General features: G+C 37.8%; 1 protein-coding gene and 4 pseudogenes across 4 annotated transcripts; 1 reads left to right on the top strand and 4 right to left on the bottom strand.

Annotated features, from left to right (window-relative positions):
* Positions 1-4913: 4913 nt before the first annotated feature.
* On the bottom strand, positions 4914-5693 carry LOC139013166 (small ribosomal subunit protein uS2 pseudogene; annotated as a pseudogene).
* A 30823-nt stretch (positions 5694-36516) lies between these two features.
* On the bottom strand, positions 36517-37518 carry LOC139012888 (sentrin-specific protease 6 pseudogene; annotated as a pseudogene).
* A 60274-nt stretch (positions 37519-97792) lies between these two features.
* Positions 97793-98299, bottom strand: LOC139013165 (ADP-ribosylation factor-like protein 5A pseudogene; annotated as a pseudogene).
* Positions 98300-384616: 286317 nt separating this feature from the next.
* On the bottom strand, positions 384617-949300 carry KHDRBS2 (KH RNA binding domain containing, signal transduction associated 2). 4 transcript variants are annotated; one of them, XR_011471860.1, is made up of 17 exons: positions 949007-949300; positions 872643-872770; positions 779283-779399; positions 707798-707944; positions 620425-620552; positions 614387-614585; positions 479069-479151; positions 453620-453678; positions 449274-449333; positions 433509-433682; positions 431493-431553; positions 411631-412248; positions 411122-411155; positions 410468-410638; positions 392282-392372; positions 387384-387537; positions 384617-384781 (listed from the first exon to the last, which is right to left on the bottom strand). XR_011471860.1 is itself a non-coding variant. In XM_070418330.1 (10 exons), exons 1-10 carry the CDS (start codon positions 949095-949097, stop codon positions 433585-433587), a joined length of 1110 nt encoding a protein of 369 aa, XP_070274431.1. In that variant the 5' UTR covers positions 949098-949300; the 3' UTR covers positions 432686-433584. The 4 variants fall into 4 exon arrangements, 1 of the variants encoding a protein (XP_070274431.1); XR_011471859.1 differs by lacking the exon at positions 387384-387537; XR_011471861.1 differs by lacking the exons at positions 387384-387537; positions 449274-449333.
* A 33182-nt stretch (positions 949301-982482) lies between these two features.
* On the top strand, positions 982483-982569 carry LOC139013420 (small nucleolar RNA U3; annotated as a pseudogene).
* Positions 982570-1153433: the final 170864 nt, after the last annotated feature.

The following is a 1153433-nucleotide window of genomic DNA, read 5'->3' as shown; positions in this document are numbered from 1 at the left end:
TACCCTGGAATGTGCATTACCTGTTCCCAGAAGCTGTTCCAAGGTTGTATCCTTGAAATTGAATTATGATATTGAGACTATCTGGTCCAGGTATATGACTGAACCCAGTTAAGGTCTCTCTATATAAACGTCTAAGATTTGTTGAGCAGGTGTGGAAAACTCGCCTTGCAGCCTCCCAAGACAAACCTCCTAAGTTTCCTCGTCTTTAAACCTGTCACCTACCAATCTGGAGGGGTCTGCCTCTTTGTCCGTCTCTTCCCGCACTCCTCTTATGGGGGCTGGTTTCAAATTACTTTTGGAAAGCTATTGGCCAGGGTTGCAAACCAACACTATATGAATATGAAATGGAAATAAAATTTTGCAAGGAGTACGTTAAAGGTCCCAAATGAGTAACAGAATAAATGTTACCTCCATCCAGTCTACAGGGTCAGGGCAGCTTCAAGGAGAACATGGGGCTGGAGCTATAACTTTAGAGGATCAATTTATATTCATTGTGTGCTGCACTCACAATCGTGTAGACGCAGAGGGTTGTGACCCAGGGAAAGCCTAGATGGAAAAAGAAGATGGATTTTAGGGACCTAATAAGTAACCCCTTTTTGCCTTCCCAAGCTTAAACATATTGAGAGGAAAAACACAGGTGTCAGATACCTGGAGAGAATATCAGTTTTATTACTGATAGAAACTCAATTGGAGGACACGAGTAACGTGTGGCTGCATTCATTTTAATACTTTAGGGCTGACATAGGCAAAATTAGCTGTCCATCACTGGGTGAGCTGGTCAGCACAGGCCATACTCCACGGAGACAGGGCCTTACCTTATGACAGAGAACAGATAAAATGCACTCTGTCTGCAGGTGGCAACTCTGAAAGAGAAACAGAAAGTGCCTTATCTCACTGGCTTCTCACTTTTTCCAAAGTTCACCAATCAGAAAAGTAATTTATCCTTTCTTGGGATCACAGGGGTGGGCAAAAATAGGCTTACTGTTGTGAGTATACAAAAGACAGAGTCTATTCTTGTATTAATGTTTATTAATTTGTATTTTTCATAGGTAAACCTAATGTAGCCAAGCCCTGTATTTATCTCCCCCATCCACTTGCCTCATATTATTCCCTAGAGTTCATTCTATCTTTGACGGACTCTGTAAGTTGATTTCGGTGCAACCAGTCAAATACACAGGGAAACACCACCATTATTTATCTGTCTTCAAGTCTGTACATTTTTGTGATGTCAGCATGTATACATATTGAATGTACATTTTTAAAATTGTTAAATTTTTCTGTGTTTGATACAGCATTATAACTATAAAAATAAAGCTTTAGAATAAAGATTGTAGTACTTAAAAATTGTGAACTCTTTCTCTGACCAATACATTTGCGACATACTCATATTTTATGCTTATTGTCCCATGGATCTTGATATAGATGATTGCTGGAGAGCTCCTTTTCCATCAGTCTGATTTAGGAGGCTCTGGGTGACTTAGGAGAAATTAGAAAACTGCAGTGTTTGGATTGTTATGTGGAAGGCAGATGAGATTTACTCTGAATGGCCTGATTGTGTGTAACCAGGAGCAAGGATTAGAAGTCATGTGGAGATATTTTACATACACATAAGGGAAAATTTTCTAACAATGTGAGCCACTTAAATATTGAAGAGGGCTGTCTTGAAAGATTGTGAATTTCCTATCTCTGGAAATTTACAAACCAAATTCCTATCTCTGGACTTTGTTGAGGTTATTTAAGCAGCACATGGCTGGTTGGCAAGATCAGAAGCTTCTAAAAGCCTGTTCTAAAACTAGTGGCTCACTGGCTGCGTCAGATTAACCCAGGGAGCGTGTAAAGTAAAAGGTTTCTGGATAGAGACTCTGACTCAGTGAGCTCTGGGAGAGCCACAGTAGGTAGGTCAAAGCTTCCCAATGGGTGTCATGTTGAGCCATGAGTGGGCTTTTCTTGGGGTCACTAAGACCACCTTCAGGCTTATGATTCACTAGAAAGACTCACAAGAAAGCCGTATAGTCATTCATGGTTGCGGTCTGTTGTGCAAGGATACAGATTAACTTCTGCAAATGAACAAAGGTGCACAGAGCAAAGTTCAGGAGTAACCAGGTGCAAATGTCCAGGTGCGTGGACAGATATACATTAAATCTTCCCAGCAATGATCTGTGACAACATGTGCAAAGTGTTGCCAACCAGGTAGGCTCACCCAAGCCTTGGTAGCTAGGGTTTTTATTGGGGGTCAGTAAAGCATTCGGCACCTGAGAGACTGACCTTAGTTATCTAGTGTCCAGCCCCCTGAGATCAAACTAATCAGCATGGCCCGGGGTCTCAGGCATATAAACACATTCACATCAGATAGGCTATTCCAAGAGCTCAGAGGTTAACGCCCAGTAATCAGTCCAGGGCCAGTCCTTTCTTTGGAAAGCTTAGTACCTGAGCAACCTAGACTTGCCAAGTTAACCCTTGACTGTACAGGGCTGAAGAGATGCCTTGAGATATTGATCCCTTCAGCTCTCAGGAGGCCAGTGACCCTAGGCATTGCTGAGTTTACATTCAGCTGGGAATTGCATCTTAATACTAAAAGAGAATTCATGTTTTCCATAGTTCTAGGCTTTTCTTTCTTATATTGTGATAGAGGAGTTACACCTGAAAGTTTAAGATAGTCCAGTTGCCTCACATCTTTTCAGCATCTGAGTTAAAGGAATGGAAAACATTTTGAGATTTTACAATACATAATTATTTTAAATTCTATGCCTACATTGTTCTTAATGTTGCACTTTACACTTTAATGGAGAATATACTGAATAGTGATATGCTTTTCTTATAGGTTGTTTTTATAGGTTATTGGGAATATAATTGGGAAGACATATAGTTAATTCTACTTATTCTATTTACATATTTATTCATAAGCTGGTTATATAACTTGTTATCAGCATTTTTCATGGTAGTATTACTTCGTCCACTTATTATGTGGAGCTTCAGGTTTTCCTTTAAGGTCTAGGTATTCCAGGGTAATGCGTGGATAAGTGTATTATTGCCGCAGTCTGCTCCAGGAGCACATTCCTAGTAATCCGATTGTCTCCACAGGGTGGATTTTGTAGATACACTTGAACTCATTTATAGCGCAGAGTGACACGAGAGCTGGGGGATAATAAAAATTTAGAAATGCTATTGGTGTGTTTGCCTGCATATGTTTACTTTCCTGGATTCTTCTCAGATTTAACCTTATTTCCAAGGGATTTTTCTTTTGTGGTGCTCAATCTAAGATTGTCAAAAAGCATAGCAAAAGAAGACTTAGGGTTCTCTATGACTAAAAATTTAAATATAAAATCACTCAGGATACAGTGAAAAAGGATGGCAATAAAAATTAAGGAAGTTATTAAACTGACTCCAAACATTGTTTTTAGTGAATTGGGTAGTGTATGGATCAAAATGGTGCTATTAAAACAAAAATGAGTTTTAAATATCTTTTTTCCTAACCACGTGTATACTATGTTATGACACTTCAGCTATTACTCATTAAGAATTGTGTACTTTGCGAGACAACTCCAACTTAGGTCTGTAGTGATCAGGGAAATGGTCCACCCTCCAGCAGATTCAGCTATTGTGGTTGCTTGAACACACTAGGTGGTTTTAGTCGCCCCCCTTTTTTTTTTACTGACTTAGTCCCATCTTCTGGAGTCTACGTAATCCTGCCTCAGTCATTAAGGCTAGTAGCAAGAGGTCCTGACTCCCGGTACTTTTTGTGTCACCCTCAGGCTGGCTTAGGTGCCTGTCTATTGCATATCTCTATCACTGTATTTTTTCATCCCATGTCCATAATTATCTGTTCCTGTGTTAGTTTCCACCATTAGACTATGAGCTCCTTGAGATCAGAGGCTGTTCTTGACTGATCTGTGCCTGGCATTATGTCTTCATCGTAGTAGTAAATACTGTATGAATGTTTGTGTAATGAATAAATCAAACCAACTCTCAGGGACTAGAATTTTCATTGCTGTGCAGCTCCATTGAAAGCTTTCATTTTGAAAAACTGGAATAAATATAATATCACCTAAATTTTATGAACATATCTGAATCATTGTATTAAACTTCTGTGTTTAATCTATTTCTGAAATAAAAGCAATATCTCTTGTCCTCTAGTTATTTAAAGGGCACATTATTAAAACAGAAAGTGGAGGTGTATTAAAAATGTAGAGAAAGTCATATGTGTAAATTACTTCCCAGCATAATCTCTTGAGTTCATATTCAATAAAGATAAGTTACTCCATCAACAATTACTTCACGTGTGAGGATATTTGTACATAAATCACTTAGTTTGGCTTGAATCTAACATTGATGGGACATAATTGATCTTTAAAATTTTTATGAAGAATCACAGAGTGTGAAATTAAGGGCGGTTGTGCCTTTTCAGCAAGCAGACACCTGCTTTCTTGGTATTAGAAACCTTGTTTTATTGGCCAGTTCATCAATTAACTCTGTCTCACAATAATTAACATCATGTTACTTTCTACTTTATATCAGGAAAACCTACAAGAGTGTTCTAAGCCAGCTAGGGTTTTTTCCCCATCCACCCCAAAATATTTAAAGCATGCATTTAAGCCTACGTATTATGTTTTCTGACTCATGATTTGATAAACCAGTATGTTATTTAAACTTTTGTGTTGCACAGTGTTGTTATGTATGATGAGAGTTGGAATGTCCAGTGAGACAGTTTGATTCTATTGTTGTCAAGCTACGTCAATCTACAACAACTGCCTCTTTAAGTTTTACTTTCTTTTTATCTTGTATTGTTTTTAAGAAACTGTTTATTTTCCATCAATCTTATTTAAGAGTCTTAAACAGAAAATGGAAATAAGATCAACTTAAGACCACTCTGGTTATTCCTATCCATTTAGTGGCCTGAGCAGTGGGGCTGTGGACTAGTCTTCAGTAGGGAGCTGCTCTATAGGGTCAGAGGGCACCTGCACCTTCAGGTCAGCCTGTGACCTTGAATTGAGGAGCAGTACAGTCTGGAACTAGAGCAGTCCATTCCCCATGAAATTCCTTCTTGGTCACAGTCTTTTCAGCAGCGCCCTGCTCTTCCTTTTCAGTCTCTTTGAGATCTCTGTAGAAGTAGAGGTCAGGCATGACCTCCCAGGAGTGCTCATGGGAGATGGTGTCACGCCTTGCGCTGATCTTCATGGGCCAGCATCCACCAACTCAGACCCACGGAGTGAGCCCTTGTGCTGCATAGGATGGGAATGTCCACAAAGCACAGAGGAGAGTCTGTGTTACACAGAGCGACTGTAGGCAGGTTAACATAAGACACCTCTGTGAGAGGCTGGTGGTCAACCCTGGGATAATAAGCAGTGAAGTTGTGGCTCCTGGGAGGCTGCCTGGATCTGCCTGGTTAGTGAAGGTCCCAGCAGGGAAGTAGCCAACAATAGGAGGGGCTTTAGTAGCAGCAACAAACTTCAGCACAGCTCCCTGGCCAGTATTCCCAGACAACATGACACTGACATCAGCCAGGTGTTTAATGGCAAATGACATAGGCTGGCAGCAGAAGCTTTCCCGGGTTCTTTGCAGATTTATGATGTAGATGCCATCGCTTTGCCTTTTGCATATGAAGTCAAGGTGGGTGCCACCTAAGTGGGTTCTGCTGCAAGGAACTTAAGGACATCCTACTCCTTCATTTACAGGAAAGCAACAGCTCCAGACATTGTGGAAGTTTCCCTTTAAGTTATGACAACAACCCAGACAGCACCGTACGGACCCCTCTTTGGGTCGCGTGGAAAGGCTTTACTTTCTGATTATTCAGAAATACTGTCATTATCCTTGGAAAGAGAATAGTTATGGTAAACTGGATAGTGCACAATAGTGAAAGCTTGAAATTGAAATTGGACATTATTATGGGTTTATGTATTTGTCTCATCCATAAGAATTCATGGTCCTTTAGGGTATCTATATTATTTTCTTAGTGCTGCTATAACAAATTACCACAAACTCATTAGCTTAAAATAGTACAAATTTGCTATCTTGCAGTGCTGCAGGTCAGAAGTCCTAAATGAGTTTCACAAGGTGTTGAATCTGTTTCCTTATCTTTTCTAGCTTCTAGATGCTGCCTGTGCTCCTTGGCTTATGACCCATTCCTCCGTCTTCAAAATCAGCAATCACTTTACTCTGCTTCTAATTCGATCACACTGGGCCCACTTATATAATCCAAGACAATCTCCTTACATTAAGGCTCTTAGTTACATCTGCCAATTCCCTTTTGCTCTGTGTGTTGGAGGGCCCCAAGCTCACCCTCAGGTTTGATGCTTTGCTATGAGAATGGATCTCAGCATGTAATCATACAACCTTGATTCAGTAGGGTGAAAAAAATACAAAGTAAAGTCAACCAAGAGAAAAAGCACATGCAGCAAAGGCTAGGGGAAATAGAACAGGCTTTCAAGGGTCTTTCCCAGTGGAATAAAAGAGAATGTACTTAGTTTTCCAGCAATGAGTTGTGGCAATACATGTAAAACGTTTCCAACCAGAGAAGTTCATTAGAGACTCAGTGTCCAGAGTTTTACTGGGGCTGGTCATGTGAGCATTGTTTGCTTGCCTTGTACCAAAATTACAGAGTCCCAGGAGGAAAGCAGGACTTTATCATAAACTATATTGTTTGCACAAACATTTTAGACACAACTGAGCCACTCTTATCAGTTAATGGTGGGACTCTATACAATCTAAATTCTCAAGGGCTAATCTTGCAAGTAGGTCTTTTCAAGGATAGCAGTTTAGGACTCCTATGTTAACTCTTTTCTGTACACCATGTAAGGCAACATATTTGAAGGCTTAACGGATTAGGATGTGGACATGTCTGGGGTATTATAATTCTGTTTATTTTATTTAGTTTTATATACACAGCTCCATCCCAGTGCCTTGCATATAGTGAGCATAAGGAAACACTTCTTTATTTACTTGACTTGTGGATCGAGATTTGGCATACTCCATATAGCTCTGTCTTAGTTAATGGCATTACCATCCATCCAGTACCCAAATAGAAAATCTATTTTGATTCCCCTCTTTCTCTTACCCTCCACATGCAATTAATCACCAAGTCCTATTGATTCTATCCCATTCCCCTTGGCCCACTACCACTACTATAGCCTGGGCCATCATAACTTCTCGACTATCTTTGTCTATAATTTTAACCTGCTTCTAGCTTCTAGTTTTGCTTCCCTCCAGACCATTGTCCAGATAGAATCAAGTGTGTTCTTTAAGGAACACAAACTAATCGTGTGACTGCTCTATTAAAAACCCTTCATTGGTCCCTGCCGACTTCTCCAGGCTCAATTTTGAGCCTCTTTTACCTTGCACACTATACAATTTTACATTGAATTTCTCTCGGTTCTTCAAGCAGAACATGCTCCCTCCTTACCTTTAGGATTTTACATGAGTTTGTTCTTTTGTACCAAATGCTTCTCCCTTCTTTGCCAAGTTAATTCCAATTACCCCTTCACTTGAGTGTCTGTGAAAACATTTCTTCCTCAGGGAGAACTTACCAGGCATCTAAACAAGTTAGGCCCCTCTATTTCCTGGTCCTATGTACTCTGTGATTTCTGTATCATTATAATGATCCAAAACATTATTATTTTGTCTGTCTTTCCTCATAAATTCCCATTATGGCAGAGACTCTGTTATTTGGCATTGTATCACTAATATCTAGCACAAGGAATTGGACATAGTAAGTTTTCAATAAATATTTCCTAAATGAGTAAATAAATTAGTGCTGAAAGTTTTCATGAATGATTGCAAAGTTGCCTTGGAAAATAGTCTGGCAGTTCCTCAAATGGTTAAACATAGAGTTACCATATAACCCAGCAATTGCCCTCCTTTGTACTATATAACCAAGACAAATGAAAACAAACCCCCCACAAAAACTTGTACATAAAGTTCATAGCATGACATTATTATCATAATAGCCCAAAAGTGGGAACAATTAAAATCTCCATCAACTGATGAAGGAAATAAAATGTGGTCTACCCATACAATGGGATATTATTTGGCAATAAAGAGTAATAAAGTGCTGCTACATACTATACAACATGGATGAATCTCAAAAACATGCTAAGTGAATGAAGCCAGTCAGTAAAAATCACATACTGTATGTTTATATAAAATGTCCAGCATAGGCTAATTTATACAGAAAAAATGTAAATTAGTGATTACCTACATTCGAATTAAAGTTTGGAAGAATGGGGAAAGACTGCTAATGATTGTGGGTGTTTCTTTTTGAGGTGATAAAAATATTCTAAAATTGATTATGGTGATGGATGCACAATTCTGTGAATATACTAAACACCATTGAGCATCGGCCAGTACACCAAATTGTTGTGGGTTCAACTCCTGGTCAAGGGCACATACCTGGGTTGCAGGTTCGATCCCTAGGCCCAGTCAGGGTGCATGTGGGAGGCAACCAATTGATGTATCTCTCTCACATCGATGTTTCTCTGTCCCTCTCTCTCCTCTGTCTCTTTCCCTTTCCCTCCCTCCTTTCTACTCTCTCTGGACACCAATGGAAAAAATACCCTCAGGTGAAGATTAACAACAACAACAAAAATGAATTGTATATTTTAAAGTTGTGAATTATACAGTATGTGAATTATATGTCAATAAAACTGTTATTTTTAAAAATAATGATTGAGAACTCACCAATGCATCATTCAACTTTGAAAGAGAGCTGATGGAGATTATGTCTAATCTAGACTAAGAAGAACATTGAGCACAAGAAATTATTAGTTGGGGGAGTGAATGGCTTGTCATTCTCTATGGACTGAAATGCCTGGCCAGCTAGTTCACCTCCACCTCAATCATGTGGGTGCTTTTCCTTGAGACAACCATTACACTTTGGTAAAGAACAGAAGAGCTTTATGCATATTTTGTCACATGGAATATTTTTAAAAAGTGAATTTAAGGATTGAGAGTTAATAAAGTTAGTAATTTTTATTGAACCATCAAGAACATTCTTAAGTGAAACAACACCTCCCCCCACACTTGGTACAGAAGAATTCAATGACTGATTCAGGCAACGGTGCCTGTAGTTTTAACTCATACTGCTTGTGCACTATAAGTGCTATATCAACCCAATAAAAAAAAGGAAAATGGTTGCTTCTTATTTTTATGAAAATAGTTTTGGCCTCATGTTCCCCCTGAAAGAATCTTGCAGACTCCTAGTGGGTAGACTGAACTACCCATTTTATGGACCACACTCTGAGAACTGCTGTCCTAAATATATACAATCACAGAAGCCTTAATGACAAGGATCCAGAATGTGTTTACAGATCTCCTTAGTACTAGGTTGTGTCCCAGTGGTCCTTACTTCTAGGGTTGATAATCATCTTAATCGAGTTGGAAATTTTTTTGGTTAAGTTTCTCCATAATGTAGCACACTTCTAATTATGGTAACAGCATTGCTAATTGTTAAATACTTAGCATTTCCTTACTTTTCACTGTCAGAGAATGCATAACAGCAATCACTTTAACCTATATTATCTCAGATCTCTCCCCTCCCCACCCTCTTCTTGGCTCTCTTATCTAGAATAGCAAAGTGGCCTAGGAGGTAGACATAGAATCAGGGCCTTCATGATAAGAAACCTTCCATGGTTTAAGAAATTGACAAAGCTCTTTTCTGAGTATCTTTTCTGGATGCTTAGATTGGCTATGGATTAAAACATATTCTGGCTGCTCTACATCTGGAAAGAGAGGCCAGCCACCAAATTCTTGATTTGAGTTTAAAAGATGACACTCAGAGCTTAGTTGTGGGCATAGTTAGCTTCAGCACATGAATAATTCTCCCAGCAATGACAGAAGGGAGAAACTGCCAAATCATTCTGTAATTTGCACTCTAAGGTTCTCAGATCCAGCTACCATAATTTGTGACAACATGATCATATGTCAGTGGCAGGTCAGAGCGCTGCATTGTGTTAACATTGTCTTTGTTTAGCTTTTTACAACACCTTTCTTTGGGAAACACGGAAATTTGTCTTTGTGTTGCAGATTTCTAAGCATGTCCAGGTGGCATTTTAAGAGCCTAATGAGAAAGATGACTTGGTTCCAAGTGCCAATGTCAAAAGACACATTGCAGCTGCCCTGTCTCAGAGGTCTGGAAAGAGACCGGCATTCTCAATTACAGCCCAGTGTAACGTTGTCTCTACTGCCTTCTCAGCATCCACCTTCTTCAAGCAGGAGTCACGCCTTCTCTACATCTGTTCAAGTGGGTGCTTTGGCATGAGGGAAGCTGTGCTTTATCTCCCTAATGCATCTTGCTGTCTTTGGCACATTTGTTTGTTGTTGGTGGTGCCAGGGCTCAGCTGTTACGTGACAGGCTATGATAGAGTGAATAAATTGTACTTGGTTTTCTTCTTGAAATACCCATCCGACTTTGTACTTCTCCTTTAAAAATGAAGGCTGCCTCTTAATAGTTAGTACTGGGATAAGAAAAAGAAGACACAATAAATTTATACTATTTCTACATTTAATCATGTTGGATGAATTATAAGGAGAAAATTCTTGATTCTTCTGATTCTTCTTAGTATTCATTTAGATGCAAACAAATTCCAGATTTCCCAGAAATCTCACTTTATGGGGATAAAGTATTAAGAGCATACTGATTTGGTCTTAGCTTTTAAAATGAGAGAGAGAGAGAGAGAGAGAGAGAGAGAGAGAGAGAGAGAGAGAGAGACACTAGCTTTTCTCTACCTCAGAAAGTCAGCAGCCCTCAGAGGAGTACTTTTGGGGAGTCCAAGAGATTGCTTTTTACTTGAATGTTATTTGAAATTTCTTGTGGATGGTGAATCTAAAAACCTTTCGTTTAGGGTTGAGGATTTGTAATCTAAACATTCTTGACCTTGCTTCTTATAAAACCACAAATTAATACTGCCAACACTCATTACCACAGGATAACTACCCAGCTGTCCAGAGCTCAGATAAAATTCAGTAATAAATCAGAAAGCTGAACATTCCTTGTTTTTGAACAATTGATTTAAACCTTTCTCACCTGGTAATGTTATTCGAATCTAAACCCACCCCAATCTAAACTAGCACAAGAAAACTAACTCTATAAGGTTTTTAGAATAGTGTTTAAAGTATGGCTCACTCTAATTTATTGTTTAAAAAATAAAACACAGGGAAAAACTGGACCATGTTTATGTGCTATTTTTGTCTATGGTTCATATTTGCTGAGGAAGCCTCAGAACTTCTTGAGCTCAGTGGCTCCCCTTATCTGTAGTAAAGGTCAAAATGAGCAATTTTACCAGTTAAAAGACCTGGAACGAAGTCACCTCCCCATGTCTTAGTTTCTTCACCTGGGAAATGGGGATAATAATAGTGCTGTCTCAGAAAGTTGTATAAGGATTAGACAAGTGAATATAATAAAGCACTGGAAGAGTGCCTGACACGTAATAAACACAATCTAATTCTCAGTTTTTGTTGAGCTATATAATAATTGTCCTATATAATAAAAGCCTAATATGCAAATCGACCAAACATCAGAACGACCAGTGGAATGATGTTCACTGACCACCAGGGGGCAGACGCTCAATGCAGAAGCTGCCCCCAGCTCACAGGCCCAAGGCCAGCCAAGGCGGATGCCAGTGGGGGTCCTGCCCCCCCACCCCCGATTGCCCCACAGATAGACCTTGATTGCCAGCCAGGCCTAGGGACCCTACCCATGCAGGAATTTCATGTACTGGGCCTCTAGTATAATTATAATTGAGATGATGCTAAGTGTTCAAGAAAAAAGAAGTGGAGGGAAGGATAGAGAGGAAGACAGAAGGCAGGAGAAAGAGGATCTTCTCTCTGATGAGGAAGGGGAGAGAACTTGGCAGATCACAGCAGGTGTGTTACCTGGCGCTCCACCAAGGAAACAAATGCTGAGTGGGTGGAAGAGTTTTTTGAAGAAGACTACATGGCTCACACAGAGGCTTCAGTTTGAGCAGGGTGTCCCCCAGCCACCAAAGACTCCTGTGTCCCATTGAAGGGATGATCTTAGCCAGGCCTCACCAGCAATTAGTGAAAATGGATGAACCAGGACTAGGAGGCAAGGGGATCCCTCCCTATTCTTGGTGCTATAACACACACAACCTCTGTGCATTCTGGAAGGAGGGAAAACTTAGTAGGGTGGATAGTTGGTGCTGGATTTAGTTTATTTAAAGATAATAAAGAAATTCAATGTTTCCTCTGCACCTGGGTTGTGGACTGAGATATATACCCACTGCATTCATTGGTTCTTGTAATGATATCATGTATAGTTGAATTCTTTGGATATTTCACATATGTCCTATTTTCCAAAGTTTATTATGTCTTTGATGACAAGGACCATTTAAAAATAACTGTCATCCTCCTTCCTTGTGCCTGGAATATCACTCTCTGCAAATATCCATGTGCTGCCCAGAACCTCCAGAACAGTGGTTTCCATCTGGTGTACTGGGCGTAGCTCTCTGCCAAATTACATGACACATCATTTTTATCAGAGTATAACATGTTTGTCTTTGCTATGACTCAATACCATCATCCACAGCTCTGTGAGATATAATGTAGAGTGAATGGGTTGCATGATGCAGTTTAGTCAATACAAAACTTCCATTAAAGAAAGAGCGCATGTGTATTGGGACATATGAAATCTTTTGCATCATGAGAATATAAGAGGATAAGCTCAGGGCAGGAGACAGCTCTGTCCCAACAACCCCTGTAGAAAGGCTACAAGGGAATGAATGAAGCCATACTGGGAAGCTTTATTGAAACTGTAAGATACGTTGCAATAGTAATCTGTGTTATTGTTACTGATTTTTGATAGTGATGGTGATTTTGGTATTTAATCCCTTCAAGTATATTGCCAAAAATCTAGAATTCAAGAGTGATTAATTCCAAACGTTGAGAACTACTGCTTTGGGTAAATTATATCTTAAAAAATTATAGTGTGAGGCACTTGGATGGTAGGTTTTTGATACGTTGAACATCATCCTGTTGGGCCAAAAGAGATATCTCAACTGGATTTCCAAAATATCTCATGTCTATTGTCAAGTGGCCAAGCAGACTCTAAGCAGCAATGACTACTACAGCTGCTAGGTCAACTCGCCACATTTCCATAGATTCCTTCAGTAAAGAGACAACAAGCCAAAGTGTATTTAGACAACTTATGCCTGAGCTTAATGTTAACATCAGTTTCCCTTGCCCCCAAGTCTCATGGGTGGTGCAGATATCGGCCCAGGTGAAAACAGTGCACACAGGGGTATGGTTTCAGCTGAGGAACCCTGAGCTTAGGAAATCCTAAGCTTATAAGGGGCTGTGGGCAAACCTGCCCCATCTTTGCCCCCAAGGAAGATGTTATTTTTATTACCTTGGAATTCAAGCAAATCTCTGAGGAAAGCAGAGAGACTTTATTGTCCTAAAGTGAGTAAATAAATATGCTCTCTGACCAGGAGAGTGACAAGACCTCTAGCGTCTATGGCTGTCTACAATGCAAACTTCCCCCGATAAAATGGTTATTGCACAATCATCTACATGTAATGCACTGGCTTTAGCTTGGTGGAAGAAGCAATAGAGACCATCAGATCTGGATTTGAGTTTGAGTTCTGCTACTTTACTAGTTGGGTCTTCTCGGGGGAGATATTTAACATCCCTGTAAATGAAGATATTTTTCTCCTTCTAGAGCTATTTAAAAAATGAAATTAGATAGTGTATTTAAAGCAGTTAATACTCTACTCAGCACAATAATAACACATTGTAAAAGTTAGGACTGCAGTAGTTCGAGTGTATCAGGACACTTGATCAGCAATATCTTAAAAAATTAAGGAATTTTCTTTTCTCACATAAAAAAAATAAGATCAGAGATAGATACCCTAGAACTGGTTTTAGCTCCTTCCCAATGCTATCAGTGACAGGCTTGCTCTGCCTTCTTGCTGCTCTGCCTTAGCATGTGGTTCCTGCTATGGTGGCAAATGGTTGCTGTTCCTCTAGGTCCGTGGTCGGCAAACTGCGGCTCGCGAGCCACATGCGGCTCGTTGGCCCCTTGAGTGTGGCTCTTCCTAAGCCTTAGGAGTACCCTAATTAAGTTAATAACAATGTACCTACCTATATAGTTTAAGTTTAAAAAATTTGGCTCTCAAAAGAAATTTCAATCATTGTACTGTTGGTATTTGGCTCTGTTGACTAATGAGTTTGCCAACCACTGCTAACACTGCATTCCAGAAGGAAAGAAGGTGGAAGGACCAAGAGCCTTCTACTAGCAAGCTCTGCATTTTTATTCTGGAGGGAATGCCCTTCTTAGGGACTTCATCTATATACTAATTGACAGGTTCTGGATTACATGGCCATTCTTAGCTGGCTTACTGGATATTTTTAATTGGCTACACAGTTGCCCCAAACAAAACGGAGGTTCTGTTAGAAAGGAAGAAGTTAGAATGGATACTGGTAGCAGCCTGTGTTCCAGCTGTTCACATTCTAATATGGTGCTTCAGTGAGCAATAAAACGTTCCATCCTGGCAATCACAGACTCTAGTTGGTATATGCTTTCTATTAGCCATTTATATTTAAATTTGAAAAGGTTAATTCTACTTGATTTTGTGGTCGAAGGACAGATATATTCCCAGTTTCCAGATTTTAGATACTATGAATAGCCTACTCAGTGAACTTGAAAATGGAATAGCAGTAACATATTACAGCTAATTAGGCCCACTGGAAAGCCTTATTGCCCCTAACATAGGTAGCCTAATTACCTTGTATTTTAATTTTCTCTTCTTCATTAACAGGTACTAAGGGGCAGCTTCAATGAATTGGTTCTCAGCATTTTGGCTTTAAGCTTCTGTTTTCATCTTTATATTACCAAGAATTGGTCAATTGGGTATCAAGTCATTCTGTGTAGCCAAGTTTCTTGGATGTGAATTAACCTATTAAGTTCAGGAATATTTATTTCAGCCATTTTCTCTGATATACATTTCTCCCTCCTTAATAGAGGGTACTGAAAATAATGTACCCTAATTTTGATAATTCAGAATCACCTCTTGAGCATATTAGTAGTCATCATGAAATTTTATAGTCATGAATATTGATATAAAATTCCTATTGTCAGCTTACTCTTTGCTTCCTTGCTTCTTTCTCATAGAATGAAGCTTAATTGTGAGATCATTTGAGCCAGTGTAATAGCCTTTATCACCCTCAAAGAAGTTATCATTGTCTTCACTGTTGTTCCATTTGCTCTTGACTTTTTATCCCTGTTCAAATAATTATTTTCCAAGTTTGTAACATCTGTAGTTGGACCATAAGCACTCAGCTATGATCTTGTCCCTATGCTTCCTTTTCATTTGTACTAATTTCATTAATGAAATGAGAAAGGGAATCTCCCTCTTCCTTTTAAAGACTTTTGGAGGTGTTTTAAGTGGGTTTACTCCGGAGTAGAGGTTGGCAAACATTCTCTGTAAAGGATTGTTAGTATATATGTTAGTCTTTGTGGGCCACATACAGTTTCTGTCACATATTCTCCCCTTACTCTTCCTTCTTTCATTCTTAGCTTGGAGGGCTGTACAAAAATAGACCATGAGTTTGCCTGCAGCCGAATTTTGGTGGTCCTTGCTCCAAACATGCAGTTCTATATCATTAGAGCAGTGGTATTCAAATTTTTAAAAAGTGGACCCTTATTATTGAAAGCTTTGAGAATGTACTCACAATGTTTATGTATAAAGTATTTACATTCCTTACCAAACTAATAAATTATGTGCATTATAAAATAGAAATGAAAAAAGCATGAGATAAAACATGAATATAAATAGAAGCTCTAGAAGTTATTTCTGTGCCTCAGAAGATCATCTTGACCTCTTCTTGGGGAATCTACATTTCATCTTGGAGTTATCTCTATTATAGGAAAACAATGACACTTCTTACATGACACCAGTGCTACAATTTTCTAGATCTTAATATCAGCTTTTACCTTGAGTCTACTTAAACCAGGGGAATTTGATTCATTGGGACCTGCCAAAATAATGGTTGTAAAATATTACAAGAATAGACTTTTAAAAAATCAGTTCTCTAAAGTTATTCAGAGAATAAACTATGATCAAAAGGAAGCCCCTCAAGACCATGAAATTCCCCTTCAGGAACATGATTTATTAACCATTTCCACTGGTGAATATATAGTCTTCTAATATGATGTCTCACTTGATATGCCAAGGCCACCTTTCGGAAAACAGCACACGACACAGGTAAATGCATTTACTTACAAAACTGTTTGGATGTTTTTTGTGAGCGCTAGCCTAGAACACAGGCACTTCCAAATTGTTCTCTAAGAACCATTATTGAACATGTCCTGCATCAGCCCCCTAGATTCTTAATCTTGGGTTCATGAATTCCATAAGTGGCTGTAGATGAATTTTAGTGTATCAATGTGCATATTTCTGGAAGTATGGCCATGACTATCTATTTAGGAACCAGAAATCATACCAGCTATTTTACTAGAGAGAATTTTATATAAGGAATTATTAACTAAGTATAAATTATTAACACGGTAATGAAAAGGCAAAAGGAGAATTCTAAGTTATCACAGAAGTAGCATTTGCATGGAGCTGCTGCTATTGCTAGAGCTAGAGAAACAAAGGAAAGAGGCTGGTATAATTAAAATTTAGAAACATGGACAAGGGACCCTACAGACCTGAAACTAGAATCTCAGAGGAGCCTCTTCTAATTTGGTGCTGGGATCCAGAACTCTTAGGAGGACTATCAGGCAGCTGGTATGGGGTCTTTAAGGGGGTGCCATGAGGCTGGTTCTTCACACCAGACTCAACTTCAGCTTCAGAAGTAAACTACCCCAGCTTGGTGAAAAAGCATTGCTGGGAGATGCTCAAGGAACCTGTAAATTGAAAGGAAAAAAAAGCAAGACCTTTCTCCTCCTCCCATCTTGCAGTCTCCCTGAAGCTCCCCCTGTTGGTGGACTCCAATAGGCGTCCCACTGGCAAAGCAGAAATGTGGTTGCAGCATCTCAGAGTGAGGTGGATTTAAAATCTCAGAGATAATACCTTCATCACTGAATGGTAGTCCATAGATCTAGTCAAATTCTTAACTCCAAAGGTTAAGACCTCTACTCACTACTTCATCATATTTGGGGAAGAGGATGATTTTATGTATGGAGGTGTTGCTTCTTAGATACAGATAAATGAAAATCTGAGTATTCTGAAAAACAGTTGACCCTTGAACAACACAGATTGTATTTCAATGAATACTGTAAATGTATTTTCTCTTTCTTATGATTTTCTTAGTAACATTTTTTTCCATATCTTACTTTATTGTCAGAATACTTAACAAAGTATTTCTTCATTGACTGTTTATGCCATTGACAAGGCTTCTGGTCAACAGTAGGCCATTAGTAATTAAGTTTTGGAGGAGTTAAAATTTCTTTATTTTCGACTGCGAGGAGGTTGGTGCCCCTAATCCCTGTGTTGTTCAAGGGTCAACTGCGCTTTATAATACAGACAAACCAGCAGTTAATCTATCATGAATATTCTGGAACCAAACTTCTACAGTTATATAGTGAGGTCCCATTTCTTTTCCTTTAATGATCTGCTTCTTTTCTTTGACTTTGTCTGGAAAGTGATTTCATTTCTTAAGACAGTGCAGAGCCCACCATGTGGGTCTCCAGCACTGGGACTCCCCAGGGACTTGTCTGTGCTGCAGCCTTGCCCTTCTGGCCATGATGGATGCAGAGGCTCGAGACAACTGAATAGCGAGATAGTCTGGCAGCCCACACCGGCCAGTTAACCATTCCAGGTTTAGGAAGAGGACATCTCTCTCGGCTGTCGAAGTTGGGAGACGTGAGCTAGAAGCTGCTGGCAGCTCTGTTTCTCACCACGAGGAGGAAGCCACTTTGAAGAAAGAGGGAACTGAGCCAATACAGTGCTGAAAGCAGGGGGAAATGACAGAGTGCTGCAGCGTTCCAGTCCTGGTGCCCGTGCCCCTGAAACAGCTGCACCAACCCTTGTGAACACGGTGTGCTTATATGAGTCAAGCTTACTTTCTTTTTCCTTATAAGCTTGTTCAAGATGCTTTTCTATCACTGATGCTTGCCTAAAGCAGCTCTGTTGTGTTATATACAACTGCTTGTGTGTACACCAATTACACAATCTCTCAGGGACTCTGCTGCTGTAGCGGTAAAAGGGTAATGGGACAGCTGCCCGGCGTGGCTCAGTGTCGACCTATGAACCAGGAGGCCATGGTTTGATTCCTGGTCAGGGTACATACCCGGGTTGCGGGCTCGATCCCCAGTGTGGGGCGTGCAGGAGGCAGCCATTGAATGATTCGCTCTCATCTATCTCTCCCTCTCCCTTCCTCTCTGAAAACAATAAAAATGTATTTTTAAAAAGGTGATGGAACTTATCTCCAAGATTGTTTGAGGAGTAAATAAAGAAATGTAGCCCTAACTGGTTTGGCTCAGTGGATAGAGCGTCGGCCTTCGGACTGAAGGGTCCCAGGTTCGATTCTGGTCAAGGACATGTATCTTGGTTGTGGGCACATCCCCAGTAGGGGGTGTGCAGGAGGCAGCTGATTGATGTTTCTAACTCTCTATCCCTCTCCCTTCCTCTCTGTAAAAAATCAATAAAATATATTAAAAAAAGAAACATATGTAAAGCACTGAGCATGGTGCCTATCATGAAGTACACATTAGAAAAAATTGTTGTGGCCCCACTATTGTATCATCAGTCGCCTAGCTTGTCACTAGACTATGCAGTGTATTGCAGTTTCTCCTGAACCTCTAATGCTATCCTACTACACCATTTGGTTAGCTCTTCCCATGACACCCTGCTGCTATCAATGGCCAATAAGGTTCGGGGAGATAGCTATTACCCCACAGCAGCAATGTGTCATTTCTTCAGTAACATTTGCCTGAGTTTAGTGCAGGTGTCCATTGGGGCAGGCGTCTTTTTAGGGTTCAAAGTTATTTAATTTTCTCATTTTCTTCTGCTGTGCATTACTACTGCTCTTCTTCCTTCTCTAACACCATCAGCTGTCAAATCCTTGTTGTTATTTCTAATTGGTGATGTTGAAATGGCCCATTTGAATCTATCTTCTATGTTTTCCTTTTGTTATTTCTTCCAAATCTTATTACATCTCTTTTGATTTTTGGCTTCTCATGTGAAAAGTTTAATTATGTATGTATGTATGTATGAATTGTTTTTTAGAAAATAAATGTAATGATTTCAACGAGAATTTTGTCTCATGCAGGCCAGCATATTCTTACTGGCATAGGAGAGGAAGATAAATAAATTATCATCAGAAGGTTGCTTGGTGATCCAGGAATCAGTTTAACAGATATAAGATGTCTCCTTTACCACCCCCACCAGAACCCTCCCCCACCCCAGCTGTTTGATTCAGCCATCATTGCTGCAAGCTTGAGAGGATAAAAGTACTTAGTTGTTCAGAAATCATTTTTGAATTAATATTAAACCAGACAGCTAAAGATTATTCAATTGCTGCTATTTAAATGAATAATTTAAAAATACAACAAAATTGTTTTATGTATCTGAACAACTATGTCTGCCTCATACATACAAAGAAATGAGGATATACTCAATTCCAAAGCAAAGCAAAGCAAAAAGAAAACTAACAAAGCAAGTGGGAGTGAATTATGTTTGGGAAAATTTTCTATAATAATCAATACACAGATTATTACTGGGGAGGTAAATGTCTTCATATAAGCTCTACCCAGCTTGTTCAAGTGTAGCATTATCAATTTAATAAGTTTAGCTGCATAGTTTACTAATTTAAATAAGTTGAATCTAATTGATCTCCTTAGGTGACTGAAATACCTGTGCTGATTGTTTAGCTATTTGAATTTTATAGGTAGTGTTTGAGATAAATTTCAAGCTGTATTAGTGCTCTGAGATAGTGTTGTATAATAATAATGCATCCACATTTCTATCTTGTGCCTCAATTCTCCCCTACTTTCTAGGCTCATATATCTAACTAACTGCCCATTGCATAATCCACATGAATATTCAATAGATACTTTTACATCCAAAACAGAATTCTTGACTTCTGCTTGCCAAAACTACTCCTCCCCTTTCTTTCCTATTGAGTCAAAATCCTGAGGTATTCTTGACTTCTCTCATTTGCTCACATCCCACAGCCACTCCATCAACTATACCTTCCACTTTTACCCAGTTCCAGACATCACATGTCAGCACCTACAATGGTATCATCTGATCCAAGCCTCTCTCACTCTCTGCTGGACCTCCAGCAGCCCCCTAACTTGTCTCTCAGCTCTCCACAGAGCAGCTATAGGGTTAAAAACATGTCACCTCACATCATTGCCATCCTCAAAATGGTCAATAAATATCCAATGCACTCCAAATAGTACCCAGGTGAATTTTAATTTTCTTATTTACATTTTCAGTATTTTCTGTAATTACCATGTGTAATTTTATAATCTGAAAAATAATTTGGCCTTACATTTTTGCTTTTACAAAAATGTATTTTGTATTTGCATTTTAAATACAAATTAAAGAAAGCATTTCTTGTTGCAGTTTTGCTTTCTTTAATCACTTGGTTCAATACACATAGCCTGATGCTAATTTCAGAGGCCTCCTTTTGCATTGACTATTTCTATTACTAGTTAGATAAAAGATAGTACTCAGTGATGCTAGGAGACAACATAGTATAGTGGGAAAGGCATGGATTTTAAACCACAAGACCTAGGATCTAGTTTATTTGACAATGGATTAGTAGTGGTAGCCAGTTGACTTATATTGTCTGAACCCTATCTTTAAAAAAGTGAGACCAGCCCTAACCAGTTTGGCTCAGTGGATAGAGCATCGGCCTACAGACTGAAAGGTTCCAAGTTCGATTCTGGTCAAGGGCATGTACCTTGGTTGTGGGCACATCCCCAGTAGGAGGTGTGCAGGAGGCAGCTGATCGATGTTTCTCTCTCATCGATGTTTCTAACTCTCTATCCTTCTTCCTTCCTCTCTGTAAAAAATCAATAAAATATATTTTTTAAAAAAGTGAGACCAATAATATCTGGCTTACCTACCACATAGGATTATGTGTGAAGATCAAATAGATATTTGAAAGTGTTTGCTGAAGTGTAAGACACTCAATGAATGTTAGTTAAAAACAATAGAATTATACAACAGTCAAATGGTGAGTTGTAAAATCTGAAGTAAATTAAGGGTTCAGTTGAAGATTGCATTTGTCATATTCTATCTTAACCCATATGCATAGAGGATGGTGAGATTAATGGATGCCAGATGCTAACTGAATAAGAATTAAAATGACAGATGTAGAGTTGGAGCAGCCCTGCTCATCCAGGGGAGGCAGCTATACAAAGCTCAGAGAGAAACCCTGCCTTGTTAAGTGGATGGCTTTCTTGTATACCTTGAAAGAGCAACTAAGAACATAGATAGGTGTGGGTGGAAATAGTGTTCAGATCTAAGAGGAAAAAGAGGTTTACACCTTTCAGGGTCCCCTGATTGGGACAGCCATAGGCTGACCTTGAGAAAAGGGGCCCTCTTGGCTGGAGGATTAAGAGAAATTTGTTTTGCCCAATCCTGGAGGCACTGCAGGTAATGGCGGTGAGGCCTAAGGGAAAAGTAACGCTCAGCCCCCTGGGAGAATTTAGAGTTGGAACCTCAGGAGAAGGAATAAGAGAAGTTTTAAGATCTTTAATCAGTTCAAAGCAACCAAATATTTACTGAGTGCCAGGCACATTACTAGATATATTTACATATTATCATATTTGATCCCTTGCATTAATTTTTTTGATGGATATTATCATTACCATTTTAATAATGGGAAAACTGTAGACTCAGAGGAGTTAGAGAAATTGTTCAAGGTCACAGTACTAATAAGTGGCCAATCTGGGATTAAAATCCAGTTCTGTTGGCCTCTTTACACTATATCTTCTTAAATGTCAGTGAGCGTCTCTGTAATAGAGGCCTTGACTCTATTCACATTAATGATTTTCAGAGCGATTACTATGAATTTTTTCCAGGGGTATTGGTAGAGTCTTTGACATCAGGTTATGTTGCAGTTGGAAGCAGTGAATTCTGGTGATGTGTGGAGTTGCTTTCTGTAACAATGAAGGACACACATTTGTGGCTCAGCATCTCTGAAAGATTATCATGATATTTTTCAAGTCAGATATTTTCTAAACAACGAAATATTTTGCTTTTTAAAATATAGCCTTCACAACATCCTAAAGAACCTCACCAAAAAAGTCAGTGTGTATTAATGTAAAAAGCCAAGATTTTGGCTACACTAAGAGTTCTGGGTCGTTTCATTCAGGTGTAGGCAAATGGCATAGCTGCCTATAATTCATGACCTGCTTCACGGAGTCCATGACATTATTTGACAAGGACACTGCTTCATTATCATTTTTCTGCTCCAAGTCACAAAACAGAACACACGATTTCAGTGAGATCTTTTCAATCAGGTGTGGCTTCTTTTCCAATGCTTCAAGACAAGACTTTTGTGTTGGGTAAAACCCAAGGGTTAGTAAAATCCCAGCCTTTTCAAATTTTCACAAAGATTCACATGGGTCTAATGTATCATGGACAGACATAAGGCACTTCTTTGAATTTTTTCGGCTTCATATTTTTATTGGGAACAATCTTTAAACACCGAAAGCACATATATTCAAATATAGAAGTAAAATCTAAAAATTTAGAAAATTTATTATATATTTATTTTCAAATATATTTTATTGATTTTTTACAGAGAGAAAGGGAGAGGGATAGAGAGCCAGAAACATTGATGAGAGAGAAACATTGATCAGCTGCCTCCTGCACATCCCCTACTAGGGATGTGCCCGCAACCAAGGTATATGCCCTTGACCAGAATTGAACCTGAGACCCTTCAGTCCTCAGGCCGATGCTCTATCCACTGAGCCAAACTGATTAGAGTGAAAATTTATTATATTTTATTTTATTTGACATTTTATAGCTAAGTTCTATAAAACAAATTTGTAAAAATCAAATGTCTATCCGTAAGTATAATGGCAAATTCAGAGTCTCTCTAAATCTTTTCAAAGGTTTCAGCTCCTCACCATGTGGACTTTTCAATGGGGCTGCTTGAGAGGCCCCATTTATGGAAGTTAGCTTCCCCCAGAGTGAGGGAGGCGCTGGGAGAGGGGAAAGAGATAGAGGAACCAAAATACCTTTTATGACCTAGCCTTGTAAGTCACACATCGTAACTTCTGTATTCCCCTGTGAAGGGACTACATGGGTGTGAACAAAATGGCTCTTTGGGTAACATGTATGTATTTCTTCTGATTTTGAGCTTCTAATGTTTGTCACTATTTAAACAATTCTTTGAGACAAAGCTGAATAAACCAAAATCTATACAAAAGGTCCTCCACAGTGTAGCCAAACTCCAGTTTATTTGTGTTCTTCATTCTCATTAGGGGAAAAAGCAGAAATCATTTCTTAAAACTAGAAATAGTCACGGCAATATTTACTGAGAAGTCTGTTCTCTAACATGCTAGGAGCGTTTTTGGATTGTTTGGAAATAATTTAGAGAACATGGCCTGAAACAGAAATAATTAAAGATTATTGTTGGCAAGCTTGTCTTTTTAAAAACAACTCATAAATCCAGCAGTGTGAACTGTGTGGTGTAAAATGAATTTTCATATTGACCAATTCTGATATTGCTTTCTTGTTGTACTCATGGTGGAGCTGTTGGTTAAACCCTGTTTTTAACATGTCCAAGGAAATACTAAAACTGTTTACATAATTATTAAAGAGAAAGTCACATCCTATGTAACTGTATTGCCTATTTTGATGAGTTGAGTCTAGCAGTGATAAGAGCATTGACTGTCAGTCAGGGATTCATGGTTTCAGATCTTCATGTGACCTTGTCTTAGCCATATGTCCTTATGTGCTCTTAGAGGCAGTTCACTCATCTATAATATGGGAATAATAATCATTTCATAGGGTGTTGTGTATAAGAGGCTCATAGTAAAAAAATAAGTGTAGTTATTATTAGCTAAGTGTTTTTTAAATATTTATTAGTATTAATGACTGGTAAATGCTTAGCATATTTTCTGTAACAACACTTTCCCTTTAAGACAATTTCTTAGGTGTGCAGGTGTGTGTGTGTGCATGTGTGTACATGTATTTTAAAAGAATAGATTAAAGCACTAGATGAGCTAGGATTAAGAAAATATGTTTTTTATAAGGTCTCTTCTATTGGAAAATTATATTGAACAATTTGAGTGGTGTTAATATAGGCAAATATCTAGAAACCATTTATCTATCCACTTATGCAGCCAGCAAATCACTTTTCCTACATTTATAAAATATTCCTTATGTGATGAGCACTAAAAATGCAAATAATAAGACACAGTACCAGGGTTTCACGAATTATGAAGATCTATATCAAAGTGAGACATAAACAAGTAATGATAGCAGTGTGGTAGTTGCTATATTTGTAACATATCTGTTGTGAGCTGTATGTGGCACGGGTGCATGCATAGGAAGAAGCATTTAACTGCCCAAGAGAGGATTCCTGAGGGGTTAATGTTTCATCTGGGTCTTGAAGATGCTAAGAAAAAGACTGGGGAAGGGGTTGTCAGAGGAGAGATAGTGCTTTCTGAACAGAGACTATAGCCTGTGAGAAGGCAAGAAGGCATGGAAGAAAAAGAGCATGGTATATTATGAGGAACCTCCATGGTTTAGAATGTCAGGACTGTGGAATGCTTCAGTGGTGGCAGTCAGGTCAAGGTTAGAAAGGCAGAATGGGCCAGATGATGAAAGAACTCACATGCCATCAGGAGGTATGTGAACTTTACCTTGTAGGTGATGGTGAACCACTAAAGGATCAACACTCATCTACTGGGAGCTCTGAGTAGTTTAAACCCAGATCTCACAGTAAATTGAACTATTTTGTAATGATATGCAAAGGTAATTGTGTGATTCAAAGACCTGGGTTTGAGTCATGACTCCATCATTTCCTGATGATGTGATCTTGGCAAGTTATTTATATCTCCATGTGGTTTGCTCATCTGTAAAATGGGACAATAACAGTCTACTCATGGTTGTGTGATAACTAAAAGAAAAAAATTACATGTAATCTTTAGTCCATAGTAAGCAGTTAGTGTTACCTTTGTTGACAATAATAGTAAACTCTGGGTGGTTTAAACAATTCAAGAAACATTACTTACTACATAATGTGAAAGGGAGTGTTGAGTCTGTGAGTATTGATGTGAAGGCAGCTGAAGAACTTTTGGAAACTCTAGGTAACTTGATTGTGGAGGAAAATTACTTGCCAGCAAATACTCATTATGGTTGAAATCTCTCTATGATAGAAAGAAATGCCTGAAAGGAGTTTCATCCAAAAGGAGGCCAAGTCAATGCTAGGTTTCAAGGCTTTTAAGGACAATTTAACAGTGTTGCTTGGGAACAGTGTTGCAGGCTACAAGCTGAAACCCTTGTGATTTTGCACAATGAGTACCCCAAGGCCTTCAAGCGTATTGATAAACACACATTGCCGGAAGCAGTAAGAAGTCATTGGTGACCCACCTCCTCTTCCAAAATGCTCTCCTGAATTGCTATGCCAGCAAAATGGAGAAGTACTACTTAAAGAATGACATTTTGCTTTTTGATGTCAAAACATCCTCCTTTTATTGGTATCATCATCCCAATATCAAAGTGGTACCTCCAAACACCATCTCTTTATCCAACCAATGGCTCAAGGAGGTAAAGCATCTTTTAAGGTCTACTACCTAAGGAAGACCTTTGCTCAGCATATGGTTGCAACTGAGGAAGACACTGATGAAATTCTGTAAGGGATTACAGCATCTATGACTACCTCAAGAATCTTGCTTGGGTTTGGGGTAATGTTACCAAGGAGGCTATGAATGGCATCTGGAAGAAGACACTCAAGAGGTTCATCCGTTAGTCCAAAGGATTTGCCAAGGATGAGGACATTGCAAAAATCAACAAGGCTGTGGCTGAAATGGCAAATTTCTTTAACCTGGGTGTGGACTGGGTCCCCTAGAGGTGGTTCCTCAGGAATTGACCAATGAGTAGCTGTTGGAACTGGGACATGAATGCATAGCTGAAGAAAAGAGGCAAGAAAAAATGGAAACTGCAGGAGAAAAAAATAAACAAGAACCCCCAAGAAAATTCACAGTGAATGGTTTAACAAAAGCTTTTGCAGACCTCAACAAGCTCCTTAAAGAGTTTGAAAAACTGGACCACAACACCAAAAGGTTTTAATTGATAGAGAGAAATCTTCATGGTGCATCATCAGATTACAAGCCAACATATGATTTTTAAAAAGGAAACAAACCAAGCAAACCAGCATTAGCATATTTCTGAAAACAGTGACACCCCCTCACGAAGAGCCTCAGGCAAGTTCTTCAGGAGGTATTCCAGACGAAGGCATGGCTATCATAGGATATGATAGCTCCATGTGCTTTTTTGCCCCTAAAGACCTTCTAGTGGGATAAGACGTGGAGGTGGAAAACAGTGATATTCATGGTTCTCACTCTGTGTAGGCCTAAGCTAATGTGTGTGTTTGTACTTTAGTTTTTTAAGTAAAAAGTTTAAAAAGGAAAATAAAGAAAAAAGCCTATAGAATGAGGATATAAAGAAATAACATATTTTTTTAGCTGTAAAATGTGTTTGTGTTTTAAGCTACGCGTTAAGACCAAAGAATTGAAAGTTAAAGATATTAAAGTTTATAAAGTAAAAAGTGTTACAGTAAGCTAGAGTTAATTTATTATTGAAGAAGGAAAAACATTTTTAAACATTTAGTGTTGCCTAACTGTACAGTGTTTATAAAGTCTGTAGCTGTGGACAGCCATGTCCCAGGCCCCCAGGTTCACTGACTCACCCAGGTAAACTTTCAGTCCTGCAAGCTCCATTCATGGTAAGTGCCTTATATAGGAGTACCATTTTTTATCTTGTATTTTATATTTTGACTGTACCTTTTCTGTGTTCAGATATATTTAGATATGATAAATATTAGTAATACAAATATCGTCTTTGTGTTACAATTGCCTGCAGTATTCTTATAGTAAAATGCTGTATAGGCTTGTAGCCTAGGAGCAACAGGCTATACTGTATAGCCTAGGTATGTAGTAGGCTATACCAGTGGTCGGCAAACTCATTAGTCAACAGAGCCAAATATCAACAGTACAACGATTGAAATTCCTTTTGAGAGCCAAATTTTTTAAACTTAAACTATATAGGTAGGTACATTGTTATAACTTACTTAGGGTACTCCTAAGGCTTAGGAAGAGCCACACTCAAGGGGCCAAAGAGCCGCATGTGGCTCGTGAGCCACAGTTTGCCTACCACGGGCTATACCATCTCGGTTTGTGTAAGCGCACTCTGATGTTCACATGACAAAGTCACCTGACAATGTATTTCCCAGAACATATCCCTGTATTAAGTGAGTCATGAGTATTTAACTTAGCTCCTCATTGAATGGTTCAACCAATACGTAACTTACTAGTTGAGAGAGGGGAGAGATCAATGAAGCCTGGATTCATTCAGGAGAAAGTCATGTAGAAGTCAGGGCTTGCACAGAGCCCGGAAGAAGCAAAAGTCGGTTCCAGGTGGCATCCAAAAGCTGAAGAAAAAAAATTCAAGGAGAAAGTAACACACCCGCTATGTGTTCCAGGAAAAAGTATTTTCTGTGCCTGCTTTTCACCATATATGAAAAGAACAGTTTGCAGTTTTGTGTCTCTTGAAAAATTCACAACATACAAACCCTGCAAAAAAAAAAAAATCATCTAAATCATACTCACACAAAGAAACAAAACCCACCATGATATTTTCTCATTTGCACTTAACTCAGAGTTTGGGAGCCTTTTTCCTGGTGTGGATGTTGCCACAGGCTCCTGACATTCTTAACTTGATTGGATCCCTGCAGTGCAGTCTACTTCAGACTACCTTTTTTAGACCACTTGAAAGTTTTTCGATTTATTCAGCAGAATATATCAGGCTGTCAGCTTTGGAGAGCTGGTGCCTGCAGAAGATATATCTTTCCTCTGCAGGTGGCACTGGCTGCCAATTTTTCTTGGGGGTGAGCTCTTGTTCCAAAGAAGCCCTCTGTGGCTTGAGCACCAGTCACATTGGAGTTGCTCTCCTTTTCTGTCTACTGCCATATCTGGACAATGGCCACACCTGCTGTGTGTGAGTGGAGAGAGGAGTCTATTGTATTATTTCTCTGCTTTGTGATTAGCAAATTACCTTTTGCTTAAACTGGGTCATCCCATTTCTTTTTTCTTGCTTGAGCAATTTATCTGCCTCTATCACTTCCTAGATGTTGATATCAATGTCACTTTGCTTCAGATGGTGTCCCTTGAGTCTTTGAAGTTCCTGCTATCTATCTTCTCTTTGATTATTTGCTATCCACTTTGCAGAACAGTTTCACTCTCCTGCTGTCTGTCCTCATCACATAAGCAATCTGGTTCAGCCGAACTGCCATGAGCCTTCCCCGCTGGGCTTCAGTGAGGAAGCAGGAAGATTTCCTCGGGGATTGTCAGAGACCTCTAGAAGGTGCCTCCATTTACTCCCGATCGCACATGACAGAGCCTGGAGGCACTGCTGCCAGTTTTACTAAGTGGACTTTATAAGGTGACACTGACATCAAAAGTAAGGATGGAAAGAGGAAAGGACTTCTCTTGTTTCTGGGTTTTCCTCTTACACTTTTTCGTTGCTCTTTCTGAATGGCAAGTTCCTTTTTTTTTTTACTTCTGCATAGCAAGTTATCAGGAGATCAGTTAAAATTAAAAAACAAATTTTTTTTCACCAAATGTGTTATAATTCCAGGCTGAGTTTTGAGGCTTTCTAAGTTCTAGTAATGGAAAAGTCCAGAAGAGGCCATTGAGCCTCTTCCTCTTATTTCTAGGGGGTGGGGGGAGGGCCCTCAAGCATCCCAGACAGATGGGTTTTAAGGCTATTTATAGGTATCTTGTAAAACAGACAGCAGAAAGAGAATCCGGCTTATGGTGGATGAGTCTGTATTTAACAAGTAACAGTTAGTAGTAATGAGGATTGTACACTATTAATAAAACAGCTAAGAAAAGGACTAGAGAATTATGGTAGCTAATGGTCTGAGGAACATTTACTATAAACCTGGTTTTATGATACATTTTAGAAGAGCAATTTGGTCATAAATATTCACTCTCTCGTGACATGTTCCACATAAAGTCTGATCCCAGGAACATTTTTAAAATACCTTTTAAAATGATAGGAGACAAGAAAAGATAGCTTTCATATGCAAGAGAAGTTCTCAGATTATTTCTACTAAAGATTTACCCTTAGGGGAACTCATAGTCAAGTGAAAAGTTCAACTCGCTGAGAATATTTTAACTTCTATAAAAGGATGAGGCATTTGATCAGGTGGTTAGTGGCTCACAGGTGTCTTGTTTTTAGATTCATTATAATCACAAGGAGATTTTGCTATTTCTAGAGTTAAAGTGTTTGGTATTTTAGTCATAACATTTTCTCTTCTCACAGGTGATGGCAACCATTATCTCAATCTTCTTTGGAGGTGCTCATATTAGTGAAAACTCCTTCCCTCAATCTCAGGCATTGCAGGCTGGGCCATAATTTCAAGCATGGCCAGTAAACTAGAGCAGAGATATTTTCCTGCTTATACTTCTTCCTTAGCTCCTCAGGGCATATTTAAATCTCGGATTAAGTAACCATGGCTTCCTTTAAACCAGAAACATATTGGAGAACCTATTTGCGTTGGCTCTCAAGTTGCTGTTTTTCTTAGATCTCAGGAGTAATTTCTTATTCAGCCTGAATTGGGCAATGAAGAAGTGTGTTGTAGAACAGAAGATAAAAGTGATATTTTGAAATTTTAAGCTCTAAGTGAAATCTTTCATGTGGGGATTATTATTTTTTGCTTTGTGTGTATTCCCAAAACATAAAGCACACTTGTATTCAGAATAAGTATGAAAACAGAAAAAACACTTCCAACACTGTATGTATGTGTGTATACATATACCTTACTTGTGAATTACTTGTTATTTTCTACTATATTTCTTCTTTCTGTCATTTTGTTGGCCACTGATCTATAAACTATTTTAGTAAAGCATCTGTTGTTGAAATACTTTTAATATACACTCCACAAATATCTTTATATATACTTATTAGCTTATGTATTAAATACATTTACCATTACATTAATATATTGTGTGCATTAAAAAGCATATACAATAATAAAGACAAAGCTGAACACAAATCAATACATCATTTAAAACATCTTGGCAATTGATAATAGTTAATTGTTTTTTTAAAAAATATATTTTATTGATTTTTTACAGAGAGGAAGGGAGAGGGATAGAGAGTTAGAAACATCGATCAGCTACCTCCTGCACACCTCCTACTGGGGATGTGCCCACAACCAAGGTACATGCCCTTGACCGGAATCAAACCTGGGACCTTTCAGTCCACAGGCTGGCGCTCTATCCACTGAGCCAAACTGGTTAGGGCGTTAATTGTTTTTTAACAGTTAATAGTTTATGGCACTACAAAGAGTTAAGACAGGACAAATGTAAATCTATTCCAAATAATTTTTGATAAAATCAAGTTTCTTTTGGTGGCCAGATTATTATTGTTTTTACTTTACAAGGAAATTTTCATGTAAGGAGTATAATGATCAGCTCTGACATTTACTGTTCACCCATGTTTACATTATTAATATTGTATTCAACCTGGGGTCTTTGCAGGAGTGTTTTTAAGCTACTTGTATAGTTTACAAGAGTTCTTTAGTTAAAACTAGAAAAATCCATAATTCTACATAGCTAGTCCAACCTCAAGTCTGCTATGCACACTGCACCACAAGCAAACAGACAGGTGAGGCACTAGTTTTAGGCCCTCCACATTGGGAATCGGTTCTTTTCCCTCAAGATACCTCATCTCCTATTTGTGATGGTGACCACCTGATACATGGATGGTTGGGAATGTGAGAGTTTGTCTGAATATTAAGTACTAGAAAACGGGTAGAGACTTTTTCTTTTTTATTAAACAAATAGAGATTTTAATATTTTCTTTTCAATATTTTTGTATTGCCTTGTGTAACCCCTGGTAGTGGAGTCACCAAGGCCACTATTTTTAATAATGTAATAGAGTTGATAACGTAATAAAAATTATCTATCCATTTATGATGAATCTTCTATTATTTGATGGTAATGGGTATAGAATAAAGACCAGTATCATGGTCAAGAAATCCCAGTATTTCTTTAAAGCACTAGCTGTGATTCCTGATAACTATTCAGAATCACCTCATTTAACTTTGCTACTCTATGAATTCCATTACAGCAACTTTTTAGGGAAGAGAAGTCTAGCAATTACATTCTAATTAAGCTGTTTAAACTACAGGTTAAGCCCTAGGTGGTTTGGTTCAGTGGATAGAGCATTGGCCTGCAGACTAAAGGATCCTAGGTTCGATTCCAGTTGAGGGCATGCGCCTGGGGGGCAGGGCATGCAGGAGGCAGCCAATCAATGATTCTCTCTCATCATTGATGTTTCTATCTCTCTCTCCCTCTCCCTTCCTCCCTGAAATTATTAAAAAATATTAGAAAAAAAAAGAAAACTGAAAAAAAAGTACAGGTTAACTCAAATGTACATTTGCTAAGATAAGTGTTGAATTTATTAAGTAACATCTATGAAAAATGCTATCAGTCTCTATGGATCTAATGGGTCCAGATAAAATCAAATACTGTGGAACTCAGTTTGTGAGCTGCAAGATAGTTCTAATGAGATACAGACTGCTCTGAGACTGCTGAAGAGCTGAAACATTTACTAATGTAATTGATCTTACAAGACTGGTTCAAGGAAAATGGGTATAGAAGAGATTGAGGATGTTATTTTGGAGAGAGAAAGCATCTAAAACAAAAGTTTTGATTTCTTCCCCTTGATTTTAAATTGCTAAGATGACTTGTTTTTAACATAAAATTGGAGATCATTATTCTACATGACTATAGCATTAAAGTTTCTTTGTAAGCACTTTCTCAAAGCTTAGGATACAACATATGTAACTCTGGGAAAGATACCAATGGCTTCCCCTAATCCAGAGATAAATATGAAACAGTCTGTTTTTCTATATTTTTTTCTCAAAATATTTTGTACTTGCTTTCTAATTTTTGAAGTATAAGTTATGGAAGAAGCAGTAGCTACATGTTATAAAAATAGCATAAGGTCTCCTGATGTTATTTGCAGGAACAATTGAAGTTAAAACTATCTTCAGATTATGATTTAAGAATTTTTGAGATCTATCCAAACTATTTAAGTTTGTTTATACAAAAGAGGCTAGCATCAGGAGGTGTAACTTCTTGAGATAGAAGTCTATTACATTTGGATCCTAAAAGTCTCTTTTTATGTTATTGTGTAAAGTCAGCAAGTGCATCTGGAAAGAGGTACAATGAAGACTCTTTCTTATTCTCAAAGCTTCTTGATAATAACATTCTCTTATTTCTGACTTATGAGGTTTAGGTGTTAAAAGAGTGGAACGTATTCCTTTCACATATTATATCCTTTGGACATCAAGCAGATTTTGAATTCCTTATCGTGTGAGAATAACAGCTTTTGTACTTTTTGTCAAATTGTTATTCATCTTTTTTCCTTTAGCATTTAAAAAAATTGTATCAAAATTTATCAATGCTTTCTGTGACCTTTCTACAGATGAAGGTAAGGCAATACCTCCCCCCAATCAATTCAAACTATCATTATAAATATACTGAGTGAACTACTGTACAATAGAAGCATGTGCTTGACTGTCCAAAATTAAGGCTGACTTAATAGGCTTATATTAATTATATACCAGGAGCAAAACTTTAGGAATGTTCATGAATCTTCATATTTTAGGAATTTCTGGAAGTATGGGGAAATTAAAATTTGGGGAATAAAAAGTTACAGAGGATTCTTATTGTCTATGCCTAGTATTTCTCTATTTGTAGAGTAGTTTATCGCCTCTGTAGAGACTTTTCAGTTTTAATGGCAAAAACACTGGTTGTCATGCATAGCTAACCATCAGAATCATAAGATATGATTCAATGATCTGTTGGTGGGGGTTGGGAGGGCAGGAACTAGTATTTTAAAACTCTCACCATGTGATTCTGGTAATAAGTCAGATTTGGACTAAGTATAGAGGTGGTCAGATTTCCTACTGCCGAGATAAAAAGGGGGAAAAGAAAACAAACAAACAAAAAAACCTTGACAATTTTAGAAAGGCAGAATTTCAGGCCTTTACATTATCAGTACATATAACAGAGGACATTTGCTTCGGCGGGTCTGTTGCTTATTACAGTATTCCTGGCAGAAACAATATGACTTTGCTCCCAGATGGCAAAGCCTGGCAGGATATGAGAAGAAAACTAGAGGGGAGTCCCCCCCCCCCTTTCCCATCCTGGTGGACTGTGGGCAGGAAGAGAGAGGAGATGGGTAAGTCAGTGAACAGTGTGTCTAATTTCCTCCCTGCAATTAAACTTTGATATGGAGGAACTTTACCAGGTAGGTGCTAGAAGCAGCCCGGAGACTTATTAGAAAGACTGCAGGAACTTGGGAGAAAACAGCTTTCTTCAGCTCAGTGCCACAGCTTAGCATAACCCAAGTGGGATGGTGCAAGTCAAAGAGAAGAACAGATACATAACAGGAATCTAAAATTCAAATTTTGGGCCCTCGCTGGTTTGGGTCTGTAGATAGAGCGTCAGCCTGCAGACTGAAGGGTCCTGGGTTCGATCCCAGTCAGGGGCATATGCCTGGATTGTGGGCTCGATCCCCAGTGGGGGTGTGTGCAGGAGGCAGCCAATCAATGACTCGCTCTCATCATGGATGTTTTTCTCCCTCTCCCTTCCTCTCTAAAATTAATAAAAATATATTTTAAAAAATAAAATAAAATTCAAGTTTGGACTCACACATGTAAAATTACTATATGTGTAATTCCAAAGCAAGGTGCTAGATTACGATATACTGAATTTACAAAAGAAATGGGAAATACCAAATTTTACATTTTACGGACCTCTTATCTAGGGGTCCCTCATTTACTTTAAGAATATAAAAAGGTGGAGAGAGCAGACATAGGGAGATTGTTGAGGAGGTGTGTGTGTGTGTGTGTGTGTGTGCGCGCGCGCAGGGGGTGTTCTAACTCCTTCACTTCAAGCTCAGTTTGGGAGGAGGTTTCAGTGGGGCCACTCAGAGAGTTGGGAATGCCCAACACCTGGGTACCACAGTGAACTGTGCCTGTCTGACAGCAGGGTAGAGGTGGCAGCATGAGAACTGGCTAACATTTCTAGAGCTTATTGAGACAAAGGATGCACGAGTGTTTCCCATGCAAGAGTGGTCCATGTGGGAAGAAAATCTTGCTCAGAGTTGGGAGGATAAAACATCATTTAATAGTGAAAGCCTAAATTGGAGGAGCCACTGTGAGAGTCAGGGGCTTGAGAAGGGCAGTGGTCCTCATGTCACAGGGGCAGACATGGAGGTTCTCAGTGAAGGCATCTCCAAGGAGCCCATGAGATTCCCTGGAAGGAAGCATCTTCCCCCAAGGAGGCCCCCTTACCAGACAACAAGGGTACTTGCCATTGTCTGTGCCCTTTCCCTTAATCCTTTCTCCCTCTGCACCCAACCTTGGAGAGTTCTTGGAGCCATTGCTTACTGAACTGATGGAAGAAGAGGAGTAGGATTAAGCATGGATAGAGGAGGACCCTGCCCCTCCTTTCCCACTGCAAGTGGCTAGCTCAGGACCCAGCAAGGGGAAGGAGAGATACTAAGGTCATGATTTGAGTTTTATCATATACACGAGCTTAGTTTACCAAATTAGAATGTTTTGTGAGTTCTAATGACTGAAGGATTAATTATAAAGTTTGAGTCTTAAGTGCAGGGGGGGAGATTCTTTTTTTAAAAATATATATTTTATTGATTTTTTTACAGAGAAGAAGAGAGAGGGATAGAGAGTTAGAAACATCGATGAGAGAGAAACATCAATCAGCTGCCTCCTGCACACCCCCTACTGGGGATGTGCCCGCAACCAAGGTACATGCCCTTGATAGGAATCGAACCTGGGACCCTTCAGTCTGCAGGCCGACGCTCTATCCACTGAGCCAAACCTGTTAGGGTTGAGATTCTTTTCTTAATCTAAAAATGGTCTCAAGGAAGGACTATTTAAAAAGTTGTGTTTTGATCACAATGGGAATGTTCAATATACCAGTTTCAAATCGGCTGTTTATTAAAGGGATCTGGAAACATCTGTGTGCTCTGAGGCGAGCTGGGGAGGTGTAGGGAGGGCTGGCAGGAGGTGGTGTCTAGAGGAGGTGTCTGATACTATAAGACTAGAGGTAAATGGGTGAGTTCAAGGACTTCAGTGATGATAGTCAGTGAGTCATACCTCCCGCCAAAAAGTAAAAATGAATGTGATCAAATGTTGGCCTGAGTAGTATAAGAAGACCAGACCAGTTGCTCTGCAGCTGTTACCTTCAAACTCCATTTCCCATCAGAGGTTGAGGGTGGGGGAGAAAGGACTGAAAAGCCCCATTTCACAAAAACATGAGTCCACAGAACTTCAGATTTCCTGAGAGAACCACAGGGATTCAAGCTCTATGAATGACCTCAGAAATTCGAGCTTCCTTGTGGATGGCTGCAGGATAGCAGGATGTCTATAAGAGCCATGGATATGGATTCTTTTAAGAAATCAATCACTTTGGGTGATCAGATTGTATTACAACAGACAAGGCATGGCCTTTCTCCTGGTAACCTATTTATTTTTTTCCTCCTGTGTTTGTTAGAGTCTATACTCAAGGCGGGGACACTGGTAGACAGAGGGATATTATTTAGACCTAACAAATGGCTCTTTTTCTTGAACACTTTGATGGAATTTTGTTTGTTTGTTTTAACTTTGAGGCTTATTATTGCTTTTGTACAGAAAAGAGGGACAGAGTTCTGATTCTTCTTAATAATTTTACCATATCTTGATAGTTGTTCTAGATTAGCTAGCACATACCTTCACATAAAATAATAAAGATGATGATGATAATGATGGTGACATAATGTTTTTGGCACTTAGAGTATTTATTAAAGAAAGTGGATAAAATCATACTTTTGTACTTGCTCAACAAATTACTACCCAATCTAAAAAATCCATATCTTTTTATTTTATTTTATTATTATTTTAAAACCACATCTTTTTAAAAGGCTTAAAACACTGTAACAATAATAACATAACAGGCTAGCATTGAACACTTCACATGTACCAGGAACTTTTCCGAGGGCTTATCTCACTCATTACAACAGCCCTTTTAGGGAGACATTATTATTCTCATTTTAAAAATGAGGAAACACAGGTAGAGACAGAGTAACTTCTCAAATGTCACACAGTAAGTGGCCATGTTCGAATTCAAAACCCAAACAGTTTGATACCAGAAAGCAAATATATACAATTTGATAGAAAGCTAAAGACTTGCTAAAAGCTTAGAGAAAAATTAACTTACTTCAAATAAAAATCTGTGATAATATCATTAAAAAATTATGCCTTTTCTTTAAGTTGAGTTAGTACAGGTCCTTGTTAATAACAGCCTCTCTTAGTTGGAGGTCCTTGATACACTACCAATTTTTTTATAGGGCTAGTGGACATGATGTGGCTCTCTACAGTTTCTTCCCATCAAAACACTGGCATTCTGGTTTGTTTCAAAGTTGTATTTTAGATTCAAAGAACACATTGAAAAATTTGTTTCCTTTTTGCACCCACCTTCCTTTGATGCTTCCTTCACAGGCAACACATCTGCTGTTGGTTTCTTCAAAGGGAATTTTCACAGAGAAATTAGAAACTTCATCTCTGATATCACTGTTAGCAATAATAATTTCAAATACCGTATTTGCCAGAGGATCAAGGCCAATTTTAAAAATTAAAGTAATAGATTGTTCTTCCAGAACTGTTTACTCATTTATTCCTTTGCAATAATTTCTTAATTCTTTGTAGGCTTATTCTCAACCCTTGATAAAATGCTGGTACCATCTGTAGAAAAACTACCAGTGATTTTCAGACATTATACCATTCAGAGTTAGGACAGAGGTATTTAAAGTCATATCTACAGGATCATTTCCTGGTTCTTCTAGGTGTATCTTAATAAAATCTCAACAACAAAAAAATTACAGGCTCTATTAATAGCCAGAAGAGTGGTCCTATTTGGGAGACACTTCCACAGTTTAGAATGGCACATTCAAAAGAGCTTCTGGCTTGAAGATATAGGATCAACTAAAATTTCTTGAGGTGTCTTGATGACATTTTAAAGGTGTGTTGGTAATAGAACTATCAAGCTGTAATTTCATTCTTGCTTTATAACTGTGTTTAACTCTGAATCTGCTGGAATGGTTGGGAGTTCATTCTCTATTCTGCAGGTATTTTTATTTAGTGCCGCTTCTATTTTTCCAGGAGATGGTTCTAGGGAAGAACATGCTGAATCATATAATTCAGGAGGTATGTTTCTCTTCTATTAGTCCTGTTATTGTCATCATCACCATTATCATCATCACTGAACGAAATGACTGAATCAAGTCCAACCAACATTTTTTTTTTTTGGTCAGTGATGATCATTACAAAGCTATTACCTGGTATGTTGATCTCTATTTTTTCTCTTGTGTGTACTGATGTACAGAACATATTTCTTTTTTTTCTTTATTAAGGTATTACATATGTGTCCTTATCTCCCCATTACCCGCCCCCCATGTCCTCAACCCCTAGTGTCTGTGTCCATTGGTTATGCTCATATGCATGCATACAAGTCCTTTGGTTGATCTCTCCTCCTTCCCCCTCCTCTCCCTTGCCTTCCCTCTGAGGTTTGACGGTCTGATAGATGCTTCTCTGTCTCTGGATCTATTTTTGTTCATCACTTTATGCTGTTCATTATATTCCACAAGTGAGTGAGATCATGTAAAATTTATCTTTCTCTGACTGACTTACTTCGCTTAGCATAATGCTCTCCCGGTCCATCCATGCTGTTGCAACCGACATTTGACGCAGAGGGCAGAGGCGACAGATAGGCACTACAGTGACATTTCTGTGGTACTTTCCTCTCAATTTCAGGCTTCAGTTATGATTGGAACTCTTGTTTTCTTCATTATAGGGACAACACCTTGGGGCCAATTTAATCCTACAGGATTAATTTCATTTTTTTAAGGCAAGAAGTGGGCATTGTTTCCCTTGAGCTGCTGATTTTTACCACTCGTATCTGTGTATTAGCATGATGAAAACGTCCCCCCTGAAGCCTCCAGACCGTAATGCTGTATTTTGTGGATTTTTAAACTTAATTTCGAACTCTTGCTCCACATGTTAAAACCAGTTACGTGGCTTTCCCAAATTTTAAAACTTCCAGTCTTGTGTCTTCCACATGCCTTCAAGGTGAAATCACTGGCATGAGCAACAATTTGGGGTGGCAGTTTGACTTCCAAAGACTTCATCTCCCTGTGCCTCCCTGGCTCTTGGGACTGGACATCTTCCTCCTCCCATGAGCCGCTTTCTCCTTAATTGGCAGCCCAGGTGCCACGCACGCGCACGCAGGAGGGGTGGGCGGGGACTGCGCCCGCAGGAGGCTTAGCCACGGAGAGTGCGAGAGTGTGGAACTCCCGCTCGGCCTTCACGCGCAACCTTTTGCCAGAGGGACTACACCAAAGCAGGCCAGGATGGCTGCACCCGCTGCCACAGGGCAGCGAGGTCTCCGCCACCGCCAGGCGCCCCTCGCTCCGTTTGCAGCCCCCGCCACGGCTGTGTCCACCTGCCCAGGAGTGAATGCGTCAGGTGAGTCTCCTGCCTCGGCCTCCCCTCGGTGGGCCACAGCAGGCTCCTTAGGATAACACGGACAACGCCCAGTCTGCCATAGAATTACCCACAAAGAGGAGAGCTGCAGGTCTAAGGCAGTCATTTGGGATCCTTGTTCCTCAACAGTTAACCAGTTTATATTTAACAATCCTGTCCTTCTTCGCAACTTAGTCCATTCAGTTACTTAGGCATGTTCTTGCGCATTGCCTTGTCTGGTGTTACTCAGAAAGGTGGCTCTCAGACCCAGGCCCGAGAGCCCCTGGCATGAGCCTTGGGCATGAGAGAAGCCCGACCACAACCTCATGGACAATAAATGTGTAAGGACCTATGCTCGCACGGGCAGGCGCAGTGAGACCCCCAACTCTGGACCTTCAAGCCCAGGCAAAGGCTTCTCTGTGCTTCTCGCCCACTGTCTTGGATTGAAAGGCAATTGAATCCCAGTGCCGTAAAGGTTTGTGGATTGTGCTGTTTTCCAGGATAGGAGACAGCACTGCTTTGACGTGCAGGGGGATTTGAGTGGCAGAGGCATTTAGGAAAGAGAAAGACAAATTAATTAGTTTGTCTAAGCCACCATCATTTCTCAGCTACTCTTCAAAAATCACATCTACACCTTTCACTTTTGCCTCTAATCTAGCTTCCTTTATAAGTGTATGTATATCCAATCTTGTCACTTAGCTAATTAAAACCCCAGTGGCTTCAGGTTCTTCTTAACACTCCGGGCCCCTGTAACCTTGTCTCCTGGTATGTCCTCATCCCCATGAACATCATGAAAAGGGTAGAAGACTTTCCCAGATCCCCCTCCTCCTCCACCTCCCAACCCTCGCTTGTCAGAACTGCACCACACTCTTAGTTTAAATCGACTCCAGAAAGAGGAATAGAATTGTCATAATTGGCTTCATCCAAACAGGCTTCAACTCTTTGGTTGGTAGTGGCACTACCCTCTCATGAACCCCCTGGACCTATTGAAAAAGAGTGGATAATATAATAACTTTGCAATTGTTTCCAGAAGGAGGGAGGAATGGTCAGGAGATGGATGTTGGGTAAGGCAATCAATAGTCATTGCTACGCAATATGTCAAAGTTATATATTTAAAATTATGTTTCTTATTCATGGAGGTCAGAAGGTCTAGGACATATAAGTAGTGTATAAAGATGAGATATTGTGGCTCACATAGTGTTTTAGAGTATAGAATGTTAGGATTATTAGCAAATGGCATCACTAGTAAGCCAGTTCACATTGGCAGGCAACAATGAAGCAAGTTTCTCTGCCATGTAGGGAAAAAAATCATGTCTGATTATAAGGTAGAGGGAAATATGAAATAACAAAAGACTCCATAAGCCGGCACAACTGTTAGGGATTACATGCATATTCTTCACCCCCTCCCATGCTCATTGCAGACATAGCTAATTTGATCACACACTCATTGACAAGGTCTGGAGTACTTTTCAGAGAGCTCCTGACTACCAGCTGGAATTAATTCTCCAAAGAAAACCTAGTCACCATTATAACATAGACATATTATAAAACTAATTTTTTAGACTAAGAGAAGAACTGGTATATATAAAGCAGAATATAAAAGTATAATTTAAAATTAAAATAAAGATATGGCCCAAATGCAGAGGAAATGGAAATAGAGTAGTAGTTTTATGCAATCATGCTTTTTGGTATAAATGGCCTTTGAATTAGGCCCTGCAGGATACAGAGGTTTTTATGGACCAGTGGATGAGAAAAGGAAGAAAAAGAGCAGACAGGTCAGAGCATTAGCAATGACAGGGAGGCCTAGGATCAATGCTATTAAAATACCGGGATGAAAATGTGCATGTCCCCAGCCTTTTTCTCTCCGTGCCCTCTTCCTTCATCCTGTGGCACTTTATCCTGATTCTGTTTGCCCTCAACCAAATCCCTCTCTCAGCAAAAGATCTGACAAACTCATTCGTACCAAAAAGCACATGACTCAAAAAGTTCAATGAGAAATCTTTCCCTAAAATTGTGAAGTTAATAAGGTATAATTTTATAAGCTCAGTGAAACAGGTATAGGGCAAGGGCAAGAGATATTTCAGGGACACAGAGCCCTCCTCTAAGTGTGAAATCGCACCCTGGAGAGAAATACTCAATAATGACAAAAATAGAAATACTTTGGGTGGAGACATTCTGCCTACAGTGCCCGAAGATTTTTTTAAAAATGGCTTTATTGAGATATAACTGATATACCATATAATTCAACCATTTAAAGTATATATTTCAATGTTTTTTTAGTATATTCACAGAGTTCTGTAACCATTGCCACTATCCAATTTTAGAACATTTTCATTATCCCAAAGAGAAATCCTGCACCCATTCATTCCTAGTCTTTCTTCCTCCCATCAGCCCTTGGCAACCACTAATCTACTTTACCTCTATGCATTTCCCTATTCTGATCATTTCATATAAACCGAATCATACAATATGTGATCTTTTGTGACTGGCTTCTTCCACTTAGCATAATGTTTTTAAGGTTCAACCACGTTGTAGCAGCTACCCACACTGCATTCCTTTTTATTGTTAGTTACTCCATTGTATGGATATTCTTCATTTTGTTTATTCATTCATCGGTTGGTGGACATGTGAGTTGTTTCCACTCTTTGGTTGTTTTGAATCTGGCTACTGTGAACATTTGTGTACAATTTTTGTGTGGACATTTGTCTTCATTTCTATTAGGTATATACCTACAAGTGAAATTGCTGGGTCCTAGAGTAACTCTTATGTTTATTCAACTTTTGAGGAATTGTCAGACCATTTCCAAAACAGCTGCACAATTTTAAATTCCCACCAGCAATGCATGAGGATTCCATTTATTCTACACTCTCACCAAAACTTGTTTTTCTGTCTTTTTTTTTAATGTAGCCATGTTGGTAGGCATAAAGTGCGTTTTCATTGTGGTTTTGATTTACATTTCCCAGGTGGCTTGCCCAACACTCTTTGTACCCTCTTCCTTTAGCTACAAGACAGACATGGTTCCATTGTTTTTTGTTCAGTGAAATTTCTTCTGTTCTCCTTTTCTAGCTAACCACCTATAGCAGTGATGGCGAACCTATGTACTCATTTTTTTGGTTGATTTTTCTTTGTTAAATGCCATTTAAATATATAAAATAAATATCAAAAATATAAGTCTGTGTTTTACTATGGTTGCAAATATCAAAAAATTTCTATATGTGACAAGGCACCAGAATTAAGTTAGGGTTTTTCAAAATGCTGACACGCCGAGCTCAAAAGATTCGCCATCACTGACCTATAGAGATTCACACAATGGCTGGCAGCTTCCCTTCAAGCAATACTGACCCTGTTCTTGATTTGGATAGTTGACACTCAAGATATATTCAGGTCAAGAACTGGAGTAGCGTCCAAATATGAAAATCTAATTTTTGTGTGTGAGTGAGAGCAGATACCAATGAATAGAAACTGAAAGTCACAGCTCTGCTCCACATGTCACTTCAGCCTTAGTATATTGCTAAATAAATGGCCCTTTGCGATAATTTGAAATTGTGGGAGAGCAGTGACTATCTTAAAACTCTCCTAGGAACTGAGAAAGATGAATAGTCTACTACATTTCCTTAGATCTTCAGAACATTAGTAGCATTTCAGTATTGCAGAAAATCTTCATATTGCTTTCATTTATCTCCAGTCAGAAGGAACTCAGCTGAAAAATGATACCAGAAGCCCTGGTGCGAAAGAGTCTCTGTTTCCTGAGGTTTGCTTGGCTGGCTTCATTGTGCCATTATGCCTGAAGTGTTGGCAGAGGCCAACTGCTCCTAAGGACTTTAAGCAAGCCTTTATCATACCAATCAACTTCGAGGAATTTCTTTTTTGTTTTTATTATTGTAGTTGGTTTTATATATAATGTGTATTATGCTTATTAATTATATTATAGTCTTAATAGCCATCAGACTTGTATTAATCTCCAGGCAGGAACCTTACTTTTTTCACTGATATATTCAAATCTTTGAGAATGGTGCCTTGTACATTGTTCCTGCTCATAAATATTTGTTTATTGGATAAATACATGAATTGAGTGCTTCTTATACCTGGTAAGTAAAAAATGCTCAGTAAATATTAGCTGTTATTTTATTTTATGAATCCTCACTAGAGGATATCTTTATTTTTTATTGACTTTTAGAGAGAGGAAGGGAGAGAGAGACACCAATGTGAGAGAGAAACATCTATCGGTTGCCTCCTGTACACACCCCAGTTGGGGATCAAATTCGAAACCTGGGTATGTGCCCTGACCAGAAATCGAACCCACAACGTTTTGGTGTATGGGATAATGTCCCAACCAACTGAGCCACCTGGCCATGGCTTAGCTGTTATTTTAAAGTGCAAGTTTTAGGTTAAACAGTTCATAACAGATATTTAATTCTCTTACCAGTCAGGGAAGAGAAATATTATTATTATACTAGAGGCCCGATGCACAAAATTCGTGCAAGGGGCTTGGCCCCCGCTGACACGGCAGCTGCCTCTGCCTCGGCCCCTGGGGCACCGCGGCTTAGTCCAGAAGGTCGTCTGGTCTAATTAGCATATTACGTATTTATTATTATAGATTAACTTCAAAGATGAGGAAAGGAAGAGCTCAGAGAGTTCAGTCATTTGCAGGTCACACGCAAGACTGGTAGGTGGCAGAGCTGTGGCTGGAACCCAGCTATGCTCATCTCCTAAACATGTGCCCTTGTTCCCAGCGCTCCTCTGCCTTCACTACTGAAGAATAAACAATCAAAGTCCTGTGCCTTTTTATCATTGCCTGGCAGCCCAGCACTGCCGGATGTTACAATTTAAACAGGAGGAATGCTGTTGTGTATGAGCCACCTCTCCTTGCTTTGCGGCCCACAGTCCTTTGAAGTGGAGAGAACAGATACTCAGGGAATAGAAAAAGGAAATTCAGGCTGCTTGAATTTCATATGAAAAGTTGTCAGTTAGTGTTATTGATCCACCCCATATGTAGCAGCTGGTAAAGGGTTTGTTTCAACTTGCTTTTCTCCTGACTTTTGGAAGTTTTGCCACACTGTAGTCACAGACTTGAGACTCAATGCAATCCTTCTGATGTGTTACTTTAAGAATTTATACTAATGCTACCATCTAATAATAATAACTATTCTCAAGGGATTAAAAAAAGAGAAACCTATTGTGGTGGCTTTTTCCAGGGGGAAAAAAGCAAACGCTTTTCCTGAGAGTCAAGAAAAATATAAAAACAAAAATCAGTGCTGACTTGTAAGAGTTTCTTGGAGTTACTCCTAAGCTGATAAGTCTTAATGAGTTATGATAGCCAGGAAAAATATGTGATAGTGCAGATTTGAAGATATTAGGCCAGACATTTAAAAAATATATGAGGCTACTGGCAAATGAGACTTTTAATAAAAATTGACAACAGTTTTTGCTACAAATGCTGATTTGTCTGAAAGTATGTTTGGAAATTTGTGGACTAATACAGATTTTTTAAAAAGATAAAAATCTTAAGGACATTCTACTGATCTAATCAGTATATATATAAATTTATTTCAGAGAGGAAGGGAGAGGGAGAGAGAGATAGAAACATTAATGATGAGAGAGAATCATTGATTGGCTGCCTCCTGCACACCCCACACTGGGGATCAAGCCCACAACCTGGGCATATGTCCTGACTGGGAATTGAACCGTGACCTCCTGGTTCATAAGTCGACCCTCAATCCCTGAGCCATGCTGCCAGACTACTCAGCATTCTTTGACTGTGTTCCTGAGCTCCATGGACACCTGAGGTGCACTTATTCATTGTGAGTGAGAGCTGCATGGCTGAAGAAAAGCAGAGTACTTAGCAATTACTGAGATTTTAAAAAGTAAAGCTAAGGTGATTTTTTCCTAAGCTCATTTCTTTATCTCAGTTCATTTTTTGTCTGGTTTTTCAAATGGGAAATCTGACAATAGTAGATACCTTTATGGGGCTGCTAGGCCTCTATTCCTTTTGATATTATTGTTGTTATTATTTGTAAAGCTCTCCAAATGTGGCTGAGTTTGGCATGCAGCCTGAGCCTGTCAGTGTAATTTATATCCTCCTGGCTGTAGGCATTAGTTTAAGAGTAGGCATGTGACACTATTTAGTAATCTGGATGTTCTTATGGCCTGTTTTAGGGCCTGTCATAGCCTTGTATAAAGTGTTATAGGTTAAACTAGAGGCCTGGTGCAAGAAAATTCATGCACTGGGGGTGGGAGGGGGGTAGTCCCTCAACCCAGCCTGCCCCCTCTCACATACTGGGAGCCCTCAGGGGATGTCCTACTGACTGCTTAGGCCTGATTCCCACAGGGAGCGGGCCTAAGTCACAGTCTGGCCTCTTTCTGCGGGAGGCGACTGGGCTGATCAGGGGAAGGCGCCGCCCCCATCACCCCGCTGCTGCTGCCACCACTGCCAGCCTCTGAAGCCGCCAAGTTGTTTTTATCAACACGGACTCCAGTCCCTTCACCAAGAAAAAATGACAACTTTCTTTAGGCATTTTCAAGATGTCTCTCATAGGATATTACATTTCTTTCTTTCATTTTTTTATCCTCACCTGAGGATATTTTTCCATTGATTTTTAGAGAGCATGGAAGAGAGAGGGAAAGACAGAGAGAAACACAAATGTTAGAGGAACACTTTGATTGGTTGCCTCTTGCATGAGCCCCGACCTGGGCCCCGGCCAGGGAGGAGCCTGCAACCTAGGTACATGCCCTTGATCAGAATTGAACCTGGACCCTGCGGTCCACAGGCTGAGGCTCTATCCACTGAGCCAAACCAGCTAGGGCAGGATATGACATTTCTTAGCCCCTCCAGCAGCAGACCTTCATCTTTTCCTCCAGGAGTGAGGTGGAAAAGCCCTAGATCACCTTCTTGGATTCTTATTACCCAAGTTACCAAGAATACTGTGAGTGGTGTACCGGGAACTTAGCCAGTTAGCGGTCAGAAACGGTGTTTCGTCTGCAGCTCAAGTGCAGAGGCAGGACTGCCTCTTCTCTCCAGGCCTGCCCTCAGCCAAGGAGGCTGTGGGCAGGCTCACCCTCTCCTCTCCGGGCAGTGGCCTGCGCCATTCATGGCTTTCCTCACCGTGCAGCAGTCTCCTTCCGCCTCCTCCTGAGAGGTTGTGACTGTTATGGCATCCTGGCTAATTTGCATATCACCTCTTTACATATATATATATATATATATATATATATATATATACACATCCCAAATTCATGTTGAAATCTTAACCCCCAATATAGTATTAAGGGGTAAGGCCTGTGGGAGGTGATTAGATCATGAGGGTGGATCCCTCATGAATGGGATCAGTGCACTTAAAAAGAGATAGTAAGCATTCAAATGGTAGCTTTATTAATATCTTGTATCTAGAATTTCAGTATCTTCTTTTATCTGTGTAAATATAGAGTATTTGTATCTAGTATTATAAATGTTTTAAGATTTCTAACAGAAGTTGTCAATTTTTTTCAAAGACAGCTGTCTTTTGTTTTACGCTATAACTAGGAACAGACGAGTTATTCTTAGTTTATTCCCCCTTTTTAATATATTTTATTGATTTTTTACAGAGAGGAAGGGAGAGAGATAGAGAGTTAGAAACATTGATGAGAGAGAAACATCGATCAGCTGCCTCCTGCACATCCCCTATTGGGAATATGCCTGCAACCAAGGTACATGCCCTTGACTGGAATCGAACCTGGGACCTTTCAGTCGGCAGGCTGATGCTCTATCCACTGAGCCAAACCAGTTACGGCAGTTTATTCTCCTTTTATAAGGAACTAGTAGCCCGGTGCACAAAAATTTGTGCACTCGGGAGGGGGGGGTCCCTCAGTATTGGCACAACACTGACCACATTGGTGGTGGTGGTAGTCTTGTCAGAATGTGTTATATTATGCAGAGGAAAATCTATTTAAACAAATTTGATGTAGATATTTTCAAAGGTGGAAGAATTGTCCCTGTCAACTATTTTAGTTGATTCATATCTTCACTAATTGTCATCATTGCAAAGTTTTCAGTCCCCATATGTATTGCTGGATATAATAGGTCATGTGCTGTCCCTGTCCTTTGTAGCCTTTGTTACCTTAAGGACTCTAGTTTTCCATTTATGTGTTTAAGTACCAACCTTACTGGCTTAAAAATGTAAGCTTTTAACACTGCTCTCTCTGTTCCGTATCCTTCTGATGAAAAGTGGAGTTGGGTTGCAGCACAGGACAGAAATTCTGAAGGGGAATATTGAAGTAATGACTGCAGTAGGAGAAGAGGGAACCTATTTCCCTGGCCACAGGCGCTGGCGCCCTGGACCACAGGGCTGGCAGCTTCTCCGGGTGGCTGCAGCCTGGGACCTCGGGCAGGTGGCTTGTCTGTCTCCTGGGCTGCAGCCAGCCCCAGGTGCTGGTGCCTGGACCAAAGGTGGGCGGCTTCTTCTTCTGGCGGCTTCTTCTTCTTCTGTGCTTCCAGGGAGGGCAGTCAGTTATGTGTATATGTGTGTGCATGAAAACATAAGCGTGTACATGTGTGTATGTGGAAATCTGCTGGGCAAGTCAAAACCATAGAAGAGTTGCCCCCTATCTCTTGAATCTTCCAGAGATATCCCCCACTTTTTTATTCTATCACTACTGGAGAGTCAGTATTTGCAGCCAGCCAGCCAGTGACTCTCTCAGTGTCTATATTTCTGACTTCTTTCCCTGTCTGTCTTCCAACCCCTAATCATATTTCCACCTGGATGCATCATTTTTACTCCCAATATGCTGTATAGAGGAGTCAGGATGCTGTCTTCCCATGAATAGTACTCAGTAACAAACCAATTGCATTTTAGTTGGGCAATGCCCCTACCCACCCTTCAAATCCCTTCCACCATGCGTTTCTGTTTCCCTTTTTGTTTGTTGGATTGTTCTGCTGCTCCTTCTCCTCACCCCACCACCCTTGGATCATAATGTAAAATTATTTTACCATGTCAAGAAATTATTAAAAATACAGGTACTTTGAAAAAAAATACAGGGACTTCTTTGAACACTGGCCGGGGTGGTGGGGGTGCAGGGAAGAGGCGGCTGCTGGCGGCCCCTCTTCCCTACCCCGCCCAGCTGGGGGGTGGGCAAAGGTGGCCCCGGTTCTCTGATCACTGGCCGGGGGGCAGGGCAAAGGCAGCCTCAGGGCCACCTTTGCCCTGCCACCCGGCTCTTGCCTGCTGCCTGGGTTTCCGATCACCATCAGCGGCAGGCGGCTTCTTCCGTCCTTCCCCTTTCGCCTCCCAGCATTGCGCCTACATATGCAAATTAACCGCCATCTTTGTTGGCGGTTAATTTGCATATCGCCCTGATTAGCCAGTGGGAAGCATAGCGAAGGTACGGTCAATTACCATGTTTGTCTATTATTATATAGGAGGATAAATGTTCTTTCCCTTTCTATATTACATTCAAGTCTCGGTTTTCAAATGTCTCCCATCTTGAACAATTTGCTTCTCAGCCTGACAACCCTTTCATGCTGATACCTGTATGATCAGTCACATGTCTCTCAGGTGACAAACAAAGGAGAGAATGTGTGAGTGTGAGTCAGTTTACCGCTAAATCTCATGTTGTTAACATCTCAGGAAATTGTGCTGTGAATATTTTTGTGGGTTTTTTTTTTTTTTTGCTTTTTGTTGCTGCTTATTATTATTAAATTTTCACTTTTTATTGTATCTTTTATTCCATTAAATTTTCATTTACATTTCATGTCCTTTTTTGTTCTTAAAGTATTTATTTATAGATTAAGCAGTACATTAAATATGTATTGTATATAAGAAATGTTAAAACAGGGCATCATTTGGGGGTCTGGAATGGGTTAATTCAATTTACATTATTTCTAATGGGAAAAAATGATTCCACTTTCAAACAGCCTTCTGGACCAAATTAAGTTCAAGAACCTAGGTTCCACAGATGTGCGGGTTTTTCTATGTTAACAGTAATATGGTCTGCTAGAACTTGAAGTTATGAACTTCCCAAATGATTGTGTACCTAGACATTTCTCCTGGTACTTCTTAGTTTTTATTTCATATATTTCATCAAATGATACTACATATCCCTCTTTGTGAATTAGATTTTTAATATGACTGTATTTTTCCACTTAAAAACTTGAATCTTAATTGTGACTTTGCCAAGTCAGAGTTCATTTGTAGAGAATTCAGTGGAGAGAAATGAATCCACTTCTGTTAGTTTAAGCAGGAAAAATCATAAAGTGTTAAATAGTTTGTAAAATTATCAGAAAGGTTGAAGAAGCAGATTCTATCTAGGTTAAATTACAAGAGCGAGTCCCAAGCCACAGTCCAGAACCGGGCCTTCTAGGGAGCTACTCCCTCTCCTGTAATCAGGAAGCATTCAGCTCCACAGCCATCCCGTCAAGACCATGATCAGGAAACTGCTTCTATTGCTGCTGGCTACACAATCATGCCCCACCTGTTACAAAATGTGCCAGCAAAATGGATGGTCCACAGCCTGCCTTTTGATAGCCATGAAGCTAGGGACTGACGGCTAACGCTGCCCCAGAAAAACCATGGGCCTTCACAATTGTGCTCCTCAGCATAAATGGCAGCAGCCGGATAAGGTGGCTTCTGTAACACTATTTCTTTTCCAAACCTCCTGTGAGTGTATTTGATTGGTCCAACCTAAATTGTACCTACAAATGCTAGCAAAAGAGCCTATAAATTGAATCATTTACTTTTTCAGTCCCTGCTGTACAGGAATATTCTCTAGAAAGGGAATGGAATGTGTGTTCAAAGCCAAATCTCTTATCTGCCACAATTTTATACCTGAGAAAGGATGTGTCAGCCAGAAATGAACTTATCTATTCAGTTAAAAGCAGAGATGTACTGCAGGCTTCCTTTTCCTAAGCCTGGAGGCTCTGTACTGCTGGTCTACCAGGTGAGGACAGGAAGAAGAGGGCATGTTCCACAGAGCAGGCCATTATGACAGAGGCAGGGAGGAGGGTCAGAGAGACTGGGTGGAGCCCATTTCTTGCTTCGAGGCACAGTGAGTGTCCCACAGAAATGAGGATCAATGAAGGGCGGGCTCTTTCCACTTAGATCAGCTTGGAGAGGAGAGAGGGATGGAAGCCACTCTCCCCACCACCCTCCCCAGGAAGGTAGACATTGAGCTGAGCAGGATTATGGTTTTTGTAGTTTGAGATGGGAATGTGAAGAGTGAAGGAAAAGGGTTCTACCAACATAACTGCCCTTGACCTTTTAAAAAAATAACTAGAGGCCCGGTGCACAAAATTCATGCACTCGGGGGGCGGGGGTTATTCCCTCAGTCCGGCCTGTGCCCTCTAGCAATCCTGGGGCCCTCAGGGGATCTCCGACTGACGGCTTAGGGTCACTCCCCTAAGCCGTCAGTCAGATATCCTTAGTGCTGCCACAGAGGTGGGAGAGGCTCCCACCACCGCCTATGGGAGTGCATTGACCACCAGGGGGTAGCTCCTGTGAGAGCATCTTCCCCCTGGTGGTCAGCACACATCATAGCGACCAGTTGTTTTGCCATCGGGCCGAATGCCAGAGGGTGCAGGCCAGGCTGAGGGATCCCACTGGTGCATGATCAGAGCCAGGGAGGGATGAGGGAGGTTGGCCAGTGTGGGAGGGACCGCAGGAGGTCTCCAGGATGTGTCTGGCCCATCTCGCTCAGTCCTGATCCACTGGACCCCAGCAGCCAGCTAACCTACCAGTTGGAGCATCTGCCCCCTGGTGGTCAGTGCACGTCATAGTGAGCAGTTGAGCGGCCTTAGCATATCATTAGCATATTAGGCTTTTATTATATAGGATGGTATAATAAATAGTGATAGGCTTTCTGAGCATGCAAAACCCCTTTGTAGTTGAAAATGTCTTTCTACTATCTTCACATGTGCATGACAACTCAGTAGGTTTATAGACTTAGGTTATATATAGCCTTTTCTTTCCTTTAACAATTTTTTTGAGAGTATTGCTTTATGAGTTTAAAAAGATAATAACTTGCTTGGCTGGTGTTGCTCAGTGGTTGAGCATCGACCTATGAACCAGAAGGTCGTGGTTTGATTCCCGGTCAGGGCACATGCCCATGTTGCAGGCTTGATCCCCAGTGTGGGGTGTGCAGGAGGCAGCCTATCAATGATTCTCATAATTAATATTTCTCTCTCTCCCTCTCCCTCTCTGAGATCAATAAAAATATATTTTAAAATGCCATCGATTTTTGGATGCTATATATAGCCTTTTTCTCCCTGAAAATATCATTGTGTTATCATTATGTATTGCAAAAGAAAACAACTCAGGCCAGCCTCATATTCCTTGGTAGAGAAGCTTGGTTTTTTTCTGCCTAGAGCTTTATGGACTCTGTTAATTGAGCACTTTAACAAAATATATGGTCTGTTGGATGAGATTTACTTGGAATATAGTTGGACTTTTATACTAAGTTTTAAGATCATTTGTTGGCTTAGACAGGCTTTCTTCAATTTTATCTCTGACTACTGTTTCTGTTACATGATTTCTGGTTACAACTTTTGGGAAAATTGTAATTCTTAACTTGGTTTCTTCATTGATTTGGCTCCACATTTATTGTATCTTCATTGTGTGTTTTTTAATCTTTTTTTTTGTGAGTTTCAGATAATCTTTTATCAAGTCTGTGGTCAATGCACAGTTTTTTATATTTATAATTCACATTGCATTTGATGCCAGGTGAACCCTCTTGTGAGGCGAGCAGGTAGAGGTTCCCTGTCCTGGTTTAGTTCCCAATGACATTGAGTGTGAAAGCCACACAGAGATTTTTTTCCCCCACATCACCTCAGGTTGCATTGGTTAAGACCATTCTCAGGTGTCACTAGAGTTGTCCTGGCTTCCACCTCTTGGGGATAGCACTTTCTCCTTGGGCCTGTGCCACCTCCAGTGTCTTCATTTGCAGACCAATTTTTGTTGTTGTTGAAAAATTTGACTCCTCAGTATGTAAATAAAGAGAAGTATTCATTGGGACTGCCTTAATAAGTACTCCTTTCAGGTAGAGGGATAGTTCTCTAGTCAGGTAAATAAAGATCTTGTTTCATAAAATGATGGTAATGTTTGGAGGACTAATAGCCATTTGCCCCTATTTTAGGCAAATGTATTGCCTCCATTTCTTATGACTAAGTTGACAGAAGAGAAAGCCTGTGCTCCCAATCCAGTTCTACTGGCCTGTTGACCAATGAAAATTCTTCCAGTTTCCTAGGAATTCTTTCCAATTCTAGTAAAAGTGCTAGTTTTCAGTGCTATTGTGTATAGACTTTGTACCTGCCTTCAGAGAAAATTTAGATTACACTATTTCAGATTCAGTTCAACTGAAAGCTAGTAGTACTATGTTACAAGCTTTAAACATGTGATAATATTTGGAATTCATTCTGCAGTCACACAATTTAGTTCATAAACAATTCTTATTGAGATAAAAGTTGGACTTAGAGAGAATCCAGCAAAATAAAAGTCTATAATTTTGGGAAAAATATATGTTTCTAAAATTGGGATTAACCTTATTTTTTTCTCTTTTTAGGATATTATACTTGAAAAATTTTATTAATATAGATAGTCTGGTAAAGATTGACAGAATGTCTTTTGAAATTTGTGAAGTCATTGAATTCCAATCATGAAAATCTTAGAATCTATAAAAGACAAAAAATGCTAAGATTGGATAGAAGAGTCGGTGGCCTGTTTAAATGAAGAGGTGTGTTTGACTTCTACAGGAGACTTGGGCTAATATGGTGGTCACTAGCCACATCTGTCTACTTAAGTTTAAATTTTAATTTATTATTTAAAAAATTAAAAATTCACTTTCTCAGTATAGTCACATTTCAAGTACTCAGTGGAAATGTGCTTAGTTGTTACTATATTGAATAGCACAGATATGGAACATTTCTGTCATTGCAGTAAGTTTTATTGGACAGTGCTATTCCAGACATGTCTTGAAATCTACATTAGCTGATAAACTAAAATACCATTGCTTTTAATGCAATGCATTTTGGGAGGAGTGTTTAAAAGTATCTAAGATTATGGATTCTTGGTTTTAGCTGGATTCCTTTTTAAAATAACCTCTTTATTAATATTTTATTTTTATTAAGCCTCACTTGAGGATATTTTTCCCATTGCTTTTTAGAGTGAGAGAGCGAGAAACATCAATGTGAGAGAAACACATTGATTGGTTGCCTCCTGCACGTGCCCAACCAAGGGTGGGGAGCCAAGCCACAGCCCAGGTACGTGTACTTGATTGGGAATTGAATCCGAGACCTTTCAGTGCGAGGTCCGATGCTCTAACCACTGAACACACCGGACAGGGCTTTATTTTTAAATAAATAAAATATTTATTTTAGAATATTTTAAAATGTACAGAAAAGGAGTTCCAGTGGCGCAATCGGTTAGTGCGCGGTACTTATAAAATGTACAGAAAAGTTGCAATGGTAGTATAGTGATTTCCTATATAATTCTCATATAAAAATTTTCAGTGAAGTCAATAGGCAAGAGAATCAATATTTACCCAGTTAGACCATTTACATTTAAACTGATTATTATATAGCTGAATTAATATCTGTCATATTGGTAATTATTTCCTTGCATTTTTTGTTTATCTCCCTCTCCCCCCCACACACACACCTTTTCTGTCTTCTCTGGTTTTAATTGAGCATTTTATGTGATTTCGTTTTATTGCCTTTCTTAGCATATCAATAACTTAAATTTTTAGTGGTTGTCTTACAGTTTATAATACACATTTTAAAACTAATCTAAATCTATCTTTAAATGATACTATACCACTTTATATGGAGTAGTTACTTTCTAACTGCATTTTCAATTCCCTCTGCTGTTGTGGCATTGCTATCATTCATTTCACTTATCCATATTTATAATCAGTACTCACTTAATACATTGTTATTATTCTTAAAGAAAGAGATCTTTTAGATCAATTAAGAATAAGAAAAAAATAGAAGATTTTACTTTATTTTTATTCATTTCTTCTCTGACACTTCCTTTTTCTATGTTGATCCTAACATGTCATTTTCTTTCTGCCTGAATAACTTCTTTTAGCATTTCTTGCAGGCCTGGTTTGCTTGTGATGAATTCCCTCACTTTTTGTTTGGCTGAGAGTCTTAATGTCTCCTTTACCTTTGAAGGATAATTTTCTGGACATAGAATTTTAGGTTTTCTTTCAACACTTTAGTTCATTCTACTTTCTTACAGTTTGAGTTTATAGATTTTCTAGTCCTGCTGCCCTGAGGAAGGGAGACAGTCATTAAATAGTCAGCTAGATATACAGAAAGTCTTTGGAAAAGAGAAAAGAATTGGGTATAAGTTAGGATGTTGGACCAGGCATTACTGAGGAGGAGTCTTTATAGAGGACACTGATTCTTGCTAGCCCAGTTCTTAGGCTTTGTTTATGTATCACAGTGTTTGTCTTCTTCAGAGTTACAGTCATTTAAACCAATAGGATCATCAGAGATAGGGAGTTTAAGGGTACTAATGCAGAGTCTGTGGCACTACTTCAGGGTAAGAGTGGGTAGTCAAAGTCTGCCTCCTGTTTTGGTATTGACTTACTTAAAAAGTTTTTTAGAAATAAGACATTAATTACACATAAGAAAAAACATAAGAGAAAATATTAGTGGTCTAAGGTTTAGCAAAGATTTCTTAAATTCAACACAAAATATAATACACAAAGTACAGGAGAGAAAAATGAATAGATTGGATTTTATCAAAGGAAAACATATGCTCTTCAAAAGATAGCATTAAAAAATGAAAAGGCAAGGCACAGACTCAGGGAAAATATTTTCAAAACATATCTGACAATATGATATATATCTACTGTGTGGTATAAGTGATAAATCTATAAAAGGCACATACTACTCTTACTACTTAATTGATAAGACATATAATAGCCCAACTGAAAGATGCACAAAAGATTTGAATTGATAGTCCCATGAAGAAGATATGCAGGTGGAAAATGCACACATGATAAGATGCTCAGTGTCATTAGTCATAGGGAAATGCAAATTAAATCACAGTAAGATATTACCATACTCAGAGAAGAATGGCTACATTTTAAGATTGACCATACCAGGTGTTGAAAAGAATGTGGAAGAACTGGAACTTCAGTAAAGCTCTAAAAAGAACAAAATTAGATAAAAATGATGGAAATTAAATGAATAAAATTGCCATTCATCTGGTATATCAGATGCTGAGCATTCATTAATCAAAATAATGTAAACTAAAACCACAATGAGATGTAACTTCACTCCCACTAGGATGCCTATTGTAAAAACAACAGCAGCTAAAACAAGACAAGGAGTATTAATGAGGATGTGGAGAAATTGGAACCCTTGGAACCTTTGTACATGGCTGATGGGAATGTAAAATGGCGTAGCCACTGTGGAAAACAGTATGGTGGTTCCTCAGTAAATGAAACGGAGAATTATCATATGCTCTAGCAATTTCACTTGTGGGAGATACAAAAAAGAATTGAAAGCAGGGACTTGAACAGATGTTTGTACACCAGTGTTTCTAACAACATGATTCACAATAGCCAAAATGTGAAAACAATCCAAATGTCAATCAAAGGATGCCAAAATGTTTATCATTTGTTTATAGGTATATTATGGATTATTTAACCTTAAAAATAAATGAAATTATGATATGTTTTGCAAAATGGATTAACCTTGAGGACATTAAATGAAATAAACCAGACCCAAAAGGGTAAATACTGTGATTTCACTTAGATGAAGTAGCTAGAATAGTCAAAATCATAGAGAAAGTAATAGAATAGTGGTTACCAGCAATTGGGAAGAGGGAAATGGGGAGTTATTGTTTAATGGGTACAGAATTTCATTTGGGGAAGATGAAAAATTTCTGGAGATGAATAGTAATGATGGTTGCACCATAACAATGTGAACATACCTGCTGGCAATCAACTCTACACTGGAGAAATGAGAAGTGGAAATTTTGTGTCTATTTTATTACAATATATTTTTAAAAATTCTGATATATCAAATAGGATCCTTAAGAGGCAAGCATTTTCTTTTCTAAACTGAATGAGTTTTATAAGAATTAGAAGATGCCCCGGGGAAAAAGCAGCCGGTCCTTTGGGGAAAGACTTTTCTGAAGGGCTGGGTTATAGAATGCAGTGGTGGGAGAGGCAGCACAAGCCACTTTAAGTATTATCTCAGGCTAAAGGCATTGCATGCTAAAGGGGGAGACTCTTGTTGGAATGAAGGCTTTCCTAACAGTCTGTCCTGCTGGCCTGGCTCTGTTTTAAAGCAGCAGCTTCTCCAGCTCTGGCCTGGTACCTGAGTTTCTGATTCGTTGGCCTGCAAAGGGTTGCATTCACTCTGTTCTTCTGAGTCTTGTTTTCTCTCGTGTCACACTGTGATGACAATATCTGCTCCCCTAGAACTTTATAGTGTCATTTGAAGATGGACTAAAATTAAATAAGTCTTTAAATTGCCTTTAGTTCCTCAGAGACCAAGTGGTGTTATTTCTGTCAGCTGCTCAGCCCATGCGAGTGCAGCGTCCGTCATTGGAATCCTGCTGCTTTTCACTACATAGTGTGTCAAGACCACAGCGACGGATGACACAGATGATATTTATCAGGGGTTGTGGCTAAGGGCTTTTTCATTTAGATTAGCCCTTGTCTTTACAACATTTTAAAAAATGAAGCATCCTAAGAGCAACATACAAATGGAAGGAAATACGTATAGTTGTGATGCCATAGCTAAGACAGATTTGAAAGTATTCATCTTTTTTTTTTTCCTATTTCCTTGCATCATTTCATTACTACAAAAGAAACATACCAGATTTCTGGAGCATTTTGCTAGTTTTTGCTGAAGGATAAAACATGATTTTGAGAATGAAAAGGGGCCACATGCTAACCTGAGTGAGAGGCCTTGAAAATTCAGAGACCACAGAAGATGTGTGAAATTAAAACTTTTTAACTAAAAGCAGTTTATGGTGGGAAGTCATGTCCTAGGCTGGCATCTTCCCTGACAGAGGTTAATCTACTCTAACTGAGCCTGTCTATTGTCTGTTTGCATCTGTGATGACATATCTTTGGAATGCCAAATGAGTTTTCCTTTTTCTGAACCCCTCAAAGCACAGATACTGCTCTGTGGAGATCACAAATCCCCTCACTGTTACTGAGTTAATTGTTGACTGTTAACTATCCTGCACCCACCTATGTAAAAGAAATGTGTCTATCATATTACTTTTTTTTTCAAGAATTTGTTTTTGCCTCTGAATGTAATTTTTATAAGATTTTGTTCTTTTTTTTAAAAAAAATATTTTTTATTGATTTTTTACAGAGAGGAAGGGAGAGGGATAGAGAGCCAGAAACATCAATGAGAGAGAAACATCAATCAGCTGCTTCCTGCACACTCCCTACTGGGGATGTGCCCGCAACCAAGGTACATGCCCTTGACCGGAATCGAACCTGGGACCCTTGAGTCCGCAGGCTGACACTCTATCCACTGAGCCAAACCGGTAAGGGCTATCATATTACTTTTTATCCAATCCCAGGGGGTCCCCCCAGCCTGCTTTGCTTTCTCCTGCCTCTGTAATATATCATCAGTGGATTTCATATAAACTACAAACATTGTAATGTATAAAATAAGGTGCAAAACCTTATCTCAATCCTTTGAGATTTTGCTTCTTGACAATTGTGAACAGTTTGGCTCAAATAAACTCACAAAAATTATTCACAGGTTTGAGTGTTTCTTATGTTGACAATTATAATTGTGGTTAGTCTCAGTGTAGGAAATTTATTCCTGTTTTTAGGCAAAAAGGGGAGGACATAGAGTTTCTCTGTGTCTGCTGGTTCTTGATTGCCTTCAGCTGAAAATAATCATTATACCAAAGTAGCATATTTTTGGGGAAGTGTATTCTGATCCTCATCATTAGAAAGAGAATGTGTTTTCTTCTTTCTAGGTTACTTTATATTATAGTCTTAACAGACACTAATTTTGGATTATCCTTAATTTCAGGAATATCCCAGGTACTGATACGGTTTTTGCTTGGATATTGGTCTCCTACTGTTTAACTTAGACCCTTCTTTGTCATCATGTACTTGAGGGTTTTCAAAGTTCTCTTTTTGAGTGTGTTGGGAGAATTCACACATCCCTTATAACCTTTGGGTGGCAGGCATGTGCCTGGGTGGTTTCACAGTGGCAGCAGGGATGACTCTCCAGGAAGTAAACAGGAAGCACTGTAAAGTTAGCATTTGGAAATGTTACTCCTGCAGTTGGTCTTCTGGGAAGGCTGGGCTTTTCCTCTGTCTAAAACCTAGGATTCCTGGAGAGAGGATTTGTTTAATCATGAAAGAATGAGAATTAGATGTGCTCAGTCAAATGAGTAGTTGACTGGGGTGGATTTATGGTCTGAAAGTTCCTTGCTGGGAAGATGGCCTTGAAATATGTGAGCTTGATTCAGGAGGCAGTTGGCAGGGACAGCAACTGAGTTGAATAGCCTGGGAATAGCTTAGAAGAAAAAAACAGTGACAGCAAGGGATGCAGCAGCCAAAAAGCAAAATCCAGGAGTACATAGGCAAGTTATAGGAGAGAGGTGTTACAGATTAGAGTGGGAGCTTATAGGAGGAAAGGAAAGCAACAGGACTATGGTTGAGAAAGCAAAGGCACTGTATTGTATTAAAATGAATGTTATATCTCTCTGAAGGTGCTTATAAACCTTCTGTAATACTAGAAAAGAAAGTATAGGAGAGGTAGAGAGAGAATTATTTGATAAAGACAGGGGGTTGAACCAATGACTTTCTTATATCCAAGTTAGAACATGCCGTTCCCTTCATCTGAGGAGGGTTTGGCGGAAATTAAATTGTATAACCTATTTGCCACTAGGTTAAAGTTTCTTGAACGACTTAGTACTCTCATTCAGTCATCCATGAAACTGTTATTCTCATGCAAATAATCATTCGTGTTCAAAGTTCATCTTCGAAGGTCCTAACAAAGCAAACATGTCCTTAACTCTATAGCCCCTGTCACCTCTTTGGCCCAGGCTCTAATGGTCTGTCACTGTTTGAGTCAGTGGATTGCTGGCTCATGGGAGAGTAGAGGCACGTGCACTTACCTTGTTCTTGTAAGAAAAATAACCACAATAAATAATTTCTCATACCAATATGTTTGATACTTCCTTTCCACCAAATTAGTGGCTTTGAAAGTTGTTTCACCTGGGCATTTATTAGTGAAGGAAACACAGGTACTGTGATCGAGATACATGCTGAGTCTAAGTTTGCCTGTCCTTGAAGAAGATCTTGTGGATCTACTTCAGACCATATGGTCTCTGAAAATATGATGATACCAGTGCATGTGAAGGATATTTCCAACATGATTTGGTTCATAAAACTGTCAGTTGATTTCATACAACTAATTGAAACGTTTTCCATCTAAAATAGGCAATTAAGAGAAGTGTCTCTCTGGTTTATTTACATTGTATATTCCCATAAAGCAGCAGGTTTGCAATAAAGCATTTGACACCCCAATGGTATTTTGAAAAAAACCAATATACAATCTGGCACAAGTTAGCACCAGTGTGAAATGGCAGGCTGGGGGATGTCTTGAACAGCAGCAACTTTCCAGACTAAATGAAGTGTCATCTTAAGGAGTCTGCTGTTAATGCAATTTAAATTACTCACCTGAAATTAATATTCTGCTGAGAGAAATAAAGCAATTTAAGGGACCACATAATTTCCGATCACTTTAATGACATTATGTGGTCATGGACTGCTCCCTTATCTAATATAGTAACATTCCAGTTTCTTTAAACACTAAACACATTTTTCCATTTTAATTACTTGGCTTCTGGAAAAAAAAATGATCCACTCATTCCCTGCAGATGGTTAACAATTTGAGATTTATGCTTTGCTTCATTAGAATTAGGTATACGCGACCTTGACATACTTATTATCCATCGTACCTAATATTCCTATAGAGGATAGTGGAAATCAAAGAACTGTGACCTATTGCATGAATTCTCTAAGCCATTGAAGGCCATACAAGGCCAGTTTCATTTTTGCCCCTCTGACTAGAGGCAGTTGAAACTTGCTTCATCTTATTTTTTTTTTCTTTTGGCACATGAATATGCTAAAGGAAGAAAACAGTTTTCATAACTAATTGCCCAGCTCTCTTGAGAAAAGAAGAAATGTTTGATTCTTTCTAGACAAGGGAGAGATTTCAAGTTTCTAGGTTTCTAGGTTGTTGGGTTGATTGGACAAGATAATGAAAGGACAGATGTATTGACTATTCATACGTCCTGGAGTTAGTATTGCATCAAAGTGAGGATTCATAATAATAAGAGCAGCTCTTATTTTAGAGTTGGTGTGAAAAAGAAGGGGTGAAACATAGCTAAACATAGTATGCTTAGTGAATATCCTCACTTGTTAAATTTTCTGTAACATCATTTGCTTTTAGCCCCATGATCATGAAAGTCTATGTCCTCAGATAGAAGAGAAGGTTATGAGGCCATTGAGACCTGGTGGTGGTTCTCAGCCTTGGCTGCACCTAGAAGCATGGGGGAGCTTCTTCCTACCCCAATGCCCAAGTTACACTTAAGAATGATTAAATCAGAACCTCTGAGAGTGGGATCCAGGCATTTTATATGTATTTAATGTTCCACGAATGATTACAATGTGCTCCCAAGGTTGAGAACTTCAGTGGGCAAAGGCATTTGTGTTGGCATCATTATTTTATGAAGGATTCAATTTTATATTTAATCTTACTATCGATTTATAGTTCGAAGAGAAAAGAGAAAATTCTATTAAAGGACCCCAGTCATATTGGGTTCACCCTACCCAGTATGACCTCATCATAACTTAGCTTATTGTATCTATAATGATCCTATTCCAAATAAGGTCATATTTTGAGGTACTGGGGATGAGGATTTTAGTATATTAATTTTTGGGGGACACAATTCAACCTGTAACAATCTCCTACTCAGGTAAAATCTGACTGCATCTTTCCCAATGAAATTGACCTTGAATTGTGCTCCCAGATGGCAACGATCAGTGCAGAAACTCTGTTTCTCTCATGAGAGGTGGCAGTCACTACCAATATAATAAAACTTGAGCTATTTCTGACTTCTTTTAGGAAGCAGACCTTATCTGCTGTCTAATATTGTTATTCTGTATGTGGACAAATCATTATTCAATTGTCCATTCAGAAGTGGTCAACCTCAAAGTCTAGACTGGCTGATAGGAAGTTTGCTTCTCCCTAAAATATAACTTTAAATCTTTTAAAACTTGTTTTTCTTCCCCTCCAAATATAACCTCTTAACATCCAGAAGAAAAGACAATATACAGGGTTGTTACTGTAGAATCCTGTCTAATTGCATTGCAGGACAGAATTTTAGTGATTGGGAACATCTTTTGGACTTAGAAGATTATAAATGTTACTAGAGGCCCAGTGCACAAATTCGTGATTGGGGCTGGGGCAGCTGGGGGAGGGGCTGGGAGAGGGGCCGTGGGAGGTTGGCTGGCCAGCCCGGCCCTCGATCAGACCGGTTGGCCGGCTGCAGTGTGCATCATAGCGACCAATTGTTCTGGTCATTTCAGTCATTCTGGTCACTTGGTTTTTATATATATAGCTTCTTCTTATGCAACCTACAATCATCCAAAGGCTCTGTCAGCATCTGGGAAACCAAATTTGTCTGGTTCATAGTCTAACTTTCTTTTTCATTATTTATAATGTGAGATTTTAGAATTTTTCTGCTTTGTTATCTCTAGACTAGCTGTAGATCAATAATATTGACCTAAGGTAAATCACAAAAATCATGCATACAAGATATAAAATATATTCTTTTTAAGTACATATTGATCACACATTGACTCACAAGCAGCCTCAACAAATTTCAAAAAATAGACATTATATGGAGCATTTCCATGATCTTATAACAATCTGATCATACATTAACAATAAAAGGAAAATTGGATTTAAAAATGTGTTTGGAAACTAAAGAAACATATTCCTAAATAACTCCTGGGTGGTAAACTTTTTAGAATGGAACAGTAGTACTCAGAAAAAGGAGTTATGACCTTAAATAAGTTTATGAAGAAATAATATTTTATCGGTTTCACGTTTTGAAAGCAATGCTATTTATCCAGACTGTATTTTTCAATAGACAATATGCTGGATTGTCTTTTTTCATCTCTTTATCTACTTGAGTCATGACTGGATCCACTTCTCAGATTTATACTCTGAAGTCAAGTTGAAGAAAAAAATGTACTCAGGCTTTCATTTGAGGGCAAGCTAAATTAATCTCTCCTCTGCTTTGTGGAGATTCTTCCGAGATGTTTGCTTTAAGTTGTCTGTCAATCTTAATTTTGGAGTGGTGGTGTGGGTGCATATCTTCTTAAGTCTTTATAAGTGCTTTAGTGAAAAGATAGGAGAGGCAACATTAGAGGATGTTAGTTAACAAGTGCCAACTTAAATAAGAAATGTTGCTGGTTGTTTCTCTTCCTTTTGAAAAGGTGAAGTTATGAGCAGGGTAAATTAGGCATGTACCTGTGCTATACTTTGATCAAATTCAGACAGAATTCAGCAGATGTCAGGTTAGTCCTAATCATTGCTTTATTTGCCTCTGTGCTGGTTTTGTAATGTGCTTTAGAAGGACTCCTCCTTATTCTTTGTGTGCCTGAGTGGCATATACCCCAACAATATTTTCTTCTCCATTTTGTCTTCAATAAATACCATTTAGCTGTTTCCATTCCTAGGTTTCCGGATTTCTTAAGAGATTTATTCACTAAAAGCCCAAATAGACTCTGAGGTATTTTAAAATAACATACTAAATAAAAGCTAAAAGTTTAACCCAGGAGCTTCCACATTAAAAATGAAACTAGATATGGATTAATGCCCGTCTCATGCTTTAAATCAAAGTTCTGGTATTGGAGTCTTGGCATCTATGGTTTTATTTTATTTTTTGGCATCTATAAGTTTAAGAAGTGGTTTTAATCCATGCATTGGTTGCAACTTCTTTTTGTTTTGTTACATTCATATTAACTACTTATTATGGTGGGTAGATTCTAAATTATATTCCATTTGTTCACTGCAATCTACAAAACACAGTTTACTGCAGTTGAAGCAGTTTAGGGGTTCAGCTGGACTTGGAGCAAATCCCACCCTGCAACTCTGTGGCTTGGAGAAGTCATTCTCTCAGAGCCTCAGTTTTCTAATTCGGGAATTGGGATAATATCATCTGTGAGAAAGGATTTGTTTAATGGGTTAGGATCTTGTTTTCTAGAGGTCTGGATGGATACACAATGCTGAAAGTAACAGGTGACAAGATCCCAAACATTCTAAATGGAATAACTTACTAAAGAGTGGCCAAAGCTGTCTTGAGATATAAAGGATACATCTTTTAGAAGATCTTTAGGCTAAGCTGATAAGAAAGAGGATTTATTTGAAGAGATTTGTTAGTCTTAAAGGCATGACCCTGACTTCCTGTTTCAAAACATCCCATTTACTACAGGTTCTCCCGTTGCTGTGGTCTCACTCCTGCAGGCAGTCCTGGAAGGACAGGGTCCTATCAAGATGGCTCTGTGCCCTCTGCATGTCAGCCCTGGCCATCAGGAAACACTCTTGCCCCACTGTTTGTAAAATAGGAGCTTGCCTCCACTGCAACCCACCATCAGGGATAGGAGATACAATAGAACAGATTGAAACACAATGTTGAGGACGGGAACAAGTCTATTCTTAGGTTGTATAAGACTAAATACACTTGTTTCATATGCTGGTCACATATGTGTAACTCATATGACTCTATTAGCTCTGGGTATCTGTGATAACAGTTCATTTGAGAACCCTTTTGTTCTTTTAGCCAAAATCTAGTATCTTCTTCTTGAGACTTCGCCACCCTAGAACTGCCCAAGGACTCTTGTGACCTTATTTAAAGTTCAAAGTGGGGAAATGAGAGGAGTCTGTCTTATACATGTGAGCAGAGAGATTTGGAGTCTGACATCCTCTGCTGTCATTGCTTCTCATGGCCAGAGTGCTGCTGCCTGGTACCAAGGTTGTAGATCTTCTTTTAACTTTGTACTTTGTGCTCAGTCATTATTCTCTAAAGCCCAGTCATTTCTCCTCATGCACGCAAATGACCTAGTATAATGTCTGGTACATGATAATCAGTCAATAACTGGTAACTTCTTGAACCACATTTATTGGGCTATCATGCATATAGAATTGTAAACTTATCTGGTCGACAGTTATGGGACATGCAATCAAAGGGTTTATGGTTTGTCCTACAGTAGGGGCTCTTAATCTTCTTATCTGGTTGATTGTACTTGCCATTGCTCACTGATATAAATTCTTTGGGACTAGTTAGATAGAAGTGGCTATTTGTCCACAGACTTCTCATGTTGGAGTTATTAAGGCTCCATCTTAGCCTTGTTATTATTTTCTTTGGCTTCCCAGTCTCCTTTGGTAACTCATGCATTTCCATGCTTTTCAGTACTGCCTTTGGGCAAATGACTCAAATTCATATCTCTAGGTCAATCCAAAGTTTCATTTTCCTGACACTTATATTATACTGCCTACATTTTTCATATTTTCACAAACATCTCACATATACTATATTCAAGGCTGAACTCCCGAGTTTTATCTCTCAAACCTGCTGTATTTCCATTTAGTAATTGGTGCCATCTCCCTTTCCTGCTTCTTATACAAGATACACCCTTATAAAAACCACCATCATCTCTTGTCTAGAATGCTTATCTTATTGCCTTTCTTGGCTACCTCCATCCATTTTTTCACACAGCAACAGGAGTGATCTTAAAAAAAAAAAAAAGATTAATCTCCCTAGCTTAAATCCTTTTGATTTTCAGTGGTACATAAAATAAAATGCCGTAGCTTGACAATGGCCTTAAGGTCTTACATGCTTTACTTTCTGTCTGCATATTTTTTCTCCAAAATGCTAAGACCGTCTCCACACTTCCTACCTATTTCACTATAGTGTAACTACTCTGTTTAAATGTTACTTGTTCATGGAGGCCTTCTCTTTTATCATATCCACTCATTTATTAAGTTTTTGTACTTTTTGAATTTTGTGTTTGTTCATATAGTGCTTACTAGAAGCCCAGTGCACAAAAATTTGTGCACTGGTGTGTGTGTGTGTGGGGGGGGGCTGGTGTCTCTCAGCCCAATCTGTGCCCTCTCACAGTCTGGGACCCCTCGGGAGATAACCACCTACTGGCTTAGGCCCGCTCCCCTGGTGGCAGATGGCACGCCTGATCCCGCCGTGCCTGCCCCGTCTCCCCTGGTCGCACACGGCAGGCCCGGATCCCGAGCTGGGGTGGGCAGTGCCTGGGGATCGCACTGCCGCCTGCCCCCCCGCCCGGGCTGCACACAGCAGGCCCGGATCCTGCGCTGGGGTGGGTGGTGGCTGGGGATTGTGCTGCTGCCCGCGCAGGGTGGCGCAGTGGGATCTTCCTGCAGTATGCAAATTTAACGGCCATCTTTGTTGGGTTAATTTGCATACTCTTCTGATTGGCTGATGAGCATAGCGAAGGTATGGTCAATTAGCATCTTTGTCTTTTATTAGTGTAGACTAGAGGCCTAGTGCACAAAATTTTGTGCACTGGTGGGGGGGGTGGAGAGGTGTCCCTCAGCCCCACTTGTGCCCTCTCACAGTCTGGGACCACTAGGGAGATAACCACCTGCTGGCTTAGGCCCGCTCCCCAGCTGGCAGATGGCAGGCCCGATCCCTTGGTGCCTGCCCCGCCTCCCTGGGTAGCGCACACGGCAGGGTCGATCCGGAGGTTGGGGCGCCGCCCCGGGTCGGGTTGCACATGGGACGCCCCGGGCAGGTCGCACACGTTATGCCTGGGCGGGCCGGCGGATCACTGCTGCCCCACCCAGCCACCCCGGTTCGGGTCGCACACGGGACGCCTGGGTGGGCCGGCGGATCGCTGCTGCCCCGCCCGGGCCCCGGGTTGGGTTGCACACGGACGCCCGCCACCCCGGGTCACAGATAGCAGGCCTGGATGGCGGCAGGACAGGCAGGATGGTGCTGTCCCGCCCCACCACCCCGGGTCACAGATAGCGGGCCCAGATGGCGGCAGGGCAGGCGGGATGGCGCTGTCCCACCCTGCCTGCAGTATGCAAATTAGCCACCATCTTTGTTGGCGGCTAATTTGCATATTGCGCTGATTAGCCAATGGGAGGCGTAGCGAAGGTACGGTCAATTAGCATGTTTGTCTATTATTAGATAGGATAAGTGAGTTCCATAATGATAGTGGTCTTTTCTGTTTTGTTTATGGTAGAATAAGTGGAATGTGAAACATTGCCTGGCACAACCTGCTGAATGGGTGAATCAGTGAAGAGAATGTGCATGGAATGGGGACATGAGATGCAAAGTTTTTCTCTGCTTGCAGCAGTGAATTGATTGCCCTGTAAGATGCTAGTTTGCCTCTACCGTGCAGTTAACATTTCTTCTCTCTTTTCTTTTTTAAGAAAGTTCGTGATTACTATTCCTGTTTTTGATAGCTATTTCCACCACCATTGCCATCGTGTTTTTCTATTCCTTCCATTTATTTCAAGTTGAGCAAGGTGTTCTTGCCGAAGCCACAGAAATAGAAAGTAGAACTGAAAATATCTAATATTGTTTTATGCTAATGAAGTGGGAAAGAGACAAGGATAAAGCAATTAAAGCCTAGAGTGATGATTCTCAAGTTTCCATATCTAAGTGTTCCACGGGGAGCTTGTTAAAAATGCCTATTCCTGTAGTCCATCTCCAAGTGTTTGATTCTGTAGATCTAGGTTGGGGTTCAGGAAATTGAAATTGTGACAAGGTCCCATGGAATGGTATGCTATGGTGGGATTTGATAGGAGATGAGAGTGGAAATCCTCTCAGAGATTAAATTTGCATTATTTTTATTTTTTGCAGAGAGAAAAGTTGCCTCTGCATCACAGTTAAGTTGGGAGCTTGAACACCTGCTGGATTCACAGAGCATTGTCTCCTTATAGATGGCACGTAGAGGGCATCTCACAATCAATCATGTCAGGGGAGAAGCCCTGCCTATCCTGGGAGAAGAGAGTTTCAAGACTTGGAGTGAAGTGTGTGGCTCACCTGGTAAGTTAGGGGAAGTTAGACTTTAGAACTCTGGGGTAGAAGGCACTAGAGCAGTGGTTCTCAACCTTCCTAATGCTGCGACCCTTTAATACAGTTCTGCATGTTGTGGTGACCCCCAATTTCATTGCTACAAATTGAACATAATTAAAGCATAGTGATTAATCACAAAAACAATATGTAATTATATATGTGTTTTCCGATGGTCTTAGGTGACCCCTGTGAAAGGGGTCGCGACCCACAAGTTGAGAACCACTGCACTAGAGAGTCTTTGGATCCAGGGATCTGGGAGCTGGCTCACACTATTGAGTATCTGGGAGATCAACTGAAAGGTGAACACTGGAGGAGTAACACTTTGAGGTTCAGTCGTGTAGGGTGAGAGGGCTTCATTTCTGAGTGCGACTCTGGATATATGCCTTTGTTTCAAGTGCCAGTGTGCTCTGTCTCAGTATCCACACAGACCTTCAGGAACTGCTTTAAGGTGTGGTAGGATCTCACCTAAACAAGATGTGCTGGTATTATAGGTTACTGGAATGCAAAAGTAGGAAATAAAGCAGAATCAGATGTCTTCAGAAAATTTGGGCTAAGGGTTAGAAATGAAGCAGGAGATTCACTCATGAATTTCTGTGAAGCCAACAACTTGTCCATCACAAACACATGCTTCAAACAACCAAACAGATGACTGCACACATGGACATCACCAAATGGCCAATATAGAAATCAAATAGACTGTGTAACTGGAAGCAGGAGATGGAGAAGCTTAGTTCTCTCTGTCAAAACAAGATCAGGAGCAGATTGTGGTACTGACCATGAACTGTTAGTATCAGACATCAGAGTAAAGCTGAAGAACAGCCCTAAAGGAATCATGGCACCAAAATCCTATATAATAAAACCCTAACATGCAAATCGACCAAATGGCGGAACGACCGGCAGAACTACCGCGGAACTACTGGTTGCTATGATGTACACTGACCACTAGGGGGCAGACACTCAACGCAGGAGATGCCCCTGGTTGGGGGCAGCTCCTGCGTTAAGCATCTGCCCCACCAGAGGGAGGCGACCTGTGGTGGCCGGGGGCGGGGGGTGGGACCGGTGAGTGGGCACTGACAGGCCACCAGCCAAGGTGGGTGCCAGCAGTCCCCCTCACCCGATCGCCCCATCCACTGGTCACCCCACAGATGTCCCTGATCACTGGCCAGGTCTAGGGACCCTACCCTATATATTGGGAACAGTCTCTTAGATTTAAAAATTAAAACCTGTCAAGGCTACTCTAACACTGAAAGAACAGGATGATGCAGGGATGACATGCATGGACTTTGGCTTGCACATTTTGTGGTCAGCCCTGATTCTGACACTTATAACTGTATGACAAAGCCAATTACTCAACTTTTCTCTGCTTCAGTTTTTCCACCCTTAATATGCCTCAGAAGGATCATGTTATGTACTACTTTTTATAATCAGGGCAAAAAATTGTTGCTGCCCATACAAAAGCAAGATGTCTTTCGCTTGTATGAAAAGTATGGTCACTGGTGCATGCAGCATCCCAGATTGTGAGAGGGATGTCCAACTGCCTGTTTAGGCCCAACATCCCCTGAGGGGTCCTGGATTGGGAGAGGATGCAGGCTGGGCTGAGTGACTCTCCTCCCCCTGCACTGGGCCTCTAGTATAATATAAATGTTGGATTTAAAGTTCACATAAAAACAGATTTGCACCGTTAAATTTAGTTGACCAAGAACCAGAAGAACTGTGGACTGGAACTGGAAATATTAGGGAAGAAAGCGAAAAGAAAATACCAGAAGTAAAAAGGAGATGGATGACAGAAGAAACACTAAAAATTGTTAGAGCCAGACCAGAGGCAAAAGCAAAGGGTGACAAAAGCAAGGTTAGAATCCTGAACTCACTTTTTCAACAACTGTCACATAGAAATAAAGAGAATTATTACAATGCCAATATAAGGAGATAGAAAAGAACAATAACAAAGGAAAAACAGTTGCTTCCAGAAAATTCAAGAAATAAAAGAGAAGTTCAAGCCAACAAGGAAGCACATTATCTGACCAGGGGAAAATGAAGGGAAGGTAGAAGCAGTATACTGAAAATACATATAAGAAGAGACAAAAGAATGACAGGCACCTTTGAAGAAGATTCCTATGAGGATGACTGTAATTCTAGAAAGTAAAGTGAAAGCTGTCTTGAAAGTGTGGGGAAGAAATAAATCACCAGTGGTAGATGGGATACCAGTGTAATTATTTCAACCCACTGACACTGAATCTGTTAAAGTCCTAACAAGACTATGCCAACAAATATGGAAAGCAAAACAATGTTCTGCAGATTGGAAACATTCAGTTATACAACCCAGCCTTTAAGAAGGGGGATGCTGGAGGAGACCAAGATGGCGGCATAGGTAAACACCTGAGATTGCTGCCGCAAACAACCACTTCAAAAATACAACTAAAAGACGGAACGGACATCACCCAGAACCACAGGAAAGCTGGCTGAGGAGAGACTCTTCAACTAGAAGGAAAGAAAACAGCATACCGAAGCTCAGAGGAGGCGCAGTATGGAAAATATAAAGGTACTGAGGTGCGCGCGCAAAGCGGGCTGGTGGCTGAGGGCGTGGTTGACGTTTTCAATCAGGAGGGAGTCTCAGACTCTGAGCTCCAGATCCGGGCGAGTCTCTAGGGACTCAGACTCAAATGGGAGAAGCGGGATTGTCTGGCATTAGTTGAAACGTGAGGGCAGCTTTCTCTCCGAGGTTTGCAGCCGCTGCTGGGGTTCTGAGAAGCAGAGCCTCTGGGAACAGGACTGAGAGCAGCCATAACTGCTCCCTCTGCCCGCCCTGCTGATCCCGCCCCGCCCAAGCCCTGCGCAGAGCCATTTGCCGGATCGCCTCAGGCAAAGGCTAGATTAGCACCTCTCCAGAGGACAGAAGTTTTCCCACAGCTGATTCTCACAGCCAGTCGGCCTGGTGGTCAGATCCCTCTAGTATTAACTACAACAATCAAGGCTCAACTAGAACAAGACTGCGCACAAAGACCACAAGGGGGTGCACCAAGAAAGCATAAAAAATGCGGAGACAAAAAAACATGACAGAAATGGAGGATATAGAGCTAAAAAACGCAATTTTGAGGGTTTGCAATAATGTGCTAGAAGCAGCCAATAAACTTGATGAGAGCCTCACGAAAACTAATGAGACCCTCGATGCTATGATAAAGAACCAACTAGAAATTAAGCATACACGGACTGAAATAAAGAATATTATACAGACACCCAACAACAGACCAGAGGAGCGCAAGAATCAAGTCAAAGATTTGAAATGTGAAGAAGCAAAAAACACCCAACCGGAAGAGCAAAATGAAAAAAGAATCCGAAAATACGAAGATAGTGTAAGGAGCCTCTGGGACAGCTTCAAGCGTACAAATATCAGAATTATAGGGGTGCCAGAAGATGAGAGACAGCAAGATATTGAAAACTTATTTGAAGAAATAATGACAGAAAACTTCCCCTACCTGGTGAAAGAAATGGACTTACAGGTCCAAGAAGCGCAGAGAACCCCAAACAAAAGGAATCCAAAGAGGACCACACCAAGACACATCATAATTAAAATGCCAAGAGCAAAAGACAAAGAGAGAATCTTAAAAGCAGCAAGAGAAAGAGACTCAATTACCTACAAGGGAATACCCATACGACTGTCAGCTGATTTTTCAACAGAAACTTTGCAGGCCAGAAGGGAATGGCAAGAAATATTCAAAGTGATGAATACCAAGAACCTACAACCAAGATTACTTTATCCAGCAAAGCTATCATTCAGAATTGAAGGTCAGATAAAGAGCTTCACAGATAAGGAAAAGCTAAAGGAGTTCATCACCACTAAACCAGTATTATACGAAGTGCTGAACAATATCCTTTAAGAAGAGGAAGAAGAAAAAGGTAAAGATACATATTGTGAAAAACAAACATGCATCTATCAACAAGTGAATCTAAGAATCAAGTGAATAAATAATCTGATGTACAGAATGAACTGGTGATTATAATGAATCAGGGACATAGAAAGGGAATGGACTGACTATTCTTGGGGGGGAAAGGGGAATGGGAGATGCGGGAAGAGACTGGACAAAAATCGTGCACCTATGGATGAGGACAGTGGGTGGGGAGTGAGGGCGGAGGGTGGGACGGGAACTGGAAGGAGGGGAGTTATGGGGGGAAAAAAAGAGGAACAAATGTAATCTGAACAATAAAGATTTAATTAAAAAAAAAAGGGGGGGATGCTGAGGAGTGCAATATCTATAGGACCATTGCCCTAATTTCCCACACGAGTAAAGTGATGGTCAAGGCGATGTAACGAAGTCTACCTTATGTGGAGCAAGAAATGGCAGATGTTCAAAATAGAAAAGATGTTTAGAAAAGAAAGAGGCAGTCTAGATCTAATTGCAAGCATTCACTGGATACTGTAGTGCTCCAAAGAATTTCAGAAGAGGGTTAGTCTATGTTTTCTATACCACAGTAAAGCCTAAGTTTCAAAATCATATTGTTAAAAGTTTATACATTAATTTTTAGGGAGATTTGGAATCTTTGTAATATTTACTCTTTAATTCAAGAACATGTTTATTATGTTTGTTCATTTGTTCAAGGCTTATCTATCACTCCTAATAAAGTTTTTTAGTTTTCTTTGTTTAGGACCTGGAGATTTCATGTTTGTTTCATATTTTGTATTTGTTGGATCTTTTTCTATCTTTTTTTCTCATTGGTCCTTGCAAGAATATATGAAAGCTATTGGATTTTGTATATTTGTATTAAATAATTTACTTTATGAATTCCAATAATATTTTCAGTTAATTCTTATATTATCCGGGTAGAATACCAAATTCTTTTAACATAGTGATCATTTTGAGTGTGGTTTTTTTTTTTTCTGTAGTGAAGACTTTCCAGCTTTGTTGCGTTGGCTGGAACTTCTGAAATTTTTATTGTTTTAATTTTTAAATTTACCTTTATTGTTGAAAGTATTACAGATGTATTTATTTTAAAGTATGCTTTTCATAAAATTTATATTTTTATAAAAGGTCCATAATTTATAATTTACAATAGAGAAATGAGTGTAAATATTTTCTATTTATATGCTGTACCCACAAAAATTGACATTTTGATTGCTGGTTTAAACATTTTATGCTTGTTTGTCGTAAGCTCAGGTCAGAGGTTGTATGTTGGTCCAAGTGTTTATCTGTAAACACTCATTATAGGAGAATGCAATATGCACAGTAAAAATGTCTCAAGCACAGATTAATGAAGAAATCCATTTATTTTAAAGCTCAAGAGATGGGGGAAACTGGGATTTTTCTTTCTTTCTTGACAGACACATTCATTCTGTCTGACATTCCCCCTGTTCCTGCTGTGTCTCCAGGCTAACTGTACAGTATGTACAGGCTCCAACCTTGAATGGGAGAACACCGATTTTATCAGCTTTGATGTAATATGAGCTCACGAATGAAGAAGATAAGGGACGTTTTTGTGGTGCTGGGAGACCGTTATCTGCTTATTTTAACCACATGTACCTATTTTCAGATATTTTTCCTTGATGGATATTTAGTTTCCCCTTATAATTTTTCCTTCACTTCCTTTTCATTTGTTTTGTCTGTGGAGTTTAGATAAATCTGTCAAGGTGGTGGCTGATTTTATGTTGGATGTTCTCTCTGATGTATGCTTGCTTTTGTGATCACTCTGATAGCTATTATTGCTATCATATAATTTTAGTACTAGGTCTTGTTTGCTCTATAAAACTAATTATTTTTATGCCAATTCTGCCTCGGAAGTTGGATTACAACCTGCATACTACACATGCTAGGAGTTGCAGGCTTACCCTTGGAAATAAATACTTTCCATATAGGGCAGAAATGGTTCTGGTGCACAGAAAGCATGAGTTTTAATGGTGTGCAACTGTTCATAAAAAACAGCAAAGTTTTCTCACTCTGTCTTATCCTAATATCTGGCTGATCGTTTCAAACATTCTCATAATGAAAGCATCATCTCTTTTGCTTCAGGGTGATAATTTACGTAAAAATCAATTCTTGTGCCATCATATGACTGATAAATGTAGTCCAGCAGATCAGTTCTGTTAAAATAACTTTTAGTAACCATCCCAGGTGTTATTAAAAGAGGTACTGTACTATGTCCTAGAAATATCTCCATATCAAGCTTTTGAGAAACTCTAGAATGGTGATTTCAAATGCTGGGAACTAACAATTCTCAGATATAATATAGTAATCTATAATAATAAAAGCATAATATGCAAATCAACCTAATGACCGAACAGCAGAACGACCTTCCAGACGACCACGCTATGACAGGCACTGGTGCCAGGCCAGCCGAAGTGGGTGCGGTGTGATTGGTCGGGGGCCCTGCCATTGCCCCACAATCGCCCCGCAGAGGGAGGCCCAGGCCACGCCCTGTGGGGCAATCAATGCAGTGGTAGCGGAGAGGGCAGGGCCAGCTGCCGGCAGCCAGGGGAGGGCTCCGTGATCGATTGCCCCAAAAAGGGAGGCCCAGGCCACCAGCCAGTGGGGCGATCGATGTGGGGTTGTAGCTCTACGATCACTCTAAAGAGGGAGGCCCAGGCCACCCTCTGCACGGTGATTGATTGCAGAGCCCTGGCTGGGTGGGTGGGGACTTCCTCTGCGGAGCCATTGATTGTGGAGCCCTGTGATCAGAAGCCCCACAGAGGGAGGCCCAGGCCATCTGGTCGGTGACCACAGAGGGAGGCCCAGGCCACCCGGCTGGTGGCTCTGCAGCAGGAGGGCAGGGCCTCCTTCTGTGGGGTGATGATCTGGGGACCCTGTGATGGATGGCCTCACAGAGGGAGGCCCAGGCCACCAGCCAGCGATGCTGTAGCAGGTGTGTGGGGCCAGCCAGCGATTGCACCACAGAGGGAGGCCCAGGCCAGCCAAGCAATCGCATCCCATACCTGTCCCCTGCAGAGGGAGGTGACCAGCGGCGGGGATGAGGGGACAGTGCTGCACAGATGGCAAGCAGTGGTAGCGGAGAGGGCAGGGCCAGCTGCCGGCAGCCAGAGGAAGGAAAGCCCCGATAGACCCTGATCGCCAGTCAGGCCTAGGGACCTTACCCGAGGGGTCCAAGATTGCGAGAGGGCACAGGCTGGGCTGAGGGACCCTCCCACCCCCCATGCACGAATTTCACGTACCAGGCCTCTAGTTCTATATAAGAGGGAAAGGATTGTAAATGATATTATAAGGTTTAATATAAAAAGTAGGTGCTTAGTAAATATTTACAGTAGGTCCTCTGGTTATGTTGGAGATACATTCCTACGGTGTGATGTAATACGATTTTCGCTGTAAATCAGAACCCACTTACATAAGGACCTGTGTCACTCACATGGAGCACATACACAGCCGTAATGAAGTGAAGCAGTAAAAAAGAAATTTAAAAGAAAGATAACAATTCCTGACCTTTACTTGTGGTAAATAAATAATAAAAAACATGGAGCACATATGTACATACGTCGAAATGATGGGACTTTTTTTTTTTAATAAATAAATGGGAGATGGCTATGTAACCACGAAATGACGTATGTCGAGTCTGACATAACCCGAGGACTATCTGTATTGTAATATTAGCTGTCTTTGTCTTTAGATTTGATGAGCTGCTTTTTATTAAAGAGAGAAATGATTATATTAATATTATAGTTAATGCTTTAAAATAGCTACATTTATTGATTTCTTACTCTCTTTTCAATACTTTACATAAAATCTTTGTACTTTTTTCTATTATATCAGTTAATGCATACTATAATAATTCTGGAAATTTCATGAAAGTATAGTGGACACAAATCACCAATAACTCCATTCCTGAAAAAGAGTCATGATAATTATTTTGGCATAGATCTTTCTTTTTAAAATATTTTTATTGATTTCAGAGAGGAAGGGAGAGGGAGAGAGAGATAGGAACATCAATGATGAGAGAGAATCATTGATTGGCTGCCTCCTGCACGCCCTGCACTGGGGATTGAGCCTGAAGCCTGGGTATGTGCCCTGACTGGGCATCAAACTGCGACCTCCTGGTTCATAGGTCGACACTCAACCACTGAGCCACGCCAGCTGGATAGTATAGCTCTTTTAGTTAGTTTTCCTATGCATATTCTATACATAGTATCTTGTCAATTTAGATGAAATTAGCAATATGTACGGTATTCTATTGTTTTTAGCGGAAGCAATTCATCATTTATTCATTAATTTGCTTAATATTTATTGAAAATCCTCATCAGTTTAAATATTCTTCCGCACTATTTTTAGTGGCTATTCTCTGGAAGCATGGTGATCTGCTCAAACAGTCAAACATGGTTGGTCTTCTCTGGTGATCACCCCTTGGACCACTATAAACTATGCTGGGAAATTTTCTGAAATTGGAATTGCTCTGCTAAGGTGCGCACATATTTCAAAGACAGTGTACATCTTGTCAAAAAGCTCTTCAGGAAAGTTATATCAAGTTACATTACATGAAACAGTATATGAAAATGTCCATCTCCCAGTACTCTAATCAACATTATCAATAAAAAATAATTGCCATTAGTCTTAATTCAGATTTTTTTTTTTTTTTGCTTAAAAATAGGGTTGATCATATGTTTTCATGTTTAATGAGTTTAAATTTTTATTTTGGTAATTTATTTGACCATATTTTAAACCTATTTTTTATTGTCATTCTTCATATTACTGTGTGAACTATCCTGATATATTAAGGATAATAGCTCTGTAGCTCTCATACATATGGGCTTAATTTTTAAAGTTTATTTGCTTTTGGCTTTTGATTTTTTATGTGTACAAGTTAATTTTTGCAAGTAAAATCTATTTGACCTCCTTTGTTATGTTTTCTGCCTTTGTGTTTATGCTTAAAATGTCTTCCTTATCAGGAGAGCAGAATAACAGTAACTGACATTTTCTTCTAGTACTTTTTAATTTCATTGTTGCACATGTTACTCATTAATATATTGTAAATTGATTTTGGTGTATGCAGTGAACTATTTTCTGAGTCCACAGTATGACTGAAGAATACATTTCTATTGATTTCATATAAGCATGCCAGCAGGGTTAAGTACAGACCTCTTGAGTTCAGATTTTTCACCCAAAATTCTGTAGACGTTGCTCCATTGTGTCTTGTTCTTTAATGAAGATAACTTGGTTTTCCTTTTTATTTTATTTTTTATTTTTACATGAAGTTTATTCTTTCCTTATTGAGTATTCATAAGTTACATGAATCATTATTCTTAAAATTGAAAATTTACCAAAATACGACCAGATGTTGGCCTGTTTTTATTTTTTTGCTTTAACTATGATGAGTTCTTTTTAATATATAGATTAATATGTATTTTCTAAGTTCCTGAAAGTTTCCTTGTATTATAAATTTTTGTACTGTTTTGATTCCATTTGTAATTCCAATCTATAATAATAAAAGCATAATATGCTAATTAGACTGGACATCCTTCCAGATGTCCTTCTGGACAACCTTCCAGACCAAGCCGGGGCTGCGAGGGAAGCCCAGGTCCTGGGTGCCTGCCGGCAGCCAGAGGGAAGTCTGGGTCCCGGGTGCCAGAGGGAAGCTGGTGCTGGCAGCCGGGGGAAGGAAGGCCTACTCTTGTACAACTTTCATGCATCGGGCCTCTAGTTATATATAATGGTAAATCATTTCCTAAATACTATTTTCTGTTATGCCATTTATCTCTTATTCTCTCTATTCTATAAGTAAACTTTCTAAAGCTTTCCTCCAATAATATTTTCTGCTGTGCTGATTCTAATCTTTAGTGTTTTTAAGACCTTCAGGTTAAATTCAATGGCCATGGTTTTGTGTCTTTAAAATCTTTATCTTATCAAGCTCCTCTGCCTCTCAGCAAGATAGTCTGTTAGTTTAGACTATTTTATCATCAGTTCATTTTTGTTCTCCTGTGTTTTTGCAGTCATTTACATGTTTTAAAATTGAGGACATAAAGAGGACACATACTTCTGTTTGCTGGGAAGTGCTCATCTTTTTTATGTTACCAAAATTTTTATTTGATCCCCCTTTTTTCTTTGTTCTTAAAAAGGAAAGATCTATATCTAGGACCAACATATACTCCAAGTGGTCAGTAATAATATAACATATACTAGAGGCCTGGTGCACAAAATTTGTGCACGGAGGGGGTGGTTCCTCAGCCTGGCCTGTACCCTCTCCAATCTGGGACATCCCTCTCACAATCCAGGACTGCTGGCTTCCTAACCGCTTGCCTGCCCACCTGCCTGATTGCCCCTACTGCCTCTGCCTGCCTTCTTGATCACTCCTAACCCCTCTGCCTGTCGGCCTGATTGCCCCTATCTTGCCCCCCTGCCGGCCTGATCACCCCTAACTGCCTCTGCCTTGGCCCTCAGGCTGGCATCCCTCTGCAGGAGGTGACCTGGCAGATCAGGGAAAGACACCGTCCCAATTACCCTGCTGCTGCTGCCACTGCCGGCCTGAGCCTCAGCCCTTCGCAGCCGCCCACGGCTGTCTGACCCGGGCCCTCGCAGCCGCTGTGGCTTTGTCTGGAAGGACATCAGGAAGATGTCCACTCTAATTAGCATATTACCCTTTTATTAGTATAGATTTGGGGACCATTACAACCACGAAGAACTTAAAGAAAACACATGGCCCTGGCTGGTTTGGCTTAATGGAGACAGCATCGGCCTGTGGACTGAAGGGTCCCAGGTTTGATTCTGGTCAGGGGCACATGCCTGGGTTGCGGGCTCGTTCCCCAGTAGAGGGCCTGTGGGAGGCAGCTGATCAGTGATTCTTATCATTGATGTTTCTATCTCTCTCTCCCTCTCCCTTTCTCTCTGAAATCAATAAAAATATTTTTAAAAAAGAAAACACATGATCTTCACTTTGGGCTTTGTCATTTTACAATATCCTTTGTGCAGTATTTTAACTTCCCTCAACTTTCATTTACCCACCCTTAAAATGCAATGTTTTGGAGAAAATGATCAGGAAAGTGATTCTAGTGGGTAGAAGTTTTTTTTTGGAGGGGATGGGTCGTGAACATATTTAAAAATTGAGCATGGTGATGGTTGTACCACTCTGAATTTACTTTAAAAAACCAGTTCATTGTACACTTTAGGTGACATGTACACTATAGGAATTATATCTCAACAAAGCTGTTCTTTTATTTCTTTTTAAATAAAGACCAGTCTTATAATCAATTGCAGATGTTTTCAGAGGCCCTCCAGGATTTGCTACCACATCCCAAACTACGGCTGCGACTCCCAGTTGCCTCCAGTCCTGGCGGATCTGGATGGTGTGGTTTGCGAAGGAGAAGGTGGCAAGAGGCTTGTGGAATTTCTGCGGCCCCATTCCCGCGGTCTCCTCATAGGCACCAGGGCCATTGCCACTGTGCCAGCTCTCTGCGTCCTTTAACCTGTTGGGCAAAAGAATCCTGCATGCTCTGGCCAGAAAGTGCATTCTCTCGTAGGTGGCCCGAATGCTTTTTTTAAGGTCGTTTTATGGATTCAAAAGCTTTTGTCAAATTCCTTTTACATGGTTCTTCCAGTCTCATGGGAAGTGAGGTGTGGCTCTGAATTCATCCCAAAGGGAGTCTTTGGGCAAAAGCACCCAGAATGGTACAACTCCTGCAGGATTCCCTACACACTTCGCTGTCAGGACTCAGGGGGGCTTGAGGGTGAGAGAGGTGGCAGTGCCAGCACAGGACCTGGGAGAAGGTAGCGCTTTCTACACTGCCCAGGTCCGCATGGACTGCAGCTGCACCTGCCGAGGTGGGCAGGGTGTTTCTGCTGTTTTATTTTGGTCTGGCCGCCACCCCGTCATCCATGGACCTGTGCCTGCACTGAGACTGTGAACAGTTTGATGGTTCTACTTTTTGGTGGATGGTGAACGCACTCCCACCTCCCGGAGACTGGCAGTTAGACACTGGTGGCTTCCAAGTCACTCACAGGGAGAGCGTGGCCCTAAGTCCAGAACAGACTCAGGCGTCCTTGGGTAGGAGGCCTCACTGGGCTAGGGGCTGCCGGCAGTTTGAAGGCTGGCCACACCCCTGATCCAGTTGGGAGGTCCCATCATGGTGACCATTTGTCCCGCTCCCTCAGTTCCCTAGCCTGCTGTTTGGTCGTCCATCTGGTTGTTTCAGTCGTTATGGCCCCTGGCTTTTTATATATTAGGATAACAGTGATACCTCAAGTTCAGACCAAGGAAGAGTTGTACTGGTACTTAATCTAAGTGTCAGACAATATAGGGAAATTGAGATTTGTTTTTCTTTCATTGACCACCCATCATGGAATCAATACCGTCAGAATCTCCAAAGGCCAATGGGTCAGAGTGTACAGATCCCAACACTGGATAAAGAATCAGATTATATTAGTATTATGTTAAGTCCATGAATCTGGTGGAAACCCATTACCACCATGCCATGTATCGTAAAAATGTATATACTCACACATATGAGACCTAATTCCTCCTAAGTTTTAATGAGACTACTTAGCACTTCAATGACTTATTATCTTTCAATTTAATTATACTAGAGGCCTGATGCACAAAATTTGTGCAATAGGCTCTGCCCTCGCATCCCCAGCTTTGACCAGAAGGTTGTTTGGCTGTCTGGTCTAATTAGCATATTATGCTTTTATTATTATAGATTGTTTATATTATTATAAAGTCCCCCCCTCCCCGCCTTACTATTGTTTCCTCTGCTTTTCATCTTCCCCTATCTTGAAGTATGTGCTCTAATTTGGGTGTGGTTTACTTCCTATTTAAGGTGTCATGCACTCTGTGGTTAGGAGGTTGCAAGATTTTCTTCATTCATTCTTAAAAATTTGAATCATTTATTCAAATACTTAGTAAATGTGCTAGCTTGTGCTTATGTGTGTGTCCAACATTTTTGGAATTTGGGGACTTAAAGGACTCAGGTTTTTCTGAAGCTCAGAAAAATTTTATCTACTATCTGTGTCATTAATCATATATTATTACCCCCCTCTGAACCACCTATCCTTTCTGATCTGTACCTAAATTAGTGACCCAAGAGATTTTTTTAAAATGAATTTTTAATTTGAAAATCATGTTGTTTATTTTTAGAAAGTATTTTGTCATGCTGAATTTCAATCTTCTTAAGTCTGCTTACTGGTTTTTCATTTAGTGATTGTTTTGCTTCTGGCAATTCTGCTTCACAAGGTGGGACATGCCTGTTAGGCTCACAGGCTGCTGATATATGTTATGGGTAGTGGGGGTGGGGGAGGAAGGCAAGATTGTAATTAGTAGTTGCATTGGCTTTAAGACCAGAGGGAAGCAGGGGCTCCCACCTCCCAGAATTTCACACAGTCTTAGCATTGGACATTCCTGTTTGCTATTGGTAACATATGTTTTATAGATTTTGTATTATAATCAGGGACCACTTTTTAATCAGAAAAATTATCTATTTTTCTCAACAACAAAAAAGTAGCTCAGTTTTACCCCTTGACATTTTTTTCTCATCTTTACTAGGTCTGTTTTGCAGGGTTTTGTCACTTGAAATTTATTTGGAATAATGTCAGAACCTAATGACATTACAAACACTGACAGGTACTATTTCTGGCAGTGAAGATTTAGAGGATAATTCCATAGAACCTGCTGTTGTCCAAATACGAATGATTTATAAAAACTAATAGGGCATGAAGAAAATACATACTTTACTTAAAAACTACTTTTTTATCATCTTAATTTCTGCAGCTTATTTTTATCTTTCTGCTCCAATGGCTGAGTGTCAGAGCAGTAGCTAGTCCCTGAAAAAGGGAACAGGCTTCTTCCAAAGGTATTTCCATGGCACCTCAATAAATCAGCAAGGAGAGGCACCTTAGAGACCAGTAAATCAGCACTCTGGGCTCTGTCCTTCTCTCATTATACCTTCCTTCCTGAGCAGGTGAGGCTATATTTATCCCCTAAAACAGGCCTTCCATGTGAATGTTTTTTAAAAAAAAAAAGTTTTTTTTTATTGCTTTTTGAAAACTTTAGGAATGTGTTTCACTTTTTGTACATAAAAATATATTTCTGTATGCATATTCTGACTACTGGGTGAATAAGTATCTGCATATAAAAATATATTTCTGTATGCATATTCTGATTACTGGGTGAATAAATATCTGCATATATAGGTCTCTCATTCTTCTCTTTCCTCCTACTTCCTGATATTTGTTTAATGTCAATTCAATTTACATTCATTGAGTAACCTGATACATAATAAACATCATAGGTATTGGGATACAGAAATAAATATGACAGGGTCCCATTGTATGTATATATACTAGTATATAATTTATGTATAAACACACATCATATAATTCTGGTAAAATAGTGTGCTGATCAGACCACATTATTTTTAGGCCATAAAAACCAAATAAAACTCTACTTTTCATTAAGCCTTTACAGAGGTAGCATGATTTTTCTCTTGAGCCATGTGAAGGTGCATTATACAGAACTCCAGACAGATGGAGAAATAGGAATTATTGTCTTTTATTTTTATCCTTTTATCCAGAACCAGCCCAAAGATCAGTTAGTCTACTTCCCTGGCAAGGGAAACAATAACCTAAACCCCTAAAAATATTCATTAGCCCTTTCTCTGTGTCATAAAATCTTATCTAACTTTAAAAAGCCTTTGTAACCTAATTATGGGAAACAAATAACACTAATTTTAGAACCTCGCCTATTGAATTTAGCAATAGCTCAAGATTTATTTATTGAATGATTTGATGTAGAATACATCTCACACTTTAATTCAATGGAATGGAAAATCTGTTTTTATAAATTATTTTAATCACATGAGAACTTTCAGGAAATTTATCTTTTGTAAACTAATTTTGTAGAAATTAGTACCTATGTTCCAGTTGGAATTATGTACAAAAATACAAAGGGATGGTGTTGGAGTTTAGTGTATATATTTATATATCTTAATAGAGACCCAGTGCATGACATTCATGTACGAAGGGGGCAGTCCCTCAGCCCAGCCTGCACCCTCTTGCAGTCCGGGATCCCTCGGGGAATGTCTGACTGTCAGGGGGAGTGGGCCTAAGCTGGCAGTCGGACATCCCCCGAGGGATCCTTTGTGCTGCTGTGGAGCAGGAGAGGCTCCTGCCACTACTGCTGCACTCTCCAGCCGTGAGCCCAGCTTCTGGCTGAGCAGTGCTCCCGCTGTGGGAGTGCACTGACCACCAGGGGGCAGCTCCTGTGTTGAGTGTCTGCCCCCTGGTGGTCAGTGCACATCATAGCGACCAGTTGCTCTGCTGTTCGGTCTATTTGTATATGAGCCTTTTATTATATAGGATAGCAAAAGCTAAGTTTTAGAATCCCTAACATATGTAATACATTTTCTGTTCATAAACTAATTTGAAAGATTTACCTATAATCTGAAATAATATGTAACTAAAGTTAAGGAGTTTTTTTATATAATTTTAGAAACAATAATTTGAGTAATCTTTCTCCTCAGATCTACACAAGACATTGGACATGTCCATGAACCTTTCCACATGTAAGTGTCTGGTTAGAAACAAACCTGTCATGGGCCTATTTTGAGGCAAATCTGTGCTCATATGGAATAGTGAGGTGGGCCCAGACTCATCAGGGAGACCTTTGCCTTTTGGAGGTTTGTATCTAACTAAAGATAGCTGATCATAAAACCCCAAATTCTTCATTCTAATGTGAAAAGCTCATAGCAGGAGAAGCAGGAAGTGTATCGGAGCCTTTTACAGAGTCAGAACCACATGGACCTGTGTGTGTGTGCGTGTATGTGTGTGTGTGTGTTTGTAGGAGGGTGTCTCATATTAAAGGTTGTTATAATAAGAGGTGTCCTTTATGGCATGTGCTCCAGTGTGCAGCTGTAGCATGAGGACAGGAAGTGGCAAGGTCATTCCTCAGTACTCTCAGCCAAGACAATCTAGAAGTTATAGGAGCCCAGAGTAGAGGAGCCTTGAATCCCCAGGGATGTAACTGGTTTGTAGGTTTGTAATTATGGTTGAGGCCCATAAAGTAATAGTTTGCTGAGGTCAGTCCATTTGAGTTAAAGACAACTGATTAGACTAGAAATGAATAGGCCATTTTCAAAAACATTTTGCTTCCAGTATTTATCTTAGAAATTTATTTCAAATGTAATCAGTGTGATTTTTTTTTCAGGCTTGTGTATGTAATAGCATAATCACAGGCAGAATTGCTTCAGATTTGTGAAAAAGACTTCAAGTTAGTTAAATAGAAAAAAAAAAAGAATGTGCAATGTTGTATATTGTTAGAATTCTTTAAAGAAAACCTCCCAAACTATCCATAATAAATTATTTTCTAGAATTTGGGCTATCTAGCTGAACTCTTCATTTATAATTTACTAGGGGCCCAGTGCAGTAATTTGTGCACCTTGAAAGGCACTGTGGGCCACGAGGCTGCGGTGGGCACAGGGGTGGATCTTAGCCCATCCTCCACACCCCAACCCGGACCCTCCCACCACAGCCTCTGGTCCCCTGTCTGCGGCAGCCCCACTCCCACCGACGCTGCTCCCACGTGCTGATGGTGCTGGCCTCGCTCGCACATGCTGACAGCACAGAGCGATTGGGGCTGGTGCCAGCAGCAAGTGTGAGCATGGCTGGTGCCGTCAGTGGGTGTGAGCGGCGACTGCTGCCCCGATCGCCCCTTTGGAGCAGGGGGAGGTGGAGAAGCCCTGAGGGGCAATTGGGGCTGGCAGCCGCCACTAGCACCCACTGATGGCACTCAGTGATCGGGACCGGCACCAGCAGTGGGTGCGAGCGGCAGCTCCAGTACTGGCAGCAGGTGTGAACAGGGCCATCACTGGCAGTGGGTGTGAGAGGTGGCTGCCAGCCCTGATTGCCTCTCAGGAGCAGGGGGAGGTAGAGAATCCCTAAGGGGCAATCAGGTTCGATACTGGGGCTGGTAGCGGGTGTGAGCAGTGGCTCCAGCACCGGCAGCAGGTGCGAGTGCCCAGAGGGACTGCTGCCTGCAGGAACAAAGACTTTTTAGTAACCACCAGAGGCTCGCCTCAATGACAGCGACCAGCGCCCGCCTTGGTCTGGTGTCCCCAGTCACCTGCTCCACCATCCCGCTGCAGCACTGCCTGCCATGTTCTGTGTGCGCCCCCTGGTGGTCAGCAGATGTCATAGCGACCAGTTGTTCAGTTCGGTTGTTCTGCCATTCAGTCTATTTGCATATTAGGGTTTTATATATACAGATGTTTTGGCTTAAACAATGAGATGATCTGTCTCACCTTAAAGTCAAATAGCTGGGCTATATTTGACTTAAAGCAATTATGTATTGTTCTTGTTACCTAGGAATCAAGGGTGATTACAATATTTGAATCATAAAATAATAGCTTTTTGTGCATTAATTTGATGTGAGGTAGCTAAGTACTCATCTCTATTTGCCCTTTTTATTCTTCTGTTATCCTTCTTCCCTTGGTTCTTTGGGTAATGGAGTGAATCTACCTTCCTCTTACAGATCCAGGGATCTGCTTATCTTTTTTTTTTTTTTTTTACTCTTTGTTTTTTTTTGTTTTTGTTTTTTTTTTATTTTTATTTTTTTTTATTTTTTATTTTTCGCTTAAAGTATTACAAAGGGTATTACATAAGTGTCCTTTTTCCCCCCCGCCCTTGACAAACCCCTACCCTCCCTTACCCCCCAGTGTCTTATGTCCATTAGTTATGCTTATATGCATGCATACAAGTCCTTCGGTTGATCTCTTACTCCCCTCCCTCCTGCCCCTCAACTCTCTCTGGCCTTCCCACTGCAGTTTGACAATCAGTTTGAGGCAGCTCTGCCTCTGTATCTATTATTGTTCAAAAGTTTGTAATGGTCTTTATTATCCATGAATGAGTGAGATCATGTGGTATTTTTCCTTCATTGACTGGCTTGTTTCACTTAGCATAATGCTCTCCAGTTCCATCCATGATGTTGCAAATGGTAGGAGTTCCTTCTTTTTTACAGCAGCATAGTATTCCATCGTGTAGATGTACCACAGTTTTCTAATCCATTCATCTACTGATGGGCACTTAGGCTGTTTCCAGATCTTAGCTATGGTGAATTGTGCTGCTATGAACATCTGGGTGCATATATCCTTTCTGATTGGTGTTTCTGGTTTCTTGGGATATATTCCTAGAAGTGGGATCACAGGGTCAAATGGGAGTTCCATTTCCAATTTTTTGAGGAACCTCCATACTGCCTTCCATAGTGGCTGCACCAGTCTGCATTCCCACCAGCAGTGCACAAGTGTTCCTTTTTCTCCACATCCTCTCCAGCACTTGTCGTTTGTTGATTTGTTGATGATGGCCATTCTGACAGGTGTGAGATGGTACCTCATTGTTGTTTTGATTTGCATCTCTCGGATGATTAGTGACTTTGAGCATGTTTTCATATGTCTCTTGGCTTTCTGAATGTCCTCTTTTGAAAGGTGTCTATTTAGATCCTTTGCCCATTTTTTGATTGGATTGTTTATCTTCTTTTTGTTAAGTTGTATGAGTTCCCTATAAATTTTGGAGATTAAGCCCTTATCAGATATGACGTTGGCAAATATGTTTTCCCACGAGGTGGGTTTTCTTGTTGTTTTGTTGATGGTTTCTTTTGCTGTGCAGAAGCTTTTTATTTTGATGTAGTCCCATTTGTTCATTTTCTCTTTAGTTTCAAGTGCCCTAGGAGCTGTATCAGTGAAGAAATTGCTTTGGCATATGTCTGAGATTTTGTTGCCTTTGTATTCTTCTAGAATTTTTATGGTTTCCTGTCGTACATTTAAGTCCTTTATCCATTTTGAGTTTATTCTTGTGTATGGTGTAAGTTGGTGGTCTAGTTTCATTTTCTTGCATATGTCTGTCCAATTTTCCCAACACCATTTATTGAAGAGACTATCTTGGCTCCATTGTATGTTCATGCCTCCTTTGTCAAAAATTAATTGAGCATATTGGTTCGGGCTAATTTCTGGACTCTCTATTCTATTCCACTGATCTATATGTCTGTTCTTGTGCCAGTACCAGGCAGTTTTGAGAACAGTGGCTTTGTAATACAGCTTGATATCTGGCATTGAGATCCCACCTACTTTGTTCTTTCTCAGGATCGTTGCAGCTATTCGGGGTCTTTTTTTATTCCAGATGAATTTTTGGAGAGTTCGTTCTAGATCTTTGAAGAAGGCCATTGGTATTTTAATGGGAAGTGCGTTGAATGTATAGATTGCTTTGGGTAGTATGGACATTTTAATGATGTTGATTCTACCAATCCAAGAACATGGTATGTTCTTCCATCTGTTTATGTCTTCCTCTATCTCTTTTTTCAACGTCCTGTAGTTTTCTGAGTAGAGGTCTTTAACCTCTTTAGTTAAGTTTATTCCTAGGTATCTTAATTTTTTTGGTGCGATGGTAAATGGGATTGTTTTTCTGATCTCCCTTTCTGAAAGTTCACTATTGGTGTATAGAAATGCCTCAGATTTCTTGGGGTTAATTTTGTATCCTGCTACATTGCCAAATTCATGTATTAAGTCTAGTAGCTTTTTGATGGAGTCTCTAGGGTTTTGTATGTATAATATCATGTCATCTGCAAATAAGGACAGTTTTACTTCCTCTTTTCCAATTTGGATGCCTTTTATTTCTTCTTCTTGCCTAATTGCAATGGCTAATACTTCCAGTACTATGTTGAACAGGAGTGGTGAGAGTGGGCATCCCTGTCTTGTTCCTGTTCTTAGGGGAAATGGTGTTAGTTTTTGTCCATTGAGTATGATGTTGGCTGTGGGCCTGTCATATATGGCTTTTATTATGTTGAGGTATGATCCTTCTATTCCCACCTTTCTGAGAGTTTTTATCAAAAATGGGTGTTGGATTTTGTCGAATGCTTTTTCTGCATCAATTGATATGACCATGTGGTTTTTTTCTTTCAATTTGTTTATGTGATGTATCACATTTATTGATTTACGGATGTTGTACCATCCTTGCATCTCTGGGATAAATCCTACTTGGTCATGGTGTATGATCCTTCTGATGTACTGCTGGATCCGATTTGCTAAGATTTTGTTGAGGATTTTGGCATCTATGTTCATGAGGGATATTGGCCTGTAATTCTCTTTCATTGTGATGTCTTTACCTGGTCTTGGTATTAGGGTGATGCTGGCTTCATAGAATGAGCTTGGAAGCGTTCCTTCCTCTTGAATTTTTTGTAGTAGTCTGAGGAGGGTAGGTTTTAGTTCTTCCTTGAATGTTTGGTAGAACTCCCCTGTGAAGCCGTCTGGCCCTGGGCTTTTGTTTGCTGGAAGCTTTCTGATGACTGCTTCAATTTCTCCCATAGTTATTGGCCTATTGAGGTTTTTAGATTCTTCCTGATTGAGTTTTGGAATGTTGTATTTTTCTAGGAATTTGTCCATTTCCTCCAGGTTGTCTAGTTTGTTGGAGTAGAGTTGCCTGTAGTATTGTTTAACAATCATTTGTATTTCTGTGGGGTCTGTTGTTATTTCGCCTCTATCATTTCTGATTTGGTTTATTTGGGACCTCTCTCTTTGCTTCTTGGTGAGCCTGGCTAGGGGTTTGTCAATCTTGTTTATCCTTTCAAAGAACCAGCTCTTGGTTTCATTGATTTTCTGTATTGTTTTTTTGGTCTCTATTTCATTGATTTCTGCTCTAATCTTTATTATCTCCTTCCTTCTGCTCACTCTGGGGTTTTCTTGTTGCTCTCTTTCTAATTCTTTGAGTTGTAGAGTTAGATGATTAACTACCATTTTTTCTTGTTTTTTGGGATAGGCCTGTAGAGCTATAAACTTCCCTCTCAGGACTGCTTTCATTGTGTCCCAGAGGTTTTGGATTGTTGTGTTTTCATTGTCATTAGTGTCCAGGATGTTTTTAATTTCTTCTTTGATGTCATCGGTAACCCAATCAATATTTAATAACATGCTATTCAGCTTCCAAGTGTTTGAGTATTTTGGGTTGTTTTTATTGTAGTTTATTTCTAACATTATGCCATCGTGGTCTGCGAAGAAGCTTTTTATGATTTCAATCTTCTTGAATTTGTGGAGACTTTGCTTGTGACCCAATATGTGGTCTATTTTTGAATATGTCCCATGAGCACCTGAGAGGAATGTATATTCCGCAGCTGTGGGGTGAAGTGTTCTGAAGATGTCAATTAAGTCCATCTGATCTAGTGAGTCATTTAGGATTGCTGTTTCTTTGCTGATTGTTTGTCTAGCGGATTTATCCAGTGATGTCAGTGGTGTATTAAAGTCCCCTACTATGATTGTATTGTTGTCGATCTCTCCCCTGATATCTTCCAGAAGTTTTCTTATGTATGTGGGTGCTCCTGCATTGGGTGCATATATGTTTACCAGGGTTATATCTTCTTGTTGTATTGATCCCTTTAGTATTATGAAGTGGCCTTCCTTATCTCTGGTTATGGCCTTCACTTTGAGATGTATTTTGTCAGATATAAGTATTGCTACCCCAGCTTTCTTTTCCTTTCCATTTGCGTGAAAGATATTTTTCCATCCCTTCACTTTCAGTCTGTGTGAGTCCCTTCTAATGAGGTGGGTCTCTTGTAGACAGCAGATGTATGGGTCATGTTTTTTTATCCATTCAGCCACTCGATGTCTTTTGGTTGGAGCATTTAGTCCATTTACATTTAAAGTTATTATTGAAAGGTATTTGTTTGTAGCCATTTCTTTTTTTGTGTGTGTGTGTGGCTGTTTTCTTTCTGAGCTTGATATTTCTTCTTTTTACACCAGTCCCTTTAGCATTTCTTGTATGGCTGGCTTGGTGGTGATAAACTCCCTTAGCCCTTTTTTGTCTGTGAAGCTTCTTATTTCCCCTTCAATTTTGAATGATAGCCTTGCTGGATAGAGTATTCTTGGATTCAGTCCTTTGCTTTGCATCACTTTGTAGATTTCCGTCCATTCTTTTCTGGCCTGATGTGTTTCTGTTGAGAAATCATTTGATAATCTAATGGGAGATCCCTTGTATGTTACTTTCCGTCTCTCTCTTGCAGCCTGTAAGATTCTCTCTTTATCCTGAACATTTGCCATGGTAATTATGATGTGTCTTGGTGTGGGTCTTTTCGGGTTCACCTTGTTTGGGACTCTCTGGGCTTGTGTGACTTTTTTCTTCCCCACCTCAGGGAAGTTTTCTGATATTATTTCTTTGAATAGGTTTTCTAATCCATGTTCATCTTTCTGTTGTTCTGGCACCCCTATTATTCGTATGTTGTTTCGTTTCATGTTGTCCCAAAGCTCCCTTAGGCTCTCCTCCTATCTTTTAATTTTTTTCTCCATTTGCCGTACAGTTTGAGTGTGTTTTGCTTCCTTGTCTTCTAATTCACTAATTCGGTCCTCCGCTTCTCCCAGTCTACTGTTGATACTTTCAATCGAGTTTTTTATTGAAGCTATGTCACTCTTCATTTCTTCTTGGGACTTACTTAAGTTGTTGATTTTTTCATCTGTTTCTTCTAGCTTCTTGCATAAGTAGTTGAGTTTTTCATCTGTTTCTTCTTGCTTCTTGAACATCTGGTGCATGTACTCTAGGAACCTTATTCTGAATTCTTTTTCCGTCATGTTGCATATCTCTGTCTCACTTAGCTGCTTTTCTGGCGAGTCCTCCTTTTCTTTCCTTTGGGGGTTTCTTTGCCTCCCCATGTTTGATCTCGCTGACATATGTAGATGTTGAGATGTTCAGTGGCTGCTCCCTGGGTGGCAGGGGCTCCTTGGGTTGTGGTTGCTGCTCAGACGGTTGCGGTAGCAGCTGCTTTCCAGTTGGCAGCAGCTCCTCTGGTGGGTGTTGTTCACAGCTGTGTTGGCTCTTCTGGCTGGTGGGGGGAGGCTTCACGTACAGCTGCTGTTCCACAGACAGAGGGTGTGGTGATCAGGAGGCTGTGGTGATCAGGAGGCTGCGGTGATCAGGGGGCTGCTGTTGCTTGGATCTGCTGCGTTGATTTAAAGGCACAAAATACAACAGAGCAAGGCACAACGTACCAGGCACTGAACACAAGTATATTCACAATATTAATAACCCCAAATAAAGGTGACCACCCGAATTAAGAGAATTAGGGGATAAGGGAGAAAGAAGAGAAGAAGATAAAAGAGAGAACAGAAAAGAAAAATAAGAAAAAAACAAACAAAAAAGGAGTGCAAAAATAGAATTGGGAAAAAAGAGGGGGGAAAAAAAGAGAGCGAAAAAAGAGAATGAAGTAGAAGCGGGGAAGAGACTATTGGTATGAGGAGCAAACTCCAATAGAACTGCCACTAATCTCAACAAATTCCAGCAACAGATCCCTGGAGATGAATGCAAACTACAAACCACCAATAATATCCAGAGGGGTAAGGGAAAACAGAAGCACAAAAATTACCGGGGTGGGGTGGGGGAGGGAAGGGAAAAACCAGCAGAAAAAAAAAAAAAGAAAAAGAAAAAGAAAAAGAAAAACAACCTCACAACCAGTCCTAAAAAAGAAGAAAAAACACAAAACAAAACAAACAAACAAACAAACAAAAAAAAAGCCCAATATATTCAACAATCAAGAAAACAATAGAAAGATAAGAGAGCAAAAAATGTTTGGAAAGTGAAGAAGGATAAAGAATAGGTGTATAAGGATTTAGAGCAGTAGATTGGAAATAGGATATATAAGTAGGGTGGAATTAGACAGGGGGTAAAAAGAGGGAATTGGGAAAGTCTGGAGCAGGAATAGGGTAAGAGAAACAGGACATCAAAAGGGGAAAAGTAAGGAAGAGGGTTTTAGCAAAGAGGTGAAATTGAGATAGGGAAAATTAATGCTAAAGGAACGATGAAAATAGAATGGAGAACACTAATCCCAAAAGAAAATAAAGAGAAAGTAAAATGGCACTTTAAAAAATGGTAAAATGGTAGCAGTAATAATACTGGTTAAAAATAAAAATGTGGTAATTGAAAGGATAAAATCAGGTGATGGAAAAAGAAGAAAAAGAGAAAAAAAAGATTGGTTTCTTAGTAAAAAGGTGAAAAAATTAAAAAGAAAAAGAAAAAGAAAAAATTTGCAGTAGTGATGGTCTTTCGGTTCTTCTACTCTTCAGCCTGGTTCGCCTTAGTCCTGCCAGGTATTTAGGAGAGTGTTGAATTTGCCTGCATTACACTGTTCCTCCGTGTTGTAAATCACAGTCCTGATTTTAAAGCAGGCTGTATTTGTGATCCAGTCTGCCTTAATTTGTATTCCCCTAAGAGTCAGTTTGTGGCTCAGCCTCTGGGTGGCAGTGTTTTTGGGTTGGCCTCTGAGGCTATACAGCTTCTCTATCCTTTTTTAATCCTTACCCTGCTCTGTGTTGTTGGTGGGACTGAAAATCCCTCTATAGGCCAGACCCTGGTAACTCCCAGGGACTAATCAGCTTGTTTTAATCCTTTATCTCATACAGGGTGGAATCTGGGTGTGGCTGTGCTCCTTGCCTGGGGGGCTGGGGGGAGGAATTCCACCCTCTGGAGGAATGGCTGCCCCAGTCCTGGGCCCAGGGGGGTCTCAGCACTCAATTCGCTGCCTCCTCCGGCTCCCCCTCTTTCCTCAGCCTCTCCCCAGATTCCCCTCGTCTGCACCTTCACCCTCTCTTCAGCACAGGTGAGTGTCTGTATCCGAACTGTCCTATGAGCAGGGTTCAGTGAAAACAAAGAAACAGACAAACGCCGGCCGGCCGCGGAAACGCTCCTCTCTTACCGGTCTGGGAAACGCTCCTCTCTTACCAGCACTGCATGGTCTGGGAAACGCTCCTCTCTTATGGGCACTGCATGGTCCGGTCAGTTCCTCAGGATGCCCCCTTTAGTCTCAGTTCTCCGCAATCACAAAATCCAAATCTCAAATCTCCTGGCGCCAGCAAACCCGCGGGACTCCTTACCCTGGTCAGGGTCTGTGTCTGTCCCAAGAGACGCGGCTGTCTGCCATGCGGTCTCCCTCCGACCCTCTGGGCTCAGGTCTGGCAAACTTTCCTGCCCAGATCCCTGGTTTTTAACCTTTCCAGGGGAGGTCTTCCCTTCCCGGCTGCAAACCATCTCACCAGCTGAGTAAATTTGCCAATTCGGGGTGGGTGTTATTAGTTTCAGCTGCTTACTCCGTTTGCTCCGGGACAAGACCTGGGACGCGTCTGCCTATATCGCCGCCATCTTCAAGCGTCAAAGTGCTTATCTTTTTAAAAAAAAATATATTTTATTGATTTTTTACAGAGAGGAAGGGAGAGGATAGAGAGCCAGAAACATTCGATGAGAGAGAAACATCGATCAGCTGCCTCCTGCACACTCCCTACTGGGGATGTGCCCGCAACCAAGGTACATGCCCTTGACCGAAATCGAACCTGGGACCCTTGAGACTGCAGGCTGACGCTCTATCCACTGAGCCAAACCGGTTAGGGCAGGATCTGCTTATCTTTGAACAAGAATAGACAAAAAAGTCATCAGACATTTCCTTTCTCAAATTTTAAAATAAAGAGCCCCAATGTTTCCAGAGTGAGTTTTAAGGTTTATGGCTCTGAAAATTGCAAGTTAAAAAGCACATCAGTGATTATTTCTGAATTGCAGTAGGAATTATGGACCAGTTTAAAACAGATTGTTGATGTTCTAATGTTACTATAGGTGCCACAGAAGTCTTTTGTAATGAAGATTTTTGTTTATGACCATATCTTTGCCCTATATGCTTTTTCTACAACATCATTGCTTTTTCCTTTTTAAGAACTTATTAAAAATAATTCCCAAGGATATAATGTGGCTTGCTGCTTAGAACAGATTAACAAAAATGGAAACTTTCATTTTCTATTTCTGAGCTTTGCCCATAGCAGTTTAGTATCTGGGTCTCACTATTACAAAAAATAGAAGTTTATTATTTATATTCAAAGGTAACTACTGGTAGGAAAACTTGATGCTATTTAGTGACCTTCAGATCAAGTGATGTATGTCGTACATCATTCTAATAACATTCTATTATTGGTGTAAATGCAGTTCTTCGGATGCCACGAGGAAATGAATTCCCTGTGGCCCCCATTGAGGATGAGGTTTCCTGGAAATCTTTATTGATGATGACAAATGAAGGGGTTCCCCTTCAAGGTCCCATCTCCGTCCATCCCATGGAAAAAGTTCAATCTTGTCTTCAGCAGGACCAGGATGAAGGCCACTGCCCAGAGTTTCTGTTCCATATTCAAGTACAGTCCAGTTCAGCATCTGGCTAGCTTAGTTTGTGCTCCCAGCTGCAGTCCATTGCAAGTGCGGTCGCATGGCCATGGGCCCTGTGGTTGCTTATGGCCACACGGCAGGCTAGCACACAGGGCCAGTGCAGGTCACAGAACAAGAGAGCACAGGAGCGAACAAGCACGAGAGAGTAAGTGGAGAATAAGAGAGCAAGAGCAAGAGCCAATAAGAGTGAGGGAACTATGGGGATTTTACCCTTCCAGGATTTCATGTGCTTGCAGTGGCTCTACCCTCATAGCAAATGATCTTTTTCCCAGACTGACAGACAAGCACCTTCCCTACTTCACCCCAACTTCACTGTGCATGTGCCCATCTCCCCCTTTGTTTGATCCCTTCCACCTGTGATTTGCAGGGAATGGACCAGTGGTTCCCTGGGGAGCATGAAGCTGTCGCTTCCTGGTGAAGCTGCCCAGATGACCATGCTTATAATGTCTAGCCTCCCCTTTGTTCTCTTCCTATTCTTAATATTAACTAGCTAGTTGTGACAGTAACAATACAGTGTCACAGCTAAGAAATTATCTTTAGTGTAAGGTTTGTCTTCCCATTCTTTATGGTTTTTCTCAGAATGCACAGTAACCTAGATACTAAAACTGAGCTACACATTCATTTGAGGAAGAGGAATTTATTTCTTTTCTTTTTTTTTTTAATATATTTTTTATTGATTTTTTACAGAGAAGAAGGGAGAGGGATAGAGAGTTAGAAACATCGATGAGAGAGAAACATCGACCAGCTGCCTCCTGCACATCTCCTACCGGGGATGTGCCCGCAGCCAACGTACGTGCCCTTGACCGGAATCGAACCCGGGACCTTTCAGTCCGCAGGCCGACGCTCTATCCACTGAGCTAAACCGGTTTTGGCAGAATTTATTTCTTTTACCTTTAGTTTTGTTAGTTTTCTGCATGAAACAAATTAGCAAATATTTTGTATGACAATAACATACACTTTAAAAAGCCCAATATTCAAAATGCTAGAATTTGGAGTTAAGAAAGGTTTATGATTAAAAAAGGTGCCAGCTGGAGAAGATTGGGGTTGGGGAGGGTGCTTGCTGGTCCTCATATCCATCTTAAGCCAGGCCAAAGTTCAGGCTTCTTTTTTTTTTTTTTTTTTTTTAAATATATTTTATTGATTTTTTACAGAGAGGAAGGGAGAGAGATAGAGAGTCAGAAATATCAATGAGAGAGAAACATCGATCAGCTGCTTCCTGCACACCCCCTACTGGGGATGTGCCCGCAACCAAGGTACATGCCCTTGACCGGAATCAAACCTGGGACCTTTCAGTCTGCAGGCCGATGCTCTATCCACTGAGCCAAACCAGTTAGGGCAGTTCAGGCTTCTTTTAAATCAAGAGAAGGGAAAATGGAAGGCGCTGTTTTTATACAAACTCAAGTCCCAAGCAGAATTCCTCTTCCAATTAGCAGGTCTAAAAGAGGAGCCTTGGGAACCAAGCAGGCCCATGCGAGGATGGGGTCTGAGAGACCCAGGATTTCACTCTGTTACAGATGAAAGGTTTTATTTATGTAAGGATTCCTTTGAACTCAGACCATTTTTGGCCAAAGTAATTTAGAAGTCTGTGTATAGGGAACAAAACAACAGTCACACTGTAACTGGGAAGTAGAGTCATGGTCAATAGCATTTATTTAAAGGACAGTAACATGGAGAAGACACAGGCCTTAGAGTGGAAACAAAGTGCTTGCTTTGATGAACCCTTCTCACTGCCTTAAATGGGTATTTCATGTACCTTCATGGGCTTCTGGTTGTTTATCATAATAACCTGTATTTATCATGTTCCCGTATTTGGATCTTCACGCAAATGAAAGTCTTCCGAGGAAGTGTCTTTTAAAGGGGAATTCATGTTGCACTTTGAACACTATAATCCATTGTTTAGCCCGTTAATATGTGAAAAATACAGGGATTGTAAGTAAGGCTTTTACCTCTTGTTTTTGATCTCCCCCTTTCTTGCCTATGGAGCTGGCACCCTGTGATAGCTTTTGCTTTGCAGCATCTCACAGCCTTCCAACTCTCTCTACTCCTGTTAGTGATTGTATTCGCTCAACAGTACTTAACTACAGTTTTCACGGTCAATTATTAATGAATGCTTCATTTTATCTGTAGTATTACTTTGCTAACAAAACTGCTGTGAAGTTAATTACCTGGCAGTTTTTTTAAAGGATACAATTGAAGGAAATGGCTTTTGCTGTTAAATTGTCATGTAGACCCACTTTTGTGATTACAGGGTAACAACAGATCCCTTTGATAACTAAGCCAAGCAGATAAAATATTCACAAAACCGAAATCCGGTGGGGTCTGGAACCTATGGCTTTGCAATTTGGAAGGCATTTGATTATGTCCTTTGTAGATTGTTCATGTTCTTTGAACCTAGTTGAAAAAAATAGAAAAGGTTTATATCTTAGCCTGCTGAGCTCCTCACATTTAACACAGAATAAGTGGCTTCCACAAACCAAGGCATCCCAGGCAGCAGAGGTGTGCCTTACAAACAATGGCTGGGAGACAGCTGGCCACAGGCACATCAAGAGACTGCGCTGTGAAGCCAGCTGAATTGCGGAGAATGGAAGTTCAGGAAATGGAAACTCCTAAAATATTCCTATCGTTATAGGCTAAAGACCCCTGTCTGTCTTGACTTGTTTAAAAAATTCTTCTCCTTGAAAATACTGAGGCAATAGGTTTGAGATTTTTAATTAGGAGCTCTCTGTGTGCTCTTAGGGGGAGCACAGCCACGATGTCTAGCCTAAGTGGCCAGATTTAGTAAATAAAAATACATGGTGCCCAGTTACATTTGAATTGCAGAAAACAAGTATGTGCATGTGCCCTACTGCATTTTATTTTACCTGGAAACCCTACATTTGAGCTTTATTTTTCTTTTTTAAATCTCACATAACAGTTACACTTATTTTCCTATCACAAATACTAGTAGTAAGGGAATTAAAAAAGTCAAATGGGTATGATTATGTTACTTGGTTAACATTCCACTTGATTTAGCTTGGGGGCAGTTTTGAGAGTTTTTGTAACTATTTCAAAGCAGTGGTTTCAAATCTGAGTACCTATTGTATTTTTACCTGGAAAACTAATAAAACTTATTGAGGTATTGATGCCATTGTAATTAACTAGTTATTAATAATAGGGAAGAAGCAAAGGGAAGGCCAGATATTATAGGCATGTCACTAAGGCAGCTTCACCAGGATACAACTTTACATTCCCCAGGGTTCCAACAAAGGAGAGATAGACACATGCCCAGTAAAGTTGGGGTGACATAGGGAAGGTGCTTTCTGAGAACAAAGATCATTGGCTAGAAAGGGTGTGGCCACTGCAAGGGCAAGAAATTTGGAATATTGAATCCCCTGAACAAAGGAGTTCGCTCTCTTCTGCTCTCACTGCTCTTGGGACTCTTGGGACTTGTGTGGCTTTGGGTTTGTGAGGCTCCTCTTGTGTTTGCCCACATGGCCCACAGCCCGCGAGCCCCGCACACAATGACTGATGGACTGCAGCTAGCTTGATGCTGTATTGGACCTGGCTCCAACATGAGAAGAAAACTTTGAACACTGGCTTTGCTTCAAGCCCTGCCGAAATCCCAGCTACACTTCTTCTATGACTGGACTAAGGCAAATGGGACTTTGGAAAGACAAAGATTTTAATTCCATGGATATAAAAATTTCTACCATATCTCATCCTCCCATGGGGGCCTCTGGAAATACTTATTCCAATGGAACCCCAAGAACCCCACTCCTATCAATAACAGAATGATCAAGACGGTCTTAGGATTCCCCTTAGATTAGATCAAGACTAAACTTGACACAGGCTTCTTCCTTTTATTTTTCTAAAATGTTTTTTCCTTCCTTCCTTCCTTCCTTCCTTCCTTCCTTCCTTCCTTCCTTCCTTCCTTCCTCCCTTCCTTCCTTCCTTCCTCCCTTCCTTCCTTCCTCCCTTCCTTCCTTCTTTCCTTCCTTTTCTTTTTTAAAGAGCAACTCAATGATTTTTGAGAGTTGATTAGTACAATACAGAAAACATAGGGAAAAGTACTTGGCAGTACTTAACTCATTATGGTTATAATAAGAATATTACAAATTTTTGTTACTCACTTTTTCAGAACATAAATCAAAGCCATTAATTTGAACTTGAGGTATATGCACAATATATACACAACCTTATGCAAAAATACTTTTCATAAGTAACATTGCATTTTAAAATATTGGAAACTAAATATCTGTGCTGATTTGTATTTTGACTTAAAGGAACCATCAGAGAATAGCATTCAACTAAGGAGGGTGATACTGACAATGAAGCTCTTAAAGGTAAAAATGTCTTCCTCCCTTTACACATACCACAGGCTACCCAGCCGTGGGCAAACTATGGCCCGCGGGCTGGATCCGGCCCGTTTGAAATGAATAAAACAAACAAAAAAAAAGACCGTACCCTTTTATGTAATGATGTTTACTTTGAATTTATATTAGTTCACACAAACACTCCATCCATGCTTTTGTTCCGGCCCTCCGGTCCAGTTTAAGAACCCATTGTGGCCCTCGAGTCAAAAAGTTTGTCCACCCCTGGTACACCGTGTCCGGAGAGGATTCATTATGAGGAAAATGTCAATCACAGCTTTGAGACCTTGCTTTGGAAGAAAATAATGAGAAAGCAATCTTCACGTTCAAATAAGTGTCCTTGATTTTTCTTCTTATAGAAAAAGTTTAAATAAGTTTACTATGAATATAGCTGCACCATTAATTTCTGCAGCTCTCAGGTAAAGTCCAGCACTTCACTTTTACAAAGTCCCTGAGAAGAGGTCAGCAGAGATCATCTCATCTTAACTTGTGGCATCATCCATTCAAGTCCTTGTCATAATCCCTCACCAGGAGAGCACAGCATGCCACTGGTGGTTTTCAATGGAAGTTATTAAAAAAAAACAAAACGGGGAGATTTCTGCTACAGTCATGTGTTCTTTAACATCTTGTTTATTAGCAAAAATCAGCAATCCTGCTTTCCTTAGGTCCTCATGGGCTAACATTTTTATACAGTTCTCCTCTAGGAAGTCCTTTCTCTATCTGTACTGTTTACAACACCGATTACAGACTGTATTATAGTGAGTGTTCCAGGAAGAATGAAGAGATTCTTGGCCACCAATATCCCACATTAGAAATTGTATATTATTGATCATTATCTCTTCTACTTCCTATGGTAGGAATGTATGTATGTATCACTTCATTCTTAGAAAACGGATAAAGAATGGTAGGTTTCCCTGCACTATCCAGCCCAACAATGATAACTGAACAGTCTCTATATCCTAATGAAGAGAATTCCCATTCTCGGGCAGCGGACCCCTTCCAGACACGTAGGCCTCCTGGCTTCCCCAGGCTCAGGTTGACCGAGAGGAGAAAGACACGCTGGAGCCTCCCTTGCTGGCTGTTGCCTAGGAACCCGCGGAAGGCAAAGCCCCGGTGACCTTGAGGCCCTGCTGCTTGCACAGTAGCACTTTCCTGTTCTGGGACATCCCCGCTCCACAGTCTGCCACTAGCCTCCTTGGACCATTGTCGTCCCCCAGCTCCTTTTGGGCAACTGCCTGAATAGTCTTCTACTAGACTGCAGGCCCCTGATCTCTCTTTTTTAGGGCATTTTACTTTAGCAACTTGCAATTGTAAATTCTTTCTCTGTACTTTTGAGATATAAAGCTTCTCCCAGCCTCCTGCCATTTTTGTTTCGTGTCTTTCTCAAGGATCTGGGAGCCATGCCTTTGAACTGTAATCAAGGAGGATAGTGTTCCACCTCCCAGTCTCTGTGGGAGGCCTACCTTCAATAACAGACAATTAGCAAACATGGATACTCTAATCTCATTGACAAATCTGCCCCCCCCCCCCCCCCCCCCCCCGCATCCTTCAGTACTTTTCCACTAGCTCATCCTAGCACTCAAACACCCTCTCACCTTTTGTTTCTGCAGAGCTGAGCTCAGTCCTGTACAGAAATCTCCCTCCCTTACTGCAGTAGCCGGAATAAAATTGTCTCACAGTTTTTACCAAGTGTCCAAAGCGTTTTTACTTTGACAGGTGGGATGAGGCCTGGGCCTTTGTACTCGCACCAAATCCTCCAGGTGATTTTGGTACTGACTCAAGTTTGAGAACTACTTTATTTTTAGCAGCATTTTACAAAACACTACAGTCATATGTCTTGAAATCTATTTGACCTTAAAGTACAGATTTGTAGTGACCTTGCTTCAATGACATCTTTTTAAATGAAAATTTAAAAAGTTATGGTTATTACTTATCTTGTTCTTTTCTCCAATTCAATCTAGTAATGATTCTCAGCCTTTTAACCAATGTGACCTTCTTGGTTCTTGAGGAATAATATAGCATAGCCCTGCTGGCATGGCTCAGAGGTTGAGCATTGACCTATGAATCAGGAGGTCACGGTTCGATTCCCAATCAGGGCATATGCCTGGGTTGAGGGCTCGATCCCCAGTGCGGGGAGTGCAGGAGGCAGCTGATCAATGATTCTCTCCCATCATTTCTCTCTCTCTCTTTTCCTCTCAGAAATCAATAAAAATATATTTTAAAAATAATATAGACCAGTCACTCTATAGAGGCAGAAATCGGGTGCAATGAAGAGGAGGGTGTGGAGTATGTTATAGCCTCTTAGGTGGTTCTCCTTTCTCTAATCCACCCTCTCACTGAGAAAACCTGCTCATAGCATCTTCATTTGCCTGGGTGGGTTGCTCAGAAAGGAGATAATATTCTACTCATTTTTCCCCCTCAACACAGTGTCTGGCAATAAATAAAAGCTTAATAAAATCTTATTTTCTTACTCCAACACTTTGCAGAATTTTTATCACCTTCTCAGTGTGTATCCTAACCTATCCTTTTATGCCTGGCATGATACAATATTAACTTTACATGCAAAACTTTTCTGTGGACCTCCTTTATTTATGGGGCAGAAAGAGTATTTCAAATTAGAATAGAAAGGAGATAAGTTTATCTTATTTTTCTAGCCAAACAATTACCAATTCGAAATCACTTAAAACATTTTCAATATCATTCATCAAATTTAATTATTTTCAGTTGAGGAAACAAACTCACTTTATCTGTTCATCAAATAGTTACTTAGAACCTACGATGTGCCATCACCATACTAGGTACTAGGAGTACAAAAAAAGTATTATATGGTTTGTATACATTTGTATGTTTAGAACAGGAGACAGAAAAGCAAATCAATGCAGTAGTATTTGATAAATACTATGACCAAAATATGAGCAAATGTTTCTTTCTACTATACTTCGAATGGCCATTCTTTCCCAGAGATTTTGTATTAATAATTGCTCTTTACAAAACAAATGTTAATATTCATAATTGTCAAAACTTTGAAGCAATGCAACCAAAATGTCTTTCAGTAGGTGAGTGGATAAGTAAACTGATATATCCAGAAAATGGAATATTATTCAGTGCTAAAAGGAAATGAGCTATTAAACCATGAAAAGACAAGAAGAAAACTTAAATGTATATTACTACGTGAATGAATCCTATCTGAAAAGGCTAAATACTATATGACATTTTGGAAAAGGCAAAACTATGGAGATAGTAAATAGGGATGAGTATATGAGCACAGTGGATTTTTAGGACGGTGAACATACTCTGTATGATACTACAGTGGAGAGTGTATAGCATTAAAATGTTATCCAGACCCATAGAATATGCAACACCAACAGTGAACCCCAGTATAAACTATGAACTCTAAGTGAAAATGATGCATCAGTGTAGGTTCATCAACTGTAACAGATGTACCACTCTGGTGGGGTATGTTGCTACTGGGAAGGCTATATATTTGTGGAGGCAGGGGATGTTACAAGAAATCCCTCTGCCTTCCTGTCAATTTTGTTGTGAACCTAAAACTGCTCTAAAAAATAAGTCTATTAGCTCTGGCTGATGTGGCTCAGTGATTAGAGCGTTGGCCTGCACACCTAAGGGTCTCAGATTCAATTTCAGGTTAAAAGTTCATACCTGGGATGCAGGTTCAATTCCCAGCCTCATGCTGGAGGCAACCATTTGATGGGTCTCTTTCAATGTTTCTCTCTCCCCCCCTTTACTCCCTCCCTTCCACTCTCTCTAAAAATCAGTGAAAAACATATACTTAGGTGAGGATTAGCAATAATAAAAAAATTAAGTCTATTAAAAAAATAAATCAATATAGACTTTTAAAAAATTATTTTTTTATTAAGGTATTACATATGTCTCCTGGTCCCCCCCATTGCCCCCCCACCCCCCATTCATGCCCTCACACCCCTAGTGTCTGTGTCCATTGGTTATGCTTATATGCATTCATACAAGTCCTTTGGTTGATCTCTACTATTTCCCCCACCCTCCCCTGCCTTCCCTCTGAAGTTTGATGGTCTGATCGATGCTTCTCTGTCTCAGGATCTGTTTCATAAACTGATAAAGTTTATGTTGTTCATTATATTCCACAAATGAATGAGATCATGTGATATTTATCTTTCTCCAACTGACTTATTTTGCTTAGCATAATGCTCTCCAGGTCCATCCATGCTGTTGCAAATGATAGGAGTTCCTTCCTTTTAACAGCAGCGTAGTATTCCATTGTGTAGATGTACCACAGTTTTTTAATCCACTCATCTGTTGATGGGCACTTAGGCTGTTTCCAAATCTTAGCTATTGTAAAATGTGCTGCTATGAACATAGGGGTGCAATATCCTTTCTGATTGGTGTTTCTGGTTTCTTGGGATATATTCCTAGAAGTGGGATCACTGGGTCAAACGGGAGTTCCATTTTTAGTTTTTTGAGGAAACTCCATACTGTTCTCCACAGTGGCTGCACCAGTCTGCATTCCCACCAGCAGTGCACAAGGGTTTCTTTTTCTCTGCATCCTCGCTAGCACTTGTCATTTGTTGATTTGTTGATGATAGCCATTCTGACAGGTGTGAGATGGTACCTCATTGTCATTTGGATTTGCATCTCCCGGATGAGTAGTGACTTTGAGCATGTTTTCATATGTCTCTTGGCTTTCTGAATGTTCTCTTTCAAAAAGTATTTATTTAGGTCCATTGCCCATTTTTTTTATTGGGCTGTTTATTTTCCTTTTGTTAAGTTGTATGAGTTCCCTGTAAATGTTGGAGATTAAACCCTTTTCGGAGATAACATTGGCAAACATGTTCTCCCATGCAGTGGGCTTTCTTGTTGTTTTGTTGATGGTTTCTTTTGCTGTGCAGAAGCTTTTTATTTTGATGTTTTGGTTAACTTCTACCATGACTCAATAATTTAAAAAGAACTTCATTATTCCTTGAGTATGAGCCTCCTGGCAAGTTGTGTCTGGCCGCTTGGCAGATCATGGTTTCAACAGATCCCCTTTGCACAGATTGCCCAGATACTCACCTGGCCTGAGATCCTTGTCAGAAATATGAAAACCAGCAGTGCTCTTTTTGCACAGTTGTACAGGACCATAAAAATGATCATGCAGGTTCAAATAGTTCAAAGTAACCATGTTAAGTCATGTAGACTATTTAACATTTCAATTAAGACTGCGGAATGGATTTGGAGCAGCAGATGGGAAAATGGGGAAGAATAGTCACAATGTAGCATACACTCTTCTTCTAGAAGAGGGTTTCTCAAACTCAATAATATTGACATTTTGGACTGAGTAGTCTTCATTGTAAGGAACTCTCCATGTGCCTTTAAGGATGTTAAGCAGCATCCTTGGCCTCTACCCAGTACATGCTAATAGCATCCTCCAAGTTTGACAAACAAAAATGTCCCCAGAATTGCAAAATGTTTCTTGTGGGGTGAAGTCATCCCATATTAACAACCACTGTACTGGAAGAAATATTTAGATTGGCCCCACTGAGGTGAAATCATACACAATTGTTATATTTAGAAGTATCATTTAGGTTTTATTAAAATATTCTATGTATGAATGACTATGCTTTTTAAATGACCAATAAATAGTTGAGCTTTTCTTTTTTTAATTTTTATTTATTCACTTTAGAGAGAGAGGAAAGGGGAGAGAGAAAGAGAGAGAGAGAGAGAGAGAGAGAGAGAGATTTGTTGTTCTACTTATTTATGCATTCATTGGTTTTTTTCTTGTATGTGCCCTAACTTGGGATCAAACCCTCAACCTTGGCATATTGAAAGGACACTCTAACCAACTGAGCTACCTGGCCAGGGCCAGTAGTTGAACTTTCATATATGAAAAAGAGAAGCAAGTATACTTATAATTTTAAACCTATCATCCTCTCAATGAACAATTATGAAGGATACATATGTGTTCATATAGTCACTAAGAAATGTGTGGATGGGTTATGTGACTGCAATTAGTCTCTCAACTCTAGTTTGTCATTGGAGTTGGGTCTGTATATTGCCCCCTACCCCTATCTCCTATCTCGTAGTTTCAGAGTGATAGATATTAAGACTTGATTAAAAACAGTGTGTGTGTGTGTGTAAATTTGGTGATATTTTGATTAATAAATTATTTTTAAAACAAGCTTTTTTATAGCAAGAATGTGTTTAAAATGAGCAACAACAAGTCTTCATAAATCATCCAAACAGAGTTGATGTGCATCTCCAGCTGAATGTACTAGGAAACATCTTGTCACAACTTTTTCTCTAGAGAGAGATTCCAGGTAACATCCAGTTTCCTAGACAGGGTTATTAATCCTGCAAAGATTGTTTGCTGCTCTCCAATAGCCCATTTTCTGAATCCATTCCCACGTTAGTAGAGACTTTTCTTCTTTTTAGGTATGCAACTCATTAAGCATGCCTACACCTACCTTATAAAGGCACAGAAGGTTCTAGTACCTGTCATAGATGCTAGTTGCCTGCCTGCCTTTGAAGCAGCTTTATTAAAGCAAGCACATGCACATTGATTTTAATTATCAAAAGAAAGACCTCTCCCTCCTACACTGATTTCAGACATCAACTTGGACATGGAGGAAGAGTTCCCTGCAAGCGAACATTGATGGGTTTTTAAACACTGCTTTTACAATTCAGAAGTCTGATTCTGAAAAGCACAAGTTCTTTTAAAAAAGTATATTTTTATTGACTTCAGAGAGAGGAAGGGAGAGGGAGAGAGAGATAGAAACATCAATGATGAGAGAGAATCATTGATCAGCTGCCTCCTGCACGTCCCCTATTGGGGACTGAGCCTGAAACCCAGGCATGTGCCCTGGCTGGGAATCGAAATTGTGACCTCCTGGTTCATAAGTCGATGTTCAACCACTGAGGGACGCTGGCCAAGCTGTGCACAAGTTCTTCATGAAACGTTCTTATAAGAAAGATGGTCAAAGGAACAGAACAATCAGGCCTCTTAGGCTTCTCCATGTGCTTCCCTCCCTGTGCATCAAGGGGATGGTAAGATGGTGGAGGGAAAGAGATGTCTAGCTTTCCCTGGTGGCTTTGGCCCAGTGAGTTACAATGGAAATCTCCATGGTCACGTCTGGGAAGGAGATGGTGTGGAATGGTGTGAGTTTGGCGGGCACGTGGAGAGGACTGAAGTGGAGAGAATGCCTTTGGGAAGGTTTTGGGCAGGTTGGAAGGTTGGAAGATCAGAGTGGGAAAAGGAAAATTCCAGGAAGTGAGTGCTGTCCATGGAAAGAGTGCGGGTGGGGACAGTGATGGTGAAAGGATTGATGTACATTAGGAAAGTGTGCTATCCTTTGGCATTTTCTCAGGAGACAGAATAGAGATGGGCATACTTCCAATTAGTTATTGTTTGTTGGACATACCTTAGTTTTTCCTTGTGGAATGGGAATAATGATTTGTGTCTTGTTCTAGAAGTTATTGGTGATAGAGAAACTTAGGCCTATTTATCAAATGTGCCCTATTGCAGCCCTGTAATGTATCGTTTCTCTTTTCCAGGAGAGAACAGGTGGGACATTTTCTTTTGGTTTAGAATTTTCAGGAGAATCTATATTTTTAGGCACATTCAATTTCTTTAATGTTTAATATTTTGTTAACCACCGACTTTATCTTATCTGATGTCTATTCTGATGCATTAAACAGTGCATTAACGTGTACTGCTAATAACAAACTCCTTAATAAATGGTTCCCCTAAAATACTGTCATTTTATTTTTAGATAGAGCATTTTAGTTTTGGTAGAGCAGTTTTGATGAGCAGATGGCTGTAAACTCCATTTCCTTTTCATTCTAGAATTTTGGATTTGTCAAAGTCCTAACATTTCACCCCCAGTTCCTTGAAACATCCCAAAGAAAAACATCATATAACAAAAGCAGGCCCACAGTCTGCTTTTGTTATATAAAGAATATCTTGAATCTTACTGATTTTTTTCTTTAAAATATAATCTTCTCTGTTTTTTTCCTAGAAGAATATTTAGTTGGTTTTCAGATAGATTATTTTATAACCATTTTCATTTGGAGGACAGATTACTAAACCTTTGTAGTAAATATATATTTAGATACTTGAATGGACCCAATTAGTGAAAAATGTTACATATTTGAATTTATTGACATTGAGCCTATTAATCCAAATGAGAAAAAAAGTGACTAATTATCTTTAATTTGGGGATTATATGTAAACTGTCGAAACACACACACACACACACAACATATGCATTCAAATTCACTTGCATGAAGAGGTTTTATTTAGTGTGTGTGTATACTAATTTTTTCAGAAGTTTATATTTTGGGCTTCTATTTGATTATATAGATGCATATACAGTGGGGCCTTGACTTACGAGTGTCCTGACTAATGAGTTTTTTGAGATACCAGCTGTCTCTCGGCCAATTTTTTGCATTGAGTTGATAGAGTAATTTGAGTTAACGAGCTCGGTCTCGGAACGAATTAAACTCATAAGTCAAGGCCCCACTGTATGTATATTTACACTGCAATTCACTTGCATAATTTCATAATTTTTCTCTTTCTATTTTAATCAAATTGCCTTTGTCTTTTAAAAAAGGATATAAGGAAAATAATGACTTTTTGTATTTTATCCTCAACGCACACCCAAAACTTTAGGATTCTCACAGAAAGTAGCAAGCATTTACTCTAAAAGTAAATCCAAAGAAAAGAGGGTTTCTATGACCAACTAACCATACAGGGATTGAATTCGAAATTCAGAGAATAAAATGTTTTATTAAAATATGTTAGCTCATCACTTCCAGACTGTGCTTTGGAAATAGCCAATGGCCCTCCTTCAGTTGACCTCAGGCAGTGGTTCATTTTCTTTTGTTAATAGAAATGGATAAATAGAGAAAGAGATATTTCTGACTAATATGTAATCCCTGATGCTGGCATGTTATATAACTATGCCTCTATTTATGGTTTCAGTATTTGTTCTGTTACATTTAAATTATAAAAATGTTAGTCCCTGGCCCTTTGCAATGGATTCTCACTGAGCTCAAATTGAGAACAAACATCTTACTGTTTTCTGAGCCAGTGTGCTGGTGACCTATACGGATATCATTAGCATGCAGTGATATGCCTAAGAGATTTTGTTTTAGGCTAAAGCAGAAGAATTTTTTTTAATTGCAGGAGTACATGGTGGTAAAGTGGGTAAATATGAACAATGGAGGGAGCAGCATGACTACAGCCCATTTGGATTTTTAAAAAAATATATTTTTATTAATTTCAGAGAGAGGAATGGCGAGGGAGAGATGGCAGCATCAATGATGAGAGAGAATTATTGGTTGGCTGACTCCTGCACACCCGCTAGCGGGGATCTAGCTGGGCTCAACCAGGTGAATTTTTGAGCATTGGCCAAGCAAAATAGAAGAAAAAACTAAGGAGCTGCTTTCATGGGACATGCCATACTTGCCTGATACTTGTGAGAGTAGCTAGGCTGCTGCAAGGACAGTGACAGCAGTGATCAGAGCGTGCAATAGAACTTCCTTCTAACCTCAGACAGTGACCAGCACAGCTCTGACTCTTCAAAGACTGGCTACGCTGGGAACACAGAGAGGTGGCTCTTTGACATGGGCACAGACATTTCACAGGGCACATGAAGCAATGGCAGTGACTAGCAGTTTTCAGAAGGAAAAGTTGGGAGCATATCTATTGTTTCCCTTTTAGGAACTCCCAGAGGGGTTGGAGTCCTTCCTCTATGAGTCGGTAAGGACAGTGACCAGTGAAATTTGGATGTCTACGGTTAATGTAACTAGCTTCTTCCTCTAAAGGTTGCTGAGGGCTGGAGAAATGCACATTATCTTTATGGAATTTCAAAATTACCAGGACTATCCTTTTTTAAAAGGGGTGCACCCAATAATAAAATACAAATAAAAAACCACAATGCCTGACTGATATTCACTAATATAATTTTGTTTCCACAGTCTGGGTTCATTATGAAACTTCTGAAATGTCTCTGTGCATATTAATGAGTTTAATAATTAGACGAGGAATGAGGGAGAATGTGTGGTTCAGAAGCAATTAGTCAACATTATTAAAACATAACCTATACAATGTATCTATATTTATTGAGAAAGATTGCATTATCAGTTTCAGAATTTAAGGTTTACATATGAAATTATCAGATAATTTATTTGATAGTAAAATTAGGATTACAATTCTATTTTTATTTACTCAGTGCTAGAAAACAGCATTAAACTAAAGCACGTTTTATTTTAGTACTAGAGGCCCGGTGCATGAAATTTGTGCATGGGAGGGTGCCAGCCGGGGGAGGGCCCCTCAGCCCGGCCTGCACCCTCTCGCAATCTGGGACCCCTTGGGGGATGTCCGACTGCCAGTTTAGGCCCTACGGGATCGGGCCTAAACTGGCAGTTGGGATTGGGCCTAAACCAACAGTCAGACATCCCTCTTGCAATCTGGGACCTCTGGCTCCTAACTGCTCGCCTGCCTACCTGCCTGATTGCCCCTAACCCCTCTACCTGCCTGCCTGATTGCCCCTAACCACTCGCATGCCTGCCTGATCACCCCTAACCACTCACCTGCCTGCCTGATTGCCCCTAATCACTTGCCTGCCTGCCTGATCACCCCTAACCACTCTGCCTGCCTGCCTCATTGCCCCTAATCACTTGCCTGCCTGCCTGATCACCCCTAACCACTCTGCCTGCCTGCCTCATTGCCCCTAATCACTTGCCTGCCTGCCTGATCACCCCTAACCACTCTGCCTGCCTGTCTCATTGCCCCTAATCACTTGCCTGCCTGCCTGATCACCCCTAACCACTCTGCCTGCCTGCCTCATTGCCCCTAATCACTTGCCTGCCTGCCTGATCACCCCTAACCACTCTGCCTGCCTGCCTCATTGCCCCTAATCACTTGCCTGCCTGCCTGATCACCCCTAACCACTCACCTGCCTGCCTGATTGCCCCTAACCACTTGCCTGCCTACCTGATCACCCTTTACCACTCTTCATGCCTGCCTCATTACCCCTAACCACTTGCCTGCCTGCCTGATCGCCCCTTACTGCTCGCCTGCCTACCTAATTGCCCCTAACCGCCTTTGCCTTGGACCCTGCTGCTGCAGCTTTGTCCAGAAGAACATCCGGAAGGTCGTTCGGCTGTCCAGTCTAATTAGCATGTTACACTTTTATTATTATAGATACTGTGCTGAAATTGGAGGTATGTTAGCTAGACAGTGGCTGCATAACCTATGCTATTTCTCTATAGAATTTCAAAACACTTCAGATTGGGGAACACTATTGGTATACTATAGGATGTTTGTCCAAAAATATATCTTGAAGAGCTATTTATTTTATTTGCATTCTTTCACTAAAGCAACAGACAGAATGCTCTAACACTTGACTGATATTTATCGAACAACTCATTTATTTTCTTTTAGTCTCTGTTTTGTCATATGTAAAAGGTGGATAAAAGAAGCCCTAATGTTGATGTGTTAAGGAATTGAGATATGGTGGCTCCCAGCACATCTATTTGCATTTTGCAACAGCAAAGTCCTGGCTTTAAATTCTGTTCTTTGGTCTTGCTACCCATTGTTCTAGGGCAGCGGTCGGCAAACTGCAGCTCGCGAGCCACATGCGGCTCTTTGGCCCCTTGAGTGTGGCTCTTCCACAAAATACCAACTTCTGCGCATGGGCCACAAAGTTTCAATCGCACTGTACATGCGCGCCCGCACGTGGTATTTTGTGGAAGAGCCACACTCAAGGGGCCATAGAGCCTCATGTGGCTCGCGAGCCGCAGTTTGCCAACCACTGTTCTAGGGTTATATTTATGTTGTTTCAATTTCTTAATTCTATACTTCAACATGCCTTTGTCAATGATGTGGGATAAAGTATATTTTTAACTCCAATAAATCTACAAATCCATTGTTTTCTTTTGAAATGTCTTTTGCTTTTTTTTCTATTTCTCTTCTTAATACCACAAGTCTAGTTTGGGTTCTTACCACCTCATGCAAGGAATACTGAGCAAGCAGTCATCTCTAGCAGGCATCTCTGACAGTTGACTTTCCCCTTCCATTTGATGTGCATTATATTACTTGGATTATTTTTATTTTCCTTAAAAAACATATCATACCCTTCCCCCCTCATCAAAAAAAAGGAAATTTGGGCAGGTTGACAAATGTTTAAATTATATCATGCCCTAATTTCTTTTTTTTAATATATATATTTTTTATTTCAGAGAGGAAGGGAGAGAGAGAGAGAGAGAGAGAGAGAGAGAGAGAGAGAAACATCAATGATGAGAGAGAATCATTGATTGGATGCCTTCTGCATGCCCTACCCTGGGGGATCGAACCTGAAACCCAGGCATGTGCCCTGACCAGGAATCGAACAATGACCTCCCGGTTGGTTCATAGGTCGACACTCAACCACTGAACCACGATGGCGGGGCTCATGCGCTAATTTCTTTCCTCATTTTTATGGCTCTTTATTAAAAGAACATTTCCCCTCCCCCCAAAAATCCTCCTCATACATTCTTTTTCGCTCCAGGAAGGAGGGTTTTGTTTGTTTGTTTTTGCTGTCCTTGTTTATTCTGGCCTGTCTTCCAGACTGTTCCTCTCATCCACCATGCTTCTCCTTATTCCCCACCCATCCTTCTGGGATCATTTGGGTTTTTCTCTGCTCTTAAAGCTTTCAATACAAGTTATATGTAAACTTGCCAAATAATTATGTCTATAGTACTCCTTTGCCAGTGATTTTTATGCAGACAACTAACTGACCCCTGGCATTTTTTATATTGTGCTTAAATATACGTAACATAAAATTCATAATTTATCAGTTTTGAGTGTACAATTCAGTGGCCACCGTTAGCAATACCCACTTCCATTAAGTTTCCATCATCACAAACTGAAACTCGGGATCCATTAAACAATAACACCCTATTCCTTCCTCCTTCAGCCTCTACCTTTTTTCCTTTATCTGTAAATTTGACTATTCTAGGTACTGCAAATAAGTGGAATCATATGATATTTGTACTTTGTATCTGGCTCATTTCTCTTGGTACAAGGTTCTCATAGTGCGCCCATATTGTATGAATTTCATTCCTTTTTAAAGATGAATAATATTTCATGGTGTGTACAGACCACCTTTTGTTTGTTCATTCATCTGCTGATGGACAATTGGGTTGTTTCCACATTTTGATTATTGAGAATTATGTAGCTGTACACATTGGTGTTCAAAAATGTGTTCTAGTCTCTGCTTTCAGTTATTTTGTGTATATCCCATAAGTTGATTTATGGATCCTTGTATGTTTAATTTATTAAGGAACTATCATTCTGTCTTCAGCAGTGGTAGCACCATTTTATATTCCCACCATCAGTACACAAGGGTTCCAGTTTCTCCATAACCTTGCCAACACTTATTTTTCACTTTTGGATAATAGTCATCCTAATGGGTTTGTAGTGGTATCTCATTGTGGTTTTGATTTGTATTTCCCTAATGATAGGGATGTTGACTATTTTTTACTGTGCTTATTGGCCATCTTTGCATGCATTTGAATTGGATCTTTTAAAATTTATTGGTGAGAACTTTTTAAATAGCACATACTGAAAAAGTTTAACATGTTTTTGAAGACTAAGTCATCACAGGGAGCATGGACTAATGCGCTGTGTGCGCGACACACGGAGAACCATGGAGGAACAGAGGGCTTTTCAATAGCCTTAGATTTCTTGCTTATTTGGTAGATTATTTAAATGCTTTCTTTCAATTTCTTTGTTTATAGCAGCTCTTCTCTTTGGTGTCAGTGTGCCTGTAAGCAATTTTTTGCCTAACTTGATGTCTTAACTGGATTTTTCTTGGAAACCAGGTGATCCAATGTTAGAGTTATGCATATATTAGACTAAAAGGCTCTTGTGAAGGCCTAAGGAATCACCTATGGAGAGAAAGAAGAAGCTCTATTGAATGGAGTTTGGGATGTTAAGCACATTGCTTACTTTTGTTTTTTACTGATGAAGCTAGATAAGATTTCTTGATGGTCTTTTCTATAGAAGTGGGTTTTTCATGTGGAGCAGCCATATTTGGTTTTTTAATTACTCTCTATTTATTACTATATTTATTATGTTGAATATTCAGTGTGCATCTAATGAATATATTTTAGTTTCTTTATGGTGGGTTCACTCAAGTTGTATCACAGGACAGTTTCCCTGCCAATTTTAACCAGTTTTTTCATTGATTAGTTGATTCTAAAATTATGATCATTATTAAGGAGAGGCTTTGAGATTTATTTTGATGCTTTAAAAAGTATAAACTTGCCAACTTTTTGCTGTGTTACAAATAACCCCCAGACTTAGTGGTTTAAAAAGACATCATTAGCTCACTCACTCACGATTTTGTGGATTGACGATTTGGGTAGGCTCAGCTGAGCAGTTCCTCTGATGGTCTTACTCAAGTTCACTCCTGTGGCTGTCATCAGCTGGCAGGCCAGACTTCTTCATAGGTTCCAGAAGCAACAGGAAAGGACACACTCCAGTGTACAAGCATTTCTCCGTGTCTCTATCTCAGGTTTGCTAAGGTTCTTTAGCCAAAGAAGTCACATGGCTAAGTCCAGCTTTAGGAGAAAGAGAAATGGATTCTCTCTTTCCATGAAATGAGCTGCAAACTACTCTGACTATTGTTTTCTGTCTATCACAATATTAGTATCAACTTATGGCCTTGATTTTGTTATTGTAGTGTCAGTCCCATATGAAAACAGTATATCCAAAATAAAACACTAACATGTTCTACATAGACAGATGCAATAAATATAGGATTTTTAAATGGCATGAAGTTGGATATCTTCTTTGCTTGAATTGTTAGTTTAAAATGTTTCTCAACAGGTTTTTTTGAAAACAACAACAACACACAAACATTTGTTTGCCTTACTTTTATCAGAGTTTGTAAGATAAGAAGATTACTAAAATACCAAATTACTGTGTATTAATTATATAAGACTATTGAATGCCAAAAATCTTAATATCATATCATTTCCCAAAGTAGCTTTGTCCTTTTAAATTTTAACTTCTATAGAATATCATAAAAAAGAAAGAAAAAAGGGAGTAAAAAAGGAAATATAGAATAAAATTTTGGTCATAAATCTATTGAAGTTACCAAAGTTATTTTGAAGCTAATTATGACTATGTGCAAAGCAAATGATGTGAGAATGAATTAATGAAGACTAGCTACCTCCTACAAGCTAATGAGGCATGCTTTATACCAATAGCGCCACAGATTGAAAAATTAGATTTTTCAGTGCTTAGAAAAAAAGGAGCAGCCCAAGTCAAGAATGACATTCAAGGCCAAAGGAGTTCCCAAAGGCATTCTCTGTGATTAACAGAATTGCTCACTTTTCTGTAATTTCTATGATACTACAGAGTGTAGAATCCCTGAAATTCCCTCATCTCTTGTCTCCCCTCCCCCAAAAATAATCAGTGTGGGGCAGAAATGGTAGTGTTCAAATGCATTTCTTACTCAGGTGTTGGTGCTTAAGTGCAGTGCATTGGTAGTACCTCTTTTTCCTCTTCTTGGCATGATTATGCAGGTGATTTTCAACCAAGTTCTTTTTATATCTTCTTTTCTCCATTAACGTGTGTATGTGTATGTATGTATATATGTATGTATGTATATCTGTGTGTGTGTGTATGCGTAGTTTATATATAGTGCTAGAAACTATTCTAAGCAATTTATTTGTATTAACACTATGAGGTAGGTACTAAAATTATTCCAACTTATAAATGAGAAAACTGAGGTACAAATAAATTAAATTATTAAACCAGGGACACACTGCTAAAACATGATGTCATGTGGGCTCTGATCCCAGAACCCCCATTTTTAACGACTCTGTAGTAGTACTCAATCTCTATATGTAAAGTAGTTTGACTCATTTGAAAGAGATGGCTTTAAGAAATACAAAGGACAAACATTAATATATTGGGCCTGATTCAGCCATGAAGATAAAATACTCTCTGGAATAATTTAATATTAGTCTTAAAAACAGAAGATAATGTTTTAGATCTTATCTTCTTAATAGTTGTGTGAAGTTGTTCAAGACATTTCAAAGAAACATTTCAACTAATGCTGTAAGGATTATATATAGTTAATTGCATTCGAATCCATAGAAAATATTAAGATTTTATTACATTTGTAAAATAGGCTATGTACTATAAATTGGAAGCCAAATCTAACACATATCTTGCACTAGATGGTTGTGATTGAATAAATCACTTAAAATTCTGTGATTTCCCCAATTACAAAATAGAACAATTTTTCAAACCTAACCTCTAAAATGATCACAGGAATGTAGGAAAGAAAAATGAGAACATAAAGGAAGGGCTTTGAAAGGCATGCTATAAATCCAAACTGGTAGGTAGCATTGCTACACATAGAACTCAAAAAAGTTTTATGTGATATTTAGGTCCTTTTTAAGGTCTCTCTTGTGTTCAAATAGGTGTTGGTATTGAGAAAAGTTGGTGGTTATTGATAATATACAATCCTATTTTGGCTAGGAGGCTGTATGATTTGTTCTATATGTTTCTTTCCTTTATGGTTTTACATTAAATTTTCTAAAACTTCCAAGTATGGAAGCCAGCTATAATAATGTTTTAAAATATTTTATACTAGGTATGCATGTTTACATACATATATATATATACATATATGTGTATATGTGTGTGTGTGCGTGCATGCACACACACACACACACACACACACACACTGACATGTTTTTCACCTTTAGAATCATAGTGATTATTAGAAATGGAGGCATTCTTAGAAGTTGTTTTCGTTCCAATCTCACATTTTGTGACTGATAATAATATTACTCATTATTGGCATTCTACTCCCAAGTTGGGAGTAGAACCAAATCTCATGAAATAGAATCCAGGGCATTTTCCATGCTCTGATGCACTCGTTTCTTTTTTTGATCTTATTCTTTGTTATCACTTCTTCCCACTTAGTTCACTCTGTTTTTTCTTTTCAAATTTCCCCTCTCCTTTATTCTCATAGTAATTTCCAAGTCATAAAATGTAGGAATACAATAAAAATTGGTCAAAGAAAATGAAATAATTTCCATCCAATTCAAATTTTAGGCCAAAAAAGATACTTTTAATTTTACTGTATGTGCTAAAATATATAGCTACCATGAAGAACTCAGGTTAGCTTTTATATAAGCAGGAACACCAATTGTTTCTGTTTTGGCTGGGAGGCTATAGGATTTGTTCTATGTGTCTTTTCTTTATGATTTTACATTATTATTTTTTAATTTTCCAAGGCTTTCAAGTATGAGCGAGCCAGCCATAATAATCTTTTAAAATATTTTAATAATATATATGTGTGTATATATACATACCTACACATGTATACACATACATTGATATATGTGATAGATGTTGCAAGGGCATATATGTGATAGATGTTAAAGTCATGGTGGCGGGGCCAAGGCAGAGGCAGTTAGGGGCAATCAGGCCAGGAAGGGAGGGCAGTTGGGGGCAATCAGGCTGGCAGGGGGGCCAGTTGGGGGCAATCATGCCGGCAGGGGGGGGAAGTTGGGGGCAAGAAGGCCAGTGGGGGGGGGCAGTTGGGGGCAAGTAGGCTGGCAGGCAGACTGGTTAGGGGTGATCAGGCAGGCAGGTAGGTGAGCAGTTAGGAGCCAGCAGTCCGGATTGCAAGACGGATATCCGACAGTCGGACATCCCCTGAGGGGTCCCAGATTGGAGAGGGTACAGGCCAGGCTGAAGGACACTCCCCTGCCCCCTACTCCTTTGTACCCCTTCCCCTGCCTCCTGAGCATGGGAGGACAATAAAAGGAAATAAAAATTTTACCTAGTGAGTAATTTATTAAGCTCATGCCACCTGTGAGCATTTTTAGAACAGCTAGGCTAGGCATTCCTCAATTAGCCAGGATTTGGCTCAATTATTAGTAATTGAATATTAAATAGAATGGAACAAGGACCTTACCTGGTAGGATAATTCTTTTACTTTTGCATTTGGGTTCATAAATAGGCCTGGCTTTCATGATGAAGATTTACAAAAAAGCTACTTTTGGGGCAGACCTCTCAAGAAGGACACTTTGCTTGTGGCTTAGGTACACTTTTGAAAGAGGAATGGCATTAGCAGTGCTTATCTGTTTCTTATGAAAATGTAATGGAACTTATGACAAAAAGTGAAATATTGGATGAACTTATGATAGGTTGTCTTTAATGACAGTTCAGGACACAAATAGCTCATTCCAGATACCATTTACCTAAGGCCTTTCAATTAAATTTTCTAAGTACTTTGCATGTTCAACCTTATATTTAAAGCAAGCACATTCCACTTCAGGGAAATGAAACTACTTATGGTCATGAAATAATAGATTCAGATTGGCCTTTCGATAACAGGGTAATTGTGCCAAAACTCTGAAGGGTATTACTGTAAATAAAAGTCTTTATTAAGTACTAAAGACTGCAAATTGACTTTAAAGGTTGTCATCTTTTCTGGCACATGATAAAATGCAATAATGATAATCAATATTAAAATGCTTCCCAGGAAGGAGGATGTCCTGAAGCAATACAGAACCTTAGTTCTATGCTAGTCATGATGAAGGCCCAGTACATGGAAGTGATAGGTTATCTCTGTTGCAGGACTCTATGAATGAGACCCAGGCATAGAGGGCAAGGGTGAGTGGTTCACCATTAGATTTATTTGTTCCTTAGTCAGAAACATTGTCCTTAACTCCAGCAAGTGCTCTTTGTTCACAGAAAGTTTTTACCCAAGTCAGTCAGTCAGTCAATCAGTCAATGTTTGTTGCCTGTGGAGATTTGGGCAAATAGGGCTAGATCCAAGGAGAATTGCTTAAGTTAGCAATAGATGAAATTAATATTTCTCTCTCAATAGTTTTCTATATCTCTTTTCTCCCTTTTAATCCACCTCTCTTCCCACATACTCACACACCAATACTCTCAGCTTCCTGTTCTGTCCTACAGTGGAATTAATGGAAGACTAAAGCAAACTGAGGAGTCTGTGACTCAAAGTAACATCTATTCCTCCTGGTCCATCCCAGGCCTTTTAAATGAGAGCAAGCAATACTTTCTTTAAAAGAGACAAACAATAACTAATAGTAGGATATCCATTTTACATATTGGGGAATTGAAGTTGAGGGAAAATGAACCATTTGTTTAAAGTCACACAGAAAGTTGTAGAGTCAGAAATTGTAGTTGTAGAATCCAGTTAACTCCTTGGCTCTGCTCTTTCCCAATCTCTGGCAGATAGGGTGCAGGGAATTCCTTGTGTAGGAGGATGAGGAGGAGTTCCTCGTCTTCCACAAGCTCATGCTTTACACCCACCAGATATGCCTGCACGCGATAGCCATTCATGTGGCCCAGGCCTTCTCAAGAAGCTGCCCTACATGCTCTCTCATGGCTATTCGTGCTGGCTTTGCCTTGCCTTGGCCTTCCTTTAAATTTGCAACCAGGCTTCATTGTTATGATTTGACTCATTCACATTCCACATTTCTTTTCATTCTCTCAGGTTTCCACTCTCCTGGGGTGACCCAGGCCCCAATTCTACTCCCGTGAGCCTGTGAGCCAGTGTGTGCACTCAACCGCCCCCATTCCTCACCCCCCTGCCCCCCGGGTGATACATTTATTCCTTACTTAGTGCAGCTTAGGGGGTTGACCTCACTTTTAGCCTTCCAGGCATGTGCCCTGACCGGGAATGAAACCATGACCTCCTGGTTCATGGGTTGATGGTCAGCCACTGAGCCACGCCAGCCAGGCTAAAAGGAATAACTTTATAAAAATGATTTGAGAAATTATATGCTTCTTTTATGTTTACTCATTATGAGTAAATATAGGTACTGTATTAGTCAGGGTTCTCCAAAGAAACAAGACCAATAGGATGCCTATATACATCTATTTTTTTTTTTAATAAAGAGTTTGATGATAAGGAATTGGCTCCTGTGATCATGAAGGCTGACCAGTCCCAAGATCTGTAGGAAAAATTGGCAGACTGGAGACCTGGGAGAGCCAATGGTCTAGTACCAGACTAAGTCTGAAGGCCAGTGAACCAGGAGAGTCAATGGTATAAGTTCCACTGCAAAGGCCGGCAGACTTGAGACCCAGGAAGAGCTGATGTCTCAGTTTGAGTACAAAGACAGGAAAAGACTGATACTCCAGCTCAAGGCAGCCAGGCAGGAGGAGTTTCCTTTTCTTCATGGGAGAGTCCGCCTTTTGTTCTGTTCAGACCTTCAACTGATTGAATGAGGACCATCCATATTAGGGAAGGCAATCTGCTTTACTCAGTCTACAGATTTAAAATAATGTTCATCACATACAAAAAAAACCCCTCACAGAAACACTAAGAATAATGTTTGACCAAATATCTGGGCACCCTGTGGTCCAGTCAAATTCACACATTAAATGAACCATCACAAGTAATGTTTCTAAGTATGAGAAATGTTTATTCATGTCTATGCTCAGACATTTCTTATAGCTATATATAGGAGGGAGCATTCGTCCTAGTTACCCAGGATAATAGACTTGGTAATTCTTGTTGTCCTACCTATTAATAGAGTCTCCTATTTTTTGCAAAAGTCTAGGTGTCATGGACATCCTACCTATATGGGAGTTTGCCAGGTTTAAGCTATTTTTTTATAATACCCAGCTTAAAATAATGTCCTCATTTTCCAAGTGAATGTACCAATATATTTCTTGTTACATTTGCAGTTTTGCCTCCACTCTTCCCCGAGTTTGTTTTTCCTGCCCACTCTTCTGTTTGTGATTGTGGACTTTCTTTCACAGACATATAATCAATGTCTGTGAACTCTAATAGCCTGAGAGGGGATTGGTTTCTGCCATGTCTATTAATACCAATGATAATTTCTTACATTCAGTCAATGTTGGAGAAATTTGAGAAGGTGAGATTAGCAGGCGCATAACTCTTAACCAGATTTTTTAAAAAATGTTTAATACTCATTTTATGGCTTTACTTATACAGAAGAGCATTCACACTAGTCTATTGTGGTAGTAGCTAAGCTGATTAGTGCACAGAGCAAATGAAACCAACACCATTATCTAGCTTCCTAAGACTGCTCATTGTCTTGGCTTTATCTCCAGCCAAGGCCTGCATCTGTGGTTCTCCCTCTTGTCAGCCAATGAGGATGCTGCTGTTGGTTACCGGAGGCTTGGGTGAGAAAGAGAGGATCAGCTGCTTCCTTGCTACCAGCAGAACAATTCCTGGCACACACTGGGGGAGGCAGGTGGGGCTCAGCAGGACCATTTTCTTATGTTAAGGTCAGCAAGTTATTAAATATTCTCCGTAGGGAGGTGATTGGATTAAGTAATTAGTGAATGTAAAGTACTTTAAACTGCTAATTATTATGCCTTGTGGGTCCACTTTGCAGATGATCTGCAGTCGGTGAATCTATCAGGAGGCATGTGGCTCAGAATGATGTTCTCTCACTTATCTCTACTCCCCACGAGTTTATAATTATCTCATGGATGGGTTTTGGTATTTTACAGAATTTACAAATGTAATCTACCATTGTGACTTTTCAAACTTCGGTACTTGAGAAAGACAGGGCAAGATAGCTTAGGAAGGCTTTTCAGGAGAAAAGGAAGATTAGAAACACCAGACTAGCAAACAACTCACACTATTAATCATGTATCACCATACCAACATAAGAACTATGAGCTTGGGTTGTATAGGAAAATAACCTAGAAAGCAGGCTCAACTACTGATAAGTCTGTTATGGGCTGCTTGTTCCAAAAGTTCAATTTAATCTCCTGTTGTAGCGTGGAGATTTGAAAGGTAGAGAAGCAATTACTTTGGTCCCAGGAAGATCAGGCTCTTCCCTATTAAAGAATTATAGCGGCGCTAGAGATGATTTAAGAAGCTATCTGACATATACAGTATGTAAAGTTGAATAACCCATAATCAATCATGCCAGGAAGGTTTTCAATAGATTTTAAATGACATATCGTTGTTAATGAACTTGCTGTGTTTAGTAGCCCCCACCTTTACTATGCAAACCACAAGGGAACATAAAATTTAAATATATAGCACTCACTCAAAAGTTGGTTTGGAATTAATTAAATGCACTTGACACTATTACTTTTAAGTAAAATATTTTTAGGAGAGAGAAGGATGAAATTAAAAGTATGATGTAGAGTATAGAAGCTCCAAATGTTATTGCCTTATGTATATGGAGCTAGGATGAAGTTAATCGTTAGAAATCAATGATGTTAAGATAAAGGAGAATGAAATATTTCAAAATATTTGTTTAAAGTATATAACTTTACTTTAAGGGAAGAGGATATCTGGAAACAGCCTACACTTATATTCCCTTAGCCCTTCATTACTCTACCTTGTTCTCATGTATGATTTGAAAATAAAAAATAAAAAAGATGGATAAGACAGTGATGGGTAGTGAGTTTGTATACATATGCTGGCCCAAGCCTGAGGGCAACTCTGATTTCATGTGCAGCATTTGAGGAGATTGACTCTCTGGAGAAGAGAGAGAGAGAGCAAGCAAAGTCTAATTAACTTTCTGTATCTTAGTGAGAGAAAAGAGCAACATCACAACCTCCTTAGTTCATTAGAGAAGATAGGTCGGGAAGTAACATCTGGGGGTGGTTGTGAGAAGCAACATGTGCAATGGTTGAAAGTATTAGTCTGAATTTAGTCTGCCTCAGGTCATGAACCCTGTCTCAGGTACTAAGTGTATGTCCTTAGGTAGATTATTTAATCTCCCTGAGCTACAGTTTATTTGTTTATAAAATGGAAATAATATTAGATTGCTGTGAAAATTAAAGAAGCTAGAATAATACACGGGATATTATAAGCACTGTACAAATGCTTATTGTTATATTAAAATTACTGTTGTTAATAAAATGAAATTGCTGTTATTAAATAAATATAAAATTACTGTTATTACAAACCATGAAAGATAGGCATAATCGAGTTTCTGGTCCATCGCCGAGAACAAATAGGTTGTGATTAGAAATTAGGCGATGAATTCCTTCCTAATTAACTTTTAGGAAAGACTGTGTGATATCGGGGAATTGGAAGTGGGCTTTAGAGACCAAACACCTGAATTCAAAAAGGCACCCTCCTATCGGTACATCCAGATTGAAGTCTTCTTTTCCCACAGAACAACTTTTTCTCCCATGGACCCTCTTTCAGTCAATAGGACTAACTATGACTTTCCCCTCTCTCTTCCTGAATTCAGCCCTTATGAGATGGCACAGTAGTGAAGACGCTTGTGCATATTATTTAACTTGAGGTTTTGCAATAACCTCCCATTTCATATCTTAACTATGCAAACCATCTGATGTTCTGCTACTGAATTAAAGCACCATTCCTTATGATTCTGTTTCTCCCCTGCTTGGCAACCTTCCATGCTTCCTCATTTTTTTTTAACAAAATAAAGTCAATCTTTGCAGGGTAATCTAGACTTTTGTGATATGACCCCAGGCTAATTCCCCAGCTTTATTATGTACCTTGTTGATCCAACCAAGCTAAACCAAATTAGTCTCCTACTCTACCCATTGCTCATGCTCCTTGTTCTCTCTCCCAGTCTTCCCAGCCTTCACCGTCCAATAATGTCTTTTATGCAGTTTTTGCTCCCGTTTCTGATTTTCCATAGCTCTAATCTCCTTCAAGATATTGTATACATTCTAGTTGCTCTTACATTATAACAATTGTTATAGGCATATGGCCAGATGTCTTACATCTGCCCCTTGGACCTAAATTGTATAAGGCTGAACTGAATCTTTATCAACTTGATATTCTTTGCACTCTGTAAGTTATTGCCTTAAACTTCATAGGCACTCAAATATGTGATGAATAAATCAGTAAATGAATAAATTAACTGTGTGACCCAGGAAATCTCTCTTTTGGCTTGAATGTCCTTATTTACAAAATAATAAAATTAAAGGAGATTATTAGCTAACTTTTGTTTCCTTTCAGCTTAGAAAGTTTATGATTCTAAGTTATCCCTTATCATGATAAAAAGAAAAACGGCAGTATATTTGAAATAAATACAAAAACTCTTTGTATATAAATACTGTTTCAGTTTCCTCAGCTTCACACTTCTATTATTTTTAATTCCCTGCTAATATTAGCATATGAAGCACAAATGCCATTATTGTTCAAAAATTAATTAAATCAGAAAGAAATTTTCCTCAAATAAAGGAATGCATAATGGGGTTTTCAGTGGCTAATAGAATCTGTTTATACCAAGGTTTTCATGCTGTGACAGATTTTCCCAAAGTTGAGTTAAGAAGCATGGAGTATATATATTTATTTTTATTTTAGGTAAGTTGATAAATGTTAGTGGTTCTCTTTTTAAAATCTTTAAAATGTTTCCATTTCATATTTTCAGTTTCATTATCAGCTACATGCAGCCTCCCACAGAGATGCACTGGTTCACCATTGCTGCCATGGTCCAGGGCTGATGACGACACCTGACAGTTTCCCATGTTTGTGGTGAGTGTAATGCGTGATAGGGTGGGGGGCTTAGTGTACTCGGCGCACACTTATTGGTGGCTTACTGCATTGTCCATATAGGACAAGGGCTTAGGGTATTTGGCAGGTGTGGATTGGTGGTCCAATGTATAGTCCATATAAGGTACCTGGTTAGTCACTCAGGTATTTCTGGGCTGCAGGTTACGTCATACTCCGCCCACCAGTTGGGGGAAGGGAGGATCTATCAATGCACACTGTATCTCTGAGTACATAGGGGATGTGATGAGTCTGGAGAATAACTGAATCTGGGGAACAGCAACACACTTCCTAAAGGCATTTTCCTGTATTTTCAAAATATGTTATGACAGGGGATGTCACTTTGAGTCATCAGTTAAACAGATAGATGCATGCATTCCAATTTTTTGACTCAGTATGAAAATTTTAGTCCACTGAATGGTTGAATTTAGAAATTTTATAAGCAAAATAATTTCAGTGCTTCTCTTGCATCCTGCTTGAGAGAGACAATAAGAATTTCTGTAATGTCTTTGCAACAGGAGTGGTGTTTTGAGGTCATTTTATTGCATGACTTGATGCTTAGACATCTGTGTCTCTCCAGGGGTAGGATGCTTTTGTCGTATCATGAAAGGATTGTCATTGACAATCCCAACTCCTTTAGAGGTTGGGATAATTCACCATTCAGCTTATAATTGGTTCTTTGCTTTGCTTTGTATTATGGAGAAGGGTGCAGCCCAGAGAGCTATGATAGCTACACATCTGTGCAAGTCATACAGCTGGTTATTTGAAGAGAGAAGGTTTCACCCTGACCCCCTAACTCAATGCAAATCCTCTAGTCCACTCGAGTTTTAAAGTTTTTGGGAAAACTGGCTTTGATTTCTGGGTCAGTCAGCAATTTGAGAAATATATAAATATATATTCAGATGAATGACACAGAGTACATAAAACCATTACTAACTGAAAACCATAAGTTGTTTTTAAAACATCCTTTATTTTAGTAATGCAAATTCCTTTATAAAATTCTAAAGTAGGTTGGTACTTTTTGCTGAGAATTTAAAGGTCTCAAAACACCTCACTCAGCTTTAGCTTAGGAGAATCAAAGGAATACTTCGATGACCTCGAGTTTGAAAAATATCAGAAACTATGACTTGTAGATTAGTTCAAAGCAATCATAGGTGAATCATGAGGGATTTGTGTGAAAAGTTAGTATCCAAATATATTTCCCTCTGAAATTCATATAGGTTTCTAAATTCAGTTGTATTAGCATTTTTATAAGTTCTCTCACAACTCCACAGTTCAGTATCACCTAGAATCATAGCCTCTGCCCTAACTTTAATGTTGAGATAGCTGTCATGTCTCACAGCCTTCTGAGCTACCCGCTTTCCCTCCATTTGCCTTCTGCTTCCCTTCCTTGTGGAAATAGAACTTGTCTAAGAGATTTGATTTTTCTCCACCTCGGTTTTTATTAGTCATCTTCAGGTTTGTATTTTCATCACTCCTCTCTCAAAACCCATTGGCATTGCTGTTGAGTTTTAATGACTCTTTATTGCTAGTTCTCAAAATTAATGCATCATTATTTATTGTTCCAGGTAGGTTTGTATGCAAACTCCATTCTATTTGCTATTAATCCCTCCCCCAACCCACTAGATTCCTAGTATCTACTAGTGAGATATGTATGTATGTATGTATGTATGTATGTGTGTGTGTATCACTAGTGCAAGAGCCCAGTAGTGAGCACTCCTACCTACAGAAAGTTATTACTGAGCCACTAATACAAAGTCAAACAGTCCATATCTATCAGAGCCTCAGAGAATTCTACTTCAATGAGTCCTTGCCAGGGTGGTACTGTATCCTGCAGATGAATTTGTTTTTATTTGCTGCAACTCTGGGTATACCAGGATGGCTTGGGAAATTGTGAACAGCAGGTATCACCCTTCAGCCCCTTTCCATTTTATGTTTTCAGTTTCATTATGCAATGCCCTCAGCAGTATTATATCTCTAAGTCTTCATCCCTCCCCTCAGCAAATGTTATTTCACTTCTGATTCTTTGCCTGAGTCCTTTTATGTAGCTGCACCATTGGCGTGAACTACGTGTAGTTCTTAGCAACTATGAAGGTAGATTTCAACAGTGCCATAAAGGTCTCTAACTTTGTTCCTATCCTTCTCACCAATCACCAAATGCATCTTTTTTCCAGCTCATGAGTGATTATTTTGTTACTTTGGAATCATTTGACTCAGTATTTTTGGTTTTAATCAAAATTTAAGCCCATTATTTTATTGCATGTTAGTATGAATTGTCTATACTTTCAGGAGAGCAAGGTGAGCAGGTGAAGGAAGCTTGAAGAGTCTGGTCCCTTGAGGAAGAATACTTCTTAGGTAGAGAAGAAAGCACTGCTGTGGGAGGGAGCCAGGGGTACCTGAGGCATTGAGAACAAAATGTACTGATCACAACATGACCCAGTTGTTGATTTAGAGAGCTGTTACTAGAACTGTGGTTCTCACCCTGTGTTGTAAATTATCTCAGGGAGGAAAGAAATGTGTAGTCTAACTTCCTTATTAGGTTGGCTGCTTAGTCTTTCAGTGTATGATAGTTCAGGTAAAGGAAATCGCTTAGAATAATCAGATTCTACAAGATTTGATTCTTTTCATAATCCAGGGTGAGGGGTGGGCACAGTGTGGCCTTGAACAGACTAGCTCCCTGTACTTACATTTCTTCTATAATGGGGAATAATAACCAGATTGACTTTCCAGGGTGATTGTAAGGATTAAATAAGAAAATATACGGAGAGCATTTAGCAGAGTTGGTGGAATAATGATAGGTATTAATTATATTCAAGTTTAATGTAATCAGTCCTTTATGATTTCATTTATTTCCAAAATAGTTGTTTAACATCCCCCTAGGTATTATTCCAAACATTTTCAGTGTGTATTTACTACAGTATTTTCTTTATACTTTCATACTCCAATATATGATAGCTGTTTAATGAATTTGTGGGTTCCAGTGAATTACTTGCTTTTTCAGAGAATTTATTATCAGTGGCATTTTAATTGGACAATATGTGTTTAGTGTTTTAGCAATTTTGTTTTATCAACTGTTAATCCTATGCTCTTTAATTTAAAAGAGATGAAAACTGGGACAAAAGCACAGGCTGAGTTTACAATTGTTCAACAAAACTTTTCTTTCAACTTTCATATGCAGAGTGTCCCAAACATTTTCACAAATGTACTCATCTCCTCCTCTCCTCCCCAAATAGCTTTACGAAAGGTATTCTCCAAATGGCTCTTTCTTGACGATTTAGAGTTATTACTTTTTTTTGATCAACACTTGCTGTTCTTCCAAATAGGTCAAACTTTATTTACTTAGACCTGGTTTCTGAACCCTCATTAGCATGTCTGGTACGTATTTCTGAAGTAAAGTTATTAGTAAATGTATTTGTAGTAGACACAACTTGGAGTGGTTGCCTTGCTCATAACTCCCCAATTGGTCATGAATATGCTGCTCTCCTTGTTCAGGTAACAGACCCCACTTCTGACTACAAATAACAGGCTAAGCCTCCTCCCAGCCCACAAGTGATTGTAGTATCCAAAAGGTTGTATTAACATCCAAACCAGATCTATCTTGCTTGGAAATTTTGCAAACCTGAGAAAGCACTCTTATTTTTATTTTTAAATTTCTCTTGTTAATAGCAATAAGATGTTATCTTGGAGCTACCTCAAGTCATTCTTGCAGATCCCTAATGACAGCTGGACCAAGGGAGCAGAGATGACATTTGTAGAGGAAGAGGGAGCATCTGGATGGCATTTGAGTCCCTGGATCCACTACATGAATTCAGATCCTCTCCTTGTCTTTTCACTCTGCAAAATGTTCTTTTTGGGCTTAAGCTTGATTGAGAACCAATTTTTAAAAAATTATTACTCTCACCTAAGAATATGTTTTTATTGATTTTAGAGAGAGAGAAACATTGATGTGAGAGAGATCGGTTGCCTCCCGTATATACCCCGACGGGATCGAACCCGTAGCCTGGATATGTGCCCTGACCGGGAATCGAACCTGTGACCTTTCAGTGTACGGAATGATGCTCCAACCAACTGAGCCACACCAGCCAGGGCTAGTACCACCTTTGGGGTGGGGTAAAGCTGATCTTGGCAGTGGACCATAAAAGATTTTACATAGCTGATCTTTTGGTTTACTGGGACATCTTCACTATTATTTAACCTTAAGCAACTGAGCCAAAACAGTCCTGATCTTTTCATTCTAGTATATTCCCCAAGACCTGCTTTCCACAGCAATGTACAGCTGCTTCTTATGCAACTAATCTTTGACACAGACTCAGAACTGCTGATAATAAATCTTCCCTTCACTTAACCTTCATCCAGGCAGTGTAATTCATAATCATTACTTTAGTTCTTTATCTAATATTCTTCTGTTATTATTTGTCCTGCTACCAGCTCTAATGAAGAAGTGAGTTTCAGTTTTCCTTGCCTTTTCCACATCTAGAATTCTTCAGTCAATAGAAAACCCCACCTCACCTCATTCTCTGGTCACCAGCGACCCCAGACTTCCATTATTAGTAGCTATATTCAAAGGTGTGCTTCTCTTTGATGCTTTGGATCCACTAGGCCTGAACACATTTTAAACGCTGAATAAATGGTAACTGTAATTCTTACCACCATAATTGTGGTGTTCACCATCTTACAACTGCTAAGACACTGAGTGAACTGACACCTGTTCCCTCATACGTAACCAGGTTCCATTCTTTCTACTAACTTGATTGGTGGAGTGGGTGTTTCTTTTCTTCCTGTCCATACCACAGGTGTCTTATTTGATATAGTTCACTTATTCAAGAAGGATTACCTTTCTTCACACGAGAAGACCTTCTTTGGACAAGAGTATTATGAGTTAAGACTTTATCCTACTGAAACATCCAAACAAGGTCTCACAGCTCCATAGCTGTAAAATCTATAATAATTAGGCAAAATCATTTTCTTGTCAGGTCACTAAAAACAAAAATGTAGACTGTAACCACAGATGCTAGTAATAAGCCTATAAATACACTCTCATGTGTGTTATGCTCTTGACAGAAAGTTACAGGCAGCTGTGATGTTTCTCCTTGGAAACATTTCTCATGTTCCAGAATGGTTCTATTATTATTGCTTTTTGAAACAAGTGGCATATTTGGATGAACAGGCAATTGGGTAAAAAAAAAAAATGTTCTTACCCTAGTGGTTTAGAAACTTTGAAGAAGAGTTTTCAGCTGCTTTGAAGCATTTGTTTTTTCTTGCTGATAGCTTGTAAGTAACTCAAGTTGTAATTTTCACTGGTGCTATGGCCTAGCTACTGCTTTAGCATGAAGGAGAAAGAAATCAAACTGTTTATACTAGTCATCTATCAAAATAACTAGATCCAACTGTCCAAAGGGGAAGCAGAAGAGACCAAGAAGAGGTGATTTTGTCATCAATTATACTGTGTTTTATCTGAAGTAATTATATATTAGGAAGAACTGTGCTGGATGTTAGATTCTCTGTTCTGCCAGGCATACTTCATCCCTGCCTTTCTAAGCCTTTCTTCCCACTCACCCCTAATGGTGAAAAGTAAGTATTGGATATGTGAATTGCCTTAACAGTCATTGCCTCTGTCTGTTGAGTTGAGTGAGTTAGCTGTGGTGTGAATTTAGGAAAAAAAAGCATTACTTTGAACCAGTAGTATATCAAAGTAAAAATAATGCAGAGAAGAATGTGTTACCGGAGTCAGTCCGGGGGACAACCAAGATGCCTCAAGTGGTAAGATATTTTTGTATTACCAATTGGTTTTTGAACCAACTTATCCCAGTCTTTCTTAGCATACCATTATGTGTAAACCAAACTCAGCAAGCTTTAAATCAGACACTTTAAACCATACTAGGTCCATTTGTCTTTTTAAAAATAAGCAAATGAGGTAATATCAATTTGTAGATTCTCCCTTTTCCTTCCAACCCCAGGCCCAGGGAATATATCTTTTCAGGGCAGGTTTTATTTTCTCTGGTGGATTTTTCTTTCAGTGGATGTGATATTTAAGACTCTGTGGATCGTCTCTTCTGTCCTGAGGACGGGGATAGGGTTGAATTTTAAATCATCATGGTACAATCCTATATAATAAAAGGCTTATATGTAAATTGTCCCCTCGACCGGGAGTTTGACCAGGGGGCGGGACCAGCCTGCCAACCACCTGCAGCCCCTCCTCTCAGCTGGCTGGGCCCAATTGGCCCCGATCGGGGCGGGCCAGGTAGGCCCCACCTATGCATGAATTCGTGCACCGGCCTCTAGTATACATAAAAAACAACATCAGTGTGTGAAGAGGGCTCAGGCCTGTTGTTATGCCTTCCCCTTGCTGCTGTTCACCTTGGTATGGCTAGTGCCTCCTGGGTCTGTTGCTCCCAATTTGGTTACCTTGAAGTGAGGGCAGGGGGGCTTATCTTTAGTTGGCTTATTTTATCCTAATGTCTGTTCACAATTTGTTTATGAAAAGACTTAAAACAATTTTGTAGCCTTTGCAGTCATATTTCTCAGGTGGTCTGATCAACATCTGTATTACAGTCAATGACTAGACAATTTGAATAGTTTTCTTTAAATTATAGTGTATATATACATACTTGAAGGGAAACTCCTTAGTCTGAGCCCCTCAAGTAAGAGTTATTATTGTCTAATGAAACTTAAAGATATGAACAAATGTACAGATATTTCTTAGGTACCCTGACTTAGACTTCTGGGAAGCTGACTTACTAGTTAAAAGTGAAGATACTTTTTTCCCTGACTGGTGTGGCTCAGTTGGTTGAGCATCATCCCATGCACCAAGTGGTCACTGGTACAATTCCTGGTTAGGGCTTGATCCCCAGTAGCGGGTGTGCAGAAGGCAGTTCTTTCTCTCTCCCTCTGCCTTCCTCTCTCTCTCTTAAATCAACAAAAACATATTTTTTAAAGAGAAAACACTTTTATTTCTAGTTGACCAAACGTTGGCATAAATGCAACTGGTTGATTCTTATATCATGGGAAGTTATAACAACTTTAACAAGTTGTAATAGCTTCCTGTAGCTCCTATAAAAAATTGCCACAAATTTGTGGCTTATTCCCTCATAGTTCTGGAGACAGGAAGTCTGATATCGGTTTCATGGAGAGGGCCAGATCAAGGCTGCATTTTCTCATGAGGCATTTCCTCCAAGGGCAGAGTCTGCACCTTGCCTCTTACAGCTTCTGGTGGCCACTGCCATTTCTTGGCTTGTGGCCACATCATTCCAGTTTGCCTCTATGGTCACATTGCCTTCTCCTCTTCCGTCTGTAGTAAAATCTTCCTCTGCTTCTCTCTTATAAGGATTCATGTGATTGCATTTATTGTCCACCCTGATAATCAAAGATAATTTCCCCATCTCAAGATCTTTATCTTGTTCACATCTGCAAAGCCCTTTTTTTTGGGGGGGGGGGTCATATAACACTCACAGGTTTTAGGGATTAGAATGCAGTTATCTATTATTAATTAACTTTATTCAAGTATCTTTTATTAATCATCTCTTATTAAATATATTTTATTAGTTAACATTATTCAAGTATTACCAAGATGTTTAATAGATAAATATCATGATGTAAATTACTAACAATAGTTCTTTTTAGGAGTTAGCAATATTCTTCACTAAGAATATTGAGAATCTAAAGTGACAGATTTGGTGACAATTTGGTCTGAGTCAGAACGTTATAAAACACAAAAGTGAAACTTACAGACTTTGTGTAGATTTAGGGTTGTTAGGAATTGTGAGTTACAATTTGTGTAAATTTTAGATTAGGTGATTGTAACCATTGCTGTCCACAACTTTGGATGTTTTCTGGAATATAGAGCTTGTCTGCTATGTCAATATTTTCTGGTCTGCAGATATTGAGATGAGAAGTTTAAAATGGACTTTTTTTCTCATTAATACATGGATTATAGGTGCATTTGCATGATGGAAGCTATGAAAGAAACTGCACAAAAATTATGTGTGTTTTTTCTCCCACATTAAGGAACTTACCTTTCATCATTATGTAAGACTTTGATAACATGGAACAGATCCCTTAGCTTTTATATTGATCCACGGTCCCCCTTTTCAGATAACCAGACCCAGAATCTGAAACCCAGTGGTAATCGTTGGGTTCTCATGTAAACCTAAAACTCCCTCCCTGACCTCAGCTGTTCTTTATTTTATCTCTTCTTCATTACAGGTTCCTCAGTTCTGAGGCTTTGTGTTATGATTAGATTCTTGTAGTCCTGAATTGCTCTCGCCATTGCGTTTATGCTGACCACAGCCCAGTGGCTGGCTTCCTGTTGTCTGTCTACAGATATTGATGGTCATTGATTGCTTCCCAACTGTCTTTCTGCCCTGCTTACCCAAGGTGTCTTGTGACCTGGTTATGCTTCTTGACTCCAGACTACAATTATGGTATAGTAAAAATAATAATGTGAATAAACCTAAACATTATGGTTAGCAGCTTGAAAAGTCTTTTTTTCCCTTAGCTGAGTTATGATAATGAAACGTTCAGGCTGCAGTATTCTGGGTGATTGGCATTCTAAATGTAGACTACAGGAAACATAATGATTTTATTAACCTGTGTTTTGAAAAGATTGACTCACAGACATTGATTCATTTATTTAACCAACAACAATATTCTATTTGCCAGGACCTTTGCCAGGTGATGGGGATAAAATGATAAACAGAAACAGGCTTGCTTTATGTCCTCTTAGGGCTTGCATGCTAGTCAGGGGAGTCAGATATTAAATTAGTCAGAAAAATTGCAAATACAGTTATAGTAATGAAAGACCTATTTTAAGAAAAGTTAGAGCATGTAAATCTTACTCAGTTTAGTTGGAGGGAGGCATTCAAAGAAGATTTGCCCTTAAAAGCAGTATCTTTATGACAATTTGAAGAATGAAGAAATTAGAAGGTTAGGTGGAGGGGATGAGGACAGAGCATTCCATGCAAAGAGCACATGTGCAAATGTGCTGTGGTGAGAGGGAGGATGATATGTTGAAGAGACCAAAATAAGACCAATGAGGCCTAAAAAAGAAGTCATTTGAGTGCAGTAATATTGGTGGGGGAGGTATGAATCACATTATCTCTTTTTAGGCCTTTTAAATATTTGGTTTTGCCAGAAAATCATAGGAAACTATTGGATACTTTAAGTGTAAGTATGGTGTGATCAAGTTTATGTTTTTAAAAGAGTACTCTGTGTAGAGATGAGTTTGTAGGAAAGCAAGAATAGATGTGGGAAGTCAAGCTATATGACTACTGTAAAAGTAGAGATGAAAAATAGCTAATTCTATTTTTCCATATTCTTTGATTTTTTTTCTGGTTTTCAGCATGCATTGTGCTTGGATCAGTATGTATTCATTTAAAGAACAATATATAAACTAGCTATGACTTGGTGTGGGAGGAAAACTTGAACCATCTATGCTGTGTCTTCAGTGTCTCTGTTGTTTGTCATTGATGCCCATACTTAATTTGAAAAACTCAAAAGGTCCATAGCATCATGAAAGTACAAAAATTAAAATGTTCTAAATATAACAGATTGTTCGTCTGTTCATTAGGAAAGAAGTTAGAAAAGTTCTAGGACAGATATTCCCTATTTCAATCCTTGTGGACCAGAAAATGATTAAGCAAAATTTAAGGTCTGATTAAGACAGCAAAGGGTATAGAGATTCCTGAGGTTCTTGGTAATTATGCAATAGAAATTTCATCCAAATTGGCAGGAAATTAGTCTTTGAAAGATAAGAAGATGATAACTAGGTCAGTTGACAATATGGTGTGAATATTTTGTCTGAGCTTTAGAAGAGGTCATTCTAACTGCTTCATTAAGACTCAAATATTCTATTAAAATAAAGATATTCTAAATATGTCAGGCTTCAGAAAAAGAAATACAGGAATTACAAGGACATATTCTAAATTGCAAGTGCTTGATGTCTATCCAGGCATTGAATTAATAGCTGCAAAACTATGAAGTAAATATTTCTGCTGAAAATTATCTTTAATCTGTCTCAAAAGTATATAAAATATTCTGAGTTAAAATAAAATCAGGGCTTTGAAGCTATGAAAATGTTCTCAGTTGACTTTGTGAGTTGGGCTCAATGAGGTCTGGGTGCCTCAGTCGCAAGTGCTAGTAACCTGTCCTGCTCCCTGAAGGGCAGAGTTGAGGCAGCAAGGACCTGCCTTGATTGGCTTCTATAGGAAGGACTAGTATTTCCATCCCCCTCCCCCGTTTTTTGGTTTTCAGAGATCAGATCCAGAGCCTGACAAATTTATTTATCTGAAGAAGTATAGTCTAGGTTCAAGAAGAAAAGATTGAAAACACAACCTTAAGGAGGTCTTTCAGATTATGATTTTAGCCAGTCCTATCACAGACAGAAAGAGAAGAATGAAAAATTTCCATAGAGTATTATGCCAATAGTGCAAATATAACATAGATTCTCAAAAGGTAGGTATACAATTTTAGAAGAAAACATTATTTTGAAATTCACCACTAGAACATTATTATAAACTTTGGTAGAATTGTCTAATCTATTAAAACATTTACAACATTCTTCCCCCTTTTGAGAGCCATGGATAGAGAAATATTAATGACACATTGTATGAGTTTTTCTTATATTCAGGTATAGTTTATTTGGGGGGAATATTAACTTTTTAAATAAATTCTGTAAAAGTTAGTGACTGGAGGGAATAAATCTAATGTATACATTGAATAGAATATCCTAGTGTTTTCTTTATTTGCTTAAATAGGATAAATCAGGTGATTTTTTTAAAAAAATGTAATTTATATGAAAATACAGTTTCTAGACAGTCAGCAGCTCATCCAAAGGATAAAAATTGTTGTCATAAATCCAAAAAAATTCAGTCTTGCATTCATGTGACTATCAAAATGAAATATTTTTCAGCAGGCATGATAGAAAACTTATTATTATACATTTTGGGTTTTTAAAGATTCTTATTTTGTTTTAGAAACATGCTATTACTTATATTAAACTATTTTGGGTTTTAATATCAATGTTGTCATTAGCAAAGAAGTATGCCACATTATAAGCATAAACAAAACCAGGCTGTATTTGAGCAGCACCTCAGAGGAAGTTTCTCAAGAAGTCACTTAAATAATTTAAAATTTATTTTTTTTCTCTGACGTTCTGTTATGCTACATATAGATACAAGAGTTTGATAACCTTTGTGAAGGAATCACAAAGTTAAATCTTAATCCCTTAATTTCTAAGTACCTCAAAATATTTCCCTTGTGATGATCTGGTTTACCTCTTTTTTGGTGAATTCTTCTAGAGAAACTCTTCTAAGAATTGCTACCTACTCCATATGCAAGTATCTGCTGTTGATGGTATTTTGAAAGACCATTTTACAGATATTTGGGGGCACCTGACTCCCTAGAATTCTTCTATTTGAAAAAATCTCCTCTATGTGATTGAACACATGCAGTTATTTCTATATCCCATCATCCCCATGCTCTGAGCTAAGACTCATCTTAATAAAATTCTCTTTCCTATGACTTGAATTTTTGAGCCAGTAGAAACTCTGATTCATAATCTCCTCAGAAAGAGGGAAACCTGATTTTCAAAGAGAGGGAATGGACAGATAATACAGAGAATCAAACTCAAATCCATAAAGTCTCCTGAAGTCAAAGAGACTAATCTTATTTCATGATAAGATTACATGGGACCCAGCTATCCATGAGACCTTCTTGAGACCCAATTATCCATGAGTTCCACAAACTATTCCTGTGTCCTTACAACAAAATTCCTACTATTTAAGGAGCTTGTATGAGTTTCTGCTGTTTGCAACTGAAGAACTTCTACTAAGGTGGAAATTCAAGTCTATGGCCTTGTGTGGGGGAAAAGAAAAAGATGTGGCCATCGTGGTGGAATTTTTCCTGTGAAATTGTACAAGGCTGAGTTTATAGGCATACCTGTTGTATTGTGTTTCACTTTATCGTGCTTCACAAATGTTGCAGTTTTTATAAAATTGAAGGTAAAACTCTCTACCAGCAAAGATTACGACTCCCTTTGTTGCTAGACTTGATTTCTTGCAGTAGTTTGGAACTGAACCTGAAATATCCCAGGGGTACACCTTTACACACCTTTCCGAAGCATCTGAAATAATCAGTGGCAAAAAGTAAAAAGAGCATGTGTGAGCAATTTTAGGAATTCCTGACCACTAACAACAACACAAAAAAATGAGACATGTATTTCATAGTCTTGCAAAGCTTTGTCAAGATCCTTGAAGAAGAATTTATGGAAAGAATTTATAAAGCACAAAAAGAGTAAATTATACAGGAATGCCCAAGAGTAATTTTTACAATCAGGGATTTTGCCTTTAATGTAAAAGCTTACTTGTTCATGTAAGCTGTGACTCCATTGTGCATATTATGAGAGAGAATTTAAGTAATTTTCCTAAAGTCACAGTAGATATATGTCAGCACCAAGATCAATCCCAGGACACATGTTCTCAACGGCTTTGCTGTTCTGCCTCCTGAGGTGATCCTAAAATTTGGAGGGTTGCCAAGCTTAACCACTCTGGGAAGTACATTTTTCAAATAGTGATATCTACAAAAGAAGGATATGAATAAAGGAAGCCTCTGATAGCTCTTAACTACATCCTTTGCTCCTTCTAGGTATTCATCCCCTACCAGACTCTGCCCCTCCCCAGGCCCAAGACCACTAGAGAGCAAAATACGTGGATATTACCATTATTTAGTAGCATGTAACTACCAACTATCCACCTTTATTGCCCCTGCCTGAACTTTTCTTATGATTCTGTAGAACTAGGAGTTGTATTTGAAAGCAGGGTGGTGACATTGAGAATCTTCGAAAGAAAAGAGGCTTTAACATAAGGAATTGTTTCTTTATAAATTGTATATGCTATTACTGTGGGTGAATGGGCACCTTTGCCAGCTATCACAATTAAAAATTGGGCTCTAAAGACCTAATAGTTATTATGATTCCAGTATAATTTTATTTTAAAAGTACTTACTCAGGCGGTTATCTATAGTTGACAATGACAAAAGAGCACAGCTTAAGGCTCTTTTCATATGCATTGATCCATGCTAAAAAGACCAAGATAGCTCTTACTGCAATATGTTGTGAGTCTGAGAGACAATAGACAAATATATGATGAGTCAGTTACCTGAATGTAGCAAAATACAACATTAGTCTCTTTTTTGATGAATGTGAGAATAAACACTATGGCTACTATAATAACTAAAAACACCTCTGATAAAATTACTATAATTTTCTTCACTTATAGAAATTCCATGCCACATGATTTGGGGGTTATTCTTGTAGTGCCAGAGATTGGTTTAGATGGAGAGATAACAAGCAAGTTTTGTAAGTTATTATTGCTTCTGTGAGTCTAGCAGGAAAAAGGAACAACATTAGGAACAATTGATAGTGAAGGGATGAGGGAGATAAAAAGAGATGGACTGGGAAGAATTTAATGACTCTTTGTGGCTTTACATCTGTCACAGTTTTTGTGCTACATTAAAGTTTCATTATTTTCACATTTTGTGTTTTCATATTTTTCCATCCCCTTCTTTCTGCTAAATTTACCAAGTAATACAATGTAGATAATGGAGAGCTATTCTGCAAATGTCATTGAATCTGTTGCTGAAAATGAATAAAAGGTTTCACTGATGCATTTCCTTCAAAATATATTTTCAATTAGCAATAGAGGGTTTGTATATAAAATATGCTCTTTAAAAATTACAGTAAAAATAGACCATTGTACGAAAAAAAAGAGAGCCTTCCATCCTGAATATTTGTATCTTTGTTCAGTTTTAGTGACTCAAATGGTTGTGTCCATCAGCTTTTACAAACTTTATTTTCTTGTAATATTTGGTGCTTACCTAGAAATGTATTTTACCTCAGCTTCTTGACCTTTTGCCTGCCAGAGGATACATTTTAAAAGTAATTTCTGTTAACTTCACCAATGAGTTAAAGATGTTTTATGTGTGAATATCTGAGGGCATTGATAGAAATTATTTTCATAACTCTATTAGCATAATTATCACTTTGGCATTTTTCTTCATTCAGAGTAAAGAAAGAAACCATGATTCTATTCTGTCTCTATGATCAAATCACCAGGAAACCTCTTGTAAGAACTTGTATTTTTGGTGTTTTAGTTGGCAGAGTGGAAGTGAAAAGATTTTAATAGCTCGCCCTAGGCATGCGTGCTCCATGAATAAAGGAGGAGGGCTGTAACTCAAGATACCACTACCTTAGCTAAACATTGAACTGCAGAAAGACATAGAGGGGGCAAGGTCTCTGTCTTCATCCACGACATATTTTTTTCACTCCCTATATTGCCAGGTATACACTAATGCTTATCCTTAGAAGTCATGCAGGATTGTCTTCAGCTGAATATAGTCTGTCTTATGCATGTTCATTCTCTCCTCCTGTCTGACATGGGGGATATGCTTGTTCAAGGCCTGTGAAATTTGTTTATGAACACCACATGATTTACATTTTACCCTGTTTGCTTGTCTTCATGCAAAAAATAAATATCTAAAATAGCACCAACCACAAAGTATGCATGTTGTTGTGGTTGCTGCCAGAAGTGGAAGAATTCCCCTAATTCCACTGCCATTTGTATCACTGAATTAGATGACATCTCTTCTTCTTTTTTTTTTTTTTAATATGTTTTATTGATTTTTTACAGAGAGGAAGGGAGAGAGATAGAGAGTTAGAAACATCGATGAGAGAGAAACATCGTCCAGCTGCCTCCTGCACATCTCCTACTGGGGATGTGCCCGCAACCCAGGTACATGCCCTTGACCGGAATCGAACCTGGGACCCTTCAGTCCGCAGGCTGACGCTGTATCCACTGAGCCAAACCAGTTTCGGCTGACATCTCTTCTCTACTGATCCATTTGTTGTGGCATGAGAGATGGAGATATAATCTCATGGAGCTAAATGTTGGAAAAGTTATTCTGATTGGAAATTGAACTTTTTTCCTCATCAGAAAATATTATTGAATTCATAGTATCACTTTTTAGTATATTGCAACTGGGGGGTGTCTTTTAATCTAGAGCTCATTCTCTCATTTTTGGGACTACAATAATATTTTATAATAAGCAATATTAATTGTTAGCACCCTCTACCTCCATTGAGAAAAACTTGTACTTGCTGCATTTATAGTTATGTATGGGTGAGCGAGTTAAAGAACAATTAAGAGTAGGAATACTTTCATGACATCTGTTTGGAGTTTCATGATACATGAAGTGAGAAAGAATGTTTTATAATATCATGACAGTTTTCTGAATTCATATACAAAATCTGATTTAGTAAACATTTTAACATGTCTTTGTGGCACTTAAGCTCTGTGCAGGATAATAAAACCATGGCCAGAGCTGCCAGGGTTATGGTGTATGCCCTCTGGCTACCATCTTTATGTACAATGCTTATAATCATATGTACCTATGTACCTGGGCTTGAACTTTCTAGGCAGCTCTCGTAAACTATAAAGAGAGGTAGTCTTGAAGATGGAGAACCTAGGTTCAAATCCAGGCTCCTACTCTTTGCAGCTTTATGATTTTGAGTAAATCAATTTTATTTCTTGAGCCCAGTTTTCTCCTATGTCACTACCAGACCCACACCCTTATCTTAGGATTGTGTGAGATAGTGCATGCAAAGCACTTGTAAACTCTAGAGAGTTTTCCAAATGTAAAATATTGGAATTATTATAAAATGTGGAGGCAGTTATTATTATGGAGCAAATGAAAAGCACTTTCAATAAAAATGTCACGCCAGCAGAGACCTTGCCAGAATGCCTTACCCAGGGCTCCTTTGGATGCTGGACTCAGATCCTTGATTGGCAGTAGCATGCTTGCAGCACTACATGGCCCTGCTTCAGTGCTCCCACTGTGTTTTCACACAGCTTGCTTATTGTTAATTAAACTGAGCCACGAGTGTCAGCATTTATTAGGCTGGACTGTGGACAAGCATGGAACTGTGAAAGCAAAAAAAGAATTTAAAATGTGTGAAAGGTTATTGAAAATGCATAGGCTTTGAGGTTTACATACCCTGCCTTCTTGTATATTATAATTTAAAATAGGGATCCATACCCAAACAAGGAAAATGCAAAAGAAATGTCCAGCTATGCGAATGCTAATGGGTGTGTGCATCTTCAGTGTCATCGAAGCATTTAGATTTTTATTCCCAAGAAGGCTGCAGCCTTCACTCAGCTGGAACAAGTGGAGGCGAATCTCAGAGATAATAACAATGTTATAGCCAGAATGTCTAGAGTCATTTTCATCTGGATGATGTGTTTTACTGTATACACCTTTAAAATGGAAAGGAAGAAAAAAAAAAAGCCATGTTCCTTTTCTTTTTATATAATTGAGTAGCATAGCTTACGTCTTGAAAAGCTATTGACAGACTCCCACTTCTTTGATATATTTAACCAGGAGGTGCTCTTGATGATGAGCTATCATTTACAGATACTTTTACAGGCAGGAGTTAATGGAAGTGAGAATAAAAGGAGAAACTATTTCTATCTTTTACTATGCCTTCCAGTTAAAAGATTTTTAGCCTTGTCTGAAGGGAACCTGCCTCATTCACCTACCTGGTGATTATCGATGAATACTGACTTACATCTTCACCACACCGACATTAAAGTGTACTGTTTCTTCTTTATCTTCGCAAACAGTTCCTTTTTTGAGTCATTAAAGTCAGATCTAAAAGGGTTTTCTCCTACTCTGCTTTAAGTGAGAGCACAGTCCATTTTTAGGAGTCTGTAGAAATGAATTGTACTTTGGCGCTTCTCTAATACCAAAAGGGGCGGGGGTGGGGGGTCCGGGGGGGGGGGGGAGGAGAATTTCCTTGGAATTAGAGAGGAGTGTACTCACATTTACCAAACATTTAAATAGAACCAATTTTGTTCAAACGGATTAAGACCAGTCAGGGACACACAAGCATATTCCAGTGTGTCTGCAGGACGGCCAGGGAATCCTGTGCATGTTGCCATGTGAAGGTATGACTATCAGCTACACAGTTTTGCCTGTCAGCAACCCCAATTTGTACAAAATTTCATGCTCATTTTTCAGAAGTTTTGTTGAATATACAAAGGGTGCTTTTAAAAATATTTACTGTAAGTAAAAAAATAATAATAAATGAATTGGTAAACACTGAATAACATTAAAAATAATCTCCTTTAAACCATAGAAACAAGCACTACATAATTATTTTACAATTTTTGCTTAATTTCATCATAAATTAATCTGAGGCAGTACTCTCACATTGAGTTTCCTGCCTTACATAGGCCAGACATGAGGTCAATGTTTTTCAATGTTTCTAATTTTCCAAGTGGTTAAAATTTCATTTTTCATTATAATAATTTTTAGCTACTCAGCCTATTTGAAACAACGAAAGAGAGAAATAAAATGGATTGTGTGAAGAGACATTTATTAATGGGCATGTATATGGGGATTAGAAAAGTCTGTCTGAGTCACAAGGCAGGGATGGCATTTAGTATCCAAGCCCGCTTCCAGACTAAATTAGCAAAGGCTGCAGTGAAGTTAAAGCCTGCTGGTTGCAAAATTGGAAATTGGTTTCCTGGGGCTCTCTGTAAACTCATTACTTTACTCAATCATGGTTCATTAGCAAGTTAACAGACAGAAGACCAGTGCACGTTGGGATATATGTGGAGCCAATCCTTCCATCTCCTTAAGCATCACTTAAAACTTGAATGTCATAGCAGATCAGACATTGCACCCAGCTGCATTTTCATACAATGCTGTACATGGTTAGCCCCCAGATCATACCTACTTAACCTCTAAATATTGTTAGGTGTTTTAGTTTTATCATGCATTTCACAGGGCAGCAAAGGTTTTAATTCAAAGCGACTCTGATGGAACAAATAAAAAATCTCAAAAGGCATCTGGAAAAAAAAATCACACAACTTGAAGAAACTCAGTTAAGAGATTCGACTAAAGTAGATTTAATGGTTCCCATTAACTTGGATCCAATTCACTGGAGGGGAAAAATCTATAGGGATTTTAGGGCATTTAAATGTGTTTCTGAAAATGGTTGACAAACTGTAGCCTTGGCTCATGAAATAGTTTTGCTCAACCTAAGAAAATGTCTTTGACTCTCAAGACCAAAACAATTCATTTTGTGCAGTTCATGTTACAAGAAAATATTTTGGTAGTCTTGTGACTCACGGAAAACACTAACTAGGGAATGCACATAACTCCTTAGGACCATTAGAAGTTATAGTCTATCTCTATTTTGGTCCAATAAGTGTTTGTTTATATTTCTCAAATGATCTGTTATTAGTTGCAGTCTGAACTGCCCTTTAGTCAAATCTTATGTGTATTCATATTCCAAGAGTGGTTCATATTTAGGGAACAGGCCTAATTATCAGGTGAAATAAAGTGGGATAAATGTTCAGTTTAAGAAGGATTAGTTTAGAGCAGTGGTTCTCAACCTTGGCTGCACATTAGAATCACCTGGGAATCTTTTTAAAATCCTGATTTCTGGGCCTCATCCTCCGGAAATTATTTCTTTGTTACTAATGTTGTGGCCCCACCCCATAACAAAGAAACAGAATTTCCGGAGGATGAGGCCCAGAAATCAGGATTTTTAAAAGATTCCCAGGTGATTCTAATGTGTAGCCAAGGTTGAGAACCACTGACTTAGAGGATCCTAAAGATTCCACCAATAACTATGAGAACTGCTAAGTGAATTCAATAAAGTAGAAGGCTATGAAATAAATATTCAGAAATTGGTTACATTTTTATACACCAATAAGAACTATCAGAAAGGGAAACTAAAAAAACAATCCCATTTATAATTCCAAAAGGAAGAAAGAAAGAAAGAAAGAGAAAGAAAGAAAAAAAAAGTAAAAAAAGGAAAGAAAAGAAAGAAATACCAGGAATAAATTTACCAAGGAGGTAAAAGTCCTTATTGGGAAAATTATAAGATATTGAAGAGAGAAATTGAAGCAGTAACAAATAAATGGAGGCGTATGCTGTGCTTGTGGATAAAAGGAGTTAATATTGTTAAAATGCTCATACTACCCAAAGTAATATAAAGATTCAATGAAATTTTTGTCAAAACACCAGTGGCGTTTCTCACAGACCTAGAACAAATAATCCTAAAATTTATATGGAACCACAAAAGACTCTGAATACCCACAGAAAACTTGAGAAAGAAGAATAAAGTTGGAGGTATCATGCTATGTAATATCAAACTATACTACAGAGCTGTAGTAATCAAAACAGCATAGCACTGGCATAAAAACAAACACAAAGATCAATAGAAGAGAATAGAGAGCTCAGAAATAAACCCACACCTATATGGTCAATTAATCTATGACAAAGGAGGCAAGAACATACAATGGGGTAAAGACAGTCTATTCAATAGATGGTGTTGGGAAAATTGAAAATGGGGGGGGAATGAAACAACCAACTTCTTACACCATATACAAGAATAAATTCAAAATGGATCAAAGATTTAAATATAAGACTTGAAACCATAAAACCCCTAGAAGAAAACATAGGCAGTAAACTCTAACATATCTCTTAGCAATATTTTTTTCTGATCTCGCTCCTTGGACAAGAAAACAAATGAAAAAGAAACAAATGGTACTACATTAAACAAAAATGTTTTTGCACAGCAAAGGAAACCGAAACAAAACAATAAGACAGTCTACTGAATGGGAAAATATATTTGCCAGTGATATATCCAATAAAGGGTTAATATCCAAAATTTATAAATACAGTTAAACCTTGATTCTCAAAAGACTCCCATCTCGAACAATTCAATTCTTGACCAAGTTATTCATGGGAAAAATGTCTTGGTTGTTAAACAAAACTTCAGTTCTCAATCTGACAACGCTTTCATTCTGACAGCAGCATAACAAAAAGTGTCTCTCAGGCCACAAATAAAAGAGAATGCAAGTCAGTTTACCACTAAACCTTGAGTTGTTAAATTCTATCCTTTGAAATAAAGGGTTTTATATTTTTTTCCTATTTCTTCTCAGTTCTAGGTTTCTTATATTTATTTAACAATTTCTGGTCAGCCCTCCATATATCATTTTCTCATTTGTTTTCATGTAAAAGTACATTTTTATGCGGTGCAGCCTACTTACTGACAGGTGAGAACCCTTCCATCTGGTCATCACACTTTCGTGCTGCCTGGGAGATCCAAATATATCGATTGAAATGAGAGGTTCACCATGATTTTTAAATCCTTAGTAAAGTTTGATTCAATAATAGGTGGTTGAACTATATGTTTGTTTATATTTAGGCTATATAATTTCATTGTCATTTTATGCTTTCTGGATACCAATACATTGATGAAACAGGTCACTTTGTAGAAGCTTACTCTGTAGAGAAACTCTTTGGTAAGGTAGAAGTCATTCCATTCTTGGCTTCCAGAAAATTAGACTGATTCTGGCTGAAATTACAGAGAGCAGATCTGGTGCAGAAGCTGTCCATGTTTGGAAGCTGTTTAGGAATCTGAGTCTGTGGGCCAATCTGGGCTGTCAGACCTCTTCTGGTTCATGCTGAGAGGGACATATGGGGGCTCTACTGTAATGGCCTCAATTTAGCCCAGTTCTAGGACAATGATACAGATTTAGAAGAGGCAGAGGTTTGAACTGGCTTCAAGACCTGCATTGCTGGAGGTATTTGCTTATTTTGTTAGGCCTTAACTCTAAGAAAGATGTCCTTTTCCTTTTTCGCATTCTTATCAGTAAATTACTTCTTATTTTCAACTGTCCTTTATTTTCTTTCACACTCTCTTTCTTTGGGGTAATTCAACACCATGGTAGTATGACTTGAAAATATTTCCAAGTAGTAAAAAATAAAACCAAAAACTGTTATGTATTAAAAAAACCTTCCTTGAATAAATCAGGCTGACTTTTAAAAGTTTATGCCATTTGGCACTATTGTTTTAGTCATAAACTCTTAGTAAGCAAGGGTGGTATAAGCTTTGATTAACTTATGTCCAATGCCATGTGATTAAACCTTAATATATATTTGTTAACATAAAAACATTCAAACCTGTAAAGAATTTTTGTGAGTTTATTTGAGCCAAACTCTTGACAAATGCCGGAAAGTAGAACCTCAACAAATTGAGATAATGCTCTGGAGAATGGTGGGTTACATCTATATTTATACACTAGTGACCTGGTGCACAAAATTTGTGCACGGGTGAGGGGTTCCCCTCAGCCCAGCCTGCACCCTCTCCAATTGGGAACCCCTTGAGGGTTCCCACAGGGATTGGGCCTAAACCAGCAGTTGGACATCCCTCTCATAATCTGGGACCGCTGGCTCCTAACCACTCGCCTGCCTATCTGACCACCCCTAACCCCTCTGTCTGCCTACCTGATCACCCCTAACTGCCTCTCCCTACCTGATCGCCCCTAGCTGCCCTCCCCTGCTGGCCTGATCTTGTCCCCAATTGCCCTCCCCTGCCGGTATGATTTTGCCCCCAAATGCCCTCCCCTGCCAGCCTGATCTCACCCCCAACTGCCCTCCCCTGCCAACCTGATCACCCCTAACTGCCTCTGCCTTGGCCCCCACTACCATGGCTTTGTCTGGAAGGAAGTCGGATGTCTGAAAGATGGCCGGTCAACCCAGTCTAATTAGCATATTACCCTTTTATTAGTATAGATTATATAGGATAGGATTGCTTAAATGGGGGGGAAAAGCCTTTTTAAGCATAATCCCTATATCTAGACTGATAGCCAGCCATATGCACTATACTGCCAAACTGGTCATTAAAAAATTGAATTGCTTTCTTACACCTTACATCAAACAGCTGTTGCCCTTAAAACCCCTCCACAGCCCCCACCTTAGGTTCTGCCTTCACCCAGATTAGGTTCTGATTGGTCAGTTTCTATGCCAGTCAGCATCAGAAGCTCCGCCTCCTAGGCAGCCTTTGGCTCCTTGCAGTTGACCCAGATTAGGTTCTGATTGGTCAGTTTCTATGCCAGTCAGTGTCTCCGGGCCTATCTCCGGGCCTGATCAGAGAGGTGGGGCTGATCAACAGCCACCCCAGGCTGCTGGCAAGTGGGCTGAACTGCTGATATCTTGGAGAGAGAGAGGTGCGGCTGCTGGTGAGGCCTGGAGAGCGAGAGAAGCAGGGTCTGATCTGCAGCCTCAAGGACCCTGCTTCTCTCTCTCTCCAGGCCTTGCCAGCAGCTGCAGTAGCTGCTGATCAGCCCCCCCTTTCTCTCTCCCTGAGAGGTCATCAGTTCAGCCCACTCGCTAGTCCCTGCCCACCAGAGCCTGCTGCATGTGGCAGCCTGGCATTGGGCCGAGCCTTCAGTCATTTTGGGTGAACTGTGAAGGCAGAACCTAAGGTGGGGGCTGTGGAGGGGTTTTAATGGCAAAACCTGGGTTTTTATATATTAGGATTGCAATCAAAGGAAGGGACATAGGTGGGTTACATGAAATCCATTGGTGATAGAGTAGAGAGGAAGGAGAAAGCAAAGTGGGGAAATCCCTGGGATTGGATAAAAAGTAAAATGATAGACACATACTTAGGTGGGTGCAGGAACAATTAACATGATAATAATAAAGGAATTTGTGGTATCTGTCCTGGTACATTAGGTTGTGCCCCAAGAAGTCCTGAAAAAGGGAAGTTATAAGTTACCTAGACATTTCAATGGTATGTTATTATAGAATAGAAGCCTGGTGCATGAAATTCGTGCACTGGGGGGGGGGGTGGGGGGGGGTCCCTCAGCCCAGCCTGCGCCCTCTCCCTGTCTAGGACCCCTTGGGGGATGTCCGAATGCCAGGTTTGTCTCAATCCCTCTGGGGATTGGGCCTAAGCCGGCAGTCAGACATCCCTCTCACAATCTGAGATCCCTCATTCCTTACCACTCACCTGCTTGCTCCTTACTGCTTGGCTCACTGCTCTTTAGGGGCAGGCTCCTTACTGCTCCGCTCGCTGCTTAGTGCTGCCGCAGAAGTGGGAAAGGTGCCCACCACTGCCACTGCGCTCGACAGCCATGAGCCTGGCTTCTGGATGAGCAGCTGCTCCACATATGGGAGTGCACTGACCACCAGGGGGCAGCTCCTGCATTAAGTGTCTGCCCCTGGTGGTCAGTGTGCATCATAGTGACTGGTCATTCTGGTCGTTCCACCATAATGGTCGCTTAGTCTTTTACTATATAGATGCAAAAAGACAGATAGGCTCAATTAAGATAAAGGTTCACCTTGCCAGTGAAGATACCAGTCTAGGATGTAACTACCCACCGTAACTGCTTTTAGTTAAAGTTTAATTTCAGACCATCCTTTGTGGTTACTTTAGGTCTCTGAGTTTGTAAGACTGACAAGCAGGCCTTCCCTGAGCTTGTCAGGTTAGCATGTGGGCCCTTTCGTCCACATATTGACTATTTTTATCCATTAACATATCTTGTTCATTTTCCTTTTTATTACCTTGATATATTATGTTATGTAAAATAGGAAAGGAGTAGGAGCCCATAGGAAAACACATTTTTCTTGCACCTTTTTTTTTTTAAAGAATTCTGATTATATGGGTATTTTTTCCTCTCCTTTTTCATTGTTAGGCAGAAATTTTTTTTCCCCCTTAGCAAAGATATGACTCTGTTATTTTCAGCAGAATTATCTTTCAGTTTACCTTTTGGTTATTAACTACTCTGTTTACTCTCATCTCAAGAAATATCATTCCTCTTACTTGGAAGTGCACAGTCCTTACCTTACAACTCAATGCCTGAGGGAGTTGAAGAGTGTGGATGTCATTGCTCTGAAGTTTCTTGACATAATAAATTGATCAGTGTGTATATCCCCTGTTTGTGGGGCTGTGCCACACTTTGATGAATTCTGACCTAATTTCTTTAATGACACCTCACCTGCGGAGAAATATTTTTGTCTTGTTCCCTGAGAACAGCTAACTAATGAAACAATTAATCACCTTCCAAAAATCAAACACAAAAATTTCAATTAACACGGCTGAAGAATTGGAAATTATAGGTGTGATAGCCTGAGTAGGAAAGTAAGTGAGGTATAGAACTAGTCAAACTTTTTGCACAGGCATTGGGTAATAATAATCTATTTCAAAGAGAAGAATCAAATTGGCATTCAGAGTAAAGGCTGGACTTAAATCATCAGGGTAGAATGCAGAATAAGGTGAGAAATGCTTCATAGACAGTCTTCCCAGGGTAGAAGGCAGAATGAGACAGGGAATTTTATATATATAGCATCCTTTCTTTAAGAGAGCCCTTATTTCAAGATTCATACAATCTAAAACACTGAGTTTTGTCATAGTTTCTGAACTTTCTGAGTCCCATAAGTGCTTTATTTTTCATAATTAGTAGATGGATCTCTTTAATTGTTTCAGCTTCCTAATAACAGGAGAAGGTTTGAGGTAGCCCATGTTGTCCATAGAGTTCTGTTAGAATCATGAAACTGAACGCTAAGAGGCAGAAACAAAACAGTGGGAGAGCAAGGCCTGGTGAGGACAGTGTTTTGAAAAGGTAGTGGATGGAGGTGGATGTGGGTCACAGGTTAAAGTTTTACACAGGAAAATGGAGCCAAGAATCACATGCTATGGACTTGGATTAGGGGAGGCAGCGAAGGAGTGGGGAACGTGCACTGGACTAGGACTGAGTCCTGTCACTATTTGTGTAACTTTAGGCCTACTATTTCACATTACTGGCTGTCAGCTTCAGCCTCTGTAGAATAAATGGAAGGACTAAATAATTTCTAAGCTCCATCACAGTTTTAAAACCTAGGATTCTATGGTATCTCTTCCCCTGAGCCAACATACTGTCAAAAGGAACGAGGCTGCTTAGAGAACATTAGAATTGAGTTGAAAATAAACACACTAGATCAATCCTTTTGACACTGATGTTTAGTTGGCAATTTAAAAAACCGTAGTTAGCAAATGAATTCATGAGAAAGATAAAGAGAACATTCATAAAATATACTCTATTAAGCAACACTTTCTATTTTATGTGTTGACAGTAACAATAGATTAGAAAAGTTACTTAAACAAGTAATTTGTATGTTTTAAAAAATTATTTAGTAGAGGAATGCACTTGTAGATTTCACTTGCTTATTGTTTTTGAAAAGCTATGCTTGCGCATAAAAAATGCTTAGAACAAAAGCACGAAGAACTTTGCATTTTACTTTTATTTGCAAAGGAAATTATATTGAAATTCTACTGAAAGTGAATATGGTGCATGTTTCTCCACCTCTGGAGGCATGTGTTGGAATGCAGACTTTATCTAGACACAAATCTCCTAGGTATTTTAACAAAACATGAATAGAGAGGGAAACAGGAATTACTCAGAGGATAAATTGAAAGCCAGCTTGTACCTATACAGCACTGAGGTGGCAGAAACAGCTGCACAACAGCTTAATCCTTGTGACAAGCCCAGAACTCGACTACAACTGCTGGCAGTGTCTGATGAAATTGCCAAGGAGCCAGATGCCACAGCTGGGAACATTATCCTTGTGTTTCAGATGAAATTGATACAGCAAATGGCTCTCCATTATTAACTCCTTGATAGCTCTGTGAGTTTTCTGCAAAGAACTGAAATCGTCTGTTAAAAGGGCTAAGTTGCAAAGGGTAATGAAGAGGGATGCATGACAAGAGTAACAATTTTATTAGAAAAAGAAAGTGAAAAAGAGACTGTAAATATTGTTCAAAGAAGGAAAAATAGAAGATAAGGAGTGATTTTTAAATGATAAGCTACAGAAGGACAGAGGAGTTGTGACAGACTCGGGTTTTGGAACATTCTAAAAGTTATAGGACCAGTCACATTTCTTTAATGTAGGTTAATAGCTTTTTTATCAGAGACAACGAGGAAAACAACAAGAAGAGTATTTGAACTAAAAAAGAATGATGAATCAATTCCTGATAACATTCTAAATAACCCATAAATGTTAATTGAACATGTATAATGTATATGACCCTGGATTAACAACTACATGGTATAGTCTATACTATAGTCTATATACAATATATAATAAGTATTGTATGTCTTATGTACAATGTGTAGGACCCTGTGCAAAGTATCAGATTGTTTGAATCTATAGTATAATCTAGTTTATAATTATATATAGACTCTGTGGTAGATAGAATAGCACTCCCCAAGCCCAGGATATACAATAATTCCTGGACCTATGAACATATTAGCTTATATGCAAAAGAGACTTTGCAGATGTGATTAAAGGTGTGGCATTTGAGATAGTGAATTATCCAGGATTATTTGGGTATGTCCAGTATCATTATATAGATACTGAATTCTGACAACCAACCAAATAAACAAGGAACCGGGGTCTTCTCTATAGTCTCTAGAAATGATTGCAGCCCTGATAAAAACCTTGATTTTTGTCTGATGAGACCTGTGTAATACTTCTGACTGATAGGACTATATCAAATTTGTGTTGTTTTAGGCTGCCAAGTTTGTGATAATTTGTTATAGGAGCAATAGAAAACAACTTCTAAGCTATTATATGTGTAATAAGTTAAAAATAAATGGGGGAAATAGCAATATAGTCATGTGCTGCTTAATGACAGGGATACATTCTGAGAAATGCATTGTTAGGCCATTTAGTTGTATGGGCATCATAGAGTGCACTCACACAGACCCAGATGGTATAGCCTACTACATGAGTAGGCTATATGGTATAACCTATTGCTCCTAGGCTACAAGCCTGAGCAGCATGCTACTGTATAAAAAACACACAGGTTAAATCAAGCACAAGAGATAATGGTGCGATCAAGAGACACAGTCAATATGAGATGTATCGAGGCTGCTGCCAGCATAGCATGGCATATTGTATCACAGCCAACGTTTTGTTTTTTTTTAGTAAATAGAAAGAGTAGACTCTAAAATAATGATTAAAAGTATAGTTCAGGCATACTTTGTTTTTTGTGTTTTCTTTTAAATATATTTTATTGATTTTTCACAGAGAGGAAGGGAGAGAGACAGAGAGTTAGAAACATCCATGAGAGAGAAACACCGATCAGCTGCCTCCTGCATGCCTCCTACTGGGGATGTGCCTGCAACCAAGGTACATGCCCTTGACTGGAATCGAACCTGGGACCATTCAGTCCCCAGGCCGGCGCTCCATCCACTGAGACAAACCGGCCAGGGCAGGCATACTTTGTTTTATTGTGCTTTGGTTTATCACACTCCATGGATGTTGAATTTTTTACAAATTGAAGGCAAGACCCTCCACCAGCAATTATATTCTGACTTTACTTTATTACTTTATATTACTTTATTGAGATAGTCGCTTTCTTACAGTGGTCTGGAACTGAACCCGCAGTATCTCCAAGGTATAGTAAATACATAAACCAGTAACACAGTCCTTTATTATCATTATCAAGTATTATATACTGTACAACATTATGTGTGATATATCTTCTTTTTTTATTTTTAATGAGGACTTTTATTAAATCTGGGGATGATGACACATGGAAGGGCCTAGGATAGAAGCAGCAACAGGAGAGAGAGACTAGGTGGAGAAATGACCCTTGGTTGGGCTGCTTGGTTCACTAAGAAGTCAGAGAAAAGGGAGCCTTGGGGACAGGTTTAAGGTGTTAGCCTAGGATGGGCTGCTGCTGCCCATTGCTCTGTGGTTGGTTGGGAGTTTAGGAGGTGCATGCCTGTGGGGAAAGTAGAGGGGGAAGGGAAAGGCACGGGCATGCTCCTGAGAGAGAGAGCACACTGTGTGTGCTATACTTTAATAGGACTGGCAGCACCACAGGTTTGCCTACTCCATCATCATCGCAAACACCTGAGTAATGTGTTATGCTATGACCTTAGGTTGGCTACGCTGTCACTAGACGATAGGAATTTTTAGCTCCATTATAATCTTATGGGACTACTGCTGTATATTCGGTCCACTGTTGACTGAAATGCTATTATGAGGTTCATGACTGTGTAAATGGTGATGTTGAAAAGATCAGCTCTCTGATTATCTACTGAATTAGCCGTTAAAATGGAGGGAATTTATTTTAGATCATGATGGAGGCAATAGGGCTGAGATTTTATAGGAAACAGGTTAAACACAGACTTGTAAAGATATAGTGACTTTGTTGAGGAAAAGATGATGTCTATAAAGCTATGTGTGGGAGAATGACAAGAGAAACCTTTTACATGCGGGAAAAGAATGAATGTTTTGTGGGGGACATGATAGGAGCCCAAGTTTTTATATATAGGAATCATAGGACAACAAGGAAGAATGGAGGTGGAACAGATTGTAGAAAGTGTTCAGACTTTCTTTTAATACCAGATAGAAATCTTTTAATTGAATTTCTTAAAATTATCATTTTTACTATTTTTTTAATTTTCCAATTAACATTCTTAGGTACTCGGTGGATGATATGACAGGACTTGACATCTATACTATCACTGATGTATTTAATTTTCCAAATTACAAATGAAAAATGACTCAGGTCATTCAATATGCATTTTAAAGATGCAATAAATCATGCTTTGTTACTGAACAAGGAAGTATGAAAATAAATGAAATAAGTATTGAGGTAAAGAAATTAGAAACAGAAATAAACAAGCCAATGGAAAGATGAAAGAAGGGTTTGATAAAAACCAGCACCCACATTGCTAGATTGGAAAATTTTTTAAAAGTAGTAGAAATGGTAAATAATTTTAAGAGATTTTTTAACTTGGAATAAATCTTACATATATAACTTTAGCATGTTTGATCAAGTAAAAGGACAAAATTCCTCAAGTGATAATTATTAACTTTATTAAGTTATAATAATTTCTAACTTTCATTGAATGCTTACTGTGCCAGGCACCATTCTAAGCACTCTATCCATATTAACTCATTGAATTCTCACAAACCCATCACAAAATATGTGCTATCATTATTATTTTACAGAAACCAAGGAAATTAAGGCGCAGATAGTTTAAGTATCCTACTCAAGGTTGCCCAGCTAAGAAATGGTAAAGCCAGAGCATGAACTCAGGAAATATGACTTAAGAACTCTGATCTACTGGCATACAGATTCACAGATTCTTTTTCTGATTAAAACAATGGTGAAAACCACATGGCAACAATCACTACCAACAAATTCACCAACCACTCACTACTAGTACCATAACATAAAATTGGGAGTAGAAATATAACATGCTAAACAGGGTCTATTTCAACTTAAAAAATGAACATCACAGTCAACAACAAAATAGCAAATGTAGGAGCAGGGCAAGTATGCCCTCTACTCATATTATTTTACATATTTTCAGAAATTCTAGCCAATTCAATGAGAAATAAAACAAAGTAGTATATCTTTTGGAAAATAAAACATTTAATTACCATAATTTATATATAATTTAATGATCTATCTAGGAAACCCAAGAAAATTCTTGGAAAATGTATTAGAAATAATAGGAAAGATCCATATATTCCTCAGGTGGAAAAAATATTTAAAGTGTCAATATTTTGTTATATGATCATTTTACTGGGAGGGAAAAGCTAACAAATTACAAACTGCCTAAGAATCATGTATGGACCAAAATAAATTATTTGTTAAATAATTTAATAAGTGAGTTACAAAACTTCATTTAAATAGCTAAAAATAAGGTATGAAATATATAATGATGGATGGAATGACTACATGTCATTAATTATTACAGTGGTGTACTGGTAAATTGGCTTTCTGTGAGGTCAAAAGCGGGAGAGCCATGATTTGTAGAATTTGTTGATTTTCATGGTGTAAAAGCTCCCACCATGGTTAGTTTCAAGATACCAAGTGTTTAATAGCACCTGGAAAATTTCCTGAATTATTTAACAATTGGCTTTCCCAAGCTGGTAAAAGCTGCCTCCACAACACAGCTGACTTATTCCCAATTTAATTTGTATTTTTAACATAATTGCATTCTAAGCCCCATTATTATGTTTTTTTTGAAGCTAGACAAAGTAATTTTAAAATTCATGTGAAGTTCATTTTGGAAAATAAAATTATACTAGCCAATACAATTTAGCAAAAGTAGTGAGAAGGGCAAGCACTACTATATAGGAAAATGTGTTACAAACTATAATAAAAAACAATGTGCTGTAGGCATAAAAATCAACACAACTATGGCTTATAATGGGCAAGGGATAGATTTTATTGTATGTAAAAAATCATTGTGTAATAATATCTAGCTTTACTTTCAGTTGTAGAAATGCAAACTCATACCTATAAAATAATTTAACAAATGAGCAGTTTTAGGTATTGATATTCAGTGTTAGAGATCTGTGGTAAAATGAGCACTTGTATATCCTGGGATTGTAAATTTTTTTCTAACTTCCTGGAAGTCAATAGATATTTATTTTATTTTTTTAAGTTTCTACTTTATTTTATTTATTTGTTTTAAATTCTTTATTGTTGAAAGTATTACATATGTCTCCTTTTTCCCCATTGACCTCTCCCCGCCGACTCCTGCCACCCAGCACAGGCTCTCATCCCCCTACTGTCTGTGCCCATTGGTTATACTTACCTGCATACATACAAGTCCTTTAATTGATCTCTCCCCCCTTCCCTCCCCAGCCTCCCCTGCCTTCCCTCTGAGGTTTGCGGTCTATTCAATGCTTCAATGTCCCTGAATCTATTTTTGCTCATCAGTTTATGTTCATTATATTTCACAAATGAGTGAGATCATGTGATGCTTATCTTTCTCGGACTGGCTTATTTCACTTAGCATAATGCTCTCCAGGTCCATCCATGCTGTTGCAAATGGTAAGAGAAGAACTTTATTTATTTTTTTTTAAGGCAGCTTCTTTATTTTGTTTTTTAATTTTTCAAGTATTTTTTATTGAGAGAGAGGAAGGCAGAGGGAGAGATAGAAACATCAAGGATGAGAGAGAAACATTGATTGGCTGCCTCCTGCAGGGCTCCTATAGGGGATTGAGCCTGAATCCCAAGCATGTACCCTGACCAGGAATGAACCAGCAACCTGTTGGTGCATGGAACAACACTCAGTCAACTGAGCCACACCAGCTGCGCAGATATCAAGAAATTTAAAGAGTCTGTACCATAATATGCAGTCTATCCTCTTTTTAAATATATATGTTAAATATATTTTCAATTCAATGAAAAATTGGAAACAACCTAAATGTCGCTCCTCATTTGGGGTCATTTTGCTTCATGCATCTGCAACCTACTGTACCTAGCTTAAGGAATGGGCAAAGGAGATTTGCACAGCCATTCATAGATATTTCAAGAACCCAAGGGCAGGAAGTATAAGTGAGTCCATGAGAACCCAAAATAAAACTAAAAAAGCCCTTTGTATACAGGACAGCAGTGTTTTTCATATTTGTCTCTAATGCTTCATAATCTCTTGTTTTTGCCTGGCTTTTATGGGGCTGTAGAGGAAGTAGTTTTGTGTTTCTGCAGTTAGGTATTTTTCTGACCTAATTTCGCTGAAACCTGAGGCTGGCTAAAAGAATAAGCAGTAGAAGACCATTTATAACTGTGAGAACTCTGAGGAATTTACCTAACTAGGGGTATGTATTTGGATATCAAGGGGTAAGGTGAGATCTGGATTGTGGAGACATCCCTAGGTTGTAAAGCTGAAGACAGTGGTTTTATCTTCTGATAACTTTATTTGCATTCCAAAGGGTTAGAGTGGGATCCCAGGTTTCTTCCCAAGGAGACAGGCTCATTCCTCTCTATCTGGAAATATACAATGTATATTTCAGCAATTGGATTCATTGTTTTGCCTTTCTTGCCAGTAGGACAGACCCCCATATTTGTGTAGGATAAGCATGTCAAACTCAAAGGCTAGCACGGGCCAATACACCAGGTTTAAGTTTATGTGGGCCTCAAAAAAACAAAAACTTCAATTTTCCTAGAAACGTAGATTTATTTCGATAGAGACATGCTGAACGCAAAGGGCTGAAGTAAATGAGTAATCGTTAACATAAAATAATAGAACATTTTAATAAAAATTAACTTTTTCTTGAACATTAACTTACCAGACACTGAATAACTGCACAAATTAATAAGCGTAACATAAATATACCTATTTTTCTTGTTCTCCAAAAGCAAAATATTTCCTGTTGCGCACATCAAACAAGTCAGTACAAGACCAATGACGTGGCAACCGGCTGCTAAAATACTAGTATTCGCTGCTAGTATTAGTGGAGAGAAATGATGCGCCTGTGTGTAAGGCATGTAAGGGAAATGAGTGCAACACGATTATAGTAATCAGTCATTAGCGAACATTAGTTCATTATTAATAATTATGTTAACAGAATATTGTAATAATTAAGTTACGAAATTTTTATTAAAACGTTTTTTGCATACTGTTATATTGCCTGGGCTTCAAAAATATTCCTTGTGGGCTGTATGCGGTCAGCAGGCCACGAGTTTGACATGCTTGGTGTAGGATAACATCAAGCTTTCAATCTCATTACCCTAAGAAACTGAGGTTATTTGTTGTAAATTAAATAATTAAACAGTTCTGCTCCAGAAACCTGTGTGGGCATTCAGGATAATCTTAATAAGTATTAATGTTAAAAACCAGCTTTTTTGATCCATTCTCTGTAGCTTTGCTCATCAGTACTTATGCTCCCCAGACCCTTGACAGATGTAGTACCCCAGGCTGATTCAGTTTTCTTACTCTCTCAATTACAAGTTCCCCTGAGAGAGAACCAAACCAGAATCTGACTTATAACACAAGGAATACACAGACTTTTGAATGAAAAAGAGGAAATGATTGGCTTCTTTAGGACATCCTCCAATAGTAGTAAAAAATTATTATTATGCTTAATACCATAGGTTAATGTATAATTAATAAAACTGTGTTTTTGAAGACAGTTTAATGATTTTGAAATATGTTCCAATATGTGTGTATGCTCTTGAGGAATATTAGTCTGTATATTTCTTTTATTGTAATGCATCTGGTTTTTGTATTAGGGTAATATTGGCTTCAGAAAATGAGTAGAGAAGTGTTCTCTCTACTTCTATTTTTCTGGACAATATGTAGAATTGAAACCCCTTTTTTCCCCCTTTAATATTTGGTAGAATTCATCGGTGAAACCATCTTGGCCTGGATTTTAACTTACTGGAAGATTTTTAACTATATAGTATTTCAACAGATTTGGGACTATTTGTGTTATCTATTTCTTCAAGAGTAAATTTTGGTATTTTTTGTCTTTGAAGGAATTGGTACTCTTTGACGATTTTAGAGGAGCAATTTTAGAATACAATTAGTTATCATTCTTACAAATCCTTAACTTTTCCTTTAAAGGCTAATTTCAATTCTAAATTCAATGAAAGATTTTAATAGAATTTCTTTTGTAAACTTGTGCCTAGACTTTCAAGATTAGGACAAAGCAGCCAAATTTTCTTATCTCTCAACTGTGGCAGTGGGATTTTCTGAAAAATGAAGGTTTAAAATTATTTCCTCACACCAACTATGAATTTAACTTTAATCTTAGTCACTTGAACAGCTAGAATATTCAGAAATCTGATAAATTCTTAAACAAATTTCTCCTAGATGATTGAATTTTATTGTATTTCATAAGCCAAGTTTAGCCCTAGCTGGTTTGACTCAGTGGATAGAGCATCAGCCTGCAGACTGAAGGGTCCCAGGTTCAATTCTGGTCAAGGGCACATGCACAGCTTGTGGGCTTGATCCCCAGTTGGGGATGTGCAGAAAGGAGCCGACTAATGATTTTCTCTTATCATTGATGTATCTATCTCTCTCTTCCTCTCCCTTCCTCTCTGAAATCAATAACAATATATTTTTTAAAAAGCCAAGTTTATTGAAGCATCATTTATGTATTGTAAAAGGCACCCATTTTAGGATATAAATTATATGGATTTTGATAAACATAAAATTGTTTTATGTCTATTCTCATTTCTATTGCCTCTCCTTTTACTTATTGTCCTCTCCTTTTATTACCCTGCCCAATACTCTTGGGAATATTTGTAATAAATGAGTAAGTGCTTTTCAAGTTTCATAGTATTATAGTTAATATGAAAAGAAAATATTCTCTGGTAGATATACAGGGTGGGGAAAAAGTGGGTTTATAGTTGTGAGTACATGAAACACGAGTTTATTCTTGTATTATTTATTAACTAGAGGCCTGGTGCATGAATTCGTGCACTAGTGGGGTCCTGCTGGCCTGCTCGATGGAGGTTATGGGGGGGCGGACTAGCTGGAGGGAGGGTCCATGGCGGTTTCCTCGTGGCCCCACCCCTAATCAGGGTGGGGGTGCCCGCTCGGGGCCGGGGCTGGCCGGGGAGAGGGGCTGTGGGCATTCGGGTCATTCCACCATTCAGTCAATTTACATATTACCCTTTTATTATATAGGATTATTATATTATTTTCCATACAAACAACTGTAAACCTACTTTTGCCCCACCCTGTATAAAATACCAATTGCATCCTTAAAACTTTATTATTATTCCTGAATATGTGGGAGATTCTTTTCTTTTGCATTTGCTGGACTGCAGCATTTCTTCTTAAAGTTTATACTGTAGTCCCTGGAGCTGTTGTATTTTATGTGATTTAGTGATATGTGAGCTACAAAACAGACATAGTTACCTCAGATGTTTGTGATCCTTATATACTGTGACTCTTATAGGTCATCTCTTGGTGGGGAATAGGGAGAGAGGATTTTTTAAAATTTTCTAATGATAGTGATATTTTCCTCTTTTCTTCTATGAATTTTTTTTTGTTTTTTTTCTTTACAGAGACCTTCAGAATTTCTCTTCAATAATTCTCTGAGGATCTTTTAAAAATAGTCTTCTAAACTACTTTATCCTTCAGTAAATTTTGATTTTATAGCCATGTTACATATATGACCCCATAGTGAAGAGAGTAGAAAAAAAATTTAAAAAATATGTTGGCAATTATATTTAAAGGGAGAATTATAAATGTCATATAATGAATATTTATACATGCATTGTCCCTCCTGTTATTTTAAGCTAAACTTGTGGAATTCCTGGATCAAAGAGTATTAAGGTTTTTAATACATAACCTCAAAATTGTTCTCCTGAAACACTTCTCTGTTAAATTCCCATCACTATGTATGAGAAAAATATTTCTCTACTTTCTTGCATGTCTTTGCTTCATGTTTGAAACTCTCATGCTTAATACAGCTCTGATTTATAGCAGCTACAGAATAAATGTTTGCTAAACGAATTGAAAATATCATTGTAAGGATATGTAATTTAAGGTAAGAATGCTTATATTACTAAATTAAAAGAATAGACAACTTCAAAATGAAATGAATTTTTTCCAACTGGTTACTATTTTACACTATAATAAAAAATTGATTAAGATTAAAATTTAGAATCTCATTGTGCTGATATAGAGAATATCATTTTGAATAAAATGGTATCTATAAAATATTAAAGCGATGATTCCCACATAAGAATAAGAGTCTGGCCCCATTTCACTAAAATAATTGCTTATACTTTGCCAGCCCTCATTTTTATATTTATCATCATAGGTATCAATTCTCATTCATTTCTCTGACATGTACTTTGGGGGATTTTTCTAAGAATTGATACTATTGTATTATTTAGTGCCTTACTATTTCTCATAAAAATATAGTCAACAAAAAGCTCTCCCTTAAAAAAAAAAAGATATTTAACAAAAAAACCCAAGGGCTATTGAACATTCTGAGAATTTGCAGATTTTATGAGCCATAAAATAGAGATAAATCTATTCAGTTGGATTTTGACAAGTTACTCATTTTTTGTTTGGGTAGAAGGTAGAAGCCTCTCCAGCCCTCTTAACCTTACCTGCTAATTATTCCATCTGAGTGGCTAAATTCTTATTTATAATGAGATTTCTGTTAAGAAAGACTCGAAAGCAAATACAAATCCATAGAGATGGCTAAATTATCTCTGATAAATGGGACAGTTTTGTCAAATGAGGAAAATCATTATAGCTACTAACATTCAAGTATGATTCTAACTTGAGTTGCATAATTGCATGCGCCATGTAAAATGAAAAGTTCAAATATCCTGAAAATTGGGACCCCCAAATGCTTTTGTTTAGGTTACTGAGGTAAATGCATGTGAATTCAGGTAGTTAGTGCCAGTTTACTGGATACACACCTCAGTGCTTAAGCTGTGTATGTACATACAGAAAGTCAGCATATTTAAAAGTATAATGGCCTTCCCTGGCTGGTGTGGCTTAGTGGTTGAGCATTGACCTATGAACCAGGAGGTCACGGTTTGATTCCCGGTTGGGGCACATGCCCAGGTTCAAGCTCAATCCCCAGTAGGGGGTGTGCAGGAAACAGCCATTAGATGATTCTCTTTCATCATTGATGTTCCTATCTCTCTTTCCCTCTCCCTTCCTCTCTGAAATCAATAAAAATATATTTAACAATTTTTTAAAAAGTATAATAGCCTTATCTAAAGAATGACTTAATATGGGTAGAAATGAAAAGGGACTTTTGGGAAATGTTCAATCTTTCGAATAAAATCTATGGAAGTAACTAAGGTGAACCAGACTTTAAGCTTCTCAAGTCTCTTTGCTTCAGTAGCTTTACCCAAAAAGCAGATTAAAAACCTGACGTAAAAAGCAATGACTCTTGCTTTTAATGCTCAAACAATCTTAGGTATGGTTCTGTGTTCAGTGTGATAACAGAAATCATCATGGCTTCTGCCTATGCCAGACTCCTAACAGAAACTTCCCTTTGGCGTCCTCTAATCTCACTTTTGTGTATTCTTTTCTGTACATTGGTTCTTTGGAAGTTATCTTTCTTTTTTGTAACCAGATAACTTCCCGTAGGTGCTTTTATAAGCATAGGTATTCTGTGGGTCTCTTGCAGTGACAACCCACCAAAAAATGACTGATGTTAAACCAGGACTGAACAGTAAAAAAATCAAAATAAACCCAGAAAGAAAAAACCATGAACCCTCTGAGATATAACCTCCTTCTCTGAACTATGACTATTAAATTTGTTTTATATTTTATTCAAATTCACACTCCCAGGGCAGAAATAGTCACACTTGAAGAATGCTTTTCAGAATAAATGAAAAATACACACAAAAAATTGGCTTGTGTGTTTATTGCTATTTTTCAACAATGTAAACATTTTTTTTCTTTATTTTTATTGTTGGTACTTAAAGATGTCCCTATGCCCCCCTTTGCCTGCCGCATCCCAGCCGCTGGACAATATAAACAATTTTATACATCATTTCAATTTTGTTAGTAAGAAACATTGGCCCTACATAGCAAATTTCAGTGTCTTTATTATTTATATTAATTCTTTTATCTAATTATACAAGTACATGAATGAAAAATAAAACAGCACAGAAGGACTGGTTATGAAAGGCAATGGGATACTATGCAGCTATAAAAAAAGAATACATTACCCTTTGAGACAGCATGATTATGCTAAGTGAAATAGGCCAGGCAGAGAAAGACAAATATCCCATGATCTCACTTCTCTGTGGAACACAATAAACTAATGAATAAAATCAAACCAGAGGCATAGAGACATGGAGTGGACTGACAAATCTCAGAGGGAAGGGAGGCAGGAAGAGATTAACCGAAGAACTTACATGTATATATGCTTTGCCCGTGAACACAGACAATAGGGTGGTGAAGGCCTGGGGTGGGGTGGGAATCGGGTGGTAAGGGATAAGCAGGGAAAAAAGGGGGGCATCTCTAATACTTGAACAATGCCTAGCATTGTTAACTCTTACCATTACTTCTGGCCCACAACCTTATTTTAGTTAAGTATTAGATTTAAAGTTGGTAAATTTTATGGCCAATATAAAGAAAAGAGTAGATGGAATGGCACAAGGATAACACAAGTTTGGGATTTTTATCCATACTGAAACTAATATAATGCAAGAAATTTTCAATGGAGCTGTGATAAGAAATATATAGTTATTTTTAGACAAGTAAGTCCTAAACAACCAGTGTCTAGTTTGTTAGTAATTATTTCACTAGCCATTAACATGCTTTACCTGTTAATCAAATAATATTATGCATGTATATTTTATATGCTCCTGCAGACACAAATATATACACTGAGTGGCCAGATTATTATGACCACCTGACGTTTGTAGGCAAATTAGCTATAATTTCGCACTAAGTTGCTAGAGGGCCAGACCATTATAAATAGGGAAGCAGGTGGTTTACCACGACAATAGAAGTGACTTTCTTCTGAAGATATGGGTAAACAACACGATTTAACAGCCTTTGAACGTGGGCTATATTTGAACATGAGTGTCCAGATTATTATAACCACCTGACATTTCTAGGCAAATTAGCCGTACACTGCATCGTATGGGATATGGAAGCCGAAGGCCTGTTTGAACACCTTTGCTATCTGCAGTTACCAAGATAAAACGTCTCCAATTCGCACAGGAACACAGAGATTGGACAGTCGAGCATTGGAAAAAAGTCATGTGGTCTGATGAATCACGTTTCCAGTTGCATCATGCAGATAGCAGAGTGAGAATTTGGTGGAAACGGCATAAAGCATGCACCCCACATGCATGAGTACAACCCTTCAAGCTGGTGGGGGCAGTGTTATGGTTTGGGGCATGTTTTCCTGGCATGATTTGGGCCTTTTAATTCGTGTGGAACAACGTCTGAATAGCACAATATACCTAAGTATCGTTGCTGATCAAGTTCATCCTGTCATGTTGATGGCGTATCCGAATGGAGATGGCTTCTTCCAACAAGACAATGCGCCATGCCATGGTGCTCGTATTATGCAGGAGTGGTTTCAAGAACATGAGGGAGACTTTACCTTGCTTAGGTGGCCCCCACAATCACCAGATCTCAATCCAATTGAGCATTTGTGGGTTGACGTCAGGAGCTGGTTCCACAACCATCAAATCTCACAGAACTGGACAGTGCTATTCATCAGGCATGGTGTCAGATTCCTCGCATCACCTTTCAACATCTTGTGGAGTCAATGCCAAGAAGAATCGCCGCAGTATTGAAGGCAAAAGGTGGCCCAACAAAGTACTGATGGGGTGGTCATAATAATCTGGCCACTCACGTTCAAATATATCCCACGTTCAAAGGCTGTTAAATTGAATTGTTTACCCATATCTTCAGAAAAAAAATCACTTCTACTGTCGTGGTAAACAACCTGCTTCCCTGTTTATAATGGTCTGGCCCTCTAGCAACTTTAGCGCGAAATTATAGCTAATTTGCCTACAAACGTCAGGTGGTCATAATAATCTGGCCACTCATTGTATATAAGTGCAGGCATGGATTGGATGCTAAATTAGTGTAGTAAGTTGTGGTAGTGATTATCCATGTAGTAGTCTCAAAATATTTTCATATAAAATTTGTAAAATATTACTAATTAAGCCATGAACCTATGCTTATGAACTTTATTGGCATCATATAATATCTACTTGCTAGTTTTACATTTCTTATGCACCAACCTTTCTCTTATCTGTCTAGTCAAAACCAGTCTAATTTTAGTAAAAGCAAATGAATGGTAGCATTATATGGCTCCTAAAAATAGTGCCGTAATTTTCTTTTTAAGCCCCTTTAGTTGAAAAAGTATAGCTCACTTGCATCATGAATTTGTTTCATTGATTTTACCACAAAGGATAGAAATCATTGCTTACATCTTTTAACAACATTGCCAGGGAATCATTTTTTAAAAGAATATTTAAGATCTGTAGTCTATTTATTTTAGCTCTGATATTTTATTTTCTGATCTGCAGTATTAGTTCATGAATAAAGCCACCACACTCACTGAGCTTCCTTCACCCATTTTCCTCTCACGGGGTCCTCTTTTCAAGGAGTTTCATGCTCTTCCTTCTCTGCAACTTTAAAAATTTCCTTAATTACTTTATTCTGAAACAATTTCTTCTTTTTCTGTATTTCCAAAATACTTTATCTGTATTTCCCTTGTAGCACTTATCACTTTATATCATGTAAGTATTTTTTTGTGGTAAATGCCAAATAGTACACATATGTTTTAGATACTGTCAGCTTTGCTTAATTGAGGCCTAACCTGAAGTTCATGGAAGTTCTCTGCAACCTGAAAAGCAAATTTAAGGCATGAATTGTTTTTATTTTTATTTTTATTTTTTTATTTTTTATTTATTTTTTATTTTTTTTTATTTTTCGCTTAAAGTATTACAAAGGGTATTACATAAGTGTCCTTTTTTCCCCCCCACCCTTGACAAACCCCTACCCTCCCTTACCCCCCAGTGTCTTATGTCCATTAGTTATGCTTATATGCATGCATACAAGTCCTTCGGTTGATCTCTTACTCCCCTCCCTCCTGCCCCCCAACTCTCTCTGGCCTTCCCACTGCAGTTTGACAATCAGTTTGAGGCAGCTCTGCCTCTGTATCTATTATTGTTCAAAAGTTTGTAATGGTCTTTATTATCCATGAATGAGTGAGATCATGTGGTATTTTTCCTTCATTGACTGGCTTGTTTCACTTAGCATAATGCTCTCCAGTTCCATCCATGATGTTGCAAATGGTAGGAGTTCCTTCTTTTTAACAGCAGCATAGTATTCCATCGTGTAGATGTACCACAGCTTTCTAATCCATTCATCTACTGATGGGCACTTAGGCTGTTTCCAGATCTTGGCTATGGTGAATTGTGCTGCTATGAACATCTGGGTGCATATATCCTTTCTGATTGGTGTTTCTGGTTTCTTGGGATATATTCCTAGAAGTGGGATCACAGGGTCAAATGGGAGTTCCATTTCCAATTTTTTGAGGAACATCCATACTGCCTTCCATAGTGGCTGCACCAGTCTGCATTCCCACCAGCAGTGCATAAGTGTTCCTTTTTCTCCACATCCTCTCCAGCACTTGTCGTTTGTTGATTTGTTGATGATGGCCATTCTGACAGGTGTGAGATGGTACCTCATTGTTGTTTTGATTTGCATCTCTCGGATGATTAGTGACTTTGAGCATGTTTTCATATGTCTCTTGGCTTTCTGAATGTCCTCTTTTGAAAGGTGTCTATTTAGATCCTTTGCCCATTTTTTGATTGGATTGTTTATCTTCTTTTTGTTAAGTTGTATGAGTTCCCTATAAATTTTGGAGATTAAGCCCTTATCAGATATGACGTTGGCAAATATGTTTTCCCACGAGGTGGGTTTTCTTGTTGTTTTGTTGATGGTTTCTTTTGCTGTGCAGAAGCTTTTTATTTTGATGTAGTCCCATTTGTTCATTTTCTCTTTAGTTTCAAGTGCCCTAGGAGCTGTATCAGTGAAGAAATTGTTTTGGCATATGTCTGAGATTTTGTTGCCTTTGTATTCTTCTAGAATTTTTATGGTTTCCTGTCGTACATTTAAGTCCTTTATCCATTTTGAGTTTATTCTTGTGTATGGTGTAAGTTGGTGGTCTAGTTTCATTTTCTTGCATATGTCTGTCCAATTTTCCCAACACCATTTATTGAAGAGACTATCTTGGCTCCATTGTATGTTCATGCCTCCTTTGTCAAAAATTAATTGAGCATATTGGTTCGGGCTAATTTCTGGACTCTCTATTCTATTCCACTGGTCTATATGTCTGTTCTTGTGCCAGTACCAGGCAGTTTTGAGAACAGTGGCTTTGTAATACAGCTTGATATCTGGCATTGAGATCCCACCTACTTTGTTCTTTCTCAGGATCGTTGCAGCTATTCGGGGTCTTTTTTTATTCCAGATGAATTTTTGGAGAGTTCGTTCTAGATCTTTGAAGAAGGCCATTGGTATTTTAATGGGAAGTGCGTTGAATGTATAGATTGCTTTGGGTAGTATGGACATTTTAATGATGTTGATTCTACCAATCCAAGAACATGGTATGTTCTTCCATCTGTTTATGTCTTCCTCTATCTCTTTTTTCAACGTCCTGTAGTTTTCTGAGTAGAGGTCTTTAACCTCTTTAGTTAAGTTTATTCCTAGGTATCTTAATTTTTTTGGTGCGATGGTAAATGGGATTGTTTTTCTGATCTCCCTTTCTGAAAGTTCACTATTGGTGTATAGAAATGCCTCAGATTTCTTGGGGTTAATTTTGTATCCTGCTACATTGCCAAATTCATGTATTAAGTCTAGTAGCTTTTTGATGGAGTCTCTAGGGTTTTGTATGTATAATATCATGTCATCTGCAAATAAGGACAGTTTTACTTCCTCTTTTCCAATTTGGATGCCTTTTATTTCTTCTTCTTGCCTAATTGCAATGGCTAATACTTCCAGTACTATGTTGAACAGGAGTGGTGAGAGTGGGCATCCCTGTCTTGTTCCTGTTCTTAGGGGAAATGGTGTTAGTTTTTGTCCATTGAGTATGATGTTGGCTGTGGGCCTGTCATATATGGCTTTTATTATGTTGAGGTATGATCCTTCTATTCCCACCTTTCTGAGAGTTTTTATCAAAAATGGGTGTTGGATTTTGTCGAATGCTTTTTCTGCATCAATTGATATGACCATGTGTTTTTTTTCTTTCAATTTGTTTATGTGATGTATCACATTTATTGATTTACGGATGTTGTACCATCCTTGCATCTCTGGGATAAATCCTACTTGGTCATGGTGTATGATCCTTCTGATGTACTGCTGGATCCGATTTGCTAAGATTTTGTTGAGGATTTTGGCATCTATGTTCATGAGGGATATTGGCCTGTAATTCTCTTTCATTGTGATGTCTTTACCTGGTTTTGGTATTAGGGTGATGCTGGCTTCATAGAATGAGCTTGGAAGCGTTCCTTCCTCTTGAATTTTTTGTAGTAGTCTGAGGAGGGTAGGTTTTAGTTCTTCCTTGAATGTTTGGTAGAACTCCCCTGTGAAGCCGTCTGGCCCTGGGCTTTTGTTTGCTGGAAGCTTTCTGATGACTGCTTCAATTTCTTCCATAGTTATTGGCCTATTGAGGTTTTTAGATTCTTCCTGATTGAGTTTTGGAATGTTGTATTTTTCTAGGAATTTGTCCATTTCCTCCAGGTTGTCTAGTTTGTTGGAGTAGAGTTGCCCGTAGTATTGTTTAACAATCATTTGTATTTCTGTGGGGTCTGTTGTTATTTCGCCTCTATCATTTCTGATTTGGTTTATTTGGGACCTCTCTCTTTGCTTCTTGGTGAGCCTGGCTAGGGGTATGTCAATCTTGTTTATCCTTTCAAAGAACCAGCTCTTGGTTTCATTGATTTTCTGTATTGTTTTTTTGGTCTCTATTTCATTGATTTCTGCTCTAATCTTTATTATCTCCTTCCTTCTGCTCACTCTGGGGTTTTCTTGTTGCTCTCTTTCTAATTCTTTGAGTTGTAGAGTTAGATGATTGACTACCATTTTTTTCTTGTTTTTTGAGATAGGCCTGTAGAGCTATAAACTTTCCTCTCAGGACTGCTTTCATTGTGTCCCAGAGGTTTTGGATTGTTGTGTTTTCATTGTCATTAGTGTCCAGGATGTTTTTAATTTCTTCTTTGATGTCATCGGTAACCCAATCAATATTTAATAACATGCTATTCAGCTTCCAAGTGTTTGAGTATTTTGGGTTGTTTTTATTGTAGTTTATTTCTAACATTATGCCATCGTGGTCTGCGAAGAAGCTTTTTATGATTTCAATCTTCTTGAATTTGTGGAGACTTTGCTTGTGACCCAATATGTGGTCTATTTTTGAATATGTCCCATGAGCACCTGACAGGAATGTATATTCCGCAGCTGTGGGGTGAAGTGTTCTGAAGATGTCAATTAAGTCCATCTGATCTAGTGAGTCATTTAGGATTGCTGTTTCTTTGCTGAGTTTTTGTCTAGCGGATTTATCCAGTGATGTCAGTGGTGTATTAAAGTCCCCTACTATGATTGTATTGTTGTCGATCTCTCCCCTGATATCTTCCAGAAGTTTTCTTATGTATGTGGGTGCTCCTGCATTGGGTGCATATATGTTTACCAGGGTTATATCTTCTTGTTGTATTGATCCCTTTAGTATTATGAAGTGGCCTTCCTTATCTCTGGTTATGGCCTTCACTTTGAGATGTATTTTGTCAGATATAAGTATTGCTACCCCAGCTTTCTTTTCCTTTCCATTTGCGTGAAAGATATTTTTCCATCCCTTCACTTTCAGTCTGTGTGAGTCCCTTCTAATGAGGTGGGTCTCTTGTAGACAGCAGATGTATGGGTCATGTTTTTTTATCCATTCAGCCACTCGATGTCTTTTGGTTGGAGCATTTAGTCCATTTACATTTAAAGTTATTATTGAAAGGTACTTGTTTGTAGCCATTTCTTTTGTGTGTGTGTGTGTGGCTGTTTTCTTTCTGAGCTTGATATTTCTTCTTTTTACACCAGTCCCTTTAGCATTTCTTGCATGGCTGGCTTGGTGGTGATAAACTCCCTTAGCCCTTTTTTGTCTGTGAAGCTTCTTATTTCCCCTTCAATTTTGAATGATAGCCTTGCTGGATAGAGTATTCTTGGATTCAGTCCTTTGCTTTGCATCACTTTGTAGATTTCCGTCCATTCTTTTCTGGCCTGATGTGTTTTCCGTTTGCTCCGGGACAAGACCTGGGACGCGTCTGCCTATATCGCCGCTATCTTGCTTCTCCCTAATTTCCTGTTTTCAGCACAGGTCCTGCCTCCCCAAGGTTTCTTGATGTCCCCCCAGTGGAGGGATCCTGCTTTCCTTTCTCCACAGAACCAGCTTCCCGTCCTTTCTGGGGCAGGCGGGGCGCTTGGCCAAGGACCATGAATTGTTAATATAAGTGAATCAGGGTCTTCTTTATAACTGTGCCTTGGGGGATGAATAAAGGACAACAAATGTTAAGTTCAGTTTCACATGATGAATATGAAAATTAAGGGCTAAGAGGTTTTTAGTTCAAAGCGAGGAAAATTTTTCTATTCCACAAAGCCATCGTGGACATTGAGATGTGTTGGTGGAGACTGGACGTGCATTGGTAGAGATATGCAGGTATTGGGCGGTGTGAGGAGAAGGCCAGAGGGGCATCGGGCTCTAGGGGAAAGAAGAGAGGATATTGAAGTCACACAGACTCCACAGTCCCATTTTGTTCACTTGGCTGTGTGACCTTGGGAGGTGACTTAACCTCTGTGAAGCTCAGTTTCCTCATCTACAAAAGAGGATAGTGATATGAGCTTCTGGGCTGGAGATCTGTGGTTTTATATGCCCCCACTCCCACCCAGCCCAAGGCTCCATTTGAAAGGGTGACCTCAAAAAAAAAAAAATCTTGTGACTCAAGGAGCAAATCAAACAAGTAGGAGAAGGTACAGAGGGTTATCAGGTAAAGTTTCTAAAACCAAACCAGAAAAGAAATAGCTGAAGAAACTGGTTGTTTAATCTGAAAAGGAGGATTTAGGATGTATACTGATAACTTTTCAAATAATTATAGACCCTTCATATAGGACAGCTATATTGTTTTTGTGTGTTAACAGAGCAGGCCGACTTAAGGTTAATGAAAAATCCTATATTGGGAGGTAGATTTTAGCCTAGCAGAAGGAAAAAACCAATCAATCATCAACCAACCAACAAACAAACTTTTACCACAAGAGAAAAAAATTGCTTTTTTCATGAAGTAATGAGTTCTGGGTCATTGGAGGTGTTCAGGTAGAGACTGAATGACCACTTTTAGGGAATAGTGCAGAAAAAGAGTCCAATATTTGAAAATGGTTGGGTTAAATGACTTGTAAGATTCCTCTGAAACCTAACATTTTCTGTTTCTAAGAATGTACCTACCAAATTCTATGCTTTAGATGTAAGGTTCAGGAAGCCATATTATTTCTAAGCAATTTCTCATGTCTCATTTAGTAAAAAATAAACTAGTTCCTAAACTAGAAAGGAACAGAACTGGGGCTTTATATTTTTCTAGTCAAAAGAAGCCTTCTATATCTTTTGTCCTATAGAATCTAAGAGAATAGTGCATTAAGTTATGACACTTTCTCTTTTTAATAATTTCTTTGGTGAAAATTAGTTTCATTTTTCACCTTGTAAAGAAGGAGTCAGCTCTGAGTTTTATAATCTTTTATGATTCTCTTTACCTCAAAGAGCAAGGCACCATTTAATTCAGACTAACCTGGGGTGCTTGCTTAAAATTTAGATTCCTGGCCCCAACTCTGTCATAATGAGTTAGAGAATCTTTGGGTGGTACTCTTTGAATCCTAAATTTTAACAAATAATTTCAGATGATTCATATGCATATTAAAGTTCAAGAATATATGCAATAGCCCGGCAAGTGGTTGAGCATTGACCTATGAACCAGGAAGTCACAGTTGGATTTCTGGTCAAGGCACATGCCCTGGTTGCAGGCTCGATCCCCAGTAGGGGGTGTGCAGGAGGCAGCCAATCAATGATTCTCTCTCATCATTTATGTTTCTATCTCTCCCTCTACCTTCCTCTCTGAAATCATTATATATATGTATATATGTATATATATATACAATGTGTGTGTGTGTGTGTGTGTGTGTGTGTGTGTGTGTATATATTGTTGTTGTTAATCCTCACTTGAGGATACTTTTCTATTGAGTGTAGGAGAGGGAAAGACAGAGAAACATTGATGTGAAAGAAACACATCGATTGCTTGCCTCATGCAGAGCCCTAATTAAGGCCCCGGCCAAGGAGGAGCCTGCAACCAAGATAATTGCCCTTAACCGGAATTGTACCTGGGACCCCTTAGTCCACAGGCTGATGATCTATCCACTGAGCCAAACTGGCTAGGGCAAAAATATATTTTTTTTGAAAAGAAGAATATATGCAATAGATCTTCATGATTGGGGTTTCAGTATGTAGCTATGGTTTATGTTCATGTTATCAAATATAAAAAAACACACAAAACAAAACGAAAAACAACCCTCCCTACTTATGCAATACCTCAGGCAAAATCTTGACACAAATAAATAGTTATCTTCTAAAAATGTGTTTCTTGATGTAGAGTTTTCACTTCCTTGCTTTCATTTATCAACTTAATAAGAAAAATAACAATATTTTTGTTTTTGCATATGAGCATATGCTTTTGATCTAATAGAACTGTCATAGGATTTCAAACAGAAGAAGAAACAATTTTTTTTTACCTTTTATTTCTACTTGTAAAAATAGTTGGTGGTGGGTTAGCTTATTATTTACAACAGCATGCTACTGAATTCAAAGACATAAGTTGTATACCTATGTGGTCAGTAATAGTGTTGTTTCATTCCATGGCTTTAAAAATTTATGTCCTTGTTTAAAAGCATAACTGTGTTTTTCCAGGACATTTTTTTTTATTGCTAGTGACAGAAATGACACTCAAACTAGCTTAAGAAAACAAAAAAATTTCATGTAACTGGAAAGGATAGCAATGAATTCCATGAATGCCTGGATCTAAGGCTAAAATAATGTCAGTAAAATTTTGTCTTGATCCATCACGTAGCTCTGACTTTTTCTGGATCAACTTTATTCTGGTAAGTGCTCCCTATATGGTGGCAAAGATAGCCATCATTAACTCTAGATCTAGCTCATCCTCACATCTAGTGGCCCAAGAACAAGAAAGTGCATCTCTCCAAATTCCCCTGCGAAAGTTCTAAGGATGGTACTTCTTGGCCTGGACTGACTCACACACCCATTCCTGACTTAATTACAGTGGCCACTGGGATGAAATAATTTGAGCTCTCTGATTATCCACTTCTGGGCCACACATTCATCTTCGGAACCAAGGTTTGTATCACCTCATGGGTATCTGAGGATACATGAGAGTCTGGGCATGGTTCTCCCAAAGGCAGAGATGCTGACAAAACAAAAAGTACTTGATATCCTCCAATGGAGCTACTTATTGAATTCTTTTATCAACAGGCATTTTGATGATAAAATATTGGAGATATAGTGAGGAACCCCACACTAAGTTCCACTCTATAGACTCAGTCCAGTGGTGGGATTGGTCTTTAACAATTGCTATATATAGTGGTAAGGGCTATGAGGAAGTAGAAATGAAGCTCTGAGGGAGCCAAGAGGAATGAGTAACTAAGTGGGACTCATAGTTTTTTATTTTTTATTTTGTTAATCCTCACCCAAGGATATTTTTCCATTGATTTTTTTGAGAGAGTAGAAGGGAGAGGGAGAGACAGAGAGAAACATAGATGTCAGAGAGACACATCTATTTGTTGCCTCCTGCGTGCACCTTGACCAGGGCCAGGGAACCTGCAACCAAGGTACGTGCCCTGGACCAGAATCGAACCCGAGACCCTTCAGTGCACAGGCTGTTGCTCTATCCACTGAACTAAATCGGCAAGAGCGGGACTCAGTAATTTAAAGAGATTATGCCAGAGGTGACAGTGAGCTAGATCTGGAGGATGAGTGGCACAGTGGGAAAAGAAACACCATAAGAAGGAAATGTTGGTACAAAGACAATTTGAAAAGGAAAGTAAGAGTATCATCTTCTTATATATTAGCTAGCACTTATATTATAATCAAATAGACTTTTTAAGCAAGCCAGTTGAAAAAATCCTGACTCAGGGTAAAATTTGAGTTGTTTGTCCATTTTGGCTGGGAGCCAGTGCAACTTATCCTAGATAACTCAATTTCTATTAAACTGAACTGGTTTCCAGTTATAAGAAAATCCTACAGGGGAAATGGAGATTTTTTATTTTTAGATCAAGTTAAGGTAAAATTTTAAAAGCTTTTAAAGGCTATTGCAGTGAAATTTAACACTTTTACTTACTGAAGAAAAAATAACATGGAAGCATGCTTAAAAGTCAGTGAAATGTAGGGCACATGCCTAGGTTTCGGTCTTGATCCCCAGTAGGGGATGTGCAGGAGGCAGCTGATCAATAATTTTTTCTCATCATTGATGTTCCTCTCTCTCCTCCCTTCCTCTCTGAAATCAATATATATATATACTTATATATATATATATAAAATCAATATATATATATATATATATATATATATATATATATATACACTTTTTTATGTACTGGATGATGAAATGGGTCTATTTAGGTTTTCCAGTTCTTTTCTATCCACATTATACATTTCAAAAAATGTGTCCTTTTATTCTAGGTTTTCAAATTTGGTGACACTTTAATAGTATTCTTGTATAGTTCTTTATATTTCTATATGGTGTCCATTGTAACTTCTCTTTCTTTTCTGATTTTATTTATTTGAATCTTCTTTTTTTCTTTAGTGAGTCCAGCCAGGGGTTGTTGATTTTATTTATCTTGTCAAAGAATGAGCTCTTTGTTTCATTTATTTTTTTTCTATTATCTTTAGCTTAATTTCTTCTTTTCCTGGTTCTTTAAGGTGAAGTGTGAGATTGTTTATTTGAGAGATTTTTCTTGTTTCTTGAGGTAGGTCTATAATGGTATCAACTTCCTTCTTAGTACCGCTTTTGCTACATCACAAAAATTTTGGAATGTATTTTATTTGTTATCTTGTGATGTCATCTTTTATTTCTTCTTTGACCCAATAGTTGTTCAGTAGCATGTGGTTTAGTTTTTTTCTAGCTTTCTTCTTGTAGTTAATGTCCAGTTTCATACCATTGTGATCAGAAAATATACTTGGTATGTATGATTTCAGTCTTAAATTTATTGAGAGTAGTTTTGTGCCCCATTATAAGGTTCACCCTTGAGAATGTTCTGTGTGCACTCGAGAAGGTTGTGTATTCTGTCATTTAGGGACAGAATATTTTAAAAATATTAAGTCCATTTGGTCTAATGTGCTATTTGAGGCCAATATTTTCTTATTGACTTTCTGCTTGGATGATCCATCTGTTGCTATCAATCGGTATCATACTGTAACTGTATTTTTGTCAGTTTCTCCTTCTAGGTCTGTTAGTAATTGCTTTATACATTTCAGTGCTCCCAGGTTGGGTACATATATATTGATGTGTTATGTCCTCTTAATGAATTGTCCCCTTTATCATTATAAAATGTTCATCTCTGTCTCTTGTTACCTTTTTTATCTTGAAATCTATTTTGTCTGATATAAACACTGCTATACCCCCTTTTTCTGTGGTTGCCATGTGCTTGAGGTATTATCTTTCATCTCTTCTCTCTGAGCCTGTGTTTATCTTTGGAGCTGAGATGAGTCTCCTGCAGGCCCTAATAGTTGGGTCTTGTTCTTTAATCCATCCCTCTACTTTGTGCCTTTGGATTGTTGAGTTCAGTGCATTTACATGTAGAGTGATTACTGATATACTAGAGGCCCAGTGCACAAAAATTTGTGCACTGGGGGGGGGGGGGGGGCGTCCCTCAGCCCGGCCTGCGCCCATTTGCAGTCCAGGACCCCTTGGGGGATGTCCACTTGTCGACTTAGGCTCACTCCCCAGGGGATTAGGCCTAAGCTTGCAGTCAGACATCCTTCTGGCAGCCAGGGAGTCCTTGGGGGATGTTTGACTAAAGGCTTAGGCCCCCAAGGGAGCTGTGATGAGGAAGCTGGGGTGACAGAAGAGCCACACTGTCCCACCCCGCTGCCCTGCGTCGAGTCGCACATGGGACGCCCAGGCGGGCTGGCCGATAGCAGCTACCCCACCCAGCTGCCCTGGGTCACACACGGGACACCCGGGCGGGCTGGCCGATAGCTGCTGCCCCACCAGGCCGCCCCGGTTCGGGTCGCACTCGGGATGCCCCGGGTGGCAAATAGCAGGCCCGGATGGCGGCAGGGCAGGTGGGATGGCTCTGACCCGCCCTGCCTGCAGTATGCAAATTAGCTGCCATCTTTGTTGGTGGTTAATTTGCATATCGTGCTGATTAGCCCATGGGAGGTGTAGTGAAGGTACAGTCAATTACCATGTTTGTCTATTCTCAGATAGGATGAGGACTTACTACAACCATTTTATTGTTTGTTTTCTGGTTTCTTTGTATATCCATTGTTTCTTTTCCCTTTTCATTCTGTCTGTTATTTTAGTTTGGTGATTTAAAAAAATTTTTTTGGTTTCTTCATTTCAATATTTATGGAATTTATCTATTTTTTCTTTAGCCATAATTATGGGAAATTATAGAATATATTTTCTAATATTGAAATATCTTGGAATTAACCATTTTTTGTTATAGTTGCAATATTTATTAGAAATAGTCTTTATTCTATTGATGAATGCTTTAGTATTTTTACATTTATAGTTTTAAGTGATTTGGTCTATCATGTTTATCTTTGGGAATTATCTATGCCAGGTTTTGGCATTTGGATAATGTTCTCTTAAAAATGATTGGTAAGTTTTATTTCTTTGTACTTCTGAAAAGTAGATCTTTATTTCTTGATCAATCAGTTTAAGATATTGATTCACTAGGTGAGATGAAGAACTTTTATTTTCTATTTGGCTTAATTTCTTCCTCCTCCCCTCCATCTCTTAACTGCTGGGATATATATTTATATTGGGAAAGATAATATTTGTATCCTGCTCTATAATTTTATGGCTTAAATTAAAAAATTGAAGCCCAATAAACAGCTTTTTGTAACATTAAGGCAGAGCCCAAGTGAAATTAAAGTTAACACCCTGATTTTTACATCAGGCTCATTTGCCTTGAGGTATAATTACTATTTAAAGAAAACAAAAATTATTACCTAGATATTTTCTTTACCTAAAATCATTTTATCTTTTTTTTTTTTTTCTACCTAGCTCCTACTAATCTTTAAGTCTTAGCTTAAATACCTGAGGACATTTTTCCTGCCTTGGGATCAAACTCTTCCCTGGTAGTACTTTATTTTGTAGCATCTAGCTTGATTTTAGATTTATTTATTTTTTTAATGAGTCTTCCAACTCAAATATAAACTCCATAGGAAAAAGGGCAATATTGTTCTTGGCAACTACTATTCACCCAGAAGCTGATTCTATGTCTTGTTCAGAATAGGTGTTTAACAAATGTTTGATTTTTCCACTGGGGGATTGCTGGTCACACGGCAGAAATAGCTTGTGTTTATGTTTAGTTACTTACATTACCCACATCTGCTACTCTGTGTAATATATCCTATTGGGCTCTTCTAAGAAGATCCTAATACGATCAGTGCACTGTTGAAAACTAGGAAGAGGCTTTCCCAGAAGCTCCCATAATATTCTTGTCATTGTGAGCAGGTGGACAACCTCCCAATCTCCATTTCTAATATCCCACCCAGATCATCCCCTATCTTTATGAAACACTGGCTTTAGTTGACCTCACTGCTGTATTTCTTAGATATCATCATTACCTGCCATCCAATAATCCCTCTATACTCTCCAAGTTCATCAGCTACTCCTTTTCCCTTTTTATTCCAAGTAGAGCGTATGGCCCACTGTTATTCGCACGCCTTGAAAATAACTTCAACCTTCTTGCCCCACTTTCCCTCCATTATGTTCATGTGATAAATCTTGTACTGGGATGGGCCCAAGCAGCCTCTGTCTTCACATCTGTTCACTTTAGACAAATAACTGCTTCAGAAAATTGATATAACTCTGTTTATTTGCTTCACTTCGAATTCACAGACACAAAAGTTAAACAAATACTCTACAATGTCCAATAATCGTATCAAATTGTCTTTATAAATTCCTGCTGAATCCGTAGTTTTATTAGCAGATATCGTTTTGTTGATACATTTTCAGAAATTCTATCATTATGAATTTAATTCTGTGCATGTCACTTCTACTTATTGCTTATAACACTGTATAATTTTCTATCACATTGCACACTTTTTTCTTCTCAGTATGTTGTCTTTCCAGTGCAGCTTTCGTGTGTTTTTTAAATTTACTTAGAAATGCAAAATAATTGTTGTCTGAAATGGTCTTTTACTTATAGAGGTACATTTTCAAATGTATTGTGGATGAAAAGGGGATTCTACAGAGAGTAACCTCGAAAGGTGATCTGATCTTGTTTCTAACTAGGCAGGTCTTGGTGGGTAGTCATGCCCCAGGCGTATAATTTATTTAGTAAAAGGTTTATCTTTGCCTGAAGCAGCCCTGTCCATTCTTTTTGTGCATCTTGGTTGACACACCTTTGAAATGAGCCCTAACCACCCTCCAGAGAACATGTAATCTTATTAACTATCCTGTAATCCAATACCCACACTGCCTTCTCCCACCTTCCTTCTAATCTTCCTTATATCCCTCCTCAATTTCAAATGCGTAAACGAAACTGTCACTCTCCAGAGCATCTGAGATCTTGTTTCCTGACAATTGTCAGTTTTGGCTCAAATAAACGCTTATAAAAATTCTCTACAGGTTTGGACATTTCTTACCTCAACAATACATTCTTCATTTTTCTTCTGTGTGATTAGTCTGTGTAGAGTTGTTTTCATTTCATTGTCCAGGGTGGGGTGGGGGTGGCTCCAAAATAAAACAGGGTTGCCTTTGCCTCATTACCTATTTACCCCAGCACTCTTCATACTGTTTCTTGGAACAAAAAAATGGAGATTTATATTTTCAGTTAGGCAGCACCACTGCATATGGTTGAACAGCTCGTGCATTGCACAGGGATGCCCAATGGGGTGGAAATGCAGACTACGCTCTGCTCAGCAAGCCCTGGGCCCCAGTGGGGACTGGTGTCTTCCTAGAGGAAGAGGCTCCCTTTTCTACTCACAGAGACATAGTCCACCCACCCAGCGTGTGTCTGCAGAGCAGTCTGCCTCCTGGGAAATCAGAAGAGACCTTTCTCGTGCTGCCACAACACAAATCCCTTCATCTCTGTGCAAGCGTCTGCCTGCTCTCTGAGCCACATATGCCAGCTCTTCCGATATCATCCAGCAATTTCCCAGCCTGCTGCATAACAAATGATCTCCTCACTACCACAACCATCCCACTAGCATTCAAACATCCAGCAATCTCTTCCATCTAAATAAGAGGCGAGCCCTCCTATCTACTGCCCCATATCTGCTCCACAGTCAGAGCAAAGCTCAGCAGGCGGAACATTCTCCTCTCATGTGCTTCCCACCTCTGTTCACATTCACTTTCTCAATGAACCCTTCCCTGACCACCATCTTTATTTATTTTTTTAATTATTTAATTTAATTTTTTTATCATCATTTATTCCCTCTATGCCCTTTTCCAACTCCACCCACCCCCCACATTCACCACACTGTTGTTGTCCATGAGTTCTCTCTCTCATTTTTTAATAGCTTATGTTCTTTTTTTTAAATTTAAATTTTTATTATTTTTTTTAAATCTTTGTTGTTGAAAGTACTAGATAGGTCCTTCTTTTCCCCCCATTAACCTCTTCCAGCCTGATCCTGTCCCCCCACCTCTAGCCCCTCACCACCACATTGGCTGTGGCCATGGGTTATGCATATATACATAAAAGTTCATTGGTTGATCTCTTCCCACCTCTCTCTCTTTTTTATTTTTTATTTTTGTTCAATCCGTCCACCACCTCCAACTTCCCCTTGACCACCACTTTTATTTATTTATTTATTTATTTATTTATTTATTTATCCTATTTATTTATTTATAATTTTGTTAATCCTCCTCTGAGTATATTTACTCCATTGACTTTTAATTATTTTTATTATTATTTTAAAAATCTTTATTGTTGAAAGTATTATATATGAACCCTTTTTTCCCCATGACTCCTTCTAATCAGCTGCTGCCCCCTATGCCCTAAGCCCACTGGTTTTTTTAGAGAGAGTGGAAGGTATGGGGAGAGAGATGCAGAAAGAGAAATATCGATGTGAGAGGGACACATCAATTGGTTGGCTTCTGCATGTGCCCCAGGGATCAAACCTGGTAACCACCACCTTTAAATTGCTGTCCCCTCCTTGGAACTCTATTTCTCTTCCCTAAATTAATTTTCTCCATAATACCATATCTGTCTGATATATTATAAATATTGTTTAGTTTCAATACTGTAAAGCATGGAGTTAGATACAACTTTATATATTGCCATTTTCTAGAGCACACACCTGAAACCATTATTTCAGCCAGATTAAAAGGTTACCTTGTCACAGAGTTAAGTTTACAACTAAGGTAATGAAGCTTAAACTTCAGTTCTGCTCGCGTGTACAGAGCAGTGAGAACGTTGGAAATTGCTGAGTTGTTCAAAGGGGCAGAAATGTTACCACCAGGAACATTTCTAAGGAAGCATTTCTGGTATACTGTCCACAGCCAACTCAGAAGAAAAGAGATACAAATCTCTAAGAACTTTAAAGTGATTTCTAAGTAAATATATACTACTAGAGACCTGATACACGAAATTCTTGCAAGGGCCTTGGCCCCAGCCCCTACCAGCCACCGCAGCAGCCAGGAGCCTCTGCCACCTCTGTCTCGGCCCCCACCCGCTGCAACTTTGTCTGGAAGGAAGAACCTCTGGAAGGACATCCAGTCTAATTAGCGTATTACCATTTTATTATTATAGATGTCCTTAACTTTATTCTTTATTTTTCATAAAGAGGAGTCTCAAACTATAAAAGTTTCAGGTTCCACAAAACGTGGAGTCAGCACTGTATAGTCAAGTAAGTTTGGTAAATACAGAACTAAACAAAATGAAACAGGTTTCTTCCTTGCAGAATGTGGGAGGTACTTACTATGTAAGTCTATAATGCAAATCTCTTAGAGCAGTGGTTCTCAACCTTCTGGCCCTTTAAATACAGTTCCTCATGTTGTGACCCAACCATAAAATTATTTTCGTTGCTACTTCATAACTATAATGTTGCTACTGTTATGAATCGTAATGTAAATATCTGATATGCAGGATGGTCTTAGGCAACCCCTGTGAAAGGGTCGTTCAACCGCCAAAGGGGTCGCAACCCACAGGTTGAGAACTGCTGTCTTAGAGAAAGTTGGGAGATGCAGTATTCCCCAAATGTGCACATCTGTTTTTTCCATAAGGCATCTTAAAGCAATCAGTATCCCGTGGAAAATACTTTGGGAAGCTCTGCTCTGAAAATTTCTCTGTTTTCTATCCCATTTCCATCTGAAAGGGTGAGCGCTTCTTCAACAGCTTCAGTAAGTCACTTGAAGTGACTGCATGTCACGTCCTAATGAATTTTATATTTGAAGGAAATATAAAGTAGGTTCATTCTGAGATTGATTTAACCCCCTATGTTTAGCATGAGTCAAGATGAAATAAAAACCTTGTATACAATATAACCTGCCCCAAATAGTCATTGTTTTAACTCTTTATCAATCTCTCATCAACGAAGGCAATTAGAGTTACTTTCCTGAGACTAAGAGTACCTGTGCCATATTTTCAGATTTAATCTGCATTTTCAAATTCCACTGCCCCCTGGAAGCTGCCGGTAATCTAGTAACCTGAATGATACCTAAAAGGCATTTCAATGCAATTGCCAAGTGGAAACTATCATAGCCTCCAAAAATAGTTTTAAGTAGTTTCAAAATGTTTTAAGTCGCTAAATTTAAAAACAACAACAAAAAACACCTATGGCTTTTCATAATAGAATTAAACTAGATGAGACTCACCCTAAATAGTGGACAGTAGATTAATTTAAATAATTCAAAAATTGATGTTAGAAGAAAAATGTCTCAGGAGGTGGAAGTGAAATTGTTCCTTATCCACACCAGGTGGCATTTTAAATATTTTTTTTCCATGGGAAACTCAGTGATGAGTGTGTATGTGTGTGTTTATTGGCAAGAATCACATCTGTCTTCGAATTTGGCTTTCTTCTGATGTACCATCCTTTTTTTTTTCTAATTTACATTTGAGTTCTATCACATTACAGCATCTGCATTCACAAAATGACTCACCTCCCTGGCTCAGATTTGATGGCATTTAACAACTATAATTATACTTTCCGAGTGCTGTACCAATCTTCAGTATTACATTCACTGGCAGGAATATTGGCTTTCAAAAATGCTGAAAAGCTCATAGAAGTATCATTTGTAGGGATGGGCTGTACTTAATTTTGATGACAGTTATCGCGTTCATACCACACTGAACAGATCTATCTCATTATAAGTCTACTACAATGGGCAAATCTAAATATAATGGACTAAACTCTATCATCAAATTTGTAGAAATGGTCTTAGATCTGAGTTACCTGGAGTTTTAAGAGGAGAGGTGATGAAAATAAATGTTTCTTACTTTTTGGATAAATATTGTTAAGATTCAGGACAGGGCAAAGATTTGTCCTGGTTTGCCCAGCACAATCCCAGTTTATGCCAATTGTTTTAACTTAACTGTTACTATCACCCCTCTTCACTGTCCAAAGTTTCTTGGTATGGATGATAAGTTATATAGTTACTAGAGCCCTGGGGCACGAAATTTGTGCACTGGAGTGGGGGAGCCCCTCAGCCCCACCTGTGCCCTCGCGCAGTCTGGGAGCCCTCGGGGGCCTAAGCCAGCAGTCAACATCCCTCTCACAGTCCGGGATCTCTCACTCCTTACTGCCCGCCTGCTTGCTGCTCCTTACTGCTTGGCTCGCTGCTCCTTAGCACTGCCATGGAGGCGGGAGAGGCTCCCGCCACCGCCACTGCACTTGCCAGCCGTGAGTCCGGCTTCTGGCTGAGTAGCGCAGCTCCTGTGTTGAGTGTCTTCCCCCTGGTGGTCAGTGCACATCATAGTGACCTGTCATTCTGGTCATTCCGCCTTAACGGTCGCTTGGGCTTTTATTATATAGATTCTATTTATAGACAATTTGATCTAAGCCATTCAATTCTTTCTTTGTACCACTTTCTTCCAATACCTACTATGCTACAAACTGGATGGATTTGTAATAATAGTTAAATGAGAAAAGTGTGATTTTTTACTAAGGACATTTGAAATTTAAATCATGTAACTATTCAGGTTTTTGTCATTGTTGTTGTAAATTTGACCTAACGATAATATCCCAGCGCTGACAGAACTAGTGTGATAAAGACCAGTAAGTAGTTTATAATTTTCCTCCTTGCAAAATGACTTCCTTGATTAATAGTGATAGAATTCTTAGGATTTGTGTCATGGTTTATTTTTACACTTCATTTATGTATTTTTAGCATAAAATGTAAAACATCATATTTAAATGGTTCATATTTCCACCAACCAGGTATCCTTTTAATATTAAAAAATGCACCACACACATATAATTTTATTTTTATGCATGATGTATTTATCTATTATTGTGTAACAAATTACTGTATAATATGTTAGCAGTTTAAAACACAGACTTTTATTGTTTTCCAGTTTCTGTGGATTGGGTGTTTGGGGCTGGGGAGCCCACTGTGGGGCTCAGAACCCTCAGACCTCAGGGGAGACCCCTGTAGCTATGATATCCCTCTGGATTTTCAACTGCAATGTGGGCATGGGCAAGTTCATTTCTCATCTGTGCCCTTCCTACCAGTCTCTGCACAGCTTCTTCTTTATATCCTTAGGTATAGGACTTCTGTTCAGCTAGTCTTCAGGTGGTTATCCATGTTGATTGTTCTATAATTTAGTTGTAATTTTGGTGTTGTCCTGAGAGGAAGTATGGTGTCCACCTTCGCCGCCATCTTAACCACAATCTATATCAATAAGTTTTGTTACCAGTTTTTTATTTAATGTTTGAGGAATAATTCATTAAATGGTTTATCTTCTAAAAGGGCTTCATTTGTACTTAGGATGCACTGGAAATATCTTGCATATTTTATTTTCAACTGAAACTTTAGTGACTTTATTGCCTAATAATCTTGTTGTACCGGTTGATACTTTATCAATACTACCATTTCTTTTACTTAATTTTATGCCAGATAACCAGTGGTGCAATTTGATATCCTCAATTTAAGTAATGATATTTATAAAAGTATTATTATGATCCTAACAAAAATATAATTTCTTTTCTTGAAATTTCTTTTCTATGATTCCTGTTGAATGGGTATACTATTAAGGGTGATGCAATGCACTCAAGTAAGTAACATGTAATTATTATTTTGGGGGAATTTTCAATATTATATTTTTGTATATAATGAATATCCCTAAGAAGGAGGTTTATTGGGTCTATATGAAAGCACTGATATCAGAGTGTGTATTGTGGGTGGATTTGAATCATGCAAATATAGTATAACTAGAGGCCCGATGCACGAAATTCGTGCACTGGGAGGGGGGGGTGAGGGGTCCCTCAGCCTGGCCTGCACCGTCTCGTAGTCCGGGAGCCCTTGAGAGATGTCTGACTGTTGCAGAGGCGGGAGAGGTTCCTGCCACCACTGCTGCACTCACCAGCCATGAGCCCAGCTCAGGGCTTTGGGCTGAGTGGTGCTCCCACTGTGGGAGTGCACTGACCATCAGCAGGCAGCTCCTGCATTGAGCGTCTGCCCCCTGGTGGTCAGTGCGCATCATAGCGACCGATCGTTCTGCCGTTCGGTCAATTTGCATATTAGCCTTTTATTATATAGGATGTTTAGCATCATTAATAGTGAATTACAAGGCCATAATTTGGAAAATGAACTGCAGGGTAGCTCAGAATGGCAAAAACAAACATTTTTAAACGAAGGGTAGACACAGTAAATAGTGCCTATTTTTTACTATAAGCCACATTTTCAAACCTGTTCAAATATTTTTTTCAAAGCACTGGCATATAATTTCTTGTCTGACTTAGAGCAGTGTCCTCATTTCCTCTGTTAGGGTCTGAACTCCTGGGAGGCAGGGAAAACAGCTCTTCAATCTTATTTGTGTGGTACCTACACCACTATTCTGTACATTCAAATGATTGATTTCTTCAAGATGGTGACAGCTCAGAGACAGGGAGCAGAACTGTAAGGAAAACTGTAGATTCCCATAATATAACTGCATACTAAGATTGTGAGAGTAGCAATGAGAGGGAATCTCCAGGTAGAATGGATAGTTGGACCAATACCCCTGACTCTTACTGTGGAGATTCTTGTCTCTTCCAAATCCTCCACTATCCTGGCCCCAGGAGACAAGTGTCAGAGATTTTTTAAAAACTGATTTTTAGAGAGAGGAAGGGAGGGAGAGCAAAACATCAATGTAAAAAAGAAACATCAATCAGTTGCCTCCTCCATGCTCCCTGACTGGGGATTGAACCCACAATTTGGTATGTGCCCTGACCAAGAATCTAACCAGTGACCTTTCAGTGTCAATGCTCAAACCAATTGAGCCGCAGCATCCAGGGCAAGAGTCAGGAATTTCTTGGCCAGCTATGCTTCACCAGGAGACTGTTTTCTCTCTCTCTCTCTCTCTCTCTCTCTCTCTCTCTCTCTCTCTCTCTCGTCAACTTTGAAAGACTGGGTTTAATTTATTGAGGGAATTCACTGGTTTTCTTTTCAGAAGTCCAAGTCCATAGTTTTTTTCCCCATTACAGCACTGGATTAACTCTTGTCTAGGTTTTTCAAACTTGGCCTGTAGAGTCACTGCTCCCAAATTACATTTTAGTATCTTAACCTAACTTTACAGAGAATGGAACACTGAAACTCAGAGAGATTAAATGACTTGGCTGAGGTTAAAAAATGGGTCATCTTGAATGTGAGATAGAAACCAATTCTTTTGATCATATTTCATAGGTTTCTTTCCATGTGACAATGCCATCTGTTCTTGGCTGGTACAATCCTGCTTTTCATCTTCATATTCTCTAGCAGGGGTGTGCCATAGATCAGCTTTCAGTGACAAGAATTCTGTTTGTTTTTACCTGTAATGCTGTCTTTTACTTCAATACATCTTTAGATGTTTCGTATGTTTGGTGTTTTTTGGTTGTTGTTTGGTTTTGGCTACTGACTCCATTTTGTTTTTTACACTGCATTCTCAATTTTATGTAAGTATTCTATTAATAGTTTCCCTATTTTATTTTAAAAAAATTACCTGGCTCTATAATTGACTCTTTTGCCTTTATCTTTATTATGAAATTTGATTCTTCTTTTAAATTTTCTTTTCCATTTATCTGTCTCACCTTTTCCATCCTCATTAATGCCTAAATCACTACAGACCTCATCAATTTCAGTCCATCCTGCACACCACCAGGCTGATCTTTCAAAACACATATTTTATCATTTTATTTTTCTGCTCAAAGCCTACAATTCATAATGGTAAGTGCTAAAGGATGAACAGAGACATAAAATATTTTCAAACACATTTATGAAAGAAACAGTGATGATACTTAAAAAACTGAGAAGCCTCCCACACAGAAATTAAACCTCTAGTATGGAATAGGGTCCAGGTGGATGACAAGGGAGATGCCAGGACTGAGAGGAAGCAGCAGATGGAAAATGAAAACTCCACATGGCTTCAAGGATCCTTCCCCAAGACAAGCATCACCAATGAGAATACTGGTTCCAAAATGCCCAGCAAATCCTGGTCAGTCTTCCTCAATGTTCAGTGATGTCTCTTGAATGACATACAATGAAGTGTTGCATCTCTACCAATACCCCTAATACATGTATTTAGAAACTAAAATCCTAAAAACCATATAGGGATGAAGGAAATGAGAGACCTAGGTGTGGAGCAGAGCATGTGAGAGTTTGTAAAATTCTCACAAGCAGAGCAGGGAGAGGTGGTAGTGTATCATGGATCTTACGGTGTATCTTCTTAGCATATTAGAGAGCAGGACACTGGGTTAGATGGAATCCACCACTTTATAGCATTATTACACTGAAAGAAAGCCTACTGGTCACTGGGATTTGGGCTAAAAGCTGAAAACAGCATCTCGTTATGTAGCTTTAGATTTGAGAAGGGGTTTGAATAAACATTCTATGTGTAAACAAATGATCCCCAAATTGTAGGTTTGGAAAATAAAAAGTGAAGAGAGCTCTTTCCCTCTATGAGAAGGAATAAAGAGAAAACAATCAACAAGGAGACTCAGGAAAAAGTTCTGTAAGATTCAGAAAAGGGAACATCATCTTGAAGATGCAGAGGAAGAGTGAATCTCAGCAAAGGATTTATTTCAGAATCCAAAGCAATCTTGATGATCTCTATAGGATACAAGAAGAAAGTTTTCTATGAAACAGAGAAACATGTTGAAAAAGAAGACAAGATGGAAACAGGACTAGATGAAAATGTACACTGACAAGGTGAGAAATGATCTGAAGAAACCTAAATTGCTATATAGCAGTGAAATAATAAAAAGAAAAAATGACACTGTGGAAAATTAAATTAAATCGATCATTGATTTGAAGGATGAACTGAAAAGGATCTCCCAAAGGAATAGAATAAGACAAACACAAAATAAAGGAAGAGAAGGTAAATTGGTGGGGAAAATGCTACTAAAAATGATTTTCCATATTTCTAAAAGAGTAATAAATATAATAAGTAAATATAAAATTACATAGATGTTTCCTACATTAGCTATACTTCTGAGAAAGCAAATAGAAAAAAATATGATGTTTCAGGAGAAATCAATTAAAATAGAAACATAATGAAAAAATCTTGGCAATGTTTTGAGATGCCAGAAATTGTCCTACTAACATCTAAAAAATCACCTGAAAAGGTATAAACATTAGAATTCTCCCCTGTAATACCATCAAAAGATAATTAAATTATGCTTACAGAGTTTACCAAAGATATTATTGAAAACTTACAAGTGATATACACTGTTCAGCAATTTGAAAGCATCATTTTATTTCTTCCTTTTGACTATGAGCATCCTCAGAGTGGAAGATACCATACCAAGGCACAAAGCTCAAGGTGACATAGTTGTGTTCACATATAAAGGTATATGTAGAATGACCTTGTATTGTCCTTGCCCCCCTTCTTTGGAACCCCACATCCAATCCCTCCACAAATTATTTAGCTCTACCTTCAAGATGTATTGAGAATCCATTTCTTTCTCACCACATCCTCTGCTACCAGTCTGGCTCAAACTACCATTACTTTCACTTAGTTTCCTGGAATAGTCTGTGACCAAGATGACCTTAATGTTCCCTCAGCTTGACTAAATTTAAATGGGATTCTTCTTTATAGTAAGAACTTCAAAAGCATAAAAAAAGACATGGAAACCAAAAAAAAAGGAACCAGTCAGAAATGTAGGACACACTAACTGAAATAAAGAGTAATTTATATGGAATCAATAGTAGAGAAGATGAAGCTGAGAATCAAATCAGCAATTTGCAATATAAGGAAGTGAAAATTACCCAATCAGAACAGAAAAACCAAAAGTAAGGATAGTACCAATAGATGCATCATGAGAGTAATGGAAGGAGAAAAGAAAGAGCAAGAAATTGAAGAAAGAAAAAAATTCCCAGCCTCTCTTTTCTTGTGCATTTACTTGAGAAAACTTGTAATTGTAAAATGCCTCTTTCAAATGTAAGCCATTTTAAAAGTCTCTTGCCAGTTTTACAATAAAGGAATGCTTTTCTCAAGAACCTCCAAGCTATCTTTTTAAAGGTGTAATCATCAAGGAAGATAACACTTCTAACTTCCAGTCTGTGTGGGTTGGAGGGTAGGAGACTAGCTTCTGCAGTGGGTACCTTGCTCCAAGTTATAAAACCACATCCTATCTTGAAGATCAGTGGAAGTTTACTATTTATTTGGGTAAAGTCAATTAGCAAACAAAAATGGCCTTTAAAAGCTCTTAAAAACTCTACTGAATATTATTTCAACAGAGTTGACCTCTTACCTATGGCAATAATCTTAAAAGACAATTTACCTGCCTGTTTAACTTGGTCCAGTACAATTTTTCTTTTCTTGCTTCTATGCCCTTTGCTTTATTAGATTCTGTTCTCAATTCCGCAGCTAGAGTGATAAGATTATGTCACTCCTCTAATCAAAACTATCTGATGGCTCCCAATTTCAAAGAGAGAAAAACCAAAGTCTTATAAAAGGTACAATGTTCTTGTTGTTACAGTTTATCTCTGTTTATGCTGTAAGTTTTTTGGTGATCTTATTCATAGTGTTATGTTCTTTGATTCAGGAATAACTCCCTTAAGTGTTTTCTGCAATGGAGGATTTCTGGTGATAAAATCCCTTGGCTTCTGAATATCTTGGAATGTCTTTATATCTCCTTCATATTTAAAGGACAATTTTACTGGGTATATTATTTGTAGCTGGTAATTTTTCTTTCAGATGTTTGAATATTTGTTTCCACTTTTTTCTGGCTTTTAGAGTTTCTGCTGAGAAGTCAGATGATGCTCTGATGGCTTTTCCTTTGTACATCACTTCCTTCTTTTCCCTGGTTGCTTTGAGAATTTTTTCTTTGTCATTAATTTTTGACAGTTTTAATAAAGTGTGCCTTGGAGAGGGCCTCTTTGAATTGAGGTATCTAGGTGTTCTGTTTGCTTCTTGGATTTTAAGATCTAATTATTTCCATATGTTTGGGAAGTTCTTATCCATTATTTGTTTGAATAGACTCTCTGTTCCCTTCTCCCTCTCTTCTTCTTCTTCTTCTTCTGATAACCTATTATTCTAATACTAGAGGCCTGGTGCATGATATTTGTGCACTTGGGGGTGTCCCTCAGCCCAGCCTGCACCCTCTCCAATCTGGGACCCCTCATGGGATGTCCGACTGTTGGTTTAGGCCCAATCCCCTGTGGGCCTAAACTGTCAGTTGGATATCCCTCTCACAATCTGGGACTGCTGGCTCCTAACCACTGGGACTGCTGGCTCCTAACTGCTCCCCTGCCACCCCCAACTGCCCTCCCCTGCAGGCCTGGTTGCCTCCAACTGCCCTCCCCTGCCAGCCATCTTATGACAATGTGGGGGCAGCCATCTTGTGACAAGGTGGAGGTGACCATCTTGTGGCGGCCATCTTGTGACAACATGGGAACGGCCATCTTGTGATGACATGGGGGGTGGCCATCTTGTGGCGATGTGGGGGTGGCCATCTTGTAACAACATGGGGGTGGCCATCTTGTGATGTGAGGGCATGAGGCTCAATTTGCATATCATCTCTTTGTTATATAGGATTGCTTTTCTGATGGAGTCAGATAGTTCTTGGAGAGCTCTTTCATTTCCCTTTATGCTCAGGTCTCTCTCTTTTCCCCTCTGTGTCATTTCTTGATTCCTATCTTTGATATCACTAATTCTTTCCTCCATCTGATGGACTCTGTGTTCTATGCTCAGGAGTTCACTTCTAATCTCCTTAATTGCATACTTCATTTCCAGGATTTCTGATTGGTTCTTTTTTAAAGTTTCAATATCTTTGATGAAATGCTCATGTTGTCCATTAATTTATTTTCTGAGTTCATTGAATTGCCTGTCTGTATTTTCTTACATCTTGTTGAGTATTTTCAGAACTGCAATCTTGAAATCTCTGTCATTTATATCGCATATTTCCATGTGTTTCAGCTTGCTTTCTGGGGATTTTTCATTTTCTTTCTGAGCATCCTTACTACGGTGCTTATTCATGGTATTTGCTGGTCTCCTTTGTCTAGGCATGTATATATGTCTAGATTAATGGCCCTTTCCTAGCAGCTTTTTCTGGATAGTGCTACTGTTTTCCTGTAGATGGCACTGAATCACAAGATTTTTACCTCTGTGGTCTTCCCAGAGTTGACCTTCACAATTTTCTGTAAGACAGTACAGCCAGTCTGTTTGGGGGGTGGGTTTTGTTTTGCCCTCGTAGTAATGGCGACCCGGACCACCCCCTTCTCCACCCAAGAGCCCCACTTGGGTATTGATCACAGAGGGAAATAGCGGTTCTTCTGAAATAGCTCTTAATTTACAGATAATGTGCTCCTCAACCTGACACCCAGGGTAATGGGAAGTGAGTTTTAGGAGTCCAAGAGGCAGCAGGGCTCTGTGGTTTTGTTTCTTTGTCTGAAACTTCACTACCGGACAGTGGACAGCTGCAGACAGAACCCCTGTCCTCTGTCAGGCATCTGCTGGCTCACTGTTCACTCTGCTTGCCCTGCTGGACTGCCCCCACAGCTCTCTGTTCCTCCAGGCCAAAGGAAGCGCCTTCTACCACCAGCTTCCTCCCCTCTCCAGGTAGAGCTATGAGCTCCCCACTGCATAGCTGTGTCTGTGGCCATCTGAATTTTTCTCCCTTTCTGTTTCCCCATTTATTTCCAGTTGCCCACCTTTAGATGCTTCAATGCATGGGTCTCTCAGGTGTGCCTCCAAATTGAGTAGGGAATTCTTTGTTGAATTATGGTTGGTTAACTTGTTAAAATTTCAGGGGGAGCGGTCAAGGGGATCTCTCACTCTGCCATTCCTCTGACTGATTCTGACCAGCCTTTTTATTCTAATATCTAATATTCTAGTGCAGGGGCCAGCAATATTTTTCTATAACGGTCAAATAGTAACATCTTCAGCTTTAATGAACAGATGTGTCTATGTTCCAATAAAACTTTACTTATTAAAAACAGTGACTATAGTTTGTCAACCCCTCTTCTAGAGGAATACAGGCTACAGTACCCATTCTTGGTAGTAATTTTCAACCAAGGGCCCAGAATGTCTCAGGAGAAGGATGGCATGTATGTTAGTCAGGGTTCTATAAGACAAACAGAACAAGTAGAATTTTGTACACCCTTTCCCCACACACAAACACAGCTGATTCTTGCAATTCACTGTACTTATGTTCTATCAAATCTCTATGAACATTGAATCAATGAATAATGAACTATTACTCCATTACTTTCTAGGAGAAATTCAGGGTGGTTCCTATAAGCCTTTAGTCATAACATTTTTGTCAACCAGTCAATCCTTGTTTTATGCATGTTTCTGTTAAAGACACCTTACTTAATATATATTGTTGATTCATTAACACTGAACTCACAGTCAACAGCACTATAAATTATGCCTGAACAAAGCTTATCTAACACATGTACCTTTTCTGTAAGATACATCATAACCATCTTGAGATTAAGAGTGCTGGAGAGCACTTCAGCCCTACGCTTGAGGTCATTATCTTTTTCTTCTTTTTATTTTATTATTTATTTTTAGAGAGAGAGGAAAGGGGAGAGACATTAATTTATTGTTTCACTTATTTGTGCATTCATTTTTAAACAGTGAAATCACCAAGCACATGCACAAAAAGTCAAGAAAAAAGTGACATTAAGTAAACTGAAAGGAATAGCTGTTTATAGTTTGAGAACTAAAGCAAAAAGACAGAGAGAATGGACTTGTTTAATCTCAACTGGGAATCTACTCATCTGGTGACATATTTTTTACTATTCCTCATGTGTCCAGGAATGACCATGAGTGTTGATTTTAAGGTTAAAAATACATTTTAGCAGGTAAGCAAATTCTAAAATAAGAAATCTGTGAACATGCCGAAACCGGTTTGGCTCAGTGGATAGAGCGTCGGCCTGTGGACTGAAAGGTCCCAGGTTTGATTCCGGTCAAGGGCATGTACCTGGGTTGCGGGCACATCCCCAGTGGGAGATGTGCAGGAGGCAGCTGATCGATGTCTCTCTCATCGATGTTTCTAGCTCTCCATCTCTCTCCCTTCCTCTCTGTAAAAAATCAATAAAATATATTTAAAAAAAAAAAAAAGAAATCTGTGAACAGATCTATAACTACTGCACACACACACACACACACACACACAAATTTATTTTAAGGAATCAGCTTACATTATTGCAGGGTCTAGCAAGCCTGAATTTGTATGGCAGGTTAGAAACTAGGATAGAAGCTGCTCTTGCAATCTTGAGGCAGATTCCATTACCAGTGTTGCTCAGTTGGTTGCGCATTGTCCTGTGCACCAAAAGGTTGCCGGATCGATTCCCAGTCAGGGCACATACCCAGGTTGTGGGTTTGATGCCTGGTCAGGATGCACGCGAAGGCAACCAATCAATGTTTCTCACATTAATGTTTTCCTCTCTCTCACTCTCCTTTCTTCTCTCTGTAAAATCAATAGAAACATATTTTTTTAAAAAAAAAAAATCTTGAGGTAGAATTTCTTTCCTCAAAGCAACCACGGTGTTGTTCTTAAGGCCTTTCATCTGACTGGATGTGGCTCACCCAGATTATGGAAGATAATCTCCTTTATTGAATAGAACTGATTGTAGATGTTAGCCACAGCTATGAAATACCTTCACAGAAAACACCACCACCTGGATCAGTGTTTGACTGAATAACTGGGGATCTAGTCTAGCCATGTTGATGCATAAAACTAACCACTACAGTGAGTATAGTTTGGAAAAGCACAGAGACAACAGTGGGATAATAGCATTGTGGTTATTTTTATTTTTAAAAATATGACAACTTTTAAGGATAGATAATAAAGTATGTATAGATGAAAAATAAAGACTCTAATAAACTAAACAAAATATCAAGTGTGATTTTATCTGGGTCCAGTTGTCTTTTTGGTGTTTATTATACTTTTTATACTTATAAATTTTTTACATTTCTCTTATGCTTCTTACATAATCCATCCATCATAGTTTTACATAATATATATAAATTTTCTATTGTTACATAAAAGTTACCATAAAAATATCATCTTCAAACAGCATAAATCCATTATCTCATAGTTTCCATGGGAGTTCAGGCACAGATTATTTGAGATCTTTGCTCATGGTCTCACCAGATTAAAATCAGGGTGTTAGGTAGGACTTGGGGTATCATCCAGCTCACTGGTTAGTAACTGAATTCAGTTTCCTGCAGTTCTAGTTCCTTCCTGTTTTCTTGTAAGCTTTTGGCCACGAGTTTCTCTTAGTTCCTAGAGGTCACCCTCAGGCCCTAGCCTTGGGTCATCTCATAACATGGTGCTTACTTCGTCAAAGCCAGTAGGAGAATCTCTCTTCAGTTTGCTAAGATGAAGTCTTATGTAACAAAACCTAATTAAGGGAGCAGCTATCCAATCATATTCATAGGTCTTGCCCAGGAAGGGAAGGGAATTATAAAGGGTGTGTACACCAGAGCAGCAAGAATTTTTAGGATTCTGCCTCTCTTATCATTTGACCACAACTAATAAAACATGTATGGCAAAAACTGGAAAGAAGCAAAAAATATTAACTGTTTTTATCCCTCAGCATTAGTATTATGAAGGAAGGTATATTTCCCCCTATTATTCTGTAGTTTTAAAATTCTTCTGTAACCAGCAAGTGTTAATTTTACATATTCATTCAATTTTAATAAAATTTTTATAGAAGTAATATTGCTTCTTGAGGGGAAGAAATTAAACAGTGAAAGGTTTAAAGATAAAAGTATAATTAAGCTCTATCCCTTCCCCTGAGCTTTCCTTAGATTCTCTCCGTAATGAAAATTACTCTTAAAATTTTGAGGTATCCTTTCATAAATGTTTTTCAGATTTTCCTTTTCACTAAACACAATATATTGGACATTTATTTTCAATATGAATACTCCTACTGAGGTCTTAATTTTCATAATTATATTTTTCAGTTCTAGGAATTTCAGGATTTTTTTTTTTCTCAAGATTTCAATTCTTTGGTAAACATTCTCATCTCATTGTACATTAAAAGAATAATCTTCCATGAGTTGACTTTTAACAATAAAGTCTATGTTTAGCTATGCTTTTATTTCTCCTTTTCTCCTCCTTTTGGCTACTTGATCTTACCTCCTAGCATGCCTGGTAATTTTTAACCTAATGTCCAGAGCATTTGATATTTTACTTCCTGGGAATTTTCATCAGTTTTGGCTCAAATAAACTCATAAAGATTATCTATAGGTTTGGATGTTTCTTTTTTTTTATTCTCACGAGGATATGTTTTTTTAAAATATGTATTCTTATTGATTTCAGAGAGGAAGAGAGAGAGAGATATAGAAACATTAATGATGAGAGAGAATCACTGATTGGTTGCCTCCTGCATGCCCCACATTGGAAACCAAGCCCACAACCTGGACATGCATCCTGACTGAGAATCAAACCATGACCTCCTGGTTCATAGGTTGATGCTTAATCACTGAGCCACTAAGGCCAGGTGAAGATGTGTTTATTAATTTAAGAGAGAGAGAGAGAGAGAGAGAGAGAGAAAGAGAGAGAGAGAGAGAAGAAATATCAATGTGAGGTAGAAACACCCTGTATGCGTCCGACCAGGGATTGAATGGCAACCTAGTTATGTGCCCTGACTGGGAATTGAATTTGCAACCTTTTGGTTACAGGATGATGCTCCAACCAACGGAACCACCCAGCCAGGGCAGAAGATTTGGATGTTTCTTACATGGACACCAGAATTCTAAGAGTAACAAACTCTCTTGTTTAATTCGTAGCTACTTGGCTGCCGCTTTGTGCTTGGCTTCCCATCCTCTTGTCCTATGAGAGTGAGGAATAAAAAATGCCTTCTGGGGAAGAGTAAATTGGAAAGTTAGGCTTATTACTCTCAATTGGCTTTTCATTGGGATCATAGCCCTCTATGTTCTGTTGGTTTGGTATCACCAACCTACAGTTTTTATCTCCCCCCAAAATTGCTGACATTTTGTATCACCAATTTTGCTAGTCTCCTAACCCAGTGGTTCTCAACCTTCTGGCCCTTTAAATACAGTTTCTCATGTTGTGACCCAACCATAATTATTTTCGTTGCTACTTCATAACTGTAATGTTGCTACTGTTATGAATCGTAATGTAAATATCTGATATGCAGGATGGTCTTAGGCAACCCCTGTGAAAGGGTCGTTCAACCGCCAAAGGGGTCGCAACCCACAGATTGAGAACCGCTGTCCTAGCCCCAAGCCACTTAGGAAATGCCTCCAGAGGAAAAACAGTAGGTATGTCAGGCTTACCTCAAGGCAACCAGCCCCTCAGTTCTCTGTTTTTCTCCAATAGCTGTTTGAGTTTTGCCCTCCAGATTTTCTCTCCTTTTCCTTCCCTTTCCTTGAACTGTATTTAATGAGGAGCCTGTTATAAGTCACTCTTTCATTTTCATGAGAAGAAGTTCTCTATCTTTATTTTATCTCCCATTTTAAGCATTATTCATTTTGTTTTAACTGATTACTACTTAACTTTATCCACCTGCTTTATTCACCTTTTGAGATTGTTTTATTTCTTGCTGAAGGACATTATTTAACTTCGTTTAAATTTCTGTAGTGAGAGTCTGTTGGTATTAAATTTCCCATTTTGCCATGTCTGAAAATGTCAGTTTTTAAAAGATAGCACTTGATTAAAAACTTAGCTGCATAGTTCTTGGGTGACCATTATTTTGTTTCAACAATTTGAAGATATAATTATACCACATGTTTGCCTTTCAGTCTTGCTGTGGAGAAGTTGGCCCTCATTCTGGTCATTGTGTAAGTTGTCAGTCTTTTTTTCTTTAGGTACTTTTAGGATGTTTTTTGTAACTTAGTCAAAATGTTTACTTTTTATTTTATTATGGGAATTTACAAGCATACAAAAAATAAAAGAGAACACTAAACCATCATTGTCCTCAATCTTCCTCCTAGTTTAACCATTAGCCTTTTGTCATTCTCCTGGTCTCTTCATTTGTATTTGTACAGTTTGAGATTTTTGGTACTTCCTGCCTCTGAGAATTTATTTCTTTTATCAATCCTGGACAAATTTCAGCTGTTATCTCTTTGAATAGCCTTTTTCTTTCACTTTCTTTATTCTCTTCTACTAAGATAGTGACTTGGCAATTCAGTCTTATCTTGTCTTCCAGTCCCTTAAATTTTTTGTCCCATTTCCTTATCTTTAATGCAATCTGATTAATTATTTCAGCTCTGGTTTGCAGGTCTAATTCTCTCTTCAGCTGTGTCTAATCTGCAGTGTAACTGACCATTGAGTTTTTACTTTCAATGATTATAGTTTCACCCTAGTAGTTCTATTCTTTTATTTTTAAAATAGGCCAGAAAATTATTAATATATTTTTATTTCCTGCTTACAACCTAATTATTAGGAATACAGATTCTGAAGCTAAATTCCTAGAATTTGGATTCTAGTACCACCACTTATGCAGTGTATATTTAGGCAAGTTTCTTAACTTCTCAAAGCTTTAGTTTCCTTATCCATAAAATGAATAGCACCTACGTTATAGAGTTCTTGAGGATTAAATTAATGAATATATAGACAAAGCATTTAGAACAGTGCCTGACATAAAATAAAGATTACAAATGCATTTGTTAAATAAGCTTTTTTATTTCTTTTTTATTTCTTTAAATACTTTTAAAAGTTATTTTTGCATTCTGATTTGATTATTTCAATAGCTGATATCTTTGTGGTGACAATTCTACTGATTTTATTTCTCCTAACTTCATTGAGGTCATCTTGTGCCACCATACATTTTGGAAATAGTTTTTGTATTTGTTTCTGACTAACCTTAAAAATCTGATTTGACGGTATATTCCTACATTTGCTTTGTATCTACTGTGATTCCCCAGGTGCTCTAGTCCCTGTCTTACGATAAGTTACTGTTCTTGTTTGGGAGCCCTAAACCAATTTGAGGGAAATCTGTGGTTACAAATTCTCTCTGGACATTATTTCATAAATGTATGAGACTGAAACAGACACATTTACTTATATATTCTCTTTGCTGGCAGGAAGCTTTAATTCTACTCTACTCTTTTCCTAAAAGAGCAGGTGTGGAGGGTCCTGGTTCATTCAGTAACGGGATCTAGGAGCCCAGTCTCTCATTTTATGTGGACCCAAGTCCTTATCTTTTGTCCCTGACGTGGACATTAGAACCCAGGTTCTAGGTTTTGTGTACAAAAGAACACCCAAACCTGTCAAACATTGTTATGAGTGTGTTTGAGCCAATTCGATTACCTATGCTGGGGAACAAGATCTCAAATGCTCCCACAAATAACAATTTTATAGCTTCTTTTATGCGTTTGAAATTAAGGAGGGGATGTGAGGAAGATTACCTGAAGGTGAGAGAAAGCAAGGCAAGTATTGAATTACAAGATAGTTAATAGATGATGTGTTTTCTTGAGGGCATTAGGTCTTATTTCAAATGCATGTTAATTTAGATGCACAGAAAAAAAATGGACGGCTTGTTTAAGGCAAAGATAAACCTTTTACTAATTACTAAAAAAGTTATATGCCTGGGGCATGATGACCCACCATGACCTGCCCAGTTAGGAAATTATGATCAGATCACCTTGTGAGGTTACTTTATATAGTACTGTTTTTTTTTCCATCCAGTTTCTTGTATCCAGAAACATCCAGGGCAGTCATGGATTCAGAGCTAGTGTAACTCCATGGTTTTGGCTCCTGTGGGGAATACTCAGGTGCTCCCTTACTTTGATAGTAACTCAGTAATGAATTAAAGTAAAATCTGTCACAGTTATTTTTGTCATTCATCAACATTTTATTGACTTTTTCATAATGTCTGTACCACTAAATATTTGGAAATAGAAGTCGTTTTTTATATCTTATGCTATATAATTAGTATTTTCTTTGGGGGGTGTGTGTGTGTGTGTGTGTGTAAATATGCATGTATCTTTATTTTTCCTTATTATATTTTGAATGTTTATAGACTATTCTTATTCTTCAGTAACTTGTTCAAACTTTAACATTATCCACTGATTCCCACCAATGAAATTTAATAAAATTATAAGCTTGTACTTCTTTAATTCCTGCCTATCCTTCTCTACTTTAGAATTTTTGGCATGTTAGTTTTTTCATTGTCAGGGTTATAACATCCTATCTAATAAAGAGGGAATATGCTAATTGACCTTCATGCCATCGCAAAGATGGCAGTGCCCACAGCCAATAGGAGGGAATATGCTAATTGACTGCCTCGCCCTCAAAGATGGTGGTGCCCATAGCCAATAATGAGGAAATATACTAAGTAACTGCCACACCTCAAAATTGGCGGTGCCCACAGCCTATAAGGAGAGAATATGCTAATTGATTGCCACGCGTCAAAGATGAAGGCGCCCACAGCCACAAGATGGCCGGCAGGGGAGGGCAGTTGTGGGCGACCAGGCCAGCAGGGGAGGGTAGTTAGAGGTGACCAGGCTGGCAGGGGAGGACAGTTGTGGGGGACCAGGCCTGAAGGGGAGGGCAGTTAGGGGCACTCAGGCCGGCAGGTGAGGGTAGTTAGGAGTGACCAGGCCAGCAGGAGAGGGCAGTTGGAGGAAAGGTCCAAGATTGGAGAGGGTGCAGGCAGGCTGAGGGACACCCCCCCAGTGCACGAATTTCATGAACCAGGTCTCTAGTTTTATTATATTTACCTACTGTAATTTTTACAGTTTATCTTTCTTAGTTCTACATTTAAATATATTCAGCATTCATTCTAAATTCTTTTATAAATAGCTCTCCAGTTTATGAATTCTTTATTTGATTCTTTATTTGATCTTTTGATTGATTGTATTTATCATTAAATACGTGTTTTTCTAAAAAGACTTTATGAGAACTATAATTTCTAACCTTTTGCTTACTTGAAACTGCTTCCATTGCCTTTATAAATGAATGACAAATTGGGTGTTTAAAGTTGGGATCACTCTTGCTTTTCCTCAGAATTGTGTAAATATTGATTAACTCTTTTTACATTATAAAATAAAATCATCTGCAGAGTTTGAAGGCAGTCTAATTTTTGCTCATTATAGGTGACTTGTTTTTATTTCCTAGGTAGTCATAATTTTTTTCTCCTAGTGTTTAGAAGCTTCACCAGGTATATCTTGACATTATTCATTTTTACAGCTTTTTAAGTGAAATACAGAATTTCTTTTTGCTTCACACATTTATCCTTTTAGAAATGGCTTTATTTTATTATTTTAAATTTCTATCCATTTGCTGAATTTCTTCTTTAGAAACACTAAGCTATTTTTTAGTTGCCCATATGTATCATGTTCTCTCTACTTTCTCATATATCTTTGCTATTTTCTATCTCATTTTTTGTAATTTTCTCTAGCCTTAGCCCTTACCATATTTTCAGCAGCATTCAGTCCATTTATTTCAACTTCTGATATTCCCTTCATTTCTGTATGGTTTATTTTCATCATCTACTTTTTTGCCTTAGTTCTGCCAGGTAACTTTGTATCTTTTTTTATTCCTTATTCTTTGTTTATATGTCCCTTCTATTTGTTTCATTGTTAAAATGCCTAAATTATTTTCCTCGAGATTTCTTGTTTTGTAATTCTACTTTTGATGCAAATATTTCACGTATTTTTTATTTGTTATACTTTTCTCTGGGTCCTGGTGGCTAATGTTGCTAGTGTAGGACTTGAGCATGAATTCAATGATGGATGCTTTAGACTTTGAGTGGGATTAGATGGTAGTAGAAAGAGGTTATGTATAGACTTGCTCTCTGATTGTTCCTCAATCCATTTCACCTGAACATTCTGAGACTCCAACAAATTGCTAATAGGGTCTTCTTGGACAACCTAACTATTTTTAGAGAAAGCTTTACCTTTTTCAATATTTTTAGCAGTTTTCATGATTTTTTCCTAAATTTGGTACAAGTTTTGCTGTTATATATTTTTTATAGTTTGTGATTTGTTGTTAAGGATGTTTCTTGTTTTTATTAAATATAGAGGTTCTTTTTTATTTTATTTAATAAACTAGGATTCAGGGAGATGAATAAAGTTACCTACTTTGCTATCTTGAGTTTTACTTTTTAAAAACTTCTCTCTACTTATCAAACCATATTCATTAGTTTTCTGTTGCTGCCATGGAAAATTATCATAAACACAGCAGTTTGAAACTACATTAATTTATCTCAGTCCTGTAGGCCAGAAGCATGTGTTGGGTTCTCTCTTTGGGTCTTACAAGGTCAACCTCAAGGTGTCAGCCAGTCTGGGCTGTTATCTGGAGGCTCTGGGGAAAAATCCATTTCCAAGCTCATTTAAGGGGTTGGCAGAAATGAGTTCCTTGTAGTTGCAGGTCTGAGACCCCTGTTTCTTTGCTGGCTGTCAGCTGGGAGCCTCTCTCAGCTCCTTAGGGCTCGGCCTCCATTTCTCATCACACTCTCCTTTCTATCTTCAAACCAGCAATGGAGTATGGAGTCCTTCTCATGCTTTAAATCTCTCTGACATCTGCTGCATTTCTTCTGCCTTCAGCCAAGAAAGTTCCCTGTTTTTAATGACTCATAGCATTACACTGGGGCCAGGTAGATAATCTAGAATAATCAATTTTAAGGTCTTTAGCTTTCATTCAATCTTTGAAGTCTCTTTTGCCACTAACAAAACATACTGACAGGTTCCAGGGATTAGTATACAGACATTTTGGTGGGACATTATTTAGCCTACCACACATATTAAAGAAGGTGGTCATATTTCCTAATACATTCCAACCCGAAGCCTTCATGATGATCAGATCTAGCTATTTACTCTTCTGAAAGAAGATACATATTTAGTGTGGTCTCTGTGCCTTTTGGAACCTATTCTAAAGAAACTATTTCATTTTTGAGGTTAAAATGTTGTAGTAGCTCGCTGTTGCACTCAGAAAAAATATTAAGCTCTTTCCCAGGGATTATAACTGGACCCAAATTACCCCTTTCTAATCTCAACCCATTGTGCTCTTCCTATTATCATGTGTGTCTACCAACATTGTTCACCCTGTGATTTTTCATATAATCTAACCCAGTGGTCGGCAAACTGCGGCTCGTGAACCACATGCGGCTCCTTGGCCCCTTGAGTATGGCTCTTCCACAAAATGCAACGTGCGGGCACTCACGTACAGTGCGATTGAAACTTCGTGGCCCATGCGCAGAAGTCGGGACAAAACAAATATACAAGACGAGTGTGGATGGGAGAGTTGGAAGGGATCGACCTCAGTGAACGTACCTCAATCAGATTGAGGACGTTTTTAGCAAAGGCCAGCTTAGGAGTACCCTAATTAAGTTAATAATAATGTACCTACCTATATAGTTTAAGTTTAAAAAATTTGGCTGTCAAAAGAAATTTCCATCGATGTACTGTTGATATTTGGCTCTGTTGACTAATGAGTTTGCCGACCACTGATCTAACCTGATCCTGCTTCAGGTCCTTTGAACTTGACCTTCCCTCTACGTAAGATATTCTTGCCATGACCTTGCTATGCTTGACTCCGTCTTGTCATTTAGTCTCAAATCAAATATCATCTCTTCAAAGATGCATGGCTATGGCCATAAAAAATGTCCAAACCTGTAGAGAATTTTTATGAGAGTCTTTTTGAGCCAATCTGATGACATATGTTAGGGAACAAGATCTCAAATGCTCCCAAGAAAAACAGTTTTGCAGTTTTCTTTATGCATTGGAAATTACAGAGGGAATATAAGGAAGGTTACTTGAGAGTGGGAGGAAGGAAGGCAGGGATAAGATTACAAAATAGTTAAGATGATGTGCTCTCTTGAGGGTGTCGTGTTCACACTTTAGAAGGAGGAGTTTGAAAGGGGGCATTTTAAAGGTGTGTTAATCTAGATTCACAGAAACAATGGACAGGGCTTGCTTCAGGGAAAGATAAGCCTTTTACTAAAGAAGTTATATGCCCGGGGCATGACTAGCCACCATGACCTGCCTAGTGAGGAATTTATGATCAAATCACCCTGTGAGGAAAAGTTACTTTCCATAGAACCCCCTTTTCCTTCTCATTACTATCCTATGAGTTTTTGTGTGTTTATAACTCTCCAAGGTAATTATCAATTTATGTGTTTTCATGATGTTTATCCTTGTATCCCTTCATATATGGGTGATGGAGAATGATTTAAAGATCATAATTCAGAGTTATAGCTGGCCTTGAGGCAGGACAGTAAGAAGCTAAAAACCTCCTTGGCAAGTAGAATGGGGAAACTGAGACAAACAGCTGAACAAACTGGCTGAGCCATCTACAGCCACATACTGAAGGTCACCTCCCTAGAGATAACAGCTAGGCCTCAGTTGTATTTTAGCTCCAGGCCCAGAAAAGCAGCAAAACCAGGTGGGCAAGGCCAGCACCTGCTGCAAAGGCGAATAGCCCCCCTACCTTCCTTGGTGCTGACCAATCAGGGGAGACGACCACCCTGAAAAGGCACCTGCGGAAAAGCTGATGAATCTTCTATTGAGATCCTCCTCGAAGACCTCCGGGCCTTTACAAACCCTCCACACAAAGGACCAGTGAGTGCTCTCCCTCTCAGGAGAATGCCTGTGCCTTTCCCTTCCCTCTTCTCCCTCCACAGGCGTGTACCTCCTGAACGGTAAGGGGCTTCACAAGTCTTGCAACCAGGGGAGCAATGGGCTAACCCCCTGAACCTGTCTCTAAGGCCCCCTCTTCTCTGACTCTCCAGTGAGCCAAAGCAGCCTAGCCTAGGCTCATTTCTTTCCTAAAACATTTCCAGAGAGCCAACGCATCCTAGCCTCGGTCTCTCCTGTGGCTTCTTCTATCCTAGGCCCTTCCTTGTTTCACCCCCCCCCCCCCCCCGCTTTAATAAACATATTCTCAAAATCCACCTGGACTCATGTTGTGAAATCTTTCCTGCACAAAGTCAAGAACTCACACACTACTAGGTGGCTCTGGGCAGATCCATGTTGGGCCAGGTCATTAAAAAAAAATCTCTTTCTTCTGAGAATGCTCTTAGTGAAGCAGTAAAAATTTTTAAATGTGTTAAATCTTTACCCATGAGTATGCACCTTCTTAATATTCTGCATGGCAAAATGGGAAACAGGTATAAAACACTTCTGCTGCATCCAAGTATGGTGGAAGAATTGTGTGATCGAGTCGCAAGCTGAATCAACCACTGTTTTATAGAACACCATTTTCTACACAAAAGAATGACAGACAAACTGTGGTTATTCAGATTTGGGTATCTGGCAGACAATTTTTCAAATCTGAACAAAGTGAACCTGTCAAGTCAGAGAACACTTCTGATGGTATTTGTTGCTAAAGATAAAATGAGCTTTCAAGTGAACATTAGAATTTTATAAAATTTGTATCAACTTCCCAAACTCTTAAAAACTTTTTGATGCAATCAGTGATGATATTAATGAATGTGGTTTTAAAATATTGAATAACCAAACGTGACAACATTTGAAAGAGCTGAGTGGTAACTTGGTGAACCAATATTTTCTAAATGAAAAATACCTGATATTACAATGCATGAACAAAAGATCTACTCAAAGGACAAAATGGACCAATGGACTTAATGTAACAGCATATAAAAAGTTCATTGGTATAGTTTCAGGTACCACAGTGCAACTAACCTTTAGGAAATTATTTCTGGTTTAATTTGAGTGTAGTATCAAAGAACAATATCCAAATTTATCTCAAAGGACTTCAAACATTTCCTTCTAATTATGTAACTGTATGAACCTGAATTTTCTTTATATAATTCAACCACAATAACATATTCTAACAAATTGAAAAGTTGAATATAGAAGCAGATGTGAAAGATATGATTGTCTTTTATTTAGGAATATACTAAAGAGATTTTTAAAAAAGAAAAACAGCTTTACTTTTCTCAGTAAATTACTTATAACTAGAAAATATAGTTACTTTGAATAAAATGTGTATGTTTACATGTAGTGGGTTTATTATTTAAAATGATTTAGTAATTATTTAATTTTTTATCTCATATGGTAAGTACCAATAGATATAATCCATATAAACAAAACTCCTTTGGGATCTTTATTAATTTTTAGGAGTGAAAAGAGTGAACAAACCACTCATAATACACTTAAAAGTCATGTTATAATTTATTTATATGCTTAGCATAGTGAAACACAGCATTGCTTATTGAACTTCTCTGAATTGAGTATACATTTTTCAACAGGTAAGTTATATAGTAACATTAATGCTTAAGGAAGAGAGTTTGTGTTGCTTTTATCTGATAGTAGGGTCTAATATAGATTGGGAGTAGGGAGAAGGAACAATGTGACCAGGACCTGGTCAGCATAGCAGTTCTGGAAATGGGTGCAAACAGCCTGATTTGTGCTTCATTTCACATACAGTGAAAATAAGAGCTTCCAAGGAAGCATGGTGGTCGGACAGGACCCTGAATGATGGCATATGCAAATTGAGCTCTGAAGAAGGGCCAGTGTACACTAATGAAAGGAGTTTTAGGGATAAAGTAGGCAGGATTAGGGTGTTTTAGGAATGAGGATGGTCCATGGGAGAGGAATACATAATGGAGACTTGAAGATGCGAGGGTGCTTATCTTACTTGTACAGAGGATAGAGAAATGCAACAGGCAGATAGGAATATATTCGTCCTAAGCAATTAAAACAGCCATAAACTGCGGACAGACAGGGGTATCGCTGGCCTGAGCAGTTAAAGTGACCATAAGTTAGACCAAAAGTAGCCCTGACCTGCGCAGCTGGGAGGGCTATAAGATAAGGCTTTCTTTGCCAGCATAACTGGGAGAACACCATGGTATAAATCAAAAGAGACTCCAACCTAAACAGATCAGATGACCAAATGAGGAAAAGTGCAGGTGTCGGGGTGGTGGGAGCTGATCACAGGGCTAAGGTCCCACAGTAGAAAAGGGGGGTCTCCAGCCTATTTAATGCCCCAAGACAAAGAAAGCAGCAGTCCTCCTTCTTAGGGCCCCCTCTGTCCGCCAAGAGGGACAGGGTTTTAGTCTTAGAATTTAAAATTAAGGCTTTAGAGGTCGTGTTTGCTTGCAATAAAGTTTCTGTACTTTTCACCTTTTGTCTGTGGCTTCAGTCTTCAAATCCATCTGGACAAGAACCTGGGAAAGAAACCACCCTACCCTGCTCAATAAAACAACCCAAACCACGAAGATTTTGGGTTGAGCATGAAACAGTCAAGTTTATTATCTCTTAGGTAAAATGCAGTCAGAAGTGAGGCAGAGAAGAGAAGAGAATAGCTGTGTAAATTTTTAAGAGAAGTGTGAGAATTTGAAGTGCCAGAAAACAAAAGCAGCTTTTACTGCTAACCCCCCTGCACATGTTACTTAGACATGAAGCCGAACTAACCATCTGTCTTTTCGACCTCCCCTCGGAAGAGCCCATAGACTGCTGCCAAGGTCAAGTGCTCCTTTCCTGTGTCTGTCCATCTGCACCTACTGTGTAGCACGAAGATTTCTGTTTCCTTTTTCCTTTGTTGTAACAAGGCAAAACCATTTTCGAAAATGGATTTCTCAAGAATCTCACAGTACAGTATTAGTCTGTAGTAGAGTAGTGCAAAATAAAGTCACCGCTGTTTCACTTTTTTTTTTTTTTGAGAAAGAAAAATGTGCAAAATTATTCAAGGTGACAGCAACCACCTTCAACTTTTTGTATGCCAGCAATGCAAATTATTTATGGAGTGACCTTGAATCACAACGGTGAAAAGAATCGAGTGTAATGTATTAGGTCTACTGTAAGACCGCCAGGGAAAAAGAAAGGTAAAAAGAATCTTAATAATGTGAAATTCTTGTAATCTACCATTTTAAAAATCAGATAGTACATGAAAGCAAATTGTTCTCTCTTCTAGGAATTTCCCAATAATGATATAGGAAATATTCCTGTTTCAGCTAAGAATTCTAAAGTAATATTAGTAACTGTGCAGAATGTAGTAAAAGTAAAGTAATATATAAATCAATACATAGGTATATTTATTTCTATGCTTTATAATCATTATTTTTTTTCTGCATAGTCTTTTGAAAACCATTTCATTTATTTTTCAGAGACCTAAATTGGTGAGAGAAGGCAATATGTTAGGACTAAATTGGTGACTTAGCAAGATTTAAGTGTTTTAATTTTAGCTTGAGATGTTTCTTAGTTTTATATTAATTTTTTTAAAATAGAACATAATCTTTGGGATGTATAGTTAAAGTAATTAAAATTAATTTAATTGAGCTGTAGCATAGTATATCAAAAACTTAAATCTTCAGCATATGGCCTCAGAACCAGAAAGGAAGCAATTGAACACCAGGCAAAATTGATGATACATAATATAAAGCCTGGATACTTTACTAGTGGGAGTCTTACAAGTTTTGAAGTGTCATCGCTACAAGCAGACACACAGAGTGAGGAGAGAGTATGGCAGCAAGACAGGAGAAACAGTGGAACCTCAGTTCTTGAACTTAATTTGCTTCAGAAGGCTATTTGAGAAAGGATTTGTTCAAAAATGGAATCATTTTTTCCATTAGAAATAATGTGAATTGAATTAATAATCCAATCCATACCCCCAAAGGAGTCTCTGTTTTAACCTTTTGTTATGTACAGTATATGACTGATGTACTGTTTAATCTATAAATACTTTAAAAATAAGAGGGACATGAAATGTAAATGAACATTTAATAAAAAGGAAATTAAATGCACAATAAAAAAATAAAAATTCACATACACATAAGAACTTACATTTACTGTTGATTGAATATAGAGAGGAGGGATGGAGGGATGTTATTGTTTTAAAGGAGGTTCCCCTTCCATAAAAACATTAGGTAGCTGTTCTTCTGGGATTCTTTCTCCCTGTTGCCTCTTTGCTTCACTAGATCTTACTTCAGGCTCACTAGGGCTCTGTCTCACTAACAGCCTATCTGATGATATTGGTTTTTGCCTGGGTTTTAATACTTCCCTGAAGTGAAACAATGCATTGTCATTGAACAAGTTTATCACATGGTTTGCTACTTAATCATAAGCAGCAACAACAGCAAAAAACAACAAAAGACACATGAAAATATTCACAGCACAATTTCCTGAGATGTTAACAACTCCAGGTTTAGCACTAAACTGATTCATACTGACACATTCTCTCCTTTGTTAGTCACTTGAGAGACACATGACTGATCATATAGGTATTAGCATGAAAGGGTTGTCGGTTCCAGAATCAAAGTTTTATTTGATAACTGAGACATTTTCTCCTCTGTGAACAACTTGGTCGGGAACTGAATTCTTTAAGATGGTGGATGTTCGGGAACCAAGGTTTGACTGTACCTTTTCTCCAAAACACACAAACACCCTCCAAAACTAATTGGGCCCTTTCACATAGGACAACACGGCCTCTTATATTTCTCAAGAGCACAAGTGCATGTAGCACAGTATGATCACTGACACTTGCTATCACAGCTTGAGGCATCTAGAGAAGATTAAATCGTGTACAGTCATAAATGCATTTTTAAAAAAATATAAAAATAGTTTAAATCTTGACTAAATATGCAAAACTCTTGGCTCTTTAGAATACTTTCCTCTGTGTACTTGTTTCTTTATGATTCTGAATAAGTATGATTTTATAGTATGTAGTTTGAGTTAAGCCAGAGTGAACTTGTAAACCAATATTTGCTATGACATATAAACTTCTTTTTTTATGTGTGACAACTGTCTTAGAAAATAAAAAACATTATACTTTCTCATAAGTCATTATATTTTTATTGGTGAAAATAGCTCCCTAAGTCCTCCTAGGATTAAAAAGTCAGCTCATAAATCCACTTTTATGTCAATAAGAAATTCCTAAGAATGTTACCTGAACTAGACTTGCCATATGCTTATACAGAGTCAGTGGCAGAAACAAAACTCTGGCCTTTGCTCATTATTACCAGTTCAACATTTTTTCATGTCTTATTTTCTCTACTGTATTTTATAAAGACAAAAAATTATGGGAGAGAGAACCAAGATGGCGGCACAGTTAAATGTGATACTTGCTCCTCCCACAACAACATTAAGATTACAACTAAAATACAGAACAACCATCATTCATAACTGCCTGAAATCTCACTGAATTGGAAGTCTTATAACTAGAGAATTAAAGAAAAAAGCATATTGAGACTAGTAGGAGGGGCGGAGGTGCAGAACATGCTGTTCTGACCATATGTAGAAGTTTTTCAATTGGGAGTGATATCTAGGCTGTGAAGGACCTCCTGTGAAGACCAAGGGATCCCAGCCCCACACCAGACCCCTCGACCCAGGGTTCCAGAGCTGTGAAGAGAAGCCCCCATAACTTTGGGCTATAAAAACCAGCAGGGGTTGTGGCTGAGTGACACTGAAGCTGCTGGAAACCCAGGCAGTTCCTCCTAAAGGCCTGGTGTATGGACTTATTTGGACTTGCTCCCTCTGAGCTCCAGCTCTGGGGCAGTGGCTTGGGGGTATCCTGGGACATATGGGGACATCTGGACAGGAACTGGATTGTCTGACATCAGAGCAAGAACTTGGGGGCAGCTTTCCCCAAACAGGGTGCTCACAGGAATCATTGTTCCTATGCAGAGACCACCCCCATCACAGAGCTGACTGGCAGGTGTTATATCTGAGTCTCCATCAACCTGGCTCACACTGTTTGCTCTGACCTGGTGATTCCCTGAGACCCCACCCCTTTCAATTTACAGTCCCACCTAAGCTCTTTGCAACAGCTTTTCCATATGGATGGCCTGTCCTGGCTTAGGCTTCAGACTTTCTTAGAATATTTCAAACAAGTAGCAGCTGGACTTGGCATGACCCATACCTCTTGATACATGGACCCAGGTCTGGTACTATCAGCAGACTGCCTTGCTTCATAGCTTGGCCTCTGCTGGGCATCTCCAAGCACAACACAAGTACTAGCCATCTGCATATTGCTCTGTAGCTTGTGCTGGGTGGCCCAAGGCAGAGCACAGACAGGAGCTGACTTTGCACCTCCAGAAGGACCCCAAAGCCAGTGCACCTGGTGGACAGCTTCAGACCATACCAGATTACAACTCAACACATCCATGAGCAACACACTCAAGGGGCGGACTCAGTGAGCACTAAAGCCCCATTGAAGCACATCCTGCTCCATAGGGATATCTCCTGCACTGTAGTTGCAGTTGGTCCTCACTTTTCAACTTCTCCCAGTGATGCCAACAGATATTGAGGCTCAACTATACCAAGACAGTGCCCACAGCTCACAAAGGGGCACAACTTGAGTGTCCAGCTCACGTGACTGGGGAGGCTGAGCCACTGGGCCCTACAGGGCACTTACTATACAAGGCCGCTCTACCAATTCCAGGAGACATAGCAGCTCTACCTAATACATAGAAACAAACACAGGGAAGTAGCCAAAATTCAGAGACAAGAAACATGTCACAAATGAAATAGAAGAAATCTCCAGAAAAAGAACTAAATGAAATGGAAGCAAGCAAACTACTAAGTACAGAGTTCAAAAAAAATGTTTATAAGAGTGCTCAAGGGACTTAGTGAGAATTTCAAGGAAATTAGTGAAAAATGAGCAGTCAGAAATGAAGGATACAGTGAAATGAAGAATAATTTACAGGGAATCAACAGTAGAGTAGAGGATGCCAAGAATCAAATCAGTGATTTGGGTTATGAGAAAGCAAATTACACCCAATCAGAACAGCAAAAAGAAAAAAGAATCCACAAATCTGAAGATAGTGTAAGGAGCCCCTGGGACAACTTCAAGAGCACTAACATTCGTATTATGGGGGTACCAGAAGGAGAAGAGAGAAAGCAAGAGAATGAAAACCTATTTGAATAAATAATGACAGAAAACTTTCCCTACCTGGTGAAAGAAACAGATTTACAAGTCCAGGAAGCACAGAGGTTCCCAAACAAGAGGAACCCAAAGAGGACTACACCAAGACACACATAATTAAAATGCCAAGGGTTCAAGAAAAAGAGAATCTTAAAAGCAGCAAGAGAAAAGCAGTTGGTTACCTACAAGGGAGCACTCATATGACTCTCAGCTGATTTCTCAACAGAAACTTTGCAGGCCAGAAGGGAATGGCAAGCAATATTCAAATTGATGAATAGCAAGGACCTACAACCAAGATTACTGTACTCAGCAAAGCTCTCATTTAGAATTGAAGGTCAGATAAAGAGCTTCACAGACAAGAAAAAGCTAAGTATTCCATAACCACCAAACCAGTATTACATGGAATGTAGAAGGGTATTCTTTAAGAAGAAGAAGAAGAAGAAGGAAAAACACACACACACACACAAAAAATGAACAATAAAATGGCAATAAATACGTATGTATCAACAATTGATTCTAAAATCAAAAGAAATGAACAAGGAATCTAATGAACAAAATAAACTAATGACAAAAATAGAACCAAAGACATGGAAACAGGGAACAGACTGATGAATCTCAGAGGGAAGGATGTGGAGGGGGCCGGAAGAGATTAACCAAATAACTTATATGCATATGTGCATTATCTATGGACACAAACAATAGTGTGGTAAAGAGAGGGTTGGAAGAAAGTACTCCACAAAAACCACAACTCATTTGGTTTCTAAATAATTTCTTTATTATACTCTCCTTAAATTATCCAGTTTCAATGTGCCATCTGTTTCATGCAGGGACCCTGACTGACATATATAGTTACTTTAAAAAAAGGGGGGGGGGGGGGGAATCTATGCATAGTATTTAAAAAAAGATAAATAGCTTGGAGTTTGAAAAATTATGACTTGATGGGAAGACAAACTGGACTCTACCTACTTTCATTCTATATCATTTACCTTCTAATCCAGAGACACGGTAGAAATCAGCTCAGGAGAGTGGGGGCCAGCTGGTAAAGCTAGCAGCACTGGAATGACCAGAGGCAACAAGAGCCAGAACATCATTGCCAACTTTCCACAAAGCCTGAATCAGCTTATATGCCTACCAGTTATATACTTGCATGTTTGTTTCATCACATCTTTGCCCCAACCCTACCTCTGATTCTTAAGGAAAAAGGCCCAGAATTGGTTTGTAGTAATGGGGTGAGAGGTGGGGAGTGGGTAGTGGTCTGGGGGTGAAATCTATGTAACTATATTCTAGATGTGAACTTAACTTCCTAGAGCTATTAGTTCAGTTTCTGACAAATAACTACATAATTGCTTTCTTAGGCAACTCTAGAGGTTTGGACTAAAGATCTTAGTTCCATGAATTCTCTGACATTTAAAATAAATATGGGAAAAAGTGCTTATCAAGGAAAAAATAGTGAGGTATTAGTATTTACTCTACATTTCACTTTCAGTGTGCATGTTTAAAGGCTTTGGTTTTTTTTTAATATTAAGATGTGTCAATCACCATTATTTTTTCTCTTTTACTGGAAAGCAAAAGGATATTCTTTAAAATTCAACTTGATTATGTTTTAGTTTCTTATTATAGGGTTTTCCTTTATTGGCAGAGAAGCTAAACTACTAGTCATACTTCCATCGGATATTTATTAATAGCATCTATGAAATAGAGATCCACGTTTTAGAAATGTGCTTTTTGTATTTCTACTCTTAGAGCGATACTCTTAGCTCATTGGTGTTGACTTAAAGTGTGTAAGACAGCTGGGGTTTTCAGTTAGGAGGTGATGTATCATTGAACAAGAGTAACTGAAGATTTTTACTCCAATGGGAAATTAGAAATAATCACATATAGAGCCCCTAATCACTAAACTTTCATCTCATTTCATAAAAACAAAACACTATCTTGATTTAAATCTCTATCAAGAGGAGGCAATGTACTTACTATAAATATAATGACAAAGAAGTTTATTTCTCTCTTTTATCTACCTCCATTCCCTTCATGAATTCCCTGAGGCTCATGGTTTACAATACCATCCATAGGTTAATTAATTCACAACTTTCTATGTCCAGCCCAGTTCTCTCTTCAGAACCCGACTTTATTTAGCCCAACCTAATCTCTCTTCTTGGACTTAACCCCCAAAACTGGGCTCTTGGTTTTCTTTCCAGAACTGCAGGCATCCATCGCAGTTAATGGCACCTCATCTTTCCTATTGATCAGGCCAAACCCTGGAGCCATCCTTCAGTGTTTCCTTCACATTCCATACCCAATCCATCAGGAAATTCTTTTGACCTGACTTCAAGATCCAAGTACCTTCTAATACCTTACTGCTACCCTCTGACTGAAGCGGCTATCACCTCTCTCCTGGACTGTTACAATAGCCTCTTACCCATTTTCATATCTGTTCTCCCTGTGTTGTTTTTCTTTCTCGCCATTGATTCTCAACGAAACATCAAGAGTGATCATTAGAAATGTAAGTCAGATTATGTCACTTTTCTCCTCAAAGCCCTGAAAAGACTTCTTACTTCTTTAACAGTAAAAGCAAGTCTATGAGGCCTCATGCTATCTGCCTCTCCCTGCTTCTTCTCTGACCGTATCTCCTAATACCTTCCCCTGACTGCCTCTGGCTCAAGCACTGGATCATGCCCATTCCCTGTTACCTCCCCTTCAGCTTCCAATCCTTTTTACCTTGCTGTTTTTCCTTATTCCATAGCACCTACCATATTTTTAACACATGATGTAATTTACTTATTTATTATGTGTATTATTTTTGGTTTCACTGTTGGAATGTAATCCTTATGAGGGCAGATATCTTTCTCTGGTTTGCTTACTGATCTAATCCCCTGTGTCTAAGATAGTGCCTGGCACGTAGTAGCCAATCAGTATCTCTTAAAGGACTGAAAGGTTTGTTTATGTTACCCCCATCAAACTGCCTGTTTGAAGGGCTGTGAGGGGAGGTAATTTTATGCCCAACCTATTTGTATAAACAAATTTCAGATTGATAGCAGGTCTTTTCTAAGTATGAAAAGATGTTGAGAATTGTTTTAAACCAACCAGAGTTAAAATTTTCTAGTGGAAACCTAAAAGTGATTATTTCTTGTTCTTACTATGAGAAATGTTCATGTACAAGAACAAAAACAAGTTTTAAAATTAGTCAGCTTTGAGTTCTACATATGCCTCTGGCACTTAGGAGGTGAAGGGCCTTCCACAAGACTTTGACTTTTCTGAGCCTCAGTGTTGTATCTGTGATATGATTACAAAAATGTTAGCTACGTCCGAGGGGTAAAGTCAGTGAGTTAATAAGTGTAAAATACCTAAACCATGTGTGCCATGGAACACAACAGAATTCTCATCCATTGCGTTTAATTCAGAATGTGACCGCATGGGTTTCTTTTGTTCAAGGACAGAGATAAGCTTGTTATTACCTTCGGCTGCTATTTGAGACATTTTTGAACACATTCTCTTCTCATGAGTAGCTAAAAAAGAGATGAAAACTGTTGCAAAATGGGGGAGAGTCATCACTCGGACAGTAAAATTACAGTTACAGTGGGTGAAGAGAGCTGAGGGAGTGTGGAGATTTGTGGGTTTGCTGGATAGATCAGTGGCACAGTGGTAAACTGAGATGATCAGGGTCACTGCTAAGTTCTCAGTCAACCAAATCTGAGGATAGGTTTGCCTTTAAAGAGAATTTTACCCATGCAAGGAGTTTCCAAGGTGCAAAATGAATTAAAATGATAATAACACCAACCCTTTTCAGAAACTCAAAAGGATTTTTTTGAGTCACGTGTAACTAATGTGTATTGATAATTTGGAAATTTAGTATTATTATATTGCTGATATATTCAAGTAAGTTATAGAATATTTTTTCAATTGTTATCTTAAGATCATTTTCAGAATCGAGTATGTGTCCCACTTCCCTGCATGATACATAGAAAAAATAGTTTTTTTCCATTTTAGAGATATTTTTTTTTACAAGAAGAAAGGTTAAATAATGAATCCAGTATCAATCACTCAACCAGTAATAAGAGTGGAATTAAAACACAGCTAGTTTGATTTTCTTACCAGATCTGTGTGATAATCTCACCAAATGCTATTAAAATTGTATTTCTCTTAGAGTAATGCTTACATAGGGTAGATTAAGTGGGAGAAACATGGCAGTCTCTTTCAGCTATGCTAAACTGGATATAAATATTCCTAACCTATTTTAAACAATGGGGGGCAGCAGAAGCAAGCACCTCTCCTCTCTACTGATCTTTTTGGGGGAAGATTTCCCTTATTTCAGAACCTTAGAAGAAATATTCATGTTGGTTGACTGTGGGCGAAATGTGAATGACAATATAACTCATCTGGGAAAACGTTCAGGTCTGTAAAACTCTACCCTTCTCTAGACTTTATTCACTTGGGTGATTTTGTCTGAAGGTCAGAAAAGAGTTCAAAGATGCAGCTGACAGTAAAAAGTGATAAGATTGTCCTTCAGCCCTATAGCTTTGCAAACTGTTATTTTGTTGAGTCTTGGTGCTGGATGCCAACATCGAGACAGAATGCACGGAATTTTCTTCACAAAGATTTGATTGCAGCACAAGCACTGTAATCAATATGTACTCACTACTGCCTTCTACAATATAAATAATTGATGATAACACAGTGGATCAAATAACTGTCAACTTTATTGCCATAGGAGTCTTTTCCCCCCTCAACTTACCATACAAATTATTGCTTTATATCCTTTCATTCAATCTAGTTTTGTATTTTAGCATTATGGAAAATTCCATGCTTGAATTCCCTATAAAGTCATATTAGGCTGTCTATTAACTGCAGGGGCTTTGAGTTTGATGTTTGAGTACTTTAATTGTCACTGTAATTGATTTTACCTTTGACTTGGCATGGTGATTTCTTTGTAATTTGTTGATGATTAATGACCATCCTCTGGTTATTGCTGCTCAGCTGGCCAGAAACGAAGCAATTGGTTTGTCTTGCCTCTTTAGTTTTCTCAAAAGACTTTAAAAATCAAGGGTAGCTTTGTAAAAAAGGTTTTATATCTTCTGTGGTTTAATTGCTTGTAGGAAAAGACCAGAGGTCAAAATTAAGTAAATGTGGGTTAATTTTATCCTGATGTCCTTAAGATAAATTAATATTCAAAACTTTCTACTTATGGCATTTTGTTCAATATATTGGTTGTAGAAAAGAAAGTGCTTTTGAAAATTACAGCAACATAAGGTATTTTAATTACTACAAGAATTTTCCAAATAAAAGTTCCCAAAGAAGTAATGCCATTATTACTAATGATACTATTATGATCTAAGAAATATAAAGTGTTCCTCAGAGCTGCTTGACTTAACCAGGGATTCTGACACTGAACTTCAACACTTGTTGAAGTTTCTAATGGGCTGTGTTTCAAAATAACTTTTTTAATTAACATGTTTTTTTCAAAGGTGGCTGTATTTTTCAACAGATAAAATAGTCTACATGGTCGTTGCATTTTCAAAACAAGACAATCTTTTATACTTAACTAGAGGCCCAGTGCACAAAATTCATGCAGGAGAGGGGTCCCCTCAGCCCAGCCTACACCCTCTCCAATCTGGGACCCCTCGGGAGATGTCCGGCTGCCAGTGTAGGCCCTATTCCGGGGATTGGGCCTAAATCGGCAGTCGGACATTCCTCTCACAATCTAGGACCTCTGGCTCCTAACTGCTCACCTGCCTGTCTGCCTGATCGCCCTTAACTGCCCCCCCCTTCCAGCCTGATCACCCCTAACTGCCTCCCTGCTGGCCTGGTCACCCCTCACTGCTCCCCCACCAGCCTGGTCACCCCCAACTGCCCCCCTGCCGGCCTGGTCACCCCACGCAGCCTGCTGTTCAGTCATTTCATTGTCCCTCACTAACCCCCCTGCCGGCCTGGTCTCCCCATACAGCCTGCTGTTCGGTCATCCATCCGGTTGTTTCGGTCGTGACAGCCCATGGCTCTTTATATATTAGGATATTCTATATCTGGTTATCTTTGCAAATAGTGTAAGACCTTAATCACTGTGAATAATGATATTTCAGAGGGAAAATGTGTTTGGAGATCTCCCTTGAGATAATAGGAACATACTTTTCCCCACTGTACTCCTGCCAGGATTCAAGTTACTATGAACAACTTATATGTAACTTATATGATTTGAGTCTCTAAGAAGGTGAGTGTAAGAAATGAAAGGTGTGTATTAGGCTCTATGTAGCCTCTGATCACATAAATCTCCCCTGATTCTTTTCTCTTCTCCTCTCTCCCTCTCTCTCTCTCTCTCTCTTTCTTTGTTAATCCTCACCTGAGGATATTTTTCCATTAATTTTTAGAGAGACTGGAAGAGAGAGGGACAGACAGAGAGAGAGAGAGAAACATCAATGTGAGAGAGACACATTGATTGCTTGCCTCCCTTAGTGGAGGATCAAGCCTGTAACTGAAGTACATATTTGCCCCTAACTGGAATAGAATCTGTGACCCTTCAGACTTCGGTCCAACGCTCCATCCACTGAGCCAAACTGACTAAGGCCAAGTTTCTTTTCTTTACCATTAACCTGTTTCTACAGTGGAGAATTTTATTCATTTTTTTTTTTCTTAATAGAACAGTTCTTTTGTTTTCCTTCTACCATCACATTTGTTTTCCTTCTACCATCACATTTGCTAGATAAGCACATGGCTCATCTACAGTTTTGGGGGGGGCGGACTCTACAGGTTGTGTAACAGCAGTTTAGTGAAAAGTAGTCTTTGGACTTAAGTGAATTAATCTCTCATTAGCAAAGTGGCTTTGTGCAATTTATTTAAAACATCTAGCTTTTGTTTTCTCATTTAAACAGTGACCTGTTCAGCTTTGAAAAGTAGATAGTCAGTGTAAAGCAAAACCTTGAAATTAAGTTTTACTCACTTAAAACTTGTAGGAAGAGACAAAATAATGTAGGTGACTATTTTTCCTGTAAGTGAGGAATTCAAGTTCTATTCACATACATTTAAAAAGGACTTTGAGTGTATCAAGGGCTTGCAACTAAGAAGTGTAGCTGAATGTTGGATCAGAAGCTAAGCAAACTGAACCTCCTTGATGATGCTGGATGGTGGAATCCTGATTATGAGACCCAAGCTGAGCTATGCTTTGATCAAGATGGTCTTCTTTCCTCCTTTATTTTTGTCACTTGTAGTCTTTTGTCACCATAGATTATATCCAGGATTGTGGATAATTCCTGGGTGATCTCAGAATTAAAAATTAGGGTTCGCTCATTCATTCAACCACCATTTATTGCTAAACCATTAGTACTAGGCATCAGTCACAAATATATGAACACTCTGCAGCAGCAGCAACAACAAGAGAGTCTGTTGCCCTCGCTGGTTTGGCTCAGTGGATAAAGCATCAGCTTGTGGACTGAAGGGTCCCAGGTTCGATTCCAGTTAAGGGCACATGCCCAGGTTATAGGCTCAATCAGTGGGGGGTGTGCAGGAGGCAACCGATCAATGATTCTCTCTCATCATTGATGTTTCTATCTCTCTCTCCCTCTTCCTTCTTCTCTGAAAGCAATAAAAAATATTTTTTTTAAAAAAGGAGAGTCTGTTTTCTTATAAAGCTTACAGTCCAACAGGTTTACAGATACAATAGAATAATTCCTAAGTACTAGTACATGTAAAATTGCCGGGAGCCAGTCCATCCTTGCTGCTTGACACAGTCGCTGCAGGGAAGAAACATCTGCACAGCATGTGTTTCAAGCGACGTGGCATATATAGCATACTGTTCTTAATGTGTTTGCTCCCCTTAGCGCTATGTGTTTTGGCCAAGGTCACCTCTCCGAGAAAGGTTGTTTCCCCAGGTGGGGATTTTCCCCTGAAGTTAGGGAGGGAGTGAAACCCCTTAACTAAGTGCCAGGTGGGTAGTTAATCACTTTAACTATGAACAATCACGCTTAAGCTACATAATCTTTACTCCCTGAAATGGAGATAAGAAACACCCTAACCTTTGGAATAGAAATTGATAGGATTAAAATCAACTGGTATAACTGTCTTGTCTGTAACAAGACAGCAAAAAACAGAACCTAGAGACAGGACTTGGCTGAAGATCCTAGACAGAACCTAGACACAGAACCTAGAGACAGAACCTAGAGACAGAACCTAGACACAGAACCTAGAAACAGAACCTACGGAGAGAACCTGGCTGAAGAACCTAGAGACAGAACCTAGAGACAGAACCTAGACACAGAACCTAGAAACAGAACCTACGGAGAGAACCTGGCTGAAGAACCTAGAGACAGAACCTAGGGAGAGAACATGGCAAAAGATCCTGGACAGAACCTGGCTACAGATCTTGGCTGGAGAACCTAGACAGAACATGGCAGGAGAACCTGGAGAAGCTGGATGGAGAACCTAGTGAGAGAACATGGCTACAGAACCTGGCTGGAGATCCTGGACAGAACCTGGCTACAGAACTTGGCTGGAGAACCTAGCAAGAAAACATGGCAAGAGAGCCTGACTAGAAACTGGCGACAGAACCTGACTGGAGATCCGGACTAGAACCTGGCCAGAGAACCTAGCGAGAGAACATGGACATAGAACCTGGCTGGAGAACCTAGCCAGAGAACATGGACACAGAACCTGGCTGGAGAACCTGAACAGAACCTGACTACAGAACTTGGCAAGAGAACCTAGAGCCAGAACTTCGCTGGAGATCCTGGCTAGGCTGCTGATCAACTGAACACTGTCTCCGTGTCATTCCTTCTTTGCCGACTCCGTCCACACCTTTGGGGACCCCTGGACCTGCTGGGGTTGGACCCCAGCATAGAATGACCACTGTGACCTGTTTGGTGAGGCAAAGGCTCACACTGTGCACTGACTTACTATGAGGGGAATTTGAACTGGTCATGAAGGTCAGAAGAAACTCTCTTGAGAAAGTGGTGATTGAGTTAAAATCTGAAGGAGTTAACTTTCTGGTGGAAAGGGAAGAGAAACATACATAGCCGGGGAAAATAGTTAAAAAATAAAAGAAATCAAATACATCCATGCAAAGACTAATGAACTGTTTGGAAAATGTTGTCTTTGTCTAAATAGCAATAGGAAGCATGGCAAGGGTTGGGGAGGCCATGTGAGAAAACAAGGGTAACATGATCTGATAGTCACATGCTGGCTAGGACATAAAGTAATGAATCAGAAGGGACTTTAGTGCAGCGGTTCTCAACCTGTGGGTCGCGACCCCTTTGGGGATCGAACGACCCTTTCACAGGGGTCGCCTAAGACCATTGGAAAACACACATATAATTACATATTGTTTTTGTGATTAATCACTATGCTTTAATTATGTTCAATTTGTAACAATGAAAATACATCCTGCATATCAGATATTTACATTATGACTCATAACAGTAGCAAAATTACAGTTATGAAGTAGCAATGAAAATAATTTTATGGTTGGGGGTCACCGCAACATGAGGAACTGTATTAAAGGGTCAGGGCATTAGGAAGGTTGAGAACCACTGCTTTAGTGGCTTCAGACCCCTAGACCCCTGGCTCTGTCAGTGCAGGTGAGAAAGGGTACCTTGAACAACGCTGTAGTTGATGTACATGAGAGAAATGGACAGATTGGACATTATTTAGAAGGAAAAATGTATAGGAATTGCTGGAATTTAGAAAAGGATAGCAGGGGATCTATAATCCCTATTGGGAATGGAAAAACGAAAAAACCCTTAGTCCAATATAGCAGAAACAGAGAAAGAGGACTCATGCTGAGCAGGGATTGGAGGTGGGAGATGAGAATGTGGTGGTAGAAATCTTCCAGACAGCTGTTCATTTGATTTAAGTATGGAACTGCTGTAATTCATGTTGGCTGAAAACTTCTTTCATAAAATGGTAGTTCATTTCTTCTTCCTTTCTATTTCTCACCGCTTCACTGAAAAGAAATATGACAAGTAACTTTTTACCCTTTGAAGGTATTTAGTAGAAATAATCAACTTTTTTTTATGTCTTTGTGAACAATGTGTATCACATCTGAATGATTCATATTCACAGTTATTTCTCAAAAAGTTGATACTTATACTGTATGCTTTCTAAAAGCATGAATTTTGCATTATTTATAAATACATATGATATGTTTATTCACTGTATAACTTTGAACATTGTTTCTTGATTCAGTTTTCTATTTAGTTGCTCAATAAAGCCTGGATTGTCAAGTAGGGTAAGGCTATAAAAACCCAACTACAAAATTCCTTTTGTATAGCAAAAGGTATATGTTTTCTTATTCTACCATCTAATACAAATAAATCAATCTCACTTATGAAAAAATATGTGTACTAATAAAACATTAGCAAAATGGATTTGGAACTGTATAACAATAATAGCTTATTATTACTTTTCATAGGAAATTAATGATGATTTGACAATAAAAATTTATCAATGATATACAGTATATAAATAATTTTTATTTTGTTTGTCTATCTGACTTTCCCCTTCATCACCTGACTTTTCCTTTTTTTCAGGTTACATGTTGACAATCAGTTGTGTAGTACTCAATATTTTCTCTATACTTATATATTCATAAGAAATGTACATATAAAGGACACATATTTTTGTCATTTGTTTGCTTTATAAATATAATATTACATTATATTCATTTTTCTGCTTCTCATTTTTTTTCATTCATCATGTCCTCATAGAAATCCCTTTAGGCAACAATGGCAACTATTATTTTAACAGTTGCATAATATTCCATGGTGATGATATATATAAAATTTATATGAAAACTTACTCAACCTTTATTATATTGGAAATCTAACTTGTTTCCAGTTTTTGCCACTAGAACAGTGTTTAGCATGCTTGAATATATAAAGTTTGTGAGGTCTGTCAGACTTACAGATTGAAGTGATATCATTGCATCAAAATTTAAAATTCTAATAGATGCTGCCAATTGCTTTCCAAAAAAACAGTTACAATTTACATTCTCACCATTGATTATAGTATATCCCTTGCAACATTACTAACATATGTTATATATTATCACATGTGGAAATTACTGGGATAAAAAGGAAAGGAGTTGACTGGTTCTGCACAGTGTGAGGGAGAGATCAGAATTTTGTAGAAAAGAAAAGCTTAAGATAGGTCTGGAAAGATAATTTTATATATTTATATATCTCATCATACAACAAGGGAACATATTTAATACATAAAGAATAGTTGCTTCTATACAGAAGTTGTATACTTCTATATAGTGCAGAAGGCAAGTAAGAATTATTTTTTTAAGAAAGATAAAGGACCAACTAACTTTGTAGAGCTTATTCTTTTCTAATAATTAATTTGTAGGGCAGAATTTCAAATATAGGACATATATTATTTTTTTCCTACAGAATTGTCTTTATTGAGATTTTTATTCTAATGTGAATTCATGTTCTATGAAAACAAACCTCGCAAAATTTGTAGAATTTTATAAAGTAGCAACTGGGAAGTATTACTATCGCTTCATGATACCATTTGATTTGCTATCAATATAGCCCATTCCTTTTCTCCATAATTCTAAATTTTCACAAATATTGTGGTTCCTGTAGAAAAAGAATACCAGAGTTACTCCATTAAGTTCATAAAAAATGTAATGGAATTTTAAATGGAATTTAATTTATAGATTGACTTATAGAGAATTGAGAGCTTCATAATATTGAGTCTTTCTTTCCAGGAACATGGTATATCTTTCCATTTATTAAGTCATTCTTGAGCCTTTAAAATCCGTTTAAGCCTCTTTGGGAGGATGAGATGGGGAGTGGTACCAGGCTTGGCTTCAGCAGAATCAGATTCTTTTTCAAGCTGTGGAACTTTATAGTTTATAAGACAGAGATAAGCTCATAAAGTGATATCCCATTCCTCTACGATAAGACTAGAGCGAGGACCTATCATCTAAAAACATCTTTAAGCCAAGAAGCATATTTGTTATATTCTGTTGCTGACACTTTTAGATTGACTTCACTAAACTATGAAATATTTTTCTAACTATCAAGAGTTTCTTGGATAAGTTTGAGAAAATGTTGAAAATGCTTAAATTAATTGATTGCTTATACCTTTAATAAAAAATATATGAGTGTTGGTTAGACTCTTCAATAACTTTAAAATATCAACTCAACATTTATTATGTTTACTTATTATTTTGTTTATCCAAAAGTTTCTTTTTATATAAATGTTATTAAAGAAGTAATGTTAAAAATTAAATGCTTATTAATATTCTTCCTTATAAAATTTGTTACAAAGGTATTTCTCTATTCCAGACAGTTTATTTATCATTGACTTACTTTGTCTAATCTGAGAGTTTTGCTTTTGTTTTATTAAGAAGTTTGTGGAATTTCAAGGTCCCAAAAAGGTTATGCACTTCAAGTTTAGACCTAAAGGCCATTCAATTCTTACTTATTAAAAAAAAAAACCACAACTTTATTTATCCTATTTTAAAAGTTCTATGTGAGTTGAGGTTGTATTATATCTTTTAGGGTTATCCAATGTTGAATCATGTTTTCACTCAAATAATATATTAATTTCTAAGTGATTTTCTTTTACTGTCCAGAAGATTCTGTCAAAATCAGTTGATTAAAAGGCCCAGTTAAAGTCACACACTTTAGCCTCATAGGGGCCAATGTGCTTTTCTCTACTGAGTGCCCCAAAACTCTATTTCTCATATTGATGGGTATTAGTATTTGATCTGCTTAAATTCATTGATAGCTGCTAGATAAAATTAACTTTGGCTTAAGGGAGTATTTTTGACTCACCACTTTTATTTTCAGGATCAGTTTCCTTTAATTTAAAAAATTTTAATCATATGCTTGATTTTTTAAAACAAATTTGATTTTTTTTTCTACTTTTGATCTTTTATGGCATTTAAATTTAAACTTTGGCTAAAACTGGTTATGATACTCTATGCGTGTAATTCTTCATGAATATTGGGGAAGATTCATCCTTATTCTAGTGTCCTTTTCCTACCCAATATCCAATTCCCATTAAGAAATAATGATGTGTATCTATGGAGTGAAGGATTAACTTTACCCAGGCAGAGAGCTGGCTCTTCTCCTTGGCTGCTAGGAAGTGATCTCTAGGCCTCTGGAATGTCCTGTCTGATAAGAGTATCTTTAACTGCCTGGGGACTTCGCCACAGGACAGTCTAACAGTGTCCTTTATGATGGGCTCTTTGGAGTATACCTTATCTGTTCCAACTTCCTGAGGACTAATAAAGATTATTAGCTGAGTCTCCAGGAAGAGCTCCTGACTAAAGGTCAGCCATACAGGCAGTATGTGGTCAACAAAAACTCTGGACTCCAAAGGCTTAGGTGAGCTTCCCAATGGGCAGCAGCCAGAAGGAGGTACCATCATCCATGACTCCACAGGAGATGCGGACCAGAGTGCCATGTTTGTAGACCTCCCAGATTCCACCCTGCATCTCTTCCTTTTGCCTGATTCTAATTGGTACCCTTTTATTTTAATAAAACTGTCATCGTCAATGTAGTACTTTCTTTAATTCTATGAGTTTTTCTGGTGAATTATCAAACTTGGGGGGTAATCATGAGAACCCCCAAATTTATAGCTAGCTGGTCTGAAGTGAGGGAGACCCTGGGGACACACAACTTGTGGCTAGTGTTTGAAGCGAGAGTGGTCGTTGTGTAGACTGTTTCCTTCACTGTGTAGTTTGTGTAACTCATAATAGTGTCTTAAAATTAATTAAAGCACTATGTAGCTGCAGGGTAGTACTTCATATTTATCACCTAATTATATCCATGTTAAAAAGGTCTACTTTGTTTAAGAAACATCACTGAGGAACAGCTATGTGCTAAGCACTGGCAAAGGCACGTATTTCAGCATGTTTTTCTTTTCTGCAAGCAATATTATTTTTGAACTCGTGGTTGTTTCACCTTAAAAACATATGCTTACCATACAGATAACTAGAATATGATAAGATTTTAGGAAAAATAAAGTCTGAAAGGAAACCAGTGTATTTGTGAGCAGTTCTAACAACTTGACCTTGGGATACCAGTTAAGTATAAAATCTGTTCAGAATAACTAGCTATAGTCTAAAACTCTCTTCTCTTGTCATTAGATGCTTTTTAGTTGGTTAGTGATAGAAGACTCATTCTTGTTTTATAGAGAGATCTTGAGGAAAGATGAGAAAAAATCAATGAAACCACAGCATTTGGCAATTTAAAAAGTCTATTTTTAAATCGAGATTAAACTGCTCTTCTATTGGAAGTTTGTCTAGGTTTCATTGTGTTTAAAAGTTACTAGGGATTAAAATTCCTATAAAAAAGGATGGAAAGACCACAGTGATTGCTGATAAATAACCCTCTATTGTGTCTGGAGGAAGTGGTTATTGTGAGACCAGATGACTGGGCTCCTAGAATGCCTTTTTTAATGAACTGGGAAAGCATTCTAACAAAATTTCAAAGATGCTAAGTGAAGGTTTTTCAAACACCACAGATTGGCCAAATTTAAGGAGCTGGGAATCAGAAACCTGGGATGTAATTATTTCTAAGCGTTCAAGTGGTAATAATCAGGAAGAGGGAATGACAATTATGAGACCAGTTTTTGATTTCCCACAAAAATGTTTGTCTGCTTTTGTCCTACAGATTCATTAGATGGCTTATATATACTTAGTGAGTATTTGACTATATCCTGATAATTCTTACAGTTGCCAATAAGTCATCTATTTCACTTGGAATTGAATGCCATGGTTAATAATTTACTCAGATTTAAAAAGTGATGATGGGAATTGACAATTTTGGTTTGGAGAAAAATGTTGTTGAGCAAATTCATTATCCAACTGGAACCATTTGGCCCTTCCATCCATGAACTCTTTCATGTGGTTATTTTTTACAATAGCAAACATGCATGATTTGCTACATAGCTTGCATAGAATCAATATCTGCTCTTACAGCTAACACAAATTCTGAGTGTTATAATTTTTTCATACTCCTTCTCTTTGAAAAAATTTTAAGGCTTACCATCATTTTCCAGGAATCGTGTTGAGAATCATTCAAAACCATTTAGTAAATTGCTGCTTTTATACTTTCTATTCAGTGGCAGGAGTGGGGGTGTAGCTGAAAGAGTTAATGCAGCTTCGATTGGTGTCTATTTACAACCACAGAGTGGCAAGCCCGGGGAGACTACTGCTAAGTGCCTGTTTGTGGAGTCAGCTAGTAGCAGCAGGATTTCAGAAAATGACTTAATGGTTTGGTCATGTGCTTCGGTTCCAGGGGTTGGGGCTATTAGAGTGAAGACAATATTCAGTGTCTCACACCTTCTGAGTGTTTGACATTATGTTACCCTTCCAACTGTGAAATGAATTCTGGGCTGTCCTTAAATCCCAGTAAGTAACTAAAACTGCTCTAATGTAAAGTAGGTAGCAGAGCAGTAATTACTGCTTGCACTTAAAAATGTACCAAGCTCATTTACCCTGTGTTTTTAAAGTGATACATGGGGTGGCTAAACTGACACTAATTAGACTCAGGGGTATTGCCATAGGACGGCATGGACAAGGACATGATTATTGCAATCACAGCTTGCCCCAAGTCAGACTCGTAGAAGCTTAAAGACTGGGGGTAGTGAGTGTGGTACTCAAACCCCAGTTTTTAGACAGAGACTCCAGGAATTTATGGCCAGACACTCTAGAGTGCTTTGGAGCAGCTCTGTGGGTAGACAACACTGAACCATCAAAAAATATTGGCTGAGAGTGAACCCGGGCTCCTCAGACAGATCTTCCCCTGGATGGAGCTGGTAATTATTCCAAACATGGCAAAACAATGATGATGCTCAAGCTAGCGTGCACTGAGAATTCAAAATATATTAGACATTATTCTAAGTGTTTGACAGGTATGAACACATAGAGTAATCACAACTCGTTTAGTCCTTAGGACACCTATGTAATACCTTAATCAATAGAGAAAAAAAAAGGATACTACAAAAAAAAAAATAAGTCCTTGAAATGGGTTCTGTTATTATTTCTATGTTACAGATGAGGAGAGTGAGGCAAAGAGTGGTAAGTTATTCAAGGTCACATAGCGGGTACATGGGATTCAGACTCATGCCATCTGACAGTAGTGTCTCCACTCTCCATCACCACTGCATGATGATTTAGAAATTTTGACATATTTGGCCCCTTATTTCTATAGCTTAATTATATTGAGGAAATCTCAAGACTTTGCTTTGACAAGCAAACTTAAGACAGAAAAATAAGTTTGTGCTGGCACCTTAAGAGGAATGACACCTTGTGATATGCTTGACTTCAAGACATCTCGGAAAGGCCATCAAGTTGAAAATTTATATTTTATGGGTCATAGCAGTTAGAGATGGAGTAGTCTGTGGAGACGTCTGATGCAGAAATCTGGCTCCTTTCAGTGATTGCTTTTAGAAGCTTCTTGGAACTGAAGTAATATGCAGGATATTTTTATAAGTACATATTTCTGGGTTGAATATTTATTGTTTTAGCCAGATTCTCAAAGGGTTCTGTGATCCATAATCTAATTGTCTTTATACAAGTTTTCTTTCCTTCGTTTTCTCAATGCCAGAGTTTTTTCTGTCTCGTGCTCATCCATTTTCATTTTCATCCCCGCTTCTTCCTACTTCTGCCTCTAGCCCAGCGGTTCTCAACCTGTGGGTCACGACCCCTTTGGGGGTTGAACGACCCTTTCACAGGGGTCGCCTAAGACCATCGGAAAACACATATATAATTACATATTGTTTTTGTGATTAATCACTATGCTTTAAATTATGTTCAATTTGTAACAATGAAATTGGGGGTCCCCACAACATGAGGAACTGTATTAAAGAGTCGCGGCATTAGGAAGGTTGAGAACTACTGCTCTAGCCCATCCAGATATGGGAAAGGCAATCCTAACTCTAATCCTAACCCTCACCCTAACCAACGCAGGGTCAGTCATCTCTGAAATTAACTTATTATTCTCTTAGTATATATACAAAAGGACCTAAGTTTGACCTGAAAGAGCTTGGCTGTCTCAAGACCCTGTGCCCCTAATTCAGTGGTTCTCAACCTTCCTGATGCCGTGACCCTTTAATACAGTTCCTCATCTTGTGGTGACCCCCAATTTCATTGTTACAAATTGAACATAATTAAAACATAGTGATTAATCACAAAAAAATATGTAATTATATATGTGTTTTCCGATGATCTTAGGCGACCCCTATGAAAGGGTCGTTCGACCTCCAAAGGGGTCGCGACCCACAGGTTGAGAACTGCTGCCCTAATTATTCTTCACTCTGCTGATTCTCCTTGGTATATCATGGTTGCTCTGTCTTCTGGAGCCTGAAACTCAGAAGGTTTGCCCTTTTTCAGAGGTTACACTGCAAAGTCTGGTTATAAAGTCTCATGGCTTTTAATCTATTTGCAATTTATCCTTTCTCTCATATGTGCTGTTCTCCCCTCCCCTTTCAAGACAGATACAAAAAACAAAAATGTACTGGGTAGGGAAAATCCAAACTAGGGAACATCTTCTAGTTTCCTAAATTCTTACTTAAAACTTTAACTGAATATGCTCATCAAGTTTGTATAGGTCAGATACCTCCATTTGTTTTTTGTGATTCATTCATTTTTTTTATTTCATTCAATGGCCTGACATTATGCTAGGTGCTAATGACATAGTGGTAAATAAGTAATAAATAAGTAGTAAACAAGGCAGAACATGCTTTTGCCTCACACAACTGTGGTTCAAAACCAAACTTTCTTTAGGCTCTCAGAACCGTAATTCCAAAATTTTGGGTAGTTAATAAATTCCGTGCTCCTGAAGTGAGCAAAATATTTTAGTTCACCTCTGAACAGGGCCATTCATAACTTTGCACTGTTTTGCCTACAGCAAATTACTTAATATCTTGGTTTCTTATGAACTGATGAGTATGTATGATAGAGATAACAGTAATGCAGTGTGATTTTAATGACCACGTAGTGTCCTAAAATATATATAGTGTTGAACAAGTTCCAGGTAGTAAGTGGATCATTTGAAGTCTCATTTCCATCTGGCTGCTTACACAAATGTTTAACTTGCTTTTTGTCCTCTTTATGTGTATTTGCTCTGTGTTTGCAGGCATCCCCGATGCCATTATCTGCTGTTGGACTTGAAAATTGAGCCTGTCTCTTTGAAATATGTTGCGTAGTTTAAAAGTGTAAGCAAAGTCTGACATTAAAATCAACTTAAGTAGGAACAAACAAATGAATACAGATGGGGCACTTTCCCCCGCTCTTCTCCTGGCTCGCTTCCCCCGACTGCCCTTTGGCTGGATGCACATCTTTGACAGAACCATAATTCAGCATGTGTTCAGACACTACAGATTCAGCAGCGAGCACTTAAATGGTACTGTAAGTGATATCTTAACAACTCCTGTTAGGCTTCAAAACGAATCCTTATAGAGATGAATATATTGCACGATTTTTAAAAAAGATGAATGGCAAAAAAATAGCCTGACTTTAATAGAGTGCTCTTCCCATAATAGCTAGAATTTGTGATTCACCAGCATACCCACATAATAGTTTCTGCTGTAGTAGTACTACAGTTTAAGGAAACCTCTTGTCTGTTGGCCTCAATGAATTAGAATGTATGTTTAATTAACATAAAAAATAGGATTCCAGTAGGAAAATTACACCCTGCACATTTCCGGAAGAGTTTCAGAATCTGAGGCAGATATGTTTCTGGATATTGCTTCTCCTGTGATTTTTTTTTCTTCAATATATTGAATACAGCTGTGAGTTCTGATGGCTGCAAAGAAAGATAGGGCCTGGGACAAATGTTTGTGATGGTTGGCAAAGAAGGACAAGGGTCCCAGGACAGATGACTGGCTTTCCTTAGTCAAGTTAGGAAATCACCATTTGACAGAATACAGTGGTTTTTGTCTGCTACAGCAACCTTAATTGCATTGGGAAACTTGACGTGAAGTCATGGAAATATGTAAGAACTTGCAACTGTAGGCTTTGAGAATAAGGTGGATCATTTCTCAGGGTTCTCCAGGATAGACTGTTAAGATCTGATCATGTAGGCCATTTTCCTTTAATAGAGGGTTGGATAAAGCTTTGGCTAAGTGTATGTGCGTGGGAGATGCTAATTAAAAGACTATTTTTGTTTGCCTTCATCTTCGTCTATCTCTTCAAGTGGTTTTGTGTTGATTTCTAAGAAACTATTCTCCTAAGGGAAACTGAGGCAACAGTATTCTGAAGTTATATTATTGTCCTCGTGCAGCCTTGAGATTCTAAATAGGCCTATGCAGTTTTGCTCCAAGCTTATTAGACTTACCTGCTTGGATAAAGGAACAAACCTCTGTGCATTCCTGAGGTGTGTAGGGCAAATGCAGGATTGGTGAGGGAGACGACAGTGAGTGCAGGAGGAGGCCAGGCCTGAGGAGCTGCACCTGGTCTCCCTCCTTCAGGTATGAAGTGGACACAAGTAAGTAACTAGGGCAGTGGGTAGATAAGTAGATGAGGTCAGAATACTCTGAACTCCTTGAATAATATGAAAACTAGAAAGACTAAACCAGGATTATAGAAAATCCAGAGCACATAATAACAATAAAAAAGACCTCAGAAATATTAAGAACACAATTGATTTCTATAAGCAGTTTAATTCAATGACTTCAAAGTGGTGTCCTGCCAATTGTGTGTGAATTGGAAAGAGATTATACTCAGGGAATTTCTACAATAGGAAAATATATATTTTGCCTTCACATTTTTAGACCTTCCCCTATTGGATTTACAGGAAACAATTTTTTTTAATTTAATTTATTTTTTTTAGTATTATATTTTAACACCCACCCAAGGATATGTTTTTATTGATTTTAGAGTGAGAGGAAAGAAGAGAGAGAGAGAGAGAGAGAGATCAGTATGAAAAAGAAACATTGATCTATTGCCTCCTGTAAATACCCTGACCAGGGATGGAACCCACAACCTAGGTATTGTGGCCTGATTAGGGAACAAACCTGCAACCTTTTTGATGCAAGGCTCGATGCTCTCAACCAACTGAGCCACCCGGCCAGCGCAGGAAACAATTTTTTGTTAAACTTATATAAGTCAACAGCATTTATTGAGCATTCATCGTACACAGCACATATCCTTCACTACATTTTGTCTGGGAAACTGAACATGAAGGTTTCTGAGAAGAGACGCAGGTTCAAGTTTGCTAGCATCAGGGACCTCATTAGGAAGCAACCTCACTGATTCTGTGGTTCAGCTTCAAGGTTCCAAAGATTGTGTCAGAATGAATGAGGGTTCTTTACTTCTTGTTACTTGGGCTTTCTTTTCTCGAAGCTCAGTAATAAATCATATCTGATTGAAGCAGCTGCATTTTAGCAGTGGTTTCTTCTCCCCAACAAAGGCTCAATCTCCACAGGAATTTTTCTTTAATATGGAGTAACTGCATCAAATTCAGATCATGTTTATAACCAGATTTTGGGATTCAGAACAGAACTGTTTCTGTAATCTTTATCTGTCAGGACATATATGTGACCTTTTCTGAAAAGCTTTAATTGATCAATTCAAATTTCCCTTCCCTCTCCCTATCCTGTAGGTCCTCCCCCTACCTCTCCCTCCCATCTTTGCTTCCCACCAACCCCTGTGCTGTGGATTAGAGCACATAGTCTCTGGAGACAAGGTGTTTATCACTTTCAATGGGTGTCTACCACCACCAGGAGAGTAGAGGAGAGTGGTCACAACAAGAATAATAATGAAAGGTTTTCTATCATGAAGGGGAAAAAAATACACCCAGCACCATGCAATTTACTTGAGTCATGTACAACTAGGCCGTTTGATGTTTAAAAGCCACAGTAGGCCTGCTTTAATCTCTACACATGTAGGTTTAGCTGCAGTTCTTAGCAGAACATGAGTTCAAAGGGGAGAAATGCAATACCCAACAACAATAACAAAATCCAATACATGCTTAGAGGGTCTTAGCAGCCCAGAAGCACTAAACAGGTTGTTTTACATGGAGATTCAGACTGGGAGCGGCCCATTACAGAGATATCCAAGATAGGCAGAAACATGCTGTTTTGGTGCAGCAAATTTTTGGTTTGAAACATGGAATAAAACATTATGGAAATTACAGTCACCTTCATTGATTAACATGGCAAATCCACTGTGACGGGGCAAGCACAGACCACATGTGTCTTTAAGTCTCATCCATTTTGATTTCCAAATGTGAACGTGGTCCGTCATTCTGGAGGTGTGCGCGCTCTGTATTTGCTCATATAGTGGTGTACAGTGCTTCTTTTTCCCTGATATCCTGGATTTTGAAATTGAGCTTTATCTCTGCAGTATTCTCCACAATCAATTGAAAACTATAGTATTCTCAGCTTCCCTATATCTCTCTTTCCATTCCAAATTGCCAAGTCAGCAGGTTGAAAGTATTGGTTAATTGCAGCAGCTGGTTCATTAATGGCTTTTGGGTTAATTTGTTTGGAAACAATTCATGAGGGAATGAGTTATTGTTCTCCATTTTGAAATATTCAAATGCCATTGTGTCTCAGCTGCATTAGAGTCTTGAGGAATTAAGATATAATTTCCTTTCTGGTACCAAATATCAGGATGGTTTGGTCTAGAATAGTTTTACATGATGAGATGTACCACTCAATAAAATTTATGCCTTTGGGGAATCTGTATTCTCCTATAGTATAAGTTTATCTATATTGCTGTTTTAGAAGAAACATGAATGCAAAATTAGGTTAGTATTTTGGGTAGATCCAGAGGTGTTTTTGTTTGTTTGTTTGTTTTTACACAACTGGAGAGCAGTTTTTAGTAATTTTATTATTTTATTAAGTAGCCACTTTAGGTTTGAGAATAAGTAGTCACGTGTGTCTGCTTATTCACTCCTGGGCACAGCCTATGTGAATGAGGACATCTGCAGAGTTAGCCAATAAAGGCACAAGGCATCCATTTCCAAATCCCATAGGTGAGTGGAAGAAAAAAACTTCTTTGTTTGCAAAACTGCCATTCACACAATTATACATTTATTACTTTACCTGGACAGTTTAAATTAAAAGAGAGAAAGAAAGAAAGAAAGAAAGAAAGAAAGAAAGAAAGAAAGAAAGAAAGAAAGAAAAAATTTATTTTTCATTTTTTTATTATTTATCTTTTCAGCTTAAATAAAGTTTATTTTGGTGGCCATTTTCAGAATTTTTTTTTTAGATCTAATATAACAAGAAGGGTAGCATTAGTTTATGCATAAATCCAGACTTTAGATCAGAGAATTGGACTTGAGGATTTGTCAGCCCTGGAACCTTGGACAAATCTTTTTTGTTGTTGTTAATCCTCACCTGAGGATATTTTTCCATTGCTTTTCAGAGAGAGTAGAAGAGAGGACGGGAAGGGGAGAGAGAGAGAGAGAAAAACAACACATCTACTGGTTGCCTCCCACATGTGCTGCCCAGTCCCAGGATGGGGAGCGAAACCATAACCAAGGTACAGTGCCCTTGTCCGTGAATCAAACCTGTGACCCTTCAGTGTGCAGGCTGAGGCTCTAACCACTGAGAAACACCATCCAGGGCTTGGGCAAATTTTTTCATTTTTCTAGACCTTGGTTTACTCATGGATCAAAAGGAAACAAGAGCTCATTTACCATAGCATCACTATAAAAATCAAAAGTATAGTGTAAATGAACGCTATTTTTGGTATGTCCTCTGTGGTTTGTCATTTCACATGTGAGGATCTTAAATAAAAGTTGCTACAGTTATATAAATGTTTTATACTGATTGATCTCATTCCAGTTTATATTTTGAGCCATGGGGTATGGATTTCCGATTAGGGCTTTTATAACTTGTCGCTATTGAATAAATGCAAGAGAAAGGACACTATAAGGATATTTAATAACATTTATTTAATCACTTATCAACTCATTCATTCACTGATATTTATTATGTTCCTACAATATGGAAGGTACTTAAAGTGTAAAATTAAAGATGATGAAATTGTTGCCTTTATGTAAAGACTGGTATCAAAGTGAGTAATTGTGATGTCATAGGTATTATAATATAGGCATGTAACAAATACCTACAGCCGGGTAGGGTCTTCGGAGGAGGAAGATGGCAACTCTGTCTGGGTGGAGGAGTGCGGTGAGGTGGTGAGTACAGGGGTGCAGAGCAGGCTCTCCTAGGGTTCTTGTTCTCTAGCAGCTCCTGGTCTGAATCTTAACAAAAAAATTTGCTTTAATAAAGATTTGTATAGAAAGAGGAAGACATGTACATGTACAGATACGTACTTTGGGAGCACAGAAGAGTGAATGAGTATATGAGGAAGGTGGAAAAGGCTCCACTGTGGGGAAAAAATAGCTCCGGTAATGCTTAATAGAGTTCCTAATCTCAGGCTTGCGCCAAGTACTTTACATATATTAGCTCATTCCATTATCATAGGCAGTATTGCCTGGTGGTGAGGAGTACACCTTTTAAAAACCCTACAAGTCTAGATATTTATCCTAGTTTCTCAGAACTTACCAGTTGAATTGCTTAAGATATTTAGCTTCTAAACCTTTTCATCTGTATAGGAAGGATAAGCATACTGCCTCTTTGAAAAGTTGGCAAGCACATAGTAAACCCTCACTATATAGTGCATTATATAATTGTTCTTGTTGGAGCAATAATGGCAGTAAGAGAAGCAGTGGCATAGAAGCAGTGGTAGCAGGTCAAAAATGAAGTCAGTATCATCAGTCTCTTTTTAAATGCAGGGAAATCAAGTCTTAGCTCAATTGAGGAGCTTAGGCAAAGCTAGTAATGACAGAGCCATGATTAGGACCCAGTGTTATCTTACTCCAAAGTTCAAGATATTAAGCACTGAGGGAAGTTAATATAGAGCCGGTTTCTGAAGGAGTAGTAATATGTCAAAAGAAATGGAGATGAGTACTTTTTGAAGGCCCAGGATGAATGCCATGCCAATTGGAGAAAGAGTATCCATATTTTAGGTACTTGTCGACATCATTGCAAATCAGAGCCACAATGGGGACTTAAAAATGAACAGTTTGATGTGCACAAGGAGCCTTTGTGTTAATTGAGCAAGTTCTTTCAATGTCTTATGCTCTGACTCAGCTCTGGCTGCTGTAACAAAATACCACACACTGGTTGGTTTAAACAACAGACATTTATTTCTCATAATTCTGGAGGCTGGGAAATCCAGTATCAAGGTGTTGGCAATGTAAGTTTCATTCTGAAGGTCTCTCTTCTGGGCCAGTAGTTGGCTGCCATCTTGCGGTGTGCTCATACAATCTCTTCCTTGTGCACACAAATAAAGAACTATCAGATCAGGGCCTCACCCCTATGACCTCATCTAAGTTTAATTGCTTCCTTAGAGGCCCTATCTGCATATACAGCCACATTAAGAGTTAGGGTTTCAACATACGAAATTTGAGGAGACACATTCAGTCCAACACAAAGAATTAAGTCATGCATTTCTAGTTTTATAACCAGAACTAGTCCAAAACAGATGTAAAAAGGGATTTGTATGCGTGTCTGCATGTATGTGTTTTTTAGCACGTGTGTCTTGATGAAGCTGTTTGTTGTGTTCAGTGTCCTTGTTTTCTCCCTTCTCCCTTCAATTCAGAGGCCATCATTTTGGGCATGGTACACCTCACTTAGTAGGTTATGGAGCAAATCTTTCATGTTGATGTAGATGTCAGTCCCTACCTCAGGCTTCACACATCTCTGGTAGCAATAGTTCTTCCCCTCTTGCAGGATTCCACAGTCCAACACCTTGGGGCTTTGTCATGCAGAGCAATAAAAGCTTTCAGGGCAATGGAGGTTTTGTGGGATGAGCCTGGGCTTTGTGTCAATAAACCTATGTTCAAATCCTGGGTAGGTGACTCCCTTTCTCATCGCCTCAGTTTTCTTATTGAGAAAATGAGATGTTATCTACCTAGTGGGTTGATATGGTAATAAAAAAATAAATGGTAATTATCATTACAAATTGTGATACTCAAAAATAATGTTCTCTTTTTTTCATGCCAAAAGGGCTGAGGGACCTGGAGTTTGATACAAAAACTTCCTATTTTGGAAGGTTTTGTGTGTGTGTGTGTGTGTGTGTGTGTGTGTGTTAAGCTAGCTTGCTGAATTTTTTACCTCCTCCTCCTTTTCCAGAGAAGACAGCAGCCTGTCCAGTATGCCTTCACTCAGAGACCTTGTCATCTTTGTCATCTATGGAAGGTCCAGGTCTGTGACCCAGGTGGCCACCTTTGACCTGCCTTCACTTATGAGGATCCTGCCAGCTTTTTGCTAGGGCTCAGCTTTTGTTTTCCATATTCCCCCCCTTACATATAACCGACATATCCAATTAATGACACAGAATACCTGGACTGTGCATGTCCTCTGACCATTCTCCTCAAGCTACGCCCTTGTTATTTTTCTCTGACTTATGATTACTGACAGGTGCTCATGGTCAGACTGGAGTTGGGCTATCATCTCGGTAACTTTGTGCTGAATTTTTCCATCCTGCCCATGTTTGCCCCATGTTCTACTCTCTTCCTTACCACTGTATAATCTTTATTTTATTCCCTCCATGCTACAAGCCAACATCATGCAGTGGAGTGTAAAAACCTCTCCTGGGAGCCAGTGTCTGATGTTGCCATTATTGTTGGGGGGAAAACAGCATCATTCTAATGTGAAAACCCACAGGAAAATGATAATGAATATGTAAAAAAGTAGAAAATGGACCTCAGGACCATTTTCTTTAAAATTATTTTACTTTAATATGTATATGCAGGAAGGTAAACCAAAAACAAATGAAATCTAATGGTTGATTATATCTTAATAACTCAAGCTGTTATGCAGCAACCAATACTATTAGGAATAGTTCAATATCACCTTGTGCTGAGCTGGTTGATGCAGCAATACTCCAAGGTGCTGAAAGAGACATTGATTGCTTTGGGTGAGGAGGGAATTGTCCCTATTTAACTGCATTATATAGAGTTCATGTGTGTGATTGGCATACACACAGTTAGTCCTGTATTAATGTGTTTGTTGAGTCCTAAACAAGAAAAAGTTGTCCTGGCTGGGAAATGCAAAGATAAATAAGACACAGAAAATTCATCTCAAGGATGTTATATAGAGTTTAGTCTGAGAGATTTTATTTTGCAAAGCATGGAAAGTGATGTGCCACACATACACACACACACACACACACACACAAGTGAGGAATGCTACAGGATTTTGCAGACTAATACAGTTTGGATCATTTCCATCTGAGAGTATCATTTCTAAAACCTAGGGGCTTAAAAACAGCAAACATTCATTTGCAATTTGAGTAGGGCTCAACAGGAATGGCTTGTTTTTGCTTCAAGTGATGCTGTCTAGGGTTGCTTGACTTGGGGCAGAGGATCCTATGGTTGGGTTGGCTGGTCTTTCTCTCTAGCCCTTCACAGTCTCTAATTCTCCAGAGCTTCTCCTCACTCATGGCCTCTCTGTCTAGAAGGGCAATCAGATTTCTTTACATGTTTGCTGCATTCAAAGGAGGTGATTATGGAAACTGACAGGCCTAGTAAGGCCTGGACTCAGACCTGGCAAAGTTTCACTTCTGCCACATTCTGTTGGTTAAAACAAATCACAAGAGTAGGCCTTATTCAAAAGGAGGGAGACTGGCATGTGTGTATAGGTAGAGGAAGACTTATTGGTGGCCATCTTTGGAAACAATCTACCACACTTGCCTTGATGCCATTTGTAGAATTGGGCATATGGAAATGTGAAGAAAGAATATGCTTGGTAGAAAAAAAAATAGGCTAGGCAAAGGCATAGAATTGGGAAAAAATATGAAAGACAGTTGTTGAATTTGTTTAGAAGTCAAACTCTGAAGGTAGATTGAGGTTAGACTCTGTAGAGTGCACTGGTGGATAGCTGGGAAATCACTCAGTGTTCTCATGGACTTCATGCACCCTTATGCCCATTCCTGGTATGCATTTGTTTTAGATTTGCTCAAAGTCCCTACTAAAGTAATGTGATACATCTATTTATTATCAATCAAATTTTTGTTAATGGAAAAATAGTTCATATGCATTGTCAAAAACTCATCAGAACAAAGGGTGTATGGTGAAAATAAGTTTCATTTCCGGATATTTAAACCCTACTCATAGCAGTCACTATCAACAATTTCTTATGAATCTTTCCAAAGATAAATTTATGCATTGCCAAGAGATATCTATATCCATCTATATCTATACCTATATCTATATCTATCTAGATCATCTATCTATATCTATATATCTACACACATATAGATAATATACATAGATCCCTTTTGTACACATATGGGAACATACACTATAGGTTGTTTGGCCTATTGCTTTTCTTCACTTAGTAATACATGGAGAAGATTACATAATATCAACATATATAGACATAATTGTTGTCTTAAACAGGAAGAAGTAACTCCATATGATAGTCTTGTAATGATCATAAAAACTCTTTGCTATGAGTTTAACAGGGGTCAAACACACACTTGTAGAGTGGGAAGAAATACCAGACTAATATCTTGATGCTCATGTAGACAACAAAAATATAAAGAGATGAGCATGGCCAACCAGAGATAATAAGTAAACAGTGTTTTAGTGGTCAAGGCCAAATAAACACAGGAATACATAGATGTTTACTGTAGATAAAAAGTATTCATGGTGCTGCCATTAGAGAGAACACTTTAAAATTCACAAAGCCCATTATAATAATAAATTATAATGCTGCAGAGTGGGAAGGTACATTCCAGTAACATCCTTTGCTCACTTTCTTGTGGAGCCCTCACCTTCTCTATTCTTTTCTCTCCTTTGAGAGTCAGTTACATGGGAAGATTGCAAAGAAGAGATACAAAGACCTTTCCAGGCATACATAGACCTTTTAAGTACTTGATTTTGCTAGAAACACTGGCTTCCAAAAGCCAGTGGATAAAGTTTGCATTTACACTAACTGTTTTTTCATAGGTCTGTGGTTATGTAGTATTACTATGTTGGCCAAATGTTTTTAAAAATTTTTAGGTTAGAGACATTTCCAAATTATGAGACCTATCAGGATTCTTTTAGCTGATTTCTTCTACATAGCTGGTCTTCCCCACTGGGAACTAAAAAAGTAGTAAGAGAAAGAAAACATGTTCATAAATAACAGTAATATTATATAGATACTCTAGGAATCTCTATATATAAAAGCCTAAACGACTGGTATGACTGGTCGACCAAATGACTAGTCAACCGGTCACTATGATGATGCACTGACCACCAGGGGGCAGATGCTCAATGTAGGAGCTGCCCCCTGGTGGTCAGTGTGCTCCTAGAGCCAACCTCCCATGGCCAGCCAACCTCCCGCGGTCCCTCCTCCTGGCTGGCCCTGATAACGTTGATCGGCCCCGATTGCCGGCCAAGCCGAGGGACCCCACCTGTGCACAAATTCGTGCAGTGGGCCTCTAGTGACAGATAAAATTAGTAACAAAGGATTCACAGGAAGGAAGGGTCATTTTCTTTGAGAAGCATGCAAATAAGTTTTTAGGAAAGAGAAGAGATTACAGATTGATTGGTCTTAAGGTTGTGGTAGAATTTCCATAGGTAAAAGGTTAGGGAGAGAAACATTACTTACTACACAAAAGTAAAAAGTTAAGCAGAAGTGTGAAAATAGGAAATAAATAAAACAATAATAATAATGTTAATGATGGTGTTTATTGAGTACCTACAATAAGCCAGAAATTAAGCCAACATGTTTTAACACTATATTTAATACTTACTACATCCTACAGAAAAGCTATTATTATCCCTGTTTTATAGGAATATAAAAAATGAGGCTCAGAAAGGTTTAATAATTTGGCTGAAGTCAAATAACTACAGTGTAGAATGTACAGTATTTGTGTTCATATCTATCTGATTTTAAAGCTTGTGATATTTTTAGGATGTTCATACTGTATAGGCCAAGTAAAGAAAGTTCTAAGAGCAGGAGTGGGTCAGCCCTGTTCAGTGCAACTGAGAGGTTAAGTAAGAAGGCTCAGAACTGACCTTTGGAGATGGCAACAAGGTCACTGATGGCTTTAAGATGAGCAGTTCCCAAGTTTTGTTGAGGCTGAATTCTTGATAGATTGGATTCCTGAGAAAATGTGAGGTGAGAAATTGGAAACATGGATCACAGACACATTTTTAGAGGAATTTGTCTAGAAAGGGAAGCAGGGAAACAAGGTAGTGACCACTAGACAATGATTTGGAGTTGAAGGAAAGATTTTTGGTTTTATGTTTTGTTTCTTGACATTAGTGATCCAGGAGACAGGGAAGAAATGATGATATAAGGAAGGCTGGGATCCAGTGCACCAGTGGAGGAGTGGTCTGTGGACAGGAGTAGTGAAAGTTTATTATAACAGAATTGGGGCAGAGGACTCAGGTACAGATGTAGGCTGGTGGTTTGGGTGCTGGGAAAACAAGGAAAGTCTTCCCTGATTTTTCATTCTCAGTGAAATAAGCAGCAAAATTATCAACTGAGAGGAGCAGGAAGGGGTGTAATCACAAGTACAGTAGTGAGTTGCACTGAATCTATCGCAGTCTCTGTCCTATTCTGAAAATCACAGTATGAAGTCTGGGCTGCTTGCTTTATGGAGAGAGCACAGCCTCAGGAACAGGAAAATAAGGCTGAAGTCAGCAATGGCGAAAGAAGAAAATCCTCCAGAGGCCTGGAGATGATCTCCGCAGACACAGATCTGAAGAGCTCAACATGAAATGAAAAACAGATCCCAAAGTATATAAATCATCTTGGATACTGACAGTTAAGCATCCACAGGGCATCAGGCAGGAGGAATGGAACCTGCTGGCTTTCAGAGAGTAATGACAGCATGAGTCTCAAGCTTGTGCTTCCGTACATGAGTTATAGAAAACATAGTGTTTGTTGAGTTGGGTGACAAGTTCTGTAGTCTCCCTGGAGACAGGCATGGGGAGGTGAGGCAGAACAGCTGGGGGGGCTTCTAGTGGTAAAAGAATGTGCATTTATCCTAAGTGAAGTGAGAAAACAAAGAAATGTAAAGGAAATGTAGCTATGGAATGAGGATGAGATTTGATAAACTATCAGTTTTTCAAATTTATGAATGCAAGTATGTATATGTAATTTGTTTTAGGTGGTATTCTAAAAATATATTACCTGTCAGAAATTTGTTTATTTATTCATACATTAAGAAACCATATTATATAGATGTGTTGCATAAAATTAGCTTACATATAACAATCACTTACATAGTGCCTACAATGTGTCTGGTGCAAAGAGCTTTCCATGCAGTAACTCATTTAACAGGAACAACAAATCAGTAAGTGATATACTGTTATTATGCCCATTTTACAGATGAGAAACTGAAGCATAGGGGCCTGCCAGGATCACACAATGAGTGGAGCTAGACTATACACCCATTGTTTGCTATTTAAGAACATTATGGAATAGGTATTGTAAAATAAAAATCTTACATAAAAAAGTAGGCATAGGATGTGGGAGCAATAATTGTACCAGGGAACTAGTGCAAAGACCACTAATTAGATCTTTGAGTTTCTTAATACTCAGAATGAAAACAGAAACATGATTTATAAACCTGAAGATTGAGCATGCCTGCTGCCTGTGGATCAATCGTAGTAGGAACCAGTTTATTAATATAACCTGATGTGTGTTATGGGCTGAATTGTGCCCTCTCAAAATGCATATGTTGAAGTCTTAAACTCTCACTATCTCAGATTTTGACTGTATTTGGACATGGGGCCTTTAAAGTGGTGATTAAGTTAAAATGAGGTCCATAAGGCAGGACTTATTTCAATCAAACTGGCGTCCTCCTTGTAAGAAGAGGAAATTTGAACATCTAGAGAGACACCAGGCAGGTGCATGTACAGAGGAAAGACCAGGTGAGGACACAGCAAGAAAAGTGGCATCTGCAAGCCAAGGAGCGAGGCCTCAGAAGAAACCAAACCCGTGGACACCTTGATTTTGCACTTCCAGCCTCCAGAAATGCAAGAAAATAAATCTCTGTTATGTAAGCCACCAGCCTGTGGTATTTTGTTATGGCAGCCTGAACAAACTAATACAATGGAGGTTGTAATTTTGGAACAAAACCGTTTAGATGGATCTCAGGGCACAGAAGGCATTTTAACCAAGTCTGGGTACCAGTGAACTGTGTAGAAAGAAAGATTTAGGCCACATTATCACCTTTGTAGAACCAGACAATCCCAGTAGCTATCCAAGCACAACAGTTGAAATCCAATGGAGATTATATTAACTATAATTTATGCCCTAGCAATTTTCTCCTGCACATTTCAAAGAAGTATTGGGGGGAAAGGCTGAAAATACTTTCACATTAATTGGACGACCCTCCATTATATGATTTTCTTCACACACACAAAAATGTTTTGTTTAGTTTATTTCCTCGTCTCTGCATTTATTTTAGGTGCACACTTTTGTAACAGCAACTTGCAGAGACATGTTCTGAAAACTGACATTTTCAGGCAGGGCCAGGCACTGCGTGGGGCACTGAAGCAACCCTCTCAGCATGGTGACCTCGGCCTTTCCCAGCACCAAGTTCTGATCGCAGCGGGAGATTTGAACACATTATGAGATAGGATTCGGCTTTTAGAACTGGGTACCATATGTCTTCCTTGGTGATAAGGCTGACATTTGCATCCATTGAAAATACAAAAGTCAAGTCATTCTTGTGCTAATGCTCAAGGGAAGAACCTGCAGCTGACTTAAATCCAAGCGCTGACAGGTAGCAGCCCTGGGATCCTGCAGGTTTTCGCATCAGCACATCTCCCAGAAGGTGTAATTGTAAGGCAGTCACGCCTTGGAATTTTAAAACAGACAATAAACAAAGAAGTAAAAGGAAGTTGGGATGTTTGATTTTTCTTCTTCTTTTTCTCTGGTGCTCACAGTGCTCATGGAGAGAGATTTTCCATGCTATACAGTTTTATTTGTTTCTGCTTTACAGGCAGTGCATTTCTCTATAGCAAATTTTAAAAATCTTACTTGTGTTCTGTGTTAGTTGAAAAATGTTTATATTAACTTATATCAGCATAGAATTGAGGAAAACGCATTTGCTGAGGTTTCTCATTGTTCACTACATTCTATCAGTGATCTATTATGTATGACCTTAGATATTTTTTGGGGGGGAACTAGAATTAAAAGTAAATAGAAATAACCATTTGTATTACTTTTCTGATGAACACGACCTTGATAAACTTAAATTATACATATGGAATAATAAGCTATAAGAATTATTATTAATTTACACTTATTTTTAATTAATATTTTATACCTTAAATGTTCTCAAGTTCTTGGTTTGTTACTTATTAGACTTTTATCAAACCATCTTATATTTACTTAATATACCCATTGTCCTGAAAACAGGAGAAATAATAATTATTTAATGGCCAATTATCCATCGTAAGTCTTTGGACAAGAATGTAATTGTTTAACATTTTCATTAGAAGACAGGAAGGAGGAGGAAGATTTAATAAAATTTGAGTTCATTACCTTAATGTTAATTGGGTAAAATTTCTCTTTTTGAAAAAAACACTGAAATCATAGGGGAAATTTAGCCTTTATTTTCTTATTTTGTTTCATTCTTTTAATGCAACCAGGCCGAAGATTTTGCATAGTACACAAATAAAACAGTGGAGTAGTGGGGAAAGCAATGGGCAAGTAGTTAAGCGGGCCTGGCTCTTCATCTTGCTTCTGCCACTGATTTTGTGCGTGATCTTACACAATTTACAAGGCCTGTCTCATTTTCTTCTTCTGTAAACAGCAGGAGTAAGACCTTGCCTATCTACTAAGTTTCTTATGATTAAACTAGGCAATGCAGAAGAAAGTGTTGCCAGAGGACTGGATTGGTGGGATTCCTCTTTTACTAGTGGAAATGAGGTGGCTCTTGCAATAACTTCAGAAAAGGAATTTCATAAGACTCGAAGGAGAGAATGGTTTTTATTTGTGAAGAGTTATATCCCTCAGTTCGCAAAGTCCCACATTGTCCTTAAACCAGTCTTGGAAAATATGTAGCTGGGGCTCCAGCAGAGCCAAAGCAGGACCCGTGTCCAGAGTTTCTGTTCCATGCTGGAGCTGAGTCCGAAGTAGCATTAGGCTAGATTTAGTCCATAAGTCCATCGTGTGGGGAGAATGCAGGAGAGCTGCCCCCTGCAACAGGAGTCCCAAGAGAGCAAGAGAGCCAAGAGCACAAGGGCAAGAGAGAAAGAGAGAGAACTACCTTTGTTCAGGGGTTTAAATATAAAATGTTTCCCTTTTGCAGTGGCCACACCTATTCTGGCCACTGGCCTTTCCCAGATGTGACTGAAAAACATCTTCCCAAGTCACCCAGACCTTCATGGGCATGTGTCTGTTGTCCAGGCCCTTCCTCCAGGGATCTATGGGGAACAGACTTGGAGAGTGTTAACTGCAGCTTCCTGGCAAAGCTATATAAATGGTATGCCTATACTCTCTAGTCCAGGGGTGGGCAAACTTTTTGACTCGAGGGCCACAATAGGTTCTTCAACTGGACCGGAGGGCCGGAACAAAAGCATGGATGGAGTGTTTGTGTGAACTAATATAAATTCAAAGTAAACATCATTACATAAAAGGGTACGGTCTTTTTTTTTTTTTTAGTTTTATTCATTTCAAATGGGCCGGATCCAGCCCGCGGGCCGTAGTTTGCCCAGGGCTGCTAGTCTCACCTTTACTCCTTTCCTGTTACTAATAACCAGGTTATTCTAACAGTATCAAATGCACTTAGAAACTATGTTATAACCAAAGGACTTGTATGCATGCATATAAGCCTAACCAATGGACACAGATACCAAGGGGGTGAGGGCATGAGTGGGGGGTGGGGAGTGGGGGGACAATGAGGGGATAAGGACACATATGTAATACCTTAATCAATGAAGAAAAAAAATAAAGAAACTATGTTATAAAGGTATTCTTGCTATTAATTAAAGGTTTTGCATTACTTATCTCAAATGGATAGTTAACCTAAGCATGGAAATGTTCTTTCACAAGAAGTATTTCTCCCTCAGAATAGATACTGGACTCTGCCTGATTACTCTTTATTTTGATAACATTCTTACAGATTAGAAAACTATATTCACAGAGTCTCATTTATGTTTGTGTACAACTTTTAGACCCCATGATACTGGGCAGGGTGTCTTGGTAGGGTAGGTTGTTGGTAGATAACTGAACATATATTAAATGAATGAATCACTTAATGAAATATGTTCAAGGTATTTGATTCTCAAGATAAGGGAAAGAAAATTTAGACAGTAAAGTATTGTAAAATAGGTTTATGCTACATCATTTAAAATAAGCATTGGGTGATTCCCAATAATAATATAGATTGAGAGTACCCCCACCAATTATTTTGCTTTATTTATTTTAATTATTTATTATTATAATTTACTTAAGACTTAAAAATTATTCATCATTGCCATTCCTTCTTGTCGAAGAGATGTGGAAGGAACAGGGTTAGCCTGCTTGGAGAGACTGCTTGGTGCTGAAGCTGATTCCGCATGTTCTGGCTTCATTTGGGAGACCAGGAAAGGCACTTGGGTGAATGTGTAAGACAGTAAACAACAACCTGAAACTGAATGCACCTGCTCTGTTCAGGTTTCAAATTTGAAAGCGGAGCTTTCCTTAATGTAACAGAAGATGCAGGAGATAATGCTTCTTTCTCTCCTCCTCTCTCTCTCTTCCCCTCCCCTGTCTCTTCTTTCCTCTCTCCTTCCCTTTTTTTGTTGTTATTTCTTTCCCTTTCTTCTTATTGCATTCAGCTCTTTGACGTCCATTCTAGGTTTATAAAAGATTATCCTTTTCTGGTGTTTCACAGCTATTGACTTTTGCCTTCAGATAAGTAATTTATCTGCTTTAGGCCAAGAAACCATAGAGATTGGTCTTGTCCACCATTTCCTTTAACCACCTGCTTGCCATTGATATTTCTAAGGTGTATCAATGTTTCACAGGATATTGCTTTCCATTCTTTCTTTTTTCTTGTATTAGGTCATTAACTAAGTATACCAGTATCATCACCCAGATATTATTGAGTCACCCCAATAAAACATGAATATAAGTATCCATGTCACAAAAAATTGCTCACCTGTTTTTTTTATGATAAGTTGACCTAAAAGGTATAGTTATGTACCTATGTGTACAGTCTGTCCATGATAGACGTTTTATTTCAATGGAAAAGATAAATGGAGTTTTTTAATTTAAATTCTTTATTGTTTAAAGTATTACCAAATTCTCCTTTTTCCCCCATTGACCTCTCCCCAGCCACCACCCCCTCCATCATATGTCCTCCCCTCTCCCCCTGTCTGTGTCCATTGGTTATGCTCATATGCATGCGTACAAGTACTTTGGTTGATCTCTTCCTTCCTTACCCCCCATGAAGGTTTGAAAAATGGAATACTTTCATATCTAAAAACTATTACAAATAAACTGTAAAGCTTCAACATTTTATGAGAAATCATAGAAGAATCACATATGCTGGATTTTTTAGCCTAATTTTCCAAGATTCTATTCTATTTTTACCATAAATATAGTGTTTAGACTATATGTCTCAATTTTTATCTCTGTAACATATTATTTATTGTGTTAGTCAGGGTTCTATGTAGAAACAGAGACAATAGGGTATATCAATATCTTTATATCTATCAGAATCTGTATAGAAAGAGCTTTGTTATAAGCTATTGGCTCATGTCATTATGGAGGCTAAAACGTCCCACCATTTGCCATTGCATGTTGGAGATTTGGGACACCTAGTGTTGTAATTTGAAGACCTGATGAGAGCTAGAGAACCAATGATGTGAATTCCAGTCCAGACCCCAAGGGCCTCAGAACCAAGAGCACTGAGGACAGGAGAAGATTGATGTCCCAACTAAACAGTTGGCAGAGAGAGAATTTAAATTTCCTCCATCTTTTTGTTTTATTCAGTCCCTCAACAGATTACATGACAACCCCCTACACCCCACTGGGGAGGGCCATATCAGTCCACCAATTCAAAGGCAAATCTCTTCCAGAAACACGTTCACAGATATATGAGGGAATCTACACTAATAAAAGAGAAACATGGTAATTAGGGTACGACCGCTACCCTTCCCATTGGCTAATCAGCATATCCTTATGCAAATTAACTGCCAACCAAGATGGCGGCCGGAAGCCATGCACTGAAGCGAACAGGGAGGCTTGCTTGCTCCAGTGACGGTGGACTCCAACGTTCCCCGCCTGACTTGCCGGCCTCTCAGCTGCAACTCTAAGCAACTATGTTGCAAATATAGAAGCTAAACAAAACCCCAGAAACCAGCTTTCAGTCAGCCGGGCTTCAGCCAGCCTGACTGCAACATTGTATCAAATACAGAAGGAAAAACAAAGGCCAGAAACCGGCTTTCAGCAGCCGAGGCCTCAGAGCTAAAGCTGGCCCAGAATAAAAAATAAAAAAAAGAAAACAAGGAGCAGTTGGGAGCTTCAGTCACCCGCCAGCCTGAAAACGGCTCTCAGCCCCTCACCCAGACTGGCCATGCACCCCAGTGGGGACCCCACCCTAATCCAGGACACCCTTCAGGGCAAACCAGCCGGCCCCCACCCGTGCACCAGGCCTCTATTCTATATAGTAAAAGGGTAATATGCCTCCCGGCACCAGAATCAGCGGAGCAGCGAGGCTCCCGGCACCGGGATCAGCATGACAGGGGGCAGCGCCCAAACCCCCTGATCACCCTGCGGCTCTGCGTGTGACAGAGGGTGGGGCCACAACCTCCCCATCCGCCCTGTTCTGTTTGTGACAAGGGAAGGCGCCCCAACCCCCTGATCAGCCCTGCTCTGTGCCTGATAAGGGGGAGCTCCCCAACCCCCTGATCACCCTGTGGCTCTGTGTGTGACAAGGTGCAGCGCCCTAACCCCCTGATTGGCCCTGCTCTGTGAGTGATAGGGGGGAGCTCCTCAACCCCCTGATGGGCCCTGCTCTGTGTGTGACAGGGTACGGAGCCCCAACCCCCCTGATGGGCCCTGCTCTGTGCATGACAGGGGGCAGCGCCACAACCCCCTGATCCGCCCTGCTCTGTGTGTGACGGGGTGGTGCCCCAACTCCCCTATCGGCCCTACTCTGTGAGTGACTGGGGGGAGCTCCTCAACCCCCTGATCGGCCCTGCTCTGTGTGTGACAGGGTATGGAGCCTCAACCCCCCTGATGGGCCCTGCTCTGTGCATGACAGGGGGTGGCGCTGCAACTTCCCTATCGACCCTGCCTTGAGTGTGACAGAGGGCGGTGCCCCAACCCCCCAATCGGCTCTACCCTGAGCTTGACTAGGGGTGGCATCGCAACCTCCCGATCCGCCCTGCTCTGTGCATGGCAGGGGGCAGCGCCCCAACTCCCCAATCGGCCCTGCTCTGAGCCCGACCAGGGGCTGCACCTAGGGATTGGGCCTGCCCTCTGCCACCCGGGAGCAGGCCTAAGCCAGCAGGTCATTATCTCCTGAGGGGTCCCAGACTGCGAGAGGGCACAGGATGGGCTGAGGGACCCCCCCACCCAGTGCACAAATTTTTGTGCACCGGGCCTCTAGTGTATATATATAATAGTATTTAACTAGAAATCTAGGCATCCTTTGATCTAGTAAAGTTGACACACAAAATTAACCATCATATTGATGTAATTTGCATTGGAAATACAAGTGGTACAATGTTATCTTTATAAAATATTCAATTTACTTATAAAACTTTATACAATGTCTATATAATAATATCTCACAATAATTGCATTTAAATTGACAGTTGTCTAAAATTAATTTTCCTATAGCTGAAAAATAAGATGTAATAATATCTTATCTGACACTGACATTAGAATATTTTATGCACATCAGATTTTATTTTAATGATTTCATTGAGTTGCTCCATGCTAAACTTGCTTATCTGAATTTATTATTCATTTCTTCCTTCATATATGTATGTATGAAATAGTTTTCTTGTCCATCAATGTATTATAATCTCAATGTAATGAAAATTTTAATTAGCTTCTCATATCTGAAACCAGGGCTCAATTTTCTTACATTGTAAGATGATATGTCTTTTTCAAAATATAGATATTTCTGGGGACTTAACTGTCTGAAATATGCCTATCTTTTAAACCTATGACTAAAATACAAATTGTTTTCCAACTATTGTGCAATTGTGGCATTGCATACAAATCAAGGACATATATTTCTCAAAGCATATGTGAATACTTCATTAATGTAAAATGTATGTATATGCAAATTGATATATTTTGAGGGCTAATACTTTACACAGGTATTAATATTAAAATACTTGACTTAATATTTGCGTGCACCATCATATCCTACGCACTAAAAATCTACTTTTCTCTGAGACAGTGAAATTTACCCGACTCGTTTTTACTTTCTCATTTTGACTCTTTATTAATCAACTGTGAAATATAGTTAATGTAAATGAAAATTCACTGAGAGTTGGAAAAAATAAGACTACTAAGTCAGACGGTATGTCTTCGTGGCTTTGTGCAAATGACTGAAGCTCTTTTACTCTCATTATTGTCCAACCTCCACGTCTCCCTCTCTTGGAAGCCCTGCCTCATCCTTCTCAATAGCAATTCTTTGAAAAGCCCCATTTTTGATCATAGCACATACTCCATTTTCCTCCTTGTCTTTTAATTCAGGACTGTTTCCTGCACTAGATTATAAATTCTTAGTGACCAGATATCAGGCCTTTACCCTTAGTGTCCCTTATGACTTTTTAGATTAAATGCTAATGACAGATTAAGTGTGAAACTCTGAAGGGTCTGGAGTGTTATTCTACTTGCGAGCTAAGGAGTTAGCATGCACAGAAACATGAGACCTCTGGATCAGGGCAGAACTTTTACTCACTGAACCATTTGTGCTAGTTTCTCATCCCAAATCCCTGCAGATCATTAAGCGAGAGCCAGACTTGGCCTACAGAAGGGGAACACTGAAAGAGGAAACTTAGAGCTTATATGGGGTGGCTGGCAAGCCTGCTCACCCTCCCCATGGAAAAGAGATCTTTGTTCTGGAATGTAAACAAATCCTCTCTGGGCAGAAGAGGAAAAGGCCACTAACCTGGAGGGTAGACTAGTGGCTCTGGGGAGATACATCTCTGTCTCTCCAGAGGTCTCTATCTTTGGGGATTGCTGTTGAATCATGTTTAATCCAAGTGCCAGTACTCTTTGCTCAGAGAGCTCAAATCAAGCAGAAACATGACAATCAATATTCGTGGAGCATGTTCTCCTAACACTTTTGAATAAGGTGACATATAATAATGTATTGTCCAAATAAGGACATTTTTGAGAGTGCAAAGTAAGTCATTAATTGGTTGTGGGGTTTTTATGCTTTTTTTTTTCTAGAACAATATCATGAAAGACAAAGAATGGCTGAGAAACTGTTTTAGATGAAAGAAAACAAGAGACATATCACCTAAATTCAACGTGTGATCTGGTTTGGATCCTGGTGGCTTGATGCTGAGATGCTGAGTGTAGTTTCCAGGAAGGAGGTTGGCAGTGCCAGGCTCACTGATGGGAGTGCATGCTGCCTCTACAAAGATTCACTGCAAAACAAACACTGAATGCAATTTTCACTTACTGCCCTTTTTTGTAAAAGCAAATCCTCTTGGATTTCTTTTTGGTTAGTGAAAACAGATGGCAATGTAGGTCCTTCATAAAAGCAAAGTGTTGTAAAGTAAATTTTCAAAAGAGGTGGACGCCTGTATTATAATCAGAGGACTAATTTCTATGATAGTCTAACAGTTCCTATGTATTAGTAAGAACACTAATAGACATTATAGTATAAAAACAGAAAAGTGTAACAATTCACAGAAAAATTAAAATCTTACCGAAAGAGGATCAATGTACATTATAATTAAAGAAATGCAAATTAGGACAACAGTATACCTTTTCATCTACCATTGGCAAATACTCAAAAAATTAATTTATATATATAAAAGGCTAATATGCAAAGTGTTCCCTCGGGAGTTCAACCAAGCGACTGGGAGTTTGATTGCTCACTATGACATGCGCTGACCACCAGGGGGCGGCGCGGAATGAAGAAAGGCCCTGGCCAGCAGCAGAAGGCCCTGATGGGCCCTGATCTTCGGCCTGGCCTAGGGACCCTACCCATGCAAGAATTTCATTCATTGGGCCTCTAGTATCTAATATTGATGAATGTATGAAAACAAATAGCCTCATAAACTGTTGATTACTATATAAACTGATGCAATGCTGTGTTTGGTAATTTGGCAATATTATTCAGATTTTTGAAATGCTCACAGCCTTTACTCAGCAATTATATTTTTAGGATATTATCCTCAACATAAACTCACACAGCATCATTTTCAACAAAACAAACAAAATATCCAAAAGAAAAAGAAGAAATAACATAAAATGTAGTACATCAATTTAATTAAATACCATGAAGAAAAATAAAGTAAAATTACATATTTTTTTTTTTTCCCTGGGAATATTTATGACATTATCTGGGGGGGAAAAAAAAACACAAGTTGAAATATATGTAGCAGAAATTGCTGCAAGAGTTCTTGGTGTGATATTGTGATTTATAATAAGAAATAGATATTTAGTCTTTGTCTCTTTTCTAGCACAGAGCTCCTAAAACTCTCAAAATTTTCTAAGTGATGAAAGAAATAGAAGTGCTTTTGTTATGGTAATGAAGCAACTTTTGGATAGCACCTAAGGATGCAGGCTGGTTGCCAGGAGAATCAACCATGATTAGAGGGCTGGAATTTTCAATCTCATCTCCTTGACATCCTGGGAAGGGAAGTGGGCTGGAGACGTTCAGTCATCAACAATCAATGACTTAATCAACCATGCCTCTGCAGTGAAGTCTCCATAAAAACCAAAGGCTGGGGTTCAGAGAGGTTCCATGTTGAACGTGTGGAAGTCTAGAGAAAGTGCTGGACTCAGAGAGCATGGAAGCTTCATACCCTTTTTTATAATAAATGAATAATAAGTAAGTTTTATTAAGTTTCCCTAAGGTCTGTGAGCTATTTTAGCAAATTAATTGAACCCAAGGAGGGGGCTTTTGGAACTTCTGATCTACAGCTAGTTGGTCAGAAGCTTAGGTGACAACTTGGGCTTGAGACTGATGCCTGAAGTTGGGAAAAGGGGTTGAGAGGGTCTTGTAGGAAGGAGCCCTTTACCTGTGGAATCTGATGCTATCTTCAAGTAGGTAGTATTAGACTTGAGTTGAATTGTAGGCTACACAATTGGTATTAGAAAATTTCTTGGTGGCATGGTAATCATCATTCTCTCCTCCATACATGCATTGAAATTTGGTGTAGAACTTTACTTGAACTCAGAGAAGTGGGTTGAATCCACTTCTCTAAGGGTGAATATGGACCAAATTCAGGCTAATGCAATATCACAGGAAAAGGATGGAAGAATCTAGAAAAATTTCTATTCCTTGATAAAGGAAGAGACCAGTCTGAGAGGAAGGCCTCTATTGGCTCCATAATGTACACTGCTTCCTGACTTAACTACTAGAACAAGGATTTGATAGCTGGAGCTACAGCCTCCACTTGAGGGCATGCGGGCACAAGGCTGATGACAAAAAGCCAAGATGTAGAGGATGGCAGAACAAAAAGAACGAAGTCTCTGAGTCCGTGTTGAGCCACTAAATCAGTTATGGAAAGCCTATGTCTCTATTTTTGTTTAGTAAACAATAAATGTCCTTGTAATTCATGATACGGTTAGTCATGGTCTTGGTTATTTACAATTAAAATCATTCTTTTTTAAAAAATATATATTTATCGATTTCAGAGAGGAAGAGGAAGAGAGAGAGAGAGAGAGAGAGAAAGAGAGAGAAACATCAGTGATGAGAGAGAATCATTGATCAGCTGCCTCCTGCACACCCCCACTGGGGATCAAGCCCACTACCCGGGCATGTGCCCTTGACCAGAATTGAACCCTGGACCCTTCAGTCCACAGGCCAACGCTCTATCCACTGAGCAAAACCAGCTAGGGCAAAGTCATTCTTCTTAATAAAATATGGATAATATGATATTTGTGTGAATATGCATGTTTGTGCAGTACTTGTACTTCATTAATTTAATGCACATTTTTTTAGTTCATCCATCTAAGAAGCTACATGATAGATACTGTTGAAATAGATTTTAGTGGGGGAGAAAGGCAATTATCAAGCAAATATATTATTACAAATTAGAAATGCTATATGGAGTAAAGAAACAAAGTGTGGAGAAGCAAGATGGCGGCAATATAGGCAGACGCGTCCCAGGTATTGTCCCAGAGCAAATGGAGTAAGCAGCTGAAACTAATAACACCCACCCCAAATTGGCGAATTTACTCAGCTGGTGAGACGGTTAGCAGCCGGGAAGGGCAGAGCTCCCCTGGAAAGGTAAAAAACCAGGGATCTGGGCAGGAAAGTTTGCCAGACCTGAGCCCAGAGGGTTGGAGGGAGACTGCGTGGCAGACAGCTGCTTCTCTTGGGACAGACACAACCCCTGACTGGGGAAAGGAGTTCCGCGGGTTTGCTGGCGCCGGGAGATTTGAGATTTGGATTTTGTGATTGCAGAAAACTGAGACTAAAGGGGGCATCCTGAGGAACTGACCAGACCATGCAGTGCCCATAAGAGAGGAGCATTTTCCAGATCATGCAGTGCTGGTAAGAGAGAAGCGTTTCCCAGACCGGTAAGAGAGGAGCGTTTCCGCGGCCGGCCGGCGTTTGTCTGTTTCTTTGTTTTCACTGAACCCTGCTCATAGGACAGTTCGGATACAGACACTCACCTGTGCTGAAGAGAGGGCGAAGGTGCAGACGAGTGGAATCTGGGGAGAGGCTGAGGAGAGAGGGGGAGCCAGGGGAGGTGGCAGCGAACTGAGTGCTGAGACACCCCTGGGCCCAGGACTGGGGCAGCCATTCTCTCCAGAGGGTGGAATTCCTCCCCCCAGCCCCCCAGGCAAGGAGCACAGCCACACCCAGATTCCACCCTGTATGAGATAAAGGATTAAAATAAGCTGATTAGTCCCTGGGAGTTACCAGGGTCTGGCCTATAGAGGGACTTTCAGTCCCACCAACAACACAGAGCAGGGTAATGATTAAAAAAGGATAGAGAAGCTGTATAGCCTCAGAGGCCAACCCAAAAACACTGCCACCCAGAGGCTGAGCCACAAACTGACTCTTAGGTGAATACAAATTAAGGCAGACTGGATCACAAATACAGCCTGCTTTAAAATCAGGACTGTGATTTACAACACGGAGGAACAGTGTAACGCAGGGAAATTCAACACTCTCCTGAATACCTGGCAGGACTAAGGTGAACCAGGCTGAAGAGTAGAAGAACCAAAAGACCATCACTACTGCAAATTTTTTCTTTTTTTTTTTTCTTTTTTCGCCTTTTTACTAAGAAACCAATTTTTTTTCTTTTTCTTCTTTTTCCATCACCTTATTTTACCCTTTTAATTACTACATTTTTATTTTTAACCAGTATTATTACTGCTACCATTTTACCATTTTTAAAGTGCCATTTTATTTTCTCTTTATTTTCTTTTGGGATTAGTGTTCTCCATTCTATTTTCACCGTTCCTTTAGCATTAATTTTCCCTATCTCAATTTCACCTCTTTGCTAAAACCCTCTTCCTCACTTTTCCCCTTTTGGTGTCCTGTTTCTCTTACCCTATTCCTGCTTCAGATTTTCCCAATTCTGTCTTTTTACCCCCTGTCTAATTCCACCCTACTTATATATCTTATTTCCAATCCACTGCTCTAAATCCTTATACACCTATTCTTTATCCTTCTTCACTTTCCAAACATTTTTTTCTCTTATCTTTCTATTGTTTTCTTGATTGTTGAACATATTGGGTTTTTTTTTTTATTTGTTTGTTTGTTTTGTTTGGTGTTTTTTCTTTTTCTTTTTTAGGACTGGTTGTGAGGTTGTTTTGCTTTTTCTTTTTATTTTATTTTTCTGCTGGTTTTTCCCTTCCTTCCCCTCCCCGCCCCCAGTTATTTTTGTGCTTCTGTTTTCCCTTGCCCCTCTTGATATTATTGGTGGTTTGTAGTTTGCATTCATCTCCATGGATCTGTTGCTGGAATTTGTTGAGATTAGTGGCAGTTCCATTGGAGTTTGCTCCTCATACAAATAGTCTCTTCCCCGCTTCTACTTCATTCTCTCTTTTCGCTCTTTTTTTTTCTCCCCCTCTTTTTTCCCAATTCTATTTTTGCACCCCTTTTTTGTTTGTTTTTTTTCTTATTTTTCTTTTCTTTTCTCTCTTTTATCTTCTTCTCTTCTTTCTTCCTTATCCCCTAATTCTCTTAATTCGGGTGGTCACCTTTATTTGGGGTAATTAATATCATGAATATACTTGTGTTCAGTGCCTGGTACGTTGTGCCTTGTTGTGTTGTATTTTGTGCCTTTAAATCAACGCAGCGGATCCAAGCAACAGCAGCCCCCTGATCACCGCAGCCTCCTGATCACCACACCCTCTGTCTGAGGAACAGCAGCTGTACGTGAAGCCTCCCCCCACCAGCCAGAAGAGCCACCACAGCTGTGAACAGCACCCACCAGAGGAGCTGCTGCCAACTGGGAAGCAGCTGCTACCACAACCGTGCGAGCAGCAACCACAACCGAAGGATCCCCTGCCACCCAGGGAGCAGCCACTGAACGACTCAACATCTACATATGTCAGCGAGATCAAACATGGGTAGGCAAAGAAACCCCCAAAGGAAAGAAAAGGAGGACTCGCCAGAAAAGCAGCTAAGTGATACAGAGGCATGCAACATGACAGAAAAAGAATTCAGCATAAGGGTCCTAGAGTGCATACACCGGACGGAGGAAAAAGTCAACAACTTATTCAAGAAGCAAGAAGAAACAGATGAAAAAATCAACAACTTATGCAAGAAGCAAGAAGAAACAGATGAAAAAATCAATAACTTATGTAAGACCCAACAAGAAATGAAGAGCGATATAGCTGCAATAAAAAACACCATTGAAAGCATCAACAGTAGACTAGGAGAAGCGGAGGACCGAATTAGTGAATTAGAAGACAAGGAAGCAAAAACACACCCAAACTGTACTGCAATTGGAGAAAAAAATTAAAAGACAGGAGGAGAGCCTAAGGGAGCTTTGGGACAACATGAAACGAAACAACATACGAATAATAGGGGTGCCAGAACAACAGAAAGAGGAACAAGGATTAGAAAACCTACTCGAAGAAATAATATCAGAAAACTTCCCTGAGGTGGGGAAGAAAAAAGTCACACAAGCACAGAGAGTCCCAAACAAGGTGAACCCGAAAAGACCCACACCAAGACACATCATAATTACCATGGCAAGTGTTCAGGACAAAGAGAGAATCTTACAGGCTGCAAGAGAGAGACGGAAAGTTACATACAAGGGATCTCCCATTAGATTATCAAATGATTTCTCAACAGAAACACATCAGGCCAGAAAAGAATGGACGGAAATCTACAAAGTGATGCAAGGCAAAGGACTGAATCCAAGAATACTCTATCTAGCAAGGCTATCATTCAAAATTGAAGGGGAAATAAGAAGCTTCACAGACAAAAAAAGTCTAAGGGAGTTTATCACCACCAAGCCAGCCATGCAAGAAATGCTAAAGGGACTGGTGTAAATAGAAGAAATAAAAAGCTCAGAAAGAAAACAGCACACAAAAAAAGAAATGGCTACAAACAAGTACCTTTCAATAATAACTTTAAACGTGAACGGACTAAATGCTCCAACCAAAAGACATCTAGTGGCTGAATGGATAAAAAAACATGGCCCATACATTTGCTGTCTAAAAGAGACCCACCTCATTAGAAGGGACTTACACAGACTGAAAGTGAAGGGATGGAAAAATATCTTTCAGGCAAATGGATAGGAAAAGAAAGCTGGGGTAGCAATACTTATATCGGACAAAATAGACCTCAAAGTGAAGGCCATAACCAGAGATAAGGAAGGCCACTTCATAATACTAAAGGGATCAATACAACAAGAAGATATAACCCTGGTAAACATTTATGCACCCAATGCAGGAGCATCCAAATACATAAAAAAACTCCTGGAAGATATCAATGGAGAGATCGACAACAATACAATCATAGTAGGGGACTTTAATACACCACTGACATCTCTGGATAAATCCTCTAGACAAACAATCAGCAAAGAAACAGCAACCCTAAATGACTCACTTGATCAGATGGACTTAATTGACATCTTCAGAACACTTCACCCCAAAGCCACGGAATATACATTCTACTCAAGGGCTCATAAGACACATTCAAAAATAGACCACATATTGGGTCACAAACAAAGTCTCCCCAAATTCAAGAAGATTGAAATCATACCAAGCATCTTCTCAGACCACGATGGCATAATATTAGAAATGAACTACAAAAAAAACCAACCCCAAATACTCAAACACTTGGAAGCTGAATAGCATGTTATTAAATATTGATTGGGTTACCAATGAGATCAAAGAAGAAATTAAAAGCATCCTGGAAACTAATGACAATGAAAACACAACAATCCAAAACCTATGGGACGCAATGAAAGCAGTCCTGAGAGGGAAGTTTATAGCCGTACAGGCCTATCTCAAAAAGCAAGAAAAAATGGTAGTAAATCGTCTAATTCTACAACTCAAAGAATTAGAAAGAAAGCAACAAGAAAACCCCAGAGTGAGCAGAAGGAAGGACATAATAAAGATTAGAGCAGAAATAAATGGCATAGAGACCAAAAAGATAATAGAGAAAATCAATGAAACCAAGAGCTGGTTCTTTGAGAGGATAAACAAGATTGACAAACTTCTAGCCAGGCTAACCAAGAAGCAAAGAGAAAGGACCCAAATAAACAAAATCAGAAACGATAGAGGCGAAATAACAACAGACCCCACAGAAATACAAATGATTGTTAAAAAATACTATGGACAGCTCTACTCCAACAAACTAGACAACCTGGAGGAAATGGACAAATTCCTAGAAAAATACAACATTCCAAAACTTAATCAGGAAGAATCTAAAAATCTCAACAGGCCAATAACTATGGAAGAAATTGAAGCAGTCATCAAAAAGCTTCCAGCAAGCAAAAGCCCAGGACCAGACGGCTTCACAGGGGAGTTTTACCAAACATTCAAGGAAGAACTAAAACCTACCCTCCTCAGACTACTACAAAAAATTCAAGAGGAAGGAACACTTCCAAGCTCATTCTATGAAGCCAGCATCACCCTAATACCAAAACCAGGTAAAGACAACACAATGAAAGAGAATTACAGGCCAATATCCCTCATGAACATAGATGCCAAAATCCTCAACAAAATCTTAGCAAATCGGATCCAGCAGTACATCAGAAGGATCATACACCATGACCAAGTAGGATTTATCCCAGGGATGCAAGGATGGTACAATATCTGAAAATCAATAAACGTGATACATCACATAAACAAATTGAAAGAAAAAAACCACATGGTCATATCAATTGATGCAGAAAAAGCATTTGACAAAATCCAACACCCATTTTTGATAAAAACTCTCAGCATGGTGGGAGTAGAAGGATCATTCCTCAACATAATAAAAGCCATATATGACAGGCCCACAGTCAACATCATACTCAATGGACAAACTAACACCATTTCCCCTAAGAACAGGAACAAGACAAGGATGCCCACTCTCACCACTCCTGTTCAACATAGTCCTGGAAGTATTAGCCATTGCAATCAGACAAGAAGAAGAAATAAAAGGCATCCAAATTGGAAAAGAGGAAGTAAAACTGTCCTTATTTGCAGATGACATGATATTATACATACAAAACCCTAGAGACTCCGTCAAAAAACTACTAGACTTAATACATGAATTTGGCAAAGTAGCAGGATACAAAATTAATGCCAAGAAATCTGAGGCATTTCTATACACCAATAGTGAACTTTCAGAAAGAGAGATTATAAAAACAATCCCATTTACCATCGCACCAAAAAAATTAAGCTACCTAGGAATAAGCTTAACTATAGAGGTAAAAGACCTCTACTCAGAAAACTACAGGACGTTGAAAAAAGAGATAGAGGAAGACATAAACAGATGGAAGAACATACCGTGTTCATGGATTGGTAGAATCAACATGATTCTATACTACTCAAAGCAATCTATAAATTCAACGCACTTCCCATTAAAATACCAACGGCATATTTCACAGATCTAGAACGAACTCTCCAAAAATTCATCTGGAGTAAAAAAAGACCCCGAATAGCTGCACCGATCCTGAGAAAGAACAAAGTAGGTGGGATCTCAATACCAGATATCAAGCTGTATTACAAAGCCACTGTTCTCAAAACTGCCTGGTACTGGCACAAGAATAGAAATATAGATCAATGGAATAGAATAGAGACCCCAGAAATTGGCCCGAACCAATATGCTCAATTAATATTTGACAAAGGAGGCAAGAACATACAATGGAGCCAAGATAGTCTCTTCAATAAATGGTGTTGGGAAAATTGGACAGATATATGCAAGAAAATGAAACTAGACCACCAACTTACACCATACACAAAAATAAACTCAAAATGGATAAAGGACTTAAATGTAACACGGGAAGCCATAAAAATTCTAGAAGAATCCAAAGGCAACAAAATCTCAGACATATGCCTAAGCAATTTCTTCACTGGTACAGCTCCTAGGGCAGTTGAAACTAAAGAGAAAATGAACAAATGGGACTACATCAAAATAAAAAGCTTCTGCAAAAGAAACCATCAACAAAACAACAAGAAAACCCACCGCGTGGGAAAACATATTTGCCAATGTCATATCTGATAAGGGCCTAATCTCCAAAATCTGTAGGGAACTCATACAACTTAACAAAAGGAAGATAAACAATCCAATCAAAAAATGGGCAAAGGATCTAAATAGACACCTTTCAAAAGAGGACATTCAGAAAGCCAAGAGACATATGAAAACATGCTCAAAGTCACTAATCATCTGAGAGATGCAAATCAAAACAACAATGAGGTACCATTTTACACCTGTCAGACTGGCTATCATCAACAAATCAACAAACAGCAAGTGCTGGAGAGGATGTGGAGAAAAAGGAACACTTGTGCACTGCTGGTGGGATTGCAGACTGGTGCAGCCACTATGGAAGACAGTATGGAGTTTCCTCAAAAAACTGGAAATGGAACTCCCATTTGAGCCTGTGATCCCACTTCTAGGAATATATCCCAAGAAACCAGAAACACCAATCAGAAAGGATATATGCACCCATATGTTCATAGCAGCACAATTCACCATAGGTAAGATCTGGAAACAGCCTAAGTGCCCATCAGTAGATGAATGGATTAGAAAACTGTGGTACATCTACAGGATGGAATACTATGCTGCTGTAAAAAAGAAGGAACTCTTACAATTTGCAACGGCATGGATGGAGCTGGAGAGCATTATGCTAAGTGAAATAAGCCAGTCAATGAAGGAAAAATACCACATGATCTCACTCATTCATGGATAATAGAGACCATTACAAACTTTTGAACAATAATAGATACAGAGGCAGAGCTGCCTCAAACAGATTGTCAAACTGCAGCGGGAAGGCCGGGGAAGGTTGCGGGGCAGGAGGGAGGGGGGTAAGAGATCAACCGAAGGACTTGTATGCATGCATATGAGCATAACCAATGGACATAAGACACTGGGGGGTAGGGGAAGCCGGGGTATTGTCAAGGGCGGGGAAAAAAAAGGACACATATGTAATACCCTTTGTAATACTTTAAGCAATAAAAAAAAAATAATAAAATAAATAAAAAAATAATAAAATGTGCTTTAACTATGATTGCAAGAGATTGCTTTGGAATTCATGTATAATAATAAAAGTGTTAGATGCTAATTAGACCATACAGCCAAAAAAAAAAAAAAAAGAAAAGAAAAGAAACAAAGTGTTATTTTTTAGATTATACCAGATATGTTCCTGCTTTTGGCCAATGGGGTGTTAAATGTGACACAAGCAGCAGTCTTGAGTATGCTTGTATGGTTTGACTTGGCTTTTGCACCCCTACATTCACTTCAAGAAGAACATGTTTTGGGTAGCTGCTGGTCATAACAGATAAAATCAGCATGTGGAACAGACCTGAATCCATCCTGAGGCCTGGCGCCTAAAGTCCAGCCTTGTCCGATTGAAGCCAATCCACAGATCTGTGAGTGAGAGATGAGTACTTGCTATTTAAGCCACTGAGTTTTGAGGTGGTTACAGAGCTTCCTCGTGGCAATAGCTGACTGACATATGAGCAACATTTTCAAGTGTTCCTTAATGGGCTGTGTTGCTTTTAGTATTATTTCTATGCAGGCAACTTCTAATTCTATATATCAAACTCTTCACTCTCCTAGCAATTAAGCAGTCAACAATATATTAACAATGAAAGTGGTACTTAGAGTGACATTTTATATGACTTACCCTCAGAGAAAATTGGGACTTGACCGTGGAGCCACGTTGAGCTGGGGTGAGTGAGGATCGCCCTATCCCAAGCAGGCAAGTCAGCATCCATGTTTGGTAGCAATGAGAATCAATGAAATGAACTGTACCTTCAAAAGGTGAGGCTATGGGAGAATTACAGGGCACTGCCACAGAGCAATTCCTACAGAATAAAGAGCTCAAGGAAAGTATGACTGGATGCATGACTCAGAGAATCAGATGAAGTCTATTAGAGAAAGGGTGACTTAATTCTCAGTTTCTGAGCAGGAAACCAACCACCTAATGATTCTGCTGAAGGGATATAGGTCCTTCTGCAGCCAGTACTTTGAGATTGCTGAACATCATCAGGTCAGCAGTATATGTGTTGTGTTGCATTGTGTGGTGTGTGTGTGTGTGTGTGTGTGTGTGCACATTGAATTGAAACTTCTAATTTCCAGATCATTTAATTTTTTACTTCTGTGGTGAAAGTTCATTAATGTCTTCATTGTCAAAAACAAGATGAAGATGTATGGGAGGAGTGGAGATTTTGAACATCCAGTCCAGTCAATAACAATTCCCTTTGTGTACCTCCCCCAAACATTTACCCCACTGTGAGCTATATTCAGTCTTGAGTATTAAATGTCTCAGATCTTAGTGGGATTGAAAAATCAGAGTGGAAAAATAAAAATAGTAAAAAAGCTGTGCTTTAAAAAAAATGATTATATAAAGGAAACTTCATATGCTACTACTGAATATAGTGGTGTTTCTCAAACATGCTTTATCATCCGAATCCTGTGGCACTTGATTAAACACACAAAGTTCTGCTTTCAGCCCAAACTAACTGAATCAGATTCTCTAAAAGTGGTGGATTACTATAATTTTTAATGCTCTGGCTGAATTATATGATCAGGTCAGTTTGAAGATGTGCTTTATTAGGTTTTATTTTATTTATTTTTAGGTTTTTATTTATTTATTTTAGGTTTTATTTTATATCACTGATTCTCAACACGTCCCTCCAGGAGCATCAGCAACTTCTGAGGACTTGTAGAAATGCCTAGTCTCAGGGCTACTGCAACAGGAATTCTGGGAGTGGGGCTCAGCAGGGAGTGTTTGTGAACAACTGTTATAAAAATTTCAGAATGATGGAGAATAACACCTGGGTGTGCCTACAACAAATCTAAAGTAAAAAGGGTCAATACCATGTTAGACTGAATGACAGGCAGGCAGCTTTTAGAAATGGACCTTAACATTGCCTCTGTAAATAATATATGACACACAACTTGTGGATTTTCTGTTACTGGGAAGAGGATGCTATTCAGCCAATCAATTGAATGCCTACTGTGTGATTGGCACTGATTAAACCCCTTTCCTGACATCTGGATAATCATTGAGCTCCATATACACATGAGCCCTTCTTGGAGGAGTTGGCATTTTAGTGAGACTTTGGAAGGTAACTAGTATTTCAACAGGTAGAAGATTGGAAAAAAAATAATTCAGGGCAGAGGAAAGACCATTAGCCAAAGCAAGGACAAACAAAAATAAAGTGAATTTGGATAATGGAGCAGGGAACTGGGTCTCAAACTTTATCTGCATCAGAATCACCTGGAGGGCCTTGTTTAAACACAGAGATACACCCTCAGAGCTTCTGATTCTTTGCATCTGGGATGGGGCCTGAGAATTTGAATTTCTCATGTATCCCTAGTGCTGCTGCTGCTGCTCTGGGGACTACACTTTGACAATCACTGGTACTTATGTGTGATGGAAGATGATGATAAACAAAATCCTAGAAATGTTGGTATATGAGGACAGGTTACAAAGGACCTGAATTCATACCAAATATTAGTGCAGTGGTTCTCAACCTTGGCTGCACATCAGAATCACCTTGGAATCTTTTTAAAATCCTGATTTCTGGGCCTCATCCCCTGGAAATTCTGTTTCTTTGTTATGGGGTGAGGCCACAACATTAGTAACAAAGAAACAGAATTTCCGGAGGATGAGGCCCAGAAATCAGGATTTTAAAAAGATTCCCAGGTGATTCTAATGTGCAGCCAATGTTGAGAACCACTGCAGTAGTGACTTATTAAATATAGTATATATACTAGAGGCCTGATGCATGAATTCCTGCACCAGTGGGGTCCCTTGGCCTGGCCCGCAGGATCGCTCAGTCTGGCCTGCAGGATCTGGCCAAAACCGGCTCTCCAACATCCCCCAAGGGGTCCTGGACTACGAGAGGGTGCAAGCCAGGCCAAGGGGTGCCATCAGTGCACAATGGGGGCCAGAGCGGGACGTGAGAGGTTGGTTAGCTGGGGAGGGACTGTGGCATGTCCAGCCCATCTCACTCAGTCCCAATCGGCTGGACCACAGCAACAAGCTAACCTCCTAGTCAGAGTGTCTGCCCCCTGGTGGTCAGTGCACATCATAGCAAGCGGTTGAGCAGCCTTAGCATATCATTAGCATATTATGCTTTGATTGGTTGAACAGACCACCAGATGACCGGGCACTTAGCATATTAGGCTTTTATTATATTATATTTGTGTATTATGTAATATATTTGTGTATTTTGGTTTATGTTTAAAGGAGGATCAATGACATGACCAGGGTCATTCTGGACTATTCTGATGTAATATGTTGGGTTAAATCAAGAAGGAGAAAATGAGGTATGTTCTAAAGTTACTTAACTCCAATCTCTCTACTTAACTGCTACTACTCCCACCCTTGGAGGAGTTGGCATTTTAATGGGACTTGGAAGGTAGCTCCTTGCCTCCATTAGAAAACATGAACTTCTCTCCATTTGGAACACAAGTCAATAACTGAGATGACAGTGTGAATGACTGATAACTATTATTTTTAACTAGAGGCCCGGTGCACAAAAATTTGTGTACTCGGGGGGGTCCCTCAGCCCGGCCTATGCCCTCTCACAGTCTTGGACCCCTCTGGGGATGTCCACCGCTTCTCAGGGGATCAGGCCTAAGCTGGCAGTCATAAATTCCTCTGGCAGCCCAGGAGCCCTCAGGGGATGTCCACTTGCCAGCGGGGAGCAGGCATAAGCTGCAGTCGGACATCCTTAGTGCTGCTGAGGAGGTGGGAAAGGCTCCCGCTACCACATGTCGTTTGTTGATTTGTTGATAATAGCCATTCTGACAGGTGTGAGATGGTACCTCATTGTTGTTTTGATATGCATCTCTCAGATGGTTAGTGACTTTGAGCATGTTTTCATATGTCTCTTGGCCTTCTGTATGTTCTCTTTCGAAAAGGGTCTATTTAAGTCATTTTTAAAATTGGATTGTTTATCTTCCTTTTGTTAAGTTGTATGAGTTCCCTATAAATGTTGGAGATTAAACCCTTATTGGAGATAACATTGGCAAATATGTTCTCCCATGCAATGGGCTTTCTTGTTGTTTTGTTGATGGTTTCTTTTGCTGTGCAGAAGCTTTTTATTTTGATGTAGTCCCATTTGTTTATTTTCTCCTTAGTTTCCATTGTCCTAGGAGCTGTATTGGTGAAGATATTGCTACAACATATGTCTGTTATTTTGCTGCCTATGGAGTGTTCTAATTTTTATATGACTGATTATTATTAAGCAGTTCTTAATTGTTAGCATTTTAAAGGTGGTACATATTAATCTCAATGAACCCCTATTCTGGAATTTCAGCTACTATTACAGTGCTAAGAGAAAAATGCCAAGCAGTGTGCATGTGAGAGGAAAGGGAATGAACTTTTCTGAATGGGAGGGCTTCCTTATAGGTTGTTCCAAACGTTAGTTCTCCCTGGCTATTTCTGCTTTTATGGTATTACCTGCTTCTCTTTCTCAACCCACAGATCTCACACAGTGCCAAGTTTCTTTGTGGTAGATTCGTTTCTGACTGCAGTTATACTGTACTAGAGGCCTGGTGCACAAAATTCGTGCATGGGAGAGAGGGGTCCCATCAGCCCATCCTGCACCCTCTTCAATTCTGGACCCCTCAGGGGATGTCCGACTGCTGGTTTAGGCCCAGTGCTGGGGATCAGGCCTAAACTGGCAGTCAGACATCCCTTGAACAATCCTGGACCACTGGCTCCTAATCACTCACCTGCCTGCCTGCCTGGTCGCCCCAACTGCTCCCCTCTGCAGACCTGGTCACCCCTAATTGCCCCCCCTGCCAGCCTGGTCTCCCTCAAATGCCCCCCTGCTGGCCTAGTTACCCCTCACTGCACCCCTGCCAGCCTAATTGCCCCCAACTGCCCCCCCTGCCGGCCTGGTCACCCCCAACTGCACCCCCCCCACCAGCCTGGTTGCCCCTAACTGCCCTCCCTGCCAGCCTGGTCACCTCTTACTGCCCCCCCTGCTGGCCTGGTTGCCCCTCACTGCACCCCTGCCAGCCTGGTTGCCCCTAACTGCCCTCCCTGCCAGCCTGGTCACCTCTTACTGCCCCCCCTGCTGGCCTGGTTGCCCCCAACTCCCCCTCTCTGCCGGCCTGGTCACCCTAACTGCCCCACTGCCGGCCTAGTCACCCCCAGATGCCCCCCTTGCTGGCCTGGTCACCCCCAACTTCCCCCTGCCCCCAGCTGGCCTGGTCGCCCCTCACAGTCCCCCCCACCTCCCTGGTTGCCCCACACAGCCTGCTGTTCAGTTGTTTGATCGTCCCTCACTAAACCCCATTGCTGGCCTGGTCAGAGGCAGCCATCTTGTGAGGATGTGATGGTCAATTTGCATATTAACGCTTTATTATATAGGATTCTGATCCATTGCTAACCAATCAACTATGCCCACTATGTGTAGTTGTCTGACTTTAGGATCTGCGCTTTCAGAATCTATTTAGTTGGAGTTTTCTGGTTTCTCCAGGTGGTAAAGATTAAGGATATGACAATATTTATGCAGCTTTTGTCCTTTCATCCTTCTTTTAATACCCTGTGCATATTCAGCTTTTATTGTAAGTTTCATGAAATCCTTTTGGAAGTTGGTGGGGATATTAATAAATAAAATATGGGAATCATGTTATTCTTGTCTTTTATGGGCTCTGTTCCATGATCACTTTAATTCCATATTAGAGATACATGTAAAAGAAAAAAAGAAAGAATTCACTATGGACGAGAATGTTATTTTCTCAGCTAATGATTCAATAAATAAAAGCCTCTCAAAAACTAACTTGACAGAGTTATCATTTGGCTCTCTTATGAATGGCTGCTCCTGTCTGCAGCCACCTTCCTCCAGCTGTTGCCACTTCAAGGAAGCCGGAGAACACTTTAATAGATGAGAGGGGGCCAGAAAGAGGGGGGCATGGCAACTTCATCCAGGAGAAAAATAATGTCTCCTATTTTAATAACCACCATGGTGAAGGGGAAAATAATATGACAAAGAAACACTTGAAGTTACCAAGAGCGGTAACAAACGAGATGCACACCTGATTGTTTGAAAGAGAGATGACTAGAATAAGGCAGTAATGTGAGGCAAAATAAGTGACCAAGAAACTAAAATAATATATATTGACTTGAAAAATAGATTTAGGAAAGCAGTGAGTGGGCAATGAAGATATATACAAGTTATGCTGAAATGTGTTGAGACCAATAAATTTAAGACCACCCTTCTTGACTTATGGTAACACATACCAGGGACATTAAGCTAATTTTCTCTTCTTAACAAGTCATTTGAAAACTACTCAGTATTATAAGCAAACATTTAAAACACACCCAATACAGTACTTTACATTATAGAGAAACAACACTGAAACCAATAGGGTCTGTTTTATGAGTGGTCATGTATTTTTAAATGAATCCGAAATGGTGCTGATGATGGGTATTTTTATTTCACTATCTCAGAATATGACACACGGCCTTTCCAACAACAACAACAGGCTGATTATGGCGGTGATAAATTATACCTGATTGAGATTAGAGTGTTTCAAATGATATTTACAAACATTGCTTTTCCTGAAATAAAATGCCATTGGTGATACTTCTCATGTCCTTTCATCTTTCAGGATGGAGCAAATATAGAAAAGCACAAATAATAGTTGGGGCAAGGTCAGTGTTTAAATCAGGGTATAAATCTCAGAGGATTTCATATCCAATATCTTTTTTTTTTTTTGCTGTTGACATCAGGAGGAAAGGTTAAGATATCTACTTTCAGCTTATAGGAATAGGCTGCCCTTCAGTTTATGCTGGAAACTCTAAGAATGCTGGCACTGTCCCAGAAGACTAATAAAAATACTAAAAAGAAAAAAATAGGACATTGAAGTTGCTATTGAATATTCAAATATGTGTGCTTCTGTTTTCTGTTTTAAACAGTGAACTTATTCAGAATATAGTGTCATTTTTTTAACCATTTATACTTGTCAGGGTATTAGCCACTCTGTGAATGATGTTGAAAATATACTGGAAAGAAGAAAAAAATGAATTTGAATCTGTATAGAATACAAAATTATTAGAACTGAAAAAAACTCAGAGATTATTTGGAATGGTGGGGCATTAGAGGCATAGCTCTAAGTTTGCCATTGTGGCTCCATCATTTATTGGCTGTGTGACTTTGGACTGAGTATCAGTTTCCTTAGATAAAAGAAAATGAAATTCTTCAGATATACTCTCTTTAGAATGGGTTTATCTAAAAGTAGAGCCTGAGCAAAGAACTTTGGTGCAGGTAGCTTCTTTGGGACATGAGCCCAGTAGGAAGAATGAGGCTAAGAAGGAGGCAAACCCAAGAGCATAAGGGTCTATTATTGAGTTTGCTGTTCTTGGTAACCGTGTCTTGATTCTACCAGCGCTTCTGAGAAGAGTCCAGAATAACTTCTAGAAATGTTGCTCCAAAGGATAGGAGGCTGGGGCATTTGTCCCCACTGATTGAGGGTTGTTCCCAGGGACATGAACTCCCCCACTCTTTCAGGCTGCTCTTGTAAATGATCACAGCCGGCTCTTGAAGCTGTGGAGGCAGAATAAGAGACACAGATGAAAAATCTCTTAGTGCGCATAAAACGTCACCAAAGCTGCAGCAGAAATCAGAGATAGGTTGGAGGGATGTGAGGCATCAAAGGCATAGAAAATTGTTTGAAATACCTAATAGGATTACAGAATTAACATACTTGATACTCTGTAAACTCTTCAGAAGTGTTACCATTTTCTTCATTTTAAAAATGAGAGAAGACATTAGGGGAAATATTATTCAATTTCATGCAGTTATTTAGCACCCGAACTGGGGTTGGATGCCATGACACCTGACTCCCATCTACTTCATTCCTCTTTTTGGTTTGGCACCATAAACTTGGCTTTAAGGCATGATCATATACTTATTATCCCATCTTTGATCAATCTTAGAATAAATGCTGGACACTTATTGGTAATGGTCTGAAATTTCTGCCTACGTCCTTCTACAGAAGGATCAAAAGAAGTGTAGCGTTAACATAAGTTTGATCTTGTAAAAATGTGAGTAAGCTTATTGCATGGCTGAAATTTTGAAGAAAATGGTTTTTAAGATAATTTTTAATGGGGCACTTTTGTTATCTTTTAGAATAAAGAAGCATTCCCCCCCCCCCCCCCCCCCACACACACACACCCAACACACATCAAAAGGTGGCTTATCAAAGCTGGTTTAATGGTGGGCAAACTATGCTCCTTGGCAAGGAAAGATATTATGTTTTGTCATTTTTTAAAAAGCAGTAGCTTATAGCTTTGACTGTTTCTCACACTATTGTTTGCTTTTTTGAAGTCCACTACTTTTGCTTTCACTTACTCACTGGTCCTTTAAGCTATTTCTGTATGTCTAATTTTCAAAAACATATTCTATTATCTCTTGTCCATCAAACAGGTTTATCCACAGGCTTCCTACCCACACCTTCCCTCCTATCCCACTACCAAACTGCTCACTACCACTTGGCAGGTAACAGCTTCTGACCCTTTTCTTAGGATTATATTTTTACTCCTCTTCAGCCAAGCTATATATCAAACAATTCATTCATATTAACTAGGCCTCATTCTCTGAATCAACTTGAGTATAAATGAAATGATTGTACATAAAAGGGAATATTCAAGGTGACCTGGGAAATAGAGAGCTTTAACTTTGTGGTGCTAGCATATCATCAGAGTAGTTTCTCTTCTTCCTGGGCATACAAGAAAACTACATTTCCCAGCCTCTCTTTTAGTTAGACGCATCCATGTGACCAAGTTCTAGCCAATAGAAATCAGTGAAAATAAGGAATGTCGTTTCTAGGCCTAGTCCATAAAACCTCCCAAGTGATTCTCAGTGTTCATTTACTATTTGACAGAAAAATGCCAGTACCTAGGGGAACTCAGGTAGCCATTTAGGGATGGTAGAAATGGCAGCAACCTAAGTCACTAAATAACTGCAACAGACCACCTCCCCTACCAGTTGAACCCAGTCTAGACTTACATAAATGAGAAATAAGCTTGTACTGTTTTAAGTCAATGAAATCTTAGGGTACGTTTGTTATAGCAGTCATCCAACCTTAACTGATACAGAAATCTTACCTTATAATTGAAACAGTTCACAAAACATATTTACATACTTACTTGATTACAATTTGTATGACATACTTTTATACCCATTTCCAAATAAAGGAATTAAGTAAGTAATGTTATCAAGGACTTAGGATCAAGCTCAAGATTGTTATAATGTAAATTAGCGAGATATATACAAGATGCCTTACAAGCCAAATTAATTAGGAGTCTTTATTATGCCAGTGGGCCCAGAGGGAGATGTCTCCCAAATTTCGGAGCAAACAAAGGAAGAAATATTCTCTTTTTATATCTTTCCAGGTCTTTGTGTAAGTTATTTTTGCAGACAGCTTGTAACCTTGAACACATATCATATCTAACAAGAACCTGGCATGAGAATATGGAAGTATTATCAGTATCAGCGTATCAGCCCCTTACATTAGATGGCTAGGTTGAAGGTCAGACAGTTAAGTTTATTTTCCCTGTTATTCAAGCTAAAAAGCAAAGTCATTTTACAGAATAAGAGACCATCTAAAAATAACAGAGTTGACTTACAGAACAAGGGAATAGCAAAAAATTTTAAACAGCAGTTACAAACAGCAGTTTTTCTAAAGGAGGGATTATTATGCTTCAGATAGATTTATAGAACTTGAAAGATCAGCAAATACCAACTATAGGTGAGAGATTGAGTGGAAACATTGAGGTTTGACACAGGAGTCCACAGTATATAAATATGCAGTCAGGTAGAAGACATAAAATATAAGGGCTGACCCTGGGCCAAGGATGGAGTATTTCCTCCAGTGATTAGGAACTGCAGGGGTTTTCAACAATGTGTGGCTGTATAGCTGGAGGGAATGAAGCGTACCCAGTGGTGCAGCTCATTCCTGAATAAACTGGGTTAGAAGACTAGGCCTTCTGGGAGATACTTATACTAAACAGAAACTGTGCTGACACATAACTGCATTCCAAGCTCTGCATAATTATTCCCTTCCTAAATGCCCCTGAGGAATGCCTACCAAAAGTTCTCTAATGTGATAATGGAGTTGAAAGTTTTAAAAGTGTGGGGTCATGGTCCTTGCTGGTTTGGCTCAGTAGATAGAGTGTCGGCCTGTGGACTGAAAGGTCCCAAGTTCTATTCCCTGTCAAGGGAACATGAGCAAAAGAAAATATTATCAATGTCATTTATAATTCAATAAATTACAAATCAAAACCATAATGAGATACCATGTCATACCTGCTAGGATGACTATGGTGAAAAAGATAAATAATAAAGTATTGGCCAGGATATTATTAAATTAGAAATATATTGTTTACTTTTGCAGGCTCAATCCCCAGTAGGGGGTGTGTAGGAGGTAGCCGATCAATGATTCTCTCTCATCATTGATGTTTCTATCTCTATCTTCCTCTCCTTTCCTCTCTGAAATAAATAAAAATATATTTAAAAAAATAAAAGTATGCGGTCATGTTATTGTGAGGATAATGAACTCTCTGGGGGAGCCTGGCAGGGAGTTGGAGGTCCTGCTGTGTGATAGCCAAAGTGTCCCTTCCAGTTATGGTTGGGTTCCTCTGGTTGCTGTTGTCCCCTCCACTTAAATTTTATAGAAACAGTACTAGGTCCTGTTGCTGGCTGGGGCCCCCACAACACTGGCAGGTCTCTTTGTCTAACTTTGTGCCTATGCCGCAATATCTTTACTGATATAGTTTTTAATAATCTTCATGTCTCATAAAATAAGACTACCTTCTGTGTTCTACTTCAGAAATGTCATATTTCTTCTTGGACTTTTGCGTTTCTATGTAAATTTTAGAATAAATGTGTAATGTATTGAGGTTGTATTTAATCTAAAGACATTCAGGAAGTATTTACTCATGCTCAATATCAAGTTTTCTAATCTACGAACATAAAAATTTCTCCATTTATGTACAGCTTTAATTTCTCTCAATAGTGCATTGTAGGTTTTTCAGGTAGATACGTATTTTTTCCCCCCTTTTTGTTGAATTTATTGGGTGACATTAGTTAAAATTACTCAGGTTCGTTCAGGTGCACAATTCCACAACATATCATCTTTACACTGTGTTGTGTGTTCACCACCCCAAGTCTAGTCTCCTTCCATCACTATTTATCCACCTTATACTCTCCGCCACCTCCTCTACCCCCCTCATGCAGATAGTTTTTTTTATTTTTGGTTAATCCTCACCCAAGGATTTTTTCCCATTGATTTTTAGAGAAAGTGGAAGGGAGGGAGGCAGGGGGCAGGAGAGAGAGAGAGAGAGAGAGAGAAAGAGAGAGAGAGAGAGAGAGAGAGAGAAAGAGCGAGAGAAATTGATTCTTTCCTGCATGCACCCATACCTGACCAGGAATTCACCCTTTGACTCTTTGATGCAAGGGCCAATACTCGAACCACTGAACAACACCAGCCAGGGCTAGATACGTTTTTTAAAAAAACAGCTTTATCAAGATAAATTTATATACCATAAAGTTTAATCTTTAAAACACAAAATTCAGGGATTTTAGTACATTCATTATATTCATCTATCGCCATTATTTAATTAAGAATGTTTTCATTATTCAAAGAAGAAACTCTATACCTACAAACATTTACTTCACATCCCAGAATCCCTTTACCCCTGGCAACCACTAATCTACTTTCTGTCATCTATATATATATATATAAAAAGGCAGCTCTGTAACGGCCAACCGGTCGCTATGACGCCCACTGTGGCCAGCGAACCAGCCCAATCAGGGGGTGGGGCCGGCAGTCAACCTGTCGGCCCCTCCCCCCTCCCCCCTGCTGGCCTGCCCCTGATCGAACTCTCCCACCCCGATCAAGAGCAGGGCCTGCTAGGCAAATGTCCCCTCCCTTTACCCCCACCAGTCATGCCCCCCATCAGCCCACCCCACCACAATAGGCCCACAGCCCCTCCCCCTGACCAGCCCTGACCCTGATCGCCACCCCACCTCAATAGGGGGCAATGTTGGCTGGCCAACCTCCTGCAGCCCCTCCCCTTGCCGGCCATGCCCCTCATGGGCCCCCACCACCCTGATAGGCCCACAGCACCTCCCCTTGGCCAGCCCCGCCCCTGATCACCAGCCAACCTCAATAGGGGGCAGGGCAGCAGCCAACCACCCATGGCCCCTCCCCCAGGCTACTGATCCCCTATTGCACTCCCCCAGTTTGGGAGTAGGGCCTGTCAGTCCACTGCCCACAGCCCCTCCCCATGGCCACCTCACTCCCAATCGGCCCCCCAACCCCAATCCTGGGCGGGACCCACTGGCCAATCACCCAGGGTCCCTTCCCCCAGCCAGCCCAGCCCTGATTGGGGGCCCTGATTGGGCCGATTTGGGTGGGCCGGCCAGCCAACCTCCCACCATCTCCTCCCAACAAGCCCATCCCTGATCCAACCCGATTGGGGCCAGGCTGGCCAGACCCCACCCACTGGGCCCCTACTTCTATATAAATAGAATCATACAATATGTGCTTTTTGTGACCAGTTTCTTTTGTAATGTTTTCAAGGTTTATCTATGCTGTAGCATGTATTGATATTTCATTTCTTTTTATAGCTTAATAATATTCCACTGTATAGATATACCACATTTTGTTTATCCATTGATTCACTGATAGACATTTGAATTGTTTCTACATTTTGGCTATTATGAATAATTCTTCTATGAATACTGTGTTCAAGTTTTTTTGGTAGATGTTTTAATATTTTGGGTATATATCTAGGAGTTCAAAATTGGGTTCTATAATAACTCTATTTTTAACTTTTTGAGGAACTCCGAGACTATTTTCTAACAATGAGCCATTTCACATATTCACTAGGAATATATTTTTAATTTTTAATATCCATGCCAATAATTTATTATTTATCTTTTTTACTAGAGCCATCCTAGTAGGTATGTCATGGTATCTAATTATGGTTTTGATTTGTAATTTATTGAATTACAAGTGACATTGAGAATCTTCTCTTTTGATCATTGGCCATTTGTGTATCTTCTTTGGAGAAATGTCTATTCAGATCCTTTGCCCATTTTTTGAAATTGAGGTATAATTGACATATCCTATATAATAAAAGCCTAATATGCTGTGTCCAGTCGTCCAGTCATCTCTTCAACCAATCAAAGTGTAATATGCTAATGATATGCTAAGGCCGCTCAACCACTCACTATGATGTGCACTGACCACCAGGGGGCAGTCAGTCAACCGGTCAACCAGTCCCTATGATGTGCACTGACCACCAGAGGGCAGACGCTCCTACTGGTAGGTTAGCTTGCTGTTGGGGTCTGGCAAATCAGGCAGAGCAAGATGGGCCAGACATGCCCTGGAGCCCTCCCGCAGTCCCTCCCTGGCTGGCCAACTTCCCGTACCCCTCCCTAGCCCCAATTATGTACTGTTGAGGTCTCTTGGCCTGGCTTGTGCCCTCTCACAATCTGGAACCCCTCAGGGGATTTCAAAGAGCCAGTTTTGGCCCAATCCCACAGGTTAGGCTGAAGGACCCCCCACTGGTGCACAAATTCATGCACTGGGCCTCTAGTAACATTATATTAGTTTCATGTACAACATAATTATTTGATATTTATGTACATTGCAAAATGATCACATTGCTCATTTTTAAACTGGGTTCTTTATTTACTTTTGAGGGGTAAATGTACTTAATATATATGGACAGAAATTCATCAGATAATTGATTTTTAAGTATTTTCTTTAATTCTGTTTGTTGTCTTTGCACTTTCTTGATAGTAAGAAAGTATTCCTAATGCAAGGTCACAAAAATATAATCTTATGTTTTCTTCTAAGATTTTTATTTTTTTATTTTTTTTATTTTTTTATTTTTATTTTTTATTTTATTGATTTTTTACAGAGAGGAAGGGAGAGAGATAGAGAGTTAGAAACATCGATGGGAGAGAAACATCGATCAGCCGCCTCCTGCACATCTCCTACTGGGGATGTGCCCGCAACCCAGGTACATGCCCTTGACCGGAATCAAACCTGGGACCTTTCAGTCCCCAGGCCGACGCTCTATCCACTGAGCCAAACCGGTTTCGGCTGTTTTCTTCTAAGATTTTTATTGTTTATCTTTTACATTTAGGTCTACAGTCCATTTTGAGTTCATTTTTTTGTATGATTTGAGGTAGGAGTACAATTTCATTCTTTTGCATGTAGATATCCAATTGTTATAATTTGTTCACAGTCTAACCTTTCCTTATTGAGTTGGTTGACAGCCTTCTCAGAAATCAATTCATCATAAATGTATGAGTTTGTTTCTGAATTCATTTTTCTAATCCATGGATCTATCTATCTATTTTTATACCAGTGCCATGTTGTTTTGATTACTGTGGCTTTAATGTTCACCACTAATGTATAAAAACATAGTTGTTTTGTGCATGTTGATCTTGTGTCCTACAGCATTACTGAACTTATTTATTAGTAGTAATGGTATATTTGTATATTCTTCATAAGTTTTTTTATTCAAGATCAGGTCTATCTATCATCTATCTATCTATCTATTTATCTATCTATCTATCTATCTATCTATTATCATCATCATCCTCATCTATCCACCTATCTATCTATCATGTACTGATTATATTTCCTATATACCCAGAAGTGAAATTGTTGCATCATGTAGTATTTCTATTTTTAATTTTTGGAGGAAATTCCATACTGCTTTACCTAGTGGCTGTGCCAATCTATTTTCCCACTAACAGTGCACAAGTGTTCCTTTTTCTCCATGTCCTTTCGAGCATTTGTTATCTCTTCTCTTTTTGTAATAACCATCTTAACAGGGCTGAGGTGGGTGATATTGTGACTTTGATTTGCATTTCCCCTATGAACAGTGAAGTTGAGCATCATTTCTTGTATCCATTGGCCATTTGTAGGTCTTCTTTGCCCATTTTTAAATTGGGTTATTTGGTATTCTGTTATTGAGTTCTATGAGTTTCTTATATATTTTGGATATTAACACCTTACTGCATATATTGCAAATATTTTCTCCCATCCTTAGGTTGTCTTTCCATTGTGTTGATCATTTCTTTTGCTGTGCAGAGGCTTTTTAGTTTGATATAGTCCCACTTGTTTATTCTTGCTTTTGTTGCTTGTGCTTTTCATGTCATATACATCAAATGCAAGACCATTATCAAGGAGCTTTTACCCTATATTTTCTTCTAGGAATTTTATAGTTTCAGATTTTTTATTTAAATCTTTATTCCAATTTGAATTAATTTTTGTGAATGGTATAAAACAGAAATTCATTTCCATTTCTTGCATGTGCCCTTTTGTCCTATCATTTATTGGAGAAATTGTCTTTTCCTCATTGAGATTTCTTGTCTCCCTTGTCAAATATTTGTTGACTGTATATATATATATATATATATATATATATATATATATATATATATATATGGGTTTATATCTGGTCTCTCAGCTCTGTTGTATTGATCTATGTGTCTATTTTTATGCCAGTACTATACCGTTTTGATTATTATAGCTTTGTAGTATGGTTTGAAATCAGGAAGTGTGGCTAGTATGAATAAGAAGTTAAATTTTTAATTGTATTTCATCTAATTTATTTACATTTGATAGAAAATAGGCATGTGTGGGTGATGGCTATAAATTAGACCGTGCAGCTCTAGTGGACCCAGTCTGCTTTCTCTCTTTACTCAGTTTCTGTGATACACTGAAGAGTGAGTGGCAGCATCCACTTTATCTTGTCTAATTTTGATACTGAGTTTCTTGTATTATGACATACACACACTCACATTGTTTAGAGGCTCTGCCACTTCTGGGGTGCTGTGTAAAGAGTGAAATGGTAATGATCTCAAAAAACCCTTCAGGGAGATTTACTTCCATTCACCTAACCTAAATATCCATACTCTCATCTCATTCACAATACCTTCTCAGTCCTTTATTTACAAAAACAAGATTCTTTACTCTGGGTCAAGGAAAACCCAGATCTCTAAGATATAAAGCTGTCTCCTCACTTTGAGGAAATGAGAATGGGAAAACCTCTTATATTTTTTTTATGTTCAGCACAGAATAATGAAAACAAAGATACAGTTAATTTCTTAGATAAGCTATTTTGCTATGTGTAGATCAATGTGACAAAAAATTAGGGAGAACCAACAAATGAGGAAAATCATGTGTATTCTACATTATATGTTCCTATTTGTAAATGCTAGTAGTGTTCTTATACATTGCCAAGCACATAGTAAATGAGAGAAAAATGCTTAGAAATATTCTTTGTAAACATGAGCTTTGCATTTCTGGGAACCAAATGGAAGGTAATAACTGTGTAATAATTTGTGAATTATTTTAGAAGTCTAGCAACATTTTTGTATGAGCAAATTTGAAACAGAGAGACTGTAGCATAAATGGTCATAAAGATTCAATAATGACTGCCTTAAAATATCCTTGTTTCCATGGCAATTCTAGAGTAATTATCTCATCTCCCAGTAAACATATAAATTTGGGTTTAGTTACAGAATATTCTGATTATATGTGTGTGTCTTGTTATAATAAAACCAACCTACCTATTTTTTTATGTTAGTGAAAACACTCTCATGTGATTATTATAGCTTCTCTGGCTTGGAAAGTTGGCTAAACAGCTTTTGCAAATTAACCAAATCGAATTTATTTTAAATGTTCTGTATGATGTATGAATTGCAATAGGAAGTAAAACGTAAACATAAGGCACAGTATTTCTTGTTAAAATTATGTATTCATGGTGTAAAAATTTTTGTGGAATAAGTAATATTATATCGGTCACAATTAACTTACAGAAATGAGGCAATCACATAATCAACTTGGCTACCACCATAAAAAATAATATGGCTTATCTTTAATAACCATTCAAAATGTAGATTAAGTTGAAGTATGGGATTTCTTAGCTCTTATAGAAACGATGTCTCACTTAATATATTAAAAATGTCACAACTAATTTTTAATTACATATTACAGTGCAAATAAATAATATATGATATACTGAAAATAACATGATTTAAAGGACTTGGAAATCATCATGTAATAAAATTCAAGGTTTTTTTTAATATACCACATGGGTCTTTATTATATATAGATGCTTATTCTGATATATATTAAAATAGTAAACATATAGAACAGAAGCTAGAAATCCTATATTCTAATACTGAGTCTGTAACTTGCCAGTCATGAGAAAATGATTTTCATATTTTCTAGTCATAGTTTATTTACTTATTAAATCGCAATAATTTCTATCCTGTCCACCTTAAAACCTGGTAGGAATTAATGATCAAATGATACTATTAAAATATAGAGAATTTGTGATGTTTTTTTATTAATTAGAGAGCTACTGAATAGTCAAAGCACATCTGATTTCAAGGCAAAGGGAGGTATTCTGGTTCAAAGAAGCCTTGGGATAATGATGACATAAAATCAAGGTAAACTTAGTATCATCTATGGGGTTTAGAAAGTGTGCAAACTGCATCAATGTGTAAAAAACTTTTAGTGACTATTTAGTATGAATATCCAAGAAGCCGTATTTCAGAACATAATTCCTTCCTAGCAATACTATGGAATATCGTAACATGGAAAAGTTGAATATGCAGTAGAATATATTGCAGGATGTTATAGGAATGATTGCATTGGGAATAAGATATGAGAAGGCTCAGGTAAAGTGAAGATTCAATTATCCTGCATGTACCTGAAAGCCTAGAATAGTGACTGCACAAAATAGAGGTTTATTTCTCTCCCAAAATGAGAAATTTAGAAGAGATAGTATTCAGCTCATTTGCCACCTGCATACTCATTCAAAACCCAGGTTCCTTCAATCTCTTACTCTGCCATCCTTAGTTAGTGACATAACTCCTCAAGGTTGACATGTTTTCCAAAATAACCTTTGTTCCAAGAGGGTGGATGACGAAGGGTATTCAGAAATTCTTTGTACTATTTTTACAGGGTTTTATAAACCTGAATTTATTTCAAAATGAAAAGTTAATTTAAAAAATACAGAGGGGTTTTCAACTGGAGGAGTGGGAACCATTTTAATTTGATTAAATTGGCCAAGAAAATGCATTAAGCTTTAAAAATAATAAAGAGTATTTAGAATAGTAGTTTTTTTTTAATCCTCACCTGAGGATATGTTTATTGAATTATAGAGAGAAGGAGAAGGAGAAGGGGAAGGGGAAGGGGAAGGGGAAGGGAGAGAGAGAGAGAGAGAGAGAGAGAGAGACATCAGTCCTTTGTCTCCTATACATGCCCCAACTGAGGGTAGAACCCACCACAATGTAGGTATTTGCCCTTATCTGGACTTGAACCCCCAACCTTTGGTGTACAGGTTGATGCTCCAACCAACTGAGCTACCCAGCCAGGGCCAGTAGTTCTTAATATGAGGGGAAGAATTAAGTGTTTATCTGTGCATTTAATAATTTTGAGTGGTAAGAGTTCATTACTTCAGTTAAAATTTCAGTAGAGAGTAACTTAGAACAAATGGATACGTTTTGAATTTCATGCTGAAATGATCACATCTGATTCAATAAATTCTATTCTTAAATATTGATCAGAACAAAACCTGTGAGTTGATATTACACAAGAAGGAGAAAACCAAAAGCAATATAAATGAAAACACAAAACAAAACTCAACAATTCATTGATCATAGGAAGTAGCTAGGACAATTCCTTATTATAAAAATTGCCAATTTGAAGGAAAACAAGCATTTATTTTGTTTTTCCTGTAAAACTGCCATTTTAGGGTAACTGAGTACCTTATATTGATAAAAGAAAGTTATTCTTATAGAAGAAGGTATGCTAATAAATGCAGAAGAAATTAGAGAATTGCTTCCCTGCTATTCCTCCTACCTGAACCCACACATCTACACTAATAAAAGACAAACATGCAAATTGACCGTACCTTCACTACACCTTAAGCCCTGCCCACCAGCCAATCAGAGCAACTATATGCAAATTAACCCAACCAAGATGGTGGCCGGCAGCCACGGAGCTGGAGCAAGCAGGAGGCTTGGTTGCCCCAGTGATGGAGGAAGCCAAGCTTCCTGCCTGCTGGGGCTGGCTCTGAGCTCCACTCAAGGCAACAACGTTTCAATTATAGAAGATAAATAAACCCCAGATACCTGCTTTCAGCCAGCCGTGACCACGAAGTTGGAGCAAGCAGGAGGCTTGGGTTGCCCCTGGCGATGGAGGAAACCAAGCTTCCCTCTAGCCCTGGCCAGCTCTGAGTTCCACTCAAGGCTACAAAGTTTCAATTATAGAAGGTAAATAAATCCCAGAATAAAAAAAAAAAAGAGAGAGAGGCTGGGAGCTTCCGTTGCTGGGGGGCTTGACCAGCCTGAAAACGGCCCTCAGCCCCTCACCCAGGCTGGCCAGGCACCGCAGGGGCACCCCCCCCACCCTAAAGGGGGTGTGACCAGCCTGCAAACACCCATCAGCCCCTCACCCCGGCTGGCCAGGCACCCCAGTGGGGACCCCAACCCTGAAGGGGGTGTGACCAGCCTGCAAACACCCATCAGCCCCTCACCCAGGCTGGCTACACACCCAAGCGGGACCCCCACCCTGATCCGGGACACCCTTCAGGGCAAACAAGCTGGCCCCCAACCATGCACCAGGCCTCTATCCTATATAATAAAAGGGTAATATGCAAATTGACCCTAACAGCAGAAAACTGGTAATGACTGGTCACTATGACACACACTGACCACCAGGGGGCAGATGCTCAATGCAGGAGCAGTCCCCTGGTGGTCAGTGCACTCCCACAGGGGGAGCTCTGCTCAGCCACAAGCCAGGCTGATGGCTGCCAGGAAAGTGGTGGTGGGAGCCTCTCCCTCCTCCTCAGCAGCACTAAGGATGTCCAACTGCAGCTTAGGTCTGCTCCCTGCTGGCAAGTGGACATCCCCTGAGGGCTGCCGGGCTGCCAGAGGGATGTCTGACTGCCAGCTTGGGCCCGATCCCCCAGGGAGCAGGCATAAGCCAGCAGGTGGACATCCTCAGAGGGGTCCCAGACTGCAAGAGGGCATAGGCCAGGCTGAGGGACCCCCCCAAGGGCACAAATTTTTGTGCACCAGGTCTCTAGTCCTTCTATAACAATGCTCTGCAACACACCCAAAATATTCTGTGTTTATCTAAAAAGCCCTTACCATGTATCTGTCTACATGATATATAGTGAGTTAGTAGGAATGAAAAAATTATGTTTTTATAGATGAAGTCATATCCTTTGTCTATAAGTAGCTTACTCTACAGTTATAAAGACAAGATACACCACTGAGAAGCAACTTCATAATAAAGACAAATCTAATGATTATAACTATTGTACAAAAATATTATTTAAAGCATGATGTGTACAAATAATTTTCTGTAGGCTTATGTTTCTCTTGCATGCTGTCCATATCCCCCACATCTTGGAAAATCAACCTGTGGGAAAATTGTGTGCTCTTCTTTCAGAGTAAAACTCAGGTTTATAAAATATCCTTCAATAATAACAATAAGCAATGTTCTCTGTGGACTTGAAAATATCAGGGCACTGCCCCCTCTCCATAGGCCAGAGATAAATATCTATCACTTTCCACTAAGAGACCTCTCTTCACTTGTTTTGCTGCTAGTTTTTATTTGGTCAGTGCTAATGGCATGTTAATAATCACAACAAACACTATTACTGGTTCTTTTAAAAGTGTGAGCTGGTGTCTTAAGGATTATACTTACACGATTTCATTTACTCCTCCAAAGCCCCATTTTAAAGTTGAGAAAACAAATTCAGAGAAGATCAATGATTTGCCTAGGGTTACAATGGAGTTGGTAAGAACTCAAACTTACGTTTATTGGATTCCAGACTGCTAACAGAGCAGCTGTAGGGTAACACCCTTAGTTACTACCAGAAATAATAAGAAGAACTGTTAACACTATGAGGTTGTTACTACATGACAGAGTTAATCTTAAATATACCAGAGAGATTACATCATTTATTTCCTATAGCTACCTTATAAATATGAGATAGGTATTATTATTATCCTTATTTTATAGATGATGAAATAGAGGAACAGATAGGTCATATAGCTAGAAAGTGGCAGAGCTAAGATCTGAACCCCCACACTCTATTTTAACTTCTAATCACTGCTGACAAGGTCACGTGTTACCATCTGACCTGTTGGTTTCTATTGTAGCTTTCATTTGTCTTCTCTGATTTTTGTGTGATTACCCTGCAACTAGTAACTGGCCAAGGAAACAATGTTTTTATATTTTCAATCCTTTTAAGCTTATTTTCTGTTCTATTGACTTGTTTGGGAAATGGCAGATAACTATAAGGTCATCTCAGGAAAGGTCATCTGTGACTCACTTTAGCTTTGTGTTTTTGGAGAAATCAGGCTATTCTTTCTATGTGTGCTGTTAACTGTTTTATTTGCCCTCAATTCCTACTAAGGGATACTGGGGCATGTTTTTCAATGAAGTACACACAAAAACCACAAAGACACATTCAAGTACCACCAACAAACCACAACAGAGGGTGTTTTAATAAAAAGTACAAGTGTATGTGTGTGTGTGTGTGTGTGTGTGTGTGTGTATGTGTGTATGTGTGTATAAAGCATCTAGGAATGATAGGGTGTCAAAGGATATTTTGGAAAAAAAATTCTTCCAAGAGATTTATTTTATTCCCACTTAATATAGTTTATCTTTCTTTCTGAAGTGTATCCATGCCTTAGCACATATACAGAGCCTTTCTTGACCTGTTTCTTCTAGTCAGATGAGTGTAATAGCTCTTCTGTGATCATTATATTTATTTAGTCTTTCCTTGTAGCTCTTACTCGACTCTAAGCCTCTGAAGACAAGCAGCTTTTAAATGAGTGCAATTATGTAAGTTAAAAGCCATCTCCAGTTCACTTACTAAAGTGTGGGGAACTTGAATGTTTGTGGGACCATGACTTGTTCTACTTGCAAATACATTTCTGAAAACCCTTTCTCCCCCATATATCACCCTCCCCTATCCTGCCACAATTCTTTCCTGTAAGTTTCCTGCTTGCCCACTGCTTTATTGATGTGCTGGAGCCTACAGGCTATCCGTTATTGTGAGTTAGACATTCTGTCTGTGTCATAAGCCTTTCTATCTAAAAACACTATTGAATCCAGACATCATTCCAAAAATCAAGTTGAAAAAGTAGTCAATTCAGCCTGATCCAAACACTCTCAGTATGAGGTCCCAATTAGTTCTTGGCCTTAAGACATTGTTTAGGATCATCCATCAGTTTCTTCATGACACAGTGATTGCACTTAGCTTCTATTAGCAAGAGTGAATATAGGGAGAATGTGAGTTCTGAACTCGAGAGTTGGAAGAGAATTTGAGACCTCTCTTAACCCTTCTCCTCCAGGCAGACACAGTTCTAATCCTTACTAAATATCTGGGTGTGTGTCCTGTTTTTCAGAAGAAGAAACTCAACTTTTATAATGCATAGTAGTGTATATTAAAAATTCAGCAACAGGCTTTAGACTGAAGAAAAGTGGCAAACATTACCACAGCCGTGTAACTGAGGTCAACATCAACAGTCATGTTGGTTGCATGTAACCTGGATGTGTTGAAAATGGCACTTTACCTGTATGACCTTCCTCTTCTGAACCCATAACCCCACTCTAACAATGAGATAAACATCACACAAAACCAAATTGAGAGCCATTCTACAAGCTCTGTAACCAGTACTCCTCCAAACTGCCAAAGTCATCAAAAACAAAGAAAGTCTAAGAAATGGTCACAGCTGAGAGAAGCCTAAGGAGACATGGCAACTAAATGTAATGTGATCGCCTGAGTGGGATCCTGGAACAGAAAATGGTCAATAGGGAGAAAGCAAAGATCTTCAAATAAAGTGTGGATTTTAATTAATAATACAGAATCAATATTGGCTCATTAGTTATGACAAATGTACCGTACTAATAAAATAAATTAATAATAGGAATGACTGCCTACAGGGTATAGGAAAACTCTGTACTATCTTTGTAACTTTTCTGTAAAAATCTATTCTAAAATTAAAATTTTATTTAAATATAATAAAAATCATCCAAGGATAGGAAGATACTTTTTCATCCATCAAGAATACCTTGATGCATGTTTGTCCTGTTTTATTATAATGACTTTATAGAATTTGGGGTGATGATAATGTTAGTATTTAGGTTGGTTATTTCTCCAGACCTTTGAAAATCCAGAAGGTTTAATAAGCATCCCAGCCTTTTATTTATTTACTTTTTAATATTTCTTATTGTCATTAGAGAGAGAGAAGGAGAGGAAGAGAGAGACAGATCATCAAATAGTTGCCTCCCACATGGGCTCTGACCCAGGATCCAGCCTTTTAAAATGAAATCAATGTTTCCTCATTAGTCAGCAAATTAGTCAGTGAACAAAAATTCCTTAGACGATTTTTTAAATTTGTTGAAAGTATTACAGATGTCTCCTTCCCCCCCAGTTGAACTGCTCCACTCTGCACTCCTCCCCCAGGCTTTCACCACGCTATTGTCTGTGTCCATGGGTTATGCATATCCTATATAATAAAACCCTAATATGCAAATTATTGGAGTTTTAATAACTGCAGAACAACTGGTGGAACAACCAGTCGCTATGATGTGCACTGACCACCAGGGGACAGACGCACAACGTAGGAGCTTCCCCCAGTTGGTGCAGGCCAGCGAGCAGCTCGAGGCTGCCAGCCAAGGCAGGTGCCAGCAGGGGCCGCCCCCCGATTGCCCTACCAGTCACTCCACACATGTCCCTGATCGCTGGCCAGGTCTAGGGACCCTACCCTATATATTGGGAACAGTCTCTTAGATTTAAAAATTAAAACCTGGCAAGGCTACTCTAACACTGAAAAAACAAGATGATGCAGCGATGACATGCATGGACTCTGGCTTGCACATTTTGTGGTCAGTCCTGATTCTGACACTTATAACTCTGTGACAAAGCCAATTACTTAACTTCTCTCTGCTTCAGATTTTCCACCCATAAGATGGGGAAAATGGTACTACCTGCCTCAGAAGGATCATGTTATGTACTACTTTTTATAATCAGGGCAAAAAAAAGTAGCTGCCCATACAACAGCAAGATGCCTTTCACCTGTGTGAAAAGTATGGTCACTGGTGCATGCAGCATCCTGGATTGCAAGAGGGTGTAGGCCAGGCTGAGGGACCCCCTCCCCTTCCCCAGCAAGGTACGAATTTTTGTGCACTGGGCCTCTAGTATGCATATAACTTCTTTGGTTAATCTCTCCACATCCCATATCCCACCCCTGCCTTTCCTCTGAGATTCTTACAGTGAGAAATTTATTGTTCATGTTCAATTTGTTGCAGAGAGAGTTAACATCAATGGGAAGGATAATTACTTTTAAAATTCTTGGGAAACAATATTGATATGGTCATTGAGCATAGACCAGGAATCCTGATATTTCTTAAAGTGATGTTCTAAAAATATTAGACTACTTAATTTTTGTATAACCACAGCCAGGGTCATATCTCAAGTTATATTTTAAACTCCTTTATTAGGACTTGTGTCCTTATACTTTTAAAGTCTTATATAGAGGAAACACTTCCTGCCTTGATCATATTTTATTCTTAGAATGCATGTTGCTCCTGTTGATTGACTTAGAAGTCTATTTAAAAAGATACCTTTCTTTCTTTCTTTGCACAAATAATATAAAGAATAGCAATAGTATATGTTATATTTTTATAGCTCTATGCCTGTTTTAATTTTTTGGTGTGTCCTTTAAATTTTATATCTCTAAAAAATGAATTAGTAGCACTTTTAATACTTTTTATAAAATTTTTTGCTACTTAGAAATACATAAATCCATTTATTTGACCTTCGTAAGGAGGTGGAGTTGATACTGTAAGGTTAATGAAGCAATTACTCTTATGGAGAACATCCGTCATGAAGGCAGAGTTTCTTCCTCCCTTTATTATGCACATTAATTAAAATAATTTTTTTCTTGCTATTTGCATTGATAAGTAATCATGAATGAGGGAAGGAATAATTAAGACCCCAAGTATCCCCATTGTAGTTTTGGGTCTTAAGAGCCATGGTATAAAACTTTTTTCTGGTAAAAAATGTACTTCATATTTACTCTTAATAATTTTATGTATTTTTCTTTTTTTCTACTTAATACAGAGGTAGAAGCAATTGGTGTTGCTATAGTAGTCTGTCAATTATGTGGGAAGAACTTACACTGAAACTGTTTCCAAAATCTGTCCTTGACTACTAACTACCTCAAATACAACTCACTTGGTTAGTCATGATATTTAATCATAAACTAATGGTCCAAAATTATTTATTGAGTTTTCTTTCAGGTTGATCTATAGTCTCTCTCAGGGAACAGTAAAAACTATTTTCTATTAATAGAAAAATATACATTAATGGCTATACCTATTAGAAAACTGATCCTTAATAATTTTTTATTAACACTATTTGAATCTGTTACAGTAATGAACCAGCCAAACCTATATATATTTTTGAAGAAGTTTACTTACATGTTATTTAGCTTGTGTATAATTACTTCCTATTTTAAACCTAAACCGAATTTAATTCTGTTGAAATATATACATATGATGCATTTAGAAAAAAAAAAAAAAATATATATATATATATATGTTTTATTGATTTGATAAAGAGAGAGGTAGGGAGAGGGAAAGGGAGATAGAAACATTGATGAGAAAGAAACATCAATCAACTACCTCCTGCATGCCCCTGCCACCACACCAGAGGACTGACCCTGTAACCAGGGCATGTACCCTGACCAGGAATTGAACCAGAAACCTCTTGATGCATGGTTATTGTGTGTACTTCATTTGAAAAACATTCCCCAGTATCCCTTAGTAGGAATTGAGTATAACCACTGAGCAACACTGGCTGGACTAAAAAAATATATTTATACATATACTAGGGGCTGGGTGCATGAATTCATGCACAGGTAGGGTCCCTCGGCTGGCTGGCGATCAGGGCTGGCTGGCTCGGGGGAGGGACCACAGGAGGTTGGCCAGCCACCGGAGGTTGGCTGTGGGAGCACACTGACCACCAGGGGAAGCTCCAGCATTGAGCATCTGCCCCCTGGTGGTCAGTGCGCATCATAGTGACCGGTCGACTGGTTGTTCGGTCATTCAGTTGCTTAGGCTTTTATATATTATAGATGTTGAAGAGAAAATACAGGTAATATTTGCTTCTGTAATTTAGAGGAACAGAATAATTTTTTTCAAGTTTACTTTTTATGCCTGGCAAAATACTTTGATGAGACACTAATGAAAAATAGGATATTGGCATACCTGGGAGGGCTGAGGAGAGAGACAAGCACACATTAAAATGTTCTTCATAGTAAAATGAGACTTTGTGAATTTCCTGACAACAGGTTGAAAAGGGGGAAATGATAAAGGAAGGAGGGAAAAGGAGGCCAGCAACTTAAGGAGAGCCAGAATGCTATGCAGTCCCAGTGTGATGGCAAATGAGCATGGCTCTGAAGGATGGTGTGTAAACATGAATGCCTGATTTCCCATAGTAAACTCTTGGTTGTGCAAACTCTTGGTTGGCTCTCCCCCACCCCACCCTTACTTTGTAACTCCTAAAACTTCCATGATGGTCTGAGCAGGGGTACACCCACTTGGGGAATGGATAGATAAGGGTGCTTTTCAGGATAGTGAAGATCTAAAGAGCAGCGGTTGGCTGTCTTGAATAGAAAGAAGATCCAGCTATGGTAGAACAGATCTCAGAGCTAGCAATATTCAGAAGCCAGTGAGTAGATTTTCCCTCTGGTTTATACACATTTGAATTGAACATTAAAGTGCATTCAGTACTTCCAGTATATCCATTTCCTCAGCTATGTCTAGGTTGCATATTATAAGGGATCTAATACTCTGTGTACATGATCTGTTAGATTTAGTTACTAATAGCATCCCCACTCTCCCAAAGACTATTATCTAAGGATTCATTGGTGAATACTTCGACCTCCAAAAAAGAAATGAGTTCTGATTTTGAGAAAAAAATTTCCCACATAATAAAATCTCAAGCCAGTTCCCACCTATATGATAATGATGTCAGAATAAAGGTCCACACTTCTCTAAGGTCATATAGCCTACTCAGTAAAAATCTGGGAAGGTGGTGTTAGTATTCAGCCTCCCAAACTAGATGGAGGGAGATTAGACTCAGCTTTGATTTTTCTATTTAAGGATGATATAATAAGTAGCCTTAAATTTTACTCCTTATTGGCCATTTGTATGTCCTCTTTGGAGAAATGTCTATTCAGGTACTCTTCTCTTAAGATCTGGAGTGTAAGAAATGATATGAGGCCATAATTGAAAATTAATCTCTGTTAAAAATGATGTTTAAACCATGCCCCATATGGCTGGCAATCAACCAAAAAAAGCGGCTCATACTGTTAATAAGATTGGTTGCCAGTTGTTATAATTTAAAATTGATTTATTTTCTTGTTTATTTTGAAGAAAAAAAAAAACTTTTGAGAAAAACAAGTTATGGTTGGGTAATTTTTTCCTCTTACAAGATTAAAAAGAAAACTGCGTTGGCAGTGAAATTTCGGTCTCACCCATCCAGATTCAAATTTAATGATTTAGAAACTCATTTGATTAATAAATGACTTCTTTTAAAGTGGAAATGTATGGGGACATTTGTCACTTATACTTTAGTATGCATTGTTTATTAGATGACCTTTCTTTTAACATGTAGGTAAAGTCAGCCACAATGAATAGTTGCGTGTTAACAGAGTCAAAGAGAGGGAGGTCAAAGCCAATAACAACAGCACTCCTGCAGGAGTGCCTCTGGGCCCATGAAAAAGGTGAAAGTGAAAGAACGTGTCAAGGTAAAGTCTTCTATAATTTGCGTATAGTAATCCATATACTAATCACACTCAAGGATTGAGATGAACATAGATATTTAAAATAACCAGAGAAAATGTGGGGATAAAGCACTTTTTTAAAAAAAATAAAAGTAATGAAACTAGAATTTTAAAATCTATTTCTGTCTGACATTCCTATCTTAAAAAAATTGTACTATTTCTGTGTATCTCTCCTCTAGACTCCTGCCTCTCCCAACAGTAAATCATTAGCAACCTTATGAAATGCCACAGAGAATGGGCTTTTGTGGTAGAAAGATGAACATAAAAGGAGAAGCTGAGAGCAATCAAACATCCACTTAGGAAGCAGTTTTACCTATGGGACTCTTCATTGGGTGCCTTTATTTCATTTTGATTACTACCTTTACTGTTTCCTGGAGAACAAAGCCCTGATTTCTAGAAGTATGCTTTCTCTCCTGAGCACATAATTTCTGAGCCCACGGGTATCTTATAGACACTAACTACACTGATTCAATGGACTCAGACAATTTCGGATTTCTGATTTTTTTCCTAGGTGGATTCCAAAGATTTAAGATAGCTATTTCCCTCCCCACAAATACATATAACACAGTGTAAAATAAATTTGCATCGTATGACTGTCTTGCAGATTACCTTTCTTCCAAGAAACTCAACAAATTTTTGGCATGAGTCAAATTCGTTAGGCACCTCAATAATAAAGTAGAATGTAAGTTGATTTCTATTCTGATGCCCCTGAGCAGTAATTACTGTCCGTAGGGCAGTAGGAAGAATCATTTGGGAAGAAAGAATCATTTGAGTTTATGAGATAAGAAACGTAAAAATACCATAAACTATAAAGTGCATATAATTTCAAATAGCCATGCAATCTATTCTTATCATCTGATACAACACACTTTGCCTTATGCTCTAATACCAGAATGAACTAACATATGGTAAACAAAGAGAGTATGTACATGTTGTAGCGTATACGGTGGTGAATATTTCTGGCAGTAAATCAGGTTACACACTCATCTCATTATCAATGGTTTGGAGTTAGTTTGAAATGCTGAGGTCCATGTAGGTTGTCATTTACGTTTTCCCAATGTCAGTGGCCTTTTCTGCTGTTCAAGGTCAGGAGTGGCAGGAAGAGCAGTTAGACGAGATAACCTGAGACCCCTTCCAACTCTAATACTTTTTGATTTGAGGACTAGCAAGTCCATAGTAAATAGTGAACTTCTAGACTAGAGGCCAGTTAGCTGTGGGGGAAACTGCCCTTATTTTAAATATTTTGGCATTTCTGTTATGTAGTATGGCAAACATGAGTTTAAGACATGTTTATTTATGGAAACTGTGTGTAAACATGCTCATGGTTAGTAGGATGGGATCACAGATGACATTTCTTGATTTTGTTGGAACCTTTTCTTAACATCTTTGCATGTTCGACTGGGTCAGGATTCACACAGGAAACGGAAACCTCTTTAGCAATTTTAAGCAGAAAGATAATTAGGTGCTTATGAAATCATTGGAAGGGCTGGAAGAAGTAGGGGTTATGCTAGGCCTTTAAGTGTGACTTCCCAAACACCATGGAACTGACCTGTCAGGGGAGCTACCATCTCTGCCAAGTCAGATGGCCACTGTGAGAATCTCAGTGCTGACACTGTGCTCCAGGGAATATGAAGCTGAAATGGGCCACCAGCTGCTATTGCCGCTGTTCCCGCCACTTCTGCTGGGAGCTGGACACAGGAATGTTACTGTAGAAAAATTCCAGTTCTCTACGCATTTGTTTACTGGCAGAAAATAGTCAAAAGGAACATGAAATTAGCTTCTCTCTTTCATGAATTCTCCAAATCACAGGAGATGGCATTTAATTGATTGGAACCTAATTCACGTTCAGGCCCTTAGCTGCAAGAGAATCTGGATAATGTAGTTTTTACTTTCCAGTTTCTGCAGCACAGTGAGATAGTGGTTCTCAAAGTGTGGTCCTCTGAGCAGTAGCATCGGCATCCCCTTGAAACTTTTGAAAAATGCAGATTGTGCTCACTCTTCACCTACTGAATCAGAAACTATGGGGATTTGGCCCAACAGCCTATAATTTTGATACATTGAAGTTTGCTAACCATTGTAATAACACAAGCTAGAAACATCTGGGAAAGAATGCCGATTGCCATTCAATTATATTCAAGAAGTATGTCAAGAAACGCATATCATAACATGTGTTTGATATGGTGGTCCAAAGAAGAAAAGAGGAACATAAATTAATTAAGAATGCTGGAAATGTAAATCATAAGCCTGTTTATGTTGGCTAAAGGTATTATTATTAGAGTTATAAGACCTTAAATTTTTATTCATAAAATTGGATGTACTTCAGCTGAAATCGGTTTGGCTCAGTGGATAGAGCGTTGGCCTGCGGACTGAAAGGTCCCAGGTTCGATTCCGGTCAAGGGCATGTACCTGGGTTGCGGGCACATCCCCAGTAGGAGATGTGCAGGAGGCAGCTGGTCGATGTTTCTCTCTCATCGATGTTTCTAACTCTCTGTCTCTCTCCCTTCCTCTCTGTAAAAAAATCAATAAAATATATTTTAAAAAAAATTGGATGTACCTCACTATTTTTATGGGAGTCTATTGTGTTCAAGAAAAGTGATTTTTATGTGTTTTTTTTAAACCCATATTTCCATTACATTAAAACCTTCAGTTATACTACCTGTACATGCTGATGGGAAGTTTTAAGAAGTTAATACCCAAAAGCCCCTAGTGCAAGAAAATCAACAAAAGTTACTAGCTTTTACATACATTTTCATTTTTGCATGAAAAAATAAATTTTTAATTACAAGAATCTTTGCATTTAAGATTATTTTCAAATCAAATCAGTAAACTTGTAAAGTGGACAGTTCTATTTTTACTAAGAAGGCATAAGTTTGTTTGATATGATACATTGTTTTCAAAGAAAATAAATTTTCATTGCTAGAGATTCACATATTTACTAGTTTCCAGAATGTCAAAGTTATCAAAATAATGAAAATCTCCCCATAATTTTATCATTTAAAGACAATATAAAGCCAGTTCCCTTCCCCCATCCTTTTCTTCCAATTCTCTTTCTAAAGGAACTACTGATGAGTCCAGAATATTCTATGCTTATACACATGCACATAGTAAGATAATAATCAAACATTTACTTTACTTACTCATTTATTGAGAAAAATGTACTTATTTTTATGTGTGAACCTACATTTTTTCAATTACCAATTCTATCATGGATTTCTTTATCAATTAGTATTTCATTGTGATGGCTGCATAATAGTTTGATGGTGTAAATGTAACCAACTAACTGTTCTTTCAGTACTGTATATTTATATATCTCCATTTTTTTATATTGAGAACAATAATGCATTGAATATCTTTGTACATACATTTTGTGTATTGCTTTTTCTATTTTTAGGCTAAATATTAAAATAATACTGACTGAGCATCACATTAAAAAAATATTAATAGGTACTGTTATCTTCCAAAAAGATTGTTCCAATTTAAACTTTCGTTAAAAGTGCACCTTTTGAAACATTATTAATTGAATACATTTTAAATAACATTTAAATTGTTTTAATTTTTATTTTTTAAATTAGATGTAAAGGTGAACAACTGTTTAAAGTCTACTGGTCGTTATTATGCCTTCCCATGTGAATTATCTGTTCTTATTCATGACTCATTTTTTTCTACAGCACTGGTTTTCTTTCTTTTCTAGAAATAGTACTTTTTGGTATATTTGCAGTATTAAACAATTGCAAAAAATATTGCAAATATTTTCTCTCAGTGCATTGCTTATTTTTTGTTGTTATATTTTTTTAAAATAATGAGTTAGCTTTAAACTTTGGAAAGTCAACTTGGTCAAAATATTTCATGATTTTTTTTTCATGCTTTGCTTAGGAAACTTCAGCATTATTTTTTTAAATGACTTAATATTTAATTATATGTAATTACTTCTACTTTGTTTTATTTCATACGTTATGTTCTTAATCTTCCAGTAATATATTTTTGTAGTGTACATTTTATATAAATGAATAGACAACATCATTTGTTGAGTAATCAATCTTTCCCATTAAATTGAAATGCCATCTTTATGATATATTTAATTTTCAAGTACTGTTGGTCCTATATCTTACTTTTCTGTTGATAGTCACCTTGTGTTTATTCTTGTTAGTAACTTACTTAATGACAGTAGTCTTTTAAATGTTAAATTTTGTCCCTACTTTATGTCTTTTAAACTGATAAAACCATCTCATTTCCCTTGTTTTACAACAATTCTTAAGAATTATGTGTGGCCCTAGTCAATTTGGCTCAGTGGAAAGAGCATCAACCTGCAGACTAAAGGATCCTGGGTTTGATTCTGGTCAAGGACACATGCCCAGGTTGCAAGCTCTGTTGCCGGTAGGGGCGTGCAGGAGGCAGCCAATCAATGATTCTCTCTCTTCATTGATATTTCTATCTCTCCTTCTCCCTTCCTCTCTGAGATCAATAAAAATCTTTTTTTAAAAAAATGGAATTTATGTGTATGGAGATTTCTAATACAGCTGAATTGTTACTTTTTTCAATTATTTGATCATTGCTTTTTCAGGGTTCATATAACTATTAATTAACCTTTAATCAGATACAGCATACAAACCCTCTATAAATACTTGTTTATAAATTCCTGGGAGTACTTGATTATAATGTTTTCAATTTAACATTGCTTATATATAAAGAACATTTTCAGCAATGTATCTTTTCAAGGAAAATCTAAAGAATCAATAACATTTGAACTACCTGACGAAGAAAATGGAGTTGTTCTTGTTAAATTCTAAGTTGTTATTTAGTGTGTGCAGTCTTATTAGGCACAGGTCAATAATAGTAGCTTCTAACAAATGTATATTGAGCACCCAAAGGATATGTGTACACTGCAGAATTTCTCTGGAGGACAAAATAATTCTCTAAAGAATTCTCTGGCTTCCTAATTATTCAATAAGTTCATCACTTACCTCTGAAAAGCTCAGAGTAAAACTATATTACTATAGATTTTTCAGGAAAGGAGATTCAAGGGGTTGGGAGCGAAGAATTCTAGGACTGGAAATTCTTTCTTGATATAAAGATTTCTCTTCTTCCTGAAATATGCTGAAATTTATAAAGAAACCTTAACATAAATCCTCTCATGAGAGAACTAACATTTCATAAGTTCCAATTCTGTGGACATGCTCAGTGAGTCCATGCTGTGGATTAGCAATTAATCTATTAGGTTGCAATTGCCTCTCCAATTAATTTATATTAGAAACTTTGACTTTTATAGCATTTATATTTTTAGTACTGCTGACTGTTGCATGGTTATTTGCAGTTAATTATTTAAAAAATATTTTATGTATATCATTACTTAGATTGACAGTGTCATAATTAGAAATGACATTAAGGAGATACTAATATTTCCTGCTTTTAAAAACGCCAGAATATGAGATAATTTCATTCAATGGTTAAATGTAATTATCCCACTTTTAAGATATTTTAGTTTTTGTATAACAGTACACCATAAAATAAAACCTTTCATTAACTTTGCATCTGGGGAAAAAAAACTAAATTGTTAATTTGTAATACATCAGATAAAAACTGCTTTTGTTATTTGTTAAAAAAAAGTCTTATTTATAAAACCTAGTAGGTGTAAAGTTAATTCCAACACTGATTTGTTCAATATACATGAACATTCTTTGATTTGCATGTCTAAATATGCTGGTATTAATCACAATATTTTTTAACTTCTATTTTTATTCAACTTGAATTTTCAGTTATTTATTTTATATAGCCCCCCTCTGTTGCTTTCTTGCACTTTGTTTGCATATGTCTTCCTCTACAGATTCCACAAATAATAAAACCATTAAAATTATGTTTTACAAAATCAGATACACTACAGCTCAAATCACATCTCCTGAAACATAACTACATACATTGAAACCTTGATATAAGCCAACTTAAACAAATGAGTGCTTTTATAGTCTTCTGACAGCTTCATAAAGAATTCCTGTTAATAACCATGTATAATCCAAGATTGGGAATACAGGTAGATGAATATTTTATAAATGTCGGAAATACTTTAAGAATTAGTTCTTTCATTGATAAGTTGCCTGAATAACCTTAGGTGGGGTTAGGACTTGGGGTAGTTGATAATTAAAGGTCTTTTGCATTGAATTGTGTTTATTGAGCATCTATTATCTGCCCACTTAGACACTGTGTTGTTTGTACTTGGGGAAATTGTTAACAGAGATTAGGAAATAATTTCTTCTACTTTTCCTACTAAAATTAAGGGTATGGTTTATTTTTTCTAAGCAATGAATCATAATTTAAAGAGGCACACTAAAACAGTATTTCTCAAACTTTAATGTACATAGTTATCAATTTTCATATTGTTTAGATGAAAATTTTGATGCAGTAGATCTGGGGCAGGCTTGAGAGGCTGCATTTCTGACATTAAGAGTAGTAACCAAAAATTGTAACCAAAACCAAGTTTTGGCTGCCTGCCCTCATGAAAGGCAAACTTGTGAGACAGATGCTGATGAAAAAGGAAAGAGGTTTATTCAAGTGCTGGACACCTGAGAAGATGGAGGACTCTTGTTGCAAAGCCCATTTCTCCATCTCAGTACAGGCAGAGGTTTTTATTAGAGGGAGAGGGAAAACAAAACAAAGAAATAAGGCAAGGGAGTTCAAAAGTTCTCTATGTGCAGGCCAGCAACAGTTCATTCTGATAAGGATCTTGAAACTGGTCAAGTGATAGTTTGGTATGCATCATCCTGGTCTTCATCATCCTGGTTCTACATCATTCTGGTTCTACAGTTGAAGATCAGCAAATCTCCCAGAACTGGGATGACTAAAGGTCAGAGTAAGCATCTTCTGAAGTTAGTTCCTAGGATTCTTATACAAACACTAGAGGCCCCGTGAATGAATTCGTGCACAGGTGGGGTCCCTTGGGGTGGCCTGCAGGGATCAGGCCAAAACCCGCAGTCCAATGCCGCCTGCAGCTCCTACCTGCTGCTCCCGCTCATCCCGGCCCCACTGCCCCTGCCACAAGCTTGCACCCAATCGATCCTGATCAGGAGAGGCTTGTGCTGCCACAACAGTGCTCATCAGCCATGAGCCCTGCATCTGGGACCCTCCCAAAGGGAGTGACCTGCGGGATTGGGCCAAAACTGGCTCTCCAACATCCCCTGAGGAGTCCCAGATTGCGAGAGGGTGCAGGCCAGGCCAAGAGACCCCACCGGTGCATGATTGGGGCATGGGAGGGGCCACGGGAGGGCTCTAGGGCATGTCTGGCCCATCTCACTCAGTCCCAATTGGCCAGACCCCAGCAGCAAGCTAACCAACTAGTCGGAGCGTCTGCCCCCTGGTGGTCAGTGCATGTCATAGCGACTGGTTGACCAGTCAATTGTCTGTCCCCTGGTGGTCAATGCACATCATAGCAAGCAGTTGAGCAGCCTTAGCATATCATTAACATATTACACTTTGTTTGGTTGAAGAGTCGACCAGTCACTGGATGACCAGACACTTAGCATATTAGGCTTTTATTGTATAGGATGGTGTTTATCTACAAGCTACATATTAGAGTCAGCATTTACAGAAACAATGTCAAAAGAATGGTGGGTTGGGTTACAGTTCCCCACTGTTATAAGATCTAAAGCATTTTTTCAACAATTATCTTTTAATTTCTACTAAAATAATATTGGGTAATAATAATATCGCCTTCACTGGTTTCCAGCCCTCTACTGGCGATCTTGTATAAAAAGTATTTCTAGTGGACACCACCCCTCATTACTCTGCCATTTTAGAAAGAGTGGTCAAAGAGGTCAAAGTTTTAGCAATGACCTGGTCACTGCTTCCAAAGGGCAAGATGAGCTTGTCTTTATAACTATGATGTTGAAGGTGTTAACAGGCAAGTCCAACATTTCTCTTCTCATTTGGGAAACGAATGGGCTAGTTTCCTATATCTCAGAGTAGAAACCAGGCATAATTTTTCAGGACAGAGAGAAATATATAATAACTTTGCAGAACAGGTCATACTTTCATTTACATCCTTTGTTGAAACTTAAAGTAAAGCCTTGTGCTATCACACTCTAGGAATTTTAGTGAGAGTTTATACAACCTCCTACTACATCACAGATGAGGGAAGAGTGGCCACATGGCAAAACAGCCACAGGCAACATCTTTGCCTATAAATGCAGGATTTCCAAAGGTTTCCAGGATAATAGGGAATATAGAAGTAATCATTCTTTTTGAGGGATTTACAATCTAATTATTATTTAATCTTAACTACAAGTTAAGACATTTCATATAGAAGCCAATAGGGTTTGAATTAAGGACAGAATATACCATAACTTTCCCATTTGGAATGCAAGGAGATTTGTCTAATCATTAATTTCTAAAATGAGACTTTAAAATTATCTTATTTTAGTTCCTGCTTTGTGATTTGCTTGAAAATTATCATTTTGTCAATTTTTCTTCTACCAAAGTCTAAGATGCCCCAGTCATTTTGTGAAAAAATGAAAGTGACATTCCTGAATAGTAAATTTATTACACACAGCTCTTTCTCTCATCGATCTTAACTGTTCTCTATTAATCACATAAGTAAACTTCTTTCCAATGTCTCCTTTCCTGTGTCCTCATAATATTTAGCACAGATTCCCTTTAAATCTATCTTAGTCATGGTAATTATCCTCCTCCGTATGGTATCCATCAACTTTGTTCCCTCCTTCTTCTCATAATTACCCTAATCTTACCTCCCTCTTTTCTGTCTCCCCTTTGCATCCAGTTTTATTATTTCACCAATAAAATGATCTCCATATTTTTTTTCCTGAGGTATTCAGATTGTTTTTCCCAGAAGTAACACAGCATTCTGCTTCATATGTATTTCTACCCATATCATTACTGTATCTTTTTTACCTATTAGATTTTTTGTGGAGATTTCCTTTTATTTTTCTAATATCTCATTCCAGCATAAAAGTATTGCTGTGACTATTCTTTCCTGGTTTTTAGTGAACTGACCTCTTGGGAAATGTGATAACCAGGCTTTACCAGATTTCTCTCAAGTACCTTAAAGCAATATCCATTTTTCAGCTAGAGGTTTTCTTCTCCAGTTCTGTAGGTAGCAGCAAAACCCATAAAAATGAGGTCAGGTGGAAAAACAAACAAATGAAAAAATACAAACTTGTACTGATTTCTCTCATCCAGATGAATTCTTCTCCTTGGTAAAGTCTCAATAGGTTATTCCAAACACTGATGGGCAGGTTATAAAATTGGCCTCATTATGTAAGTAATATTTCTGGATTTTTTTAGACCTTCCATAAATGAAACTGCCTTGAGAATCAGCATTTATATGTAATGTATAATTCATACTTCATTTTCTTCCTAAAATATTTTGAGTCAATTTTTAATAAAAATACACCTAAACAAGAGAATTAAAATCTGCAGTTAAGAGCCAATGAAATAAACAGTACAGGAGATATAAAGGAATCAAATCAAACCTGATATTTCATTCATCTATTCGTCAAACATTGTTTAGCACCCATTGTTTGGTAGGTATTCATTAAGCACTGGATCACACAAATAAAAATAAGCTAAGGATATGGTATATGTGTACAGATTAGGTCCACCTAGATCCTTTAATGAAAAAAGAAAAGATACTTTTACTGCATCTTATGAAACATATCCTCAGCTATTATTTTTGAGCCTTTTAGTTTCAGTCTATCAGTTGCATATATCAATTAAGTAAAGAAAGAAAAATCCAGGTTTAGGCTGCTTGTGCTCTTAAAGACTGATAAAAATTGCTGCAAATTTCATTCGAAAATAGTTCATACCATTGTACAATCTGAGAAAGTTTTTTTTGTTTCAATTATCAAATTGAAGGAAATTTTTGATTACTCTTATTCTGCTATATAGGATTGACTTGTGAGTAGGCTGATGCTCTGTAAAGTGAGGCCTGGGTTAAGAGCATACCAGCAATAATATTAGAAATAAAATAGCCATTTTTTTTTTATTTGAGAAAAGTAGAAGTCAAAGGATGTGATTATGGAATATCAGGAGATGTTACATCAGAAGGATAACGTATGCTCATCTGTGAGTACCAGCTCCCTTGAATTCTAGGGTTGGCTCATGGTAATTCTGGAGTTTTCTTCCTACCCAAGTATACAGCTCCGGATCATACACAGGATTTGTTAATTCAGCTTCTAATTATTGCCCCAGCATCATCTTTTGCAAAAAGTACCTAGTTTGTCTTTGATTCTGCTTTACTCTTTTTTCCATTCTAATTCATATTTCTAAATGATGCCTTTACAGTCTCTAAGCCCAGCTCTAGATACCAGCATCCTATTTGCCTTCTAAAGGGCAGGACTCAATAGCTAGTCCTTGATGATTTTTTAAAAATTTAAATTCTTTACTGTTTAAAGTATTACATAACTCTTATTTTTCCCCCATTGACCTCTCCCCGGCCACCCCACCCCCCAGTACATGCCCTCACCCCTACCCCCACCCCTTCTGTGTCCATTGGTTATGCTCATATGCATGCATACAAGATCCTTTGGTTGATCTCTTACCCCCTCACCCCCTACCTTCCCTCATAGGTTGGACAGTCTGTTTGATGCTTCTATGACTTTGGTTCTATTTTTGTTCATCAGTTTATGTTGTTCATTGTATTCCACAAATGAGTGAGATCATGTGATATTTATCTTTCTCTGACTGGCTTATTTTGCTGAGCATAATGCTCTCCAGAGATGATTTTTTCTTTTCTTTTCAAATTTGACTCCAACTGCTCTTTATTACCCACTGGATGTTCTGTTCCAAATGTACCCACTCACCATTTGCCAATGACATCCAGCATGTCCACACTTTTACATTTATGCCTTTGCTCACACAATTTCCACCTATATCCAAATCCTACATCTCTTTCAAGCTTTAGCCCAAATTCCACCCCCTGTGTAGACTTCCTGGTATTCTAAGTTGAAAAAAATCTTTCTGTTCTCTAATCTATACTAATGAAAGGGTAATATGCTAATTAGCCTGGGAGACTTTCCAGACGTTCTTCTGGACAAAGCCATGGTGGCAGGGCTGAGGTAGAGGCGGTTAGAGGCCAAGAGGGGAGGGCAATTGTGGGTGACCAGGCTGGTGGGGGGCACGGCCGTTGGGGGTAAGCAGACCAGCAGGGGGGCCAGTTGGGGACAAGCAGGCCATCAGTGGGGGTCAGTTAGAGGTGATCAGGACAGCGGGGGTGGGGCTGTTTGGAGTGAGCAGGCCAGCAGGGAAGCATTTGGGGGCGAGCAGGCCAACAGGAAGGGCAATTGGGAGTGATCAGTGTGGCGGGGAGGGGGGAAGTTGGGTACAAGCAGGCCAGCAGGCAGAGTGGTTAAGGGCAATCAGGCAGGCAGGCAGGCAGGTGAGTGGTTAGGAGCGAGTAGTCTCAGATTGTGAGAGGGATGTCCGACTGCCAGTTTAGGCTCTATCCCTATAAACGGGCAGTAGGACATCCTTCAAGGGGTCCCAGATTGGAGAGGGTGCAGGCCGAGCTGAGGAACACCCCTCCCCCATGCACAAATTTCGTGCACCGGGCCACTGGTCATTAATATGTAAGAATAGCGCTGCATCTGTAATTCTTTACATACATTTACCACTTTCTGGGTAACATTAACATTGCGTTTAAGTCCTATTTCCTTTAAAAATTTTAGAGAAGACCCTGGCAGGGTGGCTCAATTGGTTGAAGCATTGTCCCATACACCAAAAGGTTGTGGGTTCAATTCCCGATCAGGGCACATACCCAGATTGCAGATTTAATCCCTGGTTTGGGCTTGTATAGGAGGCAACTGATCAATATTTCTTTCTCACATTGATGTTTCTCACTCTCTCACCCTTCCTCTCACTCTAAAAATTAAAAAACAACAACAGCAGCAACAACAAAAAATATCCTCAGGGAGAATTAAAAAACAATCTTAGGAGAAGCGGTCAATGGGAGAAAAAAAGGGGGCATACGTAATACTTTCAACAATAAAGATCTTTTAAAAACAATCTTAAGGAAAAGATCTGTGTCTTATTCATCATTGAAATAGTAATAATAATAGGTAATATTTATTGGGGGTTCACTCTGTTATTTTAATAAGTTTAATACAACTGGGCATTAAAGATTATTGAATAAAAAAAAAGATTCCACTTAAGATATACAACTAAAGAATGACTAAATTAACTGCTCCATTAAACATGAGTCATGAATTATCAAACTTAGTGCTTATAAAACTGTGCCCTGTGAGGCAAATATTATTACCCTCTTTTACATGGGAGGAACCCAAGGTTCACAGAGCTCAGAAACTTTCCCAGCATCACACAGTGAGTAAATAGTGGGCTGTATTTCTAACCCACATGTATCTGACTTCAGATCCAAACTCTCATCCATTATTCTACATTGCTTCTAGGCATCCCCACTTGCTTTTTTGTTCCCTCTTGCCTCTCAGGTTAGATATGTGTTTTCATTTTTGTTTTCCCACAGGAAGTGCTTATAGAGATCTGTTGGATAAACAAGTGAATGACTCAATAAAAAAAGACAGATATTTAAGGATTATACGTGTGTATTTATATACAGGCTGAAAAACAGAAACATTTCATTCTATGCATATAGAAGATAATTGATATAAAATTTTCTCCCTGGCACACAAACGCTAAGATTTATGCCAGAATTTGGATTTGTGCTGTTTATCACATAAAACAGCAGAATTATAGTTTTTCAAAGATTAATTTACTCCTTTAAAATTGTTAAGAGCTTCAGGAAAAAAAATATGGGTACTTTATTCACCAGAAAAAAGATATTATTCAAATCCAAGTTTGTATAAAAGATTTTTGATTTAATATCTGATCCAAGCCTTGACTTATTTGCCCTTAAATCAATTGCTTCCTCCTTTTTTTCTAAATAGTGGAACTGATCCCTATGGACTGTGTTTCCCAGGCTTTCATGTCACTGGCTTCCAGTTGGGTTTGGACAATGAGAGAGCCTTGAAGAAGACAGGGGAGCAGGAAGAAGGAAGCAGACAGGGTGTTTCTTACCCTCACTGTCTCCAGTATCATCTTCTGTACTTCTTATGTCTCCTCTTTGGCTCTAATTTCTTTACACAGGCCCATTAGGGCCTACCTTTCTACCATGGACTCTGGGCTGTGGTAATACCATTCATCCTTTTTATCTCCCATTTAGAGATGGTTCCCTCTTTCTGCAATTGCTAATCTCTGCTTCACTATCCTTAGTTGGTTTCTTATCAATTGTATTATCTGTGTACCAATTCTTTGTACCAAACCCCTTTTGTTTTAAATACTAATAGTGGTTCCTGTTTTTCTGGTTAGATGCTGATTGATAAAATGTTTTATGAAATTATCGGTGATATGACTGAAGTTGAAAATTTTTTTGAGTTAATATTGGGGGTGTTTACAAAATATTTATGTATGCTTGTCTCTAATTGGTGCACCTCATTCTTTAGGGATGTGAAAATTAATACAGAGAAACCTCATTGAAAATGGAGTTGGAAGTTTACAAGAGAGACTCCTCATACATGTGTCACTTGATGTACACGAATGACCCCCATAGGAAGAGGCATCCTTATACCTCCCACAGGAAGTGATACTATTTTACAACCTTCAGCAAGAGGAAGGGAAGATTCCTTCTTGCCCAGTAACAGCTCAACCAATGGGAGACGGCCGTATATCAGCCAAAGAAAAGTCACCAGGCTTGCACTTGTTTCCTCCATTGAATTTTTTCCTCTATAACACCCCCTGCCCTAGTCCATAGAAGAGCATTATCCTCCTTTGATATTCTGGATGTGCATGTGGTTTGCCGTTAGACTGACTGCATGTCCAGAATTTCAATCATCTGTTGTTCCTGAATTTTGCTGGAGAAATATCTGGCTGTCTATTTGTTTAAGGTAAACAGGCAGTTGATTTTCAACTTCCATTCTTCTGCTTTTGCAGTTACCTCTTAGTTTTCCATCTTCCAACATTTTCTTGACATCTCATGCTGACTCTTCTCCTGTTCTGTCATCCTTCATCTGCTTTAATCTTTTACTTTCATTTCTTTGTAGAGCTCTGGGGGCAAGAAAGAGGGATTTCTATTTTTATGCTTATAAAACTACAATCTTACATTTTAAAGCACAAAAAGGGAGATAAATAATCAACTCAAATACATGAGTATCTCTTAAACTTGAATTGTTAGCTGTTCTTCTAGTTCAGAAATATCTTAAACAATGCATACATGGACATTTTTATTTCAAAATGTAGCCTGCTAGTTTATCTTCAAGTGTTGAAAATAACTATAAATCAAAACACACTAATGGAAATCTTTAACCAGTTTCTCAGCTAAAGTTTACAATAAAAAATATGGATCAATAAGGCATTGATTAAAAAAAATCAAACTGTTTTCTAAAAAAGATTGTAGATTTCTTCTTTAAATGATAAAACATTTCCTGAACTTTAGTCTCCTGATGCCAAAATCAGTGTTAAATTGTGCCAAGTTAGTTCAGTAGCAGCATTTAGTCTTGGATGATTTTATCTAGCGCTCACTGTGAATTGGCCTCATGAGCCTCTTGACTTTGTTTCTTTCAATCTTATCACTTAGTTTAGAAAGTACAAAGACTTCATTCCAGTGTTGAAGTGTGAAACAATGAGATAAAGATCAAATTACCTGTACAAGAAAGAGAAATTGGTGACTTATGTTTTCACGTTCCTAAGGTTTCTCTAGGTGAAATTTCCTACCATAAATGTCAGGTAAATAAATGTCTGAAACAACATAGCTTTCTTTTACTAAGAATGGCATTAGGATTGCTATGAATTACTTTGCCTGGGGGAGTAAATTACAGAGCCCCAGAATCTGTTCTGCTGTCACCTTTATACTTTTAGAAGTGGGATTTATTTAATTAAAGTGATTGGAAAAAGGCTCACGGACGCATTGGCCATATAAATAGTGAGGAAGTTATAAATAGTCTCTTCCAAAAATTTTATTTCCAGAACCAATCATTTAATTTTGTTTCACTACTTTCTCTCTGTGCTGTAAAAAAAAAAAAAAAAGGCTTTTATAATTTTCTGTGATGAGTTTTAAGGCGATGTTAAAAAAAAAAAAAAATAGGATGTAACAGCCATAGACTGTTGCTTCTCTGCAACTCATTCTATAGCATACTAAGGCATGTATAATTTACCAGATAAGAAACATACATGTAAAAGAATAAAAAAATTAAATTAAATACTACAGTTGTACTGTTAAAGATGAGTTCTCAGAATACATGGTTTCTAGCAGTAAAAATGTGTATCTCTGCCTGCAAATATGTTTGATTCCTGTAGGAAAGTGAATACTGCTAATTTAATAGAAGGAAAGCACTTTCTGTGATTGAGGCTTGGGATGTCTAGCTCCATTTTTCAATGCATCTGCCTGTGTGCTCCTTACACCGGGAATGGGAGATAGCATATCTAGGTGGACACCCACCTTGCCCCACAACACTGCAACTTCTCTGCCATGGGATGATTTTGAGAGCACAAATGCAACGCGGATATTTTATGTTCTGGGGGAGAGATGTTCCTGGATCTCTCACTGCTGGCTCACAATCCTTCCTGAGGGGCTATAACACCATGCAGTGTCCTGTCCTTGATTGTAAACTGCTTTTGATAGTTGCAGGGTTTATAAATCAGGGACTCTAGCAGTCCACATTCTCTGATGGATAAATTCAGATCTTGGCGCAGTGGGCTCTGTTCTAGCAGAGCTTATCTGCATATTTAAATCAGTCATGAAAAGCTAAAGTATGACTCACATGCCTAAGGCCTAAAATAAATTAGGACGGGCCCACAAAAGGGTGACCAGGCAGGGATCTTACAAAAAAAAGGGGTAATATTCTCTACTTTCCTTTGATACCCTCTTTTGATCAGTTTATTTATTTATTTTTTAAAATTATTTTATTTTATCAGGCTCTGGGGAGCGAACTGTGGAGTGTATATGAGATGAGAGCATGTTTGTTCTCCACAGACCAGTGTTATGAGAGCAGTAGTTGGGGATTGTTAATGTGGATGGAAGCAATACAAATTCTGCGGGCTGTATAAAACTTTGTGAGTCTATAGAGTTTTGAAAACTCTGTATAGTGTTATTGCAGTAGGAATATATCAGTATGGCCTAGAAATCTAAGTTAGATTAAATAACCTCTGAAGCAAAGGTCAACATTTGGAATGTGTGGTCTGTTTTCTTTTTTTTTTTTCTTGACATCTATCTTAAAGGTAATCTAGTTGGTATTTTTGACACTTTTCTATAAGTTATAATTTCCTTATCTAATTTGTTAGCATAAATAAAGATGCAATGATGTTAGTTTTCTTAAAATTCTTAACAATTTCAATTTTATACAGATTATTCTAATTTTGAATGAAAATATGCATCTGCAGATGGTACTGAATTGCATAAAATTAATTACTACATGTGCAAGTTTTCAGTAATTAATTCCGGTGAGGACTGTAAAAATCCATTGTGAGCAGTAGTACATGCTTCTTAGCCTCTTCTTTTCCAACCTGATGGTTGCTTTTTTATTTTTGAGAACATGGAAGCAGATAGGCCATTCAGGGAAAGTGCATTCAGTTTCTTAGGGTATAACAGAACCAAGCTCTTGGATTATAGTGAGTTCCACTGTGCTTGTAGGTTTTCATTTAAAGAATGATATCTCTTGGTGATGGGTTGGGAAAGTCAATATTGGCATTGCTGGGGGTGTTGCTTTGCATATGCTGTTGAGCCAGACCATACATAGATTGACAGTGGGATTTGCCCAGTGTTTTAGTCCATAGCCTTATTACTGTTGTGCAATGTTCATTTCTCTATCATTTCTCTGTAGTTGTCATGAATGAATGATTTTAATACAAAAACTTAATTCATGCAATTAAATATTTTCAGTATAAAATTAAGTGTATTTTGTCAATAAAATGATGTGTCTGGGATCACTAAAGAGTATAATAAAACTGGATGATGAAGAGTCAGGAGAATTTCAGACTTTTGATTCAGACCAATAATATTTAAAAGTGAGAATGTTTACTAGGCATTTAGTAAACTATTTTGAATCACGTGCCTTCGAAGTCTCCATGATGTTTGGGGATGTGGAAACTTCTAAGCCATTTTCATCTCAGCCACATGGGATAAGGCTGTCTCTGTTATGAAACCTGATGTTAGATTTGAATGTTTAAACAAAAGCATTTTATGTAGTCACTACTGTCTTAATAGATGAAAATATCTTAAAAATAAGCTTGGAAGGCCCTGAGAGATGAACCTCTCTCCAAAAGATACTATGTGTTACCTTTTAAGTGCCAATATTGTTTTTCTTTACGCACATACAGCTATGACTCTCCACCTCAACTACACATCAGAATTAACTATGGGGGCTTTTAAAAATAACTTTAAAGTGTGGGTTCCACCCTAGACAAAGGGCAACACACACATATTTACACACATGCATGTTGATTCACTCATACACACATTACTAAGCTGTTTCTTGGCTGCCATGCTTAAAGAAACCTATACAAATATTGGGGGGAGGGGGGAGGGGGAATTGCTTGCTGCTTTTGCTTTTAAGTACATGATCCTCATTCTAGATTCATGAGGCATTCTCTGGCCAAGGGAGAGATTAGAATAAATTACAGAAATAGTTCAAAGACTGATATTGAGTAATATTAAGCTTTTGACATTCAAAAATACAACTTTTTCATACAACAATAGATTTTTGTACAAAACGCTTCATTTGAGGAAGGATTGTCTAAATTTCTTTAATTCTCATTACAAGGGACAGACTTGGTGGGTGATCTTAGAGTTTTACATATAATAGACACGGATCAGGAGAAAGAAGAAAAGTTTTCTCTTTCTGATGCTGAGGGAATTTTGAGCAAAAGAAGAAGAAAGAAAATTGGAAGTGCAAAGTGAGCTAATTTTTCTCTCTCGAAGCTTTGTTCCTTCAGAGGAAGAGAATTCTTGTCCGCCTGCTTCCTGTTTTGGGACTCTTGCAATCAACACTTTGGACCACAGCTACATCACATAAAATTGGCATCCAAAGAAGGTGGGCAGCCCAAGCGTGGAGCTTTCCTGAGCCGTTTTTGTCTTCTGAGTGACATTGAACAGACCCAGATGGAACTATGGGTCTGGCTAGTAAACTTGACAGAAGAGGAAACCATGTTGGTACAGAGTAACCCTGGAGTATGGCACGGAGGAGACCTCTTGAGCTGAGAGTGAATGGGAACCAAAACTAGATGACAAGAACCAAGGTGAGGTCAAATTCAACAGGGAGTAGCACCAGGAGCCTTGCCTGGTCCGTAGAAGAACCATGAAGATTTCAGCATAGGAGGCCAACAAAGCATCTCTCCACTCACCCGGCAGTAAATGGGCTTTGGCTTGGTGACGCATGCATGCTAGCTAGCACACCCCCAAGAATCATACACATCTGCAGACCCTCTCCAACCTCCACTATGAGGATATGCATGCAACCCTCCTCTCCCACCATGTGCCTGAATGACATCTTAGGAAGAGGAGTAAGGGAAGAGAGAGGTGATTATCAGAAAGACTATACTAAAATTATATCAGACTAGCTAATTAAGTTTTAAATCTTTAAGTCTATTAAGACAACTGGGTTTGTTTATGTATTGCTTGTTTCTTTTAGTTAGCAGATCAAGGCTTGGAAGAAAGACCAGATTTGTTCTACAGAAATACCTTCTCTGCAAATTTGAGTTGTAACATAAGATATATTTGATACATAACTTAGAAAAAATTAGCTGATGAAAAAAGGACACATATATTTCTACTTATACCACATGTTTGCTTGGAGTGTAACTCAAAAGAATTCGTTGAAACTGAAAATTCTTTAATATTTTGGCTTTAGCCACCTCAAATATTTAACTACCTATCTCACATTAAAAAATTGAAATTTTTGAAATGTTTTCTAGATGTCAATGAATAATAAAATCTCATTGTTCTAGAACAGTGGTCGGCAAACTCATTAGTCAACAGAGCCAAATATCAACAGTACAATGATTGAAATTTCTTTTGAGAGCCAAATTTTTTAAACTTAAACTATATAGGTAGGTACATTGTTATTAACTTAATTAGGGTACTAATTAAACGTCCTCAATCTGATTGAGGTACGTTCACTGAGGTCGACCCCTTCCAACTCTCCCATCCACACTCATCTTGTATACTTGTTTCGTCTATCTCCTTTCGTTCATCCTCTCTATATGTCCAAACCATCTCAACATACCTTTCTCAATCCTCAACACTACATCTTCTTTCACTCCACAACGTTCCTTAAAATTAACTTAATAAACTTTACTTAAAGTTTTAAGTCTTAGTTAAACTATAGGTACGTTGAATAAAACTTGACATCATACTTAATAACGATATTATTTATTGATAAAATTAAATTCCTTACAATTTACCTTACAATATCCATGAAATTAAATCATGACAATGACTGAGAAACACTAATGTGAACAATGGCCTTGCATCTCCTTGGAAAGTTTGGGTAAGTCAGGTTTGTATGTTGTTGTTTTTAATTTTAGGCACGATTCCAGGTTCTCATCAATAAGACGACTTCTGTGCATGGGCCACGGAGTTTCAATTGCACTATACGTGGGTGCCCGCACGTGGTATTTTGTGGAAGAGCCACACTCAAGGGGCCAAAGAGCCGCATGTGGCTCGCGAGCCACGGTTTGCTGACCACTGAACTAGAATATAATTATTAATTGTATTAGTGTACTTGGGCTGCCATAACAAAATACCATAGTCTGGGTGACTTCAACAATAGAAATGTATTTTATCACAATTTTGGAGACAGAAAGTCCAAGAGGAAGGTACCAGCTTGATTGGTGTCTGATGAGAGCTCCCCCTTTGGGTAACAGGTGACTACCTTCTCACTGTGTGTCCACATGATCTCTTCTGCATTCACATATCTCTCTGTCATCCTTCTTTATAAGGCAAGCAATCCTATCAGATTAAGGTCCCACCTGTATGACCTCATTTAATTGTAATTACCTCCTAATGGCCCTATCTCCAAAAACAGACACATTGGGGATTATGGTTTCAACATATGAATTTTTAAGGGAACACAATTTAATCCATAGCTGCCATAAAAGTCAAACATAGTATTTTTAACATCGTTCTAATTTTAATTTTTGTATATAAACATGACTTTAGGCAACATAAGATAATGAAGTACCTTCTGAAGCATGAGCAATGAATTAAATTATGTCCAGTGTACTTCTTGTGTTAAATTGCTTTCTAAACTGGTAATTCGTGTGTAGAGCATGTGGCAGTATTTGATAAGTAGCATAATAAGTTGGCCACTGCATTCCACTCTTTATTAATTCTGAGAAAATAGATCTCATCATAGTTTCAGTTGGAAACTGATCTAATTAATAAGATATTTGAAGGTGCTTCAATGTGAGCATTCAGTTAGCTAAAACTTTTCTAGTATGCAGAATAGTTTGTAAATAAGAAACACCATTATTTAGCTATACCCACGGTCATAATCAATGTGCTAATTAAGCATAAGTAATTGGCATAATATTCTGAAACCACTGTAATTAGATACTTTTCATTTCTTGTCCGTATACATCACATTTTCCATCCCATTGGTGCCATTGCAACCACAGCAACAGGGGGAAAGTAAGCACGTTATTAGAAGGCATTAGTCTGTAGCCCAGGGCTGCCACATACAGTTACACAGGTTGTATATGGCATGAGGATACCAGCTCTAGTAAGACTGTGTTCAAAGTATAGGCAACATAGTTTGCATATTTATTCCAACAAAAATTTCCCAGCAGATGGCAGTAAAATGTCTTATTCTAAGAATCTATATATATAAAAGCTAAGCGACTGTCTGACCGTTCAGCCGTCTGACTGGTAGCTATGATGCGCAATGACCACCAGGGGGCAGATGCTCATGCAGGAGCTGCTGATCAGTGATGACTTGGCAGCTGTGATTCTCGGGTGACGCACCTAGAACCAGAGAGGAGGTAGCCTGATTCCGGCATGTGTCACCCAAGAACTGCCCTCTCACAATCCAGGACTCCTTGGAGGATGTCGGAGAGCTGGTTTCTGCCCAATCCCTGCAGGCCAAGCCGAGGAACCCCACCGGTGCATGAATCCATGCACTGGGCCTCTAGTATCAACATAAAACAAGAATTTTATGACAGATAGAAATAAAAAAATTTTTGACTTTCCAATCTCTGTTCTGCCTGTCAGTGGATGAATGGATGAGCAAAATGTGGCAAATGGAAAATTATTCAATTCTAAAAAGGAAAGACATTCATACATGTGCTGTAACATGGAGGAACCTTGAAAATATTATGTATGTTCAATGAAATAAGCCAATCACAAAAGGACAAATGCTATATGACCGCACTTATATGAGGTACCCAGAGTGGTTGAATTCATAGTGATAAAAAGAACAATGGTGGTTTCCAGGGCCTCAGAGGAGGGGAAACAGGACTTATTGTTTAATGGGTAGGGAGTTTCAGTTCAAAAGGTAAAGGAAGTTCTAGAGCAGTGGTTCTCAATCTCCCTAATGCTGCTACCCTTTAATACAGTTCCTCATGTTGTGGTGACCCCCAATTTCATTGTTACAAATTGAACATAATTAAAGCATAGTGATTAATCACAAAAACAATATGTAATTATATATGTGTTTTCCGATGGTCTTAGGCAACCCCTGTGAAAGGGTCGTTCGACCCCCAAAGGAGTTGCGACCCACAGGTTGAGAACCGCTGATCTAGAGGGAGATGGTGGTGATGGTTGCACAACTTAATGCCATTGAATTGTACACTTAAAAATGGTTAAAGGGAGAAATTTTATGCTTTGTATATTTTACCACAATTGAAAAGAAACAGTCTATCCAAAAACATATTAAAATTCATAGACTAAACCAACTCACTCTAAAGTGGAAAATACACAATAGTTTAACGTTATGAATAATAAGCAATTTAAGCAATGAGGATTTGGTCAGGAGGAGGGATTGTATTAAAAAATACCAATTTAGTCATTAAGATGTCAAGAGAAGGAGGAGCACTAAACATTCAGTTTCTTTAAAATCTCTTGGATGTATTTACATTCCATTCATGAGAAAATTTTAGAAACAAACAATTAAACACAAAAACAAAGCACCCTCCAAACTCAATATATGGAAAAGATAATTGAGTGAATTAGTTGCAACATTCTCCATGGCATTTTGATGAAAGAATTGAAGCTCTAGGGTTTAGACCCATTTCTAGATTAAAACTTTGTTACTATTTTAGGACACTCCCTCTGAAGTACATAACATATATATTAAATAGTTTATGGCGAAGATTTACTTAAATACTTCAGTAAACTGCAAAAAATAGTACCATCATTAAGTGGTAATGTATTTCACTATTTAATAAGAAATTTCCCTATATACCAGAATAAAATCATTATGTGGCTAAACACACCATTATTGAAAAACCACTAACCCCAACAATTGTCATTATTTAACAACCCAAAGTGTATTTCCTATCAATCCTCATTGTATATTTTGAGAAAGTATATTAGAGATGATTATTTTCTACTAATCTATATTTTTAGAGCATTGGATAAATAGTAAATTCAGATACTTTTATCACTTCTCCAAGCTTTAGATCTATAAAAAGGAAATAATTCACCATTTTTGTGTGAGAAAGAATAATTTTTTCTGACAAAAAATAGTGTAAAAATATACTATGGACATATATATACATATATACCAAAATCATTTGTTAATATCTCTTTTAAAGAAAGACTACATAAACAATAATTACATTTGAAATAGTTTATATAATAACAGTGAAAGACTGCTGAGTCCATCTGAATGCATTAGAGAGTCAAAAGGAAATTTAGCTCTTCAATCTCTAAATTGCATAAATCTACACACCATCTCCCAGAAAGTTGAAAATAATGTATTAGAGAGGGGTGTTGGATATTGGAAGAGAATTGTTTTCTCATTCCAATTGAAAATATGTTGAACAGGATCATAACCTTGTGAATCAACTGTATTAACATTACTTGAATGAAAATTATACAGTTGAATGAACTTGTTAATAGTACCTAAACTCAGATCACACTGAAACATCAAATGAAAGAATTAGCAAGCACATATTTTTTTTACCAATACAGTAAATCCCATTTTCTCTGTATCTGTCCAGGTCAACTGCTTCTCTCTAATCATGAGTTGACCACAACTCATATCCCTCCCCTCCCCACTTCTCTTAACAAATTCCAGCTGCCCTGACAATTCGCTAGGGCTCTACAGTGCTGTAATTCTTCTCCTAATAATCAGCAATATGAGGAGATAGCTAGTTCTCCCTAGCTACTTTCAATTAAGGAGAAAAATTGGATTGAGAGGGATTGTCAAGAATATGTATAGACAAAAATATGTAACTCTCCCTTCAGCCAGTATATTCTATTGAATTTATAGAATACTTTACCTGATTTTGGTGGCTATTTATTAATTCATTTTATAGGATTATTTTCTTTGCTATGTTCTAAATCAAATCGCCATGTATTAAACCACCCATGATGCACAACTTCTGTGGTTGGAAATCTCTATCATCCTGAAGTTCTGGTGCAATGGGGGCAAGGGGCAAGTTTTTTAATATAATGCTATTTTAAATGTGGAGGCCCTACTAAACAATATAGCAAGAAAAAATTCTAGACGCAAGAACCAAAGGTATTTTCTATGCCTAGAGCGCTCAGGCTGTGACTCAGGGCTATTTTTATGTTTACAAGATCAAGATGTGAGGACTTTCTGGGTGTTTTTGGTAATGCTGTACAACAGACTTTACTGCATAAATATTCAATAAGTCATTATCTGGTTTCTAATCAAAGACATGCAGTCAGCCAGAAAGCAAAGCCAATTTACACTTCTATTATCCTATAGTTATGTTTTTATGTCAACCAACCAACTATTGATGGAAAATTGTGTTTTCCAGAACAATGCAATCCTGTAAGAAAAACGGTCAGAGCATACAACTATGTTGGGAGGGCAATAGATGATGTGGAAAGAAAAAGAGGTAGTGTGTGTGTGTGTGTGTGTGTGTGTGTGTGTGTGTGTGATCAAGTGTCCAGTACGAAAGAAGACTGCTAAAGAGAGAGAGGAGAGGGAAAGTGTGTGGGGGAGGGGCGGTGGGGGGGGGGAGAAAAGGGGAGAGAAAGAGAAAGGAGAAGGCCAGGGAAAGGGAGGAGAGGAGAGAGAGGAAGAGTAGGGAGAGAGATAAAAATAGGGATAGATAAAGAAAGGAAGGAAGGAAGAGGGGAAAAAAAAAGACAGAAAGAGAGAGTGGGGGAAACAGATACAGAAACACAGAGATAGAAACAGAAAGCAGACACTGACCAACTGAAATAGGAATTTGTTTGGCAGCTCTGAGGGGTTAAGAAATCCCAGGAAAAGAGTGATAGCAAAGTAGTAAATTGGAAATGTTAGGTGCTCTATAATTTATTTCTTCTGTTTCTCTAAGAGTGTTCTGAGTTTTTGGTTTCTCTAAGATCTCTGCAAAGAAATGCTATTGTTTTTTGTGTTTTTGTTTTGTTTTGTTTTAATTTGGCAGTATATGAACTGGCCCCAGAAGTGACAGAAAGAGCCAACTTCTATTTGAGTTACATTTATATACTCCTAATTTAATGGCATAAGGAAAACAAGAACAGTTTTTGAAGACTAGTGAAATAATGTGCCCTTTAACATTATTTTTATTTACTTGCCTCCATCCAATACAGGGTGGGGCAAAAGTAGGTTTACAGTTGTTTATATGGAAAATAATACAATAATTAATAAATAATAATATAAGAATAAACCCTGTTTTGTGTACTCACAATTGCAAACCTACTTTTTGCCCCAACTTGTAGTTTAAGACCATTTAAGTGAATCTTACAATTTTGAATGCTCAGTTCCATACAGTTCAACTTAGACTCAAATGTCACCATTAACCCAAATTTATCTTTTGATAAATTTATGCTCTTTTGGCAAAGAGCAGGCACATTTAAAGAAACAATTTGAAAGTCTCCTTTTCCTTAAATTATTAAGCAAATTCTTATAGATTTTCTCAATTACATAACCCAACAAGCAAGTCAGCTTCCTAGAAACAGTTGCATTTATGGTTCAAATATGGGTCATCTATAAGGAAATAAAAATTTTTAAATATAATAGAGCATGAGAGCAATGGTTGAGGAACCAAGACGCTGGGGTTTCAGACATAGCGCTGCCTCAGGTTACTCACAGGACCTTGGCCACCCCATTTAAACTCCTCTGGCTTGTGTTTTCTTATCTCTTAGATGAGAAATTTTATCTATATGACCTTTTAAATCTCCATCAGATTTAAACCTTTATGTGGTCCTAAGGGCTGATCACTTGGAAAATCAGGAGTCGAAGGGTAGAAGCCCAGGGCGTGCAGTGAGAACTGGTGTTTATGGCTTGCTGTGATTTTGATGCTCAGCTATAAAGTAGTTAATATCCTGTAGTATATCCTATTTAATGATTCTTTAAAAAGTCGTATAAACTATCTCTCTTTCTTCATATACTATAAAATATGTTTTCTGGAAAATTTTTCTAAAATTTTGGCTTCATATAAGCTTGAGCATTTACTGAAAGAGAGGAGATGTTTAAATATATATATATATTTTTCAAGTTATGCTTTTAATTTTAAGATAATTGTAGAGTCACACACAGTTGTAAGAAATAGTATAAAGAGCTCCTGTACCCAGTTTTTCCTGACAGTACGTCTTCCAAAACTATAGCTCTCGTCACAACCAGGATTTGGATACCGATGTTCTCAAGATACAGGACATTTTCACCACCACAAGGATCTCTCATGCTGTGCTTTAACCACCCATATTTCCCTCCCACCCTTCGCTCCGCCTTCACCCCCGGAAACCACTCATCTGTTCACTATTTCCGACATATTCCACTTTAAGAATGTCATATAGATAGAATCACAGTATTTAACCTTTGGGGGCTGTATGTTATCACTCAGCCTAATCATCTGGAGATTCATTCTGATGGTTGCATGTAGCAATAGCCCATTTATTTCTATAGCTGAGTAGAGTTCCATGGCATGGATGTGTCCCGGCTTGTTTCACAATTCATTTACCCGCCCAGAGACACTGGGTTGTTACCAGTTTGGAACTATTGCGAATATAACTGATATAAGTCTTTGATTGCAGGTGTTTGTGTGAACACGGGCTTTCATGTCTCTGGGATAAAAGGCTGGGTTGTATAGTGGTTTCTTGTTCCTTTTTTTTTAGAAACTGCCAAACTATTTTCCAGAATGGCTATACCATATTACATTTACATCAGCAATGGATGACTGATCTAGTTTCTCCACAGCCCCTTCAGCATATGTCACTGTTACTATATTTTTTCATAATAGGCTTGTTTTATAGAAGAATTTTAGATTTCTGTAAGAACTGAGCAGATAATGCAGAAAGTTCCCATCTATTCCCTCTCCACCCTAGTTTCCACTATCACTAGTACTAACGTTTTACATTAGGGTGCTACATTTGTTACAATTAATGAACCAATGTTTGGTGTATTGGCATCAACTAAAGTTAATAGCTTATTTAGATTTCTTTAGTTTTACTCAATGAGTCTTTAATATTACAGAATACCATCTAAGACACCACATTATATTCAGTTGCGATATCACCTTAGTCCCCTTGGCTGTGACAGTTTCTCAGGCTTTCCTTGTTTTTGCTGGCCTTAATCTTGATGACCTGGTGTCATTTTACCAGTTCAAGTAAAGTGCAGAAACCTCCCTTTATAGCCTGTTGCTCTTCCCCATTTATAATAGAATTGCCTTATACATTTCTTCCACATACATTTAGAGTCATATCAGACAGTGTTCTCATTTTGCTCTAATTCTCAAATGTAATTCAGAGGAGAAAAAAAGATGATTCTCAAAAGAAGAAAATCAACTTAACCCATATTTTTGCTTGTTCTGTCCTTTCTTCCTAATGATGTTCCAAGAGTCCTTCTTTTACTGTTTCCTTTTTTGTTTAAAGATCTTCCTTTAGCCCTTCTTTTACAGCAAATCTGCCGATGACAAGTCCTTTCAGTTTTCTTTATTCTGAGCATGTCTTGATTGTTCCCTTCATTCCTCAAGGGCATTCTGGTTGGGTATAGGATTTAAGGTTCACAATTCTTTTTTTTTTTCATCCTTAAAAAAGGTTTGCTCCACTTTTTGTGACCTTCATGGTCCCTGATGAGAAATACTCTGTAATTCAACTTGTTTTCCACTATAGGTAAGGTACTCTCTCATTGCTTCCAAGGGTTTTCCTTTGTCTTCAGTTCAAATATTTGACTATGATTTGCTTGGTGTGAATTTCTTTCAGTTTTTCATGTTTGGGATTTGCTTGGCTTCTTAAATCTTTTGCAGAATTTGCAAGGTTTGTAGCTATTACTTATTCAATAATTTTGCTGCCCTGCAATCTTTCTCCTCTCCTCATGGGATTTTGGTAACACAGATCCCTGAGGTTCAATTCTCCTAATTTCTCTTTGTTGTCCAGACAGGCTAATTTCTCTTTCTCCAAATTTATTGATTCTTTCTTCTGCCCCCGCATTCTGCTCTTGATCCCACCCATTTAGTTTTTTTCCTCTTTAATTTCAGTAATATATTTTTTAGTTCTGAAATTTCTATTTGGTTTTTCATTATGTCTACTATTTGCTTAGACTCCCTAGTTTTTTGCTGAGATTATTAATTTTTAAATTTATTTCAAGCATGTTCATAATTTCTTATTGAAACATTTTTATGATGGATGCTTATAATTATTTGCCAAATAATTCTAACATCTCAGTCATCTTATATTGGCATCTGTGGTTATTTTTTCCATTCAAATTGAGGTCTTTCTGGTTTTTGGTATGACCAGATATTTTGAAAATATATCTGGACATTTCTTTTTATGTTATGAGATGCTAGTTCTTATTTAAACCTTGTTTTAGCTGGCTTTCTCTAACCTTGTTCAGACAGGCTAAGAAAGCATGCAGCGCCTCTGATATTCCCAGGTGGGGATAGAAGTCCATGCTCCCCACCTGTCCTTTATTTGAGAAGCCATTCCTCATTGCTAAGTGTAGATGGGAGTTTTAGCTCTCAGCCAGTTTCCGATACCATCCTTGGAGACATAGGATTGCTTTGTTACTGCTCCTCAAGTGACCTCTGCTGACACAGCATGGTGGGGTGGGAGGAAGATGAAGGGTAGCCTTGGTATCACTGCGTGATGATGAAAGTCCTGCTTCTCCATCAGGCCTCCTCTGGCTTCAACACAGTGGGGATATGGAGGGATATCTTATTACTGTCCGATGAGGATGCATATGGCCTTCAGACCTCATACTGCCTGGTGGGAATGAAAGTCCCAGCTCTCTTCTTGGTATCCCCTAACACCAATCTAGAGACATGTTTGGGGGGCATCAGTACAGCCTGGTAAATGTTAAAGTCAAGGATCCCCACTCAGGCTTTGCTGGAATGGGTGAAGGTGTATCTACAGTTTCTTCAGTGGATTTTGGATTGATTAGAGTAGTTATTGCCTAAAAGTTTTCAGCCTTGTAAGGTTGGCCCTTTCATCTTTTTTTTTTGGCTAGAAAGAGCAGGCTTTTGTTGGAATTCTTTTTGTCTGTACTAATTGGTGTTTCTTGGTTCCCATTTTCGGTTCCAAACAATATGGAATATAGAAGCAAAAGGAAAACCCACAGAAGTCACCAACATCTTGTTCTACAGGACCTGAGGTCCCTAGCCTGTCTGCTTTCTTCTATGCAACTTTTTGTGTCTTATGTTTGTTTTATATAAGTGTCCAGAGGTTTTCTGGGAGAGATAGAGCAAAGTAAGTCTATTCTACTTTTCCAAAAGTGGAAATTCATTTTTTTCTATATATATTTAATAATCAATTTTAGAACTTCCAGTATTAAGATCAGATGTCATTTATTTGTCATTTCTAAGAATAGCAAGAAGAAATTTTCTTTCTTTGAAATCATAAGAATCTTCTACAACACCTGTTTTATCTGTGGCCATCCTACTTCTTGGCATTCCTACCTCTTGATCTCTTGCCATTCTGTATGCATGGAACATTGGGGCATGATATACAAACAAGTCAGTAAAAAAACCCCCAAAACTGGATAGGCATATTGCACGTTCACATGAATGCTCCAGTTATTGAGAATTTTAAAGACATTGACAGCAGAGCATTAAACCAAGCATAGTTCTGAACTCAGAACTCGGGACACAGGTCATGCATCATGAAACCTGCCCATATATGTGTGAAACAAATGCTTCTGTATTTTTAGTGCCCTACTCCTAAATGTTTTTATTCTGTTTGCTTTGCCCCCCACCCCCAACCCTTCTGCCCACAAATGCTTAGCTTTTCTGGACACTATGAAATAAACCATCTCAGTATCTCAGTTTCCCATCACCTAAAGCAGTGGTTCTCAACCTTCCTAATGCCGTGACCCTTTAATGCAATTCCTCATGTTGTGGTGACCCCCAACCATAAAATTATTTTTGTTGCTACTTCATAACTGTAATTTTGCTACTATTATGAATCATAATGTAAATATCTGATATGTAGGATGTATTTTCATTGTTACAAATTGAACATAATTAAAGCATAGTGATTAATCACAAAAACAATATATAAGTATATATGTGTTTTCCGATGGTCTAGGCGACCCCTGTGAAAGGGTCATTTGACCCCCAAAGGGGTCGCGACCCACAGGTTGAGAACCACTGACCTAAAGGATTTATTAGTTGAGCTCAGTTTTGCTTGACCAATTTTTGGTTGACAGTTTACTTGGTTCCTAACCTACCACTCACATTCAATGTGAATGCAGTTGTCTCTTTTTTCTCCTGTTTTAAACTTGACTCCAGTAGTTCTGGTACATGTGCAATTTCAGCTCTCTGCTGTCAGAATCATTGTCTAGGTTAGAACTCAAACTTTTTAGCTGTACTCTCTACTCACCTGGTTCCTATTCCTTGATTGCTGTATCTTGGCAAGTTTCTATATCCTCATCTCTGGAATGAACATAAAAATGCTCCCTTGGCCTGTGTATCTGTTATTAGGAGATAATGAATGGAGAGTCAAGCACAGTGCCTGACACATGCTATTTTGCTATTATTACCATTTCCTTTATAAGAACTCTTTGCAATCCTATAAATCTATCACTTTTTATTTTAATCTCATTACCAAAATATGTTTTTGCCCTATGGCCATAAAATTTAAAACAGACTATTCAATTTTCCTTTTAATTTTCTCCTTTAACATTTAAGGTTGAATTTATTATAAACAACCTATTACTATGAGTCTTTTAACCAGTCCACTGGCTTGTATAACTATTAATTGGTTATGAAAAACAGGTATCTGCTAAGTCTATTTTTTGACTTAATACCCCTATTTTAATCCTTTTCTGTTACGAACATCTTGTGATTTTTGCATCTTTAACATTTTTTCTCCAGGTATGTAGTCGGCTTTCTGAACTCTGTTTCTGTTAACTTGAGTGTGATGACCTTGCATTTGGAGGTTTGAGGCAAAGTAATTTAATGAGAATCATTATTAATAAAAAATCAGTTTTAGGATTTGTGGTTCCTTTATATAACAATACATATTTTCCTTCTACTCAAAGGTCAGCACTCTAGTGAGAGAGGCTTTCTTAGATTGCCTCTAAAATGAACAATTATTTTTCCTGTGTAAGCAAGAGGAGATACTTTGTAAGAAACACTTGTTTGCTCAGTGACTACATAACTATTCCTATTTAACCAGTTATAGTATAGGATTCTAAAAGACATGCTTGGGAATCTGATGGACAGGTTCTCTCACTAACATCTTCAGACTCTGACCCACACAAAATTCAAGAGCTTGAAACTTTATTAGAGTGTTATTTTTGGTAGAAGGCATTACAGCGCCCCTATCAAAATGGGTTAAATTATTTGATTCACCTAATGATAGATTTTATCCTCATTTATTAAGTTATTTTCTTACATCTTATCTAAATGGGACCACAAATGAATACTAAGATTTATGTATCTTCAGTGATCTTTCCAGGGTCTGCATATTTGTCCCATAGATTCTAGCCTGAGGGCTGGCTTTGGGAGCAGAGAGCATATGCTATATTTTATGTTATGATATGTGCCTTTACCGGGAAAGCCTTCTTAATTTATGTATCTTTTCAATTTAAGACTAAAAAATTATCATCCTTCCAATAAAAGTTAGCTTGAGAATTCTCTTTTGCAAGAATAAGTTAATGATGGGTCCTAAAGTGTAATATATTTATTGTTCTACTAGGGTTGGGAAGGCAATTAAGGTTGCCAGGAGAGAAAAGGTAAGACCAGAGCCAGCAATCAGAAGTTGGAAGGTTAGGAAAAAAGTCATAGATCTAACTGTAAGTGCAAGGCCAGAGATAGACACATAAGAGTGTATGTGGATGGAAGAACTGTTAAACTAGGAGGTCAATGGATGAAAAACAAGGAGTTTCGTCATGTCTACCAGTAAAATGGAGCTAGGAGGTAGTGACATCTTGCTGTTAGTTTTTTGAGTATCATACTACATTTATGTTAATGCTCTAGTGCCTGGCACCTAGTGAATGTTCAATCAATGACAGCCATCATCATCATCATCATCATCACTTTTATTTCAATTGAGGAATCTATCTCTGAAAATATTTGCCAAATATGAAAATTCAGAAATGGTTTCTTTTATCTCTTTGCAAATATAAACAGATATTTGGTGCATGCTATTCAACCCTAATGCCATCGGAGTTCATGTCACATGTTCCTTCTTTATTTTTATCATGGAGGATTCAGGCTCTCCTATCTGCTCATGATAAGTTCAGTGATTTAGAAATCAAGCCCTGTAGCTGCATTACCTATTCAGTTGCTGCTCTGTGACACCAGGTTTCATTAGTCATACCAGGTTGTTTTGGTTATATGTCCCATCAACCTATAAATTATGGAGCTGCTATTATAAATTCATAACACAATTATATGGGAAGCTTTAGGTTAAGTTCATATTCTCTTTAGCAGAATTAAAATACGAAGGAGCTACTTTGCATCCCAGACTTTGGTTCACTGAAAGTCTGAAATGGGAGGAGGATGATGTTGGATAAAAATACATGAGAACACAGTGTTATTTGAAGTCCATATCCAACTTGTCATTTTGACAGATGCATGTTCTTGGATTATTTTAATACTAGAATTGAAAAAAAATTAAGAATTCTAGCTCAGTCTTCTGTGGTTTTTCAAATCTATGAAGATTTTCACTCCCGTGGGGGAAGAGATGATAATCATGAAAGGCTCTAAATAACAGGAGGACATTTTATGTCTGATGATGATTATTAACCCAGGATTTGTTTATGACTCTAATTGTTTATTGTGTACATTGCCGAGCCCTCTATTTAATCAAACCATAAAGGTATGTTGGATGTTAGGCAATATAGGTACTTTGTTTGACACCTGCCCTCCAAAGGTATGCAGTATAATGGGAGATGACGTCTATAATAATAAAAGCATAATATGCTAATTAGACCAGACATCCTTCTGGATGACCTTCCAGATGAAGCTGGGGCTGTGAGAGAAGCCTGGGTCCCGGGTGCCAGAGGGAAGCTGGTGCTGGCAGCCAGGGGAAGGAAGGTCTACTCTTGCCCAAATTTTGTGCATCAGGCCTCTAGTAGATAAATAAAAGAACAAGGCAGGGGCCTGTTGTATTTATTGTTAAACAGTGATGCTGATAGCAAGTTCTGTCAAACTTCAGAGCACTATGTTTTGCTCTAAAAATGTAGGGATTTTACTCCCAGGCTGTAGCATCTTTTTACAGAAGACTGCCTGGTCTCCAGTCTTGACCTCTTTACCACGCTCAGGTTTTACCATCTTTCATCATTTGTGAGGATAAGCCAGAGTGGGGTTTAACCAGGCAGGGAGAGGAATTATATGGTGAAGCCATATATAGATGCTTTAGATTATCCTAGGTAACCCTCAACTTTTTATCTCCCAAATTTGTTATCAGATTCCCTGTTTGTAACTATACTGCTTAACATAAAGAAAAACCTTTACAAATGCTTGTATAATGAATGGTTTCTAAAGATATTTTAACCTGAATTCAAATGTCATTGTTTATAAATTTTAAAAATATAATTCCAACATCACTGAACTGCATTTTCAAAGAAGAAGCTCAATGACCGCAACCCATGTTTACAGAAGTTTGCTGGTCATAGCCAGCACTGGCCAGTGTTCACACACCTCACACACTGAATGTCCCTCAGAAAGAGCATTTGCATATTTCTTCCTACATTTATCTACTCAGGTTTTCCTTCATACCACACTTGTTGAGTGACTATGATCCTAAGATTCTAGACACCAGGGATATAGTAGTGAATAAGACACATGAAGCCTCCGTCCTTGCATTCTGTTGGAAAAAATGGGCAAAGTACAGACACAACATATCAGTAATCATAAGGATTAAGAAGAAAAACAAATCAAAGTAAGAGGATGCAGGGGGATTGGTGATAGGAGAGGGGGAGTTGGTCAAAATAGTTCTCTTTGAAAAGATGATATTTGAATAGAGACCTGAATGAATTGAGAAAGTATGCCAAGAGCATTCAGGCAGAGAGATCAGCAAGAGTGTGGTACTGAGACTGAAGCGTGCCTGGTGTGTCCAAAGAACAGCATGGAGGCCACAGGGCTGGTTAGGATTGAGAGAGGAAGACAGTGACATGGTATGAAGTTGCAGAGATAGTGGGAGCTTTATTGAAGGGTTTTTAGACTCTCATAGGGACTTTGGATTTACTCTGTATGAGATAGGAAATAGGAATGATAAGATCTATGTTATAAAAGGACATCTCTGCTATGTTTAGAGTAGAATTAGGAAGTCAAGCAAGCAGCAGGAAGAAAATTTAGAAAGCTATGGCAATAGACCTGATGGGAAATACTGGTAGCTTGAGCAGTAGTGGTAGCTGTTAAGTGGGAGAAGTGATGAGGTTTTTTGATAAATTTCAAAAGTAGGTCTGATGACATATATTAATGGATTGTATGTGAACAAGAGGAATAAAAAATATCTCCAAGCATGAAGTTAACACATAATGAGATAAGGAACATTGACAGGTATGTGTGTGTAGGGGCAAAAAGAGTTTAGTTTTGGATGTATTAATTTTGAGACACTATTGTATATCAATGTACAGAAGTTGAATTGGCAATTATATATATACTAGAGGCTCGGTGCATGAAATTCGTGCATTGGGTGGTGGTGGGGGGGGTCCCCCTCAGCCTGGCCTGCACCCTCTCGCAGTCCAGGAGCCCTTGGGGGATGTCTGACTGGCAGTTGGACATCCTTCGTGCTGCCATGGAGGAGGGCGAGGCTCCCTCCACCGCCACTATGCTCGCCAGCTGTGAGCTCAGCTTCTGGCTGAGCGGCACTCCCACTGTGGGAGTGCACTGACTACCAGAAAGCAGCTCCTGCATTGAGCATCTTCCCCCTGGTGGTCAGTGCACCTCATAGTGACCGGTCATTTGGCCATTCGGTCAATTTGCATATTAGCCTTTTATAATATAGGATATATGAGCTTGAAGTTAGGAGGGCTGAATATTTAATATTGTGAGTCTGCTGCATGTAGAGGCACTTAAAGCCCAGAGATAGATAAACTCACCTAGACGGTAAATGCTGATTGCGAAGGGAGTAGATCAGAGGACTAAGTTCTTAGGGCACTCCAAAATGTCAAGGCAAAGAAGATGAGGTTATATTAGTTATGGTACTGGAAGAAGTAACAAGTGAGGAGGGACGAGTTCTAAGACAGCATCATAAAAGGGAGGAAGGTCTTTCAGAAAGAGGGAAGTTATAAAATAAATTAAATATTGCTGAGAGAAGGAGCAAAATGAGAACCAAGAATGACCCACGAGATTTTAGAATAAGAAGATCATTGGTTAACCCTTTCATGAAATGTCCTTTTTTTCAACTTTTCACTACCAACCCACCTTCAAGGCCCTATAGTATAAAATAATTATTTAAAAACAAAACAGACAAAAATAAATTGAGAAGAGAGAGAAAATGAGAATATAATTATATTAATATATAAAATATCCTATCTAATAAAAGAGCAATATGCAAATTAACTGTCACTCCGCAACAAACCATGGCGGTGCCCATAGCAGCTGGGCAGGATGCTGGTGGCTTCACCCCGGCAATGTGAGCCCAGCAGGCAAGTGGGGTTGCAGGCAACAACCAGCAGGGCCTGCTGCGTGGTTGCCGCAGCAACCGGGGAGCAGGCAAGTGGCCAGCAGGCAGCATCCAGCAGGGCCTGCTGGGCGGTGGTGGCGGCGACCTGCAGGCAGGCAACAGGGGCCCGCAGGCAGCACCCAGCAGGGCCTGCTTGCCCAACCCCATGTTGTGGAGCAGGCAGGCACTGCAAAGAGCAGAGAACCACGGGGAGTGGGCCCAAGCCGTCAGTAGCATATCCCCTGAGGGCTCCCGAATTGGAGAGGGTGCAGGTCAGGCTGAGGGTCCTCCCTGCCCGCCCTCCCCCCCACCCCTGTGCATGAATTTCATGCACCGGGCCTCCAGTTAAAACAATAAAAAAAGAGGTGGGCTCTAGGCTAAGGACTAGGCTAAATGACCACATCAACAGCCTTGAAAGATAGTGTTGTGTTGTGCGGGTAAGCCACAGGCTAAATAAGCCTGTTAATAATCCCTGTGGGAGAAGACATCAATGATATTTTGAGAGCTTGCTATGTTAGAGTGTGAAGTAATACATAGAGGAGTGTAAAGACAGGGCTTTGCTCTGTTTGCATCATCATTTAATCTGATGACAGATAATGGTCACTTTTCAGAAATCTTGTCATCATCCCAAGAAAACAAGCTGTCGATATCACACTAAGATGTTATTTTATTTTTTTTACACAAATATAATAGGAAATAGTTTCTGAAAGTTATATATACATACCCACACAAACACACACATATATATATATACACACACATATATATACACACATATATATACATATACTAGAGGCCCGGTGCACAAAAATTTGTGCACTCGGGGGAGAGGGGTCCCTCAGCCCAGCCTGTGCCCTCTCGCAGTCTGGAACTCCTTGGGAGATGACCACCTTCTGGCTTAGGTCTGCTCCCCGGGGGATTGGGCCTAAGCTGGCAATCAGACATCCCTCTGGCAGCCCGGCAGCCCTCGGGGGATGTCCACTTGCCAGCGGGGAGCAGACCTAAGCTGCAGTTGGACATCCTTAGCACTTCTGAGGAGGCAGGAGAGGCTCCCACCACCACTGCTGTACTGGCAGCCATCAGCCTGGCTTGTGGCTGAGCAGAGCTCCTCCATGTGGGAGCGCACTGACCACCAGAGGGCAGCTCCTGCATTGAGCGTCTGCCCCCTAGTGGTCAGTGTGTGTCATAGTGACCAGTCATTCCCAGTCTTTCTGCTGTTAGGGTCAGTTTGCATATTACCCTTTTACTATATAGGATAGAGGCCTGGTGCCCAGGTGGGGGCCGGCTGGTTTGCCCTGAAGGGTGTCCTGGATCAGGGTGGGGGTCCCGCTTGGGTGCCTGGCCAGCCTGGGTGAGGGGCTGATGGCTGTTTTCTGGCTGGTCACACCCCCTTCAGGGTAGGGATCCCCACTGGGGTGCCTGGCCAGCCTGGATGAGGGGCTGATGGCTGTTTTCAGGCTGGCCATACCCCCTTTAGGGTGGGGGTCCCCACTGGGGTGCTTGGCCAGTCTGGGTGAGGGGCTGATGGCCGTTTTCAGGCTGGCCTGCGACTGAAGCTCCCAGCCTCTCCTTTTTTTCTTTTTTTTTTATTCTGGGATTTATTTACTTTCTATAATTGAAACTTTGTTGCCGTCCTTCTCACTCCAGCTCTGAGGCCGTGGCTGGCTGAAAGCAGGTGTCTGGGGTTTGTTTAGCTTCTATAATTGAAACTCTGTTGCTTTTGGAGCTGTTGCTTTCGGAGCTTAGAGCAGGCCGTGGCAGGCGGGGAACCTTGGCTTCTTCCATCACTGGAGCAAGCAAGCCTCGTGCTCGCTTCAGCTGCGTGGCTGCCAGGCGCCATCTTTGTTGGCAGTTAATTTGCATATCTCGCTGATTAGCCAATTGGAAGCGTAGCGGAGGTACGGTTAATTACCCTTTTTGTCTTTTATTAGATAGGATATACATATATATACATACACACACACACACACACACACACACACACACATATATATATACTATATAATAAAAGCCTAATATGCTAAGTGTCTGGTCATTCAGTTGGCCGTTCAACCAATCAAAGCGTAATATGCTAATGATATGCTAAGACCACTCAACCGCTCACTATGATATGTACTGACCACCAGGGGGCAGACAGTTGACCAGTCAACCAGTCGCTATGGTATGCACTGACCCCCAGGGAGCAGACACTCCTACTAGTAGGTTAGCTTGCTGTTGGGGTCCGGCTGATCAGGACTGAACAAGATGGACCAGACATGCCCTGGTGTCCTCCCGTGGTCCCTCCCCGGCTGGCCAACCTCCCATGTCCCTCCCCAGCCCCTAGGGTGCACTGGTGGGGTCCCTTGGCCTGGCCTGTGCCCTCTTATAATCTGGGACCCCTCAGGGGATTTTGGAGAGCCAGTTTCGGCCCAACAGCAGAATGACCAGTTGCTATGATGCGCACTGACCAAAAGGGGGCAGATGCTTACACAGGAGCTGCCTCCTGGTGGTCAGTGTGCTCCTTCCCCCGATCGACTCTCCAACCCTGATTGGGGGCAGAGCTGGCCAGCCAACCTCCCTCTGGCCCAACAGGGGGCAGGGCCAGCTGGCTAATAGCCCACAGGCTCTCCCCCTGGCCAGCACCGTCCCCGATCAGTTCCTCCACCCTGATTGGGGATGGGGCTGGCCTGCCAACCACCTGTGGCCACTCCCCTGTACGACCCTGCCCCTAATTGGCTCCCCCACCCCAACTGGGGGTGGGGCTGGCTGGTCAACTGCCTGCAGCCCCTCCCCCTGGCCAGTGTGGCCTGATCGCCCTGATTGGGGCGGGCTGGCAGACCCTACCTGTGCACAAATTCATGCACCAGGCCTCTAGTATGTATGTGTGCGTGTGTGTGTGTGTGTGTGTGTGTATATATATATATATATATATATATATATATATATATATATTTATAAAATAAAATACAGTGTTGCTTTCTTAAAGTAATTTTTAGTAAGAAAACTAGTAGGAATGAATGAAAAAGGAAGTAATTGGGTATTTCCAGTAAAGGGAGAATAATGCAGGTGTCTCAATAGAAAACTCTATGTATTAAGTAAAATTTAGTTAACAGTGGAATGGCTCTACAGTCTATCTAGACATTTAAATAAATTTAGTAATAGATTAAAATAAGCTATTTGACATTTGGTTTTTTAAGTCTTGCGGCATTAGGAGAAAACACAATTGGGATTTAAAAAAAAATTTTCCACTTCAACATTGAGCCAAAGGAAGGCAGGTGCATAAATAACAATGGAATACATATCCATAGTGAAAGAGAAAACAGGACTAACAGACAAAGCATAATGAATAAAAAATAGTAATCCATTTTTAATTGTGTTACTTTTTCATGGGATGTTATCATACTCTTATCAAGTGAAAAATGTTGACTATGTTGTTCCAGGAAGATATTTATTTTCTCTTATTAAAGGAATATAATGGTTTCAGATATGATATTATAAATATAAAAGTTGATGCTGTAAATTTATGGGCCTAGCCAACTACTTCTCAAACTTTAATGTGCATACAGATTACCAGGAGATTCTGCTTCTGATTCTGGCTCCGTATATCTGGAATGGGATCTGAGATTCTGCTTTTCTAACCAACTTCCAAGTGAAGTCAGTGCTGTTCATTGGTGCACGATGCTTTGAGTAGCAATGTACAGCGGCGTTGTACAATCCAAGTGCCTGGGCTGACTTAGAGACTTACTTACAGTTGATTCTCTTTCTCAGAGTGAATTGCTATGGAGCTGATCCCACCTTATCTGATTAGCATCTTTTCAGTTTGCATTGTTCCTCATATATGAATATCATGTTCTTGATAATAACTGAGCAGGCTTAGTAGAAGTGATAGACTGGCAGTTATCTGTTCCTGCTCATTACTCAGGCTTTTTTTCTGGTCGAGAGGAAACATTTTGAGTATTGGGGAACATTCTGCTGCCATGGGCTAGAAAGAAGTCAATGGTCCTAGGTAAAGATTGTGACCAAGGCCTCATTAGTACTGTGTTCTAAAGCTGCATTTTATTTAGTTTTATCAGTCATTTTTTTTTTTTTTTTTTTTTGGCTAATAAAACCAAGAATGGAGGCAGTGATCTTTATCCTGTTTCAGAGTATAGCCTACACTTCTAAATTAAACTAGCTTCTTCAGAAATATGGGATATTGTTGTTTAAAGAAGAAGTGTATTTAAAGATAAATAGCACAAATATCAATACTGATAAAAGCTACCCCAAATTAATCATAGGCATAGACTAACACACTCCACCATTCTCCTATAACATAAAGGAAGTGTATACATATCATTTTTTTAAAAGGTATCTTGGTCTGAAAGGGCTCTCTCTTTCTTAGCAAGGTATGTCTACATTTAGCTACTACTCAAGAAATCCAAACATATATTTTTTCATCTTTGCTCATTTTTGTCATTTTTACTCCCACATCCTCAAAACAACAAATTAGAGCATTTCACTCATTTTCCAAGGTTATATGAAATGCTACTTACTCCATGAGGCCTTCTTTCTTCCTCTGGCCAGAATAATTCTCTCCTACCTAAGATATTAATTAACAATTAGTTAAAAGATAAAGAATTATCTTTAATAGCATATCATGACTTATCTAGTAGTTATTTATGTATATTATTATTAATTTCCTTTAAAATATAAGCAAGTTTAAAGGACTATGGCTTATAAAAATATTATTTTTCATTAACTCTTATCATATGTAATATTAACAAACAAATTATACTTGACTGAATTAAACTAATCTTCAATAATATAAATTTATTTTTCTTTTCTTTTTTTTCTTTTTTTAATTTTTTTTATTGCTTAAAGCATTACAAAGGGTATTACATATGTGTCCTTTTTTTTCCCCACCCTTGACAATACCCCGGCTTCCCCTACCCCCCAGTGTCTTATGTTCATTGGTTATGCTCATATGCATGCATACAAGTCCTTCAGTTGATCTCTTCTTAATTTTCAATTCAGAGAGTATGTTTTTCTGACTTCATAATCAAATTTTTGGACATTATGCTTTTTCTTTTATGGACCAATCACATTATTTAAATTAAAAAGTATAAATTATTTGCTTTGGCCAGTGTGGCTCAGTTGGTAGGAGCATTGTCCCGTGCACCAAAGGGTCACTGGTTTGATTCTGGGTCAGGGCACATATCCAGGTTGCAAGTCTCTGGTTGGGGCATGTACAGGAGGCAACTGATCTATGTTTCTCTCTTTCTCTCTCTCTCTCTCTCTCTCTCTCTCTCTCTCTCTCTCTCTCTCTCTCTGTATGTGTCTATCCCTGTCATTTCTTCTCTCTCTAAAATCAATAAAACATATCCTTGGGGGAGGTTTAAAAAAAGTATAATAAATTCTTTAACTTAAAAAGCATTCTCTTCTGACAGAATATGACAGTAGTGACATTTTAAAAATTAATCCTTTTACAAAAACCAGTTAACTAGTTTTGTTTTTAACAAAGCTAGATGACCAGAATTCCCACAAACCTCAGAATATAGTAGGTTATAGCTAACACTCAACTCAGGAAGCCAGGCAAGTAAAGAAGAACCAATGAAACACAGAAAATTTTACACAGACTCTAAACTGCACACAAGGAGGAAAAGCTGTAAGAAATCACCAAGCACTTTCTCAGGATCTTATATGGTAGTGAAACAGCCTGGGCTCTGAAGATCTCAGAAGGAAGGAAATAGAATATTTGAATTACACTACAAACCAAATTGACTTAATTGACATTTATATAATACTCCACCGAACAAAAGTAGGGTATACATTCTTTTCAAGTGTACATGGAACATTTGCAAAGATAGACTATACTTTGGACCATAAAGCAAGTCTCAATAAATTTAAAATAATTCAAGTCACACATAACACATTCTCTAAACAAAACAAAATTAAATGACAGATAAATAGTAGAAAGATCTCTGGAAATTTTCCCAAATATCTTTAAAAGAAATAACACTTTTTAAATAATTCATGGATCAAAGAGCAAATCTAAATGGAAATTTAAGAAGTATTTTGAACTGAATGAAAATGTAAACATGATATATCAAAGTTTGGGGCATGCTACTAAAGAAGTACTTGGGGAAAATTTATAGCACTAAGTATGTGTATTTGAAAAAAATAAAAGTCTCAAGTCAATGACCTCAGCTTCTACCCAAAGAAACTAGAAAATAAAGGCAAATTATATCTGAAATATGTCAAAGTAAATGAAAACACCAGAGTGGAAATTAATGAAATAGAAAACATAAAAATAATAGAGAAAATCAATTGAACCGATATCTGGTTCTTTGATAATATCAATGAAATTGATAAACTTTTAGCCAGAGTGATCAAGCCAAAAAAGGGAGACATTATAAATCACCAGGAATGAGAATTTATAGAAATGAGAGAGGTAACATCATTACAGATTCTATCTATGTTAAAGGGATAATAAGGGGATATTATGGAAACCTTTACAGCAATAAATTCAATAATCTGGATGAAATAAAAAAAATTAAAGATAAAAACTACTAAAGCTAATTCAAAAGGAGCTAATATAAATACCCCCATATCTATTTAAAAAATATAATTTATAATTAAAAACTATCCCACAGGAAAAATGCAAAGCCCAGATGCCTTCCCTGGTGAATTCTATGAAACATGTAGGGGATAAATAATATCAATTCTATACACAATCTTTCAGATATTTAAAAGAGGGGAATACTTTAAACTCACTTTATGAAGCCAGTATTACTCTGATTCCAAAACCAAAGACAGTCCAAAAAAAGTACAGACCAATATCCCTCATAAACTTAGATGTGAAAATGCTGAGCAAAATTTTAACAAATTCAACTGTACAGGAAAAGGGTAATACATCATGACCGAATGGGCTTTATCCCAGGAATAAAATGTTGGTTTAACATTTGAAAATCAATTAATGCAATCCATCAATGCAGTGCACATTAACAAACTTGAAGGAAAAAAAGGCAGTTGGAGAAAAACACCTTTGATAACTTCAATATCCATTCCTGGTTAAATTAAAAAAAAAACCCACAGTCTCAGCAAAGTAGGTACAGATGTTTCCTGTGACTGTTGTAGCAGATAATGACAAACTGGGTGGCTTAAAGCAACAAAAATGTATTATCTTACAGCTCTGGAGGTCAGAAGTGTAATATAAAGGTGTCAGCAGGGCTGCACTTAATTCTGGAGGCTCTAGGGGAGAATTCTTTCCTTCCTCTTCCCCCTTCTTGTGGCTATTGCTGATTTCTTGGTGCATCATTCCAGTTTCCTCCTCCATCTTCACATTGTCTTCACTTCTCCTTTTCTGTCTTTTATAAAACACTTGTCATTAAATTTAGAGCTCACCTGTGTAATACATAATGCTCCTCTCTCAAGATGCTTGACTTAGTTACATCTGCAAAGACCTTTTAAAAAATAGAATAATATTCCCAGGGCCCAAGAACATGAGAGTATCTTTTAGGGGGCTACCATTGAATTCACTAAAGAGGGAATTTCCAGACCCTGATTAAGGGTGCCTACAGAAAATCTACAGCTAGCACAATACTTATTGATGAAAGACTGAATGCTTTCCCCTTAAGAACTAGAACAAGACAAGGATTTCTACTCTCAACATTTTCATTCAACATTATACTGAATGTCCTAGTCTGCCTGCTCTCTATCTATGAGTCTGTCTCTATTTTGCCTGGTAGTTCAGTTTGTTCATGTGGTACTTGTCTTTCTCTGACTGGCTTATTTCACTTAGCATGATGTTCTCCATCCATGCTGTTTCAAAGTATGAATTCTGAAAAGCTATGGATTGTTCTGAGAAAAATCAGCATGTCTTAGCACTTACCCTGATGTAGAACCTGTACTGTAGACAGGAAGCCACTGTCAGTACAGAATATGGAGAAACAGAATGGTTTCCTGTAGGCGAAGGTTTCAAATAAGGATGCATTTAAGTCCTTATTTACTGTATGCAGAACATATCATATGAGAAACTAGATTAGACTCAGAGGAAGGAGGAGTGAAAATTGGTGAAAGAAATATCAATTAGTTAAGATGTGTAGATGATACCATTTCACTGGCAGAAAGTAACAATGATTTGAAATAACTTCTGATAAAATTGAAAGAAGAAAGTGGCACAGCAGGACTGCATTTGAACATCAAGAAAATATAAATCACGACAATAGAAGAAATACACAATTTTAAGATAGACAATGAAGGCATTGAATTTGTTAAAGATTTTGCTTACCTGGATTCATTCAGCAATTCAAATGGAGACTGTGGCCAAGAAATTGAGAGAAGGCTGAGTCTCAGGAGAGCAGCAATAGAAAAATTAGGAAAGATCATCAAGAACAAAGATGGGTCATTAGAAGTCAAAGCGAAGGTTCTACACACCCTAATATTCCCAATTACTGTGTACAGTTGCAAAAGTTGGACAGTGAAGAAGGCTGATAGGAAAAAAAAAACGGATTCACTTGAAATGCAATGTTGGAGGAGAACTTTACAGGTACCCTGGATGGCCAGAAAAACAAACAAGTGGGCCCAAGAGCAAATTAAGCCTGAAACATTGCTGGAGACAAAATGATGCAGCTGAAGCTGTCCTACTTCAGGCACATCATGAGAAGGAGGGTTCCTTAGGGAAGATAATAATGGTGGGGAAAATAGAAGGTAGCAGGAAAAGAGGAAGACTAAGTGTGAGATGGATTGACTCCATAAAAGAAGCCACATGCACGATTCCACAGGAGCTGAGCAGGGCTGTTGAGGACAGCGCCTTGTGGCGTGGACCTCATGTATTCATAGTTGCCAGGAGTTGGAGCTGACTCAGTGGCACATAACACTATGCAAGAGACTAACCTTGATTTTAGGAAACACACCCTGAGGTATTTAGGTGTTAAGGGACATCTCAAGTAGTTTTCAAAAAACATAATATGTGCACATGAGAGAGACATAACACAAAGATAATAAGGTGGCAATGCGGAAATCCAGGTGAAGGATATACAAGACCTCTTTGAACTATTCTTACATCTTTTCTGTAAGTAAGTCTGAAATTAGGTCAAAGAAAAATATTAGAGAATAGAATTTGAGGAAAGGAATTGAAAATGGTGTGGATAAGCCACTCTGGGGGAATTTTTCTGCAAGTGGAACCATGGCTGATTGGACAGGTAGGATTGAGAGATATAAAATTTTGTTATAACAATTGGCAGAGAGATGCTCTTCCTGTGAGAGGCATTAGGTCAGCGAGACAAAACTCAGAGAAAGGCACTTCTCAGTCTCCATGTTCTCATCACTGTGGTGAGTGGAAAGGTTAGCAACACTATTCTCTTTCCCTTTCTTATTCTCTCTCCTCTCTGACTCAGACAGGTGAGTTTTTGTAAGTTAAGCACCATAATTATAATTTTTATTCATCAATTCTCATATTCAAGATTGGAATTTACAATGTATACCTATTTAAAAGTAAAAAAAAAAAGCTTCAAAAATTGTAATAGAATACATCGTTTTTAATTAATTAATTGTTTGGTTTTTTTTTACAAAATCTTCATAATTTTCCAAACAGGAATGAGGCAAAGCCAATCATCATCAGGATGCAATAGCATCTATGGGAACAGAAGGAGGGAAATGATAAAATGCATCTTAAAAATTGAATGACTCCCAGTGGGGATGCTTCCCCTAATGACTGTCCTCCAAGGTAAGTGGAACAAATGAAAACAGAATGAAAGCCCTTCTTTAAAGGACCCCAGTACCTCATCAGATTGCAAGGTGCTGCTTGAACCCTCAGGCCTTTCTGGGGAATGTGGCCCCCAGGCTCTCACCTCTGGTGTGTTACTCACTGCTCTGAGAAAGGCAATCAGAGAGGCTGGGGAAAGCATAGTGAAAGCCTTGCACTGTGAATGCTGCAGTCGACATTTCAAGTAAAATGACATATTCACAGAGGGAAATACTCATTATGTGGCAGTTTTCCTAGACTTAAGTCAGATGAGCACCGTTTGGTGACCAACACATTTATCTTTGACACCTTACAATATTATTTAGTAGGTGTCAGATTTTTCAAAAGTGTCCTCTCTCTCCTTAATAAGATGCTGGAGAAACTGTGTTTCCATTGACGATCTATAACAAACCGTCCCTCAGGAGTCCCCCCACTCCACAGTAGATTTTCGTTTTCTATTTCAACTTAAGAGAATGACTGAAATCTAGGAATATTTTACTATATTCCATTAGGTATAGTGCCCAAAATTCAAGTTTAGTTTCCCATAAATGATATTTAATGTATTATTATAAGGCAAGATAGATTGAAAAAAACACTTTATTTGTTGCCAGGAGAGGGTGTGTGTGTGTGTGAGTATGTGTATGAATGCTAGCATGACCACTTACTAATTCTTGGGACTCAAATCATGGAAATCAATCATGGAGTTAAGAGCCAAGTTAACAAAGGTAATAAATATGAAAGTGATTGTAGATAATAAAATGTGTTGTATAAATTTTTGGTATATTTAATACCACCCCCCCCCCCCCCAAAAAAAGGGAAAACATCACTTAGCAATAAGAAGCTTTAAACTACTGATATTTCTTTTAGGGAGTATTTTTGTTCTCTATAAGCTATTTGCACCATACAATTGAGCTACGTTGTATATTTATTTGATATTTATTGTTAAACTATAATCTATTAAAAACATGCAAGAACATAAAAGCAGTATAATGCAAGACAAAAACTGTGAAAGAGAAATCAAAATATAATTTAGGGTAAGATAATTAGAATAATGTCAAATTTTAAAACCTATATGTAGATGGAAAAAAATATAGATAGTGGCTGTTTGGTTAAAAATAAATAGAAAGTGTAATATACAGCTAACATGATATTCACTGAATTTTTGCATTCAAAATAAGAAGACAATACTGAGAGGTAAGAGGGGCATAGGAGAAGTAAAGGGGAGGTAAATAGTAAAGGAAGGAGACTTGATTTGGGGTGGTGAACGCACAATACAATGTATAGACGATGTATTGTAGAATTGTACCTCTGAGACCTATATACTTTTATTAACCCATGTCACCCCAATAAATTCAATGTAAATAAATAAATAATGAAATAAATAAGACAATACTGCTTCCTATGCTTGTCTGGTCAGACCATCCTTAGTAAATGGTAGTCTTTCAACTATCTTAGTAACAGCAGCAGGGGAATTTGCAAAATATCAAGCAAGTAAACTAGAAACAAGAAATTTGACTTCCAGTGGAAACAAAGAACAAAAACAATTCAATTTATAAAGCTTGGCCAAATTGAAATGCTCCTAGACAAGAATCTGGAGGGTATAAAGGAGAAAGAAAAATTGTTTAGAATGTAGTAATGGGATGCAATTAGGGAAAAGAAAATGTAGGCTGAATATCAAAAACAATTTTCTAACAGTCTATTAGACTGTACATTAGTTTCCCAGGGGGAGAAATGGAAGCCTCGCTGCCTGAGTCATTTTGAGCTAGACTGTTTCCCAGAGGGTGTGGCAACTTCAAAGGCAATGAAAAATGTAGGGTCATGAAACTCTAGTTAAATTTTGCAACATAGTGAAATGCTGTTCTAGGTATTCAACAGGATGTAAGACCATGGCCATAGACATATGCTATCACTTTAAAATAAATGGTTCAGCCCAGCTGGCCTTGCTCAGTGGTTGAGTATCGACCTATGAACCAGGAGGTCACGGTTCAATTCCCAGTCGGGGCACATGCCTGGGTTGTGGGCTCAATCCCCAGTGTGGGTTGTGCAGGAGGTAGCCGATCAATGATTCCCTCTCATCATTGATGTTTCTCTCTCTCTCTCCCTCTCTGTTCCTCTCTGAAATCAATAAAAATGTATTTTTAAAAAATGGTTCACCCAGCCACATACCATCACCAGCATTCCTGGGCTGTGTGCTGGGCCAGAACAGCCACAGATGCTATTACAATGTGAAAAGAATCACAGAGTGGCTGTGACTTGTACCACTCCAAGAGGCAATAGGGCTGACTTAGATAATTCATCTGCCTGGGTCTGCACTCGCTTGCTTCTCCCCGCTTTGCCATGTGTCTCCTTCAAAGATCCACTAAGAGCACACACTCTAAAATAGGCTGTTGGGGGTAAGCCCTCCAGACTGAACTCCAAACTTGGAATTGCTTTGGGAACCAGCCTGTAATGTTCATTTAACTATATTGAGTGATATGTTGTCTTTAGAACACTTGGAACTCTTCTTTTTAAAGTCTTTCAGTCTTTTCTGATTCATCCATTTTTCTTCTTATCTCCATGGTTAGATTCTGTATTTCTGATGAACACTTATCTCTCCCCCTCAGCTCCCTCCCCAAGATTTTCCAAGTAGTTCAGGGTCCAACCATAATTAAAATATAATGTAAGTGTATTAATGTAAGACACCATTATGGCTCACAAAGAAAGAAAAAACACATGCTTCCCATGAAATTGTGACAGGATCCTTTTTCTCTTAGAATTTTGTTTTGTTTTGTTTGTTAATCCTCAGCTGGGGATATTTTTCCATTGATTTTTAGAGAGAGTGGAAGGAAGAGGAAGAGACCGAGAAAAACATTAATGTGAGAGGGACACATCAATTGGTTGCTTCTTGCACACATCCTGACCAGGGTCTGGGAACCTGCATCTGAGGTACATGCCCTGGAACGGAATCGAGCCCGGGACCCTTCAGTCCATGGGCCGATGCGCTATCCATGGAGCCAGACCAACTAGGGCTCTCTTGGAATTTTTGTTTATTGAAATAGGTTTTCAAAGGGGTTTTTGTTGTAGATGTTTTTACCATTTATCAGATTTATGTATATTTTTGAATCGGTGAAACAAATTACTTAACATATTCCTAAAACAATTTCACATGTAGAGTGTAACTTTTCTGCATCCCTTTTAAGTCCAGAGTTATTGATATCTATCTGTGTTTTGTCACAGAATATGGTCCCCTGTGACATCAAGAGCATTAGTGAGGCAGTGTTTCTTTAAAAAAGTGCTCAGTAGAGTCTCTGGGATTTTCTCACATGTTTCTGACATCTGTTCTGCAAAATTTGTTGCTGGCACTTTCTTGTTTGGCATGAATGGTCAATAGGAGCAAAAGACAACACATCTTTATCTTCTTATAACAACTTTTGTCTTCTGCTCCAACAAATCGCTTTGTTCTTGCTGTTTAAAGAGGTACATATTTGCATTCATTCTTTCTAGGATGGGAATTTACCTCTGGACTATTAAATATATGTCCTGCTTTATGGCCTCTGTGCCTTTCTAAACACAGAACTTTTCATTTCAGTGCAGAATCATAATGTAATTCTTAAAGTCATTTAAAATGGTAATTAAATGTAACACCTGTTGTCCTAACATAACTCAATTAAAATGACAATAGAAACAGACATGACCATGTGCAGGCAATGGTGTTTGCATCATTACTGTCCGTGGTTGAGAATGACAATAAGATGCAAAAAAACATATTTCCTAGGAATAACTTGAATTCCCTGTTTTTGGAACACTTTCTCCAGGCCTCATTCACACCAGCGGGGAAATTCCACCCATCCCTGAGTTACTTAAAGCTAAATTACTGGGGAAAAGCACTGGTGTCTTTTATGTCTTGCTCAAGGCAAACATGCTGTTTAATGAAAATTCACCTGTCAGAGTGTTGAACCTGCTTGCCATTCCTGGGATTCTTGCTGCTTGTTGTGAGAGGGGCTCCGTCCCCTCAAAAATCTATAGGATTACTTTCCTACATACTGGCTTTGAAGCAGTTTTTCAGAGGCTTTTTTTGTTTGTTTTTTGCTGCACTAGGCTAATTAGGAGCAACTTATTATTCCTTCAGGTCTTGTTGATTTACATGAACATCATTAATTTTAAAATTATCTTATATTTTAGGGATATTAAATTATGTAAAAATATGTATTTTAGAACTGATGCAATGAAGTATCAGTCACGAGGTGGTTTTTCTTTCCCATTCACTTTACTTCAGCCAGCGTCAGCTACCATGTCTGCATTGGGATTCTGTTGTCAACCAGTGAATGTTATTTGGATCTCACTTCCTTCCTATGGATAATCCTTAATTACTGAAGGACTCATGGAAACACAGTATTTGTTTGTTTTGTTGGCTTGTGATTAAGTACCATAATCTTTATTCTTCCAATATCCTTGAGAGTGAGTAGGGAGTATGTATACTCTCAGCCCTATAAATCCATACTCCCTTTTCCTAGTGAACAAACAAAGGTTTACTGAGCACCTACTATGTACCATATTTAGTACCAGGCACTAGAGAGAACACTATGGGCATTTCCTGGCCTTAGTGGCAAGTCCTTGCAGAGTCTACAGACTTGTTGAACACAAAGTCCATGAAATGCTGAGAAGCTGCTGGATGGACTGGGCAGGTCTGGTATCACAGAGCCCTAAAATTATCATGAAAATAAATTTGAAACCATCCCAAAAGAAATGCACTGGAATAACTGTGATTTGTATCAGAGCAGCTTTGGAATCGTGTGTACGTGCTTAGCCATATTAGAAGATATAAAATATATCCAGAATTCTGGTCAAAGGGCTGAGGACCCAAAACTTACTGAAAGAAAGCACTAGAAATTGTGTGTGCTTGCATGTAGGCTTCTCTAAATACCTCTTCTTGAAGTGAAAGAGTCAAACTTTGAGGTCAATAGAACAATTTCTTTGGCTTTGTACACTTGAAGGAAATTAATGAGAGGAAAAAAATACCAACTTAAGTTAACCAGGAAAGTGCTTTTAAGAAACCCAAATAATCCCCTTCAAACCATTCTCCACTTCAAAAGGACAAGCAAGGGGTTATTTGAATGTTTAATTAACACTTATTGCTAGCATATTAGTTTTACGTGACTCACGTTGAGTAATATCATATGTGCACTTTATAGCATATTTGTTTCCCATATATAATCAACACATATGGTTCATTTATACCTATATTGTAACACTTGGAATATAATTTCCCTATTTTAAATGATTATAGAAGTTTATAGTTCCATCTCTTCTTCCACTGAATTCAGGAAGAATTTTTTGAGGAGACTAAGAATAAAGTACTTACTTTGCAAACGAAAATGTGAGAGGCATAAAGATGAAATAAAAAGAATTTGGCATCTGAAGGGTAGGACAGGTATCGTTATCACCTGTATGTGCCTTGTACTGAGTAAGGCACCAAAGATACAGAGAGAAGTAAGAGATAGTTTCTACCCTAAGCCATTTATCTTTAGTTGGTCATTGGGATAGCCAGAAGAAATACAAAGATGCTCAGAGGAGCAGAGGCAAAAATGACAAGGCATATTTGAAGAAATTTGTATTATTATGTGTTAAGAATACAATGCAAAAGCTGAGAGAAATGGCTGGAAATTAGACCATTTAAGTAGGCAGGGGCCTGACAGCTGTAGGCTCCATGTTATGAAGTTTGAAGGGATTTATGGGTAGTCATTGATGGGTTTCAAACTGGGAATGACATGGGGACATTTTGGTTTAGAATAATTATCCTGGAAGTGACAGGAAATAGAGACAGAGACTTGAGGATGGTTAGGCTATATTTCTTGAAATAATGAATACAAGAGGTGGGGGAATGGGAGGGTGAAGATTGGGAAGTGTACCTAATAGCTCCCCAATTTTGTTTTTTTCTTGTACCCTCTGCTTTATATGGCCAGCCCAAATAATGTCATCTCTGCTTTTATATTATGTTGGCTTCGTTATTCTGTCATTATAACAAAACTAGAGGCCCAGTGCACAAAATGTCCATGCACTGGGGAGGAGTGGGGGGTACCCTCAGCCTGGCCTGCGCCCTTTTGCAGCCCGGGAGCTCTCAGGAGATGTCCTACTGCTGGCTTAGGCCCGCTCCCGTGGGCCTAAACTGGCAGTCAGACATCCTCACTGCTGCCGCAGAGGCGGGAGAGGCTCCCGCCACCGCCCTTGCACTCGCCATCCATGACCCCAGCTTCTGGCTGAGCAGCACTCCCCCTGTGGGAGTGCACTGACCACCAGGGGGCAGATCCTGCATTGAATGTCTGCCCCCTGGTGGTCAGTGTGCATCATAGTGACAGGTTGTTCTGCCTTTGGGTTGATTTGCATATTAGCCTTTTATTACATAGGATTATCTTTTCCATGTTCCATATTATGTAGTCCAAGTCTTGGAGGAAGCTGGTTTAAGTGATTAACATCTTGGTATTAGCCTCAGAGCCATAGATCCAACTGAGTGTTATTGCCTGGATATCCCAGAGGTTGCCCCGAATGTAAAATGGCCAACTACTGATCCATATTTTTTGTGCACTTACTTAATTCCAGGCAGTGTGCTAAGTAATTGATATTTATCATTTCACTGAAAGAGCATGTTGATTCTGATGAATAACTAGGTTTTGTGGGACTCCCTATTTCTGTCTCGGTTCCCAAAGCTATGATGTCCCAATACCATTATCATAAACCATAAATTCTCTCTCTCTCTCTTTTGTTTCAACTTTTTTTTCTCTTAAGGTGGTGCAATTTTATGTGTCAACTTGGCTAGGCTCCAGTACCCAGTAATTTAATCAAACATGAATCTATGTGTTGCTGTGAAGGTATTTTATAGATGTGGTTAACGTCTACCATCAGTAAAGCAGATTACCCTCAATACTGTGTGTGAGCCTCATCCAATCACTGTAAGTCCCTAAGAGCAAAATCTTGTTTTCTCAAAAACAAGAAGAAGAAAAAAACGGAATTATGCCTCCAGGCTGTAATATAGAACTCCTGCCTAAGTTTCCAGCCTGCCAACCTGCCCACAAATTTCAGACTCAAGATGGCAACATCAATTCTTACCTGAGTTTCCAGTCTGCTGGACTGACCTACACATTTTGAACTTGCCAGCCCATTTTTAATGTGAGCCAATTCCTTCACATAAATCATATGTTCGCCTCTTGGTTCTGTTTCCCTGGAGACCCTGTTTGTTACATTTGGCTGTTAGTTTCCGTTTAGCTGTTTTCATCCCAGGGATTTTGTTTTGTCTGTAAGTAAGTAGGAGGGTGAGGAGTGGAAATGGGAGAGATACTCCACCTATTCCAAGCAAAGGGTGACCCTGGGACCCAAAGATTGAAAAACTATGGAATTCATTTATCCTGACAGTGGTTCCTGTTCTTTTTGATTCCAGGATCTTCTCATCATTTTTATTATGTGGCTTACCTCATCTCCTCCTATTGCATCTAACTCTCCATGGGGAACACAAGTCCATTTTCATGTGCTAATTTCATTATATACAGGTTGTCCCCCAAAAAATGTGTACACGCTTTAACAGCTGATAGCTCAATTTTGAAAATAAAATGTATTTTAATAAACACTGCCTTTATAATTATCCAAAGTGTATGTATACATTTGGGGGGAGGGCATCCTATGTTTTCATGTGCTATTTGTAACAGTTGTCATTAGTTAAACAAAAATAAAATGATTTTAGATATGCTTAGATATTAATATAGAAAACAACTAGCTTTTTATCTTTTTGCAATTCATATACTACTTACATTCATAGGTTCTAAGTGATAGGTATTCATTATTGCAATTTCCATAAGTGACCTTTTTTGAATTTAGTGTTTTATTTGTAAGGTAAAAGATTCACAACCAGGCCTGATTAAAAACCATGGAGGCATTCCCCCCCCCCCCCCCCCCATGACTTCCATTTCATTGCTACTTCCAGAAGCAGGAGAAGACATTTTATATTCAGTGAAACATTGTGGGTAATGATCCTTAAAAATCTTAGCCATTTTCCTCTAATTAATGCATCCCCAGGGAGGAAGTGGTGACAGTGGAGGAAAAATGGACTATATGGCTATTCTATTGATTAACACGGCTGCATTAGGAACAGACAACAGGACAATAATTTTTAAATTAATAATAAAGTTAAGTGGAAACCAATCAATTGGGTCATATTCTATCCAAAGGTAGCATAACCACTGCTCTCCATAAATGATCCAGGATGCCTTTATCACTGTTGGTTTTCTTGTGGAATTCTACAGTGCCAAGAGACATAAGAGAAAGTAAAGAATTTTGAGTTCTAACTCTGGCTCCTCCATGAGATTTGGACATTGCTGATTCCACATGCATTTCAGAAAATTATTACAGTGAATGACATCTTTAAAGATCTTAAAAATATAGTGATAAGTATAATATTGAAAAATATAATTGAAAGAATAAAAAACCTTAAAATTAGAAGATTATAATAAGGTGTGACTCCAAACTTCACTCCCTGTTCTTACCGTTTTTTGGAAATAATAATTCTTTCTTAGAACTGCATATAGTGAAGCAGAGCTTTGTAAAGTTCTTTAAGGGAAAAACAAATGAGTTCTAGTTAAGACCTCCAATTAAAAAACCTTGGCTGCTAGTTCACATTCAAAATATATTAAAGTTTCTAAAATAAAAGTATTATCCAAATTGGATTAAGGATTTTTCTATTTTGTTTGTTAAGATGAGCACTAAAAAAAAAAAAAAAAAAAGTGCCCTAGCTGTTTTTCTCAATGGTTAGAGCATCAGCCCTCAGACTGAAGGGTCTTGGGTTCAATTCCAATCAAGGTCACATACCTCAGTTGCAGGAGTAGGGGAGGGAAGCGAGCGTGCAGGACGCAACCAATTGGTGTTTCTCTCTCTGTGTCTTGCCCCCTCCCTTCCACTCTCTCTAAAGATCAATGGAGAAAATATCCTCTGGTGAAGATTAACACAAACAAAAGTTTCTTAAGCTAAAATGTCATCAAAGCTGGCTTCAGGACTTTCGGCCTGAGCTATTGGATGGGCTCAGACCCAAGCTCAGAAAAGCCATATACTAGTACTTGTTTGTTTTTGGGTTTTTTTTTGTGTTTTTTTTTTCTGGTTGTTGTTGTTCTAGTGAGAATTTCTTAAGATGCTTCATAGTTTTATCTTTGAATGTGTGTTTTGTAAGTGAACTCCAATGGGACAGCGAAGCACATGCATCAGTATAAGAAACATTTCCAGCAATATGTGTGCACTATTCCTTGTTGCCTCTTTTGTGTAGAGTCTTCATGATTTCTCATGAGCACAGAATTCTTGTGGATTTAGGATGGACACATAGAAGTTCAGAGAGACTCAAAGCCAGTGCAAGGAAGCACATTACATCACCAACTTAGTAAGTCCTGGAAGGCTGTGCTTGCTGTTTGAACCAGAGCTTGCTTCAAATGCAGAAAGAATGCAGTGGCATTCTAAAAAACACTAACGATCACAAAATGCTGCAATATTGTTTTCACTCTTGTTACTTTCCTGTATTAGCCAACCACCTAGGATGAAAGTGATAGAGAAGAAAAGTGAAGGAAAGAGCACCCATAGCTCCTTTCCTTTCAGTCCTTTCTTACTCACCAGTAAGCCTGAGGTAGTTGTAGAATATGTGCATATAAAGAACTGAAATAAAAAGTTGAGTTCTATGCAGCATTTCTATTGTCTGATAAGACCAAAATACATATTCACATAGGAACTATGAAATACAAGTTGTGCAATTTTGGTGATTCTGCATATAAGTTAAATAGTCTTATATTTAGTATTTAAAACTGGCATTGCACAATTTAAGATGAGTGGCAAAATGCACACTAATGAAATTTCTAATTTTTTCTTTACTTAGAATTATACTAAGGAGCAAATTTTTTAAAAAAAGGAACAAAACAAAACATTATGACAAGTCATGAGAGGAACCACAGAATTAAGAAAAAAGTTATTTTTTAAATTTTATTACTAGAGGCTCGGTGCACGAAATTCCTGTACTCGAGGGGGGGTGGGGGAGGTGGCCCCTCAGCCCGGCCTGTGCCCTCTCGCAGTCTGGGAGCCTCAGGGGATATCCGACTGCCATGGATGTGGAAGAGGCTTCTGCCACCACCACTGAGCCTGGCTCAGGGCTTCTGACTGAGTGGCGCTCCCCCTGCTGCACTGAACGTCTACCCCCTGGTGGTCAGTGCGCATCATAGTGACCAGTCGTTCTCCATTTGGTTGATTTGCATATTAGCCTTTTATTATATAGAATTGAGAGTATTACAAATGCCCTCCATTTTAAAATATTTTTTACGTATTATTTTTCCTTCCTTTTGAACAAGGGGTCTCTCATTTCCATTTGCAGTAAGTCTCACAATTATACATCCAGCGCTGGATGACATCAGCTTTTTTCATACCACTTCACTCTTTTGGTTACTATAGACCTCATTGTGGAACTTCTTTTTTGATTTTTGTAAGAATTTCTTTCCTATTGGTCTTAATCCAATCTCTCATTCTGATTCCACATGTTCAAGATTTTGTGGGTTGCTTTGTTTGATTTTTCCTTCTACCTAAGTATATGATGCTTAATTTTGTTCTTTAAAATTTAGTAATGGTAACATCTCCATTTGGCAAAATTGATATTCTATTAACTAACTATTATCAAAATAGGATTTAACCCTGAACTAGTCTTTCACCTTTTGGCAAGATATCCTCAGTTCAGAAAGATCTTTACTCCAATTTACTGTTCTCTGCTGCAAGAGGTACTTATTTCTGAATACACTTTTCTTTTTCTCTCTCTCTAAGATTTAGAAGAACTCTCTTTATAACATTTGGATTATCCCAATGACATACATGGTGGCTATTACTTGTCTCACACTAAATTACTAAATAATTATATGCATGAGATATAATTCAGCAGTTTTCCAGCTGGGTACATCAGCCTAAGATGCTAATCTTTATAGGGAACGAAATATATATTTTTAAGGAAGAGGGAGAGAGAGATAGAAACATCAATAATGAGAGAGAATCATTGATCAGCGGCCTCCTGTATGCCCCACACTGGGAATCTAGCCCACAACCCGGGCATGTGCCTTGACAAGGAATCAAACCCTGATCTCCCGGTTTATAGGTTGATGCTTAATTACTGAGCCACACCAGTTGGGCAGAACTAATATATTTTTTCTGCTTTAGTCCACTGAAAAAACTCCAAAATTATTTCCACGTAATATTAATAATATATGTATGTGATTTTACATTGTAACTGGGTATTATCTGTTGCCTGCTTACATATAAAAGGTGTGGCAAAACTAGGTTTATAATTATGAGTATGGGAAGCAGTTTATTCTTGTATTACTATTTATTATTATGTTATTTTCCATATGAACAATGGTAAACCTACCTTTGTTGCAACCTGTATTCTTTACATCTCTTTCTGGTACATACATTTATGTTTATTTATAAAAAAGTAGCAAATGCCCCCACATACATAAATGTTATTTGGCAGTGCACTAAGTTGTTTTTTTTAACAAGTCAGAAACTTATTAGTGGTGAAGCACCAAAATTAGTTATTATTAAAGTAACCCTGATTAACAGACATTCAAAGAATTTTAAGCAGATCGGTTGTATAACCTTGGGCAAGTTGTTCACTAAGGGCTCTGCTTTCCTTGTTTGTCAAGTGAAGGTAATAATAGAACCTAATTTAAACTTGTTAGAGGAATGCCTGTCACACCCTAAACATTCAATAACTGCCTCCTAATACAGCAGCCATTACTCTTGGTATTGTTGTTGTTGCTATCATTATTGTCATTGTATTTATTATTACCGTGTGTAGTTAATTGCTACAAAATTCCCCCTTCTTCCTGGCTAACAGAAGTGGGATTTGAAATCAAAGCAATAAGCAGTGATGTATTTGCCTGAGGTTTTTGGCCATGATTAGTTTTAGGAAGTAATAACCATCCTGTTTCTCACTCTTTCTTAATTTCCCAGTATTCCTTGCAGCTAGTGCAGCCAAAGGACCTGTTAATCTAGAAATAAATGGCCTTTCAAAGTGAGAGGCAACAAGCATTCATTTGAGATCAAAGAACATGCATTTTGGAAGCATTGATTCAGGCTGAAGCTCAAATAATGTTTTGATTAGGAGACATGGTGATGGGTAATTATGAGAAAAGGAAGGGGAACAATTGCATCCATAGAAGGAAGGAATGTTTATTGATGTAGATAATATAACCTAGTGATGTTTATTCTGAAGAATGTTTTCAGAGTTCAGTCTGGTAGTCATGGTATCTGCTTTCTTGTTATCCTTGCAGACAGTTCTTTGGGACACAGTGTTGCTTAGGCCCAGTCCAAAGGGTCCTTTACCCTGTTTTAACATCCAAAGAGTTGAGGCAGGAGAGGTGCAAGGCAGTTCCTGTGGCTTGGCAGCTCGGGCTCCTCCTTAAAGTGGCTCCACTTATTATTTTTTGACAAACCCAAGTTAGGCTAATAATATCTAAGCAGAAGTTTTCTGATGACCTTTTTGAGAAGGCATTTAATATTGTTCTTCTTAAAAATGATTTCTTCATATCAGTCATACTTAAGGGCTGGCTTGTGCTTGTGACAAAGGTAGTAAAAGGGGACAAATGTGCCTAGAAGAGCCCCATAGCCCCTGGCCTCTCCCATCCTTCTGCCTTCTTTGAATGTGGACCTCATGCAACAGCAATCTTTTGATAAGAAATTAGGATAAAAGCCAACACACCCATCAGGGCAAACAGAGAAATAGAAAGGGTCTGTGTGTCTAGGGACATCACTGAGCAGTGAGGCACAGTTTGGGTACATCCTGTGACTGGGAAGGAATGTAGAATGGCATCATTGTAAATACTTTGGATACTCCTAATTACTTCGTTAATAATCATTCAGATAAATCATTTGCTCTCAGCGTATAGTTGCAATAGCATATGATGCATTAATAGAATCTTAAAAATGATTTCAAGGGGAAAAAAACTGAATTATATCTCATCTGTATTTTGGATGACCTTAAGTGATTTTCCTGAAAAAACTGGCTGACTACAGAAACCTTTCAGAAATTTCAAGATGGTCTGGCCATTGTCAACTCATTGCTGGATTCACAAAACTAATTTAATTTGAATGCTAACATTATTTTAGCAAATGGTCCTCACACATATAGAGCAGTGGTTCTCAGGTGAGGATACCTTCGCAATTGGCTGGATCTGGAGGCATTCACTGGAGGACATGCTATTGGTATCTACTGTGAGGCCACGGACGCTGCCTAACACAAACACTGTAGAATGCGCAGGGTTTCTGACCCCACCAACAACAAAGGATTATCCTGTCCAAATGCTAATAATGCCAAAGTATTCGCAGAGGATTGGGAATGTATCCATTGGGAATGTTAAGGGTCTACTGAAAAAAGTACTTTGCTTAAACTATTTCTTATTATTAGTCATACTTAATGGCTAGATTCTACTTGTGACAAAGCTAGTACCAAATTTAAAGTATCTTGACAGTTTCTTTACTTGAAACAATATCCATTGAAATTAGTTTTGCTTACATGGCTGTAGATAAGAACAAAATATTAACCTATAATCACCCACAGTAAAAATCTGAGATAGTACATATAGTGAGAGTATTCTGATAGTGTACAGGGCCTCCACTCTACTGACTAATAAAGAACCAATGTCATTATTTTTGGAACTTTATCCATTCAAATTCTCATACCCTTATGGTCCAATAATAATGTAAAAGTTACTTGTGGGGGTGGGGGTGGGGGGGCTAGGAGGAGTGGGGAAAAGGGAGATATCTGTAATACTATCAACTATATATATATATATATATATATATATATATATATATATTAAAAAAAGAAAAAATGTGAAAGTTAATTTTTTTCAGACTTTGTATCTATTGTCATGAATATTTTATATTAACTAGGTGGCTAGTATTAGCTTACTCTTCATCCATAAAACTAGAGGAGCTATCATAATCTAACACAGGTCTGGGATTAGAACCTGAAGGGTGGGGAGTCAAGCTTGCTATTTAATTTATAGAGCAAAGATACACATGTTTGAACAAATATTTTTTACAATTAAAAGTTTTAATATGTTCTATTCATTTGTGTACCTTTGACTGCTTGTGGAACAACAAAGTATTCTATTTTAGTCTTTCTAAAAATGTGATGGTACCATACAAAGTATAACTGCTTTTTAGTTAGGAGCTGGGTTCCATTCACCATTCATTATTTCGTGACCCTGAAGCCACTCTCTCAGAATTTTATGTAACAGAAATTGCAGTAAAGACTAAATGAGATACTTTAGGCAAAAAGTGCTTCACTTCCTACCTGACACAGAAGTAGGTTCTCAAGAATGCCGAGTTACTTTCTCTTCTTTGATATTCTTGCTCCAGCAGAAGTGCTTGTGATGACTCATGGCCCATGGTCATATCTTAAAACTTACCTTGTTTCGACTGAGCAATCTCTGTATTTCAGCAGAAAGAATACATCCCTGATGTCCCCTTTTTAATCTATCCATTTTTTATGTTATTGACTTTGAATATTCTGCTTATTAGATAGGCAATTTACTTTTACTTGTCTGGACATGCTTTGGGTTAAGCAATGGACTGAGACAAACAGACTTACTTTTAGACAATAAACTGGAATCCCACAACTTGAACTGACATTTCAAACTAAGGGTGAATGGAATCTCCCTTTAAATGTCAAAGGTCTTTTCTTTACCATCAATTTAAAGCATAACTCTTTCCCCGCTTTATATTCATAAGAAAAGATGAACTTTAATATTATCGAGTCCATTGGAATCCCTTCAGAAAATATTTGTTTGTGTTGTTGACTTCAGGGGTAACTTGTCTTTCAGAGACAGCGTTAAATAGGTTACTTAGGAAAGTGTCTGCCATTTTAGATTGCAACCCACTGCTTTGCTTTTCACCGGAAGCCATGCAAAGCCATATGTGGTAGGGTAAATTGAGAGCAGCCCAGCCAGTGTTAACCTGCTGCAAGAAGATCTAATGATATACCTACTCCTTTGCTGAGGATGCTTTTGTTACCAAGAAAAACACAATTGAGAGATGCAGGTAATCAACGTCTGACTGACAGCAGATGGGAATCTTTCTAACAGGTACATAGCAACAAACCTTTAAATAGAATCCAGCAGCTCTTAAATGAAGAACAAGAATATTTATTTTATCCTTCCGATAGTCCTATTATTCTGTGATTCAAATGTTAACTCATCCCATCTTATTTTTAAATCTTAGTCAATAAAGAACAAAATTTCCCTTTGTATATAGGGCTTTGGAAGGCTCTGATCTCATTTCACAGATGAAGCTTGGGAACTTTACTCAGATTCCCTTTGGGGTCTAGCAAACGTTTTTCGTCTCCTTTAAGGAAAATGATTATTAAGTTAATATGTATGTATTTCTGGTGTAAACAGGCACAGTCTCTGAATAGAACGAGGTTGGAAGCAAGCTTGGAGATTTGTCTAGATTAAATTCAGATCTGCTTTCAGATTAAAAATGACCCAATATATTCAATTTCAATTTGAGAATCACCTTCTTTGTTTGCTGTGATGTGGATTAAACACTGCATACCCTGAGAGTTTCTTTTCCCTTTTTGCGTATGCAAGTGGCATTTTCCTGTTCATCCGAAGAATGAAGTAAACCCGATTAGATTTGTTCTCCATCTGGGAGCAGGAAATTAACTTTGAAAATGATTTAAATCTCTTGCTGGGGGAGGGATTTTTACTGCCCCAAGTTCAATAGTTCATTTTGACAGAAGCCTGTGCCAGATTTCTAATACATACTTGTGTTTAAGAAGAGAATGGAAATGAGGCTGATTTAAGTTTTATTAACTGAATTTTTATATCAGGCCAAATTTGGAGACTGTAAGGTTGAAAAAAATTTGCCCTGTAAACCTTTTAAGTAAACATATATTAGTAGTTTCTAAGGAAAAGAAATACAAGCCTTTGTGTATTGAGAGGAAATATTCAGGTCTGACAGTTAATTATTCCGTGTAATTTTTTTTTATGTTGTAACCATAAATAAGAACAGACAGTGCAAGCCAGAAACTATGAAAACATGTGTTCAGTGTTAATTTTAGTAATCAAATAAAACAACAAAGTTATGGTGACATATTTCTATTATATACATAATTGTACTGAGAGATAAGTAGTCAAAGATGGTAAGATATTCACATAAATAACTTTATTTTGAATTTTTATATGGAAACAGATGCCAATTTTAGAATTTTATCTTTTCACTTTATTTGCACATATTCATAATTAACATTGATGATGACAATTCCCTTCTGACTATTTGTCACACCCTCACACATTTGTATTTATATATGCCTTACTCTCTGTAATTGGGTTTTCTTTACCTGGGACCCGTTGTCTCATGCCCTGGGAATAAGATTCCTACCTTTACCGCCATACACTCACACTCATACTGTTTTCTCATTAAATCAAGGAGTTCTTTTTCAGTATCTGTTAAGCAGATAATAGTTTAGGTGAAGTGAGTTTGTGGTAGCAAATGACTCTCAAGTTGTTGTTTTTTCTTTTTTTGTTTTTTTTTAAGCTTTGTTTCTTGCTCCTATATGCCTATTGGGAGTTGGTTACAGGTTTTCTTTATGCCATTTTTACTCAGAAACACAGGGTGATGGTAAGGTTTTATTGAGATATTAAATTTATAGCAGAGGGAAAAGATCAGAGGTGTTTTTAAATTTTCTGCTTGGAAAATCACACATCCTTTGCCCTCATATTTAATTGACCAAATCAAGTCATAAGGCAAAACCCAATGTTTATGGGATAGGTAATCCTATATAATAAAGAGCTAATATGCAAATGGTCATCACACCCTTACACCATCATGCTGTCACACCATAACGGCTCAGACACTCAACACTGGGGAGAGAAGAATGGGGAATCAGCCAGGCACAAATGAGCTTTGTGAGAGAGGCATGGGGACCAGCCAGGCACAAATGAGCTCGTGAGAGAAGAATGGGGACTAGCCAGACTGCGGCCTGGGAGAGGGACAAGCTGCCCGCCCTGTGGTCCCAGGTGCCTGTGGCTGTGGCCCGGGTAGAGCCACCCACCCATGGTCCCCTGTGGCTGCGGCCAGCCTGGACAAAGCCGCCCCAGGTCCTGGGTGCCTGTGGCCAGCTAGAGGGAGGGAATCCTGGGTCCCGGGTGTGGGGCAAGGCAGAGGCAGTTAGGGGCAATCAGGTCAGCAGGGGAGCAGTTAGGGGCAATCAGGCCAGCAGGAGAGCAATTAGGGGTGATCAGGCAGGCAGGCAGAGGTGGTTAGGGGTGATCAAACAGGCAGGCAGAAGAGCAGTTAGGAGCCAGCGGTCCCAGATTACGAGAGGCAGTCTGGCATCCCTCGAGGAGTCCCGAATTGGGAAGGGTGCAGACTGGGCTGAGAGCCACCCACCGTGCACGAATTTTGTGCACCGGGCCTCTGGTATAACCATAAGGAGTTGGTTCTCAGGGAGGGAATCTCAGATATTTGAAATAAATGTGAATAAAGTACATTTTACATAACCCAGTATATACATGCACACATAAGCCCATATCAGAACATAATAGCTGTTCAATAAATATTTGTTGAATGGGTAAATTAATGAACATAGTCATTGACAAAATATTACTATTGGATGTACTCTGATATTTCTATTCTATTTTAGTCTTTTAAGTTGATTTCTATTTCATTTTGTAAAGTGCTAATCATGACCCACTAAACTGATTTCATGACCTACAATTTAGAAACACTGATTAACAAATGTAAGACTGTGAAAGCAACATTATTTTTAGTCCTTGATTCTGTTCTTTTTTTTTTCATGAAAACATAATAAACATTTAAACATCTTCTAGGTGTTAAGTATGTGTTATTGATAAAGAGTCTAATTGGACATCTAAGAAGTCCAAGGTTAATACCTTCACAACTAATAAATAAAATAAAATTATGAATATAGCTCCTATAAAAGAAGTGTAAAAACTAGGAGTTCCCCCCAATAAAGTGATACTTAAACTAAGTCATGATAATGAATAATGGTCTTTTGAACATAAGAAAACCTGCTAAGAAAATTCTCAGCAGCATTAAAATTTATGGTGAGTTTGAGGAAGGCTAAATGGTCTAAGACAGCGGTTCTCAACCTGTGGGTCGCAACCCCTTTGGCGGTTGAACGACCCTTTCACAGGGGTCGCCTAAGGCCATCCTGCATATCAGATATTTACATTACGATTCATAACAGTAGCAACATTACAGTTATGAAGTAGCAACGAAAATAATTTTATGGTTGGGTCACAACATGAGGAACTGTATTTAAAGGGTCAGAAGTTTGAGAACCACTGGTCTAAGAGAAGAGTAGTCAGAAATATTAATGGGCTCATATATGACCTGTCATTTTAGGGCCCATTTATGACCAACTAACTATTCTTCATTTACTATACATGTTAGGAATCTCTGGCTTATAATTCTGCCTTTTTTAAAAAGCAAGTGAAATGAAAGCAGGAAAATTGTAGAAATCAGAGTTTTATTTCATAAACAGATCAGATTTAAGGTTGACCAATTTCTTATCTCACATATGTATTAGATGAGCTTTTTGTGCCTTCTGAGTATACTGGTCTGCTTTACCCTTTTAAAAATTTTTCTCCTATTTGAGATTCGACATAAACTAGTTATATAGCTGTAAAACAAATTGGCCTCAATTTCCTTATCTATATAAATAAATTAATAATACTTACCTTCTATGTCCTTTAGGAAATATATCTGGCAGCATGTCACACACACACACACGCACACACACACACCCACACAAATGGTGTAATGTTTGAATCACATAAGAACTGAAAGGATAAGCCAGAGCCCATAGAACAACCCAAGAATGTTGAGGCCACAGCTACGTTGTTCCTTTGGTTTTCCTTCAACTTGCAAGGTAATTGCTAAACCTTCAGTTAAAACATCTATAAGTTAGGCAGGAGGAAGGAGAAAGAGACAGTGAAAAAGAGGCAAGGTTATATCAGCAATCCAAAATGTTCCAGAAATCCCCAGGAGTCTTTGACTCACATCTTAATGGCCATAGACCATATTTATGTCATATGGCTATCAGGGATAGGGAGCATCTGGCCATATAAGGCCCTCAAAATCATTTGATCTGGCTCTGCCAAGGCATTAGGGGTGAGTTAATGAAATGTTTGAGCAAATATAGCAGGCTAATTTTTAAGTTGATAACTTTATATGGCCTGCGAATGATGTCATAAGTATCCAAACGGCCCTTGGCAGAAGAAACGTTCCCTACCTCTGTATCTAGCTGCACAGGAGGCTAGATTTTGAATAAAATTTGAATCCCTCATAATAAAGTAGAAGAAAATAATAAATGCCACATCCTCCTAAATCAAATGAGTATAGGTATATAAGGACTTAAGAAATTTCAAGTAATCATGAGCAAAAAAATTTTTACTTGGAAAAAAGTAAGAAACATACAAAGTTAAGCTTAGCTAACTAGCTGTTTGAGACATAAAAGTGCATGGGAATTACAGCAGGCAACTCACACTACCATTCATACACATTGATGTTGCATTAATTTATACAGTATATAAATATTTAATTATCTATGGGTATAGACACACACATAGACACAATAAAATAACTAAAAAAATTAAAGATATTATTTTCTCAAAAATTTCCACAGTACAATATTATGCATTTATTTTTGAACCTCCCACCAAAGTGCTGAACATTTTCATGGAATTTCATTGATTCCAAAGAGAAGTTCTAACTGGAAACTTAGAATATACAGATTAATAAGGGGAACATATGTATGCATTCACCACAAATTTCACAGGGAATTTGCAAGGCTCACAGAGTTTTGAAAAATTGAGTAGAATTTAGGAGAGTTGACTTGGATGGGAAGAAAAAACAATACTGGAGGAAAGCTTAACTCTCAGGTATATATAGGTATGTTATACAATTAAATAGTAATTATTCTGTTAGCTGGTAAGGACAGAACATGGTATATGGGTTGAGGCTGCAGCAAGAAGTGTTTTATTAAATAAAAGGGGAAAGGCCTGGAAGCTTCCAAAAATGTGTCTTCTTGCACTTACTGAAGATAATTCAAGAAACAACAATTGCTATCTTAGAGTCTGTCTTCCTGACATAGCAGAGAGCTACGTCATCTATGTTCTCTCTGTACTTCTGGACATTTTATTTCAGTTTTTTTGCAGTATCAGTATTATTTATGAGAATTGACTGGGAGCTTTATATTATAACATTGTAATTAAAGCAAGATAATATGCATGAAGATCCTTTGGAAGCTACAAAGGTATAAGCAAAAGTATAACAAAAGTATAAGCAAATACAATAAAATAGTATTGTGATCATACTAAAATACAAAACACAATCCTGAGCTGATGCAATACTGTACAGCAGCAGTGGATTCTTGTGCCTCCCAGGAATATTTCAGGGGCATGTGAGGTCTAAAGATTTTCACAATAATATGAAGATGTTATGTGCCCTATTCTACTGTGCTGACACTTGCACTGAGGCTGCAAAATAATAGTGGAGAAAACTGCTGGTCCTTCAGCGTGAACCAAAGCAAAACTGTGCTAGTAGTCATTGTATTTTTCACTACCATGTATTGCAGGAAAAACAAAGTAAAATAAAGCAGTTTCACTTAGGGATAGACTTGATAAAGCAATAAATACTATTAATTTTATAAATACTAACCCTTGAGGACATGTCTTCTTAATATTTTGTAAGATAAAACCGAGGCAGGGTCTCTCCTATAGCACTCCAGCTGCTCTCCAAAGTTGATGGTTTGTCTTGAGGAAAAGTACTGTGTTATGAGCAGAACTAGCTTCTTTTTTAATCAAAGTTTATCTTTTCCTCAAAACCACAACAACAACGACAACACACCACAACAGACAAACTATGATATTGTTAGGGCTGACACTTTCTAAAAAATGAATGAAGGAGACTATTAATTACTTCAAGGAAAACAACTCACAATATGTTTTCTAGTGAATGTATTTGAGCGTTAAGGTGAAAATTAGAATTTTTTTAAAAACTTGCATTTGTCACCATGAGCTTGCTTTCCAATTCCTACTGAGTTTTCTGATGAGGTCAGGAGTGATATGAATGAATGTGATTTTTTGATATTGCATATTGAAACATCAATATTTGGAAGCTCTGCATAAGTCAGTGAAACAATACTTTTCAAATGACCAATGCAATGAGTAAAAGATAGACCAAATATTTAAATGTAACAGTACAAAGAGATCATTGATATGATTTCCTAAAGGATAGTTACAAAATTGGATCTGAAACTATAGCATGTCATGTTTTAGTGAATAATAAAAGAAAAATATCTACTATCATGGAAAAGTTTATGAAATTCTTTTTCCAAATACTTATCTGTGCATTGTCAATTTTTCTTCATATACTACAACTAAAACAATATACAGCAATGGAATGAATGCAAAAGCAAATGGGAGGATCCAGCCATCTCTATTAAGGAAGACATTAGATTTGCAATGACAATACAATTTGTTTTGTTGCATGTGTTTGTTTTGGAATATATAGTTGCTAGAGGCCCGGTGCACAAAAATTTGTGCACTCTGGGGGGAGGGAGGGGTGGTTCCTCAGCCCGGCCTATGCCCTCTTGCGGTGTGGGACCCCTTGGAGGATGTCCACCCCAGTGGGGACCCTCACCCCATGGAGGTTTAGCCAGCCTGCATGAGGGGCTGATGGCTGTTTTCAGGCTGGCCACACCCCCTTTAGGGTGGGGGTCCCCACTGGTGTGCCTGGCAAGTCTGGGTGAGGGGCTGAGGGCCGTTTTCAGGCTGGCCAAGCACCTTGGTGATGTAAGCTCCCAGCCTCTCCTTTTTTTCTTTTGTTATCTGGGATTTATTTACCTTCTATAATTGAAATTTTGTTGCCTTTAGCGGAGGCCTGCAGAAAGCTTGGCTTCCTCCATCTCCAGAGGCAACCCACTCCTGCTCGCTCCAGCTCCATGGCCACGGCTGGCTGAAAGCAGGTATCTGGGGTTTGTTTACCTTCTATGATTGAAACTTTGTTGCTTTCAGTGGAGCTCAGAGCTGGGCCGCGGCAGGCAGGGAAGCTTGGCTTCCTCCATCACTAGAGTAAGCAAGCCTCCTGCTCGTTCCAGCTCCGTGGCTGCCGGCCGCCATCTTGGTTGGGTTAATTTGCATATAGTCATTCTGATTGGCTGGTGGGCGTGGCTTAAGGTATAGCGAAAGTACAGTCAATTTGCATGTTTGTCTTTTATTAGTATAGGATTGTTTGTAAATAATATGTTTGAATGTGAACATGTCATGGATTTATTACTGATATTTTTACATTGCTTAATAAATAAAAAGTTAAAAATACCTTTTAATTTCAAATACCATAAACATCAATTGGTGCTATTACATTAATAAATGCTGTTTGGTGTATTCAGTAATTTTTAAGAATATCAAGGAGTTCTAAGACCAATTGCTTGGGAGCCACTGGTACAAAGAAACCATTAAAACACATTGTTTAACATTATCCCATTTAATTAATACAATTCAGACTTTGGTCCACATGTTACTTTTGTGTTCTTCCCCTTGTTCCATATTGTGGTTTGTTCTCCAACATTTATTTTCACTGTTCAGATAAGAAGACAGTCTGCTTAAGCTTCCTGTGCCTTTTAAATCATGACGATCCCCAGGGCTAATGCATTTCTCATTGTGTTTTACAGTAGGTTCCTATTTCTTTTCTTCCAGGATTATGTGGTAATTCAGAAGTCATGTGCCATGATACGCCTGTAAACCCACTTGGGGAAGTGGGGGCAGGAAGAAAGCCCTGATTCTAAGCATTGGCTGATGCCTTTAGGCTACCACGTTGACAAGTTGACATCACTCTACACAGAGCAGGAGTTGGGAAGAGATATGAACAGTCGACTATCCTCAGTGGAAGGGAATGGCTCCAGCATGCCCTTGGCCCACGTCACTATCAATGGCAAGTGATTTCTGTCTTTCATGTTTAAGAAAAGATAATTCCATATTTTCCTATTTTCACCCAGAACTTTATCTGCGATGGTGATGACATTTCTGTCAAAAATTAAATTCAGGTTGGGTCTCTTTTTTTTTTTTTTACCTCTCTTTTTCCAGCAGTTGGATGTTTGGACCCTCAGTGTGGTGTGGAGACACCTGGCATTACACACGCTGTAAAAGGTATCAATTGTTCTCCGCTCCAGAAGAGCCAAATTCACATCACATACTTTGAATTTTAAATTTGACTATTGTTATCTGGATAACTTCATCAGTGAGAACTTTAAAGAGAAATAGTTTGCCTTGAACTCAAAGTGTATTTCTTTTTAAAATAAAATATTTTTATTGATTTAAGAGAGGACGTGAGAGGAAGAGATACAAACATCAATGATGAGAGAGAATCATTCAATGCTACCTCCTGCACGCCCCACACTGGGGATGGAGCCCCCAACCCAGGCATATGCCCTGACAGGGAATCACACTGTGACCTCCTGGTTCATAGGTTGAGGCTCTATCACTGAGTCACAATGGCTGGGCAAAGTGTTTTTCTTGAACTGCAGCTTCCGCATCCCCTGGGACCTTGTTAGAAATGCAGACTCTCAGGCCTTACCTGGGGACTTTATTACAATCTGCATTTTAACAAGAGTTCCAGATGATTCTCATGGACATAAGGTTTGTGAACACTGGTTTATGGTAATTGTGATTTGAGCCCTCGTGATCTCAGCCTGCGTTGGACTGGCAAGTGCTTACTACATAAATATGACCCTCATAAAGTGTGTTATGTTTGAAGGTATTAATCAAAACATTACATCCATCTTGTTTCTGAGCTGTTCCTTATTTTTCCCTAGCTAATTGAAATGAAGTCTCTTTCGATGTTGGGATGTTTCTATGTGTTATTATAATCCATTTTCTTTAAAACAGAATTTCTATTCTCTTTCCTAGCATCAGATTCATCATTTCAGTTCCTATTAGATTGGTGTCTCCTTGAGAATATCAATGTATAAATTTGATGTTCTGTGGAATGATCGGAGCTGGAACATATTTGTTTATCTCTGTTGATTTGGAGATTCACTTGTATGTGTTACTAAATTAGCAAAGTGTTAAAATGCTATGCCTCTGAATTCTGTGTCATCCCAGGCCCTTGGCTGTAGAGGCTAACACAACTTACTATCATATAGTTCCAGAGCTTCACAGAGAATGGGACATTTTTCCGAAGAAGAATACATTATAAAAGGTATTAACACATTTATAGGAGTTTAATGAAGTCCCTCTAAGGCAGAGGATCTCACCCTGACTGCACTTTAGAATTATCTCAAAGCTTTTAAGAAGTCTTAGGACTGGAGCCCCTCCTCACAGACTCTGGTTTAATTGACACAATGTTATTTCCACGTGTCAGTATTTTTTTTTAACTCTCCAAGTGGTGCAACCTGGGGGACTGAGAGTCACAGCTCTATGGAGTGGCAAAGTCAGGAATAAGCACCCCTTGGGCAGGCACCCTACTGACAGCGTTCTCTCTCCTTAAGCAGTTTCTGTACTTAGCCTGTGCACACGTATGGTGATTAGACTTGTCAGCTGGGTCCATCAAGTTTAATTATGTATCTCTAAGAATTACAGAAATGTCTGTCTTTAACCTACCTTTACGAAGATTAGACAAAGATCAGGAGGCTAGACTATGAGATAAATCATATAAAATGTAATAAATTGCTGATTTAACATTTACTCTATATGTATCAAACTAAAAAGACTGTAAGGATAAATTTGTGGCAATTTCCTCAAATTTGTTCTCCAACTAAAACAGAATATAAATATATAGTCTCAGTTGAGCCTAAAGACATAAACACATACTAGCCTCATACAATAACCTGAAGTTATTTATAGTTTTATGTTTGTTAAAGTTTCATGTCAGCTTTGGATTCTATTTCATAAATACACTTCATAGTAATATATCTAATATATGATGAAATATGTATATATTCTATTAAAATAAAATTCAAAATATAATGGATATTTTAATATTAATATTTTAAACATTTTATCAGAAAACTTCCACTAGGAAACTTATCATCATCATCAACCTCAGGTTAAGCAGAAGGATAATAGATGGCATTTTTTAGTTTAATGTCCTATTTCATTATGTGTTTCTTTAAAAGTACAAACATTTGGAGAGAGTATTTCGTTAGCTCAGCTGTCATAACAAAACCCCACAGACTGGATAGCTTCAGAAACAGAAATCTATATCCTCACAGTTTTGGAGGCTAGAAGTCAGAGGTCAGGGTGCAAGCCTGGGTAGTTATTTGTTTGTTTTTAATCCTTACCCAAGGACATGGTGAGAGGGAGGAGGGGGGAAGACAGCAATAGGTTGCCTTTTGTACCTGCTCTGACCAGGGATCAAACCAGCAACCTTTTGGTGCGCAGGATGACACAAAAGCACTGAGCCACTCCGGCCAGGCCAGCCTGGTTAGTTTTTGGTGAGAGTTCTCCCCTTGGTTTGCTCAGGAGCACTGACTTCTCACTATGTGCTCTCATGGCCTTTCCTTGGTGAGAGTAAATGGAGCTCTCTCTGGTGTCTCTTTTATAAGGTTATAAATCCTATCAGGTCAGGGCCCAACCCTTATGACCATATTTAACCTTAATTACTTAGAAGTTCCATCCCCTATACAGCCACAGTGGAAGTTAGGGCTTTTTCTACTACCTCTATGAAGAGGATTTCTGGATTGGGAGAAGATTTTGCTTTCAACTCCATTTCCTCAACACTGGTTCTCCAGGACTCTTTATTCTATACTTGTTGATATCAGACTGGTTACTTTCTTCTCAATAATAACTCTTTAATCCTCCCAGGTTCCATCTGAAATTGCTCAAATGTGGTCTTAAAAGTTACCAATTTCTCTTCTGCATTTCATTATTCTTGCTATACCAACTTCTCTTTGCTACTAGGAAAATTGTGCAAATATAGGGACCTTAGGAGGTTCTGTTTTCAATAGAAATATGTGTTGCAAATGCCATCTATGAAATCCATCTTCTCTACATTCCTCAGTTAGGTCTTCTTAAACCTCCTTAATTTTAGTTAGGAAAAGAATAACTTCTAAAGTTCTCTGCCTTCAATTTTAAGGGGCAAATGTTAATTGCTAATCTTGGATTGAATTTTAACTAAGATTGCTGACCTTTTATTAATATTAACACCAATAGGATCAATTTAACATAGTAACAGATGGAAGGAAGGTACAGGCATTCCAAATAAGAGTCATGGTCAATAGAATATGGATTTATAGGTTCTAACAGTAATCCAAGCCAGAGAACTGTTTACCTCCCTCCAAACAGACTTTTAGTTGTACTTTTCAGACAGAGTATATACAGAAAACTGTCCTATTAAAATATATTCCAAGGCTATTATTACTGGGATCCAGTTATAGAAAATACATTACAGTGTTTGTTAGAGTTTAAGAGGATAGGGAATAGTTAACTTGAGCCAAAAGAGCTCACTGTAGCACGTGAAACAGCATTTTGAAGGTCATTTACACATAAATGAAGAGCTTGCTTTTCCACTACTGCCTGTTATAATTTGAAACATGCAGCAATAGAAGAATGGGAGTCTGATTATGCCCTTCGATGGTCGGTTAAAGCCAGTAGTCCATCTTATTTTCCATGTGGTGATCATTACTGTCCGGTTAAGTAAAAGGATTTTCTGTACCTCTGTGATTACTGCTATGAAATCATCAGCTTGGAGAAAACATGTAGTTGTCTGTGTTAAATACCTCGGCCAAACACAAAACAAATCTATGTCAAAATCCTAAAAGGCACTAATCAGTCCCACAGGTCTAGCTTGAATAAACATGACAATTCATTTAAATTCAATTTAGTGGACATTTTATTAAGCACCTACTATATGCCTTTGCCAAGATATAGTTTTGGTCTTTAAAAGAGTGCAGTATTCAAGCAGAATAATATAGGTGTGAAACTAAAGGGGACTCAATTGCCTGAGTGCATCAAAGCCCAATAAAATGCAGACAGGAGTTTGCAGCAAAAAAAAGTAAAGCTTTATTTCATGAAATGGCTCCAACCCTGGAGACATAGGTGAGCCAGAGTCTAGACCTGATGGCTCTAGGGGATAGATTATATATGGGAAAAATCCTTAATCAAGGTGACTAATAGAGTTGGGGTCTTGACCTCTACTGATTGGCTGGGGCCAAGTAGAGAGTATTTGATCATTGTGTCAGGGCCTAATGTCAGCCATGGCATCGTTCTATCTAGTTTAGTGAGGGTGTGGTTGGTAGGATCATTATGCTTTCATAGGTTTGGGGCTGAAACACAACCAAGGTCAAGATGTTATCTTCGGTTTGACGGAAACTGTTCTCTTGATCAATACACCTGAGGCTTTGGATGTGCAGTGTGAGCAAGGTGGAAGTGTCTGGTTGAAAAGAGGCAAGGGAGCCATGGTGCTATTAAACTGGACAAGACTAGTTTGAATCAAGGGAAAGGTCATATCAAAGGAATGATGCTCCTGTGCAGTTACAGAATGAACTGAGCAAAAACCCGGAAATAATTTTTCAAACTTTCTTGGTGTAAAAAGTAGACATTTACATCATTTCCTTTGGGTGGGATGAACTTTGAATGACTTACATTTGCATAATGGCTTTCCTGTTGTTCCTCCTGTTGTTCCAAATAATTTATTGTCTATAGCATTTTATGGCTCTCTGATGAGTACCTCCCTCTTTTAGGAAAAATATAGGTGATCTGGTTTCTTCCAAAGCAAAAGCTGAAGTTGATTCCTGAAAGGAAAGGTTAGCATCACAACCCTGAGATACTTAAGAGAAGAAAATTTCAAGAGACGAAGCAAGAAATATCTACTCCTATCTCTTTTGTTCTGTTTGTTCAGGGGAAAGGAGACTGTGGAGATGGAGAGAAACTCAGCAAGTTTAGGAGGTTATTGTATAGAATGTTTTAATTTTAAGTGGGGCTCTCAATTAGCCCTGACATTTTCCCTTTCAAGGTCAGGCTTACCTTTAATGGATATCATATAGTTAAAAAAAAATGTCCCATTCTTTGAGCCAATTGAACTACTTCTTCGGTAATCTATTCAAGGATCTAAGGAACCATAGCTGCAGGGTGGATAAATGGGTCCTGACACTCACTTGTTAGAGTCTTCATTAAAGATATGCTAAGCAACGTTAGAGTAATGGCAAATGTAAAAGAAAAATTGTATCAGATAAATTGTCCCAGTTAAATTGGCAAGGGGGACTTTATTTAAGACTATTGCAATATAGGAGAGAGAGTAAACTCAGTTCCTCTGAATCAAAACATGGGATGCTTTTTAAATGTGGGGGAAGGTTGGTGAGTGAGATTAAGCCATGTATATTTGCTAATTGTCAATTGTTGAAGTTAGATTGCTACTGGCCCACGGAGACTGGGAGAGGGGGTCCTATCTTCTTCCATAATTATATTTCAAAGAGATGACTGCCAGGTCCTTGAGAAAGACATTTCCAGGTTGTAGAATATTTATATACAAAGAGGCAGAGGAAGAATCTATAATTGCAAATTTTCTGAAGTAAATGTACTAAGAAAGGGGGATCAGGAGGCCATAATAAGGAAGAAGCCTGTCTAAAGTTCAGCCAAGCTGAAGGGGATGTTAAGGCCACCTTGATCACAAATATACTAAATCCAAAACACGGCTAAGATTTCTTCTCCTTTCCCTTCTTTCCCCCCTCTCTCTTTCTCTCCTTCCTTCCCTGTTTCCTTCTCTACCCACCTCTCTCATCATACACACATTATTTTTCTCTTTTTCCAGTTTATGAAACCATACTATGTACATTTAAAAAAAAACAAAAAACTATAAACCCTGTATTATTTTATTATGGGCATTCAGACCAAGAGCAAATTATTATAATAATCATACATTTAACAATAGTCAATTAGAGTGTAATAAAATATATTTATCCCAACAACACAAAATATGATTGATTTATCATTCATAAGATATTTGAAGTATTTTGTGAGATATAAATAAAATCACTATTACCTGCATCATTTTTAAATGCCCTAAATTAATTTTGGTTATTTTATAATGTTAATGGTTTGGGACTAGAATGCACAAAATAATTTTGCATTCTAGTTATGCATTCTGTTTATGCATTGTATGTATGCATTCATTAGTTGATTCTTATATGTGCCCTGACCAGGGAGTGAACCTACAACCTTGGTGTGTCAGGACAATGCTCTAACCAACTGAGCTACCTGACCAATGCTCTATGTCGGGGGTTCAGAACAAGTCACTGCAAGATATGCTTTTGTGGTATGTGGATTATTTTTGAGCTAAAGGCAATCAAGACCATGCAAGTTCAAGAGAAATTTCTGCCCCTCTTAACTACCTAGAAGAATTTAAATTAGGGTCCTTGCCCATAATAAGGGATTAACAGGGATAATCTTTTTTATCTATCTATATGGCAGGTCATACTACTAATTACTAAACACATCTTCTTATGTGAGGTTTCCATACATACATATGTAATTATTTTGGTTATTTTCTCCTCTTAATCTGTCATACGTAGACTTAATTATTAGACCAGACTAAGGAACATTGATGGGTAGAGGAAAGTTTATTCTTCCCCTACAACCCTGATTCCAATTCATTTTCTTGTGTGATTTACTCATTTAAACCCAAATACACATTCTTAAAGAACATGATTTTTCCATTTAAAACTAATTTTTAGCTTCTACTAATCTTCATAATCAGAAAATTTAATAATCCTAACCAGTCAAGATATGGCTGGTTATTAACCCACTTTTATTTTCTAGGGCTGATTACATATGATTCTCTGTTGGTCCTTACAGGATCAGTAGGTTATTTGTTGCCTATTAGTAAAAGTTTAACCAAGAGGAATCTAAACAGAGAAATGCTATGGTCAAAAGTCAAGTAAATAATTTTACTTAGAAAAAGCAGAGAAAAATAAGAAATAATAAATTAACAGTTTCAGAAGTGTGAGAAAAAAAAGTCAAGACTATGGAGTAGTTAGAACCTTTCATGTAACTAAGCCCAAGTTTAGCAGGCCAGAATCCACTTCTGTAATGTATTAGCTAACAGAGGTAGCCATGGGCCTGCCTTCTGGATCTCAATCAATTCCTTTGGCCCAAAGTAACAGTGATGTAGTATAGCTTTCAAAAATGACATCAAGGAGGACTCTAATACTTTCATGTCCCAATTTTGTGTTTCAACTGAATATTTGGGAGACAACATGGCATGGTGTAAAGGAGCACAGGCTTTGGAGACAGACTGCTTGAGTTTGAATTGTAGCCCTACTACTTACTAACTTCATGACCTGGACAAGTTACTCAAACTTAGTTTTCTGATTTTTCGGTAGGGAGATAAAAGTACCCACAGGACGGGGTTTGTATGAAGACCAAATCTATATATATAAAAGGCTAACATTCAAAGTGTCCCTGTGGAAGTTTGATCGGGAGACCAGGAGTTCTATCACTTGCTATGATGTGCGCTGACCACCAGAGGGTGGTGCGGAACAAAGGAAGGCCCTGGCCAGCAATGGGAAAGCCCCAATCGGCCCTGATCACTGGCCAGGCCTAGGGACCCTACCCATGCACGAATTTCGTGCACCAGGCCTCTAGTTAAGTAATAATAAGATATCACATTGGCAATCTCAACTTAAGCACCACAAGAGAAAAGAGATGTTAAAGTGATTTTGTAAATAAATCATTCTATAGAAATGTCAAAGCAAAGCAGATGATGACATATCATATGTATAAAAGAGTAAAGATTATTGAAGATTGAGATATTTGTGAGCAGAATTTTCTTCAAGAGAGCAGATAATGCTCTTTATCTTCCCTTTGCCACTATGCCAAGGTGTAAGAGTGTAGATGCTTCAGGTCTACAGGGAGAGAGCTTCAATCATGAGATTAAGAGAGCTTAATATATGTCATCTCACTTGAGTGATACATTAGACTGATATCTTTTGTAAAGTTTTTTTTTCAAATATGTTTTTATTGATTTCAGGGAGGAAGGGAGAGAGAGAAATAGATCCGCTGCCTCCCACACACCTCCTACTGGGGATAGAGCCTGTGACTCTGGCATGTTCGCTGACTGGGAATCTAACTCTGACCTCTTGGTTCATGGGTCAACACTCAACCACTGAACCACATTGGCTGTGCTAAACTGACATCTTATTCCTATCCTAGTAATCTGGTGAACTTGGCTGGCAGAGTTAGGTCAAACTTAGCTCCTTGGCTTTGCCCTGCACCCTATGCTTCTAACACTTGTTTTCTGCATGAATGTTTTTGTGGACTAGACATGGACTAGATGTGTGTGTGTGTGTGTGTGTGTGTGTGTGTGTGTATGTGTGTGTTTAAGAATAATTTATTGATTTTAAGAAAGAGAGGAAGAGAGAGAGAGAGAGAGAGAGAGAGAGAGAAATATTGATGTGAGAGCGTAACATCCATCGGCTGCTTCCTGCACGCCCCCATCTCTCCCCCCACCCGATTGAGCCCACATGTGCCCTTGACAGGGAATTGAACTGGCAACCTCCCCGTGCATGGGATGATGCCCAACCAACTGAGCAACTGAGCCACAGCGGCCAGACTGGACTAGATGTGCTTTGAGAGATGTGTTCAAAGAGGCCCTAACATGGGAGAAGCAGAACATGGACCATGCAATTTCTAGGAGCTAAGGAGAGAGGAAGTAATTGAATCCATTTTTCTGGAGATGGAGGAACTTTGAAGTAGTAGCCACTAGAAGCCCTATGGGAGAATGGGAACCCAAGTGTGGGAACCTAATAGGCAGGGCATTATTTTATGAGACTAGTGTTCTTGTAAGAACTTTCTGCCTTCCGTACCTTTTTGTACCATCTCTCTCCCCTCTTAAGATGGGAAATTTGATTGTTACATGGAAGGGGGAATTTTTTAAATGAAGATGTGTTTATAATGTAAAGAGATGGCAGGGCTTTCTACTGCCAGGGACAGAAAATTCAGAGGGCCTCCCCAAGTTTTCTTCCAGAGGCAAGGAAGAAAATTCCCAATTGAGTTCATTTCATAGAGAGAGGGAATAAAAAATGAAGTTGCAGTTTGATTAAATCCCAGAAGTCAAGCTTGTTCAATAGACACAGTACAAATGTACAGCAGTTAGAACTGTGATTGACAGATAAGAAGCACTCGGTAACTGTGAGGGCTGTTTTGTTTGTTTATTTGCTTTGTTTTAATGATTCAATTTACAGTTTCTACCTAAACCACTCCCATTAATCATGTCTAGGAATTTTTCTTAGCTTTTGAGTGAAGGGCATAAAAGTTCCTTTGATAATTTCAAGTGTTACCCCCATTTTAAAGCTCCTCATATTTGGTTTTTCATCTTCTTTGTCCTGTTTTTTTGGGTCTTGTAAGTATCCTGGCCATTGATTATCTATCAGAAATTTTGAAATCTCACTTTGCCTAATTCTTTAGAATCATCGAGGTTTCTCTATGCCAGATTAGTTCCTGATTCACAGTTGACTCCATTAGGGAATGTTCGTATTTCGGGACTTTTTACTGGTTTACTGTCATTTTTCATCCACTCCTACGTGTGTTAGGCATTCAGCCTCTGTACTCGACCACACTGCCCTTTGCCTCCTGTGTGCCTACAACGTGTCTCAGCTGCTCATCCTCATAATCATCAGTAATATGGATCTCCCTCCTCCCTTTTTAGGAACCTTTTAGTTCCTTAATAAAATGACATGTTTTGAGACTCTTTTTTGTTTTGTTTGTTTGTTAGAGTAACCCAATTCTGGCACAGATGAATATAAAAAAATATTCCTATACACTTTTCTATATGTGAACATTTAGATGCTTTTACACAGTGGACATGCTTGTCTTTCCACATATGTACCCCCAAACCCTGAAGGTAGAGGACAATTTCTTGTGTTAATAGAAATTCAACTCTAACTTACATGTTTTTTTTCCAGCTTGGGAAATTTAATGTGCCAACAGGGAGGGGAGAAAGGCACAGGATTTGGAGGCACAAAGCATCTCAATTGTAGTCCTGCCTTTCAGTGGAAACAGGAAGCATAATAAAACTATTCTTCTATCAGAAAGAAGAGAAGATGGATGCTCTTCCCACTAGTGGGAATTGCTATTCAGTGATTGCGCTGGAAACAGACAGAATATAGAGCACACACACTGGTAATCAAAGGGTATGTTCCTCTTTCTCAAAGGAGCTGATTTAATAAAAAGGAACAGGAAGGCACGGAGCTAAGGATGTGCTAGAGGATGATGTAATCATTGCTGACTCGAGTCCTACATATTTATAATGTGACTGGTTGTGATCCCTGTGGGTGGGTTGTTTTGTGAGCCTGTTTATCTTATTCCTGCTGACAGGAACACTGCTGACAAACTACATGTGAATCATCAAATATGTACTCATTATTGAATTGATATAACACCTCTCCCCTTAAGAGCTTACTGTGCTCCACATGAAACTTTTAAATTATACAACTGACTTTTCGGTAAGTACTTGCATATGGAAACAGTAAAGCACCAGATGAAGCCTGGAGGAAGAGGGATGAGCAATGGAAAGACAGGGCTACCTACCTGATTATCTGTGACCTTTAATCAGCCATGTCCTGAAATAAATAATATGAAGGGATATTTAGGTCAAATGCACTCTCTAATTCCATGAGCTGAGCTTTTATCCAGAATTCTGTTTAAATTACTCCGGGGATGGGGCTAGACAGAAGGAAATAATTTTTCTTACCCATCCCCACCCCATTTTCACCTCCCTCCTCTCAATGAAATCCCAAAGCAAACTTTAAAGGACCATCTCTCCATTGTTTCTGCATTGGTTTCTCTTAATAGCTCAGATTTGAAGCCAGTCCCCAAACCTCCATCCCCCAAATGTGCTTTCTTCAGTCTCATAAAATTAACATCTGTATAGGTGGAGTGGAGGAGGGAGAGGTGCATGACAGCTGTTATAATTCTGTATAAACTCCATAAACAAGATAGCCCACCCTCCAGCCTCTGATAGCATGGGAGGCAGGCATGGGAAGACGTTATTTCCTTCTGTGGCCCTAGGAAATGGATGTTGTTCTCTCCCTTCCAATTCTGTTCTTCCGTGGCTCTTGAATCTCATGTTGTAGAGAGTGGCAGTCCTCCAAGTCTAGATGGTTCAGCAGCTGCCAGGCTAATGGAGGAGGGCAGATTCAAATATAGTAGCCGTGTAAAAGAAGCATCTCTACATAGGCACTTTACTGAAATCTTCCCGGTTCCTGGCATGATGCCTGGCACATGATAGATGCTTAATAAGTATTAGCCAAAATAGCCATTGCAACAAAATAAAGATTTTTTATCCCTGGCCTACAGATGTTAAATGGTGTTCCTAGCAATTCTAAGTCACCCAGATATACAATTTGGTCTTCAGAGGCTGTAAAGAATGTCTGGACATTCTGTATTAGTGCTTCCATATCCTTATTTAAATTTAATTGCATTAATTATATTTTAGTTTAATTAAAGATCAATGGCTCCCTATTGCCTGTAGGATAATGTCTATATTCCTAAACCTGGCACTTAGCTTCTTCCCTCTCAACTCCTAGAAAGCCTATCATGATTATTTTTAAAAGCTCATTAAACAATGAGTGTTGCTATATTTTACTGATGACTGTGTGAATAGTATAGTAAGAAAAATTATTTTATTTACTTGTCATGTATCAAATGATAAAAAAGTTATTAATATTTACAACTATTAAAAACTCATACTTGTGATCCCACAGTTTGGGGGAAAATGCTAAAAAAAATACAAATACATTGTAGCTGTTATCACCCTTAACAATGACCTTATGGTTTAACTTGCCAGGTGAGTAAATGCCTCCATTAATGTAAAGGGAACAAGTGAAGTGCTTAAAGGTGATCCTTGAAGGTGGATAAGATCTCAGTAGGTGAAAGTGAGGAAGGCGTTTCAGGATATGTATGTAATAGCACTGCAGCCAAATATGCCTGGCATCCCATGAGAGAGTAATTGGAGACTTAGTGGAAAGACCTAGCTTAAATGTAAAAAATAAAAGAGTAAAAAAGAGACTTTAGAACTTTGGGAGTTAATAGTGGCTTAACGCACTTAGAAAAAAAAATGACCCTGGCTCTATAAATTACACAAAGTTTCTTTTGTACATTCTAAATAGGCTCTAAGAACAAAAATCTCTAACTGTATTTCTGCTACAATAGCTTGTAGTTAAAAGATAAAAGACTTAAAGCTGGTACTGATGAAACTTTTAGAATTATTTTCTATGTCACTCACAATATCTTTGATGACTAGTTTAAAGCACAATTTTATACCAATTCCCCTCTCTGTTCATTTCTAAAGCTCTTCACAAATTCTTTTTTTTATTCCTAGTAATATATGTAGATACTTTGCTTACATTCATTTTAATACAACAAGAGAATTACTTTTCTTTGTGAAATAGACCAACTTTCTTTTTTTGTTTGTTATAAATATGAGTTGAGCCTAATGATTGTATAAGTTGCATTTTATACTGGTCCATTGTTTTTACTTTTATCATTGTAACATATATAAAGAGGTAATATGCAAATTAGCCAGGACACTGTACATCATGACTGCTCAGAAGGAGGCTGTGTGTGCAGGTGGGTGGGAGGGGACTGCTGCGTGGTGAGGCAAGCCACGGATGGTGCAGGCCCGCAGAGAGCAGGGAGCAGAGAACAGGGCCTGCCTGCAAAGAACAGGGCCTGCCAGCTGAGGCGCGCCGGCAGTCCCACCTCTGTGTGTGAGCTGCAGAGGAAACACCTTTTCTGACCGCTCATTGGCTAAGCTCCCGGTACACCACTCGCAGTGTTCTTGGTAACTTGTGTAATAAGAATCCAAGAAGGTGATCTAGGGTTTTTCCATCTCACTCCTGGAGGAAAAAACAAAGGTCTGCTGCTGGAGGGGCTAAGAAATGTCATATCCTGTCCTATCCAGTTTGGCTCAGTGGGTAGAGCCTTGGCCTGCCTGCCGACCACAGGGTCCAGGTTCGATTCTGGTTAAAGGCATGTACCTAGGTTTCAGGCTCCTCCCTGGCCAGAGCCCAGGTCAGGGCTCATGCAGGAGGCAACTAATCAAAGTGTACCTCTCACATTGGTGTTTTTCTCTGTCTTTCCCTCTCTCTTCCACTCCCTCATCTCTAAAAATCAATGGAAAATATCCTCAGGTGAGGATAATAAAAAAGAAAGAAAGAAATGTCATATCCTATGGAAGAGACATATTGAAAATGCCTAAAGAAAGTTGTCATTTTTTTGTGGTGAAGGGACTGGAGTTCATATTGATGAAAACACCTTGGCAGCTATGGTGGCTGGCAGTGGCAGCAGCAGCAGGGTGATGGGGCCGGTGCCTTCCCCTGATCAGCCCGGTTGCCTCCTTCAGAGGGAGGCCAGACTGTGGCTTAGGCCCACTCCCCATGGGCTCCGGGATTGGAGAGGGTGCAAGTTGGGCTGAGGGAACCCCTCCCATGCACGAATTTTGTGCACCGGGCCTCTAGTTTATTAATATTTAGAATGTTACATAATTTGACGATGTACCAAATAAAATATAATTTGCTATGTAAACTAATACTTGCTTCCATGTAGTTTAAATTTACTTAAAAACACCCAAAGTATTCCAAAAACTATTTTAACGCCTTTTTTGAATAAATAATACATGCAAACTGAAAAAAAATATTCAAGTTTTCAATAGTGTATGGCCCTTTTCCTTAGCAATCCATAGATTATTATCAGAGTAATATTCTAGGCATATTTAGGATTTATATAGTATATACATATATGTATGTGTGTATATGCAATTGCAGAATTTAAAATTGTTGACTATTTGCAAATTGCTCTCTAAGAGCTACATCACTTACACTTCTACAACAAAACAGCAGTAGATGAAGATCTCTGTTTCCTTACATCCTCATCAACATAGTGTACTATCAGACGTTCTGATTGGTATTGTTTCGTACTCTTAAGTTGAATTGTTCTAATCCAGCCGGTATGGCTCAGTGGTTGAGCATTGACCTATGAACCAGGAGGTCATGGGTCTATTCCTGGGTTGCCGACTACTTCCCAATGTGGGACAGACATGCAGGAGGCAGCCAGTCAATGATTCTCTCTCACCATTGATGTTCTATCTCTCTCCCCCTCTCCCTTCCTTTCTGAAATCGATATATATATATATATATATATATATATATATATATATATTTATTTATTTAAAAGTTGCATTGATTTATTGTGAAGGAGGTTAAACATATTCCATTTGTTTAACATATTTATTGTGTGTGCCATCTGTTCATATATTTTTACTGTTGTCTGAAGTTTGTCTTTTTCTTATTAACTAGAGGCCCAGTGCACAACATTCATGCACTGAGGGGTGGGGGGGGAGTCCCTCAGCCCGGCCTGCACCCTCTCGCAGTCCGGGATCCCAAGGGGGATGTTCAACTGATGGCTTAGGCCCACTTGGACATCCCCTGAGGGGTCCTTAGCGCTGCCGCGGGGGCCAGAGAGGCTCCCGCGACTGCCACTGCACTCGCCAGCCATGAGCCTGGCTTCTGGCTGAGCGGCACTCCCCCTGTGGGAGCACACTGACCACCAGGGGGCAGCCCCTGCATTCAACATCTGCCCCCTGGTGGTCAGTGTGCATCATAGCGACCAGTCATTCTGCTGTTTGGTCCATTTACATATTAGCCTTTTATTATATAGGATTTATAGTAGCTCTTTATATATATATATATATATATATATATATATATATATATATATATGAAATTAGACCATGATTTTAATGTGAGTTGCATACATTTTTTTAAAACTTGGATTTTTTTTAACTTTGCTTATAATTTTTCTAAGGACATTATTTTTTTTAAAAAATTGATTGATTTGAGAAAGAGAGAGAGAGAGAGAAAGAGAGAGAGAGAGAGAGAAAAGGAGAGAGGGAGAGAAACATTGATTTCTTGTTCAACTTATTTAGGCATTCATTGGTTACTTCTTGTATGTGCTCTGACCAGTAAGGACTTTACTTTCTATCTGTATGTAAGATGTGTTTTTTCATAGCTTTATTGAGGTACAATTGATGTATCATTAACTGCACTTATTTAATGTGTACAATTTGATAAAGTTTTAATATCTGATTATTTCTGTGACACTGTCACTTCAGTCACGATAGTGAACATACTAGTATACACCACCCAAAAAGTTTCCTCATGTTCCTTGATAATCCCTCTAAGTACTCCTTTAGCAGCCTGAACAATACTTTCTAAATTTCACTTTTGAAGAAACTAAGGCTTATGTAGTTTGTTTCTCCTTTCTCAGAGATCACTGTGTTTTGTTGCCTGATTCTAATGCCCAGAAAACTGTTTTTCCGTGTATGTATCAGGTGTAGGTCTTCAGATGGGAGGATAAATTCAGTCCCTGTTACTCTTTAAGTGGAATCCTATGTAATCAAATTTAACGCTTTTTTCTCTTGTGGCATCTGGTATTTCTGTTCTACCACTCAGATAATTATTATTATTTTTAATCATCACCCAAGGAATGAGGATATATTTCCTCCCCTTGATTTTTAGAGTGAAAGGGGAGAGAGAGGAGAGAGAGAGAGAGAGAGAGAGAGAGAGAGAGAGAGACAGACATTGATTTGAGAGAGACACATTGATTGGTTGCCTCCCACATGTCCTGACCCAGGGCAGGGAATGAACCTGCAACCCAGTTATGTGCCCTTGACCAGGAATCGAACCTTTGACCCTCTGGCCAATGCTCCAACCATTGAGCAGCATTGGCCAGGGCTCAGATTATTTTTAAAGCATCACATTTTCTTCAATAACTTTGTTCCTTTGGTTTTCTGGAATTTATTTTGGAGTAAAATATGAAGTGTAGAGCCAGCATCCCTATCACCACCCATTCCACACAAACACTTGTAGCTCTCTAATTATTGTAACATCATTTATTGAGTAATATAGCTATTTGTCATATCCCAAATTCCAGTATGAATTTGGGTATATTTCTAGACTTTTTATTACTCAATTGCTGTATATTTGTGGGCTAGTTCCACACTGTTTTAATTTTTGTGGCCCTATAAAATATGTTGTTATATGTTGTTAAATAGAATTGTACATTGCTGTTCTTTTTAATTTATCAAAAAGTCTTTATTTAATTTTGTTTATTTTTCTATGGAAAACTTTGAAACATCTTGTCAATTACCAAAAAGTCTGGTTAGAATCATGCTAGATTCATATATTATCTTTGAAAGAACTGCTATCTGTAATATGCTGAGTCATTTTACCCAAATCATAGCAAGCCTTTTCAATTTGATTGTGTTCCTGTATGTTCTTTGGTGGTATTTTAAATCTTTTAATTTAGTCTTTACATATTTTTCTTAAGTTTATTCCTAGATGCTTATGGTTGAACTAGAGGCCTGGAGCACAAAAATTTGTGCACTCGGTGGGGTCCCTCAGCCCGGCCTGTGCCCTCTCACAGTCTGGGACCCCTCAGGAGATGTCCACATGCTGGCTTAGGCCCGCTCCCTGGGAGAGTGAGCCTAAGCTGGAAGTCAGACATCCCTCTGGCAGCCTAGGAGCCCTCAGGGGATGTCCACTTGCCAGCGGGGAGCAGGCCTAAGCTGCAGTCAGACATCCTTAGCACTGCTGAGGAGGCGGGAGAGGCTCCCACCACCACCGCTGTACTGGCAGCTGTCAGCCTGGCTTGTGGCTGAGCAGAGCTCCCCCTGTGGGAACACAATGACCACCAGGGGACAGCTCCTGCATTGAGCGTCTGCCCCCTGGTGGTCAGTGTGTGTCATAGTGACCAATCATTCCCAATCGTTCTGCTGTTAGGGTCAATTTGCATATTACCCTTTTATTATATAGGATAGAGGCCTGGTGCATGGGTGGGGGCTGGCTGGTTTGCCCTGAAGGGTGTCCCAGATCAGGGTGGGGGTCCCTGCTGGGTTGCTTGGCCAGCCTGGGTGAGGGGCTGATGGCTGTTTGCAGGCTGGCCACAGCCCCCAGCCACCCAAGCTCCCAGTGGAGGCTGGCTTGAAGCAGGTATCTGGGATTTATTCATCTTCTATAATTGAAACTTTGTTGCCTTGAGCAGAAGCTACAGCCGGCCAGGGCAGGTGGGAAGCTTGGCTGCCTCCATCGCTGGCGCAACCAAGCCTCCTGCTTGCTCCAGCTCCCTGGCTGCCGGCCACCATCTTGGTTGGGTTAATTTGCATATAGTCACTCTGATTGGTAACGGGCCTGGCTTGTGGTCATGGCTTGTGGGTGTAGCGGAGTTATGGTCAATTTGCATGTTTCTCTTTTATTAGATAAGATTACTTTTGAAATATGGCCTCTTCCTTCTATTAATTCTTCTAACTAGTTTTTGTATGAAGTAGTGATTTGGTTTATTATTGGGGTAAGCACTACATCCAAATCACCTTCTTCTTTGCCTACACTATAAAGGTTGTGCAAAGTAGATACTTGAGTTCACAGCCTCAATTGGAGGAATAAACATCAACCCATAGCAGCTCTCTGGTTGCCATGAGGGACAGGCCTAGAGAATGTCAGAAACCTAACAATGTCTACGGCCATACCACCCTGAACGTGCCCGATCTCGTCTGATCTCGGAAGCTAAGCAGGGTCGGGCCTGGTTAGTACTTGGACGGGAGAAACCTAACAATGCTTTACAGTCACTGAGCCAACACCATTAACCTCCCTCCCCATGCCTGACCTCAGAAATAACTTTCTATAGGACTTTGAATGACTATATATGATTGATGTGAGCATTTTTTCAGAAAACATATATTTAAAGATATTTTCAAAAAATATCATCTTCTAATCAGACTATACAATACAGAAATATTAAAATCAGAATTGTACTAACAACTGACATGCTCTTTATATATTATATCTTTTTCATAGATGGGGACGATTGGGGGAGGGGCTGACTGGGGGGAGGGGCCCCGGGAGGTTGGCTGGCCAGCCCCACCCTCAATCGGGCAGTTGGCCAGCACAGTGGGCATCATAGCCACTGGTCGTTCTGGTCGTTCTGGTGTTTCGGTCGCCATTTATATATATATATATATATATTTTTTTCATAGAATTAAGATTAGAGTATAGAAATGTATCCTTTATATCACAAAGTTAAACTTGAATGCATTAGTATCATTAGTAGGCAGATATTTGAGAACTACTTATAAAGAAAAGCCTGTCTTCATTAATAAAACTTCACCTTACTATTTTACTAAGCAAATATGTATTTTTGACCTTTGAATTATAAAGAAGCCTCAGTCATGAGGGCAGAAGGTATTGGACTCCTGGAAGAAAAGGCTGAATGTAGGGACCTCAGCTGTGTTAAAGCAATGAGGGCAGAGGAAGATGGTGGAGGTGTGGTGGGGGTGGAGTGGGGGTCAGGTCAAAGGGGAAAAACAGTTTATCTTTAGAGTTCATCATTGGCACATTGCAGTAACATTTTGTCAAGTGTTTGTGGTATCATTTGATTATTTTCACTTAAGGACTCAGAGTGATCATTCCAAAAACAGTACAGTAGTCAAAAACATGTGTGTGAGCGGTTATAGTGACAATTACATGTCATGATTGCATTTGAAATTGAAAAGGCCCTGAGGCTGTAAAATCCCTGACTTTTATAGGATGAGTTTTGGAAGTCTCTGGTTTATTAGGTCGGTTGCTTGTACCTCCAGAGCAGTAAAGCTCTCTGCCAGATAAAGCGTTGTGGATACCATTGCCCTTGCATTCCACACTTCATTTAAACGTGCTTTTATCTTCCAGTAAAACTTTGCCTTATAAAAACCAAATTGGATTCATCAAATAAGAAGTGTGGCTGCTCCATTGCATCTGTATCAGGGTTGTAGTGATAAGATATTTTAAATGTGATAAAATTATCTTTTCACAGATTCGTGGGTAGTAAAGCAATTACAATCAGATGCTTGGACAATGAAACTATCCTCACCAATTAAATAAAAGGGATTCCAGTTTATTGAAGGCAATAAGAAGAGGATTTGCTTTTTCTTTCCTCTCCATCCTCTTTAACATTTAGCTAACACTTTCCATTTGCATCTAACGCCTTGTACTTTCCTGGGATTTACATGTTACTGGTAATTTCCTCTCTCAGCCCGGGAGGAAGGTCGGTAATAGTCTTATCCCTATTTAAACAAGCTAGGAGTGTGACAGCATGTCACAAAATATTACTTTTATTTGGTCCCTGAAGCAGGGAGAGAGGGAGGCGGGCTGCCAGGGCTAAGTTTGAATGTAGAATGAGGATGATGGTGGGAGTGTGGCTGGGAAGCACAAGTGTGTGCTCTTAGGAACCTCAGTCCTTCACTTTACTTTCTTGGGAATTTCCTCCCTAGGATCTTAATCCTATACCCAGCTAGTTCTGCTCATGGGACTCTGACCTCAGTCAACCCCTCCTTCGTAATGAAGGATAGACTCTTTTTGGAGGTTAATATAGCACAAGTAAGGTTTCTGCCCTTCTCAAAACCTAACTAATAAGGAAACCTGTTCAAACTTCTGTGTACATAAAGATTCCTCCTAACTAATTTAGCTGCACACCTGCTTATTTCACTTTCTCCTTGCTATTTGTATCTTTTTCTCAGCATTTGATGCTCTCATGGTGTTGTGGAAACTGATAGCACTCCCTATGCACTCCCCACACTCTATGCTGCCCATGCCTGTCCTGGCAGCAAGCCTCCCAGTGAGGAAGCCACCATCACTGGCTTTTTGAGTCACAGCATGGAGCCTTGGATCAACTAGGCTTAGCAGACATTTCTTTTGGAGCTCTCACATCAAACATACTGATCTCCATATGAATTGATTAACTAAAGTCTCACTATCATTTTGCTGACCTTGTGCCCAGTGACTGTCAGCTGGTGCTAGGGAGACTATGAAGATACAGCATTTTTACCTCTCTTTACAAGCAGGTTTCTGTGGCAGGTCCAGCTATCAAATCACATCCCCTGACCAGTGGAGACACCCAGACTCGGTCATCACCTCGCATAAGTCTACCTTGATATTGAATTTTATCCTTATTTTTGTTTTTAATAGACAACTTTTATTTTTTATTTATTTATAGATTTTCAGAAGTGACCCTGAGGTTGGTATAGATGCCCCTTCCTTTTCCATGCCCCTACCTTCCCCAACCTGAGATCAGTTTAATAGTCCCAGTACTTAGTGAGGCCAAATAGATGGTATTTTTTTTTTTTTGACAAATTGCAGTTCTTTAACTCTATAAGAACAATGGGCCGGTTAACTTTCAAAATGTAATTTGTTATAGTACATATCTTTATACTAAACTGTCCCTGTCCTTTTCTCTGACCGTATCTCTCTTCCAATTGCCCTTCCACTATCCCATGCACTTACATCATTTTAAATCTTTCTCTTCTAGAGATTGGTTTTACCTTCTAATTACAGGTGCTTAGAAAACTAATATTTGGCATCTTTCTATTCTAGCATCAAATCTGTGCTTAAGAAACTGTATTTCAGACAATGGACTGCTTCATTCTTTGTCATCAATTTCCAGTTCATTTCACATACAGATATGTATCAAGTGCATATTCTGAGCCAGACACCGTGACAAACAAGAAAAGGCCACACCCTATTGTCATCAAGCTAGCTGATGAAAGATGAGTTGGGGAGCTTTGACTTCTATTCGCATTTAGTCAACTGTCCATTTATTAGGATTTTTGATGCATTATTCAGTTATAATTCATATCACTACTGTCTGTGCACACTTTGTACATTATAAAGCTGTATGCAAATATAAGTAATATATTATGTCAGTAATTCTAAAAATGACAAGAAGATGAAGAGGGCATTCATTGCAGCTGCTGCTGTTTGTTTTGTGTTCTCTTCTTGCTCCTCTCCACTTTCTTTTGATGTTGCACAAATTCAGGAAAAACTAAAATTTCTTTGACAGTGACTATGATAACTGTGACTATTGCTGCATTGCCTGAGTATGTGAGAGTGCTCATTTATGAAGTACTGGGATCTAAATTGGAAATATCCACAATTATACCCATATTATAATATTAAAAAATAAATACTGAGATGCCTTTAACTTCACGATTATAGTTAGATGATTCAGATAATTCTAGGTCTGTAAGTCTAGTTTCTTAGTGATTTTATTTTATTTTTTTAGAGAGAGAGAAGAAGGGAGAGGGTGAGGGAGAGAGAGACAGAGAGAAAGTGAGAGAGAAACATCAATGTGAGAGCAAGACATCCATCTACCACCTCCTACACTCCCTCTGCGGGGGGGATCAAGCCTGCAAGCCAGGCATGTATCCTGACCAGGAATCAAACCAGCAACTTTTTGGTTCGTGGGAGGACACCCAACCAACATAGCCACAGTGGCCAAGGCTAAACTTCTAGCTTATTAAAGAGAATGAGAGTCACTGGGGAGACCTCTTGGGAGACAGTTTGCCTAACTTGAAACAACACTTGAATATCCTGCAATAATTGAGAATGAATATATATTCCAGCAACTTAGTTCCAGTAAGCTTTTTTCTTAATTTTCTCATCATTAATAACATTTTCTTTTCTTTGTTAACAAATTTCTTCTTCAACCTGAAAAGCCCTTTTAACTAGCTACATGACTAGAGTTTATGCAAAAGTGCCTTTTTTTTTTATCCCTTTGATATAATGGGACAATAAGCTATAATCTAAGTAGGAAAGAGTTAAGGAAGTAAATCCTCCCAACCCCAGACCTGGGTGGTGCTCTGACTCAGTGCCTTCCTTGCAGTAGGTACTCGGTAGAAGAAGAGGAAAAATTTGTTTGCCATAGAGAAAGGTTTGTGGCTGTTGAGAAATAATTATTTTAATTACACTTTGCCTGGATTTATTTTCCCCACAGAGGGATAAAAACAATCCCTCCGCCTATGTGGTGATAGTCACAACCACAAACAGTGGAAAGAGGAAACCTTATGGTATCCTTTCAAATTCCCAGATGTTTATCTGCTAAAAGGTAACCCCAACAGCCCTAGCTGGTTTTACTCAGTGGATAGAATGCCGGCCTTCAGATTGAAGGGTCGCAAGTTCCATTCTGGTCAAAGTCACAGACCTTTCCTTCAGGAGGCAACCAATCTATGTGTCTCTCTCACATCAATGTTTCTCTCTCTCTTCCTCCCTTCTTTTCTCTCTAAAAGATCAATGGGGGAAAAAATAGCCCCAACAGTAAACCTACCATTGAAAGTGCTCCTTCTTTATATGGGCAAGGTATGTGTTTCCAAGAAGCATCTGCTGAAAAACAGAATAAGAAGCTGCACTAGAAACACATATTCAATGAGGAAACTGACAGTTTAACCTACTAACACTCTTTTTACATTCCTGGATCAGTCATTCTCGTCACAAGGCCTGAGGGACGGGGATCTTGGAAAATAAGTTGTGATGGTGGGAAATGATGGGGACTATTAAAAGTAGGGAGCACTGGTACTAGGTAGGATTTCTTATGGAGTATGGACTGCAGCAAGTTGTGAGAGCTAAAATCTCATCATTACATCATGCACGAAGATCTCTTCAAGTTGTCACATGGACACATAACAGGGCGATGGTCTGGTCGCCCAAGAGACCATCAGGGTGACATTTCCTTTTTCTTTCCCTATCACATTGGATTTAGAAAACATCCTAAATATTTCAAAATTGTCTTGGATGTAGGAGTTTGTCAAATTGGTCCTAGTCTTTTTTTTTTTAAATCATGTTTCGCTATGATAATCAGGAAAAAATAATTCATGTCCCTATTACCAGTTCCCCAGCCAAGCTCTAAGGAGAGTTCCAATTACAGAGAAAGGAAAAGAGGACCTCTTGTTGTGTTCCCATAGTAATGTCTTAGAGATCTACTTTAGCTTTTACCTCTTAGTAGTCACTTATCTCTGCACGGTTTGTTTTGACCACTATTTAATGAACCCCTTGAGAACACTGCAAAATAATATAGAATGTAGCACTATATATATATATGTGTGTGTGTGTGTGTGTGTGTGTGTGTGTGTGTGTGTGTATACATATATATATTGAGCCCTAGTATCATTGGAATGAATCATTGATTGATGGATGAATGGGTGGATGAATAAATAAAAAATGGATGGGAGGCAGGGTAGGGGGTGAGCATGAGGTTGAAAGATGATTCTGATACTAGTTATGAGCATACTTATTCTGGAAATTCATTAGTATTCTTCAACTCCCTGGTTATGGAGCTCTCAGAATGAGGAGAAAAGCATTTAACATCATTGTGCATTGCAGAGCAGGACCAGCAGCCCAGCAGATGACCTCCAAATAGGAAAGTGACATGTTTCTATTACCTTTCAATGCTCAGAATTTCCTACTTACATTTTTATGGACCTAAATTTCATAGTTACCACCACCCCATTATCTGCTCCCTGTAGATAAAACAGTCTAATGCAATAGAAAATGTAGCTTTTTATCTATTTTTTTAAGTGTTCTCCTTTAGAATATAAGGGTCATGAGGACAGGCACCTTGTTTGACTTAGTTTTTGCTATAACCTCTCTTCCAAAAATGGTGTGTGACACTTAATGGTTGCTCAATAAATGTTTCCTGGATGCTTAGGTGAGTGAATGTTTATGTTTTACCATATAACATTTAATTCATTTAATTTTACAATAGTTTGTTGTCACAACTTAATAGAATCATAGAATGCTTGAGACCCTGGGACTTAACTTAGTGAGTCTATTTAATTCATTCTTCAGATAAGGCAGCCATGGCCCAGAGACATTGCATTAATTATGCAAAATCATACCAATTTTTACAGTGCTTAGATGAGGCATCAGCACTCACATCTGTCAGACTATTTCTGACTGTCCACATTTCTTCCTGCTTTTCCTTACTTCACCATTGTACTGTCACTATAATCTTGTTTTCTTTAGTATAAGAAATCCCCATTTATTTATTTTTTAGTGTTCATAATTCTAAATAAAGGTGTTCTTTGACTCTGGTCAGTATTAATTCTACTGGATAATCCAAATTTGTGTCTCAAAGAACTAGAGGAAAGCTATTGCATATCAAACAATTGACACCAGAAGATGTATACCAGATTGACCCATGGTATAAACTCTTCCCTTGAACTTTCAAACAAACAGACAGCAATATTTGGGCCTTTTCTATTCAAACAGTTTACCACATGATGTTTTAAGTCATTTCTCCATTTCCTAGATTAGCTGGCCTATCACATGACTAATTCATCATCTTGTTTAACAATAATAAAGCCAATTTATAATTCCATTTATTTTGATGCATGTCAGAAAGATTTTAACCCAGAAACGGTGCTTGACACTTTAAGATATATTACTTCATTCATTTATTTATCCTTACCATTAGCCCCACTTTAAACAAGAGAAACCAAGGCTCCCAAAGATGATTTGCCCACAATCACATATTAAGAGCAAAATCACCATTTGAAGCCAGTGTGCTGTGTTTTTTTTTTACTGAACATGTGGTGGCCTCCCTTTCCTATGATCTCCCAGGCTTGTGGGGATGGTGGGTCGGGAGTGCAGACATCACTATTGAGTCCTGTGATAACATAAATAATCAAGCTGACTCAGTTGTTAATTCACCTGCCGTGATGATTATCAGAATAGATTTACAATCTGCTACTTTTCCTAACTTTCTTGCCAGGGGTAACAATGCTTCCAAAGATTTCCTAGTGTGACGATCTTAATTCACTACAAGATAAAGTGTTCATTTTTATTTCTTCTTATTAAATATAATGGTTTAATTTGTGGAATGATGATAGATTCATCTCTTCAGTGCCTTCCTGTTTAGTCTTTCAGGGTAGGACTTAAATTATAATGAGCATTAATGACATTCCAGGCTACAGCCAGACAAAAGGAATGGGGAGATGGGGTCTACCTAATCCACTAACATTTTCCTTGTAGATGGGGGTATCATCATGAGCATCAGATTTCTTTATTTTCTTCAAAGAGTACAATGGAGTTTTGCTTTAAAATCACAAACTTGGGATTTTGCATCAATGTTAGAAAGTCAGGCTCCAGAGGCAGCCTGACCTTGGTTAGCTCTCTGTGAACTTGAGCAAGTTGGCTTGGAGGAACCTCAATTTTCTCCTCTTCAAAATGGAAATAGCAACAACAACAACAATAATAATATATTTTATATGCTTAATGTCAAGATTAAATGAGTTCCTGCAGATACCAGTACTTGGCTCATGATAAGCACTAAAATATATTTTACTATTTGAACTTTACCTACCAAAGTCTGCTGACTTTCTTCTTTGCTCATATTATTTGAGAAATTGTAGGTGGATATCATTCAAAATCTAAAACATGAACAATTAGAACTAAAAACAAATGAAGAAACAAGCCACTGTGTTGTGTCCTCATATTTTGTCTACTCCCATTTCTACAGTCACATACACTCCCTCTGGGAGTCACTGAATCCCTAGATGCTATTGATTGATAATAGCCTACACACATCACCTATCAAAGAAAGAATCTGGAGAAACAGCCAAATTTTAGTAGATGTTTAGCTTTGCTGTTTTATCTTTACAAGCATTTATAATGTCAGTTGAGTAGGTTCAAAGTTGACTAATCCATAAAAGTCTATGGAAAGGACAGTTAGGGCTGTTCCAGGTACTATATTATAAAGAGTAACAGTCATTTTTTCCTCCAAATGTCACTTTTTATTTCTGTTAAGAGACAGAATCCTGAGTTGGATAAATTATGGTTCTGTCTAAAAATGGTATTTTCTTCCCGTAAGGAGTTGACTATAGACAAATGTTTATGTTCCTGTGTCCCCTAAACTAGCAGCAGAAACATCAAGTGTCAATGAAAATGAGGGGGAGAGTTTTAGGGGCTAAATATTTATGTCTTAAGAATGTGACCCAATTTATTGTTTGCTTCAAAATACACTAACGCCTCCCCTCTTTGAATGCCTTTCTGGAAGATTAGGACGTGATTACATTATAACACTACTGTAGTGTTTCATCTTGAACTCAATGGGCGTGTGTGTGGGGTTGAGGGAAGGATTAGCAAGTAATTAGCTAGAAAAATGAAGTGTGATGATCCAATAGTAAGAATGGTTTAACAACATTTTATTTAGGAGATGAAAAAATATGTTTAAAATGCTGTTGCATTCTAAACCATCCATACCCTAAACTACTTCTTTTAAGTATTTGTAGTTGATCAAGTGACAATTTAACTGATAAAGAAAGATGTATCCTTAGCCTTTTGCTAAGGCCAAATATGAATGATAAACTTACATATATTAAATATGTAAAGTCTCCTCTGTTATATTATTTTCTTTTGCTTGATCCTAACAACCCTGCTGAGAGTCAGATTAATGACAAGTCTGAAGCTCACAGGAGTCAAGTGTCTTGTAAAGTCCACTTAGCCCTTTGATTCCAGGCATAGAAGAGACCAGCTCCCTGCATTCTCAGATGGAGCTTTCTTCCCTGATGTCTCAGCGTAAGTGGAGAAAATGTTAAAACTTTTGCAAAAGATCTCTTTTGTTACGCAAGATCTGGCCCCACTAAAACTATCCATGTTCAGATGACTATTCTAATTCTCAGGGACAAGTTATTTGATTGAGTAGCTGTTTGTTTTTCTTTTTTTATGTATACAGTTATCAGGATGGAGATCACAACCAAAACTTAGTGTCAGTTGGGTCCGATTCAAAACAAGAGAAATGAGGATGTACATGCAGATGTGAAGCAATCAAGTATTTTCATCAGAAATAATTGGACTATTGGGATTTAAAAATACATAAAAATATAACTTGTCTATTTGGGTATTTGTAACTGTGGGGTTTTGTCTTAGACGTAGAAACAATAAAACTGGTCCTATACACATTTTAAACTGTGGTCTCTCCATAGGACTATGCACCTTGATGCATGAAAAAATGGATTCATTTCAGCCTTCTCATTGACTAGTGTGGCTGTTTGTATATATTGTGATAATTGATTTTGAAAGATAGCCATGCTTTCACCCAGATCACCAATTTCATTGTCTCAGCCATCAACTTATTTTGATGTTCTTTCTACAATGCTACCTATTATTAAAGTAATTACCTCTGAATATTTTATTGCAACAGTGCTTTATAACATTCCAATCTCTTAGAAACCACATTTATTTTGATATGTTAGACAGCTAGAGTATGTGGTTAGAATTAAATATTAAAAATACAAATTAAGAAGAATGTTAATTTATTTTGTTCTGAAAGCTTATTAACTGAAGAAGTCTCTTATTTTTATCTATTTTGAGTATCTAGTGTCAGCAATATCATGTTCATAGCACACCTCATTAAGTAAAGCAATTTAACAAAAATAACTGTATCCAAATGAATGCTAATAACTTATAAAAGTACAAATAAAATTGAATTTGTATGAAGAAGTGTTTGTCTATGTCTAGACACTAGGTAATCATTAATTTCCACATATTTTCTAGAAATAGAGAATTTTATTGTTTTTCCCAACCTTTGGATTTTCAAGAATACTATATAAGATTAAAGTTTTAAAATTAAGCAATAAATCCTAATTTTTCCTCAAACCATAATCTTTTCTAAGAAAATTTAGTGCTATTTTATTTTTAAATATTTTTATTGATTTTTAGGGAGAGAGGAAGGGAGAGGGAGAGAGAAAGAGAAACATCAATGTGAGAGCAGAACATTGACCAGCTGCCTCCTGCATACCTCCTACTGGGGATTGAGACCTCAATTGGGGCATGTGCCCTGACCAGGAATCAAACCAACAACTTTTTGGTTCATGGGACGATGTCCAACCAACTGAGCCACACTGGCCAGAACAGAAAATTTAGTGCTATTTTAAATCAATTTGCAATTTGTTTCCACGATTCTCATACTTTCATATCAAGTTGTTCTCTACATAGAGGTGAGTTTTTGAAATTAGGAAGTAATTTGAACCTTAGTAGAAAGTCACAAAAATAAATAATGATGTTTTTGTTTTTTTTATCCTCACTCAGGGACACTTTCATTGATTTTGAGAGAGAGATAGAGATCAGTTGCCTCCTGTACACTCTGACCAGGGCTGGTTGGAACTTTCAACCCACGCGTGTGCCCTGATGGGAATCCAACCTGGGATATCGGTGTATTGGAGGATACTCTTACCAGCTGAGCCACATTGGCCAGGGCAATGATGCTCTTTAAACAATTATAAAATGTTTGAAGGAAAACTCATCCTATACATGCGCATGAACCAATCAATCAACAAATATTGACTCTAGCATTTGTGAGAGACCATTTTGAACCCAGTAGCATCAGGGGCTGTACCTTTGGGAAACAGCTTTCTCTAACTTGGTGGTCATCTAGAAGATCTAGAATTCAGTCTACCATTACACATAGAATGAGGTGTTTTTTTCACCTGGCATATGTGGCCAGTTTTCAGGGAAGAAGATTGTTTTTAAAGGAATTTTGAAAATACTTTTTCTTGTGACTCTTTTTTGTTAAACAATTACTGGCCTTAATGTGGCTAAGCCTTTTGAGGTATATCTGCCACTCAGGAAGTTGCAGCCCTTTTAGTGAGCATCAGCTGACATCTATGTAACTGACCCTAGGTTGTTTTCCCACATGTATAGCTAGCTCTTTCTCTAATGCCTTAACTATCCTATATAATAAAAGCCTAATATGCAAATTGTTTGACTGGGAGTTCGACTGCCTACTATGACGTACACTAAACACTAGGAGGTGGCGCAGAACATGGTGAGTGTCAGCGACATGGCACTGGCAGTGGGTGGCAGTGGAGGTGCTGCTGGCCCAGATGGGCCCCAATAAGAGTGGGACCACAGCAGGATGGTGGAGCAGGTGAGCGGGCGGCACCAGGCCAAGACGGGTGCAAGCGGGGGCCCTGATCGCCCCGCTGATTACCCTGCAGACGGCAACCGGCCGTCCCCACCCCCTGATGCCACCACTGCTCAGCTCCCAGCCTTTGAGGGAGCCAGGCAGGGAGCCTGGCCCCAATCGATTGCCCCGAAGGCGGGATGGTGGAGCAGGTGAGGGGGCGGCACCAGGCCTCGGCAGGGTGCCAGGCGGGGTTGCAGGGCTGCGAGGCTAGGGGTGCAAACTGGGGCCCGATCCCCACTGGCCACTCCAAGGGACCCCACCCATGCACAAAATTGTGCACTGGGCTTCTAGTGTGTGTGTGTGTGTGTGTGTGTGTGTGTGTGTGTATATGTATATATGGCTTATTATTTATTTCTCCAACTGGAATGTAAGCTTTATGAAGGCAGAAGGTGTTTTTTTTTCCTGTTTTGTTTTCTGCTATTTCATTTTCTACGGCACATTGAACAAGACATTGTCTGTTCTTAAGGAACTCAGTCATTTGGTTTACAATGTTTCAGAGCAAGTGAGCATTAGTGATGCTTACCTCATCACTTTTGCATTTGTTGAACAAGAATGAAGTATTTAAGTCACTGCTCTGTCAATTTTGGATTTACATATTTTTATCACATTTTCTCTAGGGATTGTTTGATATGCTTGTAAAAGATACATATTTTAGACATCTGGTTATCAGAGAAGATGCAGGAAGAATTGTTTCTATTCGAGTTAATGTTAGCTTCAGGCTAAGCATTGATTTCTTTAGACAAATAAGTTGCATGTGTTTTAGTTGCTTTCTGATGTGTATTCTCTTGCAAAGGACTCATACCCCAACTGAAGCCCTTGTTGAATAACTATGAACACTGACCTTTCACTTTGTGGCCAAAGTCACCTCTCTAGTCCTTTTTTCTCTTTCTCTCCAGCTTGTTTTGACATTTTAACTGTCTGCCAGAGATTCCGCCTGAAAGGACCTAGAGTTACTTCGAACGCATTCTGTTGTGTAACAAAGAATTTGGCTGAATCCGTGTCTCTGGTTTTCAGGAGAGATCCTGTACATCCTTGAATTTCCCAAGTGATAGGATGTGTTATTTATGGTGGGCTCTTGGGCCACACCTGAATTTATGCTAATGAGATTACTCATGGAGTGCCTCTAGATAGTTTTTGCTCACAAGAGGGGTCAGAATGGAGACTGGCCATGGCAGAGAGACCAATCATGTGTTAAAGGTTTGGTACTTTCAGTCCTGTGATATCAGCCTGACTTTTGAGGAGGAAGGGGGCTGGAGACTGAGTTTAATTTCATAGCAAATAATTGAAAAAACATCATACCTCTGTAATGAAACTCCAATAAAACTTTTGCACAGTGATGCTTAATGAGCTTGCTGGCTGGTGATACACACTGATATGCTGAAAGGGTGATACACCCTGAGCACACAGAAGTTTCATGTTTGGAAGGCTTCCAGATCTTTCCCTGTATATGCTTCTTCATTTGGCTGGTCCTGATTTTTATCCTCTATAATAAAACTTAGTGCCTTACTGAATTCTGTGAATGATTCTGGCAAATTATAAAACTGAGGAAACTCTCAAATTTGTAGCCAGTTGGTCCCAAGTGTGGGTGATCTGGGAACACTAGAGTTTGAGGCTAGAGAAGTGAGGGCAGTCTTGTGGGGGACTGTGCCCTTAACCCATGAAGTTTGACTGAATGTGGGCTGGTAGCATTAGAACTGCATTGCACATTTTTTAAATCCTAAAGCAAAACATAATTCCCCGTAACAGCCAACCAACTTACCTGCTGAACTTTCTATTTCTCTTTCCACATTCTCAACCATTCAGTCCAATTTCTTTTTCCTTCATAACAGCTTTCACATGCATCTCCTTCAGTTCAGTACAACTTAAACTGGTCTATTTTCATTGCAATCTATACCATTTTGTTCAGTCAAATTTATCTCCTTTACCCTACCCTCAAGCTCAAACACCTTTTTCAGAGATGTCTTTTTAGTGCCTAGTACACCTCTCAAATAGCAGACACTCATTTATTTGTTGTTGGTCCCTACATATCTCTTCAACTCTGTCTTCTCTTACTTCCATAAATTAATCCTCTCTTTCAACCCAATTAATTTACTAATTACTTTGCTCCCAAACAATATGGGTCCATCTCCATTCCATTGAACAAACTGTGTATCTGAAATGCTCATTTCGCCCTCAACTGTCTCAGTTCCACCTCCATGAGCCTTCTTGGGCTTCTCCATTCCTCAGGGATTGCTCTCACCTCCGAATTCTCTTAACATATGTTGCATGCCTTATCCTTCCTGGTTCTTTGGAAAACTATCCCAAGGTGTTTTGAAAACAGGCCAATGTGATCATTTTTTTTTCTGTGAGCTCAAGGACTAACATGCAAACCATGCATAAACTTTTCAGTTTTTACATAGATTTTCTTTTATTCTGTCTAATCATCACAGGCAACCAAGTCTGATCTGTATACACAATGAAGATGAGGAAAATAACTTCCTAATTCAGAAGTGGTTCTAATCAACCCAATAACTTAATGTCTTTGAAGTTTCAGAGGTAATATTTTCCTTACTGTCCTGCTATTAGCCAGAATTACAGAGAAACTAATATTCATTTGTTTTTCTTTGACAAGACAGGCGTGATTTTTTTTCATATACTTATTCTAATCTAAACTTTTCTCACCTGCATTTCTAAAGTCAGTAAGGCTCACACTTCCCACCATGGAATCAAGCAGAAAATGAACCAATAATCATAATACAGCAGCCCTCACTGTTTCCAAACAGGGAAGAAACCATGCCTCAAACATTATTTAAGCAACACAGCATTTTTAGGCAGATTTGCAATCCTTAATTTGGCATATACTAGTATCCTTACACTACCTGCATACCCACATGCAATGAAGACTAAATATTGGAATTCTTTAAGTTTCTTATTTTGTGGCAAAGAGAAGAAAAACAAGATTCCAGTCTGACTAATCAAGATGGATACACAATTCAGCACTCATTTAGGAGATATGCCTTGGGAAGAAATGTCTGTGTTGTGAGAAAGCACAACCTTTTAAAAAATGAAATTGTGAAAGTGACTAAAGGGAGTTCACTAAACCTTTGGGCAAGTGAGTTCTGGGGCATTTGGTCTACATTTGTTTTAAAGAAGTTTATATGTTCCGAAAGTGACTGATCCATAATAATACTGGGATGTTATAAAGCTGGATTTCAAAGTCCAGCACATCTAGTTTGTGAATAAAGATGAATGTGTTTGAAAATAAAGATAAAGGGATTTGTGAAAACTTACTTCTCTGGGAAGTCTTATCTAATAAATTTCAAATTGCCTTGTAAGATCCCACATTATTTTTACTTACTGCCAGTGGAAATACATTTTTACACATCTTGCCTTGTCAAATATAATCTTGTAGTGTTTTCATATCCCTACACCTCAGTTAATGGTTTCTCTCAAATAGTACTTTCCACCATTTGTAGGTTTGCAGGTCAATACATATTTAAAAACAGTAGGAACTCCTATCAACTCAAAGGGATAACAAAACTATGTACTTCTGTAATGGTATAATGGTCTATAACGTGAGATGGTGACTGAGAAGTTGTTATTTTTTACTGTCATATTCCTGCCTCTTGAATGAGTTGTTAAGCATTATGTTTAGCTTACAAGAAATCAGAGTAGTAGAAAGAAATGTAGACATGTACATATTTTAAACACTTGTTTATTTTCAAATTTTATAGATGTATGACAGGGTCTGGTTACTGAAGATCATACTTGGACCACAGTTGATATCAGGAATGAAAGGTAGGGCTAAAACAGAGGTGAATGATTGCTTTCTGATGAAGACCCTCAGCTCCAACTACTGGAGGTTCCAATGTCTTCCATGGTGAACAGGATTGTCTTTGGAGGAAAGGACCTGAAACCAAACCAGAGGGACATGACTGAGAAATGCTTCTTAGGAAATTTCTCACATGCAGTAAAAGGTTGTATTATAACAACAGTGTGGTGCATGCTTGCAGAGCAGAGTAAATTCTGAAATGATGCCTAAAATGAAGAAGTGTTAGAATAGGTATTAATGAAATGAGTTTTCTGTCTTAGGGATCCTCAGATATTGGACCAGAGAAGAGAGTGGCCAGGGCACGGTGGTAAGAGAGGCAAGCAGGGAACAGATCTAATTATGTCATCCAGAGGGAAGATCAGGGGCTCTGTGTATAGAGGACATAAACAGTCCCAGATAACAATATCCTGGAGTTTGGTACATGGTCCTGGCAACTGATTTGAGTGCTGAATCCATATGTCAGACTTTCAGAATTCTGCATATACTGCCTATTTGTCTCTTGATTCTGTGGCTTTTTAGGCTCCTCCGTAAGAAGCAGTATTGCTTTAGAAACAAATTATTTTCAGCTTCATATTGGGAGCTCCAAGTCACATCTCTTCCTTTTTTTTATGACCATCTTACTATTTCCAAAGAAGTTAACTTTGATGCAAGTTTAGAAAGTTGAAGAAAGATGAATAGAACATATTTCTGCTCACAAGAAACCTACATCCTAATGAAGGGATACCGACAAATAAGCAAAAAAATGACAATACAGTTTGTTCCATTCTCTGTTGTATTTGCTGAAGGTACTTTAGGAGGGGAGGTGTACCTCACCCACATCAGGGACAGAAAGCACTTTCAAAAAGTAGTGACTGAGACAAGTTTAAATATCAAATATATATGCTTGTGACTTTATGTACAGGACTATCTGTTGAAATGTGACAAGTCATAAACCAGAGGCATTCAAAGATGAGTTTGTATTGGGCCCTGAAATGAATATCAAACTGGGGAATTTTATTTGATAGAAATGGGGAATCATTTGAGATGTTAAACTGGAAGCAATAATATGGCAGAAATGTTTCTAAGGCTCTCTGTCAGTAGGGCAATTAGGTGAAAGGAAGACTGAAGGCAGGGAAGTGAGCTAATAATTTGTTTTTATCAACAACTTAAGTGTGAAGCAATGAAGACCTAGGATGCTGGTCATGGGGAAGAGCACACGTTGTCAGAATGTGTGTATGAGTTCCAAGTTTTTCTCAAATGTTTTCTGCTCAGGGATGACCATTTGATTGAAACTAGAGGAGAGAAGAAAGCCATGAATCAATCAACAGGAGCACCCAAATGATAACTTGTTCAGGACTATGAAACTCTCTGGAGATGTAAACAGAGGATTTGAAAAAGAGAAGAAGGTGAAGCTGGTTCCAGGATGAAGGTATTAATGCCCACTTACACGCTTATCTATTCCTTTAACGTTGCTGCCCTTGTTATTTTTCAGCATTATGAAAATGTTCTAAAATAAAACAAGAATGACTATGTTTGTGAAAAGATTGGCACCAAATAATGCATGGCCAGTATAAATGTGTGAGTGAAAACAAATTTTAACATACCTAATAATTGGTAAATGTTATTTTAATACCAAGTGGTTTTTGGAAAAGAGTGGGTTATTTTGCACTGGGGTTAGTCCTCATATGAGATGATAACTAAGCCAACTTAAAGTAGTTTATCATGATAAATGGAAAAAAGGAGAGAGAAAATATTTAACGAACACTTATAATATTCCAGACATTGTGCTGGGCACTTTACTAGAACAAAAATATATCTTGCATTTGAGTGTGTATTGTATGTTATTGTTTTAATTGAGAAAGACTCATCCTAACAAGGTGATAGCAAGACAATTTTGAAAAATAGTTTAGAATCAAAAAGTAAATGTTCAGATCAATTTAAAAACATTTAAGCAATCATTTGTGAACGGCATACTCTTGATTATATCTACTCTCTACCTTTATTTGTTTGCAGTAATAATTGTTGGTGGCTATGATTTAGGTTCAGTTTCTATGAGGATGGCAAATTTTGATCTTCCCGTTCATAGAAGCTACTTTCTGACAGGGTCATTTTTCTCAGAGATGGATCACCTCAAATTCATCACTGCCACAAGAAAATTAACAAGTCAGTATCTTACGAGTCTCAGTTTGCAATAACCATCTCCAAATATGCAGGGCAGCGTGCACTTGCCCAAATGTAAATGAAAATAATATTCTCCTTCTTTAAGCATTCTAATTTATCTGATTTATCTTTTCTGAAGTATTCATGATTTGAGGTAAAAAAAAAAAATGAACTGAGTAAAAGCCTACTTAGAACAAAATAAATTGCCCTTCGATATCCAATGCAGCAACCTAGTATTTGCAAAAAACAGAACTTCACAAAAGCTTAATATAGTCAGAATTTGACAAAGTGTGACCCATTTACTGAAGCAGAAAATGCACCACAGGTTTTTCAGTGTTTCTTTCTTCTTTTTTTCTTCCAAAAGCCAATAAATCATATTTACCAGCCACAGAAAATAAATGCTTCTCGACTTATTTAGGGGAAAATCGGGAGAGAAACAGAGTGGGGAAAATACAAGAATTTTGACTAGGAAAGATACTCCCCAAACAAAATGCGGTAGGTTTTAAAAGCGTTCTTAGGAATGTCAAAATATGGAAAATACCTGATGAATTTATGTAAATGAAACTTGTAGTTACTGAAGATCCCTTCAAGCCTTTTACTACTGTGAGAATATTGAACAGTTTATGGAAGCCACGTGTTCACATTGCCATTTTGCATAGGAAACTGCTAAGGTTTTTGTTAGGATTTTTAATATGCTGGAAAAAGGAAACAAACATCATTACAAGACAAAACCTTTACTACTCTGACTTACATATTCTCCTAAGTGCTCATCTCTATGGTAGTACTTTTTACATTTTCTGCATGTACCAGGTTAATTGTCTTTCTTCTCCTACCAGCCGTGGGCAAACTACGGCCCGATCCGGCCCGTTTGAAATGAATAAACAAAACAAAACAAAAAAGACCGTACCCTTTTATGTAATGATGTTGACTTTGAATTTATATTAGTTCACACAAACACTCCATCCATGCTTTTGTTCCGGCCCTCCGGTCCAGTTTAAGAACCCATTGTGGCCCTCGAGTCAAAAAGTTTGCCCACCCCTGTTAGACTGTCAACACCTGAAGAAAGAGGATCCTCATCTTACACACCCCCATGTGCCCAGTCCCTTGTACAACACAGAACACATAACATGTTATCAACAAAGGCTTACCAAATATTGGACTGAGGAAACAAACCCTGAGCCCAGGGACAGTTCTTTATAAAAAGAGTATATTAATTTATAGATCGAGATACTCATATTACATAAAAGAAAACTCATTTATAGCACTTAACAGTTCTATAAATTATCAAAAGCCATTTAATTGTAATTAATATTACTTAAACATTTCCAATGGCGAATATTATGTTGATAAGGTGGGAGAATGACTGAGAGGTTTTACTTCTCAACCACAACAACATTTTTAGATTTTTTGATAGTTTAGATTTGTTTAGATTCATGCTTTAAGCCGCAGTCAGAAGTGGGGCTAAAATTTAGTTTTGTGACAATCCAGGTGTTTTGTCTTTTTATTTAGCTCAATATACATTTTAAATTATATAGAAAGATGAAAAGGGCTTTTAAATGCAGTCTTTTTATTAATTGACAGTCACTCCCAATGGCCTGATGGAACAGATCAGATGTGGCTAGATTGAGGGCATCCATAATGCTGCAGATCAAATTAAGGGAAAAAAAATTGGAAATAGCTTTTGGGACCCTTGAAAACCACTTCTAGTCTAAAGCCACAAGGGCAGAAAGAATCAATAATCGTGGCCATTTGGTTCATTCATTTCTTTTCATAAACACACTCTCACTCACTAAAAACATTCTTGCAGGCCAGGAAGGATTTTAATTTTCTGGTGATTGACAGAAATAGAGCCTTTGCTAAAACCTGGAGGGGTGGCACTGCTCCCTACCTTTTTCCCTCCCCCTCATCTTTAGCACTCGGTGCTGTTTAACTCAGAAAATATGTCATATCGGTACAGACTGACAGGCAGTTGATTGGCAACTATTAGCAAACTTCTCCCCATGATTCTTAATGCAACTTATTTCAGGAAAACATCCCAAAAGTGTGGATTTGTTTCAAATATGTAAAATCTGATAAGTGTAGGAATAACAACCTCAAGAAAAAAATGGGCACTGAGCCGGTTTTGTCATTTTATTAATATTCAGTAGGACATTTCCATTTCTGTAGTCACTGCCCTAGTTCAAGTAAGCATTAATTTGTATCTCATAAAGTGCTATTAATACAGAGGATACTTAGAAACTGCTTTTGATAAATGAGCAACATCTGGATTACTGCAGCAGCCTCTTACCTTGTTTCACTTATTCAAGTTTCTTCCAATTATCATCTATTTTATATCTAGCTGACAGGAATAAAAAAAAAAAACCACACACACAAAAAAAACCTCTCTTGAATTTCCACCAATACTTAATTCCCTGATTATGAAACTAGAGTTTGCTTATTTAACAAAATCAGGATTTTTGTGCCTGAGATTAAATTTTTCCAATGGTTTCCCTAGGTGTGCATTTCTTTCTATTCAGTTAGTCTCTTATTGCTTCCCTGCTTCTATGTTTTTCAAAGAGTGCATTTTAATTGTTTGGTGTCTACCAACATTTTAAATTTTTTTGGTGTCATAATCTAAAAAATGGAAGCTTAGGAGTTTCTAAAATAAGTATACTAACCTGTTGGCAAACAAAGGATAGAAAGTCTCTGTGATTTCAGAAAATGCTCCTTTCTTAGATCTACTAGTAAGTCAGAGGTGATTTGGGCAAGAATGGAAGATGTGGGGGTGAAGGGGAAGTGATGACATTCTATTTGACAGTTGCTTCTTCTTCTCCCTATTTTTATTTTTAAAATCTTTTTTTAAAATTTATTTTTGACAGTATTACAGATGTCCCCCATTCCTCCCTCCCCTGGTCCCCCTCTACCTAGCTCCCACCCTACCCCAGGCCATTCTGTTCATGAGAGGTTTTAATGTACAAAGGGATAGAAAATCTTTTCAGAGAAAATGAACAGTGTAGTTACAATCAAGAGTAAATTTACTAAGCATACATTTGAACCCTTTAGAATACTTGAATACTTTTCTTGAAGGACATTATTTAAACTCTTAGATTCCTAGTTTCTATGTCAATGGAGAGTTGTTTTTGAGAATGATATTATCTTTGTTTTCACAACTCTGCAACATCAGTTATAACTTTCCACTTCATGGAGTCCCAGAGAATCTGGGCACATCTGCCCATCAGCTCTGTTATAAAGTGTCAACTGTATTATGAGAAAACAATTTCAACAACAATTTATGAGATCAAACATAGAAGCAAGTTATAGACTTCTTCACTAGTTTTTCTTCTCTCATCCCATGTTGGGAAATACATCTCTCACAAATATATTCTCCAATTTCTGCCAAATTATGTCCTTAACTGAGTCCCAGACCTAAAATAAACTTTCTTATTTGCATAAATCATTCTGCCCAGAACTGCCATATTAACATTTCCAAAATGATGCTTTATTCATTTCACTTCTATGTGCAAATGGCCTCCCTACAAAATGAAAACCATCTCTCTTTATTTTATATCCAAGGACCTCCATAATTTAATTGCTTTTTTACTTTATCAGTTTTTCTCTACTAACCACCCAGTGCTACATGACTCTGGAACATAATTCATACTTATCCACTTGGCTTCCCATCATCAGTTTAGCCACTTTATCATTATCTTCTCTAGTCCTGAATTTCTCTCTTCTTTTCAACCTATTCATATCAGCCACCCTTTCTTCCATGGACTTTACTTGGTTTCTCCAACTAGAAGTTATATTCATTAGCAAAATATACCTAGGACTTTCCATCTAATATAGTGGTTGAAAATTGCAAGTGATTTTTAACTCAGTTCTTGGCAATAGCTGGAGATATCTTGGGTTGTCACAACTGGAAGGTGTTATTGGTGTCCAGTGGGTAGAGGCCAGGGATGCTTCAAGACATCTCACAATATACAAGCTTGGTCTCCACCACGGAGAATGACCTGATTCAAAATGGCAGCTGAAAAACCCTAACAATGCAACTTGACAGCTCTATTTCAATCCTGCCTATAATGTTACTCATCTGTACTGGAAGACAAGCCTGTGGAAACCAGGACCATATTTTATGCACAATGTTATTTCCTCAAAAGTCTTGCACAATCTCTGGTATATGTGGACACTCAAAAATATCTTAAAATCTATATGATATGGAATACATTGATCATCTTTTATTAAAGAACTACAGGCCCGGTGCACAAAAATTTGTGCACTCGGGGGGGTCCCTCAGCCCGGCCTGTGCTCTCTCGCAGTCTGGGACCCCTCGGAGGATGTCCACCTGCTGGCTTAGGCCCGCTCCCTGGGGGATCGGGCCCATGCTGGCAGTCAGACATCCCTCTGGCAGCCCGGCAGCCCTTGGGGGATGTCCACTTACCAGCAGGGAGCAGACTTAAGCTGCAGTCAGACATCCTTAGTGCTGCTGAGGAGGTGGGAGAGGCTCCCGCCACCACTGCTGTGCTGGCAGCCATCAGCCTGGCTTGTGGCTGAGCAGAACTCCCCCTGTGGGAGCACACTGACCACCAGGGGACAGCTCCTGCATTGAGCATCTGCCCCCTGGTGGTCAATGTGTGTCATAGTGACCAGTCATTCCTAGTCTTTCTGCTGTTAGGGTCAGTTTGCATATTACCTTTTTACTATATAGGATAGAGGCCTGGTGCACGGGTGGGGGCCGGCTGGTTTGCCCTGAAGGGTGTCCCGAATCAGGGTGGGGTCCCACTGGGGTGCCTGGACAGCCTGGGTGAGGGGCTGATGGCTGTTTGCAGCTGGCCACACCCCCTTCAGGGTGAGGGTCCCCACTGGGGTGCCTGGCCAGTCTGGGTGAGGGGCTGATGGCTGTTTTCAGGCTGGTCACACCCCCTTCAGGGTGGGGGTCCCCACTGGGGTGACTGGCCATCCTGGGTGAGGGGCTGATGGCTGTTTTCAGGCTGGTCACACCCCTTTCAGGGTGGGGTTCCCCACTGGGATGCCTGGCCAGCCTGAGTGCGGCCCCCGCCCCAGTGGGTACCCTCACCCCATGGAGGTTTGGCCAGTCTGGGTGAGGGGCTGAGGGCCGTTTTCAGGCTGGCCAAGCTCCCCGCGACGGAAGCTCCCAGCCTCTCCTTTTTTTCTTTTTTTTTTTTTATTCTGGGATTTATTTACCTTCTATAATTGAAACTTTGTTGCCTTTTGCGGAGGCTACAGCCGGCCGCGGGATGCTTGGCTTCCTCCATCACTGGAGCAACCAAACCTCCTGCTCGCTCCAGCTTCATGGCTGCCGGCCGCCATCTTGGTTGGGTTAATTTGCATATGGTCACTCTGATTGGCTGGTGGGTGTGGCTCAAGGTGTAGCAAAGGTACGGTCAATTTGCATGTTTGTCTTTTATTAGTGTAGATAACATGCAAGAAGAAAATACTTACCAACCAAGTTCAATGTATACATTTTTGAAGGCTTGGATAATTCAGTTGTCATTTGAGGATCTTTTAATGATGAAAGTCAATTAACATTATGCTGGTAAAGAGAAAATGTATGGGTCAATATATGTTTATTGTTGATAGGCCAAAAGAAAAAAAAAGACAACACTCAAACTCAAACATATTACAAACTTCACTATATTTCCATAGTAGATGAAAAATGTAGAGCTTGAGGTTTGCAGGGCTAGTACATCTATCTTTAATAGCATCATCATCTACTTCTCCTATGGTAGAGTTGTTGTTGTTTTATACTATGCCACAAACAATTAATCTTTGCTTTATGAAGACCTCTCAGCTGCTAGGTAGTGTGTGTTGGTTAAATCAACTCCAATTTGTTTGTGTTCCTCTAAGTAGAGCATCAATAGCTTTTGGGCAAAATAAAACATTAAATTATCTTGCCAACTTGCTATAAATACTTGAAAATGATTGCTATTGGAATGAATAAACAGTTTTGAAATTTCCTTGTGTAAAAAGCTGATGCATTTTTGCTGACTAATGGAATATCTATGTTTACATCATGTCAAGAATCTCCAGTATTTGGAAAAATGAATGGAGCTAACGGCTCTCTGCTCTTGAGGACATGTTCAAGCTCTTTAGCCTGGCATTTAAGATCCTTCCTCCTCTGCCCCCTATCTGTCTGTGAAGCTCACAAATGTCCAGTTGCAGCTAAGTTTTTTTCATATATAATCCTTTGAACGTATCTATTACTTCCTTCACCTCTAAGATTTATCTTCTTTTTTTCTTCTTCTTTAGGTTTTTCAATCATGGAATAAATTTTCTCTTTTTACCCTTCTTAAAATCCAACTGCCTCTTGACTTGGTCACTCTAAATCATCTATGTTACATGCCAACTTCTCTAAAAAGGCTCCCTTTATCTTCTAAACAATGCCTCTGCCTTTAGAACTATAGTATTTTATACCACTTAATTCTATGTTATGTTGTTGTCATTATATTTGTGCAGTATTATTTTTCCCTTTCCTCCAGATTGTAATGTCCTAATAGTAGAGGCCATGATTCACATACATCTTTGAATCACTATCAACAGCACTACCCTATCCTATATATAACATAGCAATTGTTCATTATACAGTAGTTGAATAACTGTTGAATGAATTATGGTTTTTCTTTAGAAGTAGGAAATAGTGTAGAAAAACTTGTTATAAAATATGAAATTAAATTTGTTTTCCAATAAATAAACATGAAGAAAAAATTAAGGGAGGACTGTTGAAGACATAAGCAAAAGGGATATGTGGACCTTGTTAAGATACTGATTTGAACAAACTAATTGTAAAGGAGCATCTTTGAAACAACATTTGGAGACCTGTGTATATGGAATGAGTAATAGATGATATTTAGGATCTATGACAAATACATGCTCATTATGTCAAAAATAATTCTTATCATTTAGAAATACATACTAAATTATTTACACATTAAATGTTTAATTTAAAATATTCCAATAAAAAGTATGAGAGATAATAAAACAGTTGACTATGTTTGATGAAATATTGATAATTATTGAAGCAGTGTTAAGGATGCATAGTGTTCATTATGTTACATCTCCCTACTTCAGTGTAAGTTTAAATAATATTTCCATAAAAATTAAAAAATATGTTATGTGTTGTAGGAGAGTAACCTTTTAATCACTCTCACAGTAGCAGAATAATCTTTCAGTCATTAAGATGTTACCTATAAGAGACTCCAGTAACTTGAATAAATTTTCATTTACAGTGTTTAACCCAGGGGTGGGCAAACTTTTTGACTCGAGGGCCACAATGGGTTCTTAAACTGGACTGGAGGGCCGGAACAAAAGCATGGATGGAGTGTTTGTGTGAACTAATATAAATTCCCAAAGTAAACATCATTACATAAAAGGGTACGGTCTTTTTTTTTTTTTTTTTTTTTTTTTAGTTTTATTCATTTCAAACGGGCCGGATCCGGCCCGCGGGCCATAGTTTGCCCACTGCTGGTTTAACCCAACACTTAGAACCAATTCAACATGTAAAACCATTACAGTAGTTGCACAATATCCTACTTCCTCATATGCCACAGAAGACTATTTGGTAGTGAGTCTTAATTTTTATCCTTAAGGACCCCATTTTTATTATTCATGATTGTATAATAGTGAAGTAGTCAACCACTAACCCAAAATGACTTACTCACTTATTCTGAGATTGACCAACAACCTTATAAAAAGCAAAGAATTCTTTTCCCCCTCATTTGCTGAACTGGATCCACTCATCATCAATGTCATGGAAGGCAAATGCTGTGAATAAACTTTCCTTTAACAGATATTCCAAAAATCAGGTACGTTTTTATGTAAGTCATAGACTTGGCCAAGTAGAAAATGCTAAAGAAAGATGGCAGGGACAGAAAACAGAACACTAGACTTAGCTATTGTCAAGTTTTTCATACTCATTCCTGTCCTTGCATCTTTGTTGACACTTTCCTAGACAAGGTCTTTAGCATTTGTTCAGGAAAGGATTCAAAGCCTCTAACCTTGATTACCTCCATTAGCATGCCCCAAATCACACCTCCCCCCAAAGAGTATAAAATCTGTTATATTCTTGTGCTTGATAAAGAAACACAACCTTGAAAGAAGTCCTCTATACTCCCAGCTTTCTACCACCAGTATGCCCTTTCTTCCATTGACAGGGGTGCACCTCCGTTTTTCTGTGGGTTACATCAAAGCTTTCCTGTGGGTTTTTGCTTCTAATCATTTCCTCTCCAACACACACTATCAGGTACTTCCAGATTATGTTTCCTAAAATATAGCACTTATCATACCACTCCCATGTTCAAAACTCTCAGTGGCTCACCATTGCTTATACATATATAAAAATAAAGGTCAACTTTTGCTCACTCAGCATTTCAGGCCTCATGAATCTGTAGAATCTAATTGTGACTTCTTTTAAAAACTGTGAACCAATAGAACCAGTAGCTAGCCCTTCCCTGAAAATTCTCTATACTTCTGGGCCTCAATTCTTTGTCTTATTAGTGTTCCTATTGTTTAACGCATCTCTTTCCATTCATTTCCAGTTGAGACACCCTCCCCAAAGGCTCTCCTGGTCCTTGTCAGCATCGGCCTCTTACTCTGTAAGTTTCTACAGAGTTCTATCTTTCTTGGGAATTTTTCTTCTCACTGTATTATAACATGGTATAAGCTTAATTTCTCCATTCAGCAATAAGCTTTTCAGGACACAACTTATCTATTTCATCTCTGTGTCCCTAATCTTTAGCAGAGTGGTCTGTGCTTAGAACATGTTTAATAAATATTGCCTAAAAGGCTGGTGGAGGGATATTACAAAAGTATATGCAAAGACAGTTAGAAATCAAGGCAAAACAGTGCTTTCACAAATTTAAAACATTATGATGTTTAAAATCTAGTTACCCAGTGCATTGTCACCATTTAAATAGGGGCTGTGCCAGGCATTAGACCAAGTGCATTCTTTGCATTGTCATGTTTAATCTCAATTCAATAACTTTCTAGATGAGAAAACTGAAACTGAGACTTGGAGAGATTAGGTAACTTGTCTGTAAACGGTCTGATTCAAATCCAGGTTTGCCTGAAATGAAACACAGTCACTTTTCTAATATTAAATGTTTCAGGGAAGCCCTAGGATTTAGCAAATATAACTCCAAGGATACCCAAGGGACAAAAAAGAAAAAGGCTCAAACAGAAGATACCTCCCTTTCACAGCCCCTACTTTGACAACAGAAGCTTCTTTTTTCTTTTCTTTTTCTTTTTCTTTTTTTTTGCTGTGAAGTTTATTTTTCATTTTTACCTGCAATGCAGGAATTCACTTTCTTATTTTCATTATTTATTTTATTACTTATTATCTTATACCCAAGGGTTTCACATATTTAACTTGTTGACGTTATATACCTATACCTATACCTATACCTATATCTAATCTATATCTATATCTATGCCTATGCCTATATCTATCTATATCTATTCTTTCACTTAATATAATAAGTTGCATTTTCTTCCCCAAAATAGGCATGACATCACCCTCATCCCTATTTAAAGAATGTAATTATATTCATTATATTCATATATATATATATATGTTAGAATCAATTTCTAAGTCTCACAAGAAAGTAAATTTCATTACTTGGTAGTCTCAATTTCAACTTGTCCCAGATAGTTTTGGTTCTTTCCAGAAATTCTTCAATCCTAAGATGAGAACATCATTGGGATACTTAAAATTTAATTCTTTAAAGCCAACTCCAAAAAGGAATTTAAAAAGTTATTTGGCCCCATGGAAGAGAGCTCATTTTGAATATGTAAATTCTGGTGTTTATGTGTATGTGTTTTCCGATATACATACATATACACATAAATATATAATTATATATTTTTACATATATATAATATTTTTTAAAAGTTCTTTAGTTACAGGTTATATCATTAACTATAGATCAGAAATTGCAAAAAAGATTGAAAAAAAACACATTTCTTCTGGGGATGAGGGAGAATGTTTTCATGAATAAATGTGGTATTTAAGTAGTCCATGGAGATTTGGTATTGGCAATAGATAACCTTATTAATATTCATGTCAGTATTTTCCAAAGCATTTCCTGGAGTGTTGGCCCCATAAGATGCTATTGTATTTAGAAGGGGGAAGAGGAGAGATCTGTGGTCAAATTGTTGGGAAAACTACATTCCCTCTTGGGACATAAAGTATAACAGCATATTAAAGGTTCAGAAATATTTGACAAGAAAAAAGTGTTTAACTTTATGTTCCCAAATCTTTAAATAATGGATCACCCTTTCTTTATATAACCATTGATAACACCCCTAATTATCCAGGTAAGTAGAACTGTGCTATTAAGGCTGATCATTGTAATGCATCTCTCATAGTCCTTGCCATAACACACACATTTTTGTGCTTTGTACAGTTTCTTGTGTTTTTATTGAGTGTGACATTTACAAGTGTATGATTATGGAAAGTTATTTAATCTAAGCCTCGGTTTCCTTATTTGTAAAATAGGGATACCATAACCCCTATTCGGGAGGTTGTTGAAAGTATTAAATGAGTCGGTCCATGCACAGTGCTTCGAAACATGTCCAGTCACCTGATAATGACATGACCTTGGATAATTCCTGCAGACCAGCTAGAAATCATTCATATTTCCACACAAAGGCAATCTGTCCTTTTGGTAGTTTCCAATTACAGCAGCGGTTCTCAACCTGTGGGTCGCGACCCCTTTGGCGGTCGAACGACCCTTTCACAGGGGTCGCCTAAGACCATCCTGCATATCAGATATTTACATTATGATTCATAACAGTAGCAACATTACAGTTATGAAGCAGCAACGAAAATAATTTTATGGTTGGGTCACAACATGAGGAACTGTATTTAAAGGGCCTGAAGGTTGAGAACCACTGAATTACAGGAATGTTATGTGAATGAGCACACAGTGCTGTAAACAGAGTGTTTTTGTTTTGTTTTGTTTTGTTTTGTTTCCACAGTAAACTCTAGAAAGTTCCCAGAGCACTGGGAACCTTAAAACAGGTGGTGTGGAGAGCCCTCCCAGATCCAGAGGAGTAGAAAGGGCCAGATCTGCACAGGATGTGTCTGTCCCTCAGGTAATAGCTACCTTTGTTCTCCTGTGTTGCTTTTTGTGTGGTTTAAAACAAATACACCATTTCCTTCTTACCTCTAGAGCAGTGGTTCTCAACCTTCCTAATGCCGAGACCCTTTAATACAGTTCCTCATGTTGTGGTGACCCCCAACCATAAAATTATTTTTGTTGCTACTTCATAACTGTAATTTTGCTACTGTAAACAATATGTAATTATATATGTGTTTTCCGATGGTCTTAGGCAACTCCTGTGAAAGGGTCCTTTGACCCCCAAAGCGGTTGCGACCCACAGGTTGAGAACCTCTGCTCTAGAGGATCATTTATTACATAAGAAAACAAACATTTATGTGGGTATTACTTTTGTTATACAAATGTATAGGATAGTACTTGGGAATTACAGAGAGGTGCTGTAGTACATATTATTGATCTGTCCATTATGAAGAAGATAATTATTCTGATTTCTTTAACTTACAGAGTTGTAAAGTATATGGCCTTTGTAATTTGGCTTTTGAATATGGTCAGAAAAGTTTATGAGGTTCCTTGACAACCATGATACAATCTTTACCTTCCAAAAAAACACACTTTGTTCACCTACACAACCAGAAAGATTTATCAGGTACTAGAGGCCTGGTGCACGAATTCGTACACCAATGGGGTCCCTAGGTCTGCGGGATCAGGCTGAAACTGGCTCTCTGACATCCCCCAAGGGGTCCTGGATTGCAAGAGGGCGCAGGCCAGGCAGAGGGACCCCATCAGTGCACGATCAGGGCTGGAGAGGGTCATGGCAGGTTGGCCAGCTGGGGAGGGACCGTGGGAGGGCTCCAGGGCGTGTCTGGCCCATCTCGCTCAGTCCTGATTGGCCAGACTCCAGCAACAAGCTAACCTACTGGTCGGAGAGTCTGCCCCTTGGTGGTCAGTGCACATCATAGCAAGAGGTTGAGCAGCCTTAGCATATCATTAGCATATGACGCTTTTATTGGTTGAGTGGCTGACTGGTCAACCAGACACTTAGCATATTAGGCTTTTATTATATAGGATTTGTACTCCTTTGTGTCTAACTTTTATCAAGAAATAAAGAACAAGTAGAAAATGAGTACTTAAATATATGGTATATATTTAAATGTGCAACTACTATTGTCTTTATAACCTCTACTGCTATAGATCTAATGATAAAGTAAGATCACTGAGAAATGATTGTGAAAGCATTGTGTAAATAATAATTTATTATAAATATATGTATACTGATAGCAACAATAAATTGGTGTGTTGGATTTTTATACTGAAATCTATAATTTTACTTGTTTATATCTCAAAGAGGGGCCAACCTTAGTCAGTATTTTCACAAACAGAGATAAATAAATCAAAACATATGTTTATGTAAGTTAATATGTAATTATCTACAGTTATATAATCATAGATAATTACTTAGCATAAATACAGAATTCTAAAACATTCATTAACCATTCCTCCCAGCCATAGAAATTAATTCAGTTCAGTTATTCGTTGTACACATACATTTTAAAAAATAAATTGTAAGGCACATTACATTTTTAAATTTTAATATCAGGATGCTTCTCATAATCAAGAGCACAAAATTGTTCTGGTTATTTACCTTTTATACTGAAAAATCTTTTATTAATTATGTCTTACAATCAATTTTGTTTCATAATGAAGGAAGTAGAGGATATTGTACCACCACATGTCAGAATCATTTTGTGGATATAAGTTTATATTACTCAATTAACCTTCATGATCTTTTATGCTTTCCATTTGTTTGTTTTTTTGCTGTGAAGTATTTATGAATGCTTATTCTGCCTTAGTAATTTTTAAAAAATATGTTTTTATTGATTTCAGAGAGAGGAAGGGAGAGGAAAGAGAAACATCAATGATCAGAGAGAAACATCAATTGTTGCTTCCTGCATGCCCCCTACTAGGGATTCAGCCTGAAACCCCAGCATGTGCCCTGATGGGGATAGAACCATGACCTCCTATTTCATGGGTTGACACTCAACCACTGAGCCACATCAGCCTTGCTCTACCTTAGTCATTAAATTCAGTGATGTAGAAGTCACAGACCTCCTCAATATTGGTTAATTTTTGTTTTCAAAGGCCAAATTGTGAATGATGAACATGTATCTTAGTGAAAAATATATGGAAGCAATGTTATAACACATCCATAATATTCGTGGACAAGCTTTGCTCCCTCAAATGATAATCAAAAGGTAACTACATTGAAATCACAAAAAGGGGATCTAGTTAATAATAAAGAATTGTCTCAGATCTTATATAACTTGACCTAAAATGCTATTGTTCTTTATTCAAAAAAAAAATTGTAAAGGAGCAGTACCGAATTAATGTAATATTATGCCACCTTGAGTTTGTCTGGAATTAGCTACCTTTCTAATTACTTGAAATATTTTCACATTATTTCATTATCGCTGCATATATGTAAGTCCATTGCCCTAATGTCTTTATTTAGGATGGAGGTAGAACCTAACTTCAGATTGAGAAGGAGAAATGGATAGTAGTACCATCATCATGAACACATGATGAACTAATGTTCCCCAGCCTCTTGAAGACTTCCATCACCACATTAGCAGCCCATTCTAACACAGTCAGATGGTGTGATTCATTCACTTGTTCAGTCAAATTCTGAACATTTTTGTTTAGCAATACTATGGTGGATATCTGGAATTTAGAGATAAACACATGTTTTGTCTTTGAGGAGAGCCTCATGTGGAGACTGACAAATAAATAGGTACTTCCTGTAACTTGTGGTAGAAGAATAACATAGATAAACCCAGTAGCAGAGAGGGAGGGCAGTCATTCTGGCACAGCATGGCTTAGTAGAGGAGGAGACAGGGTTTTGTCCCAAAGGAACCAGTATCTGGCCTGAGTCATAGAATATGAGGAGAAATTCACCAAGGGGCTATAGTTGTACGTTTTTTCTCTTTACTAGAGCTCACATTGTGAAACTTCAGATTTAGTCCTGGGCCCTCTTTCTTTCTTTCTGTACTCTTCTCCTGAAATAATATCATTGATTCTCATGGTCTTAAGGCCATCTCTATACTAATTATTTCCATCTCGTCATCTGAAGTCAGATCTTTGAGCTTCTGTAGAGGGTTAAAGAGATTTTGCAGTGGATCAAGGGGAAAAATGACCACAAGATGGCAGTAGCACACACAAATTTTATTGGGAGCTGCTTTGACAAATTCACTGGGGAGAAGTCCCTCAGAGCAGGAGTCTATTCAGAGACAAAGGCTCAGGGCAGCTATGCAGAAATGGAGGAGGACTAGGGGATTCCTGGGAGAGGGTGGTTGGAGAAGGGACTTCTGAATGTGGGCCGAGTCACCAAGCTGCATGGCGGGCAGTCTCTGGGTCAGAGAGCTCTGAAGGGCAGCGGTGGTTTGGGGTCCTTATGGCTTGGGTTTAGCTATTGCTATCAGATGTGGGGTGAGATTTTGCAAAGGTATGCAAAACAGGCAGGTGCTAAATGGCTAAAAAAATCTGCTTGTTTGGCCTATTTAAAAAATAAATGGGTGTGTAAAAATTTGATTTTTTTCCACTGGCTGATTTTTGGGTCTCAGCCTCCAATGAAGAAATAAAAGACCTAGGAGCCAATACATACAAGCCATCTTTGGCAGGTTTGTATAACAGCTTCACATCAGTATCGAAAGCTTATCTAACATCTCCATTCGGGCATCACATAAGTTTCTTGAAATTAACCTGATCAAGACAGAACTCCTGGTACTTCTCCAGTTTTTCCTTCTCAGTAAATGGAATCATCATCTAATATTTGAGGCAGAAACTTAAGTCATACATGATTCCTACCTTTTCAATTTAATTCATCAAATTTTGTCATTTCCATCTTCTAATCATCTCTCATATCTAGTTCTCTGCATCCCCACTGCCAACACTTAAGATTAAGCCACAAATCTCTCTTGCTTGGATTACTCTAATATCCAGCTAGGTTGTCTTCTTACTTTACTCATAGCCCCTTTCCATAAATTCCTCAAGAGTTTCTTGTGTTGCTTCCTCAGAAAGGCCTTCTGTAATTGGCCTAAGATAGCCCTCACCCTCCCTACTACCCATTCTCATTAGTCTATCTCAAGCTCTCCATTTATTTCCAGCATAATGATGATCTCAACATGTAATTGAAATATTATGTGTTTTGTTCATTGCTTCAAACCTCCTCTAAATGCTAGGCTTCATGAAAACAGAGACTTTGCCTTGTTCATTTCCTTTTTTGTTTGTTTTATTGCTTATTTTTTGACTTAGTTTTTAGTGCAATGCCTGATACATAATAGAAACTAATGGATATTTGTCAAATACATATATATGTTAATAAAGAACAAATAAGCTGGGGAGGGTGTAGTCAGGTGAGAAAGTTTCTTTTTCTTTTTTTTAAGTGTTAAATGTGTTATTGTATTACATATACAGTTTAACAATATGGAAAATTTTTAATGCCTTTTTTGATGAGGTAAAGGACTTCAAACAACTCAGGGGACTATGAATAGCCTTTGAATGAACAGGTTTCAAAATAATTCGATTAAATTACTTCTGATTCCTTTACAAGACTGGGGATTATTAAAAAGTTGATTGTAATTGGCAGTTTTCCAATTTTTTTTTAGATTAAGAAAGAGGAAATAAGAGTAATCATCATAATTAGGTATTTAAAAGGTACATGAAGGAATATATTCTACCAGGAGTAAAAAAGAAAGAAAAACTGCTTACCAAGAGGACATAAAAATCTTAGAATTCTGACCTTCAATCATGCCTTTTCACATTGATGATGCATCTACTGCTATATCTTTTTCCTGCTTACTATTACTTATGTATTCATTGTCTCTCTGTTTTCTTTCCCTTTCTCGTGCTTAATGGAAATGCATCTATTCTGTATTAGAAGTAAACCTGCCTTGATTCGGAGATGGTGGCAAAAATAGTGACATCAAGAATAAGAGCATGATTACTGAACACTTACTGAATATCTACTGTGTGCCAGGCATTATTCTAAGGGCTTTACATATTCAAGCTTATTTAATCCCATAAGAAGTCCTATGAGTTAGGTATTATTATCTCCAATTTACAGAGACAAGGAGTTAACAGAGACAAAGCAGGTTCCATGACTTGCCTACCATCTCCAGAGAGTGGAGTGAGAACTTGAAACCAGTCTGTCCTCACAGTCCCTGTTGTCAGCCACCATCCTCTACTGCTTCCTCCCATAGTTATGCCACACTCCTTCTGTTTAGTGATCAGAACTGTTATGTAGGAGAAAGGATTGCACATGCTACAGGTATATTCTAAAGATACCAGGGTTGTGTTCAGAGAGAAGAAAAAGAAGTTTGTAACAGTAAATGTAGGGATGCCTTATTAATTTTTTGAAAATAATTAACTTTTTGCTAAGATATTTGTAGTCTTTCTTAGTGGGTAGCACCAACAGTGGATAGCAGAGACTTCCTTGTCTTCCCCTTCCCCCTCTCGATAAAAACCAACTGAGAAGTCTGTGAGCCTCTTTCTGGGAGGAGATACTATCCATCCATGAAATTTTAGAGATTAGCACCTTGGCTCCTGTCTTTTTCTATTCTTCTACTCCTCTTTTCTTTTTTTTTTTTATAGGAAGACTTAAGATCTGATATGACTAAGACTGGAAAGAATTCTCTGCTCTTACAGCTTCATTCATTCACATTATTTATTCAACAAATATTTCTGATAACCCATGATGTGCCAGGCTCTGTGTTAGGCTTGGGTGTCACGTAGTGAAGCAAGTCCTTGTGAAGGAATTATGTGGATGGAAAGAGAAAATGAAAGCATAAAACACACACATATGTACCCTCACACATATGGGTGTTTTCTGTATTACCTATACACATATGTGCATATACTTTATATCTACTATATATTTCATTTATTTGTATAAATTTAACATTTTTATTTATGTGTTTATTCTACATATACTTTATATATAACTATACCTATTTATATAGGTATAAATATATGTATATATGCATAAATACATTTAACTTCTTTATTTATATGCTTATTCTACATATACTTTATATATATGTTATGTAAATGTATATAGTTATGAATTATCCTAAGTGCTATAAAAAAAATGAACAGGTCTAGTAATAAAGAACCAATTATCAAAGATGGGGATTACTCAAAGGGCCATAGTGAGTCCCCGAGAGAGGTGGTTTAGGGATATTCCTGGCTTTAGAGAAAAGTGGTAAAAGGGTCTTGAAGCCCCTGGGCTGCCCAGCCAGGCCCATGGACTCTGGACTGGAATAAAGGAAGTACCCAGAGCCATGTCCTGTGTGATTGACCTAACACCCAAGGGTCTAGCTGCAGAGTGAACTCAGCAATGTGTTCATTTGACAAGGACTAAAAATGCTGGCACAGATATTGATAAAATCCAGAAGATATTTAGTTCACAAGTGGTGTGAACATTCTATGAGGAGATAGAAAATGTACTTCAGACCACAAAGCTATGAGTTTAATTGGGTAGAATAAACAGATGCATGAGAAATGACACTGGAGGCAATGGACCAAAATGTACAAAGAGAGCCATTATCTATGGAATAAAAGAGCATGATTGAGCTCATCCTTTCCAAGGGAAATGAGTCAGAGACATGGAATTTACTTAATTGATGGTGGAAGCAGCGGGAATATAGTTGGATGGACACTGAAAATAAGGGTTCAAATTTAGGAAGACAAACACAGAAAGAGGATGCAACTATAACGAAGGAGAACATAAACAAGACAATGAATTCAGAATCTTTGTCCTAAATGTGCTAAGGTGCTCCCATTCCTCTTGTGTGCCTCGTTCCCTATTTATCAATGTTGGTCAACAAAACACAGGAACTTCTATATGTGGGGCACAAACACTAGGCATTTTGTGAAATAGCCAGTGTCTGCTATATGTTTGCTGGCAAAAAATGTTCCTAGTGCAAAAAACAAAACAAAAACAAACCAATCAAAACCTTTCATCCTGTGTTCCAAAATACTAAATTTGGCCAGCACGAGAGGCCTTGGAACTGTCAGAATATTTTTCAGAAATAGTACAACAAATATATTTTGAATGATTCCTAAGTGCCTAGAAAGTTACAGAGCACGGGACTGCAGAGATGAAACATGGTCTTCATAGTCCTTTCATTTTGGAGCATAAAAGCTAATGGGAGACAGAGACATAGTGTATTTCAGACAATGCAGTATGTGGGCATGGACAAGGACAAGTGGAGTCGCCCAGACAATGAGTACGGAAGTTCAGATAACACTCCTGGAAATGTGGTTATTTGGTGGAGAATTCATAACACAACAAAAGAAAATAGAAGAAAAAAAGATCATTTCAGGAAGGGGAGAAGCATTGGGCAATGCAATAGGATGGGGAGTGTGCAAAAAGGTGAACATGTTCACAAAATATTCTTTTTAGAAACTCCTCATCAATTTAGGTTTCAGTGTTCAAATTCCAAAATAAGTTTAACGAAAGCACAGGATGCGCATGCCTAGTTTGACACTCGTGCATTAAGAGTATATTCCTAGAATTAATTTAAACTCCCTAAAGCCATTTTAAAATTTGGAGTTGTTTCAGGGCCCAAATGTCTTTCCTTGGGAAGAAAGCAGCAGGAATAGAATTTTAGAATGCTAGCAGCTCACAGATCCATTTCCCACCCTGTCCGTCATCCCTGTGGAAATAAGCTGGGAACCCTGTCATCCTCTGTGACTTTCTAGGAAGGATACTACCATTTGGTAGCAGAACCACTCATAAATCAGCTCCCTGTGGTGAATTTGGGGAGTGTGGCTTGAAGAAGGGGGAGAGGCTGGACTAACATTCAAGTGTAATGGCTGAGTGTCTTGTTAGCAGAAATGAAGAAAAGTAATTTTTCTCTGCTTTCATCTTAGGAACATGGCACAGAGCAGACTCAAGGGAGGATCTTCGTTTAACTAAAGGAGAAGGGCTGCAAAGAGAACAGTGACTGTGGGCGTTCATACTCTAGATCAGCAGTTCTCAACCTGTGGGTCGTGACCCCTTTTGAGGGTCGAACGACCCTTTCACAGGGGTTGCCTAAGACCATCGGAAAACACATATATAATTACATATTGTTTTTGTGATTAATCACTATGCTTTAATTATGTTCAATTTGTAACAATGAAAATACATCCTGCATGATTCATAACAGCAGCAAAATTACAGTTATGAAGTAGCAATGAAAATAATTTTATGGTTGGGGGTCACCGCAACATGAGGAACTGTATTAAAGGGTCTCGGCATTAGGAAGGTGGAGAACCACTGCTCTAGAGGGTCCTCTGAGATCTTTGGGATGAACACAGAGTAACTGCACTTCCAACAGTGTACTTTGCCCAAGAATTCAGTTGAGCAGGAGCCTGTATTAGACCTCGGGTCAGTCAGGGTCCAATCAAGGAAAATAGGATTCACCTGGAATATATAAATGCCAGATTCTTATGCAGGTTATTGATGAAAGCCCGAAACAGGTAATGAAAGAGACAGAAGAAGCCAATCAGAGATAAGTGAGGCCAATAGATGTAGCAAGAGGAAAAGGTCATAACCAACCCCAGGCTGGAAGGACACTGGACGAGGGGGGAGGGACTTGGGTTACTTGGTGAGAGCCAGAACCATGGCAGGCTTCAGTGCTGCCTGGGAAGGTGCAGGAGGCAAAGGAATGTCCAGAGAAATGCCCTGGCTTCTCCCTTGTTCCCAAGTTCAAGTTTTCTGCCATTGCCCCCACCCCCAAGTCCCCATTGGCAGAAGCCAGCTGTGAGCCAATTGAGACAGTACTCTAGGAAGGGAAGCCTTGGGCTCAGACCTCTGTCCTGTGCATGTGGGGGGTGGGGAGCGGGAAAGAAGAGACAAGGAATGGATCCAAGGGCAGACTGGCCCAAGAACCAACTAGGAGAGTTAGGTTCTGGAGCTCCCAGGACTATTTTGCTGAAAAAAAGGAAGCCTGCATTCCAGAGACTGGATTCTCAGAAGGTTTGAGTCTAAGAAAAAATATCTTTTTACACATGTTTTCTCACTTTCTGGGCTTTGCTTGACCAGGTCATGGTAAAATGGGAACATCTACCATATTTTAATTTGGTGAGAAACACTCATCAGAAACTAGTTTTAATTTGGTGAGAAACACTCATCAAAAACAACAATCTGATTTTTGTCTCTAAAAGAAATTTCATTTTAAGATCCTATTTTGTAAAACTTTGCCGACCTGTAAGATTTTCTGTTTGTTGTGCTAGCACATTCTACAAATCAGAAAATCCTTGAATTATCAAACAAAGGCTTATTTGCCTAAATTACCATGTGGGCCTAACGTGAAGAAGTGGGTTTGTTTTGAGTCTTTGTGCATTTAGTGACCTGCGGTATTGTGATAAATGCCATTGCCTAAAACTATGCAGTAGGAAGCTTGGGCACCATCTGTGTTTGTTTCTGTGGGAGCAGTAACTGCCTAGAGAAAAATCTGATGCTCATTTCAAAGATGCAGTATAAACAAAATTCAAGATGATGCTTTCACATAATTATTCCACCTTTCATTTACATAGTACTTTATGCATCTCAGAGTGATCTGATGTGCTTTCATTGAATGGTTCTTCACAGGACTTGTGGAAGTTGTGTATGGGCTTCGGGAAGATAGAAAAGCTCAACCAGGAACAAAAACTGAAAATAGGAGTTTTTTAGTAAGAAACCATGTAGTCTCATCTCCCGTTGATATTAATAGAAAATATTTATTGAGCGCCTTCTCTGTGCCAGGCACTTTTAAAAGTATATCACATATATTAACTCATTTAATCATCAGAACAATTCTATGAAGTAGGTATTATTATGTTATCATTTTAAGGATAGACTAAGGCAAAGGGAGGTTAAGTCACAATTAGTAAGATATGAGCCTTAACTGTCTAACAAAATACTGTCTCAAGCAGTGTGTTCTTTAAATATGTACTCAGAAAGCTAAGCAACAAACTTAATCACAGAGACATATATTTTATATTGAGTGTCTTCTAACATATGCATGTAACTCAGTGGTGTACTGGCTCTCTGGGAAAAAAAAAAAAAAAAGCCCTGATGATTTGTGCCCTCCCCCCCAATTTACATATTGGAATCCTAACCTAATGCCCAATGGGATGGTGTTAGAAGAGGGAGCCTTTGGGAGGTGACTATGTTATGAAGGTTGTGTCTTCTTGAATGGAGTTCATGTTTTTCTAAAAGAGATCCCACAGAGCTCGCTAGCTACTTCAGCCATATGAGGATACAAGAAGTCTGCAGCCTAGAAAAAGGCCCTTGTTTGACCATGCTGGCACCCTGATCTCAGACTTCTAGACTCCAGACTCCAGAACTATGAGAAATAAATATATCCTATATAATAAAAGGCTATTATGCAAATTATCCCCTTGACCGGGAGTTCGACTGGGGGTTCAACTTGGAGTTTGACCAGGGGGTGGGGCTGATCTGCCAACTGCCCACGGCTCCTGCCCCTGGCCGGCCCCTCCCCTGATTGGCCCCACACACCCCAAATGGGGGCAGGGCCAGGTAGCCAACCCCTGTCCCAGCCAGTCCCACCCACTATCGGCCCAGATTGGGGGTGGGCTAGCTGGACACCACCTGTGCACGAATTCGTGCACTGGGGCTCTAGTGTTGTTTATAAGATACCCAGTCTGTGGCATTTTGTTGTAATACTTCAGACAGACTAAGACATAGCATTTGCCAATTTCCATGGTATAAGTACTCCCAGCAGCATCCACTTCAAGCTACCAGAGTGAAGCCACTAAATGCCTAGTTGAGAAGAAATGCACATGTCTGCATCTAGTGATCTCCTGAGCTTGTGGCTCTAGCACACCCCGGGCTGATTAAATTACTGTTGTACTCAAGGTATGCCATGGAGTTGATGATCCACCCTTGAGATGTTCTTCAAATGTGAATTCATTTTTATTTTCAGCTGTTTTATAAAATTCAATGTGAATTAAACTATTTTAGATATGTTCATGTATAATCACTGCTTAGAAAGAATAATGTAATCATGTCTATTTTCGGTATGTTTTTACTGATGATAATCAGGCTTGTCTGGGATGAGGTAATCACACAACAGCTGGAGAGGGGAGGCTGAAAAAGTGTAAGCATTTATATGATGGCTAGTAGATAATGCCTTGAGCCAGACATTTTCCAAACCATAGTTTCTTAGGTCATTTTGCAGCCCATCTATAACAATAAAAGCGTAATATGCTAATTAGACCAGACAGCCAAATGACCTTCCGGACATCCTTCTGGACAACCTTCTGGATGAAGCCAGGGCTGCAAGGGCCGAGCCCCTTGCACGAATTTCATGTATCAGGCCTCTAGTAGGGTTACTAAGATCCCAGTTAGCAATTTGGAAGGCTTGGGTTCTGGTCTAAATAAGAATTTCATGTGTCTCCTACAGAGTATGATCACCTCAAGAGTTCATCCATTAGTCCTTTAGGGAGGAGTGGCCACTTGTGTAACCTCATTAGCCAAACAGTGTCAACCAAACTAGACACATGGGGAGAGCCAACGAGGACTTCGCTTGAGTGGCTCTGAGGCTGAGCTCAGGCATCCAGTACTCTGGCAGTGGCTTTTGCCCAAGCTCCCCCTTCTGTATCCTCTCTGTTCTTTCTCTACTATCAACAGAGTATTTTTCTTTATTGTTAAAGCTGCATCACTACTAAAAACACTTTACAAACACATGTCCACAGCCACTCACTACAGGATGCCCTCCTCCTTATCCTCCAAAACACACAGATGAATAGTACAATCAAAGCTTTCTGTCATCAGCTCAGCATACTCTTTTTTCCATCTGTGTTTTGTTTTCCTTCCATTCTTTGTTCTTCCTATCATTCCTTCTTCCTCAAGAACCTGTTTTGAAAAGTATTATGAAATCCCACTGGGGGGATATGAATATCTCCTAACATTTCTTCTACAACATCAACAACAACAAAAAGTTAGGGAAGTTTGGCTTGGTTGGGGCTGGGTAGAGGTAATACAGTAATACAAAGTTTTGGTGATCTTTTTGACAGTCATGCCTTTAAAAATCCCTATTAACAACAAACCAAACAAAAACAAATAATCCCATTCCATAAAAAATGCTGGTCAGCAGATCGAACCTGGGAAAGTGTGGGAAGCCTTGTTCCTCCCATTGACAGGATGGCAATTGCGTGCTCCTCCCTCTGGAAAGACTGGCCTGAGAAGAGGGATTTGCCTGCTGTTCTGGTCATAAACATGGATGGAGAAGGTCCCTTGCAACTCCTTTGCCTTTTCCACATTTTTCTTTCCCTTCAGTCTTTATTTCAGATATAATGTTAATAATATATACAAGCTTTCAAGCAAGACTTTAAACCTGAGTTGCATGTAGCCATGATGTAGATATATTACTAGATAATGGAACATTCCCAGGTATTTATTGTTGTAAGTTTTATTATCTATATAAGCCAATTGGAAATCTGGAATGCAGAAAAAGCAACCTCAAAGGCAAGATTTAATTTTGAACTAAAAAAGGAAAAGAAGAAAAAGTTCTGTTCCACCAACCTCTTATCCATATCTGACCTTTCACTGAAATCGCATCTCTTCTATAAGCCATCTTTTAAAATCTCAGCCTAAATGGACCTCTTCTTTTGTAATCTGCATAATTAGCATGTTAATATGCTCCACCTGTATTTTAATCCAATGGTTGTTATTCATAGTGCACTTCAGAATCACCTGTGGAGTTAAAAAATACACAGTTTCAGGCTTCAACATCACAAACTTATTCAGTCAAGGCAGGAACAGTCTAGCATCTGTATTTTTAAAACACAACACACATAACACACTCGCAGTTAAGAACAACAGTTCAAATTACACTAGACGATTTGGCATCTTATAATGACACATAATCTATTTGTGCATTTATGTGATCATATCCCCAAGTGAACTGAATCGTCTTACATAGAACTTTTTCTGCACTAGTAAGAATTTCCACACTTCTTGTTAGAAAAAATAACAAAGAATTTCAATGACCTCTGTATAAGACTATCATATCTGTTTTTCTATTCATATTCTTTAAATAGTGGTGGGAAAAATTTGATCATGAACAAACATCATGTATTCATCTTTATTTAATACTGCTTTTCAGAAAGTTTCAGGGCAATTCCTAAAGACTTTCAGAGAAGGAAGCTCTTCCTAGCACAGTGCAGTGAAACTTACCTTGGTTCAAATCCAAATTCTCTTCTCATTTGTCCTATGGTGAGGAGAAAAACAAAAGATAAAAGTTGTAAAGTGCACGCCATTAGTAAACTCAGTACGTTGCAGGATAGCTTACAGAATATGAGGTGTTAGGGAAGTCTCTTGGCCCCGTGAACTTCCTTCAGCATCAGCTTTCGTGCCTGACATCCTGGTAATCAGTTACTCCAGAGATGTCTCATCTAGTCATAGAACGTCCGGTGGAGAGGCCTGCTGAAATAACTAATCCCACAGTCTTCATTTTTAACTGCTGAACCAACTTAGGGCTAATAGCTAAAGCAATTTATACACTTTTTTTTTTTTCTGTCAAAAGCTTTATTGTTTCCATTTGGTCCACTGCATGGGAGAGGGCTTCAGGGTGGTTAAAAGAATGGCTAGTGGTTTCGGGAAGAGGCTCAGGCAAAAGCCAGACACCAGGGGAATGCAGCAGAGCCCCAAAGGCCTGAGGGTGAGCCTTTCCAAGAGATACTCACCCAGCCCAGCTTGGGGGAGGGCCAGCCTGCGGGGTGAGCCAGGTGTCGCCCATCTTCTTGATGAGTTTCACCTGCTCACTCAGGAAGCTCTTCTCCCGGAAGTCAGAGCTGAGGGTCTGCGCTGAGCGGGTGGAACCCAGGGCCTGCAGCTCCAAAAGGGCCTGGCTCAGGCTCCTCTCCAGGGCTGGGGCGGCTGCCATGGCACCCTGAGTTTTGCCCACTCATCTCAGGAAGCTTCAGCACATCTTGGAGGCGAATGTGGCCACTGTGCTGGTTTTGCAACTTTAAGAGACGCTCAGCGCCCTCGGCTTCTTCTCTGCCGACTCCCAGAAGAGGCCCAGGCCCTCCAGAGCCACACCATCACGGTTGGAATAGAAGCCTCCAGAGAGGTAGGTGTGGGGCCGCAGAGGCAGGTTGGCCAGGTGGTTGACCGCAGCCTCCACCTCGGTGGGGTAATTCTGACGAATTTGGGAGTCATGGTTGTGCAGCAATAAGGAGTTAAGGTAGGAAAAAACCTGGTGTGTTGGCTGGTTCTGAAGGTGGTGACTGGGTAAGACGCAGGAGAGTGGCCGGAGGCTGGAAGAAGGGGTGTCCTTGGATCTGTTCCGTCCAAACACACTGTTGAAGCAAGAGACAGATCTGGGACCGCAGGGCACTCCAATTTATACTTTTGTGGGGTTCAAGTGTTCTGCCTTGCAGAGCTGTTTTAAGGGTCAGTGAGAGAACACAGTGAACCCCAAATACAGTGCCTGCAGTACACTAGTCACTTGTTATTGTCATTAATGTAGTAGTAGTAGTAATAGGAGTAAAAATGTCAGTTAACTTCTAGTTTAGTTAGGTGCTCTTTGCTTGCCTCTTAAAATGCATGGTACTTATTAAAATATAGATATACTCACTAGGAAGAATAAAAACAGTTAATGTTGTGTTGGTCAGTGTGGTTTAGTTGGTTGGAGTGTAATCCCATACACCCAAAGTTTGCAGGTTCAATTCTGGATCAGGGCACTTGCCTAGGTTTCAGGTTTGATCTTTGACCAAGGAGTGCATGGAAAAGCAACCGATCAGTGTTTCTCTCTCACAACAATGTTTCTCTCCCTCCCCCTTTCCCTCTTTCTGGTAGCAATAAGCATGTCCTCAGGTGAGGATTAGAAAAAGTAAAGAACAACACCACCCAGTTACTGTTGACCAGAAAACAGGAAGGGGGAATATTATCCTCAGGCATATGTTGTTAAGGAGTCAGACCTCCATCTGGATTCAGATTTTCTCACTATGAGAGTAGCCCAATCCTCTCCATCTCTCTAAGCTCTCCATCTCTTTGTTTCTTTAACTGTAAAATGCAGAAAATAAAATACCTCTCTAATTGGGTTATTGTGAAGAAGTCATTATACATGAAAGCATTTCAAAGTCTCTGACGAAGAGCAAGCTTCCCATAAAGGTTATTTTATTATTATTAACACTTTTTTATTATTTATAGATACGGTTACCATAATTTGTCATGCATACTGGGGACACATCCGAGAGTGAATGGTGGTGCTATTAATAACTGTGCTGGGACAGCAGGCATAATAAACCAGAATGCATGGTCACCTTATCGGCAATATATTTTCTAGCTGAAAGCAAGTTCCCAAGGGAGTATTATATTGTGCACGGGAATTTACATGGAACTTTTTGGAAAGATGTTATGTATGGGTCAGATTCAACATGGTGCGCCTCCATCAAAACTCCTCTGAGACAAAATAGACGGAGGCCTGGTGTCTCTCTGGTATTCATACCTCAGCTGAAGTCTCTCCCAAGTTCTCTCTGAAAACAAGGTCCTGGGAAATGAGCTTCCATTCAACATTTTAAAATTTTACTTTAAGTATTTTCAAGAGAAGCTTTCTGATATATCTCACACAGTTCCCTGCCTCATTAAACAACCATATACATTGTAATGTATACTCTCTAAGTAAGTCCTTTTAAAATAAAAGTGCGTATAAAGAAGAAAACAGAAACTTCTCTTCTGAACCACCTCTACCCCTGACCACTCATCCAGCCATACATTGATCCCTCCTTTTGTTTTCGAACAAATTAGAATTTTAGGAGGGAACAAATAATCATGGTCCTAGGCTGGCCCATTCTGCTCCATTCCACCCCATTTCATTCTACAAACAGTTATTGGAAGCCCACTATTCATCAGTGCTCTCGCCGAAAAAACTGAACTTTCCCTCGAATACACGGAGGTGATATTAGGAAGGACAATGACAATCACTCTTCAGACCAGGGCTCCAGAAAGATCCGTTCAGGTATGGCGGGTGACATTTACTCTCCTCAGGAACACCGTGGCCCCTGCTTATCAGAAATCATGTGAATATTTATCACCTTCCCTCAACTACATATATTTTCTTATTAATAGATTTCAGTTTCAGTTTTTACTCTGTAATACAGAAATGCATAACCTTAAGTTCTGGTGCGATAAGACATACAAAACCATGTGCATTTGAGAATCGAGGCATTGCTGCTATGCTGCTACAGCGTAGAATTAAACGAAAAGTCTCTCACATGTTTGACATTAATTTCATGTTCTATTTGCTTTCCATCAGATGCAAAGAGCTGCTTAATCCATTTAAGCATTTCTTTTTGGGCCCCTAATGAAGTGTTCTGTTCCCGTCTTGTAAGTCAAGTGCACACATGACATCACAAATGGTTTATATCCTACGAGGGACTCACCTCCATGGTTAAAATCTTGGACCCTCCAAACAGTCAGTGTCCAATTTATTCCAGCTTTTAGTTTTCCTATCACACATCTTCACCTATAGTCCCAGATGAGCAGAACAACTGTAAAGCATTATACAATTACACATATGGGCATCTATAAGGCATTCCCATAAGGGATATCAATTCGGCTCATGGCAAATTTAACCACAGTAGCAGCTGTCAAACATACTCAAAACAAAATAAATTATCCATCCAACCTCTTGTACTTAAGTGCTTTTTATATTCTGTGTTTTAGAAAAACAGTTTAGCTTTAAGCAGCATTCAAGCTAGGATCAGGCTCTCCTGAGGAAGTTTTTTATGAGATTGAATGAAGATAATGACAACCATTAGTCATCGCATTAGCATGAGGCATGAGGCACACTACAATATTTATAAGCAGCTAAGCCATGACAGTAAAATTATGACATCCTATAACGCGGGCAGGCTTTTGACGGCAGCTGACTGCTATTTTGTAAAGTGGAACTGGTCTGTGTCTGGTAGTAGTATATTTAATGGCATGCTCATCATAAGACCTAATTGTTTTCCACCACAGGGTACGAAGCTTTATGTCTTCTATCAACCAAAACCAAATAGTCATACTGCTTAATGGCTATTCAATTAATGTTTATGTGCTACTTTTACACCCTGAATTATTTGATGAATAAACTCAAAGAAGCTATTTGAGAACTAAGTTTCATGGAACCTCTACTCTTATTAAAAATCCCCAGGTTCTTAGAGTAGTTCAAACTATCAGCTAGGGAATACAGACCAGACATTGTTATTTAAAAATCTTCTACACTCCCATAAGAATGACAGAAAAATCAAACGTTGGAAGGAAATGGTCGATGTAAGTTGAGCCTTGCTGCATTCAAATTGAAGATCAAAACAGGGTTAAAATAGAAATAACCTGGTCAGACTAAGTCAAAAGGTGAGGCTTGGTTTATTATACTAGAAGTGCTCAGCTTTTGTTTTGGTTGCTTTTCTAGCTTGTAACTCCAAACCTATTGATATTTCTACTTTCCTTATATAAGACATAGCACAGCAGTAGCTGATTGTATAAATTCAACACCCTTCCCTTTGGTAGAAGTTTTGTAAAATTACTGAAAATATATTTTTGCTGAAAGACTGCCATTTTTGAATTTATGAAAAAATGATTTGTTTTTTATAGTTATTTGAATATGGCAAAAATATATTTATTTACTCTTCTCCATTCTAATATAAGAGATCTAATGTCTCCAACATGTGGGCAATTAATAGTATCTCTTATTGTTCCATGTTAGTTGGCACCATTAGACAAAGAAAAAAGACAGGCAGGCAGGGAAAGGAAGGGGAGGGAAGAGAAGGGAAGGGAAAGGGAAGGAAAAAGGAAAAGGGAAAGGAGAAAGACCACAAGAACTGAGGGAATGAGAGAGAGTATTCATTTCCTTTTGGAAATTAAGGCTACTTTCACACCATGCATGGTATTTACAAGTGCTGATGTATATATTTTAGTGGAACTGTGGCTGCCCTCTTCTCCCTGTCCTATGGTTGCAGTGGTTGGCAAACTCATTAGTCAACAGAGCCAAATATCAACAGTACAAAGATTGAAATTTCTTTTGAGAGCCAAATTTTTTAAACTTAAACTATATAGGTAGGTACATTGTTATTAACTTAATTAGGGTCCTCCTAAGGCTTAGGAAGAGCCACACTCAAGGGGCCAAAGAGTCGCATGTGGCTAGCGAGCCGCAGTTTGCCGACCACGGGTCACATATCAACTTGACATTCATAAAAAGGGATAAATCAGATAGCAAGCTTAAAAAATGTCAAAACATTCTTGACAAATTTCCACTAAGAATACAACTGAGAAATGACAAACTTATCACCTGGTTGGCCCAATTTTAAAGCTAACTGCTTTTGAATGTAAGCCAATAAACCTTTCATATTTTAGTTTATTTTGTATTTCTTTTAAAAATACTTTATTGTTGACAATATTACTGATGTCTACCATTTTCTCCCTTTATTTTGTATTCCTTGTATATAGTTGGGCTGATTTGAATTTGATTAGTTTAGCACTTGTATTACAGTTTTTAAATAAAGGTGGCTCTATGGTTTATAACACATTAAGAAACATTTTAGCAGAGCAATTGACTTTTATTATAATTTTAAATGTATCATTGCTTGACATTAAAACCAAATTCATTGCACCTTACTTGGGTTTTTTTCTAATTCTACATATCGTTAGATACTAATTAATATTCTAATTCATGCCTAGTCTAGTTTTGAAGCTACTGAGAAATTAATATGTGACATATAATTTTGAATGTGTTGGGTGGGCATTTGGTAGATGACCTGATTAGGAATGAAATAATAAATCCTTAATTTTAATTCCAATTAGAAACCCATATAGTATGTTTCTCCAGTTATTTTATAGCTGATTTTCATATATCAAAAATTAGAATAATGGAAAATATTTTAGGATATTAAATATGAGGAATAGACTTGAGTGTTATTATGTTAATATAAGACATATGTCACTAATGTTAAATGTAGTCAGAACTATTAGATGATCCTTAAGTGTTTTATGTCATACATTTTTTCTGTTAACTCCATTATAAAAGTCTATTTTAAAATATGAAAGGAATTACATCAATTATAAGTAATGCTTATCATGAGAATTGGCTAATTTTGGCAAATGTCCTATTTTAGATGATCAGTTCAATAGATAATACTTGTTTCTAAACATCACCATTTTAAAGTGAGAAAAAGATAAACTTTTAAAACTGCCTAATCAATAGAATTAAAGGCTGAGTAAATATATGATATGGAAAATATAAAATTTATACTAATTCCATTAAAGTATGAAATAATAATCTTATTCATTTGCTTAAGTTCTGGTAAGATCTGAATCTTTTGAAGGGATAAGTGTACCCGGCATTAAAGATATTATGAAACAGATATTTTATACAATGTAAGCAAGATCTTATTTTATTTTCATATTTTAATCATAAGGATCATTAATACCTTATTTTGTGCTCCAATAATTTGATTTTGAAAGTGTAATTCCATCATTATATATAGCCATTGACAATTTAATGGACTGTACCTCGTTCTGAAGTTTCTGTTCCCAAATTCTATTTTAGCTATTTGTGCACTAAAGATGATTAATAATGAATAAAAAACTACTATACTTAGGAAGCAATAGTCTGATAAGTTAAATGATTATATTTTTATGTTCCTATGGTCCTATTAAGAGTAAATATACTAGTTGTATATATAAATTATTTGCAAACTAAGGTAAATGTTTTCTATAACTTGATAAGTCTGTAAAATTGAATACAGCTGCAATATATTAATGTTAATATATTAACCTTAATGTTAATGAGGGTTACTTTGAGAAATAAGGTATACTTCTACTTCAGTAATAATAAAGTCTAATTAGAAAATAAATAAAACGAGACACTTATAATATTTTAACATTACTAAAAACAAATCTATTATTAGAAGAGAAGAAAATAATGCCTAATTAGATATTTAGCAAATATCATTATCAAATAATATATCTTTAGAAATAAATACATGCTCTAGAAACACCCTGCAACATATACAAAAAATCATACTCTCTTTTTTGGGGGGATGAACATCATAGACATAATTAAAGTCATCTCTCATTTCTTCTCCATTTCTAACACTTCTCTCCTCTACATTGGGAGAGGGAGGCAGCAGGAATGATCTCATCACCAAATATTTGTATCTGTTATACTATTTGAAACTTAGGTGGTATATCTTATTTATATAATGAACCCTAATGTTTTAATTGTTTACCTATGCTTAATTTTAAAAAGTGCACGTCCTGATCTCAGAAGTTAACCAGAAACCTGTGTTCTGAACACATCAGAACCTGAAATGTATAGCACAGTTCAGCTATCTGACAGACCACAGGAGCAAGAATTCAGGACATCATGTCAAATTCAGGAATGAGGTGTGACCTGGAAACTAAGTAAGCCTAAGACTCTAATATGCTGCTTTTATATTAGAGTAGCTAGTATATTTTCTGCACGGTGTAATGCAGCAGATTAATTGTAAATCTGTATTGAAATGCCATGTATTACTTCAACAGTGAGTTTGTGACATGTAGGTATTTCTGGGTCCAAGCAAAGCACTTTAATAATAAAGGTGAACAGAGATAAATTGAATCAAATAGAATCCTCCCTGATGACTACACTCGCACAAAAAAAGCCTGTCTCTCCACTGCTAAATGAAATTGTTTAGGAAATTAAATCAAAGTCAACTGCTGATCTGTTTAATTTAGACTCAAACGTTCAGAGATCTTTTTCTCAAAATAGGGCGCTTGATTTAAAATTAGAAAATTGCAGTGACTTTTTTTGGCCTTTGCAAACTAAGCCAAAATCAGACTTTGAAATTCACAGGGCATTTAAACATCTGATTTATTCAAGGCTTATAAAGTCCCCACCCCTTTTTTAAAGATGGGAGGACTAATGTGAATACGAAAAGTGATAGCCAAAGTTATGCTAATGTTTTATCTAGTGGCAGAATAATTCACTATTTTTTTTCTTTAAAAGTTCTGAGAATCACAGATGCTAAAAAAAAAAAAATGGAGCGAGTGTTAATTTTGATGCATTATAAATAAAAATTGCAATGCTTCTGATAATTTCTTACTTAATATTTTACACTTTTAATTCATTTTTATTTCTTCCTCTTCCAGCTAAATCAGAAAAAAATAATTCAATTTGTCATATACTTGACATTTTGAATTCACTTTACACTTTTGTAATCATTAGGCTCTTGATTTTGAGTAATTAATTACATATGGATCTGATACCAGTAAGCTGTTTTTTAAAAAATTATTCAACATTATGGCACATCTTTAGAAGGTATCTATATGTTAATTATTAAAGTTATGAGTGAATGTTTATATATAGGTAAATGTACATCTCAGAGCTTTTGGTTTACTTATAGAGTGTGTTTTATAAAAAGCTGTTTAATAATTACTACACATGGACAGTGTTCTCTCTCATACAAACTTGATCTGTCTTTCACCACTGATGCTATCATTTACAAAAAAACAAGAAGATTAGTTATTTTGGAGAAGTTAATGTTCAGAACATGTCCTACCATTTAGAATTTAGGTGATTTTGGACAAATCTCTTAACCCTATGAAATTTTGTTTCCTTATCTTTAAAATGAGGGTTAGAAAATTTGCCCTGCTTTCTTCATAGAGCTGTTGTGATAATTAAAAACAATACTATTTTCAAAGTTTTTAAGATATCAAGGCATAGATAGGTACTAGATATACATACTATATATAAGTATGTACATATGTCATATACAATATTAGTATTTTACATAAAAATGATATGCTATACATATAATTGGTACAGAAGAAATATAAGATTAGAAAAAGATGGAGGCAAATTAATATTTATTCATTTAGTTATATTTGATAAATGCTTCCCACAAATCTGGATCTCTATTCTAGTGAAGATTTAAAAAGATAAGCCTTTTTCAAGGAGGGCTCTATTTTTGTTATTCGGATGGTAATGTATGGGTGTTCTTTCTCTAAATATTTCTTAAACATACTTATTTTTTAAATATATTTTTATTGATTTCAGAGAGGAAGGGAGAGGGAAAGACAGAAACATCAATGATGTCAGAATAATTGATTAGCTTTATCCTGTGCATTCCACACTGGGGATTGAGCCTGCAAACTGGGCATGTGCCTTAACTGGTAATTAAACCATGACCTCCTGGTTTATCGGTCGATTCTCAACCACTGAGCCACACAGGCCAGGCTCTTGAACATTTTAAACCAAGATGCTGCACTTGTTGACAGGCTTCCTCATATGAGAGCCAGCAATGTGTTTAGCTCAGCAAACTAATTTCCATCCACTATTTTTTAGCTGAAAATTATCATAAGGCCACTTTCTTTTAAAACCATTTCACTTAGTCAGAGGTGATCATTTCTAGTCTCATTTACAGGTTAAAGTGTTTTCATGAGTTATATAACGAAGAGTTAGAAGTAGAGATGGAAAACTATAAGGATTCAGTAAGTCATCTGAATATTACTTAAAATACACAGATGCTTGGAATTACATCCTGAGAGAATTAACAAACCTCTCCTACTTCTGAGCGATCAAATCAATTCATCACCAAGTTTCGTTCATTAGTAATTAACCTTTTATAATATCCTATGTTACATATCTTAAGAATCTAAATACAACAAATAAGCAATTCTTTTTTAGAACATTGGAGAATTAATTCTATTACTTCTCACATTACTATTTTTTACTCACAGTAGACAGTATGCCAAAATACAGGATTTTTTCAAATATAACTGGGACAGTATCTCTCAAACATCAATATAAGATGTGTAATAATTTGTAATTTTCTAAAAGCACAATTTGAATTAAGATGCACTGTGAGAGGCTGGTGTATATATTTATTTTTTTACCCAACACTGGGTAAAAAATTTTAAAGTGGTAAAAACATCTGCTGGTGGAAGTGAAGGGAAAATGCAATGATCTCTGAAAGTGACTGCTCTGAGACAGACAACAGAAGTTCCAGATATATTCAACAGTGGAATGTTCTGTGTTTGTGGTAAAGGGAAAGCAAGTTTTTAATTTTTAAAGTTACTGCCTTATGTGATAAGTTGCACATTATGGTGATTTAAGATAATTTTTAGACCTCAGGACATTATATTCTTTGAAGGCTGTAAGGGGTGGTCTATGTTTTCTTTTTCATGTGTTACCTGTTCCACTTCTAATGGATCTTTCTCAGCCTTCCAACTACATTCCTTTTTCTTCTAAATTAAATTTTTCTTATTTTCATGTTCACCTTCATTCTGGTACAATAAAGTATAAAATACATTTCAATAGTGTGGATTGTCTATAGAACAAGAGATAGCAAAGGAAAAGTACATTTTATTTTTGCAATCACATGGATTTGGACAAATCAGTACAATAGAGAATGCCATTAGTAAAGAAAAAGCAACCATGGCTATTTTCCTAGAGATGTATTTTTATAATTTTCATTTTTTACTGAAGTTTTGTTATTTTGGACATCTGAACCTCCATGAAGGCTAAATTCTATACACATAGCTTCCATTTAATCAACGGTAAGATAGGCAAATAAACACACTTAGGCACAACATATATAGAGTTTGAGTTATTATACAAGACTCACTTTTAAATAATCCAAGGGAAGGAAATATTCTGAATATTTTGGCTTATGTATGTAGACATGTTTAAAAATTTATCACCAGACTTTAAAGTTAGTACTTATCTTGGAAATATTCTAAGTAAGAGAATTGCTTCTAATTCCTCTTTATTAGCTTGAAAAATGAGTTACACATACACATTTTGGTCTCCTCTCAAACTGGTTTGCTCTAAAACTTATCATTGAAGTCAGAGGGACCATAGGGGTCAAGGATGAGGCCTCTGATTATGACTGCCTGGATTTAGAGTCTACCCCACTGACCAGGGATGTGACCTGGGATGGGTTCTTTCTCTCTCAGGCTCAGCTTTGCCACTTAGAAAATGAGGATACCTTAGAATTTATATCACTGGTCGTTGAGAAAATATATGAAGTCATTCTTACAAATACTTAATACAATGCTTGACATGTATTATGCATTCCATTATTGCAAATTTCTGTTTCTTCACCTTATTATTGAAACTAGTATACCAAATTATTGATAGTCTCACTTTCACTTTTAGTATATGTGCAACATTATTATAAGATTGTGTATAAGCATATCGTATAATACTTGTTATGAAGATACACAATAGATGCTTGCTAGTAAATATAATGAGAAAAGATAAATTTTACAACTGTGTTCTAAAGCCTGTATTAGCTGAATATTTTAGTGAAGAATAATTTAAAAAATATTGTCTAAGTTACAAATTGATTTGAATAATATGAATATTTTTATGGGTTAAATAGCTTTTATTTTTATATTTGATACACACCATGAAGATATCTTAAAGTATAAAAATTTGTAGTCAAGGAAAAATAATTTTGGGGAAGAATATTAACTAAATTTGCAGAGGATATAAACGCATCTGTGTGATTTTACTTTACACACCTCACAATTCTATTAGTATGTGCTGTTATTATCTCCATTTACCTATAAGAAAACTGAAGCTTGAAAAGTAAAGTAACTTTGCTTATTCTCTAGAATGTGTAGTGTGGGTTAAAGTTTCGTAGTGTAATAGTACAGCTTTAATCCTCCACACACAAATCTGCCTCATGGAAATCGGTACTAGTTCACAAAGAAACAAAATTTGTCTCACTTCTGCATCTATGTAAACAGCAGAATCCCATTTCAAGTGAATAAAGAAGTAACAGGTGCTGTGGAGTGGAAGAAGGAAAGGGAGAGAAAGAAAATCAGGAGGAATCCACCAATCTGTTAACATAACAGAGTTAACCTTGAGGAGGAGGATTATAAACTTTTGATTTTTAGATTAAATTATTTACATATACAGTCTAATTTTTAAAAACCCTGATTATGGGTTACTTTTATAATAAAAAAGGATACAGTACACACACACACACACACACACACATGCATGCACATGTTAAAAAAGAACCCATCCAAAAAAAAATCCAATTCACCAGCAATTCTGCCATCCTACATAATAAAAACCTAATTTGCAAATTGACCAAATGGCAGAACAACCGGTTGCTATGACGTGCACTGACCACCAGGGGGCAAACACTCAACATAGGAGCTGCCCTTAGCCCACAGGCCCCAACCAGCATGGCGGTTGGGGGTTGGGCCAGCGAGGGGATGGTGTCAGGCCAGCCAAGGTGGGTGCCAGCAGGGGTCCCCCGATTGCCTTGCCAGTCACCTCGCAGATTGGCCCTGATCACCGGCCAGGCCTAGGGACCCTGCCCATGCACAAATTTCGTGCACCAGGCCTCTAGTAGTCTAATATAACCATTATTTGTACAGAAATGATTTACTTACTAGAAATGAAAGAAATTTTTTTAACACTCCGGTGTGGGGTGAATTTCCCGCCAAAATATAAGATGGCGCGGGCAATTATTTAGGTTTCCCGCGCAAAATCAGGGATTTTTATACCTATTACCCCAATGGGTATGAAACGGTTCGCATACGCAGGTAGGTATCTTTGTGAACGGCAAACAAACAAATATTTGGTAATACGCAGTTACAATCGGCCCGAGTTTACACGTTTCCCGCACTCCACCGCAAATCTATATGAACCGAGTTAAGACGGCTCCCGCGGAGTACGCGCAATTCACGCGAGCCGACTTAACTCGTTTCCCCCACTCCAAGTGTTAAGAACTTAAACCAATTTGTATTTTGGGGTTATCAGGTATTAAAGGATTCCAGAGAAGTTTCTCTGGTAGAATATAGTATTACTTACTGTAAAAAATATCTATATATATAAAAGCCTAAGTGACCGAACAACTCGTCACTATGCTGTACACTGACCACCAGGGGCAAGACACTCAACACAGGAGCTGCCCCTTGGTGGTCAGTGTGCTCAGCGAGCTTACTGAGTGGAGTGGTGCGCCACCTGGCCGGGGCTTGGGCTTCTCCCGGCCACCTGCTCTTTTGCACACTATTACATCTCCTGAGGGGTCCCAGATTGCGAGAGGGCGCAGGCCAGGCTGAGGGACCCCACCAGTGCACGAATCCATGCACTGAGCCTCTAGTTGTCTTATAAGGAAACATAAAACAGCATGCCTAATATTAGTTTCAAATAACTAATAAAAAACAAATTTATATTCTTACTTCCCCCAATAGGAATGTTGAAATAACCAGTTTAAAAATTCAATATTAATTCATTATGAAGATTATCTTTATGAAACGTAAATATAATTTTCTCTATTTAAGGACATTTAAGCTGGCTTCATTCCAGTCACAGATATATGCTGATCTTAGTGAATTCCATAAGTAAGTTTGTTTACTTCTAACTTTAAGGTTTATATTTTGAAATAGAGAACTTAGACTAATTGGAGAAATTTTCTCACCTATTGCATCCCCTTAAACGTTTTAGCTAAGAAATCAAGACTTTGTGACTAGTAGGTTATATATAAATGTAAACAGTTGTTATTTCTGTTTTAATTAAAAGTGATTTTTTTCCTTTCCATACTTTTTGATTTACAATGGACATGTATTGGTTTCATAATTAATACAGTAAACATTTCTTAATGGCTCTGGTGAATAGATTGCACAGTACTTCTTCCTCTACAGTCACTAATTGCCTTTTTCTTTGTCTTTTCACATCCCCATGTGCAGGGGAGCAGGGAGGGGATGACAGCAGACATTGGGAAAGAAGGGGCAAGATGTATCAGACAAGTTGAAATATGTCATGTCCAAAAAGACAGACTAAGAGGTTAGAATATAGGACATATGGGTCACCTGTGTGGGGCAGGCAGAGAATGAGCTAGAAGGGAGGGAACTTGCTGATAGAGGTCACCTTGAGAGGCATCTGTGTGTAGTGCTGAAATTTGCCTTGAGAGGTTCTAAGAAGAGGATCCAAGAATCACCAAATATCTTTTGGAAAAAGACCATTCACTCTATCCCATTATGAAGTGTGAAGTATGAACCATGATGGAATAGAACCTTGAAAAAGTTAATATTGAGTGACTTGTTACCAATTTTTAATATGACTCATTCTGTACTTTTTTTTGAAAAGACAGATAAGCTAGCTATTGTTAAAGCATTCAGTGGTGTATGAATCTGATTACTCCCTCTCCTTTTCTCTCAATTTCTCTCACAAGGAAGTATAAGAGACTGAGATATAAGATAGCATGTCAAATAGAGTGACCTTTTCCTCTCACTGTAATCATCCATGTGCAGCTTAATAAATTGCATGTAAAGAGTTCAGAAAATTAAACTTTATGATGGTATGGAAGACTGGTATCTGCTAGTCAACAAAACCACTAACTCAGATACTTTAGTAGGACATTAGGATGCCTAGAAAAATGTTACACATTGCATTGGCAATAGGAAATGTTTTTTTAAAAAAATATTTAACATTGAGTGCAGTTTGTGTCCTTAACACATGGCTGCATGACTTACACAAAGATATTTCTGATTTGAAATTGACCCTCATACTTTAAAGCTGAGTTCTTACTTATAGATTGAAGAATAAAAGCCTGAAATTGCTTTCATGCTTTTTTAATTATGTGAGATTTTAATGTTAAAATAGAGTTTAGATTACAAATGAATTCATGCTTTATGACAAATGTAGGATACTTTCATTTATATTTTTCTCTGATGAAATCAGGACTTTTGAAAAAAATGACAAATTTGAGGAAAGATCAAGGTAAAGATGCACTTCAAGTTAAATATTTTTGTAATATTTTTAGTCACTATTCATCATACTGCTATAGAAGAGAACTTATATTAAGGCTATTTGAAATTTTAGATTCTTGTTTCAATCAAATTCATGAAAAGTTGGGAATCACCAAAGAAATCTGGAAAATGTGGGCTATCAAACTTTGTTTTAAATATTGGTTTCGTTACATATAGGTTGTGTGACATTAGTTAAACCTCTGAATTTCAATTTTCTCTTCTATAAAATGGGGTTAATTGTACTTCCTCTGTAAGCTTGTTGTAAGATTACAGATGTTTCATGTTAGTCTTTATGCGAAAATTCTAGTACCTTGCCAGGCATGTATGTTTGTGAAACAGATGGCCCTAGTATTACTATTGTTTCCATTATTAATACTCTGTCCTCATATCAAACATAATCATGTCATCAATTTTGTAAATTACCATACAATTGGATATTTGAAATCATTTACTACATATTATTTTGCAGTAAAAATTAAACTTTCCTATGGAACCAGCAAGAGTGTCAAACAGATGGAGTTTTTAGTAACAGACAGCCCTTTGATACTGAAACTGATACTTGGTATTTAGCCAATTCAGATTCCTGATCACTGTTCTCTATTCTGTTTAAAAAGCACAGAAAACAAACAAACAAACCCTATAAGCTCTATGTTACATTAACCAACAGACATAGATATAGTGAAAAACTAAAGGAACAAGAGTAACATCTTAATAGTTTAAAAAAACCCCTTTCTTTTAAAAGAACTAATAAGACCATTTACTGTCATTCTATTCCAAATGTATTTAAAAATTGTTAGTCCTTCAATTCTCATTAAGTTAAATGGCCTTATTTCCATTAATACACTAAAAGTAAAAATTATCTAAATAGTACAAATAAGACTTAAATGCACTATTTGATCTCTTAATTGGCATCAAATTGATTTTTGATTGAATCATAATTGAGTGTAGTCACACTTTTTGCTGGACAAATATAAATTATTCTTGTCATTACTATTTAAAGCAGCGGTTCTCAACCTGTGGGTCGCGACCCCTTTGGCGGTTGAATGACCCTTTCTTTCACAGGGGTCGCGTAAGACCATCCTGCATATCAGATATTTACATTACGATTCATAATAGTAGCAACATTACAGTTATGAAGTAGCAATGAAAATAATTTTATGGTTGGGTCACAACATGAGGAACTGTATTTAAAGGGCCAGAAGGTTGAGAACCACTGATTTAAAGTATTTTTTAGTGCCCAAGCTAGCTAACTTTGGTGTTTTCTGAGTTCCTGATTGTTATAGGCTCATCAGTATATCAAGTGTTATAGCACTACCTGATAGAAGATATGGAACATGGCCACGGACAACTTCAACTACACTTAGATGGAACACGCTGTCATTTAAAGACTAATCTGCTATGCAAGTTTGTATGACCTGCACAAGATAAATGTCAAACCTGAGAATGTTTGTATGAGCCATGGCTCTAGGACTAGGAAAGTACCTGCTCTGCCATCTTTGGGAGCCAGCACTTTGAAATTAGTGAGAGCAGACATGATGTCATAAAGGGATCCAGGTGGGATCCCACATCATTACCTGATAGAAGAGAAGAAGGCAACCTGTCTGGGCAGATGTTCATCAGTTGGTGCCACTCTGAAAAGTTTTCATTCTACCAGTTTTCATTCTACTATCCTCCCCTGAGGATATTTTTCCATTGATTTTTAGAGAGAGTGGAAGGGAAGGGGAGAGACACAGAAAGAAACATCCACGTGAGAGACACATCGATTGGTTACCTCCCATGGGCCCCTGACCAGGGCCTCATATTAAGCATGCAACTGAGGTATGTGCCCTTAACCAAAATTGAACCAGGGCCCTTCAGTTTGCAGACTGACACTCTATCCACTGAACTACACCAGTGAGGGCTATCAGTGGTTTTGACTGAGAGGCCACTAACTTAAGGAAATTCTCATTCCCTGTTGCCAGGGAAACCTGCTGTATTTACTTCTGATTATTTTAAGAGTCAGACAAGTTATGTAATAAATGATTGCAACCTATATAACAAAAGCCTAAGTGACCATTAAGGCGGAACGACCAGAATGCCCGTTCACTATAATGCACACTGACCACGAGGGGGCAGACGCTCAACGTAGGAGCTGCCCCCTGGTGGTCAGTCCACTCCCACAGGGGGAGTGCCGCTCAGCCAGAAGCCAGGCTCATGGCTGGTGAGCACAGTGGCGGTGGCAGGATCCTCTCCCGCCTCTGCGGCAGCACTAAGGAGCAGCAAACCAAGCAGTAAGGAGTAGTGAGCAGGCGGGCAGTAAGGAGCGAGGGGTCCCAGGCTGCGAGAGTAATGCAACTGCCGGCTTAGGCCCAGTCCTTGTGGGGAGCGCACCTAAGCCGGCAGTTGGACATCCCCCGAGGGGTCCTGGACTGCGAGAGGGCACAGGCCAGGCTGAGGGACCCACTCCCAAGTGTACAAATTTCGTGCACCAGGCCGCTAGTGTATATATATATATATAATTATATTTTTCTATACCTCAACTTAATTTCATTCTCAAATTGCCATACTGCCAGGTGGAGAAAAATAATCTCAGCCATTTCAGATGAATTTTGGTCAGGATTTTCTCTGTTAACTCAGAAATTTATGTTTCCCCCTCTTTTTTTTTTTTCTGACTGCATTTAAGTTTTGGAGGTGTTGGTGGCAGAGAGCAGCTGATCTTCTTACCATCTTGGGTTGTATCCACTGATACACCTGGTCAGGGCTGGCCCATGCAGAGACTCTTGGGTCCTCCCTGCCTACCTGTAGAGGTGACTGTGTGTATGATTCTCTTGGCCACGCCTGCTTTGTTCACTCTTGCCAGCAAGGCGAAATATTCTAAAGAAACATCCATCTGCAGGATTGCACCTGGAACACATGGATATGGGGGAACTCTGAGAAGCTTGCTGCCTCCCCAGCCTCCTCTTTAGGCAAAGGTCCCCTTTGTGTTCCAAAACTATCTCAGGTTTTTATTGGATAACTGACATATTGTGCAGACCTCATACTTGAGGCCACACTAACATCTTACACTAATACCTTAGTTACTGCTGCCTTGTAGGCTTTCTTCTCAGCTTGGTATACAACATTCACCTTTTGATGTATGGAGGTGGGTAGTAGTCAATTTATTTATTTATTTACTAGGGCCCAGTGCACAAATTCATGCACCTTGAAAAGAACTGTGGGCCACAAGGCTGTGGTGGGCACAGGGGCGGGTCTCGACCCATCCGCCATACCCCCGCCCGGCCCCTCCCACCATGGCCCCTGGTCCCCTGTCTGTCGGCAGCCCCACTCCTACCATCACGGCTCACACCCGCTGACAGTGCAGAGCAATTGGTGCCAGCGCCAGCAGCAGGTGCGAGTGGCGGCTGCTGCCCCAATTGTCCCTCAGGAGCAGGGGGAGGTGGAGAAGCCCTGAGGGGCAATTGGGGCCGGCAGCTGCCGCTCGCACCCGCTGACAGCACCGAGCAATGGATCGAGCAGTGGTTTCAAGCAGGGTCAGTGCCAGCAGCAGGTGCAAACGCAGGGCGAAACTGTGGTGCACGGGAGCAAAGAATTTTTAGTAACCATCATAGGCTCACCCCAATGACAGCGACTGGTGCCCCGCATTGGTCTGGCGCCCCAGCTCACCTCCACCTTCCCGCTGTGGCCGATGCCCGCCATGTTCTCTGTGTGCCCCCTGATGGTCAGCACACGTCATAGTGACTGGTTGTTCAGTTCCAGCATTCAGTCTATTTGCATATTAGGGTATTATATTTATAGATGGATGGGAGTCTTTTATATCTACAGTTAACACAAACTTTCTGTTCTACTTAAAGCCTACTAAAAATGCATGCTTTTGAAACTCAAAATCCTCTTTCTCACAAATCATTGTTTTTGAGCTTTACAGACAAGAATATTCTCTTCTCCTGTTCAACACCTGTGTTTCTGCTGTGATAGCTCTGCCTTGTGTTGAATGGTGAGAGAGTCACAGGGTTATGACACAACAACAATTGCAACAACAAACCATATTGATTAATATATCAAAATAGTAACAAACTCTGACTGGTTTCTCTTTCATTGCTTTATAAGATCAAGCCTATGGTTGGAAAAGGATCAAAGGAGAACAATATGCAGGATAACTGGATTAGAGATTATTTATCCCCTTGGTTTATAAAAACAGTAACCCTTTTTTATACATACTAGTATATTTTTATTGATTTCAGAGAAGAAGGGAGAGGGAGAGAGAGATAGAAACATCAATGATGAGAGAGAATCATTAATTAGCTGCCTCCTGCATGCCCCCTACTGGGGATTGAGCCCACAACCGAGGCATGTGCCCTTGACCACAATCAAACCTGGAACCCTTCAGTCCGCAGGCCGGTGCTCTATCCACTGATCGAAACCAGCTAGGGCCAGTAACCTTTTTTGAGAGTTAAGTCAGATATGGAATGTTACTGATAAATAAAATTTCAAAAATGCACTTTTTGTAACTGATTTTTGATTCTGCAGCTTAACAAAGGCACTTAACTGAAGCAATATGGTATTAAATAGTTCTTTTCACAAATTTGAATTTTGGGAAAGCTCTCTCAGATGAAGTGGCATTGGTAATTATAAAATTGGCTAAATGGCTTGGTTACTTGGGATAATTTCCTTAGAGGGATAACTCTGATTTTTTACTTCAAACCTACATCAGCTTCCTTTTATTTTTCCAGTGAAATCCGAACAATTTCTCACACTGCTCAGGGGCAACCATGACCTGACTGGACCCCACTGCTCCAGGCTTTGCTTTCACGCTGCCTTCATGAGTCTGGTCCTCAGGGTCCCTCTCACTTGCTGAACTTTTTTGTGTCACAAGTTGACAACCTACTCCCTTCACCAGTGGTGCTCTCTGTCTCATCAATGAATATACAGGCTACCTCTTTCATGCCATGATTCCTTTCTCTGCCCTACCTCCAGTCATAAAGAATCTCCGCGCTCTCTCATTTCTCTTTTGTGGCACTTGTTTACAGCTGCACTGTATTGTGGATATTTGGATATTTGTGTAGTAAAAAGAGGACCAAGCCCCAGAGGAGACGACTTGGGGTTTACCCTTTTTCAAATATCATAGCAAGGCCATTTCCATTCTGTGAATGTCAGGTCAGTCTGTGGAGTTCATATGTGCCCTTGCATTGTTTTCAGTGGGAGGTTTCTTGGCTAATGTTTCCAGTTCCTTGTGTACAGGAATCAAGTCTCCATTTCCAATAGTGTTTGTATTCAGTAAATACTTGCAGAATCAAATAGACTGACAGATAAGAAACAAGTTTATTGATAAATCCAGTGGGATAAATGGGGGAAATAATGGTCAGTTTAGTTATTTTTATCTTACTAAATAAATGTTAATGTTAATAAATTTTATCTCATTGATAAAAGGTGGGTGAGGGGTTTGTTATGGGGTTCCCTTTCCCATCCCTCCACCTCAGCCAATAATTGTGATTTCCTTCTCTTATATCTGAAGAGTGCAAGTTTTAATATTTTTTATTCGTAAAATTTAGAGGAGGTAATATGTGGTAGTTCGCAGCAAAGAAAAGGGCTGAATATTAACTACTAATTCACGTTTCATTTGACAAGCTTCTGGACAAGCTCAGAAAGTCTTGCCAGGTAAACACCAAGGTATGTCACCTTATTTCAAGGGAGATAAAAATAACTTTGTTCCTTGACAACCATCTAAACCTTTTCAGTTATTCACCAAGTGGCATTTGGTGTTGCAGTTCAGTGCCACAGCTTCATGTTGGTAAAGACGGTCTATTTCAGAGATGATAAAAATTAAGCTTACCTCTACTTTTCTTAGCCCATCACTTCTGCTATTCAATTATGTGCTCTTTGCTTGTGGGTACCTGAAATAGTGAGAAAGAATAAAAAAAGAAAATTAAATATAACTCAATAGCATTTTGTGAAAGGCAAATATTTACAATTTTAATTGATGACAGACACACACTTCATAAAACTATTAGCATGCAACTCCAGCTGCAAAAACTGAACAGCAATATGCCTAAGCTGGTTAGCAGCAAAAAAGTAAACCAATCACATCGACAAAAGCCACCATAAACAAAAAAACTGTATTTAAAAGATTAACAGTTTTGGCATTCATCCCTACCATCAAGTCTTTTACTTTCTTTTTTTTTGTTTTCCATCAAAATTTAGCTTACGTTTGATGTTAGCAAGAGTTGCATTACTATTATTATTAATTTTAGTTCTGTTTATTACCTTGAGGGTTATATATTGTAAAATAATTTTGGTGCCTCTAGTTAATGTTAATTAGTTGTTTTAATAACCTATAGACCTATTTGTTATGTTTTTGTAGGTTTACTTTTTTAACTATCAGGAACTTAATAACTGAGAATATTTAACATTACTGTTACATAGGCAAAATTACAGAGTTACTATTAGTGTTACCTGTTTAACGTTTAGTCATCCTTTGAGTCCTGCGACATATTTCCTTAATAATCATCAGCCATCAAGTCTGATAGTCTCAAAAGAAATATCAGCCCTCTAAACTGCCTTCAAGGGCGGTGATATTTAGCACTGAAAATTACAAATAAAGTTTTTGAGGTTGAATAGCAACAACTGGCCAGTGACACTGATGATTTGTTTGTCAAAACAAATTGTTATAAACTACGCAAATGAAGTCCACGCACTCCTTTGAGTGAAAACAATAAAGTGAATCTACGCAATGCTTACATGTTGGATGGGATATTTAATGTGCGGGGAAACTCAAAGGTTGAAGAACTAGGCATTTAGACAGTGGTAAGTGGTAATCTTACCTCTTTATACTCCATTACTCTTTCTCACGAGAGACATGCTAATGCAAACAAGTCAATCAGAATTTGTGTTTAGCAAGATAAAGCTTAGAGGATAGTTTAAAATCCATTTATTATTCTAAATCCATTTTTCTCCATTAACAAGTTATACATTAGTGTTTACTAACCATGATTCATGTAACAGTTTAGTTTGTTAACTTTTAAATTATTTAACAACCATAAGTTATTAATACATTTTTTAAGTATTACACAAATATCTTAAAACAGGCTTGGGTTCATTTTTGTAATTTTTGAATAGAAAACATTTTAGGCATCTCTTGAAGAAGAAATAAAGCAGACATTTAAAGCTAGAAAACAAGTAATTCCAAATTTAGTTTTTACAAAAGTTTTCAGCTTTATTGACAAATTATGGCAAACATATTTGACAAATTGTGGTTTCCTATTTAGAGAAGCTTACACATGGAACTTTATGTGTTTTTTTTTCTTTTTTAACAAATACAGGTTAAAACACTGAACAAATTCAGTTAGCTACATACATACAGTAGCTGCTTGTTTTCAACCCCATTAAAACAGCATTTAAAATTAAATTTACAAACTTAATATCGAACATCTTCATCTAACTAACAGATATTAAAAGACAGGTTAAAACATCTTATCTACAACTTTATTAGCAGCTACTTCAAAAATCATGTTACAGTCTTTTAGCAACCCTAAACAAAGTTTTTGCTAGTTGATTGAGACTCAAAATCTGTCAACAGATTCATGCTCTTTCTAAAAAAAGAAAAAAGAAAGAAAAAGAAAAAAGAAAAGAAAAAAGAAAAAAAAATTACACACAACAATGAAAAACAACCAAGAGAATATCATCCTACTGAATGGTTTGTAGAGAATGCTTGCCAATGTCTCTTTCAGTCCATTTTAAAAATTAATACTAGTGTCAATGTCACGCCAACAGTATAGAGGAAATACAAGAAATATATGGGAGTAATCATAAAGGAGTTATCCCTAGAATAGGAAAAAAAAAGGACTATTACTTGTCTTGTTGCTGTTTATGTGGAGACCAGAGGCTATGCATTGTCTCTGAGGTGAGGTCACGGGTGAGGAGGACCTTCAATATCTACCATAGGGGTGCTCCCTGTATCCCCCTCTGGCTGACCTTGCCGGTGGTGCCTTCAGGCTGGAGCGGGTCGTGGCCCATTCTTCTGGGGCTATGAACAAGAGAAAAACAGTAACATTCACGTGGCTTCACAGGTATCAAAAATGTTTAAGACACAATAGTCAACCCGAGAAGAGAGAGTGCAAGATCTCAACACCGACAGCTCAAGCCTTATTACATGTTCCACATAGTGCGTTAATCCAAAAAGGGTATATATTTTGAAATGCAGTCATTTGGAATTAAACTTGCAGGGCATTTTTCAAAAGGAGAAAGTTGAAGTTCTTCAGTAACTTCACATTTATTGTATTAAGTTTCCATACCACAAAGTAGAAAGAGAAATCTCATATTTAATCCTTTATAAAGACTCCTAAAAAAAATCAGGTTTAGAAAACTGGTGGTTCTTAGGCCTCGGTTAACTTGAGAATCACCTGGGAGCTTAAAACGAAACCAAACCAAACCAAACCAAAAATGACTAATGTATCCCTTACCAAATGACTAGAAAACTCTATAGGGTGGGACCAGGGTTTGGTATTTTTTTCAAATGCTTCTTTAGGTCATTCTTATAGGCCTGGGTTAAGATCCATAGTGCAAAACTGTTCTAGACAAAGTTAGTCAGAAATAAGCAGGCTATGGAGAAGAGTAAATTTTAAGGAGTAAAATTGGTAAAGGAAAAAATATCTTAGTTTTTCCAAATAAAGAAGTTAGAAAATAAAGAGGTATTAATACTCTAGGAAAACTCATCATTTACTGGTTCATCAGACTTTCATGAACTGCAACATTTTGGAACCTAGCCAACACATAAAAAACAAGCAACTAAGCTTTTGCGTATTGTGGAAAATAGCGTTTGTAATGTTTATGGCCCCAGAAGAGAAATATGACTCCATCAGAGGGCCAAGGACTTAATATTGGGTTTGTGGTGACTTATGTGATGCCAGAAACTAAGTTATCTGGGTCTTTTGAACAGAATTCAGTTTTTGAGTAGAGAGCAGACGATGCATGGGGCTATGTTGGGAGGAGGTATGTACATAAGAAAAAGGATTACTTGAAAGAGATGGTTGACATTGATGGCTGATACAAAAGATGGTGGTAATGGCAATATCACCTGGAAAATCACTGCAGGCTGAGACCAACTGATATGGGGTATATGCCCCCAGATAGTTCAAGTACCCTGAGAATATCTCTAGCAAAAACAGTAAGAAAAATGTAACTTACACTCGCTATACGAGCATGGGATAACGATCTATAATATAGAAAAATGATCAAAAGTGTATCAGTGTAGAAATAAATAGCATTTAACTAGGTAAACACTGGGTTTCTAAATATATCCTTCACCAGGAAATCTTTATTACAAATGATATCTGATGATAAATGAAACATTATGTCTTTCACTATTTAAGATTCATGCTTATGTTTATTTCAATATGTGACAGGGAGTAAAATAGAAGTGAGAACCTAGTATGAGAAACGTTACCCTTACTCAGAACACAGACCACCTAGATCAGGCAAACTGTGGCTTGTGAGCAAAATCTGGTCAGCTGCCTATTTTTATAAATCAAGTTTTCCTGGAACACAGGCATGATTATTTACTAATGTGGTCTAAGGTTGGCTTCACTCTACAAAGACAGAGTTGAGTGAATATGATGTAGGCCACACTGCCTGCAAAGCCTAAATTAGCTACAGTTTGGGCTCTTACAGAAAAGGTTTACAGACCCTGTTCTGGATCCTGTAGCCTTTTTTGGTGGAAGGTTGTGGGTGTTGGTCTTTCAGCTGTGATTTCCTGAGGGAGGACTTGACTTCAAGCTGCCAGAATTTCTCAACAGAGACATTTCAGAGAAGAATTTTATGTATGTATGTACTTGACTGGAATTAAATAAAACTTTTTTGATGTACTAGAATAGAAAATGAATTTTTGCTTACAAGGTCAAAAGTGCCTTCTTAGCTTTATGAAATAAAAGTTTTATACTTTGTATATGAATAACCAATAATATGTCCTCTTGTGGTAAAATCATCCCCATTTTATTATTATTTTTAACAAAGAGGATGTACCACTTTTTGCTTCTTTAGTGTTAGAAATCCCAGGGTTGCAGTCTATAGGGTTTAGGAGCAGAGATAAGATAGGTTTTAGGTTTCCCCAGGTTATAGAAGTTCTATATCCTTTTTCAGATGCTCTACGTTCCTGGTAGGTTCTGCAAAATAGTGAAACAACCTTGAGCAGAGTGACAGCAATACCCGCCACATCCACCCCCAGATCTGTCAGAACTTTTAAACTGGCATCATCTTGGGAATTTGCCGCAGAACATGTTTAACATGAATTAACGACTTGGCTTTACTTAACTTTATCTAAGGCTCTAGACAGCTAATTGGTGGACTAAAATCTTACACTTTTCAACTGTTGACCAAGATTGAAATAAGAAGTGTCACTGTTCGCAGCTATATCCCAAGTGCATGGAAAATATACAGTGCCTAATAGGGCTTGAATGCAATGAAGATTACGTGAATGAATGATCAACTTTAGGAACTAAGGCAGAAAGTGCTTCCAATGACAACTTTGAAAACAGGAACAACTAACCTTAAGAAATTCAGCATGAATTTTAAAAGCTCTATAACTAGAAATCTTAGATATGAGTTGAAGTGAGGCTTCTTAACTCAAGGGTTACTTAGCTGTGTACCAAAAGTATTCACTACTGGATTCAGTGAAACAATCACAGTGGAATCCCATTATAAAACGGTGTAAAAATATTATGTTTCATTGCACAAAAGTGTGCTCTTCTATAGCTTTCTTTATGCAAATTAATACTATGCTCTTTCCTCCTCGAAAAGGCTAGGAAGAGGGGAAATAGTCTACTGAAATTATAACCAGATAGTCAGCCAAAATGAATTTTTACCCAGGCAAACAAAGTGAGTTTTAGATTTTCTGAGATTCCTTACTATTAGTAGAGGAAATCAAGGATTTATTTCACTTAGTTCAGGTCTTGGGTTCACTGTTTACATGTTCTCAATAATAATAGTGAATTGAGATCAGGAAAATATTTCTATTCCAATTTCCGTGGTCTATATTTTTTCTAATATCATAGTTTTATACACAATATAGACACCCATATTATCCTATAGTAATACCAGCCAGCTTGTCTCAGTGAAATGTATGGTATGTGATCTGTACTGGATGTTTTTCCTTTGTCATCATGTAGTGTGTCATTGAACCTTATATGGCCTGCCAGCCCCCTCACTGCTCACCAGAAATTCTTGGATTTCTTCACTGTACAGGGTGGGGCAAAAGTAGGTTTACAGTTTGTATAGAAAATAATACAATATTAATAAATAATAATACAAGAATAAACTCTCTATTCTCACAACTGTAAACCTACTTTTGGCCCACCCTATAAGTATTAGAGATATAAATGATTCTTAGAAATCTTTTTTTTTTTTTTGCTTAAAGTATTACAAAGGGTATTACATATGTGTCCTTTTTTTTTCCCCACCCTTGACAATACCCCGGCTTCCCCTACCCCCCAGTGTCTTATGTCCATTGGTTATGCTTATATGCATGCATACAAGTCCTTCGGTTGATCTCTTACCCCCTCCCTCCTGCCCCCCAACCCTCCCTGGCCTTCCTGCTGCAGTTTGACAATCAGTTTGAGGCAGCTCTGCCTCTGTATCTATTATTGTTCAAAAGTTTATAATGGTCTTTATTATCTATGAATGAGTGAGATCATGTGGTATATTTCCTTCATTGACTGGCTTATTTCACTAAGGAATTTTAACTTGAGTCCACCATGGAATGCTGCACATGGGAAAAATCCACACACAGGAAAAGAAAACTTATTATAAGGTTCTCACAGTGGGAATTCTCTAAAATTTGAAGTTATAAAGGACTAGGAATGCACTTAGAATCTGTCTTTTTTGGGTTCTCCTATTCAGCAGATGAGGTGGATTTAAAATATTTTAGGGCTTCATGCAAATTTTGGAGTCCTGGCCAATTGTATATAATCCCATGACATATTCTAGGATGTCAGTTAAAAGAAAAATTATTGAAGACAATGAAATTTAGAGATAATATTTCTTTGTCCTCCTGGAAAACAAGGAAATAAATGCTCTCAATATCAGGATCATTGTCAGATGAGAAGCACTGGCTAGACTATGCATGTAAATCAAGCAAATAAATAAGTTATTACTTCGAGAAGGTGAAAAATAACTGTCTGCAAAGTTTAAATTACTGGAATGGTTTACAGAATTGTGGATCTGGAAATAGCAAATTAGGATACGAGAAATGGAGCTTAAGTGCCTTGATCAAATTCCCACCATTTCTAGACTTCCTAATTCAGGTTTTAATGTACAATTTGTATGTGAAATAAGAAGGAAAGGGAACAAAGAAAGCATTCATAAAATAAACTTTTTCTTTCTTTCTTCTTTATGAAAGATCTCCTATATGCCAGTCATTGTACTTAGCCCAGCATAAGAGGATAGTTTAAGGAGCCTCAAGGAGATCACAGGACAAAGCTAACATGATATTTAATAGATTACAACGCAATTATAATTGATACATTGGGGCCTTGATTTACGAGTTTAATTCGTTCCGAGACCGAGCTTGTTAAGGAGCTCGTTAAGGAGCTCATTAACTCAAATTACTCTATCAACTCAATGCAAAAAATCGGCTGAGAGACAGCTGGTATCTCAAAAAACTCGTTAGTCTGGACACTTGTAAGTCAAGGCCCCACTGTATTTGAAGAAAATTCTGGGGAAAGTCTAGAGAAGGGAACTACTAACTTCCATCATTCAATTGAACTTGGACTGAAATCTAGCATTTATTAATCTCAAAGAAGTAATTTTCTGAGCAAATATGAATTTAGATGCTTTTTAAACTAAGATTACTTTCTTTTTTTAAAAAAATATTTTTTTATTGATTTTAGAGAGAGAGAGGAAGAAGAGAGAGAGGAAACATTGATGTGTGAGAGAGAAACGGATCTGCTGCCTCCTGCAGTTCCCCTACTGGGGATCAAGCCCACAACCTGGGCATATGCCCTGACCAGGAATGGAACCAGCCACCCTTTGGTGCATGGGGATGACTCAACCAACTGAGTCACACTGGCCAGGGCAAGAATTCACTTTCTTTAAATACTTTTCTATATTAATTATTTTGTATCATCTGGCCTTGTTTTTTTAAAAACAGAATTATAAGGTCTATGAGAAAAGAGACTTTTAAAGGTGGCAGACACGTAGTAAGAACACCATAAATATTTGTAAGGTACACATAAATGCTATTACTAGATAAATAGGAATGTTAAAATCAATTATGCAAAATAAGTAAAACAGGACTCTTATTCAGAAACACATTATTAGCAATTATAGTGTTACATATATTTGAAATATAGCAATATTTCTTTTAAAAATTGCTCCATCTCTGGTTTTATAACTCACTCTGATTTCTTTTACCCAGTTGAGTCAAGTTTTATAGAATGCAATAGAGTGCATCTCCATTACATGCTAATAAGCACCACTGAGGAGCATTTTCTTTTGATAAAGAGGTGCAAATTACTCAGGTAACTCTTCTGGTGCATTAAATGTTACTCTGGTGACTTAAAAAGTGTCTGCCCTCAAGTACTCTGCTATCAGCAGAATCAGGCCTATTAAGAGGTGTGCATTTCTCAAAGTGTCCTCATTCCTGCAATGGGGCCAGGTACTTTGGGGAGCATGCAGAATTGGAAAGAAAAATCTGGATGGTTTTTAACGTTGCAAAACTGTATTCTCTGATTGCTCCAGAGATACTATAAATGTTGAAGTTAGTAGGGGGAAAATCAAGTATAGGAACAAGGAGTCATTTTAGGAGAAGTTGGCATTATTTAAGTACCTGGAAAGTAAACTTTTAATGCTTATCTTTCTGAAAGTAGGTTAAAATGCCACCTTCTGAGTAAATTAACTTTTAAAGATCATTTCAGAAAGGATGTAGGAATCATGGTGATTCCTGAGAGCACAGCTCTGTGTTCATACTTTGCTAGACCAACATAGCTAGTTGTTTATATTTCTGAGATCTGAAAAATAATCTAAAAAAAACCCCTTTAAAACACACATGCTGTTTATTTTTGGTGCATTATAAAGCAATATGCAAAAACCACAAGTAAAGTAGGAAGCCTAAGTTAAACTCTAGTACAGTGGTTCTCAACCTTGGCTGCACATTAGAATCACCTGGGAATCTTTTTAAAATCCTGATTTCTGGGTCTCATCCTCCGGAAATTCTGTTTCTTTGTTATGGGGTGGGGCCACAATATTAGTAACAAAGAAACAATTTCCGGAGGATGAGGCCCAGAAATCAGGATTTTAAAAAGATTCCCACGTGATTCTAATGTGCAGCCAAGGTTGAGAACCACTGCTCTAGTACTACTGGCTGCCAGTGTTTTGGTTTGTCAGTCATTAAAGAGCATTACAACAAGGCTGATGAAAATTCACACAGACTCTAAGCCATTGAGACCAGGTGGTTGGTCTCAGTTACGTTTCTGAACTTTCTGAAGAATATAATTCTTTGTGAAAACATATTTCAAATATATACTTGTTGTTTTATGGTTATTTATTCCCAAAGAAAATATGTTACTCAAATATTTTATTGTTGTTGTAATTCATAAAATATCTGTTTTCTTTATGTAATTTTAAACTATCCATCCTATTAAAAATAAAGATATTACCATCATACCTTCTAAGGGTGAAGTGCAGTGTTAGGCATTTTATGTATATTATCAGCAAATACAAGTTTCCTGCAAGATACGTGCTAATGTTGCCTTTCTTTTTAAGATGAGGAAACTATAACTCAGAATTTTCTTAAAAATGTTTTTATTGATTTCAGAGAGAGGAAGGGGAGAGAGAGAGAGAGAGAGAGAGAAAGAGAAATATCAATGACAGAAAATCATCTATTGGCTGCCTCCTGCATGCCCCCACTGGAAATCAAGCCTGAAACCTGGGCATGTGCCCTGACCAGGATCAAACCGTGACCTCCTGGTTCATAGGTCAACTGAGCCACACACTGGCCAGGCTATAGCTCAGAATTTTTATCTGTAACTGTCTTACCATCTTTCCACCAGCCCTTTCATCCAAAAGAAGTCCTGACTGCCCCTTCTTTGCCCTTTCCTTTTCTTTCCAAAAATAGGACTTAATTTTATTTCACTCCCCGTGGTTTATATACTAATTGGTTATTTCAACAATTAATTAGCTAAATGAGTGAGATTGTAGCTTTAATGTTGTTAACAAGAATGTGGGCTGCATGAATTGAATTTGTTAAGGTGCAAATCTAGGTGTTCATTTACTCAAAGTGAATGGTAGAATTATCTGCTCTGCTCTGAGCATTTAAAAATATTAATGGTTCAACTATTTCATCCACACAATTTGTATGGCCATTATTTATAATCCTTGAGTTTATTGTTTTAAGATGCAGATGGTAAAAGGGAAAAATACTGAAGGAGAAATATATGACCAGCATCTGTTTTCACAGATGAACATAATGAATTATGTTCCAAGAAGAGTTAACTTTAGTGCACCTTCGGTTAATGCTCTCAGGAAATTAAATCAGTCTGTGGAAGGCATTTACAGCTTTTATCACTATTTCAAATTTTTAATTAGATACATCTTAAAAAAAGTAACACTGGAGATAATCCACTTTGAGAATAATAAAGGATTAGATCTTTCTAAACATTCTTTCTCAACTATAGAGTCTTATGATGCACATGGCAGACACCTGGTAATTGTTTATTGAATACATTAATTATATTTAAGTAGCTTACATTTCTAGTTTGTACCCACAAAGGAAGCTACAGGCTTCCCTCAGATGGACCCCTCACTTGGAATGGGAGTCCCAGGAGTCTTCCCCCAGGGCTGCATTTGGATTCCAGTTCAGCCTCTTCTTTGTTGAAAGACCCCTACGCAAGGCTCTTTTTCTACATACTGATGACACATTTTAATTGTTGCAAAACATTCTGAGCTGCTGACATGCATATCGAACTGCCCGTCAGACATCTCTTCAGGTGTCTCAAAGTCAACTTTTTGAAACTAAACTTACCTTTTTCTCCATACTGCCTAATACTCTTCTCAAGTTTATCATTGGCAAATGATGCAAACCATTATTATATTCACCCAGAAAGCTAGCTACCTAGTTATCTTTTGTGTCTTCCATGACTTTATCCATGCTATAGCATATAGATATATAAAATTAATATTGCATATATTTTATAGTTATAATATACAACACACAATATAAAATATTTATATTTTAAACTACAAAATAGATAACATATAATAAATTATATGTAATATAAATATATAATTATAAAATACACTGAGTGGTCAGATTATTATGACCACCTGACGTTTGTAGGCAAATTAGCTATAATTTCGTGCTGAAGTTGCTAGAGGGCCAGACCAGTATAAACGTCTGAATAGCACAACATACCTAAGTATTGTTGCTGATCAAGTTCATCCTATCATGTTGATGGCGTATCCAAATGGAGATGGCTTCTTCCAACAAGACAATGCGCCATGCCACGGTGCTCGTATTGTGCAGGAGTGCTTTCAAGAACATGAGGGAGACTTTACCTTGCTTAGGTGGCCCCCACAATCACCAGATCTCAATCCAATTGAGCATTTGTGGGACAAAGTTAAAAGAGCCATCAGGCAGCTGGTTCCACAACCATCAAATCTCACAGAACTGGACAGTGCTATTCATCAGGCATGGTGTCAGATTCCTTGCATCACCTTTCAACATCTCGTGTAGTCAATGCCAAGAAGAATCGCCGCAAAAGGTGGCCCAATGAAGGGGGTGGTCATAATCTGACTGATCATAATAATCTGGCCACTCAATGTATAAAAAATTGTATATTAATTACTATTATATATTTAATTAATTGATATCATATATATGTTTTATATATATTCCATACTGTGTATATGTATGTGTTTATGTGTGTATGTTTGTGTGTATGTGTAGGTATATATACTCTCTACTCTTCTCTACCTTTGAGCTAGAGGTACATTACCAAATACAATTGATTAGGCCTGTTCAATTGTTCTTATAGCACATTCAAGATCAAACTCAAATCCCTTAGCAAGAAATTCCATGCTAGGCCTAGCTTGAGCTGACCCTGATTTCATTCTAGATAATTGGAGTTGATGACTGCAATGATCTCTTAAAGTACAAGTATTCTATCATATTCATTGAAAAAACTATTGGGTCTGGAAATACAAGGAGTGTTGTTGGTAAAGTTAAAATTTTAAAATATATTTCTCAAAAGAAAAGTCATCTTATTTTTGCAAAGAAATAGACTCAGAGTCAATTAGGAGATGGGACCAAGAGAACAAACCCATTTAAGATTTTAGATACCCATTAAATTTTGGCAAATGCATGATTTCACTTTACTTAATGTATTGGAAAACATTTTATTTTCCTTAACAATTAGTAAATGTTTATGGATTAGCTTTTTTTGATTCATCTTAAGAAAGATAATGACTTCTGGTAGGGACCTTATAAACTAGAGATGGGCTGGGTTTTTTGGAACTTTTGAAGAGGACCCTCTCTTGCTATTGAGGAAGTTGTCCTAAGTACTAAAATTCTATTCAAAAGCAGCCACATCCACTTCATCTTTGAAGAAGTCTTTATATGAAATTCCTAAGTGGCTTTTGAAAGTAGATGTTTCCATTTGGTCATTTTAACCATGAAATAAATAAATAACAACTAACTCCAAAGTTCAAACTTTACACAAACAACAAATATAAATGTTTAAAATGTGCTACATATTGAAAATATGAATGGGTAACTTCAAGACGACAGTTGATAAATATATGAATAATCTATTATGAGGAAAATTATTAAAATTTTTGAGGCTAAAGTTCTGAAATACACCCATGGACTAACTAATTGATGCTTGGTATTTCTCTATTAACTTTACTTTGGTTTAGTGTAATGTGGGTCTGTGGCCATGGCTTGAATTTTTAACCTAGGAATTAAACCCAGTTTCTTTTTTCAGTTTTGGTATGGAAATCTTAGAGCCATTTTTCTTAACCCATCTCCATTTATTTACTCACCCTTGTTTAATACCACCAAGTTTACTTCATGCATATACCTAATTTTCAGATCATAGTATGGTCTACAATTTTATCTTTAGTGTTAAGCCTAGGTTGTTTGAATTACTGCTGTTTCTGATTACGAACTCCAGGAGGGTAAAAAAAAAAATTGCACGAAGAATGGCATTCCAAGTAGTTTAGCTTTCAGTGGGTGATTTTTATTAGCTTCCTAGGCAAGGCTACCATGATTTGGAATGTTAAAAATCACTGTAAGTGAAATATGTTGTGATTAGTATAAGACTCCTTCCCTTTGGTCATGGTGGTGGTATTTTTAAATTGCTTACTCAGTTTTAATCCCTACCTTACACATTTTACAGATTATTATATTTAATAATAAACTGACTCAATTTGTACCATTCAATTTCTAATTACCATGTATTAATGACTGACATATGTACTTAAAATTTAAATTTATATTTTATTCTTGACTCTGCTATATAATTAATACCTTGAAGCTGTTGAGTAATGCAGGCCAGTAGTTCTAAAATTTAAATAAATATCTATCTTCTTAGACTGGAATTAAGATCTCATCTCAGTAAAAAGGAGACAGAGATGCCAGCTAGAGAAGGAATTTCCAAAATGGGAGGCACAGAAAAAAATAGTGAATAATTGGATACAACATAGAAGCTTGTCTGCTTGATTTAAAAACTACTTTTATTATTGCCAAATAAAATCCAGAATCAATGAAAAGCCTACAGAATTCAGCCACTGACTTTATGAGAAATAATGGAAGAAGGAATAAAAATGGTGATATAAAATAATAATTCTCTTCTCCAAGAATTCCAATAATGTCTTTAGTTCACTGGAGAAGGCAGGCTTGGTGACAAAGCTTCACAGATGAAGAGAATGCATTTGTAGTTATTTGATTGTCTTACTCTCCCTAAGTCCCTCCTTTCTATGTTTGAGAACAGAAATGAGCCCAGTGTATTCTCAGACCAACACATGGGAGGCAGAAAAAAAAAATCAGGCTTTAAGCTCAGAGAAATGTTAAACTGGCTGTTTGACTAGCTCCAAATCTCTGGGATTTTGTCCCAACCTGCCTACATGTCACCTTTCCTAGGTCGGTGCTCTCTTCTTACCACTTGTGTCACAAAATATTTTGGCTAGCCTTTGTCCCTGACTACTGTGAGTTGACTTCTAAACCCTAGAATTTCTTGGAGCAACTGGATCCATGGTGGATCCCTCTGACCACACCTGATAGTTGATGCAAATGAGATGACTCAGGATGGGGGCTGGTCCTGCCAGAAAGACCAACCATGGGCTTAGGGCAGGGGTGGGCAAACTTTTTGACTCGAGGGCCACAATGCGTTCTTAAACTGGACTGGAGGGCCGGAACAAAAGCATGGATGGAGTGTTTGTGTGAACTAATATAAATTCAAAGTAAACATCATTACATAAAAGGGTACGGTCTTTTTTTTTTTTAGTTTTATTCATTTCAAACGGCCGGATTCGGCCCGCGGGCCGTAGTTTGCCCACGGTTTGTCCGTGGGATATCAGCCCAACCTGGGGAGAGGAGGAGAGGAGGATAGATATTGAGATGGTTCAGTCAATCATCCCTACACAATGAAACTATAACAACATTCTGAACATCGGCGCTTAAATGAGTTTCCCTGGTTGGCAATACGTTGTTGTTAAACATCAGGCTGCCTGGAGAATAATGCAGCCCTGAAAATTTCAAAAGCTTCATGTTTGGGACTCTCCAGACCTTGCCTTTTGTGTCTCTCCCTTTGCCTGGTTCTGCTTTCTATCCTTTTGCTATAATGAAACTGTGGTTTGTAGTATAGCGCTTTACTTAGTTATATGAGTCGTTCTGGCAAATTATCAAACCTGATGGGGTAGTAGGAACTGCCAAATTTGTAGGCAGCTGGTTAGAAGGAAGGGTGGCCTGGGGTCTCCCAGACTGTGATTGGTTGTGATGTGAAAGGCAGTTTCATGCAGACATGTGCCCTTAACTTATGAAACACTTCGTCACCCAGTCTCTTGTTTGCTCTCCCCAGTCTTCTCAGCAGCCCAAATCTTAGCTCTTTGCCCATGATGGGACCTAGCTCTGACAGAACTTCCAAATGCCAAAAGCCTCCTGGACTATCTGTTTGTTGGTTGCTCCTGCACTCTGCTGAGTATAAAGAGCATTCTGAGATCTTTCTCCAGAGAGACTGACCTATCTAGTCTAGGTTTTGTTTTGTTTTATACTGGAATATTTTGTTACCAACTGAGCTAAAGTTTTGACAAGTTACCAGTATGGTTATGTAAGTCATTTGTTTAATACAAAAACACACTGATTATAAATCATCAATAATAATAGTTATATTTTCAGCTGGCATAGTTTCAGCAGTTCCTATTGAGTCATTCAATAAATAATGACATATATGATAAATGAAATGTATTATATTTATTTCAAACAATGTTTCTTTTTAAAAATCCATGACCTCTTTCAATAAACACAAAATTTCCTCAAACTCTGGAAATTATATGAAGACTTCCTAAGGAGTCATATCTCCTGGATATATACTTTCATAGCTGGTGTATTTCCAAGAGGGCAAGACAGTGATTTCCTAGCTTTGTATTTTGTATTCTGTACTTTGTGTTTTAAAACCGGTTCTTTTTTCAACATTCTAAATATAAATCTATACCATGTTGAATATACTTTTTGTACATTATTTGTTCACCCCAAGATTCTGACAATAGATCTCTCAACTCTCCCCTCCCCCTCAGTTAAAATGATTGTACCATGAACTTAGCAGGAGAGAAAGTGATAAAAATAAACATTCCTGTGGCTAGTTTTATTGTCTCAACATGAGAGTTGTTAGATGCATGTGGACTCTAATTTTTTTGTGGACTTTGTATCCGTTGGGCACATTTTAGACAAAGTCAAGTCTGAGATTTAACTGTTCAACACACAATTGTTCAAAAAGGGACTAAATTCTATTTCTATTACCTCACTGTATAGTTTTTTTAAATGTTAACTTAAAATGCCAGGTTCTAGGCCACAATGTTTACTTACAAAATACCAAATTTTCTAAAAGTGGTCTGCATATAACTTAAGTATGACCTCCAATAATGCAAATGAATGGCACATTCATATTAACTTCATAGGCTATTTTTCATCCTGCTCCCATGCACGCATCTATTTAAAACTTACTCTGAACCTTTGTTTGCAGTAGGATCACCCAGGAATCTTTAAAACTAATACCCAGTTCTCATTCTCAAAGATTATGATATAGCTGATCTGAGGTGGTAATTGGACCTTGGTATTTTTTCAATATTCGCCAGGTGATTCTTAATTGTGTAATTAAGGTAAAAAAAAATCTCTGATCTAAAATACTGACAAGCAGGTTCTAGTTTTGCCTGAAACTGCTGAATTTAGGAGTGCACAATTCAAAACATAATTGAAACAGTTAACAAAATTAGCAATGCAAGCAATGAAGTAGTGGTATGGCACATTGCTCTTTTAGATGGTTCCTTGCCTAGGCAACATAGTCTGCATTTATTATCAAGACAAGTTGGATTGGATAGCCACCTCATGGTAACCTCTGAGATAGTAAGAAACAGAAAATTAAATTTTTTAAGTTAATCTTACAACTGAATTTAAAAATGCAATATCATTAGTCTTTCAGTTAAAAATAAAATTCAACAACCTATATTAAAATCAAATAGAATAAATCATAGTATTGTTTTCAATAGCTTATCATGTAACAACTTCAGTATTTATAAATCCTAAGAAAAATATATTGTTTGTATTAGTTTTTAAAATGATAAAATCTTGCCCGTATTAAGAAAACTCAGCTTCATTTGTAAAAGCGCATTTCCTCAACTTTGTATTTCTATTTACTATTGAAAAGAGACAGTCTTTGTTCTGGAGTCACATGGCTGGCATGATGGCCAGCTGGCTTCATTTTCCTTTGCTGTTTTACAGATTAATTAATGTAGGGCTTATTTTCACACCGGGAGAATAATCATTCCAGTTTCTCAGCACAAAATTAATACATTCATGTTCTGCAATTGACTTGAAGTGAGGCACTCAAATGTCCTAGAATCCGACACAAAAATTCTTTTTGCTTTCATTGATTTTAAGACAGTGTATTAATATTATCCTCCTTGGTTCCACACAGCTGTCATCTAAAATGCCACTAAAGAATGGATGCATAATTGGCTCTTCAGCTCACACATTAAATACATTTTAACAAACAGCTCTTTTCTCCGAGAAGAGACTATTGCTGTCCGTTCTTAGCTGTCAGTCTCCAGGAGAATTTAGAGGGTGTTTCTTATGTGGAGCATTGCTTAGCCACGCTGATCTATGTACTGTATTTAAAATGCTCTCTTACTGAATTATGACCTAATTAGACTTATCCAAAACAACTGTGATGAATCATAAATTAGGAAATATTTTTAAAATGCAGAAACTGATTTGCAATTCCTGTAAGTCAAATATCCAGCTTCCAAAAACAAATTCAAGTTACCGGTATTTTAATATTTTAAGTGTTAATTAAATAATTATGTAACATTAATTAAATGTTAGTAAATAGTAATGAAATGTTTAACAAATATTAACACATTAAATAATATAATAAATAATAATCATATTTATTTTCATCATAATATTTAAACATTTATATTTACATTGCTATAAGAAAAATAGTATACTATTTAATATTACATTTCTTCAAATATCTTGAATAATTTAATTGCTTTGAAGCCCCAAATGATACTTGCTTTTCTTGGAAGTCGACATATTTGTTCTTTCAATATGAATGATAGGCCCCAAAAAGACAAATACTACTTCCTCTGGTGATGCACACAACACAATGTATAAAGATTCAAAGTGAATGACTGGATTTTTCTACTGGTTTATTTAAGGCCATTTCCTAGCAGTGGTCTGCAGTTTGCCGACCACTGTAAGAGATCCTGAATGAGCGATACATCTGTGAGTCTTCTGAGTGCAGGACACAATTATCCCGGACAGCATTCCTCCTTCCCTTGCCCCTACCTCAGCTTGCCCCACAGTTCTTTCTGCCAGCTTGAGGGAGAGGTGGGAGTTTGCAGCAACTGACCTGAGCCGCCCCACATACTGTTTGAATCCATGGTATTGCTGGGAAACTGAGATTTGGGGTTATGATTTTATAAAAATACAGACATTCCATTGAGATATAATATTTATACCCATTATACAGTCCAAATGTTAGAAATTATTCAGAATGAAAGTGAACAAGTAAATGGAGATGCAAGATTTACATTTGGGAATAAGTGTTATTGATGTTAAAGATTGTTCAGAGTTTATTAAAGATGATCTATAAGTGGATACTAGTTAATATGTGAGGTATAGAAAAATAACTAAGCAACATCAATCTGTATATGACATAAGTGGATCCTTAAATCACTGTTCCACATACATATTTAAATTTTTTTCTTCTGCCTATTTGGGTAGCATAGGATGAACAGCCAGTATTCTGTACTTAAATCTCACTCTACATAATACTTAATACCAAAAGCTGAGTGCAGGTAATGTGTATTAATTTAATTAGGCTTCAAGGTTATGATGCTGAGGACTTACTTTTTCTTGTCGTTTGACCTGGTCCTTTTTCTATTGACGATGTACGTAGGATATGAGAGTCTGAAAGTTATCAAATTTAAATCTCATGACCACATGGATTGACATGCAAGTATTTTCTTTGTTTCTTGGTTACATAAAAGAAGGGGCTATTCCTTTTCAACTGAACATATTAATAGTTAATTCTGATAGTACATGTGAACATATTTTAAACTCTGTATTTTGTATTGGTAAAAATAAGAGGCCAGTTTTGCTTATTGTTTAAAGCAGACCAAAGTGTCTTAGGTTCGATTCTGGTCAAGGGCATGTATATACCTTAGCTGGTAGGGGCATGTGTGGGAGGCAACCAATCGCTGTGTCTCCCTCAATGTCTCTCTCTCTCTCTCTCTCTCTCTCTCTCTCTCCTTTTCCCCCTCTCTCCCCCTCACCTTCCCCCTACCTCCCACTCTAGAAATCAATGGAGAAAATATCCTTGGGTGAAGATTAAAAAGAAAGTGATGGAAATATATTAGGATAGAAAAATCTTAAAGGAATTTTTCTAAAGTAGTCTAAGTTGTGTACTCTTTTAAAATAAAATATGTATCATAATGATTAAAAATTGGTAAATGTATAACCAAAAGTAAAGAATAAATAAATATAGTAGTGTAATTTAGGGTGATTTAAATTTCCTTTTTTGACCTAAATTTTCTATACTGTATTAGTTTTACAGTAAGAAAATAAATAACTTATGTTTAGGTTAGTCAGACTTCTGTATCTGCTTAGATTTCTAAACATCTGTGGCAAAAATAACTCTTATAAAATAAAATGAGTATACATCTGCATCATTTAAAACTTAGACACTTTTGTTCAGAGCTCCCTGAACCCTACTCTGTTGCCCAGTATTTACCACAGATGGACCACAGTGAGCCCAGAGGATTTTGGGGGATGGGTTGAACCAGGGAGGCTGGAATCCTGGCTTGTGAGCAGCCTCATTCCTCAGCAAAAACAACAAAAAAACAAAAATCAACAACAAAAGAAACCCACCAAAAACAATGTAAGCCCCATCGTTTACAGAGGTAAGCTCTGATCTCCTGCCTATGGCTCCTGAATTTCCATTAGGTCTGAGAAGCAATAGTTTGTATTCACACACTTTTCCCTATTGCCTTAGTCAGTGGTTCTCAACCTTCTGGCCCTTTAAATACAGTTCCTCATGTTGTGACCCAACCATAAAATTATTTTTGTTGCTACTTCATAACTGTAATGTTGCTACTGTTATGAATCATAATGTAAATATCTGATATGCAGGATGGTCTAGGCGACCCCTGTGAAAGGGTCGTTCGACCACCAAAGGGGTCGCGACCCACAGGTTGAGAACTGCTGCCTTAGATGGTGTTAGCCTATAAAGGATAAAGGCGGGCAAGTATCTGGTGATGAAAGGAGATATGACTTTGGGTGGTAGCCACACAATGCAATTTACAGATGATGTATAACAGAAGTGAGCATTTGAAACGTACATAATTTAATTAACTAATATCACCCCAATCAATTTAATAAAAAAAAAAGTAAAGAATTTGGAATTAAAAATCTCATCTCTTGCCCTAACTGGTTTGGCTCAGTGGATAGAGCATCGGCCTGCAGACTCAAGGGTCCCAGGTTTGATTCTGGTCAAGGGCATGTACCTTAGTTGCAGGCACATCCCCAGTAGGGGGTGTGCAGGAGGCAGCTGATCGATGTTTCTCTCTCATTGATGTTTCTAACTCTCTATCCCTCTCCCTTCCTCTCTGTTAAAAATCAATAAAATATATTTTTAAAAAAAGAAAAGAAATCTCATCTCATTACCAACTACTCAGTCATACATCATCAACTCCATCCCCGCCATGCAAAGCTGTAAAGTAAAGCTCATAGGTGTGATTTTTCTCAGGTTGATGTGACAAGTGTAAAAAACTAGTAACTGTGCTTTTGCAAATGAAATTTCATTTTTAAAAAGTGATGTGCAAATAATGTCTTCTCATTAGCATGCAACTGCAAGAGATTGTTCACTGCAGTATGCCCAGGATTAAGCACAATGGCTTACATGTGTTACCCATTAAATAAATATTCAAGAGTAAAGTTCTCTGACCTTCTGTAGAACTCTTGCATCACACAGTTTAAAAAATGGCACCATTGTTTTTTTATATGTAGCCATGTTTCTCAACAGTAGACAGACAGTAGAACCCAGGGAGGGACAAAGTCTATCTTGTACACCATCATATTCCTAGAGCCTGTTAATACTTATGTGCACTAAACTAAAGTTGAATGAATTTAAAAAAAGCCCCTATTGTGTCCTATTCATCTATCATCCTCAGTAACTAATCTTACAAGATAAGAGGCTTGATTCCCATTTGATTAAGAATGTGCTGGAACAATGGAGATACACTTATTGCTGTGTTGAATTCAGAGAATGCTGCAGTATTGGGCGGGGCTACCCTGGGGTGTTGGGCAATCTCTCAGCTCAGCCTGGCTGGCCCAGGCATGTGGCCTTGGAGAAGGCCTGGGTTGGGGATATTATTGTTCTTAATAAAGACCAGATGATGCCTTTGATCCCTCTTTCCAATGAGGGAAGAATATAGAGAACAAAATTAAAGCTGTACTTTCTATGGTAGCTCACCAACTGGGCTGGACCTATGCAAAAGTGTCCATCAACTGTTATTTCTGTGAAATAATTTCTGAAAATATGTTTAAGTTGTTTTGAAGAATATCCTTATCTCTCTCAGTCTGGTGCTCATTGTTTACTAATTCTTTATTTTTTTCCCGTGAAATACTGTAGAAAATCTTCATCCCCTTAGATTAATAGGACAGCAGTTGGCAAGATTTAGATAAGATCTCACTAAGGTGAATACCTTTTCTTTAAAACAAATTCAAGTTTAAAGTGCCAGATCCTGTTCTCTTTCTCCCACAGTCCACAGAACTCTGCCCCAACTCCCGACAACAGAAACAAAAATGAGACAAACTTGAGTTCACATTCTTGCTACGTCTTTTGCTGATTGTTTAACTGAGGCAGGTTACTGCATGGCCTAAGCCTTAGTTCCTCATTTGTAACATGCAGATGACAATGTGAGTGTGTACCCTGCAGGGTAATAATGGGGATTGGTTTATAGATACACATATAATGCATAATGATGATTATCTCCATGGCCTCTAATCCTCATTATGCGTTGCTTAGCACAGAGCTACATTAAGTACCCTGTGTGTGGTTGCAGCAATTAATTAATAGTGTTCTAACCATTGATGAGAATATAAAAACAGAAGTTGACATAACCTCTGTGGTTCAGTTTCCTCATTATTAAGTGGAGATAAAAAATACTTAATATTACAATTTATTATAAAGCAATACATGAGAAAAAATATATAAGTAATCAGCTTATGAATGGCAATTGTAATATTGGTTTACCTTTCTACTCCTATTTTTGAGCTCAGCCTAGTGATATTCCACTGAGAGAAATTAGTCAGTTTGGTGACTGTGGGTCCAGGTAGAGTGTAATTCCTCCTGATGTCTGGACCATCCAAATGCCATCCTAATGCAGGGCTACACCTTCATCATGTGGAGCCCCACATGAGGAACAGGTATTGTCTCCTTTATTGTTTCCCATAAATGGGAACGGAGTGGCATTGGCATTATATTAATAAAAATCTGGGCCTGGAAACCCTTAAATGAATGTTTTTCAAGTTGGTCAACTGTTGTGGCTGTAGACGTCTTTTAAGAAACCAGTAACTACCCTTTAAAGTGAGGTACTATATTTATACATTTCATAGGCACTCAGTAAAATCTTACTGAATTGAATTACAATTAATTCTAAGTGTTATGTATTTTAATTCAGCAATGTATTTTTTAAAATTAATTTTATAGGCTAATACATTTATTGAGTATTAATTCTCGTGAGCCAAGCATTATCTGGCAATTTTAAGAATAACACACACTATAGAAAATAACTTGAAAGCTACAATATCTGCCCTGAAAAGTTTTTAAATATTTCAATTGTGTATTACTCTGATGATCTTTCTGAAAACAGGAAAGACACATGATTATTGTCAAATCAATGAGTCAGACAATGGACACAGTGAAACTTATAAGACACTGTTCAGATATACTTATTGTTGCTGTTGAAAATGATCTATGATTGTGAATAATTGCTTTTGAAATATTGATCGAAATTGATCTGTCCAATTTTCTGGCACTGGTTCTGTATGTCAAATCTCACCCTGGAATTACATAAATCAACTGAGTCTGGGCTTCTGTAAAAACTGGGGCGAGAAAGATAGAAGTAATTTCTGAGTTGTCAGTGACTGATGAATGTTCTGATTTCACAGTTTTAGTAAAGAAAAGGTCTTACCGTAGCTGTCATAGGCATCCTCACTTACTCCATGACCGTAGTCATAGTATTCAGGCACACTGCAACAGATTTAGACAGCAATCAATGTTACTGTAATCAGGAGGGATCAACCCAGAAACTCAGATGGGATCTGAAAGCAAATGTGTGCTCAAGTAGTATCCCAATAACCTGTAGGCATAAAACAGGATTCTAAAGAAATAGGAAGAAAAATAACAGGTTATTGATAAGGAGTGCTATGATTTTCTCATGCCACCTCAGTACTTCTTTCAATTTATAAATCAAATTTCCCCTAAAATACAAGTGTACTCTTCAAAATTTGTCAAGAGGAGTTATAAAAGGTATATTTCTAAGAAAAGGTGCTGTATAAGGTGACAATCTGGTCAACAGTGTATGCCTTTTAATGCTGTTATCCGAAAAAGTTGCATCAATTTCATCTTCACTTCCAAACACTGAAATTATATTGATACTCCTCTTTAGCCCTTTCACGGCATGTTCATGCAGTTCTCAAATATATAAGCTGTTTCTTTTTACTCAGCATTTTGGTAGATGCGTCTACATTTCAGTAACTGAGAAAAAAGGCGTTCTTCCTCCATTTCTTACTGAAGTTACTTAAAGTCTTCCCCCACCACAATGGTCATCAGTTCGTCCTACAGCAAGTCTCCCCCACTAAGACGCTGTCCCTATTAGCCGCCAAACATTTTATATATCTCCCATCCTCAAAAACCTTCCCTCACCCCGAGATCTCCTTCTAGTGATTATCTTTTTCTCTTTATATCAAAACTGCTTGAAAAGATGTGACTTCATGCACTCTTTTTCACTGCCTCTCCTTTCACATGCTTTTGAAGATATTCCAGTCAGGCTATTTTCTCCACTGAAACAGCTTTTGCCAATATCTTGCCATTTTCAAATCCGATGGTCAAGACTTGGTCCTCATTTTGTGTTAGCACATTTAACACAATTGATCATTTTCTGCTTCTTCCAACACTTCAATTGCTACTGAGATGTTCTCTCTTGGATCTCCTTAGCTCACTCCACTTCCTCATTCATCTCTACTGGTACTCTATTTCCCAGCCACTTAATCCTGAAGACTACTGGAGCTCAGTTATTAGGATTGGTTTGCTATTGATACTCCCTAGGCAATCTTATCTGTTCCTATGGCTTTAAACCATCTCTACTCTGATGATTTCCAAATTATATGTCCAGCTTTAGCACCTTCCCTCCACTCTGGTCTCATATATCCAGTTGCCTTCTGCATATTTCCATTTGGATGTCAAACTTAACACATCCAAATATAAAAATTTTCCTGGCCAGTGTGGCTCAGCATCATCAAAAGGTGGCGGGTTCAATTCTGGTCAGGGCACACGCCCAGGTTGTGGGTTCAATTGCTTGTTAGGACATGTTTGGGAGGCAACTGATAGATGTCTCTCTCTTTCTCTCATCTCTAAGATCAATAAATTTTTTTAAAAATATTATTTCCCATTCAGACTTGCGCTTTTCGAATGCTTTCCATCTTTATAAATGACACCTTAATTAGTGTTATTCTTGCTGAAAGCTGTGGAGTCTTCTCCTTTTCTCTCACTTCTAATGTCTAATCCATCAGCAAATTCTTTCACTTTTTGCAAAATATATCCAGAATTTAAACATTTCTAAACATCTCCACAGCTATGACTATGATTATTTTCACCAACTTTCACATAAACAAATACAATATAACTGGTCTTTGTGCCCTGCTTCCTCCGTTTCAATTTTCTGCATAGCAGTCAAAGGAATTCTTTTTTCCCCCTCATATATTTTTACTGATTTCAGAGAGTAAGTGAGAGGGTGAGAGAGATAGAAACATCAATGATGAGAGAGAACCATTGATAGGCTACCTCATGCATGCCCCCCACCAGGGACCAAGGCCGCAACCCAGGAATGTGCCCTTGATGGGAATCAAACCTGGGACCCTTCAGTCCGCAGGCCGACACTTTATCCACCGAGCCAAACCAGCTAGAGCCAAAGTCATTCTCATAGAAGTAAAGTAGATCATATTAGTTCTCTATTAAAAGCCCATAAATAGCTTCCCTAGTCCTTTCGGAAAAATTTGAAAATCTTATTTTGCACACATAGACCTCTCCCACTTCCCCTTGGTTCACTCTGCATAGGGCAAGTTGGCCTCCTAGCTACTTCCTGAATATAACAAACACATTACCGTCTCAGCACCTTTTCATTAGCTATTCCCACCACCTGAACACACTTTTCCTAAACATGCAGCCGTCTCTTTTCTTACTCTTTCAAAATCCACTCAAATGTCATTTACAAGAGGTTTCTCTCACTAATCTATCTAAACTAGCATTCACCCATCCTTACCTTGCTTTGTTCACCTTACTATCTATCAAGTCACTAATGTACATATTATATAACTAACAAACACACTTTTGTTTATTCCCTTATTTGGCTGTTTCCCACGTGTAGAACGTAACAGCTCCCTGGCATAGGATTTGTTCTCTCCTTAGTTCACTTGCTCTTATTGTTTCCAGGATGATTGGTCTACAATGCCTGGCATATGATAGCTGCTCAATAAGTATTTATGGGATAATCGATCATATTGCTCAGAGGAAGATTAGCCACCATTTACATGAGTAGCCTAATGTAACCAACTTATACTTTTTAAAAATAATATACAAAAAGTGGATGTTATTTTAATTGAGCTTAGTGTTTGGATAGTGAATGCATATTTTGATTTACTTAGGGATCTATTAATATTTATGATACACTGTATTTTAACCTCATGCTCCTTCATTTAAAGTCTTCTGCCTAAATCTTATTTATGAATTTATAAATTACCATAAGATTACTAATTTCCTCTTAGTATACAAAAGTGTGGCAAAGAAATGACTTTATATCAAAAAATAAATTATGTAAGAGCTGAATGTGGGTAATAGACGACAAAGGGTTAGGGTGGAAGGAAGGAAGAAAAGCCTCTAATTATGTGGCTGTCCTTTCCCTTAAGGCAATCTCATAGGTCTCATTTTTTAGAAACTTGAGATTTCATTGATAGTAAGTGAAGAGAAGCAAAAAAAGAAAAGTCGATATATTGAAGAGAGAGACAGAAGTTTGGCCATTTTTATCTTCTGGGAGGCAAGTGCCAATGAAAAGATGACCTAGCCCAGCCTTCATTGCTCAGGATAGTTATATGCAAACTATCTAGGAAAAATGTATGGCACTATGGTCTTCTTCCCATCTTTCAAATGGTTTCAGATTGTAGAAACCTAAGGCCATTGGCTTGTGGCTGGATGTTTATCTCTTCTTTCACACGCTTTTGTTTTTTATTTTATTGTTGACACTATTACAGATATCCCCCATTTTCCCCTATATGCTTATCTTAATAAGAATGATGCAACCCAATTGAGAACACTTATAAATGTGTAGCAAATTCCTGAGAATTGTTACATTGATTCCCTGGATAATCAAGAAGTGGCAGCCCTAAGAATACTATGCTTTGAAAGGCAGCATTCTCATTTATAGGGGTGAAGAGAAAAATGAGGGCATTGTTAGAAGCTTCTCCCTGCCTTCCTCACAATCGGTAATTTTTCTATGCGAAAGCCTGATTATGTTTCCTAAAGTGTGTTATATAAAGACCAGTAGCCCCCCAAAGCTATCATGTAGCATTACTATGTTTCTCACTAGATTCCAACTTTAATTGATGAAGATAAGAGGGAGGGGGGGGGGGGTAAAAGAAGAGTAGTGACAGTTATTACCTATCATACATTATACATACACACCAAGAGGGAATGTGAACTCTCAGAAGTCTAAAAAGGGGAAAGTGGAACATGTAAGATATTTGTGAAGTAACGGGTAATGCAAAATCATGGAAAATAATCATAATGAACCCTCTCAGCATCAGTACCTTTGCTCATCCAAATACTACTCCCCATTTCTTTTATAGGAGAGTAATTTACATTGACAAAAATTACACTCCCCAACCACCCTTGCAGGTAGATGTGCCCTTGTGACTCAGTCATGGGATATGCACAGGAGAGAGGGGGGCAACTTTGGGGCCATTTCTAATTTAAGAACAAGCTCCTCATCTTGGACTTGTGCACCATCACCTCCTCAGTTGGTAGAATGCATTCAAAGTGATGATCTAACATCTACCGTGAAAATAAAGGGAACGACTAAGGAAGTCATGGAATGAAATATAGGAGGAACTTGTCTCTCATTCAGCGGTTCTCAACCTGTGGGTCGCGACCATCGGAAAACACATATAGCATATCATATATTTACCTTTACGATTCATAACAGTAGCAAAATTGCAGTTATGAAGTAGCAACGAAAATAATTTTATGGTTGCGGGTCACCACAACTTGAGGAACTGTATTAAAGGGTCGCGGCATTAGGAAGGTTGAGAACCACTGCAACTGATCACTTTGGAACAGACAGTCTAAACCACTGCCTACCTCACTGAATATTAAACCTCATTGTTATAATAATTTAGTTGAATATTGAAATCAGTATGTAGAAGTGTGGAATTGCCATTAAAATACCCAAACATGAGGCGTTAACTTAATTGGAGGGTGAAGAATGCAAGGAAAAAGTACTGTAGAATAGAAAGCTGATGGCAATTGTAATGCCATTGCCAGAGAAAACTTGGCCTTAAGCTTATAAGCTTGTGTATACTTTGCACTATGGGGGGAAAAACTGAACAAATCCTGTCAGTAACCCTTGCTACTTTTAGGAAGGTTTACAAAAGGTGTATGCTCAAATCGGAATGAGTCATTTTTCTAGAGGAAACAAAAGTGAATTGCACGTGACTAAGGGAAGTCATCTCTGCCTGATTTATGTGTTAATTTTATCATTTAAAATGGGAGTGGGTTTAGAAATGTGGGGCTTAATGGACTTAGATAAGTAAACGGTTTCTCTTTCTAATAGCAATAAATAATGAGTGTTGCCCAGAGATGCCCTCGCATCTTCCCATTAGACTATGAGCCCTAGAACAATCCTCAGGTCCCCTAACATGCACCAGAGGAAGCATGCTGCGAAAATTGTGAAGTCCCCAGCGAGGGCATTGCTCTTCTTCACCCAATTCACATGCAGCCAAGGATAAGGCCATGTATCCATTAGGACGAGGAAGAACCTGCCAGTAAATCTTGAAAAAAATTTCAGAAAAGAGAACCCAGGCTGCCAGATGCATTAATCAGAAAACTTATTTCAATGCTGTTGCTTAGGTGTCGTTTAATCTCAGCGTGCCAATATTCTGTAATTGTTATTTCCTATGGAACCTTCGGTATTTCCCAAAAGTTTCTGTTGTTCCTTTTCCACCGCTTTACATTGGGCATTTTGTAAGGGGGAGAGTGAAGGAAATATAACTTATTATTTAGGCCACCACACTTCAAAGAACCACATCAAGACCCGTTGTAGAGGTCTGCATATTTTCCAGAGATTCTGTATTTTGAGCTGTTTGCAGATATTTGAACTGACCTTGGATTTTCTCTGCTGGATAGAAGGTAGGAATCTTTTTTCGTTTGGTTGTTTGTTTAATGAGAAGAAGGGCATTTATGCATGTTTGCATGATTAGAGTTTGGGCCATAGAAGACTTCTAGTTGTTCCCCTCTAAAATCCATTTGTCTCTTATTTATAAAAGGGACTGACTTTCTCAAGACTATATTTCCTAGTGTCCCTTACATTTGAAAGAGGCCATGTGCAGGGTGAGGTGTACAAATTCTTCATGATTTGCATGAAAGTAAATTCCTTGTCCTCTACTTCTTTTCAATCTTCATGTAACTGCCTGGAAATGCCAATGATTGTAGTGACTTTGGAAGTCTAATGCTAATGATGGAGCATTGGGCTGAATCTTTGTGTCTCCCCAAATTTGTATGTTGACATCTCAACTCCCAAGGTGATGGTATTAAGAGGTGAGGCTTTTGGGAGGTAATTATATCATAAAGGTAATGCCCATATGAATGGGATTAGTCCACTTAACAAGGGGGAACCCAGAGAGCTCTTTACTTCTCTTGGTTTGAAATACAGTTACAATTATAGAAATGTTAAATAAAATTATGACAATTATTGGTGATTTGAAACTTACTCTGGCAGTTATGGTGACAGGATTTCTCTAGGAATTGATATATATCATCAGCATATAACAGTGTAGCTACACTGACACATTAAACAACATCTAATTATTACAGGTAAAATTCTACAAAACATTTTGACTTTTTAATATCAAGACTGTAGACACTAATAAACGTTTGGAAAAAATAATGAAAAACTGGAGTAATGGAATCAGAAAAAAAAATCAGGTTAATTTATTAATGGTCAAATGTAAAACTAGATAAAAAAGAGATGAAAATTTTCAGGTATTTATTTATTTATTTATTTAGGAGCATTTTGCCCTAACTAGACTATGGTAGTTTATTAAGGCAACTAATTAAGTGGAAATAAGCATAATAGAAAAAAAAATTAGGGTGTAATTTGGTTTCTAGTAAGCCAAATAATATCTTCACCATCACCCCACTATTTTTGCAAGCAAGTTCTTAGTGAGCCTACCTGTGACACAGTAGCACTTATATTTCTATAGTGCTTCACACTTTAGCAGTAGGTGCTCATGTTCCTGTGAACAGGAGAAACCATGCTGATGGTGGGACAGACTTGCCCAGAAGTCAGTGAGACTAACCAAGCTTGTAAAGGAAGCTATTTTGACATCCATTTGGTACAAATAGAGATAATGTAAACAGTAATGTAAACTGTAACACTGCTCTATTTGATGTGTTATGTAATCAAACCAGTTATAGTCCTATAGTGGGAAAAATAATAGAGGATGCAATTTTGTTTAAAAAAATCAACACTTTGTTTAATATTTCAACTGTTTACGTGGAAGAATATAAACTTTTTTCAGAGATAATTTAAAGTTACAATTACACCATAGCTTGTGTGGCTCTCATAAGATTAAAGTTTCTATACTCTTAGTTTCCATACCTTTGGTTTGTGCCATGTTGTCCTTCATTGCAGCCTTTCCCAAACTCTTGACTACACTAAAGATTTATGTAATATGAAAATAGGACCAGATAAGGCTGAGTTGTAACTAAAGATTCATTAATTATTTTTTGGCATTGAAGAAAAGTAAGAAACACAAAATAATAATTTAGAAGAATGAATAAAGGGACTTGATTAAAGTATTAATATGAAAAACTTTTAGCAATCCAACTATTTTTAGCACTTAAGAGAGGGTGTTCTTAAAATTTGTTCTAGTAAGCATGGATGCTGAAACCTTCTTATGTTGTGATTTTACACTGCATTTCCAGAAATACCTGTCAAATAAAGATACATTTTCAGCCCAGGTTCCATCCTCAAATTGAAAATTGCTAGTTCCTTTATATGATAATAACATTTTTCTGTTAAATTTCTTAAAGCTCCATATAAGTGCTACTTACAAAGCAGTAAATCTAGTGTGTGAAATAATTACAGCAACACACAGGAACGTGTATCACTTCTCACCACCAACCACAAACCTCCCTCAATGTCATTCGGAACATTAAACAAACATTGCTGGGATGGAGAAATGGGAGACTTCATCAAATAGCTCAAGGCCCCACTGCTTTCTTCCACATCACATTATGGTCATGTTACCTGCTAATTCTGTTATTTCTGGGTCTTCCCTGGAGGGTCATCTCCTGTTATTTCCAGCACTAAGGGTGAAGTGTACCAACATGGGATCAACTTTATTGTCATGTGGAAAAATGGGAACTATTTGTGAGCAGTTTTATTTTTGAATGATTTCTTCAAAATTATTTTCTTCTGTCTGTCCCTTCCAGAACAAATTCTAGCTTCCCACAGACCCTGGCTGCCTATATCACGCATCACTCACCTCCCCCAACTAACCTTCACTTTCTTTATTCCCGATTGTACAAATTAATGGTGTAATGCCCACAAAACAAAAACCCTAGCATTGTTTTGTAAAACATTGAAAAAGCAAATAGGCAGGAATAAAAAAGCCCTCAGGGAAATTACAATCAATCAGAAAAGCCTTTAAACAAATGATAAGGAGTGATTTTATTATTATTATACTAGAGGCCCAGTGCACAAAAATTTGTGCACTCGGGCGGGGGGGGGGGGGGCGGTCCTTCAGTCTGGCCTATGCCCTCTTGCAGTCTGGGACACCTCGGAGGATGTCTACCTGCTGGCTTAGGCCCGCTCCCTGGGGGATTGGGCCCAGGCTGGCAGTCAGACATCCCTCTGGCAGCCCGGCAGCCCTCGGGGGATGTCCACTTGCCAGCGGGGAGCAGGCCTAAGCTGCAGTCGCACATCCTTAGTGCTGCTGAGGAGGCAGGAGAGACTCCCACCACCACCGCTGTACTGGCAGCCATCAGCCTGGCTTGTGGCTGAGCAGAGCTCCCCCTGTGGGAGCACACTGACCACCAGGAGGTAGCTCCTGCATTGAGCGTCTGCCCCCTGGTGGTCAGTGTGTGCCATAGTGACCAGTCATTCCCAGTGGCTCTGCTGTTAGGGTCAATTTGCATATTACCCTTTTATTATATAGGATAGAGGCCTGGTGCACGGGTGGGGGCCGGCTGGTTTGCCCTGAAGGGTGTCCCGGATCAGGGTGGGGGTCCCGCTTGGGTGCCTGGCCAGCCTGGGTTAGGGGCTGGTGGATGTTTGCAGGCTGGTCACACCCCCTTCAGGGTTGGGGTTCCCACTGGGGTGCCTGGCCAGTCTGGGTGAGGGGCTGAGGGCTGTTTTCAGTCTGGTCACACCCCCCCACCCCACCGCCCTGGCGATGGAAGCTCCCAGCCTCTCCTTTTTTTCTTTTCTTTTTTATTCTGGGATTTATTTACCTTCTATAATTGAAACTTTGTAGCTTTGAGTGGAGCTCAGAGCCGGCCAGGGTGGGCTTGGCTTCCTCCATCGCCAGGGACAACCCACTCCTGCTTGCTCCAGCTCTGTGGCCACAGCTGGCTGAAAGCAGGTATCTGAGGTTTATTTACCTTCTATAATTGAAACTTTGTTGCTGTGAGTGGAGCTCAGAGCAGGCGGGAAGCTTGGCTTCTTCCATCATTGGGGCAACCAAGCCTCCTACCTGCTCCAGCTCCGTGGCTGCTGGTCGCCATCTTGGTTGGGTTAATTTGCATATAGTCGCTCTGATTGGCTGGTGGGTGTGGCTTTAGGTATAGTGAAGGTATGGTCAATTTGCATGTTTGTCTTTTATTAGTGTAGATTACTACTACTACTACTGTTATTATTTCATTCACCAAATGATAAAAACCTGAAATAGAGGAGGAATTAACTTCCCAGGTAAATGGGAAGTTTAGAAGCAGGAAAAGGCATGGCAATGGCAACTAGTCCTCCAGCGTAGCCAGGAGATTAGTTTAAATGAGAGAAGCTCAACCTTGTACCTTGAGGAGGCGACAGGGGCTACATCTCAAAGGACCTTGTCTCAGTCCTGGTGAGGAGTCTTTTCTCTTAAGAGGCATTGAAGACAAGGAAGTATTGAAGAAGGGGGCAGACATGATTATATTTTGCCTTAAAACAAACCCCTCTGGTGGTGGTATCTTTCTTTTCTGTTGCTATATCATCGGCACCTGCCAGAACTTCAAGCAGATAATAGGTGCTCAACAAATATTTATTGAATAAATGACTGGATAAGCATATGCCTGCAGAATGAATATGTCTCTTCATAATTGCTCCCTCCCTTGTGTTTTTACATCTCCATTTACTCTGTATCCATGAGCATGGACTTTTTTGTTGAAATGTGTGAGAAAATTTGCCTATTTGCTTAAATTATTTGTGAACATAAATCATAATTATTACATTTCATTAGCTGCTTCATTTAGGATCTGCAGTTTGAACTTCTAAATGTCCCTCCCCTAATATCTTTGCAGAAATTAAAATACAAGAACAAAAAAGAGGATAATTCTGGTTAGCTTCAGTTGGTAGTTCAAAAAAGCATTTTGGAAGATTTGGCGGCTATTGAGAGTAATATATAAATTAAGTTTGATATTTTGAAGGCCCAAACTCAAATGAATGAATAATAAAGAAACACAATTTGCTTAATTTTTTTGCTAGTGTTTTATTAACATCTGCAGTGAATTAAATATTTGCTATTAAATTAAATGTTATTTCCTTGTTGACTTAAACCTTCTTTCCTATTCCTTCACCCCTTCTACCACCTGATTTTTAGAATTGAAACTTTTAAATGTGAAGGGGCTTTAAACAAGAAATTAAATTTCTTGTCTCTTTAAAATTTTTCTCCTTCCTCTCTCCTCACAGAAGCAATAATAGTTGTAATAACCATGAAAACATATATCAATTTCATTTCCAGCACTTAACACAGGCCAAACACTGCTAGGAGCTTTACATAACTTATCCTATTTAATCATCCCTACAATTTTTGAGTTGGTATTAGACAAGGTTCAGGGGAGGAAATCTATGTTTAGCTCATTGTCACATGTCCCAAGCTATGCAGCCCTTCTGTGGTGAATCTCAGATTTGAACCTTGATGTAGCTGATGGCAGAATTCACATGAACATTTTTAAAATTAGATTTTTTTTTTGGTGTTGAATTGTATAAGTTCTTTATAAATTTTTAATATCAACCCCTTAGCAGATATATCATTGCTGAATATGTTCTGCCATTCAATGGGTTGTCTTTTCATTTTGTTGATGGTTTCCTTTATGGAAGCATGGGACTTGGAGAGTATTATGCTCTGTGAAATAAGCCAAGCAGGGAAAGACAAATACCTTGACTATATGATTTCACTTATATGTGGAATCCAATAAACAAACAAAATAGAAACAGACTCATAGATGTAGAGAATGGACTGATAGCTGTCAGAAGGGAGGGGGGATGAGGAGCTGGGTTGAAAAATGTGAAAGAAGATAAAAAACACCTCATAGGCACAGCCAACAGTATGGTGATTATTAGAGGAAAAGGGGGATAAGGGGAGGTAGAAGAGTATAAAGGGGGGGATTAAGGATGATGGAAGGAAACTTGACTTTGGGTGGTAAACACAATGCAATATACAGATGATATATTATAGAATTGTATACCAGAAACCTATATAATTTTATTAACAAATATCTCAATAAATTCAATAAAAATTCCCAAACACCATCACATGGACAATTTATTCATCTAGTCCATCATATGTATTCAAACATCATTTTCAATGTTATCTGCATAATACCAGACAAAAATATGGGGAATAATTTCTTTAAAATCAATATGATCTTGGACTAATTGGGATTAGAAAGATTAGATGAGCTATGAGCCCTCCTCTATGGTATATTTACCTGCTATCCTCCTTCTCAGAAAAATTCAGCTACCATCAAGAACAAAGGCCCATCCCAAGCACACAAAATTGTTTGAAATCAGAGAGTGTAATGCCTTCAGTTCTGTTCTTCTTTCGCGAGATTGCGTTGGCTATTGTTTCTTTGTGGTTTCATACAAAAATTATTTGTCCTATTTCTTTGAAAAATACCATTGGAATTTGATAGATATAGCACTGAATCTGTAGATTGTTTTGGGTAATATGGGCATTTTAACAATATTGATGGACTATCTTTCCCTTTGTGTCTTCTACAATTTTTCAATAATGTCTTGTAGTTTTTTAATATGCAAATATTCACCTCCTTCATTAAGTTTATTGCTAGATATTTTATTCTTTTTGACGTAATTTTGAATGGGATTGTTTTCTTTATTTCTTTTTCTGGTAGTTCATTAGTAGTGTATAAAAATAAAACAGATTTTTGCGTATTGATTTTATATCCTGGAACTTTACTGATTTTATTAGTTCTAATAGTTTTTTATGAAGTTTTAGGGTTTTCTATATATAATATTGTTTCATCTGCAAATAGTGACAGATTTACTTCTTTCTTTCCAATTTAGATGCTCTTTATTTATTTTTCTTGCCTAACTGCTCTGGCTGGATGTCCAATACTATGTTAAATAAAAGTGGTCAGAGTGGGCCACCTTGTCTTGTTCCTGATCTTAGAGGAAAGGCTTTCACCTTCTTTCCATTGAGTATAATGTTGGCTGGGGGCTTGCCACATATTGCCTTTATTGTATTGAGGTATGTTTCCTCTAGGTCCATTTTTTGAGAGATGTTGAATTTTGTCAAATGCTTTTCTTCATCTATTGAGATTATCATCTAATTTTTATTTTTAATTTTATTAATATGTTATATCACATTGACTGATCTGCAGATGTTGAACCATCCATGTATCCCTGGAACAAATTCCACTTTACCATGGTGTGTGAACCTTTTAATGTATTGTTGAAATCAATTTGCTAATGTTTTATTGAGGACTTTTTGCACCTATGTTCAATAGGGATACTGGTTTTGGTATCAGGATAATACTGGCCTTATATAACGAGTTTGGAAGAATTTCTACCTCTTATTTTTTGGAAGAGTTTGAGAATTGTTATTAAGTTTTCTTTGAAATTTTGGTGGAATTCACCAGTGAAGCCATCTGGTCATGGACTTTCTTTGTTGGGAGACTTTTGATTATTTATATAATCTCCTTACTAATAATCTATTATTGAGATATATTAAATAATAAATATCAGTGTTGCAAGGAAGTATGAATAGATTAATATTGATCATTTGATTTGTTGAAAATTCACTATCATTGCATGCATTTTGTCAGTAAATAAAAACTTGGTATGAAAATAAAACATACCAAACCCTTAAATTCTTCTTTATAAGTTTTATACATTTCTGGTTCAGAAATAATCAAAATAGACACAAAGAAATGACACTCTTTTAAAATATTTTTATTTAAAAATTAAAATTTTTGATAATTTGTGTGTATTCAACGATATTAAGTAAAATATGTTCTTTTTGTGTGTGTATGTGTGTCAACTAAATTGCAAATGCTCTTTTTCATGCTCTAATATCAGTGGTTTTCACAGAGTTCTAACAAAGGCAAAGATCAATGCTTTAGATTCTGTATTTCTAATGTATCTTTAAAATTCCATCATGATTGCATACATAGTTTAAAAATAATTTTGAAATTTTTTGTTGAATTATTTATTTCATTCAACCAATAGTGATATATGGATATAAAGCAGCCACATTTTTGAACAAATATAAATTTGTGTACTCAAAATGAACTAGTAAGCTATATGCAGTACATTAAGCATACATAGATCAATAGATACATGGATAGATAGGTGATGTATATATAGGTAGATAGATAACACAATAACTCACTGCAATAATCTTTCTGGCTAGTTCATTTGAGAAAGTCAAAAATATAAATCTCTCTCACTTAAATATTCATTATGAGACAGAACTCATTGTGAGAAAGACAAAGTCCACAGTTTTGAATGGAGAACAACAGTAAGGTCTCCAGTCTCTGATCCATTTGGAGGTAAATCAGTATTTCTTCTAAAAACAGTACACAGAATACAGCAAAAAAAGGTATTTGAACTTAAATTCAGAGCTGCTATTTTTATTGAGTGTGTCATTTTGGACAAATCATTTAATCTCTGTGAACTCTAGTTTCATCACCTTTAATATAGCAATAATGATATCTACCTCAAGTATTAATGAGATAACCTGTGACAGCTCCATGATAACTGCCTGGTACATAGCAGGCACTCAATAAATATTAATAATGGGTGGTTGTCCAATCAATGAAGGCATAGACATCAAACTCCTCTTTTTCATATTCATAAAGGTGGCAGTGCTGATAGAGATTTCATCTTCTTGAAAGATTCTGAAACATGACATAACCATACATGCCCTCTTAAGTTTCAGTTGATGGAATTTAATGTTCACAGGATGAAATATAGGCTGATTATTCATGAGGGAAGTGACATATTTGTTCTGCTCATAGATTAAAGATCAAGATAGATGATCTATATAAGGCATCAAGGATAGAATTATGATCAGCTTTGCAGTGATCTCCTTTACAGAAAATGGATGTTTTGAGAAATCGGCCTAACGCTCCCAATGAGAAATACACTTAGATAAGCTTTTGTTTTTTTAATTCAACACTGCACATACATTTCAGCAAATGGTCTGGTCTCTTTTTATAGACACTCTTTAATCATTTTTTTCTAATTCAGCTTGTATTTTTTGCTTAGTTTGACCCTTTATTACATAAATGAGGGGTGAGCAATCATAACAAAAGCATAAATCTTCTGTTTTATTATGTGGAATTATCATTTAAACATAGCAATTTTTTTCTATAAATATGACCTTCAACTGGCTGATTAATTAGTCTCACTGGTACAGGTGTTAAATGAACTGTTACATGCCTTTGGTACAAATACACAGAAGCTATTGAACCTTAGCTTGATATGGACATAATTTTAATTGTATAGCCATATTTCTTTGTCTGAATCATAATTCATAAGTATCAGTAATATTTCAGTACTGTAAACATAAACATAATTTCTAATTACTTTAATACTTTAATCTAGTTGACTTTGAGACTGAATTCATTGGTGTGAATTGCACTATGGCTATGTGTTAATGGTGATTTATATTCTCTACTCAAATCACAAATGGAATCTCACCTGTGTTGCATAATGTTCCAGAATAACCTCTTACTTATTAAAAAATATTTCTCATGCACCAGATTTTGGAAGTTTAAATAAATCAAATAGAGTTTGGGGAAAGATGATACCAATTTAAAATAATTACTGTGTTTCACAAGTTTTTTTCTTTATGTGAAGAAACAGGCCACATTCATCCAGAAACTTGCAGCAAATACCTTAAGTCAGGTGAGGCTCTGTCATGCACTGCCATTGTGGCATGCTTTGAACTGAATTGTACTTATGTATTTTTTAAAATATATTTTTTATTAATTTCTGAGAGGAAGGGAGTGATAGAAACATCAATGATGAGAGAGAACCATTGATCCACTGCCTCCTGAACACCCCACACTGTGGATTGAGCCCACCACCCGGACATGTGCCCTGACCGGGAATCAAACCATGACATCCTGGTTCATAGGTCGACACTCAACCACTGAGCCATGCCAGCTAGGCTATTTATGCATTTTATTGTCTCCTTCTTCTCAAATCCTCAGACTGTGAGTGGTAACTCCTTCATACGACACATAAGTCCCTTTTCTATGCTCTAAAAACCTATCCAGTCTCTCCGCTATCTCTCCCTGTTACTGTATCCCCTATCCTGGCTCAGTGTTGTCCCTCCTGTGGTCACAAATCCTTTCATAACCTCATACCTCTGACCATAGTTATCCTTCTATCTAGATGGAACTCCAGGCACTTCTTCACCTTGAAAGGCATTCATCATCTTCCTGGGATCCAGCTCAATGGTCAGCTTCTTCTTTTTTTTTTTTTAATCTCCATGACTTTATTATTTTTTTTTATTGCTTGAAGTATTACAAAGGGTATTACATATGTGTCCCTTTTTTTCCCCCGCCCTTGACAATCCCCTGGCCTCCCCTACCGCCCAGTGTCTTATGTCCATTGGTTATGCTTATATGCATGCATACAAGTCCTTCGGTTGATCTCTTACCCACCTCCCTCCTGCCCCCAACCCTCCCCGGCCTTCCCGCCGCAGTTTGACAATCCGTTTGAGGCAGCTCTGCCTCTGTATCTATTATTGCTCATAAGTTTATAATGGTCTTTATTATCCATGAATGAGTGAGATCATGTGGTATTTTTCCTTCATTGACTGTCTTATTTCACTTAGCATAATGCTTCTTAACACTTTACCCAACCTCCCAGGCAAGATGACGTTCCTGCCCCCCTGCCTTCTGTAATATCTTGCTCATATCTTCATGTAGAACAGATCTCATTCTACCAGTACATTTTTTAGTCCGTCTTTTCCTCTAGCACCGTGGTTCTCAATATCTAGTGTGCATAAGTATCATAAGGACACTGTGCCAAAAATGGGGATTCCTGAGCCCTAGTCTGTAGCTTCTGAGTTAGCTGACACCAGCAGGGGTCCAGAAATATGCAATTTTATTTGCCTTGTTTCTAATGCAGAAATCCAAGACCATACTTTGTAAAACAAACACACTACACTACTTGTGAATAAACCAATGTCTGGGCCATTTGATACTTGTTTTGAATACATAGGTCCAGAACAGTGACATTGAACGAATGCTTTTTGAATAAATAAGTCGTTTTAAAATACATGATTTCTTTGTGAATGATGTGTAAGCTGCCTGACAGTACAGCCATGCTTATTTGTCTCTATGTTTTCAGCTGTTCTTAGAGAATTTTAATTAGTGGCCAATGTCAATTTAAATGTTGCTACTGAAGTTTACTCTCTGTTTTAAAATTTTTTTTTGAAAAGTACTTGATAAATACAAGATATGTTAGGAATTATAACTAATGTTCTGGTTTTAAAAACTAGTATTCTATCCAAGCCGGTGTTCCTCAGTGGTTGAGCACCGACCTATGAACCAGGAGGTCACAGTTTGATTCCTGGTCAAGGCACATGCCTGGGGTGCAAGCTTGAACGCCAGTAGGGAGTGTGCGGGAGGCAGCTGATCAGTGATTCTCTCTCATCAGTGATGCTTCTATATCTCTCTACATCTCCCTTTCTCTATGAAGTCAATAAAAATAGATTAGTATTCCAAATCATAGCTCCAAATTAACAACAGAAGGTCTAAACAAAATGGTGAACTGTCATAGAGATGAATGTACATTTCTGCGTTTAGGTTAAAAAAAATCAATTGCAAAGATGCAGGATGGTGTTAGAACTGGCTTGACAGCAGTTCATTTAGAAAGAACCTAGGTTTTTAGTTGAAAACAAATCCAATAAAACTCAATAATGTTACATAGCCACTTAGAGAAAACCACATGGTCAGATGATTTGAAGGGCTTTAAAGCAAGAAGCACAAAATATAACCATGTTATTTCTGTGCACCAGTCAGCTCTCTGCTGATATAATGTTCCTCAAGGTCACTGTGCCACAACTTAAGATGGACACTTGGACAACTGAAATGGTTGTAGAAGAGAGCAATCAGGGTACTAGTATATGGTGAAATAGGGGTCACAATACATCAAGAAAAGTTGAGGAAAATCATGTCTATCTGGGCCTTCATCCTGGTTACTGGTTTGTTACTGGTACAAACAATCACAACATATTAGATCGTATAACAGTAATTGTTTAGGTCATGTGTTTTGGTTTGGCTGGAGGTTCCCTGATCTAGGCTGGGCTTGTTGGGGTTTCTGTTCTAAGCTATGGCTGGAGCTGCGCCTGGCCCCTCTGATGTGTTCATTTTGGAGCCCAGACTAAGGGTTTGCCAGCAGCTACCTGGGGAAGCTCTTCTCTGGAAAGAGGGCGAGTGGGAACACACATAGCCTTCTCCACGTATAGGCTTAGAGGTGGCAGTGTTCTATATAGCTAAAGCAAGGCACATGCTATGAGGAGTCAGGAAAAACATTTCCTGCCTCTTTCTTGGGAGGGACTGAAGTCAAGGCACAGGAAGATGAAGCATTATAGCCAAGAATGCACTCTCAAACTCTGAGTGGGTAATGATTGAGGGACATAATCTTCATAAAGAAAGGCCGGTACGTGGAAGAAAGCTAGATGTATTATGTGTAGTTTCACAAAGTTGATTAGTGATATATACACCGAGTGGCCAGATTACTATGACCACCTGATGTTTGTAGGCAAATTAGCTATAATTTCGCGCTGAAGTTGCTAGAGGGCCAGACCATTATAAATAGGGAAGCAGGTTGTTTACCACGACAGTAGAAGTGATGTTTTTCTGAAGATATGGGTAAACAATGCGCTTTAACAGTGTTTGAATTTAAGAGTTGCCTAATAAGCTGAAGTGTTAAAAAAATAAAGTGTTTGGGAAGCAATATGGTATTAGTACAAAGAGTCCAGTTTTTGGCACTGGACAGGAATCAGTTCAAAGCTTTTACCTTTTACCTAGTAAGCTATAAAGTCCTGGGCCAGGTAAACATTTTGAGTCCTACTTTCTTTATTTGCAACATGAGGATAAAACTATTCACTTCGTTTGATAATGTAGGTATCTGCATATAACTACTCTGCATTGTAGCTATTACTATTAAACACTTACTACCTTGAGTATTTGCCAAGTGTTCCTGGCCTAACCCTTCAAACATCTCTCTTGCTTCTTTCACACATCATCTATAACTCAAATCTAACTGAATTTTATATAAAGTCTACTTTATTTTAAAGTCTACTATTACTTATATTTGGATGCCAAGTCCAAAAGCACGAAACCAAAATTGTTTTCTTTAGTTGGGTGTTTGAAATCATAAGGCAACAAAACTCTGATCTGAAGTGCTCAGAAGCTATTTATAGCTATGTACATCTGCTTAGTGTATTTATTGTTATATTTCAATACAATTATATTAATATATATTTTTGGTCCAGATGCTACTGTAGGTAATATGTAATAAATAGTATATGTATGGTATTGCCTTTCTAAAACACAAACAATTCGGAATATGAAACATCTGGTCAATGTTTTGCCCAATACCTTCCTGTTACTTGTTGAGAGGTACAGTGGGGCCTTGACTTACAAGTTTAATTCGTTCTGTGACGGAGCTCGTAACTCAAATTACTCGTATGTCAAATCAAAAAGTGAACGAGTGAGACACTTGATGCTGGGCTGATGTTATGGCATTCACTGTGACGTTCGCTGCGCCAACTAGCGGTAGGGTATCTGAAGCGGGCTCCTAACCCGAATTTTAGCTCGCAACTCAAAGCAAAAAATCGGTCGAGAGACGGCTCATATCTCTAAAAACTCGTTAGTCGGGACACTCGTAAGTCAAGGCCCCGCTGTATCTCCAGTTCTAAACTAATCTGCTGAGGAGAAATGACTGATATGCTGACATGTCCTGATCTTGATAAATGATTAAGCAGGTTTCACTACTAACTGGGACACTTCCTTAAGTTCTCTAGGGAGACTTGTCATTCAAAAATGGTTTTTCTAGCCCTTCTCATTAGTCTTATAAAAAATACTGTAATGTTAAATTTTAAATATGAAAGTGACTATTAAGGCATGTAATTTAGTTATCAAAATTAACCATAAATTAGTTAAAAAATCAAATACAATGAATACATAATGAGTAATTTGAGGAAATATAGTTTCTTTCCTGAAACTAACAACAGTTATCTTATATGCCTAAAATAAATATCAGATGAGAACCACAACAACAAATATAGTATGTATGTATCAAGAGTTAGATTCTCATTCTGTTGAGATAATTTTAAACAGTACCAGATCCACTGTTTTTATGCATGCAGAGGTCTGTATTTGGCATGGAAGTACAGCTAACTCGTAGAGTAACTGTGGGAAATATCTCAAATTCAATAACCATCTGTAAATTCAATCTCATTGTTGACTATAGTTTGAGACTTAAGAGAATTGAATTACAAAATGAGGGTGAGTCACTTTACAGCAAATAGTTCCACTTAAACGAGTAGGACAAGCTGTTATATACTTAATACTGTAACTTTTATTAAATTATTGGGTAACTGCAGTGCCTTACATTTAAGTTTTCATCCAAAGGGTTCTGTAGATTCTTAGTGTCACATTAAACTTATAGCCTAAAAACAATAATTAATGTAAGATAATTTCATTTTTTTCATAGATGCCCTTTAGTAAGAGCCTTTTGCAAAGCATGCAAATAACTTGTTACATTCTTAGTATATTAAATGCATATTCTCTCTGGCATGTTCAGGTGCATAACAGAAACCTGTTACACCAATGAATTGACTTGGATTTCAAATGCTACTTATTAGACTTTATATCTGAGGCCTCTGGAGTCAGCAGATATGATTTAGAATTCAAACTTTACTACTTGAATGAACTTGGGAAAATTGCTTAATATTGTTTAAGCTTCATTTTTTCTCTGTTTTAGGTGTTGTTGCAAGGATTAAATGACATAAAGTGCCTAAATAATTAGCATAGCAGCTAGCACAAAGCTAACGTTAGTTATTGTGAATCATTAGTTCCAACTAGCTTCTGAGCAACAAAGCAGTGGTTCCTGTTGTGTGAGATCTGACCCTCAAAGGCTAAGAAGTTGTGCCAGGGGATCCAAGAGTCCATTTGTTCACTGTATATTCTGACTTTTTTTTTAGTCGATGGGTACTTTCTCATTAATAAGACACAAATTCATTTCAAAGCATTACTGATTCCATAGCAATTTCATGTAATGATTTCTATCTTCAGGCAACTGAGACTAATATGTCCATGACTAGTTGCTGGGGGGGGTTTGGTAATAAACACTTTGGATGTTGGGCTGGATCTCTTCCATCTACCTCCCCATGTCTACTCTTCTCTCCAATCTGCCCTAAACCCTGGGATGACTAATGGCAACTCCATCTGCTGGGTCTCTAGTCCTCTGCCTCTGAATGAGTTCAGCCAATGGGAGCAATGGGAGGAGACAAAGGAGAGTTGAGTGAGGTCTGGAGTGTCCTACTTGTGGGATGGCCATGGCTGGCTGCCATTCTGAATCTCCTGACAGGACACCTTTCTCACAGCTTTCTGTGTTTGCCTTTCACTCCTAGTTTTGGTGGCCAACACCTTGTCCCAGGGAAACTAGCCCCAGAGGAATACACTGTTCCTGTGGTTCCACTATACTCTGCCACTGAAAATAGTCTTACTAAACTCTCTCCAGATTATCCTCATTTAAAAGTCTCATTTCCCCTCTTGCTGTGTAGGCCCTAGTGTGTAGACAGATATTCAAAAAGGGTCTTCAGCCCTAGCCGGTTTGGCTCGGTGGATAGAGTGTCAGCCTGAGGACTGAAGGGTCCCAGGTTCGTTTCCGGTCAAGGGCACATGCCTGGGTTGTAGGCTTGATCCCCAGTGGGGGGCGTGCAAGAGGCAGCCAACTAATGATTCCCTCTCATCATTGATGTTTCTATCTCTCCCTCTTCCTTCCTCTCTGAAATCAATTACATATATATATATATATATATATATATATATAAAATTTATATATATATATATATATATATAGAGAGAGAGAGGGAGAGAGAGAGAGAGAGAGAGAGAGGATCTTCATCTTCGAAAATTTGATTTGGGAACTTCTGTCTTATACTAGTATATCAGAGAGAGATGTATATTTGCACTCTTGGTACATTCCTTTTTTAATCTATAGCAAAGATGATTCCATTCCTAGGTTGTGTGAGTATCTCACCTGATTCATGCTTCAAGGAAAGTAAACACTTTCATTTTGATATTTTGCTTATTACATCATCAACCTGTAGTTAAAAAATTTATACTGGAGAATTATAAATGATCAACATTTAACATTCAATTTAAATTACTGTTAGGTCAGAATTGATCTTTTGACATTAGTTTACATTATTATTATTATTTGTTTATAAGTACTGAACATGAAAGTTATTCTTTTCTACATCTATGATTTTAGTATAGATTCTTGCTTAAAATCTGGGCATTGAGAAAAACCAAGTGGTTGCAAAACCTTGTGAATTTGCATAATTTTAGAAGATTGATCTTTGAAAACGTTAATAACTTTGAAGAGTACATTAAAAATAGGGTATCAGAACATGAATAGAATTTAATATTCGGTCCAATTAAAGGTGTAAATCACAGGATGTAACTTGTCTTGAGGCAAAGACTTCAAGTAATTGAGTTCCTCTGGAAACTGCAATTCTAGTCCTGCAATTTGAAGCTCGTATAATAAACTCATCAATCTATTTCCTTACTTTTTCCTCTCATAGACACAGAGCAAGAGGAAATGATGGTTAGAGACCAGTCCTTCCTGTCATTTAGTTGAGCTACCTCTTAGGAATCTTTAGTGAAATTCCTTTTCTGTTCCATTTGAAATTTTCCAGAACTAAAGACACCTTACAAGAAAAGTGGAGATTAATTAAAATTGTTATAGTTTCTCCAGGTGAACTCCAGGTGAACCTTTGTAGTGCACATACCTTGTGAACTTCCCTTAGACTCTATTAAATATGATATAATTATTCCATTTAGGCACCTGCCAGATTCTACTTCATAATCTCCACAAATTCTGTATTCACCTGTGCTGACTAGTCAATTAAAGACCATTTTCTTTAAGGATTTTTGTCTTTCAGTTCTGTTAAGTCACTCATAATCTATTGTCTTACCTTCAAGATTCTAAATTAGCTTTCCTTTTGATTTTGACCATGACAATACTAAAATAATAGTCATATTGCTTGTAAATGATGGAGAAACTTTAACCTCATGTAGTCCTCTTTATTCCAATTCTTTAGAAACTTTCTCCATTTTCCTCCATAAATCCAAATCATACCTTTTAAAGTCCAATTAATGAGCTACAATTTGAAAAGAAACAATCCCTGTAGAAAATTTGCTTTCTCTTACTTTTAATTCTTAATAGTTGACTATCCTATAGTGTTTTACTTATATTTATTTAAATATATACACAGCTTACAAATGACTCCTCAAACAAATTATTAGGAACAAATATTAAAATGTATTTAAACATTTTTAAAGATGTATACTGTATGGTGCATATACTTTCTGGCACACATAGTTATATAATAATAAATGCTTATTTAACTGCACTGTTCATCTTACCTTCTGCTGGCATAGTTCGATCAATAGAAATAATCTAAAAGTAGATATCAAATACATTATGTAATAAAATGTCTCAGTGCTTATCCATTTTTATTGCAAATTGGTATTATAGTTAAGAATTTTTCCACAATTCTCTGAGATTATAGTGTTAATTTCATACATTCATTAATGCATTTTCATTTTATTCAACAAATCTTTACTAAGAACCTCTAGTGTGACATATACTATGCTAATATTGAAAATATGTTTTGATGAAAATAGATAATTTATACTTATTATAATATAGAAAATTATTTTATACTTATAATACAGAATATTAGTATCATTACAACGAAATTCATGACCTGCTTTCTTTAACCTTTCTTGTTTAGCACTAACATATCTCAAAACACATAAATATTTTGTCAGTAAATATGATACATACAATTCTGAATAGTGTATTCTCTTTGAGACATGAAGCTCTTGTTTTTAATTTTCATAGTGTAGGTTTACATTGGGGCTGACATTCACACGTTCAACTATCATCTATTCAACGCATAACTCATGAAAGTCTCTATAGATACAGAAAGCACACAGGGCTGGATCAGGCAAGGATTCTGGACAAGTAGTAATAGTCATATTGTTTGTAAATGATTGAGGAATTTAAGGGATATGTACACAAATGATCCTAATGTAAGACAAAGATAGAAAGTGCCATAGAGAAATAAAGATATGGTGCTATTGGAATTCAGAAACAGGTTATTCCTAAATAAAGGATTAAGGAAAGACGATTTGGAAGAATTAGATTTTGAGCTAGACCTAGGAGGATGAAAAGAATTTAGTCATAGAAAATTGAATAGATAGAAAAGGAAAAAAATAAGAAGGTAATAGAAGGACATAGAAAGTGTTCTTTGACATTTAAATCATACTTGATTAAAACAAGATAAAATTTCCCCCAAATTATTCTATATTGGCATTACTTTTTAAACATAATTATGTTCAATTATTTGACTTTTTAAATATTTAAAGATAAATTATGTTAATTTTCATTTTTTCTTCTTCTTTCTTTTCTCTTAGCATCAGTTAAGCCCATTTAAATTTAACAGTAAGAAAGATTTAGAAAGTTCCTAATTTTCAGAAAATTATTTCAAAATCTCTATAAGATGAATGTAACTCTGCAGAGCTACATTAAGAAATGATTTTACTCTGTTCTGGTTGTGTTAGTAGTGGGTGGTAATTGTGTTTTCTACCAAATAGTTTCTGAAACAAGTTCAAGAACATTATTATCACTATTTTTTTATGTACTAATATACAGTAATGAACTAGCTATCTCATTGAAAATATTAGCAGTTGTTTTAAATATGTAGCCAAGTTGCATATATCACTCTATTTACTATCTGTGATGTGACACAAAACTTTCCCCAATCCTAAATAAGTGTGCTGTCTTCCAATATGTAATTGGGACAATTAAAATATTACCCACAGTAAATGCTTTTAGTTCATGATGATTTTTCTATTTAACCTACTATAAATTTACCAATTACTCAAAGTTGAAGATAGTAATTTCCATAATGATATGTTATGCGTAGCTTTAAAGTTATCTAAAGTTCACTTATCTTTCTCCTAATTGTCTATAGTATTCTCTTTAAATAGAATTTCCCTTCACCCCTTTCACTTTGCTGTCCCTCAGGCCACGAAAAACACCTGTGCAATACATGTAGATTTCCTTCACTCCGTAATGACCTTGCAGTTGCTTCTGTCTTTGCCATCTTCTCTCCTCCAAATATTACTTCACAAATCATACAACTTTCTCTGGGTGCCAATAAAGTTGATCAATAAATGATCAAGTCTAATGATTTTGTGACAATCAGTTATACTAGTTTCTATAAACCATAAATAGGAGAATCAACTAATGGTGTATGGACTACTTTTTCATGAAATTTATAACTAAATACATTTCTTTTTTAGAAAAAAACTTAAGTGACTACTTTTTCTAAAAACGCATGTTTTATTTCAAGTTTATACATAACTGCAAAAAATAGAAACAACACAAATGTCCTCCAACTGGTGAATGAAGAAACTGTAGCACATCCTTACAACAAAACACTACACGGTAATAAAAAGAATCAGAACACGGATACACACAACATGGGTAAATATTAAATACATTATGCTAAATGAAGAAACCAGACTCAAAAAGCCACATATTACTTCATATTACTTATATGACATTCTAGAAAAAACAAAACTGTAGTGACAGAAAACAAGTCACAGTTTCCGAGGCCTGGTTTGAAAAGTTGACTATAAAGAACTGGAAGGAAACATCTTGGATTGATGAAAAGGCCCTGTATCTTAATTTTGGTAGTTTGCATCTGCCAAACTGTACCACCACAGGCAAAACATACTGTATGTAAATAACATCTAAATAAATCCAACTTTTAAAAAAGTAAAAGTTCATTGATATCAAAATTTTTGAGTTAATCTGACAAGTTATATTCAATAATCATTTAGTAACCCATTAAGAAAGGAAAGTAATTCTTGATTCATTAAATTATTTTATGAATTTTTCTCTTTTCAGAGCACCAATAACATTTCCTACATCTTTTGTATTACAAATAAAAATTACATTTTAGGAAAAAATAGCTATATCAAACAAGTAACTTGTTTTTAGTGTTAACTTAATTATGAGTTCACTAAAATAATCTTCAAAAACAACAATTTCATTAAATACAGGCTTGTTAATGAGTTGATTGGTTATGATAATTATCTGTTCTGAAAATAACACACTACTACTTCATTATTAACAATTGAAAGCTATTATCTTTTACCTCTCACAGTCTAGTAAACAACTTCATAATTCAGACAGACAATGGAGAAAAACCACTACCAGAAACTCTCACATAACATAACTAATATTCAGATACAAGAAACAAAATAACAAGATTAGAAATAATCTGGGGAAGGGTTATTTAGACAGCAAATGCCTTACCTTTGCGTTTGGGTGGCATAGCTGTTATCATATGTCTCATAAGTCTGGTCATCATATTCACCCCCATAGCCATCATCATACCCCTGCGGCAGAAAATGGTAGAAAGACCTATTAGCAATCAATTTGATTATCTGTTTTTTCCTTAATGAAATATTATATAATGTTACCTTGATTTAGTTTTTATGTTTGGTTACCCTGCATTATGTTTTACTAGATTAACAATTTTCCATAACTTTGAATAATATTTCATGGATTACATAGTAATTTATATATTATATATATAAAAGCCTAAGTGACCATTACAAACGGTTGACTGGTTGACCGGTCGCTATGGTGTGCACTGACCACCAGGGGGCAGATGCTCAATGCAGGAGCTGCCCCCTGGTGGTCAGTGTGCTCCCACAGCCATCCTCCTGTGGCTGGCCAACCTCCCATGATCCCTCCCCCTGGCTGGCCAGCTCTGATGGCCCTGATCAGGACTGGCAAGACTGCCCCGATTGGCCCCAATCACCAGCCAGGCTGAGGGACCCCACCCATGCAGGAATTCATGTACCAGGCTTCTAGTGTTTAATAATTAAACTCAATATACCATTGAAGTAGCAATACCTATTCTATGCTTTATTTAGAATTTTGACTGATAGGAATGAAGACAATTTAAGAAATTCAAAACAAGTTTTTCTATTGAAAATATTATGGGTAGATAAAAACAATTGTAATAACCTAATAGTAGTGCTAACATATTTGTTACAACCTATTGGGAGTTTTTTTCTTCCATTTATTGTAATCACTAGAGGCCTGGTACACAAAATTCATGCACTTGGGGGTGGGGGTGGGTCCTTCAGCCCAGCCTGCACCCTCTCGCAGTCCGGTAGCCCTTGGGAGATGTCCAAATGCCTAATGTCCAGAGGCTCCCGCCACCACCACTGCACTTGCCAGCCATGACCCGACTTCTGGCTGAGCGACACTCCCCCTGTGGGAGCACACTGACCACCAGGGGGCAGCTCCTGCGTTGAGCACCTGCCCCCTGGTGGTCGGTGATCATCATACCAACCAGTCGTTCCGCCATTTGGTTGATTTGCATATTAGCCTTTTATTATCTACTTATATAAAAACAATGGGTGGTGTTCGTCACATACGGACGAACAGCGACCAGCTGAAGGAAGTCCTACAGGGGTTGTCTTGGCAATGGCTGCACCCTCCCCCAAGCTGTTTCCCGGAGCTGTTTCCTGTAAGGGCAGAGTTTGAGGCAGGAACCTGCCCTGGGAGCATGGAGGCAGATCTTTCTAAAGTGTGAACCTGAGTGAGGCCACTGAAAGGCTTAGAAAAGACAGACAAGAGAATGAAAGCCGGGTCTCGGTGAGACGCTGCTTCTCTGAGAGACAGCGACCATGCCCACAGCCATGCCTTTATTTTATAGCAGATGCTACAAGGCAAAGTAAGGACGTGACCAAGATGTTTACAAACATTCTCCTGGGTTTCAATCCTACTCAACTACATGCACCTGAAATCTATCAAGCCCACATCACTCAGGCACATGGGGCCACATGTTCGGACCATAGGTTCAAGCTTACAACTACAGCTGTTGGCTATAATTGTGCTGGGAGGGCCCTGTCCTCCAAGCTGGGACTTGCACGTGGCAATGAGAGGACTGTGCCCTCTCATCAGTCCAAGGCTTGAACCTGTCCAAAACACTGTAGCAGCTCCCCACAATAAAGTTTTAATTCTGTTTCTTTGTTACTAGTGTTGTGGTCCCACCCCATAACAAAGAAACAAAGGAAAATTTCCCCATCGAATTTCTGAATAGTATTATTCCTTTGGGAATGCTGTGTCATAAATTAAAATTGAAAGTGGGTGCAATCATCATGCTATAGAGAAATCTCAATAGTAAATGGGGTTTTTGTAATGGTACCAGATTTATTATCAAAAGATTATGACCTAACATTATCGAAGCTGAAGTATTAACAGGATCTGAAGAGGGAGAGGCTGTTCCGATTCCAAGAATTAATTTGTCCCCATCTGACACTGGCCTCCCATTTAAATTGATTTGACGACAGTTTCCCATGGTGCTAGCATTTGTGATGACTATTAATAAATCACAAGGACAAATTCTAGACAGAGTAGGCATGTTCCTACCTGAACCCGTTTTTGCACATGGTCAGTTATATGTTGCTTTCTCTCAAGTTTGAAGAGCATGTGATGTTACAGTTAACGTTCTAAGTACTTCATCACAAGGGAAATTAGTCAAGCACTCTGAAAGTGTTTTCACTCTTAATGTGGTGTACAGGGAGATATTAGAATAAGTTTAATCAGTTTATCAGTCATTGTTTGCATCACTGTTGTTTTTATATCATGTTTTTGTTGTTTTCATATCATGTTTTTGTCGTTTTTATATCATGCCTCTGTTGTTGTTATATCCTTTTGTTACTGTTTATTTATTAATAAATTTATATATTATTTTCATATACATTTTACTAATTTCCTTTCATCTCTCACACTTCTATTATAGAGAAAGGGCAAATAGCAATGTTAAAATATCTCTGCTAATTAATTCCCTTTTTAAAAAAAATATATTTTATTGATTTTTTACAGAGAGGAAGGGAGAGGAATAGAGAGTTAGAAACATCCATGAGAGAGAAACATCGATCAGCTGCCTCCTGCACACTCCCCACTGGGGATGTGTCCGCAACCAAGGTACATGCCCTTGACTGGAATCGAACCCGGGACCCTTGAGTCTGCAGGCCGATGTTCTATCCACTGAGCCAAACCGGTTAGGGCAATTAATTCCCTTTTAATGTGCATGAATTTTGTGCACTGGGCTACTAGTATAGGATATAATTAAGATTAAAACTAAAATGTAGAACCCTTAAATCAGTGATTCCCAAAGTGGGCGCTACCATCCCCTGGTGGGTGCTGCAGCGATCCAGGGGGGCGGTGATGGCCACAGGTGCATTTGTGTTAACTTTTTTTGTATTACCTTTCTATTCTGAGTTCAATAAATAGTTTCATAATTTCAAACTTCAATGTTTCTAATTTATACCTTTCTTTACTATATTTTACGAAAAAGGTAGACAGGTTAATACATGTATCTTTCTGTTTAATTGCTATTAAAATTTAAAAAAAATTAATTTCCAGGAGGCGCTGAGTAATATTTTTTCTGGAAAGGGGGCGGTAGGCCAAATAAGTTTGGGAACCACTGCCTTAAATTGTAGTCAACTTCCTGCAAAATGGATATAGTCAAATTGCTAAACAAACAAACAAACAAACAAACAAAAACAAAAACAAAGGAAGGAAGAACGAGAGGCAAAATAAAGAGTTTGGTTTGTTATGCATTCGATAGTTTTTAAATCTCGTAAGTAAAATAATGTTGTAAGGTAAGTTTGATTACCTGACTAAATTAATGCTAACAAAGATAATGTGTATTTTCATTGCAGAATGTACAAGCAAGCTAACAATTATACACTGTAGTTATCAGTGCCTCTGTGTGTTATTTAGTTTTACTTCTCTTTGTAGCCATTGGCTTTACTCTAAATCCTAGCCATTCATCTTGATGACTTTTGAAAAAACCTTTAGTTTTTCTGCCTCTGGACCTTTTGCTGGTGTGTTTCTTTCTCTAAAATGAAGGATTTCTATACACCCCACAAATCCATAACTTCATTTAAGTTTGGAGGCCTATAAATCTCTTTATCTTGTTCAGAAATATAAACAAAAATGTGAAGATGTAAGTTTCCACATTAGTCTTGACTGAGACCCTTGAGCTCATTTAATCTGAAGAGTAATATTTTTCATCAAATTAAGAAAATTCTTAAAATTATTTTTTATTACTTCATCTGTTCTACCCTTTACATGTTATTATTTATATATGAGGCTTTCTGCGTCTGACTTTAATATTTTCATTCATGATTTCCATCTCTTCATATTTTTGCTCTGACTTAGGGGGTAGTTTCCATCTGTTAAAATCTACTGATTTAAAGGCCATTTTGTATTACACTATCTTCAGGAAGTTTTTCCTGCTCCTTCTAAGCATATGGCAACTTTCTACCTTGTGAATTATAATAGCCTGTGGGATTTTTTCTCACCAGTATTTAGAATGTGCAAACATATACTGTATTTTTCTATACCTTTGTCTCCTTTTAGAATTTAAACTTCTGAAAAGCAAGGACTATATACTTGCGGTGCTTAGCATAGTGTATTCCCGATAGTATTCACTCAATAAATATGTATTGAATTTTTAATTAGCATAAAGGAAATTATCTCACCCTGTGTAGATATGGATTGCCTGAAATCAATCACCACTGAAAGAGAAATATTTTATATGATGAATATATAGTAGTATTGTCTCTATTTATACATAATAGCTTTTCCATTTGGTCTGTGGAAGACTATTATATTTTTCTTCCTCACTTACACAAAAAATTCACAGAATATTTAGGAATCTTTGAAATTTTAATTTATGTTGGCAAGTAAAATGAAAGGTAGACCTCAAATATGCATGTCAGAGCTTTATTCATTTTTCAGTGATGGGAAGATCTTTGTTCTAAATTGGAAAATGGTTTCCACACACTAGAATAATATTTTCATCCTTTTGTGTCCAATTCACAATGAGAAGGTTATTGACATAACACACTTTTAAGATAAATCTGGGTGTTTAACATTTCTCCATAGTTTTCTTGAGTATGTATAATCATCGTAAGAAAAGGTCAATTCCTGGCTTTTAGAATTTCCAATATCTGTGGTATAAATACTCTTACCATGCCTAATTTCAAGCTATTACCATGATGTCCTTAAAAAAAGATATGGAAAGAGATAACCAGTAGAACATATTATATATCATTTTGGTTATTTAGAGCATAGACTGTAATTCATAATTGTATAATAATGAGTTTTTAAGTGTTAACTAGTTTTGTCTTTAATATAATGTAATTTAATTTTTTATAACAGCTATGTTTAACAACTAATTCACAAAATTCTTTTTTTTTATTCTCACCCAAGGATGTGTTTATTGATTTTAGAGAGAGAAAAAAGAGAGAGAGAAAGAAACATTGATGTCTCACATCAACTGGTTGCCTTTCATCTACACCAATTGGGGATTAAACCAGCAATCTAGTTGTGCCCTGACCAGGAATTGAACCTGCAAGCCTTGGGCACAAGGGACTATGCCCCAACCAACTAAGCCACCAGGCCAGGGCCAATATTCTTAAAAATATTACAAAGGTTCTCATAAGCCAGCACACATCAGATCTAGTACATCACTGCTCTTGGCCCACAAGAGACCCACCGAGGTCTAGAACATGAAATACCAATGGAAAATGTTTCAATAGAGTATGTAATTGGTGCTATGGGAACAATGGAAGGAATGTCTGAGTCTATCTGACAGTTTTATGGAGAATTTCTCTGGTAAGGCCTTATTTGAGATGGTTATTTGTACATAAATATATATTTTCTAGGTGGACTAGTGGGTAATGTGAGTGTATATCAATTTCCAAGAACATTGAGTATGAAAGCATTGCAACATGAAAGAAAGCACTGTGTTTGGTGAAGTGCTAGTATTTGGATCTAACTAAAGCACAGAATTCCTACGAAATGATTCGCCGTTGGTCTAAAGAAATAGGTAGGGCCCTGGCTGGTGGGGCTCAGTTACTCGAGTGTTGTCCCATGCACTGAGAGGTTGCTGGTTCGATTCCCAGTCAGGGCACATACTACGTGGGTTGCAGGCTGGATTCTCAGAGTGGGTTTGCAGGAGGCAGCCAATCAATGTTTCTCTCTTCCTATCCTTTCCTCTCTCTCTAAAAACCAATACAAACATATATATATATATATATAATAGGTAGAGTCAAGTCTGAAGTGCTCCCTTCTAACATGTATCCTATAGGCGAGGAAGCCATGGAAAAGTTTCAAGCAGTAGAATGACAATATACACATCTGTATTTTGTAAATTTCATTTGATTCTTTAAAAAATTTCAAGTATTTTGGGACTAGGCTCCATTTTCCCCCTCTACTTTTTTTGAACATGTTAATCATCTATAATAAAAGGGTAATATGCTAATTAGACCGGATGTCATTCCCGATGTCCTTCCTGACGAAGCCAGGGCCGGAGGTAAGCCAGCCTGGGTCCTGGATGCCTGCCGGCGGCTGGAGGAAGGAAGCCAGTGCCGACAGCCAGGGCAAAGAAGGCCTACTCCTGCATGAATTTTCATGCATTGGGCCTCTAGTAGTCACTATAAAACCCCTAGATGATGACTCCAACATTTGAATCACCTATGTCTTTATTTTTCTCTTGGTTTTTCTTGATTTTATATTTTTTCAACTTGCCTTGTATTTTTTCACTAAACTCTTGATATTATGTATGGAAGCTTGTGAAGGATTTTGTCTGATGGTATTTTCTTCCATAAGATTAAGTCTCTCCTGGCAGGCAGTTGGAATAACAGCAGATGGAGAGATGGTTTTAGGCAATTGGATATAAGGAGTTTGAAGTTCAGACAGTTTGGGCTAGAGCTATAGCTTTGAAAGTCATCAACATGTAGCTAACAATTGAAATAATCATTGTTCAGAGTGTTTACTGAGAAGAGAGAAGCTTAGGCTATACCATGCTCAACATGAACACAATATTATAAACCCCTCTTTAATTGGTCTCTATATCACTGGGAAATGAAGGCACAAACATCAGCTATTATAAATATAATCATGTTTTCTATAATAAGACCCCACTATAAAAAGAAAATCAGTCTTAAATTTATAAAAAAAAGATGCTACCACTTGAATGGCCTGCTGCAAAATCCCCATGCATATGTATTTTCTTAACGTCGACCTGTGAGAATCTCTGGTTAAACAGTGTTTACACTAACCACAGACACCAAATCAAAAAAAATTCTCACAACAAATGGGAACACAAACAGAATATGTATTAAATTTCCTCTAGCTTTATAGTTTTTCTAATCAGCACCAATTTATTTTTGAATATTTCTTGTAACTCAGAAAAGGGAATCATCACAAAAATGGTTTAGAACATCTCTCACCACATATTTTGGAAAATACCTGTTTCTAAAATATTATATTATTGAAAATGTGGGTAATGATTGTGAATACCATAAGAAATTGCCATACACACACACACACACACACACACTAGGTACATTGGTTAATAAGGCGGATTTTGTAATCAAAGAAAACAGGATAATTTCAAGGGAAACAAAAAAAGTGCTTAAATGTGACCCCATTGCTTGGTTTTTACCTTTTATATTTCAGTGAAATCCACTGACTACAACTTAGATAAGAAACTTATATTTAGGAAATCATTATTACAGAGTATTTTATTTCAGTCTTGGAAATCGATGTTGCTTTTAACAAGATGCTATAAGCACATTTTATGCCAATTTTAATTAAATTTTATTTACTTTTTTACATTTTCCTTCCCTTCATTCCTTTTAAAGACGAGGAATATGTATGCTGCTTCAATCATATATCTATCTATCTATCTATATCTATATATATTATATATATATATATCACAAGTGAGGAAAAAAATAATTTAATGTAGAAAAACAGCTAAAATGTATGAAATGGTCATCTGAATATTTTTTCACAATCCTGTCATCTCATTTTAAAAAATTATTGAATTTATTGGGGGTGACATTGGTTAATAAAATTATATAGGTTTCAAGTGTACAATTCTGTATTACATCATCTCTATATTACAGTGGTTCTCAACCTGTGGGTCGAACAACCCTTTCACAGGGGTCACCTAAGACCATCGGAAAACACAGATATAATTACATGTTGTTTTTGTGATTAATCACAATGCTTTAATTATGTTCAATTTGTAACAATCAAAATACATCCTGCATATCAGATATTTACATTACGATTCATGACAGTAGCAAAATTACAGTTATGAAGTAGCAACAAAAATAATTTTATGGTTGGGGGTCACCACAACATGAGGAACTGTATTAAAGGGTCACAGCGTTAGGAAGGTTGAGAACCACTGCTATATTATACTGTGTGTTAACCACGGCCAATCTCCTTCCATCACCATTTATCCCCCTGTACCCTCTTCTGCCTCACACTACCACCCTTGACCCTCCTGTTATCACCATTCTGTTGTCTGTGCCTATGAGTTTGTTTTGCTTAATCACTTCCCCTTTTCCACCCAGCCCCCCCATCCTCTCCCCTCTGACAGCCGTCAGTCTGTTCTTTGTATCTATGAGTCTGTTTCTATTTTGTTAGTTCATTTGGTTCATTGAATTCCACATATGAGTGAAAAAAAAGGGATTTCTCTTTTTCTGATTGTCTTGTTTCACTGTCCAAGCCCATTCATGCTGTCACAAAAGGTAAAGTTTCCTTCCTTTTAACAGCCAAGTGGTATTCCATTGGATAAATGTAACACAGCGTTTTGATCCATTCATCTATGGATGGTAACTGGGGCTGCTTTCAAATCTTTGCTATTGTACCCGGTGTACAATAATGACAGATTTTGTAATCAAAGAAAACAGGATAATTTCAAGAGAAACATCAAAAGTGCTTTATTCAAAGTAATGTCCATTGCTAGCTACACATTTCCCCCATCTTTCAGGTAATTTGTGGATAACGTCCCAATAGAACTTTTCTTGTTTTGAGGCAAACCATTCAGAGACCCAATTTTCCACTTCTTTGTATGTTTTGAAGTACTGCTCAGAAAGTGTGTGCGCCATTGATAGGAACAAGTGGTAATCTGAAGGAGCAAGGTCTGGTGAATACAGCAGGTGGGTTAATACTTCCCAGGCAAGATCTTTTAACATGTCTTTAACTGGTTTTGAAGTGTGTGATGGTGTGTCATCATGAAGCAAAATTACTTTGTCGTGTCTCCTGGAACATCCTGGTTGTTTCACAATCAAAGTGTGGTTTCAATTGATTATTTGTTGTCAGTAGTGATCAGTCTTAACGGTTTCACCTGGTTTTAGAAGCTCATAATACACCACATCCCACCAAACATAGAGCATTGTCTTCTTTCCAAAGCGATTTGGCCTGGCTGTTGATGTTGATGGTTGACCTGATCAACCCATTATTCTGTGCATTTGGGATTCTAAAAATAAATCCCCTTTTCATCGCCAGCCACAATTTGATGCAAAAAAGACTTTCATGCCGTTGAAACAACACGTTACTGATAACTTTTCAGTTTTCCATTTGTCTTTCGTTCAGTTGATGTGGCACCCATTTTCTTTTCTTTAAAATCTTTTCCATTGGTTATAAATAATCGGAAATTGTTTGCTGAGCAATGTTTAATCTTTCTGCAAGTTGTTTTTGAGTTTGACATTCATCTTCATCCAATAATGCTTGTAATTGTTGGTCTTCAAACTTTTTTGGTTGACCTGTACATTCTTTGTCTTTCACATAGAAATAATCACTTTTAAAGCATTTAAACCAGTGTTCACAAGTATCTTGAGATTGAGCATGTTCACCATAAGCTTCCCGAAGCTCTCAGCAGCACTTTTCTCCAAAACAAAGTAATGAATTAAAACTTCCCACAAATGCTCTTTTTTTGGCATGAAATTCGACATTTTTAAGTGTAAAAATATCTATGATGTTAACACCTTCAGCAAATTTGACATATGAAGTTTTCAAGCTTGTTGTCAATACAACAAAATAGTATACATATCAAATTGCATATATATCAACATATGTGTAACTCCATCTATTGAAAAAAATCTACATTAACCGGTACACCTAGTGTGTGTGTGTGTGTGTGTGTGTAGTATATGCTATAGTTAAACCTCATAGTGATATTAGAAACTATAAAACTGACATTTTTTTTCAGCTAAAGAGAAGCAAAAATAACTTGTGATATGAGTAAGTTATTGTGACTTCCAGAAGACATTTTGTTTGAAAATTTTAATGCTATAAAATGTCATCCTGATTCTGTTTTATACCCACACTTTCTTGGAAGACGTTTAAATTTAACAGGCCTTAGTGACAGTTTTAGCATTTGGTCATTATTCTCATTTGGGGTTTTTATTTTCTGTAAAAGGTCAGTGGGTATTAAAATAAAAGAAAATAATGTGGAAATTTCTAATACAATCAAGAGAAAAAGAAAATAAAGTCAAGCATGCAATCAAGAATCATAAAACCTTCCAGAATTAAGTAATTTAATTATGAGGGTCAAAATAATAAATTTGTCATCAAACACTAAAATACTAGGCACAGAAGCAATTTGCAAATGCTGCCCTTTGTCATTGAATATAATTAACAGGTCAGATAGGAACTTGACATTTAACTTCCTTTATTAAGTGTGGTTAATTCTTATAAGCATATGTTCCCTTTGTAATGAGTTAAACCACAAAATGCATTGCATGCCCATTTCACATATACAGTCTTTTGTTACTATAAAAGCACTTTATTGTAATAATTTAAACTAAACACAGAATGCTTATGCTTTAATAGTCAATATTTCCTTAGGATGTAATGGATCAATGCTTCTTTTATGTAAATATCTCCCTACATTTTTTGTCATACATTTTTGGCTTCATGTTAAATAGATAAGTTTCTCATAAAATAGAAAGGATTTTAATAGTGTCTTCCATTTCTTTTTTCTACTGAAAGAATGGCTGCCTATTATGAACCACTGGCTGGTTTGGAATAGCATAGCAATAGATGCCTCCCAACATAGCTTTTGTTACTGATGCAGTAGGCCAGCTCACTTACTCACTGTGGGAAGTCATTATCTGTTCAAAGTCATCCTATAGTATGAGGGTCCACCCAGGCAGTGGGAAATCACTACACCTAATGGTCTAGCTTCGCAATGAGGCAATATTTCCAATTTCTGAAAGTTTTCTGTGGAAATCAACAAATAACTCTTTAATAAGGTGAAAGGTTCTCTATTACATCTTCATCTCCTGGGTAGATTGTAGCTATTACACAATTTCCCCATATAAATATGCACTCAATGTGAAGGCTGGAAAGGACATATTCCTGATATCTAACTTCTTTGGAAATTCAAAGCTTGCAAGGAACTACAAGACCATCTCGGACAGCCATGCATGTGCGTACTCAACACTTTAAAATTAATCTTTCAGGAGGCTAATTCTAACTTGTAAAGCATACCAGTAAAATTAAATAACAAACCTCAGTATGTGCATATGGATATTACGCACATTTAAAGATGAAATTAATAACATTCCATTCAACTGAACAACATTTGGATCCATATACAATAAGCATGCAATTGGGGCTACTTAGTGATGCTTTGTGAAGTGCTCATACAAGTAGTTTTTTCATTAAAAACATAAACCAACTTCTAAGGAATGCTCTGTATTTTTATACCCATTTTACAGATTTTGAAATAATTTCCTGAGGCCATAGCCTGTCAGCAAGTGGCCTGGCCAGAATTCAAACCCAGTCTCTGAAACTGTCTAGTGCTTAATCTCTTGTTGTTTTACTAAAGGTCTAATATCGTTAATGGAAAAATATAATTCTCATGACCACTTTAAAATCATTTGAGTATGTAAATTTTAATAATAAAAATAAGGTTTGAGGTTTTTAGCTATTAAAATAGATATGAGGACATAAATGTAAAAGTATTTTGGGTTATTTTTCATTCTATATTTTTTCATCCTATATTTCTTAAAAGCACTGCTCTGTTTTTAACTGTCAAGGACTCTGCAGGGTCTGAGATTTTAATGGACTTATAAGTTAACAAGCTAGCCTGTTACTGTTTCATGGATTCTGGCTGAAAACACAAGACTCCTGGGTCAGAAATAAGGGACTTCATTACTCAGAGCAGAGTCATAGCCAGAGCTTCATACTGGTTTGAGCGAGTTCCCCATGTGTCCCACACCCCACAGGTACAGCACAGGTGGGCCAAGTGGATGCATCTGCTTGCATTGGGTAGCATTACATGGGAAGGAACCATAGGCTTAGAGAATCTTTAAATGGAAGTGAATCTGCTCTGTGTCTGGAGATGGTGTTACTTTATCCCTCAGTGTTTCTTGCTGAAAGGACAGTCCTGAGAAATAGGAGGAGTAAAGAGTGGTCAGGATCTTGTATTATTGGCATACCCAGCCAGAAAGTGAAGGGTCAGTCAAGGCCCATGGCAGATTGCTTCTGCCATCGAGATGAGCAAAACAGGTGAAATTGAGGAGTCTTTTAACTGATTTACAGTATTGTGGAATGGAGGATAGATTATTATATTGTTTCCTTGTTTAGTGAACATCTGAAGGTTGGGTCAGCAGTTGTGCCTTTAATTTTATCTCTTCAGCAAAATTTAATATGCTTGCTCTTTCTTATTCTGCTTTGCTTTTGTCTCCTAGCTTTCTATACTATTTTACCCATGGGTCATTTCAGACAGCAACCCTTTTCTATCAGTAGCAATAAACATTGTCACTTGTGATATACTGCCTCCTAAAACACAGACAAATATTTTTAGTAAGGCTCCCTGGTCCCTGAAGAATGTTAACATGATTTCAAATCTACTTTCCTCTATTGGAATGAGTGTACATTAATTTCCAAAGTTTTACAAGTTTCAAAGGTCATCTAGCTATATTTTTGGTGATCAATTTATTTAATGTAGTTTAAGCTTGCAAGTAAGTGATTCTTGGTCATAAACACTGTATTAATTTTCTGTTAAAACAACTTTATAATAAACCAAGGTACATCATAAACTCTAGACTAATAACAATAGTAAAACAGCCCTAGTCGGTTTGGCTCAGTGGATAGAACGTTGGCCTGCAGACCGAAGGGTCCCAGGTTCGATTCCAGTCAAGGCCATGTACCTCAGTTGCAGGCTCCTCCCTGGCCTGGGACCAGGTTGTGGCTCACGCAGGAAGCAACCAATCGACATGCTTCTCTTACATCGATATCTTTCCCTCTCTTTTCCACTCTTTCTAAAAATCAGTGAAAAAATATCCTCTGTGAGGACTGAAATAATAAAACGTGGTAGTTGGTGATGACAGGGGAAGCGGTAGCTATTTATAGAATGTTTCTAGGATATAATTAAAATTAAATTTCCTGTAATCTTTCAGTCACCCCCCCCCCCCCGCCCCCAACTCCCTACCCAGTACGCTATAAAAGTTTGATTACTTTGTGTTTTTTTTTAAAAGGATTCATTTGTCAGTAGGGTTGCTCCACCCCCATTTTTATAAGTGTCTTTAACACCTTAGAAATCACACAGCAATATGTTCAATCTAGTTAATGAACAGAACTATGACTAATGAAATCGGAAGTTTAGGATAATGTACTAATGAGTGTTAGTATGCTAATAGATCCATCTTACATGTTAATGCTTTATGTATTTCACACATTGTAGACAGCATTACTATTTCATATTAGATCTCAACGCAAATGCTTTAAAAACAGTGGTATAAGGCTCTAAGGCAGTGGTTCTCAACCTTGGCTGCACATTAGAATCACCTGGGAATCTTTTTAAAATCCTGATTTTTTGGGCCTCATCCTCCGGAAATTCTGTTTCTTTGTTATGGGGTGAGGCCACAACATTAGTAACAAAGAAACAGAATTTCCGGAGGATGAGGCCCAGAAATCAGGATGTTAAAAAGATTCCCAGGTGATTCTAATGTGGAGCCAAGGTTGAGAACCACTGCTCTAAGGCAGTGGTCGGCAAACTCATTAGTCAGCAGAGCCAAATAACAGTACAACTATGGAAATTTCTTTTGAGAGCCAAATTTTTTAAACTTAAACTATATAGGTAGGTACATTGTTATTAACTTAATTAGGGTACTCCTAAGGCTTAGGAAGAGCCACACTCAAGGGGCCAAAGAGTCACATGTGGCTTGCGAGCCGCAGTTTGCCGACCACGGCTCTAAGGTCTTCTAACACACTCAACAGGAAATAGATAGATTTAATTGATAAATCCTGTCATGACTAAGAACAGGGTCAAATTTGAGAAGACAACTCATGTTTCTCACTCATAAGTACCAAAAGGTTAAAGACGAATAGAAGAAGGGCATTGTTGTATCTTAATATATTTCTAACCATACAGCTGGCTTCACAAGGGGAGAGGTTTTACTTTAAGGTATTTTTACCTCCAATAATCTATACAGAACCTTGAGGTTGCTGCTGTGTGTTTTATATTTATACTGCTATTTTAGGTTATAGGAAACTAGAGCCTAAATTTGTAAACACCATCGCAACTGACTGATTCGAATCAACCTGTATATGGCGGGATAAATTAGAAAAACAAAACAAAACAGAATCCCAAATTCAACATCCTGTAATGACTCCTGCCATACTTTTTGCTAACATGATTTGGGTTTTTGAAACAGGAATTTTATTTCTGTAAAACAAGAGTATGATGGCAAGAGTATGATGGATCTATTTAATAATTTTCAATAATTTTCAATAATTTTCAATATCTCTTCCCCAAAAGTATTTGATTTCAGATCTTACGTAACATTTTTTAATTAGAAAGCAATTTAAGAATCTATAATTTACATTTATAAATGAAGCAATTTTGATATTTTGTTTTGCATAACTATCATTTTCTAATAAATTATGCATCAGGCAAATGAGTCTTAAAATTATATAATAATTTTATATAAACAAGTTAGATAATTTTCATTTTTATGTTGATTTTTTTCTGTAACAATATACCATATATCACAAAAATTTCTTTATAATCCTGGAAGCTAGGCATTTCTAAATTTTTTGTGATTCCAATGATTAAAAATATATTAAAATATGACAATGCCTTTCTATTCATGTCTAACCTTTGATACTTAATGAGTAAAAAACATGAGTTGTCTTCCCAAACTTTTATTCTGTTCTTAGTCATGAAAGCATTATCAATTTTATCTTGCTGGAATGTTTGTGCTTATTTTTTACAGAGAAAATATAAACATCCAATTTAACTAATTTATTAAAAATAAAGTATTTATTTTGGCATTGTTTGAATACGAAAGGTTCTCACTGATGAATTAATTTAGGTCTGATCTTTAATACTAGAGGCCCGGTGCACAAATTTGTGCATGGGTGGGGTCCATCTGGCCCACCCCAATTGGGGCCGATTGCGCCAGGAGGGGACATGGGAGGTTGGCTTGCCAGCCCCACCCCCAGGGCGTGGCCAGATGGGGGGAGGGGCTTCAGACAGTTGGCAGGCCGGCCCCGCCTCATGGTCAAACTCCCAGTTGAGGGGACAATTTGCATATTAGCCTTTTATTATATAGGATTCTTCTTTTAAACTACTCTCTCCTTTCTCTTGGGCAGGGATTGTATTTTTTTCTTTTTTTTTTTAAAGATCTCCAGCTCTCCTTGAGGCTGGTGACTTAGGGCTGCCTTGGAAACCAGCAACCTTGGAGGTAGACTATCTGAGCGAACAGGGTCCCTCCATCTTTGCTTTGACCAGGCTAGCTATATTTTAAGTTTTCATTTCTACATTAAAAATATTCAGTCTAAAATATTTAAAATATATTGGTGTAGAGAATTTGACTTTAGTAAACATTTTTACATGTTCTATTGTAACTACCAAATGGAGGATGTTTGGGCTAAAAACATCAGTTTGCCATTTAGATGCTCAATTTTCTATCAAAAGATCATTCAAATTGCTATGTTATTTTATTAATTATTCATTTTATCTGTGGTGACTCATTTCTTTCCAAATTTAACATTGTGTTGGCTTATAATGTCAAAACTCTTGTTGTATTTCCTACATAGAGACCTCATTTATACTAGTGCAGTATTGTCCAACAGAACTTTGATGATAGAAATTTTGTTTGCTCCCTGCTGTCCTGTATGATAGTCACTAGCCACATATAGCTATTGAGCACAAAAATGTGGCTAATAGACTGATGAACTAAATTGTTCATTTTATTTCAATGTAAATAATTTAATTTTTAATTAAAGTGGCTATATGTGGCTACTGATTACCATATTAGATGCCCAGACATTTTTTGTTGTTTTTTTTAATTAAATCTTTATTGTTCAGATTATTACAGTTGTTCCTCTTTTTTCCCCCCATAGCTCCCCTCCACCCATTTCCCACCCCACCATCCACCCTCATCTCCCCTCCCACTGTCCTCATCCATAGGTGCACGATTATTGTCCAGTCTCTTCCCGCATCCCCCACACCCCTTTCCCCCCCAAGAATAGTCATTCCACTCCATTTCTATGCCCCTGATTCTATTATAATCACCAGTTTATTCTGTTCATCAGATTATTTATTCACTTGATTTTTAGATTCACTTGTTGATAGATGTGTATTTGTTGTTCATAATTTGTATCTTTATCTTTTTCTTCTTCTTCCTCTTAAAGGATACCTTTCAGCATTTCATATAATACTGGTTTGGTGGTGATGAACTCCTTTAGCTTTTTCTTATCTGTGAAGCTCTTTATCTGACCTTCAATTCTGAATGATAGCTTTGCTGGATAAAGTAATCTTGGTTGTAGGTTCTTGCTATTCATCACTTTGAATATTTCTTGCCACTCCCTTCTGGCCTGCAAAGTTTCTGTTGAGAAATCAGCTGACAGTTGTATGGGTACTCCCTTGTAGGTAACTGACTGTCTTTCTCTTGCTGCTTTTAAGATTTTCTCTTTGTCTTTTGCTCATGGCATTTTAATTATGATGTGTGTTGGTGTGGTCCTCTTTAGATTCCTTTTGTTTGGGGTTCTCTGCGCTTCCTGGATTTGTAAGTCTATTTCTTTCAGCAGGTAGGGGAAGTTTTCTGTCATTATTTCTTCAAATAAATTTTTGATATCTTGCTCTCTCTCTTCTTCTGGCACCCCTATAATTTGGATGTTGGTGCGCTTGAAGCTGTCCCAGAGGCTCCTTATACTATCTTCGTGTTTTTGGATTCTTTTTTCATTTTGCTTTTCCGGTTGGGTGTTTTTTGCTTCTTCGTATTTCAAATCTTTGACTTGATTCTTGTGATCCTTTAGTCTGCTATTGGAACTCTGCATAATATCCTTTATTTCAGTCAGTGTATGCTTAATTTCTAGTTGGTCCTTTATCATAACCTCAAGGGTCTCACTAGATTTCTTGAGGGTCTCACTAAATTTATTGGCGGTTTCTAGAAAGTTCTTGAAAAACCTTAAAAGTGTGGTTTTGAACTCTATATCCAGTAGTTTGCTTTCCTCCATTTCTGTCAGTTGTGCTCTGCTTCTTTATCTCCGCATTTTTTATGCTTCCCTGTGTTGGTAGAGTGGCTTTCTGTGCCAGGTGTCCTATAGGGCCCAGTGGCTCAGCCTCCCCAATTACCTGAGGTGGACACTCTTGGTGCACCCCTTTGTGAGTTTTGTGCACAGTCTTGTTGCAGTTAAGTCTTGATTTTTGTAGGTATCACTGAGAGGAATTGACCTCCAGGCCAATTGGCTGTGAGAATCAGCTGTGTCGGCAGTGGGAGCACTTCTGTGCTGAAGATACCCTTCTGGGGCAAGACTTGCTTCAGTGAGGCTTTGGTGCTCACTGAGTCTGCCCCGAGTGTGACCCTTATGGATCTGAGGCGTTGTAATGTGGATGGTCCCACTCTGACCACTGGGTACACTGGCTCTTGGATCTCTAAGGAGGTGCTAATTTAGCCTCTGCCTGAGGCTACCCAACAGGAGCTATGAAGAGATCTGCAGATTCTCCTTCCTTGTTTGGGGTTTGGAGGTGCCCAAATGAGGCCCAGCTGTAAAGCAATGCAAGCTGCTATGGGGCCTTGGGCATTCTCTTGGAAGTTCTGGGTCTGTCTGGCGCAGCTGTTAAATTAGCCAATTGTTAGGTAATTTTCAGATTGGGAAGGGCCAGGCCTTTCATATGCAAAAGCCTCTGCTGAAGCTTGGGTGGGGTGGGGTCTCAGGGGAACAACAGGGCGGAGCAAGCAGCTATGACTGATCCTCAGCCCTGCCCTAAGGGGCCCCACCTCTCAGTGTCCAGGTAATTGCTGCAAGCACCTTTGGGAGAAAACCGCCCTCGAGTTCCGAGTTCTGCCCGCTGCCAGACAGTCCAGTTTCTCCCCGTATGAGTCTAGGTCCCCAGAGACTCACCCGGAACTGGAGTTCAGAGCAGTTGGGGGCTTGTGGCTCCCTCCCTATTGAAAAAGACAACCATGTCCTCAGTTGCCAGCCCTTTCTGTAGGCGCCTCGGTACCTCTGCACTCCAGCTCCGCAGCTCCTCTGAGTCTGTGTGCTTTTCTTTCTAGTTGTAGAATTTCCACTCAGCCCACCTTCCTGTAGTTCTAGATGATGTCCGTTTTGTCTTTTAGTTGTATTTTTGCATTTGTTGTGAGAGGCAGCAATTTCCGGTGTTTATCTATGCCGCCATCTTGGTTTCTCCCAGATATTTTTAAATGTCTGTTTTCTTTTTTCAGTTCAAACTTAATCATAGAGGGACAAAAGCTAAAAGACTTGGATTTTATAAATGAAGGAATTTTGATAATAAAAAGAATATTTTGAATCTGCCATCCACTCCCTTTTATCTTTTCCTGTCTCATTGTAGAAATTACCCTTGATTTTCTCTTTTGTTATTTTGAGAGATTTTGCCTTCTAGTGAGTGAGGTGGATCGGGAGCTTTGATGGCATTTTGTATTAAAAAATAAAATGAAGAAACCATTAATGACATAAGATTGTTGGTACTTTTTAGAAAATTTCAATATAAAAACATCCAAACAATAGCAAAAAGCAATGAACATAGAGGAAATGAGAACACTTCTTGACTCTGTACTTATCCCTTTCATAACCCTTTTAAAGAATCAACAAAAGAGAGAGAAAAAATAGATCCACATGTTTGAATCTTTGATGATTTAAAGACAGCTATTTTAAAGCAGAATCTTATGTTGTCAGTTCTATTATATTTCTCATTATTTCTTTATAAACTAGTAGAATGACCTCTGGGTTGGTTCCTTAAGAAGTTTTCAACCCTCATGGAACTGACTTTAAAAAGAGTTGTTTTAAGAACATATAAGATTACTGGGTAGAAAGAGGTAGAAGATAACAGAAACATTTTATGTGTGATACTATCCATTTTTTAAAAAAGAATAATACCAGTCAAACAACATTCTTGCCACAAGGAGGAACTTAAATATATAGAAAGAAAAAAAAAAACAGGGGTTAAAAAGAGCATCACAAAAGATGAAAGGTAGTTTTTTAAAAGTTTGTGATATGCTTAAGTCTGAAGCAAATGAATAGAGGTTTACTTTTATTGTGGCAAATGGTAACAGAATGAAATGATGGTGGTGAGGCTTGTGCAAGGATTGGTAAATATAGAGAACAACAAGAGGAACACATCAGGTCAGTCTATAGGGTTCAGGCTCTCTGCCTGGATTTCTGTTAAACCTACTTGATTAGACTCTTCTAGCCATGAAGCTCATAGTGAGCTTCGCCTTCATGAGCTTCTGCTGTTCTTTTTCTATGTTCTTGACCTTAGGCACAGTTTTGCTCATTCTACTCGCTAATCCACTAGGCTCTGCTCACCCTCTCTACCCCACTTATTTGGAGAGCAATCAAGTGTATCCAGACAAATCCATCTCCCGATTGTATGCCTTTATATCTCCTTTCTAAGCTCTTAACATTTCTTACTTTCCCTCGCTCACAATTTCCTTCTTTACCAAGGAGTACCTGCCTCATTTCTTCTCATTTATGGCTAAATGAAAAATAAAAACACCAGTAGGCAATAAATCATCACAGCAATAGTCAAAATTGACAAATGTTACAGTTCTTTCCAAGGCTGAATTCCTGTGTTTCTGATTTTATCTTGAGTAGCCCTGTGTATAAATAGTGTTATAATATGTCAGTATTGAAAACAAGGTACATGATGATAGTAACTATAATGTTATTATATTATTATTATATACAACCAGAAGTACACAAATATTAAACTTTATAACTAGAAGCCCTGTGCACGGGATTCATGCACTGGTGGGGGGCATGGCCTATGGGGATGGGCCCGCTGTAAAAAGCGTCGCTCATCCCAGTCAGACGAGTGGTTGTGGACCTGCCCTCTGAGTGGCTGCTCCCTGGTCCCGCATCTTCCATGAAGCCAGAACACTGGCCTCTCCAGAGAACCTGGTCTGGGCCGGGCCCAGGGACAACAGCACTGAGAGGTGGTAGAGTAGGCCTTAGTCCTGTGGCAGCCAGGAACCCACCTCCCAACCTCCAGGGTCAGCTTTGCGAGCCCAGTGGCGGTGCTGCACGGCCTGTGGGTGTCCAAAGGAGGCAGCAGGGAGTGAGGAGGAGGAGCCTGGAGTGAGGAGACGACCATTGCAGCCCAGCTTCCTACCTATCCGCCCCGGGTTTGCAGCGGAAGCAGACGCTCAGCTCGTCTGGTTAGCCGAGCGGCACTCCCACTGTGGTGGTGCACTGACCACCAGGGGGCAGCTCCTGTGTTGAGCGTCTGCCCCATGGTGATCAGTGTGCATCATAGCGACTGGTCAACAGGCCGTTTCGCTGTTCAGTCGCTAGGCCTTTATTATATAGGATATTTCATAGTAGCATAGTAAAAAATTTTGAGAAACATATTCTGAGACCTGTGCTAAATGCTATTTATTATTCCACATATTGTTAGGAGGCTGACACTTTTTTTTAAAATTGATTTTAGAAAGAGAGACACACACACATTGATTTGTCGTTCCACTTATTTATGCTTTCATTGGTTGCTTCTTTTATTTTTGTTAATCCTTACCTGAGGATATTTTTTACATTGATTTCTTTTTTAGAGAGAGAGTAGAAGGAAGGAAGAGAGGAAGAGTGAGAGGGAAAGAGAGAGAGAGAGAAGAACATCGATGTGAGAGAGACATATTGATTAGTTGCCTCCTTCATGTACCTGGACTAGGACTAGGAATTCAACCTGCAACCCAGATATGTACCCTTGACCGGAAATCAAACCCGTGACCCTTTGGTGCTTGGGCCAACACTCTAACCACTGAGCAACACTTACCAAGGCTGCTTGCTTCTTTTATGTACCCTGACCATGAATCAAACCACATCCTTGGTATATCAGAATAGTGCTCTAACCAAATGAGCCACCTGGCCAGGGCTAGGAGGCTGCCACTTTCATCATCCCCATTTTATACCTGTGAATCCCAGCTATAATTTCTAAAGTAAAATCATAACTACCAAAAAAAAAAAAAAAAACAGGTGCTCAACTTCTGAAGTTCTTGAGTAAACCTGAATTTTTCTTTTTTTCCCCCCAGAATTTATGCTCAGTTTTCTCACTGCTACAAGTACTAATAACTTCTATAAATTTTTATTTCAAATATTTTGTGTTTTTCTTTGTTTTAGGTAAATGAGTAAATTTAGTTCATTTACTCCATTTTGCCAGAAGCACTTGCTATCTGAACTTACAATCTGCTTCGAATACAACCTTGTACCACTCTCCTCTATGAGATCATGAGCTTTTGACAGATTCTCTGAGTTTTCATCTTAATATCTGCCCCCATTGCCAGCACAGTGTTTCATATGAAGCATTTGATAAATTTTTTGAACAGTTCTCCAAAGCTCCAAGTTGGGATTTGTTAAATGTTGTACATCTTACTTTCCACAATTATTACTGTGTCAAATGTGGCGCAAAAGTGTTAATATCTTTTCCAAAAGTAATAAGAGTCCAACATAAAATACAGTCCTGTTGTATGTTTTTAAGCAAATTTATCAACCTGTGGCAGATGGTTTATATCTATCTATAAAATGGATATAATCATGCTGGCTCTCAATAAGTGATCATTGTATGGCTAAAAAATGAAAGCTCGGTGTGTATGTAATAGATAATATTCCCTCAGCAGCTTTCTAAAATATTAATGAAAATGATTTTGCATATAGATACTTTGATGTTCAAAGGGCTCCAATCTTTTAAAAGAATTCAGTGGAAAACGTATAAAGGAATCATCACTATTTCTTTGTTCAAAAGAACAAACACAACATTCTTAACTAGACATCTGCTTGTGTCTACAGGTTAGCAATAGTTGATAACCATGATGAATATGGAGTCCTGACTTACCTAACACTGCTACACCAGAAGTCCTTACACTCCCACATTGCTCTATGCCTTTATTTCTGTGACTCCATCCTTCTGTGATTCTTAAAAATGCAAAAGCTGAAATGCTATGTCTATTCCTCTCATGTAGTACTTTTCTAAATGCATCACACACAAGAAAACAATTTTAATAGCAATTCAGAACCTTTTTGCATCTCATAATTTAAAACACCATCTTGAGAGTATCATGCTAAGCGGAATAAGGCAGCTTGGAAAAGGACAAGAATCATATGATCTCACTCATATGTGGGATAGAAAACAAAAGGCAATAAACAAACCAAGCAAATAAAATGGACTTACTGCTCGTAAGTCTTTTCTCAGTTTTCAAGATTTAAGAATTGTGTTTCGTCTGGGGGGTATTAGGAGACCCCAAAAGTTAGCCGGCTTTCCTTCTAAGTCCATAAAGTCAACCTCACTAAGCCACTTGCTCCCAGTCCCTACTTGGCATTTGTAAAACACCACGTTATTTCGAAAAACACAAGAGCTCTTTCATTTCCCCCTGGTAGCACATTTAGCTGCAAGTTACGGTGAACAGGCTGCAGCCGGATACAATTGATGGGCATCATAGTGGCAGGATTTGGCTAATCAACAAAAATTAAATGAACACTTGCAGCCTAAAGGAACCAGAATGTGTGCAAAGGATTGTTGTTTCAGTTTTAATTAACTTTTGTCTTCGCCCAGAACAGGCTGTCTTTTAAGCCCAGCCAAACTTTTGTGAAGGTCTGAGCCTTTGGGCAGGAGGTAAATGGCAAACTTGATTCACTGGAGAAGATTCATTTCTCTCATACTTGTTTACTTATTCACAAAAATAACTTGAAATAAATCACAAGCACTTAACTTTCTTGAAGTCCAAATGGTGAACTTCATCTAAAAAGAGATGAGCTATTTAAAATGCATGCCACGGTATTTTTAATTGGTAAATTCAATTATACATGGTATGCCTAAACATTCTGACCTTACTACAGGTGAGAGAAATTCTATAAATTTATAATTGTTTTTCGAAAAGTATTTGCATTATTCCCCTTAGAGAAGGTTTGCAAACAAGTGTAGAAACAACAAAGAATAAGGCCTCAAACTCTTCTTTATCCCACTATACCAGAAGCCCCCTGGAGAGGAATTTTTAAAAGAAAAGCCATTATCAACAGAATAGAAAACCATGCACTACGGAAATAGTTTATGATGCTCTTGGTTTTAACTTATATGAGTTGGAAATAAAGAATCATGGAAATTTATAGAAAATCATTAGTTTGATAGAGCACCTTCACATTAAGCATAAATCTAAATATGTTGGCAGATATACACAAACACACTTATGGAATTATACTTTGGGAAATACTGCAGAGAAATACTTGAGGAGTTCTGAAAATTTCATCAATAATTGAGTGGCAAAGATTATTGTTTTTTTTGTATCACCTATTGTTTATTTATATTAAATATAGTTTAGTGCTGAGATCCAGGCAAAAAGTTAGGATTGAAAATAATCGAAATGAAATTTGCAGCAGCTTTGCTTTTGGAATACTTTTCCTATATTTTTAGTGTACCAGTTTCATATGCTAGAGAACAGGTCTTTCTGTTGTCCGCAGTTAAGACTTTCTAGAGAAGCTGTGTTTGAGTTTTAAATCCTGTGGTCAGTGAAGAGATGTAATGCCAATCTGATGCAAATAAGGATGCAGATTAGAGAAAGATGTTGTCAGGGGATGGCCTTCTTTGGCATTCATCAAGGCAGTTGGGTTTGAATTGAACTGACACTTTTGACTGTTATTTATTTTAGAAAACATGTACATGTCTGTTTAGCAATTCTTATAAATGCCTTTTAGATTTTGTGCCAGTGATATAGCATTTGGTTATGTTTTCCATCAAATAATAATACGCTGGTTATACCAGCTTATAAAATGCTAGTAGATCATTTTAATCTGGAAGATTTTGTAGATACCAACTAATATTTCCCTGAATATTTATAATACAGAAATCAGATCATTACATTAAGGTATTTGATACTATTGGTCTGGAGACTAACACCATAAATGTCAAATTAAGTCACCTAGCACAGATTTTTTAAACCTGCTGATGGAAATTCTATGAAATAAGTATGTATACATTACAGGGAACAGTCGTTACATATGCAAGTCACAAAATGTTTGATTAGTATGCTTAGAAAACTATGGAATTGGAAGACAGATTATCATTATTTGAATTTTGGCTTTAACACTTCTCCATTTTATAAAATGTTGATAACAATATATCCATTGTATTTGAGTGGGAGGGGTGGGATTTCAGTTAATCTGCACAACGAAACATGAATGCCTTGGTACCATAAAATCACACAAGACATATTTTTTCCTACATTTGTTTTGTCCCATTAGGCTTTTTCTTTTTTAAATTTATCTTTACTGATGGAAGTATTACAGATGCCCCCTTTGTTTTCCCCACTGACCCTCTACAACTCACACCTGCCCCCCTCAGTCCTTCACCACACTATTGTCTGTGTCCATGGGTTATGCATATCCTCCTATCTAATAAAAGACAAAAAGGGTAATTGACCATACCTTCACTATGCTTCCCATTGGCTAATTAGGGTGATATGCAAATTAACTGCCAAGAAAGATGGCGGTTAATTTGCATACATAGGCGCAATGATGGGGGTGCAAAAGGGGAAGGACGGAAGAATGTGATCGGAAACCCAGGCGGCAGGCAAGAGCCCTGGATTGGAGAACTGGGCTGCCTTTGCCCGCCCCCTCAGCCAGTGATTGCAATCGAGATCACGAGGCTGAAGGCACGGCGGCGGCACCCCGGGGGCCGGGGGCCGCCACCGTGCCTGTGGCCCCGTCATCACCATCGCAATCTGAGAGCCCGGCCGCAGGGAAGGCAGCACACGGGCACCCCAGCACCTGACATGCAAAGGTTGGGGATGAAATGACTTTTCCCAACCACATCTGCAAATATCCTGGGGAAGGCATCACTGAAGAGTTCACAACAACTCTCTTACTGGGCAAGGAAGAAAAAAGTTGGCAACGGAAACAATCCCTTACATCAAAGTTAAGGTCCCTCTGAGTAAAAAAGAATATTTCCAACGTAAAGGAGGGAGCAGGCAAAAATAATAGGTTCTCATGACTTCCACTGAAGTTTGAGCATATGACAGAGTCAAAACGAACATACAAACTAAAACAGACAGTGGACATTCAAATGACCCGAATCAACTGTCACTGTTTGTCCCAATAGCAGCAATGCTTATGTGATAATATAGTTTAACAAACATACAAAACAAGTCATATGATAAGAGAGGTTCGGCTTCTAAAGTAAATTGAATATGTTCTTCAAAAATTCTCATGTCCTCCCCTCTGACTATAATTCTTAATTTTCCAATCAGAAAATTACCCCAGGTGATCCAGTAACATGTAGAAAAATTTAAAAAAACAAACATCCCAACCATTTTTAAAACACTTAAATTGATATTTTAAGGTTAAAATTATAGAAGATATTTAGATACAAATATATTTTATGAATAGAAAATATTTGTTTTTGATTTTAAAAAAATAAACATAAAAAATATATGTGACACATTTTCCCAAGGAACTCTGAATTAGTACCTTTCCCTCTAACTTTCTTCAAATTAAGAGAATCTGTGGAGTTCCCTATACTGCACAAGTTTTAATGAAAGAAAATAAGACTTTCTAAGAGCATCAAATACATGTTTTGTTATTTACAAACATATATACTCTTCTCTCTCTCTCTCTCTCTCTCTCTCTCTTTAAAATATATTCTTACTGATTCAGAGAGGAAGGGAGAGGGAGAGAGACAGAAACATCAGTGATGAGAGAGAATCATTGATCGGCTGCCTCCTACATGCCCCGTACTGGGGATCAAGCCCACAACCCGGGCATGTGGCCTGACCTGGAATCAAACTGTGACTTCCTGGTTCATAGGTCGATGCTAAACCACTGAGTCACACTGGCCGGGCTCAATTCTTATTTATAAATTCATTCCAAGGATATATACAGCTTGAAAAGTTTTGGAAGTAGTTTCAAAAAAACTAGCTTTTAAGTAACAAGAAAACAGTTATAGAAGAAAGTTTAAATTAAAATAAAAAAATTGTTTTGATTTATTCAAGAGTGGGAACATCCTCCATGAAAATGTGTGCCTTGACTGTGGATGGCTGGGTGGCCTTATCACACCTTAGGAATTCAAATACTTTTTACACTGAAAAGAAAGAGAGTTTCATCTCATTTCTCTTCCAGGGTAGATGTCTGTCAATAGAAGGTGGACATCAATAAAAGGAGGGGCTTGCACAATCAATCCAGAAAGCCAGCAATCTATGAATAATCCAGAACTGAGTATTTAGCTCCTCTGCCACACACCCTCCCTCCCAGCCAGTGAGCAAGATAATTACTCTCAAGTCAAGCTAAGTGCCCCCCAGTCACAGTGGCCCAATGCTGACATACAGAGCATACAAATAATTCTCACTCTGGCATAAAAGTGACAACTTACTTGGAAGAAAAGCAGATACTGTAAATTTCTCAAAGTCTTCCTGAAAGATTTTTTAAAGTAATTTTTACTTCTTTAGAAAAAATGCATACATGGCAAACCATCTGTAATAAAAGGCCCATTCTATAAAATTTTACCTGGTCCTACTTATATCTGCAATCATAATTATATTTACAGACAAATATATCTATATTAATAATAGAGTAATATGCTCATTAGACTGGGAGACCTTCCAGGAGACCTTCCGGATGTTCTTCTGGACAAAGCCATGGTGGCGGGGCCGAGGTAGGCGGTTAGAGGCCAAGAGGGGAGGGCAGTTGTGGGTGATCAGGCTGGTGGGGGGCGGGGCCGTTGTGGTAAGCAGACCAGCAGGGGGGCCAGTTGGGGGCAAGCAGGCCAGTGGGGAGGGAAGGTAGGGGCGAGCAGGCCACCAGGGGGCGCAGTTTGGGGTGATCAGGCTGGCGGGGGGGGGGGCATTTGGGGGCGAGCAGGCCGGCAGTGGGGGGGGGGGGCAGTTGGGGGCGAGCAGGCTGGCAGGCAGGTGAGTGGTTAGGAGCCAGCAGTCCCGGATTGCTAGAGGGATGTCCGACTGCTGGTTTAGGCCCAATCCCTGTAAACTGGCAGTAGGACATCCTTCGAGGGGTCCCAAATTGGAGAGGGTGCAGGCCAGGCTTAGGAATACATCATCCCCCGTGCATGAATTTCATGCACCAGGCCACTAGTCTATATATATAAAAGCCTAATATGCAAATTGTCCTCTCAGGCAGGAGTTCAACCGACTGGGAGCTCGACCACTCGCTATGATGTGTGCTGACCACCAGAGGGTGGCTCAGAACATAGGAAGGCCCCGGCCAGCAGCTGACAGCTGCTAGGGACACTACCTGTGCATGAATTTTCGTGCACTTGGCCTCTAGTATGTATATAAGTTCTGTGGTTACTCCCTCCAACCGCCACTCACCTATACCTGCCTGCCCTCTGAGATTCCACAGTCTTTTCCCTGTTTCTATGTTATTGGATTCATTTTGTTCATCAGTTTATTTTGTTCATTAGAATCCACATATGAGTGAGATCAGGTAATACTTGTCTTTCTCTAACTGACTTATTTCACTTAGCATGGTACTCTCCAGGTCCCTCCCTTCTGTCTCAAAGGGTAAGAGATCCTTATTTTTTTTACAGCTGCATAGTATTCCATGGTGAAAATGTACCATGCTTTTTTATCCACTCCTCTGCTGATGAGCACTTGGGCTGTTTCCAGATCTTGGCTATTGTAAATTGCACTGCTAGGAATGTAGGGGTGCCTATATTCTTTCTGATTGGTGTTTCAGATTTCTACATTGGTGTTTCTATATTTCCTATATTTGTTTTGTCCCATTAGGCTTTTAAATACATTTTCCTATAATATCTGTTATTACTAACAAAAATATAAGTTTTGTTATAATATTAAATAATGCAAATACACTAACAAAATTTAATTATCTTAGGGGAGAAAAACAAGAACCACAACTCTTGGTCTTCCCCATTGTAAATGATTAATTTATAGATGCTATTATAAGACAATTTGAACTGACAAAGGGATAATTTTCACTGGCCATGTTTCATACAGTTCAGTGACCAGCCTAGTACAAATCAAGGGCATAATCCATAAGAACAGAAGAAATTGAACACTTTGGGGAATTGCTCAATTGCTCAGTGGTCGGCAAACTGCGGCTTGCGAGCCACATGCGGCTCTTTGGCCACTTGAGTGTGGCTCTTCCACAAAATACCGACTTCTACGCGTGGGCCACAAAGTTTCACGTGGTATTTTGTGGAAGAGCCACACTCAAGGCGCCAAAGAGCTGCATGTGGCTCGCAAGCCGCAGTTTGCCGACCACTGCCCAAGAAAACTGAAATCCTACATAACCCTTTCTCAGGTTTAACTATAGAAAAACAAGTCACTTTTTCTCCCCTTTTTTTTAATCCTAGGAAGAATCCTGTATGGACTGTGTATCCCCCCAAAAAACAGGGCAGACTCAACCAGTTCCATCATGGTGTCACAGAGAAAGAAGCTCAAATCCAGTGCCAATAGCCTTGTCTCTCAAACTGGTAGCAATAGGGCTATAACACACACTGAAGGTCCCCCCCCCAGATCTTATTTACTCGCCTCTCTTCTCAAAGCCCGACCATAGTAAGCCAGGCTGACCTTTCTTTCTGCTCCCAAACTCCCATAACACTCCAGCTGAGACTGGGATGATGGGGGTGGGAATGGAAGCAATTCTTCTGCCTCTTCTCATTCGGCTTCTATAAATTACTTTTTCATTCCATGACCTGCCTTTGGGATCTATGCTATACTCTTCCATGAAGAGCTCCAAGTTATTTGTAATACATTTTAGCATAACCTTCTCCCAATTTCTCTCCTCACCTGTGATTTCAATCAGAACCATAGACAGACCAGGAGGTGAGCAGAAAAATCAAAGGGACCTCCTAGAGGTGGGGACTAAAAAATGAGAATAGAGTCTTGTTGTGTGCCTTAGTGGTTGAGCATGACCTATGAACCAGGAGGTCACAGTTCAATTCCCCATAAGCACACATGTCCGGATTGTGTGCTCGATCTTCAGTATGGGGCATACAGGAGGCAGACAATCAATGATTCTCTCTCATCATTGATGTTTCTATCTCTCTTTTCCTTTCTGAAATGAATACAAATATATATCTTTATTGTTGAAGGAATTACATCGGTCCTCCTTTATCAAAAAAAAAAAAAAAAAAAGAAAAGAAATAGAGGCCCCACAAGAGCAGGGATGTTTGTTTTGTTTCCTCATATGTTCTCCCACCTGTGGCTCATAGAAAGGGCCTTAGAAATATTTGTTGGATAAGTAGTCTTTTTTTTATGAATAAGTGAATATTTAAACATTCATATTTTGATTCCTAATACTCTTGTATCTCTAAAATTTTTTAAAAAATACATTTGTATTGACTTCAGAGAGGAAGGAGAGGGAGAGAGAGATAGTAACATTAATGATGAGAATCATTGATCGGCTGCCTCCTGAGGCTCTCCCTGCACCCCACCCACTGGTGATCAAGCTCACAACCAGGGCATGTGCCCTGACCAGGAATTGAGCCTTGGCCCTCATAGGTTGACTCTCAACCACTGAGCCACACCAGCCGGGCCGCTCTTGTATCTCTAAATACTATACTCAGGAAGCAGTACATGTAGGCATCTCAGATTTTATTGTAGATAATTTGAAACACTGTCTGAACAAAGATGGAAAAAGAGGAGTATAATGGGATGACAGGAATTCAATTCCTTGATAGTTTATACCTGTCAGCTATAAACATGAATTTCTGACCAGATTCAATAATAATAGAGAATCACAATTTTTTGAATGTATATGGAGGACCTCATCCACCACTTTTTAGAATTACATGGACATATTGAGTTTTATGAGTATCCAAGAAAAGCACAGGTTGTGAATTTCTATGCACACTTGGGTGAATAGGGACTATCTTTCGATTAGAGCCCATTGTTTCAATTGCAAAGGTTATCTCTCAGTTATGAACAAAAACAGAAAGAATTTAAAATGTTGAACTCCTCTATTTTAAAATTTGATTCAAATTACTAAGAATTTAGAAGGAACTTTCTTCTTAATTCAAAATACATCAGTATCGTCTTCCTCTGAAAGTAAAAGAATAATATTGCTGAACTTAGCTCAGTTCTAGTCTTTCTTCAGGGTCTTTGATGCTTTTTATACATAACAGATATAATTTTCAGGTAAAGGGCATGCTATATGCACTCATCTTTTCAGTTTGATATATTGCATTTTAGGCTAAATCACCTAAAAGTACTTATGATTAAAATTATACTGGAAAGACAAAAAGAAAAGGAGCAATAAAAAGATTTAAAAACTACTCTGGGTTTCATAAAATATAAATTCTCAGTTTCATTTTTAGAGGACCTGAATAAAGGAGGGGAAAAGTGTATGTTCCCATGCTGTGCTAGTAACCCATTGACAAGAGGCAGCAACACTAGGAGCCTTTGCCAAGACAGAAAAAGAGTAATAAAGTTATTTTGTTCCTCATTTGCAAATAAGCGTTGAAGCAGAGAATGCCAAGAAACCACAGGAAAGTGTTTAAAAAAATTCTTTCTAACTATTACTTACTCATTTGGGAAAGAACAAAGTGGAATTATAAAGTAACACAACAATGAAAGCATCCAGAGCGATCCATTGTGTTGAGGCTAAAAAATTGCCAGGGCGTCTATGGTCTCAGGTGATAGAAACATCAAAGGAAATACCTTCTTTGTTGTGATAAGAGCATAACAACATATGTTTGGTATCTTTCCAGGATTTCAGCACTCTTTTTTATTTTTGGATGAGCCAGCCAACATTTTATTTCTTTAGACAAAGAAACAATACATTTGTGAAGAATTGGGAAGACAAAGACACTTGGGTTTGGGTGCTCGTTAGTGAGGAATCTAGACATAGTTTGGGCTTGGGTAGTGAATTAGTAAAGGAGTTACAAGGTTTGCGTATGTAAGTTTTTTAGCTTTGGTTTGCTTCACTCTGGAAATAAGGATGAAAAGAGAGAAACATCTCTTTTTTGTTCCCCTTATTTTTGCAACCTTGGCGTATCAGGACAATACTCTAACCACCTGAACTACCTGGCCAGGGCCTAGCACTCTTATATTAAGGGTATGAAATATCACATAAGCTACAAAAAGAAAGATTGTAAGATTTTAATTTTATATTAGCTGCCATACATTTTAATAAAAACAATTTACCAGAGCATGTCTTTGAGACAATGAACAACTACTGAACTATATAATACCAGCTCCAGTAATTAGACTTTTTAAGACTTATTTAACTCCATGGACTCACACAGTATTGGCACTAAGGAAACTGAGCCAAGTTGGCACTGCCTAATATGCCCAGGACTGTGAGGGGGGGGGCTTTCTCAGCCTTTACCTCATGTGGAACTCCCTAGCATAACTTGGTGAAACAAGTACTTCATCCCTCAAATTAAAGCTGAATAAATTTGAACAGGTGATGATAATTTACTTAAAATCACACTAGTTAATCTGAGGCAGGTAGTGTGTGTGTGTGTGTATGTGAGAGAGAAATGGATTAAACTCCTTTTGTTTTGTTTTGTAGACTATTCATGAATAAAATGACTCGACATGTTAAACTAGCAATTCTCCTCCACTTAATATAACTCCAACAACAACAGCAGTGAAAGACATATTTGTTGCTATGGTGTAGGATAACATAATAGTAAAAGCTACCAGGGGTCCTCAAACTACGGCCCGAGGGCCACATGCGGCCCGCCGAAAACATTTATCCGGCCCGCCAGGTGTTTTTGCCGCCACTGCTGCCTGTCCTGCTTAGCTGCTGACTCGTCTCAGACCTGCAGTGCGCATGTGTGGAATGTCTGAGGGACAGTGAACTGGCCCCCTGTTTAAAAAGTTTGAGGACCTCTGAGCTAGACATTTGTCTTAATAAATGTAATAATAATATAAGGATGAAGATAGTATGTGAACTAGTGAATTAAGAGTGCTGATTCTTAGATGAGTATGTGGTTCAAGAAAATTTTAATTAATATAACAAGAAGAAAAAAGTGGGGCAATCTGTATTAGTGGCAAATAATATACTTCTCATGAAGGAATTAAATTGGGAAGTAAAGAGTAATTGAGAACATGTGACCAGAAAATGTGTAAACTGTTTTCTTTCAAAACCACTCAATCAGAAAACGGCCAGTTAGAAAATATGGCAATGCAAAATAAATAAGGTAGACTTAAATTTATATTAATACTAATAACAACCTACATTCAATGCATATTATGCTGCATGCACATTTTTTACATTAATTACCACAATTTGTTCGGATTATAACCCCAAGAATTAGATACTATCCATCCCCATTTTACTCATCATAAAATTGAGGCATCAAGTCCAAAACCACACAACTTGGATATATCCAAGCTGGGAATTAAACCCACATCTGTCTGATTCTAAAGCTGATTGCTTAGCAATCATATAACCAGTTATAAACCACTATAAGAATAGAAGAAACTCACCAAATTGTAGTACTTTATATTTCCTCTCCTGGGTTACGTTTCAGTACATTAACTCTCTGCACAACATATTAGAGATATTTTTAAATACATACTGTAGTCTTAGTACATTTTGATCCAAGAAATAGGCAGATAACTTTATTTGTTGGATGACTTAAGAATAGTAGTATAATAAATTAAATTCAGTTAAACTTAGGACACTTTTTTTAGAGAAAAATTGGAAAAAAATATATATCACCATTACAATATGCAAAACACCTGCTGATTTTTAAAAACATGTAAGATTTTATTCTTCCCCATGTGACTAATATTTTTCTTCTTGAATTCACTGAATCTATCCAGGTTCATTTTCATCACTCCCCTCAAAAATAATTCAATCATGGCTCCTAGCACTTTTCTTCAACAATCAGTCATTTACGTCCAAATTTTGGATCTTACTTCTGAAATCTATATTTTATCTGTTTGGGAAAAGAATAATTCATTTATAATAAACATATACCTGTTGCTACCTACTGTTGTCCATATGAGAAGCACCCTACCTACAATCAGAGTGTCTGCCCTTGTGAGTTTTACACGCGGGCTTTTATTTGAAAGCTCAGTGGCATCTTCAGTACAAGGCAGTGGTTCTCAACCTTGGCTGCACATTAGAATCACCTGGGAATCTTTTTAAAATGCTGATTTCTGGGCCTCATCCTCCGGAAATTCTGTTTTTTTGTTACTAATGTTGTGGTCCCACCCCATAACAAAGAAACAGAATTTCTGGAGGATGAGGCCCAGAAATCAGGATTTTAAAAAGATTCCCAGTTGATTCTAATGTGCAGCCAAGGTTGAGAACCACTGATATAAGGCATCTACCCTGTTTTATAGACATATGAGTCCCTCATTGAACCTCAGAGGAATTTATTACAGAAAATGGTGGCCTTTCATTTTGAGATGCCTGGTAAAGTTCCTAAAGTGAGAACCATGTAGGCCACTAGTCAAAATATAAAACATTACATTCTAAACAGTATGTTCTAAGTTTGAAGAAAATGTGTCCAACTATTTTTACATGATGTAATAACACAAAGATAGAAATTTAATTTTATTGATATAGATTACCTAACATCTCTTTCATTCTATCTCTCAGCACCAGAATGACATTAAGAATTTAAGACAAATGTGCAAATAATTTATTTCTACCATAACTCTCAGGTCCAATTTTATAGGGAATGATTTTCTAAAACAAAAGATGAAGTATAAATTGATCAGAAGTGGATAATATTCCCAATATAAACTGAATCTCCCTAGGAAAAAAATCAATTTTAAGAAATCTGAGCTTGCTCTACCAGATTAGCTCAGTGGATAGAGCATCGCCCTGCTGACCAAAGGGTCCCAGGTTCGATTCCAGTCAAGCATACAGACCTCCGTTGCAGGCTCCTCCCTGGTCCAGGCCCTGGTAAGGGCACATGCAGGAGGCAACCAATCAATGCGGTCCTCTCATATCAATGTGTCTCTCTGTCTTTCCCTCTCTCTTCCACTCTCTAAAAATCAATGGAAAATATCCCTGGGTGAGGATTTTAAAAAAAAGAGACAGAATCTGAGCTTAACTCAAGCTAATATTTTTCTACAAATTTCTTTTTCAAAATTACATCAAGTGTAGACACCTTAAGCCATCAATAAGACCAATTTTTCAAAACAACCAAAAAATAAAATGAGCAAACATGCATTTTCCATATTAGAAATTCCCAAACTTTTCACTTTCCACAACCTTTAAAACTGGAGAACAGATTGTTGCTGATGTAGAGAAGGGACCCTGTTAAGAACTGACTTTAGATCCTCTTTAGAATCTCACTTTGAAAACCTCTGCATAGTAGGAGGAGAAATTAATTTTATCCAGAGAATAGAAACATGATACTGAGGACTAACAATTTCTGTATGCCAAATTAAATATTTTTCAAAAATGTTAGGAGAGGGCACAGTGAAGGATATATCCCCAGGAAGGGAAATTGGGAAGTATTTTGTGGTTGGTTGGTTGGTTGATTTGCCTGGTTTTGTTTCATGGTTTTTTGTTTTGTTTTGTTTTTAAGAGTTGAAAATCCAGAGTATCACATATTAGGAAATCAAAGTCTTTGGTGACAGCTGTTGTGCTGATTGGTGACATGTTGTGTAGGCAATGAGCTGTCTCTGCTTGTTTTTTTCCAGGAAGTGGTCTTGCTGTATAAACAAAGCATCAGTTATAGTCATCATTGTTTTGGCAGGATTCAGGTTTGTACTCCTGTCATCAAGTTGAGTGGTCATGCTAGGATTTCTCACCTTTTGAGTTTAAGATCAATCAATTGATTTTAGTTGCTAGTTTTATGCTCCTTTTATAGACTATAAATGCCATATGTGAAGGGCCCAAATATAAACTTTGTATACTAGGACCTTGCTTTGTTTTTTCAGTTCCAGGGGAATATGTAAGAAGTTAATATGATTTATAAAAAACTGTAATAATCCAATTCTCAAAATAGCTGTAACAGATAAAGGTCTTCCCTACATTCAAAAAATCTGTATTGACCACCCACATTGGCAGCATTTGTGCTCACAATTGTGTATCAGTTAGCTATTACTGCATAACAAACACCACAATTTCAGTAGCATACAACGATAAGCACATATTGTTCACTCATTTGTCTCACGTACTTTACTCAGGTATGAATTGTCTGTGCTTGGGTTGATCTAGGCTTGGAATGGCTGAACTTATCCAAAACTGAAGGATATATTCATATCTATCATCTTTCTTGGACTAGAAGGCTACACAGGCCATATTCTTCTCATAACAATGGTGGAAGCAGAGGAGGATGCAGGCACATTCCATGCCTTTCCTTACTTTATTTTCACTATATCACATTGGCCAAGGACATAGTCAAAGGGTGGAGAAATACACTTTGTCCACTCTAAGGCTATGGCAAAGGTATGGAGGTATAATGCTACTATAGGGAAAGGGGAAGTGAAGAATTGAGTACAATATTTGAAACTACCATAACTTGGGAGAGAAAATGAAATTTTTACAAAATATAATCACTTTACTTGAAAGAATAAAAATTCTCAGCCTTTATTGTTGTAATCAACTGCTTCTTAGAACTTATCTCCCCTTCATTCCCACACCTGGCTCCTTCTCCTAGAATGTCGTGCTCCCCTTTCTCAATCTCATACGTTTTTACACATCTGTTTAGCTCAACCCATGCATCACCTTTATAAAAAGTATGTTCCATTTATTCTAGTTTAAGTCAGGAACACATGATGGCTCCCCAACACTTTCCATCTTGCATTGCCATCATCTATGCTAGTCTCTCCACAAGTTGGGAGCTCTTTTGAATCTTATTTTGTTCTTAACATGGCACATAGCATGTAGCAAATGCTCATTGCAGTTGACCCTTGAACAACATGGGTTTGAAGTGCACAGGTCCATTTATTCATGGACTTTTAAAAAACTAAATATGTACAGTACTGCTTGTGAATTTTCTCTTCCTCATCGTTTTCTTAACATTTTCCTTTCTCTATATTACTTTATCATAAGAATACAGTGTATAATACATTTGGCATACAAAATATGCATTAATTGACTGTTTATTGATAAGGCTTCCAGTCAACAGTAGGCTAAGTTAAGTTTTGGGGGAGTCGAAAGTTATATGCAAATTCGCAACTGTGCAGGGGAGGAGGGTTAATGCCTCCAACCACTGAGTTGTTCAGGGGTCAACTGTATATTTTTACTGAAGGAAGAAAATATATTTAAAAAACTGACAGAAAGAAAAAGTCCCTGCCTTCAAAACTCATGATCTGTGCTCAAAAACACATTTTTCAATACTTTTATTCAAGTGTATTTAAATGACAAAATCAAACTTATTTTCTCAATGAAATGAAGTCACATAACTATGTAGTTTATCCATTTAAAAATAATATAGTGCCATGTTACCTCCTTTAAAACAATGTCATATGTATTTATTCTCTAAAACTAATTGCATTTTAATTTATATAGAACTGTAATATGTGTAGGAGATTAATAAGAATAGCCATTAACTATACAAGCTTGAGCTCAGTTAATCATTTGTAAACTACTGAACATATACTATTTAATTAGTATGAATGTAGTTAAGATTTACTTGATAACATCAAATTCTACCGTTTTAAATTATAATCATTGAAGCAATTAAATCACAGCTCTCAAATATCATTAAAAAGCTATGAAAACACACCTTAGAATGACTCTATCAAGTTTCTTTTATTCAGTTACAAGAAATATATTCTAAAATTAAACATAGCAGTAAGTATAGACTTCCAAACTAAGAACAATTTTTGAAAATAGTTATTTAAAACATAATTGCTTTAATATTTGGTCTTGAAGATGTATTAAAATATGAATTATTTAATTTGCATATATATAAAGATTTTTAGTGTTTTAGCAAACTTAGCTTCATATTCTGTGATACAACTTCCAATTAGGAATCTGAAAGTATTTATTACTTCAATCATATTAACAAATGATAACTTTAAAAATTGACTTTGTTAAGAATGCACTCTTTCAGTAATTTTACAAAGATTATTTCTTTTAATTATTTTGAAGTAGCAAATTAAAAAAAAAAATCTATACCAAGAGTATAACAAGAATGAGGAATAATTTAAAATGTGAATGAGGGATTTTCCCCAGAATGTGATTTAATAACAACTTTTAAATAAATTTATTTAATCTAGAAGTTGTCATGGCATATTGTACATTCTTCAATTAATAAATGTTGTGAACAGTGAATATAATTAAATTCATAAATATTAACTATTTCACCTTACCACTGTTAATATAATTTCTGGTGAGTATATTACATCAAGTCAAATGAAGTTGCCAATATTTACTGTTCTTTTTACCAACAAAACTGGTAATTTCACATGATTCAATCTAATAAAAAGATGAACAGAAAACAGATGTATGTGTAGCCATACAGGAATGTTAGTCAATCATTTGAAAATGATTACCAAATTACGATTTTTAAGTTAGTATAAATTTTGTTTTTAAAAATATATGCTTAAACAGGCAATCAAAGAAAATAAGAAAAACATGGAAAAAAGAGTGTAAGATATGCTACTCAGAATCTAATATTCAGAGAAAGGCAATTTTTATAAGATGAATAAACATTGTTTTGCCTTTCACCTCAACAAAAATTGCAACTAGCTATTATTATACCCAGGATATGAAAAGTAATATTCCTATTCTTTGATTATGGGAATATAAATTTTGAAGAATGTCCATTTATAAAAATTTAATTTTGTGCATACCCTAGAACCTAGCAATTTATTTATAGAATTCTATCCTAAAATATACCTTAGTAAAAGTGCAACTAGACCCTTTTTGGAAAAATAATATGTGTGTGTTTGTGTATACATACAAAATTTGGAAAGACTTCACAACTATTAAAATAATTAGGGATTGGAATGGGGGAGATTCTTAAAAAATATTCCAACCAAAACCAAAAAATATTATTGAGATTAGCTTCTTTATTGTGTATGTTTAAAAACCACCATCTATATTTAAATTGCTTTAGAACATAGACAATAAATGTTACCTATCCTCCACCATAATCAAAAGAAAAAAAGTATACAAATTTTGTGACTATTATAGTATGAAATAAACTTCCATTGTCTGGTGTGGTGAACCTCTGTTTCTTTTTCTTCTCCCAATTTTATTCAGTTGAACTTATTCAGGCAAATATAAGACATATACCTGTTCTCCTGCTACTTGATCTTTGTCAGAACACATATAGTACACACATAGGCACAGTCTTTTTCTGTCTCTCTGACACACACCTCCCTGATCTACACACAATAGGTACCAAATACTTCATTAAGGTAGTTTCAAAAGTATGAACACTGCTAACCTTTAAATTACATGTATTTATTTAGTTTCTATAATCACATGATAAAAGGAAGATGATAGATGATAGAGAAATAATGGAAGAGAGGAAGAACAAAAGTAAGAGTGCAGAGTAGAAAAAGTTGCTATTAAGTCAATTGAAATGTATTTGAAAATATTCCATACCTTCCAAACATATGTTTCTTTAAGTGAATTTTCTATGAGAGTCTTTTTCATGCTTAGGGGTCATATTTACTCATGAACTGTAACATTATAATAAGCTTTCTTAAATGTTTTCATTGATTTCAGAGAGAGGGAGAGATAGATGCATCAATAATGAGAGAGAATCATTGATCAGCTGCCTCCTGCATTCCACTATTTGGGGATCAAACCCAAAGCCCAGGCCTGTACCTTGACTGGGAATAGAACTGGGATCTCCTGGTCAATGCTCAACCACTGAACAACACTGGCCAGGCTATCATAAACATTTTTTTAAATATTTTTTATTATTTGTAGAGAGAGGAGAGGAGAGGAGAGGGAGCAGGGAGAGAGAGATAGAAACTGCATCCTGGGCATGTTCCTTGACAGGGAATAGAACCAGTGACCTCTTAGTGCAGTGATGGCGAACCTATGACACGCGTGTCAGAGGTGACACATGAACTCCTTTTTTGGTTGATTTTTCTTTGTTAAATGGCATTTAAATATATAAAGTAAATATCAAAAATATGTCTTTGTTTTACTATGGTTGCAAATATCAAAACATTTCTATATGTGACACGGCACCAGAGTTAAGTTAGGGTTTTTCAAAATGCTGACACACCGAGCTCAAAAGGTTCGTCATCACTGTCTTAGTGCATATGATGACACTCAACCACTGAGCCACACCAGTTGGACTATAATAAACATTTTTAATAAGTTTGTAAAATATTTTGAAAATTAAAATCATTCATGATTCTGTCAAGACTCCTGGAAAAGCAAATGTCAAAGAAACTGCTAGCTCAAGCAAAGCCAAATTTATTCGTGCCTTTAAATAGGAAATTAGAATAGATTATGTATAGAATTTTAGGACATGGGATAAATGATTTTGAGGCAGTTCTTGCAAGTAAGGGAATTAGTTGGGATCTGGCAGAGTTTATGACATAATAACTTTGGATTGGTGGGAAGGAACAATTAGGGAGAGGTTCTGAATTCTGTCTTCATGAGTAAGTAGTTAGTCTTGGTAAGTAAATTATTTAGTTGGTTCAGTCTTAATTTTCAGAATTAAGCACAATAGCTTCAATAGTTTTGCTTTTCTTTAGTATTGCTTAACACACACACACACACACACACACACACCAGGAATACATGCTTTGCCAGAATTGTTTAGCACAGAAATAAAAAGTTCCATAATCCAAAAATAATCTCAATAAAATATTTAAGCAAATTTCATTATCTATATTTTCCTTTACATAAAATTTGTATATATTTATATAATTGGCGGCATTTTATATATAAAATACATATTACAGGTAATATGTACATATGTATATATAAAATGATATATATATCAATATCAAGCAAGCTATTTTCCTTAATTCCTAAAAAAATAGTTAGAAATATACAATATTTATTTTATTAGGTCTCTTTCATTTGACCTTTAGTTTGTTTTCAACATTTGATTATTATAAAGAATGCTGTAATGAACATCTGTGCATATAAATCTCTGATCTTAGCTCTCATTATCTTGTTAGGACAGATTTCTAGTAATAAAATTAATTGCCAAAGAGTGTCCATCTCTATGTAGTACAACATTATGAGTGAAATTATATATGAGCTTACCATGGCCACAGTTCAATCTTATAATTTTTTAGAATATTGTATAATAGATGATATTACAGACAATGAATAATTTATACATTTTGACTCATGGTTTTTCATTACAGATGAAAACCATGGATTTTATTTAGAAAGTGAATACGCAGCCTTATTTATGCCTCATTAAAAAATTCAAAGGTATTATATTAATTACTTCATCATTTATCTAATTACATTTTCTGGTTTACTTTTTAAATTGGCCTGACCTATTATCAATCCAAAAAGCCTTGGTACTATTCTTTACTAATGTTAAGGTCTTAACCTGTATTCTGGCCCAATGCCAATTTGAGTAATTGCATATTTCTGGCTTTTTTCCCCATCAGATTCATTTGGAAAAGTTAATCTCTTCTTCCTTTGAAATGTTACTTTTATGATAAAAGTGTGAGTTTTTAAAATCAGACTGGAAGTGTGCACAGTGAATCATAATACAGAATTTTTAGAGACATTCTATTATCTAAGTACTATATTTTAGTGAAATTTCACTAATACATTTGTTGGAAATAATTTTTTTCTGCATTTGTTCCAAATCAATGTTGGCCAGGAATGTGGGTAGTCTACTACTTATAGGTGTAGGCAAAATAGTGATCTCAGAAGTTATTTTAAAAAATCTTCTATTAGATATTGTTGGGAAAAGCAAACCATACTCAGCTACTCTCATACTCTGAAATATTGTGTGTGTTTTTGGCCTCTGGCCTATGTAATCTATTATCAAAGAAAGAAATATCTATTGTGAACACAAATTACTGAAAACTACTACTTAAAGCTGTTAGATGAGATTTTCTGTGATTATTTCTAAAGTTATTGTCATTTCAAACAAATCATTTGCTTAACACCATTGTATTTTAATGAGTGGGAAAATAGTTTTTTTTCCAGCTGTAGCTCAAACATTGCTTTATTTTATCATGCAAAGTATCAGTGTGAGAACAATTTGTTGGTATATATTTGACATCTAATTTTGAGATATTTATGTAGTATCTCACATATTTCTATGTGGCTTTTGCAAAAGAGTTTTTGCATATTTTATGCAAATGTAATTTTCCTTGTTCTCAAAGATAGACAGCACATATCTAAGTAAATAAAAATCTATAATAGAGTAAATTCAGGTAGGCTAATTTTATTTAAACTTAAAACTTACAAGCTTTTTCCTTTTTTCTTAAACTAGCATGCTGATTGTAGGAGAATAATTTTCAATTAGAAGTTTTACTAAAACCAATTTGACTAGAGTTTATTCAAAATAAGCCATTGCTAAGAAGTGAAATATTCATAGCTTACATTTATAGAAATCATATATCATAATGTTTGAAAAGCACGTGAAAATTTCCCTTAACTATTTTCTTTTACACATGAAACCCAAGATCCATGTAAAATGGAGAAGACGTATTAGAGTTCCAGTAGATTGAAGTTAGGAGTGAGGTTTGTAAACTATATTCTTGAATTGAAAACATGAATTTACCACTTACATACTTAAGCAGGTTCTTAACCTCTTATGCCTAAATTTTCTCATCCACAAAATTGTTATCTTATAACTTCTTTAACTAGAATAGTGCTTAGCATCTAATAACCTTCAATAAATATTAACACCATATTAGTAGTGGCCTATTTTGAAAAGTTATATATTCAGTCATTAGTTATATTTGTTGAAAACCCAATATATTTAGAGTATATGTAGATCTTAGTAGTTTGCAAAGATAAATTAAAAAGGCAAATCTTGAGTATTTAAAATTGAAAGCATAGGAGGAGATAAACATGGACATAGTGAGAAAGTAGATAAAGTTATCAGGCAATTGACAATGACAATGAAGGCAAAAATCAAAATTAATTATTGTGAGATAAATGTTCTTAGGTAGGTTTGAACTGGTCACTAATGTGGATGGATGTGATCATACATCCATTAAAGCTACTCCATTTACATTTAAGAGTAAAGAAATTATGGCAGACCAGCTCCATTGCTTACAGGCATTTGGTTCTGTCTAAAACGTCCGCAGAGACACTTGGTCCATGCCTGATGATCCTTGATATTCAGTCATGTCCCAAATGTCCATGTGAACATTTGGTCCCCACCAGCAGGCCCTTGAGCATTTGCCATTACCAACTGGGCTACCAAGGCAAAGGCGTTCTTACTGGCAATACAGCCACAACACAAATACTGAACCAATAAAGCATGATAGATTCTCTATGTATTAGTCTTGTAAGCCAAACATATAAATAAACGTAATGGGCTATTTGAACCACTTACATACTTTAGTAAATGTAAAAGAAAAAAATGTAAAAGGTTTATTAGTAAATGTAAAAGAAAAAAACAAACAAATCTAAAAAGTGAAATTGCTAAGCACATAAGTTTGGAAAGAAGGAAAATGCAGTGTTAGTATTTTATTTTTTTAAAATATGTTTTTATTGATTTCAGAGAGGGGAAGGGAGAGAGAGAACGAGAGCGAGAGAGCGAGAGAGAGACAGAGAGAACATCAATGAGAGAGAATCATTGATTGGCTGCCTCATGCATGCTCCCTACTGGGGATCAAGCCCACAACCTGGGCATGTATCCTAACTGCGAATCAAACTGTGACCTCCTGCTTCATGGGTCAACATTCAACCATTGAGCCACATCAGCCGGACAAGTGTTATTATTTTAAAGGAACTATTGGTATAGTCAGGTAACATGTTTAAAAAATCGATTTACAGTGATTAGCCAAAAGATAGCTCAAAAGAAACAAATAAATTAGAGGCCTTGTAAAAAAAATTCTAGTATTTTATTTTGACACATAAAGTTGAGGCTTTGGGCTACTCTTGTAAGAATGTTGCCACTGCGGGACATTTGGTCCTGTCGTAAATTTCCACGGAAACATTTGGGCCACTCCAAAGGGCTCTTGGTATTTGGTCCTGTCAAGAATGTCTGTCGGGAACCAATTCCAGCATGTCATAATCCAAGAGTTTCATCAAAAGGTTGATGAGACTTGGGGACTCAACAGGGTTGAGTCACACTTGTAGTCACCTGCTGGAAATGGCTAAAGGCATTTCCCCAAACCTGAATAGGAAACTGATTGTGGCTGCCAGACAGTTAAAGGGCATCTTAATATCTTAATCTACACGTTATTCCCTCCTATTGGCCAAACACCTGAACAGCCGTAGGCTAATTCCCCCAAACTGTCAATCCTTCTCTACCCTTTGAAACCTTACCCTTTGAAGTGTATTACCTCCACCTTGCCTTAGGGCAAATTGTGTTAATAAAAGCAAGGGTCCTAGACAAGGAGGTAGTCTTCAGTTCCTTTAGCTGAAGGTCCTCTGACCCCCAACGCCTTGCCTTTCAAAATTCTATCTCGTCTCTGGACTCTTTATTAGTCCCCGGATTCCTATGTCATCCGCGCACAGCGCTTTTCCAGATTCCTGAACCTTCTTGATGCTGGGGCAAGAACCCCGGCAAACGTTCACGCTCAGAAAAACATCCCTTGGTTCAAATAGCCCATTACGTTTATTTATATGTTTGGCTTACAAGACTAATACATAGAGAATCTATCATGCTTTATTGGTTCAGTATTTGTGTTGTGGCTGTATTGCTAGTAAGAACGCCTTTGCCTTGGTAGCCCAGTTGGTAATGGCATATACTCAAGGACCTGCTGGTGGGGACCAACTGTTCACATGGACATTTGGGACATGACTGAATATCAAGGATCATCAGGCATGGACCAAAGGTCTCTGCGGATGTTTTGGACAGACCCACATGCCTGTAAGCAATGGAGCTGGTCTGCCATAATTTCCTTACTCTTAAATGTAAATGGAGTAGCTTTAATGGATGTATGATCATATCCATCCACATTAGTGACCAGTTCAAACCTACCTAAGAGCATTTATCTCACAAGTATCCATCCAGTAAAGGCACCATTATGCTTACTTTATAGTTGAGGAAACAAACTCTTTTTTCATGTGCTACTAGTCTTATAGCTAAGTGGCAAAAAAACAAATAAACAAACAAACAAAAAGCACATGTTACCTGAAGTTCTGCCTTACTTCTAAGCTGAGCCTTTTCGGCAGAAATTACACTGTCTTGATAAAACTCAGAGGGAGGCATTAGCAGAGAAATCATAGGGAATTTGAATGGAATGGGAAAAGGAAAACATGAGGATCTCAAACACTGTTCATTGGAAATAATGCATAGATTTTAAAAAGACATGGAGGCACATTTGTTTTCAAACTCCGAGGAAAGGCAGATGCTAAAACAAACTAACACAGCTAACAAAATAATTTAATAATCATCCACGTTCATAAAACAAAAGGGTAGGTCCCACTGTTAATTAGGAATTGTAAACTTCCATGAGATTATTACTATAAAGTTAATTGAAATTCTTGGGAAATGATATTTTAGAAAAAAAAAGGAGAGTAAATAATCTATTATTCAAGTTGGTCTGGGTACTACTGAATTGATTCAAGCCTATACTCTTTGTAAAATCAATGGTGTTTTATATCCAGAACAAGAGGACAGATTCTATTGACCACAATGAGTAATGCACTTTCTAGATTAAAGGTACTTTTCAAAAGATGTCTTTATTGGAAATAAAATAGAAAGCCTTATAAAGTAAAACACTACCAAGATTTCCTCATTAGGTGCTCTTCTACCTTTCCCTCTTCTTATTTTGAAGTATTTGTCCTTTAGTTTCACCAATATTTCTAATCCATTTGATTTGAAAGATGCTTAAGTGAGTGCAATGTAAAGCAGCAATTGCTAAAGGAATTAATCAAAGCTCTCACAATACACCTTACTTGCAATTATTTTTTAAACAAAAGCCGAGCTAGACGGGAGTAGCCTGAACCAGCAAAATAATTCTCTAATAGCAGTTCAACTTAAAAAACAAACAAACACAAAACTCTTCACCTGCACTATTCCACCTGGGCCTCAAAATAACTCCAAATTAATCATTTGAATTTTCTACTTTAATCTGTTCTTCTCAAGAGTTCATTCATTGATTTTTAAATTAAACTACCTTGTGTTTTTGGCATAAACCTAATTTTTTGATGGCATATTTTCTTTTGTTAAATTACCATTATCATTCCTGAATGCAATTTACTAGTATTTTGTTTAAGATTTCTTGCATCTGTGCTCACATGAGTAACAGTGTTCAGTAATTTACTTTACATGCTTTGCCCCTGTCAGGTTTGGGTGTCAAAGGTATGTAGCTTCAAAAAGTGATTTATTGAATCATTTCTGAATTTCTGTTTTCTGGAATAGTATGTATAAATGCTGACATTTGTTTCTTGAGTGTTTCATATAATTCATCCATGAAGCTATTAGGGTAAAGAATTCTCTCACCATCCTCTCTTGTTTCTTGAATTGGACTTGCTGTTCTGTGTTTATTTTTTTCTTCTATCTTAAATCTGTTGAAAAAACATTTTTTTATTCTATTTTGCTCTCTACTAGTTTAGAAATGAAACCCTCTGTTTCCATTCTTTATTTGTCTCTCCAACTTATTAAAGTCTTTAATTTGTCTATAGTTAACAAACTTATTTTGTCAAAGTCTAAAGCTTAAAGTTAATTAATGTCTGTATGAACTTGAAAAATAGGACATGTGAACACTTTAATTCCATTCACTCATATACTGCTCTGATGGAAATATTGCTTATTTATGTATAAATTTATATTTAAATTTTACATTATTTTATCACATAAGAAACATACTTTTAGATTGATTTTTTTTTTTTTACTTTTGGCACATTTAAAGTATCATTCGTATGACCTTATTTCCATTGTTGCTGTTGAAAAGTCAAATGGCAACAACTAATTAGAAAATGTAATAAAAATTTTAAAATGCTTTCTCCATAAGTAAGTTAGGAGTAAGTATGGATTTAGTATGGATTATTCTAAGTGAAAAAAATATATTATGTTCCTGAATAGGAGGACTCATTATCATAAAGATGTGAGCCATCCCTATCAATATGATACAATTTCAGCCAAAATTCTAAAAAGTTTGTGTGTGCACACATCCTGAAATTCAGAGAGAGCTATAAACAGACAGGAGTAGCCAAGAAAATTTTGAAGACAATTAAGAAGAGTACTGTGGGTTTTCTCTACTTAATTTCAAGCCTTATGACCCCTGTGATTCAACCTCTAGGAATGTATCTGAAGAAACCTGAAACACTGATTCGAAAGATTATTTGCACCCCTATGTTCACTGCAGTGTTATTTATAGGAGCCAAGAGTTGTAAGCATCCCAAGTGCCCATTAATAGATGAATGGATAAAAAACTGTGGTACATTTACACAAAGGAGTATTAATTGACTGTAAAAAAGAAAATCTTACCTTTTGTGACAGCATGGATGGATATGGAGAGTATTAATGTTAGTGAAATAAGACAGTCAGAGAAAGACAAATACCATATGATCTCATTTACATGTGGAATCTAATGAACAAAATAAACTGATGAACAAAACAGAACCAGAGGCATGGATACAAGGAGCGGACTGACAGCTGTCAGAGGAGAGGAGGGTGTAGGGCTGGGTGAAAAAAGGTACAGGGTTTAAGTAACAACAAAAAACCCTCATAGACAGACAACAGTACGGTGATTACCAGAGGAAAAGATGGTGGAGGAGGTAGGAGAGGGGAAAGGGGGCATAAACGGTGATGGGAGGAGATGACTTGGGGTGGTGTGCACACATTACGACGCACGATGTGTTACCGAATTGTACACCTGAAGCCTATATAATTGTGTTAACCAATGTCACCCCAATAAACTCAATAGAAAAAGGCTTGCTACAAAGCTTCCATGACTGCTATCTTTGAATTTACATAGGGATGAAAAGAAGGGAAAGTTGAGAAACAGATCCATGCATATATGGGAACTTCGTACATGACAGTGTGTGCTAAGTCAGTGGTGAAACAGTGATCTACTTATAAAAGTGCTGGGACAGTACGCTTAATATACAAAAAGTAAAACATGGACTCTTCCTCACAAGATTTACCAAGTACAAAATAGATTTCAGATAAATAAATGAATAAATAAATACATCTAAAAAGTGAAAGGTAAAAACCTGAAGAAGTAAATATAGGGTCTTTTATATGTCATTGTGTAGGGTCAGGTTGGTTAAGTAAGACATGGCATGTGCAAAAGATTAAGGGATACTATATTTATGGGTGCATGTAATATATTTAAAGTGTAAAAATATAAACAGGAACTTACCAATTTAGGAAAACTAGTTACTTCTAATTGGGAAAGCCTGGATAAACAAAGTGGCAAAGGAGCTTCAAGAAAACTATAATATTTTATTTATTTAAAGTAAATCAGTTAAATAAAATACTGAAATATGGTAGTATTACTTGGCGAATCCAGTAGGTTGTCATGTTATTTTGCATATCTTTCAATGATTCTATGGATGCAGTGTGTTTTTTTTTTTCCTAGTGCACTCACACAGATGTTACCTCATAAAGAGATGACAATTATCAAAAACTATGGCATTACCTTTGAATTATGAGGGTGTTAACACCATATTCTATAATAAGAACAGTTCACATGGCAGTGGGCAATGGCAATTTATCTTATCGATGATGATTTCACTATTGCTTTATATTTCAAATTCGGCATGCTACCAGGATATAACACACATTGATTATATCTGGTCAAAAAGTATTAAATATAGAAAATGCTAAAACAAACCTACAAAACAAGAATAATCAAGGTTTAGAGAGTTTGGGTAGTACTATAAAATCTTTATATATTACACAAAAGCTCAATTTACTGAGCCCTTACTATGTGCTGAGTATAATGTAAAAAATTATAGATATAAATTTTGCTTGATGATCACAATAACCCTAGGAGGTACAATTACTACCCATTTACTGATGAAACTGAGGCTTAGTGATCCAATAATGTACTTGAGACAATAGAGTAAGTGGCAAATGCAGGCTGTACCAGCTCCAAAGCCCTAGCCATTCATGACAACTTTATAATGAGCAAATAAGCAGTTTTATCCAGAAAGGAAAATGATGTTTTCTATGGTATGTTAGCTAGCTGTATTCTAAGCTGTCGAAGCACCTATACATTTTAGTGGTGGACAACATATATCTAGCATCAAATTTGAAACGAGTCAGTTAAATGTAATAGCTTCTTACTTGTCTAAATAAGATTTAACTAATAAATCAAACTTTTTTTTTAGAAATAGAGTTTTTATCTCAGAAAATATTCAAAACCTTATCTAAGGATATAAAAAGAATGTGGAATTAGAATAGAAGCTTTGAAAATTATGAAATCACTGGAAATTTAAAATATAGTTAAGATTTCTTCATAAAGTACTAACCAAAGTAGTTCTTTGCAAGTATAGAAAGTTGCTGTAGGCACAAATCATGACTTGTTTAAGAGTATGCCCCTAAAGATTGTTTAATCAGAGAATTGTGGTAAGTGAAAGAAATTCCACAATTAAAAAAAAGAAATCTAATGTCATTTTGTTTACACATTTTCATCCTATCGTCTAATTATGTGCCCACATCTTGTCTATACACCAGAAAGGCTGAACTCGAAGTATTGAAGGCCACGCTATTAAGAAATGCTGGGGAAAGAAAATGAACGATTACGCATGGCTTTCAATCCAGCAAAAACCCAACACAAAAATCACCTGAAGGGAGGCACGTCAGCTTCTACACAAGATGAAAGCTCCTGCTGCCAAACACTTTGCAGAAATTAACTTGATGGGAGTGCATACAGTCAGAGCTGTGCTTGTCGTACACAAGTGCCTGCGCATCTGTAAAACTGCTTGGGTTGAGGCAGGCATATTGAATCCACTGATACAAATCATATTTAAAAAAATCAATGCTCACTAACGTAAAAAGAAGAAGATGGTTTTGAGGCCACTTTTGTTTCAATTTTCTCTCTTCCTTTAGTTTCACAGAAGGTTTTACTTGACACAGTTTTCTTATTTATGTATACCCTCTCCAGATCAATGAAACTTATAATTTGTTCTTCCCCCGGAGATCATTTTTACATTTTATCTCGTTGTTCATACTGCAGAGTATATATTTGAGCAACGAATAATATACTAGACTCTTTGTTTGTTTATTTGGTCTGCTCTATTCAATTACCTTATTTTTTCAGTAGACCTGAGTATTTTTTTTTTATGAAATAGTGAGGGTTATTATTATTCTACAAGCTTAGAATCCTGGAATATTAGGATGTTCAAAGGGAAATGAAGGTAAAAAAAAAAAAAAAAAGACATAGTCTAGTGGTTAAGAATATGGGATTTAGCCCTAGCCAGTTTGGCTCAGTGAATAGAGTGTTGGCCTGTGGACTGAAGGGCTGGGTTTGTACCCTGGCTGCAGGCTTGATCCACCAGGAGTGTGTGTGAGAGGAAACCAATCAATGTGCCTCTTGATGTTTCTCTGTCTCTCCCCCTGCCTTCCACTCTCTCTCTAAAAATCAACGTAAAAATATCCTTGGATGAGGATAAACAAAAGTATATGGGATTCAGAATAAAATGCGATGAGCATGAGTCTCAATTTTGTCACTTTTGTCTGTGTGACATTAGAGAATTTGGTTTCCTCATTTGGAAAATTAAAATATTATTAAGGTTGCTCTAAGACTAAATGAGACATTAAATTCCACTTTCCAGAACATAGAAAATACCAGTATTTTATAATTTTACTTATTGACTGAGATCTTCATAATTTGGCTTTTTATTTCTCAGGCCGGACATTTTATAAGAACAGATAACCACACCTGAAAAGAGTTAAATGACATGTTTCAAGCTAACTTGCCTTATATCGCTTCTGAAGAAATAAAAAGCATCTGCAGTTTTCTAGCCTGAGGAAGTGATAATAGAGAGTAAAACTACGAAGTCTGTTTTATAGGAAGAAGATTCTGCTTGAATGCAGCATCTCTCTACAGTTTCTTTGTAAATAGAGAAATTGGAAAAAAATGAAATAGCACTGATGATACATAGGTGAACCTATTTTTTTTTTTCCTATAAAAAGAAGGAACATTAGGATCCTGTTTCATGTTGCAGTTAGGGGAAGTCAGAAAGAAACTGGGTGAAGCAGGGAAATGTTTGCTGAGTATGAGATGAGATACTGTGCCAAGCACAGGGCTCCGCGGTGCCCCATCCACATATAACAGCTTTCTAAGAGCTCATTAGGTGTATGAGTCACATCTTGCTTTAAAATTTTCATCACAACTTGGTAAGTTAGGTATTCATATTTCTGTCTTTATCAACAAGGACACACAGGATCAAAGTTTTTAATTTGTGAGAGATTAGAGAAGAATGAGCATGTCTGGTTACAAAGAAAAATGGTAACTGATCTTTAAGACTCAATCATGTTCCTTCCATGAACATCCTTTTAAGCAATTAGCAAGTCCTGGGCATGCTCTCAAATATATTAGTGCTCTTTCTTTTCCACTCCCAATCTGTGCGCTGTCTGGTCCTTTCTAGGAAATGCCAAGTTCCTCTTTCATTGGTTGTACCTCATATGCATCTCTAATATTGATCCATCCTTCCTATATAATAAAAGCGTAGTATGCAAATTGTCCCCTCAACCAGGAGTTCTTCCAGGAGTTTGACCAGGGGGTGGGGCTGGCCGTGGGAAGGGAGGGATTACCTGGCCAGCTGCCTCCAGCCATTAGGGACCCTAGCAGTGCACAAATTTCATGCACTGGACCTCTAGTTTTACATAAATGTCTCCTCAAAATAACTCATTGACTTCACAAAATATCCTGATGTTTTTATGTCGGTAATGGTACATACACACACACACACAATATGTAATTGCTTCAAGATAAAAATGCATGCATTGGTAGAGGGAACTTCAGTCTTTTAACTGAAAGAGGAAATATCACATGCCACAATTGGTTTATCTTCAGGCAGTAGTCATTTTTCAAAATGGAATATAATTTATATGTGACATTGTGTAAATTTAGGATGTACATCATGTTAATTGATACATTTATACACTGCAATATGATTACCACCTTAGCATTAGCTAACACCTCTAAGTCATCACATAATTACCATTTCTTTTTTATGGTTACAACAATTAAGATCTAGTCTCTTATTAAATATATAGTGACAGGAGATGATTTGACTTTGGGTGGTGGGCACACAATGCAGTATACAGATCATGTATCAAATAAATGTACACTTGAAACTTATGTGACCCTATTAATGTCACCCCAATAATTTAATAAAAAATTAAAAATATCTAGTTTCTTAACAATTTTGAAGTTTCTAATACAGTTTTGTTGGTTATAATCACTATGTTGTGCATTGCCTCTCCAGGACTTTTTTATCTATTAGTTCTCAATTTGGATACCCTTATACAATATACACCAAATTCACCCATCACCCATCCCCTGATAACCACCATTACTTTCTGTTTCTATAATGTTGGCTTTTTTATTTATATTTTATTAATCCTCACCCAAGGAATTTTTCCTTTGATTTTTACAGAGCATGAAAGAGAAAGTGAAAGACAGAGAGAAACATTGATGTGAGAGAAACACACAGATTGGTTGCCTCCTGCACATATCCTGGCCAGGATCTGAGCTGGGGACGAGCCTGCAACCCAGGTAAGTGCCTTTTACTAGAATCGAACCAGGGACCCTTCTGTCAGCAGGCTGAGGTTCTATCCACTAAGTCAAATCGGCTAGGGCTAATGTTGGTTCTTTTAGATTCCACATATAGGTGATATCATACAGTATGTCTTTATCTTACCATTGCCCTCAAGATCCATCCATGCTGTTGTAAATAGCAGGATTTCCTTCTTCCTCATGACTGAATGATATTCAATTATGAATGTGTACTAACACATTTTTATCTATTCATCCATTGATAGAAACTTAGACTGTATCTATATCTTGACTATTGTGAATACTGCAATAAACAAGGGAGTGTATATATCTTTTTAAACTCCTGTTTAAATTTCCTTTTGATATGTAGCCACAAGTGAAACTCCTGGATCATATGAAGGTTGCATTTTTAATTTTTTAAGGAACTTCCATAATGTTTTCCATAATGACTGAACCAATTTACATTCCCACTAATAGTGTACAAGGGTTTCATTTTTTTCCATATCTTTGCCAACACTTGTCTTTTCTTGATGATCACCATTCTAACAGGTGTGAATGTGTTAGCTCACTGTGGCTTTGATTTGCATTTTCCTGGTGCTTAGTGATTTTGAGCATCTCTTCATGTACTTGTTGGCCATTTGAATATTTTTTTGGGGGGAAAATATTTATTTACTTCCTCTGCCCATTTTTTAAATCAAATTTTTAACAAGTGAATTGTATGAATTCTTTATATATTTTGAATATCAAGCCCATATCCAATATATGTTTTGCAAGTATTTTCTCCCATTCTGTAGGTTGCCTTTTTGAGGAGGAATATATAGGGGGCAACCTGGGGGGGGGGGGGGGGGGGCAGCAATCTGAATCTGTGCCAGTGACCTAGTGCACATTCTTGTTAGCCTATAATTAAGTCACTGCCCCTTCCTTAGGCAATAATCTGTTTTCCTAAATACTCCCAGTTTACAAGGGCCACAAACCAAGAATTTAACAGTTTAGCCAGAGGGGAGGTCACTAGCACCACCCAGGCCAGGCCTTTAGCTGTACTCTTACTTCCCCATTCTAACTAAGGTAGGGCTGCAAAAGCCCGGAAGTAAGGAAACAAAGAAAAAGTATATATATTTGTTCTTCAATAAATCTCCACCTTTGCTATAACGTATTCTGTCTGTGGATTCATTCTTCGACTCCGGCAGACAAAGAATCCAGGATCCAGTCCAAAAATTCTGTATCAGTTTTGATGTGCTGATTTACGTTTATATTATATATCTGTTACACAGTAGAGTAGCTAAAATTGCTTTCACTGATCTTTTACTTTCACCTTTACACTATGTTTAAGTGATTAGCACACCGTGCTTTTACAGACTGAGAGTTTTCTAAGTCTGAGTTGATATTTACCCTTATCAGTGTGTTGTAAGCCTTTATATGTTTTCCATGTTGCTAATTAGTGTCCTTTGATTTCAGTCTGAAAACTGCTTTTTGCATGTCTTGAATCCAGGTCTAGTGTTGATGAAGTATTTCAGCATCTGTTTGTCTAGGAAAATCTTTATTTCTCCTTCATATCAGAAGGATAACTTTGCTGGATAAAGTTATCATGGCTGGCATTCTTTTTTTTTTTTTTTCTTTCAACGTTATGAATAAGCCATTCTACTCTCTCCATGGCTATAGGATTTGTGCTGAAAAATCTACTGATAGTTTAATGAGGGTTCCTTATAGGTTACAACTGTTTTTCCCTGGCTGCTTTTAGATTTCTTTATTTAACCTTGATTTTTCATTGGTAGTTTCAGTTTAATGTATCTTGGAGGTCTATTTGCATTGAGATAATAGGGTGATTTATTAGCTTTTTAAACTTGGCTGCCCAACTCTCTCCCTGGGTTGCCAATTTCTCAGCTATGACATTTTAAAATAAATATTCCATCCCCCTTCCCTTTCTTCTCCTTCTATAATCACAATTATTCTCATATTGTCCTTTGGATGAAATCCCATAGGTCACATAGGCTTCCTTCACTCCTTTCATTCTTTTATTTTGTCCTTTTCTAACTAAGTGACTTCAAAATCCCTATCCTCTGGCTTACTTATTCTACCTTCCATTTGCTCTACTATACTGCAGATGTTCTTTATTGCATCTTTTATTTCATTTGTTAAGTTTTTTTAGCTCCAGAATATCTGTTAGGTTCTTTTATATGATTTCTGTGTCTTTGAGGGGAAAAAAAATCTCATTGTGATCATGTTGGTTTTTGTTTTTGTTTTTTTGAGATTTCATTGAATTGTCTGAGTTTTCTTCCTGCTTGTTGAGTCTCATCAAAATAGCTATTAGCTACATCATATAATTCACACCTTTGGTATTGGTTATTGGATAATTATTATTTTTTTGTGTGATAGTATATGTCCTTGATTTTTCATGTTCTTTGTAGTTTTGTGCTAATGCTTTCGACATTTAACATAGCAAACACCCCCTTAAATCTTTGCTACTTGCCGTGAGATGGGGTATTTTGTTCAGCAGTGTTTGTATTACATGGGGTTTCTGTCTCTGTATTGGTAAACCTGCTCTACTGTACTTGCTCCCTCTTGTGGCAAGATTCTTCAGCTTTCATGTCTCTGGTGCTTAAAAGTCTCCAGGTTGGCTACTGGAAGCTTCTATTTTTTTGTTTCCAGAAGATGGGATTACAAATCAACTTTGTGACTTTTTTCTTCCCTGTGGACAGTGGCCTGTTTTCTGAGTGTACTCTCTGTCAGAGCTCTCTTGCTGCAGGACTTAGGAGCACACAGGAGCCAGCTGCAGAGAGGAGGCAGTGGGTATAGCCCTCTGATGTTGCCTGCAGGCCTGTGGACCTAGTAGGGAGGTCTCTGATGTGGTACACCCAGAGGCTCTTGGATAGACTTTCTGAAGAGTTTATCCAAGGAAAAGGAGTGCCGTATCTGCTCTTTCCCAATCTCCTTCCTCCCCCGAGTCTTGGTGGTTCCCTACCTCAGTACTTTGATTACTAGTGGAGAGATCCACTAGTTACTGGGTTTCTAGATCCAGACAACTGCAATAGTCAGGCAATCAACCACTGCTCTCCTTTTCCTTGATAGAGAAGTTACTGCTGCCAGATATGTGAACCTCATGCTGTGTTTCCTTAGAACAGGGAGTGGTGCTGGGGAAGTTTCTCTTATTCCTGCTTCCCCTGTGACCAAATATGTATTCCCCCCCCCCCCCCCTTAAATGATGTGGTTGAATCTCCCCTAGGAAAGGCTGGACGCCTGCAAATTCTCTCTTATGTGTGGTTATCTGCTCAGATCAGCATGCTCCAGACTTTTTTAACCAGGGTGAGAGGGGTCTGGGAATGTTTACCATTTTCCCTGGTTCCATGCTTATACTGAGGTCTGTCTATCCATTAGTGGGTGCACAAGTGCATGCAACTCCTGGGTCCCTTGGCCTAAAATGCTAGATTCCACAACACCACAAAGTTTTGTTTGAGGGTGCATATCTATTTCTTGTTTAAAAGGGGACACAAAAAGGAGGAACATTGTATGCTGCTCCTTGCTGATGCCACTCTCCAGAGTGGTCATTTTGATATATCTATATCACACTAGTATCACTATGTGTACAGCTCATTCTCCATATGAGAAGAGACATACAAATGAGAAACAAAGATCCCTATGCAGTGTGAATTATTTTGTCTTGATATTCTTGAGCATGAAAGTGCCTAATCTGTGCTTTTACTGCCAAAACAGCAAAGAATATGCAAGACCACATTTTGTACTAGTGAAATTTGTATAAAGCCATATAACATCATTAGTAAAGACCCATTAGTTATGGTTAGTTTGGTTAAAGAATACTATATTTAGTTCATAAGTATAACACATAAAAGTTTTTCAGCAGAAATTCATTTTATACTGTTTGTTAAAGTATTCCTAGGCACTACAGAATTTAAAAATATTAGAATGAGTTCTAAATTATACATTTTATGGTTATTATACTTGGCCACCACAATAATCAGAAAAGCAAATAAGTGCCTTTTCTTTATTAATACATTAGTGTCTTGGGGAATGTGGCATTTTAGCTTATTTAATATTTAAAAGATAAAATTGGAAACTACTTTTATGTTTTTCAGTTATTACTCTGTAGTTTTCCCTTTGACAAACAAAAAACCTTACATAGTTTTATAATAGTATATACCTATAGTGTATATAGACAAATACTATTATATGTATAAAATAAAAATTGCTCAATATATCAAATCTTAAGTAAATAGTTATGGTCATAATGTTAAGTTGCATGGAAATGAATAGAAAATTAAAGAACTGATGATGAAGACATGCCTTAATCTCACTTTTTTGTGGAATATTTGACAGCCATTAAAAGTGGAATCAAAGGAACAAATGAAAAACAGTTCTGGACTTGAAACATTTTCTGAGGCTTAGTATTCTTTCAGGAGGCTTTGCAGCATTGATCATGAATGACAGTAGAGTAAGTTTTTAATGCTGTAGTTTTATGGCCCCAAGGTATTAGTTCCAAGACATTATATAGTGTATTTTTTTTAGAAAGCATTAACTAGGCTGTCAGAGATATAAGCAGGCACAGATATAAGCTATATAAGTGTCCCTTTTCTTTTCTTTTCTTTTCATCATTTTTAATATCTTGAAGGCTTTTCATTAGATTCCTAATGCTGTAACCTAAAAAATTATTCTTATTTCTCAACTTACTAAGTCCTTAACTTTAACATAGTTTATGGTTTTGTGAATAATGTGTATCTTCAATGAAATAATCAAGAGATATTACCATCATATGACACCTTAATGAAACAAAATAATGACTTAGATTTTCTAATATGAAATCTAAGGGTTTTTTTTAAAGCATACCTCTTTTGGTAGATTCCTTTTTAGTTAGTTCCCTTTCAATTACAGTTTCTCAAATAAATCTCTTGACATATAAAACCCAAACCTTCACCAACATTACTATGATTCTGAATTTCTCCATATTGTTATATCCATTCAAGCGTGGAATGCACTAATATAATGTTTAGAAGGAAAGAAATAGCTGGGTGGGCAGTAAAGAAAGGTTTGAGGTATAATCATTTTATTTTTCCTCCTACATCCACTTCCTTCAACTTTCAACACTATAATTCCACTGCAGTTCAACGGTGCTATGCACATGTTATTTATGAGTATTATTACATGTAAAAGTTACAAAGTAGAAAGTTATGTATATTAATCAAACCATACAAGTAAGCTATGTGGATACATACACATCTCTATCTAATTAGATTTCCTCAAAAATATACCTATAAGGATGACTGAAAAGACATTTTTTTACATCCTAAGCTCAAGTTTGTAATTATAATAATGCTGGTGGACTTGCCCTAGTGTCTTAAGGTTCTCTAGCCTTTGATCTGATAATCAGAGTTCTTGGTCTATAATTAACTTTGCTGCAAAACTTTTACAAAGAGAATGATTAAGAAGTTAATTTTAGTGATTCAGATCTATACTGATGAATTGCCTACTGCTCCATATTGTATTGCTAGGATAGAAAGCTAGGTGGTTCTGTCTAAAAATACATTTTAAAGGAGTTTCTCTCACCATTCACAGGAGCTACTTTAGTGAGGTAATCCTTTCCTGCCCTGTCCAGACTCCCCCAATTCTCTCCTCGTGAGCAGAAAAGCATATGCTACATGTGTCTCAGAATCACTATGTTCAAAATCAACCGACTGGAGAGTAGGTATGTAGTAGTGTAGGTAGTATTACATTTTCCTTTTTTAACATGAACAATTTGGGAAAAAATCTTACTTTCATGGGCTACTTTCAGAATCCTCCTGATTCTGGACCTTTTCCAACTTAACAGCTGGATCTACTTTATTTAGATATGGGGCCCATGTGGCTACAGCCTTCATGTGTCCACCTTGGTTTCCTACCTAGGCATCTCCACCCAAAATCCTAGTATTGAAATTCAATTTTTAATTTGTTCACCTTTGCCGAGTTCTTTTTTTTTTTGAGATTTCTACCTATAATATTTCTCTCTTCACGACTGGGACACTATCCTGCTCTTGCCAGTCCCTCACACTTGGGACAGCACTCCTGCTTCTGAACCCCTGTGACTATGGCCCTACTTCCTAATGCAGATTGCTTTGGGGGAATCTGAGTATCATCAGCTCCTAGATGCTGCACTGCAGGAGCCCACTCACCTGTCTGTTGGGACACACTTCACCTGAATGATTGAAGTCTGTGCTTTTTTCCCCTTAAACCTGAGCAGGGTTTGGGACTAAGTTAGAAGTGATACTGTGTGACTTTCGAGGCCAGCTCATAAAAGGTGATAGAGCTTTCACCTTCTCTGTTGGTTTATTCACCACTCCAGTCCTGAGCGAACCGTGTGAGAAGTCTGATATCCCAGGAGTCACCATGGTGTGAGGAGCCCAAATTAAACCATAAAAGGGAGACCACATGGAGAGGCCCCTAGTCTACATGAAGATAGGGATTCCAGGAAGCCCTCAACTGCTTCAGCATCCCAACTACTCCAGCTCTAAACACCATCCAACTTCAACCACATGGGAGACCTGAGTGAGAACTGCTTAGCCAAGTAATTCCCAGATCACTGATTCCTCCACAACCCCTGGGGGTGACTTGTTATGTAGCAATAGATAAATGCTACACATTTCCTATAGAAGATAAGTGCATTTGGTTAAAAATGCGTTAAGATGGTATGTTTATATTTTGGTATATGTATTGGTTTCCCAAACAGAAATATTCTTGCTTTGATCTCATTGTTTGAATCTCAAAAGGTGGTTTAATTCAGTTATCAGTTTTATTTTGTTTTTTTACTTTTTCAAAGAATGGGTTAATTTCTATTGAAATTATAGTAATTATATCCTAACACTTTCAACTTTGAAAATTAATATAGTTTATTTATGTTCCTCTAATGTCAAATTATTTCTTCAGGTCCCAGTTGGTGTGCTCAATGGTTAGAGCATTGCCCCACTCACCTAAGGGTCATAGGTTCAATTCCCTGTCAAGGGCACGTGCTTGGGTTTCGGGTTCAATTCCCAGCCTCAGTTGGGGCTCCAATGGGAGGCAACCAATCCATGCATCTCTCTCACATCAATGTTTCTTTTTCTCTCTCTCGATCTCTCTCCCTCCCCTCCTCCCAATCGTTACAAAAAAATCAATGGAAAAAATATCCTCAAGAGAGGATTAACAAAAAAATTGCTTCTTCGGGATAAAAGGCTTTTTCTACATTCCTGAAAAAACAAACAAACAAAAAAAAACCACACCCTTTTTTTGGGAAACATTTCTATTTTGTGAATAAAGTACCATGGATAAATAATATAGTCAGAAAAACCCCTACTGAGTAATAATATTAAGTCAACTGTCATGTTAGGGGGAGATTTAAAGAAGAAATTAAATTCCCATTCATTAACTCAAACGAAGCAACTGCTTTAATGCTTACCCAGTAGGCACTATCTTATCACTTGGTGATCATCTTATTCGAGTAGGAATATTCTGACTGTCAAATTTACACACTTCCTAATTTTAAATATATGCATCAAACAAAATGTGAGAGTGTGAACTCAACTACTATTAGTAATATGAACTTGATTCACCTTAAATATTTAAGGTGATTTTTTTTCCAGAGGACAATCATATTAAGTACTTTGTTTCCATGTATGCCTGTTAAAATGATACAGAAATTAACATTGATCCCTTAATATGACCTTGGAGTATTCAAATGGGCCCTAAAACAAATGTAAAGCTTTGATTTTACATGATGTTAGGTAATAAACATGAAATTATATCCAAAATTATAGCTCTAGCTCCAGTAAATATATATATATTTTTACTAGAAGTCAGTGTAATTATAATGAAATTGCGTTTCAGCATTAGGTTTCTGAAGAAATATTGACCAAAGGAAAAGTGGGATTTCTCTCAATGACATGATCTTTTTTCTCCTAAATGCAACCGTGAAATGACACCAAAGAAGTCATTGCCATAATCATATCTTCAGAGTGTGTGCACATTATGGATAAAAAACTGAAAATAAATAAATGAGAAAAGCTTTCTTTTTGGAAATTTTTAGGTTTAATTTCTTTATTGCAATTACTGTAATTGTAATGAAAGAAAAAATAGGACATTTTATTATTTGAAGTGAAATATCACTTTATACTTGTCAGAATGCTATTATCAATAAATCAAACAAGTGTTGGCGAGGATGTGGAAGAAAGGGAACCTTTGTGCACTGTTGGTTGGAATGCAGATTGGTGCAGCCACTATGGAATACAGTATGGAGTTTCCTTAAAAATTAAACATGGAACTGCCTTATGACCCTGTGATACCACTTCTGGGAATATATTTCAAGAAACCGGAAAAAGTAATTGAAAAAAATATCTGCACTCCTATGTTCACTGCAGTGTTATTTATTAGGTGTATCAGTTAATAATGCTTGTGAATGCTGGTTTAAATGCTTTAAAAGTGATGATTTTGATGTGAAATCAAAGAATGTCCAGGTCAACCGAAAAAGTTTGAAGACCAACAATTACAAGCATTATTGGATGAAGATGAATGTCAAACTCAAAAACAACTTGCAGAAAGATTAAACATTGCTCAGCAAACAATTTCTCATTGTTTATAATAATGGGAAAGATTTTAAAGCAAAGAAAATGGGTGCCACATCAACTGAACGAAAGACAAATGGAAAACTGAAAAGTTATCAGTAATATGTTGCTTCAACGGCATGAAAGTCTTTTTTGTATCGAATTGTGACTGGCGATGAAAAGGGGATTTACTTTTAGAATCCCAAATGCACAGAATAATGGGTTGATCGGGTCAACCATCAACATCGACAGCCAGGCCAAATCACTTTGGAAAGAAGACAATGCTCTATGTTTGGTGGGATGTGGTGTATTATGAGCTTCTAAAACCAGGTGAAACCGTTAAGACTGATCACTACTGACAACAAATAATCAATTTAAACCACGCTTTGATTGTGAAACAACCAGAATGTTCCAGGAGACATGAGAAAGTAATTTTGCTTCATGATGACGCACCATCACACACTTCAAAACCAGTTAAAGACACGTTAAAAGATCTTGCCTGGGAAGTATTAACCCACCTGCTGTATTCACCAGACCTTGCTCCTTCAGATTACCACTTGTTCCTAACAATGGTGCACATACTTTCTGAGCAGTACTTCAAAACATACGAAGAAGTGGAAAATTGGGTCTCTGAATGGTTTGCCTCAAAACAAGAAAAGTTCTATTGGGACAGTATCCACAAATTACCTGAAAGATGAGGGAAATGTGTAGCTAGCGATGGATATTACTTTGAATAAAGCACTTTTGATGTTTCTCTTGAAATTATCATATTTTCTTTGATTACAAAATCTGCCATTATTGTATACCAGGTACAATAGCAAAGATTTGAAAGCAGCCCCAGTTACCATCCATAGATGAATGGATCAAAATGCTGTGTTACATTTATCCAATGGAATACCACTTGGCTGTTAAAAGGAAGGAAACTTTACCTTTTGTGACAGCATGAATGGGCTTGGACAGTGAAACAAGACAATCAGAAAAAGAGAAATCCCATTTTTTTTCACTCATAGGTGGAATCCAATGAACCAAATGAACTAACAAAATAGAAACAGACTCATAGATACAAAGAACAGACTGACGGCTGTCAGATGGGAGAGGATGGGGGGCTGGGTGGAAAAGGGGAAGTGAGTAAGCAAAACAAACTCATAGGCATAGACAACAGTATGGTGATAACAGGAGGGACAAGGGTAGTGGTGTGAGGCAGAAGCGGGTAAAGGGGGATAAATGGTGATGGAAGGAGATTGCCGTGGTTACCACACAATATAATATAGCAGTGGTTCTCAACCTTCCTAACGCTGCGACCCTTTAATACAGTTCCTCATGTTGTGGTGACCCCCAACCATAAAATTATTTTTGTTGCTACTTCATAACTGTATTTTGCTACTGTTATGAATCGTAATGTAAATATCTGATATGCAGGATGTATTTTCATTGTTACAAATTGAACATAATTAAAGCATAGTGATTAATCACAAAAAGAATATGTAATTATATATGTGTTTTCCGATGGTCTTAGGCGACCCCTGTGAAAGGGTCGTTCGACCCACAGGTTGAGCACCACTGTAATATAGAGATGATGTATTACAGAATTGTACACCTGAAACCTATATAATTTTATTAACCAATGTCACCCTCAATAAATTCAATAATTTTTTTAAATGAGATGACAGGATTGTGAAAAAATATTCAGATTGCCATTTCATACATTTTAGCTGTTTTTCTACATTAAATTATTTTTTCCTCTCTTGTGAGATATATATATATATATATATATATATATATATATATATATATATGATTGAAGCAGCATACATATTCCTCATCTTTAAAAAGGAATGAAGGGAAGGAAAAGGTAGAAAAGTAAATAAAATTTAATTAAAATTGGCATAAAATGTGCTTATAGCATCTTGTTAAATGCAACATCGATTTCTTTATTTCCAAGACTGAAATAAAATACTCTGTAATAATGATTTCCTAAATATGTTTCTTATCTAAGTTGTAGTCAGTGGATTCCACTGAAATATAAAAGGTAAAAACCAAGCAATGGGGTCACATTTAAGTACTGGCCTCCTTTTACTATATTTGCAGAAGTCTCAATGTACTAATATCAGCCCATAATACTTTGTAGTCCCTTCATGTAGATGGCGGCAAAGCTGGCATAATAAATCAATAGAATAAATTGTCAGACCAGTAATGTGGCTTCTGTTGTTCTGCTTCTCATTAAAGGCAGTAACAATTGGAGAAAAGTGATTACTGCACCCAGAATTCTTAATGAGGTTTGCTACCAATTAGTTTATTGCTCAAGTACATGCCTCAACATTTGGTTAGCTAGAAACTTGGGCAACTTTTCATGCAAAAGATATTCCTACACATAAGCCTGAAATATTAGCTGTTCTAAAATCGGAGCCAGTTGATAGAATCACTACTTGCAAAATACCTGAAGAAAACATTGACCTTCAAACACCTGCCTTCTTCTGAGTTGACACTGAATCGATAAAGAAATCTAAAGCCAATGCTTTATTGATATCTGAATTAATATGGTTTGCAATTTTTTTAAAGCTTTGCAAACTAACGTCAGGTTAAACTATTGTGGCTGAAAAATGTCAGCCTCAAAAAATTGTCTGAAAAATGTGATGGAGCTTCTTTGACACATTCTCATCAAGACCCTACTCTGGGATTCTCTTCTTTTCAATTACATCAAGGCTATGAATAAATATTGCAGAGATCTTTATACTGCAACTAGGATTTTAAGCTGTATAAATCATGGAGAAATGCTAGTGCTTCAGTCATTGGATATTTTTAGTTTTGTCATTGTAAAGAAAGATTTGTAATGCAAATAAATTTTTTGTAAAATATCACAGGAGAAAAATAGCTTGTGGCAGGATCTCAAGAAAAATCATGTTAAAAGAATACTAATACTCAAATACATAAGAGGTTTTGGATAGATTATTAAGAGGATACTGTTTCTTAGAAATTTAAAAAAGAACAAAGACATGGCAAAAGTACTGACTTAGCAACAAAAACATAAGACATTTAGAGTTTCTGAGAATTAAATGCAATAAGCTACCTCTTGTATATCAGAATAAAGTAAAGCGATACAGTATGATCTAAGACAGCGGTTTTCAACCTGTGGGTTGCCCCTTTGGGGGTCGAATGACCCTTTCACAGGGGTCGCCTAAGACCATCGGAAAACACATATATAATTACATATTCTTTTTGTGATTAATCACTATGCTTTAATTATGTTCAATTTGCAACAATGAAAATACATCCTGTGTATCAGATATTTACATTACGATTCATAACAGTAGCAAAATTACAGTTATGAAGTAGCAACGAAAATAATTTTATGGTTGGGGGTCACCACAACATGAGGAACTGTATTAAAGGGTCGCGGCATTTGGAAGGTTGAGAACCACTGATCTAAGGAGTTGTGCATAAAGGTCCTTTGAGGGTTCCGAGGGAAGGGCATCGAGAGCCAACATGTGTCCTGATACTTCAGCTTCAATATCATTTGCTCAATCTGGTTCTTCTCTGTGTGGGTGACATTTATCCCTAGCCTTATATCCATTTAACATTTTTCTCATTGCCTTTTATATTTCTATCAGTTCAGATACCTAAATGTCACAAAACTCCAACTTGCACTCCTTTGAGGTTTATATTCAGCACATGATCAAATCTGAAGTTTCTTCATGTACATTTTCTTATTCCAGGTCCAAAACTATTGCATTAATAGCCTTCTAGTTTAAAATGCCCTATCCATATCCACCTTACCAATAAAAAGATGAAATATAAAACAAATCACTACTTTGGAAAAAAGAATCAATACACATATAATGTGGTATAATATCCAAGGGAACAAATATAAAAAATATTAATATACTATAACTTAAGAGATGAGATATGATCATTTACATGTTTTTCTTTTATATCCACCCTTGGCCTTAGCATATTTTCACATTTTTATACATATATTCTTATACCGTTTTTACATGTACGTTATTTTCACCATATTTTAAGTTAGTTGAAGTTACCCAGTTTGATTTTGATTACTCCTTAAAATTTAAAATGGTTTGCAATCAATAGGATTTATGTCCCCAATTTAAAATTTTGAGCCTACCATCATATATATATATGTAAATGTATTTAGGTGATTTCTGTTTCAAATAAAATTTAGTGGAAAAGAAAATGAGAGGATTAAAAATTGCAAGGACTCAAATCTAAGACCAAATTCAAAACTTAGAATGGAAAAGTCATTGTGGTATTTTAAGAATGGCATAGAGGAGGAAATAAAAGATGATCCAACAATATAGGTTAGGTTTAGTTAAGTTAATGAGTCAGATACTACTCAGATGAAAGACTTACTCTTGCTATGTGACAATATTGTACTTGTAATTATTCTTGCTATTATATTATTAAAGCCCACTGACCACAAGAAAACAAACTATAGTCAAATAAAATTGGGTTTATTAGCTTGCTATAGCAAGGAAGACCATATAACTAGGTAGACCCTTGAACTGGCAAGGATTAGCCAGAATTTGTAAAGTAAGGAATTGCTGGGACCACATCAGCCTGGGAGGGGTTACTGTTTGCTGTAGTTTTTAGATCTGATAGGTCTGAATGAACCGGTAGTAAAGGAGTTTGAGCTTAGATAGTTTATCTTGCATGCCATTATTTGGTACCATCTATCTGTTATGCAAGTCACAGTATAATCTTTCAAGGTGTGGTTTCTATTTGAATTCTCAGTCCTCTGCTCATCACTTAGCCATTAGCAGAACTGCTTATACTTATTAGCATCAATGTAATCAAATCCTATGAGGGTTAAATGAAATGAACTCATGTTATAGAATTAACTAGTCAGGAACTAATTATAACAAAGAAAGATTTCTTTCCTCCTTATTGGCATTCCAATTCATAGAAGTGGTGCTATTGTATACACGTGACACCATCCTTCCATTATCAGTTTCTGTTTTTCCTCACCTCCCACTGCTGCCCAGAATCTGCTGAGCCACTCTCTCGACTCCATATTAGTAACAAAGGTTCCAGTCCTGGGTTTAGTCTGATTGATTGAACTCCAGCAAGATTAATGAAAGAAAGCACTGAATTTATTTATTCCTTTATGGAGATCTGGATGAAAATTTATAGTAGCTGACCTTCAAGTTTCATTCAAATGCGTTTCTATGATTCTTTGAATCCTGTGACAAAAATATGGCAAATGGTTTCATCAAGGCAAAACTGCTGTTTACTAATTCAACAAAAATTGCAACTTGGAGCTGCCACTGCTTTCTATAACAATATAATGCAACAATTCATCATGACTGAAATTGAAATAAATAACTATAATCCAGTCCATGGGCTAAAGTAAATAAGCACTATAAAAAATGTACACATGATGCTAATATAGTTTAGCCTTACTAAAAATTTGAATTATAACGGTTTGAGTTGTATAGACTGTGGTGGGAAGCAAGTATAACTTGATGAAAGTAATAATGGTCTATCCCTCTAAATGTCAATATTTGCCCATAGGTAGCTAAGTATATATTTCAACTTGTAGTTTTACCAAAGATTATGAGTTCTTGCTGATCTATTCATATGTTTATGGTGGTTTGGACTCACTCTCCATTTGCAAGTGGTTGACTGGGATTGTCCCTAAGGTCAGTGGCCGTGGACATGAATGACAATAACTGGTCCCCAGGGTGTTCAATTACATGATCATTAGACCATTAATGGAAGACTGGTATGGACTCGATCTCTATGAATTCTTTTACCACTGAAGTATTATTGAGGAAGGAAATTTTATGTGCTCTTGTTTTTAATGAAAAAAATATATAATTAATTTTTTTTCAGCCAAGTAGATGAGTTCTGGACTCTAACTTCTGGGGACTTTTTTAATCCTTGGCTAGGTTACATAAATTTAGGCTCTGTATAATTTGTCCCTACACATCCACCATAAAACCCTATATTGATAATATCCAGTGCACCAAAACCCCCTACTAAATGTATTTAATATGTTCTACTAGAATATTTGTTAATATGAAAGCAAAATCAATTTAAAAAACTCAGATTTTATTATAGGAAGGTTTTTGTCAACCATGTTCTTCAATTAAATAGGTCTCATAAGTGTCAGAACTTCCTTAGTGAACCAAATCTCACCTTCATTCCCCACCCCACCAAATTTCTGATGATGGAGTAATGCATCTCTCAGACTTCTTTTTACTTGTCAAAACAAACAAACAAAAAAGTATATAATTACACATAACACTTCTGATTTAGAAAAAACTTCCACAAAAGAGTTGTTATGGTTTAAATAATGTTTCCTTAAAAGACATGTTGAAATTCTCATCCCTGAAAACTATAAATATGATCTTATGTGGGAGTAGGGTTTTTGCAGGTATAATCAAGGCAATATGAGGTCATTAAGATAGGCACTAATCTAATATGGCTGATGTCCTTACATGAAAAGAAAACTCCATGCAGAGACAGAAACATACAGGGAGAATTACATGTGTCCACAGAGATTGAAGAGACGCAACCATAAGCCAAGGAACACCATTTGACAGCTATCTCCCAAAGCTAGGGAGAAGCAAAGGGGGATTCTACCCAGTTTCTCAGAGGGAGCATAGCCCTGTTGACCTCTTGATTCCAGACTTCTAACCTCCAGAATTATAAGGGAACAACTTTCTATTTTCTTTTTAAGCCATCCAGTTTGTGGTACTTTGTTACCACAGCCCTAAGTTACCATAGAAAACTAATAGAACAGTGTTATCTATTTTTACAATCAAATTTGCCAAAGAAAAATGAGCCTACTCTTATAAAATAAATCAATTAAAATATGGAATGTCATGATCTTATGTAATGAAACAAAATTAACTCACCATATTCATATGATGTGTGACATTGACAATCTTCCCACACAAATTTTCTTCATACTAATATTTTCATGTGAAAAAAATGATCCTTTCAATCTATGTGAGTTATATTGATTTGAATCATATATTTTCTACAATTGATAACACAGCTAGAAGTTAGTAATTTCAGTTTTGGTGCTTCTATTTAAGAAAATTTACCTGCTGATATTTCTATCATGGTCTCCAGACACTAGTAACATGGCGGTGGCTGCTGAAACATTAAGTGGAGGCACAGAGTTATGAAATCAGTATTGATTCCTGTGAAAATATTCAGCTTTTCTGAAAAAAATTCCCAAACATAATCTGATTTCTCTAGTTTCTCTACAAGGAATGTAAAGGCTGCCCCTAAACGATGACTCTTACTGCAAAGTGATGATGATATTTCTTGAGAATTACATTTAACAGTAATGAAAACCAGCATTATGAAGTTTTTTTTTAAGCCCGGCTGTTAGAAAATATGATGAAAATCATTGCTTTATGATATGCCTTTACCCATGTAGAATTCCCAAACTACCCCAATACACATTAGCTTTCTTTGTTTAGTCCTCCATTTCGCATTATGGTGTCAAATCGTCACATTAAATGCGTTTCTGTCCCATAGTAGAATGGGAATTATTGAAAATGCTAAGCACTATATTAGAAAACTCACAGTATGCTAAATATCCACTGGTGTATAAAAATCTTTTTTTTTCTATAGAAAAAAATTTAAACACATTTTTCCAGAAGAAAAATAAAATATATTAGGCTTGAAGAAGAAAATGCTATGTTTTTGATAGTCTATTTACTAAATACACTTGGTTTGGGGGAAATTTCAATTCATAAAACATCTCTCTATTTTACCAGCTACTGTGGCTTTCAATATTTATTAGTTATTAGCCATATTAGTACCAAGTCAAAGCTGCGGTTTTGTACACAATGCCCTGAAAGCTCACCCTACTAACCTTTACACAGACTTACAAGTCACTGGTGCATAATAAGTATAGCCTTCACTTAATGAAGCTAGGTCTTTATATTTTTAACACTCATTTGGAAAACCAATTAACTCTGGCTCTATTGAACAAATTGAACAGGAAATAAATCAAGTGCTAAAACATTGGTGATGAGCCAGATTTTCTGTAATTAGGGTGTTGATATGCCCAAGGCTGTCTATGTGGAGTTCTATAGTTTGATTGACAACTTTCACAGATTAAAGGCGTGACTTTTTTTAATACACTGCCCCTATTCTTCATTTCAAATCCCATAGATTGAATCACAGGGAAAATTCCTAAAATGCCACACACTCAACAATAGGAATTTCACTTACTAGTTCATATTTATCTTGCCAAGATAATATCTACTGCAATAAGTAAGATGTGATTCTATTGTTCTTCACATCAGTTCCAATTCAGAAAGGATAATTTTGCTCCCTGGTTAAAAAAAAATAAATCTTCCCTTTGTTAAAATCAGAATATTAGGCAGGGGAAGCACAATGAAGTGAAAGAAAGAGAAAGCAGGCAACAGAAGGATGATGGAAGTAAGGATGTTAGGGACACTTCAGAGGCTTCTGAAAGTTGGTATAACAGTACACCATGATGAGAAGAAGGAGTGGCTAAGAAAGTGAAGTGGAAGCTCCAACAATGGGAAATTGGAAATGTGAACTCAACTGCCACTGAGAGATTGAGGAACTAGCATCCAGTAGATAGAGCCTGCTGTAGGGATAGGTGTGTTTGGTTTGGGCTACAGTGGATTCACATGGTTTATCAGGGTCTAGATGAAATACACTTCAAGATTATGTACCTCACTTTGCTGTTATTTCATGTTCACCAGACAATTTTGACAGTGGACAATGGAAATGACACAAAGGTCATTGGAAATGTGTGCCTCCCTTTGTAAATTGCTAAAGTGACACTTAAATATTGTACTCATCTATCTCTTCTGGGTTTGGTTAAAGGAAACTATTCCTCCCGAACCTGCTAAGTCTAGAAGAATAGTAAGACTGGGTTTCTAAATCTACAAAGTGAACAAAATAAGCATAAAAGATTGTACCATCCACCCTGTCTCTCTCCAACAAATGTTTTTTTCTTGTTTCTTTTAGCAATTTCTGTTTAGTATAATGTCCTGTAGTCTGGATAATAGCTCAAAGAAAATACACATCCTTCTATATATTACTATGAATTGTTTTACTGAACCCCAAGAGGTTTGGGAAAATCTATAATATCCTCAATAGCAAATGTAGTACATAATTGAACTAACTACTTCCTCTAACTGTTCCTCTTCTCAATTTTTCTCAATATTTTTCCTTTTAAAAATATTTATTTTAAGTATAATATTTTGACATTTGGGAAACCTTTATCCCTTTTGTAAAGCAGGCAGTATTTGATTTATAAAATATAAAATAATGATTTCATCCATACAAATGAGTTTAGGGTAATGAATGTGATCAATGAGTGCAAAAGAAGGCATAAGTAATAATGAACTGAGGGCAGAGATTTTTCCCATCTACTTTTAATGGATAATTTAAATAAGAACTTTTTATATTTCTATAAAATATTATCAAATATAATTTAACTTAAGGAAATAAGACAAAATTCTGGAGCTCACTTTGTTCCTACTGTGATTTTCTCTGCCCCTCTCCTTCTAGAAAGATGTCCAAAATTCTGGGTTTGATATGACTCTTCTTTGTCAAAATTTTTATGTTTGGTACCTAGATATCTATAAATAATATCAACATTGTGTTTTCAACATTTTGTTTTTTGTTTTATTGGTTAGTAACTGAGGACATTGCTTTCCCTGAGATTAAATTATACCCACAAACATTCTTCTTTATTCCAATAAGACTTTACAGTAAGCTTGATTCCTGTTTATACTAGTAGGTACTTTTCAGTAGTAGGAAAAGCAAATTCCAGTACTCTAGCACTTAGATGAAAAAATATAGTAAATAAACAAACACAACGTGATAATTGTTGAAGTTCGAAGATATGAGAGTAAAAAGCAAGCTGATGAGGAAAGATATCTCTGAGGAGCAAACTTCAAACCAAAACCAGCTGATAAGGAGGAGATGACTTAGGCAAGATCCAGGATGAGCAGCCCTGGTAAAGGAAGCATCAGGCCACAAAAACAAAAAAACAAAACAAAACAAAACAAAAACCAAAATGAACAAATGGGAGCTTTTAAACAAACACTCTCTGAAGTACATTCCATTTTATCATTTATTTTCAGATGAGGTACAGAAAGGTTCTTTAGCTTGCCCAAGCTAGAAAGTGGTAAAACCTAGATGCAAGCCTGGATAATCTGTTTTCAGAAACCTGCTCTCAACACCTACAGCTAATTGGCTGAAGAAGCAAGAACTTAATGAAGATGTGCAAGGTAAGGGAGCAAGGCCTTGGTTTCCTGTGATAAGAAATAGCATTTTGTTGTTGGTTTTGTCTAATTGCTATGAGAAGATTTTGAAGAGTTGTGAGTAGTTGAGTGACTTAATTTATATTTAAGAAGAATGATTCCTACTGCTGGGAAAGCATGGATAATTGTTAGAGGTTAGGAGTGAAAGCCATTGAAGGCTTTCATGGAATTCTAGACAAGAGGTGATGATGGCTCAGATCGGACCACGCTTAGCCTGGCCAGCATGGCTCAGAGGTTGAGCATTGACCTATGAACCAGGAGGTCACAGTTCGGTTCCTGGTCAGGGCACATGCCCAGGCTGCAGGCTCCATCCCCAGTGTGGGGCATGCAGGAGGCAGCAGGTCAGTGCTTCTCTCCCATCATTGATGTTTCTATCTCTCTCTCCCTTCCTCTCTGAAATCAATAAAAATATATTTTTTAAAAATACATTTTGTTCTGATAAAGCATGTGGGTTCAGTGTTTTGCAATATATTATTGCTATTTTTTATAAAGTTCTAATTAAAAGAATAAAGCCTTTCTAGATGTAGAGATTGGGTAGAATTTATTTAATGGCTACAGATCACAGGCTAATACCTCAAGCAAGCAAACTCAGGAACAAACTATCTTTTCCAGAAAGTACCCCTAACATGGGTTTATTCTCTCAGAGTGTGATACACATGATAAGCAAACTAGTGCCATGATCCTACTCGTCAATGGGGTAATTGTGTTAAAATGGTTTTACATTATTCATTTCTTATCAGAAAATATCTGTGAACAGTTACTTCCTCATAACATAATTTGCCTCCTAAATACTTGTGTGCATTTTTTATGACTTTGTGTTGGAAGTAAAGGTTGCTCAAATTTACAGTTTTCAAAATGTGTGGCTACTATAAAATCGAGAAGTTATAAAATTAAAACCTAGAATCTAGGGACTAGTAAAACATGTGCATGGTTCTTTTAATAAAGAAATAACGCCTGAAATAACATGCTCCAAAATAACAGATCTCTATTCCAAGGCAAATCATGTAGAAATTTTTACTATCGATCCTTTCTTAATTTAGTAATAAGAAAAAACATTTATTTTTATCTTCAGAGTTTTCTCTGAAGACAGTTTTTTAAAATTCTTTTTTAAAAATATGTTTTTTATTGATTTTAGAGAGAGAGAAAGGGAAAAAGATAGAAAGATAGAGACATCAATGAGAGAGAAAGACATTGATCTGCTGCCTCCTGCTTGCCCCCTACTGCGGATCCAGCCTGCAACCGGAGCATGTGCCCTGACCAGGATTGAACTGGGGTTGATGCTCAACCACTGAGCAACATCGGCCAGGCCCTGAAGACATCTTATTCTCTCCTTATTCTAATAATAAAATATGCAAGGCTTTAAAAGTTCAAAAAGTATTTTAAGAGGATCAAGTACCTAGATTTATAGCCAAAAAGCTCTGAATCTTGCTCCTATTTTTATGCATCTTGTCTATTCAATATCTAAACATACAGTTAATGGTATCATAGAATTGTACACCTGAAACCTACATAATTTTCATAACTAATGTCACCCCAACAAATTTAATTAAAAAAAAAGAAAATTCATAAAACAAACAACAAAAAAGAAAATATTGGACTCTCCTTTGTATCAGAGTCTGACCACCAGAAGACATGCATTTTAGAACCTCCACTTTCAACTACATCAGGAAAATTAAGTACCCTGAAAATCCATACAATGCACATAACTAGAAAGAAGACTTTACGTTTTAATAATAAGACATTTAAATCATTTGTTTGTTTCAGGTGATACTATGATGTGGTCCAAATTCAGCTGTTTGATTGTCTACAAATGACTGAGTATGTAAAATTTCCTATACTGGAAACCTAAATTTCTAAAAATAAAATTTACTACATATTTTTAAATTAGAGTAATACATTAACGATAGTCACCTCATTCAAATGACTGATTGTCCACTTTACTAATATTAAAACTGGGCAGATTTAATGTGTTAGGTGGTTTTAAATCTATAATTTCACAGTTCTTATCTGGGAAATTTTCATAGATTCATGTTTTTATTGCAAATTTAATTCGGTATTCACTTTAATATTCATTTTATTTTAGTTGAAATCAAGGGATAAATTATTTCATTAGCCAAGAGCAAGTGGGAAAGGATATAATTTAGGATGTGAAATGGAATTCATTTATGTTAAAAGGGTATTTTTATAAAGTGTCTTTAAAAATTATATTTGTCAAAGAATTCTCATGTGACAATGCATATACTTTCTTTTTTTATGAAAGAAAATGAATCAGCTTAAAATAGGGTTTCCATATTGGGAAACTCATTCTGAGTCTTTGGGATTGATGATCTACCTGCTGGATTTGTTCGCATTAATAGCTGCCATCATTCTGTATCAGATCCCACTTAAATGTTTGCAATGAACTTCTACATCTCCAGTTCTGGCAAAGAACACCCCAATCTGTGTGTACTTACACCAAAATCATCTTAAACAGTTTTCTTAGTAGGTTTGACAGTGAGTAGAGGATGTGTCTTCTCTAAAGGTCTTATAATAAGTTCAAATAGTTGAGAGGATTGTGAAAATTTATGGGGAAACAATCACCATCTCTAATTTATTGACATGGTCACTTTAAAATTTGTACTGGGAATTTGGTTCTGTAACAAGTCCCCATAAAAAAGGTGGCACATTGTAGCTGCTAAGAGTTCAGACACTAGAGCCCAAGAGCCCGGGAAAGATGGTGGCTCCAGCACCTTTTATCGCCTGGGTGAACCGGATCATGAGACTTCACTTCTTTGGGTCTTGGTGCTCAGATACTGAATGAGGCTGATGAGAAAAGCGTCTGCTTCACATCACTGTAAATGGTTTATATGAATAAGTCAGTCTGTAGAAAAATTTTTAAAGCAGCTCCAAGCCACATAATAAGCACTATGCAATTGATTGTAAATAATATTTTAAAGACACAGTGATACATTAGGTTGTCACCACTAAAAACATTTCTCACCCTTCCTAAAATAGGAGACAGGATATCCTTTACCTGATAAAACAATGTAAACAGACAGAAGAAAGAAAGAAGCCCCATATCCAGATATATTCTGCTTATTTTCCAAATGTTCCTTATTTTCAGACCTTGGCCCTGATCTTCATATAAAGAATTGTGGCATTTTAGGGGTGTTTCTGAGGGTTAATTCCTGTTTACCTTCCTATTTCCCTTATTTTGCCCGATCCACTATGCTCTGTGCCCCAGGAGCCTGACCTCCACAGGCTGTGTCACTTAGGTTCTCTTGCCACCTGGCTTTCTCTTGGTTAGGCCAAGGGGAGGCACTAGCAAAAATTCAAAGTACAGAAGAGAAAGACAGAAGGATGCTCCTCCCAAAGGCACCATCTCCAAAGGCCATCACAATGGGGGTGAGGGCTTTAACATATGAAGTTCGAGGGAGATCAGCCCACAGTTGATATAAAATGGAGATATTGCACAAATTAATGCTCCTTTGTTTTGGAAGGTAACTATGAGCACCTCACACCGAGACATGGTTATTCTGGGATATTCCTGAAGTAGGAAGGAAGAACCTGGGAGATGTTTGTGATGCTCCAGAACTCTGCCCTTTACCAGAATCTCTGGATTGTCTATAGCCTTCATACTGGTATAAACCCTCATCAATGGATCTGATTTAACAATCTGGTCCTGGATCTAGTGAGGATGTGTGCACAAATAAGCACACACACAACATCTAATTACAAATTCTAATAAAGGCTATAAAGGGAAATTGCAAGGTATGTTAAGAGAGGATAAAAAAAGGACCAAATATAGATTTGGGTGTGAACTAAGGTTTCTCTGCTGAGGTGACTTCAGGATTAAGATCTGAATGTTAGGTTCAGATTAGCAAAGAGGGTTACAGGCTGGGGGAGCACTGGGGGATTATTATATATTCTATTTGTATGTTTGATTATCAGTTTTCTTTCATTTCCTTATTAACCTAGCATTTGACAAAATATCAAGAGCTCATCTTATGTGATGGTTAACTCACTACAAAGTGTTTACTAATACTTCAAGTCTTAGCTCAAAGGTTCTTTCTTCTGTGTCTGTGGCCCCCAGGTGGCTAGGATGTACCCATTTCCACATTTCAGTTCATCCCTCTAGTCCACTCTGCCCCTTGCCCCTTTGATGTGCCTGTGTTACATCAAAGCTCTTATCCCAGTGATCCCCCTTGTCTACCTAGAGACCCTTGATGTTAGAGGCCATTTTTTAAAATGTATATTTGTACATTTTTACTATCTTTCATTTATTCCATATAATTTTATTTACATTTGTATTTTTTATATACCTGGCACATAGGTGATGCTTCACAAATGTTTGCTGAATAAATGAATGTACCTTAGGTTGTAAGTGTTGAAAACACTTATATTCATTAGTATTCAATTAGGTTAGGATTATTAATTTATCCTGGAAAACATTAACTGCAAGTAAAATGATTGTTGAAAATTTTATTTAGTCTTTGAATCCAGAGAGCTCTATAGGGCTATTCTCTATCCACATTAATTTGCTAATATCTGTTAACATAACACTGATTGTGTGTGTGTGTGTGTGTGTGTATTGAGGATTGAGGATTTTAAGCAGTTCTATTTTTCATTGACTTTACTTTGAAAAATAAACTCAAACAAGAAACAGAAACCCAAGAAGCTTAGAAATCAAAAGGATCTAATAAAAGAAAACAAAGTAATTATATAATGATATTTATTAAAACTATTTATCTACGGTCTATTAAGCACTGTGGAAAACAAAGTTATGTAATTACATCAGATGTTAAGGCCAGAAGTAAAGTAAAATGGTCCCCATAAACTCATGTACCAAATCATTCTCATATGAGTCCATAGCAATGCATCAATGTAAAACTGGAGTCATGGGCAATAGTCACTATTTAGTGCAGTAAAAATGGTCAGGGACCTTATGCAGAGTTCATCCAGAACAAGAGGTACTGTGACTGGATAAGCTGCATTGGAAGGCAACACAGAGATTAGGAGCCAAAATATCAAAATCTGCTTTTATCTCTTATTTCCTATGCCCACTCATAAATGTGCCAGAAAAGTTGAAAGGGAATTTCTTCTAATTCCTACTGAAGTTGACTTCTACTCTGAATCTACTATGCAATAAGTTGAAAAAATAGACAAGTTCACACTACATATAGATAACATCTTGAGAAGCTTGAAGGCAAAGAGGTAATTGCAATGTGTAACCACACTTTTCATGTCCTCTCTAATTAAATTTTTGAAGCAGATAAAACAAGAAGCTCAAGGGTATATTGATGAGGGTGGAGCCAACTCTTAGGATAAAGGAATGTGGGTTCACCCTCAGCCTAGTCAGGTTCTGAGTTGTTAGGTTCTGTATTTCCTGTTTAGGGCCAGTCCTGAGTGAAGTACATGAATGATATACTGAGAGCTAAAAGTTCAAGAGGTGTTTTTCTCTAGCATCTAGCAGTGGTTCTCAAACTTATTTGGCCTACCGTTCCCTTTCCAGAAAAAATATTACTCAGCCCCTGGAAATTAATTTTTTTTTAAATGTTAATAGCAGTTACTCATCGCCCCCAAATGCACCTGTGGCCATCACCGCCCCCCTGGATCGCTGCAGCGCCCACCGGGGGGCGGTAGCGCCCACTTTGGGAATCACTTAGCAACATGATCTCAAATCTGTCCTTCCCCAGGCTTCCCTAGGCTGCCAACAGGTACCCGGGACCCAGGCTTCCCTCACAGCCCCGGCTTTGTCCGGAAGGATGTCTGGTATAGTTAGCATATTATGCTTTTATTATTATAGACTAGAGGCCCGGTGCACAAAAATTTGTGCACTCGGGGGGGAAGGGGGGTCCCTCAGCCCGGCCTGTGCCCTCTCGCAGTCTGGGACCCCTCAGGAGATAATGACCTGCTGGCTTAGGCCTGCTCCTGGGTGGCAGAGGGCAGGCCCAATCCCTAGGTGCAGCCCCTGGTGGGGCTCAGAGCAGGGCTGATTGGGGAGTTGGGGCACCACCCCCTGTCATGCACAGAGCAGGGCGGATTGGGAGGTTGCGATGCCACCCTCAGTCATGCTCAGGGTAGGGCTGATTGGGGGGCTGGGGCACCACCCCCTATCACACTCAAGGCAGGGTCAATGGGGAGGTTGCGGCGCCACCCCCTGTGATGCACAGAGCAGGGCCAATCAGGGGGGTTGGGGCGCTGCCCCCTGTCACACACAGAGCAGGGCTGATCAGGGGGTTGGGACGCCACACCCTGTCACACACAGAGCCGCAGGGCGATCAGGGGGTTTGGGCGCTGCACCCTGTCATGCTGATCTGGTGCCAGGAGGCCTTGCGGCTCCGCTGATCCCGGTGCTGGGAGGCATATTACCCTTTTACTATATAGGATAGAGGCCTGGGGGCCGGCTGGTTTGCCCTGAAGGGTGTCCTGGATCAGGGTGGGGGTCCCCACTGGGGTGCCTGGCCAGCCTGGGTGAGGGGCTGAGGGCTGCTTTCAGGCTGGCGGTTTTGACTGCTTTCAGGCTGGCGGGAAGCTCCCAACCACTCCTTTTTTTCTTTTCTTTTTTTCTTCTGGGCCAGCTTTAGCTCTGGCTCTAGCTCTGAGGCTTCTGCTGCTGGTTTGTTTGCCGTTCTATAATCGAAACAATGTATAACTTCAGCTCTGAGATCCCAGCCGGCTATATTTGTTAGAATGTTTCAAACTGCCAGCTCAGAGGCCGGCAGCGCAGGCGGGGAACGTTGGAATTCGCAGTCACTGGAGCAAGCAAGCCTCATGTTCGCTTCCAACTGCCTGGCTGCCGGCCGCCATCTTGGCTGACAGTTAATTTGCATAAGGATACGCTGATTAGCCAATGGGAAGGGTAGCGGTCGTACGCCAATTACCATTTTTCTCTTTTATTAGTGTAGATTACTATAGATGGTGGTTTTAAGATAAGTCATTATTTTACATACTTAAGAAAAAGAAAATGCTCCTAGCTAAATGCTCGACTCTAAGCAATACATCTTTTCTAGAGATTTTAAAATGTGAGAAATACCTGAGTATTTTAGAAAAGTTGTAGTTAGATCAGATACTTTTTTTTCTTTACACACTTAAAAATGCATTGAACATAATAAGTCAGAGGCTCAATGTTTTTCTTCTTTTCAAAGTTCGTAAGTCTGTTATTAGCATTAAGGCTCCTTAAGCCTTTAAAAGACATGCTCAGTAATTTCTATACTAAAGGAATTCTTAGCTTTAAAGGATATTTGGCAGTACATTTTTGCTGTTTTAATTCTGGAGGATTATTGAATAGTTGGCTTATTATCAATATCTTACTAAAGTGATATACCTACTTATACTTAATCACTAATTGCACAATTCCTGAAGGCCACAAAAAGAAAACTGTGTGTGTGTGTGTGTGTGTGTGTGTGTGTGTGTTGTATACATTAGGGTTTATAATGTATCCTTACTTTTAATTTGTAAAACATATATTTCAATCATGTACTGTGTTTCCTTCATCTGTACTGTGACTGAAGAGACTTTTTGATGGTATCCTGATATACTAGTAAATATTTATAAGATTATTTTACAGTGAAAAAATGAATTCCAAGCAACTGATTAATACAAGACCTTATTATATAATTTAATTAAATTTGGGAGCTTCCTGTATTTTCATGAATGTGATTAATATGTTCAGTTTACATTAAATATACAAAATATGGTCAATAGGTTTAGCTATAATTTCTCAAACATCTTAAATCTTATAGTGGTACTATAAGTACATTAACAAAATAATCCCTTATTGACAAAGAAATGAAATTATCTAGCTATTTAAAATATGCCAATATAGAATAAATTAAGTAAAAATTTTACATAACAATTTCCAAGAGCAATTTTAACCATAATAAACTATAAACATACTCTAAGCATAATTAGGGGTATTAAGTCATTATATGAAGTGACGGTATCTGTACACTAATAAGGTGGAGAAGTATTAATTATTCTAAATAATTTCTAAATATTATAAGGAACAGCTATTTCATTCAGGGCTAGTTTTAGGAATGAGGCCACTTAAATCATGATTTGGAGTGTGGCTTGCATATATTCTTATGTAGAAGTCTCTTCCCTCTTGTCTTTTGTGTGTGTCTCAAACCCTCAAGTACTAGTAGCTTCAAGAGTATTAAAATATGATAAAGTAAATAAAGGGTGCCATTTGACATCAGAAACCTGAATTCGGCTGTCATTTCTGCCTTGGGAAAGCCCTGATTTTATTTCCCTCAAACTGGATTATTAGAATACTTATCTCAAAGGATTTCTGGTTGGAGCACAGGGGAAAATGTTTATAAAAGCCTATTCTAAACTGTGAAGAGTCATGTTCAGCACTTATTTTAGGGATTAGGGCCCACTGATTGATAGCTCAAGTCCTTAACAATGGTCCAAATGGAGAAAGATAAATGACTGATTGAATGTCAGTCATGATCTGGCTGCTACTGACCCATGTGTATTTGGAACATAAGAGACCTGTGAGATGGGTGTCTCAAAGCCTTCTGTGTCTAAATGAGGCTTGAATGATTGAATCTTAAATTTTTTGATTTTAAGTCTATAGCAAAGAATATAATTCCTAAGAGCTTTTGAAAGTGAGATTTAGGTTCTATATCTTTATCTTTAAAATGGTCATTGATTTTTAATTGAGTTTATTGGGGTGACATTGGTTTGCAAAACCATACAGGTTTCAACTAACCATCATCTGCACACTGCATCATGGGCCCACTGCTCCAAGCAATCTCTTTTTGTCCTCATACCCCCCTTTGCCAAAATGGTAAATTAAAATTAATAGTATTTTAAAATTAGAAAATAGTAAGTTGAAATTAAATTTAATAAACATCTCAATAGATTATAAATATCTAGATCAGGCATATGTAGTTTACACTGATTCTCAAATATACACACTAATTACAATTTTATAAATTCTTTTTTTTATTGCAACTTTCCTATAAAGCAGCTTCTCTTTTTTAATATTTCAATGGATTTACCAGAAGAGATGTTCAAAGGGCAAAATGGGCAGGCTGTTTACATTAGATATCTTGTTATATCTATAAAATTACAGTTTGTGGAGCTATTATTGACATTGGTATGAATGATGCCTGTATGTAGCACACAGTAATGACAATTTGTTAGCAATGCTTTTTGGCCTGAGTGACATTTTTCACATTACCTACATTCTTTGTCCTGGAGTCTTTTCAAAAGCACTTGCTGTTGATTAAATTTTAGGCATGGCAATTGCTAACATCTACAAAATGTAATATTTTTGAAATAGCTTTGAAAATGCTATTTCATTCACACATTCTGGAAGAGTTTCTTTTCCTATATAATACCATATGTTCAGCTTCTATCAGATATTCCCAATTCAAGAAAACCTTCTGTTTTAGGTTGCATCACATCAATCAACCTGGTGTTTATTTGGAAGACATTTGGTCATGAGCTAGAACATTCCTTCCAGATACAAATTAAATGAAACCCCAGCATATACTTCTCCTTCATGCATCATTTTCAGGTAGTTGGCTAAGACAGGCTTTAATGACTTGAAAAGCTTTTCCAAGGGCAAGAAAGCTCCAGACATTTTGTTGTGAAAAATACTATGATTCTGATACCGCTATCATTAGCTTATTAATAACAGGAAAGGAGCAAAGGGAAGGCCAGACATTATAGGCATGTCATTTGGGAAGCTTCACCAGGAAGCTGCAATTTCACATTCCTCAGGGATATACCGACCCACTCCCTGCACATCACTGGGCGAAAGGGCCCAACAAAGGGGAGACAGATGCATGTGCAGTGAAGCTGGGGTGACTAGGGAAGGTGTTAGTCAGTCACACCTGGTAGCAGAGATGAATGGCCAGAATGGGAGTAGCCACTGGAAGCCACGAAAATTGGGAAGACGTAATCCCCTAAACAAAGGAATTTGCTCTCTTGGCTTTCTTTTGTGGCACTTGGCTCATGGGGCTCTCTCATTCCTGCCTCCTTGCATTTGCCTGTGTTTCTTCCATAGCCAGGTGACCCTGCAGAGCCCACATGCAATGGACTGATGGACTGGAAGGAATGTTCTAGCTCATGACCAAATGTCTTCCAAATTAAATGCAGGTTTAATTCCACACAAATAAACATCACTAGTTCTCTGAGAGTCTCAGAAAATTCTTTTTCCGGGGATGTCACAAGAAGTCCACTCCCACGAGCAACAGGTGGAGATGAGGACCTCTCCCCATCTGTAACAGTTACACTGAATTTGTTCCCAGTTTCTCACCAATAAAATATATTTCTGGGACTTTTTGAAAAAAACAAAAACAAAACAAAACAAAAAACAATATCCCTGAGTAAATCTCAATTTCTTTAAAATTTGAAAAAGACTCTTTCGCTCCCTTTATCTCTTCCTTCCTCTCTCCATTTTTCTTTCTCTTCCACCTCCCTTTCTTCTACTCTTCATTTAAACCTTTTTTTTCAAATGACTGTTACAGTGTTTCTAAATAACAATAAGACTTTGACTCTCCACATGGACATAAAACAAAAATAGACAAGCATCTGATAAATACTGGTGACTTGACCTATATCTGTTGGTAAATTTTCTGAACAGTTTCCATGCAAACAAGATTTCACCTATACTACCATTAACCTTAGGGGTACTTTTGTTTTTATTTAACCATTCATATTATTTCTGTATATATTAGTAAACAGAATAGCTTTGAGAAAAGAAATGCTCTTAAGGTAGAGTTAAATAAAGAGAACTATTTTTGTGTGGCTAAATATACTTTCCTTATTTTTGGAACCCAAATTCTGTTTTCATTATTGTTATTTAAAAATAAAAACATGCATTTATGCAGGATATGAAATATAAGATACAATGAACTACATAATGAGGTAAACATGCAAATGTAATCACTTAGCATCATAAAAACTAATTAACAGCAGAGAGGATGTATGTTTTCACCTTTGGTAGTTCTGATTCCATTTTAATTTTCTTTATTATAATTGCAACGAAAAATATTCTCAAAAGTTAATTCCTTTTGGTTTAAGGGCATCTATTGTATTTGCCTTTTTAATGTTTGTTGCTAAGTAAATGCAAATATGTCACTGCATCAGCATCTTTAGCAGATGAAAATCATAAGATAGAGACTTGGTTGCTTACTCATAATTTTAGTAGTTGACCATTCATTCTTCTCTTTAGGAAAGGTATATTGAAAATAAGTCCAGCCCTAGTTAAATAGTGAATAGAGTGTCGTGTGGCTCAGTGAATAGAGTGTCATGTTGCTCATGGGCTGGAAGGGTCATGGGATTGATTGTGGTCAAGGGCAGGTACCTCGGTTGCAGGCTTGATTCTGGCCTTGGTCAGGGCATATGCGGGAGGCAACCAATTGATGTGACTCTCTCAGATTGATGTTTCTGTCTCTCCCCTTCCCTTCCACTCTCGCTAAAAATCAATGGAAAAATATTCTTAGATGAGAATAAATAAAAGAATAAATCTGGTCGATTAAATCTTAATGCATAGGCATCTTTTTTATAAAAAAGATAATTTAATAGAAAAATTGTAATTCTATTTTATGTTTACTTATAAATTTGATTCATATTTACTTATTACAAGGTTTATTAAAACTTGGTATTACACATTTTTAAAATAATAAGCATGTGATTTGTTGATAGAGAATTTAAATATTATTAAATTCATTTATTTTCTTCCTTCTTCCCCTATCTATTGATCTCCCTCTTTCGTTCAGTCTTCCTTCCTTACTGTCAAACATGAAGTATCCATAATGAGCAAAGCAAAGGAATGCAAAGTGCACTCCTCAGGGCCTGGACTTGAGTTCTTTTTTTTTTTTTCAAGAATGACACTTTAGCGATCACAGATTTTACTCTCATCAGATTTTTTTAAACTTGCCAAGTTGATTAGAAAAGTGAGAAAAGCTTAAGATTCATCATTTGACTTTTGGAGCTCTTAAGTCTGAAGAGATACATCCAAAATCTACAGATGACATTTTGACTAATGCAGATGGAGATGACAACTTCAGACTGATCAGTTGCAGAGGGTTCCTTAAAAACTGTTCTTGTGCTGTTATTGTTGTAATTAGCTAGTTAATATTAATAAAAGGAAGAGTAAGATATTGTTGAGCATATTCAGCTGGGAAGCAAAAGCCTGTTTGCTTCACCAGGAAGCTACAACCTCAAACAGCATTGTTCCTCTAAGGCAGTGGTTCTCAACCTGTGGGTCGCGACCCCTTTGGGGGTCGAACGACCCTTTCACAGGGGTCGCCTAAGACCATCAGAAAACACATATATAATTACATATTGTTTTGTGATTAATCACTATGCTTTAATTATGTTCAGTTTGTAACAATGAGATTGGTTGTCATCACAACATGAGGAACTGTATTAAGGGGTCTCGGCATTAGGAAGGTTGAGAACCACTGCAAGGGAATTAGTATCCCTTTCTTCCCCTATCCGGTACTGGCTGTTGGGGGGAGAAGAGGGAGATACGCATGTGTGCAATAGGAGTTGGGGTGGCGCAAAGGAGGTGCTTGCCTGTCAGGAGCATGCTAAATCTTGAAAATGAATCGATCAGTTTGAAGAAGTTCCTGGTTAAAACCCCCAGGAAAAGAGTCCCCTCTCTTGTTTGCTCTCTTGCTCTTGCTCTCTCTTGCACCATAATCCACACTTGCCTGTTCTCTCTCCACAGCCATGTGGCCTTATGCAGCTGCATGGCCCGTGGTCCTGCAAACGCCACACACAATTGACTGCAGCTGGGAACACAGCTAAGCTAGAAGGATGCTGAACTGGACTGGACTTTAATATGGAGCAGAAACTATGGGCAGTTGCCTTTGCTGAAGACAAGGTTGGACTTCTTCCATGGCAATTTGGACAGATATGGGACCTTAGAGGGGAACCCCTTTAATTTTACATCATCAATAAAGCTTTCCACAAAATTTCCAGGCAATTCATTTCCTTGTGGCAGCAAGAACTCCACTTCCATCAATAACAATGCCAACACAGTAATTCTTTATGGAATGTTTCTCATAAAATGTGTTTTAATTGAATAGCAGTGGGTATAAGAAGAGTTGAGTGTCAGGGGTGTTTTATAAATCAGTTGTGGTATGTGAACCTTGGACATAGCCCCTTAATCAAAGTGGTGCCTTCCTCTAATCCATGGCATAGAGCTATTGCTGTAAGCTGGAGCCATCTCACATTGTCATTGCCAGAATCTACTGAGGTAACGAATATGAAAAAGCTCTGAATAGTACAGGGTAATGCAGAAAGACAAGGATCTATTATTTCAACATAGAATGTACATTTGAGGGGATTTGGTTTACTCACTTAAAACAATATTGTATTGCCATAATTTCCGGATTACAAGAACATAGACTTAAGTGTACTGTGTCAGTCACTGCAAATTATCTATATAGACACCAAATTTCAGTAGGAAAAGTTAAGGTACTAAGAAAATTAAGAATATGCTGCAGCTTTATCGATGAATTAGTCAGTTTTGAAAATCTAATTACCTTCATTCATTTCTTCAGCCTTTTAAGCACATATTGAGATGTTGTTTATTTTTATTATTTTTAAACTTAGGGAAGTTTCCCCAGGATAACAAACATTGATTGTGAGCAACTTAATAAACCACTGATGTCAAACTGTGTTCCTTAGTTTTTAACGTGATAATCCTGAGGTTCACAAAGGATTAAGTGCTACAGGTAAGGTCACCTCTAACTCAGAGCTGAAATGATAATGTGTTCTGATTCTCAATCTAGGTTTCCTTTTCACTCTCTGCCACATGGAATCAGAGATGATTACAGGATTTATGTGTCTGTTCAATAAACATCAACTAGCATGGTCTCTTCTTTGCCATCATTTTGTTTGACACAAAGTGGCAATTCAAACTACTCTGGACCCATTTCTTCTCTATGTAGCTGTTTGGGTAGCCAAAACAGAAACCTTAGTTGTTGTATTCAATAAACATTCTTATACACAGACTCCATATAAGTCAAGTTTAGTATTTTTTTTCATATGAAAGACACATGCATCATTAAATGGACCTAAAGTGCTGACTAAATTACATGAAGAACAGGCAGCCTGCTTGTTATTCTTTTTACTTAATGAAAATTTTCATATTGTATTATCTATCTACTCACAAAATTAGGTGGGACTTATTTTTAATGCTTCCAATAAACAAGAAAAATGTGCTTGCAGTGTGAAAAATCCTGTGACTGCCTTGTGTTATTTGCAACAGATGAAGCTAATTTGTATTCAAACAACAGTGCTATAACTAACTAGAGAAATAAAATGGATGTCTATGACCTCTCTTCAATTATTTAGTAAGGATGAAGTGTCAATTGGCTAAAAGTAATGATGCTGTGGCTATATTTAGTGTTACACCACTTAGATAGAAATTCAAGATGGACTAGCACATATATACACATACATACAATAGATTAATAGCACTGAAGGTTAAGCAAGCCATAACCACCCTATTAGATTTAGGACACCAAAGTATTTATACTCCAATTAGTTGGTGTTGACAAGAGGCTTACAATTCTTCTATCGTATTATGCAGATAGAATAGTATTTTTCTTTAGACATTTATATATTAAACATAACTTATTTGAAGTTTAAGAATTTATCTATTGAGCAGTAGTAGCAGAATTTATTCATCCATGGCCCGTCCTCTAGACCAGGGATATAAAGAATGTTAAGAAGATCTCAAATGCATTATAAGGTGCACCACAGAAACTAGATGTAGAGTATCGTTCTGGATTTAACCCTAAATGCATATATTCCATATACATTCCCAGATTACCTTACATGTGGACTTTTCCATGGGGATTCATGATAGATGGTATAGACTGGTTCAGTGTTGACATGAAATATGTTTTAACTTTTATGAAGTTAAAAATTGGGGATGCACCCAACTTTGTTCTAAAAAGCTTATGTCTTGAAACATATTATGTAAATTTTTATTGTATTTATTAAGGTGACATTAGTTAATAAAATTATATAGGTTTCAGGTGTACAATTTTGTAATAAATCATTTGTATATTGTATTGTGTGTATTTGTATATTTATATTGACCACTCCAAGTCAAGTCTCCTTCTATCACCATTTTCCCCCGCTATATCCTCTTCTACCATCTCCCACCCGCCTTTCTCTATATCATATCACCATACTGTTGTTTGTGTCTATAAGGTTTTTGGTGTTTCTTTTCTTTTTTCTTTTCTTTTACTTTTTTTGCTTAATCCCTTTACCTTTTTCACAGCCCTGCAACCCTCCTCCCCTCTGACAGCTAAGTGAAATAATATGGTACTTGTCTTTCTCTGGCCATTTCACTTAGCATAATATTCTCCAGGTCTATCCATGTGGCCAAGTAGTATTCTATTGTGTAAATGCACCACATCTTTTTTGTCAACTCATCTACTGATGGGCACTTGGGCTGTTTCCAAATCTGGGCTATGTAAATAACACTGCAATGAACATAGGGGTGCATATATTCTTTTGAATTAATGATTTGGGTATCTTCAGATATATTCCCAGAAGTGGAATGACAGGGCAATAAGGCAGTTCCATTTTTAATTTTTTGAGGTAACTCCATACTGCTTTCAACAGTGGCTGCACCAATCTCTATTCCCACCAAGAATTCATTAGGGTTCCTTTTTCTTCACATCCTCACCAACACTTGTTTATTGACTTATTGAAGACACCCATCTGACAAGTGTGAAGTGATAATCTCATTGAAGTTTTAATTTGCATTTCTCTGATGATTAGCATTTGATCATTTTTTTCATATGTCTACTGGCCATCTGTATGTCTTCTTTAGAGAAGACATATTATGTAAATCTTAATTTCTGAAATATTCAAACTTAAACAATTCTTAAGTTACATTTATATTTGACTAGAGGCCCAGTGCATAAAATTCATGCACTCTGGGTGGGGAGGAGGGTCCCTCAGCCCAGCCTGTGCCCTATCACAGTCCGGGAGCCCCATGATCGATCGCCCCACAGAGGGAGGCCGCGCCCACCTGCCACTGGCCAGGTAGTCTGGGCCTCCCTCTTTGGGGCAATTGCAGAGCCCCCCGATTGATTGCCCCACCGGCCAGTGGCCTGGGCCTCCCTCTGCAGGGCGATCATGGGGCGATGGCCAGGCCCCCGACTAATCGCATTGCACCGCCTTGGCTGACCTGGTGCCAGTGGGTGTCATAGCATGGTCGTCTGGACAGTCATTCTGCTATTTGGCTGTTCAGTTGATTTGCATATTATGCTTTTATTATTATAGATTAATGCCTAAATCAGAGATACAAAAAAAAAAAATTTAAAAGGCTATCATCCTATCACTAACTCTTTTATAAACAAAGGGCATGACAATTTTTTATTATTCTTAATATTAGTTCATGTACCTTGGAAATAGTCCATATAAAATTTACCTCAAAATATTTATATACACCATTGTCAGAATACTTTATTGTCTCTTCTAAGAAATCAAAGCTCTTTAAATTCTATTTCCTTCTTCAACTTGTACATTGTGTAGAATCCAGGAAAGATATAAAGGAGACCCTGAAGCCCAGAATGATTTGTGACTTATTCAGGCTCCTGTGATTCCTTGTAAATAGAAATATACCAGACTCCTGCTATTTTCTCCATCTGCATCACCACCACAGCAAGCCAATCTACTTCCATCTTTCACTTGGACTAATATAATGGATTCATAACTGGTCTCTACTTCTTCACTTGCTTAATTCCAATTCATTTTATATACTGCAATTAAGTGATTTTTTAAAAAAACAAGTAAACCAACTTTATAATAGATATTATTTTGTATTAACTTAGCACCTTCTTCAAGAATTTTAGATGCTCTACAGAAATTATATGTAATTGATCCCCACAACAACCCTATGAGGTAGGAATTACTTCCACTTACAAAACATGGAGACTGAAATGAGAGAGGTTAAGTGATTTGCCCAGTGTCACACAGATAAGTTGACTGAAGCCTTAGCCTGCCAGCTCCCAGTGAAATACCTCATGATAGAATCTTTCATGAAAGCATGGATGCATGAACAGAATAACAGATATCAGTGGGGAGGGGTGTAGATTAACCAAAAATCATATATGCATATATGCATAACCCATGGACACAGACAGTAGTGTGGAGAAAGCCTGGGGTAGGGTGGGGGTTGGGTGGTGGGGGCCAAAAAAAGGATAAAATGGGAGACATCTGTAATACTGACAATGATAAAAAAATCTTTAAATAAGTATCAAGAGTAGTGATCTTTCAAAAATCCAAATGTGCTCATATATTCTCTTGCTTAAAGTTCAAAGATTTTTTACTGCATAAGTGTAAAAATATACCCAACTTGAGCAAAAGTGGCTAAGTTAGCCGTGCCCACCTGTCCTGAGTCATTCCCCACTCTTCTCCAGGCTTACAATGCTTCAGTAACTACAGATTTCCTTTCATAGGGCAACCCTTTGCACACCTGAGGGGTTTTACAGATGCTTTTCCTTTGGCTGAAACGTTGCTCCCCTTCTTATAATTGGCTAATTTTTCATATCCTTCAGATCTCGTCTTAAAACCATTTCCTCAGAAAAAGAAAAAGCTTCTCTGAACTTCCAATCTAAAATAGTCACTCATCTTGCATAATTGCGTGGCAATATCTACCTTTATTGCATAGGAATTGGGTTATAACTTGTAGTTATGTATTTCTGTGATTATCTCTGTTATTTCTCTATCACCTCACTCTACTTCATGGGTGTTTCTAGTTGTTCTGCATTGACTACCTTGTGCCTAGCAAGGGCATGATTAGTAGCAAACCAGTAAATAAATATTTGTGAGAGAATGAACAACTGAAGAGATGGGTAGGTGGATGAGTAGATAGAGCCCAAGGCTAATATCCAAGGAAGCAAAAGTGTTTAATAGTCAAGTGTAAAGGGTCCATAATTGACTTAGTTTAAATCTCTGGCTTTGCTATTTATTTTTTCTATGAGATTGGATGAGTGAATAAACTTTCAAGTCTTTTTTTTTAACTTTATGTTTGGTTTTATTATAATAGTGAAATTGAAATGATCTGTAGAGTAAAAACAAGTAAGTAAAGAGGTAAAAACTGTGAAGAGAATGTGGGGAAATTAATGTGTTAATAAGTTATTGAAAGTCGGTGGAAGATCTAGAACACAGGTGTTTGCATAACCTTAGATGAAAAAGAAACACACACTGCCTGAAAGGAGAGACTGTATCACACGGATACTGAAAGGAGGAAATAGGAATGGGTGATAAGGAAACACATAGCGCAAGAGAAGTTCGTGACGAGTGCTTCTGGTTCTGCTGTCTCTTTCCCCATTTGAGTATTTATTTTAGAATGAAACTTCCACAAATTGTGCATTAGTTGTAATAAAAATATTTTCAGCTAAATAATGTATCTAGTTTTTGAAAAATCTTTATAAAGTAACATGTGTCCTCAATTATTCCCAGGACAAGAACATAAAAATAAAAACAATTTACATGAATAAAAACAAAGGGCCCTTTTCAAAGCACTTTCAAAAAAGTTTTACAATATAATTTTCAGTTCAATGTAATTTTCAGTTCAGTACAAGAAGAAGATGCTAATAGATAATAATAAATAATGCAAGCTGATTATAACTAGCTTATGCTAAGCTGGCTTGCTCTTAGAAGTCCTGGGCAGCAAGGGGGACAGAACAAGTATGGGTGCCCACTGAGACAGAGGGAGAACTCACCTTCTCATCCCAAGTGGCATGTGTGATGGCACAAGGAGATTGTGGGTATGATTCGAGCTTCTGCTCCAGCTTCATTTCATCGTGAATCCTCAGCATCAGCAACCCAGTTGAGCTCATTAAACTCAGGTTTAAACCCAGGAGAAATACAATTCTTATCTGGCTACTCTGGGGGCGGAGCTCTGTCTAAGTTCCCACGTTTCATTCCCTGACCACACAGAAAATGATCTCTATGAAGAGAAATGGAGACATGCAGCCTGAACAGCAGGCCTCTGGGACCGCTGAGGGCCATCTTCATCATATGTGTTTATCATGCTGTGGAATTAAGTTGTGAGAGTTAAATACAACTTTCATCAGAATAAATCTCAATTTGTAGCTTTCTAGCCCTAAAACAATTGAAGTTCCAAAATCTCAGGGCATTTGAGCTCTGCAGGTACTAATCAAAATAAATGGTATATGCATATATGCATAGCCCATGGGCACAGACAACAATGTGGTGAAGGGTGGGGCTGGTGGAGAGGGATCGAGGGGAGGAAATAGGGGACACCTGTAATAGTGTCAACAATAAAAATATTTAAAGAAAATAAATGGTGATTTCCTTAGTTTTTAAGGTAAACCAAGCATCTAAACAGGTTGTAACTGTAACCAACCACTCTCAGCTTAAGCCTTCTTTTCCAGCTTACTCTGCCTCACTGCTATTTAAACACTCTGAAAATAGGTAACAAAATAAATGCACTGTGTGTCATTTTGCATGGTTACTAGATTATAAGCCCTGTCCAAGGCGGACTCCATGCCTTCAAATTTACCTTCTTTTCTATACTGGTGCTTTGCATGTGGACAATATTCAGTAAATATTTCTTGCATACATTAATAACAGAAAATAATTCAGCCTTTTAAAATTTCATCATTATCCTATATAATAAAAGCCTAATATGCTAAGTGTCTGGTCGTCTGGTCAGCCATTCAACCAATCAATGATATGCTAATGATATGCTAAGGCCGCTCAACTGCTCGCTATGATGTACACTAACCACCAGGGGGCAGTCAACTTGTGGACCAGTTGCTATGACATCCACTGACCACCAGGGGGAAGACGCTCTAACTGGTAGGTTGGCTTGCTGCTGGGGCCCAGCCATGGAGCCCTCTCACAGTCCCTTCCTGGCTAGCCAACCTCCCACATCCCTACCTGGCCCCAATCGTGCACCAGGGGGGTCCCTCGGCCTGGCCTGTGCCCTCTCACAATCTGGGACCCCTCGGGGGATGTCGGAGAGCTGGTTTCAGCCCAATCCCACAGGCCAGGCCAAGGGACCCCACGAGTGCATGGATTTGTGCACGAGGCCTCTAGTGTTTAAAATAAGGTGGCAAAGTTGATCTAGAGGGGAAACAAGATTCAGGAGATTAATTTGGCTTTACAAAGATGAATGTTACCCTCTGATTTCTTAAGCAAGCTCATTAATGAATATTTACTGGGACCTGACTGATGACGTGGCCCTGGTCTGGACACTATGGATTAAACACTCGCTATCTCCATGCACTCTGTTGAGACAGGATTGCCTGCATTTTCCCAAATGAGCCCACACTCGCATCTTCCAGGGAACAGTATGAATCATTTACAACAGTTAGCACTGAAAAGCACAGTGGATGTGGTAGCATTTATTATAAAACATACTCATTTGAAGCAGTAATTGTTCTGCTACCAGGGCACAGCCCTTTATAACATCCCTTAAACAGTTTTTTTATGAAGATGGAACTTTAATTTTTCAGTAGCTACCAAGTGCAATGCTTGAGTACCTTTCCTCATTTGTTTTTCATCATGAATCACTACCCAGAGGCGATCATTAGCTAATTTGCTGATTTATGGTTGCAGTTTATGAGCGTTAAACAATGCTAAACCATTTTTGTTCCTTCCTCGGTGTACTGGCAGATGAAGAATGTCTGTCCTTTATATTGTTCGCTGTGTAAAGAAAATGCACCTCGCCCTATGTGTTCCTGGCTCCTATGACATCTGAAATTGCTGCCTTATTACTTTCCTGCTGGATCTTAACGGAAAGCAATGTTTACCTAGCTCCCCAATCTGAAAGCTGCTAAGGTTCTGTGTGCTGCCACCTATGACAAAACAAGGTCAGAACACCAGTTTAGCATGGGAATCTAATAGTTATTACTTATGCAGTTTACTAGTGACATACATATTAAAGAGCAAAATTGGTTACCGCTGGGTAGGCTGGCAGGGCCTCGCATCGTAGCAGTGTGATACATGTTTTGCTTATTCAATGAGACACAAACATTCACATTCAAAACTTGTTTTGAATAATGACAGTCTATACCACTTTTGCATGTGTGACCCAAATCTCACAGTAAAGAGGAGAAGGATTTCAAAGGCATTCTGAGACTGTCCTGGTAGCTGTTTTATAGTCTGAAGAGCTAGATAGGCCACAGTGTGAAACAACATGAAGTATGCATCTAAATTTGCAGACAAAATACACATACTGGACAAACAACAAGTGTTGGCAAGGATTTGGAGTCATTGGAATGCTCAGACGTTGCTGGCAAGAATATAAAATAGTGCAGCTGCTTTGGAAAACATGGCAACTCCTCAAAGAGTTAAACACAGTTTTAATATGACCCTGCAATCCCACTCCTAGGTATATACCCATAGAATAGAAAATGTAGATCCACATGAGATCTTGTACACAAACATTCATAGCAGCATTACTCATAACAGCCAGAAAGTCAAAACAACCCAAATACCATCAACGATGAGTAGATAAACACAATGTAGTATATCCGTGTAATGGAATAATGTTCAGCCATGAAAACGAATAGAGTACTGAAACGTGCTACACCATGGATAAGCCTTGAAAACACTATGCTAAGTGAAAGAAGCCAGACACAAAAGGACAACAGATTCTGTCATATGATTCCATTTTTATGAAATGTCCAGAATAAGCAAATCTGTAGGTATGACATATAGATCAGTATTGGTTAGGGGCTGGAGGGAGAGTGGAATGGGGAGTGGGTGATTGATAATAGCCATAGAGTTTATTTTTGGAGTGATAAAAAATTCTGGAATTAGATTGTAGTGTGGCACAACTTTGCAAATAACAAACACAATAGAATTTACACTTTAAATGGATAAATGGTATGGTATGTGAATTATATTGAAAAAAAATTCACATTATTGCCCTGGCTGGTGTTTCTTAGTGGTTAGAGCATTGGCCCATCCACTGAAGGGTTGCAGGTTCCATTCCTGGTCAAGGGCATGTACCTGGGTTGCAGTTTTAATCCCCAGCCCAGGTTGGGGTGTGTGCTGGAGGCAATTAATCCATGTGTCTCTCTCACATTGATGTCTCTCTCTCTCCCCCTGTCCTTCCCTTCCACTCTCTAAGAAAAAAATCAATGTAAAAAATATCCTTGGGTGAGGACAAACAACAACAGCAAAAAATTCACATTATTAATGATGTTTTCATGTGATTTGCATCTTCATGGTAGTCATTGTTAGGCCAATATTTTCCACATGCTTATACAAGAAAGCTTATTCAGATTAATTTCTTTTAAGAGGCATTTCAACTTTAATAGCCACTATTCTACATTTTTATTAAAAAGCACAGGACTAGGAAGGCCTTTAGACTGCTTTCTCAACTTACTCAACATAAGAGTATTCATACTGGTGAGAAACCCTATGAATGTAATGAATGCAGGAAACCCTTTAGACTGCACTCACAACTTACTCAACATCAGATAATTCATACAGGTGAGAAACCCTATAAATGTAAGAAGGCCTTTAGATAGCATTCACACCTTACTCAACATCAGAAAATTTATACTGGAATTTAGTACAGGAAAGCTTTGAAGTGTACATTATGTTACAGAATATCACAAAATTCATGTTTGAGAATTGTTTTCATGCTCACATCTAAGCATAAGACATTTTATATGCAGAAAAAAATTGCTTTAAAAGCCTTCCTTCACCATTCAAACATTATCTCTGGCAAATGTATGTCAGAGAATAATACATTAATGTAAGAAAAACTTTAGCTTTACTTATCACTAGAGGCCCGGTGCATAAAATTCGTGCATGGGTAGGGTCCATAGGCCTGGCTGGGGATCAGGGCCGATTGGGGCCTTCTGGATGCCAGCCGGGGCCTCCCTTCCCTGGCTGTTGGCTACTGGCTGCTGGCCGGGGCCTTCTTTCCCTGGCTGCAAGCTGCCAGCTGGGACCTTCCTTCATTCCACACCACCCCCTGGTGGTCAGTGCATGTCATAGCGAGCAATTGGTCTCCTGGTTGAACTCCCGTGGGGACAATTTGCACATTAGGCATATATATATATCTCCATTTCACCACTTTATTACCAGTGTGTTATTGGACAAGGTACTTAAACTTCTGTGCCTCATCTAGTCCATTTGCAAAATGGCGATAATATGTATATTATTCATTGCTGTGTAATAAATTACCACAACTTAATTAGTAGCTTAAAATAATACATATATATTATTTCACAATTTCTATGGATCAGGAGACTGGGTATAACTTAGTTGAGTCTTCTGCTTCAGAATTTCTCATGAAGCTAAAATCAAGATTTTAGCTAAGGCTGGGTCTCATCTGAAGGCTCAACTGGGGAAGGGATCCATTTCCAACCTCCTATGGTTGTTGGCAGAATTTATTTTCTTGAGGGCTACTGCACTGAGGTCCTAAGTTTCTGACTATTGGCAAAAGGCTGACCCCAGTGCCTTGCCACATAGACCGCTTCAACATGGCTGCTTCATCAACAAATAGTCTGCTAGAATCATAAAATTTATAATCTTGTGTAGTCTAATCACTGAAGGAATATTTCACCATCTTGTGTCTTCTACTGGCTAGAAGCAAATTTCTAGGTTGCCTACACTCAAGGAAAGAGTGTGAAGACCAAGAGATAGGACCATTGGGGCCATGGGAGAGTCAGCCTGTGTACACTGTAATAGAATTGTAAGGATTAAGTAGTTAATACTTGGAAAAATAGCAGCCACATAGCATGTTTCTGTACATATTATCTGTAATTGTTATCATTAGTATTAGTGAATTCATATGAAAAGAATTTCCTATAGAAGTAAAAAATTGAGAAATGCCTCTTATACTGCTCAGCACTTATTTAATTTATTCTGGATAAAACCTAGGATGTTATATTGAATATGAAAAGTTCATCATTTAAGCTGCATCAGAAATTTCATGCTGAAAAGAAAGCCTTAAGAATTTCATGAGTATGAAGTTGTTAAGAGTACAACTATTGAAGAATCAAAGAGAAACATAAAATTATTTCCCCATAATAAATTCCTGAAAGTAAATATTTTATTATCTCTATTGTCTGAGCACAATTTAAAATTAATTAGAAACTATCAAAAAAATGGCAAAAAGGAAATGAATCACTTGGAAATTTAATATTATATGTGCATATCCATGTGTATGGGTTTGTGTGCATAAAACACTTGTATAAAAGAAAACATTTTATTACAGTCAATATAATTTTGGTGCTCAAATTGTCCTATCTTCAACCAGTGGAAGTTGGGTCTTTTGAAGTGACTCCCCTAGAAGTTAATTTACTTGGTTATGGCTGTACTACTGGTCAGCTATGGATGGTGCCTAGCCTACTCATTCTGAAAATTGGCAAGGGTTAAATAATTCTTTTGCTTTTCCCTTTTGAACCAAGTTTCACAGCCATCAAAAGCTCATCAAATTAATTTTTTACTCTAGTAAATAATAAGAGATTCATAGGATTAGAAAAATCACCACTCTCTAGTTTCCTAATGGAATAATGAAAATGATCGGTAGATATTACAACTATTAAGTGAAAGATTTTATAGTGAGAACGCTTGAATGGATTTATCAAGCTGATCACCTCTGAATCTGTTCATCTGTCTTAGCCTCGATAAAAGTGGGACTCTCAGACTATTCACCTCCTGACAGAATGCAATAGAAGTATGCAACACTACTTATAAAACCTAATTCCCAACATCATGCACTGAAGGAATTAAACCTTTACATCAAATTATTTTAAACCAATAATTTGTGGAATAGATGAATAAAGCAAATGGCAACACAACCAAGCAGCCAGACAGATCCAGAATGTGTAAAATCCTACAAAACAACCTGCTTTCTTCAACTAATAAGTGGCATGAAGAAGAAAGGAAGGGTAACTGTTAGATTAAAAGATGACAAGAGACATATCAACTAAATTTAGTATGTGGGCATTACTTGGACCTACTTTGAACAAAATGTAACAAGATTTTGGAGACAGTAGGGGAAATGTGGACATGCACTGAGTTAATTAGATGATATTTAGAAATAATTTTTTAAGGATGATCATGTCAATGTGGTTAAGAAATAAGTGCTCCTGTGTGTTAGAGATACATGCTTATATGTTTATGAAATTATAAGAATCCAGATTTACATTAAAATACTCCAGCAATAGAAAAAGAATGAAAGAGAACTGGAAAGTAGATTGACAAAGTGTTGATAATTAATGAAATGGAGTGGTTTGTATATGGGGGTTCCTAATAATATTTCTACTGTTTATGTTTTTTAAGGTTTTAATAAAAATATTTAATATCGCCCTAACCGGTTTGGCTCAGTGGATAGAGCTTCAGCCTGCGGACTCAAGTGTCCCAGGATCGATTCCGGTAAAGGGCATGTACCTTGGCTGCGGGCACATCCCCAGTAGGGGGTGTGCAGGAGGCAGCTGATCGATGTTTCTCGCTCATCGATGTTTCTAACTCTCTATCCCTTTCCCTTCCTCTCTGTAAAAAATCAATAAAATATATTTTAAAATATTTAATATCAAAACTGGGGAAAAAAGCCCAGGACTTACTTTTTAAAATATACTTTTTAATGTATATAATTATAATTTCATATGTCACATTTGATATTTTTCACCTCTCTTTAAAAAAAAAAAAAAAGAAGCCCTATTTCCCTTTGTTTGAATTTCCTTAGTGTGCTTAATGTGGCAATCTTTTGTTTCTGATATTGAGCATCACATCATTGTTAATATTCACACTAGTTTAAAATCTGAGCTGATTTTAAATTTCTCCTATTGCCTTTGGAGAGGGAGATGAGGAAAATGATCCTGCTGTTTCTACTTTGTGATTCTGTTTCTAGAAGTTTAATGGAAATAGAATTCTATCTCTCAGACAAAAAAATACATTATAAAGACCTCAAATTACCATATTTCTCTAAATCTACTATATGATTTCAGATCTTTTATTACCTTTCACTGGGACTATAAAATGATCTCTTAACTGGCATCACTCACTCTCTGGCCCTATCGCTCTAATTTTTCCTACACATTTAATCTTCCCCGAAGCACATTCTGTTAGTGTTCCTCTCCTCAGAAACCGTCAATAAATACCACTTTCCTATTGATCTTAGCATAATTTTCAGTATGGTAATTGGCTTTTCTTCCCATTTCATATCTCAGTAACTCCTATGTGTACATTATACTTCAGCCAAATAGCTCCCTTCTTATTTCCTATTTTCTCACCCATTTTTTACTGTGATCCTGGCAACATCCCACTGCCTGGAATGATTTCATTTCAATCACTCTGTTGATATCCCACCCAATTCTTAAGGCATCCTATATAATAAAAGTGTAGTATGCAAATTGTCCCCTCCACTGGAGTTCTTCTGCAAGTTCGGCCAGGGGGCGGGCTGGCTCGGGGAAGGGAGGGAGGCCCCACCTGATGGTAGCAGGTGCCGGGGGAAGAGAGGGAGGCCCTGGCCAGCAGCAGCAGCAGTAGCAGCAGGCGGCTGGGGCAACGGAGGGAGTACCCCGCCGGCAGCTGGCAGCTGCTTGGGACCAAATTTCGTGCACTTGGCCTCAAATACTAGTATGTCAATAACAGGCAACACAGAAATCTCATTAAATCAGGAACTTCATCATTTCCTACTTTAACCCCAGTGACTAGATCAGTGCCTGGCACAAAGTAGAAATTCAAGCTATAAATAAGCAAATAAGTAAAAATTAATTTATAATTAAATGAAGGCACTCATAGCTTCTTTATTGTCTTCTTGATACCCCAGTTCTCTCTGCTCCTCCTAAAAATCCTATAAAACTAATTTTCATTATACTTAATATCCTGCTGTATATTTGGGTTGACTATCTTTTCCTTGATTGTCTCATACTCATTTATGGCCAGCCTTTTATCATACCTCACCTTGAACTTAGTCTCTGTAAAGTCAATATTGGCTGAATTAAGTTAATCATCATAGCTCCATATCCCCACTTGGGAACTGTATTTGCTTTGCATTTTTTTCCTCTGCAGGAGGGTTTACATAAATATTACATGACTAGAAAGAGAAAAACTTTACTTAACAATAAATGAAGTAAACTCTAGGGCATTTAATTATTTAGTTTTTATGTAAAGTACATAGAAATGTTTTATTTGGGAATTTTGAATGTTTACAGAAAGTATCCTTTACAAATAAATATGGTTGACCTACGAGCCCACTCAAATTAAAACCATTCAAGAGCTTGGGGCTTTTGATGGTAAACGAGTATAGTGTATGGATTGTCCCACTTTGCCAATAGCCTGATAACAGAGGCTATTACCTCCCAGTTCTGACTCACCTTTCAGATCAGAGTTGATGTCCATGACATTTTTCTCACTAACTGTTATAGGTGGGAGATGATGGTGGTAGATGTGCAGGGACTAATTCTGAGAAAGCCTCTTTATCCATTATTCTTTAAAAGGAAATGTAGTGCATCTCTCATTTTCTTGCTATTACTGTAACTAGTTCCTAAGCAAGGCTAATATAGATCAAGTTATTGATTACTTATCAAATTACATTCTGGAGAATACTTTATATGTCAAATTATAAGTGAATTTCTCATATAATGTGATAGAAAATCTAAACCATAGTTGCTACTCTTATTTATCCCAAAGTGGCTACTATTTCCATAGAATGAGTCATACATACTAGTATACTAGCATGTGTACCTTTTTGACTGTTACACAGTATGTGGCTGTTGTCTACCTGTTGGTTAATGAGGTCAGAAAAGTCTGACCTGAGCTGGATTTTGCCCTATTGAAAATATTTCTGTATTTAAATATATTTCCATCTGAGGAATTAGAGTTAAAACTTAAGAATACTAATGTATGCCGAAACCGGTTTGGCTCAGTGGATAGAGCGTCGGCCTGCGGACTGAAAGGTCCCAAGTTCGATTCCGGTCAAGGGCATGTACCTGGGTTGCGGGCACATCCCCAGTAGGAGATGTGCAGGAGGCAGCTGGTCGGTGTTTCTCTCTCATCGATGTTTCTAACTCTCTATCTCTCTCCCTTCCTCTCTGTGAAAAAATCAATAAAATATATTTAAAAAAAAAAAAAAGAATACTAATGTATAAGAATAATTTACATGATTTAATAGTAAATTATTTGCAAATGCAAATTTATCTATCCACTAGGAAGTCCTATAATAATTACAGAGATTTGTAATTCAATTCTCAAAATTAGAAGACATTTCTTTTATAGGCTTTAAATAGTTGCTAATGTGAGGACTCGGAAAATAAGCACTGCTGAATCCATTGTTTCTAAAATTATCAGATAGAGCCCTTGCTAAAAAATATACACAGCACATAAGCATAGCCCATTATTGAGTAATTTGTGGCATAAAACAGCAAAACATTTTAAAAATTGTATTTACAATTGTTTTTTCTTCAATGCCTTTAAAAATAGAAACAATGTTATTTTTATTCTAGTAAAAGGGTAGTTATGGCAATTTACATATGATGGTTTCCAGTGTCATAGAGACAGATAGTAAATACATTACAATTATTATAGTTTTTCCTGAGAAAGATAACTTAGTTTCAAACATTTACTGAATAAAATTTCATTTATATAAAGTATACTAGAGGCCTGGTGCACAAAATTTGTACACAGGGGGTTGCCCTCAGCTCAGCCTGCTCCCTCTCCAATCGGGGACCCGTACTGTGTAACCAGTCCAAAAGGTACACATGCTAGTATACTAGTATGTATGACTCATTCTATGGAAATAGTAACCACTTTGGGATAAATAAGAGTAGCAACTATGGTTTAGATTTTCTATCACATTATATGAGAAATTCACTTATAATTTGACATATAAAGTATTCTCCAGAATGTAATTCGATAAGTAGTCAATAACTTGATCTATATTACCCTTGCTTAGAAATTAGTAACAGTAATAGTAAGGAAATGAGAGATTCACTATGGGATTGGGCCTATACCGGCAGTCGGACATACCTCTCGCAATCTGGGACCGCTAGCTCCTAATCGTTCACCTGCCTCACCTGCCTGCTTGCCTGATCACCCCTAACCACTCTGCCTGCCAGCCTGATTGCCCCTAATCACCTCTGTCTGCCTGCCTAATCATCCCTAACTGCTCCCCTGCCAGCTTAATTGCCCCCAACTGCTCTCCCCTGCTGGCCTGAACACCCCCAACTGCTCTCCCCTGCCTGCCTGATTGCCCCTGACTGCCCCTAACTGCCTCTGCCTCAGCCCCCACCACCATGGCTTTGTCCAGAAGGAAGTCGGACGTCCAGTAGATGGCCAGTCGACCCAGTCTAATTAGCATATTACCCTTTTATTAGTATAGATTATGGTCATTGAATAAAAACCACACACATTCACCTACGAAGATAGTGGTCCTAGACCTTTTGTCAGCTAGGAATGTCTTTCTGAAGGACCTGAGAGCCATCCCTTTAAAATGAAACATCAATGTCAATGGGATATACTTTAACATTGTTCTATGACTTTTTCCATGCATTAAATTATCTCCTGATAAAATTATCTGTTTTAGTAAGGTCAAAGACTATATATATTCCATTAAGTTTATGTTCAATAATTTTAGTATTTAAGCATCTACACTAATAAAAGAGAAACATGGTAATTAGCGTACGACTGCTACCCTTCCCATTGGCTAATCAGCATATCCTTATGCAAATTAACTGTCAGCCAAGATGGTGGCCGGCAGCCAGGCAGCTGGAAGCGAACATGAGGCTTGCTTGCTCCAGTGACTGCAGACTGCAACATTCCCCGCCTGACTTGCCGGCCTCTGAGCTACAACTCTAAGAAACTATGTTGCAAATATAGAAATTTAAACAAAACCCCAGAAACCAGCTTTCAGCCAGCCGGGATCTCAGAGCTAGAGTTATACATTGTTTCGATTATAGAACGCAAACAAACCAGATACCAGCTTTCAGCAGCAGAAGCCTCAGACCTAGAGCCAGAGCAAAAGCTGGCCCAGAATAAAAAAAAAAAAAAAAAAGAAAACAAGGAGCGGTTGGGAGCTTCAGTCAATTGCCAGCCTGAAAGCAGCCCTCAGCTCCTCACCCAGACTGGCCAGGCACCCCAGTGGGGACCCCCACCATGATCCAGGACACCCTTCAAGGCAAACCAGCCAGCCCCCAGGCCTCTATCCTATATAGTAAAACGGTAATATGCCTCCCAGCACCGGGATCAGCAGAGCCGAGAGGCGACCTGGCACCGGATCAGCGTGACAGGGGGCAGCGCCCAAACCCCCTGATCGCCCTGCGGCTCTGTGTGTGACAGGGTGTGGCGACCCAACCCCCCCCCCCCCCCAGGCCCTGCTCTGTGTGTGACAGGGTACAGCCATAACCTCCCCATCGGCCCTGCCCTGAGTGTGAGAGTGGCGGTGCCCCAACCCCCTGATCGGCCCTGCTCTGTGGGTGATAGAGGGTGGTACCCCAACCCCCCCCCACACACACGGGCCCTGCTCTGTGTGTGATGGGGTAGAGCCATAACCTCCCCATTGGCCCTGCCCTGAGTGTGACAGTGGCGGCGCCCCAACCCCCTGATCCGCCCTGCTGTGTGTGTGACAGGGGGCGGTGCCCTAACTCCCCTATCGGCCCTACTCTGTGAATGACAGGGGGAGCTCCTCAACCCCCTGATGGGCCCTGCTCTGTGCATGACACGGGGGAGCTCCCCAACCCCGACTGGCCCTGCTCTGTGCGTGACAGGGGGCAGCACCCCAACCCCCTGATTGGCCCTGCAGAGTACAGAGCCCCAACCCCCCTGATGAGCCCTGATCTGTGCGTCACAGGGGGTGGCACCGCATCCTCCCCATCGACCCTGCCTTGAGTGTAACAGGGGGCGGTGCCCCAATCCCCCAATCAACCCTACCCTGAGCGTGACTGAGGGTGGCATTGCAACCTCCCAATCCGCCCTGCTCTGTGCATGACAGGGGGCAGCGTCCCAACTCCCCAATCGGCCCTGCTCTGAGCCTGACCAGGGGCTGCACCTAGGGATGGGGCCTGCCCTCTGCCACCCAGGAGCAGGCCTAAGCCAGGAGGTCATTATCTCCCGAGGGGTCCCAGACTGCGAGAGGGCACAGGCCGGGCTGAGGGACCCCCCCTCGCCCCCCCGAGTGCACAAATTTGTGCACTGGGTCTCTAGTTATAAATAATGGTATAGTAACATTTTTGTATATTTGATTAAGCTCCTTTTGGATAATTTTCTTAGCCAAAATATACTAACTTGAAATTCCTCAACCAAAAGGTATAAACACATTTATGACAACTGATATATATCCAATCCATAGTTTAAATACACATTGTATCAATGTAATGCCTCTGCCAAACAATGTATACCAATTTCACTAAAACCTTGTCAAAATTGAGTATTATACTTTTAAAAACTACTTTAGTGATTAAAGGTAGTGCTTCATTTACGTTTTAATTATGTTTGTATGATTACTGGAGTTTTTTTTACTTCTCTTGGATGCTATAAATATATTTTCTTCTAAGTATATTGTTTTTTTATGACTTTAACTGATCCCCTATTAATGTCTTCAATTAAATTAATTTGTGAAGTCTAAAGTGTAATGTGAACCATTTTATGTCAAAAAATAAATAAAATGTAAACAGCATGGGAGATAATATCCCTGTCTTCCAGTTTCTGTGGGATGGTAGGAGCTAACTTCAGTGGGCATCTTGTTCCAAGTTGCAAAGCTGTTTCCAATCATAAAGATATAAGAAGTTATATTTCTCCCCTCTGGATAAAACCAGTTAGCTACAGATGATCACCCCAATTACCAGATAAAGTCAGGATGAACTCAGTGAGACAAATGGTGCTTACAAGTGCTCTTTCTTGAGGACTAGTCATTGTTTATTCTAGTAAAAGGGTAGTTACTTGAAAACATGTATAGAATGGGCTGTATCTTCTTGGCTATTTCTTAGTGGATTGTTTATCTTGAAAACATGTGTGCAATGGATTGTATATTCTTGGCTATCTCTTATTTCTTTGCAGTCTCTTAGTGGATTTCCTGTGGTGTCCACCAAATTCTAGTTTAATGCTTATTCAAGAATAAAACTTTTTATTCTCTACCACATTTGTGGAGAGGATTTCTGGATTGGGATATTTCACTTTCAAATATATTTACCCCACAATTTATTGATTTGGTATGTTATTTCAGAGCAACATATGCAATCAATTAATTGTATTTTACAAGTTAGAAAACATTTGATAAAATCTTTAAAAATGATTGCTTCTGCTTAATGTTATAAGATGATTTGATTGTTGTTGAGAAATCACTGCCCTTCCATAACTAATATTAGTTAGATACTTCTGAATTCCTCTTTTCTTTGGTTTAGTGACTGGAACACTTCTGATAATCTCTAACCGCCTAGCCAACCATCTGTTACCATACTCGCTCCTAAAGTTCAGTTTAGTAAGCAATTGGTTAACTATTATTATATGCCAGCTGTGTACTGGGGTTGTGAGTATAAGACAAGGCAAGATGTACATGGGGAAGTGGTCTTAGAAACCTGCCTTTCAACAAGGCTCTGATTCTGATACAGGTGTCTATAGCCCACATTTTATGAAACGCCATTTTAAAAAATGACTAACCTGCCTCTATTTCCTTCTACATTCTAACTCCTAAAACCTAACATATCTACAGAAAATTGCTTAACATATATGCACATGAACAATCAGGTCACAGTGTTACATGTACAATATTAACATGTATAAAACTCCCCATCGAGAAATGAAGATACAAGGAAATGCACCAAAAATTATATATTGAGGGGGATGGAAGTATATTTTCTTTTTGCTGAATTCCAAGAGTTTGATCTATCCTATCTGTTCTTCAATGTACGTACTGTAGCTCATGTCATCTCTTTAAGGAATTTCCTGATCATTGATACCTGAAATCCATGACCCACCTCAGAATCCTACCATAACTCATTCATATCTCTTTTACTGTATTTATCAAAATACTCTGTATACCTGTTTATGTCCCTTTCATACTGTAAACTACTAGAAGACAGGGTAAATTTCTTATTTATATTTTCAACCTATGTTGAGTAGAAAGGCAGACATAGAATAGTTAAATAAATGCATTTTCACACAAATTTGAATTTAAGCATGTTGTTGCCAGAAAAATGAATGGAATCATGGGGGAAAAGCAAAAAGATGGGCAGCACAATCTTTAATTATCACACAGGAGCTACAGCTAGCCAAAGATTGTCTAGGGATGAATTGTTTCATCTCACTGTTTATTTTTTAATTAAAGTTCCAAGAATTTGCTTACTAACTTCCAGATTTTATCCAGTAGAGATGCAAATAATTTCTGGTGGAAGAGATAACTGTAAAGATTGATAGCCTCTTGGATACTAACCAGTTTGTATCTAATTAATCATTATGTATGCTATTTACCATTTCCTTGTAATGTTGCTTATAACTACCTTAACTTCTTAAATGCTATTTGTCCTGACGACAATATCACTGCTTCCATCATTAATTAATGAGTTAAATAGAACCATTGACACAGATTTACATAATATTTACCCGAGGATAATGATTTTACCTCCGAAAATTAAACTTTAACAGTTAATACTTTATTAAAAAAATAATTATGTTTTCAAACAACACTTAGAAGTTGCTTACATGTTAATAAAATTCATGTGATTTTGGAACATTGCCCGTATAAAAATTACCTACAAAGTATATAAACATAAACTTTATACAAACTAAAAATCTCTTTAATGAACTCTAAAATAGAGAATTTAGAATCACTTTTTTTTGTTTGTTTACCAATAATGGGCTTATTTTAATCACTAACTTGCTAAGTCTAAGAAAACGTATCTATCCTTAGTATTGACTTTTGATTTCAATGGCCTGACAAGTAATGTTCCTTAGAGAAATTAGGTTTTCATAAAAAAAAAATGAACCTTTCCTAAAGACACAGAAGGAACTTTCAATGATATTGATAAAATGCTATTAATATGAATCATAGACCATGATTCAACCTCTCTAGCATAGTATAGTGGAGAAAGATCTCTTAAGATTTCCTTTATGCTTAAAGGTTTATTAGAACTAATTTTAACCTTAAGTTGGAAACAGGAAATAGCTGCACAGCTGTTATGGGAGGATCCATGGCTCACTGAATGGGATGGGAGTAACAATATCTACAGAACATCCTAATGTAAATGACCATCCTCATGTCACTTAGTCTGTCTGAACATTAGTTTTCAGGTATGAACACTTTCTAAAATCAAAGCTCCTCAGCATAGTAGGAGATAAGGCTTTGTCACCCAGAAACTGGAATCAAATCCTGGACTTGACACTTACAAACTCTCCATCCTATATAATAAACCCTAATATGCAAATCGACCAAATGGCGGAACAACCAGCAGAACAACTGATTGCTATGACATGCACTGACCACCAGGGGGCAGATGCTCAATGCAGGAACTGCCCCCTGGTGGTCAGTGCGCTCCCACAGGGGGAGCACCGCTCAGCCAGAAGCAGGGCTCAAGGCTGGTGAGAGCTGCAGTGGTGGCCGAAGCCTCTCCTGCCTCCACTGCAGGTGAGCGGTAAGGAGTGAGGGGTCTGGGCTGCAAGAGCCCTGGACTGCGAGAGGGATGTGTGGGGATCAGGCCTAAGCCAGCAGTGAGACATCCCCCGAGGGGTCCTGGACTGTGAGAAGGCACAGGCCGGGCTGGGAAATCCCCCCACCAGTGCACAGTTTTCATGCACCGGGCCTCTAGTCCTATGATAACTTTCTAAGGCCTCAATCTCCTACCAGTAGAATGAAAATGGAAACCTGCACTTTAATGGATCCCCTGGAAGGACAAAATGAGAAAACTAATACAAATAACTAGCCTGAACTCTGGTACCCACATAGCTAAATTCCAATATAGCGCAGCTATTTTTTTTTAACACCTGCCGTTTTACTAGCCCTAAGTCACTATTATTATATTTGCCTAAGTGCAGATATCTATAATTCAAGGGAAAATTGTTGTTTTTATCGTACCATTGGAAAATACATTTGCATTTATTATGAATAAGTAATTAGCAAGGAGAAAACTAACCCTAAAAATTAGTCTACCTAGCTTGAATCTTTCTGTTAATAATTCCAGCATTATCTAGTCTTGTTATGTTGACTTAATACCCAAAGAGGCTATTTAAAATAATTTACTTATAATTTGTACCAATCATACTTCCAAATAGGATGATAGGTATCTACTCTCTGACAAGTTCAGAGTCAATTATCAGGGTCATTTGTTGCAAAATTTATTTAAGACAGACAGAGCTCTTTTAAAATTGAATTGTTGTACTTTCAGACACTAGTCTGATTTTAAATTGTCAGCCATCTAGCACAGAGCTCTTGCCAATCTAATTCAAACAACTGCCGCATGGAGTCTGAGGTAAAGCTTCTATAGGGAGTAATAACGGGCTCCCCGGGACAATAGGGATGCTTTAGAACATTGACCACCTCCCCCCACCTCTCACATCATTGTTGTCACAAGCCACCAAAGGGATTTCCTTATACCCCTACAGACCTGTTCTTATTGCAGAAGGTTGTAAACAATTTGTCAAATAAACAGATCGTGCCTCCTGGAAGGTCTTCTTACTGGTACCCTGACCACAATAAGGGTGAGGACCTCAGAGTTGCCTTCCTAGCCTGTTCCAGCAGTCTTTCAGCTGGTCCCTTATTTCCATTTTTTCTCTAATCCAGTTCACCCTCCACACTACAGTGTTGTTAGGATTCACTACCCCCAACAAGTATGATTATTTCACTTCCTTGCCTAAAAAGCCTCTTCTGGGAAAACAGCAAAAAATACACCCTGCTTGCTTTAATACAATGTAAACGCTGCCTTTTGTCATTTGGATATTGTCGTGGGCTGAACTGTGTCTCCACAAAATTCCATGTTGAAGTCCTAAATTGGCCCAGTACCTCAGACTGTGACTGGACTATTTGGAGACAGGACCTTTAAAAAGGTAAGGAAAACGATGTCATATGTGTGTGTGTGGCCTTAATCCCCTATAACTGGCGTTCTTATAAGAAAAGGAGATTAGGACACAGACAACACCCAGTGAGGGGTGACCAAGTGAGGACACGGCTAGAAGGCCGCCTTTGGCAAGCCAAGGAGAGAGGCTCCAGAGGAAGCCACACCTGCTGAAGCCTCCACCTTGGACTTCTAACATCTAGAACCTGAGAAAATAAATTTCTGTGGTTTAAGCCACCAGCCTGTGGTATTTTGTTAGGGCAACCCTAGCAAACGAATACACATGTATTCAACAAAGAAACATTCGCTAGGTTGTATGCCTTGCGTACTACTTCATCAGTGAACTAGAATGCAGTCTGTGTTTAGCAGACAGGCAAAAGATAGGAAGATGCTATTTATTAAAGATGAACTAAACTTAGTATATAATTAGAAAAAATGTCCACTTCTTTGTAGTAATAAAAATGTAAACCAGATTAACATTGATTTTTATCTCCTATCAAATATAATTTCCTTTTAATTATTTCTTACAAGACTCAGTGAGATTAAAGAAGAAGGTCACATCCATTACTGATGGCAGTCTCATTTGCTAGAACCTTTATGGAAAGTAATTAAGAAAATTTTATGAGGAGACTTAACAAAAACATAAAATAGACTTGTGGACCTGGAATCCCACTTCTCTTAAATGATTTATGGAAGTAATATCCAAAATTGAGTGTGTGTGTGTTGTACAGGGTTATGTTTACTTTTATTTATTGAATTATTATTTATAATAGAAAATTAAAAGCCACCTGCAAATGTGACCATGGTATGTAAAGGATGGCTTTAATCTTAACTCTATCTGACACACCTAATCACTGAAGCAGGAACAACCTACTGAAATGTCAAGGTCCTGTTCCCTCCATCCTTATACACACGTACACACGTACACACGTACACACACACACACACACACACACACACACACACACATTCCTGGCCATGACCACAGATTGCCCTGACTTTGGTCCTTAAGGAGTTGGCATTTGATAACTTTGCTTTCCTTGGCCTTGGATTCAGCCCTCTCTATGGATTCAGCTTTAGCATCCTCTGCTACTTTGCCCTTATGTATTTCAGTGAATTCTTGCTTAAGCTACAGCTCTCTGGAGCCTATCCACAAATCTATTCACTGAGTTCATTGCCTACCAAACCTATTCTTAGTTACCAGCTCCACACTTTATAACCATTAAATGTACTTGCCATATGCTTAAAAACATATAGCCATTAAAATTAGGTATTAACACTATGTAACACTGATAAAATAATAAAATGTTGCATAAACACAATTACATTTATGTGAACAAAAGCCTAGGCACTGGAAAAAAAAGACTAGAAGGAAATGAACTAAAATAGTAACATGGTCCTTTGTCTCCTCCCTTCTTTTATCCTGATGACATTTTGGAATCTACTGAGTGCAAAAATGTAATGAAAAGCAAATGTTACTTAGGAAATTTGATATACATAAAATATACAGTATAGCAAATGTATATAAAATGTACACATATACATCAGATATATACATCAAATGCATATGCATCATACATCAACTGTATGTATGAAGTATACATCAAATGTAGATATACATATTATATATATATATATATATATATATATATATATATATATACATACACACACACATATGCAGCAAGAATACTGCATTTTTTATTTGCTGCATTCTGTCTCTATATCTAGTAGGTTTATGTTAAGGGGCAGGGAGATGAAACCTGAACAGAGGTAGTTTAAACATGATGAAATTTCATTGCTTTTTCATCTAAATATCAAGGTGGCTGGTTTAGGATGATTTGGTTTTCTTAATGTCAGTTCCTTCTATTATTATTGCTCTATCCTGCGTGACTTTGACTTCAAAGACCATGGGGTGGCATCTGTTTTACTAGAAGTTGGCTGAATGAATGAAGAATAAGAGAAAAAGGACCTTTAATACTATCTTAAGAAAGACTTTTAGAAGCTCCCATAGAATATTTATATTGGCCAGAATCGCCCCACATGTCTGCACCTAGCTGCAAGGAAGTATGGGCCATCCAGTCTCGGTTCAGGATTTCCATGGTGACAACTAAATAACTATTCCTATGAAAGATATACAGAAGAGTTATTAAAGAGGAAACATCATTTCTGGTACAATGTCAGGAATTCTGCAAATTTTAAAATAAAGTTTTCAAATGCAAGTTATGGAATTTTGTTCTTTTCATACCCTAGATTAAATTTTTCTTCAGTTTCCTTATTCTATGGCCATCTCATTTGTCTTATATCATCCTGATTTGGAATTACTTATTTTAGAATTTTCTTTTCTTTTCTCCTTCTTTATGCCTTTCATAACTTAAATATTTGCTCAGAACCAGATCATATGCCTAATGTTTTGTTGCTGTTTTCTTGAAGCCTGGGAAAAAAAACAGTCCCCACAGGAACAACAGTGAGGTCACGGGCATTCAGTGCTCTGGGAGAAGCAGTACAGTGATTTATGTCCTAAATTCTTTTCTTTGGTGGGAAAAGTCTGAGGTGGGTTCCAAATGGTGCTTTAGAGGGTCCCCTATATATTATTTCAGAGAGGAAGGGAGAGGGAGAGAGAGATAGAAACATCAGTGATGAGAGAATTGAACCACGCATGACCTCCATGTTCACAGGTCGACACTCAACTACTCTGACGGGGCTGAAGTATTTTTTAATTTTATTTTAGAAGTGAGTGTTGTTTTGGAGAGTTTCTTTTGCTTCTTTTGTTTTTGGAAGAAGATAGATTTAGAAGGTTTCTTCCCAGGTTACTGAGTTAGTGTGTTGTTTTGTAAAACCATCTGTTTTGGGTTTTTTTTTTTTTTTTTGCTTCTGTTTTTCCCCTGGTGTATAGGTGTATTTTCTGCTAAGACTTCAATACTTCAATAGCGGTGACTTTTAAGCCTTGCAGGCACTTAAAGGGGTCAAGGAACACTCCTGGGATTGCTGAGGCAGAGTAGATCAGAAATACAATGTAGTGGTTTTGTTAATCCTTCTGTTTTTATACACAGTGCTGGCAAAACATCTCGGGAAGAAACAGTTTTTTTGTCCAGAATACAAGAACAGTTCTATGAGGCAAGTCAACTGCCTTCTTCAAATGTTGTGCTGATGACCATGGCTACAATCTTGCTTTGGGATATATTTCAGAAACATATTTAAAAATGTATGCTGAATAAGTCTTGGATATAATAGCATACTCATTTTTCCAACTAATGTAGTGAAATGACTACATATTGACTAAAAAGAATGATAAACCCTTAAATTTCCATGACTTTTTAATGACATTACTTTTTGCATAAGTCATCAACTTAACTACAGCTACAGCTTAAAATTTGTCACAAATGATCAATTACCATTCCTGATAAGGAACGGGCATATCTAGTGAAGAAATAAAAGAAATCAAGGCTAGCATAACAGCCTTATTTTCTTTCCATGTCACTTCAAAATAATCTGGATTCTGATAGAATCTATAATCAATCTTCCATGGGTAATATGACTATTTACTTCATATTTTTTGAATAACAATTAAAATTGTCACAGCACTTTTAAGAAAAAGCCGTGTTAGTAACATACTGATATTTTTGCCAGAGCGACCCCAGCAACTTACATAGAGCTTCCCTTTGCAGCTTCTGGAATTGATCAAACAGTATGACCTCATAAACCGCATGCAGGCAATGCCGATGTGATTATAAATCACTTGTGGCAACTCCTGCTCCCTCATAATTTGAAATTCTTGGTATCAAATAACTGTCTTCATTAAAAGAGTACAACATAATGTGGATGTTTCACTGGCAGTAAATAGTATACTTCTATGAATATGACAAATCATTTCAACTTGCTAAATGTATTATTTAAAGTTGTTTATGTTACGTCATATTATGACACAATATGTCATGAAAACTAACATATGATGTTATAATTGTATAACATGAAAAATTCCAGAATCCATACTCATAGATCAGGTAACATACGCTTACTGTGAAGAATTAAATGCATTCAAGATTGGTATCATGTCATGGCTTTAAATTAGTCCTAAGGTCAAGTAACAGAACTTATTTGATTGATTTTCTATCTTTGACACAACCAAATGAGCACATCAAAAGTATTTATTTTTACTTCCCATTCTACATTCCCTTGAAAACCATTTGTATCTAAGAGAACTGATATTTTACTTCCAAGAATCTTCTTTGCAATTAAAAAACACACCAAACCCCAGTGTCAGATAGTCTAGCTTTTGCTTTCTTTATGATCTTAGAAAGGATAAATTTACTTATAAGGTACTATATTACTCAATATTGAATCTTATTTCACTTTTTTTTATGTTCATCACCTGAGCAATTTAGAATTTAACATGATATCAATTATTTATTGTTTTTTGGTATTAGCTTTTTTCTATATACTACCTTCAACACTTTCCCTATAACTTTAAAATATAGTTAGTTAAAATTTTTATTTTTGACTCATAAAAATGTAACCTCTTAAAATGTTATGGAAAGGCATGAACTTACATTATTTAATATACTGCAATATATGGTATCAAAACCATCTTTTATCCTATAAACAACAAAACAATTCCTGGAAATATTTACACAACCATATATCTATTAAGGGCTTAATAGCCAAACTACATAAAGAGTTCATACAAATTAATATAAAAATAAATAATTAAGAAGTGGGCAAAGGACCCGAATAGACATTTTTTAAGGAAGATATATGAAAGTCCAACAGGTACATGAAAAGATGTTCAATATCACTAGTCATTAGAGAAATGGAAATTTAAGCCACAATGAGATATCACCTTAAAGCTGTTAGAATGGCCATCATCAAAAAGACAGGTAACAAATGCTGGCATGGATATAAATAAATGGGACCGCTTGTGCACTGTTGGTGGGACGGTAAATAGCCACTATGGAAATCAGTATATAGAATCCTTAAAAAGTTAAAATTGGAACTACCTTATGTTCTAGTGAGTCTACTTCTGGGAATATCCAAAGGAAATTAAATCACTAACTCAAAAAGATACCTGTAATAACTCCATGTTAATATCAGCATTATTTACAACAGCCAAGATATGGAAACAGACTATGTGTCTATCAATGGATGAATAAAGAAGTTGTGATATATATCACACACATGCACACACACACACATACACACACACATATACACACTAGAATATTATTCAGCCATAAAAAATGAGGAAATCCTATCATTTTCAAAAACATGAATGTATAATAAAGGCATTAATGCAAAGAGAAATAAATCAAATTGAGAAAGAAAAACACTGTTATGATCTCACTTATATGTGGATTCTTAAAAACACACACACACACATAAAAACTCCCACACAACTCAGAAAAAAAGATCAGACCTGTGGTTACCAGAGGTGGAGAAGGGTGAGCGGGAATTAGAGGAAGTTGGTCAAAGATACATATCTCCAATCACAAGGCAAATAAGTACTAGGGATCTAATGTACAAATAATGACTACAGTTAACGCTGCATGATATACAGGGACATTGTTAAGAGATATATTTAATCTTAAGAGTTCTCACCAGAGGAGAACTTTTTTTTTTCTCTTTTCTTATTCCTGTGTCTATCTGAGGTTATAGATGTTAGCTGAATCTACTATGGTAATTACTTCACAACATAAGTAAATCAAACCATAATGCTGTATCTATTTAACTTACACAGTGATATATGCCAACTATTTCTCAATAAAAGCTTTAAAAAGTAGCTTTCTATCTTATTATATTGATTTTGCATGTTGCCCATATGAACTTTCTAAAGGTTGAAATTTTGCTTTCCTTTTAATGAAGTTTACAAAGAAGTAAATGTTCCACTTATTTTTGTGTAAATAAGAAAACCAGTGCATATAATAACATTATGAGATTATTTTTCATATTGAAAATGAAACTTCTCTAAATTATTAACTTTATAATGTTATATATTTTAGCTAGTTTCTATATAAGTGTTGTATATTTGCAAGATATTCTAGGAACCTGTGCAAGTGATATGTAATCTATCTGATCGATATTCAAGTCATCATATATATTTCCATTTATAAATTTAAAATAATGTCTAGATGTTGATCAAAGCTAAAAAATAGAAAAAAATAAGTTATTTCCATAAATACTATGGATAAGAAATTCAGTGAAAGCTTTTTTGTAGACCAATGCATGAGAGACAAAATATATATTAAATTATATAGATGAACAGATAAAATAAATTCCTCAGGACCCTCAAATAATTAGAAAGTGTGATTCTACACAAGTTATAAAGCTCTGTAGCCAAAGCTTTTTCTTAAAATATCTACTTACCAATGCTAAGTAAGTAATGTTTGATTTTAATAGGCTGCATACATGCCTGGGACAGGAGATATAGTACCTTTAGCCCTAGAAAGGTAAAAATCAGGTAAAAGAAAATCCCATAAAATGTTGGAACCACTTTTAGGGTGACACATTAGTAGGTAAATAGGAAAAAATAATATAACAGAAAAAAAAAACCAATGGCATTCCACCCTGAAAGGGTATTATCTCTGAGTGAAACTGAAAAGAAACATCTATTCACTTGGGGTTTGGACCTATATTCATAATATCAATTGGCCTAAAGCTCCTTGTGCCCAAAATGTGGTTAAGTAGCCCTGTTTGGCAATGCTTCCACAAGCCGGCGAGGTATACTGGTAAATGTGTATACAAACATCCAAGTAATGGGTAATATTCAGAAAGACTTCATATGTCAGAGTTATAAAAAGGTTGTGTGTTTAATATGTCTACATATCTAGAAGAGGGTACTTGAGCAAAAGGAGCAGGAGGCAATATAATTTAACTGAATCAAAATACAGAACTTTTATAAGTTAAAGATATAGTAATAAAAGTAAATCAAATCTCAGATTAAATAAATCTGAGAAATTACAGATTCTTGCAAACGAGGGAAATAAGTGAGAGTATTTAAAACACACAGAGAAGAGAATGAGGAAGTTCAATGTATTATAATCAATGTTTGAGAATGACATAACAAATGAAATAAGAAAATACTGGAAATTACAAAAGCTTTTATAATTGATGAAAAATGCTAGCTCATAAATTTAGTAAACCTTAAAAATCTAAAGTAGAATAAATAAAAATAAATCCACACTTAGATATTTCATAGTAAAAACTACATGAAAGAAGAAGAGAAGGTCTTACAAGCAGCCAGAGAGAAACAGATGCCCTGCAAGCAGAGATCAGAGTCAAGGCTGACTTCTCAACAATAAGAGAAGCAGGTTGAATATCTTCAACATAATGAGAGAAAATACTTGGCAACATGAAATTCTTTATCCAGTGATAGTATCTTCCAGTGAAAAGGGCAAAAATAGAAACATTTTAGATAGATTAAAGACAGAACATTAGTATTAACAGACTGACAAAATTAACTTCTAAATCATGAATTGTACAAAGGAGAAAATTTATGAAGAGAAGTTTTGAGAGCAAGAAGGAATAAGGGAGTCAGAAAATAGGATAGGGTAAATATGTAGAAAGATGGTATGTAAAACAATAAATTAAACTCTAAATTCAGGATAAACTAAAAAATTATTGCATAATGGGATCTGATTTTAGAGGGATATTGGAATTAATTTATTGTGCACTTGTTATTCTGGAGGAAGTTTACAATATTGATAAGCTGTAGTTTTTGTTAAGTTAAATGTAATGCATGCAGATCCAAATTTATCAGCTCAAATAATCTTTAGACAAATTATTAGACTTGGTAAGAAGCTTCATAATATTGTTGAAAATATTAATATACAAAATTTAATTAATTTCTATACAATAAAAGTAAACATTTAGAATAATTAGATTAATACGTTAAATAATTATGTGTTAAAGCAACAAAACATATAATAACTAAGCATAAAATATGTGAAAGACATATAGAAATACATGGAACTTTTTTTTTTTTTTAATATATTTTATTGATTTTTTACAGAGAGGAAGGGAGAGAGATAGAGAGTTAGAAACATCGATGAGAGAGAAACATCGATCAGCTGCCTCTTGCACATCTCCTACTGGGGATGTGCCCGCAACCCAGGTATATGCCCTTGACCGGAATCGAACCTGGGACCTTTCAGTCCGCAGGTCGACGCTCTATCCACTGAGCCAAACCGGTTTCGGCATACATGGAACTTTTTGAAGGGAATTAACAAAGACCTAAATAAGTAGAGATATGCCTTGTATAAGGGTAGGGAACTCAATCTCATAAAGATGTTAATTCCTTCCTAAATAATATATCAACTCAATTTATATGAAGGAAACGGGACCAAGAGAATCTAAGATGGTCCTGAGTAGAAAGAGAAAACAAGAGGCCTTGAATGATTAAATATCAGGATTTATAAAAATAAATGAAAATTAATTTAAAAAAATCTGTGGAAATTAAGTTGATGTGAAGTTGGTGATAAAAAAAAAATGAAACCTAAATCTCTTTACATACTGTACATAGAATCTGTTCCCAGTCAATTAATGTGGGAGGAAAATTGATACATTTTTAAAAGAAAATTTTTGGAAGATTTTCATTACCTCAGAATAGGAAAGAATTTCTTGCATAAAACACAAAACTCTCATTCTGTAGAAGGAAAACTGATCAATTCTACCATATTCAAAGAATAACTTATATTCAGCACCCATCATAAAAAATAGTGATATAATGAAGCACCAATCAGGGAATGATTTAAAAACAAATAAAAATGACAAAAGATTAATATCTAGAATATATAAAGAACCTTTACAAATAAACACCAAAAACAACCCAATAGAAAAACAGGCAAACAATCATGCAAGCATTTCCCCAAAGAAAAAAACAGCAACAGACAAAAAATACATTTAAAAAATCTCATTAGTAATCATAAAAAATGCAAATTAAAACCACAATACAATTTTAATTCATATTTGATTAGTTGCCAAGAATATGGAGTAATAAAGACTATAATAATATAGTAGATAATTTAGTGCATCTGCTTAGAAGAACAGTTTAACTCAGAAAGTTGAACATTGTCATTCCCAAGGGCCCAGCACCAGGAAGCGCTGCACAAGAATGTTCATGACAGTATTTTTCATAAAAGGAAAAAATGAAAAGCTATCAAATGTTTCCATACAACAAAATGGATATTTAAAATTCTGGTATAGTCATTAGTGAAAACGAATAAACTACAGCTACAAAATGAATAAACTTTAAAATTAAGAATATGCATAGTCTGAGTCCCTTTTTATAAAGTTTAAAAAGATACAAAATAAAACAATACATTGTCTTCAGATATATGTATAAATGATAAAAGAAAAAGCAAGGTGATGATTATCATTCAGTTCAGGACATTACATCTGGGGAATGATGAGGGCATATGGTTGGGAAGGGATGCATGGGAGGCTTCAGACTTAATCTGTGTATTTAATGTTTTTACTTTTTGAATAGATTATTCTTTAAAGTACACAATAATGATATAAACTCTTACATGCTTTTAACTTTTCACAGCAATATAGAATAATGGAAGTAGCTATTAGGATAATGAAATTACTGATTTTTTTATTTCTAAAAATAGCCTTTGATTATTCAAAATTGTGCTTATATAAAACTAGAGGCCCAGTGCACAAAATTCGTGCACTGGTAGGGTCCCTAGCAGCTGCTGGCTGCTATCCGGGTACTCAATCCCTTCCCCTGGCTGCCTCCTGACACCACTGGTCAGGGCCTCCCTCCTTTCCCCCAGCTGCCTTCTGCCACTGGCCTCTCCCTTCCCCTGGCCACCTATTGCCATCGCTGGCCAGGGCCTCCCTCCCTTTCCCCAGCTGGCCCTCCCTCTGGTTGAATTCCCAGAAGAACCCCAGTCAATGGGACAATTTGCATACTACACTTTTATTATATAGGATACCAGAAAAGCCAATTCATTTGTTAACTACTTTTTCTTATAAGAAATAGTGACTAAGAGTCATTAGACATACACACAAAAATAACTTTAATAATAAAATCCTCAGAGGTAAATTTTGTAAGAAATCTAATAATTGATACTTTTTTGCAAAGTGCATCATTTAGACCATTTGTCAATATTGTAAAAATTTATACTGATTAAACAGAATTGTTTAAAGTACTATCTAATTTAAAACAAGAATTAGTTGATGTTATTTAGCCAATTCCTAAGTAAATAATATTTTTCTTCCCCCTTCTCCACCCAAACCAGTAATAATTTTCCTAATCAATAACTAGTCAATATTTACTTAGTTGCCTCTTTATTCTTTGTGTCTGCACCACAACAGTGATCATGGTAGAGAAGGCTGTGTCTTACATAGATGATGAGCTGAGCATCTCATTTAAATGCATCTGAAAGGTCTCAGTGATGACAGTCAAACAGATCTGAGGGAGCTCATGTGAGTAACAGGGGAAGCTAGGGGGAGGGTAACCTAGACGGATCTGGCACAGCCTCTCCCTACCACATTGCAGCCCAGCCTGGGTTTGAGAGTCTAGTTGAAAAGCCTTCTGGGATTTCTTATCTTCTACTACCCCCAGCAGGGGTACAACATCTCTTTTCAACCTTCTGGCTAGACTGATGACATTCATTTAATTGATCTGTAATTGACAGATTATTTGCAAAGTAATGTAGGAAATAAAGCAGAATAAGCCCTTACAATTTAGCAGAAGAGAGAGGCAAGTATGTAATTGACTACATTAAAGGCAGGTTGAACCGGAGGTCACTTTTAAAGGTGTTAGTTACAAATTCTGAGTTGGGAACCTGAAAGGTTGCGTAGACCCCATTATATGCATTGTATGTAAATGTGTGTGTGTGTGTGTGTGTGTTTGAAAGGTAGAGAGAATATATGTAGAGAGTAAAGGCAGGGGGTTGTGAAACTGCATGCAATGTTTTGGGATAGTAAATATTTCAGGCAGAGCTAGGGTTTATACAATCAGTATGTGGGAGAAAATGAAGGAGGAAAGCAAGCTTGCCCGAGAAAACCCACTTCTAGAATAAACAAAAACACCACATAGTATATGTGTTACAGGTGCTAGTAAGTGAAGCCCTGTTGATCTGTTTCACTCAGACCCCACTCCTGCCTGAAGGTGACACTCTTCAGAAAATTGTACAATCTATACTCTCAGGACGATTCCAGGCTTAACTCTGAGAAATCGGTTGCAATTACATCTCTATAACTGCCTGTCCTTCACAGGCTAGAGAGAGCCTTGAACAAGGTATTTTCCACATTTCCATGAAATATTAGATCTGTATTGAGTTATTTCATGACTCAAACATGCCATTAAAATCAAGCTGCTAACAGACATCCAATAGGACTTCTGTCACTTTGGTAATTATTTTCATCTCCATGCCCATAATAGTTAATTCTATATTACCTAATTTCTGAGGTCAAGCTAGCATATTTCGTTATAACTCTATAAATTTAAATTGAATTATAATCACCTCATTCTATTTATTTACTATTAAATGTTTTGTTTGTTTGTTTTTTGTCATTTGTTGCGTAGTTCTGATTTTTCCTGCTTATCGTCTGTAAAATTGAAGTAGTCTTGAAGACTCAGATTTATTTCCGTCAGATTATATTTTTTTAAAAAATGACAGCAAGGGAGACATTATTTATTTATTTGTTGGTATATGTGGAGCATCCTAGCACAGGAGTAGTTGACAAATAAATGACCGACTTGAAAGATTAGGTTTTGTAACCTGTTCCACTTTCTCACTTTACGGTCTCAGAGCCATTACCTTGAAATTCAGTTGTTCCCTCTCTGCCATACTGATTGCTGAAGTCTCTAAGTGGCCTTAATGTCAAATCTCAGGTGCTAAATTTTATAACAAGATCAATTTCCACCACATTTTTACTGCCAAATACATTTTTTAAAGGATGCATTAAATTTGAGTCTGTCGGAAGCACGATGGCTAACAGGTTCTTTCAGAAGAAAACAAGTAGTGCACTTGTGTGAATATTTATCTGACAGTAGCTTACAATACTAGATTATTACAAATGACCGCGACATAGCACTACTAGTGAGGTGACACCGGAGAATTTATCATCAGAAGTAGGTAGAATATTGGTATTACTGTACCTACATTCTACTAGAAAAAATGAGGATCCAAGGTCATTTATCATTGAGCAAGACACTCACTTGCACACTGCCTCCGTCACCCAGCCTTCAGAGGTCTGCGGAAAATGAGATTTTTTTTAATGGTATTCAGCTGTTGCTGTGAGCAGTTTAACAGTGTGCTGCATATGTGATGAAAAGGGCAGGGCTGGGGGGCTTGAAATAAAAATAATTCTATGCATATCACCATCTCTGAGAACTAGTGGAGTAGATTTGATATGATTTTACGGAATGTTTTATCCATTCTTTTCAGCATACAGTTCCTCTTAGAAAAGCAGTAGCCTCCGGTAATTCACATAACCTAAAATTTCAGGGTCTTCTTTTGGTCACTACTGCAGAATATATGTTACTCCTTATTAATTGGAATCTGTATCTGTCAAATACAAAATATAATGGATGCTTCACATTAGGCCAGAGATCATCAAACTATGGCCCACCTGCCACCTGCTTTTTTCAAGTAAAGTTTGATGGGAACATAGTCGCTCTCATTCACTTGTGTATCATGTGTGGCTGCTTCTGTGCTACAATAGCAAAGCTAGATAGTCATGACAGAGACTGTATTTCCCCCAAAGCCAAAAACGTTTACTCTCAGGTCTTTTACAGGAGATGTTTCCTGACCCCTGTATTGGACCAGCCCTGAAGGAATAGGAGGAAAGGTAGGAAGCCAGAGGATGGGAATGCTTTAAAAATATGGATATTGGGATAATCACAATTCCTATAGAGTACGCTTTCAATGTTTTCCCAGAAGTAGAAATAGAAAAATTCCATGGAAGCTACATTTCTAGTAATCAGAAAGTCCTGGTTCCTCTCCTTACCTGCATTGCATTTGGGCCTGGGGCCTCCCTTCTTTGACTTAGTCTCTGTTCTTTCCCTGGGGGGAGGGTGCGGGTTTACAACCCCCTGGGGTCTACCCTGCTCCCCTCAGGGGCTGCAAAGGTCCTATAAACAGAGAAACAACTTCTGATGATAAAGATGAAACAGCCTTGCTCCTCACTATTATGCAACAGGAGCAAGGGCTAAAATTGCCTTTGACAGATGGGTGTCTCTGAAAAAACAACAACAGTGTAAATCTCACGGTGTTATAGTGATCATATGTTTAAAACATCCATTTAGAAAGTGGTCAAGAATTTGGATGAAAAAAAGCCTATAGTCATTATATGACTACCTTATATTATTTTAGTTAGAGCAAAAAAAATCATCACTTTTCTTGTCTAAATCCCATTTTTAAGTCTCATTTAAAGGCTGTGGTTTTCATAAACAATTGTCTAAAATGTTTCCTAACTGAAGCTGTTACCACAATGCAGATAAATTGGAAAACAAGATCTACAATATAAAGAAGTGTGGTAAAAAGTAATATTGAGGGTGCAGAAAGGGGGGGGGTTGTTGGTCAAAGGATACAAACTCAGACCTAGAAGATGACTAAAATCTGGGGATCTAATGTGCAGCATGGTGATAATAATTAACAAAACTGTATACTTGAAAGTTGTTAAGATAATAGATGTAAAATGTTGTCACCATACACACAAAAATGGTAATTATGTTAGGGGATGAAAATGTAAACTAACCTTATTGTCCTAAATCATTTGTGATATCTACCTGTATCTAATCATCACATTGCATACTTTATATTTATGATGTTATATGTCAATCATATCTCAGTAAAGCTGGCAAAAACCTAGCATATATATATATATATATAAATTTTAAGAAAGACATCTTCTAAAATAAACTATTTTCAAGTCTAAAAAAGAAGTAATATTGAATAATGTTCAATTTTTAGGTTGCCTAAAATGCTTTGCACAACTGAAATTCTGGAATTAGTTCCAGAGTGTCTAATTAAATAACTATATCTTCCACAATGTTTCCCATGGTCCCATCTTTTCTAATTCACTCCTACTGAGATCATTGCATATGCTTTCAAGGGCATTTCCTACCTCTGGTGTTTGCCTGCCTCAGTTGCAATGACGTGCACAGCCACATTAATCCTTGGGTAACTCGAAACCTTTAATAGTCCTCACTAACAATCAACTGAATTACTAAATTCTAATCTAGGCATTTTTTTTCCACAGCTCATTTTATTATTTTCTTCCAACTTGTCTTTCAAGCTTCCCCACCCTGCATTTTTAAAATATATTTTTATTGATTTCAGAGAGGAAAGGAGAGGGAGAGAGATAGAAACATCAATGATGAGAGACATTGACTGGCTGCCTCCTGAATGTCCTCCACTGGGGACTGAGCCTGAAACCCAGGTATGTGCCCTTGACTGGAATTGAACCTGGGACCCTTCAGTCCACAGGCCAATGCTCTGTCCACTGAGCCAAACCAGCTAGGGCCCCACCCCACATTTTTATATGTTCACTTCAGCCCAGGTAGATTTATTAGATGGTTCCTTGAAGTATTCTATTCATTTTCTCCCTTATTGGCATCATTTGCACTGCATGCCCAAATGATATTTTTGCTAGCTTCCCCTGAGAGAGAGCAGAGCAAGGTGGATTGTAGCCAGACCATTTGGTTTGAAATCCGTTTTGATGCAGGTTACCTGGATGATGTGGGCTCGCTACTCAATCTCTCCCTGAATGTAACCTTTTGTAACTAAGAAAGTAATAGTAATTAACTCATAGAGGTGCCAATAGGATAAATTAAGTATAGGCCTGTTAAGGACTTAGGCAAGTGCCTGCCATGTGTTAAATGCTACGTTGTTGTAGCTTAGACAGTCTGAGCACCTCTATTGAAATGGAACTCAAGAATACTAGCTCTGCTGCTTGCTGGCTAGGTGACTTTGGGCATACTACTTAACCTCTTTATACCTCAGTCTCTTCACATGTAAAATGAGACTAATATATATATATATATATATATATGTATATGTATATACATATGTATATATATATATATATATGTATATGTATATATGTATATATGTATATATAAAAGCCTACGTGTCCATCCGACCGTCCAACTGGTAGCTATGACACACACTAACCACCAAGGGGCAGACGCTCAACACAGGAGCTGCCATGACATGCACTGGCGGGCACCATGGACCTGGTGCCGACAAACCAACACTTGCCTTCCCCCAAGTGGGACACAGGCCCTGCCACCACCCTGTAGTGACACCCCACCAAATCGCAGGCAACGCTGCCAAGACTTCATGGTACAAAATGCGACCCACAACTCAGCCCAGCCCAGAAATAGTGGCTGTGGGTGCTGGGTAATGACATCACGTAGCAACGCCTTGGCTTCTTCTCCCTAGCAACTAGCCTCCTTAGAGTTTCTTCAGCCCAGGACCACAACTTGCTTTACAGCCAGGTGCAAACATTTTACACTGTAACCAAATGTTTGTGAAGCGTTTTCCCATGCCTCATCTCATTTGATCCCCACAGAAGTCCAGATAGATAGGAGACTTGGTAGAATCCTATTTTCTTTTCATTAGCCGGAAAATGGAGATTTAGAAATTTTAGAAACTTGACCAGACTGAAAAGAAGAAATGGTGGAACTTAAAAAATGACTTCAGTTTTCTCACTGTGCAGAATATAGTCAAACACTGCTACAGTTAAATATTTTACCCTTTGTTCTCCCTACATAATCTATAATAATAATCTGCTTCATTTTGATATTTACTATTGTGTTACTGACAACTGAAAGAGAAGTTGGGGTACTTCACTAGGCTGGAAAAAGTTTAGCTAAATCAGAAAGCAGGTATAATTAAACAAGTTTATTCTATACATATATATTAAAGGCTAAGTTGACTTGCGCATGCATAATACATATTAAGGTTGCTGGTGTCAATCACACGCGTGTTTCGATCTGTCATTGTCGATCGTGAATTTGGTTGACACTTCTATTATAGAGAAAGGGCAAATAGTGATATTAAAATATTTCTTCTAATTAATTTCCTTTCAATGTTCATGAATCTGTGCACCGGGACACTAGTATCACCATAATAGTTGTAAAAATTAAACACTAAAGGTAAAGAACTTTGCATAATGTCCAGCTTATAATATGTACTGAATTATATCCGTTGCTTCTATTCTCAGTATCATTATTATTATCACCATTGTTGGATTCTTTGGCTACTTTTAATATTCTAGATTTCCAAAGAACTTCAGGGTGCATCTAACTGCTTCAGTCTGACTACTATAAATATCAAGATTACTGGTTGCTTTCCCCCTAAGGTTCTATATGTGCACAATATCAAATAGATAGCAGTGGAACTAATCAGTTTTTCAAACTTTCCGAGTGGAAGCAAAGCAAATGAAAAGTTTTACAGACATGTTTAGTTCAGTAGGATTCCCAGCAGGTGTCATAACTATTTTATACCCAGTCTGTGAGGTAGGTCAGGAAAACATCAGCATTTATCTAAAAATAAAGTTTTCAGCCCACCCTCACAAATTATACTCTGCACTGACCTTGTGAGCTTTTTTTTTTTTTTTTTAATCTAGGTGAGCTACCTGTTGCCCCTTTAAAGCCAGGAAATTTTCCTTTTACATGTGTGAATCTAACAAGCTGTTAATTTTGAGGACAGACCTGTCTGTCTCTGCTATCAGACAGGTTACCAGTACTTTTATCTAATTTTTTGATCCCCAAATTCCTTAATGGGAAACAAGGATTATGTAACTTACCCATTATTATCATTATGAGATTATGTATGTTAAAGCCCTAACATACAATGAACATCTATTAAAGGTGACCACCTTTTTGTAATCTCTTATTGTTTCTTCCTGTGAAATTAGCATAATATAGAATGGGCATTCAAGTAAATGTCAAGTTGAATTGAATCAAATAGCATAATATATTTTAACATACTAAGAATTATAAAGTTGCTGCTAACTTTATTGATATATAAATTTAGGATTTTTTTTCTCTTGCTTGATCATTCATTTTATGTTTATTCTTGGTCAACTCTCATTTGAAAATGAAACACAGTTAACTATGTAAGCTCATAAAACTAAAGTAATTATCTTCATCACCTCATAATATTATGTATTAAAATTAAGAAGTTGGGATTTTATAGTCTGGGCAACAGGGAGAGATTGATAATATTAGGAAAACTAATCATAATTTAGCATTTGCATCAAGGCAAAGAAAGAAGCTAAAGGTGACTTTTGGATGTTTAAGGTTCAACTAAACAGAAATAGACAAATCAGGAGGAATCCTAACTTGGAAGACTTTGATGGCTGGTATAGGTGCATGGGAGTAAGAAAAGATATACTGTTTAAATAAAAGGTCCACAAAAAATTGGAAACTCGCAAACAATATGTCAACCACAGAGTCAAGGTTTAAGACAGTTTTGGAGATGAAAGTTGAAAATGGGGTGTTAGGGTAGCCTTGCAAAGAGTTTAGAATAGAAAAAAAGGGGAATATAGCTGGATAAATCTTGTTAGTTTGGGAAGAAATTTTCATGGAGATTATTTTCTGGGAGGAAGGGAATTTGGTAGATTTATTTTGGATGACAGTAGGTGTTTAAGTTACATATGAAAACTACCTGTTGTCTAAATTTTAAGAGTATATTTTCTTACGTAAAAGAAAATCTTAAATGAGACAGATATGAAGTAAAAATATTTTTGTTTCACTGTATTTAGACTGTTATATGTATAATTCTGTTCTACATATAATGCATTGCTTAAAATGCTTTAACTTATATTTGGAATGTACAACCAAAAAGATATGTTTGTTGAAAATCTGGCTTCAAAGATAGAAGATGTCAGTTCCTACTTAGTAAATATTCTTTTACCTACTAAATCTCCAAAAAAACCTCTTGAAACCTTTTCCTACATCCAGATTGTGCTAGCTACATTAAAGTAAACTATATTCCCGTTTATATTTTGCTTTTGGCAATTACTTGTTTCTTTAATAAGAGTGTAACTAAAAAAAAAGTGTGTGTGTGTGTGTGTGTGTGTGTGAGTGCACGCGCCCCCAAGCCTTTAGACTTCTTATGAGAGAAGACACCATAACAAGAGAAATTTGGATCCCATGGACCTCACTGCCAGATCTGCTGAAGGTGAAGGCTCAAACATTTTTCTATGTCATCCTCTTTGTCTACTTCCTGTAAATTTTAGAAAAGCTGAAACTCAGTTCAACATGGTGCCAAATGGTTAGTCTAGTTACTTGGAAAACACATGAGTGAATACATTTGTACTCTCCCCCCTCTCTTTTAATAGCCATTTTAAAAAGCATTGTAGGGAATATCAGAAGACCTGTGAGTGGCATTACCAGCTGTGTGACTTAGGTTTAGTCTTCATTCTCTGAATCTTAATTTCTTTAACATTAAAATAATGTTAAGTCCTTTATAACATCCCAAAGTGCTTTATGGTGTTTTGCATTCAAGGTACTCTATATAAATGATGAAGTGTCATAGGTGAGGTACACTAGATTATATTCAACTCTCTCTACAGATGTGGGGCACATTGGGAAACCAGGAAATAGACTGTGATGAATTTCAGCATGACAGGCAGTACTGGGAATTCTGAAGTCACAAGTGCCATCAGCTGTAAAAGAGGTTTTGGTGCAGGGCAACCATCTGTCATGGACAACTGCCCAATAGCTTGGCTAAGGAATCTTCCTAATCGCTAAGCTTGGTTGATCTGTCTATTTGTGAAAATCTCTTATACTGTATTTCTACTAGAATTCACCAGTATGGAAGTGGCACAACATTTCACGGCCAGAATGGCTCAGGCCCCAACCAGTCAGATCTGAGGTCTGGTCAAGCAGAATGGTTACCAACTGGTGCCCTGTTCTGGTGCAGACCAGCTGAATAGATCAGTGGTGGGTAGCAGTTACCATTCTGGCTGGTTTACTATTTACTATTCTGCAAAGGCATAAATTCAAGCTGTATTATTTAATAAAAAATATTGCAGTATCATTGATCACCAGAAACTACAACATGGGCTGAAATTATAGCAAAGGGCATTGGCTTTTATTTTCAAGTAGTCACATCTAGTGCTGCAGCAGCAGGGAAGAACAGCAAGAACAGCAAAAGCAAAACCTCTCTCACTCTCTATGTTACACAACCCCATGATTCATATTTTGTGAGTTTGTCATTTTAATTTTTTTCTTATACCAAGAACAGAAAAAAAAAGAAAAGATCTCAGGATTTCATAGAGGTAGAGAAGAAGCAAGAAAAGACCACCTGAGAATAACAAATTGGTCACCTCCAGCATCCTAACCCATCTACCCAGCACGCACACCAGCTGCATCTGCAGCTATCCAATTCTGCTAGTATCCATAATGGTGCAAAACAGGGAGCAACTCACTTTACAAGAATGTGTATAAGTCAGAGGTTCTGCAGAAGAATGAATGTAAAAACATGAAGGAATGTGAAGAAATCAAAAGCCAGCTTTTGGTATATTCTTTAGTTTGCCTCTAAGAAATACAAGGCAGAGTGGGTTAAATAGGGGTGATTCCTGTGTCCCTCCACTGCCAAATCCTATATAATAAAACTCTAATGTGCAAATCTACCAAACGGCAGAACGACCGGTCACTATGATGTGCACTGACCACCAGGGGGCAGAGACTCAATACAGGAGCGGCCCCCTGATAGTAAATGCACTCCCATAGGGGAAGCGCCACTCAGCCAGAAGCCAGGCTCAGGGCTGGCAAGCACAGCGGTGGTGGTGGGAGCCTCTCCCGCCTCTGAGGCAGCACTAAGGACCCCTTGAGGGATGTCCACCTTCCGGCTTAGGCCCCAGGGAGCAGGCCTAAGCCAGGAGGCGGACATCCCCCACAGGGCCCCAGACTGCGAGAAAGTGCAGGCTGGGTTGAGGGACCCTCCCCACTCCAGTTCATGAATGTCATGCACCAGGCCTCTAGTTGAGTAATAATATGGTTTCATATAAAGGGAAAGTACAGTTTTCCGTCCTCAATTATAGGGAGAAATTGTCTTAATTCAAATATTGAGATGATTAAAAAACTACTGCAAAGAACATTTGTAACTGTAACTTCCTAGGAAAAAGCTTTAGCTCATATGATATCACAAAAAAAAAACACACACAAAAAAAGCAAAAAACACAAAGATCTGTGGCTGATGGAAAGAGTTAGTAGCCATTGTTTTCTACTGAGTGAGGAATCCATAATGGAAGAGGTCCAACATGTAGATAAGAACTCAATCCTACTTCACCATTCCTACTTGGTTGTCTGCAAAAGCCACTGACAATCTAACTAGCGAGGTGAGTTGTATTTAAGTTTTCCTTCCAGAAAATTATAAGGGTGGAGTTGATAAAAACATGAAGAATAATGGTTTTCAAACAACAAAATAAAAATAAAAAATAAATTTTAGGATTCCTGGGTATGACTTGTCACCCTGTACAGGGTCTTAATTTTTCAGTTGGGATACATTCATTAAAATCAGTTAACTCAGATGTAAAGTCTTAATTTGTACCCAGCAAAGCTTTGTAAGAACATTCTTGTAAAAATAAAGGCCCAACTCACTTTCATTACTAATCCTTAGGCCACGTGTATGAACAACAGATAAAAGATAATATAACCTAAAATATACTTATAACGTTAACAATGAAAGAATGGTGGAGTTCCCTAAAGCTGAGGTAGCTATTTTTGGCATTTTTGCCACCACTCTCCTCCCCATGTCTGCAGCAGATGCTGCAAAAGCATCATGACATTCTTCTCCCCAGCTGCTCCTGGAGGAACTCTAAAATACTTTATAACATTTTCCATCAGCTAACAGTCATCTCCAAAAGGTACAGAGAGGAAACCAATTTTCATCCTGTAAGTGTTACAAAAGACATTAGTCATCACGTAATTATAAGACACAGGTTTGGCTACAATCCTGAGTGCTGTGGCCAATAAAAGAATCTGCATCTGTTCTAAGATAACTAAAATATCTAAGACATAATGGAAGAAGAGGATGTTTTATTTAAGCTTCAACTTCAGAAGAAAAGGCACACAATATTAAAAGATAGCATCTTATATTTGGGGGGCAATCATTTAATATTTTAATAGCATTTAAATACCACTATCAGCCCGAGCCGGTTTTGCTCAGTGGATAGAGCTCCGCCAGCGGACTGAAAGGTCCCGGGTTCGATTCCAGGCAAAGGCACATGCCTGCGTTGTGGCCTCGGTCCCCAGTGGGGGTGTGTGCAGGAGGCAGCTAATCGATGAATCTCTCTTATCATCGATGTTTCTATATCTCTCTCCCTCTCCCTTCTTGTCTGAAATCAATAAAAATAGATTTAAAAAAATAAATACTACCGTCATTCTATGGAGAGTTGGACCACAGTAGTATTATGCCCATTCTATCATTTAAAAAAAAATTCACTAACCTCACATGTTTTGGTTATTTCAGATATTAGTTACATTACAAAACACAAAACCTTACGATACATTCTGGTAAATTACTATCTACTGAGAGGAGAGGAGAGCATGAAACAAACAAAAATGTATAATGCATTACAAATATCCAATCTTGAAACTATAATAAAAGTTTCCCTTTGTAGGGGGAAGGCTCTTGGCTATTACACAGAAAACCATGACATGTGGCTCCCCAAATGCATTACAGATCAGGCTCATAATCCTTCCTTCCACAAAAATGGCACAAGAATTGATTTCAATTATCATTAAATACTTACTTCCCTCTCCTGTCCAAAAAAAATGTTCCAAACACATGAAATTGAAGGTTGGCAGCCTGAACTCATTTATGGAATTTTAAGGACTATTGATTTACCAGTGAATTTTTCTAGTTTTCTCATTGCTACTGGAAGGATGCCTCAGAGTCAGAATTAGATGGTAAGATGGGCTGGAATGCCAATAGGCTTACTTAAGACTGATGGAGAGAAAAGCTCCTCAAAACTTTGTCAAAATGAGTGTTATAAATTAGGTTAACATGATTGATTATACTTGGCCAAAATATCTTATATAGCATTGAATTCATGTCTCTTCTTGCTTTGTTGTGCCCCATACAACTCTTTAATATCGGAGTATTAATCATTGGAGAAAATATGAGGTAATTTAAAAATAAATTGGATCTATGTCTTTGGAAACTAGAAATTATTTTTACACCTCAGGGGTTTTTGTTATTGTTTTATTTTTTTCATGCTACACCAACATATAAACAATAAGAGAGCATTCAAGCAAATATTTATATTGTCAATATATTGTCAATTTATGTCAGGGTGTGAAATTCTGATGGAACTTGCAGATGCTATGTGCCTTTATCTGCACATTTAATTTTTCCATTCAACATTTGTTAAAAATACAGCATCAACTTACTTATTAACCGTGCCAACCTGGTTACAGCTAAGCACAGCAGTGCAGACAGACTTTCAGTACTAGAAAGAAACTAAGGTTACATAGTCAATATTTTCTTTAAACAATACCCACCCCCTCCTCCAGGCTCCATATATACTTCCCTATAAACATTGACATTGTTTTTTTCCTAGGAGACGGGATGGCAGATCCACAGTTTGTGGATCCTGAAGATTATGCAAGTATGCATTCTATTAGAAAAAGTTTACAAAATTATGAATACAAATTAAGCATGAAAGTGAATATATTGCAAAATTTAAAAAGATGAAATCTTACAAAATTCTGAAAGTAATATAGTTTTTTTTATTAACTAACTACTTGATATACCCCTATACTATTTTTCCACATTTTGGAACAATTATTTTTTGATAACTTTCTAAAATTACAATATTTTCTAAAGTGAGGACAGAAAATTCAAGTTCTTTTTTTTAAATATATATTTTTTTGATTTCAGAGCGGAAGGGAGAAGGAGAGAGAGAGAGAGATAGAAACATCAATGATGAGAGAACCCTTGATCGGCTGCCTCCTGCACGTCCCCTACTGGGGATCGAGCCCGCAACCAGAGCATGTGTCCTTGACTGGAATCAAACCTGGGACCCTTTGGTTCATAGGCCGATGCTCTATCCATTGAGCCAAACCGGCCAGGGCGAAAATTCAAGATTTTTCCCCCCTCTAGAATGATTGATAGAAAAGTTTGGTATTTTTTTATAAATTTTTTTAAAAGCTTCAGTTTCACAAGTTATTAATTGGTATGTTATAGACTATTAGGATTATTGTCAAAATCAGGTAAAATTCTATCAAGTTTTTTCATAGTTGAGCTGAACGATATGGAAGAGGTTTACGCAGAACAAATTCTCGCCCAATACAGTTCAAAACTTGTTTCTCCATCACTAAATAAACACAACTTCCTGCATCAGTGTTGCAGTTAAGCATCAAATAGTCTGACCTTGGTCCATGAAAACAAACTTGTATCCATGAATACTAGCAACTGTATCCCTGGAATCATTTCTATAACAGAGTGTTAGGAACACCTAATTTATGCAAATAAAAATATTCCACTAAATGCAAACTAAGTGAATCTCCAACACAAACTTCAGTTAGCACAATCTCACAAATAGTCTTGCCCACTCTAACCCCACCTGACCCAAGGGGAAGTGTGACTGCTGGGGAAATGATCTCAACTGAAGGTAGGTAAAATACCTTACTTTGCAAGTAGAGACATGATCCTCTGAGCACACTCATGAGGCCCCTCTGAGTCTTGGAAAGGAGATTCTTTTGCTTCCAGGTCAGTCCTTTACTGCCCACCCCTTCCCACCACAGCCCTGCCTTCTGTCTCCCCACTCTCATATACTAACACATTTGAATTGATTTTTATTTTCCCCCACATCCACTTGTCATTAAACCCTTTTGTTTCCATCTTCAGTATTATCCTTCACCTTGATATTTTCAATCCATTCCAATGCTCAGGGCCAAGGCCACATCTCAGGAAGTCTCATTCTTGTTCATCCCCTAAATCTTTTATCCCTTCTTCACTCTAGTCTCCAGTTCACCCTAAACAATTGATAATTATAAATTTCCCTAAAACCTTAGTTTACCCTCCGCTCAAGAACCTTCAGGTGACCTTTTATTGCAATAAGAGAAGTTATAATGTCAGCATTTGAGGTCCCCTGTAACTCTATTATTACTCCTACTGCTATTTTAAATGAACTCTGTCTCCCAAATAGTCCTCCCAGATTCTTTAGATTTGCTTTGAACGGTCCTTTTTCTTGCCTTTTCCATTATTATTATTATTATTATTATTATTATCATCATTATTATTTTGTGCATGGAACTTCCTGCCTCTTCTATTTCTCAGAGTTATACTTATTCATCTTAGTTTTCTATTATTCTTTTCATTACCCCCTTAGAGGTTTTTTCAAAACACCCATAGCCATAGTGATAATTCCCTTTAGAAGCAGATATATAAGGTGTAGCAAAAGTAGGCTTACAGTTGTGAGTATGTAAAAGTTTATTCTTGTATTATTATTTATTAATGATTGTATTATTTTCCCTACCAACAACTGTAAACCTAATTTTACCCAACCCTGTAGTCTCTCTTTGGCACTTAATATATGCTATGTTATACTTTCATTCATTTACTATTTTTATAAAATATGTATTTGTATGTATAGTGAATATATATATATATTCACTATATATATATATATATATATATATATATATATATATATATAACATCTTTCTAACAATATCATAAGTAGGTTCAATTCAATGGCTATTACCAAGCACTTAGAACTACAAAGATGACATACATTTAAGGAATGCTTTCTGCGTTTAGGATGTTTAATCTTGTAAGTGGGAGGCGATAACAAAAATTACTTCTAATAGAGGGTAGAGTAAGATAAGAGCCCTACACAGCAATTACACATTGTATGTTGAAAGTTAGACTAACCTTAGTCTCTCCCACTAGATGGCATGCTTTTGAGAGTAGAGACAGCGTCTCGTTAGGTCTCTTTAGCCACAGTTTTCATGTTTCCAGTGCTTAGTTTCTGCAGGAATTGAGCTGTCCATGGTTGGAGGTGTTCATGTTGGGGCTGGGATATGTCCTACATATCACTAAGGGGATTCAAACACTGACCTGTGGTCTGGATCAAGTATGGAGGACACAGACCTATGGGTACATGTTGGGTCTCCGTGAGACAAGACTGTAGAATACTTTGATGTGACAGACACAGAAGCTTTGGAAGCAGAAAACTGGATGCCATCCTCAATTTCAAGGCTCAGTTTGCCATCTACTAGATAGTCCATGATATCATGAAACCTAGTGAATTAATATCCAGTGACCAGAACCTAGTAAGTATTCAAAAGATGAAGTTTTAGTTGACTCTGGCTGAACATGTTATCCATTGTAGAGCTAGTCAGCTTCATATTTTGTTGTGTGGGTATGTTTTTTTGAAATGTACTTTTCAATTCCCTAAATCTACTTCAATTGTGGTGATGAACCTGTAAAATGTAAAGGAACTCTTCTTAGCAGAAGGTCAATGAAAAGAAGCTTTAAAATACTTCAAGTCTGGATTAGGATGTGTATCAAACTAAAATCCCCATCTTTTTAAAGACTGAAGCTAACACTAATGATGGTTGTAAACAGCAATCTCACAGTAAACTGTTTCTTGTCAGGCAAGCTGCAAGGAATGGATTTGATCACCCATATACATTCTATGTGGTCAGAAGCTTAATGTTCAGACTCAGCAGGGGAGCAGGAAAAGTAAGAAGAGTGAATTGGCTTGTGGTGTCATCTATAATAAAGGGAAACCTTTTCTAAGAAATTTTATTTGAAAGTTAAGAACTCCTAGAGATTTTCACCACCAACTCAGCATGGTGCTATTATTTTGTTATCAAGACACTTAAACTTTGTTTTTCCTACCCTTACAGAGAGATCAATAGTTTAAAATTAGAGCAGAGTAGAGGCTCTTGAGTGTTAATCAGGGCTTGGTACTGAGACTTCTGAGGTTGCTGTAAGCAGCTTACTAGCCATGCATTAAACGTTGTATGTACTCATTGAATGGTTTATAGAAAAATAATTAAAATATAACATATGACAGGTTTTAAAAATATAGCAAAAAAGAGTTTTTACAAACCAGTTATCTACTTTTTCCTGTTATCAACAGTACATTATCATAGATTTATTTTGGGATATCTGCCAAATTCCTAATATTTTCTCCTCTGGAAAATAGTATCCCTCCATGTTAGCCTTGGCGTTAGGTCCCCAATGACCATGCTTATATTTTGTGAACGTCACCCTTCTTCTCCCCTCTTCACTGGTGACTGATGAGTGGTAGATTCCAGGCATAATTTCCAGAAACTCCCGCCCTATTGTCACAGTTGATTCACTGGTGTGAGACACCTGGCATTAGATTCTGCCACCTGGGGATCTAAATTAGACTGAGGGACAGCCAGCCTGTCAGTATCTGTCGGTGACGAGAACTAAATGTAAGCTTTCCGAAAGCAGATATTTGGTCTTTGTTCACGACTACATCTCCAGGACCTTCAGAACAGTGCCTGAAATAAGATACGGGCTTAGAAATGATTGAGTGAATGAAGGCAAGGGAATAGATACTTTAAAATCTAAGCTAAAAAAATCAGATTATATGACTTTACATCATTTCTTTAAGAACCACCCTCCTCCTAGATTTCTCCTTTCAGAATATAACCTTTTCCATCCACGTTTCTACAAACTCTTGATGTTTTTGTAGCTTACTCTTATTTGCTTTGTCTTCTAATGATTTCCTCACTGTAAACTGGAATGCATGTGAAGGCTACAATGTTTTTCCAATCTTGTTCTCTTTCATGGTGCCCTGTGTATGCCCTGAAAATTATCTGATTAATAACACTGTTGACCACTAGGAAACAGCTTTTCTCTCTTTTAATTTTTGAAATAAAGACATAACTGTTGAAGCCTCTATTTAGAAGGGGAAAATACCATGGTGGCAATGTGCATAAAGATGGGAGAGTGGAAAAGATTCTTCAGAGATTAAAAACGGTCCCATCATGCCCTTTGTGGATTTTAATTCATTCATTTAGCAAGTACTCATTTCGTACATCTTATGTCTCAGGGAAGAGAGGGCAGAACCAAGAGTCAGCTCTGTTTTTCCTGGCCTGAGGGCTGATTTTAGGGTAGAATATGCTTTTTGCTTCTGATTTTGAAATTTCAAGATTGTCTAAAATGTTAAATACTGAGACCTGATGTTATATAAAAGATACTTTAGATCGGGGGTGGGAAACATCCAGCCCTGGGTCTGCATCAGGCCTGAGAAATCATATGGTCTGGCCATGCCGAGGCATTTGGGGTGAGTTAATTAAATGTTGGATCAAATATAGAAGGCTAATTTTTTTTTTTATTCTTGTTCATTAATCCTTGCCCAAGAATATTTTTCCATTGATTTTTAGAGAGAGTGGAAAGGAGGGGAAGAGACAGAGAGAGAGAGAACTATCAATATGAGAGAGACACATCAATTGGTTGCCTTCTACAAATCCTGACCAGGGCTGGGAATTAAGCCCGCAACCAAGGTACCAGTTCTTGACCAGAATCAAACCCAGGACCCTTCAGTCCACAGTCCAACGCTCTATCCACTGAGCGAAACTGGCGAGGGCGTAACACGCTAATTTTTAAGTTGGTAATTTTGTATGGCCCGAGAATGATGTTATAAATATCCAAATGGCCCTTGGCAGAAAAAAAGTTCCCCACCCTTGCTTTAGATGAACACATTTCCCTTTTTCCAGTAGAAATGGATTTATAACAATAATTTTTCATCACTCCTGCAGATACTAGTCAGTGTTTCCTATTTAAGGAGTAACATTATTCCTAATAATTAATATACTCTAAGCATTGGTATATTCTTATTAATGCCTATCAACCATGTTCACTTGAGTGTAGGATTAAGTTTTGCTTGGTTATTAACGAATCCATAGAAAATTTGTTTTGAGTATCCAGAATGTGACAGTAAGTGTCCTTGAAGAGTTTATATTTAATAAGTCATCATTTACAGAGGACATTTAAGAGGACAGTGTGTCTGTGGGTGGTTGAATGAAACAGACACCTAGATTAGGAAATGAGAACACTGAAGAGGTTAATGGCAAAATGAATCTGTTTCACCGAATTATGATCTGGCTTGCATCAATTCAATTTAACATTTACAATGGACTTATTTTAATCACAGGAGTGAATAGGAAATTGTTTTAAAATTTTCACTATCAGGTAGGGGTAGTGGATACAGGACTAGAATAAAATGTGACCCAGGGAATACTAGCAGCCTACTTGAAAGGTCAAAGGGTGTATCAAGGATACAGTGGATGGGAAGGGAGGGAGATGTTTATAGATGCCGCGTTTCTTTTGTTCATTCTACATTTTTTAAAATTCTTCATATCTGCCAATCCCGTATCTTTCATATAGTGAAAGAGAAAGTAAGGATATTTAAATGAAAGAATAGTCGCATGGTTATACATTATTACCAAAGTTTATAATATAATCACATTATACTCATCAAATATTGCTGAGCGTTTTATGCTGACCTTCATCATATCCCAGGAGAACCATCTGAATATATGACGATTCACATTATGTCCACAATTATTTCCATTTGGAAGTTGATGGAGTCTTATAGAGATACGAAAACCTCAGGATAGTTTGATTCTTAAAATGTAAGCTATTTAACTGGTACTAACAACAGTCACGGCACCTTGTAAAATGAAAGCCTGTCTCAAAATGCTACCGTTTACGTGCACTGTTTAAATTCTGTTGCAAATGACATTCACTTTCTGCAACGAACATCATCTGCTATATTCATAGTATATAAGTCTTTGAGGCTTAGCTTGTTAATTAATTAAAATCTTCCTAACAACCGACTTGCCGAGGGTACTTACATATTCTTCATACGCCTCGTGGGCTGGAGGAGGGGGTGCCCGGTATCCTGGCACTGTTGGTGTCCCCCGAGCTCGTGGGGTAGGGACACCTCTGGCTACAGGGGGCACTGGAAGAGCTCCACGGGTCACAGTGGTCCCTCGAGGAGTGAGAACACCTCGTCCAGGTGGTAAGGGAGGAGGAATGGCACCCCCACGACTCCTAGGGAAAACAGGACATGTTCAGATGGGAAACACGTGATGAGAGAAAGGGACTAACACAGATAAAGTGCTCCTTTCATAGCCTCCACACAAGGGGAAGAAACCACATTTATCACCACAGGCGTGTGTGTGTGTGCGTGTGTGTGTGTGTGTGTGTGTGTGTGTGTGTGTAATTGATTCTTCAGAATGTAACATACTTTGATCTTCACAGTAAATACTGGTAAATAAATTTTTTAAATACTGGTTATGACTTAGTTATGAAAACCATGTTAAATACTTTGATATTTTCTTTTCTAAAACTAAATAAACAAACAAAAACCAACCCATTCTCATTTTTTATTCCAAACTTACCACGAAGACCCAAATGAGAGCATTGTCTTATCTATGACTCACTGGGCCATGTAGGAAACTGAGCTGCTAAATGTCAATGCCCCCTCCATGCTGGAGCTTATCGACAGTGATGTGCAATGTTGTCATTTACCAAAAAAAAATCTGTCTGCACTTTAATACTTAATAAAAGGCGAAACTCTAACCATGGTGATATCATTCTGTTTATTATAGTAGCTCAAGCTCGAGGTCACTTGAAGTCACAGCTCATTGTCACTGATTTATTGTCATGCATGTAATCCCCTGAACTGGTAGAGCCCCTGATACAATTTATTTTCCTCTGGTAACTATGGTGCTAGTGAAATACATTAGGACTCTGCAATAAAAAATAAATAAATAGACTGAGTACTCTGTACTACAGTGCTTGACACAAAAGTAACTTGTACTAAAAGCCCTAGATCAAATGGATGCAGCCAATTTTTATGGTATTCCGAGGCCTTTGGAAAGGTGGAGTGCTTGTCTGAAGTCTTTGGGCAGAAGCATGGTTATTTCACTTTTTATTGTGTCTGAAAGGCTGGCTTGCAGAAAGCACTGCTTTCAGCAGGAACACTAAAGCTTTGGGAAAAATAATGATCATTGGGATGTCAACAATCACACGGTTTGGCTGCACCTACAGATGGGGAATGTAGGTTATGCTTTCTGCTATGAATAGCAGTCAGCTGGCTCTCTCTTGCTTGCAGAAAATGAGCTCTTACCAGTGAACAGTAAGAATGCTGGTAAAGCTTTTAAAAGTTTTAAATAGATTACAGAGTTGAGGAATAGAGGAATTATCAGAGAACTTATTGTGAGTCTAATGTATAGAAAAAGCACTCCTAGACCGGGGGAAGCTAAAATATAAAAGACCCAGAAGGCCAGGTGCCTGCTTTAAGCACAACAGAGCCCAGGAGGCAATGTTCTGCATTATCATGATAATGTAATACCATATTCTATATTATCATGGTAATATAAAAACACATTTATAAAGAAGCATGTAAAGACCAATATTACCTTCACTGGACCGAGCATCTATCTGTATGTTTCCTCATAAACAGGGTGAGCATATTTCAACGCTTGCTCAGTATAGTTCTGATTTACAGCTGTTGTGTCAGCTTGCTGTTCAGTTTAGCATTTTAACACTCTTAAAAGTGTCCATGTGGGGCTAGTAAATTATATGTCACCTACTTTAAACTACATTCATAAGCCCAGGGTATACCACTGAATAATCACAGGTAAGTATTATAACTCACTGGGCCTGAGGTGGATTTTTTTTTCCTGATGATTCAAATCCGATTCTAAATCTGTAACAATTCATCTTTTATGATATTTCCCTAGCTGGTTTGGCTCAAGGGATAAAGCATTGGCCTGTGGACTGAAGGGTCCCAGGTTTGATTCCAGTCAAGAACATGTGCCCTGGTTGCCAGCTAGAACTCAAGGAGGGGGTATGCAAGATGCAGCAGTCCTCTCTCATAATCTCTCTCTCCCCTCTCTTTTTCCTCGCTGAAATCAATAAAAATATCTTTTTAAAAAATTTTATGACCCTTGCATCAAATCTAATTTCTTATCCCATTCCTTCATCAAATGTCTCCAAGACACAGCCCTAGCAAACCTGTCTCCAGAATCTCACTCATTATGTCCTTCCCCTCGGTATTAACCCCACTTCTCTCTTCTCCAATTCAACTCAAGATTCAAATCACCTATTTTAGGGTATGGGCCTTGGCTGCACCCACACTATAGTATTCTTTCCTTCATTTTATTGACTTCTTGAAATGTCCCCACTTTAATTCTTCAAATCCCCATTCTTTAATTTTTTAAAAAAGGGTGAAGGGATTAAGAAGTACAAATTGGCAGTTACAAAGAAATCATGTGGATGTAAGGTACAGCATTGCCAATATAGCCAATAATACTTTATAACTATGTATGGCTCCAGGAGAGCGCTGGAAATATCAGAGGAGAGGACATTTTGTAAAGTACATGATTGTCGAACCACTATGCTGTGCACCTGAAACTAATACAAAATAACATTAAATGTAAACTGTAATTGAAAAATAAAATTTAAAAATGCCATCTAGGTATTGTCTTTGCCACTGTCTTGGAAATACTCTTTAACTGACCTCACCAATAGCCTACTGATTTCAAAATCCACTCAATTTGTGTACAGTCCCCTTTCCACTTCGCCTCCCCTATTGTACTTATCACTGTAGACCTCTATCTGGAAAATGCCTTCTTTGGACTTTAATACTCTGTTTTTCTCCACATTTCCTCCCTCCTCTTTCTTACTTTTTAACCTCCTTCACTGGCTTCTCTATTCCTGGCCCCCCCTTGAAATATGGGTGTCCCCATCTTCTGTCCTCTATCCTTTTTTTTTTTCATGGTGCACCCTGCAGTCCCTAACTCTAATGATGGCTATTATCTACTTCCTTCCTAACACTTGCCATTTCCCAGATTATGGGTTTTACATCAGAAGGTTCTTAACTTGTCTACACATTAAAGTTACCTGATATCCTTTGAAAACTTCCCAATTCTGGGCCATACCTCTGGCCAATTAAACCACAATATCTAGAAGCAGGAGCCCTCAATGATCCCAATGTGCAGGCACTTTGAGAACCCCTGCCTTATACGCACCATCTAAATTTAAAATCCTCACAAGCTTTTTGTGTAGCCATTTCTAAGCTATTTTAACAGTTAAGAACCAAGGCATGGAAAGTACAAGTCACCTGCCAAAGGTCATGAAGCACATCTAAAGAGTTAGATTTAATTATAGGAATAATTATTGCCTTCATTTAACTTGGTTGTCACACATAATCTTAGTTGATGATATAACAGCCTCTAACTGGGATAGACATCACAAAGTTATCTTTGTCTTGGGCCTTCTTTCTTCTCCAATACCTAATTAGGCACTAATTCCCACAAATTCTAATCTCTAATCTAGTCCTATATATCTACTCTCTGAGTGGTCTTCATTTTTCTTTTGGGTAATGGACCTGTCTTCTCCCTGGCTTTCCTGCTATGAGTCAGTGTCTCTTCTCCATCACCCACAGTGATGACTGAGTAGTCTTTTTTAGAAACAAATATGATTACTCCCCTCTTTAATAAACCCCTTTAGTTCTCTGTATTGATTCTCATTATAGGAAACAAAAGCCTTCAAAATCTGCCCCTAAATGTTTCATTTTCTACTCTTTGCCCTCACTCAGCATGTAGTGGTGAAGGGTGTTAGAGATGTCATATATCTTAAGTCTTTAGTTATATGGTAGAAATTATTATAATATAGATGTATTTTCTAGTATGTATATATTATCAGAGATTAGTTTTCATAGTTATGTTTAGTGAAACATAAATTTCTTTTATGTATGTATTATCAGAGAATTTGTTTTCTAGTTTGTATGTATTATCAGAGAATTAGTTTTCATAGATATGTTTATTGAAACAAATTTTTTAAATTAAATTTTCAACAAATTATTATAGAAGTTTAAAAATATTCCAGGTACCATTCTCTTTTAATATGTGTAACTGAAAACTTAATGAAGACACAATTTCATTAATATGTAAAAATTAACATTAACTTCTGTTTTGAAGGGGTTTCTGATCAATATAATTTTCTGTTTGAGAAGCTGTTTCCTTATTACTTATTTGTAGATACATCTCATCATGTGGTTTAAAATAGAAGACCACAGAGCTCTGCTTCATTTACTTTCATTAATGTTAATACATTAAAGATATCAATACAGCATTGAAAGTGAGGTTTAATTTTCAAAAATAATTGTCTTTTATTTTTATGTATGCAGTATTAGATCTGTAAGTATATGGGATATTAAAAACCTAAAGCTTTCAGTCAAAATTTTCCTTTAAAATAATTAAAAATCTAGATAATACACTATTCTTTATTAAGTTATTAAAGAGATTAAAGTTTTAGTACAACATTTCACTTAAATAAAAATCTCATATAGTTCACTCAAATATGGCAAATGTAATATTACATTAAGCAACATTAATAACAAAATAAAATCTATTAATGCAATTATTTTATAATCTCAAAAACAAGTAAATGTATTATTTTTTAAAATGGTCTCAAGGAATATAAAATGGGAACAAAAATCTCTTCTGTAGACATAAATTGTCATTTTTGAATTATAAGAACAACAAGTTCATGATTTAAAGCATATGATTTAATCATTTGAAGGTACCTGCTATGTCATTTCACAACCCTCCATAATGAGGTTAGCACCATACATTGTTTTAATAATAGGTTAATTCCATAAAAAAGTATGTCCATAAAAATATTATGTCACATGTTTAGCAATAAACAAATGTTTCTGAATAACATTAAGAATTCTGTTTTTATTTCTTAAAGATAACAGTGTAAAAATAAGCTCTAGAACATTTTCAGAAGGGTTTCCTTTAGTCAAATGTAATTTCAAGAATTGCCACATTTTACCTTTAGATAGTTATTGCCTTCATGTTTTATTTGGAAATTTATCATTCATAACTTTTTTTTTCTGGTAAGAAACTGTTTGAGGTATTTATGATTTAAATATTAAAATAATGGTCTTTTGACAGTGCTGGTTAAAATATTTGGAGCATAATTAACAAATAAATTGAAACAGCAAAGTATCCTACACTCTCTTAAGATGATTTCTATGCAATATAAGAAATAGTATTCTAGATCTATGTCTTTCAGAGATTTGAAGGCCAACTATAACAGGGTGAGAGAATGACAAAATTACAATGTCTGCGTATGAAGGCTATGAGGATTTTTTACTTCACTTCTTTGCAAACCAATGCTTTCTGTTGAAAGCTTGACAATTTTAGAATCCTACAAAACAAATCCTCTCTGATGGCCAAAGACATTGCACAGTCAAGTGTAACTAAACTTTAAATACTCTTACCATCTGCCAAGCAAGAAGTATGCTTCTGGCTTTCTGTAATGGATATATATATATATATATATATATATATATAATCTATCATCTATCTATTTATCTAACATCAACTATCTCTATACATAGCTGACAAGACTATTAATTCAAGGGTTACTTAAGGCACAGGCAACATTGGTAACTTTCTCTTTACACAAGGTCATCCTGATTCAAAAGCATTTAGTGTGCCATCTGCATGTCTTAATCCTAGGGACAGAGCCAAAAAGTAGAAAGACTCAGGTTTGCTCTTATTTTCTTAGAGTAGTTGTTAAGTGCTCAAACTGTGATTCCTGTTTGACCTGGGGAAAAATCTGATATCTTTCTGTATCTCAATTTATACCTGTACATCATATTTAATCCTGGTATGGAGATTTGATGAGTTAATTTTTGAAAGTTCTTATGTACTTTATAAGCATTCGTTGTTGTTGTTGTAGAGGTGGGGGTTATTGCTGCCGAGGTCGGTGTTGCCTGTTCCTTGCTGTGATCATGCCACAGAGCAAGCAAGCAAAAGCTTGCCTGCCTCCCTGGCTGCTAAGTTACGTAAAGTAAAAGCCAACGTACCTGGAAGGCGTTGTGGGGGCTATTCTGATCCCTCTGCCTCTAATACCTCTGCCACGGCCAGAGTCTTCTGAGCCATTTAAGTAAGACAATTCACGTAGTTGTTCCTGACGAATCTCATCATTATAGTCCTAGAAAGAAAAGAACACGACCTGATAAGTTAAAAGGGGGTCTGGGGTCCTTGGAGACTAACAAATACAGTAAAAACAGGAAATTTTTCATTTACTTTCGGGACCTTGTATACAAATATCTAAAATGATATAAAAGTGCATAAACTTGAAATTCTTATTTTTTGCATAGAGACATTGAAGTTGTTTTATTTATCAAGGAAGTAAGTACTCAGCATGAAACTCAGATGACTTTGGTTGGGATATCACTTGATGAGTTAGCCAGAAAAGGGAAGATAACGATTTAGAGTAAAATCTTGGCATGAACCAAGGTGATGATTGCTAACAATAGAATTAATGAAAAACAGCTAATGACTGCATGATACTCCTATAACTCCTGATGCATAAACCAAAAAGGGACAATCTTATGGCCCACAGTAGATACTGAGTAGATATTTTATTATGTTAAAATAATAAAAAAGTGCAAATAATAGGGACAGTGTCAGACAACTGGGAAGCTGTCAAACCCAACCAAGTTGATAGGCAATGTTTAAAAATAAGACATTTTCTGTGTTCTAGCATTAGACTGACAGAGAGTGGTAGCGATAGCAGAAGACAAATTTCACAGTAATAACCAAAGGTTTAGTCAAAGTCAAAGGAACTACCCATCCTTCTTCAATGTGGAAATGTATCAGTTACTTCAATACGACCGAAGAGTGTATCTGAGTCACTGAAGATGAATGCTATCTTCAAAAAAAAAAAACAAATGTCAGTCTTACCTGTTTCTTCTTTTACTAATAAACACATGAACCTGATTAAATACTACAAAACTGAGTAATTGGTTCTGTGCAAAACATCCACTGAGATATTTGATTCGTATCAAAATGTTCTTGAAACATCTGCCCAAAACATCCATGAGTTTATTTGGTCCAAACCAGATGGTCCTTGCTATTTGGTGTCAAAAATATCCATGCTTATAAAATGTCCCTGAGTTAAAATAGACCATAATGTTTATTTACATTTTTAGTTTATAGAATTAATACATAAAATATCTTTTTTTTTTTTTTACTGGTCCAATCATTATGCTGTGGCTGTATTGCCCAAAATAACCCTTCTTGCCTAGGTGTCCCAGCTGGTAATGGCTCATGGGGTTAGGTACATGGGTTAAGGTTCTAATCTTGCAGAAGAACAAAAATTATATTAACCATGACTTCTGAGAAAGAATCCTGCAGTTAGAGAAATGCTCAGAGGACAAAAAGTTGAGGAGGGGATCTCCTGATGCATGAGCTGTTAAAATGTCAGCACATATCAATAATCTTTTGGGCGTGGACCAAATGTGTCTATGGATATTTTGGACAAGACCACATTTTCTGCAAGGGTTTTTGCCAAATAGTCAATCTGATTAAGTTCTTTTTTCAGTAAATATATATTTAAGTGAAATTAATCTAGTAGATATTCTAGTGCTGATAAGAGGTTTAGAAGATGAGACTAGAAATATTTATAAAGGCCAAGCTAACAAATGTTGTTTGAGACTTAGTTGTGGGACCATAAATCAAGTCTATTATCTCATCATAGTTTAAAAAGAAAAAAAAATAAACAAATGAACAACATCAAACTAAAAAGTTTTCACACATTAGCCCTGGCCTGGTAGCTTGATTGGTTAGATCATAGAACCAGTATGCTAAGATTGTGGGTTCAATCCCTGGTCAGGACATATACAAGAATCAACCAACGAATTCATGGATGGAACAACAAATTAATATTTCTCTCTCTCTCTTTCTTTTTTTTTTATTTTATTTTTTTATTTTTCGCTAAAAGTATTACAAAGGGTATTACATAAGTGTCCTTTTTCCCCCCCCACTCTTGACAAGCCCCTGCCCTCCCTTACTCCCCAGTGTCTTATGTCCATTAGTTATGGTTATATGGATGCATACAAGTCCTTCGGTTGATCTCTTACTCCCCTCCCTCCTGTCCCCCAACCCTCCCTGGCCTTCCAACTGCAGTCCGACAATCGGTTTGAGGCAGCTCTGCCACTGTATTTATTATTGTTCAAAAGTTTGTAATGGTCTTAATTATCCATGAAAGAGTGAGATCATGTGGTATTTTTCCTTCATTGACTGGCTTATTTCACTTAGCATAATGCTCTCCAGTTCCATCCATGCTGTTGCAAATGGTAAGAGTTCCTTCTTTTTAACAGCAGCATAGTATTCCATCGTGTAGATGTACCACAGTTTTCTAATCCATTCATCTACTGATGGGCACTTAGGCTGTTTCCAGATCTTAGCTATGGTGAATTGTGCTGCTATGAACATCTGGGTGCATATATCCTTTCTGATTGGTGTTTCTGGTTTCTTGGGATATATTCCTAGAAGTGGGATCACAGGGTCAAATGGGAGTTCCATTTCCAATTTTTTGAGGAACCTCCATACTGCCTTCCATAGTGGCTGCACCAGTCTGCATTCCCACCAGCAGTGCACAAGTGTTCCTTTTTCTCCACATCCTCTCCAGCACTTGTCGTTTGTTGATTTGTTGATGATGGCCATTCTGACAGGTGTGAGATGGTACCTCATTGTTTTTTGATTTGCATCTCTCGGATGATTAGTGACTTTGAGCATGTTTTCATATGTCTCTTGGCTTTCTGAATGTCCTCTTTTGAAAGGTGTCTATTTAGATCCTTTGCCCATTTTTTGATTGGATTATTTATCTTCTTTTTGTTAAGTTGTATGAGTTCCCTATAAATTTTGGAGATTAAGCCCTTATCAGATATGACGTTGGCAAATATGTTTTCCCACGAGGTGGATTTTCTTGTTGTTCTGTTGATGGTTTCTTTTGCTGTGCAGAAGCTTTTTATTTTGATGTAGTCCCATTTGTTCATTTTCTCTTTAGTTTCAACTGCCCTAGGAGCTGTATCAGTGAAGAAATTGTTTTGGCATATGTCTGAGATTTTGTTGCCTTTGTATTCTTCTAGAATTTTTATGGTTTCCTGTCGTACATTTAAGTCCTTTATCCATTTTGAGTTTATTCTTGTGTATGGTGTAAGTTGGTGGTCTAGTTTCATTTTCTTGCATATATCTGTCCAATTTTCCCAACACCATTTATTGAAGAGACTATCTTGGCTCCATTGTATGTTCATGCCTCCTTTGTCAAAAATTAATTGAGCATATTGGTTTGGGCTAATTTCTGGACTCTCTATTCTATTCCACTGATCTATATGTCTGTTCTTGTGTGCCAGTACCAGGCAGTTTTGAGAACAGTGGCTTTGTAATACAGCTTGATATCTGGCATTGAGATCCCACCTACTTTGTTCTTTCTCAGGATCGTTGCAGCTATTCGGGGTCTTTTTTTATTCCAGATGAATTTTTGGAGAGTTCGTTCTAGATATTTGAAGAAGGCCATTGGTATTTTAATGGGAAGTGCGTTGAATGTATAGATTGCTTTGGGTAGTATGGACATTTTAATGATGTTGATTCTACCAATCCAAGAACATGGTATGTTCTTCCATCTGTTTATGTCTTCCTCTATCTCTTTTTTCAACGTCCTGTAGTTTTCTGAGTAGAGGTCTTTAACCTCTTTAGTTAAGTTTATTCCTAGGTATCTTAATTTTTTTGGTGCGATGGTAAATGGGATTGTTTTTCTAATCTCTCTTTCTGAAAGTTCACTATTGGTGTATAGAAATGCCTGATTTCTTGGGGTTAATTTTGTATCCTGCTACATTGCCAAATTCATGTAGTAAGTCTAGTAGCTTTTTGATGGAGTCTCTAGGGTTTTGTATGTATAATATCATGTCATCTGCAAATAAGGACAGTTTTACTTCCTCTTTTCCAATTTGGATGCCTTTTATTTCTTCTTCTTGCCTAATTGCAATGGCTAATACTTCCAGTACTATGTTGAACAGGAGTGGTGAGAGTGGGCATCCCTGTCTTGTTCCTGTTCTTAGGGGAAATGGTGTTAGTTTTTGTCCATTGAGTATGATGTTGGCTGTGGGCCTGTCATATATGGCTTTTATTATGTTGAGGTATGATCCTTCTATTCCCACCTTTCTGAGAGTTTTTATCAAAAATAGGTGTTGGATTTTGTCGAATGCTTTTTCTGCATCAATTGATATGACCATGTGGTTTTTTTCTTTCAATTTGTTTATGTGATGTATCACATTTATTGATTTATGGATGTTGTACCATCCTTGCATCTCTGGGATAAATCCTACTTGGTCATGGTGTATGATCCTTCTGATGTACTGCTGGATCCGATTTGCTAAGATTTTGTTGAGGATTTTGGCATCTATGTTCATGAGGGATATTGGCCTGTAATTCTCTTTCATTGTGATGTCTTTGCCTGGTTTTGGTATTAGGGTGATGCTGGCTTCATAGAATGAGCTTGGAAGTGTTCCTTCCCCTTTTATTTTTTGTAGTAGTCTGAGGAGGCTGGTTTTAGTTCTTCCTTGAATGTTTGGTAAAACTCCCCTGTGAAGCCGTCTGGCCCTGGGCTTTTGTTTGCTGGAAGCTTTCTGATGACTGCTTCAATTTCTTCCATAGTTATTGGCCTATTGAGGTTTTTAGATTCTTCCTGATTGAGTTTTGGAATGTTGTATTTTTCTAGGAATTTGTCCATTTCCTCCAGGTTGTCTAGTTTGTTGGAGTAGAGTTGCCCGTAGTATTGTTTAACAAGCATTTGTATTTCTGTGGGGTCTGTTGTTATTTCGCCTCTATCATTTCTGATTTGGTTTATTTGGGACCTCTCTCTTTGCTTCTTGGTGAGCCTGGCTAGGGGTTTGTCAATCTTGTTTATCCTTTCAAAGAACCAGTTCTTGGTTTCATTGATTTTCTGTATTGTTTTTTTGGTCTCTATTTCATTGATTTCTGCTCTAATCTTTATTATCTCCTTCCTTCTGCTCACTCTGGGGTTTTCTTGTTGCTCTCTTTCTAATTCTTTGAGTTGTAGAGTTAGATAATTGACTACCATTTTTTCTTGTTTTTTGTCTCTCTCTCTCTTTCATCAATGAAAAAGTTTTTGCACAGCAAAGGGAACTGTCAACATAGCAAAAAGACAACCTACTGAATGGCAGAAGATATTCTCCAGTGATACATCTAGTAAGGGGTTAATATCCAAAATTTATAAAGAACTCACACACTCACAGCAAAAACAAACAAAAAATTCAATTGAAAAATGGGTAGAGGACCTGAATAGACACTTCTCCAAACAGGACATGCAGATGGCCAATAGACATATGAAAAGATGCTCAATATTATTAATAATCAGAGAAGTATAAATTAAAACCACAATCAGTATCACATTACAATAGTCAGAATAGCTATAATCAATAAATCTACAAAACAACAAATGTTGACAAGGATATGGAGAAAAGGGAACCCTTGTTTACTATTGGTGGGAATGCAGATTGGTAGAGCCCCAAAGGAAAACAGCATGAAGGATCCTCAAAAAGTTAAAAATGAAATTGCCTTATGACCCACCCAGTGATTCCATTTCTGGGTTGATATCTGAAAAATCCCAAAACACTAATTCAAAACACTATATGCATCCCTATGATCATTGCAGCATTATTTACAATAGCCAAGCTATGGAAGCCACACAAGTGCCCATCAATAGACGAGTGGATAAAAATGTGGTGCTGCATGTATACAATGAATAGTACTCAGCCATAAAAAAATAATGATGTTTTGTCATTTGTGACAGAGGGTTTTTATGCTAAGTTAAATAAGTCAGACAGGGAAAGACAAATATCAGATGATCTCATTTATATATGGAATCTACGGAACAAAATAAACAAACAAACAAAAAATTGAAACAGACTCATACACAGAGAACAGACTGATGGTTGCCAGAAGGGAAGTGTTGGGGTGACTTAGTGAAAAAGTTGAAGGGATTAAGAAGTTCAAATTGGTAGTTGCAAAATAGTCACCAGCATGTCAAGCTCAGCACAGGGGATATAGTCAATAATATTGTTTTAACTAAGTATAGTGCCAGGTGGGTACCGGAAATACTGGAGGGACCACTTTGTGAAGCATATCATTGTCCACACACTATGCTGTCCACCTGAAGCTAATGCCAAGTAATATTGACTATACACTGTAACTCAAATAAAATTGAAAAAAATTATGCCAGTTTAGCTCTACTTATATATGTTATACTAACATGAAATAACAACTGTGTGCATTCACGTATACACCTATATCTAGAAAATGTCAGGTTTGCATTCTGCCCTTAAGATTTTCTAAAGCACAGGTTTACCTACAAAAACTGTCTTGATTACAAGCAAGAGTACTAGTCCATCCAAAGGCATTTATGTCCTTCTTTTTAACATGTTTCATTTATGTTTATCCTCTTTAGTACCTGGTTATAATAATAATGGGCTCAACAGAGTTGGCTGACAGAAGAGCTATACAGAAAAAAATTATATTTTCTAGTCAGTCATGAATTATTAAATTTCTACCTCTGAATTTTCTCACTCAAGCAACAACCAAACTAAAGAATAAACACGCTTATTATTTTATTAAGATCAGGGAATATGATGAATTGCTATTTCTGAATGAATTGACAAGCTACCATCAAAACGAAAAATTCCATAATTTTCCATGGATATTCCTAATAAGAAAGGGAATCTTTGCAGCTTCTTATCTGAGGAAAACTGATGGACTCTCAGGGTCCTTATGAATTGTTAAAAATGGACGCATTTTCATTGTTGGCAACACTGAAGGTTGAGATAAAAATGAAATTGCAGATTCATTTAATATATGTAAAAATCTATTTTAGAGCATATGTATTTGATGCCAGAATCAAACAATAAAATAAGGTTGGTGGAGTCCTATTCACTATATAATCGTAAGGAGTGTCCCTAGAATGCCATCGCACCATGAAAGTCTAGGAGCTCCCACCTCTCTTTCCTTTGGGTCAGATATCACAGTGTGAGGGCTTTCCAGCCTTCCTTGGCTTCCTTATTTATTTATTTTTGTCACAGAGAATGCTCCTTAATAAAATGCTTACATGTTTAATCCCAAGTTGCCATCTGCCTCTGGGAGAACCCAAACTAACATTCAGAGTGTTGACACAATCAAGTTCCTAAGATAACTAAACTGAGAGCTTTGGTAAATCTGTTAATGTTAATGGAGACAATTACATCAACATAATCTGATAAAATTGAAGTACTTGCCATTCGCTTATTTAAAAATCATTATATACAGATTAAATTAAATCTGATTTCTGAATACCAAAAAGGGTATAGTAAATGTTTTCAATAAAATAAATTGCATTTTTTAACTCTTTACTTAAGAAAATATGGAAGATTCAGAGTGACACTTTGGAAAATACAAAGCATATTTTGGGCTGGAGAGTAGAACAACATGGTTGGCACAGATGAATTGTGGCACCAATGAAAAGGCTGGTGTGTACATTTGTGTTTTGGGGTAAGAGAGAGAAAATACTGGCAACTATAAGAAATTTAAAAGTACATAGTGGAAAGTGAAGGTATGACTGGGAAAAGTAGGAACAAAAAACATTTTAGGATCAGAAATGACTAGGATCACAATGACACCATTAATCGGAGAAAGAGAAAATGAAAAAAAAAAAAAAACAGTCTGGAGGTGAAAAATCTGTATCTGATCATGATCACCTTAAGTTTAAAGTGCCAAAGAGACATTAGGGCTACCTTAGAAATTCAAGTCTGGGTTGGTAAGTAAATTTGAATGTCATCTACACGTATTTGTGATCACTGAAGCACAGAGATTGACTAAGAGAAGAGTAAAATGATGTAGTGACAGAAAGTTTCTAATCATACTTATAATGCAGATTTGTATAATTTAAGATGACCAGTTAACTTATTAATTTCAGTATTTGGATCATTAAATGTTAAATGATCAGGTATTTTAAAAACTCAGGTTTTTATAATTGGACAACCAAAATATATACCACTGTATTTATAGTAATAAAGCATCTAAATGTTACAAATACAGAAGAAAGTTATTTTAAATGCCCAAGTGTAGAGATAGTTAAAATTCTAAATATTCTCTAGACTACATAGATCATGTACATTATTTTTATAACATATATATAATTTTCTAAACACCAAAGTCTGTAATTTTATATGATAGTGCTTATTTCCAGTCATTCAATAAGCACAATTCTAACTTTTTAAAAAATATATATTTTATTAATTTCAGAGAAATGGGGAGGGAGAGATAGAAACATCAATGATGAGAATCATTAATTGTCTGCCTCCTGTACACCCCCTAATGGGGATTGTGCCTGAAACCTGGGGCCCATGACCTGACAAGGAATTGAACTGTGACCTCCTGGTTCATAAGTCAGTGATCAACCACTGAGCCACACTGGCCAGGCCTAATTTTTCATTAATGTTTCATAACTACTACATGAGTCTAGTTGAGCTAGAACATCCTGTTGAACATCTGTCACATGCATTGCCAATGCGTCAGGTATATAAACTTTTAAAGATACTAGTAAACAAAATATTCCAAGTTTACCTTGTGTTATCTTATTAGAAATAAACAACATATTGGCTTGGCTGTAGTGACTCAATGGTTGTCATCAACCTATGAACCATGAGATTAGGTTCGATTCCCAGTCAAGGCATATGCCTGGGTTGTAGGCTCAATCCCCAGTGTGGGGTGTGCAGGAGGCAGCCGATCAATGATTCTCTCTCATCATTATTGTTTCTATCTATCTCTCTCCCTCTCTCCTCCTCTCTGAAATAAAATATATAGATATATATTTTTAAGAAATAAATTCATAGCAGGTTTGGAAATCAGATGCCTGCACTTAAAAAAAGAAAAAAGAGAGAAATATACCACATATTAATTCATTTGAGTAGTATTGAGTTCTAAGATTCTGGAGTCATAAAAAAATGCATATGAATGGTTGGTTGTAGTTTTATGTTATAATTGCTAACAACGTATATTCACTGAAAAGTAAAAAGGTAAGTTCACAAGTAGTAATTATAATAATGATCTGTATTTTTATGATATTATTTTAGTATACTTTTAGTCATTAATTTAATATTGAAAGAGCCCTGAGAGAGAAAGAGATAGACAATCACCTAAGCATGTGAAAAGTTCATAAGGGACAAAGAAAGGTAAAGTTACAGCAATTCAGGCTGAAAAAATAACCAGAAAAATAATTCTCAGTCATTTAAAAATAATTAAATATTAAAAGACAATTTAATATAATCCTTTAATGTATATGCAAAGCTGAAATATTTCAAAATTTAAAAAAAAAACACCTGTTCTGGTCAAAAGACAAAACATACTTATGGATATACCTTAATCTTATTTTAGACAGGATTCCAAATTATTGAGATTCCACACTTCAAATAATAAAGATTGCTTTACTACTTTGGGGCACACCTGGAGTAAATAAAACAAACACAGGCTAAAAATACTCCTTGCCTTGCAAGATGAGTTACAAAGTTGCTTTAAAAGTGCTGATTGGTATGATGGCTTTGGTTTTAGGCAAAAGCAATTTAAATAAGTAATAGTAAACCTTTAAATGAGTCTATCAAGGCCTAAATAACACAATCATATCATATAAAGACATTTTTTAAATTGATCCAAATTTCAATTTTCCTGTAATATGAGAAGTGTTTTGCCTTTTTTTTTTTTGCTACCAAAATCAATTCTTAAAACTTTCTATCTTGAAATCATAACAAAGATATTCACAATACTTGTATGGTTCTTTTGCTCCGGGTGAGGCATAGTTGCCCTATGTAACAGTTTTCATGGAATTCATGAGTGCTCCTTTCTCATCTCTGACAAGGCCCTCCCACTGTGATGACATATGGTGCAGACAGTACACACAAGAGCTCAGAGCAGACAGATGTTTGGATGTTCCTAGAAAGGGCTCATGCTTCTAGTCTGCCTATTTAATGTATATGTATAATTTCCCAATTACATACACTCATGTCCATCTGCTAGGATGGCACTGTGCCCAAATACAAATTGGGAAGATTATTCCACTTGTGTATAGATGCCAGGTAATGACAGGTGTAGACAGTCCACCTGGAGGCACAGTGAAGGACCATTTTCCTGCCAAATTCTCTCCTCTGAGACGACGATGGGCACTGTTGCTGCACATTTAAAGCTGTGATTATAACCACTGGTAACATGTGAGTGCATATTTGGCCCTTCCAATGCCAAGACCATCAGACGATATCAGGGGAGAATGAAATGCAGACTGTAACCCGCCTGGGCCATGACAAAGAGGCCTGGGATGTCCTCAGCCCTTACTAACAGCTAGGTCACCACACTTTCATCAGAGTAATAAACAAGGAACTGTGGGAAGCAATGGGTCCTGTGCCAACATCAAGCCTATAGCTGAGTTGAAATGGGTAGGAAGCTATTACAGACAACACCTAGAGCTGTGCTGAATATTATTTAGCAAAATATCTTAGCTATTAAATAACCTAACAAATACAAGGATGAGTTTTAATCATCCCAGGGTAGGGACTAGAAAAACTCATTAACAAAATGTGGTCAAAACAGTCAATTAAGGTTTAATAAGAATCTGCTTGGTGCATGACTCTGCATAAGATCTGTATAAAGGCTTCCCAAAGCTTATTCATCAAAGGAGATTGATTATCACAAAGTAAAATGTTATGGACTTTCTATACAGAACTTCTAGTGAGGGCAATTTCTGTTGCTCAAGAATGTTTTCTTCTTTTTTCACGTTATTAAATATATTGCACACTATGTAACAAGCATAAAAAATAAGGTAACTAGAATCAAGATGGTGGCATAGGCAAATGCCTGTACTCACTGCCTCCCACAACCACATCAAAATTACAATTAAAATACAGAACAACCATCATCCAGAACCACCAGAAACCTGGCTGAATGGAAGGACTACAACTAGAGAAACAAAGAAGAAAGCACACTGGGACTGGTAGGAAGTGCAGAGGCAAGGAACGGGCTGATCCAGCACCCACCTGTGCTGCTTGTTTAAGCCAGACAGAGGTTGTCTCTGTAAAGGCTGCCCGGAGTAGCAAGGGGTCCCAGCCCCAAACCAAACCCCCAGCCCAGGGACCCAGAGCTGGGAAAAGAAGTCCCCATAACTACAGGCTGGGCTGTAAATCCAGAGGGGATTGGGGCTCAGTGACACAGAGGCTGCTGGAGACCCAGCTGGTCCTTTTAAAAAGCTAGCAAAGGAACTAAACTTACAAGTCCCGTTTCTTCTGAGCTCCAGTGTCGGACGAGACTCTGGGGGACCCAGACAAATATGAGGAGGAACCGGATTGTCTGGCATCAGGCAGGAACTCAGGGGTGGCTTTCTCCCAGAAGGAGGTGCTCACAGCAGGTCAATGTTCCAGTGCAGGGCCCTTCCTGGTCCCAGGGCTGACTAGCAGCCATTTCTGTTTGCTCCACCCAGGTGATTCCCTAAGACCCCGCCTCATCCAATTTATAACCCCACCCAAGCTGCCTGCAGCATCTTTTGCATATGAATAGCCTGTGCTTGACAATCCCAAACAAGCTGCAGCTGGGTCAGGGAGCTCCAAAACTATCAATAAAAGGCCCAGCACCAGCACCAGCCTGGGACTCTGTAGATCTCTCTATACCTCCTGCTGGGTGGCCCCATGCAGTAGCCGACTTTTCACCTCCCTGGAGACCCAAGAGTCAGTGTACCCAGTGGTCAGTGTCAGAACATACCAGACTATAACTCTGCACATCCATAAGCGACACACTCAAGGGGCGGGCGGACTCAGTGAGCACTAAAGTCCCACTGAAGCAAGTCCTGCCCCATAAGGGTATCTCATGCACAGCAGCTCTTCCATTGTAGACACAGCTGGTCCCCACAGCCAATTGGCCTGGAGCTCAATTCCTCCCAGTGACACCAACAGCAATCAAGTCTCAACTAAAACAAGACTGTGCACACATACCCCGAAGGGGTGCACCTAGAGTGTTCATCTCAGGTGATTGGGATCCTGAACCACTGGGCCCTATAGGACACCTACTACACAAGGCCACTTGACCAACTCAAGGAGATGTAGCAGCTCTACCCAATTCATAGAAACAAACACAGGCAAGCAGCCAAAATGTGGAGACAAAGAAAACATATCACAAATGAGAGAAATGGAAGAAAGCAAACTACTGAATATAGAGTTTAAAACCATGGTTACAAGGTTACTGAAGAATCTGCTAGAAACCTCCAAAAAAAAAACAAAAAACAAAAACGGAAAGGGACCAGTCAGAAATTAACCCCTAGAGTGCCGGGGAGTGCAATCGCGCTCCTCCTGTAGTGTCCAGTTCTAAGTTTGCTTTTATTAGTGATGATGATATTGCTAAATATGTCAATTCTTGCTGTGAAGATGACGATTTTGTGGAAGATATTGAATGTGTAACTTCATTTACTTGCAATTCATAATTTTTTTCCTAAACTGCTGTAAAATCAGCAAAAATGCCTTGGCAATTTTAGCATAGTTCCTAGGATATTGGTTGGCACTCAAAGGGTTAAGCATACACTGACTGAAATAAAAAATAATATACAGGGATTCAACAGTAGAGTAGAGGTCAAAGATTTGAAATATGAGGAAGCAAAAAACACCTAACCAGAAGAAAGAAAGAAAAAAGAATCCAAAAATATGAAGATAGTGTAAGAACCCTCTGGGAAAACTTTAACCATACCAATATCTGAATTATGGAGTGCCAGAAGAAGAGAGAGAGCAAGATATTGAAAACCTATTTAAAGAAATAATGACAGAAAACTTCCCCTACGTGGTGAAAGAAATAGACTTAGAAGTCCAGGAAGCACAGAGAACCCCAAACAAAAGGACCACACCAAGACACATCATAATTAAAATGCCAAGAGCTACAGACAAAGAAAGAATCAAAGCAAGTAAAAGCAGTTAGTTACCTACAAGGGAATGCCCAAATGACTGTCAGCTGATTTCTCAACAGAAACTGCAGGCCAGAAGGGAGTGGCAAGAAATATTCAAAGTGATAAATAGCAAGGGCCTAGAACCAAGATTACTCAGCAAAGCTATCATTTAGAATTCAAGGTCAGATAAAGAGCTTCATAGACAAGAAAAAGCTAACGAAGTTCATCACCACCAAACCAGTATTATATGAAATGTTGAAGGGCATTCTCTAAGAAGAGGAAGAAGAAAAAGATAAAAAATATAAACAACAAAATGGCAACAAATACATATTTATCAATAATTGAATCAAAAATTAAATTAATAAGAAATCTAATGAGCAGGATAAACTGGTGAATAAAATAGAATCAGAGGCATGGAAATGAAACAGATTGACAGTTCTCCCAGGGAAGTGGAGATCGGCAGGGGGCAGTAAGAGATTAAACAAAGCTCTTATATGCCTATATGCATTACCTTTGGACACAGACAATAGGGTGGTGAAGGCCTGGTGTAGGGTGGGAACTGGGTGGAGGGGGGCTATAGGTGGAAAAAAAGAGACACATCTGTAATAATCTCAACAATAAAGATTAAAAAAATAAGATAACTATACAGATTTTATGTAGATATTTTGCAGGATTATTGGAAAGGATTATTTTCTACCTTGTTTTATTTTACCTTAGTAACCATTGGCCACTGACATATGCGGTCTAGGAACCAAGACCTTTTGAATGGGCATCAAACATCTCATGTATTTGGTGTTATACCTTCACCCATCCTAGTTTATTAAGTCAGTCACTACACCAGTTTAAATTTAGATTGGTAGATACATATTTAGATAATATTAAATGAGAGACTTGGGCTGCTTTCTAAAAATACTAAGTTTTGTTTGTTTTGGTGCAGGCAAATGCTATATTTTCTGCAGCAAATTTTCTTGGCAAGTCACTGTGAACATGATACAGGATCTCTAGTTGTATTTTAAGTTGAAATAAAAATTAATTTTATACTTTGGCACATTATCTCTACCTTAATTTACAAGTACAAAATATGAATTCTTGTTAACATAGAATTAATGATGCTTATTGGTACATCGACCCAATGGGCCCAAATTCTTCTTAACAAAGAAACTATCATGATAAGGATGGTTTAGAGGACAGTGAAAATTCTGTGCATGAAAATTCTGAGCATTGATAGGGTATGGGCCATATGAATGATTTTTATCAATAATCTTAAAATTCTAGGCCTTCTGTTAGATATGGAAATTTTATATATTCAAGATATTAAGGAATCTAATCTGCCAGATTTTTTAAAGTTCCTAAAAGAGTTTTGCTAAAATAAATCATCCTTTTATTTATTCAGTGTATTATTTAGTGCTGATGTAGGTGCTGGAGACAGAGTAGAGGGAAGCCCCTGAACCAGTGGAGCTTAAGTGAATACAGATGACAAGATCCCTACACTTGTTCATGAAATGTCAGAGTGACCAACATTCTAATACCTAGACAAGGAAAGAAGGCTTCTTAATATTCTTTGAATCATTGTACACTCAATTCAACTTTGATTTTTTTTTGTCAGTTTAAAAAATAATTTATTCCCAACATTATACTAATGTTTTAGTGGCTGCCAAATTTTTATTTTATTGAAAAAATTTTGAAATCTACATTTTTGTTTTATAAATGAAAATATTAACTGACAAAACTATGGGTAGATAGATGGCTCTTTAGGAGATCTCTCCTAGAAGTTCTACTCTGCTTTCTCCCAAATGAAAATGTTGTAATGATTCTTTCTGACTGCATCTTTTAATCAGGAAAACAACCAGCTACTCCGTCATGGTAACTTTTAAAAACATTGTTTGAAAAGAGTATAAAATCTATTGTGCATGCCTTTTTAAAAACATATAGTTTTATTGATTTCAGAGAGGAAGGGAGAGGGAGGGATAGAAACATCAATGATGAGAGAGAATCGTTGATCAACTGCCTCCTGCATGCCTTCTACTGGGGATCGAGTCCACAATCTGGGCATGTGCCCTGACTGGAAATCTAACAGTGACCCCCTGTTCATGGGTTGATGCTCACCACTGAGCCCCAGTGATCAGGCTTGAGTGAATTTTTTATTTGGCAGCTCCTAGTTACCTCCAAAATTAATCTAAAAAAATTGCATATAATTTTCCCCAAATATTTATTCAGATTAGAGTAGAATAGTCCTTTAAAGTAATGAAAGTACCATTTTTTCAGACAACGTATTAGAGGAGAGCAGAAACATGTACTAGATGTGGAAGGTGAACATAGCACAGAAAATGAGCACAGGCAAGTAGGAATGAAAGTATCTGGCTAGGATGAAAGATGTGAAGTGGAAAATGTCAATTGTTGAATACTCAGGAAGGAAAGGAAAGGATAGTTGAAAATTTCAGTTTCATGGTTAGTAACTGAAGAAATGGACTTGTAATGTATGAGTGCAATACAGAGAAAGAAATATTTGAAAAAATCATGTTCATATATGATATGAAAGTTTCATGTAGTGAAATGTCATAATTGTAAAGTTATTCCTTTATTCCTTTTTTTGTTTCCATTGGCTTCGCCTCAATGGGAAGCATCTGTTGGATTGCTCAGCAGGGTTTCTCTTCCTCAATTTGCTGAGGTCTTTCAATGAATAATAAATTGTATTTACTTATCTGTGAGGTGGATTTGTTCAGCATCCAGAACGCTCTTATGTTGGAATCTCTTTGTCAGGGGCAAACCTCTAAGCAAGGAAGGCCTGGATTATTTGCTCTAGTTGGCTCACTGGGCTGCATCTCTGAAGTGTGACTGGGCATCTCTCTGCTTCTCTGCTATCGGGCTTCCCCCAAGACTCCCTAATCCCACAGCTGTTCTCAGCAGCACTTGAGTCAGTGGATTCAGGCAGCCACTTTCCTTCCTCTACACCAGTGGCTCTCAACCTTGGCTGCCCATTAGAATCACCTGGGAATCTTTTTAAAATCCTGATTCCTGGGCCTCATCCTCCGGAAATTCTGTTTCTTTGTTACTAATGTTGTGGCCCCACCCCATAACAAAGAAACAGACTTTCCGGAGGATGAGGCCCAGAAATCAGGATTTTAAAAAGATTCCCAGGTGATTCTAATGTGAAGCCAAGGTTGAGAACCACTGCTCTACACAATGAACCTGCACAGCAGGTAGTCCAAATCAATCCTATCCTGCAGAAGGGGTATACTGCAGGACGCCACCAGATCTTCTCAGCAACCATGGGATCCATGGTCCTTTTCTAGGCTCCTTTCAGGTCTTGGATCTCCTCCCTCTCTCACCCTGCATCTCAAAGAGTAAAGAGTAAAGGTAATGAGCACCTTCTTGCTTGGGATCACTTCCAACATTAGGTACTTTAAGACCATTTAGCCTCCCTATCAAGATGCTTGTGTTTATTGAGTCCTTTCATTAAAGACATGGGAAAAGTGGTATCAAGAATTAGCATTCAAAAGGCATCCATCAGACCTTCAAAGATTTTAGAGAAGGTAGGAGAGGGTGGGGGTTAGGGGGAGAGACCAACCAAAGGACGTGCATGCATGCATATAAGCCTAACCAATGGACACAGACAACAGGGGGGGTGAGGGTATGATTGGGGGAGAGTGGGGGGCAATGGGGGGATAAGGACACATATGTAATACCTTAATCAATAAAGAAATTTAAAAGATTAGCATTCAGGTCACGATCTTCCCCAACTCCATTTCACACTCATTTTTAAAATTTATTCTGCAAAATCTGATTGGGAGAAGGTAACCAATTAATTGTTGCGACATTAGTTCTGTGCTGTGTGAGGAAGGTTATGTTCTGATTTGTTTTCACCCCAATGAGAGAAATGATAGGTTTCAAGAGGTGGAGATCAGCCAAAAGAGCTTCAGTTTTTCTTTATTTTCTATGAAATTCAGGATCAAGAAAGATCTGGATACCATCTGCAACGCCCCTGTCCTTTGTTTGAAGAGGGGATTCCTATTTTGTTTTAAAGTCTATTGTATCACTATACAGGCTCATACCCTTTAGTGATGGGGACAGAAGGCAGGGTTTCTATTGAACCTGAACAAACATAACGAGAACAAGAACCGAGAAGAAGGCATTTGGGATTCTTTTATTGCTTCTTTCAGTGAAGAAAAATATTATTAATAAATATAGTGACATTATGTAGATTTCAAATAACAATATGGTTATTTGTTTATATATTTGTGCCAGGCACTGAGGACACAGTAAACAGGAGAGCCCTCATTGAGCTTATATTCTAATGTGGGGAAACAGATAAAACACAAACAAAGAAAGAAGTAAGAAACCTCATTTCAGACAGTAATAAAGTATAAATAAAAAGGAACAGAGCAAGATAGTAACTGACTTTTCCTCATTTTCTCTCTATTCTTAAAAATGAGATCAAATATTGTCTGTTGACAAGGAGCCCTTTTAAATTGGGAATTTTTAAGGTGTGGTATGATTTTCTCCTATGTGGGTAGTCTATCTTCTGGGTAGTCATGCAAATCTTTAAGAACCCTGCTTAAAAAAATAATAATAATAAAGAAAAGACATAGACTCTTAATCATAAAAGGAAAAGTAAGTATAGGAGGCATGTAGGGATCAAAAAGAGAGAGGTAAAAAAGTTGTTAAAGGAAAAAAGAAAATCAGGCATATTTCCATACATAAAGTTATGAGGCCATGAGAAAAAAGTGGTAGTGTTGGGGAATAGTGATAACCCAATATTCCTAAAGCATCATGTCTGAGGTGGACACTAAAGGGCCTGTGGATGGAACATAGGTTGGGAGCCTGGAGCCTTGTGTTCTCAAGAAAATTAGTAGTCACAGGTAGGCATAACCATGGACAGACTTTGAAGGTTCCCTCAGGAATGTGGATGAGGGGTTGGAGTTAAAGGGATGTCATTCAGTTCTTCTACAAATAGTGAATTATTCTAGAAGACTTTTCTAGAAATCCAGACATGAAACAATGCAGGTGGGAATGAGGACAGAATTCAAGTTTTATTGTTAACTAGTTTTATCTCTTTAAACAACTCATTTCTGGCCTCCTTTTCATATCTGATCCAACTAAATAATCCCCAAGGTATCTCTACCAGAGTGTCTCTGCTTTAGATATCAACAGGAGGGCAGGCTACTTCCCTATAGTAGAATCAAAATACAGTAAAATAGAAACGTGCTGTGTCCTTGTCTTTTTACACAGCAATTTCTTCATAAAGCACATGGTCAACACTTGGCTTTGCAAACCATCTCATTTAGCATATTTATCTGCTACCAAGTCACTGAGATAAACAGAAAGAAATTAAAAATATAGCTTTAAAAATAGTATCATAACCCTCTTGAGGAGAAAGGGGATGTTTTGAAAAGAGATTTATGCATTGGTTTTTTTGGGACCAGCCTTAATGCTGGTATAGAATATGAATTGTGATTGGAGTTTTAGGACTATAGTGGCAGTAAAGGGCTTTTGTGGTTATTAAACACCTCAATTTTACTCAGGCATTTAGAAAACCACAAAAGCCATTAATTGGCTGTTTTCTGCACCATTACGGATATTGCTTCCAAAGCATCAGTAAGTACAGAGCAGATCTATGGTTCTCTTTCCTCTATCACCCTCCAGATAATTTATAGACTAAAAATACATACCCAGATATTGCTTTTACAATGAACAAAAAACATTCTGCCAGGAGGTCTGATTTCTATAGGTTTCTAATCTCACTTAATTCTAAACTTAATTCACTTGATGCTTACTTTGCAAGTAGCCATTTTGAGGCATAGAACTCATTTTGAGTAATGGCCTTGTTCTGAAAAGCTAAAAAGATATTTGTAGCCCTGCCTGGCTAGGTGGCTCAGATGGTTGGAGCATTGCCCCATATACCAAAAGGTTGTGGGTTCAATTCCCGGTCAGGGTACATACCTAGGTTGCTGTTTCTAGCAACTGGTGGGAGCATGTACGGGAGGCAACCAATGAATATGTGTCACTCACATTGATGTTTCTCTCTCCCCTCCCTTTCCTCTCTCTCTAAAATCAATAATAATAATAAAATATATCCTCAGGTAAGGATTAAAAAAAGATATTTGTAAAATCTTGTTGGCTTAAAGACCTATATTGTTCTAAGTTATTGAATGATAGTTATACAGGCGATGATGTGCATGTGAAGGCTGAGAATCCAACTCTTACCAAATTACTCTTGCTATTTCTCTAAATTTTTTGCAACACAACTAGAGCTTTGGGTTTCCATCTAAATTTTCTAGATGCATAAACTTCTGTTTTTTACTCTATTTAGAATATAATTATAGTATATTTAGAATATAATTATGGAATATAATATAAACCAAGACTAGATGAATTGTCAAGTCCTGCTTAACTAAGCACTGCAGATAAATGTTCATATTAATTACTAATAACTATCAATGCAATACTGATCTGAAAACTAAAAATTATTCTTAAAAATAATGGAGGATAAATATAAAAAATCAATCATGATTTCAAGAGAATATGGACATAAGCCACAGACTGGCATATCTGATAAAGGACTGTTATCTGAAATATACAATGAAAATTTTAAACTCAACAATAAGGAAATGAACAACTCAATTAAAAAAAAATAGACAAAAGATCTGAACAGATACTTCACCAAAAAGTATATAGAGATTGCAAATAAGCATATGAGAAGGGGCTCAACATCATATGCCATTAGTCAACTGTAAATTAAAACGAGTTACACCTACACACCTAATGGAATGACAAAAATTGAAAACAATGACAACACGAAATGATGGTAAGGATGTAAAGCAACAGGAACGCTCATCCTTTGCTGGTGGGAATGCAAAATGGCACAGCCACTCTGGAAGATAGTCTGGTGGTTTCTTTCAAAACAAAATATACTCTTACCATACAAGCCAGCCATGGTGCTCCTTGGTAATTACACAATGGAGCTGAAAGTTTAAGTCCACACAAAAACCTTTACATGAATGTTTATAGCAGCTTTACTTCTAGTTACCAAAACTTGAAGGCAATCAAGAGGTCCTTCAGTGTGTGAATATATATCAAAAAAAACAAAAACAAAAAACTGTGTTACATCCAGGCACTAAAAGTAAATGAGCTTTCAAGCCATGAAAAGACATGGAGGAACCTTTAGGATATTTGAAAGTAGCCAAACTGAAAAGGCTACCTATTATTTGATTCCAACTGTATGACAGTCTGCAAAAGTCAACACTGTGAACAAAGTAAAAGGATCAATGGTTGCTGAGGGTTAAGGAAGAAGTATGTATGGAACACAGACAATTTCAGGGCAGTGAAATTAATCTGTATAATACAATAATGGTGGATACATGTATTAGTCCATTCAGGATGCAATGACAGAATATCATAGACTGAGTGGCTTATAAACAACAGACATTTATTTCTCCCAATTCTGGATGTTAGGAAGGCCAAGATCAAGGAGGTGGCAGATTTAGTGTTTGGCAAGAACATACTTCCTGGTTCATGAATGGGCTTCTTTTCCTGTGTCTTCACATGGCAAAAGGGTTAAAGGATCTCCCTGAGGTCTCTTTCCTAAGGACGCTAACCCATGTAAGATGGCTCCAACTTCATGAAATAATCACTCCCAAAGCCCCACCTGCTAGTACCATCGCCTTGAGGATTAGCATTTCAACATATGAATTTTAGGGGGACATCAACATTCAGTCTAGAGAAACACATATCATAATACATGTGTCAAAACCCATAGAAGATACAACACCAAAAGTGAACCCTAATGTAAGCAATGGACTTTGGGTGATAATGATGTAAAAATGTACCACTCTGATGGAGAATGTTGATAATGGGAGAAGCTATGCATATGTGAGGGCAGGGATATATGGGAAATCTCTTTACCTTCCTCTTAATTTGGTTTTGAAACCAAAACTTCCCTAAACAATAAAGTGTATTTAAAAGCTCAGTTAGGATACGATTTTGATGTGCGATGCCATGAAATAAAGAGCATTTTTACCAAGTTTAAACGATCTCTGCAAGCTTAAAAAAAGCATGGTGGTAGAAAAGCACTTTGCCTCTAATCAGAGGAAGAAGGCTGGCTGCTCAACTCCCCTGCATACACACTTCAGATCTGCACAGAGCCCTATGTGCATCATGAATTCATCTTTATGGCAACTCGGTGAATGATGAAGGGTTGGAGGATTATTACCCTCATTTACAGACTCAGAGGTTAAATGATGAATGTGAGGCAAATCACAAGCAGGGATTTAGTGGTAGAAAACATTTTAAACGCCTTACATTTCTCATCTTGTCTCAGTTAAATTATTCCTATTTTATTTTCCTCCTGTTCTAAGACCTTGTCAGCCTAATGCTACTCTGAAAGTAAGCATGCTGGAATCAAAAGGGCATAGGTCCTGAATCAGAGCTCCAAGTCCCTTACTCTACACACATTATAATGGGCTGTATGGGGGCTGTGCTTCCTAATCATTGTGTTCTTTTGGGAAACAGAAAAGGAAATGAAAGAATACCACATTGTTGCTAAACTGGTATTAGTGCTGTTGTTGTTATTGACGGTGTTGTTGATGGTGTAAGTGCATGTTTGACATGTGTGTAAAATGTGTGCATGCTAGTTTTCTGAGTCATGAATCAGCCCAGGGAAATAAGCAAGTGATGCAAATAAGTGTAGAAACTGGATAGGCTGCTTTTTAGGCCTGGGGACAGGAATTCTGACCTCTAGTTTAGATTCTGTCTGTCTGATGTTACAAGTCACCTTTCTTTCCTTTACTATTTCCTTATCCCTAAAAAAATAAAGAAGTAAATAAATAAAATAAATTAATAAAACCCGACTCCATGTCCAAAGATTTGAAGACAACTCAAACTATACTGTGAGACTCTAGGTACCATTAGTTTAACATACGTACATTGACATGCATGCGTGTTTGTATAAGATTAGAAAGAAAATGAAAACCGAGGGCAAGGACAAGGTAGGTGGAAAAGCAAAACACACAACAGCCTGAAGTTTATACGGAATATGTGACTGTGCAAAAATTTCAACAAATACAAAAGACATGTAAAGGAGTCAGGAAAGAATTACCAAGAGCAACAGAGATTCATGGCACAGAGGAAGGTTGAGTAGCTCACATTATAATAAAAGGGGAATAAATGACAGCACAGTCATTTGTTGACATGTTGGAAATCAACTGTACAAAGTTTGAAGAGATCTAAACTCACACTGTGATTAGATGAAATTGTTACATCAAAATAATTCATGTAAACCAGCTAGCCCATAAGACTATTTTTAAGCTCTTACATATTGGCTCTTTTTTGGGCATAACTTTTATTTGTAGAAACATGGCTACAACATGATCTTTCAGTTAGTATCTCCCTCCCAGAAAGTATAATATTGACCACTTTCTTCATTTTGAATTATTTCTGGCCATGTTCACTGTGACTTCAAACTGAAAATGAATAACCACTGAACCATCACACCTTTCCACATTTTGAAAACCATTGACCTACTTAAGAAGTAAGAAGACCTGCCCTCTCTCTGTGGGAACTAAAAGCCTGGCATTCTCCATGTGGGGGCCTATCACTGGGTCCTTCAGAGGGACATGGGCATGAAATATCACAGTGCCTTTCATTCCCTTTTATAATTCAAAGAGTGGTTTGAGAAAATCTATTTTTATGTGTTTTGAGTTGAAACAAAAATCAATTTCTACTTAAAAAGATAATATAGGACCCCAAGAGCTTTAAAAGGATAAAAACATGGTTGCAGCATTACTGTACAATGGTAGCATGATAAAAAAAAAATTGGTGCTACAACAATTTTCAGAAGAGTTAAGCTTAAAATTGTGAGCAAAATATTCAGTGTATTAATGTGTTATATTAATGTATAACTGTAATAGACTCTCGAGAGTGGATATCATGTAGCAATTATGAATGTGAAAGTGTGGTCCAATTGCCTGAGTTAGATTCAGATACTGGCATTTATTTGTGTGGCTTAAAATAGAACACTAGGCCTTTGGGATCTAAATTTTCTTACCTATAAAATGGGATTAATAATAGTAATAAACAAAATAGTAGAATTTGGGGGAGGATTAATAAACAAACATATGTGAGTTGCTAAGATAGTGTCTAGCACATACTGAGCACAAGAGAAATGTTAGCCATTATTTTCCCCATGCAGATTTCAGGATTCCCTCCTCTGATACACCACCTATTTGAAATTACAAGGCAGGTCTGTTGTATCCACTTTATTTTAGTACTTTGAAGAATTTTAGTTAAAACGGTAATCCTGAAGTGTTACCTGTACGTGAATACACTTTACCCCATACTTTTCTAAAGTGGCAAATGATAAAATATGAGAAATTTGTTTTTGGCTATTCATCCTTGAAAGGTTAAGGCCTTGGGTGAGAATGTGTTACAGGCAAATTCTGATTGATGAATTCAGGAAGATTCATAGCAATCAATCAGTTAAGGGCTGCTTCTTTGTACAGTACATTTACCCAACAGTCAGGTCTGAAGCTATTCTTGACTGAGTATATAGAAAGGATACCATCCTAAAAGAGTCTGCAGCCAGCGCATATTTAGACTTAGTGGTCATAATATCATTGGTACAAAGTGAAGGTCTACGGAAAATGAATGAAACAAAAGTAATTAGTTTTAAAAGAAGGTTTTGTAGAAATGCAGTGGAGTGTACAGTGAAATACCTATGATGAAACAGAAGCTTTGTGTAATCACTTCATAAAAGCAAACATTAATAAAATGTCACCAAAAGCCAGAATACTTATGGGGAGAAGGCATTACCCATTTCAAAATCAGAATTTTTTAAAATGAAAATGAATACCAAAAAGGCAAAGAGAAGCTGAAAAGAAAAACACTCAAGACAAATGTTTTAAATTCAATTCATTTAGGAGAGATGTATAAACAAGAAAAATGTAAAGTATCAGTTCATTAGGTCAAATCAGTAGTCTTATTTTTTGTTGTGTGGTAATATCCTTGGGTAATGAGCAACACAGGTTAAAGCTACAGGATATGTTAAAATATTTTTAAATACTCCTATTATTTTAATAAAAAATGTTAAATAGTTCCTATCAGCAATTGTTTTTATTTTATTCAAATGCTAACTTCACTTGCAATTCCAGATAAACAATAAAGTCTATTAAGTTTTCAAGTTTCATATTGGAGTGGCCTTCTTTACTGATTTTCTGTCAATATGTATGTGGATACACATGCATTAGCAAATTTCATTGCACACTAGTTGCCAACATACCTGAGATTTTTAAATCGATATTAAGTTTTATTTTTAATTTTGAGGTGATACTTGCTTAGTATAACAAGTAATGTGATGCAAAGATAAATGATAAAAAAACTAAGAATCTTGCCATGACACCTCTCCAAAATACCTTTTGTAGGTTAACACTATCAGATGATGTTTATCCTCTCACTTTTTCATTATATTTTATTTTTTTTTAAATGATCATATTATTCATGTTGGTTGGCAAGTTTCTCTTGTAACTCAACAATATACCATGGCCATTCCTTGTGAAGGTCAATGAGACAGAACTCACTCTCTTTAGTAGCTAATTAGTTTCCACCGCATATGTGTAGTTTACTAATACAAGTGACCATTCTTCCATTCATGGGTGCTGTGATATGATTATCATTCTATTATATGGTTTCTTTTAATCCTGAGGTTAGATTACCTGAAAAGGAATTATTGTATCAAATGATGTGTGTGTGTGTTTTTAAAATGTAATATACTTTGTCAGACTTTCCAAAATGGTTTGAATTATTCACACTATTACCAACAGTATATTAAAGTGCTTATTTCCCACTAATTTGCTAACAAAGAAAGTCATCATTTTTTGTATTTTCCATCTACATTGTACCTTGTGATGAATACCTTTTTTATTAGCCATTTGGATCTCTGTATTTCTGAAAAGCCTTTTCATTTTTCTACAGGATTATTTGTAATTTTAAGAATCTATTTGTAGGGACTTCTGTTTCAAACCAAGATGGAACTAATGCGAATAGGTGTGTTCCTCCTATCTGGAAAAAAAATTTAAAAAATGTTGAAAAATATAATAATAATAATTTAAAAAACTCCAATAATTTCAAAATGCTGGACTTCAGGCAACTAAGGAGCATGTGATCCCTGACTGGTGGAAAGAAATGAGGTAAAGTCTATGAAGCCAAGACACAGAGAGGAATAATCCAGACAGAGCCCAGAAAACTTCCTGAGGTGTAGAGAGATTGGTAAGAGTCCAGGGACACTAAGGTTGCTAGAGCTCCCAGGAAAGAGTAATGAAGAACTATAAATACAGAAAACTCTAAGGATCTAAAGATGATCCATTTTGAGAATTCAACAGAGTCCTATTCAGCACCTGTGTGAATGGAAACTACCTGGGTCCAAGAATAAGCCAACAGAAGAGGCTACAGGGATCAGTACACATTATTCACACGGAACCAGGAGTGGAGGCCAACCAGCTGCACTAGAAAACTTAATTCATGCGTTATTGGGAAGGGTATTCAATGGATCTTGTGTCAGTGATGAGAAATAACTAGCCCTAGATTAAAAAACTCTCTGATCTTGCCTAATAAAATTTAAAAAACAAGATATGACAGAATCAAATGGTATTCAAGTAAGTTAACAGCATTCTAGAATAAGGTTAATGAATATTTACAGTAATAACAATATCAGCACTTTATAAGGTAAATTTACAATGTTTAGTAATCAATCTGAAATTATCAGGTAAGCAAAGAAAAGTAAAATATGATAAAATATCAGAAAGAAAAAAATAAATGAATTGAAACTGATCCAGAATGGATACAGATGTTAGAATTAACTGCCAAAGATATTAAAATAGTGTTTATATACTGTATTCCATTTAATGATATACTTAACTAAACATGGGGGAAAGACCTAAATTGAATTTCTAAAAATGAAAATTGCAATGTATGAGATACAAAAATACACCAAATATGATCATGATAGATTAGAGACTACAGAAAAAAAAGATGAATAAACTTGAAGACCAAGCAATAAAAACTATCCAAAATACACACCACACCAAAGGTAAATGAGAATTAAAAAATAATGAACAAAGGAGAAGACATGAATTACTAATATCTGTAACAAGAGAGGTAATTTCATTAGAGATTTTATAGATTTTAAAAGTAAAATAAGGAACTATTATGAACTACTTTACACCAAAAAGTTAAACAACTTAAATAAAGTAAACAAAGTCTTTGAAAGACAAAAGTTGCCAAAGTTCACTTAAGATGATATAGATAATAGATAGCACACATAGCATTTTTTCTATTAAAAATATTGGATTTATAGTTAAAAATCTTCACAAAAAGGAAAATCCAAACTTGAATGTCTTCATTTATGAAATTTAAAAACCTTTTACAAAAAAAATACTAATTATCCACAAACTCAGAAATTTAAAGGGTATAGGATAGTCATCTAACAAATAAAATAACATCTCAGCAACATAGAAATAGAAGCAAATCTGCTTAACTGACAAAAAGTCCTATGAAAAACCTACAACTAATATCATATAAGTGATGAAAGTCTGAATTATAGTTCACTACAATAAGGAAAAAAGCAAGTCAGCTCACACCACCTCTATTCAATGGTATACTGGAGGTTCTGGCTAATGGAATAGGGCAAATAAAAGATAAAAGGCATGCAGAATGGAATGAAATAAATTAAACTGCCTCTATTCACAGATGACAATTCATCTATATAAGGAAGCTAATAGAATTTACTAAAAAATTACTAGAAGCCTAAGTGAATGAATTCAGCAACACTGTAAGATATAAAATATATACAGAAAAATAAATTTTGTTTTTATGTACTAGCAACAAATAATTTGAAATTGAAAATACAAAAACATATATTTTCCAATAGCATTAATAATATGAAATAGCTATAATCTTGCAAAAGATGTGAAAAAAACTGTACACTCTCATTTATAAAATTTTGCTGAGGTAAATTAAAGAAAACCTAAACTGGAAATATGCCATGTCATGTGTTGAAAGACTCAGTATTGGGAAGTAGTCAATTCTCCTCAAATTATTTTATTTATTTAATACAATCTAATCTATAGCATCATCTTGGGGACAGTAAGTGGGTCATTGTGATATCTGAGAGGAAGGGACTTTTACAAAGGGCCATAACAAAATTTTTTGGGGTGGAGACATTCATCATTTTGTTTAGTGATTGTTTAGCAGATGCATACATATGACAAAACATCGAATTGTCCACTTTAGACAGGTGCAATTTTCAAAGTTAATTATGCTACAATAAATCTGATTTTAAAATTTTAGACACTCCTTATCCTTAAACTGTAATGAGCATTATACTTTTTTTAAAATATATTTTATTGATTTTTTTTTTTACAGAGAGAAAGATAGAGGGTTAGAGAGTTAGAAACATCGATGAAAGAGAAACATCGATCAGCTGCCTCCTACACACCTCCTACTGGGGATGTGCCCGCAACATAGGTACATGCCCTTGACCGGAATTGAACCTGGGACCTTTCAGTCCGCAGGCCGACGCTCTATCCACTGAGCCAAACTGTTTAGGGCACATTATAACTTTTGAAGTCTAACATTGCCTAACATTGGTCTTCAGATTTTATTTATATCTTTAATATATTTATTTTTATCATTATAATGATAAATGCCTAGTCATATAAAACCTTTTATTTATATAATCTAGGGTTCTTTAATTGCATTGGCAAAAAATAAGATTATGTAACTATTCTCTCATATTTTATTTAATATTGTTTTGATTTTATTCAATTTAGAGTTTATTAGTTTATTAATGTATTAATTCTATGGAGCTAGAGATATGTTAATTACTATATTTGATTATTATTGCTAGTGATTATACAGAAATACATGATAACTTAAAACTTGGAACATACTTAAGCTTAATTATCCTTGCATTTGCTTTTTTATTTATCGATTAAGTCATTTGCTTAATATTTATTGAGAACCTATAATGTATCAGCACAGGAGATGCAGGAGTGAACTGATTTAACAAAAATCCTTGCCTGAAGTGAGCTGAAAAGTTAGTAGTAGAAGAGTAATAGACAACAAATAAAGAAGTAAATACGTTTTGATGTGTTATATTGAATATTAAAAGTGCTATATAAATAATACATGAGATATGGCCTGTAATAGATAATACAACATAGAAAATAAAAAAATGCCAATGTGGAATCAATTTCAATTTTTAAATAGGGTCAAATCAGGAAGTCCTGATGAGGTGAGTGTGCTGGAGTAGCCTTTGGCTTTTATTCCATCTCAACTAGGGAGCACAGGAAAGTTTTAAATAGAGCAGTACACTGATATGATGTATATTTTTAAAAGGATCACTTGGTCTGCTGTGCTGACAATAGGCTGTGGGCAGAATGAGGGCTCATGGCGGAAGTGGGCAGAGCATTGCTGATGCAATAACTTTTCTATTGCAGCCTAGCCCCCAGACAAACCAGGCCCATGGAAATAAAAGCCAGACCAGGTGGGAGGAACTCTCTCTAGGTATCCAATGACCACTCATTGTGTTTCCATCTAATTGCAATTAGACCACTCTCCTTAGCGCCATAATGGTAATTATGCAGGGTGGTCAGATACTAATGGGATGGATTAATTAAACCAAGGGCATAATATGGGCTTGAGTTTAAAACTATAAATGAACATCTTTTTTTTTTATAATGTGGTGCCTCTATACAACATGTAAAATTGTAATTGAATTGGTTGACATTAGTACTTGAAAAAGTAGCTTGCTAGAAGAATGATAACTAAGATTTCTAACAAAAGGCAGAACAATTGAGTGGATATTCTATTTCACAGGTATGTGTTATGTGTAGTGGTGTGCAAAGTATTTTAAATCACTACATAATAGTGGTATTATCCAGTTGACATTGATTATTTGTGCAATGCACACTTTCTGAAAAGGCAAGATTCAAAATGCGTACCATAGAAGTGTTAAGGAATAATAATTCCCTATTTTATAAAAATATATTGACTGCCAATTATGTGCCAGTAATGAAGAGATATCTTATAGATACAAATATAAATGTTATCTTTTCTTTAAGAAAGTATTAGTTATTTTGAGTAATAAAATGTCTAACAAAGAAAAGCACATTAGTATCACTTGGGACCTTTATTGAGCACATACTATGTGCCAGGCAATTTGTTTTGCATGTATTATATCTCCAAACTTCATATACCTATAAAGTAGGTGATAATATTATTGCCATTTTAAAAATGAGAAACATGCAACTTAAATGGCATGTCTATAATTACACATGGGTTACAAATAATTGTAAAAACAATGATTTCTATGAAAATAACTGTAAATAATATTTTGGTGTTATAGTAAAGTACTGTTTGGTTTATAGAGTGAGTTTTAATGTATATAGCAAAGGAAGGAAGGAACCCATGGGTTGGGTTCTGAGTGATAGAAAAGAAGCAAGAAGCATGACAGGAGGAACCATGTGCAAAGGAACAGTTTGTTAATATTTTTAAAGAACTTGGGGAAAAGTATTAATTATTGCTGGATGGTGGTGTGGAAGTGGGCAAGTGTAGGTGGAGGAGGGGATGGGCTTGGTAGTTTGATATTGTGGGTGAGGGAGTTTTAAGTAGAGTTAAGTGCTTTAGAAAGACAATGGATTGAAAAAGTGTAGAGATCTCTCCTGAAGAGGTGGCAACTGTATGACATGCTGGGAGATGGACAGCAAGCAAGTGTGTACAAATTTGAAAATACTGAACCGGGGAAGAGGGGTGCTACCAGAGGAGTGCTCAAGTGCAATCACTACACTCAAAAGGCTGCCACAAACTCAAGTGTCCTTGAGGCGTCTTATGAGGCAGCAGGGATTTGGGATTATTGGCCAGGGAAATTCTCGATATCAGGTAGGATGGGCACTGAGTCTATGGGTTTAAAACTCAGGAGTGAATCTGAAGCAAGATTTTTTGGTGTTTTCAGCAAGTAGCTGGGAGTCAGAGCTAAGAAAGTAAAGGATGTTGTCCTGAAGAAAAAAAATAAAAACTTGGAGAGAAATACAAATGAGGCACAAACCTACCACAATTTTCCTGGATTATTAACTTTTTTTAAGAAAAGTGACCTCTTTTGTGTGTATAAATGAAAACAGTGGGGGAGAGGAAACTAAGATGGTGGTATAGGCAAATGCCTGTATTCGCTGCCTCCCACAACCACATCAAAATTACAACTAAAATACAAAACAACCTTCATCCAGAACCGCTAGAAAGCTGGCTGAATGGAAGGACTACAACTAGAGAAGAAGAAAGCACACTGAGACTGGTAGGAGGTGGTGCGGAGGCACGAAACGGGCTGGTCCGGCACCCACGTGTGCTGCTTTTTTAATTGGGAGGGAGATCATTTCTGCTGAGGCCACTGGAGGAGCAAGGGGTCCCAGCCCCACAACAGATGCCCAGCCCAGGGCCCCAGAGCTGGGAAAAGAAGTCCCCACAACCACGGGCTGTAAAAACCAGTGCAGATTGGGGCTCAGTGACACAGGCTGCTGGAGACCCAGCTGCTTCTCTGAACACATAGGAGTTTTCTCGTGTTTCACGCGCCATCTGTTAAGGACTGCTCACGAGTGTTCTCGTTTTTCACGCCCATGGAAAAAGGAGCGAATCTAGATACTTATGTAAACTTTATTTGGTCCCTCTTCATAGAGGAAAATGTTTTACGCAGTACCATACGTTAAAAACGTACTAGGAACTTTAATTGTTTAATTGTTTTTGTAAATAAAAATGTTATAATTATTGAAAAACAACACCTAAAGTGCATTATGATGACTTAAATAACGTGCAGTTTGCCCAAAAACGTGCGGTCCCTGGCGTATGTCTTAGAGATTTCTATGCGGTATGCAATGTGTTAAAAGGCCAGTACACAAACTGAACTTACCAGGTTCTGCTTCTGTTGAGCTTCAGCAGCAGGGTGAGGCACTGGGGGACACATTTGTCTGGCATCAGGGAAGGAACTTGGGGGTGGCTTTCTCCCAGACTGAGGTGCTCACAGCAGTTAATGTTCCCATACAGGGACCTTCCGGGTCCCAGAGCTGACTAGCAGCCATTTCTGACTAGTCAGCCAATCCTCCCAGGTGATTCCCTAAAACCCCTTCTCATCCAATTTATAACCCCACCCAAGCTGCCTGCAGCATCTTTTGCATATGAATAACCTGTGCTTGAAAATCTCAAACAAGCTGCAGCTGGGGCAGGGTGCTCCAAACCTATCAATAAAAGGCCCAAGATCCTGCATCTGCACCAGCCTGTCTTGCTTCAGAGCTGGGCCTCTTCAGGGCACTTCCAAGCTCAACACAAAGAGGAGGAATCTGCAAATCTCTTTGTAGCTCCTGCTGGGTGGCCCCAAGCAGTGGCCAACTTTGCACCTCCTGGAGACCCAAGAGCGAGTGGTCAGTGTCAGAACATACCAGACTACAACTCTGCACAGCCATAAGCGACACTTAAGGGGCAGACTCAGCACCAAAGCCCTACTGAAGCAAGTCCTGCTCCATAAGGCTGTCTCATGCACAGCAGCTCTACTACATTAGTTGCAGCTGGTCCCCACAGCCAATTGGCCTGGAGTTCAATTCCTCCCAGTGACACCAACAGCAGTCAAGGCTCAACTATAACAAGACTGTGCTCACAGCTCACAAAGGGTTGCACCTAGAGCTCCCAGTTCAGGTGACTGAGGAGACTGAGCCAGTGGGTCTTATAGAACTCCTATTGCACAAGGCCACTCTACCAACTCAAGGAGACATAGCAGCTATCCAATACATAGAAACAAACACAGGGAAGCAGCCAAAATGTGGAGACTAAGAAACATATCACAAATGAAAGAAATGGAAGAAAACAAACTACTGAACATAGAGTTCAAAACCATGGTTATAAGGTTACTCAAGAATCTGCTAGAAACCTCCAAAAAAATGGAAAGGGACCAGTCAAAAATTAAGCATACACTGACTGAAATAAAGAATAATATACAGGGATTCAACAGTAGAGTAGAGGATTCTGAGAATCAAATCAACGATTTGAAATATGAGGAAGCAAAAAATACTACCTAACAAGAAGAGAAAAAAATAATGCAAAAATATGAAGATAGTGTAAGGAGCCTTTCAGACAACTTCAACTATACCAACATCCAAATTATGGGGTGCCAGAAGAAGAGAGAGAGAGCAAGATATTGAAAACCTATTTAAAGAAGTAATAACAGAAAACTTCCCCTATGTGGTGAAAGAAATAGACTTAGAAGTCCAGGAAGCACAGAGAACCCCAAACAAAAGGACCACACCAAGACACATCATAATTAAAATGCCAAGGGCTAAAGACAAAGAAAGAATCTTAAAAGCAGCAAGTAAAAGCAGTTAGTTACCTACAAGGGAGTGCCCATATGACTGTCAGCTGATTTCTCAACAGAAACTGCAGGCCAGAAGGGAGTGGCAAGAAATATTCAAAGTGATGAATAGCAAGGACCCACAACCAAGATTACTCTATTCAGCAAAGCTATAATTTAGAATTGAAGGTCAGATAAAGAGCTTCACAGACAAGAAAACGCTAAAGGAGTTCATCACCACCAAACCAATATTATATGAAATGTTGAAGGGTATTCTTTAAGAAGAGGAAGAAGAAAAAGAAAAAAGTTTTAAAAAAATGAACAACAAAATGGCAACAAATACATATCTATCAACAATTGAATCAAAAATTAAATGAATACCAAATCTAATGAACAAAATAAACTGGTGAATTAAAATAGAATCCGAGGCATGGAAATGGAACAGACTGAAGATTCTCAGAGGGAAGAGGGGACATGGGGGGGTGGGAGGGGGCAGTAAGAGATTAAACAAAGCTCTTATATGCCTGTATGCATTACCCATGGACACAGACAATAGGGTGGCAAAGGCCTTGGGTGGGCAGGAACCGGGTGGAGGGAGGCAATGGGGGCCAAAAAAAGAGGGACATCTGTAATAATCTCAACAATAAAGATTAAAAAATTTAAAAATTAAAAAAAAACAGTGGGAAAAGTTTTCAAACAAGAAAACAGTGGGGAAAGTTTTCAAACAAGTCTCTGGCTTTCTGGTTGTTTTTCCTAATTTTATTGTATTTTATTATACATTTTTCCCATTACCATTTATCCCCTCTATGCTCTCCTCCACTTCCATCCCCCCTCCACGCTATCCCCTTTCCCCCACAATCACCACATATTTCTTGTTGACACATATAGCTGAGGAGAAACTGCCACAAATTTGGAATAGGAAATACTTTAGATCACTGGCTTTGTCTATGAAGAGCTGTGTGAATAGGAAAATGTGCTAACATTTTCACAAATAGCAACAAAAACAACAGTAACAAAAATAATAAAAACATAGTTTAACTTATAGAGTTGTTCAGGTGAGTAATAAAAAATATAAAGCACCTAAATAGGTTTGTAGACTTATTTTACAATAAAATAACTACTTTATGGTAACTGAGGGGGTGATTGTTATCAGCAAGTCACCCTTTTGCCCTTAAAATCATAAATATCTCAATTATAAGCTACACTACAAAACACAAAAAATGTCATGTCAATGTTACGCAATAAAATTTGATAAGAACTGCCGAAGCTGGTTTGGCTCAGTGGATAGAGCGTCAGCCTGTGGACTGAAAGGTCCCAGGTTCGATTCCGGTCAAGGGCATGTACCTGGGTTGCGGGCACATCCCCAGTAGGAGATGTGCAGGAGGCAGCTGATCGATGTTTCTCTCTCATCGATGTTTCTGACTCTCTATCTCTCTCCCTTCCTCTCTGTAAAAAATCAATAAAATATATTTTAAAAAAAATTTTGATAAGAACTCTTCACATCAAGAGAGTGGTGTTTATTACTCGGAAAATAGGAAATATCTCCTTCTAATAAGTCTCTATATCAATGATGGCGAACCTTTTGAGCTCAGCGTGTCACCATTTTGAAAAACCCTAACTTAACTCTGGTGTCGTGTCACATATAGAAATTTTTTGATATTTGCAACCATAGTAAAACAAAGACTTATATTTTTGATATTTATTTTATATATTTAAATGCCATTTAACAAAGAAAAATCAACCAAAAAAATGAATTCGTGTGTCACCTCTGACACATGTGTCATAGGTTCGCCATCACTGCTCTATATTAACCACACCTTTTAAAATAAATAGAATCACATTCTCCTAACCTTGAAAATAAATTTTTTTCTTAAATGACTAGGTTAAGTAATTGATTGCCCAAATTCCAAATCTGTGTCCCTGAACACCCTAACAATTTGGTGGGCCACAGGAGTCCTGTGCCCACACTCATAATCCATCACTTTAAAAACACAGGTTGTTTCAATTCATAATAAATAGATGAAAATATGTTGTAATACATAACACTGTATAGCGTACATCTGTTGCACAGAAATGGGAAACAAGGATGAGATAGTTATTTTAAATCTTATTGCTAAAGTTTTCAATCGGGCACAAAAGCGTAGCATCTGATAGTTCTGTGTCTACAAATAACTACAAATAAAGTGGTATCTGAGAAGCAGCTAATTAGTATTGGGATTTGTTTCACAGACATTGAGAGCGACACTGTTGACCTCTTCTGAGCTCTGCCTCGTCTTGGATACTCCTACGCCTGAGGTACTTTCTGGTGTCAGGAGAAATCCCAGCTAGTTTTTTACTCATTGCTTGATCAGTGGGCAAACCATGTTCTTGTGTTTACCTCATTATATACAGTGCTGAAACTTCCACAGGAAAATGGAAGTTTCCCATAGAAAACAATGTGATTGTTATCAATACATGTTTTGATTGCCTATTCAAATTCAGTATATAATACAGCAATTCTTTTTGTCTTCTAAATTCAAATGTATACTTTTTTAATAATTACAGTCCCTAAAACTTATTAGTGTAAAATGCTAAGCAAAGCTGAATTCAAGAGGAAATCACACCTTTTTCCTTCTCCTTATTTACAACTCTCCAATCCTCAGAGGAGAAAAACACTACTTTTCATGATAAAATTATAAAATTGCTATGTGGAAACAGGGTGGTGAAGAGGAAATATGAGTCTACTATTTGTATAATTCCCATTCTGTTGAGGCATGAGTATTTTAAGTTCTAAATTATTCATATTGTTATTCACAATGATCACATATCTCATACAGTGACTTTATTTATTTTATTTACTACTAGATGCCCGGTGCACCGATTCGAGCACTGGTGGGGCCTCACCTGCACCCTCTCGCAATCTAGGATCCCTTGGGGATACATGCAGGGCATATATGTTTTCTTAGATTTTATCATGCATTGTATTTCTACCTACATGTTTAAGGCAAAAATAATTTATGATCTATGCCATATTTATTACTGAAAAATAGATTTCATGATGCTTTGGAAATATTATAAAACTAGGAGTGGTTGTTGGGCCATAAGACTTATTTTCTATCTTATTCTTGTTTCCATTGTTACCACTATTTTTAAAGACTGCTGGCAGTTCTTTGGTAGTAAAATGTAAAAATAAATAGTACTATTTATTATACATACCACATTTTTACAATTGTATAAAAATGACAAATCTGTTATAAGAAAATGTCTTTCCTCTAGAGATGGTTGACCAAGGATCCAAAATACAGTGCAGTTTTGCTCCTGTGTGGTTGTCAAAGTCACCAGAAAATAGAGAGGGGAAAAGCGCTAATGTGAGAAGCCATAAAGAAAATAGTAGTGGGGGATCGGAAATTAGAACTCAGGAGTGTATCATTTCATCAGAGTAACCTGTGCCATCTCTGTGCTTGAGTGTGTAACAACTTTCTCATCTGTCACCAAAGTACATCTGAGTGAAGGGCAGCGTTTTATGGTGCACAGTTGTAATAGCTCTACTTACTTAAGTACTCAATGTAAATGTACTGACCAATATTATCCTTTTTGTTTAAGTCATAGGAGTTATGTATTTTCAAAATACTTTAAAGAAAAGAGTATTTTAGCCATACTGATGAAACCAAACTTTTACAAAGTGATGCAAATTCTAAGCACCAGTGGCATTTATTTTCCTTGGTTGTTTGTATGTCTTATATATCATTTTGCAATGTTCAGTTGAGTTTGTTATTTTTAAAAGTGTTAAACTACGTGTTAAAAGCAATCTTAAATGGTAAAAGGAATGTAACTAATTGATGTCATATTCTATCTGAATCACATATGTGTAAAGTCTTTTTCTTTCAAGCATTTATCAGAAAAAAAACAACTTTGGAATATGATTCTAAATTTACTGATAGTTAAACCTTAAAAGCAAAATTGATTGATTTTTCCATGGCAGTGTTTAACATGTGTGGGTATAGGCCAAAATCAAAAGCTAACAAATTTGGCTTAGAGAACATTTTATTACAGTACTTAATTTCCATCACTTAGTCATTTTAATAGCAGTATAATAGGAGTTTGCCCAAAGGCCATTTTCTACCATCTGGATACCTATGGGTTATTAAGACCTTTTTAATCATTCATATTCAACTTACTAAGAAGTAGGCAGCTGGGGGAGGGGGGCCCAGAGATAGACTGTAGCATAGGAGAGATAACATTGCCTATTCAAATGGATTAATTTAGCAGGACTCTTTGATGTTAGGTTCTTAAACATTATCACAAAATATAACATAAAACCAACCTGTGAATTCAAATTCTATGACAAGCAGAATATTGTAAACTAAAAATGGTATGGCTGCCCTTTAACCATTGTTTAAACAGAGGAAAGTTAATCTCCATGTACTAAAAATAGGTATGTAATATTTTCAAAATTGTTGGATAAAGCCATTGTTTGTTTTAACTTCTGCATAAACATATCTTTCTGGGTTTCATGGCCTTCTCATCCATTAAATAAAAGATCAAGATTATTTGATTTCTTAACCTTCTCCTCCCCAAAGCCAACATCCTTATAGCTTGTCACTTCTATTTGTAAAGGCACTGAAAACAGAAGTGTTGAGAAATGCCCAAGGTCTTGTAATTAGCAATTCTTATGGGAAATGCTCAAGGAGAGTAATTTCCACCATTGTGTGCCAAGGGTGAACTTCCTGAATGAACTGGCAAGTGATAATAGACTTCATAGGTCCCCTAAAGAAATATTACTAATGACTATAAGTTTGAGAATATACACAGAAAAAAAAAAGAGGATCATAATGAAAACAAATAAAGGAGTTAACTCAAACAAATTAGTTCATGAGTTGCCTGAAGAAAGCTGAGTACCAAGCTTCAGGAGAGTTTTGAGTCATTTCAATGTCAAATTTAGTAATGTATTCTGTACTCAAAGAAAGAAAATTAAAAGTTAACACATGCAATTTTTCTACTCAGGTGGATAGAAATAATCTGCTGACAATTTTTGTTTCAAAGAGCAACTCTTTTGCATATTTGAAATAAACACCATCCCAACTTGACATAATAATGTGAACAAAGAATTAAATCATATTAAACATAAATAATAAAATATTTTTCTGTCTTTTTAATGGAAAAAGATCCTATATAATGAAAGCCTAATATGCAAATCGATTGAACAGTGGAATGACCAGTGAAATGACCAGTCACTATGATGCACACTGACCACCAGGAGGCAGACGCTCAATGCAAGAGCTGCCCCAGCCTGCAGGCCCCAGGCCAGCCACGACGTATGCCAGTGGTGGCCCCCTGATCACCTGACTGTTCACCCCACAGATCAGCCCTGATCGCCGGCCAGGTCTAGGGACCCTACCCGTGCACAAATTTCATGCACCGGGCCTCTAGTATTTTAATAAATATATAAAGAGCCATGTCTAAAATACCACCCCTATGCATTTTCACAGAACATCACTATAAGAAAGTATGACTTGATTCTTTTATATATCATCATATAATAATATGATTTAGAGTTGATGTTTACTTATCCATAAACCTCTAATAATTATTTGGTAAACCTTTCTATTAACTGAACTTTTAATACAGGTTTGGAAGTTTTATAAAGTCTGAAAAGAATAATACTACCAAAAAGAAACAAAAAATAAATAAATGTTGGACTTAAAAAAGTATGAGGAATTTCAAGTATATATAAAATGTATATATTATATAATGTATATATTATATAATGTATATATATTATATATGATATTAAATGTTATTTTAACTAGATTTATATGCCCATATTTTTAGTAATAAAGAGTTTTAAATACCATAATTTCATGCTTTTGAGAGAGAATTGCAGAATAGTGAATTCTTGAATGTCAGAAAAGTGGGATATCACATTGATAGAAGAGTAAATGTTTGTCATAATCTCTTCTCTAGGACATATGGAAATACATTCAACAAATTCTGTCTAATTAAAAAGGCAGGTTCTTATCTTCTCCATAAATTGTGCAATCCTGTGTAGCATGAATTTACTTATTAAAATTTAGTCTTGACTTTAAAATGTCAATTTTCTTGATTAACAGAAAACTGGTTAAGAATGTCAGAATTTATTGTATAAGAAACTAAAATAAATCTAACTTCAAGTTACCAAAGACTGCATTATTATTATTTTTTATTAATGGGAAAAGTCACTCAGAATTCCAAATTGGGTAACAGAAACTTGGAATTTAGGAATTCTCTTGGATGTATTGGGGCCAAGATTCAGGAGACTGAAAGAAGCACAGAAGAATAGAAGATCTAGGAAACTCATGGCCATATCATACCTCTCCTAATGTTTTTTAAGACTCAATTTTTCATTAGCAAATTTAAGTAGACTTTCGGAAGACTGAGGATGATGAACAGACCTCTAAAGAGAGGCCATGAGACAGTGTTTCCTGCGAGTTATCATCCTTGCATTTAGCAGAAGTCAGTGGATTTTGAGACATAGAAGCATGGAACAGACTGTGGAATCTCAGAGGGAAGGCAGTGGTGGGTGGGTGGAAAGAGATCAATCAAATAACCTATATGCATAACCCATGGACGCAGACAATAATAGGGTAGTGAAGGCCTGGGGCAAGGGACAGGGGCTGGCTAGGTGGGATCAATGGGGGGGGGGGGGGGGGGCGGGAAGGGGACATCTGCAAACCTTTCAACAATAAAGATTTAATTAAAAAATAATCCAAGGAAAGAAGAAAAAAAAAGTCAGTGTATTTTGAATGAATGAGAGATATTCTTAATGAGTCTTTATCCTCCTTCCCCCCTCCCCCCGCCGCTTTGCCATTGCTAGTCTCATCTCTGTAAATTCTGTCCTCCACTAGCAATAGGACAAGGTGGGAAGTCAGATAATGACTGAGAATTATACAGGTAGCAAAAAGATTCAGTGGGGATCAGCGAAGAGAAGAGGTGAGAACAAGCACAGGAGCACCTGGAACAATGGAGATGCTATGTCCAACCAGGGAGTTCTTCCGAGGTCATTCCTGCACACACATTGTGTTGGAGACTGTCAGAATAGGCATGATGCTTAATATTTTATTACTTAGAATATTACAGTTATAGATTATATTATCTGAGGTTTTACAGTACTATAATAGAAATTATGCATATTATCCTGCAAATGGGAAACAAATTCCCCGGAGTGAAATTGTATCAATGCTGCTAAATCCTCGAAACTATTCATATTCTGCCCAATGTGCTGCGGTTGAATGAGCCTTGTGAGACAATTTAGTGCAACTTACTCATTTTAAAATTAATAACATTTGAGGACCAGTAAGCAAAAAGCCACTTACTTGAGGCCAAAGATGGAACTAGAATGCATGGCTCCTCATCCTCATCTTTATTTTTAGAAACAAAATTTAACTACAGAGAATTTCAGACAGTAATTTTCTGAATATTTAATTATAGAAAACTCAGAAAATAACTATCTTGTTATATTAATTTTAGTAAATTTTATACAATAATTATGTTAAAGTGAAAGTTTCCAATTTTTCAATTCCATTTCACATCTTCCTTCTCTTGGGTGTACATCCTTCCAATTCATGTTTTAAAATCTTTAATCTATATTCTATCATGTGTCTATGCACGCCTAATCAAGCAACAGTGTATTTTCTGCAAATGTTTTAGCAACTTTCTGTTTTCAGTCAACATTGTCTTTGAAGATCTATCTGTATTACACATATAATTATAGTATATATATAGAGAGAGATTTTTATGTTTCCTTCTTTGCTCCTCCCTTTTTTTTTTTTTTACCTTGTAAACATTTATCATGATTTCTTCCCCTCCCTCCGATAATGATTTGTAAAGTACTAGTACATATTCTATTACATATTTTAAACTCACAAACTGACTTCAAATTTTTCCAACAAAGCATATCATTCATTAATATCTTTAGCCTGCCATATACGGTCTCTTCCATAGTTCTTCCTCCTAATTATGCTTGTACTTTACCTTAAACTGCCACTCAATTTTTATTTTCCATTTTAGTATTTTCCTATATTTTAATTTATGTTATTTTAAGCATCTCCCTTATATTATATTTATTCATTTTTCAGGTCAATAATTATTTTGATTTGACCATCACGCTTTCTCAACTTTGGACTTATTGTTGTGTCTTGCATTATATTATTTTCTTTTATGTTAATTTTACTTTTGGGCTGAAGTACAACTTTTGTACTTCTTTCAAGGAGGGTCTGTAGCTTTCACCAGTCTAAATTATATCACTGTTCTCTAATTCTTGAAAAATCAAATTAGCCTGGAGTTGAAGTTAATAATAATTGTTTTATGTCATTGCTTTAAAAATATTATTTCTTTATGTCCTTTTTCTACATCTGCTGATGATAAGTTTTTCAGTCTAATGTATATTTCTTTGTGAATCTTGATTTCCCTAAAAAACTTTAATTTTTTAAAAATTTTATTTGATAATCTATATTATCACAAACATATGTCTCACTTATGCTTTCTAGGACTTTTAATTATATTTTTCAATCTTAATTTTGTTTTCAGTTTTGAAAAATTATCAGACAATATGTTTTAAAGTAGTGCATCTGTTCCATTTTCTTAACAGTCTCTTTGAACTCCTAGTAGGCATGTAGAAACTTCTCATTCCTTCCTCCAGAATTTTTCCTTCATCTCATGGTTCGGCATTCTGTGTAATCACCTTAGACCAATCTTTATGTATATTAACATTCTCCTCAGTTTCTAACTATCCTATTGATTTTTTTAAATTTTAGTTCATTTTACTGCTTCGAATTTATATTTGGGTCTCTTGTAAAGGATTCTCTTTTATCAGGTCTTTTCTTGCCTTATGAATCGTATTTCTTTTGCCTGCCATATTTCTTTTATTTAAATGACCACTTTAAATTTCTTATTTTAGAGTACCATTCAGATTTCTCTACTAAAAATGGTTCCTTAGCTATTATTACTTCTGACTGCTGCATAATGTCATTGGGCATATTTCATACATCTTGTAATATTTTGTTAACTTGCTTTGGGGTCTGTTGTACCTTCCGTTCCCTTAACTTATTGTGTTCTTTTACTAACTTCTACTTTAGGGATTTTGGATATATGTATATAGGGCAAGAATTGAGATCATACACTTGTTTGTGTTAAATGGCTAGAATTACTGGTTTTCCATTTGAATCTGTACTCATAGCCTTGGGCCAACAGGCTAAAGTTTTCCAGTGGGACTTAGTTTGTCCTGTAACTATATTTATAAAAGAAGCTCAGATTTCGTACCTTTTATATGAACTCTATTGAGTTTAGTCTGACCTCTAAACAGAGTTAAAATCCATCATTTATGGCTTATATGAGGACAGCTTTATACCCAGAAGCTACATAGGTCCATTCCTAGGTAATGCAATAAATTTCCTCTCAACTTTCTTTTTTTTTTTTTTTTTACTTTCAATTTGTATTGCTTCCAATTTTTCAATTAGCATATGTACATAATTGAGATGTGAGAGGTTGTTTCCCATGTCAACTAATTTCACTATTTTGAACAAAAGCTCCCAATGCACAATCTACAACTCCAAGCAATCAATCAAATCACGAATGATTTATTGCATCGCTTCATGTTTACCACACTGGGGGCTGAGCAAAAAGTAAGTATAAGTCTCACTATCTCTCTTCAAAGAGTTTCTAATCTAGTGGTGACTTAAATGAGATTAAACATTTAAATACTAACAAAATTTAAATATAAAAATGCACTAAGATCAGTGACTATTCAAGAAGGGCTGCATCACTTTGAGTGAATGACATGTAAAGGTTTCACAGAAGAATCAAACCTCAACTTGCTACAAAAACAGATAGATCCAGCAACTATAAATGAAATAAAAACACAAATTATCCAGATTTGAAAGATGCAACAAAGGCAGTGTTTTAAGGGAAATTGATAGCATATAATGCAAATATTAGAAAAGAAGGAAGATCTAAATTTAATAACCTAAGTTTCTACATTAGGAAACTGAAAAAGAGTAAACTAAATCTAAAGTAAGCAGTAACAAAGAAAAAAATGAAAACCCAAACAGAAATCAAGAAATTTAAAATAAGAAATCAATGAATAACATCATGAAATCAAAATATGTTTATTTGGAAATAGTAATTAAACTGACAAGCCTCTAACAAGGCTAAGAATAAAAGAGACAGGAAATAAATTGCTAATACCAAAAATTAAAGGACATCCTATGGACACTAAAAAGGATTATAGAGAAACATTATGAACAAACTCTATTCCCACATATCTTATGATCCTATATAATAAAAAGCTAATATGCAAATTGTCCCCTGGGGCGTTTGATTGGGAGACCGGGAGATCATTTGCTCGCTATGATGTGCGCTGACCACCAGGGGGCTGTGCGGAACATGGCGGGTGACTAGCAGCGGTGGTGGGGTGCTGAGGGAGTGAGGAAAGGCAGAGGCAGGGAGACAGGGAGGGGGGGAACCGCGGTAGTGGCGGCCCAAGGGTGGCAAGGGAAAGAGGAGGCGGGGAGGCTGGGACACTGATTGCAGGCCAGACTTATGGACCCTACCCGTGCACGAATTTTGTGCACTGGGCCTCTAGTCTAGATATAATAGACTAATCTCTTGAAAGATACAATCTGTCAAAACTCACATAAAAAAATAGACAATCTGAAAAGGTCTAATCTCTAAAGAAATTGAATCAATAACAAATAACCTTTAACAACAACAACAAAGAAGAAACCACAAAGCCTAGGAGGATTCACTGATAAACTCTCCCAAATATTTAAGAAAGAAGTTATGCCAATTCTGTATAATCTCTTTCAGAAAATAGAAACAGAAGGAATAATTCCTAACTCATTCTATGAAGCTAAGTGACCCTAATATAAAAACCAGAGAAAGGTACTACAGAAAAAGAAAACTGCAGACAAAAATTCCTCATAAACATAAATGCAAAAAAACTCTATAAAATAGTAATAAATCAAATCCAACAATATGTAAAAAGAAATATACACATGAGCAAATGGGATTTATCTCAGGTATGTTAAGCTGGCTTATCATCTGAAAAACCAATTAATGTAGCCCATCAAATAAACAAACTATAAAATAAAAATTGCATGATCATATCAATAGAAGCAGAAAGAACATCTGACAAAATTTATCACTCATTCATGATAAAGACAAAAAAAAAATCTCAGGAAACTTAGAGAGGAATTTCCTGAATTTGATAAAGAATGTCTACAAAAACCTCAACTACCATCATATTTAATGGTGAGAAACTCAAAACTTTCTAACTAAGATCAGAAGTAAGGCAAGGATATTCCTTCTTATCACTCTTCCAACATCATACTGGAAGTTCTAGCTAATAAGTCAATAATAGGAAACAAAAGTTATACAAGTTGGGAAGGAAGAAATAAAATTGTGTTTTTACACGGATGATATGATCATCTATGTAAAAAATCTAAAAGAACTAAGAAAAATCTATTTGAGAAGACAAGCAATTATAGCAAAGTTATAAAAAGCAAGGCTAATATATAAAAGTTAAACACTTTTCTCTATACTAGCAATGAACAAGTATAATTTGAAATTAAAAACAGTAGCATTTATATTAGTACCTCCACAAATACAATATTTAGGTGAAAATCTAACAAAAAATGTACAATAGTTATATGAGAAAACTACAAAACTGATGAAAAAATCAATGAAATTAAATGTGTACAGATATTACATGTAATGGATAAAAAGACTCATTATTGTCAAGGTATCAGTTTTTTCCAACTTGGTCTATAGATTCCATGCAATACCAATCAAAATCCTAGTAAGTTACTTTGTGAACATTGACAAAGTAATTCTAAAGTTTATATGTGGAGGCAAAAGAACCAGAAGAGTCAACTCAGTATTAAAGGTGAAGAACAAAGTTGGAGAACTAACTCTACCTGACTTTAAGGCTTACAATAAGGTGCTAGTAATCACCATTATGTGGTATTGGTACAAGAACAGACCTACATATCAATTGATGCAGAAAAAGCATTCGACAAAATCCAACACCCATTTTTGATAAAAACTCTCAGCATGGTGGGAGTAGAAGGATCATACCTCAACATAATAAAAGCCATATATGACAGGCCCACAGCCAACATCATACTCAATGGACAAACACTAACACCATTTCCCCTAGGAACAGGAACAAGACAAGGATGCCCACTCTCACCACTCCTGTTCAACATAGTCCTGGAAGTATTAGCCATTGCAATTAGACAAGAAGAAGAAATAAAAGGCATCCAAATTGGAAAAGAGGAAGTAAAACTGTCCTTATTTGCAGACGACATGATATTATACATACAAAACCCTAGAGACTCTGTCAAAAAACTACTAGACTTAAGACATGAATTTGGCAAAGTAGCAGGATACAAAATTAATGCCAAGAAATCTGAGGCATTTCTATACACCAATAGTGAACTTTCAGAAAGAGAGATTAGAAAAACAATCCCATTTACCATCGCACCAAAAAAATTAAGCTACCTAGGAATAAACTTAACTAAAGAGGTAAAAGACCTCTACTCAGAAAACTACAGGACATTGAAAAAAGAGATAGAGGAAGACATAAACAGATGGAAGAACATACCGTGTTCATGGATTGGTAGAATCAACATCATTAAAATCTCCATACTACCCAAAGCAATCTATAAATTCAACGCACTTCCCATTAAAATACCAACGGCATACTTCACAGATCTAGAACGAACTCTCCAAAAATTCATCTGGAATAAAAAAAGACCCCAAATAGCTGCAGCAATCCTGAGAAAGAGCAAAGTAGGTGGGACCTCAATACCAGATATCAAGCTGTATTACAAAGCCACTGTTCTCAAAACTGCCTGGTACTGGCACAAGAACAGACATATAGATCAATGGAATAGAATAGAGACCCCAGAAATCGGCCCGAACCAATATGCTCAATTAATATTTGACAAAGGAGGCAAGAACATACAATGGAGCCAAGATAGTCTCTTCAATAAATGGTGTTGGGAAAATTGGACAGATATATGCAAGAAAATGAAACTAGACCACCAACTTACACCATACACAAGAATAAACTCAAAATGGATAAAGGACTTAAATGTACGACAGGAAACCATAAAAATTCTAGAAGAATCCAAGGGCAACAAAATCTCAGACATATGCCGAAGCAATTTCTTCACTGATACAGCTCCTAGAGCAGCTGAAACTAAAGAGAAAATGAACAGATGGGACTACATCAAAATAAAAAGCTTCTGCACAACAAAAGAAACCATCAACAAAACAACAAGAAAACCCACTGCATGGGAAAACATATTTGCCAACGTCATATCTGATAAGGGCTTAATCTCCAAAATTTATAGGGAACTCATACAACTTAACAAAAAGAAGATAAACAATCCAATCAAAAAATGGGCAAAGGATCTAAATAGACACCTTTCAAAAGAGGACATTCAGAAAGCCAAGAAACATAGGAAAACATGCTCAAAGTCATTAATCATCCGAGAAATGCAAATCAAAACAACAATGAGGTACCATCTCACACCTGTCAGACTGGCTATCATCAACAAATCAACAAACAACAAGTGCTGGAGAGGATGTGGAGAAAAAGGAACCCTCTTGCACTGCTGGTGGGAATGCAGACTGGTGCAGCCACTATGGAAGACAGTATGGAGTTTCCTCAAAAAACTGGAAATGGAACTCCCATTTGACCCTGTGATTCCACTTCTAGGAATATATCCCAAGAAAACAGAAACACCAATCAGAAAGGGTATATGCACCCATATGTTCATAGCAGCACAATTCACCATAGCTAAGATCTGGAAACAGCCTAAGTGCCCATCAGTAGATGAATGGATTAGAAAACTGTGGTACATCTACAGGATGGAATACTATGCTGCTGTAAAAAAGAAGGAACTCTTACAATTTGCAACGGCATGGATGGAGCTGGAGAGCATTATGCTAAGTGAAATAAGCCAGTCAATGAAGGAAAAATACCACATGATCTCACTCATTCATGGATAATAGAGACCATTATAAACTTTTGAACAATAATAGTTACAGAGGCAGAGCTGCCTCACACAGATTGTCAAACTGCAGCAGGAAGGCCGGGGAGGGTTGGGGGGCAGGAGGGAGGGGGGTAAGAGATCAACTGAAGGACTTGTATGCATGCATATGAGCATAACCAATGAACATAAGACACTGGGGGGTAGGGGAAGCCGGGGTATTGTCAAGGGTGGGGGGGGGGGGGGGAAGGACACATATGTAATACCCTTTGTAATGCTTTAAGCAATAAAAAAAAATTAAAAAAAAAAAGAACAGACCTACAGGGTGGGGCAAAAGTAAGTTTACAGTTGTGAGTACGTGAAACAGAGTTCATTCTTGTATCATTATTTTTTATTAATTACTAGAGGCCCGGTGCACAAAAATTTGTGCACTCGGGGGAGTGGGGGAGGTCCCCCAGCCCGGCCTGTGCCCTCTTGCAGTCTGGGACCCCTCAGGAGATAACGACCTGCTGGCTTAGGCCTGCTCCCGGATGGCAGAGGGCAGGCCCAATCCCTAAGTGCAGCCCCTGGTCAGGCTCAGAGCAGGGCCGATTGGGGAGCTGGGGCGCCGCCCCGTCATGCACAGAGCAGGGCGGATCGGGAGGTTGCAATGCCACCCTCAGTCACGCTCAGGGTAGGGCCGATTGGGGGGTTGGGGCACCGCCCCCTGTTACACTCAAGGCAGGGTCGATGGGGAGGTTGCGGCACCATCCCCTGTCACGCACAGAGCAGGGCCGATCAGGGGGTTGGGGCACTGCCTCCTGTCACTCACAGAGCAGGGCCAATCAGGGGGTAGGGGCGCTGCTCCCTGTCACTCACAGAGCAGGGCCCATCAGGGGGTTGAGGAGCTCCCCCCTGTCACTCACAGAGTAGGGCCGATAGGGGAGCTGGGGCACCGCCCCCTGTCACACACAGAGCAGGGCGGATCAAGGGGTTGGGGTGCTGCACCCTGTCACACTCAGGGCAGGACCAATGGGGAGGTTATGGCTCTACCCTGTCAAATACAGAGCAAGGCCCGTGGAGGGTGGTTGGGGCGCCACCCTCTATTACCCACAGAGCAGGGCCGATCAGGGGGTTGGGGCACCGCCACTGTCACACTCAGGGCAGGGCCAATGGAGAGGTTATGGTTCTACCCTGTCACACACAGAGCAGGGCCGATCAGGGGGTTGATGCGTTGCACCCTGTCACACACAGAGCCACAGGGCAATCGGGGGATTGGGGAGCTCCCCCCCATCAGGCACAGAGCAGGGCTGATCAGGGGGTTTGGGCGCTGCCCCCTGTCACGCTGATCCCGGTGCCGGGAGGCATATTACCCTTTTACTATATAGAATAGAGGCCTGGTGCATGGGTAGGGGCTGGCTGGTTTGCCCTGAAGGGTGTCCTGGATCAGGGTGGGGGTCCCCACTGGGGTGCCTGGCCAGGCTGGCTGAGGGGCTGAGGGCTGTTTTCCCGCTAGCAGTTGACTAAAAGCTCCCAACCACTCCTTGTTTTCTTTCTTTCTTTCTTTTTTTTTTTTTTATTCTGGGCCAGTTTTAGCTCTGAGGCCTCGCTGCTGAAAACATGGATATAATGTTGCGGTCTGGGGCTTAATGAAAGCCGGTTTTGTTTAGCTTCTTATTTGCAACATAGTAATAGTTGCTTAGAGTTGCAGTTGAGAGGCCGGCAAGTGAGGCGGGGAACGTTGGAATCTGCAGTTCCTGGAGGAAGCAAGCCTCCCTGTTCGCTTCAGTGCATGGTTGCCGGCCGCCATCTTGGCTGACAGTTAATTTGCATAAGGATACGCTGATTAGCCAATGGGAAGGGTAGCGGTCGTACACCAATTACCATGTTTCTCTTTTATTAGTGTAGATTGTATTATTTTCCATACTAACAACTGTTTAATTTTGCCCCACCCTATAGATCAATAAAGTAGGATAAAGAATCTATAAGTAGACTCACAAATATATTATCAACTGATTTTTTATAAAGGAGCGAAGACAATAAAATAGAGCAAAGAAACTTTCTTTACCAAATGATGCTGGAACAACTAAACTACCACGTGCAACAAAAATGAATCTGGACACAGATCTTATACCTTTCACAAAAATTAACTCAAATTGAATCAGAGACATAAATGTAAAATGCAAAACAATAAAATTAGAAGATAGTTTTGGAGAAAAATTACATGACCATGAATATGTTTATGTCATTTAGATACAATACCAGATATGACCCATGAAAAAGAATAATTGATAAGCCAGACCTCATTAAAATTAAACAATTCTGCTTTGTGAAAGGCAATATAAAGTGAGTAGAAGACAAGCCACAAACTGTAAGAAAATATTTGCAAAAGACAAAGCTGATAAATGACTCCTTCAAAATATACAAATAAATGGGGGGTGATCACTTTGTAGTGCATACAGATGTTGGATTATAATGTTGTACACCTAAAACATATAATTTTTAAAAAGACTTGATAAAGAAGTGAAAATCTTTGAGCTGAGTAAATATTAAAAAAACCTCTATAAAATTTAAAAGGGCTAAACATCTTAACAGACATCTCACCAAATATACAGATGGCAAATAAGCTATAAAAAGGTGCTCCACAAAATAGTTAATCAGGAAAATGCAAATTAAAACAACAAGAGATACCATTACACATCTATTAGGATGGCCAAAATCTGGAACACTGACAATACCAAATGCTGGCAACAATGTAGAGCAACAGAACTCTCATGCATTGCTCATGTTAATGCAAAATAGTATATCTACTTTGGAAGACAGTTGGCAGGGTCATACAAAACTATACATACACTTACTATATAATCCAGAAATCACACTACTTTGCATTTACCCCAAAATAGTTGAAAACTTACATCGACACAAAACTGCACATGGATGTTTATAGCAGCTCTATTCATAATTACCAAAACTTGGAAGCACCCAAGATGTCCATCAGTAGCTGAACAGATAACTAAACTGTGCTTCATCCACACAACAGATTATCTCAGTACTAAAAATAAATGAGCTATCAAGCCATTAAAATACATGGGGGAAATGCATATTATTAAGTGAAGATACCAATATGAAAAGGCTACATATTGCTCGATTCCAACTATAAGGCATCTGGAAAAGACAAAACTGTGGAGACAATAAAAAGATCGGTGGTTGCCAGGGAGAGTGGGGTTGGAATAAATAGACAGAGGACAGAATATTTTATGGCAGTGAAAGTACTCTATATTATAATGATGAACATATGTTGTTATATATTTATTCAAATCCATACAATATGCAACACCAAGAATGACCTCTAAGGTAAACTATGGACTTTGGGTGATTATGCTACATCAATATAGGTTCATTCTTGGTAACAAATGTACCATTCTAGTGAGTCATGTTAATAATGGGGGAGCCTATGTATATGAGGGGCAAGGAGGTGTATGGGAAATCTCTGTAGCTTCCTCTCAATTTTGTTGTTAACCTAAAACTGCTCTAAATAAAAAAAAAACCACATTTTTAGAAAAGATTAAAAAAAATGTCAAGTTAGAAAAGTGTTTCCAGTTTAAAGAAACAGGATATGCTCTGGAGATGAGGAAGAGCAAAGAATATTGTGGGATAATAATTATTATTGCCTCAGCTGGAGCAGAACTGAGAGCAAAGACCTGGAACGATTCTGAAGTATTTTATTTTTAAGAGCCTGAGCTTCCTTTATTGAGGATATTTTAAGTTAGAATGCCTCATTGTGAAATTGTTGCTCTGAGAAGGTTAATCTGTCAGCGTTCTACATCATGACATAAGAGAACAGCGGCAGGAAGGCATTGCAATAATTCAATTGTAAAAGGACAGAGACTCAGACTAGTAGACTGGTAATGGAAGTGGAAAAGAAAGAGAAAACTGATGGAGGCCGCTTAATATATTTATACCCACTACAGTACTTTTATTTTTTATATCTCTTTTACTCACCCCCCTGCAATTGTTTGAACATAAGCTCCATCAGCTTAGGGATCTTTGTAAGTTTTGTGGACTAATATTTCCCTTCAGCAGTGCTTGCACAGAGCAGATTCTTAAATACTTTTTGCATGAATGAATGAATGAATGAATGTAGTAAAAATGCACAAATTTTTATTGGTCTAACTAATGGCACTGAAGTTAAAAATTAAGGTACTTATAGGAAGGAAGAGTAGGTATGACTATAAATTATCTTTCTCACATCTTGTTTTGTTCTTTTACACTTTTAAATAAAGCTGAATTTTAGACAGCAAGAATATCCTTTCTTTAAGGAACCAATGTGATGTATAGGGCTCCTTAATGCTGATTATAAAACTTTGGGAAGAAACCAAAGGACATACTGGTTCATTAGACATTGGAAGAAAGATAGCAGTTATTAAAAACCATGTAGGTGAAAAATTATAGATTTTCTAACAACGCAGAAGTATTCTAGTGTCTGCTTAAGAAAAATAGTAGCAGAATGTTTTGTTCCACTGACATGCAACCCACAATAAAGTCCTCCCATTCTTTCTCATGGTTCTTCCTCTGAACCCCTATTCTTCATCCTGTGACACAATTCCTGATGATATTAAATCAAAAAATAAAGACAAAAATTCATAGTCACATTATTGGCAAAGTGTCTATTCATATATTCAAATTTATTAGGCTTTATGTAAATAATATTAACTCTATAATTTATCAAAGATAAAGATAAGCCCTGAGGGTGTGGCTCAGTGGGTGAGCATCGACCTATGAACCAGGAGGGCAGGGTTCAATTCCCAGTCAGAGCACATGCCTGAGTTGTGGGCTGGATCCCAGGTCTGGGGCATGCAGGAGGCAGCCGATCAATGATTATCTCTTATCACTGATGTTTCTATCTCTCTCTTCCTCTCCCTTCCTCTCTGAAATCAACAAAAATATCTTTTTCAATAAAGGTAACTATAATAATTATAAAATAAATATGTTTAATGGAGCAATAAAGGTTTGATATTAGAATATGAGAATACAATATAAATTGTAATAATAGTACATAACTAAATCAATGTTCAAAAATGAATGTATTACCTATATTAAATAACCTATATGGAACTATATCATAAAAGTATACACAAGAAGCCTTACCTTGCTAAACTTTATTTTTAAATAGTAATGTTTTATTAATGAAAATAAGTCAGTACACAATTCAATATTTTAAAACCATATTTTTATGGTGAATGAATTTCATACAAATAAAACAGGATTGCCTTATTTAGAAGATCATTTGTTGAAATTTTTATAAACAATATTTTCACAAGGAAATAATTATGTTCAAATATTTATTATACTTAAAAATGTGCTAAGCATAGCCAGAAGGCAAAATGTATTATCACTTCTTCCCTTAGCTTCTCCATTTCTGAAAGCTTTATTTATATTTTCCATTAAGACACAATTGAACCTCATCTTTATTTTTTACTGAATTTAATACCCAAGTGCATACAGAAATTTTTGCATGTAAAATTTTATTTATTTAGAAGCATTTTTTAAAATTTTATTTCTCTGTTTAAAGTATTACAAATAGTGGTGCATATGTCTACTTTTTTCCCCATTGACTTTCTCTTGGCCTCCCCTAACCCCCAGCACATGCCCTCACCCCCACCTACCCCCCCCCCCCCCCCAGTGTCTTGCATCCATTGGTTATGCTTATATGAATGCATACAAGTCCTTAGGTTGATCTCTTACTTTCCCCCCGCCAACCCTCCCCAGCCTTCCCACTGTAGTTTGACAGTCTGTTTGATGCTTCTCTGCCTCTGGATCTATTTTTGTTCATCCGTTTATAATGTTCTTTATTATCCATAAATGAGTGAGATCATGTGGTATTTTTCTTTCACTTCCTGGCTTATTTCACTTAGCATAATGCTCTCCAGTTTCACCCATGTTGTTGCAAATGGTAAGAATTCCTTCTTTTTTATAGCAGCATAGTATTCCATTGTGTAGATGTACCACAGTTTTCTAATCCACTCATCTGCTGATGGGCATTTAGGCTGTTTCCAGATCTTAGCTATTGTATATCATGCTGCTATGAACATAGGGGTGCATATATCCTTTCTGATTGGTGCTTCTGGTTTCTAGGATAGAAGAAGCGTTTTCTTTGCAATGTGTTTCTCTTTGTTCCCTAGAAGCTGCATTTCCATGGATTTAATTAAACTGTCTCTTATTGATTTTAATTTTCTTTATATTATTTCCATGTGAAATTAAGCCAAATAACACCTTTCAAAATAAATAGATATGTGTTTGGTATACCTAAAACAATACTACTAAGCAAAATGCACGCACGCACAAAAACCCATAAGACAGGATTCCTAGAATAGTTATATCAACAGTTGGAATCTATTAATAATAATACTCAGTTAATTCATACAAAAATGACTTTTTACTTAGAAAAAGCACTAAAGTTGCACACAGAATGTCACAATCCAGGTCAATAAAGAACTGGTAAGTCTGCCTTTATACATCACATCAATGGTTTCTGTCTCTCTGTATGTGCATATGCACACAAAGGGGAGAGGGGGTGGGGAGGAAAAGAGGAGAGAAGATGCAGCTAAGGCTCTTACAGAGGTACTAGGAAATGAGCTGTGTAGATGAAAGTACCTGGCATGGATACCAGTTGTGATTCAGAAATCTACTTAGAGGTCACAAAATCAATACTCTCCACCACATTTAAAACAACCAAACACTATAAACATGTTTGGGAACCACTTCTGTACCTCTTGTAACTGAGTTCCACATTGTTGTCCACTAAATTAATCACCTAGGCCAGATTCCTTCCGCAATACCGCCATGGAAGAATATCACATATATAAATGCACCAAATCCACCTTTTCAGAATCATCTCTTTCCCCCTCTCCTTTCAAATTTTTAAGATAGAATGGTAAAGAAAAAACAAAAACAAAAAAAGGTTAAAACCAAAGTGAGCTAAAGCCTCAGATCATCTGAGCTGCCACTGTGCTTGACACTGGAACTGTGTATAGGACAGCTTCTTTGCTAGTCGCTTACAAGTAGTGCAGAAGACTATCCTAAAGTCAAGCCTATCCTAAAATGTTTTAAATCTACTTTTTTTTTTTAAATGAAGAAGAAGAATCCTATGTCCATCAAATCCTAGCGAGAATAAAAAAAAATCACTTTGACGGTTCATATGAACAGACTTGAATGAAAGGGCTATTTGGAGGGGTAGGGCCTGGAGAACACAAGCTACCCTGAATCTATCAACAGGACAAGACATGACCATCACTGACACTGAAGGGACAAGGGGAGGAAATAGCGACAGGGGCGCTGGAACCAGGGTGAAGGGATTCCCCAGTGGATGTTTAGTCCTGAGGGATGGAGCTACTGCTAGACCTGTAGCTCCAAAGCAAGGAGGAATATCCAGACCTCTCACTCCCTCTTCCCACCTTCTGCATCCCTGCTGTTGCCTTTCATTGTCCAAATCAGGCACCCCACCTAAGCCAGAGGGCTAGGAATTATGGAAGGCACCAAATTCAGGAATCAGCCTTCCTGGTATTAGTGCAGAGAAGAAAAGAGAGGAGAATGGACTTGGGGTGGGCAAATGGATAAAAACCCAACAGAGATACTCAGTTTCAAAAATCTGTATTTTTGTTTCCGCTCTAGAATAATATACTAAAGGAGGAAAATATGACCAAAGCTTCTGGCTAAAATATGTCAATCTTGTCTATCACAACTTATCCACTGACATTAGCTGACAATTGTCCATTTTCTATCACTATATATTATAAGCCATCTGCAAAATTGAGGTAGATGCTCATCTGTCAGTTAATATGGATTGGCAAACAAAATATCCACAGAATATAACAGCCCCCAAATAATAATTTCAAAAAGACTGTACAGGCGATCCAATTTCACTAGTAATGACACTGCCCATTTCATTACTCAATACCAGGGCACAGATATTGACATTCTGATAGATTCAGTTCTTGGCATAATCCCAACAAAAGTAAAAAGCTCACTAAATGTTTTCATTGTTTTTTAATCCTCACCCGAGGATATAATTTTTTTTGCCATTGATTTTTAGAGAGAGTGGAAGGGAGGGGGAGAGACAGAGAGAGAGAAACATCAAAGTGAGAGAGATACATCAGTTAGTTGCCTCCCGCAGGTGCCCCACCGGGGCCAGGGATTGAGCCTGCAACCAAGGTTCATGCCCTTGACCAGAATCAAACCTGAGACCATTCAGTCCACAGGCTGACCCTGTAACCACTGAACAAAATTGGCTAGGGCTAAATATTTTTTAAAATTGAGCTCTGTAGCATAAGGTATAGGTATTATTAATGAACTAATGAGTTAGTCAGGGAAGGGAAATAAAACAAGTGTGGGAGGGCTTAGAGAAAATGTAGCATCTTGCCTTTTAGCTGAGTCCCTAACAGAGAATTTAAAATTGTGGTCTTAAACAGTATGGGTCACATCTGAATAGTGGATCAAAAACTCAAATTTACTGGGTTTTGACAGCAATTTCAATACATAATGAAAAGGGAAAATGTGAATTTTCAGTGTATAGCACAAACACTAAGGATATGTATTATGAAACTTTTATCTCATGTTTATATACATGACTATGCAAAGTCATGATATGAAATGCATTGTAGCTCTCAAAAATTTAACCACTTGGCATATGGCAGCTAGACAGGTCCACTCTGATTTCAGTTAAGCATGGTAAACCATGAGAAATGAGATCTATGGTAGCTGTAGAAATATAAGCATGAATTTCTGAATAGTACATAAAGGAAAATATTTTCTAACAATTCACATAAGAACAATATTTAAGAATCCAAAGCCTATGAAAGCTGGCATTTTAGTTATATTTTATACTGAAAGATAATTGGGAAGAAACTATTGTGGGAAGGCAAATGAATATAAGAAATGAAAATTATATGAAATTCAAACAAATAGAATATTTGTACAGATAAATGATATATATAGCTAACTAAATTGTCTTTGAATCTAAACTTTGTCTTAATACTTAATTATTCTTTCATCTGTGTAATTTATATCATTGCGTTTTGTCACCAATGATAATTGCATTAGGCATGATTTAAAATACAGAGTTCTCCTTTTTTGCTGAAGAAAAGCCTAGTCAAAGTCTCTCTATATAAATATTTATATATAAGTACTTTTGCCATTTGATGGCAATTTATTTAGGTTACAAAAGTGTAATTCCTGGTTGAAGAACGAAAGGCATAAAGCTGGCATACCCAACAATCTATGTATCTCTGAGCAAGTTTACTAAATTCGGTCATCCTTTTTTTTGTAAAATAGAGATTCTAATTCTTTCCATAAAGTATCATTTGTGGTTAGTAGTCCATACTCACTAATTATAGTTTTACTTATAGATTTATGTTTACATGCAAGATAGATAGTTTTGTGTACTTATATAAAATTATTTAGACTAAATTTTAAATGAATAGCCCATGCCCCCCAAAATTTATTCATATTCTCAGTTGTAAATAATTTCCAGGTTGAAATATCTTCCATGTAAAACACTTATAATAAGTTGTTTTATCTACCATTCTCTTACCTGTTTTATTTATTTAAATCTTTATTGTGGAAAATATGACATATGTTCCTCTTTTCCTCCCATTGACCTCTTCTAGCCCACCCCCCCATCCCCCACCAATAGTGCCTTCACTGCCCTATTGTCTGTGCCCATGGGTTATGCATAAATGCATACAAGTTCGCTTACCTCATGTTTTAAACTTGAAACAGAAATAGGCAATATTACCTATAGCTAGATTTATTGTTAAAAAATATTTTGCTGAGTTAGCAGAAAGTTTAACCCAATATTCAAAAATAAAATGTGGTATTCTCTTACAGCTGAAAGTTCTGAAAGGCATCAAATTCACTGATGGTTGTTAATTTTTTTAAAGCCTGATACCAGACTCAACAGGAAGGTGGGTGGCTGTGTGACTAAAAATTCCTGTATCTTGGAGAGAGTTGTCTTTGGCAAGCTTATTGTATGACAGCTGACATACTGTTGGAAAAGACTCTTTGTGTGAAAATTCTATTTTTTTTGCATCTTAATTCTCTTCACTTGGATACAGTACAGTTCCAAGAGTTGAATGGCTTGCTATTTAACAGTAAGTGCTGATGTTGAGAATTCAATATATTACTCTGGTGTAAATGATCGTATAGTAATCACTACTGATATCACCGACTTCCTTCTGAAACAGATGCTAGGAAATGAATTTCCTGAATTAAGATAGTAGAGTGTTGAAATATTCACTAAAAGTTAACATTCCAGATGTTCTAAGGCTCTTAATTCTAGACTTTTTTTTCATACAGATAAGAGTTACCGTCTGTTCCCCTGATCAATTGATGCTGATGTGATTCTGGATTCTGAATTTGTTAATAAACAACATTGAGTATTATGAAAGTGTATATTTTCTTTAAAATTCTCCTATCTGTATTTTTTTAAACTACATTAGCTTTTGGTTTGGTGCCCTCCCTAGAAAAGATTTGTCTTTACAAGACTTAGAATGTGTAAGACAAGATATCCTTTGAGGATTTTAAGTGATAGTTATTTTAAGTTGATTTTCCTTGAGGTGAGGTTGGATGTCAAACTTCCCTTCAGAGAAGGGAAGGAATCTGAGTTCCATTTCCATTTGTTTGGGTGGTGATTCTTTGTTTTTGTTTATGCATAAGCTTAAGTATGCTATGTTCTCAATTTAATTTTAGTGATGTTTGTAGGGACAAAATCTCACAAACATTATTTTCATGATTAGGGAATACTAACCAGGAACGAATTTGGGGTGACTGAAATAACAATCCCATATATATATATATATATATATATATATATATATATATATATACACACACACACACACACACACAAATGCTTATAGGTAAGCCTTTCATTTATTTGGAAAATTCCCCCCAAATAAGCAGGAGATTGGGTGCAAATCATGCTATCTCTGCTCTGTTCCATGGTTCTTTCCTCTGAACTACAAGGCAGTAACCATCATTCAAAGATGGGAAGAATGAGTAAGAGACAAACTTTGTTCTATATCAATGAAATTGTATTAGGGGCAAATTTTTTATACTAAAACAATTACTGTAGACAGTGTCTTTGCTGCCCTAGAAAGGTAGTTTTGACACTGACAAATGACTCCTTGTGCAAACAGGAGTAAATCTCTTGGAGAAGAGATTTTTGCAATGACTTTAAAGAGGCTCTCAAAAATATTGAGGGAGGAATTGGATAATTTATAGTTCATAATCTACCAATCACTTTTGATTGGCATGCAAACAGAACATTTTAGTTTATAAAAATTAGTTTTCATTTGTACTAGCATTGTACTATAAATGGTCTAATATTATTGCTACTTTATTTTTATCACAAGCATTTTTTAAGAAGATGCTTGGAAACTTGCCTTCTAGCATAATGGTCAAGAATATAGGGGATTTGTACAACATCCTGCCATACTAATAATCTTGATGGCTCCCTAATCCAGTCCCTTTAAATGTATTAGTTTCACAGAAAGGCACTTTAAGAAATTCAAAGACAAGATTAGAAAATCAGCAAACAGTGTAAATTACTGAACACTTTTATAGGATGCACAGATCTTGGGATAGTGGCCAGAAAGTGACCTTGACAGAGCTATCTATAGCCATGTTTAAAATGCACAATTTAACCTGATGTGAATAAAAGGTGTTTATCACATCAGTGTCCACAAAAGTAACCCCTCACTCTCTTGTTCAGGAATTTGTATTTGGCTTACTATCACAGGAGTTCAAAAACCACATTAGAGAGGTTCTATAATTATAGTTTTTGAAGTTTAAATAGTCTTGCTAAAGTGAACTAAAACATTATCTGTACAATCAAAGAAAACCATTCCTTAGGCCAAGAACCAAATGGTTTATCAGAATTCTGTAATTATACCCCACACCTTGCATTGGAGATTAAAGATGTAATGGCTATCAGTAATACTGATATATTGGAATATCATGACTAAGAGAAAGTCCATAAGCATTTCTCCAGTTCATTTTTACTTACAACTAATCAGAAGCATACATTGCTGAGCATTTGGTTCCATTTTTCAATTTTGAGTGATAATTTAAGTAAGTATTTTAAAAAGTTGGTTAGGAGAGCTTTTCAGTTAAAAGCTATATTGAAATGGCTAAATGCAGATATACTAGTCAGAAGCTCAATGAGCCTTGGCCAGTGTGTTCAGTGGTTAGAGCTTTGGCCTGAGCACCAAAGGGTCATGTGTTCGATTCCTGGCCAAGGGCACGAACCTAGGTTGCTGGATGGCTCCCAAACCCCCATCAGGGTGCATGTGGGAGGCAACCAGTAGATCTGTCTCTCTCATCTCTCTCTCTTTCTGCCCCCCGCCCCTTTCCTCACTTCCACTCACTCTGAAAAACAATGGAAAAATATCCTCTGGTAAGGGTTAACAAAAATATAGAAGCACAATAAAGATAATTTGACTAGGGACAATGGCTTGATGACAATATACTGAAGACTGGACTCACAAAATATTTCTGGATCTTCTATCTAATCCAGGGGTGGGCAAAGTTTTTGACTCAAGGGCCACAATGGGTTCTTAAACTGGACCAGAGGGCCGGAACAAAAGCATGGATGGAGTGTTTGTGTGAACTAATATAAATTCAAAGTAAACATCATTACATAAAAGGGTACGGCCTTTTTTTTTTTTTTTTTAGTTTTATTCATTTCAAACGGGCCAGATCCAGCCCGCGGGCAGTAGTTTGCCCACAGCTGATCTAATCTTTTTTCTATCATCCTGCCATGATAATATTTTTTTAATTTTCTCAGTTTGGACTTTTAAGAGTAATCACTGAATATAAATTCAAAATGAACAAATACTACTTAATATTTTTTTAAACTTCATTATCCCATGACTCACATCTATCTCCTTTACACACTATATCCTCAAACCAAGTACAATTTTCTATCTGGATATCGATTAATATTTGAAACAGAACTATGAAGATTATATAATGATTACCACAACCTAAAATGCCAAGTGCATTACACATGTTGCCAAATTGTTATTATAACAATAGCCATTAAATAACTAAACAAACCAAAATACATCAACCAGTTTAGTCTTCCTAGTAATTATTTTGTCTCATTTCATCTCATAGCACTTGTGTTGAAATCCTATCTTCTCCATTCACAGTGTCCAGGGGAGCTGTGTACAGCAATATTTTTATCACGTCTACTCTGAAACACATACTTTAGAAGTTACTTCTTTTTATTGTATTTGCCAAAAAAAGTAACTATAATAACATTGACTCAAAGGTTAAAAGGAAAATCTGTTCATATCTGATTTAACTTAGAAAATTCTAAAAATGTTTTATATATTTACCTAAATATGGAATATTACATTTATCTAGAATTTTCAAAGCACTTTCATATATATTAGGTAGATGGAGATTCACTATGGCCCAGAGAAAAGCAGGGGACTCTTATCTTTTCTGTTTTAAAGATGAGAAAATCATGGCATAAGTGATATCACTCAGACTGCATATGGTCTGATTGTGACTTTATACACAGTTTGTGGGCTTTAAATATTATTAGAAGCTCTTGATATACGTATTATAAGCATTAGAAAAATAAAGATTGGAATGCCAAGAATTTTTGGACTTGCCCCCATCCCTCCTCCATACATGCACGAATATGCATGTCCACTTAGGACCTACCATCTAAACTTAAAGAGAAACATTGAAATTTGAAAACATCACTGTAATTCTTCAAATTGTCTAAGGAATACCCCTGTTATGCTGGCTCAGCGCTGATAGAGATGCAGGAGTCCAGTTAATATCGCCAGCATCTTGACATAGCTGCTCTTAGGCCTGATGACAATGGTGCCCTTCAGCCCCCAACTGGAAAAGCAGGCTGCAGGCACGATTAAAATTGCTCTCAGCCATAAAACTGTAAAAAAGTGAAGCTCTCTCTTTGTGTTGGTAAAATGTATTCTTCCATAGGAAAACAGAAAGCATATGACCCACCCGTGCTCTAGAAGTAAAAAGAATTTGCTGATTCTGTTGGAGAATATAGGGCCACGATCCCTCCTGCCTTCTTAGAATAGACAAGTGCAGCTTAAGAAAGATTGAATTTAGAGGCCATCTCAGCAAGAGCAAGGGGAAGGTCCTGGGCCACCAGCAAATAAAACCCCAGGCATGGTTACCTTTTTTTCTGCTGGCAGAGAAGAGAGAAAACTGTGAGCAATTCATTTAAAGAAGACCTACAAGTTTCTAGACTGGGGAAATAAATGCGGCGGGGAAAGGAGACAGATGGCGATGCAAACCTCACAGTGACTAAACAAGACATCAGGACCAAGTTACCACAAAATCAGGATCTGTCAAACAGTAACAGAAAAATATCCTGGCAGAGGGAGGCTCCACAGGCGTCTCAGCGCCATCAGGCATAGCTCTGAGGAACACGCTTCAGTGGCATGTCACTGTTTCCGGAAGCACCTGCCAAGTTTGGCATTGTCTGCAGTGCTTCCTTTTTATTTTAGTATGAAAAATCTGTGCATAGGTGTGTGTGTGTGTGTGTGTGTGTGTGTGTATTTGTGTGTGTGCACATGCTTGCATATATGTGTAGATAGATCGATGATGTAAATAATAATTTACTGAGTACTTTTACATAGCTAGTGCCAATCACCTGTCTAAATGCACAGAGTGAGCCTATGGGATCAGAACTATAATTATCCTCAATTTACAGATGCTGAAGTTTCTGCACAAAACAGGTGACTTTGCCCATAGAGCAAGGATTTGAATGCACACAGTGTGGCACTAGAGATCATGCTCTCAACTTGCTCTTATTATATGTTCAAGGTATAATAGTAACATGCCAGTGTATTTTTTCCAGTCTACAGATGCTCCTTGACTCATGCTGGAGTTATATCCTGATAAATCCATCATAACTTGAAAATAATCCTAAGTCAAAAGTGCATTTAATACACCTAACCTACCAAACATCATAGCTTAGCGTAGTGTGCCTGAAATAGTTCTCAGAATACTCACTTTAGCCTGTAGTCGAACATAATCATCTCACACAATAACTACATTGTAGAGCACTATTTACCCTGGAGACTGCATGACTGACTGGCAGCTGCGGCTCATGGATGCTGTCCAGCATCACGACAGGGTATCATACTACATACCACTAGCCTGTCAAAATGTTAAAATTCAAAGCACAGTTTCTCCTGTATGGCATCGCTTTTGTACGACGGTAAATTCAAACAATTGTAAGTCAAATCATCGTTAAGTCAGAGACCATCTTATGTAATTCTGATTCTCATGAATCAATGTTAATGACTTCTACTTTGTAGCATCAACTAATACATTCAGAGAACATCATAAGATGTAAACTGATAAACTTCATATGATTCACTGATGACATTGAAATCAAAACAGCCTGCCTCTTCTATCTTCTGATTGCATGGGTCACATTTGTGGCATTGTTATCTCCAGCAACTTCCCCCAGTACATCTACTGCTGCTGCTCTAGGCTACTGACCCCACCAGCCACCATCAGAGCCACAGTGAGCACTCAGGAATGACATCCAGACCACCAATCCTCTTCCCACCCTTGATTCACATATACCAAGAAAAGTACACCAGATTAGTAAGACTAGAATTATAAAAACAAACAAAACACAACACGGGACCAGGTAAATTCACTATTCTCCACACATCCTTATATCCTTGATTGCAAACAGGTACACTCCACCAATCTTCCTAGCTTCTTCACATGTTAGCTGTGTGCCTGAGGTCTCTAAAAACACTCTAAGCATCAGTTCAACCACATTTTAAAATTTAAAACAATAATATGTCACCTGATTGATTGGAGGTCTGAGTTAAGTCAATTAGAACAGCAGCTTATTCATAGCAAGCATTCAACAGTTGTTAGCTTTCTTCATCAGCATCATTATTTTTACAATCTACCTTTATACTCCAATCTCAATCAAAAAGTTCTAACTGTTTTAGTCTCTAATTCAGCCTGACTTCTCCATTCAAACCTAGACTATTTCACTGTGTTACTCCATAGTATAACAAAAGAGAAAACAGAACAATATCCCCCATAGTCTCAATCTCTTAGTGGATATAATTTTCATTTTCTTAACTAAAGCCTGGCTCTCCCTTCTCTAAAATCCAGTTAGTGGAGGCTGTTTGTATAAATCTTTATTCTGTCAAGGTCACAAAGAGAAGTGTTTTCTCCATCTTCATCAGTGTTGCTCCCACGGATTAAATTCCTGTTTGGTGGGTTACAAAACGCCTGCAGTCTTGAAGAGAAGACTACATGGCCACCCTCCTTCTCACACTGTTTTCTGTAAACTGTCCAGTGTAACCTCATTCATTTGTGACTTTAAAGTTTAGTTTATTCTTTAAAGAAACACACATATTCATTAACATAATATATTTCAAGTAGTCATATGGTGATCTCATCCATTTTCCTAGCTTTCACCACAGTGATATTTACTTCTATTCAACTTCAATGCCACATTCAAATGGCCATACTCTTGATTTTGCATGACTTGGTATTAGTTTACCTCAAATACTCCATTTAAGCAGCACTATGCTTGTTTATCCATTTGCTCCTATTCAATCTAGAGCACTTGTTCTTTTTTAACACACTATTGCATTCTATCTCATTTCTTCTCTTTATTGTATCTCTCCTGTCTTCTGGCTTTACTCTCTCCTCTGCTGAGCTCTGATCCCATGATCTGTAATAAAAACCATGCCCTTGACAAAGCTTTCGATTTTCTTGGCTCTTGTTCCTACAGCGTACCGCCTGACACAACCCCAACTCTGGGTTGAGCCAAATCTCTGCCTCTTAGCATGAATAGCTGGAGGAACAGACAATACTGCTGGAAGATGTGCTCCAGCATCAGTGGCATTACATGACCTCAACTGATGCCACCAAACAACATCTGGTTCTTCAAATGTTCTAGGGTTTGCTGAGTATCTCCTATTGTCCACACGTATCTGAGAGATTTTTACATGTCCCCAGTCTTCTGACCCAGTATCTCTGTCTGCCCTTGCACTTAGTAGATAACACTACTTCCTACTTTACCGGGAGTTATTGGATGGGATCTTTAAGAATTGAAATATTGATTTGGGTTAAAAATATCAGGGTGTAGTCTTGCCACATCATTTGATGATGTTTTCAACTACCGGCATTAGGAACAGCCTATGGAAAAGAATACTTAAAGCTATATTTAAAGCTATCGGCTGTTTCTTTAAAGATTTAATCTTAGATGTGATGAAATCTCAGTTAATGCAGATGGAAAAAAAAATGACTTGTGAAAGTTCTTGAATTTACATTTTATGGATACATCAGATACAAGTAAACCAAGTCTGGGAGCTCTTAATAACGTCAGAATAAATTAAATGGAAAAAACACATATAAAGCCAGATTTCTTTTGGCATTAACAGGCAGTAAAACGATCCACTGCACACTGCCAAGCTGCGGAGTTTTGTAGACCAATTCTGAAATGCAGTATGTAGTTTGTGGCAACCATCTGCTGAAATCTCTTTACTTCCTGTCATTCGACTCACATGAAATTAAAATATCGATAAAAACAATTTCTGCAGGGAAATTGGAAAAGCTAATAGGAAAGTCAATAGGAGTTTCATGAGATTATACAGTCTGGTTTCTTGATACTTCTACTACTCTTGCTTATATAATAGGAATAAGTATAAAAGATAAACCTAATAAAAAGTAACTCTGCCAAGTGCAAGTGAAAATATGAAGATGATTTTAAGGTAGGTGAAATGCAATACAATGTTAGATTTGCCACAAAAGTCAAATCTGCATTCAATGGAAGCCATATTAATAGGAAATTCTAATAAAAAAGTAAATTTTAGCTCTATAATAAAACAATAAATGTGTTTAAATGCCACTGTCAGGAACTTCTGGGTCCCCTGCCTCTAAGCTCCTATATTCCAGCCAGGTATATGATTTCTGCATTCTTCATACACCTGGAGAGGCTTCATGGTTCTCTGTGACGATCCCCAGGGCTCAGAAGACATCCTCCTTTAGACCCTCCATTAAGGCATTTCTTATTGGAATTGATCTCCTGTACTCCAATAGCTTCTTCCCCACCTGAATTTAGAGCACCTGTTCTTTTCTCATAGTCTAGTTGTCTTCCCTGGCCATATGTGGCCCTTCACACTATCAGGCTTGGCTATCTCCCAGCCCCTCTGGCCCTGGTCTCTTCAGACATGTATCCTATTGATGTGAGACAGCTAACAGGAACTATCTGACTCCAGAAAGGATATATGTGGCCTCACCCCAAAACTTTTGCAATAGTCTAGAATAATCAGCAGATACCAACTGAATTTATATCAGGGTATGAAAACAAATGTGGAACTTCGAATCATACTTTTATGCTTTTAGTTCATTTATAAGGCTGATTTCAACCATTTCTTTGTATTCAGGCATTAAATTTGCAGAATAATAAAAATATTTTATTTCCCCTTTGAATCACACAGATGGAGTCTAGTCGCAACCAACATTTTCATATATTTAAAATTGCAATCCATACAAAGTTTTAGGCAAGTTGTGCATATTTTCACACTAATATTATTAATAGAAACTGACCTCATTAATTTGCTAATTGTTATGCCATTCTGCAAATGTTAATTTATATAAATTATGTTAATATGTACATTGGATATATAATATTGACAGCATTCTTGGCTACAGTCTTTATAATTTTGAAAGTAGTTTAACTGTGTCTTGGAGGTCAAAATCAGAACCAAAATAACAGATAAATTTCCACTGAATATGTGGTTTTAAAAAATAAACACTTCATTTTAATATATATTTGTAAAAAAATCTTGAGATCTTTATAAGCTGCTTTTTCTAAAAGAATCTAACTAAAACACCATAATAATTTTCATGTCCAAAAGTAATACTAAATGAAAAGTAGAATTTTTGAAAATTGGTTCTAGTTCATCATAAACATGTTACAGCAATGTTTAAAGGATATTCAAAAGATCATAAGCACTAATCCCATTCTACTGGGTTTCGGAACAATTATAAATAAGAATGTTAAGATGCTTTTCTGATTTATATTTGTGAAGTTACACAGTGAAAAATGGCATTCATGTGGGAAGAAGTTTTTATACTCAACTACCTGATTGTTAATAATTACAATTATGTGTGGTTTGATGTTTTCCACAAAACTGTGGTCAAATGAAGTGGAATAACTCATAAGCAATAGACACATTGGACCTCAGATCAATAAAAGCATGAGCAGCTTACACTGATGGATTTTATAAAATAAATATGAAGGTCAGATCTGGAACATTTCAACAAGAAGCAGTATGTCTCCCTAAAAATGCCCAAATTCAGCGACAAATAAACTACTCTAACATTTTAACAAATTTTCTCCATGAAAAGAACTAATTTTCTTCCCTTAATATAAATTTATTTTTGATAAGATTATGTACATTCGAGAGCAAATTTTGAACCAAAAGTCATCATCTTAATGAGGTAAAGAGTTTAAAAAAAAAAAAAAGCACCTTGAGAAATTCTGCTTCAGGGTAAGATGGAATTAGCACATTCTACTTTATTCCTCCCAATGAATGCATGAGGTAGTTATTTTAGGACTCTTAAAAATATGCAGGTTGAAGAAGAAGACCAGAATTTGAAACAACACTACACTGGTGATGAATTTACTACTTTTCCCCCTTCATGTGTCCCCTGGCCTGGACTCCAGTCAGTGCACGACTCGGAAGTGGGCATTGTCCAGATAAAGAGAAACCTGAGAGGAATTTCCTCTATGATTTCTCAAGAAGGTGAGCATCGTATTATGCTGAGACAATAGCACTACAATAAACTTTCCTTCATTGACTCATGCAGCAATTATTTACTGAATTCTTACTATGAGCCAGGCTCTTTTCTTGGTTTTTTCTCAGGTGAGAATCAATACATATAACAGACAGAGATCACTGGATCTTACATTCTAGTAGAAGGAGACAGACAATAAACAATAGACCTAATAAGTAAGCAAATTATATTGTGGTTTAGAAAGTGATTCGTGCTTTCTAATCTGATAAGACAATACAAGCAGGGTAAGGGGAATCGGGAGTGCTGGCAGGGTGAGCAAGATGAATTTAAGTAGGGTTTTGGGAAGGACTCATTGGAAAACAATGACATCTGAACAAAGACTTGCAAAAGGGGAGGAAGTCTACAATGCTGAATCAAGGGGAGTTCATAAACAGGCACAACCTGCTCAAAGGTCCTAAGGTGGTCACAAGCCGGACCTGCTCAAGGCAGGGTGAAGTTACAGTGGCTGGAGCAGAGGGAGCAAAGGAAAGTCACGGAACATGAGGTCAAAATGAAACTGTGGGGTGACCAAGTCATGTAGGGTCTTGAAAGCCATCATACATTATTTAACTGTCACTGGGCATGAAGCAGAGTGTCACTGCAGGGTTTTGAGCAGAGGATCAATGTGGTCTGGCTCACACTTTAAGATGGATCATTCTGGAAAACAGACTGTCTGGAAGCCATAGAATAAATACAATAGCAGATTTTATAGGACTAGCTTATAAAATATTACTGAGTAGGATCATGTAATCATTCACAAATATATGTGTATATGTATATATCTACATATATGCATCTACATATGCGTGTTTTTTGCAGAGACACTACTAGGACCTCTGATCCATGGAAAACATTCTAAGACTGTACTTGTGACCCAAGGCAAGCATATCTTAGAGGCGATCTTCAATAAACATCATTTCTCACAACTAAACTTTGATAGGAATTGTGCAGTCAAGCTTTTGAGTTTGTAATCTCTGGCAATATCTGAAGAGCAGATCCATTGTGCTGTCAATCAAAGGTATAACCATGTGCTTTGAAAGTTTACAGTTAAGTTGGAGAAGAGCTGGTCTTTGGACTAGCTGACAAAGGCTAGTTTTAGTTATCACTACTTCACAGATGAAGTGGCAGTAACAGTAAATAAGAGGTCTCCCTAGGATGCCTGTCTAGGTAGAAAGAAACATGACCTCACGTCTTGAGCAACTTGTAATGAAGCAGCAACTATGGGCACATTCAAGATTATTCTCAGGAAACTGTTGTTCTAATATAGAGAAAAATAACATGAAGCCCCCACTTCTGTGTTCCACTGCACTGGTTCCTATCCATGGACTGCAGACCCTAGGAGGTCAGATTCTTAGTGGGCAGTGTCAAGGTTTCACAAAGGTGTCTGTTTATCCACATTTGCATGTGAATTTTACTTTTCAATTATTTTAAATGAGTACAACTACTATGTGTGGAAGATCCATTAAATGTCCCAACATTCAACATATTTACAATTCGGGGGGCTCTTTTTAGAGTTAGAGGATGGTCAATAATGATATAAATACATTTGGGAGCTACATGCAAAAAATCATTGTTTTCATCATTACTTTGTGACAAAAAAATTAGGTATTAATGCCAATTATTTAGGCCAGGTGTCTCTTAGGTTGTGACAGTAGAATAATATGTAAATTTTATACAAATCAGATGTAAATCCATATTCCACCTGCTCTATGCAGAATATTGACTCTGGAAGCCCAGATTTTCAGTTTATCAAAGGAAAATTAATTTGCATTTTATGTATTTAATTTTTCTGATCTTTACTGTTTAAAGTATTGCATATGTCCCCCTTTTTCCACATTGACCCCTACTAGCAAACCTCCACCCCGGCCTCAGGCCTTTACTACACCATTGTTCATGTCCGTGGGTTATGCACATATGTATACAAGTTCTTTGGTTGATCTCTTCCCACTCACCCCTGCCTTCCCTCTGAGATTCAACATCATTTACACTTTAAAGGCGATATCAAATGTATGAAAAAGTCTGTTCTTATGGAGGCAAGTATGATTAAAGAAAAATGACTTTATAAGCACGTTTGTTAATTATTCTGTTCTTACTCCTCACAAAAGTAACAGTAGGCTTGTTAATTATCGAACACCACTTGAGTTGGTTACTATGCAGCAGTGAAATAAAACCTGGCAGTAAACAATCTTGACAGGGGTATTGGTGCAGTCACATACATGCAAAAGCAGAGGGTATCTCCTGTCGATTTGGTTTCCCTTGACCCCGTTCAGAACGTGAGATGTAGCCACAATTAAACGTCATTATAAATGATAGCATTTAGTGTTCTGTAATATGTTATGAAAAAATAAACAATAACATTTTAGTAAGCTAAGAGAATACCTGAGAATACAGAAATTTCAGGGTGAGGTAAATACAACTGTTATAAGAATTAAATTTCCTTACATGCAGATCTTGATACTACATATTGTGACTGAGTGAGATAATATCCTGAACAAAGAGATACTTGGCCAAATAAATATTGCAAATCCTGGGTTAAAAGTTAGTTCAGCTTCTCTACTTCAGGACCTCTCAGAGCCTTTAAAATGGTAATTCAGGCTGTGAATACCGAAGAAGGAAACACCGAAGGCAGCATTTTCTAAACTTAATTGACCACAGGGGCCCTCTAACTTTTTCTTTTCCCATGGATCTCTGTCTACAATGAATGTTCCACAGAATATGTTGGGAAATGATGTTCTCCCATCATCTACATGAAGACAGTTCCCTAATGTGGTCTGATTGGAACACATAGCCTGCAGGTTTTATAGGTCTTCCATGATCCTCCGCATATGATGTGAAAGCTTGTATATGGGCCCTGATAAATCCAAAAATAAAGATTTCTTCTTGATAACCACACCTGTGACCTATAACTTAGAATGATTTCTTAGCAATATGTCAAAAAGTAAGCCTGGGGAAATTTTGTTTCTTCCTTTATGTCTAACTACAGAAGCTTTTCCATACATAAAGACAGCTTTTAAGAATCTCATGCTGTATGCCCTATGAAATGGCCAATTTTAATTTAATGTTTTCAGGTTGATTTTTGAAATGAATGATACCTAAAAATAGACTATAGATCCATAAATGTACTCCTTTCTCTGTGAATTGACTGCAATACAAAATATCGAACCTCCTATACTGCAGCTCATTTACCACATAGATTCACTTACAGAAACCATCAAGAATGAAGCTCAAAGGTCAATAACACATTGTCCCTTGTTTCAAAATCGGTGCTATAGAGCAGCAGTTCTCAACCTGTGGGTCGCAACCCCTTTGGGGGTCGAACGACCCTTTCACAGGGGTCACCTAAGACCATCGGAAAACACACATATAATTACATATTGTTTTTGTGATTAATCACTATGCTTTAATTATGTTCAATTTGTAACAATGAAAATACATCCTGCATATCAGATATTTACATTGAGATTCATAACAGTAGCAATATTACAGTTATGAAGTAGCAGCGAAAATAATTTTATGGTTGGGGGTCACCACAACATGAGGAACTGTATTAAAGGGTTGCGGCATTAGGAAGGTTGAGAACCACTGCTATAGAGGGATAACGCTGCTTTTCAGTGACCCATGCATATCATAAATACATATACATATATTGTTGTAGAAGAATTTGTGGCAAGTGTAAAAATTCCGTTAAATATTTTTAACTTGCTCACATTGTGAGATTCCACTTACATCGATCAATATTTATTGAAGCTGACAGTGTATGTAGTAGTATCAGGCAGCATGGGGCTTGTAACGTGTAATCTAGCTCTGAGGTCTGACTTCAAGGAGCTGGGATTCAAGGGAAACACAGGGTAGATACATGTGCAGATAGCAATCCACTGTCAGTTCATACTTCTCTACAGCACATTGGATCTGCCCTCACATCGATCCATCACATTTTAAATCCAGAAAGTAGATTGACTATTTCTGAAAGATAAACTGCAGTTTCCTACTTGAAATTAACAGCTTGTTATTACATGTTTTGACTGGAATTTTCAATTTTTTTAAAAAGCAACTTCTGAGGAATTTAATAAGCTAATGTGATTTACAGACATTGAATTATTTTTTAAAATAAATTAAGCAAACATTGTCTTGGTCTAGCTTTCCAGTGATTGTGACATTTGAATCGTAACCAAATTACAGATGAATGAGCCAAACAGCGTGGCAGAAATGTGCTTCAAAAGAAAACCACTTAAGCAGATTTCCACACAGGTGTTTAGGCAAAAATAGAATCTGTCAATAGGATAAAAAAATCTTTAGTCAAATATGTATTGTTGTTTTTCTACATATGGGTAAACACCTGGATCCCTAGAAATATTTAGAAAGTTTAATGTTTTACTTTATATTGCATTATACATGTAACTCATGAATATCATTGTATATTATGGTGAATTTGCTAATCCAAGCACTTGGATGAGGAGGGGAAGCTAAGGTTTGTGGCTGTTTGGAAAAGGGGAGCTTTTTGTTAACTTCCTAGAGTTGAGATGGAAACAGTAAAAGGAAAAATGCTGAAATTAAAGTGACAGGAGTTCAGAGGGTTTGCACATAACCTTCTGCAAGGGCTTAGGGTTTGCCAAGTGCCAGGGGCCAGCTTCAGAACATTTGAAACATCTTCCACCTCCCCACCCCCCACCTCCCAGTGAATCAAAACCTTTACAGGTGTGAAAGCTTGCAGGCCTTGAAAAGAGGCAAAAAGGCCCAGATTCCAGACTGCTGCAGGCATGGCCCAGAACCAGGCCTGGGAGGAGGACAGGCATTAGGCTTCCTGCTTTTTCCTTACCTCTGAGTATTTTCACTCAGATAATAAAAGTCAAATGGGATTTGGAGAGATGTTTAGTGCTCAGGTCAACATTCTTTTCCACAGTTGATTTTTCCCTTATAACCCATGTTCAATGCATGCAAATGGAGACTACAAAGCAAAGGAGGAGAGGTGTTTTCCAGATTGGTTGGATATGGGGCAGTGAAAAATCTGACATCCTAACAACAGTCACTCTGGTCACCAATATATGGAAGCATTTCTTCCACTATAATATACAATTATTTGTAATCCCAAAGAATCAAAAATAAATAATAGGTACAATTTTTGCATACGGATATTCTGGACTATGGCAACGCTTTCCTATTTCAGAGGACCTTCAGGCATTTTACTGCAGGGGAGAGTAGAGAGCAATGGAACTGCTGATATTGTGATGGATAATGTTTAGAGAATCACTTTGATTAGAGGTGGAAGTTTGAGTGACTGCAATGAATTAATCTAAAATGTAATAAAGAACCCATAGTCAGGTTTCTTCACCCTTGTGAATTGTTTTTATCAAGAGCCACATTTCCTGATTTTATTACTGTGATAAGAAGTTTAGGGTCAGTTGGCAATAGACAGGAAATCTTCACATTTATTCAACATATATGGAATCTTATTCCTGTTCAATCAGACAAAGTCTCATGATTGATATTGGGGGGAAAATGTCTGAGGGAAATATATTCTAAATGTGGTATAATTGATATAGCATTTGTAACTAAAGTTTGGAAGTGAGAATTATGCTGAAACGTAATGAAGTATAGTTGGTAGTAAAATTACCTCATCATAAGATAAAATATTCATTCATTTAAAAAGATGACTGTAAGAAAAACTGCTTTTCTATTATAATTATCTTCAGCTAGTTTAAGGCAAAATGACCTGTGCTTTTCAATATAGATCATTTAGTTTTCTAATATAGAATAAATTTAGCATTTTAATGAATTTTAGACATGCATTTTTCTATTTCCTGCTCCCATAGAAAGAGTGCGATGTTTTTAGTGTAAGGCCCTTAATTTGGATCCATGAATGCAAATCCCCTGGACTTCTGTGTAAAATACTAATGTCTTTCCCATTTTTGTGGGAAGACTATGTGGAGGTTTCATCTGATTCTAAAGTGATCAGTGATCTATGTGGCAGAAGAAAATAAAAATGAAAGTATCTTAAGAAGCCAAGGTCCTTATAAGGTGATATGATATGACAGTCCAATTCTTTTTTGTCTTATAAACAATACAAAGGGGTTTTTTTTTAGCTTTATTAAGGTATATTTGATAAATAAAGTTGTAGAATATTTAAAGTGTACAACATGATGATTTGATACATGTATACATTGTGAAAAGATTCCCACCATGGAGCTAATTAACATATCCATCACCTTACATATTTACCTTTCTCCCCTGAAATTGTTAATACTGTCCCTAGCTGCATGAGGACCCCATGGCCATTCTAACCCCGAATTCATCTTTTTAGAAGGTAGATTTTGAAAGATTCAAGAGTCTGTGGAACCACTGGAATGAGTATTCCTAGTTCAGATATTTCATTTTTTTCTTACCTCAACCTATTTAAAGAAAACATTTCCCTAAAGAGTGTCATAATCAGATTTTTTTTATTTGTTTATTTATAGTTTCTAAAATTCAAGCAACAGTAAGAGCAGGAAAAATAGTAATTTGGGGCCTAATTTAAGCAACTTTAGGAATATATTTGGACAATTTATCAAATAACTTCTAATATGTATTTATTAAATTTATAGAATAGTGTTATAAATTAATATCTATAAATTTATTTTAAGTGGAACACATTTTAAAATAAAATTTGTGCTATTTTTTAAAAAATTATCCTTTTCAAAGTCATTCAAATATAACAATATATGTGAAGTTATAATTATAACATTGTGTTATGGTTGAATTATTACACTGGAGTAGGATTTCTTTCCCTTAAGTTTACAATAAATAAATAAATAAATTACTCCATTCAAATTTTAAAAGGAAAGAAGGGAAAAAGTAAAGAAATAACTTACTTAAAAATAATGTATGTATTTGTTTGCTTGTTTATTTATTTGTTTATGAGAGAGAGAGAGAGAGAGAGAGAGATCATTTTATGCTTTTATTGGTTTACTCTTCTATGTGGCCTGAAAAGGGGCCAAACCACAACCTTGGTAAATTGGGACAAAGCTCTAACCAAATGAGCTACCAGGCCAGACCGAGAAATAACTTCTGACAGCAGTACAAAGATCAATGAACTCTGAGGCAGAAAATTATCAGATTTACTTGAAAATGCTTTGATTTTTATAACAGTTTTCCAAGCTGTACACCTGGAATCAGTCCTCGTAGATATATCTATCTGTATATACATACGCATGACAGCAAGGCCAGCAGTGGGAGTGTAGCTGGAAGGAGAGCTTTAAAAGGCTGGGGAGAGGGAGCCAGAGTTCCTATGCAAACCAAAGTTTGGAGGAATCACAAAGCATGATTTAGGAGAAGCTGTGAATTAGAGGAAGACTAAGAGAGTGGTAAGTAAGGAAGGTGGTTGGGGAGAAGATGAGAAGTAAATAGACACACAGAGAGAGGTGCATCATTTTAATGTTGAAGACACTTCTCAGGCAGCCAGGATGCAGTTCTTTGTGAGGCCCCAGATTACTGTTTTTCCTGCTCTTGACATTTCCATGAGAATCTGCCTCCAGTCTCAGTCTCTCTCTCTCTCTCCCTCCCCTCTCTCTTAATTTATTAAATTATGTAATGCCCCTTTCCTCCGCACATGCTTTTGTGATTTAATCTTATTAAACCCCTTTTCATTGCAACCCAAAGGGTCTAACCAAAACAGAATAACCTTGTCCAGAGCTTGTGGAATATTGGCTATTTCTGTAACTTTGTTACCCAGATAAGAGGACCCTGAAGTTCAGAATGGTGATTTCAAATAGCACTTGGTTTTTATTCTTAAGATTAACCAATGATATATTCGTTATTGTGTCAGTCCCCTTTTTGCCTTCTGGAGTTAACTTTCTAAATATATTTTAATGTGCTACATTGTTAACCACTACTATTAACTGTGAGAATGACCACATTATAATGTAAGGAGGTATCAGCTTGTTAGAGATAACAGAGTATTCCTTAGAGAGTCTGGCAAAGTATAATTTCAACATATGTTACTTTAATGTTTCTACTCCTACCATAAAAGTTCCATTACAAATTCTTCACCTATGTGTAAAACAATTGCAAAGTGATTTGACCAAGGTTATAACGCATTTGTGCCATGAAAATAAGAAAGTTAAAGCAAGGAAGAAGTCCCCAGGTAGAGCAGATGCATGGGGATCTTACTGAATTAATGAATATCTAAGAAGGAGCAGGAAAACTATACTTGCTTTACCACTAAAAATAATATTGGCTAATGCTTACTGAATGATAATAAGTCCAGAGGTGTCTATGTGAGAACAAATAGGCACATAGGATGCTCTAAGTATGGCGGAGCCTAATGCAGTTTACACCAACATTGCCACCTATAAGCAACTTGAATAATCCTCCCCAGTAGCATTTGAGAGATCTTATAGCAGTTGGGCCTTCATATTTTGAAAGTTTCCCTGATGAGGAGGCATCTGACCCATCCCTCCGTCCCTCCCTGGCCCTGGTCTGAGCACTGTGGATTAAACACTCGCTAACTCTATGCACTCTGGAATACCAAATGAAAATATGCAAAGGTGGTATTTTTTGTTTTATTCAAATCTAGTTTGTGTCACTTATCAATGGTATTGTAATTAAATATAGATGTCTAGCTGGATCAAATCTTAGACATTCAATTCTTCTTTTATCATCTAATGTGGAAAGCAATATGCTATTGTGAAAAAAAACCAAACAAAAACAAAAAAACTATGGGCTTTAAAGTCAGGTAGGCTTTGCTATGCTGGGCAACTTATGCTACTTACGCGGCTACACAATCTTCCTCAGCCTCAGCCTCTTCGTGGATATAATAAGCATCACACATCCTTCCCAGTCTTGTTGTGAGGATAACAAAAGGTAATGTCTATAAGCCACCCACTGGAATGCCAAGCAGGTGTTAGATGCCCAACAAATGTCACCGTTCTTTCCCTAAAGAACAATCTACAGGTAAAAGGTATACAAAGAGAGTAGAAGTAAGCTGTTAGCATTTTAATTTTTCTATTAAAAGCATAGTAAAAGGAACATTACCCACAGAATTGGCTATTAATGGCAAATGGGAATTGTTATTGTCATATATATATCACTTATGTGAATGGTCTGAATCCCCAAATAGGTTTATCATAGCATTTCTACCATCATGGAGGGGCTTTCATTAGTATTTGTGCATATTAACTTGACAACATCTGTATAAAACACATGGGAACAACTGTGTATCAGGTACTCATAGAGGTAGATGTTCATGGCATACTATGCTTTTTCTCTTGTGGACTATTTCATTTTTAATATGTAATTTCTGATTTATTATAAAACAAAATAGTCCTCTTAGAAGCTTCACGTCATATAGAGTTCAAATTTAAAACCTTTGGTGCCTATAAAGCTACTTTGGATGTTTTCTTTCATGTTCTAAATATAAAGAGACCTCATCAGACTAACTGTAGAAGACTTTGGTAATTATGGGAAGATAGTGAGCTAAATTAAGTTCCTTTCCCTTGTTTACCAACTCTAATACACCAGCAGATTTTAAGCAAAATAGAGGCTGGGATCATCAGAAACTTAATTAGGCCTTGAGTTCACTGAGGCTCAGGTAAGAAAACTGACTGGGTACAGGCCTTTATTGCCTATGGGCTGAGTGAGTATCTGAAAACCAGCATCGTAAAACCCCAGAGTGGCAATGGTAGAGTGGTATTTGGGAAAGAGTTTGACTTGCAAGGATCTATACTTTATCCAAGTGGAAAGTTACCGTAGACCCACTTGAGTATGCCTATTTTCTCAGACCAGCAAGAGGCTAAGAAGGACCAGAAATGAGTGAGTCCTTAAGTCTGGAAAGATAAAAGGAGACTGAAAAACAGGAAGACATTTTTCAGGTTCTCAACAAGTTTTTGGTGCTCTGCTTAGCTCTACATTCTTGATCTATGTGGGGAAGACTGCTTTACTTTCTAACTTTAGAGGACTGGTGTCACTAAAGGCACATAAAAATACAGAACTAGCCTGGCCAGCGTGGCTCAGTGGTTGAGTGTCAACCTATGAACCAGGAGGAGGTCACAGTTTGATTCCTGGTCAGGGCTCATGCCCAAATTGTGGTCTCAATCCCAAGTGTGGGGCATGCAGGAGGCAGCCAATCAATTATTCTCTCTCATTATTGATGTTTCTATCTCTCTCTCCCTCTCCTTCCTCTCTGAAATCAATAAAAATATTTTTAAAAAAAGAACTAAATTGAGATAAAAACAAAATAGGGGTGGGAGGAGGGGGGAGAAGAAAGAAAAAAGACAGCAAGAGCATCTGCCCAGGGAAATAAAACTGCTGGAGAAAAGATAAATAAAACTGAATAGAAAAACATAAGAGATAACTAAGATACAGTTTCAGTACTTTCTGAAGAAACTCACAAACAAAAAAAGTAAGCACAATATCTACATAATTTGATCTAAGTAATTTAAGAGAATGGAATAGAACATCATCACCCCAAACACTGAATTTGTGGTTGTGACTTAGACAACCTTGCAGAAGGTATCTATTTCTAGAAAACATAAGCAAAATGATAAGAAGATGAAAATATTAGAAAAAATACAACTGGAAAAAAGATCTAAGAGACTTGCTATAAGTAATAGGAATTACAAAAACAGAAAAAGGGAAAATATGGAGAAAAAAAATATACAAATCATAAGGAGAGAATTCCCTCGAAATAAAGATCTAACACCACCGATTGAAAGAGCTCACTGATTTTCAGGCTGGGCTCATGAGAAGAGAGCCACACCTGAGCAGATCCTGGTAAAATTCCTGAACTCGAAGGACAGGTAAAATAATCTCACAGTCTCTCAGAGAGGAAGAACAAGTTTGGTAGACAGGACACGGCTCAGGTGTAACACTGGGAGCAGGAAGGTGGTAGAACAGCATTAAGAGACTACAGAGAGAAAGGACTGCATTGTGAGAACCCTAAGCTCCCTCAGCCTTCCGGAAGAAAGGAATCGAGTTATTTGAGGATTGGCCATGATTCTGCTAGTCCATCCTCCATATATCTCATCAGAAGAAGATACTGGAAATAAGACTCAAATTAACCAGATTATTACATGACCAGTGTTACAGCCCACCTTCCTTTAATTCCATATCACCTCCTACCCCATCTGCCAAGACTATTCACAAAGCTTCGGAAGCATCAGAAGCCAGAGGGTAGAGAGTGGAAGGAGATAAACAAGGAGTCCATGCCTCCTTCTCTCCTGCCACTCCCCCCTGCTGTAAATTTGGAGAGGAGTAGAGCTTTGAATTGAATGGAATTTGAAATCAAAATCATAAACTGGAACTAAGTGGGCTTAAAACCTGAACTGCATAAATTAAGACTCTTCTTACAGGAGAACAAGCGGAAAACTCTGTGATTTGCTCAAGCTGTTGGTAATAAGAATGAAAGGATGAGAGTGGTTACAGAAAAATATAAACTAATTCCTATGTGTACTGTATTTAGTACAGACCACCCAGTGAGCCTTTTCCACTTGTATTTTAAGGAAGTGGTGTATATGCATCCTTATATATACTATGTAGAGAGGCTGGGTGGAACAGACAGATAAAAACAAAACAAAACAAACAAAAAAACCCCACAAAGATTAGAGATCAGAAAGAAGATACAGTTCTTGGAGGAAGAGATATATCCGAGTTCCCCGGACTTCTAGTTTGAATACTGTCTGGAAGAATCAATACACTGTCCATGGTAGCTTGCTGAAAGAAACTTCAGAGACATGAAATGAGATCAGTGAATCAGGCAGGGCAATTCAAAATAAGCTTACACTGTATCTTAATCAAAATTAGCTGATTAAAAGTAAGAACTAATTGCTAGAACTGAAGTTGAAGACACATTTCAGGAATATTTAATTTTTCAAAAATAATGTTTTAAAATATGCTATTCTAAGATTTTCCTGTTGCATTAAAAACATTCAATATAAAATAGACTCTTTGTGGGACATCAACTGCCCCCAAGAAACTAATCAAAACTCTCTTTCTCCACAACTCTCTTTCTTTATCACTCTCTGAATCATTGAATTACTGTAGAATAGGGGTGGGCAACCCCTGGCACGCGAAACCCTCTCTTATAATCTTCCATTTACATTTTTTTTCCTTAATATCGACTTTTTTATTTTTTCAGATAAATTCAGTGTAGGTGCATCTTAGATAAATAAATAATTTTACATAACAAGTTATCTTAAAGACCATAGACATGGATTGACGAGAGAGGGGAAGAGCAATTTCTATGCCTCTGCCTTAACTCTCCCTGCCTTCCTAGATCCAACCAGTATTTTGGTTTCATCCACATACGCTTGTAATCTTTGTTCAAAAAAGTGATGAATTTTGTTAAGTCTCATAATAGGAGTAGCCTGATGGATGAAAGTAGTAGCTTGTGAATATCTCTGAAGGTCACGAAATATAAACCTGATGTAAAATCTCTGTCATCAGTGATGCAGCAACAAAAGTCCCACTGATAACATCAAACGAAGTCATAAAGTTTTCTGTCAGACTATCAGTGTACATGTATACATTAAAAAATAAATGTATTTTTCATCATCATATACTGTGTTTTTGTCGCTCAAATGAATTTTATTATTTCTTCAAGGTTCTTCACATACATACACCTTAAGAGATATCAAGTAAGGGTAACACGTTCTTAAAAAATTAGGGTTGGCATGCAGAAGAATTTTGAGTCAGAGATTTTGCTGGTTTTGGCACGCACTCACAAAAAGGTTGCCCACCCCAGCTGTAGACCCTTGTCTGGTTGGTGGTGGTCTTTGTCAGTAATTGATTTTTCCTGACTAGAAAATAACATTTTTGGTTTGATCAGTGTTGCTTGGTCTGTCATCACTATTGACCATATTATCCAGTTTGGTCTCCCATCCCAATTCTCTCCCAAATATCTCTGAATATATTTATCTGGCTCTTAAATTCTCCAAGGACAGTGGCTGATGTAACACAAATGTCTGGAACCATGACTGACATATAATTTGATGCTTAGAAATATTTGTTGGGTGGACTCAACCAAGATGGCGGCATAGGTAAACACCGGAGACTGCAGCCGCAAACAACCACTTCAAAAATACAACTAAAAGATGGAACAGACATCACCCAGAACCACAGGAATGCTGGCTGAGGAGAGACTCTTCAACTAGAAGGAAAGACAGCAGCGTCCCAAGGCTCAGAGGAGGCACAGTGTGGAAAATTTAAAGGTGCGGAGGTGCGCGAGAAAAGCGGGCTGGTGGCTGATGGCGTGGTTGTTGTTTTCAGTCTGGAGTGAGTCTCAGACTTTGGGCTCCAGATCCGGGCAAGTCTCTAGGGACTCAGACTCAGACAGGAGAAGCGGGATTGTCCGGCATCAGATGGAACCTAAGGGCAGCTTTCTCTCCGAAGTTTGCAGCGGCTGCCGGGGTTCTGAGAAGCAGAGCCTCAGGGAACAGGACTGAGAGCAGTCATAACTGCTCCCTCCGCCCACCCTGCTGATCCCTTGCGACTTACCCCGCCCAAGCCCTGCGCAGAGCCAGTAGCCGGATCACCTCAGGCAAAGGCTAGATTAGCACCTCCCCAGAGGACAGAAGTTTTCCTGGGCAGACACAGGTGATTCTCACAGCCAGTCGGCCTGGTGGTCAAATCCCTCTAGTATTAACTACAACAATCAAGGCTTAACTAGAACAAGACTGCACACAAAGACCACAAGGGGGTGCACCAAGAAAGCATAAAAAATGCGGAGACAAAAAAAAACATGACAGAAATGGAGGATATGGAGCTAAAAACCGCAATTTTGAGGGCTTGCAATAAACTTGTGGAGAGCCTCACGAAAACTAATGAGACCCTCCATGCTATGATAAAGAAACTAGAAATTAAGCATACACGGACTGAAATAAAGAATATTATACCCAATAGCAGACCAGAGGAGCACAAGAATCAAGTCAAAGATTTGAAATGCGAAGAAGCAAAAAACACCCAACCAGAAAAGCAAAATGAAAAAAGAATCCGAAAATATGAAGACAGTGTAAGGAGCCTCTGGGACACCTTCAAGCGCACTAATATCAGAATTATAGGAGTGCCAGAAGATGAGAGACAGCAAGATATTGAAAACCTATTTGAAGAAATAATGGCAGAAAACTTCCCCCACCTGGAGAAAGAAATGGACTTACAGGTCCAAGAAGCACAGAGAACCCCAAACAAAAGGAATCCAAAGAGGACCACACCAACACACATCATAATTAAAATGCCAAGAGCAAAAGACAAAGAGAGAATCTTAAAAGCAGCAAGAGAAAGAGACTCAATTACCTACAAGGGAATACCCATACGACTGTCAGCTGATTTCTCAACAGAAACTTTGCAGGCCAGAAGGGAATGGCAAGAAATATTCAAAGTACTGAATACCAAGAACCTACAACCAAGATTACTTTATCCAGCAAAGCTATCATTCAGAATTGAAGGTCAGATAAAGAGCTTCACAGATAAGGAAAAGCTAAAGGACTTCATCACCACCAAACCAGTATTATACGAAATGCTGAAAGGTATCCTTTAAGAAGAGGAAGAAGAAAAAGGTAAAGATACAAATTGTGAACAACAAACATACATCTATCAACAAGTGAATCTAAGAATCAAGTGAATAAATAATCTGATGTACAGAATGAACTGGTGATTATAATGAATCAGAGACATAGAAAGGGAATGGACTGACCACTCTTGGGCGGGAAAGGGGAATGGGAGATGCGGGAAGAGACTGGACAAAAATCGTGCACCTATGGATGAGGACAGTGGGTGGGGAGTGAGAGCAGAGGGTGGGGTGGGAACTGGGAGGAGGGGAGTTATGGGGAAAAAAAAAGAGGAACAAATGTAATCTGAACAATAAAGATTTAATAAAAAAAAAAGAAATATTTGTTGAATTGAATGTAAATAAAGTTTTCACCTTGCATTAATTACTACCATTTATTTTCTTTATTTATTTACTCAACAATTACTTTACTGAACAATTCTGATTATTCACCTACTTTTTTTGTCTTGATTTCTTTTTGTACCAAATTCTTCAATAACTATGAGTCTTTTTTAGTTGATTCCATCTAGGCAAATATTAACAGGTCAGTGTTGACATGATTATTATCTAAAACTGCAGGATTAGTAATTAGTAAATGGTTTGAATATTATATAAAACTTCTATATAATCCTCTAAGATTTCCTTACACTAAAAGCTGATAAAGTTAAGAGGTGAGATTCTCGCCTTGGAGATTAAACCTGCATTCTTAGGAAGTGCAGATATTTAACAACATAGATAACTTTTTAGGAATGCTGCTAAGCCTTTATGCTAACAACATTTGGAATTACAAAAGCAGGTTGTTGCTTTTTTAATTATAATGGTCAATTAATGGTGAAGAAGTACCTCATCAAGATGAAACCCAAGTGCTGATAGGCGAACAATGCTGGCATGTAAAACGCACTAAGAACTCATGAAAAGAGTGGCCTCAGAGAATTCACAACACTGGCATCAAATGAGACCAGTGATAATTAGTGAGAATTTATTTTTAAGATACAAAGCGGATGCCTGGTCCTAGATTCGTAAAGAGAATATTTGATTATCTGTACTGGTGAGGAGTCAGAAGATACTTGTATTAGGGTTTGTTTTATCTGTCTTTGCATTTCTTTTATCTGTCTTCCAGGTTATGTCAATCAATTAGCAATGCTAAAGTGGCCTTGGGTTTTAATAATAATAATAATAATAAATTATATTATCATGTAATTAATTATATGATAATTATTAGTTCTGTTCTAAGAACTAACAAAATTTTATTTTTTTTTCTAATTCAGAGGCTTTTATTACTACTAGAAGCCCAGTGCACGAAATTTGTGAACTCGGGGCAAGGGGAGTCCCTCAGCCTGGCCTGCCCTCTCTTGCAGCCCAGGAGCCCTTGGGGGATGTCCAACTGCAGGCTTAGCGGGCCTAAGCCAATAGTTGGACATCCTTAGCGCTGCCACGGATGCTCCCGCCTCCACAACTGCACTCACTTGCCTGTGAGCTTGGCTTTTGGCTGAGCGGCGCTCCCCCTGTGTGAGTGCACTGACCACCAGGGGGCAGCTCCTACATTGAGCATCTGCCCCCTGGTGGTCAGTGCACATCATAGGGACCAGTCATTCTGCTGTTTGGTTGATTTGCATATTTGCCTTTTATTATATAGAACTAGAGGCCCAGTGCACAAAATTTGTGCACTGGGGAGTGGGGGTCCCTCAGCCCAGCCTGCCCCCTCTCACAGACTGGGAGCCCTCAGTGGATGTCCTACTGACAGCTCAGGCCTACTCAGCCTAAGCCACAGTCTGGCAGCAGAGGCTCAGAGCAGGCACCCTGTGTGTGTGTGTGTGTGTCCGCTGGTAGCTGCCCCCAGCCGCACCACAGAGGCTTAGAGCAGGCGCCCTGTGTGTGTGTGTGTGTGTGTGACGACTGGTGGCTGCCCCCAGCTGCACCACAGAGGCTCAGAGCAGGCGCCCTGTGTGTGTGTGTGTGTGTGTGTGTGCGTGATGACTGGTGGCTGCCCCCAGCCCCACCGTGGAAGCTTGGAGCAGGTGCCCCTCTGTTTTGATCTCTCAGGCTCCTGGCCACGCCTGTGTGTTGTTCTCTCCCTTGAGCAGCGGCCAGGGCAAGCAGGAAGCTTGGCTTCCTCCATCGCTGGGGGCATCCCAAGCCTCCAGCTCCATGGCCACTTGGCTTCTCTGCTGCAGCTGCAGTGAGGCTTGGCTTCTCCACTACAGCCTCAGCGGAGAAGCCAAGCCTCTTTAGTCTTCAGTCTTCAGTCTTCAGTCTTCACTCCGGCCGGAGCCTTCCTGCCTACGTATGCATATTAACCGCCATGTTTGTTGGGTTAATTTGCATACTCATCTGATTGGCTGGTGGGTTTAGCGGAGTGACGCCAATTTGCATGTTTCTCTTTTATTAGTGTAGATTACAAGGTATCAGGCTTAAAAATGCTCAATATTAGATGATTATACATTTATACAAATGTAATCAGAAAATAATCATAGTGTGTAGAAATGTAGTAGACATTTTCAGAGCAAGCAATAATTACATAAATATATGTGGTTTGTGCTTAGTGCTATTACCTACCACACTATTAAAATATGCTTAATTATGGGAAAGAAAAGGAAATTAATTGGTTTTGATAATAACAATCTGAGAAGACTCTTGACAACTGTTTTACAATAACCACAACAATAAAGGAACAATATGCAGGTCACAGATCCTGTTTTCCTCTCTGCACTGAACTTTATTTTGTTATTATTACTGATCATTCTCTTGCCTGTAAGATGTTGTTACTATACATGCTGAACTCCTGCCAGCAGCCAGCCAAAATGCATCTGCCCTTCCGTCTCTTTCGGGTCTCGCCATTTACCAATGTTGCTTTTGTTGGCTGGTAGGTTTTCATTTTTTTTAAAAAAATATATTTCATTGATTTTTTTACAGAGAGGAAGGGGGAGAAATAGAGAGTTAGAAACATCAATGAGAGAGAAACATCGATCAGCTGCCTCCTGCACATCTCCCACTGGGGATGTGCCCGCAACCCAGGTACACGCCCTTGACCGGAATCGAACCTGGGACCTTTCAGTCCGCAGGCCGACGGTCTATCCACTGAGCCAAACTGGTTTCGGCAATAGATTTTCATTTAATAAACTGTTTCCCCTACATATTCACCAGCATAAAAGATTCTGACCAAATAGTCATTTCTTATCAAATTATAGTATAAATTTCAGAGATACATTCTTACATTTATAATCTTTTAAACGTTGCAAAACTTTTTTCAGTGCATGAGAGTCTAGGTTTTTTCCCCACCTCCTAGACTCAAAATATCCTGCTTCTCTTTTCTAATTTCCTTATATCTGCTTACTTTTTTGTATGATTTCTACTAGCAATAAGTGTCATTTTCCCATTTTGGAGCTAGGATTACAGTCTTTGAAGAATAAATGGCAAGAATATCCTCTTTTTGCTTTTATCATAAAGAGGAAAAGGGTTTTACTTTTCCTCCATAGTCACATTCTTGGTAGGTTTTCTATATAGGTTTCCAATATCTCAAACTCAAAATGATACAATATACTCTAATAGCCCCATTTCAAGAATTATGGCTGTCACCAAGAAATACGTCCAATCTAATTCAGGAAGAAAATAACAACCAGGTCTGATGCTTTTATTTTCTGTTGAATTTACTCAAAGTCTTATTATATGTAAAAGTGATGAGACTAACAAAAAGATACATATACACCACAAACACAGATATAAACTTTACACACACACACACACACAGATATACTATATACGTATATACATATATATACATATATATGTATATACATATATACACACATATATATATAATTTGAATATATTCATATACATAATATATTTACATATTCATGCCATACTAGGTGTTATTATAGAAGGCACAAAAAATATGTCACATGGTATGTTTCCTTTCTGGCATTTAGAAGAAACTAAACACAGGGAGTTGTGAATGTCCCTTTGAACATACTAGTATAAGCCTTTTATTTAAATAATACAAACCTCCAAGGATGATATTTAGAGGCTTAACCCGGGCATGACAAATACTTGTCAAGTTCTGTTAACTCATGATAATGAGGACCTTCAGTGATTGTAAAATTTGCTAATTCAACGTGGAGAGATATCAGAATGGTTATTTATTTTAAAAAGCTCTTCATTCAATCATTTATTCACTCTTAAAAATATTTATTAAGTGCTTCTTATGTCCCTGGCATGGTTCAAAATGGGGGAATAAAGTGGTGAAGCTAGATAACTTGCCCTCATGACATGTATATTAAACCAACAATTAACAAACGAGTTAAATATATATACATACACATACTAAAGATAATCTGAAGGTGATAAGAGCTCTGAGGAAATACATAGTGAAGAGGGCTAGGGCATAATGAGACAATGAATGGCAATGTGAAATCAGACAGCAGTGATATTGCGAACCAGAATAGAATTGTACACACATAATAGAATTGTGTGGTCAGGGAAGGATTTCCGGTAGAGCTAGCAGCAGAGCCAAGACCTGAATGACAAGGAGATAGCCATGCCAGTACACTGGAGAAGAATCTTCACCGGCTCTTATGAGGAGGGAGCCTGGAAGATGGCATGAAAGGAAGGCTGCAAGTCTGGAGCCCAGGAAGTGAGCAGTTAGATAGGCAGAGGTAAAATCCCAGAGATAGACAGGAACAAGTCAACCTGGTCAATGTAAGGTCTTCAGCCTTCATCTGGGTCTGTATCTATAGAGAGCACCTTGATTGTGGGGTATATTCCCCAAACCTGGCCCAGAGAGCTATTTCCTTCCTCCATGGCACCCCGGCCGCCGTTGCTTTAGTCAGACAATCAAACAAACACTGATTTGCCAGATATGATGCTGAATGATGGGAATCCAAGAGAGGCACTGCTATCCCTGCCTATATATATTTCAGTGGAGAAGATATAATGAAGTGATCACAAGCATCACGAGGCCTACGAAGGAAAATGTATTAGTGATATTTATAATAAAATAGGGTTAATGTAGCCTACAGCCTAGGTCCAAGATATATGTAGCAATAAAATAGTATTCCATCTTATATATTTCACCCCAAAAAGTCATTCTTAGACTATCTACTGTAAAAATAAAATAGATTAAAAAAACATCCATTTACATAGTACTTTATAATTGTCTATGTCTTTCATATGCAGTACCCCATGTAATAGTCACAATAGCTGTCACAGAGGTCAGTCAATTATAATTATCTTCTTTTTAAAGATGAATAAGCTGAAGCTCTTGGAACTTAAATGCCTTGTCCACAGTCATGAAATGAATTAGTAATGTAGGCAGTCCTAGCATTTTTCTACACATTCAATATCACAAGAAGTTTGGTCTGAGGTAAACATAGTAAAAATGTTTACCCAATAGTACTAGGCATTTTGTTCAGAGGAAAAAGGAAGAGAGAACATCCATAGCATCCTCATTCTTAAGAAATATAGGGTCTACTTAGGGAGGTGTTCAGATGAGCACCAGATATTAACTTGTGCACAAATTCAGTGTGCATGTAATGTCAGGGAATAATCATGAGTGGTATGGCATTACTCAGAACCTTGTCCTGAGAGATGTTTTTAAACTGGGCATATAAATTAATTAATTATGTTGTTAGATTTTGAGACTTTTACCTTCTGAAATAATTATTTTTTCTTTTCCCATTTTTAAAATCACTGTCAATCAATGAATTTTATGCATCATTTCCTCTGAGTTTATAGATCAGTTTAGAAACCTACCGTGTTCTTTGTTACACAGATTAATTTTAAATTCTCTCTCCCTCTTCCTCTTCCTCTCCCTCTCCCTTTCCCTCTCCCTCTCCCTCTCCCTCTCCCTCTCCCTCTCTCTCCCCCAAAGCCTTCTGCCTAGGTATTCCAGAAAACCTTCCTCAGCATTCTCTTCTGTTTGTCTTATTCCCAGCTCTAAGCCTGATGCCAAGATTTCTGTTTGAATGACCTCTTCCTAGAATGCTAAACTGTCAACCTTTAGAAAAGCTTCATCATTTAATCTTCCTCAATTTTTTTTGAAAATCAATGCAGAATTCTATTCAATATGCAATCATGAATTTACTGCCTTACTAACCAAATATTCTCTACTGCTCTCACTTAGTGCAATGCATTTATTTTTCCAAATTTTGCTTCATGTCAACAAATGTCTGTTTCTATTAACACTGATTATTTTACATTACATTTATAATGAGCCAGCACTTGGCATACCATCACATAAAAATGCATTTGATGTTTTCAAATAACATCATTGTCTTGTTACAAGTATGGAATATGTAATCTTTTTGTTCCCACTACAAATGCAAATGCTTTAATAATTAAAAATTTCCAATAATGCATGTCAATTACCAATTTATTAAGACACAAAAGAAAAGTATACAACTTCAGTTACGTTTTTGTGTTTATGTGTTCACTGTCTTACTCTATGGTTATGTACTGATGCATAGCTGGTAATGTACTGAAGACAAATACTGAAGTCGAACCATCATGAGGTAGCAACATGCCAGGTCCCGTGCCAAGTGTTTTGGATATTCGATAGTTCATATCAACTCTATGAATAATTAGTTTGCAATATGCATTTCCTTCTAAAAAGTCAGTGAAGCTCAAAGGCACATTTTTAAAAATAGAAACTTCTTTGTAAAAAATAAAAAACACTTACGGGAACCAGGAATTTTTTAATCTCTTCCAATGCATGACTCATACGTGAATAAGCTTCCCCAGGTGGAGCAAACACTTCAATTAACACGTGAAGTTCATCACTCAAGTGGGCATATTTGGCTTCCCCGCTCTTCCTTAGCTCTTCTTCCTGTGAAAGAAGTTATTTTTAGAAATACAAATCCACTCATTTTGCATTGATTTAACATTCATTGAGACTGACAAAAGGATATAATCTAAGCAAATTTTCCATAAGTAGAAACCCTTTGAGAAATAAAAATCAGGTACAAGCCATTTAAAGATTTTTAAAATCATTTTTGAGTGAATGATTAAAAAAAAAAAAAAAGCTGGCATACTTATCATCTACAACAGATTTTAATCAGCTAAATGAAAATGTTAAATCCCTGAGAAGACTTCGCAGAACTGCCATTAACTCTTCAGTGTGCACCACCTCATTTTGGAGAAAAAGGATTGTTTTTATATTTGATAAGTAAGATTTTGCAAATAATAAACCAAAGATTGTCCGTATTCTTTAAGAGAACGAGAACTTTTTAGTAACCTTTAAGTGGTGAAAGGTTATTTGTTTGCTATTAAAGTATGCAAAACCAACGGTTATCTCCCCAACAAGTTCCACTGACCTAGATTATCACTCAGCTTCACACCCACATCCTCTGTAAAAATGTGTTGCCTCATTCTGGTCAACAGGAGAACGTTAAAGAGATGATGGACAAGTATTATGTTGGCATTGATTATGCATGAGCTACATATCCTCAGCTGAACTAACAATGCATTCCTATTGGACCAGATTTTTCACAGTCCTGTACCCAAGTGATTAGTGAAGCCTGATTGGCTCTTCAATCCAGGTGAAGAGCCAATCAGCATCTGATCCATATACTTTGCTAGTGTGTGCTATGTATTTTACACATGTCATCTCTAATATCACAATAATCTTGTGCATGACTCACAGATTTCAGATTAGGAAACTCAGTTTAAAAGACTTGGTAGCTTCAGCAAAGTTAGGATTCAAACCCAGCTCATTTTGCAATCAGAGTTGCATTTTTCTTTTAGGAATTCAAAAAAGCAAAATTTGGTTAAATAATTAACATAATTAACATGTTTCTTGACACCCCTCCCCAATTATCTAGCAGTTGTTTCATTAAATTTCAAAGGAGAAAAAAAAGCATTATTTAGTTTTATATGGAAATTAAATTGAAAAAATGACCTGAGTAGACCTAAGCCAGATAAACAAAAGCAAATTTGCTACTGATTTTAGATGAGTTAACTGTAGGGCCCAGGTTAATGTGTTTATCTGATTAGAGAAGCCCATCATGTCAACACATGGAAGGTCCATGACAGAGATGGGTAGAAGAGGCAGCCTGTTTTCCTGCGCATTTCTCATCTATTCAGACCTCGGGAATATCAACATCTTTCAGCCTGTTAATCCACACTCCACTCCCATAGCAACCCTCTATATCTAACTAGGACTTTTTATTTAAAAGAGCTTTTCTTGGTTCCCAATTCTCAGTTGAGGAGGGCTTGACTAAAGGAGTATGCACCCTTGGGTACAGGAAACATTTCCTTCCTCTTTGGGTTCCACTGGGAGGCAAGCTGTTTCTTATCTCAGGTGTCGGCTTTGAATTTACACATAATTGCTGGGGTAGTTAGGCCAGGGGTTGCCTGATTGTGATCCTTTCTCAATACTTCCTAAGCTGATTTCCAGCTGGTTACTAAGGGTTACTCACTAGCCAAGTTTTATAAGGCCTATGTACTGTGAGGTGTGGCATAAGAATCATAACACTGATTTCTTTACCTCAACAAAAAAGGCATTAAAGGCCAGCCAGTGTGGTTCAGTGGTTGAACATCAACCTATGAACCAAGAGATCACGATTCAATTCCCAGTCAGGGCACATGCCTGGGTTTCCAACTCGATCCCCAGTATGGGGAGTGCAGGAGGCAGCTATCAATGATTCTCTCGCATTATTGATATTTCTATCTCTCTCTCCCTCTCCCTTCCTCTTTCTAAAATAAATAAAAACATACTTTAAAAAAATTACTGGTTGCTAAATATAAGAGATTCTAAACCAAGTCATTAGAAAATATCAAATCCAGTTTTATATATCCCCAACCAACCCCCATGTTATGCCCTAAGGTAAAAATATAAGTAAAATAAATCAGTTTTTATTAGTTATTTTACAGAGACTAACATGGCACTAAATAGAGTGTAATTGGAACTGCATTCTTGCATTTAATTGGTAAGAATTTTAAAGGAAACTTTTCCATCAGAAATATTATTTGTATGTTATCTTCTACAACAGACATATTCCTGACGTGTAAATAATTTGACAATTAGAAATTTTTGCTCTTAATTCAAAATAGCATGTTTATTGAAGAAAGCCTGAAAAAAAAATCCTCAAAAGTACAATTTTTTTTTTTTTTTAAATCAACAACCACACAATTCAAGATACACTTTTATCACTTTCAGGGTATTTTTTTCAAGTCTCCTTTTACTATAATAATAGTAATGAAATAGGAGTCATAATTTTGGTATTGCTTTTTAGGTCAAAGTTACAAAGTACTTTCCATGGATTATCTAATTCTCTCTGCGTGACTACACTTTCTGTTAGATAATGTTATTTCCCTCCTTTTGCTAATGAGGAGACTGTGGCACAGAGAGAGAAACTTACCAAGAGTTACACAGAGTATGCATCATCGAGTTGCATTACCATCCAGGTAATTTGATATCCAGAGGTCAAACTGTTAATCACTAGAGGTGTGTTGCTGGTACAGGTACACAAGTGCAAGTAAATTTTTTATACATTCATATTTCCCCGGGGGTAGCTCTAGTTTCTGGAAGAACTCGGCCAGTGATCTCTCAGCAATTTCCTGGTATCCTGGCCCTATAGTTCTGTGCTCTCCGGGCACCTACAGCAGATTACAGATTTTTACACAAAAGGCACATTTGCCATGAATGTCCTTTCCTCTCCCCCGCAAGGGTCTGATTTAGTAGCTGTGTGCCCATCAATGGGGGGTGAAACTACTATTTTCAACATTCTGACTAATTTCCTTTTTGAAGGGCTTACCTAAAAATGCGTGTCCTCTCACATCACATTGTTTATTTCTAACTCTCTATTTGCAAGGATCGGTTCCAAACAAGGCCTTCATCCAGTTTTTTTTGAAGGGTGAGTTCAGATTAGTTTGCATAATTTCTCATGAATATCCATGTTGTATTCCTAAAACAAATGGGCTTCATGAAGGATCTACTCTATTTCCTTGAATACTGGTGGCAGGATTGTTTAGGACCCTCCACACCCTGATTCTATTTTGGGGGGCAGGGACTCAAGTCAGCTCACAAATGGGTATTCTACCTTAGTTCAGACGATTTAAGACAAATTCCCAACCAGAACACAGAATCAGATGTGCTCTGGCACTGAGTCCAGCCATTTGATCTCTGGATTTGCCAAATGCCAATTGTAATCCAAACTCAAAATTTCTTAAGATACCCTAAAAGACCCACTCTCAAAATCACTTATGGGTAACAAAGATTTCAAGGAAACTATCATAGGGCACAAAGCAAAGAGGTCATATTGATAATCTCATTAGGGACAACTAAAAAAAAAAATTGTATTCTCTTGTCCCAAGCCCTTCTTGCTTCATTACACAATTTTAATTTTTTTCTCTTCTATCTCTAATGCTCATATTACTCTCTCTTCCAGTCTGAAATTTCCTAGGGAATTTAAAATTATTTTCACCTCTATTAAACAGAGTAATTTAGTTATTGAATGCTAATTCCCAAGCTCACATGTCCAGGTCATTATGGAGCTCAATGAAATAAGGGGAACGCCAGTAAATGACACATTAGAAGTCACAGTATGGAAATGTACACGCATGTGCACACACATACTCACACTCATACACACACACTAAAGCACTTTTTACAGTGTGATTCTAGCAAAAGTAAACGTTTTCATTCTGTCAAATTAAGAAAGATAGTCATGTGCTTTGGGCATTTTTTTAAGAATATGTTTAAGTTGCTCATAATATGATGTAGACCATATATTCCTCCTTTGTGTTTTCCAGATTTTGGTATTTTTCCAGAATTTCCTGAAAGGAATCCCATCACCAACGCTGCCAGTAGAGAGAACACCTGAATAACTGAGTTGATACCTTACTCATCATTTTTAAACACCTTAGTGTTCATATATATATGAACAGAGAAGGTTATGTTCTAGAGAGGTAATTTTCAAGTGGTGATATATGGGGCCAGGAGGGTTACAGAAAGGCGCCTTATGGACTATGTTAGAGCAAAATGAGGATTCTCCCCCATCCCATTCAACCATATCAGCTCAACTTACACCTGTTTATGCATAAAATGTCAGCTAAGGGAATATTGTTCCACAAGATCAGCAAACTAAAAACAACAGACAATGGTAGACATGATAATGTCAAAGGTTTCTCATAGCTTTAAAAAATCATGATTCACTATGTGACTTTTCTTCACAGACATCCTTATCCTGTAAAGTAGACTTTACTATTAGAAAATCCACTTTCCAAACAGTGTTCTAAGATATATTACTGAGAAAAACCAAAACTCCAAATGGCAACTATTCAGGTCAATCTTTGAAAATCTAGAATGAGGCTGCTATTGCATATTTTATACACATTATACCATTTAATCTTCATAGAACCCTAAGGTGTAGTGGAAGTAAAAAAAAAAAAGATTTTGAAGTCAGAGAGATCTAGATTTAAGTTAACAGCACTGATACTTGTTATCAATAGTATTTGGAAAAAGTTACTAAATTTTTTGAGATTCAGGTTCTTAATCCACATGATAAGGAAACTCTAGATTTCTCAGACAAGGATAACAGAAGGTAATATGTATAGATCACAAGTATGGTGCCTGGTACACTATAAACTCTCGAAGAAATGAAAGGTTTTCTCTCAGAGGAGATAAGTGACTTGGTTGCAGTGATTCAGGAAGTGAGAGAATGGCATTTGGTCTGCCTGACTGACTTCGAAGCCATACTCTTATGGTCATGGCTGTTGGTTATGAAAATTAAATTCCCTTGAAATAGTATCATTACCAAACTTTCTAATTAAGTATTTCTTCAAAGAGTTGTAACAAAGTGAATCAGTTTGATGCTGGTTTACTTATTATTGAGTTAATTTAAATGTATAACTTTAAGAGAATGTACATTTAAAACTACTGTAAGCTAAAGAGCTCACACATGTTTTGGGAAGATAAGGAAAAACTAACATCATTGCATATGCCTTCTTGAATTTTAACTTTTAAATTAATTATTAATTTATAGTCTACAGTATGTCACATGGACCATATAATATTGTGTCACATGGACCATATAACATTGCAAGGCCACATATGATGGCAGTTAACATCCCAGGTTCCATTCATGATGGCCAGGGTTAAAATCCCAGCTCTCCCACTTAATACTGTGAAAACTAGAACAACTAACCTCACTATTTTGGGCTTTTAATTCCTCACTTGTAAAATAATGACAGTACTAGTAGGAGTAACATAGTAAGCACTAACCAAATATGATCATTGCTAAATATTTAAAATTGGAATCTATATATAAAATTATATATGAGCTGAAAGAGCTAATGTATTCAAATATCTCAATTATTCTCCCAGGAGTAGCTCTTCCAGTGACAGGAATACACACTATTTTTTTTTTTAAAAAAAGAAGTTGAAAACACATGATATAAAGTACATGCAAGTTTTATACTTTAGTTTTTTACTTTAGCAATTATTACTGTCATATTTTATCCTGAGAGTTATAATTTACTAGAGTGCTTTTTGAAGGCTTTTTCTCCTCAACACCCCAGGGAATATTCCTTTAACATAAATCCTCTTCAGAAATAAATAAGTCTATTGTCTGCACAGCTTTCTCCATCAAGAAATTGAAATAAACACACATTTATTATTTATACCATGGCCTGTTTGGGATTTGTCTGAATCACTAACTTAAAAGCATTTTTAAATACACATATGTGAAAATTCTTTTATGTATAAATTAGTTGTCAAAATTTATGCACACAAAAGGTTTTTGTGCAAATGGATATACATATATACATGATAGAGAAGCAATGGCTTAATCCCAAAGAGCACCTCAGGTTCTTGTGGCCTTCACTTACAAATCCCTGCTCTCTGTTTTTGTTTTGTTTTTAATACGTTTTTATTGATTTCAGAGAGGAAAGAAGAGGAAGAGAGAGATAGAAACATCAATGATGAGAGAATCATTGATCAGCTGCCTCCTGCACGTGCCCTAATGGGGATGGAGCCTGAAACCGGAGCATTTGCCCTGACCAGGAACTGAACTGTGACCTCCTGGTTCATAGAGTGACACTCAACCTCTGAGCCACCCAGCTGGGCCCTGCTCTCTTGAACTGAAGATGGCAATAACTTCTCCAGCTTATAGCCATCCATCCTCCACAGGGTCAATTATGAGAGAGAAATCTTTTCACTCAGCACACCAGTTCTAGCACCATCTAGATTCATGAAGGGTAAAGTATCAGAAGCATCAATGAAACCAAGGATGATGTTTTTAAAAGTAGGTCACTATTTTGAAAGTGGAGAAGCAGATACTGACAAACAGAAGACTCCTTATGCTAGTATTGGAAGTTGTGGGTTTACTAGAGGTTGAAACCTTCAATTGAGGACAATCAAATCATACACTTTTGGGTACATCAAGGATAGTCTAACTATTCAGACTATGAAGGCCTGTTATTCAAACGGTGAAAAGAATACCTTGGTAGAATAAAAGGGCTATTTCATTCTTCAAGAAAAAGAAAACAATTGATTTTGACAAAATGGAACCTATGGAAAGACTTACAACTCATCCTCCTTAATTAACATATGAAAGGTCATGTCCCTACATTTTAATTAAAAGCCATTTGCTTAGTCCTGGCTTAGACTCAGCTGGTTGGAGCATTGTCCCATCCAATGTGGGTTTGATTCCCAGTCCAGGAGCATGTAGGAAGCAACCAATCCATGCTTCTCTCTCTTCCTTCCTTTTTCTCTCTTAAAATCAGTAAAACATATCTCTGGGTGAGGATTTAATAAATAAATAAATAAAAGTAATTAAGAGGCTCGCAAACACATTTTTAGGAATAGAACTATCTGGGAACACAAATTATCTAACTATGCTTCTCTTTTTCATATGCAACCTATGGGAATGGGCTTTGTTCAGGTCCAGTGCAGGGGACTGTACGGGAGGTGGAAGCACTTGGAGAACAGTGTTGAAGCCCAGGGGATCCAGAAATTGGGAAGTGGATCCTGGGAAGAAGCTGGAACTTAGACATCTGTGGGCTTCCTGGGGAAAGGACATCCCATAATGGTCCACCCAGACCTCAAAAGATAAAAAGAAACCAAGAAGGAGGTTGCCTTTGAGGCTGGGAGAAATAAGGGAAACCAAGGACAGACCAGAGGTCAACAGGGGTGGGAAATTCTCTGTCTCCCACTCACAATTTAAAGGACTTCAATATTTAATTTCCAAAACCTTTTCTAAGCTGACAAAAATAACATGCAATACTAGCAGCCACAGAAGGAAAAGCAGGCAGAACATGAGAACACATGCTATTTAAACACTGCCAGGTAAATCGCAGGAAGTAAAGGAGGAACACTTGAATGAATACATTTTAGGAAGCAATTGAAATAAAATGCAGGTACAAAAATTTCCAAGGTAAGGACAAAAGGAAACTAAAAGCATGAGGCTTAGTTCTCCTTGCAAGAGACTTCCCTCCCTCCATTTTCCAGAGCACTTACTTTATAAAATGTGTGATTTTAAGTTCTCTCTTTGATATATGAATGGGCCTTTTGTCAGCTTTAAGACCCAGAATGTCTTTTTCAAGGAGCTAGGAGAGATATCTTTGAAATGTAAACATCAAGGGAAATAGCACCCTGTCTCTCTAGGTTTCTGTGGGAGGGGAGGACCCTAACTTTGGTGGGTGCCTTGCTCCAAGTTCAAAACTACCTCCTGTCATAAAGATAGGAGAAGTTTGGTTTTCCTTTGGATGAAGCCATTAGCTAACACAAATGGTCATCCCCACTAACCAGATAAAGTCAGGATGAACTCTGTGTGACAGACAGTGCTGTCAAGTCCTCTTACTTAAGGACCAGTTCTTGTTTATGCTGAGAACAAGTATACAATGGGTTGTATCTGCTTCTTTACACAAAAGAGTGAAATTTCATCCTGCTTTTTCAATCTTAGTGGGTTTCCTGTGATGTCTACCCCATTCTGGTTTAATGCTTATTCAATAATAAAAGTGCCTTCCTTCTCAACTAGCTCTGTGGAAAAGATTTCTGGGCTGGGAGAAGACTTTGTCATTAATTATATTTCCCCAATACTCACTGAAACAAATAGCAACAGATGCTGTTGATGCTCTGCCTATTTCCCTTTGCCTTACTATCTCAATGCAACCAGCACTTATTTATCTTTTTGCCAGAGGTCTGGTCTGGCTGGGAATAATAGCCCTACTTATCATGCACATAGCAGAGTGACAGTCCAGGGAATTAACTCCCACCAGGAGCATCTCTCAACTGATTGGGGACAGTTGGCTTCTAAACCCCAGCTTACTCAGTCCTTAGATGAGGTAACTTCCATGCCTTTCTTTCTCAAAGGACCCCAATGGGATAAGGTTCAGTCTTTTCACAGTTTAACTTGTTTGGAAAGGCACATCAAACGGTTTCCTTCATCTTCTCATTTTACTCCCTCACTCCTCTACCAGAGTTTCCAGAGATCTCCTTCCACATAAACTTCATGTAATGAAGTCCTGACACAGGTCTTTTTCCAGAGGAACGCAAACCAAGACAGCAATTCAGTAGATTCAAGTATGGAGAGAATGATCAAAAGCAGAATTTTTCTTCAGAAAGATGAACGTGAAGAAAAGTACTTGAATACATAATCATAATGAAGAAAAAATATCAGAGATGTGGAGGATAGAGCTAATATGTAAATAATAAAAATTCCACAAAAAGAAAGCAGAACATAAGGAAGAGCAAAAACAAGCAAATAATAAAAAAAATTATGATCTGTAGATTATAAGGGCTCACTTGATTCCATCGAGGATTGAAGAGAAAAAGATTCACATTGAGGTATATCTCAGCATAATCCCTGAAGTTTAAGTAAAACAAGAGCAAGCAAGCAAACGAGCACACAGCAAAACACTCTTGCAAGGTTCTAGAACTAGATGTACAAAGAGAAAAAATATCACTGGCAATGGACATCTCACCTATAAAATTTTGAATTTAGAAATACAGATATGTTTACCAGTATCACTTACCAGGCCCTGTGCTGAGTGCTTTATATGCATAATTATATTTACTTTCCAGAAATGATATAAAGTATTCAATAACCCTTCTCAAGCACCGAGGACTCACTGGCTGCAGAGTTCCTAGGGCCATGGATGCTGATGATATAATAAGATGATAATTCATTATTTTATCTATTTCACTACAAATTATGACAATTACTATGCTCTTCCAAGAAATACAGTGTTTAGACTACCTGGAATTAAGTCTGTTGAAACATTTCCACTAATGCAAAAAGACAAGGCCTATTTCCAAGAAGTCTCAGTAGTCTAGAATTAATGAGGACCTAAAACGTTCTGAGTATATGCCGACTACAGCAATAAATAAAACAAAAGCTGTTTGCCAAGAACCTGGGAGAAGATGGAAAGTACTTTACAAGTCACATTACTTAGCAAGCTAGTTCTCGGGGTACCAGCATCCCATTTTCCATTTCAAGAAGAGGTGTCTCCAAGGATGAAAAGGCTTCATGAATCCCGAGACAGGCCTCTTTTGAATTTGGAGTAGGGCCCAGAGAGAAAGGTGGGATGAAATGGAACCTATGAACCAATCAAGAAGTGAAGACAACATGAGAGCTGGCTAAGAGGATCGTAGTAAAGTCATCTTTAGCCCAGAGTTATTGCCAGAATTGCTTCTGAGCCTCAAGGGGTCACTGCCAACCAAGAATAGAAAAGCAAATATGAGCGAATCCCAGTTGGCAGGGAGCAATAGGTTGAATGCTGGTCTGAAAGAACATTTAGCACTGGGACAGCAATTTGGGAGAGGATGTCTTATGCAGCCAGACATGTTCATAGAGGAGACCGCAGCAAGAAACCAAAAGAGCTATGTCCTGGGTGCTGATGTGGAATGACTACAGCCAAAAGGAGAAGAGAGCAACGGAAAGTCCACAGAAGCTGCTGCAGAAGCCCCTGCAGAATTGTAGAGATGCTGCCCACCGGGAATGCAAGGGCAGCAGACAGATCAACTTGGCCCTTGAAAATCTAATGTGGAAGACTGTACTTTGAACAAAAGCATTATGCTGTTCATCAAGCAACGAGACTGAGGAGGGAACACAATTAAGATCTAGAAAGTGGCTAACCACGGGCTAGAATACACCTGGAATCCATGTGAAAGGGCATCCACATTTATAGCACAGGCGCAGGTGAATAAACACCATATATTGTTGTCCCTTTTAGCTTTCTGAAAAAAAGGTTTTCGGATCGTGTTAGTTCCTGCTTACAAGCCTCTGCTGATATCCTATTTACCTAAAACTCTACAATTTCAACATGGCATTGCAGACCTTTTTAATCTGGCACTGGCTTAGCTCGCCAGTTTCATCTCTGCCATCCTTTCGCAGACACTATTCTCAAATCACTAAAGGAGAAAATCCTCACCTTTCTCTGAAAGCATCATCCTCTTTCAAACCTCTGTAGACCTCTGTTCTACTTCTAGTTTCAGATCAAATATATTCATCTAGACTGCACACAGCCAGCACTGCAGAATCGACTGCTCCACAGAATCTTCAGTATGACATCTTCTGAATAATATTAAGTCATAAATATTTGATATTATAATACTAATACTGATAGTATCCTCCATCAGAATATTTGGTTCCATGGGTCTTATTAAACAGGGAGTGGGTTTTTTTGTTATTATTATTATTTTTTTCTGTAAGCATTGTGAGAGAAAGAGAGAGAGAGAAAAAGAGAGAGAGAGAGATGGGAGGTAGGTTAGGGCACAGTATACTTAAGAGAGGTTTACAAATATCAAAATTTTAATAAGATGTATAACCTCTATGTACTTTTTGTATTAATTGTTTTAATCAAATAAACAGCTAAGTTTTCTGTGACTTAGGTAATAAACACTTTCCAGGGGGAATGGGGGATTTAGGAATCTAATCATTTACATTTTTGTAATGTATTATCGTAAGATTGTTTTCCCTTTCTGTCTTGCACTCTGTCTTAACCGAAATATATTGATCATGTCTAAGAGGAAAGTTTCTCTTATACACTTAACAAAAAGATGGGGGCGGGGGGGGGGGGTGAGCATATTTTTGAATTTCAAAGAAATCAATTACTAATGTTGTAGAAAGTGAATGCTGTTTATAAACACAATTTGTTTCTTATGAGTTCATCTCTGCTTTGTTTCTTTATACTTACTGAATATTCTGTCAGGACTAGAAAATAAAAACCTAGCACCAGAGATGCCAGAAAGGTAAGATTTAGAGCACAAGAGGGAAAGGATTTACTTGTGCCCTTTTGTAACTGTTTCATAAGCCATTGTTGGCCAGGAATCTGAATGTGGGCATATGATACTACAACTACCACAAAATTTACCTGGGATGTAGAAAACCCTTGATTCTAAAAATTTTCTTAACATGTGTGAAATGGACATTTTTTGGAAAAAGTATAAGTATGGAAGGAGCAGCTAAGGTCCTGGGCTTGGGATATTCATAGCACATCTTGCCTCAAGTCACCCAGAAAATATCTCTTTCAGGAGAGGGACTTTCCCCTCACTAACCCTGACAAGAGCTATTTTCATTGCATCATCTGAAAATTGTTCATCACCACCTACCTACGTTTAAATGGGGCTTAGACTCACTCTTTACCTCAGGGTAACGAGCCTCTTTGGATGCTACATAAACAGCAGGGAGAAGTGGAATGAGAATAAAGAACTAGTGTTTACCCTGTAGCACTGAGAGAGGATGAATATAAAAATAATAATTGAGTCTGCAAAGTTTTAATGCAATCTCTTCTCAGCAGAGCGCCTACCCTTCCACAGCTAACCTGACAGCAAGCATGCCTCTGGCTGTGGCAGTCAGCAATGATGAGTGTCTAGAGAGAACACAGGTCAAAGACAAGAGGCCCACACAACTGCCCTCCACCTCTTCAACCACAAAATGAAAAATAAATAAATAAACCAAGCCCTAGCAGGTTTGACTCAGTGGACAGAGCGTGGGCCTATGGACTGAAGGGTCCCAGGTTCGATTTCCGTCAAGGGCTACATGCCAGGGTTGTGTGCTTGCTCCCCAGTGAGAGGTGTGCAGAAGGCAGCTGATCAATAATTCTCTCTCATCATTGATGTTTCTATCTCTCTTTCCCTTTCCCTTTCTCTAAATCAATAAAAATATATTTAAAAAAATAAAAGATAAATAAAAAATATATTAAAAAAAATAAACCAAAAAATATGTTTTGTTTTTTTGAAGGGAGCATACATATTTAGCTGTCTTGCTCCTGCTGCCAACATTGCTAGTTAAGTGTCTGCAAAATGTATTAATTACATATATTGACTACCCACAACGTGCCTGTATTTCAACTTTTAAGGAAATGAAGAGTGTTCTTCAATAAACCAGACAAAATCTTACAAAATGGAATAACTCAAACACTGGCTCAATGGTAACTGTCAAGTGCTCACTTAATAATCATATGTTATCCCATGTGCAATCAAACCAGAGACTGGATTCTGACCTGCTGACATTTTGCTGTTTACCTCATTGTTAGCTGTTAAAAGGAGCTAGCTGTCAGGAATGGAATGTCTGTCAGTACACAAGAAACTCTTTGTAATGGAAAAATAAAAATTTTAAAAATATTTTAAAAAAAGACAAGAAACTCTCCTTGGAGAGCTAAATGTATGTGCGAGAGAAGAGAGAAAAAGATGGGAAGGTAGATTAGGGCACAGTATACTTAAGTGAGGCTTCTTAGACCATATATAAATTTTAATAAGATGTATAACTTCTATATACATTTGTATTAATTGTCTTAATCAAATAAACAGCTGTTTTCTGTTACTTGGATAATAAACACTTTCCAAGGGGAATGGAAGATTTAGGAATCTGGATCATTTAGATATTGTAATGTCTTATCATATGACTAGAGGCCTGGTGCACGAATTCATGCACTGGTGGGGGACACTCGGCCTGGCCAGCGATTGGGGCCGATCAGGGCTGTCTTGCCCAGCCCTGATTGGAGCTGCTTGGGGCCAGCCTGCCAGAGGGAGGGACCATGGGAGGTTGTCTGGCCGCAGGAGGTTGGCTGTAGGAGCACACTGACCACTAGGGGGCAGCTACTGTATTGAGAGTCAGTGCGCATCATAGCGATCGGTCATTCCAGTTGTTCTGGTCATTCTGCTGTAACAGTCGCTTAGGCTTTTATCTATACTAATAATAAAGGAATATGCAAATTGTCTGGGACACCGTACACTAACAGTAACAACGAGCAGGCTTCCTGGGGTGACCAGGCCAGCAGGGGGGTTAGTGAGGGATGACCAAACGACTAAACAGTAGGCTGCGTGGGGCAACCAGGGCAGTGGGGGCGGGGCAGTTGGGGATGACCAGGATGGCAGGGGGAGCAGTTAGGAGCAATGAGGCCGCAGGCAGAGGTGGTTAGGGGTGATCAGGCTTGTGGGGGGCGGGGGGCGCAGTTAGGGATGATGAGGCAGGCAGGTGAGCAGTTAGGAGCCAGCGGTCCCGGATTGTGAGAGGGATGTCCGACTGCCAGTTTGGGCCCTGTCCCCGGGATTGGGCCTAAACTGGCAGTCAGACATCCCACAAGGGGTCCTGGATTGGAGAGGGTGCAGGCTGGACTGAGGAGACACCCTGTGCATGAATTTTGTGGACTGGGCCTCTAGTGTATATATATAAAAGCCTAAGCGACTGAACGACCCGTCAACCAGTTGCTATGACGCACACTGACCACCAGGAGACAGACGCTCAACGCAGGAGCTGCCCCCAGCCCACAGACCCCAATTGCTGATGGAACCTGCTGGCCAACCTCCTGATCCCTCCCCCTGGCCAGCAGGTCCTGATCACCCAATCGGGGCCAGGCCCCTGGGCTGGGATGGGGAACTGGGGGTGGGTAGCGACAGACACGGCCCCTTTCCCAGGGGAGCTGAGGGCCAGTTAACTCCTTGGGGCCGGCGGCCAATCTCCTGGGTCCCTCCCCTTTTTCCTTCCCCCCAGCCAGCAGGCCCCAATCGCCTGATCAAGGCCTGCCGGCCAACCTCCTGGTCCCTCCTCCCAGCCGGCACATCCCGATCGCCTCATTGGGGATGGGCCCCGGGCTGAGATGGAGAATCGGGGGTAGATGGCAGTGGATGGGGCGGCAAGGGAAGGAGGAGGTGGGGAGGTGGGGAGGTGGGGAGATGGGGACGCAGGGAACCTGATTGGCCCTGATCGCTGGCCAGGCCTAGGGACCCCACTCATGCCCAAATTTTGTGCACCGGGCCTCTAGTATATATAGATTGTTTTCTGTTTCTTTCACTCTGTCTTAGCCAAAATAGATTGATAATGTCTAAGAGGAAAGTTTCTCTTACACACTTAACAAAAGGATGGGGAAGTGAATATATTTTTGAATTTCAGAGAAATCAATTCCTGTTTAAAATGGTCATAGGCATTCTAATAAGGCCTTAATTCTCAATCGAGGAATTATTCAAGGAGGAGTAACCAAGGGTATAGCCACCCACTTTTAAACACACTGTTTGGAATGACGGCAGGCACTGGAATATAACTAAACTCTAAAAAGACTTCTCTCAGGGCCAGCATGGATTGACAGTGGATTACTTTTATTCCAGAGGCCAACTCTGATAAAAGGAAATCTATCAGTTATCTAAGAATTCTCAATCATTCCCCTTTGAAACATATTGAATTTTTCTGTAAAATATCTAGAAGGATGGAATTGATGGTTCTACTCTAAATAGTCACTAACACATATGTTAATTTATTTAAGTAATACATATTTTAAATGCATCTTCATGCAAATACTCTGTGCTGTGACTTTTTGGGGTGGACCCTGAGCTCAGACAGTTCATCATTTACATGGAGAGATTAGGCATCATGTATAGATTCTGGTGAGTACCAGAGGTCAGAAGAAAAGTTATGCGAGTTCATTCCTGGGCATATGTATTCACACAGCATTGTTTACTGGGCCTTTCTACCTAGGGAACATTGGTCCTATGTGGGGGACCCAGCAGTAACCAAAGCCAGTCTTCCCACAGGGCTTAGACTCCAGTGGAATGAGACAAATAATAAAAGGATACAAAAATTAGTACATAATTTCATATCATAAATGCAATGAAAAAGAGAGAAGGGTAGGAGAATCCAGGGGGATAGAGCATTATTCGCATAGGGTAGTCAGGGGGCTACTCTGAGCTTTGTACTGCGTAATGAGAGGGTGCTGGATTACTAAAAAATCAGAGGAAGAGTGGGTAGGTGGGGGCAGTATTACAGGCAAAGTGAAGAATAAGAGAAAATGTCTTCAAGCAGGAAAATTTTGGCATGTTTGAGGAACAGAAAAAAAGCTGGTGTGAATTGAGCCTAGAGCCGTGGTTGGCAAACTGTGGCTCACGAGCCACATGCAGCTCTTTGGCCCCTTGAGTGTGGCTCTTCCTAAGCCTTAGAAATACCCTAATTAAGTTAATAAAAATGTACCTACCTAAATAGTTTAAGTTTAAAAAATTTGGCTCTCAAAAGAAATTTCAATAGTTGTACTGTTGATATTTGGCTCTGTTGACTAATGAGTTTGCCGACCACTGGCCTAGAGAATAAAGTAGAATGTGGAAGCAATAGAGGTCTGAAATAGAAGATTTAGACAACTAATAAAGGGCTTTGTATACCATGTTAAAAACAGGAGAGGTGTTTTCGAAGTGGATATGTGTATGTTGTCTCTTTGGGGGAGAGGAAGCTTTGTCCCTGAATTTTACAAAAGTAGCCACAGAATTGTGTGAAACCACAAAAAAGTGCAATTGGTTGAAAAGATCACAATGGCAATAATTGTTCCATTTCCAAGGGATATAATTGCTGACATAACATTTCCAAACATTAGTAAAGGAGTACTTCAGACTATAAATGACTATTTTTGTTGTACTTTTCAACACATGTAATGTCTACTTTCATAATCTATGAAGTATTATATAAGAGATACTAGGGGCCTGGTGCAAGAATTTGTGCACCAGTGGGGTCCCTCAGCCTGGCCTGCGGGATCAGGCCGAAACCGGCTCTCCGACATTCCCCAAGGCTTCCTGGATTGCGAGAGGGTGCAGGCCAGGCCAAGGGACCCCATCGGTGCACAATCAGGGCCAGGGAGGAAAATGGGAGGTTGGCCAGCCAGGGAGGGACTGTGGGAGGGCTCCAGGGCATGTCCGGCCCACCTCGCTCAGTCCTGATCACCGGACCACAGCAGCAAGCTAACCTACCGGTCAGAGTGTCTGCCTCCTGGTGGTCAGAGCACATCATAGAGAGCAGTTGAGCATCCTTAGCATATCATTAGCATACTACGCTTTGATTGGTTGAACTACCAGACACTTAGCATATTAGGCTTTTATTATATAGGATGGTTAAGTTGGGATTTGAAGGATGGCTGGGGTTTGCAAATGAGAAGGTAGTAGGTCAAGAAGGAAGAATAGCCTGATTATAATCACACCTGTTTGTCTTGGAGAATACAGGTTCACAGCAATGCCTTTATCCGAGAATTAATAGTAACCCCTTTCACTCTCAAGCGTTCAGGATTAAGACAAATAATTAGATGGTCAGCCTTAATCACCAATAAAGGCATGAAGGCATTTGTGTCTGAAACAGCAAAAGCTCTTGCCAAGGTTCACGAGGCAGGTGTGCAAGAAGTGCAATGTGATCTAATATGGAAGAATTAGAATGGACCTGAGAGGGGAGGCCCCATTGTCATAACTGGGGATTTAAATGGATATTAATTATCTAATCTAAGAAGGGATTTGGGGGATATAGGAGTTTAATATTAATTAGTATCATTTTTTAGAGAAAACAATCAAGAGGCAGTTTATGAAATGCTGTATCTGTCTGGTTTTAAGTTGATTCACTACCTTCTCCCACCAATTATCAATCTTTAGAGAGATGCCTTAAACACATGTCCTTCAAACTTTCATATTACATGGGGCTTTGTAAATTGCTTCATTTAAAAAAAATTACTGTTTGTGGAAGATACATTAATCTGTAAAAACTTCCATCAATGCATGTTAGCTCAAGATACTTATAGGTCACCAAGTAATAGTGATTAAAAAAGAAAGAACATTTTAAAAAGGGAGCATAACTATAATTATTTCTGGGGATATTATGACCTCAAAATTGACTATGTAAACTAGTGTTTTAAAGATCACTTTTAGCCCTAACCGGTTTGGCTCAGTGGATAGAGCGTCGGCCTGTCGACTGAAAGGTACCAGGTTCGATTCCAGTCAAGGGCATGTACTTTGGTTTCGGTCACATCCCCAGTAGGGGGTGTGCAGGAGGCAGCTGATCGATGCTTCTCTCTCATTGATGTTTCTAACTCTCTATCGCTCTCCCTTCCTCTCTGTAAAAAGCAATAAAATATTTTTTAAAAAAGATCACTTTTAGACCTAGTCAGTTTGGATTAGTGGATAGTGCATTGGCCCACAGACTGAAAGGTCACTGGTTCGATTCTGATCAAGGGCACATACCCCATGGTTCAGGCTAGGTCCCTGAGCCCATTTTTCTCTCTGTGTGCCTCTCCCCATTCCTTCCACTCTCTAAAAATCATTGGAAAGATATCCTCTGGTAAGGATTAACAACAACAACAATAAAGATCACTTTTATTTATTCAAATTTTTAAAAATATATTCTTATTGATTTCAGAGGAAGGGAGAGGGAGAGAGAGACAGAAACATCAGTGATGAGAGAGAATCATTGATTGGCTGCCTCCTGCATGCCCCCACTGGAGATCAAGCCCAAAACTTGGGCATGTGCCCTTCACCAGAATCAAACCTAGGACCCTTCAGTCTACAGGCTGATGCTCTATCCACTGAGCCAAACCAGCAATGACAAAAAAAAGATCACTTTTAAAAGCAATATTATCATGTGTAATCTGCTTACAGGGCAAATCCTAAAAATGTTTTAATGCTTTATAAAAAAGCATCTGTGGCCCTGGCTTGTTTGGCTCCATGGGTGGAGCGTCGGCCTGTGGACTGAGGGATCCCGGGTTTGATTCCGGTTGGGGGCACATGCCTGGGTTGTGGGCTCAATCCCCACTGGGGGGTGTGCAGGAGGCAGCCAATCGATGATTCTCTCTCATCATTGATGTTTCTATCTCTCTCCCTCTCCATTTCTCTCTGAAATCAATAAAAATATATTTTTTAAAAAAGCATCTGTGATTTGGGCTGGAATTTCTAATTACAGTATCATATAGAGATTCAAAAATAGCTGTAGCACAAACAACTTACATGAACATGAAATGAAGTGCTCAGGAAAGCTTTAGATGGTCCAAAAATTGGCGAGTAAAGAACTGATGTCAACACTCTGATAAAGATATTATATATATGAAACGAGAAGGGAAAAAACAACAACACTGAATCTCTGTATCCAGTTCAGTTTTATATCTATATCCTAAGTTTTGTTATAATCAAGTTTGCTAAAAATATTTTTTCTTGGACTTATTAGAAAATTAGGTATTCACTTTATATTTTAAATTTTATTATATCAAAGAACAGTTAGCAGACAGGAAAATGGACATGTCTTCCCTCTGCAAAAGCAACTTATTCCAATTCAGGGTGCCCCTATTTCTTATTAAGTTCTCCACATGGAGTTGAAATCTAGAACTTAAAACTTCTATCAACCTCAATTTTTGCTCTCTTGAGTCACATAGAGCTTGATTATCTCTTCATTGTGATAGCATTTTAACTACTAAACAAATAAAGAAACATATATTTTCAAACTAAAACATTTCCATCATTTGTTTTCTGAGTTAAATCATTCTTTTGGGAACCTCTTGCTAACCTGGACTCTCATTCAGATGAATTCTAGGTTTTTAACACCCCTCTTAAAGTGTAGTTTTTAGAACCGTCTACAGCTTTATTTTAAATATTTTTTATCACAGTAGAGAGAAAGTAATTATTATCTTATTGATTCTGGCTAAAAAGATACATAAATACCAGCTAACATACTGTCCCACCCTCAACTCCTCTTTAAACTGGAGACAACAGAGGTCACCAGAACTCTCTCACATGTATTGCTAATGCTTATAAGTAACATCACTGATGATTTGAAATTGGCTGTTAAAATTTTTAATGGGAAGAATCAGTCAAATGCAGCTCATTATTCAAGTTTATCTATACTTGTTTGTTGTGCGAATTTGGTGCCCATGATATTGATATTCCCATCTAACTCCACTGAAAAAATTATCTTGCCTCAATGTAGGACCTTCTTCCAATTTAACACCAATTTATTAAGTAAGCACTTTGAGGATTCAACCAGCTATGAATCCTCCTAATCCCGAATACAGCCCGTGAGGAGTTGAGAGGCAACATATCTGACTGACTCTGGAGAATGTTCTCTCAAGGCACATGCCAAGACTTCAGTGCTCTCTACAGGTGTATGTTAGTTCTCCCAATTAACACCCAGCCCAGGCTATGTTTTCTCCTCCGAAGCTCCAAAGACATTTAGCTGCCATGACACAGAAATGAAGAGCACCCTTGCACAAGATATGCACAGTATTACAGAGACAAATGATTTTAGCACATTCAGAAAGCATTAGGTTCCAAAAAATGTCTGAGAAAAATGCTTTGCACACAGAAGTTGGAGCCTACCATCAACTACAATCAACATGTTGGCTCACTGTTTGACAATGTAACTAAGTGTGTGGAGATATAGTAATCAGAATTAATTTTAAAGCTGAATTATAGGTATGAATGAACATTAAATAGTTTAATTATTATGCATACAGCGATACTAGAAATAAAATATATTTTCTCTTCAATATAATTAGTTAAATTCAAAACCTGAATGAAGGAGACTTATTGAAAACTTCAAAGCATTCTGAAAGATTATGAGTAAAATAAAAAGTCATTAAAGCAGTGTAATTAAGGCAATTTTAAACAGTGTAAAGCTATTGGATTAATTCAGGGCATAAGTATTTTAATCCCCAATTTGTAATCATACTTCATTGACAAAATTTTACCCATAATATATTGTTGCTATTTGTTATGCTCCTGAAAAATTCTAGTCAAAGTTTCTGGAAGGCATCCAATTCCCTCTAGCAAAAATAGGTGTTGTTTTTTTTAAATCACAGGATCTATATTTTTGTTTTAAATAATACTTCTGAACAAAACCAAGTAGGCCAAACAAACCAAATTTGACAGGGTTTCTTTCCTGCAATGGAAAACGAATTTCTTTATTGACCTTTATTTTTTGAAGTCATGGTATTAAACCATGTTATATTTATAGAATTCCAGAACACTGTTTTTGTCTTCATTTCTGACATATTTTTTAAATATATTTTGTTTGTATGTCTTCTCTTTTGTGCCTTTCAAATTCATGGAAAGAATTAAACAGGCCATCTTGGTTCTAAAAAATTAGAACTTAGGTCCATTTGAAATTGATCTGCAGATCACAGGATAAAATGGACACCCTTTTCCTCCTCTTGACCGTCCCTTCACCCAAATTCACCTCAAATTCAAAACCAGGTGCTACATGCTCACCTAAGTATAACTTTATCATACAGAGATATAAACATATGTATGTACATACTTTTCACTATATCAAACCAGTTTTAGGCTTCGTCATATTTCCAAAATCTATGTTTCTTTGACTATATCTCATTTACCTTATTTCTGAACCTCTTACATTTATGCATTTGCACTGGCTAAAATTTTTTTTGGCACTAATGCAAAATATAGATCAATTTGAATGTATTCATTAATTTAAAAAAAACAACACCCTAAAGTAACCATATAAATTGACTGGGAAAGTGACCTAACTCATTTACATTAAAATAAATGTATGGCGACCAATTAACTTTTAACTTTTCCATTACATCAAGATCAACTACTTCTTCGACAAAGAAAAACATTTGTAAGTGACTTTAAATTTTAATTTATTTTTGGTGTAGAAAGTATTACAGACCTGTGACATTTAAGTGCCTTCAGAAATGCAATATTTTCTTTCTGTATTAACAAACAAGAAATCTCATAAGTATTCTAATTAAATTTGCATAGTGATTGAAATGGACATTTTTAAAAAATATATATTTTTATTGATTTCAGAGAGGAAGGGAGAGGAAGAGAGAGATAGAAACATCAATGAATAGAGAGAATTATTGATTGGCTGCCTCCAGCACAACCCCTTCTGGGGATCGAGCCTGCAATCCGTGCATGTGCCCTTGACAGGAATCAAACCTGGACCCTTCAGTCTGCAGACCAACGCTCTATTCACTGAGCTACACCAGCTAGGGGCAATTGACATTTTTAATGTTCATTCCTTATATATGGGACCTCTTCTATAAATTAAAATGTGATCAAGCATCATTATTATAAGCAACAATGTTGCTATAACTTAAATATGTTTTCACTGTACCCCTTTCCTTTATATACTGTAGGCACATGCTGCATTTATGAACTCTCAAAACAATCCCTCTTAAATTTCAGAATTGGTCTCTAAAGTTATAAATAGTCTTATTCTTATTATTCTTATTAATCTCATGTATTACATCGATTTCAGCAACCAACTCAAATCAGATAATACATCATTAACACAAGAAGGTTTTGGTGGGACTAGAGCAAACTGAATATTAAAACCAGTTAAAAACAATATACGTATTAAATTATAAAAGGATATATTTTCTTTTTAAAGTATTTTTCTGCCCACCAAATTTACTCTTGTGTTTATTTGCTAAAAATTTATACTAAAAATAAAAAATATTAGATATTTATTATTAAAACAAATTCAAATATTGGATGCTCCTTATAGTATTGTGGAAATAAAATGACATTAAAGAAGTTGTTTTCCCCTACAATTACAAAGACAAAAACAAGATAAATATCAATAAAACTATAGCTGAGTCCAAGTGAATAGCTAATCTAAGTTGTAATAAAGTAAAATGCAAATAAAAGCAAAAATATATAAACTATGTAGAAAGAAAGCAGTCTTTAATTCTCACTAAAATATGATCTATGACTATAAGGTTCATGATTCTTTGGATCAACATTAGTAATTTCGTAGCATGGCTTCTATGCAAACTAATACTTTAAACTATTTTTAATAAGTAAATAGATCACTTGACCTAATGACTCAATCTATAATATTTATGTTTACAGAAGGTGTGTTTGCAAATAAGATATGCAACTTTAAAAGGCCATTTTTATAGGCAGAAATACTGAATGAGAAAAATTAAAAACAACAACTGTGCCATGATTTAAAAGTGGAAAAATTTATGAATCTAAGATTAAATATTTATAACAAATCTCAAGTAAAATTTAGAACAATAAAAAAAATAAGAAAATAAATTTAGACCTGTGTTTTTAAAGTGCATGTAACAGATCATTGGTGTGTCAAACTGCAGGTCAGTACAACAGTTTATTGGATTTCAACTGACACTTTAAAAAGTGAAAGAGAATAGAATACAATAGAATCATAATATCAAAGAGCATGACATATAGTAAGGTTTGGTAAACACACACACACACACACACACACACACACACCTAGTATTATTTGATAAAACTTGTGTCTCAATTATATATTATTGTATTGGTTTCCTATTGCTGCTGTAATACTTTACCTGAAACTTACATATATATGCTCTTAAAGTTCTTCAGACCAGAAGTCTACATCCAGGTGTCAGCAGGGCTACATTCCTTCTGGAGACTTCAGAGGAGAAACAGTTTCTTGCCTTTCCCACTTTCTAGAGGCTGCTTGCATTCCTTGGCTTATGGTCCCATCTTCCATTTTGAAAGTATATCACTCCAACCTCTATTTCTACCTTGATGCCTCCTCATTACATGTTTACATTTATTTTTCCTGGTTCTGTTCCTACTATTTTTGTCCCATAAGGACCCTTGCAGTTACACTGGGCCCACTTGGATATCCAGCATATCCTCTTCATCTCAAGATTCTTACCCTGATTACATCTGAAAAGTCTCTTTTACCATGTAAGATAACTACATTACACTTTCCAGGTTTACTAGGATGTGTACATCTTTGGGGGCTATTATTCATCCTACCACAATTGTGTGTGTGTGTGTGTCTGTGTGTGTGCTGGGTCATGTTGTAAAACATAATTCTTACTGAGAGTTCTTGTTTCAAAAAAATCAGAAACATTCACTGAGATTAAATGACAGGCAAATGTAGAGCAAAAATTCTACCATTTTCTCAGTTACACAGCCATAGTATATAGTATCACTACTTGTTCTTAATTTTATTTGTGCTAAACTCAAAGGTATCCTCAGAATCCTTCTCAACAGAGTCCAACAAAGTATGTTAATTTGATTTAGAATGTAAATTCAAAACTCTTTACCATCTCTCATTATTGTTAAAAATTATGCCCTGCCATGGCTGGTTTGGTTCAGTAGATAGAGCATCGGCCTACAAACTGAGGGGTCCTGGGTTCAATTCCAGTGTAGGGTATATGCCCGGATTGCAGCTTGATCCCTGGTGAGGGATGTGCAAGAGGCAGCTGATCAATGATTCTTCCTCATCATTGATGCTTCTATCTCTCTTTCCCTCTCCTTTCTGCCGGAAGCCAATTCCAGCATGGTCAGCAGGGCTGAAATCTGGAGTGGCAAGGCATTTCCCCAAACCTGAAAAGGATGCATTAAATTGATTGTCTGCTACCAGACAGCTCAGGGCATCTTAATCTACATTATTGCCTCCTACTGGCCAAACACCTGAACAGCCGTAGGCTAATTCTCCCCATTCTGACAATGGACTGACTGTGTATACAAAACCAGACCCACAAATGAGTGAGATCATGTGGTATTTATCTTTCTCTGACTGGCTTATTTCACTTAGCATAATTGCTCATTTGTGGAATATAGAGAACAACATAGACTGACGAACAGGGACAGATCCAAAGACAGAGAAACAGCAATCAGACTATTAATCCTCAGAGGGAAAGTAGGGGAGGGTGGGGGTAAGGGGAAGAGATCAACCAAAGGACTTGTATGCATGTATATAAGCCAAACCAATGGACATGGACAACAGGGGAATGAGAGCATGAGTGGGGGGGGGGGCGGGGAGAAGATGGGGGTTAACGGGGGGGGGGGGGGTGGGGATGAGGACACATTTGTAATTTCTTAACTAATAAAGAATTTAAAGATTAAAAAAAAACAGACCCTTTGAAGTGTATATCTCTGCCTCGCCTCAGGACAATCTGTGTTAATAAAAAGCATGGGGTCCTGAGACAAGGAGATCTTAGTTTCTTTAGCTAGGCTCCTCTGACCCCCAAATGCCTTTCAAAATTATGCTTCGTCTCTGGACTCTTACCTAAGTTACACACAGCCTTTCTCCAGATTGCGGAACCCTTCTAGATGCTGGAACAAGAACCCCGGCACCTTCCTCTATGAAATCAATAAAAAATATATTTAAAAAAATTATGCCCTAGCCAGTTTTTTGTTCAGTGGATAGAGCTTTGGCCTGCTGATTCTAGTCAAGGGCACCTACCTTGGTTGCAGGCTCCTCCCTGACCTAGGCCCTGGTGAGGGCGCATGCCAGAGGCAACCAATTGATATGTTCCACATAGATATATCTCTGTTTTTCCCTGTCTCTTCCACTCTCTCTAAAAATCAATGGAAAAATATCCTCGGGTGAGGATTAAAAAGAGAAAATTAGCAACAATGAGAATGGACTTCAGAATTAAACTGGAAGACAACTTATTACAACTGTGGTATCAAATAATGAAATAATGGGAAAGGGAAATAAAAGTATCAAATCCAGCGTCATACAGATTTGTGGGATTTAATCAAGTATAGGTTTAACAGTTTTCAAATAATGCAAAATTGCAAAAGCATGGCTCTTCAATAACAAAAACAAATTTGGCTATTATTAAAAGCTGGTACTGTTAAATCTGTCTAAAATTCAGCAGAAACATGGTCTGCTGACATACAAAGAAATGCATTTTTAAAAGAAGGAAAAATTGTCAAAAGACATATTGGCTGGAAAGGTAACAACACTTATGAATCAAAACTGATATATGGTGATTGAGAAGCAAGCCTTTCTTCCACCATTCAGAGTATTATTGGAGAAGCTTACTCTGTTTTAGTCACCTTACTTGGGAAGGACAATTTAAATGATTAGTGAAATATAAAAGTAGATGAGAAACTCAAGGGCAAAGTCCTTAAAGAACATGCAAATTAGGTTTCAGCCTAATTAGTGGAGTTAATGGGTCAGTAATCTCTGGTTTAAAGTTTAAAAACCATCAAATATACCCAGAGTTTCATCATAGAAGGTAACACATTGTTTCTATATTTGGAGGATCACTAAGGAAATCTACAGCTTAAGTTGATGACACAAAATTGACTTTGGGTGGTGGGCACAGGGCACAATATACAGATCTTATAACATAGAAACCCACACCTGAAACCTATTTGATCATGTGGACCAATGTCACCCCAATATATTTAATTAATAAAAACCACTGTCCACAAAATTGAAGGCCTTACAATCATTTGTTCTTTATAAATTGGACTCCTCTTTATGTGACACTGGTTAGAAACACTGAATATGTTAGAAAAATTAAAATATTTTTCAAAATAACAGATACTTGTGAGAGGGTAATAACTACTAAAATAAGAACTCTAAATTGTCCTGAATGGAACAAACAAACAAAAAACACAACAGAAAAGAGCAGCATCGAACAGACTGTCAAACTACAGCGGGAAGGCTGGGGAGGGTTGGGGGGCAGAGGGGGTGGTAAGAGATCAACAAAAGGACTTGTATGCATGCATATAAGCATAATCAATGGACATAAGACACTGGGGGGTAGGGGAGGCCGGGGGAATGTCAAGTGTGGGAACAAAAGGAGACACATGTAATACTCTTTGTAATACTTTAAGCATTAAAACAAAATAAAAAAAAATGTTTAAAAAAAAAAAGAAAACCAAGATTTACAACAATAACAGCAAAGCAAGCTTCAGTGACAATATCATGGAATATAGTCTTAATAAGAATACATGTTTGACACTTGGTAAATACATTCCCTTCTGAATGTTAACCCAAGTTATTTATAGACTCTACTCACATTACTTTTTTAAAAAAAATATATGAATTGAGTAATTTGGCCTTTCCACAAAATATGACCAATAGAATCTGTGCACACATAATGCCACACAGGGTGGGGGAAAGTAGGTTTGCAGTTATGAGTACGTGGAATGCATAGTTTATTCTTGTATTATTTATTAATTATTGTATTGTTTTTCATATGAATGACTATAAACCTACTTTTGCCCCAGCCAGTATACAGAAGATGAACTAAAATGACACAAGTGAACAAACCGCAGAGGTAAAAAGTTGTTGAGTTTTTGTTTCAATTTTCTTTGTCCTTATTACTGACACATCTATTTCATACTTAGGTCAAAGAAAAGTGGGTTATCTGACATGGCTTTTACTAAAAAGAGAGAATATATAAAACAACAAAGCAAAATTACATTAAAAAGTAATTTCCCAACCCTGAAGGAATAAAAGAATTAGGAAAATTAACCAGACAGAATAATTGATAGATTTAGGAGATCACTAGTCTTCTTATCCATTCGATTATCATTTTAAATAGGGGGTGGAGGGAATTGTTAGAGGGCAAAGGGGAGATAAATGATGGCAGAAAGAGACTTGACTTCGGGTGGTGAGCATATCATGCCGCATGCAGATGATGTATTATAGAATCATACACTTGAAACCTATATGGTTTTATTAACCAATGCAACCCTCCAAAATTCAGATAAATAAAAAAATAATAAACAAATAAAGTCTTTGGATGTTAGAACTTTGCTTACTTTAATGATTTGAAGAATATTGTACCAATTTCACCTAAAATTTCACACTGGGGAGAATCATCATTTCTCCAGACATTGTCAGTGAGTAAAATATAGGCATTCTGGTAGGATCACTGAGCTAAGATTTATACTTATTAGTATTGATTATCTGTGATACAACATTCATAGAACTAACCCTATCTCCCTCTGACCTGACTATTCCATAAAAAATTATATTAAAATGTTTAAGTAACCATGGCAATGGATGTAATAGAGAGCATTGACTTAAAATCAATAATAAGAAAAGCATAACTTAACACAGTAAATGTGTATTGAATTAAGGCTTGCTGAAGTTGTTCAATTAATATCAATTATCAGTTGCTATACATAGCATGTGTGATTAGCAAAATATATTACTATTGTTTCCTAAAATACCGCCATTTTATATTTTTTGAGTTAAATCAATATTACCAAAGTAGACAACATAGAGCTCTTCCAACTCAGTTAATACAATTTATACCCTGATAGATGAATTTTATATAGTAAATAAAGAGGAAAAATCACTTACCCAATTGAAATATTACTCTTATTAAATTAACAAATAAATCAGTGGGAAATATTTTACCTTCATGGTTGATAATTGTGTCTGTCTTTTTCTTTAACTTAGGAAAAGGCAAAACACACTCATTTTCAAAATTCACTTAAGAGATATGAGTGTCTGCTGCCAATTTCTTAATGCTCCTGGTGCATAAATCTGACATTAATGAACATGTATCGGTTGTGCTATGTCTGAAAATAAATAGTAAATTTCTTTTCAATCAACTCTTCTTCCTAATCAACAAAGTAACGTTTGCAAAATGGCTACTATAAGAAAGATAATCAGTTATACATGCAGATATAACAGCCATACACTGACATCATTGTTATTAACCTTATCATTTGTATTACTATTTCTACCATCATCACCTTTTTTTCAGCAATTCAAAACAAACATATCTTTCTTTTTCTTTTTGTAATTGAATTTATTGGGGTGGCATTGGTTAATGAAATTATATAGGATTCAAGTACACAATTCTACAGTTTATAATCTGTATATTATATTGTGTGTTTACCACCCCAAGTCCATCATCATTGTGAAGCCACTATGATACTCAAAAATTTTTTAAAAAGGAAACATTACAATTTACTGTTACTATAAAAAAATTACCCCAATATACTTTGGCAGTATGAAGGATTATGTCTTTTAAATAACTGTTCCCCTAAAACATCAATTGTCCCATACAAATGACAACAGACTTATTTTTCAATATTTTTATGAGTTCACTAGAAAGGAAGGAAAATCTTTGAGGGATAAAATTTAGATTTAAATATCAATAACATTAAAAATAACCTATTGCAAGTGAGTTAAAAAGTTAAACAAATACATATAGAAATTAAAGATTTTATATCTTGAAATTATCCATAAAAATATAAAACAACTATATTTTATAATATTGCAATGTAAAATATGAAAATGAAGACCATAGATATAGAATAAAAATAAATAATAATAAAGCAGATTTTGAAATCATAAAATAAAATTTCTTAAAAATATTTTTTAATTGATCTCAGAGAGAAAGGGAGAGGGAGAGATAGAAACATCAATGATGAGAGAGAATCATTGATTGGCTGCCTCCTGCACACCCCTACTGGGGATCGAGCCTGTAATCTAGACATGTGCCTTGACCGGAACTGAACCCAAGACCCTTCAGCCCACAGGCCAACGCTGTATCCACTGAGTCAAACCAGAAATTTTTGAAATAAAAATGTTGTGAAATTTAAAATTCAATTGATGGACTAATCTTAAAATGAGACAGCATTACAGATAACTAGACACTGAAGAAAATATCCCAAATGTAGCACATAGATATAAGAAGATGAGAAAAAAAAAGAGAGGCCTATTAGCTTAACATCACCGTTGCATCATGAGGGACTGGCTCCTAATTAAACATAAAAGACAACAAGATAAACATTTTTAGGTGAAGAAAAGCTAAGTATCCATCAATATTTTTTCCAAAGAAATTGAAAAATATATACTTTGAAAAGGAGGAGGAATGAGCAATGAAATATGTAAACATAATGATAAGTTTAATCAAATACAGACTATATTAAAATAACAATAACAACAATAATAATGCCTAAAGGATGGTTTAGAACACATCACACACTACAATACATGCACACACAACACACACACAGATCTAAAATACTGGAACCCATTGATTCAATGGGAATACTTACCAGTAAGTGTCCTTAGTTCCTTCTATTGCTTATAGGTGGGAGTTCAAATATTATTTAATTTCATCATTTAAGTGGGCATAGTAAACATTGCAAAGGTAACTAATAAAGTTTAATATAGAGAATATAACGTTCAAACGCATTTTGAAAAAAAGAAATGATTATAACTTTCTAACTAAAATTTATTAGATAAAATGGAAATGTGGGGAGCCAGCACGGCCATGGCATACGCAGCCCCAAGGCACCTTATGTGCCATGCCAGCTCAGCCTGGTTCAGTGACCCTGAGTGGGGGCGATGAAAGGCTTAGAAAAGACCGACATGAGAATGAAAGCTGAGTCTGGTGGGACGCTGCCCTCTCTGATGGAGACAGACAGCAATCACACCCACAAACCGTGTCTTGATTTTATAGCAGATGCCACGAGGCAAAGTAAGGGCATGTTCAAGTTGTTTACAACATTCTCATTGGTTTCAATCCCACACAACTACATGCACCTGAACTCTATCACCAGGCACATGGGGCCACGTGTTCGGACCACAGGCTCAAGCTTACAACTGTTGGCTATAATTGTGCTGGGAGGGCTCTGCCATCCAACCTGGGACTTGCACGTGGCAATGAGAGGACTGTGCCCTCTCAGTAGTCCAAGGCTTGAACCTGTCCAAAACACTCTGGCCTCGCCCCACATGGAAACAAGTATAATAAAAGCAAAACAAATTAGGATAACTAAGAATGATAATAGAAAGGTCTAAATATATAAATGAGTAACATAAAATCCTAAATTGCAAGGCAGAAGTTATCTGATTGGGATTTTTTTTTAAAAAGCCACTTTTTTTTATATTTATAAGAAATCTAACCAAAACACAGGGATACACTAACATTAAAAAAAAGTTAAGACTGGCAATGTTGACTAAAATAAAACTGTTTATCTATATAAATATAAATCATGATCCTTTTGCCTTACAGTTACAATTTTTTAGAGAATTAATTTTCTTCCATCTTCTCCTGATTTTTAGATCCCTAATGGCATCTTTAAACAGTTTCTTTAAAATATTTTGTCCAATTTTTATAATTATATCAATGGGGCAGTCCTCATAACTCCTTTACTCTGCCATATTATTCAAAGTGCCTGGTTTCACAGAATAAGAAGGTAGAGGTTTTTAAATCTTATGTGTAATTAACTTTATATTAAATTTAGCAAACCCTAGAGCTCTTATGAAAAGTATGTCAAGTCTTTCTTGAAAATTAAAACACTTCTAATTCAGCTTATTATTAGGATCATGCAAAGTGAAATATTTTATGAAAAAAAATTATTACCAAAGTATATTTAAAATGTGATTGAAAATTGTAAGTCAACTAAACACATAGGGACATATGACAAAGGACACAGATAACCAATAATTTTTATAGTTTTCATTAAGGTATTAATACATGAGAATTTGTTAAACTTTTGTAGAATGCATACCCAAACTAAACAAAATTTTTTTGAAATTCACCTTTTAAAAAATAATGAAGAGAAACGTATACATAAATAAAAACTGAGGCCTAAATACACCACCTCCAGTATTCCAAACATAAACACATCTGTCTCTTTTATTCCAGGTTCTCACTTTGGTGCTGTGTGTTTCAATTTACCCACACAGGTTCTCACTTTGTGCTTTCTAATCAAGAGCTCATTATTAAATAAATTAGCAGTTTTATATCGATTATAACACTGTGATAATTTATGGTTCTCCTTAAAAATGAACTAAAAATGAAAAAAAAATATTAGAATTGATCTTAACAGGATTCTGCCATCTGTTCAGAATCACAAATGCTGAACTGTAGGAGCAGCTAGCATGTAGAATGAATCACGTAGAAATGGATCTTATGATTCTTCCTGTGATGCTGACAAAATTATGACCATAAACACTATATCGATAATTAATATTACACAATGCACATCAAAATAAAACCTGAAAATAAACAATTATGCAGCTTAGTGACATGCAACCAATAATAAATATTTCATGATAGAAGAATACATTTTAACTAATGAATTTTTGTATGCAAAGTAAATTTATTTCCATTCACATTAAAATTGAATGTCCAATAAATATTTTGAAATAATTAAAATGAATTTCTCAGCCAACCTCCAAAATCTTTTTCTTATTCCTCATATCATCCTTCTATATTAAAAGAAGATGAAATAACTGATAACTTTTCACTTTAATACTGAAGTCCATTTAATTATATGAAAGAGACAGTGACAGGAGGCCATGCTAATTAATTAATAATTAATGTTTTGCTATATGAAAACAGATTAGATAATATTTACTGACTTAATTGTGTGCAAGTCACTACACTAGGTAAGATTGATCCAATGATATATATGAGGTAGCCTCTGCCTTTCAAAGTAAGAAATGAACAAGGAAATAATATAATTGTGCACTTATAAGTCATATAAAGGTATTATCAATTGTATTGCCCAACTATATGTCATGCACTATTAAAAAAATGCTGCAATTTAACCTCAAAATATTGCTTTCTTTTTCCACACAATTTTTATTTTATATTACTGACAGAGTGCTTTTAGATTTTTTAAAGATATTTTTTATTGATTTTGAGAGAGAGAGGGAGGGAGAGAAAAACATCAACTGGGAATCAAGCCCTCAACCTGGACATGTGCCCTGACTGGGAATCAAATGGCAACCCTTCAGTGCACGGGTTGACATCCAACCAACTGAGCTACACTGGCTAGGGTGCTTTTATACTTATTTAGGAAGACCTGTTTAAATTATATATCAGTTGTGCAAATGCAAAAAATTAAAATATTAGCAAAAAAATGGTTCAGATATTCCTAAAACTTTTTTCACATTTGAATTTCACATAGTGAAAGGAAATTCTTTCATAGTGCAAGAATTTCCTGAATCACTTTTTGACTTAGAATCAGTGATATCTGTTTTTCCTCCCATAAATATTAATTAACTTTTGCTGAGTAACAAACTTCCCCAAATTCAAAGGCATAAAACAACAAAGCTTTGTTTACATGTATCTATAGTTCACTGGATGTTGGCTACATAGCTTTGCTGATGTTGGTTAGGGCTACTTAGATCTGGGAGTTATTGGCTGGTAGAGGTTGTCTTTGGTCGTGTGTCTCATCAACACATGTGTCTCACCACTAGCAGGCTACTGTAGAATGTTCTTATGTTGATGACATGCATGAAAGAAAATAAGCTCCTTTTCAAGCTCTGTTTATATCATGTACACTAACCCTCTAAGTCCAACAGGGGCCCAGTGTCATCATAAGTGGACACTGCAAAGTGACATTGTAAAGAGGTTAATACAGAGAAGGGTGAAGAACTGGATCTCTGGTACAATCTATCCCACCGCACAATAGGATCTCCCAGTCATCAGGAATATTTGATGAATCAGCATTTCTTAAGACTGCTTCACTACTGTTCCCAGGGCTTTCTTTCAAAAACACTTTCCGGAAAGTTTTGAAGCCCATGGATAATGACAACTATATCATGCTGCTCGTTTTTTCATTACTGCAATATTCATTTCAATCAGAAGTGTGGCGATGTGAAAAACAATGCATGGTAAAATTATTGAAATATGGCAAGGCAATATTCCCTAAATAATATTCCATATGGAAAAATACTTTCATTATATAGTACTAGGAAAATACCTATCTCCCTTGAAAAACTAGTATGTTTTCTCCTTTTTAATCACTAGAATAATATAAAATATATGATAGAAAACATAATTTTAGGTTGGATTTAATGGCAGTGACACCGTTAATACCCCTGGCTAGTATACTAGTTGCTCCTTCTTTACCTTCAGGTGCTGATTTCCTATTTTTATTAGAAGCTAATTTTTAGGTCTGCTGTGATGATTAAATTTGATAACAGACCTCTCAAAGCACTTGTAGCATTGCCTGATGCATACTAAGTACTCAATAAATGTTAGCTCTGTATCATCTTGTGTTTTAGTTTATTATTTACAGTCTCTTTATGAACTTTATCAAAAGTACTCTGAGGAAATAAGTTAAGCAAATAAAGTTGCTAAAACTGTTTCTAAGAGTAGTGCAGATTTTAAATGACCTACAAACCAATTTAGGACTATATTTCCCTAAACAAAAAGAAAGTGGCAGGAGGTACTCATATGAAGTAAGCAGACAGAAGCTGACTGGCGTGACTCAGTGGTTGAGAACTGACCTATGAACCAGGAGGTCACGGTTCCATTTCCCGGTCAGGGCACAGGCCTGGGGTTGTGGGCTCAATCTCCAGTGTGGGCTGTGTAGGAGGCAACCGATCAATGATTCTCTCTCATCATTGATGTTTCTATCTCTCTCTCCACTTCCCTTCCTCTCTGAAATCAATGAAAAAGTTTAAAAAAGAAAGTAAGAAGACAGAAAATGGCATCCAATAAATGCTCCTTGACTTGAACCAAGGAACTGATTTTACCCAGATCTTTAGACTCATAACTCCATTCTTGACATTTGCATGTGAATGTCTGTAAGTAACCTACAATTAAACATTACTAGTACAGCCCTACCAGATAATAATTGTTCATATTACCCTAAGAATTCAGGAATTACCTTTATTATTTGGTCTTACTCACTAATTAACCACATGCATCTGTAAGGCCTCTGGATACGAAAAAAGTCATGTATTTCTCCTTCTCCTAGTCTCCCATTCCAACCCATCACTGTGTGTTGCTTGATCATTGTAGCAGTTTCCTAACGAGTTACCTGATTTTCACTCTGATTCACCCACAGGCATTTTCTTTAAACAGAGAGTTTGTTTCAAAAATATAAATAGGGTCTATTTAAAGTCTTCTCATTTCACTTAGAGCAAAATCCCAACTCTTCTTTCTGTCTTAAACATCCCACTTGACCTCATCTTGTAACACTTCTCTCTACTCATCACATTCCAGGAAAACTTATTTAAATGTCTCAGACATACCCAGAAAGTACCTTGCTTCTGGTCTTTGCATTAGCTCTTCCCTCTACCTGAAATGCTCCTCCCCAGACCCAGTCTGTGTTTTAAAAAAGAAATCTTAGCATTAACAGCAAAAATCCAAAATCTCTGGTTTGCCTACACTTAATACCTACAAGATACCCAAGTATCCTCCCGTAAAATCTGCCTTTCTCCTTCCTCACCAAGTATTTCTGAGAGATTCCAGAGACACATCACAATTCTAACCAATCCTTTCTCTCTGTTCAAAGCTGCCACTCAAGAACCTGCCTGAAGTCATTTCTACCCCGTCCCTGATGACAGGGGCTATGTGTGCAGCCACCAACAATAATGATGCAACATTTATTATTCACTGATCTTCAGACCCTGTTCTATGTACTTTTGCAAATTTTATCTTGTCTATACCTTACAATAATTCAGTGAGGGTGGCTCTATCTGTTGACAGTGCAATACCTAACACGGGGGCATCATTCACACAGTATCACCATGCTGTCAATACCAACATTTTTATAAGCACAAAAATACTAAAGATTTCACCACAGATCACTGACCCAGCAAGTGGCATAACAAGGTTTCAAATCTGGGAGCAGGCCTGAGAGAAGCTTGCAGCCATGAGAAGAAGACACGTATATCCCTCTCCTTCTCTTCACGCTTGTTTCCTAGGTTACAAAGCTGTTGTGTGTCCAGAGTCTCACTAAGAGTTTTAATCTTTAGTTTTTAAAATATACTTTTATTGTTGATAGTATTACAGATATCTCCCATTTGTGCCCCTTTCTCACCTCTTCTCCCAGCCCCTACCCATCCCTCCAGGTCTTTGCTACTCTATTGCCCGTGCCCGTGGGCTATGCACATAAGTACATAAGTTCTTTGGTTTACATCTTCTCATTTCCCCCAACCCCACATTGAGGTATGTCAGTCTGTTCCATGCCTCCCTGCTTCGGGTCTTATTTTGCTGGTCAATTCATTTTATTCACTAGGTTCCATAAATAAGTGAGCGCATGTGATATTTGTCTTTCTCAGTTTGACTTATTTCACTTAGCATAATATTTTCCAGGACCATCCATGGTGTCCCAAAGGGTAAGAGATCCCTCTTTTTCGCAGCTGCATAGTATTCCATAGTGTAAATGTCTCACAACTTTTTTATCCAGTCATCTAGATGGACACTTGGGCCATTTCCAAATTTTAGCTATTGTAAATAATGCTGCTAAGAACATAGGGAAAGATCTGACAGGTACATGGATTATTGCAGCCACATATGAATGATACTAATAATTAATATTTTAAAACAATATTGATAAAACTTGTGATTAAATGCATGGTGGGTGTTCTCATTGTAAATGTATAATGATATAAAAGTATTACTTATTTCCCCATATAATTCTTAGGTGGTATCTCTACCATCATGGAGTTATGTACATTTTTCCCCCACTCTTCAATATATTAGCTTAAGTATGTTTAATAAGAATCAATTATACTAACTTTTTGGTCTTATTGTTTCTTGTAAATAAGGGATAAGTGTACTGGAAGATCTTGATCATGTTTTCCCAGGCATAGACAGGGGTTTTCTTTCTGACTTGGCTTTTTTATTTATTATATTAATTGGGGTTTTATAAAAGGAATCCTACAATTAGTCAAAATGCATGCTCCAAGTTGTTTTGTGAATAACAGTTAACTTACATGGAAATGTAGGCATATATTGCTGTATCTGTTTTCTTTTGCACATTTTATAACATTATTGGCTAAATAGAGTATGAGTAAAAGAAAAAAGGATAATTTAATTCATATGGTAATGAAATACCTAAAATTTTAATTTAACATGAAATCTAACTAATTTGACTAGCATAACAAAGATTAACTAAATAATCTCTCATTTTTGACTAATATTTAACACTTAATTTGGATTGTAAAATTACTTCTTTCCTGAACTAAAAAATCTTAGATTTTACTTCTGTCTAGTCAGATAATTCATGAAATATTTTCATTTGAACGCAATTATTTTTGATAGTTGGTCATAAAACTGTCATCTATTTAATGAATTGTATAAATCATACTATACAAGAAAACAATAAGAATCTGGTTTCATTTAGGAAGATTCTTAATAATACACAAAGATATATTTGCAAATTTATCCTCCTTTAGCCTCCCAATCTTTGTTTTCCTTCCGTGAGTTTCTGGTTGACCAAAAAAAAACCCCACCCTGGCCCTGACTGGTTTGGCTCAGTGGATAGAGCATCGGCCTGCGGACTGAAAGGACCCAGGTTCGATTCCGGTCAAGGGCATGTACCTTGGTTGCGGGCACATCCCCAGTAGGGGGTGTGCAGGAAGCAGATGATCGATGTTTCTGACTATCTCTCTCCCTTCCTCTCTGTAAGAAATCAATAAAATATATATTAAAAAAAAAAAAAAAAAAAAAAAAAACCCACCCTGGAATGTTTTCCAGGAATGCTTGAATCATTTATGATGACAAACTATGACCAGAAAATGCATTCAGGGTGGACATATTTGACACTAACACAACAACAGGCATATTTTAAAAAGTGATTCTTTCCTGCTTTTTGTGTCTTTCAAACATACATAATTAAATTATTATTGTATCACTAATTCAGTAATATTTAAAGCTGCTAAAATTATAAATTAGTACACATACAGCGTGCATATTACATTACAGAGTAAGAAGAATTTCCTATTTATGCAACTTGACTTTTACAGATAAAGTCACTGAGGTCCGGTGTTGTAAAATATTTAAAGTCATATAGCTTTATATATGTCGCCTAGCCTCTTAGAACCCACATCTTGGTCCACTTAGCTTTCCAAGATTTAAAGAAAAAGTGATGGAGACACATCTGCTATAGTATTTTTTCACCCTCCATTCTGTACCTTAATTAATATACTACGTGTTCTACCTTCTTCTAGTAAAAACATCTGATCAGAATTAGTTTAGTCATAATCAGCCTTTCATCCAAAGGTCCTGAGATCCTCCCCCTAGTGCAGTGGCCATTTCCAGAGCTCCAGACCAAACTCTGAGAATCTTTGCGTTCCACTCACCTGTTCTGCCTCTGATTTCATGGTTAGGTACTCAGAGATACAAAGTAGGGCCCATATAGAGGGCAAAAATAGCAGTTTCATCAAGATGTAAATTGCTTGAAAATATAGGAAAGCCTTTATATTTTCCAATTCTACTGATAACAGCCAAAATTATTATCCACAGATTGGAAAATTAGATAGATTTAATAGTCATTTCTAATTTCTCTTAGGGTAAGTACAATTAGCATTCCCTCTTGAATCATAAAGGCTAAACTGTCTGAGCAGTTTCCATCCTGCTCCGATAATTTCAATAATTTCACTCCAGGGTCAGCAAAGATAGATGGTGCCATTTATGCTTAAAGTCATTAGCCTTTCTTCTGAAGTCCCTCCAGTGGGCACCCCTTACTTGGGTTTAGATTTCCAAGTATGCTTTTTCAATCAATCATTTAACCTGAATAGCCGGACCCAGAAAAAAAGAACACAAATAGTGACAACAAAGGACGAGTCTTTCTCAAAAAGAGTCATTTCTTTTTCCTTCACTTTCCCCCCTAAACAGATATTTTCGTTTCCTGTGGTCCTACTGGCTTATCCTTGGGGGTTTCAACTTTCAACCTGGCATATATTCAATGGTAGAATGAAGTGAGATAATAAAATTCAACCATTTAAAAAAGTTTTATCACATCAATAATTTCTGGAAATAATTTAGGAGGCTCACTAATTTGCACTCATATTCTAGTGTATAAATTTAGTTCTGGCCATACTAGAAGAAATATTTGGTAACTGTTAGCTTTGGCAAAGGCCTAATAAAGTATGTGGATGAGAAAATAAAAGATATATATATACATAATTATAATATGTATATATTACACACACACAGATATATATATATTTGTGTTTATATATTTATACATACATACTTAACAGGGAATATCTGATCAAGGGTGACATTAAAGTACTTCAGAGCTAGTAGAGCATGAGTAATGATCAGTCAGTGATGTGTACTGATCAAGCAGTCCTGGACACTGAGCAATCCAAAGAGATGCTCGGCCATAAACAGTGGCCATAACTGTGTTCACAATAAATGGTAACATGTTACCATTTCTAAGGCAGTGTCTCTCACCCAACATTACATGAAGTCAAAGTAGAACCTTGATTTCTCTTACTCAAATTTTGCTACTTTAAAAAAATATGTCCGCCCTAGCCAGTTTGGCTCAATAGATAGAGTATCTGTCTGTGGACTAAAAGGTCTGGGGTTTGATTCCAGTTAAAGGCACATACCTCAGTTGCAGGCTCTATTCTGGGCCCTTGTGGGAGGCAACCACTTGATGTGTCTCTCTCACATTGATGTTTCTCTCTCACTGTCTTTCCCCCTCCCTTCCACTCTCTCAAAAAATCAATGAAAAAATATCCTCAGGTGAAGAATAAACAAACAAACAAATAAAAAATAAAATATCTTAATAAAAATCATTCAACAAATCAAATGAAAACAACTTTATGTTGGTGGAACCAATTCATCTAGGTTTTTAATTTTTTTTTTAATCAAGTAATTTTCATTCTCTAATCTTGTCTCACTTTCCATTACTGGTTTCTATTTTATAAGGTATAGCAAATGAACCAAACTGACAAGAAAGCAAAACAACAAGATAGACTCCGCTCCCTCACAAATCTACCACTGTAGGACCACACCACACCTATAAGTTGTGCCTGTACTCTCAGGATTCACGGTGGTGATCTTCACTAGCTTTCTGGAAGGTGAAACTGCTTTAGGCAGGAACTGATTAAATTGGATAGCAGAATAATCAAACTTGCTACCAAAGCACGATAAAATTATATAAAATGGAGAGCAGAGGAACATGTATCATAAAATTTTAACTATGAAGACAAACTTTCATTGTTGAAATGTGAATCTGAAATAAAATCTCTACTAATAAAAGCCTAGGTAGTCCTTGCACCCTCGTGTGATGCCCTCATGTCATCACAAGATGGCCACTACAAGATGGCTGCCACAAGATGGCCTGCAGGGGAGGGCAGTTGGGGACAACCGGGCCTGCAGGGAAGCAGTTAGGCGTTGATCAGACTGGCAGGGGAGTGGTTAGGGGCAATCAGGCAGGCACGCAGGCAAGCGGTTGGGTGCCAGCAGTCCTGGATTGTGAGAGGGATGTCCGACTGCCAGTTTAGGCCTGATCCCCCGGCAGCCGGACATCTCCCAAGGGACCCCAGATTAGAGAGTTAGAGAGGGTGCAGGCTGGGCTGAGGGACAACCCCCCAGTCAGTGCACAAATTTCATGCACCGGGCCTCTAGTGTGTTTGTGTGTGTGTGTGTGTGTGTGTGTGTGTGTGTGTGTGTATATATATATATATATATATATATATATATATATACACTAGAGGCCCGGTGCACGAAATTCGTGCACTGGGGGATGGGGTTCCCTCAGCCAAGCCTGCCCCTCAGTCTGGGAGCCCTCAGTGGATGTCCTACTGAAGGCCACAGTCTGGCAGCAGAGGCTCGATGCAGCCGTCCCCATGTGTGTGTGTGTGTCTGCTGGGGCCTGCCCCCAGCCCCACCACATAGGCTCCAAGCAGTTGCCGGGTGTGTGTGTCCATTGGTGGTCTGCTCCCAACCACATTGGAAGCTCAGAGTGGGCGCTGTGTGTCTGTGTGTGTGTGTGTGTGTGTGTGCGTGCGTGTCTGCTGGAGGCCTACCACCAGCCACACCCTGAAGGCTTCAAGCAGGTGCCCCTCTCTGTTGATCACTCAGGCTCCTGGCCTCCACTGCATGTTGTACTCTCCCCTGAGCTGTGGCCAGGGTGGGGCGCCCTTCCCTACTGTGGGATCCCCAGGGCTACCTAAGGAAAGGCACACAGGGGGGCTGGCTGCAGGCCGCCCTTTCCTGCTCCGAGATCGCTGATGCATCCCACGGGCAGGCGCACACAGGGGCTGGCTGCAGGCCGCCCTATCCTGCTCCGTGATCGCGGCTGCGATTCCACGGGCAGGTGCACACAGGGGCTGGCTGCAGGCCGCCCTATCCTGCTCCGTGATCGCGGCTGTGATCCCACGGGCAGGTGCACACAGGGGAATGCGGGTCCAGGGCAATTCGCCAGCCCTGGTCTGCCAGCGGGTTGGGGGCGTGAGTGAGGGCGATCGCCCCCTCCCCCCACCCTCTCCCGGCTCTCACGGGTTGGGGGCGTGACTGCGGGCGGGTGGACGCGGCAGCCGCCCAGCCAGCCTGGGTCTGCCCGCGGGAATGCGGGTCCCTGGCAACCCGCCAGCCCCAGTCTGCCAGCGGGAGCAGGTTGGGGGCGATCAGGCGGGTTGGGGCGTGAGGGCGGGCGATTGCAGCAGCTGCCTCCCCAGCCCTAGTCTGGGGGGGGTACGGGTTGGGGGCCTCTGCCTCCCCAGCCTTGGTCTGCCGGCAGTAGCGGGTCTGGGGGGCGTGACTGTGGGCAGAAGCTGAAGCCGCCAGGCCAGCCCCGGTCTGCTGGTGGGAGAGCCGGTTGGGGTCTTGGCCAGTAGGGGACAGCTGTGGTCACGCCCCGCCAGCCCTGGGTTGGGTCACCCGCCATCCAGGTCACATTTAGCAGGCCTGGATGGCGGAGGGGCAGGCACGATGGCGCTGCCCCATCCTGCCGGCAATATGCAAATTAGCCGCCATCTTGGTTGGCGGTTAACCGCCATCTTTGCTGACAGCTAATTTGCATATTGCCGGTGATTAGCCAATGGGAAGGGTAGCGGTCGTACGCCAATTACCATGTTTCTCTTTTATTAGTGTAGATATATATAGTAGTAGCCCTGCACATGAATTCGTGAGCCAGTAGCTCCAGTAGCTCACTGCCACCCTCCTGTAGCTCTCTGCCTCCTACCCCGCCCTCCTGTAGCTCCCGCCACTCCCCCTCCCCTCTTCCCCCCCCTCATAGCTTGCTGCCCTGCCCCCTCCTGTAGCTCTCTGCCAGCCGCTTATAGATGGCTGCTCCAACCTCCTGCTGATCCGTGATCTGGTCATTACGTGGTTGGTTGTTATGTAACGACCATTTGAATATTACATCTTTATTATATAGGAGATATATATATATCTCCTATATAATAAAAGTAAATTGACTGAATGGCAGAACGACTGGCCGCTATGACAGGCACTGACCACCAGGGGCAGACACTGATGCAGGAGCTGCCCCCTGGTGGTCAGTGGGCTCCCACAGAGGGAGCACCACTTAGCCAGAAGCCCAGAAGCTGGGCTCATGGCTGGCGAGCACAGCAGCGGTGGCAGGAGCCTCTCCTGCCTCTGCGGCAGCACTAAGGATATCTGACTGATGGCTTAGGCCTGCTCCCCATGGATGCTCCCAGACTGTGAGAGGGCGCAGGCCAGGCTGAGGGACCCCTCTACCCCGAGTGCACAAATCTCATGCAACGAGCCTCTAGCATATCTATCTCTATCTCTATCTCTATCTCTATCTCTATCTCTATCTCTATCATCTATATATATATTCTCTTTTTTAGTCATGGTCACAGTAGGGCATATAAATATAATTGTGTGTGTGTATATATATATATATATATATATACTAGAGGCCCGGTGCACAAAAATTTGTGCACTCGGGGGGGGGGGGTCCCCCAACCTGGCCTGTGCCCTCTCACAGCCTGGGACCCCTCGGGAGATAACGACCTGCTGGCTTAGGCCTGCTCCCGGGTGGCAGAGGGCAGGCCCAATCCCTAAGTGCAGCCCCTGGTCAGGCTCAGAGCAGGGCCAATTGGGGAGTTGGGGCGCCGCCCCGTCATGCACAGAGCAGGGCGGATCAGAAGGTTGCAATGCCACCCTCAGTCACGCTCAGGATAGACTGATTGGGGGGTTGGGGCACCACCCCCTGTCATACTCAAGGCAGGGTCAATGGGAAGGTTGTGGCGCCATCCCCTGTCACGCACAGAGCAGGGCCGATCAGGGGGTTGGGGCGCTGCCCCCTGTCACTAACAGAGCAGGGTCCATCAGGGGGGTTGGGGCACTGCCCCCTGTCACTCACAGAGCAGAGCCCATCAGGGGGTTGAGGAGCTCCCCGCTGTCACTCACAGAGTAGGGCCGATAGGGGAATTGGGGCACCACCCCCTGTCACACACAGAGCAGGGCGGATCAGGGGGTTGGGGCGCCGCCACTGTCACACTCAGGGCAGGGCCGATGGAGAGGTTATGGCTCTACCCTGTCACACACAGAGCAGGGCCGATCAGGGGGTTGGTGCGCTGCACCCTGTCACACACAGAGCAGGGCCGATCAGGGGGCTGGTGCGCTGCACCCTGTCACACACAGAGCTGCAGGGCAATCGGGGGATTGGGGAGCTCCCCCCCATCAGGCACAGAGCAGGGTTGATCAGGGGGTTTGGGCGCTGCCCCCTGTCACGCTGATCCCGGTGCCGGGAGCCTCGCTGCTCCGATGATCCCGGTGCCGGGAGGCATATTACCCTTTTACTATGTAGAATAGAGGCCTGGTGCAAGGGTGGGGGCCGGCTGGTTTGCCCTGAAGGGTGTCCTGGATCAGGGTGGGGGTCCCCACTGGGGTACCTGGCCAGACTGGCTGAGGGGCTGAGGGCTGTTTTCCTGCTGGCAGTTGACTAAAAGCTTCCAACCGCTCCTTGTTTTCTTTTTTTTTTTTTTATTCTGGGCCAGCTTTAGCTCTGAGGCCTCGCTGCTGAAAACATGGATACAATGTTGCGGTCCGGGGCTGACTGAAAGCTGGTTTTGTTTAGCTTCTTATTTGCAACATAGTAATAGTTGCTTAGAGTTGCAGTTGAGAGTCCGGCAAGTGAGGCGGGGAACGTTGGAGTCTGCAGTCCCTGGAGGAAGCAAGCCTCCCTGCTCGTTTCAGTGCATGGCTGCCGGCCGCCATCTTGGCTGACAGTTAATTTGCATAAGGATACGCTGATTAGCCAATGGGAAGTGTAGCGGTCGTACACCAATTACCATGTTTCTCTTTTATTAGTGTAGATATATATATATATTTTTTTTTTTTACTTCAAAAAAAGATAGAGCTGCTCATTTACATAGGGGCTGACTAAAATTGCAGAACATGATCTAAAATTTGAATAATTCTAAAAAGGAAGATAAATTATTTTTATGTCTAAGTCAAAATAACTACTGTTCACTGCATAAGTCTAAGTGATCACACATATCCTTGACCTTCAATAAATCCTCTTCTACACCTACAATTTATTCTGGTAAAACAACCAGAAACTATGTCCAAGTGACTTATTAGAATTTACTTATTTTTCCTGGAAGATAATGAAGCCCTTGGACCAGTGCTTATTTTCATATCTTCATTGGTATACTCCTTATAGTAACCAAGATAACAATTTGATTGTGTTATCTTCTGGCCATTCTTAATCATATTCATAAGGTGAAATCTGTCTTGTCCAATTTGCCCAGGAAAACCAAAGATAATTTGATAGCATCACAAAATTTGGATTTATTAATAAAGTCATGTTAATATTAAAGGGTCATCTTTCATTTTATAAAAGAAAACTTTACATATTTTTCATTGACCTATTAGACTAACACATTTGTAAGAAATTTAATGTTTTTCAAAGTTAAAAGAGAATGTAAATATTAAAGAGAACAAAATATCCAAAGAATATATGATTCATCCCATTATTACTAACTACTTAAATAATCTAATTAGAAAAATAATAATGCACTTTGACAACTCCTGAATAGGAAGAGCTATGACGTACACATTTGTCATAATTTATCTATGAATAAGAGCATCCTACAAGTTGTAAAAAAATAAAATAGAACACAGAACAATTTATCATTTGCACTGTATACATAGAAACTGTGAGGGTCTCAATGTATTGAAATAGCATGTCTGTGACAGGATAATGTGTCATGACAAATAGCAGTCATCTGCTTGCCACACAAAGGCACATCCATACTTTTTAATGTCAACAAAATGATGTCACCCTAAATGCATTTACATATTGAAGGTTAAAATGGAGATGTAAAAAAGTTAAATTTTAAAATAGATGAACATAACACATTACATAAGGCCTTCAAGAGTCATTTTAGTCCTATTAATTGTACAGAAGCAAAATTAGAGTGTATGAAAAGAAAAGAAATCTTTTCATGTGAATTTAAGGGAAATAGCAACAAAACTTCTTCTGAGGAAGAAAGACCCTTGAAGAAAGAACTAAATATTATTTGGAAAATAGTAGTTTTTTACTTTATGAGCACAAACAAAATTGTTCATATGCTACATCATTAGAAAAGCTCTCAATGGATTGTTAGGATTTCACCTTTTAGAAGATTTTCTATTGGTGTTGAAAAAGAAGTTTCTCTTCATGAATTAAAAATTTTTAATTAGCTACCTGCAGTGTGAATGTATCATTTTCTAAAACATCGTCAGGTTTGCCAAAAGCTAAATGCCTATTTGAGTTAACCAATCTGTTCGCATCTAAATAATAACTCTAGATAATATGTTTATCTTCCTCTGTTTCAATTTCTAGGTAACCAGAATTTTATATATTATATTGGTTTCTTACTAGGTGATGAATTTCTGGGTCAATTATTTGTGGGATATATATTATAAAGACAATTATGATTATTGTTTAAATGTTGCTTTTTTATTTTCAATGGTAATTTTTCTGCTATTGTCTATTATATCTTGACAAAATGTATTATCTTCTTTGCATTATTACCACAGCTTCTAATTTATAATTTTTTGTTTAATGGATAAAGTGTGACCTAAAACAGAACTTTGTTTTGAAAAAAAAATTACTCAAAAACTATGGTGGTATTCCTTTTGAAGTGCCTTAGTAAAGATATATTTTTTAGAGATCAAAGACAAACAATATTTATTATAATACATTTATCACTAAAGTATCAACAAAATCCATGAAAGTAAATTTATGTAAATGAAATTTTCAGTTAGCAATATATTTACAATGTGAATGAAGTCTTAGTCAGAATAAAATCATAATAAATTTGAGAATATTTTATATAATCATTATTCTTTGCATAGCTACATAATTAGTTCTTAAAATTTAAGTGTGAAAATAATTTATTCTATAAAACATAACTATTGCTAAAAAACAAAGAACAAGATGTTTTCACCTTATATTCCATTGTTGTTTAAAACTATACCATTATTTTTAGCATCTATGTAGTTATTTGCATCTTTAAGGCACTAGAACATTCTTTTCTGAAGCTTATTGATCATATGCCTCTAACAATATAATTTGTTGGACATGTGCTCCTTACAAAAGAAAATACATTGATAAATTATATATGTATACAATTTCAATTAGTATATTATTTTAGCAAATATAATTTTCATAAAAATTAAGAAAATAATTTATAATATTTACTCTTCACTCCACCCACTGATGATCTTATATATCTCTTATACACCTACACTGAATATTACTGTAATAAACAAGTAATGACTTGTGATTTTTAAAAAAATATATTTTATTGATTTTTTACAGAGAGGAAGGGAGACGGATAGAGAGTTAGAAACATCAATGAGAGAGAAACATTGATCAGCTGCCTCCTGCTCACCCCCTACTGGGGATGTGCCTGCAACCAAGGTACATGCCCTTGACCGGAATTGAACCTGGGCTGACGCTCTATCCACTGAGCCAAACTGGTCAGGGCTGACTTGTGATTTTAATGTAAAAAGGAAGTAGATATTAATATAGAGATAAAAGCAGGCAACTAGCCCAGTTTTTGTGGCTCAGTGGTTGAGCATAGACCGATGAACCAGAAGGTCATGGCTCGATTCCCATTCAGGGCACATGTCCGGGTTGCGGGTTTGATCCCCAGTGTGGGGATGTGCAGGAGGCAGCCAGTCAATGATTCTCTCTCATCATTAATGTTTCTCTCTCTCCCTCCCTCTCCCTTCCTCTCTGGAATCAATAAAATATAAATATATTTTTAAAAACAGGAAAACTAAATGAATATTACTAACAATTTATTAACACTATTCTTAAAAATATATTTGAAAAATATGCATTTTTGGTTTTTGGAACATCATTTACCATTCTATTTCCAAGCATATGGCAGTTAGCTGACGCACAAACTAAAAATTCTTCTAAATAATTTTTTAAGTAAACCATAAATTGCTGTACTTTTGCCATATAAACCTATTTAAAGTCATAACTTTAAAATTAAAATGATTCACCATGAATACATGTTGAAGGCAAGATATATTACTACAGCAATTTATTAAGATAAAATAATATATAGACTTAACAATTTTTCTAAAGGATAGATCATTAATCTTTAATAGTGATATTACAGATGAAATGATTTTGTTTGGTATATATATTCTGATGATCATTTTGAATTGTTTATCAAGGATTATAATTTTTCGGGGCTCCAAAGAACTGCTGCTCTGAGCTTTTATTTTTTCATCATTCTATTTAATTGTAGGTCTGTAATGTAATTTAATGTAAATGCTGTCTTTATTGTGGCAGTGCAAATTTCTTGTAACAGTAACCCATTAAAGTATATTAAAAGTATTTATCATGATCCTCACAAGTACCAATAACACAACAAATAGAAACCCAAGATGCATAATTGCTACAAATAATTCAGAAAAATCTCTCTTCATTTGTCTACATGTAAGAAAGCCATATCAATAGGAACCTAAAAAATAAAAATAAAAAAACACTCTAATAATGAACAAATACTTCTAATCTTACCAACATTGTGAAATTAATATACTTAATGAAACTGAAATTTAGTTTTGATGGGTCATTATCCCAGTTTGACACTATCACAGATAGTCTGGAAATGGCAGAAAATTCTTCTAAAATATTAAACTAGTGATAATTTAAATTATATTGCCTCAGACATCTTTTCAGTTTTCCATGTTTTTCTTAATTCCTATTTTCTCCAATTTAATACTCTCAGTTGCTTATAAATTTCCTCTTTCTAATTTTAATACACTATGAAATTACATTTAAAGATATTGCTATCTTTCCATTTCTTGGAGGAGAAGTTTGTTATCACTATTTTAAATTTAAAATTTACTTTTAAACTTAATTTTAAAAAATTAAAAATAGAACCATATGACCCAGGCATTCTACTTTTGGGTACTTATCCAAAGAAAACAAAAACACTAATTCAAAAAGATATATACACTGCTATGTTCATTACAGCATTATTTACAATAGCCAAGACATGGAAACAATCTAGGTGTCCATCAGTAGATGATAAATAAAGAAAATGTTAAGGCCCAGCTGGAATGGCTCAGTGGTTGAGTGTCAAACTATGAACTGGTCAGGGCACATGCCTGGGTTATGGGCTCAATCCCCACGAAGCAGCCGATAGATGATTCTCTCTCATCATTGATATTTCTATCTCTCATCTCCCTTCCTTTCTAAAATCAGTAAAATATATTTTTTTAAAAGAAGATAATATATATATATATATATATATTTATATATACAAATCACATCTTCTTATGAAATATTATTCAGCAATAAAAATAATGAAATTCCTGGCATTTGCATCAATGTGGATGGACCTAGAATGCTTTATGCTAAATGAAATAAGTCAGACAAAGACAAATACCACAATTTCACTTATATGCAGAATTTTATTGAAAAATAAAAACAAACAATCAAACAAATAAAAAAAACAGCAAAAACAAACTAACAGAAATAAAAAATAAATTGCCAGTTGCCAGAGCTTAGGGTGGATGCAGAGATGAGTGAAAATTGGGGCAATCATCGGGGGTGGGGTTGGCCACCCACAGACTCATCCCACGGCCAGCCCTACCCCCAATAAACTTCCCCACCCCAATCAGGGACAGGGCCCACCAGCCAATCGCCCGCGGCCCCTCCCCCTGGCCAGCCTGGCCCTGATTGGGCCCCAATTCACTGTCTCCTCCCGATAGACCTGGCCCCAATCGGCCAGACCCCAACCATGCATGAATTCGTGCACTGGGCCTCTAGTCTACACTAATAAAAGAGAAACATGGTAATTGGCGTACGACCGCTACCCTTCCCATTGGCTAATCAGCGTATCCTTATGCAAATTAACTGTCAGCCAAGATGGCGGCCGGCAGCCAGGCAGCTGGAAGCTAACAGGAGGCTTGCTTGCTGTGGACTCCAACGTTCCCCGCCGGCCTCTGAGCTTCAATTGGAAACATAGTAACATTTACAGAAGATAAACAAAACTCCAGAAACCTCCTGTCAGTCAGCCGGGATCTCAGAGCTGGAGTCGCAACATTGTTTCGAATACAGAAAACAAAGGCCAGAAACCTGCTATCAGCCGAGCCTCAGAGAGAAAGCCGGCTCTCAGCTCCAGTGACAGCCATAGAAGGTAAATAAATGCCAGAATAAAAAAAAAAAGAAAAAAAGGAGAGGTTTGGAGCTCCAGTCGCCCGCCAGCCTGAAAATGGCCCTCAGCCCCTCACCCAGACTGGCCAGGCACCCCAGTGGGGACCCCCACCCTGAAGCAACAAGATGGCGGCTAATTTGCATACTGAAGGCAGGCGACAGCAGGCAAGGCTGTCTGTGGTCTGGGACCCGGATCTGTGACCCTGCCGGGCGGGATCAGCGGAGCCGCAAGGCCTCCCGGCACCGGGATCAGCGTGACAGGGGGCAGCGCCCAAACCCCCTGATTGCCCTGCGGCTCTGTGGGTGATAGAGGGCGGCGCCCCAACCCCGATTGCCCTGCGGCTCTGTGTGTGACAGTGGCGGCGCCCCAACCCCCCCACGGGCCCTGCTCTATGTGAGACGGGGTAGAGCCATACCTCCCCATCGGCCCTGCCCTGAGTGTGACAGGGTGTGGCACCTCAACTACCCCCCCCCCCCACGGGCCCTGCTCTGTATGTGACAGGGGGCGGTGCCCCAGCTCCCCTATTGGTCCTACTCTGTGCGTGACAGGGGGGAGCTCCTCAACCCCCTGATGGGCCCTGCTCTGTGTGTGACAGAGTACGGAGCCCCAACCCCTGATGGTCCCTGCTCTGTGAGTGACAGGGGGCAGTGCCCCAACCCCCTGATCGGCCCTGCTCTGTGCATGGCAGGGGGCAGCGCCCCAACCCCCTGATCGGCCCTGCTCTGTGCGTGGCAGGGGGTGGCGCTGCAACTTCCCTATCGACCCTGCCTTGAGTGTGACAGAGGGCGGTGCCCCAACCCCCAAATCAGCACTACCCTGAGCGTGACTAGGGGTGGCATCACAACCTCCCCATCTGCCCTGCTCTGTGCATGACAGGGGGCGGTGCCCCAACTCCCCAATCAGCCCTGCTCTGAGCCCGACCAGGGGCTGCACCTAGGGATTGGGCCTGCCCTCTGCCACCCAGGAGCAGGCCTAAGCCAGCAGGTCATTATCTCCTGAGGGGTCCCAGACTGCGAGAGGGCACAGGATGGGCTGAGGGACCCCCTCTCCCCCCGAGTGCACAAATTTTTGTGCACCGGGCCTCTAGTTTATATATATAAAAGCCTAAGCAACCATTGGATCTGCCAACTGGCCAGTAGCTATGATGCACATTGACCACCTGGGGAAAGATATTAAATGCAGGAGTGGAAACCACAGGCATGGAAACATGAAACAGACTGATGAATCTCAGAGGGAAGCGGGGAGGGAAGAGATTAACCAAAGATCTTATATGCATACTAGAGGCCCGGTGCATGGATTCATGCACCGGTGGAGTCCCTCGGCCTGCCTGTGGGGATCAGGCCGAAACTAGCAGTCTGACATCCCCCAGGGTTCCCCGGACTGCAAGAGGATGCAGACCAGGCTGAAGGACCCCCCATCTGTGCATGAATCTGTGCACCGGGCCTCTAATAGTCAATAATACTGTGATAATTTTGCATTGGTGACAGATGGTTACTAGACTTAATATGGTAATCACAAAAAAAGGTGAAAAAAATATATATATATAGCTTTTATGATGGTTAGTATGGCTAAATAGAAATTCCAGGTTCAGACCAGCCAGCATGGCTTAGTAGTTGAGCATTGACCTATGAACCAGGAGGTCACAATGTAATTCCCAGTCAGGGCACATGCCCAGGTCAAGGGCTCATCCCCAGTGGACAGGGCATGTGGGGGAGGCATGCAGAAGGCAGCCATCAGTGATTCTCTCATCATTAATGTTTCTAACTCTCCTTTCTCTCTGAAATCAATTATATATATCAATAATTCCTGGATCAGATTATCTTTCCTTAAGTATCTACACTAATAAAAGAGAAACATGAAAATTGGTGTCATTCCGCTTCGCCCACCAGGCAACTGGAAGAGTATGCAAATTAACTCAACAAAGATGATGGTTAATTTGCATATGTAGGCGCCCAGTGGCCAGGTCCCAGGAACATCATCGGCACTCAGGTCACTCGGAGGTCGGCCCCATATGCCCTGAGCAGCCTAGGAAAGGCCTTAGCCAGGGGGCTCCTGGGCAGGGCCCAGCCTGCAATCAGAGCCGAGGGGCGGAGCTGGTGATTGAAGGGTCTGGGGGTCCTCGGCCAGAGGCTTTAGGCCTGGGCAGGGGTGGAACCAGCGATTGGAGGGAGATGGGGGACCCCTGACCAGGCCCCGAGGCTTCAGGACTGGTCAGGGGCTGAGTCGACGATCGCTGTGAACTACAGAGAAACACCTTTTCTGACCGCTCATTGGCCAAGCTCCCTGTATGCCACTGGTAATATTCTTAGTAACTTGGGTAATAAGAATCCAAAAAGGTGATCTAGGGTTTTTCCACCACACTCCTGGAGAAAAAAACAAAGGTCAGCTGCTGGATGGCTAAGAAATGTCATATCCTGCCCTAGCTGGTTTGGCTCAGTGGATAATGCCTTGGCCTGCCCACCGCAGGGTCTGGGTTCAATTCTGACCAAGGGCATGTACCTAGGTTGCAGGCTCCTCCCTGACTGGGGCCCAGGTCAGGGCTCATGCAGGAGGCAACCAATCAAAGTGTTCCTCTCACTTTGATGTTTCTCTCTGTCTTTTCCTTTCTCTTCCACATTCTCTAAAAATCAATGGAAACATATCCTCAGGTGAGGATAAAAAAAATAATAATAAAGGAAGAAAGAAATGTCATATCCTATGAAAGACACATCTTGAAAATGCCTAAAGAAAGTTGTCATTTTTTCATGGTGAAGGGACTGGAGTCCATGTTGATGAAAACACCTTGGTGGCTGCAGTGACTGGCAGTGGCTCAGCAATGGGGTGATGGGGCTGGTGCCTTCCCCTGATCAGCCCGGTTGCTTCTCACAAAGGGAGGCCAGACTGTGGCTTAGGCCTGCTCCCCAAGGGGAGCAGAAGGTGGGCCTAAGCCATCAGTAGGACATTCCTTGAGGGCTCCCAGTATGTGAGAGGGGGCAGGCTTGGCTGAGGGACCCCCAGCCAGTGCATGAATTTTGTGCACCGGGCCCCTAGTCTTATATAAGCTACTTGGTGATAGCTGGCAAAAAGCATTGCTGAAATAATCTATTTTCTTTTTTTGGGCAATATTCCTAAGCACATGGTGAGTACTTTCTATATGTAGTTCCAGGCTTTGCTTTTAGTTCCAGGAAAATTTAATGTCATAATGGCTTTTTATTTTGTTCCTTTGCTTTGGTTTCCTTTCTTGAGAATTGCTATTGTACATATGGAGGATTTCTTTGCCTTTATTCTATACACATACTCCTTTATATTCTAATCATCTCTTTCTCCCCTTACATCTATATATATATAAGAAGCCAGCTAACATAATGGCCATAACGACCTAATGACCAGTCGCTATGATGGCCACTGTGGCCAGCAAACCAGACTGATCAGGGGGTGGGGCCGGCCAGCCAACCTCATAGCCCCTCTCCCCTGCTAGCCTGCCCCTGATTGGACTCTCCCACCCCATCAAGAGCGGGTGGTCAAACGCCCCCTCCCTTCCCCCCCAGCTCCACCCCTGATCATCCCTCCCCACCATGATAGGCCCACCACCCCTCCCCCCAGCCTGCCTGCCCCTGATCGCACCCCCCACCCCAATAGGGGGTGGGGCTGGCCAGCCAACCTCCTGCAGCCCCTCCCCCTGGCCGGCCAACCCCTGATGGGCCTCCACCACCCTAATCAGCCAGCAGCCCCTCCTCCCAGCCGGCCCATCCCTGATCGCACCCCCCCCACCCCGATCAGGGGCAGGACCAGCCAGCCCACCACCCAGAGCCCCTCCCCATGGTTGGCCTTGCCCCCAATAGACCCCCCAACCACAATTGGGGGCGGGGCCCACCAGCCAATCACCTGTGGCCCCTTCCCCCAGCCCGCCCAGCCCTGACTGGGCCCTGATCAGGGTGGGCTGGCTGGCCAACCTCCCGCCATCTCCTCCTCCCAACAGATCCAGCCCTGATCCACCCCTATTGTGCCAGGCCGGCTGGCCAGATCCCACCTGTGCACAAATTCGTGCACTAGGCCTCTAGTTTAAATATAATAAATTACTATTTGTGTTTGGTTGCTCTTTTGTTTCTCTTAGTTTTACTTTCTCTTTTCCCCAATTAAATAGTTTTTGAGGCTTTCTATTTCTGAGTAATTTCAATATTTATTTTTTTAGCATGACAATAAATAGAAAATTAAATGATTTATTTATTTTGTGTTCATTTTCATAAATGTTTCTTAACTTCCTATAAAATTTAGGCAATATCCTTTCCTGTTGTTCATTTTAAAGTAAATTTAGATTTTCTTCACTTTTTGTTATGTGCAATGACCATTACTACTCCCTCTTTGTTACTTATCAAAAGAGATAGGAAATATAGCCTCTTGCTTTCTGAGATATACCTTCTCTGCTCAATAGCCCATTTCAAGTAAATATTCCATTTATTTTGCCCCTATTTTTTATCTGGTAATTTCTCTCATTGTGTTGCTCTGTCTTAGAATTTCAAAAGTTCATAAGGCCTAGACTTTTTAGGATCTTCAGATCTTGAAGTGGACCCAATTACTTCACCCATGAATTGAGATACAAAAACACCTTTAGCTTCTGTTCTTAGATTTACCTAATAAAATTTTGGGGATTTTTCTGTTCTTATGCCATCGGACACCTTTTTTTTTTTGGTTTTTTTCCCACTTCCCCCCTACAAATGATGATAGAATAAGGATCTTGTAGCTTTCATTGGTTTATTTCTGTCAACTTGTACTTTGGGGTTTGTGGAGAATAACTATCACTTAGTTTTAGTACAGATGTTGATTTGTTTATATTTTTGTTTTTTTTCTATGATATCTGTAATATTTTTATCTATTTTTTTGCTACATATATTACTTAGAGAAAGGAAGTGGAGAGGGAGGGAGGGAGGGAGATAGATATTGATGTTAGAGAGAAATATCCAACAGTTGCCTTTGTCACACGCCCCAACTGGTGATTGAACCCACAACCTTGGTATGTACCTTGACCTGGAATCAAACCCATAACTTTTAGGTGTATGAGACAACACTGCAACAAACTGAACCATACCAGCCAGGGCCTAAATGTATTTTTTAAATGAGAATAAAATAGTGAATAATCCAGAATATCAGATACATAGAGAGGTCTAATACATTGGAGCTTAAGAAATAACTTACATACTCATTTTGGAAATAAGTAACCCATTGAATACATTTTTTTTCCTCATGCAATGTGAAGAGAGTGAGGGATCAATGCTGGAATGTAGTGGTTTGTGTAGGGATAGTGTGTTGAAGAACATTATAAAGTTTATTAAACCACAGGAAAAATGTAGGATGTTTTTTCAGTTCTAATTGTATTTAATAAGTTCCTATCTAAAATTAAGTAATCAGATAAATATGGATGTAAGTGCAATGCGTATTTTGTTTTTTAAAACATTGTACAGAACTGCAATTTTCAAAGAATACTGAGCTGAGAATGGTAAAACCTGGATAAGACTTAAGTCTCTTATTATTATTTCTTTTTTTTGAACAGACTATTTCAATAAAAAATATTTGAGAACCCAATACTGTAACACGTCATTTGCATGTTTGTGGACAGATCTGATCCTTTATTGATTGGCTGGTTAACTTGAAAACTAACTACTTGTTTTATGAGGAATTTCTGTGCTTACATATAGTAATTGTAATATTCTCTGGTTATTATATAGCTAGTCCTGCAATGTAAAATCCATAGTTACTCTAAAGCCACAAATTTCTATATATGCTTACATTTAACATACATCGTTAGTGAAACCTTTCAGCAATATACTTTTACCTTACTTTTTAAAAATAGGAGATCATGCTTTGAGAGTGTGTATGTGCAATGTCAAATAGTAATGCTCACTGGTAACTTGTTTTCTTAAAGACATTAGCAAATAACCTGCTTAAATAATTCAGTGTTCCACTCTTAACTAATCACTTTGGCAGAATGTGAACATCTGCTTGTCAACACATGGGATAAGTCACAAATTCCTTTGCCTTCGGGTACTGGCAGCACGTCCGCAAGACAGCTACAGTTGAGAAGTGATAATACTTTATTTTTCTCTTGTGACTTGAAGTTACTTCCTCTGACCTACAACTAGGATTCTGTTCAATTATTTGGACAATGAGAATGGTAGCATTTTTGTGTGCAGATGGATCTGACAAATTATACCCTTCAACCAATCCTAAAAAAGGATATACAATCCTCAAAAAAGTTAACCGTGGTCACAAATTATAGTCCCACTAAGTATGAGTAATAGTCTCATATTTTAGAAATGTTATATAATAATTATCCAAGCATAATATCTGATAGCAAATGCTTTAATAATGTGAAGATATAAATAATTCATAACCAAATCTTAGTAACAGGTACAATAAAATATAAGGATAGCAATAATACTTGTCAAGATTAATACAGCCAGCTGTCTTGTATTACTTGACATTTGGGGGAGAGTTCCCCCCTGCCCCCATATAGATGGTGTATGAGAAAATCTTCAAATATGCCCTATTTATGTGATATTATTGCTATAAAACTGTTTTATGAAAGGTATCAAATATTTTATAACTGAATAAACAATGCCTATCCTCTAGTATAATGTGCAAAATACAGTATCTGTGAATAAGTACAATTATGAGGAGTCATAACTGTGTTTAAAAATTGACTTGTAACTCCCATGGAAGAAAAACACTCTGCAGATTATCTCCCATTTCTTAAAATAGCTAAGTGATGCATCTGCATTCAGTACCACTAATGTAGCACAAAGGAGACAAAGATCAGAAATCTAAGCAGCAAAGATAAAACAGAAGTGAACAAGGCATATTAACAAACTTGTGGATTTTCATAATAAATCAATTTCCTGGATTTTTCCCGAGTATAGCAATGATATGAAACTCCTGGATTATCATACCATAAATAAAACTCTATTAATATCATACATAGATTTTTTATTTTAATTTTTTTAAGTGAATGTGCATCTGTAGATATAAAATCCTTTACTAAGAAATAAAATTCCTTGAGTAAGAGAAAAACAGGTACTATCATCTGAAATAAAGCCTCCACTCAACCTTCTGGCCCTTTAAATACAGTTCTTCATGTTGTGACCCAACCATAAAATTATTTTCGTTGCTACTTCATAACTGTAATGTTGCTATTGTTATGAATTGTAATGTAAATATCTGATATGCAGGGTGGTCTTAGGCGACCCCTGTGAAAGGGTCGTTCGACTGCCAAAGGGGTTGTGACCCACAGGTTGAGAACTGCTGCATTAGAGGGAAATACTCCTTAGAGTCCCAACAAAAACCTATACATTGAACTTAATGACTAGAGGTTAATCTTACAGTGCAGGAGAAAAGAAAAGAGAAAGCAGTATCTTTCTGGAACAGCCACAAGAGATTCACCACTAAACTGTCAGAGCTGAGAAATGGAAAATCTGCTTTAACATCAGATGCGAGGGAGGAGATGAAGACTTTTAATATCACCACACCGGTGCACTGGCAATAAAACAAGGATCTTGCAGCATCTGTTCAAAGTCTGATGTAATTCTTTGGTGAGCATTCCCTTAGAACAATATAATTTTCTAAAGTATCAACCCTAGAGTGTGCAATTCTTCAGAGAAGGTTAAATTTCCCTCTCAGTTATAGCGTTTTGAAAATGCCACTGCTAATTACATGGGAATATTAGACACTTCATGAATCAATTTGGTAGAACTATTTAAATTGATGCAGAAGGCTTCATTTATCTAACAAATCTAATCTCTTTGACTAGGGAATCAGAATCTCCAGCTTGCTTATAAACTCTGGGATCTTAATTTAGGGCATTGCTGGAAAAATGTTCTCCAAAAACTTGATTTAGAAATGATTATTTGCATAATGAAAAATTAATAACTAATAAAAGAGTATTTCAGAGAACTAATAAATATTACTAATGTCAAGTAAATCATGCAAAAAATCAGAGAGTAAATATTCATCCAGTGCATTAGGAGTACATCTTTCTTAACTTTCTGAAAAATGTACAGTCCTGTGATAAATGCATTTCTTATATTCATGAAAATGATGGTATAAATGTCCTTGTGCTTTAACTTTTGATGATTTCAAAATTCTCTATCATGAAATCGTACATCAATACAAAGACAGATATGAATCTTCATAAGAGCTTGACTCACAGAAGGCAAAACTGGAAACAATATAAACTACCATCTAAAGAAGTAATTCTAAATTGTGGTGTAGCCACACAATGGAAATCTTCTCCGTGATGCAACAGAACAAACTACTCATACACACAACAACATGGACACTCCTCAAAAACACCGTGGTAAGTGAAAGAATGTAGGAGAAAGTCTCTACTGCATAGATCAAATTCTGGCAAAAGGCTAAATGATAGCAACAGAAAGCAGACCAGTGGTCACTAGGGACCAGGGGTAGAATAAGGCCCAAAGGAAATTTGGGGGTGACAAAAGTTTTCTTTATCTGGATTGTGGTCATACAAATATAATTATGTATGCCTGTATACTTTAAAGTGGGAGGTCTTCATATATGTAAGTTATCCCCTAATACAAGTAAGGCAAAAAAAAAGAAAAAGATCTGGCCCTGGTGGTTTTAATAAAATCAATGGTTAGAGGAAAAATATCTGCACTAAATTTACATTTTTGGCTTATAATTTTAGTAATATTTTATAGCAATGTAGAAGAAATGTTGAATACTGTGGTCAATTTTCTAATCGATAAAACTACATAGGGATGAAGAAGTGAGAAAAACTATCCTCCTGAAAAGGAAACTGGGCTCTCCCAACAGAAAGATTTCCTAGAGGAGCCCAGGCTGACCCTAGGCTTCCCCTGAGGATGGAGCTAGAGTTGCCGAGTGGTTACCTCACTGCTCTGCATGTGTTAGCGCTAAATGCAGACAGCAGCCAAGCCCCAGTGCACTGGCTGCTGACAAAGGCAGCACGGGTGCGCTTGTCCCCTTTTCCATCCAGGGTATGCACTATCTTTAAAACAGAAGAGAGGATGGATCAAGACATTTTCATAAATAAATTATAATAAATTACTCAATTGTATAAAGGCCAGATCATGTTGAAGACTCATGGTCAACTCAACCTTCTATAGTGTATGGGTAATTTTATGTATAATTTAAAATAATGTGCATCCATTTTCTATTTATGTACCTTGGGTGTAATAGTTTAAGTAACATCAAGAGACAACCTAGTAAAGTCTATCTGTTGTAATGTTATGGTTCCTTGATATGAATCTGCTAGTTAAAGCAAGATTTTCATGAAACTGGCTGGTCTTCATGTTTATTTTCTTTCTTACATCTAATAATTAAATAGTTTTTAGCAATTTCCCAGTGATCACAAGCAAAATAGTCTCTTCAGTAAAGGACACATATGTAATAACTTAATCAATAAAAAATTGTTTTAAAAATGAATGAATTAAACTAATGTCTTCGCTTCCCTGTCACCTTTAACAGTGTATAATCCAACATACTATGTGCCTGTGGGTGTGTATGATTTGGAAACACATGTTATATCTCTGATCAACTGACTAGAAACTAACAACCACACAGGCTCCTCATAATATTAAGGGTTGCTCAATTTGAATTACTATGTCCCAGAATATTATGTTAAAGCCAAAGAGTTTCAAAACACAAACAACCAAAAATCCATAAAAATGTAGTTTTACTTTTCTCATACTATGAAATATTCTTTAAGAAATATGATAATCAACCTGGCAGGCGTGGCTCAGTGGTTGAGTGTCGACCTATGAACCAGGAGGTCCCGGTTGGATTCTCGGTCAGGGCACATCACATGCCCGGGTTGTAGACACGATCCCCAGAGGGGGCATGCAGGAGGAACCGATCAATGATTCTCTCTCATAATTGATGTCTCTATCTATCTATCTTTCCCTTCATCTCTGAAATCAATAAAAAAAAAATTAAGAAAAAGATAATCATAAGAAAAGGTTGCACATTCTTTCATTTTTTATAATACAAAAATTTTATTAAATATATTTTTATTGATTTCAGAGAGGAAAGGAGAGAGATAGAAACATCAATGTTGAGAAACAATCATTGATTGGCTGCCTCCTGCACACCCCTTACAGGGGATTGCGCCCACAATCCAGGTATTTGCTCTGACCGGGAATCAAACTGTGACCTCTTGGTTCATAGGTTGACACTCAACCACTGAGCCACACCAACCAGGCAATACTAATTTTTTAAAGAATAGTTTATTGATTTTTAGAGAGATAAGAAGAGAGAGGGAGAGAGACAGAAACAGCGATGTGGCTGCCTTCTGCACATCCCCTCCTGGGGATAGAGCCCACAAGGCAGGCATGTGCCCTTGACCAGGAATTGAACCAGTGATCTTCTGGTGCATGGAACAATGCCCAACCAACTCAGCCACACTGGCCAGAGAACCACATACTTTCTTTATTATTATTATTATTATTAAATAAAGTATGAATAAAACTTTTAAATCTGAAATGTATAGAACTGCAATCCTGAAAATATTAACTCAAGACGAGGTAGGATATGTCTATTCAGTTGACTGCTTACTATCTTATTCTTTATTGTTTATGCTCCTGGATTTATCCGGGTAACTGTTGACTTAGATGAGTTTTATTTAAGTAAATATGATATTGGTTGTGCTGCTGCAGAAATAAACATCACTCACATATTCTAGTAATATTCAATAAGACAGAAATGAGAGTTATTCAAACACTGGGAAATTATTCAGGCTTTAAATTACTTTAGCTTTAAGTTATTTTAAAGGTAGATAGGTAAAAAGAAAAAAAATTAAGAAAGACTGGGAAAGACATTCCATAAAAGTGCCAAATGATAGGAATAAAATATTTTTCAAAACATGCAAATGTTATAAGAGAAAAACAGTAAGCCTGTTATAGAGAAAAAAAGAAGCAGCAAATAGAACCTAGAAATGTGAACATTAAAACATTTGAAGACATTCCAAATTCTCTGAATCAGGCCTACATTTTGCTTGCCTCTTTTTTGTTATTGTTATTAATCCTCAACTGAGGATATTTTTTTCCATTGAATTTAGAGAGAATGGAAGGGTGTAGGAGAGACAGAGAAAGAGAAACATCAACATGAGAGAGAGAGACACATTGATTGGTTGCTGTCTGCATGCACACTGGCCAGGGCCAGGGATTGAGCCTGCAACCAAGGTAAGTGCTCTTGACCAGAATCAAACCCATGACCCTCCAGTCCATGGGCTGACACTGTAGCCACTGAGCAAACCAGATAGGGCTGTTTGCTTCTTCTTTTAAATCCCATAGTGATGCTAGAATTGAAGTTGTTCATTATATACCTATGAAGTCTAGGTGGTTTCTGATATTTAGATATCAATTGAAAATATATAAAAGTGTTTTCTGTATTGACATTTGGTATGCTCCCAGACAAATTAAGTGCTGTTAACAAGAAGTATTGGACAATTGTGGGCACAGTTCACAGAGAATGCCTTGTGAATGCATTCCTGGAAGAGTAAAAACATTGTCCTGGCTGCAAAAAGTCAAGTGGGGTGATCAATTGTGTTCATAGCAAAATATGTAAAATTTCATTTGTATCCTGAGCATTTTATTTTCCTCATTTCGACTTCACTCTTAGTGAACCAATACTCACAGAAAGCAGAAGTGAACTTGGTAATGTTATTATTCATGAGGCTGAGGAGCTGGTGAGTCCTTTGTTCAGCATCACTACCTGTAGCCTGAGTACAGACTTCTTTCCTTTTTATCAAGATTGTCAAGAGCTCAAACAATTCTCAAGTACTCATGACAACTCTACTTAGCTGAGGAGTGATTATATATATATATATATATATATATATAATGACTGAGAAAACTACCATTAAACTTTTAAATGACTAGTGAAATTAAGTTATAAGGAGAAAACAGAATAAGAAATCAAATAAACATCACTACAACTAATGAAATCCAGAATCCAAATTAGTGCTGATAGTGCACTTGAGTTAAGTGCAGAATTTTCTCTTTAGCAATTTCACTCTGGGCCCATTATCCTCTTAACTACCCAAATGCTAGTATCTCTAAATTCCCCAAGCTGTGCTAGAACAAGTTGTCCAAGTTTCTCTTCAAAGAACATAGTTTATATCGGGGTCAAGTTTCAACAATTTAAAGCAAACCTTTAATGGCATCTTTCTAAAGACATACACAGCAACAACAACTTTTCCAACAAAGGCTTTTCTAAGATATTATATAACATTATTATTTAACTTTTTAGATAACCATCCTCACCTTGTTTGACATTGAAATTACTCATAAAATTTAAAAAATGTGTTATGTCTTACTATGCGCAATGTAAAACTATTTAGGAAATATTTATTTTAATACCCAATTCTATTAGAGTAATGACGTAGTTAGATGGGCCAGTTGCTTTGGTTACTGTATATGTGAGCAAAGCAAAGATAGGATCCAAGGTAAAAAAAATAAAGCAAATATTATTAATATTTTTAAACATGTAGTGAGAGAGTAAAGCCACTAAATATGTAATATATGTAGTACTAAATGACATAAAATATAGTAATGCCATATAAATGTATATCACTAAATACATTGAATCACCATAATATTCTGCTTAGAAATTCTCCCTTAATATAGGAAACTGGTAAAAAATAAGTAATTACAATGGATCTATATATTGCAGGTAATATTGATTGTCCATGTACTGTATAACTTAATACATATCTAAGTTTTGCTATCTATAAGAAATATAATAAATAACTTATAAAGAAACAAATTTAGTTCATATTATCAGCACAAAAAATGCCATATGGTTCTTTTTTTGGCTAAGACAAATCTTTTAAAAATCAACTTGGTAAAAAAGAGGGACTAAGAAAAAAAACATATTGTCTCAATCATGGTTTGGTGCTTTCTATACGGTGCAGTTTATTTCCCTTCTGGGATCCATCTAGCATCCCTGATAAATGCAGGAGCTCTTGCTTTTTTAGGTTGTAGTAAAATTAAGAAGCTTTACAAAGAAATTGGAATTACCTACCCAATTAACCTTAAGTCATGTGACATTAAACCAGACATTCAAAGGTGCAATACTTTTTAACTATAATGTTCTATGGAGGGGGTTGCGGGGGGGTCTATGTCTTATAAAATGCCTGCACTAAGAAGAAATTGTTGAATTAACTTTCTTGGAAGACTTCTCTCTTACTGGCAACTCTGAAATAAAACTTTGTCAGGTGCTTCAATCATTTGATTTGTGAACAGGCATAAATAAATTGAAAATAAGCAGTAAGTTATAGGACAATAACACAAAACATAAAACACACAAATCCAAACAAAACCCCAGACATTATCTAAGTCTATAGTAATTGCCATGTAAGGGCAGTAGAAATGCAAGAGAATGGATCTAGTATTTGGAAAGTCGCTAACAATGTTGAGAAGAATATATATGTATACTAGAGGCCCGGTGCACAAAAATTTGTGCACTCGGGGGGGAAGGGGGGTTCCCTCAGCCCGGCCTGTGCCCTCTCGAAGTCTGGGACCCCTTGGGAGATAACGACCTGCTGGCTTAGGCCTGCTCTTGGGTGGCAGAGGGCAGGCCCAATCCCTAGGTGCAGCCCCTGGTCGGGCTCAGAGCAGGGCTGATTGGGGAGTTGGGGCGCCGCCCCATCATGCACAGAGCAGGGCGGATTGGGAGGTTGCGATGCCACCCTCAGTCACGCTCAGGGTAGGGCTGATTGGGCGGTTGGGGCACCGCCCCCTGTCACACTTAAGGCAGGGTCCATGGGGAGGTTGTGGTGCCACCCCCTGTCACGCACAGAGCAGGGCCCATCAGGGGGTTGGGGAACTCCCCCCTGTCACGCACAGAGCAGGGCCCATCAGGGGGTTGGGGAGCTCCCCCCGTCACACACAGAGTAGGGCTGATAAGGGAGTTGGGGCACCGCCCCCTGTCACGCACAGAGCAGGGCGGATCAGGGGGTTGGAGCACCACCCTCTATCACACACAGAGCAGGGCCGATCAGGAGGTTGGGGCTCCACCCCCTGTCACACACAGAGCCGCAGGGTGATCAGGGGGTTTGGGCGCTGCCCCCTGTCACGCTGATCTGGTGCCAGGAGGCCTCACTGCTCCGCTGATCCCGGTGCTGGGAGGCATATTACCCTTCTACTATATAGGATAGAGGCCTGGGGGCCGGCTGGTTTGCCCTGAAGGGTGTCCTGGATCAGGGTGGGGGTCCCCATTGGGATGCCTGGCCAGTCTGGGTGAGGGGCTGAGGGCTGCTTTCAGGCTGGCGGTTTTGACTGCTTTCAGGCTGGTGGGAAGCTCCCAACCACTCCTTTTTTTCTTTTTTTTTTTTTTCTTCTGGGCCAGCTTTAGCTCTGGCTCTAGCTCTGAGGCTTCCACTGCTGGTTTGTTTGCCGTTCTATAATCGAAACAATGTATACCTTCAGCTCTGAGATCCCAGCCGGCTATATTTGTTAGAATGTTTCAAACTGCCAGCTCAGAGGCCTGCAAGTCAGGCGGGGAACGTTGCAGTCTGCAGTCACTGGAGCAAGGAAGCCTCCCTGCTCGCTTCAGTGCATGGCTGCCAGCCGCCATCTTGGCTGACAGTTAATTTGCATAAGGATACGCTGATTAGCCAATCAGAAGGGTAGCGGTCGTACGCCAATTACCATGTTTCTCTTTTATTAGTGTAGATAGTAGTAGGAATGTGCTCCAGTTATCTAGTGTTGCATAACTAACCAGGCCAAACTTAGTTGCCTAAAATAACCATTTTATTATTGTGTGTGAATTCTGTGGGTAAGGGACTCAGACAGAATACAATGGAGATAACTCGAATCTACTTCCTGAACCTGGAGCTGTAGACAGGAAGATTCAAGCAGTTGGTGATCACCCAAATGTCTAAAGGCTGATAACATCTGGAGAGCTCTTTCCTTGCATGTGTAGTGCCTGGACTGAGGTGACTCAAAGACTGGGCTCAACTGGGACTTCCCACTGGTACATATACAAGGCCTCTCCATAAACTCTGACCTCCTCCCAGGGGACAGCTCAGGATTGTCAGAATCCTTACAAGGCAGCTTAGAGCGCCAAAACTGTGTTCTTGCAAATGAGGCAGAAGATGCACTGTGTTTCAGCCTAAGCTTAGAAATCATGAAGCAACACCTCCTCTGCAGTTTGTTATAAGCAAGTTGCTGGAACATCCAGATTTAAGAGGAAGAGAATTAGACACTACTTATCTACCTTTAAGTGGAAGTCAAAGAATTTGCAGCCATCTTTCAAACTGTCACAGAATGTGAAATTTAAATATTCCCAAGACATATCTGGCCTCTTTTGAGATTGGTTATATCTCATTTGAATTTTGGTTGTAATATTTTGGGTGAACAACAGGACAAAAACAGATAGGCTTCCTCTAAAAGAAGAAATCCATTATAATTCTGATTTATAAAATGTGAAATGTTTAGAAATTTCTCAGTTTTCTTATATTGGATTTTTAATAGCTTAATAAATAAAAATTCCCAACATGATGTGAGATAGCTTGATTCTGTGATTCCCTTATTTCACTCCTTGTGGGAAACAAGGGTGCAGCCCAAATAACAAATGACAATGGTGAAAAAACTACTGTACTAGTAACACTAAAAAGTATATTTTTGTATATAATCCTGGGTATATGGATGAGACATTAGTTCATAATGGTTTCCAAAAGCAGGTCTTAATTATAAAAATTAAAATAATTTTTTTTACGTGTGAATAAAATCTGACTAGAGAAAATGCAGGAGGCAGTGGGGAAGGTGAAAAGGGGTATAGAGGTGATAAATGGTGATGGGAAAATAAAGTTAAAAAGAAATAAAATATTAAAGTTCTTCAGCTAAAAGTTAAATAAAATAAACTATAACTTTGATTCCCAATACATAAAACATCGCTACCTCATGCTCTGTCATTAAAGCTTATGAAGAACTGAGCATGAGTAGATTTATGACTTTTAGTTTTTTTTTCAAAGGGCAAAGCAAATTATAGAGATTGACTCTATATAAAATGGTTGAAGATGCCAATGTGAAAAATTATTTCTCACTAATATCATGAAGTATTTCACTCTTCAACACAAACTTAACTATTTTGATGGTTTGGTCACTTGCAATCCAAATATATCATAGGTTGAAATAATGTTGTATTGGTTCACCATGGAAACACAGGTTTCAGTGTGTCCTCACAAAATATTTATATATATTTATAACAAAATGTTGCTCATGACATCTGCTCCTGTTCAAGTGGGCTATGTTACTGTAAGTTCTCAGAATTCAGATAAGAGAAACAGAAGAATACAGTAAAAAGCCAAAAGTCAACCCCCTACCTACCTGTAATTTATGATACACTCTTTGTTCTTCACAAATTCAAGTGATAGTCAAGCACAGTACAGTATTATGCTTATTTCTCTGTCTCTGTTTGGAAGCCAAGATGAGCAAGGCAGAAATCTTGAGACAGAAATTTTGTTGATCTACTGGACAGATTATCAGGGACACAGCTAAACTGAAAATCAGAGTATCTAGGCTCTTGATTTTGCGGGATTACAAATTGCTTTGTTGTTGGGGATATTAAAGAGTTGAAACAGGAGTCTATGTAACCAACCCCAGCCTGAATGACAAGCAGTGAGCACGGCCTCACCCCTCAGGATCTGAGAGACTACCAGGCTGTTTGATGTGCGGCGTTAGCCCAGAAGCCAAATGAGATAGGATGTCTGGTGCGGGGTGCACACTCCCATTGCCCACCAGGCAGCTGCATTACTTTGAAGATTTTTAGCTGATTTTATTGTTGATGAAAATCAATCGTGCCATGGAATCAGAAAGGATTTACTATAGTTGCCATCACCAAATACATGACATGCTATGAAATAGAAACTGCACTTGTTATTAGCATATCAAAGAGAGAAAGACTTGCCTGGAGAATTATCACACATTGTCAAATAAAACACTACCAAACAGCACTTTGCTTTGAACATATATTTAACTCATATGTTTTAAGACCCCATGCCATAATTTCGACCAAGCTTATTAATAGTGTGCCAGAACACCTTTCATTACAAAAGCACTTTATTTGCAATGTGGCCATTTGTGATTTCCACTTAAGAACAATAGAAAAGCATGCAAGAAATATGATTTCATGATTTCCTGCTATTTCCTCATTCTTACCAGGGAGTGTTCAGCCCTTGTCTGATTTTCTTGAATCTCTCTAACCTTTTCCCCTTGAACATAATGTTTGTTTCTCACTCTTTTCAAAGATAAGACTGAAGCCAGACCAGCGTGGCTCAGTGGTTGAGCACTGACCTATGAACCAGGAGGTCATGGTTTGATTCTGGTCAAGGGTGCATGCCAGGGTTGTGGCTCGGACCCCAGTAGGGGGCGTGCAAGAGGCAGCTGATAGATGATTGTTTCTCATCACAGAAGTTTCTATCTCTCTCTCCCTCTTCTTCTCTGAAATCAATAAAAATATATTTTTAAAAAAGATAAGACTGTAGAACCACTGTTTCCTCTCTTCTTCTGCACCATCTTTGCCATCCACATCACTAAAAATAGCAACACTATCTGAAGCTAAAGTCAGTTACCCCTGAAGAATCCTCAGAAGCTGCTGTTAGAGAAGCCGGCAGATGTGTGGTTATTTAGAACCAGCTGGCCATATGGTGCATGAGGAAATTAGACTTTAAAGACATTTCTGAACTGCCGGTTAAATTCCTCAGGTATTTTCAAATACTGCAAACATACTGTATATTTTACTTTCTAGATGTTCTAAGGTACCTTTGATCAACACAAATGAAAACTTAGCTTCTCTTCAAGATTCCTAGATGGTTTTAGATTGAATAGAAGGAGTTCACATATTCTGGGATTTGACCAATTTGGGAACGAACTCATGAATATAAGGTATGATTTTGCTACTGGTGTTATCTTGGATACTACTACATTTTATTTCATTTTTGTTTTCTTTCTTTGCATGTAGAGTTATTCGCTAAGTATAACAAACTAAAAAGAAATGTTTACCCATCACTACCAAAAACAAAAATAAATGAATAAAAACATTCAACTTGTTATAATCTTCTTACTACACCAGAACTCTAAAACTATTTTCTATATTATGCAGTTAATTTTATGATGATCCTGTAACAAATCTTAAAACTTTGTATTTTTCTAAAGATTAAAAAGTCTTGTTAGACCTATAAAAACAAAACCAAATGAGTTTATTATTCTTTCACCTACTAATTCAAATAATTGATAATTTCTTACTTTTTTTAAACAAAGTTTTAACCAGATCAGGCCATTTAATTAAGTTCTGTGAGGGCTTGAGTCATGTCTAATTCTTATTTTCTATACAGCATAATATTTATCTACAGTTGGACACATAGCAAATATGTAAGAAATATTTTTGCACAGTTACTTGGTGCTGACTTAGACAACTATTCAAATATCTCCTTCAAGGTAAGGATCAAATTTATGACATACATTGGGTAGCATCCCAGCAGTATACCCAGCACAGAGAAGCATCTGCATATTTCCTAGAAAGTTGAGCTAAGACAGTAATTATAAGCAAGGCTATTAAACCAGTTAGTCTGCAAAGGTATCTGACTATGGGGCTTCAGAACAGATGCTGACCCAGGCTTTGCCTGCAGGTGCACAAGGAGCACCTGGTATGCTTCAGTGAGTCAATTGTTTATGTATGTATGGATGGATGGATGGATAGATGGATGGATGAATATGTATTTATTGAATATAATTCTGAAAAACAGACTAGCTGTGTGTATTAAGCTCCTTAATGCCTGCTGATATAATCTTCAAACAAACACCACTAACTTATGTAGGCTTGAGCTACCAAGCACCATTCAATTTATACAAGCGGTTTTTCATTTCCTTTTTCAATGACTTTTGCCTTTGAACAAACAAAAAAACAAAAAAGGGGGTATTCTTTAATCTCAAGACTTACATGATTCATATTGTGTTCACTGAGGCCCTAAAAGCTGGCAAAGTTATTTGTCTAAATATTTCTAGCTCTTTCTTTTAATATCTTGGTTTAGTCTCCCTCTCTCTATGTGGCATTTATATTTATTTTATATATGGGTGAATATATGATATCATATGTGTAGTTAAATATATAATACATATGTATTCCATTAATATACATGCATATGCATACACCTTCTTACATAAATACATGCATACCTATAATGGTATGAGATCACAAGAGGGAAGAAAGAAGTCTGAAGACTAATCCCTGGGTTTGCAGGGCTGGACGAGAAAGAGGAGCCAGTCATGAGGACTGAGGAAAAAACAATAAAGAATTGATGAGAGTTAACTGATTGTAAATAACTCTTTCGATGAGTTTTGCTATAAAGGTGAGCAAAGAAATAAGGTGGTAGCTAAATGGGAATAAACATGGTTGTAAACAAAGATATGGCTACAGTTGTCATAATAGTTACACAGACGTGGTTACAGATAAAAATACAGATTCTCCTTTAGAGTCATTGCACCTGGAATTCTCTCTCTCATTTCTGATTTTTCTATCATTGGTTCCTTTTCGTTATGCAGAGTCCTACTTGATCATTGTATCAAAATATTGTTCCCACCACAAGTAACCTCTTTGCCCATCCTCTGTTTTATTTTAATCTATACCAATAAAGGGCTGATATGCAAATTAACTATCACTCCACGACAAAGATGGCGGTGCCCATAGCCACAAAGATGGCGGTGCCCATAGCCACAAAGATGGCGGTGCCCAGAGCCACAAAGATGGCAGCACTCATAGCCACAAAGATGGCAGCACTTGTAGCCACAAAGATGGCAGCACCGGCCAGAGCCACGGAGCAAGCCGGAGCGGGCGGGACATTTGGCTTCCTTCAGGCGGGACGCTTGGTTTCCTTCATCGCCCCATTGATGAAGGAAGCCAAGCCTCCCACAAGCCCTGGCTAGCCGCCGAGGGCCTGCCTCTGGGCGGCGGCCATGGAGCTGGCCGGAGCAGGCGAGAGGTGGCTCCGGCCTGGAGCAAAGGTGGAAGGTGGCTCCAGCCCAGAGCGAAGACGGGAGGTGGTGGCCAGAGTGAAGGCCCGGGTCCCGAGTGCCAGAGGGGAGCCAGTGCCGGCAGCCAGGGTAAGGAAGTTCTATTCGTGCACGAATCTTCATGCATCGGGCCTCTAGTCCTATATACTAAAAGGCTAATATGCAAATCGATCTAACAACTGGTCGCTATGGTTTGCACTGACCACCAGGGGGCAGATGCTCAATGCAGGAGCTGCCCCCTGGTGGTCAGTGAGCTCCCACAGGGGGAGCACCGCTCAGCCAGAAGCTAGGCTCACAGCTGGCAAGCTCAGTGGCAGTGGCAGGAGCATCTCTTGCCTCCTCACCTCTACGGAAGCGCTAAGGACCCCTCAGGGGATGTCCCCCTGCCAGCTTAGGGCCACTCCCTGCTGGCAGTCGGATATCTCCCAAGGGGTCCCAGACTGCAAGAGGGCACAGGCCAGGCTGAGCCCCTTGCCCCTCTCTCTCCCCCCCACCCAGTGCACAAATGTCATGCACTGGGCCTATACCACAATAATGATCAGTGCCTGAAAGTATAAAATGTGTTTATTCACTTGTTTACTGTCTGCTTCTCCCACTGGAATGTAAGCTCCAAGAGGAAAACAATTTTTGTCCCATTTTTACCTGTCAACTAGAATGGTGAATGGCACACAGTATGTCTAGTAATTACTTCAATTAATGCATAAATATATGCCTGTGTGGCTGTGTATATACATAAACACATGCACACTTACAGTGCAAAATCCATTGAGTTTTATGTGTATGTTAGAAAAAGAAAATCATATGAAATATTCCTGCCTGTTCAGGCCATGTTGCAGAGAAGCAAATATCAGCATAGTAATCTAAAATTTACCAATGATTTTTTTTTTTTAATTTTGAAGTGTTTACTAAGGTAAAGTTTTATGTACCCATGTGTGTACTTTTATTTCAGCTGTGTGTCCAACACCTTTTGCAGTTAAGGACTTATCTATATTCTAAAGAAATTTATTTTATAATGTAATACATTATTATTATTATTGCTACTGTTATCATTAAATGTTTTTATTTTGTAAAAGAACAATATAAATACACAAAGCATAGCCAAACGTGATGAACCGCCAAAAAGTAATCAATGCAAAACAGGACCTTAAATAACGGGTAATATCTGTAATTTAAACTTAATAGAAATTTAATAGAAGCATATTTGCTTCATGCTAAATTTTTAAATATTCATGCCGGTACCTAATGTGCTCACAGGGAAAAGGCATCCAATTTAAAACTTTATGAACAGGAAAAAATGTCCAGGTATATACGTAAAAGATACGTGAGTAAAAAATATACAGCCATCTGCATGAAAACCTCTGGGTTGGCAAAAATGACTGGGACATTTCTCTGGCCAGTGGAAGCTTATAGTTTAAGGAGAAAAACAGAAAATTTCAGTAAAATGTATGACATGAAAATAGAGTAATTAGCCTGTTATAGTTGTTCAGGAAAGCCCTACTGGGGAGATGATATCTGATCTAAATCTTGAAGAATATGTCAAAGATTGAAAACACACAATACCAAGTTTATATTTTAAGAGTGTGAGATATCTGGAGAAAATATAACAAAAAACAATATCAAACAATATACAACAAACAGATATAGATTATGGTGTCATTCTGTCCTCATCTATAGAAAATCTAAATAGTTTTTTGGAAGAGGGGGAAAGCTTATAACTGGGGTTACCACCTCTTAAATACTTTTATTATTTCTTCTACATGTACTCAGAGAAACTAACGGCAGGAGAATTGACAAGAATGTAGTTACTTTTGCAATTGTATACTGTATAGAGTAATCAAAAGTTACTTAAAATAAGAGACTAGTAAGAAGCATCCCCTTTGAAATGTATGGAATGGACTATCAATCCTTTCAAACAAAGCATCATTTGGAGAGTCTGCCTCAAACTCCACATGTAGACTTATTACAATTAAGGTAAAAGACGTTATGTATGCAACATGCACCAGTTCAGTGATATTTCTCATTATAAATTCCTTCATTTAAGATGTTCCATTAATAGTTAGAAGACACAATTCCTAAGCAATTGTCTAAGTAATACCATAGTCACAAAAATATATGAACACTTTATTTTCCATTTCAAACAAATTTAAAAAGTATGGCATAGTCAAATGATAATACCATAAAACATCCACCATTTCTCAATGAATTTTAAATGATCCTTTAGGAGTACATCCCTAGAAATACTTATTTTCCAAAGTGTTGAATTCTAACACAGGGACAATTACTATCAATTTATAAAATGGAGAAATGATAAAGTTCAGATGTGCAATAAATCAATTCAAACATCAAAGTTGATATATTTCTTAGGCTATTGTTCTTGTGGGGCCAGGTAAGTTGTTTAATATCATTGAAACATTTTTTAAAAGTGGAACTCTCTTAGATTGGGAGATAAGTATATAAAGTTGCCTCTGATAAAAAGATCAAAATGAAATAGAGCAGAGGGATAAGATGAATGTGATTAGGTGACAGAGTGGAAGAGAGAAAAGGTATCCTATCAGGGAATTAAAGAAAATAAGCATACACATATAGAAACATCCCACAGAAGATGCTCAAAAAGTAAAAAACATTTGATTATTACCTACACTAAGGATTAGAAAGAATAAAAACACAGAATTACATATTCTGAAAAAAAGGGCTGATAATTTGTTTTTATGTAAATAGAGGGCATATCTGAAAGGCAACAGAGTGGCAGCAGAAGGTGAAACTCATAGGAAATGATGGGAGAACCATTGAGATGTGTTTGTAAATTTGGCCGTCAGTGGTACAGGTAACCTCCTGTGTGTGTGTGTTAAATATCAAATTCAAAGTTCAGTACCTTTGCTTTGTCTCTCATTGATCCTTTGCCCAGGATAGACATTTTAGCACCTGTTTCTTCCTGTAGCCTCTTCAAGGAGTTTCCTCTTGGTCCAAGCAATTTCCCCACAAAATTGAACTAGGAAACAAAATCAATAGAATGGTGGTTTTAAGGCATAGAAGAAGAATTTGCACCAAGAATAATTAAGGGGTTATAGGCATTTCAAACTTCACCACTGAGAAGAGAGTTATGCTATACACATATACACCATGCACCACACACACACACACACATAAACACACATATACATGCACATACAAAAAAATCTATTTCAGACCTCTAATCTGGCGTCTATTTTAAAAGAGATGCCCCTTCCTAAATGAATGACAAATTAGTAATATGCTAAACTTATTATTTACTATATCAAATAAATAACTCACTTACTTAGGAAAGTAGGGAGAAGTGCTATGGTTTAAAAGGTGTCTAAAGGCATTTTTTAGTAATCACATTTGAAAGAAATGATTTTAACATGTCTATGCACTTTCAAAATTTCAAAAGTTAATCTTTAAAATTAATGTTTAAAACAATACTTGATATTAATGCTTGTTAAGCATTGTCCTCTATATACTATTGCAAATTTCATGATGGCTAGAAAAAGAGATTCCAATTTCCTTCAGTCTTATATTCTCTATATTAAAGAGTTGATTTTAGGATCAGCAAATAAAGGATTTGGATGCATAAAGAAAAGTTTGAAACACTGCAGATAGAGCATATATACAAAACAGTTTGTCTAAGTGGAACAGTGTAGGGGAGGTCTATCCAATTTTTTTATTCATCCTGAAACATGGTTAAAAACAAGTGAACTAACAGCACTTATCAGAGTATGTTGTTATCTACTAAAAGGAATTTTATCAAACCAAATCACTAGGATAATCAGTAACTGATTTAAGAAATACACAAGGCTTAAAATGTTTCAAAAAATAAGTTGGGGCATGAAGGACAAGATAAATAAAATTAACTAAGTGCCTTCTAAATCAAAATTTTTCCACTGTAAGAAATATACTTAATGGTGAGGAAATAATGCATTTCCACTACTTTCAGGGTAAAAAAAGGATATCTGCTCTTTCCACATCTATTCAATACTGTACTAGAGTATGGATTGTGTGCCCATAAGCAAATAGGTAAATTGAACAGTATGAAGTTCAGACAGACCACACGTAAATGGCCAACTGACTTTCAACAGAGGTGCCAAAGCAATAAATTTGAAAAGTAAAGTGTTTTTAAGTAGTGGTGCTACAACAATTGGATATTCATAAGCAAAAAATAAATAAATAAATAAATAAATAAATAAATAAATAAATAAATATATGCCTTACTTTGAAGACAAACCTTATTTTGAGATCTATCATAGATCTAAACATAGAAGCTAAAATTATAAAGATTCTAAGGAGAAAGCATACAAGAATGTCATTGCAAACTTAAGCTGGGAAATGTTACTTAACTGGAAAGCAAAGAGCACTCACTACAACTTTTGCTGATCAAAAAACCATTAAAAAGTGAAATAGACAAGCCACAGATGGAGAGAAAATACTCCCTGTGCATACATCTGAAAAATGACTAGTATCTAGAATCTATAAAGAACTCCAACAAGTTGATAATTGAGCACACACATGCACATCAGAATCGATAGAACAACAACAAAAAAGGCCAAATGTTGATGAGAATGTGGAACTCCTGGAGCAATCACTGTTGGCAGTTTAAAATGACACAACTAACTACTTTGGAAAGAAGTTGGCAGTTATTTATTAATTTAAACATAAAGCTCCACTATGACCCAGTAATCCTATATAATAACAGAGAAACATGCAAATTAACCATACCTCCCCTACACTCAAGCCACACCCACCAGGAGGTTTGGGTTGCCCCCGGCGATGGAGGAAGCCAAGCTTCCCGCCTGCTCTGGCTGGCCCTCAGCTCCACTCAAGGCTACAAAGTTTCAATTATAGAAGACAAATAAGTTTTAGAAAAAAATAAAGAAAGAAAAGAAAAAAAGGAGAGGCTGGGAGCTTGGGTCGCTGGGGGAGTGGCAAGCCTAAAAACAGCCATCAGCCCCTCACCCAGGCTGGCCAGGCACCCAAGCGGGACTCCCCCACCCTGAAGGGGCTGTGGGCAACCTGGAAACAACACTCAGCCACTCACCCAAGCTGGCCAGGCACTCCCCATGGGGTGAGTGTCCCTGCTGGGGGGCTTGGCCAGCCTGAAACAGCCATCAGCCCCTCACCCAGACTGGCCAGGCACCCCAGTGGGGACCCCCACCCTGAAGGTGGTGTGGCCAGCCTGCAAACACCCATCAGCCCCTCACCCAGGCTGGCCAGGCACCCCAGCAGGAACCTCCACCCTGATCCGGGACACCCTTCAAGACAAACCAGCCAGCCCCCACCCATTCACCAGGCCTCTATCCTATATAATAAAAGGGTAATATGCAAACTAACCCTAACAGCAGAAAGACTGGGAATGACTGGTCACTATGACGCTCAATGCAGGAGCTGCCCCCTGGTGGTCAGTGCGCTCCCACAGGGGGAGCTCTGCTCAGCCACAAGGCAGGCTGACAGCTGCCAGTACAGCAGTGGTGGCGGGAGCCTTTCCTGCCTCCTCAGCAGCGATAAAGAAGTCTGAATGCAGCTTAGGCCTGCTCCCCGCTAGCAAGTGGACATCCCCCAAGGGCTCCCGGGCTGCCAGAGGGATGTCTAACTGCCAGCTTAGGCCCGTTCGACCCAGGGAGCAGGCCTAAGCCAGCAGGTGGACATCCCCCGACGGGTCCCAGACTGCAAGAGGGCACAGGCCGGGCTGAGCAAACCCGCCCCCCCCCCCCCCCCGAGAGTGCACAAATTTTAGTGCACAGGGCCTATAGTTCTATACATAAGTATTTAACCAAGAGAAATAAATGCATTTGTTCACAAAATGACTTGCACAAGAATATATATGACATCTTATTCACAATCCCTTTTAAATTAATAAACCAATGCCAGTCCAAAAAGAGTGGATCAACAAGTTAATGCATAAACAGAAAAGAAGTAATCACTGATTGACACAAAGCATGAATGTATGTCACCAACATTTATGTTCAATGAAAGAGTCATATAGTGAAAGACTATCTCATGTTAGATTCCATTAATACAAAATTTTAGAGGCAAAAATAAGACACAGCGTTAGAATCGTAAGAGTGCCTGCCCATTGAGAACTGAGGTTGGGGTTGAGTGGCTGGAAAGCGGCACGAAGGAAATGTCTGAGGCGATGAAACTGTTCTCTATTTCATCGACGGTAGAGGATGTTTTTTGTCAAAAACTCACCAATATCCACAATTATCACCTGTGCATTTCTCTGTATGTAAACAGTGCCTCAAGTAAGAATGGAGAAAAAAACAAATTAGTAAGTTGAAAGCTCACATAAATATTTTCAATATATATCATAATGAAATGTCCTACCATGAAATCCTAGTCCCAATCAGTTGTATAAAGGAATAGCTCTAGACCTTTAGGAAATATATTATTCCAATCTATGTAGACTATTTCAGAGAAAGAAGTAGGGAAACTGCCCCAACTCACTTCAGGAGGCCAGCATAAGCTTGGTACCAAAACCAAATCAGAAAAGGGAATTTATAGACCAAATCCACTCATGAAATAAAACCTATTCAACAAAACAGTAGCATAACCAAGGCCTGTTGTATACAAAAAAAAAGATAAAACAAAACACACACACACACACACACACACACACACGATGTTGGAATTGTCTTTATCATAGATAGGTAAACAGGTAGTTTAAGATTTATAACCCCCAATTGCAATTTGCTCATTAACAAATTAATGGAAAAAAGGTTAACATTTTATTTGAACAGAAAAATACCTTTTAAAATTCAATCATTATAAAAAAACATTATTTTCAAAATGAGTAAAAGTTTCCTTTACCCAAAAAATGTTTCTACTGAAAACCAGTAAGAATAGTATACTTAATGAGTAAAATAATGTCAGAAACAAAGTAAAGATTCACCTTCTTGGTGTTCTACTCATTGTTGATAGTTCAAATCACGAAATAAAGTAAATGTTATTAGTGTTTGGAAGTAAAAAACAAGTACCATTTATGATTTATATAATTAAGTACATAAAAAGCTTTAAGTAATTACAGAATTAGTAAAGTAGTTTAGCAAGGTGTTTTATACAAAATCAATATAAAAAATTCAAGTGTATACCAAAACATATCATTAGAAAAAAAATTAACGGATGTTATCTAGGACAGCAGTAAAAAGTGAAAATAGACTTCCTAAGAATACATTTAACTATGTATGTTTACACCCTTTATGGAGATTATCTAAAATATAGAAAATACATTAATAAAGCCATCGAATGAATATAAATAAATTGAGATAGGTCATGTTCATGAATTGGAAACCACATTGTTTACATAGATTTCTGGTGTTCTCAATCACACCTATAAATTCAAAGCAATTCTAATTACAAACACAATAGGATTTTAACAAATTTATCTATCAACTTATTCTAACATTTATATGAAAAGGTGAAAGACCAAGAATAGCCAAAACATTCTGAAGCAGAAGAATAACTTAAGGCTATTTCTATGACATACAAGGATTCATTATAAAGCTGCGTCAGTTATGATAGTGTGTAAGTGTAGTTCTAGACCTAGGGCATAGACAGACAACAAAACAATGGAATACAGAAACAGACTTCTGCTGATGTTAAAGTTCTATATGGTACAGGTGACATTCCTGACCACTGACGCAGAACAATGGCCCTCTACTGATTGCCATGTCCTAATATCCAGGATCTGTAAATATGTTAGCTTGCAAAAGGGACATTGTAATTGTGATTGAATTAGGAGTTCTGAGATGAACAGATTATCCTGGACGATCCAGCTGTGTGCAACCCCCACATAAATTTAAGAAGGAGGCAGCAGAGTCAGAGGTGGCTGTGGTACAATTCCATTTTGGAAGGGGCCAGCCCCGAGCCAAAGAATAAGGGCAGCTTCTAGAAACTGAAAAAGTCAAGGAACAGATGCTCCCCTGGAACCTACAGAGGAATGCAGCCTTACCAACACCCGACTGTAGCCCATCATAACCATTTCCGACTTCTCACCTCTGTAACTGTAAAATAATAAGTGTGTTGTGTTTTAGGCCACTAAGCTGGTGGTGACTGTTACAGCAATAATAGGAAACTATGACTATGCCAAGAAAAGAAGGACCTATTCAACACATAGCAAAATTGACTATCCATAGTAAGAAAAAGAAAAATATTTCCTTAACTATAACGAAATATATAAATATAGATGAATTATAGACTTAGGTGTGAAAGGCAACATTTTACAATTTCTAAGATGAAAATAGAGGGAAATAATGCCTAAGAGTACTAAAACAAGACATTAAAATCTCCTACCTGTAAAATAAAAGTTCAGTTAAAATGAAGAATATCCATTAATTAAAATACACTACAAAGTAGGTGAAAATATGTTACAAAGTTGGAAACTATTTCTATTACATGTTACTAATATAGCATTATTTTACAAAAATAAGTAAAAAACTGTAAGGAAAAGACATTATATGTAGATAAAATCATAAAAATGTCACTCACAAAAGAGCAGAATGGCAAAAGAAAAAATTTATGAACACTTCACCCTCATTAGAATTTAAACAGAAATCAATTTAAGACCACAATGAGATATCATTTTACATACACTATGATGGCAGAAATGAAGACGTCAGAAAGCAAACAAAGGCCAGAATGTGGAGCCATGGAGACTGGCAGACCCTGCTTGTAGGAATGTAAATAGACACAACCATTTTGGCAATGTCTTGTAAATCTGTAAATGCCTGTAAATGCATTAAAACTGTGTGAATGCAGTAAACCTAGTAAAATCTCTAGAGAAATGTTAGCACATGTACAAGAATATTCAAAGTCTCAATACTTGAAGTGCAAAAATAATTGGGGGGAAATGCCTATTAATTCAAGAATGGTGTGCTGTCAAATGGATACCACACCAACACTTGTTTATGTCTCAGAAACAATTCCCAGATTTTTTCCCTCATATTCTTCCTTTTGTGTTGGATTTTGTCAATAACTGCAAGTTGCATGAGAATCGGAAGATGGACAATTGTATTCCATTATTCTTGGCAAGCCGTGGTGGTCAGACTGCTTCACTGACCTCTACATGATCTCCCACTGGGTGGATACGGGAGCCCCACACACCTCTCCATAACCTCCCAGATGTAGGTGCAGGCAGGTTTCAGGCTCATATCTACACTGCCCATACATGGTAACTTTCCTAAAGTCCCCCCACCCCCATCTCTTTCAAAAGTCATATTAGTCCTGAATTATATGTTATAACTATTGGATATGGAGTAGATTGTTTTCCTGAGAAAACCATGACTGGTACAAATAAATAAGTAAACTGTGAAATAGCATAGTAGAATATTATACAGTGACAAACACAAATTACTGATAACTATGAAATCTCATTAACAAATCCTAGAAATAAAATTTTGAATGAAAAATTCAAACTCTAGATATATGATGCTATTTTTATAAAACACAAAAACAGACAAAAAATCAAATACAATTTTACTTGTAAATATATATATATGGCTAAGTAGTAAGTCTAAACCTCAATTAACAGTGGTAATTAACACAAAAGTCAACATCTTAATAACCTCTGGGGAAAAAAGTAGGGAATGTGATCAAGTGGACTACTATACAGACGGTGTCAAAGTAATAAGTAATATTTAGACTTTATTTTAGGGATTCATGGGTATTAATTTTACTTTGCTTTACACTCTATATGAAAATTACACATATTCTTTGAATGCATTAAATATTGCATAACTTTAGCCGGAACCGGTTTGGCTCAGCGGATAGAGCATCGGACTGCGGACTGAAGGATCCCAGGTTCGATTCCTGGCAAGGGCATGTACCTTGGTTGCCAGCACATCCCCAGTAGGGGGCGTGCAGGAGGCAGCTGATTGATGTTTCTCTCTCATCGATGTTTCTAACTCTCTATCCCTCTCCCTTCCTCTCTGTAAAAAATCAATAAAACATATTTAAAAAAATAAAAATAAATATTGTGTAACTTTAAAAACAAATCAAAGAGAGCAATTCCATTTGAGCAAAATTTTACCAAATTTCTCTTTAGTACTCTGTTACAGAAGCTTCTTGCCCTTTTACTGGTGGTAACAAACCACCAAATGCAAAAATACCAAAGCAGGCAAAGTGCTGTTTCTACTGGTAACTATGACTCTGAAAGGAAAGGGTAGCATTTCATTCATTTCTGGCTGAGGACAGGTTGTTGACAAAACATAAACATGGTCCCTACTCTCAGAAGTTTTTGTGTTCTGTCTTGATTATTATGACACATTTCTCATAACTTCTATTTCAATACAGAAGCTTTGTTTATTATCAATAACCAATTTGAAAACAAATTGTCTTGAAGCTGTGAGATCTCTTTAAATTTTTCACACACTCTACCTTTTGAAATAGAACACAAACATTCAAGTAAATAAAGATGTTGCATAGAGATTTTCATAAATTGACATAAAGTACTTTTAATGAGTATATAACATTATTTTAAGCCAGCCATCCTTCTTTTAATGTGTTTTTAAAATTTATGATATACAATCTACCATTGCTTTTGCTAATAAGTATGTGTTTACCATAGTTTAAGTTTGCTTAAGTGATTATATGTTTTTTCCTAATATCTGGAGTTTTTGGAACCAACAATGAGGAAGGACTGGAGACAATTTCTATTTGAGATTTTAAAACATCAAAAGAAATCATGCAGTGGTTTACATATTTTTGATGCTGTGCTTAGTTTTTGGAAATTTATTTTAAGATAAACTTTGAAGAGCCAATACAAAATTTGTTCTAACCAGAGATTTTTTCTCTCTCATCTGCTTTAATGTATATTCAGTCCCCCTTCAAACAAAGCAATTGACATAATCCCTGACAGGTGAATTCTCAGTTCATAGACAACAGTTGGTTCAAATCCTTTCTTTGAAAAAAATCTCTTTTAAACACAGAAAACAACTCACGCACTACACAGCAGTGTTTTCAATATTTAACCTTAATTTAGTAACTCTGGGATTTCTCAGATTCTTAAGGCTTAATAGAGTTGTCACTGGGTAAGGAGTTCTTGCCCTCCTGCTTCCACCCCCCTCTCCACCCCCACTTCACCCCCAAGATAAAAATCAAGAGAAGAGGTAAAACAGATTCAAAAGAAAAGGTTCACTGACAACAAGGTGTAGGGAAAGGAGAAAGGGAGGGAGCACACACCAAGAAAAGGCATGGCTCCCCAAACTGCTGTTAGGATTTGGCTTATTATGTAGGACTGGGCTCTTCATGCCGCGCAGAGCAGAGCTCCTGCTTCCCAAGTTCCCACTATGGGCTGGCATTGAAGGACACAGGCAGAATAGAGGTCTCTGGACAGTGCCTCAAGAGAAACTTTAAACTTGTCTAGACTTAAAAGAATAACTGAAGAACATTCCATTGGTTTAAGAGAAGCTTAGCCTGACTCAGAATGAAGACCATTGTATTTTCAGTATGTTAGATATTGTCAAATAATTTGAAAGTATTTTTTCCACGTGTGTATTAAGAAAATTAAATCTGTATGTCAAGTCCACTTAGGCTTAAGTTTTGTGATAACTTTTACATTCAAAAAGTCTTGTAAGCAATTTAATCAGATTTTAGAAGTTTCTCTAAAAGCAAATATTTGGATTATGTTGAGTAAAATTAACCAAAATAACACATTTCAATGTATTTTTAAAAAAACGAAACATAATTTGTGACAAAGCAAGGCTTATAAAAATAGTGACATTTGGAAAAAGTATTTTGGAGACATTTTTAACACAGAAACCCCAAGAATAGTTCAAAATTGGGTGAAAAAATTTTCAGTGATATTTGGTATACATATTTCAAAATTTATAAATTCATTCTCTAAGTATTGGAAACCCCAGAATATTTTATCTATAATCTCCCATTTCACTATTTTTTCATGATTAACAATATTTCATCAATGCACGTATAAAAACCAAACCACCCCCCCCTTTTCTTTTTACACCTTTCTCTTTTCTGGTCAAATGTTTATGAACTAATTCCAGCAACTCTGTTCCTTCTCAAATAGGAGAGGTAATTCACTACACTTACTTCTCTTTGCAGGGACACTAGGGTTACATCTGCTTTACGATGAGAGGGCTACAAGTGTGACCACAAGGGCTACTTGTGAAGAATCTGTGATGGTTTCTACTGGGGGCCTCATCTCATTCTTCCTCTTTCATATGACACAACTGGACTTGAACTCCCTCATTTCCTGATCCTAAAACCCCTCTTGCCCTCATGTTGATACTATTGGGACACTATTTTCATTTCTACCCTATTCCTGATTTGGGGAATGAATCCCTTTCTTGGTCAGGAGATTCATAGAGCTTCTGTTCTGCACTTTGGGAACTCAACAATAAATCAACCTTTAGTATTGTACCTTTGTGTTTGTTGCTATGAAAACAAAGTAAAGCACCCTAGCTGGTTAGGCTCAGTGGATAGAACATTGGCCTGAGGACTGAAGGGTCCTGGGTTGGATTCCACTCAAGGGCACATGCCTGGGTTGCAAGCCCGATCCCCAGTTTGGGATGCGCAGGAGGCAGCCAATCAATGATTCTCTCTCATCATTGATGTTTCTATCTCTCCCTCTCCCTTCCTCTCTGAAATCAATAAAAATATACCTTAAAAAAACATACACACAAAAATAACCAACTAAGTAAAGCAATTTTGGGCAGATTGTTCAAAGAGAGACCACTGTTGCAGATCAAAATATATTCTTCTGTATAAGAAGAGAGGACAAGATAACACCTTAGGTTCTCATCTCAGCAATCACCAAACAAAGGGATAGAGATATATTTGACTGCAAATAAATCATTTAGAATTTATAGAAGATTCTATCAAAGAAAATCACTTTCAATTTAAAAAAATTGACAAGGATGAGTATTCAAGAAACTAGGGAAACGTAAAAATGTTTTTAAATTAGCCATTAGATATAATATTAATAGACTGTCATAAACTAAATTTTATGTATAAGAAGAGAGGACAAGACAACACTTTAGGTTCTCATCTCAGCAATCATCAAACAAAGGGATAAAGATTTATTTGACTGCAAATAAATCATTTAGAATTTATAGAAGATTCTACCAAAGAAAATCACTTTCAATTTAAAAAAATTGACAAGGATGAGTATTCAAGAAACTAGGGAAACATAAAAATGTTTTTAAATTAGCCATTAGATATAATATTAGTAGACTGTCATAAACTAAATTTTATTCAAAAAATAAATCAATATACAATCAGGGATGGAATGAATTCAGTTATTTACTAAATACAATGGTTTAGCCTAGAACTTGTGAAATGTATGGAGGATACAAAGTGAACCAGATGTACATACTTCTTCCAGGAAATGTACACTGCTGTGAAAGAGAAAGGGAATGTACATAAACTGTTAGAATAAAAACGCAACAATGATATGTCATAACAGAAGTACAAAGTAAGTGCTATGAGAATTCAATGAAAGAAAAAAATGTCTTCCACATGGTTGGTTGACCTGTGATCAGGGAGGTGGGAACTGGGCATGGGAAAAGACAGGAGCATAAAAAAGGCAGAATGAAAAACATGCAGTGGAATTGGGTGGAAATAAAAATGGGAGAGCCAGTCAGAAGTTGTTCAGTATAACCTAATAATGATGATAGGAGCATAAAGTAGAATGGTGGTCACAGAAAACAGAAGACAAAATAAGAGAAAGACTAGCAAAACTCAACAAGACTTGACAATTAATTGAATTGGGTGAATATAAGCAGGGTAGAAAGAATTAGCAATCAAACTAGATCCTATACCCAGAGGATTGAAAACGTACTGTATCATGAGTAAAATTGTGGAAGATAGTAGCAAATGTTATAGAGAAAATTCGGAATATATTCAATTTGAGGTGTCCTCCATATGAAAAAAAATCTAGTAGCCATGCATGAATAGACACTGAGAGAAAATGTTTAGGTGAATATACAGGCTTAGCAATTTTCTACATAAGGTGCCACTTAAAGTCATGAAATTGCTAAGTGGGAGGGGTTAGAATAGAAAGCCCATGAGAAACTTGAGAAACACTTGTAAATAAAACAGTAAATGTCAATGCATATATGAACTAAAAGAGTTTAGGTAGAAAGGCCTACCAAAAATGAAAAAGGCAATTACTTCTGCTTGATGTTAAATACAAAAATCCCATTTGAAATTGCTCTCATCAAAGGGATGTACTTAAATTTGAAGAAAGCATACAATGTTAGAGAAAAAGAATCCATTTATATCAAGTAAACAAATTGTGGGTCCTTTAAAATGTGTTGAGCTGGTATATCTTGTGCTTATTCCATATTTGACTCTGAAGTTTTAAAATAACATGGTCTATGTTAAAACCACACTATCATTTACAGATAATCTGTGTTTTATATTAATGGTAAAGAAATGAGAATATGCTGATAAAAATGATTCAACATGAATTTAATGATGTCCTGTTCACTTTGTTATAAATAATTCTTTACTGCCCAGCCAGTGTGGCTCAGTGGTTGAGTGTCGATCTCTGAACCAAGAGGTCACAGTTTGATTCCCAGTCAGGGCACATGCCCAGGTTGTGGGCTTGATCTCCAGTGTGGGGTGTGCAGGAGGCAACCAATCAATGATTCTCTCTCATAATTGATGTTTCTATACAGATGTCCCTCTCCCTTTCTGAAATCAATAAAAATATATTTTAAAGAATAAAAAAATAACATTTTACTATGTTTCAGCATATTTGTGTATAAATCACATTTTGCTTCTATAAAAAAACTAAGGTTTGCTTCTATAGAAAACTAAGGTTTGGTCATGTCTTAAATGTTTTTCATCCTGTGTGGAGCATTCCTCAATGTCTCTGAGCCATATGTTTTGCCATATTATACAACTCTAAGGACACCTTCTCCATGCTCAAATTATTTTTATTTCAAAAGATTAATTCAAAAACACTATTAAGTGAAAAGTATTAAGAAACAGTACTAATTGTAATTATAACCACAGCTCAAACACAAACCCTAATTTGTTCAGCATGTACAATCTATAATAACAAAAGCATAATATGCTAATTAGATTGGAAGTCCTTCTGGGCGTCCTTTTGGATGACATTCCGGACAAAGCCAGGGCTGCAAGGGAAGCCAGGGTCCTGGGTGCCTGCTGGCGGCCAGAGGGAAACCCAGGTCCCGGGTGCCAGAGGGAAGCCGGTGCCCGAAGCCGGGGGAAGGAAGGCCTACTCTTTCACAAATTTCATGCATCGGACCTCTAGTTGTCTAAATAAAAATATTTCTAGTATACTTTCTTGCTGGAGTCCAACCCCAGCAGGTCCAGGGGTCCCCAAAGGTGTGGACAGAGTCGGCGAAGAAGGAATGACACGGAGACAGCCTTCAGTTGATCAGCAGCCTAGTCAGGACCTCTAGCCAGGATCTCCAGCCAAGTTCTGGTTAGGATCTGATTAGGATCTGATGAGGATCTCCAGCGAAGTTCTGTTGCCATGTTCTCTCGCTAGGTTCTCCAGCCGGGTTCTCCAGCCATGTTCTGTCTAGGTTCCCCAGCCAAGTTCTGTAGCCAGGTTCTGTCCAGGATCTTTTGCCATGTTCTCTCACTAGGTTCTGTCTCTAGGTTCTGTGTCTAGGTTCTTCAGCCAGGTTCTCTCACCAGGTTCTGTTTCTAGGTTCTGTGTTCTGTTGTCTTGTTACATCTGTATTTATACCAGTTGATTCCAATCCTATCAATCTCTATTCCAAAGGTTAGGGCCTTTCTTATCTCCATTCCAGGGAGTAAAGATTATGTAGCTTAAGCGTGATTGTTCGTAGTTAAAGTGATTAACTACCCGCCTGGCACTTAGTTAAGGGGTTTTATTCCCTCCCTAACTTCAGGGGAAAATTCCTACCTGGGGAAACAACCTTTCTCAGAGAGGTGACCTTGGTTAAAACACATAGAGCCAAGAAGGTGAGCAAACATATTAAGAACAGTATGCCATATATGCCAAGTCCCTTGAAACATGCTGTGCAGATGTTTCTTCCCTGCAGCGACTGTGTCAAGCAGCAAGGATGGACTGGCTCCCAGCACTTTCTTTTTTTTTCAAATGTATTTTTATTGATTTCAGAGAGGAAGGGAAAGGGAGAGAGAGAGATAGAAACATCAATGATGAGAGAGAAACATTGATTGACTGCCTCCTGCACACCGCCTACTGGGGATGGAGCCCTCAACCCGGTCATGTGCTCTTGACTGGAATCGAACCTGCGACCCTTCAGTCCACAGGCTGATGCTCTATCCACTGAGAAGAACCAGCTAGGGCTCTAGTATACTTTCATAGATGATGTTGTCATGGAGTAATTGGTGGAGGTAGATGATTAAATGTTTACTCCATACAGGGACATGCAGGCACATAATTCATTTTTTATCTGCATCCTTGCACTTTTAATACTTCACATATATTTATTTGGCTTTTCAAACAGTCACAAAAATAATACCTTAATATCAGCTATATTCTTATATTTTATAATTTTCTATTCATTTAAATAAACCACAATGATGCCATCACATGGAATACTGAATTTATAAAGTAAATCTTATCTAAATGTCACATAAATCTCCTGTAAACTGCATTTACATGTCCATATTAGAGATGTTTTTCTTTACAGGATTTCTTCCGCTCTACACACTGTCATGAAATCAATATATGAGCTGATGTTTGACAAGTACATAATCATTCAATTGCTCCCTGAGCATCTACTCCATGCCAGGCACTGTTCTACACCAGGGATATGAAACAAAGTTCCTTGTCCCTATGGAGCTCACACTCTATATCTACATTTATTTCCAACTGAAACACTTTTAAATAGCCTAATGCTGTTCTGTTTCTTGGATGGCATCTAGTGTTTTTCAAAGCTTAGGCTACTTAAAAATCAAATGTCAGATTGTTTAGTATTTTATTTTATATAATAATAGGTCCAATCATTCTAAAAGAATATGTCTAATATATTAAAGTTAGATATTAATTCAGTAGTATGATTAGAATATTTTATTAGCTCATTTAAAATACCATCATGTTGGTCAGTATTAGTTCAAGGCTTGGGCACTATGAGCAGATTACTTGGGTTGCTTTACACCCCAAAACAGGTAGTATTCCTACCTGCTCTTCTGAAATCTTTAACTGAAACTGATATGAATCTGTTAGAAGAGAAAATGAAAAAATCCAAATTTCAAGTCCTTCATCATACCCCTTTAGTGGTATCTGTATATATAAAAGCCTAAGTGACCATTTGACCGTTCAACCATTTGGCCAGTAGCTGTGATGCACACTGACCACCAGGAGGCAGATGCTCAATCCACAGGCAGAGAAACGTGGAACAGACTGATGAATCTCAGAGGGAAGGAGGAAAGGGAGAGGATGGGAAGAGATTAACCAAAGATCTTATATGGATACTAGAGGCCCGGTGCACAGATTTCATGCACCAGTGGGGTCCCTCAGCCTGGACTGTGGGATTCAGGTCAAAACTGTCCGTCCGACATCCCCCAAGGGGTCCCGGATTGCGAGAGGATGCAAGCCAGGATGAGGGACCCCACCAGTGCACGAATCCATGCACCGGGCATCTAGTTAGAAAATATTATTGTTACCACATATTTGAAAGGAAATTTCTTAAACCAGAAACATGACATAATAAACTCAATGACCCTTCTGCTTGGCCATGATTCCTTTAAGCAATGGACACTGTCTAAACTAAAGATTGTCTTAAGAATCCTGCGGGTAAATGTTAAATTGTCATTTCTGCCCAGTCATCATTCTCTGACATACCCCATTCAAGAAGTGTCTGAATATTTTAAACATATGTATTAAAATATAATTTATTAAGATATAAGTCATAAAATCCACCCATTAAAAATAAACAATTCCTTCCTTTGTAGATTCACGGGGTTGTGCAACCATTGCTGAAATCTAACCTTAAAACATTTATGTCCTTGGTAAAAGACACTCCTACCCAGCAGCAGTTACTCTCCATTCCACCCCTAGATCTAAGCAACCACTAATCTTTCTGTTTCTATAGATTTGCCTCTTCTGCACATTTCATATAAATGTTGCCTGACCATAGGCAACTGAAAGGCTTTACCTGCCAGGCTTCATGTGGGGGAGCTGCCCTTCCCACACCAGGATGGTGCACAGCTAGTGCTTTGCAGGCTCCTAGAAAGAATGGCAGTGCAAGGCTCACGCAGGCCAGCCATGCTCATGCACATACCTGACTTCCTGCTCCCAGCTACCTCCAGGGAGAGCTCCTTTTCTGGGGTCCTTTTCTGAGAAGGCAAAGTTGCCATTTGTGATTCAGTAATTTCCATTCCTAGCCCTTTTCCTTCTCTCCCTCTTCTTCATCCCCCAAATCCACAAAAAGACAGGAGTTTTGTTAAGGCTCCTTGACAGTGAGATAATTTCCACATCTGCTATGTGTCCATTTGACTTTCACCTGGTGTCATTTCATGAAGAAAAATGGCTAGAGGCATTTTTTTTGCCTTATTGTTAACTTTCAGTTTGACTTATTATCCTAATTGACCACCTCAACAACTGAGAACTCAGCATATAGGTGCTCTATTAATTAAAAAGGAATGCACTGATGAATAAATAAATAATGACCTAGTAAGAGAAAGATTACGTTACAAGGCAATATGAGAGTGGGGCACATTAGAAATGCACATTATCAATAGGCATAGCGTCTCCCTGATTTAAAAAAAAATATTAAGAAATATAACATTTATCTTTAATAACATTAGGCATAGTGTATCATGGATTTTAAAAAGTTAATAAATAAAACATTTATCTTTAATAACAACAGGCATAGTGTACCACTGATTTTTAAAAGCTAAGAACTACAGCATTTATCTTTCTAAATGCATTTGCAACATAAGGGAAAAGGTATCTTACCATACATCTGAAAATGCACACGTAAGATAATTACAATGGCATTTTTGTTGTTTTCAGCAAAATAACTTAATAAATGCTGCTGACTGAGAATATCTGCATATCTCATTTGCAAAATCACCTAAAGTCTTCAGCAGTTTTGTAATTCACTCTGACTACATAACACCTTGACATATTTTATCAACATAAAACATCCTAAATATAAATCCTAAGTGATTGAGAAATTTAAAAATTTCTGACTCTGCTTTAGAATCTATAACCAATATCATAAAACAATATACAAGTAATTAATAATAATATAAAATAATGTTATTTGGGGATTGTGTATGCACGTGTACAGTTTCTTTTGTGTTACTAAGGTTCTTAACATATTTATCAGAGGTGCAGTTTTACCAGAGATTTAGAAAATAGTTATATTATTAAATATGTAAAGTAGTTTTGATTATTTAAGTTACTACACATATATAATTTCATGTCTAGGTAGCTGGATAATGTTTAACAATTTTCCTCAAAACAAAGATGAAACTGTTGATTACTTGACTTTTAAAAGCAAAGTATCTTAAATTATGATTTATTCTTTATCAGGAAAGCACAAAAAGAAAAATTTCTTGTGATTATTTATGACAGGAATTCAAAGAAAAAATTACTAAATTTCTGAACGAGTACATAAAATGCAATAATTATTCTATATCTAAGATATAATATAATATTATGAAGTAAATTATACCACAGAAAGTACATTTAATGTACTTTAGTTTCTACTTCCGTGGTGTTAAAAGGTTTTAAAGTGCTTGATGCAAAAATGGCAAATGATATACTTTAGAGACAATCAATATTTTTTTGCATTTTCTACTAAAAGGGAACATTTTTGTATGTCACTGTTGGGAGACTTGCTCATAGAGAAGCCAGCTATATTTTTAACTGATTTCCTCTCAAAATGTGTATCATAATATCTTACTTCTCCATAGGCAAACTGCATTCCAACTGATTTGAAATGGGATGACAATCAATGTGGCAAAGTCCACTGGTAAAATTCTGTGCAGCATATCTGAAACCAATTGCTTTAAACTGTGAACTAAGCACAATTGCTCCCTGTAATCCATAACTGTCTGTCCATCGTGAATAATGTAGGTCTTGGGTTTCTCTGTGTAACGATATATGTTTCTCCATGTTTTATTTAGTATGTTTTGTTCTCTTATTTTAAAGAGAAGGTGATTTTTCTATGAATTTGATATGCTATTATTTACAGATTGGCAAGTTAACCATTCTTGTAAAAATCATTAAAATTATTAAAATAAATATTTAGACAAAACAAGCCTAAAAAATCTATAGTTTATTGAGGAAGCTAATGCACAATGTGTGTGTGTGTGGTGTGTGTGTGTGTGTGTGTGTGTTAATAACCCAACTTTGCTACATATTATAGAAGCATTGCTAGGAAGATTTTATTTATTTATTCATAAGATGTGTGTTTTGTCCTGGTCTGGACTGAAAAACAGGGATAATAAACTATAAGAATGTCTAGTAAATACACTTCTCCCTCTTTATTCTATGTTGCTACTCAGCCATAAGAAAAGATGAAATACTGCCATTTGCAACAAAATGGATGGGTCTTGAGAATAACATGCTAAGTGAAATAAATCAAACAGGAAAAAACATCAAGAACCATATGGTTTCACTGATACATGGGAGATAAAACTGACAGCAACAAATAAATAAACATGACAAACAAACAAACAGAAAGTCAAAGACACAGACAACAGTATTGTGGTTATCAGAGGGAAGTGGGCTGGGGTAAAGGGGGTGAAATATATGGTTACTGAAGGAGATCTGACTTTGGGTGGTAGACACACAATGCAATATACAGATGATGTATTATAGAATTGCACACTTGAAACCTATATACGTTTATTAACCAATGTCACCCCAATGAAGTCAATAAAAAAGAAAGATTTTAGTGCTTAGGTAAAAGTTTAGGTGTTTAACTAAAAAAAAAAAAAAATAGAATTGGTCAAGAGAGCCTATCCTCTTGTGTGATTTCTAAATATTAAACTGAGAGCTGAGAGTAACCTAATTTCCTGCCACGTATAGGAAGTACTGTATATAGTGTGAGATTATGGAGCTGAAATACAAGGGGGAAAGGCGATAGGAAATAAATAGTGCACTATCGTGTTTGAGCCCTCCCTACTAGTTGATCCTGAGACCCAGTTCTATCCTCTATGTCCCAGAATTTGAATGTTCAACTCTTTCCTCAAGTATGTGAGATGCCCCTGTCAAAGACAGAAATTTGGGGGAACAATAATTGATTGGAGCTTCTTAAATGAAACTGTGTAAAACTAGAACTGAGGAATTGGATTTGTCACTTGCAGTAAAAATAATATCTTGAAAAATGTAGATTTATATTTTAGAGGTAAACTACATACATAATATGCAAATCGACCAGACAGTGGAACGACTGGTCGCTATGATGCGCATTGACCACCGGGAGGCAGATGCTCAACACAGGCTGCCCCCAGCCCGCAGGCCCTGATCACCCGATTGGGGCTTGCTGGCCAACCTCTCAGTCCCTCCCCACACCAGCCAGCTCTGATCACTTGATGGGGAACAGGGAACCAGCGGTGGGTGGCGGCGGGGGCGAGGCTGGCTGCTGGCAGCTGGGGAAGATGGCCCTGATCGCAGGCCAGGCCTAGGGACTGTACCCATGCATAAATTTCCTGCACTGGGCCTCTAGTTTATTATAGAGCACGTATTTTATAGGCTTGTAAAAGCTGCCTATCACCAAGGTACTTCACCACACCAGTTGTTTGCCAAACTTCACATTGTCCCATTGGAAACAATTAGAAAGAATGAAAAATGGATATCATCAAAAAAGATTAAATACTAAATATAATTATGGACCAAATTACATGGTAAATATAACACATTCCTAATTACCATATGTTAGAGAAGGATATAAACCAAATAGTTAATTATTCCTTTCTTACTCTCCTCCAATGAGCACACATTTGTGTGTGGCCATATGATTCTGTAAGGTGCAAATCCAAAAAGGCACTGGATAGTGGGGTTTTCAATTTGTTCCCATCTGCCCTTGGTATGTATTTGGTATTGTTTTGCTGAAGGGAAGGGGTAATGCTTTGTGAAAAATAGGACAATGAAGGAAATGGTTTAATGCCTGCCCCCACTTACCTTCATGGATTAGGTTTTAGTTCCTAAAGAACAAAAGACCACATGCAGAAGCCAAAGAGGTTTTGGAGATTCATCATTATGCAATAATGCAGGAGAGTTCTGGTGATAAAACTCCACCAGAATTGGGACATTCCCCCATTTCTGGGTAGAATAAAACAGAGCTCCCCCAATGGACTCAGTAAAGAGAGAAAGCCCTAACACTTTGTTGCTTGTGCCCAGGGGAGAGGACCCAGTGGAAATTAACCTGTTCCTAGAGGAAAAACAGACATCAGGAGACTCTGCAGACTGAACTCAGAGTCCAGTTCTAGAAATATGAAAGATATTTATGCCTGACTTGGTGGTTGAGCATCAACCTATGAACCAGGAGGTCATGGTTTGATCCCCTGTCAGGGCACACGGCCTGGTTGTGGGCTTGAGCTCCAGTGGGGGAGTGCAGGAAGAAGCCAATCATTCTCTCTCATCATTGATGTTTACATCTCTCTTCCTCTCTGAAATCAATAAAAAATATATTTTAAAAAAGAAAGAAAGATGTTCATGTGTTATTTCCAACACATGATTATAGTGCCAAGAAGTAGAAGAGGTAGTATTTGCTTAAAGGTTTCTCAGAAATCAATATAACTGTTCTGAACTAATAATGAAAGTTAAAGAAAAAATACATTAAATTATTCATGTTGCATCATTAAAGATGAAAAGTGTGTTTTCTGTAAATAGTCCTAATGAAGTATTGTGTGGATTTATAATAATGGTTTCTCACATTTCTCAAAACATGCTTCAGTTGAGAACAGAACTCCCATTAAATAGTTCATTAAATTTATTTTGCCCATTACAGAAACAAGATTTTCATGACAAATTAAATTACAACTATTTTCCTTTCCCTTCAAGAAAAATAAATGATTCAGTGATTTTTTTAATTCTTATATCACAAGTAAATTAACACTGGTGCCTATACAAATCACTATAAAAAACACACATTTAAGTGCTTAAAGATAAGACTCAAATATCTTATGATAAAATAATCTGCATATTATTAAGATTCTATAAATTAAAACTTACTTATTCCTCTATTCTTTAGGATTCTAAAAGGGCATCCTTCATTAGCTATTCATTCTTTTTTTAAAATTTATCTTTATTGTTGAAAGTATTGCAGATGTCCCTTTTTTTTCTCAAGTTGACCCCCTCCTCCTTACTCCCACCCACTCCCTAGGCCTTCCCTGAACTATTGTCTGTGCCCATAGGTTAGGCATGTAGGTATATAAGTTCTTGGGTTAATCTCTTACTCTCTTGCCCATCAGTATATGAGTGGATAAGAGAGCTGTGGTATGCCCTGACCGGTTTGGCTCAGCGGATAGAGCGTTGGCCTGCGAACTGAAGGGTTCCAGGTTCGATTCCGGTCAAGGGCATGTACCTTGGTTGCAGGCACATCCACAGTAGGTAGTGTGCAGGAGGCAGCTGATTGATGTTTCTCTCTCATCGATGTTTCTAACTCTCTATCCCTCTCCCTTCCTCTCTGTAAAAAAATCAATAAAATATATATTTATTTTTTAAAAAAAGAGCTGTGGTATATTTACACAATGGAATACTATGTAGCTATTAAAAAGAAGAATCTCTTTACTCTTTAAGACAACAAGAAGGGAACTGGAGAGAAAGCTAAGTATCACATGATCTCACATATATGTGGAATCTAAGGAACAAAATAAAGTGATGAACAAAATAGATCCAGAGACATGGAAACATGGAACAGACTGAGGAATCTCAGAGGGAAGGGGGAAGGGGGAGAAGAGATTAACCAAATAATGTATATGCATATATGCATAGCCCATGGGTACAGACAATAAATGAAAGCCTGGGGTGGTGGTGGGAGCGGGGTGGAATGGGGGGGGGGGGGGGGATGAAACATCTGTAATACATCTGTAATACTTCCAACAATAAAGATTTAAAAAAGATAATAACAATAAAAATCCCTTTAAAATTGTACTGATCAAAATGAAAGAACAGAGAAAAAGTACAGAGATACAATTTTTATTATCTAAGTATCTGATTTTTAAAAAAAATAGAACTTGAGAAGCAAGATGGCGGCGATATAGGCAGACGCGGTCCAGGTCTTGTCCCGGAGCAAACGGAGTAAGCAGCTGAAACTAATAACACCCACCCCGAATTGGCAAATTTACTCAGCTGGTGAGACGGTTTGCAGCCGGGAAGGGCAGACCTCCCCTGGAAAGGTTAAAAACCAGGGATCTGGGCAGGAAAGTTTGCCAGACCTGAGCCCAGAGGGCCGGAGGGAGACCACATGGCAGACAGCCGCGTCTCTTGGGACAGACACAGACCCTGACCGGGGTAAGGAGTTCCGCGGGTTTGCTGGCGCCAGGAGATTTGAGATTTGGATTTTGTGATTGCGGAGAACTGAGACTAAAGGGGGCATCCTGAGGAACTGATCAGACCATGCAGTGCCCATAAGAGAGGAGCGTTTCCCAGACCATGCAGTGCTGGTAAGAGAGGAGCGTTTCCCAGACCGCAGATCCAAGCAACAGCAGCCCCCTGATCACCGCAGCCTCCTGATCACCACAGCCTCCTGATCACCACACCCTCTGTCTGTGGAACAGCAGCTGTACGTGAAGCCTCCCCCCACCAGCCAGAAGAGCCAACACAGCTGTGAACAACACCCACCAGAAGAGCTGCTGCCAACTGGAAAGCAGCTGCTACCGCAACCGTCTGAGCAGCAACCACAACCCAAGGAGCCCCTGCCACCCAGGGAGCAGCCACTGAACATCTCAACATCTACATATGTCAGCGAGATCAAACATGGGTAGGCAAAGAAACCCCCAAAGGAAAGAAAAGGAGGACTCGCCAGAAAAGCAGCTAAGTGAGACAGAGATATGCAACATGACGGAAAAAGAATTCAGAATAAGGTTCCTAGAGTACATGCACCAGATGTTCAAGAAGCAAGAAGAAACAGATGAAAAACTCAACTACGTATGCAAGAAGCTAGAAGAAACCGATGAAAAAATCAACAACTTAAGTAAGTCCCAAGAAGAAATGAAGAGTGACATAGCTTCAATAAAAAACTCCATTGAAAGTATCAACAGTAGACTGGGAGAAGTGGAGGACCGAATTAGTGAATTAGAAGACAAGGAAGCAAAACACACTCAAACTGTACGGCAAATGGAGAAAAAAATTAAAAGACAGGAGGAGAGCCTAAGGGAGCTTTGGGACAACATGAAACGAAACAACATACGAATAATAGGGGTGCCAGAACAACAGAAAGATGAACATGGATTAGAAAACCTATTCGAAGAAATAATATCAGAAAACTTCCCTGAGGTGGGGAAGAAAAAAGTCACACAAGCCCAGAGAGTCCCAAACAAGGTGAACCCGAAAAGACCCACACCAAGACACATCATAATTACCATGGCAAATGTTCAGGATAAAGAGAGAATCTTACAGGCTGCAAGAGAGAGACGGAAAGTAACATACAAGGGATCTCCCATTAGATTATCAAATGATTTCTCAACAGAAACACATCAGGCCAGAAAAGAATGGACGGAAATCTACAAAGTGATGCAAAGCAAAGGACTGAATCCAAGAATACTCTATCCAGCAAGGCTATCATTCAAAATTGAAGGGGAAATAAGAAGCTTCACAGACAAAATTGGGATAAGGGAGTTTATCACCACCAAGCCAGCCATGCAAGAAATGCTAAAGGGACTGGTGTAAAAAGAAGAAATATCAAGCTCAGAAAGAAAACAGCCACACACACACACAAAAAAAGAAATGGCTACAAACAAGTACCTTTCAATAATAACTTTAAATGTAAATGGACTAAATGCTCCAACCAAAAGACATCGAGTGGCTGAATGGATAAAAAAACATGACCCATACATCTGCTGTCTACAAGAGACCCACCTCATTAGAAGGGACTCACACAGACTGAAAGTGAAGGGATGGAAAAATATCTTTCACGCAAATGGAAAGGAAAAGAAAGCTGGGGTAGCAATACTTATATCTGACAAAATACATCTCAAAGTGAAGGCCATAACCAGAGATAAGGAAGGCCACTTCATAATACTAAAGGGATCAATACAACAAGAAGATATAACCCTGGTAAACATATATGCACCCAATGCAGGAGCACCCACATACATAAGAAAACTTCTGGAAGATATCAGGGGAGAGATCGACAACAATACAATCATAGTAGGGGACTTTAATACACCACTGACATCACTGGATAAATCTGCTAGACAAAAACTCAGCAAAGAAACAGCAATCCTAAATGACTCACTAGATCAGATGGACTTAATTGACATCTTCAGAACACTTCACCCCACAGCTGCGGAATATACATTCCTCTGAGGTGCTCATGGGACATATTCAAAAATAGACCACATATTGGGTCACAAGCAAAGTCTCCACAAATTCAAGAAGATTGAAATCATAAAAAGCTTCTTCGCAGACCACGATGGCATAATGTTAGAAATAAACTACAATAAAAACAACCCAAAATACTCAAACACTTGGAAGCTGAATAGCATGTTATTAAATATTGATTGGGTTACCGATGACATCAAAGAAGAAATTAAAAACATCCTGGACACTAATGACAATGAAAACACAACAATCCAAAACCTCTGGGACACAATGAAAGCAGTCCTGAGAGGGAAGTTTATAGCTCTACAGGCCTATCTCAAAAAACAAGAAAAAATGGTAGTCAATCATCTAACTCTACAACTCAAAGAATTAGAAAGAGAGCAACAAGAAAACCCCAGAGTGAGCAGAAGGAAGGAGATAATAAAGATTAGAGCAGAAATCAATGAAATAGAGACCAAAAAAACAATACAGAAAATCAATGAAACCAAGAGCTGGTTCTTTGAAAGGATAAACAAGATTGACAAACCCCTAGCCAGGCTCACCAAGAAGCAAAGAGAGAGGTCCCAAATAAACCAAATCAGAAATGATAGAGGTGAAATAACAACAGACCCCACAGAAATACAAATGATTGTTAAACAATACTACGGGCAACTCTACTCCAACAAACTAGACAACCTGGAGGAAATGGACAAATTCCTAGAAAAATACAACATTCCAAAACTCAATCAGGAAGAATCTAAAAACCTCAATAGGCCAATAACTATGGAAGAAATTGAAGCAGTCATCAGAAAGCTTCCAGCAAACAAAAGCCCAGGGCCAGACGGCTTCACAGGGGAGTTCTACCAAACATTCAAGGAAGAACTAAAACCTACCCTCCTCAGACTACTACAAAAAATTCAAGAGGAAGGAACGCTTCCAAGCTCATTCTATGAAGCCAGCATCACCCTCATACCAAAACCAGGTAAAGACATCACAGTGAAAGAGAATTACAGGCCAATATCCCTCATGAACATAGATGCCAAAATCCTCAACAAAATCTTAGCAAATCGGATCCAGCAGTACATCAGAAGGATCATACACCATGACCAAGTAGGATTTATCCCAGAGATGCAAGGATGGTACAACATCCGTAAATCAATAAATGTGATACATCACATAAACAAATTGAAAGAAAAAAAACACATGGTCATATCAATTGATGCAGAAAAAGCATTCGACAAAATCCAACACCCATTTTTGATAAAAACTCTCAGAAAGGTGGGAATAGAAGGATCATACCTCAACATAATAAAAGCCATATATGACAGGCCCACAGCCAACATCATACTCAATGGACAAAAACTAACACCATTTCCCCTAAGAACAGGAACAAGACAGGGATGCCCACTCTCACCACTCCTGTTCAACATAGTACTGGAAGTATTAGCCATTGCAATTAGGCAAGAAGAAGAAATAAAAGGCATCCAAATTGGAAAAGAGGAAGTAAAACTGTCCTTATTTGCAGATGACATGATATTATACATACAAAACCCTAGAGACTCCATCAAAAAGCTACTAGACTTAATACATGAATTTGGCAATGTAGCAGGATACAAAATTAACCCCAAGAAATCTGAGGCATTTCTATACACCAATAGTGAACTTTCAGAAAGGGAGATCAGAAAAACAATCCCATTTACCATCGCACCAAAAAAATTAAGATACCTAGGAATAAACTTAACTAAAGAGGTTAAAGACCTCTACTCAGAAAACTACAGGACGTTGAAAAAAGAGATAGAGGAAGACATAAACAGATGGAAGAACATACCATGTTCTTGGATTGGTAGAATCAACATCATTAAAATGTCCATACTACCCAAAGCAATCTATACATTCAACGCACTTCCCATTAAAATACCAATGGCCTTCTTCAAAGATCTAGAACGAACTCTCCAAAAATTCATCTGGAATAAAAAAAGACCCCGAATAGCTGCAACGATCCTGAGAAAGAACAAAGTAGGTGGGATCTCAATGCCAGATATCAAGCTGTATTACAAAGCCACTGTTCTCAAAACTGCCTGGTACTGGCACAAGAACAGACATATAGATCAGTGGAATAGAATAGAGAGTCCAGAAATTAGCCCGAACCAATATGCTCAATTAATTTTTGACAAAGGAGGCATGAACATACAATGGAGCCAAGATAGTCTCTTCAATAAATGGTGTTGGGAAAATTGGACAGACATATGCAAGAAAATGAAACTAGAGCACCAACTTACACCATACACAAGAATAAACTCAAAATGGATAAAGGACTTAAATGTACGACAGGAAACCATAAAAATTCTAGAAGAATACAAAGGCAACAAAATCTCAGACATATGCCAAAACAATTTCTTCACTGATACAGCTCCTAGGGCAGTTGAAACTAAAGAGAAAATGAACAAATGGGACTACATCAAAATAAAAAGCTTCTGCACAGCAAAAGAAACCATCAACAAAACAACAAGAAAACCCACCTCGTGGGAAAACATATTTGCCAACATCATATCTGATAAGGGCTTAATCTCCAAAATTTATAGGGAACTCATACAACTTAACAAAAAGAAGATAAACAATCCAATCAAAAAATGGGCAAAGGATCTAAATAGACACCTTTCAAAAGAGGACATTCAGAAAGCCAAGAGACATATGAAAACATGCTCAAAGTCACTAATCATCCGAGAGATGCAAATCAAAACAACAATGAGGTACCATCTCACACCTGTCAGAATGGCCATCATCAACAAATCAACAAACGACAAGTGCTGGAGAGGATGTGGAGAAAAAGGAACACTTGTGCACTGCTGGTGGGAATGCAGACTGGTGCAGCCACTATGGAAGGCAGTATGGAGGTTCCTCAAAAAATTGGAAATGGAACTCCCATTTGACCCTGTGATCCCACTTCTAGGAATATATCCCAAGAAACCAGAAACACCAATCAGAAAGGATATATGCACCCAGATGTTCATAGCAGCACAATTCACCATAGCTAAGATCTGGAAACAGCCTAAGTGCCCATCAGTAGATGAATGGATTAGAAAACTGTGGTACATCTACACGATGGAATACTATGCTGCTGTTAAAAAGAAGGAACTCCTACCATTTGCAACATCATGGATGGAACTGGAGAGCATTACGCTAAGTGAAACAAGCCAGTCAATGAAGGAAAAATACCACATGATCTCACTCATTCATGGATAATAAAGACCATTACAAACTTTTGAACGATAATAGATACAGAGGCAGAGCTGCCTCAAACTGATTGTCAAACTGCAGTGGGAAGGCCAGAGAGAGTTGGGGGGCAGGAGGGCGGGGGAGTAAGAGATCAACCGAAGGACTTGTATGCATGCATATAAGCATAACTAATGGACATAAGACACTGGGGGGTAAGGGAAGGTAGGGGTTTGTCAAGGGCGGGGGGGAAAAAAGGACACTTATGTAATACCCTTTGTAATACTTTAAGCGAAAAAAAAAAAAAATAGAACTTACTAAAATGCAATGCACATGACAAATGTTAGCCTGCATTTAAATGAACATTTCCTCCAAGGAACTTGAAATCCGATGTTACTGACTTCAATTGTATTTCAAACTAATGAAAATAAAAGGAGAAACAGCACTATATCACTGAATTATATTTTTAAGTGCATGATTTTAACATGTGTCACAAAGAAGACTGACCAAGAAACAATTCAGGTATTACCCAGTAGGGTTAGAAAGGCAAGTCCTCCTATAGCAAAATAAAGTTACCACAGGCATAACATCATTCCCACAGCCTATGGGTGATAAAATAATCGGGACGGGAAGAACATATCCCATCCTTCTTTGCAACCCAGCTGCTACTCTGCCATGGGGAACGTAGCTGCAATGCCATCTGGTGCCTATGTGGATGACTCAAGAGCACATTACCCTTCTCAAAGGGTACACGCCGCCATAGTCCTGATCTCCCTGAACAGTGCCTTCAGAACAGTACATGTACTATCAGGCTGGGGGCCGTACGAGCATGATCCTAAAAACTTAGAGCTAGAATTGGCCCCGGAGGTTGCTGAGTTCATACACATAGGGGGTATAATTGCATTATACTCTTCTACATTTTCAGTTAGGTTGTATAATATAAATAAAGATTAAATTCTGTAATAATTTTTCCTGAAATATCAATAATTATTGAATTACCTCTCTGCTACTCATGAGGAAAATCAAAGTAATAGTAATTTGAAACTATTATTCCCCTGGCATTTAATAGGAAGTTATCCAATTAATTTAATAAGTCACTTATTCCAGAGTAATGGAAATTGTTGACATTTTTAATTTTCTTTGCAGTAAAACGTGTTTTTCCCCAATTACTTGGTAGCCCATATGGCTGCAATTCATGGCTGTAAGTCAGCTGTCAGAATTAACAGTTAATAATAGATACTGAGTTTTCACCAGAAAAAGCACCAGCCAACTTGGGCCTAATCCTTGCTCTGCTTCTTGAGTCTCTTAACATATTACTTACCTTCCTACACTGCCATCTCCTCACCTACAAAGCAAGGCTGGAAATAACACCATGGTTTGTTTTGAGGGTTATATGTAAAGCATTAAGAACAGGGCTTACCAATGCTCACTGCATATTAATTATTAATTATAATTATTATTCCAGTTTTTGGACCAATGAAACCTCAGTAGATCAAAAAATTTAACCTGCATGCCCTGGCAGGTTAAATTTTAAAGGTCTGTTGGCAAGATTTGGAGAGTTTTATACTATTAGCGTAATTAATATTAAGAAATCAATGGAAGGATAAGCCATTTTATAGCATTTATGTTTGTGTAAGTAGATGTTCGCATATTTATATATGCCATTCGACTTAAACAACTTAATATGTCCAAAAAGTTAGAGATTTAAAAGACTTTTAAAGGACTCAAATAACTTCTAGAGACAAAAACCAAAATTATATGGGATGAAAAATACACGGGATGGGATGAGCAACAGAATAAATATTGCAGTGCAAAAAAATTAGTGAACTTAAAAACATAGCAATTGAAACTATTTAAAATAAAACACAGCAACAAAAAAACCTTAAATTTAAAAAGTATCAGTGCACTGCAAACAACTTCAAGAGCCTAAATATTCATGTAAGTAAAGTACCTAAAATGAACAAAAAAAAATTTGAAGATAATATGGACGAAATTTTTCCAAATCTGTTAAGACTGCAGAAGTTCATTACTCCCCAAGCTCCAGAAACATGAAGAAAAAACTACAAGGTACAACATAATTCAATTGCTCAAAAAAGATTAAAAAATTTTATTTTTTTATTTTTTAAAATTAAATCTTTATTGTTCAGATTATAGTTGTTCCTCTTCCCCCCCCCATAGCTCCCCTCCACCCAGTTCCCACCCCACCCTCTGCCCTTACCCTCCCCCCACTGTCATCCATAGGTGTATGATTTTTGTCCAGTCTCTTTCCACACCCCCCACATCCCTCCCCACCCCCAGAATAGTCAGTCCATTCCCTTTCTATGTCACTGATTCTATTATATTCACCAGTTTATTCTGTTCATCAGATTATTTATTCACTTGATTTTTAGATTCACTTGTTGATAGATGTGTATTAGTTGTTCATAATTTGTATCTTTACCTTTTTCTTCTTCTTCTTCCTCTTCTTAAAGGATACCTTTCAGCATTTCATATAATACTGGTTTGGTGGTGATGAACTCCTTTAGCTTTTTCTTATCTGTGAAGCTCTTTATCTGACCTTCAATTCTGAATGATAGCTTTGCTGGGTAAAGTAATCTTGGTTGTAGGTTCTTGCTATTCATCACTTTGAATATTTCTTGCCACTCCCTTCTGGCCTGTAAAGTTTCTGTTGAGAAATCAGCTGACAGTCATATGGGTACTCCCTTGTAGGTAACTGACTTTTTCTCTTGCTGCTTTTAAGATTCTCTCTTTGTCTTTTGCTCTTGGCATTTTAATGATGATGTGTCTTGGTGTGGTCCTCTTTGGATTCCTTTTGTTTGGGGTTCTCTGCGCTTCTTGGACTTGTAAGTCTATTTCTTTCACCAGGTAGGGGAAGTTTTCTGTCATTATTTCTTCAAATAGGTTTTCAATATCTTGCTCTCTCTCTTCTTCTGGCACCCCCCATAATTCGGATGTTGGTACGCTTGAAGTTGTCCCAGAGGTGCCTTACACTATCTTCATATTTTTGGATTCTTTTTTCTTTTTGTTTTTCCAGTCGGGTGTTTTTTGCTTCTTCGTATTTCAAATCTTTGACTTGATTCTTGCGATCCTCTAATCTGCTGTTGGAACTCTGTATAATATTCTTTATTTCAGTCAGTGTATGCTTAATTTCTAGTTGGTCCTTTTTCATATCCTGGAGGGTCTCACTAGATTTCTTGAGGGTCTCACTAAATTTATCAGCGGTTTCTAGAAAATTCTTGAAAAACCTTATAAGTGTGGTTTTGAACTCTATATTCTGTAGTTTGCTTTCCTCCATTTCTGTCATTTGTGACCTGTTTCTTTGTCTCCGCATTTTTTTATGCTTCCCTGTGTTGATAGAGTGGCTTTCTGTGCTAGGTGTCCTATAGGGCCCAGTGGCTCAGCCTCTCCAATTACCTGAGGTGGACACTCTTGGTGCACCTCTTTGTGGGCTTTGTGCACAGTCTTCTTGTAGTTAAGCCTTGATTGTTGTAGGTATCACTGGGAGGAATTGACCTCCAGGCCAATTGGCTGTGAGAATCAGCTGGGAGAACTTCTGTGCTGGAGACACCCTTCTGGGGCAAGACTTGCTTCAGTGGGGCTTTGGTGCTCGCTGAGTCTGCCCCCTGAGTGTGTCCCTTATGGATCTTAGGAGTTGTAATCTGGATGGTCCCACTCTGACCACTGGGTACACTGGCTCTTGGATCTCTAAGGAGGTGCCAGGAGCTATGGAGAGATCTGCAGATTCCTCTTCTTTGTTTGGGGTTTGGAGGTGCCCAGATGAGGCCCAGCTGTGAAGCAATGCAAGCTGCTGTGGGGCCTTGGGCCTTCTTTTGGAAGTTCTGGGTCTCTCTGATCCAGCTTCAGTTTGTTAGGTAATTTTCAGATTGCAAAGGGCCAGGCCTTTCATATGCAAAAGCCTCTGCGAACAGCTTGGGTGGGGCAGGGTCTCAGGGGATCAACAGGGCGGAGCAAGCAGCTATGGCTGCTCCTCAGTCTTACCCTAAGGGGCCCAGTGTCTCAGTACCTAGGAAATTGCTGCAAGTACCTCTGAGAGAAAGATGCCCTCGAGTTCCACCTGATGCCAGACAGTCCAATTTCTCCCTGTATGAGTCTGGGTCCCCAGAGACTCACCCAGAACTGGATTTCAGAGCAGTCGGGAGCTTGAGACTCCCTCCTGATTGAAAAAGACAACCGAGTCCTCAGTTGCCAGCCCTTTCCACGTGCGCCTCCGTACCTCTGCACTTTACTTCCGCACCTCCTTCTGAATTTCAGTGTGCTTTTCTCTTTCCTTCTAGTTGTAGAATTTCCACTCAGCCAGCCTTCCTGTGGTTCTGGATGATGTCCGTTTTGTCTTTTAGTTGTATTTTTGAAGTGGTTGTTCGAAGCAGCAATTCCCGGTGTTTACCTATGCCGCCATCTTGGTTTCTCCTAAAAAAAAATTTAAAGCAGCCAGAGGATAAAGATACCTTGGAGAAACAACAAGGATAAGAGCACATTTCTCAATTAGAAATGACTCAAGGGAGAAGAAAGTAAAGCAAGACTAAAAAGTATTGAAAGAAACAAAGCTGTCAACCTAGAATTCTATACAAAGTGAAATATCTCTTAAAAATGTAAATGATATAAATTTATTTCAGACACAATGAAATTATTCATCAATAGATCTTTATTACCCAAAATGTAAAGGATGCCTTGCAGCTGCAAGAAAAATAAAACCAGAGGGAAATATATATCTACATAAAATAATGAATACTATAAATGATAAGCTTATAGGAAAATATATAAGACTTTCATTATTCAAATGACTGTAAAAGACAATGGATTGCTTAAACAGAAATACAGAGTACAGAAAATCTGTAAGATAATGGAAGACATAAACACAACTATCAATCACTTTGACCTAGTTGAAGTCTTTAGAGCACTCTATCCAAGGAAAGTACATTCACATTCTTTTCAAGTATAAATGGATTATTTACTGAGATAGACCATAGTCTGACAATTCTTCAAGTCTCATTAAACTAAATAAACTCAACAAATCAGATTCTGTGGGGTCTCAAAAAGCAGTCCTTAAGGGGATCAGGTACCAATATGTACCTACAATAAAAGAGAATGGTCTCAAATAAATGACTCCTTTGCCAACTTAAGAAACAGAAAAAATATGAACAAGTTAAATTAAAAGTAAGCAGAAGGAAGAAAAAAAAGTCAAAGTGGAAATAAATAAAATAGAAAGCAAAAATTAATAATAATACAGAAAAATCAATGGTTCTTGCTGAAGATCAATAAAATTAATAAACCTACAGATAGAGTGGTCAGGAAGAAGAGAAAAACACAAAATGTATCAGGAATAAAATAAGTGATATCATTACAGAATTTTGAGATATTTAAAGAAAAATGAGAAGATACCGAAACAATGTTGTGCTATAAATTTGACAATAGAAGAAATGAAAAATTCCTTGAAAAACAAACTACAAACTTCTTCAAGAAAAAAGTGATGATTTCTTTAGTCCTATATCAATTAAATAAATATATTTTTGTTTAAAAGTTTTCTCATAAATAAAATCATAAGTCAAAATGGCTTCCCTAGTGAATTTATCAAACATTTATGGAAGTAATAATTCTAATTGTACAGAATCTCTTCCAAAAAATTTAAGAGGAGCAAATAATTCCCAACTCATTCAATCAGGCCAGCATTAGCCTGACATAATCAGATGAAAATACTATCATAAAACTAAAGATCAATGTCTCATAAACATGGACTCAAAAATTCTAAATATTTTTTTAATGGGACCAACTATATATAAAGGGCTGTTATCTCAGAAATGCAAGGTTGTTTTTAACAACTGAAAATTAATCAATAAAATTCTCAACTTGATAATCTAAAAAAGAGAAACTATATAATCATTTCAATCATCTTGCTGAGATGCTAAAAAAATATTTGAGAAAATTCCACAGCCATTCCTTGGAAAAAAATTATCACCAAACTAGGAAGAAAAGAAAAATTATTATTTTATAAAGGGCATCTTCCAAAATCCTAAAGCTAATATCATACTTGATGGAGCATGAGAAATTATATAAAAGTCTCTGATTTTGCCACTTTTACTCAAGATTGCACTGAAGGTTCTAGCCAGTGAGATCAGGCAAGAATAAGAAACAAAAGGCATTTATAGGGAAAAATAGAAGTAAAACTCTATTCACAGATGACATTATTAATTATGTAGAATCCAATGGTATCCACAGAAAAGCTGCTACTAGGTGTGATTAGCAAGATTATAGGATATAAAATCAATATACAAAAATTCTATTTGTATAATGACAACAAACAATAAAAAATCAAGATTTAAAATATAATTTATAATACCATCTAAATATATGAATTATTTAGGTAAATCTGACAAAATATGCAGAGCAGTACAAAATATTGCTGAGGAAAACTAACAAAAGTTTAAATAAATGTAAAGATATATTGTGTTCAAGAATTAAAAGATTCAATATTGTTAAGATGTCAATTTTTCCCAAACCTGCATCATCTACAATTATCTAAAGATTCAATATAATTCCAATCAAAACCCCAACAGGTGGTCTGGCCAATGTGGCTCAGTGGTTGAGTGTTGACCAAGAATCAGGAGGTTATGGTTCGATTCCCAGTCAGAGCACAAGTTGAGGGTTTTGGCTTGATACCGATAGGGGGCACACAGGAGGCAGCTAATCAATGATTCTCTATCATTATTGATGTTTCTCTTTCCCCTTCTCCATTCCTCTCTCTGAAATCAATAAAAAGCATATTTAAAAAAACCCACCAGGTAACCTATATAATAAACCCTAATATGCAAATCGACCAAAAGTGGAATGACCAGTTGCTATGTTGCACACTGACCACCAGGGGGCAGATGCTCAATGCAGGAGTTGCCCCCTGGTTGTCAGTGCGCTCCCACAGGGGGAGTGCTGCTCCCCAGGCTCACAGCTATAGAGCACAGCAGCAGTGGCAGGAGTGCTGCCACCTCTGCGGCAGCACTAAGGACCCCTCAGGGGATGTCCAACTGCCGGCTTAGGCACAGGCTGGACTGAGGGGAACCTTCCCCCCCACCCCCCCGTGCACAAATGTCATGCACCAGGCCTCAATTTTTTTAAATAGAAATTAACAACTAGTCTTTAATATTCAAAGGTGTAAGAATGTCCAAAAAACCTCTGAAAAAGAACAAAGTGAGAGGAATAACACTACTTATTCTGAGGCTTATTTTAAAGGATTACAAAGATAGACAAATAAATCAGTAGAACAAACTAGAGTGTCCAGGAATACATCTACACATATATAAACAACTACTTTTTCAACAAAGGCTTAAAGTCAATTTAGTGGAGCATGGATTGTCTTTTCAACAAGCAGTGCAGGAAAAGCGGGAAAAGGAAAGAACGAAAGGGAGCAGACCAGAAGACAAAAGAAAAAAAAGAGGGAAGGGAAGGGAAGGGAAGGAAAAGGGGGAAGGGAAGAAAAAAAATATATCTAAACTTTACATTACTTATAAAAATTAACTAAAAGTTGTGGATCACATGCCTTAGTGTAAAACCTAGAACTTTAAAGCTTCTAGATGAAAACATATGAGAAAACCTTTGTAATCTTAGGCTAAAAAAAAATATTTCTTAGATATGAAACTAAAAGTGAGGTCCATAAAAGGAAACATTGATAAAGTGTATGTCATCAAAATTAAAATGTCTGCTCTTCAGAAAACACTAGATTAGATAATAACATGACAAGTTGCAGACTGGGAGAAAATATGTTCAAAGCATACAGGGTGGGACAAAAGTAGGTTCACAGTTACGAGTATGCAAAACACAGTTTATTCTTATACTAAAGGCCCGGTTCGTGCACCGGTGGGGTCCCTGGGCCTGGCCTGCAGGGATCAGGCCAAAACCGGCTCTCTGACATCCCCCAAGGGGTCCGAGATTGCAAGAGGGTGATTCTTGGGTGACACACCCTGGAATCGGGCTCCCTCTTCTCTGGTTCTGGGTGTGTCACCTGAGAATCGCAGTTGCCAAGTCACCGCAGCTTGGCAGCTCCTGCGTTGAGCATCTGCCCCCTGGTGGTCAGTGTGCATCTTAGCTACCGGTGGGAGCATCTGCCCCTAGTGGTCATTGCGTGTCATAGCTTCCAGTCAAATGGATGGTAGCTTAGGCTTTTATATATATAGATTAGTATTTATTGATTATTGTATCATTTTCCATATGAACAACTATAAACCTACTTTAGCCCCACCCTATATATTTTATAAAGGACTTGTACACAGACTATATAAAGAAAGTCCAAAATTCAAAAAATTTGAACAAGTTGTGAAAAAAACAAATAGATAGCAAATAAGCATATGAAAATCTGTTCTATATCACTGGTCATTAGGGAATTGCATATGAAAACCACAAAGTGATACCCCTACCTACAGAGTAGAAGGGTTAAAATTAAAAAGAGTGACCATACCAAGTGTTGATCATGATGTGGAGGAACTCACATACACTGCTGGTGGAAAAATAACATGATACGACCACTTTGCTAAATGTTTCGACAATTTCTTAAAATGCCAATGTATACCTAACATATGATCCTGCCATTTAAATCTTAGTTAAGCACCCAAGAGAAATAAATACCTGTGACTATACAAAGACTTGCACACTAATGTTCTTAGCAGCCTTATTTATAATAGCCAAACCTGGACAACCAAATATTCATTAATATATCAATGAATGAACCACCTGTGATATAGTACCCCCCGTACTATAGAGTTTTACACCACAACAAAAAAGGAATTACATATACACATGGTAGGAGATGAATGATACTCAAAATAATTGTATGAAATTAACCCAAAAGAAGCCTTGTCTCCCCCAACCCCACATATTGTATGATTCTATTTGTACAAATTTGAGGATATAGAAACTGATTTAGAGTAACTGAAAGTAGAACAGTAACTGCCAAGAAATTAAGAGAAGTAGTGAGGGGCAGGAGTGATGAATTACAATGAAATCTTATGGACAGAAAAATTTTTTCTAATTATAGTTGATTTTTGTAATAACTACATTAACTATATGAAGTGAGGGTTTTATTCTTCTGATAAGGGTTACCTAGCTAGCTTAATTAGGTAGACAGGAAGGAGGGAGGGGGTCCAGAAAAATATCTTGGCCTAAATAATTAAAGCAGCCTCGACCTAAGGATTAATAAAAGGTCTCCAGCTAGGACAACTGAAAGGAAGCCATTGGGAGGTCTAAAGTAACTCCAACATAAACAAATAGGATAACAAAAAAGGGGAGAAGTGTGGATTTGGGGATCCTGAGAACTGATTACAAGGCTAAGATCCCAAGGTGGGAAAGGCACAATAAGGGAAAGGGTGGTCTCCAGAATATATAATACCTTTGGGGACCTCCCTGCCCAAATGGAGTTTGTATCTGCTTCCAATAAACTTCTACATTTTTTACTAAAGAAACCTTTTTGTCCGTGAGTTTATTCTTCAAACTTCGTAGGGCAAGAACCCACAGAAGAAGTCTGTACCTCGAATCCCACATTTCAGTTCTAAGGTAAACTATTCTATAGCTAAGGAACTATAGCAATTAATTGCAACTTGTGACAACCAAGTTCAGTCCAGATCAGTTGCTACAACTTAATTCTATTTTTCAAATAATATACTTTGCAGATATTGTATGCTTATTTTAATAGGTAAAGTATACACATACACTCCTAGAGTCACAGATAAACCTTCATGTATTACCACTTTAGGAAAAAAAATGTACAATGTATTAACCTTTCCCTTAAACACAGATAATGGAATGCAAATATTCTAGACATTGCATCATTTTTTTTTAAATCTCTGAAATAAGGCCTACACAAATGAGTTCCACATAAAAACCATCCATTCATTCAAAAAATGTTTTTGAATGTCTATTTTATGTGTTGCCTCTTTCATAGTATACCTTATACAAAATCATTTGATGGAGAGATCCAACAATTATCCTGTTAAATCAGACAATATGTTTAGGCAATTTAGATAGTTCAGATATACCTAATTTTTTGTTGGTAAGTTAGATGATCTATTACAGTGGTTCTCATACATTAGCTGCATCAGCTTCAACTAAAAAAACACATTGCAGGACACCAACCACAGACTTTCTCACTCAGAATGTCTGAGTTTGGTCCAGGGAATTTGCATTCCTAGTAAGTGGCCACGCAAGGCTGATGTTGCTGCTCTAAGAACCATACTTTGAGAAGTAATGATTTATTATAAATCATTTTATAACTGCATGTGAATAATTAAGAATAAAGTTTAAACCTGGTAAGTAATAAGGCAAGATACCTTGATAGAAAAAATATATATATTACACAGGAAATACCAATTATTCACTTTAAATCTCAACTCACATAATGTATCATGATTATAAATGTGAAGGTCTATAGTTAAACTGAGCCTATACTCCTAAATTTGGCATTTACATTTGCAATATTTCTCCACAAGACTGGAAAAAAAAAACAAACCTATAATCTACAAATCTGACTGATTTCTCCAGTTAAAGGAAAAACATATTATAGTAACTTTGATGAGGCAAATGAATACTGTATGTTTGAGCATTCCTGTGGCTTTAGTCATATATATCTCTATCCTAAGAATATTAAAATATCAAATAAAGCAATGAAACTAGGAGAAACCCTTTGGGCACAAAAGATTCAAGCAACGCTGAATAAATAAGGCATCTCCACTGGGATTTATACACCAGAAAATCTGTTCACTGAGTTCCCATGAGAAGAGTAAAATCGGAGACTGAAAATGAAATAGAAAAAGGTAATAAAAAGAACCCCATACCTTAGACAATGATCCTTTCAAAAAAATTAAGAGTTAGATCATGAAAATGAAAAGTGTGGTAGAAAAACCTAATAAAGATCCTAAATTACTTAGTAAGCTTCCTGTGTATTTTTATCTCACTAATATAGACTACTTTGTGACAACAAACATGACTACTAGTATATTCCAGAAAGTTCAATGGATTCCATGTCCTTAGCAGAAGGGTGCAATGCAAACAGATTTTGAATAACAAAGCAGCCAATGCCTCAAAAGGATCTTCAACCAAAGATCTTCACTGGAATTCCTATATAGAGTAGTTCCCCTTGACTTATGGTTTTGGTTTTTGAGGCTTAAACCACGGTCCAAAAATATTAAATGGTAAATTCCAGAAATAAACAATTTATAAAGTTTAAATAGTGTGTCATTCTGAATAGCATGAAGAGAGTTCGGGCCATCCCACTCTATCCTGCCTGGGATGTGAACCATTCCCTTACTTCAATGTATTTTGAGGGAGAGGAGAGATCCCATTCACGTAACTTTTATTATCATCGTGAATTGTTGAAATTATTTTATTATTATTGTTTTTAATCTCTTTCTGTATCTAATTTATAAATTAAACTTTGTCATAGGTATGTATGTATAGGGAAAAAATACATAGCATATATCGGATTCGGTACTATCTGGTTTCAAGCATCCACTAGGGGTTTTGGGACATATCCTCCACAGATAAGGGGCGGGGGGCTACTATAAGTGGATATACTTTCCAGAAAAACAAAAATATGAGTCAGAACAGTGATGGCTATCTTCATATTCATCCATTCCACCCACCTTATCTATATAGTTAGCTATTACTTTATTTTAAGTACCATTTATTTCTAATACATGTCATCCAAAATCCTTTGAGGTAATTTGATTAAAGCCAATGATGCTGTCAGTGGATGGACTGTCACAAATATCTCTTTGAGACTTAAGACAAGGGAATTGTGCTACTACACTGATGGTATATTGCAGACTAAAACCTAGAAGAATCCTTTCATTAGAAATGACACTCTTTAGGCATGCATTATGTCACAGTATTCGGGTTCTGTTTAAACAATTGCTTCCTGGAATATATTGAAATCTATATAAATTTAGGATAACCAAAATCTAAACTTAAGGGAAGAGGGCAAACAGTATTACAGTCAGGTTTGAATTGCTGCAGACAGATGAGAACATAAATTTTTAATGTGATATATGTATATATCACAAATCCCTGAGAAAACCTGAATCATGAAATGCTAATTTGGAAAAATGGTTTCAGAGACATACATTTAGCCTTAACATTAAATACAGAATAACATAATAGACATATAGTTTTGTTTTGACCAAAAGTCTTTCAGAGAATCATGCCAACTATTTTTAGGTGAAAATAATAAAGTTTATTATTCTTTCATATTTCTCCCAATGCTACTTTTTAAATAATTACAGCACATCTATGCCCATAACTGCATAATATTGTAGACAATTGACTCTCTAGAGACTTTTAAAAATATATGAAATACCTTAGATATTTTGCATATATCAGTTGAGACGAGCTACCTGACAATTTAACAGAAAAGATTGATTTCACAAGACATATTCAGTACCAGAGAATTTTCAAATCCCAGTCTCTAACATAATCACCAATGACACAATTAGTAATGACTCTCAGAAGCCAGAAAGATGTCAAGATTCCCACACTGTGGAGCATCATGGCTGAATAAGACATTCCTCACCATGTCCCTAAAACAAAGCTTCGGTATCCATCCAGTAACAAAGTGCCTTCGTGGGAGATGAGGGATCCAGGACCATGTACCTGGGACCCAAGAAAAATATTGTCCACCTGTGTTGTAGGTAATAGGCAAATAGACCTCAATTCTGGCTTTGGATTCTGCAGTGGCCCATGGACCAGTTCCAATCCCTCTCAGCCAAGGTCTGGGATCCTCTCAAAAGCATTGTCTTAATCACTCACTAATGAGTGAACCTTTTTGGAAATCAAGGTTTTTCAGCAGAGAAGTTCCAGCTCACCCCTGGAGCAAAACATGAGTGTGTATGCATTGGAATGGGTAAGAGGAACAGTGAGACTTTACCTGCATCGGCCCCCCAAGGTGGCACAACTCAGGGCGGAGAGAACTTTTTACCCCGTGATCTGTCTGTAGGGTGGAAGGGACTGCATTTCAATGAGCACCTGGGCTTCTCCACCTGTGCTAGATGCTGCCAAAGAAGCCCATTTCTCTCTTGGCCCGTCAAGAGTACTGAATCCTGAGTTGCACACTGCAGGGCAGGAAAAGACTGGGCGGATGACAGATAGGACTCTTGGAAGGCATTAAAGGGATATGATCGATCTACCAGCTGCATTGTGGATTCCATCAAAAGCCCACCCTGGGCCACTGGAAATGCCTCATTCACAGATTCTTCTCAAATGGCCCTGTGTGCACCTCACCGCACATACTACCACCCCAGAGCTGGCTCTTAGTGCTCATTCCCAATGGCAGCAGAGAGAGCTTTGGCAGATGGCTGGTGAACCCTTGCAGAAAGCTGTAACAGTTCTGGAAGCCAGGTAAGGTTAGTGCTATCTTAACCTTACACAATGTTATCTATAATAAGAAAAGTGGTCATTCCAGACGTCCTTCTGGATGACCCTCTGGCTGAAGCTGGGGCTGCAAGGGCTGAGGCAAGCCGCCACTGAGGGCCAAGCCCCTTGCATGAATTTCGTGCATTGGGCCTCTAGTATGTCAATGATGTCTCAACCAAGCTTGCAAAGAAGTAAATGCAAAGAGAATATTTGAAAAATAATTTCCATTCTGGGGAATTAATTAGTGTCCAGAAAATACTGTAATGACCAAATCCAACATCACCTACAAGAGATATCTACTATCCATAAAGAAAATTAAATAATAAGAGTTTGTAGGTATTTTCTTCCAACTGTGAGTTGATTAAAAGGAGAAACAGGCATGTCTTAGTGACCTAGCTCCAATATATAATATTTTTGTCACGTTGAGTAGGTCACTAAACTTTTATGAGCCTATTTTTTCCTCACTTGAGAAATAGGATGACAATAATAGCAATCACAAAGAGTATTGAAATAGAATAAAATATGTAAAAAAATGTTGAAACCCTGAAACCCTGTAAGAACATTATTCATCACATAATTATATTACTAGAGGCTCAGTGCACGAAATTTGTGCATGGGTAGTATCCCTAGGCCTGGCTGGTGATCAGGGCCAATCTGTGGGGCAACCCGTAGGGCGATCGGGGGGCCCCCACTGGCACCTGCCTTGGCTGGCCTGGTACCACCAGCTCGCCAGCCCTGCTCGCTGGCCAGCCCCGACCCCCACTGCCGCTGCTGCCAGTCACCTCCCTCTGCAGGGTGACTGGCAGGGCAATGGGGGACCCCCGCTGGCACCTGCCTTGGCTGGCCTGGGGCCTGCAAGCTGGGGGCAGCTCCTGCATTGAGTGTATGCCCCCTGGTGATCAGTGCGCATCATAGCAACCAGTCATTCCACCCACTGTTTGGACGATTTGCATATTAGGTTTTTATTATATACTAGAGGCCCGGTGCACAAAAATTTGTGCACTCGGGGCTGGGGGGGGGGGGGGCCATCCCGGCCTGTGCCCTCTCGAAGTTTGGGACCCCTCGGGAGATAACGACCTGCTGGCTTAGGCCTGCTCCCAGGTGGCAGAGGGCAGGCCCAATTCCTAAGTGCAGCCCCTGGTCAGGCTCAGAGCAGGGCCGATTGGGGAGTTGGGGCACCGCCCCATCATGCACAGAGCAGGGCAGATTGGGAGGTTGCAATGCCACCCTCAGTCATGCTCAGGGTAGGGCCAATTGGGGGGTTGGGGCACCGCCCCCTGTCACACTCAAGGCAGGGTCGATGGAGAGGTTGCGGCGCCACCCCCTGTCACGCACAGAGCAGGGCCCATCAGGGGGTTGGGGTGCTGTCCCCTGTCACGCACAGAGCAGGGCCCATCAGGGGTGTTGGGGCTCTGTACCCTGTCACGCACAGAGCAGGGCCGATCAGGGGGTTGGGGAGCTCCCCCCTGTCACACAACGAGCAGGGCTGATCAGGGGGTTGAGGAGCTCCCCGCTGTCACTCACAGAATAGTGCCAATAGGGGAGTTGGGGCACCGCCCCCTGTCACACACAGAGCAGGGCGGATCAGGGGGTTGGGGCGCTGCACCCTGTCACACTCAGGGCAGGGCCAATGGGGAGGTTATGGCTCTCCCCTGTCACACACAGAGCAGGGCCCGTGGGGGGCGGGGAGGGAGGTTGGGGCGCTGCACCCTGTCACACACAGAGCAGGGCCCATGGGGGGGGCGGGGGTTGGTGCACTGCACCCTGTCAAACACAGAGCTGCAGGGCAATCAGGGGGTTGGGGAGCTCCCCCCTATCAGGCACAGAGCAGGGCAGATAGGGAGGTTGTGGCCCCGCCCCCTGTCACACACAGAGCCACAGGGCGATCAGGGGTTTTGGGCGCTGCCCTCTGTCACGCCGATCCCGGTGCCGGGAGCCTCATGGCTCCGCTAATCCTGGTGCCGGGAGGCATATTACCCTTTTACTATATAGGATAGAGGCCTGGTGCACGGGTGGGAGCCGGCTGGTTTGCCCTGAAGGGTGTCCTGGATCAGGGTGGGGGTCCCCACTGGGGTGCCTGGCCAGTCTGGGTGAGGGGCTGAGGGCTGTTTTCTGGAAGCGAGTGACTGAAGCTTCCAACCGCTCCTTGTTTTCTTTTTTTTTTTTTTATTCTGGGTCAGCTTTAGCTCTGAGGCCTCGCGGCTGAGCCCGGCTGACTGAAAGCCGGTTTCTGGGCTTTTGTTTATTTTCTTATTTGCAACATAGTAGATAGTTGCTTAGAGTTGCAACTGAGAGGCCGGAAAGTGAGGCAGGGAACGTTGGAGTCCTCCTTCACTGAAGCAAGCTAGCCTCATGTTCGCTTCCAGCTGCCTGGCTGCCGGCCGCCATCTTGGCTGACAGTTAATTTGCATAAGGATACGCTGATTAGCCAATGGGGAGGGTAGCGGTCGTACGCCAATTACCATGTTTCTCTTTTATTAGTGTAGATGATGATCTAAGTGAAAGAAGTCGTATACTAAGTACTATGAACAATGACAATGACAGCATACATCTAATATTAATGACCATATCCCAGGTGTTATTCTGAGCACTTTACCTAAATTAACTTATTTACAGACCTATTATGCCCATTTTACAGACAAGGAATCAGGGGAAATGAATTAGTACACATTGATTACAGAGTGTGAATTCTCAACTACTTCAAATCATAAAGAAACAAACAAAACAACCTACAATAGGTGTATCTTGATTGTAATATGTAAATAACTATTTCTCGGTTGCCAATCTATTAGCCATAATTCGATTTAAGAGTGGTTCAGCTGCAGTATTAAAATGATTCTGAATTGCCAGTTTATCTCGTTTTAAAAATATTCACAAGCAGATGTAAATTCTCCATTCCAAAATTAATGTTCTGATTACTGTCTGATTTATTTCAAAATTCAGTTTTACTTCAAGAAATAATGAGTTTAAGTTTAAACTACAATTAATTTTTATATTATGAGTATTCACAACATGAGGCCGTAGAAAGGAGAGTCAAATGACATGTTTATGTTCTGCTCAGTGCTTTACACACTAATGGTCCAGCTCACCTCAGGCTTACTACTCCTGATATTGGAATTAGAAGGTGCTGTTGACTCAGGTGCTGTCTTTTTTTTTTTTTTTTTAATATATTTTATTGATTTTTTACAGAGAGGAAGGGAGAGAGATAGAGAGTTAGAAACATCGATGAGAGAAAAACATTGATCAGCCACCTCCTGCACATCTCCTACTGGGGATGTGCCCACAACCTAGGTACATGCCCTTGACCGGAATCGAACCTGGGACCTTTCCGTCCGCAAGCTGATGCTCTATCCACTGAGCCAAACCGGTTTTGGCCTTAGGTGCTGTCTTTATCTTGGCTTTACTGATAAAGCTTTAGAAAAGCATAGAGAGGGCAAGAAACTTTTCCAAGGCTAGAAAGCCAAATGGCAGACGTTATAAAAAGTCAAACTCCAAAGTCTTCAGCAACAGGATGAAATCAGTTAATCTTACAAGTGTGATATGATCCTTCACACAAAACCAAATGGCAGAATCAATCAGAGGGAGGAAAAAATCTATGTATGCATACTATTGGCTTGCCTTCTGCAAGCGTTTGGTAAAGGTAGAATTTTTTAAAAGTCCAGCTAAGTTATTTTTCTAATTAGCAAAGACCTTATTTTATGAAGCTATTTCCATGTGGCTCCCAAGTGAATGTGTCCTTACTCCTTATTTTCCTAAAACACCAGTGTCCACTAATGGTGCATAACATGCATTTTAAACAAGGTCAGTTTTATCATCAAACTAATTGAGGATGATTTATTTATTTTTTAAATTTCCTAAAACATGCTACAAATTAATCCTGAATCCTTAAATTTTGACTTACGTTTTTAAAACAGTATACCTAATATCCTACTTAGAATTATTGATGCCATCATTTTTATATTGTACACCAATCAATACATTACATTTGGCCCAAGTTGTTTGATTTTTTTTAACGATCATTAGGCCACAAAAGAGAACGTTTGACCCTGATCACAGGTAGCACTTTGCAGTGAGATGCGTTTCACATGCTTGTGCTGAGCCATGCAATTCCTCTGGTGCTATTTGACAGCCATCAGGTAGTCCCCGATCCTGTGAACATTTATGAACACTATCCCTTTTGTTTCCGTTGTGTTCTGTTTTGTCGACAGATTTGCATTTATCAATTAAAATACAAACAAATGGCATGTGTTCTCTGTAAAACAACTGCCCTTTTGAGCCTTGATAAGATGTGGGATAGATAAAACATCACAATGATTCATTGATTTTTTTTTTTTTTCCTCCCTGCACATGCCCTTTTCAGTGCTTGTGTGTTTAAATTGCTTTGGCAAAGGTTACAAGTGACTTCCAAATTGCTAAATTTGATGGACACTTTTCTGTCCTCATCTTACTCTGACTGTTTGTAAAGAGACGGAGATTCTAAATATCATATCCCGCGGGATCTGAACGTGGCCTTCTGCTCCGACCTGAGTGACCTTGTCCATCTTTTTGGCGTCAAGTGTTACAAAGTAAATGTTGACTTGGAGCCTCAATTGTGAACCCAATCTCAAGCAACTTGCAGCTTCCTACCAGCTGGAAGTTGTCCACCAATAAAAGGTAAAGTCCACCTTTTTACAGATGGATACATGGCTCTAGCCGCGTGACCTGGAAGTCATCCACTACTCTCTCAAGTGTTCCTCTCAACTTGAACTCTGCACTCTGGGCCACTAAACATTTCCAATGTCTTATTATGCCAATTTGTTTCATGACTTATTCACACATCTCCTGGACCTGTGTGTGTGCAATAGAAACTTGTTCAATTTAAGAATCAGTGATATTAGAAAATAACTCCTGAGCCCTCCTCCTTACCACCTTTTTCTGTGTGTTCCCACAGCCACCACACTGCATTGCACTTCTAAGTTTGCATGTGACCCCCCTGGTTTTAAAATCAGCCACTCTTTAAGGTCAGGCATTGGATTTTTTATATTTTTTCTTATTATCAGAACATGTAGTTCAGTAATTACAAAGGATAATGTATACTGTGGTTAAACATAGCACTGATATTTGAGTCTTATAAACAGTGATGTTCCATATAAGCTGTGCTATCCATACAATTTTGTTTTTGATTAAAAATGGTTTGTGTAAGTCTATTCTGTCGCCTATAAATGTATTTGTCTTTGTGGATTTTTTGGGCATCCCTCTTCTTATCTGATTCATAAACTTTCAAGTCATAGTTCAAGAGTATTCATTATTACCCTAAACTTAATAACAATCCGGTGAGGTATCTTAATACACCATTCACTATTAACAGGCCTCTGGTATATTTTGTCTCCTTCCTGAAAAAAAAAAACATATTCTTTGAAAGGCTTTTTTCCCCTCCCAAATCTCAGTTTTCTACTTTTCATGGAGCTAAACAGGTTCCCTCACTTTCTATTATCTTTTTTAGAGTTTCTATGGGTGCCATTTTGATGGTTCCCATTCAGAGAGAGAGACTGCCAATCTTCACTTTAGTTTTCGAAACATGATTTCTTTAACTTGATAAAGAGATTTCCCTGGCTGAACAACCAGGAAGAAATATGCACAACATTTATTAATTTGAGTCCTCCTATTCCTATCTCTTCTTTTGTAAAATTAGCCTTCCTCTATGTGGTTGAATAAGGGAGTCATGAAATAGGACTGAGGCATCTTTCACAATATGGTGAGAAGGTATATAATAACGAGAAACATCTTTAACTCTAAAGACAAATTTCATTTGTTGGGGTTCAGAGTAGGGGTATGGTAAGAAGAGGATCAGCTTATCTTGATAGAATTAAAGATTTAAAATCCTAAAATAGAACCAAAAGACATGTATAATGACTATGTGTATGCTGTGTTTTTAAAATAGAAATATTCATAATTCTATGTACTACTAATGTTCCTTCAATTTAAACACTGAATCTCTCTTAGAAGCACAGGCTTTCAAAATAAATTTAAAATTTTTTAACATATTTATTATTACTTTCTTTAATCTTATTTTAAATTTGAGAAAATTTCAGTTCTACTCTCTTAGCAAATTCAATTACATAATACAATATTAACAACCATTGTCACCATGTTTTACATTAGATTTTCAGAACTTATTCTTATAGCTAATTTGTACCTTTTTACCAACCTCTCCCTATTTCGCCACATACCACCGATGGTAAACTTTAAATTTTTATACTCTGTTGCTATGAGTTTGACTTTTTTTTAAGTTCCAATATAAATGAAAGCATGCAGTATTTGTCTTTCTCAATCTGGCTAATTTCACTCAGCATATGGCCTCTGAGCTCCATCCATGTTGTCAAATGGCAGGATTTCCTTCTTTATTATAGCCAAATAAACTCCCTCTTAGACTTAAAAATACTGAAGCATTTTAAAGGCAAATGAAATACTCAAAAATGGCCAATGTGAATTGCTTAAATAAAAAACTTCTTACCCTAAAACCTAACAAATGTATTAATAGGTTACAAATTGATTGTGTAAGATATATTCAATTTGGAAAGGATTGAAATTTTTATCATACCAGGGTTTCTTACATTTCATAAATTAAGATACAAATGAGAACAATTAGAAAATTGCTTCTTAATTTGTGTCAAAATTTGCTGTGTTGCAACTTCTGATTTGTACTATTTTGCCCTCTCGAGCCATACATTACAAATCCAGTTGTCTTCAATTTCAAAAATCTCTGAAAGATTTTTACTAGTAAGAAAGCTATCTTTACCTCTCAAACCTAGCATTTCTGGTTTCCTTATAATATTTCAAGATCCTTGAAAACTTTGACTAGAATTTTCTGTAAAGTCTCTCATTGATTGATTGATCCAGTCATTGTTTGACTAATTCATTTATTCAATCATGCAATTATTATATACCTAGAACCTGCCAGACACCATGGGTTGTGCTGAGAAGCTGCTAAAAATAGCTAATCACTAACATTAAAATATTTGAAAAATAAATTTTGTCATATCTTTCCTACCTGTTATAGAATGATACATGTTTTCTTTCACTGTTTTATATCAGCTTACATGAGTATAACCTACAACCAGTAACTTTCCTGCATTTAAATGCTTTTGAATCACCCTACTATTAGGCCACAGTTTCATCCAGGACAAGGGCAGTTAAGTATCTATAATAATAAAAGCATAGTATGCTAATTAGACCAGATGTCCTTCCCGATGACCTACCAGAAGAAGCCAGGGCTTCGAGGGCCAAGGTAAGCTGCGGCGGCTGTGAAGGCCGAGCCCCTTGCACGAATTTTGTGCATCAGGCCTCTAGTTTATATATAGTTGTGGTTAAGAATGTGGACTTGAGAGCCAGATTAGGTTCAAATCATGGCTCTTACCCTTACTCCCTGTAGGCCCTCAGGCAAATTACTCCATGCTCCCATTTCCAGGCTGTTAAATGGGAATATTATTAGTAACTACATAGCTTTGCTGCAATGGTTTCTGTTATTGAATTTTTCCGTCTATTTCCTTTGGCCTTATAGTTGGTAAAAAGATCTTTGTGATTTTGGATATACATGGATTTTAAGTCCAAATAGTCACTGTGTACGATTTTCTCTTAATGATATATTTTAATAAATATGTTAGTAGAAATGTATGAGAGGTGATTTTTAAGAGTTAGACAATATTTAAGCCAAAGACTGTACATTTCTCTTAAATAATAGCTTGTATGGAAAATGTGGAAGTACCACAGACACTTAAAATAACAGCCTTTCAACTCTGTTCAATGAATGAACTGCATTATTTTACATTCAGCTTGATAAATTTAAAATGTGCATCTTTCTAAATATATCTTTAATGTGGTACTTATAAGCAAGACAGAATTAATAACATTCCCAGATGAAAATAATTACAAGAACACATTAAAACTAAATACTGGCCTGAAAACAGATTAACATAAAATTAAAGGCAAATTTGAAGTTGTTATATTCTACTTATATACCTAATATGCTTATAATTACTTTATATTATATAATTACTATGTAGTAACATAACAGTTTCAGGAATAACTTATTCCCTTATAGGCATGATAAATATGTGTGTGACTATCACTGCATGATAAATAGGACCTTCTTTATTCATGAAGTTGAATGTCAAACTCAACTGAAAAATGAGTATCGTGTTCAATGTATTCATCCCAAGGCTTGTTACAATCACTCAATTTTGCTGCAAATGGATAAAGTAATAGCCACCTTTCTATGTTTTATGGATTAAAATAGTGTGAAATGATAGTTTTAAATTTCCTATGTTTATAACTTCATTAAAACTCCACAACAAGTGATACACTTGATTAAAGATTGGTGAAAGACACGATTGGACTGCATTTTCATAGGTAACTGTCATGATTTCATGGGGAACTGTTCACATATCGGAGCACTCTGACAACATCCATCACAGCTACAGAAGGTGAAGTTCCAAAGTAGAAAAAATGCAGTCATAAAAAAATATTACAGAGGAGCAAAGAAGAATATGTTATTAGACACAGAATACACAAACCAAGTATGGTTTTGATACGTAGGGTTAAACTTAAATAACAACAGAAAAAGAGCCATGCACAAAGAAGATGTAAGTCTTTTTAATTACAAATATCTTAACCAGGTCCAAGTTTAAAAAGAACACAATATTCTTTAGCTCTAGCTGTTTTGGCTCAGTGGATAGAGTACAGGACTGTGGACTGAAGGGTCCCGGGTTCAACTCAGGTCAAGGGCACATGCTGGGGTTGGGGGCTCAATCCCCAGTGGGGGGCGTGCAGGAGGCAGCCAATCAATGATTCTCTCTCATCATTGATGTTACTGTCTCTCACTCCCTCTCCCTTCCTCTCTGAAATCAATAAAAAATGTATATATTAAAATATTCTTTAAATTTTTCAGTAAAAGAAGCAGTAACCAAAGAATGCTGTTTAATGTGGTTTCTAGAACCATTCCATCCAATATGATGGCCACTAGTCACTTGTGACTATTTAAATTTAAATTAATTGAAATTAAATAGCATTAAAAATTCAATTCCTCAGTCACACTACCCATATTTCAAGTGCTCAAAAGCCACATGTAGTTAATTGCTAATATATTAGCTAGTACAGACAGAACATTTTCATAATCACAGAAAATTCTATTGGAGAATGGTATTGTAGGTTTTCAGAAAACTCTATGCTGGGGATTTAGGGATAAAGAACTAAATTATTATTATCACTTGATGTCAATATTCTAGATGTTTAATATGCTATTTCAAAGCAGAAGCAGCAGCTGAAGTTCCTTTTATACGATCAGCTAAAATAATGCCTGTGCATGTTTTAAGACATGACACATATCTGTACATAAATACTAAACTCAGATATAAGGGGACTAACTTCACTGCTTATGGTCTTATTTTGCTTTTCTTTGTAATTCCAAAATGGTTAGATGTGACTGTCTATTAAAATTAATAAACAAAGAAACAAAACCACTCCTGGCATGAAGAGGTAAATCAGAAATGCTAGGGCCATATCATGGTGGAATCACCCCTTTTAAGAAGTAACAGGGACATGTGATAAGGTGAGAAAACAGAGAGGCAGAGGAGTTGGGGACCAATTGGTAGTTTGCTGCAGTTCACTTAAAATAGTCCAAAAGTCAGCTGCATAGTGGGGTATTCAAGAACAGGGCTCATAATTATATACTTGAGCCACTGAATTGAGGTGTATAATCTTAACCAAGATACTTATACTCTCTATTCTTCAGTTCTGTAAAATCAGGATAAGAATGGTATATTCTTCATTATGATTATTATGAAGATACCAACTAATAGGGAACATAAATCTTAATTAGTAGTGATATGTATAAAGGTAGTAAGATTAGCATTGTTAATATTATTATTTCCAGAAAAACCTGTGCTTGTTGTTAAAATGCAGATATTTAAAATGTATCTCTTATACTAGAATCATAATACTTGTTGATGAAGCTTACTAATCAATATGTTTTACAAACTCTCTGAGTAATCCTTACATGTATCAAAATTTGAGAACCTTTGATATCAGAAAGAGAGCATACTGGGGAATTAGGACCGAGTCTGAATGTAGAGACTGCCATTTCTTGAAGCTTTGGTTTCCTCATCTGTAACATAAGATCATTGTGAGGGTGTCATTATTAGGATCCCACCAAGATCCACGGAAATGCCAATAATTCAAAGAGAGCTAATTAAAAAGAGAAAAGTAGTACATAGAGGTAGCACAGGTGAGTTATACCTCCAACAGGTCAGAAGGGAGGAGGGAGGAAAGGTTAGCAGGAAAGACAATAAGTACTGTAAGTAAGGCATCATGAGAGCAACAGTGACAATGATAGAACATAGCCTTTCTTAGGAAATGTCACAGAGAAGAAAAAGGGGAATAGATACCCTCACTGCATTCTCTATTCTCCTCTGACCCTTGACTTTCTGCTTGGAACCTAATTGATGGAACCCACCAGGAAGCAAGAGGACATAGAAGCCAGCTGATCTAGTCCATGTCTTTCAGCCTCGTGTAGCAGAAAACAGGGTGTTGACCAGTAAAGAGTGGAAATTGAGAAGTAAATGGGAGATACATGTCATACTTATAAGGTATCTAGTACATTGTCTAATTTTTAATGAATGGTTTATTATTTTTATGGTGGGTTGTGTTCTGAATGAGTACATGAAGGTTCTACAGATATAAATAAAAACTGATCATTAACAAGATATTGAAAATAAGCTGAAATAGAAATCAGTGAAATAATCTAATTTATTTTGAGTAAGAACATTTCTAAAAACTAGCAAATCTTCTTGAAATGCTTGTAAATGTCTTACATTTTAAGAGTAATTTTCAGGTCATTAAATAATCAATAATAGTGCAAAATGACTCTGTAAGGGAGATTGAAATTCATTTCCAGTATTTAATTGTGAGAAAACAAAGTTTTTAATTGACAAATGAGTACATGAGAAAGAGCCAGAACCCAGATTCAAGTCTTCATTGTTGTTTTAAAGTTTCCTTACTTTGCTTAAATGATTCATCTATTTGTCATTTAAAACTATGCTTATAATAAAATGTGCATGTGAATATGTCAAGTGGACATCTGTCAATTTCTTATCACTAAGTACTTAATGTTGCTATTCTCAAAATGAAGTCCCTTGACCAAGCTGCTGAACCAGTATCACCTGGAAACTTGTTAGAAATGAACATTATTACCTGTCCCTATTGAATCAGACATTCTGAGGGTGAAGCCCAAGAATCTTTAGCTCTCCAGGTGACCTAAAGTTTAAGGTCAACTAAAGTTTAAGAACCATTCCTTTAATGTGTAGACAAATAAAGGGGAGATTCTATGGAAACTAATCTCACAGAGTAATCTGATCATAAATTCCTAACTGGGCAGGTTCTGCTGGGTTTTCATGACCCAGGCATATAACTTTTTAGTAAAAGGCTTATATTTTGCTTAAGTGAGGTGTGTGTCTAGTTTAACACACCTTTGAAATAAACTATAACCACCACCAAGAAAATACATAATCTATGTATTCTGTAATTCAGTCCTCACCTGGCTTCTCCCACTTCCATGTAATCTTCTTTAAATTCCTTCCTTAATTTCAAATGCACAGAAGATGCTGAAAAATTATTATTCTACAGAGCATATGAGATCTTGCTCCCCAGCATATGTCATTAGTTTGGCTCAAATAAACTTTTATAAAATTCTCAATAGGTTTGGATGTTTCTTAGGTCAACAAATGGATTGCCTTTGATTAACTGCTGGCAGCCACCATAGCTGAAACTTGAGGATCTGGAAGGAACCAAAGTATACTAATGGAACTTTTTACAGTTTTAGCCTGATTTAAAATGATGAATCTGCCCAGCCAGTGTGCTCAGTGGATTGAGCATCATCCCATGCACCAAGAAATAGCAGTTGGATCCTGGTCAGGGCACATGCCTGGGTTGTGGGCTTGATCCCCAGTAGGAGCTTGCAGGAGGCAGCTGATCAATGTTTTTATCTTTCCCTCACCCTTCTTCTCTCTCTAAAAATAAAAAAAAACATATTAAAAATAATAAAATGATTAATCTGTCCCCATTTTAATCTATTGACTATTATATTTCTGTTTCCAGAAAGATACCTAGTAGAAACATAGGATAGTATTATTTTCATAGTGCATCTATTATAATGGGTTTAAAAAGGATCCGGTCTCTCATTCTCTTACCTTCTAATGAACCAGATTAACACGGGCTGTTTTAGTCTGATTTATTCATGAAAATTAGTTGAGTATCTAAGGCATGGTCATTTTTTTTCTATGAAGGGCCAGCCAAACAGTCAATGTTTGGGGCTTTTCAGACCACTTGGTCTCTTGGAACTACTCAACTATGTTGTAACACCGATTTGCTGTAGATAATATGCAAACAAATGGGTATGTAATAGAACTTTACCAAAACAGGTCATAGAATCAGTCCACAGACTATAGTTTGTAAACTTTTGTGGACTGAGGAATGTAATGACAACACTTTACACATGAAAAATAGAACTAAGGCAGGTGAAGGATTTTGCTCAAATCATAAAAATAAAAGGCAGTTTCACTAAATGATCCCACATCAGAAGATATTCACATTAAATATGAGGAACTCATTATAACTCAAGATTCAGTACCATTCCATTATTACATAAATATGTTTTTATCCATTACAGTTTATTCAAGATTATCTTAATTCTGTATGACTACTGCATAAGGAATAGTGTTTACTTTTGCTTAGAGAATAGATTTCGTTTCTTATAGTTATGTTTTATTGATGATAAGGCTTTAATTTTTTTCTCCCTTATGATAAGAACAGTAAAAAACCAACTACAATATAAGACTATCACTAATGTTAAAATGTCAGTGAGTGGTTAGCTCAGGTTCTTTATGGCAGTGAACAGCCACAATCACTTCAGATTCTGGCTTCTGCCTGGCATATGCTTGCCAAGCACTTGAAAAGCACAGTAATTTAAGCACACCATTTTTGGTCTGTTCCCTGAGGCCAAGCTCATAGCTCTTTGGTGACATATGTAACAGCACCTGCAAAGTTGGCCCGAGCTCCCTATTTAAAATGCATTCTGTCCCATTCATAATGTTTGGTGTGAGTCTCTGGAGGCCAAACCTCATTGTATTGACTTCACATGACATGCAAATAATTTTGAAGTAGATTTTGGCCTGCTTTGGTCCAATTTGTTCATGAAAATTAGCTGATTCTTAAACCAATGTAATTCTCAGACTCTGTGACTGATTGTTTTATCTTGCAGACTCCTGGCATCTGAAGGAGATAAACTTTGGGGAGATAATTCATATTAAGCTACATCATTTGAAAATCAGTTTTATTTAGAGAAGAATTATAATTTCAAGATTTTCAGAGGCTATTCAGGTATAGCCTGAATGTAAATGCCGGATATAAATTAAAAAGTATTGCAAGATTTAGATTAAACTGTTATTTGGCCTCAGTGTGAGTGAACAACAAGAAATGGTGAAGAGTTGGGTAATCAAAAGGGGCATATCCTATCTAAAAAAAAAAAGAATTTCTATTTTTCACCAACTGATTAATGACCTTAGGCTACAGGAGCCCAGAATTACCCTCTTTTCCACTTTTTTTCATTCATTAATTTTTTAAAACAGTAGATTTTCTACATGAAATACCAATGTTTTAAATGCTGCCCACTAATTCCTATTTTCTTAAACACTATGACAGCGGTTCTCAACCTGTGGGTCACGACCCCTTTGGGGGTCGAATTACCCTTTCACAGGGGTCACCTAAGACCATCGGAAAACACATATTGAATATATAATTACATATTGTTTTTGTGATTAATCACTGTGCTTTAATTATGTTCAATTTGTAACAATGAAAATACATCCTGCATATCAGATATTTACATTACGATTCATAACAGTAGCAAAATTACAGTTATGAAGTAGCAACGAAAATAATTTTATGGTTGGGGGTCACCACAGCATGAGGAACTGTATTAAAGGGTCTCGGCATTAGGAAGGTTGAGAACCACTGCACTATGAGGCTTAAACATATACTTCATGGGCTGCCACTTTAGAAACTCTGGCTTAAGGTTTAATAAATTATTTCAAATGTTTGAGTTCACATCCCTGATGTCCCCAAAACTAAATAAAACAAATTCCCTCTAAAAGGTTTAATTATAGTCCAATGAGATTCATTCAGATCACATCAGAATGTTTGCAATGGGTTACCTTTCCATGTTTACTTTTCTGCATGTTTGTTTTGCTGCCCTATTCATTTGCACATTTCCTATACCCTCATTGCCCAGGGCCACAGTTGACAGATGTCAATCATAGACTTGCAGGCTAACTCTTCTACGGTGTAGGCGCACAACCATGATTGATTACTATGTTCTGAATAAGACTTAGAGTCAAAGCAATAGCATGTAAAGACACTCAATAACCTCTGTTTTCTTGGTTCCAAATATTGTATGAATAAACATTATCATACACTCCTCCTCAGCCATCTAGGTGATCTGGACAAACTTCAATTATTCTGTAATTGCATTTGCTTTCCCACAGTTGTGCCCTTGGAATGCATTTGCTCTTTTGACTAATAAGATAAGTTGAAGATGCAGTGCCACTTCTGCAATAAAACCAATATTGATATGAGTCATCTGGTATTTTAAAAGATCTATATTTCAGGAGAAAAATCATACCATCAACTGTGAATTATGTGAAATTTTTGTTATTTGTAAAGCAAGTAGGCCTCTAAATTTCTACTTATGCAAAATTTAACTAAAAATGTTATCTCCTATTACTGTGCCAATTCAAAGGTTAATAAAAAAAAGTGATTCTACAGTAAGCTGTTCCTATTGCATTTTCACTTAATCCTAAAATACAAGTCTATTGTCAAACAAAAGGAATAACAGAATAACCGAAGCTTGTCAAGACCATCTAGGAGGTTAATTAAACCTAGAAATGGTTCTCTGTGAAATCGACTGTGAACTAGAACTTAGGAACCCATTAAAATTTGCAGATATGACTTATATAGATTAATCCCTCAAGAAAAATTTAAGGAAAATGGAGAAATGTCACCAAAAACTATACTTGTTGCCATTACAGCGAAATATAAGGTTAACTACAAACAAACCCGCATCTTTGACGTTTTATCTTATCAAACTGCCAGCAAGTTTTTACAGGAGGAGTGTAAAATTGGTTATTTTAAATTATTCCAAGACAGTATATAAAATGGCCACTGGCAAGTCATAAGTAATTGCTTGCTATGCACTTTTCCCTTAGTAAATATAGTGCTGCTCTTTTCATCCTGAAATGGGCAGTACTGAAAATAAATTGTTTGACTTTTTTAAGATGGAAACAATTTGAAAACATAGTAATTTTATACCGTTACTTTAAGATTTTATTTCATTTTTAAGAGTCACTGACAAAAAACTTCAGGAAAAAAAAAATTTCCCTAAGAAGCCAGTGGAAAGGCTAAAAGAGAGAGAATATATATTATTTACAAAAATGATTTTGTTAATTTGAGTGAAAAAGTTTTTAATCATTTATGCATTATGACAAACCTGAAAAAAATATATATTCTGAGACTACACTGTATCACCCCATCTTCTAAATATTGATTCAATCTCCATAGTTCTCATTAGGCAGCACCTTTATCAGTACAATATATACTTCATCAGAGCTATTTTATAGTGATGAGAAGATCATTGACTTTTAAACCATTAGAGTCACATGGCCTAAGTCAAACCTTTCACTAAATGATGGCTCACCATCAGGCTGCCTTAGCAGTAATTAATCCAGCTTCTCTGCTGAAGGTTTATGCTCTGTTACTGCCCTCGAATGCCAGATCCGCCCTCCGACTATTCCACCAGAAATTCCACCTTTGCAACTGCTATCCTTTCACCCTGCTCATCTGATTTATTTTCAAACATTCATTTAGAATATTTTAAACGTCTGAATATAAATTTAAAAATAGTCTAAACCCTATGGTCTATTAATCTTATTCCATAAATACAAACATACAATTTTCCAGGAAACCTTTTCCTTCAATATTGCTTTTCCTCTGTATGTCTCTTAAACTCCTAGCATTCTATAGTTTACATAAAGAATCCTAAATCTCGTAGCAATTCTTTAAAATTATGCAGCTTTTTGAGATAAACAGAGTGAAATGATTGATACAGTTTCTGGCCCATAGCAAGCATACCATGGAAAGTATTTATATGCAGGAGATGACAAGAGATAAAGCAAGAGAGACAGTAGCATACAAATAATGGGAAACATCCTACATGATATTAAGGATTTTAGATTTTACAAACAGATTTTCATTTTAGATAAATAATTCTGGCAGCTGAATGGAGGATGCATTTGTGGGAACAAGGCTACAGGCAGGGACAGTTGGGAAACTTCTATAACAAACACGGAGAGAAATAAAATAAATTTGAGTTATGAATGGATAGTTGAAGAGTAGATGATCATAGATATCTTTTATTATATAACTTTTTAAAATACATTTTTTATTGATTTCAGAGAGGAAGAGAGAGGGAGAGAGAGATAGAAACATCAATGATGAGAATCATTGATCAGCTGCCTCTTGCACACCTCCCACTGGGGGATTGAGCCCACAACCTGGGCATGTGCCTTGACCGGAAATCGAACCATCACTCCCAGAGTCATAGTTTGATGCTCAACCACTAAGCCATGCCAGCCTATTATATAACTTTTTAAACATTAAGTTTATCAGAGTGACATTGGTTAATGGATCATATAGGTTTCAGGTGTGGATTTCTATGTTACAAGATCTGCATATTGCATTGTGTGCCCACCATCCAAAGTCAAATTTTCTTCTGTCACCATATTTTAGGGTCCCTTTACCCCCACCACCTGATCATGGGTTCTTAATCCAATGTCCATTAATAGGCTTTAGAGAATTCATAAGCCCTCTGAAATATAAATATATAGCCAGTCTTGATATATCTATGCAATCAATCTATAAATTTTTATTTACTTGCTTTCCCTCTGCACTTATAGTATCCTTTACTTTGGCACATGCTAAAATACAGAGTAGGTGGATTTCATGTGACGTCTTTCATTTTTATGGGACTGAAATAATTGGATATTAAATTAGAAATAAAGCTGATCTGTGGAACGCTTAGCTAAATGTATTTTATTTAAAAACGATTTTCTAGTGTGATTTCCCTGGGCTAAAAATGTTGCCTTTCCTAATGCTTTATCAAAAAATATAGGGAGTGTGAAATATCAGTGAGTAATTGTAAATAATCCATACATCTTAACTCACCAAAAACGGGGGATGGGGACGGGGAGCAGGGGCTACAACCATAGATCTTAGTATTCTTTGCATCTATACCACTTCTGCTGTATAACTTCCACACTTTTCACCTGATTATACTCAATTTCTGGAAATTATTGAAAGAAGAATACTGATAAGGGCAGAAAAGTGGGGTTAATCTGTCAAGATATTGTAAAATAGCAGTTGGTAAGCTGTAGCCAAGTTTCCCCTTGTCAAAGACCAAGGTCTAGGCAAAGAAGAGACAAAATCGGGATGGAATGACAAACCTCTGCTTTCTTCCAGATTGCTGTTTTAGTTTTGGTTTCTATTTGTGTTTTGATGGGTAGAAATGTGTCTGTAGCCTGAAAGATTGCTAATTAATATCCCCTGACTGTACAGTGTTGCAACCTGGCATCTCCTTGGGTATATTTACATGCATTTCAAAGAGAACTTTAGGAGGGTCAGTAAGCATTTGTCTGAGGTTGGATTGCCCTAGATGCAGAGTCAAAAGTTTTAGTGTCATTAGTTTATGTTGGAGGGGACTTTAGCAAACACTTAGAAAAGTGAGAAAGTGAGAAAAGGAAGGTAAGAAACCCAAGAAAAGCCTACTAATCAGGTATTTCTGGAAGCAACTCCAGCTCAATCCCACTGGGGACCTCTGTGAGGCAATATAGACCATCCCTCCCAGCTATCCATCCAAGAAGTGAAGAACCTTGGTAATTATGCCTCACTGCCTTCTGTCACTGTCCAAGAGCTGCTATCAAAGTCATTACTTCCTTGGCACATCTGACATGATCTGTGTGTGGACTGAGAAAAAGCTCTCAAAAAGCAATTTGAAGGTACCTCAGGTAGGACGCCATTTGGGTACATACTGGGTGGGGTGCAATCAGTGTCTGCTATGTCTACTTTTGAGAAGCTGCTATTTCACAGTAACTTCCCCCTTATCTGTTGGGGATATGTTCTAAGACCCAATGATTGCCAGAAACTGTGAATAGTACCAAACCTCTCTATTATTATGTTTTTTTCTATATATACATACACATGATAATGTTTAACTTATAAATTACAGACAGTAAGAGATTAACAACAGTAATTAATGGTAGAATAATTATAACAATATACTATAATAAAAGTTAGATGAATGTGGTCTTCCTTTCTTTTTCTGAAAACCCATCTGATAACTAAGATGTCTACTAAGTATCTAATGGGTAGGTAGCATGTACAGCATTGATATTTTGGATGAAGGGAGGGAAGAAACAGAATGGTGTGAGATTTCATCACACTACTCTAAACAGTGCACACTTTTAAACTCATAAATTATTTATTTCTGGTATTTTTCCATTTCATATTTTCAGATCATGGGTTGAATGTAGGTAACCAAAACCACGGAAGAGGAAATCGCAGATAATTTGGGACTACTGTTCTCACATATACTTAGATGGTCATTTATATGAAACTAGAGGCCTGGTGCATGAATTTGTGCACAGGTGGGGTCCCTCAGCTTGGCCAGCGATTGGGGCCCATCGGGGCAGGCCGGCTGGGGGGAGGGACCCTGGGAGGTTGGCTGTCCGCGGGATGTTGGCTGTGGGAGTGCACTCACCACCGGGGGCAGCTCCTGCATTGAGTGTCAGCCCCCTGGTGGTCAGTGTGCATCGTAGCGATCATTCACTTGGTCGTTTGGTCGACCGGTTGACCTGTCATAATGGTGGCTTAGGCTTTTATATATATAGACTAGAGGCTCAGTGCATAAATTCGTGCATGGGGGGGTACTCTCAGCCCCGCCTGCACCCTCTCCAATCCGGGACCCCTCGGGGGATATCTGGCTGCCAGTTTAGGCCTGATCCATGACAACTGGACATCCCTCTCATAATCCTGGACCACTAACTCCTAATCACTCACCTGCCTGACTGCCTAGTCGTCCCTAACTGCCCCCCCTGCCGGCCTGGTGGCCCCTAACTGCCCCCTGCTGCTGTCCAGGTCATCCCCAACTGCCCCCTCCCTGCCAGCCTGGTCACTCCTAACTGACCCCCCTGCCAGCCTGATCACTCCTTACTGACCCCCTCTGCTGGCCTGGTCACCCCTAACTTCCCACCCCCTGCTGGCCTGGTTGCCCCCAACTGCCCCCCCCTGCTGGCCTAGTTTCCCCTCACTGCCCCCCCTGCCAGCCTAATCACCTCCAATGGTCCCCCCTGCCAGCCTGGTCACCCCCAACAGCACCCCCCCCCACTGGCCTGGTCAACGCTAATTGCCCCCTCGCCAGCCTGGTCACCTCTTACTGCCCCCCCTACTGGCCTGGTCACCCTCAACTGCCAACCCTGCCGGCCTGGTTGCCCCACACAGCCTGCTGTTCAGTTGTTTGGTCATCCCTCACTAACCCCCTTGCCGGCCTGATCACCCCATGTAGCCTGCTTATTCAGTCATTTGGTCGTCCCTCACTAACCCCCCTGCCGGCCTGGTCATAGGCAGCCATCTTGTGAGGGCATGAGGGTTAATTTGCATATTACCTCTTTATTATATAGGATATTTAATGTTGTATAATGATCTGATTCTTACATTTTGCCATTCTACACTCTATCTATGTAGTTATATCTTTAAGTAGTCAAAAGTTTATACTATTGTTCATTTGGTATAGTTTTCCCTGCAGATCTTTCACTCTTTTTCATAGGAGTTAATTTTGAGCAACTCTTGATCATACAACGGTAATTCTCTGAAGTCTCTGGTTTTATTTTTTTTTATTACTTTAGAATGTCAGCCTCAGAGCAGAGTGTAATACTCTAAGAGTCTAAGCAGTGCAGAATAGGATTACAGACTCCCTTATTCTGAATAACATGCTGCTCTTAAAGCTGCCCTACATTATGGATTTATGTCAACTGTACTCATGACATGTGTCAAAAACAAAACACATGTTCTTATATTTAGTCCTTTAAAAATATACCCTTTTTAAAGGTACAATATATCTTTTAATTCAGATTTTTAACACAACTGCCATCCTGTGCCCCTTGAAACCACAACACAGTGTGATGATCCTAGTCTCAGTGTCTCATTCAAGCCAGTGATAAAAGTAGTAAACATAGCCCATCAATAAATGCATTTTCTGAAACTGATATAAAATCAGGATCATTAGTTCAATATTCTTAATTACTTTTACCTCTGCCTCATATTTCTCTATTACAGAGATTTTTAACCAGTGTGCCACAAGAATTTTTAAGATGCAATACCTCACAATTTTGTCAGGGGCACTGACCTATTTTCCCTTAGATTATCAAATTAAAAAATGGCAACAGCCAACACAATAGTTGTCTGGTGTGAATGGATCAGAATTATATCTATTTTTTGTCAGTTCAGCAAAAAACATATTTTTGGTGTTCCGCAGAATTTCAGTGGTTTATGTGTTCCATGAAATGGAAAAGGTTGAAAATAGCTCCCCCATTATATCATGAAGAAATTAGTAAGTGCCTTAATAAAAGATAGCACTGTTAAGTCTCCCTTATTTTCTTGCCTAAAAAGCTAGTTGTATCTGATTTATATTTAGAGATCTATGCCAGTTTTTCTAACAACATTTTTCCTGTATAATATGCTAACAAGATATGTATTTTTAAAATAAACTCTTTTAAGATAGCATACAGCATTTACAACAAGTTAACCAGTCAATGGTTTGTAGACTCCATCCTCTAATGCAGTGGTTCTCAACCTTCCTAATGCTGCAACCCTTTAATACAGTTCCTTATGTTGTGGTGACCTCCAACCATAAAATTATTTTCGTTGCTACTTCATAACTGTAATTTTGCTACTGTTATGAATCATAATGTAAATATCTGATTTGCCATATGTGTTTTCCAATGGTTGCGACCCACAGGTTGAGAACCGCTGCTCTAAAGTTTTATAAAACTTAGTAGACATTTGTCTATATCGAGTCCCTCAGAACTACTAATACTCATGTTTCTTTTCCTCAACATTGAAAATGGCTCAAAAATCTTATCGGCAATCACCCTTAATACCTGGATATGTCATTTCTATGTTCTAGCGGACTCGAGTTCATGTGAAATAGCTACATGCTCTTTAAAAATTTACTCAAGTTATTTGAATCTCAATTTCATCTTATCGATTAATATTTACTCTAACTTGTTGAATGACAGATATTACTTAGTTTAATTTGAGGATTTAAGAAAGGTTCCTTTGCAAAAATAACATTTAATCTAATACCTTGAGAATAAGTAGTTCTGGGGTATAAGGAGTTGACATAGAATGAAAAGAATATTCCAGTAAGAAGTTGCAGGGATATGAATACTCTGAGATGAGATTGTGCCTGACAGAATGTGCAGCAGATAAAGAATAACAACGTGTAAGGGAAACAGTACCATGTTCATAAAATCGGAAGGGAAACCAGGTAACAGACCTTGTCAAACATTAGAAATACAATGTATTGGGAAGCCACCACATTTTTTAAAAGTAAGCTTCATAGTTGGATTTGTATTTTTAAAAGATCACCTGACTGCTGTTTGAAAATGGGATGACAATGAAGGACAAAACTGAAAACTGGGTGCCCAGCTGTTGCATTAGTACAAAGAAGATGTTTGTATCCCAGAGTAGGTGAGGAGAAATGAGCAAATCCAACTATATTGAGGGAGCAGTATCACTAGGAGAGTTAAGAAAAAAGGAGTTATCACGGATAACATCCTAATATCTGGATCAAGCAACTTGAAGGACAGATGGGCCATTATTAGAAATAAGAAAAAAATATAAGCCTGGCCCACCCCACACTGGGATGAGCCCACAACCTGGGCATGTGCCTTACCAGGAATCAAACCATGACCTTCTGGTTCATAGGTCGATGCTCAACCACTGAGTCATACTGGCTGGACAAAACCTCTGCTCTTTTAATTTTCCTCACAGTTTTGCCTTCTCCAGAATGTCATATAGTTGAAGTCATCCAGCATAAAGCCTTTTCAGATTGGCTTACTTCACTTAATAGCACTCATTTAAATTCTCTGCATGTTTTTTCATGCTTTGATAACTCATTTCTTTGTAGTACTGAATAATACTCCATTGTCTACATGTACCACAGTTTATCCATTCACCTACTGAAGAACTTCATAGTTACTTCCAAGTTTTGGCAATTATAAAGAAAGCTGCTACATACATCTGTGTGTAGGTTTCTGTGTGGACATAAGTTTTCAACTCCTTTGGGTAAATATCAAAGAGCATGATTGCTGGATTATATGGTAAGAATATATTTAGTTTGTAAGAAACCTCCAAACTATCTTCCAAAGTGGCTCACCATTTTGTAATCCCATCAGCAAGGTATGAGAGTTCCTGTTACTCCACGTTCTCTCCATCACTGGATGTTGTCAGTGTTTTCGATATGGCCATTTTAATAGGCAAGTAGTGGTATCTCATTTTAATTTGCTTTCCCCTGATTGCATGTGAGGTAGAACATCTTTTCATATGTTCATTTGCCACCTGTATATTTTCTTTGTTGAAGTGTCTCTGCCCATATTTTAATTAGGTCATGGTCTTATTGTTAGGTTTTAAATGTCATATTTTACATTTTGAATAAGAGTCCTTTATCAGGTGTCTTTTACAATAAACTCTCCAAGTCTGTGGCTTGTCTTCTACATACCCTTAATATTGTTTTTAATTTTAATAAAGTTCAGTTCTTAATTCTCTCATAGATCATACTTTTGTTGTCTTATTTAAAAAGTCATCACCATTCCCAAAGTCATCTAGACTTTCTTCTATGTTTTCTTCTAGGAATTTTATAGTTATGCATTTTATATTTAGGTGTATGATCCATTTTGAGTTAACTTTTGTCTAGGGTATAAAGTCCCTAAAATTAGTCTAGACTAATTTATTTGGATTTGGATGTCCAGTTGTACCAGCACCATTTGTTGAAGAGACTATCTTTGCTCCATTAATATTTAAACTTTCCTTACTATCTTTCTATTTTCATAATCTCTCCCCAAGTTGAATGTCATCCAAGATTGCATCTTGAATGACCAGTGTCCCAAATCATATAACCAAAGAAAATATTTTTAATATCATTGGTTCCAGCCTCTTTGCTCAGCTTTCACTTACTTTACCAAGTCTTGCTTTTAAGTAATGACTTTATATATGGATTTTAAAGAAAATAAAAAGATTTTAAAATTTCTTTACATACTTTTCAACTTTGAAGTATAGCTTTGATATGAGTTTCTACACACTTGATCCCCATTCCTATAAAATATATTACCTACTACAATACTTTCATTTGAAAGCCAAGGTCGCTTGTCCACACAGGAATGAATTATTTATCTTTTAAAAAATTAAGGGGGTGCATGCACAAAAACTCCACTTTTATGCCAATATGTATAAAGTGACTAAAAGAAAGGTGTCTCCTAAATCATAATTATATCTTTCATTAGTATCCCTAAACTGATTATCATAATCAAGCATAGGACTAATGACAGCACTATGCCATAGAAGCAGAGAAATAAGACTTATTTCCTCTGAGTCAGCCACAATTCAAGGGTTAAAAAAATGAAAAGTCTACACATCTATAGCAATGCTAACTTTTGCAAATATTGACAGATACTTTCACATGCTGATACAAAGAACATTTTTTATAACGATAAGAAAAAATTCTGAGATGCTCTAAATTAAATTACAGCCGGCCAGAGAATGAGAAAAAGAGACCAGTTAGCTAGTTAATAGCTATAGGCCAGCTAACAAAAGACTGCTCATATTCCTGAATGTATGTTGGAGTTTCAATCAACCTCCAGGAGTCTGATAGCCAACCACTAGATGCCACCGCACTGTTATGCATGGACCTTCAGGACTGCTGCCTGTCCTGAAACTCATCAAATATAGTAAATATTGCTTCCTTACAGACTGTGCACCTACCATAGAACTGCCCTGTTTCAGCTTTTCCCGTCCCCCTTATCTGTAACAATGTAAATTCTTTAGAAACAACTTACATCGTTCCCAAAATATCATGTATAAAAGCACCATGAAATCCAGGAAGACTGACATGCTTGTCTTCTCCATGGAGTCATACTGCCGGTCATTGAGACTTCATGCTTCAGGACCTGGTCCTTTTATGGCTAGCAAAATAGGCCAATAAACCATCTTCTACATAATAAAAGGGTAATATGCAAATTGACCCTAATAGCGGAATGACCAGAACAACTGCTCGATCAGTCACTATGAGGCTTACTGACCACCTCTTGATCCCTTCCCCTAGCTGGCAGGCTCTAATCACCTGATGTTGAATGGGGAACCAGGGGTGGGTGGTGGGTGATGCAGGTGGCACCAGGCCAAGGCGCCTGCCCCACCAGTCGCCCCAGACACCGAGAGCAATCCGCGGCGGGGGCGGGGCCGGTGAGCGGGCTGGAATGGCCGACCTCTGATGGCTCCCACTACCTGATGGTGAATGGGGAACCAGGGTGGGTGTCGGCAGAGGGTGGGGCCGGCTATGGGCAGCCTGGGAAGATAGCTCTGATTGCAGGCCAGGCCTAGGGACTGTACCCACGCACAAATTTCATGCGCCAGGCCTCTAGTTTCTTATAAAGAAGTTTTCAGTTGTACAAGTTTCTTGTTTAATAATGATGATGTAAGCATAGGGTCCTCTACTGGTAAAGGGGTCTCAAACTTTGACCTAGTGAATCTATGAATGAGCAGCTCCCACTGTAAGAGGCTACATTTTTATGTCTAAGTTCACAACCCCAGCAGTTATATTTATACTCAGGTATTTAGATCCCTTCCTATAAAAATGCTTACAATATATGATCTACAAAAGGATATTTATCTGACCATATGCACATTAGCCCTCAGATTAGTTCCTCTTCAGAAATTACGTATTGGGTATCTTTCACTTATTCTTGCTTATGGAGTTGCCTGCTCTCATGACTTTTATAAGTTTTCACTGTGTTGACAAAATTTCCCTAGAATGATCAATCTTAGGAATTCAAAGACTTTGGATATGGCCCAAACTGAGGTAAGCAAGCATTGTTTCCTAACTCTTCCCAGAAATGCTCTACTAAGCAGAAGATCTTCCTTAAATCTGCCAAATAATGGCAATATGTTTAGTAAGCTAGTGTTCTCTTATTATATATAAATTACATTATCAATATATATTTAAAGAGAGAGAGAGAAAGAGAAAAGATCCCACATCCCAGAAGTCACCAGTCATTAGACACTGCTTAATTTCACTTCGTTCAGTTCCATCAGCGTTTCTTCTTCTTTTTTTTTCTTTTTTAAATCAATGAAGCTGTGACTGTGATTCTTCTGGAACATCACAAAAGACACTGCTATTCAATGGCCCTTTACCCTGATGCTATATTAGAAGAGGAATATGTAATAACAAAGAACTCAATTCTTAAAGGGCTGGAATTGCCAACATATCTGAGAGGGTTTCCTGGATAATATGGAAAGTGTGGTGGCTGGAGGGGATGATAAATGTAATCATTAAACCACTTACAGTGTCTTGTTAAGAAGGGTGTGCATGTAAGTGATAATGCTGAAAACATTCTCTTTCTTTTTTTTTTTTTTTTACAGCAAGGGTTCTTTGCTTTTCCCTATACCTGGTATCTGAGGAGGCTAAATAGCCAGTGACTACATCATTCATTTCAGCACTAAAAAGTCTCCATATAAAAGGCTAATATAAAGCTCTTACACGTGTTACTCATTTTGAAACTAGGACCAAATAAATAAAAACAGACGTGCAGGAAAAATATTAAATATTCTGAAGCAAGCAAACTGGAATTGTAAGTACTATTATGTCACAATGGGTTAAGAGGCATTTTTATGTTAACCTTTATAGAACATACTGACTTCATGAATTGGCTTTGAAAATTAATTAAAAAAGAGTTCTTTGCAACTGGATTATCCTTAGTGATTATTTTTAATTTATTATAGCCAATCTATATATAAAAGGCTAAGTGATGACCATACGTATGTCCGACTGACTGACCGGTACATAGGACGCGCACTGGCAATTTAAAAATAAACGTTGACCCGCGCATGTGCAATACATATAAAGCTCTTGCTGGCGCCAATCGCACGCGTGTTTTGGTTTTATAATGCTATATTATATATACCACTTTGACATGTAATTTTTTGCAGCAACATCATTACCGCATGAATCTTTCTTCTAATTAATTTCCTTTCAATGTGCATATATCTGTGCACCAGGCCACTAGTATACAAATATTGCCGAAGCCCTGGTATCCACTTTTAAAACAGTTTAGTGTCGCACCATAGACTAAATCTCTAGTTCTCATTATTTACTAATATAAAGAACAAGGCCCATAATATGCACATAAATTAGATAATTTACCAATACACTTTTTGCCTGTTCCTATGAGCTTGGCACTCTGATGGACACTAAGAATCCTATCTAATAATAGACAAACATGGTAATTAACCATACCTCCGACATGCTTCCCATTGGCTAATCAGGGAAATATGCAAATTAACGGCCAACCAAGATAGCGGCCGGCAGCCAGGCAGCTGAAGCGAACAGGAGGCTTGCTTGATCCAGTGATGGAGGAAGCCAAGGTTTCCCACCTGCCGCTGTCGGCCTCTGAGCTGCATTCTAAGAAACAATGTTGCAATTATAGAAGCTAAACAAACCCCAGAAACCTGCTTTCAGCAGCCGAGGTCTCAGAGCTGGAGCCGAGCCTCAGAGCTAAAGCTGGCTCTCAGTTCCAGTGACAGCCATAGAAGGTAAATAAATTTCAGAATAAAAAAAAAGAAAGAAAAAAAGGAGAGGTTGGGAGCTTCAGTCACCCGCCAGCCTGAAAACAGCCCTCAGCCTCTCACCCAGACTGGCCAGGCACCCCAGTGGGGACCCCCACCCTGAAGGGGGTGTGACCAGCTGCAAACAGCCATCATCCCCTCGTCCAGGCTGGCCCGACACCCAAGCGAGACCCCCACCATGATCTGGGACACCCTTCAGGGCAAACCAGCCCTCCCCCACCCATGCACCAGGCCTCTATCCTATATAGTAACAGGATAATATGCAAACTGACCCTAACAGCAGAAAGACTGAGAACGACTGGTTGCTATGACACACACTGACCACCAGGAAGCAGACGCTCAATGTAGGAGCTGCCCTCTGGTGGTGAGGTTGCCCTCACATGGGAGCAGCTCTGCTCAGCCACAAGCCAGGCTGATGGCTGCCAGTAGAGCGGTGGTGGTGGGAGCCTCTCCTGCCTCCTCAGCAGCGCTAAGGATGTCCAACTGCAGTTTAGGCCTGCTCCCCGCTGGCAAGTGGACATCCTCTGAGGGCTTATGGGCTGCCAGAGGGATGTCTGATTGCCATCTTAGGCCCAATCCCCCGGGGAGTGGGCCTAAGCCAGCAGGTGGTCATCCCCTGAGGGGTCCCAGACTGCGAGAGGGCACAGGCCGGGCTGAGGGAACCCCCCTCCCTGCCAAGTGCACAAATTTTTGTGCACCGAGCCTCTAGTCCTATATAATAAAGTGGTAATATGCAAATTGACTGTCACACTGTCACAGTAGGGCGGGGCCAGCTGCTCAGCGCCTGCCACCAGAGTCCCCTCAGCCCCGCCGGGAGCCTCAGGTCCTCCTGTACCCCCCACTGACTGAGGCTCAGGCAAGCAGGACCGGCCAAGGCGCAGGTAAGCCTCAAATGGAAGATGCCCAGCCGCCCAGGGCCATCCCAAGGCTTGCCTGCACCTCAGGTGGCAGCTGCCCTGCCACCCAGGGCCACCTCTGGTGCAGGCAAGCCTTGGATGGTGGCTGCCCAGCCACCCAGGGCCGGCCCAAGGTGCAGGCAAGCCACCAATGCAGCTGACCAGCTGCCCAGGGCAGGCCTGAGGCTCAGGTAACCAGGGCTGGCTTAGGCTTGCGCTGCCAGCAGTGGCAGCAGCAAAGGTGTGATGGGGGCGTTACCTTCCCCTGATCGCCTGGGTTGCCTCCTGCCCCTGAGGGCTCCCAGACTGTGAGAGGAGGCAGGCCAGGCTGAGGGACGCCCCCCCCCCCCCCCCCCCGCTCCAGTGCATGAATTTTCATGCACCAGGCCTCCAGTAAGGAGATAAAAGTCAGGCAGGCCTGGCCTCAAGAAGCCCATGAGTCTTGGACTTTACCAGAAATTTACAGGGCAATGTGATAAGCATGGTGATACAATTCAGCACAAGGTTCATCATAAGAAATAAAACAAGAGGGGGAAAAAAAAGTAAACCCTCAGATTTCTTTCATTTGCACTCAAAGTTGCTTATTAACATCACAGCAATAGCAGAAAGGCCTCTGGGTATTCACTTATAACACCTAGAATTCTATCCCTTCATCTCTGCCCTTTTCCTGCCTCTTCCCATTTATGTGTTAATTTCTAAGTGTATTAGACCTCTTTCAGATCCTCTGAGGAGCCCTTTATTATTTGAAGTGTAGGACTGTAGCTACCTTACTTGCTTCTGAACCACCTCGCAGTTCACCTCTCAGAGTCTGTCCATACTGTATTGTAGTGGTCCAATAACTTGTCTATTTCCCAAGCAAAAAAAAAACCCTTTCAAGGAAAAGTGAGCATTTAAGAAACAAGAATTACTACTGCTCTTTATAGTACCACCGCCTAGCATAGTGCATGACACCAATAATTTGCTCAATAAATATTCACCAAATAGATTAACTTATGGAAAATATATGTGATATGATTAAAATAAAGCACTTGGTAAAAATTCACAAAACATTGGTTCTTTTAAAGTCCAGTATAATATGTGCAGCATGTAAAACTTGTTACATCACAGGAAAAAGGAATAAATAAATAAATAACCCAATTAAAGATATACCAGAAACATGGTGATGCAAAGATACCAGCATTTTCATCCATATAAGCCTAAGTGTTCCAACCTTTTACATCTAATATGTACTAGGAGTAGACAATCTAACTCAACTGAAATAAATTTTTTTTCACGTTTGAAGTAACGTTACAGCATCTATGTCATAAATAGTTAAAAAGATTAAATAAAAGATGAAAAGTATTTAGCTCTGTGATGGGCATGTAGTACATCCTGAATTCATACTGAATGGCCTTTCTTCATTTTTTAAAATCCATGGTAAAAACAGATCAGTAATGTGCGTGGGTGAGGAAGAATCTTAGAAAGTTACTAGCCAAGAAGAAATACTACCTTCAGTCCAGCTATGTTAGGCTGGTTCATTTATTGCTATGCTCCAGTCTCATTATCTGGGGGAGCGAATGTTTCTTTTCAGTGATGGCCCTGATAATATTTTTGCTGCCACCATGTGGTTGGTGGCAGTGGATGTGAGAATCAAGCTAAAGAGATTTATTTTCCTTTCCATTGAATCTACTGGGGTGACACTGGTTAACAAAATTGTACAGCTTTCAGGTGCACAATTCCACAACACATCATCTGTACACTATGTTGTGTATTCACCACCTCAAGTCAAGTCTCCTTCCATCAGTACCTATCCCCCATATACCTTCCTCTCCCTCCTCCGCCACCTACCAGCCCACCCTCACCTCTGGCAATCACCATGTTGTCCATGTCTATGAGTTTTCTTCTTTTTTTCCTCTTTGCTCAATCCCTTCACGCCCCCAACCCACTAACCCCCATTACCCTGAGAGCTGTCAGCCTGCTCTCTATTTATGAATCTGTCTCTATTTTGCTTGATGGTTCATTTTGTTACTAGATTATACCTATGATTGAAATAACATGGTACTTGTCTTTCTCTGACTGGCTTATTTCACTTAGCATAATGCTCTCTAGGTCCATTCATGCTGCTGCAAAGGTTAAGATTTCCTTTTTTTTTCTTTTTTGTTTTTGTTTTTTTGGTTTTGTTTTACAGTGGAGTAATATCCCATTGTGTGAATGCACCGCAGCTTTTTTTATCATCTCATCTACTGATGGACACTTGGGCTGCTTCCAAATATTGGCTATTGTAAATAACACTGCAATGAACATATAGTGATTATATTCTTTCAAATTAGTGTTTCTTCAGATATATTCCCAGAAGTGGAATGGCTGGGTCACGAGGCAGTTCCATATTTAGTTCTTGGAAGTAACTCCATACTGTTTTTTACAGTGGCTGCACCAATCTGCATTCCCACCAACAATGCACAAGGGTTCCCTTTTCTACACATCCCTGCCAATACTTGTTATTTGTTGATTTATTGATGATAATAATTCTGACAGGTGTGAGTTGATATCTCATTGTGGTTTTAATTTGCATTTCTCTGATTATTAGCAGCATTGAGCATCCTGTCATGTATGTCCTCTTTGGAGAAGTGTCTATTTGATAATTTTTTAAAATCTTTAGAAACTATAGCTTGCATTGGGAGCTCACTTACTATAGTCTAGTACAGTGGTCAGCAAACCGCAGCTCTCGAGTCACATGCGGCTCTTTGGCCCCTTGAGTGTGGCTCTTCCACAAAATACCATGTGCGGGCGCTCACATACAGGGAACGTTGTGGAGTGAAGAAGATGTAGTGTCGAGGATTGAGAAAGGTATGTTGAGATGGTTTGGACATAGAGAGAGGATGAACGAAAGGAGATAGACGAAACAAGTATACAAGACGAGTATGGATGGGAGAGTTGGAAGGGGTCGATCTCAGCAAACATACCTCAATCAGATTGAGAACATTTTTAGCAAAGGCCAGCTTAGGAGTGCCCTAATTAAGTTAATAACAATGTACCTACCTATATAGTTTAAGTTTAAAAAATTTGGCTCTCAAAAGAAATTTCCATCGTTGTACTGTTGATATTTGGCTCTGTTGACTAATGAGTTTGCTGACCACTGGTCTAGCAGAAGATATTTTAAGTATTTGCCATGCATTATCTCATTTAATTTTTTTTAAGTAACAACAATAGGAAACCCTGTGAGGCTGGCACTCCTTGTACCCCTGATTCAGAGATGGCCATGGATCATTGACGTGGGAAGGACAATATCTTGCCTGCATTTCTGCAACTAACAAGTGGCAGAGCAATCAGAATTCAGGGTATTCCTATTTCAGTGGATAAAACACCAAACCATAATCTTGTCCTTGCTTTCTAAATTGTGTCCCACTAAAGACTGAAATCGGAATTATGTAGGAAAATACTTGATCTAAATGGACAATTTTCAAAGCCCCCAAATAAAAAAAATTCCGGTTCCTTTACCATCACTGACTTGGATATTTTGCTTGGACGTGTAAGTCGCTTTCCCACAAGGAGACTGCTAGTCCTTTAGGGTTTGTCACAGAAGTCTTTATATCCCCAGATCCCAGTGAGTGTTTATAAAGGAGACACCAAATCAATGTGTTAATGATTTTAATCTAAGTTCTGTAAGCAACTGAAAGATCTTTATCTTGTTCTTACATACATTTAAAAGCCAAAGATAATCCTTTATAATTCATGGTTGATCTTAATTTGATCTCAATTCTCCCAGGACACTCTTTCCTTCAGCTTCACTTTGTAACGTTTACTTCCCTCCTGCACCCCCAGGAATTTTTACCTGCATGTTTTGTAACAAGGCAGCAGGATGGAGGGAGGGAACATAGATGGACTCTGAACTCGGATTCTCAAATTCTGGCTTAACCACACACCGTTAATGTAATCCTGAGATATGAATTCGTTTCCCTTAGCTTTGATCTCCTCGTCTCTAAATTAGATGTAAGAACTTACTATGGCAGAACTTGCCTTTTGTTATGCAGTTACTAGGTATTATTCTCCCTTCCTTCTCCTGGCACGAAAAAAAAACAAATTGGATCCCCATACTGTCGCATAAAACCCATATGTTTCTATATTTCACAATCATAGTCTCAGAATTAATCTTTTTCTTTTCTCTCTGGGAATATTCCTGAAATGATGTCTTTTTGAAAAATAAACACTAGAGTTTCATCTAGATTTAAGATTTTTTTTGTTTGTTTTCTTTCTTCAGTGATAATTACTTTAAAGTTTAAGTAAGAAAAAAATAATTCTAAGGTAATAGAAAAGAAAAATGATATTTATTATTTTTTAAATCTTTATTGTTGAGAGTATTACAGATATCCTCCATTCCTCCCCCACCCCCCACTCTCCCCCTCCACCCAGGTTCTGCCCTACCCAGGCTTTCACCACCCTATGGTCTATGTCCATAGGTAATGCATATATGCATATAAGTTATTTGGTTAATCTCTTCCTGCCCTCCTCTCCCTTCCCTCTGAAATTCTTCAGTCTATTCCATGTATACAGCCCATATAGGGGGCACCTAGAGTGCCCAGCTCAGGTGACTGGGGCGGCTGAACCAATGGGCCCTACACAAGGCCACTCTACCAAGTCAAGGAGACATAGCAGCTCAACTTAATACATACAAATAAACACAGGGAAGCAGCCAAAATGCAGAAACAAAGAAATGTGTCACAAATGAAAGAACAGAAGAAATCTCCAGAAAAATAACTAAATGAAATAGAAGCAAGCAAACTACTAGATACTGAGTTCGAAACAATGGTTATAAGGTTGTTCAAGGATCTTAATGAAAGCTTCAAGGATCTTTAGTGATACTTTCAAGGATCTTAGTGGGAATTTTAAAGACCTGAAAAAGGTCCACTCAGAAATTAACCACACACTAACTGAAACAAAGAATAATTTATAGGATTCAACAGTAGAGTAGAGGATTCTGATAATCAAATAAACTATTTGGAATATGAGGAAGAATCAGAAGAGCAAAAAGATAAAAGAATCCAAAAATATGAAGATAATGTAAGGTGCCCCTGGGACAACTTCAAGCATACCATTATGGGCATGCCAGAGGAGAAGAGAGAGAGAGCAAGATATTAAAAACCTATTGGAAGAAATAATGACAGAAAACTTTCCCTACCTAGTGAAAGAAATAGACTTACAATGCCAAGAAGCACAGAGAGTCCCAAATAAAAGGAACCTGAAGAGGACCACACCAAGATGCATCATAATTAAAATGCCAAAGATTAAGGACAAAGAGAAAATCTTAAAAGCATCAAGTGAAAAGCAGTTAGTTACCTACAAGGAAACACCCATATGACTGTCAGCTGATTTCTCAAGAGAAACTTTGCAGGCCAGAAGAGAGTGACAAGAAATATTCGAAGTGATGCATAACAAGGACCTACAAAGAAGATTACTTTACCCAGCAAAGCTATCATTTAGAATCGAAGGTCAAATAAAGAGTTTCACAGACAATAAAAAAACTCCTTTAATCACCTCCAAACCAGTATTACATGAAATGTTGAAGAGTGTTCTTTAAGAAGCAGAGGAAGAGGAAGAGGAGGAGAAGAAGGAGGAGGAGGAGGAGGAGGAGGAGGAGGAGGAGGAGGAGGAGGAGGAGGAGGAGGAGGAGGAGGAGAAGAAGAAGAAGAAGAAGAAGAAGAAGAAGAAGAAGAAGAAGAAGAAGAAAAGGAAGAAGAAGAAGAAGAAACATGAATGATAAAATGTCAATAAATACATATCTATCAACAATTAAATCTAAAAATCAAAATAAATGAACAAGAAATCTAATGAACAAAATAAACTGATGAATAAAATAGAACCAGAGGCATGGAAAAATGCTATTTAATCTTCTGCAGGCCTGTACCATCTAAGATGGATGATAACACACATTTTGGAGACACAAGTTAATTAAACAAACACTGTAAGAAGTTGCAGCAAGACATTCAAGATGTTGGGTGGTGAACTGTAGTCCCTATTGGCACAAGAAGAAAAATGGTCCATACATGTGTGCATAAACACACACACACACACACACACACACACACACACCCCTTAAATATTGCAACATAAATAAAAAAAATTTAAGTAGACCATCTAGACAAAGAATCAGCATCAGCACTGGTGTATAATTTAAAATAAGGATGGCATTAACATGCAGCAAAAAGGCAGTATCTGCAAAAAGATATATTTCATACAGACAATATTTATTATATATAGAGACATATAAAGAAGAGAAAGAGCTAATGTAAGTATGTGATCTGGAGTCAGATTTCTGGGTTTGAGACATATACCCAAATCTTGATAGCTATGTGATTAGTCAATATACTTTTCTTCTCTATGCCGTACTGTCCTCATCTGTGAAAGAGGAATAATAATACTTATTATATGGGGCTATGTGATGCTTACTTGAGATAATACAATTAGATAGTACAATGCCTGGAACTCAATAAGAATTCACTAAATGCTAATTCTTATCCATATTAAGACTAATGGGTTAAATATGGGTTGATTCTCTTCCTTTTAAAAAAAGGCATTTATTTATTTACTTAATAATCTATTGACTCTCAGGAAAATATTTAATTGACATAAAAAAAAACTCTTCTTACTGTGATATATGGTTACTACTCAATCAGTTTACCAAAAAAGTTGAAGATGTAGGGTTTTTGTAGGAGACGGTCTAAAATATAATTAGAGATGAGGGATGGAAAATCCGTATTCAAATCTTGACCTGAGTAAATTCCTCTCTGCAGTTCATTTATCTCGTTGCCACCTGCTTGCTCCATGGAGACGGTGGCCATAAATTGGCACAGGCTGCTCTGTGGCTGTCACTCATATGCACACATTACTCGGTAGGAATGACTGAGAAGTAACTTGTGCATGACAAGCACCCTCAGGGAACATAACTCAGATCCGAAATAAACAAATTAATATCTTCAGCCTGTTACAAGTTCTTTAAATTGCACATTTAGTTTCCATAAACACAGCAGGGTAAAGATTCAGAGTTCTGGATCCACCTGATAGCATCAAGGCTTTGGGTCACGTGAGGCTCACTAGTGATTATGTATGTGAATTTAGGGGTTGGAGGGGCAACTCTGGATTTTGAAACATTATTTCACAGTTTATAGCTTGCTCAATGGGATAAACATTAAACTTCACATTCTCAAGGATTAGCTTCACTCTCTTCCAAGTCTTAAATTCATTACCATAAAGTAGGAATGAATTGCACAAACATGAGAGAATAACCCGCTTAGTGTTTTAAATAGAACATGCTGCACAACCAAATTCCAAATCCACATTTGCTTGTGAAAATTTAATGCTGAGCAAATGATGAATGTTCTTAATGCCTGTATATTATAAAATAAAATCTGATTATTAATAAAAATATATGTAAGTGTGGAGTCATATTTTTGAGGTCCATGCACATATCAAATAGCAAAAGAGCACTTTGTGCTGCATTGTGCTATGAAAACATAATGCATGGCCCTTAAAAATATAAGAAGTTTCAGCCTTTACATTGGGGGGAGGGGGAACAAAGTATGATAACTAAGCACAATGGCTCTCCCTTTTTAAAAGAATATGTATTTAAAGAGAAATGATATAAATATTCATTCCAATATGTTTTATTGTTGTTGAATTATTTTAAAGACTGGGACAAAATAGTAAAAAATAATCAGTGATTTCTCCGAAGACCATGCCTATATAATGAAATGCTGGGCAAAGGGACAAGGATCTGAGAGCAGCTACAGTGAGACCCACTCAACCCTATTTGATGTCACCTTTTTCTTGTCCTCAAAACCCAATGAAGAACACTATTTTGCCTTTTTTTTTTTTTTATTCCTGGCATAATTATACTCAGTTCTCTTGAACCATGAGTGTAGGCTAAGGGAGATTATTTTGCTACCACTAGAAGTCCTCCACCCAGACTTTGACTAAAGCATTGAGAGAAAGATTTTACAGGCAACAATCCCACACATGGTTCATAGGCGATCTACTCTGTCAACTCTCCATCCACCTTCTCTGGAGTCACAAAACAGGCCTCTGTTAAGGAGCTTGGGGTACTAGAATCCTGGGCACAGGGTTTCTTTCTTTCACTAGTGGAAGCTCTTTTATCACTGGGTTAATTATCTTCCTAGTAACTAGACTACAACATTTCCTGGACAAGACTAATGGGAGACGCAGGCAGAGGACTGGTGGCACATAATGAGGCTGCATGAGGAGGGATCAAAGAAGACTCAAGCACAAGTGAGTGCTGGGTCAGGAAAGGTAAGCATAGAGGTCAAATAAATATGCTTGGGCCCCAGGGACATAACAGCACCCAGGTGTCACTGGGATTCTGTCTGTTCTCTGTTGACCTCTCCCTCTTCCATTCCTATGTTCTTCCGCTTGATTTAGTTTTAAACCTAGATTTGCATAGAAGAAAAATGGAATAAAAAGCCCTGAAATTGTTTCATCAAAGTTATTTTATAGGACATCTTGCCAGAATACTTTAAGAATATATTAAATTTTAATTAAAAACAGCAAATAATATAAGCCCCAATTTTTAGACTATGTATTGGAAAAAAGAAGGGTTCTAACTTAAATGCCCTCTCAATCCCTGCTTCATTGCTAAGCTATTCATTTTCTTTAATGTGTGAACACTATTCAGATCACCTAAAACAATTTTGCTCCTAGAAGTGTTTTAGAATGCACAGAATAAACTATTCCCAGATATGTCTTCCACAGTTTACAAAAATGCAAAAGCTCACATAAGTCATTTGCAAGAAGGATAAAAATGGGGGTGAGGGAGTGATAGTTTCTGCAGGATCTTTCCTTTTTTGTGAAGACTGGAGAGCTCTATCCCACAGGTGTGTGTTGGGGGAAATCCCATCATGATTTCAGAGCACAGAATAGGCTTATTCTCCTGACATGTGTAAAATATGGTTGCAGCAATTCATCTGTCTAGTTAGTTAGACAACATATTGTTTGGCAGCAGAATTTTGTATGTTAATTTAATGCATTTCCCCATACATTTCCCACAATGTAGTCAAAAACAACTCTATACATACTAAAAAATAAAAAGTTCTTAGTAATGCCATCAACCCAATTATACCTGATAGCTTAGGTACAGAATTAGTGTGTAAAGAAGGTTTTAATAATTTCAAACCATCTGTGATACAAATATAAAAATGATAACCATGTGAAAAATATTTCCCAAGTTCCACTAAACTATGTGTTTTGTATGTGTGTCTTGCACCATATTTTATATTTTTATCAACCAAGAAGTTACACTGTAAATAGTCAACCTCAGCCCTAACCGGTTTGGCTCAGTGGATAAAGTGTTGGCCTGTGGACTGAAGGGTCCCAGGCTCGATTCCGGTCAAGGGCATGTACCTTGGTTGCAGGCACATCCCTAGTAGAAGGTGTGCAGGAGGCAGCTTGATCGATGTTTCTCTCTCATCAATGTTTCTAACTCTCTATCCCTCTCCCTTCCTCTCTTTAAAAAATCAATAAAGTATATTTTAAAATAATAATAAAAATAGTCAACCTCAGAGAGAATTTTGAAGATTACATTAAATCTTAATAAAACATTTCTTTGGATAATTAAGTAAATTGAACTAAAGCAAATGGTAATGGGATACACGATGAAATGTCAGTGATAAAGTCAACTGTATGAAACTATAAAATCAAAAACTATTTCAAGATTTTGAAATTAGATTCTAAAAGGTAACCATAACTATCATTAGTATTCATAAATTTGAGGATTTTTATTTGATAAAAATTAAAATGTGTATTGGCCATTTCAGAAATTAAATTTTCCTCATTAAAACTTTACCTTAAAAAATGAATCCTGATATTTTGACCTAACATTAAGATTCTATTTGAATTGCAGTAAGGAAATACTCTTCCAAGTATTTTGTTAGATTCTACTGCTAAAGTCATACAATGAACAAATTATTAGAACATTTATTAGAGTTTTTAGTAGAAAAATCATTAGATTTTTCTAGTGCAGAGAGTTACCATTCTAAACAGGTAATTTTGTTAGATTTTTATGACACCATGGATTAATATTTTTTAATTAGGTTAAATATAATACCATACTCTAAAAAAGAAAATTAAATGAGGTATGCTAAACCCAACATGGATTATCATTCTAATTTCATATTACACAGCCAAGCATATGAGTGAAATAAAGTTACTATCAGACAAGCGATAATAAAGAACTTTGTGAAACTTTGATATTTGTGGGATAGTTCTGGAACTATTCAATAAATACCCAACTAACTAAAACATAGAATATTTTGCTCTCAGTTAGTACATGCAATTAAAAAATAAACCAACAGCAGCATCAATTTCTGTCTCTAAGAGATGTGTCTTCAGATGAGAACATAAGAAATAAGCAAAAAGTACTGTAGTGGTAGGTACTCATATGGTTTAACACAAAGCAGTACATAATAAGTCAAAAAATGAATATGTAAAAGTATAATACCAACATGGTTTATATAAACGTACTCATTTCAAAATGTAATATTATATGTATAATATTTATTCTCTAATTTATGACATTTCACAAATTTCAATTTCAAATTCCAAACATTTAAACAAGGAGGTGGAGTATATATGGCCTCTTTCGAATTGTTTTTAAGTAAATATGGATAACAAAAGTGTGGTGATTGTTGGGGGGGGGGGAGTTGAGGGAGGAGAGTTGGAGGAGGGTATAAGAGGATAAATGTTGGTGGATGGAGACTTGATTTGGGGTGGTGAATACACAATACAGTGTACAGATGATGCACCTGAAACCTGTATAATTTTGTTAACCAGTGTCACACCAATAAATTCAATAAAAATGAAAAATAAATAAGGATGAAATTTAGCTTATAAAAATACTATAATTATAGAAGATAGCATTCATGCCTAAACTTTATTCTTTTCTTTAGTCTTAATTCATTATGAAATGTCCATGGGACTGAACAGTGTAATGATCTGTTTCTAAATTTCCTTCTGTGTATAGTACTTACTCCACAGAGATAGTAAGTGGACTAAATTAGGTAATAATATAAATCACAGAAAAAATGCCTAATACATAATAGTCACAAATAAAAGACTTTTTACCGCCAATATCACCATCATCACCTTTCATTTATTTTATCCCTATTTTTATTAATGTCTTAATTGTTCTCCCTTTGAGGAACTAATTACAACTATCTGTTTTATCACACATACAGAATCTGGCACAAAAATGTGCTTCCCAGCCAAAAAGAGTGTGACTAAGTGAAAAAACAATAATATTTACTTAGTGATTATTCTCATGCAAGCTACAGTATGTGCCGTTATGTATCATGCCAAGTATATACATAGATTCTCTGCATTCCTGATGAAACCTCATGGCATGCCATTATATTCATGTTGCAGCTGAAAAACACTGAGGATGAAGTTGTTTACAGAGCTCACCACTGTCATCCTTGAATGAAAGCAGTGGTGACTTAAGTCTCAAGTTCAAAATGCTATTATTTTCCCATTATATTATACTGTGCCTTCATAGCTCTTTTGCATCTCAAGAAACTCTATATATTAGTATATTCTTATGGATTTCTTTCCAGAACATAGAAACTCTTTAGGAGAAGAGGCAAGACTAAAAATTACCAAGTTCCAAAAGCATCCATATAAATTAAGGGTTCTCTATTGAGAGGACTTGACAGTAGTAGCAAACATTACCATGATCTTACTCTTCTGCTCCACTCAACCCGATATCTGAAACAATACCCTTTCTCTCTTTCTCCTTTCTGCTGTTTTTCAAAAAAGGTCAATCATTCTATTTCCTTGCCTCCTTTTCAGGTCTTAGCTTCTAAACTTTAAAGACAATTGTTAAAGACAATCTGCCTTCAGGCTTTTATGTAAACTAACACCATCCTGAAGCTTCTGGATCCATTCTGGTTGAAGCCATGTTAGAACAGTAGTTTAAGTGTACTCTAGGCCTTTCTGAGACCAGTGAAATCAACTTTTCCATTTTCACATTTACCAGTTGGAGACAAAGTGACTGCCATATAGACCCAATAAATTATCTCCTGGATGACTGAAATAATTAACTGGAATTAATATTCAGAATAAAAATAAGGAGGGCTCTTTGTAAAAGGTCAAATGATGTTCAATATACTGCACTTACTAAAAATGGATAATTATATAATAAAAACTATAACATGATATTCAGAAATGAGTTGAAAGTAATTTCTGAGTTAACCTTTTAATATCATTTTAATTAGAAAATGTGGTTAAACCAAGTAACCGATTCTGTAGGCATTAGAATTGAATGACATTTTCACTGTAATTTCTTTTTGCAGTACTTGGACTCTCTGCCAAGATTAGCATAGCATCAGGGCTTCAATGAGAACAGTAATACTGGGGTCTCTTTCAGAGGACCTGTGATGTCACTGCTGCAACTGTGATAGGTCCCCTGGAAAACTGTAAGAAGAGGCAAGAGTTAAGAATCAGTAGATCGCCGAAACCGGTTTGGCTCAGTGGATGGAGCGTCGGCCTGCGGACTGGGGGGTCCCGGGTTCGATTCCGGTCGGGGGCATGTACCGGGGTTGCGGGCACATCCCCAGTGGGAGATGTGCGGGAGGCAGCTGATCGATGTTTCTCTCTCATCGATGTTTCTAACTCTCTATCTCTCTCCCTTCCTCTCTGTAAAAAATCAATGGAATATATTTAAAAAAAAAAAAAAAAAAAAAAAAAAAAAAAAAAAAAAAAAAAAAAAAAAAAAAAAGAATCAGTAGATCCTTGTTCTGGATCCAATGTACAGTAACTGCATTTCCTCCCCCAAGAGTTTCTGGAGAAGAGGCTATATAAAATTATCTTCTATTCATTCAGCAAATATTCATTAACCACCTACTAAGTGCTAGACATTGTTCTAGAACAGTGGTTCTCAACCTTGGCTGCACATTAGAATCACCTGGGAATCTTTTTAAAATCCTGATTTCTGGGCTTCATCCTCCAGAAATTCTGTTTCTTTGTTATGGGGTGATTCCAATAGTTATGATTCCCAGGTGATTCTAATGTGCAGCCAAGGTTTAGAACCACTGTTCTAGATGATTGGGATTCATAACTAACCGAGAAAGGGAAAGAGACTTGGCATTTTGAAATTTACATTCTAGTATGGAGAAACCATAAAAATAGCAAATAAGTATATTGCAAATTGTGATAAAAGGTGCTACATTCTATGGGGGGAAACACAACAACACGTGATTGTAAGTACTTGGATAGGGATAGAGGAAGGCATGAATAGAAGCAGAAAGATGAGTTAAGAGGCTATCACAGTAATTCAAGTAAAAAAAGATGATGACTTAGGCCAGGGTAATAGCAGTGGAGATTATGGGAGCTATCTGATTTGAAGACCAGGAATACTAGGTTTGCCTGGCAAATTGGATAGAATGTGTAGAAGAAAGAGAGGAGCCAAGGAGAAGTTCACCATTTCTGACCTGACCAAGTAAAAGGATGCTATTGCCAATAACTGAGACAGGTAGACTACAAGTGAAGGGCATTTGGGGTAAGAAAAATAATGGTTGATTCTGAGATGTCTAGACATCCGTGAGGTGATGTTGAGTAGGCAATTCCATATGTAAGTCTTGGAGAGAGGTTTTGGCTAGAATCATGCCAAGGGCAAGATGACCGAGAGGTCGTAGATAGAGAATGGGCACCGATAGATAACTCCTGGGGAACTTCAACAATAAGAAGTTGTGTGGAAGAGGAGAAACCAGGAGAGGAGGATGAGAAATGAAATAAATTTTACAACAGGAGATAAAAATAAATTGTGGTTTCCAGAAGCCAAATGAAGATGACCTATCAATGATAGTTCAAGTAAGACCATGGTTTAAGTAAGTTCTTTAGTGATGCAGAAAGCAGAACCAGGTCCACTGTCAACTTACAGGGATAAAGGTTTTACTTCAATAAGAAAAAAAAAATGAACAGCAATACTGCTCAATATTACATCCAGCTGTTTCATAATACAGCAAATTTTCTTTTTAATCACTAGAGGTATTCATAGACAGGCTGATGAGTATCGCAGATCTTGTAAAAATGATTCCTGAATTGGGTAGAAGATTAGACTGTACGACCTATGAGATACACTCCAACTAATGAGTCTATTATTTCTGCCTCACTTAACACCAGAGGAGAAATACATCTGCTTTTCCATCTGTGGGCCTTAGTAGTCTGTGTTCAGAATTATCTTAATGCCTCTTCATATAAAGAGTTATAAGAAAGTGAATTATAACAATGGTTTAATGCAAAGAGGAGAGGCTGTGGGGCAAACAGACCTGAACTGCAATGTTAACACTGTCAATGTTACAATGTGTGGCTTTAGAAAAGTTCCTTAAATATTTTTAAAGCTTAGTAGCATCAGAACTCTCACCACCAGTGTTCTTGAAGGACTAGAACAGTAGCTCACTGTGCTTCCTCAGTGTTTGACATAGTGGGTACTCACAGAAACCCTAACTGTCTAAGTGTGAGGTCCCAGATTGAAAGACTTATTTTATGATGTTTTAAAGTTAGCTGTTTCTCTAAACTGGAGTTTTAGACTACACTCTTCATTTAAGCATATCCTCCTATATAATAAAAGAGAAACATGCAAATTAACCATCCCTCCGCTACGTTCACCAGCCAATCAGAGTGAGTATGCAAATTAACCCGACAAAGATGGCGAGCCTATGGGCAGCACGCACGTGCACAGGCACCGAAAGGCTGGGGGCAGGTGTCCCACCCGCCCTGCCCCAGCTGGGGCTGGTGGGCAGTGCGCACAGGGGACAGGCATGCCCCGCCCCCATCACTCTGGGCAGGTAAGCAGTGCACGAAAGCTTTCCACCCTGCCCAGGCCACTCCGGGCCTGTGGGCAGCGTGCGGAGAGCCTCTGGGCAGAGGAGGTGGGCTGGCAGAGGGCGGCCTGTACTCCCCACATGGCTGCAGTGGCAGCCATGAGCGCGCCAAGCGGAGCCTGGGGGACAAGCTGAAGTAGCACCTGCAGGCCATCAGCTCCGAGGAGTGCCTGCGCAAGTCCCGCCTCCTAGCCCAGAAGGTGCGCAATCACAGGGACAGCCACCGTGGCAGGCCAGATTGACATCCTCCTGGCCGTGCCATGGGGGTTGCAGATCTGCAAAGCCACAGGCCTCTCATGTGCACATCCACTCCTCCCGCCATGGCGTGCGAACATCCCCCAGCACGCTGTCACCCTTGTGCACCTGCAACAGTCCGGACCAAGGCGCGCACAGGTTCCCCCTGCCCCTCCACTGCACTTCCATCAACCCCAGCATGGCTAAGTCCCCCACAGAATGTGCACATGTCCCCTCTGGTACGCTCACATCCTTTGGAGAGTGTCTGGGTGTTCTGGGTGCTGAAGGTGGGCGCCTGTGAGATGACAGTAAGAGGGCGGAGTGGTGATGCCTTGTTCCCTCGGAGGCCAGTGAAGAGACAAGATCACCTCCGTGGGGCTAATGCAGGTGCTGAGGCAGGAGCAGGTGCAGACAGACACACCTGGTGGGCGCAGGCAGCCCTTGTTGAGGTGTCTTTGGTCAGCGTTCAAGATCAGGAACCCAGAAGATGCGAGGAGTTCCATTCTCTCAGTGAAATGGTGGGATAGTGGGGGCGACTGCAGAGGAGGAATGTGCACTTTGGGTGCCAGCACCCATGAGCAAAGGCTGCCCTGACTGAGCCTCACTCACGTGGGTCCTAGCGCACTCCTGCCGAGCAGCGGGTGATAGGATGTGCTTTTCTGAGTTAATGAGAGAAAACATTGATTCTCCCGCTGCCCGTGAAGGTGGAAAGTGCAGTGGGGAGACATGCGGGGAGTGAGCTAGGTTCCCTGTCTGGGGTTTCCAAATCCACTGTTAGTTCCTTTCACTGCTGACTAGAGATATACAGGGTGTCCCCCCAACATGTATACACACTTTGAATACCTACTAATTCCAATGGATTTAAGCATGAAAAGAAAGAAACGACAATGGAGCTGTCATCTGTTAAAAGTGCAGGTACAACCAGGCAGTCAGACATTCCCCGAGGGGTCCCAGATTGGAAAGGGTGCAGGCCAGACTGAGGGGCCCCCTTTCCCCCCCGACCTCCCGTGCACGAATTTCGTGCACTAAGCTACTAGTTTACTCATAAACCAAAAATAGAAGTGTATGATTTTTTTATAAAGAAAAAATTCTCACCTGGTTTTTAAGTTCATAACAGATTTTGAGGGGTCATACTTTGGGTTAAATTTTGTACTGGATGTTTGAAGATGCTATTTCCTTACATAATAATAGCAAAATCATACAGTGTAACGAGGCAAAGACAACAAGCTGTGAATTCAGAGTGGCTGGATATGATCCTAAATTGGTCATTTCCTAGTTAGGTGATTTTGACAAGTCAGCTCTTAGAGACTTAATTTCTTTTTCTGTAAAATGGGAAGGATAGAGAGCTAGTGTGGCTCAGTAGTTGAAGTCATAGTTCAATCCTGGTTAGGGCACATGCCTGAGTTGCAGGCTCGATCTCCAATGTGGGGTGTGCGGGAGGCAGCCCATCACTAATTAGCCCAACTAATTTTTCTCTATTTTAAATGTTTTCAATAGACTAAACAATTTTTAAAATATGATTATTACTAGAAAAATACCTGTTAATAATAACTCAAATAGCACAAAACAGCCTGTAACAGAAAAGAAACCTTTGCTTTTACTTATATCTGTTTTTCTATCATTTACCTACCATTCTAACACACACACACACACACACACACACACGTGCACACATGTGCACACATCTATATCTATATCTATCTATCTATCTATCTATCTATAAAAGCCTAAGTGACCTTATGACCAAATTATTGGAATGACTGGTTGACCAGTCGCTATGACGCACACTGATCACCAAGGGGCAGATGCTTAACGCAGGAGCTGCCCCCAATGGTCAGTGCGCTCCCACAGCCAACCTCCCACAGCCAGCCAACCACCCCCGGTCCCTCCCCCCGGCCAGCAAACCCCGTGCACAAATTTTGCGCACCAGGCCTCTACTATATATAATTCTAAGATAAATCAACTGCTTCCAAGTCTGTGCCTTTGTAATTTTCATTGATTTTGCAAAATTGTTTCCCAAAATGGTTGAATCTCAGTGCTCTGATGAACAGGTTATGAAGTGAAGTATATTTTTGCCTGTACACTAACTATATTATTGGTTATTATCAAACTTTTTTGTCAGTCTGATAAAGAATAGAAGCATTACCTATTCATCTTAACTTGCATTTTTCTAAGTGAAGTGCAAGTTTTGTTCTGTTTTCCTTTTCTATTTGCTTTCAACAGTATATGTGTAAAAACTATCTGGTGATATCACTGGTTTCTTGTTTTATTTAAAAAATTGGGTCCAATTACATATAAAGAAAATGATCATTCTGTCATGTGCTTCAACTATTACTCAAACAGTCACACCAGTTTGGCACTTTTTGTGCCTTTGGGTTTTGGTTGTCATCATCATTTTTACTTGTACTGGAGTTTCAATTTTATGTTGTGAAATGTTTTAATAACTTACTTATGACTTCAGAATTTTCCATCTTTCTCAGAAATGCTCTGCCTCAATTAAATATTATAACATAAATTAATTTTAAATATATAATTCAGTGTTAATAAGTACTTTCACAATGTTGAGCAACCACTACCACATTTATTTCCAGAAACTTTTCATCATCCCAAACAAAAGTCTATGGCCATTAAACAATAACTCTCCATTCCTCTCTCTCCAAAGTCCCTGGTAACCTCTATTTCACTTTCTGTGTCTATAAAATTGTTCTATGTACCTCATGTAAGTGGAATAATACAATATCTGTCCTATTGTGTCTGGCTTATTTTGGTTAGCACAATGTTTTCAATGACAATCCATGCTGTAGTATGTATGCGAATTACATTGCTCTTTAAGGCTTAATAATATTCCATTGCACCTATATATCACATTTTATATATCCATTCATCTGTTGAGAATATTTGGGTTGTTTCTATTCTTTGGCTATTGTGAATAGTGATGCTCTGAACACTAGTGAACATTTGGTAATATTTTAAAATTTTTTGCATGGATATTAATAATAAGAGTTTGGTAGTGTTTTATTTGGGTGAGACACTTGTGAAACCCACATATTTTTTAAGGAAATTACTTATAAAATGATAGAAATACAAAGGTTATAGACATTTCTTTTAAACATTACTTAAAATTTAAAAAAACATAAAAGTCACATTCATTCAGAACTTTTCTACATAGATTTAAATTTCTTTCAAAAGTTAGGTGTAATAAGGTCATAATTTAGTAATGCAAGTAGCAGTAACCCTTACCTGCAAGTTTCGAGGGGATGCATTAATGTATATTTCCTGTATCTTTTCTAGAGAGTTTGTTTTTCTGTTAACCTCAAGATATTAACATATAACTACTTGAATTTATATAGAATTCACTTGCTTCTACATGTCAATAAGTCCTTCAAATTTAATAATAATTTAGGAATCCATTCAATTGGTAACATTTTGCCTCTTGATTCTAAAAGGGATATTTCTTCTCTAGTCTCTTAAAGATTTATGTCAAAGCCACTTCTACTGCAACATCAAAAGGAATGAAAGAGCCATCTGTGCTCTAATGGGTGCAGAGAAACTTAAAGTTTATTAAACAAACAAACAAGTGATGAAATAGCAAATAATGAATGGCAAGATTACAGACAGGGATGTGAGGTGGAAGATCTTCAGGCACTCAAGGAACCCTTGAGTGAAGATCTAGGTGTGGACATTTCAACAGGGATTTGCAATTTCATGATCCTTTTGAAGTAGTTTTTAGCTTTTCAGTTGAGAATAAAAGTGAAATGACCTTGCAGAATGGATAAAACACATTAAAACAGACATAGAAAAGAAGGACAGATTATTTCAAGAAGTATGAGGACATATTTTGTGAGGAAGTGGCTAAGCCCATAAAAAAAGAGGATGTGGAGAGAAGCATATATAAATCAGAATTAGAAATCCATGGGTGAAAGTGAAACAGAGACAAAAAAATTAAGTTCCCAATGGAAAAATAATATTGAAATACATGGGATGAGCGTTAATTACAAGAAAGTCATCAGAAAAGACGATATCACTGCAAATTTCTAAATTTTGTTAGAAAACAGGGTTATTTCAGGTATCATTCTACTGGAGAGAATGGAGTCCACAAGCACTTTGGTTTTTGTTATTTTTCCAATAGGAAATGTGAATCTGAGTGTCATTATTTCCTCAATTATTTTTTTCCTTTTTATTGAAATTATTTGGGTGACACTGGTTAACAAAATTATACAGGTTTCAGGTGTACAATTCTACATCATCTGTAGACTGTATTGTATGTTCACCACCCCAAGACAAGTCTCCATCCATTACTGTTTATTCACCCTATACCCTCCTCCATCCTACCTCCCCGCAATCACCATATGGTTGTCAGTGTCCATAAGTTTAATTTAAATTCATAGGTGAGGGACTAGGAAACTGATATAAATGAAACTGAAATCATAAATCTCATAGAATTGTTTCTTCCGTTTCCTTTAGAAAATCCAAAGTGATGCCATGCAATGGTCTCTGTCTGGTAAAGATGAAATGGGTTAAAGATGTAAACTACAGAGTGGGTTTGGGATAACCACATTGCTTAGAAAAATAAAGAGGTGTGTCTTCCTCTGGTTATATTGGCTTTGAAATGTGGTCATAGTTTCCTCGTTTAGTACCCCTCGTCTCCATAAACTACCCTTAAATGATCTGATCGTTACTTATAAAGTCAGAAAAAATATCACTAATCAAGGACTTTGACTTACATTTCCATTTATCAAAGTGTAAAGAAGGAAACAGCTCTGTGGTATGACAGGCTTGGTTGTGGAACTGCTTCCAACCAAGCAAGGAAGGCAGCCCCTCTCTCTGGGACTGCGCAGAGTAAGATGAAATATAGAGCAAGTGTGATGCTTTTGAACATATTTTAGAACTTTAATTTTCTGCATTAATCTACATAAGGAATTGATTTGCAAAGCAGCACAGGGGAACATGGCTGCGTTTGATCTTAAAAAGGGCCACATTTGGGGCCGATTTATACTCCTGGCAATCTACTGCTTTAAAATGTTGGCAGTGACTCAAGGAGAGAAATGAAAAGTGGGCCTTGGGGCAAATTTAATTTAGAGAAGTTCTGAAGTATTTCAGAGAATTCTGAAGGCAACATCAAAAAGATATTTTTAAAAGACACTGAGAGCCTGAAATATAGAGAGGTACAGTAGCAAACAACAAGTAGATCTCCCCAGCAAGTACACCGTCCTATCCTCTCATGCTCTCTCAACTTGCCCACGCTTGATAGGCACTCCTACTGCATATCTAGCAGTAACAAAACATAATATAGCTCTGGCCATTTATGTCAAACTTTGTTTCTTAGGTCTTGTAAGGCACTTGTTTGTTGAGGGCCAAGAAATTGTAGTATTGTTCTCCTTCTTCCAAGCATGAATGTTGTCCTCAGCAATACCAAATATATACCCCACACTACGGTTTTATTCTGTTTTGCATATGTAATAGCTTTGCACTAAATCATAATCAACACTAAATCATAATGCAATCTTTGGAAACATCTTAAACAGCAATTAAATTCAATACACATATTTCCAATACTACAAATAACTCGACATACGAAGCCATGACCAAGTTTACATGTGCAACTTTACAGACCAAAACAATGAGTGTTGACCACTGCTTGCCTGATAAAGATGCAAAATTATTTTGATTATAATATGCATACCAGTAAGATATGTTAAAATTAAAAAAAAAACAATAAAAATATATTGACTATAAAATATAATTCATGTGAACTTGGGGAAAAAGAGACAATGTTAAGGATGGTGAGTTTTCTGCTTGAATCTCTTAGGATTATAGAACAACATACTGCCACATTTTACCTCCTTGGAGACTTGACTATCCAGGAATAATTGCTCTGATTCCAAAACATTTGGAAATGCAAACAATAGATGTACAAGGCCTATTTCTTTACAAACAAAAATTTGTTACAAACAAAAATATTAAAATCAAGTAAGAAAACCTATTTTTAAAAATAATTTAATAATGGGGCATATTTTCTCTAAGTTATGCGATTAAACATAAAGCATTAGAGCTATACAAATCATTCTTAATCCTATATAATAAAAGAGAAACATGCAAATTAACCATCACTCCACTACACACAAGCCATGCCCACAAGCCAAACAGGAGTGAGTATGCAAATTAACCCAACTAAGATGGCAGTGGGCACAGAGCTATAGTGAGCAGGAGGCTTGGGTTGCCCCCAGCGATGGAGGAAGCCAAGCTTCCCCGCTGCTCTGGCAGGCCCTGGGCTCTGCTCAATGCTACAAAGTTTCAATTATAGAAAATAAATAAATACCAGAAAAAAAGAAAAAAGGAGAGACTGGGAGCTTGGGTCGCCGGGGGCTGTGGGCAGCCTGAAAATGGCCCTCAACCCCTCACCCAGGCTGGCCAGGCACCCCAGCAGGACCCCCACCCTGATCCAGGACACCCTTCAGGGCAAACCAGCCGGCCCCGACCCGGGCACCAGGCCTCTATCCTACATAATGAAAGGGTAATATGCAAATTGATCCTAACAGCAGAACGACTGGGAATGACTGGTCACTATGACACACACTGACCACCAGGGGGCAGACGCTCAATGCAGGAGCTGCCCCTGGTGGTCAGTACATTCCCACAGGGGGAGCTCTGCTCAGCCACAAACCAGACTGATGGCTGCCAGCACAGCAGTGGTGGCGGGAGCCTCTCCTGCCTCCTCAGCAGCGCTAAGGATGTGTGACTGCAGCTTAGGCCTGCTCCCTGCTGGCAAGTGAACATCCCCTGAGGGCTGCCACAGGGATGTCTGACTGACAGCTTAGGCCCGAACCCCGGGGGATCAGGCCTAAGCCTGCAGGTGGACATCCCCCAAGGGGTCCCAGACTGTGAGAGGGCACAGGGTGGGCTGAGGGACCCCCCCCCCCCCCCCCCGGCCCGAGTGCACAAATTTTTGTGCACCAGGCCTCTAGCATAGTATAAGACCATCCTTATATGTTAAATAATTTTAAATTTTAAACTTCTTTCCATTCCATTTATTACTTAATTAAGTCAGCAAATTAACTAGAAATTGAAGACTAACTGAAACAAAATCTATCTGGAAAGGTCATATAGTAAAGTCAGGAGAAAGTCATTTCCTCAAGAACCCCCATAGTTATTTATTGCCCTTTGTTGGAAAGGACTGTGTCAGGACCACATTAATTAGCAGTTCAAATAGACAGCAGGCATCAAGGGCAAAGATGGCTCTGAGAGAAGTTATCAAAAACAGATCTATTTTCAGTGAATCCCCAGAAGGATAAATACCTTTTTATTATAAAACATTAAACTTTAAAGCCATAAATACTGTTGTGCTCTTCTCAGTAGTTCACAGTATCATCCACACCACATATTTTATAGCTCACAAATGTACATCAACTAAGGTTCAAGTTTAGTGTTCATATCTTAATTCAACCCCACTGATACTTTTGTGAGAAGCAGGCAAAAATCACTCAGTAGGAGAGAATTAGCACTTTTGAAATAAAATATGGTTTTCAAAAGATTTATTTTAATATTATTATCATATAGTAAAAGAGTAAATGAAAACAAATGTAGGTCAACTTAGACAATTCTGTTCTGTTTCTCAGTACTTATTTCCTGTAAAAAACTCTAATAAGAGTTCTCTTATGTGTGATAACTAGATGTATGAAATGCACAGCCTTTTAAAAAATAATGCAGGGATTTGGCATTCTATTCATCAATTAAAATGGTAATTTTTCTAAAGTATAAACTGAGATTTGATAATATGACATAAATCTATTAATTACTAGGACCTACAGTTTTTTCATTCTTCCATATTTTACATGAAAAAGTAACACAACTATGTGAGCATTATTAGTCAAATTAAAAATGTAATGGCTCACAAAAACTGAGGAATCTATATATATAAAAGCCTAAGCGACCTTTATCACTGAAAGACCAGAATGACCAGTTGACCAGTCGCTATGACATGCACTGACCACCAGGGGGCATACACTCAATGCAGGAGCTTCCCTCTGGTGGTGACTGTACTCCCACAGCCAATCTCCCACGGCCAGCCAACCTCTGTGGCCCCTCTCCCTGGCCGGCCGGCCCCAATCACCCCAATTGGAACAGCCTTGGCCCCTTCCCCCCACCAGCAGGCCAACCTCCCACAGCACCAACCCTCCCTACCCCCTCCCACCGGCTCCAATCAGGACTGGATGAGATACCCCAATCAGCCCCGATCACTGACCAGGCCGAGGGATCCCACCTGTGAACAAATTTGTGCACTGGGACTCTAGTCCAAAACAACAGCAATCTCTCTAAGCATTTCCATCTGTATCAAAGCTATGTCTTTGAACAATTCATAACCTCCCAGGTACCTCATCCATAAAATGAAAGTTTTATGTATTCTGTGATTTTCAAGTTTAGTCCCAGCTTAAGGATTCTGTGATTCTAAAGGTATAATAATTTGCTTGTGAGATCAATTATAAAAGTAAATCTCAAAAATTAGATGCCACAAAATACTTTATATTCAATAACAGTCTGATAAGTTTACATGGTGACAGATGATTTCTAGAATTAGTGGAATTATCACATTGTAAGGTATAAAATGTTGAATCACTATGTTATACACCTGAAACTAATATAACCTATATAAAATTTCATATAAATTATTTGTAAATTTTAAAAATTGAAAAATATTGTTCCAATATTAATTACTATGACTAAAATAAACTACTTTAATAGTCAGCATAAAATCACACATACTGTCACATGCAGAGCAATCTGAACTTGACATGCCTTCTACTATTTGTCAACCTAATTTGGTCAAAGATATAAAGCTGAATTTTATTCAGAAGCAGACAGTGAGCTTTTCACTGACTTTTTCATGTCCAGCGAATAAACAAGTGTTATTCTGAGAAACAGTATTGTTATATAATATTTAAGTGTATGATTTAAAGAAAAATCCTTGCACTCTAGACTATAATTACCTTGCACTCTAGACTATAATTACCCAATGGGGTAATTATGTTCTTTAATAAAAGATACAACTTTCTTAATACCCCCTATTTCTACCATATTTAATTACTATGTAAAAGTTTTCATTTATTTTTCTATGACTTCTCAATTTAATATTTATTAAAACGTGATTATAAAGTAAATCTAATATAATTTAATGTGAAAGTATATCTATTGAATGCACCTTTTTTGCAATCTAGCTAAAAAAAAAAGAGGAAGAAACAGACAAAAACTAAAAACTTTCATGCCTGAAAACTTCATTTGAAAGTTAAATTTCATGGTTTGGTAGACTGCAACAGTTTTATCCCTGTTTGAAATAATTATAAACATAACATTCCACTTAATTATATTTACTATAATGTATCACATTAGAAGGCAATTGATAAACTACAGCATCTATTTCTATAATCTTTATTATTAGAATAATTACATGGTCCTTGCTTCAGATTCACTCTTTAGAAAGTAAATTACCAGCTTGAATATTTGAGTTTCCATTTGTGGCTTACTTAATGCATTTAAAAGAATAAAAACCTTTCTTTACCCATTGGAATTTATGAATATAACAATGAAATCATGCCATTGAATTATATATCTTATAATCCTGAATCTGGTGATTTAAACCTCATATGACAAAATGTCTAGTAAAAAAGTACTTGGAAGAGAACAATATCATAATTATTTCTATGTAGACTCCTGATTACAGAAGATTGATGGTTATAATCCAAGGATCTAATAAAGACTCTATTGCATCCCTGGATAAAATAATTTCCTTCTGATTGGCAAATGTTACATATTTAGTACCATTCTAAATTCCACTCCTTTTTATAATAAGAATATGCATTTTAACATGAACCAAAACATAATCAAGTGAGTGTACATATTTAAACACTGAACCACTAACATGTTAAATAAATTATTAAAATATCTAATGCTGCTTCCCACATTCACAGAACAAAAATGCTATTGGCTTCAGCTGGCAATTATTCTCATCATGGTCCTTTAAAAAGTTTTCCTTTCTCTATATCAGTATCATATATTTGTGTACACCAATATAATGAAACTTTAAATATTTAGTTTATAAAAGTCAATGAATAAAATATCATATCCTCTTGCTTTATTTTTTCTGAATTTTATGAGACCAAAGCATGCAATGCAAGTACCTTTGGATATTGTTTCACAGGGATCAATACCCTTTCTGAGAGCTTTATGTTTTTGTTGCTGATGACATCAAGATATTTCTTTTCTTCATCATCCTTTTTTCCATCAGAACCTTGGAATTTTTCAATTTCTGGAAAAAAAATCACAAGAAAACAACAATAAGTGAAATGGGAAGCCACTGTAAAATATGGTGGTTGCTATTACTTCCCTTCTTAAAACTGTGAAGAATCTTGATAAAAGGGCTGAAACAGCACCATGTTAACAGCTGCATGAATGCTGCAACCGATATAAGAGGACCCCTGCCAATCAAAACTAAAATGGGGTAATTGAAGATCTGACTGTCTCTATGAATTAATAACTTCCCTAGAAGCAATGGGTAGAATGAAATATACTTTGAAATTATATGTATAATTTTTACTTAGAATTACTCCTAAGAAAAAAGTAACTGAAAATAGTAATAATCCATTATCTAAGATAGGGTAGTAAAGATAAATAGCATGTTATTTTATAGTCTAATCAAACTTAAAGGCAATTACCAAGGAGATCACAGAAAAGTCACATAAAGGATTAAATATGTAAATACTATCATTCACATTCATCAACCTGAAATTGTCTGTCTGCATGTTTAAGAGGAATTACTAATTTTGCCCTATGGCAATGTTCCCAAAATGAATACTTTTGAGCAAATGTACACGATTTATACATTGTTTCTTTTAAAAATTAATTTATTCCACAAAAACTTTTAAACCTCTACTGTGGGTATCACAGCTAGAACAGAAAACAAGAAAATGTGTCTGCTTTTATGAAATCTATGCTCTGATAGGGCAAATGAACAATTATAAAATGAATATATGTACACATGCATATTTATATATGGGCATAAAGAATACATACAACAAAGCTATTAAAAATATAAAGGAAAGTTAAGTCAAGGAGTGGGGTTATTACTTTAGACTTATAGGGTGAGATGAGCAGAACCCTAAATAATGAGAAAAATAGTCAGGAGAGATTGAGAAATCAAGTTTTACAGTCGGCTGGAGAAACAGCTTGACTTACTCTGAGGAAAGATTATGTAAGACCCTGTAGACAAGTGAGATTTTCTACTTTTTATTGTGAATAATGGAAAGCCATTGGGCGGTTTTGGTAAAGGAAGGAGGAAGCCATACTTGATTTTTCTTGTAAAGGTAACACCAGATGTAATATGCAAAACCCATCATAGCCGGGAGCAAGCAATCAAGAAAACCAACTTTTCTTTGTCTAGCTGAGAAATGATGGTGAGGTGTTTTAAAATAATAGAAATGAAATGGTGAGAAGAATGTATATAGCTAGAACCACTTCATAGAATTCACTACGTAAAATCAATGTTTTGAAGAATTCTTGGAAAATTCATTTCCCTTATTTACTTTATGATTATTGGACAGTTATTATTAGCATAAAGTCACCTATAAACATTTATGTTCTCCTTGCTTTTGGTCAATTGTACTTTTTAAATTAAAATATGAATGTGTCAGTTTTTTAGTTTTCTTATAGATGAAACAACATCCTGTTTCTGTTATTTTGGAGCCAAATAAGTGATGATAGTTTTTAGATAGAGAAATTAATTCATATTAAGTTATATTGCATGTTTAACAATTATTGTTAAAGGGCTGACTACTTCTGCAGGTAGGAGAAATACTACATTATAAAACAGCTTTGTTCTTTGTTATTTAATTTTTAACTAACATCTTTCCCAAAGTACTTTCATATAGCATATGTAAAATCCCTATAACATTCCAGGTAGTAATCTTACAGCATATTATTTATTTGATCCATGTGAAATTTTAAAAAAAGTTTAAGTAAGATTACATTTCTTACCAGATAATGCCTGAATGAATGCCACACTGCATAGTTTGTGTAAAGTCATTTTATACTTTTTCAGTTAGATGCTATAATCTTCCTAAAAACAATCATCTTACACTGAGCTACCTGAAGAGAAGTTATTTGTAATATGTCTATAATTTCTCCTTACTATGATGGCATCAGATTCTTACTTTTGTACTCCAGAGTATTAACAAGTCACTTTGACTGTTTTTTAAACCAAGAAGCACTCTCTATTTAAGAATTTCAATCCATTATATAATTATTACATACAAAACTCTGACAACTGCAAAGAAAGAAAATTCATGATGTCTTCTGATACTGACAATAAACTTTTGATCACTGCCCTTTGGGTACATGCACCTACATAACATTGTACTTCCTAGATTGCTAAGGTAATTATAACAGTTCACACTGAAGAGGCTGGCTCAATTCCCAATCTCTTAAATGTATAGCTTCCCCCTTGTCACTCTGTCATAAAAATAAATTGAATATGTCTGATATTGTTTGCTTTCTACAAAACTACCTTAGACATTTTTAGATTTTGAAATTTGATCAATTTCTGATTAATAACTTTTCCATCAAGAAATAGAGCTGAATGAAATAACATGTTCACTGCTTTTTCTATTCAATTTTATACTTTCCTTTCAAAATGTTTGATATTTCTTTTTTCCTTCTTATAGTTTTGGGGAGTTGTCTGTCCGTACATATATATCTACACGACTAATAGCTCAGTAATCGCATTTGTAAACAACACAGTCACAGAACAGTATATGCCAAGCTTGCCTAGCTTTAAAACCAGTGAAAACGATGTATACATCACCTTTATTTTTTAAATATTTACTGTAAAGTAGTTCTTTTTTATTTCATAATTAATGCATGCTCACTGTGGAACATTTAGACAACATAGGTATCCATAAAAATTCCAAGGCACCCATTATCATTCAGCACTAACTGAATAGTTTTGGGTAGAAGTGTTAAATCATTTATATACTTGTTTATATAGTCTATTTAAAATTGGCTGCTATATTATTGAGAAAACATATTCAATACATTAAGGCAGGACAATTGTCTTCTTTTAAAAATGTTAAACTACATAGATTTTACAAGACAGGCACTTTTACCAGCTCAGCCACAGGACCCCTCAGAGATTTTAGTATTTTCTGTTCCCCTTTCACTGTTGGTCCCTTACTGTATATATTTATTCAAGAATTTATTTTAGCATTCATTGACTTATTTGTAGTGGTTCTCCCCACAATACTAGGATTATGTGATTACACAGTGTCAACCTTTGTTCATGCTGGTCATTCACCTTGCAATTCACCCACTGGGTAAGTCAGATGGAAGCTATGTAAGATGGTATTTTTTGTTGTGGTCAAAATAAATAACATTATTTACCAACCTAATTATTTTTAAGTATACAGTTCAGTAGTGTTAAGTATATTCACATTGTCATGCAATGGATCTTCCCAAACTGAAACTCTAGACCCATTAAAAACTCATTTCCCCTCTCACTCTCCCCCAAGCCTTGGCAACCACCTTTTTTACTTTCTGTTTCTACAATTTTAATCACTTTAGGTACTTCATATAAGTGAAATAAAACAGCATTTGTTCTTTTTGTGACTGGCTTATTTCACTTAGCATAATGTCCTTGAGGTTCATCCATGTTGTAGCATGTGGTAGAATTTCCTCCTTTGTAAAATCTGCATAATGCTCCCTTTTATATACCACATTTTCTTAATCCATTCATCTCTCAATGGACATTTGGGTTGTTCCACCTCCTAGCTATTGTGAATAATTCTTCAGTGAACATGGGTATGCAAATATCTCTTCAAGGTCCTGCTTTAATTATTTGGATATACACCCAGAATTAGATGGCTGGGTCATATGGTAATTACATTTTTTTATTTTTTGAGGAATCTCTACACTGTTTTCCAAATGGCTGTATATTTTTAATCAGGATTTGTGAATATTATATGAAAAGGGCTTATATCCTCTGTTGTTGGGCAAAATGTTAGATATAAATCAATAAAATATCTTTTACCCATACTGGATCCATCTTGAAGTGAAAAAGGTGTGTGAGAATTTCTTTAGAATATGTACATAAAAGAAGAGTTGTGGTTCATAAATTATGCATAAACTTAATTTGACAAAGTTCTGCTACTTTGTTCTACAAAATATATCAGGCACATTCCACAGAATGGAAGTGTTTCTGTGACTTCCATTTTCCTTCAATGGCTTAATTTCTGAATCTCACCTACTTCTCTTATAGAAACAAGAAAGAGCACCTAGGATAATAAAAGAAAAAAAAACTGAATTCTGAAAACATCCCCACAATCCAGGTATTCTAGAAGAACCCTATAATAAAAGTGAGTTTCTCAAAACACTGAAAATAGTAGGAACCCTGCTGGGTCCTATGTGGAAAAGCAATTATAAGAAGATCATGGGTGAATAAAAATAAAAATTCCAGCCCTAGCTGGTTTGGCTCAGCCTACGGACTGAAGGGTTCCAGGTTCAATTCTGGTCAAGGGCACATGCCTGGATTGAGATCTCAATCCCTGGTAGTGGGCATGTAAGAATCAGCCAATCCATAATTCCCTCTCATCACTGATGTTTCTATCTCTCTCTTCGTCTACCTTCCTCTCTAAAATCAATAAAAGTATATTTTTTAAAAAAATTAAAATTCCAAAGAAGACACACAAATGGGAAATAAGCATATGGAAAGATGCTCAAGATCACTAATCATAAGAGAAATTCACATTTCAAACACTTATTTTTCAAAAGGAGAAATTACCTCTCACCAAGATATGTATAACTAGAGTTCCTAGAAGATAAAAATGAAAACAGTAAAAATAAGAAAAAAATTAAAACGTATAAAAGAAGAAATTGTTTCATAAAACTACTATATAATACCATAACATGAATTTAGAAGTATGACTAGCTCAATGTTCTGAACTAAGGGAGAGAGAGTGGCAGAAGGAGGAGAGAGAAGTTTAGTAATGAAAACTGCATTTTGACCCTTGGATTTGGCAAGAGAAGGATGCTGGTGATCTTTCTAATAAGGATTTCAGTCACTGGGAGTACATTTAGGAGAGAATAGGTGGAGAGGATGTGTATCAAGTAAATATGAAGCTTCCACCTACTGCTACTCTGGTTCATTGCCTTCCTAAACCCTGTTCTAACCTCCTTGAGATCTACCTGTACTGCAGGTCCTTTAATTTGATAACATTTTCCCCCTTCCTTTCTAACTTAGGACCTAAATCACTGTCTTTGAGTTGACATGAATTAAGCACACCTTCAGTTGAATTTATCCGCTGTCACAATCCACATCTACCATCTTCCATCTTTTCAGACATCAAGCCCAAACAACCTTCCCGAGTTTTACTCTTGCATATCCACTCTAAAATTTCCAAGACATATGAAACTCATACACCTCAAAGTGAATTCTTCTTAACTCTAAAGACTATCCTCGCCCTGTATTCCTTTCCACCACATTATTCCTAGTCACCCAAAATCAAGAACACAAATCTTGAGCATTAGTACTCCCTGGTCCTCACCATTCTACATGCAGTAGTCTTCAAGTTATTCTGATTCCATCTTTGCAGCTCCTCTCAAATCCAGCTTCTCCCTGCAGCTGCTCTGCCACTGCTCCCTCCCCTTTGCCATCATTTTCACCAATGGCAGGAGCCAGTTTCCCTGAAGACCCATGCGCCACTTGTCTTTCACATCCAAGCTGTCTTTGTAAACACAGACTTGAGCATTGCATATTTCTCTTTGCTACTGGAATGTGGTATTTGAGTTTTGTTTATTTCCTGGTGATACTGAACATTAGAATTTCCTTTGTTGAATGAATGAGTGTGGCTATTCTGACACTTACCTGTTTCTCATTATCTAAAGGTGAAATTCTTGATTATTTTCCTGCCACTAAAAATTGATCAACCATTCCTTTACTGTCTCTTGCCACATTCTAGTTTATTTTGTGACATCCTGAGGGAAACATTGCATTCTATCCTCACACATACCCTAAGCAAACCATGTGCTTTGAGAGTCTCAGGCTTTGCTTATGATCTTTTCTTCTTCCTCTGACCAATGAAGGATTACTCTTTTTTTAATGCAGGCCCTGCTCATTTTGCATGATTACCCCATCCCAGGTTTCCCTTACCACTTTGTAGTTTTAAAATACAGCACTTGCATCACTTTGTAATGTGCTATTTACAAGTGTTTTCTCATTAAACTGTGACTTCTAGAGGTCAGAGACCACATCACACTTTTTTGTTTTTTTACTCCAAGCACTCATTACACACCATCAGGCCTAATCATCAAATTGTTCAAATAAATTTTTCTAAAAAACTGTCTCTTGTTTTTTAATTGAAAAAAGAAACAAACATAGAATATATGTGACTTCCAATATAAAGATCTTTAGATTGTTGTTTACATAGGAAAACATATATTTATTTCTATGACACAATGACACATTTTAAAATTCATATATATTTCCACAAAATACAATACAACATTTTTATAATCTGGATTAGTTTTAATCTCATGTACATGTTTTGAAAACCATAAAGAAAATGAGAGTGACCTCTGAAAGAGGCAGTAAGTATTCAAAGCAACTTTTTTTTTTGTACAACCTTATTGTTTAGTGGTCATTAAGTGACATTTTTTTGCATTTTTACAACCAAATATCTCTTATTACCTTTATGTTGTTTAACTGTAATTTTGGTTATATTTTAGGAAATTGGTTGACATGTCATGCATTATAATTTTTATGTAAAATGTTAGAAAATAATCTCTCAGCCTTTTTATTCAACTTATTCGCTTTTTAAAAATGAATTACTAATGTTAAGCAGAAGCAGTCTGTAGTCATTACTAATTTATTTCTGAAATTCTCATACTCATATTAACCATATTTATTTCTAGAGCATGAATAGAACATATATCCCATATTTATAAGAAAAAAAAATAACTGAGAGATTTTACTTTTGCCAAAGATATCTTGAGATATACTATCTTAATACAAATAAAACAACACACAATGGGGGAAAGAGGGTTCATATGTAATACTTTCAACAATAAAGTTTAAAAAAAAACAAGAAAGAAAAACATTCAAGTTCAGTAGCAGCTCAATCTTCATTGTCTAGGTTCAAATTAAAAGACCATGTTTGAACAGACTTTTATTGTGATATTTATCTAAATCAGCATTTATTCTCCAGTTAACACTAATTTTATAGAAATACAATACCTCATGTGCTTGAATTTGTATTCATTTATTTTCAAGCCTGTACAAAAGCCTAATTGCATTAGGCATTCCTTGTGTTTAAAAATCAATTTTTGCAGAATTGAATAAAGGTGAGCTATTACTAATTGAAGATAAAAATTCCTAATATGTCAACAGCAGAAGGTATTTAAATAGAATTGAGTGTGATCTTTTCATATAGGTGGAGCTACACAATATGTAGCCTGTTGTGCCTGGATTCTTTCACTTGGCATAATGTTTAAGGTTTATTTGTGCTGCAGCATGTACCGATACCATATTGCTCTTTAGGGTCAAATAATATTCCACTGTATGACTATACCTCATTTTGTTTATCCATTCATTACTTGGTGGGCATTTGGGTTATTTCTACTTTTTAAAAATTAATTGTACTACTACCATTTGTTGAGAAACTAGTTGTTCCACATTGAATGTTCTTGAAACCCTTGTCAAAAATCATTTGACCATAATATAAAGGTATATTTCTATACTTTGAAAACTATCCCACTGATCTATCTGTCTGACATAATGTTAATACCATTGACATTCACATAGCTTTATAGTAGGTCTTGAGATCGTTAAGTGTGAGTTTTCCAAATTTGCTTATTTTTTTCATGGCTGTTTTGGCTATAGATCCCTGGATGCCGATATAAATTTTATGTTTATTTTGCCAGTTGATGCAAGACAGCAGCTGGAATTTTGGAAGGCATTTCATTAAATATGTAGGTCAATATAGTGCCATCTTATCAGTATTTAGCCTTTAAAACCATAAAAATGTGATTCATTTCCTTTTATTTAGGTCTGCTTTGATGTCTTTCAACAATGTTTTGTGATTTTTCAGCATACAAGTCTTACAACTCCTTTTAAAAAACTCATTCCTAAGAATTTTATTATTTTTTGATGCTATTATAAATGAAATTATTTTTTATTTCATTTTTGGATCTTTCTCTGCTGATATAGAAATACAATTTATATTTGTATGATCTTGTATCCTGGAACTTTGCTATTTTTTAATTAGTTTTAAAATTTTGGCATGACTTCCTTAAGATTTCTATATCAATTGCATTTTAACATTTACATTTTCTTAACAATCCATTAATCTTATTTCCCACCACATAGTCTTTGGAAGAGGGAGTATAATCACAATATTCTTCCCTATCAGCTAAGTTTTTAATAAAATAAATTTAAGGAAGAAGCAATTCCTGAATGAGAAATGTCTTAGTCAACAAACAAAACTCCCCTAGAAAAACAAACACATTTCTTATAAAGCAGAGCTAATTTTTTTATTGTAGTAAAATTAAATTAATACTGTGAAATAATGACAGCTCTCTGAGAATATTTTCTGAGCTAAGGAATGTAAAAAAGCCCTTGGGCATTGGACACTCAATAAATCTTCATTGAATGAATATAAAAATGAATGGGGTGTATAAAAATACATAAGGTATGCACAGTCCAACTAAGAAAAATCCATGACTTCTCATCCCCAGAGAAAAGTTCAGACAAAATGGGCCCAGCGTTAATTCTTGGTGTAGACTGGAGAGTCGGGACACTGAGCCCTATCTCTATTTCATATGAACAAATGGAGAAAAAAATAAAAGGACTATTAGAAATTATTTTTTAATTTAAATTAATGATATAAGTAGAAGCACTGACTTGTAAGTTGTTGTCTGTGTCTAAAAAGATTAAAACAGAGGCAGAATAAGAACTCGTCATGGACTCTACAAAGTGATTTTCCATTCATTTTGGAGTGGACAAAATGACCTCAAAGTTTCCTGTAGGATCTAAAATTCTATTAAAAAAAGGAATGCAAGTCTCTAATAAAAAGAAAATATTGCTTTTAGAAAACTGAATTTGGAACCTCTACCAAGACCAACTCCTACCATTTGCAGGACCTGGGATAGTAGTGCAAATAGAAACCCCTATACCATAAGTCTAAATACTTAGAAGTTATAAACCAAGTTCAGAAACTTTAAAATGTATCCTATTCTTCTTACTTTACAAATAGACCTTTTTACTTAATATTGGTATTGCTATTCATTACTTCTTAATCAGCATACTTCAATTAGGTAAATAGTCTGGTAGAATTTAGATGTCTAGTACTCTTCCAAGTTCTATGCAAGAACATGGTATAGAAAGAGCCAGACACATTCTCCACTCTATCTAGCACTGCTAAAGGCCATGCCTCCATTTGTGTGGATGTCTATTCCACACCACCAAATCCATCCCTGCAGACAGCCATGTCTTGGGATTCTTTCGCTCTGAGCCTGCACATCTACAGTGTGGTCTGTCCATGGGAAGATGGACACCCAGACCATATAGCCACGTTTCAGTCATACATCCCCGGCACAAAGCATGCCTTGGAATCCTACAAGCCAAATATTCAAACACCAGCAGTGAGGTCTGCTCTCAGAAAGATGGACCCAAGGAACATATTTAAATAGGCCCTAGAAGTGGGCTTGGGGCCAACTAGGCAGGGATTTTGAGTTTTCAGAGAATGTTCTAGAGACTGAGAGTGGGCATTCTGACTTTAGATGGTCAAAACGAATTGACCCTACAAGAATCCTTGCCCCACGAGAAAGGCACAACCTGATAAGAACCATAAGGGGCTTCTGTAAGGCATAAAGCTCAGAGCAGGGACCCCCTGGCCCAGGTCTAATAAGGATGGTAGCAGGTTGATGATAACCTGCTTAGACCTTATGCATTCCATCATGCAAGGTAAAAATCACAACGATCAAAGAACTTGTACAATAATTAAAGCAACTATTTAAGCTTTTTATCTTATGGGAAAGAATCAGAACAGGGATTCAGAACAGGAACATTTCCCTCAAAAAGGGGGTATTAGATTATAATAAGTGAATTTGTCATATAAAGTTAATTTCAAGGTCCCCCTTGGATGTGTAAGCAAATTTAACAGTCTTATGTTTTTCCCTAAAATTTAATCACAACCTGAGGCAAATGTGATAAAGATATGTATCATAATATCAAGGTAAAACTTGCAAACTCAATTGTGAACATAGATCAATCTGTATTTCTGAAAACCTGTATTTTACTGAGGAAACACTGTGGTACAATCAAATCAACATGAATTCTAACTGGTACATATACAATATATCATCAATCATTTACGGGAAGTGTTCTTTAAGATTACTCTAAGAGCACTGCTTCTGGAAATAATGGGTCCCGAAGGAGTTTACTCCTCTAGTAAGACACACATTTGCCAATTCAAGTATTTATCACACTAAGCATTAAAAATGAGCTTTCCTGAGCTTGGTCTTTCAGACTAATAAACATGAAAGCCCTCTAGTGTGCTTAGCAGAGAAAAAGTCCATGAATTTATAAATACAGATTTTAGTGTGGGGATAAAAATTCTAATCTTATGTAAATACATGAAAGAAGCTTATATTCAAAATAGAACAGAAAAGGTATAATTAAAATGTGGCAGACATTTGAAAGACATTTTGAAATTTTAAGAAAGGGTTATAAATTTTTAAAGATGTTTCGAACAATTGTGTGCAGTTCACATTAAAATGTCCAAGATACTTTAAGACATCACATAAATGACATCTAGCTAATTCAAATAATAGAGAAAATGAACTACACAGGGGAAAATACATGCTTCTAACTAAAATATATTAATTTGAGAATTAAACTTTCACTTTTGCTTTGGCCAAATAGATTAGAAGAATAACATAGTCTACCCTATAACCTTAAACCATGAATCACTATTATAAAGGCATTTATGCATAATGCCTAGAGCTATTAGGGGAGAAAACTATTTTTATAAAAGATAGCTAATGTTCAGTTATGTTGATGTTTACACATTTCAAAGTTATACACTTTCATAAAATTAATGACACAAGGATATTTCAGGGGTGTGTAATAATTTGTCTCCTTGATTCTAGAAATGTTTTTTTATGGATATTCAAAAAGTCATCTTTAAATAACCTTTTGGGTCAAAAATTCTATATAGTTGCTTAAAATGCACATGTAATACGTATTTGTTTTTTAAGATGTAATTTCCAAGCTATATGTGAAAATAACTTTATTTAAAAACAACTGGCACTAAATGTAGGGCTTGTGCTTACTTTAATTATACACTGTAATTAGTACACTCATTCCATTACAGTTGAAATAGTATTTTATAATAGTTATACCACTTCCAAAATTTTATAATCAGTGAGTAGGAATTTGGCTGTTACTTTTCAGTAACTGTGTTCTGTTTCCCACACTAAAGTAATAATTGACTTCCTAATTCAATTTCATAATCTGTTGGTATGTCAAAATTAGAAACTCAGCAACTCCCCTGACCTCATTTATCTCTTTACCCTTATATAGCTAAGACATTACTCAATCTTCCCAGCTTCATTTAAAAATATTTTCAGGGTACAAATAATTATGTACATGCATATTCACATGCATATCCATATTCAAGTCTGAAATAATATGTATCCTATGTAATAGATATAATACACATATAAATAGATAGATGATTGATAGATACATAGATAGACATACAGATGCACAGACAGGGATGGACGGATGAATGGATGTGATTTTTTCCCCCTACTGGCTTGCTGAGTGTAGCTGTCTAACTTCACATGTGCACACACTGCTATGAGTGTATCTTCTTCATGTCCAGACACCCAAGGCACGGCAGAGGCAGTATGGCAGTATGCACCATTTAAAAATATATTTTTATTGATTTCAGAGAGGAAGGGAGATGAGAGAGAGAGAGAGAACATCAATGATGAAAGTAAATCATTGTTCGGCTGCCTCCTGCATGCCCCCTATTGGGAATCAAGCCTGCAACTTGGGCATGTGCCCTGACATCCTGGTTCATAGTCTACACTCAACCACTTAGCCACACTGGCCAGGCAGTATGCACCATTTAACAAAACCTCCTACCTAACCATTTTTATCTCTCTATTTTTTACCTACACATACAGAAATAATTTATATTATAAAGTAATAAAAATGTTATTGGCAGAAAAAAATAACATACAAATAAGCAATGAGCAGAAACAGATTAAATAATCCCACAGTTGCTATTGTCAAACTTCTCTCACCCATATTTAAGACATTATTTTGTATATTAAACAAATATTTTTGAGTGTCTATTATATGATAGGCATTGTTCAAAATAACTGAGACACATCAGTGAATAAAACAATGCATAAAGGACTCTGTATGTCATATATAAAAATCAGATTATCACACACACAGATATATATATATATATATATATATATATATACACATCAATAACATCAAAATTAATTATTTTAAATGGTATAATTTGCTATCCAGCATGTACTCCAATATGCGTTAAAAATATCTAACCACAAACTCAAAGGCCACTTTGGTTTCTATGACAAGCAAGACTGCTGGCTCTTCTAGAATTAACTCAGGAACTGTGAACAAAATGGGAGCAGTACCCTTAAATTACAAAATCTGATACTCTTAAGCCTTAGAGGTAAGTGGATAAAAACTCCACCAATTCATCTCAAAAACTGCCTGAAGCCAAAGTGAAAATCCATGTGAAAATGGATTTTAAATTTAAACAAAGCTTTACAACAAATAAAAGGTATCCTATATAATAAAAGCCTAACATGCTAAGTGTCTGGTCATCTGGTCAGCCATTCAACCAATCTAAGCCTAATACGCTAATGATATGCTAAGGTCACTCAACCACTCATTATGAAGTGCACTGACCACCAGGGGGCAGACAGTCGACCGGTCAACCAGTCACTATGATGTGCACTAATCACCAGGGGGCAGATGCTCTGACCAGTAGGTTAGCTTGCTGCTGGGGTCCAGCCCATCGGAACTGAGCAAGATGGGCCAGACATGCCCTAGAGCCCTCCTGCGGTCTCTCCCAGGCTGGCCAACTTCCCACATCCCTCCCCGGCCCTGATCGTGCACCGCACCGGTGGGGTCCCTTGACCTGTCCTGCGCCCTCTCGCAATCCAGGACCCCTCAGGGGATGTCGGAGAACCAGTTTCAGCCCGATCCGCAGGCCAGGCTGAGGGACCCCACTGGTTCATGAATTCATGCACCAGGCCTCTAGTACATAATAAAAACCCAAAAAAATCTGTTTTTAATCCACAGAACTCTTCTTGCTATCTAACCCTTATATGAAGGTAAGCTATCTTTGACATCTGTAACCTCCAATGATTTTCATATTATTAAACATACTGCCATCTCTATATTTTGAGAATTCCATGCAATGATTATTTTAAAAGATAATTGAAAACAATACAAAATCATACAGAAAATAAATTGTGATTGAAAAATAAAAATTTTAAAAATAAATAACAAGAAAAAGTAGTAAATGATTCCTTGAAAAAGAGATGGATGGTAGGAAGAGCAAAGCATGTTTTTAAGTATCTCTCACCCCACCACTCTCCTTTCTGGTAGTGGGAAACATCAGGCAAAGGGAAAGAGCTTTGAAGAGAAGAATCAAAGACAGAGAATAATGGAGGCAGACCATATTATTTTGTGGAAGCAGATTAGCTTCATTTTTGGTGATTTACAGGCCATTCTTCAAAGTACTGTATAAGGTCATACATACCTCATCTGTATATAAAAGTGTTTGCTCACATGTGCCCACACACATGCACCACCACACCACCATTAGGTATTGATAATGCAAAAACAAAATACCATTTAGAACTAATATCTAAATATTGAAAAACAGTCTGGCTTTTACTTATCTGGTGAGAAAAATTATTCTCAAGAGAATCTCAGACCACCTATTTCTATTGGATTGAACAGTAGAAAATAAAGATGAGATTCCTAAAAATTCTGTGGGTTGAATAATAAATTCCTGGTAAACACTTATAGGTGCTAGTCACCATAGAAAAATAAATAGCATATTATTTTAGTATTATTAAAATCCTCAACAAATAATGTTTCTACAAATGTAATATTTCTTCAGGTGTTCCCAGTTAAGAGTAAATCACAGGGCAAATTACTTTATCAGAGAAACCTGACCATGAATAAATTAACATACTGATTCAATAAACAATCATAACACAATCACTGATTTCATTTCAATAATTTTAAACACGAGGTTAAGAACCTCTCCCAGAGTTATTCTCTATCGACGGAGTAGAAAGTCAGGCCCAGGTATAGATGACTAAACTAATGAATTTTTCTTACAGTACTACAAAATTCGATCTATAATTAATACTCAAAATTAAAAAAAGCAAAGCTATGCAAATTTCAAACCCAACCTAAATTCTTTCTCTCTTTTTCTTTCTCTAAATACGCATATGTGCAGCTTGGCCAGGTGTGGCTCAGTGGTTGAGCATCAACCTATGAGCCAGGTAGTCTTGGTTTGATTCCTGGCCAGAGCACATGCCTGGGTTGAGGGCTCGATCCCCAGAGGGGGAGGGGGGGCGTGCAAGAGGCAGACAATTGATGATTCTCTCTCATCATTAATGTTTCTATCTCTCTCTCCCTTGCCCTTCCTCTCTGAAGTCACTAGAAGTATATTTTTTTAAAATAAAATAAATAAATACAAATATGTGCAAAAAACACACAGTTCTAAAAATCCCCTTCAGTTTATCTATTATATTGGGCTATCTCCCCAAAACAAACTTATGTCATAAATTAATCATCTGAATTCTTGTAAATATCAATCTTTACCTAAACAGATAATGTGTAGTCTTTATCAAATAACATCTTCCTGGAACATTAAATTCTTTTGAAAGTAAAATACAATGCAAACAAAATTATAAAGGGAAGAACTGGCCCTTGATAGAATGGATTTAGTGGGATCATGGGGGTGGGGGCAAGCCAGTAGTCATAAAATTTCAAAGATGAAATAAGTCTGGATCATATATCTCCATTGTAATAGAAAATGAATAACTTAAATGTCTTATTGTGTTTGTTTTCTCAAATAAGCTTTACTAGTATGCCAAGAGACACACATGATGATAAAACACTTTGGCATTTAATTTAAGTATAAGATGTATTTAAAAAAATAACTACCCTATATAATAAAAAGCTAATATGCTAATTAGACTGAACAGCAGAACAACCGTCCGGATGACCGTCCAGATGACCTTCCAGACGAAGCCAGGGCTTCGAGGGCCGAGGCAGCGGGGCTGGAGGGCCAAGCCCCTTGCACAAATTTCAGGCATCGGGCCTCTAGTCAAACTATAAGATTTTGTCCACGGCAAATTGGACAGCCTTGTCTTCTATCCTTTGCAGATATTTCTCTTTGTATAGTCAAATCCTGTTCTATTCCTTTTGATGCTTCACTTATTTACTTTTGAGTTTTGATTTATATTGCAGAAAATGCCTCCATGGTAAAATTTCCTTGTGTAAAGTATATCATTGCTGTGACTGCTGGTATGTTTTATTTTTTGAACTCCACAACACACATTTTATACCATTTCACCAATGCAGAAAGGGATTATATTTCATATTGGAACCACTGTTTATGATTATACAAATGTATGTATGAAATGTTGATATATTATGGAATTATGTTAATACAAAATAAGACTGTAACCCTAAGAAGCTGTAATAATATAAAATTTCATAGAATAAAACTGCCTAGAAATAGTAAGGTACCTGAACTCTAAACCTACTTAAAAGTCAACTCTTGGAAAAGGCTGAGTGTGATCTTATGAGGCCAATCCTGCCTCAGATAACAAAAAAGTATAACCTGGGCATCATAAAGAAAAGCAGCTGACTGAAGCCACTGGAAAAGGAACAGAAGGTTGGCCAGGTGTGGCCAAGAAATGGCCTGGAAACGGCTCACATCATTGCCACTCACATCCGTTTGACCAGAATTCATTCACACAGCTGCAGCTGATATAAAAGGGAGACCTAGGCAGTTGTTTCCTTTTTACTTTTTGTCCAGAAAGAGGAAATTGGCTAAGCAGCGTCTAGCAAGTTTCTGTCACATACACATTTGACCCACAGGAGCAAAATTTCACTGGACAATAGGTACTTTCACCTATACTCTCCTCTTCACCCAAACAGATCACAATAATCTATTTCCTCTCAGTTCCACTTCTTTCAAACTTGAATGCACAAAACCCAACAACACCCAAAATAATATTTTCTTCATTTGTCACTGACAATGTTCATTCATTCACTTAATTTAGGGATAGAGTTATACATACAAATCAAGACATAAGTGAAAGAAAATTTTAAAAAATATAAAAATCACAATTTCTTTGAACTTGACATTGTTGTATTAGAAAGCTAAGAGGGTTCCAATAGAAAGCATTATTTTTCCCTATAGATATTCAAGTTGATAAATAAATGTAAGGCAGTAGAAAGGCCAAAATATCATGTTATTACTGATAAACTAGAAATTCAAAATGATAACATTAATACAAGCAAGTGAGTTTTCCAATTCTGAACCCTAGAATTCCACATTCCTTATCTCCTCACCAATTCACATGCTGTGCTTCATCACCTCTTCATTGGGTGGGAAGTGTTGCCCATTAAGTACTAGGGCATGACAGAGAGAGAAAAACACACATTTCCTATGGGAGAGTGTCTGTAGAACAAGCATGTCAAACTCAAAGGCTAACACGGGCCAAATAAACAAGGTTTAAGTTTATGTGGGCCGAAAAAAAACAAAAGCTTCAATTTTCATAGAAATGTAGGTTTATTTTGCTAGAGACATGCTGAATACAAAGGGCTGAAATAAATGAGTCATCATTAACATAAAATAATACATTTTAATAAAAATTAATACTTTTTCTTGAACATTAACTTACCAGTCACTGAATAACTGCACAAATTAATAAGTGTAATGCAAATAAACCTATTTTTCTTGTTTTCCTAAAGCAAAATATTTCCTGTTGTGCACACCAAACAAGTCAGTCCAAGACCGATGATGTGGCAATCGGCTGCTAGAATATTCACTGCTAGTATTAGTGGAGAGAAATAGTGCACCTGCGCCTAAGGCGCGTAAGGGAAATGAATGCAACACAGTTATAGTAATCAGTCATTAGCGAACCCTGTAGTTCGTTATTAATAATCATGTATAACAGGATATTGTAAAAATTAAGTTATGAAATTTTTATTAAAATATTTCTTACATACCGTTATGTTGGCTGGGCCCTAAAAATATTTGTTGTGGGCCATGAGTTTGACATGCTTGCTGTAGGAGGAGGAGATAGAAGCTGGGTTTGATTGCTCAGATTCTTCCTGAACTACTAAGTCCTCCTCCCACAGATAAGTGACTTAGGAATGTGGGAGCCATCTCCTGTGTAAAGTCATTGAAGATTTTTTCATATGAAAAGACACAGCAGGTACTGGGAAGAAGTCTTTCCAAACATAGTAAAAAGAAAATGTCCATTTAAAAAATAATACATATAATATTGAAATTAAAAAATAATATTTTTTGTAGGTTATTTAAACCATTTCAAATTTACGGATTTCCGCATAATCTTCCTTAATTCACTAAAATCTTCTTAATCCACTAAATGATTTTATAGTGTTGGTTTATTTACTAAATTGGAATTTTCTTTAAAACACAAATAATATTTCAATGATGCAAGTCACTCAGGAATTTCAGCTTGTTGATTAATACAAGACATTTGAAGACAAATTTAAGGTTCTATTATCATTTATATGCCACAAACTATCTCTCAATAAAATGTGTATTTTATTTACAAATAACGCTTAAAAATGACATTGCATAATTTTTTAGGTTTTTAAACACTTTAGACATAGTATTTTCATACATGTTAAGTTGATCATATGCTGGCCGGACTCAACATTTTACTCTTGGTTTCACCATAAGCCATATGAGTTGTACATGAGTAATAAAAAATTTGATTTAAGAATCCTTTTGGGTTTTATAGTTAAATCCCAAAATAACTCAGTAAAGCTGACTTTCAAGTATAAGAATCACTGTACAGAAAAACATTTACACAGCTACATGTAACATTCAGTAACAAATTGAAATCATTCAACAAAAGGCTGAATAATATGATCAAGAATAAGGTTGAGTGCTACTTCTAAATAAAACTAGTGACACAATGATTTATTCAGTGGACCTTTAAAATCTCTCAGCAAAGCACATCTAATCTGTTTTTTTTAACATGAAATCTAAAAATTCTTATGAAATACAAAGAAATGTTAATATACAATAGACCATTTAAAGGTTAGGGGTCTAAAATAGCTAACTAAACAAGATGCCCTCAGCATTTAAAATGTATTTTTTAAAGGTCTCTGGGGACTGAAGTTCCATAGGATTCATTATAATGATTCGTAGTGACACTGGTGATCTTAGGAAGCAAAGCAAAAAAATCACACAGCTAAGATTGGATCCTCTTTCTTTAAAATATTTGAATATATTTATTTTCCTTCCTTCTTTCTTTTTTCAAATTATGCAGAGCTTATATAGTTTTCTCCCAATGGAAGAGGAGCAAGTTTCAAACAAAATGGGGTAGACTTGATTAGACTTAGAATCTGCATCCCTCAACCTTGGCTGGATATAAGGAGCCTGAAATATGTACCTAGACACATTTTCCCAGGCATCCTTAATTTTCAATCTCTGAAGAGCCAAGTACTATTATTAAAATCAAGGACCTCAAATAAGTCGCAGTAGTTACAGGAGCTGATATCAAGAGCAGGTGGACTATAAAAATTATATGGCCTGAAATCTTCATATCTTTTCAAAAAGAAATGATCTGATTAAAAAATAAGGTGTCAAAGAACAAAATCTGGGGCTATGTTCTTGCTGTCTTCAACATCTTTACCACATTATCATTTATTACTGTGAACACTGAATAAATTCAAAGAGAATAATACATGCACTTAAATAATGCAGAGGAAATGTCTCTGTGCTCTTTTCAAAAGGAAACCAAGTCTCTCCACAAACCTAAAATCACACGTTAAAGTCACAAGATTCTTTTTGATCAAACGACTCTATATTTAAAGGAGCAGAAAAAAAAATAAAGCTTAAAAAAACAGGATCCTTTAACAACAAATTTGTGGTTTTTGTATTCAGCAGGTCTATATGCAATGTCAGTTCATTGCTTATTCTTGGTGAACATTTCTGACATAGAAGTAAAAGCTATGTTTTTAATTTATTTAAACATTTAGTGTGGACTTACTAAATTCCAGATGCTGTGGTAGGCTCTGTGGATGTACATATTAATGATATTCAATCTTTATTACTGAGGAGCTGTTTCCAAACATATAATTGGCAATACAATGTGGTATATGTGATAAGAAGAATTAACAAAATACAAAGGGTTCAGAGAATTAAATGCTAGCTAGAGTATTTGGAAATAGGCTCATAAATAAAAAGACATTTTCTAGAAGAATGACCAGCAGATGTCTTGATTAGAACAGTTTGATTCTAAAAGAATGTGTCATATTGTCTTAAATAAGTAACACGAACATATAGTTTGCTTTTCATAATCATGAGTACTTATTTTTTAAAACCTAAAGGAAAAAGCATAATACACAGAACCATAAAGCATCAAAATGTGGAATCCTGAATGATTAAGTAAATGAAGTTTTGAAATTAATTACTGATTGGCATTAGGAGAGGGCTTCTGCTTTCACAGTGGCAGACTGGATAATTTGAACCAATCCTCCTACTAGACCTAATACCTATAAAATATTAAAAGCAATAAAGGACTAACAAAAAAGAAAGTAATTACTGGGCCAAGACCCAGGAGAAGAGTGAAATCTGGAGGGAAAAGGTTAGCATTTGGGTTTTCTCTTGCTCGTGGGACATCTGCCAACACAGAAGAGACAGAAAAGGGACCATTAGCATGTTGATTGTCTCTCCAGCTACAGAGACAAAAATGTGGAGTCAAGGGTGTGTACAGTGCAAAAGGAGTAAGGGTATCCCAAAAGGAATCAGCCCTCAATGGATGGCAGCCAGGCTGCTAGTTGTTTGAACAATCCAGAAATATCTCAGGCCCTGAAACATGATTAATATGATTTTTGAATCTCTGGGAATCTAACAGAGCAAAAGAATATTCTCATTGGAATGCGATATCATCATCCTAGAAAAATAATTATGTCTTCAGGTAATTTTTAATAACAATATCCAGCAACAAAGAAAATCATGTACACAGATAAGACAACACAATATGAACAGAACACAAACAACAGAAAACAGGCATAGACTAGTAAGCAGCACAGAAGTGAAAATTGTCAGCAGCTGACTGGCAGACAATATTTATGGAGAAAAAACCTGAAACTAAAAATTTCACATAGGAATTGTTATATTTAAAGATTTGTAAAAGAATACCAGTATTCAAAATATAAATATTAATAATGAAATTAGAAAATAAACAGAAAGATTTACTGCTGATAAAACATACCTAAATTAAAAACTAATGAATTTGGGAGACTTTTAAAAAAGAAGCATAAAGAAAATATGAGCGTATAAGAGATATAGAAAGAAGAGGGAAGAGTATAATATAAATTTGTAACTGAAGTCCAGAGAACAGAGAAAACGGAGTAAAAGCAAAAAAATAAAAAAGAAAGAAATATATCTAAGAGGTTCCCCCAAAATGATGAGACATCAATCCACACATTCAATATTCCAATCAATCCTAAGAAAGATAAATAAAAACGAATTCATGTCTGATAACATCAACATGAAATTAAAAATTAAAGAGAAATTTAATATAAGTAGTTAGAGCAGTGGTTCTCAACTTTCTGGCCCTTTATTTTTTTTTAAATATATTTTATTGATTTTTTACAGAGAGGAAGGGAGAGGGATAGAGAGTTAGAAACATCGATGAGAGAGAAACATCGATCAGCTGCCTCCTGCACACCCCTACCGGGGATGTGCCCACAACCAAGGTACATGCCCTTGACCAGAATCGAACCTGGGACCCTTTAGTCTGCAGGCCGGCACTCTATCCACTAAGCCAAACAGTTAGGGCACCTTCTGGCCCTTTAAATACAGTTCCTCATGTTGTGACCCAACCATAAAATTATTTTCGTTGCTTCTTCATAACTGTAATGTTGCTACTGTTATGAATTGTAATGTAAATATCTGATATGCAGGATGGTCTTAGGCGACCCCTGTGAAAGGGTCGTTCGACCGCCAAAGGAGTCGTGATCCACAGGTTGAGAACCGCTGAGTTAGAAGAAAGAAGAAATTTACTGATAGGGAAATGACAGCTAACTTCTCAAAAATAGCCATGCAAGCCAAACAACAGCTGAATAATGTCTTCAAATGTGTGAAAGAAAACAGTGAGTAAACTGGATGATAAAATGACTCATCATCCAAATATCAATAGAAAGAAAAGTTGCATTCTCAAAGGAATCCATATCTGACCTATCAGTATTTTTTTTAAAAAAACACACATTTCCTCCTGGCTTGCTCATCACCCCTGATTGGACTATTCTTATCTTTGATATTCCTTCTAATATTGGCTAATCCAGTAATTCTCAATTGAGGGTGATTTCATTCCCAGGGGACATGTCCAGAAATATTTTGTACTTTATAACAGAGGGAGATGCTACCAGAATCTAGAAGGTAGGAGCCAGGAAAGCTGTTAAGCATCCAATACAGTCAGTCCCCCACAAGAATGGATTATGCCCAAAATGCCCATAGAGCCTCATCTAGAAGGCCTGGTCTAATCTGATCAATCCAGGTGGGTTTTCTTACCCCTCCAATCTTGTGACAGTTACTCTGTGTTGCTTCCTTTCATGTTTTCTAGACTGGACAGAGTCCATCCTTAGAATAAGGGATTAAAATTTGAACTTAGTCAAAATTCTAAGATCTAAAAATTAGGATATACTTATTCTCATCATATGTCCCTCAATATAATTTTGATGACCTATTCACAATGTTCATTAAAGAATCTCTTAATCATATATCTGACTAATTGAGAAATATGATTATTATATCAATTTGAGATGTGCTTATTTAAATAGAAATGTAAATATTTGTTTCATATTTTTCACATTGGCATTAGAAACATAACGATCTTCATGAAACCTGGAGATTCTCTTTATGTATGTCTAGAGACAATTAAAATGTAAATCAATGGTTAAAAAATTAAAACTCCAAGATTCAGCTGGGATTTTCAGTTTGTAATAGAGTAATTACTTTTTTCTTCTTATGAAAGACTAGAGGCCAGGTGCACAAAATTCTTGCACTTGGGGGCTGGGGGGATCCCTCAGCTCAGCCTGTGCCCTCTCGCAGTCCAGGAGCCCTGGGGGATATCCAACTGACGACTTAGCGCTGGCAGCTGGGCATCCTTAGTGGTGGACATCCTTAGCACTGCCACGGAAGCAGGAGAGGCTCCCACCACCTCTGCTGTGCTCCCCAGCCATGAGCCCAGCTCAGGGCTTCTGGCTGAGTGGCACTCCCCCTGTGGGAGCGCACTGACCATCAGGGGGCAGCTCCTGTGTTGAGCGTCTGCCTCCTGGTGGTCAGTGCACGTCATAGCGACAGGTTATTTCCCTGTTAGGTCTATTTGCACATTAGCCTTTTTATTATATAGGATTTTTTTGAGCAGACTATAGCAACAATAACATAGTGGTGGCTATCCCTGCATTTCAAACTGCTAGTGATCAAATCCTAGCTCTGCCACTTTAGAGAAAGTCACGAGGATTTGATATGAGGAAAGTGAGTAGAACAGTCCCAAGATATTAGCAGAAATTCCTAACCATTTTAATATATTTTATTTAATGTTTAAATATTATTATATATTTATCCAATTCACAAGCCTCCAGAACCTTCTAAAAGTAAGGGAAAAGAAAAATCAATTCATAATTCAGAGGTAAATTAAAAACAAAACTATGACCCTCGCTGGTTTGGCTCAGTGGACAGAGCAGTGGCCTGAGGACCAAAGAGTTCCAGGTTTGATTCCTGTCAAGAGGATGTACCTCAGTTTCAGGCTCCTCCCCAGATCCTGGTCAGGGCTCATGAAGGAGGCAACCAATCAGTGTGTTTCTCTCACACCGATATTTCTGTCTTTCCCTCTCTCTTCAACTCTCTCTAAAAATCAATGAAAAAATATCCTCGGGTGAGGATTAAAACACACACACACACACACACACACACACACACACACAAAACTATGATGTTTTAGCTTAACCAAATCAAGTGATACTGCCACTTGCAGGAATTTAACAGCTACACATGTTAACGGCCTGACTGGTTTAATTATTTTGCTTTTCCTGAATAGCCTAGGACCCTAATCACCATATGAACATATATATCTGTAATAATTGTAATTGACTGGGAGTTGTGTTAAAGGACATGCAAAATGCCATTCTAGGTCACAGAATAGTCCATGCCTCATATGCTCATGCCTCATAGTTCAATCACTGTTTGAGAGGTCCAAATATAAGCGCAAACATAAAATTTCCCCAGCAGTATCAAACATGTGAAGAATATTCAACAGTAAGGAAAATAAAATCACCAACAGTATTTTGCATCAAGCCTAATAAATTATGCATATATAGTTGTAGCTGAAAACTAATTGGCAAAAATTATAAAATATTGTTTGTAGAACCTTTTAATATCCAAAGAACATCTTTAATCACTTTCCTTTTCCTTTTATTCTTGCTTTCTGAAGAATTTGCTTTCTCTGGAAGCATTAACTTGCAGTACTTATTTAAGATAAAGTGGCATAAATGGTTTACCTAGTGATGATGGACTGCTAAAGACATCAATCTGTCTTCATTGTCTCCTGATGAATTCTTATGGAGCATGTTAAGATATTTTTTATAAACATTAATTTATCATACTTCATAGTAATGAATTGATACAGGGCTTCCTAAATTAATATGTTTCTAACAATTTGCCTTTCTAATGTGTTCATATGCTGTATTCTATGAGGGTGATTACACTGTTGAAACTGGGTTACACTCTTATTTTTAGTAATAAAAACAGAAGTTACTGGGACAAATGATTATTCTTAGAAGAGAGAGAACATTTTAACTTTTACTTAAACTTCAAACTGTCATGAACAGCACGAATACTATATAACATTTTAATATCCATGAACTTTTGTCTATCTAGACTATAAGCTCCATGGAAAAAAAGTTTTATTAAGACCTCTCTTTTCATGCTCAAAATAGTATGTGGTGAATACTGTCCCTTAATAAATAGCTATTGAATAAATAAATAAGTTTAATTGTCCTCTCTACGTGTAATTGAGAATGATTTTCGTCCTACCCAATCCCAATATGTATAGAATAAAATTATTATAATCATTTGACCAAGCCATTGCCTAATTATGGAATTACTCTAAGAAAAGTTAAGTCCAAAACATAAAAGATGCCAGTCACTTTCTCACTGAAACAAAACACATACCTGAATCACACACACACACACACACACACACACACACACACATACATCTAAAATTTACATTTACTTGAAACACACACATGTACCTAAGACACAAACATCTGAAACCTAATGACTGTACTGTCCTTAATACTGTATTTCTTCATTTATAAACACCTCCATAGATGGAACCAAGTAGATTCTTATTCTCTTTTGCTCATTATTTTCTACTTTGAAACTTTTTTCTCTCTCAAACTATCTTACAAGAATCTATAGTTTGGTTTTATCTGCTAGTAACAGAAAATAAATAAGTTTCAATAAGGAAACTGATTATTTGAGACATTAAGACACCTAGAATTATGGCAAGCCACGAGAGAACTACAGTCCACCCACAAAGTACTAGTAGAATTAGGTTATAGAGCACTTGACTCTTCTTATCTGCCACCCAACCAAAGAGAAGCTCATAACAGTTGAGGCTCCTCGTCACATCTTACATGAAGAGAAAGACACCCCTCTTGGATCCAGGACCATAGTCCTGACTTTCAGTTTTACCGGACCATATTAGGTTGCCCACAGGTGCTAGGAAAATATCACAATGATTGATTTAAATTGAAATCCACCCATGAAGCTAGTGAGAGAGGTAGCTTCCTCAGAAGTACAGAGCTGCATGAAGGAGGCTCAGGTACTAGAGCAAAATCCAGCTTCTATTAGAAAAACAGAAGGCATAATGGACAAGTAGGCAATGTAAACATCCAACAGTCTCCTTCTCAGACCCTCCCATTATTGTCCACCCCATTATTGTCTCAGTGTTTCTGGGCTCTTGAAAGGATAAAGTGGAAATTTAATAGTTTTCTCTAAAAATTATTAATATCACAGTTTTCAAAAATCTAATCAATACTAGGTTCCAGGTTGGTAATTGCTTACAATAATCACAAATTCAAGTCCTGTTGGGATCTCTATGGAATCCTCAAAAAATAGAACCTGTTCATTTATAATTTTTTGAGGAAACTCCACACTGTTTTCCATAGTAGCTGCACCACTCTGCATTCTCACCAACAATGTACCAGGGTTCATTTTTCTCCACAACCTTGCCAGCACTTGTCGTTTGTTGATTTATTGATGATAGCCATTCTAACAGGTTTGAGGTGATACCTCATTGTTCATTTAATTTGCATCTCTCTGACTTTGAGCATTTTTTATATGTCTCTTGGCCATATGTATGTCCTCTTTGGAGAAGTATCTATTCAGGTCCTCTGACCATTTTTAAATGGATTGCTTGTCTTCCTTTTGTTGAGTCATATGAGTACTTTATATATTTTAGAAATTAACCTCTTATCAGATGTATCACTGCCCCCGGTGATCAGTGTGCATCATAGCAACCAGTTGTTCAGTCGGTCGGTTGCTTAGGCTTTTATATATATAGACGAGAGGCCCGGTGCACGAAATTCATGCACAGGTAGGGTCCCTAAGCCTGGCCTGAGATCAGGGCCAATCTTCCCCGGCTGCCAGAAGCCAACCCCACCCCCCACCACCTGTGTCTGCCCCACCCCCGGTTCCCCGTTCACCATCGGGCAATCAGAGCCTGCTGGCCAGAGGAGGGACGGAGAGGTTGGCTGTTCCCACCTGCTAGCCAGCCTCGGACCCCCACCACCGGTCACCCTCTGTGTGTGGGGCGACCAATCAGGTGATCAGGGCCCCGCTCGCTCACATCTGCCTTGGCTTGGCACCGCCAGCGTCTGCCACCACCCACCCCTGGTTCCCTATTCGGGCGATCGGGGCCTGCAGGCTGGGGGCAGCTCCTGCATTGAGCGTCTTCCCCCTGGTGTTCAGTGCGCATCATGGCGACCAGTCGTTCTGCCATTGGTTGATTTGCATATTACCCTTTATATATATAGATTATATCTCATATTCCTCAGACCTCAATCTGAAACTTAAAAAAACAAAACATTGTTTTTAAAATACTATAGTGGTAAACTAAAAAGTGCTAGTTTGGAAAGCCTAAATCAATAGTCACAGAGTAGAGAGGACAAGTTCGATAGAAAGAATAAGCATTACCATCATCAAAATCTGTAATGCTCCTCTGGAGTTGACTGGGGCAGTGAAAAGTGACCAGTTCACAGGAGTAACTGAACATATAATACAGTATACGAATGATGTATGTAGAATTGTACACCTGAAAAACAATAATTTTATTACCCAATGTCACCCCAATAAATTCAATAAAAAAGAAAAGTACTTGAAAATAAATCACCCAGCACAGTTTCCAACATTGTTACAAAATCATTATCTATAGCAATCTCTAATAGCTAAAATGATTTTAACAAAGATTAAATCTGAGCTTTGGGGTCAGGTGAAAGTCCCATAAGATTCTTCTTCTGGACCAAAACCCAACTAAAATTAAAATTTCAAATATAAAATCATTTTTTTATGTTAGAATACATCATTTTAAGTGGTTTGGTTGATAAGTATGAATACCTATGAAAAGATTTAACACAAATTGTACTGCATAATCATAGAGTTCTTAGTATGTTGCAAACTAAGGATGTTGCAATTTCTTTTAGGTTTTTCTGGAGCTAGCTCAAAATAACAAAACAGTAGACTAATGCTCACATGATTTATTTCCATTTTAACTTTTAAATCTAAAGATAACAACATACTTGATAGATTGGGTAATAAATTGTTAAAGAAATGCTGCTCTTTTTCTACCTTCCAATTCACACCCTCTTATTCCTGTGTCATATTTACCTCTCCATTGCTTCCTGATATTCTTATACTGTTTGGATCTTAATGTTCAGTAAGCTGGTACCACAACACGCCACTTGTCCTAACCTACCCCTTTACCAACCAACATTCTGCCTCTATGTTAGCAGTCTTGAAACTGGAAGTCACATTATCTTCTCAAAACTTTCTGAGGATAATTATTACAGAGAATGTTGTGTTTGTTAATTCTATCTTCTGGCCCTAGAATTATATTTATTTCCTCTGTGATAAGATATTATATGCACTTATCTTGTGTTCTCTCTCAGAGTATTCCCAATAATTTTCTCAAGAAAGCAGTGGAAATGCAAAACTCCCCCCCCACCCAAGAACTTGATAGAATAATACAATGTTTTCAGTGACACTCATTTAAAAGCTTATAATAGAAAAAACATTCTGAACCCATTTAAAAGTTAACAAAATGAATGGCAATATCAGTAATATTTCCCTCCCTCACATGGTGTCTAATGCAATAATTTCATGTAAAAAATCTTAGAATTTCCTATGTCAGAATGGCATATCTTTCTATCTCTCTCATTTTATCTTCTTTTTGTCATTTCTCACTTTAAAAAAAGTCATAGATATGCCTTTAGGAAAAAAAGAGAGAGAACAAAGCTTTGTGGTTTTAAGTCCCAACTGAATATGTCAGTAGCGTTATTTTCAACCTATTCCAAAAAACTAAGTCATTATTTTTAGCTCCTGTATGTTTTTACAGAAAATACAGTTTGCCTTAATTTTATTTTATATATATTATATAAATATATATGTGTGTATATATATAAAATTTTAATTGTATGCCTAACTTTAGTTCTTTTACATTTTCTCAGAAAACAGTTTTGTTTTATTAAAATAAAAGCTTTTTTAAAAAAACATAGCACTTCTAAGTCATCACATTAGAAAGAAACAAAATAAGTGAAGTGATGAAATTAAAAAGTACTGTCTTAACAGAGTTTGATAGTGTCTTACATAGTTGAAAATACACAAGGGGATATATGTAATACTTTCTGTAATAAAGACTTAAAAATAAATAAATAAATAAAATGTAAATAAAAACTTTTTTTAAAATCCCTTTTGCCTACCCTGAGATATTAAGATGGCTGATAAGGCATGATCCTACTATCTTCTCAAGTTGTCGGCACCTGAATAAATCACTTTCTTTCCATAAAAAAAATAAATAAAGGAAAATACATTTATCATACAAACATAGCCATCATACTTCATGGTACTTACCCTATTAAAATAAAACTTATGTTCATTCAGATACCCTTAAGAAAATATCTAGATTGATTATTCATAAATGACAAAACCTAGAAAGAACCTAGGTGAATGAATAAACAAGCTGTAATACATCCTTATCACAGAATACAATTCAGAATGAAAAGGAAACAAACTCCCAATTCATGCAAAACATGTATGAAACTTAAATGCATTTTTATATCTGAAAAACAATAGTTATATGTTGTATGATTTAATTTATATATTTAGAAAACAGAACAATAGGAACCATGTTTTACATGGTTCAAAATTAATTAAAAATGAAAATTCTAAAATAACATGCAAAGAGAACCAAATACACATCATCATATATCAAACTAATGATGTTAACACAAACACAATAAAAGTTAAACCTATTTTAGATGCAGTACTGTGATCATACTCCTTTTTACATATGCCATAGAAATAAAAAGAATTGCCAAGCATTTTTAACTTTAATTAGTAGTACTCTTTAAACTAGTAGATAGTGACATCAGTGTAGAAATTCCATAACTAGTTTATAGTATAAACTTAAGTGCAAGCAAAGCAAATGAATAAATATACTGATGTTTGGAGAATCAAAATTTTCACTATGGAAGAGAGCAGATATGAAATGGGGTAAAATGGGTAAGAACTCTGAATTTTTGGATTTGAATTACAAGGATGAAAATTATCTCTTAATTATTAAAACACAAATACGTCTATTTTTGCATACATACACATATGTATATATTCATGTGATGTATGTACACATGTGTGCATTTCATAGCTAGGTACCTTAAAATTCCAGGAGAAACAGCACCCCAGCAACAATAACTACACCCATCCCTTGAATTTTATTCCTAAAATAAACTAGAGAAAATTCTATAATTATTAGAGAAATGCTTGATTCCAGGATTCTAGTGAAAAAAGTAAAAAGTGAGCTTCAAATGTCTTCTTTTACATGTGCCCCCACTGACCAAACTTGGGACAACTTAAATAAAAAGACAACAATGTAACTAATAAAGTGTAAAATATTAAATTAAAAATTGTTCATGAAATCATAAAAATATTCAAATATGAAAAACTTAGCAAGGAAGGAAAAATGTATTTACTAAGTATCCAAGTAGTTAAATGTAGAAAAAATAATCCTATATAATAAAAGGCTAATATGCAATGAGACCGAACAATCGGTCTCTATGACATGTGCTGACCACCAGGGGATGCGCGCAGAACATGGTGGGTGTCGGCAGCAGGCAGCAGAGCGTGGAACATGGTGGGCATCTGCCACAAAGGGATGGTGGAGCAGGTGAACGAGGAGTGCCAGATCAAGGCGGGGTGCTGGTCGCTGTCATTGGGGCAAGCCTCTGGTGGTTACTGAAAATTGTTTGCTCCCACATGCTGTGGTGCCACCCAGTACTCGCACCTGCTGCCAGTGCCAGCCCCACTGCCACCCACTGCTGGCACCCAACGCCGGTCCTGATCACCCAGCACCCTCAGCAGGTGCGAGCGGCAGCTGCCATGCCCAATCGCCCCTGAGGACTTCTCGACCTCCCCCTGCTCCTGAGGGTCGATTGGGGCAGCAGCCTCTGCTCTCAACGCTGCTAGCACCAGCCCTAATCACTCCGTGCCATCAATGGGTGTGAGCGGGGCTGGCGCTGTCAGCACGTGGGAGCAGTGGCGGCAGGAGCGGGGCTGCTGGCAGATAGGGGAGCAGGGACCGTGGTGGGAGGGGCTGGGCAGGTTTGCAGAAGATGGGCCAAGACCCGCCCCTGTGCCCACCTCAGCCTCATGGCCTACAGTTCCTTCCAAGGTGCACAAATTCATGCACAGACCCCTAGTAGAATTATAAAAACATCATAAACAACACTCAAGTTATCAATGATTAAGGAAATCATCATCAATGGATGCTAAGACCACTGGGAGAAAGATATTTTTGAATAGTATATATACATAGTCTCAAACTATAGCCCTATAACTTATTTATTAAAGTGTTGAAATTATTATTTTTAATTGACATATTTGCAACACTTTAATCAAGTGAATAAACTTAGCAAAATCAATAATGGTACAAATTGAATTCATGTGCCTTCTACGGTTATGTCACAGGAAATTCATATGTCCTCTGTGGCCAAGAAAGTTCAACCTGAATATAATCTTAACCCTACCAGACCGCTGTACCGATTTTTCGGTAATTTCCACACAAAGGTGGAATATTGGCGCTAGATGAAAGGTAGACCTATTTTCTACAATGTCTCCAAGTTCCATCTTATTGTAACCACTTGTTTGCATGTAACTAACATTTTTCTATATCATGTTGGTTTTTTCTCTTTAATGCTCAAGAGCCCAGGTATAGGGGACAGTTAGGTTCAGGGCCTCAGTTCTGGTAGGATTAAGTAGACACTCCAAACATTGTAAGAGAACAATGAAATAACTTGACTGAATTGCTAAACAAATTCAATATTATTGCGAAAGACAAAAGTGAGGAAAGTCATTGAATAAAGGTGACTAAAGAGACATTTCATCCAAATGTACTACATAAACTTTGATCCTTATTCTTTTTAAATAAACTATATAAATTAAATATCAGTGAATAATGTTGATATTCTCAGGTATGATAGTGGCATTGTTATGTAGAGTGACCTTGTTTTCAAAAGTACATGCTGAAATGTTTAGGGTAGTGTTTAAGTGTCTTGAGGTCAATAAATTACTTTCAAGTAGTTCACAAAAACATGTATACCCTCACATACCCTCTAACACACATTTAAAGCACAAATGTGGCAAACTTAATCCAGTGCATTTTTTAACATTTTAATATTTTATTACAGAACAAATTTAGCACAGAAAGATAGTACAAACTGTTCTCACATATCACACACCCAGTTCCTCTTACTACTAATAGCTTGTATTGGTATGGTACATTTGTTATAATTAGTGAACCAAAATTAATATATTACCTATACTAATAAAAGGGTAATATGCAAATTGGTCGGCATGTCCTTATGCAACGATTGAACAGCAGGTTGCATGGGGTGACCAGGCCAGTAGCGGGGGGCAATGAGGGGCAACCAAACAACCAAATAGCAGGTTGTGTGGGGTGACCAGGCTGGCAGGGGGGCAGTGAGGGGCGACCAGGCCAGCATGTGGGGCAATTGGGGGCAACCAGGCTGGCAGAGGGGGGCAGTGAGGGGCAACCAGGCCAGCAGGCAGAGGCGGTTAGGGGTGATCAGGCTGGCAGGGGGGACAGTTAGGGGTGATCAGGCAGGCAGGCAGGCAGGCAGAGGCCATTAGGAGCGATCAGGCAGGCAGGCAGGTGAGCAGTTAGGAGCCAGTGGTCCAGGATTGTGAGAGGGATGTCCCCGGGATCGGGCCTAAACCAGCAGTCGGACATCCCCCGAGGGGTCCTGGATTGGAGATGGTACAGGCTGGGCTGAGGGGACCTCACCCCATGCATGGATTTCATGCAGCACTGGGCCTCTAGTTATTAACTAAAGTCCATGCTTTATTCTGATTTTCTTAGGTTTGCCTCATGTCCTTTTTCTTCTTCAGATTCCCATCCAGGACAGTACATTACTCTTGGTTTTCAAGCTTCTCAGGCTTCTACTGGTCTTGATATTTTTGAGGTTTTCTTAGGTTTTTATGATCTTGACAGTTTTGAGGAGTACTCAGCAGGTATTTTGCAGACTACCCCTCAAATAGCATTTGCCTCATGTGTTTTTTTTTCCACATTCAACTGGGGTAATATGTTTTAGGGAGAAAGACCACAGAATTAAAATGACATTCTCATCACCTTGTAACAAGGACACATACTACCATCGTGACAGCACAGTTGATGTTGACCTTGATTACCTAGCTGAGGCAGCTTCTGTCAGGTTTCTTTGCTGTAAAGTTACTCTTTTCCTCCCTTCCCACACAGTATTCTTAGGTAGGAAGTTACTATGCCCGCCCACACTTAAAGGAGAGGAGTTATTCTTCTCTTCCTTCCTCCTTCAGGCAAAATGTTTACATAAATTATTTAGAATTCTCTTGCATAGGATATTGGTGTATTTTCCCCATTTATTTATTTGTATATTAGTTATTTATATCAGTGTGAACTCATGGATATGTATTTTATATTTTGGGTTACAGTCAAGAAGTGCTTTATTTACTTTTTACCCAAATTTCTCTAGATTTGCCACTGGGGATTCTCCATCGGCTCTTGTATCCTTTTGACATATTCTTATCATTGTGGGTTTTTTCCTTTTTTTAAAAAAAAGAATTTCCTTACTTTCTAGTTTTACAAGATACTTAGACTCATCTTGTCTATATCCTGTTCCAGTCCCACATCAGCAGTTTCTCCACGGATCCTGTTTTGTTTTGTTTTTTTGTGTGTGTGTTTTTTTAAATATATATAAATAAGTAGACATTTATAAAAAGCAAGGTCTAAGAGCTGGGTGTGCTTTCTTGCTCCTGGGGTATCACTGTTTCCAGGCTCTCTCAGAAGACAGAGCAAGGAAATATATATGTATATTGATCATGTATACATAATTTACAAAATCTATAAATCTAAACCTAATTATAATATACTATAATTAATATCATATAATATATATATATATAATTAATATAAATTATGCTAAACATTTGAGTTCATACTTAAGTCCTCAACCTGAATCCATTACCATAGGGATCCTTCTAGCCTTCTCCCCTTGCTTGTCTGTCATCTCTCATTCCAACAATGAGAAACATGGCTCCTATCATCCATCACACATGTACCCCCTTGTTCAATACCACTGTACATATATAGTGAGAGGTTTCAGAACTATTAACCTTATCTCCACAGGACACAATTTCATCAATAGAATACAGTGCTTATGTGCAGGTCCTAGTGCCTTTGATCTTACAGACTGCACTCAATTCCACTGTTGGACCAACACTCTTTTCCCCTATTTTGTTTGTTGTTTTTGTCCTTTCTGCAGGTTTGAAGTATTTCAAAATTAAAAATTAAAAACTGTTGAAAATAAAGTAAAATCATCTTATTTTGGCACATTTATAAAATCATAAAACCTTGGGAACCTTGCTGGAAGACCTCCCTGTTCCTATGTAAAGAACATATAAAAGAGAGACCCTGAGATTTAAGCTTTATTAATTTCTTAGTATCTTCATGTTAACTTTATGAGAACAAACTAAAGATAATGATGAGACCAGACATCATACAAGGATGCAGAAGAAGGTGCTCATCAAGAATTAATAGAAAACTCCAATAACTGCCCTTTTTTTCCCTCTCTGTGATGAAAGATATAAGGTCATATATTTGAAGTAATAAGCTCTAGATAAACTTTAGGAAAAGTGCTGAAGGCACTAAATAGTTCATCTGAAAATAGAAGGAAAAAATAAAATAAACTGACTATTAAGTAAACCATCCAAGATTGGAAAATATATTTATACCTGTACTAGCCCACAGAGCTGAGTGCTCAGGTACCCTGAATAAGAATGCTGAAGGCAGTGGCTCAGTTGATTGGGCATCGTCCCATGCACCAGAGGTTGCCAGTTTGATTTCCAATCAGAGCACATGGCTAGGTTGCTGGCTTGATCCTAATTGGGTAGGCATGCAGAAGGCAGCCAATCGTTTCACTCTCACATTTGTGTTTCTCTCTCCCTCTCCCTTCCTCTCTCTCTCTCTAAAGATTAATTAAAACATCTTTTTTTTAAAAAAGATTGTTGAAGGCAGGTATTTGCAATGAACTAGAGAAGCAGCATGCTGAAGCTTAAGCCTTAATAATGCCTTTAGTATCTTCATGGTAACTTTACAAAGAAAAACTACAAGACTAGACATCATATAAGGATGCAGAAGAAGGTACTCATCAAAAATGGATAGAAACCCACTGGTTGAGAACCAAACCTTAGAGGAATGGTATTTATTGAATTTAAATAGTAGGACCTTTGATAATACAGCAAGGAAGAAAACTCTTATTTAGTTAACAAAACAAAACAAAACAAACACCCTCACCCCAGGAGTTAACTTACTAAATTTTATTCCTAAACAGGGTCAACCTCAGCAGCATTGAAGAAAAATAACATATACCTCTTTTATAAATTATACCCTCACAAGTAGATAAATGAACAATGTACTCTAAAAACCAATGCTTTGCTTGTTTCTTTAAAGACATCTGCCCTAATAGCATCAACACTATTTAAACTCCAAATCAAAGTTGGCCTACATGTTACCCCTGCAGGACATGCCTCTGCCTTTAGATACTTCGTCAGGTGCCACAACCATAACCCTCACAGAATGGCAAAAGGTATGGAAGAAACAGTGCATATACTCAGATCATGTTTTCAGAAGTGCCTTCCCATCCTGTGAAATTTCTGTCAGTTTAGCCACTGAGTCTGACATTAAAGAGAAGTGACATAGTGGCCTAAATAGAAGATGCAGTTTGGATACAAGTGGCTCTAGCTCAAGCAACACACAATAGCTATACCTTCGTGGAATATTTGTTGTAAGAACTTGTAGTGTTTTATAAGGCAGAAAACATTCTGTTTCTCTGTGCTTCTATAGTGGTCACAGAACCTCTTAAGTCTGACATGATACAGTTATATGTGCTTGTGGGTCGATTTTAAATCCCTAATGTAAACATGAATCCAATAGAGTAGGTGCACTAAGATTCAGAGGCCTCAACATGGACTGAAAACAATCACACTGCTCATCAGGCCGGAAACCAACTGCAGACGGGAATTGACTGTCCTGAGAAGTCCACTCTCCAGGGCAGTTTCCTGTCATTTCACCTTTACTTTGAAGTGTGAAAAATAAAAGCACAATGTTCAGAAGACTTGAAAACAAGACTTAATAACTTCCTCCCCCTCCACACACAAAAACAAAAAACAAACAATAACAACTCATTCTAATTAGATACAAAGAAAACCATAAGGAAAAAGAAGGGCTGTAATAAGGAACTAATGGAAATTATGAATTTTGAAATCAGACTCTATGGGTTAAAACCTCCACCTCTTACCTCATCATCCTTTGGGTCTTCATATATAAAGTAAAGATGTCATCGCTGACCCCGCTAAATGCTATGAGAATGGGTTAGGAAGCATATAAAATGCCAAGACAAGGGCTTGATACAGTGTATATTCACTACATGGTGGATATGAAATCTTTCACAGATGAAGGAAATACCCTATACACAGGGCAATAAGAATCTACTGGTGTTTTTTAAATGCCCTTTTTTTGTAGATTTCAAGAGCATCTCATGCCTGCTTTTCCCCTTTAATCATTTAGTGTGATAGAGCATATGAATCATATTTCCGATTATTGAATCATGCTGTCATTCCCGGAACAAAACAAAACAACAAAACAATACTTGTTCCTGTCATCTGCTACTTTTAAAAAGACTGCTGAGTTTGCTAATAATTTATTTAGAGTTTTCCCACTTAAATGTATACATGAAGTTGTATTCTTTCTCATCTGCTTTATCAGTTTGGGGAGGTTGGGTTTTGCTAGCTATCACAAATGTTAAGTTGAAATATTTTGTATTTTCTATCGTAGGAATGTCTTTATACATCATAAAGAGCCAAAGTTTAAGGAAAGTTAAAAGGCATTTGCATATGTTTAAATGGATCCTTCCATTGTTAGGCAACTATAGATTGTTTTTTAAAATTAAGGAAAGTTCAAATTCATCTGTCTATAATGTCCCACATGGTCTCATTCTGCCTTAGAAACAAAGAAGGTGGAGAAAGAAGTGAGAGTTGAACAACTATTACCATTATGAGATAATAAGGAAAGCACACAGGCACTGTCAAGTGGCAATTTCATTTATTTTGAGAATAATTAAAGACAATGGGCTAGACCTCAAGGAAAGCATAGCTCAGGTATAAAAAAAGAAATGTGTTTTTTCTAATATCTAACATCCTTCTCTAAGGAGGTAGATGAATTGAGTCTCTATGGTATCAATTCAGTGTCCTACTTAAGACTGATAAGTAGAAATAGATTAAGCAATAGATTTAATCTGTTTCTTAAGATAACCATTACAGATCTCCGACCTAAGCCTTTTTGCATCCAAATCTCATGTGTTGGGAATGTAATCTCTATGAAACACAGCAGTTTGCACTTGCCTTGCCATGTTTCAGCAATTGCATCTGCAGCAGCCTTGCCTATTAAGTGGGAAAATGGGCAGAGTCAGGCAGATAAATATTTTCACATCAGCAACTGTGGTCATCAGGGCCAGATAGCACATTCCACCCTTGCTCACACTAAGGAGGTAAAGGTAACTTTCTGTGCAGGAGGAGATGTGAATTATGGTATTTTATGAGTTCTATAGCTTATTCCCAAAATGTTCATATACTAGAAAACTAAAAACACAGCGACCATTTATTTCCATGAAGCTGGAAGGGCTTTGAAGACTGATGACTAAATATCTGAACACAGGTGGAAAGTGCAATTCAGAAATGTTCTTCACCGTGATAATGCATCCAAGAAGGAATGCTGCATTCTCTTTGTTTTCGCTATTCTCTGTGACTTTTACACTCAGATTCTCTGGTGCTTTTTTAGCATTTTGATCTCATAAATTTCATTTCTGTTGCCCAGATATCATAAAAAGAAAATGCTAATTAAATGTTTAAACCTTCTGCAGACTACACAAAGAAAATCTTAGCTTTACTACTGTAAAAGAGACTTTGTTGAATATTGTTTTAAATGTAGTTCCTCTATTCAAAACTGTGGCTAAAGCCTTTTGAAAACATAGCATCAAATAATTACATTTGATCTTATTTCTGTCTCCATTTCAATCACTTTCAGCTGAAAGCAAAACTTGGCCTAAATATATGTGAATATTAAAATACGTATTGGCAAGGATCAGTTCAAACAATGTCTGTTTACATATTTTAAAGGTATATTTTTATTAATTTTAGAGAGGAAGGGAAAGGGAAAGAGAGGTAGAAACATCAATGATGAAAGAGAATCATTGACCAGCTGCCTCCTGAAAGTCCCCAACTTGTGATCAAGCCCGAAAACTGGGTGTGTTCCCTGACCAGCAATCGAACCATGACCTCCTGGTTCATAGGTCGACACTCAACCACTGAACCATGCCGGCCTGGCTATTTACATCCTTAAAAGAGTCGATCTATATTCTAAATGCAAGACAGAGGGAAATTATGTGGCAATACCTCTATTTTGAGGAGAATTTCTAGAAATATGGCCATCACAACATATACACATATATGCACTCATGCCTAATAATATGTTCTAACTGGAAAATTTACAAATATTAATGTAATTAATTTTATTTATAAAAATCAGTGTTAAAACTATACTCAGAAGCCAGTATTAACCTAGTTTGATCAGTAAAAGAATTTCATCAAAGTGGAAGAATATATATTAAAATAAGGGGTTCCTGTAATGGTAAACTGCTTCTAAAAGAAGAAAAGGGAGGTTGTAAGAGCCAGAGAATCAGGACAGGTAATCATAGCCAAGCTGAGGATTTCCATGATGTGGACAAGATCTTTTTTGATTATTCAACCAGTTGTATAAGCTACATGGAGTTACATGATTTTGCACCTCAGAAAACATATTTTCTGCCCAGCTGGCATGGCTCAGTGGTTGAGCCTCTACCTATGATGTCATGGTTCGATTCCGGTCAGGGTGGTTGCAGGCTCCAGTAGGGGGCGTGCAGGAAGCAGTCAATCAATGATTTTCTCTCATCATTCATGTTTCTCTCTCTCTCTCTCTCTCTCTCTCCTTCCCACCCTCCCTCCCTCCCTCTCTGAAATCAATAAAAAATATATTTTTAAAAAACAAAACATATTCTCTTAGCTAAAATAAACCTGAGATATCAATATAAGGAATATATATGGTTATCTTAAGAAACAGATTAAATCTATTGCTTAATCTATTGCTTTTCTACTAACAGTTCATTTTTTTCAACTGTGGTTTCCCAGATTTTATCAAATGGACTGAAAGAATATATAACAGGAATTCTTTTCTTGTTCTGTGCAATCTACAGCATATAACTTTAAATATCCTGCTTTGCAAAATAAAAGGAATAAGAAACTTTTCAGTACATAGGGCATTTAATCAAAGTCAGCTCTCAGAAGAAACATATAAAGCCATTTTCAAATGCTGACAAAGTAGGAAAAGAAAAATGAACCCTCATGTATCTTTAATGACATTTTAGGAGGAAATTTATATATCTTAGTGCTTTCTGATTTTTCAAATACTTGCCCTAATTTGGTAAAGCAAAATATTAATGTCATGCCCCTCCTCAATTGATTTCTATTTTAATCAAATATACTAATCAAACATAAAGCATTTTTAAATAAAATGAAATGAATTTATCAGGCAAGCCATGAAAAATGGCAACAGTTAATAATTTACCCTACAGTGAATTTTTTAAAGTTTTTCTGAGGAGTGCTAGGCCAAAACATTTGGTTGAAATAACTTTATCACACTCCTTATAAAGAAGAGGGCTATTTGATCAATTCCCAAACTCATTCATACACACACACTGTCTCTAGGGAGAGAAGGGACAGAGATTTCCTTTGAAAGCTAAGGGCAATAGCAAGTCTGTCTGCTCTGACTCCTCTGGTAAATAATAGTATTGTGGTTAATATTTCAGGTACATTTTTAAATCTGCCCACCAGAGCCACAACTCTACTATGAAGCTTAGGCTCTACTCTACTTCCAAGGATATTTATACTAAAGATTATGCCAAAAAGAGCATGTCCTTCATTTGAAGTAATTTAACACAAACAAGAAATTTCTAGCTTTATAAGAAAAAGAAATTTTGCAGATTTATACAAAACTAGTGACCCAGTGCATGGATCCGTGCACATTGAAAGGAAATTCATTAGAAGGTGGCCAGAGGCAGGACTGGGCAAGACGGGTCAAACACCCGCTGGAGCCAACCTTCCATGGTCCCTTCCGAGCATCTGCCATCTGCTTAGTGAGCAGATTCCCTCCGGCAGGTGGGGTCCCTCAGCCTAGCCTGCGGGGATCAGGCCGAAACCAGCTCTCCTACATCCCCCGAGGAGTCCTGGAGTACAAGAGGGTGTGAAACCCAAACGCCAAGTGTGCAGTAAACCAGATTCAGGGCCAACAGTGCCCCAGCAACAACATAACCCACGGCCAAAGGTGAAATCGTGTGGCCTCACGAGGAATCGGGCTCCCTCCTCTCTGGTTCTGGGGTGCATCACCTGAGAACTGCCTCTGCCAAGTCACTGCAGCTCAGCAGCTCCTGCGTTAAGTGTCTGCTACCTGGTGGTCAGTGCACGTCATAGCGACTGGGTGGATGGTAGGAGGGACATTTAGCATATTAGCCTTTTATATATATAGACTAGCATCCCGGTGCACAGATTTGTACATATTGAAAGGAAATTAATTAGAAGAAATATTTTAATATCGCTATTCGTGTCTTGCTAATGAAAAGAAAATAGGATTCTACCAAGTCTCCTATCTACCTACTCCAGGACTTTTGTGAGGATCAAATGAGATGAGGCATGGGAAAACGCTTCACAAACATTTGGTTAAACTGTGAAATGTTTGCACCTGGCAATAAAGCACATCGGGTTCCTGGGATGAAGAAACTCCAAGGAGGCTAATTGTTAGGGAGAGGAAGCTGGGCATTGCTATGTGATGTCATTACCCAGTGCCCACAGCCACCATTTCCGGACTGGGCTGGGCCATGGGCCACATTTTGTGCCATGGGGTCTCGGCAGTATTGGCTGCAATTTGGTGGGGTGTCACTCCAGGGTGGTGGCGGGGCCTGTGTTCCACTTGGGGGAAGCCAAGTGTTGGTTTGTTGGCGCCAGGTCCATGGTGCCATTTATTTTTAAATGGCCAGTGAGTGTAATGGCAGCTCCTGTGTTGAGCGTCTGCCCTCTGGTAGTCAGTGCACATCATAGCTACCAGTCAGACAGACGGACACTTAGCCTTTTATATATATACTAGAGGCCCGGTGCACAAAAATTTGTGCACTCAGGGTGGGGAGGGGAGTCCCCCAGCCCGGCCTGTGCCCTCTCGCAGTCTGGGACCCCTCGGGAGATAACGACCTGCTGGCTTAGGCCTGCTCCCGGGTGGCAGAGGGCAGGCCCAATCCCTAAGTGCAGCCCCTGGTCAGGCTCAGAGCAGGGCCGATTGGGGAGTTGGGGCGCCGCCCCGTCATGCACAGAGCAGGGCGGATCGGGAAGTTGCGACGCCACCCTCAGTCACGCTCAGGGTAGGGCCGATTGGGGGGTTGGGGCACCGCCCCCTGTCACACTCAAGGCAGGGTCGATGGGGAGGTTGCGGCACCACCCCCTGTCACGCACAGAGCAGGGCCGATCAGGGGGTTGGGGCGCTGCCCCCTGTCACTCACAGAGCAGGGCCAATCAGGGGGTTGGGGCACTGCCCCCTGTCACTCACAGAGCAGGGCCGATCAGGGGGTTGGGGCGCTGCCCCCTGTCACTCACAGAGCAGGGCCCATCAGGGGGGTTGGGGCTCTGTACCCTGTCACACAGAGAGCAGGGTCGATCAGGGGGTTGGGGAGCTCCCCCCTGTCATGCACAGAGCAGGGCCAATCAGGGGGTTGAGGAGCTCCCCCCTGTCACTCACAGAGTAGGGCCGATAGGGGAGTTGGGGCACTGCCCCCTGTCACACACAGAGCAGGGCGGATCAGGGGGTTGGGGCACCGCACCCTGTCACACTCAGGGCAGGGCCAATGGGGAGGTTATGGCTCTACCCTGTCACACACAGAGCAGGGCCCGTGGGGTGGGGGGGGGTTGGGGCACTGCACCCTGTCACACACAGAGCAGGGCCGATCAGGGGGTTGGTGCGCTGCACCCTGTCAAACACAGAGCCGCAGGGCAATCAGGGGATTGGGGAGCTCCCCCCTATCAGGCACAGAGCAGGGCTGATCAGGGGGTTGGGGAGCCTTCCCCTGTCATGAACAGAGCAGGGCGGATAGGGAGGTTGTGGCCCCGCCCCCTGTCACTCACAGAGCCGCAGGGCGATCAGGTGGTTTGGGCGCTGCCCCCTGTCACACTGATCCCGGTGCCGGGAGCCTCGCTGCTCCACTGATCCTGGTGCCAGGAGGCATATTACCCTTTTACTATATAGGATAGAGGCCTGGTTTATGGGTAGGGGCTGGCTGGTTTGCCCTGAAGGGTGTCCTGGATCAGGGTGGGGGTCCCCACTGGAGTGCCTGGCCAGTCTGGGTGAGGGGCTGAGGGCTGTTTTCCAGAAGTGAGTGACTGAAGCTTCCAACCGCTCCTTGTTTTCTTTTTTTTTTTTTTTTTTTTTTTATTCTGGGCCAGCTTTAGCTCTGAAGCCTCGCTGCTGAAAACATAGATACAATGTTGCGGTCCGGCTGGCTTTCAGTCCGGCTGGTTTCTGGGATTTTGTTTAGCTTCTTATTTGCAACATAGTATATAGTTGCTTAGAGTTGCAGCTGAGAGGCCGGCAAGTGAGGCGGGGAACGTTGGAGTCCGCAGTCACTGGAGCAAGCAAGCCTCATGTTCGCTTCATTGCATGGCTGCCGGCCGCCATCTTGGCTGACAGTTAATTTGCATAAGGATATGCTGATTAGCCAATGGGAAGGGTAGTGGTTGTACACTAATTACCATGTTTCTCTTTTATTATTGTAGATAGATAATATGGGAATATCTTAAAGACATCAAGTGCACTAAGTATTTTACAATGATATATTATACATAACAAAGTTACTTAGAATGTAGGCTTTTGGGATCTGGCACACGTGGATCATACACATTGCTTTTACCTCTTTACCTTAGATTCTCTAAGTCTCAGATCCCTCCTTTGTAAAAGAAAGCACATTATAATTTCTACTACACAGAGTAATCACCACTATGAGAAGAGATAAATGATATAAGCACTTTGTACAGGTACAAAATCAGTGCTTAAATGTTTTAGCCAACACTCCTGCATAATTGCATTCAATTAGAATACCACTATTCCTGATATCAATAAAAAGGCTGTAGGTAAGCATTAATTTCCTATTTGGAGGACTCTATAGAGAATAGCTCAATTTTTCAAATCCAAAAGTTTCAGTGGAAATGAAAATGAGTTTTCCTACAGTGCTACTCATTTAGTTAAAAATGAGTTTTCCTTTATATTTTCTCTTTTTTAAAATTAAATTGATTGGAATGACATTGGTCAACATGAACATATAGGTTTCAGGTGCGGGTTTCTATATTACAAGATATGTATATTGCACCATGTGCTCACTACCGAAAGTCAAATCTTCTCTTGTCAATGTATTAGGACCCCTTTTATATATTCTTTAATGGAATACTATCCTGGAACAAATACTCCTAATCCAAATTTCAGTCTCTACATTATTTTCAGGCAGAACTGCTAACTGGCAAATAAATTACACATAAGTTAACACATCTAAGTTATTTTTCTACGTTTGCATATAGTTGGTGTATAGTCAAGATAAATTTAATCAAAATACTATAAGTAAAAGTTGTATCTATGCCTAGCTTTCATTACCTCTGTAACAAAAAAATGCTACTAACACAACAGCTTGAGAAATTAATAGAATTAGGTAAAATTACTAATACAAAGAAGGGATTTTTTTTTATTAAACTTGGACCCAGCAAGATGTTTGTTCTAATGTCATTTTTATTGATGGAATTATTTCTTCAACTTCAAAAGACTTGTGCAGAACTCAATTGAATTGCCTGATTTTACTTGGAGGAAAACCCCAAAGGGCAACAGACATATTACAAAATAATTAAAAAGGAAGCATGCTGTCCCACTGCAACTGCAAAGCAGGGAAAACAAGCAGGGGAGAATTGATGTCTACTAAAGTAGATGCTGAAAGACTGTGTTCAAAAGGGAATGGGGGCATTTAAGGACATGGGATAGTGAAAGAAGATTGAACAAATTAACTCGCATGCTATCATTCTTTAATGTAATACTTTCGGATGAATAATCCTTTAAAGTTTGGCCATGTACATTTAGCAAAAGAGTTTCTAGAAAAATAATCAGTTTCATCAATCTTTTACAACTCAGTGCTGAAATATCCTGTGTAAAAGATACTTTAAACATGTCTATTCACCCATTTCTATATAAATTTTCTAAAGTAATTGATAGGTGAGATGTGTAATATTTCACAGTGAAAGTATTCCACTATTGCTTCAGTGTCATGATAATTTATAAGTGTATATGTCATTATACATTTATTTGTAATGTATAAAATTTGTAGTCAAAATGATAAAAAAAAATACAGAAAATCCATATATCCTTAAGGAAAGTCTCAACTTGTATGCCCTCCTCAGTAGATTTTGGAACAAATACCATAAAATACATTTTAAAAAGTTCTAAGATCATACCTTAACCTAAAAGTGATCTTTAAATGTCACTTTCTAAGGTAGTATATTAAACACTACAAGCTAATTTTCATAAATCATACATATTAATATAGCAAAATCTAATTTGATAATTGTATACTTAATGTCTACCCTAATTTTTCAAAAGAAACTATGCAATATTGAGAAAATATTAATGTCTATTTTTCTCTTCCCTCCACTTATAAATAAATATAGTATAGAACAAGAGTATATGACAATTACTAATTTAGGAATCCAATGTTGATTCTATAATAAGATAAAATAAAACCAAAAAAAGTTTAATTTTCACTTTGCCCCCCTATAAGTTTGTGGGACTCAGGCTGCCATTTAACCCAAATTGAAAACTGCCATCTTGCTGTCCATGTGCAAACCAGTACATTACATTTCTTCTATTTTTCAATAAAGGTCTTATTCTCCATGTGGAATAATTCAGAAAAGTGGCTTTCATATTTATGAAAAGAGCATGCTCTTATACTCTCTACTAATGATTAAGTCCATGCTGCACATTTTCATAAAAACGCCTTGCCTCAAATAACTAATATGATAAATTTATTTAATTAAAGTTCACATTTAAAGAGGCAGCTTTCTCATATGTTCAGAAGTTCTACTGAGGCACTGATTTTACCCACATGTTGTCTCTTAATTATCTTTTTATTAACTGTAGTGCTCTGTTCTTGCACCAAGGACTAGAATTAAATTAGAAGAAAATACTTTTATTATTGCTTAAAATGATAAATGGAGTGGTTCCAAGGGCAATGGTCTGCCATTCAGAAAATCTTCCAAAGTCAACCCCCGGGAATGTAAGACGCATGCTGATTCTCCTGGCAAATGAATAAAGGTTTCGTTATAAGAGAGGACAAAGTGCTTCCTCTAGGTCAGCCATTGTTGATGAAATACTGTAATTCCGAAGCATGTTTAGACTTGTTTGTACATGTGCCTAATGTCCTCTCTTGATGATACTCCCTGTAAATAGTATCATAAAATGCAAACCTCAGAATACAACTAGCTTGATTTATCTGAGTGTAATTAGACAAGTGTCTTATAATTCTATTTAAATAGATAACTTCTAATGAGGAATTCTATAACCTAATTTAGGAAATAAATATAAATATTGATATAAATATAGAACTCAAATAGAAAAGGAAGGAAGGAAGGAAGGAAGGAAGGAAGGAAGGAAGGAAGGAAGGAAGGAAGGAAGGAAGGAAGGGAGGGAGGGAGGGAGGGAGGGAGGGAGGGAAGGAGGAAGGGAGGAAGGAAGGAAGTGTGGGAGGAAGGGAGGAAGGGAGGAAGGAAGAAAGAGAGGGAGGGAAGGAGGGAGGGAGGGAGGGAGGAAGGAAGGAAGGAAGGAAGGAAGGAAGGAAGGAAGGAAGGAAGGGAGAGAGGGAGGGAGGGAGGGAGGGAGGGAGGGAGGAAGGAAGGAAGGAAGGAAGGAAGGAAGGAAGGAAGGAAGGAAGGAAGGAAGGAAGGAAGAGAGGGAGGGAGGGAAGGAGGGAGGGAGGGAGGGAGGAAGGAAGGAAGGAAGGGAGGGAGGGAGGGAGGGAGGGAGGGAGGAAGGAAGGAAGGGGGCTCTGGCTTTCAGTGGAATGCTAAAGGCTGGCAAGTATATGCAGAGGGAGTGCTAGAGTTGCAAAATGACCATTTTTTCCATCATCATATTAAAGATTGTATCAAGCATGAATTATCAATGGATGTTAAATCTAGAGGGATCTTGAAGTGCCTCACAGACTTCTTATTGGTTGCAAGGAGAAAAACTATTAATTATAAATAAACAGGGACATTTCCATTTTTATAAAGGGGGATAGTGGTACAGTATTCTTCAAAAATGTCAGTCATCAAAGACAAAGTGAAGCTGTGGAAAGGTTCTAGATAAAGGAGGGTAAGGAGACACACATAACTCACTCTTCAGTAGAATACCTGACTCTAACCTGACTCCTGTACCGGAGAAGAAAATGCTATAAAGGACATTATTGTGCCAACTGATACAGGTGGATTAAGAATGGAAGATGACATTGCATCAAAATTAAATTACTGAGGTTGACAATTGAACGGTAGTTATAGAATATCCCTAACCTTGGAAAATATCCTATATGCTACCTAGAGGAGAATTTGGATAAAGGGTATACTAATATTCTCTGTAACATTTTCATTTTTGTAACTTCCATTTAAGTATGAAATTATTTTAAAATAAAATGTTAAAATAATATCATGGCAGACGGATTGGCACTTTTAGTATGTTTGTGCATTTTTAAAATTTAACAAACATACAAAGATGTGCTCTATGAGTAGCTTTAGCTATTCGCTCATTTAATCCTTAAGATTCCCCTGTGAGATACATGCCCTGTTTTTACAAATAAGAAAACTAAGACAGAGTGTGGTCTACAACTGCTCCCAAAGTATATAGCTTATAATTGACGGAGCCAAGATTCAAACCTAGAGAGTCTGAATACAAAGTTCCGGCTTCATGACAACTCGGCTTCATTCAATATAATGGATGTCAGGTTGGTAGAAATTGCCAAGGAATCTCAGGGATTTTAATAAATGAAGATGAGAATGAAGTAGCACAACTTTCCTCCCACAAATGGGTTAGATGATAACTACTCGATAATAACTCCAGGTACTAAAGCTTTCACCTACAAATTTTCCTAACATTTTACTCTTGATATAATCACACATTATGAAAATCATTTTCAAAACCAACAAAAACTGTTTTCCTGCACCCATGCATGGCATCGCCTTTTTACTTCAAATGCATAATTATTAAAAAAGAAAACAGTAGATACAGTTTTAAAGATAAGATGACAAATAATATTTAAAGTTGTGAGAATAATATGAATCCCGCAGAAGACTAAATATTCAAAGTAATTTAAAATCCAATTCCATCACCATTTATAATAACTTAAAGGAGGACATTTGGGAACATGAATGAACAGCTTACCTATTATACAGGAGGAGATTATTCTTGTCAGAAGTTCACATAATAATATTTATTGAATGCATTAATAAGAGGAGAGGTGTAATAAATTTCTTAGAAATGTGTTCTTTCCCTTAGGCTTTGATATTTTTAATAGGCCTTGTCAAACAATAAAGATAATATTCATTGCTTGATGATACCACTCAATATTATGGATGCCAGATTTACACTTGGAGAACATTTCACGGTCGATGGGTCTGCAGCAATGCTTCGTACTTTGAGGGTCTCTATGCTTTCATTCCACCATCATGCAGCCAGAATAACATCTCTACTCTTCCCTATTCATCCATTCCAAATAATTTGGTCTCACCTCTTTGAAAAAAAAATGTAACCTATTTCAGATTCAAATATTTTCATTCATTTGGTAATAAATAATGCCTTCTCATAACTTTGAACAGCTATTCAAATCTTATTGTAGAAAATGATTTTTTTTACCAGTTCTATAATTTCCAACCAAACTGATTATAATCCCCTTAAGACCAAGAACTATATAAGATATCTTTGCATTAATAATAATGTCTAATAGCCTCTGAATAAATCAATTCAATATTTATTTACTGGTTTTATTTTTAATTTGTCCCAAAGTTTCATAAAGAACATTACAATGACTTTTGTGGAATATAAAGAACATCAAACCTCAGAGGGAAGGTAGGGGAGGGTGGGGATAAGGGGGAGAGATCAACCAAAGGACTTGTATGCATGCATATAAGCCAATGGATACAGACACCAGGGAGGTGAGGGCATGAGTGGGGTGGGGGGGCATGGGGGAACATTGGGGGGATAAGGACACCTCTGTAATACCTTAATCAATAAATAAAAAAATATTTTTAAATAAAATAAAATGACTTTAAATCTTGTGTGAAGGTACTTTTGATTACTTAAAAGAAAATAAATAGTGTAAATGCTCCTCCTCTTCTAATTAAAATCCAATTTCTTAAAAATTCAATTCAAAGGAAGGCTTCATAAAATTTTCAACTTACTTCTTGTCTTTTCTTGGTTGGTCAGTTGATAGCTTGAATCAACAAAAAACAAAAGTGTGTATAAAATATGATCATGACTAAAAAAATTATACTATAAAGCAACTAGAATGGCATATATAAACATATTATCATTAACTAGAGGCCCAGTGCACGAAATTCGTGCGGGAGGGGGTTGTCCCTCAGCCCAGCCTGCACTCTTTCCAATCTGGGACCCCTCGAGGAATGTCCGACTGCCTGTTTAGGCCCAATCCCACCGGGGAGTCGGACATCCCTCTCACAATCCAGGACTGCTGGCTCCCAACTGCTTGCCTGCCTGCCTGTATGATTGCCCCTAATCACTCCCCTGCCAGCCTAATTGATGCCTAACTGCTCCTCTGCCGGCCCAATCACCCCTAACTGCCCTCCCTTGCCAGCCTGCTCGCCCCTAACTGCCCTCCCCTGCTGGCCTGATCATCCCTAACTGCCCTCTCCTGAAGACCTGGTTGCCCCCAACTGCCCTCCCCTGCAGGGCTGGTCCCCCCCAACTGCCCTCCCTTGCAGGCCATCTTGTAGAGGCCATCTTTAACCACATGGGGGTGGCCATCTTTGTGTTTTGGAATGATGGTCAATTTGCATATTGCTCTTTTATTAGATAGTATAACCTCAGACTGGAATGTTGGGTGGTTTTTTCTTGTTTAATTTTTTTTATGGCTTCCTTTTCTCCCTCCAAGTAATTAAAAATTATTTACACACACACACACACCATAAAAAAGCATAACATTATACTCTTTGTAAAAAGAACATTTTTGTTTGTTTTACATTTCCCAAATTTCCCTAGAAATTATTAAGGCCAGTGAATATCTTCTACATTTATTTCCCTGACACCGTTTCTAGGGTTGTGTTTGGCACACAGTTCTGCTTTCAAGTATCAAGACTGTCTTCACATCTTAATCATGGGAGGATTTTTGCTGTATGCATGTAAAAATAGGAGTTAGACATAATTTATTCCCATTCACATAAAATTAGGGACACCTGTGGTTCATTTACCTTGCTCTCTTCTTGTCCCTCCCCTGGAAAGAGCTGGTTGAGACAAAGCTTGGTCACTGAGACTCTTCACTGGGATTCTTTTGTTTGGGGGATCAGAAAAATTCTCTCTCTCCTCTCCTCTCCTCTCCTCTCCTCTCCTCTCCTCTCCTCTCCTCTCCTCTCTTCTCCTCTCCTTTCCTTCTCTCTCTATTTTCCTTCTCTTTGTCCCTCTCCCTTTCCTTCTCTGTCTTCATTTCTTTCTCTTTCAAATAAAACTGAAAGATGTACAACTTGAAAAATTTTTGAGATTCAGGTCCCATTTCATCCAAAAAAGTATCTATAATATGAAAAGAAAAAAAATGACACACAGGAGAAGGAGAGCAGGAGAAAGAGAAAATAGTGCTATCATCACTGTAATTTGTAGTAGTCCTTACAAATAAAAATATTTTTTGATCATTATAATAATTGCAATAACAGTTTTTGCCCCTGAAGTGCATACTTTCACCTGATCCTGACAAGAAAATGCCTTCCCACCTGTCCTTAAAGTACTTAAATGTTGGACTTACAAACTACTGCAATTAGCATTGTTGTTCTGGGGGAGAAAACAAAACTTTGCTATTTCTGATATAACTATGGGGATTGTTTTTTCCTACACACACATAGCCATGGGGATCAGATGCCAGAGTTCTTTTACTTGGGGAATTCTCCCATTAGTCAACAGCCATGCAGAATAGCACAGGCAAGTATTCTAACTTTTAACAGAGACAGAAATGAGTGACCCGGAATATCACTGTTGACAGAAACTCATACACATGGGAGGTAACGGTGCAATAAGAAGTAAAACAGGACATTTCTTTCTTGCAAAAAGGGTGACAAAATAAAACAAATGTCAAAAAGCTATTACATCAATACCTTTATGCTTTTGTTTCAGTTGCTGCTCATGCATTTCATATGTCCTTCTACCTTAGAGAGCAATAGGCTTCGATTCAATATACTGAGTTCTGCCACTTCCCTAGCTTCAAGATGATGGACACATTTTGTAATCTTTCTAAACTGCACCCAATTGTCCACTCAACAAATATTTGAATGCCTAATATATGCCAAGTACTTTTCTAAATACAGTGAAGGGAGAGGGATTCTGTAGTCATGGAATTCACAATGTGTAAAAAGAGACAGGCAATAAGAATATATGTAAGTTAATAAATTTCAGTTAGTGACAGATGTTTTCAGAAAAGAAAAAAAGACAATAATGGAACAGAGGAGGGTGAGGAAGGAGACAACTTAAATTAAACTAGCCACAGAAGGCCACTCTGGGCTGAGGAAAGAATGATGAGATGAAATCAGCCACGCAAAGTTCTGGGATGATGCTTTCCCGGGAAAGTAAACAGTTAGTACAAAGTCCCTAACATAGAAAAGAGCCAATAGCTTGTCAAGGAGGAGAAAGGAAACCAGTGCTGCTGGGATAAAATGAGCAGTGGAATGAAAGGGGTGTGAAATTAGATCAGAAACATGGACAAGGCCAGGAGAGGGGAACAGAGTAGGCCATGATTTAGACATTGCATTTCATCGTAATTGCAATGGGGAGTTTATAAAAGGTTGACAATATGCCCTGAAATGCCTGAAAGCAGTTGAAAGAATGGATTATGGATGGATTCTATAAGAGCAATAGTACGTATTATCATAAAGCTATTCTGAAATTGATAATGCATGTAAAATGTTGATAGAGTACATGGCATATTGTAAGTCCTAAGTAAATGTCAGTGATAAAAATTTATTTTTATTGTCCCCATGAATTCTGAAGTTTGGGATGTGAGTTGTGATCTAATCCTGACACTCAAGGTAAGGTAAACATGCAAATGTGATCACTGATTACACTGGCACTTTGTAAAATGAGAAAATAAAATAGGCAGTTTCCAATTGACAAATGGATCATTTTCTAAAAGTCCTTTCATTCATTCATAATTTTAAATCTAGAGCACACATTCTCATAAACATAATGAATGTTGGTTACTTCCCCAGGATAGTCCATAGTGTTCTATTTAATCTATAATGTACACTGTTTTGGTTTGGGAGTCAGAGGTCTGTATGATATATAAGAAGAAAACAACTACCACCATTGACTGGATGCTAAATGAGTACCAACACTATTCTAAGTGCTGATTAATAGAAGCCTCTTACAACATCATGAAGTAAATAAATAAAACTATTGGTATGTCCATTCTACAGTGAGACACTAAGAAATGCAGGTTAACAACCAGCCAACGTAGTCAGCAGCTGCAGAGCAGGAAATCAAACCCGGGCAGTTCAAACCAAGCTTGTTTTCCTTTAAACCATCCTAACAACCACGCAGTAGTATATTTAATCTATTCCTCATGCTTTAAAAAGAATCTATAGAAATAACCATTGTTTGCCTATTTGGGGAAATTTATTCCTAGATCCTGGTGCTCCATCTCAGAATACATGGTAGGTGTCCTACTGTATTCCAGGTAAAGCATCCTACATACTCTTATATGACATGGTAAGTTGGCCAACTGAATGAGGTTCTTCAATGACACACACTAAAAAGACAAACAAACAAACAAAACCCTTCATCTCAGGGCTAAGGAAGAGCTTTAGACATTAAGCAGCAGCTATAGGGGACATTCGGCCCAGATATCTGACTCTGGGTGGGTAATCCAGGGATCCTTGTCAGCAGTAATTTTTGCCAAGTTTCTTACCTGCATCTACGTTTGAATAATTTATTTTTTCTCAAAAACTGCCAGAGTGGCAGCAATGATAAGCCAGTAGTCAGAGGAAGGGGACCAAAGTAATAATTTCTGTGCATTCAGGTTGCACAAGAAGAGAAATAATATGGGCTATGGAGACAGAAAATATTGAATTCATATAAGCTGTGGGACTTTGGGCTAGTTATCTGTATTCTTGATCCTCAGTCTCCCCAAATGAAGCTAAAATAGCGTCTACCTCTGGAGGTTGTTGTGCAAATGAATGATGTTAAACCAGTGGGGGAGGAGAAATAGCAGCTATTTCACTATGTGCTTCCTGTATGCCATGCACTTTATCAGGGATTCATATGGACCTATCTTCAAAAACTACCTTGATGTTAGGTCAAATATAATTTCCACTTCACAGAAGAAGAAAATGAGATATGCAGAATGATAAGAACTTTTTCCAAGGTGACACAGAGAGCACATACTGTCACTGGGATGTGAACACTGGCACCCTCAGTCCCAAGCTTAAGCACCAACTTTAGCATTCTCCTGGACATTTGTGAGCAACAAAATGCCATTGTTATTATTGCTGTCCTTATTATCAACCCTGTTACTGGGTTGTTAGATGGATTTCAGGAAAGGTAAAGCACTCGAACATTGACTAGCCTGTAACCAATGCTCAATACACTAATTGGCTTCTTTGTTCTATGCCCCACACAGGGGATCGAACCCACAACCCGGGCATGTGCCCTGATCAGAAATCAAACTGTGACCTCCTGGTTCATACGTTGATGCTCAACCATTGAGCAACACTGGCCAGGGCAATAGGTTTTATATAATCACCTAAAAGCAGTGAGTATAAGAAGTGATTGAATCATATTCCTTTTTTTAAAAATACTAGCTGGAAACTTTATTATGTTTACTTGAAATCACAAATATGAATGCTAGGTTTAAAAATCACAATTATCAGTGTTTCAGTATATTTCTCTTTGTAGGAACATGTCACACCAAAATCACTTATTACTTACTCCCTTCATTAAAAATTCTAAGACACAAATAAAAATTATCCACATTCTATTCATTCTAATACAGCCATTATAATCATTTCAGTAAAAGCTTGTTTGCACAGTGATTTTCAAATTCAACTTGGTAGCTTTTTGAAGCTATACTTATGGGACTGATAATACTAAGGAGCATACGTTTGCTGTTCTTGTTTCCTTTACTGTAGCCTTCATCCTCTCAGAATCTACAGATCTCTATTTTTTGCAAGTACTAATACAAAACTATTGATAGTTTCAAGTTATTCTTATTGTGAAACGTGATAGTAGAGTGGCTTTGTAATTACTGAGGTATTTATAGTATCATGTAATTCTGACCAGACTGATTGATCATCTTGACTTATTTTTTTCAAATCTACCTTTTTTTAATTCATTAGGTCCTTTATCTTGAAGTTTACTGGTCTTATTGTGTCCCATTTCTTACTACAATAATTGAATCTAAAATTAGAAAAGGAGTTCACAGATAAAGACATTCAAGGTGGCAGTGTTTCCAGAAATCTCATAAATATAATTTCTTATGACTAACAATTGAATAGCAAGTGTTTCATATCCCTACTTCTACCCACTAAAGCTCATCAAATCAACCATTCCAATTACCTAATATAAAGATACATTCTCAAACACAATAGATTCAGAGAAACAATAGCAGGAAATGTGTACTTTGGCTAATAAAGTTAAGAAAAAAAGATCATTTTTTAAAATGAGGTAGGGTTCACAAACTACCAGAGAACTAGTAAGCTGAACATTTTACATAAAACATTGTTAAGTAAACTAAGAGAGACAATAGGAATCCCTGAAGGTATTTGTGGTACAATATATCCTAAAACATTATTTAGGCAGAAAGTGAATTTATTTGATCTTGCCCATATGGTAAGTCATTAAATAATGAGAGGTAAGGATACAACAGACCACTGAAAAACTATCTCCTGCATGCCACTGTTGCTGAACAAGTGGCTATCTCCTCTCAACTACAAACCAATGTTGCTAATGATTAACTTCTACCCCGATAGGCAGAAATGACAGAATTACTGTAACCTGGTGTGTGTGTGTGTGTGTGTGTGTGTGTGTGTATGTACACCTCCCCTAAATGCCATGTACGCACATATGTACATGTGTTTGTGTGGGTATATTTTTTGAGACATATGGCCGTTAAATTTTATAGACTCTTCCAGATTTAAAATATAAAAATATTAAAAAGTATGAAATACCTTTTAAATAAGAAAGTTAATTGAAGAAGGATTAAGAAAATAAATTAACTAAATGTTATATTTAAAATTACATTTAGTTTAACCAACCTCAAAGTCTATAAATATTACAATAGGAAAATGAGTAACCTTGTGACTGTTTCACCAAAATTCTTTTTTAATTTTCTTTCTCAATTACAAATATCTTCTATTTACCTGTTCACTGCAGGTTTTCAGCTCCCAGCAGCACTCGAAGAAGCAGAACATGGCAATGGGCCTTTTGAAACCCAAAGAAAAGACTTGTCACTCTCAAACTACCAGCTATTTCCCTTTTGAACACAAACACACTGTTTGAAGTAATTCATTTAGCTTTTTCTAAAGGCACCTTGTGTAACCTTGCAAGTGGTGATTTGTAATGTGGCAGGCTGTTATCAAGTAGCTACAATATTTTGCCTCAGTTCAATAAAGAACAGTGTTATTCTAAAATTCATTCATACAGAAACATTTCAGGGGAGGTACTTTCCAAACCCAGTTCCTGTTGATCGATTTGTTGTTTGAGAGGACAGGAGAGGCAGGTAGACAAACCATCATTCTCCCTATTTAGTTGACTCTTTTCTAACTCACAAGGGATTTTCACATGTTTTGTCTGTCCTATACAGCCAAAAAAAAATGAATCAAAGCAATCTTATACTATACCATCCTATTCAATTCAGTGTCTATACTTGCCTATCCTCATCCTTTTAACTTCAGGGCACATCTGCCCATCTTCTAATATCCAGGGCCTATACCAGTGATGGCGAACCTATGACACACGTGTCAGAGGTGACACGCGAACTCATTTTTTTGGTTGAGTGTTCTTTGTTAAATGGCATTTAAATATATAAAATAAATATAAAAAATATAAATCTTTGTTTTACTATGGTTGCAAATATCAAAAGATTTCTATATGTGACACGGCACCAGAGTTAAGTTAGAGTTTTTCAAAATGCTGACACGCCGAGCTCAAAAGGTTCACCATCACTGGCCTATACATTTCTTGCCTAAGAGTTTTGCTGGCCATCAGTCTGCTTTTTTACCCCAAAATGAGAAGCATGAAATGGGATAAAATTAATGAGCTACTCTCAACCAATAGGTAATAGGTTACGGTGTAAACAATCTTCCTCAATCTCAGATTGTGTATGTTTTACACTGACTCCCAAATTTTTCCAATGTGATTAAGAATTAGTTGCCTATATCAGTAACTTGATTGAGGAAAACAAACAAACAAACAAACATACGAAAAAACCTTTGTTGGATGCCTTTCCTTCATATCTAACTTCACCCTTTCTTGAGATCACCTTCAAAATAAATTACTTGCACTCCAGTATTTGTTTCAAGGTCTACTTCTGGAGAAAATTATAAGATACTATGTACCTATTGCTAAATAAGTATGGACTTAACTTCATCCAAAATGAATAGAATACATTTTTTATCCTAAATGCCATCAGCAATAAAGATGTCACCAGAGAATAAGACAACCCAATAGCTGTATTCTTTTCATTCTTATTTCCATCCCCTTAGATTAATACAGGCAGTTTTAACTTATATATAACTACTAGAGGCCCGATGCACAAAATTCGTGCACAGGTAGGGTCCCTAGGCCTGGCCGAGGATCAGGGATGATCAGGTTCCTCGCCTCCCCACCTCCTCCTTCCCTCGCTCCCTCAATGCCCCGCCACATCTGTTCACCCACCATGTTTCACCCGCCCCCTGGTGGTCAGCACACATCATAGTGAGCAATGGAACTCCTGGTCTCCCGATCAAACTCCCAAGGGGACAATTTGCATATTAGACTTTTATTATAGGATAACTAGACTCACAAGCATTCAAACAAACAAACAAAAAATTCCAGCTCTTTAGAGATTAATGAAGTTGCTTTGACATTTTAGTTCTTTATAGTGCTTTCTATCAGTACTACTTTCTACATTCAAATCCTCATCTCAGGTTCTGCTTTTAGGTAAACTCAAACTAAAACATTATAAGAAAATGCTATTTTACTAGAACAAGTCCTGCTTTCTCTTAGTCAAAGTTATTTTGGTCACAAATAACATAAACCAATTGGAGCCATCTTAAATATTGATCAAAAAGTGAAAATCTTGGAAAAATTATGGGGTTTCTCAGAAACCAAGGTCAGCTCGGTTCCTTAAGAGACTTATTGGATAGTCTCAGTAAATTCTCTCCCATATTGGCTTCACACAGTGCATCTGTTTTGTTCTATCTGGAGATCAGACCTACAACTCCAGAGTTTAGAATTTCTCTGTATTAGGAACTGGCCCTAACTGGTGGCTTCCTGGTTTTAATGCCAATTTATCTTCAGAAAGTGTCAGAAGGCCACTCATCCATTTGGTTCCAGGCAGGTGGACAATGATATGTGATATAGTGCTCTAAGAAGGGGGTGGGGTTCTAAGAGAATACAGAAGAGAATACAGGTCAAAACAAGTAGAGAATCCTCTAAAATACCACTTATATAATACTAGAGGCCCAGTGCACAAAAATTCGTGCACTCAGTGGAGTCCCTCAGCCTGGCCTGTGCCCTCTTACAGTACGGGAGTTCTCAGGGGATGTCCAACTGACGGCTTAGGCCCGTTCCCCAGGGGAAGCAGGTCTAAGCCACAGTATGGCCTCCCTCTGCGGGAGGTGATTGGTGGACCGATTAGGGTACGGCCCAAGTGGCAAGCAGCCATCCTGACCCCATTGCGCCACCGCCTCCAGTGGCCTCCCTCTGCAGGAGGCGACCGGATGGGCGATCAGGGGATGGCGCCAGCCCCCATAACCCTGCTGCTGGTTGCCACCGCCCCGCCACCCCATCGCTGTCACTGCCCTCTGCTGATGGCATGTGCCTTGGCTGGCCTGGTGCCACCTGCTTGTCACCCTGCCCCCCGCCAACCGGTTGTCCTGCCATTCGGTGGATTTGCATATTACCCTTTTATTATATAGGATCAGTTATTAGGGACTAAAGGTGAATTGCATCTAAGAAAGCTGTACTTATTTTTTCATTTCTAATTAGGTGTAGTCAAATGAGCTACCAACAGTAAACATTAGATGCATCAAGAACCCTTTCTCTCCTATTCACCTACATGGATCTTAAACTCTCTAATATTATTATATATATATATATATATATATATATATATATATATATATATTCCTTCACAGATTTAAATATCTCTGTGGACTACTGTTTAATATAGTCATACATTCAAACATTTCGTATTGAGCTACATTTCAAAAGCAGTTTTCTGTTATGGTAACATGAGGAATTATTGTCAATGCGATGAACATTTTAAAATATACATAAAATTGATATTCATAGGACATCTAATCAAAACTTTCATTTACAAGGAAGTATCACTATATATCTTTTGAGGAAAACAAAATAACTATTTTTCCTTTTCTTACATCTATAGGAGGTTCTAAATACCTCCATGGTAACACATTTTCTAATGCTACATTCACTTGATGGCATCTAAGTCCAGTGTTTTTCCTTTCCAAATGCAAACAAAATTGTCCACTGCATCCCTACTTCTAAACCCCATTATCAGATCATTTTCCTTCAGGGAGCAGCCTTCCTACCTGTATAAACACACTCCCCAAGAATTAGCTTGTCAGGTACCAGCACTGATGTATTCTGTCAGTTTGGATAGTTGTTAAATCTTCTTTGGGGTTATTACTGTTGACATGATGACTACCTATGTGTTTACTAAATGACAGTGGTTTGGTACCTGTGCTCTAAGGATTAATGTAAAGTCAACAGTCACTTATGCCCTTGGGCAATTTCAAAATCTTTATGTCACAGGGTGATAGCCATGCTGACAGTTAACATGCCACTGAAGATCAAGAGATATAAATGGGCTATCACTATGGATGCAGATGTAGGTCTCAGTTATTCATCTTTGGGTATATCTATTTTATACAGGAAAAGACTGTCAATTCTGTACAATACAGGGTTGAGAAGACTAGGTTTACAGTTGTTCATATGTTAAATAATACAATAATCTACATATAAAACGTTAATATGCAAAGTGTCCCCTCAGGAGTTTGACCAGGAGACGAGAGGTTCAATCCTCACTATGACATGTGCTGACCACCAGGGGGTGGCTCGGAACATGGCAGGTGAACAGCAGCGGCGGTAGGGTACTGAGGGAGTGAGGGAAGGAGGAGGCGGGGAGGTGGGGTGGTGGGGAACCTGATCGGCCCTGATCACCGACCAGGCCTAGGGACCCTACCCATGCATGAATTTTGTGCATCAGGCCTCCAGTTAAGAAATAATAATACAAGAATGAGTGCTGTGTTTCACATACTTACAACTGTAAGCCAACTTTTGCCCCAACCTGTATATTGTTTCTATATAACATTTTTTCCTCGCAAAAATAGAAAAAGCATATAACCTATTATCTAAAATTATATGGTTTTTTAAATTAAAATGTTTAATGTGTACACTCTTCCCTACTATTTTGTGATACAACAACCTATTCTGCTACTCAGGACAGTGCAATTACTCAGGTTTTTCTAGATACCACTACTGTTCATTAGAAGCAAATACCTGACTTCTTTATTGGTAGAATGCTATACTTGTCCGAATCAATAACCACCAAGGATTTACTAACTAGTCTTCTCCTCAGTTACAATAAGAAAAGTGTGTTCATATTTTCCTCAAGGATTATATTCTAAATTGTGAGAAAAGGACAATTTCATAGAGCTATATATAATTATAAAGCATATTATAAACACATGTCATCCTTAATAATTCTAAGGCAGTTATTTTTTCCTTTTATGTTGAAACAGACCTATAAATGGTCAATATTATAAGGTAGTTCACATATACTTAAACACTGTGATCTTTATTTTTCCACATTTTATGTGTTTACACTATATTTTTGAACACTTTAAATATGACAGTGAGCAAAAAATGTATTTTCAGTGAATGATGTCAGAACAAGTGGATATTCAAATCTAAGAAAAAAACTTTACATAAAAATTACTTCTAGATAATTTATAAACCTATGCTTAAACGCTAAATGAGTTCCACAAATAAAGCCTATGAGTTCTATAACCATAAATCCTCCATAAGAAAATACTGAGAAGCCCTTTATGACCTTGAGGAAGGCAAAAATTTCCTAGAGAGGACACAGACACCACTATATATAAAAGAAAAACAATTAAACCTCAGAATAGATTAATAGCTTCTATTCTTCAAAATATACAAGAAAATTAAAAGCTAAGCCACATATTGGGAGAAAATATTTGCAGTACATATACTGGAAAAAAGGATGCAAATTCAGAATATATAAATAACTCTTACAACAATAAAAAAAAAACAATCTCACCAATCATCCTATCAAATTAATAAAACCTTAATATGCAAATTGACCGAATAGCAGAACAACCAGTGGCTATGACACGCACTGACCATCAGGGGGCAGACACTCAATGCAGGAGCTGCCCCCAGCCCACAGGCCCCAGGCCAGTCAAGGCAGGTGCCAGTGGGGGCCCCTTCCCCAGATCACCCTACCAGTTGCCCCACAGAGGGAGGCAACCATCAGCGGTGTGTGGGGGGGGGGGGGGGGATGGAGCAGGGCTGACCAGTGAGTGGGTGGTTCCAGGCCAGCCATGGCAGGTACCAGCGGGGGGCCCCCCAATCAACCCACCAGTCACCTCACAGATCGGCCCTAATCACCAGCCAGGCCTTGGGACCCTACCCATGAACAAATTTCTTGCACCAGGCCTCTAGTTTCAAATAAGAGAATTCATACAAATGGCCAAAAAGCACATGAAAACATGCTCAACATCATTAATTATAAAGGAAATGCAAATTAAAAAACACAGAAAGGATATATGCACTCCTATGTTCATAGCAGCAAAATTTACAACAGCTAAGATTTGGAAACAGCCTAAGTGCCCATCAGCAGAGGAGTGGATTAGAAAACTGTGGTATATCTATACAATGGAATACTACACTGCTTTAAAAAGGAAGGAACTCCTATCATTTGCAACAGCATGGATGGACCTGGAGAGCATTATGCTAAGTGAAATAAGTCAGTTAGAGAAAGATAAATATCTCATGATCTCACTCATTTATGGAACATAGTGAACAATATAAAGTGATGAACAAAAACAGATCCAGAGCCAGAGAAGCACTGATCAGACCATCAAATCTCAGAGTGAAGGTAGACAAGGGTGGGAGTAGAGGGGAGAGATCAACCAAAGGACTTGTATGCATGCATATAAGCATAACCAATGGACACAGACACCTGGGGGTTGAGGGCATGAGTGGATGGGTGGGGGAAGGGCAATGGGAGCATAAGGACACATATGTAATACCTTAATGAATAAAGAAAAAATTGAAAATTAAAAAAAAAAGAAAAGAAAGGCTACTGTGGTACCTGGACTTCCAAAGAAAGAAACAAGAGGCAGTCTTTCTTTCTCCAGAGAGAGCTGTATCTTACAAAAATAAAAAAAACAACAGTAAGCGACCACTTGACATCATTAAAACAGCTGTTGTTAAAAAAGACTGAGAATTTCAAATGTTGGCAAGGAAGGGGACCTACCAGAGTTTTCATATCATGGGTGAGAGAGTAAAATAGCACACCCACTTTAGAAAACTATTTGACAATCCCATGTAATAAAAGGTTAACCATTTATACACACTCAAAAACCCACCATTTACACTCCAAGTAAAGAGAATACCTGTGCAAAAAAATCTTGTACAGGGAAGTTCATAGCAGTTTAATTGTAACTAGAGGTCCGGTGCATGTATTCGTGCACCAGTGGGGTCCCTCGGCCTGGCCTGCGGGGATCGGCCGAAACCAGCAGTCCTACATTCCTGGAGGGATATAGTAGTGCGCAAAGTAGCGGTCGGCTGGGGAGGAGCCCAAGCCCGGGCCTGGCACCGTGCCGATCCCGTTCATCCCAGCCCCGCTGTGCCTGCCGCTGCCATTGCTCAGTAGGTTTGCTGCTGCTCTGCTGCGGTTTCTGTGTGCCGTCCTAGGGCAATACCTGCTCTCCCATGACCAAGAAGCAGCGGCGGGCTCGTGCCTTGTTAGTCCCGATGCCAGTCCTAGTCCTGGTCCAGATGGGGGAGGGGCGCACAAGGGGAGTGTCAGTAGGAGAGGCTTGCCAGCCATGAGCCCGGTGTTTGGCGCCATTGGTCAGCTGAGCAGTGCTCCCACTTTGGGAGAGCACTGACCACTAGAGGCAGCTCCTGCATTGAGTGTCTGTCCCCTGGTGGTCAGTGCGTGTAATAGCTACTGGTCGAGTGGTCAAGCGGTCACGTAGGCTTTTATATATACTAGAGGCCAGTGCACGACATTCGTGCACTCGGGTGGGGGGCGGGGTCTCTCAGCCCAGCCTGCACCCTTTAGCAGTCTGGGAGCCCTTGGGGGATGTCTGATTGACGGCTTAGGCCCGCTCCCTCCAGGACATCCTTAGCGCTGCCGTGGAGGTGGGAGAGGTTCCCGCCACCACAGCTGCGCTCGCCAGCCGTGAGCCTGTCTCAGGGCTTCCGGATGAGCGGCGAGCGGCGCTCCCCATGTGGGAGCACACTGACCACCAGGGGGCAGCTCCTGCGTTGAGCATCTGTCCCCTAGTGGTCAGTGCACATCATAGTGACCGGTTGTTCTGCTGTTCAGTCAATTTGCATATTACCCTTTTATTACTAGTATATAGGATAGATAAGCTTACACTGAAAATAGCTGAGAGGTCCATCCACAAGAAGTTCAACAAATTGTGACATTTATATAATGGAACACTTCTCAGCATGAAACACAATAACGAACTCTTGATAAATGCAACAACCTGAGTGACTTTCAAAAATATACTGAACTTAAAAAGAAGGAAGAGTGTATAGTGAATTATTTCATTTACATAATGTTGAAGAACAGTAAAGTGATCTATGGTAGAAATCAGAACAGCAGCTGCCAAAGGAAATACAGATTAATAGGTAGTGGGTATAAGGAAAGTCTGAGCTGATGGAAATGTTCTCTATCTTGCCAAGAGCACTGCTCATGCAAGAATATTCAACTATCAAAACTCATCAAATTGTATACCTAAAAGCTGCACCTCATTCTTCACAAATTTTGCCTCTATTTTTATTTATTTTTTATTTATTTATTTTAGAGAGAGGGGAAGTGAGAAAGAAGCATCAATTCGTTGTCCCACTTATTTATGCATTAATTGGTTGATACTTGCATGTGCCCTGACCTGGGATTGAACCCACAACCTTGACATATCGGGACAATGCTCTAACCAACCTAAGCTACCCAAACAGGGATACTTTTTTGTTAAAGTAAGAAAACCAGACAAAGTGGAGTAAAGGAAAGACTCTTCATTGATTTCTGCCATAAATACTGCACATACACTAGCATGAGGTTCATGAGATACTTGATTGATCTATGAAACACTTGACAAGATCATATTTCATAGATAAAAACAAAGACTCAAAGAGATTTAGAAAATTGCCCACATCACAAAGCAGCCAAGTAGCAGATCTGGGTTTCAAACACTAGTATTTTCACTTCACCTATCATATTGTTTCTACTATAACAGTAACTCTGAAACTTTTTTTTTACCACAATAGAGAATAAGAAATTCCACAGTACACACACACACACACACACACACACACAAATGCTTCATAAAATAGTGATTAACCTTAAAATATATATAATTGAAATTTTGCAGAAGCAAATGTCTTCTTTCAAGTCCAATAAAGTCAGTATTTTCTCCAGCCTTGAAACAAACCTATGAAAGATAATACATGTATCTTTTCACATAATATTGTTATTCAGTATGGATAAGTGATTATACTATAAGCTTTAAGGATCTACGCATACAACAGATTTAGGTGTTGGTCTCATGCTCACTGTTGATCATAGTTTCACAGACAAGAATAAAAAAGGTAAATTTCTATATTGATTGTAGAATCACACATTTCAGGAGGAAATGTATCAAGAAGGTGGCTGTCACTATCTTGTTAGTTTAGAACTAATAGTATCCTAATTTAAAGTGGGCAGTGATCAACAAAGTCACATGCGCCAACATATCAATAAGAACTGTCAAAGAAAAGAGTAGGTGCATGCAATGGATTTGGAATTTTATCTGACTCCTCTCTCAATTTGTTCTTTGTTGCCAAATCCATTAGACATTTTAAATCTTTGTCTCACTTGTCCTATCTACAGTTCCTGAAAATATGAACCAAATCCCTCATTTGTCAAATATTCTATTTACTTGACTCTGGACACATTTCATCTTTCCTACCTATATTCTAAGAAACTCCTCAGCTTTGCACACCACTTTTCTTCTGTCTTCCCCTTAAATGCTGATGTTCCTCGGGGTTTTATCCTAAATCTCCTTCCTGTTGCTCTCTCCATGCTCTCCCTGAGTGAACTCTTCTCCTAAGGTCAAATATCACCTACATCAGCAGTTCTCAACCTGTGGGTCGCAACCCCTTTGGGGGTCGAACGACCCTTTCACAGGGGTTGCCTAAGACCATCGGAAAACACATATATAATTACATATTGTTTTTGTGATTAATCACTATGCTTTAATTATGTTCAATTTGTAACAATGAAATTGGGGGTCACCACAACATGAGGAACTGTATTAAAGGGTAGCGGCATTAGGAAGGTTGAGAACCACTGACCTACGTGCTAATGAAACCTAAACCACTGCCTGCAGCCAGACCTTTTTCCAGACCCAGCTCTCCACCTGCCTTTATACCTCAACACCCCACATGCCTTTCAATGCATATCCAACTGAACTCAGCATTAACCTCCTTTTAATTCTTGTCTCAATAACTGATACCACCATTAAACCAATTACTAAGAGCATCCTAGACAATAGCCTTCACTACCCTTTGTTTTTCATCCTCTCTATTCAGTATGATTCTTTATATTTCACTTGCTAAATTTCTATTAGCTCTGTCTACTTCATCCCATCTGCATTCTCATTATTTGAATTCATGTCACCATAAATCCTCTCCTGGATCGCAAGCTATCTGATGGTCTGCCCATGTCTTATTATCTGTCAAATCCTTCCCCAACAGTGCAGCCACATTATGCTTTAAGTTAAATTCTGATGTCACAATTGCCCCTTTAAAAACCTTTAAATGATTTACCATTGCTCTTGGCATAAAGTGCAAACTTTCTAGCACAGTTGACAAGATAAGTGTGATAAGCATCTACCATTCTCTTTAGACCCACTTATTCTTGATGCTTGCTATTTTACTGTATCTTTAAAACACACTTAATCTTTTGGCTTCCTAGACCAAATTCTAGGTGTGTGTGTGGGGGGGGGGGGGGGTGGGTAGGGGAGAGTCCCAAACAATACCAAGCAATTCTCATACACCAGCAGGATGTCCAAGAAATCAACTGAATTCTGATACTATCTACCCAGAGATAGCATAAGCCTCCTCAGGTTAAGGATTCAGTCCAACAAGCCTACCCCATGCCCCACTTTATAAGCCTGTTGCAAGCAAAGTGGTCATCTGTGCTTCTGACTGACCAGCTATAAATTGGGGATTCCAACAATGCTTTCTTTGCACTTGAGAGGCCAGTTGCAATTCCAGGTTGTTACCAGTACTCCTAACCAACTGACTATAAACCAGAGGTTCCGTGACCTCCTCTTAGGGTTCCCTGAATTTGCTAGAGCAGCTCACAGAACTCACAGAAACATCTTACTTATTAGATTACCAGTTTATTATAAAGGATGTATGTCGGGAGCACAGAGATGACAGAGATGCATGGGAAGGGGGGGGAGGGGCGGGGTGGACTGCTATAGGAAGGGCACAGAGTTTCCATGATTGAGCTTCTAATCTTCATGTGTTCCACCAATGGGAAGATTTCTGAACCCAGTTCTGGGTTTTTATAAATCTCTTCACTAATAGGCATGAATAATTAAATCATTTGGCCATTTGGCAGTTGATTCAACCTCCGGCCCCTCTCACCTTCCTGGAGGTTAGGGAAGTGGGACTGACAGTTACAGGCTCCATCCTTAGGTGGGGGTACAAAAGCTACCTCATTAACATAAAAAGGACATCTTACAGCTCTTAGCACTTAGGAAATTACAAGGGTTTTAGGTGCTCAGTGCAGGGACCAGGGAAGAAGACAAAAATATATATTTCTTATTATAAATCACAATATAACACGAACTCCTACCTATTTAAATAAATATTCTTTTACTTTTCAGAGTTTAGAGATGTTGTTTGCTGTATCCATGTATAATTCTCCTCAATTATAGCCCCTTCTTCACTGAATCTTGGCCATATCCCACTTGTTTGTTAGATATCAACCAACATGCCCCTTCCAATTGAAGCTTTCCATGATCTCTGTAGATGTTTTTAGGGGCCCTTCCTGGGACTCCTAAAAATCATCAATTTTCCTTATTATTGCATTTTGCAGATCCTATGAAAATTGTTTACTTAATTGTAACTCCTTCTCCTCCTCAATCAAAACAGAATTCAGTCACAGGTATTAATAAACAACTAGACCAGTGGTCGGCAAACTGCGTCTCGCGAGCCACATGCGGCTCTTTGGCCCCTTGAGTGTGGCTCTTCCACAAAATACCGACTTCTGCGCATGGGCCACAAAGTTTCAATCGTACTGTGCGTGCGTGCCCGCACGTGGTATTTTGTGGAAGAGCCACACTCAAGGGGCCAAAGAGCCGCATGTGGCTCACGAGCCGCAGTTTGCCAACCATGGACTAGACCAACTCTGTACTATTTCTCACTGACTACCTGTCTAGCATATGCTTCACAAATACATACACACACACACACACACACACACACACACTCTCTCTCTCTCTCTCTCTCTCTCTACTCATTTTACTCAAAGAGTATATAAAATCCAGCAGATCTTCCCAATCCCAGTTATTTATACCATTTGGCTTATTGCAAATCATTCCAAGTAGTTACCATTTCATATAATTTCATTAAATGGCTTTTCATTATCATACTGCTTTATTCTACCAGCTTTTCCTTATATGGGTATGCTATAATTTCCAATCTTGCTCTAATTTCAGAATACTAGCTTAATGCATAGCCATCTATCATTCTGAAGTCCATTCCAAAACACTATTTATTTAATAAAATGCCATCTGCCCTCAGCACACCAAATGCTCTTTCATCTTCACACAATTCCTTAAAGGACCCCTCTTCGATCAGAACTTGGATGGATAAAATGGCAGCTCTAGTTTTTGCCTTCCAAAAAGAAAAACCTAAGTCCCTCTTAAGACATGAATGCTCTTTAATTCAAAATAACAATCACTGAAATTTCTCCATTTATAATATTTACATGCCTAAACATATCATAAGAAATGTATTATATTATGTAACCAGCCATCTCCTGTCTTCTATTATACAATGAGTGTACTACTGCATATAAATCAATTTTCTAAACAAACAAATTTCTTAAATTCCCTGGAGAAAAGTATTTTAAAGGAAACAATAGATTCTGTGGTAACATATATGTAACTCTTCTAAAAGTTTTTTCAAAGCAATATCTTGGTATTTCCTTAAACAAGTAATATTCTTAAATATCTTTAAATGTTTCTATGTTTAATGGCTGCTTTTGACACTCTTTCACATTATAATTGGACATTTACCTAACATTTAATTTGAGGGGTGAGTGGAGGTGGAAGAAGGCATAAAGGGAATTAATAAATGGTGATGGAAAATAAATAAATAAATACAAATACTGAGGGAATATTTAAAAAATAAGAAATATTAATTGATTATGCTACCCTCTAGTCTGCTTCTTTATTTTTCCCCATAAAATAGATACATTAGCTGCCTTTTTATATATAATATAAGGACCTCAGTCAGAATGCATGTTCAATTAAAGTAGCTATTACTTGATTTATCCCTTTCTTCTCAAAATTAACAAATTTTCTTCTCATTCATCCTCTTTACTGAATCTTGTCATAGAGGCTCCCTCTCCTGAGCTGTAGTCAGGACACATCATTTTCTGTTATACAATTCTATGAACTTGAAAAATATATCTACACTCCACAGGAAACACACTCATTCTGCTTTTCTTTTAGAAAAGTAAAATTTTAATTTTTTAAAGGAGATGGGCATCAACTGTGCCATTTTGATAACAGTATACTAATACCAACCAATCTGTTTGGAAGTTATTGAATCCTAAAACCTCAAAAACCAGTAGATGACATTTAAACCAAGCCATGTTTCTGAGTTCTTGATTTCTGATAATACGTGTATCTGCTCGCTTCCAAATTTTAAACATAACCAACACTGCCTTAAGACACAAGAAAGAAACTCGTTGTTGTTCTTCCTTCCTAGAAGCATCCAAATGTAAGCAGTTCTCTGAAAAACATGAGACGAAAAATACCTTAGTAAATCACACAAAGTTCTCCAATCCCTTTTGGATAAAAAAAAAAAAAAAAAAAAAAAATGCGCCTGGAATCACCAAACTTCCTTAGAAACAACAGTCAATATAAGACATACAGAAAAGTTAAGCTGCCTCGATAATCCTTAACACAATTCTGCACTCGGACCAATTTTCCTATTTATAATTGCACTTGCCTTTTACAAACGTACTTTAATTATTTAACAATACTGTGTAATAATGTATCCAATACTTGCATTAGGAACATATTTCAGAAGGTAAGGACAACAACCATGTTGACCTCCTAGACATCCGTCACACATTAATATCTAGGCTCCCTTCCAAGCCTGATTCCAGTTGTGTCTCCCAAGCAGGAGCAGTATGGTGTAATGGTTACATATGGACTCTGGGTAAGAAAGCCAGGTTTCAGCTTTATAATTCATTTGCTTTGTGACTTATGATAAATTAACTTCTTCAATTCTTAATTTTCTCATTTGTTAAAAAAAGTTAATGCTAATAACTATCTCATTGGTGGGTGGGGTAAGTGTGATAATGCATACAAAGCATGTTAGCACAGTACCTGATAAAGAGTAATCTCCCCCTTAATGTGGACAGCAATGAAGATGATGATGATGATGAATCTATAATTACCATGTCCAACAAGAGTCATGACCTCCTCTAAATTCCCAGGAAATCATAAGTACATAAAATCCAGCAGATCTTCCCAATCTAGTTATTTATACCTTAGGCATATTGTTGAATTCCCCAGACAAATTAAAAACTAATAAATTACACATCTGATACCTCCTCATATACCAAAAGCACATATTCCAGACAGGTGTTACCAACACACATTCAAGGGCATGTATGTTATAGTCAAATACAGCAGAGTCCACGCCCGTCGATATTTCTCCCCCAAACTATAGCTAAACTGTAAGGGTATCTATAGTAAATGGCCTAAAAAATGTCATTCAGGTGTTCTTGATTATTATCTCTCTCTACAACAAAATCTTTTTGAAAGTTATGTTCATGAGGCAAAGGTAAGCAATGGTGGATATGCTACAAATGACTTATTTCCCATGATAGTTAATAATGGTTGAGCAAAGGATGCTTGGCTGTGAGTTCTCAAGTTTTTGACAAATAATACATTGATAATTTCAGGATTCTCCATTTGAGAAAAAGAAGTGATACAATATGGGTATTTGCTAAGATTAATTTGGGAAATCAGCTATTACCTAGTAGTCATTTTTTAAATCTATTTCCACATCATGCTTATTTTATTAAAATTCACAATGTGAGCAAAAGGAACACATTTAAATCTATGAATATACTAAATCTTACATTTGTAAAAACAAACTGGTATCAGAATATGCCAATTAAAATACATTTCTCATAATATATATTCAGGCCAAAAAAGATCAAATCAGATGCTCAAACAAATAAGGGCATAAGAAAGCTGGTGACACTGTAGACTTATTTCCAAGTGTTTCTTAAAACTTTCTTCCCTTTTACAGCTCCTGTGGGAAGAAAGAGCTTCGATCTAGATTGTATACTTCAACAGAAACTAGAAATAATGATCAGACCTCACTTTGTTCCCACTCTTAGGTACCATGTCACAAAGTCTCTTTGAAATTGGTTAAAGCGAATATATAAAAAAATAGGTTCCCATTATTAACATGGATTTATCCTAGTTATGCTCATTCTTATATAAATTGCTAATGAAATATTAATGTACTAGACCTAGCATACATTCACAAGAAAATGTCATAAAGAAATAAATTAAGGCCCATAAATAAAGAAACACAAATAAATGGAGATGGGGTATTATATATCAACTAAGAGGACCAGTGCACAAAAATTCATGCATGGGGGGGGGGGGGGGGTCCCTCAGCCCAGCCTACTCCCTCTCACAGTCTGGGAATCCTCAGGAGATGTCCTCCTGATGGCCTGCTCAGAGAGCGGGCCTAAGCCACAGTCTGGCCTCCCTCTGCGGGAGGTGACTGGGCTGATCAGGGGAAGGTGCCGCCCCCATCACCCCACTGCTGGTGCCACTGCCAGCCACCACGGCTGCTGCCCCTTGGCTGCTGGCCCTCGGCCCTCACTTCTTAATGCTGGTCCTGCCCCCCGCCCACTGGTGGGTGGTGGGCCATCTGGGGCCAGGCCGGCTGAGGGGTGGGCTTTGGGAGGTTGAGGCAAAGCAGGTTGCATCCTATCCAGCCTCTGTGGAGGTGTGGTGCCAGGATCAGGCCTGAGCTGCTGCCTCTGTGGCTGCCTCTGCAGTGGGGGCCGTGGCGCTGGACCGGCCCGTGCCTTGGCCTCTCCCACGCTGCCACCTCTCCCGCGCTGCCTCTGAGAAAGGGCTGCAGGAGCCACGGTGCTGGACTGGCCTGCGCCAAGGCCTCTCCCATGGCGGCGGCAGCGCCTCTCCCACACCACGGGCCCTCACAGCAGCTGTGGTTTTGTCCAGAAGGACGTCCAGAAGATGTCTGGTCTAATTAGCATATTACCCTTTTATTAGTATAGATAAACCATAGTCTGGAAAGAAGGCGGCAAGCTAACTGGGCTCCACAAGAGCCGGGAACAGCAAGGCCATGGTCTCCCTAGTTTTTCTTGTATCTCATATATGCCAAAGTGGGTACTGGAAAGCTGGCAATCCATAAACATCAATAGAAACAGACAAAAGAGGTAAACAAAAGCTTTAGGAAAAGCCTGCTTTCTCTGGCCAAAGGACTAGAAAAAGGGCAACCTAGAAAAACAGAAAACACTTAGCAACAAGCCTCCTGCGCCAGCTAAACAACAGTGGAAAAAAATAATAAGAAACAAAAGGTGTCTCCTGCTCACCCCTGTCCAGAAAGGTTAAATAGGGAGCCTAGACTTCCAATCTGACCCAGCTGTTAAGAGGCATCCTTTTGCCCTCTGGGTGGAATTGATACCAAAAAGTGTGGGTGCTGCTTGAGTCCAAGTTCTTGTCTTGCGAAAATCGAAGAATGAAGACACAGACAAAAACAATGAACAGGAGCAAAGTTTATTGGGAGCAGGCAGTCCTGGGAAAGGTGTAGCTGGGGTTCCAGGAGCAGGCCAGTGTCCAGAGCTCCCTTTCCATGTGACAGCCAGGAGTAGTTTAGTATCCAAGCTAATTAAAGTCTAATGGTCCACGTGTGGAGGCCCATATGGCCATAAGCCATGTAGAAGCAGGAATGTGCTCCCCCATCACAGGAAGGAATGTCAGGAACCCTTGAGTGCCAGAGAGCGAGAGAGAGAGGAAGTGTGTGCCTCTTAATTTAAGGGGTGGGTAGTCTTGCTAACTCCTAATAGGTCTTTTCAAAGATTTTTGCCTGAGCAATATCCTTTGGATTGGTTTATATGCCTTACTGTCTTATGACTGGTTGTCTGCACACTGCCTGTCTTAGCGATATCCATACATTTTAAAGTCCATGCCTCTCTCATGAATGCCCTACCTTCCCCGCCCAGTTGGAATACAGTGGTCGGCAAACTCATTAGTCAACAGAGCCAAATATCAATAGTACAACGATTGAAATTTCTTTTGAGAGCCAAATTTTTTAAACTTAAACTATATAGGTAGGTACATTGTTATTAACTTAATTAGGGTACTCCTAAGGCTTAGGAAGAGCCACACTCAAGGGGCCAAAGAGCCGCATGTGGCTCGAGAGCCGCAGTTTGCCGACCACGGCCTAGTAACTCCGCTTAGTTGGGTTCCCAGTTCTACTTCCTTTCCTGTGGTCTCACCCCTATCTACCTAGCTTCCTTCTGTCTCCTCAGAATTAAAGAAGATTGAATGGGGAATAGGGATTTTAGATCCGCCCACAATAAGGAGGCCTCCTAGAGTGTCAATGGGGCCACATGGAGATCCTGGATTCCCACCCTTCTGAACAGTAACAAGCCACCCTTCTCCTTCCAAAGTAGGGGTTATCAAAGGTCTCACTCCTTCTGGAACTTTCACCATGTTCCAGCAGGAATGAGGTCTCCCACTCCTCCAGAGGACACTAGGGAAGGGGAACAATGTGCTCCTCCCCTTCCTTGCCGGTGTTGTCAATGGATACCTGGTGGAAAGACTGAACTTTCACTTCCACCCAGAACTATCAGGGTGGTGCCCCCTCTCCCTCTGCTGACATTGTGTCAGAGGTGACCTGCTAAAAGGGAATATTATTAAAAAGTGTGCCATGGTCACACTTTGATTTTTAATGAATCACTCTGATAGCACAATATGTGTTCAGGCAGGGAGGAGAAGGATGGAGGATGGTGAGGGTAAGAAATAGAGAAGAGTAAAACCAATAGTGCTGCAATGCTTGGAAGCCAAAGGAAAAGCCAGACACACACAAAAAAAAAAATTGGAAAAAGGTCAACAATGGAAAATGCAGCCAAGAGACCTGATGAGAGGTCAGAAACATTTTATTGGATTTGGCAATTAAGAGATGATTCTGTCACTAGGGACACTGGTTTTATGATGAGCTTTGAAGAGGTAAACTGAAAAAGTGAGGCAGCTTAGTATAGACTTATTGAAAAGTTTAAGAAAATGAAGAAAGATAAATGTCAAGAAAGATTACTTTTATTACTTTTGGCAAGTGAAAAAGAATTCTACTTTTTAAAAGTGGTTCAGATTGGATCATGTTTACAGTCTGCTACAAGGAAAGAGTAGACAGGGAGGAAGAAGTTAGAGATACTGGAGAAAGGATATAACTATAGAACAAGTCTGGCGGAGATGGTGAGTATCGGGGTTAAGGATACGGGTGAACAAATCCGCCTTGAACAAAAAAAGAAGCAGTTCATCTTCTGAGAATGAAAGACAATAGGAAGAAGTATGGGTGTTTTTTAGATAGTAGGAGGTTGAAGGCATCAGAAAATACACATTCACATCCCCCAAAAAAACAGAGGATGAAATCAGCTTCCCAGAAAGAAGGATATATGGGTTTATGAAGAGGTCCCAGGAGATTTGGAATTAACCTTTAAGACATAGGACTAGAGTTAATCAAGCCCAAGTAAAATACTGACAAGTAACCATTGACTAAGGGAACATGGTATTTTAAAACCTTCGCTGCAGTCATTTTTTCATAAGGTTATTTATTTCATAGTTTGATTTATGAGTTCAAATTTCACTCAGAAGTAAGTCAAAAATAAGGCAGTGTTTATTTTCTTACAAAATCAAACTTCAAGCTGAGGTCCAGTCCATGATGCCATTAACATATTAAGAGAAATCTTGAAAGCATCATGTTACATCTATATAATTTCTGCTTATGCTTTTGTTATATTTGAACAAAATATCCCATTTATACTTGCATAAAATACCACCTATATTGTCAGAAACAGCATTTTTAACCTGTAAAGAACTAGGCCTGATGAGAGTCAGGGAGGAAATTTTACAGTTGGCAGAAGTGTCACCACCTTATCCTGAATGTATTGTTTGTTTAATCAGACTTTTTTTACAATATTGTAAATGTTTTTTAATTGCAGATCAAAGTTAAACCTTGAATTTAGCTTTTCTGCCAGTTTTCTTTTCTTTAAGAAACATAAGTAAGATGATCCCAAATATATTGAGAGGAAAAAAATAGAGATTACATTAATTAAAGGAAAAGTCACATGATTATCATTTCTTATCAGAAGCTGGTTTTAGACATTATACCAATACCTTCACTTAAGAACGCACCATGCTTTATGAAAAATATTTTAATAAACACAATCTAAATTAAAAATGATCTTTATTGAGAATCTAAATGTAGATAAGTCACTACAAATAAATGTTTGAAATAAATGTTAATCCCCATTTCTTGTGTGGTTTTAAAAGCTATATTGGCAGCTTGGAGTCCAATCCTAGATGGACAGCCAAGCTTTTCACCAAAATTTGAAAATAGAACCTAGAGTTTAAAAAACAAAAAACAAAAATTAAAAAAAAAAAACCAAAACACATTTGAACTGTTGGGATATTTGGCAATATTTGAGTCAAAAACAATGATGAAGAATTCAGGTTACAAAGTCATGCCAATCAGAGGACCCCAAACACTCTCAATTTGATAAGAACTTATTAATCCTCCTGACGGTAGGGAATCACTATAATGGGATCTATGAATTTGAACAGATCTATGTCTGCCAGCAGATAGGCCTGCTTGAATGCAAACAAGAATATTTCCATGTATATACATTTTCAGCCCCAAGTCTCCCTAACAGTTCAATAGACTTAAGAACATAAATCTGTCCCCAGTGCCCAAAATAATGCATATGCCTCAAATTACATTAATCATTAAACTAGGAAGGAAGAAAATTTTTTCAAAAATGTTCAACCATTGATTTTAGTGTTCTGAATACACAAACACCATTCCTCTGTATCAGCAGTAGTCCCAGACTTAACTAGAATTACAAAGATACATATAGATCATCTAGTCCAACTCCTTAATTTGAGAGACAAGGAAACTGGGCCCAGGGAAGGGAAACTTACTTATCAAGAATCAGTTTAGGCAAAAGTGGAATTAAAATCCAGGTATCTGAATTCACAGTTTAGTGCACTTCCCAGAAGTAGTAGATATAAATAACCTCATCTAATTTCATCTGGCAAGCAACTTTAAGGATCATGCTGAGTTTGCTGTTTTATCATATTCAAAAGCACCTTCCATAACAAATGGATAATTAAATAATATTATAATCACAGGAAAATAATTATTTTAATTAATCAAACATATTATAAACACTCTTTGAACCATATTAATCAAGATATTTTCTAAGTAATAGTTAAAATACATAAAATGTTTAGGCTATTCCATTAGCTTTCTCTGGATCCTTCCTACTGAAAACAGACAGCAGAAACCAGTGAAATAAAAACAAACACAACAAAAATGACAAAAGAACTAAAAAACTAGTACTAGTACTTTAAACCCCATGGCCTTCAATTCCAAACAAAGCAATCAATATTGAGCACTAATTGGCATCTATCACCAATCACAACCGCAAAGTAAACCATTATGAAAGCTCATTGGTTCATATCACTACCCTTACAGATATCAGTTTCCGGAAAAATCATTCCGAAGTGAATCATCTGGATCATTCTTATTACTCACTCAGTCTTGAGACTGTCTGCACAGTACTGACTGAAATGTACTTCAGTGTGCACCTTCCTTCCAAATGAATATCTATGTCAGGTTTATTTATAGCCACTGCTTTCAATCAGTGCATTTCCAGGTATGAGAAATAAAATCATTTCAACAATACTCTCCTCTAGAGATCTGAACAGAAACCTGGAAATCTTGGCAAACGGCCTTTGAAATGATAATGAAAGATCTATAATGTAAAATGCACATTAAGATTTATTAAAGATTCCAAAGCACACTCACCTTATACTTTTTAATAAGCCCAGAAAAAGTACAATTAGAAAATTAATTTATACCTTGTGCATCTTTTTGCACATCTCTTTGTAAACTCCAAGATTATTACCATCATCTATTTCATTCTCTTTTCCTCATTATGATTCTGTGAAATTTGGACATCTCTCTTTGTTTCTTAGATGCTTTTCTCTCTGTTTAGGAGCTTCAGGCTTTACAAAAGCAGGGCATACTTCCCCCTACTGGGAAAAAATTAAATTACAAGGACATCTGAGCAGGTTCCTAAGTATCAAGAAATCAAGTTCCTGGGTAAGATAAAAATGTTAAGGAACCAGATGCATAGATTCCTCTGACTGTTTCAGCAACCACAGAAGACTTGGTACTCTTTTAAGGGTTTCTCACGTGCATTCCTTTAGCGTGGCAGTTTTCAAAAGTACACTAACTCTCATTAGTGAAAGATGAATTAATTATTGATCCTGCTGTCCCAAAGAGCAGTTCAGAGAAAATGATCACTTTTTATTTGTTGTTGTTGTTTTTTATTTTCACTTTAAAGACATTATCAGCTAAAGACACTTCTGGAAAACATATTGAAGTAAACCATTTTGCAAGCTTAGTTTCATTTTTAATTATTTTGAACAACCCTAAGCATTTAATAATTCATTAATTTTCAATACTCTTTATTTTATGCATTACTTTGTTTTTCAATAGTTTTTGTAATTGACTTTAACTTTTCAACTGTAATTTCTATTTTTGAGAGTAGTAAGCAGAATTGTATTTTACCTTCCCAAATCCTCTACAATACCCACTTGTTTCTTGAAAAACAGTTTAGTTGTTTCACAAGTTCAGTATTTTGATTATAAATCTTTTTTAATTGTTTAGTATGCAAAAATGGAATAAAACACCTTATACTTTATGATTAAAATTATAATCTATTATTAAAATATTTGAATAAACCTAATGTCTATTTGAATCACACATGGAGGATCAGAATTTTTCCTGCCATGTACAACTAAGTCTCAAAAAAGAAAACAGTTCTTTTAATGCTGAAGGGCTGAGGAAGAGGAAGTTGTCACTTTTAGTTTGGCTATAGGTAAGTCCATAAAAACCTCAGCTACAAAACTGCACTGTAGTCAGTTTAATAATGAAGCAATTCATTATTAATGAAGCACTCATCAAAAAAAATCTAAAGTTGTTCTTAAAAAGGCTTGTGTAGATTACTACAGATACTGTATCTTTATCAGCTAGATGGCATTATAACGAGATACATGGAGTAATTTGATTAATATTCCTCTCATGAAGTTTGTGTGTGTGTGTGTGTGTGTGTGTGTTTAAACAACCTTTCAAAGCCACGCAAAAGACAAGACATATATGTTCTTCTGGGAATGAAATCTCCTTTGGCATTACAGGTACACAAAAGAAAATGCACACTTGGTGAAACAGTTGATCAATTGTGAAGTGTTCCCAGGGACCGGTAACTCGCAGAGTAAACCAATTATCACACTTCAAATAAACTGATAACCACTTTAGCCTCTGCCACATTCACAAACATAGAAGAACATGCATAGTACGTGCATAGTTTAATCTGGGCTAATTCCAAGACTTTCCATAGGAAAGACTGTAATTAGACTAAAGGGTTTCACATCACTTCCCAAATGCAGGAAAGAAAAGAAAAAAAAATGCTGATATGCAGCAAGAAGCTCGTAGAACACTACACTGGTCACTATTTACTCCCAAACTGACCCCCCCCCCCCCCCCCCTTCCCTCTGCGAAGTGAAAACATCCCTGCAAACCGCGATACACTTTATGGTTTCTCTATCAATGATCCTAACAGGTCACATCACCACTGCCATTAGATCTGGTCGCTTCGGTCTGCCCCAAATTAAGACATAAAGGAGTGGGAGCATTGCTGCCCGCCCAGAGAACAGGCTCTGGAGCTAGCATCTTCGGGGGAACAGTTTCTGCGAAGGAGACAGGCGTCCCTCCCCAACTTCACTCTCCGAACCCAGCCTCGGGTGAGATGGGCGGCCGATGGTTTGCGCCCATCTGCGGGGACAAGTCCTACCTTCCGCCAAAAGGCGCGAGGCATGCACAAAAGATGGATCCAGGCTATCTTTCTCTGCCATCAGCTCAGGCAAATATTTCTCCTCTTCCATAGCGCGGACTTCGGACAGTCCACGGGCGAAGCGCTGGGTTCAGCTCTCTCGGACGCAGGGTCGCGGGGCAGCGCCTGGCTCCCGCGCTGCTCCGCCTCCGGCGGCGATGGGATCTCCGTGCGTCCGCACCGGCCGGAGCACCGAGCACCTGCGACTCCAGCCGTCGGGCTGCGCGGCCCAGCGCCCACACCTGCCCGTCCCTTCCGTCGTCCCTCGCTCGCGCCGAGCCCCCCCACTCACACGAGCCGCCTTAACTGGAGAGGCGGGAACAGGACGCGTCCCACCTCCTCCAGCCATTCATTGGTGGGGGTGCCGGGAGAGGCGGGGCCCTCGCGAAGGACGCGGGCCCTCATTGGGTCGCCCCGCACGTCGGATCGCCTGACTGGCAGGCGACAGCTGCAGAGGGGAGGGGAGCGCAGAAGGTGCAAGCGCTTTCTTCTTGCAGCTCAAGCCTTTCCCTGGTTGTTAGACATGCCCAGTTGCGTGGAGCTCTGGGGCTTCGGCTGCGATTCGAGAGGGGAGAGAGCGGGAAAAACACCCGCTAAACAGAGAAGCTCGGGGCCAAGACGGCAGGAAGGATGGGGATGAGGAGTGAGCAGCTGAGGGGATGGGAAAGCACTAGGGAAAGTCTCCCGGAGGTAGATGGGACTTTCCCAGCGTCCCTAAGGCACAGGTGTCTCCGCTCTTGTGGCTCCGATGCGCTCCAATGTGCAGGAATTAGCAGCGCACCCAGTCTGGAAACATAGCGAAGACTGCATGTGATCGGTGACTCCTGTCTTCAATGAGCCTGACCTACATCTCCGGCAATCAGTAGGATGTTCATTGATAAACCAATAAAGAGGCTCCAGGCGTTGTTGTTGTACAGCAACATGCTACTAGCATACAATCGTTGGGGGTATTGACTTAGTTCTGATTTCTCTCCCATCTATCCTTCCTTCCCCATTCCCTAACTATGGAGGGGGTTCGGGGAGGTGGCTGGATTTTAAAACTAAAAAGCAACACAAAAAGCCACAGTTTGTGAAGGAATTGGGAAGACATGTGGAAGAAGGAAGAGACTAGAAAATAGGTAACCACGGGTGCTCTAATTTGCCCCTTTCTCCTTATTTTAGATGTGACAGCCTCTTTCACCAGATGTTGTTGCTGAGGTACTTTGTATCTATCCCACCTCTATTTCAGAACAGTGAAACTCTCCAGGTAACACCACCCGGGCCTGAAAATGCATGCTTCAAATGTCACTAAAATGTTTCCTCAGTCTCTTCATAAAGTCATTTTCCAATTTTTTGCCTCTACCCCTCCTAAGAATGGGGACTAACTTTTCTACGAATAAAACATACTGAAACTTTTCCAAGTTCTCTTACTGATTCAAATTTTTTTCCCCTGTATTTATTTTTCAAGATAAGGTTGGGAGATTATCTTTTACATATGTTTTAAAATTTTAACATGTCTTCACATCCATTATCTCGGTTTGCACTCTGAAAACCATGTGCAAGTATTGCTTTATCTGTTTTATAGGCATGGAAACTAAGAGACAGAAGTTCAGTGACCCAGCAATATAAATATGACCTCTTTTGGCACCAGCCATTGTTCATCCCATTTAGAAGTTGAGTATATGCTATCATGGTGCCAATGATAAGAGGATATATCGCTAACAAGTGTGATAAGACTATTAAAGTTTATGAAACAAGCTGTAGAACCATGACTCATTGATATTTTTGTTTTTTCACAGTAGGAATATTACCAATCTTTAGACAGGTAGCAATAGTAGTGGAGGGTGAATAAGATGCCAACCACAGCTAATTAATACATTGTAAACATTTGGAATGAATATAAGTTAGAAAAATTATTGTGCAGTAATTGTAATCACATTTGGTTTTGCAGCATACCAAAAGATTAAAAGCATATGCTGCTGATGAAGACATATACAAACCCAGTTTTATAAATTAAAAAGATGCAGTAACTCTTGTTATATCCAGCAACAGCAATTACATTATCCATTGATAGTCCTCTTTTTCATGTTAAAGCTGCATTAAGAAGATACAGTTGAGAACAGTCCCTGGGTTGACTTTCTTATACAATATCTCTGGATATCCAGATCATCATAAGTATGGTAAGCTAGCTGATTTTATTTTCTTAGGTAAACTCTCACCAAAATGCCTAAAATATATTTTAACAGGGGAAATGTATTTCCAAACAGGATATGGCTGAAAAAAGAATACTTTCCAAGTGCCCTTCACATCCACTTACAAACATCAGATCCATATATTTTCATTAGATGACTCTATTTTACCATGTTCTCCACTTATTTCACATATAACTATTTTACAGGTACCATAATTACATTGTGAACATTCTCAGAGCTAACTTATTCATGCAAACATTGTATAAGCATATATGTAAATAAATTGAGAGCTGGCTATAGATCATTATTGAATAGAAAGTATCATATCTATACATGAATAAATTATAACTACTGGTAAACCCACCTCTTCTTCTAATGATGTAAATAACTTAACCATAATCACCACTGAATTGATTTGTATATCTTGGATAAAGATTTATCTCATATTAAACAAGTTCTGGTCCTGAAAGGTTTTTTTTAAATGGCATTCCATTTACTGCACTATTATTTCAACAATGGGATATTAAGGAAAATTTTGCAATAAACAAATTTTGTTTTGAAGGATAAATAAGGCATACATTATAGAATATGTTCTGTAGCTAATGCACAAACTATGTATCCAATACTTTCACAGACCCTTATTAGAAAAGCCAGGTGAAAGGGCATTTAATCAGGCTTATCTTTGCACACTAATAAAAATACCTAACCTGTATTATTAAATAAAACACAGTTTCCACTTCAGAGTTCTCATCAACTTTAGGTATACCTCATTAAGCTGACTCCAAGGATTCAGTAGACCCCCAATTACAACAAGAACAATGGGTTAATAAAATTATAGCAGCCCAATCATTTATGAACACCAAGAATTCCATAGAACTTACAATAAGAACCATGGGTTAATGAAATCATAGCAGCCCAATCATTTATATTAAGCTTTCTAATGCCTTGGTGCCTGTGATAGGATATAATAAAGGACCAAAATGTTGAATGACTGATTGTCATCTACTGAAGAATCTGGCAGAGCCCATTACATAGAAAGTGCTGTTTTAATATTTCCATTTATTTTAGTTTCACTAACTAAACTAGTGAAATCAGTTCCAGTTTCTTTTATAACATTCAGAATATATGTTAGGGCCACAAGTAGGAAAGAAGGGAATGGGAACTTGGCTGTGCTGCCAATCAATAGCAGCAGTAGCAAGTGCAGTGAAAAATCTCTCATAGGTAATACGTTCAGAGTCAAAAAATGTATGCTATATGTTAATATGCCACAGAATAAAATGAATATTCATCACCCATAGCTGGCCTATATATATACACAGGGAAAAAAGTGTTTACTGATTGGAAAACTTTAAAATTATCATATTGAATTTTAACAGATACAAATGTAAGAACAGCAGATGAGAGAAAGGACTGACTATTGTGTTTGGAATATTGCCATTCTAAATCTTCACAAAGGTAAGGAAGGAAGGCCAAGAAAGAAGCTGATATGAATTCTAAAGTGGCATAACACCCAAATACAACATTTATGATGTTGAAATTATCTCTGTTTGGAAAACTGACCAAGTTATAATCACTGCACTGACACATTTTTGGTGACATTGATAGCAGCAGAGGAGCAGTTACTGCGTTATGAGAAAGGGGAATGAAGCTATTGTTTCAAGGTGACAGTATTGACTGTCTTTTTCAAATTAATTCCTTGAATTGTTAAATTGTAGCTCATATATTGATTATTTCTAGAGATCAATATATTAAGGTGAGACCACATCCATAAAATATAATATATTTATACATAACAAATGAAGATCTGAATTCTCTTGTATTCAGTATAAATAAATAGATGAAGACTAAAATATTATTTAATTCAATATTCAAGCACACTAAAACTTTTGCCGCAGAGGCAGATGGATAAGAAATTGTTTATTAGTGTGCAAGGTAATAAACTAATCATGGAAAGGATTAGTTAATATTGAAATAGTATTTTAAGAGAATACCATCACATTTAAGGATTTAAATTACTGCAAATAATTTTTGATTTTTTTTTATTATTTGGTCTCTCACATTAAATGATATTGCCATGTAGAAAACCATCATTATGAAAACCTACTGTATAAAATAATTATTACCAAGTGAGTACATCCATTTGAAGAGAATGATAATAGAATTAAAAAACATCAGAGACAAGATTTTTATCAGCCCAACAGAGGAAAAATAACAAAAAATCAACGACACATTGACTATCATGGCCATCCAACCACTATCATGAAAATTATCTCAATACATGACAACTAAACATAAAGTGTAATCCTAGGTTGAATCTTGGGCAAGATTTTGTTTATATTTTGTTATTGCTGCTGTTGTTACTATGAAGGACAGTGACGGGATAATTAGCAAAATGTAAATAAGGCTTATAGTTTTAGTTTACTGATTTTGCTAACTGTATTGTGATTATATAAGTGAGTGTCTGCTTTTTGAAAATTCATAATAAAATATTTAAGGGGTAAAGGAACATCACATTTGCAACTTACTCTTAAATAATTAAGAATATATATATATATTAGTGGCCTGGTGCATGAATTCATGCACATTGAAAGGAAATTAATTAGAAGAAATATTTTAATATTGCTATTTGCCCTTTCTCTATAATAGAAGTTTCAACCCAATTCACAATCGACAATGACAGATGGAAACCCACGCATTTGATTGGCTCCAGCTAGAGCTTTATATATATCACGAGTCAATTTAGCCTTTTATAGATATAGAATAAACTTGCTTAATTAGACCTGCTTTCTGATTTAGCTGAACTTTTTATAGCCCAGTGAAGCACTCCAACTTCTCTTTTAGGTAATTATCAGCAACACAGCAGTAAATATCAACACGAAGCAGATTATTATTGTAGATCACGAAGGGAGGACAAACAGTAAAATGTTTAACTGCAGCAGTGTTTGACTATATTCTGCGCAGTGAAAAAACTTGAAGTCATTTTCAAGGTCCATCATTTCTTACTTATTTTCAGTCGGGTCAAGTTTCCAAACTTTCTAAATCTCCGTTTTCCAGCTAATGAAAAAAAAAATAGGCTTCCACCAAGTCTCCTATCTACCTACTCCAGGACTTTTGTGAGGATCAAATGAGATGAGGCGTGGAAAAATGCTTCACAGACATTTGGTTAAAGTGTGAAATGCTTCCACCTGGCTATAAAGCAAGTCATGTTCCTGGGCTGAAGAAACTGCAAGGAGGCTAGTCATCACCAGGGAGAGGAAGCCAGGCGTTGCTACATGACATCATTACTCTGACGGAGGGAAGGACATTTAGCATATTAGATATAGATATAGATATAGATATAGATATAGATATAGATAGATAGATATAGAGAGAGGAGAAGAGACAGAAACAGAAACATAGAGAAAGACAGAGAACATGATAAAGTGATATAGCAAATAGAGTAAAACAGTAACGTTTGGATAAATTGGATGAGAGGTATATTGAAATAGTCTCTATTATTTTTGCAACTTTTATGTGAATTTGAAATTACTTAAAAATAAAAAAATTAAATCTAGATATTACCAAAAATAATCTCAAAGTATCTTATCCAAACCTCAGTTTAGTAGCTAGCAACAGAGAGCACAAGTCTATATTTCCATCATGTAGCCTTTGTCATACCATGCACTGAATTCATGAATTTGGCCACAAATTACCAAATATTTTTAATGACTTTACAAATCTCACTAGAAAAACAAACATATATTTGTAAATTACCTACTTGTAATTTTTCCAAATAATATAGAATACAATTAATTATGTTGGTTTAATTATTTCCTTTAAAATAACATTTGCAGCTATTCACTATAAAATTAACCATTTTAAAATAATTTCTTTAGATGAACTATAGTCATAAAAACATTTATTTTGAATAGATGTTAGAAATAAATATATTTCTATTTTAATGATATAGAAAGAAAATGAGAAGAAACTAGAGTTCATGCTTCTTGTGTATGGTCTTGGGTTTTGAGTTATGTTACAATATCCCTGCATTCCTGATTTTACTCTCTGTCTTCTACATACTTTTTCTACTTCATTGGACACTGTAGGCAAAGTGTATGTTTCTTTATATCATAATGTGCTCTGCATGCTCCTGAACATATTTAATTGGCTGGTTCAAAAATTAGGGGCAGGAAAGGAACTAATGGGATATAAGGACAAAAGTCATTGTATATGACAAAAGTTTACCATTGTGGCAAAAGTTTAGGAGCAGTAAATGTTGTCATCTGACTGGCATTTTGGGAGCAGTCACCTTTTCATCATCAAAACACTCAGGAACATAGGAAAAGGAGAGAATTTCTCACTATGATAAAAGACATTTGTAAAAAACCAGCAGCTAACATCATAATCAAGGGTCAAAGACTGAGAACTTTCCCACTAAGGTCAGGAACAAGACAAGGCTTCTCACTTTCACCACTTCTAGTCAACTTAGTATTAGAAGTTCTAGCCAGAACAACTGGGCAATAAAGAGAAATAAAATGAATCCAAGCTTGAAACAAAGAAGTAAATCTATATTTATTCATGGATAACATGATCCTACAGGTAGAAAATTCCAATGAATACATAACTACTGGAACTAACAAAAAATCAGCAAATTTGCAATTTTAAGATCCGCACACAAAATTCAGTTGTGTTTGTATACACAAGAAATGAGCAATCTTAAAAAGAAATTTAAAAACAAATGTCATATACATTAGCATCCAAAATAATAAAATACTTATAAATAAATTTAGCCAAGGAAATGAGAGACATGTACACTGAAAATGACAAAATATTACTGAAAGAAATTAAAGATGACTTCAATACATGGGAAGACATCCTCTGTTCATGAATTGGAAGACTTAATGTTATTTAGATAGCAATACTGTTTATAGCAAACTACATAGTCAATGTAATTTCTGTCAATTTTTCAATAGTGTTTTTGCAGAAATGTAAAGGTCAATTCTCAAATTTATATAGAAATGCAAAGGATCTCAAATTTACAAAACAATATTTTAAAAAGAAGAACACACTTGAAAGATTCACGCTTCTTGATTTCAACTTACTAAAAAACTACAGTAATCAAAAAAGTGTGGTACTGGGATAAGCATAGATTCATAGATAGTGAAATAGAATTGAGAGTCCAGAAGGAAATCTATACATCTATGACCAACTGATTTTTCGAAAAGGGTACAAAGACCATTCAAAGGGGAAAATGCTCTCTTCAACAAATGATGTTGAGACTACTGGATAAATAAATGCACAAGAATGAAGTTGGACCCCTGTATCACGCTATATACAAAAATGACCTTAAAATGGTTCAACAATCTAAGTATAAAAGCTAAAGCTATGAGACTTTTCGAAGAAAACCACACATGCAACAAAAGAAAAAATGGGTAATTTGGATTTCATGCAAATTTTAAAATTTTATGCAACAAAGAATATTATCAAGAAAATGAAAAGACAACTAATAGAATGAGAGAAAATATTTGCAAATCAAATATCTGATAAAGGCCTTGTATTTGGAATATTAAAAAATAACTCTCACAATTCAACAACAAAAAGACAACCCAATTTTAAAAATTGGCCTTGAATAGGCATTTCTCCAGAGAAGATTTATAAATGGCCAACAGGCATATGAAGAGATGCTCAACTTCATTAATCATTAGGAAAATGAAACTCAAACTCACAATGGGATACAACTTTACACCCGCTATGGTGGCTATTGTTTTTTCAAGAAAGGAAAATAAATGTTGTCCACGTTGTAGAGAAATTGGAATCCTTATACATTTCTGATAAGAGTGTGAAATGGGGTAGAGCTGTGGAAAACAGTTTTACAGTTTCCCAAAATGTAAGCATAAAATAACCATTTAGCCCAGCAATTCTACTCCTAAATATACAGGGGTGAGCAAAAATAGGTTTAAGTATCCACTTTTGTTAGTTGTTGGTTAAATTACCAGCCATCATTACCTAAAAGATACTAGTAAGTCATAAGTAATGATATGAAATAATAATAATAAGATAAATAATACAATAATAAATAGACAAATAATAATATAAGAATAAACTTTGTGTTTCACGTACTCACAACTGCAAACCTACTTTTGCCCACCCTGTATATGCAAAGGAATAGAAAACAGGTACTCAGGCAAATATGTGTTCATTATAGCACTATTTACAATAGCCAAAGGTGAAAACAGCCCAAATATCCACCATCCATTGGATGGATAAACAAAATGTGCTCTATTCACACATGGAAAATTATTCAGCCATTAAAAGGAATAAGGTACTGATACATGCTACAATGTAGATGAACTGCAAAAACATTTATGCTAAGTTAACAAAAACCCCCACGAGTGCGAAAAATGTGCATAACCTGTTAATCCATTTACATGAAATAGCCAGAACAGCTGTAGTCATTTGAAGGCTTGATGAAGATATAAGACTCCAACATGGCAGCTGTTTGCTAGAGACCCCAGTTTGTCCTGACATGGCGCTCTCCACAGACAGGTTGAGTACAGGGCAGCTGATTGGGATTACACACAGTAAAGACCAGGAGGCAGGGATCAATCATAGAAGGCCATCTGTGAGGCTGGCAACCACAACACATTTAATTCACTTTGAAGTGGATATTATTACCATCCTCCTATTTTTACAAGGAGAAAAATTGAGGAATGGGAAGTTTAAATTGCCCAACGTCTCAAAGCTGACATGTAGCTCAATTAATATTCAAACATTGGTAATTGGACCCAAGAATGAGCACCTGAGAACCACATGATGTTAAAAATTATATAATGTAGATAGTAATGGTATCACACACAGAATTCTGAGTACTGTGGGAAATGCAAACATTTCTTATATTAACTGTAGCCAATGCTATTTTAAAGGTCATTTCTTTGTGGATAACATATATTCAAAATAAAATGTCATCCATCTTTTTAGGATTTCTTGTTAGGCGTGGCTATTAGTCAAATACCACATAAACTATACAATATCCTATATAATAAAAGGGTAATATGTAAATTGACCCTAATGACAGACCGACCAGAATGCCCACTTGACCACTCACTATAAGGCACACTGACTACCTCTTGGTCCCTTTCCCGGGCCAGCAGGCACTGATCACCCCATGGTGAAGGGGGAACCAGGGTGGGTGGTGGTGGGGGGCAGGGCCAGCTGTGGGAAGCCAGGGAAGATGGCCCTGATTGCAGGCCACGCCTAGGGACCATACCCATGTATGAATTTTGTGCACCAGGCCTCTAGTAAGAGAATAATAAAAAGTAGCATTATAAAATTAAGATATGTACCTTTGTGGATTACAAACTATTATTTTAACTAAATTAAACTATTTCAGAATATCATTGAATTACAGAAACAGATATTTTCTCTGATTGCCTGGGATTGTTGATACAAAATTGAAGATTACAAAATTTATAGTTAAATATGTCTAAAAGGTATCAAATGCACTGAATGTCACAGTAGGTACTATATTCTCCCTGTATGATATTTAAAGCAAGACAATGACTATGGACACAAACTCATCAACTCAAGAAGTCTTTTTCCCAATGCCCGAGACACTCAAGTGGTCTAAAGAATAAGTGAAGCAACAGTGCTCTCATGGAAGTACACACCTCTCATAATCTGATTTATTATTTAAAATGTATTATGAATTGCATGACAAATGTTATGAGACTATGCAAAAGTTTTCTATTTTTAAAAATGGGTTCTTGTTTTTGTTTCCTGTTGCTGCTGTTAACAAATTACTATACATTAGTGGCTTAATACAACAAAAAGTTATTTTACAGTTCTATGAGTCAGAAGTTTCACATGGGTCTCCCAGGGTTAAAAACCAGAGTGTCCTCCGGGCTGTTTGTATTGCTTTATGGGAGATCTGACTCTTCCTGCTTCTAGAGGCTCCTTGCATTGGCCCATGGACTCCTTTCTTCATTTTCAAAGATAGCAGCAGCAGATAGGGTCCTCCTCACGTTGCATCACTCTGACCCATTCTTCTGCCTCCCTCTCTCCTTTCAGAGACCCTTGTAATTTCACTAGGCCTAATTGTATGATCCAGAATAATCTCCTTCGTTTAAATTGGCTTATTAGCAACCATGATTTTATCTGAAACTATAAGATAAACTATGGTAGGCTGAACAACACCTCCTCAAATTGTTCACATCCTCATCCCCAGAACATGTGAATATGTTACTTTACATGGCACAGGAGATTTTGAAGAAGCAATTAAGTGAAGGACCATGAAAAGGGAAGATTATCCTGGATTATTCGTGTGGGGGCCCAATGTCATCAAAAGGGTGCTTATAAAATGGAGGCAGGTGAGTCAGAGACAGGTAAACAGACAGAGACACACAAAGAGAGATAAAATGACAGAGACAGACAGAGAGAGAAAGAGGGAGAAAAAGGGAAGAGAGGAAAGCAAATGAAGGGAGAGGGAGAGGAAGGGAAGAAAATAAAGAGAGAGCTGTAAAGCTGTTATTTTGCCTTCTTTGAAGATAGAAAGAGCCACTAGCCAAGGAATGAGTGTGGCCCCTAGAAGCTAAAATAGATAAGTAACAAATATTACCCTGGAACCCTCCGAAGGAATGCAGCCCTGAAGACCCATTTTAAAACTCTGACCTCCAAAATTATCTATAATAATAAAAGCATAATATGTTAATTAGACAGGATGTCCTTTCAGATGACTTAATGAACAAAGACCGGGCTGCGAAGTCTGAGGCAGCAGGTGGGGGTTGAGGCAGAGGTGGCTACCGCAGCAGCAGGGACCAAGACCCTTGCATGCATTTCATGCATCCAGCCTCTAGTCTATATACATAAAAGCCTAAGTGACCATTATGACCAGTTGACCAAACAACCCATCCACCAGTTGCTATGACAATGCACTGACCACCAGGGGGCAGATGCTCAATGCAGGAGTTGCCCCCTGGTGGTCATTGCGCTCCCACAGCCAACCTCCCATGGTCCCTCCCCCCAGCAGGCCAGCCCAGATCGGCCTCGATTGGCCCCAATCACCAGCCAGGTCAAGGGACCCCACCCATGCACAAATTCATGCACCAGGCCTCTAGTAACATAATAAAATTATATTGTTTTGAGCTACTAAGCTTGTGGTAATTTATTATAACAACCATAGGAAATGAATATAATGCAATCTTAACATATTCACAGAATCCTGGGATTAGGATATGGATATCCATGGGGGGGGGGGGGGGGGAGATATCATTGTGCCTACTACAACATCCATATTTTGAGGCAAATGAGTTATTAAATATGCATTTTAATTATATTAGACACTGAAAAATTATGTTCTATTTAGGTGAAGATAATTTTCATACATGATGATGACCTCTACATCAAAAATGTACTCACTTTCTGGTAGCAGGGTAATGGCTTTCAAAAGTCTTTTCCTTTCTTATAAGTCTCTGATAAATCCTTCTTAAGGAAAAAAAACATATATGTCTACAAAGCAGCCAAACGGAAATGTGACTGAGCTGAAAACATATTCTCCAATGAATAGTAATACTTCCTTTCATTAAAAATAAAATACAGCTCAACTAAAAGTATTGGCAGTGCACTGTTTCACCAATGTTATAAAGTGTTCTTTGGCATAAGTTTTTAAAAAATGTATGAACATCTAAAAGATGGCTTGTGGGAAGTAAAATGAGAGGAAATTTAAATTTCTGACAAGGCTAAACAAAATAACAAGCGAACCCAAATAAATGATGAAAAAAAAATAGAGAAAACTCCAAATGAAGCCAACATAATATGACAGAAATGTCTTTACATTTAACTAATCATACTACAAACTAGAATAGTTATGAGCACTGAGAATGTTATTCAGGACAAATATTGGTTTCAATTAGTTTTTTTATTTCATTACTGAAGTGTCCTTTAGGGAAAGGCAAAAACAAGATATTGCTATTGACAATTGAACACAAAGCAAATTCAAGAGAGATGTTTAGGATTGGCAATCTTTCATAAGATATTCAGGGACACTTAACCCAACTGGATTGATTTCTAGAGGAAACAAGTGATTTTATATTCACTAGAATAGCTTCATATTCCTTACCATATAGGCAAAAGACTTTTTAATGTACTTTTACTTCTTTACAAACAAATACAGCAGCAGACAGGGCAGTTTTTAAGCATTCATGAAATTAATCCCTATATTTTTGTGCCTGGACTTGTAAAGAGGTCTATTAGGTTTTATCCATAAACATGATCCAGAAAGCTATTAAGAGTAGTTCTTTGGGAGATTGTGTTAAACATGATTTAAAACGTTTGGATTCACTCTGTTTCATTTTCACCTGGAAAGGTGAATCCAGTGGATATGACTTTCAAAACATTATTTCAAAAAAGCAAGCATTTTAAGATCAATTCTGATTGTTTTCACATTATGATCAAATGATTCAGTCAATGAATATTTGTTGAACTGAATGTATTTTTTTCTGAATTATAACTGTTAGACAAGAAAAAAGGAAAATTGACTAATAGGAAGATGAAAGGTAAACTATCAATCATCCCATAAAATTTTATATTTTCTATCTTCTTTCCTTAATCCCTCTCTTATTCCTTACTTTTTTCACTTTCTAATAGTTATTGAGCATCTACTATGTACTAGGCACTATACACTGATAAAAAAGAAACATATTCCACATTCTCATAGACCTTTTAGACTGAAATCCAACAAGAAAAAGAACAGATAAATAAATGTCATTGATAATTCGTGTTATGAAGGAAAAAAGTTGGTCCTCTGAGAGAGAGTTGATGGAAAGAGGCAATTTTCATTGGATTATCAGGGAAGATCCACTCAATTAAGTGATATTACAGTAAAACCTAAAATATAAGAAGTTATTTGGGGAGGAATAGTGTTTAGAAACCTCTAAGCAGAGAACATAGAGTGTATTAAGACCATGAAATGGGATATAGTTTAGTACTGGGGTGGGCAACCCCTGGCACGCGTGCCAAACATGGCACGCCAGTAACTTTTGCTGGCACGCGAAACCCTCTCTTATAATCTTCCATTTACAATTTTTCCTTAATATCAACTTTTTTATTTTTCAGATAAATTCAATGTAGGTGCATCTTAGATAAATAAATAATTTTACATAACAAGTTATCTTAAAGACCATAGACATGGATTGACAAGAGAGGGGAAGAGCAATTTCTATGCCTCTGCCTTAACTCTCCCTGCCTTCCTAGATCCGACCAGTGTTTTGGTTTCATCCACATACGCTTGTGAATCTTTGTTCTCAGTGATGAATTTTGTTAAGTGTCAAAATAGGAGTAGCCTGATGGTTGAAAGTAGTAGCTTGTGAATATCTCTGAAGGTCATGAAATATAAACCTGATGTAAAATCTCTGTCATCAGTGATGCAGCAGCAAAAGTCCCACTGATAATATCAAACGGAGTCATAAAGTTTTCTGTCAGACTATCAGTGTACATGTATACATTAAAAAATAAATGTATTTTTCATCATCATGTACTGTGTTTTTGTTGTTCGAATGAATTTTATTTTTCTTCAAGGTTCTTCACATACGTACACTTTAAGAGATATCAAGTAGGCGTAACATGTTCTCAAAAAATTAGGGTTAGCACGCAGAAGAATTTTGAGTCAGAGATTTTGCTGGTTTTGGCACGCATTCACAAAAAGGTTGCCCACCTGGTTTAGTATATAATTAGGTAGCTGAAGACATAATGGGAACATACTACAACAGTATGCAGAGAGTAGATGAGAACCAGATAAACCCAGAACCCAAACTGTTAGCTGGTCACATTGACTTAAAGATATTTTCCAGGCCCCCTGTAACTTGTGGGCCATGAAATTCATTTCTGACCAGTGTTATGCAAAATTATGTCATGTGCATTTTTAGGTAGTCCCTTTAAAGAGAAAGAAACACACCCTCTGCCCTCTTTTTTCCATATTGCTGCTGGTGAGGGCTGGAGTTCTTGAGGTCATCATGGACCATGAGCTTTAAAAGACACATCTACATGGTGAAAAGGAAGGAATTTGCTTCTCTAATAACTTTGTAGAACCATCATGCCAGCTCTGGATTATTTTAACTTTACATTTACTTTATCTTAGGGAAGAACCAACTTTTTTAAATTGAGCTTATTAAGGTGTCATTGCTAAATAAAATATATATTTCTCAGGGGTACAATTTTACAATACATAACCTGTATAGTGTATTTTGTGTTTACCAAAATACATTATACAAAATCAAGTCTTCTCCCATCACCATTTACCCCCCCTTTACCCTCTCCTACCTCCCCCCACCAGCTTTCCCTCCCATACTGTTGTCTGTGTCAGTGACTCTTTATTTTTTTCTTTGCTTAATCACTTTACCCTTCCCACCCAGCCCCCAACACCCTTGCCTCTAACAGTTGTTAAGTCAGTTATCTATATCCATGAGTCTGTCTCCACTTTGTCAATTTTGTTCATTAAATTCCACATGTCAGTGAAACCATAAGGTACTTGTCTTTCTCTGACTGTTTTACTTTACCTACCATAATATTTTATAGGTCCATTCATGATATTGCAAGTAAGATTTCCTTCTTTTTACAGCTAAGTAGTATTCCATTGTGTAAATGTACCACAGCATTTTCAGCCATTCATCTACTGATGGGCACTTGGGCTTCAAGTTCCAAATCTTGGCTATTGTAAATAACCCTGCAATGAATTATTCTTTCAAATTAGTGTTTCTGGTTTCTTTGGATAAATTCCCAGAAGTGGAATTGCTGGGTCATAAGAAAGTTCCATTTTTAATTTTTGAGGTAACTTCATACTGCTCTCCACAGTGGCTGCACCAATCTGTATTCCCACCAGCAGTGCGCGAGTGTTCCCTTTTCTCCACATCCTTGCCAACACTTGCTGTTTGTTGATTTATTGATGATACCCATGCTGACAGATGTGAAGCGATATCTCACTGTGGTTTTAATTTGCATTTCTCTGATGATTAGCTGAGCATCCTTTCATGTGTCTGTTCACCATCTGTAGGTCCTCTTGCAGAAGTGTCTATTCAGGTCCTTTGACCATTTCTTAATTGAATTGTTTCTTTTTTCAGTGTTGAGTTTTATAAGTTCCCTGTAAATTTTGGATATTAAACCCATATCAGATATATCAGCAAATATATTCTCTCATTTAGTGGGTTGTCTTTTTATTTTTGTTGGTTTCCTTTGCTGTGCAAAGCCTTTTTAGTTTGATGTAGTCCCATCTGTTTATTTTTTCTTTTATTTTACTTGCACAAGGCAACATATAAGAAAAAATGTTGCTAAGAGAAATGTTTGAGATTTTTTTTTTTTTTACTGTCTATGTTTTCTTCTAGAACTTTTATGGTTTCAATTCTAACACTGAAGTCTTAAATCCATTTTGAATTTGTTCTTGTGCATTGTATACCTATTTACTAGTACAACGGCTTAAAAAAATAAGATATCTAGGAATAAATTTAACCAAGGGTGTAAAAGACCTGTACTCAGAAAATTATCAGTCACAGAAGAAAGAAATTAAAGAAGATGCAAATAAGTGGTAGCATATACTTTGTTTTTGGATAGAAAGAATGAACATCATTAAAGTGTCCATACTTTTCAAAGCAATCTATAGATTCAATGCAATTTCTATCAAGACACAGAAGAACAAATATTGCAAAAATGTATATGAAACCACAAAGACCTCAAATAGCCACTGCTTTCTTGAGAAAGAAGAACAAAGTTTGAGGAATCATGCTACCTGATATCAAACTATACTACAAGGCCATAGTAATCAAAACAGCACGATAGTGGCATAAAATCAGACATATAGATCAATGGAACAGAATAGAGAGCCCAGAAATCAACCCATGCCTTTATAGTCAATTAATATTTTATAGAGGAGACAAAAACATACTATGGGGTAAAGATAGTTTATTCAATAAATGGTTGTGGGGGAATTGGACATATATGTATAAAAAACAGCTAACTTTTGAAAGCAATGGTTACTTAGGGTGTTTCTTTTATTGCAGCCACTATGTAATTCAGGAGATTGATGTAATAGTTCAAATGAGAGATAACAGTGGTTTGTAGTATTATAGTAGTGGATATGGAGAGTAAATGACATATTTGAGGTATATCTTGGAGGTAGAGGACAATGGACTTAACAACATATTGAATATGGCATAGTGAGGGAAATAGAAATATTACAAATTAATCCAAGATAAGTGGCTTGAACAACCATTTGGTAGAGGGTATCATCATTACTGAAGGGACATAAAAACTTCACCTTGGATGTATTTCAAAACTACTCAATTTTCCTACTTTTGTTTTAAATCTGTGCTAAGTCCATCAAGCAATGTATATATACTTTCAGAAATAAACATACTTTCTAAATTCATTATAAAACTATGAGTTAATTATAATTTTACCAGAAGATCTATAGCCAGTTTAGGAATTCTCACTGAATCTGGTTTTTAGTATATTGTTTTGTATTTTTGTCTTTATGTTAGTCGTAAATAGATTAAGGTGCTGGGCAAACATGTCATTTTCTTTTGGTTGTTATGTATTTTAGAGAGAGAAAAAAATAACCAAATAGGATCTATATTTAGACTAGTAGCTTTTCTCACTTTTCTCTAGGGGGAATGCTAATGTTTTTGAAGGCTAGTGATTTATAATGTTACCTAATTCAGAGCTTTGTTATAAGGCTTGTCGTCATAATTTTCCAGATGGATAACTCAGAGAAGTTAAGTAATGTCACCAAGGTTACATAGCTAGAAAAACTCTGAATAAGAATTCAAAGCCTGTATCTGCCAAATGCTAAGGCCCGTGTTCTTACTATTAAAACTTGCATCATTCTTGTATGTTTATTCTATAAATAAAGTTAAACAAATTCAAAGACACTATATTAATGATAATTAGCTATAGTGATGAAAATTACTTTTGCAATATATTTACATGTTTATCAACTCATATTGTACAGGGTGTGGCAAAAGTAGGCTTGCAGTTGGGAGTATGTGAAACAGAGCTTATTCTTGTATTATTACTTATTAATTATTGTATTATTTTCTAGATGAACAACTGTAAACCTACTTTTCCACACCCTACATGTACACTTTGAAAACTTTCCAATGAGATGCAATATATAAAGAGTTTAACTAGAATAGAACTTTTCATGAGAAGCCCTATATCCCTAGGTAGCCTCTGGCATTGATTAAATTGAAGTTTTAAAAAAATTATAATTTAGTTCCATCTTCAGACAGTCCATTATCAAAGCATAATGTCTTTTAAATGAGTTGAGAAAAGCCCATAGGCAGTAAAAAGTAGTAAAATCAGGAATGATAGGCTAGTGCATGATATTTAAATGAGAGGTAAGAGGAGTAAATAAAAGGGCACTGCCAATTCTAGACAACAGATATTATATGCCTCTACGAGGGAGAAGGCTGGAATACATTTTTATAGAAAAAAAACAATAACTTAGTGATATAGAGAGTTCTTTCCACTAAATTCCTTCTTTATAAAAATGCCCTGCTCGCCTGGCCAGCATGGCTCAGTGGTTGAGTGCCCACCTCTGAAGCAGGAGGTCACAGTTTAATTCTTTTTTAAAAAATATGTTTTATTGATTTTTTACAGAGAGGAAGGGAGAGGGATAGAGAGTTAGAAACATCGATCAGCTTCCTCCTGCACACCCCCTACTGGGGATGTGCCCCGTAACCAAAATACATGCCCTTGACCAGAATTGAACCTGGGACCTTTTAGTCTGCTGGCCAATACTCTATCCACTGAGCCAAACCGGTTAGGGCCACGGTTCAATTCTTGATCAGGGCACATTCCTAGGTTGTGGGCTCAATCCTGGGTGTGGGACATGCAGCAGGCAGCTGATCAATGATTCTCTCTCATCATTGATGTTTCTATCTCTCGCTCCCTTTCCATTCCTCTCTGAAATCAATAAACTATATAAAAAATTTTAAATAATAGGAAATAAAAATGCCCTGCTCACCTTGGCTGGGTTGCTTGGTTGGTTGGAGCATTGCCCCAATACATCCAGGTTGTGGGTTTGATTCCTGGTCACAGCACATAAAGAATCAACCAATGAATGCATAAAATAAGTGGAGCAACAAATCTCTCTCTCTCTCTCTCTCTCTCTCTCTCTCTCATATCAATCAATAATTTTTTTAAATGCCCACTTTTCTTTAGTATATCAATTGCTCAATGTCCTGGAATTCAGTTATTTCACTGTGGATATAAGCAAACGTGGAATTTGTTTTTCCTAAGTACTAGATTCAAATGTGAAGAGGTTGTAAAAAACACAAACTACATTGTGTTTCATTGAGAGCTCATATATGAAAAGATTTACATTAAATGATGAGTGGATACAAAAGAGAAATTAATAGTTTCTTACCTCAGGAAGTTCATATCCTGGTGGAACGTTTTATATATGTGTGAGCATGTTTTATTAAAAACAAATATAGCCCTGGCCAGCGTGGCTCAGTTTGTTGAGTGTCCTCCCATGCAGTGATGAGAGTTGGATTCCCAGTCAAAGCACAAGCCCAGCTGCAGGAGGCATGCAGGAGGCAGCCAATTGATGTTTCTCTTTCACATAGATCTTTCTCTCTCTCTCTCTCTCTCTCTCTCTCTCTCAAATCAATAAAAACATATTAAAAACAAAATATAGCTCAGAAAAGTATATATAATATATATATATAACTGTATTCAAATGAAGGCTGTCATTATGTGCATGCTATAGTTTTAAGTGAACAGAAATAAGCTGAATTACTTGGTATGTGGATCACTACTATTGGTAGTGTGAGAGGAATAAACAATAATTTAACATACAAATAAATTCTGTATCTTTATAAAGGACCTTCAGTTCTCACTCAGTTGTCATATTTGAACACTGCACATTGACAACCCAGTCATTTTTTACTCTAAATGAAGACTTCCCAGCTGACTACTGAGCAATTAGAGCAACACTTTCTCCCCGCTATCCATTATGTAACTACTCCTTCTCAGTGATGTTTCCTAATTTATTTTGGGCTTCCATCAGGCCATCCTCCTCCTGCTTTAACCTTTCTTTTAAATTAGGAAACTATGCACTTTCAGTGACAGAGAGACACATTTTTCATCTGCAGCCTTCCTTGCCCATATCACTTGCAAGGTAGCTTCCTGGCTTGGCTCCCTCTGGTGTTGAAGGAACACAGGAGGCAGGCCAAGGTCATGGCACCTGGAAGCCACTGCATTTCCTATTTGAACTAAGTTTAGCATCCCTTGCCCTCTCCCAAATTTAACTCCTGCTTTGTCCAATCTTAACCCAAAACCTCCAGATAGACTCTTTTCTGTATATTTGAAGTTATACTACTATTTGAGGTCATTTAACATTTAAAAAGTACAATCTTCATAATATCTTTTTTTAAAAATATAGGCTTTTCTCCATGGTTCTGGTTGTTCTATGAATTTATCTTATCAATGATTTTTTTAAAGAAGCAGACATTTATTTCTCACTGTTCGGAGAGGCTAGACATCTAAGATCAAGGTGCTAGTAGATCTGGAGTCTGGTGAGAAACTTTTTTCTTAAAATAAGACTGTTACAGGAACCTATTTTTGTGACCAAAACAGAAATTACAATATTTTTTATGTAAACAATTAGAGTTCACTACTATCTTTTAGTATATTTTAGTGCATTGGGAAAAGAAACAAACTTTGAGAGACATCTGTAAAAGTGAAATTAATGTACATACATAAACAATCCTTTTTAGTATGATGACTAAGTTCAATAGATTTTTATTTTATTTTAGTGGGGTGACATTAGTCTACATGAACATACAGGTTACATGTGTGGATTACTAATTTACAAAATCTGTATATAGGACCATGTGCCCACCACCCAAAGTCAAATCTTTTGTCACCATATATATTAGGGCCCCTTTCTTCCCCAACCCTCTTCCCTCTGGCAATCCCCACACTGCTGTTTGTGTACATAAGTTTCATTTTTATATTCCATATATGAGTTAAATCATATAGTTTGTAGCTTTCTCTGCTTGACCTATTTCACTTTGCATAATGTTCACAAGGTCCATCCATGTTGTTGTAAATGACGCTATTTCATCCTTCCTTATGGCCATGTAGTACTCCATTGTGTCTATATATACCACATCTTCTTTATCCAGCCCTCTATCATGGATTGGAAGAACCAACATAGTTAAAACGGCCATTTTACCCAAAGCCATATACAGATTTAATGCAATCCCCATCAAAATCCCAATGTCATTTTTTAAAGAAATAGGACAAGAAATCCTCAGATTTGTATGGAACCACAAAGACCCAGAATAGCCAAAGCAATCCTGAAAAAAAAGAACAAGGCTGGAGGTATCATGCTACCTGACTTCAAAATATACTACAGAGCTATGATAATCAAAACAGCATGGTATTGGCAGAGAAACAGATACACAGATCAATGGAACAGAATAGAAAGCCCAGCTATAAAACCACACATATAAGGATAGATAATTTTCAACAAAGGAGCCAGAAATGCACATTAAAGATAGTCTCTTCTATAAATGGTGCTGGGAACACTGGAAAGCCACATGCAAATGAATGAAACTGGATTGCAGTTTGTCCCCATGTATAAAAATTAACTCAAAATGGATCAAAGACTTAGACATAAGACCTGAAACTATAAGTCACATAGAAAAAAATATAGGTACCAAATTTATGGACATGGGTGGTAGAGAACATTTTATGGACTTGACCCTAAAGGCACGGGAGATAGAGGAAAAATAAATTAATGGGACTATATCTAACTGAAGAGCTTCTGAACAGCAAAAGAAATGGACAACAATAGCATTTTAAAACAAAAATTTTCTAATTGTCTGACATTTGGATGTATTTTTATGCTAGTACTAAAGAAAATACGCTTAATTGGAAATATATAATGCACTTTAAAACTCAATAAAAAGTCATGTTAAACTTAAAATTAAATCATGTTTTGCACATTATTTTAAAGTTAAAATTTTAATAGACTGATAGCAATATCTTCTTTTCTTTTTTAAACCTTTATTGTTGAAAGTATTGCATAGGTCCTCTTTTCCCCCCCATTAGCCTCTTCCAGCCAGATCCAGTCCTCCCCTCCAGGCCCTCACCACCCCATTGTCTGTGTCCACTTGTTATGCATAGATGCATACAAATTCATTGCTTGATCTCTTCCCACCCTCCCCTGCCTTCCCTCTGAGTATTAACAATCTGCTCATGCTTCTATGTCTTTGGGTCCATTTTTGATCTTCAGTTTTTTTGGTTCATTAGATTCCACATCTGAGTGAGATCACGTGGTATGTTAATACAGAACACAAAAAGCAAATATTCTGGAAGGCTTAAGTATATAAACTAATTATTTTTATTCTATGAAGAGAGAAGAAACTTTCTTAAAGCAGAACATTCTAATCTTACACCGGATACCCATTCAAATAGGTAAAGGTCAAATTATGGGTCAAATTAAAAATTATCATTTCTCAGAGAAGCTTTGGGCAAAAATTTTAGCAGGTTTTTTGGTTTGTTTGTTTTTTAGTTTTAAGAATATATGTTCAGAATAATTCTGTGGGAGAATATATTTTACCAAATGTGGGACAGAGAACTTTCACAATCTGAATAGACACTAGCCAAGTAAGAGAATGAAAATGATTGAAAGAATGACGTCCTGAAATCTCCGCTCTGAGAGTGTTGTATAGTTGAGCTCAGTCTCACTTTCTTAAGACAGCATTATTCATATTCTATAATATATATTTCGGAGGAAAAAATGGCATTGTCATCCTTTTAAGAAGTTGGTACAAGTGAAGTAAAACTTTATTTTTAACATCTCAATTTCAATTATAGACAATAATATAAATCATAAATTTAATATAAGCAAATATGCGCATGAGTATATTAAAACACTTTCTAGCAATCAAGTGTGATCCTCCAGAATGCAAAAGTAGTTTAATAAGAGAGAATATAAATCTGTGTTTAGGAAAGGGTTTGAAGTCTAGCTCAGCTACTGGCTGGATATTTAACTCTGTCAATTTAATGAAAGCTGTCATGCCTCACTTTCCTTATCTATAATATCAGGCTATTATTATGTATCTCGGGCAAGTTTTGTAAAGATTTAGTTTGATTAATACTGTTAGACACTTAAGACAGTGTCAGGAAAATTAGAAGACTTCAGTATTGGAGTAATGATTATTCAAATTATCTGTGTTAGGGAAAGGATTAATAATTCAACACAATATGTCATTAAAAAAAGAAACAAATATAAGCTGGGAAGCATTACACAAAATGCAAAACATATTACTGAAAACTTTAAAGAACAGGAAGACATGTTAATCTATTTAAATTGAGAGGGAATGTGAAGCTTAAACTAATAATTTATATATTATTGCTATAATATTGTAGTCATTGTTATTTATTCCAATCCCTGCATTCACCCAACTCCCCCACCCATAGAGCTCTATGATGTAAATACCTGTGTATAGATAGAGCACTGGAGACTTTTGAGAGTGGGTTTAGAAATCAGGCACCTCACTTCTGCCCACATTCGTTTGGCCCACAGAACTCAGCCCAATGGTCCCATCCAATAATAGGGAGAATAGTAAATGCAGAATGACCAAGAGAAAAATAAAATAATATTGGTGAGTACATGGGAGTTATCTCTGCCACCTACCTACTGTTGCTCATTTAGGAAGTTTTCAATATTTTATTATATAGACAGGACAGCCTGGCTGATGTTGCTCAGTGGTTGGGCATCGACCTATGAACCAGAAGGTCATGATTTGATTCCCAGTCAGGGCACATGCCCGGGTTTTGGGCTAGATCCTCAAAAGGGGACATGCAGAAGGCAGTCTATCAATGATTCTCTCTCATCATTGATGTTTCTATCTCTCCCTCTCCCTTCTCCTCTGAAATCAATTAAAAATATATTAATATATATATATATATATACAGAGAGAGAGAGAGAGAGAGAGAGAGAGAGAGACTGTGTAAGTGATGCTATTTTTCATGTGTATGAACACATCTCTAAGACAATTTAATACAAGCAGAACATGGATATTTAAAATATGGAGAAATATTTCCAAATGAGCCCCAATTCCTTTTTTAAAATAAAGATTTTACCTTTTTAGAGGCGTTTTAGGTTCACAGCGAAATTGGGAGAGAGGTACAGAGATTTGTCACATATCCTCTGCCCGCACACATGCTTAGCCTCTTCCATTAGCTCCATTCCCCACCAGAGTGGTACAACTATTACATGGATAAACCTACACTGACACATCAGGATCACCCAAAGTTCATAGTTTACATTACTGTTCACTTGGTGCTCTACATTCTATAGTTTTGGACAAATGTATAATGATATGGATACATCATGATGGTATTACACAGAATGTTCTCACTGCCCTAAAAATTCTCTGTGCTCTGCCTATATATCCCTCCCTCCCAACTCCATGCAACTAGCGATCTTTTTACTGTTTCCACCGTTTTGCTTTGTCCAGAATGTCATGTAGTTGGAATAATACAATATGCAGCCTTCCTGATTGGCTTCTATCACTTCTTAATATGCATTTACGTTTTCTCCATGTCTTTTGATAATTCGATCGCTCATTTCTTTGTGTGCTGTGTAAGATTCCATTGTCTGGATGTACCATAGTTTATTTAACCATTCACCTACTGAAGGACATCTTGGTTACTTCCCAGTTTGGGTATTTATGAATAAAGCTGCTGTAAACATCTGTCCAAGTTTTTGTTTGAAGATAAATTTTAAACTCTTGTGGGAAAATACCAAGGATCATGATTGCTGGATCATAAGGTGAAAGTATGTTTAGTTTGGTGAGAAACCATCAAATTGTCTTCCAAAGTGGTTGCACCAGTTTGCACTCCCACCAGCAATGATAGTTCCACCTCATTCTTGCCAGCATTTGGTGTTGTCAGCATTCTGGATTTGGGTGATTCTTTAATAAGTATCCTCTATTCCTTTATTTTTTTAATTTAAATTCTTTATTGTTGAAAGTATTACAATTGACCTCTCCCTGGCTGCTCCTGCCCATCTCTATTCCTTTTTTAAAGACTAATGCTCCCACAAATAATATACCAAATTTCTGTTTCTTCATACTTTTGTAAAGATGGTGTATGGCCAAACTTTTGGATATTTGCTGATTTAATCATAGAGATTGAGCTAAAAGTATTTGAGACATTTTCATTCCCTACCCTGTGAACTCTGTTCTTGTCAACTGGTGATGCTAAAAGAAGTTGATGGTGGTTTTTTTGTTTGTTTGTTTTTTATGTATTCATAGGCACACTTTATATAATAAGAAAAATGCCCATTATATTAGGGGATGCAAAGACTTTTCCAGTTGTTAATGGTTGTTTGGTATTTTAAGTTTTGATTAAAGTGTAATGTATAAACACCATATGATTTCACTTATACATGGCAGGGTTTATTTCCCGTTAGTACTTCAAATATGCAATTTCAATGCTTTGTTGTTGTTTTAAATGCATTTTACTGAAATAAAATTTACATATAAGAATATTCACTCATTTTGAATATACTGTTTGTTGCCTTTTCATTTATAAACTCAAATGAAAAGTTTATATTCATTTAATTGTATATTATATAATTCACTGGACTTCCCCCAAATACCATAGAGTTTTTGAGGTTAATTCATATGGTTGGTAGATCAGTAGTTTATTCATTTTATGCTCTTATTGCATTGTACCACAAATCGGTTACCCATTCACCTGTTGTTGGACACCTTAGGCTATTTCCAATATTTTATTATTATGAATAAAGCTAGTATGAGATCCATGTATAACTGAGTCTTTGCATGGACATATGTTTTCACTTTTATAGGGTATGTTCTTCTTAAATTTCTCAATAAAATGGTAAGTAAATATTTAATTTTGCAAATAAATGATAACACATTTTATAAAGTTGCTTGTACAACTTTATATTCCTGCCAACTAACCTCCAAATCCTGGGCCACACAATGTTGTCATTCTTTTTGATCTTAGCTATTTTAATGAAAGAGTGGAGTATTTAATGTATTTAAATTTACATTTCCTGATGACAAGTGATGTTGAGCATTTCAATATGTTACTCACTAATTGTGAACCTTAATTTTGAAGAATATGTTCAAAGTTTTTATACATTTTATTGCTTTTAAATATGTTTCTTAATATACACATTAAAATTATAAATCCTATTAAGCAATGCTTTAATGAATCTTATTGAATATTATAACTACAATTTTCTATACTGAGTTGTCATTTCCATTTAATTTCAATTATTTGTAAATTACTTCAAAATTCTTCTATTCATGAATTATATAAGAGTATGCTTGTTTACAATCCAAAATCTTAAAGAATATTAGGATTTTAAAAATTAATTAGTATTTTAATTTTGTTGTGATGGAGAACATACTGTAATGTAAATCACATTAATTGTACTGAGACATTTTATTTCTATATATAAGATCTATATATCTGTTAATGTTCTCCAGGTGGTTGCTGGGTAGAATGTGATGTACTATGTATGAGATATTGCAGATATATTCATATTTATATATATCATCTACATCTATAGATATATTGAAGATATATATATACATATATGCTATATAGACTTTTATTAGATGTGATAAAATAGACATACATATGATGAATAGACAGAAAAATGTGATATCTATATATTTCTAAGATATTTAACTGATTTTCTTTCCATTTATTTTTTCAGTACTAGATAGAAGAGAGAAATTGTGTACTTTTCTCTTTATCTTTTAAGTTCTATAAATTTTTCTTCAGGTATTTAAATGTCCAGTTGTTAAGTACATACATATTTAGGATCTTTATAGGCTGTTGATGTTACCAATTGGAGTTACGACTGGTACCTCAGTGCTTTTCGTTGACACAGAAAAGATTTTTAACATCAATGAAAAAGGTAAGTAAAACAAAGTGGGGTTTATTGAAGACACACTCCAAGTGAGGAGCAGGCCAGTCGAGAGAGAGAGAGAGAGAGAGAGAGAGAGAGAGAATGGCCTCAAATTCCTGGGTTTAAAAGAGGGATTTTCTGGATGGAAACTTTCATATGCATTCAGTGATGATTGACAGAAACTATCTTTCTTCTGGGCATGCCCTTACCTATAATGCATACAGAAAAGCCCGTGGGGGGTTGGGTCAAAACCAGAATGCAAATTTTATTATAATTAGTCCAAGGCCCTAGTAAGGTCGCATTGAGGTCATGTTGTTTTCCTCTGAGCTTGCATCAAGACCTGACTGGCTCTGTACCTGCCTGCCTGGCTGCCCATAGAGAGGCGGTCTGAAGGCAATGTTGGTCTGACCCCTTTCAGGACCCAAAGGCAGGCCCCACCCCAGTTGCTCAGGTCTAACTTCCTCACATTGATAAGTTGACTCCTTTATCCCTGTAATGTATTTACTCTCTTTATCCCTGTAATGTATTTCCATCTTTTATAATACTGCCACTACAGATTTTTGATGAACAAGATTTTCATAGTTTATCTTTTTCCAAGATTTTACTTTTAGCATGTTTTAAAAATTTTTATTTAGGTTACTTGTAGACAGCATAAAGTGGGGTCTTATGATTTTATTCTCTCTGACAAATTCTTTCAATTGGAATAATTACAGCATTTATATTTAATATAAAGATAACATATTTATATTATATTTAATATATAGAAAATGTATTATATTTACTATACATACACATATTTATATTAAATATATAATTATCATTAGTTATTTCGACATTTTCATATTATCTTTCTTTCATCCCCTTTCCCTGCTTATTTAGTTACTGGTTCTGAAGCATTGTGAAATCTAGGACTATGTATTGTCCCTTACCAGAGCAAGTCTACCTGAATACTCTCTCCAATATCCTGTAAATTATGAGGGTTGTTTGTTTGTTTGTTTGTTTGTTTTCAGTGTGATTGGTTGGAGCAACTATTTCTGTCCTTCCTGGATGCTGGGCACTGTTACCTTTAATAATTCCAGATGGTTCTTGCCCCAGGCCTGGGTAGTTCATAGGCTAATCAGTTCATTGTCTGATACTTGAGGGAAATTCTGTGCAGATCTCTGGAGTTCTCTCTGTGTACAGCTCTCTTCTTTTTGTTCTCTGCCTTGTAAACTCTAGTTTCCTTGATCTCTCTGCACTGTCACCTACATCTCCAGCTGGGTACTGTCCTTGTACCTTGGTTCAGAACTTCCTCACAGCAGTCAAAGTGAGAAGTAACCTTGGAGCTCACCTTTTTTGTATCCTATCTCTCAGGAATCATTGCGCATTTTTATCTGTTGTCCACTATTTTTTTTATTGTTTCAGCAGAAGGATAAATCTAGTTCCTGTTTCTCCATCTTTGTAGAAAGCAGAATTCTACATTTCAGTCAGGGTCCCAGTAGAAGTGGTGTCAAACAAATCAGAAAAATGTAAAGAATATTTATATTCAAGTGGGCTATTTGCAGAGGTTTGGTGGCATAAGAAGAGGCCACAATAAACAGTATACTAACCCTAATCTCCTTAGGGCTGGTACAAAGACACTAGAACTCAGAAGGAGAGGTTCAAAGTTGAAAAGGTTTCCTAGAGAAGACACTGTTATGCCCAGATTTCAAGATTCCCAAGAAACCACATCAGGGAGCCATCCAATCCGATGCAAAAGCATAAGAATCTGTATTTCAAGCTAGCTTGAGCTCTCCATCCACCAGACTCACCAACACATCAGCTAGCCAAGTGGCCAAGAGAGCGAACCCCGCCCAGAGACCGGTTATATGGCGGGGGTCGGAGTAAGGGGAGGAGAAAGGACTGTGCTCTGCCGATTGGCCAGGAGCAAGCCGGGTCCTGTTACACAGGATGTGGTCATATCTATGGCGCGCACTTCCCTTGATTGTCATTGGTTAGTTTAAAATCCCGGGCGTGGCCAGCAGAGGCCTGGGCTTCCGGGAAGAAGCCCGCACGTGGCCCCAGCATGGAGGATACAGGCAAGATGGAGGGCATAGCCCTCGCCCTTTCATTCCCCCCTTTGTCTTGGAACTTCTGGCTCAATCATGAGACGGACTGCTTTTCCATTCCACCGTTGCTAGAGGCCCATACTGGACATATCTTAACAAATGGTCTGGTGGAGGGGAAAGAAACTATTTTAGCTTTCTATTGAAATAGGATTTTTCTTCTTAAAATTCCTCCATGGCTATCAAAAAGCCAAATCAAGATTAATTTATCTACTGTCCTGATGTTTGCATAAACACAACAAGAATGGTGACTGACTACCTTTGCTGGAATCTCATGGTTGAATCTTAATGTGCCCCGTAGGGCCAGGAAGCCACGCCACCCAGCTGCCATCAGGCCCGCCTGCAGTATCTGCTGAGTTAGGTGAATCCCTCACCTGTAGCAACTCCACCTGAGCCCACGCTCCAGGCTTTAAGGCCCATCTCAGTAGCCCTCCTACTCGTTGCGGCCCAGAGTGTGTGAGGGTTCCGCAGGAACGCAGAGGCATCCCTACTGCTCCCCTTCTACTCTTACCAACCGCCAGTGATGCTAGGGCATCGGCCTGACACTCCAGCGCCAGCCATCTTCAGGGCTTCCAAGCAGGATACCAGGCTTTCTTCGTGGCATTTTTACTGGCTTCAAGTCTTTAGAGCTCAGACAGGGCTCCTTAAAACATGATACTCCAGTCAAAGTTTTCCATTAATAAAACCACTATTAGGAACCGGTCTTATTGAATCCATGCAAAGAAATGTATTGCCATGTTAGCATTGCCAAATTTCGGAGGAATTACATAAGAAGAAAGACATACTGATCTACTCTAAGATTCTCTGACTTTCCTTGCCAATTCCTTTTAATTGTTGGCATTAAACTTTCTTTCTATGTATAACCATGCCTCAGACCTTCTATTCTAAACAGGCTTTTTTCAGACTACCCCTGACATGGGCATGGTCACAAAGGCCTGCAAGCAGTACACAGGCTGCCAACTGTTAGCTGTCTCTCAACAGAGACCAAAACCTGATGGGCACTGTTCCCTGCCCAGGTGGGCACCTGCCCTCTTGGCAGCTAGGCACCCTTTACTTTTTGGGGTTCACCCCACATAGTACCCTTCCAGGACAGCCAACATACATTCAAACCTGCAAGAGAACTAAAGGTCAATATAACACATCAATACAATGAAACATAATATAGGCATCATGGCCGCTTTAGGCAGCCACATCTTCTGCTACTAAACATGTGATACTAAAGTCTATTCTTGACCTTCCTATGAATTGTCCTTGTCTTTTTGGAGCCATGTCCATGAAGACGCAGGCATTATCTAAGTCTATTCAATGTTACCAGCATCAGGCAGGTCGAGCACGGCGTAGCTTGAGCTTGAGCAGGTTGCGTTGTTCTCGATCGATGACGAAGTTTTTCCGGATCTCGGATGGGTCTGCTGACCAGACGTGGGTGTGATGGACCCAGGTCGCGATGCTGTCTATCTATTTTGAGAGCGGTGGGGGTCGTCAGCACCAAGGAGTAGGGTGTAGGGACCTTTCCATCGAGGCTCCAGGTGATGCCTTTTGACGTAGACCCAATCTCCCGGTCTGTGCTGATGAGGAGTTGGGGTTGGGCCAGTCTCCTGGGTGGCGCCGAGGCGCAGCCAAATGTCCTCGTGCGCCCTCTGGAGCCCTCTCAAGAAAAGAGACAATTCTTGCAGCAAGAAAGTCAGGAATGATAGGGGGTGGGGCCTGCCAAACATGATAGGAGAGCCACTCATTCCCCGCCAGTTTCCATGACCAAACCCTTTCAGTACATTAGACCAGCTTCATTCCCGCCTATCTTTACAGATTCCAAGGCCCATTGTCTTTCTTAATCAGTACTGGCCTGTTTTATCTAATTCAGCACAGGCAGGGGGAAGGGCCCATTAAATCTTTGCCTTGAGGAACTGTGAGTCCCATCCTTAAATGTCCCAATTAGACTAGAATTCCAAAATCCCAACCCAGCACAGAATATCACATAGAAAATCAAAGTTCCCAGTAAACAACAGAGATGCTTATAAACATCAAATAAACATTTACACTTACACCTTTTCAGTGAACAAGTATTTTTACAGTCTTGGGATCTTGAGCAGATAACAGGGACACCGCCCAAGTCCCCTGATGGGGGCCTGACAGGAACAGATGTGGGGGTCTTCCCTTTCCCACATCCCAGGACAGGATTCTTGACCTATGTCTCATTCAGATAGAAACGGTATTTATTACATCAGATGAAATTAGTTTCTACCTGAAATAATTGTACCAGTCCCTTTTAAAGAGATTAGCTTAAAAATAAAAGTGTTAAGTTTCCAGCCAATAAGCCTGGCATAGCTGCTAAATTTCAAAATGGTCACAATTTTTCTGCTGCGGCAATCAAGAAGTAACCCCCATAGCTATTCACATGTAAATTTGACTATCAACTTCCTGGTGGTACTTGCCTTAAGGCGGGAAACTTTAAAAGCCTGCATTTCTTTGTCAAGTTCTTCTCCGCCACTTTTTAAGGCCAAAACAGTCTCGGGTTTTTATTCTGTACACAGCAAAAGATCAGGTTCAGCTCAAAACTATGCGCACTCGTTTTTAAACTGGCCTTTTCCCTTTACACGTGCACAGAAATCCCGGATGCATTTTAAAACTTTTACATTTAATTTCTATGATCTAGCAGTGGCAACCTCCCCCTGGACCCGATGCCGCCAGGGGCCTCGCCGCTCCCGCCTCCCGTGAGCGATGCGCCGGCCCCGCCCCCCCACACTCCACCAGGCTCCATTCGCTCGCCACAAGCCCGGGGGCCAACGCCCTGCTACCGCTGCCGCCACCACGGAGCCCAAGCCGCCTGGGCCCGTGGCGCTGCCGGGCCCCGGGGCGAGGGCTGCGCTCGCCGAGCACCGCGCTCCTGCACACCTGCCCCCGGGCGCCGGCGCCCCGACTGCGCAGCAAGCGGCCTCGGTGCGCTGGCCTCAGCCTCCTCATCCAGGCGCATCTTTCCTCTCCTGCGGCCCGAGGCACAGTGATCCCCCGCTCACCTTCCCTGCCTGGGATGCGCTTGGGCGGGTGGGGACCCCTCCCCTGCCTTTACACTCACATACTTTCACCAGACATTCATTCAGAGTTTAAACAATCCATTCAATTCCTAACAACTTCCCAATTTCTGAGGGAGCTCTAAAGCCTCCCGCAATCTCCTTGAACTGATCAATCACAATACCCGAAGGACCAGTCTGAGTCCGTCCCATAACATCCGTCCAGTAAGTCCACAGAAAACAAAAACACAGACAGACAAACAGGGCCCCAAAGAACAGCCTTCCAACTCTATGGAAGCAACTAGACGATGGCATTACGCCAAACCGTCTCAAATCCGCGAGAGGAATACACATCTCTCATGAGAGGAATACACATCTCTCCGAATCCGCGAGAGGAATACACATCTCTCATATCCTTGAGGAGAATACACATTCCTCGTGGGGAGCAGAACGTCTTCTAACTCTCCCCCACCTGTGGTCGTTCACGGCGCATCCGCCCTAGACCCCTCAGGCAAAGATTCCAGAAGTGAGCTCATACAGGACAGAATACACAACATACAGACACTTACCGCGGCCAAGCAGACTCTACGAATTGAGGATCCCTACATGGTCTTGGGAACCCCGGGTGAGCCCCCAAATGTTATGCCCAGATTTCAAGATTCCCAAGAAACCACATCAGGGAGCCATCCAATCCGATGCAAAAGCATAAGAATCTGTATTTCAAGCTAGCTTGAGCTCTCCATCCACCAGACTCACCAACACATTGGCTAGCCAAGTGGCCAAGAGAGCGAACCCCGCCCAGAGACCGGTTATATGGGGGTGGGGGGGTCGGAGTAAGGGGAGGAGAAAGGACTGTGCTCTGCCGATTGGCCAGGAGCAAGCCGGGTCCTGTTACACAGGATGTGGTCATATCTATGGCGCGCACTTCCCTTGATTGTCATTGTTAGTTTAAAATCCCGGGCGTGGCCAGCAGAGGCCTGGGCTTCCGGGAAGAAGCCCGCACGTAGCCCCAGCATGGAGGATACAGGCAAGATGGAGGGCATAGCCCTCGCCCTTTCAACACATGACCTGAGGTGACTCTGAAGGGAGGGACCAAGGAAATACAGTGGACTCACTCTCTTCCATTCTTCCTTTCTTCTGCCTATGGGCTAAATCTAAACCAGAAGCCATAGGGCAAAGGAGAGTATCAAACAATTTTATGTAATTCAGCTTCTTAAGCACAAAGCAGGAAGGACTTGCAAAGGGAATGGCAGATATCCAGCACAAGGTACTTGTTGGCATTTCTCCATGCACACAGCTGTATAAAACTCAGTAAGCATGTTTGATTCTCTCATGTCTCTTACTACCCCATCCCTATTGGCCATGGATTCTGCTTTTTAATATATTACATATGTATTGCTTCCTCTACAATTTCCTATTGCCACTGCTTTAATTAATATTGTCACCATGTTTCTTTGCAGTTTGCCATAAACTTTTTTTTTTTTTTTTTGGCCATAACCTCTTAAATACTTTACTGTCTTCCCACCTTTTGCTCCTTCTCTTCAATTTATTTATTTTTTTTTAGAGAAAATTGGATTTTCTTTTTAATTCAAGTCTCATGACATCATTTTCCGCCTTTATATTTTCCAGTTGTTCAGGTTTTTCCATGTAGATTTCAAGACAATCACTCTCTGGCTTCTGCCATTTTAACCATCTGAGGCAAGAGGAAGTCACAGCAAAATACAAAATAATGTAAAAATGGTTGTTTTTCATAAGTCTCTTTTAACCACTCCTGATCTCACCCTAAAAAATGTCATCAATCTTTTGTTACAGTTTTTATGAGGTTCCTATCTGAACCAATTGAGGCCTCTTTAGCACTCATTAAACTAAGAATTACTTTTATTAATCTTTATATTCTATCTCTTAATAAATGACTGATTTTTAATGTGAGGCATACCTTCCATCAAATTCAGATGTGAATTAGTTTCTCATTCTTAAAGTATTCAGGATCAATACTTAATTCACTTTATTGCTTAATGAACCATCAATTAATTCAGTTTCTAATCCAATTTTTATTTTATGTGCACAATGAAGCACTTTATATAGAATCTTAACAATTTAAAATCTTGGTTGCAGAGAATGTATTTAAGTCTTTTCTTGTATCTCAAATAAATACACAGAAATGTTGTTCAAATGACACTTCATTAATCTAAATCAGTCTACAGCTATAGAAGGCATTTGCTCTGTTTAGAAAGGAACAGATAAGACTATACTTTCCAGGATCATTTCTGCAGTTTGTTACTAGAAGGGAACAGATAACTTGGTGAACAATAATGGTAACATTTGATGTGCACTTACAAGGCCCAGCTTCTCATCTTCTCTTCCCATTGTAGTTTATTCTTCACTAAAATTTTATGCCCCACAACATTACACTCCTTTATATTGTATTCACTCAAAAATTTAATCATTTCTGTAATGTGCAGGTCTTCATCTGTGTAAAACGTAAATAATAACTCCTATCTTAGGGAAATTTTCTGAGGAATAACTGAGTCAATACATTGGGAAGCTTAGAGTAGTGTTTGGAATATAGGAAACAATCTACAAGTGTTATTATTATATGAAATCAAATATACATGCTTAATGAGTCCCTTCTACTCTGTAAAGCCAATCAATTACTCAGATTTGTGTGTTGCTCCCCATCAATTTACATCTCAAAAGTTCTACAGTATCAAAACGTTTTCATTGTAAAGCAGATATCAACTTAATGTATCGTAAAATTCGGAGCAAATGGAATCAGATGCTTAGAAAGATACCCTGGGTTAGATAGGGAATGATAATGTCCAATAAAGAGAACAGTGGAAAAAGTAGAGATCAAGATAATACTTGTGCATGTACCATAAAAATAATTGTAGATAATGTACAGCATCAGTGGGTTTGGCAACAACAGATAGTGATTCAGACCATTGGTATTAGGCACAGGCTTCCTTAGTAGCTGGTATGGGGTATAAAGGCAAAATCCTTGTGAGGCATGGAATAAATGAGTAAGATGCAACCCCAGAAAAAATGGGGTTCCATTTATAGCCATGATATCTTAGATCAGTGGTTCTCAACCTTCCTAATGCCACGACCCTTTAATACAGTTCCTTATGTTGTGGGGACCCCCAATTTCATTGTTACAAATTGAACATAATTAAAGCATAGTGATTAATCACAAAAACAATATGTAATTATATATGTGTTTTCCAATGGTCTTAGGCGACCCCTGTGAAAGTGTCGTCCGACCCCCAAAGGGATCACGACCCACAGGTTGAGAACCGCTGTCTTAGATGGTACTGAAACCCTCCCATACTAAATAACTATTCAAGCTACAAATTTACAACTGTTTAAAAAGAGTATTCAGCCCGGGCCAGTTTTCTCAGTGGTTAGAGTGCCAGCCCCACAGACCAAAGGGTCACGGGTTCGATTCCCAGTCATGGGCATGTACCTGGGTTGTGGGTTCAATCCCCAGCCCCAAGAGGGCATGTGTCACGTATATTTCTCTCTCTCTCTCTCTCTCTCTCTCTCTCTCTCTCTCTCCTTACCTACCTCTACCTCCCACTCTGTCTGAAAAAAATCAATGGGAAAATATCCTTGGGTGAGAATTAAAAAAAAGAGTATTCAGCAACCAATTGAATTTTCTGGTCCCTAAAACAAAGAAGAACACATGTTTAACAATGCATATCTCCCAGATTTTTTGTGTGATTTTTTTTACAAACTGCAGCTAAAGGAAATAGCACCCTGCAAAAAAAAAAAAAAAAGGAAAGAAAAGAAAAGAAAAAAGAAAGAAAGAAAACAGTGATATTCTCTGAATAAAAACATAAACTGTGGTTCAGGAATGCCAAGAAAGTTGAAGGAAGATATCAGAGACCTCAGAGAGTTAGCCCTAAAAATCTCTATAAAATTAATTCAGAGCTTTTGCTTAGCATCTGTGAATACACAGGTAGTTCTCTGGAAAAACTAATAGAGAACATCTATTAAGGACTAAAAAAGAGACCTGGCTGGTGTATCTCAGTGATTAGAGCGTTGGCTCATGCAACAAAGGGTCATGGGTTCGATTCTCAGTCAAGGGCAACCTGGGCTGCAGATTGGATTCCTGGCCGCAGTTGGGATGAAGTAACCAATTGATGTGTTTCTTTCACATTGATGTTTCTCTCACTCTCTTCTCTGTCTCTCTCCCCTGCACCCTTCCTCCTTTCCACTCTCTTTGAAAAACAATGGAAAAAATATCCTCGAGTGAGGATGAACAAAAGAGAAAAAAAGAAAAAAGACTGGAAAAGAAAGAAAAGATTGTGAAGCTGCACAATGGTGAAGACATTAAATACAGATTGGAGATTAGGCCCTTTTGGAATGGCCAGACCTGGATAGACATACCAGGCTTTCAATTGAAACTGAAATAAGACCACACTGTACAAACAAAAACTATGCTGTAAGAATAGTTATCATGCTCTAGGACAGAGGTTCTCAACCTGTGGGTCGCAACCCCTTTGGCGGTCGAACAACCCTTTCACAGGGGTCGCCTAAGACCATCCTGCATATCAGATATTTACATTACGATTCATAACAGTAGCAACATTACAGTTATGAAGTAGCAACAAAAATAATTTTATGGTTGGGTCACAACATGAGGAACTGTATTTAAAGGCCCAGAAGGTTGAGAACCACTGCTCTAGGAGTATGTGCTAACCAAAACTGTCCCCTTATAATAAAATTTGAAAGCAACCCTTGACTGAATTAGTTTGATCTAATGGCACTATAACTACACCCCAGAGCAAAACTTAATACTACATAAAATATATTAAAATAACCCACAGGTCATCAAGGTATTTTCCAAAATACACAGCATATACTAAAATCATTAGGTATATGAAGAAGCAGGAAAAAAGTTCAATTATGAATAAATTTAAAAAGACCTAAAGATGTTCCAGATGTTGGATTTAGCAAACAACATTTTACAAGTAACTATGTATATTAGAAGTAGTGGAAATAAAAGAACACTTGAGTAAATTATGGCCAGAATATATGAGATGGGAAAGTTCAACAAAGTTGAATAATAGGAATAAAATAGAAATCCTAGAATTAAAAATATGTCAGAAATAAAGAAATCATAGGAGGGGAATAAACTGCAGACTTGACACAACAGGATACAGGGTTAACGAACATGATGACAGAACATAGAATAACTGAGTCAATGCATTGGGAAGGGAAATGATTAAAGGAAAAAGATTAAGCATTCTGATCAAAAGGCAGAGAATGGGAGATTAGATGAAAATAAAAGAAAAAAAAAGATCCAAATGTATGCTCTCTACAAGTAACACACTTTATATTCAAGGAAATAAATATGTTAAAACTAAAGCGATGAAAAGGTATTCCAGAAAATAAAACCTGGAGAGATGGGTCTAAAACAACTGCTGGTATCATTGGATAATTTTTGGAGGATTTTTGGAAAGTGCTAGGGCTCTGATCCTTCGTGAGTAGAAAGGGCAAAAAAATGACATCAACTGGTGGTCAAAGATGAACATCTAAGATGAAGATTCCAATGACTCCTATCAACATCTATATAATAAAATCCTAAGCGATCTTTACAGTGGAACGACCAGAATGACGGGTCGCTATGATGTGCACTGACCACCAGGGGGTAGACTCTCAATGCAGGAGGTGCCCCCTGGTGGTCAGTGTGCTCCCACAGGGAGAGTGACACTCAGCCAGAAGCCAGGTTCACAGCCGGCGAGCACAGCAGTGGTGGCGGGAGCCTCTCCTGCCTCCATGGCAGTGCTAAGGAGCAGCAAGCCAAGTGTTAAGGAGAAGCAAGCAGGCAGGTGGTAAGGAGTGAGGGGTCCCGACTGCAAGAGGGATGTCTGATGCCTGCTTAGGCCTGCTCCCTGTAAGGAGGGGCCTAAGACGGCAGGTGGACATCCCCTGAGGGGTCCCGGACTGCAAGAGGGCACAGCTGGGCTGAGGGACCCCCCCGACCCCGTGCATGAATTTCATGCACCAGGCCTCTAGTATACTACATAAGCACAGCAATGCAGACCAGTGGAGGGGTTGTGTGATGGGTGAATTATGGAACCTCAATGGTGAAGTTAAGAACTGTGAGAATCTGGTCCTGGGGTTGAGGAGGAAATGGGATAAACAAGTTTATAACCTGAGGGCAAGATATGGGCCCTGAAAAGCTGGGAGATAGATTCTTCTATTTGTTCCTCAAGATAGAGGATCCCATAAGTCTTTGTTTCATGAGGGCTTAGTTCAGTGGTTGCCATAGGGTTTGTACCAATAAATATGAATGAAGGATTGAGCAAATGAATAGAAGGCAAGGAATTAGTCAAAAGAAATAGGACAAAAATTTAATAGAATTTGGGTCCAGAGTCAAAATAGGATTAAGATACGGTTGATTTTAGGCTGATTTACTGTGCAACAAAACTAGAATATTTCTTTTTTAAAAATATATTTTATTGATTTCAAAGAGGAAGGGAAAGGGAGAGAAAGATAGGAACATCAATGATGAGAGAGAATCATTGATTGGCTGCCTCCTTCAGAAGGGACTGAGTCTGTAACCCAGGTATATGCCCTGACTAGGAATCTAACCATGACCTTCTGGTTTATAGGTAGATGCTCAACCACTGAACCACACTGGCTGGGCTAGAATATTTCTTAATTTCCCTATATAAAATAAGATGAAACAAGGCAGTGTTGCAGCTAATTAGTGCCATGATAAAGAGGAGGGCAAGGGTTGAGAGCCTGAAGTTAATTTCAAATATAAATGACCTTTTACAAATGCTATAGTATCTAGATCTTGTTTATTTGATGGTGTTAAGATGTGTGCAATGGCATCTTTCGGTCAGTGTTTGTTATATGCATGGGTGTATATTATTTAGAAAATAGATGTAGCTGTATAATATACTAGTAAAACACTAGTTTTATAAAAAGTAAAGTATATATAACTTTTTAGTCTAAGAAAAATTATAACAATTGAGCTGCTTGCATCATTATCATCCTAGTCAAATATACTTATTGTTACAAGCAAATACTTTTGAGTATTAACATAATATTGTTTTTAAAAAAGTATTATTTTATTAGTTATGTTCTCCTCTCATCTGTAATCTGACATTTGATTAATATGTGCACATGTTATGTTTAATTAAAATATATAATTTAATTATACTACAAAGTTTGTTAATATATCTATACATATACCTTACCTCTACAAAATACACTATTCCATAGAAGTAAGAGTTACTCCATGAGGACATACACACACCCCAAAAGCACATTATTTATTTAACAAGTAGCATCAATATTAACTGTTTCTATGCAATTTTTATAGTGTTATATGATAACTTAATGTTTCTTAATTGTTCTGAGTATTGTGTTATAAGAAAATCATGCTCACTGGGTTCACTAGAATCCATTGTACCTTCAGCTGAGTCTCCTTGCTGCACATCAATATTTTCCTCCACTTTGTTGGATTCTAATATCCTTTCCCTCAGGAGATACTGTAAATGTGTTCCCTTCTCCATAAGTCATAATCTTGCTGTTTCATCTTTAACCCCAGAAGATGGCTCCATCAATAATTTATTTATAAAATTGAACCATCCAGTGTGAGTCTCACACATTTCTGTTTTTCCTTCAAAACATCTCTGTCCTAACATTCTTTGTACTGCCACAAAACATACTGGTAGCTTCACCAACTGATTCCCTTTCCTCCAGCCTATAGCTGACATTGCCCACAACTCTACAGCTAGGGCTGTAAGCCTGACCTACTCCTTCCTTTTTTGGAACGCATATGCCACTCATGACTCCATCCTGTTAAACATTACCACTTCCCTTGGCCCTGCTGCATCTTTGCCTCTGTCCTGTTATTTCCCTCATCAACACTTTTCCTTTACCTCCTGTCAGCTCAGGGTAATTCAGTATGCAATTAATTAGCTAATTAACTAAACAATATGTAAAATAAAAGCGGAAATGACTGGTAGGCCAAGTTCTAATCTTAGGGGGATTTGCTCTCTGATAAAGTGAATAGTACCTATGCACAGGTGATTGCCATGAAAGTAAAGTTAAGGGTCTTAAGTGATGCACATACCAAGTACAATGTGGGCGCAAGAGACATAATGCTCCCCCTACAAGATTTTGTCAAGAAAATGTGCATCTTTGGTCATTAAGACTTTATTTCAAAATATCTTTAAAGACTGAGTAGGAAATCAATAGGGTAGCAATCATGGTAGAAGAAACTGTAGGCACTGAGCTATGATAGCAGAAAAATTAGAGATTGCTTAGGAATTGTTATGCAGAAAAAAATAAAGTAATAAGGTGAAAACTATAGTTCATGGCTAAAACATAGAAATTCTAGAATTGCAGAGAGAAGAGTTTTACCTAACTGTGTGGGCGGTGGATAGCCATGGAAGTTTTATATGAGGTGGACACAATTGGCGCTTTATAGCATCACAAAATTTTCTGACAACAAGCTTTAGGATAAATTAATGTTGAGCATGACTGTGTTGAAAAACAGGATTCAGGCAAGAAACTATTGATATTGTTCTTTTAGAAAGTAACACATCTCTGTGGAAGGCAGATGAACAAATGTGTAAGATTTGGGGCTTTGGAGCTGGGCTGTTGTGGCTCAAATCCTGACTCTATTGTTTGATAGTTTGGTAACTGTAAGCAAATAATTAAATCTCTTCGAGGATCATTTCCCTCACCCGGAGAACACAAACATTAGTGCCTTCATTTTAGATTTTTTGAGCATTGCACAAGGTCAGTCATGAAAGGTCTGTTGGCCCCTAGTAAGTAAGCACTCGCCAAATAATCAGAGCTATTGTCATCTATCAAGAGTATTATCTTAAAGATAACAATCGAAGTGAAAACAGCAGAATGTGCAAGTAAAAAGCATGCTGGAGGTAACTGAAGATTTTTCCACTCATCAAGTGGCTATAGGGAAGAGTCCAAGATGTCTCAGGGGTTTTGTTCTGGGTAAGTCAAGTGCGTGTGCCATTAATCAAAACCTGCAGGTCACCGGGAGTTGCTGCATTTGGAGCCGAAGTAATAAATTAGGGTTTGCTCATGCTGATCTCAAGGTACAAGTAGGTCATCCAGGCAGAGCAGTTATTATGCCTTTGAAATTTATTTTACAAATCGGGGCTAGAAATACAAATGCTGGGATTGCACAGACAGGCTGAAACCTTGAGAGGGAAGAAAATCCCTCACAGAATGAATGACTGTTCCAAGGAATGCAGGAATCACCACACCTCAACCACCCTGAAGGCTTTCTTCTCAACTGTGCTTCTCATATAGGTGTCTTAGGTTAATCCGCTTGGTTTCCCTGCAGTGGTACCACTGTTGTCTGCCACATCTGCTTTTCTCTGTTCACTCATAGCTCATTTTTCTCTTTCTGTCAAACACCCCCAGCCACCTGCATCTGGGAGCCTGTGTTTGCACAAAGCATTTGAAGGAGCTCAGGACAGCTTTGCTCTTTGCACCTGACGATGCTATGCCAATGAAGTGATTCTCAGGGTTTGCTTCCCCTCACCCTGACCCTCAGACCAAATCCTACAGAATTAGAATGAAAAATAATTCCCACAGCAGTCACTGTCCTATAATCAGATCTCTTTTCTTATGATGAATATTTTCCTAGGGGCTTGTGTAGACCATATGATCATTTATTAAAATATATCTTTATTTATTTCAGAGAGGAAAGGAGTGGGAGAGAGAGACAGAAACATCAGTGATGATAGAGAATCATTGATCGGCTGCCTCCTGCATGTCCCCCCATTGGGGATAGAGCCCACGACTTGGACACATGCCCTGACAGGGAATTGAATCATGACCTCCTGGTTCATAGGTCTATGCTCAACCACTGAGCCATGCCAGCCAGGCTTTATGATCATTTTTAATATAGCTATTCAAATAGACCCCCTGCAACCGGTGGAATTTCCCATTTCTTTTCTGTTTCCTATTTCTTATTCTTCCTTCCAGGAATGAATTCCCAGATCATGTCTACATTATCTCTGAAAAAAGATGTATTTCTACACTTTTGCTGCCAGGTCTAAGGATTATTCTTGTTGTTTTTCCAAAGTAGTTTCCTCAGGAGTTCAGGCTGCCCAGCAGTGCATCTCATCCCCTCTATCTAGTCTAGTGCCTTGGAAGTAGCCTCTGGAATAAATGTAGTTCTTAAACTGAATGTGAAGGAAAATTACTCTATAAGCTACATTTGGGACACTTTGTAATTGAGAAATGGCAAGTTGGAGACCATCTGTGAACTACTTTAGTGTCTTGGGTGAGAAGCAAAAGTACTGTGAGGCTGAAAACGTGAAAATATAAAAAGAGAAGAAAATTTTGCAACCTTGTATTTCCAAGAGATTTGCTTATTTTTAATTCAAAATTTACCAAAAACAGAGATTTTGGAAGTCTTGTTGGTATCTGCTTGAGATATTAAAAAGTTGTGGATATGAATTTTCCTCACATTTAATCAATGTGTTACTTTTGTTCTATATAAATCCAGAGAGCATTTGTGTGATACAGAGATGATGCATTGCCAATCACAACTTTCTTTTTCTATTTCTAAATATCAATTTGATTTCTTTTCTTCCTAGCCCTAAAGTGAGGTTTTAATGAAAGGATAGCACGGGGTCAACTACTGCATTGGCTGTTGTGGAACTGCCTGAGGTAGGGGTCATAATGACTCCTCATAGGTTTACAAAGAGCCTGAAGCTCCAGTTAAACTTCAACCACACAATGGAAGCAAAAGGGGACATGACTAACCCTTGCCAGCATTCACCTTAGTTCACTTTTACACACTGACATTCTGTGCCTGAGTATCGGTTTTCCTTGTTCATCCTGTTTTCTCGTCTTGGGATTAGACAAGAAAGGCAATATAAAGAATAAGGGAGAAATGTTTCCAGATTCTGACAAAAGAATGCCCCAGGAACAACTGAATGAATCACGGCATGTGACTAGGTACAAAGACAGATACAGCCCTGGAATCCAAAAATAATTGATTTGGGTCTTCTTTTATTTTTTTCCTAGCCAGTTCTGTTGCAAGTGGGTGAAAGAAAAGTAATCTATTAACAATCACATGCAAAGATGCTCAACATCATTAATCATCAAGAGAATACAAATCAAAACCACAATGAGATATTGCTTCACACTTGTCAGAATGGCCATTATCAAGAAGTCAAGAAATAAAAAGTGTTGGTGAGGATATAGGGAAAAGGGAACCCTCATGCACTGTTTGTGGAAATGTAAATTGGTGCAGCTGCTATGAAAAACCATATGGAGGATCCTCAAAAAATTAAAAATAAAACTACTGTATGATACATCAATTCCACTTCTGGTATTTGTCTTAAGAAAACAAAAACATTACTTTAAAGCAGTGGTTCTCAACCTTCTGGCCCTTTAAATACAGTTCCTCATGTTGTGACCCAATCATAAAATTATTTTCGTTGCTACTTCATAACTGTAATGTTGCTACTGTTATGAATTGTAATGTAAATATCTGATATGCAGGATGGTCTTAGGCGACCCCTGTGAAAGGGTCGTTCGACCGCCAAAGGGGTCGCGACCCACAGGTTGAGAACCGCTGCTTTAAAGAGACATATGCATCCCTATGTTCACTGCAGCACTATTTACAATAGCTAAGATATGGAAGCAGCCTAACTGTCTATTGATAGATGAATGGATAATGAAGATGTGGCATACAATGCAATATTACTCAGTAATAAAAGATAATCACATTTTGCCATTTGAGACAACATGGATGGACCCAGAGGGTATTATGCCAAGTGGAGTAAGTCAGAAAGAGAAAGACAAGTGGCATATGATTTCACTTACATAGAATTTAAAAAATAAGGCAAATAAACAAAACTAAACAGAAACAGACTCAGATACAAAAACAACCTAGTGGTTACCAGAGGGGTTAGGAGTTGAGCTGAAATATGTGAAGATACAAACTTTCAGTTACAAAGAAAATAAGTCATGAAGATGCACTGTACAGCATAGGGAATATAGTCAACAATATCATAGTAACTTTGTATGGTGACAAATGGTAACTAGACTTATTGTGGTGATAATTTCTTAATGTGTATAAATATTGTATCACTATTAGTGCACCTGAAACTAACAGGATATTGTATACCAATTATACTTCAATTAAAGGGAAAAAAATAATCTATTTACATATGTTTAGCAAATGCCAGAACATCTGTTCATAGTCTTTTAAGCAATTCCATATGCTTTTTTAATGTCATTGTAAAATATTTCTTTTGTCTTCAAGTGTATGATTCAATTTTCTATACAGAATGATGGCTCAATAAATGTTATCAAATGTAATTTACCTTAGATACATCCTATTAAAGAAGATGATATAAACTGCAAAATTATATTAACACTTTTATAATTTTGATTTTTTATAAATATTTATTGAATGCCTTTTATATGCCAAATATATATATGGTCTTGGGTATACAATGGTACCAAAACAAGTATCAATGCCCGACTTCTCAGAATTGTATTCTAATGTGCACTTAATATGCACATTTATTCTCTAGGGTGATCTGTGGAGGGAAATACATGTTGCTATAGGCTGTCAGCTCTGAGAAGCCTAATCTGCACCCACAGATCAGTCACAATTCTCACTGTTAAGAAACACACTGTCCACTGGGGAAAACCATCCATAATAAAAGTTGAGCCCTAGCCAGTTTTGCTCAGTAGATAGAGCTTCGGCCTACAGCCAGGTTCTATTCCGGTCAAGGGCACATACTCAGGGTGTGGGCTCAATCCTCATTAGGGGGCATGCAGGAAGCAGCTGATCAATAATTCTCTCTCATCATTGATGTTTCTATCTCTTTCTCCCTCTCCCTTCCTCTCTGAAATCAATACAAATATATATATTTTTAAAAAGTTGAATGAAACCTAACTTTTCAATAGGATTTTACCATTTTCAAGGTGATTTTCAAAGTATGTCTTTAAAGGAAAAGATTGGTACAGATATATAGCTATATATTGCTAACCATTCATGATTACTTATTTTCTGATTTTGTTTCCAGACTGACTGAAATGTATTTAGTTGGAATACTGCAATGTTTATAATCTAAAATCATGCCTCAAATCTCTTGAATGTGGTAATGCGTTGCCTTCAATTCAATTGATTAAATGTTTATTCAAGGCTCCTATGTGCCAGGCATGCGTTCAGTGCACAGACAATAAAATCAGGCATCCCCCCCTTTTTGAAAGTTCACTTTATGCCAGTTCCGTTTTAAGAAAGCTCTAATTAGCATTTGTTTCCCTACACCGAAAACAATCCAAAGAGGATTTTCACTTTTACGAAAAAGGTGAAAAGCTAAAATTGCATTCGGAGTTTGTTTTGCAGGAACCATCGTGGAGGCAGCATTCTCTGCAGCAGGAGAGAGGCACTGCCAAGCTCCTCTCCTGGAACTACACTCAGTATCTCGGCATCAAGCCACCAGAGCTTTGGGCTATATCCGTGAGCATCAGCGCTTTATCTCACTTCATTTTGTGCATACATTAGCACGATGTTTCCTGTAGTATATCAAAGAAAAGCATTCTAGTTTTGAGTAATTAACAATCTAATATGTCCATGTCCTTCTAAATGTCTCTAAAAATTATTGGTTTCAGTAATAAAACATTTTGCCAATCCTGAAATATAATGCTAAAATAAAATTTTAATTTATAATATCAAATGATCCAGTGAATGTAGTCAATTCATATTGTTTCCTATAGTTAGTTTTGTAGGCAAAGAGAAAAGACTGATAGTGGTAAATTATAAAGATTTAATTAATTTAGTTTACTTATTTCAATAACAGATTTATAAATTATTATAGTGCCTATAGATTGTCATTTTACTTATTGATTATAATCTACTTATTAACCTTATAGTTGAGTGCTTATATTTTCTCTTATACACACACACACACACACACACACACACGTACACCCTAATTAACTAATTACTTGAAGACTACCTTATGAAGCTTTCCCAAAACTTCAATATATCATTGACAGTTTCATAATCTCCATAAGTCCCTTTAATTCACAGAAAGCCTAATATCAATGCTGAATTTGGGTAATAGAACTCTGTTCCAGTGCTTTAAAGATGACTGTATTTGTGGACTTCAAAAAATTACACAAAGCATTAGGAATTCCATTGCCTCATAAGATTGTGGTTATTTATTTGGCGCCTCTGAGAGTTGCCCTAGGGCATTCTTCTTTAGGTTATTGCCTTAACAAAACCCTAAGACATGAAAACAGAAACTGCCCATTGTAATGAAGGCATGGGGCTCTTGCTAGCCCAGTAATGGGTATAGCCAGCATCTCTCTCCATTCCTGGTCTCCCTGCTATGGGGAACAGCTGTGGTACAATAGACAGAGCACTAGATGTGTACTCAATAAGTTCTTGCTTATTTACTTTGTAAACTTTGACACACGAATTATCCTGACTTGCAAAAATGTTAAAATAGTGTAATAGCTATTTTGCCTAGATTACAGGGCTGTTGTGAAAATGAAATGAGCTCAGCTATGTGATTGCATGTGGTAATCATTCAAGTATAATACAAATGCAAGGCATTATTATGATTTATTTTCTCATGGAAACCTCATCATCTATTTGTAGCTAATGTTGATTTAATATTACATCGTCCATAGTCTTATACATGCCCCACAAAAATTAATGCAGATCTTCTCCTAACAAAAGTTTACATTATATTTATTTCCACTCCTGGTACTATGCATCATACATATTGATAACAGGAGCCTGGCAATGCAGTAAAATCTGTTAATCCATATGCTCAGCCATCCTTTACATCTAAGACATATGCCAAACTCTCCACGGCTGAGGTACGGAGTTAAGAAATGTACATTTATAAATCCCACCCCATTTCAGCACCATGTTCCCTCCTCAGAGCCAACCACTGTGAAAATGACTGCCATGGTTTGCCTTTGGATTCCTTCTATTCTCTTATAACCAGTGCCTTTGTATCATTTCTCCTTTGGAATTAGGACCCGAGGAGTTAAAATTGCTAGATAATTTTGTCTGAGTCTAGTTCATAATATAATGTTACTTAAATTAACCAAATTTCAGTTTTCCAAACCCTTCAGATTACCTTTGTCTCTCTGAACTTGGGAAAGGGAAGGGTTATCTTACATTCTTTTTCCTTTAATCTACTAGAGTTATTCCTCAACAACTAATTCTCTCCCCTCCACCCCAAGTGACTCAGGGAGTCAGTGCTCATCTCTCTTTCTCTTTCTCTCTGTCTCTTTCGTGTGTGTGTGTGTGTGTGTGTGTGTGTACCTCTCTCTCATTCCCACAGTCTCTAATGTGCACATGTGCTTGTTTCTACCTTTTGGCTATTATGAATAATGCTGAGTTATGGAATTGCTGGATCCTATGGTAAATATATATTTAATTGAATTACTGCTATCCATCTGTTTTTCTAAGTGGTTGCACCATATTGCATTCTCAAAGCAGTGCAAGGGGTTTCAATCTCTTCATAGCCTTGCCAAGATATTATCTGACTTTTTTTTTATTATAACCATCCTACAGGATGTGAAGTTGCATCTCATTGTGTTTTTTTAAATTTACATTTCCTTGACTAATAATGTCAGGAATCTTTGCATATGCTTATTCATTATTTGTACATTGTCTTTGTAGAATTGCCTACTTAGATCTTTTATCAATTTTTATTTTATTTATGTTTGCATTATTGAGTTGTTAAAGTTCTTTATGTGTTCTATGTACAAGTTTCTTGTAAGGATATATGATTTGCAAATATTTTCCCCATTCTATATGTCAAATCCAAGGTCATGCAGACTTATTTGTATGATTTTTTTTCTAAGAATTTTATAATTTTAGCTTTTAATTCTTATTTTCTCTCCCTGGGATACTCTTCACTTGGTTTTTAGAGTGATTATCTCTTTTATTCTTCAGGTCTTATCTCAAAATGTCAGGTCTTCAGATGGGTCTTCACTGATCACTCAATGTTGACTTTTCTCTCTACAGATTTCTCTCTCACAATACCATAATTATTTCCTCAGAGCAGTTTCCATGATCAGAAATTACACCATTTTATACTCTCTGTTTCTTTCTTTCTTTACTTCTCTCTTCATTACTTATTTATTTGCTTATTTACTCGCTAACTTATTGTCAGTTTCTACACACTAGAATATAATTCCTCAAAGTGCTGCATTGTTGCTGGGCCAATAGGACCAGCACTTTTTAGGTGCTCAATAAATAATCTATAATAATAATCTATAATAATAAAAGGGTAATATGGAAATCAACCAAATGGCCGAACAGCACAACGACTGTCTGGATGACCACACTATGACAGGCACTGGTGTCAGGCCAGCCAAGGCGGATGAGATTGGTTGGGGGACCCCGCCATCAGCCCACAATCACCCTGCAGAGGGAGGCCCAGGCCACAGGCTGGGGTGCTGCAGCGGGTGGGCAGGGCCTCCCTCTGCGGGAGGGATGGACCACAGAGCCCCGGCCAGCGGGAGGCCCAGAGTACCCAGCCAGCGGCGCTGAGGCAGGTGGGTGGGGCCTCCCTCTGCAGGGCGATTTATCACCGGGCTCAAGGACTGCAAGAGGGCTCAGGTTGGGTTGAGGAAGACACACACACACACACACACACACACACACACACACAGTGCACTAATTTCATGCACCGGGCCTCTAGTAAAGTAATAAATGGCAAATGATAAAAAGGTAAATTCCTACAGGGTTCCAGATCAGAGATAGAAAATTCCTGTTAATCCAACTGATACCGAATTTTTGGACTGGAACCCAGATTCTTTGACCGCCGGAATCGAAGAAAGAATCCATGATCAGAAAGTGGTATGGCAAAGGTAGAGATTTATTGAAGAACAAGTACAGATTCCCACATGAGGAGAGGGAAAGAATCCCACAGAACTGAGATCTCCCAAGTAGGGCGGGGGAAAAGGGTCCCACTGAGTCCTTTTTCTCTATGGCCTATAAAGGCTGCAGTTCCTGTGTCCTGATATCCCCTCTGATTGGTTAGTATTCCCCTTCAAATTGATTACTATAGTGATTCCTAAGGCCCTCCTCCCTCATAGTCCTTCCATTTCTCTGAGCTTTCTTCTTTTCCATCTGAATGAAGGGCTTACTTCTCTTTATTCTGTAAATATAGACCTTTCCTGGCTACTTCCAATTCCCTTATCTTATGTAAATGCAACTGTTGCTGCTCCCTTGTCTTATGGAGATGAAACTGCACCTGGCTTCCTTGTGTTGTGGAAATGCACCTTCTCCCAGTCTGCAGCCCCACGCTTTTCCATGGACCCCAATTCTAAAAATCCCTAAGCCTGCCTATGTTCCCCCAAAATTCCTGCTTCACAACAGTGACTAGGTGAATTCATCACTTGTGTTGATATACTGTATACATCTATTAATGAGATATTTAAATGTTGGGTTCTTTCTGTATTCACATTTCAGGGTAAAACACTGGGGTCAGTAACCAAACACAAGTTTAGGAAAAAAGAAGTAGCAGGCATCAAAATACAACAGGCCTTCATTTTCTTAGATTAACTTTCTAAGAGTTAAAAACAAATATTAAGGGGAGCATGCAGGAAGCAGCCAATCAATAATTCTATGAAATCAATAAAAAAATATTAAGTGGTTGAAAAGCTAATTTGATATCCAGAAAAATGAGGCTGATATTTAATTATCACCCTGAGACTATTGATCTAGTAACAAAAGGTCAACTAATTGAATATGCAAGTGATTTACACAAATTACTATATTTAAATGCATCACAACCTGAAATAATTTCAACATTTTAGTGTGTATGCCCTTAGAATTTTAGTTTTGAAAATATACTATACATTTGAAGTTGGTCTTTGAATATAAAATCTTTTTTTTTCTGAGAACTTCAGGAATTTTCTAGCTCTCAGGAATATGAATTTAAGTACTTTTCTTTGATATTACCCTACAAAATTGTACCATTCCTTAAGGACTATCAATCTCCAGGCTTATCATTCTTGAAATTTGGGAATTATTTTTATTATGTTTTATTGTATCCTGCCTGTATTCCTCTCCATCCAGCATTAACTTGGGTATTATGTCTCTTCTGATGTTTCCACCACAATATTTTCAGAATCATTTTTTTAGCTTTTGAATTCCAGATATTTGAATTTAATTCCACCCCCTTTGATGGAATTTGAAGCTCTCTCACAAACTATGACCACTTTCTCTCTATGCTAGTAAAGGTTAATGACTTTATCTGTTGTACTTGCCCAAACCTGTCCTCTTTTGCCCATCCTAGCTCCTCAATCTAGAATGCTCTCTCCTTTCCTCTGTCAATCTAAACTCCACTTGTTTTTGTGGTTTTGACCAGTTCTGGCCTCCCCAGACTCAGCCCTTATCAGTTCTGCATGGCAAGGGCCACCAGTATGTCAATCTAAAGGCTCAGCCTCCTTCTCTCCACCATTCCAACCCTAGAAAGAGTCAAGAAGGTTTTAAAGAAGTATCATCGGTTTCAAAATAGTATTAAAAACAGAATAGAAGATATTTAAGCATGTTTCTATGGGAAAGAGAAGGAACTAGAAAAGAAAGCAACTAAGCTTATAGGTGAGAAATAAAAGGATTCAAAACAAAGTATATCAGAAGAGACAGAAGCAATAAAGAAAGGGTGGCATGATCGTGGTGGTGGTATTTAACAGTGATGGGGAGGTAAGTTACATTTTCTCACTATGATAAAAAAAAAGAGAAGGCTGTGTATTTAAATTAAGAGAGACACTAAGGATATGAGAAAGTTACAGAAACTCTTGTCAACGCTGTAAAGCTCAGAAGCCTGATGTGATAAATGCACAAAGGGTTAGAAGATGACATGTGACAGATCAAAATGAAAAATATTGTTAGAGTGGCACCAGCTTCTGAAAGGTCTCCAAACTTAAGATTGTCACATTGATTATGAAGACAGACAAATCATGTATTTTATTCTCATAACTGGCTCTGTGGTCATAGACAAGTTAGGTCATTATACAAACCTCAGTGTCCTCATATGATGATTTGCTTCATCTGGACAGAGTGATACTTAGCACAATGTTTGGGACACATGGGTACACAATGGATTTTGCTGTCTTTATTAATCAGAAATTATCTAAAATTCTGGCACTTCTTTGAAACATTTGCAGTTATTTTGGTGAGATCATAAATAATTCAGGAAACATAATTAAAAATATATCAAGGATAAAAATTTTCTACCTGACAAGAGATGGACAAATAAGAAACGTACATGCTGCGGTTTATATTTTTGCAGCAATATTTAAAACTGACTCAAGGCTCTTCATTCTAATTATCATTACTTGGTAATTATATGATAGGATCTTTTCTCTTGTAGTATTGTTTGTCAGAAGAAAATGTTTGTTGAAAATCAGGGAAAATATTTGTTGAAATGTTTATTGATATTCTAAATTTTTTTTAATTAAAAAGAAAAATGCAGGTTATATACACAACCTATGGCTTGTGCACAAAAATATCAAGCCAAGAAAGAGAAGTTAAACTTTAAAGCAAATGATTTTGAAATCTTGTCATATTGAGATTCAACAGACCATGGGCATTACCAACAGGGATGTCAGGAAAATAAAACAGTTTATGTGCTGAGAGAAGAGCACTACAAGCTGATGAATAAGTTCTGGGAATTATCCAAATGATGAAAGCAGTGTGCTCAGGTTCAAAATTTGTTTTTGTGTTACCAAAAACTGCAGTATGATACATCAATTTGTTCAAATGGAATGGAATAAACAGATGTTTCTGAAAGAATAATGCAATAGGTGTTGGATGGAAGAGACCTTGCAGTCGGGAGGCTCAAACAGGAAGCTGTACTCTAGGCTGAAATAGTAGATCCTCAAATGTCTAAGAGAAAATTATTTTTTTAGCATTTAAAAAATATATCACTTGTCCTGCATGGTATGGTTTTGTTATGCCCAGATTTCAAGACCCCAAATGACGCTACCAGGGAGCTCCACGTCTGATGCAAAAGCATAGAGTCTTTTATTCAAGCCCGGGCTTGGTCCCCCTCTGCCTCCATTACTGGATGCGAGAGAGAGCCTGGAGTCCCAAGAGAACAAAGAATTTATAGGGCTTGGGGTCTGGGGGTGGAGGCACACTTGGACCACTGATTTGGCCAATTCCGGTTGGTTGAGTGAGAGCTGGGGCTAGTGACGCAAGGGCAGGGTGCAGTTAGGGTCCGGTTACACAAAGACAGGGGGGTGTTCAGCATACTTTCGGCCTTGAGTTTGTTTTCCCTTGCATTCCCATTGGCTGAGATAAGAGCAGGCTGAGTAACTGATACATTGTATGGCTTTTGCTGGAAGAGGAGTTAGGAACACAGCTATCAGTCCTGTTCTGTCCTTTCAGTTTAGTTGGTTGAGTGTAGTCCCATGCGCCAAAATGTTGCGGGTTTGGTTCCTGGTCAGGGCATATACCCTGTTTGCAGGTTCCATCCCAATGGACACGTACCCAGTTTGCTTGTTTCATCCCAATCAGGACATGTTTGCAGTCAACAAATCGATATTTCTCTCTCACATCAATGCTTCTCTCTCTACTTTTCTCTCTCACTCAGCTGGAAATTAGATGCTTTGTGTTTGAAAATTTCCTGAGCTCTGTCTTATGTGCCTCTTCTCTTGGATGATTTTAGTCTGTATCTAACTGTAATCCTATATAATAAAGGGCTAATTTGCAAATTGTCCCCTGGACTGGGAGTTCAACAGGGAGTTCAACCAGGAGTTCAACCAGGGGGTGGGGCCAGCTGGCCAACCGCCTGCAGTCCCTCCACCACCCTGGCCCCCACCCGTGTTTGAATTCATGCACTGGGCCTCTAGTATACCATAACCATGAGCTTTCAGTGAGGTCTGTGAGTCCTACCAAATTATCGAGAGTGGTCCTTGTGACTCCTGAGTTTGCAATTGGTGTCGGAAATGAGGGTATTTTTATGGACTATTCCCTCTATCTTGGCAGGGACCAAACTTCTATTTTTTTTTCTTCTGCCCAAGCTAATGGCTTCTATTTTCTAGGTTAGTCTAGCCCAAGATGGCTGCTGGATTCCCAGATATTATACCATCACTGAAGACTGAAAGAAGTATAAAAGGCATAATTGCAAGTAGCTGTCCCTCCAAGTTTAAGTAAACTTTCTCTAAGAAGCCTTTCCAGAAATTACATAGCCACATTTTACTGCAGTTGAATTTGGGGAGTCTTTTGATTCAACGACAATGAATCCAGTAAAAAATTATGTTACTTAAGAAGGAAGGAGGCATGAAGCTTAGATTAGACAAATACTGATTTCTGGCACATGATTCATAAACTGTATATTTAATGTAACATAAGCAATGTATGTAAATAAACCTTTTAAGGAATAAAAAATATTTTTAATATTTTGATTATGAAAATAAAATGTAGTCTTTAAAATCAATTATTTGAGCCCAACTGGTTTGGCTCAGTGGTTCAGCATCGACCTATGAACCAGGAGGTCACGATTCAACTCCCAGTCAGGGCACATGCCCAGGTTGTGGGCATGCAGGAGTCAACCAATCAATGATTCTCTCTCATCATTGGTGTTTTCATCTATCTCTCCCTCTCCTTCCTCTCTGAAATCAATTGTAAAAATCCTATTATTTAAAAGTACCCCCCACAAAAGGAAAAACAATAATGTCCATGTAGACCCATACATAAATCTTCACAACATTATTCATAATGGCCTAAAACTTAAAGAAATTCAAATTGTCTGTCTCTTGGTGAATAGATGTTTTTAAAACATAAATTACACAATGAAATACTATCCATCAATGAAAAGGAACAAACCACAGATATATACTATAGCACAAATAAATCTTAAATTATTATGCTAAGTGAAATAAACCGGATTAAAAAGACCACATAGTGAATGATTCCACTTATATTAAATGTCTATAAAAGGTAAATAAATATAGGGTGTTCCAAAAAATGTATACACACACTTTGAATAATTATAAAGGCAGTGTTTATTAAAATACATTTCATTCTCAAAATTGAGCTCTCAGCTGTTAAAGTGTGCATACATTTTTTTGGGACATCTGGATATACAAACAGAATAAAACAGCAAACTGTTAAAGGACCTAAGGAACTTTTTAGAGCTAATAGACATATCCTAAAGTTGGATTATGATAATTAAACAATTTAATACATTTACTAAAAATCATTGAATTGTATTCTTATAATGAATACATTTTACTATACATAAACTTTTACCCCAATAAAACTATTTAAAAATAAACAACTTACATGAGCTTCCAGGGAAGATATGTCAAGGAGCTGCCATAGCAAATGTATAGCTCTGTGAATGTGTTTTGTGTCAGTCTTATGAAGTGATTCTTAAATATGGCTGAGGACCCCTCTTCGTTAGTGTTATATAATGAAATTTGTTACAGATGTTCTTACACATCTAAGGTTGCAGCCAGATAATTTTCATTTTCATGGTCTTCAAGTGGTTATTTTCATATTAACATTTGAGAGCCCCTAGTCAAAAGAGATAGGTAATTCAAGTTAATGATACAGTACATTAAAGATTTGAGTTACAGATAAGTGAAAAGTTGGTTATTTTTAATCTCAACTAGGATTTCTTTATAGCATGATGCCATGATTTGTGTCAAACATATAAAGAAAATTATAAATTTGTTCATAATAATAAAAAAAATTTCTTTCAAGTTTCAAAACCAAAATAGCATATGAAATAATACAAACCTGAAGCATAAGGTAAAGGCCACACACATAATAAATATTTTTTTATTGAATAAAGAAAGATTGAAAAATGAAAGGAAGGAATTTGGGGTGGGACTATGTGAAATTTATTTATAACATGTAGAAGGAAAGGTGCTAAAGTTGAAATAGTTCTTTAAGTGTCAGAAATTTTGACGTTTCTAAAGGTGGAAAACAAGTTAAGGACAATACAAATTAATGCTAATTTTGTCTGAACTCAAGGGAAAAATATGATATGGGGTAGTTTCAGAATAGAAAGTTAATTTAATCAAGGTTAGCAAGTCTCAGTATTGATGTCAACTTAGTACTAAGTACAACATCTTTAAAAAGCAGAAACAGTGCATTCATTTTTGGAGAGAAATGTGGCAGTTCAAAGAAGGAAAATAATATAGACTTTAAAATATAATAATCATGATCTAACCCTGAATGACTGAATGGACAACGATAACCTACAAAGTGATAAAAATGGGATAGTTTTCAAGATTTTTGGAGAGAAAAATAATTATTTCTGTAAGAAAGTCAGGGACAATTGTGATTGCTATTCTTTTTCATAGAAAAATCCACATCATTGTGGAGAACACAGCAAATGACAAGCCATTCCTTAAAACTGAAAACTCATCACTTAAAAATTTCTCTGCTTGAAAATGCAATTAGTGAAAGGTTATCACCTCAAGGTGATTCAGAGAGATTTCAAGTGTTCAGCAAAGTCATCTAAAATGATCTGGATTCCAATACTTCGTAATAATTAGAACTTGACAAGTAAATTCATTTCTTTATTTCTTATTTCTTCATTCTGTCAAATGGAGTTGGTAACACTATTTCAAATGATTTTCGTGAGGATAAAATTGGGTGACAGATTGTCATTCAATTTGATGGCACAATGTCTGGCACATAAGCCTTCAACAAATGTTATTATGCATTGTATTTTATACACAATTGCAAGTTTAATGTAATCTATATATTTTAATGATATGTTATTATCATTATACTTATTATACTGTTATTCTGGAAGGTCTAACTCGAAAGAAAAAGCAACCATAGTTTAGTCACCAAATTCTAAGACATTAGAAACACTGCCCAATACTTGACACCAGTGTGAGAATGGCGTACCTTTCAGTAGCCCTGCACTATCAATAGTTTCTAGCGTGGCTGATTCATGCTTTGCTCTGCTTTTAATGACACTTTTTCCTCTACTTGAAATTTCCATTCCCTCCATCTTTCCTCGTTTCCAACTGCCTAACGTTACTTCACATTTCCTAACAGATTTTAGCTTGGCCTGCAAGCCATCTCTAACCACACCAACACGCGTGAAGAGCTTCTTTTTAGGGCTCCTATGATTTGTGTGTGTGTGTGTGTGTAATTACCACTGTTCCATTCCATTATTTTATAACAGTGTTTGTTAGTCAACTTTCTTAAAACAGAGGTTTTTATTATGTCTTTGTATAACATTGCTCAGTATATAGAGACTGGTTTATCTTAGGCACTTGGTGAATGTTATTGGATTTGATTGGCTTGAATCAGTATCAGGAATCTGTTAAAGCTATAATACGGTTGAAAAAATTACTAGGTTCAAGGGGTATTTAAATATATATATATATGACCTATAATTAATTATAGAATCAAATAAATTAATATAGATATATTTAAATATTATTCTCATGGAGAAATCGCCCTCTAGGCAAATGTCCTTGCCATCAAGTGTGATTAGAACATTTAATTAAACCATGGGTCATCCTCATTCTGATATTTCTTATCTGATGTACACTTGTGCTCCTTTATTTTCTCTCTAATAATTTCTCATTCATTAGCCAGACCCAGTAGTATTCAAACAAAATATCTGGGATTAAATAACCCATGATTATTTATAAAATAAAGACTTGCTTTGATAATGTTTTATTGTACCAGAAATTATTCTTAACCATAACTTGCAGTGCTTTCATAATTTGAATACAAATTAAATCCAACAAAATATTAAATAAAGTAACTCATTACTAGTATACTAATTTGTACAGCTAACCTCTGGGTTACTCCTTTATAAAAATTATTTTTGAAGGATTTTCCATTTAATTGTTGTTGAAATCAAGTCAAATTATATTACCTGCAATCCAATTATTATATATTTATTGATTATGACAAAAGTAACTATGATGTAGTCCTATGATGTAATGTCCAACCTAGATGGAAGGCATTAGAATATTCCTATCCCTGAAAAAGGGATTTCAAGTGGTCCTCAAAGAAAAACATTTGTACCAGGGAAAGAAATAATAACAATTGAAATAGTTTCAAGGCAAGGGGGACACAAAAAATCAATTAAATATGATGCAAGAAGAGAATGAAAAATACCTTAATATACTATATGGTATTGGAATAGAAAATAAAAAATATTTCCTTCAAGATATGAAGAGATAGAGCAGCGGTTCTAAACCTGTGGGTCGCAACCCCTTTGGGGGTCGAAGGACCCTTTCACAGGGGTCGCCTAAGACCATTGGAAAACACATATATAATTACATATTGTTTTTGTGATTAATCACTATGCTTTAATTATGTTCAATTTGTAACAATGAAAATACATCCTGCATATCAAATAATTACATTACGATTCATAACAGTAGCAAAATTACAGTTACGAAGTAGCAATGAAACTAATTTTATGGTTGGGGGTCACCACAACATGAGGAACTGTATTAAAGGGTTGCGGCATTAGGAAGGTTGAGAACCACTGAGATAGAGGAAGCCTTTCTTGGTGGAGGTTGGATTTTTGAATTCACATTTGATTGTAAGAAGATATTTATGAATGGAAAAAGGCATATCAGGTCAAAGTAATAGCTACAAAAACACAAAATTCTTATAGAATGGGTATTTTGGTGATGTAGGTGTGTAGTGTGCATGGGAGGGATGTTGGTAAAGATAAAGCTAGAAAGGCCTATTGGAATTACATATTAGAAAATCTCAGACTGCGTGTTAAACAGTTTGGGGAAACAAAAGTTTTAAGCGGTGTGTGACATGAGAACTCAGGTAACCATAAAAGAGAAAGAACTGGATCAAGAAAAAACATGATTGCAGCAGTCAAGGTAAGAAAAAATGGGAATCGGAACTAGGTCATTGGCGACATTCTTTAAGGGTAGGAACTACTATTTGTTTATCTTTCATAAAACCTAAAAAACTGCTTGGCATAAAATTAGTGCTTAAAGAGTATTTTTTGATAGAAGGATATGATTTTAAGAGATTTCATCTCATCCCAGTTCTTTATTCTCTTTTCAGTGTATGACAGAAATTATTTCATAATGTTATACATTAACTTTTAATATTTTCAAGAATAAGGATTGATTTCTAGGAAATACGATTAACTTGTATACATTATTGAAATAATGTGGGTTGCCAGTATAAATTTGAATGCAAAATTTAGATCGTTAACTCAAACAGCTGAAAGTATCATGGAGAAGTAATTTACTCCAGTTGATCATTTTTTAGAAAGACAAACTATCTAAGGGGATAATGTCAATAATATAAAATATTTCAAAAAATAAAGGTTATTAGCTTCAGTGGTTGATAAATGTAAAATATATAGTCATCACATTACTGAATAACTGCAAATACATTATACCACATAATTCTACTTCCTTTTCCTTTTCCATTTTTACCTGTTTTCTCAATTTTATCCATTATTAAACAAACAAACTTTGTAGTCAAGATAATCCAAGTATTCATTTTGTGCTCTGTTCTCAAAAATGAGTTATTCTTGCAGTTAGATGCTTGAGTTGAAAGATTATTCTATGGAATTTCAAAATCTACCTTGGAGCAGTCATCCTGTCCTCACATCATTGTTTGGATGATTCTCTTTGTGTTCTTCCTGCCAATATCTCCCACTTGTCCATTGCAGATAAAAAGCAACTGTGATTTCAGTTTGGATATCGGTGAATAGGAGCTGTCAGAAAGAATTTGAACAGTTCAGTACTCCTGGAATGTAGCGTCTCCCCCTCTTCCTAGTCCTCATTATCTATACTTCCTACATCCATTCATTGGCACCCGTGGCCTGGTTATGAAGTAGGTTGTCTCTGTTCCCTATAAACTGCAGGAGTATCATCTACAATTCTCCTAATACTCCCAGCATAATCTCTTCAACCAAGAACTCCTGAGAGCTTATTAAGAAAAGTATATGAGTCTACATTTATTTATGTTCACCCTTTTATCTTCTCTTCTAATTTTATTTTTCTTCCTGATTTTTGTCAAGGTTATGGCTCCAAATCATTAAGCTTCTGCTACAAGGAGCTCTTTAAGATAAACATCAAAGGCAAATATGAAAGAGCCCAACACTCAACTATCTCTCTTAGTAGGGAACGGAAGGTGTTGTTATATTAACATCACATACATAAAAGTAATGAACACAACATGAAAAGTGGGAAAACCCCTTGTGGATGAAAAATTGAATTTGCATATTAATTCCTAGAAAGCCCAAGAAGATTATCAATCAAAGCAATGTGTTTTCAACATTTCTTACAAAATAAACAGAACTCTCTTCAAGCTGAACTATTCCTCTAAATATGAAGCCCAATTGCTTTGTCATCATTTTCTGAAAGCCACCATTAATATCTAAGTTTGCTTTGGATAAAAGATGAATGCTGCAAATAGCTTCTCAATGGAAAAGTTCTTGGGAACTCCAAAAGTGAAGGCTGACTCTAGTACATCTGCATCATATCTGTCTGTCCTCATGAAAGCTGCAGTCTCAAGAGAAAGGGGTAGACATTCTATTTTAAACTCCAACATTATAAGTATTATAATGACCAAAGGTAGAATTACTTTACATTCAAGAACTTGATATAAAGACACACTCAAGAATAAATGTAGAATATTTTGTTTTCAATTTTAAAATTATAAGAGGATGAAAGTTTATCTACTGATATATCAATGTTCCCTGTAACAAGATCAAGTGTTCTTCCAAAATGAAAAAATTTATATTGATCTATGGCGAATTTAATTCAGAAAGAAGCCTAAACTTATGGCAAGTACTGTCAAATGGAAGGGATAATGCTACCAAGTTCCTCATTGTCTGGTTTTCTTCTTTATCTAATTAAATGTCAGTGAGATTCGGGGGAAAATAATTCTTAAAACACAGTGGCCCTTTCTGTTACATTGAATTCCTTTGTATTTAAGTACAAATAATATTTTTTTAAATGATTCTAGCTCAGGGAAAGATTAATAAGATGTTTGTTCAGTTACTTTGAAATGTTCAGGAATAAAGAAAAAAGCAACACATTTTTAATTCAATCAAAGTAAAATAAATATTGCCTAATGTAAAATATAGGAAAATGTAAACTTATTTATTCAAAAATTATCAAAAAGAGAAAAAACATTTAAAATTGTTTTGCAACATTACTTGGAAGTCACCATTAATTTTTAAGTTTACTCTAGATAAAAGATAAATGCTGTATTATTTTGGAAAATAAATTTTTCAATATTCCTTTGGGACATACTCATACTGAATTTTTATTTGCTGGTACATACACACATATTAGGAAGAAATAAAATCTATTAGTACCCACAAAAAAACCACAAAAATGTCCCAACAAGTGTAGGTACCTGAATGTATATACTGATAAAATTTTTTTTATCAAAATCAATTATTTATTAGCATATAAATATATGACAGATATTTAATAATAAACTCAATGTCCTTAGTCTTTATAATTTAATGTGTTAAAAGTTGTACTCCTGAGGAAGACTTTTATGTACATAGGTTCAGGTTAATGACATTCTCCTCTCTGTTACTAAAGCCTCTATATGTTTAAATTTGTCCTTAATTTTGCCTAAATCTCCATTTGCAATACTTCAAATGTTTTCTCTTAACTTTGTGTTATTTTTTCCATGACAGTTATGGATAATAACTAAGTAATATTGATATTTTTGAACTGTGTTAGAATATTTCATACTTTTATCAGTTTAGATGTCATTCAGCTAATTTTCACATTAGTTGTTTCAGAGAATCCCAAATGCCTAGCCAAACCCTGTGGAACAGGAGAGCATATTTTAGTTTGGCATTCTGGCCTTAGCTTGCCTTTTCCTCAAAATCCTACTGATACCACGGCTTTTAATCCTTCCTGACTTTGAAGGACTATTTTGTCACTCTTTCCTCGCTCTCAACTCATCTCATTTACCAACTGCCTCTCCTCTGGTTTCTCTTTTGCCTTTACAATTGCCCAAGTCTTGATCCAGATTAAAAACATATTTGACTCAAAGACAGTTTGCACTGTGTTGTTGTTGTTTTAATATGAAACTTCTAGATAGAATAATCTATAAACTCGGACATCCTTTACTCATACTGGTCTCTTATTAATCTTTTTTAATGTTAATTTTGTGTATGTAACTAAACCCAAATTGCTTTTCTTGTCAGTTTCAGTGTTCTTGTCTCGGTTTTTCACTGACTTGGGCAACACTATACACTGATGGTTCTTTTCTTAAGCCTATGAAAAAAAATTCTACTTTGTTTTATTTTTCAAAATTAAATGTAAACTGTATTTGGCATTTTTCAAAGGTTAAACATTAGGCCTATACCTTTTATAAATTATCCTCCTAGAGAATTCAATCATTAGCATTGCTTAATACAATTTTTAAAACTTATTTTTTCTATACTGTCAGTGTTTCATCTGCCAAAATTATCATTATTTGAGATGTACTTGTTTATTTGAGTAACATAAAATTGATGGTCAACAATTAGCAATTTTGTTCAATTCAAATTGATATACTCCTATGTATAACAAAATGTAAGATAACACAAAAATATTTAAAGTGGCTATGGCTGGAAGAGAAAAATGGGTGCAGGTTTTGGATAAGGAGGATTTTACTTATTATTTGTCACATATTCTAATTATATGGACTTTTCACTTTCATTTTAACAAATCAGTATGGATTGCCTGGATGATGTACTTATGGATAATTTTCCTCTTTTCCTTTATGACTTTGTGTGTATATGCTTATAATATTTAATATTATTATTATTTTTTAAAATATATTTCACTGATTTTCCACAGAGAGGAAGGGAGAGAGACAGAAAACCAGAAACATCGATGAGAGAGAAACATCGATCAGCTGCCTCCCGCACATCTCCTACTGGGAATGTGCCCACAACCAAGGCACATGCCCGCGATCGGAATTGAACCTGGGACCCCCCAGTCCACAGGCCAACACTCCATCCACTGAGCCAAACCGGTTTTGGCTAATATTATTTTTAAAATAATTTTTGTTATTAGAAAACTGCCTTAGCCACTGGAATTAACAGATACTCTGTAGAATATTCACTTTGAATACTGACTTTTCTACAAAAAGTATTTGTTAAGAAGCTTTATTAGTGTATTTAAGTATCATTTTATTGTTGTTAAATATATTTAAGAAGTACACATGCAAATGGATTTTCATTTAAAATAAATATTGTCTAGGTTGTTTGTTTTTAAGCTCTTTAGTTATCTGATTCTCTGACTTATTGGGAAAATAACTTTATTAAAAAATAAATGTTGCCAGCACCGGTTTGGCTCAGTGGATAGAGCGTTGGCCTGTGGACTGAAGGGTCCTGGGTTCAATTCAGGTCAAGGGCATGTACCTTGGTTTCGGGCACATCCCCAGTGGGGGGTGTGCAGGAGGCAGCTGATCGATGTTTCTCTCTCATCGATGTTTCTAACTCTCTATTCCTCTCCCTTCCTCTATGTAAAAAATCAATAAAATATATATTTAAAAAATATATAAAAAATAAATGTTGAAATATTCATTAAAATTATAGCTTAATTTGAATTGACACTCATATAGAGCAATTTTCCTATGCATGATATATATATATATATGTGTGTGTGTGTGTGTGTGCATGTGTGTGTGTGTATATATAGTATTGATTTCAGAGAGAAATGGAGAGGGAGGAGAGATAGAACCATCAATGATGACAGAGAATTGTTGATCAGCCTCCACGGGGGATTTAGCCTGCAACCCAGGGATGTGCCCTGACCAGGAATTGAACTCTGACCTCCTGGTTCACAGGTGGACACTCAACCACTGAGCCACATTGGCTGGGCTGCATGATGCTTTTAAAGGAGGTAAACATTATTCCTTAATATGAGGAGAATGAATTATTCATAATAGGGAAATATGAATTCACATCATGAACTTTTGTTATCTGACTGCTTGGTTAGCCAGAGACTCAATTATAAATACTTGAAAGTTACACCATTATCCCTACCTAACACATAATTTCTATACAATTATATAAATCTACCATTGCTGTTATCTAGTTATATTTGTATCAGAATCAATACAAATCAATAAAATTTGTGTGCTTTGACTAAAGATGAATTGGGGCAGAATTAAAAGTCAGTCTCGGGCAACATAATATTTTTATTAATATATTTTAATTGGTAGTTATCCTTTTTAAAATTAGAGTTTTACTTACCAAGGCATATAAAAGAGAGTTTACTAATCTTTGAAATTCCCATTTTTGTCAGAGAGAAGTTCTGTATCAGATGGATCCCATCTGTTATGGACTGAATCGTGTCCTCCAAAATTCATATATAGAAACCCTAATCCCCAATGTGACAATATTTGAAGATAGGGTCTTTGTGAAAGTAATTAAGGTTAAATGAGGTCAAAGGTTAGAGCCCTAATACAATAGGACTTGTGTACTGATAGGAGGAAGAGAAGCCAGAGATCTCTATTCCTGAGCCCATGAAGAAAGGGCCATGTGAGGACACAGTGAGAAGGCAGCCGTCTGCAAACTAGAAAGAGATCTCACCAGAAACCAACCCAGCTGGCATCTTAATCTTGAACTTTGGGATATTCAGAATTGTGAGAAAATAAGAGTCTGTTAAGCCAATCTGCATCTGGTATTCTGTTACTGCAGCCTGAGCAGACTTAGACAACTGCACAGTATTCTGCTTTAATTGGTTATGGATATTGTTACTTAAAACTGAAGGACAATTTTTACGGCGTTGTCTTTGACTTTAGGACTTTTATGAAAGGTTTTAAGTAAATAAATTGGGCCTTCTTAATATTTCCCAAGGAGGAGTAAATTTTCATCTTTGGACCAAAGTACCTAATTGTTTCTTAACACACAAACTAGAGTGCAGGTCAGGCCTAAAATATAGTCTGAAATATGTCCCATTCCGAGTCATTGTCCCAGATAATGTGTCAAGGACTAAAGATGGGCTGAGAGCTCCAGTCTGCTCTGAGATGACAGCTGACAATTGTTTCCTAAAACTCCCAAGGTTGCATTGAATCTGCATGTAGGATCCCAGGGCAATCTTGCTTGCCATGTATTCCTAGAAGTCCAGTACTTTGTCCGCTATTCATTCTTAAAGCACCTGCCCATCACTCTTCTTTATACCCAAGTCACTACCATCTCCTCTTTATGCCCAATAGTATTCACTATTTTGTCAAGCTACCTGTCTGTACTTTTAGTGTAATTGACTATTTTAGATAAAGAAGAGCTCAATATACAAAAGTACTATAGCAATTGTGCTTGTGTGTGTATATTGCATGTATTATTAAATATATGTTTCTAATAATGAGGACAATTTTCAGTAAAGTTATTTATACCATAATAAGTTGGGTGTCATTTTTGCTTAAAATAATTAAGTGATTAACTCAAATTTTTTTCTACTCATGGCAAATAGATCATACATGTGTAGAATATTCATAGGGCCATAGTATTCTCAAACAAAACATTACCAATCTGAAGGATTACTTCAATTTCTTGAAGAAATGTAATTTTGAAATGTGTTCAAAGTTACCCAGGGAATAGATTGTTCAGAGTAGCTCAAAAGCAATAATAAAGGTTGATACAAGTGGGAAATATAAAAATTGAGATACTTTTAAATCCCATGCACTTTGCTTCTGTCTCTGCTGAGCTTCTTTGCAGTTTTGATTACTGATTCCAACGATCTCTTATAAACCTTCATTTTAAGGCTTTCGGTGTTTTGCATCATTGCACTTTTTCCCGCTTATTCTGCTCTTCTTACTTGTCATGCAGGACAGTGCTTCCTCCTGATGCCTCTTGGACTCCTCCATCAACTGTTTTTCTTGTTTTCAGCTTCTATTCTTTATCATCTAAATTAGTCATCAAAAAATCTCTACGTGGCTTATCTTTTGTTTCTCTTGTATTTATTTTTCTTATCTTTCATGCACAGTGATGGCAACTCTCATGGCTGCCAAATCTATTATCTGGCCCCTATAACTTCCCCAAATTCTAGGCCTTGTGCCTCTCTTCCCAGAAACTCTTTCAGCATATCGAACTCCGTGAGGAAAACAAGTGTGTTTCCATTTCTTCCAATCCGTCAATGCTCCTTCTTCTCTCTTTGTTAAGAGCATCACCGAGTGAGAGGCACACTTAGACACCATAGCAAATACTTCTAGTGAATCTTTCTTTTCCTAGTTTCCCAAGTAAAAGTCACCTGCACCTGCTGTTGAATTTATTCCTAATTTTAAGATATGCCCTTACTTCTCCATCTCGTCTCTTTTGTTAAGGCCTTATTTATTCTCACTTGAAATATTGTTAGAGCTTTTTTCTTTTGTTTTGTTAATCCTCACTCAAGGATATTTTCCCTTGATTTTTTTTAGAGAGAATGAAAGGAAGGGGGAGAGACAGAGAGAGAGAAACATCGATGTAAGAGAGACGCATAGATTGGTTGCCTCCCTCATGCCCCGACCGAGGTGGGGATCGAGCCTGCAACGAAGGTACATCCCTTGACCAGAATCAAACTCGTGACCCTTCAGTCCATGGGCCAAAGCTCTAGCCACTGAGCCAAACTGGCTAGGGCATTGTTACAGCTTCTTAACTAATACTTTCACTTCCATTAGTTTTTCCTTAATAGTCTCTCATATATAACACTATCTTGCTTAAAAATGTTATGTTTTCCAATACAATCTTGGAACACATAAACTGATAAATTATTTTAATTCTTCCTCAACACTTGAAATTCTCTCTTGAGGATGAAATACACATTATGAAATGTTTGAAAATTTGAAATATATCAAGTTTTATACAGACAGCAATGAAATATCTGATATGAGAACTTTCTTTAAAAAAATGTTTTATATGTCAGTTTCTACCCTCTACCACCCACCTAGAGGAAAAGCTAGATGGGCCCCCAATTAACCTGAGTAAACTTAAGCTTGAAAAAGTTGGTGATTTTTCCACAGCCCTAGTTTTATTAAGCTCTGAAAGAAGAATATAAACAAATCACTCTAATTTCAAAGCCCTGACCTGTGTTTGATATTCTTTAATCATGTGATTAAGTTGATCTCCATTGGAGGAACTGAGTTGTTACATTGAGAAAGATGTCAGGGTTATTAGGAAAGATCAGAAGTTCAGATTTAGATTAAGTTTATGAATAAATGTGTTTATAGTCATTAGGAAAAAACACTATCAATAAAAACAATACCATGATATTATTTCACTTACACTACTACCATTTAATTTATCACAGAATAAATTGAGAAAAGCTGAAACAAATATGGACTACAGCAAATTCAGAAATGATAGAGTGCTCAACATAAATGATGAATAGGTAAGAAGAGGGCATGATACCTATGACTGAGCTGAGAAATTGAACACAGAGCTATGCCAGGTAGGGCTCCTAGAAAGTATAAAAATTGTTGGAAAAATAAAGGAGCTTAATGATCTAGTGGGTCCTCATAAAAAAAAGATGTTCAATATGTTTAATTTTTAGGGAAATACAAATCAAAACTACAATGAGATCCAACTTATACCCATTAAAATGGCTACTATCATGATAACAGAAAATAACAAGTATTGGAAAAATGTTGAGAAATTAAAACTATTGTGCAGTGTTAGTGGGAATACAAAAAAAAATTTCCTATAAAACAAAAACTGGATGCACTAAAGTATGACTTTTTTCTTGGTAGATATTTTCAATTTTAAGTTAATCAAGCAAAATAGTCATTTTAAAGTGAACTATTATGTATGTAAGAGTACAAATAAACGTCTTTATAACCAACTGTAATTATACTTATAGAAATTTATAAGATTCTCATAAGTAATAACCATCATCCCCCTCATGTGATTCAGTATATGTTTACATGAGCTCCTCTGAAGTATAGTTTTGTGAGAGTATTAAGGTATGTAAGCATGTACTTCTGAGAGGGGAAAATGACTGTTATATGCAAGGACAGAAAATTGGAGATACTTTACTTATCATCTTATTCCATTCCAGGAACACTATTTGCTGGCTCATCACTTTTGAAAGACCCAGGGGTAAAAGCACCAAACAGTTTAAAAGAGCTGTGGTATATTCTCCAGGCACCAAAAGGATTTAATACATGCAAATTTCCATTAGTGCTAATGGGAGTTATTATAGGTGATTTATACTTTAAAGGTAATGAACTAAAAGTCAGTTTCTATTTTATCCACTTTGAATTACTCTCTTTTTTACTTTGCAGAATTCATGGGACAAGATGAAGAATAAACATCAACAATTCAAATATTTCAAAAAATAACTGCATGTGAAATGATGCGCTTCATTGTTGATCAATTTCAAATGTTAATTTTTGAATTAACACTGGCCCTCGTTTCTCACTTCTCTCTGTGTGTAGTTAGCCAGTGAAGACCATTTTAAATAGTAGATTGATATGCTACTATTATTAGTAATATGCTACATAAAAATGTTTTCCATTGTTGCTGGTACCTGAATTTCAAGTATAAATAAATGTAGATAATTATCTGGCAACCATTACTGTTTATTGGGAACCTTTAAGATACTGAACAAGATTGGTATGAAAAAGCTTTCATCTCTACTTTGACAAGCATGTGGCTTGGTAGAAAAGCAATCTAAGTTGACATATGAATGCAGCTTTCCCTGCTCCCCCTAATATTGCCTCACATCCTATGGCTTTCCTCCTTTGAGTCATAGGATTTCTAAGATTCATCTTAATGCTGATATGTGGCTTTATGATTCCATAACCCCAAAAGATGAAGTTGAAATACTAGAAAATCTATTACATGTATATTTACCTTCAGACCAATTTAAACACATATCCTTTGGAGTATGCTTACTGATTTTGAGGACTTTTCCCATTCCATTTCTATTTAACATTGTTTTCTCACATGCACTAGGCTACATTATTCTATTATTTTATTGTGTTATTCACAGATTGGAACACATTCTTATTTCATTGAGTTGAAAACAAAATTCAGCCAAGTAAATTTAAAAATCTTATTGGTTTTATTAAGCAATTCATGAATCAGTCAGATTCCCATCTAGCATCTAGAAGGATACTCAGAAGGGGTTGTACAAAATGGAAGGTTTACATAAGAAGAAGGGTGGTGTAAGGAAGCTATTAACTAAAGAAAATAAAGGATTATTTTTAGACCAGAACCTCTTGGAGGTGGGGAGGGGGTTAGCAGCGAGAACTGTAAAGGTTTTTGTCATGCAAATTGCCTCTTCTTTATATATGGGATGGAGAGAATGCAGGTGGCAGATTATTGGTGTAGACAAGAAAAATCTACCCTGTTTGATTAAGATTGTATTTCTCAGAGAGGTTGCAACAGCAATTAGATCAGGTATTAAATCTAGGTTTGGTATCGTGGGCTTTAGCTCAAGTGATGCCATTTTTGGGCCTGTGGTTTTCTCTTTAACAATAGTTTCAGTGAATATTTCAATAGCAGGAATAAATAAATCTCTAGAATTTTTGCTCATAAAATGGCATAATGCCAAGATTATAGCTTTGTCGAGGAGCTTGCACATGGCCTTTGCCTATGTGCAAATGAGCAGAGAAGCATTTCAGAAAACCAATCATTCTCACATGCTACAACTTTCAACATTTTATAGCAAAATCTTAAGTAATGGCTCAAACTCATGCTGACCTTGATGACATATGCAAGGATGAGTAAAAACAATTTTAGCGCTACAGGTGCAGGTTGTAGTTTTGGATCAGTAACCAGTGTAGCAAGTAAGCATGATTTTTGCAAATTTTCTGCTCTGAGATCAGCATTTGTGATTTAAATACATACTCTCAAAAGATGTTCATAAAACGTCAAAGAAAGAACTTTAGAGATAAACATAAACAATACTAGGGGCTTGGTGCACAAAATTCGTGTACTGGGGGGGGGGGGGTTCCCTCAGCCCAGCCTGCCCCCTCTCACATACTGGGAGCCCTCAGGGGATGTCCTACTGGTGGCTTAGGCTCTCTCCCTGCTCCCCTTGGGGAGCGGGCCTAAGACGCAGTCTGGCATCCCTTTGTGGGAGGCGACCGAGCTGATCAGGGGAAGGCGCCAGTCCCATCACCCCGCTGCTGCAGCCACTGCCAGTCACCGCAGCCACCAAGGTGTTTTCACCAACACAGACTTCAGTCCCTTCACCATGAAAAAATGACAACTTTCTTTAGGCATTTTCAAGATGTGTCTTTCATAGCATATGACATTTCTTTATTATTTTTTTTATCCTCACCTGAGGATAAGTTTCCATTGATTTTTAGACAATGTGGAAGAGAAAGGGAAAGACAGAGAGAAACATCAAAGTGAGAGGAACACTTTGATTGGTTGCCTCCTGCATGAGCCCTGACCTGGGCCCCAGCCAGGGAGGAGCCTGCAACCTAGGTACATGCCCTTGGTCAGAATTGAACCCAGACCCTGCGGTGGGCAGGCTGAGGCATTATCCACTGAGCCAAACCAGCTAGGGCAGGATATGATATTTCTTAGCCCTCCAGCAGCGGACCTTCATTTTTTTCTCCAGGAGTGTGGTAGAAAAACCCTATATCACCTTCTTGGATTCTTATTACCCAAGTTACTAAGAATATTACCAGTGGCATACAGGGAGCTTAGCCAATGAGCAGCCAGAAAAGGTGTTTCCTCTGTAGTTCACACCAATCCCAAGCTCGGCTCCTGCCCAGGCCTAAGGCCTCTGGCCAGGCGTTAGACGTGGGCAGGGGACCCCCAGCCCCATGCGATCGTGGACTCCACCCCTGCCCAGGCCTAAGGCCTCTGGCCAGGCATTAGGCCTAGGCAGGGGATCCCCAGCCCGGTCCAATCGCCAGCTTTGCCTCTTCCCAGTCTCAGGCTTCTGGCCAGGCTTTAGGCCTAAGCAGGGTACCCCCAGCCTCATGCGATCACTGGCTCCGCCCTTTCCCAGGCCTCAGGCCTCTGGCCACACCTGAGGCCTAGGCAGGGAAGCCCCAGCCACCTACGATCACCTGCCCAGGCCTAAGGCCTCTGGCCAGGGCAGTAAGCCTGGGCAGGGGACCCTCAGCCCGCTCTGATCACTGACTCCACCCCTTCCCAGGCCTCTGGCCTCTGGCGGAGCTTTAGGCCTGGGTAGGGGACCCCCAGTCCATTCTGATCGAGTCTCCACCCCTGCCCAGGCCAGAGGGGTGTTAAACCTGGGCAGGGGACCCCCAGCCCGCTCTGATCGCTGGCTCTTCCCCTGCCCAGGCCTCAAGCCTCTGGCGGAGCCTTAGGCCTGGGCAGGGGCCCTCCTCGGTTCTGATTGCAGGCTCAGGCCCTGCCCAGGAGCCCCCTGGCTCAGGCCCTTCCTAGGCTGCTCAGGGCTCACATGGGGCCTACCTTGGCGTGACCTGGGTGCCCTATGATGTTTCCTGGACCCAGGCCACTGGTGCCTAGTATGCAAATTAACTGCCATTTTAGTTGGGTTAATTTGCATATTTTCTCCTGATTGGCTGGTGGGCCTGGCTGGTGGGAGTAGCAGAGCTAAAGTTAATTTGCATGTTTCTCTTTTATTAGATTAGACTAGAGGCCCATTGCAGGAAGATTCCTTCAAGAATAGGGCTTCACTCGCATCTCTGCCATTCCTACCCCACCCGTCTCTGCTGCTCCTACTCCGCTCATCTCTGCCCGTTCTCTCCTGCCCATTTCTGCCAAGTCTCTCCCCCCCGTCTCTGCTACCTCGGCTCCATTGCTTGGCTTCCTTCTACAGTGTCTTCAGTCTTCACTCCCAGCCAGTATATGCAAATTAGCCGCCATCTTTGTTGGTGGTTAATTTGCATGTTGCTCTGATTAGCCAATGGTGGGTGCAGCGAAGGTATGGTCAATTTGCATCTTTGTCTATTATTAGATAGGATGTGTTCAACCAAAACAGTAGTCTTGGTTTTCAGGTGCAAAGATAAAATGCCCACTAAGAATTGAAATATACTTTTTATTTCAGCTTGAATATGCAAGATGCTCTTACAAGTTTCATCAATAGTTGTATCTTGATGACTGATACAAAGTTCTTATGAGAAATAGTATGGTACAATTCAACAAATATTTCTGAGCAGTTTGTCTTTTCCAGATACCTTGCTGGACATATAAAGACAGATGACAGAGTGCCTGTCCTTAATGAATTCATAGTTAAGAATGAAATAGAATGTAGACATAATCACATACATACACACTGCATTTGTGTATATATGCATGCATATGTGTGTGTGTGTGTGTGTGCATAAAATAAAGCACAGAAACTATGATTAATAGTGAAGTGGAAGGCTTAAGAGAAAAGGGGAATTGGGAAGTCAAATAGGATGGCGTAGATAAAACTTTGCGGTTTTATTGGATACTAGAGGCCCAGTGCACGAAATTTGTGCATGCGGGGCAGGGGGAAGTCCCTCAACCTGGCCTGCACTCTCTCACAATCTGGGACCCCTCAGGGGATGTCCGACTGCCGGTTTAAGACCAATCCTAAACCGGCAGTCGGACATCTCTCTCACAATCTGGGACCACTGCTTCCTAACTGCTTCCTGCCTGCCTCATCACCCCTAACTGCTTGTCTGCCTGCCTGATCGCCTCTAACTGCTTGCTGCCTGCTTGATCGCCCCTCACGACTTCTGCCTTGGCCCTTAACCACTTGCCTGCCTACCTGATCACCCTTAACCACTCTGCCTGCCTGCCTGATCGCCACTAACTGCTCGTCTGCCTGCCTTATCGCCCCTAAACACCTCTGCCTTGGCCCCCGCGGCTGTGACTTTGTCTGGAAGGACATCTGGAATGATGTCTGGAAGGTTGTTCAGCTCTCCAGTCTAATTAGCATATGACACTTTTATTATTATAGATACCTAACAACTTTAGCCTTCCTGAGAACTTTCTTTTCTTATTTTTTAATAGCAGCACATTTCCCTGGCTACTCCTTTTAGACTTCTTTCCCAGTTGAATTACTTCTAGACACAGTCTATATGTTGAGAACCTCAGGTGTGAATCTTACTGCTTCTTTCTTCACCTCCCAGTCTTGGTCTTAATTTCCATATTTTGATGATTCCTAAATGTTTACCTTCATATTGGTCTTCTATTGTTAGATCCAGATGGGCATATCCTACTGTCTACTTGACATCTCTACATGGTTATTATATTAGCATTCCAAGTATATAAAAATATCAATTTGGAAATATTCCTTCCTCTTGCCAGCAAACACAATTTTGCCCTCAATTTCCCTAGGTTAGTAAATAGTACTAGCACTTACCATGTCTTCAAACTCAAAACTGTAGGAGTAATTACTGGCCTCTCCTTTCTTCCTGCCCTTCAAAATGATCCCTGGGTCAAATCTTACTGTCTCTCCAGCCAGAGTATTATATCCACTACTCTCTATTGAACTTGCCAATATCAGAGTTCAAGCCAAATGATCAATTTACCAAAACCTTGTTTATCTTTTAATTAAAATTAGCATAAAATAAATTGTCTAAAGGCCAATTCATAAAGATCCAATGGCCAAAAATGCAAATTTATTCCAACACATTTATACTAAATATTTATATAGTTTCAAACATATTGTGGTTTCAAGAGATTTTGAGGACTTTTTCATTATCTGTAAGATAAGTTGATTCACAGTAGTTTTAATATGGTTAAATCTTTAGTTGTTTTGCAGTGAATTTGTTGATAAAGTTAATTTAAATGTCTTTTTTTGGAGTGATTCCTATTTCAGTACTGAATAAATTCTCAAATATTAATTTGCTTGAGCTTATTAATGAATTTGTGCCTATAAATTTGTTGGAACGTAAAAATTCATTCATTTTAAAGTTCCAATATTGAATATGTATGCACAAGTATTGTCATGGGAGATACAGGAGGCATTCATATTTCCAATCCAGGGAATAGTAAAACATTCAGGAATATACTAGATTTTGGCTTGCCGCAATGAAATGGCTCATAACAAATAAAAAAATAAATTCGAAATAAATTAAAACTTAAATTGCTTGACTAAAATATCTCAGAAATTTTCAGAGTTTACTAAAGGTATTCATTTCAATCAAAATATCTCAAAGCTTTATAAATAAATAATGGTTTCAGTAAATTGTTAAATTTGCAATTTGGCCATTCAACATATTTATGACTTATTTTCACAGATTCAGTCACTCTGAAATGGAAGCATGTTTTCTCTTGGGCAAATTGAGCTAAAATCATTCATTCATTATATCTTTACTGAAATACATTACAAATCTTCCTAACTAGTCTTTCTTCTTTTGTTCTTGTGCAATTCTACCAACCCTCTCTCTTCACAGCAGCCAGAATAATCACTCTGAGAAGGTACGATGATCATATCACTGCCCATGTATAGTCTATTAATGGAGTCCTAATTTACACAGTAAAATTGAATCTCCCTGTCAGGAGTCTTAAGGCCACTTAGTGATCTGACTCCTTACTGCATCTCTAACTTCATCTCAAACCACTCTTTCCCTGTTCACCACGTTAGTTGGTCACCTGGATCTCGGTCCCACTACAGAAAAGATAAAATATTTTCTGTATAGGACTTTTGCATTGTTCTCTCTGCCTAAAATTTTCTTTTCCTGGTTCTTTACTCAGCTGGCCCATTTTAATCTAATATATTGCTTCCTTAAATAATGACTGTCTACCTATTTTTTCTATGAAAAACTGCCTCTATTATTCTTTATCATAGCAATCTGTTCTTTTTCTTTCCAATTCTACTTCTTTATAGAGTTCCTTTATTTATGTATTAGATGATATATTTATTGTCTAACTTTCTGTAATATAAATTTCATACTATAAATATCTAGTTCAACATTGTCTCATCATTGGGCTTGTCACATGTGTGCTGCTCCCTATATATTTGTTATTCTATAATATAACATAAAAATATTATGATAGTTGGGGAAATAAAAATACATGGAAGTGGACTCTTTAATAGAAAAAATAATTGAATCTATCATAGCAAATCAATACGTTTGATATCCAGGTAAAAATTCCATAATGAATTATTAAATAAATGATTTGTTAAGGAACATAAAAATAATATTGATAACTACCCTCCTTACTAAAAACATCATGTAAAAATTAACTTACTATGTCCCAATTGGACCATTAGACCAATGGATTAAGTGACTGCTCTATAAATAGCATATTTTTATTTCAGTTTATATTCAGCAAAATATTTTCATAGCAGTATGGATAAGATGGAAAAATAGACATGGGGTTATATTATAATCATGTGAACTAATGAGCAACTCTTACCTAAGAATGAATATTTATTGATGAAACTAGAGACCTGGTGCACAAAATTCATGCACTGGAGAGGAGGGGTTCCCTCAGCCCAGCCTGTGACTTCTCACAGTCCAGGACCCCCCAGGGATCAGGCCTAAGCTGGCACTCAGACATCCCTCTCTCAGTACAGGGCTCTCGAAGTCCAGGACCCCTCGCTCCTTACTGCCAGCCTGCCATGGAGGTGGGAGAGGCTCACGCCACCTCCACTGTGCTCGCCAGCCATGAGCCCAGCTTCTGGCTGAGCTGGGGGGAGAGGGTGGGAGTGCTGCTCAACCAGAAGCTGGGCTCACTGTTCTTTAGCACTGGACCCACCCCCTGCCCACTGGTGGGGGAGGATGTAGGGCTGGGCTGGCTCGGGGAGGGGCCATGAGAGGTTGAAGCATCATGGTTGCACCCCATCACATCTCTATAGAGGCTCTGGGACCGTGCCGCTCCTTGTCCCCCCAGTCTCTACGGAAGGGAGGAAGGGGCTGCTCAAGGACCAGCCCCGAGCTGCAGCCTCTCCCACTGCCTCTGCGAAAGGAGGGGTGGGTGCCAGGACTGCCATGGCTGGCCTGTCAGCACAGGCTCACTGGCCCTGCAACCCCCACCGCCACTGATCATTCCAGAAGGTCGTCCAGAAGGACATCTGGAAGGCTGTTCGGCTGTCCAGTCTAATTAGCATATTACGCTTTTATCATTATGCATGTTGTCAATGTGGAGAAATTGCTAGAGGTATGTCATAAGATTATCTTTGGGCTTTATTTTATTTAACTTTTTTGAAAGTAAAAAAATTTCTAAAGATATATAAAACATTCAGTCAATATTACAAAGCAGGGAGAATTGTTAAAATATTTGGTTGACAGGATCAGAATAAAAGTATATAAAATTAGGCTAGAATAATGTGCTAAAACAAGTCAACTAAGGTTTATTAACAATAAATATAAAAACTTTCATTTATATTTGCAGTTTAAAACATAGATATTAGATGAAAGAACACTGACAACTCTTTAAGGGGTAGCAGGTAGGACAGTTTAGTAGAATTCAAGCTTAACCAGTAGTCACTCCCTTGAGATTTTAAGGATAAAAGTGGAAGTTGGCAAAGAAGTGCTATTTTAACAGAAACTTACTAACCAGACAAAGAGATTAGGTCCATTCCAATACTTATGAATCTAAACACTTGAGGCATATATTTTAAATATGTCATTAAAAAATAAAGCTTATTGCCTGACCAGCATGGCTTAGTGGTTGAGCATCAGACTATGAACCAGGAGGTCACAGTCTGATGCCTGGTTGGATTCCTGGTTGGGGCACATGCCGAGGCTGCAGGCTTGATCCCCAGTAGGGGGCATGAAGGAGGCAGCCAATCTATGATTCTCTCTCATTATTGATGTTTCTATCTCTCTCTTCCTCTTCCTTCCTCTCTGAAATCAATAAAAACATATTAAAAATAAATAAATAAAGCTTACCTAGAGGGTAAAAATGCCTTGGAACTGTTATTTAAGTAAAAGGTATTTGAAACTGTAAGCTAGAAGGCTAAGCAGGCAAGTAATAGGAAAAGAAAGTTTGGAGAATTAATAACATTAAGTTGCTTTTCAAAAGTAAAAATTATATAATTTAGTATAGCTGAAAACTGCTTTTAAAATGTTAAGCAAAAAAAAATAATAAAATAAAAATATCAACAACAGTCCCATGAGAAGTGGAAGTCTTGTGATGATAAAAGCTATCATTTATTAAGGATTTATGTGCTGTACACTACGGAAGATAGTTTGTATGTTTTATTTCATATCACGTTCATAAGAATATCTTGAAAAAATGAATATTATTGCTCTTATCATATAAACAGCAAGTTAAGGTATAATTATTTAAGAATTGTTTATAAAGATCAGAGTAAGAAAATAAAAGGATTGGCATTTGAGCCCATATCAGTTGGACTCTCTAGTTCATATTATTTTCAATATACTAGGTTGGGCTTTTTTTTTTTTTTACCTTATTTACATTTTTTAACATCTTATGTCATTATAATGACTATGAATTACTCCAAGGAAGATAAATTTGTTTAAGCTAAAATAATAAAAATTCTGAAAGTATTGAGTTATGTTGAGAGACTGGAAGTGAAAGTAGAAAGTGGCTTGCAAAGCCATTTTGAGGAAAAAAATGTTCTTTCTTAAAATAGTTATATTCATTCATCTCAATTTCATGCATTTTCTGTAGTGACTAAGAATACTTTCCATAGAGTAAAATAAATATGGTCTTGTGTCCTTGCAGAACACAGTTTCAACTTTAGAATACATGCCATCCTCAGAAACCCAGGAGGTAAGTCTCCACAACTGTTAAATTAACAATTGATTAACACTTGTGTTATTATCTTACAGTTTAAATTTTTTGTCAAAATTTCCCTCCATTTGATTCTCACAAAAAATTTTCTTCATTTTACAGATAAGTGAGAGAATCAGAAAATTAAAGTGACATATTTACGGTAATAGGGGAAGCAAGTGGTAGAAGGAGGATGGTCCAGGACTTCTGACTCCAAATTTCGTGACACACCACATACACTCATAATAGCAAAGGCAAGTAGGACATCCTATCTAATAATAGACAAAGATTGAAATTGACCGTACCTTTGCTACACCTCCCATTGGCTAATCAGTGAGATATGCTAATTAACTGCCAACAAAGATGGTGGTTAATTTGCATATGTAGGCGCAAAGCGGCAGAGCGAAGAATGAAGGCAGCTCCTGCTGGAGCAGCGAGGGCTGTGAAGGCGGCTCCGGCCAGAGCGGCACCAGTTTTCCTCCGGCACCAGGGACCCAGGCCTATTGCACGAAGCTTTTCATGCAACAGGCCTCTAGTATGAAATAATACAAAATTGCATGTACCATAAACCAGCATTATGAACAGGAATTCATCAACAGTAGCAGTTTAATGCAGAGATTTTGCATATAGAAGATAGTTCTCTGTTGGTGCCCTTGTCCAGTTGAATATTCTCAAAATCCTTTGTGATCACCAATTGAAAATCTGTATCACTTTCAAGGCCATCTTTATTTTGCTTATCCTTTTATTTTACCAGTAAGTATACTCTAGTAAGAGAAATGGATCCTTTGCCATGTTCCTAACTGAAAGGAATTTTGTGCTCTCTTTTTATACAGGTTGGTTTTGTTACAGCTAAATTGGGCTAATTTATCACCAAGTTTGCAGTGAAAATGAACCCTTTATAGAAACATGGTTTAAAACTTGAACTGAGTAATTATGGTTCGACATAAAAATCCTAATAAATGTAATAACTAACATTCTCTAGAGGTTAAAATCTGGAGGTTACAAATCAATAATCCTTGACAATATTAATATAACTTTTTAAAATAATTCAAAAAATATCTTTGGCCCAATTAACAAATGGACTTAAATGATTCTCTAATATATGATGCCAAGATATAGGATACATTTAAATTTAAGTTAAGTTTTAAGGGAATATGTACATATTTGTTGCTTTCCTGTTTTTCAACAGAATACACTGTCTAGCTTATGGGCCGACCTCTTAAATTACCTATGTCAAAAATTCACCATTCTTTCAAGGTTTTTTTTTATAAACTAATAATGAAGTTATGCTTCCTAGTCATGGCCAAATTAAAGAATATAGGGATCGTAATTTTGTTTCTTTCCATCTAAAACTAGTCTTATAAATTTAAGTGTAAGATATTTATGGGGAGTGGCTGAGCATAAATTAGAGACAGATATATCTGAGAGTAAGATAAATGTCTTAGATCATTTTAAAGGTTTTAATATAAATGTATATGTGCAAAGTATGTGACATGTAACTATATAATATTTAATTATCCTAACCAGACTAAGTCATACTATTGTTTTTCCTGAATTTATTTCTCCTGCGTTCTCACTTTTTTTTTCTCTTTATACTCTACTATTGCCAACAGTATCTTGTAAAAATTAACTTTAAGTAGAAGAAAATAAAAAAATTAAACAATCGATTCAAAAATAAAAGTTAAGATTCTCTTTTGTTTTTATTTTGTACTTATTTTTAAAATGATCTTATGTTAATAAATGTTCAGCAGTTGTTATCCAATAATATTATAGGGTAATGAGTCTGAAGTCCATTGAAATGTAAGACTGCATCATAGCATAGGACCATAAGAACTTTACTGGAAATGGAAAAATAAAAATTGATTATTAAATTTTACTTTTGATACAATATCATCAAATAGCATGCCATTCAGAAAATAGAAAACAGCCCTAGCCAGTTTGGCTCAGTGGATAGAGCATTGGCCTGCAGACTAAAGGGTCCCAGGTTTGATTCCGGCCAAGAGCACATGCTGGGTTGGGGCTCGATCCCCAGTGGGGTGTGCAGGAGGCAACCGATCAATGACTCTCTCTCATCATTGATGTTTCTATCTGTCTATACTTCTCCCTTCCTCTCTGAAATCAATAAAAATATTTTTTAAAAGGAAAGAGAATAGAGAACAAAATTAAGAAAGCTAGCATGTTCCCAGAAAGAGTAGCTGACAAAATATGACACCAACAGAGCAAAATGCTCCCAGCCAAGCTAATAGCCTATAGAACGGTGGTAGTATGCACTTTGTAATTGGACTGTGAGGCCTAGATTTTCACAGATGCTGCTAAATGTCGTATTTCCACCATGTCACAATGAACAAAAGGTAAGCCCTTAGATGAAACCAACAGCTGTGTCAACATTGAAACTCGTCCTATGTAAATAATATGTTACAGGTTCAAGAGGCCATTAAAACAAATTCAGATGTCATGCCATTTGTTCAACTTTATGAGCAATAGGGATATTACAAGTCTAGGGTCTGCCATTAGCAAGACAAACCCCCATAAATCCTGAGCCAGACAGACCTTGGTGACATTCAATTCTAGCTGTAGTCAAATTAACTCAGTGGAAAAATGGGTACCAAAAAATGGATTACTGCTCTATGCAAAATTGAGAACAACCAAAATTACAGGAAAACAATGAAATTCTATGAGGACATGTCTAAGCATAATTTCAAGCAACAGGGCATAGCCAATGACTGCTGGGAAACCATAGCAACAGGCAGACCAAGCTGGCATATTAGCAATCTGAGATGGGATGGCTCTTGTAAAGGGAGGAAGCTGAACTGTAAGCAGGATCCAGCCTGTAAACATAAAACAAGCATGTTTCCTCTCTCACAGAAGGGAATGCAACAGTATTAGTTACAATATTTTAATAGATGTTGTCATTAAACATGAACCACACTGGAGCCTTCTATACCTTTAGAATCCATGTATAAGTCCTACTAAAATAATTTTGGTAGTTTAGTAATTTATCACTGTTGGATACTATTTGAGAAAAATATATTTCTACCCAAAACAATAAAGCATACTAGAACAAAGCTTTAATTATTTTCCATCTAAGTTAAGTGGCAAAGAATTTTATTTAGTAATCTACGTTTAGAAATTGAGGATCCAAAGAAAATGCTATAAATGAGAGCTTTCTCAGATGGAACATGGAGATTCACAATATTTAAATAAGTTCTGCATGTCAAAAATAGAACATATCACTTTCTCAATATAAATCCTAAGAACACAAGGAACATATAAATTCATAGAAACGGAAACTCTAAGATTCATTTTTTATTTCTGCAAAGGAAAAATGTTTTCTTCTTTTCCATGTCTATTCTAAGGTATTTAATCAACAGTATAATGTAAAAAGAACCACTGACCTCTAATGATAAAATATGTTCTCTATATTTCTTTCTATTATTACTGTCTTGAATATTTATAAGCTAGACTATACATTTTCCTGCATGAATTAGCTGTAAATCTCAAGCCATATTTTAGCCAAGTAAATACATCTTCAAGAAAAGATCTTTAATGAAGGAAAAAATGGAATTTTAAAGCCAAATTTGAAGTACAACTCTCTAGATAGTATTTTATTTGAGACACTTTACTGTGCTATTGTAAGACAGAAAATTGCATTGAAGATGAGTATTTTTTACTAATTGAGATTGAAAGCAGTTGGATCCATTATTATTTCCAACAGGATAAAAGAAATTTTGCTAAAGCCTACGTATTGTACGTGGTTATAATTTTATTAGCTTATGAAAATTAGTACTATAAAAGTGATTCTTAATAACTGGTATAATGAGTAATTATAAATACAGGTCTAAACTTGACAACATGAGGCTGTTTTAATTTTCTTTACTTTCACCGACTTCTATCAAATAAATAAAATGAACAAAATATATACAAAGAAACCTTTCTTTCATGAGGCAGAAAAGAGATCATGACTTCAATGCATATATTATATCAAAAAACTGTCAGGTGCTCTGAAATTGTAAAGATAGAGGGACACAAGGTCTTAAATGTAACTCATTACATACAAGGAGTAAGGGAGGTTTAACATGTCCCTAAAAGTATGAATCAGGCTCCTAAAAGGTATGTCCTGTGAATCTTTAAAATATAGAGATGGGAGGTCATAGAAGAAACATGGGTATTGCTTCAGTTCAGCACATAAATATGGGGAAATTAAAACTGAAGGAGAAACATTAATATGCACCTTTTTTTTTTCCAATTTGGTATAGGCTTTTACCAAAGTGAATTGACAAAAAAAAAAGGGAAGAAAACAATTATTATAAGATAATGACCCCATGAATTAAGGGGCTTTAATACATGTCATATCAATTGACCGAAGGTAAACAACCTAAGGAAACTATGTCTTAAAGGATAATAGATATAAGAGGCTTAGTGCTCTCACAACAGTGCTGAACTAAAGCTGTGACTGTCCCTGAATGTCCTTCCTCCACACCACCCTCACACTATTACTCAGAAAGTGGTTGGCCTGAGTCACAGATAGGTAACAATAGTAAAGAAGGGGTCCTGGCCGTGGTGGCTCAGTGATTGAGTGTCAACCTATGAACCAGGATGTCACATTTCGATTTCGTGGTCAGGGCATATACCAGGGTTACAGGCTTAATCCCTCATCATGCAGGAGGCAGCCAATCAATGATTCTCTCTCATCATTGATCTTTCTATCTCTCTCCTTCTCCCTTCCTCTCTGAAATCAATAAAAATATATTTTTTAAAAAAGGATTGACCATGGTATCTGTGTATAGATATCACTGAAATTTAAGAGATGGAGAATGGCCCTAACCAGTTTGGCTCGGTGGCTAGAGCATCGGACTGTGGACTGAAGGGTCCCAGGTTCGATTCCGGTCAAGGGCATGTACCTTGGTTGAAGGCACATCCCTAGTGGGGGGTGTGCAGGAGGCAGCTGATCGATGTTTCTCTCTCATGGATGTTTCTAACTCTCTATCCCTCTCCCTTCCTCTCTGTAAAAAATCAATAAAATATATTTTAAAAAATAAAAAAGAGTTGGAAAATGGAATAGCTGCTGTAAATAATAGGACTCAGTTGCCCCAGGACTTAATAAAGAATAAAAATGTCTCCTAGATTTGTTCACCTAAAAGCTAGAGGCTAGAGCAATTAGCAACCAGTTCCCATTGGTAGAGGATTGACCTAGAGGTTAATTCTTGCTGACTCTTTTGACTGCTCCCTGGGTGAACTACCCAGTTCAGAAAATGACCTGAAGGGGAATGCTGAAAGACATTATGCACTTGAGGTGGGATACTGACAGCCAAGATGAGTCTAAGGTTGCCCTGAACTGTCTACCAGAATTCACGCTTGAGTCAGAAGGCGGAGAGGATGGGAAGCATTCATGAGAGGCATCTGCTTCAGCCCATGGGTCAAAGCATAAACTTTAGGATACCTTTATGTAGGATACAAGAGAAGGAAAATAAGAAAATTAAAAGAGTTTATGTAATATGAAGAGAATAAAAGAACTAAATCAAAGCAATGTTAGAGAAGCAAAGAAAGGAAAGAATGTTGGAAGGAAGTCTGATCAAGTATTACATTTTATAAGCCATATAAGGTATTCATTCAGGAATATGTTCTACAATTTCTGTTGAATTGGGTAAATGAGAAAAAATAATTGATTTATATAAGTTTTTTGAAAAAGTGGGTCACAAAGTCACATTACACATAATAAATACTTACTTTTCCTGCATTTGTATGCTAATTTTTTTTTCTAAAAGTGCTCCCACCTGAACACCTTTATGTGTCTATGGGAGTTAAGTAAGTTAATGTATGTAAAGTCCTTAAAACTCTCTCTTGCATGATGTGGGCAGTATAGAACTGTTTACTATTACTACTACTAAGAAGATTGTAAAGACATTGTGAATCATGTAATAAGAATTTGTGTAGAGACCAGTTTGAAGATTGTGAAGAAAATAGCAGGATCTTCTCAAGTCAGAGAAGATAATTTATTGGTGATCTCAAGTGCTTGGGAGCCTATTATCAAAGGGAGAAAAAGAAGATGGTGAGGGAAATCAGGGTTCTAGTGACAGAGAAGTCAGGAAGATCTAGAAGTGGCACAGGGACTAGAACAAAGGGGATGGGTAAAGACTTCTCATAGCCAGTTGAGGGGGGTTAGGGGGAGACAGCTAAACAATAAGTTAAAACATGGAGCTATAGCCCATGTGGTATGGGCCCATGGTTGAGCATCAACCTATAAACCAGGAGGTCATGGTTTGATTCCCGGTGAGGGCACATGCAGGGGCTGCCGGCTCGATCCCCCGTAGGGGGTGTGTAGGAGGTAGCTGATCAATGATTCTCTCTCATCATTGATGTTTCTGTCTCTCCCTCTCCCTTCCTCTCTGAAATCAATAAAAATATATAAAACAAAACAAAACACGAAGCTATGGAGATTGTTTTTGGAGAATTTTAGAATTGCAGACATTAGAAATAGAGCAATTCTAACACCCATAAGTATACTTGTAGCTAGACTTCATGTCCATGTGTAGTGAACATTTAAGAATTAGTATATTAATAACATGAAATTATACTTTATAGCTTACATTTCTCAAAGTAATGTATTTCTCAAAGTAATACACACACACACACACACACACACACACATACTAGAGGCCTAGTGCATGGATTCATGCACTGGTGGGGTCCCTTGGCCTGGCCTGTGGGGATTGGGCTGAAACCAGCTCTCTGACATCCCCCAAGAGGTCCTGGATTGTGAGAGGGTGCAGGCCAGGCCGAGGGAACCCACCGGTGCATGATTGGGGCTGGGGAGGGGCCGCAGGGGCACTCCAAGGCGTGTCCGGCCCATCTTGCCCAGTTCTGATCAGCCGGACCCCAGCAACAAGCTAACCTACCAGTCAGAGCATCTGCCTCCTGATGGTCAGTGTGCGTCATAGCGACTGGTTGAATGGTTGAGCAAAAGGTCAAAAACTTAGCATATTAGGCTTTTATTATATAGGATAGTCTCTCTCTCTCTCTCTCTCTCTCTATATATATATATATATATATACATATGCATATTTCTCTATATGTATTTATGGAAAATACACTATATACATGGGGATATTTATTGTCTTAAATTAACAGGAAGCTAAAAGTTTGGAAAAATAAAATGATAGATTTTTAGCTTATTATTCTACTAACAACTTCACTGATTACTCCTTCAACTTTATTCTAATGAATAAAACATTGTAAAAGATGACAGTGATATACAGATATCATTACCCTATTAAAAGCATTTTACTAAAATATTTTTATAACCTCTTATAAAATAAAAGAGTATCTCAATGTCCATGACAAATAGGCTTTAACTAACATTTATTTTTAAAATTAGCTTATTAATTTTCTGCTCATTTTGTTTATATGTGTTGATGACTTATTTTTATAGCTTTAAGTTTTTCAGAGACCTCACTCAAGCTTCTTTTTTATACACACAAGTTTGCTTTGTACTTTCAAATAATAAATTCTCATCTGTCACAATCTATCCCTTTTTTATCTTTACAGCAGTCATTTCCTTACACTCTCAGTGTCTGCAGAAGAAATATATGCTACCTTTTTTCCCCATCAGTAGGCAAATACCAGAATATTGGAGATGTCTCTAATTTTACAACACAGAATATTTTTGAGACTATAAGCTTCGGTCACTTACTTTTTTCATTAGCACAGAACATTACACTCAAAGATACAGTCACCTCAATGTCTTCCAGTTTTCTCAAAAGATTATTTCAAAGTGTAATTGTTTTATACGAAAGAGTGAACACTCATATGTTACATGGTATTGACTGTTGCAAATCAATATGAATATACTCTTACTATCCAAGCCAGAATATAGAGAAAAGGCACATTATGATCCCATGTGGGTAACAATTCCAGGATGAATCTTCACTGTGGAAGATTCATTTCATATGATGAGTAGCTTTCTATGAGTTAATATATGAATCAACTAGTTACTATCTTCTACTAATGTAAAATATTTTATGGAAATATATCTTCCATGAACTTTGAGCATAAATTACCAAAATAAAAAATGGAAAGGCACTTATTTTATTTCACTAGAAAAAGAAGAAAATGAATATTTCTTATCATTTAGGGAAAGTTTTAACAAAATGTTTTAAAGCCCTTTTTGGAAATTTATTGAATTTATTCTATTGGCCTTATCAAACTAGTAGCAGAACAAGAAACTGCAGATAAAGGAAAAAAAAACAATAACAACTTTTAACTTAGAGATGCAATGATATGCTCATTGTTTAATGGCTTTGTAGGAAGGTATTCCAGTAGTCACTACCTAAATAGGGTCATAATTTGCATTCAGTGAAATTACTATTGGTAAGGTCCTCATCTAATTATACACAAACAAATGCACCTTAATTGATGTCTGCAACATCTTAAGTAATCCTTTTATATCACAGCCAAGTGCAATTCTTCCAAAGGATTTAAATAACTGAGAAAGGTGCTTAATCAAAAACAGCTAGTTATTCCAATTAACTTTCTGTTAAACATGAATGATGCTTCATTCCCCATGTTCGGTGCTATAAATGGTGACAATTACTTTACTCATTCATTTTTTGGTCAGCCAATAAATATTGAATAACCACTACATAAATAGAACTGCTCAAAAGTTTGAGTTAAATAGCTTTCAGGGAATCAAAGAACATAAAATCTAATAGGAAATAAAAGGTATATACAAAAGTTACTGAACAACAACAGTAAATTAAAATCAACAATTATATTCCAAAAGTAAAAATATTTTAATTTTGTGCCTTCCTTCTCATCTTCATCATCACTGCTTCCTAAACAATCACCACTCCCATCCTAGATACAGGCAACTATTGATACACTGTCTTTCACTATAGATTAGTCTTTCCTGCAGTTTCATGTATATATGTATGAACAGTATAAAATCATATGTGTTCTGCTTCTTACATTTGACATAAAAATTTTGAATTTCATTAAGGTTATTGTATATATCAATATTATGTTTTGCCTTTTTTTTGAGTAAAATTCCATTTTACAAATATATCAGAACCTCTTTTAGCTGTTTATGTGCTCATGATATTTGTACTGTTTCCAATTTTGGACTTTTATGAATAAAAATGTAATGAATATTCATATGTAAATCTTTATGTAAGCTTGTGTTTTCATTTTCCTAAAGTAAAATTTGGAATCACATGGAATGTGTGATCTTAACTTTGTAAGAGATGTCCATATGTTTTTAAAGTTTTTTTATACTGTTTTTATAGTTTCTGCATCAGCTATATTTGAGAATGCCAATTGCTCTGCCTCCTCTCCAACACTTCATATTTTTAATCATTTTCATTTTAGTGATTTTAATTAGTATGTAGTGATATAGCACAGTGGCTTTAAATAATTTCCATTACCCTGATGGATAATGAATCTTGAACAATTATTCACTTACTTATTTTCCATCCATACATCTGAATGTCTATTCAAACTTTATGTCTATATTTTAAATTAGGGTTTTAAATACTATTGAGTTGTAAGGGGTCTTTCTATATCCTGGGTCATCTCCATGGACATTGATTTGTATATTAGCAGATTTCTGTCTCATAATATTACTTCTGTCTTCAGAACTTCCCTTAACATTTGTTATAAGGCTGGTCTACTGGTAATGAATTCTTTCAGTTGTTGGTTTTGGGGAAAAGTCTTTTTTCTATTTTATTTTTGAAGGATATTGTCCCAGAAATACAATTAATTCTCTATTGATGATTATTTTTCTGTATTGAAAATTATGTTTTACTTTCTGTACTTTAAAAGGTGCAACTCTATTGTCTTTTTGCTGGGAAAATTTATCACACAAGATTTGCTACATTTTTTATCTTTGTTTATATGTAATGTGTCTTTTTTCTTGGTGCCTTCAAATTGTTTTCTTTATTTTTGATTTTCTGTTGTTTAAATATTGTGTGTGTGTGTGTGTGCGCGCGCGCGCGCGCGTGTGTGAGTGTGTGTGTGTGTGTGTGTGTGTGTGTACTAATCCTGTTTGGAGTTCTCTGAGGTTAGATATGTAGTCTGATATCCTGCATTGTTTTTGTCTAATTCTTGGCCATTATTACTTCAACTATTGACCGTTATCGCTTGAAATATTTGTTCTCTACTCTTTCTCTCTTTTCCTTCTGTGATTCTAATTATACATATTTTAGACTACTTGATATTGTATTACTCTGGTCTCTCTCTTCTTCTTTTTCTTCTTCTTTATCTCTCTCTCTTTTCTCTCTCTCTTCCCTTTGTATTTTAGTTTAGATAATTTCTATTGAATTTCCTGAAAGTTTACTGTTTCTATCCAAGTCTGTATCATCTATACTAATGAGCCTATTAAGGGCAATCCTCATCTCTCATACCACATTTTTTTCTAGTCTTACAAATTGACACTTTTTGTAGCTTCCCTCTCCTGACTTTACCCATCCTCTTTTGTATGTTCTATACCTTCTGTACTGGAGCCTTTAACTCATTAATCATAGTTTCTTTAAATGTTTTGTCAATGGTTCTAATATCTAGATGATTTCTCAATCTGATTTTGTTTATTACTTTGTATTTTTAACCTAGGTTGTTAATTTTTCCATTTTGTGTCTCTTGTTTTAGAATTCTAGACATTGTGCATATTAATGACAGAGGTAAATTATTTTCTGACTTGGAGACCGACATACTTCTTTTTTCTGCTTGACACTAAGTGTAAGATGTACAGTCAATCTACTCATTTGTTGAGATCTTTTGGGATTTTGTTTTGCTGTAGTTACTCTTGGTGCACTTCCAGTTTCAAGTTTCTTTCCCTGTACCTTGAGTAAGGATTGTTTGCCAGAGAATTTTGCTTAAATTCTTCCTGTCTAGTCCTCATTACTTCATGGCCTTTTTCCAGGCTCTTGCTCCTTTCTGAGACCAGACAGCTGATGCTGTTGTCTTAGTGCTTGTCAGCCCAAGGAAAGTGCTCTGTTGTCCTGATCCAGTCTCAGACTTAAGCAGATGTTGTACACATGTGTCGTCATGTTCAACATTTAGGCATACTATAGTCCATCCTCCAGTTGTAAAAAATGTCTAATTCTTGGCTCAGGCCTATTTCCTGTCCCTTTCTCAAAGATAGAGGAACAGTTCCTATTTCTCTTCCCAAGCCACCATCAATCTCCATAAGTGTCTTGAGGTCAGTAGTGTTTGCTGTCCTTCCCCCCAAAACTGAAGGCTTTCATTCTGTAAAAAAAAAAGAAAAAAAAAAAGGATTCAATCAACGTTTCTTGACTTTCCAAAGGTGACAAGTACTCTCCCCCAAGAAACCTGCAAATTTTTGGTGGTTTCTTGGGTCAACCATCCTAGTCTAACTATTTTCATGAGCATTCAGTGAAGATCTGTGCAGACGAACCACTGAATGAGTGTAAAGTTCCCTGAGTCTGCTTCCCTGGCTTCTGAACTCTCACATTAGGCCACACAGAGCCTGTAGCATTCATTAAAAGTTTAGCTGAATTATTTTTCCCACCTGTAGTGGAAGCTTCATTTTTCTCCTGTGGTCTGCCCTACATAAGTCAGCACACACACCCCACTTCTCCTTCAAAGCGCCTGCCTTTTTTTGCCTTATGACCTGATCTCTCTGACAGTTTTGAAGAAAAGCTATGATTTTTGTAGATTATCTATTTTGTATATGCTAAGCAAAAACTAGAAGTCTCACATTTTGAGATCAATTGTTATTTAATCTTTACTAAAGCACTGAATCTTGTGTGTTACTATCATCTTCGTTATATACATAAGGAAATTGAGTGGTAGAGAATGTAAATCATTGCCCAATATCATTTAGCCATTAAACTTCAAAAACCAGTACTCTTGACCTGAAGATCATTGTAAGAGTTGGCCAAACCATAGGTCAGAGATGTTGCAAAAATGAAAAGAAAATGCAATAATATTCTACCATAATTCAAGATATATCCTGGGTGGTTGGTATCTCCGGAATTTTAAGAGTAAATATATCAGCTTTCCTCCTACATCATGCTGGTGATAATGAGAAATTATGCAAAGTAAAAGAGCCAGGCATAAACAAGTATATACTGTATAATTGCATTTATATAAAGTTACTAGAGGCCTGGTGCATGAAATTCATGCATTCAGGGGGGGTCCCTCAGCCTGGCCTGTTCCCTCTCACAGTCCAGGAGTCCTCGGGGGAATGTCCGATTGCTGGCTTAGGCTCGCTCTTTGGGGGCCTAAGCCATCAGTTGGACACCCTTAGGGCTGCCTCGGTGGTGCCACCGCCACTGTGTTTGTCAGCTGTGAGCCCAGCTTCTGGCACACTGACCACCAGGGGGCAGCTCCTGCATTGAACATCTGCCCCCTGGTGGTCAGTGTGTGTCATAGTGACCGCGTTGTTTCGCCATTCGGTAGATTTGCATATTAGCCTTTTATTATATAGGATAGGATAGGAATACTAAGTCTGGTAATATAAATAATAAGAGCATTAATAGATTCTGAAAGGGGGAAAGTGGGTGGAGGCTGTCTGAAAATAAGCATAAGAAACTTTATTATATGCTGATAATTTCTTTCATATTAATTTTGATGATTGTTAAATTATATATCTTTTTAAAACATAACACTGTACACATAAAATAGAGACCCTTTGTGAATTAATGTGGCTATCACACAGGTCAGACAATGCTTGACACAAAAAATGGGTACGTTCAGTCTATGCTGTAGCCATTGTTTACAATCTGTGTTTCAGTCCTGACTTTCTATTAAGACAGAATGTTATTGCCTGGATGGTGTGGCTCAGTTATTTGAGCTCATACCATGTACCAACAGGTCACTGGTTCAATTCCTGTTCAGGGCACATGCCTTAATTGTGGCTGGTTCCCCAACAGTGGTCTCAATCCCTAGTAGGGGGCGTGCAGGTGACAGCCTCTCATGGGTGTTTCTTTCTCTCCCTCTCTCTTTCTCTCTCTCCAAAAAAAAAAAAATGTATTTTTTAAAAAGCCAAAGTGTTATTGCTTATTTATTTGTTTTTCATATTATTTTTTATTTTTTAAAATATATTTTTATTAATATTTGAGAGGAAGGAAGGAAGGAAGAGGGAGAGAGAGATAGAAACATCAATGATGAGAGAGAGAATCATTGATTGGCTGTCTCCTGCATGCCCGACACTGGCGATTGAGCCCACAACCTGGGCATGTGCCCTGACCAGGAATTGAACCATGACCTCCTGGTTCACAGGTCCACACTAAAGCACTGAGCCACGCCAGCTGGGCTATGTGGGTTTTTGTTTTTGTTTTTAAGTATTATTCAATGTTCACACAAAACTTTGGCCCTAAAAAAGTGGCCTTAACTTCACGTATAGTAATGGTAGCCACTTGTAAATACAAAGGTACAGGACCACATCCAAACAGCTGCTTTCTAACTAGAGCACACATTTAATATCCAACAACCATCACTCTCACTAAGTATTTTATAAGCCTTACATTTCCCATATCTGCTCAAATGTGGATTTGTGCAGAGATGCTGCCTAATGATGGAAATGACTGACACAGTTTGAACTTCAAAGGTTCATTCATTATATGACTCATGGATGGCCCAACAATTTAGCTCAAATTGAGCTTTCTCATTTCCAATTGCTACACACACTAGTCCTGGCTCCCTCCTGTTGTTATTTCCTCGTCAGCATTTGCTCAAAATGCACTTCCTTTTGCCATTTTGCTCCAGTTTCTGCCTGCCAGGCTTGTGAGTAGTCCGAGTAAAGCAAAGCCAAGTGGATGTGAGCATTTGTTTTGTGTCAGAATATTGACCACCTCCCAAGACTTCATGATTTTAGGATTTCCCCAGCATTTTGGTGTTCATTATAGTATCCAGAGCCACTGGCAAGTTCTTTTCAAAAAGACCTAGAGCTTTATTGTTAAAGTAAGGTTTTATGTCATAATTGGAAGGTACCCTTAAAAATAAATTGCTGGGCTGAAAGAAAATAACCAAGTGTTTGCCAATTTCTCTCTGACACTATTGCTTATATTGACTTTTTAAAAATCTGTCTTCTATTCTGATCATGTAGTCTCATAAGAGACAAAGGAAATTAAGGGGTGATTGTGATTTTTAAAATCACAAAGTTGGAATTCACCTTCTTTGGTCAGACATCAGAGAGCCAATGCCCACCGAAACTCCAAAGCCATCTTCTCTTGGTTTGATATTTGGTAATAGCACTCTAATTCAGAATCATCTTTCTCAGTCTTGAGTTTCTTGGTTCCTATTTTTACTTCCTCATTAATCAGTGCAGTGTCGCAAATTTTAACGAGATGGTAAATCAAATGAAAATGTCCCTTTCTGATTGCCAACTTAGACTGTTTGCGATTTCTAAAAGCCTGATTTTTGGAGACTTATAAAGAACTTGAATTACTTATTAAATTAAAGGGAAAATAAAACATCTAAGTCGCTGCAAGCAGAATATATTTTCTCTTGATTTTTTTTGAGACATTATAATCAGACACTAGAGGCCATAAATAGCAATGACAAAACAAAAATAAAAAAGTGCCCTAAAAAAGACATCCCCACATCTGAAAGCTGAATTATAAAAGTGTATCCAGCACCCACCTACCTGCCTTTGTTTTTGATGGTATGTAGTTCATTTAGGAGCTTTCATAATGAAATCAATCCATACGTTTTCAAAACAGTTGTTCAAAAGCCAAGATATTTATGTTTTCCAAAATCCAAGTTTCCTATCTGTGTTTGGTTGAAACCTTGAAATGTCCTCTTACCACTCTCCCTATACCCTTTCTATAATGTAAAGACAACAGTGGCATATGAAAAAGGTATTAACCTTGAAATGGACTGAATTTCAATTTCCATGCCAAACAGCTACTGGCTTTGTGATCTGAAATAAGGTGACTAACATTTGTGTGTCTCAATTCCTTCTTTATGGAATGGGAAAACCATTTGCCTCATCAGGTTATTTGAAGAATGAAATGGTACAAGATGTGTTTTATAATTAGTTATTATTAGACAAAGATAAGGTTTGCTATAATAGAATGCAAGTTACAAATAAAATTATCTCATTGCAATGGAGTTTTAGCTACCTGTTCCTTATAACCTTAGGAATGTGATTGATAATAATATACAATATATTATGATTATATATTTTTCTTTCTAAGAAAAGAAACACAAACCTTCATTAATATTCCAATATCTGTATTTTTGCTTACTTGTTAGTATTTGAGGTTCTTAACATGTAATCAGGGTATTGAAAAATTCTTAGCATTCCAAGTGTTGACCAAGATCCTGTGCAGTTGTCATGAGAGAATCTCATCTCCAGCTCTGCCTCTTTCAGCTGTAAGCCATCAATTCAGGGAATAGAGCTGACAGTAATTTAAGATGGTGTCACATCTCTGGTGTCACTATTTGGAAAATTATAGGATTTTGTGTTCCATTTGTGTCAAATTTGGTGTTAGGAAATGGCAGAAATGCTAGTGTTGCTACCATAAAACCACTTTTCTGCTCTGTGGCAGTGAGAAAACCAGACATGTCCCTAAAAGGCATAGGTGTGGTAATGACAATCTGTCTAACTGAAGAGTTCAGAAAGTACAACAAAACTGAAAATGATATGTTTTCTTTTACTTTGATTTAAACTTCTGAATACTTTTCCTTTGCTTAATTGCTGGTGTGATTTATTCAAGAGTTACAGTGGATGGAATAAACTTTTTAATTTACTATACCTAAGTATTTCTAATTAGACAGTTATAACTACTAAAGTATTCACATGGAGAGCAATCATTTTAAGAGCCATCACAGGGAGCAATTGTAAGATGCCTATATTTTGTGTAATTATATAGCTCATTCTTTGTCTTTCTCATGAGAATTTTTTATGAGATAATAACTTCAGAAAATGATATTAATATGGCTGATGCCAGAGCTATTACCGATCCTAATTTGCACCTTTCATGCTACTTTGAATATTTTATTTATGCTGAAATGTCAACTACGCAACTAAAAATGGCCCAAAAGAAACATTCACCATCCATCTCTTTGGGTAGAATGTCTCCATTTTATTCCCGACAATATGAAATGGTTTCAGATACAGGCTTGTGTACATTTTGCATTTATAGAGGATTGCAGAGGATCAAAAATGCCATAGTTAACTTTTCCTCATTTTCATAAATCTCCAACACAGAGGTACACTTATAAATGTGCTTGAGATGTACTAATTGAGATCTTTATTTTCAGTGGGCGCAGGAGGGTGGCTAACTCAATAATGCAGTGATTAAAGTGGGCATACAAAAAGGTTGCTAAATGCTCCGGAGTCAGAAGAATACCTGGCTCTTTATATAGAACTCATGTTTCTTGGTATAAGAAAGAAGGTTAAAGTCTTTTGGTGAACTATCAAGAGATATATCAAGTAGACTAAAAGTAAGAAAATGGTCTTCATAAGAACATAGTTCTGCAGCAACAACCATGTAGTCTCTTTTTCTTCCAACCTCTTGACTAGAAAGTGCCTGAAATATGCTTTTTTTAAAAGTTCCAATAAATAATGTTTTTTATCAGAAAACTGCTGAGTCAGATAGATCTCTTTCTTCTGCTACTTTAAACAGAGGGGGCCTAAGAGAGGAGGAAGAGCTGAAATTAGAGCCTAGATCACCTCCACTTAATTTGGCAAAGCTAAGTGCCTTCCCATAGATCTGATGGACACTTTGGATGGTTACATCATCTTAGGTATTCTTGCCAAACTTCTAAGAGAGCCACTTCCTGGGAGAGGACCCCAACTGCACAAGACGTGAGGTAGGTGGCCCGCGGCAAGGCTTGGAGTGGGGGAGAAGCTTGAACTTTAAGTGACTCTCCCATGCCAGGTCATGTGGAGGCAGAATCCAGTCCTTTGATGAACCAGGGAAGGTATCACTAGGAGATGGCATTCGGTCACACAAAATACAAAAAGCACAGAGCCAGTTGGTATTAGGTAGAGAAACAGTGACAACTAGCCCCATCTCAGCACTGTCACAATCCTTGATATGTGAGGTATCAAGGCACTCATATCGTCCTGTCCAACAAGAATAGCACTTGAAAGAAACACCTTTGCATCCTCTCCTGCCTGTCCCAAGACAAGGGGAAGAGTATTGAGAAGACGACTGTGATTTGAAAGGGCAGACCACTGTCCTCTCCAAACGCATGGAGAGAGCTCTCAGCCTAGCATTGCTGGGAATGAGGACAAAGTGTCTTCACTCCCTTTTCCCCATGCAATTCAACTTATTTATTGTTTTACAATGCACAATTCCAAGGGCTTTATAATGTAAAATTTCCTAATTTGTTTGTTGGTATAATCTTATCTAATAAAGAGGGAATATGCTAATTGACCCTCATGCCATTGCAAAGATGGCAGCACCCACAGCCAATAAGGAGTGAATATGCTAACTGACTGCCCCACTCTCAAAGATGGCGGTGCCCAGTCCCCTCAGCCCTGCTGGGGCGGCAGGCATGTGGCAGGCTGCTCCGCACACCTGCCTCCGGAGTCCCCCAGTCCTCTCAGCCCCCCAGACACCCAGGTCCGGCCCGAGGCACAGGCAAGCCTCGGATGTTAGCTGCCCAGCTGCCAGGGCCACCCGAGGCTCAGGTAACCAGGGCCGGCTGAGGCTTGAGCTGCTGGCAGTGGCAGCACCAAAGGTGTGATGGGGCATCGCCTTCCCCAGATCGCCAGGTCACCTCCTGCCCCTGAGGGCTCCCAGGCTGTGAGAGGGGGCTGGAGGGCTGAAGGACGCCCCTTCAGCGCATGAATTTTCATGCACCGAGCCTCTAGTAGCTTTACAAGTTCAAATTAAGAGAGAGATCAGATGTTCCAAACCAACTTGACAATGCAATATTTAGCTCATCTTTGTAGGTGGAACTCAACAATTTGTTTCTTCTATGTCTGCTGGGTATTTTCTAAACTTTACAGCATCTGCCTCAAATCTCTGTGCTTATTTATTAATTTGTAAGGTACCTTATTTTTCAATCTTTCACAGTTATATTTCTTTCTCTTTTTTTGAGTAGAAGCAAAGTTTTATTACAGAAAAGCTTCCTGCTGCAGGGAGGGGACCCAAGCAAGTTATCTGTTACATTTTTAAAAAATATATTTTTATTGATTTTAGAGAGGAAGGGAGAGGGAGAGAGAGATAGAAACATCAATGATGACAGAGAATCATTGACTGGCTGCTTCCTGCACACCCACACTGGGGATCAAGCCCACAACCCGGGCATGTTCCCTGACTTGAAATCGAACCCTGACCTTCTGGTTCATAGGTGGACACTCAACCACTGAGCCACACTGGCTGGGCACCTCACAGTTACATGGCATTGATTTCTGAGAGGCTCCCTGGACTCCAATCCCTCCTGCTTGGTCATAGAATGCTCCTTAAGGAGCCTTAAGTAACTTCACAGCCAGCCTGTCCCTTCACCTTGTGAAGCACAGAAATGCTCTCATACTCAGCATCTTTTAACTTGTACTTATTTCTAGTGCACTTTGAATCAAATTTGAAATTGAAGTATTTAAATGAGCAAGACCAAGGTTTAATCACTGAAATTAGACTCTTTTAATAACTAAAATAACTAAAATTTTATGAGCTCGGTCTAAGATATCATTAAGAGACTTGCCAAACACAGAAAAGGGCAGTTATAGAGAGCTCAACAGCAGCAGTTTGCAGAAAATAAAATGTATTTTTTTTTCATCGAGTTAAGATTCCTAATTTAAACTGGTAGTAAATTTTTAATATTCTAGTTAGAAGTTTTGAAAGATTTTACAAAGGCAGAATTATCCTTGTGTTTTTGTGCATAAAACTGAAGTTTTTTGCACGTTTTTTAAATATTTACCTATTCACAAGACATTTCTGGAGAGTCTCACTTTATGTAAAACTTTATCCTATCTAGTAAAAGAGAAACATGGTAATTAGCTGTAGCGCCACTACCCTTCCCATTGGCTAATCACTGAGATATGCAAATTAACTGCCAACCAAGATGGCGGCCGGCAGCCAGGTAGCTGATGCGGACAGGGAGGCTTGCTTGCTCCAGTGACAGAAGAAGCCAGGTTCCCCACCTGCCTTGCTGGCCTCTCAGCTGCTCCCTAAGAAACATTGTAACAAATATAGAAGCTAAACAAAACCCCAGAAACCTGCTTTAGTCAGCCAGGCTTCAGCCAGCAGGACCGCAACATAGTTTCAAATACAGAAGGTAAACAAAGGCCAGATACCTGCTTTCAGCAGCCGAGGCCTAAGAGCTGGAGCCAAGCCTCAGAGTGAAAGCTGGCCCAGAATAAAAAAAAAAGAAAAAAAGGACAGGTTGGGAGCTTCAGTCACCCGCCAGCCTGAAAACGGCCCTCAGCCCCTCACCCAGACTGGCCAGGCACCCCAGTGGGGACCCCCACCCTGAAGGGGGTGTGACCAGCTGCAAACAGCCATCATCCCTTCATCCAGGCTGGCCAAGCACCCCAGTGGGGACACCCACCCTAATCCAGGACACCCTTCAGGGCAAACCAGCTGGCCCCCACCCATGCACCAGGCCTCTATCCTATATAGTAAAAGGGTAATATGCCTACCAGCACCAGGATCAGCAGAGCCGCGAGGCCTCCCGGCACCGGAATCAGCGTGACAGGGGGCAGCTCCCAAAGCCCCTGATTGCCCTGCAGCTCTGTGTGTGACAAGGGGCAGGGCCACAACCTCCCTATCTGCCCTGCTCTATTCATGACAGGGGAAGGCACCCCAACCCCCTGATCAGCCCTGCTCTGTGCCTGATAGGGAGGAGCTCCCCAACCCCCTGATCGCCCTGCGGCTCTGTGTGTGACAGGGTGCAGCGCCCAAACCTCCCCCCCCCCCCCCACGGGCCCTGCTCTGTGTGTGACGGGGTAGAGCCATAACCTCCCCATTGGCCCTGCCCTGAGTGTGACAGGGTGCAGCGCCCCAACCCCCTGATCTGCCCTGCTCTGTGTGTGTCAGGGGGTGGTGCCCTAACTCCCCTATCGGCCCTACTCTGTGAGTGACAGGGGGGAGCTCCTCAACCCCCTGATCGGCCCTGCTCTGTGCATGACAGGGGGGAGCTCCCCAACCCCCTGATGGGCCCTGCTCTGTGAGTGACAGTGGGGAGCCCCCAACCCCCCTGATGGGCCCTGCTCTGTGAGTGACAGGGGGCAGTGCCCCAACCCCCTGATTGGCCCTGCTCTGTGCGTGACAGGGGGTGGTGCCGCAACCTCCCCATCGACCCTGCCTTGAGTGTGACAGGGGGCGGTGCCCCAACCCCCCAATCGACCCTACCCTGAGCATGACTGAGGGTGGCATTGCAACCTCCCGATCCGCCCTGCTCTGTGCATGACAGGGGGCGGCATCCCAACTCCCCAATCAGCCCTGCTCTGAGCCCGACCAGGGGCTGCACCTAGGGATTGGGCCTGCCCTCTGCCACCTGGGAGCAGGCCTAAGCCAGCAGGTCGTTATCTCCTGAGGGGTCCCAGACTGTGAGAGGGCAGAGGCCCGGCTGAGGGACCTCCTCTCCTCCCCCCGAGTGCACAAATTTTTGTGCACCGGGCCTCTAGTAGTAATATATAGTGAAATATAATAAAATTATTAGTGTTTTAAGCCATGAACTTTAGGGGTAGTTTACAACGCAGCAATATTTAGGAATAGCATTTTTATTTGTTTTATTTTTCAAATGACAGAAGTCCTTCCCTCTGTCAGTTAGTTAAGATGACAGTCGATCATTCTGATTCTTTAATTCAAATTGAGCTTAAGTTGGAATGAGTTCACTTGTATTCAAGCCCAAACTTTCACCATCTTGAAAGTATTTGGTATTGCTCTTGGTAGTAGTTAAGTTGGACGGTGGGGCTACTGTTTGAGATATGTTTTGTTCACTTTACATTTCAATTCTGTCAGGGCTTTGGAATCCGGCCCTGTGAGAATGTGTGGGACAATGCAGTTACGCTCTGCTGTCTAGCCCCTCCTCCATGGAACTTTCCAGGTAAAATCAGAGGGTTTATGTAAGGGAAGAATTGTTTGGCCATTTGATTTGGTGCTTTGTATTTGAGCTTTTCTGATTTTATTCCATTCTTTCTACCCATGGCCCATGTAAGTCTCAGCTGACTTCTGTTTTTTCCTGCAAAGATTCTCTATGGCAGCATCACTCCTCAATTTACTTATCCAGCCCAATGTCCACCCCACATATGGAAGTTGTAGTTCTTGTTCCTCATGTAAGAAAGGCTAGTTTTTCTCTGGAATTACATCTTCGAGGTTTTCTGTTGTCTACTGCTCTGTGCTAGCCACATAAAATAGTATAGTTATTACTTGTTCATGTTTTTCTTATTATTACATCTTTTTATATTCTCATTGGAAGAAGTCTAAGCATTTACAATTAGGGCTATTTTTAGTAATTTCATGTTTTAATTCCTCTTACAAAAATATCACTTTTGCATTATAACTTTGAATTGAATGATAATTTTGTACCTTAATTTCAAAAGTTAAACCAATTAATTATTTTTTATGTTTATTGTATTGGATAGAATTTCTAAAATGGAACAAAGCAAAGCAAAAACACCTACAAAAAATACTATGCTGGTGACAGAAGAGTTTCACTATAAAATATGATGTTGGCTATTAGTTTATGACAGAAAATTTTTAACATATTAAGAAAAGATCCTGCTACTGCTAATTTTAAGAGTACTTTACAAGGAAGAGTTGTTAAATTTATACCATCATGCCTGGATGGTGTGGTTCATTGGTTGAATGTCTACCTATCAACCAGGAGATCACAGTTCGATTCCTGTACAGCAAGAATGTCAAACTCACAGCACATGTGGCCCAAAACGAATATTTTTATGGCCCAGCCAATATAACAGTGTGTAAGAAATATTTTAATAAAAATTTCATAACTTAATTTTTACAATAGCCTGTTACATGTAACTAGTGGCCCAGTGCACAAAATTTGTGCACATTAAAAGGGGATTAATTAGAGGAAATATTTTAATATTGCTATTTGCCCTTTCTCTATAATAGAAGTTTCAGCGATGAAAGAAAATTAGTAAAATGTATATGAAAATCTTCCTCCTGTCAGAGTCTGGGGTGTGCGGCAGGACCCAAAATCAAGTACCCGCCCACCCACGGTGCCTCAAAATCATGCGAGACCCAGACCTAGCCAACCCCACCCCTATTGGGTGAGATCCAGACCCTACCGGCCCCACCCTTGCCAAACCCTGCTGGGTGGGGGGGGCGCAGCCTCGGGTCCTCTAGCCTGGCGCCAGGTGGGGGGTTCAGCCTCAGGTCCCCTGGCACACACTGGGTGGGGGGGCACAGGCTCAGGTCCCTCAGTGCACCCTCAGATCCCCCGGCCCAGCATCAGGGCAGGGGGCATGGCCTAAGGTCCCTTAGCCGAGTACCAGGGCAGGCGGCGTGGCCTGAGGTCCCCAGCACTGGGGTGCACTGGGGTACACCTTGAGGTCCCCCATCAAGTCCTGCAGGGCTAGGGGCATGGCCTGAGGTCCCCCATCAGGCCCCACTGGGTGGGGGACGTGCCTTGAAGTCCCCCGTCAAGCCCTGCCTGGTGGGGGGTACAGCCTCAGGTCCCCCGTCAAGCCCTGCTGGGAGGGGATGCAGGCTGAGGTCCCCTAGCCAGGCACTAGGGTGGGGGGCGCAGAATGAGTTCCCCTGGCCAGGGGCAGGGAGAGCATCCTGAGGTCCCCCAGCCTGGTGCGGGGGTATGGGGCATGGCCTCAGGTTCCCTGGCCTGGTACTGGGGCTGGGCTGAAGCCTCAGGTCCCTGCTGATTGCTCATTAAGGCTCATTACAGGAACTTGGCCTCTGCTGTGGGTGCAGCCATCTTGTGTTATGGAAACCCTGCCTCCACTTGTGGGCACTGCCATCTTTGTGATGGTGTGATGGTCAATTTGCATATTCTCTCTTTATTAGATAGGATTATTATTTTTTAAAAAATATATTGTATTGATCCTTCACAGAGAGGAAGGGAGAGGGATAGAGAGTCAGAAACATCGATGAGAGAGAAACATCGATCAGCTGCCTCCTGCACACCTCCCACTGGGGATGTGCCCGCAACCAAGGTACATGCCCTTGACCAGAATTGAACCCGGGACCCCCCAGTCCACAGGCCGACGCTCCATCCACTGAGCCAAACTGGTTAGGGCAAGATAGGATTATTAATAATGAACTACAACATTTGCTAATGACTGATTACTATAATAGTGTTGTATTCATTTCCCTTATGTGCCTAATGTGCAGACACACTATTTCTCTCCACTAATACTAGCAGCGAATATTCTAGCAGCTGATTGCCACGTCACTAGTCTTGGACTGACTTGTTTGGTGTGCGCAACAGGAAATATTTCACTTTCAGAGAACAAGAAAAATAGGTTTATTTGTGTTACACTTAATGTTCAAGAAAAAAATTATTTTTTATTAAAATATTCTATTATTTTATGTTAACAATTACTCATTTATTTCAGCTCTTTGTATTCAGCATGTCTCTATCTAAATAAAACTATATTTCTATGAAAATTGAAGCTTTTGTTTTTTGATGGCCCACATAAACTTAAATCTTATTTATTTGGCCTATGTTAGCCTTTGAGTTTGACATACTTGTCATACAGGGCACATGCCTGGGTTGTGGGCTTGATCCTCAGTAGGGGGAGGGCAGGAAGCAGCCAACCAATGATTCTCTCTCATCATTGATGTTTCTATCTCTTTCCCTCTCCTGTCCTCTATGAAATCAATAAAAATATATTTTTTAAAAAATGTATACCATCATTTGAGAGACTTACATGTTTTCATTTTTGTATCTATTGCTGTGATATATGAATAGATTTCCCAAGATAATTCCATTCATTGATTCCTGGGGTGAACATATCTTAATCATAGTAACTGATCATTTTCTACTGTGGTTTTGAAATTGATTCTGATGATGTTATATAGGAATTTATGTCTACATTTATTTCAAAATAGTTTTTTTTAGTAAGAATGGGATGCTGTCATCTGTAGAGCCATGTGTATTCATGGCAGATATTGTAATTGGTGAGAGCAAATGAGGCTAATGATTTATTATTTACATAATACTTGTCAGCAGCTACTACTAATGAATCAGAGTTGGAATGAGACTGAAAACTTGCTGTCACTATCTGTGCTTTTTGGTTTTTGTTTTTTTTTATGTTCTCATTGTGTATTTTAGCACCAAGTTGCATAACATGCCCTTTTTTATGTTTTGTCACAGTATCAAAACATGTAAGTTTTCTATTTCTAGAAAGTTTAAGATAATTTTATCTTTTTTTTTTTAAAATATATATATATATTTTTTTTTATTGATTTTTTACAGAGAGGAAGGGAGAGGGATAGAGAGTTAGAAACATCGATGAGAGAGAAACATCGATCAGCTGCCTCCTGCACACTCCCCCCTGGGGATGTGCCCGCAACCAAGGTACATGCCCTTGACCAGAATTGAACCTGGGATCCTTGAGTCTGCAGGCCGATGCTCTATCCACTGAGCCAAACCAGTTAGGGCAAGATAATTTTATCTTTAAAATGTCTTTCCCAGAGCAATTTTAGGAGGTGAATCCTTAAGAACTTTTTAAATGTCATTTTAGGGCTGTTGATATATTCAGAATTTTAAAAATTTCCAGGGGTTTATTCTTAGTAAGCTTTATATCTTCAGAACACAGTGTAAGTCATACTCTTCTACTTGATATAGAGACAATCAATGAGAGGCACTAATTTTTTAAGGTCAGAAGAACTGAGTTATAGTACTATACATTCTTAGTTATATGCTTATGCATTCCAATTCTGGCTAAGTATTATCTTTTAACACTTAGTACAAATAATTATGTTCTATATTTTTTAAATTACTTTTATTAATGATTTTATTACTGAAAATGCTTTGTATTGTCAACTTAAGTGGAATCTGACATCTGTTATTAGATCAAGTTTGTACTGTTATATAGTTTTTCTAAATTATTACTACTGATTTTTGTCCATTTAATCTGCCTCTTACTAAGAAAATATGTTCAAGTCTCAGTCAATTGGTGATTAGCTATTTCTCTCCATAATTCTATGATATTTTTATTTATGTGTTTATAATATATCACTATGTTAATGAGTCATACATATTTCAATTTGTTATAACTTCCTGTTAAGTTGAAACTTTTGAAAAAAATTTTGGTGATCACTTTATCTCTATAATTAATGACTTATTTAAAATCTGTCATGTTTCAGATTATTATAGTAATACACATTTTTATTGCTTAATTTGCCTGAATTTTGAATATTTTAAATATTAATATTTCAGCATAATTATGCTTAACTATATCTTTTTTAAACATTATGTAGCTGATCTGAAAATCTTTGATTTTAGTTGGAACACTTAGTCTTTTAAAGATAGTCTGTCTTATTGTCTTGCTTCTTATTTGGATCTTTCTTCCTTTTCTTGACGTATTTGGGATCAATTGAGTAGATATTCACATTCTATTTCTCCTCCACTTATTTGGAAATTATACTCTCCCTATACACTAGATAAGTATACCTATAAATATCCAAAGTTATTATCTTTCTTATCTTTGAAAAATACAATAATTTTAGACTATTTTAAATACCCTGACCCTAATTATATATCTATCTTATTTTTTGTTGTTTGAATCTCACCTTTTAAGACATTATTATCATTGACTTTTTCAGTCAATGCTTACTTGATTTGGCAACAAACTTATCAATGTTTTTGCTCACTGCTCTTATATCATAGCACTTCCATCTGGGATTATTTTCTTTCTGACTAATGTACTCATTAGGTAAACCTTAAGCTAGTCTCATGGAGAGAGACAGATTCCTGAGTTTAATCAGTCCTCAAAACTGTGAGAGCAAGTAAAATGTTCTAACCTATCTTAGCTACTCTGTGGAAGAAGTGTTTTCTATTTTATCTAACTCAACTAATGCCTGTTCAAGAGCAGGTTAGAATGTCATCTTGGACCCCACATTTACACACTACATTAATCTAACTTATACAGACAGCATATCTTAATTTTTAAAAACCTTAAAATGTTTCTTCAAATTTTAAAACACTTGCCCACGTTGCTTTCTAGGTTTAGAGGCACAGAGGGCTGACAATCAAAGAAACAATAACTAAAATTATCTGCGAGACTGTCCATTAGTGCTTTTTTGATGGCAGGTGCTTCACACTAGTGGTACAATGTGGTAAAATGTTCCTTTGAGCCACAAAAATTTGATCTGGTTTATTATGCAACAATAGATAATGAATATAAAGTTAAATTATTCCTTTTTGGAGTATATTTTGTTTTTGAAAGTCTTTTTAAAAAATAGTGTAATTAGTATTACTTTAAAGGTAAAACAAGATTAAGGGTATTAAGAATTATCCTCAATAATTCAGGTTTGGGAGGGTTCACCCTCAGTTTTGATTATTTGTAAGAAGGACTCCCAGAACTCATGGTTACAGTGAAAAGAGTATAGATTAAGGCAGTGGTTCTCAACCTTGGCTGCACATTAGAATCACCTGGGAATCTTTTTAAAATCCTGATGAGTCCCAGAAATCAGGATTTTAAAAAGATTCCCAGGTGATTCTAATGTGCAGCCAAGGTTGAGAACCACTGGATTAAGGTCACCCTAGAGAAAAAAAGGCATAGAGCAGAGTCCAGGAAGATTCCAGATATCCTTTCCTCATTAAATCTTACTTAGACAGTGGGAATGCCTCTTGGAAACCATGTATGACAGCGGTTCTCAACCTGTGGGTCGCGACCCCTTTGGGGGTCGAAAGACCCTTTCACAGGGGTCACCTAAGACCATCGGAAAACACATATATAATTACATATTGTTTTGTGATTAATCACTATGCTTTAATTATGTTCAATTTGTAACAATGAAAATACATCCTGCATATCAGATATTTACATTATGATTCATAACAGTAGCAAAATTACAGTTATGAAGTAGCAACGAAAATAATTTTATGGTTGGGAGTCACCACAGCATGAGGAACTGTATTAAAGGGTCGCGGCATTAGGAAGGTTGAGAACCACTGTATGACATGTGGTACTTTGTATGACATGGAGTACTGCCAGCCAGGGAAGCTTACAGGAGTCTGGATGTCTAGAGTCTTTACAGGATTTCATCACATAAGTCAGGCTGATTGTCCAAGTGCCTTTCCTCTCCAGCCCCTTAGGGGTTTGAGCTGATTCTCCTAGACCTCAAACCTCCACCCTACATTACATTATTGATCCGGCTCAGTTTCCACCCCCTACCACATTCTTACTATCTGGATGTTCCAAGGCTCCAGGCAAACAGACTCTCCAATCTGGCACAACATTCCAAGGGTTTGAGATGAACTCCTAGAAGCCAAGGACAAAAGTAAGACCTCCTTTGGGGAAAGGTTAAAATCTTTTCTATACAAAGATGTTCTACCTTTAGCATTATAGCAGAATTTTCCAACATATTTCACTAAACTTCCTCCTTAAAGAAAAACAAAGTGTATCTGCATAACACTCTAACCATGAATTTAATTCTTTCATTTCTACTCTTGCCTAATAGTAAGACTGAATAATTTCCAAATATTCTGAAGCTCATAGATTTGCTTCTAATATATTGAATATTAGGTGTCATCAAGAGTATTGTGGTGAAGGCCTGGGAGGGGCAGGTACGGGGTGGAAGGAGTCATTGGGGGAAAAATGAACATTTGTGATACTTTCAACAATAAAATTTTTTAAAAAAGAGTATTGTGGTGCTTCATGCTAATAGTTTTAAGAGAGTAGTACACTAAGGGAAGTAAAATTTCTAGTAAATAGCTATTCATTATAATTCACTCTAAGAGAAGAACCCTTATAGCTAGTGTTGCCAGATTAAAAATACAAGATTCCCATTTAAATTTGAATTTCAGATAAACAATCAATAATTTTTATAAGTATGTTTCAAATATTACATATTTATCCTAAAAACTATGCATCATTTATCTGAAAAAAAAATCCTATATTTTATCTGGAAACCCTACTTTCAACAATCTTTTCAATCCGGTGATCATAAATTAAGAAAATATATGATTATTAAGGTTAACTTATTTAAAAGTTCTTGAAGATATATAAAAATGCTAAATGAAATATATGCTTTTATAAAGTGTTATTGTTATAGGCAGTTAGATAGACATGAGCAGAGCAAAGATGATGAGCCAGGTACAGAAAGTCACCAGGGTACAAAAACCCAGGTGCCCAGCAAAGGACAATTGTAGGATGGGACATAGCCCCTAGGGTGACTTTTCCTCCCCTAGCATATGGCTGGTCACGTGGTTTGGACCAGGACCCCCTGACCTTTCCTCCCTAGAGATAACATCTATGCCTCAAGTTGTGTTTCAGCTCCAAACCCAGATAAGCAACAAAAACAGCCTCAGGACCAGCTTCATTGAATGATGATCCCCTGTCCTAGTGCTGGCCAATCAACGAGTGGAGACCACAACCCTGAAAGTGCACACCTGGAAAACTCCTGAGTATTCCACTGAGATATTCTCTTGGGACCGCCCCTAAAGTCTCCACCCTAAAACCCTTCAGATGGAGGACCCAGGGCGCTCTCCGTGCTGGGAGTATACCCGTGACTTTCCCCTGCCCCTCCCTGCCCTGGGCACTTTACCATTAGCTTCTCCACTCCCAAACTCCAAGGGCATTTCATTTACCAACCTTCCTTTCCTAAACCAGTTTCATCTAGGAATTACTTCTTCTACCTCTGTGATTTACCAAATAATGTTCTCTTACAGTTTGGGTCTTGTCTCTGAATTCTTTCCTAGCCAGAACCCAAGTATGAAGGTTGCTGAACCCAGGTTTGGTCTTCTAACCTCATTGGTCAGACACCTGCTGCTGGGCCTGCCACCCACAACATTATCATTATTGCAAATGTGAAAAGAGTAAACTAGTTACAGAATTAGTTATCCCCTCAAAGATTTAGATCAACTGTTCAGTAAGGCTAATTTCAACACTGGTTTATGGTTTTCTACTGATTTCTTATTGGGTAAATAAATAAAAAAGTTTTATCACTTGATGAGTTCAAAAGTTGCTTTATTTTGAACATCTTGAAACCAGAACGTGGGGTTTGAGTCTGAGTTCGTTGTTTCACAAAACTGAAGAATGGATTCATGGACAAAACGGTTAGCAGGAGCCAAGTTTATTGAGAGAAGCCGGTCCTGGAAAAAGTGCAGCTGGAGTTCCACGGTCAGGCCAGTGCCCAGAGATTCCTTTCCATGTTACAGCCCGTGTTAAAGTCTCTTAGCCCATGTGTGGAGCCCCACATGGCCATAAGCCACGTGGGCCCAGGGGAGCACGTTTTCTGCCATAGGAGAGTCAGGAACCCAGTGCCAGGAGACAAAGAGAGAGAGAGAGAGAGAGAGAGAGAGAGAGAGAGAGAGAGAGAGAGAAAGCAAAAAGCATACTGTTTTGTATGCATGCTTGCTAGCTTCTGATTGGTTCTTCCAAAGAATGTTACCTTAGTAACGTCCCTGGGATTGGTTACAGGCCTCACCACTGTAAGCTGCCTGTCTTAGTAAAATCCACACATTTTAAAGCTTATGCCTCCCACAAGTGCCCTTCTTTCCCTGCCCAGTTGGGTTGTCTTATAACTTCACCTCCTTAGGTTCCCGGGTTCTACTTCCTCCTCCCATGGTCCCACCCCTGTCTACCTAGCATCCTTCTGTCTCCTCAATCTCACAACTGTTCTTATATTCCTGTGCTCCCCTAAAAGTACCCAAGAAAGCAAAGCTTCAGAAATGTTAAAGAACAAAATTCAATGGAGTAAATGTGATTATGTTGAGTTGTACAAAATGGAAAGGTTTTATAGGCAGAAAGAGGGTCTAACTAAGAACTTAAGAGTGGATTATTTCAAGCTAGAGTACCTTCTTTTAGGGGAAGACAGGAGATCTTACCAGGCAAATTATTTCACTAGTGTCAATCTGGGACAAACCCAGACTGATTGGTTTAAAACTCTACTCCTGGGAGGGACTAAACTGCAATTAGGTGACATGGCTTAGCAAAAGTGATTCCATTTTGTCCTGTTTATTTTTTGAATAGAAATTTACCTGTTAATTTAGTGCTTTTATACCAAATAATATTAATGGTTATGTCTGTAATCTAAACGCTAGTCACTCTGTTTGGTCTAAAATCATGCATAATTAACCTTAACTTACTTAATAACATTATGCTGTGTTTGACAACCAAATAGTAAAACTTCACTTTGCTCAGTCTATTTTATTGAAATCAACAGAAACCAAGAATAATTTTATTACATGCCCTCTGATAATACCAACTAGTTAACATCATAAAGACTAGCTGTAAATAAGAAGTGTTCAAGCCTGAATCTTGAATTACAAATTTACAAATTGATTTTCTTATGCTTCTTCATTGTCTTGATACTTAAAAACATGTCATTGATTAAGCAGTTCCTATATTGTGTAAGATGATGAGAAAGAAACTTGAAAAGACTGAAACAACAAAAAATACAACAATACATTTATCTTAACAAGAACTATTGCTAGGGGAATCTACTTATTCACCAGTTTCTAACTGATTAAATTATTGGAACCCTTTCATTATACTCAGCCATGATATATAGCATGCTCCAAGAGATTTTGTGAAGACAGGAAAAATCTTAAGAGGTAAGAGTGAATGAACCATAAATTAGTCTGTTTTTGTCTCTGCAAAAATTATAGACACAGAAGTGCTTAAAAATTAGTTTCCTCAATACTTCTTATGAGAAATGTGGATTTCTATTATTTCTCCCTTTATACTCATGCCATTTACTCATTCATTCATTCATTCTTCCAAATATGGATTGAATTCTTAGTACAATATCACCAAAAGGCTATGTGCTAACTCTTCTGAGATGGTTAAGTAACAATAGCTTCTTTCAATGGACTTATAAATGGGTGGAGAAAAATAGATGAGAAAATCAATTATTTAGAAAAACGTAAAAAAGTGTTAAAAGCTTAGAAATGCTGAGTGGAATAGAGGAGGATAAGTTTTTCTCAGATTGTGTGTTGGTGAAAAGAAAATATGTTAGAAAACATTTTCGTAAGGACTTCTATAAACTAAGTATTTATCATACATTCTTATTGAAAACTATTTTCCTAAATATCTATATGGAAGAGAATATGAATCTGTAAGCCCCAAGTATGAGAAGGGATAAAGATGAGAGAAGTGAGCCCTGGCTGGTGTACCTCAGTGGTTAGAGAGTTAGCCTGAACACAGAAGGATCTTGGGTTTGATTCTGGTCAAGAGGCGGTACCTGGGTTGCAGGTTCTATCCCTGATACCAGTTGGGTTGCTTGCAGGAGGCTACCAATTGATGTGTCTCTCTCACATGGAAGTTTCTCTCTCTTTTCCCCACCTTCCCTCTTTTTCACTCTCTCTAAAAATCAATGGAAAAAATATCCTTGGGTAAGGATTAACAAAAAAAAGAAAAAGAAAAAGAAAAAAAGATGATGGAAAGGAGAAAAAAAAATATATATAGGTATTAGAAATTCTAATCTAGGTTTCAAAACATATTGGCGTGGAGGGGTGGGGGGGGGGAGCGGGGGCTATAAGAGTAGGCTAAAATGTAGGACCATGAGTGAAACAAGCCCAGAAATACTTTATATGTGAGTTCTCAACTACTCAGTTTGTAGATAAAAATATTTAAAATCCATGCTTCTTAAACTCTCTTACTGGCTTATACACAGTAATATTTCTTATTTATTCAGAAAATTTAAATTCAAAGCAAAAGATAAAAATTTCTGTCTCTAAAATCATCTAATTCTCTCCTAAGTATTAATTCTGATTCTTGAAAAATCTTCCTCAAATTAAATCCAAAATATCATCTCAACTGAAAAACCAAAAATATATAGGCAAATCCATTTTAAAGATCCATTCAGTGTTTTTGTTGTGTTATTATGGAGTAGAACTTAGTTAATCTCGTTTATTTTATGCTGTTAATAAATTACAAGTTCAGGCTCCAATCCAAAATTATGCAAGGGGAACAGGTGGACATTAAACATGTTTATCTCTTATTAAATCTCTGCCTCGGTCTTTATTATTTTCTAAAGAGTAACAAAGATTGTGGGCAGATATGATTGGCCTCGTTTCAAGCTTTGGATATGGACAAGTGTGGCTTTGGATCGAGATGCAGATATTAATTTAGACTTCAGTCTGGATAGTCTTATGCAAACTGCACTTAAACAGCAATGTAAACTCTGTGTTTCTTGCTGTTTCTGTTTTTTGTTTCTCTGTTTCATGTCTCTATATGTTTTTGTTTCTGCATCTTCCTTCCTTCCTTCCTTCCTTCCTTCCTTCCTTCCTTCCTTCCTTCCTTCCTCTCATTCCCCTTCTAACACATTCATACACACACACACACACACACACACACACACACACACACTTTATGATGTTCAGATCATGCAGCTGAATATATAACAAGATCACAAGGAAAACTAAACGAAGAAAAAAAAGTGCCATTCAATCCTCTAGCTCTTCAGATTAAACAAGTCCTGGAAATGGATGATGGCAAATAATATTTGTTTAATCATATGCCTTTCTCTCATTGCCAAATGTCATTTTAAGTCATATCACCATTAGTCAAAGTCTACTTAAAATACAAAAGAATGGTATAATTTTAAGATCAGATAAATTAATTTTCAATGAAAGTTCAAAATAAATATAATTTCTATTTTAGTAAATTTATCTTTTATTTGGAACCTACAAGTCTGTGATAACTACTTTAATTAAAATGAGATATTAAGTAATCTAGACTTGGAAAGGTTTTGCAACCTCATAGTTTTTAGAAGAAAATAAATCTCACTCACTAGGGTTTATTTCAAAGTTAAAATATACCAAGAAACAATTCATTTTGAGAATGAATATATATATATATATATATATATATATATATATATATATTTACATGTGTGAATTAATATACATACAGGTATTTACACATGTAAATATGTATATATCTTATTCATGAAAAGTATATGATGAATGATTGCTTGTTTCATGTAATGAAAGGGTCTCCAGTATTTTTTACAAGGGAACTCAAAAGAAAGAATGGTTGGACCATGGTGAAGGTACACATAGAAGTTCTGGGTCAGAAATAAGACTGCTTTAAGTGACTTCTAGTAAGAGGCGCTTTCTCAGCAGGAGCACATGCTCATTTCCTTCCCTTTGTTTACATGGACAATTGGATAGCTTAGAAAAGGTAAAGTAATTACTTTGGATAGAACCGTAAGGTAATCGTTTCAATAAGGATTTTTAGTAAACCAAAGTTCTGCTTATTCTCACGAAATATCCAGATCCCACTTTCAATCAGACTGATACCATTGTAAGCAACTTAGTTATAACTAACAGGAAAGGAGCAAAGGGGAGACCAAATATTATTGTCATATATGCAGCTTTTGCATTTATCATTCCCCAGGGAACCACCGACCCATCCCCTTTAGATTGATGGGGGAAGGGCCCGGACAGGGGGAGAATAGATGCATGCCCAGTAAAGTCTGGATGAAATAGGGAAGGTACTTATCTGTCAGTCACACCTGGGAGCAGGTCATTGGCCAGAGTAGTCATGGCAGAACATTTGAGATATTTTATCCCCTAAATAAAGGAGTTCATTCTCTTGCTCTCTAGGGATTCTTGTTGGAGAGGGTGCACTCTCATGCTACTGCATTCACCAACGTGGCCCAGAGTCATGTGGACCCCACACAGTGGACTGATGGACTGCAACTGGCCTGATACTTCACTGGACCCAGCTGCAATATGAAATGGAAACTCTGTACTCTTACTCTGCTGCTGGCTTTACTGAAGGGATGTAATACAGCTTTCTGCCATATTTCATCCTCCCATGGGGGCCTCCGGAAATGCTCATGCCAGTGGTGCTCCAAGAACCACACTCCCACTAGCAACAGAGAAAGACCAAACACACTTTTCTCCAATAACAAGACCATGTCAGAATGTGTAACTTTGATATATAATTATATCTTTTATAAGCATATAAAAAAGCATTTGGGATAAGTAATTAATATAACAAAATTTAGACTTCCCCATAAAGGAAAAAAATATATAAATAGATAGTTTAAATAAATCAAAGTGGTTTAAATGCTCATTCACTTCTTGTAGTTTATAAAAATATTTTCAAAATAAAAAGTTTAACCTCAAAATTTTATTTTTTTTATATATTTGTTTATTGATTTCAGAGAGGAAGGGAGAGGGAGAGAGATAGAAACATCAATGATGAGAGAGAATCATCGATTGGCTGCCTCCTACACACCCCCTATTGGGGATTGAGCCCGTAACTCAGGCATGTGCCCTTGGCCAGAATCAAACCTGAGACCCTTCAGTCCACAGGCTGACACTCTATCCACTTAGCCAAACCGGCTAGGGCTAACCTCAAAATTTTAATCGAAGCAAGCAAAACACAAGCTAATTATGAATAATGTAGAATTTAGGAGATTTGAAACTTATCTCTTATAAATAGAATTAGGACAATTATGTGTATTTTCCCCAAGACTATTCTATTTTACTAAATACTCATTCTTTTTGGTAGTGAAAATATGACCCTGGAAGGAGAAATAAAATTGCAGTAACTTATGCATATTGATTTTATTTTCTCATTTAACAAGCAGTTGTGGACATATTGATATGGTGAGATTTGAGCTTATTTTCTCTGTCTTAACATAAAGTTTATAATTATCCATATTTTTGTAACTGGCCAAAAGGTTATAACTAAACAAGTTTTAAATTAAATTAATAAGTGAAATTAATATAAATGAACTCTAAGTACTTAACTGTCATGATTAACAACAAAATTTGTGTCATGTATGTAAGGAAGGGAAAATAATTTTCCCTCTACCCTTCCAGGTTCTTGTCTGAGTCTCTCCCCTATAATAAAATACAGATTAACAGAAAAAACAAACACAATATTAATAGCATGGATACCTCCTGTATACATGGCAGAGACACAGGAAATCTGAGTAACTATCAGAAGAGACCCAAGTCATCTTAAATATCACCTCTAGCTAAAAACAAAGGAATGATGTTGGGAAAGGGGTGGGAGGAAGACCAGATATGGAGGTTTACTAGGAAAAGCACAATAACAAGTAATAAAAGTAATGGTTGTTATACCATTGTTAAGTTATTGCCTTTATATTAATAAAAGTTCCTAGAGATTTTATCTGCCCCTTCCTGATACATTTAGGGAGGCACCCTTGCAAAATGGAAATTTTCTTCATAAATGTAAATGTCTCTTACAAAAGGGTAACTTCAATTCAGTTTTCAGAGTTTCTCTTGTGTCTGCAATTTCTTAAAAATAATCAGCTTGAGGTATTCCTTATACAAAAGAGATATAATCTGGGGTGGAACCTTCTGTTCCCATTCATCTTCAAAATTTTCTTTTTATAAAAATGTATTGTCTGATGATTATTCATTCATTTTAATGATTTATTATTAGTAAAAAGAAAAAAAAAGAAGAGTAGAGAATTTCTTAATGTTTGAGATATTGACTCATTTTTTAAAAATTTCATGTGTGCATAATTAAACTGCAACAGTTCTTGAAAGAATGGTAACCTAATGCATTTGGCATAAATGTTTTTCATTTGTAAATGCCATAATATGAACACAACAGAAAAGAGCCCATACATTTGAAGACCCCAGATGTAGTATTTCCACTGGTAGATCCGCTGCATCTGTCTCATCTGATTAGTGACTTAGGTCACAGACTGGGAATCTCTCTTTCAGCCTTTTCCTCATTATGATCAAAGCTTGGTTTTCGAGCAATTTCCCTTCTTGAACAATTCTGTTCTTGACCAAGTTGTTCATGGAAAAAATGTCCTGGTTGTGATGTATCAGCAGGACAGAAAGCATCTCTCAGGCCACAAAGAAGAGAATGTGAGTCAGTTTACCACTAAACTTCCTGTTTTTAACATCTCGGGAAATTGTGCTGTGAATATTTTTGTGGGTTTTTTATTTTATTTTTTGCTTTTGTTGCTGGTGAAATGGATTATTGGCACAATTTAAAAACAAAAAGAGGCCATCAAGTGTGCTAATGTTGCTAACGGCGTGAAAGAAACAAACGGTCAGAGGCAATTGAAGAGGTAGAAAAACTGTTGCTGATTTGGATAAACAAGAAGCTGTTAACCAGTGACAGCATTTTACAGGCAGTGATATGTGAAAAAGCGAAGATGCTGCATACTGACTTCCTGACAGACACCCCTGAAATGAGTGCTGAAAGTGATTCATTTAAGGTTAGGAGGGAGTGGTTTGATAAATTTAAGAAAATAAGTGTTTGTGTATAGATTAAACAGTACATTGGACATGTACTGTACATAAAAAAGGTTAAAACAGGGAATCATTTGAGGATCTGGAATGAATTACTTCAATTTACAATTATTTCTAGTGGGGAAAAATCATTTGGTTTTCAAATAAATCACTTCTCAAACAGTCTTCTGGAACGAATTAAGTTTGAGAAGCAAGGTTCTACTGTTTATGCCAGTATCGGGGAGGAAGAAACTTTTCTTTATCTTTTAATGTTGTTTCAACTGGCCCAATAATTAATTAAATTTATAAGAGATAGATTAATGAAATAAAATAACCAAATATATATATATATTAGGGAACCCTCATATCTGGGAACCTATGAATTTGTCCAAAGTCCTTTTCACCATACACAGGGTGTATATTTTTTAACTACCTGATGCCTTATCTCAATGGTTCAACTTTCTGGCACTGGGCAAGCAATTTATCTATGCGCAATGACCCCTCCCCTCTCACTGTACTTGGTTGTATATGGCTATTTTCTTTATACACCATATGACACCTTTCTGGCCAAGTCTTTCTTATCATCCTGTCATGCACTATATCCCGGTAGACATCACCTTACTACTAGAAAGTGAATTGTACCCATTTCATTAGTATGATAAAGAGAGACAGAATGGTCTAGAAAGTTGCTGCTTCTAATTGCTTGTGTGAGTTTACAAATTGGTTTTGGTTTTAGTCCTCAAGGAAGAAGAATAATGTTGAAGAAATTTTGTTCTGAAATTTTATCAAATGTGTATCTTAAGCCACATTCTTTGTACAGCTTTATCTTTATCATACACTGACAGGCCTCCCTAAGAAAGCAACTAAAATAACTGATTTCTTTGCTTTATTAGAAAGAGAAAATTCAGCAACTCCAGAGGGAAGACACACAGTTACTCTGAGAGAGTTGAAGGAATCAAGAGGCACATAATCTTAGTTTATATTTCCATCTGGCTTCATTAAACTTAAACCAGATACTAAATTCCACTTCTATCAAGCAATTGTTTGATGAGTCTAGTATTTTTGGATGAGAGTTCTCTGACTTGCATCAATGAGGCTCTCAAAGCTACTTTCTAAGCCTTCAAACTTATAGTATTTAGCACATTCTTACTATAACCTTGAAATGAACTTTCTATAAATTTATTTTTCAAGCATTACATATGTCATAGAAAAAATAGTGCCTTTTGTCTCTATACTTCCTTCCTGTTACTTATAGGCTTACCTATTGTGGTATCTGTGAGTACCTCCTTCCTTCTCTTTAAAATGAAGAAATATACATTTTTCCCCTAAAAGACCCTCCCTCCCTTCCTTCTTCCTTCCTTCCTCCCTCCCTTCCTTCTTCCTTCCTTCCTCTCTTTTTCCCTTTTGTTTCTTAATCCTTTTTTTTTTTAACTCAATAAACACTGAATGGCTCAATTTTTTAGACATTTTAATTAGGTACATATACTCTAACCCACTAAAAATGCATTATTTGATAAATTCATCAAAATAGTTTTTTTAACCCAAACTGTTCCTATTGCTTTTAATCATCTTCCTTTTTCTATAATGAAAATGCCTGCTATTTTTCAAAGCTAAATCTATTAGCTCCTGCTCCTTGAAAATAGTTATAACTCTTCTCTGAAAAGTTAGGCACTTTTGTCTTGGTAGACACCTGTCTATACCTTGTTCAAAAGAGCAATTATGTAATAACTTTTGTAAGATTTTCATTGTTTAGACTAGTTCACTATTGATTGAGACTGTTTTCAAAGTGGCAGTTGTAGCTATCAACCTAAAATTAAAATAGTGTTCTTTGAATTACTCTTTTTAAAACTGGTAAATATTTACATATTTTTAGTTAAAAAGAAAAGATTCCCAAATCGTCAAGATTTCAACAGGAGAAGTGCATAAAACAAAAACTGTCTCAATAAAATATTTGTGAAATTAAGAGCATGTGTAATAAGACTTTAGAGCTGAGAATATTGGTATTATAGAGCTGAAACTAACAAAATCCCCAGGGGAAGGTGATATATGTGAATTTTTGTCTCCTTACACAGTAATGGCAGAGGAATAAGAGAAATGGAAAGTATAGTTATATTATTGATTCATTTCCATATGCATTCAAGACAATCTGCTATTAGTGACATGTTTCTGAAAGCTACCTTAGAGGAAATATATTGGGTGGTCTAGAACAGATCTATATTTGATAATCTGAAACTGATGAAGGTGGGGATATTCTGATAGTTTAGGCCTTGAGGTTAGTGATGACATTAGAGAAAAATAGTTAAGAATAAAATGAACCACTTGAACATAAATTGTTCAAATTTTAGTGCAAAGAGGCAAAGCATATTAGAAACAGGATATTTTTTTTTTAAAGATGGATAGAAGTCTTGTGAATAAAAAAATGTAAATTTTGATTTAATACTTAAGAGAAGTTCCCTGAAAATGAACAAATGATTTTCATAAGAAGCATATCATAATAATGGTAGCTGTACTATTATATATATTTCGAGTCCCGGTGAACAAAAATTTGTGCACTCAGGGGGGTCCCTCAGCCGGGCCTACACTCTCTTGCAGTCCAGGACCCCTCAGAGGATGTCTACCTGCCAGCTTAGGCTGGCTCCCTGGGGGATAGGCCTAAGCTGGTAGTCAGACATCCCTCTGTCAGCCCGGGAGCCCTTGGGGGATGTCCAACTGTGGCTTAGGCCCGCTCCCTGCAGGGAGCGGGTCTAAGCCGCAGTCAGACATCCTTAGCGCTGCCAAGGAGGCAGGAGAGGCTCCCACCACCACGGCTCACAGCCATCAGCCAGGCTTGTGGCTGAGTGGAGCTCCCCCTGTGGAAGCACATTGACCACCAGTTGGCAACTCCTTCATTGGGTGTCTCCCCTCTGGTGGTCAATGTGCATCATAGCAACCAGTCCTTCCCAGTTGTTCTGCTGTTAGGGTCAATTTGCATATTACCCTTTTTTTATATAGGACTAGAGGCCTGGTGCACGAATTCATACACAGGTGGGATCCCTTGGGGTGGCCTGCTGGGATCAGGCCAAAACCTACAGTCTAACACCACCTGCAGCTCCTACCTGCTGCTCCCACTCATCCTGGCCCCACTGCACCTGCCGCAGGCTCACACCCAATTAGTCCCAATTGGGAAAGGCTTGTGCCACTGCAGCAGCACTCGCCAGCCATCAGCCCTGCATCTGGCGCCCTCCCGAGGGGAGTGGCCTGTGAGATCAGGCCAAAACTGGCTCTCCGACATCCCCCAAGAAGTCCTGGGTTGTGAGAGGGCACAGGCCAGGCTGAGGGACTCCACTGGTGCAGGATCAGGGCTGAGGAGGGGCCATGGGAGGGCTCCAGGGTGTGTCTGGCCCATCTTGCTCAGTCTTGATTGGCTGGACCCTAGCAGCAAGCTAACCTACCAGTCAGAGTGTCTGCCCCTGGTGGTCAGTGCACATCAAAGTGAGCATTGAGCATCCTTAGCATATCATTAGCATATTATGCTTTGATTGGTTGAACGGATGACCGGTCACCAGACAACGGGACACTTAGCATATTAGGCTTTTATTATATAGGATATATATATATCAAACATAGTATCAGTACACTTTTGGTATTTTATGTATATTTTTCTAACATTCACAGTAACAGTATAAAATACATGTATTTTTATTTCATAAAAATTATTTCATTAAGATTACATATGTATCTCATGATCACAAAACTAATTATCAGCTAAAAATAAATTCAAATTACAAGTCTAAATTTCATTTTTTTCAATGTACCTATAAATTGTAACAACCCTCCTCAATACCTCCCCGCAAAAAAACTCAGCTACAATATATTGAGCAGTTTCTGTATGTCAGATTCTGTTATCTCCATTACTTAAAAAACAACTCTAAGTCCACTTTTCCTTTTTTATATAAATGAGAAAACTATATATCAGAGAGCTTAAATAACTTTAGCATATTTTGAAAGTTAACAAGAAACACAGTTAGCTTTCTAACCCAGTTTTTTTTTGAAAAGCATTTACTCTTGTTTCAAAAGCATGTACTTCCCTCAATACCATATTTTGCATATCACAGAAAAATTATTTATGTTTTGAAAGGGTAAAAAATTTGTATCCATAAAGAAAAATGATCTGAGATAACACACACCACACACACACACACACACCACACACACACACACACACACACACACTCATTTACATGTGTATTTCAGGAATTTATATCAGGTTAGCTAATTTCAATATCTTTTTTCTGTGCTGGGTTTTGATAGTTTATATAACTTTGGTATTATTATCATTGAAAAATCAAAATGCTTTTATTGATTTTTCACTTGTCTTTTCTCAGAATATTATTAACAGTGTTTATTCATTCATGTAGTAATCATAGTGATATAGTTACAGTTTCCATATTTTAAAAAATATTCTTTCATAAGTCTTAGTATATGTTAAAAGATTAATGGACAGGTGGACAATATAAATTATATAAAAACCATAAATGGTTAAATGAAAGCACTAGGTAATTCTTTATATCTGGTATGCTCACTTAAAGTTGCTATTTTCCTGACAATCCAAAAGGGAATTCGGAAAAAGAACACAATCCTCTTTCTTTTCAAGATTTTGACTTAGAAGTTTACATGTCAAATTCTGCTCACATCTCATTGGTCTGGATTTAGCCACATGGTTTTATTAAGCTTCAAGGAAAGCTAGGGTATCTAATCTCTACTTGAGCCATATTCCTTGCTAGAAATGGGAGGCTGGATGTCAGCACGTTTTAATTACCCAAAGGGAAAAAGGCAGAATAGATTTTGGGGAAAATTAGCAGACTGCTAAAAATTGTACTTTCTTTAGCTGTATCACTGTTACCATAGACCAGTGGTCGGCAAACTGCGGCTCGAGAGCCACACGTGGCTCTTTGGCCCCTTGAGTGTGGCCACGAAGTTTCAACCGCACTGTATGTGTGCGCCTGCACGTGGTATTTTGTGGAAGAGCCACACTCAAGGGGCCGCAGTTTGCAGACCACAGCTGTAGACCATTAGGGAGCCAGGGAGGGGGCTCACCCCCATTAGCATAGATGGCACAAGGAGAGAATCTTACACTGAGCAGCAAAAAGGTAGCAAGGAAATTGAATAGTAAAAAGCACCCCCTCTTTGTATCCCCATAAGAACCCCTGGCTTGAGCAAGAAGGGAGATGATCTTTGAGGCAGGAGTCCACCATTCTCCTAGGTTATGTTACCTTAATAAACATCCTTCCTTTTGCACCAGAACCTGTCTCATGAGTTTGGCTTTCATTGCAGCAGGCAGCCAAACCTGCGTTTTGGTTACAATACCTTCCACATATTGTTCTATGTAAGATTTCTTTCCTTCTACATCATCAATCAACACTTTCTCATCAGCTTTTCTTTTTCTAGAAGTTTAATAGAAATCTCATCCAGTGATATCTTTCCTTTAGTTTATTAACTTATAATTTTTAAAATGATACTTTTCTGTCATTATATTGAATTATTGTTATAGAGAAGAAAGAAACATACTCCCAGTGTTTAAGCTTAAATTGTCAATTCTATCATTTTAAGAGCAACTGTAAAACCCATTTTATGAAAAGAAATATTTACTATGTACTATTCAACTAAAGTGGTTCTACTATAAGAAACAGTAAATGGAAAAAGCATTGTATTAATGATGATACCTTCATTAGTTCATTATAATAAAATGAAATATTATACGTACTTGTTGGTTATGTGCCTTGATGTATATTGACTATTTTAGCACTTGAAAGAGTTGGGGAGGGTTGGGGCAGTCAGAAAATTCAAGAAGGTGATTTTGACCAAATGATGTAGGATTGTTGCAATTATCCCATGTCTAAAAATGATCCCTCCTACACTTGAATCTGGAACCCTGGAATTAAAAAAAAAAAAAAAAAAGGAAAAAATTGAATATTTTAGCACTTGAAATTTTGTTCACTAAAGGTACTGTTAGATACTGGTTATAAATGGCAATCTTTTTTTCCCTCTGCTAAAATGAGCCATGAGTGAGTTTTGTCTGTAAGATTTTTCTAGAGAGCTGTATTTCTACCTTCTCATCACAATCAGAAGTATTAACTACAGTACTTAACATTAATGTAGATCATTGTGCTAATAAAGTGTTTTGTGTAAATTAATTAATTATTTTATTCATTTATTTTTATTTATTGAATTTATTGGGGTGACATTGGTTAATAAATGTATGTAGACTTCAGGTGTACACTTCTATAACACATCATCTGTATATTGTATGTGCACCACCCCAAGCCAAGTCTCCTTTCATCGCCATTTATCCCCACTTTACCCTCTTCTACCTCCCTCCATCCTCCTTTCCCTATAGTAATCACCATGCCGTTGTCTGTGTCTATGAGTTAAAAACAAAGACTCAATTCATTATCTTTACCAAATAAGTTACAAGATAGTTTAGAGCTAGTATTGCTTTATTTTATTCACGAGAAAAAGAAATTGGCACAGAGATGATAAATACATTATAAAGGTCAGCATAAGGAACTATAGCAAGGTTTTCCCACAGGGAATGTTGCCTCGAAGAAAGACATGGTAAATTCTTGGACGGAATAGAACCTCACAGCTCATCCATCCACCCACCCATGAAAGTCTCACTGACTTTGACACCACATGTGCAACTGCTTGTTTTATATAGGTCCCAGCTATTACAATTTTCATTTAAATTATTGTACTTTTCAGCTCTATAATATCCAAATTTTTCTTATTATAGTTTTTATTTATTTTCCTTTTTCTTGCTGCAAAAAGCTTTATTGTTTCATTTGGTTCAACGCATGGGAGAGGGCTTCAGGGTGGTTAAAAGAATGGCTAGTAGTTTAGGGGAGAGGCTCAGGCAAAAACCAGACACCAGGGGAATGCAGCGGAGCCCCCCCAAGGCCTGTGGGCTCCAAAGGCTCCTAGTCTTGCTTGAGGGTGAGCCTTTCGAAGAGATACTCGCAGCCCAGCCTGGGGGCGGGCCAGGTGTCGCCCATCTTCTTGATGAGTTTCACCTGCTCACCTAGGAAGCGGTTCTCCCGGAAGTCAGAGCTGAGGGTCTGCGCTGAGCGGGTGGAACCCAGGGCCTGCAGCTCCAAAAGGGCCTGGCTCAGGCTCCTCTCCAGGGCCCCGGCGGCTGCCATGGCGTCCTGAGTTTTGCCCACTCATCTCGGGAAGCTTCAGCACATCCTGGAGGCGAATGAGGCCACCATGCTGGTTTTGCAACTTTAAGAGACGCTCAGCGCCCTCGACTTCTTCTCTGCCGACTCCCAGAAGAGGCCCAGGCCCTCGGGAGCCACATCTTCATGGTGGAAACAGAAGCCCGGAGAGAGGTAGGTGTGGGGCCGCAGAGGCAGGTTGGCCAGGCGGTTGACGGCAGCCTCCACCTCGGTGGGGTAACTCTGACGAATTTTGGAGCCATGGTTGTGCAGCAATAAGGAGTTAAGGTAGAAAAAAAAACAATAACGGTGTGTTGGCTGGTCTCGGAGGTGGTTCTGAAGGTGGTTCTAACTGGGTAAGATGCAGGAGGGTGGCCGGAGGCTGGAAGAAGAGGCGTCCTTGGGTCTGTTCCGTTCAAACACAGTTGAAGCAAGACACAGATCTGGGAGCGCCGGGGGCACTGCTATAGTTTGTATTTCTTGGTGGCTATTTTTTATTTGTCTTATTATTAACATATTGCTAAATTCTCTGAACATAATTATAATAGTTTCTTTGATGCTTTTGTGAGCTAAAATAATGTGAGAGCACATTCAGTGTCAGTTCCTATTTGAAAGGTTTTTATTTTCCTGAATTGTAGTCACACTTTCCTATTTCTTTGTATGTTTAATAATTTTTGCTTTAAAATTACACATGTAAGTAGATACAGCACTGTCTCTGAATTTTGTGCTGTTCTTTCAAGTTATTATTTTTATTGACTTGCCAGGACTTAACTGTAGAACTACCTCCTTTATAGTATATAATCATTCATATTCATATATGGGCATATATATATATGTGTGTGTATGTACACGTATATGTTTATATATCTGTATGTATATATTTGTATGTGTCCACTGAGGAGTCTCCTCTGTGTATTTTAGTTTACTGGTCAGCCAATAATTCGGATTAGGGTAGGAAGCTGGGATCAGACATATAAAGCCTGTAAGACTTCCACCCTCTGCCACCTGAGCTGTGTGTGCATCGCATAATGCATTGTGTAATTCAGCATCAAAGATGCTGCAAGTTCCAAGTTCTCAGTTGGCTTTGCCTTTTTCCTGGCACGTTCAGATGTCCTCTGCATATGTGGTTAGCATTCAGCCAGAATTTGGGGAAAGTTTATGTCAGCCCTTCTATGTCTTTCTCAATTCCAGGACCTCTCTGTTAAATTTCTCCCTCGTCTTCCATTTGCCTAAACTGAAATTAAAACCTGGTGTCTGCCTATCATTCTGGTTTTCCTATTTTTTGTGTATGTGCTTCCCCCCCCGCCCCCACCCTTGCTTGTTTTGACCTTACCATTTTTAGCCAGGGGGGCTGTAAATTAGTTCATCCAGAACCAAGTCAACCACCTAATGTTGTAAAGCTGCTGGTTTCCTCAGACAGCCTCCAACCCACTCTGATTACCGCCTGAGTGATAAAACTGGGGCTTCAAATTCTGAGTCGGAGCATAATGGAAGGTAAGAAGCCAGAAGTAAAGCATTCTTATATACTATTGGATCAGTTTTACAGAAATACAGCCCTCTCAGTTTTTTGTTTGTTTGTTTTGTTTTTACTGCCATTGTGTGCTGTTTCATGCTCTGCAATGTTGCCCAGTTTTATGCTTTTGTAATCAATAAATTCTGTTTAAAATTTTTTGGAGGGATGAGATTAATCTGAATGAACTCAAAGAAGGAACTAGATTATTTAAAATGCAGAATATGAAGATAAGAAAAAAATTATTCAACAGAAAAATTCTCTAGCTTTGTGAATAAACATGTGCCTTGTATCACTTACCACCTGGAGAGGTGGCTATCTAGGCACTACTAGTCATCAAATGAAAGACAGTGAGTGAATGCCGCCTGAAATCTCTCCTCTATTCAGCAGAGCAACAGAGTTTATCATGAACATTATATTTAAGGGGGCCCATCCTAACAAGAGTTGTGCATCAGGTACCTGAGGGGTATTCTTTTTAAAAATGACTTGAAAGTAAGAGAGAGAGAGATTTGTTTATTCCACTTAGTTTTATGCATTCATTAGCTGCTTCTTGTATGTACCCTGATTGGGGATCAAACCTGAGCAACCAGCCAGAGCGAATATTTTTAAGTAGACTTTCTTGTACTTCACACAGATACTTTGAGGAAGTAGGTCTAGAGTAGGAGTCAGGCATATGTGCTTTAAAGCTTTTGCTTTTGTTATTGTTAATCCTCACCCAAAGATATTTTTCCACTAATTTTTAGAGAGAATTGAAGGTAGGGGAGAGACAGAGAAAAAAGCACGGATGTGAGAGAGACACATTGATTGGTTGCCTCCTGCACATACCCTGACCAAGAATGTGGATCGAACTTGCAACTGAGATACATGCCCTTGACCAGAATCGAACCCATAACCTTCAGTCCACGGTCTGACACTTTATCCACAGAGCCACAGTGGTTAGGGCTTTGTTTTTCATATATATGCTAGAGGCCCAATGCATGGATTCGTGCACTGGTGGGGTCCCTTGGCCTGGCCTGTGGGGATCAGGCAGAAACCGACAGTCCAAAATCCCTCAAGAGGTCCTGGAGTGCAAGAGAGCACTCTGCAAAGTTGCTTTTGCTGGGTAGCTCCTGCATTGAGCGTCTGCCCCCTGGTAGTCAGTGTGTGTCATAGCTACCATCCGGTCAGCCGGTCATCTGGTTGCTTAGCCTTTTAGATATATCGATATGAGAGATAGAAACATCAATGATGAGAGAGATTTATTGATCAGTTTCCTCCTGCATGCCCTCTACTGGGGATCAACCAGGCGACCCGTGCATGTGCCCTGATGGGGAATGGAACCTTGAGCTCCTGGTTCATAGGTCAAAGCTCAAATACTAAGCCGCACCAGCCAGGCTAGGCATATATGCTTTAAAAACTTTCCCAGGTGCTTTTGATGTGTATCACAATTTAAGAACAACTGATTTAAGGATATTAACACACTTGCTGACTGAAAACTACTTATGTCTCCCTTTGAAAAATATAATAATATGTTGTTTTTTCATGATAATTGTTACATATGTTTTCAAATAACATTACTTTTCAAATTATTTATTATACATATTTATGTATAGTAATTGACAATGCATTTAAAATACCTATCACTCTTATAAATTTCCTTTCATTTCTTATCTTAGTAAATCCTCACACATAGATAATTACCTTGAAATAAGAAATCATTCTGCTCTGACACAAACACATCATTGCGCTTCATCTCCAAAAAACAACAACTATAGTTTCAATTACATCTCTTAAATCTTTCCTTCTGCCATCTGTCAAATTTCACTATCATGGGCTTTACCAATCCAATTATCTATCTAGTCTGAAAAGAATAAGAGCTGTAATCTCTGAGATCAAACCTGGACTTTGCCATGTTTCTCAAAAGCTATTCAATTCGTACTTCAAGAAAGTTTGTTTCTTTGTATTGAGTGGAAAGATAGTCTCCTTTTTTATTTTCTTTAAACTCTGGCATTTTCACAAGGAGATAAAAATATCTTTTGGTATTAGAAGCAACACAATAGAACACATTTTGGACCATGAATTGAAAGATATGCATTCTAGTTCTGGCTTTGTCACCAACTCTGCAGCCATAGACAATACTGTTTTTTTTTAATAGGCCTTGTCTTCATATGAAATGAGGAAGTAACTAAATGCTCTCTCCAAACCTATTAGTTCTAAGAATTTATACATTTCATCATGCCAGGGCCAGTCTGTTTCTCCATTTCTACTTCCATCAGCAGAATTTGTCCTCATTCATTCTGCTGTAACACTGGGTCAAACTGATCAAGAATTATTCTTCTGCATATAATAGGGTACAATAATTGGGTTAAGTAATTATTTGCAAGACCTTTTTGATAGAATGTAAGCTTCCAGGTCCTGAATGTGAGAAAAAATACTTTGCTAATAGGAAAAAAAATTCCAGTTCCTAAAGGAAGGACAGAGGTATAAGGGTGGGATGAAAAGGAATGTAAAGTCAGTAATATTGCAGAAGATAACTTTGTTCAGTAATTTGATTTTCACAATTTCTAAACCTTCAGAAAATTTACTGAGAGTCAATTTACTTAAAGCATATATTTTTTGAAGTTTGCTTTTTACTTTATTATTTTTAAGTATGTTTGTAATGATTTTTAGAGATAGAGGAAGGGAGAGCGATAGAATGATAGAAACATTGATCAGCTGCCTCCTGCACACCCTTACCCTGACCTGGAATTTAACCAGTGACTGCTTGATTCATGGGTCGATTCTCAACCACTGAGCCACACCGGCCACCTGAAAGCATATTTTAATGGATATTAACAAAGAGACTAACTTTTCAAGCAGAATAATATTAGTAAAATCAAGAAAATCTCATTTACATGCAGAAACAAAGAGAAATTGAGGGAATAAAATTAAGAAAATTATATGAATCTATAAAAAATGTGAACAGAATTTTCTTGAACCAAGAAATTGGGGTTTGGGCCCAGTTTAACTAGATCTAAAAGAATTACTGATATATGGGTTACACAAAGTAACAATTTTATGACTCTTTTCTTTGAAATTTCATACCATGGTGCCCTCAGAATTCAACTTAGGAGAGAGACCAACCGTGAAAAGGGTAGAAAAATCCATCAGTTTTTAAATCTTGAGTCCTGAGATTGCAACCAGAAATTTGTGCAGATGATTATTTATTATACCCTCCAACCCCTCTGATATGTGAACTTGTCAGAACTTATTAGTATATACTCCTCTAACATTCCTCCTTTTCTGTCATCTTTATATAACCAATCAATGCAGAAACTTCAGGCAAACTCCAAGAAAAGCACTGAGGGTATATAAGAAGGGGATAGAGTGGTGACTGCACATTGTTTTCTGGGAGAGTAATATCTTTATAAGCAAAGAAAGACTGAGTAAAAGGTAAATAAATCAATAAACATGCTTATCTTCTTATGATGGATTTTAAACATATGGAACATTAGAATAGTATCATTACCCAACTCATGGCCAATCTCATTTTATCTTTGCTCCATTTCTCTTCCCCCACCCAAGAATATTTTGCAGGAAATTTGAGATATCACATCATTTTATCTGAAAATATTTCAGAATATTATCTAAATAGATTTGCAATACTATTATCCCACTAAACCTTTTAAGTACTTTCTCAATATCACTTGTGTACATATTTCCTCCATTGTCTCATTTTTTTAAAATTTGTCAAGCAAGTCTACAAGGATCTATAAAGTGTGATGGTTGAATAAGTTAATATGCCTCAACTTGTTTTAAATTATAATTTTATCTATAAATTATAAAATCTACAATATATAATTGTTTTCTCCTCTTTAATTCCATTGGCTAAGATCTTCAACTAAATGCCAAAAATAGGACCAAGAATTGCAAATGGAGTCTCCACTTTTTCTAAACTTTAGTAGGAAAGTCCCTGTTACTTCTCTACTAAGTAACCTGCTAGCAACTGCACTGGATTATGCATGTTTTACTTTATTAAGGTGGTTCCCATAAATTCCTATTTTGAGCATGATTTGACATAAATGGGTGTTGAATTTTGTCAAATATCTTCTCTAGTATTTATGAAGGTTATCACATGATTTGGTTCCCCTAAGTCCTATAAAATTCAAAGCACCAAGAAGATTATCATGGAACCTGAAAATACAAATTTATCTGCCAAAATTAACTTACTTTCCTAAAGCTCACTGAGATGATAGAAAAGAAGAATAATCAAGTGGGACAATTAAAATCTAGAAGTTAAAATAGATTTGAAAATAGAATTGAAAAAAGATTTCTTACTACAAGGACTAGATAGATCAGTGGAACTGAATGGGAAAGTACAAAAACTGAGTCGATTTTGGAATTTACCCTATAATAAGGTTAGCATTTTATCAGTTGACAAAAATGAATTTTAAAAAATTGGTGTTGGAGCAACTGGTTAGATGTTTTTAAAATAGTATGATTAGTGGGTTGTTTATGTTTAATAATCTTTGTAATACTGATTTATTAATGACATTTTGCACATGTCAATATATTGTAAACTAGTTAGTTGAAAATAATGTGGCCTTTTAAAAATAATTCAGGGAATAATTGGGGGGAAACTGTAACAACATAAGGAACTGGGAGCAGCCCTAGCTGGTTTGGCTTGGTGGATGGAGCGTTGGCCTGTGGACTGAAGGGTCCCAGGTTCAATTCCGGTCAAGGGCACATGCCTGGGTTGCAGGCTCAATCCCCAGTGGGGCGTGCAGGAGGGAGCCAATTGATGATTCTCTCTCATCATTGATGTTTCTATCTCTCTCCCTCTCCCTTCCTCTCTGAAATCAATAAAAATATATTTTTTAAAAAAGAAAAGAAAGAAGTTGCTTAAAAAAAAGAACTAGGAACAAGGAATCCTTTCATATTTTTATCCTTTTGTTCATATTTTAAAAGCATAAGAATATGAAGTGAGGCAAGTTAAAAAGTTTGGTATAATATTCAGGTACATGAAACTCTATTTGTATAGTATTTATACTCCATAAGAATGGCAAAGTGACTAGGCTCGGGTCTTCAGAAGATCAATAATATAATGAGAAAAGTAATTGGTTAAGAATCACTTAGAGGAAGAAATGAGGTGGAGGTAGAATTGAGGTGAAGTTTGGGAAAAAATGGTACAGTAACCATAAATTAGAAATGCAGTTGGGACCTAAGCAAACCAAACAACTCTGAAATGAGCATAAAAACTTTAACACTCATTGTATCATAGACAACTTTGCCTGCATTGTAATTATGCTCTGGGTCTGAGTGTTAGCATGTATTTGTAATTGTTGACAATTATGTGTGCTAACTTTGGAATAATCACTGTTAAATAAAGCCTATTTTATGCAACAGAAAATTTCAATTAAAGTGAATATATAAGTAAACCTCTTCATTCAATACACAAACACAAAATGGAATAGTAGTATACCCTCACTAACATATCATTGTGCAAAGCAGTATATATGCAATCTTCGACTTGGCAAAAGTTATACAGTTCATCACGGGAAGTGGAGACTCCATTAGCAATGCAATTGCTAAGAGAGGAAGATTACCCACTCAACCCTGTGGCTTAAGTGTTTTCTTTCATTTCATAAATTTTGCTGCTTAAAGTCTGCTAGACTGCTGAGCAAAGAAATTATCAAGAGATGCCCCTGTGGTGGAAAAGAAAAGACGTAGCAGAAATGAGTGCATTTATTTAACTTCATTTTGTTTTAAAAGGATAAATTCAGTCTATTTTATTATAAGACTTCTACTACATACCAATGGAAATCTCTTTATCTGACTCTGTCCTCAAAGAAATAAACAAAATCAAAATTAATTGTTTTAGACAAATAGGGTATTTTGGATTTTAAGAACCACAGTAAAGTCTCTGTAAATTCTTTAATTAAAATGATGAGATGTAACTTAAGTGAGACATGTTCTAGTTTAAAATTCATCACATGCTTATGTAATATTCAGTAGAATCATGAATACATTAGTACATTCATTCTCTTAATTAAAATCAACAGGACTCAATGTTAACTCTTACCTGCATAAAATTCTTCAATCTGTGCTAGGTTTATACTTGTGTACCACTCCAGCTCACTACTTTTCAGCATAAAAATTGCTCCATGATTCTTCAATTCCTACACTGCATTGATTTTGTATATGTGTGTTTGAATGTACTTTAATATACATGTACATTTTAATCTCTTGTAAGTAACAAGTCTATACATCTCTGCTATACATGGAATTCAATAACTACAATCTTGTAACTATGGGATTGCATTATTGAAAGGTTCAATAATAAGTAGAAAAGTCTGTTGTGAATGAAAATTGCAAATTGAATTTCGTTTTATCAATGTTTGTGTTGCTGTTGTTCATTTATAAAGAGAGTGACCAAACTTTTTCTAATAAAGGGCCAGATAGTAAATATTTTGGCTTTAGGGGCCATACATATTGCTACTGCTCAACTTTGTTGTCATAGCATGAGAGCAGCCATAGAAAATACCTACACAAATAGGGATAGCCATTATCCAATGAAACTTTATTTATGGATACTGAAATTTTAATTTCATGTGGCAGAAAATATTCTTCTTTTGATTACTTTTCAATCTTTAAAAATGTAAAGACTATTCTTGGCTTGTGGGTAAAGCAAAAATAGTCATTGATATGGATTTGGCTTCCAGAAAATATTTTGCCTAACCCCAGTTAATACTAATTTTCCTATATGTCACATGGGGAGAAGTCGCTGCAAATGTGCAGCTAATTTATAAGATGAGTATAAATAAATAGTAGTAAATATTTACCTGTAATATATATCCTTACCAACGTATATTCATTCACTCATTCAAGATATATTTATTATTTTCCATATGCAAAGCAGGTACTGGATATAACAAATGATACTAAGAGTATGCCACAGTTACTAAGAAGCTTAAAGTCTATTAGACACTTTGAGTGATCTTCTCCACACAAATAGATGCAGTGCAAGGTTACTTAGGATAACTTCGGAAATTGACAGATACATATACCATAGGAGTTCCCAACAGGAGATGATGCCGACATCATAATATTTTCATGATGTATTAAGATTCAATGCATGGCAGTATATTTACAAGCAGATGGTAAAGAGGTAAAAAGAATAAATAAATTCTAGATGAAAAAAGGCAAATTCATCAGCCAAAATCTTATAGTGGAATTAAGGCAAAGGTGATGTTAGTCCCCTTGAATGTGGTTGCTCATGTCCACCAGAGGTAGCACCTGTGTCAAGAACCAAGAGTCCACACAATGGAGAAATAAGAGAATATTGCAGAGAGCACTGGGGCTTTTGATTCTTTTGCTAATGTCTATAAATTCATACCTGAGATAGGTAACATTTTATTTTTGAGAATAGATATAGTTGAACTGAGCAATTTACAGAGGGGGAATTCTCTAGTTCCAAAAGAAATACTGTTCTCTTTAAGGTAAAATCAATCCAATAATAATTTGGTATCTACTATGTGCCTGTCACTGGGTTAACTTCTAGGATTATGAAAATTAATCATACACAGTTTCTATTTTTTAATGTTGTGCAATCTAATGAAGGGTTGTGAACTGCATACCAACAATTATACCACAGCACAAGGAGTAGTAGAATATAGTGTCTATAAAAGGATAAAAGAACATTGCAGATATTAATTCTAATGGGGGTGTGGAAAGGTGAAGAAAGGCTTCACAGAGGATGTACTATTTTTCTGAAATTAATGACACTAGGAATTTTCAAATGTAGGAGGCAGAATAAGGTGCCAAAGGACAATGTGTAAACTCACAGCGATCTAAAGAAACAAATTATGTTTTCCCAGGTATAGAGGCAGAAAGAAAAAGAATCACAAAGGATGTTGACAGGAGATGAAATTAGAACATCCCCAACCTAATAATTAGGCATTATTCATTTTTCAAGTCTTATTCTGAAAGTAAAGGTTTTAAAAGGCAAAATTTGTCATTCATTTTATTATCTGATAAAGCTATCCCAGGCAAATCAAGCATATTAATTGTGCCACTTTGATCTGGAGGTGGCATCAGAGAAGTAAAGAAAGACATTGCTCTAGGTCACATTTAAGATGATCAATATTTTCTATTTACTTATGTAAGAAGAGAGGTGGGAGATCATGTAAGTTCAGGACAGAAGATATTATCAGAAGAATTGTGACCTCAAACAGAATAATAGACCAATTCTGGCTTCATTGATAGCAACTGTGTTGCTTGCAGATTTCAGGGAAACCATTCTCCCTAATGATCCTGATGTTAGCCACCCATTAAAAACAGAAGAGTATGGCCTGGACGGTGTGGCTTAGTTGGTTGAGTGTTGTCCCTGAACCGCGTCCAGCATAGCCAGTGGTGAACCTGAGTCGGGGGAGGTGAAGGATTAAAGAAAACAGACAAGAGAATATAGCTGGGGCCAGGTGGATCACTGTGCCTGGATAAGTAAACAGTGACACAGTCTATAAGCCAAGTCTTTATTTTATAGTCAGAGCAAAACAAGGGAGTGGTCAAGATGTTTACAATGTTCTTGCAAGTTTCAAATCTACTTAATTACATGCACCTGAGAACTTTATCAAGCTTTATTTTGGCAGCATTTGCTGCATCTCCCACAGCCCACATCCCTCAGTCACCTGGGACCACAGGGTTGGACCATAAGATCAAGCTTACAACCATAGCCTTTGGCTATAATTGTGCTGGGAGGGCTTTGCCCTCCAAGCTGGGACTTGTATGTGGCTTTACCACAAGAGAACTGTGCCTTCTCATCAGTCTGAGGTTTGAACCTGTCCAAACTCTGTAGCCGCTTTCCACATGTCCCATCTGTGGGAAGGCAATGGATTGATGTTTCTCTCTCTCCCTCTCCCTTTCTTTCTCTCTAAAATCAATAAAAATAATAGAAGAGTATAGGAATGATTATTTTTAACTCAAAATATGTATAATCATAGACAAACTACAGAAAACTATGATGTTTGTCAACTGGTATTTTATATCATTTTAATTAATCTTGCTGTTGTCTTAAGAATAAAACTGGAAAGAATGAAGCTCAGAACTTAATATAGATAGTATGAAAGGGGAAAAAGTGGAGTCCTCATGAATAAGCCCAGTTTCTTCTTTTCTTTAAATTTATTGAGGTGATAATGGTTAATAAAATTATATAGGTTTCAAGTGTACAATTCCATAATACCTCAGCCATATATTGTATTTTGTGTTCACTACCCCCAATCAAGTCTCCATTCATAATCATTTATCCACCCTTTTCCAACTCTTTTACCTCCCCCACCCTCCTTTCACTCTGGTGATCACCATACTGTTGTCTGTGTCTATTAGTTTTTTCTTCTTAATCTCTTCACCTTTTCAACCCAGTCCTCCAACCCTGCTCCCCTGTGACAGCTGTCTGTGCTCTGCATCTATGAATCTGTTTCTGTTTTGTTTATTTGTTTACCAGAGGCCCGGTGCATGAAATTCATTCATGGGTAGGGTCCCTAGGCCTGGCTGGCGATCAGGGCTGATAGAGGCCTTCCAGCTGCTGGCCCGGGTCTCCCTTCCCCAGCTGCCAGCTGCTGGCCGGGGCCTCCCATCGTTCCTCGCCACCCCCTTGTGGTCAGTGCACATCATAGCGAGTGATAGAACTCCCGGTCTCCCGGTCGAACTCCCAGAGGGACACTTTGCATATTAGCCTTATATATATATATATACTAGTATAGATTTTATTCATTAGATTTTACATGTAAGTGAAATCATATGGTACTTGTTTTTCTCTGCCTGGCTTATTAAACTTGGAAGTAGCCCAAATGCCCATCAGTAGATGAGTGGGTAAAAAAGCTGTGATACATATACACAATGGAATATTATCTGGCCATAATAAAAGAAGGATATCTTACCTTTTGTGACAGCATAGATGGACCTAGAGAATATTATGCTAAGTGAAATAAACCCAGTTTTTTTCCTAGTGGAGGGTAAGAACTTGGTTTTTTCAGAGCAAAGAAAGCCTCTGTTGGAAGTGATTTTCAATAAAGAAAGATGTTAGGTTTTGAAGGAATTCAGAGCCGGCCCGGCAATATGTAGCAGTTTGGCATGATGTGAATTATTTTGAGCTGAAGGCAATCAAAACTCTGCAGGCTCAAGAGAAACATTTACCTTTCCCTCAAAAAATTTTAAAATTTAAATTGGGGCCTTGCCCATAAAAATAATTATACCAGAAATAACATTTTATGATCTATCCGTAGGGCAAGGCATGCTTGTAATTATGGAACATCTACTCTTCTTATCATCCTATGAATCTCCTACCTCTTCTCTGATGCCTAGGGTGCATTATATCATTCTTTGGCTCAGAATGTTACATATACCTCATTTTACCTGTGTGCTAGGTCTATCTCTGACCCTCTCATATATGCTGGGTCTCTGATTCTCTTATGTATGTGGGGTTGCCATATATGCATATGTAATTAAACTTGGTTATTTAGTTAATCTGTCTCATATAGATTTAAAAATTAGATCAGCCAAAAGAATCTGGAGGGGTAAAGAATAATTTATTCCTCCCCCACAGTTCTCCAAGGAGTTTTATCATTTAAGATAAGTCAATAGTTTTGTCTGATTTTTGAGGATTCATGTACTTTAGAATATTTATTTTAGGAGAAAAGTTCTGTTCAATTAATTATATTAAATATACATTTTCCTATGAGAATTTACCTTGTTTAACTAATCTCTTTTTTTTCCTAATAGATAATTTTAGTATAAGGTTTTCAACTTAAAAGTGAAAATGTTGATAAAACAAGCTCCAAGCCTCAAGCTATGCAATCTGCTCAATGTCATTAAACAAATAAGAAAATGAAATTCAATTCTAACCCAAATTCTGCTTACCCAAAATCAGTATATTACACTATCATTGAGTATCACTCTGTGTAAAACCTATATATTAAATGCAATATGAGCTATAAGAAACCAAGGGATTGCTATGTGGAGGAGAAGGTAGCCTTGTACACTTCTAGTGGAAATGCAGACTGGTACAACCAGTATGGAAAACAGTGTGGAGTTTTCTCAAAAAATTAAAAATGGATCCAGTGATCCCACCTTTAGTAATATATCCTAAGAAGCCTGAAATACCAAAAAGAAAAATATATGCACCCCTATGTTCAAAGCAGCATTATTTATAATAACTAAGATCTGAAAACAGCCCAAGTGCCCATCAGTGGATGAGTGGATAAAAAAAGTTGTGGTACATTTACACAATGGAATACTATGCAGCAGTAAAAAATAAGGATCTCTTATCCTTTGAGGCAGTATGAAGGGACCTAGAGAGTATTATGCTAAGTGAAATAGCCAGTCAGAGAAAGAAAAATATCACATGATCTCACTTATATGTGGAATATAATGAACAAAATAAACTGATAAACAAAATAGATCCAGAAACCTGGAAGCATGCAACAGACTGATGATTGTCATAGGAAAAGGAGAGGTCAGGAAGGAAATAACCAAATAACATGCATATATGCAAAACCCATGGACATAGACAGTGGTGTGGTAAAGGCCTGGGGAGGGATAGGGAGTGAGGAGAGGTGGGTAAATGGGTGCTAAAAGGGGGACACCTGTAATACTTTCAATAATAAAAATACATTTTTCAAATAAAAAGAAACCAATGGCAGATAGGCATGGTGATAAGACATCACTGTCCCCTCTCTGAACTTGACTCCTTGAAAGCGCCTTTGCTACCCAGCAAGAGTTGTTCTTCACCTTGTCAAGTTCACTTTTGCCCTAGGCTTTGTAGTTGCTATTTTCTCTGTTTGGATAACTCCTTCCTCAGATAAAGGCATGGGTTGACCCTCTCCTCTGGTCTCTGTTTGCCTCTGTCTCCTTGACAGAGACTTGTTACGTATATAGCTTATTACCACTCTTAATTTTATCCTGATTTATATTTTCCATATCATGTATCACTTTAATTATATTACATATTATATATTTTATTTATTATCTGCCCAAATTACATTTGAGTAAACTCTATGAAGGCAGAGATTTTTGTCTGTTCGCTATTTTATACTCAGGGCCTAGACTCGCATTGATGGCGAACCTTTTGAGCTTGGCATGTCAGCATTTTGAAAAACCCTAACTTAACTCTGGTGCCATGTCACATATAGAAATTTTTTGATATTTGCAACCATAGTAAAACAGAGACTTATATTTTCGATATTTATTTTATATATTTAAATGCCATTTAACAAAGAAAAATCAACCCAAAAAATGAGTTCACGTGTCACCTCTGACACGCCTGTCATAGGTTCGCCATCACTGGCCTAGAGCAATTCTGAGTTCATAGTAGGTACTCATCAAATACTTGTGGAATAAATGAACAAATAATTCAATTGTCTGAGAAATACATTTGAAAAAAAATGCCTAATTGTAAAACAGAGAGACATACTTACCATGATATCATAATTGGACCTGTAAACAAAACCCTGTGGATTCCTAGTAAGGAAGCAATTCTTTCCAGTTTGGGAATTATGAGGCTTCTCTAATGAGCTGAAATTTGAGCTGTCTTGGAAAGGTGGTATTTAAGAATAAGAGAGCATAATGAAACAGGCAGACAGACGTGAATTCCCGGGGTAGAGTTTATGAAATATTCTTATGAAAAATGAGACTAGAAGTATAGGTTTGCCTTGAGTTTCATGGAAAGCTGACTGGACAGCAGCAAGCAGCAGAGAGCCAGATAGTTTTATCGAGGAGATGAAGCCTCCTCACCACTGGCTCTACCAGGCAGCAATGGGCAGTCTGTTCATCTCAGAGACAAATGAATAGACTAGGATCTTAATGACTCTATTTCATTTATTCACTTGATGGGTGAAAATAGTAGTTTCTAGTCTTACATGAAATATGTTTATTTCCTTAAATTATTTATTTGAGAGACAGGAGGAATGTGGGGGGGGGGGGGGAGAGAGAGAGAGAGATTTGTTGTTCTACCTATCCATACATTCATTGGTTGACTCCTCTATGTGCCCTGACTATAGACCGAATTCACAGCCTTGGCCTATGGGGAAAACACTCTAACCATCTGAGTTATGAAATATGTTTAATTAATTTGAAGCTAACTGATTCTATTCAGTTGGTGTGTAGTGGTATACTTTCAGTTGAAGTATATCACATATTGGTGAGATATAAACTGATTGAACATAGACTTTGGCAAGTTCAAGACTATTCTACAATGAAGATCATAAAAATAATTCTCTCAGCCAGGAAATATGAATTCCAGTATGATACCTATCAATAATGTAACATATGATGTAAACTCTGTGACTTGATTTCCTTTATATTTAAAATTAATTTATCACTACCCAATACTTCTAATCCTAACAAAGGTAATGAGGTATCTTTTTTTTGGTATTTTTGGATCAATTCCAATGTGGAAGGGTTCCCTCCATACAACACCAAACAATTCTCTGATACCAGCAGGGTGCCCTAGAATTCTGATCAGCTCAGATGCTATCTACCTGGAAATATTGTCAGATCCACAGGTTGAGGGCTTAGACCTACAGACCTTCCCTCCTCCTCTTCAGATGCCAGTCACAATCCCTGTTGTTACCTGTACTTCTGACTGACTGGTTATAAATCATAGGTTCTCATGAGAACCACTAGAGCAGCTCATAGAACTCAGGAACCTGTTTACTCCCTAGATTACCGGTTTATTATAAAAAGATATAATTCCAGGAACATTCAGATGAAAGAGATTCATAGAGCAGGTGAGAAGAAAGAGCCAGGAGCTTTCATGCTCTCTCCAGGCGTACCATTCTTTCCAATCACCACATGTTCACCAACCCATAAGTTTTTTAAACCCACTCCTTTTGGGTTTTTGTGGAGGATTCATTACATAGCCAGATTGATTAAGTCATTGGCCATTGGCCATTGATTTAACTTCCTCTCTCCACTCTGCAGTTGGGACTGACATTACTAATCCTCTTCAGCGGTTCTCAACCTGTGGGTTGCCAACAATGAAAATACATCCTGCATATCAGATATTTACATTACAATTCATAACAGTAGCAAATTACAGTTATGAAGTAGCAATAAAAATAATTTTATGGTTGTGGGTCACCACAACATGAGGAACTGTATTAAAGGGTCGTGGCATTAGGAAGGTTGAGAACCACTGCTGGTTGGTTCCTCTGGTGACCAGCCCCCATTGTTAGCTGCTATCCAAAAGACATCTCATTAACATAACAAAAGTCACCTTTTGTTATGTTAACAAACTTGAGAGATTCCAAGGAGATTCAGGAGCTCTGTGTCAGAAACTGGGATAAAGACCAAATATGTATTTCTCATTATAAATAATAATATCACAAGGTATCTCATATAAAGTATTATTTAACTATAAATATCAGTAAACAACACAGACAATAAAGCATAGATGCTAGGGCAAGTGCTTTTTTATGTTTCCTAAGAAATACATTTTATGATTCTGTTTTTAAATAATCAACATTCATATATTTTTAAAATATGCTGTAGACATTATAGCTATAAGGATAAATAAAATCCTTATCCTCAAAGAACTCACCACTAAGTACAAAGAACTCATCAAATAGTAATTTTAAAAATAAAACTAATTTTTTTTCAAAAATGTATTCATTGATATATTGAATAAATATATAAACTAAACAACATATCTTAAAGAAGAAAATTAATCAAAGCTCATCTTTAGCATGGTCTATATTCTTAATCAATAGAAATTAAGAAATGCTACACAAAGGATATATATAAATACTCAAGCCTATGTATTTTTTAAAAAGCAAGTTAAAAGACTGATGACAAGATGGTAAAATTGAAACTAATTTTTATTAACTGAGACATTTACTTTATTTAAATTATTTCTGTAACTTCTGACTCTAATGCAAAAATGTGTAATAGTTAGATGTACAAACACATAAAACTATTCATGGTTTATAAGATTCTTAGTATTTCTTTACTGATTGTGGCCCCTAAGTTCCAAAGATAGATCCGTCTTATTGTTTTTATCACTAATAGAACATCCGCACAGAACAGGGGCTCAAACTTGAATGGATACTTGCAGCACTCTAGTGGCCATTCTTCATAAGTGCAAAGACACTTTGTAGTAGAATAAACCACAGTGAATGACACAGATGTTCTTGAAAAGATAGTCTATACTCATAAACCAGCACTGGAATTAAATCTGCTATTCTTACAGTGCACGTAACCCAATTTACACTACTGTATTTACCCTCTTAATATTTTTTCTTTTCTCAATGTGCACATTTTTAGAGGGGGGCGGATATGAAGTTGCAAAGTAATTAAGGAGGTGAGGAAATACAGGATGGGGCAAAAGTAGGTTTACAGTTGTGATACTAGAAACACAGAGTTTACTTTCATATTATTATTAATTATTGTGTTATTTTCCATACAAACAACTGTAAACTTACATTTGCCCCACCCTGTATAAAGACTGATGAGTAAATTTAAGGCAAAGACCACAGAGAAGCTACTTTAGAAAGATCTTTTTGAGGTCATTATTAATTAGAGTTATAAATGAAGGTAGAATAATAGCTTCATATCTCTAGTCTAGACTGTAATTGATTTTGTGCCTATAACAAATAATTTTGTTTGGCTGAGGTAGAGTCTTAAGACTTAAAAGAAAAAAAGTAAATTGATGGGACCATAATATATGGAACATCTTGAACTGTTTACCAAAATTTTTGGATTTTTTTTGTTTGTTTTGGATTTGTTTGTTTTTTTGTAGTTTTATAACTTCATTCAACAATCAGCAGTTAGTTCTCATCCATATTAACTGTAGATTTTTGAAAATGTTGACAAGTACATAAGTAACCTACATTTAGAGCTTGTTTGGTGAATCTTCATCCTCATTATGTTTTCTGGACAACAGCACCAAATATAGTATGGGACATTCCTTATTCCTTTGGCCCTGACAGCTTTGTTGCACTTGGTGTCAATGGGTACATCTGGAGTTTCCATCTCATGATCATGGCAAATTTCCAGATCTCTTTGAGTGCCCAAGGGGCACGCTTCTTGAAACCCACTTCAATGTTGATTGTGTATTCTCTGGTCACTAACTCACTGATGGCAGAATGGACTTTGTTCTTACCATTCTTCTTTACTGGGAGCCATTTGCCAGGCCCAAATTCGAAGATATTTGGGAGCACACAAGATATTGTGGGAGAGCGAAAGCCATCAAAGTTTTTATTTGACACAGTATGTGATCAATACAAGAAAGAGGAGGGATTGGGGGGGGGGGGGGGTGTTGGCGAAGTAGTATAAATTGTATAAGAAATCAATTAGAGCTAACATTAAACATTAAAATAAACAGAAAGTATTCAGGCTTAAGAGACATATGAATGAGGCATTGGCTGGGTAGTTCAGTTGGTTAGAGCACTCTCCCTATATGTCAAGGTTGAAGGTTCCATCTTTGTCAGAACACATATAAGAAGCAACTAATGAATGCATAAACAAGTGAAACAACAAATCAGTGTTTCTCTCTCTCCCCTCCCTCCTTCCCTTCCCCTTTCTCTCTCTCTAAAATCAATAAATACATTTTTAAAAAGAGACATGTGAATGAGAGTCCAGCTACAAAATAAACTGCTAATTAAAATTGGCATATATTTATCAAACCATATATTTATCTATTAGAAAGATCATTTTGGTAAACTTGTATTTTTTTTCATTTTATCTGACTTTAAAATTCCTGAAATATACTAATTCTATAAAAACATGTTTTAAATAATTCATTAACTGAGAGTTAAAATAATCACCCTTGCTTTTTATTTATTGATAGATTTTTTACAGAGAGGACGAGAGAGGGATAGAGAGTTAGAAACATTGATGAGAGAGAAACATCGATCAGCTGCCTCCTGCACAATCCCTACTGGGGATGTGCCTGCAACCAAGGTACATGCCCTTGACAGGAATCAAACCTGGGACCTTTCAGTCCACAGGCCAATGCTTTATCCACTGAGCCAAACCGGTTAAGGCTCACCCTTGCTTTTTGATAAAAATTTAGTCGTAAAATGTAAGCTGACAATTGGGTAAAGGAAATAATGTTTAGATAAGCTTATCTGTTCTTCAGCAGAAATACATGCATAAAGTTGCCTATTCCTCCTAAGTGATATACACATCTTTTAAAACTTCAATTGGCTGAGAAAGAGCTTTATATATGTAAGGAAGAATAAAAGTTTAAGTTTAAAAGGAATATTTTTAAATTTAAGAATTTCCTTCATATTAGTGTGTACATGTAGGCACAGGCATAAGTCAGATATTTAAAATATAATCCTAATGCCAAAGCATTTAAACAATTGAATCAAAGGGTCTTTGTCTGACATATGCAAACACAGTTCAGGTGTGCAAGAGTATATCTGCAAAAATTTCTATTGCAAACTTATCATAGCAATAAAGAAAAAATGTCCCATTATATAATAATCCTATATAATAAACAGGTGATATGCAATTTGACCCTCACACCCTCACAAGATGGCTGCCTATGACCAGGCCTGCAGGAGGGTTAGTGAGGGAGAACAAAACAACTAAACAAGCAGACTGCGTGGGGTGACCAGGCCGGCAGGAGGGTTAGTGAGGGATGACCACACAACTGAACAGCAGGCTGCATGGGGTGACCAGGTTGGCAGCGGTTAGTGAGGGATGACCAAACAACTGAACAGCAGGCTGCGTGGGGCAGCCAGGCTGGTGAGGGGGGCTGTGAGGGGCAACCAGGCCAGTGGAGGTGACCAGGCCGGCAGAGGGGGGCATTTGGGGGCAACTAGGCCAGCAGGGGGGGGGGGGCAGTAAGTGGTGACCAGGCAGGCAGACAGGATAGTGACAGGAGCCAGTGGTCCAGGATTATGAGAGGGATGTCTGGCAGTCGGACATCCCCCAAGGGATTCCAGATTGGAGAGGGTGCAGGCTGGGCTGAGGGGACCTCCCTCCAACCCCTTTGCACAAATTTCATGCACCGGGCCTCTAGTGGCTAAATAAATTGTGCTATATTCTTAAAAATGGAAGTCTCTTTATCCAGTAAAAATTGTTTTATCGACAGACTTAATAAAATGTAGTAAATATGTTCATAATATGTATTTGATGACAAAGACCGGTTATAACAGAGTATGTGTGTGCTATAATTATTTCAGTTAATCCTGTAATGTGCCACACCTTAATAGGAATAGTTAATAAATATTCTTCAGATATAAATTGTTTTACCTACTTTAATATGCTGGAAGTATGTTTGGGATTTGAAATGGATTAGGTTAAATTTGAATATATTGGAATATTTGGGTGGTTAAAATGCCATATTTTAATTTATTTAAACAGGAAACTATATCTATAATTAAGACAAGATGATTGGGAACTTGAAGCTATAAACGATCCTTATTTACATGTACTTAAAGATAGTATCAGGTAGAAATCTATGGCACCTCATGTTTCAATAACTGACAAACTCATAGAGTCTATAACTGTATTTTCATGGATAAAGCAGGTACAGTTTTACAATTGGTATGTTTTTTTGAAGACATTAAACATATTGTTTTCCCCAGAGGGTTTAAAAGGTAATGATGAAAAGTATAGATATAAATATATATAGCTGAAGTCAGACAGCTAACATATAATCTAACTCTTGTTTTTATATAGCAAATCATTATTTGAATATTTCCCTTAGATCTCGGTTACTTGCTGTTGATGAATAACTAGTATTATTGTTAATATTTAGAATTTTATACCAGAATTCCATTTTAATGATTAATTAGAAAATATTATAAATCCATAGTTAGGTAATTAGCCTGCCTATAAATATTTTTAACCAAATAAGGAACTTGAGAAGTTACAGGATTATGCATTAACTCTAATAGTTGCTGTTTGCTGTTACATACATATTATACTTGTGGCCCGGTGCATGAATTCATGCACATTGAAAGGAAATTAATTAGAAGAAATATTTTAATATTGCTATTTGCCCTTTCTCTATAGTAGAAGTGTCAACCAAATTCACAATCGACAATGACAGATTGAAACACACGGTTGCGATTGGTGCCAGTGAGAGCTCTATATATATAGATAAGCTTGCTTAATTAGACCTGCTTTCTGATTTAGCTAAGCTTTTTCCAGCCCAGTGAACACCCCAACTTCTCTCTCAGGTAATTGTCAGCAACACAGCAGTAAATATCAACACGAAGCAGATTGTTATTGTAGATCACACAGGGAGAACAAAGGGTAAAATATTTAACTGCAGTATATATCTGTGAACATCACGGATATAATTGACTATATTCTGTACAGTGAGAAAACTGAAGTCATTTTCAAGGTCCACCATTTCTTCTTTTCAGTCGGGTCAAGTTTATAAACTTTCTAAATCTCCATTTTCCGGCTAATGAAAAGAAAATAGGATTCCACCAAGTCTCCTATCTACCTATTCCAGGACTTCTGTGAGGATCAAATGAGATGAGACACAGGAAAATGCTTCACGGACATTTGGTTACAGTGTAAAATTTTGCACCTGGCTATAAAGCAAGTCGTGTTCCTGGGCTGAAGAAACTGCAAGGAGGCTAGTTGTTGCTAGGGAGAGGAAGCCGGGCATTGCTATGCAACATTATGACCCAGTGCCCACAGTGACCATATCCAGGCTGGGATGGGCTGTGAGCTGCCTTTTGCACCATGGGTCTCTGTAGTGTTGGCTGTGATTTGGTGGACTGTTGCTCCAGGGTGGTGGCAGGGCCTATGTCCCACTTGGAGGAAGCCAAGTGTTGCTTTGTGGGTGCCAGGTCCACTGTACCTTTTCTCTGTGCACATCACGGCAGCTCCTGCATTGAGCATCTGTCCCCTGGTGGTCAGTGCACGTCATAGCAACTGGTTGGATGGTTGGACACTTAGCATATTAGCCTTTTATATAAATAGATTAGGGAGAAAGATTAATCTTCTAAATGAATAAATATTTAACCTAGAATTTCACCTTTCTCCACTTAAATTTATATTTTCAGACTCCCAGTAATTTTTTTATAATGACATTCTAGTGTATTTGTTTTATTTTTGTTTCTTAAGACATGAAAAATAATTTCTATAGAGAAATACTAACATGCCTAACTTTCTTCCAATGGAAACATCACACTTAAATTAAATAGAAAGACTACAAATGTACAGCAATATCTATTACAATCATAAAGACAGATGTTTTATCATCATATAATCTTCAATTATCTCTTAGCTATACTTATGTTCTAAATAGGTAATGTTGAGTGTTGAGTGCCTTTTACTCATTTTATGTAAGTTTAATAGTGTTATAATGGCATCACCTTATTTTGATTCTTAGCATTTTAGTTGGGATGATGTTAGTGTTCTATCAAATAAAAACTTATTTTGTTTATACAACCCGTTCTTCAGGAAAAATGAAAACTGCTGATGCAGCCTGTTAGCTCTCTTTTCTTTCTTGGTGCTTTCATTGTGAGTTCACATGTATCTACCTATCTGAACCAAATTAAACTATAATTCTCAACAAATCTCAAAAATCCCACCTAGCAAGAAAGATGGAAAGGACCTTAGAGCTTCCCACAATATTAACTAAAATGAGCACCTAGCTGTTCTGATCAATTCCAATCTTTTCTTAGTCCTATTCATCCAAATGTGCAATTAATTCATTTTTGTGATTATCTGAAACATATTTGCCTTTGCCTCTATACTTAAACATGATGAGAGCAAAGACCACATCTGGTTTTTTCACCATTTTACCCTCAGCACCTGAGGTAGGGCTTGACTAAAGAAGATACAGAGACCAGAGTTGTAACAGAAAAATGAAAGCTGCAGGATTAATGGGATGGTTCTTTAGGATGCTGTTTCAGTGGACAAATCAACCCTAACTAATCTGTGTTTTTATGTCCTTTGATTCAAGATTAAAATGCCCAGAAAAGAAATGCAAATTGTTCTTGTCTGGTCTCTTTTTCACTTCTTGGCAAAAAGAATACAGGGCATCTTGATTGACAGCTACTGAGGCTGTGTGGACTGGAAGAGTAGAAATTCCCCATCGAAAATCCAGGTGCCATGATAGCGATGGATACAATGAAAGCTAAATTGAGAGATTTTCAGTACAGGGAATGAACAGTTCTACATTTCTGACAAGTTCTTGAAAATAGCAACATGAGAAGTTTTGCAAGGAAGTTACTAAATTCCCTTTAATGTCAGCCTATCCTTAGAATAACCGACAGCAAATTAATTACTCTTCTATTAAAATTTGTGCTAGGACATATCAAGATACATATCTGTAAAGTATTTTTTAAACATTAAATATGAAAGGTTTTTCCCTTAGATTGCTACTCCATGAATGCAGGGACAATGTCTGCTTGTACATTTTTGCATTCCTAGCACATGCCAGAGCCTGATACAAAATAGGCGCTAAAAAATTACTCAAAACTAAACCAAAGAAGGATTAGAAGGGGCTTCTAACTATGTATAGACTTTTCTAATCTCTTTCTCTTATGAGAACTAAAAGCAAGTTGTTTAAGGCTGAAATTATTTAAAGAAGTATTTATACACAAATGTGGACTCCAAGAAAGTTAATCCTTATGCTTCAAATGAAAATATCTCTATCACCTTTGAAATGGTTCAATTTAGGACTCTTACAAAACATTTTAGGAACATTGAAAATGACATACGTTGATCTTGTGCTAGTTTATCCATGTTCTAAAGCATAAAAAGGAAACTTCATGGACGGGTTTAAGGGCTTGAATTCCTACAAAATAAATTCTAAACGTATGAGGATTAGATCTTGACACTAATTCATTCAGTACAGTATTATTTTTTCTGAAATAACCCTCCCAGGAAACTTGTCATGAGAATCTAGCAGGTGGACATATAGCTTCATCTATTAAATCTCTCCCCTTGACATCTCCATTAAGTGGTATTTTTCATTCTGTTTAAAAGTGTAATTCCTTCTCAGTTGTCCTATTGACAGCTGAGATATTCATACTGACTCTTGCTCACACTTTTTCTCTTGCTAACTATAGAATACAGTCTTCTTGAAAGCAAATAAGCTTTCTTGCCCCAATTCCTTGATGCACTGGTTAGGACTCTACAGACCCTTCTTCAGCAAGAAATTGTTTGATGGTATTGCATCCTTCACCAGATAGAAACCTGTTCAAACTGAGTGTTGCTAATCGTATAGCAGCTGGGTCATAAAAAGAGTACTGTTCTGAATTACAATTTGGCTTGATATTTATTGGATGTGCACCCTTCGGGAAAAAAGAAATGTCATTTTTTTCCCTAAATGTTGGAATTTTCATCTGTGAAATGAATATAGGAATATAAATAACAAATCTGCTATATGAAATGAAATGGCATATGAGAATGGCTAGCATACTGACTCATGACAGTATTTGAAAATAATTATTTTCTTCCTTTATTTCTAAATAGAAGATGGTAACACTTTTTTTTGACCTGGTAGATGTATTAATAACTGAAAAGTTTCCTTCTACTATGAGGTGAATATATATTTTCTAATAAAAACTCTGATCAGTTAACCATTCTTCAACAGAAGCTTAGTAATAAATCTAATGGAAATTTTACCACTAGTTCCAATCAAATGTTGGGATGAGTTAATATGTCTTTTTTTAAAATCATACACCTGTAAATGGTTATATTTGATCAAAAGTGTTTACTTACTCCTTATCTGCTTGTCACTATATTTGTAGCTGGAATAGCAAGATTATGAAGCCAGAACCATAACTGTTTTATGTAACCAACGTATAATCATCAATTAACACATGGCCTAGCACCTATTGGATGTTCAATAAACATATATTGAAGGAATGAATAAATAGACAAATGAACAAGAACAGGAATAAGACAAATGATGAAGATTTTTCTGTGTCTATAATGAAACATCTAAACATGCTTTACAAATCATCCTTTAGACAGGCTTTCACTGCCAAACACACACCAACTAGACACTTCAATCTAATCCTTTATGCCAAGACTGGATTGCTAGTAATAGTATTTTATTCAATTATACCTAGTTCTTAATAAAACATACAATCATGCAAAGTAAATATGCTATTATAACCTGTGCTTTATAAATGCTATTGTTCATTTTGCTACACGTATTTTGGACAATGTTAGTATTTTATATGAGGTGTGTAACAAAAATATAGAATAAAATGAAAAGAGGGTCTTTTCATGGTTATCAATAAACTAATTTTGGGGGGGAAACTTTGAATTTAATTTTAGTGTGATCTTGGGTAAATGAGGTTATCTGTACCCTCACTACACAGACAAAATGCAAAGGACAGCATGCAAGCACAATGCTGCAGAGCCAAAGAAGGATGTGAGCCCAACACAGTGAGTAAGAGAGTCAGAAGAGAAGTTGTCCAGGCAAAGGTTATAGATCAGGCAAACACTTAATTACATAGAGCAATTTTTCCAGGGAGAAAGTACTCTAGTCAGAGGAAGCAGCATGCACAAAGGTAAAAATGAAACAAAATACAAACACAAGAGTATATAAGATGTAAAAATGCAAGGAGCTCAGTGTAGTTGGAGGGTAGTTGAGTGATGAGCCAGACTCGTGATAGGTTTGATTAGTGAAGCTGAGACATTTACATTGTGGACAAGTTAAAGAAAAGACATTGAGAATTTTGAGCAAAGAATGACATATCAGATCTATATCTTAGAAATATCACTCTGGCAGTGATGGAGAGAATGAATTGGTTTGTGATCGGGGTAACACCTTAATTAGGTACATGCAAAGCACACAGAAGTTTAGAAATGATGAACTAAATTAGTAGAAGAGAAGATGAGGCAGATGACAAGGATTACAGTGATATTAGGAAGCTATTGTGTGGAAATGAATTGGTTGAGTTAAAGAGGAGAAGGAGATTCTTAGAGACTAAATGAAAGGAAGGAGTATCATAGCATATTTGATAACTTTGTTATTATTATTTTGAGCTTGAGAGGGTTCCTGGCTAATAAAATCAATTTAACCCATTCATTTGGAGCCAGAAAAAGAGCCAGAAAGTCTTCTGAATGTGAGTGTGGCAGGTGTTGTGAAAGCAGCATAATAAAAAGGCAAAAGACTGGGGAGATGATTGAGGAGAAAGAATAATATAGTGAACTGTCCAAAACACGAAGGATTTTCAAAGAACACTGAGGGTTTGCCTGAGATTGAAGTCTAGACTTGCAATGACACTTAGCTACACAATTATGTGATTTTTCTCCCCAAAAGTTACTCAGTCTTCTAGGTACTGCATATATTAAAGATAGATTACAGTTAATCCAGGCAGATTTTCAGGTGAGTGCAGCAAAGTAAATGCGTAAGGTAGGCAGATTTTAAGGAATGAAAGAGTTGTGAAAGTGGTCCAGGCAATGAGTATGGAAGTGAGGAAGGCAAAGTGGATAAACTAAGGGGAATAAATAGGTTCTGGAAGACTAATGATGTCAAAGATCAGAGACAAAGCTAATGATGATTTAGGATAGGTAAAATACAGAAAATGGTGATAAGAGTGCAAACTATTCTAGTGGACTCTTTCAGACATGGAGACATGTGAAGCCATAAAGAATATTAAAGAAGCAGTACATTATTTGTAAATAAGTTGCTAAAGTGGTTAAATAAGTGTTCAGAAGAAGAAGAAAGGATTATGTAGGCTGAATTGATTTTAGAAGTCTTAATTGAAGAAAGAGAAACCTGATCTAGAAGCAAAGACTTAAAATTGGGCAAAAAAACACAAATTGAGAGAAGATCTCCATCCTCCTCTTTCCCCACAGAATTGCAAGAAAGAGTGGCAACATGGCACATTTGCAGGAGTAGGAGAAGTTTTCCTTAAAGAAAAAAAAAATTATTGAAAGACAAATATAAGACAATGAAATGAAGCATCGTTAAAGAATTCAAGAATGTAAATTCCAGGACAAGGACTTTGGTCTGTTGCTGAGGTTGTGCTAGGTTAAAAACATATATAACAGAGGCTGCTCAAATATTTTTTGTCTGCCCTTTACTCAAACCCAATTAATTTCTAAAAATATACAACAGAATTATCCATTCAAAACATCAGATTTTCCAGAGTTTCCCTGTCAGTTGGATTACTTTTTGTTATTAATAACTAGAGGCCCGGTGCATGAAAATTTATGCACTGGAGGGGGGGTCCCTCAGCCCAGCCTGCCCCCTCTCACAGTCTGGGAGCCCTCAGGGGCGGGAGGTGACCCAGTGATCAGGGGAAGGCAACGCCCCATCACACCTCAGCTGCTGCCACTGCCAGCAGCGCAGGCCTTGGCCAGCCCTGATTACCTGAGCCTTGGGTGGCCCTGGGCGGTTGGGAGGCTGAGAGGACTGGGCACCGCCCAGGCAGATCTGAAGGGACTGGGCGCCGCCATCTTGTGGCTGTAGGTGCTGCCATCTTTGAGGGCAGGGCAGTCAATTAGCATATTTCGTCCTTATTGGCTGTGGGTGTTGCCATCTTTGCAACAGTGTGAGGGTCAATTAGCATATTACCTCTTTATTAGAGAGGATAAGCTCAGCATCAGTGTGGCTCAAGGGCCAATTACTTGTCTGTTTAGTAAATAGAGTACAAATCCATGTTTGTTCTGTCCTTTCAAGTAGGAAATTTTTCTAAGAACCCATTATCAATCTCATCTAATTATCTGGTAAAATGTGCAACTAAAGTGTTAATATACTATAGCAATATGACATTTTCTGATAGTTGTATTTAATATAACTTTGTTAGTTGTTTTACAGTTAAATATTTCCTATTTTCTTATTATATAGGTTATATTGCTATTTTAAAATATGTTAAGACTACATCTAACTAAAAGTTGTTTATAAAATAATATTTTAATATATTTTATAAATGATGTTTTATGAAGTTTTACTGGGCTTTAGTTTGCTGATAAGTAATTTGCTAACATGCTATAAAGTTCAACTAAGTTAACATAAAGCTTATTTCAAGAATTATAATAGATACATGAGTAGTCAGTATTTTATAGTTGTCACTATAAATTTATTTATGCTAATAGACTATTTTTTGTGATGACATTAAGCAATACCCTAACCTTGATATCCAACTTTTGAAAGACATGTTATGCTTATTTCTAATGGGGGTAGAACATTTACCAACACCCTCTTAAGTTCTTCTGGCTGGTCTTGATCAAATTTACATGAGACAGACTAGCCAAAGAAAACAAAATTAAAGTTTAATAACATGTATACCACCTATATACATGGGAAAGACTCAGGAAAACTGAGTAACTTGCCAAAGTGGTAGAAGTGATATTTAAGGTTAAATACCCCACCTCCAGCTAAAATCATAAAAAGATGTTGGGGATGGGAAGTCAGTTATTGGAGGTTACCAGGAAAAGCGGAGTAAACAAAAGTAATGTTGTTATGCAGATTTAAGTCATTATTTTCTGCATTCAAGTGGAAGGTATCCATAAGAATTAATTATGCTACCAGTTTAAAGTCCTGTGCCCTGTGCTTCAAAAGACCCAAACTCAAAATGTAATAAAAGGAACCAAGCATGAAGATGGAAGCCTTAGTGGTATCTCAACTCCATTTTAAACAAGTACAGAGTTCAGGCTTCTATTATGTCAAGGGAAGGAGCCATGGGAAGGGCAATAGGTGATGACAACCTCAGACATCTGGGTGCCAGCAGGGGTCCAGGAAGATAGTGCTAGTTGATGTGAGTTTTATCTGAAGGTTTCTGCAAATCTTTGATAAATAATACATACTTCCCTTATGTCACCAAGCTTCAAACAGAATTCCTCTAATGATTAGCATGTGTATATGCAATACTGTGGTAGGAGCTATTAGCCTGAAGGCCATGAGAACAAAGCAGGCTTAAACAAAATGGAGTCAGAGAGACCTAGCATTTCATTCTGTTACAATTATACTTTGGAGATTGAGGTGTATTAGATAATGTATTTCAAAACCAGAGCTTGTAACTATATTTAAACCCTCTTAATGTAGGCCCAATTGTCTCAATTTTCCCCTTTTTCTTCTTAGCTCTAGAATCTAAGGTGTATTCACTGGTTTGGGTACTAAAACCATGTAAATCTAAAATGTGATTTGACATATTACCTGTGTCAAAGTAAATTTAGCTACATATCTCCAATGTAGCCATTTACAGATCATGTATGACTATACGGTTTCATGAATATTGTATTCTTCCTTACAAAAGAGTTACCAGGTACGACCATGCACTTATTTCAGTAATGACATTGTCCTCAAATTTCCCTCGTATACTTTGGGGGTGTTATTAAGAGTAGTGTAATGTCCTGTGGTGAATGTTAATGTTAACTTTGTTAAATAACAAATTCTGAGGTAATTTTTTTAAGTTTTCAAAAGAAACAATAAGAACCTTAATATTGATGAATTTTGTGAGAAAAGCTAAATATTATAGAGCATTAAACTTGGGTTACAAGATCATGCATTTGATATTATTCACCCTTATGTTTTCCTCTTTCTCTGTCTCCATAGATAGCATATATATCTACATATGCCCTAAATTTTGTAAGTAATATATAATTGTATATCCAGCTAGTATCATTTTATAATTTGGGATAAACTAGTTATTCTTTTAGTATTAACTATGTGTAATTCTCATTTATTTTAAAAAAGCAAGTAACCTCAAAATCAAAGATGTTGAAGTTTAGAAAAATATCAAGTACATAACTCACTTTTTACTCCAACTATATAACTATTTATTTCTGCTATGTTATGAAGCCATTGCAGTAGATATTTTCCTCTGACCTATTTGCAAATATATTACTTGGCTTGCCACTTACTGTATCTAAATGCATGGTAAAATTATTTTATAAGTATACAATCACTTCCAAAACTTGTGATTATGCTAATTCAAGACATTAATTTCTACTTAAATTGTGTAATTTGATACCAAATAGTCCTTGTCTTCTGTTTATTAGGGAGGGAAACCAGTAAGTGGTAACAGGCAATTCAAACTGGGATATGGTGCTAAAAAAAAAAATAAAATTGAAACATTTTTAAATGAAGGCACACATTTCAATCGGGTTCACTATTTAAATGGCCTCATGAGCTTTGAAAGAGTCATCTCGTATTAGTTAGGAGAGAGAAGGAGTACTATGGGAAGACTCTTGAATATGCAAATTAACCAGTATTAATTAGCTCCAGCAGCCATATATTTTAAGTTTAAGTGTTAGAACTTAGCTAAGGCAATAAGACCAAATCAGGTCTCAGTAATTTGCATTTTTATAGTTCTTCCTAAAGCAATCTAGGATTGACTGTTATAGCCAAGAGAGGGCATCAACTAGAATGTAAAACGTGCTGCACTTTAGGCTATGCTTTTAAGTATGATCCCATGTCGATTCTCAAGATTTCTGCTTAAACGGGTAATAGTTTAATAAGGAATACTCTTTTCTATGTTGTTAAATGATGGTAAATAGAATCTCTGCAATCAAGTGACATTTAAGAGTGACAGGAGTATTTCATTTTCTTTGGAATCTGTTCATTTTCTCTAGCTGTTTCCATTTTTATCCTTGCTGTCCCCTTAAGGCACACCAAAGTCTCCTTTAAAAGCATTTTAAACTCAGCCCCAACATCAAAGCGAACAAGCAGCCAGAACTGAAACTGGCTTAAAATTGCCCTGATATTTGTTTTTTAGCCATGTTGCTCAGAATTTCTTAGTAAGCCTCACTCAATCATCTCTGATGTAATGTTATCCTACACAGATGGAGTGTGAAGCCATTGAAAATAGTATCTCACGTTCCACTGTGGCTAGTTCTAGGATTTAGAGAAAACTTACTTAAAGAGATTCACTTCACAAAGGTAAAAAACAATTCGGCCTCATTCAGTCCTGCTGCACCATTGTAGAGTGGCTCATTTTCTCCTCGAGAATCCTGGTGGTTATACCAGGGCAATAATGAGTAATTACGGATCTCGAAGGGGCAGTGTTTAGAGGCTGCATTGCCCTGTTCCTGACAATTTTTAGGAGTGTAAGTCCCTCATGGAGATTTCAAAGGATGGAGTTTCTTAAACTGTACCTTGAAAGGCTTATTTCATCTCACATTATTTTCACCATACTTTAAAGCAGACTCCTTACCTCCGAGGCCCCTATAAGTGTGGCCTCATTTCCCACACATTCAGTCCAATTTACTGTTGATGGGATAAGGTTAAGCCAACCAGATTTCATAGCAGTGGACTGCCCTGGATAAATATCATTTGCTGAAAAGGTAATAGGGTCAGCAGAATCACAATTCTAAAAGTGGCATGGACGAGGAATTAGCAATGAGCCATAACTTCAATGCATTGCATTATGCACATTGTGGACTATGCTATTCCAGGTAATTTCCTTTCAACAAGCACTTATGAAGCCTTAAGACAAAGACCTTTGCTACTCTTCAAGACACACTGGAGTTTCCAACATCATAGAACTCTTATTTTTCAAGAAGGCTTTTTTTTTAATGGCTCAAATTATATTTCATATGGTTCTTTTCTCATGAACACTGCTATCCTTCATCTGACAGAGAGGTAGGGCAGATTTTGGAAACCTCCTAAGGTGCATCACAAAACTGACAGAGCATAGAAGCAGGAGGTCCATTCAGATGAGCTGCATGGAACGCTTTGCTTCTGCTTTGGTAATGGGGAGTTGAAGGCATCATTATCTAAATCTCATCCTAGTAAAAATGATCATTTATTGACAACTGTAAAGCCAGCTGCTATATTCCATTCCCAGTTATTAACTTTACATTCAAATAAGCTAAGATTTTTGGCTTAATCGTAAAGGAAACATGCCTAACTCCTCACCATTAATAATGACAGTTGAATTAGTAATCCAACCATGACTTTTAAGAATTTAGTGCAAATATTATATCTCAACTAGAGGCCCGGTGCACAAAAATGTGTGCACTGGAGTGCGGGGGTTGTCCCTCAGCCCCACTTGTGCCCTCTCATAGTCTGGGACCCCTCAGGAGATAATGACCTGCTGTCTGGGGCCCGCTCCCGGGTGGCAGAGGGCAGGCCCAATCCCTAGGTGCCTTTCCCGCAGCCCCTGGTCAGACTCAGAGCAGGGCCGATTGGGGAGTTGGGGCACCTCCCCCTGTCATGCACAGAGCAGGGCAGATCAGGGGGTTGTGGCACCACTGCTGTCACATACAGAGCCAGCTGATCAGGGGGTTGGGGCCTGCTCCGGGTCACGAACAGAGCAGGGCCCATCAGGGGGGTTGGGGCTCCGTACCCTGTCACACACAGAGCAGGGGCAATCAGGGGGTTGGGGCGCCTTCCCCTTTCACGAACAGAGCAGGGCGGATAGGGAGGTTGTGGCCCCGCCCCTTGTCACACACAGAGCCAAAGGGCAATCAGGGGGTTTGGGCACTGCCCCCTGTTACGCTGCTCCAGGGGCCAGGAGGCCTCACGGCTCCGCTGATCCCAGTGCTGGGAGGCCTCGCGGCTCCACTTGACACTGGGGCAGTGAGGCCTCACTGCTCCGCTGATCCCGGTGCTGGGAGGCCTCACTGCTCCGCAGATTCTGGTGCTGGGAGGCTCCGCTGATCCCGGTGCCGGGAGACCTCGTGGCTCCGCTGATCCCGGGTACGGGAGGCCTTGCAGCTCTGCTGATCCTGGTGCTGGGAGGCATATTACCCTTTTACTATATAGGATAGTGGCCTGGTGCATGGGTGGGGGCCAGCTGGTTTGCCCTGAAGGGTGTCCTGGATCAGGGTGGGGTTCCCACTTGGGTGCCTGGCCAGCCTGGGTGAGGGGATGATGACTGTTTGCAGCTGGTCACACCCCCTTCAGGGTGGGGGTCCCCGCTGGGGAGCCTGGCCAGTCTGGGTGAGGGGCTGAGGGCCATTTTCAGGCTGGCGAGCAACTGAAGCTCCCAACCTCTCTTTTATTTCTTTTTTCTTTTTTTTTCTGGGATTTATTTACCTTCTATGGCTGTCACTGGAGCTGAGAGCCATCTTTAGCTCTGAGGCTCGGCTCCAGCTCTGAGACCTCAGCTGCTGAAAACAGGTTTCTGGACTTTGTTTACCTTCTGTATTTGAAACTTTGTTGCGACTCCAGCTCTGAGATCCCGGCTGACTGAAAGCAGGTTTCTGGGGTTTTGTTTAGCTTCTATATTTGTAACAATGTTTCTTAGAGAGCAGCTGAGAGGCTGGCAAGGCAGGCGGGGAACCTGGCTTCCTCTGTCACTGGAGCAAGCAAGCCTCCCTATTTGCGTCAGCTGCCTGGCTGCCAGCCGCCATCTTGGTTGGCAGTTAATTTGCATATCTCACTGATTAGCTAATGGGAAGGGTAGCGAAGTTATGGCTAATTACCATGTTTCTCTTTTATTAGATAGGATATCAGCCTGTTATTGAATTAAGAAAAAGCATTGACCACTATTTAGTAAATGTGACTCTGATCACTAGTCTCAAAATTCAGTAATAGCATTAAGTCCTAAATACACATTCTTTTTTAGAGCAAACATCTGCATTTTATGCCCTAATACCAAAGGTTTCTGTATAGGGCCAATTATTTTCTCCAAAGCTAAAAAATGCCTAAGAATTTTAATTTATTAAACTACTTTAAATGAAATGTCCTGTAAATAGGACAATATTCTTTATAAAGCAGATGGGAATTTTAGAAAATAAGTATAATAATGGGAAAGAAAAACAATTTTTCAGAATCCAGTGACTTTATTCATTCAAGAATACAGTGAGCCAATTCCTGTATAGTTTCCTCTAAGACTTGAAAACATAGGTTTTATGTGGTTGTTTTTTAAACTATTTTCATTTTGAGGAGCAAACCTTCTCTGCCACAGAACCACCAGTATACTACTGGCTTATGTCAATAAGATGAGATATTCTTCAATTTTCCTAGCTACTATTATAACCAGATTGGAGGGCAGTTGATCTGCATTATCTCTGCCTTAAATATGATTTTTGTCATGAACATTTCTGTTAACATAAAACTTCATGAACCCACATACTAATACCAACACTCTGATTTTAAGCTTTGAGAATGATTTCATTTTTTTTTTTTTCAGCACTTTTCATCCACACTGTCTGTCCCATCCACCTCATTTCACTGGCTTGTATTAGGATCCTAATACAAGTCCACTAGTCACCAACTATAAGATCAGTTGGAAGCTGGGTATATTGTATTTACATACAGTACAAAGGACAGACAGGTGGTCTGATCTGTGGAGGTTAGCAAGCTCTGTGACTTTTAACACAGTTGAATAGCAAGATTTTTCTAAAATTTTCCCAATATTTTTTTCTCTTTCATGTAATCTCTTTGAAAACAAACAAAGACCCTTGTTGTTTTCCTACCACTTCCTTCACAGTTATTCATTCGACTACTTTACAGTTCAACACTATATTTAAAATTTGACATCTGAAAAATCTCTCAACCTGAAAATTGTCAACTTTTGCACTTCCTTAGGCAAGGCCTTACTGTTTAGTTGGAAACGTTCTGCCTTTTGGTTTGGGTTCCCCCAGAGGTAGACAAAGATTCACATCACAAAGATTCAAGTGCAAGTATGTATATGAGAAGCAAAGGAAAAAATGGTAAAGAATGGGAAATGGGATAGACCAAGGCAGACAGACAATAAAGTGTACATTTTTAAGCCAGCTAAATCTATAGTAACGAGAACTCAAAAACATGGGGCGAAGTGTAGAACACATGTCTGAGAATTATTTACCCTAGAGGTAGGAGAATTTGGGTATTGATACAATCATTATTAATTGATTGGCTAATGAAGGATCAGGACACACACACACACACACACACACACCCACCCCAGTTTAAATGGCACATCTTTCATGAGGATTCCTCTGATGTTCACTCTCCCCTCATCACTGAACTTATGTTTCTCGGCTTATGAAAGACTTTGCTATGTTCCTCTTATATATATATCACTAGAGGCCCAGTGCACAAAAATTTGTGCACTCGGGGGGGAGGGGGGACCCTCAGTCCAGCCTGTGCCCTCTCGCAGTCTGGGACCCCTCGGGAGATAACGACCTGCTGGCTTAGGCCTGCTTCCGGGTGGCAGAGGGCAGGCCCAATCCCTAAGTGCAGCCCCTGGTCAGGCTCAGAGCAGGGCTGATTGGGGAGTTGGGGAGCCGCCCCGTCATGCACAGAGCAGGGCAGATCGGGAGGTTGTGATGCCACCCTCAGTCACGCTCAGGGTATGGCTGACTGGGGGGTTGGGACACCGCCCCCTGTCACACTCAAGGCAGGGTCGATGGGGAGGTTGCGGCGCCACCCCCTGTCACGCACAGAGCAGGGCCAATCAGGGGGTTGGGGCTCCATACCCTGTCACACACAGAGCAGGGCCAATCAGGGGGTTGGGCGCTGCCCCCTGTCATGCACAGAGCAGGGCCCATCAGGGGGTTGGGGAGCTCCCCCGTGTCACGCACAGAGTAGGGCCGATAGGGGAGTTAGGGCACCGCCCTCTATCACCCACAGAGCAGGGCCGAATCAGGGGGTTGGGGCGCCGCCACTGTCACACTCAGGGCAGGGCCGATGAGGAGGTTATGGCTCTACCCCGTCACACACAGAGCAGGGCCCGTGGGGAGGCGGGGTTGGGGCGCCACCCTCTATCACCCACAGAGCAGGGCCGATCAGGGGGTTGGGGCGCAGCCACTGTCACACTCAGGGCAGAGCCGATGGGGAGGTTATGGCTCTACCCTGTCACACACAGAGCAGGGCCTGTGGTGGTGGTGGGGGGTGTTGGGGCGCCGCACCCTGTCACACACAGAGCCACAGGGCGATCAGGGGGTTTGGGCGCTGCCCCCTGTCACGCTGATCTGGTGCCAGGAGGCCTCGTGGCTCCGCTGATCCCGGTGCTGGGAGGCATATTACCCTTTTACTATATAGGATAGAGGCCTGGGGGCTGGCTGGTTTGCCCTGAAGGGTGTCCTGGATCAGGGTGGGGGTCCCCACTGGGGTGCCTGGCCAGCCTGGATGAGGGGATGATGGCTGTTTGCAGCTGGTCATACACCCTTCAGGGTGGGGGTCCCCACTGGGGTACCTGGCCAGTCTGGGTGAGGGGCTGAGGGCTGCTTTCAGGCTGGCGGTTGTTGATTGAAGCTCCCAACCGCTCCTTTTTTATTTTATTCTGGGCCAGCTTTAGCTCTGGCTCTAGCTCTGAGAGCAGGTATCTGGTTTGTTTCGGTTCTATAATCGAAACAATGTATAACTCCAGCTCTGAGATCCCGGGCCTATATTTGTTAGAATGTTTCAAACTGCCAGCTCAGAGGCCGGCAAGTCAGGCGGGGAACGTTGGAGTCTGTAGTCACTGGAGCAAGCAAGCCTCATGTTCACTTCCAGCTGCCTGGCTGCCGGCCGCCATCTTGGCTGACAGTTAATTTGCATAAGGATATGCTGATTAGCCAATGGGAAGGGTAGCAGTCGTACGCTAATTACCATGTTTCTCTTTTATTAGTGTAGATTCTATGCTGTGATTTTGGAATCAAATAAACTTTAAAGTAAAATAACTTGCATTAGTTCATTTTCTTAGGAATAAATTTATTTTCAGGACGACATAAAATAGGTTCTAGAGCTTGTTATAAACAACCATTTAACCACATTGTTTTAGTTTAAAATAGCCATTATAAGTTTAAGGCATTCTTACCATTTGCAACAGCATGAACTGGAAAGCATTATGCTAAGTGAAATAAGCCAGTCAGAGAGAGATAAATATCACATGATCTCACTCATTTGTGGAATATACTAACAACATAAATTGATGAACAAAGACAGATCTAGAGACAGAGAAGCATCAATCAGACCGTCAAACCTCAGAGGGAAGGTAGGGGAGGGTGGGAGTAAGGGGGAGAGATCAACCAAAGGACTTGTATGCATGCATTAAGCCTAACCAATGGACACAGACACCAGGGGCCATGATTGGGGGGAGGGGCAATGGGGGGAGAAGGACACACATGTAATACCTTAATTAATAAAGAAAAAAATAAAAATAAATAAAATAGCCATTATACAATAATGATAAATACATTTTCATAGTACCTTGCAAGTTTTTGAGTTTTACTTTTTAACAGTGATTCACTTATTTTCTATTTTTTATTTTCTAGTTTTTAATTATATAAATAGTAAAAGTAAATTTATGTGAAAATCAAATACATAGTAATATAATAAAGTAAAAAATACCCAAATCATCTGAAATCTTAGTAACCAGTAATAACTGCCATACATTTGTTCGATCACCATGATCTTATGTAAATATTTGTACATATAATCATATGCATTTAAATAAATAATTAACATCAATGATATATCACATACACTTTCTTTGATGATATATTTTAAATGGTTTTTTTCACACATTTAAAATATTAAAGAAAGGAATTGTGCTTATACAGAATCTAGACTTATTCTCAGATACTACATTATAAATGACATCCTAATACAATTATATTATCTGTCTTATTCTGGTGCATAAAAACACAACTAGTTTTTCAACACTTTTTTTCTTCAATAAACTTGCTCAACTGTTAATTGCTCAATTATTAATTTTCATAATTTATAGGTTGATTTGTATTTTATATGCAAATAACTAAAACCTCATCAAATAATGATAGCCTTGGGTTTCAATGTTTCCTTCCTCTCCTTGTTTGTTTTTTCTTTCTTCCTTTCTTTCTTTCTTTCTTTCTTTCTTTCTTTCTTTCTTTCTTTCTTTCTTTCTTTCTTTCTTTCTTTCTTTCTTTCTTCTTCCTTCCTTCCTTCCTTCCTTCCTTCCTTCCTTCCTTCCTTCCTTCCTTCCTTTTTATTTTGTTTAAGGTATTACAAATAGTAGTAAATATGTCTCTTTTTTTCCCCCCCACTGACCTCCCTCCAGCCTCCCCTACCCCCCAGCACTTGCCCTTGTCCCCTTACCCCCCAGTGTCTTGACTTCCCAAGCTAGATAAAAGTGGAGATAGTAGACTTTCACATTTTATTGATAATAATTCCAAAAGTTTAAAGTATATTCAAGTTATCAGATTTGCCTATTAGTGTGAAAATGACATAATTAGTATGGCAATGATATTTCCTAATATTTCTACTATTAAACTACTGAATTTCTGAGCTAATTGAATGTTATTATTATACTAGAGGCCTGGGGCATGAAATTTGTGCACGGGGGAGGGGGTGTTCCTCAGCCCAGCCTGCGCCCTCTCGCAGTCCGGGGCTCTCGCAGTCCAGGACCCCTTGCTTCTTACCACCTGCCTACCACAGAGGCAGGAGAGGCTCCCATCACTGCTGCTGCGCTCACCAGCCATGAGCTGCCAGCTGTGAGCCCGACTTCTGGTAAGCAGTGGGGAATGCTGCTCAACCAGAAGCTGGGCTCACTGATCCTTAGAGCTGGCCCTGTTCCCTGCCCACTTGTGTGGGGGGGGTGAACAGGGGCTGGGCCGGCCGGGGGAGGGGCTGTAGGAGGTTGAGGTGCCACAGTTGTGCCCTGTTACATCTCTGTGGAGGCGCCAGGACTGCGCTGCCCCCTCTCCTGCCGCCTCAGTGGAAGAGGGCACCCTGGGACTGCCATGGCTGGCCTGGCAGCACAGGATCACTGCCTTCACCCCCCGCCCACTGGTCGTTCCGGAAGGTCGTTCCACCATCCAGTCTAATTAGCATATTAGCTCTTCATTATATAGGACTAGGGCCCGGTGCATGAAGATTTGTGCACAGGGGGTGGGGGGGTGGGGGAAGGGTCCCTCAGCCTGACCTGCACCCTCTCCAATCTGGGAGCCCTCAGGGGAGCCCTCTCCAATCTGGGAGTTTCTGTCTGTCTTTGCAATCAGATGAGTGAATTGTCTGAGACCCCCCAACCCAGTTTGGTTTGTTGTTCACAGAATAATAGAGGCATTTTTATTTCTTTGCTTCATTGGTGGAGATTTCCTGGAAGTTTTAGGATATCTTCCCTTTAATTTTTCCTAGACACTTTGATTTTACTTATGTCTCTCATCTTTGCTTTCCTTCCATCCCCCACTGCAACAGTAACTTGCTCCAGGCTCACTTTGCTCTAGTGCAGGGGTGGGCAAACTTTTTGACTCGAGGGCCACAATGGGTTCTTAAACTGGACCGGAGGGCTGGAACAAAAGCATGGATGGAGTGTTTGTGTGAACTAATATAAATTCAAAGTAAACATCATTACATAAAAGGGTACGGTCTTTTTTTTTTTTTTAGTTTTATTCATTTCAAATGGGCCGGATCCGGCCCGTGGGCCATAGTTTGCCCACAGCTGGTCTAGGAGATCCGTCTGTCACCAGAACTACAATTCCCAGCATTCCTGGTGCTCCCTGTACCCTGGGCTTCTGCTTCCGGTCCTGGGGCTGCCATCAGAACCTCTATTCCCAGAATTCCTTGTGCTCCCCATGCTGGGATCAACTGAGGGAGTCACAGCCCCTCAAGCCTCCGGCTCTCCTGCTCTGCTCTCTGCCTGGTGACTGAGAGAGCCACGTCCCCCCAAAGCTGCTGGCTCTCGCACTTCTGCTCTCCCCTGGTGCCTGTGTATGCAAATTAACCCAGCATCTTTGTCGATTAATTTGCATATTCACCCTGATTGGCTGGTGAGCGTAGTGAAGGGATGGTCAATTTACATGTTTCTCTTTTATTTAGGATACTATCTCTCTAAGACCTAGGTGGTTTCTACATATGAATATTAAAAGTTTTTCATTTGTGTACATGAGTCATATTTTTCTTTTTTAAAAAATATTTTTATCATTTTCAGAGAGGAAGGGAGAAGGAGAAAGAGATAGAAACATCAGTGATGAGAGAGAATCATTGATCAGCTGCCTCCTGCACACCTCACCTGGCCATGAGTCATATTTTTCTGTAATTTAGGGTGGTATCATTTTGTTTGCATTAGAATCAAGGTCAAATGTGTTGCATACAATAAATTGTGAAAAATACTTGCATATTTGGTCCTAAATAGTGAAAAGTCCCTATGATCTAAAATTCCTTTGAGAATCTGATGAGGTCTACTTAGAGTTTCCATGTTGGTGAATCTGTGGAGGTACTGGGAGAGTGGCACACCCACACAGAGTGTGGAAACTCTGTGGCCCTTCCCACATACATTACCTTCTTTCTTTCTTCCATATGGCTGGTCCTGAGTTCTATCCTTTTATAATAAACTAGTAATCTAGCTTTTTAAAAAAGGGAAAGCAATCTATTTATGCACTTCCCAGAAAAACAAGGGCATGAACAAACACAAATATTTTAATAGATATTGAGAGAGTTTATTGCTGTGCTGGAGATCATCCGTTGGCCATAAAGGGACCTATCATGTTCCTAGAAAAGTGTCTAGGCTCAGGAATATGAAAGTAAGCTCATGCCTGGCCAGTGTGGCTCAATGGTTGAGCATCAACTGATGAACTAAGAGGTCACAGGTTCGATTCCCAGTCACAGCACATGCTCAGGTTTTGGACTTGATCCCCAGTAGGGGGTGCATAGGAGATAACTGAACAATGTTTAGCTCTCATCAATGTTTCTATCTTTCTATCCCTCTCCCTTTCTCTTTCTCTAAAATCAATTAAATAAATCCTATATAATAAAAGGCTAATATGCAAATTGTCCCCTCGACCAGGAGTTCAACCAGGGGGCAGGGCTGGCCAGCCAACCGCCCACAGCCCCTCCCCCTGGCCAGTCCTACCCCCAAACAGCCCCCCCACCCGATCGGGGCAGGGCCATTCGGTCAACCTTTTGTGTCCCCTTCCCCCAGCCAGTCCAGCCCAATTGGCCCTGGTCAGGGCGAGCCAGCCACACCCTACCCGTGCACAAATTTGTGCACCAGGTCTCCAGTAATTAAATAAAAGTAAACTCATGCTATAATTTTCCAGATTTATTATTATTATTAATGTCTAACAATAAGTAAATATTAAGCTATTATTTTTCATTCATCATTGAATGTCATGAGCTCTACCATTAGTTTAGCAAAATAAATTCTAACTAAAGAATAAACTAAAGCCCTAGCCAGTTTGGCTCAGTGGATAGAGCATCGGCCTGCAGACTGAAAGGTTCCAGATTTGATTCCAGTCAAGGTCACATGCCCAGGTTGAAGACTTGATCCCCAGTAGGGGGTGTGCAGGAGGCAGCCAATCAATGATTCTCATCATTGATGTTTCTGTCTCTCCCTTTCCCTTCCTCTCTGAAATCAATAAAAATATATTTAAAAATAAAAGAGTAAACTAAAACTAAAAACAATTCTTAAAAAACAGTAAGAACAAAGTTAATAACATTGTAGAAAAATGTTCTCAAAAAAATATTTAGGAAAAATGGCTAATAAAAATACTGAGTCACAGGAAAATGCAAATTAATAAAAATATATTGTTTGGCCTTTTAGGATACCTAACATTTCTATAATATTCAGTGTTGTGAAGGGAATGGCAAATGATACTTTTAATGTTAATGATGGATTGATAAATCAGTAATCTTTTTTAATTTTTCAGTTTTTCAGTATCCATCAAACTTTTGACCCACAATTCATCTGTACTGAAAGATATATGAACAAGCGGATACATTGTATCCAAGTCTGTAATAGTAAAAATTGCGTACAACTTAAATTTCCGTTTATAAATAGGGAATGATAATCATATATGCTCTATCTATACAATGAAATATTGAGCAGTACTTTTAAAGGGAGGCATAGAGACATAGTCTTATTCCATGGACATTAAGATATCGAAGGGTCAGAATAGACTTCCCCAACATACGACACTTCAGCACGTAGATTATTTTTAGCCGAAGGCAATGGAGACTCTGTAGGCTCATGATACATTTACCTTTCACTTAAAGAACTTAAAGCTGGGGCTTTTCCCATAATAAGAGCCATCACCAGAATTAACTTTTTATGACCTAACTCTAGGGCAGGACAAACTTTTAATTAATAATCATCTGTTCCTCTTATTGCCCTGAGAATTACCCTCCTCCACCGCTCATGTACGTGGGTCTCTGATTCATGTATGTGAGGTTCCCATATGCATGTATGTAATTAAATTTGGTTATTTTGTTCATCTGTTTCATGTAGATTTAATTATTAAACCAGCCAAAAGAACTCAGAAAGATAGAGGAAACTCGCTTCCTCCCCCACAGTCAGCATAGCCAGCAAGATATCTCATTGGCTGCTGGGCACTCTTCACCCCAGGGCTGCTTCAGTAGGAAGATCCTGGGACCTCTGACACGAGCCAGCAAAAGATAAGCATTCTTGCCAAATCAGACTCCTGCATCTCTCACTGCAGAGTTTATTGGAAACAGAGTGGTGAAAGTCCTTTTTTTTTTTTTTCTTTGCAAGTAAAAAGAACCTAGAAGAGTAAAAGGAAATTTCTTTCTCCTCTATAATATGTATGGTATGAGTATATTATTATGAAGTAAAAAAGGCAAGCCTCACAATGATATTTAGTAGTTTTTATTAAGTGAAAATATGTAAATATATATAATAAGTTAGAAGGTATGAAAAAACAAGAAAAACATTAATATTTATATGTGGAGAAGAAAATAAAGTAGATGCAGGGCTACCATGAAGGCAGACTATATGTTCTATATTTTCTGTACAATTTGACATTTTAAACAAATGTATAGTTAGCTTCAATTTGTATAATCAAAACACATTAAAAAGTAGAAAAATAATATAAACCTCACTTTATTAAATTATATTATTTTTTGCATTGTTCTAATTTACTTTTATTTTGACTATTGCTTTGGCTTAAATCATATATACAAATAAATTTAAGCAAATAAACCTATTAACATTAATGCTGTACAATATCATTACTAGTTTTAATATACTCTTTTAAATATACAAATTACTTATAGATTTAAACATACTTTATATATTGAGAATTTTTATATATTCTTAAAAATATGGCTGGCTAAATTAAACAAAATCATTATTTTTAACACTTTAAAGTTCTTCATTTTTTATATGCTCTCAAAGAAAATAAATCTGGTAATTTCAAGAACGTCATTTTTCTGTATCAAAACAATGTAACCTCTTTGTTTAATTGCTCGGCATTTATGTGGTGGGATGAGGGTACGATTCTGTTTATAAAATATGAAATCAAAGAAAAGCCAAAGACCCCACTTTGCAACAGCTGTGAGCAATCTGACCTAAATTCAGACTCTCAATTCCCTTTAAAATTACCCAAACTTTAAGGAGCAGATTGGTCTAAATCTGGAAAAATAAAGGCTTTAGGCCATTGACACACTGAAAATGTATTTATTTAATAGCACTCAGTAGAACAGCTTTCTGCATTACAAATTAATTAGCAAATGCCGTTAATTTTTCAATCTATTTTTAAGACTTAATTAAGTCTTTGTCTTTGTTTTCAATATTACTCTGTCTTTGGAAATAAAATTATGGAAAGATTAGCCTCTCTCTAAGATTATGAATGTGAATAATTAGCTCTGGCATCATGCATTATATACATGTTAGACTTTTCCTTAATTGAATTTTTAACCATTACTGTAAATACTCTAACTTAATTTGTTCTAAAATGTCTTATTAAGTAGTCCAAAGATGTTGATTTATTATAGAAGTGAATCAAATATTTAAATCACCCTTTAAGTTTAAAAGAAGGAAACAAAAACAGAATGACATTTTTTGCTTTTAGTTGCTTTTGCTCTTTATGTAATTTCAAACTTATAAAAATATTGTAGGAATAGAATAAGAAAATCCTATATAACCTATACTTAAACTGACCTATTGTTTACATTTTGTCTTTATACACTCTCCTCCCTTTTTCCTGCCTCCCTCTCATCTCCTCCCCCTGCCCATTCCCTCTCCTTCTCACCCCATCCCCCTTCTCTGCTTTCCCATCTCTCCCCTCTTCTCCCTTTCTCTTTTGTGTTCTCTTCTGTTTCTTCTTTTCTTCTTCTTCATCTACTATTTAAAATATATTTTTTCTATTCTTTAGGTAGGATAATTTATACAGCTCTATCTCTAAACTCACATTTCATTTTTTGTTGCCCTCTCCAATATGCTTTTAAAGCCATTGAGCAAAGCCTTTTATTTCACATTCTTTACTTTTTAGTTTTAGAATTTCTATTAGATTTTTTAATGATTTAAATATCTCTGCTGAGATTCTTCATATTTCTATTTAAGTCCAAACATTGTTATACTATCTGCTTTGAAGGTCTTGTTTCCTACTTTTAATTTCAACCTTTGAGTGACATCAGGTTTGGTTACTATTGATCACTTTTTTCTCATCCAATGGTAATATATTCCTTTTAACTCACATATTTAATGTTTTTGTTTTGTATTGGTATACTGGGCATTGTGGATAATACACTGCAGACACAGAGTTCAGGCAGCTTCATTTGAAGAATGGTGTGTATTTCTCTACCAGGTAGTTAATTTAGCTGAACTTAAACTCTATACTCTGTCTCTTTTGCAGTGAGGGAAAAGTTAAAATCTCTGCTCCATCTCTGTAACCTTCCATCCATTGTTACCTTCACAGCACCTTGGATACTCCTCCATGTATGTATAGTTTATGGCAGAAGCAAGGATGTAGGCAACGTTTATACGCAGGTTTGGGGGCTGTATTCTCTAGATTCACCTTCCACCCATATCTCCCTGATGGTTTCATTTCTCTAGTAGCCCCGAACTCTAGTTCTTACTTTTTTAAACTAGTTGTATTGACTTCTCTGCTTATGTTCAGGCTACCCCACACTATATAAAGAAAAAAGCCACATGAACACAAATATCTCCCAGTGAAAATTCCTCTTTCAAGGATTATCTACCCTCCAGTTCTGCCCAAATTAGGCTGTATTCCAGAATTGTCAATAGTTATTTTTTTCAGAATTTTTATCCTAGAGTTTTTATTTGCTATCAATAAGAAAATGTTTCTCATACAAGCCACCACACTATTATCAAAGGTAGAACTGCTTTGTCATTAATTAATCAAGTTTGTTTTCAATTGTGTATGCATTGCAGCTTGAGATTCTGAATACTAATTCTGTCAATATTTTGCACAAGACTTTATTTCAGCATTCAAATTGAAAATAATTAGGCTTTTAAGTATTTGTATATACTAGAAAAGTAGCAAAACAAAATAGAAGCTCAACATAGAAATAATTATTGCACTTATTTTCATGTCTTGGTTATCGTATACGATGATGCAAAAAACATGGATAGGGAATCTAGATATGTCTTTGAAATATTGACTTTATTTCCTCAGATATATACCCAGAAGTAGAGTTCCAATTTTAATTTTTTGTAATCTTGTGTGGTCTTGATTTGCATTTCCCTGATGAATAGTGATGTTCAGTACTTTTTCATGTACCTGTTGGCCATTTCAGTATCTTTTTTTTTTTAATATATATTTTATTGATTTTTTACAGAGAGGAAGGGAGAGGGATAGAGAGTTAGAAACATGGATGAGAGAGAAACATCCATCAGCTGTCTCCTGCCCACCCCCCACTGGGGATGTGCCCGCAACCAAGGTACATGCTCTTGACCGGAATCGAACCTGGGACTCCTCAGTCCGCAGGCCGATGCTCTATCCACTGAGCCAAACCGGTCAGGGCTTCAGTATCTTTTTTAGTAAATTTCTATTAAGATCATTTGCTCATTTTTAGTAACATTTATTAATTTTTTTGCTAGTGAGTTTTATAAGATTCTTACATATTTTAGATATTAATTAATCAGATATGTGGTTTGCAAATATTTTCTCCTATTCTGTAGGCAGACTTTCATTTTGTTGATTGTTTCTTTTGCTGTGCAGAAGCTTTTAAGTTTAATTAGTCCCACTTATTGATTTTTGCTTTTATTGTTTGTGCTTTTAGTACCACACCCATAAAATTATTGCTGAGGTCAATGCCAAGGAGTTTTTTCCCTGTGTTTGCTTCGAGGAGTTTTGGGGTCTTGCATTTGAATTTTTAATCCATTTTGAGTTAATTTTTGTATTCAATGTAAAATAGGGGTCTAGTTTCATTCTTTTGCATGTGAATATACATTTCCCATCACCACTTATTGTATAGATTATCTTTTCTTCATTAAATATTTTTGGCTCACTTGTAAATATTAGCAATGTATGCATAAGTTTACTTCTGGGCTCTTGATTCTCTTCCTTTGGCTATGTGTCTGTTTTTATGCCCGTATTATACTTTTTTGATTACTATAGCTTTGTAATATAGTTTGAAATCAGGAAGTGTAATGCCTCCAGCTTTGTTCTTTTTTCTCAGAATTACTTTGGTTATTCAGAATTTTTGTGGTTTCGTATGAATTTTAGAATTGCTTTTTCAAGTTTTGTAAAAAAACATGCCATTGGAATTTTTTAAAATATGGCTTGATTGATTTTTTTAGAGAGAGAGTAAGGGAAAGTGAGAGAGATAGAAACACTGATGAGAGAAACATAGATAGGCTGTCTCCTGCATGCCCCCTAATGGGGATGGAGCCCTCAACCCAGGCCTATACCCTGACCAGGAATCGAACTGGACCCCCCTCAATGCTTGGGACAATGTTCAACCAAACTGAGCCACCATTGGAATTTTTATAGGAATTGTATTGAATCTATAGATGGCTTTGGGTAGTATGGACATTTTAATATTAATTCTATCAATCTATGAACATGAGATATGTTTTCACTTATGTGGGTTTACTTTAGTTTCTTTTGTCAATGTTTCATAGTTTTCAATATACAGATCTTTTACCTCTTTGTTAAATTTATTCCTAAACTTATTGGTTTTGATGCTATCATAAATGAAATTGATTTCTTTATTTCTTTTTCAGATATTTCATTGTTAGTGCAGAAAAATGTTACTGATTTTTGTATGTTGATCTTGTATTCTGCAATGTTACTGAATTCATTAATTATTTCTAACAGTTTTTTGGTGCATTTTTTTTAGGATTTTCTATATATAAGATTCTGTCATGTGCAATCAGAGATAATTTTACTTCTTCCTTTCAAATTTGGATGCATTTTATATATTTCTATTGGCTGATTGCTCTGGCCAGAGTCCAGTGTCATGTGAATAGGAGTGGTGAAAGTGGACATATTTGTCTTGTTCCTGATCTTAGAAAATAAGCTTTCAATCTTTTATCACTGTGTTTTATGTTAGCTGTGGGCTTGTCATATATGCCCTTATGCTGAGTTATATTACTTCTATGCCCAATTTGTTGAGAATATTTTTATTATAATGTATACTTAACTTTTTCAAATAATTTTCCATATCTTTCGTGACGAACATATGATTTTTATTTTTCATTTTATTAATGTGATGTGTCACATTTGTTGATTTGTGTATGTTGAACCATCTTTGTATCCCAAGAATGAATCCCACATAATCATGATGTATGATCATTTTAATGTGCTGTTGAATTTTGTTTGCTAGTATTTTTGCATTTATATTATCAGGAATATTGCCTTGTCATTTTCTTTTCTTGTCATTTCCTTATCTTATTTTGGTATCAGAGTAATGCTGACCTCATACATAAGTTTGGAAGTGTTCTCATCTCTTCTTTTTTTTTTTTTTTGCAAGAGTTTGAGAAGGATTGGCATGATTTCTTTTTTTAAGTGTTTGGTGAAATTTATACTTGAAGCCACCTGGTCCTGTGATTTTCTTAGTTGTGAGATTTCAGATTACTGTTTCAATCTTCTTGCATTTGGTCTATTCAGATATTCTATTCATGATTCAGTGTTCATGTTTCCAATAATTCATCCATTTCTTTTAGGTTGTCCAATTTGTTGGCATATAGTTTTCATAATAATCTCTTATGATTGTTTGTATTTATGTTGTCTAGTCTAGCCAAAGGTATATATGGTTTGCTTTGTCTTTTAGTCATATAGTTGCTTCTCACCATGAGCCCTGCTTCATGGAGAAACTGAAGGTAGAAAATAGAAAAAAAATACAGAAATTTAGCAGAGAGACAAGATGGAGAGAATCCTAATTACATCTGAGTCCCTGATCTAAATTGCCTTTCTTCGAATGTCTTAGGCTAGATTTGCAGAATTATGATGAGCCACATCCAGATGTAGTCTAAAGGAATAAATTTAATACAGAAGGAAACAGAACTCAGATCAGAATCTGTAGATGGATCCAATTTGTCATTATGTCCATTTAGAAAAGGGTATGTTTTGCTATGAATATATGAAAAACTAGCCAGAGCATGATTTATAATCTATGTTGAAAAAAAAGATATGTGTATCTATGTGTGTGTGTGTGTGTGTGTGTGTGTGTGTGTGTGTGTTGGCTTACTACACTGGGAGAGAATATACTATGAATCAATTGTTTTTTATCTTCTTCCTTTGGTAACTGACTTCTACATTCTAACCTCAGGGGAAGTTACAGAACCAAGGACAACGTTCCTGCCTAAGCAGGGTTCTTCCTGTTGACTCTGAGGCAGATTAACTCTCAGTCTTCCTGTGCTTTGGATCCAAGAGATGATACATTTTAGTTTAACGCTCACCTCATTTAAATTGAATTTCTGTCATTGGCGTCCAAAGTGTCTAACAGACAAAACCCACCTACATGTGCCTTGCTATGTACCCATATCTACATTATTTGAAGCCTACTTGGATTGATCACTTCATATTTTCTATATTTTTGAGCCTTAAAGCATCTCATTCTCTCAGCCTGAAATTGACTTTCTTCAAATATGTCTCATTTGCCTTATAACATGTAAAAATCTTAAGATACAATTTTAATATCAAAACATAATTTTTTTAGATAAAGTTTTTCCTGATTCTTATAGTTACAAACTAACTTCTGTATTATCTCATAGCTGCTGATTTCCTTCAAACTTGGACTTGCAGAATGTATACTTTATTCTGCATCTTAATACCTCTTATTTTCTGGAATCCATATCCTTCTTACTTTTCCTAAATTCCCTCTCAAAAATATTTATAAAAAATGTTTTTCTCAACATGCTTATTAGTATTAAGGTCTGAATAAATGAGTGTCAGTTATAGTGCTATTAGTAACAATAATGTTTTGAAATGAAAAATGATCCAAATAATAAGCATGGGTTAAGTTCTAAATGTAGAAGTTTAGGTACTAACCAACAATGAAGGTGATTTCATTTAGGGCTTTTAGCCTATCATGCCATACTTGGACTTCTTAAATCACTTCTTGCATGAAATTCACAAATTGTATATCTTGAGGTGTCTTTAGATAAACTCAAAGATATCTAAAATATTTATAGGTCACAACTGAATCATGGTGTGTGGCAATGTTTTTATATTCTTGTAGTTATCTTTCGAAAATGCAATTTCAGCCTGGCCAATGTGGCTCAGTGGTTGAGCATGGACTTATGAACCAGGAGGATTCCAATCAGGGCACATGCCTGGGTTTGATCCCCAGTGTCGGACGTGCAGGCAGCTGATCAATAATTCTCTCTCATTGTTGATGTTCCTCACTGAAATCAATAAAAGTATTTAAAAAAATAAAATGCAATTGCATGTGTGGCAAACATCAACCTTCAGTTTTTAAATGGACTTCTGGCTTTACGATGGAATAAAGAACCTCCTCTTTTACTGTCTTACTAATAGATAACAAGAGCAATGAGAAAAAATAACGGAAATCTATCTTGATGACAAGAAAGAAATAACTATACAAGAAATATACACACACACACACACACACACACACACACACACATATATATATAATATATCCTATATAATAAAAGGCTAATATGCAAATAGACCGAACGGTGGAACAACTGGTCCTATGACGTGAACTGACCACCAGGGGGCAGGTGCTCAATGCAGGAACTTCCCCCTGTTGGTCAGTGTGCTCCCACAGGGGAAGCACTGCTCAACCAGAAGCCCTGAGCTGGGCTCATGGCTGGTGAGCGCAGCAGCGGTGGCAGGAGCCTCTCCTGACTCCATGGCAGCGCTAAGGATATCTGACTGTCAGATATCCCCCAAGGGCTTCCAGACTGCAAGAGGGCGCAGGCTGAGCTGAGAGACCCTCCCGAGTGCACGAATTTCATGCACCGAGCCTCTAATATATATACCTATATATGACCGCGGCACCTCAACCTCCCACTGCCCCTGCCCCAACCAGCCCAGCTCCTGTTTGCCCCCCCTCCACCACCCACGAGTGGGTGGGGGACAGGGACGGGGCCAGCACTAAGGATCAGTGAGTCCAGCTTCTGGTTGAGCAGTGCTCCCCCCCTGCTCAGCCAGAAGCCGGGCTCACAGCGGCAGCTAGTACAGATAGTAGGCAAACGTGTTTGGACACAGGATCCTCAAAAGTAGAGAAATATCCTGAGTGACATTTCAATGGACCCATAGTTGGAAAAGCAGATTTGCTTCAATGATGAGAACTGCTGCAGAAACTTCCCTCCCATTTATTTCATGCAAGGATATCAAAAAGGAAGTTGAAGTGACTAAAGAAACCTACAAACTGTGGCAACTGCATTGCATAGTAAAAGAAAACCTGTGGGTGGCGGGAGGGTAGTTTTCAACTAAAGAAAAATGTCTGTTTTGGGAGAAAAGATGTATTATGTACATTTTGTAAATTAGTAAGAGGTATATTTGTGTTTAAATGTATGAAAATAGCCTCTAGAAAAGGAAAGGGTTATATAATTAACAGCATACTGTGGAGCAAACGCAATTGCAAAGATGGAAGAAAGTAGATGTATTAAAATTTCAACATCACTTGAAGGGAAATCAGTAGGCACTAGGAAAGAAATAGATTAATTCCACTAAATAAATTACAATGATAAAGGGCCACAATGGCTTTAAAAGAGTATAAACTTTCAAAATGATCAGAAGTAAACATGCATAATAATGGAAATGTAGACCTTATCAAGAACAAAAATAAATAAAATATCAATGTTCAAAAAATAATATAAATTAAGCTGACAAAACTTGATTAAACATTAATTTTATGTCTATATATATAAATGAGATTTGCTTACCTATTAAAAGAAAAAATATGCTTATATTAAATAATCAAGCTAAACCTAATGGCATGTTATGTACAGGAGAAATAAAATGAAGTAACTCAGAAAGTAAAAGAGTAGACAAAGACATAGCAGGAAACTGAAGACTAAAAATTTTACAGCATATTAGTATCGGACAATACATGATTCTAGTAAAAAAATGAATAAAAAGACTTAAAAATAAAGACTTAATCCACACTGAACAATTTATAATCATGATCTACATACAAAATAATTGCAGTAAAAACCATAAAACAAAAAATCTTTAATATGGGCCTCTGTCAACCTATAATAGATTAAATTATAAAAAAATACATAAGACCTAAATAACCTTATGGCTTATATTGATCTAAATGATATAGCTCAGCAGAGCATAAAATTTACAGTTTCCAAGTACCCATAAAACAGTCATATTATTGACAAAAGATGCTCAATAAATTCAGAACAGTAAAATTACTAGAAACATTATGCTTTGTTTATAATGTAAGAGAACAACAAATTAGTCAGCAAATTACTAAGACAAGCAAAAATGAATAATTCATATGCTTGCATTAGTTCTCACCTTCTCTCTACTTCAAACATTTTTATTTAATGTTCAATACTTTCATGATAAATTGTTATGTGAAAAAGCAAAGCATAGTGTAGTATAGTGTTTCATTTCACATCTTTATAATATACTACAACGTGTTTTAAAAAACAATATATCTATCCTTATGTATGTATAGCCATTTCTGAAATTATGTATCAGATTTTATATTTCTGGACAGTGAACTTGGGGGAATGGAGAAATAGTAGGATGATATTTACCTTTCTCTTGAAAATTTTTAAACATTTACCTATAAAGCCTATTGCATATTTAACAAGTTCTAAAAGGGTTTTCAAAGCTCTTTTATGGTATATGGATAGTCTCAATTAGTGTAAACATGTATAGAGGACATAAAGCAAAGTTTTGGCTGCTATCTGTCTTATGGGATTATAGACATTTATTTCTCTTTTATATTTTATGGTATTTTATTTTTAACCAAAAATATATACCACACTTACAGTTAAAAAGACCAACTATATGCCTTTTTCCATTTTAGAAAATAAACAACAAGACTATACTCAGATGGTGTCCCATAGCCTCTGAGAAAAATTTTAAACACCTTAATGTAGCATTCAAGGCCGTTCACTATGCCATTCCATTTTGTATCTCCATTATTAGCGCATGCCTTATCTGCCTCATACAACCTGTATTTAGGCAAAGATGTGTGGCTCCAAATTCTCATAGTTCATTGATTACTTCACACCATATTTCATGCTATTCCTCTACATAGAGTGTCCTTTCCTTTACCTTATCAACCCCATCCCATTTCCAAATCTTCATTGAAATGTTGCCTTAGTGATATTTACAGGTAAAATCAGTCAATATCTCCTCTGATTTCTTTTATGATACTAAAATTAAGTCCATATATCTTATATGATACTATGTGATGTGAGTGTATGTGTGTGTGTAAAGGAAAGAGAGATAACATAAACTTGATAATCATCTCATTGAGCCCTTGTCTCTAAAAAAAAAAAAAAGAAAGAAAGAGATTAAGTTGAGGCTAGACATAATCAATTTTTAAGTTTGTCAACTTATGAATGATTTTGTTTGCTCAAATAATTAGATGTTAGATAGGTGATAACCAGACCTTCTGACAGTCCATCAATGAGTTTGTGACTGTGATGATGAGTAGATTGGAAGTTTTCCTGTTATAAGCAGGTATGGAAATATATAGATTGTTTTTAACCAGATCCTTTATTTGCTGATATAGAAAAATTCAGTCCAAAAGTCCAACAAAACTACTTTTTCAAATTAGTCACATTTACTTTTGAAAACTCTGATAAGAATTAGCCTGAAAATTGGATGATAATGAGTCACCATTAATTTCTTCAACTTAACACCAATATTATAAGCATTAAAAAATGAGTTAAAGTAAGGACTTATTCCAAATAAATTTAGAAGAATAAAAAATTTTATCCTGAATTTAGAATAACTTACTTTTAATTATTTTAAGAAAAATGATATTTCATTGGGTTTTCATAGTATTCTAATAAACAGACAAAAAAACTATATTGCTTCTTTTTGTCAATAATAACTTTGTGTTTGGAATTTCTAAGGTGTTTCAGTTTTGAGATATAGTTACATTAAAATGAATGGAGGCTCATTTCTAAAAGAAATATAGATTTTGTTTTTTAATAGGAGCATTAGCATATATTCTACAGTTATGAATTAGTCCTTTTGGGGTAGAGTCTAGCAATCTTGTGACCTTTAGCAAGATACCCAACTCCTGAGCCTCAATTACTCTTCATTAAAATAATAGTACTCACCTCACATGGTTTTCATTATTGACTTTAATGAAATGGGTAAAAAAAAGTAGTATATATACATATAGAATGGATTATTCAACCATTAAAGAAAATGAAAGGAAATCCTACCATCAGTAGTGACATAGATGGGCCTTGAAGGCATTATGCTGAATAAAATAAATCAACAGAGAAACAAAAATACTGTACAATATTGTATATATGAAAAACAAAAAACAAACAAACTCATAGAAACAGAGTGGATAGGTGGTTTCAAGGTGTTGGGGATAGGGGCAAAGTGATGGGTGAGGGTAGTTAAAGGGTACGGACTTAATTTATAAAATAAATCTGTGGATGCATGTGCATCATCATAACTAGAGTTAACAATCTCAAATTGTATATTTGAAAGTAGCTAAAAGAGGAGATCCTAAAAGTTCTCCTTACAAAAAAATAAAAAGAAAAAAAGAAATATAGCTATGTGAAGTGATGGATGTGTTAAATAACTATTGTGGTACTCATTTTGAGTTATATACATACTAGTGGCCTGGTGCATGAATTTGTGCACATTGAGAGGGAAATTAGAAGAAATATTTTAATATTGCTATTCACCCTTTCTCTATAATAGAAGTGTCAACCAAATTCAAAATCGACAATGACAGATCGAAACACATGCGTGCAATTAACACCAGTGAGAGTTTCATATGTATCGTGCATGCGTGAGCCAACTTAGCCTTTTATAGACATAGAATAAACTTGCTTAATTAAACCTGCTTTCTGATTTAGCTAAACTTTTTCCAGCTCAGTGAAGCACCCCAACTTTTCTTTCAGGTAATTGTCAGCAACACAGCAGTAAATATCAACATGAAACAGATTATTATTATAGATCACACAGGGAGAACAAAGGGTAAAATATTTAACTGCAGCAGTGTTTGACTATATTCTGTGCAGTGAGAAAACCTGAAGTCGTTTTCAAGGTCTACCATTTCTTACTTCTTTTCAGTTGAGTAAAGTTTCTAAGCTTTCTAAATTTCCGTTTTCCAGCTAAAGAAAAGAAAATAGGATTACACTGATCTCCTAACTACCTATTCCAGGACTTCTATTAGGATCAAATGAGATGAGGCATGGGAAAACACTTCACAGACATTTAGTAAAAGTGTAAAATGTTTTCACTTGGCTATAAAGCAAGTCATGTTCCTGAGCTGAAGAAACTCCAAGGAGGCTAGTTGCTAGGCAGCCTTGGGCAAACTATGGCCCGCAGGCCGGATCCGGCCCGTTTGAAATGAATAAAACTAAAAAAAAAAAAGACCGTACCCCTTTATATAATGATATTTACTTTGAATTTATATTATTTCACACAAACACTCCATCCATGCTTTTGCTCTGGCCCACCAGTCCAGTTTAAGAACCCATTGTGGCCCTCGAGTCAAAAAGTTTGCCCACCCCTGTGCTAGGGAGAGGAAGCCGGTCATTGCTATGTGACATCATTACCCATGCCCACAGCGAACATTTCCAGGCTGAGCTGGGCTGTGGGCCCCATTTTGCGCCATGGGGTCTCGACAGCATTGGCTGTGATTTGGTGGGCTGTTGCTCCAGGATTGTGGTGGGGCCTGTGTCCCACTTAGGGGAAGCCTAGTGTTGCTTTGTGGGTGCCTGGTTCATGGTGCTATTTCTCTGTAAATGGCCAGTGCACGTCATGGCAGCTCCTGCGTTTAGTGTCTGTCCCCTGGTGGTCAGGTGCATCATAGTGACTGGTCGGACAGTCGGACACTTAGCATATTGGCCTTTTATCTATATAGATATAAAATTATTACACTGTATACCTTAAACTTACACAATGCAGTATGTCAATTATCTACACTAATAAAAGAGAAACATGGTAATTAGCGTACGACTGCTACCCTTTTCATTGGCTAATCAGTGAGTATATGCAAATTAACTGACAACCAAGATGGCGGCTAATTTGCATATGTCGGCTCCAAGCCACAGACTGAGGTTTTAGGCCTGGGTAAGGGAGGAGCCAGCCAGCGATCGTTGAGCCAGCGATGGTTGATGGCGGTGATGGCGGGGGGAACCAGGGTGGAGCCACCCAGCGATCATAGATGGCGGCGGCGGAGGGGAGCTGGGGGTGCCCTGGCCCAGGCCTAAAGCCTTGGCCAGAGGCTTTAGGCTTAGGTCGGGGAGGAGCCAGCCAGCGATTGTTGATGGTGGCAGAGGTGGGGAACCAGGGCGGAGCCAGCCAGTGAACAGCTGAGGCGGGAGCTGGGAGTCCCCAGTCCAGGCCTAACGCCTTGGCCAGAAGCTTTAGGCTTGGGCCGGGGAGGAGCCAGCCAGCGATCTTCCGTGGCAGCGGCTGCGGCAGCAGGGAGCTGGGGGTGCCCCGGCCCAGGCCTAACGCCTTGAGCAGAAGCTTGGGAGGAGCCAACCGGGGAGGAGCCAGCCAGCGATTGTTGATGGCGGCGGACGCGGGGAACCAGGGCGGAGCCAGCCAGCAATCATTGATGGCATCGGCCAGGAGTTGGGGGTGCCCCGGCCCAGGCCTAAAACCTCGACCTGAGACTTTAGGCCTGGGTCATCAGGGAGGAGCCAGCCAGGGATCGTTGATGGCTGCGATGGCAGGGACCTCAGGGTGGCCGGGCCCAGGCCTAACACCTTGGCCAGAGGCTTTCAGCTTGGGCCGGGGAGGAGCCAGCCAGTGATCCTTGATGGTGGTGGCAGCCCAAACCGGGGCGCAGCCAGCCAGTGATCCTTGATGGCCACTGTGGCTTGGAGCTGAGGGTGCCCTGGCCCAGGCTAATGACTCACCAGAGGTGTTAGGCCTGGGCAGGGGCCAAACCAGCAATTGGTGTGAACTACAGAGGAAACACCTTTTCTGACTGCTTATTGGTTAAGCTCCCTGTATGCCACTGGTAATATTCTTAGTAACTTGGGTAATAAGAGTCCAAAAAGTGATCTAGGGTTTTTTTTACCACACTCCTGGAGAAAAAAAGGAAGGTCTGCTGCTGGAGGGTTAAGAAATGTCATATCCTGTCCTAGCCAGTTTGGCTCAGTGGATAATGCCTCAGCCTGCCCAACGCAGATTCTGGGTTCAATTCTGACCAAGGGCATGTACCTAGGTTGCAGGCTCCTCCCTGACTGGGGCCCAGGTCAGGGCTCATGCAGGAGGCAACCAATCAAAGTGTTCCTCTCACTTTGATGTTTCTCTCTGTCTTTCCCTTTCTCTTCCACATTCTCTAAAAATCAATGGAAACATATCCCCAGATGAGGATAAAGAAAGAAAGAAATGTCATATCCTATGAAAGACACTTCTTGAAAATGCCTAAAGAAAGTTGTCATTTTTTCATGGTAAAGGGACTGGAGTCCGTGTTGATGAAAACACCTTGGTGGCTGTGGTGACTGGCAGTGGCTGCAACAGTGCAGTGATGGGGCTGGTGCCTTCCCCTGATCAGCCTGGTCGACTCCCACAAAGGGAGGCCAGACTGTGGCTTAGGCCCACTCTCCAAGGGGAGAAGGGAGCAGGTTGTAGGACATCCCCTAGAGCTCCCAGTATGTGATAGGGGGCAAGCGGGGCTGAGGGAACCCCCTCCCCAGTGCACAAATTTTTGTGCACCCGGCCCATAGTCTATACTAATAAAAGAGAAACATGGTAAATAGCTGTACAGCCGCTACCCTTCCCATTGGCTAATCAGCATATCCTTATGCAAATTAACTGTCAGCCAAGATGGCGGCCAGCAGCCATGCACTGAAGCGAACAGGGAGGCTAGCTTGCTCCAGTGATGGTGGACTCCAACGTTCCCCGCCTCACTTGCCGGCCTCTCAGCTGCAACTCTAAGCAACTATGTTGCAAACATAGAAGCTAAACAAAACCCCAGAAACCGGCTTTCAGTCAGCCATGCTTCAGCCAGCCGGACCGCAACATTGTATTGAATACAGAAGGAAAAACAACGGCCAGAAACCGGCTTTCAGCAGTCGAGGCCTCAGAGCTAAAGATGGCCCAGAATAAAAAAAATTAAAAAAAAGAAAAAAAGGAGCAGTTGGGAGCCCAGTCACCCGCCAGCCAGAAAACGGCCCTCAGCCCCTCAGCCAGACTGGCCAGGCACCCCAGTGGGGACCCCCACCCTGATGCAGGACACCCTTCAGGGCAAACTAGTCGGCTCCCATCCATGCAGCAGGCCTCTATTCTATATACTAAAAGGGTAATATCCTCCCAGCACCAGGATCAGCGGAGCAGCGAGGCTCCTGGCACCGGGATCAGTGTGACAGGGGGCAGTGCCCAAACCCCCTGATCGCCCTGCGGCTCTGTGTGTGACAGGGGGCGGAGCCACAACCTCCCCATCCGCCCTGCTCTGTTCGTGACAGGGGAAGGCGCACCAACCCCCTGCTCAGCCCTGCTCTGTGCCTGATAGGGGGGAGCTCCCCAACCCCCTGATCGCCCTGTGGCTCTGTGTGTGACAGGGTGCAGCGCCCTAACCCCCTGATTGGCCCTGTTCTGTGTGTGACAGGGTGCAGCGCCCCAAGCCCCTGATCGGCCCTGCTCTGTGGGTGATAGAGGGCGGCGCCCCAACTCCCCCCCCCCCCCCCCACGGGCCCTGCTCTGTGTGTGACGGGGTAGAGCCATAACCTCCCCATCGGCCCTGCCCTGAGTGTGACAGTGGTGGCGCCCCAACTCCCTGATCGGCCCTGCTCTGTGTGTGACAGGGGGCAACGCCCCAACCCCCTGATCCACCCTGCTCTGTGTGTGACAGGGGGTGGTGCCCCAACTCCCCTATCAGCCCTATTCTGTGAGTGACAGGGGGAAGCTCCTCAACCCCCTGATTGGCCCTGTTCTGTGCATGACGGGGGGAGCTCCTCAACCCCCTGATGGGCCCTGCTCTGTGTGTGACAGGGTACGGAGCCCCAACCCCCCTGATAGGCCCTGCTCTGTGAGTGACGGGGTGGCGCCACAACTTCCCTATCGACCCTGCCTTGAATATGACAGAGGGCGGTGCCCCACCCCCCATCGGCTCTACCCTGAGCTTGACTAGGGGTGGCATCGCAACCTCCCGATCCGCCCTGCTCTGTGCATGACAGGGGGTAGTGCCCCAACTCCCAAATCGGCCCTGCTCTGAGCCCAACCAGGGGCTGCACCTAGGGATTGGGCCTGCCCTCTGCCACCCGGGAGCAGGCCTAAGCCAGCAGGTCATTATCTCCTGAGGGGTCCCAGACTGCGAGAGGGCACAGGATGGGCTGAGGGACCCCCTCCCCCCTCAGTCCACAAATTTTTGTGCACCGAGCCTCTAGTCCTATATAATAAAGAGGGAATATGCAAATTGACCATCACTCAGCCACAGATGGCTGAACCCACAGCAGAGGCGGGGTTTCCGTAACACAAGATAGCTGCACCCACAACAGAGGCCAAGTTCCTGTAATGAGCCTTAATGAGCAATCAGCAGGGACCGGAGGCTGCACCCCCCCCCCCCCCGAGCCTCCCCCCCCCCCCTCGTGGAACTTGACAGGGGACCTCAGGCCACGCCCCCTGCTCTGGCGCCAGGCTGGGGACCTCAGGCTGTGCCCCACACCCGGCAAGGCTTGATATGGGACCTCAGTCTGTGCCCCCTGCCCCATGGGGCTTGTCGGGGGACCTCATGCCATGCCTCCCGCCCTGGCGCCGGGCCAGGGGACCCAAGGCTGTACCTTCCGCCCCAGTGCCAGGCCGGGGGACCTGAGGTTCACCCCCACCCAGCAGGGCTTGACAAGGGTCCCCCAGCTGGGTCTGGATCTAGCCCAATAGGGCGGGGGGCAGCCGGGTCTGGGTCTCACGTGATTTGGAGGCACACGTGGGTGGGCAGGGACTTGACTCTGGGTCCTGTAGTGCACCCCAGACTCTGACAGGAGGAAGATTTTCATACACATTTTACTAATTTTCTTTCATCTCTGACACTTCAATTATAGAGAAAGGGCAAACAGCAATATTAAAATTTTTCCTCTTGCCGTATCCGGTTTGGCTCAGTGGATAGAGCATCAGCCTGCGGACTGAAAGGTCCCAGGTTCGATTCTGGTCAAGGGCATTTACCTTGGTTGCGGGCACATCTCCAGTAGGGAGTGTGCAGGAGGCAGCTGATTGATGTTTCTCTCTCATTGATGTTTCTAACTCTCTATCTCTCTCCCTTCCTCTCTGTAAAAAATCAATAAAATATGTTTAAAAAAAATATTTCCTCTAATTAATCTCCTTTTAATGTGCACAAATTTTGTGCACCGGGCCACTAGTATTTCAATAAAGCTTGGATTAAAAACAACAGGCAACTACAATTTTGCAACAATAACAAACAAGGTAGAAACCTGCCCCACCAGATCGAATGTGTAAATCCCTGGGATAGACTAACTCTGTGGTCGGCAAACTGCGGCTCGCGAGCCACATGCAGCTTTTTGGCCCCTTGAGTGTGGCTCTTCCACAAAATACCACGTGTGGGCGCATGTGCAGTGCGATTGAAACTTCGTGGCCCATGCGCAGAAGTCGGTTTTCGGCATGGGCAAGTCTATTTTGAAGAAGTAATGTTGATATTTGGCTCTGTTGACTAATGAGTTTGCCGACCACTGGACTAACTTATTCCAAATCCTCAATGTCATGTAAGCACCATGCCTGAAGGAAGGTCACAGATTAAAATTAGTAGTGTTGGTCTATCTCTATGTCCAACTTGTGAGCGGTCAGTACTAGTCAGTGAGCAAAGGGGAGTGTTGAACAGAAATTATAACTGATGTGAATTATGTTGGAGAACTAGAAAATTGAGGACACACATATCTATTGATAGGAGTTCTTTTTTCTCTAAATTAGACAAATAAATAATGTGTTTATTTTTATAGAATGGTTCTTGCTTAGTAAAACTGGCAGAATTGAGAAATGTTTACAGAACAGAATAAGATATACGATTCATTGATAAGAGATTCTTTTCTCTAAGTGCAAGTTGCTAGAAGTGATTGCTTGTAATTTTTGTCTTATACATTGTGTTTTGCAACACCTTGATCCTTTCAAAGCCAAAAATGTTACTAAAAATCAAGTACACAAGTGAAATTCAATTAAGATAAAACACTAAGAATTAAAAATAGTTTATTTTCCTTATCGGTTTACATCCTAATTGTAAGGGTTTAATGGCCCATCTTATTTCATCAGCACATTCTTTGCCATAAATATTCCTAAAAATCCAAAACCTCTCATCCAAGTACATTTTTAATATCACTTTGTTTTCACAATCTGTCATTTGAATTAGCTTTATGAGACTATCATAAGGAAAAGAACGTTGCTTTCTTCAGAAATATGAGTTATAGTAAAGAAACAACTGGAAAGAATGTTCCAATTTTTGAAAATGAAATAAGGATTTTAAATCTTATTTATGGCCTAAAATAAACTCAAATTTTGGAGTTTTAGCAGAAGCAAAGTAGCATGACAATAATAATATAAAGAATGTCATTTTTTCATATGTTCATAAAATGTAGGATAAGTCTATCAATAAAGACATAACTAAAATATCCTTTAGACAAACACTTCAAAAATTTGAAATATTTTAAAACTTTATTATGAAATATTGCATCCAGTGAACTACAGAAAGATTACAAGATGGTCAGTGATAAATTTTCTTGTATTTAAGGCCCTTCTATTTCACTGATGTTGACAGAGCATACTTTTGACAGCACTTATTTCAGTTGCAATAGTTCTCTTTAAAATAACTTCTATGCAAAATAATGTGAACTCAGTGTGTGTGTGTGTGTGTGTGTGTGTGTGTGATATCACACACACACACACACTGAGTGGCCAGATTATTATGACCACCTGACTTTTGTAGGCAAATTAGCTATAATTTTGAGCTGAAGTTGCTAGAGGGCCAGACCATTATAAATAGGGAAACAGGTTGTTTACCATGATAGTAGAAGTGATTTTTTTTTCTGAAGATATGGGTAAACAATGCAATTTAACAGCCTTTGAACGTGGGATATATTTTAACATGAGTGGCCAGATTATTATCACCTGACGTTTGTAGGCAAATTAGCCATACACTGCATTGTATGGAATATGGAAGCCGAAGGCTTGTTTGAACACCTTTGCTGTCTGCAGTTACCAAGATAAAACGTCTCCAATTTGCACAGGAACACAAGGATTGGACAATCAAGCATTGGGAAAAAGTCATGTGGTCCGATGAATCACGTTTCCAGTTGCATCATGCAGATGGCAGAGTGAAAATTTGGGGGAAAACAGCATGAAAGCATGCAACCCACATGCATGAGTACAACCCATCTGGCTGGTGGGGCCAGTGTTATGGTTTGGGGCATGTTTTCCTGGCATGATTTGGGCCCTTTAATTTGTGTGGAACAACGTCTGAATAGCTCAACATACCTAAGTATCATTGCTGATCAAGTTCATCCTATCATGTTGATGGTGTATCCCAGTGGAGATGGCTTCTTCCAACAAGACAATGCACCATGCCATGGTGCTCGTATTGTACAGGAGTGGTTTCAAGAACATGAGGGAGACTTTACCTTGCTTAAGTGGCCCCCACAATCACCAGATCTCAATCCAATTGAGCATTTGTGGGACGAAGTTAAAAGAGCCATCAGGCAGCTGGTTCCACAACCATCAAATCTCACAGAACTGGACAGTGCTATTCATCAGGCACGGTGTCAGATTCCTCGCATCACCTTTCAACATCTCATGGAGTCAATGCCAAGAAGAATCGCCACAGTATTGAAGGCAAAAGGTGGCCCAACGAAGTACTGATGGGGTGGTCATAATAATCTGGCCACTCAGTGTATACATTCAAGATTTCAACTGAATTGTGTTCAACATAGCCACTATGTTTTAAATAGATTTATTTTAAGACTAAGAATATGTTACTTGAAATAGGAAGATGGCGGCATAGGTAAACACTGGTACTCACCACCTCCCACAACCACATCAAAATCACAACTAAAATACAGAAATCCATCATTCAGAACCACTTGAAATCTGACTGAATGGAAGTCCTACAACTAGAGAAGTAAAGAAGAAATTAAATAAAGACTAGTAAGAGAGGTGGAGGCACCAAAAGGGCTGGCTTTTTTTTTTTTTTTTAAATCAGGAGGGATATTTCCACTGCAGAGGCCTCCCATGAGAAGCAAGAGGTCCCAGCCCCATTCCAAACTCCTAGCCCAGAGTTCCAGAGCTGGGAAGAGAAGTCCCCATAACTTCGGGGTGGAAAAACCAGTGGGGATTGTGGCTGAGTGACAGGGACGCTGTTGGAGACCCAGGCAGTTCCTGTTAAAGGAACTTACATGGTCCTGCTTCCTCTGAGCTCCAGGGCTAGGGCAATGGCTTGGGAGAGCCAGGGACACATGGGGAGGAACTGGATTGTCTGGCATTAGGGCAGACCTCGGGGGTAGACTTCTCCCAGATAGGGGTGCTTGCAGTGGTCATTGTTCCTGTGCTGGGACCTACTCTGTGCAGAGCTGACTGACAGCCATATCTGAGTTTTAATCAAGGAGCCCACACTGTTGACTCAGCATTGGTGATTGCCTGAGACCCCACCCATTCCAATTTTCAGCCCCACCCAAGCTGTTTTCAGGAGCTTTTCTATATGAATGGCCTGTCAGGTAATGTTTTTGGAAGAACCTAAAGTATGATAGTAACTCCATCAACTTTCTTTGCACCCTCAGGGAAAATAATTGACAGATAGCTGGGAGAGGGGTATAGGAAAACAGTGTCAAGCATAAAGTCAGAGATCAAAATATAATTGCTGAAGGAATATATAACTGTATTACTATCACTATAAGCAAAGCACTCTTGGTGTAGAAAGCAGAGTAGTCCTCAAGCAGTATGTAGCCATTATGACTTCATTCAGATTAAAATATACAAAAATCAAATTTGCAGCGTTCTCACTAAATGGAAGTTATTTTTTCCTGTAAAGGAAAAACTCAGGAGTTAGCCTCCAGTGTGTCTGATAGCAGAGACCAGCTTCAGGTAGCTTTCCAATCTTTCCTCTCAGTTTGTGGCTTTCATTCCCAATGCTTGTGATAACACTTATCACAAGATGCTATTAATCTCCCTACACTACATCTACATTCAAGAATAGGCAGAGGGCAGGACTAGTCCTATGAGACCATTTTATTAAAAAGGACAAAAGCACCTAGCCACAGTGGCTCAGTGGTTGAGCGTCGACTTGTGAACCAGGAAGTCATGGTTCGACTCCCAGTCATGGCACATGCCCTAATTGCAGGCTTGATCTCCAGTAGGGTGTGTGCAGAAGGCAGCCAATCAATGATTCTCTCTCATCATTGATGTTTCTATCTCTCTCTCTCTCTTACTTCCTCTCTGAAGTCAATAAAAATATATTTTAAAAATAAAGAAGGCAAAAGCTTTCCCAGAAATCCCTGCAAGTCTTTCCATTAGGTTCCATTTGCCAGACCTGGGAGTGAAGTTGCATCAAATTTTGCAAATAAAAATACAAGATAACCAGTTGAATTTTAGATAAACTATGATGAATTTTACTGTAAGTAGGTGCAATGCAGTATTTGGGACGTAAAAATTAGTCATTGTTTATCTGAGATTCAAAGTTAACTGGCATCCTGTACTTTACCTGGCAATCCTAATCGGGTATGCAGCTACTCTACTACATACAATGGAAATTGGGAAATCATTTAAGACAGTCAGGACTGTCTTAAGCCAATCATGATTTATCATTTAGCCCTGAGCACATTGTCTGTCTGGGGGAAAAAACACTGAATTTTTTTGCAAGGAAAAGAGGAGTGAGAAAGGGCAGAATCTATGCATATTTAAAACTCAGAACAATATAGCAAAAGAAAAAGAAATGAAAGAAGGAGGAGAGAGAAAAGGAAAGGAAAGAGAAGAGGGAGAAGAATGATTTTACTATATGTAAATTTTAATAAATGTTGTCACCTACATGCATAATATATCCATGTTAAAAAAATTAGAAAAGAAATTTTAAAATCACTCCCCTGTTTGTACTTTCTTCCAAAGATAGCACAATTAATAGCTAATAATAATTAGATAAATTTCTTTATGGCCTTTATATTTGTATAACATATCTAGAGATGAAATATATATATATATATATATATATATATATATATATATATAGCATTTTGCATTTAGTATCTTGCTTTATCACTTATAAGCATTTTTCTATAATTAAATATTTTGTAGATATATAATATAATGACTAAACATCTATTGCTTAATTTAGTGAACTATTTTTGTATATTTAATGATATAATTATGACCTGTCTATTTATATATACAGTAAATAAAAAATATATATATAATTGTTTTAATGAGAAAGAAATAATTTTTTTAACAAAATGCATGGCAATATTCTTGGAGAATAGTTGCTATGGTAATGTTGTGTTGGCTATAAACAGAGTCTTAGTCTCTGTTATATTCCCTTTTCACACTTGTCAAGGTGCTGGCAGTACAGACTGTCTGGCCTGCTATGCTGCCCTTTCTCTTCTTTTGCTATGAACTACAAATGTAGAGATTGCAGCAGAAAATGGTCATCTTTAATACTTTTTTTAGACTCAGTCAAATTAGAAAGAACAAGGAAATATCCATTAAGGAAGATTTGTTAGTCTTTGAATCTTATCAAACTATTGGATCTGAAAGCTCTAATATTTGCATATATGATATACTTTTAGATCATTTAAACTGTAAAATTTCCTGCAGCACCAATTGTAAAGATACATATAAGGATCACTGTGCTGTTAGAAGAGGCAGATCTTTGAAAGGCCTAGTGCCTTCATTATGATGCTGAAGTAAGAGACTAGATAACCAACGGATTCTATGTCGACAAAACTCAATAGCAAAGTTTTGTTTAATTCAAGATGGAGCTCGGATTAGAAAATCATAGATAATTCATCGCCATGCATATATGCATGAGCATCTCAGGCAGAACCTCAGATGTCAGAAAAATAATTTGTACTTTCTAAACCCTTCACTTTTTTCACTCATCACTCCAAACCCCACTCCCTTCTGGCAACCAGCAACATGTTCTCTGAATCTATGGATCTGTTTCTGTTGCTTGTTTGTTTATTTTGTGCTTTAGATTCCACATAAAAGTAAAATCATATGGCTTGTCTTTCCCTGTCTGACTTATTTAACTCAGCACGATACTCTCTACGTAGGTCCCTCCATGTTGTCACAAATGGAAAAATGTCATTCTTCTTTTATGGCTGAGTCATATTCCATTGCATATATGCATTACTTTCTCTTTATCTATTCATCTATTATAGATATTTAGGAAACTTCCATATTTTGGCTATTGTAAATAATACTTCAATGAATGTACAGATGCGTATGTCTTTTTGTATTAGTGTTTTGGGTTTCTTCAGATAAATAACATGCTGGGTCCTTCTTTCTCTCTTATTATAACCTTTGTTTTAAAGTCTATTTTGTCTGGTATAAGTATTGCTACCACAGCTTTTTTTTTCCATGAAATGTCTTTTCAATCCTTTCACTGTGTATGTCTGTGTATGTCTTTCGATCTTAAATGAGTTGTTGTAGACAGCATATGTAAGGATCTTGTCTTCCTACCCATTCAGCCACCATATGTCTTTTGACTGGAGCATTTAATCCATTTGCATTTAAAGTAATTGTTGATAGATATATATTTATTGCCACTTTATTATTTATATTTTATTTTTTTCCTCCTTGTTATTCTTAAAGAAGACCCTTTTACATTTCTTGTAATACTGGTTTGGTGGTGATAAATGCCTTTAGCTTTTTCTTGTCTGGGAAGCTCTTTATCTGTCCTTCAGTTCTAAATGATAGCTTTGCTGAGTAGAGTAATCTGGTTGTAGGCCTAAATCAATCTTTTCATGTTAGAATTTTGGGTTGTTTGCAAATTTTTTTTAAGAAAATGGTTATGCTAGATAAAATTAGAAAACTAAATGTTGAGAATAAAGTAAAAACTTTTGTGTGGCAATAGCCAAGAGGGGTCTTTCCTCCATTCAATATCTTGGATCTTCTATACTCTATCACTACCCCTACCTACCTCACCCAAACCACCCACCCCCTAGTTCTGTCATCTCTGGGGTCTCCTCTGATGTGCAATAGCTGAGCTCTACTCCACTTCTATTCCTCCATGCAGCATCACAAGACTTCAGCTCTCTCTTTTCCAGGACACTATCAGGGTAGGACTTATCAAAATTATAGTTATTTAAGTCATACACAACACAGTATTTGATGTCATTGGTTTTTTAAATATATATAGTTTTTATTGATTTCAGAGAGGATGGGAGAGGGAGAGAGAGATAGAAACATCAATGACGAGAGAGAATCATTGGTCAGCTGCTTCCTACACGTCCTCTACTGAGGCCCGATCCTGCAACACAGGCATGTGCTCTGACTTGGAATTGAAGTGTGACCTCCTGGTTCATAGGTCAGCACTCAACCCCTGAGCCACACCAGCCAGGCTGAGGTCATTGTGTTTTAGCTTGAGAAAAATCCTGGGGAAAATCTCTCTTTTGTCTTTTGCTGGGCTTGAAGTAGCAGGCAATGTTGCTCCTTTTACAGGATCACCAGACTCTGATCTAATCAGTTAACTCCATGGCCAAAGGTCAATTTGTTTCAATGATGATAGTTGAATTACATTAGAAAGCTTTAAGGAAATTGGGTGTTGAGGTATCATTCTCATGTGCCTGGGCTCTAATAAAAAAAGCCTTTGTTCATTTGCCCAAGTGAGAAAGCTCTTTAGCTCTCTCCTCTGAGAGCTGATGTAGCATGAGCAGGTGCATTGGCGTGGCTGATACCAAACACCCATTGGGATATGATAATTTAAGAGACCACGAGGAACATCTCATACCTGGTGACACACTGACTGTCTAGGTTGATGTCATATGTCTCTGCAGTTAGCTGCACCATCATAATGTGCAATAAAGTAGGAGCAATAAACTAACCTTGAATATGTGTTTGCTCCTTGTCATTAGATAAAATTGAAAAGCAAAGAAACCACACCTGTAAATGGTTCCTACTTACAAATCCAATTTATGCAAGTGGCAACCTCTGATTTAGAATGGTGGTTTGAGTGTCTCTCCATGCAGAAATTTGCAATTGGAGGATGCATGCACAGCATCAAATAATGGCACAATGTATTTTTATTGCACCATCGTCAGAGGTGATGAATATATTTGAAAACTGGTAAGAGAGGAGAGCAATATTCTGTGCCACCTGGAATGTTCAGGAAGGGAGAAAAGAGAGCAGGTATTGTGATTTGGTTCAGTGGATAGAGCATCTGCCTGAGGACTGAAGGGTCCCAAGTTCGAATCTGGTCAAGGGCACGAGCCCGGTTTCGGGCTCAATCCCCAGTAGGGGGCATGCAGGAGGCAGCTAATGAATGATTCTCTCTTATCATTGAGGTTTCTATCTCTCTCTCCCTCTCCTTTCCTCTCTGAAATCAATAAAAATATATATATATATTTTAAAAAGAGAGCAGGTATTCTGGATAGGTCAGGTTGAGTTAAATCAGGGTCCTGATGTAAGCATAAAGTATCCTCATGTCCTTGACACCCAGACACCTACTATGTTATGTTTATGCTCAGAACAAAGGAAACTGATTGCTGGGAGACAGAAGGCTTTTATAATCAGTAAGATTGAAAGATCAAAGGATGGTGTGTGACCAGGATGTCAGAGCGAGAGGTCACAGAGAAGAGCTAAGTCATTTTGAGTGTTGATGTCATGGTCAAAGCACACATTTTCTCAAATGAGAGGGACCACTTTACATTGTATAACTAAATAATGACACTTTTCCCCCCCAATTGGGCCATATTATCTCTGAAACAAACTTTTGTGGAAATAACCACTGTTTCTCTTGCTTTGAACCTACCAATCTTCATTAAAAAATAAACATTCAAATCAGTTATGTTGGCGTTACCCTCATTGATTGTCAAGACTAATAATGAAAGATTTTCCAGTTCAAGTTTACTCTGATAAATTGCTAAGAAGTGCATACATATAATTAGTACTTGCCACTTCCATGTGCTAGTCCCCAAATGATGTCATTCACATTTAATTACTGTGTAGACCTCACAGTGACAATATAGAGCAGTTATTCCAACCTAAACTTATTGATTTACAAGGTAGTCTTTTTGGAGTAATGAATAATTTACATTGCTTCTCAAAATTTTAGAAGTGTTACATTCTACAACTCTACCCCTAAATCTTTTGTTGGTGTTGGTGAGATTTTTATCTTTTGCATGCTGCTATGTAACTTTTACAGTTTGAAAAGGCACAAGTTCATTTAAAATAAGATGTTTGTAAGTCTCAGTGTTACAGTAAAGGAGGAAATGACTTTTAATCTCTTTAAAATCCTGTTCTGGCCGAACCGGTTTGGCTCAGTGGATAGAGCATCGGCCTGTGGACTCAAGGGTCCCAGGTTCGATTCTCGTCAAGGGCATGTACCTTGGTTGCGGGCACATCCCCACTGGGGGGCGTGCAGGAGGCAGCTGGTTGATCTCTCTCATAGATGTTTCTAACTCTCTATCCCTCTCCCTTCTTCTCTGTAAAAAATCAATAAAATATATTTAAAAAAATAAAAAATAAAAAAAATAAAATCCTGTTCTGATAAGGCCTATTTTGTCCTAAATACTGTAATAACCAAAGATTTTTAAATGGTAAAGAAAATGCTTCAAGTATAGGCATTTTTTTCCTCTTTCTAGTTTTATGGGTTTTTCATCTGTCCACATATATTTATATGATTTATTTGCTTCTTAAAATATTTATTTCCTTTAAATATATATTGAACAGACTGACAGAGGTCATCTAGGGGGTACTAAATGAAAGGAGGTAAAGAGATTAGCCAAAGAACATACATGCATAACCCATGGACACAGATAACTGTGTGGTGATGGCCAGAAGTGAGGGGGAGTGGGTGCTGGGTGGAGGTGGTTAAAGGTGGGTAGAATGAGGGACATCTGTAATAGCGTCAGCAATGAAAGAAAACCATTGCTTTAATTTTTAAAATTAATATATGTGAATATCACATATTCAAATAATATGTTAAGAATGCAACCTAGCTTATTCTAGATTCTAGAACAACCCCAAAACTAAATTACAGTGAAGAAAACTTTTTCTACCTCAAGTAAAATTGCTTCTGATGAATAAGGCTATCCTGGATCATTTATGATAGTCTTAGATATTCTCCATCTTCTTTTTAATATATTGTTCTCTTTTTAGATATTCTTTCCTTCTTTAGAGTCCTGGTATTCTAATTTGGTCCTCTTTAAGGAAATGTTCTACCCAGGAATCACTACCAGCCTTCTATGTGGAAGAATGTATCCATTAAGTTTCTTATTTATACAAAAACCTTTCTTCCAAGAAGGGTTGCCAAGCATAAGGCAAGATTTAAACCCAAAGGGGAAAGCATCTCATTTTGAACCAGCAGACACCAGGGTAACTTGATATATTAATATTTGGTGACAAAATGTCCTTTTACTTAACTTGCAAATCCATATCACATTAGGCTAACTTCTTTTGAAGGCTACATCTCTATTAAAGCATAGATATCCAAAATGTTAAGAGTTGCATGGAATTCCAGAGGTAGCTAATGAGAGAGCTGATATTTTCCTTTGATTAGATCAGACTATTTTCAAAACCTAAAATTTTATTGAAATCATTAGTTTAGATCTAATTTTAATAATTTTATTCTCCCTTTTTATCTATTTACAGATTTTCATTAAAAAGAAATATTCAAGGCAGTTGCTTTGCCATCATATATACTTTTGTTATTATTTCTAATCCTTTGTATATTTTTCCCCCTGCAAATTCCAATGCTGGAATATTAGGCCTAAATCTAGGTTTAAAATATCTGGAGAATAATAAAGATTTTCATTTCAGTGTTAATACTTTTACCATAAAATTACAGTTAACAGTATTAAACAAGAATTCTAAGCTTGCCCAGAAAGTGTACTTATTTACAGACAACTTATTTACAATTACAATGACAATTTTAATGTTATTATCTTAAAGAAGATAAATATTCATGAATGCCTTATGAATTGATTGTTTTATGTCAAGTTTATTGTTTGTCAATATTAATCTATGACTATAATTTGAACTAGGTGATATGATTTTGTATGGTAGTAAGTTATGCTATAAATGGAAGTGTTAGCATAATAAATTTTTCAGCAATAACTTTTAACAAATCAATTCATTATGTTATAGTATTTATTGTAATAGTTTTTGGTTTTCCATAAAAAACAGATTTCTAATTTGAATACTAGTAATATATGAAGTTATGTTGTACCACCCCTATTAGGTCTCTCAGTTTGTGTTTATTCTTGTTTTACATTTCGTTTCATTTTCAGATCTATCTCATCTCTAGTCTTTACTGAATTCATGTAACAGATTATTAGCTAAGTATCATTATTTTCCAGGGTAAATTATTTAGTAGTGTGAGACTCAATGTAGTCTGGAAATGAGGACAGTGTCTCAATAAACTCAGAAGTTCAGAGTAATTTGTCAAAGTTCAGAAGAGGAAAATCTCAATGAGACATCAGAAATTAGCAAGGAGAGGTAGGGTAAAACCCTTGCTGTTCTCATTAGCAGTGCATGTCAGTAAGTATTTGGTAGGAAGAAATGAAAACCTGCTGACTAGAGCATTTTCACTTATGATCTTCCTGCTAAATTAGCTATTTTTCTGAGGATGGTATCAGACTATAATAAAAGTGGCCTATGTTTTTGTTTTTACCATTTGGAAGTAAACAATAAAGGCTAATGTTTTGAGAAATATTGAACCCAGGAAACCCCATCCTGGGAGTTAGGAAAGGGGACTGCATTTTCAACTAACTGGTGCCACTACCAAGTTTGTTACCTTTTACAAATCACATATTGCTCTGATTTTCAATGTATTTTTCTGTAAAATAAAGGAAACAGAATAGGTGGTATCTCTACCTTAACTTTTTTTTAACAGAGAGTTGGATTTAAATGTATGTAACAAGACACGATTAATATAAAAAATAACTCTAGAGACAGTGTGTGCAAAGGTCAGGCCTAAGGAGGTTTTCTTTCAGTTCCCCACCACCATGAAGGCTCAGATAATGGGCTTTTTCACATCAGCCAGGCAGTATCCTGGTTGCAGACTGGAACCATGTCGTGTGGGAGGAGCACACCTTTTGCATCACAGGAGCAGCTACAGTGGGAAATTATATAGTTCCCAGAATGAAGGTCAGCACAGGCTGAACGTCAGTCTGTGTTTGCTGCAGAAGTCCATCTCAGGCTTTTCCGGGCTGCGTATTAAAATCACCCAGGAGTTCTAAATACAGTGATGCCCAGGCCAGAACAAAGAAAGCAGAATCTCTGTGTGGGGTGCAGGCAGGAATGGTTTTTAGGTCTCTGTCAGGTGCTTCCAGCATACAGACAAGGTTGAGAACCACTGATGTCAATCACAATTGGCAAATCCTTTCATTTTGATGACTTACTCAAGCCAGTTGTTACTGAGAGAGGGTAATAGAGGTAGTTTTGTCAAGAAAGATTCTGAGATCACAAGTCTATTGAGCACGGAGAGGAGCTGTGGTGTGTGGGTGATGGGTGTCATTGGCGGAGGAAAGCTGAGAGCACGCTGTCACATATTTGCCATCCCTGTAGGAAGGTTCCTTGGTTTTTGTTGTTTGGTTCATGTTTTTGTCCTACATAAAATTCAAGGCAACAAGTAGCCTCTGCTCACAGAGAGTTTTTTTGAACAACCCATGAGTTCTTCGGAACCTGCTTTCTTTAACCTGTTCTGAATAATTAGGCTTCACTTCTACGCAAGTAAGCCAAAATTACACAGGTTTTATTCCTGGAAACTTCCCAAGACTGGCCAAGCAGTTGAGAATGCATGGAAAGAACACAAACACACAGTAAATAATAACAAATAACAACTTGTTGGTCTTACTAGTTTAGTGGCTTTGTAGACATTGGTGCATTGATTCTCATGAAACACTTTTAAATTAAGAGGTATCACATTGTAAAAGGCTGAAAATCAATGCCCACAATATAAGTGACTTTTACAGTTTTGTTTAAAATTACCTTCTCTTTTATCTTCAAACCTGCAACATGCAGATATCTTTCCAATGGTAAAACAAAGTGTTTGAAGTTGCTACTTTTTGTTGTTGTTGTTCAAGGCCAGTATATTATAGAATGAGAAAGCACTAAGGTCATTTTACTAAGACAAGGCAAGAATGCCCACTATCTCCGTTACTATCTAACATTATATATATATTTTCCAAATTAGACAAGATCAATCAATTATAGGCAAAATATTTGACAAACAGTAAGAATGCTCTATTTACAGATACTATGATAGTGAACTTTTGAAACCAGAGATAATTATTTATAAAAATAATAAACACTAATAATAAAAGAATAAAAAATAAAACAATAAAGTAATTTGGTAAGGTAGCAGGCTATAAAATTAACACATATAAATCAATAACCTTCATTTATATAGAAAGTAACCAGTTAGAGAACATGATATTAAAGAAAATCCATTTGTAATAACAACAAAGATTAAATATATTTTAAAAGAATTAGAATTATGCAAGACCTACATAAAGAAAACTTTAAATCTCTCCTGAAAGGTACTAAAGTAGACTTTGGACAAATGGGATGTAATTTGTTCTTTTATAAAATGACTCAACATCATAATCATGTCAATTCTCCCTAAGGTAATTTAAAAAGTCAATATAATCCCAATAAAAATACTAGCAAGCTTTAAAATAAAGTTAGAAGAGTTTATGCTAATGTTCATATGATAAAACTAAACATGCAAGAATAGCTAGGCGAACACTAAAAAAGGAAACCTACATGTTAACTAGACCTACTAAATTTTAAGACATATTTTAAAGCTCTTAATTATAATAATGTTGTGCTGACACATAACAGAGAATGGTGAAATAAAATGAACAGCCCAGATGTAGACCCAAATGCAAATGGAAAATTAGTATATGATAAAGGTGGCATCTCAAATCACTGGAACGAGGATAGAGAGGAATTAATGGTACTGTGACAATTGATAGCCATTTGGAAAAAGATGAAATTAGATTTCATACTTCACACCATACACAGAATAAACTCCAAATGGAAAGGACATAAATATTATTAAAAAGGAAGCAATACAAATATTAGAAGAAAACACTTTGACCTCTGTGTAAGAAAATTATGTATAAACTGATATGGATATAAGTGAATTAAATGAATTGCAAAAGATATTATGGTATTTAACATGCGAGAAAAAAGATGAGAAAAAAATATGTATGTATCTATTAGATATTGGTAACTAGGAGTAAGGTGAAAAGAATGGGGAAAGGAGAACAGGATAGAAGGAATAAGGAGGAAATAGTACTTCTGTGAATATGATAAACACACACATTAGTGTGTGTGTGTGTGTGTATGTATATATACACATTTATATACATGTCTATGTGTATATATGTATATGTATATATAAATAGATACAGATATGTGTATATATGTATGTATATATACAAGTATTTTTTAGCTTCATATGCTTCTAGGGACATGTCACTCCAGTAGCAAAACCAGTTTTGGGTTTCTAAATAAGATTTTTCACTAAAAGTAATTTAAGGTTCTTTGGAGAAAAGGCTAATTCCAGAGTTGAGGTGGGGGAAAATACAAGATAACTCCAGAACATTCTGTGGTGCTAGAGAGTAAGAAAAGATCATGAAAGCATGTCAGAAAGAATCAGAAGTTTCTCTGAAAGAGCTCCCAGTGGCTAAATCTAAGGAAATTTGAGCAGCAAAATAAATAATAGTAATATATTAAAACCCATGTAATTAAATCATTATATTCATATAAACTAACAGATAAACAAGTAGGTAAGACTGATAGCTCTTCCTTACAAAAAAATTGTAAATAATAAATGTAGAAAAGATTATGGAAATAGTAAATCAACCTTTGGAAAATAACACAGTAATAAATTATTCAGGCAAGAATCACTAATAAATGCTAAAATTTGTAGGTGCATATTTGTATAATCTCAGCATATTTCTTCACATTTATTAATGACAAAGAGAAAAATGGTTAAGAAACTGTCAGACAAAGGCTCTCCCAGTTACCTATTTATTACATCTGAGCTGTAAACTACTCTTCAACAACTGGTCTGAGACCCTAAGTTGGGTGCTATATAGGTTTCCGTTGGGCCAGCTGGCATGATGTTAAGCTTGTTCCTCCTTCTGGGACTTGTGTGTTCTTTCCTTGGCAGGTCCCCACAGTGTGCACAGCTCCTGCAGGGGCAGAGGCCAGCATCAGAGCTCCTCCTACAGGTGGTTTCTCTCTTACCTCTGACGTCACCTCATATCACTTTTCCTCCCTTCAGTGTGTTCCAGCTCCCTGGCTTTATGTCATTTTATAATTCTGTCTATCCCATCACCCTCTCTCCCCATATTCCGCTGTGTTTAATTCTTTTGTACTCAATAATTCCACCATAAAAGTTAATCTGCTTCAAATAAGCTGTCATTGAAAGCCACTCCTCTAAAATGGCAACTCTATGAAGGTTGGCTCTAGTGTCCCTTGGTTCTTTTGTCATCTCTGGCTAGTACACTGCCTGGCATGTTCTAAGGACTAAGTATATATTTTTGGCATTGATTATTTGGCACTCATGGCCTCAACTGGTATGATGAGTATTGTTTCCTAGTATATTGTGGCATTAGACTCTGAGGCTAACTTTTTTCTTCTTTAGTTCTACTCTTCCTTGACTTTTGTGCCACTGTTCCCCTAATTTTTGTCTTACCTCTTCAGCTCCTTTCTTTTCTCATGGCTTTGACCTTCCCTGCTCTTAATCAAATGTTTTCAGCAGAATTTTGTTGGCATATTATAAAGGCAAATATCTAAATTTGGGAATATAATAAATGACTAAAACCCCAAATTCTTACAATATGACAAGTTCAACCTTACTTAGAAACCCCATTTGCTTTCATGTTGGTCCTGTAGGATTTTTCACCATTTTTCTATGCACTAATTATGATAACACAAGTTGCAACAAACAACTTCCAACATTTCATTAACTTAACTGCATGAGAGTGAATTTTCCCTTTATGTTCAAGTGTACAGTAAGTCCTCAGTTAATGTCATCAATAGGTTCTTGGAAACTGCAACTTTAATGGAAAAGATGTATAGCAAAATAAGTTTTACCACAGGCTAATTGATATAAACAAGAGTTAAATTCCTACAGCATGCTTCTGGTTAGAAAAACATGATCAAACTTCTAAATAAAGACTCAAAACACTTATAATATTGAACACATTGAAATAAATATGATTATAATTTTTCAATACACTATCCTAGTTCACGGTTAAGGAACCTGTTCCACTAGCTCAGGGCACCAGGTGTGAGTGAACCCTGTGCAGGACACCCTCCCATGGCATGGCCAACTCACACACTCACTCAGTCTGGGACAATTTAGACACACCAGTTCACCTCATGTGCACATCTTATGGATGTGGGAAGAAACTGGAGTCCTAGAGGAAACCTACACAGACATGGGGAGAATGTGCAAGCTCCACACAGACAGTCACCCCAGCTGGGAATCAATACTTTTTTTTTTACTTGTCCATGTTATAACAAACATTGAACAAAATTACATTATTCAAGGGGTTATTTGACCTCTAAATAATTCTTGTTATGCTGGAGCTCTGACATCCTCTAGGATCTTTGAATCATTTATGTATAGTTAATGGATGGAGGAAGAGCATGAATAGAGATAGAGATCACAAACAAGGGGAGAATTTATGGGCCAAGCCTGTGAGCATCTTGCATCATGTCTGTTCATATGGCATTGTCCAATAGCACTCAGTCACATGACCAAGCTCAACTGCAGGAAGTCTGAGAAACTCAGCCTAATTGTGAGCTCAGGAAGGAGAGGATACGGGCTTTGTGAACAGACAGCAGTCTTTGTCATACTCTTTGTGGAAAGATGGTGGAAGCCTACAAGGCAAACATGATACATTTGGTAGTTAAGCTGATATAAGAGGAAGCAGTGTTTCAGTGCTCAGGGAAAACTCTTTGCTAGGACATAAATGACCTCAATAGGAAGAGTTGGGTGTATTTTTCTTTTTAGTATTGCCCAGTTGGTCATTAACGTACACTATGATTTGGGGATTTGAGAGCTAAATTTGTGAAAACTGTTAGCCTCCCACCACACATGTACCCCTTGGTTTAGAAATCATAGTATTTAATTTTCCAGATTTAGAGTACTCCTGTGACTCATTTCTCAGCTTTCAAAGACAAGTGGTTCTTACATGTCTTACATGTCTTGTCCACCTCTTCTTTACCCCTGCCACAGTGGAGCTGCGGTCTAGGGTCCAGGACCAAGAGACTCATCTTAGCAGATTTTCCGTGTTTCTCTTATTTATCTATACACCCACCCTTGGCTAGCTGAGAAATGGGGCCAGTTTCAAATATTCTCTGTGCTCTCATGACATGCAAATTTATATCTAGAATTTCACAAACTTTGTAAGACTATTTACAGTTGTTTTCTGAATATTCTAATTTAGAAGTTGTATAAGTAAAGATGTGATTATGAGATGAAATATGTCTTAGATTCTTGATCTGTCATTTAATAATTATATAACCTCAGGAAATTTACTTAACCCCCTAAAAGCTTGAGGTTTCTTTCTTATCTAATAAAAATTGAGATGTAATGGTTTGTTGTTGTTAATATCATCTAATCATAATAAAACCGGTAGATGGTATTTTCTTTCCGTATTCCATATTCTAACTAAAAGACATGAGTATACACTGAACTGCTCAAGTGAGAAATCAGATTGTCATCCTGAACAGCTTCTCTGTTAAACTTCTCCAAATTGAGTTAGTTGTCAAGATCTATTAATTTCACCTTTGTGACAGAGACTGCTGGCTGTTAAACAAACAAACAAACAAACAAACAAACAAAAAACAGCCGATTTCTCCTCTTTCTGAGCATCTGATAACTACATTTTGCAGACCCTCTTATGGTGAGGGCTTGACTGATCTTTCACCCAGGAAATGTGGATGGAAGTGATATGAACCACTTTCCTGACATGGCTCATAAAGAATTGCATAATTGCATAAAGAATTGAAGATTTGATACCCCATCCTCTTTCCCTTCTGCCTCTGGGTTTAGATTCCCCAAAGTGACCTTGTAGATCATGTGTTGAGGACCTCATGCTTTCATCACTCTGAGTCTGTGAATGACTGTGCGGAGCAGAGCACTGTCCCACTGCCATCTTTCCAATGCCAGTTAATTTAAACCTGTCTTGGAGGTTTGGGACTTTTCTTGTGTTTGAACAGTCAAATATTTGAGGATTTATTTGTTATAGTGGTTTAACTACTTTTAAAATCCTTTAGAAACTTGTTACCTATGGTATCTATATATATAAAAGCCCAGTGACCGAACAGCAGAATGACCAGAACAACTGGTCAACCAGTCACTATGAGGGGCACTGATCACCAGGGGGCAGAGGCTCAACACAGAAGCTGCTTCCGGTGGTCAGTGTGCTCCCACAGTGGGAGCGCCACTCGGCTGACTGGGATGAGTGGTGCTCTCATAGCGGGCCGATCCCCGCAGGCCATGCCCCCCACCAGTGCACGAATCCATGCACCAGGCCTCTAGTACTATATATAAACCACAAGGCCCTTAATAATTATCAAAATGGTTTGAAAGAAGATTTTCATTCCCCTTGTGTACATCTTGCTGTATATCTATATGAAATCATCTCACTGATACAACAAGGAACACATTTCATTTTCTCTTCATAAGTTGTTCCCTGTCCCTAAAATGTCTCTAACTCCTTTGCCTACATAAAGGATTCCCATTAACTACATGGGCTCAACTCGGATACCTCTTTGTCTATTCTTTACCTTATCTTCACCTCCCATTTACAATGAAATGCATTTTCATCTCCTCTCCTGTAATACTCTGTACATTTCTCTAATAATGTTCTTGGCAAATTTTGGTGTAACCATTTGCTTGCCTGTCACACTAGAGTGTTTTCATTTTAAACCAAGGATTTTGCTGTTATTTAACATGGTCATTTTTGTATTACCCAGCAGGCAGTAAGTTTTTGAAGATATTTATTGAATGAATAAATATGTTGTTCCTCTACTGTTCCATGCCAAACATTCTCAATGTTTAGTGGCTTAAAACAACCATTTTATTTGGTTTCCAATATTAGAGGCCAGAAGTTTATGAAGAGACTAGAGCAGCAGTTCTCAACCTGTGGATCGCAACCCCTTTGGGGGTCAAAAGACCCTTTCACAGGGGTCACCTAAGACCATTCTGCATATCAGATATTTACATTACGATTCATAACAGTAGCAAAATTACAGTTATGAAGTAGCAACGAAAATAACTTTATAGTTGGGGTCACAACATGAGGAACTGTATTTAAAGGTCCAGAAGGTTGAGAACCAGTGGACTAGAGGCTCAGTGCATGGATTCTTGCACTGGTGGGACCCCGGCCTGGCCTGCGGTGATCGGGCGGCAACTGTCAGTCCAACATTCCCCGAGGAGTCCTGGATTGCGAGAAGGTGCAGGCTAGGCCAAGGGACCCCATTGGTGCACAAATCCATGTACCAGGCCTCTGGTATGCATATAAGATCTTTGGTTAATCTCTTCCTGGCCTCTCCCCTCCTCCCTTCCCTCTGAGATTCATCAGTCTGTTCCATGTTTCCATGCCTGTGCATTGAGCGTCTACCCCTGGTGGTAAGTGCGTGTCATAGCTACCGGTCAAACAGTCGATTGGCCAAATAGTCAAATGGTCGAACCGTCAGACACTTAGCATATTAGGCATATATATATATATATAGATTGCTTGCACAGATTTTGTTGTTGTTGTTTTGATCCTTGAGGATTCAGCTGGGGCTTCAGTATTCAGTTGCTTCAGGATCATCTTACAACATGGCTGCTTCATTGGTATCTCTGAGCTTCCGAGCTCTTCTTTCTCTTTCTTTCTTTCTTTCTTTCTTCCTTCCTTCCTTCCTTCCTTCCTTCCTTCCTTCCTTCCTTCCTTCCTTCCTTCCTTCCTTCCTTCCTTCCCCTCTCCCTCTCTCTCTCTCTCTCTCTCTCTCTCTCTCTCTCTCTCTCCTGCTCTTTTACACTCCCTCCCCATGGTGTCTTATCTTTCAGATAATTTTCACAAGGCTATGCTTCTCACATCATGGTAATCCCATGTTTGTTGCACTTTTTCATGAACATACACAAAAGCAAGTGTTCCAATAGTCAGGGTAGACTCTGCAAGACTTGTTACAGTTTTGCTACCGAGTTCAAGTGTCACGGATTGGGGTTACTGGCTGGGACCTCAGTTCTTTTCATGGACACAGAAAAGATTTTAAAGTCAACAAAAAATGGAGTTTATGGATGATACACTCCAAACTTAGAGCGGGCCGAGAGAGAGAGAGAGAGAGAGAGAGAGAGAGAGAATGGCCCCAAACTCCTGGTTTTAAAAGAGGAATTTTCTGGGTGGAGACTTTCATTTGCATTCAGGGATGATTGACAGAAAAGGGTTACATAACTATTATTTCTTCTGGTCATGCCCTTACCCATAATGCATACAGAAAAACCCACAGTGGGGCAGGGTCAAAACTGAAATGCAAATTTTATTATAATTAGTCCAGGCCCCAGGTAAGGTCACATTGAGGTCATGTCATTTTCCTCTGAGCTTGCGCCAAGAACCGGCTGGTTCTGAACCTGCCCACTGGTGGACTGCTGGCTGCTAGACCACCCATAGAGAGACGGTCTGAGGCAGTGTTGGTTCCACCCTGTTTAAGACCCCAGGGCAGGGCCCACTCCAGCAGCTCATGTCTAACTCCCTACCTTTTTCTACATTCTGTTAGACAAGTAAATCATAAGGCAAGCCTGGTTTTCAGGGAAAGGGAATTAGAGTCCATCTATCAATGGGAAGAGTAGCATTTTTAATTTACCACAATAAATAAATGGATATGCTAGGTGTACTTAAACTGAAGCATTAATATTTGAGTAGTAAATATATCCACAATAAAAATAAAATCTCAAAACAATTTCATTTTAAAGTTAAAATATTAAACGCTCAAGTGTTAACAGATACCACATTAATTTAGGAAAATGAAATGATGTGGGTTTGGGGAGTCAAAATATGAAAGTGGATATGTAAGAGAATTATAGTTCCATTCAATGTACAAAGAGAATATATTATTTTACGTGAAATAAATTCCATAAAAGACAAAAGTGAGAATCTGCATAGAAATTGATTTTAATATTAGCTAGTATATTTGATTCTTTGAAAAAATAAGTGGCTTTTTAAATCATGGAAAACACATAAGAATAAGTGAGTATAAAAGAAGTGCCCACTTTTATTTTATTTTTTTTCCTCTAAGCATTTATTTTATTCTATTTTTAGTGAGAACTTGTGTCTGGCTTAGGTATAAGGTACAATTACAGTTTGTTCCGATATGAGAATTATGAGTATTATAAAGCAAGAGGAGACAAAATAGAATGGATACTTTTTATCTAGGAAGTGTGTACATGTCAGACTCTCTTGAGGACACAGAAAAACTTGTGAGCAGGGAGCTGGGTTTCAACGGAAGGGAATTGATGTTGTTACTGAGAAGTACCCAAGGGGAGGTTATTTCTCAGATAACCAATGAAGTAGGTTTTGGAACCTGATCTGGAGCTAACAGGTCTCTGATTATAAGACATTACATGTCCTAGGACTGTTTCAGGAATGATATTCAGCTATTCCTCATCCATGTGAAAGCAGCTTGGAAATAAGGTTACTAAAATGAGTGCACCGTTCATCAATGATAGCAACAGCTGCAAATGTAGTAAAATGGAAAACAGCCAAGTTTGGGCAGCTATGAGTGAAACTCACAATAAATATCTATTATAGTTCAGTTTCAGGAAACAGCAACAATTCTAGTTGTTATTGTTTTAATGAAATTTATTGAGGAGATATCCTATATAATAAAAGCCTAATATGCTAAGTGTCCGGTCATCTGGTTGGCCGTTCAACCAATCAAAGCTAATAAATATGCTAATGATATGCTAAGGCTGCTCAACCACTTGCTGTGATGTGCACTGACCACCAGGGGGCAGACGGTCGACAGGTTGATCAGTCATTATGATGTGCACTGACCACCAGGGGGCAGACACTCCAGCCGGTAGGTTAGCTTGCTACTGGGTCTGGCCGATTGGGACTGAGTGAGATGGGGCAGACATGCTCTGGAGCCATCCTGTGTTCCCTCCCCAGCTGGCCAACCTCCCGTGTCCCTCCCCGGCCCCAATCATGCACCGGTGGGGTCCCTCAGCCTGGCCTGCACCCTCTCGCTATCCGGGACTCCTCTGGAGATGTCAGAGAGCCAGTTTCGGCCCAACGATGGAACGACTGGACACTATGACGTGCACTGACCACTAGGGGGAAGGCGCTCAATGCAGGAGCTGCCCTCTGGTAGTCAGTGTGCTCCTACAAGGGGAGCGCTGCTCAGCCAGAAGCTGGGCTCACAGCTGGCGAGCGCAGCAGCGGGGAGTGGGACTAAACCGTCATTCAGCAACCCCGAGGGCTCACGTACTGCAAGAGGGCACAGGCCAAGCTGAGGGAGCCTCCCCCCCCCATGAATGCATGAATTTCGTGCACCAAACCACTAGTTGGTTAATAAGATTATGTGAGTTTCAAGTGTACAATTCTATAATATTGTGCCTGTATATTGCATTGTGTGCTCACCACCCAAACCATTCTAATTATTTTAAGGAGAACGGGATTTAAAACAGGAAGTTGTCATAAAAACCACAGGTTGAGTGTTCAAGATGAATTCTCAAATAACACTACTTAACTGGCCCACCAGAGGAGCTACAGTGAGGATGGAAGGGGCCTCTGGAGGCTGTTTCTTACACTGTCAGACTCAGGTACTCTCTGAAGTAGTGGTGATTCCTTGTACCTACATCTTAGCAACCCCAAAGCCAGTGGCTGGAACACTGCTGCAGAAAGGAACCACACCTCCAACCCTCTTGCCCACAGCAACCGCAGTTGTCTGCAGCCTCACTCCTGCCTGCCAAATCTCTCAGGAGTGCCTGTATTTGGCAGACACTAATTTGCAGCCACAATGGCTACAAAAGAAGTCTGTAAACAAATAGTTTTTAGCTTTCCAGTGCCTTGCAGCTGAGAAAGGCAATTCGAAGGAGGTTGAAATAGCTGGAGATTGCCACTTAACCTCACCCACCACACGGTGCTCCTGGGTTCCTGTCCCAGTGAGCAGTAAGAGCAGCCAGAAATGACTCTTTGAATGGAAGAAGGGCATTGTCTTCTCCCAGGGCTGCACTAGGACTACCAGCATCCATCCCACAAGAAGACAGCTCTCCTCACTGGGCCAGGTAGCTGGAGAAGCAGCACAATGGCAAGATGCTGTTTTTTTAAAAAAGGAATAAACAGAAATCTCATTTAAATGAAGTAAGGAGGCCAGAAGGGGGAGCTCTCACAGGCTACGGCAGTGATGGCGAACCTTTTGAGCTCGGCGTGTCAGTGTTTTGAAAAACCCTAACTTAACTCTGGCGCCGTGTCACATATAGAAATTTTTTGATATTTGCAACCATAGTAAAACAAAGACTTATATTTTTGATATTTATTTTATATATTTAAATGCCATTTAACAAAGAAAAATCAACCAAAAAAATGAGTTCGCGTGTCACCTTTGACACGCGTGTCATAGGTTCACCATCACTGGGCTACGGTGATTGCTGATTTCTAAGCACAAGAACTCTGTAATAGCCCTGACAACTTCCTCTTCCCCTCTACAAAAGAGTTTCCTCTCCTTTGTTTTAAGGGACTTTCACTTGACTTGCCATGGTTGCATATTCTGTATTGCAACTCTTTGTTGTTCCTGAATAAATCCATTTTGCTGGAGAAATATCTGGTTGACTTTTTGCTTAACACTTGGATTGCGGGAAACGAGTTAAGTCGGCTCTCGTGAATTGCGCGCACTCCGCGGGAGCCGTCTTAACTCGGTTCATATAGATTTGCGGTGGAGTGCGGGAAACGTGTAAACTCGGGCCGATTGTAACTGCGTATTACCAAATATTTGTTTGTTTGCCGTTCACAAAGATACCTACCTGCGTATGCGAACCGTTTCATACCCATTGGGGTAATAGGTATCATAAAAATCCCTTGTAAGTAGAGAACACTTTATGGCGCTGGTCGAGTACAATACCGTTAGGGTACCAATGTATTGTTTTCTCATTTTATAACCGATATCCCTGGATATCTCACCATGCAAAGAGAATAGTTATTGAGAAATACTTCTTGTGTCCGGACGTCTTTAGTTTTGAGTTTTGTGAATATTATTACGTGTTTAAATATTTAAATATATTGTGATAAAGACATTCATATAGAATTTTTTAACCAAATAAAATAAAATCGTTCAGCAAAGTGTTCGCATAATAATTATTTTTTTATATCAGATATCTATCGGAGTACCGCTATTTTCAGTTAGTATTATTTTTATTTGCTTTAACCTAGAATGTCGCAGCATTCAGACTATAGTGATGATGAGTTTTGTGCAGACAAGTTGTCCAATTATTCTTGTGATAGCGATCTTGAAAATGCGAGTACAAGTGATGAAGATTCTAGTGATGATGAAGTAATGGTGCGTCCCAGGACATTGAGGCGACGAAGAATTTCGAGCTCCAGCTCTGACTCAGAGTCAGATATAGAAGGCGGGAGAGAGGAATGGTCGCATGTTGATAATCCACCGGTCTTAGAAGATTTTTTAGGGCATCAAGGATTAAACACAGATGCTGTTATAAATAATATAGAAGATGCCGTGAAATTATTTATCGGAGATGATTTTTTTGAATTTCTTGTAGAGGAGTCAAACAGGTATTATAATCAAAATAGGAATAATTTCAAACTTTCAAAAAAAAGCCTAAAGTGGAAAGATATAACCCCTCAAGAGATGAAGAAGTTTTTAGGGTTAATTGTTCTCATGGGACAGGTGCGCAAAGATAGAAGAGATGACTATTGGACCACGGAGCCATGGACGGAGACGCCATATTTTGGTAAAACGATGACGAGAGACAGGTTCCGACAGATATGGAAAGCTTGGCACTTCAATAATAATGCGGATATCGTAAATGAATCAGATAGACTTTGCAAAGTGAGACCAGTACTAGATTATTTTGTGCCTAAATTTATAAATATTTACAAACCTCATCAGCAATTATCACTAGATGAAGGGATCGTACCTTGGAGGGGAAGATTATTCTTTAGGGTATATAATGCTGGCAAGATCGTTAAATATGGAATATTGGTTCGTTTGTTGTGCGAAAGTGATACAGGATATATCTGTAACATGGAAATTTATTGCGGCGAAGGAAAGCGATTATTGGAAACGATACAAACAGTAGTGTCTCCATACACTGATTCGTGGTACCATATATATATGGGCAATTATTATAATAGCGTCGCAAATTGTGAAGCACTTATGAAAAACAAATTCAGAATATGTGGAACAATCCGGAAAAATCGAGGTATACCTAAAGATTTTCAAACAATTTCTTTGAAAAAAGGTGAAACAAAATTTATAAGGAAAAATGATATATTGTTACAAGTGTGGCAATCAAAAAAGCCTGTATACCTGATTTCTTCGATTCATTCTGCGGAGATGGAAGAAAGTCAGAATATTGACAGAACATCAAAAAAGAAAATTGTCAAACCGAATGCACTCATTGACTACAATAAACATATGAAAGGTGTTGACCGGGCCGACCAATACCTTTCATATTATTCGATATTGCGGAGGACGGTCAAATGGACAAAAAGGTTGGCAATGTATATGATAAATTGTGCATTATTTAATTCTTATGCAGTTTACAAATCAGTGAGGCAAAGAAAAATGGGTTTTAAAATGTTTTTGAAACAAACAGCTATCCACTGGTTGACGGATGATATTCCAGAGGACATGGACATTGTTCCAGACTTTCAACCAGTACCGTCTACTTCTGGAATGCGGGCTAAACCACCTACATCTGATCCACCATGCAGGCTATCGATGGACATGAGAAAGCATACGTTACAGGCAATTGTTGGAAGTGGAAAAAAGAAAAACATTTTGAGAAGGTGTCGCGTATGTTCCGTTCATAAATTGCGCAGTGAGACACGCTACATGTGCAAATTTTGCAATATACCTCTACATAAAGGGGCGTGTTTTGAAAAATATCATACGCTAAAAAACTATTAATTTCTATTTGTTTTGATTTATTATGAAAATTTTATTTTAAACTTTAAAAATATGTGTATATTTTTAGGTAATAAGTATTTTTTGGGTTTTTCGTATTTAGTTTATATATATCGAATTATTTATGTACTGAATAGATAAAAAAATGTCTGTGATTGAATAAATTTTCATTTTTTACACAAGAAACCGAAAATTTCATTTCAATCGAACCCATACTTCAAAAGATATAGGCATTTTAAACTAACTCTGATTTTGCGCGGGAAACCTAAATAATTGCCCGCGCCATCTTATATTTTGGCGGGAAATTCACCCGACACCGTAGTGTTAAGATCAACAATTTAAATATTGGAGAGAAGAAGGACTAAAAAAATTGCCC

The sequence above is a fragment of the Myotis yumanensis genome, unplaced genomic scaffold (genome assembly GCF_028538775.1).
Source record: "Myotis yumanensis isolate MYYU_CA2020_CCGP unplaced genomic scaffold, mMyoYum1.0.hap1 SCAF_6, whole genome shotgun sequence".
NCBI classification, from domain to species: Eukaryota; Metazoa; Chordata; class Mammalia; order Chiroptera; family Vespertilionidae; genus Myotis; species Myotis yumanensis.
The sequence above is the reverse complement of the archived record's forward strand: the minus strand, read 5'-3'. Positions and strand labels throughout refer to the sequence as shown.

Bases quoted from the DNA above. Each gene is read 5' to 3' on its own strand.
- KHDRBS2 (XM_070418330.1), bottom strand. From the start codon at position 949,097: ATGGAAGAGGAGAAATATTTGCCTGAGCTGATGGCAGAGAAAGATAGC. The intron at 620,553-707,797 runs GTAAGTGTTTTT...TTTTCTTTCTAG, and splicing joins TTAAAAAATTCCTGGTTCCC to GACTATAATGATGAGATTCG. The intron at 479,152-614,386 runs GTAAGTACCCTC...TTTCTGCCGCAG, and splicing joins ACGAGGCGTATGAAGAATAT to GGGTATGATGATGGCTATGG.